Raw genomic sequence first — 1,153,433 nt, 5'->3', positions numbered from 1 at the left:
CCTCTCAGGGTTTCCGGCGGCCCTCTCCTGGCACACGGGGGCCGCCGAGGGGGGATACACGCTCCCTCTGAGGAGATTCCACGACACCCCGGGAGGGCGCGGACGGCTCCGGGCCGTGGCGGTGAGTTGGCCTGGCAATTAGCGCTTCTGGGCACAGCGCTCGGGGACAGCAGGTGAGCGCTTGGGGGCCAACGCAGCGCCTCGCAAGCAGGATGTTCCCTGAGGGGAAAAACGCCTTGGAATTCCAGTGCCTCACAGGGGACTTTAGCGCTAGAGTCACGAGGGCACAGTTAGCTCAGGGCAGGCAGGATGGGAGCAAATAATAGCGCTTGTCATACAGTTCAGTCAGGGGGAGACAGGTAGGCCCAGTTGTAGGCAGGGGATGCGCAGGGCAGCACAGTCCAGTACCTGGTCTCAGGAAGCAGTTTTCTTGGCGCTTGGATGGTTCTGCGCCCTTAGTTGTTTGTTTCTTGAAGTGGAAGGGGGGGGGTGATGAGTTGAAGGCTTGAAGAATTTCTCCTCAGTCACTGCAGATGGGCCCTGGGGTTCCCTACGACTGGGCCAGATCAGGGGGCTAGCTTTGGACACCTCACCCAGCTTAAGAGGCAGCACCTAGATCCTGTCACTCCCAGTAGCATAGGTTCCTCACTAGGCTCTCCCGCCTAAAACTCCTGCGTGGGTTCCCCAGGTCAGTGATGCCCCAACTGACTAGAAAAAGTTCCCTCCCTTTCTTATATATGCCCAGGTCAGGTGACCACTCTCTAAGGCGGGAAAAGTCAGGTCCGCCTTTCTTCTGGAAGGTTCCAGGAGCTTCCCCACTCTAACTATGGACAGGGGCTGTGTGGCTGGCATTGCAACATTGTATGGGGACCCCGCCTGCTCCTGGCAACTAGGGTGATACACTAAAAAGACCACGCTGCAGTAGCAGGGGCCAGTGGCAGCCATGTTGTAAGTAGAGAGCACCTGCACCCTAACACAGATTAGCTATGAAAAGGTGCCCGAAGACCTAAGGGCCAACAAAAAGTAGGTGGAAAAAATGAGGCAAGGGCAAAAAATCATGGGGAAAGACCACGCTAGGGCTGACAGGTCTAACACCACCTCATAGTAATTAATTTACAGACCCATCTCACATTTACATCAACAGCACATAAATCCACCATCGCATTCCTTGATTTAAACATCAATCATGAAAAGAACACCCTCCTTTCATACCAAAGTCAACATCACGAGCACTAAGGGATGGACGGCTCTTTGGCCCATTCCTTAGGATACGCCGCAATTGCACCCTTAAAACAGACTACATGTGAGAGGTGGAGATACTAAGGACCAAACTAGTCACAAGAGGGTACCCCAATAAACTTGTATAAAAGTCTCTCAAACGCACCTGGCACTGCCCCAGGGAAGACCTTCTCAAGACAAATGAGAAACCCAATCTGAACAAGATTGTATGTGTCACCACCTTTGGCACACACACCAATCAAGTCCACAAACTGATCACCAAAAATTGGAATATTATCCAGAGTATTGATCCTACAATAGACACACCTCTGTTTGCCTACAAACGAGGAAAATATCTAAAAGATCATCTGGTCAGGTCATCAACAGACTTAATCATCAACAGGACAAACACACTGACTACTGCATGGTAGTTCAGAAAAAGGCTACTTTAGATCCGCTCCTGCCCGAGAACTATCGCCCCATATCTCTCTTGCCTTGGACTGCTAAAGTGACCGAGGCTCATGTCAATTCCATTCTATCCGACCATCTGGCCCGCCATCAGATTCTGGACTCTAGTCAAAATGGCTTCCGCTCTGGACACAGCACAGAGACCGCCCTACTCCACATTATCGAGCATCTACGCCTGGTGCTTGACTCCGGGCGTACGGCAGCGCTCCTTCTACTAGATCCGAGCGCTGCCTTCGATACTGTGTCCCACTGCATATTGATACAACGCCTAGAGGAAGCCGGAGTCACGGGAATCGCTCTTCAGTGGTTTCGATCTTTCCTATCCGATTGAACCTTTAAAGTGGCTATACCACCTGGCCAGTCCATTATCCATCCCTTGGATCTGGGAGTCCCACAGGGCTCCTCGTTGAGTCCCACTCTGTTCAACTTGTATGTGAAACCGCTAGCGGGAGTCGTCAAACAGTGGGGTCTGACAATGGCCTCATATGCTGACGTGTCACAGCTAGCGGTGACACTGAGTGGAGACCCTGAGGTAGAGGCTCCCAGATTCCGAGCTGGACTTGTAGCAGTAGCCAATTGGCTTCGTACCAACTGCCTACAATTGAATGCTACTAAGACTGAAGTGATGGTCTTTGGAAAACATGCTGAGCTTTGGGGTGATCAGTGGTGGCCTCCAGAACTGGGTGTCACTCCCTTACCGGTCTTAGAGGTGAAAAATCCAGGGATCTGGCTGGATCCTGCGCTCACCTTCATTGGGCATTCGAAGAGGGTTGCAGGTACATGTTACGGCATATTGCGAGGCATAAGGCCGGTCCTTAAATACTTCGATCCTCCAACTCGGCAGCTCGTAGTCCAAGCCTCTATACTATCTCGGCTGGACTATGGAAGTGCGCTGATGCTGGGAGCTAACCAGGCTGAGGTAGCCAGACTTCAGAGGGTGCAAAATGCTGCGGCACAGGCCATTGTTGGTCTCCCCAGGCATTGCTCTGTCTCCAGCACTATCTCCTCTCTTCATTGGCTGCCGGTCAGGCAGAGGATCAAGTTTAAAGCACTCTGCCTGGCGTTCAAAATTCTGAAACTTTCTTCCCCACCAGCTCTGGTTAATCAATTGACCCCTTACATCCCTCGGAGATCCCTTAGATCTGAGGCCTTGCATTTGGCGATCTGCCCTCGATTTAAACTCAGCAGAATGGGTGGACGCTCTTTCCGGGTGCTTGCTGCGGGACTATGGAACTCGCTTCCAGCGCTCACCCGTGCCCTAAATGATTTGTCCATTTTTAGGCGTGCTATTAAAACGCTCTTGTTTTCTACTTCTGAATAGCCCTTTTTAGGTTTCGCTGGAGGGCGGAGCTCTTAGCTCCGCCTCCAGAGAAATCTCTTGATTTCCAGTAAGGAGAATGGAATACGCCCCCCTGTCCCATTGGCTAGCTCCATAAATGGAGGCTAGCCATTGGAACAGAGATCTGTCCGTCAAGGCCGGACCAGATTCGGGGGCGTTCCCGAGATTTTTTCCCAGGGCGGAGTTACGTTTTTTCCCGTTCCCTCCCCTTTCACTGATGCGCTGTCCCCTCGCTGTCCTGTGCACGTTTCCCGCCGTCCGTGTCCTCTCCCGCCCCCTCCCGCCGTCCGTGTCCTCTCCCGCCCCCTCCCGCCGTCCGTGTCCACTCCCGCCCCCTCCCGCCGTCCGTGTCCACTCCCGCCCCGATTGATGGTGATCTAGAGCCGGTGCCCACCCGGCATTTGCCCGTAAAAATCAGCCCCCGCCTGCCTACCTAAGGAGAAGGGCCGCTGCGCTGCCCGCAGCGACCCGGAAGTGGTTGGCCGGCCGGCCAATCCCAGCGCGGCCGGCCGGAAGTGCCCGCCCCCGCAGCCCGGGGGGAAGAAAGTCACACCTCAGACGTGAGGGACGGAGCTCTTGACCTGGGAGAGGCTGGTGAGTGTTCGCATTAGTTTATCTGAATGACTCCTCTCTACCCCTTTTAAGTGGGATTGTTGTGTGTTGTGCACATGTGTTTGGTATATCGGGTAGTTTGGCGTAATTTCAGTTCCATCAAGCTGAGACAGCAGCGACGGCGGCTCCTCTAAGGGCTCCAGGCGGAAGTGATGAACGTTGCAAGGGTCTGTGGGGGTCCTGATGAGATGCTGTACACCGCTGGCAGACGCAGGAAGCGACCGCGGGACACCACTCCCCACCGGGGACCGTCGCAGGTCGCCGTGACGTGGCTGTAGGACTAGGCCCCCTCCGGACCCCTGGCGGGGCAGGATGTAAATATCGGCAGTCCCCCAGCGGACAAGATGAGGTGACAGAGGCGCCGGGGCAGAATGGGGTATATATGTTGGCACCTTCTGCCACCCAGACCCTCAACAGGGCAGTGTGGAGTAGGCATAGGTCCCCCCACCAACTCTGATCCTCGGCAGGGCAGACTGTGGTAGAGAAGGCTTATTCTGCCACCCAATTCTCGACAGGGTAGAGCGGAGTAACTGTAACTACTTTCTGCCACCCTCATGGCAGAGGGGATTAGATATGGGCACTTCCTGCTCCCACGGCCCTCAAGCAGGGCCGAATGATGTATGTATTAGTATATACATATAGGCACTGCTTCCCACTCCAGGCCCTCTGCAGGGCAAACTGGCAGATAAAGACACTCTCTTCCACCCCAGATCCTTTGCAGGGTAGAGTGGGGCAGACGCAGGCACCACCTCTCATCCCAGGCCCTCCGCAGGGCAGAGTGGGACAGACGAAGGCACCACCTCTCATCCCAGGCTCTCTGCAGGGCAGAGTGGGGCAGACGAAGGCACCACCTCTCATCCCAGGCCCTCCGCAGGGCAGAGTGGGACAGACGAAGGCACCACCTCTCATCCCAGGCTCTCTGCAGGGCAGAGTGGGGCAGACGAAGGCACCACCTCTCATCCCAGGCTCTCTGCAGGGCAGAGTGGGACAGACGAAGGCACCACCTCTCATCTCAGGCTCTCTGCAGGGCAGAGTGGGGTAGACGCAGGCACCACCTCTCATCCTAGGCTCTCTGCAGGGCAGAGTGGGGCAGACGAAGGCACCACCTCTCATCCCAGGCTCTCTGCAGGGCAGAGTGGGGCAGACGCAGGCACCACCTCTCATCCCAGGCTCTCTGCAGGGCAGAGTGGGGTAGATACAGACATGCCTCCCACCCAGACCATCGGCAGCACAGACTGGAGTAACTACTGCACTACAGACATCCCTTCCCTGCCAGTGTCGGAATGGGAGAGAAAGTAGGCCCAGGCATCAAAATACAAGTGGCTCCATTAGCGATTTAGATATATGAAAAGCGGCCCATGTTTACACATTGGTCAGTTTTGAGCATTTAAAGACACTTGTAAACGTGTTTTGCAAGGTATGAGCGTGAGCTTGCTGCAGGGAATGCTTGTTTTCATATTAGATCAATGAACAGTGAGCTGACCCAGCAGAGCATTAACAGGTCTACAAACTGCCAGAATACAGGCCCACACTCGGATCTGTCAGGTCAGCTCACCCGGCGTTGCCTGGTTGCCCTATGGGCCAGCCCGAGCCTGCCCCTCCCTCCCCTCCCCTCCAGGGCAGAGTGGAGCAGCTCCATAGACTGCGGGGCTGAATGTGGTTGCTTCTGGGTGTGTGTGGGAGGGGTCTGAAAGGTCCCAGCAGAGTAGCAGGGTAAGAGGGGCTCAGAGAGGGTTTTTAGATTTCCTTCCCTACAAGACCAGTCGGTGAAGCTGCAGCAGCTCAGAACCCAGGAAGAAAGGGTGAGCTCCCAAGCCGTGCTCGCGAGAGACGTCTCTCCCGAAGGGTGGACTCCGCCTGCTCATAAATCCGCGCTTCACCCTGCGAGGCAGGCAGCGTTATCACCCTGCGGTCAGTATCCGGGTATTCACCCCGGGATAGGCGCACTGCGCCCTTCAGTGAGAGGTACTGGGGCACCCCGAACCCAGCTACCCAGGTCTGCGTGGATGTGGGTCACTGGAGGGGGGCTGGGGCGCGATAGGTGCCCCATGCAATGTGTGAGGTGAGATACAGAGTGTGAGGTACTCGGAATACACCCAGATGGGCATCTTCAACCGGAGAAACCAAACTTCTGCACTGTGGAATCCTCGGCTGTGGGCACGGTGGGCACCCCTGCAACCCACAGGCGCGTACACCCAGTCACTACACACAAGCACCCACTCCACTGATATCACCCACGCAGTCCTATAAACACACAGGCATACATATTTCACCGGCAGTGACATCCACCTACACACACACACACACACACACATCCAAACACGTTGGCACAGGCGCGCGCACACGTCACAGACAGTGGCATTTACCTACAAACAGACACGTAAACACACGTACATCCAAACACGTTGGCACAGGCACGCACACACGTCACAGACACTGACCCCACCTGCACAGACACACACACACACAGATACAGGCAATCCTAAACGTTGGCAAATATATTCACCCAAATACACAGACACACTCAGACACTGACAACACCCACGAATACATGCACACATGGCCACTCGCGCGAAACTCTAGCACAGCTCTCTTTTTGAGAGCCACGTTCTTGTGTCAGAGCCACAACACACGAGCCCTCCGTGCACACCCACTTGTGTAAGCGAGCGTGCTTCACTTAGGCAATTTGCACCAATCTGCTCCCTCTCACATTTTTTTTCGCTGCCAAAAACAGAGTAGCGTGACTTTTCACAAAGGGTCGCTTATCGGTTAGAAAATGTGGGCATGCCTTTCGCCCCATCCCCTTTTATTATGAACACCACTTTGCTCGTATTTAACCGAGAAGCCAGCTCCGAGAGCGGGCATCCGGCGGGGTGGGGCGAAGAGAGCAACCGAACACAGGGCGGTCGATGCTGACACTCGAGCGCTGGGCTGCGCGGAGAATGAAATATCATTACAAATAAAACACCACTCATGCACTGACCTGCTAGAATCCCAGTCGTGGCCGCGCACGACCCTCGACCTGTTACAGGCGCGCGAAGCACCCTCTCCACTAGCCTAGACTGTATCCTCATGTGCACGCTGTGGCAGAGGTACCTCGGGCTGCAGCCAGAGACCGATCCAAGGGACGCCGGAGACCGCCACCCCCGAGCGGGGTGTTACAGTAACCGAACACTCGGAGCAAAAGCAGTTTGCACCAATTTCTACTGCTTGTATAGATCGGAATTGGGCAACCGCTATTTGCGCCGCAGTCATTATTACAGAAGGATTTTTGCACCAGGCCTATATTAAGTTGTGGAGCCAGTGCTGAATATACAACACCCATTTTTGCTAAAAAATCATTTGCTCGAGTCAGAGAGATTTTAATAAACCCTTGTCCACAATGCCCCCTTAAATAGAGAGGACAGATTATATATTTCAATACTAAATTAAAAAGATAAAACACAATAACTTTGAGCGCAATCCCATCTTTCACAAATTAAACTGCAGAAAATAGCTTGAATTTAATATTATTATTATCCCAGTTTCCCTGAGATAAATACAATTTCTTTAATTCCGCGAGTTACACTGAATTGGGTGCTAGTACCAACAATTAATAACAAGCATTTACAATGCAACGGTTTCGCCTTTGGAAAAGTTTGAGTTATTGGCATTGTAAATGACAACATTTGTATTTATGTGTTGGTTTTGAAAACAGATAAATAATTGCCATTGTCATTTACATTGCAAATAGCTTTAACATTTCCAAAGGCGAAACCGTTGCATTGTAAATGCTTGTTTTATTCTGCCTGTTATGTTACAGTACCCGTCTGAGCGCCTGGACGCCCCTTTGCTGGGGTATCAGCGCGCTTTAAAAATATAAATAACATAACATAACATAACATAACATGGGGCCTACCCAAAATGAAGGGACACCACAAATGTGGCAACTGTATTTCCTGCAATTTCACGTTCAATACCAACACATTTGAACATGGTAGTGTAAAACACGATTTACAATCATTCTCTAACTGCAATACAAAGAATGTTGTTTATTGCATATGGTGTCCATGTGGCCTCCCCTATATTGGACAAACACAGCAACCGATCAAGGCTCGCATTGGCCAACATCGCAGCCGTATACGCAGATCATTTGAAAACGCACCACTTGAGTCTCATTACAATGTAACAGGTCATACTGCTGATGAAATAAAGTGGCAAGAAATTGAGATTGCCACTCTTCCAGAAAGAGGAGGTGACATCCTTCAAATACTCCAACGGAATGAATGCCACTGGATAGACAAGGTTAATTTAATAAATGAAGGGCTTAATTCTGCTGAGGAATGGAGAGGATATGTCACTACCCTTTGCTAACCAACTGTCTGTGATATAACAATTGTGGCCTGAATACACCTGTATGTCATCTGACACCCGACTATGCTTGCTCCAACAGCTTTATTTAATTCATTATTGCAGTGACATTTGAACTGTATATATTAGATCTACTCTCATGAAATACGTGTTCACTAACTAAGAATTACAACTGTGAAATGTCTGCACGCATACAATGTTCAGCATGCGTGATTGCATATTACAAATACCGGCGAAATTCGGATTTTTGTAAATATATAAAATATATATGTGATTTTACCTTTTCTTCCCTATTTATTGCCCATTAATGATATTGTGCCTTAATTTCCACCTATTAACATAATTCACCATTGTCATTAGCGCAGCAACACCACAATGTTGCCAAACCTTCTAGTTCTTCACCTCCCTCTGAGGTCTTCTTTTACTCTTTACTGACCACGGAACCGTAGCCCCGGATTGCTTGGTGCAGCAGTTTTCCTTAGCTAGGTCTGCCGGTTTCCCTTGGCAAAAATAGCAGGAAACCTTGTATATAACAATCCTCTCTGGATGAGAATCTTTGTCATTGTACCCGATCAAGCTGACTGACGCTGCTTTTTCTGAATCTACACGCAGGGCACTGTCCCGCTTTTCTAATCTTCTACCTAGGTAAGTAATGGCACATCCAGGCCGCTTAGCCCTTGCCCTCAGCCCTTGTAAATGTACAGGAATTTATATAGCGCAAATCACCAAGCGGTTTCTAAGCGCTTGCTTAGGGAACCCGTCCTGGTATTCCCCTGTGAGATAACCCCGGCAGGGTATCCGCAAGGTGAAAGCCAGGCATCCCACCGCGAGGGGCCGTTGTGGAGATTAAGCAAGCTATTGCCCAGAGTCGCAGAGTGTGAACCCGTGAATCGAGTAGGCACTGGAGCGAGAATTGTCGAGTCCATGGACATTTTAGGACTCAAGACCCCGCCGAGCCGGGAATTGAACCCTGGTCCCAGGCTGACCTCTGCTTCCAGGTCTGCCTCCTCTAACCAGTGAGCCACCCTTCTTTTAGCATACTGACCTCTATATCATTATTATTTGAATTGCCAGAGAAACTCCCAGTGCACTGTCGCTGTTAATCCACAAAGGGATTTTACAACGCTACGGCTGTGACGTAAAATTAATTGAGCCCCTCTGGCCTACCTACATACCCTATTGGATTGACAGCCTGTCCTCACATTGAGGTAAGAACCTCGGTGAAACTTGTATTTGATTATAAACAGCACATTGTCCAATTATCAGTAGTTGCAACATTCTTCTTTGCTTCTTTTCTCACAATCATAGTACCCGGACGGGTCCTCATGTGAGTAAACCCTCTATTCTTCATTTAGATGTCCCTTCATCAATAGTCCTGAAGAGACTCCACATTGTTTTTAAGGTCAAAACGTCGTCGACAAACAGAAGCGAACCATTTTCCCAGCACATATCATTGTATATAGCTGCTGTTCACATGCTACAACTGTCCCAGCTCGCACAGATCATTTGGAGATGGGTCATTCCACAGAACATATATCTGTTGGCAGATCACCTTCCAGGAGTTCACAATCAGATAGCAGATCTGTTGAGTCGGCAGACACAACAAATTCATGAATGGGAACTACATCCGCAGGTTCTTCAACCATTTTTTCACAAGCTGGGTCATCCAGACATAGATCTGTTCGCCACACACGAAAACGCAAAATGCCTAACCTTCGCCGCCAATTTTCCACACCCGCTGTCCAAGGGCAATGCGATATGGATGAACTGGTCAGGAAGATTTGCATACGCGTTTCCGCCAATACCACTAATACCATTAGTAGTACGCAAGCTCAGACAACAGTCTCTCAACTAATCCTAGTAGCTCCCACATGGGCACCCAACCATGGTTTACCACACTGCTAGAACTATCTCTAGTTCCACACCAAAAGCTACGACTAACTCCATTCCTGCTAACGCAGAACCATGGAGACATCCGACATCCAGACCCAAATTAACTGAATCTGGCGATCTGGCTCCTGAAGTCTTAGAGTTTGGTTATCTTAACCTACCACCAGACTGTATGAACATTATTAAAGAGGCCAGGACACCTACTACCTGAGATTGTTATGCTGCTAAATGGAAGATGTGAGAAGTAGGCCTGATATATGATGCTCACTAGTTCTAGTGATCACCTTGTATCAGTCCAAACAACCCTTATAGTGATTGGTTGTAAGTCAACCTTATAGACCAGCTATCCTAATGGTAGCATGGACAAAGCAGTCTTAGGCTAAACTCTTGTGGCATGTGAAGCCAGCTGTTTTACCACAATATAACCCCTTGAATACCAGATGAAAGGACACCACACAGGTTGTTATGAAAATAAACAATATATTTATTAATAACCAACACCTCTGAACTCTTTATGAGGTCATAGGGCTAAGCACATGACAATCTCTTACGAAAAATACTTAAAGTTGCACAAAATTACAATGGTGCCCTAGGGGCACGACAAACCATATACTAAGTAAGTGGAATGTGAAAGTCGATAGTTCGAATGGAGCTGTCCAGAGGCTGTAGGATCGTTGGGACCACGCTACACTAACACTAGGTAGGTAATAGGAGGCCCACGGAACGCGTGTGCAGAGTGTGAACTCACACGCGAGATGCGTAACAACTTCTATGGACAGTACAGTTCAAGAAAAAGGTGAGTACGGACAATCCTGACTAGGTAGGACAAAAACGACTGTGGAACTGGACACTTGGACAGTTAAACTACCCTTGAGCACCGAAATGCTCTCGTTACCTCACCCACGGGCTGCGGGTGCATAGGTGCGAAGTCGTGTCGGGTTCTCGCGTTGAAGTCTATGGAGCCTGAAAGAAAAGATGCTGCAGGCGACCAGGAGGAAGATGTCCGGTGCAATCCAAGGGTGGATTGTTGAAGAAGGAGACCTGAAAGCAGAGGGGACAATGTTCACAGTCACTAGCCAGTGACTGGAGTGGAACCAGGAAGGAACCAGATGTCGTTGTCGCGATCAGGTGAAGGGTGGACGCTTGACTCTGCAGCCACGGGAACCAGGAGGTGTCTTTGACGACCAGGATGGAGGCACGAGCTGTCCCATGCAGGCTCTCGCTGTCGGCGGTGTTGGATCCGGAATCGGCATCAACAGGCCTTGGCAAAGGTAACCCACGCGGTGAGTGAAGAAAGCGTCTGGTGCAGACTAGGAGAGTCCGGGGTGCCCCTCTTTTGGAAGGGAGCAAGGGCCAGTCTGGAGCAACCAGACCAGCAGCAAATATTTCAAAGTTCGTAGTCTAGGAGGCCACTAGCCAGCCGGAAAGTGACCAGACAACGCGTCGAGCAGGAACCAAGCAGAAGGGCCCCACGCAGATCTCGTGGATGCTGGAGGGCTGATCTTTGGTGCAGGGGCTGCTCGGGGTTGGGGCTTCTCAGTCCCCAATGCACTTGGTCGAGTTTACCTCGGGAGTCGTGCTGGAAGCGAAGTGCAGTTTCTTCCAAGATGGCAGGTCCCACGTGTCTCGTCGCACCCACGGGTCTCAGCTTTGCTGCAGATGTGGGTTGAGGTCGGAGAGGTCTGGGAATCCGGGTCTCGTCGGGCTCTGAAGTCTGGATCCTCGAGGGAAGACGACAAAGGGAAGCTGCTGGACGCTTGATGGTGCCTGCTTGTGCAGGGTGGACACTCCTTGTCCACAAGGGAGATTCTTCAGTCTTCTGTGGACCAGAACGTCGAAGGGCCAGAGTTTCTTCTTGTTGAATAGTTCAGGATAATCTGATTTGGAATGGGACCAGCTCCTACCTTTATCCTGCTAAAGGGGGCTGCACTACTGACTAGGTCCCTCCCCTGGGTGGGACCAGGAAGGGGGGTGGCTACACCCTCTATCCTTTGTCCGGCTTCCCTCCAGAGCTGGGGCAGGGATGCCCCTGCAACTGGTTGGAACCGGTATATGCACAGGACACCTTGTGTGCCCCGGGCATGTCTCATTCCTTTCAAGCCTACCCTACCCAATACACAAAATCCTGTCTGGGGTGGTGCTAGCACCTCCCAAGGCAGGAAACCCTTTGTCCAAGCCGCCCTCGCTGGAAGGACTCCCAGCAGCAGGAGGTCAGACTTGTGTCTGTGGTGGCAGCATCCATTTTGTGATGCCAAGGCTCGAGTTAACTTTAACCGGGGTTCTCATTACATACATGTCGTGTCCCTCTAGAAGGGTGGAATGCTACCCCCGTCGCCAGAGTTGGCGAGGGGGTAGTATTCCAAATCGTATGACACCTCACTAGACATGTTTTGATAAAGTTATACCAGAGTTGGCATTTAACCGCGAGGATTATAATGCACTTAATAGTATATGGTATAGCGTTATCATGGAACAGCTATAAGGACTTGTTTCCGCAAGCTGCAAACGGGCTCAGCTCATGCCAGAGCACCATCTCACATAATTCCAAGCACTCTGCCTTCAGGATTGATACGGCCTTCCATAGGAGTGACTGATAGGAATATATGTGTCCCTTTTAGGTTTAGATATAGGTAACTATATCTAAAGCAAAGGGTGATTACACCACCTTGCCCCAGCTGTCGTGCAGCCAGTTGTGTCTGTTTAGTTGGCCAGCCAGGGGTGGCATAATACATGCTTCAGCCCCAGGTAGGCCCTGGGTACACTTATGCCCTGGATACCTAAGGTATACTGTACAGGGACTGGTAAGGTGGCCCAGTACCAATTGGTAAATGCACCTAAGGTACATGGTTGTCAATTTAGAGAGAGAACAGCTAGGCTGTGGGTCTGATTAGCAGGCCCACAGCCAGGGAAAGTCGTAAACCAGTGAAGCAAAAATCTGGGGTGACCATAGGATTGCAGACCCCACTCTCCTACATAACCCCCCCCTCCCCCCAAACTTAGGGACATTAAACTAACCTTGACCAGGTGAGTCTTCCTGTTCTAAGTGGAAATACCTGGAGAGACCATCTGCATTGCCATGGTCAGTCCCTGGTCTGTGCTCCACTGTAAAGTCCATCCCCTGTAGGGAAATGGACCACCAAGAAGTTTGGGGTTTTCACCCTTCATCTGATTTAGCCATAAGAGGGGCTTATGGTCGGTCTGAATCTTGAAGTGAGTTCCAAACAAGTAGGGCCTCAACTTCTTCAGGGCCCAAACCACAGCAAAGGCCTCCCTCTCTATAGCTGACCAACGTTTCTCTCTAGGGGCCAGCCTTCTGCTTATAAAAGCAATGGGCTGGTAATGACCATCAATATTCAGTTGAGAAAGAACAGCTCCCACACCCAACTCAGATGCATCTGTTTGGACAATGAAGGTTTTGGAGTAGTCAGGACTCTTGAGAATAGGTACAGTACACATGGCCTGCTTTAGGTCATCAAATGCCTTTTGACAGCTAACTGTCCACTGAACTTTCTTTGGCATTTTCTTGCTTGTCAGGTCATTAAGTGGTGTCACAATGGACCCATAATTTTTGACAAACTTCCTATAGTAACCAGACAGGCCCAAGAAAGCTCTGACCTGTGTCTGGGTGGTTGGAGGAGCCCAGTCCTTTATGGCCTGTATCTTGCTCTCCAATGGTTGAACCTGGCCTCCACCCACAAGGTGGCCCAGGTACACAACCTGACTCTGCCCTATCTGGCACTTAGTAGCCTTGATAGTGAGGCCTGCCTTTTGCAGGGCCTCCAAAACTTTCCTCAGGTGGATCAGGTGATCCTCCCAGGTGGAGCTAAAGACAGCAATATCATCTAGATATGCTGCACAAAAGTCATCCAACCCAGTGAGAACTTGGTTCACCAACCTTTGAAAAGTGGCAGGGGCATTTTTTAAACCAAAGGGCATCACCACAAATTGGTAATGACCTCCTGGGGTAGAAAATGCTGTCTTGGCCTTGGCATCCTCAGCTAACCTGATCTGCCAATAACCAGCTGTTAGGTCAAATGTACTTAAGAAAGTTGCAGAAGCCAACTTGTCTATCAGTTCATCTGCCCTAGTTATTGGGTGGGCATCTGTCTTAGTGACAGCATTGAGACCCCTGTAGTCTACACAAAACCTCATCTCTCTCTTACCATCCTGGGTGTGAGTCTTTTGTACTAGAACTACAGGACTAGCCCAAGGGCTCTCTGAGGGTTCAATGACTCCCATCTCCAACATCTTTTGTACTTCTGTTTTTATGCAGTCCCTGACGTGGTCAGGTTGCCTGTAGATTTTACTCTTTATAGGCAGACTGTCTCCAGTGTCCACCTCATGTGTGCACCAGTTTGTCTGACTGGGGGTCAGAGAAAACATTTGTCTGAAGGATTGAAGAACCTGTCTACAATCCCCTTGTTGATGCTCAGAGAGGCTGTCAGAAAAGACTACACCATCTACTGACCCATCATCAGGGTTCTGAGTGAGCAGGTTTGGGAGAGGGTCACTCTCTTCCTCCGGCCCCTCATCTGTGGCCATGAGCAAGCCCATGTCCTCCCTGTCAACAAATGCTTTGAGCCTATTCACATGAAGTACTCTGTGAGGGCTCCTGGGAGTTCCCATGTCCACCAAGTAGGTGACTTCTCCCTTTTGCTCAATGATGGTATGGGGCCCAGATCATTTGTCTTGGAGAGCTGCTGGGGCCACTGGCTTCAACACCCACACCTTCTGTCCTGCATGGTAAACAGTTAGGACAGCCTTTTGGTCATGCCAAGCTTTTTGAAGTTCTTGGCTGGCCTCAAAGTTTTTAGATGCCTTCTCCATGTACTCTTCCATCCTGGAGCGGAGACCAAGTACATAGTCCACTATGTCAAGCTTAGGCTTTTTGAGAGGTAACTCCCATCCTTCCTTCACAAGACATAGGGGTCCTCTTACAGGATGTCCAAACAAAAGCTCAAAAGGGCTGTAACCAACCCCCTTCTGTGGGACCTCTCTGTAAGTAAACAGAAGGCAGGGTAAAAGGATGTCCCATCTTCGCCTAAGCTTTTCAGGTAACCCTTTTATCATCCCTTTGAGGGTCTTGTTAAATCTTTCAACAAGCCCATTGCACTGTGGGTGATAGGGTGTGGTAAATTTGTAATTTGCACCACACTCCTTCCACATAGCAGTCAAGTATCCTGACATGAAGTTTGCACCTCTGTCAGAGACAACCTCCTTAGGAAACCCTACCCTGGAGAAAGCTCCAAGCAGGGCCCTGGTCACAACAGGAGCTGTAGTGGTCCTAAGGGGAATAGCTTCTAGATACCTGGTGGCATGATCCACTACCACCAGTATAAATCTGTGCCCAGATGCTGTTGGGAGGTCCATTGGTCCAACAATGTCTATCCCCACTCTTTCAAAGGGTACCCCCACCACAGGTAGTGGTATAAGGGGGGGCCTTTGTTGTGCCACCTGATTTGCCACTGGCTTGGCAGGTGACACATGAGCGACAAAACTCTTTGGTGTCCTCAGACATGTGAGGCCAGTGAAAGTGTGGGGCAAGCCTGTCCCAAGTCTTGTTCTGGCCTAAGTGACCTGCAAGGGGAATGTCATGGGCTACGGTGAGAAGGAAACCTCTAAGAGACAAGGGGATGACCAGCCTCCTGGTAGCACCAGGCTTGGGGTCTCTTGCCTCAGAGTATAGGAGTCCATCGTCCCAATATACCTTATGGGCACCTGTAGCATTCCCTGCAGCCTCAGCAGCAGCCTGCTGTCTGAGGGGTTCAAGAGAGGAACAGTCTAACTGTGCCTGCCTCAAGTCTGCCCTGGAAGGTCCCCTGTCCCAAGAAACTCAACCTGTTCAGGTTCAAGCTCTTCTAGGACAGTTCCTTCTGGGGTCTTGGGGTCAGCCTCCTGAGAGGGCTGATCCTCAACCTGAGGCAGGGGGGAAGGGTCAACCTTACCCCTACTGCTCTTTCTCTTGGGTAGTGTCTGGTCCATTCTTCCAGGATCCAGCACTAGTTCAGCTGGGCATTTCCTGGCCTGTGACCTAGTCTCAGCAAGGACATGTGAGGAGAGACCTAGCATTTCTACATGAGTCCTGTACTCCACATCTGACCACAGTGAGGATTCCAAATCATTGCCCAAAAGACAATCTACTGGGAGGTCTGAACTAACTACAACCCTTTTGAGGTCAGTTACCCCTCCCCCGGAGAAATTAACAACTGCCATACTGTGATTGGTAGTGACATTGCTAGCATTGGTCACTAGGTAGTCTGAACCTAGCATGATCTGGTCAGGGTTCACAAATGTTGGTGTCACCATAGTAACACTGGCACATGTGTCCCTGTAGGCCTGAGCCATCTTTCCATTGATTAAAGGCGTTTGTCTGTATTTGCCCAGAGTACTAGGACTTACAGTAGGGGTCATATCCATGTCCCAAGTACAAACAAGAACTGCCTGAGTAGGAATTCTAACTAAGTCAGAACCCACCTCAGTTCCCAGGGTTAACCCAACTATAGCCTTGGGAGGTACACTACCACTACTAACTATACTAGGGGGTGCAGGTGTCTTAAGGACAGTAGTGGTAGGAGTTTGGCCTTTCTTGGTGCACTCACTAAACCAGTGAGTCTTACTTTTACAGTATTGGCACCATGGTTTCTTAGGACCATCATTCTTCTTCTTTTGGGAATTTTGGGACCCACCCTCCTTAGGTTGTTGGGGCCCTATTGAAGACTTCTGGTCATTTTGCTTATTCTCATTACTCTTCTGGTCTGCTTTCTTCTGGCCACCACCCTGGTTCTGGTTCTGCTGCTTGACCCTTGTCCTGACCCATCTGTCTGCCTTCTTTCCCAATTCTTGGGGAGAGGTCAGATCTGAGTCAATCAAGTGCTGATGCAGCAACTGGTTCTGACAATTATTTAAGATTTGCTCTCTCATAATTAGATTATACAATCCTGTGTAATCAGTAACTTTACTTCCCAGTAACCAGCCCTCCAGAGCCTTAGTGGCACAATCCACAAAGTCAGTCCAATCTTGAGCCTGAGTTTTCTGGGTATCACTGAACATTAACCTGTATTGTTCAGTGGTTAAGCCAAACCCATCAATCAGTGCAAGTTTCAAGACTTGGTAATCATTAGCATCCTCATCTCTAACAGTGAGGAGCTTGTCTCTACCTTTACCTTCAAAGGAGAGCCACAATATAGCTGCCCACTGACTCTGGGGTACCTGCTGTACTTTGCAGGCCCTCTCCAAAGCAGTCATCCACTTGTGGATGTCATCCCCTGTCTTATAGGGGGGCACTACTTTACTCAGGTGTCTATTATCAAAACTCCTGTCTTTATCCTTAGGGATATTGCTGCCACCAGTGGGGACTACCCCACTCAACTGTTGCTCTCTAGCAAAGGCAAGCTTCTCTTTGGCAAGGGCAAGTTCTTCCCTCTGGATCCTCAGATTAGCCTGTCTCATCCTTGCTTCATGCTCTCTCCCCAGAGGGGAAGTCATTCTCCTCTGAGCAGATGCATGAGAGTGCACAGATCTATTGGAGTCCCTAGAATGAGATCTATCTCTCCTAACTCCAAAGTTAGGCCTGCTCAGGGTCAGTACTGGGGGTCCCGCAGATCCTTCCCTACGTAGGTCTAAGTTGGCCCTTGTAAGTCTGCTGACTAACTCCGGACCTTTGTCTGCCTCATCCCCAGAGGTGTCCTCTTCTTCCTCCTCCTCCTCTACATTCTCTGTTTCAGGGAGGTCTGGATCACCAAGTGTACCTTCTAAGGGGGGCATGCTCCTATCTGGATTAGAGAGGTCTGGATTAGCAGCCTTTCTGGCATCATATGTCTCTAAGAGACCTAACAGAAAAGGAGTGGTAGGGTTAGAACCCCGTTTCAATTTCCTGGAGGTACACAATTGTCTCATCTCCTGGAAACTGAGAGCTGCATATCTGGAAAGAACCTGTGGAGGGTCACTAACCACTAGGGGAGTCTCTGAAGACTCTCCATGGGTAGACATGCTTTCTAGTGTGGTGCAAGTGATGCACTTACCTACACTATGGGTTTTCCTACTGATCCCTTGCTAAGAGTTGTAGTCAGGGTGTGCTAGGCCCTTTCTAATACAACAGCTGGTTCAGTAGAACTCAGAGTATTTCTAAGCTTGTTATATGTACCTATAGTACCTTATCTGATCTTTCAAATGATATTTCAAGATTATACGTGGTAAAAACAACAGTAAGCTCAAATCCCAACCGCTGCACACCAATGTGAGAAGTTGGCCTGATATATGATGCTCACTAGTTCTAGTGATCACCTTGTATCAGTCCAAACAACCCTTATGGTGATTGGTTGTAAGTCAACCTTATAGACCAGCTATCCTAATGGTAGCATGGACAAAGCAGTCTTAGGCTAAACTCTTTTGGCATGTGAAGCCAGCTGTTTTACCACAATATAACCCCTTGAATACCAGATGAAAGGACACCACACAGGTTGTTATGAAAATAAACGATATATTTACTAATAACAAACACCTCTGAACTCTTTATGAGGTCAGAGGGCTAAGCACATGACAATCTCTTACGAAAAATACTTAAAGTTGCACAAAATTACAATGGTGCCCTAGGGGCACGACAAACCATATACTAAGTAAGTGGAATGTGAAAGTCGATAGTTCGAATGGAGCTGTCCAGAGGCTATAGGATCGTTGGGACCACGCTACACTAACACTAGGTAGGTAATAGGAGGCCCACGGAACGCGTTTGCAGAGTGTGAACTCACATGCGAGATGCGTAACAACGTCTCTGGACAGTACAGTTCAAGAAAAATGTGAGTACGGACAATCCTGACTAGGTAGGACAAAAACGACTGTGGAACTGGACACTTGGACAGTTAAACTACCCTTGAGCACCGAAATGCTCTCGTTACCTCACCCACGGGCTGCGGGTGCATAGGTGCGAAGTCGTGTCGGGTTCTTGCGTTGAAGTCTATGGAGCCTGAAAGAAAAGATGCTGCAGGCGACCAGGAGGAAGATGTCCGGTGCAATCCAAGGGTGGATTGTTGAAGAAGGAGACCTGAAAGCAGAGGGGACAATGTTCACAGTCACTAGCCAGTGACTGGAGTGGAACCAGGAAGGAACCAGATGTCGTCGTCGCGATCAGGTGAAGGGTGGACGCTTGACTCTGCAGCCACGGGGACCAGGAGGTGTCTTCGACGACCAGGATGGAGGCACGAGCTGTCCCCACGCAGACTCTCGCTGTCGGCGGTGTTGGATCCGGAATCGGTGTCAACAGGCCTTGGCAAAGGCAACCCACGCGGTGAGTGAAGAAAGCGTCTGGTGCGGATTAGGAGAGTCCGGGGTGCCCCTCTTTTGGAAGGGAGCAAGGGCCAGTATGGAGCAACCAGACCAGCAGCAAAGATTTCAAAGTTCGTCATCTAGGAGGCCACTAGCCAGCCGGCAAGTGACCAGAAAACGCGTCGAGCAGGAACCAAGCAGAAGGGCCCCACGCAGATCTCGTGGATGCTGGAGGGCTGATCTTTGGTGCAGGGGCTGCTCGGGGTTGGGGCTTCTCAGTCCCCAAAGCACTTGGTCGAGTTTACCTTGGGAGTCATGCTGGAAGCGAAGTGCAGTTTCTTCCAAGATGGCCGGTCCCACGTGTCTCGTCGCACCCACGGGTCTCAGCTTTGCTGCAGATGTGGGTTGAGGTCGGAGAGGTCTGGGAATCCGGGTCTCGTCGGGCTCTGAAGTCTGGATCCTCGAGGGAAGACGACAAAGGGAAGCCGCTGGACACTTGATGGTGCCTGCTTGTGCAGGGTGGACACTCCTTGTCCACAAGGGAGATTCTTCAGTCTTCTGTGGAGCAGAACGTCGAAGGGCCAGAGTTTCTTCTTGTTTAATAGTTCAGGATAATCTGATTTGGAATGGGACCAGCTCCTACCTTTATCCTGCTAAAGGGGGCTGCACTACTGACTAGGTCCCTCCCCTGGGTGGGACCAGGAAGGGGGTTGGCTACACCCCCTATCCTTTGTCCGGCTTCCCGCCAGAGCTGGGGCAGGGATGCCCCAGCAACTGGTTGGAACCGGTGTATGCACAGGACACCTTGTGTGCCCCGGGCATGTCTCATTCCTTTCAAGCCTACCCTACCCAATACACAAAATCCTGTCTGGGGTGGTGCGAGCACCTCCCAAGGCAGGAAACCCTTTGTCCAAGCCGCCCTCGCTGGAAGGACTCCCAGCAGCAGGAGGTCAGACTTGTGTCTGTGGTGGCAGCATCCATTTTGTGATGCCAAGGCTCGAGTTAACTTTAACCGGGGTTCTCAGTTACATACATGTCGTGTCCCTCTAGAAGGGTCTAAAAATAGCATTCTTCTTTCCGACCGTAATACCCTCCCACAGGGCTTGAAGAGTTTCCTTCTAAATGTGCGATCATTACCCAAGCATCAACATCAGGTTTGGGATTTAATTTACTCTACTCAGCCGGATATTTGTTTTCTTGTTGAAACATGGTTAAAACCCCATCCAATCACAGCCATAGCAATGGGGATTCCATCCGGGTATAAGATCAAACATCTGGATAGAGAAATTAAAACAGGAGGTGGCCTGGCAATTATATATAAGGACCACATAAAAATCACTATTACAGAACAACATTTATACTCACAGTTAGAGATTATGATTTTTAAAATCTTTTTAACCAACCACATTACTTGGAAAGGTGCTTTGGTTTACCGGCCCCCGGGACCAAACCCCAATTTTGCACTCACCCTCCAAGAAATCTTAGCCCCTCATCTTAAATCTAAAGAAGATTTTCTTCTTTTAGGTGATTTTAACACGCACGTAGATCGCCCAACACTGTCTGAATCCACAGCTCTGATCACAGACCTCTCGAATTTGGGTCTAGAACTACAAAACCATGGATCCACTCATAAAGGAGGACACATGCTTGATCTACTTTTCTGCAACTGTGCCAAAGTAATCTGCTCTCCGGCAAAAGAAATATCATGGACAGATCACTCTATGTTAGAATTTTTATTACTAACTCCAACAAGACCTGCTAAAATTGCTCCTCTCCCCCCCACCTGGCGACAACAATGGCACAAAGTTACTGCCAACAAAGTCCAGGAAGTTTGGATAAGTCCTGATTTTCAGGAAACAGACACAGCAGATATGGCCATAGCTAAGCTCAATGACTCCATCAAGCAAGCCATTGACATCTTAGCTCCTCTTAAACGGCACAAGCAGTATCCTGCGTCTAAGCAAGAAAGCTGGTATACCAATGAGTTGAGAGCAGGAAAACAAAAATGCAGACGAGCTGAGAAGGCATGGAGGAAAAGGAAAACCGAGAATAGCCGAGCAGCTTTCCTAGATGCCCAATCAGAGTATTATAAAAACATAAAGTTAGCTAGGAAACAACACCTATCACAACAGATAGTAGAAGCGGGCAATTGCTCCAAGGAGCTCTTCAATATTCTGAAGAATTTTATCAAACCAACTGCGTGTGAGAGCTCCGATGACTTCTCGCAGGATTTATGCGATAAAGTCTCTCTATTCTTTGAGGATAAAATAAATATTATCCACGAAAGAATAGTAGCAGCTAATAATGTCACTAACAAGACTAACAATTGTCCTCCTCAGATCCCGGCAATATATAAAAAACCCCCTCTGATATCCTTTCCTCCGATTGACAATACAGAGCTCCTCTCCCTCTGCAGCCATATTAAATCAGGGTCCCCTAATGACCTCATTCCTGCCAAAATGGTTGGCCCTATGGTCTCTCTTCTGGGACCCCACATATTGGAAGTGATCAATACCTCCCTTATGAAAGGCCAGGTCCCAGCAGACTGGAAAAAGGCAGTGGTGAACCCGATAAGAAAAAAAGCATCATCCCCATGGACAGACCTCTCCAACTTACGACCTATCTCTCTCCTACCCTATTTAGGCAAGATCGCGGAGAGGCACGTGAACACCTATCTTTCCCAACATCTTGAAGCGACGGAAGGCCTGGACTATTCACAATCTGGGTTCAGGCCTAACCACAGCACAGAATCAGCCCTTCAAACAGTGACCAACAACATCAAGATGGCACTGGATGATGGTAGCTCTATGATTCTGGTGCTGTTGGACCTTTCCGCCGCTTTTGATACGGTGTCTCACATGGTGCTTCTCAACTGCCTAAGGGAGGTAGGCGTGGAAGGAGGGGCTCTGGAGTGGGTGGAGAGCTTTTTGTCTGGCCGATCCCAGGAAGTTAGGCTGGGCTCCCACAAATCCATTCACAGGGAGCTCAATAAGGGAGTGCCACAAGGCTCTTGTTTAAGCCCCACACTTTTCAACGTGTATGTGGCCCCCCTAGCCAACTTAGCAAGGTCTTTCGGGTTCACCCCGGTGTCGTATGCTGACGACACCCAACTCCTTTCTCCCTTCAAAAATCTTACACCTGCAATAATAAGATCTTTTGCAGATGGTATGAGAGCCATTGTAGAATGGATGTCATCAAACTGTCTGCAGTGTAACGTAGGGAAAACCGAGGTCATGTTGTTTGGCCAAGCGGCAACACACTGGTCATCTGACTGGTGGCCCCAAGAACTAGGCCCTTCCCCATTCCCAAGAGCACGGTTAGGAACCTGGGAGTGTTACTTGATCAGCAACTCACTTTTAAAGATCATGTAAATCAGGTTGCCGGTACCTGTTTTCGGGCTATTGGGATGTTAAGACGAGTCTTCCCCTACTTGCCGGACCATCATAGGAAAATGCTTGTACAGGCTCTTGTCATCAGCAGGGTGGATTACTGCAACGGTTTGCTCCTTGGAGCAAATGAGGAACAACTTAAGAAACTGCAGGTAATCCAAAATACAGCAGCAAGGATTGTCCTGAACGCTCCACCAAGGACTCCCTCCTGTCCCCTACTGGCCAGACTCCACTGGCTCCCAGTGAGGAAACGAGTCCAGTTTAAAACTCTATGTACTATTCACAAGAGCATGATAGGGGAGGGCCCCAAATATCTGACGGAAATTTTCCAGCCCTATATCCCTGAGCGCTCTTTGCGCTCCAGTAACCAGCAGCTTCTGCAGGTACCCAGAGTAAAGAAGACCAGGCAAGGTGGCCGTGCGCTGGCATATGCTGGACCAGTACTCTGGAACTCTTTGCCCCCCAAACTAAGATCTCTTACCAGTCACCTGATCTTTTGGAAAACCCTAAAAACACACTTGTTTCCCATTAACCAATAGCCTTTCTTGCCCAAAACATCACCATTGGACACACCGCTATATAATATAATACTCCTTTTGCAGCAATAGCGTGGAGATACCCCTTCGGGGGTCTATTCTGGCGCTTTATAAGCATATAAAAAAAATAAAAAAATAAAAATAAAAATAAAAATGCTACCCCCGTCGCCAGAATTGGCGAGGGGGTAGTATTCCAAATCGTATGACACCTCACTCGACATGTCTTGATAATGTTATACCAGAGTTGGCATTTAACCGCGAGGATTATAATGCACTTAAGAGTATATGGTATAGCGTTATCATGGAACAGCTATTAGGACTTGTTTCTGCAAGCTGCAAACGGGCTCAGCTCATGCCAGAGCACCATCTCACATAATTCCAAGCACTCTGCCTTCAGGATTGATAAGGCCTTCCATAGGAGTGACTGATAGGAATATATGTGTCCATTTTAGGTTTAGTTATAGGTAACTATATCTAAAGCAAAGGGTGATTACACCACCTTGCCCCAGCTGTCGTGCAGCCAGTTGTGTCTGTTTAGTTGGCCAGCCAGGGGTGGCATAATACATGCTTCAGCCCCTAGTAGGCCCTGGGTACACTTATGCCCTGGATACCTAAGGTATACTGTACAGGGACTGATAAGGTGGCCCAGTACCAATTGGTAAATGCACCTAAGGTACATGGTTGTCAATTTAGAGAGAGAACAGCTAGGCTGTGGGTCTGATTAGCAGGCCCACAGCCAGGGAAAGTCGTAAACCAGTGAAGCAAAAAGCAAAAATCTGGGGTGACCATAGGATTGCAGACCCCACTCTCCTAGAGAAGAGATTCGCAATTTATTCAACAATAACCACATTGATCCCTTGGATGTCTCCATCCAGAATATTATTTGTTACCTTTTACATTTACAAAGGTGTAACTTAGTATATTCATCCATATGCCTACACCTTGCAGCAATTGCAGCATATTTACAAAACAGACAACATCTGTCTCTTTTCAGAGTGCCTGCAATTAAAGCATTATGGAAGGATTAAAAAGAATCATCCCTCCCAGTTTGCCACCTTCTCCAGTATGGAACCTAAACGTTGTTCTTACAAGACTCATGGGACCCCCTTTTGAGCCTTTACATAAATGTGAACTGCAATTCCTCACGTGGAAAACAGCTTTTCTTATTGCTATCACCTCTCTTAGAAGAGTAAGTGAAATACAAGCATTTACAATACAAGAACCATTTTTACAACTACATCGTAACAAAGTGGTTTAAGAACTAATCCAAAATTCCTTCCAAATGTCAGAACTCCTTTTCATTTAAACCAATCTGTAGAATTACCTGTGTTTTCCAAAACCCAAACTCTGTAGCAGAAAGGGCTCCACACACATGAGATGTTTAAAGAGTTCTTCTCTACTATATAGATAGGACTAGTCTTTTCGAAAAACAAAACAACTATTTGTGTCTTTCTTTCCACCTTATAAAGGCAACCCAATCTCTAAAGGTGGGATTGCCAGGTGGATTGTAAAATGTATACAAATATGCTATCAAAACGCAAAACGTACATTAACAGTTCCTCCTAGAGCGCACTCAACACGCAAACTAGGAGCCTCTATGGCTTTCTTAGGAAACTTCCCCCTAGAGGACATATGCAAGGCTGCAACATGGTCTACAACACACACCTTCACTAAGACTACTGTGTTGATGTGCAAGCCAAGCAGCAAGCTGCAGTAGGCCAAGCTGTCCTTAAAACTCTCTTACAAACTACTGCAACAGATACAGGTGACCACCGCTAGGGGGGACAGTGCTGCACAATCGATGCTAAGTGTACAATCTGCAGCTCATATGCCTCGGACAGAAAATGCTACTTACCAGTATGCATCTGTTCTTGGCATGTAGAGCTGCAGAGTTGTACACGCCCTCCCGCCTTTCCGGGACCTGTATCTGTTCCAGTTTTATCTTACTTAGATGCACACGCATGGACATCTTTTTTCTTTACTTCTACTAACTCCATCATTTCCCATCATGGCGAAAAACAATCTAAGGATGGAGCCAATGCCCATAGTCACTATCGTCCAAGGAAGGAGTCACCTATCTCGTGACTACAAAGACTTCTAACAAGATGACAACAACATGCAATCATCCGAGCCCACCACCAGGTGGCGATCTAATGCTAAGTGTACAACTCTGCAGCTCTACATGCCAAGAACAGATGCATACTGGTAAGTAGCATTTTCCTTACTGGTAAAGTCGGATTTAACATTACTATTTTAGAAAAGCTACTTTTAGAAAGTGGACTTTTGTCTGCTTGTACTGCTCTTTGTGTCTTACACCCTGTCTCTAGTACACGTCTGGGCTAGGTGACCGACCCCTTTGTGTATTCCTTCTAGAGAGCCACAGACACTGCAAGGGTTGGGTGTGATTTAGCACCCATCTGCATCCCGATGGGTCTTTCTGGGCAGATGGGAGAAAGGGGACAACTCTTACACTTCACAGGGTAGTAGACTGACCACATACAAAGGAATGGTTACTCCCTTTGGTAGTCTGGAGTGAGTGCTGGGATTGAAAGCGATACTGGTGTACTTCAAAACCGCTCTTTGAAGTTTCCCTCACATATAAGGCCCATTTGGACGTAAGTGATGAGTCTCTGGCCACATCAAATCTGACACTTATGGATCTAGACAGACCCGCTGTCAGAAGAATTGTGGTGCTACACAAAATACTCAACTGGAGCCTTGGTTTCTCCTTGAGTCCACACTCCGCGATAGGAGGGCGTCAAGGAAGGATCGTATTCTCTTGCTCTGCCTATGGCATCTTTACATTGAAAGCGTAATCTAGAATTTCTTCAGCACACTTGTCTATGTGATGAATTAAATGTCTCATTAAATGCCAACAGAATTTCGTGATGGACCCACCATTTAAGCTTATCCAGTGTTTTTTTTTCCAACAGGTGAAATAAATGCAGTAATGAACAAAAAAAGTGAAGTAATTAAACATCAGTTGTGTAGGAGGTGATGTAAAAACAGTGCACCTTAACATTTCTTCCATTGAAGGCTAATGCCTCGCCAAAGTCTTTCTACAGCAGAAAATCCAAACTGCCCAATGTGGTCTGTACTTGGCTCTTAGGGATCACCTGATAAACATTGACAAAATAACACACTGACATACTGAAGCAAGTCTGATAAGGTCTCACTACGAAGGAAGAGCTAACCTGGATCAGAAAGAACACACAGAAGAGAAACCGTATGAATATCTAGAAAGTGACAACTCATTTATTACGTAGAGAAAGCAAGTGCAACATCAGAAAGTCATACTGGAGAAGAACCATATTGATCGACTGACTGTGGAAAAGTTTTCTTTGCTGTGAAAGCCATAATGCAGCATCAGAGTGTCCACGTAGAGGAGAAACCATATAAATATACAGAATGTGACAAAGCATTTATAACAATTGGACAGCTAAAGCGACATCAGAAAATCCACACTGGGGAGAAACCATATAAATGTACAGAATGTGACAAAGCATTTATAACAAATGGAGAGCTAAAGCAACATCAGAAAATCCACACTGGGGAGAGACCATATAAATGTACAGAATGTGACAAAGCATTTGTAACAAATGGAGATCTAAAGCGACATCTGAAAATCCACACTGGGGAGAAACCATATAAATGTAGAGAATGTGACAAAGCATTTATAATAAATGGAGAGCTAAAGCGACATCAGAAAATCCACACTGGGGAGAGACCATATAAATGTACAGAATGTGACAAATCATTTATAACAAATAAAGATCTAAAACAACATCACATAATCCACACTGGGGAGAAACCATATAAATGTACAGAATGTGATAAGGCATTTAAAACAAATGGAGATCTAAAGCGACATCAGAAAAGCCACACTGGGGAGGAACCATATCAATGTACAGAATGTGACAAATCATTTAAAACAAATGGAGAGCTAAAGCAACATCAGAAAAGCCACTCTGGGGAGAAACCACATCAATGTACAGAGTGTGACAAAGCATTCATTAGAAAGTCACATCTAAAGGAACATCAGAAAGTCCACACTGGGGAGAAACCATATCAATGTACAGAGTGTGACAAAGCATTCATTAGAAAGTCACATCTAATGGTACATCAGAAAGTCCACACTGGGGAGAAACCATATCAATGTACAGAGTGTGACAAAGCATTCCTTAGAAAGTTACATCTAATGGTACATCAGAAAGTCCACACTGGGGAGAAACCATATCAATGTACAGAGTGTGACAAAGCATTTATAAGAATTATACAGCTAAAACAACATGAGAGAGTCCACACTGGGGAGAAACCATATCAATGTACAGAGTGTGATAAAGCATTTATAAGAAATGGAGGGCTAACGCGACATCAGAAAATCCACACTGGGGAGAAACCATATCAATGTGCAGAATGTGACAAAGCATTCATTAGAAAGTCACGTCTAATGGAACATCAGAAATTCCACACTGGGTAGAAACCCTATCAATGCACAGAATGTGGAAAAGCATGTATAACAAATCGACAGCTAAAGCAAAATCAAAAGGTCCAAACTGAGGAGAAACCATACCAATGTACAGAATGTGACAAATCATTTTTAATCAATGGAAAGCTTAACCAACATTAGAAAATCTCCACCGGAGAGAGAACATTCAACTGCACTGAATGTGAGAAGGCATTTATTAGAAAGTAGCATCTTATGCAACATCAGATAGTCCACGTAGGAGAGAAACCCTATGAATCTACATAATGCAACAAGATATGTATTACTAGGCAAAGATAAATACTACATCAGAAATTCCACACTGGTGAGAAATGATATGGCTGTTCTGAATATGACTTAGCAGTTATTACAAAGCAAAGTTTAAAAATACATCAGAATGTTCACACATGAAAGAAACCATATAATTGTACAAAATGTGACATCGCATTTATTCCAAATGGAGGGTGACCATTCAACTGCACTGCATGTGACATGGTATTTATTATAAAGGGAGAGTTAAAGCAATATCAGCATCCACACTGGGCAGAAACCACATGACTTTATAGAATGTAACTAGGGATTTATTACAAAGCAAAATGTAATACAAGATCAGCAAGTTAACACAGAGGAGAAAACATATGTATGTACTGAATACTACAATGCATTCATTATAAATGGAAAACTTAAGCGACAAACCCGAAAATCTACTTGGCAAGAAATCCAATGTATGTACAGAGTTTAATAAAGTCTTCCACAGGAAGAATACGCTAATGCAGCATAAACAAATCCACACCAGGGCGAAACCTTATTAATGAATAGAATGTGACAACGGATTGATTACAAAACATAATGTAATATATCAGAATGTTCACACAGGAGAGAAGCTCTATAAATGTGTTGAACGTGACCATGCATGCATCAATGGAGAGCTAACTCTGCATCAAAAGTCAACCCTGAAGACCGCACTGAATTTAGCAAGGCAATTATTGACAAGGGAGAGTTGAAGCCGCATCAGCAAGTCTCCACTGAGAAAAATCTATAAGAATCTACAGACTCAATCAATCAATGGGTGTTAAGCGCGGCAAATCATCAGTGAGGTTCTCAAGGCGCTGGGTGAGGAGTTGTTGTCCGGAGGGGCCGATCAGTTGAACAGCCAGATTCAGTGATGAGGCAGATCTCAGGTGCAGGGGGGAGTTCATTCCAGGTCTTTGCAGCCAGGTGGGAGTAACCGCGGCCTCCGTGCCAGGAGCTTTAGACTCTCGGAGTTTAAGCTAGGAAGAGGGAGGCAGACTGCAGGTATCTGGCAGGGAGCCATCCAAAGATCTTGCGGCGCATGCGCATTGCGAGGAAACAGATGGCGGAGATCATAAAGCCGTCTTTGACCTGCCAAGGTCTGCCTCCCCTTCCCAGGTCAGAATGGAATTCGACCTTCACCACCAGAAATTCCGGGGAATGAGCGGTTTCATTAAACTCTGTCATAAATTTCGCTACTCAAACCCAGGTACCCTGAATAGATTATGCTGGGATGAAATTAAGGACCAGTTGAACCTTGAAACTCCAAACTCCTGGGGAAGCTTTTTGTGAACATCTTTGTCTGAGTTGGAACTAGAAACAGTTTGGGAAAACAGGGAAGAAATAGCAACCTTCGGCAAAGCAGCAAATATCGCAGCAAAAAAGAAGTCCCTGTTGGCTGACAAAAAGGCGATCATCAAGCGCGGGGCACGGGTGGACAGTCATTAATTCCTACAGATGTTTAAAGCCTCAAGCATACTTATCTGCACACTTTGGCTTACAGCTAAAAAAGGGCTTTATAAACTTTCGATTAGGCTTGCACGTCTCAAATGACCTGTATCCATCTTGGAAAAAGACCTTTCAATCAGAGACGTGTCGATTATGCGGCTTCAAACAAGAATCTCTAACTCACATATTATGTGCCTGTCCAGCAGTTCTGGTCTAGAGGAGACAGTACCTAAAACACATCTTCCAGGATCTGAATATCCGTTCAAGCAGACAAGCGGTGATAGGATGGCTGGAGGGCACATCCATCATCCTCGCTTGCCGGGGGGCTAAATTCATGGCAAAGGTTAGAAGACTTTTACAGCAAGCTGATGGAGAACATGTACAACAAGTAGACCCATGCAACTTTGTAAAAGCAGAACTCCCATGAGCTGCCATTGGCCAAAATAAAAGGACAGGTTGGGAAATCACCATTGAATAATGGGGTCTTACTAATATCATTGTTCTCCCTAAGGGGTTCGTACAATGTGAATCCTGACGTTCTGAGGTTAAATCTTAGCTGTCTTATGCTGCCTATTTTACTGCCCATTTTTCTATGCTCTGGCCAGGAGCCGAGGAAGGACTACATTGGAATATAGTCCTAGAGCTATACTGGTTTTGTGTCAGGAGAACGCCGTTAAAGTAGGAATTCTTATAAATGAATTTTGTTGTTAATCATTTTGTATTGAAGTACATGAACCATGGTATTGTGTTAAGCCAGGTGAATTTTAAAACGGGATTGTAATGATTTTTGTTAAGTAACTTTTAATCTACTCCAGGGGGGTATTGTAATGATTTTAATTAATCAAACAATTAAAAAAAAAAGAATTTGAGATGGCGGAGATGATGTTGATTTGCTTCTTCATAGAGAGCTTGTTGTCCAGGACAATGCTGGAATCGCAGGGATGGTCGGTAGGGGAGGGGAAGAAGCCAGGTTCTGCTGACCACCATGCGTTGCTTCAAGGAGATGCATGGTTACTGAAGATGAGGACTTCTGTCTTGTCCATGTTCAGTTTTAGGCAGTTGTGCTTCACCCGGTCGGTGATGTTGGCCGTGCACCTATGAAAGTTGTCTCTGGAGGTAGTGAGGTGGGTCTATTATGTGTAGATGACTTTCAGCCCGTGCGACCTGACAATGTTGGCTAGGGGTGACATGTAAGTGTAGGAGAAAGGGGCTTAACAGAGGATCCTTGTGAGGTGCTGCAGATGATGTCCTTGGGTTCAGGAGAAGGGTGGGAGTCTGATTGAGGTTTTCTAGGGAGGTAAGAGGTGATCCATTTGAGGGCATTTTCTTGGATTCCGATGTGATAGAGCTTGTCGATCAGGATTTGGTGGGAGACCATGTTGAAGGCAGCTGAGAGGTCAAGGAAGATGAGGGCTGCTGTCTCACTGAGGTCCAGGAGGGCTCTGATGTCATCTATGGCTTGCTCTGTGCTTTGATTGGCTCGGAAGGCTAACTGGGAGGAGTTCAGTAGGTAGTTGTGCTCCAGGTGTCTGTTCAGCTGCCTCTTGATCGACCTCTCGAAGACTTTGGCCGGAAACGAGAGCAGGGGCATCAGTCAGGAAATCTTCAGCTGCTCTAGGTCTGCTGAAGGTTTTTTCAGGAGGGGTTTCACTTCTGTGTGTTACCACTCTTCTGGCAAGGAGGCCATGGCGATGGATCTGTTCAGTGGTTTTGTGAGCTCTAAGCTGATCGCCTTGCTCCTGAGGTTAAAGATAAGATGGGGGCATGGATCAGTGGGTACCCCAGAGTGCATCAACTTCATTATAGAGGTGGTGTCTTGTGCGATGAGGAGCTCCCAGGAAGCGACTGGAGTTTGGAGTTAGTGTCAGTGGGTGTGTGGAGGTCGAGGCTGTCACTTGCAGAGAGCTGAGATTCAAAGTCCCTGTAGATGATGGAGATCTTCTAATGGAAGTAGTCAGCAAGCATGTCGCACAGATCCCAGAAGGGAGTTATGATATTCTAAGTGGACGCAGGGTTGCTGAATTCACTAACGATGGCGAAGAGCTCATTGCTGTGGTTTGAGCTGATCTCAATGCAGCATGTGACGGCACTCTTCTTCTCTTCTTTAAGGAGGAGATGGTAGTGGTTCATCGATGTCCTGAAGGTGGTGTAGTGCACTGGATCCTTGCTGTTACTCCATCTTCTTTCTATCCAGCAGCAGTCTCATTGAGGGGTCTAATGTTCCGGGGTAAACAAGTTGACACACTTTGTGGATTCTCTGATCTTGTTCGGCTCGGCGGGGGTGACATAGTCAGTGATCCAGTCTGTGAAGTTCTTGATGGCCTGTTTATGGTCTGGAGCTGTGTCTGGTCAGTTGGCATGGAGAGTGTTGTTCCAGTTCTCGTCTGAGACGGTTTTCAAGTTGCGCTGAGGTTTGCTGGGTGGTTTGGCTTTGGTTTCTGTAGCATTGTGCCCTGTGATGGTGAAGTGGACAATGGAGTGGTGTGTCCAGGTGAGTTCTGTGACATAGTGGTGCTTGATTGTTTTGCTGAATACGAAGATGGAGTCAAGCATGTGCCCTCCGGTGTGCTTTGGGTCGATGATAAGTTGGATGAGGCCGATGCTCATGCTTTCTATTAGGTTGTCAGTGCTGGCATCGCTATGGTCTTCCATGTGGAAGTTGAAATCTGCTATGGATATGTAGTGTTCGAAGACAATGGTGAGTTGGGTGATGAAGCAAGGGAAGGCTTTGCAAAACTCTGGGCGAGTTCCTGGAGAATGTGACAAAGTGTTCTTTATGAAGTATCCGTATGAATGTACAGAAAGTGACAAGGCTTTTATTAGAAGGTTACCGCACAGCCACTGTACCATAGGAAAGCCCACCCTGGGGAAGAACCATATAAAGGGCCAAGGGTATGCCCAGATGTGGGTCCCGGGCTCACTGTGCACTGGATTCAAGCTGACTGATGAGGGGTGATACCCCTAAACCGGTCCCAGGATGCTTGTTTCCGGTCCAGGGAGGACCTGGCTTTGCAGTTCGAACTGGACTGTTCCCATGAGGAGCAGGGCCATTGGTTTACATATGGCAGGGTCTAAACGGGCGTGGCATGGTGAGCAAAAGAACAATGGATGTAAACAAGATCTCTTGACTGGGGGTGAATGTTTGATTTATTCTGAATCCCGTCTATCATTTGTGCTTCTTTTGGTTACGTATATAAGCACCATACAAGGGCCTCAGGCCACATTGTGCAAATGATGGACACAGACACCTGGTGACTATAGTGTAGTAACTGGCCACAAGCACATGCACTCCGGCCCTTTTATTGGCGGCCCACGTCACTCGTGACACCCGTGATGGATGGGTGTGGGAGTGCATATGTGTACAGCCTTCAAGGGAGTGGCTGGGAGTACAGCTTCCTGCTGAACACTAGAACGTGTCCAGCAGGACACTACACCAAGTATGCCAGCCCTCAGTGCAGCCTCTCTACCTCATGCAACACCAGAAGGTCAGAGTCCCAAAGGGGTAAAATAGGAGGGAGGCTGTTTAAATCAGACAAAGGCCCCCCCAGCGCTGAGATAGCAGAGCAAGATCTGGAGCACTAGGTAGAACACATTATTGTTGTAATTGTCCATATCTCCTCCAACTTCTCCGTGAATCACGGGGACAGCATTGTCAGGAAGGTTTTTGTATTTGTATTTATAAGCGCTACCTTCCTCAGGGAGGATATAACGGTGCTAGAAAGCCTAAGACCTGAATGAGGGTGCATATTAGAGGCTTCTGTGTCAGCAGTTACAGCCTGGGGAACAGATATGTTTTCAGCTTCCTTCTAAATGACATATAGTCATGGGTAAGACAAAGTTCTAGAGGTAGTTCATTCCAGTGGGTTGCCGACAAATGAAAGAGTTGGCCTCCTGCCCTAGCTTTCTTAATGCATCTTGTTATTGCCCATGCCTGGTAGCATGACCCTCAAATTCCGTCTAGGGGCATAGAATTCGATGTTATCTTGTAGAATTCTGGGGCCGTGTTGGTGTAGGGCTTTGTCTGCATGATATCCAAGGGTCAGGACAAAAGGTGACTGCCAACTGAACAAATTCACAACCACGATATGACAAACATGAAATGAACCATTAAATCATTTTTAAATGTGGCGAAAGGACCCAGGACGAACACCCCTATGTGACAAGTATTAAGTAAACTCTGGCTCAAAATCATGGGTAAAAGTTTCCCATCAGTAGCTGTTCTGTACCGCCCTTTACATCATATGGGTTCTCCTTGCCCAGGAGACAGAGTTCACAGCCTATGCATGATTTCTAGACTGTGATTTTACCATAGAGTCCATGTTTAAGGAAAATGGTATAGAACCTTAATAATAGTAGCTACCGAAAAAAGCAGTGCAAAAAAAGAAAGAAAAGTGTAAGTGAATCTAAAATTGGATAGAGCTATATGAACTACTACTTTAATATTTTTATTAGCTCTCCCAACCTTAAAAATTACAAATGTGCAGATACAGATTTAACATAATATCTGTAAACAATAACGGTCGACATGTTTCAGCATGGAGGGCTACTGTGCCAATGCATTCCTCAGGACCAATTTATTGCTACTGCTATGTGATGTGAAAAATTAAAACTAAAATGATATCACCTGTTGAATGAGGTAATATACTCCACCACAAAACTGTTGTCACATCACGTCGTGGTCAATTGAACAGGGGAGACACATGGAAAGAAGCAAACATAGGTTAAGGTGAACCTAGTTAGGAAGGTAATTTAAGATAACACATAAGAACAGATAAGTTGTACAAATTGTTGACGACACTCTGACCACAATCTGGAGCTATCTGTTACAAGTATAATTCTTAAATAGACTAAGCAATATATCGTACATAGCCACTCACCAATTCGTTGTGGGGATGGCGCTTCACCCCACCTGGCTGCAGCTCAGGTATAGAGGACCACCGCTCTAATATTAAAAACAATAAGGAGACCTTCAATATATCATGTAGTTGGTTACATTTCTCAACAGTTAGGGCATCTTTGCTAATTCACCGCTTCATGGTCAGCCTCTAACAAACTCGCCTATAGATTGTCAAAGATGTTTATAAAATCAGGCTCGTTAATGGCCGCCTATTCGTGCAGGTAGCCCTCATAATTTCGAAAATATCGAGGCATATTTCTCAAATAAACCCGGCACATTTGCAAACGGCAGGCATTAACACCCTCACTAAGTAGCCGCCACCACACTACACCACTACAAATGGAGTGTCAAATTGTCAAAGCGTGTTAGTACAATGCGCCATTATCAAACCTACAAAACTGCATTTTGCCAATGGAGTATAGATTCGTAACAGCATGTTGATTCACTACGTACTTATATAGCGCGCTTCAAATTCAAAAAATGCTATTGCGCTCACCCGGTTGCCGCCCCTCTCTCGCGGTCAGATTGTGTAATGTATTTAACTTTGTTTTAGCTCGGATTTTTAATGTGCAGCGAAAAATCCGTGCCGCCCCGTGTAATAAAATGGTACGCCTTGACTATGCTTTTCTTTCAGGTCGAAATGCCTCTTCGGCACACATTGAAGTTGCCTCCAGGACCATATCCGATCATAATCCCATAATTATTGATCTCTCATGGGACCGCCCTACTAACCAAATTAGGCCGTAGACTTTCGAGAGCAAGCTCCCTATAGATCAGCAATATCGGGAGCGTTTGGCTATTTGGATCCCAGAATTCTTTAATATTAATAGGGGTACCTCTTCTGATTCTATCGTCTGGGCTACATTTAAAGCGGCTTTACGTGGGGAACCTAAAAACTTTGCCTCCCACCGTTGGAAACCAGCAAAGCAACACACTAAAGATAGACTCAAAGAGTTGCAACAAGCTGAACTTGATTTGTGTAATAATATCCGCCTGGGCCACGATGTATCCAATAGTCAGAAAGCGGTCACTATAGCTAAGTCTAATCTGTTAGAACCTTTGTATCAAGATTTAGCAGCCAAATATGTTCAATTTCATACGCTAATGTATGAGTTTGGGGAAAACTCAGGCAAGGTTCTTGCAAAGAGACTGCAGCAGAGGGCTATGGCGAACCGAATTGTCCGAATTACAGACCAACAGGGCCGTCTGCAAGAGACCCCGGCGGGGGTCCTTGATGTTTTTGTGAGCTTCTATACTAAATTATATACAGAAGATCCTAGCACGGCTCAAAACCAAGTTGGTCTGGATGACTTCTTTCACCCCTTAAACACCTTGCGAGTAACAATGGAACAGAATGAAGTCCTTTCAGCACCCATTAGCTGGGATGAGGTAGAAACTGCTATTAAATCTCTTTCCAACGGTAAGGCTGCTGGCCCCGACCTTATCCATCTCGAGTTTTATAAGACCTTCTCACCACTGTTCAGACAAGAAATGTTAGCGGTTTTTAGGGCTGCCCAACTTGGGGTTGTTCCTGATTCTTGGCGCCGGGCCACCATTGTGCTGTTTAAAAAGAAGGGCAAAGATGAGCTAAACCCTGCCTCATATCGGCCGATTGCGCTCATTAACACAGACCGTAAGATCTATTCTAGAATTCTAGCTTTTAGACTAGCTCAAGTTATAGTCCCCTTGGTCTCAATCCGGCAGCATGGTTTTATTCCCAGAATGGACACAACAGATCACATTCGGCGCGTCATTGCCCTTCTTGATTGGGCTCAGGCTACGAGCTCTCCCCTCTGGGTGATCCTGTTGGACGCCTAGAAGGCGTTCGACAGGGTCTCCTGGGGGTATCTTTCGGCGGTAATGCGTTGGAAGGGATTCCCTCCCGAGTTCATCCAGGCCCTCCAGGCGCTTTATCTGGCTCCAACCGCCGTAATTCGTATCTCAGGGAAAGGATCTGCCTATTTTTCTATCAGTAGGGGGACTAGACAGGGCTGTCCCTGTTCCCCCCTACTATTTGCCCTGTTCATCGATCCCTTTCTGAGTATGATCGAAAATTGCCATGGGATTGCTCCAGTCAGGGTTCGAGGGGTGGACTACACGGCATTGGCGTATGCCGATGATATTGTTGTACTAACTGACAGTGTTGGCTCTTCTTTTTCAGCATTAGAGAGTCTCGCGGCTCAATTTGGGGGGATGTATGACGTTAAAACGCATACTTTTACAACGCATACCGTTACAACGGGACTTTTACAACGCAAATACTATTACAACGCATGTATTTACAACGCATTTTTTTACAACGCAGGTACCTTTACAACGCATACCATTACAACGTAAGTATTGGTAAGTATATATATATTTTTTAATTGTGTATTATTTAAAATTAATATAATTTAATGTAATTGTATTTAATTTAATTTAATTTCATTTAATTTCATTTAATTAATTTAATTTAAATTTAATTTTATTTTATTTTTACCCTTTACCCCTGTACCCCAAAAACCCAAAACTGACCCTGAACCCAAAAAATACCCCTTTACCCAAAAACTGAAAACTGACCCTAAACCCTAAAAATACCCCTTTACCCAAAAACTGAAAACTGACCCTGAACCCTAAAAATACCCCTTTACCCAAAAACTGAAAACTGACCCTGAACCCTAAAAATACCCCTTTACCCAAAAACCCAAAACTGACCCTGAACCCTAAAAATACCCCTTTACCCAAAAACTGAAAACTGACCCTGAACCCTAAAAATACCCCTTTACCCAAAAACTGAAAACTGACCCTGAACCCTAAAAATACCCCTTTACCCAAAAACTGAAAACTGACCCTGAACCCAAAAAATACCCCTTTACCCAAAAACTGAAAACTGACCCTGAACCCTAAAAATACCCCTTTACCCAAAAACCCAAAACTGACCCTGAACCCTAAAAATACCCTTTTACCCAAAAACCCAAAACTGACCCTGAACCCTAAAAATACCCCTTTACCCAAAAACCCAAAACTGACCCTGAACCCTAAAAATACCCCTTTACCCAAAAACCCAAAACTGACCCTGAACCCTAAAAATACCCCTTTAAAAAAAACCTAACATATAACATTTTAAATATAATTATATACTTACCAATACTTACGTTGCAATGGTATGCGTTGTAAAAGTACCTGCGTTGTAAAAACATGCGTTGTAAATAAATGCGTTGTAATAGTATTTGCGTTGTAAAAGTTCCGTTGTAATGGTAGTGCGTTGTAAAAAATGCGTTGTAATGGGTGTATACCATTTCGGGGCTATGTCTGGGTATAAGCTCAACATCTCAAAGACCCAAATAATTCAATCCTCAGCTATGCCCCTCTCGCATGTTTCTATAATCAAAGAGGCCACATACCTTAGGGTTCGAATTTCCGCAGATGTTGATCAGATTCCAGACCTAAATTACCTCCCTGTAATTGATTCGCTTCATAGGAAACTTGAGAGAATGGACCATCTGCATCTTTCTTTATATGGACGTTGCAATATCCTGAAAATGCTTGCTCTCCCAAAGTTCTTATATCTTTTTAGGTCCATCCCACTCTTAATCCCTAATTCAACATTAGTGAGAGCTGATAGAATATTTCAACGGTTTCTCTGGGGGTATTGCAGGCCGAGAAGGCCCGCTAAATGGACATGTCTCCCCCGGGAGCAAGGTGGCTGGGCCGTTCCTAATCTGTTATATTATTATTGGGCTGCCTTGATTCAGCACTTTGGCCTCCCCCTTCTTGGGGATAATGTTGAGATTTCAATCTGTATGTCCCCATCCATTTATGAAATAGCACTTGGGGATGCTGCCAAGGGGGTATTAGCACATGTACTGGAAATCAGTTATTTAAAAAAAAAACTAATTTAAGATCTGCTGGGCCTTATTCTCTGTATGGCAGAAAATTCTCTCTCGTCTGGCTATTCCAAAACTTAATTATTATACCCCATTAGACACCTCTGCCTTGCTTCCTCCAATATTTTATGATGGTTTGATGATGAAATGGAGGTCTTTAGGGTTGAAGTGAATTGGTGATTTAGTCCAGTCCGATCAATTGGCCCCTTTTTAGGTCTCGTCCTGGCCGTACACTGCGCAGCGGTGTTCGCGCAGGCGAGATCTTCTGTATTACAGTAGTGTGGTTTAACCTGCCTCTCTCTTCCATTGGCTAGCTCCATAAACGGAGGCTAGCCATTGGAAGAGAGATGTGGCAATCATTGTGGGAGCAGATTCGGGGGCGTTTCTCTCTTGTTTTTTAAGTCCCGCCCACTTTGTGTCGTCATTCTGATGTTGGCGATTGTGGGCGTTTACCTTTTTTTTTTTGTCATGGATGTTTTTCGCCATTCCCAACTTCATCCCCGTCCGGCGTTGTTGTATCATGCTCTCCTCCTGCGATTTGCGAGCAGGTAAGCATTTTTTCTCTTTTTGTTCCTCCACTGTTCCTCGTTGTGTTCGTGCCCCGCCCACCCCGCTGTTCCTCGTTGTGCTCGTGCCCCCCACCACGCTGTTCCTGGTTGTGCTCGTGCCCCCCCACCCCGCTGTTCTTTGTTGTGCTCGTGCCCCCCCACCCCTCGTTGCGCTCGCTTTTTTCAAACTCCCCCCCGCCCCCCTGTTGCTCGTTTTCTCACCCCTCCCGCCCCCCTGTTGCTCGTTTTAGTCTAGGATTTATAGTCTTGGCGTTATAATGGGTTAACAAGACCACACATCCCAACATGCAATTCAAAAGCATAGCCGATTGTGAGGTGCACACACGTGGATATGGGAACACGTACAACTCTAGGTCTGTGCTGATGAATTCCCAGCGATGAGGTGTATAGAGTGTGGCAGACTAGTTTCTCGTCATACTTCCGAGTGTTTGATATAGGCTTCTGGTATGTCATACAGCGAGTCTAATCTTGCATCAGGTCACGTTTTTGTGATCTTCTGTAGCAAAATATGAGCGCTTCATGGTTACGTTTTTAAACATATGATTTTCCAGTCATTTTGCCTCAGTCTGCGCGATGTGTTATAGCTTGTAAGTTTGGATGGCAATTCTCCCTCACACCAGTGAGGTGCAGATCTTTTTTACCTGCTACTAGTTGAGGAGACCGCATATTGTCTCCCTTGTAAATATTAACTGAGTTGCTTGTCTTCCTTTGGGCTCCGCTTGTTTTCTCAGCGTGCAGTTTTATAGCTTGTAACTGCTACTACTAGTGTCGCATTGTAGCGCCCAAACTTTCTACAGGTGGTAAATATTTGGTTGGAGACCTGTTGCCTGTAGTGTGCCTTTAGTGTAAATAGTTGGGTGGGTGCATGAGGTCCGTATCCTGACTAGTGAAATTGCATTTTTTTTGTCACACAATGTATACGTTTCTTGCAAAGTAAGCACGTTTTGTGAAGTAACTTGGGCAATGTGTGTGAAAGTTAAATACAAACTTCACGCTTTTATGTCATGCTGCTTTCCTAGTTGTAAAAAAGGGAATCGGGATAAATCTCCTTTTACCATATTGTCTCTATTTTCACTCTGAATTGTCATTTATTACTGCTAATGAAGGTGTAATGAAATTCTAAAAGGTGAAGGGGTGCCTCCTTATGTAAACTAGAAAGAGCTATGGTCTCCAGGATCTAAGAAAAGTCTCTTTGCTAACATGAAGGGAATGAGGGCAGATTGGTAACCTGAAAGACCCCCAGTGTCAAGTAGGTAATGATTGGAGGTTTATCATGGTATGGATGTGATTTGGTAACCATTTGACTGGAAGGAAGGAATCCAAACTAGGGCTTTTTTCATCTTTTCATCACTTTTTTAAATCATCCATTGATGATTAAAAAAAAAAAAAAAAGGTGATGAGCAATGCCTATAGCTCTACCTTTAATGATGCCGAGACCATTGCATTGTAAATGCTTGTTCTTTTTTGAAGGGGAAATTTCACTTACAATCTAGCTATTTTTTTAAAATATTTACAGATTAGAAGCTTTTTCGACAAGAACCTCTCCAGGAACCCCAATCTGTATGTTAAGATCAATTTAATTGAACAAATTCAGAAGGAGTCTAGAATTAGCTCTCTGTACCAAAGTCTTTTGTCGGAACTTCCGGATGACCTATCTGCTCAGAATGCAAAGTGGGCTGCTAAATTTGGTGTTCCAATATTAGACTGGAATTTCCGCTTGAATTAGCTAGATCCGTTCTTGTCTCTGGCTCACTGCGCACTCAAAGTCATATGGCCATGTTTAACTTGTATCATACCCCTGCAAAGATAGCTAGTTGGGGGACTCCTAGATCAACTAGCGGGGGCTCTTGTCCTAGATGTAAAATGGGCTCTGCTGATGCCATACATATGTTCTACTCATGTCCCCATTTAAGTTCCTTTTTAGACGAAGTGGAAGTTTTTCTCATCAATCACTTCTAATTCCGGTTAAGATCTCAGCGGAACTAATAATAATTGGATATGAATATTCAACTGGTTCTCAAAGAACACACCATTGATCAGCGTTTTTGTTCATTGCAATGGCTATGATTAGACTGTGTATACCATCGCAATGGTTAAATCCTGAAACTCCTACCTTTATCCATTGGAAAGCTAGGATGCTTGAATGGTACAAATTAGAGTCAGCGGTGCTGTTGTTGAGGGGGAGGAGAAGGCGTTTATTGGCATTTAAGAACTGGGCTCTTTCAGATTGTCTCTCTCAATAACTGCTTCATTCTATATTTAACTGCGTTGTGTACTCATTTGGTTATGTATATATATATTTTTTTGTATCAACATGTACTTCTAAACTATGTACTTTGTTCTATTGTCTCCTGATGCCCTGTTTTTCTTTTTGAAAATTTAAATAAAGCAAAAAAAAAAAGAAAAAAGAAATTCCACACTGGTGAGAAACGATATGGCTGTACTGAATGTGACTTATCAGTTATTACAAAGCAATGTTTAAAAATACATCAGAATGTTCACACATGAAAGAAACCATATAATTGTACAAAATGTGACATAGCATTTATTCCAAATGGAGGGTGACCATTCAACTGCACCGCACGTGACAAGTTATTTATTATAAAGGGAGAGTTAAAGGAATATCAGCGTCCACACTGGGGAGAAACCGCATGAATTTATAGAATGTAACAAGGGATTTCTTACAAATCAAAATGTAATAACCCATCTGCTAGCACCACTTGGGGCTTCAGAGATGTGATGGAAATACTCCAAAGGGGAGAGCCGATCAATAATCTCAGAGAGTAGAACTGAGAGGTGTCACAGATAGGTGACGATAAGACTACTCAAAGGGGAGAAGTGATGGGCATACTCAGGGGTGTTACAGAGTCCAGAGGGTACGTTTTCAAGCTTCCAAATGTTACCTCTACAACAACTGAGGAAAACATGTGGAGCAAGTGAAGTATAGCTGCTAATGAACTATATATGGACAGTTTAAAAAAAATTCCAAAACCTTTTCCAAAATATGTAAACTATCTCATGAAAAACTGCCATTGGCTTATTAGTCTCGCAGCTCTAACTTTGTCAATGTTTTAAATAATCTGCCTTGATTTTTTAAGCTGCTTTTAAGATTCAGTTTCAGTTATTTTAATTTCTGCTAATATTTATTTTAAACTTCATGCTGTATCGGGTGCTTTTTTACCTGTTACTTGCTCCTGGGTGTTTAGGGGAGTGGGCAAGCTCTGCCCATGTTGGTTGAAGTCTTCCGGTTAGGGACAACTAGAGATGCCATTTTGACTTTGTGCATTCTCTAGTCATCGTGGGGGGAATGCAGATAAAAAAACACTTGCTGCTACAAGCCCGTCGGCACCCATCAGCGTCCCGGAAGCAGCCAGCGCGAGCCATGCTGCCTGAAACAGTAAGTTGCCATTGTTAAAGTACTGCAGAAGGAGCATTTAGATTTGCTTTTTATCACTGAAACATGGCTGACTGATAATACTAGTTGGGTGATAGAGATGGCTATACCGGTTTTAAAATTATCAGGGGGGATTGGAAGAAAGGACATGGTCGGGGAGTAGCTATTGTTGTGCGGGAACAAAGGAGCTGCCAATGGAGTGTGCTAGCGGAACTAGTGGAGGCTGAAGCATTGGGTCGTTGTATTAATATTTACCCCCAGTATGCTTTGGGGGAAGTCCTGATATATAGCTCCCCTGGTCCACCCAGCACATTTCTAAAAGCTCTGGACAATGTTATTACCCATCTCACCTTACGCTACCCTCATTTTATCATCCCCAGCATTTTTAACAATCATGTGAACAACCTAGAAGCAGGGGACACTCTAGAGTTTCTTGGTATTGTGAACCAAGTACATCTTACACAATGTGTTATGCACCCCACCCATCGGGGTGGTCATATCCTGGATCAAGTATGTTCTAATAAGACACTACTAATGGAGGATTCCCATCCGGAGCTTTAGTTGGACTACATCCTGATTAAATTCACCAGGCACGTGCAGAATAAGCCGATGAAGGCCACCAGGGACAATAGGCTGCAGGGAAAGCTTCTAATAGGATTGATGCCTTGGAATTGAAAAAGTTGATCATCATGTCTACCCCCGTGCTGTTGGGGAAAATCGAGGAGGCATTAGGCAGTTCTAATAGCTGCATCAATAAAGTGGTTGAACAACTCGCCCCCTCATGTCAACTTAGAGGAGGTACGAACTACCCTTCCAAGCCCTGGTTTTCTGACCCTGTAAAACTGGAAAGACAACAGTGGAACACGCTAAAACACAAATGGAGGCAGAATTATAGCCCAGAGGATAAAGAGCTCTTTAAAAGGGCACACAATAATTACTATGCCTCCATCTTAAAAGCTAAAAGCTTCTAGTATGAGGAGTGCATTGCCCACTCTGGCAATAACACCAAAGGAATCTTTACAATTGTCAATAGTTTTTTTCTCCAAAAGCCAAGACCCACGCCAAAACAGCCTCGCAGGAATGGTGCGATGAATCAGCTGGCTTTTCACAGATAAGTTTCGATCTATTCCGGCTACGTTCAGTGACACTGATAGTCTGGAGTCGATGTTGAAATTTCCTTCCACAACGAAATCAACTCCACTGCCTAGATTAGAGACATCTAATTTCCTTGTAAGATTCACTTGTCAAACTAAAAACACTCAAACCTGGCTCTCCAAATAATCCCTGCCCGGTGAATCTACTTGCAGCCTGTGCAGAGGTCATTAACCCTGTAGTTAAAACACTGCTCAACCATTCTCTCTCTTCAGCAAGGGTACCCTACGCTTGGAAACAGGCTATGGTTATTCCCTTACTCGTTGGATCTCTCTCTGCCCTCTAATTACTGACCCATCTCTCTACTCTCAGCAGTGGCTAAAGTCCGTGAAAAGCAGGTTAACAAACAACTATTGGGGGTTGGTGAGCGGAAGGAGCACCCTCACCTGGCTCAATCAGGCTTCAGGTCTGTGCACAGCACTGAAACGGCTCTGACTGAAATATCCGAAGCAATACGGAGGACCCTTGATATTGGGGGCAGGGCAGCACTGGTTCTTCTGGATCTATTGGCAGCATTCGATACAGTCTATCCCAGGAAATTGGCGTGGATGGATCATCCTGGAATTGGCTCAAGTCCTATCTGGAAGATAGAACCCAACACATCTGGATTCTGCCTTTTTCAGCCTCCCCTCAAAAACTGGATATGGGGGTATCTCAGGGCTTGGTCTTAAGTCCCTTGCTTTTTAACATTTACATGTCTCAACTAATTCAGTTAGCAGATGAACTCGGAGCACAAGTCATCTCATGTGCAGATGACACACAGCTGGTTCTTCTCCTGGAACAAAGTTAGTAAGGCAAACTGTGCACATGTCAAGATCTGCCTCACTGCGATATTTCACTGACTAGCGAAGGCTCAATTGAAATGTAATGAGGACAAGACAGAGATGCTTCTGTCGGGGAATTTCTCCCCACAGTTCTAGTATTCTTTTGGCCATATAAGTCACCTTTGCAGGCGCCAAAGGGTGTACCAGAAAAAAAATTGGGGATATGGTTCGATGAGAAGCTATGCTTTGGTCCATAAATCCAAAGGTTGCCGGGAACATGTTTTGCTATCCTGAAAGCACCAAAGAAATTCCTACCGCTGCTCCCCATGCACGCTTGTATGTCGTATATAAGTTGCGGTTGGATTGTTAAAGATTCCTCCCCAGTGGACCCTGAAGAAACCCCATGGAAGACAGAAGGTTGGTGAGCCACCCCACCCATGGATTGCCTAGCACCCACGTTACCTACACAAGGGGAGCTGGATGCATACGTGTGAAGTGGTCTTAAAAACCGCTGCGAACCCATAGAGGACTTCAGGAAAGTGCCGCTGCTGAAGAAGGAAAAAGTGTCCGGTGGAATCTGAAGGTGGGTTCTAGATGAGAGGTACCAGTAAGCAGAGGGGACAGGGTCTATGTCAGTCAGTGGTGACCAGGAGACTTGGAAGACGAATACCCTCCGATGTCGGGTGTAGCAGGATGGGTGACAATGACTCCTGACTCTGCAGCTGTGAGGACCAGGCGATGCTGAGGAAGACCAGGAGCTATTCATGAGCTGTCCCACAAAGGATGTTGAGTGCTATGGGGTCGGTGTCCGGCGGGAGCACCAACAAGCCTTGGCAAATACAAAGAACGCAGGAATTTAAGAAGAAGCAACATCAGGACCAGTAAGGTTCAGGGGACTCACCACAAGCAGGGGAGTCAAGGCAGGCACCAAGCAATCAAGGAAGCCCAAAAGAAACAAGTGGGACCCTCAGATTGACTCACAGGCCAGGGGCACTGGAGTTGCGAGACGACCTCGAGCAGCTCACCAAAAGATGCAGGCCACTGTGCACACCATGCAATGTGGCTGAAGATTCTGGTCACTAGAGGTGCTTGAGGTTGGGGCTACTTGAGCCTGAAGATCTTCTTGGAAGGAAAGTGCACAGGGGTTCGGTTATTGCAACCCCCACGTAGGATACTGGCCTCAAACTTGGTGAGAGGCATGGCAGGCCTCAGGAGCTGTGGAAAACCACCACCTGTGTTGCAGAGCCTTTGGAGTCCGGAGGAGCTCGGGATCAGCAGAGAGGTCAACTTAGTTGCGGTGCCTGCGGATGCAGGGAAGTGACTCCTTCAGTTCAAGGGAGATTCCTTCAGGGGTCTTTGATGCCCATAGGCCTTGGAAGGTTCCTGTATGGTGCACAGGCACAAATGATGCAGCAGACTGGAAGGGGGATGAATTAGAGCCCAAACATAGTCCAGCGAAGGCCAGACAGTAGAAGAAGTGGCGGCTGATATGAATCTTATCCCTTGACGAATCTAGGGACGTACGCCCAAGGAAGCCCTTAAGTACCCTAGGGAAATGGTTGGGATGATTCAGGGCACCCTCCCAGGGGAGTGTCTGGACTTTGGGGAGGTTACTCCCATGTCCTTTGTCCAGTTTTGTGCCAGAGTGGGAGCCAATAGCTCCCAGGACTGTTTTGAACTGGATTATGCATGGAGAGTACCAAAGGTGCCCCTCATGCAGACTGAGTGGCGCTGGCAAGTGCACCCACCCTACCCCAATACACTATATCCTGTCTGGGAGACGGTCACACCTCCCTGTGACCAGATGCTTATTTTTCTGCCTTCACATAAGAATTTAGGGAGAAAACAGATAGACTGGGGTCCTGATTAGCAGGATCCCAGTCAGACTAGTCAATAACAGCTTAGCATCAGGCAAAAAGTGGGGGTAACCATAGAAGCAGATCCTACTTTCCTACACAACCCCCCAAACATAAGGAGATGAGACTAACCTTTCCTAGTTGAGTCTTCATTTTGTAAGTGGAAATATCTAGAGAGTCTATGTGCATTCGTATGGTTACTCCCAGGTCTAAGTTCCACTGTATTGTCCATCCCCTGTGGGGAAATGGACCACCTCAAAAGTTTGGGATTTTCACCCTTCATCTGTTTAAGCCAAAAGAGGGGCTTATGGTCTGTCTGAACAATGAAGTGAGTGCCAAACAAGTATGCCCTCAACTTCTTCACGGCCCAAACCAGAGCATAGGCCTCCCTCTCTATAGCGGATCAACGTTTCTTTCTGGGGTCAACCTTCTGCTGATAAAAGCTACTGGCTGATCGTGGCCCTCTGCACTATGTTGCGACAACACAGCCCCTACCCACAACTCAGATGCATCTGTTTGGACAATGAATTGTTTGGAATAGTCAGGACTTTACAGAATGGGAGCCGTGCACATGTCCTGCTAAACGTCATCAAATGCCTTCTGACAGCTAACTGTCCACTGAACTTTCTGGGGCTTTCTTTTAGATGTAATATCATTCAAGGTCAAGATCATTGGGGAGAGGAGTTGGCCTAACGGCTAGGGCAGTCAACCTCGAGTCTTAGGAACCGGGTTCGAATTTCTGGAATGACGCTAAACCTCCTGTGATTCTGGGCAAATGTATAATGTCCCCGTGTCTAACAAAAAAAATGAAGGCCTCCTCATGTAATGCAACTGTAGCTATGTAAAGCGCTCTGATACCCGATACCTTCAGTCAATTTCGCCCTATATAAAACTCCGTAAAAAAAATGAAAAAAAGGTAGTCACTATAGACCCATATCCTTTTACAAATCTTTTGTAGTACCCAGTCAGGCCCAAGAAAGGTCTGATCTGAGTCTGGGTAGTTGGAACAACCCATTCCATTATGGTCTGGATTTTGCTCTGTAGTGGTTTAACTTGGCCTCCACCTACCAGGTGGTCCTAGTACACCCCCTTACTCTGTCCTATCTGGCACTTAATAGCCTTGTTAGTGAGACCTGTTTCTGCAGAGCCTCCAAAATATTCTTCAGGTGGACCAGGTGATCTTCCAAGGTGGAGCTAAAGACAGTTATATCATCTAGATATGCTGCACTTTAGGCTTCCAGGCCTGTGAGAATGTTATTCACCAGCCTTTGGGATGTGGCAGGTGCATTCTTCAAACCAAAGGGCATTACAATAAATTGATAATACCCAATAGGGGTTGAAAAATCTGTTTTTGGTTTGGCATCCTCAGCTAATCTGATTTGCCAATAGCCAGCAGTAAGGTCAAATTTACTTAAGGACTTGGCTGAGGCCACAGTGTCAATAAGCTCATCTGCCGTAGGAATTGGGTGAGCATCAGTCCTAGTGACTGCATTGAGTCCCCTGTAGTCCACACAAAACCTTATGTCTACTGGGCTAGCCCAAGGGTTACCTGAGGGCTCAATCACTCCCAGTTCTTTTGGACCTCTGTCCTGATGCAATCTCCGACATGGCCAGGCTGCCTGCAGATGTCATTCTTGACAGGTAGACTCACACTTGTCTCCACTTCATGGGTACACCAGGTGGTTTGACTGGGTGAGAAAGGGACGACAATATGCACGTTCTAGCATCTGTGTCATTTTTTACATTCTCCTCCATGCAACAGGACGCTTCATACTCGCTGTCACTCACTGATGCATTACACACGCACACTACACCGTGCCAGCTACTCCCTTACAAAGAATGCATGCACCAGATTCATGACGTTGAAGGAGAGTATGGGCAGGAGCTTTTGATAACTTTTGGTACATTGTAATACCTCACCTTTTAAAGATTTTTATGTTGCTCAGAATAAAATTGAGCACATCAATTTGACCTACAATGAGCAGAACCTTCTCATTTTATAAAAAGATACACAGAAGTCATTTCTCATAAGTAAATTCAACACCCCAAAGATTTTATGAAATTTCTTAGCCAGTCGGTTGCACCTGTTGATTGAAATGATGCATAGTGTATGATTGTGCCTGGTGTCTTCATAAAAATTGGAATAATTCCTGTGATGGGTGCTCCCTTTCACCACTCCAAGGGGCATATTATCAAGGACAGGCGATACACTATCGCCGCTTTTATCGGCAGGAAACTGCCAATAAAGCGGCGATAATGGCCTTGATAATATGCTCTATGAATCCCAATCGAAGCCCATGTTAGATGTGATGAGGGATAAACGAGTGGCACAGAAGGCAGAAGGGCACAAAAAACAAGGGAAAAACGAGTGGAACAGTGGGTAGTATCGGTACAAAAGGGGGTGGTGATGGACGGAGCATCTGAACCAATCAAACACTCACACCCAGTCAACAAATCTGGGTTGAATCCATCACCGTTCTTTAGCTCACTCCGCCACCCCAGTTCAGACATGGCCATATGCAAATCAGTCTGACCCTGTGCCTCATGGGAACAGTCCAGTCCGAACTGCCAAGCCATGTCTTCCCTGGACCGGAATCAAGCTTCCCAGGACCGGTTTCTGGCATTACAGCCGTCTTCAGCCGGGCTTACTTAAATCCAGTGGCAAAGTGAGCAAGGGACTCACGGCTGAGCATACCCTGCCAACTTATGGCGAACAAAGCAAAACCAAAGGGCATTTAGGACGGAGCGTTGACAATACAAGCACTCACCCCAAGTCAACTGATCTGGGTTTAATCCATCACCGTTCGTTAGCTCACTCTGCCACCCCAGTTCAGACATGGCTATATGCAAATCAGTCTGACCCTGTGCCTCATGGGAACAGTCCAGCCCGAACTGCCAAGCAATGCCTTCCCTGGACCGGAAACAGGCTTCCGAGGACCGGTTTCTGGCATTCCAGCCGTCTTCAACCCGGCTTGCTTGAATCCAGTGGCAAAGTGAGCAAGGGACTCACGTCTGAGCATACCCTGCCACACTTATGGCGGCCAAAGCGGTACAAAAGGGGGTGGTGATGGACGGAGCATCTGAATCAATCAAACACTCATACCCAGTCAAAAGATCTGGGTTTGATCCATCACCGTTCTTTAGCCCACTCTGCCACCCCAGTTCAGACATGGCTATATGCAAATCAGTCTGACCCTGTGCCTCATGGGAACAGTCCAGCCCGAACTGCCAAGCCATGCCTTCCCTGGACTGGAAACAAGCTTCCGAGGACCGGTTTCTGGCATTCCAGCCGTCTTTAGCCCGGCTTGCTTGAATCCAGTGGCAAAGTGAGCCAGGGACTCACGTCTGAGCATACCCTGCCACACTTATGGCGGCCAAAGCGGTACAAAAGGGGGTGGTGATGGACGGAGCATCTGAATCAATCAAACACTCACACCCAGTCAAAAGATCTGGGTTTGATCCATCACCGTTCTTTAGCCCACTCTGCCACCCCAGTTCAGACATGGCTATATACAAATCAGTCTGACCCTGTGCCTCATGGGAACAGTCCAGCCCGAACTGCCAAGCCATGCCTTCCCTGGACCGGAAACAAGCTTCCGAGGACCGGTTTCTGGCATTCCAGCCGTCTTCAGCCCGGCTTGCTTGAATCCAGTGGCAAAGTGAGCAAGGGACTCACGTCTGAGCATACCCTGCCACACTTATGGTGGCCAAAGTGGTACAAAAGGGGGTGGTGATGGATGGAGCATCTGAATCAATCAAACACTCACACCCAGTCAAAAGATCTGGGTTTGATTCATCACCGTTCTTTAGCCCACTCTGCCACCCCAGTTCAGACATGGCTTTAAGCAAATCAGTCTGACCCTGTGCCTCATGGGAACAGTCCAGCCCGAACTGCCAAGCCATGCCTTCCCTGGACCGGAAACAAGCTTCCGAGGACCGGTTTCTGGCATTCCAGCCGTCTTCAGCCCGGCTTGCTTGAATCCAGTGGCAAAGTGAGCAAGGGACTCACGTCTGAGCATACCCTGCCACACTTATGGCGGCCAAAGCGGTACAAAAGGGGGTGGTGATGGACGGAGCATCTGAATCAATCAAACACTCACACCCAGTCAAAAGATCTGAGTTTGATCCATCACCGTTCTTTAGCCCACTCTGCCACCCCAGTTCAGACATGGCTATATGCAAATCAGTCTGACCCTGTGCCTCATGGAAACAGTCCAGCCCGAACTGCCAAGCCATGCCTTCCCTGGACTGGAAACAAGCTTCCGAGGACTGGTTTCTGGCATTCCAGTTGTCTTCAGCCCGGAATCCAGTGGCAAAATGAGCAAGGGACTCATGTCTGAGCATACCCTGCCACACTTATGGCGGCCAAAGCGGTACAAAAGGGGGTGGTGATGGACGGAGCATCTGAATCAATCAAACACTCACACCGAGTCAAAAGATCTGGGTTTGATCCATCACCGTTCTTTAGCCCACTCTGCCACCCCAGTTCAGACATGGCTATATGCACATCAGTCTGACCCTGTGCCTCATGGGAACAGTCCTGCCCGAACTGCCAAGCCATGCCTTCCCTGGACCGGAAACAAGCTTCCGAGGACCGGTTTCTGGCATTCCAGCCGTCTTCAGCCCGGCTTGCTTGAATCCAGTGGCAAAGTGAGCAAAGGACTCACGTCTGAGCATACCCTGCCACACTTATGGCGGCCAAAGCGGTACAAAAGGGGGTGGTGATGGACGGAGCATCTGAATCAATCAAACACTCACACCCAGTCAAAAGATCTGGGTTTGATCCGTCACCGTTCTTTAGCCAACTCTGCCACCCAGTTCAGACATGGCTATATGCAAATCAGTCTGACCCTGTGCCTCATGGGAACAGTCTAGCCCGAACTGCCAAGCCATGCCTTCCCTGGACCGAAAACGAGCTTCCGAGGACCGGTTTCTGGCATTCCAGTTGTCTTCAGCCCAGCTTGCTTGAATTCAGTGGCAAAGTGAGCAAGGGACTCACGTCTGAGCATACCCTGCCACACTTATGGCGGCCAAAGCGGTACAAAAGGGGGTGGTGATGGACGGAGCATCTGAATCAATCAAACACTCACACCCAGTCAAAAGATTTGGGTTTGACCCATCACCATTCTTTAGCCCACTCTGTCACCCCAGTTTAGACATGGCTATATGTAAATCAGTCTGACCCTGTGCCTCATGGGAACAGTCCAGCCTGAACTGCCAAGCCATGCCTTCCCTGGACCGGAAACAAGCTTCCGAGGACCGGTTTCTGGCATTCCAGCCTTCTTCAGCCCGGCTTGCTTGAATCCAGTGGCAAAGTGAGCAAGGGACTCGCGTCTGAGCATACCCTGCCACACTTATGGCGGCCAAAGCGGTACAAAAGGGGGTGGTGATGGACGGAGCATCTGAATCAATCAATCACTCACACCTAGTCAAAAGATCTGGGTTTGATCCATCACCGTTCTTTAGCCCACTCTGCCACCCCAGTTCAGACATGGCTATATGCAAATCAGTCTGACCCTGTGCCTCATGGGAACAGTCTAGCCCGAACTGCCAAGCCGTGCCTTCCCTGGACCGAAAACGAGCTTCCGAGGACCGGTTTCTGGCATTCCAGTTGTCTTCAGCCCAGCTTGCTTGAATTCAGTGGCAAAGTGAGCAAGGGACTCACGTCTGAGCATACCCTGCCACACTTATGGCGGCCAAAGCGGTACAAAAGGGGGTGGTGATGGACGGAGCATCTGAATCAATCAAACACTCACACCCAGTCAAAAGATTTGGGTTTGACCCATCACCATTCTTTAGCCCACTCTGTCACCCCAGTTTAGACATGGCTATATGTAAATCAGTCTGACCCTGTGCCTCATGGGAACAGTCCAGCCTGAACTGCCAAGCCATGCCTTCCCTGGACCGGAAACAAGCTTCCGAGGACCGGTTTCTGGCATTCCAGCCGTCTTCAGCCCGGCTTGCTTGAATCCAGTGGCAAAGTGAGCAAGGGACTCACGTCTGAGCATACCCTGCCACACTTATGGTGGCCAAAGCGGTACAAAAGGGGGTGGTGATGGACGGAGCATCTGAATCAATCAAACACTCACACCCAGTCAAAAGATCTGGGTTTGATCCATCACCGTTCTTTAGCCCACTCTGCCACCCCAGTTCAGACATGGCTATATGCAAATCAGTCTGACCATGTGCCTCATGGGAACAGTCCAGCCCGGTGATGGATTAAACCCAGATCCTTTGGGATGGGTGTGAGTGTTTGATTGATTCAGATGCTCCGTCCATCACCACCCCCTTTTGTACCGCACCTGTTTGCCTTAGAGCATGTACTATAAACAAAAAGTTGCATCTGAATCTATTAAGGTAACAATATTGAACAACACTAATGCATTACAGGGGATAGATTTTCATTAGAGATCACCATTCGTTCCACTGGTTCAGTCTTCTTGCGCCAAGGTGTCAATTGGATCCCCCCGATCCCCCAAGACTCACCCCTCCTCCGAGCCTGTAATATTGCAACTAAGGCCTCCCACGCCCTCGCCGCCTCCTGTGCCTTTTCATTACTAGTACGTAGGGCCTGTTGTAGCCTAATTGTACCTACACTCTGCGCCCACCTGAGTAATTCTGCCCGCCATCTCCACACATTTGGCCCACTCGCTGATTTCCAATGCATTGTGATTTCCCTCTTGGCTAATACGAGGCCTAGGTCTAGAAATGTACTTGCCACTTTCGTTTTAGCGGTATGCAGGAACCAGTGCAGTAAACAAGTACCCAGTTCTAGTTCTATCGTATGATCAGTTATACTACACAGCAGTTCCAGCACTTCCTCCCAATACGATCCCAAACTCATACATCCCCACATCATATGCTGAAAGTCAGCCCCCTCTAAACCACATCTCCGGCACTGAGCGGCCGCCACCTTGAAAAATTGGTTAAGCCTAGCTGGTGTCAAGTATGCTCTATGCAGGACATACATATGATGCACCAATTGAAACCAGGCATTCCTCGTGCTCTTCCAGGCTCTTCTAACCAATTGAGCCCAAGTCTTCTCAGGAATTTCTCTGCCAATATCCACTTCCCCTGCAACGTGCGCAATGGTTCCAGATCATCAGTCAACATGCGCCTGTAAAGGCACGTAATAGCCTTAAAGGTCCCCACGGCCATTACCACATATTGACATGCCATTAAGGTTTGTCGTTCTGACAGTCCTATCTCCCAGTAGCGTTGCATTGCCAAGACAAGCGCTGAATGCAGCAAATAATCCCCTCGCGGGATATCATATCTATGTTGCAGGGCCTGAAATGACAACAGGGTTTTGTTTTCATGGAGATCTCCTAGCATTTGTATTCCCAGTTCCTCCCAGTTAACCAGTGCCGTCCAATGCCCGCCATGCGGGAATGCTGTGCACATACCCAGCTGTATCTCCGAGGCATACGGGCGGGTAAACCCAACCCAGTGCTGTCTCCGGTCCCAACACAACCTCAGCATCCTCTCCTCAGCAGTGAGCGGTTCAAGACGCATCTTCTGCTGAAACACTATAAAGGACAAGATATAGCGTGGGACCCACTGTCCTTCAGGGCCATCCGGGCCCCGGATCTCCCGAGCTACAGCTTGGGTGAGCCACTGCAGCTGTGCTGCCAAATAGTACCACTCAAAGTCCGGCACTGCCACACCCCCTTCAGCTCTTGGGCGTATCATTGTAGTCATTGCAACCCGCCTCCTGCCCGTCCCCAGGAGAAATCCTCCAGCCATAGAGCGGAGCTGTTGGAAAATGGAGCCCGCGACCCAGATTGGCAACGTCCAATAATAGTACAATAAGCGCGGGAGCGCCACCATATTCAGGAGCGCCACCCTTCCCGCTACCGATAGCGGAAACGTACTCCAAAACACCAAACTGCCTTTAAGTCCGCATATGGCCGACCCAAATTAACCTCCAGCAAATCCTCAGGGGTATGATAAATTTGGTGCCTAAGTAAGGTAAACAGTGGGGCTCCCAGCGAACACCCGCCACCTGCGAAGGGTTCACCTCAGCCAACGCCACCGGAAACAAGCAGGTCTTTGCCCAGTTCACCCTCAGCCCGGGTATGCCCGCTGGGGTAGTCAAAGCCAAGATGGGAGTACCTCTCGGTGCCGGGTTGGCCAGCCATGCCAGGAGGGAAGCTCCCTTATCCCTTTCCGCTTGCGCCCGTACCAAATACTCCTTATGGTCAAAGCAGCGCAACCTCTCTACCTGCGTCGCCACTCCCTCTCTCGCAGCTAAGACCTCGGCCTGTACTCCTGGGTTCTCAGGGTGGGCCCTCTCTGCACGACGCAGCTGCAGTTCCTCCCTCTCTATATCCTGCAAAAGCGTTGTCCGCACTCCTGCTGTTTTGGCAATACATAAGCCCCGCACCACCACCTTAAAGGCATCCCACTCCAGAGCCAGGGTCGAAGCCGTCCTCTCATTCTCGAGGAAATAATGCTCTATACCCACCTGCACCTCTGCACGAAACACCGGGTCTTCCAAAGCCTCCAGGCGTAATTGCCAGGTAGGGATTGCAGGTCGTTCCCGAGATCATCTCAACTTCAATAGCAGCGGATTATGATCCGATATTGTCTTCGCCAGGTACTCACTATGGCGTACCAACGCATGAACATCCGGGGAACATAATACTGCATCCAGCCGCTCATGCAAGTCATGTAGGGCAGAATAATAGGAATAATGCCGCTCCCCTATATGTTGCGCGCACCATGTGTCTATCAGCCCCCACTCAGCCTGCCAATCCATCCGGAGATTCGAAAGCCTATGTATCGGTGCTTGGGGTAGCGGTGGATGTGACCTATCAATCTCAGTACTGTGACAGAGTTGAAATCACCCCCTAAGATCACTGAACTGGTCGGGAATGACGCCAATTTCCCTGATAACCGAGCAAAATAGGACCTCTGTTCCACATTAGGGGCATACACACTGCATAATGTCACGTCCCTCCCATCCAACCACCCCATAACAGCCACAAACCTCCCTTCAGGATCCTCTATCTGTTGAGTCGGCTGGAAGGGAACGCCCGCCCTCACCCAAACCAGTGCACCCCTAGCAAAAGCAGAATAGGTTGTATAAAAAATCTGCCCCCTCCACCGGCGCTGCAGTGCCTGGCCTTCAACTCGGTCCATGTGGGTTTCTTGGAGAAAAGCTATCTGCAACCCTCTGCGCACCAAATTAGCATGGACCCTGTGGTGTCTCAACATCGTATGCATTCCCCGTACATTCCACGTAATGCATTTGAACTCAGGTGATGACCCCATTGTGCGGATTATCCCTATTCCACAACTTCACTCCCTGCATTGGCACCCTCGGTGCTCTAACTACCCCAAAAACAACCCTCAAATTCTCCCCAACACCCCTCCCCAGAAAAGCCTCTAAACAGCAAGTACCCATCCAAACTATCCACTAACAGGCCCTCTGGTAGATACCAGGGATTCACTCTAGGAGCGAAACTAAGGGGGAGCTCTAGCGCCAAGAAGGTCTGGTCCGCAGCCTCACTATATCCAAACGCCAGACCCCACTATAGGAAAATCTTAAGCTCCCCGGAAGGGCTCCCAGGTGGGTGGGCAGTTGCACAGTGCCTCCGAACCACCTTGTCTCTCCCAATTCCCCCTCCGAGGGCAACGCCAGACCCCACTATAGGAAAATCTTAAGCTCCCCGGAAGGGCTCCCAGGTGGGTGGGCAGTTGCACAGTGCCTCCGAACCACCTTGTCTCTCCCAATTCCCCCCTCCGAGGGCAACAGCACCAGGTCCAGTCGACCCCCCTTACTAGTCACTTGAGACACTGCATAAGTTCAGGCATCCACAATCTCATCCACTGTCCCTGGTGTGACGTGCGGTACAGTGACACTCCCTGCGTCGGTCCCATCAGAATCCGTCCCAGCTGACCCTTTTTCCGATTCGATCACTCCCAGCAGTGTCGTACCGCTCGCCTGTGAGATCTCTGTCACGGCCTACAGTGTCCCCAACCTCTCCCTCTCCGTCTGAGTTGTGGAAGGCTTCTGTGTCCCAGGACGCCGTCTTCTGGTGCGTCTTACACGGCGCAGCAGCAGTGCCTCCGTTGTCCGCCACTCAGCACCTCCTGCTGCATCCGTCCCCGCCCGGTAGGATTCCGACCAGCTCCATGCCTTATCGGGGTCTTTATGGAATAATGTTTTGCCATCCAGCGTCACTCGCAAGTGCGCCGGGAACATCTGGAGTATTGAATGCCTTTGTCTCGGAGGGCCTTCTTGACTGCCAGAAACGAGGCTCGAAGTATAATCCGGGAACAGTGACACATTGCTATTGTCCACTCGATATGGGCCAGCAGTGCGTGCTTTATGTAGCAGGAGGTCCCTGTCCTTATAATGGAGCAGGTGGGCCACCACAGGCCTGGGCGGCCTCCCAGGTGTCAGCGGACGGGCAGGCACTCTGTGCGCTCGCTCCAAGGTGTAGAATGGCATCAGGCCCTCCAGAGCAACCTCAGTGCGCAGCCACTGTTGCAGGTAGTCTATCATGCTGTCCCCTTCTACTCCTTCCGGAAGGCCCACCACCCGTATGTTGTTCCGTCTATTTCGCCCTGTGGCGTCTTTGGCACTCCAATCTAGCCCTTGGAGCCTGCGAGTGACTTCTCCCATCTGAACATCCAAGGCTTTCTGAGATGGTTCTAAGACCTCCAAGGAAGTCTCAGCCTGCTTCACCCGATAGGCGTGCTTACATGATCTGCCCGTAGGAGTCCCTACCCCAGCGACACCTGGGCAATGTCTTGTTGGAGTGCTTCTTTTGTGTCCGCGATAGATCGGAGGATATGGTCCACCTGTTGTTGCATCAGCCCCTCAGGGTGCGGGTCAACCACGTCTTGCTTCCTCTGCTCCACCGCCTCATTCTCCCGCTCTGGGTGATCCCCTCCCTGCCGGCCTCATGGTTTTCCCATGGGTGCCAGACTACTTGGTCCCCAGTCCTGGTCTCACCATACAACACCTCCTGTAGTTTGGCAACTTGGGTACCCCTGTTGGGCGGGGATATGGGTTCTCCGAGTCACCAGCCTCCGCCGTCCACTGCGCTCCTGGAGGTTCCTAGCCCTTCTACGCTTCCTGCAGGTGCCCCAACTGAGCAGGCCACTATCATGTGCCCCGGGCCCAATAAAAACACAGCAGCCTTGTCATTAACCCCCGTGTCTGATATAGCCCAGCGGGGTTCCCCAGTCCAAGGCACTCAATGCCAGCCTCCACGGGGGAGGGACCCAACAGGCAGCCACCGAGCAAGTGCTCCAATCTGAGCCAGAGGCCGCTTCAAACCACAGGAGGTGACCGCCCTGGCCCGCCAGCATCACCGCTCATCCGAGCACCCCGGAATGTCTGGCCATCCACGTCCCTAGCCCTAGGGCACCTCAGGGTGCATTGGTCTGCTCCTGTGCCGCCCGCCTTGCGGCTCTGCCACCCCCAGTTCCTGCCGCCAGTCCTGGCCTCATGCTCCTTATCGGCTCCGCTGCAGTAGGCACCTCAGGCCGGAGGGTCCTGGAAGTCCTCACTCTGGTCCACCGGCCAAATTGCGAACGGCCCCAGCGTCACCCGAGTTTTTGAGGCCAGGGACCCCCAGCACCGTACAGCGGCCTTCGCCGTCTTCTCCAGTCCGCAGGGCAGCGTGGGGCTCCACAGCAGGTAGACCCGGCTCCCCGGTCACAGGCAGGCAATCAGGTAGCGTCTCACCAAGCCCCCTTTGGTCGATCCTAGGGGCCTATCTCAACCCTGATGCCAGCACAGCTGCGCAGGGCTCTCGTTCATAGGCTACAGGCGCCGGGACATCCGCTCGTCTTCCTCCGTCAGTCATCGGGAATGCGCGGTCTTCCCTGACTCTCTCCGTCAGCTCCCTTCTCCACTGCGGCCGGGCGCTCCCGGGACCACCCAGGAGCCACACCGCCGGCAACTGCTGCACCTCCCGCTCAGTGCACGGGGGAGAGCAGGACCCCACCGCCGGTGTTCGGCACCCGCCGCTCTCAAGTGGGGAAGCACTCACTCCTCCAGGACATCGGTCCACGCCTCCTCCTGGCCGCTCTCCGCAGATCGACTCGCGGAGATGGCCGCTATTTTCTGCCTGCGTATGCCGGGTCTCTCACTTCCCAGATTCGTAGCTAGGCATCGGGGGGCTACAAAGCACTCGATCTATTGCGGTGCAGGCCCCCGCATCCGAAGGGCACAGGAGCGCCAGTCCGGTGCTCCGTGTAGGATAAACGGTGAGGTCGGCGTGGAGCCCTCAGCTCACACGACCGTCCTCATCGGTGTCCAAGCCACGCCCCGTAACATGTAACATCTATGCCAGAGGATGGGGAAATAGATGTACTTTAGAAGTCAAACTTAGTGTACTGTAACATCTGTGCGAGAGGATGGGAAATAGCTGTTTTTTATAAGTCAAACTTAGTAAACTGTAATTCTCAGAATCTGCCCATATCTCAGAATCTCCTACCAGGAAAACCACCTGGACTTCAAAAAAGTCACTCTGCTGAGCCACCCATCTCCATTCAAAATACAACCCAGAGCGCGGGTCTGTCTTTAGTGCATCTACTTTTCAAGAAGTCTATAGGACTTCCACCACTGCTGTGCTTTGTCAGTTTGAAGACACCACAGGGCTTCTACCTCTGTTGTGCAAAGAGACTGAGTTGTGTTTCTTTTGTTGTCACCTCAGAGTTACTGTAATGAAGTACACCAAGGGTTTCATACTAGAACGCTTTCTACCCATCGTGAAGAAAGCAAGACATTCCGTTCACTACCTGTATTTCAGGTGCCGAAAGTATAAACCTTCCTCAGGCTGCTTCTATTATGAAACTAGGAGTGGTGAAAGGGAGCACCCATTACAGGAATTATTCCAATTTTTCTGAAAACACCAGGCACAATTATGCACTTCGCATCATTTCAATCAACAGTTGCAAGCAACTGGCTGAGAAATTTCGTAAAATCTTTGGGGTGTTGAATTTACTTATGAGAAATTACTTCTACGTATTTTCTTTATGAAGTGATAAGGTTCTTCTCATTTTATGTAAAATTGATGTGCTCAGTGTTTAAAAAGTGAGGTACTACAATGTGCCAAAAGTTTTTAAAAGCTCCTGCCCACGCTCGCCTTCAACGTCATCCGAGCACCACTCTTTAAAAGTCCAACCGCAATTTACACGTGGAGTTGTACGGAGCATGCAGTCGTGTTTCCACACTGCACACGCTCTCCGTGTGGTCATATCTACTAACCTTGGGTGGTTCCTTGGGTCCCCAGTACTTCTATGTCCTCTCAACCTCGTCTTGACCCAAAGTCATGATTCTTATACCACTTTCTTAGTATATGGTTTGGTCCCCCAATGGGTTCCACTGTGTATTCTGTGCTATTTACTGCATTTCTTCGCAAAGTATTGTGTACATTGTGCATATCTCCAGATAGGAGATGTTTGTACATGTTAGAGTACATATAAAATAAATATTTTTATAAATACAGTGTGTGGTTCTTTTTCACTTAATCTATACTATCAGATTGCATTCTGGTAAAAAATGTGCTTTGCACTCCTTCTGGACTAAGACTGAAGGCTGCTCTCCACAGCTACCACTTAGAGAGCTTTCTAAGGTTGTCTAAGAACTCTAACTTCACCATAATGGCTATCTGGACTGGTGCAAGGTGTTGACTTACATAAGTGTAAATCATATACCAGGCCAGCTTCTCACAGTGAGTGACTGAGGGAATGAAGTGTCCTGTTGCATCAAGGATAATGTTAAAAAAATGATGGATGCTAGAAAGTGCATGTCCTCGTCCCTTTCTTCACTTTAGGTGGTACAGACTTTATGTCCCTACCTGGTCTGTGTTGTACTGTAGTGGTGTTGTTAGTGCTTTCTGTAACCCCTTGCAAGGGTTTCAAGCAAGCCGGGCTGAAAACGGCTGAAATGCCAGAAACTGGTCCTCGGAAGCTTGTTTCCGGTTCAGGGAAGGCATGGCTTGGCAGTTCGGGCTGGACTGTTCCCATGAGGCACATGGTCAGACTGATTTGCATATAGCCATGTCTGAACTGGGGTGGCAGAGTGGGCTAAAGAACGGTGATGGATTAAACCCAGATCTGTTGACTGGATGTGAGTGTTTGATTGGTTCAGATGCTCCGTCTATCACCACCCCCCTTTTGTACCGCTTTGTTAGCCATAAGTTGGCAGGGTAAGCTCAGATGTGAGTCCCTTGCTCACTTTGCCACTGGATTCAAGATAGCCGGGCTGAAGACGGCTGGAATGCCAGAAACCGGTCCTCAGAAGCTTGTTTCCGGTCCAGGGAAGACATGGCTTGGCAGTTCGGGCTGGACTGTTCCCATGAGGTACATGGTCAGACTGATTTGCATATAGCCATGTCTGAACTGGGGTGGCAGAGTGGGCTAAAGAACGGTGATGGATTAAACCCAGAACTTTTGACTGGGTGTGAGTGTTTGATTGATTCAGATGCTTTGTCCATCACCCCCCCCCCTTTTGTACCTCTTATCCATAGGTCATGGACATAGGTTTATGCCATCTGAAGCACAGAATACGACAGGGGCATGCCCTTGCTAACAAAATAACAGAGGGAGACGCCTCCTTGGCATCTCTGGTAGAATGGAGTTTTTTCTGGTATAGAGCAATCATGAATGGAAAGTTGGACATAACATATTTTTACACTTCTGGCAGCCTTTGAAGCCTTGGCTTTTGCATTAGCCCAGATCACAGAAACCAAGCTTGTCCCAGAAGAGCCAATTGGCTCGTTTCAGTGTCACTACTTCAGCGCTCGTGGGGCTCTCACCCCCTACCACCAAAACACACTGAAGAGGTATCGAGGGAAAGGGGAGAATCTTGCCTTTCCAATGGTACTCTTCCCTAGTAGATCCCTTCTTGGGGATCACCGCAGGAGGGTGATTCCCAAGCAGGGATCCACCACTAGACATCAGGGAGGGCGAGTAGCCCCCTGGGCAAGGCCCTTTGTTCCCCTCATATCAATTTGGGCATTTTCAGTCTTTCTGCCCCCCCACCCCGGAGGAGCAAAACACACACTCAACACCAGGGATTTTTTTTTTGTATTTAGGGTTGTGGGCTGCACTAAATGGGCACTATAATTAAGCATGGGTGTAAAATCCGATCCGCTCGCGGATTTTGCGGATTTTCAGCAAATTCGCAATCCGCGAACTCTCGCGAACTTACCGAAAATTCGTAAATCCGTGCGAAGCGGATTTTTTGCTTGGTCACACTTGCCAACTAGAATACTATACAATTTCGCGGGAGTAAACACTTGCGAACACGTAGATGCGGCGGGAAGCAACAATCTCGCAATTGCGAGATTGCAAAATTTGCAATTTCGCACAAGAAATCCACCAGCAGGCAGCGTAAACCTTGAAAATTATGATTTTTATCAGAATAACTCCTCAGGTTGACATTTGCCTGCACTTTTTTTTTGCAAGGAGTCCATTTTGGGGGGGGGGGGGGTGGTGGGAGGAAGGAAGTGCCCCACAGTCTCCAACTTGCTGTTCCTGTCCAGCAGGCTCCTCCCAGTGCTTTCTTCTTGTGCTGGTCACTTTGATTTGGATCTTGACCTGGAAGGATTACTTTTTGTGGATGCTGCTGGATATTTGGATTTTTGCAAAACTGAAAGCACTCAGCAGGTGCAAAAGTTCAATCTTATCATTAGTAACCATTCCCTGCAGTGCCTGGAAGGATTACTTTTTGTGGATGCTGCTGGATATTTGGATTTTTGCAAAACTGAAAGCACTCAGCAGGTGCAAAAGTTCAATCTTATCATTAGTAACCATTCCCTGTAGTGCTTCCTGAGGGGCCACTTCAGAGTTCAGTTGCCTACTTGCAACTATTCTATGACCCTGCTCTGACCCTCACAGCAGGCTCAGAGAATAGCTACAAGTATACAACAAAGGTCCTATTAAAAAAAATACACTGCAACAGAAAGCAATTACAGATAAGGAACCAGGTGCCAGCCTGGAAGTTCAAATTCAGTGACACATTAATCAGCCCCTAATTCATTCATGTCAGTTGAGGCAGGGCAGGTGTGCTTTCCCCCCCCATAATCTACAGTGATGAACTAGAGGGTGGCATGGGTGAGCCAGAGGGTGGCATGTGTGAGCCAGAGGGTGGCAGTGGTGAAACAGAGGGTGGCAGTGGTGAAACAGAGGGTGCTGTGATGAACCAGACGTAGAAACAACATGGTCACGACCGTTGCTACCTGACAAGTAAGTTCGCGTTTGCGAACTGGTAAAAAACCCTTGCGAAATGGCAGAAACACTTGCGAACACAAAAAAAAAAGGAATCCGCAAAATTCGCGAGAGTTCGCGGATTTTGCGGATTGCGAATCGGTAAATACGCAATTTCGCGGATTGCCAATTCGCAAAATCCGCCCATGCTTAACTATAATGCCCCACCCCTCCCAATATTTGTCAGTCTTTCTGCCCCCTGGGATGCAGATGGGGGCAATTGCTGCTCCTCCACATTGCACCATATTTTGTTTTATTAAAAAAGGAGTGGGGGCTTCCCACAATGGGCATGTCAATGCCCCCATCCCCATAACAAGAGGGCAATTCTTTTTGCCGCCCCTGGAAGGCAGGTGGGGGTTATAACCTCGATCTGTCCACGTGGGGCAGAAAGCCATCTAGACACCAGGGATTCTTTTTTTTGAATTGCTTATGGGTAGGAGCTGCCCTAAATGGGCACTATAATGCCCCCACTCCTCCCAAAAAATTGCCACAGTCTTTGTCTTTCTGTCTCTCCGGGGTTGCAGATGGAGGCAATAGCCCCCGATCTGAAAGCCCCCCTCCCCCCTCCCAGGCCAGAGCAGAAAGCCCACTAGGCACCAGGGATGATTGTTTTATTTTTTATAAAAGAGGGTTGGGGGCTGCCCAAAATGGGCTTGCCAATGCCTCCTTCTCCAACAAAAAATAGCCACAGTCTTTCTGGCCCCATGGGGCAGGGGGCAGAAAGGGGACAATATCCCCAAACTGGCCCCCGCGGGGAAAGAAAGCTCACTATGCACCAGAGATATGTTTAGGGGCATGTCAGGGAGTGCCCCTTAGGCAACAGTTTTTCCCACATTTTGACTGCTTCAGGTCCCATTGGGGGTAGATCAGCGATATTTTTAGTCACATCTGCTCCCAAGGGGGCAGAAAACCACTAGACACTAGTGAATCTTTCTGTGTGTGTGAGTGTGTGTGTGTGTGAGTGTGTGAACTGGAGTTCGGCTGATGGTCTATGTTTACTGCTGATAGGCTGGCTGTGTGTGAGCCTGCATTTTGTTGGCAGTGTGAGTGGACTTGTACATAGCTAGCAGTGTGTATGGGCTAGCACTCGGCTGGCCGTAAGCACAGACTGTCACTTGGCTAGCAGTCTGCATGGATGGCAACTGTCTGGCAGTGTGTGTAGACTATTACTTGGCTGGCGATGTGTGGATTGTGGCTTGGCTGGCGATGTGCATGAATGGCACTTGGTTGGTGGTGTGAGTGGATGGCGCTTGGCTGCAGTGTGGCTTGCATGGATGCCCCAGCATTTTCTTACCCAGAATCCCCTGCCACTTTTTGACACTTTATACTCATGTCCAGTCTCATTTCTTTTTTAAACCTATTAACAGTGAACAAATTAATCAGACTGCACCTTATCCATAACACCATCTGAGATACTGCACCAGATTTGCTAGAAGTAATCATTTGTCATCTGACAAAGTGGGCACACTTAAAAATAAGGCATTTTTGTGTTTAGAGTATCACCTGGTGATTACATGCCAGTGAAAAGTAAATGACCATTCATTGTGGGCAGAGAGAAATGTATGTGTCGATAGAGGAGATGTTCCTTGAACTGGATCGGGCCTGATGCCTCTTTGTTTCTTCGTTGATGTCTTCACAGCAGCCATCCCACGCAGACGCACGGGAAATGAGACTGATTCAGGTCTAGTACCATATCTTTGTAGAAGTCAAACGGTAAGAAATTAGACACAGGTTAAAATAGAGGGCTCTGTTGTGGGTGGATTTGGGTTTGTGGAGGTGGGTAGGAGCTTTCACTGATTTTCCTTGGTATCTAGTCAACTAATGTTTGTTTAATTTTGAGCAGCCCATTACAACACCCCAATGTACATACAGAAGAGATTGAATCAATTCAGATGCGGTGCTGGAGATGTCAAGATCATTCAAAGGATCATGATACTTTCTGTGTCTTTGGGTTGTGCTAGGTTGCTGGAGAGAGACACCCACAATCGGAGAATAAAAATGCTTTTAATTTAAAATACACACACACACACACACACAAGAGGTTTCTTGTTTCTAGTTGTTTTCCTTCTTTGAGCGTATTTCAGTGTGTGTGCAAGCGTGTGAGTATGTAGACATGTGTGAATGTGGCTTTATTTTTTGTACATTAAACCTACTTATTTATATTTGCTTGTTTTTCCAGTAGGGTTCTTTTGATGTTGATGAAATACACATTCTGCCTGCAAAGCAAATGGTTAAGAAAAGTGTTTATACAGCTAGCTTGAATACAAAGCCAAAAATCCATCTGTCGGAGGAGGACAATTGTCCAGAGCTTCTCCTCTGCCACATGAGTCTCTCCTACTGGGCCTCATGTTGGGCCCACAGCCACTCACATTTTCTCCTTTACTCCCCGGTTGAACACCCACTTCTTCCCTTCTCCCTCCTCTTTCCATCAACAGGCACTCCTGTTTGATGCCCCAGGCAGTCCAACAATTGTCCCTATGCACTTTGTCCTTTCATCTTTCTAACCACAAGAGCCAGCTATCACAGGGAGGTAAGCCTGGAGCAGAACCAAGAGTCATGATAGCATCCAGTGGAATTATTTTTTTAATAAGAAATTAAAGTTGTATTTTTGTGTGTGAGTGCATGTCTGTCTGTGTGCGACTACATGTGTGTTGGAATGTGCATGCATGTGTATCTCAAACTCTGCATGCATGTATGAGGAGTGTGTGAGTGCATGTCTGTCTGTGTGCAACTACATGTGTGTTGGAATGTGCATGCATGTGTATCTCAAACGCTGCATGCATGTATGAGTGTTGCGCCCACTGCCCGCCCTGGTAGATTGCTAGCCCATGTACAGTGGTCCGAGTTTTTATCCAGCTGTGGATCTTGGTATTATCTCCTGAGGCTTTTTTATATTCTGCTTCCCTCAGTTATCAGCTTATTTCCTCTACAAGTCTGAGGAAGCCATGGCTGCTCTACCCTCATTCCATCCACTAACCCACCGGCTCTCACCAGATTGATGTCATTTCCTTCCACTCCATCCATACACAACGCTTCTTGCCAATCAATGTTTATGTTTATGTAGTTAAGGACTCAATTCATGACGTCATTACTTTTAGGCTTCTGAGATGTTCTATGTGGTAATGGCTGGGGGTGAGTGGACTGTCCATGTTTCCTTAGTCACTACTTTCATACCTTCCAAGTTAGCTCAGTGTAAAACACTGATGCGCCTGGATAGATTTTGGTCTTTCCTGACATTGGTGGGTATTTAAACCATGGGAAACTATAAAAGATGCCTTTTCTTTATAAATGACATTAAAGGTAAAATCAACTTCCTTTTCTAAGAGTTTGTGCTTATCTTCCTACTAAGCAAAGAAAATGCTGAGGACTGTAGGCAGCTCAGACATGACAGAGGTTGTGACAATGTTTAGTGCAGTCGACTCCTGCACTCAGTTTATCTTGATGCCCTTTTTTAATGTCCTCACAGCTACCAGATTGGCCTGTCATGGGAGCATCCCAGGGACTGCGATCATAGCTCAGGTGCTGGGATATGAATCACGGTGGGACAGAAATGGTAGGTAAGAGGGGAGGTAAGTGGATTGAGTTGGAACCGTGTCTGTGAATGCTTTTCCTTGGGCTCCCACGCCAGTGATGAAGAAATTGCCTCTATTATAGTTATCCAGCATGACATGTCACGTATATTGACCATTGTCCCTCACAACATCTAACACTCACCTCGTCCAGTTCGTTGCAATAGTGTCTTCATTGGAAGGCGCTCACTATGATTCACAATCGACTCTTCTTTCCCATCCCCAGCATAGGCTGATGTCGGTACACATCTTTCAAACAACTGTTGTGAGTTGACAATGCAATGCTTTCTATCTATGATAGGAGATTTATTGTGCTTGATTGCTCAAGAGCATATTTATTTTCATATCACCTCCATCAATATCCCATACAATAGAGATTTGCATTGGATCAATAGCGTAATCATCTACAATGTCTCTGTTGTGTCTTGAAATCCATGATGACAGTTTTTAAAAATTGTGCCTTGTGACTGCACATTGGAGGGGAGAAATAGAATGCAATGTTGATCCTGACAATGGCAAGTAATAGTCTTATTCTTACCCAATGGCTCTGTACAATAGACATCCTAACAAGGTCAAACTATAAACATTTAGGAGTATCCCAATATACATTCTTAGCCAATCCATCTCATTTCGCACTCTGGTTCCGTTGTCTATGGCACACCCATCAGACCCTGGCATTTCTCAATATGTCAACAATGTCCAGCATTCTCTAAGGGCCATCACCATGACAGATATATGCACCTTTGTGGATGCCACAACATGCCAGGATTTATTACCGTTGATCTCAGAGTTTTATTAGTAGGTGGCTATTGTGCCATAAATTGCCACAAGTTTCCAACAAATTTATAAGCATTATGCGACTGTCATCATTTTATCATGGGTAGACAATGTGAATTCACTGATGAAAGTAGCAAGTTGACAAGAATTATCATCTTTGTGCTAGGGCCGCCATTCTACTGGGTGTGAATGGACAACATGCATTGGATGGCCCGCAAGCTGCCAAGTATTTCCACCATTAAGTGGGGACCAGCGTTTTATCACACATGATCAATCAGTGTCATCCTACAGATCCCCACAAGCTGCCAACAATTAGGACCATGGTACCTGGGCTATCAAATTACCATGGTGGGCACATCACTCACACGCTCTTCATAAATCCATGCAGTCTCAGATACACATGCATGGGCATAATGACACACACATATGTGCCCACACAAACACACACACACACACAGGCATGCACTCTTACATTCAACAATAAATAACTTCCCCTGGGTGCTGTTATCATGACTCCTGGCTCTGCTCCACGCTTACCTCAGCTCACAGCTGGCTTTGCAAGGGTAGAGGCCTGAATGGACAAAATGTTTAGGGGGAAGTGTGGGGCTGCCTGAGGGATCAAGCGGGAGTGCCCGTTGGCAGGAAGGAGATAGCAAGAGAAATACCTGATGAGGAGGAAGGAACAAGCGGGTGCTCCTACGGGGGAGGTGGAAGACGGCAGGCCTGTGGAAGTAAAGGAGAAAGCAGCAGTGGCTTTGGGTAGCAGAAGTATGAGGCCAAGTGGTGGAAGGCTAGTGTCGAAGGGGAGCAGCTCTGACAAACTTTCCTTCTCCGACAGATGGATTTTTCCCTTGCTATACAAGCTTGCTGTATAAACACGTAACCATTTGCTTTGCAGGCAGGATGTTTATTTCATCAGCATGAAATAATTATAATGGGAAAACAAGCACATTTAAATAAGTAGGTTTAATTTACAAAAAATGAGACATTCACATGCATGCAGAAACACTACAGTAAACTAAAATGAACAAGGAAAACAACCAGAAAAAAATCAAAACTCTACTTTGTGTTTTCTTTTAGCTAAAGCATTTTTTTCTCCTGTTGTGGGTGTCTCTCTCCAGCATGCTGGCACAACCACAAAGACACAGAAAGCATCATGGTCGTTTCAATGTTCTTGACCTCTCCAGCACCACATCGGAATAGCTCAAATTTCATCAGTAGATTGGAGTGTTGTAATAGGCTGCTAGAAACTGGTCAACTAAACTGTAAGGAAGTAAGCAATACACATCAATCCTTCGAATCCATCTCAGTGAATTCCTAGATTTCATGGGTCTCGAGAAAGATTCAGTCCAGGAGAAAATCACTCTCTCCAGAAACTGGTTAGTCAGCCCTCGAGGGCTTCTCCAGCTAAGACATGTGGACTACTTCATGCAGGAACCTCTAGGAGTGCGCATGGATAGCAGGAATTGTACTCGGGGTTCTGATACATGACACTGTGCAGGGAAAGGGGGAACCGCTGGGCTGTTGAACTGCAGATATGGCTGAACCCCTTAGTGCTGTAGAACTGCAGATATCGCTGAACCCCTTAGTGCTGTAGAACTGCAGATATCGCTGAACCCCTTAGTGCTGTAGAACTGCAGATATCGCTGAACCTCTTAGTGCTGTAGAACTGCAGATATGGTGAAACCTCTCAGTGCTGTAGAACTGCAGATATGGCTGAACCTCTCAGTGCTGCAGAACTGCAGATATGGCGAATCCTCTCAGTGCTGTAGAGCTGCAGATATGGCTGAACTTCTTAGTGCTGTAGAACTGCAGATATGGCTGAACTTCTTAGTGCTGTAGAACTGCAGATGTGGCTGAACCTCTCAGTGCTGTAGAACTGCAGATATGGCTGAACCCCTTAGTGCTGTAGAACTGCAGATATGGCTGAACCCCTTAGTGCTGTAGAACTGCAGATATGGCTGAACCCCTTAGTGCTGTAGAACTGCAGATATGGCTGAACCCCTTAGTGCTGTAGAACTGCAGATATGGCTGAACCTCTCAGTGCTGCAGAACTGCAGATATGGCTGGAAATTGGGAATTTGGTTCCCTCTGTATCCTCTGCAACTTGCAGCCTCACTGACATAACTTCTTTATGGGACTGCTACGAAGGAAAAGGTGTTATTTTTAGATGGTGCGGGATTCTCCTCTAGCATTGGAGATTATTCAAAATAAGTGAATCCTTAAATAAAACTGTTGCTAATCGTGCTACAGGTACATGCTAATTCACCCGTCACTCCCCATGATGCCACAGAGCCTTCATTGATTATGTAGACATCACTCTACGTAAGCTGAGCAACCTGGGAAGTGTAGTCTGGTGTTGGGACTGGGCATATTTATGGTGGACTGAGAGCAGGGTTAATGTAGGCGGCTCTTGGACTGGGCCACGCTTCACACCCTTTTGGGGTATTTACAGTTGTCTATGTGGCCATCAAGAGACAGAACTACACAGGGGAGCAGCTTGGTGATTGTCAGCTTCATACTGTACGATACTGAGGTAAATTGGGTAAGTGAAAGCGGCTGTCAGTAGATTGGGAATTAACCATAGAGTTTAGTGTTTCCTTTTCCCACCATGCCTGTATTTCATATACAATTTATTTGTGTATCTGAAATTGTGCATAATTTTGCTTATGCAAATTAGGATGCGTAGGTTTGCTATGATGAAACATCATAATATAATAATGATAATCCACATTTTTAAAGCGCGAACAATCACCCATAAGGGTGTCCAGGCGCTGGGAGCCGCCGGGAAGATTAAGCAAGCTATTGCCCAGAGTCACATGGTGCTGAGCTAATCTGCCGCCGGCGCGGGGGATCGAACCGTGGTCCCCAGATTCCAGCGTCAGTCGCCCTGGCCGCGGCGCCACACCTCTCATCAAGCTAACCATTCAAGAAGTGGACTGCTGCCACAGTTTAAAGATAAATAATGAGGTGATTCGATGAACAAAATGTTTCCAAATTGACCCACCCACTGGCCGCGCTACAGCGGCAGCTGCCCTCGGCAGCTCTCCTCCCTCTGCACACTTTATCAGAACTCTCTCCAAGAGTGCATCACACTTCCAGAACACTCTCTGACCAGACACACCACCGTATCTCAACAGGCTGACAGTCCCACTTAGGCACTAAGACCGTATGTATGTTCTCTTTTTGCAACTGGATTGCTGTAGTCATCCCCCTGAACTAATGGGGCTGTCACTTTCATCTTAATCAAGACTCTGACCTGGGACCTGACGCTATATATTTATATCCATCTGCCATGCAAAGGAGAACACTGCCACTCACAAATTAATATATGCATATTTCATGCAGGCTGTTTCCTTTGTACAGTTCTCACTCATTTGCTGTACTTCATAAAATCTAAAATGGCTTCTGTGGTTTCAGTGATCTAGCTGCTTGCCTAAGGTGACCTTGATGGGCTTCTAATGTAAACTTGGATATCCTTTTTACATATGGTACATGGTCTTGGTATGACAATGGAGGATACTCAAAGCATGTGAATGTGTGAAAGATACAAATGCCGGGGAAATAGCGCAGGTAAGGTTTTTATCCTCTATCCCCTGTGACTTCCCAGAAACTTTGTTGATGGTACGGGAGTATCTGTGATCATCTTTCTGCTTCGGCAAAATACCAAGGGGTGCTGATCTGGATTGAAATTAGAGGGGGATTTTTCACTGTGGAAAGGGATTTTGTGTGCCGGTTGGATGAAGTTTTGCCTGATGACCTCTTTTGGGACCTTCACAGACCCCACCACTCACCACTCACAAGAGAGTGTGATGCAGAGAAGCGATCCAAACCTTATGCTGTCTGGAGTGGAAGGGTAAGTGCATTGATAGACAGGGCTTCCAAGGGGTGGAGTGAGACGAGGTGAATAATAGTATTATCCAACTGAAGTGCAGTTGTCGTGTGACAGTGCAATTCTGCAGTAAATGAAAGTACCTATACTGGATAATACCCAGTGATTACAAGCACCCCACACAAAGGCTGCACAATATTTCCTGTGCTCACTGTGCCGTAAGACTCCTGCTGCACCTCACTGACGGCGAAGCATTACGGAGTCGCATGTTCGCTCATTCAGAGAGGATATGGCCTAGCAGATCATGGTGGAACCACCCCTACTGGAGTGAGCGCCAAGAGTGATTTGCATTTAATTGTTGCATATGGTTGGTCTGTAGTAGCAAAGTGAGCAAAACTCAGTGAACTGGAATGAAGCGAAGAGTAATTACCAATCACTGGGAACAATTCAAGCCTTAGAACATTCACTTTGTTGATCGTATCGCTAGAGGTCGTCTGATGCACGTTTTTAGTGTCTTTCAGAGCAACCAACTTGGCCTGGAAAAGAGAAAAATAAAGAGTGCACGGCCATTGAACTATATACCGGCAGGATCAAGAGCCCGAGTGAATGCTTTGGAGGTGGACAGACCACGGAAATCCCTCCTACCATACACAGCCACAAGTGAGAGGGTGAGTGAGAACAGGCATCCTTTGGAGGGAGATAGACCATGCAAAGCCCTCCTACCATATACAGGCAGGATCCAGAGCCCAAGTGGAGCAGGCATCAGTTGGAGGGGGATAGACCCTGCAAAGCCCTCCTACCATACGCAGGCAAGATTGAACGGGTGACTGAGAGCAGGCATCCTTTGGAGGCGGATAGACCAAGCAAAGCCCCCCTACCAGATACAGGCATCCAGAGCCCAAGTGGAGCAGGCATCAGTTGGAGGGGGATAGGCTACGCAAAGCCCTCCTACCGTACACAAGCAAGATTGAGGGCATGAGTACGAGCAGGCGTCCTTTGGATGGAATGAGCCATGTGTTTGAGTCTTTCCTTAGTTCTCCATGCATGCTACTTAGTCCTCTATCAATGGCCTCCTTTAAATCTGCCCTAAAGCCTCATTCCTTGCTGTCCCTCCTTAGCTGAAACTGACCAAACTCTAATCTAGCCCCCCTCCAGTAAAAATGGTTAGGACCGTTGTTAAAGATAGTTTACAACTTCTTCACTCTAAATCCTTGTTTGCGTAGGTAAGAAGGTACAATCTATCTATATATATAAAAACAAAAGAATGTCTGTCTGTCTGTTTGTCCTTTATGCATTACTACACAATTCATCCGATCGCCATGAAATTTTGGGAAGTTGTTGAGTACACTCCCGCGAAGGTTCCTGGCATAATTTCTTGTAAATATCGGCTTCCCAGGGCCCTCATAATCTTTCTAATACTGATGTACACACCAGACGGAAAAAGCAACAAATCGTGTATCCACAAGCACTCGAATAAATAAATAGAATTAAAACACCATTCATCCGATCACCATGAAACTTTGGGAAGTTGTTGAGTACACTACCGCGAAGGTTTCTGGCATAATTTTTTTAAAATATTGGCCCCCCAGGGCCCTCATAATCTTTGGAATACTGATGTAAGAAGATGGTACAATGAAAATTAAAAAATACATGAACGTTACCTAAAAAATCAAATTATTCTTAATTTGTTTGTTTTCTTACTCATTGCTGTCATACCTTTTAAGTTTATGGAAAAACACTCGACCTGCTAGCCTTGCTCCTGTAGAAAATGTATCAGATCCAGAATCCTGAAGACCAGCTTATACCTTGTTGGTCCAACAGCACAACCACCAACAATCACCACATAGATGTCTTCTTCAATCTTCCGAGCACAGCCTGGTTGCTTTACCCTTGAGGTATGATTTAAGTGGCCAGAACCCATCTGTCTTTCCTAATATCTTTCCCAAGGTTGCTTTTCACTCCTTGTCCCTCTCCAATTCTTCTCTTTTCTTAATCACCACAACTTTCTTATTGGTCTCTGCACAGAAGGTGTATTTATTATGGGTACTGTATCGATCCCCCTGTTTCTGACCCTTGTCTGGTTAATAATTAACTAGCAGCCATTCAACTGCACAGAAATCCGTTATCTGATTAGCCACACAACGGCACAGAAGCCCGTTATCTGATTAGGTCATAGCGCATGCCATCTCATTAGGCAAGCACTATTCCTCCAGCCCCCTAATAGGCATACGGTGTTCTCAAACCAAATCAAACCTACCACGATCTGGGAAATCCCCACAGCCATTGTTTTGATTTAGCCGAGAACTTCAGTAAAGAATGTGCGAACGATCAAGTTCGTATGACATCCTTATTGACGTATTTATGTCCATCCTTACGTCAATCCCGGCACCTTTCAGGTATAAATAATACCGACATTGCCTTAAGCAAACACATGAGGTGGTGACAAGATTGGAGCAGCGAGACTTGCCGAGGAGCCCAGCTGACAGCGAAGCCCACAGACGCTGCCCCTCCTTTCTGACGCGCTGAGAGAGAGAGAGACGCTGCTTTTCTCCTGCCGAGAAATCCAGCCCCGGCGCTTCCAAGCAGCCCTCGCAGGCAGCTGGAATATCAAGACCTGAGATAGAGATACCAGCCCTCCAGCCTTCTAAACTCCCAGGTACTGAACTGAATCATCCTTTGTAGAGAATTCTTGAAGCAGACCCTTGGCAAAACAAACTTAACTTAAACTGCTACTTATCTACTCCCACCACGTATTAGGCTTAGGTCAGGTACATTGGGGTAGGCGTAGTTAGAAGCACCAGTTGAGTACGATTAGTCAATGTATATATGTATGTATCTATTTTATTCATTTTAAGTATCCTATGGCTAAGAAACCATATCAATGCTTTTACAGTATTATTTTATAATTCTGTTATTACTGTATGCACTTTACTTAAATCTAAGTATTGCAATAATAGCGATTCATTTCTCTTGTACGAGAAAAGAGACTGATCAATAAATAACATCTTTTTATTGAACACGCCCGTCTCTTCCTTTTCTCTACAATCTGGTGAAACTAAGAATGCACTGAACTGACTGAGTAAAATAAGTTGTCTTTTGTTTTCACACGACTCTAGAGATACACTCTTGATTAGGGGAGAGCAAAGTTGTCATGTTCTATGGTTGTCAGAAACTAAATCCCTTCTTGTCTATCCAGGGAGGTTCAACTCCTCCTTGCCTATTCGAGAAAGTTTCTAGTGAACTCTGAGCTAGCTGGCACACACATAACTTTAAGTCTAATATCGTCAGTAGAAGACCTAGTTAACCTCTGTCCTACGTCTATACTATTGAAGATATTATTCCAATGCGCAGAGCCTATTGGGATAATAGGAACTACACTACAAAACAGTGTCTGAGTTTTCAGCACAGATAGCAATGGATAATTGTGCTTGATCACCCCCATACACACCAAAAATACAACTTTCAAGCTTTATTCAGTACATTGGTGCTACCAGTAAGTGCCGCCCTAAGGCTTTCTTACCTCGCCAAAAAGCATCAGCCCTGTGCACGGAAAACAGATACACCAAACTAGATTTTTCATCATATGTTTACATTCCTCTGACAGCATCAAAACAGGCGTTTTGGTCCCAATATATGTGTGTTTGTCGATATCGATATTCATTGGAACTACAGGCTGATGGACATGGAGGATTCTGTTCTGAGTGTGGTCTTGTGTTCTTGTCTGATACTTTTTGTTCAAATCTTTACATTTGCCAGACTTGCATACCTCAGGTGGCACACAAAAGAGAAGCATCGCATTGGTGGTGCAACTCACAGCAAAGGGTAAGTGACAGGGTGCCAGTGGGCATACCCATGTGCCTGTTTGTTTTGTTCCCACTGTGTGCTTGGTTATAATGTTCTAGCAAAGGAATCCTATTCAAATCGACTAATCTTTTATACCCTCTTTCCCCTAAATGATCTACCATATCAGTAAAGTAATTTTCCTATGCACCACTGAAGACACCATTTAGTTTAAGGGGCAGACTTACTATTCACGCAGTGCAGCGCGCATTGCAGCGCAGCAAGCATGGTTGCTGTGCTGCTTTGGGTGAAAGGAAGAGAGCGGACAGTACCATATCTATAAAGATTCAGCACTGTTGCGCTCTACCGAAGCACTGGTTCGTCTTCTGTATGTCTAGCTCTAAGCACCGACCTGTGCACCATAGAGTGAAGATGTGGTGTAACTCTAGAATATGTTTTGTACTAGAAAGAAACCCTTTCAGTTAAAGTGCTTTGCTGAGACATGTTTTTTAAACGTTCCCACTTTCTACGTCTTCTGTACGCACAAGCAAAGACAGAAGATGTGGTACCCAAACACGTATTTTCACAGACGTTGCCTCCTCCAGAGGGAGGCTATCATTTTTTGGTGCATCGGCCTGTCTACCCTTTATAGTATAAAGGACTTTGTCTCAAACTTCATTTGTGGTTTCACGGGAATGCCCATGTGTCAGCCTTGGAATCCCCCTTGGAACTAATAAAGATACTCTGCTTTACGTTTATTCAACTTTCCAGCACAAATAAATCTTTGCGCTCAAAAGTACTTTATCAGGACTATGCACTGATGCACATTTATTTTTGTGACTTGCTCTGGTGCAAAGGCTTGATACATCTGCCTCTACATTCTTATTTCATTTAACATACACTGATGTCACTTCCATCCACCTTGCTTCATGTAACTACTTCACGCGTACACCATGCTTATTGACAAACATTAATGTTTATTTGTTTAGTTAAGCACTCAACAGGATGGATTGATACAGAATGAGAGTTACTGCATGACTGTCACATTGTGTTTAATTGTATTGGTAAGTGACTGTACAAGTGTGGAGGGAGGATATCGCATAGTGAGGGCTTTCACCTGTTTCTACCGTGGCCTCCAGCTGTTCAGGCAAGAGTACTAAACATGAAGGGGATTATTTACAAGCCCCTTGCGCCGCCGGTATGCCACTTTTTCCCGTTTTAAAAGTGATGCACCGATGGCGCAAGGGAGTTGTAAATAAGCCCCGAAGAAGGCACACACTGCACAGAGCCATATTCGGACATGGTATCCCACTTCTGTTGATCTGGCACAGTTTGTGCACTCTGTACTGTCCTAGCTGGGACTGGGAACTATGCTCAGCCATGTGTCCCTCATCCCACTGCTAGAAGGTTGACTGCTTTGATTCCTAGATGGTGCTGGTGGAGCTTGATTTTGTACTGCAGTATGAGAGTGCTGAACTTTCAGTGCAGTTTGAAGCTTAGGAAAAGTGGGACTTTTTTGTTGAGGTGTGATTGGTCGAGACTTATTGCATACAGAAAAGAAAGGTGAATAACTGTGTTTGAGGTTTTCATAGTCTTTTAGTCTGATGGGAGTAGATTTGAGTGTTACACAGGGCATTGCTGTAGTCACATTTGCTAGTGTCCGTACCATCGGGGAGGGGTGATTTGTTTTGATCTGGGACAGAAAGTTTGAGGAGCTTTCTTTGGGAGAAGGTGGTATTGACCTCTGCTTCTGTCAGTTCAGAGGGTCTGTGCCTAAATAATGAAAAGGTTCCTGCCTTTGGTTGTGATGGAACAGTGTCACCAAGATGTGGCACGGTGACATTATTGTTTAAGGGATGTGTGGTGCCGCAGCACCAGGATTTCTGTTGTTAATCCAGTGAGCTTCAGGCTGCTCTGACTCATCCACATCTCTGTTGCTTTGAGGTCTTCGGTCACATTGGTGGATTGTTTTCTTTGACCCACAGGTAAATCTACCTGCGATCATCTTAGGAGTGGGAGGGAAGGTTGTGGTTTATTAGGAGGCCCATGGGGGGCTTCAGGGAATTATCAAAGTGAGGTATCGGAGAGATGCTCTGGTACTCCTCAGGTGACCTCTCAGGGTAGAACAATTCATACCATTGCACTGGAGTGGTCACTGTAGTTGTATGTACTTTATTCGATACAAAAGATATCATAAAAGCATGTACATTCTGTTTTCGTCATTTTAAAAAGTCATTATTCCAACAACTAGTGATATTAAATTCATCAACGTTTCCATTATAAATAAATATTCAATAAAAACAGTAACATTTAAATAGATTAAGAACAATATAAAACAGTACATCACAAAACTAGCCTGTGCAAAGCCTCGCTCATGTTTTTATTTCGCTAGGAGGTTCGAGCGTGTTAACCATGCACTGCCCAGGTATTTAGCTACCCCACAGACCGCAGCGAGGGAGCAAGTGTCGGTTTTTAGAATACGTAGGGCTACCCGGTAGTTCGTTGATCCCAGCATTATACAAATAGGTTTTAGCAATTTGCTTCTTGCACATCTATATGCTGGGCATGCGAAAAGGAAATGTGCAATGGACTCTGTGGGGCTCACAGCCAGGACATGAGGCTGCTGTAACCACTGCATCCGTTGGAGCACGCCTCAACCAACCTGCTGTTAAATCGTTAATTGGGAGGGTTCCAATCCTCAATTTCATATAGAGCGACCTGTCTCTTGGAGTTTGAATGAAATCTAAATAAGGTTCCAGTTTCCAGACAGGCTTATGTTCCAAAAACCGCTCAGTAAGAGTCCCCATATTCGAACTGCTCACCAGTTCCTCCTCCACCCATTCCCAGTATGCTTTCGTTATATCTGGTCACTGAAGTGAGAAACAGACTGAAGATGAGACAGAGTGGTTGAGAAGGATCGACATCCTTAGGGAGCCTGGTTAGCTGAATCACACAAGACGGTCCTGATATTCACTCGTGCGACTTCTGTTCCACAGTAATGATAATATTCAGATTTGTTCTCATAGGAAAATACATTCCCTATTACTTTTAAGTCTTTGGAAAGGTTGTTGGCTTTTGTTCTTACATTTTGTGTAAGTGTGTGGCGCATTAATGGGTGCGGTAACACCAAGTCAATGTTCCTTGTTTGGGTAATTCATGTGAATTTTGAGCAAAATAATGCAGCTGCACCAGAATGATAAAGGTAAAAAATAAGATAAAGAGGTTTAAACACCTTATGCAGCTGCCTCCGAGTGATGCTTTCTTTGCCCTCAGGGATGAATCCCATTCTACTATTCATAAGTGCGGAAACGTCTGAGTTTGTACTTGGGTGGTGAAGCTTGTCCAGCAATGGGTTTTATAATCACTGTAATTTTCACCTGCTGACCTCCCCAGTGAGGCATTCATAGGAATGCTTCTGTTGTACAAACTCTGCTTCTGTTGTGAAAGTTTACCTCAAGCCTCACAATCTAAAGTGGATTCTGGAATGTGCCGTACTCCATACAGTGTAAAGTGGACACTGGAAGCAGCATGACAGTGGGGTCTATAATGCTTCTACAGTTTATGCAGAGCAGGGTAGGGGGCTGCGGGGTGTAAGGTGGACACTGGAAGCAGCATGACACTGGGAGTCTATAATGCTTCTACAGTTTATGCAGAGCAGGGTAGGGGGCTGCGGGGTGTAAGGTGGACACTGGAAGCAGCATGACAGTGGGGTCTATAATGCTTCGACAGTTTATGCAGAGCAGGGTAGGGGGGCTGCGGGGTGTAAGGTGGACACTGGAAGCAGCATGACACTGGGGTCTATAATGTGTCTACAGTTTATGCAGAGCAGGGTAGGGGGCTGCGGGGTGTAAGGTGGACACTGGAAGCAGCATGACAGTGGAGTCTATAATGCTTCTACAGTTTATGCAGAGCAGGGTAGGGGGGCCGCGGGGTGTAAGGTGGACACTGGGAGCAGCATGACAGGGGAGTCTATAATGCTTCTACAGTTTATGCAGAGCAGGGTAGGGGGCTGCGGGGTGTAAGGTGGACACTGGAAGCAGCATGACACTGGGAGTCTATAATGCTTCTACAGTTTATGCAGAGCGGGGTAGGGGGCTGCGGGGTGTAAGGTGGACACTGGAAGCAGCATGACACTGGGGTCTATAATGTGTCTACAGTTTATGCAGAGCAGGGTAGGGGGCTGCGGGGTGTAAGGTGGACACTGGAAGCAGCATGACAGTGGAGTCTATAATGCTTCTACAGTTTATGCAGAGCAGGGTAGGGGGGCTGCGGGGTGTAAGGTGGACACTGAAAGCAGCATGACACTGGGAGTCTATAATGCGTCTACAGTTTATGCAGAGCAGGGTAGGGGGGCTGCGGGGTGTAAGGTGGACACTGGAAGCAGCATGACGGGAGTCTATAATGCGTCTACAGTTTATGCAGAGCAGGGTAGGGGGCTGCGGGGTGTAAGGTGGACACTGGAAGCAGCATGACAGGGGAGTCTATAATGCTTCTACAGTTTATGCAGAGCAGGGTAGGGGGGCTGCGGGGTGTAAGGTGGACACTGGAAGCAGCATGACAGTGGTGAAGGACTGGACTTTTTAACAGTACCAGCGGTGCCAGGGAACAACACCTATAACCTTCATGGGATACCTGTTTCGGCGCACAAACTACAGAGACACGGGACACTTCCTTCGGCGTCAAAGATTCAAGGTTTATTTACTGCAGGGAACACAGAAGTCACAACAAGTACAACACGTGCAACTTGGGGAGACTGCTTCAAATTGGTTCTGTGGATCGCTCCTTTTATACAGAATTTACTCATAGGACAACATGGTACACAAAAGTTTACAACCTGGTTCCCATAATTATCCCCCAGAGGGGTCGCTTTGGTCACTTTGGTACACATAAGGTCCGGAACATAAGTGCGGAAACATTTGGCGGTTCCCAACTGTAAAAACCCATCTTCCCAACATTAGTGAATTCTAATCGGCAGTAAAACAGATTGAAATAGGGACAAGGACAGGTGCAGAGGAAGATGGAGACAGTGGGGGATTGAAAAGAGTGTAAAAGGGGAGGTATCGGGAAACACGAGATACAGGCATCAAAGGGACGTGCCTAATGAGATGCACGGCTGAGACAATAAACCGGACGGCAAGATGAGCCTCGAGCGGGGCCATCTGCCTTACAGTATCATCCCCCTCATCGTAAAAGATATTTACAAAGTACATGTGTCTTCCACAAATATCCTGAGAGTCCCAGGGTGACGAAGCGGACAGTGTCCGTTCGCTGGCTACTTGAGGGCAAGAGACAAAATGGATGCCGTATCTAAGATGGAACCCGTGGGTACAGATGAAAAACCCGCATATCAAACGAACGGTTTAAGTTAGCACAGCGAAACTGCGCACACTTACTAAACTCGTCATTTGCGGTTCTTAGATACCAGACTCGACCATATTCGTGCGAGTCGAAAACATCACTTAAAATTGTCACGGAACCTCAGACGCTCCTTTTGCCCTCATGTAGGCAAGCACTAGTCGGATTCGATATTCATCAGACCCTCGAGATATTGCTGTAGCATAGCTCTGTCCAACCGAGACCCTTTGGTAACAGGTGGCTGTCTCATACACGTTGTAGCACAGAGGCCACATAAGGCAGGACCGCACTGCACGCAAAGGCAACACGTGAACAGGAACACTACAACGACTCCAATGATCGTCAGAATCTTCCAACCCCAAGTCGACATCAGGCCCCAAAACCATCCAAGTAGCGTCCCATCCCCTACATCCACGTGTATGGATTCGGAGATCTTATGCAACTTCGAGATGGCTTGATAGACAGTCAGAGCGTTATCAGGAATGAAAATACAGCAGCTCGAATGGATCACCTTACATACCCCACCTCGATCTGCTAAGATCACATCTAAAACCATACGGTTTTGTAACGTCATAAGTCTATCCGCCTGAAGTTCTGTGGTGATATTACCAAGGGCACTGGCAGTAATATTAGCTGTCGATTCTACCACTCGAGTCAACTGTCTCAGGTTCCTACTATTAACCATAGGTCCCCAAAATGGGAGGAAACCCTTGAAAAAGTCTCCTGCCTCTTGACCGGCAGTATCCTCTTCGCTAATTACGCCTCTCACAACTCTAGTTTTGTGATAATCTGCATCTACAGTAAATGTCGGAGGCAACAAGTTTGCGATAAAACATGAGCCCATGAAGTCAGAGGGCAACCATGCATACGCACGATCATGACAAATAAAGTATGTACCCTTGGCAGCCAAAAATACAGGGGACGAGACCATTGGCAAAATATAATTTTCAGTGCAAGCACTCTCTCCAAGTCGGGATTTCGATCTACGGCCGCGACCTATTAAACAAAAATTGCCAGTGTGGGGTACGACCCATATCGGAGGCGAGCTTTTAAGCTGTTTTTCACCAGTGAACACACTATATTCGCCTCTACTTAGGACCCTATAGGCTTGTACCTCTTCTTCAGGGATAAGCGAGGGATCATAGATATCGCTATCTAAATCCTCTATTGCTATAGACAAAGAGTTTTGGTACGAGGTAGGACCAGAGTAGGGGGAACGTGGTTCTCGAATGGGGTGGAAACCCAGTGCGCTTTGAAACATTGTTTGAAATGCTCGAGCAGATCCTTGGGAGCTATACGGTAACACCAGATATGGAATTCCCTTATCCGTAGTATGCGGCATCAACCCACACACCCAACAATTAGTAGTGTTAACCACTAACTGATGCTGATGAAGGAGCTGAATAAAGGAATTGTTGCGGAATTCTGCACGTCTAGCCTGCTCGTGTTCAGGTAAAATGTGAAAAGAATGAGGAGAAACAGTGGAGGTGAGTTTAAAGTCAGGGGTAGGAGTAGGTATGATAGAGGGCAAGAAGTAAGACATCGTGTAATATACTCCACCCGCCAATAACGCAGAAACAGTCACAAACAGTACGAATATTTGGAACACAAAACATTTGGTACGACTGAGTTGCTGCAGCTTGAATCTTTGTGCTTGAGCTCTTTCCAAGTCCATCAGCTTCGAAAATGCCATTCCCTATGACCGTCCGCAACGTTTCTTGACGCACTTCGTTCTGTGTAGCAATAGTCAATTCCTAGGAGTTCCCAGAAATCGACGGTCTTTAACCTAGCGTCAAGACCTACTAACCAGGAGGAAGTACACGCGCGGCCCTACGGCCTTTATTTCACAAATATATATATATATAAAAAAAATGTCTCTCAGCTGTGGAAACAAAAAGTGTAAGGAACGAAGCTCAATGAATATATACAAAATAATTACAATAGTATGAGTGTTCAAACTGATCATGGAAAACGGACAGAACGGGTTTTTTTATTAGTCTTTAGTGCTGGATCTCAAAAAATATCGGGTTTTCCCAGAACGTGTCTGTTCGTTAAACAAAAGATCCGTTGAAGGGACAACGCCCTGTTGATCAGCTAAATGTTCTGGTCTTGAGTCTTCTGATGACAAGTGTTCAATAATGCCTTTTTGCTGCACTGAGGATTCTCCGACAGGTTGTGCGTCGCTGAAAGGTACAAACGCCGGCAATCCTTCGGTTTCAGTTGATGCAATGCCTTTCCTTACCCACGAGTCTGCTGGCAACGGAATGGGGACTTTCTTGGTATGGGTGGCATGCACCCAATTTTTCCGCCCCTCGAGACGAACTGCAGTTCTCGTGGCAAGGAGGACCTGATAGGGTCCAGTGAACCTGGGATCCAAATTGTTCTTGCGCGAAAAATTCCGCGTTACCACCCAATCTCCGGGCTGGAGCTGGTGGCCTGGACCCTCCGTCTGTGTCGGCAATGCTTCGTGAACCTGTTGGTGAATTAACCTCAGTTTAGCAGTCAAGTCATGAAGATAATCGATCAACATTGGATACTCAAGATCACAAAAGGCACCCGGTCTAGGGACCCCCCAAACATTGGCAGGGCGACCGAACACTATTTCATAGGGACTGAGCCCTACTCGGGAGTGTACAGTTGCCCTTGTTGACAGCAATGCTAAGGGTAAAGCGTCAGGCCACGAAAGACCTGTCGTAGCCTGAATCTTTGCTAGTTTTAGTTTAAGGGTGCCATTGTACCCTTCAACCAAACCAGCTGACTGAGGATGATTGGCACTATGGAATTTCTGTACAATCCCTAACCCGCGACACACACTCTTCATCACGCTCCCAACAAACTCACTTCCGTTGTCTGACCACACAACCCGAGGCATTCCGTAGCGGGAAAAATACTCTTTGAGTAAAATTTTTGCCGTGGATAAAGCCGTATTATCCTTAAGGGGGTAGGCCTCAATCCACCTAGAAAATGCACACACCACAACCAGCACATACTTCAAATTATTACATCTCTCCATGTGGATAAAGTCCAACTGGATAACTTCGAAAGGGTACGCAGGAGGGGCAAAATGGCCAGGTGGAGTGGGAGTGCCCTTACCAGGATTGTGCATCAAACACACCATACAATTCTTAACCAAGCGTTCAGCACATTTCGTAATACCATCATTCTTCCACACAGGAAACAGCAATTTACAGATACCTTTCGCGCTAATATGTGCTAACCCATGTGCCATAGTCACAATAGCCAGCACATACGCATCAGGCAACATCCATCTTTTCTGTTCCGATAAGTCAGTCCAACAACCATTCGCATCCAACTTTCCCGTACTTTCTTTCCACTTCGCCTTTTCAGTCTCGGTGGCCTCATTCTGAATTGCTTTCACACTCTCGATAGTGTTCTCACACATACTTGATTCTGCAGGCCACCTAACCGAACTCGTCACATACATTCGAGTGCTAAGGTTCCGGGCAGTCTCCTTAGCAGTCTCATCCGCAAACACATTACCACGACCAACATCATCCGTCACCTTACGATGCGCACTACATTTAACAATTGCCACTTGCTTAGGCAACGTAAGTGCATCCAAAAGATCATTTACAAGCTGGCCATGTTGAATCTTCGTACCATGTGACGTAAGGAATCCTCTCTCTCTCCACAGTCGTCCAAAACTATGTGCCACACCAAACGCATACTGGCTATCTGTAAACACATTCACCCGTTTATCTTTAGACAACACACACGCTCTCGTCAAAGCAATTAACTCAGCAGCCTGAGCCGAATTCTGACTTAACCTTGCGCTTTCCACAATCGTTCTCAATGTAACTACAGCATATGCAGTTGTCACATCACCATTCGGTAACTTGAAACAAGAACCATCCACATACAAAGTACCATCGGGATCTGTCAATGGAGTATCTTTTAGGTCAATGCGACCCTTAGTTTCCTCTTCAGTTTTGAGATAGCAGTCATGTACTGCTTCATCACTTGATTCTGTGTCGATCGGCAGCAATGTTGCTGGATTCAACACATTACACCGTTTTATCCGTATATGACTGGCCAGCAACGTCAACTCATATCCAGACAATCTTGCGCTCGTCAGATGTTGAGTTTTCGTTCGGTTCAATAGAGTGTCGACTGCATGCGGAACCATTACCGTGAGCATATTATCCATGACTAGACCTGCGGACTGTCGAATGGACGCCGCAGCTGCCGCTGTTGCCCTTAAGCAACTTGGCAAGGCTCTTGCTACTGGGTCTAAAGTCGAAGAAAAATAGGCACATGGGCGTTGCTTACCACCAAAAGGTTGTGTCAAAACACTCAACGCGCAACCATCCCTCTCGTGAACGTATAGTGTAAATGGCTTACTGTAGTCAGGAGTGCCCAACACAGGAGCCGAACACAACGCATCACGTAATTCAGAAAAACTTTTCTGACATTCTTCAGACCAAGGTACTGGGGATGAAACGTCTTTGCATGTAAGGGCTATCAATGGTTTCGCCAACAATGAAAAATTTGGAATCCATTGTCTGCAGTAGGACGTAATACCTAAAAAGGCACGAACATCTCTTTGGGTTTTTGGCACAGTCATTCGGGAAATCGCTGCAATTCTCTCTGGGGTCAACCTTCTCCCTTCTTTTGACAATAAGTGACCTAGATAGGTAACTTCTTGACAACAATACTGTAGCTTTGAAGGCGATACCTTGTGGTGTAAGTCATGTAGATAGTACAACAATGATACTGTAGCCGTTTTGCAAATAGCTTCTGTATCAGCTGCCACTAAAAGATCATCCACGTATTGAATCAAAGCTGCACCCGTTGGTAATACAAAGGCATCAAGCTGACCTTTAAGTGCTTGGCTGTAGATTGACGGACTCTCACAGTAGCCCTGTGGAGCGCGTTTTAGCCTAAAACTGCGACCTCCTAATGAGAATCCAAATAGGTCTCTGCTTTCCTCTGCAATTGGGATGCTAAAGAAAGCATTCTTTAGATCGATCACTGTGAACCAGGAGGCAGATGCCGGAATCATTGTTAATAAAGCTGTAATGTCAGGTACCACAGGAAATTGTGGAACTACTATTTTATTTACCTCTCTCAAATCTATTACAAAACGATATACAGGAGGTTTAGTTGGGTCAGTTCGTTTCAAAATTGGCAATACAGGACTATTACATACATTTCCACGAGTTTCTTCAACAACACCCTTTCCAATGAGATCATGAATGATTGCTAACAGCGCTCGTTCGCCCTCCAGAGAAATACGATATTGAGGTAAACGCGGTAATCGCGCATTTTGTTTCAATTGAATCACATAGGGTGGAATGTCTAACAGGCCCACGTCATTGGGACCTGTGGCCCATAGAGACGCAGGGAGGGAACTCAATTCCGGTGGGAATTTATTAACCGATAAATACATGGGAGAGATCACTCTCCGTCCCAATGTAAGTTCCACTCCTTCGGGGGAACAATACAATGTTGCATATAATCGTTTCAACAAATCCAGGCCCAAAAGATTTTCACCACAACCTGTAGATAGAATCAGTGGAGCGGTTAGCTCACGAGGTCCAATCATAAGAGGCAAAGGATTAGAGACTGGGTTACTAACAGGGGCGCCAGAGAATCCAACGGAAACATTCGTTAAGCCAGACAAAGGTGCGCCAGGGAGTTTTGAATGCATGATGGAACTTTTCGTCGCACCAGTGTCTAACAGAAAAGGCTCAACTACACCCGATGTAGCCACTGCAACGTAAGGCCCACTCTGATCGACCGGAACTGACACTACTCCCTCTCTTTGTCGTTGGCTGTCCTAGTAATGGTCATTTACAACAGTCTCGTGCTCTACGTAATAATCATCCACATTATACTGTGCAGATCGAACTGACCCCGCATTTCGCTGGTCAAAGTAATTATTTGCATCTGATTGATTTTGATAACGATCACTCTGATTGTGGAATGAACCACGACCTCTACCACGTGCCTGTTGAGGACCACCACCACGGTTTCCACGTGTCGACACACCATTCAGGCGGTCCCGTAAGGCAAGACAATCATATTTTAGGTGTCCCTCTTTCCTACAATATGCGCACTGATTATACCCAAGTGAAGATCTGGAATCAAAGTTGTCAGAGCGCGGCTGTGTCCTATCGGACTGTGCTCGTGGTCGATACTGCTGTTGCGAATCATTTTGGTTTGATCGTGGAGGGTATGCTTGCTGCAACAAAACCTTTGTTTTGAGTTCTTTCGTTTTCTTTTCTACACGATCACTTTCTTCCTTTTCCCTATTCTCATAATACTGAGCCGTTGCTAGTATTTGCGCAGGGGTTGAAACTGCCCACGCGCTCTCTGAATTCTTCAATTTGTTGCTTAGTTCAGGCAGCAAATTTGACACGAATTTGTCAACGAATAACCGCTGGCCTCCCTCAGCGCCCATGTCCTGGCCGCTGTGGTCGACAAACGCTTCCTCAAACCTTGTAAAGAAATCTGAGACACTCTCGTCTTTCTTTTGCTTACAAGCTGATAACTTATCCCAGTTCACCTTCATCGCTGGCATGAGAGTTTTCATGAGCGTAATGATTTTCTGAGGCAAATCCAAAATCAGCTGTTCAGGCTTGGCCCCACCGACTTGTAATGCATCAGCTGCTAGCAGTGCAACCCAATCACCCCCTAATTCAACTGCGTGATCGGCTTGACGAATTTTAGCCCAAACTGGTTGCGGTACAACATTGCCAAACAACATGTCGATGTCGGCAATATTCATAATAGAAGCTTCTATCAGTTGTGATAACTCCTTATAATAACCAGCCGGATTTTTACGCGGATCGGGTAAGGATTGCTTCACTTGCAAAACTTCCGATCGTTTCCATGGACTATGTATCCACACCCTTCGAAAATGCGGTAAAACCGCAGGGTTAGCTTGCGGATCTCCAGGCACCCACAGTGGCGGGACTTCTCTCATGGGATACTGACCAGGAACCGCTTTCCAGTTCTCAGTGGTATCATCTAATGATACCCGAGAATGTGCTGTGGATCTGAATGCTAATAAGCGTTCCACTGCACGTCGTACATTGTCTCCTATAATCATACCGTTTGAAAAGTGACTCTGAAGTTCAATTATGTCGGCCGGTACATCATCTACATCATCATTATACCATTCTTCTCTCAAAAAGTTACACATCTCCTCAAATACGAATCTCTGCGTAGGCTCATTAAACTGAGAAAATGTATCAAAGACTACACGCGGAGTGTAATTAGCAGGATGTCTTATCCACCTATGTGCCATTGTTACTAACGTCTCTTTCTCCCTACCACTAGGGATCTGACTCCGTCTCTGAGGAGTTTCAGATGAATCAGACGAAAATAACGGACCAGAAAGAGGTGAATAAAGAGTAGCAACAGAGTTAGGAACACGCTTACGAACAGAAGGAGAAAGAAAAACAGGGGCAACAACACTGGAGGTGAAGGAAGGCATAGTAGGAACGGACAAGGTAGTTGGAGTAGCAGAAACAACAGTCTGCGAAGGTACAGGTACAGGAGCAGTAGGAACAAGAACAGGTGGTGGAACGAACGTAGGGTTAACAGCCGCTGGAGCAACAAGAGGAACAACAGGAGGAGCTATAGGAGGAGCTACAGGAGCAGTAGCACCCTGTACATAAGGAGGTGGTGATTTCATCAAGTATGATAACAAGGAATCCTCCTTCAAATCTTCTTCTTTCTTTTCTAGATTATTCGGTAAAACTGGGTAACATTTATCTATTTTCATGTGATGCAATCTAGTAGCGATTTCCATGTCTTTTTCTTCTTTGTCTTGTCTACATTCTTTTATAGCTTGCATTATAGGAACGAACTCTTGTTTTTGATTCTTTTTAAGTTGTTTGATTTCTTTCTGCTTGGTCTCTTTACGCCATATCCGAAAGGAATCAAACATAGCTGGCCTAGCTTTCTTTAAAAATAATTTAGCCTCAAGATTATCTAAAATCGAAAGTTCAAAAGTTCCATGTGGCGGCCATCTAAGGTCACCGTCTTTCTTTGTATAGCGGATCCAGTAATCATTATATATTATAGGACCCACCCCATGTCGACTATAAAGATCATGTATCGGAGTTCCAACTGGAGGTATCGGACACGAGTCCTCCAACCGGGAATCCATTGCGCAACATTTGAAAATACGAAACAAATCACTATGGCTAGGCATCGTGCACACTAACCTAGTATCAAACTTCAAGGATTACCGAAGCAATAAAACCTCGTGTAAGTCAAAACCCTCGGTTTTTGGCAATTGCAACTGTCAAATAATACTAAGGACCAATACTAAGAACCACAAATGCAATGGAACCATGCAATACAACAAAGCCTTAAGGCTATTACAAAGCTCGGAGAGCTAACCACAAAGCCTGAGGAGGCTATTACAAAGCTCAGTGAGCTATTACCACAAAGCCTTAAAGGCTAACCACAAAGCTTTCAAAAAGCTAGAACAACCACTAAGGACTGGGAGCGACCCACAAATACTTAACTCAGAACTTCAATGGCGTCACCAGGAAGGCCCGTCTATCGTCTCGCTTGTACATAAGGTCTACGCCGGGCGTCGAAGACAGGTCGACAGTCAGGGCATCGGTCCGTTGCAGCCGTCAGGAGGCGGGAATCTTCGCAGGGAAAAACTTCGGGCCACTTATTTCGACAACAGGATCGATGAAGCGGGGTGCACCTTCCCTCGGAGATTTCACACGAAGTTCCTCACGATCATCAGGCTTTGGACCGGACCGGTACCGCTGAAGTCGCCCCACGTTGGGCGCCAACTGAAGGACTGGACTTTTTAACAGTACCAGCGGTGCCAGGGAACAACACCTATAACCTTCATGGGATACCTGTTTCGGCGCACAAACTACAGAGACACAGGACACTTCCTTCGGCGTCAAAGAGTCAAGGTTTATTTACTGCAGGGAACACAGAAGTCACAACAAGTACAACACGTGCAACTTGGGGAGACTGCTTCAAATTGGTTCTGTGGATCGCTCCTTTTATACAGAATTTATTCATAGGACAACATGGTACACAAAAGTTTACAACCTGGTTCCCATAATTATCCCCCAGAGGGGTCGCTTTGGTCACTTTGGTACACATAAGGTCCGGAACATAAGTGCGGAAACATTTGGCGGTTCCCAACTGTAAAAACCCATCTTCCCAACATTAGTGAATTCTAATCGGCAGTAAAACAGATTGAAATAGGGACAAGGACAGGTGCAGAGGAAGATGGAGACAGTGGGGGATTGAAAAGAGTGTAAAAGGGGAGGTATCGGGAAACACGAAATACAGGCATCAAAGGGACGTGCCTAATGACATGCACGGCTGAGACAATAAACCGGACGGCAAGATGAGCCTCGAGCGGGGCCATCTGCCTTACAGTATCATCCCCCTCATCGTAAAAGATATTTACAAAGTACATGTGTCTTCCACAAATATCCTGAGAGTCCCAGGGTGACGAAGCGGACAGTGTCCGTTCGCTGGCTACTTGAGGGCAAGAGACAAAATGGATGCCGTATCTAAGATGGAACCCGTGGGTACAGATGAAAAACCCGCATATCAAACGAACGGTTTAAGTTAGCACAGCGAAACTGCGCACACTTACTAAACTCGTCATTTGCGGTTCTTAGATACCAGACTCGACCATATTCGTGCGAGTCGAAAACATCACTTAAAATTGTCACGGAACCTCAGTGGGGTCTATAATGCTTCTACAGTTTATGCAGAGCAGGGTAGGGGGCTGCGGGGTGTAAGGTGGACACTGGAAGCAGCATGACACTGGGAGTCTATAATGCTTCTACAGTTTATGCAGAGCAGGGTAGGGGGGCTGCGGGGTGTAAGGTGGACACTGGAAGCAGCATGACAATGGGAGTCTATAATGCGTCTACAGTTTATGCAAAGCAGGGTAGGGGGGCTGCGGGGTGTAAGGTGGACACTGGCAGCAGCATGACACTGGGAGTCTATAATGCGTCTACAGTTTATGCAGAGCAGGGTAGGGGGTCTGCGGGGTGTAAGGTGGACACTGGCAGCAGCATGACACTGGGAGTCTATAATGCTTCTACAGTTTATGCAGAGCAGGGTAGGGGGGCTGCGGGGTGTAAGGTGGACACTGGAAGCAGCATGACAGTGGGGTCTATAATGCTTCGACAGTTTATGCAGAGCAGGGTAGGGGGCTGCGGGGTGTAAGGTGGACACTGGAAGCAGCATGACAGGGGAGTCTATAATGCTTCTACAGTTTATGCAGAGCAGGGTAGGGGGGCTGCGGGGTGTAAGGTGGACACTGGAAGCAAAATGACAGGGGAGTCTATAATGCTTCTACAGTTTATGCAGAGCAGGGTAGGGGGGCTGCGGGGTGTAAGGTGGACACTGGAAGCAGCATGACACTGGGAGTCTATAATGCTTCTACAGTTTATGCAGAGCAGGGTATGGGGGCTGCGGGGTGTAAGGTGGACACTGGAAGCAGCATGACAGTGGGGTCTATAATGCTTCTACAGTTTATGCAGAGCAGGGTAGGGGGCTGCGGGGTGTAAGGTGGACACTGGAAGCAGCATGACAGGGGAGTCTATAATGCTTCTACAGTTTATGCAGAGCAGGGTAGGGGGGCTGCGGGGTGTAAGGTGGACACTGGGAGCAGCATGACAGCGGAGTCTATAATGCGTCTACAGTTTATGCAGAGCAGGGTAGGGGGCTGCGGGGTGTAAGGTGGACACTGTGAGCAGCATGACAGGGGAGTCTATAATGCTTCTACAGTTTATGCAGAGCAGGGTAGGGGGGCTGCGGGGTGTAAGGTGGACACTGGCAGCAGCATGACACTGGGAGTCTATAATGCTTCTACAGTTTATGCAGAGCGGGGTAGGGGGGCTGTGGGGTGTAAGGTGGACACTGGAAGCAGCATGACAGGGGAGTCTATAATGCTTCGACAGTTTATGCAGAGCGGGGTAGGGGGTCTGCGGGGTGTAAGGTGGACACTGGAAGCAGCATGACACTGGGAGTCTATAATGCGTCTACAGTTTATGCAGAGCAGGGTAGGGGGTCTGCGGGGTGTAAGGTGGACACTGGGAGCAGCATGACAGTGGAGTCTATAATGCTTCTACAGTTTATGCAGAGCAGGGTAGGGGGTCTGCGGGGTGTAAGGTGGACACTGGAAGCAGCATGACAGTGGGGTCTATAATGCGTCTACAGTTTATGCAGAGCAGGGTAGGGGGGCTGCGGGGTGTAAGGTGGACACTGGAAGCAGCATGACAGTGGAGTCTATAATGCTTCTACAGTTTATGCAGAGCAGGGTAGGGGGTCTGCGGGGTGTAAGGTGGACACTGGAAGCAGCATGACAGTGGGGTCTATAATGCTTCTACAGTTTATGCAGAGCAAGGTAGGGGGGCTGCGGGGTGTAAGGTGGACACTGGAAGCAGCATGACAGGGGAGTCTATAATGCTTCTACAGTTTATGCAGAGCAGGGTAGGGGGTCTGCGGGGTGTAAGGTGGACACTGGGAGCAGCATGACACTGGGGTCTATAATGCTTCTACAGTTTATGCAGAGCAGGGTAGGGGGCTGCGGGGTGTAATGTGGACACTGGAAGCAGCATGACAGTGGAGTCTATAATGCTTCTACAGTTTATGCAGAGCAGGGTAGGGGGCTGCGGGGTGTAATGTGGACACTGGAAGCAGCATGACACTGGGAGTCTATAATGCGTCTACAGTTTATGCAGAGCAGGGTAGGGGGCTGCGGGGTGTAATGTGGACACTGGAAGCAGCATGACAGTGGAGTCTATAATGCTTCTACAGTTTATGCAGAGCAGGGTAGGGGGGCTGCGGGGTGTAAGGTGGACACTGGAAGCAGCATGACAGGGGAGTCTATAATGCTTCTACAGTTTATGCAGAGCAGGGTAGGGGGGCTGCGGGGTGTAAGGTGGACACTGGAAGCAGCATGACAGGGGAGTCTATAATGCTTCTACAGTTTATGCAGAGCAGGGTAGGGGGCTGCAGGGTGTAAGGTGGACACTGGAAGCAAAATGACAGGGGAGTCTATAATGCTTCTACAGTTTATGCAGAGCAGGGTAGGGGGGCTGCGGGGTGTAAGGTGGACACTGGCAGCAGCATGACACTGGGAGTCTATAATGCTTCTACAGTTTATGCAGAGCGGGGTAGGGGGGCTGTGGGGTGTAAGGTGGACACTGGAAGCAGCATGACAGGGGAGTCTATAATGCTTCGACAGTTTATGCAGAGCGGGGTAGGGGGTCTGCGGGGTGTAAGGTGGACACTGGAAGCAGCATGACACTGGGAGTCTATAATGCTTCTACAGTTTATGCAGAGCAGGGTAGGGGGCTGCGGGGTGTAAGGTGGACACTGGGAGCAGCATGACAGTGGAGTCTATAATGCTTCGACAGTTTATGCAGAACAGGGTAGGGGGGCTGCGGGGTGGAAGGTGGACACTGGAAGCAGCATGACGGGAGTCTATAATGCGTCTACAGTTTATGCAGAGCAGGGTAGGGGGCTGCGGGGTGTAAGGTGGACACTGGGAGCAGCATGACAGCGGAGTCTATAATGCTTCTACAGTTTATGCAGAGCAGGGTAGGGGGGCTGCGGGGTGTAAGGTGGACACTGGGAGCAGCATGACGGGAGTCTATAATGCGTCTACAGTTTATGCAGAGCAGGGTAGGGGGCTGCGGGGTGTAAGGTGGACACTGGGAGCAGCATGACAGCGGAGTCTATAATGCTTCTACAGTTTATGCAGAGCAGGGTAGGGGGGCTGCGGGGTGTAAGGTGGACACTGGGAGCAGCATGACACAGGGAGTCTATAATGCTTCTACAGTTTATGCAGAGCAGGGTAGGGGGGCTGCGGGGTGTAAGGTGGACACTGGCAGCAGCATGACAGGGGAGTCTATAATGCGTCTACAGTTTATGCAGAGCAGGGTAGGGGGTCTGCGGGGTGTAAGGTGGACACGGGAAGCAGCATGACACTGGGAGTCTATAATGCTTCTACAGTTTATGCAGAGCAGGGTAGGGGGTTTGCGGGGTGTAAGGTGGACACTGGAAGCAGCATGACACTGGGAGTCTATAATGCTTCTACAGTTTATGCAGAGCAGGGTAGGGGGCTGCGGGGTGTAAGGTGGACACTGGGAGCAGCATGACAGTGGGGTCTATAATGCTTCTACAGTTTATGCAGAGCAGGGTAGGGGGGCTGCGGGGTGTAAGGTGGACACTGGAAGCAGCATGACAGGGGAGTCTATAATGCGTCTACAGTTTATGCAGAGCGGGGTAGGGGGCTGCAGAGTGTAAGGTGGACACTGGAAGCAGCATGACAGTGGAGTCTATAATGCTTCTACAGTTTATGCAGAGCAGGGTAGGGGGGCTGCGGGGTGTAAGGTGGACACTGGAAGCAGCATGACACTGGGAGTCTATAATGCATCTACAGTTTATGCAGAGCAGGGTAGGGGGCTGCGGGGTGTAAGGTGGACACTGGGAGCAGCATGACAACGGGAGTCTATAATGCGTCTACAGTATATGCAGAGCGGGGTAGGGGGCTGCAGAGTGTAAGGTGGACACTGGAAGCAGCATGACAGTGGAGTCTATAATGCTTCTACAGTTTATGCAGAGCAGGGTAGGGGGCTGCGGGGTGTAAAGTGGACACTGGAAGCAGCATGACACTGGGAGTCTATAATGCGTCTACAGTTTATGCAGAGCAGGGTAGGGGGTCTGCGGGGTGTAAGGTGGACACTGGAAGCAGCATGACAGTGGAGTCTATAATGCTTCTACAGTTTATGCAGAGCAGGGTAGGGGGTCTGCCGGGTGTAAGGTGGACACTGGGAGCAGCATGACACTGGGGTCTATAATGCGTCTACAGTTTATGCAGAGCAGGGTGGGGGTCTGCGGGGTGTAAGGTGGATACTGGGAGCAGCATGACACTGGGAGTCTATAATGCTTCGACAGTTTATGCAGAGCAGGGTAGGGGGCTGCGGGGTGTAAGGTGGACACTGGAAGCAGCATGACAACGGGAGTCTATAATGCGTCTACAGTTTATGCAGAGCGGGGTAGGGGGCTGCAGAGTGTAAGGTGGACACTGGAAGCAGCATGACAGGGGAGTCTATAATGCTTCTACAGTTTATGCAGAGCAGGGTAGGGGGCTGCGGGGTGTAAGGTGGACACTGGAAGCAGCATGACACTGGGAGTCTATAATGCTTCTACAGTTTATGCAGAGCAGGGTAGGGGGCTGCGGGGTGTAAGGTGGACACTGGAAGCAGCATGACAGGGGAGTCTATAATGCTTCGACAGTTTATGCAGAGCAGGGTAGGGGGCTGCGGGGTGTAATGTGGACACTGGAAGCAGCATGACACTGGGAGTCTATAATGCGTCTACAGTTTATGCAGAGCAGGGTAGGGGGGCTGCGGGGTGTAAGGTGGACACTGGGAGCAGCATGACAACGGGAGTCTATAATGCGTCTACAGTTTATGCAGAGCGGGGTAGGGGGCTGCAGAGTGTAAGGTGGACACTGGAAGCAGCATGACAGGGGAGTCTATAATGCTTCGACAGTTTATGCAGAGCAGGGTAGGGGGCTGCAGAGTGTAAGGTGGACACTGGAAGCAGCATGACAGTGGAGTCTATAATGCTTCTACAGTTTATGCAGAGCAGGGTAGGGGGGCTGCGGGGTGTAAGGTGGACACTGGAAGCAGCATGACACTGGGGTCTATAATGCTTCGACAGTTTATGCAGAACAGGGTAGGGGGGCTGCAGAGTGTAAGGTGGACACTGGGAGCAGCATGACAGTGGGGTCTATAATGCTTCTACAGTTTATGCAGAGCAGGGTAGGGGGCTGCGGGGTGTAAGGTGGACACTGGAAGCAGCATGACACTGGGAGTCTATAATGCTTCGACAGTTTATGCAGAGCAGGGTAGGGGGTCTGCAGGGTGTAAGGTGGACACTGGAAGCAGCATGACAGGGGAGTCTATAATGCTTCGACAGTTTATGCAGAGCAGGGTAGGGGGCTGCGGGGTGTAAGGTGGACACTGGGAACAGCATGACACTGGAGTCTATAATGCTTCTACAGTTTATGCAGAGCAGGGTAGGGGGCTGCGGGGTGTAAGGTGGACACTGGAAGCAGCATGACAGGGGAGTCTATAATGCTTCTACAGTTTATGCAGAGCAGGGTAGGGGGGCTGCGGGGTGTAAGGTGGACACTGGAAGCAGCATGACAGTGGGGTCTATAATGCTTCTACAGTTTATGCAGAGCAGGGTAGGGGGCTGCGGGGTGTAAGGTGGACACTGGAAGCAGCATGACAGGGGAGTCTATAATGCTTCTACAGTTTATGCAGAGCAGGGTAGGGGGCTGCGGGGTGTAAGGTGGACACTGGGAGCAGCATGACAGGGGAGTCTATAATGCTTCTACAGTTTATGCAGAGCAGGGTAGGGGGGCTGCGGGGTGTAAAGTGGACACTGGAAGCAGCATGACAACCGGAGTCTATAATGCGTCTACAGTTTATGCAGAGCAGGGTAGGGGGGCTGCGGGGTGTAAGGTGGACACTGGGAGCAGCATGACAGTGGGGTCTATAATGCTTCTACAGTTTATGCAGAGCAGGGTAGGGGGTCTGCGGGGTGTAAGGTGGACACTGGAAGCAGCATGACAGGGGAGTCTATAATGCGTCTACAGTTTATGCAGAGCAGGGTAGGGGGGATGCGGGGTGTAAGGTGGACACTGGGAGCAGCATGACACTGGGAGTCTATAATGCGTCTACAGTTTATGCAGAGCAGGGTAGGGGGGATGCGGGGTGTAAGGTGGACACTGGGAGCAGCATGACACTGGGAGTCTATAATGCGTCTACAGTTTATGCAGAGCGGGGTAGGGGGGCTGCGGGGTGTAAGGTGGACACTGGGAGCAGCATGACACTGGGAGTCTATAATGCGTCTACAGTTTATGCAGAGCAGGGTAGGGGGGCTGCGGGGTGTAAGGTGGACACTGGGAGCAGCATGACACTGGGAGTCTATAATGCGTCTACAGTTTATGCAGAGCAGGGTAGGGGGGCTGCGGAGTGTAAGGTGGACACTGGAAGCAGCATGACAGGGGAGTCTATAATGCTTCTACAGTTTATGCAGAGCAGGGTAGGGGGGCTGCGGGGTGTAAGGTGGACACTGGGAGCAGCATGACACTGGGAGTCTATAATGCGTCTACAGTTTATGCAGAGCAGGGTAGGGGGTCTGCGGGGTGTAAGGTGGACACTGGAAGCAGCATGACAACGGGAGTCTATAATGCGTCTACAGTTTATGCAGAGCAGGGTAGGGGGTCTGCTGGGTGTAAGGTGGACACTGGGAGCAGCATGACAGTGGGGTCTATAATGCGTCTACAGTTTATGCAGAGCAGGGTAGGGGGGCTGCGGGGTGTAAGGTGGACACTGGGAGCAGCATGACACTGGGAGTCTATAATGCTTCGACAGTTTATGCAGAGCAGGGTAGGGGGGCTGCGGGGTGTAAGGTGGACACTGGAAGCAGCATGACACTGGGGTCTATAATGCTTCTACAGTTTATGCAGAGCAGGGTAGGGGGCTGCGGGGTGTAATGTGGACACTGGGAGCAGCATGACACTGGGGTCTATAATGCTTCTACAGTTTATGCAGAGCAGGGTAGGGGGGCTGCGGGGTGTAAGGTGGACACTGGAAGCAGCATGACACTGGGAGTCTATAATGCTTCTACAGTTTATGCAGAGCAGGGTAGGGGTCTGCGGGGTGTAAGGTGGACACTGGAAGCAGCATGACACTGGGGTCTATAATGCTTCTACAGTTTATGCAGAGCAGGGTAGGGGGCTGCGGGGTGTAAGGTGGACACTGGGAGCAGCATGACAGTGGAGTCTATAATGCTTCTACAGTTTATGCAGAGCAGGGTAGGGGGGCTGTGGGGTGTAAGGTGGACACTGGAAGCAGCATGACAGTGGAGTCTATAATGCTTCGACAGTTTATGCAGAGCAGGGTAGGGGGCTGCGGGGTGTAATGTGGACACTGGGAGCAGCATGACACTGGGGTCTATAATGCTTCTACAGTTTATGCAGAGCAGGGTAGGGGGTCTGCGGGGTGTAAGGTGGACACTGGGAGCAGCATGACAGTGGGGTCTATAATGCTTCTACAGTTTATGCAGAGCAGGGTAGGGGGCTGCGGGGTGTAAGGTGGACACTGGGAGCAGCATGACAGTGGGAGTCTATAATGCTTCGACAGTTTATGCAGAGCAGGGTAGGGGTCTGCGGGGTGTAAGGTGGACACTGGAAGCAGCATGACACTGGGGTCTATAATGCTTCTACAGTTTATGCAGAGCAGGGTAGGGGGCTGCGGGGTGTAAGGTGGACTATGGGAGCGGCATGACAGTGGAGTCTATAATGCTTCTACAGTTTATGCAGAGCAGGGTAGGGGGGCTGTGGGGTGTAAGGTGGACACTGGAAGCAGCATGACAGTGGAGTCTATAATGCTTCGACAGTTTATGCAGAGCAGGGTAGGGGGCTGCGGGGTGTAATGTGGACACTGGGAGCAGCATGACACTGGGGTCTATAATGCTTCTACAGTTTATGCAGAGCAGGGTAGGGGGTCTGCGGGGTGTAAGGTGGACACTGGGAGCAGCATGACAGTGGGGTCTATAATGCTTCTACAGTTTATGCAGAGCAGGGTAGGGGGCTGCGGGGTGTAAGGTGGACACTGGGAGCAGCATGACAGTGGGAGTCTATAATGCTTCGACAGTTTATGCAGAGCAGGGTAGGGGGCTGCGGGGTGTAAGGTGGACACTGGAAGCAGCATGACACTGGGGTCTATAATGCTTCTACAGTTTATGCAGAGCAGGGTAGGGGGTCTGCGGGGTGTAAGGTGGACACTGGAAGCAGCATGACAGTGGAGTCTATAATGCTTCGACAGTTTATGCAGAGCAGGGTAGGGGGCTGCGGGGTGTAAGGTGGACACTGGAAGCAGCATGACACTGGGGTCTATAATGCTTCTACAGTTTATGCAGAGCAGGGTAGGGGGTCTGCGGGGTGTAAGGTGGACACTGGAAGCAGCATGACACTGGAGTCTATAATGCTTCTACAGTTTATGCAGAGCAGGGTAGGGGGTCTGCGGGGTGTAAGGTGGACACTGGGAGCAGCATGACAGTGGAGTCTATAATGCTTCGACAGTTTATGCAGAGCAGGGTAGGGGGTCTGCGGGGTGTAAGGTGGACACTGGAAGCAGCATGACACTGGAGTCTATAATGCTTCTACAGTTTATGCAGAGCAGGGTAGGGGGTCTGCGGGGTGTAAGGTGGACACTGGGAGCAGCATGACAGTGGAGTCTATAATGCTTCTACAGTTTATGCAGAGCAGGGTAGGGGGGCTGTGGGGTGTAAGGTGGACACTGGAAGCAGCATGACAGGGGAGTCTATAATGCTTCTACAGTTTATGCAGAGCAGGGTAGGGGGCTGCGGGGTGTAAAGTGGACACTGGAAGCAGCATGACACTGGGAGTCTATAATGCGTCTACAGTTTATGCAGAGCAGGGTAGGGGGTCTGCGGGGTGTAAGGTGGACACTGGAAGCAGCATGACACTGGAGTCTATAATGCTTCTACAGTTTATGCAGAGCAGGGTAGGGGGGCTGTGGGGTGTAAGGTGGACACTGGGAGCAGCATGACAGTGGAGTCTATAATGCTTCTACAGTTTATGCAGAGCAGGGTAGGGGGGCTGTGGGGTGTAAGGTGGACACTGGAAGCAGCATGACAGGGGAGTCTATAATGCTTCTACAGTTTATGCAGAGCAGGGTAGGGGGCTGCGGGGTGTAAAGTGGACACTGGAAGCAGCATGACACTGGGAGTCTATAATGCGTCTACAGTTTATGCAGAGCAGGGTAGGGGGTCTGCGGGGTGTAAGGTGGACACTGGAAGCAGCATGACAGTGGAGTCTATAATGCTTCTACAGTTTATGCAGAGCAGGGTAGGGGGTCTGCCGGGTGTAAGGTGGACACTGGGAGCAGCATGACACTGGGGTCTATAATGCGTCTACAGTTTATGCAGAGCAGGGTGGGGGTCTGCGGGGTGTAAGGTGGATACTGGGAGCAGCATGACACTGGGAGTCTATAATGCTTCGACAGTTTATGCAGAGCAGGGTAGGGGGCTGCGGGGTGTAAGGTGGACACTGGAAGCAGCATGACAGGGGAGTCTATAATGCTTCGACAGTTTATGCAGAGCAGGGTAGGGGGCTGCGGGGTGTAATGTGGACACTGGAAGCAGCATGACACTGGGAGTCTATAATGCGTCTACAGTTTATGCAGAGCAGGGTAGGGGGGCTGCGGGGTGTAAGGTGGACACTGGGAGCAGCATGACAACGGGAGTCTATAATGCGTCTACAGTTTATGCAGAGCGGGGTAGGGGGCTGCAGAGTGTAAGGTGGACACTGGAAGCAGCATGATAGTGGGGTCTATAATGCTTCTACAGTTTATGCAGAGCAGGGTAGGGGGGCTGCGGGGTGTAAGGTGGACACTGGAAGCAGCATGACACTGGGGTCTATAATGCTTCGACAGTTTATGCAGAACAGGGTAGGGGGGCTGCAGAGTGTAAGGTGGACACTGGGAGCAGCATGACAGTGGGGTCTATAATGCTTCTACAGTTTATGCAGAGCAGGGTAGGGGGTCTGCAGAGTGTAAGGTGGACACTGGAAGCAGCATGACAGGGGAGTCTATAATGCTTCTACAGTTGATGCAGAGCAGGGTAGGGGGCTGCGGGGTGTAAGGTGGACACTGGGAGCAGCATGACAGCGGAGTCTATAATGCTTCTACAGTTTATGCAGAGCAGGGTAGGGGGCTGCGGGGTGTAAGGTGGACACTGGAAGCAGCATGACAGTGGGGTCTATAATGCTTCGACAGTTTATGCAGAGCAGGGTAGGGGGTCTGCAGGGTGTAAGGTGGACACTGGAAGCAGCATGACAGGGGAGTCTATAATGCTTCGACAGTTTATGCAGAGCAGGGTAGGGGGCTGCAGAGTGTAAGGTGGACACTGGAAGCAGCATGACAGGGGAGTCTATAATGCTTCTACAGTTTATGCAGAGCAGGGTAGGGGGGCTGCGGGGTGTAAGGTGGACACTGGAAGCAGCATGACAGTGGGGTCTATAATGCTTCTACAGTTTATGCAGAGCAGGGTAGGGGGCTGCGGGGTGTAAGGTGGACACTGGAAGCAGCATGACAGGGGAGTCTATAATGCTTCTACAGTTTATGCAGAGCAGGGTAGGGGGGCTGCGGGGTGTAAGGTGGACACTGGAAGCAGCATGACAGTGGGGTCTATAATGCTTCTACAGTTTATGCAGAGCAGGGTAGGGGGCTGCGGGGTGTAATGTGGACACTGGAAGCAGCATGACACTGGAGTCTATAATGCTTCTACAGTTTATGCAGAGCAGGGTAGGGGGTCTGCGGGGTGTAAGGTGGACACTGGGAGCAGCATGACAGTGGAGTCTATAATGCGTCTACAGTTTATGCAGAGCAGGGTAGGGGGGCTGCGGGGTGTAAGGTGGACACTGGGAACAGCATGACAGTGGGGTCTATAATGCTTCTACAGTTTATGCAGAGCAGGGTAGGGGGGCTGCGGGGTGTAAGGTGGACACTGGGAGCAGCATGACAGGGGAGTCTATAATGCTTCTACAGTTTATGCAGAGCAGGGTAGGGGGGCTGCGGGGTGTAAAGTGGACACTGGAAGCAGCATGACAACCGGAGTCTATAATGCGTCTACAGTTTATGCAGAGCAGGGTAGGGGGGCTGCGGGGTGTAAGGTGGACACTGGGAGCAGCATGACAGTGGGGTCTATAATGCGTCTACAGTTTATGCAGAGCAGGGTAGGGGGTCTGCGGGGTGTAAGGTGGACACTAGGAGCAGCATGACACTGGGGTCTATAATGCTTCTACAGTTTATGCAGAGCAGGGTAGGGGGTCTGCGGGGTGTAAGGTGGACACTGGAAGCAGCATGACAGGGGAGTCTATAATGCGTCTACAGTTTATGCAGAGCAGGGTAGGGGGGATGCGGGGTGTAAGGTGGACACTGGAAGCAGCATGACAGTGGAGTCTATAATGCTTCTACAGTTTATGCAGAGCGGGGTAGGGGGGCTGCGGGGTGTAAGGTGGACACTGGGAGCAGCATGACACTGGGAGTCTATAATGCGTCTACAGTTTATGCAGAGCAGGGTAGGGGGGCTGCGGGGTGTAAGGTGGACACTGGGAGCAGCATGACACTGGGAGTCTATAATGCGTCTACAGTTTATGCAGAGCAGGGTAGGGGGTCTGCGGGGTGTAAGGTGGACACTGGAAGCAGCATGACAACGGGAGTCTATAATGCGTCTACAGTTTATGCAGAGCAGGGTAGGGGGTCTGCGGGGTGTAAGGTGGACACTGGGAGCAGCATGACAGTGGGGTCTATAATGCGTCTACAGTTTATGCAGAGCAGGGTAGGGGGGCTGCGGGGTGTAAGGTGGACACTGGGAGCAGCATGACACTGGGAGTCTATAATGCTTCGACAGTTTATGCAGAGCAGGGTAGGGGGGCTGCGGGGTGTAAGGTGGACACTGGAAGCAGCATGACACTGGGGTCTATAATGCTTCTACAGTTTATGCAGAGCAGGGTAGGGGGCTGCGGGGTGTAATGTGGACACTGGGAGCAGCATGACACTGGGGTCTATAATGCTTCTACAGTTTATGCAGAGCAGGGTAGGGGGCTGCGGGGTGTAAGGTGGACACTGGGAGCAGCATGACAGTGGAGTCTATAATGCTTCTACAGTTTATGCAGAGCAGGGTAGGGGGGCTGTGGGGTGTAAGGTGGACACTGGAAGCAGCATGACAGTGGAGTCTATAATGCTTCGACAGTTTATGCAGAGCAGGGTAGGGGGCTGCGGGGTGTAATGTGGACACTGGGAGCAGCATGACACTGGGGTCTATAATGCTTCTACAGTTTATGCAGAGCAGGGTAGGGGGCTGCGGGGTGTAAGGTGGACACTGGGAGCAGCATGACAGTGGAGTCTATAATGCTTCTACAGTTTATGCAGAGCAGGGTAGGGGGGCTGTGGGGTGTAAGGTGGACACTGGAAGCAGCATGACACTGGAGTCTATAATGCTTCTACAGTTTATGCAGAGCAGGGTAGGGGGGCTGTGGGGTGTAAGGTGGACACTGGAAGCAGCATGACAGTGGAGTCTATAATGCTTCGACAGTTTATGCAGAGCAGGGTAGGGGGCTGCGGGGTGTAAGGTGGACACTGGAAGCAGCATGACACTGGGGTCTATAATGCTTCTACAGTTTATGCAGAGCAGGGTAGGGGGTCTGCGGGGTGTAAGGTGGACACTGGAAGCAGCATGACACTGGAGTCTATAATGCTTCTACAGTTTATGCAGAGCAGGGTAGGGGGTCTGCGGGGTGTAAGGTGGACACTGGGAGCAGCATGACAGTGGAGTCTATAATGCTTCGACAGTTTATGCAGAGCAGGGTAGGGGGTCTGCGGGGTGTAAGGTGGACACTGGAAGCAGCATGACACTGGAGTCTATAATGCTTCTACAGTTTATGCAGAGCAGGGTAGGGGGGCTGTGGGGTGTAAGGTGGACACTGGAAGCAGCATGACAGTGGAGTCTATAATGCTTCGACAGTTTATGCAGAGCAGGGTAGGGGGCTGCGGGGTGTAAGGTGGACACTGGAAGCAGCATGACAGTGGAGTCTATAATGCTTCTACAGTTTATGCAGAGCGGGGTAGGGGGGCTGTGGGGTGTAAGGTGGACACTGGGAGCAGCATGACAGTGGAGTCTATAATGCTTCTACAGTTTATGCAGAGCAGGGTAGGGGGTCTGCGGGGTGTAAGGTGGACACTGGAAGCAGCATGACAATGGGAGTCTATAATGCTTCTACAGTTTATGCAGAGCAGGGTAGGGGGTCTGCGGGGTGTAAGGTGGACACTGGAAGCAGCATGACAATGGGAGTCTATAATGCTTCTACAGTTTATGCAGAGCAGGGTAGGGGGTCTGCGGGGTGTAAGGTGGACACTGGGAGCAGCATGACAGTGGGGTCTATAATGCTTCTACAGTTTATGCAGAGCAGGGTAGGGGGCTGCGGGGTGTAAGGTGGACACTGGGAGCCGCTTGACAGTGGAGTCTATAATGCTTCTACAGTTTATGCAGAGCAGGGTAGGGGGGCTGCGGGGTGTAAGGTGGACACTGGAAGCAGCATGACACTGGAGTCTATAATGCTTCTACAGTTTATGCAGAGCAGGGTAGGGGGTCTGCGGGGTGTAAGGTGGACACTGGAAGCAGCATGACAGTGGGGTCTATAATGCTTCTACAGTTTATGCAGAGCAGGGTAGGGGGCTGCAGGGTGTAAGGTGGACACTGGGAGCAGCATGACACTGGGAGTCTATAATGCTTCTACAGTTTATGCAGAGCAGGGTAGGGGGCTGCGGGGTGTAAGGTGGACACTGGGAGCAGCATGACAGTGGGGTCTATAATGCTTCGACAGTTTATGCAAAGCAGGGTAGGGGGTCTGCGGGGTGTAAGGTGGACACTGGAAGCAGCATGACAACGGGAGTCTATAATGCGTCTACAGTTTATGCAAAGCAGGGTAGGGGGTCTGCGGGGTGTAAAGTGGACACTGGCAGCAGCATGACAGGGGAGTCTATAATGCGTCTACAGTTTATGCAGAGCAGGGTAGGGGGGCTGCGGGGTGTAAGGTGGACACTGGGAGCAGCATGACAGGGGAGTCTATAATGCGTCTACAGTTTATGCAGAGCAGGGTAGGGGGGCTGCGGGGTGTAAGGTGGACACTGGGAGCAGCATGACAACGGGAGTCTATAATGCGTCTACAGTTTATGCAGAGCAGGGTAGGGGGTCTGCGGGGTGTAAAGTGGACACTGGCAGCAGCATGACAGGGGGAGTCTATAATGCTTCTACAGTTTATGCAGAGCAGGGTAGGGGGGCTGCGGGGTGTAAGGTGGACACTGGGAGCAGCATGACAGGGGAGTCTATAATGCTTCTACAGTTTATGCAGAGCAGGGTAGGGGGCTGCGGGGTGTAAGGTGGACACTGGAAGCAGCATGACAGGGGAGTCTATAATGCTTCTACAGTTTATGCAGAGCAGGGTAGGGGGCTGCGGGGTGTAAGGTGGACACTGAGAGCAGCATGACAGGGGGGTCTATAATGCTTCTACAGTTTATGCAGAGCAGGGTAGGGGGCTGCGGGGTGTAAGGTGGACACTGGGAGCAGCATGACAGGGGAGTCTATAATGCGTCTACAGTTTATGCAGAGCAGGGTAGGGGGCTGCGGGGTGTAAGGTGGACACTGGAAGCAGCATGACAGGGGAGTCTATAATGCTTCTACAGTTTATGCAGAGCAGGGTAGGGGGGCTGCGGGGTGTAAGGTGGACACTGGGAGCAGCATGACAATGGGAGTCTATAATGCGTCTACAGTTTATGCAGAGCAGGGTAGGGGGTCTGCGGGGTGTAAGGTGGACACTGGGAGCAGCATGACAGTGGGGTCTATAATGCGTCTACAGTTTATGCAGAGCAGGGTAGGGGGCTGCGGGGTGTAAGGTGGACACTGGGAGCAGCATGACGGGAGTCTATAATGCGTCTACAGTTTATGCAGAGCAGGGTAGGGGGGCTGCGGGGTGTAAGGTGGACACTGGAAGCAGCATGACAGTGGAGTCTATAATGCTTCTACAGTTTATGCAGAGCAGGGTAGGGGGCTGCGGGGTGTAAAGTGGACACTGGAAGCAGCATGACAGTGGAGTCTATAATGCGTCTACAGTTTATGCAGAGCAGGGTAGGGGGGCTGCGGGGTGTAAGGTGGACCCTGGAAGCAGCATGACAGTGGGGTCTATAATGCTTCTACAGTTTATGCAGAGCAGGGTAGGGGGCTGCAGAGTGTAAGGTGGACACTGGAAGCAGCATGACAGGGGAGTCTATAATGCTTCTACAGTTTATGCAGAGCAGGGTAGGGGGGCTGCGGGGTGTAAGGTGGACACTGGAAGCAGCATGACAGGGGAGTCTATAATGCTTCTACAGTTTATGCAGAGCAGGGTAGGGGGGCTGCGGGGTGTAAGGTGGACACTGGAAGCAGCATGACAGCGGAGTCTATAATGCGTCTACAGTTTATGCAGAGCAGGGTAGGGGGGCTGCGGGGTGTAAGGTGGACCCTGGAAGCAGCATGACACTGGGGTCTATAATGTGTCTACAGTTTATGCAGAGCAGGGTAGGGGGCTGCGGGGTGTAAGGTGGACACTGGGAACAGCATGACAGTGGAGTCTATAATGCTTCTACAGTTTATGCAGAGCAGGGTAGGGGGGCTGCGGGGTGTAAGGTGGACCCTGGAAGCAGCATGACAGTGGAGTCTATAATGCTTCTACAGTTTATGCAGAGCAGGGTAGGGGGTCTGCGGGGTGTAAGGTGGACACTGGGAGCAGCATGACAATGGGAGTCTATAATGCTTCTACAGTTTATGCAGAGCAGGGTAGGGGGCTGCGGGGTGTAAGGTGGACACTGGAAGCAGCATGACAGTGGAGTCTATAATGCTTCTACAGTTTATGCAGAGCAGGGTAGGGGGGCTGCGGGGTGTAAGGTGGACACTGGGAGCAGCATGACACTGGGAGTCTATAATGCTTCTACAGTTTATGCAGAGCAGGGTAGGGGGCTGCGGGGTGTAAGGTGGACACTGGGAGCAGCATGACAGTGGAGTCTATAATGCTTCGACAGTTTATGCAGAGCAGGGTAGGGGGGCTGCGGGGTGTAAGGTGGACACTGGGAGCAGCATGACACTGGAGTCTATAATGCGTCTACAGTTTATGCAGAGCAGGGTAGGGGGGCTGCGGGGTGTAAGGTGGACACTGGGAGCAGCATGACAGTGGAGTCTATAATGCTTCTACAGTTTATGCAGAGCAGGGTAGGGGGCTGCGGGGTGTAAGGTGGACACTGGGAGCAGCATGACAGTGGAGTCTATAATGCTTCGACAGTTTATGCAGAGCAGGGTAGGGGGGCTGCGGGGTGTAAGGTGGACACTGGGAGCAGCATGACAATGGGAGTCTATAATGCTTCGACAGTTTATGCAGAGCAGGGTAGGGGGCTGCGGGGTGTAAGGTGGACACTGGAAGCAGCATGACAGGGGAGTCTATAATGCTTCTACAGTTTATGCAGAGCAGGGTAGGGGGGCTGCGGGGTGTAAAGTGGACACTGGCAGCAGCATGACACTGGGAGTCTATAATGCGTCTACAGTTTATGCAGAGCGGGGTAGGGGGGCTGTGGGGTGTAAGGTGGACACTGGAAGCAGCATGACAGGGGAGTCTATAATGCTTCGACAGTTTATGCAGAGCGGGGTAGGGGGTCTGCGGGGTGTAAGGTGGACACTGGAAGCAGCATGACACTGGAGTCTATAATGCTTCTACAGTTTATGCAGAGCAGGGTAGGGGGGCTGCGGGGTGTAAGGTGGACACTGGAAGCAGCATGACACTGGGGTCTATAATGCTTCTACAGTTTATGCAGAGCAGGGTAGGGGGCTGCGGGGTGTAAGGTGGACACTGGGAGCCGCTTGACAGTGGAGTCTATAATGCTTCTACAGTTTATGCAGAGCAGGGTAGGGGGTCTGCGGGGTGTAACGTGGACACTGGGAGCCGCATGACAGTGGAGTCTATAATGCTTCTACAGTTTATGCAGAGCAGGGTAGGGGGGCTGCGGGGTGTAAGGTGGACACTGGGAGCAGCATGACAGTGGAGTCTATAATGCTTCTACAGTTTATGCAGAGCAGGGTAGGGGGGCTGTGGGGTGTAAGGTGGACACTGGAAGCAGCATGACACTGGAGTCTATAATGCTTCTACAGTTTATGCAGAGCAGGGTAGGGGGCTGCGGGGTGTAAGGTGGACACTGGAAGCAGCATGACACTGGAGTCTATAATGCTTCTACAGTTTATGCAGAGCAGGGTAGGGGGGCTGCGGGGTGTAAGGTGGACACTGGGAGCAGCATGACAGCGGAGTCTATAATGCTTCTACAGTTTATGCAGAGCAGGGTAGGGGGTCTGCGGGGTGTAAGGTGGACACTGGGAGCAGCATGACACTGGGAGTCTATAATGCTTCGACAGTTTATGCAAAGCAGGGTAGGGGGTCTGCGGGGTGTAAGGTGGACACTGGAAGCAGCATGACAACGGGAGTCTATAATGCGTCTACAGTTTATGCAGAGCAGGGTAGGGGGTCTGCGGGGTGTAAGGTGGACACTGGAAGCAGCATGACACTGGAGTCTATAATGCTTCTACAGTTTATGCAGAGCAGGGTAGGGGGGCTGCGGGGTGTAAGGTGGACACTGGGAGCAGCATGACAGTGGGGTCTATAATGCTTCTACAGTTTATGCAGAGCAGGGTAGGGGGTCTGCGGGGTGTAAGGTGGACACTGGAAGCAGCATGACAGTGGGGTCTATAATGCTTCTACAGTTTATGCAGAGCAGGGTAGGGGGCTGCGGGGTGTAAAGTGGACACTGGAAGCAGCATGACACTGGGAGTCTATAATGCTTCTACAGTTTATGCAGAGCAGGGTAGGGGGCTGCGGGGTGTAAGGTGGACACTGGGAGCAGCATGACAGTGGGGTCTATAATGCTTCTACAGTTTATGCAGAGCAGGGTAGGGGGTCTACGGGGTGTAAGGTGGACACTGGGAGCAGCATGACAGTGGGGTCTATAATGCTTCTACAGTTTATGCAGAGCAGGGTAGGGGGCTGCGGGGTGTAAGGTGGACACTGGGAGCAGCATGACAGTGGGGTCTATAATGCTTCTACAGTTTATGCAGAGCAGGGTAGGGGGCTGCGGGGTGTAATGTGGACACTGGAAGCAGCATGACAGGGGAGTCTATAATGCTTCTACAGTTTATGCAGAGCGGGGTAGGGGGGCTGCGGGGTGTAAGGTGGACACTGGGAGCAGCATGACACTGGAGTCTATAATGCGTCTACAGTTTATGCAGAGCAGGGTAGGGGGGCTGCGGGGTGTAAGGTGGACACTGGGAGCAGCATGACAGTGGGGTCTATAATGCTTCTACAGTTTATGCAGAGCAGGGTAGGGGGGCTGCGGGGTGTAAGGTGGACACTGGGAACAGCATGACAGTGGGGTCTATAATGCTTCTACAGTTTATGCAGAGCAGGGTAGGGGGTCTGCGGGGTGTAAGGTGGACACTGGAAGCAGCATGACAGTGGGAGTCTATAATGCTTCTACAGTTTATGCAGAGCAGGGTAGGGGGCTGCGGGGTGTAAGGTGGACACTGGAAGCAGCATGACACAGGGAGTCTATAATGCGTCTACAGTTTATGCAGAGCAGGGTAGGGGGGCTGCGGGGTGTAAGGTGGACACTGGAAGCAGCATGACAGGGGAGTCTATAATGCTTCTACAGTTTATGCAGAGCAGGGTAAGGGATCTGCGGGGTGTAAGGTGGACACTGGGAGCAGCATGACACTGGGAGTCTATAATGCGTCTACAGTTTATGCAGAGCAGGGTAGGGGGGCTGCGGGGTGTAAGGTGGACACTGGAAGCAGCATGACAGGGGAGTCTATAATGCTTCTACAGTTTATGCAGAGCAGGGTAGGGGGGCTGCGGGGTGTAAGGTGGACACTGGAAGCAGCATGACAGTGGGGTCTATAATGCTTCGACAGTTTATGCAAAGCAGGGTAGGGGGTCTGCGGGGTGTAAGGTGGACACTGGAAGCAGCATGACACTGGGAGTCTATAATGCGTCTACAGTTTATGCAGAGCAGGGTAGGGGGGCTGCGGGGTGTAAGGTGGACACTGGGAGCAGCATGACACTGGGAGTCTATAATGCGTCTACAGTTTATGCAGAGCAGGGTAGGGGGTCTGCGGGGTGTAAGGTGGACACTGGAAGCAGCATGACACTGGGAGTCTATAATGCGTCTACAGTTTATGCAGAGCAGGGTAGGGGGTCTGCGGGGTGTAAGGTGGACACTGGAAGCAGCATGACACTGGGAGTCTATAATGCTTCTACAGTTTATGCAGAGCAGGGTAGGGGGTCTGCGGGGTGTAAGGTGGACACTGTAAGCAGCATGACAGGGGAGTCTATAATGCGTCTACAGTTTATGCAGAGCAGGGTAGGGGGTCTGCGGGGTGTAAGGTGGACACTGGGAGCAGCATGACAGTGGGGTCTATAATGCTTCTACAGTTTATGCAGAGCAGGGTAGGGGGTCTGCGGGGTGTAAGGTGGACACTGGGAGCAGCATGACAGTGGGGTCTATAATGCTTCTACAGTTTATGCAGAGCAGGGTAGGGGGGCTGCGGGGTGTAAGGTGGACACTGGGAGCCGCTTGACAGTGGAGTCTATAATGCTTCTACAGTTTATGCAGAGCAGGGTAGGGGGTCTGCGGGGTGTAAGGTGGACACTGGAAGCAGCATGACACTGGGGTCTATAATGCTTCTACAGTTTATGCAGAGCAGGGTAGGGGGTCTGCGGGGTGTAAAGTGGACACTGGAAGCAGCATGACAACGGGAGTCTATAATGCTTCTACAGTTTATGCAGAGCAGGGTAGGGGGTCTGCGGGGTGTAAAGTGGACACTGGAAGCAGCATGACAACGGGAGTCTATAATGCTTCTACAGTCTATGCAGAGCAGGGAAGAGGGATTGCGGAGTGATGAACAGAGCGGGATATTTTGTGGTGTGCAGAGAGGGAATGTGTGTATGGAGAGTGACACAATAATTTGAGTCTTTCACTAATGCTATGTCTTGTGTCTTTGCAGCACTCACTGTGGCATGGAACACCTGGAATATTTTAGAAGTGCGGCCCTACAATTATCAACCACATCTATCATCGCTCTGTGTGAGAAAGGGTAAGTGACAGAGAATATCAGTGGATAGATGTGCGCCGTATGGTTCAGTGTTTCTTTGGCTCCACCTCATGCCCTGTTCTTGTCCTTCATGAATTGGTGTCTAAGATCCAACCACATTTCACGCCCCCTGCTGCTCTTCATCCGTAACTGCGATGTCTGATCTGTAAACTACAGCGGCTCCAGGACTATCACGTAATTCACCTGCTCTCACCATATCGACATCTCGTCTGTCCTTCCTGGCCCTGTCTGTCTGGCTTTTCTTTACACCATGGTTCTTACCTGCCAGATCCTGCTACACCTGTTCTTTTGCCATCTTAACACTTTATAGCCAGACTTCTTGGCTTTGCCATTGCATGTTGATGCAGTATCCATGTTACAGATGCATTGTGGGACCTTATTTATTATACGTATTGTTATCCATCATTTTGAAGTGTAAATGAAAGCTTAGCTGAACTTAATCCATAAATGGCCTTTTTGGAAAAACAAACGTTTCCTGCACCATTTATAGATTCCAGAAGAAAATAACACTCCCATAATAAACATTTAAAGATTTGTCAGAATGTATGCATTCATTTAACGCAAACAGAAAAATGGTGTGGATCAGTTCGCCCCCATGTCTAAATCTGCAGAAAAGAGGCACAAATTTGCCCTGGTTTCTTTTATTTGTATGAATTCAAACATCAGTGGTTTGATTTGCATCAGTGCAAACGTCTGTGGTCTTTAGAACTTTTTGTAATTAGAAAGACAAGCTGAGATCAGTTATATCTCTGGCTCCTCCAACACATCTCATGCCCTTCTCACCCTGTCACAGCTGCTCACAGCTGCCAAGACTCCCCTGGTTCAGAGTTGAGCAGCTGATCTAGTCCAGGCAGTTTGTTTCTTTGGATTCTAGGACTTAGGGGCATATTACCAACAACTAGCGATAATTTTTGTCTCTAACTTGTTTAGAGACAAAAATTATCGCCGCACATCGGCGATTTTTATCGCAGATAAACCTTGCTATTAGCAGGGTTTATCGCAAATGCGATAAAAAACGGCCGCAATGCATGAATATCGCTTAAAAGTCAGCAATATTCATGCATTACCGAGCAAATGCTCTTAGCCATGTTATCCACCTCCCATTGGATAACATGGCTAAGAACTGCTGAGGGCAGGTGTTAGCTTTTGGAGATATTCTCGCTTAGCGCGAATATCTCCAAAAGTTGGTAATAGGAGATAGCGATGTTAGCGACTGTTTCCAGTCGCTAACATCTTGGCACGCCCACTTTGCATGTCATTAGTGATAAATATCACTGACATGCAAAGTGGGGCCCAAGATGGTCGCTATCTCCTATTAGCTGTCGCTAACTGGTGTTAGCGACAGCTTGGTAATAGGGAGATAATTTTATCTCCGCTTTCTTGGCTTTTAAAGCCAAAAAAGCGGAGATAAACCCCCTTGATAATATGCCCCTGAGTTTCCTGAATTTATTCAGCTGAACAAGGACTACAAGTCCTGGAATGAAAAGTAAAAATCCGGCCTGGAGCAGTCAGTCAGGCCTGGACCTGGTGAGCTTTGTAAGGCAGGGAAGTTTCTGTCGGCTCTGCTTTGCGGTGTCTACACTACAGTCATATAAAGCTTGGTCCTAATGTGAGCATTGTGCGACTGAGCACTCTATAATGATAATAATAATCCAGGAAAAATCTTAAAACTTATTCTGTTTCTTACTTGTGAAGAAGGTGCAGGAGGTGAATCAAAAGCCAAACTAGACACTATCACTTGTATATCTTGAAATACAGGTAATGTCATTGTTCAGTGCATCATTGCTGTTGGAGCACACTTAGCTAATATTTTTGTTCCAGTTACCTAGAAGTGTAAAACAGTTTTTTCTGTTTCATTAGCCCTAACTGAAATATATGTTTATATGTTTTTCCTTTCTAGGTGACAGAGCTTTTCTTAGAAAATATGTCTGCTTCCAGCACAAGCACGCGGCACAAATAAATAACGTTGCTAGATTGATGCAAATTGGAGTATAAAAATAATGTTGTCAAGAAGTAATGCTGCTGTCTAGATGTGATTTTGTGTTCATCACTTCATTCTGTTTCATGCTGCCCAATCCAGCTGTGTACAGTTCATACTCTTACTGACAGTTTGAATAAAAGTGAAAGCAGTGGAAATTGAGGTTGAGATTTTGAGGCACATTTATGAATAAACAAAGTGTTGTGCTTCCTTTGTGCCTGATCTTAGATTGGAATAAGGTCCAAATGCTGGGCGTATGTCCCAGCCCCAACTAAGATGGTGTACATGGTGCACAAACTCTGCTATCAGAACAGAAGTGGGCAGCCGTTTCTGTGCAGTGAGTGGCTGCTGTGAGCAACTTCTTCATGTGTAGTTCTCTTGCCTAAACACTGCTAACAAGCACCTGCACCAGACGATTTATTGATCCCAGCCATGTCAGAGGTTTTTGTGATGGCTGGGTAAGCAACATGAAGAGAAGCCCTTAGGACGCAGGGCCTGTTTTAGAGTTTGGAGCATTGGGGTTACTCTGTGATGGACGTGGTGGATATCCCATCCAACTATTACAATGCCATTATATCCAGTCGAACTTATAATACCGCGGACGGAATATCCCTCACGTTTGTGACCTAGTGACCTGTCCACCAAGCGCTAAATCTACTCCTTAGTTTCAGTTCTTTAAAATATGTGCTGCTGAGAAAAAGCAAACTTGGCACACCCAGCAGATGCTGAGCTGGTGGTATTGGTTGGGTTTGCTGGCTCATCATTAGTAAGCATTGGCAAAGGTAATAGGCTTTGCCTTTATAACATGAATGCTGAGCGACAGGCTTTGTGAAAGCGTAGTTAGAAAAGTTAGAGAAAATAGATATATTGAAGGAAAAGCACATTATTTTCTTTAAAGTATCTCGAAATTGAACATTGAGTTCAATATTTTCAATCTTTATAAATAACATGGTTTATTTTTTTTAATTCACACAGAAAGCTCAGACCACAATTTAAATAGCCTATTGCATGTGGTCCAGCTTCAAAATAACAGTGAGGACCAGATGCAGGAAGAGAAAAGAACAACATCTGCCTGAGTAAGTGTCAGAATTTAAAGGGTGTCATTAACTTTGCATCCATTGAGCAATGGTAACAAATACTTAAGTCTTTTTGTCTATGCAACAGCGTAAAAAAGAGATTTATGGGACTTTGGGAAAAGATATTTCTATACTCGGTGTAAAAATCATGGCCCTCTCATACTAGGGCGAAACAACTGCTTTGCATAATCGCAGGTATTGTTCCACTGTATTTTTTTTTTATACCCGTCATGTCTATCAGTTAACCCATTCCTTAAGACATGGATTTCCGATCATCTGTATTGCAAGCAAGTCATCGAACTATGTCACAGACGGAATTTCATTTAGTTTGCCCCCAGGGATGCACTCAGTGGACCAGCAGAGCTGACCAGCAGTACCCACCCACCTCGAGTCATAGCCAGGCCTAGACTAGAGCCAGGCTGAGCCTGAGGCCAGACACCAACTCGCTCCGCCCCTGCTCACAACAAATGCCACTGCACTGCGGAACCAGGCAGTGGCCGATTATTTCATCAGTGATGTCATCTATTATGTAATTAGGGTCAATTTATGACTTGAAAACAATTACATTATTGATGGGTTCATTTGTGCCAAGATGCCTCAGTGAGTCAAACGGCACCTACCGAGTTCGATGCCTAGCTCTCAGTCAAGGAGGCAAATGCCAGCTGGGCTACCTTCATCGTACACTATTCTCAGGTTGATAGGATGGGTAACATTTTATAATGGAACATTATCTCCTGGTATCCAGCACCTATAAACAGGAGGACGTCATCCTCGAGTGTAATATAAGACCAATATTATTATGATCTTCTCATTTAAGCAAGGCCATTTTACAAGGACATGTTAGCATAATTATCTGAAATGTGGCATTTATTGACTGGTGATCTTCTATATTGAAACATTTATGCCCCCATCACTCGGCCTTATTATGTCTTTATAAAAGAGCTGCTAACCTGTCCGTTTTAATTTCTATTTAGCACAAAAGAAAACCAATTTAAATCTCATGTTTGAAAACCACATTGTAAAATACCGCCCAAAGTCTTGAAAACTCGTACGCATCCTTCTGAAAATCCAATTGCTAATAATAAACTGTTGCTGGAAACATGATGTTTACAGCTGTTGTATGGATACAAACATTCATAACACTGGCAATGCCTAAACATCTGCTGAGAGGTTCTATGTCTGACAGTTGTACTAGAAAGTACAAAAGAAGAAATACCAACTTACAAATTTAAGAAGGCTCAGTTTTACAAAGCAATGCACAAACGATCTAGTTATGCTATTGACATTCTTTGGATCCAAATGCCTTTTCATCGGAGATCACAGACAAACCTCACGATTTTCGAAAGCAGCTAAAAACCTGGCTGTTTTTATCGACCCTGTAATCTACACTTGTATTGTCCTATGATCGTTTCTCCAGTAGGCAAGAAGTGCAGAGCTAGCACCAAGACACTTTATGGTATAATCCACACTTTAAAAATATAAATTAAATCTAATCTATACCAAAACTGCATTCAGGGGCATCACAAAGAAAGGCAGCACAGACACCAAAAGGTGGCTTTTTAGTGCATGAATCGGTGCCGCCCAGAGGTGCAGCTATCAGTGGTGTAGAGGATGGAGAGATGCGGGCCTACTTAACCTGGAATATTGTTGGAATTTACTACCCAACAAGTGGTCAGAGGCCCATTTTGCTTGTTTGCTCTAGGGCTCCCTTGTTTGTCACTATGGCTTGTCGCCAAACACCTTGCCGTTTGTAAGGCCTGTGCTAGGGTAAATTGAAAGACGTCCTTTTTTTATTTATTTTTTATTTTTTATCTTATTGAGCAAATTTATAGAGTGATCAATAGTACACCGATTGACTAATCATGGCGTCATATACAATGTACCTCATTAATTAAGGCATTCGGACATTTCGACAAAGTGCGGACGTACCAAAAATACACCTATTCATATAATCCTAGCAACTATGTTATTCGATTTGTTTAGGATAGTGCAATACATTGATATGTTTTTGGATATGAAAGGTCGCCTACTTGATAGTCCGTTCACGAGATGCCTGCCTCAGGGGACCTTGTACGTATTTTGGGTAGATTTGCCTCAGCCAGGATTAAAGCAAAAATAATTGTATCTCATCTCGAAAGACTGAAAACAGGATTATGAAACAAACTGGCAAAACAACAGTCATGTTTACTTTAAAATGTTGTATTATAAAATCATGTCTTTCAGGCCTTCGGTTTATTTTTTAATGTGGGCTGCATTGTCTAATAAAGCATGTGCTACATTCATATGTTTGCAGTAGCACTGGTCAATCTCTCGGAATGTTGTGTTAAACCCACGTCTGTTAAACAACAAGGCTTGTTTGTAGGGAAATAAAAGAGCCCGGGGAACACACACCGTGGCCTCAGCTGACACCGATGAGCATATGTGTGGCTTAGTGAGCGCCCACGGTCACAGGGGTCACCTCCACCTGTTTGCCACTGTGCACTGACACTGTGATCACCTGACCTCTGTGCCACTTCTAACATCTGAAAGGCACTTAGCAAGGATGGCTAGGGAACAAGAGAGTGGCGAGGCACTATCAGATGAGTTAATCGCCTCCCATCACACCTGTTCTGGCAACTGTAATAACGGATTGTCTTGTCTCTCCAGCTTGACTTGTGACTGGAGAGTGCTACTTTCTGCCGCGCGGAGGTCAGCTTGGTGACAGAGCGGCCCGCTTGTGTGGCATTCCTATTTGTTGCAAAGGCGATTTCTACCATCACGATGATCTGATTCATGGGTGGCACTGTCTGGGGGCATTGTGACCGGGCCAGAATTAAAAGCAGAAGGGGCCTAAGGCCCCTTTGGCTTTTAATTCTGGCCCGTTCGCAATGCCCCCAGACTCTGCCACCCATGAATCAGATCATCGGATCAGGATTGCATGCAATTTAAATGACTGTAAATAGACTCACCTGCAGGCGGCAGACAGGAGGAATTAAACCATGAGGTGCCTCTCTTTCCTACTCATCTCTATGGCGCATGAGCATCACCAGGCAGCAGACCCCGCCCCCACCCCCTAAGGCTGAACTAACAGTAAAACCTCGGCGTGCAGACGCAGAGACATTTGCGTGCTGCACGTGTCTACGTCTTGCTCAGGGGTTTAAAAAAAAATTACAATGCTCATAGTCAGGCCTGAGCATAGTAGCCTCCCTAAATGAAATTGAAATTGGCGGCAGCCACAGGGTCACTGCTCACGTCATGGACACGGACGGAGCACCAGCATTAATATATGCAGAGAGAATCGTTGTGCTCAGGGCTAGTTGTGCTCACGGTCGGTCCGACACTGCCAAATCGGCCCAAGCAACAAAACCGACACCCTGTTATGAAAACCGGCCCCCACCCCATCCAGCCTACAGGGGATTACCCGGTGCCCGAAATTGCCAGTCCGGCCCTGCCTACTAGGAATCCTCTTAACTCTTGAACTCCTTCTGACATCAGGAAAACTCTGACCAATATTTACAACTGGATATGAGCAGGATTGATTCTGGCCAACCGACCAAAATCCCACTTTGACCATTTTCTAACTTCCCACTGTTGCCTTTAAATGTGACTATACGTGCAGGATCCCTGAATTTTTATGTACCTTTTTGTAGCATCAAAGGATCCTTGACACAAATAAGATCACCAACAACAAATTTGACTTCTTTTTTAGAAACAGGCATGGCGAGTTTATTACACCAGCTAACACTGGCTTCATCACTAAGATTTTTAGCGATGAAAGAATTTTTTGCAACATCACATTTATTATCCAAATAATTCAATTTCCAAAATGAAGTAAGTGTAGATGCCACTTTTCTCCCTCTCATCAATCCAAAAGGAACACAACCCAAAACAGAGTGAGGGGTGGTCCTATATGCCCATACCACATCTCTGATAGCAGACTCACAATCTGCTTTTGCTTTGATGGCACTTTGATGGCACTCTGAATACATTCGACTAGAATGCTGTTGAATCTTTCAACTTTGCCTTTTCCCTGAGGATAATGTAAAGGAGTGCGTACATTTTTGATACCCATCTTTGTCAAAAAATCTTGCTTGAGTTGTGCAGTAAACTGAACTCCATTGTCTGTAAGTAATTCCTCAAGTGTACCCTCTCTGCTGAATACATCTTGAAGAAATCGAATGATAGATTTGGTATTTGGCTCGGAAACACCTCTGACCTCCACCCACCTGGATACGTTTTCAATTAGAACTATGAAATACTTCATACAATTGGGTAGCACATGAAATGGTCCAAGAAAATCTACTGCAGCCTTTTGCCATACTCTGTTGGGAGAAATTGAGGGTTTGGGAGATGGAGAATTTGTAACTAAATGTTTGTCACTGTATAAACATTGTGTACAATTATTAACAAGTGCCTCCACATCTCGATCTACAGACGGCCACCAAAAATCATTATGTATTCTGCGCTTGGTGGCGGTCATACCCAGATGACCTGAATGCGCAGTTTCTAGAATTCTTTGTCGAAAACAAAATGGAGGGATTCATTTGCCTTCTCTGACTAAAAGTTTGCCTTCAAGAGATAATTCATTTGCAACTTTACAAAATGGTTGTAACTCAGGTTCAATAGATCTCTCCTTAGGCCAACCTTTGACCACAAACTCCACAACTTGTTTAAGTAGTGAATCACTTTCTAATGCTTTACACCACTCTACCATGTCAGGGCAAATTACAGTGTCATCAATACTAGAAATTATACATTCTTCAAAATCTACATCTGATTCTTTAAACTTATCCTCATGCACAGGATGTCTGGACAAAAAGTCAGCTTTGATATTCTTTCCTCCAGCTATGTATTGTACAGTAGAATTGAATTCTAAAAGCTTGGGGGATAATCTAGCTAACCTAGCTGTTGCTTTTTTGATTTTGTTGCCAGAGAGTATATCAACTAATGTCTTGTGATCGGTCCTCAAACAAACTTTTCTCCCCCAAAAGTATGGTCTGAATTTCTCAATTCCCCATATACAAGCAAGCAACTCTTTCTCAATAACTGAGTATCTCAGTTCAACGTCTTTCATTCGTCTTGAAGCAAAACAAATTGTAAACTCATTGTTGCCTGTCATTTGTGATAACACAGCACCCGTACCATAAGAACTGGCATCCACTGTAACGAATGTATCTCGACCTTCCATGTATGCTTGAAGAGCAGGTGCAGAAAGGATACTCTCTTTGATGCGTTGAAAATGGTCTTGACAAGTAGCTGTCCATATAAAATCTGAGTTTTTCTTTAAAAGACTTCTAAAACATTCAGTGAGACTTGCAAAATTCTTTATGAAATTGGAATAGAATTCACAAAGCCCAATGAACAAACGAAGTTGATCTTTGTCAATTGGGTGAGGTGCATTGACAATGCCATCCACAATACTAGTTTGAGGTTATTAAGATTGGGTCCTAAATACTCGATCTCATTTACTGAAAAGATAAATTTGTCCTCTCTGACTGTAACATGATTGTCTTGTAGTACTGTAAGTACATTTTCAAGTGCGACATTGTGTTCTTCTTTTGAAACAGTGTGCACCAAGATATCATCTTGAAATACAACTACGTTAGAAATATCTTTAAACATATTGCTCATAACTTTCTGAAAAACAGACGCAGCTGACGCCAAACCAAATGGCATCCTGCGGAACTGGAATGTACCATCAGGTGTAATGAAAGCTGTGAAATGTCTTGAAGACTCGTCCAGTTCTACCTGATGGTACGCAGCTCGTAAGTCCAGCTTGGAAAACCACGTGGATTGGCCAACTGCAGTGATAAGGTCCTCAATGCGGGGTAAAGGAAAATTTACCACCCAGATTGCGTTGTTGATGGAATGCAAGTTAATGGATAAGCGAAGTTCGCCATTTTTCTTTTTTGGCCAAAACAATCGGAGAAAGCCACAGAGTAGCATCTACTTTCTCTATAATACCATCTTTCTGCATGCTATTTAACATTACAGAAAGTTCATTTCTAACTCTGTGAGTTACATTGCGTAATCTATGTTTGACTGGTTGCACACCTTCTTTAATCTTAATCATTTGGCGAACATTTTTAATCATACCAATTTTGTCTGAAAATATATTTAAAATTTTTTCTTTCCAAGCTGTGTGGTCAGACACTGAATTGGTAAGAGACACAGGATGTTTGTGACCAGGTTTGATGATCATACCAAACTCAGCTTGATGTCACCAACCCAAAACATTAATACCTTTGTATGCCACATAAATCTTAGTGAATAGTCTTAGTTTTTAAAGTAATATTGCCACAAAAATACCCAGCTAAATCAATTCTGCTGCCTTCAAATGCTGGAGTGACAACATCAGGGGGCAATAACACTTTATGAGCCCAATTTTGTTTGTACTGGTCAATAGAAACTATGGTAATTCTTGCCCCAGAATCTATAAGTAGCGGAATGTTGATATTGTCAATAAAAATCTAAACCAAGGGATCTGAAATTGTGTTATCGGATTGTACATTGTTAATGTCAATACAATCTACAGCTAACATCAATTCTTCAAGTTTGTTTTCTACAACATCAGTATCAACATCAGAGTCTTGAACAAATCTAACAGGGTGACGTTTGCCTCCTCTCAAACATTGCCAAAATGACCAATTTTCTTGCATTTCCAGCACTCTTGTGCTGCAGCTGGACAATTTTTAAAACTTGACACATGATAATTCGAACCACACCTAAAACATTGTATTCTACGTCGACCAAAAGATGTACCTCTGAAACTTCTGACATTAGAAAAAGAACCTCTCGTTTTGATTGCTAAAGTATCAGTTGTATGTGGAGGTTGTGTAGAAAGCGCACCCAATGTGGTTGTAGGTGAAGGATGAGTTTGTAAGATTTTAGAATCACTTTCAGAAGTATCAATGCTTTTCGCTATGTCAATAGCTTAAACAAATGAGAGATTCTTAGAAGATAAAAGTTTTTGTTGAATTCTTTTCAAGTAACATCTAGACACTAGTTGATCTCTAATTAGTTGTGAAGTGATAAAAATCACAATAACTAGCTAATACTTTTAATGCTGTGATGTAAGTGTCAATAGATTCAGTGGGACCTTGGATGCGAGTAAAACATTTGTGACGGTGAACCACTAAATTGACTTTTCCCTCATAATAAATAGTACGTTTTTTTAACTGCAAGTTGATATTCATCAAGGTCACCCAAATCTTGAACTAAATATACAGGTAAGTGGTCAAAAATGTTTGCCCTTCAACACCCAAATAATAATATAAAAGACTATGTTTTCTTTCTGGTTTGAACTTTAAACCATCAATAGCACCAATATATGCTTCAAAAGATCTGAACCAAAGATGCCGTTTTAACAGTAGTTCTCCAGGATTCTGTAGGAACAAAGCCGGAGGAGTAATGGATTGCATAATGTAACCAGAAAACCATGCAAATTGGAAGTACACCATACCTTGAGCGAGATAATAAAGGTGCCTATGAACCCCCTGCTGGAGATCGCACTCCTGGGATACGTGGTCCAACTCCCTCTTAAAGTTCGCAGATTTGCTGCCATCGCTCTACTTTTGGCCAAAAGGGAGGTAGCAATACACTGGGGCGGCAGAAGGGCTCCAACAAAAAAGGGACGGATCCAAAGTTTAGGTTCCTGTTCTACAAGAAGTAACCAGTATGCAAGCACAATCCCTCCCTCCTCTAGGCCAAGAGATATCTGGGGCCCCTTTAAGGCCTTCCTAACGGCACAACAGCAAGATCCCCCCACACAGCAGGAACAGGGCATCGTGCCAACCGGGATGGGCTAGGCTGACACCCATACCTGACTAACACCCCAGAGTATATAGCATCCACCTCCGGTGGCCTGGGCCGATTCTCATTTTGACAGTAAGCTACTGGGTGGAGGGAGCAGATGGGGTTACAGATTAGCATATTACACTATTGCTCGAGAGGGGCCTTAAATGTACTGTAAGCATACTGCATCATATATTACATCGCCTCCTGTGTATCGAAAGTAACTAATATTGAAATGCCTCGTGATTCTACCCGAGATGTCCTTTCTTTGAAATCAGTGCCTTGCTTTGTCTTATTAAAATGCTAAATAAAGTTTAAAAAAAATAAAAACCATGGTCACAGATGGTTGGTGTGAGAAGAAGGACTGTGAAGAGGTCCTGACGTGTGCTTTCTTCAATAAAGTTGTACAGCAATCCACATAGACCAGGAGTCTTCAATCTTTGAGTAGATTTATTATAGTTAACAGGATACACAGCTATACAAGTATAGAGGGCTCAAGTTGGTAGCTCCAACTGCCTGTGAAGCAATTCCAGTGCCTGGCCCAAACATTCTAACCAAGTAATACATGAAATACATTGACAAGTACAAAGTAACATTCCAATATTTTTATATAAAGAAAGTGTACTAAGAATTGATGTACAGACACCACATATCTCCCTACTTTTGATAAAAATAGAAAATAGCGCACTTAACAAAACAGTGAACAGAATGCTTACTGAACATACCTATGGTAGTGACACGGGGGCAAGAGACAGAGCAGTGTCTATTACGGTGTAGCCTAGTCACATGGTAGGAGATACAACGCCACCTATCATGCCCAGGACTGACCCTAAAGACCGTCCAGCCAACCGGAGGGGGCAGGGGTCACCCTGAACTCAGTATCTTTTCAGTCTCTGCAATCTCAGGGTTTCAAAGTGGGCGGATTATACAGTTTCTCTGATAGGTGGGAAGGGCTGGAAGCCATGCCCCCCGGGGACTAGAATAACTATTATCCTTGTTTGACCTCTATTCATCTCCTACCAGAGTCCACAATGCTTGTTGTGGTGTTAGCTAGAGTACCATGCCTCAACCCCGGGACCAAGGAAGACTTTTACCAGTTGAACAATAAGGTGGTGCACTGGCTCAATTCAAACACTGCCCCTGGCCTTAGGGTGGAAAACCAAATTCTCATGGTGCGCCGGACACAGTGGGTTGGTAGCGCCAAGAAATCCTGGCTGGGGTACTGTATTATAATCAATTTTAACAATCCAGTCATGGTAAACCAAACCTTAAGCACGGTTGCCAAGTCTAATTCCAGGTGTTGGAACTCAGCAATCTTGACACTCCCGCTGGGATACCTCTACAGACCCAAATATTACCAACTACGGTCCCAGCGCGAGCGGCTCCAAGAGGTGGGCCATAGGGGTCGTGCAGAGGGGATGATAGGGGTAAGCACAGCAAATAGGTTTTACTCCACTGAGCTCATAGGAAGATTGCGATTGACAATATGTGGGTCCCTCGGACCCTGTGGCACCCGCATCCGAGGGTAATGTTTCACCCCCAGAACAGGTATCGAGTGTGAATGGAGGGTATAAATTTCTTTCTTGGAATATCGCGGGGCTGGAGAGTAAGATCGCGAACACCGAATGGTTGGCCCTTTTTGAGAGTTTTGATGTGATATACATCCAGGAAACTTGGGCTGTCGACAGTAATTATCACCTGGATGGCTATAAAACCCTCTTTGTTCCAGCTACCCCATTCAGGTCACGGAGAGCCAAGAGGGGGCATATCACCTTTGTTTCTCTAGCTGTCCTCGGCATCTCCGCTACCTGCAGGAAGGAAAAAGCTACTAACCAGTATGCATCTGTTCTTGGCATATAGAGCTGCAGAGATTCACGCTCCGTGCATAGATCGTCATCTGGTTTTGGGCTTGGATGCTTGCACCTTGTAGTCTTGGAAGAAGTCTTTTGTAGTCACGAGATAGGTGACTACTCCCTTGGACGATAGTGCGCATGGGCATCGACTCCATCCTCCCATTGTTTTTCGCTATGAAGGGAAATGATGGATTTTGTAAGAAACAGAGATGTCCATTAGAATGTATCTAAGTAAGATAACACTGGAAAAGATACAGGTTCCGGAGAGGTGGGTGGGCGTGTGAATCTCTGCAGCTACACAGGCCAAGAACAGAAGCATACTGGGAAGTAGCATTTTCCGTTCGAGGCATATGAGCTGCAAAATTCACACTGTGCATAGACTGTACAGCAGTGCCTCCCCTAGCGGTGGTCGCCTGTATCTGTTGCAGTGGTTTGAAAAAGTATTTTAAGAACAGCCTGGCCTACAGAAGCTTGTTGCTTTGCCTGCTCATCTACACAATAGTGTTTGGTGAAGGTGTGTATAGTAGACCATGTTGCTGCCTTACAAGTGTCTTCTAGGGGAATGTTCCTTAAGAATGCAATGGAAGCCCCTAGTTTGCGTGTTGAGTGCGCTCTAGGGGGAATTGTTACCAAGCGTTTTGCTTTCTGATAGCATATTTGAATGCATTTTACTATCCACCTGGCAATTCCAGCTTTGGAAATTGGGTTGCCTTTACGAGGTGGCGAGAAAGCCACAAACAGTTGTTTTGTTTTCCTAAAGGCTTTAGTTCTGTCTATTTCATATAGTAAAGCTCTTTTGGCATCAAGCGTGTGAAGACCTCTTTCCGATACAGAATCAGGGTTTTGGAAAAATACTGGTAACTCTACTGATTGATTGAGATGGAATGAAGAAATTACCTATGGAACTAATTTTGGGTTTGTTCTAAGAACCACTTTGTTACAATGTATTTGTAAAAATGGTCCTTGTATGGTTAAAGCCTGAATCTCACTTACTCTCCTGAGAGAGGTGATTGCGACAAGGAAAGCTACTTTCCATGTAAGGAATTGTAATTCGCATTTGTGTAAAGGCTCAAACAGGGGACACATGAGCCTAGTAAGAACAATGTTTAGGTTCCACACTGGAGATGGTGGCAGTCTGGGTGGAATTACTCTTTTAAGGCCTTCCACGAAGGCTTTGATAGAAGGTACCCTAAACAATGACAAATGTTGCCTGTTTTGTAATTAGGCTGCAAGAGCAGCTAGATGTAATCTGATTGATGAGTATGCAAGATTTCATCTTTGTAGATGTAGTAAATAGCAAATAATGTTCTGAATTGAAGCATCGAATGGGTCCATTTTGTTGTTATTGAAGTAAATGACAAATCTTTGTACAGTCCGGTGGGAGGTTTAGGTAACCGAAATCTAAGATTTCAGGAGCCAGATTGCTAGATTCAGTTGTGCTGGATCTGGGTGCCTTATCTCTCCATGGTTCTGCTTCAGCAGTTTTGGGGAGAGACGTAGTTTTAGTGTGGAACTATTGAGAGTTCGAGGGGTGTTGTGAACCATGGTTGCCGTGCCCATGTTGGAGCAACCAGGATCATCTTGAGAGACTGCTGTTAGAGCTAGCGTACCAGTGGGATGAGTGGGAGTGGCGAAAAAACGTGCGCAAATCTGCCTGACCAGTTCCTCCATATTGCATTGCCCTTCGACAACGGGTGTGGGAACCTGGTGGCGAAGGTGTGGCATTTTGCATTTGCGTGTGTGGCAAACAGATCTATGTCTGGTTGGCCCCACATTTGAAAGAAAAGTTCAAGAACTTGTGGATGAAGTTCCCACTCGTGTATTTGTTGAGTCTGACGACTGAACAGATCCGCTATCTGATTGTTTACTCCTGGAAGATGTTCTGCCAGGAGATATATGTTTTGTGTAATGGCCCACCTCCATATACTTTGCGCTAGGTGCGACAGCTGCAAAGAATGTGTTTCTCCTTGCTTTTGTATGTAGTACATTGCTGTCATATTGACCGTCCAGACTAAGACAGCCTTGTTGAGAAGACGTACTTGGGATGACTTAAGGGCTAGAAATATTGCCAGTGGTTGTAGGTGACTGATGTGGAGCACTTTTTGTTGAGTGGTCCACTTGCCCTGAATTGTGTGATTTAGCAGATGGGCTCCCCAGCCGGTGAGTGATGTGTCTGTTGTTACCACTATGTGTGAAACTGGCTCTAGGAACGGCCGCCCTTTGGAAAGGTTTTTTGTGTTCCACCACTGCAGAGAGCGATGTGTGCGGCTGTCTACCAACACCAGATCTGTAAGCTGTCCCTGAGCCTGATTCCGCAGAAATGCCAAACATTCTTGTAAAGGGTACATCTGAAGTATTGCGTCAGTGACGTACGATGAAAATGCAAGAGGCCATCACGCCTATTAGCTGCATAAACACTTGTGCTGGGAGAGAGTGTTGAGACTGAAACTGGGTGATGAGGGTTTGCATGCTGGCTATCCTGGCTGGATTGGGGTATGCTAGAGCTTTGCAAGTGTATATTGTAGCTCCTAGATACTGATGTATGTAGGAGGGTTGAAAGTGTGACTTGCTGTAGTTTAGTGTGATCCCCAAGGCTGTATGACTTGGCTTTTATGAGCCAGTTGTCCAGGTATGGAAATACGTGGATTTGCTGCCTTCTTAAGTGCGCTGCTACTACTGCAAGGCACTTTGTGAACACCCTGAGTGCTGTGGTCACCCCAAATGGATGGACCTTGAACTGATAATGCTGACCGTCCACTGTGAATCTTAGGTATTTCCTGTGAGCATGGTGTATGGGAATATAGAAGTAGGAGTCCTTGAGATCAAGGGTGGCAAGGAAGTCGCCTCTTTGAAGTAGTGGAAGGACCTTGTGATCATGTGAAAATGATCTGATTGAACGTAGAAATTGAGAGGTCTGAGGTCCAGTATTGGTCTTAGAGTCCCGTCTTTTTTGGGGATTAGGAAATAAAGGGAGTAAACCCCTGATCGTTGATGTTGTATGGGAACTGGTTCTATTGCGTGCTTTTGAAGCAGTGAAAGAACCTCTTGTTTGAAGAGTGTTAGATGTTCCCCGGACATTGGAGGCTGTTTGGGTGGTAAGTTGAGGGGAGTAGCAGAAAGTTCCAGGCAGTAACCATACTGGATAATATGTCTTACCCACTTGTCCATAGTGATGGAATTCCAGACAGGTAGGAACTGTGATAGTCTCCCTCTGACCGGAGTGCAATGGTCTGGAGGGAGTGGAGGGAAGTCACTGCTTACTAGCGGGGGAGGTGCGAGTGTTGTTGTTACCTCGACCTCTCCCTTTGTTGTTACTTTCCCTGTATCCACCTCTAAAATATCCCCTACTGGGAGATGTTTGTGTGGTGTTTTTGTATGAAGAGGAAGTAGTGTCTGTACCAATGTTCTTGGATTATCCTCTGTAGAAGGAGCGGCGAAAGGAACCACGTATGGATGGAGAGACTGTAATGCTCCCATGGATTTAGCAGTCTCCGTGTCCTTTTTAATTTTTTGGTGTCTACAGCCGGTCCAAAAAGTTGTTGCTGATTGAACACCTGGTTGAGGATAGTTGTTTTTACCTCCAGTTTGAAGCCAGAAATGTGCAACCAAGCATTTTGTCTGAGTAACATGCTAGTGTTAAAGGCCCTAGAGGCCGTGTCTGCTGCATCAAGAGCATACTTTTTTTTGTTATTTGTTTATTGGTTTTACGTAATGCACAATTGTCAATGAACGGCTTATACCACAATATAATTATACAGTAGAAATCAATGGCCAGTTGAATTACGAGAGAACAACAAACCAAACTTCCGGTACCTCCTCTAACTTCTCTGCATTATATCAATCTCCAGAGGGGGGGCATAATAGCAATAAAGCAGATCCATTTGAAAATAATCAGTAGTGATCAAGGAACATAACATCAATATTCTTCGTATATAATTAATGACTTGGAATAACAGGTCACAGATACATTGCATCAACATAGGCAGTGACATAATTACATCTCATTAAATACATGTCTTCAAATTCCCAGCCCCTAGCACACATAGGAGGTGGACTGCTAGCTAACCCCATCATACTGTAGTTAATCCGACTCACCAGCTGAAGTCGGAGCAGCCGCACTAGCCGGAGAATGTGCCCTGCCGTTGGACCATTGTATAAACGGCTCCCATATGTCTTTGGGCCGAGATGTTGGTGGCATAAGTTCCGAGTAGACGCCCAGTTGGGTGTGGCCGTATGTGACATCCGATAACCATTCATCAAAAGTGGGCATCTTTTTCCTGCCCCACTTAAGTGCAATCTGCCTGCGCGCATATAGCAATAGGAGAGCATGTAACTTGCGCCTACGGGGTAATGTGTGCTGTACCAGCCCTAGTAGGCCCAGGTGTGGTGATGCCTCATCTCTACATTCAACTATCTGATTGATTGCCGAAAAAATGTCTGTCCAGTAATTTATTAGCGACGGGCAGTCCCATGCTATATGTAAGAAGGAAGCAGGTTCATACCCGCATCTCCAACATCGCTCATCCTCGCGCAACTTCATTTTGTGGAGACTAATAGGAGTTCTATAATACCGATGTAAGAATTTAAAATGTATAAGTCGGAGTTTGTAATTGGGGGATAAGTCCGATAATTGTTTGCAACAGTAGTCCCATTGCTCTTCTGTCAAGGGGGGGATCCAATTCGGCGTTCCAGAGCTGCAAGGATTTGAGTTGAATAATTGGGGGCTGGTCCTGCATGGTGGTGTATAGCCTAGAGACTAGTTTCCGAGGGGAGGCCCTGGCCAAGATGTTATCTAATGCGTTTAGTGTCGGAGGGGCCTCCGGGAAACCCTTCCACATCGCGCAGCATGCAGCCTTCAATTTATGGTAGGTGAACCGCTCAGCAAATGTCAATGCCTGATCTTCTGTGTCTGCGGGTAGGGGCCTAAAACTGCCCTCTGGATATAGGTTGGCAAAGGTTATCAGCTGCGTACCTCCTATCTCTACCACCCCACCTCCTTGCTCCAGACCCGGTATAGTGGGGTTATTGCGCAAGGGCATGGAGGGCGCGTACAATAGTGGGACTTTAGCACGCCGCTGGAGTTCCCACCAGACCCATCGCAACATGTCAGCAGTGTTGATGTCCTGCCGTGGCGCCTTTTTGTAGAGTGCAACTTTCAAAGGAGAGGGCGCAACAGCGTCCATCTCAACCGCGACATGCGGCTGATAAGGGGTAGGGTATAGCCAGAAGTGAAGGAATTGTGCTTGTGCACACAGTGCATAAAGTGGCATGTCAGGAGCTCCGAGGCCACCTTGCTTGAGTGGAAGCATCAGGAGATCCCAGGATACTCTCCCCTGACTCCCAGCCCACACCAAAGACAGCAGCTGTGTTCTAAGGCTTTTATAAAAATGCTGCGTTAGAGGGAGCGGTACGTTAGCAAACAGATACAACAATTTCGGCAATATGACCATTTTTATCAATGCTGCCCTCCCAGGAATGGATAGCGGCAGTTTAGACCATATAGCTACTTTCGTCTCCAACCAGTCCATGGCCCTCCCAAAGTTTAAATTCCATATGTTCTGCAGATAATGGCTTAGCCACACTCCCAGGTATTTTACTTCGTCTGCTTCCCAACGCAGCGGATATTCTGAAACCACCTCAGGAGTACCATCTGTAAGCGGGAATATTACAGATTTCTTCCAGTTGAAGGCAATACCAGAGATACCGCCAAAATTAATGAATTCACGGAGCACAGGATCCAAGTTTTCGGAGGGGTTGAGGATGCACAAAGTAACAACATCCGCATACATGGAGATCAATAGGCTTCTGGAGCTGAAGCCAATCCCCCGGGCCGTGTGGTGCTGCCGAATTCTGGCCGCAAGTGGTTCCATTGCGATAGCAAACAAAAGGGGGGAAAGGGGACGGCCCTGCCTTGTTCCCCTGCATCAAGGGCCCACTTGATTGATGCATTGGTTATTAATTTCCCCTCTTGGATGAGATCATTGGCCTTGGTCTTGTATTAATCTGGTAAATGTTGCAATAGGGTTTCTAGTTGGTCATCGTGCGCCCTATCATACCTAGCAAGTAATGCTTGTGTGTTGGCTATCCGCCAGTGATTAGCTGCTTGAGCAGCAACTCGTTTGCCAGAAGCATCTAATAATTTATACTTCTTGTCCGGAGGTTGTGCCTCACCAGAGGTCTGAGAATTAGCCCGTTTTCTAGCGCTAGCTACCACCAGGGAATCTTAAGGGAGTTGACCTTTGATGTAGGCGGGATCATTGAGAGGAGGTTTATATTTTTTGTCAATTCTCAGATTGAGAATTCTAGCCCTAACAGGGTCTTTACATATGTCAGGGGCATGTTTAATGACACCTTTTAACATTGGCAGGGTTTGTGCAGTCTTTAGTGACTGCTCAAAAGTGTCTGAATGCAGTTAAACACCATGGTATGTAGCTGCCCTATTTCCCAACTGACTATAACCAATATTGTCTTCTGGGGAGATGGCTTTGTTGGGTATGCCTGGAGATCAGGGAGGTCTGGAGGGTCGACCGGGTCATCACAATCGTCCCAGTCGTCCTGTGGTACGTCTGTGTTGGTATCAGGGTCTGTAAAAGGGTCATTGTTGCCTCTCCCATCCCCTACTCCATCATCGACCTGTGGTAATAGTGAGTTTGGTGGAAGTATAGGAGAGTGTGGAGGAGAGATAGGATTGGTAGGAAGAACAGGAGAAGAGGCTTGTGTAGGTTTAATAGGACAGTTTTTTAACAGGCACTGAAGGAATGCCTGGTTTATCCAGTTTCCTCTTCTTGTGTGGAACAGTAGACACATGTCCGGTTTTCGGTCTATGTGGAGTCTTTTTTTATTCGGATCGATAGGATACGGTCGAAAAAGTTCTTTCTCTTGGGTAGACGCTTTCGGTGCCGATCTTTTCGGGTCCAAGCGAGGTTTGGATTTCTGCTCCTGAGCCTTGGAAGGTGTTTTTGGATCCTTCGGCTTCGATGTGGAGGCGGCAATCTTTTTCGGTTCCGAATGTGTTGGTTTCGGATCAGATGCCTTTTCTTTCGGCGCCGGGGTGGTCGATGCGGATTTCTTTCTGGGAGTAGGCTGTGCTCCCGACTTCAGTGCGATGGAGTCTGTGGGTCACTAACATCCGGCTTGCTCGGTCACGAGCTGCCTGAAGGCTTGTCCTTGTCTTTGGAGCCGAGCCCGGGGGCGGGGCTTCTCAACATTGTTTTCGGTCACAGCTGGGGCCAACAGGCGAAGTCTTGACCAGGGCCTTCTTTTTTGCAGGTGGGGTTGGGGTTGCGGCAGTGGTACTCACTCGTTGATCTGGGTGGATGGGGTGGTCTGAGTCGGAGTCGTCTGCTTCGGACACGATTTCCAGTTCCTCAGAATCTTCCTACGTGACATGGGGCCTTGTCGACGACCAGAATGGGATATTTGAGAAGCGCATCGAAGGTCACACGATCGAGAAACAATACCGTCGAATTTTGTGATGGTTTGCGCTTCGAAAAGGTTTGGAGATATGGTGCCGAACCGGAGCGCAGAAGTTACATCCGAACCCGATGGTGGAAAAAAACAATCTGAGGATGGAGTCGATGCCCATGCACACTATCGTCCAAGGGAGGAGTCACCTATCTCGTGACTACAAAAGACTTCTTCAAAGACAACAAGGTGCAAGCATCCAAACCCAGCACCAGATGGCGATCTATGCACAGAGTGTGAATTTTGCAGCTCATATGCCTCGAACAGTGGGTTTCTTTTGCAGTAACTTGGTGCAGAACAAAGTGAAGAGTCGACACGGCACACATCCTTGTGTGCCATGCCCACAAACCACTGCCCTGGCATACATCCGTCACCCCTCTAGCTGGGTGCCCTATGCCAGTGGTGAGTGTACAGATGCATGAGCCCTATATCCCTACAGTGCCCAAGTCTATTCCTGGGCATTGTAAGTGCAGTGCTGCCATTAAAAATATATGCTGCTGGGAGCTTGTCATTACGAACTCCACAGCACCATTATGGCTACACTGAAGACTTGGAAGTTTGGTATCAAACTTCTCAGCACATTAAACCCACACTGATGCCAGTGTGGTATTTAATGTAAAATGCACAACAGAGGACATCTTAGAGATGCCCCCTGAAACTCGACCAACTCCTAGTGACCTGACTAAGTGGCTGCTTAGGCTGCCACCACCAGACATGTTTCAGGACGCCTGGGTCGAGAGCTTGCTGCTCTCGGGGGCCTGACACAATGCACATCCTGGGAAGAGGTGCCAAGCCTCCTCCCCCAGGGTTCACAAAGGGGAAGCTTCAAAGGCATGCCACCTTTGTGAGAATCTCCAGACCATTTGCCGCTTTCAGCAATGGGTCCCGACTGGTTCTACCCCCCACTTTGGGCGGGAGAACCGGCGGGAAAAACAAGTGCGGAAGAGAGATGTGCCCACCTCTGCCAACTCCACCCCTAAGGTGGAGAAGTGTGGCTCAATGGTTAGAGTGGCAGACCCTGATGCAGAGGTCTGGCCCGGACCAGGGTTCAATCCCCGCCTCGGTGGGTCTTGGGCTAAATTTCCCCGGACCTGACAATTCTCGCCTCGGTGCCTATTCTAATCATGGGTCCCACGCTGCAACTCTGGGCAATAGCTTGCTTAATCTCCACAACGGCCCCAACAGCGCCAGGATGCCTGGCCTCACCTTGGGGCGCCCAGGAGTGGGCACTTCACAGGGAAAGGCCAGGAAGGGTTCCAGAGTGGTATGTGTACAGCGCCTTGATGCCCCTTGGGGTGATACGTGCGCTATATAAGCACTACTACATTTACATTTACAGGTGAAGTACAACCTCGAGTTCCCACCATCTTGAGGATGGGGGGACCCAGCCAACCAGGGACAGGCTCCAGCCCCCCTCCCACTGGAGAGTGACAGAATAGCGGGTGTACCCACCCCAGGGAAGGGACCCATTGGTCCCTGCCCTTTACCTACCTGTAACGGCCCTAAATTTAGTATTTAGTGGCAGCCTGAACCTTACTTCCTCAGATCCAGCAACAACAAGAAAAGAAGAGAAGAAGGATGAGAAGCTGTGCAGAGCTAACAAGAGGACGATGCCCACCGACTTGGCCCCAGCCCTACAGGCTTGTCTCCCCTTGAACCTCCTCCTGCGAAACCCCCGCCTTTCCAGCAGCCAGCACCCTCACAAACCCCAGAGGACCTGCCTGCCTTCACTTTCAAGACTGTTTCTCCTGTGAACACCGGACATGTTTAAACTGCAGCTTCTGGTGCCAGCCAGAAACCGAGAATCCAGCCCACTCCACACCCGCCGAACCCGACCCGAGCTCGAGTGGAAAAACACCCCAAGGAGGTCCCCCCGGCGATCCTGACCCGAGATCCGGTGACCCATGTCTTGCCTCAAGCCTCCATAAGACGTCTGTATCCTCAATCCAGAGGACCCCCCCTACCGTGACCGGAGCGGGTAAGAACATCCGACGTCCAAAGACACCCCTACATCCGACGCCCCACGGCCTTGTGTGCCCAACCCAGCGGTGCCTAACCAACCTACAAGATCCCAACTTACCACTCGCAGTGGTGGTCGCTCCTGGAAGATCCTCGTCCACAAGCCTGCAGTGTTTCTTTGTCCCTGGGAATATCCATTGAAATCAACAGGGCACCCGACCTCAAAACAGCCCCTGCGCCCGTCCGCCCTAGTGCCGCTGAGGGTGCACCTTTGGTCCCCAACTTTCCCAGAGCTAAACCCTAGGAGCTGTGCTCCCACAATCCTGTGGCCTGCTTGCCAGCCGCCACCAAACGAATCCCCCCTATCCTCCTTTTTTTTATTTGCAAGCTGATGAGGAAGACATAACAAAATACATAAAATAAGATACAAAGTATAGGTAGCATGGTCATGACAAAAGCTATTTTCATTTTCCACTTGGAACACATTGCAAACTAATTCATCTTGTACATATATGAATGATAATAACGGAGCCACAAAAAAAATGTATATCAGTAAATAAAAAAAAAACATTTTTTTTTTTTTTAATTGTCCGCTGAAGAAAAGAGAAAAGAGACATGTATATCCCTTTTCTCCTCTTCTCCGCCTTTAAGCAAACACAGGGCCTTCGATAAAGTCGCCCCATATTTTCTCACATTTTTTTGTGAGCGAGCACCTCTAAGGTTAGCTAACCCGAGTTCCATGGAGCGAATTTCGGCAACTAATGACCACCATTCCAAGATGTTAGGAGGTTTGGGACAGATCCAAGCTCTAGCCAATGTAAGTTTAGCACAGGATATAAGAATTGGTATCAGAGCAGGTTGGGGTAGGGAAATAGGATATAAATCAAGTAGTACAGTTGATGCGGTAAGAGTAGGTAGAGATATCTTTTTGATTTTTAAAACTTTAATTATTTCCCCCCAAAAGTCCTTTAGCATTGGACAGGAAAACAGCATATGTTCTAGGTCTGCTGCGTAAGCAAGGCATTTGGGACATTTAGTGCGGTCCCCTTGAATGTTGTTGTGGGACCACTTTGAGATCTTTTCCGGTGTATAATATAGCATACAAACTGTGCGAAACTGTTGTAGTCTTAAGCTAGATGAACGTACAGCATTGTTGATGTTAGCTAAAGAGCATATAATTTGCTTAGACGTTATGTTTAAGCCAATTTTACTGCTCCATTTTTGAGCTAATTTTGAGCAATTGTCAATTTTAACAGCACAGAAGTATTTGTATGCCTCGCTTATCACTGATTTGTTTTTAGTGGAGTATAAACAGTTCCAAATATCAGAGTCTAGGATATTAGGTAGCTGTTTCTTTCTGATTAGGAAATCGTATATTTGTATATATTTGAACCTCATGTTTTCCGTCAGATTGTAAAGGGTTTGTAGAGTATGAAAGTCTAGAAACCCTTGTACACCATATAAGTCCCCCAAAGTATTAATAACATGGGTTGACCATCTGCAGGCCATTCCATCGTTGAATATTCCCAGAAGACCAGGATTGTCCCAAAGCTGTAGTTTCGGATGGTAAAAAGAAGTCTTGCAGTAGACCAGAATGTTAGCCCATATCCTGATACTGTCTTTGGCGGTCTTAAATTTCACCCTTTTATAATAATTAGGGTCGTTAGCTCGCAGTAAAAACATATTAGACTCATATTTTATCATAAATACATGAAAAAAGAAAGTGTCTTCCCTATATAGCAGAGATCGAAGGCGCCTAATAAATGAGGACCAAAAGTATAATTTAACATCTGGAAAGTTTAAGCCGCCTTTGTCTGTGCTATTTTTAAGGAGCTTCAGCGATCTTCTGGCTTTTTTGTATCCCCAAATGAAACTACTAAAAATCCCGTCAAGCTGTTTAAAAAAGGAGTTGTTTAGAGCAAGTGGGATAGAACGAAATAAGTACAAGAATTTGGGAAGTATCTTCATTTTAATGAGGTTAATTCTGCCGATTAAGTTCAAAGGTAATCTATGCCACTTTTTTAATGTGGCGGTGGTATATTTAATTAGTTCATTGTAGTTAAGATTGTTTATTTCTCGTATTTTCGAGGTAATTTTTACACCTAAATAAGTAGCAGTCTTACATATCTCAGGGACATTTGCTGTTGGTGAGTAATTAGCTATAATTTGTGTTTTGTTTGAGTTTAATTTATACCCAGATACTTTGCAAAATTTAAGAGCCTCTGTGTTAATTCCTTCTAGAGTCTGGATAATGTCAGAAGAATATATGGCAATGTCGTCAGCATATGCCGTTATTTTTAACACCTGTTCATTAGATTTAAACGGTATAATTTTGGGTTGTATTTGAAGGGAGTGTAAAAATGGTTCAAGTGAAAGGGCAAATCATAACGGTGATAGAGGGTAGCCTTGACGGGTACCCCGCAATATCAGAAAATCTTTAGAGGTCAATCCCCCATAGCTAATACAGGCTGAGGGGTTATCATATAGCGCCTTTATCCATTTTAGAAAATGTCCATTAAACCCCATTTAAGTCATAACACGCCATAAGTAGTCCCACCCCACTCGGTCAAAGGCCTTCTCGGCATCCAGTAATATCATACCGAGTGGGGTGGACTCGATCTCAGCCACGTCAAACGCTGTGATAGCCATATTGACGTGTGTGGTAGTGTCGCTCCCAGTAATAAACCCTTGTTGCTGTGGGTTAACCATTTTGGGCATAAGGGGAGCCAGCCTGGTAGCTAAAATTTTGGCAAATATTCTTGCGTCCTTATTGATCAGGGAAATGGGTCTATATGACCCTCTTTCCTCTTTTGGTTTGCCTTTTTTAAGAAAGAATATTATTTTGGCTCTGTTCCAAGACTTGGGGGCCTTTCCGGTTTCCCCAATCAATTGCATTACCCGTAATAGTAGAGGTGCGATTTCCTCTAAGCACATTTTGTAAATCTCTAAAGGGATTGTGTCTTCTCCTGAAGCCTTTCCTGAGGGTAGAGCAGCGATAGCTTGGCGTAGTTCTTGTCCAGTAATGTTTTCCGACAAGAGACCTGATTCTGATTGACTAAGTAGGGCTAAAGGGAGCTCATCTAGGTAATTCTGTATTATAATTTCGTTTGGAGTGGATTCTGGAGTATATAAAGTCCTATAAAAATCTGCAAATTGTTCCAGTATGTCATAAGGTTGATCATGTAATAGATTGTCAGAGCCCCGAATGTTAGCAATTATAGTACAGGCTCTATCGTCCGCTGCTTTATATGCCAAGATTTTCCCAATTTTGTCCCCGCCCTCATATTGTTCGATCTTATATTTGTGTATAGTAATACTGTTTTTTTTAATAAGTTTTGCTTTTATTTCTGATTTCAATTGATTTAATTTAAGGCCTATTTCTACTGCCGTTGGCAAATTGAGCTGTAGTGCAGTAGACAGCTGTGCTTCTTGAGCAGAGATACTAAAGATCAAAGACTCGTTAAGTTTTTGACGTTCAAAATTTTGTCTGAGCACATATCCCTGCGTGAATCCCCTGATGCTTGCCTTACAGGCGTCCCAAACTGTGTTACATGAAGCAGAATCTTGGTTGATTTCTATAAAATCAGTAAAATGGGTTCTTAGCTGTGAAATATAAGCAAGATCTGTGGTCAGATGTCTAGGAAAAGAAAATGATCTGGGGCAATTGTTTATATGTGAAGTGTCAAAAGTCAGCATTATAGGATTATGGTCGGATGAGATTCGGGGGCAGACCTCCATTAGACAAGTGTTTAAAAAATTTGAGTTTGCGAAAGCCATGTCCAGCCGGGAGCAGAGTTTATGAGGTGAAGAGTAATATGTATAGCCTGGAGAGTTTGAGTGTAAATATCGCCATGCATCTTTGATGTTATGAGTGCGGAATAGGTCTAAAATTGAGGGTCTAGTTTTGCGCATCCGTTGGAAACTTCCTGGCCTAGTAGTGTCTAATTGGTAATCCATGATGCAATTAAAATCCCCCATTATAATAAGTTCCCCATCCCAGTCCAAGAGTTTTATATTCAAGTCTTCAAAGACCCTAGGTTCATCTTGGTTCGAAGCATACACCGGGCAAATGACATGTTTGTGATTTTCAATATTTATTTGAGCTATAACCCATCTGCCATCTTTGTCGTAGGCAGTTTGTAGAATTTCGGCCTTAAATAGTTTGTCTTTGAGAATCCCAACCCCTCTTATTGATGCCCCAAATGTGGTACAACAAACACTATCATAGCCTAGTTGACAAAGTAGTTTTTTATCTTTGCCAGCTATGTGCGTTTCAGAAAGCAGTGTGAGATGGGGATTGTGTGTTCTTAGTTCTTCGGACACCAGACGTCGCTTATTTTTGCTATTTAGCCCCGCAACATTCCAGGCAAGACATTTTATTTTATACATTGTGAATAAAACAAACCAACATAATAGTAAACCAAGTGGTATTTTCCAGTTCTAAAGCCATGCATGAGTGAATATTTACTTAGATTTTTGACATCTGTAGCAAGTCTCCCTCTCAGGTTGCAAACACATTTTTTCAGTTTTTTACCCCCCGACCCCTCGGAGAGTCGAAGAATCCCACCCTCCACCCCCCTGTCACCCACCCGCAACGGGAAGGGACCACCCTTCAAGTTCTGCTGCCGTTGGAGAGGCAGCTTCTGCGGCAGACTGCCTGAAGAGTCCTACCACCACCCCCTCCGAAAAACATTACATCTCCTAGAGCTTAATTTCCTTAACTATAGTCTATTAAATCAACAAAATCAGAACAAGAAAAACAAGTATAGACATAGTATTTTTAGCTGAGTAGTTAGGTCTCTAAGGTTTTAAGGTTTTAACTTTTACTTAGCTTCTACTTAGTCCAGAAAGATAATGTTCAACTTCTCTAGGATCGTTAAAGAAATGAGTAAGCCCGCCTTTCATGACTTTCAGGCGCGCTGGTTCTTGAAGAAAAACTTGCCCCCCCACAGATTTGATTGGGTCAATCAATTTGCGCAGTTCCCAGCGTCTATCCATTGTAGCTTTGCTAAGATCAGACCTGACAAATAGGGATTGGTTGCCTATAGCTATGGGAGTACTAGGACGAGCTTTCTGCCATATGGCCTGTCTCAGCAAAAAGTTACCAAAAAAAATAAGAAAAGGACGTGGGAATTTGCTCTCTTTGTTTTTTTGAATTAGGGGTAAACGGTGTGCTTGTTGGATTTGGGAATCCCAGTCCCAATCGGCTAAGTCCGGGAAAGCTTTTTGTAGTAGGCCAACAAGAAACGCTCTGGAGTCTGACCCCTCTGAACCTTCCGGCACCCCAAAGAGTCTCAAATTTGATCTTCTCTGTCTATTTTCTAAATCCTCAACTTTGAGTTGAAGTGCAGTTATCTGAGTGTCATGTTGGTTTACTACTGAGTGTGTACATGTTGTCGCTTCTTCTACCCCTGCTACTCTGTGCTGCAGCTCTTCGAAGTCCTGCGAAACCCCACAGAACTTGGAGGTTAGTTCTGATAAAGAAGACTGGAGTTTATTGTTATCTTCACGCAATTGTAGATATTGCTCTTGTGCTTCAGCGCGTTGATTAGTTAGTATTTGAAGTATTGTGTCAAGCTGGGTGTCTTCCTCTTCTGGGTTTTTAGAGAGGATATTATTCGTGGTCGTGGAGAGGGGTGCAGTGGCCGAGGTTGAGGCGGTAAACAGAGCTAGGGTGTTGTCATCAGTTAAGTCTGTAGTGTTACCTCTCCTCTCTCCATCTGTAGCTGGCAACCTTTCCTTGGTAGATGTCAGAATAGCTAATATAGTTGCTGGAGTAGGTTGTAACAGAGATGGACACGTATCTTGTTCAGCTATGACCTTAGCAGAAGCGTTGAGTGGTTCACTTATAGTATTGTTATCTAAGAGAATTGATCCACCTAACAGACCGGTGGTTGGATCAGGGTCCGTGGGGCTTGTCCCCGATAGTCTTAATATCATATTTTTTACCAGCCCCTTAGCCTCTATCCATTTCCTAAGAGGGCTTTTGTCGACGGCATTTTCTTGGCAGACGCTATGTTGTTAATAACAGTTCGGTTTAAGGTGGTACTAGCTTTCACCCCTTTCTTAGTCTTGAATTTGCTTTTTGTTTTACGTCTTCTAGTCGCCAAGGGTTTTGTTGCGTTTTCAGATGGGTCAGCCGATTCTTCTTCCGTCTCAATTTCATATTCGTCGTGGGAGCCCAAGTCTGCACTTTCTTCACCTGTCACCACTAAAGAATTATTGTTTTCCTTTTGTTGTAATCTTATAATGCTGTGTCCTGTATCAGCTAAGTCAAGTGTTGGCTCGGTATCAAAAATTAGTGGTAGTTCTGTGAATTGCGTGAGGTTAGGGTTAGATACCTTAGCCTCATCAATAGTTTGTATGTTTAAATTAGTATTTTCCTTTGTAGTTTCCTTTAGTTATTTGTTTGCTGCTGTCTCTTGATCTTTTGGTGATGTATCATTTAGGCCACTATTTACATCTGTGACTTCCGGGGTTATTTTTCCAGACAAATTAGACACATCAGCTGGGCTAGCGGGGGTGTTAGTATTATTAGGTACATCAGTTTTGACCCCATCGTTTCCTATCAAAGACCCCACTAGAGCCCCCATCTTAGCTTTTTGTTTGGCAGCATTTTTAACGTTTTTTTTTAATGGGGAAGTGTTCATATCAGTCATATCAGTCTGCATTGGGGGACATATTGAAGGCTTACCGGGAGCTGGTTTTTCAATGCCTTTACCCATGTTCTTATCGGCCAGCGCCGCCGCCGTAGAGAAGGTTACTTTGAAGCTGTGAAGAGCTGTCTCTCCCCCTGAAGTCTTAGAGACCGGGAAAACTGCAAAATCCAGAGGCTTGGATGCTGGGTCCGTGGCTCCCTTTGTCAGTATGAGGTTAGAAATTGAAGGCGCCAAAGCTTCATTTGGTGCGGTTGCTGCACTTGCGGTCCCCGCCCCCGTACCCGTTCCTGTTGGAGGTAGGGACGGTGCTGCCGTGGCTGCCGAGGTTATTGTGCTTGCAGCCCCCGTATCCGTGGAGGAAAGAGCGGCGGTAGCTTTGGTGTTCCGCGTGATACGCGGCGGGTTCTTAGGAGACATTTCGTGTAACCACCAGGTGCGGACAGGTTGAAGACCTATCCAGCCGACCTCCGATCCGGAGAGCAGGCTATGGATCTGTGTGATTGAATGCCTAACGGTCCGGGAGAGATTCGAGAGCCAGTGCATCGGTGAGCGTTTTCTTTTTTTAAGAAGCCGATTTACTATCCGCAGTGCAATCTGTATTTCTTGTTCATACTCTGTAGTTTTAATTCAGAAACAGCTGTTTTTCTATCTCATTCGGAGGGGGTGAGGAGCTCCAGGATTAGATGCCGCCGGCTCGCGTCCTCACTCCGCCATCTTGGACCGAAATCCGCCCCCCTATCCTCCATAGGATAACATTGGGCCTCAACACTATGCACCCGGCCGTCCTAGTGCTGCTGAGGGTGCAACAACAGTGCATCACTGACCCTAGGAGATCCCCTGAGTCTAACCCCAGAACCTTAACTCCCACAGTCAATTACTTACCTGAGAACCGTTAACCTGTTTTCCCTCCATAGGATAACATGGACACTTTTTCTCCAAAATGTTTCGAAGTGTGGAGTTTTGAAATCTAAAAATATTTTTTTAAATTGCACAAATAACCAAAACGTGTTTACTTACCTGTTTCAAGGGAATGTCCCAGTGATGAATCTAGGTATCCAAAGCGATACAAAAGGGGATGATGGACGGAGCGTTTGAGCAAATCAAGCACTCACCCCCAGTCATTTGATGTGGGTTTTATCCATCACCATTCTTTTGCTCACTACGTCACCCCAGTTCAGACTTGGCCATATGCAAATCAGTCTGAACCTGTGCCTCATGGGAACAGTCCAGCCCAAACTGCCAAGCCATGTCTTCCCTGGACCGAAAAACAAGCATCCTGGGACGGGATTTGGGTTCATAACCCTCATCAGCCAGGCTATCTTGAATCCAGTGGCAAAGTGAGAAAGGGATTCACGTCTGAGCATACCCTGCCAACTTAGGGCGAACAAAGCGATACAAAAGGGGATGATGGACGGAATCTAGGTATCCAGCAATGAGTTAGAAAAGTTACACGAAAAGTAACTTACCTGCAATTTATTGTAGAAGCCCATTCATTTCAATGTACTGCTCCAAAAAGTTTACAAGTGTGGAGTTTTGAAAACTGAAAATATTCTTTAACCCCTTCCATGCTCATGACAAGGTCAGCTCGTCATGAGGCACACTGGAGCTGTGCTAATGACGAGCTGACCTTGTCATGAACAAGGCAAATCTGGAGAGTTCAGCACCCAGCGGGAATTGCCTTAGCACCCATGTCGTTAAAAATCATGCGAATAACCAAAACGTAATTACATAGCTGTTTCTAGGAAATGTACCAGTGCTGAATCTAGGTATCCAGCACTGAGTTAGAAAAGTAAAGCAAAAAGTAACTTGCCTGCAATTTAGTGAAAAAGCCTATTCATATCAATGTACTGTGTTGCATACTACTTCTCCCCTGTAAATCAAACAAAGTACAATTTCTACTGCATAATTGAACTGTGTTCATACAAGTAAATGATTACCGCAAAGTATTTTTATGCTTACCTGTACCAGGCTTGCTTGGTTCTAGAAATAAAACAACAGTACATTTTGTTATACAAAAACAATTGGCCTAGAGTTCAGTTCTTGAGTGTGTGAATTCATTTGCTGACTGAGTGTGTACATCAAGTGTACATCAAATGCTTAACACTGTCCTCTTATACTGCCCTACTGCTCGACCAAGCTACCACTTTAGAGAGTAAGGTTCTATCTAACTTTAACCTCTGCCTACCTCTGGAGACCCTTGGACTCTATACACACTATACCTCACTTTGGTGCAGTATACAGAGCCAGTTTCGTACAATACCTCACTGTATGTCTCTCTCAATTTACATGTGATGTTGCCCAGTGGAAGGAGCAAGCTGCTCTGGTAACTTTGTCAACTCTGGAGTCACACACCCGGATGAGGGAAATATAACTCTGCCGGGGTCTGTACTTCAGCATAGCATCTTGAAAGGTCAGAGTTATCACTAAATTTTTTTAACAGGGGATTTTAACACTCATGTGTAGGGACATCATGCAAGGAGGAGTGGAAGCTATGGGCTGTGCACGACAAGCAGGCTTACACACGAAACATAGGGAGAGGTGTGGCGCCGCGGCCAGGGCGACTGACGCTGGAATCTGGGGACGACGGTTCGATCCCCGGCTCCGGCGGCAGGTTAGCCCAGCACCATGTGACTCTGGGCAATAGCTCGCTTAATCTTCCCGACGGCCCCCAGCGCCTAGAGACCCTTACGGGTGATTGTGCGCTTTACAAATGTGGACTTTACTTTACTTTACTCCCAAGGGTATTGAGCTTAACTCCATCTTGCTTGAATTTGATCTAACATCTGTAATAAATAAGCTGCCTCCGGGGAAAACAGACATTATTCCCACTTTTATTGCGAGAGGGTGTGAGGCCGTTATTGATTTCACCTTTGTATATATCCCCTTTTACTCTCTGGTTACCGATTTTTCTGTGCAGGCGAGTGAATGCAGTGACCACAACCCCATGTGTGTCTCAACTGGCTGGACCCGAACACTCGGACACACCAAGGTGAGCTGGGGAGCTGGTGTCCCCCTTAAAGAGGTGGAAGCGGGAAGGAGTGTAAAGTGGGGGTGTATTGTCCCAGAGCTACTTCATGAGTCACTTTTAACTCGGTGTCGCAGCGAGTTTGCCACCTGTCTCGACGATGAGGCAAGTGCTCCGGACATCATGGGTGCATTTGGATCCATGTCTACTGTCATAAGGAAGTTACTACGGGCCCCGGGTGGGGGCCGTAAGCAACCAGGTCCACGATGGCTTTACTCGCATGCTCCCAGGCTTCCAGGAACCTGAGACAGGCCTTAGGTGTTAAGCCCCGAGACCGGGTGGCGGTCAACGGACTACGAAGAGCATATAAGGCTGCTCTAGCAACTCGCGAGTCTGTCCTGAAGGAGGAGGCCTGGATCAATTTAGTGGAGGCTAGTACACTGCGTAATAGCTCATATCTGGGGCATTATTAACAGCCCATTTATATCTCGAAATAATGCTAATTTACTGGATGCCTAAATCACAGAGGACGATTGGGTAAATAATTTCGAGAGTATCTTCCAGTCGGATACTCCTCCAATTGAGGGGCAGGAAAGGGTAGAAGGCAAGTCGGAACGTATTTTCACCACGCAAGAGGTGAGAGCCAGTATTCTGGGTCTATCTAAAAACAAGGCCCCCGCGCCAGATGGGATCCCACCAGATCTCTACATCGCCCACGTAGAAACCTGGGTGCCTGTCCTCACAGCTGTTATCAATGCTGCAGTCCAGGTTGGCCGGACAGATTCTTGGGCTTTATCGATTATAGTCCCGGCATTTAAAAAGGGATAACGGGACAGTGCCTATTGTTATAGGCCCATTTCTCTGCTGGACTCTGTGGTGAAGGTGGTGGGCCGCATGGTACTTGACACACTTGTATCATGGGTTGAGGAAAACAACTTTTTGTCTGATATCCAAAACTGCATTCACCCAGGTCGTTCCACTGTGGAAGTGTTTAAACCTGTACATGGTTCTGAACAAATACACTGTGGCTCGTTCCAGCCCCATATACCTAGCCTTCATGGACCAGTTCTCAGCATTCGACTGTATCAATAGGTCCAAGCTGTGGCAGGTGATGTCCTCCATTGGCATTGACAGTAACATAATTTTATTCACCGTGATTAAACTGTGTGGTTGTCCGCTATTCAAAGGACCTGAAAGTGTCCAGTCAGCTTGACATCAAGAGAGGGGTGTGTCAGGGGTGGATTTTAGCATCCTTTCTTTTTAACCTATTTATTAAGTCTTTAGAGAAGGCCCTCTTGGTCACAAATGCCGATTGTCCCCAGGTAGGCAAGCGTAGCCTGCCAGTCCTCCTAAACACGGACGACGCAATCCTCTTGGCGATAGCTAGGTGCCTACATCTTCTTCTGAATTCTTTTAACCTGTTTATGAAGGACTTGGACCTTTCGTTTAATCATTCCAAGTCGTTCATTATGCAGGTGGGACCTCGTAAAGCTAAGCAGTTCACTTTTAAACTCTGACTTTCATCAATACCGAAGACCAATGTTTTCTCTTATTTGGGAGTTGTGTTTGACAATTCCTTGAGTTGGTGTCCTTTGCTTACTTGGAAAGGGGATATAGTGAACGCTTTTGCAGCTGTTTTTAACTTTGCCAGCAGAGTGGGAGAGAAGCCAATAGCGGCTCTTTTGAAGATATATGAAGCCAAATATATTTCAAAGGTTAGTTATGAGAGTGAGATATGGGGCCACATTGGGGTAGGGGCAGTGCAAAGTGCTGAAAACTCTTTACTGCGATGGGCTCTTCCTGTCCCACAAAGCACCCCGTTATATGTCGTGCAGGATGAGTTGGGGATGCCTTTCCTCTCAGATGTACTGGCTTTCCGTCCCCTGGCGTTGTGGCTTAATATTTGGGCTAATTAAGAAAATATACTTAGCAAAGATGTCCTACGGGAATGCCTTTCACTTGACCATGTCTCAAGCATCCGATGGCTCCAGTATATAAGAGTTGGTCTCTCCAGGGTAGGTAGGAACTATTCGCTAACCCTGAGCGCAGATGTAAGAGAGACCTTTCTCTGGTCAAAGAGTGTTTTTTAAGAATGAGCTGCTGTGACAGAGAGGGAAATGAGCTGTGTAAGCCTAGTGTGTGTAAGTACATTGTGTTAAAAACTGTACCAACCAACAAACCTTATCTTCTAGGGCTTAAAAGCATCCATGATCTTTTTCTATTGACCCGGTTTCGGCTCAACCTCTTCCATTACCTCATGGCACACCTTCGTGGCTCCCACAGAGGCCAGTGCCCTGTGGCTGCAACGGTGAGTCTCCTCAGGACATGATGCACTTTTTTAATGTTTTGTAGTTTTTCTGCTGTCCCTAGAAAGTTATTTATTATTCCTGTGAGAAGTTGGCCTGATAGGTGATGTTTCCAATTCTGGAACCACCTGTTATCAGACCAAACAATCCCTTATGGTGTCTGGTTGTAAGTCAACCTTATTAGACAAGCTATCCTAGGGGTAGCATGGACTAAGCAGCCTAAAGGCTTAACTTAAGAGGTCGTGTTAAGCGAGCTGTTTTACCACATACAATCCTGTAGTACCAAATGAAAGGACACCACACAAGTATATATTATAAAAATATATGTATTTATTACTAAAAACAATCCCCAGTATTCTTTATGAATAAAGGGGCACAAGCGTTAAATCAAAAGCACTGTTTAAACATACAAAGTTGCACAATTATGGATGAGGGCAGGGGGCCACTCAAACCATATACTAAACAAGTGGTATAAGAGATGCCACTCGAGCAGTGGTTAGGCCTAGGGCCTAGGGAATCGCTGGGAGCAGTCAGGACAAGCAATGCTGATGTCGGGAATGGCCCTCGGGATTCGGGAGATGTGCGGAAAGCGCACGCATGCACCAATGTTAACCAATGGTGCGTAAAAGTTGTAAAGTTAAAGTTAAAGGACACTTCCGCTGAACCTAGAGGAACAAAACTTAACACACAGACCCTAGGGGTGTGCACCAGTGTGGGAACACCGGCGGAGCAAAGTTACCTCACCCACAGGAAGTGGGTGAACAGGGTCGAAGTGGCGTCGGGTTCTGACACGCAGGCTCTTGGTGCTTGAAGCTGAAAGGGCTGCAGGCGGGTTAAAGATGAAGTGTCCGGTGGAGTCCAAGGGTGGACTCAAGTTGAAGGGTACCTGAAAGCAGAGGGGACAGAGTCTGGGTCACTCAGCAGTGACCAGGGTGGAACCAGGACGGAACCAGGCAATGTCGGGCGCAATCAGGTGGTCGTTGAGGAGCTTCTCTCCGCTGTCACATGGGCTCTGGGACATCTGCGATGTCCAGGAGCAGGTCACGATCTGTCCCACGCAGGCTCTCACCGTCGGTGCAGTCGGCTTCAAGTTTGGAGCAAACAAGCCTTGGCAAGAGCAATCCACGCGGGATCGGAAGATTGCTTCTCACTCGGACCAGGAAGGTCAGAGTCGGGGCTCCTTTTCAGGGGAGGTGGTGTGGTTCTGGAGCACCCAGATTCACGAGTCTTCTTAGTCGTTTCGTCGGCACAGGGACCACTAGCCAGCTGGCAAGTGACCGGGCCAACGCGTTGAGCCAAATAGAGCAGAAGGGCCCCACGCAGCACTCGTCGAGTGTGGAGGGCTGAACTTCGGCTCCGGAGTAGCTCAGGGTGGGGGCTTCTCAAACCCCGGTGCACAGCTTCGAGGGTCACTCGTGGGCTGCACGGTCAGCGTCTCGTGGTCAATTCAAGATGGCGTGCCCCACGCTTCCGGTCGCCTCCACGGGTCTCAGCTTTGCAGGGACTGTGGATCGGGCTGTTGGAAGGCAGGCAGGCTTGATCTCGTCGATCTCAGTCGCTCGAGTTCCGGCGGGAACTGCAACTAAGTAGATGTCGAGGGTTGGATGGTGCCTGCTGCTGCAGGGTGGTCACTCCTTGACCACAAGGGAGATTCTTCGGGCTTCCACGTTGAGATGGAGGGCGAAGGGTCCAGAATTTCGTTTCAAATGTTTCTTCCAGGAAATCTGATGTGCATTGGCACTGCTCCCACTCTTATTTGAATCTGGGGGGCGTGATTACCTGCTAGGTCCCCCCCTATGGGTGGGACCCAGGAAGTGGGTGGATACACCCCCTTCCTTTGATCCAGGCCGCCCTGGCACGAGGGCTGGAGTGCCCCAGAACCGGTTTGGCCGGATTATGCAAGGGGCAGCCTTGTGCGCCCCAAGCAGTGTCTGGTTTCTTTCAAACCTCCCTGCTACAATCCACTATCTCCTGTCTGGAGGGCGGTGACACCCTCCTGTGACAGGAAACCCTTTGTCCAGGACCCATTTGGTTGAGTTTCGGTCAACTGCAGGGGTCCAGACATTTGTCTGTGGCAGAGGCATCCATTTTGTGGATCTAAGGTCTTTGGAGAAATTAACCGCGTTTAGGTAAAGCAACATGTCTTACCCCTCTAGAGGGGTGGAATGCCATCCCCGTCGCCAGAACTGGCGAGGGGATGGTATTCCAAATCGTATGACACCTTACACTACATGTTTTGATAAAGCCAAACCAAAGTTGCTATTTAACCGCGAGGATTATAAGGCACTTAAGAGTATATGGTATGGCATTATCCTGAAACGGCTTAGGGAGTTGTTCCCGACAGCTGCAGACAGGCTCAGCTCATGCTAGAGCTCCATCTCACATAAAACCACGCACTCTGCCTCCAGGATTGATGAGGCCTTCCATAGGAGTGGCTCACAGGTTTACATGTGTCCAGATATAGGTTTAGATATAGGTATACTATATCTAAGCAAGGGGTGTTTACACCACCTTACCCCAGCTGAGTGATCAGCCAGTTGTGTCAATTTAAGAACCAGCCAGGGGTGGCAAAAGATATGCTGCAGCCCCTGGTAGGCCTTGGTGGCCCCTATGCCCTGGGCACCTATAGTGCATTATACAGGGGCTGACAAGGAGTCCATTTCCAATTGGGTTATGTGCCTATAGCACATGTGTCAGCAATTTAGTGAGAGAACAGCAGGCTGGGGGTCTGATCAGCAGGCCCACAGCCTCAGTAGTCGAAAACCAGTGAAGCAAAAAGCAAAAATTTGGGGTGACCATAGGATAGCAGACCCTACTCTCCTACACAACCCCCCCCCCAAACGCAGGGACATTAAACTAACCTTGACCAGATAAGTCTTCATGTTCTAAGTGGAAGTACCGGGAGAGACCATCTGCATTACCATGGTCAGTCCCTGGGCGGTGCTCCACTGTAAAGTCCATCCCCTGTAGGGAAATGGACCACCTGAGCAGTTTGGGATTTTCACCCTTCATCTGATTAAGCCATAAGAGGGGCTTATGGTCTGTTTGCACCAGGAAGTGAGTTCCAAACAAGTAGGACCTCAACTTCTTTAATGCCCAAACCACAGCAAAGGCCTCCCTCTCAATGGCTGACCAACGTTTTTCTCTTGGGGTCAGCCTCCTGCTAATGAAAGCAATAGGCTGGTCTTGACCATCTTGATTAAGTTGTGAGAGCACAGCTCCCACCCCCAACTCAGAAGCATCTGTCTGTACAATGAACTGTTTGGAGTAGTCAGGACTCTTTAGGATAGGTGCAGAGCATATGGCCTTCTTCAGGTCTTCAAATGCCTTCTGACAGCTAACTGTCCACTGAACCTTTTTTGGCATCTTCTTGGATGTCAAGTCATTTAATGGTGTCACTATAGACCCATAGTTCTTCACAAACTTCCTGTAATACCCAGTCAGGCCCAAGAAGGCTCTGACTTGTGTCTGGGTAACTGGAGGAGCCCAGTCCTGTATGGCCTGGATTTTGCTCTCCAGTGGCTGAACCTGGCCTCCACCTACTAGGTGGCCCAGGTATACAACCTTACTCTGCCCTATCTGGCACTTAGTGGCCTTGATAGTTAGGCCTGCTTTCTGCAGGGCCTCCAAAACTCTCTTCAGGTGGATCAGGTGATCCTCCCAGGTGGAGCTAAAGACAGCAATATCATCTAGATAAGCTGCACAAAAGTCATCCAACCCAGTAAGGACTTGGTTCACCAACCTTTGGAAAGTGGCAGGTGCATTCTTCAAACCAAAGGGCATTACCACAAACTGATAATGTCCACTAGGGGTAGAGAATGCTGTTTTGGCTTTTGACTCCTCAGCTAGTCTGATTTGCCAGTAGCCAGCTGTCAGATCGAATGTGCTCAGAAACTTGGCAGAAGCCAATCTGTCAATGAGCTCATCTGCTCTTGGAATGGGGTGAGCATCTGTCCTAGTGACAGCATTGAGACCCCTGTAATCCACGCAAAACCTCATTTCTCTCTTTCCATCTTGGGTATGAGGTTTTGGCACCAGGACTACTGGGCTGGCCCATGGGCTCTCTGATGGCTCAATCACTCCAAGCTCCAACATCTTTTGCACCTCAGCCTTGATGCAATCCCTGACATGGTCAGGTTGCCTGTAGATCTTATTCTTCACAGGCAGACTGTCACCAGTGTCCACTACATGGGTACACCAGTCAGTCTGGCTGGGTGTGAGTGAAAACAAATGCCTGTGGGCCTGCAAAACTTGTCTGCAGTCCATCTGTTGCTGGTCAGTGAGGCTGCCTGCCAAGGCTACTCCATCAACTGAACCATCATCAGGGTTCTGAGAAAGCAGGTCTGGGAGAGGGTCACTCTCTTCCTCCTGATCCCCATCTGTGGCCATGAGCAAGCTCATGTCCTCCCTGTCCACAAATGCTTTCAAGCGATTCACATGGATTACCCTGTGAGGGCTCCTGGGTGTTCCAAAGTCCACCAAGTAGGTGACTTCTCCCTTCTTTGCAATAATAGGATAGGGTCCACTCCATTTGTCTTGGAGTGCTGCTGGAGCCACTGGCTCCAGTACCCACACCTTCTGTCCTGGTTGGAACTCTACCAGCACAGCCTTTTGGTCATGCCAAGCTTTCTGTAATTCTTGGCTGGCCTCCAGGTTTTTAGATGCTCTTTCCATGTACTCAGCCATCCTGGAGCGGAGACCAAGCACATAGTCCACTATGTCTAGTTTGGGTTGTTTGAGAGGTAACTCCCATCCTTCTTTCACCAAACACAATGGACCTCTCACAGGGTGGCCAAACAAAAGTTCAAAAGGGCTGTAGCCAACCCCCTTCTGTGGGACCTCTCTGTAAGCAAAGAGCAGGCAGGGTAAAAGAATGTCCCATTTCCGCCTGAGCTTCTCTGGTAATCCCTTTATCATGCCTTTAAGGGTCTTGTTAAATCTCTCCACAAGCCCATTGCACTGTGAATAATATAGGGTGGTAAACTTATAGTTTACTCCACATTCCTTCCACATTGCTTTCAGATAGCTAGACATAAAATTCGTGCCTCTATCTGATAGTACCTCCTTAGGAAAGCCCACTCTTGAGAAAACTGCAATGAGGGCCTTTGCCACCACAGGTGCTGTGGTGGTCCTTAGGGGAATAGCCTCTGGATACCTGGTGGCATGATCCACTACCACCAGTATGAATCTGTTCCCAGATGCTGTTTGGGGGTCCATTGGACCCACAATATCAATTCCAACTCTCTCAAAGGGGACCCCCACCACAGGTAGTGGTATTAGGGGGGCCTTTGTTGTGCCACCTGACTTACCACTGGCTTGGCAAGTGACACAGGAGCGACAAAACTCCTTGACATTCTCTGACATGTGAGGCCAGTGAAAGTGTGAGACAAGCCTGTCCCACGTCTTGTTCTGGCCTAAGTGTCCTGCAAGGGGAATATCATGGGCCAAGGTAAGAAGGAACCCCCTAAACTGCAGAGGTATAACCAACCTCCTGGTCATGCCAGGCTTGGGGTCTCTAGCCTCTGAGTAAAGGAGTCCATCATCCCAATACACAGTATGGGTACCTTGGGCATCCCCAGCAGCCTCAGCAGCAGCCTGCTGTCTGAGGGGTTCAAGGGAAGGGCAATCTAATTGAGCCTGCCTCAGGTCTGCCCTTGAGGGTCCCCCTGTCCCCAGAAACTCAACCTGGTCAGGTTCAAGCTCCTCAGAGACAGTCTCCTCTTGGACTGCAGAATCAGTTTCCTCTGAAACTTGATCCTCAACCTGGGGCAAGGTGGAAGGCTCAGCCTTTCCTCTCTTGCTCCTTCTCTTGGGTTGTGGATGGTCTATTGTACCAAGATCCACCACTGGTTCAGGAAGGCACTTCTTAGCCTGAGCCCTTGTCATGGCAAGGACATGCTCTGAAATCCCTAGCATTTCTGCATGAGTCCTGTACTCCACTTCTGACCATGCTGAGCTTTCAAGGTCATTGCCTAACAGACAGTCTACTGGTAGGTCTGCACTCACCACAACTTTCTTTAGGCCATCAACTCCTCCCCAGGAGAAGTTCACAACTGCCACACTATGGGAAGTAGTGGAGTTGCTTGCATTGGTTACTAGGTAGCTCTCTCCTAGTACAATCTGTCCAGGGTCCACAAAGTCAGGTGTCACCATTGTGACACTGGCACATGTGTCCCTGTAGGCTTGAGCCAGTTTCTCATTAATTAAGGGAGTCTGCCTGTATTTGCCCAGGTTACTGGGGCTTACTGCAGTGGGCAACTCAATGTCCACATCATACAGGAGAACTGCCTGTGTAGGGATTCTGACTAGGCCAGATCCTACTTCAATACCCAGGGTCAACCCAGCTACACCCTTGGACTGTGTTCCACCACTGCTTACTGTACTTGGGGTTGCAGTTGCTTTAGGAGCTGGAGTGGTGGGAACTGGATTTGCCTTGGTGCACTCACTGCCCCAGTGTGAAACTGATTTGCAGGTATTACACCAAGGTGTCTTTGGACCTTTGTTCTTCTTCTTCTTGTTTCCATTTTGGGAACCACCCTCCTTACTATTAGTTTGGGGGCCTGAAGACTTCTGGTCTTTTTCTTTATCTTTCTGATTCTGATTACCACCCTTCTGGTCTGTTTTCTTCTGGTCACCACCTTGGTTCTGGGGTTTCTGCTTAATCCTTGTTCTGACCCATTTGTCTGCCTTCTTTCCCAATTCTTGGGGAGAGGTCAGATCAGAGTCAATAAGGTATTGATGCAACAGCTGGTTTGTGCAGTTATTAAGGATCTGTTCTCTCATCATAAGATTGTACAATCCTGTATAGTCTGAAACTTTACTTCCCTGCAACCAACCCTCCAAAGCCTTAGTGGCACACTCAACAAAATCAGTCCAGTCTTGAGTCTGTGCTTTTTGGGTGTCTCTGAACAACAACCTGTATTGCTCAGTGGTTAGGCCAAACCCATCAATAAGAGCACTCTTCAAAACAGAGTAGTTTTTGGCATCCTCAGGTCTAACTGTGAGGAGCCTGTCCCTCCCTTTCTCAGAAAAGGAGTACCACAAAATTGCAGCCCACTGATCCTCAGGAACCTGCTGTACCATGCAGGCTCTCTCAAGAGCAGTCATCCATTTGTGGATGTCATCCCCTTCTTTGAAGGGGGCCACAATTTTTGTCAGGTTTCTATTGTCATAGGCCCTGTCTTTTTCTCTTGGAAATTTGCTGCCACCAGTGGCATCTAAGCCACTTAATTTCTGCTCTCTTGCCAAGGCAAGTTTAGCTTGAGCTAAGGTAAGTCTAGCTTGACTCAGGGCTACCTCCTCTCTCTCTATCTGGAGTTTGACAGCCCTCATTCTTGCCCTATGCTCAGCTTTCTGAGAAGCAGTCATGCCTCTCTCTGATTCTCTGGAGGCACTAGAAATATGAGAGTCCCCTGAGGGAGATCTCACTCTTCTGTTGCCTGGGAGAATCCCATGGTGGGTTCTGGGGAGGTGCTGGCCCTCTCCATTCCCCAGTAGGTCCAAGTTGGCCTGGCTAAGCCTGGCAACTGGAACCTGGCTACCCCTCTGATCCTGATCTTCTAAGTCCTCAACTTCTGAGTCCTCCTCCTCCTCTTCTTCATCATCATCTTCCTCCTGAGGGGGGTCAGTTACAGGGGGGTTCCCTCCATTTCCTGTTTCTAGGGAAGCTTCCTTCGCCTTTTCTAAGTCATCCTGCTCTAGGATTTCTACCAGGATTAGGCAGGTGGGGCTTCTGCCCCTTTTTAACCCTCTTGCTTTGCACAAGGCAATCAAGTCTCTACGGGTTAATTTGTCATATCCAAAAGTTGCCTGGGTAAGGTCAACTGTCACAGGAGTAGACCCTGAGGCTTTTCCTGTGTCAGACATGGCTGCTAGTGAGGTGTAAGTGGTGCACTTACCTACACTAAGTGTTTTCCTACTGTACCTTGCTAGTGAGTTGTAGTCAGGGTGTGCTAATCCCTTTAATCTACAACTACTAAGTTCAGTAGAACTTAATATGCTAAGCTTTTGATTTATATGTACCTAGAGGTACTTGATGTGATCTTTCAATTTGATACAAAGATTGCAATGGTAAAACAACAGCAAGCTCAAATCCGCACCGATGCTCACCAATGTGAGAAGTTGGCCTGATAGGTGATGTTTCCAATTCTGGAACCACCTGTTATCAGACCAAACAATCCCTTATGGTGTCTGGTTGTAAGTCAACCTTATTAGACAAGCTATCCTAGGGGTAGCATGGACTAAGCAGCCTAAAGGCTTAACTTAAGAGGTCGTGTTAAGCGAGCTGTTTTACCACATACAATCCTGTAGTACCAAATGAAAGGACACCACACAAGTATATATTATAAAAATATATGTATTTATTACTAAAAACAATCCCCAGTATTCTTTATGAATAAAGGGGCACAAGCGTTAAATCAAAAGCACTGTTTAAACATACAAAGTTGCACAATTATGGATGAGGGCAGGGGGCCACTCAAACCATATACTAAACAAGTGGTATAAGAGATGCCACTCGAGCAGTGGTTAGGCCTAGGGCCTAGGGAATCACTGGGAGCAGTCAGGACAAGCAATGCTGAAGTCGGGAATGGCCCTCGGGATTCGGGAGATGTGCGGAAAGCGCACGCATGCACCAATGTTAACCAATGGTGCGTAAAAGTTGTAAAGTTAAAGTTAAAGGACACTTCCGCTGAACCTAGAGGAACAAAACTTAACACACAGACCCTAGGGGTGTGCACCAGTGTGGGAACACCGGCGGAGCAAAGTTACCTCACCCACAGGAAGTGGGTGCACAGGGTCGAAGTGGCGTCGGGTTCTGACACGCAGGCTCTTGGTGCTTGAAGCTGAAAGGGCTGCAGGCGGGTTAAAGATGAAGTGTCCGGTGGAGTCCAAGGGTGGACTCAAGTCGAAGGGTACCTGAAAGCAGAGGGGACAGAGTCTGGGTCACTCAGCAGTGACCAGGGTGGAACCAGGACGGAACCAGGCAATGTCGGGCGCAATCAGGTGGTCGTCGAGGAGCTTCTCTCCGCTGTCACGTGGGCTCTGGGGCATCTGCGACGTCCAGGAGCAGGTCACGATTTGTCCCATGCAGGCTCTCACCGTCGGTGCAGTCGGCTTCAAGTTTGGAGCAAACAAGCCTTGGCAAGAGCAATCCACGCGGGATCGGAAGATTGCTTCTCACTCGGACCAGGAAGGTCAGAGTCGGGGCTCCTTTTCAGGGGAGCTGGTGTGGATCTGGAGCACCCAGATTCACGAGTCTTCTTAGTCGTTTCGTCGGCACAGGGACCACTAGCCAGCTGGCAAGTGACCGGGCCAACGCGTTAAGCCAAATAGAGCAGAAGGGCCCCACGCAGCACTCGTCGAGTGTGGAGGGCTGAACTTCGGCTCCGGAGTAGCTCAGGGTAGGGGCTTCTCAAACCCCGGTGCACAGCTTCGAGGGTCACTCGTGGGCTGCACGGTCAGCGTCTCGTGGTCAATTCAAGATGGCGTGCCCCACGCTTCCGGTCGCCTCCACGGGTCTCAGCTTTGCAGGGACTGTGGAACGGGCTGTTGGAAGGCAGGCAGGCTTGATCTCGTCGATCTCAGTCGCTCGAGTTCCGGCGGGAACTGCAACTAAGTAGACGTCGAGGGTTGGATGGTGCCTGCTGCTGCAGGGTGGTCACTCCTTGACCACAAGGGAGATTCTTCGGGCTTCCACATTGAGATGGAGGGCGAAGGGTCCAGAATTTCGTTTCAAATGTTTCTTCCAGGAAATCTGATGTGCATTGGCACTGCTCCCACTCTTATTCGAATCTGGGGGGCGTGATTACCTGCTAGGTCCCCCCCTATGGGTGGGACCCAGGAAGTGGGTGGATACACCCCCTTCCTTTGATCCAGGCCGCCCTGGCACGAGGGCTGGAGTGCCCCAGAACCGGTTTGGCCGGATTATGCAAGGGGCAGCCTTGTGCGCCCCAAGCAGTGTCTGGTTTCTTTCAAACCTCCCTGCTACAATCCACTATCTCCTGTCTGGAGGGCGGTGACACCCTCCTGTGACAGGAAACCCTTTGTCCAGGACCCATTTGGTTGAGTTTCGGTCAACTGCAGGGGTCCAGACATTTGTCTGTGGCAGAGGCATCCATTTTGTGGATCTAAGGTCTTTGGAGAAATTAACCGCGTTTAGGTAAAGCAACATGTCTTACCCCTCTAGAGGGGTGGAATGCCATCCCCGTCGCCAGAACTGGCGAGGGGATGGTATTCCAAATCGTATGACACCTTACACGACATGTTTTGATAAAGCCAAACCAAAGTTGCTATTTAACCGCGAGGATTATAAGGCACTTAAGAGTATATGGTATGGCATTATCCTGAAACGGCTTAGGGAGTTGTTCCCGACAGCTGCAGACAGGCTCAGCTCATGCTAGAGCTCCATCTCACATAAAACCACGCACTCTGCCTCCAGGATTGATGAGGCCTTCCATAGGAGTGGCTCACAGGTTTACATGTGTCCAGATATAGGTTTAGATATAGGTATACTATATCTAAGCAAGGGGTGTTTACACCACCTTACCCCAGCTGAGTGATCAGCCAGTTGTGTCAATTTAAGAACCAGCCAGGGGTGGCAAAAGATATGCTGCAGCCCCTGGTAGGCCTTGGTGGCCCCTATGCCCTGGGCACCTATAGTGCATTATACAGGGGCTGACAAGGAGTCCATTTCCAATTGGGTTATGTGCCTATAGCACATGTGTCAGTAATTTAGTGAGAGAACAGCAGGCTGGGGGTCTGATCAGCAGGCCCACAGCCTCAGTAGTCGAAAACCAGTGAAGCAAAAAGCAAAAATTTGGGGTGACCATAGGATAGCAGACCCTACTCTCCTACAATTCCCATTCTCAAAAAAGCGGGTGTTAGGAGGGTGAGACCAGCTCTTATCTTTTTACAACTCCTCTCTAAAGACACTGGTTTGCATACGCTTAACTTTTTACGGGTCGCTGTTCAGGTCAAGCTGCGATTAACTTCTGTACTGTAATTCATGAATTTTTATCTTGTGTTCTGATTAACTTGGACATAAATATATTTGTCAATCTGTAACTTGGAAGATGTTTTTCTTTTATAAAACCGAATAAAGTTTGTTGATAATAATCACTAGGGGATTCATTTACAGGGTAGCATGGTATCCCTCACAATAACTCCAGGAGTCACAGTCCACACAATGTACATGCGTTGTTCCCCCCACTTCCAACCTTACATGTACCCCTAATCACCTGTTCAAACCTCTCCCTGCTGATGCCAATGTGGTCCTCCGTCATCCCACAGACCATATTTTTGGCCCCTTTGAATCTGCCCATACAATAAAAATGCTGCAGTTGTAAATACATATCAACTACCATTTGTTGTGTTTGAAACATTTTATTGAATAATAAAACCTAATAAACATAAGCTGATTATTAAAGCAAAACAAAACATCAGTTGCCATACACATAAGAGACAAAAGTTGTACATAAAGATCAACATACTGTAACACAGCAAAGTTATCTAGAGCATAATTCCTAATTTCGGGAAATCTTTAAAGTTCAACAATAGAAACGTTCATAAAGAACAGGAAAGGAAACAAAGAAGGTGGGTTACAGTGATTTCATTAATGGAATACTTCCTACATATAGAAAAATAAATACAAATTATTTTCCTTAAGAAATAACGTCCTCACATTAAGATACTAAGAGATATATATTGAACAATTAACATTTCATATGTAATTCAAATTCAATTTGAATATTTTAACCTCCTCAGCATTATTTGACTCATGATTACAACCTGAATGCTTTCTGGAAAGGAACCACCTCATGGGGTTCAAAATCACATCTTTTCCAACAATAGGATTCAAATGATTAACATGAATTTCAATTCAATTTATTGATTCAAGCCATTTTGGAGATCAACAATTTTAAATATATACAAAATCCATACACTTTTGTAAAATTGTCAGCTAAACTTGAATTCAATCCACCTTTTGATTAAACACTTCCTATTCCAGCAAGCATCACAGGACCACTTGTTGTTATCTTCGCAATCAGTGATAATGTTTCGGTTGGCAACAACAATAAATATGTTTAGAATTTTACCTCCAAAAGCAAACACATGCCATTTCTGAATCATGGTACACAATAAAATGTAGGAACAGAAGGGCATCTTAAGGTATAGCATTCATTACGGTTTGACCAGGCTTGAAACTAGAGTTCCTGAACTTTTGGACATTTAAATGTCATATTTTAAAAGAGTTCAAACACCCAGCACGAGCTCCATGAAAAATAGAAGACGAGTGAAAATGTTATGATAAGTAATCTATTGATGTAAAATACAGTGGTCAGGCAATGCTTGTTGATCTAATCTATTCAGATTTTAACTCCATGGTTTGTTCAATAAATTGACTGAGCATAATACTTGAAGGTCCATCTCTCAGATCAGTTCTATTACAGTTTTAGTTTCGATAACACTAATGGAGATCAATGATAAATAGATTTTAAAAGCCATGGGTGAAATTGATCCTTGGTCTAAATCTAGATGTGAAATAATTTCTATTAAAAAAAAGACTATAAACTAACTAAGCTAGACGTGACTTTATAACTGGTTAATTAAAAGTTTCTGGAGGTTTAGTATATATAAACAACTCCTTTCTTCTATGGTGTGTCATAAAATTGATTCTCAAAATTTGGGTAAGAGTACACAACGTCAACAAATTCAATACTGCTTTTAGATCAATTTATTTTTGAAAGCTTGAAGTGAAAGACAATTCTAAGTGGCATTTGCTTATGAGTAGGCGATAATGACTATTGCTGGATGACAATGTAATTAGCATTTTTTGTATAAGATGTGTTAAAAGTATGGGTAGGGAAAATGGCTATTTTGGCCAAAGGCTGCCCTTTCTATATGCATGCTAGTTTTAATTTGTAAACAGAATCACAATTTTTTATGTGGTACACTGTACTGTTAGATTAATCTATTTTACCCTTCTGATAAGCAAGGGATGACGATGAACCGTTTTTTCGTCCCTGGTTTTAAATGGATTCAGGTTGGAACAGACGAGGTGTTGGTTGACTTCACCTCAGAAAATGGTTGTTTCCCGCATGCTGCTTTCATGTGACTTAAATCCCTTCAGAGGAAGAGGCGGCTGCATGCCTGCATATGGTTCTCCAGTGGGGCTAGAATAGAAGCTGTTAAGGGCAGGGGCTTAGCTTCCCATTGGTGCAGCAGGTGCAGTGGCACCAGGTCCCAGATGCCTTAAAGGCCCACTGAACACTGATAACTGCTGTTTGTCACAGTTCAAACAGAGGCCTGAGGGGCCCACAGAACAATGATTATTGCTGTTTTCCACAGTCCAAATAAACGGCAGAGGTCACATTTCCTTTCTTGCCTTGGGGCCCAAGGCACACAGGCTAGGCCACTGGTTAAGGATGCAGTGGGGAAGAAGTGGCGAGACAGGTGGATTATCTAAACAGCTCGACGATGACTTCATGCCTGGGTATTAAAGTATTCATTACAATTAAAGACTTAAGCAGGAATAGATATCATAATATAGGACGGCTTATGTACAAATGCAGCTCGATTAGCGGCTGCCTTTAACTTCTCAGTTATCACCTCTCCTAATTTACAGTTTTATATTAGATGCAGACATAAATCGTGACCTATGAATATGTTTATCTATCTTTAGGTTCAAATGACCCATCTTTTCCATACGCAAGTATCAGACAGGTCGGAAACGCCTAATGGCTTTAAACTTGATAAAGCCACATTAATCACTGGCCTTGAAATACAAATGGCAGCATTAGGCACGCAGAGGTGTATTCTACGTAATCTCATTATGTTCAGGGTACGGGAGAGTATTTAGGGCATAAAGCACATTGACAAAAACATTTCTGCCACCATAGAAATTCAATCTTCCTTGTCCTGCCCTAGTATACAAGTAGCACCCCATTCTTTGTATACCTGAATTAAATAGGCACACAAAATAGTACCGTATTTAAAGGCCCAGTTCAGAATTACATGGAAGGTGCACTGTCCCAGACTACACAACGGTGCAGTTTTCAGTGGGTGCTATCATCCCACACAGGGGCGAGCACACCAGATTATGCTGGAAAAAACATGTGGTGCCCCAACGTAGGCGCAGTTGTAAACCACCAGTCTGCATACATAGTAAAGCGCCTGGCAGCTATTAAGTTAGGTGGCACGTTTCCCCTGCAGGTGGTTGGGTCTGTCACCATCCTGTCAGGTGGGGGGTATACAATCAGTGCGCCTCCTGACTGCTTGTTTGCCTTTTCGCCCGTGTCAATAATACAGTGCAGTCCTTGGACGAGTAGTCAATTTGTATTCATGAAAGACACTTGTGTTTCTCGGATGTTTAATCCCCAGATGATGCCTGAACTGTTCCCCAATGGGCTATTTGTATATCGTATTGAATTGTATGGTCTTATGAGGACTGTTAATAATAATAAAAAAGATTTAGTGAGTGTTTATTGCCCTCTATGTCACTCTACTTCTAAGCACCTAATACAGCTTGTACAGTGCTTACTGTCATCTGCTCACTTACTTGCTTATTATGCTTAATATAAATAGGGCACAATTTAGGCGTTTGTGTCTGCCTAGAACGTGGACCTGATACAAATAGCAGTACCTACAAGGTGGATGGTACAGTTCAAAAAGAGTCTAAGATACTCCAGCACAGATGACTTTGCATCAACATTACGGGGCATCAGTCTTGATGGCAAGCCAACTTAAAACTTATCAGTATTGTATACATTATTATCAGAGACTATACTTGCCTCTTGGATACAACTTTACAACGGAATTTTATTAATTTGTGTACAGTTGTGTGTATACAATAAAACAACCTCCCCACCATAATTGATCTGTCTATTCATCTTGTTGGGATCTGGAGTAGCATGCTACTCGCCGAAAAGCACTTCAACACTTCATCAGGGGTAGCAAGCGCTATATAAATGCAAAACCTTCCCTCTTCTATCCCCCCACAATCTTTTTTAACCCAACTAACAGACCAACATGTCCAGCTCCCATATACATTTTATATTTCCCTATACTAATTCACCACTAATCATTTTTGGATCCTAGAGTAGTGTGCTACTCGCCGAAAAAGCGCTTCAAAGTTCGTATGGGGTAGTAAGTGTTATGTAAATCTAAATACATTGCAATTACTGTTTACATCGGGCTTCACTAACACGAGGATAGAAGTAGAGTGCGGATTAGAGTTTATCTGCCCAGAACAAAGCATACTACAGAAAGTGTGTGAACAGTCTATATGTTGTGCGCCTGGCAGAGAAAAACACAGCAGAGGTGGGAAGAAGGTAGGTAATCTGATGGTCAGACCTATGTGGAAAGAGGCTATCTTTTTGGGCAGAAAAGAGGGCTTACACTTTGTTTGGATGGACAGCAAGAAAGGGAGGTCGGGAAGATAAGCCTGAAGCTCACTCATCCTGCAAGCAGAGGTGATGGCAAGCAAAAAACTAGTCTTCTAAGGAGGCGAAGAGGACAATTATGTAGGCGCTCAAAGGGAGCACACATAAGATAAGTGAGGTCAACTCCCACTAGGGTATTACGAAAGGAGAAGGAGGAAAGAGATGAATAATGCACTTCAGATATATGTTAACAATAGGATCGAAGGCCATGCTCGAGAGCTCGGGGTACCAGACTTGGGACTGATCGCGTTTGATCTTCTTCAGCAATCTTGGCAGAAGTGGTACAGGAGGCCGCAACTCCACTCGCAACGAAAAGGGTCACCGAGCGAGAGCCGCTTTGGAAACTCTAACACGCAGAACTGCTGACATTGAGCGTTCTCTTCGGTGGCGAATAGATCTAACTACGGCTCTCCTCACTACTGAAAGAGACCTAGCACGACCTTCGAGTGAAGATGCCATTTGTGATCCATCATGCACTGGCGGCTGAGTTTGTCCGTCCTTGCGTTCAGTGAACCTGTTAAGTGTTGAACTACCAGAGATATGCCCTGATGTTCCAGCCATGTCCAAAGGCGAAGAGCCTCTTGACATACGGTCCACGACCCCACCCTGCCCTGTTTGTTGCAGTACCACATGGCGCGGTGTTGTCCGTGAACACCTGCACCACTCTTCCTTTGACAGAAAGAAGGAATGCCTTCAGTGCAAGATGAATCGCCCGGAGCTCCAGAGGGTTGATGTGGTGCCTGGACTCCGCCAGAGACCAGAGGTCTCTGATCTCCGCCTCTCCCATATGGCCGGCCCATCACAGGAGTGAAGCATACGTCACTACTGTGAACTCAGGTTGAGGAAGGGAGAGGGATCTGCCGTTTACCCAATCCTGGTTCGTGAGCCATCACTGCAACTGACTTGCAGTCCCCTCCGAGATCTGAACGTCATTGGAAAGATTCCCCTGGTGCTGCGCCCACTGGAACTTCAGGTCCCACTGCCGAGCATGTATATGCCATCTGGCATGATGCACCAGCAGGATGCAGGAGGCCATGAGGCCCAGCAGCCTCAGGGTCATTCTCACCGAACACCGGGATGGATGCTGAAACTTCGGTATCATAGTCTGAATATCCTGGACTCGCTGCTCCGGAGGATAGACCCAAAACTGCGCTGTGACAGAACCGCTCTGATTTAAAGGACTTATGGGAGGGAATCAGGTGCGACTTCCGCACGTTAACTGTGAACCCCAGCAATGCAGGAAGTCCGCTGTAGTCTGGAGGTGGGAGACGACAGCCTGGGCGAGCCTGCCTTCAACAGCCAGTCATCGAGATAGGGGAATACTGGAACCCTTGATCTGCGCACATGAGCTTCGACCACCGCCATCACTTTCGTGAACACCCTAGGGGCGCTGGTAAGGCCAAAGGGGAGCGTGGTAAACTGAAAAAGCTTGTGGCCTACCATGAACCGTAGGTAGCGCCAGTGGGCAGGCAAGACGGGGAGGTGAAAGTAAGCGTCCTGCAAGTCCAACGCTACCATCAAATCTCCAGGGTCGAGGGCAGCCAAGACCTGAGCCAAGGTTAACATCTTGAACTTCTCCTTCCGGAGAAACCGGTTGATGTCCCTGAGGTCTAAGATAGGACGCAGGCCTTTGTCCTTCTTGGGTACCAAGAAGTAGTGGGAATAGCAATCACGACCTTCTGGAATGGGATGGGAAGGCCATACGGGAGACAGAGATTAGGGAACCCTCGTCAGCGGCAGATACCCAACTCCACATCAAGCTGTTGGAGTTGCGAGCATTTCACTTGGCGGTGAAGGTCTTCCAGCCCACCATCACAGGAGGGCTGGAGCAGCTTCTCACAGACAAGACAGTCAATGGCGATGGTCTCATCAGGAGTCACACTTGAACTTGTTTGACAGCGAGCCCAGGATTAATTGGCTGCAGTTGTTTGGTACGACGAACAGGCGCTGGAACTGCTTGGTGGAATTTGACTTTCGTGAGCAGTACCCCTGCGTGTCGGTAGGCGTCGTCTGCGGCTCCGCGTCGGTCATTGTGATCACCAAAATGACGTCACTGGAGTACTTAGACGCCACCCTCGCTGACGTCAGTTCTGTACATAGCTTTCCGCGCCAGGAACGCAGAGCCATGCAAGAAACAGACACTGGTACCATGAAACTAGGGCCCTGACAGGGAAATTCCTGAACCCTAGATATCGGTTCGCAGAAACGGGGAGGATGGGTGGGGCGGTAAGGAATCTAACACTAACTAATGTTTCTTACAGATATATCGTTACCGATGGTAAGTAAATGTAAATGTAAATGTAAATGTATTGCGATTTATACAGCGCACGTATCTCCCGAAGGTATCAAGGCACTTGCCTTGGGAACGCGTCCTGGTATTCCCCTGTGAGGTAACCCCAGCAGGGTATCCACATGGTGAAAGCCAGGCATCCCGCCGCGATGGGCCGTAGTGGAGATTAAGCAAGCTATTGCCCAGAGTCGCAGAGTGTGAACCCGTGAGTCGAGTAGGCACCGGAACGAGAATTATCGAGTCCGTGGAATTTTTGAGCCCAAGACCCGCCGAGGCGGGGAATTGAACCCTGGTCCAGGACCGATCTCAGCTTCCGGGTCTGCCGCCTCTAACCCCTGAGCCACACTTCTCCAAGTAAATTGTGCATCTGAAAGAAACACGTTAGTGTTAGATTCCTTACCTTAGAATAGATACCCCAGCAATACCAACCCCGGTGGTGGGTCTGCGAACCAAAATCACACCAGGAAGTCCTGGAGAACAGAACGGTCAAAGAAGAAGTCTCTCCGGCCTTGGCTCTCCAGGCAGTAATGCTTGGCAAACGTGTGCAGCGAGGCCCACGTAGCTGCCTGACAAATGTCCAGCAAGGGACTCCCCGTCTCAAACCAGTAGTAGCCGCTGTAGCCTGAGTGGAATGGGCGCGCAGCCCCACAAGAGGTTCCTTTTTAGCCAAGGAATAACAGATCTTGATGCACAAAATGACCCACGAGAGATTGTCCGCTTGTGCACTGTCTGTCCCTTCTTAGCTCCCACATAGCCAACAAAGAGTTGGTCGTCCACCTGGAACTGTTGTGTGCGGTTCAGGTCAAAGGCGAGCGCACGTTTTAGGTCCAGACGGTGGAGCCTATCCTCCTCTTTCGAGAGATGTGGAGGCGGAAAGATGGTGGGCATGGTAATGGTCTGTCCGATGTGAAAGGCAGTAACCACCTTGGGTAGAAAAGAAGGACGAGTCCTCAGAACAACTTTGTCCGGATGGACAGAGAGGAAAGCAGGCTAAGAGCCTGGAGCTCACTCACTCTTCTGGCCGAGGTGATGGTAACCAGGAAAGCAGTCTTTAGGGTCAGAAGACGGAGAGGGCAATTATGAAGTGGCTCAAAGGGAGCGCACATCAAAAAGGTAAGAACCAGATTCAAGTCCCACTGAGGCATCACGAAAGGAACAGGAGGAAACATGTGCGTGATGCCTTTCAAGAATCAATCAATCAATCAAACATACCATTTGTATAGCGCACTACTCACCCGGGAGGGTCTAAAGGCGCTTCGGGGGAGGGGTATGCTACTGCTCGAACAGCCAGGTCTTGAGTTGTTTCCTGAAGGCGAGATGGTCCTGGGTCAGCCGAAGGTGGATGGGGAGGGAGTTCCAAGTCTTGGCAGCCAGGAAAGAGAAGGATCTTCCTCCGGCGGTGGCTCTTTGGATGCATGGTACGGCTGAGAGGGCGAGGCTGGTGGACCGTAGCTGGCGGGTGGGCGTGTAGAAGCTCAGGCGGTCGTTGAGGTACTTGGGGCCCAGGTCGTGGAGAGACTTGTGTGCGTGGGTGAGGAGCCGGAACGTGATCCTCTTGTCGACGGGGAGCCAGTGCAGGTTCCTCAGGTGGCTGGAGATGTGGCTGCGTCGGGGGACATCCAGGATGAGTCGGGCGGAGGCGTTCTGGATGCGCTGGAGTCTTTTCTGTAGCTTGGCTGTGGTTCCGGCGTAGAGGGTGTTTCCGTAGTCCAGTCGGCTGGTGACGAGTGCCTGGGTGATAGTCTTCCTGGTCTCGGTCGGGATCCAGCGGAAGATCTTGCGAAGCATACGCAGGGTATTGAAGCACGATGAGGAGACGGCGTTGACTTGTCTGGTCATCGAGAGGGAGGGGTCCAGGATGAAGCCCAGGTTGCGTGTGTGGTCGGTTGGCTTGGGTGCGGTGCCCAGGGCTGGGGGCCACCAGGAGTCGTCCCAGGCGGAGGGTGAAGATCCCAGGATGAGGACTTCCGTCTTGTCCGAGTTCAGTTTCAGGATCTATTTACAACAAGGAACTTGAAAATAGAAGGCTGAGCAGGAAGCCACAAGAAGGCTGAAATGGCTGAAAGATAGCCCTTGATAGGGCCCAGGACAGATCCCTGCTGGGCGACAGAAAGAAGAAAGAGGAAACCTCTGAAAGAGGGGCAGAGAGAGGATCCACAGCCTTTGCTGTGCATCATGCCACAAATTTGTTCCACCTGCAGGCATATACCGTTTTTGTGGGGGGACGCCTGTCTGGCAGAATAGCATCACAGACTTCAGGAGGCAAGTCAAATGGCCTCAACTGTCGCTGCTCAATCTCCACGCATGGAGGTGGAGGCTGGACAGGTTCGGGTGGAGGACCGTTCCCTGCTGCTGCGACAGAAGGTTACTCCTGAAGAGGCAGTCGAATCTGGGGATCGATTCACATTCTGAGTAGCTCGAGATACCAGTATCTTTGTGCCCAATCAGGAGCCACAAGGATGACTTGGGCCTGGTCGCGCCAGATCTTCTTCAGCACTCTGGGCAGAAGTGGGATAGGCAGAAAAGCGTACAACAGACCGCAACTCCACTCGCGACGAAAAGCGTCGCCGAGCGAGTGCCGCCTTGGAAATTTCAACGCGCAGAACTGAAGACATTGCGCGTTCTCTTCGGTGGCGAATAGATCTAACCAAGGCTCTCCCCACTGCTGAAAGAGACCTTCGCCACGTCCGAGTACAGACGCCATTCGTGATTGATCAAGCACCGGCGGCTGAGTTTGTCCCCCCTGGTGTTCGGCGAACCTGCCAGGTGTTGAACCACCAAGGTGATGCTCTGATATTCCAGCCATGTCCCGAGGCGCAGAATCTCCTGACATAGGGTCCACAACCCCACCCCGCCTTGTTTGTTGCAGTACCACATGGCGGTGGTGTTGTCCGTGAACACCTGCACTATACTTCCCTGGACAGAGGGAAGGAATGTCTTCAGTGCAAGTCGGATCGCCCGCAGCTCCAGAAGGTTGATATGGAGCCGGAGACCAGAGGCTTCGGATCTCCGCCTGTCCCATGTGGCCACCCCATCCCAGGAGGGACGCACCCGTCACCACTGTGTGCTCCGGTTGGGGAAGGGAGAGGGATCTGCCACTGACCCAATCGCGGTCCATGAGCCACCACTGCAGCTGTCTCGCAGTGCCCTTCGAGATCAGAACGTGGTCAGTCAGGTTGCCCTGATGCTGTGCCCACTGGAACTTCAGGTCCCACTGGAGAGCCCGCATTCGCCACCTGGCGTGATGTACCAGCAGGATGCAGGAGGCCATCAGCCCCAGGAGCCGCAGTGTCATTCTGACCGAAACTCTGGATATAGGCTGAAAGATTGGAAACAGAGCCTGAATATCCCAAACCCGCTGCTCGGGGGGATACACCCAAAACTGCGCAGAGTGTAGAACCACTCCGATGAAGAGGATCTTCTGAGAGGGACTCAGGTGTGACTTCGGCACGTTGATGGAGAACCCAAGCGAGTGCAGGAGGCCGGCCGTACTCTGGAGGTGGGAGATGACTGTCTGGGGCGAGCCCGCCTTCAACAACCAGTGGTCGAGATAGGGGAAGACTGGAACCCCTAATCTGCACAGATGAGCTGCAACCACTGCCATCACTTTAGTGAATACCCGGGGGGCACTGGTAAGGCCGAAGGGGAGCACGGTAAACTGAAAGTGCTCGTGGCCTACCATGAACCGCATGTAATGCCGGTGGGCCAGCAGGACATGAATATGGAAATAGGTGTCCTGCAAGTCCAACGCTACCATCCAGTCTCCAGGGTCTACGGCAGCCAGAACCTGAGCTAAAGTCAGCATCTTTAACTTCTCCTTCAGGAGGGAGCCGTTGACGCTCCTGAGTTCCAAGATAGAGCACAGGCCCCCTTTGCCCTTCTTTGAAACCAGAAAGTAGTGGGAATAACAACCACACTGGTAAGGCCGAAGGGGAGCACGGTAAACTGAAAGTGCTTGTGGCCTACCATGAACCGCATGTAACGCCGGTGGGCCAGCAGGACATGAATATGGAAATAGGTGTCCTGCAAGTCCAACGCTACCATCCAGTCTCCAGGGTCTACGGCAGCCAGAACCTGAGCTAAAGTCAGCATCTTTAACTTCTCCTTCAGGAGGGAGCCGTTGACGCTCCTGAGTTCCAAGATAGAGCACAGGCCCCCTTTGTCCTTCTTTGAAACCAGAAAGTAGTGGGAATAACAACCACGTCCTACTTCTGGACCAGGAACGCGCTCGATGGCCCCCTTGGCCAAGAGGGCCGTAACTTCCTCTCGCAGAAGTTGCAAGTGATCCCCCGACATGGTACTGTGGTGGCATGGCTAGAGGGATCGCCTCAAAGGGGAGGGAGTAGCCCCTTCGGATGATTTGCAGCACCCACCTGTCCGAAGTGATGGAACGCCAGTGGAGTACGTGATGGCAAACCCTGCCTCCGACTGGCGTGGAATGAGCCTGAAAGCTCGTACTAGGAAGGCTTTGAGGCAGAAGCTGCGGGAGCTGATGTGGACTGACCGGCTCTCTGACCCCCTGCTCCGCCACGTCGGGCAGCACGTCCGCGACCGCGTTGAGGCTGTACAAACGTGTGGGGGTGCCCCTTCCGTTGCCACGAAATAGACGAAAAGCAGAAGTTTGCTGGCACTGGCCCGACAGGCCCAAGGACTTGGCCATAGCCCTGAAGTCCTTAAAGCGCTCAAGCTCGCTATCTGCTTTGTCGCCAAAGAGGAGACGGCCATCAAAGGGCATGTCCATGAGTGTGTTCTGGACATCCCCTGAAAAACTGGCGGACCTCAGCCAGGCGTGACGAGTAATCGCCACAGTCGTTGAATTTGCTCTGCCCAGCGAGTCCGTGGTGTCAAGTCCACATCGGATGGAATACCGTGCTGCGTCTCTGCCGTCAGCGACAGCCTGGGCGAGCCGTGTCTGGGCCTCCGCCGGACACTGGGGCAGCACGTCTGCCACCGTATCCCACAGAGAGTGGGTGTAACAGCCCAAAAGGCATGCAGTGTTAATGGACCGCAATCCTAGGCTGACCGAGAAGAACAGTTTCTTGCCAAACTGATCTAGCCTTTTGGATTCCTGATATGGCAGAGCGGTCGGGAATGCGGTCTGGGACGTGGAGGCCTGGATAACCAGACTCTCGGGGGTGGAGTGGGTGGACAGAAAGCAGGGGTCGCCCGGAGCCGGGCGTTGGCGTCGGTCCACATACTGATCCACAGGGAGAACTGTGGAGGGCTTGGACCAAGTGCCCATCAGAAAGTCAGTGAGGGCCTCATTTAACGGCAGCAGAGGCTTCGTAGAGCTGACTGGCATTGAAGCACTTCGGTGAGGAAGTTAGTCCTCACGCTGCTGCAGGGAGCTCAAGGGCTAGGGCCTTGGCCGCCCTGCGCAACACCACAGCATAAGTAGCCCCCTCCTCCGTAGTCACGGAGGGAGGAGAGAGAAAACCAGTGTCAGGCGAAGTGTCTAGACCACTGGCATCCCCCAGCTCATCATCCCAGTCCTGACTTAACTGGCACTGCTGTGCCAGAGGGTCCTCAGACCCCTCCCAGTCCTCCCCTTGATCCGTGTCCTGATTAACAGGCATGTCAAATGTCAAAGGTTCTTATATAGCGCCTTATCACCGATAGGTCTCAAGGCGCTTGCTTTGGGAACCCGTCCTGGCTTTTCCCTGTGAGATAACCCCTACTGGGCATCCCCAAGGTGAAAGCCAGGCATCCCGCCGCTGGGGGGCCGTAGTGGAGATTAAGCAAGCTATTGCCCAGAGTTGCAGAGTGTGAACCCGTGATTCGAGTAGGCACCGAAGCGAGAATTGTCGAGTCCGTGGACATTTGGGCTCAAGACCCTGCCGCGTCGGGATTTGAACCCTGGTCCCGGGTCTGACCTCTGCTTCAGGGTCTGCCTCCTCTAACCAGTGAGCCACACTTGCATAAATGACAGAGCCGTAGAGTCATAGGTGAAGGGCTCACCCATCGACATCGGAGACGGCGCTGCTCCGACGCCGAACCGGGACTGGGGCTAAAACCAGAGACGGTGTTGTCCGAGGATGGGGCCGGGGTCAGCGCCAGCAGAGGAGTCATAAGGTCAACTGGCGTCGACCGGGATCCAGGCCTGGATCCCACGGGGTCCTGCACGCCAAGACCGAAATTGCCGACGGCACCGGGGCCGAAGCCGCCAGCAAGTTAGGACTCCCAGTCGGACCCGCGGGCCCGAAGCTGCGCCGGCAGGTGTCGACGGCGGGAAGAGAGTCCTCTTGGCCACGAGGAAGTCTCTAATATCGCCCGGAGTCGCATTCAGCACAGGGACCAGAGGGTGTGGGACAGGATGCGGCTCCTGAGCCGCGTGAGTGGCGAGGGGAGTCCTCACTGCTTCTTTTTGACATGCCTAGACTTACCCGAGTGCGAGGACTTGGATCCGGATGATCGGTGATGACTGCGGCTCCGCGACCAGTTCCTCGACTTCCTCCCCGACTGGGACCTCAAGCGGCACAGAGTCGACTGCCGGAGCTCGAGGAGCTTACGGGACCGCTCCCGCCTATCCTTCGACGTCAAGGCCCGGCAGTCGGAGCACGACTTGTCATCGTGGTCGCCCCCAAACAGTAGGAACACCGGCGGAGGGGGTCGGTAACAGACATCAGTCGGTGATAGGCGCCACACAGCTTGAAACCGGGCATCCCTACTGGCACCAGGAGTCGAGTCGACTCGACAAAGATAGTCAAAAATGTCCAAAAAGTTAGTCAAAAAATTACTAAAGGTACGTGCTCTTCCCGGATCTGCGCTAGCTGGCGCGGCAAAAAGAAGAACTGACGTCAGCGCGCGAGGGCGGCGTCTAAGTATTCCAGCGACATCCTTCCGGCGATCACGACACCGACGACGGACACGGAGCCGCAGACGACGCCTACCGACGCGCAGGGGTACTGCTGACGAAAAACTTTCCGTATCCAGTCTGACGCCTGGGGGTAATTCTAAGGTAAGGAATCTAACACTAACGTGTTTCTTTCAGATTTTGTCTTTCAGATACTAGCTTTTTTGGCATAAGGATTTTCTCCAGTGTGGAGTTTCTCATGGTGAGATAGCGTTTTTCTCTGCAGCTCTTCTGGCATTCAGAACACTCATAAAGTTTTTCATCAGTATGGAGAATCGCTTATGGTTAGTGAGGCTGTGCCTATCAGATAGGAATTTCTGGCATTCACAGCATTGGTAATGTTTTTCCCCTGTGTGCGTCTGCTCATGTAGAGTGAGATTGGTTTAAAACTAATGTTTTTCTGGCACTAAAATATTTTGATGGTGTGTTTTCTTATGGCGCTTGAAATTATCTCTACCTCTGAATCTTTTCTGACAATTAGAGCACTGATAATTTTCTTCTCCAGTGTGGATTCTCATATGTTTAGTGAGATTACATTTAAGGCTGAAACATTTTTGGCATTCAGAGCACTTATAAGGTATTTCCCCAGTGTGGGTTCTTATATGCTGAGTGAGACTGCCTTTTGTACTGAAACATATCTGGCATTCAGAGCACCTATATGGTTTTTCCCCAGTGTGGGTTCTTATATGATTAATGAGACTGTTTTTTTGGCAGAAATATTTTTGGCATTCAGAGCACTGATATGGTTTTTCCCCAGTGTGGGTTCTTATATGCTGAGTGAGACTGGTTTTTTCACTGAAACATGTGTGGCATTCAGAGCACCGATAAGGTTTTTCCCCAGTGTGGGTTCTTATATGAATAATGAGATTGTTTTTTTGGCCGAAACATTTTTGGCATTCAGAGGACTGATAAGGTTTTTCCCTAGTGTGGGTTCTTATATGCTGAGTGAGATTGCTTTTTACCCTGAAACATTTGTCGCATTCAGTGCACTGATAAGGTTTTTCCCCAGTGTGGAATCTCATATGCCCAGTTAGAAGTGATTTAAGTGTGAAATCTTTTGGGCATTTAGAGCACTGATAAGGTTTTTCCCCAGTGTGGGTTCTTATATGTTGAGTGAGACTGAGTTTGTCTCTGAAACATTTCTGACATTCAGAGCATGGATAAGGTTTTTCCCCAGTGTGAGTTATTGTATGTTGAGAGAGTTCTTTTGTCAATGAAACATTTCTGGCATTCAGAGCACTGATAAGGTTTTTCCCCAGTGTGGATCTTTGTATGCCGTGTGAGACTATTTTTTCTACTGAAACATTTCTGGCATTCAGAGCATTGATAAGGTTGTTCCACAGAATGGGTTATTGCATGTTGAGAAAGACTTTGTTTGTTACAAAACCTTTCCTGGCATTCAGAGCACTGAAAAGGTTTTTCCCCAGTGTGGATTCTTGTATGTTCAATGAGTTTGCTTTTGTAACTGAAACATTTCTGGCATTCAGAGCACTGAAAAGGTTTCTCCCCAGTGTGGGTTCTTATATGATGAGTGAGACTGTTTTTGTCAATGAAACATTTCTGGCATTCAGAGCACTGATAAGGTTTTTCCCCAGTGTGGGTTCTTGTATGCCGAGTGAGACAGTTTTTGTCACTGAAACATTTGTGGCATTCAGAGCACTGATAACGTTTTGCCCCAGTGTGGATCTTTGTATGCCGTGTGAGATTACGTTTTACACTGAAAAATTTCGGGCATTCAGAGCACTGATAAGGTTTTTCCCCAGTGTGGAAAATCAAATGTGCAAATAGAAGTGATTTAAGTTTGAACTGTTTTGGGCATTCAGAGCACTGATAAGGGTTTTCCCCAGTGTGGATTCTTATATGTTGAGTGAGTCTGATTTTGTAACTGAAACATTTCTGGCATTCAGAGCACTGAAAAGGTTTATAACCAGTGTGGGTTCTTATATGCCGAGTGAGACTGTTTTTGTCAATGAAACATTTCTGGCATTCAGAGCACTGAAAAGATTTTTCCCCAGTGTGGGTTCTTCTATGCCGAGTGAGAATGCTTTGGTAACTGAAACTTTTCTGGCATTCAGAGCACTGGTAAGGTTTTTCCCCAGTGTGGGTCCTTGTATGTTCAGTAAGTCCTCTTTTGTCACTGAAACATTTCTGGCATTCAGAGCACTGGTAAGGTTTTTCCCCAGTGGGGGTCCTTGTAGGTATAGTAAGTTCTCTTATGTCACTAAAACATTTCTGGCATTCAGCGCACTGATAAGGTTTTTCTCCAGAGTGGATTCTCATACGTTCAGTGAGTTTAGATTTAAGGCCGTAACTTTTCGGGCATTCAGTGCACTGATAAGGTTTTTCCACAGAGTGGGTTAATGCATGTCGATATAGACTCGCTTTGATACTAAACCTTTTCTGGCATTCAGAGCACTGATAAGGTTTTTCCCCAGTGTGGTTTCTCATATGCACAGTGAGATAAGATGTACGCCTGAAACTTTTTTTGCATACTTTGCACTGAGAGTGGTTTCCCCCAGTGTGCATTGTGTCAAATTCTGTGAGATAAGATTTATGGCTGTATCTTTTTTGGCACATATAACTTTTTTCCCCAACTTAGGTTATTTTGCCTTGATTGAGGCGGTTTTGAACACTGAATTTGTTCTCACAGTCCGTGTTTTTATAAGGTGTATTCCTAGAGTTAATATCTCTATGTTTAGTTTTCTCTTGCTTATATGCCACGGTAAGAGTGTACCCGATTTTAGAGTTGGGCTTGTTTAGATAATGTTCAGCATTTATCTCTAAAAGAAATTGTGTGTAATCTTCTCAACACTTGAATTGAGCAAAATATGTCTGGAAGCAGCCCTGTAACACCTGTCGAAATGTTTCTAGCAGATAATAGTCTTTAGGTTATAGCCTATCCGGCAGCAACTTATTTTGTGACTGAAGATTTTCTCAAATCTATTTGTATAGGTTCTTAGCAATGCAGTGATAAGGTGTTAGTCTGATATTTAATAATTAAACTTATAAGTACCTTTTTGCACTGACGTAATGGCAGTCTCTGAGGGCGTTAGAACGTGCACAGTACTATTGTGGATCACGAGTCTCAGAACATCAGTTCCTTTTACCCTTTCTATGTTTGGGGTAAGGTTAAGGTTTATAGTTCTGAAGACGAGGATTTATTTACATTACCTATAGCGCAACTGTGCTCATTTAATCAATTTTTATCTTTAACAGTTTTACATATCACTCATTCACAGCAGATACTGTTGAGGCGATTTACATAGAATAACAGAACAGTACACAATAAAAAATAAACAATCTGAGATGGTTATGAACACAATAAAGTGGTGAATTTTTAAGGTTTTCGCAAGAGTGAGCAGAGTGGGTCGTGGTTTTCTACCCAGAGTCAGATAGTCTCAAACTTGTGTAACTGGTTAAAAACGGTTGTTGAACAAAGGTGATTTTCCAATCTTTTGGTTGTTAACGTGTCAGCTTCGGAGTCTTCTCTCAGCGTCTTTTCTTTGATGGTCTGCAGAAGAAACCTTTTGTTATAACTTTCTTTTTATGCAGTGTGTGCTTCCTCTCTGGAATTACATGATGTTTTAGATGAACGTTATTCTGTGCACAGAAATGGCTTTGCTCTGGGTTAATGAAATACTAAATTAGAGACTTCACTTACAGTATAGTACTTTCCTCAGCTCCCACTTCCTCGCCACACCTAGATTTTGGAAATTGTTTAAACGTAGAATGCTGGATGTCCTTCAGTTTTTCAAAATAATCCTTCTTATGGCACTGACTTCAGTTGCCTGGTGCTAAATCTTGCTTTCTTCGTCAGTAATTTCAATCACCTATAGTATTAAAATTAAATAGTTAATACATGAAAATTTCCCAAAATATAATTTACAAGCCAAATTAATGCAGAGTTGCAGAATTTTGAAAATGTTAAGCTGTTTTTCAGACAGTGCAGAGTGTAGAATGGTAGCCTGGGAGTACTTGGATGTAGGAGTGAGGATTTATAGAGTTTTCAACATTTTATTAAGCTCACAAAGGATACATGCACCCTATGGACTTGTAACATAGAATCCCAAAGGCAGAAATTAAAGTCATATGCACTGGCACCAAACAGATATTTAAAAAAGGATACTATTTATTAATTTTAATGTAGATTTCTGGGACGGGAATTTCCCCTCCATGGACAACAGGCGTTTCCCCCTGCCCTGAGGTACCACCTACTTGTATCTGGTATCCTGACGTTTGAGCTCTGGCCTCTGCCGCACGCAAATCTATTGTGTATTGCGAGGACTATGCCTAGACCTATCCCTCAACTATGGTCCAGAGTATGAATCAAGAGCAATGAAATTAAGGAGTACTTTCATGTGCTCATTTTATTCCACCTGATTATCAGTTGTTAGGTTTTTCTGCACCTGGATGTACCGGGTGCAGAAAAACAGGACACAATTTTTTTCCAGACAGGAAAATTAGACTGAAAAGACGCACAAGACTCTGGGTGCAGCAGAAGCAGCCAAGACTTATGCTGTTTTTTTTTCCAAACTATGGGAAACACACAATTCTTCCCCTTGTTAGACATTTCTTTACCCTTCCCTCCCCTGATTCACCCATCGCCCCCCAACCAACCACATGCATATATCTTCCACCTGCTTAAAACTAGTGGTAAACAAAAGCAGAAAAACACTATGAAATAGTGAATGGCATGTGGTTTGACAGGCAGAAGAGTCTGTTCCTCGTGGCAACTCCCCAGTCCATGGCGTCAAACTTGTAACTGCACGTTACTGGGGTAAATGTACCACAAAACAATTACATGAGATTTTTCTGCCACTCCAGTACTGTGCAACTTCTAACAAGGGACTATGAGAGGTCTTGGACAGGTCCTGTGACCTGGAGGGTCACACCAAGTGTGCCCTTATTTAAGGCAGAGGACTGTCATGGGTTTAACAGCTAGAGCGGTGGTGGCAATGCACCCTGTTGTAAGGATCAATAGCCTGATTAGATCTTTGCATCATGGTCAGTGGAGTGGCGTCCTACTGACACACCCATGGAATGCTCCATTTCTATGCTTGTGCCCAGTCTTTGCACTATCATCAAGTGTGTGTTTAGGGTGTTGGTGTGCATAGCATAAATGCAATGTGAGGGTGCCGCTACACATATAGCAGGGGAAATCTCAGAACATTCGCTGGTGGAGGTGCAATTCGATAGTCCAGTTGTGGACTTCATGCTCCCCCCAAGGGTTGATCCGTGATAAAATTTAAAGACAAGACGTTCAAAGCTCGAGGGAGAGATGGAGCTGAATTCCATTTTAAGGAGAACGGGCGGCCTGTTGAATCAACTTGCGAGCTATAGGAAGAATTCAAGGCAGTGATTCAAGACCAGACACAAGCCTTGATTGAGAGAATGTCAAAGGAACGTAACTTGAAGTGCGAGGCTCAGGACAGGGAATGTGTTTTCCTGGAGGCTCGCTTGGCATGCGGGGATTCAGTTTCTCTCCCATTAAACCATCAACTGAAGCAGCACACATTAAGAGCACTAATGGAAAATAGCGTGCACTCATGCGCTGGCTACCCAGCATTGTCTCTATGATGTCGTTGATAAAGCCAATAGGTTGCTTACATGGCTAAAAAGACGAGACAATGGACGGAACTGGATCCTTGAGGTTATTGACAACAAGGGGACGGAAATACTGGGAGAGACTTCCTGAAAGACCTGACCCTGCCAATGCTAACGAATGAGGAACGAGACGCGCTAGAGCAAGACCTGACAGTAGACTAAATAAATAAGACAATAGGAACCTTGCAAACAAGGCCAGCGACGGGGCCTAATGAGCTCCCCTTAGAACTATATAAAAGCATGATGGATAAAATCAGGGAATGCCTCCAGAGGAGGTTTCAGACTGCCTGAAAATAAGGGTGTCTCCGGGAGGACCAAAGAACGTCTGAGGTGGTGGTCATCCCAAAAATGGACGAACCAGAAACTGAGTGTGGGTCTTATAGACCTATCTCCCTGCTTAATTTTGAGACTAAGGTCTATGCGAACGCCCTGGCGATCTGCCTGCTGACAGTAATTTCAACAGTGGTTCATCCTGATCAATCAGGCTTTATGCCACACCAGGGAACGCGCTTATATCTCCAACAGGGATGCGCCTTGTCTCCTATGCTCTTCACACATGTGTGGGTTCGCCAGGACCTCTCATATGGGGTATTAAAGTTGATCAGGAGTGGGATGAGAGAATCTCCCTCTACGCTGACGTTTTGCTGTAGGACACGTAATCAGTCTTCTCAAGTGAACGAATCCTACACATTTTTCACATATTTAGAGATTTTTCAGGATATAAGATCAATTGGAAGAACTCCTTAATATTCCTGCTGGTGGCAGGGACCCTGCGGCTGCACGCTAGGTGCACAGTTCTTGTGGCACTACAAGGTTTTAAATATTTGGGCGTGTTCATTACAAGAGAGCCACAGGCAGGAACGTACTCGCGAAATTAGACTGGCTTCACAGGGATGCCCTACACTTGCGGGCACTCCCGCTCTCCTTACTGGGCCGAGTGGCCCTATTTAAAGTGATGACCATCCAGGGCCTCCTGTACATCGTGCAAAAAACGTCCTTTAAGATCCCACCAGACATTTTCTTTCAAAAGGTAGACTGAAAACATCGGCTGCTGTTGTGGGATGGTGGCACTTCGCGCTGAGTAAGTTGCAGAGGGGAGTTTATTAAGGTGGACCGGTGGTCCGGAGCATTCTCAAGTATTACTGGGCCACGCAGCTGGTGGCAGTCAACAACTGGGTTTTTGTGGACCGTGAGGATCCTGCTTACCGGGTAGATAGATTGGTCATGGGCAAGAGAGGTTACCCCACCCCAGTGCTGTATCGAAGAAAGTATGAGTGCACCCTACCTACTCATACCCAAACAGTGGTAAGGGTGTGGAGAGAGGCTACCAAGTATTTAGGCTGGGAAGGTAAGCTGACTGAAATTACTCCACTGTATGATGGTGATCTCTTAAGTGCAGTGAGAGGATTGCAGGGCTTCACAAAATGGGGATTGATTAGCTTAGAACGGCCAGGCGATGTGCGGAGGGGACAAGCAAGCACTAAGATATCAGGACCACTCCTAGCTTTGTACCAGGACCTGGTTCTAATACCCCTTCAAAAGTGTTGGGTGTTCCTTGTGGCAACCATGCGTCTTCGAAATCAAGGAATACCGTATTCTTTGGGTCACCCTTTCCGGCTGATTTTCATATGGCAGGGCAAACTCCTCCAGCTCAGATCCATGCAGGACACTTGCCAGGTGCTGGGCATCGAGAATCCAATCCAGGAGGAGACTGAGGGCCCACAGACCAAAACTTCTCGAGAAAGATGGCATAAGGTCTACGGGAGGCGTAGCACAGCGCGAGCGACGAGACCGGACCCCAAGACCATGGCACAAGAAAGACTGGCAGTTCTGGAGACATTATCGAAGGAGACATTCCCCCATGATGACACCGTGAACGACTGAGAGACAGACAAGTGACATTTTCAAGTCTGGGTGGGCGGCGAAGAAGTGTGCGGGGAGCGTAGAGACACGGAGAACTGGCCACACACGTTCCCAAGTATTCCGACTTCCAAGGACGCGCACGCATGAATGGTGGGCCCTGGACAATTTGTGGTTAATGGGTTTCTAGTTGGGGTTAGGGAGGGGAGAACTGATATGCAGGTTAAAGGCGTTGAAGAGAGGATCACAGGGCAATGGAGGCCGGGCAGACATTGGGAGCTCAGGGGGAAGAGGGATCACAGGGACCCAAATACAGGCCAAAGCTGGTGCACTCACTATGACACGCTATTTTCCAGCCCACACTGAAAATTCTCACTCTCAATGCAAGAGGTCTCAACAATCCCAATAAAAGGAGGTCCATCCTTTCCTACCGGGATAACATGGAGGCAGATGTGTGCCTCCTCCAGGAGACACTGCTCCTCTCCATAGATTTGCATAGAATGAGGTCACAACTCTTTCCCCAGCAGTTCTTTTCATCTACCCTGGATAAGAGGGCCGGTGGCCATTTTAGTAGCCAAACGTTTTAAGGGGACAGTGGGTGAAAAGGTGGCTGAAATCAAGGAGGTTGATGGGAGCAGGGCCATCGATAGCGTAGGTGTTGGTATGAGTATTTTAGATGCCGAAATTGTGTGTCAAACCGCTAGAGTTACTGCTCCCGCAATCACCCGTCACCCGATATACAATCAATCCAGGAGCTGCTCAATTGCCTATAGATAGAAACGGATCCTTCCCCCAACCCCCACCCCCCTGTACCAATAACCATTTCAAATACCAACCCCACCAGGGATGGTGTTAATAGGTTAAACAGGCCCAGGGGCTCGAATCAGAACAGGTTGTCTAGTACCTCGTGCATTATTGTTCCTGCCGCCCCAAGTATCAATGGCTAATCAGGATATCAAGAGTCTGCGGCCTGCTGCTTGCCCTCATGTGTTGGTACTGGCAGGAGTACCTACTTTGAAGAGGGATCAGCATGAGTCATAGGACCAGCGACGCAATAAATGTGCGGACTAGCTATCAAGGAAAAGAAGCTTCCATGTATCCGAATTAAAGGAAAATACTGATCCTGCTATTAGGTTACCTCATGCCCTGCCAGTAACTGAGTGTACTATGCCCACAACCCACTTATCCCATATGCAAACGAAGGCCTCAGCAAGTTCAGACCTCCGTATCTTAAGCTGGAATGTTGCACGGTTGTACTCTAAACTTCACCAGTCAGATTGGGTACAACTTATTAAAGACCAATATATCCTTTTATTTCAGTTAACATGGGCCACACAAGAATTGCATATTGAGGGGTTTGAATGCCATAACATCCTAGCAACAACCCCCAAGCAGGGTCGACCATTTGGGGTTTTATCAATCTGGGTCAATATTAAGACAGGGGGCTGCATAAAAACTGTACATACAGATAGCAATAATTTTCTAGGCATATTATTTAATAGGGGAATTTCCTTTTGGATAATTAATTTTTATAACTGTGATTTTCATTCTGTTCCAAATATGCATTTTATCAATTTGTTTAATTTTATTGCATCTATTGGAAAATCCAAAGACACTTTTAAGTCAGTAGGAATGTGTGCTTGTGCTTTACAAATGTACATAGCAGATATTGGCCCTTCCTTGTTTCACAAAAATGATCGCATACCTGCCTCGGAGCGCACTTCTTACAGACGAGTATGGGGTTATCATGTTGCCGCTACAAGCTCCTTACCTGTGCGAGTTATCGGGAACGATGCAGGGGGCAGACGCAAACCAGCCACACATGGAGATCAATGACAAATACTGAAGAATGAACAGAGCTTCCAAGCTGGTGACCATTACTTAATTGACCTTGAAAATAAAAGACGCGTTTTTAGTATTCTGGTGACTCATGACCATAAAAAACAAAGGTTATAAATTCAATATTGTGTCAAATACTTAAAAAATTGAACTGGGTGTGCTGAATCGATGTTGCCCCAGGTCATGCGTGACACCTTTCACCACTATTGCTTATGGGACTTGTAGTTTTGTTTTCCTCATTAACCACTTCGACGCTAATGACAAAGCCAGCTCGTCATGGGCGTTACCTGCCCTGCGCTCATGACGAGCTGGCTTTGTCACAAACAAGCCATTTTCTACTTCTTCAGCGCACAGCAGGTAAACGCGGTAGCGCTGAAGCAGTTAAACGGATGGGCTCGAAAGTCCCAGTGTTCTAAGCGTTGTTGGTTAAAATCAGAGGCCTGAGTGAGGGTGAAGCATGACACTGCTCTGCTTAGCAGTGAGATGACTGACAGTTCCCCAGCCATTCCATTCTTTGACAGACAGAGGCTCGTCGGCCATTCATATTGTCTTGCAATGACAAAGAAACTTTTATTGCAGCTTGAGTCAACTGAAGGGATAAAACCCCTGGGCATGTTTCATTAACTGCTGACAAACATGAACAATCAAGAACATGAGTTTCTGGAAAACTATCAAGCACCCAATCAGAATCAGCCGCCCTTCACACCCAGGAATTCTTGAGTCTATGTAGAGGGTGAATTGCACGTGGATTAAGAGGAACACTACATCGACTCAAAGCTCACTTCTCAGGGATGTACTGAACTGCCAGCGTCATGGCACACTTAGCCAGCTCTTCACCTTCTCCTCCTAAAACTGCTGACCAGCTATCAGGGCAAATGAGCCTGCAGCAAAGCATCTCTGGCTTGGTTCCACACCGGACCAGGCAAGGTGGTCAACTCCATACTCCTCCAAGTCAGCATGCTCTCTGGTCGAGCCAGTCCTAACCCCACATGAATGTTCACAACTATTTTAATGGCACTAAGTTATGTTTCTGCTAAATGTAGAAGTCAAAAAGTGAAAGATTTTACTAGGAAGTACTGAAAGAGAAATCATGAAGTTTTTCAATATTTCTGAGCCTGCCACAGTACACAGGAGCAATATTTCTCTACAGAAGCAAATCATGTATGTGCCCTGTAGAAAGCGTGTCTGAATAAAACATGGAATTTATTGCAGCCTACAATTCATGCAACAACATAGAATGCAAGATAACTTGTGTTGTTATTCCAGCAGAACAAAAGGCCATTCCAAATGTGTACGTCATTTAAAGACAAACCCAGAAAAATGTATGGTCAAGTGTTGTTCTTCTGCCTGTTAAAAGACAATCTCCATTAATGTGTCAGGAATTAAAACACAATGAGAAACCCTACTCTATGGCAGAGTGCTGCCTTCCACTATATTGCAGGTTACTTCCAACATAATCTGATTTATACATACATACTCCAGGGTGCTGCCAGCTATCGGGTCTGCACACAGCAGTCTGGAGCCACTCAGGAAGGAGGTAAGCTCTTCATTTCATCTTAAGCCCTTAGGTTACATTCACAGCCTGATGGGTCCGGAGAACTTTATCTTCGCTCTAACTGCGCCGAGCAGATAGACGTAGCCCAACATAGTCTTTGTTGTGTGCTGGGTGATACCTGGCATCTTATTATCGTTGGCGGATGGATGAAGCTCTGATAAGAGCTACTACAAGAAGAGCAGACAAACAGGACCACAGATCGCCACAGAGTGACAACTGCCCAGAAGCTTAAGAAAGAACTCTGGAACAGCAAATCTCCTACACCCTGGAGATTCTCCGGAGTAAGCAAATGATGGTAATGAAATGCAAACTGCAGCATTAAGGTCACTGTAACACTGGGCAGGGGACGGGAGGAAAAGAACCGGATAATGTTGAGTGGTGGTGTAGTGAACTGATGTCCTCCCCCGCTCTGCCTCATTATCAGCATGACTGGAACAGGGGAGAAGCCTGTTCCTGGGAACTAGCCGACGAATTGGATGACGGCCCCTTTAACTGGCACATGAGTACGCAGCTCCGCCCCCTGATGACGACGCCGAGGATCGAGAGTGGGAGAGCGGCCCGGAGGAGCAGATAACAGAGCTTTTGGAGGCGAACCCGAGGACGACAGGAGTAAGCCAGGAGGCCACCGGATCCGTGAATCGCTGTGCCACACTCCCGAGGGACGAGTGTGGCTACAACAGGTACGGCAGCGTTTGGCGGGCTGGGTAGGAAGACGGGGTTCTTCTAAACCGTAGCCGCATGTGTGCCAGAATATCTGCCCAACCTTTCTTTGTCCTCACTGTGTAAATATACCCCTCCTCACCAGTAATCACGCCTCTGCACCCTCGCACGTTTAATAAAGTGTTTAGCACCTTAGCACGAGTGTCCCCTGCACTTGCCCGGTTCCCTGTGGGAGAGTCCAGATAGAGTACATATCCTGACGATCTGTACCTGTTTCTTTTCCCTGGCGGAGTCAAACGAGGAGTTAGGAAGAACGGAACATCCCCTGAAGTCTGCTTCTTAACCATCTGGAAACAAGACCATAACCAGACGCCATCACGGACCCCAGAGCTTTTCAGAGAGACACCCTGACAACCCGCCATAAAAAGACGTTTTCCAAATTAAAACCTTACCTACCCCGAACAGGTCTTAGGTCTCTTCTTGATCCCACGCCACAACTGGTGTCAGAAGTGGGATATCCCCCTCCCATCCCGCAACAGAAGATGGACCAAATCATACAACACCTTATAAAGGGACAAGAAAAGTTAGAATGGGCGGTAGAAAGACAAATGACGTTGGCTCAAGCAGACAGGGAAGTTTTCAAGAACACCATTACGGCCCAAATCGAAGGCTTAAATAAGGCGGTCCAACAACCCAGTGCTTTACCCGGTGGGGAACGAAGAGCCACCCCGATGCATCCCTCGGGAGTATCATTACAAAAATACAACGCTGGGGAGGATCCAGATGCCTTTCTGACTAACTTTGAAAGAGCAGCCCGGACCTGTGGTTGGGCAGAAGAAAAATGGCCCTTCTTTCTGGCCCCATTGTTAATCGGTGAAGCTCAGGCTGCATACCAGGTGGCCAATGCCACAGGGAATACGCCATATCAAGAGATCAAAGAAATAATCCTGGACCACTTAGGATTAGATTCCGAGGCCTATCGTGTACGGTTCAGGAAAGAAAAAGAAATTCCAGGTGAAAACCCCAAGACTCTATATTTCTGGTTAAAAATGGCAGCCGATAAGTGGCTGAAACCCGAGAGCAGGTCCAAAGAAGAGATAATGACTAGTATACACTTGGAACAGTTTCTGGAAGCGTTACCATACAGAACCCAACGTTGGCTTAAGCAACATTCTGGCCTTACTGCCCAACAAGCCGTAGAGATGGCCACCAAAAATTCCCGAGCGCAGCCTAGGTCTCTCCCTTGGGACCAAGAAAAAACTACAAAGATGTCCGCAGTACCAAAACCCGAGAGGAAGTTCAAAGTCGGCCCAGAGCAGCCTAAAGTGAAACCCATAAGAATGGAACCAGTTTTCAAAGGCCCCCAGTGCTTCGAGTGCGGCGAATGGGGCCATATCGCTAGACTGTGTCCCAGAAGAAAGGCCCCTGAAGAACCAATGGAGGTGGGGTACATACCTAAGGCCGTGATGTACACCGCTGAGATGGGACCATCGTTCTATGTAAGGGTAACGTCAATCAACGACAAATAAGGGCACTGTTGGATTCAGGATGCAGGCAGTCTGTGATCCAAAAGAAACTAGTGCTACCCCAACAGCTCATTCCCAAGTCCCTAGTCCATATTAGATGTGTACGTGGGGACGTAAAACCCTATCCATTGGCGCACATTACGATTACCCCCTTAGGGAGAAGTCCTGGGTCAGTGAGAGTAGGAGTGGTAGATTCCCTTCCTGAAGACCTCATAATAGGGGTAGACAACCCAGATTTTTTGGACCTGTTTCAGAGGGAACTTAAAGAACCTAAATCTGAAAAACCAAATGCATGCCCGGCCCTCTTGTCTACTGAACCTTGGGTACTGGATCGTAGTTTCCACTTCGCCCAAATTAACGGTGCCACCCTGTTTAACGCTTGGGTAAAGGCCCATGTGGAACAAGCCCAACCTAGTCAAAGCTTCCCTAAATTCTTGATAAAAGATGACCTGTTATATAGGTTAGGTAAACCCATGGATTCCCTCCAATTGTTAGTACCTAAATAATTCAGAAAACAAGTCCTGTTTTATGCCCACACTCACCTAACAGCTGGTCATTCAGGCGCCGAAAAAAAGACACAACACCTACTGAAACTTTTTTATTGGCCAGGGATTTATAAAGAGGCAGAGGAGTATTTTAAACAGTGTGACATTTGTCAGAAAAGAAATATGTATAAACCCCCTGCTGTTCCCTTACAACCTCTCCCCATATTGGGGACTGCATTCGAAAGGGTAGGCATGGACATTATCGGGCCCCTTCCTCGCACTGCAAAAGGACATTCCTATGCCCTGGTCCTATTGACCTACACAACTAGGTTTCCGGAGGCCTTTCCCTTAAGAATCCCCAATGCTAAGAACATAGTCGAGAAATTGATAGAATTATTCTCGAGGGTGGGATTTCCAAAGGAAATCTTAACAGACCAGGGGACCCCGTTCGTCTCCAGACTGTTGAAGGAAGTCTGTATATTGCTAGATTTGTCTCACATAAAAACCTCAGCCTACCACCCCCAAACAGATGGGTTGGTAGAAAGGTACAACAGGACCTTGAAAACAAACCTAAAAAAAATGCTCTCTATTGAACACAAAGACTGGGACCAAGACCTACCATTAGCACTATATGTACTGAGGGCCCAGGTACAAAGTAGTTTAGGTTGCTCAGCCTTTGAACTGCTGCACGGCCGACAACCTCGGTCCCTCTTGGAAATAACGAAGGACACTTGGGAACAAGAGAAACACCACGAACAGAAAACCCTACTAGAGTATACTCAACAGCTGAAGTCCAAGCTCAGCAAACTGAGAGAGTTGGCATACTCTTCATTTGAAAATAGCCAGAACAGGCAAAAGAAATATTATGACGAAGGCAAGAAATGGGAGACTGGGTTTTAGTGTTGTTACCCTCCTCCACTAATAAATTCAGGAGTGAATGGCTGGATCCCTATCCCATAGTAGACATCATAGGGCGAACCACTTACAGGGTCCAGATCTCCCCTTTGAGGAGGCAGACCTCTCACATCAATCTATTAAAAAAATGGATAGGTCCGATACCCAAGGTAGCTCAATTCGGAATCCCTACTGGGTCAGAGCAGAGCACCTTAGAACAACTGCCTGTTAATTAAGAACTTACATATGCCCAGAAAACTGAGCTCCAAAACACCTTACATCACTTCTCTCCAATGTTTTCGGACCTGCCAGGACGAACACATTTGATAGAGCACAAAGTAGAAACAGAACCAGGGAAATGTGTTAAACAAGAACCCTACAGGGTGCCGGCAGCATGACGACAGGATATAAAAAGGGAAGTACAGGACATGCTCAAGTTGGGGGTTATCCGTCCATCTAGAAGTAACTGCTCGTCCCCTATTGTAATGATTCCTAAACCGGACGGGATGACCCGGTTCTGTATGGACATTAGAGCTTTAAATAACATATCCTCCTTTGATGCCTATCCCATTCCCCGGGTGGGTGATTTAATAGAAAGGATAGTCGAAGCCAAGTTTATTACCATGCTAGACTTCACTAAGGGGTACTGCCAGGTACCCCTTAGGGAAGAAAATAAACAAAAGACTGCCTTTGCAACAGAGGAGGGCCTATATGAGTTCAACGTCTTGCCCTTTGGGGTGCATGGGGCACCTGCGACCTTCCAGAGGTTGATGAATACCATCCTACACCCCTATTCCTCCTTCTGTTCCGTCTATCTTGACGACATTGTAATTTTCAGCAATACCTGGTCAGACCACTTAACACACTTAACAGCTATTCTGGAAGCCCTACACAAGGCAGGGTTACACATTAACTCAAAGAAATCTAGAGCGGCATAGTCCAAGGTTAAATACCTGGGGTATATGTTGGGGGAAGGTGTTATAGACCCTGAAGAGGAAAAAGTAAAAGCCATCATGAATACTCCCTTCCCCAAAACAAAAAGAGAGATACGAGCCTTTCTAGGCCTTATAGGCTATTACAGGAGATTTATAGAGAACTTTGCGGTGACAGCAGCTCCGCTCACAGACCTTTTAAGAAAGGATATTAAACCCTCTTCCATTCTAAATACTTTGGAGGAGGCTAAACAAGCCTTTAAGACCCTTACAGTGGCCATCACTACAAGCCCAATTTTGATACCTCCCAACTTCAGTAAACCTTTCTCTTTAGCCACGGATGCTTCGGACATGGGCTTAGGAGCTGTATTGTCCCAAATAGGAGAGGACGGATTAGAACATCCGATCCTCTACATTAGCCGGACACTAAATCCTAGGGAGTGCAAATATCCCACGATCGAAAGAGAATGCCTGGCGATAAGGTGAGCGGTGGAGAAATTAAAGTACTACCTAGAAGGCAAGCCTTTTGTACTTTATACAGATCACGCCCCGCTACAATGGATGAACAGGACCAAAGCCCATAACCCTAGAGTACTCAGGTGGTTCCTTTTTCTACAACCTTTTTCTTTTTCAATACAACACCGAAAGGGCACTGAGAATGGAAACGCTGATTTCCTATCCAGACAATTCATTCTTCCCAATCGGCAGAAACCAGGGGGGGGAGGAATGTAACACTGGGCAGGGGACGGGAGGAAAAGAACCGGATAATGTTGAGTGGTGGCGTAGTGAACTGACGTCCTCCCCCTCTCTGCCTCATTATCAGCATGACTGGAATAGGGGAGAAGCCTGTTCCTGGGAACTAGCCGACGAATTGGATGACGGCCCCTTTAACTGGAAGACACACGAGTATGCAGCTCCGGCCCCTGATGACGACGCGGGATTCCTAGTGGGTAAAAACGCGGAAGAAGATGTCCTGGCGTGTGATGTCACCGGCCGAGGATCGAGAGTGGGAGAGCGGCCTGGAGGAGCAGAGAACGGAGATTTTGGAGGCGAACCCGAGGACGACAGGAGTAAGCCAGGAGGCCACCGGATCCGTGAATCGCCGTGCCACACTCCCGAGGGAGGAGTGTGGCTACAACAGGTACAGCAGCATTTGGCGGACTGGGTAGGAAGACGGGGTTCTTCTAAACCGTAGCCGCGTGTGTGCCAGAATATCTGCCCAACCTTTCTTTGTCCTCACCGTGTAAATATACCCCTCCTCACCAGTAATCACGCCTCTGCACCCACGCACGTTTAATAAAGTGTTTAGCACCTTAGCACGGGTGTCCGCTGCACTTGCCCGGTTCCCTGTGGGAGAGTCCAGATAGAGTACATATTCTGATGATCTGTACCTGTTTCTTTTCCCTGGCGGAGTCCAACGAGGAGTTAGGAAGAACGGAAAATCCCCTGAAGTCTGCTTCTTAACCATCTGGAAACAAGACCATAACCAGACGCCATCACGGACCCAAGAGCTTTTCAGAGAGGCACCTTGACAACCCGCCATAAAAAGACGTTTTCCAAAATAAAACCTTACCTACCCCGAACTGGTCTTAGGTCTCTTCTTGATCCCACGCCACAGTCACACACTACAGCATCTTTCCCTTTAAACCGAAGATAACAGCCTACAATAAAAAACTAACCAAAAAGCAACAAAACTAGAAAATGCATTTCCAAAAGCTGCAAAAGAGAAACTGTTAATACAAATGAACAATATTAAACTTTGTTGGTACCTTAGTAATGTGCTTACTTCTTGGCTTCACTCCATCTGCAGCAATAACGCTCTGAAAGGAGAAATTACTGCTGTGAGTCTCAGAGTCTTCAGTATTACTGGTCTCAGTCACGAAGACTGTGGTGTCGGAAGATAACTTTCTCTTATTTGGCTTCATAGATCCACCAGTCACGCCATCGCTATTAGCAGACAGGCCACTGTCAGCAGCATCATAACTTCAGGCAGACCAGCAAAGCGTATCTCACCACTCACATTGGGTGAACAGACTCGTCTCTGCTACATACATCCACTCTGTTCTCAAATTTGCTTGGGGCTCCCAAAATGCAAAGAGCTGCAATATATTCGCTACACTTTCCTGACTACCTTGTTTTAAAAAGTTGTGACATTCAAGCGTGATTCTTGGTTCATCTCCAAGCTGAATTTTTTTAGTGGTTCGATTGCCACACAATACTATTCCCATATTCCAGTTTGTCCACAGGGTGCTTCAAGCCTGGTAGGTTATCACCTGCCCGTTTTGCAGATAATTTCAGATAGTTTCTGTGAGAAACTGAATTATTATTTACGGTAGATGAGGAACAATCATAACCGTTGTCAGAATGAACTTTCAAAGCCATTCAATTAACCTAGGATCAACCCCCTGGTACCTAAGCACGGAGCAGGCAGGCTTAACTTAAGGTAATATGTCAAATATTTATGCAGAAACCAAAAAAGTAAAAGTCAAAATGCAAAACAATAAAAAACCCAAACCAAAATAGAAAAAAAAAGTAAAATGTTTTAAACAAAATGACACTAAAATGACAAAATCCAATAAGGGAAATGAGATATGAACTGTAACGCTGTAAGAATCACAAGGTGTCAATGGATGAGGGGCCCGGGCATGGATTAGTCTCTCTGGAGCGGACTGCCAAGTCTGAGTGAACTTGTTCTCCCTGTTCAGCAGGAAGTCACTATACCGGAGGAAGGGCTTTAAGTGGAATGAAAAACCTTGTGATGGCTCCCAGAGGGACGTTGTCGATGTAATGAAGGGCGTGGCTTAAAAACCCAAACTGAAAATACATGCTCGGCATAGTGTGTCGCCCCACTGGTATTTTGCTGCTTCGCCATTCCATCCATATACAACAAGTAACATTACATCTACTACAAGCAAGGACTATTGGCTTTGTCACTGGTTGTTAGTTGCATAAGATAAATATGCAACAGCGATGGCTTCAAAGCTTGAGGGGGGCTGCTAAGGGTGAGAGGGGGCTGCGAGAGGTGAGATTACTGTAGCTGGTGTGAGAGCGGCGCTGCAAGGGTGTAATGGGTGCTGCGAGGGTGTGATGGGCGCTGCGAGGGTGTGATGGGTGCCGCGAGGATGTGAGAGGCGCTGTGGGGTGGTGAGAGGACGCTGTGAGGGGTGCTGCTGGGGATGAGAGTGGCGCTACTAAGGGTGAGAGGGGCTCTGCTAGAGGTGAGAAAGAACTCCAGGTGGTGTGAAAGCTGCACTGCTTGAGCGAGAGAGGGCCTGGTGGGGGTAACAGATTTGCTGAAGAGGGAGCGAAAGGGCACTGTAGTAGACAAGCAGTAATTCGGGGGTTAGAAGGGTAACACAGGGGACGGGGACGGGGGCTGCAGAAGGCAAGGGATGCCCTGCAAGGGGGGAGAGGGGACATTGCTGGTGGGAGAAGGACAATGACGTGTACCTGGGAGCTGTGCACGAGAGGGGATCGCTGCAGACTTCATCGAGGGCATTGAAGAGGTTAGGCTGGGGGCACTACCACAGTGAGGAGTACCATGGCAGTGGCTAACAACAACAAAAGGATGGAGCAGATAGTGTGATAAGTGTGTAAACGGGCGCCCTCTGGTGTGAGATTGGATGCCCCACGGAGGGAGGCCGATCAGCGCGTCACTGGTTGAAGGTGTAACTCGGGGAGTGATCAGAGGTGCGCGTCTGGTAGTGAGCCGTCACAGTGAGATCTTGAAAGGAGTGAGTTTGTATGGGAGGGGAAGTCCCTGTCTACCGGGACTGTGTGTGCACGCGTGTGGTTGAGGAGTGAATAGGGCGCACACTGCAAGAAGTCACTGTGGAGAGAGTGGATGTGTGCACGGGTGATAGTGAGTGTATGGAATCACCGAGTGAAGGCTGCATCCGTGCAGGTGGTGAGGAAGCAAGGAGAGGGTGAACCAGTGTGTGTAATGACTGTCTGCTGGAGGGCTGTGTGCAGCGATGAAGGGCTGCTCGTGGAAGGTGTGTGAAGCGTGATTGTGAGGGGACTGTGAGTGCAGGTAATGTCTGAGAACAACTGTCTGCCAGCAGTGCGTGATACGTCACCGATGCCCTGAAAACGCGCTGGCGGTATATATATCGCTGTGACACCCCTCATGGAAAGTGCGTGCAAGGCGTGTGTCTTCAGAGAAATGTGTGCAGACGTTATATCAGAGGGAGTGTGTCAGAGAGATTGTGCATAGAGAGGCTTCTTGCAGAAAGTCACTACAACAAAGTGTGTGCAGGGGGAGTGCGTGTATGGGGGTCACCAGTTAGGAAGTCACCACAGCCGATTAGGAAGTCACTGCTACAAAAGTGTGTGGGAGAGTGCGTGCAGGGTGAGTGCGTGCATTGTGAATACCAGCTTGGAAGTCACCGCAAGGAAAGTGTGTGCAAGGTAAGTGCGTGCATGGGGGGTCACTGGCTAGGAAGTTATTGCAACAAAAGTTTGTGCAGGGTGAAGGTATGCATGGGGGTCACCAGCTAGGAAGTCGCTTTAAGGAAAGTGTTTGCAGGGTGAGTGCATGAATGCGGGTCACCAGCTAGGAAGTCGCTTTAAGGAAAGTGTGTGCAGGATGACTGCATGCATGGGGGTGTTACTGACTTGAAAGTTATGTGGCCTACACTGTCATCCACTCGAAAGGGTGCTCTGTTCTGTATTATTATATGTGTGGTATACGAGGCTCTTTTGTCCACCACCACCACCAAGTCCACCACCACCACATCCACCACCACTACATCCACCACCACAATGTCCACCACATCCACCAATACCACCATGTCCACCACCACCATGTCCATCACCACCACCATGGCCACCATCACATCCACCACCACCACATCTACGTCCACCACCACGTCCACCCCCATATCCACCACCGCATCCACCACCACATCCATCACCACCACGTCCACATCGTCCACCCCCACCATGTCCACCACCACCACGTCCACCACCACCACATCTACCACCACCACGTCCACCACCACCATGTCCACCACCACCATGTCCACCACATCCACCACCACGTCCACCACAACCACTAACATTACCACGTCCACCACCATCACGTCCACCACCATAACATCCACCACCACCACATCCACCACCACGTCCACAACAACCACATCCACCACCACCACATCCACCACCACCACGTCCACCACCACCATGTACACCACCACCACCACGTTCACCACGAGGCCACCACCACGTCTACCACCACCACGACCATCACCACCACATCCACCATGTCCACCACCAGTTCCACCACCACGTCCACCCCCACATCCACCACCACGCCACCGCCACTACGCCCACCACTGCGTCCTCCACCACTGTGTCCAACACCACCGCGTCCATCACCACCTCGTCAATCACCACCACGTCCACCACCACCATGTCCACAACAATGTCCACCACCACCCCCACAACCAGCATATCCACCACCACCACGTCCACCACCACCAAGTCTACCACCACCACCAAGTCTACCACCACCACTATGTCCACCACCACATCCACCACCACCACCATGTCCACCACCACCGGATCCACCACCACCATGTCCACCACCTTAATTTCCTATGCAATGAATAACGTTAAAAGATTTTTCAGTGGCGCATCTGCAGAAACGTCCTCTTCCTGTTGGAAATTAAGAGGAACTTAACCCCTCACCCAAACAATACATTTACGAAAAACAATGGACTGAATGAGAGCCGTGGCCTGCGGCCTTGGTGCTACAGTAATATTACACCTGGAGGCGAAGAAACCAAGCGCGTAGAAGCCCTGAGAGCACGGCCGCCACGCCGCAGATGCACGCACCGCGGCGGCCATCTGTTGGTTCTGCCCCGGTAGCTCGCGTGGTTTAATGTAACAGGCCATTGGCTTTGAATAGTTCCCACGGGCTTCCCAGGGGTGGGATACATTTACAGGGGCAGATTTAATCTTCCATGAAAAATCAGTGGGATGCCAGTGGAGCATGGGACAAAGAGGCGTGAGTGGTTTATAGCCGCTGCCAAAAGGACCACTGGACATAACTTCTTCAAACAGTATATGTCCATCTTCACCATTGACCCAGTAATGCACACCAGAACCGGAGTCCTCAAGGACAACTGTGGCAATCAAACCACACACACAGGTATCTAGGTAATCCATAGGATTGCTTCTGTTGTGGGGTGGGAAGTGGGAATTCCATAAATCTAATGCCATTTGAATATAATTAAAATGGGGACTTTACTGTAAGGAAAATAGTACTTCAAGGAAGTAAGCAGCCACTAAGGCATTTATGCCACACACATGTTTATTTGTTGACAGGAAAATACACTATGCAAAATGTTTCAGTGACTGACAGCTTTTGGTTAAACCTATCTTTTTTTAACAACACTACTGGGTTCTGGCTCCCAAGCAGTAAGGCCAAGCCTTTGAAATCAATATAACCACAACAATTGCCAATACTACGACCTGTTGTTTCTAATCCTAATTGCCTACCACTGATTGAGAAAAAACAAAAAGGGAGGTGCAGGGACTCTTATTTGGTCCGATTAAATCATGGATTTTTTATTCAAATTATTTCATTTTAAAGAAAAATATTTTTCAATTTTTGTTTTTTTGAAAGCGGCGATCCAACAATTAAAATTTTTTGTGAAAAAATACAAATCCAAACAAAGGTGACTTATAGAACATTCTCCTGTGTGTTCTTCCTAACATTCATACCCACTCTACACATTCATCCTACACTACAACACTATATTTACAGTGATGAAACTTTTTACATATACACATTACTTCTTTTTTGCCATAAAGATAAACATTTCTGGTAAGTTCTCTTTTTAAAAAAAAATGTAATCAAAAACAAGCGATACTGTTTTTTGCAGAGCTTTTATGGCAGGAAAACAGGGGGGGTCTACGCGTTTCGAACTCTAACAATTTTGAGAGTTCTCATCAGGACCACAAAAAAAGAACAAGCTGTGGGAAAAAGATGGAAAATAACCTAATTAGTCTCTTTCTTTTTTGGTTTGCCTTCTCCCCTCTAGCAAAAAAACTAACGCCTCTCTTACCTCCAACTTGTTTGGGACACCAGGCTCATTCGGTCGTCAAATGCTGAAAAAATCAATAGAAGCACCACTTGTTACCCTTTGCCAGGACCTTGCTACGCTCAAATTCTAACCATATAATAGACAGAACGAAATGTTTCACCATCATCCAATACGCTCTTCACTGTGATGTCAACCAACATTCAATTATTCAAACACTTACATTTTAAACACTGGGGTTCGGACTTGTCAGGGTTTTTTTTCGGCTTGCGGTGGGGATTTCACGCTGAGTTTGCTCTAAAGGGTTGAATTTAAAGAGACGGTTTTACCACTGGGCTGTTTTAGTCCACGGAGAAAGATTCGAGGGATTGGGAATCCACTTACTTAAAATATTCCTTGGATATCAATTATCATGGTTCGTTTGGTCCCTCGCCTTGGAGCGCACTGAAACAGAGGGGGAGAGAGACAGGTTTCGCAGTTTTAGCGTTTTTTTCTTCTTTTTTGCACGCATTCGCGTCTTGCACTCAGGCAGAGCTTAAGTTGTGTCTTACCTGTCAGCGCGACCGGGACCGGTGACTTTTGCCCGTCTGCCTCAGAAGACTTCTGTTTACAGTGTCTTCGGTAACCGCGTCTTGTGATCTTCCTGATTTTTAGGTTTCCTGTTCTCGTAAGGAGTCTGGGAGTTGTAGTCTAGACCCCAGGTTGATGGGGGATGTAGTTTTTGACTGCCTCCTTACTTCCTAAGAGATTCGTTTACTTCGGATTTTCAAGTCTGAGCCCTGGTGTTTCTGGGGGATGTGATTTTAAAAAAGGCGAAATACTCACGTTCTGGGTTTTTCAGAATGTGTGTGTTTCCTTTTCGGCGTTTATAGCATAGAACCGGTTTATTTTGGATTGGCCAACCTATTGGGTCTAGGAGTTCCGGAGAACCCCGTAGTTTATGGATGTGGATTGTGCTGAAAACATTCTCACTTCCTGCGATATTTCGAATTTTGACATAAAAGGACTTTTAGGCCGGTGCCACGCATTCTAGTGATGGGTCAGCCTGTTGGGTCCCAAATTTCAATTTGATATTTTGTGGGGCACTAGCTTAGATTATAAATTTCAGACAGTTCGTTGAGGCCATCTGTTGCGGTGTTAAATTTAACAATAAGCATTGCCTCCCTTCTTGACAATTTTTGATCCAGATCACCTCCCCTTTGATCTTTTTCCACTTTGGATATGACTGTCCACGATAAATCAGATTCTTTGTGGTTTTTTAAATGCCAATGGTTCACCAGTGGTGCTGTATGGACATTATTTCTGATTCTTGACTTGTGCTGGGTGATGCGTGCCCTCACTTCCTGGTTGGTTTTACCTATGTATAACATTTTGCACGGGCATAAAATCCCGTAGATAACATATCTTGATTTACAATTTGTAAATGTATTGTGTTTCCAGTAGATATTTTTATGTTCGAAGATGTTTCCTTCCTTCGTTGAGGGGCAGCATATACAAGTTCCACATTTCCGATGTCCTTGGATTGGCGGGAGTCCAGCAAATGATCTCACTGTTAGTGTGCTAGTCTGTGGCAGTGCAGCTCTAACCAGATGGTTGGCTACACTTGATTCTTTTTTAAATGCAAAGAGGGGGGGTTCTTTCAATGAGTTAAACAGATTTTTGACCAGATGCCAGTTCTGCATGATCACCTTTTTCAGCATATTCAAGTTTGGGCTGAATGTGGAAACGCAGACAATCCTTTCAGATTCCTTTGTGGGTTTTTGTTCCAGAAGACATTCCCTTGGAGTCCACCACACCCTTTTCATGGCCCTTTTCAAAAGTTTTTTTGGGTAGCCCCGTTGTTGCAGATTTTTTGTCAGTTGTTCCGCGTGGAGAAAATATTCGTCTTTAAAGTGACAATTCCGTCTAATCCTCAGGTATTGTCCTATTGGAAGGTTTTCTTTGAGGCTTCTGGAATGGTTGCTTGTGAAGTGCAGCGCTTTGTTCCGGTCTGTTTTCTTTTTGAATAAGGTTGTCACCAGGCCCCCGTCTGCCGGGTAAACCTCCACATCCAAAAATGGCATTAGTTTTTTTGAGTAGTTCAATGTGAACTTTATTTGTTCCGTACGTTTGTTTAGCCATTGGTGAAACGAAATCAGATCCTGTTCTGAGCCTGTCCATATTAGGAAAACGTCGTCGATGAGGCGACTCCAATTTTTTACAAATTGACTATAGGGATTATTCTGATGGATACATTTCTCCTCATATTTGGCCATGAATAGAATGGCCAATTCTGGGGCAAAAGGGCAGCCCATAGCTACTCCTCCTATTTGGAAGTAGAATGATCCATTGAAATTGAAATAGTTCTTTTTGAGGGCGAATTTTGCCAATTTGATTATGAACTCCGTTGGGACTTTTGTTGGCTTTGCCCGTGTTTCCAAATAGGTTTCGATCACTTTTAGGCCCTCGTCCTGTGGTATTTTGGTATAAAGGAATACCACATCTAGGGATACTAGAAAATGTGAATCTTCCTCAAACTCCTGTGTAGAGATTTTATTAATAAAATCTGTGGTGTCTCTGAGGTAGGATCCAACTTCTGGTAAGAATGGCTTCAAAAAGAAATCCACAAATTTGGAGATCGGCTCCATTAATGATTCACAGCCGGATACTATGGGGCGTCCAGGGGGCATCTTTTCATCCTTATGTACTTTAGGCAGTACATAGAATAGGGGGGTACGGGGGCATTTGATCTTCATATACTCGTATTCTTTCTTGCCGATGTAACCTTCCTCCATTGCCTCATCTAAAATGCTGAAAAGTTCATTCTTTAATTCATTCAGAGGGTCTTTGTTTATTTTTTTGTAGCATGTTACGTCTTGTAGTTGTCTTTCTACCTCTATTACATATTTTTCTTTGTCCCAAATTACTATTGAGCCTCCCTTGTCTGCTTGTTTTATGACAACGGACGTGTCCTTTTTTTAGATTGTTTAGAGCCTCTGATTCTGGTTTTGTGGTGTTATATTTAATCCACCGTTTTTTCTTTTCCATCTCATTCACAGCTGATAGAATAGTTTTTTCAAAGATGGTCACTTCTTTCGGAATTTTATTTTCTGGGGGACAGAAGGTGGATTTCTTTCTAAGTCCTGTTGTCTCTATGGGGCTCTCCATGGGATTTAAGTTGAAAAAAGTTTTTAATCTGATTTTCCTACAGAATTCAATCACTTCTGTTTTCATTTTGATGAAATCTGTATGTTTAGAGGGGACGAATCTGAGAGATTAAACAATGGTGATACTGTTAGTTCTTGTAATTGTGGCGCCGAGTAGACATTTCCCATGGTTGATTGAACCTTGTCCGGCCCCTGGTTTTTTGTTGGCCCCTTCCTAAAAAAACTATTGCTTTCTGATGATGATGTTTCCGAGAAAGTTAGGTAATTGTTTTTTGACCTTCCTTGATAGGTCAAAAAACAATTACCTAACTTTCTCGGAAACATCATCATCAGAAAGCAATAGTGAATCAGAAAATTCAGAACCAAGAAGAAACACCAATATAAGAGGCTCCTACCAAAACCAACAACCACAGAATTCTTTTTTAGGAAGTGGCCAACAAAAAACCAGGGGCCGGACAAGGTTCAATCAACCATGGGAAATGTCTACTCGGCGCCACAATTACAAGAACTAACAGTATCACCATTGTTTAATCTCTCAGATAAAATTCTGACTACAGAGGAAAAAAGCATCTTGTCTAAAGGGTTGACCTTCGTCCCCTCTAAACATACAGATTTCATCAAAATGAAAACAGAAGTGATTGAATTCTGTAGGAAAATCAGATTAAAAACTTTTTTCAACTTAAATCCCATGGAGAGCCCCATAGAGACAACAGGACTTAGAAAGAAATCCACCTTCTGTCCCCCAGCAAATAAAATTCCGAAAGAAGTGACCATCTTTGAAAAAACTATTCTATCAGCTGTGAATGAGATGGAAAAGAAAAAACAGTGGATTAAATATAACATCACAAAACCAGAATCAGAGGCTCTAAACAATCTAAAAAAGGACACGTCCGTTGTCATAAAACAAGCAGACAAGGGAGGCTCAATAGTAATTTGGGACAAAGAAAAATATGTAATAGAGGTAGAAAGACAACTACAAGACGTAACATGCTACAAAAAAATAAACAAAGACCCTCTGAATGAATTAAAGAATGAACTTTTCAGCATTTTAGATGAGGCAATGGAGGAAGGTTACATCGGCAAGAAAGAATACGAGTATATGAAGATCAAATGCCCCCGTACCCCCCTATTCTATGTACTGCCTAAAGTACATAAGGATGAAAAGATGCCCCCTGGACGCCCCATAGTATCCGGCTGTGAATCATTAATGGAGCCGATCTACAAATTTGTGGATTTCTTTTTGAAGCCATTCTTACCAGAAGTTGGATCCTACCTCAGAGACACCACAGATTTTATTAATAAAATCTCTACACAGGAGTTTGAGGAAGATTCACATTTTCTAGTATCCCTAGATGTGGTATCCCTTTATACCAAAATACCACAGGACGAGGGCCTAAAAGTGATCGAAACCTATTTGGAAACACGGGCAAAGCCAACAAAAGTCCCAACGGAGTTCATAATCAAATTGGCAAAATTCGCCCTCAAAAAGAACTATTTCAATTTCAATGGATCATTCTACTTCCAAATAGGAGGAGTAGCTATGGGCTGCCCTTTTGCCCCAGAATTGGCCATTCTATTCATGGCCAAATATGAGGAGAAATGTATCCATCAGAATAATCCCTATGGTCGATTTGTAAAAAATTGGAGTCGCTTCATCGACGACGTTTCCCTAATATGGACAGGCTCAGAACAGGATCTGATTTCGTTTCACCAATGGCTAAACAACCGTACGGAACAAATAAAAAAACGAATGCCATTTTTGGATGTGGAGGTTTACCCGGCAGACGGGGGCCTGGTGACAACCTTATTCAAAAAGAAAACAGACCGGAACAAAGCGCTGCACTTCACAAGCAACCATCCCAGATGCCTCAAAGAAAACCTTCCAATAGGACAATACCTGAGGATTAGACGGAATTGTCACTTTAAAGACGAATATTTTCTCCACGCGGAACAACTGACAAAAAATCTACAACAACGGGGCTACCCAAAAAAACTTTTGAAAAGAGCCATGAAAAGGGCGTGGTGGACTCGAAGGGAATGCCTTCTGGAACAAAAACCCACAAAGGAATCTGAAAGGATTGTCTGCGTTTCCACATTCAGCCCAAACTCGAATATGCTGAAAAAGGTGATCATGCAGAACTGGCATCTGGTCAAAAATCTGGATAACTCATTGAAAGAACCCCCCCTCTTTGCATTTAAAAAAGAATCAAGTGTAGCCAACCATCTGGTTAGAGCTGCACTGCCACAGACTAGCACACTAACAGTGAGATCATTTGCTGGACTCCCGCCAATCCAAGGACATCGGAAATGTGGAACTTGTATATGCTGCCCCTCAACGAAGGAAGGAAACATCTTCGAACATAAAAATATCTACTGGAAACACAATACATTTACAAATTGTAAATCAAGATATGTTATCTACGGGATTTTATGCCCGTGCAAAATGTTATACATAGGTAAAACCAACCAGGAAGTGAGGGCACGCATCACCCAGCACAAGTCAAGAATCAGAAATAATGTCCATACAGCACCACTGGTGAACCATTGGCGTTTAAAAAACCACAAAGAATCTGATTTGTCGTGGACAGTCATATCCAAAGTGGAAAAAGATCAAAGGGGAGGTGATCTGGATCAAAAATTGTCAAGAAGGGAGGCAATGCTTATTGTTAAATTTAACACCGCAACAGATGGCCTCAACGAACTGTCTGAAATTTATAATCTAAGCTAGTGCCCCACAAAATATCAAATTGAAATTTGGGACCCAACAGGCTGACCCATCACTAGAATGCGTGGCACCGGCCTAAAAGTCATTTTATGTCAAAATTCTAAATATCGCAGGAAGTGAGAATGTTTTCAGCACAATCCACATCCATAAACTACGGGGTTCTCCGGAACTCCTAGACCCAATAGGTTGACCAATCCAAAATAAACCGGTTCTATGCTATAAACGCCGAAAAGGAAACACACACATTCTGAAAAACCCAGAACGTGAGTATTTCGCCTTTTTTAAAATCACATCCCCCAGAAACACCAGGGCTCAGACTTGAAAATCCGAAGTAAACGAATCTCTTAGGAAGTAAGGAGGCATTCAAAAACTACATCCCCCATCAACCTGGGGTCTAGACTACAACTCCCAGACTCCTTACGAGAACAGGAAACCTAAAAATCAGGAAGATCACAAGACGCGGTTACCGAAGACACTGTAAACAGAAGTCTTCCGAGGCAGACGGGCAAAAGTCACCGGTCCCGGTCGCGCTGACAGGTAAGACACAACTTAAGCTCTGCCTGAGTGCAAGACGCGAATGCGTACAAAAAAGAAGAAAAAAACGCTAAAACTGCAAAACCTGTCTCTCTCCCCCCTCTGTTTCAGCACGCACCAAGGCGAGGGACCAAACGAACCATGATAATTGATATCCAAGGAATATTTTAAGTAAGTGGATTCCCAATCCCTCGAATCTTTCTCCGTGGACTAAAACAGCCCAGTGGTAAAACCGTCTCTTTAAATTCAACCCTTTAGAGCAAACTCAGCGTGAAATCCCCACCGCAAGCCAAAAAAAAACCCTGACAAGTTCGAACCCCAGTGTTTAAAATGTAAGTGTTTGAATAATTGAATGTTGGTTGACATCACAGTGAAGAGCGTATTGGATGATGGTGAAACATTTCGTTCTGTCTATTATATGGTTAGAATTTGAGCGTAGCAAGGTCCTGGCAAAGGGTAACAAGTGGTGCTTCTATTGATTTTTTCAGCATTTGACGACCGAATGAGCCTGGTGTCCCAAACAAGTTGGAGGTAAGAGAGGCGTTAGTTTTTTTGCTAGAGGGGCGAAGGCAAACCAAAAAAGAAAGAGACTAATTAGGTTATTTTCCATCTTTTTCCCACAGCTTGTTCTTTTTTTGTGGTCCTGATGAGAACTCTCAAAATTGTTAGAGTTCGAAACGCGTAGACCCCCCCTGTTTTCCTGCCATAAAAGCTCTGCAAAAAACAGTATCGCTTGTTTTTGATTACATTTTTTTTTAAAAAGAGAACTTACCAGAAATGTTTATCTTTATGGCAAAAAAGAAGTAATGTGTATATGTAAAAAGTTTCAATCACTGTAAATATAGTGTTGTAGTGTAGGATGAATGTGTAGAGTGGGTATGAATGTTAGGAAGAACACACAGGAGAATGTTCTATAAGTCACCTTTGTTTGGATTTGTATTTTTTCACAAAAAATTTTAATTGTTGGATCGCCGCTTTCAAAAAAACAAAAATTGAAAAATATTTTTCTTTAAAATGAAATAATTTGAATAAAAAATCCATGATTTAATCGGACCAAATAAGAGTCCCTGCACCTCCCTTTTTGTTTTTTCTCAATCAGTGGTAGGAAATTAGGATTAGAAACAACATGTCGTAGTATTGGCAATTGTTGTGGTTATATTGATTTGGTTAAACCTAGGCAGAATCATTCAAATTCAACCTTTGTTTACAACGAATTAGAAATGTATGGTTGTGTGTACAGCGCACTAAGCCATAAGGGCCCACACAAAAGCTTCAAATTTAAGTTTTCTAATGTCACTAAAAAGACCATGAGACTGAAGATAACAAGCATTTGCAATGCAACAGGTAGCACATTTACACAAGTTTAAGCTATTGGGATTGTAAATGACAAAGCATTTTATTTATGTTTTGAAACCCAAAACATAAATAAAAGGCATTGTCATTTACAATGCCAATAGCTCAAACTTGTGAAAATGTGAGACCAATTGCATTGCAAATGCTTGTTCCAGTTTGTTGTGTGTCCAAACACCCATTTGGTAGCAAGTAGCAGGTTTACCCCAACTGTCTGGTATTTAGTAAACATCAAATGAATCGCTAGTAGGCTGCCAACTATCAGGGTCGCACTGAGATAGAGAATATTTACGGGCACCAAAATAAAAATGCTCACCATTAGTGAATAGCTGAAGAAGTGGCATCTATAAGCTAACTGTAATGCACAGCTACCATGCAAAAGGAAAATAATAATAGACTACTGCATAGAATATCTGTGCAATGCAGTAAAAAAAAGTACATAGATATGCAAGTCAGATTCAGAGAGCACTATATTCATTCTATATCATGCATTACAATATTTTAGCTTTCTCCCACTGGAAACTTGCTCAGCCCAATGAAAGTCAATGTTAACATGTTCCCCCACGTTTCATTAAAACTCTCCCACATTGTTGTACCAAAATACATTTAAGACTTCTTTATTCATGTACATGAGGGTATACGCTGCTCATGTGCGTGCTTATATTACGTGAATGACGGTTCATTACCATTAAAGAGAGGCATAATAGATTTGCAATGTCCCTCTCTGTGACATTACTGCACACTGCCTATGCTAATTAACAATCCCTGCCCCTCTGAAACCTATTTTTTTGTTTTGTTTAGGGCTCGTGCCCCCTGTACTTTTCATTTTTGTACTTGCGGTTTGCTGTTTTCAGTATCTGTATGGACTTAAATATACAAAAGTGATGTTATTACAATCCTTAAAATAGCAAATGTGTCACAAATTGTGGCTTACGTGAGGACAGAGGGACAGGAGACTGATTAGTTAAGTGGTGAATAAATACACCAGCCTCGTCACACTCACACTTCCTTGAAGACTTGACAAGCCTGTCTGCTCAACTGCGACCCCTTTTTGAAGACCATGGAAATACACATGTAGCTGGGGTGGTCGCCGGGAGGATCTAGATTCGTGATACTTAAAATACGGCCCGGGGGCCGCATAAGGCCCTTCAGGTCTTTATTTGCGGACCCCTGGGTTGCAGCAGCACTGGGCTGCTGTTTACTCGAGTCAGAACTAACATTAACAAGAAACGTACATATACAACAAACACTTATTTAAAGGTTAATTGCAGTTAGGAAAATGAAGTAACAAGGCCTTTAACTTTAGGAACACCTTCATTCTTAAAGGCAGCCACTAGATATACATGCTTTGTTTCCCCATCCCAGACTTTACACCCCGCTGGCATCAGTGCGGCACTCGGTCACACCATAGACCAAACTTTGCGGCCCCCGAGAAAATGTTTGTGAGTACCCATGACCTAGATCAACAAAATGCTGGAGTAGTTAGACAGGAGGATGAAACAGAAGCTTGCATCTCTAAAAGGCACAAACAGGAACCAATTAAAACAAGCATTGGCATAGCCAATAGGTCTTGTCTTTGGGACCTTATAAGTGTTTAGTCTTGCAACAGTTGATGTTGTTGCACCAAGGATATTGTGCTGGATAACTAAACACTTATAAGGTCCCAAAGGCGAGACCCACTGGCTATGCCAATGCTTGTTTACCTGATGGGCATTGGCTGACTGCTACCTGGTAACTGAGGCCCTAGTGAGGTTGAGTCATATTTGGGGGAGTTTTAGCCTCATCAGATGATGCTGTGCAGGCCCAGGCCCAGGTGCAATGAGGCGCAGTCAGTGCTGACTGGGAGGGCGTTCTTTCACTTTCAATTGACGGGGCTGCCCCCCTTCACTCTGGTGAAAGCCACAAACGGAATTCAAGTTGATCTTCTCATCACAGACTTTTCAGGTGAAAAAATGTCAATGTTTGCTGAGGCCTTGAAAAGAGCGACCCAACTCCACGAGTGAGGGCCAATGAGCATTGTTGAGACAAAATAATCATGTCTGAGGATCAATGCAGACAACAACACGAACCCGGAGAACTTACGGACCACTCCACTCTTTTTTCGTAACGGCAATAAGCCGAAGATTCAGGGCAAGCGGATTTGCTTGCCCATGCTGACCGACTGCACACCCGGCGGCGGACTTTTCTACCCCTCACGTTTCCTCGATGCTTTGGAATTACTCCTTTACGCGTCCGTCACATACTTCTCACACCCGATTAGGACCGGGTTGGAATTATCACCGGTCCGACGATACTGCCTTCAACTTAAACTTCCACAGCCCTGAAGAGTCACGGTTCTACCCCGTTAATGACGAAACACGTGTCGGCTGGTTTTCTTTGGTGAAACATATACTCTCACTGGACAAAATAAATACTTAACAAGACAACAACATTGGAGTGCGATCTCATCCTTTCATCAAATGATACATAACGTACCTAGGAGCTAACTCAGGTTGTGTGCGCTTTACTTTGCTTACATATATATAGAAGGTGGAGTTCTTCCCCCCTCTTTTTTCAGAGACTAGGGTTATCTCTGACCAAGAAGCACCAACCACCTGAAATCTCACAACTACCGGAGGGAAGTAGAAAGACGGTGCTGACAGCTCTTGTACTTTCACGCATCGACTACTGTAACAGTCTTTTCCTCGAGGCACAACAGGGGGTGCTCAATAAACTTCAGGTCCTACAAAATGCGGCCGCCCGCCTTATTGGGGGGCTGCCCAAGTTTTCCTCAGTTACCAAGGAGCTGGAGAAGTTGCACTGGCTCCCGGTGCGGAAGCGGATTCTGTTCAAGTCCCTCTGCATTGTCTTCAAGGCATTACATGATCTTGGCCCTCGGTGCCTTCAGGATCACTTTCAATGGTACAGACCAGGCAGACAACTTAGGTCGGCCAGTCTAGGGGTGGTTAAAACGGCTCGGATCAGGAAGGCGCAATGGGGCGGAAGGAGTTTTGTTAGAGGAGCAGCGCTGGCGTGGAACTCCCTCCCTCTTTCCCTTAAACAGAACGAGAATCTGCTGGCATTCAGAAGGGATCTGAAAACATTGCTCTTTTCCGTCTAGTTCCCGAAAATTCCTTCCCTAGGAATTATCACTTCAGCGCCAGGACACCGACTGGTAATAGCGCGCTTTATAAGTGTTACAATAAATAAATAAATAAATAAATACCGTCTTACTACTACCTGTAGAGCGCCATCATTTCTGAACACTCCCATAACCCTTCGCTGAATTTTGTGCTACCTGGTCACTGAGGCCCTAGTGAGGTTGAGTCATATTTGGGGGAGTTTTATCCTCATCAGTGATGCTGTGCAGGCCCAGGCCCAGGCACAATGAGGCGCAGTCGGTGCTGCCTGGGAGTGCGTTCTTTCACTTTCGATTGACGGGGTTGCCCCCCTTCACTCTCCCAGGTACAATGAGGCGCAGTCGGTGCTGCCTGGGAGTGCGTTCTTTCACTTTCGATTGACGGGGCGCCCCCCCTTCACTCTGGTGAAAGACACAAACGGGATTCAAGTCGATCTTCTCATCACAGACTTTTCAGGTGAAACAAATGTCACCGTTTGCTGAGGCCTTGAAAAGAAACCCAACTCCAGCAGTGAGGGCCAAGGAGCATCGTTGAGACAAAATAATCATGTCTGAGGATTGATGCAACAACAACAGATGAGTCCTGGAGAGCAGGCTCGAGACCCTCCAGCAGCAGACAGTCTTTGTATCTCTTGGCCTCACCTGGTCGGGCCTCGCCTGGGGTTTATTTCGGGGCCTGGGCTCCCTGCTGAGCCCGAGGCCAGGACTGAACCATGAGCGCGGGGTAAAGAGGCCTTGGATTAACTGCGCATGCGCGGAGGACAGACACCTCTCCCACCAAGGACCACGAGGCGCCTCGCGACACAGTAAACACTGAGATTTCAGTGCAAAGCGTCTCGGGTCGGCTCCTCTATATTGGGAGAAGTGTCTTTCCTCTGCGCAGGCGCAATGAGACTGAGTGTCTTCTGTCCAGGGCAGTTTACAGGCTGCACTTCGTGCAAGGTCCTAACTCGGCAATTGAAAGTGGTGTCTTCGCTCCACACATGCGCAGCAGTGACGAGCGGTCCTGCGCTTGCGCAGCAGTGAGACGCCTTGTTTTGTTCGCGCGCCTGTGGCTCGGCGTGACCGTGCGCGTCACTCCGGGGGCAATAACACACCGGGACACACTCCTCTCAGGCAGCTGGGCCCCCAGCGTGCCCCCACCTCTCCCACAGGCCCTGCTGCCCCCACTGAGCGGTGCACAAGGAGAGGTGAGGCACTGTAATCCCAGTTTCCAAGCTCCATTAGTACTGGACTCTTTGCGCGTGCTGGAGACAGTGTCTGTTTTCTACGCATGCGCAGTTGCACGGCGCGTGAGAGTGCCTATTCTATGCCTGGCTGCAGCATCCCCGTTTCTAAGGTGCGTTGGTCGCTTTGTATCTGGGACATTTAAACAGACACTGGGGCTGGGGGGGAGTTTGGAGCTGCTGCTCCCAGTCTGGTCGTGGGACGGGCGGGGGGAGCATTGAAGTGTTGAAGAAGCCGAGTCAGTCACCGGTCACTCCTTGCACAGACCCTCCGAGGGATCATAAGAGGGTCAGTCACCGGTCACCACTTGTAAAGACCCTCCGAGTGATCATAAGAGGGTCAGTCACCGGTCACTCCTTGTACAGACCCTCCGAGGGATCATAAGAGGGTCAGTCACCGGTCACTCCTTGTACAGACCCTCCGAGGGATCATAAGAGGGTCAGTCACCGGTCACTCCTTGTACAGACCCTCCAAGGGAGCATAAGAGGGTCAGTCATCGGTCACGGATCATAAGAGGGTCAGTCACCGGTCACTCCTTGTACACACCCTCCGAGGGATCATAAGAGGGTCAGTCACCGGTCACTCCTTGTACACACCCTCCGAGGGATCATAAGAGGGTCAGTCACCGGTCACTCCTTGTACAGACCCTCCGAGGGATCATAAGAGGGTCAGTCACCGGTCACTCCTTGTACACACCCTCCGAGGGATCATAAGAGGGTCAGTCACCGGTCACTCCTTGTACAGACCCTCCGAGGGATCATAAGAGGGTCAGTCACCGGTCACTCCTTGTACAGACCCTCCGAGGGATCATAAGAGGGTCAGTCACCGGTCACTCCTTGTACACACCCTCCGAGGGATCATAAGAGGGTCAGTCACCGGTCACTCCTTGTAAAGACCCTCCGAGTGATCACAAGAGGGTCAGTCATTTGATGGTTTTGCAGATTATCTTTTCTGAGGAAACCAAAGCCCCTGCAAGACGCCGCATTTGTCAGACACCAGATACTCCTGCAGTGCCATTAGGATGATGATACTAAGATTTGGGCTGGATCTGTGCCTATACCTGCGTAAAATTAGTGTCATTTAAGCAATGCATATTCGGAGGCACGAATGTGTGTTTGTCGACACGGCCGAACATACTATTAAGTGGACTAATAATTACTGTATTGAGTTACTCTTTCTCTTAACTATAATACACTTGCACCGATTATATGGGGCCCGGACTGAAAGCTGGGTATTTTGGTAATTCATACCAGATTTGGGCACACATACTCATCCAATATGGCGGAGTTTACCTATAGACTACATTTACACAGATATGATTCATTGTCTCTGTATAATGTGTGTGTGATGTATCGATCTCTGACACTACATTGTTATGAGCAGCTCTATAAAACAAATAAAACGTATATGAGAAGGTAAGTACCCTTCCATTTTCATAACTTGATTTTGATAGAAAGTGTCACTCTAAGTGTCACACATTTGGTCGTTGGAAGTCATTCATAAGTACACTGAAACTATGAAAATGTCACACATAAGCAATCTGAAACCTTGGCAGCTATGGAGATTTAGTGTGCCTCACTCACATAAATGCACTTTTTGCATCAGAGAGTGATTGATACTGCCAGGATTCTGTTCCAGTGTTAGCCAGCCAGGTGTTTGCTTGGGAACATTCAAGGGATGCTACTACTATTATGATAGTAGTATACCAGGGGTGTTAGCGTCTTCCTTGTGGCTTTATGTAGCTCATACAGTCTCAATCTCCCTGATGTACGTACTGTACTATGCAAAGGGAGACCAACTTGGCCCATCAAAAGAGGTTGGAGAAGCAAAGATCATTCATGGAAATGATTTAATAGTTCAAAATGTAATTTTAGATTAGGAATCTAGGAATAGGTTATCTGATTTAAAATAATCAATACTTTGCCTGTCAAACTGTTTTTTGTAAAGAGAGAGTACCGCCAATCATTGTTCTTTTTATCTTTATTCCTTTCATAAGCACCCAAGGGCAAGAGGGCACCTTCATAAACAGCTGCCAACACCACCAGTGCTGCGGAAGGTGGGAAGACAACCACCACCAAGTCGACTCCCACCACCAGCTCTGCAGCCTTGGCAGATGGTTCTGGCGACCCCAGTAAATCATGTTTATTATTATATCTAACTTGTAACTATTCCCACTAGTAAAAGTATGGCCTTCTACATTTATACTATTTACTTTTCTTCAACTTTACTATCAAAGGTTTTTTATCCCTTCATTTTCCAGTGTTTTTCTATCTTTTGCGGCTGACTTTCTCCTGTCTGTAACTTTTCTGCATGGACATCGATTCACCAAAATTTTAAGTATTGGGTCAAATAGTGCATTGTAAAGCACATTTTTCAAATAGATTAGCTAAAAAGGGCTCTCATTAAATATTCATGTATTTTCCTATTATGCCAAGCCAATCGACCCCATTGTTTCAAAATGTGACCTAGGGCCCCTATATGTTAAAAAATATCTCTAGCATGTCAGGACCAGCATTTGATCATGGCTGCCCCGCTCCAAGGGGAACAGAAGGCTAGAAAAACTAGTGCAATCAGGGGAGCAGAAGGCAAGAGAACAAGTACAATCAGGGGAGCAGAAGGCAAGAGAACGGGCACAATCGGGGAGCAGAAGGCAAGAAAACGAGTGCAATCAGGGGAGCAGAAGGCAAGAGAACGGGCACAATCAGGGGAGCAGAAGGCAAGAAGAAGGAGTGCAATCAGGGGAGCAGAAGGCAAGAAGAAGGAGTGCAATCAGGGGAGCAGAGGCAAGAAGAACGAGTGCAATCAGGGGAGCAGAAGGCAAGAGAACGGGCACAATCAGGGGAGCAGAAGGCAAGAAAAACGAGTGCAATCAGGGGAGCTGAAGGCAAGAGAACGAGTACAATCTGGGGAGCAGAAGGCACGAGAACGGGCACAATCAGGGGAGCAGAAGGCAAGAAAAATGAGTGCAATCAGGGGAGCAGAAGGCAAGAGAACGGGCACAATCAGGGGGCAGAGGCTAGAAAAACGAGTACAATCAGGGGAGCAGAAGGCAAGAAAAAGAAACTGTCTCACACCACTGCGGTTTTGTGTTTTAAACACAACTAGGACATAGATTGCACGACCAGAGTTTTCCTAATGCAGACTGCATAAATGAAACCAGCGGCACCGTTCGCTTTTGTTAAACAAGCTCTTGGCATTGCTGTGGGGGTGCGGGGCGGGAGCGCATTGCTTTGAAGTCTGATGGCGGGGGAGCAGCTTGGGAGGCAGCATTCCATTGCGGTGCGAGGCTGATGGGTTTGACGTGGACGCGCGTCTCACACGACTGGTTCACATGAACTGGACGTAATCTGCGCTTGGTCAAGAGTTTGTTTTGCCTACTATATACTCTCGCTATTAATCCCTGCGGGATATAATAGCGAGACCTAACAATGTACATATGCAAGCTGTTGGAAATGGGATCCCTGGCTGGCCAGGGCTTTCGCCAAAGTCAGTCAGAGACCACCACACCCAAGTCAGGGCAAGGGAGTTACACGCCAAGATAACCCCTACTCACCCTCTAGGTAACGTGGCGCGAGCAGCAAGGCTAAACTTGGAGGCGATGTAGGCTAAGTATTTGCGCACGCACCCCAGCAACTACAACCAAAGGCCCACCACAAAGGAAACTCCACACAAGGTTATATAAAAATAGCCTTTGTATTACACCAAAACACATTAGATAAAACACACACTTTACAATGTGCCAGGGGCACGGGCAGAATTTACAGGGGATATGTACAAGACAGGGCCACCTGGACCACTGTCAGGAATCAGAAGTAACACTTTCAGAAAGTAAAATTACTTTAGCACAAAATAGCACACAATATAACAATAGAGCGCACAACCAGTAATTACTGGTAACCAGGATCTCACTAGCACCACCTGTACTAGGGAGAAAACAACCACCTATGTATCACAATACCTGTAGGGGTGTAAGAGGAAAACACATGATGCAATGCATAACATTCATTCAGAGGTGTAAAGGCACATGACGCATAAACAATACATTCAGAGGTGCATAGAAAGTACAATTGCGCAAAACTCAGAAGTCACCACCTGTGACTGTCCCTGTGTCCCAATGTCTGGGCCTAAACGTAGCAGTTGCCCACAAAGTGCTGGGCAACTGGTGCAGGGAAAGTTAGGGCAACGTTGGAGCCTCTCTGGGCTCAAGAACCACCACTGTGGCACTGCGGAGCCTCACTGGACTCTCAGAACAAATGGGCAATGAGCCTCTCTGGGCTCACAAAGCAATCTGCCACCTCGAGCCTCTCAGGGCTCAAAACCAAAAAGGTGCAGCCTCACTGGGCTGTTGGGGACCCTCACGGGGGAATGGCACCCTCAGAGCCTCTCTGGGTCAAAGAACAAATGGCCCCCAGGAGCCTCTCTGGGCTCCTCCACAATTAGCGCCTGGAGCCTCGTGGCGCCAACAAACAAATGCCACCTTGGACCCCTCTCTGGGCTCCAACAACACAGGTGCAGCCTCGCTGGGCTGTGGGGGCCCCTCCCGGGGGACCCTCTAACACGTGGGAGTGCTTCTGTGGTGAGTCTCCCCTCTGGGGACTCAGGACGACGACAAATGCCCCCTAAGAGCCTCTCTGGCTCTAAACACAAGGGCGCGAGGTCGCGCTGCTGAGGGGGTGGGGGGGGCGGACACCGACAACGTGTCCCGGCGCCCCTCCCTTCGCTTCTGGCCACACTCACCGGCTCTGGGCTGCAGGGCGGCTCCTCTCGCGGCGGGTCTCCTTTCCCCGCGTCCCGGGGCTCTCCTCTCCACTCGGGGAGCCTCGGGGACCCGGCCAGCAGCTTCTCTCTTCCCGGCTCGGCTGAGGAGGCGGGACTTCCGGTCGGCCTTTCCTGGGCCGCGCTGGGATTGGCCGGGCCTCTTACCACTTCCGGGTCGCTGCGGGCAGCGCGGCGGCTCGCTTCTTAGGCAGGCAGGCGGCTTCCCAGGATCCGAGGAGTGGGCTCCCTCGTGAATCCAATAAACCACGGACGCGGGCAATGCCGGGTGGGCACCGGCCTCCTAATCAATTATAAAGCGAGGTAGGCACTCGCTAGGCAGGCAAAGCGCTCCTCAGCGCTTAACAGGCAATTTCCAGCGCTCCCTGCGCTAGGCGGACAATCACAGCGCTCCAAGCGCTATAATCAAAAACAAAGCGCTTCCAAGCGCTAGAGGGCATAAAGCGCGCTCCTAGCGCTACAAACAGGATAAAGCGCTCCCAGGTGCCCTCAGCAAGCAGGGCAGTAGGCAGAGGGGCAAGGCTGGGCCCAGAGCCAGCACACTGGGTCTCCAGGCAGGGAGACAGTCCAAGTGGCGGTCCTCTGGCCCAGCGACAGCAGCAGCAGCCCCTCAGGATCCTAGAAGAGAACAACTTCAGTGGGGACACAGCCCCATTTTTATACAGTGCATTCCTTTGTCTGAAGGTGCAGAGTGGGGGCGGAACCAGTCGCAGCTGGTTCTTGAGTACTCTGTTTACCTCAGCCACCCTCTCTATTCACTGGCAGGGCTTGGGTCATTAGACACACCACAGGGGGGCGGAGCCAGCATTGTGTGGGGAAAACCCAGCCCATCCAGGACACAGGTAAACTCCTCCCACACATCACTCATGCTAAACTCCCACTCACCACCGGGCAGACCCATCCAGACTTCCTGGAGCCTGGCATGCCAGCCAGCTCCAGCCAATCACACGCCAGCACCCTCACAGCACACGTACAGCCATGTCTAGAAATGGCGCTTCTCTACTAGACACATACATGCTGCATACACCATCTCGCAGCATGCACTCTCACGAGTTCACACATACCAGACTCAAGCCTGTACACCCCACGCATCAGGAACTACCAGGGACACATACATTCCCCATGCATTCCGATGGGCGGGCAGGCCTAGCTCAGCACATGCACTCAGAGTGCGCACGCACTTTCCACTGGGACACAGTGAAAGTGCGCAGAATCCCAAAAATCACCATTGCGAGGTCACCATTTCTAGCAAAAAGTCTAGGGGTGAACCTGCCCTAAGGGCCAAAGTCCAACACAAGCATATAAAAACTGTATATAGCGTTTTCCTACTATGCTTTCCCGTATGTGTGTGTCTGTTGGTCTCTGTGTTTCTGTCTCCCATTCCCTGTAGGGAAAGTATGTAGCTCCCCGTTGTAGAAGAGTCGGTCAATAAGGAGCACATTGCATTGAATAATTTCTTGGTATGCACTTTTTATTAGTATTACAGGAAATCACAATGATTGATTGTCTCTGTTATATTCTTCAGTCCCTTAGGTGTGCCTTGGCCGCCGCCGTCCCTCGGACAGAAGGAAAAGACTCAGGTAAGTGTTTTTGCTTTATGGTTTAGTCAAGGGAAGATGTGAGGGATAAATATTAACTATGCATAAATGTGAAGGGAGGGTGTAGAGCACAGCTTTCCAAATTTTTCTTGTTGGTGACACACCCTTTTGTGAAAATATTTTCAGGGACACAGTAACACGAGAAAGCGCAGCGAGCGAGCCCGAACCACCTATGGTGGGTTCGGGCCCCACACATACACGCCCCACCCCACACACACACCCCACACACACCACCCCACAGGCACCACCCCACAGACACACCACCCCACACACACCCCCCACACACAAACCCCCACACACATACCCCCCCCCACACACACACACCCCACACAGAGAGACTTGAGGGACACTGTTAAAGGGTACTAGTGAGGGAATCAGTGGCAGAGGTGGCCTTTCCCTCCATCTGTCTCCCTCCATCGGTCTCCCTCCCTCCCTCTCTGTCTCAATCCCTCTCTGTCTCACTCCTTCTCTGTCTCCCTCCCTCTCTGTCTTCCTCCCTCTGTCTCACTCCCTCTCCCTCAGACTGTCTCCCTCCCTCCCTCCCTGTATCCCTCCCTCCCTGTCTCACTCCCTCTGTCTCACTCCCTCTCTCTCACTCCCTCTCTGTCTCACTCCCTCTCTGTCTCACTCCCTCTTTGTCTCACTCCCTCTCCCTCCGACTGTCTCCCTCCCTCTCTGTCTCACTCCCTCTCTGTCTCACTCCCTCTCTGTCTCACTCCCTCTCCTGCCGACCGTCTCCCTTCCTCTGTCTCACTCCCTCTCTGTCTCCCTCCCTCTCTATCTCCCTCCCTCTCTGTATCCCTCCCTCCCTCTCTGTCTCCCTCCCTCTCTGTCTCCCTTCCTCTCTGTCTCCCTTCCTCTCTGTCTCCCTCCCTCTCTCTCTATGTCTCCCTCCCTCTCCCTCTGTCTCTCCCTCCGTCTCCCTCTGTCTCTCCCTCCGTCTCCCTCTGTCTCACTCTCTCTGTTTCACTCTCTGTCTCTCTCCCTGTCTATCTCACTCCCTCCCTCTCTGTCTCACTCTCTCTCTCTCTGTCTCACTCTATCCCTCTCCCCCGACCAACATATTCTGTGGGTTCCATAAGGGTCTGTGACAAAGAGGAAAAAATGTTGCTTTCATTCTTAAATCTTTTTTATATTTTCCTGTATTGGTGGTGCCCAGGTGCGCAGCGCCCCTACCCACTCCCTCCCCCGCACTCCTCCATGCCCAAGGCTCACACGGGCATTCTCCATTGAACTGAATTGTTTATGTTTTTGTTTTCGTAAGGTTACAAGCCGCAGCGTGCAGTATGATGTAAATGTGAAAGCTTCTATAGGGCTTCTTGGCAGCTTTTTTTCCCAATGCACCGCGATCCCGGGGCTGCCCCAAACCCCAGGCCAACCCCCTGGACCCAATAACCCACTGTATTCAATCATTGAAGAGCCCTTTGCCAAATGGACTATCCACAAATGAAGACCATTTAACGTGCTAATAAGGCTTTGTTGTTATTCATATAAGAGCCCCTGCAGCGCCACTCTGCCTGTTGCTGGAAGGCCCGCGGGGGTGATCTAAACAGCATGCTAAAACCGGGACATTTGGATGTTTTACCCGGACGCTGTTGTAAAACCCGGACATTTCTCTACTTTGGAGAAAAGTGTCGGGACACTGGGACACTCCGCCAAAAACGGTGGTCACACTACTTCAGCACTCCCTCCCCCCCGCCCCGTCGTGTGTGGCAGCCCGGGACCGCTCACAGCCGCACCCGAGCACTTCACAGGTCTTTAAGACCTTGTGCATGTTAATAGGGCTTTGTTGTTGCTTCGCCCCTTCTAAGAGCCCCTGCAGCTCGACTCTGCCAATGCGACACACCTGCATATGGGTCGCGCCACATAGTTTGGAAAGCTGTGGTGTAGAGGTTGGAGCAACCAAAAGAAAAAGAGTAGCCGATGATTTCTGCTCTTGTCTCTGTTTCCGTCTCACTTATTTCCTTTTCCCTTGGTCCCTTTCACCCCTCAGCCTTCCCTCCCGTCCCTCTCTTACTCAGCCCCTTTCCAAAAGCCCTGTAGACGCCCACGCACCTGGAAGAGCCACGTCACTCCGGGGCCGTGGCGTGGTGACTCTGCGTCCTTCAGTGAGGTCTGGTCTTCTGCTTCGGCTTTCCCTCCTCCGCCAGGTTCGGGTGTTCTGCCCGCCGACAAGCTGTTACATATACAAGTGGGTCCCAGTACAGATAACAGACAAACAATTGAATACTAAATGAAAATACAACTAAACTGAAGTCTTATCACACTTGTTTTTACTCACAGTGTGATAACATAGCAAAGGATTACACAAATTACAAAACCAATAAAGGAATTTCATAATCATCATAGAAAAATGTGTGCCCCAAGGGAAGAGGGGAGAAGGGGAGGCAGTGCAGGGTGAAGGTAAAATATAGCAGATCTTAACTCCTATCTAAAGAGTAAACATTTCTTCATAGTTTATAAAACAGTCCGTAATAGCCCTGGCTTCAAATGTGAGCCAGTTATGAAGAACGACATCAACTGTTCATGACCATTTAGTTAGACAGCATGCTCAAAAAGCTCCTGCATGTATCAGGTTAACTGTTAGCGTAAGGCGTTGTTGAGGTGAAAACAAAAGTCGACGTTTTGACCCCAATATGAAGGTAGGCGGCTATTACAGCCTTAAAGCGCAGACAAGCTATGACCTCCCCTGGGCTCCGGTTCGCTCTCTCGTAAGGCTGTTAGTCCTTCTCTGTCTTTCCGGTCTTCCCCCACTTGTTTCTCCTCCTCGCGTTCCCATGCCGCGTGTAGCTGGACCAACCTGACGCGCTCTCCGCCCCGCCTTCTTCAAGTGTGTATCCTCTGATGTCCGTCCTCAGCTCCGGCTTAAAAGGGCCGCCTGCCGATTCCCCTCTCTCCACTTCTTGATGACAGCAAAGCGGACAACTGGTAAAAGGGGACTGTGAATATAGGAGGGGAGAAATATATGAAGGGATGGAATGGCAATCCTTTTCCTCTATCCAATCGTCTACTACAGGGGCTACCTGACACACCCCACCCCCAGACGTTTCCTGTTCGGGGAAATGAGGGATGCGTGAAAAAAAATCAGCAACTTGGTATGCAGAGTATAAAAGATGACAATGCTAAAACTAGTGCCCATCCTGGAATAAAAGAAGTCACACCTAAAAATAGCTTATCCTGAAAACCCACTTTCTAAAAACAAGATACCAAACAAAAAGAGAATCTTAGGAGCTTCAGGTGATGTCCCTAGTGTCTGATTACTGGTGTTTGTTTAGGTTTACAGGAGTCCAGAGGTTACATAGCAAATCTTGTCTATGCATGCCGTGTCTTTTTCATTCATTATTGTAGTATTTATGAAATCCACTCATCGCGTTCCAGAAGGTAGATGTATTTGACTACAGTTGTTTATATAGCGCCAGACTAGATCTGGTCTGTGTCTCCTGCTCCACAGCTTGTACCCGCAAAAGTGCATCAATGTCTCCTTCCCTTGGAAGCAAATCCACTTGTATTCCAGTTTAAGCATATTTATTCTCATAGAATCTCTTTCAACATCCACTGTTCAGCGAGTAAATTCAAATTCAGTCTGCCCCAATTCATTTTGGGGGTTCTCCCTTCATCAGGGGGCGCACATGAGGAATCTATGTTGTATGTTGTGTGCGGAAAATAGTGACATAAGAATTAACTTGCAATGCAATCTAATCCTACAGATACATAAATTAATAGTTTACTACTTGTCCTGGTAGAGCCTAACCGCAAGTCTGCGTTTGTGTTATACCAGGGTCTTCATCTTTTCAATAGTGAGAGCTACTTCTGATCGAGGAGAATCATCCTGATCTACTGCCTTTATCACGTGGCTTGGCTAAGGGTAGATAAATGCCAAGCAACTTAATTGCGCCCCTAGAGCGCCCAGTCTTGCTGCAGTGAGCACATAGCATTTGTAGCACTGGGTTAGGAAAGGTTTACCTGTAGGGGCCCTAAGCCTGTGTAGCACTGTTAGGTTTACCTGCGGGACCCCAAGCGTTTATGGTACTGGTAGGAACGGTGTATCTGTGGGGTCCCCAGGGACCTGTTATGTTCATTTTATTCTTATTAACGAATCACATCTGAGAGGTGAGTGTTTCACTGAGGGTTGTGGGCTCTTTGTCCTGCAATACATGGGATGGCATTGTTCTCTCTGAGTGAGTGTGAAGACAGAAGACCTCTATTATCTGGTGAGTTGCCCTCCTGTTCATTGGCTCCTGTCCAGATCCTGGCCCTGCTTTAACAATTCAAGATTAATGTTCAGTAGTGGCAGTCACAGTATAATGACTGTGAGCAAGACCTGCTGTAGAGTTTTCGATGTCCTAGGAAATATGTCTCAATGTAGGAAAGGGCCTGTTTTGGACATGGTTAGCCTTCACTTTTTACCTGCAAAATGATATCGTTTTGACTGGAGGTGCACGGGGTCCCTGCCAACCAGGTCCCATGAGCCGATCTCCTTCCCTAAAGTGTACCAGTCGTTTCCACGGTTGGCACCCCATTAGCTCACATATAAGTCCCTGGTAAAAGATACTCCTGGTACCAAGGGCCTTGTTGTTAAAGAGGGTCTCTAAAGGCTGCAGCACAAATTATGCCACCCTAAGGGACCCCTCACCAAGCACATACATTCATACACACATACATACATACATGCATACATACATACATACATACATACATACACACATACATACATACACACATACATACATACATACACACATACATACATACACACATACATACATACATACACACATACATACATACACACATACATACATACATACACACATACATACATACATACATACATACATACACACATACATACATACATACATACATATATACTGCCACTGCAGCTGTGTGTCTTGATGCAGACAAAACTGAAGAGTCGACGTGGCACACATCCCTGTATGCGATGCCCATAGGGACTGTCTGAGATATCGGTAAAACACCCCTCGAGCAGGCCTTATAGTGCATGCTGCTTTAGGGATATATCCTGTGAGGGCATATCTGCTTGAGCAGCTATGCCCCAGCAATATCCTTGTCTATTCCGGGATATTGCAAGTGACCAGGGAAGCTCTATAGTAAGTGCATTGGCTGCACCTTTGTCGTTACGAGTTCCACAGCTCCATGAAGGTTTCACTGAAATATGGGATATTTTCTACCAAAGATCTCAGCATAATAAACCTGCGCTGATTGCAGTGTCCGATTTATTAATAATTGCACACAGAGTGCCCCTTAGAGGGGTCCCCTAAGATCTACCAATCCTTAGTGTGATCATCGACTGTCCTAAGCCAGCCTGCTACCACCAGACAGTGTTCTGTCCTCATGGGTAGAGTGCCTGTGCACTCTGAGGTCGAGAACAATGCCTTTCCTGGGTGGAGGTGTTCACTCCTCCCCTGGTCAGGAAGAGCTATCTGTGGCAGGGATTTTCAAAGGACTTGCCACTTTTGTAATGCGGCCCCAGCCTCTCCTGTTAGAGGGAGCAAGCGATCTTCCTACCCTCACCCCCTTTTTGGGTGAGGACAGATGGAAAACCTTAGATAAAATAGGAGGCGTGCCCCCCCCCCTTTGCCAACTCCAACCCTCAGGTGCTGGAGTCAAGGTGAAGTACACTTTGTAGTGCCCACCATCTTGAAGATGGTGGGACTTATCCAATCAGGGCTAGGACTATGTCCCCTTCCCACAGGAGGTGGGCATGATAAGAGGGTGTAGACACCCCATGAGAGGGACCCATTAGCCTCTACCTGTCACTCCCTTGTAACACCCTTAAATCAAGATTTTAGGTGGCATCCTCATACCCTGAATTTCAGTTCCTGGCGACCTAAGAAGAGCCGGGCACTGCAGCCTTCTCTGCTGGTGAGGCTCTGTAGAGAACTATAATAATAATAGGTCCACTTATAAAGCGCAATGGTTACACTTATGCCAGTGTGTCCCCGCGCTGCGGTAGAGTTAGCTAGTAATCAGATGCCCACTACCCTCACCCTACTAAACTTGGGGAAAGAGAAACATTTAAATTTTTTTCCTGAAGAATCTCTCCTGGGCCTCCATCCGGAGCTCCATCGAGAGAGCATTCCATTGCTTGGCCGACAATAGGCGGAAGGACCGACCTCCCATCCTTGCTTTCTTGATGGCGGGTACGCACACCAATCCTACCCCACCTGACCTCAGCTGACGTGTGGGGACATAGGTGGTCAGGAGATCCGACCGATACGGAGGGGCCCTTCCCTGCAGGATCCGATGACAGACACAAAGTGCCTTGAAAGTGACTCTTTCTTTAATCGGGAGCCAGTGTAACATGGCCAGGGCTACCCTAGCCGATGCCCTTCTCGGACGCCTCAAAATAAGGCAGGCTGCCGCATTCTGCACTCCCTGCAGACGGAGCATGCACTTGGTTGTCGCGCCTAGATAAAGGATGTTACCATAGTCCAGGCGCGACGTCACCAGGGCATGAACCAGAGTCTTCCTAGCCGCCACAGGGAGTAGGTCCAAGGTTTTACGCAGGACCTTCAGGATCCCAAAACAGGCGCCTGCCACCCATCTGGTTTGATAGTCGAAGGAAAGGCTGAGATCTAACCAAAACCCCAAGTTCTTTGCCTGCACACAGGGCGTAGGTGACCCCCCCCCCCCAAGTCCTGGGGCCACCATGCCGATGACAACACAGTCGGGGCCTTACCCACCACAAGCACCTCTGTCTTGTTGCCATTCAACTTCAGGCAGTTCTTAGCCATCCATGCAGCCAATTCTTGCATGCATGCCATGAAGTTGGAGGCAGCTGACTCCGGTGCCTGGGTCAGGGAGACCACCAGGTGCGTTTAATCGGCATAGGATACGACCCTGATCCCAAACCCCTCAGCAGTCTCCGCTACGGGAGCTACATAGAGATTAAACTGGGTTGGGCTCAGGGTCGAGCCCTGCAGCACTCCCTGGTTCAGCATGATGACCCTGGAGTAGTGTTTGCCCTGTCTCACCTGGAAGCAGCGACCCGACAGGAAAGATTTTAGCCAATTTCTAATCACCTGAAAGACCTCCACTGGCTTCCCGTCAACAAGAGAATAACGTTCCGTCTCCTCACCCACGCACACAAAGCCCTATACAATCTAGGACGCAATGCCTCAACACGCGTCTTTCGTTTTACACCCCCACCCGCAAACTTCGATCATCCAATCAAGCCCTCGCCGCAATACCACGCATCCACAGGTCCACCATGGGGGGAAGATCCTTCTCTTACCTAGCGGCCAAAACCTGGAACTCCCTCCCCACCCACCTCCGCCTTACTCAAAACCACCTCTCTTTCAGAAAACAACTCAAAACCTGGATTTTTGATAAGTAATTTCCCACCTTTCCAAGCGCCTTGAGACCCTATGGGTGAGTAGTGCGCTATATAAATGCCAAACTTGAACTTGAACTTGAACCCCACCCTTCCTCAGACACTACCAACGTGTGATGGGCTACAGTGTCAAAGGTGGCACTTAGATCCAACAGGATCAAGGCCACCGTTTGACCTGCATCCACAAATTGCCTGATGGGTTCAGTGGCAAGAAGCAGCGCAGATTCTGTCGAGTACCCAGCTCGAAAGCCGGACATGCTCCCAGCCCTACTGGCCTGTCTGCATCCCTGGATGATCCTGAACCAAAAGTCAACTCGTCTTGCAGCCCAGCGACCTCCAGAACCTTGGGAGGACTGCCTGCCTTCGATAAAGACCAATCAATCAATCAATCAATCAATGCATTTGTATAGCGCGCTACTCACCCGGAGGGTCTCAAGGCACTTGGGGGAGGGGGGTCCGCTACTGCTCGAACAGCCAGGTCTTGAGTTGCTTCCTGAAGGAGAGGTGGTCTTGGGTCAGGCGGAGGTGGATGGGGAGGGAGTTCCACGTCTTGGCAGCCAGGTAGGAGAAGGATCTTCCTCCCGTTGTGGCTCTTCGGATGCGGGGCACGGCGGCGAGGGCGTGGCTGGTCGATCGAAGCTGGCGGGTGGGAGTGTAGAAGTTCAGGCGGTCGTTGAGGTATCTTGGGCCTTGGTTGTGGAGAGCTTTGTGTGCGTGGGTGAGGAGTCGGAACGTGATTCTCTTGTTGACGGGGAGCCAGTGCAGGTTTCTTAGGTGTGCGGAGATGTGTCTGTGTCGGGGGATGTCCAGGATGAGTCGTGCTGAGGCGTTCTGAATACGTTGGAGTCTTTTCTGGAGTTTTGCAGTGGTTCCGGCGTAGAGGGAGTTGCCGTAGTCCAGTTGGCTGGTGACGAGGGCCTGGGTGACCGTCTTCCTGGTTTTGGTGGGGATCCACCGGAAGATCTTCCGTAGCATGCGTAGGATGTTGAAGCATGACGAGGAGACAGCGTTGACTTGTCTGGTCATGGAGAGGGAGGAGTCCAGGATGAAGCCCAGGTTGCGTGTGTGGTCCGTTTGTTTGGGTGCGCTGCCCAGGGCAGGGGGCCACCAGGAGTCGTCCCAGGCGGAGGGCGACGATCCCAGGATGAGGACTTCCGTCTTATCTGAGTTCAGTTTCAGGCGGCTGTTCATCATCCACTCAGCTACGTCTTTCATCCCTTCGTGTAGGTTGGTTCTGGCGGTGGCGGGGTCGTTGGTGAGGGAGAGGATCAGCTGGGTGTCGTCGGCATAGGAGATGATGTTGAGGTTGTGTTGGCGTGCGATGGTCGCAAGGGGGCTCATGTAGATGTTGAACAGCGTGGGGCTGAGTGATGATCCTTGTGGTACGCTGCAGATGACTTCGGTGGCTTCTGATCTGAACGGGGGGAGGCAGACTCTCTGTGTCCTTCCGGCGAGGAAGGAGATGATCCATTCCAGTGCCTTCTCTTGGATTCCGACGTTGCTGAGGCGCTGCACTAGGGTGCGGTGGCAGACAGTGTCAAACACCGTGGAGAGGTCCAGGAGGATGAGGGCCGCTGTTTCCCCCGTTGTCGAGCAGGGCTCGGATGTCGTCAGTGGCTGTGATGAGGGCGGTCTCAGTACTGTGGTTGGCCCGGAAGCCGGACTGCGAGTGGTCGAGGGATCCATTCGTCTCGAGGAAGGCGGCCATCTGTCTGTTGACGGTCTTCTCGATGACTTTTGCAGGAAACGGGAGGAGCAAGATGGGGCGGTAGTTTTTGAGGTCGGTGGGGTCTGCTGATGGTTTCTTCAGGAGGGCACTGAGTTTGGCATGCTTTCAGCTCTCCGGGAAGGTTGCGGTGTCGAAGGAGGCGTTGATGATGTCCCGTAGATGGGGTGCGATGACGGAGTCGGCCTTGTTGAAGACGTGGTGAGGACAGGGGTCGGTTGGAGATCCGGAGTGGATGGAGTTCATCGTGCGGATGGTGTCTTCGGTGTTGATCGGAGTCCAGGTGCGGAGGGTGGTGGTGGGGGGCTTTGGTGCGGTCGTAGGGTGCGTTGGCTGTGTGCTGAAGCTGTTGTGTATGTCTGCGATCTTGCTGTGGAAGAACGACGCAAGCGAGATGCAGAGGTCTTGCGATGGGGTGATGTCGTTTCCAGCGCTGGGGTTGGAGAGCTCTTTGACAATGTTGAAGAGTTCCTTGCTGTTGTGGGCGTTGTTGTCCAGTCGTTCCTTGAATGCGGTTTTCTTGGTGGTGTGGATCAGTTGGTGGTGTTTTCGAGTGGCGAGCTTGAGGGTGGTCATGTTGTCTGGTGTTGGGTCTCTGCGCCAGGCTTTCTCGAGGGCTCGGCAGTTCTTCTTGGAGCTCTTGTCGTCTGTGCAGTTGCTGATCCACCTCGTGAGGCTGTTGGCGGCATGGTTGGGGTTCGCTGAGCTGGCGGGAGGGTTCTGGCTCCGGGATGCGGCGAGCTGGTCGTCTGTGATCTTGTTCCAGCTTCTGCGTGGAATCTGTTGCTGGGGGTGGTGGATCGTGGGCCTTCTGAAGCTGAAGCTTCTGAAGAGACCAAGGTCTCCAGCGAAAAGCAGACCTATTCACAAAGCAACCCTCTTCAAAGTAAAGACTCTGTGACCTGAAGAACTGCGCAGCCTGCCCCCCGGTTTTACCTCTGCACCCGATGCCACCAGCCCGAGTCCAAGTGGCCCACCGGTTCAGCAAGGTCCCCCTGCTCTCAAAAGCCCAACTCCACCATGAGCTGACCTCTCCCGGACTCCTAGAAGTTGCCTGCAGCTTATGCAAGAAGACCCCTCAACCGCGACGTGCACTGGTTAGCCATTTCTGACACCAAAAGGCGCCCCTTCACCCGTCCATCCTGGGCCTTGGTGAAGAGGACAAAAGGTGTTCCTACGTCCCTGAGCATCATAACTTACCTCAATGGCTGTTGGTTTCCTTCGATCGCCTCCTGGCTGGAGCCTGCAGCCCTTTACAGATTTGGCTGCCTCCATTGCTTTTCATTGGGCTTTTCATTGGGCACCCTGCATCCTGCCGCCCCTGTTGAGAGACTGTTCCTCCAAGCTGCTGCTTCTTGCCTGTAAGCAGCCTCTGTCTGATTGCCCAGTCCCCTTTAATTTGTATTCGGTGACTGACCTTGAACTTTCATCATGTACCCGCCCACCCCTTTGTCGCTTGTGGTTCACTGTTGGTGCTGAACTGAACCTTGCCCTGTACTGACCTTAACTTCCGAAGACTGGTCTTGTAAGTCAATGTTCCGTATACGCGTATGTTTAATGTTTTTTTCCTCCCATTGCTTAACATTGTAAAGTCTGAAAATTGCAGTGTGTCTGAAAATGTATTTCTATTGCGAAAAGTATTTACCAAAGACAAAGTTCTGTGGTTCTGCAAAATAAATCCAACCAAGTGTCATTTTTAGGGCTCGCTGCCGGTAGCAGCGCGAAGCGCTGCCGCAGCGAGTATTACAGTCACCGTGCTCACAGCCAAGGGAGTACAGAGCTGTGCACGAGCGGCTATTGGCCTGTGCCCGAGCCGATTGTGCTCTGTGAACGTGCACGTCTCCGGAAGACGTGCTGCGCCCGAGCTGGCTCCAGCTTGGTTTTTTTGGATCCATTTCGCGGCCGACGCAACTAAACGCTGACGTCTTGTAAATCGTTCTCATTGCCCCAACCTGCCACTTAACATCCCCGTGCAGTCCCCTACCCCACCACCACCTCGTAATGTAGAGCACTGGGATTTATTAAGGCAGTCGCACTGCAGGCCCAATACGTTCTCACCGCCTTCTCTGCATCGGAGAGGACGTGGCACCAGCTAAAGAAACAATAGCATAAACTGGAACGGATTTGGTGGTAGATTTCCACATTGCCTTGTGTGCACCGATCGTAAACATGCAGTAAAAATGCTGCGGTTCATTTTCAGGTCTGTAGCCCTTAAATCTTCTTTAGAGAAATTATCCTGCGCCCCACCCTCCATCACTGCTTGTTATTTTTAATCCTTTGGCGCCCTTTGCCGTCACTTTTAATGAGCATTTTCCTGTCTCAGCTCAATGACCAATTCATCAACAGCGCGCTTTATCTTTCACAAACGCTTGCTCGGTAGCCCTCTCTTACCGCACTTCTCCTCTCTCCTTCCAGGCACCTTGTCCCTCCCTCATTGCCCCCCTCTCCTTTCAGGCTTCTCGCTCCACCCTCGCTGCTCCACTCTCTCTCCAGGTTTCTTGTCCTCTCATGCTGCTCTCTTCCTCCTCTAGGCCTCACGTCCCTTCTCTGCTCCTCTCTCTTCCTCCAGGCCTCTCGTCCCTCCCCCTCTCTCTGAAAGTCTCTCGTCCCTCCCTCGTTGCTCTCCTCTCGATCCAGGCTTCTTGTCGCTCACTCATTGCTCCCTTCTCCCTCCAGGCTTCTCATCCTCCCCTTCTGCTCTCTTCTCACTCCAGGCCTCTTGTCCCCCCTCTGCAGCTCTCCACTCCCTCCAGGCCTCTCGTCCCTCCCGTCTCCCTCCAAGCCGCTGGTCCCTCTCTTGTTGCTCGTCTCTCCCTCCAGGCTTCTCATCCCTCTCTGGGTGCTCCCCTCTCCCTCCAGGCTTCTTGTCCTCCCATGCTGCTTGTCCTCCCATGCTACTCTCTTCTCCCTCCAGGCCTCTCGTCATTTCCTTCTCCCTCCAGGCTTCTCATCCCTCCCTTGTTGCTCCCCTCCCCCTCTGCTTAATTTGAGCCGGTGGTTGCCGCACCCAGGATAATGTGCAGCATGGATAAATACTAATAAGGTCCCAAAGGCGAGACTGATTGCATTGCAAATGCTTGTGTTTGGGCTGTTCCCATTGTTTGAGTTGCTGCTTTTAAGCTTCTCCCACTGTTGATTAATTGTGGTAGACTGTTGCCTTATTTGTTGTTTTTTAAGGAGGGGGGCTCTGCTGCACAACCATTCAACAACAACTGGTTCAAATATGTTCTCTCAATGTTTCAAGCTTTATTACAAATGTCACAAAAAGATGTTAATATTTCACTTCTGGTCTTGGATTTTCGTCACAATAAAATACACTGAACATAATCTTCACAAAAGTTATTTACAAAAGTTTAGGGTATTGCCATTAAACATTACAATAACTTTTATTTAAGTATTAATTATAAAAAAAAATGCTATTGTTATTTGTAATATCAATACAGCTAAGTCACGTAAATGCAAAACATGTTGCATTACAAATGCTATAGGTGTCACATTTGCAAAAGTTATAACTATTGGCATTGTAAATGACAAAGCTATTAATTTTGCTATTTTCAAAACCAACACATAAATACAAAATTTGTCATTTACAATACCAATAGCTCAAACTTTCCTAATGCGAGACCTATTGCATTGCAAATGCTTGTTATGAATTGGTCTCAGATTTAATCATTGAGTGTGTGTCTCTTTTATTGCCACGGTGTGTACAACAAATGCTTACGACTACCCTCGGATAAGCCTAACTGCTCTTTCACACTACCACAAAAGAGAGCATTAGTATTATCGACTTGAGCCTCTGTAAAGCCTTTGGGGATCCACTGGACTCTCTGCACACTCTACCTCTTCTTGGTATAGTAGAGAGCCAGCTTCCTTCCTACACTGGTGGCGCAGCGGTAGGGTACACGACTTTGCGTTTGCTGGACCACTCTGACAATAAGTGACAACAAGATTCAATTCAGAAATTGCCTTTCGTTAAATTGTAGTTTTGCAAATTGACTATTTTTCCAAATTTTGAAATATGTCAGGGCCCTGGTTCGGTCCCCTTGAGTACATCTGTTTCAAAAGTCAAACTCTTGCTGTAGTTTGGAAACCAGTATTAGGGATTTTTCCTTTGCAAAAAGGTTCCCATCTTTGAAAGACAATGAGTGCTAGAAGTAGTCACTTAGAAGAGCTGACCTCGGACCTGGGGAACTGGGTTCGAGTCTCGGTAATGTCGCTAAAACATCCTGTGATTCTGAGCAAATCACTTAATCTCCCCGTGCCTAACAAAAATGAATGTGTGTCCTTATGTAACGTAACTGGTGCTATGTAAAGCGCTCTGATAACCTATTCGGTTCAAGTTCGCGCTATATAAAACTCTTAAAAAAAAAAAATTGACCTCACACTTTATGTCTTTAAGTATAAAATAGCTCAGAGGCTTGGGTAAAACCTATAGGCTCAGGACTGGGTCAAACCCGACCAAAGCAAAGCTCCAGGATCTTTTGGCAGAATATGACCAAAAGCATCCAGAGGATGACTCTGATCTTACAGATCAAAATACTGACAGTGGGAGTGACCGTGAGACACCCCAAGACAAAGAAGCCTCTTCAGATGAAGAGCGTGCTCTGCAAAGACTAGCCAGGAGGGCAGCTCTAGAAGCCCAACTCCTAGCTACAGAAGAGAGAGAAAGGAGTTTGGCCGAGGACCCATCTTTGGTGGCATCACAATCATAAATAAGGAGAAAGTAGATTCATTTGACCCTAAAAAACCCAAAGGGAATATTTATGTGATGATATCACCAAGTGGTTCATTGCTTTTGAACAGGCCTGTCTTAGCAGGCAGGTCCACAGGAAGCCATGGAGTGCTATCCTGTGGGAAATGTTCTCAGAAAACTCCAGGGATAGACTCCTGACACTCAGTGAGAAAGAGGCTCAATCCTATGACCTCATGAAGCGTCCCCTAAGTGAGGGCTTTGGATTCAGTACGGAGTATAGCACCAGTTTCAGGGAGGCTCGAAAAACCCACTGTCTGCAATAAGAGGCAATGCCCAAAAAGGCACGCACCTCTCTCTGTGTATATGGTACAGACATTTGCGTAATTACTTGAATTCCTTCTGGGGTCAATCGCCGTCCCTCCTTCGACAAAAGATGACCTAAATAGGTAACCTCTTGGCGACAATATTGTAATTTAGAGGGCGAAACCTTGTGATGAAACTCAGACAAGTGACGTAACAGAGAAATAGTAACTTGTTTACAAATTTCTTCAGAATCCGCAGTAACCAATAGATCATCTACGTATTGAATAAGGGTGGCACCTGGAGGCAAAGTAAAAGCGTCAAGCTGAGTTTTCAAAGGCTGACTATAAATGGATGGACTTTCACAATAGCCTTGAGGTGCACGCTTGAATCGAAAGCTTCGGCCTCCTAAAGAGAAACCAAAAATATCCCTACTTTCCTCAGCAATGGGAATGCTAAAGAAAGCGTTCTTAACGTCAATGACCGAAAACCAGGCAGACGAAGCAGGTATCATTGTCAATAAAGCAGTGATATCTGGGATGACAGGAAACTGTGGTACAACAATCTTATTGACCTCCCGAAGATCGATCACAAAACGATAAACAGGTGGCTGGGAAGAGTGAGTACATTTAAGAACAGGCAAGACAGGACTATTGCATACATTTCCCCTAGTCTATTCAACCACACCTTTCTCAACTAGATCATAAATAATAGCCAACAGTGCTCTCTCACCATCACTCGAAATCTTATACTGGGGAATGCGAGGTAGCTTAACATTAGACTTGAGGGTGACAATGTAGGGTGGGATCTGCAAGAGACCAACATCATTGGGACCTGTAGCCCAAAGATCAGCGGGCAAGGAACATAATTCAGAAGGGAGTTGGTCTCTAGACAAATATGTCGGGGAGATCACTCTCTTACCTAAAGTAAGATGCACGCCAGAAGGGTAACAATGTAGTGTCGCATACAGTCTTTTCAACAAGTCCACACCCAACAGATTCTCACCACAACCAGTCGTCAAAATAAGTGGAGCCTCTAAGTCATAAGGACCTATCGAAATGGGCAAAGGACAAGAAACTGGGTACTGAACTGGGGCGCCAGAAAATCCTACAGAAACATTTGTTAAGCCAGACAAAGGTGCCCCAGGGAGTTTGACGTGGATGATAGAACTCTTCGTTGCACCAGTGTCCAATAGAAATGGCTCTGACACACCAAGCGCAACGACTTCAACATAAGGCGCATTTTGGTGCACTGTAACTGAAATGACTCCCTCACTTTGTCTATGGCTGTCCTAGCTAGAATTAAAATACGGAGTCTCATCCTCCATACAATAATCGTCATTATAATAGTGTGCAGACTGAGTATTTTGCTGATCAAAACAATTCATGGAATTTTGGGGCGGAAAGGAAAGTTGCTCCTGGGACATTGTACCTCGCCCCCTCCCCCTTGGGGTCGACTGAAAACCACCTCGGCCTCGTGGCCCAGGCGTACCACCAGCACGCTGCAATAAAACTGGGCAATTATTCTTAAAGTGACCTTCTTCTTTACAATAGGCGCATTGATTAGTGCCCAGTGGAGGTCGTGGAACAAAGGGCTCAGGTTTCTGAAACTGGGGAGTCGGCTGAAACTGACGCTGAGCAGGGCGAGGGGGATAAGCCTGTTGCAAGAGTACTTTCGTTTTTAAATCTTTAGTCTTTTTTATCCAATTTATCCTTTTCCTCCTTATCCCTATTCTCGTAATATTGAGCAGTAGCAAATATCTGGGCTGAAGAAGAAACGGCCCACGAACTTTCAGAATCCTTTGATTTATTAGAGAGTTCGGGATGTAAATGAAATACAAATTTATCCACAAATAGTCGCTGCCCACCTTCTGTGCTCATATCTTGACCACTGTGATCAAGAAACGTTTCCTCAAACTGAGTAAAGAAGTCGGAGACACTCTCTCTTCTGTTTACAGGCAGCTAACTTATCCCAATTAACGCGCAGAGCGGGCATCATAGTTTTCATTAAAGTGATTATCCTACCAGGAAGTTCTGTAATTAGATTATCAGGTTTGGAACCACCCACTTGGAGTCTATCGGCGGCAACTAAAGCAGGCCAATCTCCTCCTAATTCCTGGACATGGTCCTCTTTCCGAATTCTAGCCCACAATGGTTGCGGAACAACATTTCCCATCAGCATATCTATGTCGGCCAAATTCATAACACACGCATCAACAGTCTGAGACAGTTCTTTGTAATAACCAGCAGGGTTCTTACAGGGGTCAGGTAAGGACTGTTTAAGGGCCAGCACCTCAGATCTCTTCCAAGGTACATGTACCCATACACGTTGAAAATGAGTGGGAATAGCAGGATTTCCTCCCGCAGGTGCAACCTCGTCCCTCCAAACTGGGGGAACCTCTCTCATAGGATAGTGTTTCAGTTTCCGTCTAACGGAAAGATCGGGTTCAGGTAAAGACCAAGAAGTGAGCATGGACCTAAGGGCGACAAGTGTCTTTACAGCATTTGCAACTTCAGGACCCACAATTATTCCTTTATCGAAGTCAGCCTGAATATCTAGCAGATCCTGGGGATCTAATCCCAATCCCGTATCCTCCCACTTTTGGCTAAGAATGATGCACATGGCATCAAAAACATGTATTTGTGTTGGCGCATTCCACTGTGAAAAAGTGTCCATGATATCTTGTACACTATACTCTGGATCATTCATGATCCACTTACGAGCAAGAACATCTAACATTTTGTTCGTCAGGACCCGGGAGTTGACTACGGGCCTGCCTCCGAGGAGGAACAGGAGTCATGCTCAATGACCCAAAGAAAGGGGACAAGAAACCAGAAACGGTATCAACCATCCGTTTACGAACTGAGGGGGAGTTGGACATAAGGACAGGGGACAAGGTATTAGGCGGAGCACAAGAGGGGGCAGAAGAAGGGGTAACAGGTATAAAGGGGGTCGAAGGCAAAGGAGCCAGTGGCAAAGGAGGTGGCGGGATAGGCATAACTTGAAGGGGCTGTGGTGGAGGTGCAAGGACTGGTTGAGGAACAACAGGTGGCTGAGCAACAGGTGGCGGTGCGGGTGGTATTAACAAGGGTGCATTAGCACCTTGTGCATAGGGCGGGGGTAATCTCAACAAATGGGACATTAAAGGATCCTTTTCGGGGTCAATATCTTTGTCCGGAGGGGAAGTTGGCAACACCGGATAACACTTATCCACAGCCATACGATGTCGTCTATCTAAAACCTCAATCACATGATCAATCTCATTGTCAGTAAACTGCTGGGCAGCCTGTATGACAGTCATGCCCTTTTCCTTTCTATCTCTCTTTGGCTGTTTAATTTCTTTTTGTTTGGCTTCCTTGCGCCAGAGGCGAAAAGAGTCAAACGGCCGGGCTTTTCTTTTAAACAATGTAGCTTCCAAATTATCTAGAATGTCAGGTTCAAAACTACCATTTTGTGGCTACTGCAGAACACCATCTTTCCTAGTATAGCGGACTCACACTTCATTAAAGGTGATGGGGCCCACACCATGTTTAGAATAGAGCTCATAGGTGGGAGTTCCAGCCGGAGGAATGGGACAAGAGTCCTCCAGTTGGGAATCCCTATCACAATCACAACAGCACCAACGTTTGAACTTACTGAAACCAGGCATCGGTATTTCACTGGCCTCTTTTCAAAACATCAAGGGGTTAATCAAGCAACACAGCACAAACGTACTCACCCCTTGGCTTCGGTTATTGCAATAGTCGAATCAAAACCCAAAAACAAAAAAAGTGGGAGCTACCCACTAGTACTTAACCAAATGTCTCCTTACGCCAACAGAGGTCCGTTCTAACGTCTCGAGATACCAGTTGTCACCAAGGGACCAAGACAGGGCGGCAGTCAGGGCAGCAGTTGCCAGCAGCCGTTGGAACGGAGAAGCCGCGCGTCAAAAGACCATCGGTCCACTTTCGACATACAGGGGTCGCTGATGTGGGGCGCCTCCTCCGGAATTTTCCTGCGGGGCTCCTCTCGATCCTCGGGCTCAACCACTACCTCTGAAGCCGCCCAATGTTGGGCGCCAATTGAAGAACCGGGCCTGGCGGCGCAGGGCACACCTTAATCTCCGAGTTCACCTGTCTTGTTGCACAGAGACACGGAACACTCTGTTGTCGTAGGAAACCGAATTTATTAGCTGCAGCTAGGCACAGTTGTCCTAGAAGTACACCAAGTATGTTCTCAGGAGACTGCCACTTTACTCCGTGGCTCACAAGCCTTTATAGTGAAAATGCAGTTGTACAAACATATACCCAATGCACGAAGTTAAAGCCAGTCATAAGAGAAAACAAAGTGTTGTGCAAACTCAATGTTCTCTGCTTACATGTTTGTGTGTTATTCGGCCCCTCAAGTTAATCAGTCTGGAATGAAAAGACATGTCTTGTATGCTTCAAAGGAAAGGTTGTAAAATATTAAAACAAGAGTAGAGAATAGCAAAAGGTCGATAGATAAGATACGGCAAGAGAAGAATGCTAAAGGCTTAACAGATAGTTGGTACAAGGATTAGTTAGGCAGGGTGTTGTGTGGGCTTGGTTTCGGACAAGGACGGAGGGGGTCTTGCGACACGTTGCAGTCCAAATGGCAGAGACAATTCGTTCATCGAGCGGCCTGTGTAAAGGCAACACAAAATGGCGGTGAATGTAAGATGGAGTCGAATTTAGAGAACCTCACCTGACCCCAGGCTACCCCCCAAGCCGCACGGCTCCTCCACTGTGACCGCGTCTCTGCCCCCGGCGCCGCAGGTTCGCCCCTGACCTTGGTGTCCCGCTGCTGCTACCTTCACCTTCTTTCTGCTGCTGCCCACACTTGTGACTTGTGCTTTTTTTCTGGACTTCTGCATTTTTCGGTATTTCTCGTAGTTGCTGTTGTGTGACCTCTGTGGTGCCCCCCTCTCCCCGCTTCCCGCCGCTGCTCCCTCGTGGCCCGCCCCTTTTCTTTTGTACCCCCTGCCCATTGGCCACCCCGCTCCTGCCTCCCAGCTGCTCCTCCCTCCCACTTCATCTCATATGGAGGCCGCACGGCGGCCGCGCCAAAGGCGTGCCAAAGGCAAGCCCGTCTGCGCCCATCCACGCCTGGACCGCGCCCAGCACCAGGACCCCTAGCCCTCGACGATGCCTGCCCACCTGACGGACTTACGGCGCGGCATCCATCCACGCACTCAACGCCGGCTGGAACCCTGCCTGCTACCGAGCCATCCCGAAACGCACCCACGGACCCTTCACCTGCCAAGCCTGCAAATTCACCTGCCTCCAAACCTGCACCGTACCCGCCAAGTCAGCTACCAGCAACAATCACCTCAAGTGCATCCTGCTCAACACCCACTCTGTCCACAGGCACGCCGTCGAACTCTGGGACCTCCTGGACACAACATCACCAGACGTCGCCTTCCTCACAGAAACCTGGATGAACGCCTCCTCAGCCCCGACATCGCCATAGCCATCCCGGATGGCTACAAGATCACCCGGAGGGACTGCGTCAACCAAACCGGAGGAGGCATCACCATCGTCCACAGAAACACCATCCAAATCACGACCAACTCCGACGACAACCTCACCGCCGCCGAGCACCTTCACTTCCAGATACACACCGACCCCAAGACCACCCTCAGGAGCACTCTCATCTACAGACCCCGGGACCACGCACACAATTCAGCGAAGCCATCGCAGACTTCATCAGCCCGCACGCCCTAACCTCCTCAGACTACATCCTCCTAGGCGACCTCAACTTCCACCTGGAGAACAACAATGACACCAACACCGTCGCCCTGCTGGACAACCTCGCCAACCTCGGACTCAAGCAACTGGTGAACACCCCCACCCACTACGCTGACCACTCGCTTGACCCCATCTTCTCCTCCAGCAAGCACATCTCCTTCAGCCACTCCACCGGACTACACTGGACAGATCACAGCTGCGTCCACTTCAACTTCAGGAGAACCACGACCCACCACCACCCGCAACAGGTTCCCTGCAGAAGCTGGCGCAAGATCACCACCGACCAGCTCACCACCTCCCTCAGCCAGAACCCTCCCACCAACACGACGGACCCCAACGAAGCAGCCCGCAACCTCACACAGTGGCTCACCAACTGCGCCGATGACCTCGCACCACTGAAGAACCCTCCCAGCAGACCCGGCAGCAAGAAAGCCTCGTTGTTTACCAACAACCTCAAAAACTCCAAGAAAACCTGCCGCACCCTCAAGAAAGCCTGGCGCCACAACCAGACAACAAAAAACATGACAGCCCTCAAGAACGCCACCCGCAAACACCACCAGCTGATCCGCACCACCAAAAGGACAACATTCAAAGAACGACTGGACAACAACACCCACAACAGCAAGGAACTCTTCAGCATCGTTAAAGAGCTCTCCAACCCCAGCACCTGCAACAACAACATCAAACCATCGCAAGACCTCTGCGAATCACATCGCCCCCCACCACCACCCTATGCACCTGGACATCTGTCAGCACCGAAGACACCACCCGAACGTTGAACACCATCCACTCCGGCTCCCCAACCGACCTCTGGCCACACCACATCTTCAACAAAGCTGACTCCATCATCTTACCCCAACTCCGGGACATCATCAACAGCTCCTTCGCATCTGCCACCTTACCGGAGAGCCGGAAACATGCCGAGCTCAGCGCCCTCCTGAAGAAACCCACCGCGGACCCCACGGACCTCAAGAACTTCCACCCCATCTCGCTCCTCCCGTTTCCGGCCAAAGTCATCGAGAAGACCGTCAACAAACAACTCTCCACCTTCCTCGAGACAAATGGATCCCTCGACCCCTCGCAGTCCGGTTTCCGAGCAAACCACAGCACCGAGACCGCCCTCACGCAGATACCGACGACATCAGGTCCTTGCTCGACAACGGGGAAACAGCTGCCCTCATCCTCCTGGACCTCTCAGCAGCCTTCGACACCGTGTGCCACCGCACCCTAATACAGCGCCTCAGCAACACCGGAATCCAAGGAAAGGCCTTGGAGTGGATCATCTCGTTCCTCGCCGGAAGAACACAGAGAGTCCGTCTCCCCCCGTTCCGATCCGCGGCCACCGAAGTCATCTGCGGCGTACCGCAAGGATCCTCGCTCAGCCCCACCCTCTTCAACGTCTACATGAGACTCCTCGCAGCCATTGCACGCCAACACAACCTAAACATCATCTCCAACGCTGACGACACCCAGCTGATCCTCTCCCTCACCAACGACCCCGCCACCGCCAGAGCCAGCTTCCAGGAAGGAATGAAAGACGTTGTGGAATGGATGAAGCTCAGCCATCTGAAACTGTAATCAGACAAGACGGAAGTCCTCATCCTGGGACCATCCCCCTCTGCCTGGGACGATTCCTGGTGGCCCCCTGCCCTGGGCACCGCCCCCAAGCCAATGGACGATGCACGCAACCTGGGCTTCTTCTTGGACTCCTCCCTCACGATGACCAAGCAAGTCAACGCCGTCTCGTCATCCTGTTTCAACACCCTGCGCATGCTTCGAAAAATCTTCCGGTGGATCCCCACCGAAACCAGGAAGACGGTCACCCAGGCCCTCGTCACCAGCCGACTGGACTACGGGAACACCCTCTACGCTGGAACCACAGCCAAACTCCAGAAAAGACTCCAGCGTATACAGAACGCCTCTGCGCGACCCATCCTGGACATCCCCGTCACAGCCACATCTCTCCCCATCTGAAAGACCTGCACTGGCTCCCCGTCAGCAAGAGGAACACGTTCAGACTCCTCACCCACGCACACAAGGCTCTCCACGACATGGGCCCCAAATACCTCAACAGCCGCCTCACATTCTACACACCCACCCGCCAGCTCCAATCCGCCAGCTTCGCCCTCGCCACTGTCCCACGCATTCGCAAAGCCACCGCCGGAGGAAGATCCTTCTCCTACCTGGCGGCCAATACCTGGAACACCCTCCCCACCCACCTACGGCTGACCCAGGACCATCTCTCCTTCAGGAAACAACTCAAGACCTGGCTCTTCGAGCAGTAGCGACCCCCCCCCCTCCCAGCGCCTTGAGACCCTTACGGGTGAGTAGCGCGCTTTACAAATCTGTTGATTGATTGATTGAACAAGCATGCATTATGTGACCAAACAAGGGGGCACGAGATACACTTTGCTATCCCTACAAGCTCACCAAATTTGGGATTGGGCGATTCAACATCAGATCACAGCAGTCCATGTTCCGGGGTTGTCCAACCTTCTAGCGGACTCCCTGAGCAGGTCAGTCTCGTCAAACCACTAGTGGGACCTTCATCAGCCGACGCTGGACCGCATCTTTCAGCTTTGCGGACACCCCAATCTGGATGTATTGGTGACCAACCTGAACCGCAAATGTCCATTCTATGCAAGTTGGCTTCCCCACTCAGAATTGTGCAGAAATGCGTTTTTGATGAACTGGTCAAAAATATATGCTCACGCTTTTCCACTGATTCCCCTAGTCGCAAGGGTACTTTGGAAAATGCAGAAAGAACCCTGCGGCATTCTTCTCATAGCCCCCAGATGGCCTCGCCAGTTCTGGTTTACGGAGCTCCTCCTTTTGTCGGAGTGCAATCCAATTTGGCTGTTCCCAATTTTTACTCTTCTTACTATGAACCATGGCCTGATCTGCCATCCGAATCCAACTGGTGCCTGAGCACTATGAGTTTGCTAATTTGATTATTCCTCCGGACTGCAGGGAGGTCCTCACTAACGCTAGAGCACCCTCCACTATCAAAACCTACAAACTCAAGTGGAAACGGTTCTATCTTTGGTGTGAAGCTTTAAATTCAAATTCTTCAGTTTAACTCTGAGAAGACAGAGATTCTACACTGTGCAGTAGATAGAATCCCTCCTAAACTTCCGCTTGAGTTTTGGCCAACATCCCCTGCTACTCCATTGGCTCCCAGTAGCGTGGTACATAATCTGGGAGTCATGGTTGACAACAAATTGACATTAGAAAACTGTCAACAAAACAGCTGGAAGTGGTTTTACTCTGATCAGAGCATTTCCGAAAATCCTTCCAATGTTCTCTTAACAGAACGGAGCGCTGATAGTTCGGAGCACCATCCTCAGTAAGCTGGACTATTGTGATGCCCTGTTACTAGAATCCCCGCAATATCTGATTGAGAGATTGCAGAGAGTACAGACCATGGTGGCCAAAATGGTACTAGTGCAACCACGCCACTCCTCCACCTCCCGGGCACTCTCAGATTTACACTGGCTGCCAGTCTCGCAGAGGATACGATTTAGGGCACTATGTATAGTATTTAAGGCTCTACATGGTCACTGTCCCAGATCTCTGCAGGAGAAACAGACATGATATGTCCCTCCATGAGCACTGCGCTCCTCATCGGCTAATCTGGTGAGGGTGCCTAGAGTTAGGAAAGTCAAATCAGGAGGTAGGGCCTTCAGTGCGGCAGCGTCCCGCCTTTGGAATACTCTTCCATTTGATACGAGACAAATGGACAACATCCTGCAGTTTAGAAAAAGGTTAAAAACCTGGCTCTACCCTCAAGTATGCTCCTTGGCATCCTGCTAACTCCTTCCAGGCAGGGGACACAGTCTCTCTGCCCTAAGCTAGTCGCCTGTATCACAGCGCCAGGTTACCGGTAGGGTGTCAGTTGCTAACTTAAATAAATAAATGTTCACCCTGTTCACTCTACGCCAATTAGCAAAATCCGGCCTCTCTCACTCTACCCTGAAGGTTTTTCTGGATGCAGTTTCCAGATTCCAGCACAATGGCTCCAATTCTCTTTATTCTTCAAGAATTATTCAACAATTTTTCAAAGGCTTATTTCAGATGTTCCCTCCAATTCGACGCCCGCCTCCTCCTTGGCATCTGAACATTGTGTTGGCATAACTCATGAAGTCCCCATTTGAGCCCATTGGTAGGGCTGATCTTAAATTCATCTCCTGGAAGACATCACTGCTTTTAGCTCTTACTTCAAGTCAGCGAGATACAAGCTTTAACTATCAAACCAACTTTTCTTCAATTCACCAAAGACGCTGTGGTGCTCCGCACTAACCCGGCCTTAATTCCTAAAGTTCCATCTGATTTCCACCTGAATGAGCATGTCATCTTAAAGACTTTTTCCCCTAATACACGGTTGCCACCAGAAAAGACTTTACATTCTCTAGATGTTAAGAGATGTTTGACATTTTATTTGCAAAGAACAACCAGTATCCGTAAAACTGATCAGCTCTTCATAGCCTACGGCAGGATGCATAAAGAACCCCCAGTTGCTAAACAGACTATTGCACGTTGGATATCTAGAGCAATTTCCTTTTGCAATCAGCAAGCAGGCAAGACACTTCAAGCAACAAATTAAAGCGCACTCTACTAGAGCAGTCTCCTCTTCTACTTCTCTCTTTGCTGGTGTGCCTCTTCATCAGATTTGCAGAGCTGCGACCAAGCACTACTGTCTGGAAGCTGCCAACAATGCTGACACAGCTGTTGGGCAAGCAGTGCTACGTAATCTTTTTAAGTAAGGTGAGCCTCTGTTTCTTACCTCCTCCTGCACACATTGTATATATTTCTGCTTTTGCAGATGTGCCCGTGTTTACTGCTATACTGTAATATACGTATATGTATTCTCTCGTACTCTGTTTACAATGTACTTATGGCTTACTATGCACAGTTCTCAAATTACTGCTATCTACTCTGATTCAAGCATGTGAATCTATGAAAGATACCCCAATACTGGAGAAGAACATACGTTACTTACCTGAAAACTGTGCTTCTCCAGTATTGATATCTTTCATAGATTCACATGTGACTCACCCACCTCCCCTCAGAGGCTCCCCTCATCTCCTTGGCTCTTATGCCACACATGTGCTAAAGAATTGGAGAGCCTGAGCCTCTGAGGAGAAGGTTCCAGAGGGTGCTGTCGCCTGATTGGCTGGAGTTTGGACCATATCTAATGACGTGGACATGACTGTCGCCCTCACTCTATGTGTCGCCCTCACTCTGTCTGTCGCCCTCACTCTGTCTGTCGCCCTCACTCTATCTGTCGCCCTCACTCTATCTGTCGCCCTCACTCTGTCTGTCACCGGCTGTCGCCCTCACTCTGTCTGTCGCCGTCTGTCTGTCTGTCGCCCTCACTCTGTCTGTCTGTCGCCCTCACTCTGTCTGTCTGTCTGTCGCCCTCACTCTGTCTGTCTGTCTCCCTCACTCTGTCTGTCACCCTCACTCTGTCTGTCGCCGTCTGTCGCTGTCTGTCTGTCTGTCGCCCTCCCTCTGTCGGTCGCCGTCTGTCTGTCTGTCGCCCTCACTCTGTCTGTCGCCCTCACTCTGTCACCGTCACTCTGTCTGTCTGTCGCCCTCTGTCTGTCTGTCGCCCTCACTCTGTCTGTCTGTCACCCTCACTCTGTCTGTCGCCCTCACTCTGTCTGTCGCCCTCACTCTGTCTGTCTGTCTGTCGCCCTCACTCTGCCTGTCTGTCTGTCGCCCTCACTCTGTCTGTCTGTCGCCCTCACTCTGCCTGTCTGTCGCCCTCACTCTGTCTGTCTGTCTGTCGCCCTCACTCTGTCTGTCGCCCTACCACAGCATCACTCAGGGGCACCACAACATCACTATGTGCTACCACAGCATCACTCAGGGCCACCAAAACATCACTATGTGCTACCACAGCATCACTGAACGCCACAGCATCACTCAGCGCCACCAAAACATCACTATGTGCTACCACAGCATCACTGAACGCCACAGCATCACTCAGCGCCACCAAAACATCACTCAGCGCCACCACAGCATCAATCTGTGCAACAATTCAACAACAACTAGTTCAAATATGTTCTCTCAATGTTTCAAGCTTTATTACAAATGTCACAAAAAGATGTTAATATTTCACTTCTGTTCTTGGATTTTCGTCACAATAAAATACACTGAACATAATCTTCACAAAAGTTATTTACAAAGGTTTAAGCAAATGCCATTATAAATTACAATAACTTTTACTTAAGTATTAATTATTTAAAAAAATTAAAAGCCATTGTTATTTGTAATATCAATAATCTAAGTCACGTAAATACAACACATATTGCATTACAAATGCTATAGGTGTCACATTTGCGAAAGTTAAAACTATTAGCATTGTAAATGACAATGCTATTAATTTTGCTATTTTCAAAACCAACACATAAATAAAAAATGTGTCATTTACAATACAAATAACTCAAACTTTCCTAATGCAAGACCTATTGCATTGCAAATGCTTGTTATAATTACAAGGGTGTGAAAACACCACATAACACCGCATAAGCAACAAGTGCAGATTAAACCACAGGGTTCAAATAAACCCCCACACACACCGTAAGATTAAACCTGTACTAAACACACACGCCGCAAAAACAGGTACATCATAGAAAGACTGATGCACATAATGAAGCGGACCTAGAGATACATGCATAGCACAGATAAGATAAAGGTCTTGATTTAGAGTTTGGTGAGCAGGGTACTCCTTCACAAGCGTGGTGGAGTACCCTGTCCAACAAACAGATGGTCTGCCTGTAAATACATTGGACAACCATTCCTTTTTAGGGCTCGCCCCTTTTCTATTCCGCAGGAATAGAAAAAGGGGTGAGCCCTTATGCAGCTAAACCGCTACTTCGCAAAAGGCTCTCTTCAAGCGGCGGATTCGGCGGATTTTCGACAGGTCACGAGAATCACGTGACTCCTAGTGCACGAGCTTGCCCGAGCCTTCCCCCTGCCAGCAGCATTTCTCCTGCACTTTCACGGCCGCCAGGCCACATCAAAGGGTTCCGCTGCCCCGCCCCAAGGCTCGCAAAAGGCTCTCCTCCCTCCCCACATCAAAGGCATTGTTGTAAGTGTATGCATGTTTGGGGCGAATTATCAGCATATGCAGTCCGGCTTTTAAGTCAAAGATTATTTATGCTTCAAGAATGCAAGAGCAATTTCTTTCCTTTTATGTTGAGGGTCAGTGTGCCTAACTGCGTGCTAATACCTGTGTGCAGTGGTGCGTGCCTGGAAACCAAATGGACGCGCCCTTCAGCCGAGCATGGAGATTTTAAATTTCATGTAATTTGCTGCCATGTGCCTACTTTTTATTATACTATTGCTCTGATTAGCCAAGCCAGAAAGTACCAAACATTGGCAAAGGCAGTAGGTCTGGGCTGTATTAGGTCTACTGTTTCTCTTCTGCAATTACTGTACTGGGTGCTGTGTGTTTGCTTCAGTTGTGTGTGTGTAGCTGAGTTGAGAATTCAGGTTGCAGGGACTTGTGTTTGCCTAGAGTGATGCATGGCAACCCAAGCTTTGCTGGCCATTGACTGCCCAAGGCAAAGGACACAAAATCAGGCTGTTAGGCCGGAGGCTTCAAACTCTAGGCCCCACAGTCCCCATCCCTATCTCATCCAGATGGCACGTTGGCATACAGAGGGTTAAGGAGAGTAACAACATTAAAGGCCATCGGAATAAGGAGCATGCTGTGATCCACCTTTGTGTCACTGTGCCAGGGCTATTGCTCTGTGCATTAGTAATAAATTATCAATTTCAGCTTGACCCATACCACAAAGAGCTTTCTGACCCACCTTAACCCACCAGCAAGAGCGGGCCAGGCAGCAGAGGCAGTTAGAGCTCACTGGTGTCTGAACATGACCCAGACCTGTCAGTGCTTTTGGGGGGCTGGGACACATGTGAGAGGGGCCCCCTCAAGCACGCGCATCAAAGGCATCAGCCTCCCTCCTAATTGCACATCAAAGGGCTACTCCCAGCGTGCGCTGCGGCCGTGACTCGCATCTGCTTCCCCAGCTCTGCTCCCCGCCCCCCGCCGTCACTTAATCATGATGGGAATCAGGCTGTGCCCGGCCACCCATCTCGTCTCCCATTCTTGTTGTGTGTGTGTCGCGCACAGTGGTTTGGCGCCAATGCTTGTTTTTTAATCCATATCACGGCCGGACAGTCTATTCAGGCTGTGCGGATTTGTAAGGCCTGCGCCTTCCCTTGAACCGATCCCCTTCAAGGCCACTCCTCGACTCGAAGAGATGGGTTTAAAACACCTCTGCAGACCCCGTCCCTCCACTCTTCTCAAAATGTAAACATATTTTTACCGCTGCGGGGGCCTTTGTTACGCCGCCTTCTCCTGATAGCACGGCAGTGTGCTCGCAGAAAGCAGCAGAAGCCTTAGCGAGTCTTCGACGTCTTCTCTGGGAGCTGAGAGTTTTACACCACGCAGTCTTTGACCATCTGAGGTTGGCATTATGACCCCTCTCCCCCCAGGCTCCTTTTCAGTCAGTTACTCGACGCAGTTTGCTTGTTTTTTAATCCATTTCACGGCCGGACAGTCTATTCAGGCTGTGCGGATTCGTAAGGCCTGCGCCTTCCCTTGAACCGATCCCCTTCAAGGCCACTCCTCGACTCGAAGAGATGGGTTTAAAACACCTCTGCAGACCCCGTCCCTCCACTCTTCAAATTGACTTCACTTTTCACGGCCGCAGGCCGTGACTCGCATAAAAACGCAGTCCAAAGTGCTTCTTTGTAACTTTTGACTTGTTGGCACTAGATATGTGTTTCTTTTTAAAATCTACAGATAATGCTGCAGATGACTGGTTATATGTCATACGTGTCAAAACTACAAGTATGCGGAAAATGCCACAGCTGCAAAATCGTATAATGTCAGTGGCCCTGCACATATGTTAATGATGCTTACATCACATGAGCCTTGCTCCAGGTATGGACGCATCGCTGAAAGCTTACACTGTCCTGGCAGCACAGTAGCCTTATGTCATGGCCAGATATGGAGACGTCACATCAGCTTTATTCAGTGCTTGTTGTTAGGTATGGGGAGATTAAGTGATTTGCCCAGAATCACAGGATGGTCAGCGTCATTGTCGAGACTCGAACTCAGTTCCCCAGCAACATCTAGATGCAATTGGAAATGTGCGCACTATACAATGGCTGTCACATTGATTGAAAAGGCAAAGGTTAATAGTGGCTGGAGACGCTACTCTAGTGGAATTGGCAAAATTATGCACACTGTAATTGAATTAGGGCGCAGAGTGCGCCTGACGGCCGTGCGGCCGTTACAATATACCACTGACACACAATCTGTGCAGTCACACTCCAGCATGCTTAATGGCTGTTGCAAAAAATGAAAAAATCAAGCAAACTGCAACAGGGCAGACATATTCGACAGTGGGGAAACTCGCTTGTATTGCTACAGTGTAAGCTCTTTACGTGCATGTTTGCATTCAAATGAAGTTCTACCACTAATAAAAGTATTGTTATACCGGGAAATTACAATTCTGAACTCCTATTTTATTAAAAATGCTCCTGATTTCAGTAGAGCTCTGCGCACATGAACACTAAGAACTGGCCACAAATATACACCTCAACTTACACCCCAGGGTACTCACTCGCTCCCCTGCCCCCCACCCCCATCCGCCTCGCACACCACAACAAAGGCTGCTGTTCGTCCGCCCACCCACCCCTCGCGAACTGTCTCTAATTGCCTTCCATGGTTGAGTGCCCTCCATTGTCTCCAAGCTGTAAATCCTATGCTGGCTATCAAAACGTCTCAATCCCCCCACCCCTGTTATACTTTCCAGCCCTCAAAAAGGATTTTGTGGCCAGAACGCAATTTCTACAATGCTCCTCGTGCTGAAGTTATTTGTGCAGCTCAAGGTTAGATTTTCCAGTTAACTGCTATGTGGCACCATTAAACCCTCCAACTCCAACTCCACCCTCCAACTCCACCCTCCAACTCCACCCTCCAGCTCCACCCTCCAATTCCAACTTCCAACTCCACCCTCCAACTCCAAATCCACCCTCCAACTCCAAATCCACACTCCAAATAATACATGTAAGACAGGGGAAAACTAAACATGTACATTTACTAATGATATAGATGTAACATTTGCTAACTTTATAACTAGTGGCATTTCTAATAACAAAATTAATACTTTTATATTTTGAAAAACATAAACGAAAATTACATTTTTTTTACATTTTACACACCAAAAGCTCAAACTTTTCTATTGCGAGACCTATTGCATTGCAAATGCTTGTTAGATCAAGCAGTCTGATGTATTTTTCTCTTATTCAGGACCACCAGGGAATACCTGGCAGTCGTGATGAGAATTTGTTTTTAAATGAATCCCACTTCTTGGGAGTAGATTAATCAGGGAGAAAGTTCCAAGGGTGTGAGGGTGATTAGTTATTGGTTTTTAAAAACAAACTCCTTCTTTGGAAGCTTGTTTTTGAAAAACAATAAAGTTGGTGAATGGCCGCCTGAAACATCCCCAAGGGATCCAGAGAATTGTAGATCAACTTCCTATAGATGGTTGAGATTGCTTTTTTGGTCAGGGGATTAGTTAGCAGCTGGTCCTCCAGTAGGGATGCATCAGGCAACTTCCCCCCCTTCCCAGATGTTACCTTGCAGAGCGTGACCCACCTGCAAATGTCAGAACCGTTTCTAGTCGCCTAATTCATACCAACCGGACCATCGAGTTGCACCTCCACCAGCGAATGGTCTGAGATTCCCCCTGCTATGTGCGTAGCGGCCCTAAAGTCATCTTTATGGACAGTCCGGGTGAAAAGATAGTGCAGGCATGCCAGACTACCATGTGCTGCAGACAGGTGCGTCCAGTTCTGATACCCTCTTCCCCTCTAGGGGCATTTAGGAGTATCATGAATATAGTATAGGGTCAGTTCTGTCACTTCAGTCACCCCAATGCGTGTATGCTCTGTCGTAAGTGTCTTACCCTTTCACAGGATGAGTCAGTCTTGTCTGGGTCTCTTTCCTGTTTCCCGACATTTGAATGGCACGCCCGAAGACTCGCGAGAGCAGTGACCCACCAGCAGGCTTTTGTGGAGCGCTTTTGTCTTGGATATAGTGCTGCATTCAGTAGGGCACCCACTCTCTTTTCTTTGCAGTTGCCTGAAGATTAGCAGTCCCAAGGTAGCAGTCACACCTGGCCTGTCTGTAAGTGCAGCCCCTCTGGAGGCCAGACCGTCAGCAATTGAGCCCACACTGTGGCCGGCTGGACCACAGGCATAAGCTCAGACAGGGTGTTCGACACGGGAGTAGTTGTAGTCCCTCATGGGCCTCTGACACAGAATAGTCAGAAATCCAGCAGCTAAAAGCCCAACACAGGCTCTACAGGAAGTCAATAGATTCAGACCCTGTTGTGTTAGGAATTTGACAAGTGAAACCTTGAACGGGCCTGTTGGCAGCACACAATCGTCGTACTGGGCCTCAACAATCATGTTGTCGTTAAGTTTTATTTTCTGCCTTGAACTACTGGGAGAGTCTTGGCGGGGGAGTAGGGGGTCCCTCAGACTAGCTGGTCCTGCTGGATGGCTTTCCGGTTCGCCCTACAGATAACGGAGATGTGTCGGACATTGCTTCTTCCAGGACAACCTTGTCCTCCTGCTCGCTAGTCAAACTCCCTTCCCTTTCTTACCAGACAGGCAAGCTTCTAGGCAGACTTCTAGGTTCTTCAGGACAGGTACACAGCTTCTCCATTAAGTAATTCAGCCTGCAGGTGATGTCCCTTCAATTCAGATAGACTGTCAGGCTGACACCATCCCTGGTGGCACAGCAGGCACCTGCGTACTTTGTAGAGCACATTATTCCTTGGTAACAGAGGACTTTGAACTAGGGTATAAAAGAGGGATAGATGGTCCCACTTGTATACACAACTGGCACGCAGGAGATGCGGTTTACTCTGTCGCACTCTCACATTGCTTCTATGCTACGCACACCAACACCCTAAACACACACTTGATGTTAGCGCAAAGTCTGGGCACAGGCATAGAAATGGAGCATTACATGGGTGTGTCAGTAGAAAGCCACTCCACTGACCATGATGCAAAGATATCATAAGGCTATTGATCCTTACAACAGGGTGCATTGCCACCACCGCTCTAGCTGTTAAACCCATGACAGTCCTCTGCCTTAAATGAGGGCACACTTGGTGTGAGAAGTTGGCCTGGTAGGGGATGTTTCCAATTCTGGAACCACCTACTACCTGACCAAACAATCCCCTTATGGTGTCTGGTTGTAAGTCAACCTTATTAGACAAGCTATCCTAGGGGTAGCATGGACTAAGCAGCCTAAAGGCTTAACTTAAGAGGTCGTGTTAAGCGAGCTGTTTTACCACATACAATCCTGTAATACCAAATGAAAGGACACCACACAAGTATATATTATAAAAATATATGTGTTTATTACTAAAAACAATCCCCAGTATTCTTTATGAATAAAGGGGCACAAGCGTTAAATCAAAAGCACTGTTTAAACATACAAAGTTGCACAATTATGGATGAGGGCAGGGGGCCACTCCAACCATATACTAAACAAGTGGTATAAGAGAGGCCACTCGAACAGTGGTTAGGCCTAGGGCCTAGGGAATCGCTGGGAGCAGTCAGGACAAGCAATGCTGAAGTCGGGAATGGCCCTCGGGATTCGGGAGATGTGCGGAAAGCGCACGCATGCACCAATGTTAACCAATGGTGCGTAAAAGTCAAATAGTTAAAGTTTAAGGACACTTCCGCTGAACCTAGAGGAACAAAACTTAACACACAGACCCTAGAGGTGTGCACCAGTGTGGGAACACCGGCGGAGCAAAGTTACCTCACCCACAGGAAGTGGGTGCACAGGGTCGAAGTGGCGTCGGGTTTTGACACGCAGGCTCTTGGTGCTTGAAGCTGAAAGGGCTGCAGGCAGGGTGAAGACGAAGTGTCCGGTGGAGTCCAAGGGTGGACTCAAGTTGTAGAGTACCTGAAAGCAGAGGGGACAGAGTCTGGGTCACTCAGCAGTGACCAGGGTGGAACCAAGACGGAACCAGGCAATGTCGGGCGCAATCAGGTGGTCGTCGAGGCGCTTCTCTTCGCTGTCACGTGGGCTCTGGGGCATCTGCGACGTCCAGGAGCAGGTCACGATCTGTCCCACGCAGGCTCTCACCGTCGGTGCAGTCGGCTTCCGGTTTGGAGCAAACAAGCCTTGGTAAGAGCAATCCACGCGGGATTGGAAGATGGCGTCTTACTCGGACCAGGAAGGTCAGAGTCGGGGCTCCCTTTCAGGGGAGCTGGTGTGGATCTGGAGCAACCAGAATCACGAGTCTTCTTTTGTAGTTCGTCGGCACAGGGACCACAAGCCAGCTGGCAAGTGACCGGGCCAACGCGTTGAGCCAAATCGTGCCAAAGGGCCCCACGCAGCACTCGTCGAGTGTGGAGGGCTGAACTTCGGCTCAGGAGTAGCTCAGGGTGGGGGCTTCTCAAACCCCGGTGTACAGCTTCGAGGGTCACTCGTGGGCTGCACGGTCAGCGTCTCGTGGTCACTTCAAGATGGCGTGCCCCACGCTTCCGGTCGCCTCCACGGGTCTCAGCTTTGCAGGGACTGTGGATCGGGCTGTTAGAAGCTGGGCAAGCTTGATCTCGTCGATCTCAGTCGCTCGAGTTCCGTCGGGAACTGCAACCAAGTAGACGTCGAGGGCTGGATGGTGCCTGCTGCTGCAGGGTGGTCACTCCTTGACCACAAGGGAGATTCTTCGGGCTTCCACGTTGAGATGGAGGGCGAAGGGTCCAGAATATCGTTTCAAATGTTTCTTCCAGGAAATCTGTTGTGCATTGGCACTGCTCCCACTCTTATTCGAATCTGGTGGGCGTGATTACCTGCTAGGTCCCCTCCTATGGGTGGGACCCAGGAAGTGGGTGGATACACCCCCTTCCTTTGATCCAGGCCGCCCTGGCACGAGGGCTGGAGTGCCCCAGAACCGGTTTGGCCGGATTATGCAAGGGGCAGCCTTGTGCGCCCCAGGCAGTGTCTGGTTTCTTTCAAACCTCCCTGCTACAATACACTATCTCCTGTCTGGAGGGCGGTGACACCCTCCTGTGACAGGAAACCCTTTGTCCAGGACCCCCTTGACTGGGTTTCGGTCAGCTCCAGGGGTCCAGACATTTGTCTGTGGCAGAGGCATCCATTTTGTGGATCTTAAGGCCTTTGGAGAAATCAACCGCATTAAAGTGAAGTAACATGTCTTACCCCTCTAGAGGGGTGGAATGCCATCCCCGTCGCCAGAACTGGCGAGGGGATGGTATTCCAAAGCGTATGACACCTTACACGACATGTTTTGATAAAGCCAAACCAGAGTTGCTAAATAACCGCGAGGATTATAAGGCACTTAATAGTATATGGTATGGCATTATCCTGAAACAGCTTAGGGATTTGTTCCCGACGGCTGCAGACAGGCTCAGCTCATGCTAGAGCTCCATCTCACATAAAAACCATGCACCCAGCCTCCAGGATTGGTGAGGCCTGTCTATAGGAGTGGCTCACAGGTTTACATGTGTCCAGATATAGGTTTAGACATAGGTATACTATATCTAAGCAAGGGGTGTGTACACCACCTTACCCCAGCTGAGTGATCAGCCAGTTGTGTCAATTTAAGAACCAGCCAGGGGTGGCAAAAGATATGCTGCAGCCCCTGGTAGGCCTTAGTGGCCCCTATGCCCTGTGCACCTATAGTGCATTCTACAGGGGCTGACAAGGAGTCCATTTCCAATTGGTATGTACCTAGGGTACATGGAATCCATTTTACAGAGAGAGCAGATGGCCTGGGGCCCTGATTAGCAGGGAACCAGGTCAACTAAGTCAAAAAACCAGCTAAACACAGGCAAAAAATCTGGGGTAACCATAGTCAGGTAGCCACCTTCCTACATAACCCCCCCCCAAACGAAAGGAGATAAGGCTATCCTTGGCCAGGTAAGCCTATATTGCCTGAGTGGCCATATAAGGAAGTACCTGCACTAGCATGGGTACCCCCTGTCTCATGGTCCACTAAGCAGTCCCTCACCCTTTGGGTATTAGAGGGTCTCCACCATAGGGAATCACTACCTTGGGTGTGTTTATGCAAAGTTAAAGGCTGGTTTGGATATGGAGTATTGAAGCGAGGCTCTACTAATTTAGGGCTTAGCTTCCTCCGATTATCTTCCACCATGTGTGCCTTTCTCTCTTTAACTGAGTTGCACTGTGCTCTCAGGGTCAACCTCTGGCTACCTAAAGCTGGAGGCTGGGTCCCTCTGTTTGGCTTGCTGGAGGGACAGTTCAGGTTTGGGCCCCTTGGGTCCCAGGTTTGGCTGTGCCCAACAGAATCCATCTGTGGGAGGTCCCTAACTGTTTTTAAGGGGGCTCCCTCAGGAGTTTTTAAAGTTTTCACCTTACTAGGGCTACTAGTTTTGGTGCACCTAATCTTTTGATGGGGGTGCTTTATTTGACAGGGGGCCCTCTGGGTCTCACTGTCCTTCTTGTCCTCTGCAGCCCTGGGCTGGCTAAGGCAAGGGAGAGAGGGGCAGGTTACCTGCTCCAGACTGGGTCCCACCTGAGAAGGGTCCACTGACATCAGAGGTTCTGTCAGGCTAGGCCCAACCACCTCTGGGGCAGTTCCTTCATCAGGGGTAAGATCAGTTCCCTGAGGAGGCTGATCCTGTCCTAAAGTCTGGTGAGGGGGAGATTTCTCTTCCTCCTCCATGCTCTCAGTTTGTGTGGAGTTATCCATCATTTCAGGTTTCACAACACACGTGTCAGTTTGAGTTTGGGCTGTGGCCATCACAGCCCCACCAACCTTTTCAGGAGGAGACTCAGTTTGGGTTTCTGCTGTTATCATAACAGCTTTGCTATTCTGTTCAGGAAGAGCTTTTGCTAAAGATGGGGCAGGGAGTATCTCCGCCCTACCAACCTTTTCAGGAAGGACATCTTGAATTGGGGCTGTAGCCATTACAGCCCCACTAACCTTTCCATTGGAATTTACCATTCTAGAATGGATTTCCTGTTCAACCCCAGCCCAGGCTGAGATTTCTAAATCATTACCCAGTAGACAGTCTACAGGCAAGTTTGGGGACACTGCCACTCTCTTTGGGCCAGTGACACCTCCCCAGCTGAGACTTACTACTGCCATGGGATGATTTGTTTGGATGCCATCAATGTTTATTACCTGGTATGTGGCACCAGGTAAAAGTTGCTTAGAGGGGACTATGCCATCAGCCACCATGGTGATGCTAGCCCCTGTGTCTCTAAAAGCTTCAACTCTTAAACCATTGATGATGGGTTCTTGTCTATACTTGCTCAAAGTATTTGGGCAAGCAGAGAAGTTGGCAAACCCCATGCCAGCCTCATAAACAAGATCATTGGGTGATGGGGACCTGGATAGGCCAGGGTCCACCTGATTTCCAAAAGTAAACCCACCCAGATTCCTGGGTGTGCTTCCACTTCCTGGGGGATTACTGCTGACAGTAACAGGAGGTGTTGAAGCTGGCTTTGGAGGCATATTTTCTTTATTGTTATTCTTGGGACAACAGCTGTCTGTTTTGTAATGCCCCACCTGTTTACAGGGATAACAATAGGGTTTTTTCTCAGTTGAAGAAGTGTCTTGGGACCCACCCCCATCCTTGGAGTTTTGGGGCCCTGGGGAAGTCTTTTCTTTACTTTTATCCCCACCCTTATCTTGAGGCTTGGTAGACTCCTTCTTCTGGTTACTGTCCTGATTCTTAGGCCTAATCCTGGTTCTGACCCATTTGTCTGCCTTCTTTCCCAATTCTTGGGGAGAGGTCAGATCAGAGTCTACCAGGTGCTGGTGTAAGAGCTGGTTCTGACAATTACTTAGGATCTGCTCCCTCATAATCAAATTATACAACCCTGTAAAGTCATGTACTTTGCTGCCATGTAGCCAACCCTCCAGAGCCTTAGTAGCACAATCTACAAAATCAGTCCAGTCCTGAGTCTGTGTCTTCTGGGTGTCTCTGAACTTGAACCTGTACTGTTCAGTGGTTAAGCCAAACCCATCTATCAGAACACTCTTCAGGACTTTGTAATTGTTTGCATCCTCATGTCTGACAGTGAGGAGCTTGTCCCTCCCTTTCTCTGAAAAGGAGTACCATAAGATTGCTGCCCACTGTTCCTCAGGAACCTGCTGTACCATGCAGGCTCTCTCAAGAGCAGTCATCCATTTGTGGATGTCATCCCCTTCTTTGAAGGGGGGCACAATCTTTGTCAGGTTTCTACTATCATAGGACCTGGGTTTCTCTTTAGGAATATTGCTGCCACCAGTGGCACCTAAGCCACACAATTTTTGCTCTCTTGCCAAGGCAAGTCTAGCTTGAGCCAAGGCTACCTCCTCCCTCTCTATCTGGAGTTTGACAGCCCTCATTCTGGCCCTATGTTCTAGCTTTTGAGAAGCACCCATGCTTCTCTGTGATTCTCTGGAGGCACTAGAAATATGAGAGTCCCCTGAGGGGGATCTCACTCTTCTGTTGCCTGGGAGAATAACATGTTGGGTTCTGGGGAGGTGCTGGCCCTCTCCATTCCCCAGTAGGTCCAAGTTGGCCTGGCTAAGCCTACCAACTGGAACCTGGCTACCCTGATCCTGTACTTCTAAGTCCTCAACTTCTGAGTCCTCATCCAAGTCATCATCATCCTCCTCTTCAGGGGGATCAACTGCAGGGGGGTTCCCTTCAGTTCCTGTATCTAGGGAAGCTGCTTTTGCCCTCTCTAAGTCATCCTGTTCTAGGAGTCCTATCAGGATTAGGCAGGTGGGGCTTCTGCCCCTTTTTAACCCTCTTGCTTTGCACAAGACAATCAAGTCTCTGCGGGTTAGTTTGTCATATCCAGAAGTTGCCTGGGTAGGGTCAACTGTCACAGGACTAGACCCTGAGGCCTTTCCTGTGTCGGACATGGTTACTAGTGAGGTGTAAGTGGTGCACTTACCTACACTAAGTGTTTTCCTACTGGACCTTGCTAGTGAGTTGTAGTCAGGGGTGTGCTACTCCCTTCAACCTACAACTACTAAGTTCAGTAGAACTTAATATGCTAAGCTTTTGATTTTATATGTACCTAGAGGTACTTGATGTGATCTTTCAATTTGATATAAAGATTGCAATGGTAAAACAACAGCAAGCTCAAATCCGCACCGCTGCTCACCAATGTGAGAAGTTGGCCTGGTAGGGGATGTTTCCAATTCTGGAACCACCTACTACCTGACCAAACAATCCCCTTATGGTGTCTGGTTGTAAGTCAACCTTATTAGACAAGCTATCCTAGGGGTAGCATGGACTAAGCAGCCTAAAGGCTTAACTTAAGAGGTCGTGTTAAGCGAGCTGTTTTACCACATACAATCCTGTAATACCAAATGAAAGGACACCACACAAGTATATATTATAAAAATATATGTGTTTATTACTAAAAACAATCCCCAGTATTCTTTATGAATAAAGGGGCACAAGCGTTAAATCAAAAGCACTGTTTAAACATACAAAGTTGCACAATTATGGATGAGGGCAGGGGGCCACTCCAACCATATACTAAACAAGTGGTATAAGAGAGGCCACTCGAACAGTGGTTAGGCCTAGGGCCTAGGGAATCGCTGGGAGCAGTCAGGACAAGCAATGCTGAAGTCGGGAATGGCCCTCGGGATTCGGGAGATGTGCGGAAAGCGCACGCATGCACCAATGTTAACCAATGGTGCGTAAAAGTCAAATAGTTAAAGTTTAAGGACACTTCCGCTGAACCTAGAGGAACAAAACTTAACACACAGACCCTAGAGGTGTGCACCAGTGTGGGAACACCGGCGGAGCAAAGTTACCTCACCCACAGGAAGTGGGTGCACAGGGTCGAAGTGGCGTCGGGTTTTGACACGCAGGCTCTTGGTGCTTGAAGCTGAAAGGGCTGCAGGCAGGGTGAAGACGAAGTGTCCGGTGGAGTCCAAGGGTGGACTCAAGTTGTAGAGTACCTGAAAGCAGAGGGGACAGAGTCTGGGTCACTCAGCAGTGACCAGGGTGGAACCAAGACGGAACCAGGCAATGTCGGGCGCAATCAGGTGGTCGTCGAGGCGCTTCTCTTCGCTGTCACGTGGGCTCTGGGGCATCTGCGACGTCCAGGAGCAGGTCACGATCTGTCCCACGCAGGCTCTCACCGTCGGTGCAGTCGGCTTCCGGTTTGGAGCAAACAAGCCTTGGTAAGAGCAATCCACGCGGGATTGGAAGATGGCGTCTTACTCGGACCAGGAAGGTCAGAGTCGGGGCTCCCTTTCAGGGGAGCTGGTGTGGATCTGGAGCAACCAGAATCACGAGTCTTCTTTTGTAGTTCGTCGGCACAGGGACCACAAGCCAGCTGGCAAGTGACCGGGCCAACGCGTTGAGCCAAATCGTGCCAAAGGGCCCCACGCAGCACTCGTCGAGTGTGGAGGGCTGAACTTCGGCTCAGGAGTAGCTCAGGGTGGGGGCTTCTCAAACCCCGGTGTACAGCTTCGAGGGTCACTCGTGGGCTGCACGGTCAGCGTCTCGTGGTCACTTCAAGATGGCGTGCCCCACGCTTCCGGTCGCCTCCACGGGTCTCAGCTTTGCAGGGACTGTGGATCGGGCTGTTAGAAGCTGGGCAAGCTTGATCTCGTCGATCTCAGTCGCTCGAGTTCCGTCGGGAACTGCAACCAAGTAGACGTCGAGGGCTGGATGGTGCCTGCTGCTGCAGGGTGGTCACTCCTTGACCACAAGGGAGATTCTTCGGGCTTCCACGTTGAGATGGAGGGCGAAGGGTCCAGAATATCGTTTCAAATGTTTCTTCCAGGAAATCTGTTGTGCATTGGCACTGCTCCCACTCTTATTCGAATCTGGTGGGCGTGATTACCTGCTAGGTCCCCTCCTATGGGTGGGACCCAGGAAGTGGGTGGATACACCCCCTTCCTTTGATCCAGGCCGCCCTGGCACGAGGGCTGGAGTGCCCCAGAACCGGTTTGGCCGGATTATGCAAGGGGCAGCCTTGTGCGCCCCAGGCAGTGTCTGGTTTCTTTCAAACCTCCCTGCTACAATACACTATCTCCTGTCTGGAGGGCGGTGACACCCTCCTGTGACAGGAAACCCTTTGTCCAGGACCCCCTTGACTGGGTTTCGGTCAGCTCCAGGGGTCCAGACATTTGTCTGTGGCAGAGGCATCCATTTTGTGGATCTTAAGGCCTTTGGAGAAATCAACCGCATTAAAGTGAAGTAACATGTCTTACCCCTCTAGAGGGGTGGAATGCCATCCCCGTCGCCAGAACTGGCGAGGGGATGGTATTCCAAAGCGTATGACACCTTACACGACATGTTTTGATAAAGCCAAACCAGAGTTGCTAAATAACCGCGAGGATTATAAGGCACTTAATAGTATATGGTATGGCATTATCCTGAAACAGCTTAGGGATTTGTTCCCGACGGCTGCAGACAGGCTCAGCTCATGCTAGAGCTCCATCTCACATAAAAACCATGCACCCAGCCTCCAGGATTGGTGAGGCCTGTCTATAGGAGTGGCTCACAGGTTTACATGTGTCCAGATATAGGTTTAGACATAGGTATACTATATCTAAGCAAGGGGTGTGTACACCACCTTACCCCAGCTGAGTGATCAGCCAGTTGTGTCAATTTAAGAACCAGCCAGGGGTGGCAAAAGATATGCTGCAGCCCCTGGTAGGCCTTAGTGGCCCCTATGCCCTGTGCACCTATAGTGCATTCTACAGGGGCTGACAAGGAGTCCATTTCCAATTGGTATGTACCTAGGGTACATGGAATCCATTTTACAGAGAGAGCAGATGGCCTGGGGCCCTGATTAGCAGGGAACCAGGTCAACTAAGTCAAAAAACCAGCTAAACACAGGCAAAAAATCTGGGGTAACCATAGTCAGGTAGCCACCTTCCTACACTTGGTGTGACCCTCCAGGTCACAGGACCCGTCCAAGACCTCTCCATAGTCCCTTGTTAGAAGTTGCACAGTACTGGAGTGGCAGAAAAATCTCATGTAATTGTTTTGTGGTAGATTTATCCCAGTAAAGTGCAGTTACTAGTTTGACGCCATGGACAGGGGAGTTGCCACGAGGAACAGATTCTTCTGCCTGTCAAACCACATGCCATTCACTATTTCATAGTGTTTTTCTACTTTTATTTACCACTTGTTTTAAGCAGGTGGTATGTATATGCATGTGGTTGGTTGGGGGGAGATGGGTGAAGCAGGGGAGGGAAGAGGAAAGCATTTTCTAACAGAGGCAAGAATTGTGTGTTTCCCCCAGTTAGTAAAAAAACAGCATACGTCTTGGCTGCTTCTGCTGCACCCAGAGTCTGGTGCGTCATTTCAGTAAAAAATTTCTGTCTGGAAAAAAAGGGTGTCCCATTTTTTCTGCACCCGGTACATCCAGGTGCAGAAAAACCTAACAACTGATAATCAGGTGGAATAAAATGAACACATGAAAGTACGCCTTAATTTCATTGCCCTTGATTCATACTCTGGACCATAGTTGAGGGATAGGTCTAGGCATAGTCCTCGCAATACACAATAGATTTGCGTGCGGCAGAGGACAGAACTCAAAAGTCAGGATATCAGATACAAGTAGGTGGTAACTCAGGGCAGAGGCAAACGCCTGTTGTCCGTGGAGGAGAAATTCCCATCCCAGAAATCTACATTAAAAATTAATTAATAGTATTCTTTTTTAAATATCTGTTTGGTGCCAGTCCATATGACTTTAATGTCTGCCTTTGGGATTCAATGTTACAAGTCCATAGGGTACATGTATCCTCTGTGAGCTTAATAAATTCTACAAATCCTCACTCATCCAAGTACTCTCAGGCTACCATTCTATACTCTGCTCTGTCTGAAGAACAGCTCAACATTTTCAAAATTCTGCAATTCTGCATTGATATGGATTGTAAATTATTTTTGGGAAAATCTACATGTATTAACTATTTAATTTTAATACTATAGGTGATTGAAATTACGCATGAAGAAAGCAAGATTTAGCCCCGGGCAACTGAATGTTAGTGCCATAAGAAGGATTATTCTGAAAAACTGAAGGACATCCAGCATTCTAAGTTTAAACAATTTCCAAAACCTAGGTGTGGCGAGGAAGTGGGAGCTGAGGAAAGTACTATACCTGTAAGTGAAGTCTCAAATTTTGCATTTCATTAACCCAGAGCAAAGTCATATCTGTGCACACAGCATCAGAAATAATGCCAGAAAGACCAATCACAGCATCCTCATCTGAAATATCAGAAAGACAAATTGCCGCAGCATGACAGAATAACGTTCATCTAAAGCATCATCTAATTCCAGAGGGGAAGCAGACACTGCATAAAAGAAAGTTATAACAAAAGGTTTCTTCTGCAGACCATCAAAGAAAATACGCTAAAAGAAGACTCCAAAGCTGACAAGCAAACAATCAAAAGATTGAAAAATCACATTTGTTCAACAACCGTTTTTAACCAGTTACGCAAGTTTAAGACTATCTGCCTCAGGATAGAACACCACGACCCACTCTGCTCACTCTGGCGAAAACCTTAAAAATCCACCACTTTATTGTTTTCATGACCATCTCAGAATGTTTCCTTTTTAATGTATTCTGTTCTGTAATTCTATGTAAATCGCCTCGACATTATCTGCTGTGCAGGAGTGATGTGTAAAAACTGATTAAATGAGCACCGTTGCGCTATAGCTAATGTAAATAAATCCTCGTCTTCAGAACTACAAACCTTAACCTTACACCAAACATAAAAAGGGTAAAAGGAACTGATGTTCTGTGACTGGTGATCCACAATAGTACTGTGCATGTTCTAATGTTCTCGGTTACTGCCATTACATCAGTGCAAAAAGATACTTCTCAGTTTAATAATTAAATATCAGACTAACACCTTATTACTGTATTGCTAAGAACCTATACAAATAGATTTGAGAAAAACTTCAGTGACAAAATAAGTTGCTGCCGGAGAGGCTATAACCAAAAGACTATTATCTGCTAGAAACATTTCGACAGGTGTTACAGGGCTGCTTCCAGACATATTTTGCTCAATTCAAGTGTAAAACACACAATTTCTTTTAGAGATAAATACTGAACATTATCTAAACAAGCCCGATTCTAAAATCGGGTTCACTCTTACCGTGGCATGTAAGGAAGAGAAAATTAAATGTAACTCAATGAATACACCTTATAAAAACATGGGCTGTGAGAACAAATTCAGTGTTCAAACCCACCTCAATCAAAGCAAAATAATCCAAGTTGGGGAAAAAGTTACCTGTGCCAAGAAAGATTCAGCCATAAATCTCATCTTACTGAATTTGAGAGAATGCACACTGGGAAAAACCTCTCTCAGTGCAAAGTATGCCAAAAAAGTTTCAAGCGTAAATCTTATCTCACTGAGCATATGAGAATCCACACTGGGGGAAAAAACTCTCCGTGCAAAGTATGCCAAAAAAGTTTCAGGCGTAAATCTTATCTCGCTGAGCATATGAGAATCCACACTGGGGAAAAACCTTATCAGTGCTCTGAATGCCAGAAAAGGTTTAGTATCAAAGCGAGTCTATATCGACATGCATTAACCCACTCTGCGGAAAACACTTACCAGTGCTTTGAATGCCAAAAAAGTTTCAGCCGTAAATCTTATTTCACTGACCATATGAGAATCCACTCTGGGGAAAAACCTTATCAGTGCTCTGAATGCCAGAAAATGTTTAGTAACAAACAAAGTCTTTCTCGACATGTATTAACCCACTCTGTGGAAAAACCTTACCAGTGCTTGGAATGCCAGAAATGTTTCATTGACAAAAGCCGTCTCACTCATCATAGAAGAACCCACACTGGAGAAAAACCTTTTCAGTGCTCTGAATGCCAGAAATGTTTTATTTACAAAAGCAGACTCACTGAACATACAAGAATCCACTCTGGGGAAACCCCTTATCAGTGCTCTGAATGCCCAAAGCATTTCAAACATAAATCACTTCTAACTGCACATGTGAGAATCCACACTGGGGAAAAACCTTATCAGTGCTCTGAATGCCAGAAATGTTTCAGTTACAAACAAAGACTCATTGAACATACAAGAATCCACACAGGGGAAACACCTTATCAGTGCTCTGAATGCCAGAAATGTTTCAGTGTAAAAAGTAGACTCACACAGCACATAAGAACCCACACTGGGGAAAAACCTTATCGGTGCTCTGAATGCCAGAAACGTTTCAGTGACAAAAGAAGACTTTCTCGACATACATTAGCCCACACTGGGGAAAAACCTTATTCATGCTCTGAATGTCAGAAATGTTTCATAAACAAACTCAGTCTCACTCAGCATATAAGAACCCACACTGGGGAAAAACCTTATCAGTGCTCTGAATGCCCAAAAGATTTCAAACTTAAATCACTTCTAAATGCACATGTGAGATTCCACACTGGGGAAAAACCTTATCAGTGCTCTGAATGTCAGAAATGTTTCATAAACAAACTCAGTCTCACTCAGCATATAAGAACCCACACTGGGGAAAAACCTTATCAGTGCTCTGAATGCCCAAAAGATTTCAAACTTAAATCACTTCTAAATGCACATGTGAGATTCCACACTGGGGAAAAACCTTATCAGTGCTCTGAATGCCACAAATGTTTCAGCGAAAAAATCAGTCTCAATCACCATATAAGAACCCACACTGGGGAAAAACCTTTTAGGTGCTCTGGATGCCAGATATGTTTCAGTCAAAAAAGACGTCTCATTCAGCATATAAGAACCCACACTGGGGAAAAACCTTATAGGTGCTCGGAATGCCAGAAATGTTTCAGTGAAAAAAGACGTCTCATTCAGCATATAAGAACCCACACTGGGGAAAAACCTTATCAGTGCTCCGAATGCCAAAAATGTTTCAGCCAAAAATATTATCTCACTGCACATGTGAGAATCCACACTGGGGAAAAACATTATCAGTGTTCTAAATGTCAGAAAAGATTCAGAGGTAGAGATGGTTACATTCACCATAAGAAAACTCACCATCAAAAATAATTTAGTGCTCCAAATGCCAGAAAAGCATAAATTTTAAATGCAATCTCACACTACATGAGCAGACGCACACAGGGAAAAACATTACCAACGCTGTGAATGCCAGAAATTCCTATTTGATAGGCACAGCCTCGCTAACCAGAAGCGACTCAATACTGATGAAAAACCTTACGAGTGCTCTGAATGCCAGAAAAGCTGCAGAGAAAAACGCTATCTTACCATGAGAAACTCAACACTGGAGAGAATCCTTATGCCATAAAAGCTTGTATCCGAAAGACAGTGTTATGCTTCATGAGAGATCCCACTCTGGGGAAAAACCTTATGAGTGCTCGAAATGCAAGCAAAGTTTTGTTAACAAATTACTTCTCACTTGTCATGAGCGAACTCACACGGGAGAAAAAAGCCTTATGTGTGTTCTGAATGTCAGATAAGGTTTAATCACGAATACAATGTCACTTAACATGAGAGAATTCACACTGGACTAAAGCCTTCTACAGGAGGGGAAAGCCAGAAACGTTATACTCAGAAAGGAAATCTCACTAAACATGAGAAATGCATCCAAACCAGGCGAAAAGTAAGGCATATCTTGAGTTGCAGAAAAGCTTCTAACAACCTGACTACATGAGATAGCACATATTGTGGTTTAATCAAGAAACTCTTGCAGGATAACTTAGGCTGCCCGCATGCAACCTCCAAAGAAATTTCAGGCCTCGAAAATGTTTTAATTGCAACAAAATCCACAATTTGAGTATCTAAAAGTTTAAAAAATCTCAAGGTATTTATTTTACACAGAGAAGTGTTAGTACTTGCAAAAATCAACTAAGTACCAAAAAATTCACAATATTAATGTCTTAAATTTTCTCCACCCAAAAGGTTTCTACTCACCCTTGTTTCTTAACATATGACTGAAATCTAGATTTTCATGATAAGATTAAGCCTAGGTGGTGGTCCTCAATGAAGAACTTCGCGAAGTGTCAAAAAACTGCGCCGCACTATGCGGAGTTCTACGAGCAGCGGAGTGCGTTAGGGTCATGCCGTTCGTGGTGATGTTGATCTCCGATTGTTTGACCCGCCCTGTAAAATGTATCGCAAATGGCACCATGTGTAGCGCAAGAGGGTGCAGCTGCTCCTACTTGTGCGGCAGCTTTGTCAATGCGACGGAAAGTTTCTCAACGCGAGTGGTTGTGACCTGGCACGACCACTCGCATTGAGAAATCCGGCAACGAATCTCGCCAGGAAGTTGATTTTGATCACCAACTAGACCTTGGCGAGCGCGAGCAAGGAAAAATCTCATCAGGAGGTGGATTTTCCTCGCTCCAATACATGACGTTGAAAAACGCGAGCGTGGAAAAAAACCTCGCTACGCTCCACGGTGCAGAGTTTTTAGGAACTCCGGGAGCTCCGTGGAATACGGAAACTCTGCAAGCGGAGTTCACCACCCAGAATTAGATAATATACAACAGCAGGAAAACATAACAAACCAGTTAGTTGCCTTCGGTAACGCTCTTTCTGGTGGATACTCCTTTGCTTACAGATTCCTCACCTTGTGAATATTTCCCACACGCCAGACTGGATCCTCAAACTTTAAAGCAGTCCTGCTGCACGCAGGAGGAGACATCAGGCAGCTCAGTGTCGACGTCATTCTGCTCCAGAAGTGACAAGCGTAGACGCATAAAAGCACTTCCCAGAGCACTGTGAACAACTACAGAGGTCTATGAGTTCATTATCTCACAGGTCTGTATCACATATGCAGGCCCTGGGCAGATATTAATACACCTTTTTTATCATGATTAGAATTCAGATGAGGCCTTTTCATTTCCCAAAATTCTAATTGTATTCTCAGCAGCAAGTGTATATATAAATTGTTGAGTGATGACTGCGCAGTGCTCAAGATGAAAGTGATATGATGATAAAACAGTCCGATCCACATTTTGTACACAAAGCAGGGCTGTAAATTACCATTGTACAATACAAGTTAAGCAAAGGCGATTCTCAGAAGACATAATCCCTGTATAGTCAATGTTTCGACCGTTCCAGTTAATTACCATGGTCTCATCAGGATGGTAGATCGCCGTCTCTCCCATATGCTTCTCAACTATATTCAATACAACAGAGTAAGGATTCTTCTGTATCTTGGGGCAGCATACCTGGGAGCCAGTGAATCCATTGCTCGCTGTCAAACAAGTTCAAGTCTGACACTTCCTGATGAGACCATCGTCATTGACTGTCTTGTCTGTGAGAAGCTGCACCAGCCCTCCTGTGATGGTGGGCCAGAAGACCTTCATCGCCAAGTGAAATTCTCCCAACTCCAACAGCTTGATGTGGAGTTGGGGCTCTGTCGGTGACGAGGGTTCCCTAATCTCTGTCTCCCATATGACCTTCCCATCCCAGAAGTGATACATCCGTCACCACTGTTAAGTCTGGGTGGAATAGGGAGAGGGGTCTGCCACTGGCATAATCTAATTCACTGGAGAAAATGTTGGATACTGCCTACAATAGGGTGAGTCAGTGTCTGGAAGGACACCAAGAGGTTTTGCAGCTGCACCAGTTGTAGCAGCAGGTCACTCAGTGGCATGATGTCTTGGACGTTGCCTTTGTGTGCCATGGCCATGAAAGAACTGGGAGACCTGTTGGGTTTGTAGCAGGGTCTGTCGCTGGCAGAGTTGAAAAACCCTACTGTAGCCAAAAGGGGATGAGATTTGTGATGAAATTGCGTGGCGGAGGCAGACAGACCCAAGTAATCTGTCTGGGGCCTAGTCCACTTTGTTGCTTAAAAGGCGAGCGCCATCAAATAGCTTGTCCATTAACGATGCTTGGGTATCTTTAGAGAAGCATATAGACCTAATCCAGGCAATGCACCGAAGTTCCACACTCATGTCAATCACCTGACCAAAGCAATTGGTTGTGTCCAAGTCACAACATAGTACAAACTTTGCTGCAACACATCTATCCAGACAGTGTAGCCATGTATTGTTTTGAGGGTAGGTGGCAGTGTGGGGGAAGTAGCTTTAGGACAAGCAGAAAGGGCCAGTGTTTTGTGGGAACAGATGACGGTGCTTTGGGTATAGGAGCTATGGTTTTCAAGGTTATTGTGGTGGAGTTGGTGGCAGTGCTATGGGGTAGGGTGGAATGGAAAAGGACTTGGTTATTCTAACTCCTTTTTATTCTTATGTAGAGTCTTGGAGGGTAGATTCTGCTCGTTCTAGAGCTCTTGAGCTGTCTGGTAACTACAATTTTTGCAGCGTGAATCTTTCTGGATTCACTATGCTGTGCATTATTCCGCGGTCTAGTGGTTGGGTCCGGAATCGTAGTCTTTTCTTTCTTTTTTTTTTTTGTAGCCTAGTTGGGCGTTGACGTCCCACCTTCTGGTGTTACTTCCTGTGACGTCGGCCTGCTTCCTGCGGAAGCTCCCACCTTTGGGCGCCATCTTCAGATTCTATTTTCCGCCGTTGGGTCTGGATCGTCTCCGAAGAGCTCCAGAATTTTTGGAGAAAAGAAGACGCAGAAAAGGCGAATTTTCAACAGAAAAGTTTGGAGAAGACAACGAGGGACTAGACCACCAAGCCGGGACGACGAAGAAGAAGGAGAACTTCGACTTCCAACGGAGAATGCGCACACAGGGGGCCCCCTGAGCACGGAATGGACAAGACACCCTTTAAATTCTGCCATAACTGCCACCACAAATACGCACAGAAGGAGCAGCACCCGGTTTATAACCTTGCCTACCTGTCGACCATGAAAGCAAGGACTGCAACGCCTGCTCCGCCTTCTCACGGAAGACTCTCCGGGTTAGAGAGAGACACAGAAGGGCCAACTACAACATGCAAGGCAAGGGCCAACCGCCGTCGCTTCGGGACCTGGGACTCTCCAGCAATGAGGAGGATAACGTCACCGGTGAAGCCAATGACTACACGGTCGGAGAGTCCGATAAGAACACTTCTAAAGAGGTAGGAGAGTCATTGACCCCCAAACCCCTGACAGACCCTTGAAGGTCTGAGTCAGACTCTCAAGAAACAGAGTCTTAAGTCCTCAAAGGGAGCACTGGCGCCGAAAATCTCGACGGCTGCAGCTGCATCCAAGGACAAACAGCCCAGCGGATCCTTCGAAAAGGACTCCCAGGCAGCGAAGACCGGCGAAATGCCAAGGTCGTCGAAGCAAGTCCCCGAAAAGGACCGTTGGACGTCGAGAGAGAATGACCCGAAGACCGGGTCGACGCCGACGCTGATGGCGGCGAGGAAAAGATCGGCGGAAACGTTCGACGCCGAACAGGCCGCCGAGCTCCAGGGGAGGAAGAGACGGCTCGAGGCCGAAATGGATAGCACCTGCAAAGGAAAAAAGAGTTTGACAAAAAAATGAAGAGGTTCACGGTTCTGTCGAAGCCGTAGACGCCGATCGTCGAAATAGAAGAAAAAGAGGAGTTTGACGCCGAAGGGCCGCCGAAAACTCCCAAGCCCCAGGAACACCTAGAGGAGGAGGCCCTATACTACGAGGAGGAGCTGGACTATGACCAGCGGACAACCCTCGGCTCGGCATCCTCGGGGACACAGGACCTGGGATGGCAGGACCTCGACACCGAAAGGCCACAAGAGGCCGTGGACATGTGCCCTTCAAGGCCTTCGCCGCCAGATGACATTGGAGCCTATAATATGGTCATCAGGAACGCGGCAACAGGTTTTGAAGTCAGATTAGAGGAGGAAAAGCCAAAGGCAGACTTCCTCTTGGAGACCCTGCTCCCCACTCAGACCAGAAGCTAGTTCCTCCCCATGCTTCAGAGTGTCGTGGACCAAGGGAGGGAGGCTTTCAAAGACCCAGTAACATGCAGGTCCTTCATGCCAAGGACGGAGAAGAAGTACAAGCACTCCTCCAAAGAACCCCGTACATCCAAGGATCCGTCACAGTAGACTCCAATATTGCGGCAACTACTAGAAAAAGGGCAACTGTGCCAACAACATCAGGCCCACCACCAGACAAAGAAAGCAGGAGGATCAACCTAACCGGGAGGAAGATAGAAAGAAATGCCGGAAACTGGGGAAGATATGGCTCCACGAACGCACACCGGACAACCATGCAGCTCACAAGCACGCCACCCGCAGGCATCACCACCTCTACAGATTAGCCAAGAGATCCTCCTTCAAAGACCGATTGGATAACAACGCATACGACAGCAAGGAGCTCTTCAGCATCGTAAAGGAACTCTCCAACCCCAGTGCCAACGACATCCCGCCCTCACAAGAACTGTGCGACTCACTAGCCATCTTCTTCCACAGCAAGATCGCTGACATCCACGACAGCTTCAACACCACGACCACCCCGACTACGCCAGACTCCACCTCCCCTGTAAACACTTCCAGCGCCAACCGCCTGATCTCCTGGTCCAACTTCAATGACGACGAGACACGCAAGGTCATGAACTCCATCCACTCAGGACCTCCGCAGACCCGTGCCCACACCACGTATTCAACAAAGCAGACGCAGCCATCGCACCCCAACTACGGAAGGTCATCAACATCTCATTTGAAACAGCGGCATTCCCGGAAAGCTGGAAGCATGCCGAAATCAACGCCCTCCTCAAGAAGCCCAAGGCAGACCTCAAGGACCACAACGCCGGACCAGCCTACCTGAACAGCAGACTCAGCTTCTACACCCCCACCCGCCAGCTCCGCTCTGCCAGCCTCGCCCTCGCTGCTGTCCCCTGCATCCAACGAACGACCTCCGGTGGCAGATCCTTCTCCTACCTCGCCGCCAAGACCTGGAACACCCTCCCTACTCACATACGGCAGACCCAAGACCTACTCGCCTTCAGAAGACTCCTCAAGACCTGGCTCTTCGAGCAGTAGCAGCACCCCTCCTCCCCATAGTGCCTTGAGACCCTCACAGGTAAGTAGCGCGCTTTACAAGTACTCTGATTGATTGATTGATTGAAGAAATGCAGCGGTGCACTGGCGCATGGCTAACTCAAACGCCCTACTTAACAGGCACCAGTACCAAATTCTGGATGAGATCGGACAGCTGCTCAAGCACCTCCCAGACCAGTACCAACAAAGAGCCTCACACCTTGTGGAGGAGGGGAAGAATATAACAAATTCTTGCCTCAAAACAGCCTTGGATGGGGCTGACCCGTCCAGCAGGCTGATGATGTTGGGAATCACGGAGTGAAGGCAGGCCTGGCTCAGGATCTTAGGCTTCAAACCAAAGGCACAGCACAACATTCTGAGCACCCCTTTCAATGGAGAGACACTGTTTGGGGCGCCGGTGGATTAAAAGCTCACCCAGCTGAAGAAAAAAAACGAAACTGCAAGGTCCATGGGGGCCTTACAATTCAGGGGGATGAGAAGGGGTACCCCTACACGGAGACCAAACGGAAGAGAGGGAAACCAGCAAGGAACGTCACACCAGACATTCCAGCAGTCCCACCAGGGAGACAGCCAAGCACAACAGGGACAGCAAAGGCAAACCTGGCAGTACCAGCCTAGGGGCCAGTCCTTTCGCGGGAGGGCGAATGGACGCGGACAAACTAGAAGAGGGGACCAACAACCCACCTCAAAGTGACTCTGTCACGCAAGATGTGCCCACCCACACAGCACCTCCAAGGGTGGGGCAAAACAAGACAAATAAAGGGTTACACGGACAAAACATCAAAGATCATGTAACACCAGTAGGAGGCAGGCTAAGTCACTTCCTCCAGGAGTGGAAGAAGATAACCACAGACAAATGGATACTCAGCCTCATACAGTTCGGATACTGCATAGAACTGGAAAAGAGACAGTCAAACAGAAAACCAAAAAGAAAGGCGTATTCAGGGAGAGAGCTAGCGCTACACCTAGAGGAAGCGAAAGAACTCCTCCAGAAGGAGGCCATCGAACCAGTCCCATACTGAGAAAGGAACAAGGAAGTGTACTCAACCTATTTCTTAGTACCAAAAGTGGACCAAACGCTAAGACCCATCCTGGATCTAAGGTTCCTAAACAAGTACATGAAGGCACAAAAATTAAAAATGACGTCCCTACAAGAGGTCAACCCTCAGATAAGGGACGGATATTTTATGTCCACCATAGACCTCAAAGATGCCTACCTGCACATTCCCATGAACAGGCGGCACAAACATCTACTAAGATTTAAAATCAACAAAGAACACTACCAGTTCACAGCCCTAGCTTTTGGACTAAAATCTGCACCAAGGGTCTTCACCAAATGCTTTGCAGCATTGGCAGCGCACCTACGGAGGAAAGGGATTCACGTATACCCTTACCTCGACGACTGGCTATTTAAGGCAAGTTCACACAGGACGTGCAAGGAACACGCACATCGGTTGACAGAAACACTGACAAACCTAGGTTTCTCCATTCACTGGGGGAAATCCTCAATGGAACCAGAGCAAGTGAAGATCTTCCTGAGTGCACAGATCGACACCATACAGAGCAAAGTGTTCCTCAGCGACAAGAGAACACTGGTTCTACTGAAGGAGACACGCCTCTACCAGAAGATGCGAGCTCTGACAGTGAGGACAGCGAGCAAGATCATGGGGATGATGGCGTCCTGCATACACCTAGTCCGAGATGTACGGCTCCACATGAGACCATTCCAGGAATGACTGCAAGAACAATGGTCACAAGCTACAGGACGTTGGGAAGATCTAGTGGTTGTAACACACGCAGTGCAGGAGGAGATATCATGGTGGAACAAGGAGAACATAACAAGAGGGAAGCCTTTAACACCACCAAGCCCAACAGTGACCATCACCATAGACGCATCCCAGAAGGGATGGGGGGCACACATGAACAAGCTCAGGGTGAGGGGTCAGTGGACTCCAGCAGATGCGGTCAAACACATCAACTACCTGGAACTGAAGACCGTGTTCCTTGCCCTGAAGGCCTTCCAGAAAAAAAACTGTACAACCAGAGAGTGTTGATAAAAACTGACAACACACCAACGATGTTCTACATCAACAAGCAGGGAGGAACACAATCAGCACCACTATCAAACCTAGCACAGGAGATATGGAGATGGGCCATCCCGCTCAAGATAGACCGGCTAGCCATAAACCTACCACGGAAGGACAATGTGGAAGCAGACTGGCTCAGCAGACAGACATCAGCATCCCACGAGTGGGAGCTCAATGCACAGGAAACGCTAAGGCTATTCAGAAGGTAGGGATCACTGACGATAGACCTACTTGCAACACACCGGAATGCAAAATGCCAACACTTCGCATCCAGGCAACCAGGGGAACAATCCCAGGGGAATGCCCTATGGATAAGCTGGTCAAAAAGATTTGCTGTCGCTTTCCCCCCGATACCACTGATACCCAGGGTACTCAACAAGTGTAGAACCAGCAACATGACACTGATCCTGGTGGCACCACAGTGGGCAAGGCAGACGTGGTACTCACAAATAATGGAAATGACACAGGGGCCACCCCACAAGTTCGGGAAAAGAAAATACTTACTCTTCATGCAGAACGGAGAAGTACTGCACCCAGAGCCAGAGAGCCTCAGACTAGCTGCATGGCTCCTGAAAACTTAGAATTTGCACATCTAAGACTACCAGAGAGCACCCTGCGGGTGCTACGAGACGCGAGAAGACCTACAACACGAAAGTGCTATATGGCAAAATGGAGGAGGTTCACACTAAGGTGCAATAAGGGAAAACTGCACAGAAAGATGACAAAGGAATCAACGGTGCTGAGGTATCTCACACACCTGCTGAAAGCAAAGCTGAGTTCCTCCTCGCTGAGGGTACACCTAGCAGCGATAGTGGCCTACACTAGAGGAGAGACAGGAAGGAGTTTCTTTACCTCACAAGCAGTAAAGAGATTCTAGAGGGGGAGAAAAGGATCGCACCACCTAAAAGGATGCCGCCCCCGGCATGGAACCTAAATTTAGTCCTAACAGAACTGATGAAAGGGCCCTTTGAACCCATCCATAAGGCATCACTACAAATGCTAGCCAGACATTGAGTTGGGTTCTTCCCTGGCTTTAAAATCAGGGCAATAACTGCATCACTCCAATAGTCAGGCAGGCGAGATGTACCTTCTAAGATCCCATTAAACAGTTATAGCCAGACCGGGATAATCTCCTCCCTCAAAATCATCCGAAACATTATCACTAATTAGGAAGATAACAACAAGTGGTCCTGTGATGCTCGCTGGAATGAGAAGTGTTTAATCAGAAAGTGGATTGAATTAAAGTTTAGGTGACAATTTTGCAAAAGCGTGTGGATTTTGTATATATTTAAAATTGTTGATCTCCAAAAAGGCCTAAATCAATAAATTGAATTGAAATTCAAGTTTAACATTTGAATCCTGTTGTTGGAAAATATGTGATTTTGAACCCCATGAGGCGGTTCCTTTCCAGAAAGCATTCAGGTTGTAATCATGAGTCAAATAATGCTGAGGAGGTTACAATATTCAAATTGAATTCTAATTACACATGAAATGTTCATTGTTCAATATTTTTCTCTTAGTATTTTAACCTTTTCAGTGCGACCGCATTTCCCCCTCCGGTGCTGGGCCCTAATAGAAACGGGCGTGGTCATGACGGAACGGTTCCGTCATGAGCACAGCTCAACCGTAGCTCATGACGGAACCAATCCGTCATGAGCATGGAAGGGGTTAATGTGCGGACTTTATTGCTTAAGGAAAATAATAGTATTTGTTTTTCTATATTTAGGAAGCATTACATTAATGAAATCACTGTATCCCACCTTCTTTCTTTCCTTTCCTGTTCTTCTATTGTTGAACTTTAAAGATTGCCCGAAATTAGGAATTGTGCTCTACATAACTTTGCTGTGTTACAGTATGTTGATTATTATGTACCACTTTTGTCTCTTATGTGTATGACAGCTTATGTTTATTAGGTTTTATTATTCAATAAAATGTTTCAATCACAACAAATGGTAGTTGATATGTATTTACAACTGCAGCATTTTTATTGTAGGGGCACTTTCAAAGGGGCCAAAAATATATTCTGTGGGATGACGGAGGACCACATTGGCATCAGCAGGGAGAGGTTTGGGCAGGTGATTAGGGGTACATGTAAGGTTGGAAGTAGGGGGAACAAAGCATGTCCATTGTGTGAACCGTGACTCCTGGAGTTATTGTGAGGGATACCATGCTACCCTCTAAATGAATCCCCTAGTGATTATTGTATTTATTCGGTTTCATAATAGAAAACCATAAAAGTCATACATAAAATGATAAAACATCTTCCAAGTTACAGATTGACAATTATAATATGTCCAAGTTAATCAGAACACAAGATAAAAATTCATGAATTACAGTACAGAAGTTAATCGCAGCTTGACCTGAGTCTAACAGCGACCCATAAAAAGTTAAGCGTATGCAAAACAGTGTCATTAGAGAGCAGTTGTAAAAGATAAGAGCTGGTCTCACCCGCCTAAAACCCACTTTTTTGAGAATGGGAATAATAAATAACTTTCTAGGGACAGCATAAAAACTACAAAACAATAAAAAGTGCATCATGTCCTGAGGAGACTCACCGTTGCAGCCACAGGGCATGAGACACAGGCCTCTGTGGAGGACGCGAGGGTGTGCCATGAGGTAATAGAAGATGTTGAGCCGAAACCGGATCAATAGAAAACGATCATGAATGCTTTTAAGCCCTAGAAGATACGGTTCGGTGGTTGGTACAGTTTTTAACACAATGTACTTACGCACACTAGGCTTACACAGCTCATTTCCCTCTCTATCACAGCAGCTCATTCTTTAAAAAACACTCTTTGACCAGAGAAAGGTCCCTCTTACATATGCAACATCTTTGCTAAGTGTATTTTCTTAATTAGCCCAAATATTAAGCCACAAAGCCAGGCGACGGAAATCCAGTACATCTGAGAGGAAAGGCATCCCCAACTCTTTGTGCACAACATTAACCGGGGTGCTTTGTGGGACAGAAAGGGCCCATCACAGGAAAGAGTTTTCAGCACTTTGCACTGCCCCTACCACACTGGGGAAAACCCTTATCGGTGCTCTGAATGCCAGAAATGTTTCAGTGACAAAAGAAGACTTTCTCGACATACATTAGCCCACACTGGGGAAAAACCTTATTCATGCTCTGAATGTCAGAAATGTTTCATAAACAAACTCAGTCTCACTCAGCATATAAGAACCCACACTGGGGAAAAACCTTATCAGTGCTCTGAATGCCCAAAAGATTTCAAACTTAAATCACTTCTAAATGCACATGTGAGATTCCACACTGGGGAAAAACCTTATCAGTGCTCTGAATGCCAGAAATGTTTCTGTGACAAAAGAAGACTCACTAAACATACAAGGATTCACACCGGGGAAAAACCTTATAAGTGCTTTGAATGCGACAAATGTTTCAGTGAAAAATGCTATCGCACTCAGCATATAAGAATCCACACTGGAGAAAAACCTTATCAGTGCTCTGAATGCCACAAATGTTTCAGTGAAAAAATCAGTCTCAATCACCATATAAGAACCCACACTGGGGAAAAACCTTTTAGGTGCTCTGAATGCCAGAAATGTTTCAGTGAAAAAAGACGTCTCATTCAGCATATAAGAACCCACACTGGGGAAAAACCTTATAGGTGCTCGGAATGCCAGTAATGTTTCAGTGAAAAAAGACGTCTCATTCAGCATATAAGAACCCACACTGGGGAAAAACCTTATCAGTGCTCCGAATGCCAAAAATGTTTCAGCCAAAAATATTATCTCACTGCGCATGTGAGAATCCACACTGGGGAAAAACATTATCAGTGTTCTAAATGTCAGAAAAGATTCAGAGGTAGAGATGGTTACATGCACCATAAGAAAACTCACCATCAAAAATAATTTAGTGCTCCAAATGCCAGAAAAGCATCAATTTTAAATGCAATCTCACACTACATGAGCAGACGCACACAGGGGAAAAACATTACCAACGCTGTGAATGCCAGAAATTCCTATTTGATAGGCACAGCCTCGCTAACCAGAAGCGACTCCATACTGATGAAAAACCTTATGAGTGCTCTGAATTCCAGAAAAGCTGCAGAGAAAAACGCTATCTTACCATGAGAAACTCCACACTGGAGAGAATCCTTATGCCATAAAAGCTTGTATCCGAAAGACAGTGTTATGCTTCATGAGAGATCCCACTCTGGGGAAAAACCTTATGAGTGCTCGAAATGCAAGCAAAGTTTTGTTTACAAATTACTTCTCACTTGTCATGAGCGAACTCACACGGGAGAAAAAAGCCTTGTGTGTTCTGAATGTCAGATAAGGTTTAATCACGAATACAATGTCACTTAACATGAGAGAATTCACACTGGACTAAAGCCTTGTACAGGAGGGGAAAGCCAGAAACGTTATACTCAGAAAGGAAATCTCACTAAACATGAGAAATGCATCCAAACCAGGCGAAAAGTAAGGCATATCTTGAGTTGCAGAAAAGCTTCTAACAACCTGACTACATGAGATAGCACATATTGTGGTTTAATCAAGAAACTCTTGCAGGATAACTTAGGCTGCCCGCATGCAACCTCCAAAGAAATTTCAGGCCTCGAAAATGTTTTAATTGCAACAATCAATCAATCAATCAATCAAGGCATTTGTAACGCGCACTACTCACCCGGAGGGTCTCAAGGCGCTTGAGGGGGGGGGGTCCGCTACTGCTCGAACAGCCAGGTCTTGAGCTTCTTCCGGAAGGAGAGGTGGTCTTGGGTCAGGCGTAGGTCGGGAGGGAGGGAGTTCCAGGTCTTGGCGGCCAGGTGGGAGAAGGACCTTCCTCCTGTTGTCGCTCTTCGGATGCGGGGGACGGCGGCGAGGGCGTGACTGGTCGATCGGAGATGGCGTTTGGGAGCGTAGAAGTTGAGGCGGCTGTTGAGGTAACTCGGGCCTTGGTTGTGTAGGGCTTTGTGTGCGTGGGTGAGGAGCCGGAAGGTAATTCTCTTGTTGACCGGGAGCCAGTGCAGGTCTTTCAGGTGTCTGGAGATGTGGCTGTGTCTGGGGATGTCGAGGATGAGTCTCGCTGAGGCGTTCTGGATCCGCTGGAGTCTCTTCTGGAGCTTGGCGGTGGTTCCGGCGTAGAGGGCGTTGCCGTAGTCCAGACGGCTGGTGACGAGGGCCTGGGTGACCGTCTTCCTGGTCTCGGTGGGGATCCACCAGAAGATCTTACGTAGCATGCGCAGGATGTTGAAACAAGACGAGGAGACGGCGTTGACTTGTCTGGTCATGGAGAGGGAGGAGTCCAGGATGAAGCCCAGGTTGCGTGCGTGGTCTGTCGGTTTGGGTGCGGTGCCCAGGGCGGGGGGCCACCAGGAGTCGTCCAAGGCGGAGGGCGAGGAGCCCAGGATGAGGACTTCCGTCTTGTCTGAGTTCAGTTTCAATCGGCTGGCCGTCATCCACTCGGCTACGTCTTTCATCCCTTGGTGTAGGTTGGCTCTGGCGGTGGCGGGGTCGTTGGTGAGGGAGAGGATCAGCTGTGTGTCGTCGGCGTAGGAGATGATGTTGAGGTTGTGTTGGCGTGCGATGGCCGCAAGGGGGCTCATGTAGACATTGAAGAGGGTGGGGCTGAGCGAGGAGCCTTGGGGAACGCCGCAGATGACTTCTGTTGCTGCAGATCTGAACGGGGGTAGGCGAACTCTCTGTGTCCTTCCAACGAGGAAGGAGATGATCCAATCCAGTGCCTTCTCCTGGATTCCGACGTTGTTGAGGCGCTGCACTAGGGTGCGGTGGCAGACCGTGTCGAATGCCGCAGAGAGGTCTAGGAGGATAAGGGCCGCTGTTTCTCCGTTGTCCAGCAGGGCTCGGATGTCATCGGTGGCAGCGATGAGGACGGTTTCGGTGCTGTGGTTGGCCCGGAAGCCAGACTGTGAGGGTTCGAGGGATCCGTTCGTCTCGAGGAAGGCGGCCAGCTGCTTGTTGACTGTCTTCTCGATGACTTTGGCTGGAAACGGGAGGATCGAGATGGAGAGGTAGTTCTTGAGTTCGGTGGGGTCCGCTGTTGGTTTCTTTAGTAGAGCGCTGAGTTCGGCGTGCTTCCAGCTCTCCGGGAAGGTGGCGGTGTCGAAGGAGGTGTTGATGATGTCCTGCAGGTGGGGTGCGATGACGGCGACGGCCTTGTTGAAGACGTGGTGAGGGCAGGGGTCGGTCGGAGATCCATAGTGGATGGAGTTCATCGTGCGGATGGTGTCCTCGGTGCTGATTGGGGTCCAGTCGCTGAGGGTGGTGGTGGGATGCGTTGGTGCGGTCTTGGGGGGCGTTGTTTGTGTGCTGAAGCTGTTGTGTATGTCAGCGATCTTGTTGTGGAAGTACGAGGCGAGGGAGTTGCAGAGGTCTTGCAACAAAATCCACAATTTGAGTATTTGAAAGTTTAAAAAATCTCAAGGTATTTATTTTACACAGAGAAGTGTTAGTACTTGCAAAAATCAACTAATTACCAAAAAATTCACAATATTAATGTCTTAAATTTTCTCCACCCAAAAGGTTTCTACTCACCCTTGTTTCTTAACATATGACTGAAATCTAGATTTTCATGATAAGATTAAGCCTAGGTGGTGGTCCTCAATGAAGAACTCCGCGAAGTGTCAAAAAACTGCGCCGCACTATGCGGAGTTCTACGAGCAGCGGAGTGCGTTAGGGTCATGCCGTTCGTGGTGATTTTGATCTCCGATTGTTTGTCCCGCCCTGTAAAATTTATCGTGAATGGCACCATGTGTAGCGCAAGAGGGTGCAGCTGCTTCTACTTGAGCGGCAGCTTTGTCAATGCGAAGGAAAGTTTCTCAACGCGAGTGGTTGTGACCTGGCACGACCACTCGCATTGAGAAATCCGGCATCGAATCTCGCCAGGAAGTTGATTTTGATCACCAACTAGACCTTGGCGAGCGCGAGCAAGGAAAAATCTCATCAGGAGGTGGATTTTCCTCGCTCCAATACATGACGTTGAAAAACGCGAGCGTGGAAAAAAACCTCGCTACGCTCCACGCTGCAGAGTTTTTAGGAACTCCGGGAGCTCCGTGGAATACGGAAACTCTGCAAGCGGAGTTCACCACCCAGAATTAGATAATATACAACAGCAGGAAAACATAACAAACCAGTTAGTTGCCTTCGGTAACGCTCTTTCTGGTGGATACTCCTTTGGTCTCCCTTGAGCTGTCTGGTAACTACAATTTTTGCAGCGTGAATCTTTCTGGATTCACTATGCTGTGCATTATTCCGCGGTCTAGTGGTTGGGTCCGGAATCGTAGTCTTTTCTTTTTTTTTTTTTGAAGCCTAGGAGGGCGTTGACGTCCCACCTTCTGGTGTTACTTCCTGTGACGTCAGCCGGCTTCCTGCGGAAGCTCCCACCTTTGGGCGCCATCTTCAGATTCTATTTTCCGCCGTTGGGTCTGGATCGTCTCCGAAGAGCTCCAGAATTTTTGGAGGAAAGAAGACGCAGAAAAGGCGAATTTTCAACAGAAAAGTTTGGAGACAACGAGGGACTAGACCACCAAGCCGGGACGACGAAGAAGAAGGAGAACTTCGACTTCCAACGGAGAATGCGCACACAGGGGGCCCCCTGAGCACGGAATGGACAAGACACCCTTTAAATTCTGCCATAACTGCCACCACAAATACGCACAGAAGGAGCAGCACCCGGTTTATAACCTTGCCTACCTGTCGACCATGAAAGCAAGGACTGCAACGCCTGCTCCGCCTTCTCACGGAAGACTCTCCGGGTTAGAGAGAGACACAGAAGGGCCAACTACAACATGCAAGGCAAGGGCCAACCGCCGTCGCTTCGGGACCTGGGACTCTCCAGCAATGAGGAGGATAATGTCACCGGTGAAGCCAATGACTACACGGTCGGAGAGTCCGATAAGAACACTTCTAAAGAATGTCAGAAATGTTTCATAAACAAACTCAGTCTCACTCAGCATATAAGAACCCACACTGGGGAAAAACCTTATCAGTGCTCTGAATGCCCAAAAGATTTCAAACTTAAATCACTTCTAAATGCACATGTGAGATTCCACACTGGGGAAAAACCTTATCAGTGCTCTGAATGCCAGAAATGTTTCTGTGACAAAAGAAGACTCACTAAACATACAAGGATTCACACTGGGGAAAAACCTTATAAGTGCTTTGAATGCGACAAATGTTTCAGTGAAAAATGCTATCGCACTCAGCATATAAGAATCCACACTGGAGAAAAACCTTATCAGTGCTCTGAATGCCACAAATGTTTCAGTGAAAAAATCAGTCTCGATCAACATATAAGAACCCACACTGGGGAAAAACCTTTTAGGTGCTCTGAATGCCAGAAATGTTTCAGTGAAAAAAGACGTCTCATTCAGCATATAAGAACCCACACTGGGGAAAAACCTTATAGGTGCTCGGAATGCCAGTAATGTTTCAGTGAAAAAAGACGTCTCATTCAGCATATAAGAACCCACACTGGGGAAAAACCTTATCAGTGCTCCGAATGCCAAAAATGTTTCAGCCAAAAATATTATCTCACTGCACATGTGAGAATCCACACTGGGGAAAAACATTATCAGTGTTCTAAATGTCAGAAAAGATTCAGAGGTAGAGATGGTTACATGCACCATAAGAAAACTCACCATTAAAAATAATTTAGTGCTCCAAATGCCAGAAAAGCATCAATTTTAAATGCAATCTCACACTACATGAGCAGACGCACACAGGGGAAAAACATTACCAACGCTGTGAATGCCAGAAATTCCTATTTGATAGGCACAGCCTCGCTAACCAGAAGCGACTCCATACTGATGAAAAACCTTATGAGTGCTCTGAAATCCAGAAAAGCTGCAGAGAAAAACGCTATCTTACCATGAGAAACTCCACACTGGAGAGAATCCTTATGCCATAAAAGCTTGTATCCGAAAGACAGTGTTATGCTTCATGAGAGATCCCACTCTGGGGAAAAACCTTATGAGTGCTCGAAATGCAAGCAAAGTTTTGTTTACAAATTACTTCTCACTTGTCATGAGCGAACTCACACGGGAGAAAAAAGCCTTGTGTGTTCTGAATGTCAGATAAGTTTTAATCACGAATACAATGTCACTTAACATGAGAGAATTCACACTGGACTAAAGCCTTGTACAGAAGGGGAAAGCCAGAAACGTTATACTCAGAAAGGAAATCTCACTAAACATGAGAAATGCATCCAAACCAGGCGAAAAGTAAGGCATATCTTGAGTTGCAGAAAAGCTTCTAACAACCTGACTACATGAGATAGCACATATTGTGGTTTAATCAAGAAACTCTTGCAGGATAACTTAGGCTGCCCGCATGCAACCTCCAAAGAAATTTCAGGCCTCGAAAATGTTTTAATTGCAACAATCAATCAATCAATCAATCAAGGCATTTGTAACGCGCACTACTCACCCGGAGGGTCTCAAGGCGCTTGAGGGGGGGGGTCCGCTACTGCTCGAACAGCCAGGTCTTGAGCTTCTTCCGGAAGGAGAGGTGGTCTTGGGTCAGGCGTAGGTCGGGAGGGAGGGAGTTCCAGGTCTTGGCGGCCAGGTGGGAGAAGGACCTTCCTCCTGTTGTCGCTCTTCGGATGCGGGGGACGGCGGCGAGGGCGTGACTGGTCGATCGGAGATGGCGTTTGGGAGCGTAGAAGTTGAGGCGGCTGTTGAGGTAACTTGGGCCTTGGTTGTGTAGGGCTTTGTGTGCGTGGGTGAGGAGCCGGAAGGTAATTCTCTTGTTGACCGGGAGCCAGTGCAGGTCTTTCAGGTGTCTGGAGATGTGGCTGTGTCTGGGGATGTCGAGGATGAGTCTCGCTGAGGCGTTCTGGATCCGCTGGAGTCTCTTCTGGAGCTTGGCGGTGGTTCCGGCGTAGATGGCGTTGCCGTAGTCCAGACGGCTGGTGACGAGGGCCTGGGTGACCGTCTTCCTGGTCTCGGTGGGGATCCACCGGAAGATCTTACGTAGCATGCGCAGGATGTTGAAACAAGACGAGGAGACGGCGTTGACTTGTCTGGTCATGGAGAGGGAGGAGTCCAGGATGAAGCCCAGGTTGCGTGCGTGGTCTGTCGGTTTGGGTGCGGTGCCCAGGGCGGGGGGCCACCAGGAGTCGTCCCAGGCGGAGGGCGAGGAGCCCAGGATGAGGACTTCCGTCTTGTCTGAGTTCAATTTCAAGCGGCTGGCCGTCATCCACTCGGCTACGTCTTTCATCCCTTGGTGTAGGTTGGCTCTGGCGGTGGCGGGGTCGTTGGTGAGGGAGAGGATCAGCTGTGTGTCGTCGGCGTAGGAGATGATGTTGAGGTTGTGTTGGCGTGCGATGGCAGCAAGGGGGCTCATGTAGACATTGAAGAGGGTGGGGCTGAGCGAGGAGCCTTGGGGAACGCCGCAGATGACTTCTGTTGCTGCAGATCTGAACGGGGGTAGGCGAACTCTCTGTGTCCTTCCAACGAGGAAGGAGATGATCCAATCCAGTGCCTTCTCCTGGATTCCGACGTTGTTGAGGCGCTGCACTAGGGTGCGGTGGCAGACCGTGTCGAATGCCGCAGAGAGGTCTAGGAGGATAAGGGCCGCTGTTTCTCCGTTGTCCAGCAGGGCTCGGATGTCATCGGTGGCAGCGATGAGGACGGTTTCGGTGCTGTGGTTGGCCCGGAAGCCAGACTGTGAGGGTTCGAGGGATCCGTTCGTCTCGAGGAAGGCGGCCAGCTGCTTGTTGACTGTCTTCTCGATGACTTTGGCTGGAAACGGGAGGAGCGAGATGGAGAGGTAGTTCTTGAGTTCGGTGGGGTCCGCTGTTGGTTTCTTTAGTAGAGCGCTGAGTTCGGCGTGCTTCCAGCTCTCCGGGAAGGTGGCGGTGTCGAAGGAGGTGTTGATGATGTCCTGCAGGTGGGGTGCGATGACGGCGTCGGCCTTGTTGAAGACGTGGTGAGGGCAGGGGTCGGTCGGAGATCCATAGTGGATGGAGTTCATCGTGCGGATGGTGTCCTCGGTGCTGATTGGGGTCCAGTCGCTGAGGGTGGTGGTGGGATGCGTTGGTGCGGTCTTGGGGGGCGTTGTTTGTGTGCTGAAGCTGTTGTGTATGTCAGCGATCTTGTTGTGGAAGTACGAGGCGAGGGAGTTGCAGAGGTCTTGCAACAAAATCCACAATTTGAGTATCTGAAAGTTTAAAAAATCTCAAGGTATTTATTTTACACAGAGAAGTGTTAGTACTTGCAAAAATCAACTAATTACCAAAAAATTCACAATATTAATGTCTTAAATTTTCTCCACCCAAAAGGTTTCTACTCACCCTTGTTTCTTAACATATGACTGAAATCTAGATTTTCATGATAAGATTAAGCCTAGGTGGTGGTCCTCAATGAAGAACTCCGCGAAGTGTCAAAAAACTGCGCCGCACTATGCGGAGTTCTACGAGCAGCGGAGTGCATTAGGGTCATGCCGTTCGTGGTGATTTTGATCTCCGATTGTTTGTCCCGCCCTGTAAAATTTATCGTGAATGGCACCATGTGTAGCGCAAGAGGGTGCAGCTGCTTCTACTTGAGCGGCAGCTTTGTCAATGCGAAGGAAAGTTTCTCAACGCGAGTGGTTGTGACCTGGCACGACCACTCGCATTGAGAAATCCGGCAACGAATCTCGCCAGGAAGTTGATTTTGATCACCAACTAGACCTTGGCGAGCGCGAGCAAGGAAAAATCTCATCAGGAGGTGGATTTTCCTCGCTCCAATACATGACGTTGAAAAACGCGAGCGTGGAAAAAAACCTCGCTACGCTCCACGCTGCAGAGTTTTTAGGAACTCCGGGAGCTCCGTGGAATACGGAAACTCTGCAAGCGGAGTTCACCACCCAGAATTAGATAATATACAACAGCAGGAAAACATAACAAACCAGTTAGTTGCCTTCGGTAACGCTCTTTCTGGTGGATACTCCTTTGGTCTCCCTTGAGCTGTCTGGTAACTACAATTTTTGCAGCGTGAATCTTTCTGGATTCACTATGCTGTGCATTATTCCGCGGTCTAGTGGTTGGGTCCGGAATCGTAGTCTTTTCTTTCTTTTTTTTTGTAGCCTAGGAGGGCGTTGACGTCCCACCTTCTGGTGTTACTTCCTGTGACGTCGGCCGGCTTCCTGCGGAAGCTCCCACCTTTGGGCGCCATCTTCAGATTCTATTTTCCGCCGTTGGGTCTGGATCGTCTCCGAAGAGCTCCAGAATTTTTGGAGGAAAGAAGACGCAGAAAAGGCGAATTTTCAACAGAAAAGTTTGGAGACAACGAGGGACTAGACCACCAAGCCGGGACGACGAAGAAGAAGGAGAACTTCGACTTCCAACGGAGAATGCGCACACAGGGGGCCCCCTGAGCACGGAATGGACAAGACAACCTTTAAATTCTGCCATAACTGCCACCACAAATACGCACAGAAGGAGCAGCACCCGGTTTATAACCTTGCCTACCTGTCGACCATGAAAGCAAGGACTGCAACGCCTGCTCCGCCTTCTCACGGAAGACTCTCCGGGTTAGAGAGAGACACAGAAGGGCCAACTACAACATGCAAGGCAAGGGCCAACCGCCGTCGCTTCGGGACCTGGGACTCTCCAGCAATGAGGAGGATAACGTCACCGGTGAAGCCAATGACTACACGGTCGGAGAGTCCGATAAGAACACTTCTAAAGAGGTAGGAGAGTCATTGACCCCCAAACCCCTGACAGACCCTTGAAGGTCTGAGTCAGACTCTCAAGAAACAGAGTCTTAAGTCCTCAAAGGGAGCACTGGCGCCGAAAATCTCGACGGCTGCAGCTGCATCCAAGGACAAACAGCCCAGCGGATCCTTCGAAAAGGACTCCCAGGCAGCGAAGACCGGCGAAATGCCAAGGTCGTCGAAGCAAGTCCCCGAAAAGGACCGTTCGACGTCGAGAGAGAATGACCCGAAGACCGGGTCGACGCCGACGCTGATGGCGGCGAGGAAAAGATCGGCCGAAACGTTCGACGCCGAACAGGCCGCCGAGCTCCAGTGGAGGAAGAGACGGCTCGAGGCCGAAATGGATAGCACCTGCAAAGGAAAAAAGAGTTTGACAAAAAAATGAAGAGGTTCACGGTTCTGTCGAAGCCGTAGACGCCGATCGTCGAAATAGAAGAAAAAGAGGAGTTTGACGCCGAAGGGCCGCCGAAAACTCCCAAGCCCCAGGAACACCTAGAGGAGGAGGCCCTATACTACGAGGAGGAGCTGGACGATGACCAGCGGACAACCCTCGGCTCGGCATCCTCGGGGACACAGGACCTGGAATGGCAGGACCTCGACACCGAAAGGCCACAAGAGGCCGTCGACATGTGCCCTTCGAGGCCTTCCCCGCCAGATGACATTGGAGCCTATAATATGGTCATCAGGAACGCGGCAAAGGGTTTTGGAGTCAGATTAGAGGAGGAAAAGCCAAAGGCAGACTTCCTCTTGGAGACCCTGCTCCCCACTCAGACCAGAAGCTAGTTCCTCCCCATGCTTCAGAGTGTCGTGGACCAAGGGAGGGAGGCTTTCAAAGACCCAGTAACATGCAGGTCCTTCATGCCAAGGACGGAGAAGAAGTCCAAGCACTCCTCCAAAGAACCCCGTACATCCAAGGATCCGTCACAGTAGACTCCAATATTGCGGCAACTACTAGAAAAAGGGCAACTGTGCCAACAACATCAGGACCACCACCAGACAAAGAAAGCAGGAGGATCGACCTAACCGGGAGGAAGATAGAAAGAAATGCCGGAAACTGGGGAAGATATGGCTCCACGAACGCACACCGGACAACCATGCAGCTCACAAGCACGCCACCCGCAGACATCACCACCTCTACAGATTAGCCAAGAGATCCTCCTTCAAAGACCGCTTGGATAACAACGCATACGACAGCAAGGAGCTCTTCAGCATCGTAAAGGAACTCTCCAACCCCAGTGCCAACGACATCCCGCCCTCACAAAAACTGTGCGACTCACTAGCCATCTTCTTCCACAGCAAGATCGCTGACATCCACGACCGCTTCAACACCACGACCACCCCGACTACGCCAGACTCCACCTCCCCTGTAAACACTTCCAGCGCCAACCGCCTGATCTCCTGGTCCAACGTCAATGACGACGAGACACGCAAGGTCATGAACTCCATCCACTCAGGACCTCCGCAGACCCGTGCCCACACCACGTATTCAACAAAGCAGACGCAGCCATCGCACCCCAACTACGGAAGGTCATCAACATCTCATTTGAAACAGCGACATTCCCGGAAAGCTGGAAGCATGCCGAAATCAACGCCCTCCTCAAGAAGCCCAAGGCGGACCTCAAGGACCTCAAGAACTTCCGGCCCTTCTCCCTGCTCCTGTTCCCGGCAAAGGTCATCGAGAAAATCGTCAACATGCAATTGGCCCGCCACCTGGAAGACAACAACATCTTGGACCCGTCCCAGTACGGATTCAGACGAAACCACAGCACCGAGACAGCCCTCATCGCCGCCACAGACGACATCCGGCGCCAACTAGACAACGGCGAAACATCAGCCCTCATCCTCCTGGACCTGTCAGCTGCCTTCGACATGGTCTGCCATCACACTCTAAAGACACGCCTCCTAGAAGCCGGAATCCAAGAGAAGGCCCTTGACTGGACCACGTCCTTCCTCTCCGGCAGAACCCAGAGCATCCGCCTCCCACCCTTCCGATCCGAAGCCACCGACATCATCTGCGGCGTCCCCCGAGACTCATCTCTCAGCCCAACGCTGTTCAACGTCTACATGGCCCCCCTCACAAGTGGCCCGCCAACACAACCTCAACATCATCTCCTATGCCGACGACACCTAGCTCATCCTCTCTCTCACCAAGGACCTACACACCGCCAAAACCAACCTCCATGAGGGAATGAAGGCCGTCGCCGACTGGATGAAGAGCAGCCATCTGAAGCTGAACTCGGACAAGACGGAGGTCCTCATCCTCGGACCCACCCCCTCAGCCTGGGATGACTCCTGGTGGGCGACCACACTGGGAACAGCACCAACAACCACTGACCATGCACGCAACCTAGGATTCATCCTTGACTCCTCCCTCTCCATGTCTAAGCAGGTCAACGCCGTCTCCTCCTCCTGCTACAGCACCCTCCGCATGCTCCGCAGAATCTACAAGTGGATCCCTACCGAAACAAGAAGAACGGGGACACAAGCCCTCGTCAGAACAAGACTGGACTATGGCAACGCACTCTATGCAGGAATCCCAGCCAAACACTTACGTCGACTACAACGCATCCAAAATGCCTCCGCCCGACTGATCGTCAACGTCCCCCGCCGCAGCCACATCATCCCCCACCGGATAGACCTACACTGGCCCTTGTCGACAAGAGGATCACCTTCAATCTCCTCACCCAAGCACACAAAGCACTCCACAACGCCGGACCAGCCTACCTGAACAGCAGACTCCGCTTCTACACCCCCACCCGCAAGCTCCGCTCTGCCTCCATCGCCCTCGCCGCTGTCCCCTGCATCCAACGAACGACCTCCCGCGGCAGATCCTTCTCCTACCTCGCCGCCAAGACCTGGAACACCCTCCCTACCCACATACGGCAGACCCAAGACCTACTCGCCTTCAGAAGACTCCTCAAGACCTGGCTCTTCGAGCAGTAGCAGCACCCCTCCTCCCCATAGTGCCTTGAGACCCTCACAGGTAAGTAGCGCGCATTACAAGTACTCTGATTGATTGATTGATTGATTGAAGAAATGCAGCGGTGCACTGGCGCATGGCTAACTCAAACGCCCTACTTAACAGGCACCAGTACCAAATTCTGGATGAGATCGGACAGCTGCTCAAGCACCTCCCAGACCAGTACCAACAAAGAGCCTCACACCTTGCGGAGGAGGGGAAGAATATAGCGAATTCATGCCTCAAAACAGCCTTGGATGGGGCTGACCCGTCCAGCAGGCTGATGATGTTGGGAATCACGGAGTGAAGGCAGGCCTGGCTCAGGATCTCAGGCTTCAAACCAAAGGCACAGCACAACATTCTGAGCACCCCTTTCAATGGAGAGACACTGTTTGGGGCGCCGGTGGATTAAAAGCTCACCCAGCTGAAGAAAAAAAACGAAACTGCAAGGTCCATGGGGGCCTTACAATTCAGGGGGATGAGAAGGGGTACCCTGCACGGAGACCAAACGGAAGAGAGGGAAACCAGCAAGGAACGTCACACCAGACATTCCAGCAGTCCCACCAGGGAGACAGCCAAGCACAACAGGGACAGCAAAGGCAAACCTGGCAGTACCAGCCTAGGGGCCAGTCCTTTCGCGGGAGGGCGAATGGACGCGGACAAACTAGAAGAGGGGGCCAACAACCCACCTCAAAGTGACTCTGTCACGCAAGACGTGCCCACCCACACAGCACCTCCAAGGGTGGGGCAAAACAAGACAAATAAAGGGTTACACGGACAAAACATCAAAGATCATGTAACACCAGTAGGAGGCAGGCTAAGTCACTTCCTCCAGGAGTGGAAGAAGATAACCACAGACAAATGGATACTCAACATCATACAGTTCGGATACTGCATAGAACTGGAAAAGAGACAGTCAAACAGAAAACCAAAAAGAAAGGCATATTCAGGGAGAGAGCTAGCGCTACACCTAGAGGAAGCGAAAGAACTCCTCCAGAAGGAGGCCATCGAACCAGTCCCATACTGAGAAAGGAACAAGGAAGTGTACTCAACCTATTTCTTAGTACCAAAAGTGGACCAAACGCTAAGACCCATCCTGGATCTAAGGTTCCTAAACAAGTACATGAAGGCACAAAAATTAAAAATGACGTCCCTGGGGGCGCTAGAGGGCGCCGAGCAAGATGGCCGCACGTAAGTGAGGCTCCGCCGAGACCATCAAACATTTGTTCATTTATCCTAACTAACCCGCCTAACCTGAACCCCATCTACGAGCCACACGCCACCCGCTGTCTCTGGGGATCCGGTGAGGTGTTTTTTGTCTGTCCGAACGCTGGTGCGACCATTTCTGAAGTCAAGCTGTCCCGCGCGGTGATCGCGCCTGTGGAGAACTGGCCTCCCGTCTTGAGCCCGCCCTGAAGTCGACCGGCCTGGGAGCCTCCTCCGCTGCCTATGGAGGGAATCTGGAGAAAGCAGCGCCTGTTGCCTGGGGCAGCGGCGCCTGTGTGGATCACACTGTGCGGCACCTGGAACTCGAACGGCCGGACCCGGCCCTGCTGGTTGCGGTGATTGGGGCGGGGTACTACGCGAGCCCGGGGCTGCGGAGGCGGCGCTGGGCCGCGCAAGCTGTAGCTGGCGGGGGTTCGGGGGAGAGGCCTGCATACCGGCGGGGTGGCGGCGCTGCGATCCCCAGTTGAAAGAGGGACCGCCGGACGAGCTTTCTCCACATACGATTGGCGGCTGGGGGCATTGACATTTTGACGCACTTTCGCCATCAGGCGCCATTGCTGCTTCTATCCCGGGCTGGGGATAGTTGTGGGCCTACAGAAACTTAATTTGGCGAGGGGCCACCGTGTGTGCTTTGAGACTTCCAGGGGCGCCTTTCACGACATCCCTCCTATATAATTGCGGTGCCTAGGATAGGGTACTGCACTGTTCGCCGCCATGGGCAGACCTGAGAGAAACCAACCGAAGATAACGTTTGAAACCAAAAAAACGGCGCTCACGTCTTCACAGGCGCCACCTGACTCTGAGCTAGGGGGGGCAGTTGGGGGCGCCCGACTTTAGAGACTACATTGGTGGCCATGCAAAAAACCCTACAGTCCATCGAAGGCACCATGGAGTCGGTTAATCACCGCCTTGACCAAATGGCAACTCAATTCGACCGCCAAAACGAGCGGATGGGGGAAGTGGAGTAGAGAGTGTCTGCCACGGAGGATGGACTCACCACGGTCACGACTAAGGTGTTTAATATGGAGAGGGTGTTGGCGGTCATACAGGCGAAGAATGAGGAGTTAGAAGGGAGGTCCAGAAGGAACAATATACGCGTCACGGGCCTGCCGGAGTCCACAAATGTTGGCCGGATGGAGGACTTCATGGAGCGTATGCTGGTGGACATATTTGGGGCGGACCAGTTATCTCGCGTCTTCATCGTGGAACGCGCCCATCGCTCCCTGGCGAAGCGTCCAGTGCCTGGGGCGCAACCACGTCCTATTATAGCTCGGATCCTGAACTATAGAGACCGGGATACTATACTACGCCTTGCAAGGGAAAAAGGCGCCATTGAGTACCAAGGCAACAAACTGCAGTTCTATCCTGACTTTACCATGGCGGTCCAAACGGCGTGCAAAGAATTTGCCACAGTGAAACAGCTTTTACGCACCGAAGATATCCAGTACGCCATGTTGTATCCTGCACTGCTTCGGATAGGGCCTCCGTCTGACAACAGAATCTTTTCCTCCCCTAAGGCGGCCATGGATTACGCCAAACAGCAGAAAAAACGTAAAAGAGACTCAAATGGACATCGAGATGGGGAGGATGATAGACAGGACGAGGTTGCCTAATTTGTTGCACATAGTTCACTGAGCGCGAGGCGCAGCCATGATATCCTGATCTGATACACACAGTCTGCTATCCTGCTTGTATATACTGCCCATCCCTAACGTTACCTGCTACCTGGGTTATTAACTGGCGTCCCCGCGCATGTTGCTGCGTGATATACATACTGGCCCGTGTTATCGACATTTGCTAAGCAATGTGCGCTATTGACTGGGCCAAGAATCCTACAGACATCGTTGGGGGCCTAGCCTGGTGGCTGCGGCCGAAGAGGGATGAACATGCACACTGTGGTATCTGCTTGTGCCACTGTCCACATATGTTGGCGCCTCTCCTGAGCCATGAGTGTATAGATAAGAGTCCTATGGCGGTGTGTTGATACTTGCCTGCTGTTTGTTATTCATATGTCCATGCAGATGGGGTGAATGGGTTAGGGTTGTTCATTATTGAACATGGTCTGCACTCTCGTTAGTTTCTGACGGGAGTTGTGTGCCGCTGCGCCCCCAGATATGGGAGATCCCCACACACAGTTGTTTACAATGTTGGGGTTTGTAAGAGGGGGGAAAGGGACAGCTTTGGCAGGTTGGGAATGCTGGAGTGGGTGGAGGGATGGGGGGGGGGGTTTGACGTTTGGGGTAGGGTTGCTGTATTTCCTGGTCGCTGGTGGGGGATCTGTGATGACTAACAGATATTTGGAACATTGTAGGTATGTGTGCGGTTTAACTTGCAAAGAGGTTCATGACATTTCTGGATTGCTGGGTGGCGGATACTGGGTTATCGGGAGGGAGTTGGGAGGTATCTACTGGCTGCTGGGTAGCTTGAAGGTCTGGAAGTATGGATAGGGGGGGAAGCTCACTTGTATTACTTGGAATGTTCGGGGATTAAATCGGCCGCAAAAGACTAGACAGATGCTTGCGTTCCTGAATAGACAAGGTGCACAGATAGTTTTTCTTCAGGAAACGCACCTTCGGGGAAGGGCGGCTGAAATTGTGGGTAAGCAGTGGGCGGGGGTACGGCTTGCTATGGCCTATTCTTCTTATGCTCGTGGGGTGATGATCTTGATTAAGAGAAATGTACCATTTGAAGTACTCCATGAGGAGAATGACCAGGATGGTAGATATATCATTGTGCAGGGTAAATTATGCTGGACGCTGGTCACCCTCCTTAATGTATACGGGCCGAATGTGGATGATCCTGACTTCTATGTTACACTTTGGAACAAAATCTATATGCTTCCCCCGTCGGCTGTGTTATGCGGAGGAGATTTGAATGTTACGTTGGATGTTGAATTGGACAAGAAACAGGATAGGCCCTGTGTGCGAAAGAAAGCTGCGGATGTGGTCTGTGAGGGTATGCATGGGCTAGGGTTGTTGGATGCCTCGAGATTGAGGCACCCGGGCAGACGGGAGGGAACATGCTACACCTCGGCGCATGATACATGGTCGAGATTGGATTACTGGCTGGTGACTCGTGATGTGAGTGGATGGGTAATGGATGTGGAGCATCTGCCTCGTACTATCTCTGATCATGCGCCGGTTCGACTGGTGATGCAATTACCGACACATGCACCGGCTCCTTTTACCTGGCGCCTATCCCCTGGTGTGTTGTCTGATCAGGTACTGCGTGAGCGATTGCGTCAGATTATTGAGGAGTTTTTCACTAACAATATGGGATCTGTTGGTGATGTGAGTACAGTGTGGGAGGCCTTTAAGGTGACTGTGAGAGGGGTGTGTATTGGCCTCCGATCAGGGGTGCTTACGTCACTGAGGGACTCCATGGCCAGGTTGGAAAGAGAATTGTTGGTTCTGGAACGACAGCTGGAGGAATGCTCGGGGGACACAATATTAGCCGACATTAGATCGAAAGTCACTGAATATAACGAGCTGGCGGAACAGGAGGTGAAATTTCTGTCCATCCACACTAGAGCTAGATATTATGGTGAGGGAGGCAGACCGGGGAAGGGATTGGCGGACCGGATGAGGGATCCCTGGGCGCGTCACTGCACTGTGCAAGAAATAGAAGATGGCGAGGACGTAGTGACTAGCACGGATGGTATTCTGGCTTGCTTCACAAAACACTACGCACAGCTGCATGAGCACAGGGACACGGCAGATGAGGAGGAAATAAATAGGTACTTCGAGGACGTCGCTTTGGTGTGGTTATCGAGGGGGCAACAGGAATTCCTTATGCAACATATTACGGAGGAGGAGTTTAGAGAGGCAATAGCCGCTCTCCCAAATGGCAAGGCAGCTGGCACGGATGGTTTGCCCTCTGAATTCTATAAAGAATATGCAGATCAGTTGATACCACACTTGGCGATGGTCTTGGAAGAGGCGGTTGACTGCGGCCGGCTACCAACCACAATGAGAGAGGCGCTACTGGTAGCGCTGCCTAAGCCGGGAAAGCCCCCGAATAAATGTGATTCGTACCACCCTCTCTCCCTCATGAATACAGATGTAAAAATAATAGCTAAAGTTTTGGCCACGGGACTGCGCTTACTCCTCCCAGTCATGGTGCTGCCGGATCAATCGGGATTCGTACCTCTCCGATCCACTACTCATAATCTGAGGGCTCTGTTTGCTGTGCTACATCTGCTTAAGCCAGAGCTGGCTGCGGTGGCTGTCATGCTTGACGCAGCCAAGGCCTTTGATTCAGTGGCATGGAGATATATGATAGCCATACTACACCGAATGGGGGTGCCTTTTTTCTTTACATCATTGGTAACTCTCCTGTACACTGAGCCCATAGCGAGAGTGAGGGTCAATGGTCATGTCTCCAGCCCATTTCCGGTTCAGAGGGGAACGAGGCAGGGCTGCCCTCTCTCGCCCTTGCTTTTTGCTATTGTGATGGAGCCGCTGGCCTGTATCTTGAGGCAGAGTTATGCAGAGGCGGCGCTGAAGTTCCCTCTCAGGTCTTTGGCAGTGTCCATGTATGCCGATGACATGGTCCTTTATGTGCGCGAACCTGCTCTACACCTAGAAGCCATACTCCGAGAGTTTATCAAGTTTGGTCGCCACTCCGGTCTGACCATCAACTGGGACAAATCTGTTGTGTTGCCCCTCACGGATGCTACCTGCCAGATTCCCTTAGAATTTCCGTTGGAATGGGCGACAGAGTCAGTTCGGTATCTGGGCATCTGGGTACATAGGGACAGCCAAGAAATTATAAGGGCTAATTATGGAGTGGCCATCTCTAAGCTGGAGGATCAGGTGGCGCGTTGGATACGACTCCCTCTGACTCTGGCGGATCGAGTGTCTTTAATTAAAATGGTGGTGTTGCCGAAGTTTCTTTATCTCTTTGTCAACATCCCTGTCCCGCTGAAATCGTACTTTTTTGCCAGACTAAGGTCCCTACTGATTACTCTAACCTGGGCTGGTAAGAAGCTGCGTGTAACATGGGAGGTACTGACCAAACCATACGAGCTGGGGGGCTTTGCTGTACCAGATATGAAGTTATACTATTTGTGTGCGCAAGCACATTTTGCAACCTACTGGCTGTATGCTCCTCCATATACCCCGCATGTGGCACACGAAGCCAGTGCTGTTCTGCCGAAGCCGCTGAGGGCCATGATAGTTAATGATCATTCAGTGTTTGATGAAGGAGAGGTTGACACAGTGAAAGTCACGGCGACCACCTGGCGGGAACTAGGCAGACGAGCAGCCAGGATGCCGTTATATGCGCCTGCTATGCCACTTCTCTATCACTCAGAAATCTCGGTGTCGGGTGAGATTGGAGGTTTACAGATTTTGCAGGGAGCTGGGCTACATACTATGGGGGACCTCTTCCCTGGGGCCTCGTTCCTCTCCTTACAGGCTATGACAGACCACTCGGCTAATGCAGTTATGTCTACCTTTACATACGTCAGGCTTCGGGCTGCTGTTCATGCTCTGTATCCTACATATCCGGAGGAACCGTTGACACTTGGAGCTTTGCAATTGCTTTACACCACTACGGACAGGGCTAAGTTGCTTTCTAAACTGTACCAGGCTGTGCAGGAAGATGAGGGGGTGGTGCTGTTCTGGCCAGGGCTCGATGGGATAGGAGTCTCCCAGAACCACTGAGTGATGATGAATGGACCGAATGTTGCTCTATGACTGGAGGATACGTGGCCAATGGCAATTTTCGTCTTCTTCATTATAAGTTTGTGCATCAGTGGTATTACACGCCGGTCCAGCTGGTTCGATATGGCCTCCGAGTGAGTGCTCAGTGTGTCCGGTGTGGAGAGGATGGCGCTGACTTTGTACATCTGGCCTGGGGCTGTTCACGTGTGTATGCCTTCTGGGGGGCTGTCTCTGAGGCGCTCACTGCCATGACGTCGACTGAGGTTGTGTTGGATATACGCCTATGCCTCCTGGGAATAGCCTCTGGTATAGCTGCAACATCGAGACGTCTCATTGTGTTGGCGCTCCAATTGGCTAAACGAAGGGTTGCTATGGAGTGGGGGGGGGGGGAGAGCACCTGATGTACAATTGTGGCTGAATGACATGGCTTACTGCAGAGATCAATTGAATTGTTACTATGAGGGACTGCCAGCGAAGGCACGACCACGAGATATATGGGCTCCATATACGCAATATATGCTTTCCCTAGCTGATGATGATAGCGCCGGGAGTGGGAGTACCGGATCGTTGGGCAGAGGGGGTGAACCTAAGTGAGTGTTTCCTGCGAATATGAATGCCGTGTGTCGTGCTTAGTCCGAGCGATCCACGTGTCTGTCTAGGAGGTCCACATGGGCCTTGAGAGTTTATCACAGCCCAAATGCCATTTGTGTACCTGCTATTTCTTGTAAAATGATGAGAGTACTTGACAAGTCTGTATGCCCTGTCTGATAACTTTCTTGCCACTCAAGGGTTGAGTGTATCTTTGTCATTCTACCTCACAGACTCGGAATACTCACTAGGACCGGGAACTAGGATCGACTAGGTGGGAGTTGGGGATTGTTGTTACTTGAGTTTGTTTAAAAAAAACTGTAAAATGAGACCGAGATTCTATAAGAGCGATGTGGCTGCAGTCTTATAATGAACACTGAACATTGCCTCTTGACGACTTGGTGTGCCTTTCCGTGCTGTGCCTTTTCATGCTGTGCACTTGTGCTAATGATGACTATATGCGAATTCAGCTACTTCAGGTGGTGCACTGATTGTGGCCGGCCCTACCAGTGGGTGTTGTAGGCACACCGCTGTGTATATGTATTATGTGCAATAAAGGTCTACAAAAAAAAAATGACGTCCCTACAAGAGGTCAACCCTCAGATAAGGGACTGAGACTTTATGTCCACCATAGACCTCAAAGATGCCTACCTGCACATTCCCATGAACAGGCGGCACAAGCATCTACTAAGATTTAAAATCAACAAAGAACACTACCAGTTCACAGCCCTAGCTTTTGGACTAAAATCTGCACCAAGGGTCTTCACCAAATGCTTTGCAGCATTGGCAGCGCACCCACGGAGGGAAGGGATTCACGTATACCCTTACCTCGACGACTGGCTATTTAAGGCAAGTTCACACAGGACGTGCAAGGAACACGCACATCGGTTGACAGAAACACTGACAAACCTAGGTTTCTCCATTCACTGGGGGAAATCCTCAATGGAACCAGAGCAAGTGAAGATCTTCCTGAGTGCACAGATCGACACCATACAGAGCTAAGTGTTCCCCAGCGACAAGAGAACACTGGTTCTACTGAAGGAGACACGCCTCTACCAGAAGATGCGAGCTCTGACAGTGAGGACAGCGAGCAAGATCATGGGGATGATGGCGTCCTGCATACACCTAGCCCGAGATGTACGGCTCCACATGAGACCATTCCAGGAATGACTGCAAGAACAATGGTCACAAGCTACAGGAAGTTGGGAAGATCTAGCGGTTGTAGCGCACGCAGTGCAGGAGGAGATATCATGGTGGAACAAGGAGAACATAACAAGAGGGAAGCCTTTAACACCACCAAGCCCAACAGTGACCATCACCATAGACGCATCCCAGAAGGGATGGGGGGCACACATGAATAGGCTCAGGGTGAGGGGTCTGTGGACTCCAGCAGATGCGGTCAAAACATCAACTACCTGGAACTGAAGACCGTGTTCCTTGCCCTGAAGGCCTTCCAGAAACAAAACTGTACAACCAGAGAGTGTTGATAAAAACTGACAACACACCAACGATGTTCTACATCAACAAGCAGGGAGGAACACAATCAGCACCACTATCAAACCTAGCACAGGAGATATGGAGATGGGCCATCCCACTCAAGATAGACCGGCTAGCCATAGACCTACCACGGAAGGACAATGTGGAAGCAGACTGGCTCAGCAGACAGACATCAGCATCCCATGAGTGGGAGCTCAATGCACAGGAAACGCTAAGGCTATTCAGAAGGTAGGGATCACTGACGATAGATCTATTTGCAACACACCGGAATGCATAATGCCAACACTTCGCATCCAGGCAACCAGGGGAACAATCCCAGGGGAATGCCCTATGGATAAGCTGGTCAAAAAGATTTGCTGTCGCTTTCCCCCCCGATACCACTGATACCCAGGGTACTCAACAAGTGTAGAACCAGCAACATGACACCGATCCTGGTGGCACCACAGTGGGCAAGGCAGACGTGGTACTCACAAATAATGGAAATGACACAGGGGCCACCCCACAAGTTCGGGAAAAGAAAAGACTCACTCTTCATGCAGAATGGAGAAGTACTGCACCCAGAGCCAGAGAGCCTCAGACTAGCTGCATAGCTCCTGAAAACTTAGAATTTGCACATCTAAGACTACCAGAGAGCACCCTGCGGGTGCTACGAGAGGCGAGAAGACCTACAACACGAAAGTGCTATATGGCAAAATGGAGGAGGTTCACACTATGGTGCAATAAGGGAAAACTGCACAGAAAGATGACAAAGGAATCAACGGTGCTAAGATATCTCACACACCTGCTGAAAGCAAAGCTGAGTTCATCCTCGCTGAGGGTACACCTAGCAGCGATAGTGGCCTACACTAGAGGAGAGACAGGAAGGAGTTTCTTTACCTCACAAGCAGTAAAGAGATTCTAGAGGGGGCGAAAAGGATCGCACCACCTAAAAGGATGCCGCCGCCGGCATGGAACCTAAATTTAGTCCTAACAGAACTGATGAAAGGGCCCTTTGAACCCATCCATAAGGCATCACTACAAATGCTAGCCAGACATTGAGTTGGGTTTTTCCCTGGCTTTAAAATCAGGGCTATAACTGCATCACTCCAATAGTCAGGCAGGCGAGATGTACCTTCTAAGATCCCATTAAACAGTTATAGCCAGACCGGGATAATCTCCTCCCTCAAAATCATCCGAAACATTATCACTAATTAGGAAGATAACAACAAGTAGTCCTGTGATGCTCGCTGGAATGAGAAGTGTTTAATCAGAAAGTGGATTGAATTAAAGTTTAGGTGACAATTTTGCAAAAGCGTGTGGATTTTGTATATATTTAAAATTGTTGATCTCCAAAAAGGCCTAAATCAATAAATTGAATTGAAATTCAAGTTTAACATTTGAATCCTGTTGTTGGAAAATATGTGATTTTGAACCCCATGAGGCGGTTCCTTTCCAGAAAGCATTCAGGTTGTAATCATGAGTCAAATAATGCTGAGGAGGTTACAATATTCAAATTGAATTCTAATTACACATGAAATGTTCATTGTTCAATATTTTTCTCTTAGTATTTTAATGTGCGGACTTTATTGCTTAAGGAACATAATAGTATTTGTTTTTCTATATTTAGGAAGCATTACATTAATGAAATCACTGTATCCCACCTTCTTTCTTTCCTTTCCTGTTCTTTATGAACGTTTCTATTGTTGAACTTTAAAGATTGCCCGAAATTAGGAATTGTGCTCTACATAACTATGCTGTGTTACAGTATGTTGATTTTTATGTACTACTTTTGTCTCTTATGTGTATGGCAACTGATGTTTTGTTTTGCTTTAATAATCAGCTTATGTGTATTAATTTTTATTATTCAATAAAATGTTTCAATCACAACAAATGGTAGTTGATATGTATTTACAACTGCAGCATTTTTATTGTAGGGGCACTTTGAAAGGGGCCAAAAATATGGTCTGTGGGATGACGGAGGACCACATTGGCATCAGCAGGGAGAGGTTTGGGCAGGTGATTAGGGGTACATGTATGGTTGGAAGTAGGGGGAACAAAGCATGTCCATTGTGTGAACTGTGACTCCTGGAGTTATTGTGAGGGATACCATGCTACCCTCTAAATGAATCCCCTAGTGATTATTGTATTTATTCGGTTTCATAATAGAAAACCATAAAAGTCATACATAAAATGATAAAACATCTTCCAAGTTACAGATTGGCAATTATAATATGTCCAAGTTAATCAGAACACAAGATAAAAATTTATGAATTACAGTACAGAAGTTAATCGCAGCTTGACCTGAGTCTAACAGCGACCCATAAAAAGTTAAGCGTATGCAAAACAGTGTCATTAGAGAGCAGTTGTAAAAGATAAGAGCTGGTCTCACCCGCCTAAAACCCACTTTTTTGAGAATGGGAATAATAAATAACTTTCTAGGGACAGCATAAAAACTACAAAACATCGTAAAGTGCATCATGTCCTGAGGAGACTCACTGTTGCAGCCACAGGGCATGAGACACAGGCCTCTGTGGAGGACGCGAGGGTGTGCCATGAGGTAATAGAAGAGGTTGAGCCGAAACCGGATCAATAGAAAACGATCATGAATGCTTTTAAGCCCTAGAAGATACGGTTCGGTGGTTGGTACAGTTTTTAACACAATGTACTTACGCACACTAGGCTTACACAGCTCATTTCCCTCTCTATCACAGCAGCTCATTCTTTAAAAAACACTCTTTGACCAGAGGAAGGTCCCTCTTACATATGCGCTCAGGGTTAGCCGATAGTTCCCACCTACCCTGGTAAGGCCAACTCTTCTATACTGGAGCCATCGGATGCTTGAGACATGGTCAAGTGAAAGGCATTCCTGTAGGATATCTTTGCTAAGTGTATTTTCTTAATTAGCCCAAATATTAAGCCACAAAGCCAGGGGACGGAAATCCAGTACATCTGAGAGGACAGGCATCCCCAACTCTTTGTGCACAACATTAACTTTGTGGGTGCTTTGTGGGACAGAAAGGGCCCATCACAGGAAAGAGTTTTCAGCACTTTGCACTGCCCCTACCACACTGGGGAAAACCCTTATCGGTGCTCTGAATGCCAGAAATGTTTCAGTGACGAAAGAAGACTTTCTCGACATACATTAGCCCACACTGGGGAAAAACCTTATTCATGCTCTGATTGTCAGAAATGTTTCATAAACAAACTCAGTCTCACTCAGCATATAAGAACCCACACTGGGGAAAAACCTTATCAGTGCTCTGAATGCCCAAAAGATTTCAAACTTAAATCACTTCTAAATGCACATGTGAGATTCCACACTGGGGAAAAACCTTATCAGTGCTCTGAATGCCCAAAAGATTTCAAAGTTAAATCACTTCTAATGGCACATGTGCGATTCCACACTGGGGAAAAACCTTATCAGTGCTCTGAATGCCAGAAATGTTTCTGTGACAAAAGAAGACTCACTAAACATACAAGGATTCACACTGGGGAAAAACCTTATAAGTGCTTTGAATGCGACAAATGTTTCAGTGAAAAATGCTATCTCACTCAGCATATCAGAACCCACACTTGAGAAAAACCTTATCAGTGCTCTGAATGCCACAAATGTTTCAGTGAAAAAATCAGTCTCAATCACCATATAAGAACCCACACTGGGGAAAAACCTTTTAGGTGCTCTGAATGCCAGAAATGTTTCAGTGAAAAAAGACGTCTCATTCAGCATATAAGAACCCACACTGGGGAAAAACCTTATAGGTGCTCGGAATGCCAGAAATGTTTCAGTGAAAAAAGACGTCTCATTCAGCATATAAGAACCCACACTGGGGAAAAACCTTATCAGTGCTCCGAATGCCAAAAATGTTTCAGCCAAAAATATTATCTCACTGCACATGTGAGAATCCACACTGGGGAAAAACATTATCAGTGTTCTAAATGTCAGAAAAGATTCAGAGGTAGAGATGGTTGCATGCACCATAAGAAAACTCCCCATCAAAAATAATTTAGTGCTCCAAATGCCAGAAAAGCATAAATTTTAAATGCAATCTCACACTACATGAGCAGACGCACACAGGGAAAAACATTACCAACGCTGTGAATGCCAGAAATTCCTATTTGATAGGCACAGCCTCGCTAACCAGAAGCGACTCAATACTGATGAAAAACCTTACGAGTGCTCTGAATTCCAGAAAAGCTGCAGAGAAAAACGCTATCTTACCATGAGAAACTCAACACTGGAGAGAATCCTTATGCCATAAAAGCTTGTATCCGAAAGACAGTGTTATGCTTCATGAGAGATCCCACTCTGGGGAAAAACCTTATGAGTGCTCGAAATGCAAGCAAAGTTTTGTTAACAAATTACTTCTCACTTGTCATGAGCGAACTCACACGGGAGAAAAAAGCCTTATGTGTGTTCTGAATGTCAGATAAGGTTTAATCACGAATACAATGTCACTTAACATGAGAGAATTCACACTGGACTAAAGCCTTCTACAGGAGGGGAAAGCCAGAAACGTTATACTCAGAAAGGAAATCTCACTAAACATGAGAAATGCATCCAAACCAGGCGAAAAGTAAGGCATATCTTGAGTTGCAGAAAAGCTTCTAACAACCTGACTACATGAGATAGCACATATTGTGGTTTAATCAAGAAACTCTTGCAGGATAACTTAGGCTGCCCGCATGCAACCTCCAAAGACATTTCAGGCCTCGAAAATGTTTTAATTGCAACAAAATCCACAATTTGAGTATCTGAAAGTTTAAAAAATCTCAAGGTATTTATTTTACACAGAGAAGTGTTAGTACTTGCAAAAATCAACATATTACCAAAATATTCACTATATTAATGTCTTAAATTTTCTCCACCCAAAAGGTTTCTACTCACCCTTGTTTCTTAACATATGACTGAAATCTAGATTTTCATGATAAGATTAAGCCTAGGTGGTGGTCCTCAATGAAGAACTCCGTGAAGTGTCAAAAAACTGCGCCGCACTATACGGAGTTCTACGAGCAGCGGAGTGCGTTAGGGTCATGCCGTTCGTGGTGATTTTGATCTCCGATTGTTTGTCCCGCCCTGTAAAATTTATCGTGAATGGCACCATGTGTAGCGCAAGAGGGTGCAGCTGCTTCTACTTGAGCGGCAGCTTTATCAATGCGAAGGAAAGGTTCTCAACGCGAGTGGTTGTGACCTGGAACGACCACTCGCATTGAGAAATCCGGCAACGAATCTCGCCAGGAAGTTGATTTTGATCACCAACTAGACCTTGGCGAGCGCGAGCAAGGAAAAATCTCATCAGGAGGTGGATTTTCCTCGCTACAATACATGATGTTGAAAAACGCGAGCGTGGAAAAAAACCTCGCTACGCTCCACGGTGCAGAGTTTTTAGGAACTCCGGTAGCTCCGTGGAATACGGAAACTCTGCAAGCGGAGTTCACCACCCAGAATTAGATAATATACAACAGCAGGAAAACATAACAAACCAGTTAGTTGCCTTCGGTAACGCTCTTTCTGGTGGATACTCCTTTGGTCTCCCTTGAGCTGTCTGGTAACTACAATTTTTGCAGCGTGAATCTTTCTGGATTCACTATGCTGTGCATTATTCCGCGGTCTAGTGGTTGGGTCTGGAATCGTAGTCTTTTCTTTCTTTTTTTTTTTGTAGCCTAGGTGGGCGTTGACGTCCCACCTCTTGGTGTTACTTCCTGTGACGTCGGCCTGCTTCCTGCGGAAGCTCCCACCTTTGCGTGCCATCTTCAGATTCTATTTTCCGCCGTTGGGTCTGGATCGTCTCCGAAGAGCTCCAGAATTTTTGGAGGAAAGGAGACGCAGAAAAGGCGAATTTTCAACAGAAAATTTTGGAGAAGACAACGAGGGACTAGACCACCAAGCCGGGACGACGAAGAAGAAGGAGAACTTCGACGTCCAACGGAGAATGCGCACACAGGGGGCCCCCTGAGCACGGAATGGACAAGACACCCTTTAAATTCTGCCATAACTGCCACCACAAATACGCACAGAAGGAGCAGCACCCGGTTTATAACCTTGCCTACCTGTCGACCATGAAAGCAAGGACTGCAACGCCTGCTCCGCCTTCTCACCGAAGACTCTCCGGGTTAGAGAGAGACACAGAAAGGCCAACTACAACATGCAAGGCAAGGGCCAACCGCCGTCGCTTCGGGACCTGGGACTCTCCAGCAATGAGGAGGATAACGTCACAGGTGAAGCCAATGACTACACGGTCGGAGAGTCCGATAAGAACACTTCTAAAGAGGTAGGAGAGTCATTGACCCCCAAACCCCTCACAGACCCTTGAAGGTCTGAGTCAGACTCTCAAGAAACAGAGTCTTAAGTCCTCAAAGGGAGCACTGGCGCCGAAAATCTCGACGGCTGCAGCTGCATCCAAGGACAAACAGCCCAGTGGATCCTTCGAAAAGGACTCCCAGGCGGCGAAGACCGGTGAAATGCCAAGGTCGTCGAAGCAAGTCCCCGAAAAGGACCGCTCAACGTCGAGAGAGAATGACCCGAAGACCGGGTCGACGCCGACGCTGATGGCGGCGAGGAAAAGATCGGCGGAAACGTTCGACGCCGAACAGGCCGCCGAGCTCCAGGGGAGGAAGAGACGGCTCGAGGCCGAAATGGATAGCACCTGCAAAGGAAAAAAGAGTTTGACAAAAAAATGAAGAGGTTCACGGTTCTGTCGAAGCCGTAGACGCCGATCGTCGAAATAGAAGAAAAAGAGGAGTTTGACGCCGAAGGGCCGCCCAAAACTCCCAAGCCCCAAGAACACCTAGAGGAGGAGGCCCTATACTACGAGGAGGAGCTGGACGATGACCAGCGGACAACCCTCGGCTCGGCATCCTCGGGGACACAGGACCTGGAATGGCCGGACCTCGACACCGAAAGGCCACAAGAGGCCGTGGACATGAGCCCTTCGAGGCCTTCGCCGCCAGATGACATTGGAGCCTATAATATGGTCATCAGGAACGCGGCAACAGGTTTTGGAGTCAGATTAGAGGAGGAAAAGCCAAAGGCAGACTTCCTCTTGGAGACCGTGCTCCCCACTCAGACCAGAAGCTAGTTCCTCCCCATGCTTCAGAGTGTCGTGGACCAAGGGAGGGAGGCTTTCAAAGACCCAGTAACATGCAGGTCCTTCATGCCAAGGACGGAGAAGAAGTACAAGCACTCCTCCAAAGAACCCCGTACATCCAAGGATCCGTCACAGTAGACTCCAATATTGCGGCAACTACTAGAAAAAGGGCAACTGTGCCAACAACATCAGGCCCACCACCAGACAAAGAAAGCAGGAGGGTCGACCTAACCGGAAGGAAGATAGAAAGAAATGCCGGAAACTGGGGAAGATATGGCTCCACGAACGCACACCGGACAACCATGCAGCTCACAAGCACGCCACCCGCAGACATCACCACCTCTACAGATTAGCCAAGAGATCCTCCTTCAAAGACCGCTTGGATAACAACGCATACGACAGCAAGGAGCTCTTCAGCATCGTAAAGGAACTCTCCAACCCCAGTGCCAACGACATCCCGCCCTCACAAGAACTGTGCGACTCACTAGCCATCTTCTCCCACAGAAAGATCGCTGACATCCACAACAGCTTCAACACCACGACCATCCCGACTACGCCAGACTCCACCTCCCCTGTAAACACTTCCAGCGCCAACCGCCTGATCTCCTGGTCCAACGTCAATGACAACGAGACACGCAAGGTCATGAACTCCATCCACTCAGGACCTCCGCAGACCCGTGCCCACACCACGTATTCAACAAAGCAGACGCAGCCATCGCACCCCAACTACGGAAGGTCATCAACATCTCATTTGAAACAGCGACATTCCCGGAAAGGTGGAAGCATGCCGAAATCAACGCCCTCCTCAAGAAGCCCAAGGCGGACCTCAAGGACCTCAAGAACTTCTGGCCCTTCTCCCTGCTCCTGTTCCCGGCAAAGGTCATCGAGAAAATCGTCAACATGCAATTGGCCCGCCACCTGGAAGACAACAACATCTTGGACCCGTCCCAGTACGGATTCAGACGAAACCACAGCACCGAGACAGCCCTCATCGCCGCCACAGACGACATCCGGCGCCAACTAGACAACGGCGAAACATCAGCCCTCATCCTCCTGGACCTGTCAGCCGCCTTCGACACGGTCTGCCATCGCACTCTAAAGACACGCCTCCTAGAAGCCGGAATCCAAGAGAAGGCCCTTGACTGGACCACGTCCTTCCTCTCCGGCAGAACCCAGAGCATCCGCCTCCCACCCTTCCGATCCGAAGCCACCGACATGATCTGCGGCGTCCCCCGAGGCTCATCTCTCAGCCCAACGCTGTTCAACGTCTACATGGCCCCCCTCACAAGTGGCCCGCCAACACAACCTCAACATCATCTCCTATGCCGACGACACCTAGCTCATCCTCTCTCTCACCAAGGACCTACACACCGCCAAAACCAACCTCCATGAGGGAATGAATGCCGTCGCCGACTGGATGAAGAGCAGCCGTCTGAAGCTGAACTAGGACAAGACGGAGGTCCTCATCCTCGGACCCACCCCCTCAGCCTGGGATGACTCCTGGTGGGCGACCACACTGGGAACAGCACCAACACCCACTGACCATGCACGCAACCTAGGATTCATCCTTGGCTCCTCCCTCTCCATGTCTAAGCAGGTCAACGCCGTCTCCTCCTCCTGCTACAGCACCCTCCGCATGCTCCGCAGGATCTACAAGTGGATCCCTACCGAAACAAGAAGAACGGGGACACAAGCCCTCGTCAGAACAAGACTGGACTATGGCAACGCACTCTATGCAGGAATCCCAGCCAAACACCTACGTCGACTACAACGCATCCAAAACGCCTCTGCCCGACTGATCGTTAACGTCCCCCGCCGCAGCCACATCACCCCCCACCGGATAGACCTACACTGGCTCCCCGTCGACAAGAGGATCACCTTCAATCTCCTCACCCACGCACACAAAGCACTCCACAACGCCGGACCAGCCTACCTGAACAGCAGACTCAGCTTCTACACCCCCACCCGCCAGCTCCGCTCTGCCAGCCTCGCCCTCGCCGCTGTCCCCTGCATCCAACCAACAACCTCCCGCGGCAGATCCTTCTCCTACCTCGCTGCCAAGACCTGGAACACCCTCCCTACCCACATACGGCAGACCCAAGACCTACTCACCTTCAGAAGACTCCTCAAGACCTGGCTCTTCGAGCAGTAGCAGCACCCCTCCTCCCCATAGTGCCTTGAGACCCTCACAGGTAAGTAGCGCGCTTTACAAGTACTCTGATTGATTGATTGATTGAAGAAATGCAGCGGTGCACTGGCGCATGGCTAACTCAAACGCCCTACTTAACAGGCACCAGTACCAAATTCTGGATGAGATCGGACAGCTGCTCAAGCACCTCCCAGACCAGTACCAACAAAGAGCCTCACACCTTGTGGAGGAGGGGAAGAATATAGCGAATTCTTGCCTCAAAACAGCCTTGGATGGGGCTGACCCGTCCAGCAGGCTGATGATGTTGGGAATCACGGAGTGAAGGCAGGCCTGGCTCAGGATCTCAGGCTTCAAACCAAAGGCACAGCACAACATTCTGAGCACCCCTTTCAATGGAGAGACACTGTTTGGGGCGCCGGTGGATTAAAAGCTCACCCAGCTGAAGAAAAAAAACGAAACTGCAAGGTCCATGGGGGCCTTACAATTCAGGGGGATGAGAAGGGGTACCCTGCACGGAGACCGAACGGAAGAGAGGGAAACCAGCAAGGAACGTCACACCAGACATTCCAGCAGTCCCACCAGGGAGACAGCCAAGCACAACAGGGACAGCAAAGGCAAACCTGGCAGTACCAGCCTAGGGGCCAGTCCTTTCGCGGGAGGGCGAATGGACGCGGACAAACTAGAAGAGGGGGCTAACAACCCACCTCAAAGTGACTCTGTCACGCAAGACGTGCCCACCCACACAGCACCTCCAAGGGTGGGGCAAAACAAGACAAATAAAGTGTTACACGGACAAAACATCAAAGATCATGTAACACCAGTAGGAGGCAGGCTAAGTCACTTCCTCCAGGAGTGGAAGAAGAAAACCACAGACAAATGGATACTCAGCATCATACAGTTCGGATACTGCATAGAACTGGAAAAGAGACAGTCAAACAGAAAACCAAAAAGAAAGGCGTATTCAGGGAGAGAGCTAGCGCTACACCTAGAGGAAGTGAAAGAACTCCTCCAGAAGGAGGCCATCAAACCAGTCCCATACTGAGAAAGGAACAAGGAAGTGTACTCAACCTATTTCTTAGTACCAAAAGTGGACCAAACGCTAAGACCCATCCTGGATCTAAGGTTCCTAAACAAGTACATGAAGGCACAAAAATTAAAAATGACGTCCCTACAAGAGGTCAACCCTCAGATAAGGTACGGAGACTTTATGTCCACCATAGACCTCAAAGATGCCTACCTGCACATTCCCATGAACAGGCGGCACAAGCATCTACTAAGATTTAAAATCAACAAAGAACACTACCAGTTCACAGCCCTAGCTTTTGGACTAAAATCTGCACCAAGGGTCTTCACCAAATGCTTTGCAGCATTGGCAGCGCACCTACGGAGGGAAGGGATTCACGTATACCCTTACCTCGACGACTGGCTATTTAAGGCAAGTTCACACAGGACGTGCAAGGAACACGCACATCGGTTGACAGAAACACTGACAAACCTAGGGGGGAAACACTGACAAACTGGGGGAAATCGTCAATGGAACCAGAGCAAGTGAAGATCTTCCTGAGTGCACAGATCGACACCATACAGAGCAAAGTGTTCCCCAGCGACAAGAGAACACTGGTTCTACTGAAGGAGACACGCCTTTACCAGAAGATGCGAGCTCTGACAGTGAGGACAGCGAGCAAGATCATGGGGATGATGGCGTCCTGCATACACCTAGTCCGAGATGTACGGCCCCACATGAGACCATTCCAGGAATGACTGCAAGAACAATGGTCACAAGCTACAGGACGTTGGGAAGATCTAGTGGTTGTAACGCACGCAGTGCAGGAGGAGATATCATGGTGGAACAAGGAGAACATAACAAGAGGGAAGCCTTTAACACCACCAAGCCCAACAGTGACCATCACCATTGACGCATCCTAGAAGGGATGGGGGGCACAAATGAACAAGCTCAGGGTGAGGGGTCTGTGGACTCCAGCAGATGCGGTCAAACACATCAACTACCTGGAACTGAAGACCGTGTTCCTTGCCCTGAAGGCCTTCCAGAAAAAAAACTGTACAACCAGAGAGTGTTGATAAAAACTGACAACACACCAACGATGTTCTACATCAACAAGCAGGGAGGAACACAATCAGCACCACCATCAAACCTAGCACAGGAGATATGGAGATGGGCCATCCCACTCAAGATAGACCGGCTAGCCATAAACCTACCACGGAAGGACAATGTGGAAGCAGACTGGCTCAGAAGACAGACATCAGCATCCCATGAGTGGGAGCTCAATGCACAGGAAACGCAAAGGCTATTCAGAAGGTAGGGATCACTGACGATAGACCTATTTGCAACACACCGGAATACAAAATGCCAACACTTCGCATCCAGGCAACCAGGGGAACAATCCCAGGGGAATGCTCTATCGATAAGCTGGTCAAAAAGATTTGCTGTCGCTTTTCCCCCCGATACCACTGATACCCAGGGTACTCAACAAGTGTAGAACCAGCAACATGACACTGATCCTGGTGGCACCACAGTGGGCAAGGCAGATGTGGTACTCACAAATAATGGAAATGACACAGGGGCCACCCCACAAGTTCGGGAATAGAAAAGACTTACTCTTCATGCAGAACGGAGAAGTACTGCACCCAGAGCCAGAGAGCCTCAGACTAGCTGCATGGCTCCTGAAAACTTAGAATTTGCACATCTAAGACTACCAGAGAGCACCCTGCGGGTGCTACGAGAGGCGAGAAGACCTACAACACGAAAGTGCTATATGGCAAAATGGAGGAGATTCACACTATGGTGCAATAAGGGAAAACTGCACAGAAAGATGACAAAGGAATCAACGGTGCTAAGGTATCTCACACACCTGCTGAAAGCAAAGCTGAGTTCATCCTCGCTGAGGGTACACCTAGTAGCGATAGTGGCCTACACTAGAGGATAGACAGGAAGGAGTTTCTTTACCTCACAAGCAGTAAAGAGATTCTAGAGGGGGTGAAAAGGATCGCACCACCTAAAAGGATGCCGCCGCCGGCATGGAACCTAAATTTAGTCCTAGCAGAACTGATGAAAGGGCCCTTTGAACCCATCCATAAGGCATCACTACAAATGCTAGCCAGACATTGAGTTGGGTTCTTCCCTGGCTTTAAAATCAGGGCAATAACTGCATCACTCCAATAGTCAGGCAGGCGAGATGTACCTTCTAAGATCCCATTAAACAGTTATAGCCAGACCGGGATAATCTCCTCCCTCAAAATCATCCGAAACATTATCACTAATTAGGAAGATAACAACAAGTGGTCCTGTGATGCTCGCTAGAATGAGAAGTGTTTAATCAGAAAGTGGATTGAATTAAAGTTTAGGTGACAATTTTGCAAAAGCGTGTGGATTTTGTATATATTTAAAATTGTTGATCTCCAAAAAGGCCTAAATCAATAAATTGAATTGAAATTCAAGTTTAACATTTGAATCCTGTTGTTGGAAAATATGTGATTTTGAACCCCATGAGGCGGTTCCTTTCCAGAAAGCATTCAGGTTGTAATCATGAGTCAAATAATGCTGAGGAGGTTACAATATTCAAATTGAATTCATTGTTCAATATTTATCTCTTAGTATTTTATTGTGCGGACTTTATTGCTTGAGGAAAATAATAGTATTTGTTTTTCTATATTTAGGAAGCATTACATTAATGAAATCACTGTATCCCACCTTCTTTCTTTCCTTTCCTGTTCTTTATGAACGTTTCTATCGTTGAACTTTAAAGATTGCCCGAAATTAGGAATTGTGCTCTACATAACTTTGCTGTGTTACAGTATGTTGATTTTTATGTACTACTTTTGTCTCTTATGTGTATGGCAACTGATGCTTTGTTTTGCTTTAATAACCAGCTTATGTTTATTAGGTTTTATTATTCAATAAAATGTTTCAATCACAACAAATGGCAGTTGATATGTATTTACAACTGCAGCATTTTTATTGTAGGGGCACTTTGAAAGGGGCCAAAAATATGGTCTGTGGGATGACGGAGGACTACATTGGCATCAGCAGGGAGAGGTTTGGGCAGGTGATTGGGGATACATGTAAGGTTGGAAGTAGGGGGAACAACGCATGTCCATTGTGTGGACTGTGACCCCTAGTGATTATTGTATTTATTCTGTTTCATAATAGAAAACCATAAAAGTCATACAAAAAATGATAAAACATCTTCCAAGTTACAGATTGACAATTATAATATGTAGTGTAGTTCCTATCATCCCAATAGGCTCTGCGCATTGGAATAATACCTACAATAGTAAAGGCCTAGATCAGACGTTAACTAGGTCTACCACTGTCGATATTAGACTTAAAGTTTTGGGTTTGCCAGCTTAGCTCAGAGTTCACTAGAAACTTTCTCGAATGTTCAGGTAGGACTTAACTTCCCTGATTAGACAAGAAGGGATTTAGTTTCTGACAACCATAGAACATGACAACTTTGCTCTCCCCTAATCAAGAGTAAATCTCGAGAGTCGTGTGAACAAAAGGCAATTTATTTTACTCAGTCAGTACGTGCATTCTTAGTCTCATCAGATTGTAGAGAAAAGGAAGAGACGGGCGTGTTCAATAAAAAGGTGTTATTTATTGATCAGTCTCTTTTCTCATACAAGAGAAATGGATCGATATTATTGCAATACTTATTGTTAAGTAAAGTGCATACATTAGAAGCAGAAGTATAAAATAATACTGTAAAAACATTGATATGGTTTCTAAGCCATAAGATGTTTAAAATGAATAAAATAGATTACATACATATATACATTTGACTAAACGTACTCAACTGGTGTTTCTAAATACGCCTACCCCATGTACCTGACCTAAGCCTAATACGTGGGCGGGAATAGAAAGTTACAGTTTAAGTTAAGTTTGTTTTTGCCAAGTGAATAACTAAAGAATTCTCTGTGAGGGGTTATTCAGTTCTGTACCTGGAAGTTAGGATGAATGAGGGATGGTATCTCTCTCTCTGGTCTCGATATTCCAGGCTGCCTGCGAGGGCTACCCGGAAGCGCCGGTGCTGGGTCTCTCGGTAGGAGATAGCAGCGCGTCTCTCAGCGCGTCAGGAAGGCGGGGCTGCTGCCAGCGGGGTCTGCTCTGCTCTGGGCTTCGGCAAGTATGGCTGCTCCGTCTCGTCACCACGCGTGTGTTTGCATAGGGCAAGATCGGTAATATTTATACCTTTAAGGTGCCGAGATTGACGTAAGGATGGACATAGATACGTCAATAAAGATGTCATACGACTTGCTCGTTAGCACATTCTTTTGCTGAAGTTCTCTGTGAAATCAAAACAATGGCCGCACGGTTTTTCCAGGTTGTCATAGGTTTGATTTGTTATGAGAACTCCGTATGCCTTATCAGGGGCTGGAGGAATATCGCTTGTCTAATTAGATCGCAAGCGTTATGACCTAATCAGATAACACGTTCCTGTGCCGTAGTGTGACTGCGTCAGATAACGGTATCTGCATCATGGGGGTTTTCTGCCTCATGGTCTGACTGCTAGTTAACTTGTTAGTTTGCTAACCAGAATAGGGTCAGGAATAGGGGGATCGATTCAGAACCTATAGGAATACATGACACCCACTCCACGCTAACTATGGTCATATTTACTAATCTAGGCCTAGTATAACATAGTACAACATACTATAGAATATAGTGTATACCTTACCACCCCAAAATACATAAATGCATTTCGAAATTTTCAAATATACGGAAAAATTGTAGTTATATGTGTTGTATGCACTCAAGCTGTATAATAATGCTAAAGTAATCACGCATTTGTATACATTATTGCTTATTCGGTATATGAGAAATACACATGAAATGGCTCTTAATGTAGTTAATACAGAAAAAAAGTTCGAGACCATTTCATCACAGAATATAACAATGAATCATACCAGCGGGCAGCTAATGTCTATAAAGTATTTAAAAAATAGAAATCTTAGTTCTCTAAGAATAGTTTCTTACTTTAAGCAGAAGATAAGTGTCCCGAAAAATTGTAAAAATAATTTGGGGCTGTCGAAAAAATTGCTGTCCGTGAACTGGAGTGAAATTGTTCATGTGACTTTATTTTTAAAGTTGAAGGCCGGATTCAGGGAACGCCGTGTGCGAGTTTGCTCAAAAGTCTCTATTTCTGTTCTGGCGAGAACATCATATCATTTAGGCTTTCGAAAAAACTGTCAACAGCTTCATGGGAAAGTTCCACTAACTCGGTAATAGGTGTAACCATGCATTCGTGCGCATGATTGTCTCCATTGACATTCTGATTCGTATTGCTGACAGAAGGTCGTACCTGTTCGATGCTGCTTTCATCTTGAACTTCACTACCCCTCAATCGTAGTGGTGAAGCTTCCACGAATGCCGTCATCAGGATTGGTAGCCTTTGAGGGCAGCACAAAGCGTGAACCTTGGTAGGAACCAACAATGTTTCTGCATCAATTGGCGCATCCGATTGTAGCGTCAGACAGGTGTCTAACACGCATTCTTCTCCGCATAGCAGACATCTCAATACAGGTAAAACACATCTTTGCCACATTGGTCGAAATGATAGAAACCAAGTCATGTTCAGGTCTCTAAGCCGGGAGAGTCCCAGGATTTTTGATATCCGGTCCCGGTATCCAATGGCTAGGACTGTTTCTTCCATTGTCGCGAGAGTTTGGTCTGTGACATGGGTTGCCATAACGAAAAATAAGGACCAAGAATAGGATTCCTGCAATTAGTCCCAAGATCAGGGGAAGTCCGCCAAAAATCGAATGGACGAAATCTGGAAAAATACCCAGTATGGCTTTGAATGGTGTTAATGCCATCGAAAATACTGTCTTAAATACCTTTGAGATCCCATTGGTATCAGAAATATTTAAGATTTCATTAAGGATTTCCGCGAAATGTATGGGGGAATTAGTTGATAACAATGAATGTATCTCTGCAGTCGTCCTTGCGACTTGTAGATCATACGTTTCTTTTGATGACGTGAGCCTGGTAGGCGTCTGAAGAAGCACTGTTTTCATTCTGCTTAAAGTATCTATTCGAATAGAAGTAATTTTCAAATTCGGCCATGCCCTTGCCTCCCTGTCTGGAAAGTTGCTGGGGAACAATGAACGTCCACAGCACTTGACCTTCGCAGTCGTAGTTACCAGATAAGGAGTCCCGGGCATAAGACTACAACATCTGCGGTCTACAATTAGAATGTAACTCCCATTATAGAGTCTTTGAAAGAATGGTTCTATCTCAGTTGCAGGTGCGCCTTGCTGGTGACATGAAAGGTTGTATGAATTCCCTTCACAGGCTCCATGCAAACTAATTCCGTTACACAGAAGCGTGCCGCTTAGTGACATCGCACAATTATTGCCACTAAGAAACACTTTCTGTCCTTTATTACTGACACATGCATGTGAATAGGGCAGGTTCCATGTTGTTTTAATGTACCCCTTTCCCAATTTCTCATACATGCCAGCCTGTATATATTTTTGGCAGTATTGAAACCTGAAGGTTGAGATTGGAATATTTATTATCCCATGTATTATCCATTCACTGACAGGTCGTTCTGACATTGTCACTGGTAATCTTTCGAGTTTTTCAATGCTCAAGATTGTATAATCAGCACCCTTTTGTGTCATACTGATTTGTCTATCAGTAAGGTTAAAGATTTGGAATAATGACGTTGTGTTGATTAAACGCCAAGGCACATAGCCTGAACGCAGATTTTGTAACGTCCAGCCAAGCTGTACAATAGAACGCAATTGAGACTGACCGTGTGAAGACACAATGCTGTCCAAAGAAAAAATTCTGGAGGACAGAGTCATTAACCCATTGTCCACTACAGAAAGTGATTTTTCCAAATTAATACGGTCAATTTCCCGTATTCTCTCTGCTGTTTCAATTTGAGTAACCTTCCAGGCCTCATTGTATGCTGCATATACAGAGGCTGCTATGAAACGTTTTTGACGCTGTTTGCGTGGTCCCATAATGAAATCACGCAAGTCAGCACCATCAGTAAGTAAAGTTAGGTGTTGCTTAATTTCAGGCAGTGTGGAAGTTTGTAGCCATTGAAGGCACAGTTTGCCCACACTGTAGGTGGTTATTATCCCTGGGTGATGTCTTTGGGGATATCTAGGGTCTGGCCTGGTCATTTTGAACCCCTGTGTTTTATTCAGGAATCTGTCTTGACAGGTATTAGTATCTGTGGGCCAGATCAACCACTGTTTCCAATCAGGATGTGTTCTGTTTTGGTTTAATATATGGTTTACGTCTATCTCATCATCTGTATCAGATCTATTGCTAAACGTTGTTGGCTTTGGAATAGACGGTTTATTTAGGTCTTTGATTTTGGCTAAGCCAAGACAGGTGGTTTGTTGAACAGTGTCATTTAAAAATATCATTTGTTCTGGGATCATGCAGGCTCTAAACAAAGCTTCTGTACCCTGTACTTGCCATTCTTTTGTACCCCAAACACTTTTCAATTCAACATTTTTGTCCCAATAATCAAAACCAAAAGTATTCATTTGTTCGAAGAAAGAATCTGAATATATCAATTTTGTGTTTGTTATCATGGTCTTCATCCCTGTCTTATTTGACATTTTGAAATAAAATGATTCAGCATTACTTGTGTTAAAACCTGAAAAGTATGAATATTTGTCATAAACGGTTCTTGAGCTTCCTTTTGGAGGGGTTGCACAATGTTCCCATTGATTATAATTTAAAACATTTCTAGGTTGTGCAGATTTATGTAGAAAATGGTTGCCATAGTGGTTATAACAATACATATTATCATAATTTGTAGAACCCTGCAAATAATCATGTTTGGTAAATTTAGCAGACATTACTAAGTCAGACATCATATTATTAATGCTTTCGAAGTCCCAATCATCAGCAAATGAGTTTGGTTTTGCAAAGTCACTCAAGGAGATCTTAATTTGGTGTGGATATTTCAGGATCTTGACCGGACCATAAATTTCATAGTCAGTGTTGTCCCATGCTACCCCACCCGGTATAGGATTGGCTGTGAAGTTGGCTGAAGAAAGTTCTCTTTTCTCGACGTGTGAAGATGTTTGTGGTTTGAGGATCAAGTTGATTTTCTGACTTGCTGTGTCCATTTTAGCATATTTTCCCTCAATGAAGCGTCCCAAAGTTAGTACCATGATGAGCCAAAGTATGAGGATAAGTGCACCAAAACCCACCCAAAATTCAATCCATGGAGAAATCAGATATGTTTCTTTCAGTTGTTTCAAAAGCTCTTTAGCTTTATCTTTAAAGGTTTTTGATGATGGCTTTGTCTTTGATTCACTGAAGCCTTCAGAGGAATCATCGAAGTTTATGAAGTAGCCGGATGCAGTTCTGTCAATTGTTCCAATTGCTTCAGGATTTCTGTTTCTTGCATTTTCACTTGGTACTTCATTATAGATTGGTGTGTCTCTGCTAAATGTTTTTATTTGGGTATTCAGAGGTCTGAGTTCTATTGCATTGTTGCATAGTCCTTGTTGTTCTTCTGTAGGCGTTTCGAATGTGATGAGCCTCTTTGTTAGGACCTCTGTACTGGTAGCAAACCTTGGTGTTCTGCTACTTATTGGGAGTCCACTTGGCCTACTGTTTGTTATCGGCCACATGATTGTGGTTTTACCAGGTCGATGGATACAACTCGGTTCTCCTTTTTACCAGCAAGTGGCGGTAGTATAACTGATCTTGTCCCGTTGACAGACAAGACAGGAACTGCTTTTCTGTAAGAAGGCCCAAATTCCTTCTTTACCGCGATCTTCTCCCTGACTAGATCCCCGACTTTTGGAATCCAGGCAGGTCTTGCTGGGACAGGTGGTGGTTCTTCAGTGGTTGTTGGCTGTTGTTTCAACTTTATGTTGCTCAGGTCTTTTCTTGTTTTGTTTAAGTCCTGCAAAATAGCCAAACGATCTTTGATATCAAAGCTTTTTTCTTTCACCACTGAAGTCTGACTATCAAGGTCAGAGATCAACATCCTAGTTCCGAATAATAATTCGTACGGACTGAATCCCTTCAGAGAATTTCTTGGCAGGTTATTTAGACTACGTTTGGACACTTATTAGATGTTTGACCCACCCAGCTCCCGAACCTAATATCCTTTCCGTTATAGATTGCTTTCTGCCTTGGTTTTTTCTTTACACCATCCCGTACCCTCAGGAAGGAAGTGAGAAGATTCCCGCTGGACTATGCTCATTTGGCCATGTTTCCCCCCCGGCCGGAGGGCTTGAGTGAAAACAATGGTCAAACGTAGCATGCTCTTAGCGTATATGCCATTTAGACTCGCAAATCTTTGTATAACAGTCCGGACGTCAGCCGAGTGCTGGTGATCTACATTATAAGTGGAAACTAGCCTGTATAGGTTAATCGCAAGCCTTTCTCATTACTGGTGATATTATCCGGAGTCAGACTCCACGGTATTACACTTTTTCTCTCCCCACTGCGATTTCTGTTGCAGTTTGGGCAGTTTTTTACAAACATGGTGTGATGCAGGCTCATGCCTGGCCACCAGTACCTTGATTGTAATTCTTCCAGAGAATCTTTTAGTTTGAGGTGTCTGGGACCCTCGCCCATATGTGCGTCTGCGATTAACAAGTTTCTCCTGTCCATGTTTGGAATCACTCTATCCCCCACTCCAGGGATTCGAGCAAAAGGGACGGAGTTTGCATCGATTATGTATGTATAATTGAGTGGATAGTTGATCGGTAACGCTGAGCAGTCGCCTTTTGATGACGTTTTTACCGCCAGCAATGTTTCACCGTCAATGTATTTTAATGTACGCTTTTTTCGAACTACGGAAGCCGATTTTGTGGCTGCCGCTGTGGCTGTCTCAGCAAATGAATTCCCTGCAACGTGAACGCCATCACGCTGGTGACTCAGTGAGTGTGTCACGTGAGCCTTTGGTAGTTCTTTTTGTAAAAGAGCTATTTGTTCCCAGAGCAGTTTTTGCTTTATTGGTGCATCTGTGCCATCTTTGTAACCGTTCTGAATCCATGTCTGCAAATCCTTGTTGTATGATTTGACGCAGTAATATGAATCGGACACTATAAGTGTCGGGAATTCGCGATCCGCACTATCTAGCGCCATTTTCAAAGCTAGGATTTCAGTTTGTTGTTCTGAATTAGTTTCTACTGAGTGTGTTTTTGTTAATAGAGGTTTTAGTTTACCTCCGCGCCACACTTCTTTTGTAATCTCACATGTGGGGTTGTATGCTTGTTCTCCCCAAACGGAGGGTTGAGCATGTCTGTTTGTATAGATTACACAAGCGTAGTGTCGTAAGGGCAGAATGTCGATTGTCGAATGTCGAGGAAAATTATATTTTGCCTTGTTCTGTGTCCCTACGTGTTCCCCATCCTATGTTATATGTGCATGACTAATATGCATATATCCCCCTATGTCCGAATAAAGACGCACTTATAGTTGTGTCCAACGTCCATATGCCAGTTATCCAGTTCCCATGTAAGCAACGAGTATTAGGCCTATGTTGCTATGTTGCCATCATTTTACATTGTGCACGTTATTTGTCGAGTTGCACCCGTTTCTAGGCCTCATGAGGGCCCGGACAACAGATTCAAGCTCCAGTCTCCTGAACCCTCTGCAAGGAGCGATGCAGCCCCCACCTGCATCCCTGACCCTTCACTTACTTCCAGCCGCGCAGCGAGATGCCCGGCCTGGCTCTGCCTGCCTGCCAAGAATATGTTATGCCTACAGTTGTCAGTTCAGCTCCTCGTCTTTGCATTCCTTAGCTAGCGAACCATATAAACATCTTCAGTCAGAGTCTAGTCTTCATGTCTCCATGCAAGAGAATTACTGTATTAATATCCATAGAAGATCCCTAGCTTACCCGCAATACATATAGAATATATTCATGCATCAGCCTTAGTGTCGAGTAACTTTTGCCCTGTTAGCCTTTAGATTCTATCAACATGTACTCCAAACACCAGATACCAGATATGCCATAGGCACATGTCGTCCTGACACCCAGACTTTAGTCTCCTCTTCTGGAACAGAAATCAGAGCCCCCAGCTCTCCTTAGTCACACGTCATAGTCCGTTTGCGCGCACCACTAGGTGAAAGGTACACGCTGCCCAGGTAGCCCCCTCCATGTTTCCGCCTCTTTTTCATGACACTTCTGTGACGTTTACACCACATGTCTCTGTACACGCCTTCTTTTCACGCCCATGTGTCTCTTATCTCATGTTCGTCACTCATACCGCCTACTGTATGTAATGTAATTGCAACGTTTTCATATATATATAATGTACTGTTAATTAAACGTTGCAGCTGCCATCCGCTTGATTCCTTGCAGGCTGTCCCGTTCCTGTCCCTTCCCTTATGCCTGATTAAAGCCTGTTCAACTCAGGATACCTCGTATCTTGCCTCTTATTTATTGAGCTATCTGTTGTCTGTTTTAGTCAAAAATAGTACCGGTAATTAATTATTTATTTACCACATAATGGCGCCCGAATAGGGACGAGCCCCTTCCCCACGCGCCGGAGATACGACGCAAGCCCCCTGACCCTTCTACAGCCGTGACGGAACCATACCGTGCACGTGCAGATATTTCTGCTTCAAGTCTCCCTCAGGCCCACGGAGGAGACGGAGACTGCGGTCCGGCATCCAGACGAGGCGGTGAGGAATGCGGTTCGTCCCGACCAGAGCCCAAGCCGAGAGAACAAGGTCCGAGGTATCCGGAGGCCCACCTGTAACCGAAGCCGAAGTTCGTCGTCCGACGTCGTAGCTGTCCAGTCCAGTCCGAGGCCTTCAAGTTTCTGCTTCCCGGTGAGTACCGTTGCTGGGGGAGTATCTAGACAGGGTCATTAATTTGTCTCTGGTCCGATGGGTTTGGGTACACAGATCCAGTCTTACGTGTCCACTTAGGTGGATACGGTCCGACGTGTCTCTTTATGAGACCGGTCTGTACTGTTTTAGCAGTGCATCCAGTAAATCAGTAAGTTCTAGTAAGTCTGTTCTCGAAAAGTCCAAGTGTTATGTTTTCAATGTACCAGGTAGTATTCTGTTCGAACTGTTATTAATGTATCTCTATGTCGTGGTATGAGTGATCTGTTTTGCTATTCATTATTGTGTTTATTGTGTATTTGTATTGTGTTCAAGTCCAGGTAAGACATGCCTCTGTTCTCCAAATTACATCAGGTAGGAACCCGGAAAGGGTTACTAGAGGAGTCAGTTCCTGTCCCGCCTAGGGACAGTCCAGGTCATTTTATGTATCATAAGCATGGCTTAAGCGCCATTTTATATCTAGACTTATGGGTCGAGTATACCAAGCATCTCGAAGAGAAGTACAGATGGCCCGTATCGGGTACATGGGATGCCGAGTGCATCTTGCGAGTAGAAGAAGCATTATGGAAAAAGAAATCCAGACAGTCCCAGAAAGATGCCATCGAGTTATGGCGTAAAGAATCGCACAAGAGAACCGAAAAAGAATTCAGAAAAGCAGAATTAAGTAGAGAGTCCTCAGAAAAAGCCCGAGAAAGGGAACTTCTAGAAGAAGGTGAACGAGTTAGAGCAGAACAGTCGGACAGACAGAGAAATGCCCTTATTAAAGGTATGTATCCTCTTCTTGCCGAGGGCTTGCCGAAGGCAACCCCGGAAGTACCCAGTAATTTACCGCCACCCTTGGTTCCGACTAAGCTGCGTCATAAACCGACTGCAGCTGAAATCTTTCTCTCGTCCTATTTGGACGACACAGTTCCAGAATATGCAAATCCCATTCCGCCTGCTCCACTTCCACATCCCGTTGATAACGTAATTCCTGTTCCTCCAGACACTGGTCCTGGGAACCCTGTCCATGTGCCAGTACCCCCGGACCAGTCCACGTCACGTGTCCTGCCAGTCACCTTACCAGCACAGTCAGTATTAATTGACGATTCTAGTTTAGGAGCAGCGGGGGGAGGTGCGCCTACCACCCCGCCTCCAGTAAACCGACTGACGCTGAGAGAAGCAGCGTTACAACACACGCCAAAGGTAAATACATATACAGACCTCAAGCGACTCATTACCGATTGTATATATGATTCAGTTCCAGGCGAAGGTCGTATGTTGTTATATTCAGTACGTTTACGACGAGTTGTCAACTACTTGGTTATTCTACCCGAAATGAAGGAACATCTAGACAGAATATATCGTTTTATCCGTACAGGGGAAAATCCAGAAAGTGTTCACGAAGCTATGGCACACAGGAAAGTCGAGATTCAAGACATGATTTTACAGTTCCTGATTAACTGTACAATAAGAGAACAGGATTATCCTGGTAAAAACAAAGACGAGATGAAAGTCCTGACAAGGTGGAGTGATAATATATCCGAGGGTAAGCACAAGACACAGAATAAGATAGAATCCATGTACAAGAAAATCCGTAAGGAAATTCTAGATATACACGAAAGAGAGAAAGCAAGGGTAACCGAGAAAGAGAATGACTCTTCCAGTGAAGAGGTCGACAGCGAGAATCCCGACAGAATAGCGTATGTAGGTAGAACTAGATTTTCCGACAGGCATTCACGTCCAGATTACAAGAAAGCTTTTCCTCCTCCAGAACCAGAACACTGTTCCCTTGAACAAGTATTCCAAGTTACCGATAAAACTCTGAAATCACGAATAGGTTATAGTGAGCTCAGTACCATGCATGAACAAGAACTAGCCCGATCAGCAGTCCGATGGACTAGTGATTCTACCACGTTTCCAGATGAAATAGTGGCTCACACGTTTCTGAAGCTGCCCCCAGCCGAGCAGCGACTGGTGGGTATGTACATGATTCAGCACCTCATCACACTGTATGAGGATCAGCATTCTGATCCAGGTCCTTTGTATGACGTCCTGAACAAGTTACTCCTGAACCAATGGAGAGGTCTAGGTACCGATTTAATTAGTGTCATTCTGGAACAGCGCCACAAATACAGTACGTTCCTGACTCCGCATTTTATTCCAGTTCCACCCCCAGTAAGGACATCATTCTACATAGACAGACAGAACCCGTTACGAGAAGTACATCCAGTTAAGGGAACGGGGGGTGAACTAGAACGAGTATTTGTTTACACCCCTCTCACAAAAATAGAACTTCTAGAAATGAAAAAGTTAATACCATGTCATGATAAAGATCCAGCAGGGTTCCATCGAGAACTCAAAGATATGCTCCGTATGGGAGAATACACGTATCCTGATATCATCAAAATGTTAAAGGTCCTGTTGCCTGCGGGCACATATGAAAAACTTAAAGAAAAAGAATGGGAGGTGGGAGAGAAAAAGATTGATTGGACAGCATTAGAAACCGAAGATAACACACGAGTTCCAGGTACCGGTCTTGGGGATAAAGCTAAAGCTTTGCCCGAACTGTTAATTCAAGTCTTGCCAAGATTGCTAGCCACGAAAAAGGAAGACTGGGATACCATCTCAGCCTGTAAACAGAAACAAGACGAAGACACTAGTGATTTTTTTTCTAGATTTGAGAAATGTTTCATTATTAATAGTGGTCTGAAAACAAGTAGTGAATCGTATCCACATCTTTTTGTTACCAAATTAGTTGAGAATTCTTTACCGCAAGTTAAGAATCGTGTACTGAAAGTCGAAAGTACCTGGCAAGCTAATACTCCGTCACAAATGCTACAGATGCTCCAGTATCACCAGAACAGAATTAGAGAAGAGCAAGAACACGAAAGAAGACGTATGAAAGACACGAAAATGAAAGTATTAGTTGCACAATCTGTTCCCCAAGACAGTCAGAAGAGGGGTCCGAATCAAGTTAGTCATTCTGCAGCTCCTGTTAAAGGGACCTGCAATTACTGTAAACAGCCAGGTCACTATATAAACGAATGTGCCGTTCTGAAACACAGCATAGCTACCGGTAAGACAAAAGAGAGACCGCGTCCGCCTAGACAGGAACATGTTCCACAGAATTCTCAAACACCGCAGAACGCACAACAGACAGTTACAGTACCGCAGCCTATAGCTGCCACACAACATGTTACACAGCAAATGTACCAGTATGCACAGTCCGAGTATCCAGACTATCAGCAGTATTCATGAAACAGCCTAGAGAGGGAGGTAGGCTTGCCTCTCATCGAGATTCCTGTAGATCAAGAGGGTCCCTATGTACATAGTCAAGTATTAGGGAAAGACAGAAAGTTTCTGATTGATACAGGGGCAAGTAGGACTACTATCAGTCATGACGAGGTTCCAGGGGCTCCGCTCTCAGGCTCTAGAAATGTTTCCCTTGGATTTTCAGGAAAGCCGATTGTTAATGAAATATCGAAACCAGTTTCCCTAGAAGTTGGTCCATTGTCCCGAACTACAGATTTGTTACTCACAAAATCATGTCCAGAAAACTTACTGGGTATTAAGACATTGAAAGAATTAGGTGCAATCATTTGTTGTTCTCCAGAAGGCGTGAGATTGTTCTTGCGTGACTTCAAAGGTCATTATGTATTACGTGATTTTGATCCAAGATTATTGAATGTACCACAGCATTTATGGGCGCAAGGTCCAACTGATGTAGGTTGTATGCACATTACACCCTATCGTGTCACTCTGAAGCAAGGTGTTGTATTACCACGAATCCGACAGTACAAGTTGCCACTTGAGGCTGTAGCAGCCTTATCCAAAATCATAGACGAGCTCATCGCTCAAGGAGTAGTTGTAGAAACTGACTCCAATGTATGTAATTCTCCTATCATTCCGATTCTCAAACGTACAGATCCAAATGCACCTCCAGTTTATCGATTAGTGATTGACCTTCGAGAACTTAATAAATGTATCATACCCCAGTATCCAGTGGTTCCAGATATTTCTTCCCTATTGACTACCATTGATTCCGAAGCTACGTTCTTTACTGTTATAGATCTCAAGAACGCATTCTTTAGTGTCCCCATTCATCCAGACAGCCAGTTCCTGTTCGGTTTCTGTTTAAATGGAAGAAGCTATAAATTTACACGAGCTCCTCAAGGTTTCACAGAAAGTCCCAGTATTTACAGTCAAGCACTTAAGAGACAACTAGACAATATTCACATGCCAACTGACACTGCCCTGCTCCAGTATGTCGATGATCTACTGATCACAGCCCGTTCTGAACGTGACTGCGAACGTGCGTCACTTACAGTCCTGTATTTCCTGGCAGAGATGGGGCACAAGGTGTCCCCTTCGAAACTGCAATTTTGTGTCCAGCAAGTGGTATACCTTGGACACTTACTGTCCAAGAGGGGTAGGCAGTTGACACCAGACCGTATCCAGTTAATAGCACATCTTCCACAGCCCAAGACTCAGAAGGAGGTACGAGCTTTTATCGGCCTCACTTCTTACTGCAGACAATGGATCCCTCAGTACGCATATCTAGCCAAGCCACTGATACAGTTAACGACACAGGAGGCAGCCACATCGACTGTCCTCCCATGGACCCAAGAACATACACTAGTTTTCAATGAGTTAAAGAAAGCCTTATGCCAAGCACCTGTTCTAGCAACACCGAACTACAGTAAGCCTTTCACACTTTTTGTCACAGAACGTGATGGTACTGCATTATCCGTTCTCACACAAGACCAAGCAGGACAGTACAAGCCCTGTGCTTATTTTTCTAGCACATTAGACCCAGTAGCCCAGGCTTTGCCTGCGTGCCTCAAGTCAGTTGCAGCCACAGCTCTAGCTATCAGACAAAGTGATTCCATAGTGTTAGGACATTCCCTGACAGTACAGGTTCCACACTCCGTGGAAGTTCTTTTAAACCGAACACAGACACAGCACTTGACAATTGCACGTTTAACAGGTTATGAACTGACACTGTTTCAGCCACACATAGAAATCAGACGCTGCAATGTTTTAAATCCTGCTACACTGTTACCCTCAGTTACTTCAAATCCTGCCACACATGACTGTGTGGAAGTTGTAAACACAATGACAAAGCCAAGCCATCTTCCACAGCCCAAGACTCAGAAGGAGGTACGAGCTTTTATCGGCCTCACTTCTTACTGCAGACAATGGATCCCTCAGTACGCATATCTAGCCAAGCCACTGATACAGTTAACGACACAGGAGGCAGCCACATCGACTGTCCTCCCATGGACCCAAGAACATACACTAGTTTTCAATGAGTTAAAGAAAGCCTTATGCCAAGCACCTGTTCTAGCAACACCGAACTACAGTAAGCCTTTTACACTTTTTGTCACAGAACGTGATGGTACTGCATTATCCGTTCTCACACAAGACCAAGCAGGACAGTACAAGCCCTGTGCTTATTTTTCTAGCACATTAGACCCAGTGGCCCAGGCTTTGCCTGCGTGCCTCAAGTCAGTTGCAGCCACAGCTCTAGCTATCAGACAAAGTGATTCCATAGTGTTAGGACATTCCCTGACAGTACAGGTTCCACACTCTGTGGAAGTTCTTTTAAACCGAACACAGACACAGCACTTGACAATTGCACGTTTAACAGGTTATGAACTGACACTGTTTCAGCCACACATAGAAATCAGACGCTGCAACGTTTTAAATCCTGCTACACTGTTACCCTCAGTTACTTCAAATCCTGCCACACATGACTGTGTGGAAGTTGTAAACACCATGACAAAGCCAAGACAAGACTTGACAGATATCGCATTACCTGATCCCGACCTGACACTTTATGTGGATGGTTCATGTATGAGAACAAGTGCAGGAGAACTAGTAGCCGCGTATGCAGTGACTACTGAAACCGAAGTTATAGAAACACATCGTATTGACACCCTGTCTGCTCAAGCAGCAGAGCTCATTGCTCTGACCCAAGCCTGCATACGAGCCAAGAACCTGAAAGTAAACATTCACACAGATTCACGTTATGCATTCGGAGTCGTACACGACTTTGGAGTGCTCTGGCAAGAGCGAGGTTTCATGACCTCTCATGGAGCCAAGATTCAGCATGGCCCCCTCATTCAAGCTCTGTTAGATGCAATACATTTACCGACAGCTATCGCAATCATGAAGTGCAAGGCACATACGAAAGTCACTGACATTATTTCCCAGGGTAACGACCTGGCAGATCGAACAGCCAAGCTTACAGCTCAGACTCCAGACATTCCAGCTAACACGACACAGACAGACGTTCCAGTTCAGTCTACTTGTATGACAGTTAAGGACCCTACACAAGATGTCTTAGACATCCAGTCACATGCTACCCCAGATGAAATCAAGAAATGGTCTGAACAAGGAGGGGTCCAGACAGATCAAGGATGGTTGACGAAGGGGAAAGCCACATGGTTTCTCCCCGACTCTATGGTTCAAGTCATTATTACTACCGCACATAGTCCAGCACACTTAGGAGAAAAGGCCATGTTAGACAGTATTCAGAACCTCTGGTTTAACAAGCATTTACGAGCAGCAGCCAAGCAGAAAGTGCGTACCTGCATGATCTGTTGTCAGTTCAATCCAGGTAAAAGTGTCCCGGTGGAACAAGGTGGATTCCATCCTCCTGATCACCCTTTTGAAGTCCTCCAGATGGATTATATTCAGATGGATCGTTGTCGAGGTTTCAAGTATGTCCTCGTAGTTGTATGCGCTTTGTCCAGATGGACAGAAGCATATCCGGTCCCAGATTACACTGCCGCGACCACTGCCAGGCAGTTGGTTCGTGAGTTTTTCCCTCGTTATGGATTACCGAGAGTCGTGTATTCAGACAACGGCCAGCCATTCTCATCTGAACTCATGAAGCAAGTTTCCCTTCTGTTAGGGTACCAGTGGAAGTTCCACTGTGTACGACACCCCGAAGCAGCTGGTCTCGTCGAGAGACATAATCAGACATTGAAAATCCGCATTGCGAAAGTATGCACAGAGAAAGGCGTAGACTGGTTGGTAGCACTGCCAGTTGCCCTTTTCTTCATGAGAATGGTTGCACACTCCAGATCAGGTCTGTCCCCGTACGAGGTCGTATTCGGCCGTCCTCCAAATATGTGGGGTACACCGATGCCCCGAAAGATTACAGATGTTTCAAGTAATATGCTGACAGATTACCTGGCCTCCTTGATGCTTGCACTCCAATCTTGTCGTTCACAGGTTGCCGCTGCTTTTCCAGACAACACCCAGGTGAAACCGCATGAAGTCGTTCCTGGTGATTTTGTGCTTATAAGGAACTTTGATCGTTCAAGTCCGTTGGAGCCCCGCTGGAAGGAGCCCCGTCTCGTTTTGTTAACAACAAGGACTGCAGTCAAGCTAGAAGGGAGGAAAGGCTGGGTACATTCCAGTCACGTCAAGAAATTTTATGGACTCAAGCCCAAGACTTTTTTCAAGGACTGCCCCATTCTCAAGGACTGCCCAGATACAGACACTGAATTTAAACTCCCCCTGTTAGAGAAAACTCCGCAGCAGGAGTATAAAGCCAAACTAAGGTCTAGCAAGTCAGACAGTTTAATTGTTTAAGTCCCTCTCGGGTGAAGCAGTTAGACAGGTTCCTGACATGTATGAGATAGACCCCCATAGTGAGAGAGATAGACGAAAGCTCAAGAAAATGTCCTATTGCAAGTCTCTCCGAAGTCGCTGTATTATTACTTTGATCGTATTATTGTTTCTGAGTTTTATGGTTACAGGCATAAGTTATGTTTCACATGTACATTCTTCCTCTAATGCTACAGTAGAGCACACTTTTAGTGAACTGCCTCCGCACGAGTTATCCTATCGTATGGCTATGCGTAATAACACTTTCATCAGAATGTTACATTATTCACACCAGACCAGCAATGCCACTAATTGTTGGGTGTGTGGTCGACTCCCCCCTTTTCAGACACCGAAGGGAGTTCTGCCACTCTTTCCCTATCCATTTTCACATAATGGTTCATGTGGAGCATGGTCCACGTTAACGTCATCCTCAAATGATATGTCCCTTCTGAATAGAACATGTTTCCCAGACAAGGAAGGTATTTCCCATAGAAAAGGGTTAGATCTAGAGAATGAAGTATATGATTTAGGTAATGTCTCCTCGAATTTCATGATTCTGAATGTTCCGTCTGAAACTACTCCAGATTTGCCTACTATTACAGTATTACCAGTTAAAGGCGAATTATGTGTCAGAAAGAATGGTACAGTACATCTAGGACACAGTGATTGTACGACTGTGGTCGAGTATAGTGACAGTGGGAAATCTACTTTCAAAGCCTCACGTCATTCTTATTTTGTGTGTGGTCAGACCGCATATGTACGTCTGCCCCTAGATTGGGACGGAACATGTTATATTGCCTTCCTACTGCCACCAGTTTTTCTAGCCCCATCCGATTATCACAGAAAACACACATCTAGAACACTTTAGACATAGAAGGGAGATCGAGTCCCCAATTGTCGATCAAACTGAAACTGCTCTAGAACAGTATCAAGATTTCAATAAAGGTTTCTTCTTCTTTATAGGTCCTGTCCAGAATAGTAAGTTAATACGTAGGCTAACCAGAACCCTTGAAGCAGTAGTGAATGAGACTACTTCTGCTCTAGGTAATTTAACTGAAGAACAATTTGCTATGCGTTTTGTCGTTCTTCAAAACCGGCTCGTCCTTGACGTCATACTGGCCGATAGGGGTGGAGCTTGTAGAGTCATCGGATCTAGTTGTTGCGTTTTCATTCCTAATAACGCACCGTCTGTTTATTCAGCTATAACCAGACTTCATAAGATTGCCCATCAGTTACACCAAGATCCAGGCACCTGGACATGGTCCGGTTGGCTCTGGAGTATACTTTCTGCCTGGGGATGGAAAGTATTGTCATTCCTGGGTATAGCAGTAATGATCGTATTCAGTTGCTGTCTCTGTTTACAATGTGGCCCTGCGATTTGCGGCTTGTGCGCTACATCCTGTATTCCTAGTCCAAAGTCCCCTTCTAAGAAAATTCGAGATGAACAAATGATGCTATATGAAATGATAGATGGTATCATGAATATTGATGTTTCCTGATGGAAACGTAGGGTCAAGGAGGGAATGAGGAAAATTATATTTTGCCTTGTTCTGTGTCCCTACGTGTTCCCCATCCTATGTTATATGTGCATGACTAATATGCATATATCCCCCTATGTCCGAATAAAGACGCACTTATAGTTGTGTCCAACGTCCATATGCCAGTTATCCAGTTCCCATGTAAGCAACGAGTATTAGGCCTATGTTGCTATGTTGCCATCATTTTACATTGTGCACGTTATTTGTCGAGTTGCACCCGTTTCTAGGCCTCATGAGGGCCCGGACACCAGATTCAAGCTCCAGTCTCCTGAACCCTCTGCAAGGAGCGATGCAGCCCCCACCTGCATCCCTGACCCTTCACTTACTTCCAGCCGCGCAGCGAGATGCCCGGCCTGGCTCTGCCTGCCTGCCAAGAATATGTTATGCCTACAGTTGTCAGTTCAGCTCCTCGTCTTTGCATTCCTTAGCTAGCGAACCATATAAACATCTTCAGTCAGAGTCTAGTCTTTATGTCTCCATGCAAGAGAATTACTGTATTAATATCCATAGAAGATCCCTAGCTTACCCGCAATACATATAGAATATATTCATGCATCAGCCTTAGTGTCGAGTAACTTTTGCCCTGTTAGCCTTTAGATTCTATCAACATGTACTCCAAACACCAGATACCAGATATGCCATAGGCACATGTCGTCCTGATACCCAGACTTTAGTCTCCTCTTCTAGAACAGAAGTCAGAGCCCCCAGCTCTCCTTAGTCACACGTCATAGTCCGTTTGCGCGCACCACTAGGTGAAAGGTACACGCTGCCCAGGTAGCCCCCTCCATGTTTCCGCCTCTTTTTCATGACACTTCTGTGACGTTTACACCACATGTCTCTGTACACGCCTTCTTTTCACGCCCATGTGTCTCTTATCTCATGTTCGTCACTCATACCGCCTACTGTATGTAATGTAATTGCAACGTTTTCATATATATATATAATGTACTGTTAATTAAACGTTGCAGCTGCCATCCGCTTGATTCCTTGCAGGCTGTCCCGTTCCTGTCCCTTCCCTTATGCCTGATTAAAGCCTGTTCAACTCAGGATACCTCGTATCTTGCCTCTTATTTATTGAGCTATCTGTTGTCTGTTTTAGTCCAAAATAGTACCGGTAATTAATTATTTATTTACCACAGGCAGAGGGAATGTTCTTTCATATTCTAGATCTTTTAATTCTTCTAGTTCTGGATCAAAGTAGTAGTATGCTTTGTCAGTTGTGATTGAATTCACCCATTGTATCCATTCCGGATTCAATGCTGTTGTTGGTAAATTACACGGTGTTGTTAGTGCCTCAAAGGCTGGTTCTGCTGTTCTGACTGTGATATGTCTACCATCAGCTTTGTCTTTTTCTCTAGCTATTGCGGTCTGAACTGCATGAACAATGTTTTCTTTAATAAATTGTCAGCCAGGCTATACTTGATAGTTCATATCCTAGGAACAGGACTGTCAGATGGGCAATTCTGGATTTTTTAAAGTTGAATTTGTAACCCTCTGCTGCGAACCCAAGTATTATGGTGTTCACTCTCTTCAAGTGAGTATCCAAGTCATCATCTGTTAAGTAAATGTTGTCGACATAAGATAATGCTTCATCATCATATATTTGTAGTAATTCTGTTACTCTCGCTGAGAATACTCCCGGGCTGTTCTTGTACCCCTGGGCTAACCGACAGAATTGTTTTTGAGTGCCATTTATTGAGAATGCAGTTAAATATCTGCTCTCTGGTGCTATGTTTTGACAAAAGAATCCATTAGAGATGTCTAATGTTGTTTTGTATTTTTTGCGCACTATGTTATTCATTAGTGCAGCACTATGTGAGTTTTGCACTGCAAAAGTTTTGCAACATGTGTTAAGGTGTCGGTAATCCAAAACTAGACGGTATGAATTGTCTGGTTTGGAGACCGGAAACAAAGGGTTGTTCATTTGTGAGGTGCAAGTTTCAATCACCCCCTGGTATTCTAGCTGATCTAGTATTTCATTTACCTGTTTTTTAGCTTCTTGCTTAATTGGGTACTGCCTTTGTGCAGTAGGTTGTGATTTTAACTGGATTTTGTGAGGAGGAGAGTCCTCATCCCATCCTACGTGATTTTTATATAAAGCAGGAGCTAGAGCTACTGCCCACTTTCTAGCAAGTGTGTATTTTTTATGAATCGGGATATGATTTGAGAAGGCAGGCATAATTATTTCTTCGCCATGAGGGCAATCCCTGACAAACTCTGGTGGCCAGTCTTTTTCAGCTAGAAGGATGTCATAACCCTTGGAGAGATTATCCCAAAATAGTCCCCTTATTTTCCTAGTCTTATCTCCCTCTATACGTAATGTTATTTCGTATATTTTGTGAGGTTTGCTAACTCTGGTGTCTGCAGTTTCCACTTGAAGATATTCATTCGTGTCCACTGTCTCCAGATGATTCATAAGGACTTTGCGAGCTATGCTCACTTCTGCTGCGCTGTCTAGCATTGTCTGAGCCCATTCTCCGTTTTTCAGTTGTGTCCTCAGTATTCTCGGCATTGTTAACTACCTTGATACTGGCTACCTTCTTTTTTGGAAATTGTAATTTCTTTTTTAGTTGAGCAGGTTCCTTGTCTTTGGACTTGGCGTGCTCTTCTCTTTGTTCTGATCGTCCTCTTCTTTCCGATTTCTGCGAGGAAGTCTGAAAAGATTGAGAGGGACGTGTATCAATGTCTTGATATCTATCAGGCTTTTTTATATTATCCCTATTTCTAAGGTTATATCTTTTCCCAGAGGGGTCACTCTGAGGTGACCTTTGTCTTTGGTTTGGAGACTTTTCTCTTCGCCTAGGAGACCTTCCTCGGGACTGGAATTTCTTTTCTTTAGGATTGGATTGTTTGTTTCCATCCCAGTTCTTTTTCGGTGAATTATTATTAAAAAATATTTTTTCAGGACCTTCAATTAGTTGTGGTTTTACTGGTATTCCACCTAAACTATCTCTACCTAGTTCCTCATAGGATTTTTCTATGATTCTGGCAATTTCAGCTGGTTGGTCTGCTATATCTGTCTCTTTTAACCTCTGGCGGATCGCCACGTTTGCTGCCTCTCCCTTTATGTTGGCTAATAATATAGCCGAGACCTGCTTGAAGTCTTTTAGTAATTTCATACCAAGAGTTAAAGCGGGTTCTGGACCGTATTCGTCTTGAATTTGTTTTAGCACATCTGGTATTACCGAGATTGATGGAACACCGTGCGTTTTTGTGTAGACGGAAGCAAAGACTGTACCCCAAGTGTCACAGTCCTCAATGTGTGGTGCGATTCCCATTGGAAGACAGATAGTCAGAATCCTGTGTTTTTCTAGCGGGGTGGTGTCAGGAAACACCGCCTCTATTTGGGTGATTTTTTGTGCTAGCCAGAAAGGTATTTGTTCCCGTTTAGCCGGTACTTTACCTAGGCAGGACTGGATGTTCTGTGCTGTAATTTTATTTGTGTTCCCCTGGTGAGGGGTCAGCTGTGGAATTTTAATTGCTGGCTGAATTGTTGAAGTCCGCATCACATATTGGACTAGTTGTCTATGTACTTTTATTAATTGTTTTAGCTGTGTTAAAAGCTCTGGTGCAGGCATTCTTTCAATGTCTGGATGTGGTGTGTATCCGGCTAGGACCGGCCACGTTGCTCCTGGTCTACCTAAAGGACCGAGCCTGGTAATGTGATTGTTGTGTATTAGGGCGCCATCAAATAAGAGCAGGTGCTCTTGAAATTTGAGTGGTACTTCCACCTCCTCGAAAGGAGTGTAAATATCAGGAGGGACCTCTATTTTGTAATAGTGGAAGTACTTTGTTACAGCATTTGCTGCTGGAAAATGTATCCATGAATAGTATACCTCTGTCTGCCGATATTCGTGTGCCTCAATTACGAATATGACTGTACCACCTCTTGGTGTCAGTCCATTTTCTATAAGTTTTAAGGTTATAGATTTTCTTTTGATGACCGGAATGAGTATTATATCCTGGTCTGCATCTTGTAGAGCAGCATCAGCTGCTGCGAGTTCAGTTGCTAATCTAACTGCCTCTCTTTCATCTTCATTGTCTGACATTTTACTGTCTAGAAGGTTATTTTGTTTGTTTGCAGATCAGGTTCTTATGGAAACAAAGATTAGATGCACAATATTTTGGAACAGTGTATCCTTCAACGTTGACTATACCAAGAACCATACATAGGAGTTCCCTCCTGCGAGGTCTCGCGGATATAACCTTTCACCCACTCCAGACGTCTTTGGAGTATTATGGGAAAAGGGGTCTGAGTGAGAAAGCACGACTGAGTTACTCTAAATGTCTTACGTTAGTTTTATCGCCCTTTCCAAACGCGTTGGGCGCCATGTAGTGTAGTTCCTATCATCCCAATAGGCTCTGCGCATTGGAATAATACCTACAATAGTAAAGGCCTAGATCAGACGTTAACTAGGTCTACCACTGTCGATATTAGACTTAAAGTTTTGGGTTTGCCAGATTAGCTCAGAGTTCACTAGAAACTTTCTCGAATGTTCAGGTAGGACTTAACTTCCCTGATTAGACAAGAAGGGATTTAGTTTCTGACAACCATAGAACATGACAACTTTGCTCTCCCCTAATCAAGAGTAAATCTCGAGAGTCGTGTGAACAAAAGGCAATTTATTTTACTCAGTCAGTACGTGCATTCTTAGTCTCATCAGATTGTAGAGAAAAGGAAGAGACGGGCGTGTTCAATAAAAAGGTGTTATTTATTGATCAGTCTCTTTTCTCATACAAGAGAAATGGATCGATATTATTGCAATACTTATTGTTAAGTAAAGTGCATACATTAGAAGCAGAAGTATAAAATAATACTGTAAAAACATTGATATGGTTTCTAAGCCATAAGATGTTTAAAATGAATAAAATAGATTACATACATATATACATTTGACTAAACGTACTCAACTGGTGTTTCTAAATACGCCTACCCCGTGTACCTGACCTAAGCCTAATAAGTGGGCGGGAATAGAAAGTTACAGTTTAAGTTAAGTTTGTTTTTGCCAAGTGAATAACTAAAGAATTCTCTGTGAGGGGTTATTCAGTTCTGTACCTGGAAGTTAGGATGAATGAGGGATGGTATCTCTCTCTCTGGTCTCGATATTCCAGGCTGCCTGCGAGGGCTACCCGGAAGCGCCGGTGCTGGGTCTCTCGGTAGGAGATAGCAGCGCGTCTCTCAGCGCGTCAGGAAGGCGGGGCTGCTGCCAGCGGGGTCTGCTCTGCTCTGGGCTTCGGCAAGTATGGCTGCTCCGTCTCGTCACCACGCGTGTGTTTGCATAGGGCAAGATCGGTAATATTTATACCTTTAAGGTGCCGAGATTGACATAAGGATGGACATAGATACGTCAATAAAGATGTCATATGACTTGCTCGTTAGCACATTCTTTTGCTGAAGTTCTCTGTGAAATCAAAACAATGGCCGCACGGTTTTTCCAGGTTGTCATAGGTTTGATTTGTTATGAGAACTCCGTATGCCTTATCAGGGGCTGGAGGAATATCGCTTGTCTAATTAGATCGCAAGCGTTATGACCTAATCAGATAATACGTTCCTGTGCCGTAGTGTGACTGCGTCAGATAACGGTATCTGCATCATGGGGGTTTTCTGCCTCATGGGCTGACTGCTAGTTAACTTGTTAGTTTGCTAACCAGAATAGGGTCAGGAATAGGGGGATCGATTCAGAACCTATAGGAATACATGACAAATATGTCCAAGTTAATCAAAACACAAGACAAAAATTCATGAATTACAGTACAGAAGTTAATCGCAGCTTGACCTGAGTCTAACAGCGACCCATAAAAAGTTAACCGTATGCAAAACAGTGTCATTAGAGAGCAGTTGTAAAAGATAAGAGCCGGTCTCACCTGCCTAAAACCCGCTTTTTTGAGAATTGGAATAATAAATAACTTTCTAGGGACAGCATAAAAACTACAAAACATTAAAAAAGTGAATCATTTCCTGAGGAGACTCACCGTTGCAGCCACAGGGCATGAGGCACTGGCCTCTGTGGAAGCCGCGGGGGTGTGCCATGAGGTAATAGAAGATGTTGAGCCGAAACCGGATCAATAGAAAACGCTCATAGATGCTTTTAAGCCCTAGAAGATAAGGTTCGGTGGTTGGTACAGTTTTTAACACAATGTACTTACGCACACTAGGCTTACACATTCATTTCCCTCTCTATCACAGCAGCTCATTCTTTTAAAAACACTCTTTGACCAGAGAAAGGTCCCTCTTACATATGCGCTCAGGTTTAGCAAATAGTTCCTACCTACCCTGGAGAGGCCAACTCTTCTATACTGGAGCCATTGGATGCTTGAGACATGGTCAAGTGAAAGGCATTCCTGTAGGACATCTTTGCTAAGTGTATTTTCTTAATTAGCCCAAATATTAAGCCACAAAGCCAGGGGACGGAAATCCAGTACATCTGAGAGGAAAGGCATCCCCAACTCTTTGTGCACAACATTTACCGGGGTGCTTTGTGGGACAGAAAGGGCCCATCACAGGAAAGAGTTTTCAGCACTTTGCACTGCCCCTACCCCAATGTGGCCCCATATCTCACTCCCATAACTAACCTTTGAGATATATTTGTCTTCATATGTCTTCGAAAGAGACCCTATTGGCTTCCCTCCCACTCTGCTGGCAAAGTTAAAAACAGCTGTAAAACCTTTCACTGCATCCCCTTTCTTCCAAGTAAGCAAAGGGCACCAACTCAAGGAATCGTCAAACACAACTCCCAAATAGGAGAAAACATTGGTCTTCGGTATTGACGAAAGTCCGAATTTAAAAGTGAACTGCTTAGCTTTATGAGGCCCCACCTGCATAATGAACGACTTGGAATGATTAAACGAAAGGTCCAAGTCCTTCATAAAAAGGGCAAAAGAATTCAGAAGAATTTGTAGGCACCTAGCTGTCCTCGCCCAAGGACTGCGTCATCTGCGTATAGGAGGACTGGCAGGCTACGCTTGCCTACCTGGGGACAATCAGCATGTGTGATCAAAGGGCCTTCTCTAAGGAATTAATATATAGATTAAAAAGAAAGGGTGCTAAAATGCACCCTTGACACACCCCTCTCTTGATGTCAAGCTGACTGGACACTTTCAGATCCTTTGAATAGTGGACAACCGCGGTTGAATCACGGTGACGATCCCTCAGAAATAAAATTATGTTACTGTCTATGCCAATGGAGGACATCAACTGCCACAGCTTGGACCTATTGACACAGTGGAATGCTGAGGACAGGTCCATGAAGGCTAGGTATATGGGGCTGGAACGAGCCACAGTGTATTTGTTCAGAACCATGTGCAGGTTTAAAACACTGTTCCACAGTGGAACGACCTGGGCGAAAGCCTTATTGGATATCGGATAAAAAGTTGTTTTCATCAACCCAAGATACAAGTGTGTCAAGTACCATGCGGCCCACCACCTTCACCACTGAGTCCAGAAGAGAAATGAGCCTATAACAATAGGTACTGTACCGATCTCCCTTTTTAAATACCGGGACTATAATCGATAAAGCCCAAGAATCTGGGCGGCCAACCTGGACTGCAGCATTGATAACAGCTGTGAGGCCAGGCACCCAGGTTTCTATGTGGGCGATGTAGAGATATGGCGGGATCCCATCTGGCGCGGACCTTCTTTTTAGACAGACCCAGAATACCGGCTCTCACCTCTTGCGTGGTGAAAATAAGTTCCGACTTGCCTTTCACCCTTTCCTGCCCCTCAGTTGGCGGGGTATCCGCCTGGAAGATACCCTCGAAATGATGTACTCAATTGTCCTCAGTGATATGGGCTTCCAGTAAATTAGCATTATTAGAAAAATTAGAAAAATGTAGTGAATCTCTGACCTTTCAAGATGCTATCCTGAAGTACAGACCCCAGCAGAGTTATTTAGCCCTCATCCAGGTGTGTTACTCCTGTATTGTTAAAGTTTACCAGAAGTAGCTTGCTCTTTCCACTGGATAACAGCATCACATGTAAATTGGGAGAGACGTTTAGTGAGTAGCAGAGATGCCAAGGACAGCTAGAGAAACAAAGGTGATAAGCCTCCCCTTGGCTCTCCCTGACCTGGATGGTGTTGCTGGAATGAAGAGGGTTTTATAGCCATCCTGGTGATAATTATTGTCTACAGCCCAAGTTTCCTGGAGGCATAGCACATCAAAACTCTTAACAAGGGCTAACTATTTGGTGTTCTCAATCTCGATCTCCAGCCCCGCGATATTCCAAGAAAGAAATTTACACCCTCCATTCACACTCGATGCCTGTTCTGGGGCGATACATTACCCTGGGATGCGGGTTCCACAGGGTCCGAAAGACCCACACATCGTCAATCGCAATCTTCCAATGAGCTCAGAGGAGTAAACCTATTTGCTGTGCTTACCCCTATCATCCCCTCTGCACAACCCCTATGGCCCACCTCTTGGAGCCGCTCGCGCTGGGACAGTAGTTGGTAATAATTGGGTCTGTAGAAGTGTTGAGATTGCTGAGTTCCAACACCTGTAGTTAGACTGGGCAACCGTGCTTAAGATGCGGCTTACCATAACTGGATTGTTAAAATTGATGATAATGCAGTCCCCTAGCCAGGATTTCTTGGTACTACCCACCCACTGTGTCCAGCGCACCATGAGAATTTGGTTTTCCACCCTAAGCCCAGGGGCAATGTTGGAATTGAACCAGTGCACCACCTTATTGTTCAGCTGGCAAAAGTCTTCTTTGGTCCCAGGGTTGAGGCATGGTACTCTAGCTAACACCACAACAAGCGGAGTGGACTCAGGTAGGAGATGAACAGAGCCCAAACTAGGAGAATAGTTATTCAAGTCCCGAGGGGCATGGCTTACAGCCCTTCCCACCTATCATCAGAACTGTACAATCTGCCCACTTTGAAACCCTGAGATTGCAGAGACTGAAAAGATACTGAGTTCAGGGTGACCCCCGCCCCCTCCGGTTGACTGAACGGTCTTTAGGGTCAGTCCTGGGCATAATAGGTGGTGTTGTATCTCCTACCATGTGACTAGGCTGCTTCGTGATAGACACTGCTCTGTCTCCTGCCCCCGTGCCACTACCACTGGGACTGGAAATGGTAGTCGAGATCGTAGGCCTTGTAGGAGGGATACTTGTGTAGAGAAGGGCATGGTCCCCTTGCAAGGAGGCAATCAGTGCAGACAGGTTGCTTTCCAGTGCAGAAAGTTGTAGTAGGATGGAGTCCAATTTAGTTCCAAGTGCTGACAGCAAGGCTGCTTTGAGCATGTCTAACGAAATAGCATCCAGGTTAGGCACTACTGGGTGGACTGCTGAAGTTGACTGTGATCCAATATTCTTTCTGCATTTACAAGGGCCCCCAACCAAAGGGCGCTTTCTCTTAATGCCTCCTGGGCCCAACCCATTGCCAGGGGCCATGTCAGAGGCTGACCTAAAAATTGGGGACTGGGCACCGACGTATGTGACAACAACTGGTGTAAGAAGGACGATACCCCCAGCCTATCTCGAGGTATGTCTGCCAACTTAAGGAATCGTCAAACACAACTCCCAAATAGGAGAAAACATTGGTCTTCGGTATTGACGAAAGTCCGAATTTAAAAGTGAACTGCTTAGCTTTACGAGGTCCCACCTGCATAATGAACGACTTGAATGATTAAACGAAAGGTTCAAGTCCTTCATAAAAAGGGCAAAATATTTCAGAAGAAGTTGCAGGCACCTAGCTGTCCTCGCCCAAGGACCACGTCGTCTGCGTATAGGACTGGCAGGCTACGCTTGCCTACCTGGGGACAATCAGCATTTGTTGGCCAAAAGGGTCTTCTCTAAGGAATTAATATATAGGTTAAAAAGAAAGGATGCTAAAATGCACCCTTGACACACCCCTCTCTTGATGTCAAGCTGACTGGACACTTTCAGGTCCTTTGAACAGCGGACAACCGCGGTTGAATCACGGTGAAGATCCCGCAGAAATAAAATTATGTTACTGTCTATGCCAATGGAGGACATCAACTGCCACAGCTTGGACCTATTGACCCAGTGGAATGCTGAGGACTTGTCTATGAAGGCTAGGTATATGGGGCTGGAACGAGCCACAGTGTATTTGTTCAGAACCATGTACAGGTTTAAACACTGTTCCACAGTGGAACGACCTGGGCGAAAGCCGTATTGGATAGCGGATAAAAAGTTGTTTTCATCAACCCATGATACAAGTGTGTCAAGTATCATGTGGCCCACCACCTTCACCACAGAGTCCAGCAGAGAAATGGGCCTATAGCAATAGGTACTGTACCGATCTCCCTTTTTAAATACCGGGACTATAATCGATAAAGCACAAGAATCTGGGTGGCCAACCTGAACTTCAGCATTGATAACATCTGTGAGGACAGGCACCCAGGTTTCTATGTGGGCGATGTAGAGATATGGCGGGCTCCCATCTGGCGTGGGGTCCTTGTTTTTAGACAGACCCAGAATACCGGCTCTCACCTCTTGCGTGGTGAAAATAAGTTCCGACTTGCCTTCCACCCTTTCCTGCCCCTCAGTTGGCAGGGTATCTGATTGGAAGATACCCTCGAAATAATGTACTCAATTGTCCTCAGTGATATGGGCTTCCAGTAAATTAGCATTATTTCCATATAGAAATGGGCTGTTAATAATGCCCCAGAACTTTGAGCTATTACGCAGTGTACTCGCCTCCACTAAATCGATCCAGGCCTCCATCTTCAGGACAAACTCATGAGTTGCTAGAGCAGCTTTATATGCTCTTCGTGACCTTTGAGCGCCACCCGGTCTCGGGGCTTAACACCCAAGTCCTGTCTCAGGTTCCTGGAAGCCTGGGAGCACGCCGAACCATCGTGGACCTGGTACTTACAGCCCCCACCCGAGGCCCGTAGTAACTTCCTTATGACAGTAGACATGGATCAAAATGCACCCATGATGTCCGGAGCACTTGCCTCATCATCGAGACAGGTTTCAAACTTGCTCCGACACTGAGTTAAAAGGGATTTGTGGAGTAGCTCTGGGACAATACACCCCCTCTTTACGCTCCTTCCTGCTTCCACCGCTTTAAGGGGGACACCAGCAGCCGCCCACCTTGCTATGTCCGAGTGTTCTGGTCTAGCCTGTTAAGACACAAATAGAGTTGTGGTCACTACATTTACTCGCCTGCACAGAAAAATCGGTAACTAGAGAATAAGGGGGAGATACAAAGGTGAAATCAATAAAGGTCTCACACCTTCTCCCAATAAAGGTGGGAGTAATGTCTGTCTTCCCCGGAGGCAGCTTTTTTATTACAGATGTTGAATCAAATTCAAGCAAGATGGAGTTAAGCTCAATACCCTGGGGAGTATGTTCCATGTGTAAGCCTGCTTGTCGTGCACAGCCCATAGCTTCCACTCCTCCTTGCCTGATGTCCCCACACATGAGTGTTAAAATCCCGTTAGAAAAATGTAGTGATAACTCTAACCTTTCAAGATGCTATGCTGAAGTACAGACCCCAGCAGAGTTATATTGCCCTCATCCAAGTGTGTAACTCCCACGTTGTAAAAGTTTACCAGAAGTAGCTTGCTTTTTCCACTGGACAACAACATCACACGTAAATTGGGAGAGACGTTAAGTGAGGTAGCGGAGATGCCAAGCACAGCTAGAGAAGCAAAGGTAATAAGCCCCCCATTGGCTCTCCCTGACCTGGACGGGGTAGCTGGAATGAAGAAGGTTTTATGGCCATCCAGGTGATAATTATTGTCTACAGCCCAAGTTTCCTGGAGGCATATCACATCAAAACTCCTTACAAGGGCCAACCATTCGGTGTTCTCAATCTCGCTCCCCAGCCCCGCGATATTCCAAGAAAGAAATTTACACCCTCGGTTCACACTCAATACCTGTTCTGGGGGCGATACATTACCCTGGGATGCGGGTGCCACAGGGCCCGAGAGACCCACACATCGTCAATCGCAATCTTCCAATGAGCTCAGAGGAGTAAACCTATTTGCTGTGCTTACGCCTATCATCCCCTCTGCACAACCCCTATGGCCCACTTCTTGGAACCGCTCGCGCAGGGACCGTAGTTGGTAATAATTGGGTCTGTAGAAGTGTCGAGATTGCGGAGTTCCAACACCTGTAGTTAGACTGGGCAACCTTGCTTAAGATTCGGTTTACCATGACTGGATTGTTAAAATTGATGATAATACAGTCCCCCAGCCTGGATTTCTTGGCGCTACCAACCCACTGTGTCCGGTGCACCATGAGAATTTCGTTTTCCACCCTAAGCCCAGGGGCAATGTTGGAATTGAGCCAGTGCACCACCTTATTGTTCAGCTGGTAAAAGTCTTCCTTGGTCCTAGGGTTTAGGCATGGTACTCACACCACAACAAGTGTTGTGGACTCTGGTAGGAGATGAACAGAGCCCAAACTAGGAGAATAGTTATTCAAGTCCCCGGGGGTTTCATGGCTTCCAGTCTTCCCACCTATCAACGGAACTGTAAAATCTGCCCACTTTGAAACCCTGAGATTGCAGAGACGGAAAAGATACTGAGGTCTGGGTGACCCCTGCCCCCTCCGGTTGGTTGAACGGTCTTTAGGGTCAGTTCTGGGCATAATAGGTGGTGTTTATCTCCTACCATGTGACTAGACTGCTTCGTGATAGACACTGCTCTGTCTCCTACCCCCGTGCCACTACCACTGGGACTGGAAATGGGGGTCGAGATCGTAGGCCTTGTAGGAGGGATACTTGTGTAGAGCAGGGCATGGTACCCTTGCAAGGAGGCGATCAGTGCAGACAGGTTGCGTTCCAGTGCAGGAAGTTGTAGTAGGATGGAGCCCAATTTAGTTCCAAGCGCTGACAGCAAGGCTGCTTTGAGCATGTCTAACGAAAGAGCATCCAGGTTAGGCACTACTGGGTGGACTGCTGAAGATGACTGTGATCCAATTTTCTTTCTGCGTTTACAAGGGCCCCCAACCAAAGGGCGCTTCCTCTTAGCGCCTCCTGGGCCCAACCCATTGCCAGGGGTGATGTCAGTGGCTGACCTAAAAATTGGTGACTGGGCACCGACTCACGTGACAACAACTGGTGTAAGGGGGTCGATACCCCCAGCTTGGTCTTGAGGCATATTTTGAGGTATGTCCACCAAGCCTACTTGAGGGGACTGAGGCTGAGTATGGGAACCAGCATATGGAGCAACAGAAGAAAGCACTAGGGAAGGGTGGGAAGGTGAGCGAGATAATCGTCTAATAGCCAATTCAATCTCCTTGTTCAGAACCCCAGCAGCATGCTGCAAAAAAACATCCTATGTATGACTTTTATGGTGTTTTTGTTTTATAAAACCGGATACATTTTGTTGAATCCCCTAATGTTTAGAAGAAACATAGATTAGACAGTAATGGATCTTAAAGTAAGCCTTTTCTGCCTGCTATTGCTGCATTTGGTGAGCCAAGTTTACACAGGCTGTAACTTGATTGGTATGAAATATATTCTTAGGCATCACTATCTCCTTATTCCTTTATTCTCTTATCTGTAAACACTTTGAGTGCTTGGAAACGGGCTCTGTTAAAGTAGCGAGTGCTTTAAAAAATCCTTGTGAACCCCGCAACAAGGTGTTTAGTTCATTGAGTTGGGCAGCAACAAACCTCACCCATTTATTCCTGGCTTGACCACTTTGCCAAAATATTGTGGTTTTGAACTCTCTATTAAAGGTCTGGGCAGCTCGCACTCAGTGGCATTTCCTTGATAAGAACAGTCCCTGTCTCACCATCACAGACAGTGACATCCACGTTGTGTAACAAACAAGATGGAATCTCAGTCAGTCAAAAAGCTTTATTATCGGCTAGAAGCTATAAAAGCACATATAAACAATTTTTCAAATAAAACAAGCCAGTTAAAAAACAGTACAGTGTACTCATGATGCAAAACAGTCAGGTAAAAGATTTTAAGAAAGACATTAAAAATATAAAAATATCCTAGTAAAGTTTAACACATCTACTCCCTTTTTTATAAAATTCATTAAAGGTTAAAATAGTCACAGAAGTAAAGATCTCATGGTTTGGCATTTTTTATTTTTGCACTTCTGGTGCACCACATAGACAAAAGATATCTGGAGGACCCAAATACAATCATAGGGAAAGTATCGTATTTTAATATTCTAAATACATCCCTGCAGTCCCTGAGACCCATATTCTTGCATAATTGAACAATCCATTTAGCTCTTGCCTTAGAGTACAAAGGGCAGATGAGCAGAACGTGCAGATCCGTCTCCTCACTACCTTCGCACCCTGGGCATGTGCTAGCTGCAAGGGGTGCATTCAACCACTTATTAGTCACTGCCCTAACTGGGAGTGTTCCATGTCTAAATTGGACATAGAGTTTCTTCGCCAGTAAGGGCGTGATGTCATTCAGGAATTGCTCAAAAGGGTAGTTATCCTTGACCTCCAGTAGTCTATTGGTCAATTTACCCAAAGCAGGGTTAAGTGTTAGGCGATCCATGCAGTATTGTTTGAGTTAATTGGCCAAAGCCCTTTTAGGGATTAAGGGGCATGTTTGCTCAGGGGAAGTCCACATATCTGCCCTACCGAATACGTGGCGGAGCTGCTTCACAAAGTTTAGCCAGGGGATTTTCCCCACTCCCCTTATAGCCAGTAGATCCCTCAAGTCCTCTCTGTAGCTTGACAGCTCTGGGGTAGTCCAGAGTCGCCTCCAATACAATAGGGGTCGATTGGCCATAACATCCTGAATAGGGACCAAACCCAGGTCTAATCGTAGTGGAATCAAAGGAGTGCTCTGAGGAAGTCTCAATAAGCGCCTAATGAAGCTATTCTCAGTGGTGGACAATGAGGTAGGACTGACATGGCCCCCCAACTCTACTCCATAGAGCTCACCACCCCTCGCCTGGGCTTTGTAGATTTCAACTGGTGATCCCAGGATTTTAAATGAGCACTCATGTATACATTTAATATTCCACCAGAGGCTTGGGCCAATTTCAGGTTTGCCTTGGCCATGTGTGACCCCCATTCCATCCTATCATTCAGAGTTACCCCAAATACTCAAACGTTGATACTCTTTACAGCACCGCACCATCCAAATGGGGGTGCGGGCAATTGGTTGATTTCGCGTGGAAGACCATGTATTTGGTTTTGGAAAGATTGATCGCCAGATTTCTAGATTTGCAAGAAAAGCAGAACGCCTCCAGAGTTCGCTGGATACCCATAGAAGATTTTGAGAACAAAAGCATATCGCCAGCGAACATCAGGGCCGGTATCTTGCGTATGGCTAGACTAGGAGAATCTAAATCCCTTGCACCCAAAAGGTGGTCAATCAAACCATTGAGAAACAAGGAAAACAGAGTGGGGGCCAGCACGCACCCCTACCTAACACCCTTTTCCACACAGAAGGGGGCCGAGAGCATCCCATTCCTCCCGAACCTCACCTTCGCAAAGGTGCCTTGATGTAAGTGTTTAAACAATTGGCACAGATATACTGGAGCACCCATTTCTAAATATGACCCAAAGCTTCTCCCTCTGTACCATATCAAAGGCAGATCGGAGATCTACAAAGATCAGATACAGGCTGCCAGCTCCCATGGTTATCGTCTTCCAATATACCAATTGAAGTCTAAGCAGTTGATTGATGGTAGAGACTTTAGCACGAAAGCCCGCTTGGAGGGGGGTCAGGATGTGGTGTTCATCAATCCAACACTGCAACCTCGTTAGTAAAAAGTGGGCAAACAGTTTCTGCAAGACGTCAATCAGGCTAATGGGGCGGTAATTAGCTGGGTCGAGTGGGGAGGCCTTTTTATGGATGGGGATGATCTCTGTGCCCAACCATGTGTGAGGGATTTCTATACCGTGAAGGATGGCATTAAAGCTCACTCAGGAATAGGTCTCCAGGGATTCTATCCAATCCCGGAGCCTTCCCGGAAGACAAGCTCCTAAGGGCCGCTTGGATTTCCAACATAGTACAAGGTGGGCAATCATAATCATTTGCCTCCAATGATCCTGAGACGAATATTCCCTTCAATAGGGGAGGAGAGTCTGCAACAGTTTGGGTATTGCTATGAGAAAACAAAGGCTTAAAATGCGATAACCAAACTTCTTCGCTCAGGTTAGGTACTAATGCTGGAGGACCCTCAACCGAGCCTGTTCTAACTACATTCCAAAAGGCCCTGTAATCACGACCGTCCAAAGCTTCCTTTATATTTACCCACCTTACAGCCTCCCATTCTGACTTAGATTCAGCGATTCTGCTCTTGTAGGAATGTCTCGCTGGTCTAATGCTCTCGGCAGTTCCAGTTTTGACTTCCCTAACAAGTGCACATTTGGCCATCCTACAGGGTTTGGTATACCATTGGGCCTGTTTTGTTTGCCGCGGCCTCTTATTGACTGTGGTATAAAAGTAGGAGGCCAAAGAAGTGGATAGATTAGAGTGGATGATCCCAAGCGCGTCAAAATATGAGGAATCAAGGGCGTGGCTTAGCTGGCGATCATGTCGGTCGTCTAAAGCGCGAGCTCCGGCCAGCCTGAACTAATCCTGTCCACATATCCTTGCCCTGGGCATCCAAGGGGGCTCCCTGCTGTTGCATTCGGCTGCGGACCTGATGGGCTACGATCGGTAGCGGTTTTGGCCTGGTGGTGGCCCTGGTGACGGTGCTGGGACCCGACAACAGAGCAGGTCCGGAAGTGTCTGACGAGGCCTGGCACGCCGGGACCTCGATTTTGGAGCTGTCCAGACAGGGCGCTCCTGCCGGCGCTCGCGGAGAGTGAGACGCGGCTCCCATACCTTCGGCTGAGCTGCAAGTAGTGGCGAATGTGACCGGGTGGCGGCCCAGGTGATGGCTCTACGAGCCGGCGACGCAGCTGGTCCTGACGGGTCCGGTGAGGCCTAGAACGCCGGGACCTCGATTTTGGTGCTGCCCGGACCAGGCGAGCATGCCGGCACCGGCTGTGAGAGGGACGCGGCGCCCCTACCTTCCGGGGGGACTGAGTAGTTGGTGACGCCCCCACACGTCATCACTCCCTTGCCCTTGGCCTCAGCGGCAGTGCCCTACTGGGATATCGGCGGGCGAGGACAGGAGGCAGCCGCTGTGGAGGAGGCCGCCATCTTGCATCCCCTTAGCCTACTGGAGTGGCGCCCCGCCGGGCGGTGGCTGCGGGCCGTGGGGGACGATCAGCGGCCGCGGAGAGAGCAGCCGATCCGCTTTGGTCGGCGGAGACTGGTGATGACAGCTGCTGCCGGGCGGTGGAGTTCCCCAATGCAGAGCTGCTGGGCCCCCTGCGGAGAGTGAGGTGTGCTGCACGGACCGCTGCGGAGGTGGGGGGTATATACAAAGGTGAAATCAATAACGGTCTCACACCCTCACCCAATAAAGGTGGAAGTAATGTCTGTTTTCCCCGGAGGCAGCTTATTCATTACAGATGTCAGATCAAATTCAAGCAAGATGGAGTTAAGCTCAATACCCTTGGGAGTATGTTCCATGTGTAAGCCTGCTTCTCGTGCACAGCTCATAGCTTCCACTCCTCCTTGCCTGATGTCCCCACACATGAGTGTTAAAATCCCCTGTTAGAAAAATGTAGTGATAACTCTGACCTTTCAAGATGCAATGCTGAAGTACAGACCCCAGCAGAGTTATATAGCCCTCATCCGGGTGTGTAACTCCAGCGTTGAAGAAGTTACCAGAGCAGCTTGCTCCTTCCACTGGGCAACAACATCACATGTAAATTGGGAGAGACATACAGTGAGGTATTGTAAGAAACTGGCTCTGTATACTGCACCAAAGTGAGGTACAGTGTGTAGAGTCCAAGGGTCTCCAGAGGTAGGCAGAGGTTAAAGTTAGATAGAAACTTACTCTCTTTATAGTGGTAGCTTCGTCGAGCAGTAAGGCAGTATCAGAGGACAGTGTTAAGCATTTGATGTACACACTCAGTCAGCAAATGAATTCACACACTCAAGAACTGAACTCTAGGCCAATTGTTTTTGTATAAATAAATATACTATTGTTTTATTTCTAGAACTAAGCAAGCCTGGCACAGGTAAGCATAAAAATACTCTGCAGTAATAATTTACTTGTATGAACACAGTTCAAGTAGGCAGTAGAAAATGTACTTTGTTTGATTTACAGGGGAGCAGTAGTATGCAACACTTAGCAAATACAGTACTTTGAAATGAATAGGCTTTTTCACTAAATTGCAGGTAAGTTACTTTTTGCTTTACTTTTCTAACTCAGTGCTGGATACCTAGATTCAGCACTGGTACATTTCCTAGAAACAGCTAAGTAATTACGTTTTGGTTATTCGCATGATTTTTAAAGAATATTTTCAGTTTTCAAAACTCCACACTTGGAAACTTTTTGGAGCAGTACATTGAAATAAATGGGCTTCTACAATAAATTGCAGGTAAGTTACTTTTCGGGTTACTTTTCTAACTCAGTGCTGGATACCTAGATTCCGTCCATCATCCCCTTTAGTATCGCTTTGTTCGCCCTAAGTTGGCAGGGTATGCTCAGACGTGAGTCCCTTGCTCACTTTGCCACTTGATTCAAGATAGCCTGGCTGATGAGGGTTATGAACGCAACACCGGTCCCAGGATACTTGTTTCCGGTCTAGGGAAGACATGGCTTGGCAGTTCGGGCTGGACTTTTCCCATGAGGCACAGGGTCAGACTGATTTGTATATGGCCATGTCTGAACTGGGGTGGCGGAGTGAGCTAAAGAATGGTGATGGATTAAACCCAGATCAGTTGACTGGGGGTGAGTGTTTGATTTGCTCAAACGCTCCGTCCATCATCCCCTTTTGTATCACTTTTGGATACCTAGATTCAGCACTGGGACATTCCCTAGAAACAGGTAAGTAAACACATTTTGGTTATTTGTGCGATTTAAAAAATATTTTTAGATTTCAAAACTCCACACTTAAAAACATTTCGGAGAAAAAGTGTCCATGTTATCCTATGGAGGGAAAACAGGTTAACGGTTCTCAGGGAAGTAATTGACTGTGGGAGTTAAGGTTCTGGGGTTTGACTCAGGGGGTCTCCAAGGGTCAGTGATGCACTGTTGTTGCACCCTCAGCGGCACTAGGACGGCCGAGTGCAGAGTGTTGAGGCCCAATGTTATCCTATGGAGGATAGGGGGGCTTTGTTTGGTGGAGGCTGGCAAGCAGGCCACAGGATTGTGGGAGCAAAGCTCCTAGGGTTTAGCTCAGGGCAAGTTGGGGACCAAAGGTGCACCCTCAGCGGCACTAGGGCGGCCGGGCGCAGGGTCTGTTTTGAGGTCGGGTGCCCTGTTGATTTCAATGCAGATTCTCCGGGACAAAGACACACTGCAGGCTCGTGGACGAGGATCTTCCAGGAGCGACCACCACTTCGAGTGGTAAGTTGGGATCTTGAAGGTTGGTTAGGCACCGCTGGGTTGGGCACACAAGGCCGTGGGGCGTAGGATGTAGGGGTGCCTTTGGACGTCGGGTCCTCTGGATTGAGGCTACAGACATCTTCTGGAGGCTTGAGGCAAGTCATGGGTCACCGGATCTCGGGTCAGGATCGCCGGGGGGACCTCCTTGTGGTGTTTTTCCACCTGAGCTTGGGTCGGGTTCGGCGAGTGTGGAGTGGGCTGGATTCTCGATTTCTGGCTGGCACCAGAAGCTGCAGTTTAAACCTGTCCGGTGTTCACAGGAGAAACAGTCTTGAAAGTGAAGGCAGGCAGGTCCTCCGGGGTTTGTGAGGTTGCTGGCTGCTGGAAAGGCCGGGGTTTTCACAGGAGCAGGTTCGAGGGGAGACAGGCCTGTAGGGCTGAGGCCAAGTCAGTGAGCGGCGTCCTCTTGTGTGCAGCTTCTCGTCCTTCTTCTCTTCTTTTCTTGTTGTTGCTGGATATGAGGAAGGGGTGTTACAGGTAGGTAATGGGCAGGGACCAATGGGTCCCTTCCATGGGGTGGGTACCAAGGATCCAAAAACACCTTCCAAGGATCCCGAGCAGAAATCCAAAACTTACTTGGACCCGAAAAGATCAGCATCGAAAGCGTCTACGGAAGAGGAAGAACTTTTTTTACCGGATCCTATCGATCCAAATCAAAAAACACTACACATGGACCCTAAAACCGGACACGTGTCTACTGTTCCACCCAAGAAGAGGAAACTGGATACACCAGGCATTCCTGCAGTGCCTGTTAAGAAAAAAGACTGTGCTACTTAACCTATACAACCCTGTTCTCCTTTTCTTCGTTCTAAGCCTATCTCTCCTCCACACTCTCCTATACTTTCACCAAACTCTCCATTACTACAGGTTGATGATGATTTAGGGGATGGGGGAGGCAACAATGACCCTTTTATAGACCCTGATACCGATGCAGACGTACCACAGGACGACTAGGACGATTATGATGACCCGGTCGACCCTCCAGACCTACGTGATCCCCAGGCATACCCAACAAAGCCAACTCCCCCAGATGACAATATTGGCTTTAGTCAGTTGGTAAATAGGGCAGCTACATACCGTGGTGTTTCAATGCATTCAGACACTTTTGAGCAGTCACTAAAGACTGTACAAACCCTGCCAATGTTAAAGGTGTGATTAAACATGCCTCTACAACAATAGATGACCTCTTATCTGGTCTATCTAATTTGCAAAGTTGGCAATAGCTCTATTTACATTTTTCAAAGATACAGCACATAAAAAAATCTTTGAAAATTATAAATAGAGCTATTGCCAACTTTGCAAATTAGATAGGCCAGGTAAGAGGTTATCTATTGTTGTATTTATCTTTTCCCCCTCCTCTTAGGCCTCAATTTAATAGGGGGTACCTTTACTTTATACTAATTAAACATGCCTCTGACATATTTAAAGACCCTGTTAGGGCTAGAATTCTCAATCCGAGAATTGACAAAAAATATAAACCTCCTCTCAATGATCCCGTCTACATCAAAAGTCAACTCCCTTAAGATTCCCTGGTGGTACCTAACGCTAGAAAATGGGCTAATTCTCAGACCTGTGGTGAGGCACCACCTCCGGTTATAAATTATTAGATGCTTCCGACAAACGAGTTGCTGCTCAAGCAGCTAATCACTGGCAGATAGCCATCACACAAGCATTACTTGCTAGGTATGATAAGGCTCACTATGACCAACTAGAAACCCTATTGCAACATTTACCAGATCAATACAAGACCAAGGCCAATGATCTCATCCAAGAGGGGAAATTAATAACCAATGCATCAATCAAGTGTGCCCTTGATGCAGCTGAGACCGCCTCTAGGGCCTTTAACACTAGCATGTTACTCAGACAACATGCTTGGATGCACATTTCTGGCTTCAAACAGGAGGTACAAACAACTATCCTCAACCAGCTGTTCAATCAGCAACACCTTTTTGGACCGGCTGTAGACACCAAAAAATTTAAAAAGACACGGAGACTGCTAAATCCATGGGAGCATTACAGTCTCCGTCCACACGTGGTTCCTTTCGCCGCTCCTTCTACAGAGGATAATCCAGGAACATTAGTAGATACACTACTTCCTCTTCATACAGAAACACCACACAAACATCTCCCAGTAGGGGATATTTTAGAGGTGGATACAGGGAAAGTAACAACAAAGGGAGAGGTCGAGGTAACAACAACACTCGCAACTCCCCCGCTAGGAAGCAGTGACTTCCCTCCAGACCATTCCACTCCGGTCGGAGGGAGACTATCACAGTTCCTACCTGTCTGGAATTCAATCACTATGGACAAGTGGGTAAGACATATTATCCAGTTTGGTTACTGCCTGGAACTTTCTGCTACTCCCCTCAACTTACCACCCAAACAGCGTCCAATGTCCAGGGAACATCTAACACTCCTCAAACAAGAAGTTCTTTCACTGCCTCAAAAGCACGCAATAGAACCAGTTCCCATACAACATCAAGGAACAGGGGTTTACTCCCTGTATTTCCTAATCCCCAAAAAAGACGGGACACTAAGACCAATACTGGACCTCAGACCTCTCAATTTCTACGTTCAATCAGATCATTTTCACATGATCACTCTTCAGCAGATCCTTCCACTGCTTCAAAGAGGCGACTTCCTTGCCACACTAGATCTCAAGGACTCCTACTTCCAAATTCCCATTCACCCTGCTCACAGGAAATACCTAAGATTCACAGTGGACGGCCAGCATTATCAGTTCAAGGTCCTTCCATTTGGGGTGACCACAGCACCCAGGGTGTTCACAAAGTGCCTTGCAGTAGTAGCAGCGCACTTAAGAAGGCAGCAAATCCATGCATTTCTATACCTGGACGAGTGGCTCTTAAAAGCCAAGTCATACATCAGTGTGTTTATCACACTTATCAAATGATCCAGCTACTACACGACTTAGGGATCACACTAAACTACACCAAGTCACACCTACAACCCTCCTACGTACATCAGTATCTAGTAGCTACAAGAGACACTTGCAAAGCTCTAGCATACCCCAATCCAGCCAGGATAGCCAGTATGCAAACCCTCATCACCAAGTTTCAGCCTCAACCCTCTCTCTAAGCGCAAGTGTTTATGCAGCTAATAGGGATGATGGCCTCTTGCATTTTCATCGTACCTCACACAAGACTTCAGATGCTCCCTTTACAAGCATGTTTGGCATGACAGTGGAATCAGGCTCAGGGACAACTTACAGATCTGGTGTTGGTAGACAGCCAAACACATCGCTCTCTGCAGTGGTGGAACACACAAAACCTTTCCAAAGGACGGCCGTTCCTAGAGCCAGTTTCACAAATAGTGCTAACGACAGACACATCACTCACCGGCTGGAGAGCTCATCTCCTAAATCACACAATTCAGGGCAAGTGGACCACTTAACAAGAAGCGCTCCACATCAATCACCTAGAACCACTGGCAATATTTCTAGTTCCAGGTACATCTTCTCAACAAGGCTGTCTTAGTCCGGATGGACAATATGACAGCAATGTACTACATACAAAAGCAAGGAGGAACACATTCTTTGCAGCTGTCTCACCTAGCGCAAAGTATATGGAGGTGGGCCATTACACAAAACATATATCTCCTGGCAGAACATCTTCCAGGAGTAAACAATCAGATAGCGGATCTGTTAAGTCGTCAGACTCAACAAATACATGAATGGGAACTTCATCCACAAGTCCTTCAACCTTTCTTCCAAATGTGGGGCCAACCAGACATAGATCTGTTCACCACACACTCAAGCGCAAAATGCCACACCTTCGCTGCCAGGTTCCCAAACCTGTTGTCCAAGGGCAATGCAATATGGATGAACTGGTCAGGGAGATTTGCGTATGCTTTTCCGCTTCTCCCACTCATCCCACTAGTAGTACGCAAGCTCAAAAATTAGTCTCTCAAGATGATGCTGGTTGCTCCAACATGGGCACGGCAACCATGGTTTACAACACTCCTCGAACTCTCAATAGTTCCACAACATCAAGGCAGAAGGGCACAGGGCACAGAAGTAGCGCAAGAGGCAACAGGGGGAATGAATCAAACAAAATAAACAATACAACAAGCAATAGCATTACACAAAGCAACCTACCACTGGCCACCAGGGATGAGGCACAGGTGGTAGCCTGCGGGTGGAGGAGGGCCTTGAACTCGTGTCCGAGGCAACAGCAGCGAGCTGGGAGACACGGGCAGGCAGGTGGTGCTGTTGCAGTGTGGGGAGCGAACTCCCTGTGACAGGAAACCTATTGTCCTACCTTCCCCTGCTCGGCCATGGCCCAGCAGCAGGAGGGCAGAATTGTGTCTGGCATCGGCAGTACACCTAGGTTGCAGTTAGGCTCTGTAACGTCGGTCCCGGGAGCAGGGAGGGTTCCCCGGAAGAGCTCTCCTGTGATTGGAATCATACCTTTAACACCGGATACAGTGTTGAGGTATGATTCCAACAGGTTTGATACCAAACATGCCCAGGTTCGTTCCAGTCAGTTTCGAGATGGTCATCGTGTGATGACTCTTGGCCTCTTTATTTCAGGATGGCTGTTCCACTTACAAAGCCTGGAGAATGGACTCCAGGGTTTGTAGGGGTGTCCCGCTCATGCAGGGGCACCCTCACACTTAAAACCGAGCACCCTGCCTATGAAAAGACCTGCCAGAGTGGTGACCTATAGGGTCTAAGTGCAGTGGAGAGAGATATAAGGAACTTACATCTCTCCTGAAAGGTGCAGGCACCAACTCACACAGTCTGCAATGGCAGGCATGTAGTCAGGATTTGGAGGGACCCTCATGGGTGGCATAATACATGCTTCAGCCCAGGGAGGAACCCTGGCGCACCTATGCCCCAGGTACTTCAGTACCATATACAAGGGGCTTACAAGGGTGCACCAGTAGCCAAACATGAATGTACCAAGGTACTTGCCATAGCCAATTTAGGGAAGCAAGTACAGAGGCTAGGGTACTGGTTAGCAGGATCCCAGCCAGACTAGTCAGAAACAGTATAACACCGGGTAAAAAGGGAAGGGAGCCATAGAAGCAGATCCTACTTTGCTACACCGCTGCAGACAGCCTTTTTTCGAGCGTCACCTTCCAAAATTTATGCTGTTTGTTGGAGCAGAGGCTGTGCCTCTCACTCTCTGAGGAGGACTCCCATGAACTTTGGAAAGACCATGGCAGTTCCCTCCAAGAGGCCAGGTTGAATGAGTGACTAAATACGCACTTGTGGAGCGCATGGCTACCCAAGGGCATTCCAGCGCGTCTTGTGACACCTTATCAGTCACCACTGCTCAAGGAAAGAGAAACATCTTCAACTGCTTCCTGAACCTAAGATAGTTATGTTCAAGACGAATATAGTCCAGAAGCTGGTTCCAAAACTTGGCCGCGTTGTAGGGGAACCGTCGACATCCTGTCGGTGATTGTTTAATCCTAGGGACTGCAAGAAGTTGTTTATTGTTAGATCTAAGAGTCCGATTGGTGCGATACTGAATCAAAAAGGTTGAAATTCAGTTATTTCAAGGTCCTACACCACTGGCACTGGACGCCGGAGTGGGTCTATAAAGCACATATGGCGGAGGATTCCAAGTCCTGGAGGTGCTCGAAGGTGTGGTTCACTGGCCTGTGGCATTTTGCATTTCCTGTGGGACTGTACAGCACTTTTGTGCTACTGGGGCTCCGTTTGGGATACCTTGATCACCAACCTAGGGGTGACACCACAATTAACGACCCGTCTGACCTTGCTTCACAAAATGTCAATATTCCCAGATTTAACCCACCATGGTAAGAGTTGGCTGGCTACGCCTTCGTAGAGGCAAAGGTGGAATTTTACGCCATTGGTCATCCACCACACTACCGTCTCATAGTACATGGCTCTTTGACATGCACAGCATGGCCACTCACAAAAGACGTATGTGTAAGCTGAAAGACCAACTGCAGAAGTTTGGGGACCCTTCCTACATCGGTAGCAGTATACACTGACACCAATCGGCCTGGTTCTGTCCTCTGTGCCTGCCCCTTGATTACTTTGGGGGAGGGAGTTGGCTTCTTCGCTGCCAGGTGGCCTGGCTCCCTGACTTTTCACTCTTGTTCCCATGTCCCTTCCCCTCGTGTTCCCCCTCGTCCTCCTTCCCTAATCATCTGCGGGATCTTCTGGGCCGTATCACCTCTATCTCGAAGGGTTATGCTATTTGTTTTTCCTGTTCTCAATGCATTCTCACAAGTTCCAATTTACACAGTATCTTGGACTCTGCTTCATAGATGAGCTTTCATACCTGTTGATTGTATATGGAAAATCAATAAAGAATTGAGATATTTAAAAAAGGCCTCTCAAGTTTTTGAAAACTAATTGGCATACTGATGACCTTACAGGGAGTGATGTCACTTAACATTTGACTTTGACTATGTAAAAGGAAAAGACATTACTGAATTTATAGATATGATGAGAACACGTGTAAAATGATACAAGTAACAACCAAGGCTCACTAAAATAGACATTCACATCAGCATTCTATTGAACTGTAACATGTGCAGTGCTCAAGGTGAAATATGAGAAAGGTTTTGCCACCAAAATGTGGACGGGGAGTCTGCTCTGTGCAGAAAGTTAGGGCGATGCTACTCAGCACACAGCAGCTGGCATGTGTGAAGTTCTAGTTCATCTCCATAGTTTTGAAGAATGAGCCAGGTTTGAGTGAGACTTCAGCACAACCTCTAAATGTGTGAGTGTCACTCGTGATGAGTGAGGCTTGAGGGCTCTGATGTATGCACGTCTGAACTAATGTCATTGTTGTGTCACCCAAGGCAGCTTGCACGACAATGCTGCAAAGAGTTGATGCACTCACTAATAAACGGTGTATTGATGATGAGTGTACTATGATATAGGGGCCTATGTGAAGGAGAACAATATTTTCGAGTAGTGAAATGCTCCTCCCCTGTTCTTCAGACCAGAAACACCCACACATTTTTATGATTCAATGCACGCTGTGAGAAATCTTTGGATCATTATTGATTGCTCTATGATCTAAGGAGTAAATTGTTTCAAAGGCGTATTGCTTTATTTTTTTGTGATTGAATCTCTGTTGAAAGATGGAGGTGGTTACTGTAAAAACAACAAAGCCTGGAAGAGGCCGCTATCTTAATATTTTAGGAAACAGTTGGCCTCTTAAATCAGAAACTCAAAACCTAATTGGGGCCTACATTTCAGTCTTGTTCGAGGATATAAAACCGTATCAAATATCAGCCATCAGCGACAGACACAGGAAAATTAGAAATAAGCTGTTCCTTTAATTGTCGCTTTGACTCATGGCCTATGCCGCATTGTCACTGATCTGGTGTTTAAAACTCCATGGTATTTTCCTCTGTTTACTTTCCTGTGTACCACACTATGGATTTGAAAAACCTGCAAATAAATTATTTAAATAAATAAATAAGCTGTCCAGTTTAATTGCAAAACTGACCGAAATATTCATATATTCTTTAAAATAACGATATATTAATTGAAATACAGATATATTCATTGAAATACAGACTGTCGCTTCCAGTTGTCACCTTTGTGTAAATACTCTTTAATCCTTTACGTCAGTGTTTGGAAGATGCTCATCAGAAGTGAAGCTATAAATGCTTTTTTACAGCAGCAACCAAGTGTGAGGCCCTGTACTTGAACTGTCTGACCCTTAAAAACATTCACGTCTGTGACATCTGAAATCCCAGGTCTTTACAAATATAAATGTTTGTTTGTATGAAATGTAGTCACTGCTGGAGCCTGGAGGCAGCGGTTCCATCAGCGGCCACCAGAGGGCGCTCCAAGCCTGCTGATGAAACCCACTGAGCTGCACGTTGGATGAAAGGGAGAAGGGTTTCCTCTTCCGGGTCGCGGCGGCAGAGACAGCACCAGCAGCGGGGGTGACATCACTTCCGGCCTCTTCTGGTGTGTCCAGCCGGCTGCAGAGGAGGAAGGAGGCCTGTCTGGTGGGCAGATACCTCCATCTTCAGACCCTCACAGACCCCCCCCTGCCCCCCCTCAGACCCCAGATCTGCCCCAGGAGGAGGAGAGAGCCTGGACAGGTTTCTGCTCAGGTAGGAGAGCTGCCAACTCACTTGGCTGCAATTTATTAATCCGTCGATCAGTTTCCCCCCTTCCCCCCCTGGCATTCACGACGTCAGGAGAGCTCAGCTCTTCCTCCTGCTGAGCCTGAGTGGGGAGCGCAGGAGGAGAGGCCTGTCCAGGGGTGCAGAGGAGGTGAGGCCTGTCCAGGGGTGCAGAGGAGGGTGCAGAGGAGGTGAGGCCTGTCCAGGGGTGCAGAGGAGGAGAGGCCTGTCCAGGGGTGCAGAGGAGGTGAGGCCTGTCCAGGGGTGCAGAGGAGGTGAGGCCTGTCCAGGGGTGCAGAGGAGGAGAGGCCTGTCCAGGGGTGCAGAGGAGGTGAGGCCTGTCCAGGGGTGCAGAGGAGGTGAGGCCTGTCCAGGGGTGCAGAGGAGGTGAGGCCTGTCCAGGGGTGCAGAGGAGGTGAGGCCTGTCCAGGGGTGCAGAGGAGGTGAGGCCTGTCCAGGGGTGTCCAGGGGTGCAGATGAGGTGAGGCCTGTGCAGGGGTGCAGAGGAGGTGGGGGCCTGTCCAGGGGTGCAGAGGAGGAGAGGCCTGTCCAGGGGTGCAGAGGAGGTGAGGCCTGTCCAGGGGTGCAGAGGAGGTGAGGCCTGTCCAGGGGTGCAGAGGAGGAGAGGCCTGTCTAGGGGTGCAGAGGAGGTGAGGCCTGTCCAGGGGTGCAGAGGAGGAGAGGCCTGTCCAGGGGTGCAGAGGAGGTGAGGCCTGTCCAGGGGTGCAGAGGAGGTGAGGCCTGTCCAGGGGTGCAGAGGAGGTGAGGCCTGTCCAGGGGTGCAGAGGAGGTGAGGCCTGTCCAGGGGTGCAGAGGAGGTGAGGCCTGTCCAGGGGTGCAGAGGAGGTGAGGCCTGTCCAGGGGTGCAGAGGAGGTGAGGCCTGTCCAGGGGTGTCCAGGGGTGCAGATGAGGTGAGGCCTGTGCAGGGGTGCAGAGGAGGTGGGGGCCTGTCCAGGGGTGCAGAGGAGGAGAGGCCTGTCCAGGGGTGCAGAGGAGGTGAGGCCTGTCCAGGGGTGCAGAGGAGGTGAGGCCTGTCCAGGGGTGCAGAGGAGGAGAGGCCTGTCTAGGGGTGCAGAGGAGGTGAGGCCTGTCCAGGGGTGCAGAGGAGGAGAGGCCTGTCTAGGGGTGCAGAGGAGGTGAGGCCTGTACAGAGGGGGGGCAGAGGAGGAGAGGCCTGTCCAGGGGTGCAAAGGAGAGGCCTGTCCAGGGGTGCAGAGGAGGTGAGGCCTGTCCAGGGGTACAGAGGGGGTGAGGCCTGTCCAGGGATGCAGAGGAGGAGAGGCCTGTCCAGGAGTGCAGAGGAGGTGAGGCCTGTCCAGAGGAGGGGCAGAGGAGGAGAGGTCTGTCCAGGGGTGCAGAGGAGGTGAGGCCTGTCCAGGGGGGCAGAGGAGGTGAGGCCTGTCCAGGGGTGCAGAGGAGGTGAGGCCTGTCCAGGGGTGCAGAGGAGGAGAGGTCTGTCCAGGGGTGCAGAGGAGGGGAGGCCTGTCCAGGGGTGCAGAGGAGGGGAGGCCTGTCCAGCGGGCCGAGGAGGGGAGGCCTGTCCAGGGGTGCAGAGGAGAGGCCTGTCCGGGGGTGCAGAGGAGGTGAGGCCTGTCCAGGGGTGCAGAGGAGGAGAGGCCTGTCCAGGGGTGCAGAGGAGGAGAGGCCTGTCCAGGGGGTGCAGAGGAGATGAGGCCTGTCCAGGGGTGCAGAGGAGGTGAGGCCTGTCCAGAGGAGTGCAGAGGAGGTGAGGCCAGTCCAGGGGTGCAGAGGAGGCGAGGCCTGTCCAGGGGTGCAGAGGAGGAGAGGCCTGTCCAGGGGTGCAGAGGAGGAGAGGCCTGTCCAGGGGGTGCAGAGGAGATGAGGCCTGTCCAGGGATGCAGAGGAGGTGAGGCCTGTCCAGAGGAGTGCAGAGGAGGCGAGGCCAGTCCAGGGGTGCAGTGGAGGTGAGGCCTGTCCAGGGGTGTATAGGACGCGAGGCCTGTCCAGGGGTGCAGAGGAGGCGAGGCTTGTCCAGGGGTGCAGAGGAGAAGATGCCTGTCCAAGGGTGCAGAGGAGGAAAGGCCTGTCCAGGGGTGTAGAGGAGGTGAGGCCTCTCCAGGGATGCAGAGGAGGTGAGGCCTGTCCAGGGGGTGCAGAGGAGGTGAGGCCTGTCCAGGGGGTGCAGAGGAGGAGAGGCCTGTCCAGAGGAGTGCAGAGGAGGCGAGGCCAGTCCATGGGTGCAGAGGAGGTGAGGCCTGTCCAGTGGTGCATAGGAAGTGAGGCCTGTCCAGGGGTAAAGCAGAGGGGAGGCCTGTCCAGGGGTACAGAGGAGGAGAGGCCTGTACAGAGGGGGGGCAGAGGAGGAGAGGCCTGTCCAGGGGAGCAGAGGAGGAGAGGCCTGTCCAGGGGCAGAGGAGGTGAGGCCTGTCCAGGGGTGCAGAGGAGGTGAGGCCTGTCCATGGGGAAGAGGAGGCAAGGCCTGTCCAGGGGTGCAGAGGAGGAGAGGCCTGTAAAGGGGTGCAGAGGAGGAGAGGCCTGTCCAGGGGGTGCAGAGGAGATGAGACCTGTCCAGGGGTGCAGAGGAGGTGAGGCTTGTCCAGAGGAGTGCAGAGGAGGCGAGGTCAGACCAGGGGTGCAGTGGAGGTGAGGCCTGTCCAGGGGTGTATAGGACGTGAGGCCTGTCCAGGGGTGCAGAGGAGGCGAGGCCTGTCCAGGGGTGCAGAGGAGAAGATGCCTGTCCAAGGGTGCAGAGGAGGAAAGGCCTGTCCAGGGGTACAGAGGAGGAGAGGCCTGTCCAGGGGTGTAGAGGAGGTGAGGCCTGTCCAGTGGGTGCAGAGGAGGAGAGGCCTGTCCAGAGGAGGGCAGAGGAGGCGAGGCCAGTCCATGGGTGCAGAGGAGGTGAGGCCTGTCCAGGGGTGCAGAGGATGTGATGCCAGTCCAGGGGTGCTGAGGAGGCAAGGCCTGTCCAGGGGTGCAGAGGAGGAGAGGCCTGTCCAGGGGTGCAGAGGAGGAGAGGCCTGTCCAGGGGGCAGAGGAGGAGAGGCCTGTCTGGGGTGCAGAGGAGGTGAGGCCTGTCCAGTGGTGCAGAGGAGGTGAGGCCTATCCAGGGGAGAAGTGTCTCTCTTCGGGGGACTGGTCATAGCGCCTCGAGGCTCAGGGCAGAGTGAGAGGCACTGTATGGGGTGGAATGAAGTCTGGGTTCCTCTGACCTTAATGAGAATCCTTCACCGAGAGCTTCTCAGAGAAGCACCGAGGGGCCTGTCCAGGGGTGCAGAGAAGGTGAGGCCTGTCCAGGGGGCAGAGGAGGAAAGGCCTGTCCATGGGTGCAGAGGAGGTGAGGCCTGTCCGGGGGTACAGAGGAGGAGAGGCCTGTCCAGGGGTGCAGAGGAGGAGAGGCCTGTCCAGGGGGTACAGAGGAGATGAGGCCTGTCCAGGGGTGCAGAGGAGGTGAGGCCTGTCCAGGGGTGCAGAGGAGGTGAGGCCTGAGGCCTGTCAAGGGGTGCAGAGGAGGAGAGGCCTGTCCAGGGGAGCAGAGGAGGAGAGGCCTGTCCAGGGGTGCACAGGAGGTGAGGCCTGTCCAGGGGAGCAGAGGAGGAGAGGCCTGTCCAGGGGTGCACAGGAGGTGAGGCCTGTCCAGGGGTGCAGAGGAGGAGAGGCCTGTCCAGGGAGTCCTGAGGAGGCGAGGTCAGTCCAGGGGTGCAGTGGAGGTGAGGCCTGTCCAGGGTTGTATAGGACGGGAGGCCTGTCCAGGGGTGCAGAGGAGGAAAGGCCTGTCCAGGGGTGTAGAGGAGGTGAGGCCTCTCCAGGGATGCAGAGGAGGTGAGGCCTGTCCAGGGGGTGCAGAGGAGGTGAGGCCTGTCCAGAGGGTGCAGAGGAGGAGAGGCCTGTCCAGAGGAGTGCAGAGGAGGCGAGGCCAGTCCATTGGTGCAGAGGAGGTGAGGCCTGTCCAGGGGTGCAGAGGACGTGATGCCAGTCCAGGGGTGCAGAGGAGGCGAGGCTTGTCCAGGGGTGCAGAGGAGGAGAGGCCTGTCCAGGGGGCAGAGGAGGAGAGGCCTGTCGGGTGCAGAGGAGGTGAGGCCTGTCCAGTGGTGCAGAGGAGGTGAGGTGTGAGAAGTTGGCCTGGTAGGGGATGTTTCCAATTCTGGAACCACCTACTACCTGACCAAACAATCCCCTTATGGTGTCTGGTTGTAAGTCAACCTTATTAGACAAGCTATCCTAGGGGTAGCATGGACTAAGCAGCCTAAAGGCTTAACTTAAGAGGTCGTGTTAAGCGAGCTGTTTTACCACATACAATCCTGTAATACCAAATGAAAGGACACCACACAAGTATATATTATAAAAATATATGTGTTTATTACTAAAAACAATCCCCAGTATTCTTTATGAATAAAGGGGCACAAGCGTTAAATCAAAAGCACTGTTTAAACATACAAGTTGCACAATTATGGATGAGGGCGGGTGGCCACTCAAACCATATACTAAACAAGTGGTATAAGAAAGGCCACTCGAGCAGTGGTTAGGCCTAGGGCCTAGGGAATCGCTGGGAGCAGTCAGGACAAGCAATGCTGAAGTCGGGAATGGCCCTCGGGATTCGGGAGATGTGCGGAAAGCGCACGCATGCACCAATGTTAACCAATGGTGCGTAAAAGTCAAAGAGTTAAAGTTTAAGGACACTTCCGCTGAACCTAGAGGAACAAAACTTAACACACAGACCCTAGAGGTGTGCACCAGTGTGGGAACACCGGCGGAGCAAAGTTACCTCACCCACAGGAAGTGGGTGCACAGGGTCGAAGTGGCGTCGGGTTTTGACACGCAGGCTCTTGGTGCTTGAAGCTGAAAGGGCTGCAGGCAGGGTGAAGACGAAGTGTCCGGTGGAGTCCAAGGGTGGACTCGAGTTGTAGAGTACCTGAAAGCAGAGGGGACAGAGTCTGGGTCACTCAGCAGTGACCAGGGTGGAACCAGGACGGAACCAGGCAATGTCGGGCGCAATCAGGTGGTCGTCGAGGAGCTTCTCTCCGCTGTCACGTGGGCTCTGGGGCATCTGCGACGTCCAGGAGCAGGTCACGATCTGTCCCACGCAGGCTCTCACCGTCGGTGCAGTCGGCTTCAAGTTTGGAGCAAACAAGCCTTGGTAAGAGCAATCCACGCAGGATCGGAAGATTGCTTCTCACTCGGACCAGGAAGGTCAGAGTCGGGGCTCCTTTTCAGGGGAGCTGGTGTGGATCTGGAGCAACCAGATTCACGAGTCTTCTTAGGTAGTTCGTCGGCACAGGGACCACAAGCCAGCTGGCAAGTGACCGGGCCAACGCGTTGAGCCAAATCGTGCCAAAGGGCCCCACGCAGCACTCGTCGAGTGTGGAGGGCTGAACTTCGGCTCAAGAGTAGCTCAGGGTGGGGGCTTCTCAAACCCCGGTGTACAGCTTCGAGGGTCACTCGTGGGCTGCACGGTCAGCGTCTCATGGTCACTTCAAGATGGCGTGCCCCACGCTTCCGGTCGCCTCCACGGGTCTCAGCTTTGCAGGGACTGTGGATCGGGCTGTTAGAAGCTGGGCAGGCTTGATCTCGTCGATCTCAGTCGCTCGAGTTCCGGCGGGAACTGCAACTAAGTAGACGTCGAGGGCTGGATGGTGCCTGCTGCTGCAGGGTGGTCACTCCTTGACCACAAGGGAGATTCTTCGGGCTTCCACGTTGAGATGGAGGGCGAAGGGTCCAGAATATCGTTTCAAATGTTTCTTCCAGGAAAATCTGATGTGCATTGGCACTGCTCCCACTCTTATTCGAATCTGGTGGGCGTGATTACCTGCTAGGTCCCCTCCTATGGGTGGGACCCAGGAAGTGGGTGGATACACCCCCTTCCTTTGATCCAGGCCGCCCTGGCACGAGGGCTGGAGTGCCCCAGAACCGGTTTGGCCGGATTATGCAAGGGGCAGCCTTGTGCGCCCCAGGCAGTGTCTGGTTTCTTTCAAACCTCCCTGCTACAATACACTATCTCCTGTCTGGAGGGCGGTGACACCCTCCTGTGACAGGAAACCCTTTGTCCAGGACCCCCTTGACTGGGTTTCGGTCAGCTCCAGGGGTCCAGACATTTGTCTGTGGCAGAGGCATCCATTTTCTGGATCTTAAGGCCTTTGGAGAAATCAACCGCATTAAAGTGAAGTAACATGTCTTACCCCTCTAGAGGGGTGGAATGCCATCCCCGTCGCCAGAACTGGCGAGGGGATGGTATTCCAAAGCGTATGACACCTTACACGACATGTTTTGATAAAGCCAAACCAAAGTTGCTAAATAACCGCGAGGATTATAAGGCACTTAATAGTATATGGTATGGCATTATCCTGAAACAGCTTAGGGATTTGTTCCCGACGGCTGCAGACAGGCTCAGCTCATGCTAGAGCTCCATCTCACATAAAACCATGCACCCAGCCTCCAGGATTGGTGAGGCCTGACTATAGGAGTGGCTCACAGGTTTACATGTGTCCAGATATAGGTTTAGACATAGGTATACTATATCTAAGCAAGGGGTGTGTACACCACCTTACCCCAGCTGAGTGATCAGCCAGTTGTGTCAATTTAAGAACCAGCCAGGGGTGGCAAAAGATATGCTGCAGCCCCTGGTAGGCCTTAGTGGCTCCTGTGCCCTGTGCACCTATAGTGCATTCTACAGGGGCTGACAAGGAGGCCATTTCCAATTGGTATGTGCCTATAGCACATGAATTTAGTGAGAGAACAGCAGGCCGGGGGTCTGATCAGCAGGCCCACAGCCTCAGTAGTCGAAAACCAGTGAAGCAAAAAGCAAAAATTTGGGGTGACCATAGGATAGCAGACCCTACTCTCCTACACAACCCCCCCCCCCCAAACGCAGGGACATTAAACTAACCTTGACCAGATAAGTCTTCATGTTCTAAGTGGAAGTACCTGGAGAGACCATCTGCATTACCATGGTCAGTCCCTGGGCGGTGCTCCACTGTAAAGTCCATCCCCTGTAGGGAAATGGACCACCTGAGCAGTTTGGGATTTTCACCCTTCATCTGATTAAGCCATAAGAGGGGCTTATGGTCTGTTTGCACCAGGAAGTGAGTTCCAAACAAGTAGGACCTCAACTTCTTTAATGCCCAAACCACAGCAAAGGCCTCCCTCTCAATGGCTGACCAACGTTTTTCTCTTGGGGCTAGCCTCCTGCTAATGAAAGCAATTGGCTGGTCTTGACCATCTTGATTAAGTTGTGAGAGTACAGCTCCCACCCCCAACTCAGAAGCATCTGTCTGAACAATGAACTGTTTGGAGTAGTCAGGACTCTTTAGGATAGGTGCAGAGCACATGGCCTTCTTCAGGTCTTCAAATGCCTTCTGACAGCTAACTGTCCACTGAACCTTTTTTGGCATCTTCTTGGATCTCAAGTCATTTAATGGTGTCACTATAGACCCATAGTTTTTCACAAACTTTCTGTAATACCCAGTCAGGCCCAAGAAGGCTCTGACTTGTGTCTGGGTAACTGGAGGAGCCCAGTCCTGTATGGCCTGGATTTTGCTTTCCAGTGGCTGAACCTGGCCTCCACCTACTAGGTGGCCCAGGTATACAACCTTACTCTGCCCTATCTGGCACTTTGTGGCCTTGATAGTTAGGCCTGCCTTTTGCAGGGCCTCCAAAACTTTCTTCAGGTGGATCAGGTGATCCTCCCAGGTGGAGCTAAAGACAGCAATATCATCCAGATAAGCTGCACAAAAGTCATCCAACCCAGTAAGGACTTGGTTCACCAACCTTTGGAAAGTGGCAGGTGCATTCTTCAACCCAAAGGGCATTACCACAAACTGATAATGTCCACTAGGGGTAGAGAATGCTGTTTTGGCTTTTGACTCCTCAGCTAGTCTGATTTGCCAGTAGCCAGCTGTCAGATCAAATGTGCTCAGAAACTTGGCAGAAGCCAATCTGTCAATGAGCTCATCTGCTCTTGGAATGGGGTGAGCATCTGTCCTAGTGACAGCATTGAGACCCCTGTAATCCACGCAAAACCTCATTTCTCTCTTACCATCTTGGGTATGAGGTTTTGGCACCAGGACTACTGGGCTGGCCCATGGGCTCTCTGATGGCTCAATCACTCCAAGCTCCAACATCTTTTGCACCTCAGCCTTGATGCAATCCCTGACATGATCAGGTTGCCTGTAGATCTTATTCTTGACAGGCAGACTGTCACCAGTGTCCACAACATGGGTACACCAGTCAGTTTGGCTGGGTGTGAGTGAAAACATTTGCCTGTGAGCCTGCAAAACTTGTCTGCAGTCCCTCTGTTGCTGGTCAGTGAGGCTGCCTGCCAAGGCTACTCCATCAACTGAACCATCATCAGGGTTCTGAGAAAGCAGGTCTGGGAGAGGGTCACTCTCTTCCTCCTGTTCCCCATCTGTGGCCATGAGCAAGCTCATGTCCTCCCTGTCTACAAATGCTTTCAAGCGATTCACATGGATTACCCTGTGAGGGCTCCTGGGTGTTCCAAAGTCTACCAAGTAGGTGACTTCCCCTTTCTTCTCAATAATAGGATAGGGTCCACTCCATTTGTCTTGGAGTGCTGCTGGAGCCACTGGCTCCAGTACCCATACCTTCTGTCCTGGTTGGAACTCTACCAGCACAGCCTTTTGGTCATGCCAAGCTTTCTGCAATTCTTGGCTGGCCTCCAGGTTTTTGGATGCTCTTTCCATGTACTCAGCCATCCTGGAGCGGAGACCAAGTACATAGTCCACTATGTCTAGTTTGGGCTTTTTGAGAGGTAACTCCCATCCTTCCTTCACCAAACACAATGGACCTCTCACAGGGTGGCCAAACAAAAGTTCAAAAGGGCTGTAGCCAACCCCCTTCTGTGGGACCTCTCTGTAAGCAAAGAGCAGGCAGGGTAAAAGAATGTCCCATTTCCGCCTGAGCTTCTCTGGTAATCCTTTTATCATGCCTTTAAGGGTCTTGTTAAATCTCTCCACAAGCCCATTGCATTGTGGATGATATGGGGTGGTAAACTTATAGTTTACTCCACATTCCTTCCACATTGCTTTTAGATAGCTGGACATAAAATTTGTCCCTCTATCTGATAGTACCTCCTTAGGAAAGCCCACTCTTGAGAAAACTGCAATGAGGGCTTTTGCCACCACAGGTGCTGTGGTGGTCCTTAGGGGAATAGCCTCTGGGTACCTGGTGGCATGATCCACTACCACCAGTATGAATCTGTTCCCAGATGCTGTTTGGGGGTCCATTGGACCCACAATATCAATTCCAACTCTCTCAAAGGGGACCCCCACCACAGGTAGTGGTATTAGGGGGGCCTTTGTTGTGCCACCTGACTTACCACTGGCTTGGCAAGTGACACAGGAGCGACAAAACTCCTTGACATCCTCTGACATGTGAGGCCAGTGAAAGTGTGGAACAAGCCTGTCCCACGTCTTGTTCTGGCCTAAGTGTCCTGCAAGGGGAATATCATGGGCCAAGGTAAGGAGGAATCCCCTAAACTGCAGAGGTATCACCAACCTCCTGGTCATGCCAGGCTTGGGGGCTCTAGCCTCTGAGTAAAGGAGTCCCTCATCCCAATACACAGTATGGGTACCTTGGGCATCCCCAGCAGCCTCAGCAGCAGCCTGCTGTCTGAGGGGTTCAAGGGAAGGGCAATCTAATTGAGCCTGCCTCAGGTCTGCCCTTGAGGGTCCCCCTGTCCCCAGAAACTCAACCTGGTCAGGTTCAAGCTCCTCAGAGACAGTCTCCTCTTGGACTGCAGAATCAGTTTCCTCTGAACCCTGATCCTCAACCTGGGGCAAGGTGGAAGGCGAGGCCTTTCCTCTCTTGCTCCTTCTCTTGGGTTGTGGCTGGTCTATTGTCTCAAGATCCACCACTGGTTCAGGAAGGCACTTCTTAGCCTGAGCCCTTGTCATGGCAAGGACATGCTCTGAAATCCCTAGCATTTCTGCATGAGTCCTGTACTCCACTTCTGACCATGCTGAGCTTTCAAGGTCATTGCCTAACAGACAGTCTACTGGTAGATCTGCACTCACCACAACTTTCTTTAGGCCATCAACCCCTCCCCAGGAGAAGTTCACAACTGCCACACTATGGGAGGTAGTGGAGTTGCTTGCATTGGTTACTAGGTAGCTCTCTCCTAGTACAATCTGCCCAGGGTCCACAAAGCCAGGGGTCACCATGGTGACACTAGCACATGTGTCCCTGTAAGCTTGAGCCAGTTTCTCATTTATTAAGGGAGTCTGCCTGTATTTGCCCAGGTTAGTGGGGCTTACTGCAGTGGGCAACTCAATGTCCACATCATACAGGAGAACTGCCTGTGTAGGGACTCTGACTAGGCCAGATCCTACTTCAATACCCAGGGTCAACCCAGCTACACCCTTGGACTGTGTTCCACCACTGCTTACTGTACTTGGGGTTGCAGTTGCTTTAGGAGCTGTAGTGGTGGGAACTGGATTTGCCTTGGTGCACTCACTGCCCCAGTGTGAAACTGATTTGCAGGTATTGCACCAAGGTGTCTTTGGACCTTTGTTCTTCTTCTTCTTGTTACCAGTTTGGGAACCACCCTCCTTACTATTAGTTTGGGGGCCTGAAGACTTCTGGTCTTTTTCTTTATCTTTCTGATTCTGATTACCACCCTTCTGGTCTGTTTTCTTCTGGTCACCACCTTGGTTCTGGGGTTTCTGCTTAATCCTTGTTCTGACCCATTTGTCTGCCTTCTTTCCCAATTCTTGGGGAGAGGTCAGATCAGAGTCAATAAGGTATTGATGCAACAGCTGGTTTGTACAGTTATTAAGGATCTGTTCTCTCATCATAAGATTGTACAATCCTGTATAGTCTGAAACTTTACTTCCCTGTAACCAACCCTCCAAAGCCTTAGTGGCACACTCCACAAAATCAGTCCAGTCTTGAGTCTGTGCTTTCTGGGTGTCTCTGAACAACAACCTGTATTGCTCAGTGGTTAGGCCATACCCTTCAATGAGAGCACTCTTCAAAACAGAGTAGTTTTTGGCATCCTCAGGTCTAACTGTGAGGAGCCTGTCCCTCCCTTTCTCAGAAAAGGAGTACCACAAAATTGCAGCCCACTGATTCTCAGGAACCTGCTGTACCATGCAGGCTCTCTCAAGAGCAGTCATCCATTTGTGGATGTCATCCCCTTCTTTAAAGGGGGGCACAATTTTGGTCAGGTTTCTATTATCATAGGCCCTGTCTTTTTCTCTTGGAAAATTGCTGCCACCAGTGACATCTAAGCCACTTAATTTCTGCTCTCTTGCCAAGGCAAGTCTAGCTTGAGCCAAGGCTACCTCCTCCCTCTCTATCTGGAGTTTGACAGCCCTCATTCTGGCCCTATGCTCTAACTTTTGAGAAGCATTCATGCCTCTCTGTGATTCTCTGGAGGCACTAGAAAGATGAGAGTCCCCTGAGGGAGATCTCACTCTTCTGTTGCCTGGGGGAATCATATGTTGGGTTCTGGGGAGGTGCTGGCCCTCTCCATTCCCCAGTAGGTCCAAGTTGGCCTGGCTAAGCCTACCAACTGGAACCTGGCTACCCTGATCCTGTACTCCTAAGTCCTCAACATCTGAGTCCTCATCCAAGTCATCATCATCCTCCTCTTCAAGGGGATCAACTGCAGGGGGGTTCCCTCCAGTTCCTGTATCTAGGGAAGCTGCTTTTGCCTTCTCTAAGTCATCCTGTTCTAGGATTTCTACCAGGATTAGGCAGGTGGGGCTTCTGCCCCTTTTTAACCCTCTTGCTTTGCACAAGGCAATCAAGTCTCTGCGGGTTAGTTTGTCATATCCAAAAGTTGCCTGGGTCGGGTCAACTGTCACAGGACTAGACCCTGAGGCCTTTCCTGTGTCAGACATGGTTACTAGTGAGGTGTAAGTGGTGCACTTACCTACACTAAGTGTTTTCCTACTGGACCTTGCTAGTGAGTTGTAGTCAGGGGTGTGCTACTCCCTTCAACCTACAACTACTAAGTTCAGTAGAACTTAATATGCTAAGCTTTTGATTTTATATGTACCTAGAGGTACTTGATGTGATCTTTCAATTTGATATAAAGATTGCAATGGTAAAACAACAGCAAGCTCAAATCCGCACCGCTGCTCACCAATGTGAGAAGTTGGCCTGGTAGCGGATGTTTCCAATTCTGGAACCACCTACTACCTGACCAAACAATCCCCTTATGGTGTCTGGTTGTAAGTCAACCTTATTAGACAAGCTATCCTAGGGGTAGCATGGACTAAGCAGCCTAAAGGCTTAACTTAAGAGGTCGTGTTAAGCGAGCTGTTTTACCACATACAATCCTGTAATACCAAATGAAAGGACACCACACAAGTATATATTATAAAAATATATGTGTTTATTACTAAAAACAATCCCCAGTATTCTTTATGAATAAAGGGGCACAAGCGTTAAATCAAAAGCACTGTTTAAACATACAAGTTGCACAATTATGGATGAGGGCGGGTGGCCACTCAAACCATATACTAAACAAGTGGTATAAGAAAGGCCACTCGAGCAGTGGTTAGGCCTAGGGCCTAGGGAATCGCTGGGAGCAGTCAGGACAAGCAATGCTGAAGTCGGGAATGGCCCTCGGGATTCGGGAGATGTGCGGAAAGCGCACGCATGCACCAATGTTAACCAATGGTGCGTAAAAGTCAAAGAGTTAAAGTTTAAGGACACTTCCGCTGAACCTAGAGGAACAAAACTTAACACACAGACCCTAGAGGTGTGCACCAGTGTGGGAACACCGGCGGAGCAAAGTTACCTCACCCACAGGAAGTGGGTGCACAGGGTCGAAGTGGCGTCGGGTTTTGACACGCAGGCTCTTGGTGCTTGAAGCTGAAAGGGCTGCAGGCAGGGTGAAGACGAAGTGTCCGGTGGAGTCCAAGGGTGGACTCGAGTTGTAGAGTACCTGAAAGCAGAGGGGACAGAGTCTGGGTCACTCAGCAGTGACCAGGGTGGAACCAGGACGGAACCAGGCAATGTCGGGCGCAATCAGGTGGTCGTCGAGGAGCTTCTCTCCGCTGTCACGTGGGCTCTGGGGCATCTGCGATGTCCAGGAGCAGGTCACGATCTGTCCCACGCAGGCTCTCACCGTCGGTGCAGTCGGCTTCAAGTTTGGAGCAAACAAGCCTTGGTAAGAGCAATCCACGCAGGATCGGAAGATTGCTTCTCACTCGGACCAGGAAGGTCAGAGTCGGGGCTCCTTTTCAGGGGAGCTGGTGTGGATCTGGAGCAACCAGATTCACGAGTCTTCTTAGGTAGTTCGTCGGCACAGGGACCACAAGCCAGCTGGCAAGTGACCGGGCCAACGCGTTGAGCCAAATCGTGCCAAAGGGCCCCACGCAGCACTCGTCGAGTGTGGAGGGCTGAACTTCGGCTCAGGAGTAGCTCAGGGTGGGGGCTTCTCAAACCCCGGTGTACAGCTTCGAGGGTCACTCGTGGGCTGCACGGTCAGCGTCTCGTGGTCACTTCAAGATGGCGTGCCCCACGCTTCCGGTCGCCTCCACGGGTTTCAGCTTTGCAGGGACTGTGGATCGGGCTGTTAGAAGCTGGGCAGGCTTGATCTCGTCGATCTCAGTCGCTCGAGTTCCGGCGGGAACTGCAACTAAGTAGACGTCGAGGGCTGGATGGTGCCTGCTGCTGCAGGGTGGTCACTCCTTGACCACAAGGGAGATTCTTCGGGCTTCCACGTTGAGATGGAGGGCGAAGGGTCCAGAATATCGTTTCAAATGTTTCTTCCAGGAAAATCTGATGTGCATTGGCACTGCTCCCACTCTTATTCGAATCTGGTGGGCGTGATTACCTGCTAGGTCCCCTCCTATGGGTGGGACCCAGGAAGTGGGTGGATACACCCCCTTCCTTTGATCCAGGCCGCCCTGGCACGAGGGCTGGAGTGCCCCAGAACCGGTTTGGCCGGATTATGCAAGGGGCAGCCTTGTGCGCCCCAGGCAGTGTCTGGTTTCTTTCAAACCTCCCTGCTACAATACACTATCTCCTGTCTGGAGGGCGGTGACACCCTCCTGTGACAGGAAACCCTTTGTCCAGGACCCCCTTGACTGGGTTTCGGTCAGCTCCAGGGGTCCAGACATTTGTCTGTGGCAGAGGCATCCATTTTGTGGATCTTAAGGCCTTTGGAGAAATCAACCGCATTAAAGTGAAGTAACATGTCTTACCCCTCTAGAGGGGTGGAATGCCATCCCCGTCGCCAGAACTGGGGAGGGGATGGTATTCCAAAGCGTATGACACCTTACACGACATGTTTTGATAAAGCCAAACCAAAGTTGCTAAATAACCGCGAGGATTATAAGGCACTTAATAGTATATGGTATGGCATTATCCTGAAACAGCTTAGGGATTTGTTCCCGACGGCTGCAGACAGGCTCAGCTCATGCTAGAGCTCCATCTCACATAAAACCATGCACCCAGCCTCCAGGATTGGTGAGGCCTGACTATAGGAGTGGCTCACAGGTTTACATGTGTCCAGATATAGGTTTAGACATAGGTATACTATATCTAAGCAAGGGGTGTGTACACCACCTTACCCCAGCTGAGTGATCAGCCAGTTGTGTCAATTTAAGAACCAGCCAGGGGTGGCAAAAGATATGCTGCAGCCCCTGGTAGGCCTTAGTGGCTCCTGTGCCCTGTGCACCTATAGTGCATTCTACAGGGGCTGACAAGGAGGCCATTTCCAATTGGTATGTGCCTATAGCACATGAATTTAGTGAGAGAACAGCAGGCTGGGGGTCTGATCAGCAGGCCCACAGCCTCAGTAGTCGAAAACCAGTGAAGCAAAAAGCAAAAATTTGGGGTGACCATAGGATAGCAGACCCTACTCTCCTACATGAGGCCTATCCAGGGGAGCAGTGTCTCTCTTCGGGGGACTGGGCATAGCGCCTCGAGGCTCAGGGCGGAGTGAAAGGCACTGTATGGGGTGGAATGAAGTCTGGGCTCCTCTGACCTTAATGAGAATCCTTCACCGAGAGCTCTTGAGAGAAGCACCGAGAGGCCTGTCCAGGGGTGCAGAGGAGGTGAGGCCTGTCCAGGGGGCAGAGGAGGAAAGTCCTGTCCAGGGGTGCAGAGGAGGTGAGGCCTGTCCAGGGGGTGCAGAGGAGGTGCAAGAGGGACAGGTCACACAAGGGGAGGCGGACACTCAAGAAGACCCAGGCCTGCTCAACATTGATATGACTGACAATGTATTGCCAGGAAGACGTTCCGGGGCAGAGAGTATTGTATTCAGGGGGAGTGTGTCGTCGCAGGAGTACGAGGACAGGAGGGAGGAGAGGCGATTGAAGTGGGAGCTTCCCAAGTTAGAGCACGAGAGGGAGAGAGAAAGGGAAGACAAGAAGCTTGCTTTGGAGAGAGAAAGATTAGCTATGGAGGAAAGGAAATTGGCGCACGAGCTCCAGCTCAAGGAAATGGAGCTGCAAGCATTACAGTTGGGTGCGCCAGGAAGTCCGAATGGTGGCAGCGCACCAGAGGCTCAGCAGGAGCCCAGATTCTGGTTACCTAAGGAGGTGATAGCGAGCTATACCAAGAGGGATGACATTGCAAGGTGGTTGGAGGCGTATGAAGTGGCCTTGACTGCCCATGGGGTGCCCAAGAAACATTGGGGAGGTGGCCTGTACCGTTATATACCTCCTGACGTCAGGGACACCCTCCTGTATTTGGATAAGGCAGACCAGTTCAGGTATTCCCCCATGAAGGAGGCGCTCATTAAACATTTTGGCCTCAACCCTGAAAGGTATCGCCAGAGGTTCCGTGGCAGCCATAAGCTGTCCACGCAGAATTGGGTGGATTTTTTTGAGTATGCCCGTAAGGCTCTGGATGGTTGGGTGCGTGGCAGCGAGGTTCGTGATTATGAGGGCCTGTACAATCTTTTTTTGAGAGAGCACCTCTTGGATAAGTGTTTTCCGGAGCTGCGCCAGCATCTGGTGGACCGCAAGCTTACTGATCCCCGTGAGCTTGCGGAGGAGGCGGATACCTGGGTTAGCACCCGGGTGTCACACAAGGGCCCCCGGGGAGATAGCCCGAAAGGCGGACAGGGCGCCCCCCAGAAGAAAGAGGGTGGAGATAAAAGGACGGAGTTCTCACGAGGCCCACAAACTAGACAGTTTGGGAAAGGAGTAGGTACCCCACCTCAGACCTGTTCCCCAAAACCCACTTACCCTGACAAGAGTCAGCAGCCAAAAGTGGTCCGGTGCTATGAGTGCGGAGAGGTCGGACACTACAAGGGAGATGACCAGTGTCGCAAACGACCCCCATCCCCCACTTGTGGCAAGAGTCCCGGGGTGGCTAGTGTAGCGCTTGGGATGGAGCTGCCCCTAGATAGGGAAGGGGTGTGAACAGGCCTGACCCTGGTTTCACTTGAGGATAGAGAGATGGTCCCAGTGACGCCCTTACCATCGAATACTGCTAAGTACCAGCAGAGGGTGAAGGTCAATGGGGAGGAGGTGGATGCTCTGAGGGACACAGGAGCCAGCATGACCACCGTAGTGAGGCGGCTGGTATCCCCATAGCAGGTAGTACCTGATGTGTTCCATCCGGCCGTGTTGGCTGACGGCAGTATGAGCTACTATCCCGTGGCTCAAGTTCCCTTTGAGTGGGGAGGAGTGTCAGGCCCGTTGAGAGTTGCGATCAGCCCTGCCTTGCCTGTGGACTGTCTGCTAGGTAATGACCTGGAACATACCGCCTGGAAGGAAGTGGAGTTTAAGGCCCACACTGAGATGCTGGGGTTACCAGGGTGGACTTGCGTAGTCACGCGGTCCATGGCTGCCCGGCAAGAAGCTCAACCCGGGTTGGAGCCTGAGACAACAGCCCAACCCAATGCTGGTCGTGAAGAGGAGAGTGTGGGGGAGGACACACCCCGTGTGATGGATGGGGAGCCCGCGGAGGTACCCCCGGAGTCCGTGGAGGTGGATGTTGTTCCCGTGGGGGACTTGCCGACCCTTGCCGAGGGGCATGTGGAAGGAGGGCCTACCCGGGAGGAATTCTGTCAGGCACAGAAGGAGTGCCCCACGCTTGAAGGCATGCGGCGACAGGCCGAAGCCCAAGCGGTCAACCAAGAGACCGAAAGTTATCACGTGTATTGGGAGGATGGCCTCCTGTACAGTGAGCCAAAGGTTCCGGTGCATGGATCCTCGAGGGCCTTAGTGGTACCCCAGTGCTACCGGGCCTTTTTGTTGGGATTGGCGCATGAGATACCCTTGGCTGGACACCTGGGCCAGGACAAGACCTTTGCGAGGCTAGTCCCACATTTTTATTGGCCCAGGATGAGAGTTGCCTCTGACACCTACTGCAAGACCTGCAAGACTTGCCAGGCAAGTGGCAAGACGGGGACCAAAGTGAAGGCCCCATTGGAACCACTCCCGGTGGTCGGTACCCCTTTTGAGCAGGTCGGCATTGACATCGTTGGGCCGTTGGACCCTCCGACCTCTGCGGGACACCTGTTCATCCTGGTGTTGGTGGACCATGCCACTCGGTACCCGGAGGCCATCCCTCTGAGGATTGTTACTGCACCTGTGGTGGCGCGGGCCCTGATGGGGATATTTACCCAAGTGGGATTCCCCAAGGTCGTGGTGTCGGACAGAGGCACAAATTTCATGTCGGACTACATGCAGGCCATGTGGAAGGAGTTACCACCCCCAGACTAACGGGCTCGTAGAGCGCTTCAACAAGACCTTGAAGGGGATGATCCGGAGCCTGCCCGAGGACTTGAGGTGGAAATGGGACATCCTCCTCCCTTGCCTGCTGTTTTCGTACCGCGAGGTACCACAGAAGGGAGTCGGGTTCAGCCCCTTCAAACTGCTCTATGCCCATCCCGTTAGGGGACCCCTCAGTCTTGTCAAAGAGGGGTGGGAGAAGACTTCGAAGAAGCTTCCACGTGATGTTGTCAGCTACATGCTTGTAGAAAGAACAGGAGTATAACCCATAAACCAGTTGGGATAGGGGTGCTAATTGTAAAGGTAAAACAGTATCCCAGGAGGTATAATTTTTTAAGACAATTTATACAGTATGCAAAAATCTCCTGTGTCTAGAGGGGGAAGCGCTGGACCCACTTAATGCGGTCTGCCATCGCTCGTCAACAATCCGGGCGAGTAAAGGCTGGCGTGTTCTGTGTGACACAGAACACGCCAGCCTTTACACAGGAGATTGTATACGAAGAGGGCTTCGCCTCAAGTGCTGCTTCTTTGACGTGCTGCTCGGGGAACACCGCGTAAATAAAAGGTCCCCGGGCACCAAGTACTTCCACCTTGACGTATTCAGAGGGCTACTACTTTACCCAGGTGACCACCTCACGTCCTGATACATCTACCCCATCGTATGTATGATTCAGTCCCAAGGTGACCTGTCACAACGTGCCCTTTACCTTTGGCCGTGAGCCTCCACGTGCAGCACTCCCAACCGAGACAACCCTGTCCTGAAGATGGTCCACATTGACTAAGGACCGAAACATCATCGACCCTCCAGCGCAAATTTTAGGCACATATTATTGTGACTCCAATTATTGTTACAATTATAGATTACATACTAAATTGTCACTATCTTTATGTCACTGTTGAGCCACTCTTTGTATATATTGCACTTTGCTCACCTTGCGCCGTCCGCCGCTGCACATGCTTTCACTTGAGTCGCCACCATCACTTGTACATATCGTGCACCAAGTTTATTCTAGGGTTGTCACCCTAAAATTTGATATATATGCTGTAAATAACTTTCTGTCTTTCAAAAATTGAAGCCTTTATATAAATCAGACAAGAAATTACTTTTTCAAAAATTATCTGAGTAGATGTCTCCTTTCAATATGTCACGTAATGCTTTTTGCATACTGTATAAATTGTCTTAAAAAATTATACCTCCTGGGATACTGTTTTACCTTTACAGTCAGCTACATGCTGGCATTCCGCAGCCAGATGGCCAAGCTGTGGAAGGAAGCATCAGACAACTTAGAGGCTAGCCAAGCCGTCATGAAGGAGTGGTATGACCGCAACGCTCGGACGGTGGAGTTGGACGCTTGACAGAAGGTGTGGGTCATGGAGCCTGGGGAGCTTAGTGCCCTCCAGGACGGTGGACTTGTCCGTACGAGATTGTGGAGCGTCGAGGCCAGACCACCTATGTTGTGGACTTGAAGACCCCCCGTCAGCCCCATCGGGTGCTCCACGTCAACCGCCTGAAGCCTCACCATGAGCGATCGGAGCTTGCTCTCCTCATGGTAACGGATGGGAGCGAGGAGGAGGAGAGTGAGCCTCTTCCTGACATTCTAGCGGCCCAGGAGAAGGATGGTTCAGTGGAGGGAGTTGTCCTCGCCCCATCCTTGACCCCAGAGCAACAGAGGGACTGCCGCCAGGTATTGGCGCAGCACGCCTCGTTGTTCTCCCTCACGCCTGGAATTACACATCTGTGTACCCATGATGTGGACACAGGGGACAGTCCGCCAGTAAAAACCAAGTCTTACCGGCTGTCCGAGAAAGTGAAGAACAGCATCCAGGGTGAGGTAACCAAAATGCTGGAGCTGGGGGTGATCGAACCCTCCAGCAGCCCGTGGGCTAGTCCGGTCGTGCTGGTACCGAAAGCGGCCCCACCGGGCACCACACCAGAACTTCGGTTCTGTGTGGATTATCGGGGTTGAACTCTGTCACCAAGACAGACGTGCACCCGATCCCACGGGCAGACGAGCTGATCGACCGGCTGGGAGCAACCAAGTACCTCAGCACCATCGACTTGACATCAGGGTACTGGCAGATTGCCATGGCCGATGGAGCGAAGGAGAAGACAGCGTTCTCCACCCCCGAGGGCCACTTCCAATTTCGAGTGATGCCCTTCGGGCTTAAGAATGCTCCAGCCACCTTCCAGCGGTTGGTGAACCAGGTGGTATCTGGCCTGGAGTCCTTCTCAGCGGCGTACCTGGATGACATAGCTGTCTTCAGTAGCACCTGGGAGGACCATCTGCAGCATCTCCAGGAGGTGCTGTGGGCATTGCAACGTGCTGGCCTCACCATCAAGGCTAGCAAGTGCCAGATTGGACAGGGATCTGTCGTGTACCTGGGACACCTGGTGGGCGGGGTTAAGGTGCAACCCCTCCAGGCCAAAATTGAGACCATCATGGCCTGGGAGCCCCCCAAGATCGAACCCTCCAGCAGCCCGTGGGCTAGTCCGGTCGTGCTGGTACCGAAAGCGGCCCCACCGGGCACCACACCAGAACTTCGGTTCTGTGTGGATTATCGGGGTTGAACTCTGTCACCAAGACAGACGTGCAGCCGATCCCACGGGCAGACGAGCTGATCGACCGGCTGGGAGCAACCAAGTACCTCAGCACCATCGACTTGACATCAGGGTACTGGCAGATTGCCATGGCCGATGGAGCGAAGGAGAAGACAGCGTTCTCCACCCCCGAGGGCCACTTCCAATTTCGAGTGATGCCCTTCGGGCTTAAGAATGCTCCAGCCACCTTCCAGCGGTTGGTGAACCAGGTGCTATCTGGCCTGGAGTCCTTCTCAGCGGCGTACCTGGATGACATAGCTGTCTTCAGTAGCACCTGGGAGGACCATCTGCAGCATCTCCAGGAGGTGCTGTGGGCATTGCAACGTGCTGGCCTCACCATCAAGGCTAGCAAGTGCCAGATTGGACAGGGATCTGTCGTGTACCTGGGACACCTGGTGGGCGGGGTTAAGGTGCAACCCCTCCAGGCCAAAATTGAGACCATCATGGCCTGGGAGCCCCCCAAGATCGAACCCTCCAGCAGCCCGTGGGCTAGTCCGGTCGTGCTGGTACCGAAAGCGGCCCCACCGGGCACCACACCAGAACTTCGGTTCTGTGTGGATTATCGGGGTTGAACTCTGTCACCAAGACAGACGTGCAGCCGATCCCACGGGCAGACGAGCTGATCGACCGGCTGGGAGCAACCAAGTACCTCAGCACCATCGACTTGACATCAGGGTACTGGCAGATTGCCATGGCCGATGGAGCGAAGGAGAAGACAGCGTTCTCCACCCCCGAGGGCCACTTCCAATTTCGAGTGATGCCCTTCGGGCTTAAGAATGCTCCAGCCACCTTCCAGCGGTTGGTGAACCAGGTGCTATCTGGCCTGGAGTCCTTCTCAGCGGCGTACCTGGATGACATAGCTGTCTTCAGTAGCACCTGGGAGGACCATCTGCAGCATCTCCAGGAGGTGCTGTGGGCATTGCAACGTGCTGGCCTCACCATCAAGGCTAGCAAGTGCCAGATTGGACAGGGATCTGTCGTGTACCTGGGACACCTGGTGGGCGGGGTTAAGGTGCAACCCCTCCAGGCCAAAATTGAGACCATCATGGCCTGGGAGCCCCCCAAGACTCAGACTGAGGTCCGAGCTTTCCTCGGCCTCACTGGCTATTACCGCAGGTTCATGAAGGGATATGGCACCATCGTGGCCCCCTTGACCGAGTTGACGTCCAAAAAGCAGCCACGCAAGGTGATCTGGACGGCTGCTTGCCAGGAGGCATTTGAAACACTGAAGCCCGCGATGTGCACCGCTCCGGTGCTAGCCACTCCAGACTTCCAAAAAGAATTCATCGTGCAGACAGATGCCTCAGAGCATGGCGTAGGCACCGTGCTGTCGTAACTCAACGATGACGGCCAAGACCAACCTGTGGCCTTCATATCCAGAAGACTCCTCCCTCGGGCACAGCGATGGAGTACCATCGAGCGAGAAGCCTTCGCTGTGGTCTGGGCCTTGAAGAAGCTGAGGCCATACCTTTTTGGCTCTCACTTCCTAATTCAAACCGACCACCGTCCCCTTCGCTGGCTCATGCAGATGAGAGGCGAAAATCCCAAGTTGCTAAGGTGGTCCATTTCCCTACAGGGGATGGACTTCAGGGTTGAACATCGGCCCGGAACTGACCACGCCAATGCTGACGGTCTCTCCCGGTTTTTCCGCCTTAGCGACGAGAACTCCCTAGAGGATGGGTAGTTCTCCCCTCTTTCGGCTGGGGGCGACGCATGTTAGACCTGTCAGCCCTAGGGTGGTCTTTCCCTGTTTTTTTTCGCCATTGCCTCATTTTTTCCACCTTCTTTTTGCTGGCCCTTAGGTCTTTGGGCACCTTTTCATGGCTAATTCATGTTAGGATGCAGGTGCTCTCTCCTACAAACATGGCTGCCACTGGCCCCTGCTACTGCAGCGTGGTCTTTTAGTGTAGCACCCTAGTGCCAGGAGCTGGCTGGATCCCCATACATTGTTGCAATGCCAGCCTGCCATCCCCTGTCAAATGGTAGAGTGGGGAAGCTCCTGGAACCTTCCAGAAGAAGGGCGGAGCTGATTTTTGCCGCCTTAGAGAGTGTTCACCTGACCTGGGCATACTTAAGCAAGGGAGGGAACTTTTTTTAGTCAGTTGGGGCATCACTGGGCTGGGGAACCCACGCAGGAGATTTAGGCGGGAGGGCCTAGTCAGGAACTTATGCCACTGGGAGTGACAGGATTTAGGTGCTGCCTCTTAAGCTGAGTGAGGTGTCCAAGACTAGCCCCCTGATCTGGCACAGCAGTAGGGGACCCCAGGGTCCATCATCAGTGACCTGAGGAAAACTCATCCAGCCTCCAACTCAACCTCCCCCCACTTCAAGAAACCATCTCCAAAGGGCGCAGAACCCTCCAAGCGCCGAGAAGACTACTTGCCCTTAACCAGAGACTACTGGGGGATCGACCAGGTACTGGACTGTGCTGCCCTGTGCACTCCCTGCCTCCCCCTGACTGAACTGATCAACTACTTGTCCTGCTCCCCTCATCAGCATCAGAAATTACTCGTGGTAATAACGCTGTCACTGGCAGACATTGTAGCAGCTCTGGCGCGATCAAGGCGCTAGCGCTCGAAAATCTTTTTATGCTCATTTTTAAAATTGTAGTAATATTTTACTTCACATACCGACTGTAGTGATTGCATCTTTGCTACCCGCCCTGTTCCATCGCGGCTTGTGCCGTTTGTGTGGAGGGTGAGGCGAGCCGCCATCTTAGGTGGGGCTGGACCGGATCTAGCGGTCTAGTCCTCCCGGGAGGCAGGCTTTAAAACGCTTTCTGTCTCAGAGCCTACCGAGAACGGTTGGTTGGTGGCAGCAACCTAGCCCTCTGGGAACTCTGAAATTACTCGTGGTAATAACGCTGTCACTGGCAGACATTGTAGCAGCTCTGGCGCGATCAAGGCGCTAGCGCTCGAAAATCTTTTTATGCTCATTTTTAAAATTGTAGTAATATTTTACTTCACATACCGACTGTAGTGATTGCATCTTTGCTACCCGCCCTGTTCCATCGCGGCCTGTGCCGTTTGTGTGGAGGGTGAGGCGAGCCGCCATCTTAGGTGGGGCTGGACCGGATCTAGCGGTCTAGTCCTCCCGGGAGGCAGGCTTTAAAACGCTTTCTGTCTCAGAGCCTACCGAGAACGCTTGGTTGGTGGCAGCAACCTAGCCCTCTGGGAACTCTGAAATTACTCGTGGTAATAACGCTGTCACTGGCAGACATTGTAGCAGTCTGGCGCGATCAAGGCGCTAGCGCTCGAAAATCTTTTTATGCTCATTTTTAAAATTGTAGTAATATTTTACTTCACATACCGACTGTAGTGATTGCATCTTTGCTACCCGCCCTGTTCCATCGCGGCTTGTGCCGTTTGTGTGGAGGGTGAGGCGAGCCGCCATCTTAGGTGGGGCTGGACCGGATCTAGCGGTCTAGTCCTCCCGGGAGGCAGGCTTTATAACCGATGTGCATACAGGAGCGCAGCGGACGAGCGCAGCGGGCGCGACGAATGCGTGCCGAAGTCGCGCATAAGTCAAGCCCGTCTGCGCCCGTCCGCGGCAGACCGGGGCTCGGGGCCACAACCCCTGGTCAAAAACATAAATACTCCTCTTCTGAGTTATTGTTACTTAGACCCTCTATTAGTGCGGAACTCGCCCTTCCTGCGTATGTTTTAAAACGTGCTGCCACCTATGGTATTTTGAGGCCAGAGTTCACTATTGTTAAAACCCCAAGGCCAAGCCCTCTAGATTCTCTTCTACCCTCTCCTAACCTAAATACCATTCTTAAATGCTCATATCTGAACACTAGGTCCATGGTTAAGCACCACCTGGACATCTTTCTTTATCTTCAAACTGAGCAGCCAGACATTTTATTTCTCACGGAGACTTGGCTTAATGCAGACTCCCTACCCGACATTTTGGCAGCGGTTCCTTCCGATTACTACATTTTGCATGTGGATAGACCCGCTGATAAAAGGGGTGGGGGGGTCGCTGTGATCATTCGTAACTCCCATAAAGTCTCCCTTTTACCGTCCCTGGACCTCACATGCTCAGATAATCTGATTATCAAAATGGATAATAATAGCGGCACTCTACTCATGATCCTCATATATCGCCCCCCTCAAAATATGCCCACTTTTGCGGCAGCCTTAGCAGAACAGCTTGCTCCCTTAATAATCTCGCATAAAAAAATTGTGCTGCTAGGCGATCTTAATTTTTGGCTGGATTTGGCTGAGTTAGATACTCAGGCAGCTGCACTGAAAGATGCCCTCCTAGACATGAACCTCATTCAACATATTCACCTCCCTACTCATGTAAAAGGGCATAGCCTTGACCAAATCTGGTCTCAGAACATCCCTCTGGCTATCAATTCCATCATGCCCTGCTTCTGGTCAGATCACTTCATGATCAAATTCACCATGACCATCGAAAATAGTAGGAAGCCTCCGGCCCAGACAGGAGGCAAAACTAGAATCTGGAAGAATGTTGATATTTCTGCTTTCATTGGCACCTTAACATCCTCCTTCCCCCTTTAGATCGGGATATTGAAGAAATGGAAGCAGCATTCTCTAGGTGGCTACTTCAGGCAGCTGATGCTTATGCCCCTTGCACCAACTTTCCCCGCTCTCGCCCCAATGACGCTCATAGGTGGTTTACACCTCTCTTGAAAAATCTTAAACTTGAAGTCCGTCAAATGGAGCGTAAGTGGCGAACAGCCTACTTAGAAGTAGATAGAATTAACTATTGTAAGACACGAAAGGATTACCAAAAACTTATTCAGGAACATAAAACTGATTACTTCTCTAAAAAGATCCTTAATGCCCACAACAAATCCAAAGAGCTGTTCAACGTCGTGGAGAATTTGAGTGCTAGCGATAGAACGTCTCTCCCGGTAGTTCCTACTCAGGAGCTTTGTAATTCTCTAAATTCATTTTTCTCTGATAAAATTAGCACTATCAAACAAAGCATTTCCATCACTCAGTCTCCGCTCTTACTGGCTGACACTTCCCACAATACTGCGACCCTGAGTTTGCTCCCCCCTGTTGATAGCACTATGTTACTCAAACTTCTCGCCAAAGTTAAATCAGGCTCCCCTGATGACATTTGCCCCCCTTACATCCTGAAAGAAGTGGGAACCAGTATTCCTGAGGGTATACTTTCTTTATTGAATGGAACGCTCACTCAGGGTAAAGTCCCCGACAACTTTAAAAAAGCCCTTCTCATTCCCTTGATAAAAAAAGTAGGAGCCAACCCGCAGGACCTGCAAAATTATAGGCCCATATCCCTGCTGCCTTACTGTGCCAAACTTTTGGAGGCTCATGTCTGCAACAGCATCTCCAAATTTTTGGAAGAATCAGAGTACCTTGCACCGAACCAGGCTGGCTTCCGCCCATGTCACTCTACCGAGGCGTTTATTCTTTCGGTGCAGAACACTCTGAGACGGAATGCGGACGAAGGAATACACCAGGCTCTGGTGCTACTGGACCTCTCGGCTGCCTTTGACACGGTCGACTATAACATCTTGGTCGACCGTGTCGAGCAGGCAGGTCTCAGGGGCCCGGCGCTGAGCTGGATTCGCTCATTTATCACTGGGCGTACTCAGGCTGTCAGACTGGGACCTTTCACTGCCCCCACTATACCTTCCACCTGTGGAGTCCCTCAGGGCTCTTCGTTATCACCCCTGCTTTTTAATTTGTATTTACGTCCCCTTCTGTACTGCCTTAGGAGGGCCAAAGTGACAATTTTCAACTATGCAGATGATTTGCAGCTCATTTTTCCTTTAAACACCAAGGACGCTGTGGTTGAATTTCAAAATACTATGTCCCACATTTTGAACTGGATGAACTGCAGTCATCTGAAACTTAACCCCGGCAAGACCGAATTGGTCTTGCCGGGACAGAGTGCTCTCAGTTGGAACCCCAGCTTTTGGCCTTCCAGTATGGGAGCCCCTCCATCCAAGTCCTCCTCGGTCAAGAGCCTGGGAATACACATTAGCGAGGACCTCTCTCTCAAAAAACAAGTAGGAGCAGTTGTCTCAGCTAGTTTTTTCCAGCTGAAGAAAATCAAGAAAATTGCCTGCTTCTTTTCTCCAGCTGCCCTCACTCAGATTGTCATCTCCCTGGTTCTGTCCAGATTAGATTTTTCCAACAGTCTTTATTTTGGCATTCAAGTTGGAGAGCTAAAACGCCTTCAGCTGGTTCAGAATCAGGCTGCCAGACTTCTCCTGAACCTCTCTAAGAGGCAGTCTGTTAGACTCGGCCTGAAACAGCTACACTGGCTGCCCGTGGAGCAGCGTGTGGCCTTTAAAACAGGGTGCATTTTATTTAAATCTCTGCATGACTCTGGCCCCCTTTTCATTAGAGACATGTTTAAGAGATACATCCCTCTCCGCAACCTCCGGTCTATCCACAAATCCCTTCTGACTGTCCCACCCTACAAGAGGAAACGTCTTGGAGGCAGCTGTTTTGACCATCTTGCAGCTGGCTTCTGGAACTCTCTTCCCCTTCACCTGAAACTGAATGATAACATCCTCAGTTTTAGACACTCCCTGAAAACTTGGCTTTTCACTCAGGCGCATTGCTGAGCTGCTCCCCCTCTTCTGTGACCTTTGCGTTCGTTCCTTTCTACAGCGCCATGAAGCCCCCGGGCGTACGAGCGCTTACAAATACATACTAACATTAACATTAACATTAACATCAGCGCTGTAACCTGCTGATCTGATAAGCGCTCTGGCTTAGACTGCCTTTCCTGTCAGAACTGCTGGGTGGGCCCCCACATTGCGTCTCACCTGAGCGCTGTAACCTGCCTTGAAGCGCTAATGCCCCACGTGCTGTCCCGAGGCGCTGTATGATCGTCGCGCTGATGCCCACAACTGCTGTGAAGCGCTGTGCCCCCGGAGCGCTGCTGCGCCTTCGCAGCGCTCACTGAAGTACTCACCACCGCAACCTGTGGGAAGCGCTGGCCTTGAGGCGCTGCTGTTTGCCCCCGGCGGCCCTCGGTGCCAGGAGAGGGCCACCACTGTGTTCCCTGAGGGCCACGACCGTCCCGACTGTGTGCAGTTTCCCCCGCGGCGCCCCCCGGAGCCTTGGGGAGGCCGCCGCGATTATCGGCCAGGCCATGCCGGGATTCCTGTCAGGTGGCGCTGGGCCTGCCAGGCCGTGAAGCCGGCTTCCACCCCACGTGACGGGGGAACATCTTTGCCCCGCCTCTCCAGGGCCACTAATGAGCCCGCGGCCTGGCCTGGTCCCTGGCCATGCCGCGATTGGCTGTTGACTCTCCCGCCCCCCGAGGACGCGACCGGATTGATCCCGGGCCCTCGCAGGGGCTGGGAAGGAAGCCGGGACTGCCCTGAGGGCCGGAGGGAGACCCGGGAAGAGCGCAAGAGCGGCGCGGGTCTCCCCCTATGGCCTACTACCCCCCTGCGGCTTGTGAACACCGCCAGAGGGCTCCGTGGATCGAGGGAGCCCTCCCTTGTGTCAGCGAGTGCCCCTTTGCCCACGTGAGGCCTGCCAGAGGGCCGAAGCCCTCCCCATCTCGCAGCGAACCAACGCAAGGGCCCCGGAGGGCCAAAGTCACAAGGTAACCCCAGGGGAGGAGGGCGGAAGGCCGGAGGAGGCCCCGAGTTCGCCCCTCCCCCGGGGAAAGTGAGACTGGGCCCTGCTGGCCCCCAATGTGCCTCTAGAGTCTGCAAGGCCCCAGTAACTGTTTGTGCCTGTGGACAGGCTTACGCTTGAGTTCAACTGTTTAGACCCTGAGTGTCCATAAAGTGGTACGGGGCCTGGTTGCCTTTTTAGGCCTGAAAACCTGTTGAGTTGGCCTGAAATGGTTTAGCCCGGTACAAGGGGGTTAACTGCTTTAATGAAAATGCTTTAAAGAATATGCCTAAGGAAATGCTTTACTGAAAGGCTTTAGTGCAATGCATAATTAAATGCTTTAATGAGAATACTTTAATGAACGGCTTTAATGAAATGCATAATGAAATGCTTTAATGAGAATACTTTAATGAAAAGGCTTTAATGAAAATGCATAATGAGATGCTTTAAGGAGAATGCTTTAATGAAATGCTAATGCATTGTTTGCCTTGATCTGAAGCCTATATAAAAGACATCGATTTTCAATCAAAAGTCCTGGTGTGGTCTCCATTATTGTGCCCACTTACTTCCTCAGTGGATGAGTGTGTTGTGTAGCTACTTTACACGTAAGCCCCTGGCTGCCTTCCTGCTCGAGCCAAGCTACCCCCCGGAGAACTGGCGGTCCCAGTTCTTACAGGCGCCCATTGGATATACTAGTACCACGTGGTGAGACCACATGATCGGACGATTACGAACGACAGGGAAGATACACTGTGGTGGTAACGATGGAAACGGGTAGTTTAGAAGAGGATAGCTTCGAGGATGGAGTGAAAAATTTACAAATAAAACGTGTGGAATAAAACGTATAAAATAAAACGAGGAGTCGAAATGACGGTTTGAAAAGCAGAGAACCTGAAAAATGTATTTACGAGTGTGGATTAGATCCGATGAGGAAAGTGCCTGTGTGATCAGGGAATGTAAAATGTGCAAAAAAGTATAGATTAGGGCTATGCATATGTGGTGCTATGTAGGGAATCATGCCACCATACAAACATAGTGTACAGAACATACGGTCTTTATCGACCCTTAATTACAAAGTAACTGTCATAGATAACAAGCCAGTTCTGTTCGGTAATTTAACTCATTGGGTTTAATTGCTTTCAGTTTATAAATCCAAAAGTTCTCGCGGCAGAGTAAGTATTTGTTGTTGTCACGTCCTTCTGTCTTCTGTATGATCTCTAGGATCATAAACTTTAATTGTGAGATGTTGTGATTTTGTTCTAGGAAATGTGTGGCTGCTGAAGACTTGAGATTTCGTGTCCTGATGTTAGATTTGTGTTCGTTAAGCCGCACTTTCATCTTCCGTTCAGTTTTCCCTACGTAGACTTTCCCGCAGGGGACATTTTAGAAGGTAAACCACATTTGAAGTTTCACATGTTGCTGTTACAGTAAGCTTGATCTTATAGCCTTTCATTGGGTGCATTACGCTAGTCCCTGGCATGATGTTTTTGCAGTTATTACAATTTGCACATGGTCTTGTACCTTTTGCTTCCAAGTTGAGTTGTGTGGGTGATTTGACGATTTCCCCTATATTTTTGCCTCTGGTGTAAGCAAACGGTGGTCTATGATCAAATATTGCATTGAAATCTGGTTCTAAGCTTAGAATCGACCAGTGTTTGTTGATAATTTTCTTGAAGTCCGCGCTCACATTTGAAAATTTAGCACTTGTTGCGCCGCACCATTTTTTTAACCACACGCTTGTTGTTCACTCATAGAGCGTTCTTCACTTACTGCGCCGAATTACACACCTCGTTTAAATCACACCTCACTCCACATTTTATAGAGCACGGGGACACTGTTGCAGGCTGATACAATTGTTTATATACATTTTTTGTGATGTCTATGTAGTCTAAAACTTAGCTATGTTACTTTTACTTTAGACACGCTCCCAGATGAAGGGCACAGCGCCCGAAATGCATTGGAGCTAACAACTGAACTCGATATGAAAAATACAGTTTTTCTGTTTACTGAGCATGAAAGAAATGAAAATAAATGTATATAATTTCTGAACGATTGGAATAAACATTATTCTTTTGGAACTATTTTTGCAAAATTGGTTTCATTTTTAACATTAGTGGAATCCTATAATGGAACCATGTAAGTGTGCCCTATGGGATGCACCCAATTACTAATTGGAAGCACAATTAAAGCTCCTGACAAAGGCACATATCTCCTCCAAACATGGAGTTTATTTTTTAAACCACTGTCTTTAGTAAAGTAACCAAGACTACAACCCCCAGAATGCACTTACGTATTACAGGCATGAATATTCAGGGGATCACTCTATGGAAATATTTGGTACTTCCCAGGGCTTCGTGGCAGATAAGAGTAGAACAGTTCATGTGCAAGGGCGTTCATTCTCAGGCTCTTTCTGCAGATTGTGAGTCCAGTGAGATCTGTGATAATTTGAATCTCTCTCAAGGAGATTTCACACAGTTGTATCTGTTTCAGGGAGAAACACAATGAAAAACAGGGGGTGCAAGTCCAGCGCCAGAGTTTCTGCTGTCCTTGGATCTCTGGACTGACCCTTCCCTGGTCCTGCAAGAGAGGACAAACCAGGTGTTTAGTCTGGCCTCTCTAAGGGAGCGAGAGCTGGCTCAGTATCCTGGTGCACCAGGTCACGTCTCCCATCCTGGTCCTCACAAGGCCCCGGCTCACGTCATGGTCCTCACAAGGCCCCGGGTCACGTCCTGGTCCACCAGACCCCGGCTCAGGTCCTGGTCTACCAGGCCCACGCTCACGTCCTGGTCCTCACAAGGTCCACAAGGCCCACGCTCACGTCCTGGTCCACCAGGCCTCGGCTCACGTCCTGGTCCTCACAAGGCCCTGGCTCACATCCTGGTCCACCAGGCCCCAGCTCAAGTCCTAGTTTACCAGGCTCCAGCTCACGTCCTGGACCTCACAAGGCCTTGGCTCGTGCCCTAGTCCCCACAAGGCCCTGGGTCATGTCGTGGTCCACCAGACCCTGGCTCACATCCTGTTCCACCAGGCCCCGGCTCATGTACTGGTCCACACAAGGCGCTGGATCACGTTCTGGTCCTCACAAGGCCCCAGCTCACGTCCTGGTCCTCACAAGGCCACAGTTTACTTCCGTGATCCTCACAAAGCCCCAGCTCACGTCCTGGTCCTCAAAAGTCCCCGGCTCACGTCCTGGTCTTCCCAAGGCACCGCCTCACATCCTGGTCCTCACAAGCCCCTGGCTCTTTTTAAGCCAGTGATGAGTCTCGCTGCCGCATTAGTAGATGCTCTTAGGGGAGCTCTAGTAGCTGTGGGGAGACCGCATAGCGAGACACTTCCGTAGTCCAGCCGAGAGAGACATAGAGCTTGAACCAGTTCTATTTAAATTTCTTTGCCTTGTCTTTAAAGCCCTTATTAGGATGGGTCCTGCGCTAATGCCCAAAACAATGTGATCGGTATATCCCTACAAGAAGGCTCCGCTCCTCATCAGCGAGACTGATGAAGGCACCGATGTTTAGGAAAGTCGGTCAGGGGGTAGATCCTTTGAGGTGACAGCGGCCAAACTGTGGAACGAGCTACCGTGGGAGATCAGACAAATTAGGGAGCTTTTCCCTTTTAGAAGAAGTTTGAAAACCTGGCTGTTCCCCAAGACTTAGTTGTCTGGCCATGTATCCGACACATCTGTACTCTGAGTTGCTTAGCGCCAGGATGCCTGCAAGGTGACAGTGCGCTTTATAAGCTGAATAAATAAAAAATAAATAATAAACAGTGTGTGCTGTTCTGGGGCATTCTCCATCTTGTGGAAAGAATGAGCGCACCTCAGTATTGTATCATTAAATGTGACCACAGTGGTTTGTACAGGTGATGATGAAAAGCTTGAGTAGGATGAGAGACCCATGATAGGTCATGGGAATTACATGGTTGTAAAATGTTGTTCGCAGGTTTTGTGCTGGAAATGGAATGTTGAAAGCAGGTCTATGCATGTGAGGTGCAGGTGAATACATTTAAGAACAGGCCCTTCCTTGTATGGAGGGCAGCAGAGATGTAGGAGATATGGACAGAGCAGTTTGACTTAAGAGATGTTTTTAAGAGAGTGTTTGGGGTGCTTGGCATGGTGCAGGGGCGAAAGAAAATAACAGGCTTGGCTTTGGCGCACCATCTGTGCTCTTGCTACGCTAATACGCCACAGCTGTCTACTAGTGGGCCGCCAGGCTAGTGTGCTATCTTGAGCTTTAAAGTTAGAGTTGAGATAACTAAACAATAGAGCAGGACAGCTCACTCTCCTAGTCCATCCGGGGAACTCCCTCCCCAGTGGATAATACTAACAAATATTTGAGAGAATTAAAACCACAAAGTTAATACAATCATTAAACTGCTGCTCTGCTGCATATTGTGGGTGTAGTGGATGAAGCCAGGCACCTCTGCAAACAGTAATATTTGATTTATGGCACAACATTCTGATGTCCACCCTTCTGTCTCAAGTCTTCCTGATCCATCTCCCATCTCTTACTCAAAGAGCTGTTCTTGTTTTAACAAAACTTTGACCACATGCATCTACCTAAAGCTGTAACTAGTGTATGAGTGCTATGCGAGCGCCCTTTTTTTTTACTAACTTACTCATAAACACCTTTGCTGAAATAAGTAAGATGTGACAGTCAAAGCAACTTTTATGTAAATTTCTGTGTATGGTTAAATATGCCTTCATAAGTTTCAGAAATGGTAATGAAGAAATATTTATACAATCAATTAAAAATTGTGTATGCACATTCCGTTATGTTTCACTTTAAGTTATTTTAAATCTTTTTACATCCGACAGAAAACAATCTTTGATTGGATGAAATGTTTCAAAATAAGGAAGCTAACACTGTAACTCTGCAAAGACGAAGTCCAAAATATTGAGTTCCAGTATTCAGGAAAACATAAGTGCCGACAGAGCCAGCCGAACCCGAACATAAACTGAGACATCCTGAAAGAAGGGACAAGGGACACGAGAAATTCAGTGATTCCACGAGTCTCAGCTGTGCACCTTCGTGCCTCAAAACGAAGAAATGACCTCTAGAAAATTAAGACAACACTGATAAACCTCCTCTTGTGTAAACATGTCCAATACCAGCTTTGATCACGAGGTTGGTATGTGGTGGTTACAGCAGTGCTCTGCTTCCTAAAAGACTAACGACCACAATTCAGTGCTAGAGGTGCATTGTAAACTGTTTCAGACCAATCCACAGCAACCAGTGAAAAGCGCAACGGAGTGGAGTCAGACAACTGAAGGTTAAAAGAAATAGGGGTTCTGTTTTCTAAAATACAGAGCACTGTCCCAGTGTGCACCGACCAGAAGGACAATGGATCTTTACCCGCAAGCATGCAGAACCATTATCCAGTCTAAAGACACAATCGCCATGAAGAAGCCTTACACACATTATGAGTTTGGGGAGTAGTTGTTGATCATTACACTTTATTCTTTAATCTATAAGCAAACGTGCAAAATACGACACATACAGGGAATGCAAGAATAACACAAGTGCTTTATCAGTCATGATGACCCTTCAGGAATTACAGTCAAGGGATGTAAACAAGTATATACCAGACCCAGAGACGCTAACCAAGAGAGAAGTCTCAGACACATGCAGTGAGAGCTTTAGTTTGTCATCAATATTAAAACCCCACCAGCAAGCACACACAGGGAAAAAACTATTCAAATGCACTGAATGTGTAAAGAGCTTTATTCAGTTATCAGGCCTACAAAGACATCAACGAACACACACAGGGGAAAAACCATATCATTGCACTGAATGTGGAAGTAGTTTTATTGATTCGTCAAAATTAAGGAATCATCTGCGAACACACACAGGGGAAAAACCATTCAAGTGCAGTGAATGTCTGAAGAGCTTTTTTCAATTAACAGACCTAAAACACCATCAGAGAACACACACTGGAGAAAAACCATATCATTGCAGTGAATGTGTGAAGAAGTTCAGTCGATTATCCCACCTAAAACAGCATCAAGGAACTCACACAGGGGAAAAACCATTCCAGTGCAGTGAATGTGGAAGTAGTTTTAGGACTTCATCAACATTAAGGATTCATCTGCGAGCTCACACAGGGGAAAAACCATTCAAGTGCAGTGAATGTGTGAAGAGGTTTAGTGAATCTAAAGCATTAAAGATTCATCAGAGAACACACACTGGAGAAAAACCATATAATTGCAGTGAATGTGTCCAGAGGTTTAGTCGATTATCCAACCTAAAACGGCATCAGAGAACGCACACTGGGGAAAAACCATTCCAGTGCAGTGAATGTGGAAGTAGTTTTAGTGACTCATCAACATTGAAGGTTCATCAACGAACACATACAGGGGAAAAACCATTCAAGTGCAGTGAATGTGGGAAGAGCTTTATATATGTATCAGGACTAAAACGACATCAGAGAACACACACACAGGAAAAATCATTCAAGTGCAGCGAATGTGGAAGTAGTTTCATTGAATCTTCAACATTAAGGATTCATCAGCGAACACACACTGGAGAAAAACCATATCATTGCAGTGAATGTGTGAAGATGTTTAGTCGGTTATCAAGCCTAAAACAGCACCAGAGAACACACACTGGAAAAAAATATATAATTTCAGGGAATGTTTGAAGAGGTTTGGTTGATTATCACACCTACATCAGAGAACACACACGGGGGGAAAAACGGATCATTTCAGTGAATGGGGAAGTAGTTTTAATGAATCATCAACAATAAGGAAACATCTGTGAATACAGCTGGAAAAACCATTTAAATTCAATGAATGTGAGAAGAGATAAATATATATATATATATATATATATATATATATATATATATATATATATATATATATATATATATATATATATATATATCCAGCAATAGCAGTCCCACTTTGGGAAAGAGCCAGATGAGACCACATCTTGTGCAACAGGTACTTTAATCAGGGAACAGCATGCCAGCGTAAAATTCTTTGAAGAGCCTAAATATCAACCAAATGGTAGCCAGACGCGTTTCGAGTATCCCTCTTCTTCAGTGGCTAACTGGAAATGCAGGGGGAAACTGTTTTACTGGTATATCTAATCGTAAACGTCTCCCGCCTGGTTGGGCGTGGCTCCGCGGCCTTCTGGGAGACGTAGTCCATACCAACTTGCAAACCTATGTAGGTCCGTTTCCACCTGCACCAAATGTCCAAAAATTACCGGTGCAGCTTCAAACAATGTTGCGCCCTGCTTCTTTGCTGTTCCCGCTGAGGTGAGGGCACACCTTACTGCTTCAGTGCGCGATCATTCTCATCCGCGTGTTGCAGCCTCATGTGACGCCGCTGCGGACCCGCTTCTGGCCAGCGGTCGGCTCTCTCCCCCGACCTGGGCAGGCCGGTTAAACATCCAGCAATAGCAGTCCCACTTTGGGAAAGAGCCAGATGAGACCACATCTTGTGCAACAGGTACTTTAATCAGGGAACAGCATGCCAGCGTAAAATTCTTTGAAGAGCCTAAATATCAACCAAATGGTAGCCAGACGCGTTTCGAGTATCCCTCTTCTTCAGTGGCTAACTGGAAATGCAGGGGGAAACTGTTTTACTGGTATATCTAATCGTAAACGTCTCCCGCCCGGTTGGGCGTGGCTCCGCGGCCTCCTGGGAGACGTAGTCCATACCAACTTGCAAACCTATGTAGGTCCGTTTCCACCTGCACCAAATGTCCAAAAATTACCGGTGCAGCTTCAAACAATGTTGCGCCCTGCTTCTTTGCTGTTCCCGCTGAGGTGAGGGCACACCTTACTGCTTCAGTGCGCGATCATTCTCATCCGCGTGTTGCAGCCTCATGTGACGCCGCTGCGGACCCGCTTCTGGCCAGCGGTCGGCTCTCTCCCCCGACCTGGGCAGGCCGGTTAAACATCCAGCAATAGCAGTCCCACTTTGGGAAAGAGCCAGATGAGACCACATCTTGTGCAACAGGTACTTTAATCAGGGAACAGCATGCCAGCGTAAAATTCTTTGAAGAGCCTAAATATCAACCAAATGGTAGCCAGACGCGTTTCGAGTATCCCTCTTCTTCAGTGGCTAACTGGAAATGCAGGGGGAAACTGTTTTACTGGTATATCTAATCGTAAACGTCTCCCGCCCGGTTGGGCGTGGCTCCGCGGCCTTCTGGGAGACGTAGTCCATACCAACTTGCAAACCTATGTAGGTCCGTTTCCACCTGCACCAAATGTCCAAAAATTACCGGTGCAGCTTCAAACAATGTTGCGCCCTGCTTCTTTGCTGTTCCCGCTGAGGTGAGGGCACACCTTACTGCTTCAGTGCGCGATCATTCTCATCCGCGTGTTGCAGCCTCATGTGACGCCGCTGCGGACCCGCTTCTGGCCAGCGGTCGGCTCTCTCCCCCGACCTGGGCAGGCCGGTTAAACATCCAGCAATAGCAGTCCCACTTTGGGAAAGAGCCAGATGAGACCACATCTTGTGCAACAGGTACTTTAATCAGGGAACAGCATGCCAGCGTAAAATTCTTTGAAGAGCCTAAATATCAACCAAATGGTAGCCAGACGCGTTTCGAGTATCCCTCTTCTTCAGTGGCTAACTGGAAATGCAGGGGGAAACTGTTTTACTGGTATATCTAATCGTAAACGTCTCCCGCCCGGTTGGGCGTGGCTCCGCGGCCTTCTGGGAGACGTAGTCCATACCAACTTGCAAACCTATGTAGGTCCGTTTCCACCTGCACCAAATGTCCAAAAATTACCGGTGCAGCTTCAAACAATGTTGCGCCCTGCTTCTATGCTGTTCCCGCTGAGGTGAGGGCATACCTTACTGCTTCAGTGCGCGATCATTCTCATCCGCGTGTTGCAGCCTCATGTGACGCCGCTGCGGACCCGCTTCTGGCCAGCGGTCGGCTCTCTCCCCCGACCTGGGCAGGCCGGTTAAACATCCAGCAATAGCAGTCCCACCGGGCGGGAGACGTTTACGATTAGATATACCAGTAAAACAGTTTCCCCCTGCATTTCCAGTTAGCCACTGAAGAAGAGGGATACTCGAAACGCGTCTGGCTACCATTTGGTTGATATTTAGGCTCTTCAAAGAATTTTACGCTGGCATGCTGTTCCCTGATTAAAGTACCTGTTGCACAAGATGTGGTCTCATCTGGCTCTTTCCCAAAGTGGGACTGCTATTGCTGGATATATATATATATATATATATATATACATATATATATATATATATTACAGTAGGTATATATAGTTAGGATTGTTTTCCATAGGGAAATCGCAACATTCTATTGGGAATAACTTTGGCGCCGGTTGATGAATCTTCCTGAAATTTTCCTTAACTTTGCCTCGCGGCGCTCCGGTCCTTCCGTGAAAGTTTGGGGGGGATTCGTCAAGCGGGGGCCGGGTAAAAGGGGGGTCCCAAAACGTGTTTTCCCCATGTTAATTTCCATAGGGCGGTTGGACTCACTTTTAGCCCGAACGGCTGAATGGTTTTCCACCAAACTTGGCAAAATTGTAGGGACTGGTAGCCCGATGTGCCTTTGCTATGTCTCAAGATATGTGCTCCAGTGGTTTTTACGAAAATTTACTTTGAAAAAATATATATTGGTCTACATTGGGCTATATATATGTTAGAGCCCAAATGTAGCCCAATGTAGCCCAATGTAGCCCAAAGATGGCCACCAGAGACAAAAAAAACAAATGTAGCCCAAATATCAGCCAGATATAGCCCAACTATAGCCCAATGACAGAATGTCCCAGAGTGTTCTAAAGAACAACTAGAGCGCTAACAGTCTTACTTATGACAAAAGTATGGCACACCTGAAGTCATCTTGATTGGAATAAAGTGTTAACACTTAAAACATTTAATTTGCAAAGGAACAAAATGAGGGGGTTCATTTTGCCATAGAAATTATGATTAGTGCTGAAGAAAGAAAAATTAGGGCACATTTTGAGTGACTTCTCAAATCCTCTTATATTTCATTAAAAAAATTCTGATATGCAGTCTCCCAAGATGGCCACCAGAGGCAAAAGAGCCTGTGCTTAAAAACTCTGTTAGCAAAGCAGGCATTTGAGATTTAAAAAACGTTTTAATATATAATAACGTTATCCGCTAATAGAATTAGCATTTAAAAAACCTTGCGAATTCAATGAAAAAGCCATAGGTTTCAGGCCTTATATAGTTAGGAATTAGCATTTAAAAAACCTTGCGAATTCACTGAAAAAACCATAGGTTTCAGGCCTTATATAGTTAGGAATTAGCATTTAAAAAACCTTGCAAATTCACTAAAAAAACCATAGGTTTCAGGCCTTATATAGTTAGGAATTAGCATTTAAAAAACCTTTGAAATTCACTGAAAAAACCATAGGTTTCAGGAGTTATATAGTTAGGAATTAGCTTTTAAAAAACCTTTGAAATTCACTCAAAAAACTATAAGTTTTAGTGGTGTTATAGTTAGTTGGACATTTTACTCATACAAAACCATTGAAATTGCTCCTATATAGTTAGTTGTACTAGTACCGTGAAGTACTACAGACAGCTCGAGGAATCACTGGAACTTCTGTAAGAGTGAGAGCGATGCACAGAATAATCTGCATTATATAAACTTTAACTAACACAGAGCGAAGGGGGTACGAAACACGACTTTGAGAGGCTGCGTTTGCAGCATATTTATAGATAATCATGCTTTGTGAAACAGAACGTCGCGAAGCTGCACAAGGAATGTTTAAAAAGCAGCATGAGGGCAATGGAATAAACAAAGCTGGTCCCAGTAATACTAGCGGCAGTACTACTAATCTCACCACAAAAATGGCCACGTTAGAACGTTTGTATGAACGGGAAATCAGGAAATGGTGGGAGGCAACCTCTTTACAGAACTACATCGAAGTAAATCGTGTGCCAAGAGGTCTCCGGATATACACAATACCTGCCTATAAGAGTCCAGACCCAGAATTATTAGATGCTTGGGCAGAACACACAGCGGACTCATGTAGAGGAATGTTAGTAATACTGGTTTGCTTTGCATGGAGTGACCGGGACAAAGCTTTGGCTCTTATAAAAGACTTGGAAGAAGAACTACTCAAGGAACAAAATCAGGGTATTATAAAAGACAAACGTGAACAAATGAAAAAACGACTAAAAGCTTATGAACAAAAAATTAAGCAGCGCAAGGAGGAGAAATTCGATAGAGATGAACGCGATTACAGATTGGGTAGAGTTTTAACATTCTCCAAAAAATATAACAATCCGAGAAAAGAACTTCAAAAGACTAGAACACAACCACCGCCTACTGTACCGGAAACCTCTGAATCTGAAGTGACACCAGATGAGGACTCAAATGAAGAAGGCTTGGGGGCTCCCACTCCTTCACGTTTTCACGAGGAGTTCAAACTCATGAGGAAACAACTACTAGAGGGGGGCAGAGGCAAACCACCAGAAAGACGAGCGGTAAGAGGAAGACGAGGAGGGGGTGCGGGGGCCAAAAATGTAGTTGGCTCACCCCCAATAACTCGCAGCAAGAAGTTTTTCAACAAGAGAAACTGAATGAGATAGATGACCTGACGATCATCAATTTAACATCTAAAGTACTATCCAAAGAGGAAGAATCAATTTTAAAGTTGGGTCTCTCTTTCTGCCCTCAACGAAAATTCGAATTTACCCAAACAAGAATAGATTTATTCAAGTTTACGCGTAAACTAAAACTGCACAAATTCTTTAAACTGAAACCTGCCCCCAACAAATCGACCATAGGGGAAACTACTAATGCTTTGGACATCTTCTCTTGTAAAGATCTCGGTGGAGTGAAAACAATAGAAGAATTACGAACTGAGATAAATGAAGGTGAGAATATTGATCTAAGAAACACTCAAATGCTGGCAGAATGGGACATACAACAAAAAGGAGGCATTAGTACTTTTAAACCTGCCTCAAGCTTTATGCCCCCGACATCGTTTGATGCTATAGATACATTCTCAGAAGCTGTCATAAAAGACCTGGTGAGACTTAGACATGACACACAATATCTAGACAAATCTAAGAATTGCACCAAAAAACAACTCACGCCATTTAACAAACTGTGTGATGACGCTTCCCTTGTCTGCAAACCTTCAGACAAGGGAGGCAATATTGTATTGATGACAAAAATCAATTACGAGACTGAAGCGTGTCGTCAGCTGAATGACATTATTTGTTATGATAAGATCAATAACTCAACTTATCAACAAAGCATCACAGAATTTCATGATATGATCTCTACATGGTACAAAAAGGACATGTTGAACACCGATGAGTTTCTATTTTTGCGCTGTTTGAATCCTGTTACTCCCACATTTAATCACCTTCCTAAGGTGCACAAAGACAAAATCAACCCTCCGGGACGACCAATTGTAGAATCACAGGGGGGTCTAACAGAGCATCTCTCCATGTACATTGATTCGTTTCTATCTCCACATGTAACATCTCTTAAATCTTATCTGAAGGACACGACTCACTTCTTGAATCTAATGGGAAGTTTTTTGTGGCAAGATGGGTACTGTATGATGGTGCTGGACATCACTAGTTTGTATACTAGCATAGCACATACAGATGGCTTAAGAGCAGTCCACAGTTTTTTGCAAACTAGACAAATCAGATTCTATGAACACAATAAAATGTTAATGGAATTTCTGACATTTAGTCTTAATAACAACATATTTGTATTTAACGGACAACTTTACAAACAGAAGTATGGCGTGGCGATGGGTTCCTGCTCCGCCCCCAGCTACGCGAATCTCTGCGTTGGATGGTGGGAGGAGGAGGTAGCCTGGGCCATGCCTAACTTAATGTGGAACAATAGAATCAAAGCCTGGCATCGTTATATCGATGATTTATTTATCATTTTTGAAGGATCTACAACAGAGGCTGCAACATATGTTAATGTACTCAATGATAATGATGTCAACTTAAAATTCTGTGGCGAGATAAGTACTGTGAGTGTTGATTATTTAGACCTTACTGTGTACATTGAGGAAGGTGAATTACACACGAAATTATTTCGTAAAACCACGGCAGGGAATTCAACTCTGTTTTCCACGAGTAGCCATCCGAAACAACTTATTAAAAGCATATACCATAAGGCGAACTTTTAAGATTAAAAAGAAATAATTCCCCAGAAAGGGAATTTCAAAAGTCCGCCAAAACATGTATGGATCGCTTCAGGGTACGTGGATATAATGAGGAAGTATTAACACAAGCCTTGATAAAAGTGAAGAACCAGCCTAGATCTGAGGTACCTAAATCTAAACAGAAAGTTAACACGGGCAATGGGAACTTGAGGTTAATCACAACATTTTCAGAGAATGCAGGACAACTAAAAAGAATTCTCTGAAAAAATTGGAATATTCTACTGACTGACAGTGTGATTAAAAATGATCTGCCTACCAATCCTATTTTGACATTTCGTAAAGCCAAGGCCTTAAAAGATCATTTGGTTTATAGCCACCACAGTGCGAAAACAGGCACTTCCGGCCATTTACCACTAAATGGGTTTTACCCTTGTGGCCGGTGCAAGGCTTGTAAAATAAGCAAAAGGACGTTAACATATAACATACCAGGTCTGAAATATCCTAAAAAAATCAATACATTTTTAACGTGTACCACCCCCTATGCCATATATTGTTTGATATGTCCTTGTGGACTCCGATATATCGGTAGTACGATTAATCCTGTGAAGCTGCGTATATTAGAACATATGCGAGCAATAAATAATATCGATGAGTCGTACCCAGTTGCCAGACATTTTAATAAAGTGCATGGGCACAATAGGGATCTATGGGCCTATTTTTGTCTGGACAGCGTTCCTGCACACCCAAGAGGGGGAGATCGATTACAAAGATTAGGATGTCTGGAATCACGCTATATTATTGATTTACAAAGCAAGAGTCCAATAGGTCTCAATACTCATGAAGAATTAGCTGTACATCTTGGCTAATATATTGAGCACTGACATTACATAGAAGTTATATGACATTTGACACGATTATGGTACTAGTCCTGATAGGTTTTCTGAGTAATTTGATTGATTTTTTGATAATATAGGAAAGAGATAGAGCGTTTCTTCCTATTCTTTAAAGTGGTCTTTTTATGCAGCAAATATGGGTTTGATTCGGCATGTAAAGTAATGTATGTTGCCCATCTGTGGGATATATTGTTTGGACAAAGCATAAAATGCCCATCCAGGGCTGAATAACAGGAGGAAGATAAAAGTATAATTTATATACTAATGGTAAATGTGATACTCCTATTGAAAAGTATTTACTTTCTTTGTGAATGATTTACGATATTGCATGTTCCAAAATGGCGAAGATTTAGCAAAACCATGCCGTCCTCTTTTCATGCTCACTGCTTTACTTGTTGAGACTGAATGAAATGTATTTAAACATGCAAATGGCGGCGCGACAATGTATCACAATTGACGAAGGCTGGTTGCCGAAACGCGTCTTGTTGGTTTCTGGGTTGCCAATAAAACCGTTTGGCATGCATAACCCCCCCATGAGTGCTGTTTCTTTTTCTTGGAGATTGAATACCTAAGAAACTTGGGAGCTTTATATACTTGGCGGGTACACCCCCGCCTGAAGAGCACCCGCTCGTGTGTGCAGCAGACTGGTGGATTTGGGAGCAGTATATATATATATATATATATATATATATATATATATATATATATATATCAGGTCTAAAACAGTATTAGAAAACACACATGAACAATCATTCAAGTGTAGTGAATGTTGACATAGGTTTAGTAACTCTTCAACATTAAGGATTGATCAGCGAACAAACACACAGGGAAAAGCTATGTCATTGCAGTAAATGTGTGAAGATCTTTTGTTAACTTTCAAACCTACAAAGACGTCAGCCTCTCTTCAAATGAGTGCAGGATCAATAATGACACAGAGCTGCGGCTGTGTGATAGCCCGGACGAGCACAAGGCTTCACTTCAGAAGAGAGGAGGATCAATAATGGAGGTTGTAGTGCTGCAGCAGTGTGATAGCCAGACCGAGTACTTCACTTCAGAAGAGTGTAGGACTAGTAATGAAGGTCACAGAGCTGCAGCTGTGTGGTAGTCAGGCCGAGCACACTCCAGAAGAGTGCAGGATCAATAATGAAGGTCACGGAGCTGCAGCTGTGTGATAGCCAAGCCGAGCACACGGTGTCTGTTTAGCAGATACGGATTAATAATGAAAGTCTCCAACCTGCATGCTGTGTGATAGACAGGGTGAGCACACAGCTTCTTTTCAGGAGAGTGAAGAATCATTTATAAATGTCACTGAGCCACATGTTGTGTGATAGTTAGGCAAAATCAAAATTTTTGCATTCTTGGACGACAATTTTTTGGTGGCTTGATTAACCATGGAATCGTTTTAGTCGGTTTGTGTTTCCGAGGGGACGGATACAATGATAAAAAAGTGGCAATTTGCTAACAGTTATGTATTGATATACATTTTCACAGTATTAAAGCCCTAAAAATGAAAATGATTTTTTTAAGAAATCTAGTGTGAGACTCTAACTCTCCTCCTAACCTCAGAAGTTATTGAACAAACCATAGAGATTCAGGTCAAAAAATGACTTCATTAGCCTAAAAATTCCTATCACCCATAAGATGCAGGACGCTGCTGGTAACATATTTCTGCAGTTTTGAATGTTTAATCAAAAGTGTAATCCTTTTTAGATGTAGGATGTATCTTATCCTTTTGATCCACCAGTTCCTTGTTTCCTACCAGTGTTTATGAATAGATTAATTGATGTAAAAATGCATTTCAGTTGTTTACTTGTTCTTCTGTGCTATTGCTGTGTCAATTTCGTGAGATATTAATTAGTTCCTAAATAAATCTTGATTGATTCATTCACTCATGCTGTCAGCTCTCATGTGATATTTCTTTTAGGATCTGAGAATGCTTGAAATGTATGTCTAGGGCAGGGGGCCTCAAACTGAGGTCGGGCTCTCGTAGGGGGGCCTGAGATGATCCCAGGTGAGGCGCTAGCCACTGGTCAAAAGAAGCATTATGCTGATAATGGTGCTTTGTTTTAAGCTTAAAATAATGTAAGCCGCTCTCCCATGGGCCATCACTAACTTGTTTTGACGTTTAAATACTTATATACTATATACTAGCTAGGAGTATGTGTCAAAAGGGACGGGACTCTAAATGTTTTTCAAAAGCCCCACTTCAAATGAACACACTCTGGGCACTTGTGCCCGTTATTAGAACTTTGGAATGTCGGGAGCTCCATTGAAGCAGCTCCGGGCTTGTAATTGCTGGTATAAGTACAGAGCTCCAACATTCCAATGTTTGTCTTCATATTTTTCTCTTTTTAATTTAGAACATTCTACCCTTAGTGGTTGGAATGTTCCAATAGCCTTATAGCCCTTCTGCCACGGGATATACCGGTTGTTAAATGCCCTGAACCCGTTATAGTCCCGAGATGCAGGCCTTCGTCAGCAGGCCATAAGGCTATATTAAAGCCTGACCAGAATAGCATGTTTGGCAATCATGTATTTGATTGCATTCTTAAAACAGTACTTAACTGCAATGTTTAAATAAGTCTAGACATATTTAAACATTGCCAAATTAATATAATAATTGTAAAAAATTCTGATGGGAGCCCGACAATCGCTGTTGGGCTGGGGGCGTGGCATTAAAACATTTTAAGACCACTTGTCTAGGGTGTTCCTCGTCAGAGAGGTGTGAGGGACCTGATGTAACACTGTTGGTTAGTCAAATCTTAAAGGAGAGGGCACAGAGACTCAAAGGCAATGGATTTCAACGTCAAACCTGTTTATCACCACTTAATCATCCTCACAATTGCAATAAGTGACTGGATCAGGCCCCTCCTCCCATGTCCAGATGGGCTGCTGGCTGAGTATATTCAGCACAGGTTTGGTAATCAAGCTTTAAGATGTAAAACATGAAAGTAATAGAAACATGTACGCTGTACAAAGGGACGGTGATGGTGATGCCAAGCCCTGTGTGGCAGTGTTAGTACTGCTAGCAAGAGTGTCTACATTTATCAGCTAAAAGTGCTGCTCCATGGGAAAGGTCAGCCGTCCCTCATCATACCTGTCAAACCAACCTATTCTACACCCTCTCCAGCAGCACCTGTAGGCGAATGGAGAGGGTGTATGGGAGAGGAGTTGACCTAACGGCTAGGGCGCTTGAACTCGGACCTGAGGATCTGGGTTTGCGTCTCGGTAACTACGCCAAACATCCTGTGATTCTGGGCAAACACTTAATCTCCCCGTGCCTAACAAAAATGAATGTTTGTCCTCATGTAATGTAACTGGTGCTATGTAAGGCGCTCTGATACCCAATTTGGGTCAAGTTCGTGCTATATAAAACTATGCAAAAAAAAAAAGAGAATGGTGCGTGAACAATATACTCTCTCTCATAAACTCACCCTATTCTAGACACTCTCCAGCAAGCCCTGTAGGCGGCTGGCGAGTGAACACTAAACTCTTTCATGAATCCACCTTTAGCAGACATGGGGGTGAGCAGTTCAGGCAAAAACAACAAAACTACAGCTGCTGATCGACCCCGATCTCAGGGCCAGAGTGTTTGGTCCTAGAGATCCACGCAGACTAGTTTGGTCCCGTATGGGGGCTGAAATGTAACTGGTTCCTGTCCAGAAATGCTGAGTGTTCACAGGGGACAGTCAGCCCTTGTTCAGGAAGATAATGGGCATTGAGAGCTTATGACCGGGGTTTGCTCGGCCCCTTAAAATAATTTATAGACAGTTCATACACCACTAGGACAGCGTCTGGTGTCAAACGCTTGAAGGGGGAAGAGACGTGTTTCCTAAACCGCTGCAGTTTGAGCTGACCCTAGGAAATCACCCAAACTTCATGCAACTTGGCCTCCACTGGTTCTTTTGGCCGGGCACGGCCAGAACCTCCTTTAGGCTTACTTCAGGAAGTAGTCTGTTTGAAACTCTGTGACTTGGATTACAGTCCGTCTTTGTGTAAGTAGCCATAAAGTTGTAGGGTGCTTCATAGGGTTAGCATTAGAGTTGGAATAGGAATGTCCCCTGCATTTCTTTCGGAGTTTCATTAAGCTTGCACTCGACCCAGAGTTATCGGAGATCATAGTGCTTTATATGAGCCTCAGTTGCGTCACAGATGGACAGATTAATTTTTGTTAGTCACGGGGATATTGAATGATTTGCCCAGAATCACAGGATGTCTCACGTGACGGATCGGAGTGCCATGCATGAAAGTAGCTAAACCAGAACCCCTAAATGTGCGCTGCCAGCTTTGCCAGCTTTGCTCAGTTTGACTTCTAATTATTATAGCATCGCTCCAGCACTTGACAGCTCAGAAAGCCATAAAAATGTGTGACTTTGCATTTCAGTACGGTGATGCGTACGACCACATTGAAATGCGTTAGTCTAACCCCTGATGCGTGGTACTTGTCAGGCCTGCTCCCCTCAACGCAGGCACCCTTGCACTATGGTGCAAGGCTGCCTGCATTGGCGCTAGGCAGCTAAATTTAGCCCCAGCACAGGGAGAAATGCAAGGCTGCACCGTATTCTTGTAAATACGGTGTAGCCCTGCATTTCAGAAGTGGAGAGCGTGGCGTTAAGCCAAGGAGGCCACGTCCTTGTAAATATGTCCCTTAATGTCAACAGCCTGACCTATTTTATCAAGAGACAGAAAATCCTCTCATTTCAGAAGATGCACCGCCTTGATGTAGCATTGCTGAAGGAAACACACCTGTCACCTATTGAACATGATGAACTCAGAAGGGATTGGATGAGTACGGTACTACATGCCAGCAGGATCCAGACTACCCTTACACACCCATCTACTCCTTTGGAACAGGGGGAGAGTGGGTTGGACATCTGTTCTCACAAATCCCTGGAGGTTTGCACACTGTGGACGTGGCAGGACCCCCCCGGGCAGATATATTTTTGCCAAGGTTTAGATACTCAATGAGTCTTTGTGTGTGGGCTCTATCTATGCCCCGGCGGCTGACCAAACTCCTGCTCTCCTTTGGACAGCCAGGGTATTCATGAGGGGGCTGCTGGAATATGGCACCTTGACAAGTCCAGAAACCAAACGACCAGGCAACCCCGAGACCGGTTCATCCTCTCTGACATTATTGATCATCATGCCTTGATGGATCCATGGTGATTGGCGCACCTGAGGGACGCAGACTATACTTTCACCTCCTGCGTCCATTGTAAACGTTTACGCCTTGATCCTCCCAAACAGTACCTCTGATCATAATCTTCTGCAACTCGACCATAATCTTCGACTGTTGCAAACCCCTCAGGTCCTTTGGTGTATGTATACAGCATGGTATAAAGCCCCTGAATACAAGCACAGACTGTGCCACTATCTGAGCCAGTACTTGGAGGAGAACGCTGGGTCCATCTCCTCTGCACAGGTGCTGTGAGAGGGCAGGAAGGCCGATGAACGATTTGGCTACCTATAAGTGCCACAGTGAGGCATAACAGCATTGGTTGACTGACCTCATGCTTCACCTGACTCAGACGTATAACGCATTGCTGACGCACCTGCTCTTCTCAAGGAGCTGCTTGGAGCCAAGTATGATCTGAACTCCGATTACACAGTGGAGGGCCAGAGGGATACGCCCTGTGGACGATATAGTAGGGGACGGTGAGTTGGCCCCCTTTGCTACTCTCATACATGATTATGGGCTGCCACAATCTCATCACTGACAGTACCGACAGCCTATGCATACCCTCCGACACATGCTGGGTGCTCCTCCTTATGATCTTGAGACTGTCCCAATGTTGCGTTATACTCTGATGTGGAAAGGATTCAAGGACACTAGGGGCCCGATTCTGATGCGGTGTGGAAAGCTTCCCGACCAAATGGGTTTGGGAATGGTTTCCAACCAAACCGGATCGGGAGAGTCCAATGGACCGAGTATGATACATCCGGATGCTTCCAGATACGATTTGGTTGGACTCCCATTGACGTCAATGGGAGCCTGTGTTCCTAACCGCATCGAAATCGGGCCCTAGGTGGGAATGCTTTCCTTACCGCATCGTAATCGGGTGCTCAGTTGGAAAGACACGTTCCTGATCCGATTTGGACGCAGCAAATGCTGTTAGGAGGCTCCTAACCACATCAGAATCAGGCCCTAAGGTAGGATTGTATGTTACAGCTGCGGACAGCCTTTTTTCAAGCACCACTGCCCACAATCTATGCTGTTTTTTGGAGCTCTCTGGGCAGGACTGGCACAACCTTTGGAAAGACCATGGCAGTTTCCCCCAGGAGGTCAGGTTGAAATTCAGTTATTTCAAGTTCCTACACCACTGGCACTGGATTCCAGAGTGGATCTATAAAGCAGATATAGTAGACAATTCCAAGTGCTGGATGAGTTGACAGTGTGGCGCACTTGCCGGGGACATTTTGCATTCCCTGCGGACTGTACTGTACTTTGTGCTACTGGGGCTCCGTTTGGGATACCTTGATGACCAACCTAAGGGTGGCACCGCAATTCATGGCCCGTCTGACCTTGCTTCACAAAATGTCAATATTCCAGGATTTAATACCCCAAGGTAAGAATTAGCTCTCTACAGCCTTTGTAGTGGGAGTTGGCTTTTTGGGAGGCAACCATGGGGCCTTGCACCCTGATATTTCTCTCTTGTTCCCATGTCCCTTCCCCTCATGCTCACCCACGTCCTCTTTCCCTGATCATCTGCGGGATTTTCTGAGCCAAATCACCTCTATCTAGAGGGGCTTTTTCATTTATTGTTTTTCCTGTTTTCAATGTTGTAAGAACTGGGACCGCCAGTTCTCCGGGGGGTAGCATGGCTCGAGCAGGAAGGCAGCCAGGGGCTTGTGTGTAAAGCAGCTACTTAACGCACACATCCAATGTAAGACACAGTGGCGCAATAATGGAGACCACACCAGAAGTTGTATTTGAAAGAATCAAGATCTTTTATATAAGCTTTCAAATAGAGCGTTGCATTATTAATTTGTCAGCATTACATTGAGACATTTCATGAATCACGTTCCAGTTACATTTCCTATAAATGGGTGAACATTTCATTAGATTAATAACCAGTTAATCTAGCAGTGAAACACTAGCTGACCCCGCCTATCGTATCAAACTCTCTGACAGGCAACGGGGTAACTGTATTAACCTGGAGGATCCTACAAGAAGCGACTATAGTAATGCGTTTAAATATCACATCAAAACCTCTCATGGACGCTTTTCCTTACAGGTAATACAACATATCGGCAAGTACTTATCAATCCAACAAGGAACTCCAAAGAACACAACCTTTACTTATTTGTGACAAGCCTTTCTTCTTGTGAATACAGGTCGGCTGCAACCTAGATCAGATCATCAGAATACTATGGAAGCCCACCTCTGCAAGAAAATTCAGTACAGTGAAGTGAATCTCCCTCTCATTTCCGGCTTGTACATATGGTGCACTAGGAGCAAATCAGGCTTGTGGATACAGTGCACTTATAGCATTTCAGGCTTGTAAATATGGTGCACGCTAAACATTTCAGGCTTGTAAATATGGTGCACGCTTAACACTTCAGGCTTGTAAATACGGTGCACGCTAAACACTTCACGCTTGTAGATACGGTGCACGCTGAACACTTCAGGCTTGTAAATACTGTCTCTTGAGGCACAGTTGCAGGGGGAAAGGGGCCAACAGGGCCCAGTCTCAGAGCACCCCGGGGGAGGGGCGACCTCTGGCCTCTCCCGGCCTACCGCCCTCCTCCCCAGGGGGTTATCTCACTTCTTCGGCCCTCCAGGGCCCTTGTGTCGGGTTCAGCGGAGGAGAGGGGGTTCCAACCCTCTCGTGGCTGCCCTCGTCCCAGCGCGGTGCAGGCTCCGCTTCAGGGCACCGGCGCTGGGGACAGGGCAGGGGCCGGGCGCGCTTTGCCTCGAGGGCGCGCCAGCCAGAACCAATGGTAGCGCGGCCCTCGGGGCCGGGACGAAGGAGCTCCCCTGTAACGTGGGGTGCGCACTGACTTCGGGCTACCGCGGCCCGGCTCACTTAAGGTGGCGGCCCTCTCCTGGCGTACGGGGGCCGCCGAGGGGGGTCATCTCAGCGCTGGACACCGCGCAAAGGCAGGCGGCCACAGGACAGGCCGGAGGCACCTCGGAGGTGTCGCGAAGGCGGCTCCGATGCCGGGATGGTGACGCGGTCCCCTCAGGCGCCTCGGGGCTAGTCACAGCGCGTTACACCGATGCAGGTGAGCGCGTGGGGGCAACTGCAGCGCCTCACAGGGCAGGATGCTTCTTGAGGCGAGAAGCGCCTCAGGATCACAGCGCTTGAACCACGGGGGCACAGTTAGCTCAGGGCAGGCAGTCTTAAATACAGCGCTGGACAGGGGAAGCAGAATATAGCGCTTTCCACACAGTTTAGTCAGGGGGAGACAGGAAGGCCCAGCTGAAGGCAGGGGATGCGCAGGGCAGCTCAGTCCAGTACCTTGTCTCATGAAGTAGGTTTCTTGGCGCTTGGATGATTCTGCGCCCTTGGTTGCTTGTTTCTTGAAGTTGCAGAAGGGGGGGGGAATGAGTTGAGGGCCTGAAGAATTTCTCCTCAGTCACTGCAGATGGGCCCTGGGGTTCCCTACCACTGGGCCAGATCAGGGGGCTAGCTTGGGACACCTCACCCAGCTTAAGAGGCAGCACCTAAATCCTGTCACTCCCAGTAGCATAGGTTCCTCACTAGGCCCTCCCGCCTAAAACTCCTGCGTGGGTTCCCCAGGTCAGTGATGCCCCAACTGACTAGAAAGTTTCCCTCCTTTTCCTTATATAGTGTCAGTTGGCAGTTGGCAGTGGCAGTTGGTGCCTCCCCTATTCTGGAAGGTTCCAGGAGCTTCCCTCATTCTAGCTATGGGCAGGCTGGCAGGCTGGTATGGCAACATTGTTTAAGGGTTCCAGCCAGCTCCTGGCTACTAGAGTGCACCTATCCAGACCACGCTGCAGTAGCAGGGGTCAGTGGCAGCCATGTTGGGGGAAGAGAGCACCTGCACCCTGGCATTGATTAGCAATGGGAGGGTGCCCAGAGTCCTAAAGCCAACAAAAAGTAGGTGGGAAAAATGAGGCAAGGGCAAAAAATACAGGGAAAGACCACCCTAGGGCTGACAGATCTAACATGCGTCCCCCCCAGCTGAAAGTGGGGAGAGCTACCCAACCTCTAGGGAGTTCTCGTCACTAAGGCGGAAAAACCGGGAGAGACCGTCAGCATTGGCGTGGTCAGCTCCGGGTCGATGTTCCACCCTAAAGTCCATCCACTGTAGGGAAATAGACCACCTTAGCAACTTTGGGTTTTCGCCTCTCATCTGCATGAGCCAGCGAAGGGGTCGGTGGTCGGTTTGAACCAGGAAGTGAGAGCCAAAGAGGTATGGCCTCAACTTCTTCAAAGCCCAGACCACAGCAAAGGCTTCTCGTTCGATGGTACTTCATCGCTGTTCCCGAGGAAGGAGTCTTCGGGAGATGAAGGCCACAGGTTGGTCTTGACCATCATCGTTGAGTTGCGACAGCACGGCGCCTACGCCATGCTCTGAGGCATCTCTCTGCAAGATGAATTATTTTTGGAAGTCCGGAGTGGCCAGCACCGGAGCGGTGCACATCGCGAGCTTCAGTGTTTCAAATGCCTCCTGGCAAGTAGCCGTCCAGATGACCTGACGTGGCTGCTTTTTGGACGTCAACTCGGTCAAGGGGGCCACGATGGTACCATACCGCTTGACGAATCTGCGGTAATAGCCAGTGAGGCCGAGGAAAGCTCGGACCTCAGTCTGAGTTTTGGGGGGCTCCCAGGCCATGATGGTCTCAATCTTGGCCTGGAGGGGTTGCACCTTACCTCCGCCCACCAAGTGTCCCAGGTACACGACAGAGCCCTGTCCAATCTGGCACTTGCTAGCTTTGATGGTCAAGCCAGCCCGTTGTAACATCCGCAGCACCTCCTGGAGATGTTGCAGATGGTCCTCCCAGGTGCTACTGAAGACAGCTATGTCATCCAGGTAAGCTGCTGAGAAGGACTCCAGGCCAGATAATACCTGGTTCACCAACCGCTGGAAGGTGGCCGGGACATTCTTGAGCCCGAAGGGCATCACTCGGAATTGAAGTGACCCTCGCGGGCGGAGAATGCTGTCTTCTCCTTTGCTCCATCGGCCATGGCAATCTGCCAGTACCCTGATGTCAAGTTGATGGTGCTGAGGTACTTGGCTGCTCCCAGCCGGTTAATTAGCTCGTCTGCCCGTGGTATCGGGTGAGCATCTGTCTTGGTGACAGAGTTCAACACCCGATAATCCACACAGAACCGAAGTTCTGGTGTGGTGCCCGGTGGAGCCGCTTTTGGCACTAGAACGACCGGACTAGCCCATGGGCTGCTGGAGGGCTCGATTACTCCCAGCTCCAGCATCTTGGTCACCTCACCCTGGATGCTGTTCTTTACTTTGTCGGACAGCCGGTAAGACTTGGTTTTCACTGGCGGACTGTCCCCTGTGTCCACATCATGGGTATACAGATGCGTAACGCCAGGCGTGAGGGAGAACAACGAGGCGTGCTGCGCCAAAACCTGGCTGCAGTCTCTCTGTTGTTCTGGGGTCAAAGATGGGGAGAGGACAACTCCCTCTACTGAACCATCCTTTTCCTGAGCCGCTAGAAGGTCAGGGAGAGGCTCACTTTCCTCCTCCTTGCTCCCATCTGTCACCATGAGGAGAGCAAGCTACGATCGCTCATGATGAGGCTTCAGGCGGTTGACGTGGAGCACCCAGTGGGGCTGTCGGGGGGTCTTTAAGTCCACGACATAGGTGGTCTGGCCTTTACGTTCCACAATCTCGTACGGTCCAGTCCACCGGTCATGGAGGGCACTAAGCTCCCCAGGCTCCATGACCCACACCTTCTGTCCAGTGTCCAACTCCACCGTCCGAGCGTTGTGGTCATACCACTCCTTCATGACGGCTTGGCTAGCCTCCAGATTGTCTGAGGCTTCCTTCCACAGCTTAGCCATTTGGCTGCGGAATGCCAGCTTTTAGTTGACAACATCCCGGGGAAGCTTCTTCGAAGTCTTCTCCCAACTCTCATTGACCAGACTAAGGGGTCCCCTAACGGGGTGACCATAGAGCAATTCGAAGGGGCCGAACCCGACTCCCTTCTGGGGTACCTCGCAATACGAGAACAGCAAGCAAGGGAGGAGGATGTCCCATTTCCGCCTCAGGTCTTCTGGCAGACTCCGGATCATTCCCTTCATGGTCTTGTTGAAGCGCTCCACGAGCCTGTTAGTCTGGGGGTGGTAAGGAGTGGAGAACCGATAGGTCACCCAGCACTCCTTCCACATGGCCTGCATGTAGGCCGACATGAAATTTGTGCCCCTGTCCGACACCACGACCTTGGGGAATCCCACTCGGGTGAAAATCCCCATCAGGGCCCGCGCCACCACAGGTGCAGTAGCGGTCCTCAGAGGGATGGCCTCCGGGTACCGTGTGGCGTGGTCCACTAACACCAGAATGAACCGATGTCCCGCAGAGGTCGGAGGGTCCAATGGCCCAACAATGTCAATACCGACTCGCTCGAAAGTGGTCCCGACCACTGGGAGTGGTTCCAATGGGGCCTTCAATTTGGTCCCAGTCTTGCCACTGCCCTGGCAAGTCTTGCAGGTCTTGCAATAAGTGTCAGAGGCAACTCTCATCCTAGGCCAATAAAAATGAGGGACAAGCCTTGCAAAGGTCTTGTCCTGGCTCAGGTGTCCGGCTAGAGGTATCTCATGCGCCAGCTCCATCTAAAAGGCTCGGTAGCACGGGGGGACCACTAAGGCCCTCGAAGATCCATGCACCGGAACCCTTGGCTCACTGTACAGGAGGCCATCCTCCCAATACACGTGATAGCTGCCGGTCTCCTTGTTCACCGCTTGGGCTTCGGCCTGTCGCCGCATGCCTTCAAGCGTAGGGCATTCCTTTTGCGCCCGACAAAATTCCTCCCGGGTAGGACCTCCTTCCACATGCCACTCGGCAAGGGTTGGCAAATCCCCCACGGGAACGACATCCACCTCCACGGACTCCGGGGTTACCTCTGCGGGCTCCCCATCCGTCACACGGGGTGTGTCCTCCACAACAATCTTCTCTGGACCGACAGTGGGTTGGGCCGTTGTCTGAGGCTCCAACCCGGGTTGAGCTTCTTGCCGGGCAGCCGTGGACCGCGTGACTACGCACGTCCACCCTGGTAATCCCAGCATCTCAGTGTGGGCTTTAAACTCCACTTCCTTCCAGGCGGTATGTTCGAGGTCATTACCAAGCAGACAGTCCACAGGCAAGGCAGGGCTGATCGCAACTCTCAACGGGCCTGACACTCCTCCCCATTCAAAGGGAACTTGAGCCACGGGATAGTAGCTCATTCTGCCGTCAGCCAATACGGCCGGATGGTACACATCAGGAACAACCTGATCAGGGGACACCAGCCGCCGCACTACAGTGGTCATGCTGGCTCCTGTGTCCCTCAGAGCGTCCACCTCCTCCCCATTGACCTTCACTCTCTGCTGGTACTTAGCAGTATTCGAGGGTAAGGGCGTCACTGGGACCATCTCCTTATCTCCAAGTGAAACCAGGGTCAAGCCTGTCCACTCCCCTTCCCTATCTAGGGGCAGCTCCAACCCAAGCGCTATACTAGCCACCCCGGGACTCTTGCCACCAGTGGGGGCTGGGGGTCGTTTGCGACACTGGGAATCTCCCTTGTAGTGTCCGACCTCTCCGCACTCATAGCACCGGACCACTTTTGGCTGCTGACTCTTGTCAGGGTAAGTGGGTTTTGGGGAACGGTTCTGAGGTGGGGTAACTACTCCTTTCCCAAACTGTCTAGTTTGTGGGCCTCGTGAGAACTCGGTTCTTTTATCACCAGCCTCTTTCTTCTGAGGGGCGCCCTGTCCACCTTTCGGGCCATCTCCCCCGGGACCCTTGTGTGACACCCGGGTGCTAACCCAAATATCCGCCTCCTCCGCGAGCTCACGGGAATCAGTAAGCTTGCGGTGTGACACCCGGGTGCTAACCCAAATATCCGCCTCCTCCGCGAGCTCACGGGAATCAGTAAGCTTGCGGTCCACCAAATGTTGGCGCAACTCCGGAAAACACTTATCCAAGAGGTGCTCTCTCAAAAAAAGGTTATACAGACTCTCAAAATCACGCACCTTGCTGCCACGCACCCAACCATCCAGAGCCTTTCGGGCATACTCAAAAAAATCCACCCAATTCTGCGTGGACAGCTTATGGCTGCCACGAAACCTCTGGCGATACCTTTCAGGGGTGAGGCCAAAATGTCCGATAAGCGCCTCCTTCATGGGGGAATACCTAAACTGGTCTGCCTTCTCCAAATACAGGAGTGAGTCCCTGACATCAGGAGGTATATACCGGTACAAACCACCTCTCCAATGTTTCTCAGGCACCCTATGGGCAGTCAAGGCCACATCATAGGCCTCCAACCACCTGGCAATGTCATCCCCCTTGGTGTAGCTCGCTATCACCTCCTTGGGTAACCAGAATCTGGGCTCCTGCTGAGCCTCTGGTCCGCTGCCACCATTAGGACTTCCTGGCGCACTCAACTGCAATGCTTGTAGCTCCATTTCCTTGAGCCGCAGCTCGTGCGCTAGCTTCTTTTCCTCCAAAGCAAACTGCCTATCTTCCCTTTCTCTCTCCTTCTCGTGCTCTAATCTAGCAAGTTCCCACTTCAATCGCCTCTCCTCCCTCCTGTCTTCGTACTACTGCGGTGACACACTCTCCCTAGATACATTGCTCCCTGCCCTGGAACGTGGTCCTGGCAACACATTATCTGACACGTCAATGTTGAGCAGACCTGGGTCTTCCTGAGTATCCACCTCCCCGTGTGTGACCTGTTCCCCATCCTCTTCTTCCTCTGGGTGGGCCCCTACCCATGCCCTTAAGGCGGTACGGAGTTCTTCTTTTACAGCTCTCGTCCCCACAGGCACCCCCATTCCCTGACAAAACTCCCTTAACTGCGCTGCCGTGTACTTATCAAGGTCAGCCAGCTGTAACTCCATTTTATCAGGTGAGGACCTAGATAACCTGGAAGAAAAATTCTAGGATGTGGGCAACAATACTGGTTCAACACACTTTGCTGCAGGCTAGACAGTGGTGAGCAATTGGGTTTACTTGAAGCACGATAGGTGTCCAATTAATTGCAGCACACCCTGTCTCACTGGAGGGTGTTAAGTAGCTACAGGTCCTGGATCCCACCGCTCGGCACCAATGTAAGAACTGGGACCGCCAGTTCTCCAGGGGGTAGCATGGCTCGAGCTGGAAGGCAGCCAGGGGCTTGTGTGTAAAGCAGCTACTTAACGCACACATCCAATGTAAGACACAGTGGCGCAATAATGGAGACCACACCAGAAGTTGTATTTGAAAGAATCAATATCTTTTATATAAGCTTTCAAATAGAGCGTTGCATTATTAATTCATCAGCATTACATTGAGACATTTCATGAATCACGTTCCAGTTACATTTCCTATAAATGGGTGAACATTTCATTAGATTAATAACCAGTTCATCTAGCAGTGAAACACTAGCTGACCCCGCCTATCGTATCAAACTCTCTGACAGGCAACGGGGTAACTGTATTAACCTGGAGGATCCTACAAGAAGCGACTATAGTAATGCGTTTAAATATCACATCAAAACCTCTCATGGACGCTTTTCCTTACAGGTAATACAACATATCGGCAAGTACTTATCAATCCAACAAGGAACTCCAAAGAACACAACCTTTACTTATTTGTGACAAGCCTTTCTTCTTGTGAATACAGGTCGGCTGCGACCTAGATCAGATCATCAGACTACTATGGAAGCCCACCTCTGCAAGAAAATTCAGTACAGTGAAGTGAATCTCCCTCTCATTTCCGGCTTGTACATATGGTGCACTAGGAGCAAATCAGGCTTGTGGATACAGTGCACTTATAGCATTTCAGGCTTGTAAATATGGTGCACGCTAAACATTTCAGACTTGTAAATATGGTGCACGCTAAACACTTCAGGCTTGTAAATACTGTGCACGCTAAACACTTCAGGCTTGTAGATACGGTGCACGCTGAACACTTCAGGCTTGTAAATACTGTCTCTTGAGGCACAGTTGCAGGGGGAAAGGGGCCAACAGGGCCCAGTCTCAGAGCACCCCGGGGGAGGGGCGACCTCGGGCCTCTCCCAGCCTACCGACCTCCTGAACCAATGGTAGCACGGCCCTCGGGGGCGGGACGAAGGAGCTCCCCTGTCACGTGGGGTGCGCACTGACTTCGGGCCTACCGCGGCCCGGCTCACTTAAGGCGGCGGCCCTCTCCTGGCGTACGGGGGCCGCCGAGGGGGGTAATCTCAGCGCTGGACACCGCGCAAAGGCAGCCGGCCACAGGACAGGCCGGAGGCACCTCGGAGGTGTCGCGAAGGCGGCGCCGATGCCGCGATGGTGACTCGGTCCCCTCAGGCACCTCTGGGCTAGTCACAGCGCTTTACACCGATGCAGGTGAGCGCGTGGGGGCAACTGCGGCGCCTCACAGGGCAGGATGCTTCTTGAGGCGAGAAGCGCCTCAGGATCACAGCGCTTGAACCACGGGGGCACAGTTAGCTCAGGGCAGGCAGTCTTAAATACAGCGCTGTACAGGGGAAGCAGAATATAGCGCTTTCCACACAGTTTAGTCAGGGGGAGACAGGAAGGCCCAGCTGAAGGCAGGGGATGCGCAGGGCAGCTCAGTCCAGTACCTTGTCTCATGAAGTAGGTTTCTTGGCGCTTGGATGATTCTGCGCCCTTGGTTGCTTGTTTCTTGAAGTTGCAGAAGAGGGGGGGAATGAGTTGAGGGCCTGAAGAATTTCTCCTCAGTCACTGCAGATGGGCCCTGGGGTTCCCTACCACTGGGCCAGATCAGGGGGCTAGCTTGGGACACCTCACCCAGCTTAAGAGGCAGCACCTAAATCCTGTCACTCCCAGTAGCATAGGTTCCTCACTAGGCCCTCCCGCCTAAAACGCCTGCGTGGGTTCCCCAGGTCAGTGATGCCCCAACTGACTAGAAAGTTTCCCTCCTTTTCCTTATATAGTGTCAGTTGGCAGTTGGCAGTGGCAGTTGGTGCCTCCCCTATTCTGGAAGGTTCCAGGAGCTTCCCTCATTCTAGCTATGGGCAGGCTGGCAGGCTGGTATGGCAACATTGTTTAAGGGTTCCAGCCAGCTCCTGGCTACTAGAGTGCGCCTATCCAGACCACGCTGCAGTAGCAGGGGTCAGTGGCAGCCATGTTGGGTGAAGAGAGCACCTGCACCCTGGCATTGATTAGCAATGGGAGGGTGCCCAGAGTCCTAAAGCCAACAAAAAGTAGGTGTGAAAAATGAGGCAAGGGCAAAAAATACAGGGAAAGACCACCCTAGGGCTGACAGGTCTAACAAATGTCTTCTCACAAGTTCTAGTTTACACAGTATCTTGGACTCTGCTGAATCGATAAACTTTCATACCTGTTATATGCTCATTGTATATGAAAAATCAATAGAGAATTGAGGTATTTAAATAAGACACAGGGAGTGGTGTCACTTAACATTTGACTTTGACAATTCCAAAGGAAGAGACATTACCGATTTTAAAGACATGATCAGAACACATGTAAAGTGATAACATTAACATCCAAGTCTCACTAAAATAGACATTCAATGTAACATTCTACTGAACTGTGTTAGTACTCATGGGGAAATATGAGAAAGGTTTTGCCAACAAAATGTGGGACAGAGGGTCTGCTCTGTGCCGAATAGTCATGTGTGAAGTTCTAGTTTATCCCCATAGTGTGGAAGAATGGGCCAGGTTTGAGTGAGACTTCAGACTGACTTCCAAATGTGTGAGTGTCACTCATGATGAGTGAGGCTTGAGGGCTATGATGTATACACGTCCAAACTAATGTCGCTGTCGAGGCATTCAAGGTTGCTTGCATGACAATGCTACAAAGAGTTGATGCACTCACTAATCAACGGTGTACTGATGACCAGTGTACTATGATCTAGGGGCTTATATGAAGGAGTACAATATTTTGTAATGAAATGCCCCTCCGCTGTTCTTCAAACCAGTAACACTCACGATACAATGCAAACTGTGCGAGAAAATTCTGGTTAATACTTGATATCTCTATCTTAAGAATTAATTGCTTCAAAGATAAATTGCTTTTTTTGTCAGTGAATCTTTGTTGAGAGAGGGAGGTGGTTACTGTAAACAAAACAACAAAGCCTGGAAGAGGCCTCTATCTTAATAATTTAGAAGACAGTTGTGCTCTTAAATCAGAAACTCAAAACCTAATTAGAGCATCCATCTCAGTCTTGTTCGAGGATATAAAACTGTATCAAATATAAGGAATAAGCGACAGACAAAGGAAAATTGAAAATAAACTGTTCTTTTAATTGTCGCTTTGACACCTATGCCAAATTTTATTTGATCTGGTGTTTAAAACTCCATGGTATTTTCCTCTGTTTACTTTCCTGTGTAACACGCTGTGGATTTGAAAAACCTGCAAATAAGTTATTTAAAAATATATATAAGCTGTCCAGTTTCACTGCAAAATTGACCCATATACCCATATATTCATTGAAATACAGATATATTCATTGAAATACAGATAAATTCATTGAAATACAGACTGTCACTTCCAGTTGTCACCGTTCTGTAAATACTCTTTAGTCCTTTACGTCAGTGTTTGGAAGATGCTCATCTGAAGTGAAGCTATAAATACTTTTCCACAGCAGCAGCCAAGTGTGAGGCCTGTACTTGAACTGTCTGACCCTTAAAAACATTCACGTCTGTGACATCTGAAATCCCAGGTCTTTGCATGTATAAAGGCTTGTTTGTGTGAAATGTATTCACTCCTGGAACCTGGAGGCGGCGGTTCCGTCAACGGCCACCAGAGGGCGTTCCTCACCTGCTGATGAATCCACTGAGCTGTACATCAGGTGGAAGGGAGAAGGGTTTCCTCTTCCGGGTCAGCGGCGGCAGAGACAGCACCAGCAGCGGTGACAACCCTTCCTGTCTCTCCTTGTGTGTGCAGCCTGCTCCAGAGGAGGAAAGAGCCCTGTCTGTTGGGCAGTTACCTCCATCTACAGACCCCCCTCAGACCCCAGATCTGCCCCTGCCCCCCCCCCCCCCTCAGACCCCAGATCTGCCTCTGCCCCCCCTCAGACCCCAGATCTGCCCCCCAGGAGGAGGAGAGAGCATGGACAGGTTTCTGCTCAGGTAGGAGAGCTGCCAACTCACTTGGCTGCAATTTATTAATCCATGGATCAGAATCCACCCCCCCTGGCTTTCATGGTCAGGTCAGGAGAGCTCAGCTCTTCCTCCTGCTGCTGAGCCTGAGTGGGGAACGGAGGGGGAGAGGTCTGTCCAGGGGAGGGGCAGAGGAGAAAAGGCCTGTCCAGGGGAGCAGTGTCTCTCTTCGGGGCCTGTGCATAACACCCCGAGGCTCAGGGCGGAGTCAGAGGCGCTGTATGGGGTGGAATGAACTCTGGGCTCCTCTGTCCTTAATAAGAATCCTTCACCGAGAGGCCTGTCCAGAGGAGGGTCAGAGGAGGTGAGGCCTGTCCAGGGGTACAGAGGAGAAGAGGCCTGTCCAGAGAAGGAGAGGAGGTGAGGCCTGTCCAGAGGAGGAGAGGAGGAGAGGCCTGTCCAGGGGTGCAGAGGAGCTGAGGCCTGTCCAGAGGGGTGCAGAGGAGGTGAGGCCTGTCCAGGGGTGCAGAGGAGCTGAGGCCTGTCCAGAGGGGTGCAGAGGAGGTGAGGTCTGTCCAGGGGTGCAGAGGGGAAGAGGCCTGTCTAGGGGTGCAGAGGAGGTGAGGCCTGTCCAGGGGTGCAGAGGAGGTGAGGCCTGTCCAGGGGTGCAGAGGAGATGAGGCCTGTCCAGGGGTGCAGAGGAGGTGAGGCCTGTCCATGGGAGCAGAGGAGGTGAGGAGGTGAGGTCTGTCCAGGGGTGCAGAGGCGAAGAGGCCTGTCCAGGGGTGCAGAGGAGGTGAGGCCTGTCCAGGTGTGCAGAGGAGATGAGGCCTGTCCAGGGGGTGCAGAGGAGGTGAGGCCTGTCCATGGGGCACAGAGGAGGTGAGACATGTCCCGGGGTGCAAAGGTGGTGAGTCCTTTCCTCACTAGTTGGGGTGCTGTGGATGTGAGGCTTGTCCAGGTGGGCACAGGGGAGGTGAGACCTGGCCTATACTTGGGAGTGGGGGGGGGGGTACAGAGGAGGTGAGGCAAGTCCTGTGCTGAGGAGGCAAGGCCTGTCCATGGGGAGGGGAGAGGAGGCATGGCCTGTCCACGAGGTACAGAGGAAGCGAGGCCTGTCCAGGGCGTGCAGAGGCTGTGATGCCTGTCCCGGGGTGCAGAGGAGGTGCAGCCTGTCCCCGAGGTGAGGCCTGTCCCCGTGGTGAGGCCTGTCCTGGAATGCAGAGCAGGTAAAGCCTGTCTGGGGGTGAGTGCAGATGCCTGTTGAGGGGGTGCAGAAGAGGTGAGGCCTGTCCTGTACAGGGGGGTGGGGGGTGCAGGTGAGGTGATGCCTGTCCTGTGCTGAGGAGGCGAGGCCTTTCCATGGGGGTACAGAGGAGGTGAGGCCTGTCCAAAAGGGTTGCAGAGAGGTTGAAGCCTGTGCAGGTGTTGCAGTAACGCTGCCTGCCCTGACTTGGGGTGCAGTAGAGGTGAGGCCTGTCCAGGGGGGGCGGTGCAGTGGAGGAGAGGCCTGTCCTGTGCTTGGGGTTGCAGAGGAGGTTAAGGCTGCCCAGATAGGGATGAGGAGAAGGTGAGGTACGTCCGGATAGATGTGCAGCGGATAGATAGATTACTTTTTTGTTTGATTAGTAAAAATCTGTACAATAATGACGTACAGATACTAAAGCATATATCTATTGATGGTTAAGATGTTTGCACACAATAAAAAGAATAAAAAAGAGGTTCTCTAATTTCTGAATTCATGCTACATAGTTGCGGCCCTTGGGCCAATAAAGGTGTGATGTGTGATAGCAGATAGTAGAAACTTATGATATTCAACAATAATCATTGCATAAAACCTAGTCAGCACCTATTCAAATCTTGTGGGCCCTCTGAGTTCATTTTACTTCAAGTGGGGCTGCGTCACACGGTGAGTTCTGAACCAAAGACCACTTCAATTATGTTACAGTCAAAAGACACTAATCGTTTGTTAAATTTTAACTCATTATGAAAAGAAGGGAGCTAGGCTCTCGTCTTTACTAAACACCTAACAACCCCACTTACATTGTACAGATCAACTTCAAGGGTATGGGAAATTGTTTAAATTGGCATTTTTATGGTCTTGGAGTGGCCCAGTGCTGGTTGATAATTATTGACTCATCGGCTCTCAAATTGAGTAAGCCTTTTTGCTTCTCTTGTAACAAACCTGGTGAACCGGATGTTAAGCATCTGGTTAACTGGGTTCATGGATGTAAGGATGGCTTGATTTAATTCCAAATCATTTGTGGTGGTGCAAAAGAACAAGTGATCAAGCAGCGTCTCCAAGCCGACCCTGGTGTGGCTGAACAGGGCAAGGTCATCTGCGTACAAAGGGTTACCGACCCCGGTTCACCCAAGTTTTGAGGGTGGGAGTTCATATCTTCAAATGGCTCTGATAGATCTGAGATAAAGAGGTTGAAAAGGAGAGGCACCAACACACAACCTTGTTTTACTCCACGTGTTGTTTGTATTTTTCTGGAGATGTGGGAACCGTCACCCAGTTTATACGGAACCACGTATTCATTGTAACTGGATAATTGACCCCCAGGCACATGTTCGAAAACTGCTTTGAAATCAACAAGGCATTAGTGAATTAGCATTTTTGAAGCCGCAGCTTTGTCGAACAGGACTGATATCGCAAGCACGTTGTTTCCTGATTTTGCCTCAAATCTCGCCTGGTTGAAGGGTATGAGGTGTTTTTTGCCACAGTGACAGATCTTGAAGCAACAGACCTGCATAGTATTTGCATTCGACTACTAAAAGTGCAATCATTCTGTAAGTTCTCGGATCAGATCTCAGGCCACCTTTATAAATTCGCTGTATGATGGCTCGACTCCAGAACTCAAGTATTAGATGGTTACTCCAACAATAACCGAAAAGGGGTGCCAGGCGTTTGGCCCAGACGTCAGTACCCTGCTTGTACAGTGCCTGTGGAACGCCATTTCACCCGGGAGCCCTGTCTGAGCGGCTTTTAATTATAATATGTGCTGTTCTAGTAGTCAGAGCATCTGATGCTTTTGATGCCTGTTGGAAGGGCACTGCCCACTGGTGCAAGGATTTAGTACCAGTTGCTAGTGGCATCCAAGTGGCCATGTCTATGGGTTGCTCTGATGTCCCGCTGAGTGTTGTGCCAGGGAAAAGCTGTAGTTGACTTAGGTTGATTGGAGGAACCAATTTTAAGGGTTTTGTCAATAGGCCTGCTTCCTTATCAGACACTTTGAAGTGGGCTGTTAGAAAGGTTGCCCATTCTTCTTTGCGGATATTAGCGCTACTTTGACTTCCTTCACTGTTTGTTCTCCTGTTCACAAGGAACCAAAAGGTCTTTGAGTTATGGTTTTTACTCGCATTAACCAATTTTAACCAGAACTGGTCAGAGCGTTTTTGTGTCTCTAGGAGTATTGCTTGCCCGAGTACTTTTTGGGCTTGTTTATAGATGTTAATTAGTTGGTCCTTCCCCTGGCACCTCCGTACATGTCTCGATTCTGAGTTACGTAGATTTTTTAATTTCCTTATTTCAGCAGATGTAGTGGTTGAGTTGCATCTTTTTGTTTTTTGTGAGGAGTGCACATTTTTTTTCAAGCAGTTGGCTAGAAAAGAACACCCATGATGTAGAGAGCGGGGTGTCATCAAGGCTCCTTGTTGCTAACTGGGCTCGGCATGCTGTCATTATTGTTGCTATCAAAGGATCTGACCATTTTAACTTTTTAAGGTTCTCTGTAAAAATTCCTTTTGTTGCTAGACTTGGCATGCCGAGCTATACTAAGTGACAAGGTGATTACTTGGTTTCGATGGTCGCGATCACCTCGTGCAGCGATGGTGCAATTTATTTTCGATCAGTGGGAGCATCACCTTATTGCATATTGTTTAGTCTATAGAATAAGTGCAGCCATTTGTTCTTGACCAGTTTGGAGGGTTGTCCATGGGGAAACGACCATTCAAAGTTATATAGCCCAGAATGTTGAACTGTGGTACCATGTATTCACAAAGTTTACTGTATTTGTTGCTGGTAGGCTTTGTTTGTTCCATAATGGGAGGACTTATTGCATCAAGCTCGTCTGGAGAGTCTTGAAAGAGGTTTGTGTTGTAATCACCAGTTGTCAGACATTCATACTCACTTAATAGGTTACACATGATCCGGAGCAGGTGATCAAACTTGAGCCTTTTCTCACTTGCGCTTGGTGAAATATCTACGTTGATCAAGAGCATTAATCCATACTTCTTCGAATTGTAGCTGGCCGATGTTCACGTTTAACTTGCCAGTACCAGGTGCTGAGGAGGTGAATCCTGTCCAAGGGATGCAGAGGAGGTGAGGCCTGTCCTGTGTTTGGCGTGAGTTGGAGGTGAGGGCTGTCCTGTGCTTGGAGGTTGCAGAGGAGATGGAGCCTGTCCGGGGGGCTGTAGAAGAGGTGAGGCCTATCCAGCTGATACAGAGCAGAGATGAGGCTTGTACTCTGCTGGGGTGAAACCTGGACTGAAGGGGTAGACGGTGAGCCCTGTCCTGACTCTGCATGATATACTATCTGGTAATGCTTCCTTGAAATGTTGCTCATTTTGCCCCTCCTTCAGTCCATATGAAACCAGTGAGCGCCCCCACCCACCCTCTTGACCAAAGGGTTCCCCGGATCCAGTTATTACATGCTCACCTGTCAAGAGAACTGACAGACAGAATAGGACCTTTCCTGCTGGTGGATACTGAACGCTTCCTGTTAGTCTCTCCATCGAGTGCAGTCCCATCGGTGCTGAGGCTGCACAGAAGCAAAGCTCTCAGGTACATTCCCTGACCTCACCTGTCAGAATGTCAGGAGCACCCCAATATCTTATCCCCCATGACTGCCCTCGAGTGCTCTAATCGGCCCCAAATCAGTGAGATCGCCCTGCAAACAAACATCTCTCCATCAAAAATATGTTCCGTCTCAAAAGATTTCACCAGGTTCATCTAAAAGATGAGAGGTGAGCAGTGCACATCCGAACAGCCTCCTCGTATCCGTCAGGACGCACCAAAGCTGCTCCAATTTATGAAAGAGTTGAAGGCGCATCTCGTTAAAGAACCCTACATCACTAGTGCATTAACCGTCCACAAACCAGATAGTCTCCTATCAAGTCTTAACTTTATGCTTGTCTTTGACCATATACAGTGCTCCGTTGTCTCTCGGCTGGGTTTGTGCTATAGTAATACCATATACATACATACATTCACCCATATTAGCATGACCAGTGTGCCCTTGTACAGATTCTCTGTCCACTCATATGCCTGCACGTTCCTGTGCTGAGAAGCCGTGCTGCCTTCCAGTCACTGTTGCCGGCCATGGACCACGGAATGGGTGCCCACCCATCGTACACAGCATTGCTTCACTCCTTGCCCTTCCAGGGCAGTGGTCACTGATTGCAAATCGTCATCCAATCTGCATCTTTTTCACTTGCTCACAGGCTGCCTGGTTTCCTTCACAATGTAGTGCCTTGAGTTCCTGCCATCTCGAATGTCCCTCACTGACTTGCTGACCCCGGTATCGCCCACCAGCCATTTGGCTCACATGTTGTTGGTGACGTGTGCCCTGCTGCCTCCACCTGTCTTCAGTGCCCTTTGGGCTGGGTCACCTCCCTTCCACTCCTGGTTCACCTTAAGAGCAGGGATTGGATGCATTGATGCCTTGTTGCTGCCGTTTGTCAGCATTCGTTTGCACGCTGCATCAGCTTGAACATGAAATGCTGTTGCTCAGAGTGCAAGGTTTCTGTAACTCTGAGAGTGGTTCACTCATTTATGGAGGGTGGGCAGAATTATGTACAAGGACTTTAACATGACATTTGTCAACCAGATTGATTCAATTTGTATGTTTCATGGGCTCTAAATGGAAAGATGGGGTTATGAAGAAGCAGGCTTAGATGTTCGGACCTGCTCTCTGAGACTGTGTGTGGGCTGTATGTTGACTCAGACCTTGTTCAGCCTGTGGGTGCACTGTATGCTGACTCAGACCTTGTTCAACCTATATGTGTGCTGAATGTTCACTAGGGGTGGGCGGAATTTGCGGAATCGCGTTACGCAAATCTCAGTGAAACGGTAAAAAATCTCTGCGAACAGGCAGAAATTCTGCGAACACGCGGGATTGCTTGTTCGCGATGCTTTTTTACTGTTCACCATCGCTGTTTGTGTGCTCGGGGGAAAATATCTCGTGAACATGCATTTTAGAACGCTAACAAGCAAAAAATTCGGCGAAGTCGCGGAATGCACAATTTTGGTCAATTTCGCGTTCTCCGCGGAACGCAAAATTACTCAAATTCCGCAAACGGAACGGAATTTACCGCCCAGGCCTAATGTTCACTCAGACCTTGTTCAGCCTGTGGGTGCGCTGTATGTTCACTCAGACCTTGTTCAGCCTGTGGGTGGGTTGTATATTGACTCAAACATTGTTCAACCTGTAGGTGTGCTGTATTTTGACTCAGACCTTGTTCAGCCTGTGGGTACGCTGTATGTTCACTCTGACCTTGTTCAGCCTGTGCGTGTGCTGTGTGTTCACTCAGACCTTGTTCAGCCTGTGTCTAAGCTGTATGTGCACTTAGACCTTGTTAAGCCAGGTGGTGCGTTGTCTCTTCACTCAAACTTTGTTCAGTCTGTGGGTGCGCTGTATGTTGACTCAGACCTTGTTCAACCTGTAGGTGTGCTGTATTGTGACTCAGACCTTTTTCAGCAAGTGATCATGGTTCATTGTGTGTCCATTGTAGTGGGTGAACAGAAATAATATCGAGTTGGAAATATCGAGTAGCAGAAATATCGACTCTAAAATCTCTGACTACAAAAATATCGACATTCAGAATATCGTTGTCAAGAATATCGAGTTGAAGATAAGTAATATGGTTTTTCAAAATATCGAAGTAATGAATATCATTAGCAAAAATATTGTTGTTAAAAATATCGTTAGTGTGTATTTTACATGTATGTGTTTTATTTTGTTGTGTAAGTATTGCATTTGTTTTTTAATATATCTGTTAAATTTTTAGAATGTTATTAATTTTTTTTAAAGTACATTTTGTGTTTTAGTTCCATAGCGGGTTGTGGGGTTATAGGGGAATAGGGTGGGAAGTAATTTAATTATAATAAATTGAATAATAATTTTTAGAAGTTATTAATTTATTTTAATTGCATTTTGCATTTTTTGTTCCGTAGCAGGGTGTGGTTTTGTAGGGGAATAGGGTGGGAAGTAATTTAATTATAATTAATTAATAAATAATGTCGATCAATTAATATTTATGTATTTAATATTTTATATTGTTAATTGTGGTAATTCAATAATTATTAACTAGTTATTATTTGGTTGTTTATTATCAATAATTATTTTTTAAATATCTTAATTGTCTTATTTTTTTTAGGAGCGGGTTGTGGGTTTATAGGGGACTAGGGTGGGAAGTACTTTAATTATAATGAATTCATTATTATTTTTTTTAATTCATACCTATGTATTTAATATTTTATGTTGTGAATTGTGATAATTAATTTATTATTCATGGGCGTGGCTACGCGCGCAACTGGAATGGACGCCTGCGGGTAGAGCTCCGCGCCGAGCTCCCCTTCCCGGCGTAGTTCTTCGTTAAATTACCCTGTTCAACTGGCCTAAAACCACAGGCGCGGTGAACACACACCAATAATAATAATCCACATTTGTAAAGCGCACAATCACCCGTAAGGGTCTCTAGGCGCTGGGGGCCGTCGGGAAGATTAAGCGAGCTATTGCCCAGAGTCACATGGTGCTGGGCTAACCTGCCGCCGGAGCCGGGGATCGAACCCTGATCCCCAGATTCCAGCGTCAGTCACCCTGGCCGCGGCGCCACACCTCTCCCACCAAGACCCAGCACCTGTCCGAGTTTGGCGGCGATCGGTGCTGCTGAATCGCACCGCGACATCCTGAGGAGACGCAGCCGCACACGTCGCCTCCGGGCCCGGCAGACACCTAGGACACCCCGAGGCCCTGGCGGAAGTGGTAGGCCCGAAGGTACGGCCTACAGCGGGCACATGCGGGACGAGAGCACCTACAGACAGGACATTTGGAGCTTTTCCCCGACCACGAGTGGGCACTGTGTCCGGTATAAAGTGAGACCTGGGACCAACCCGACGGGCAGGGGACGGAGGAGGAGAACGCTGGAACCGGAGGCCCGGACCGGACACGAGGGGACGCCCGGAACTGGACCCGCGATAACAAGCACCACGGAGCCAACACCGCAGGGAAGAAAGAGGTGAGCGGTAGCGGCTCGAGTGACCAAGGGGAACGGGGCCACGAGAGGGAACCACACACAGGCACAGACGACCGCAGCCGAGGACCACACACCCAGACGACGAAGGCGGCACGAAGCGCGCGAAACCTACGCCATCAGCAGCGGCAAGGGGCGCGAAGTCACCCGAGGAGCGAGCGACGCACCGCGAGATCGGCCAACAAGAGCGCTCTCAATCTGGGGCGAGATCCCCGGGGCAATACTGTGCACACAGAACCGGCACGCACAGGCACCCGAAGCCGGACCCCTGACAGGAAACAACATGGCGCCCGCAACGCGGAATCGGCGAGAGTAAGCAACAGCAACTTGGGTGGCAGGGAAGGCCAGGGCCTGGTCCGCGACCCACGAGCCGACGCCAACATATGGAGCCGCAGATAGACCACCCGGCCACTGCTTGCATACGACGGGCCGCAAGCATACCCACGGCAGGGGGCCGACCGGACAGAGCGGCAACGAGACCACGAGGTGAGCGCAGCCCACACCACTAATAGTGACGAGGCGCCCCCAGAGTGACAATCGACAGCCGGCAATCCCGGACGGCGCACAGAATTCCCAGTCTGGAGAGAAAGCTCTGGGGCCAAACCGCGCACACGGACCGGAACGAGTGGCTAACTGCCACTGAGCACTACCACTCGCCAGCACACGAGCGGAAGCACTGACTGCTGGCCACTCACTGGCCGCTACTATAAAGTCACCAACCCGGCCTCCTTTCCTCCACGGCCTCACACCCCCGACCCACCCTCCAGGGGCCGAATCGCTGCAGATCTCGCTGCAGGGGCTGAACGCGGGCCAGGGCACTGATGTCTAACGGGACCAGGGTGCGGACCGGAACCGGAGGCGCAAACTCCAAAGGCAAGATGGACAAATCCGGTAAGACCGCCGATCAGGACCAGACAGCGGCCAAACTTGACACCATGCTAGCGGCCATGGAAAGGTTGGAGGAGTCCATCCAACTCACTCGCACTTCCCTAGCCACCAAAATTGATAGCGTGGCCATAGACCTCATGCACCTCCGGGCGGATCACAAAAAACTTGCGGACCGCACCACGTCCCTGGAAAGCAATATGGAGGAGCTTCCGCCCCAAGTTGGACAATCGAGTAAACACATACAGGACCTACTGAACAGGGTGGAATTCCTAGAAGACAGGGTCGAGGATGCGGAAGGCAGGGCACGAAGAAACAATGTGCGATTGGTCGGTATTCCGGAGAAATGGGAAGGGAGGAATCCGGAGGAACACATGGAACGATGGCTGAAAAATATACTGCCGGAGGGATCACTCTCGCCGCACTTCATGGTGGAACGTGCCCACAGGGTTCCTACCAGGCCCTTGACAACAGGCTCTAACCCGAGACCCATGCTAATCCGCATCTTGAACTATAGAGACAGAGACTCAATCCTACGCGAGGCACGCAAACTCCAAGAGGTGACGATTGAGAACGCGTCGGTGATGTTCTTTCCGGACTATACAGTACAGGTGCAGAGACAACGGCACTCCTTCCTGGCAGTGAAACGGCGTCTGCGACAACAAGGCCTACAGTATTCTTTGTTGTTTCCCGCAAAACTAAGAGTGGTGGCCGGCGAACAGACACACTTCTTCACTGACCCAAACGAAGTGGAGGCATGGCTGGACAGTGGCACAGACACGGCCCCCAGGGCAGCTGCGGATCCCACTGGTAGACACCAAACTGGCGGAAGCCGGAGGAGACGCCGACCTTGACAGAGAGCACAGACAGGCGCGAGTGGAGCGGCGAGGACACCCCCCCCCCCGGTGGAGGCTACACAACAGGAGAAGCAGGATGCCCTCCGCCTAGTGATGGAACTAAGCCGCTCCCCTACACAGAGCGAACCGGCTGTAGGCAGTACGCGTGATCTTCCCAGCGACGACGAGGCCATCTATGGGGTGCCAGACTCTCAGGCCTCGGGCGCCGGGCCGGACGTCACGCCTCAGACGGCGGACTACATCAGCTCATTAAGTCATAGGATACGACGCCCTGGAGATGCTCACTGAGGACTGTGATGCTGACCACGAGGAGAATATCAAATTGCACTACGACGCAGTGGACAACTGGACATCTCATGCCCGTGGGCGACGCATCCGGCCCTGGCTGGGGCCTGGGAGCCGATAGCACACCTGACTCCTTTTCAGTGGATATGCGACCTGGGGACAGCACAGAGGCTAGTGCGCGGTCGGCGCACGGTTCCAGGGAACGCCTGCCAAGCAGCCAACCAGCCAGGACACGTAATGTATGGTGTTTAATATATGTATGAACGACCCTCTGCATTGCAAGTACGGTCTGGACTGACATATGCCCCCTGGGAAGGCGGGAGGCCTTCATAGAAGGATTTTGTTAACTTAAGAACTATTGCTATAGTGCGCACTGCATAGCAGCCGCCTTAGAGTTAGACTTTGTTGCTCTCCTTGAGAGCATGGACGGAAGCACGTTTGGCCTCCGACCTTTTGGTATTCTATATGTTCATCACGTTCAATGGCTAACCGTTCCATTAGCCGTGTTTATTACCCCCCCCTTCATTCTGATGCTGTGGTGTGCTGGACTGGATGCACTCTTGATGAGCATTGTGCGGATCACTGGCACGGTGGGGACTGTGGGGCTCGTGGGAGTGTGGCGGGGAGATGGGAAAGGAGAACTGCTGAAGAACTGTAATGTCTGCGATTAAAATATGTACATGGAATGTGAGGGGTATGCACACACCATCTAGGCGATACCAGATTTATTCATACCTCAAACGCCATCACATACAGATAGCTCTCTTGCAAGAGACGCACCTCTGTGAGTCGGAAACCAACACCTTGCGGCGCAGATGGCGGGGACAATTATATGCCACGCACTACTCATCTTACGCTAGAGGGACGCTGGTGTGGGTAAAACCGGGCACCCCATGGACAGCACTGGAATCTTATGTAGACCCCGGAGGGAGGTATGTGGTAGTCAAGGGCAGGTTAGACGGGAACCCGCTGGTACTAGCCTCAGTATATGCACCCAATACGGGACTGACGGACTTCCTAACACAACTGTCGAACACACTGGCACCATGGCATGGCACCCCGTGGGTGCTGGGAGGAGACTACAACTGCACTCTGGATCCTGTCCTGGACCGATCCCACCCCCGCCACCTAACTCACAGGCACTAAATGCCGCACACGCCCTTCAGGCTTGGTCAGCGCAATGGGACTTGCAGGATGCGTGGCGCAGCCGTAACCCCATCACCAAAGTCTACTCATACTACTCGGGGGCACACGCCCTACACGTACGCCTAGACAGATACATGGTCACTAGTGAGACTCTACCATTTGTCAGGGGTGCACATTACATGGGCCGCACACACTCAGATCACAATCCACACCTTATAGAACTAGCATGGGAGCAACCACGGCCGCCGATACCCACTTGGAGGCTGCAACCTGATCTATTATTAGATGGTACATTTAGGAGCTCCACAGGTGCTCAAACGATGCAATACTTCGAAGACAATAATGGAACGGCATCCACACCCCAACTAGAATGGGACGCATTCAAGGTGGTCCTCAGGGGACAGTGTCTAGGCACACAGGCTCATTCTAGACGACAGATTGAGGCAGACCTAAGGTGCCTGGAAACGGACCTAATGCAAGGAGAACAGGAAGAAACTGAGGGCGCAAACGCCAGACTACTGGAGGTGCAGGCGGAACATGACAGATTAGTGGATAGGTTAAAACATGTTAACTATGCTGCCCACTCGGCCCGCACACACCGCTACGGCGACAAACCCGGCAAACTGTTAGCCTGGTTAATACAGCGTGAAGATCGAACTTCACCAGTAACGGCGATACGTCCAGCCAACGGCCCAGTGGTATATACACAGGCGAAAATCCATGACGCCTTTGTGACGCATTACGATGCACTGTATCGGTCGCAGCTGCAGAATCCACAGCCGGGTATCACTGCGTACCTGGACGGGATAACGCTCCCCACCTTGACTGATGACCAACGAGACGACCTTGGCTCGCCGTTAACGGCAGATGAGTTGCGCGACGCCATCTTCGCCCTCTCCAATGGCAAGGCCCCAGGTACGGATGGGCTGCCGCCTGAATACTACAAGGCCTACTAGGATATCCTAATCCCTGAACTCCTCAGAACATACTCGGCTGCACTAGAGGACTCGTCCTTGCCCAAGTCGATGAATGAGGCAACGTTGGTGTCTCTCCTTAAGCCGGGCAGGGATGGCACGCTCCTTGGCTCGGACAGGCCTCTGGCACTGTTGAATACGGACTACAAGATCCTAGCATCAACACTAGCCCGGAGGCTGGCGACCTTGGTACCTGCCCTGGTGCATAAAGACCAGAACGGCTTTGTCCCAACAAGGTGCACCTCCCAAAATATAAGGAGGCTGTTCCGAGTGCAGGAATACGCGAACCAGAACTGGCCGGGATCGGCCTGCTTAATTTTAGACCTCGAAAAAGCTTTCGATTCAGTGGAATGGCCCTATCTACTGGCAGTCCTGCATAAGTTCGACCTGGGCGATGAATACATCGAGCTAGTCGGACTACTGTACCAGAGACCTGAGGTGAGAATACGCACAGGCGGGCTGTTGTCTGATACCATCAGAGTCAGAAGGGGCACCAGACAGTGCTGCCCGCTGTCCCCATTTCTCTTCTTGTTGGCGATGGAACCTCTCGCTGAGATGTTGCGTAGCAGAGGCGCACAATGGGGCATCCCACTAGCAGATGGCACACACATAATATCACTATACGCTGACGATCTGCTCCTGTACATCAGAGATCTTAATCACCTACCACTGGAACTCTCGGACATCTTCCGAACATTCGAGATCATGTCAGGCCTAAAGGTCAACTGGGCCAAATCGGAGGCGTACCCATTTGCTCCCAACACCCCAGACCCTGAGCTCCGAATCAACGGTGAGAGGTTGCCATGGCACCACACCACGTTCAAATACCTGGGAATACATATATATAGAAATCCCCCAGATATCCTGGATGGAAACCTGACGCGAGCCATCACATCTATAAGAACCCAAATCGCCTTTTGGAAGACTCTCCCATTTAATGTGCCGAGCAGAGTGACATTAACGAAAATTATTGTCCTACCCAGGCTCCTATATTACTTTGCAAACATTCCACTATACGTCCCAGCCCGCACCTCCAGGGAACTAGAAACCATGATAAGAGAACTGATCTGGAGCACGGGAAGACTCAGAGTAGCGCTGACAAAATTGTATACTCCAGTTAGCGATGGAGGCCTTGCGGTCCCAAACCTGGAACTTTATTACCTGGCGGCACAACTGCAATGGGTAGTGGCTTGGCTATCAGGCAGACATCAGGAAGACACAGCCACAGCTGTGGATGCACTATCCTCATTGCAGATACACTCACTATTCCACCCACTGATGGGCGCTAGGAAGCACACCCAACTACATGTAGCGGTGGCTGTAAAATGCTACTCTCGATGCCTGCGGCTCACCAAAGCCACTAAACCGTACGCCCAAGTGCTCCCACTCCTAGGTACCCCCAAGACTACGACCGTGGTCACGGAAACAGCTCTGGAGCACTGGACGCGCTCGGGAATAGAAACCATGGCGGATTTATTCACTGACGGCGCCCTGCTCCCTTTCGCGACACTCGCCACCGACACGGGAGTACCGGCGGGACAGTTCTTACAACACGCTTCCATACTTAGAGCATTCACACAAAAGTGGGGAAACATCACTGAAGAACCTCCCACACACCAACTGAAACAATACCTTCAAATCATGGGGAATGGCATACATGTGGTGCACTGGTTGACCCAAGCACTGTTAACACACACACAACGCACCTTACAGCCATTGCAAGATAAGTGGGCAGTAGACAGGGGGAAAGCCTGGACGGACAAGGAGTGGGCGGTGGTACTAGCAAGCCCCAAGAACATTCCCCGCAACGCACGCTTCAAGCAGATCCAGTTCTATATACTACACAGAGCATACCTCTCCCCAGACAAGATCAACCAATACTTCCCAGGAGCCGCGGCAGGTTGCCCGAGATGCGCACTAGAGGGGGCGGACCTTCTACACGTGCTGTGGCAATGTCCGCAGATCCAAACATACTGGCGGTCAGTGTTGCCGATACTAGAGCGGAGCACGGCAATGCCGATTCCTCACACATGGGAAGCATGCCTCTTAGGCCTCTACCATAGGACCAAACAGAACAAAGTGCCCTCCCGTTTTTGGGATCTTGGCCTTATCGCGGCCAAGAGACTAATCACCAAACACTGGAAACGCGCAGAACCACCCATGACAGAACACTGGAGCACCTCCCTGGACAACTGGGCAAAAGCGGAAAGCATTTCCCTCCACAATGAGGAGAAGGCAGGACTGCGGCAGTTCCCCATTGCGACACAATGGGACGGGATGCTAAACTCCTTCCATAGAGAATGCCAGACGCCGGGAGCCCCCACAGGCGACACCTCCCCAAGCAGAGAGCCCGGAGACGGACACGCACCACCAGGCACTGCTGATGGTGGTCCCGCTGCTGTCAATCCTACCTGACCGGCAGGACGGCCCCCCCCCCGCCCCACCCGCAGCATACACCTACCGCTGATGACGCGCCGCCCTCCCCGAGCTGGTAGAGCAACCATGGGCCAGCTACGATGTCACCTCTGAGCCCCCAATTGCATCGATATGCATCCACCGCACCACACACCACGCACCTCCAAGTTTGGCAACCCCACACACACCCCATCATTTCTATTTTTGCTTTTCCTTTACTTAATGCTAATGAGGCTGACATGATTGAGCTATAATTCCACCATTGTATTCAATGTGATGTAACAGTGTATTATGTGCTTTGCTCCAAGACCAACGTATACGTTCTCGAGCTGCATGATACTGTATAATGTGCAATTCATGTTTTCTTTTATCCTGTGAACCCAATAAAGGATATATTTAAAAAAAAAAATAATAATAATTTATTATTCATTAGTTATTAATTGGTTGTTAATTATTAATAATTAATGGTAAATATCTTAATTGTGTTATTTTTTTAGGAGCAGGTTGTGCGTTTATAGTGGAATAGGGTGGGAAGTAATTTAATTATAATTAAATAACTAATATTTTGTATTACTTAATAATTAAGTATTTAAGATTTTATATTGTTAATGTGGTGAATAATCTATTATTAAATAGTTATTATTTGATCGTTATTTATTAATAATTAATTAGTAAATATCTTAATTGTGTTTTTTAGGAGAAGGTTGTTGGTTTATAGGGGAATAGCGTGGGACGTAATTTAATTAAAATTAATTAATTCAGGTTATTTATTACTTAATAATTAAGTATTTAAGATTTTAAATTGTTAATTGTGGTAAATAATGTATTATTAAATAGTTAATTGATTGTTAATTACTAATAATTACTTGGTAAATGTGTTAATTGTGTTCTTTTTTAGGAGTGGGTTGTGGGTTTATAGGGGAGTAGAGTGGGAAATAATTAAATAAATATTATTTAATTTATATTTTTTATTTTTTTATATTTATGTATTTAAAATGTTATACTGTTAATTATGATGTATAATTCATTGTTAATTATTTATTAATTGGCCATTACAAATTATTTATTAATTATTCATTATGTTATTTGTGTCTTTTTTTTAAGAGTGGGTTATGGGTTGATAGGGGAGTAGGCTGCAGAGTAATTTAATTTTAAAATATTTTGTTAAATGTTTGTGTTATAATATTTACTTTAAGTTGTTTTATAGTGTTAATAGTGTGATTTAATTAATTATTGATTGTTTTTACATTGTTTGTTAATTTTAATTATGAATTCATTATGTTAATAGTGTTATGTTTCACATTATTGATGGTGTCCTTTATAGGGCAGTTTTGTGGGAGGTTATTTTTTTAATTATTTAATGATTTGTTACTTAATTTTAAATATTTTGCGTTAGTGGGAATAGTAAATTATTCACCTCTTCTTCAACACTTTCACAACTGTTGCACTCCCTGGAGTGGGAATAGTAAATTATTCCCCTCCACTATTCAACACTTTCCCTACAGATCTACATGCTGGAGTGGGAATTGTAAATGATTCCCCTCCGATATTCAACACTTTCCCTACTGTTGTACTTGCTGGAGTGGGAATCGTAAATTATTCCCCTCCGCTATTCAACACTTTCCCTATTGCTGTACTTGATGGAGAGGGAATAGTCATTTTATCTACTCTGCTATCTAACACTTTCCTTAATGTTGCACTCCCTGGAGTGGAAATAGTAAATTATTCCCCTCAGATATCCAACACTTTCTCTACTGTTGCACTCCCTGGAGTGGGAATAGTAAATTATTCCCCTCCGCTATCCAACACTTTCCCTACAATTCTACCTGCTGGAGTGGGAATAGTAAATTATTCCCCTCCGCTATCCAACACTTTCCCTACTGTTGTACTTGCCAGAGTGGGAATAGTACATGATTCCACTCCACTATCCAACACTTTTCCTACTTTTGCACTCTCTGGAGTGGGAATAGTAATTGTTACCCCTCCACTATCCAACACTTTCTCTACTGTTGCACTCCCTGGAGTGAGAAAAGTAAATTATTCCCCTTTGTTATCCAACATTTGCAGGAGTGGAAATAGTAATTTTATCCACTCTGCTATCCAACACTTTCCCTCCTGTTGCACTCCTTGGAGTGGGAATAGTAAATTATTCAACTCCACTATCCAACACTTTCCCTACAGTTCTACCTGCTGCAGTGGTAATAGTAAATTATTCCCCTCTGCTATCCAACACTTTCCTTACTGTTGTACTTGCTGGAGTGAGAATAGTAAATTATTCCCCTCCACTATTCAATACTTTCCCTACTGTTGCACTCTCTGGAGTACGTATAGTAATATTTACCCCTTTGCTATCCACCAATTTTTCTTAATGTTGTACTCCCTGGAGTGGAAATGGTCATTTATTCCCCTCCGATATCCAACACTTTCTCTACTGTTGCACTCCCTGGAGTGGGAATACTAAATGATTCCCCTCCGCTATCCAACACTTTCCCTACAGTTCTACCTGCTGGAGTGGGAATAGTAAATTATTCCCCTCCACTATCCAACACTTTGCCTACTGTTGCACTCTCTGGAGTAGTAATAGTAATTGTTACCCCACCACTATCCAACACTTTCTCTACTGTTGCACTCTTTGGAGTGGGAATAGTAAAATATTCCACTCCGCTATCCGACACTTTCCCTACAGTTCTACCTGCTGGAGTGGTAATAGTAAATTTGTTAATTAACTTTAAATATTTCGCTTGAGTTGGAATAGTAAATTATTCACCTCCGTTATCCAACACTTACCCTACTGTTGCACTTGCTGGAGTGGGAATAGCAATTTTATCCCCTCCGCTATTCAACACTTTCACAACTGTTGCACTCGATGGAGTGTGAATACTAAAATATTCCCCTCTGATATCCAACATTTTCTGTTGCACTCCCTGGAGTGGGAATAGTAAATAATTCCACTCTGCTATCCAACACTTTCCCTACTGTTGTTCTTGCTCGAGTGGGAATAGTAAATTATTCCCATCCGCTATCCAACACTTTCTCTACTGCTGTACTTGCTGGAGTGGGAATAGTAATTTTATCTACTCTGCTATCCAACACTTTCCTTAATGTTGTACTCCCTGGAGTGGAAATAGTAAATTATTCCCCTCCGACATCCAACACTTTCTCTACTGTTGCACCTCCTGGAGTGGGAATAGTAAATTATTCCCCTCCGCTATCCAACACTTTCCCTACAGTTCTACCTGCTGGAGTGGGAATAGTAAATTATTCCCCTCCGCTATCCAACACTTTCCCTCCTGTTGTTCTTGCTGGAGTGTGAATAGTACATTATTCCCCTCCACTATCCAACACTTTCCCTACTGTTGCACTCTCTGGAGTGGGAATAGTGATTGTTACCCCTCCACGATCCCACCCTTTCTCTACTGTTGCACTCCCTGGAGTGGGAAAAGTAAATTATTCCCCTCCGTTATCCAACATTTGCTGCAGTGGAAATAGAAATTTTATCCACTCTGCTATCCAACACTTTCCCTCCTGTTGCACTCTTTGGAGAGGGAAAAGTAATTTTTTCCACTCCACTATCCAACACTTTCCCTACAGTTCTACCTGCTGGAGTGGTAATAGTAAATTATTCCCCTCCGCTATCTAACCCTTTCCTTACTGTTGTACTTGCTGGAGTGGGAATAGTAAATTATTCCCTGCCCCTATCCAATACTTTCTCTACTGTTGGACTCTCTGGAGTGGGAATAGTAAAATATTCAACTCCGCTATCCAACACTTTCCCTACAGTTCTACCTGCTGGAGTGGTAATAGTAAATTTGTTAATTAACTTTAAATATTTCGCTTGAGTTGGAATAGTAAATTATTCACCTCCGTTATCCAACACTTACCCTACTGTTGCACTTGCTGGAGTGGGAATAGCAATTTTATCCCCTCCGCTATTCAACACTTTCAAAACTGTTGCACTCGATGGAGTGTGAATACTAAAATATTCCCCTCTGATATCCAACACTTTCTGTTGCACTCCCTGGAGTGGGAATAGTAAATAATTCCACTCTGCTATCCAACACTTTCCCTACTGTTGTTCTTGCTGGAGTGGGAATAGTAAATTATTCCCGTCCGCTATCCAACACTTTCTCTACTGCTGTACTTGCTGGAGTGGGAATAGTAATTTTATCTACTCTGCTATCCAACACTTTCCTTAATGTTGTACTCCCTGGAGTGGAAATAGTAAATTATTCCCCTCCGACATCCAACACTTTCTCTACTGTTGCACCTGCTGGAGTGGGAATAGTAAATTATTCCCCTCCCCTATCCAACACTTTCCCTACTGTTGGTTTTGCTGGAGTGTGAATAGTACATTATTCCCCTCCACTATCCAACACTTTTCCTACTGTTGCACTCTCTGGAGTGGGAATAGTGATTGTTACCCCTCCACGATCCCACCCTTTCTCTACTGTTGCACTCCCTGGAGTGGGAAAAGTAAATTATTCCCCTCCGTTATCCAACATTTGCTGCAGTGGAAATAGCAATTTTATCCCCTCCGCTATTCAACACTTTCACAACTGTTGCACTCGATGGAGTGTGAATACTAAAATATACCCCTCTGATATCCAACACTTTCTGTTGCACTCCCTGGAGTGGGAATAGTAAATTATTCCCCTCCGCTATCCAACACTTTCCCTACAGTTCTACCTGCTGGAGTGGGAATAGTAAATTATTCCCCTCCGCTATCCAACACTTTCCCTACTGTTGTTCTTGCTGGAGTGTGAATAGTACATTATTCCCCTCCACTATCCAACACTTTCCCTACTGTTGCACTCTCTGGAGTGGGAATAGTGATTGTTACCCCTCCACGATCCCACCCTTTCTCTACTGTTGCACTCCCTGGAGTGGGAAAAGTAAATTATTCCCCTCCGTTATCCAACATTTGCTGCAGTGGAAATAGAAATTTTATCCACTCTGCTATCCAACACTTTCCCTCCTGTTGCACTCTTTGGAGTGGGAAAAGTAATTTTTTCCACTCCGCTATCTAACACTTTCCCTACAGTTCTGCCTGCTGGAGTGGTAATAGTAAATTATTCCCCTCCGCTATCTAACACTTTCCTTACTGTTGTACTTGCTGGAGTGGGAATAGTAAATTATTCCCTGCCGCTATCCAATACTTTCTCTACTGTTGGACTCTCTGGAGTGGATATGGTAATATTTGCCTCTTTGCCATCCAACACTTTCCCTAATGTTGCTCTTCCTGAATTGGGAATAGTACATCATTCCCCTAGGCTATCCAACAGTTTCCCTACTGTTTTACTTGCTGGAGTGGGAACAATAAAATATTCACCTCCGCTATCCAACACTTTCCTACTGTTGCACTCACTGAAGTGGAAATAGTAATTTTATCCCCACTGCTATCCAACACTTTCCCTACTGTTGCACTCCCTGAAGTGAGAATAGCAATTTTATCCCCTCCGCTATCCAACATTTTCCCTACTGTTGCTGTTAATGTAGTGTCAAATGTAATTGTAAAAGATTAAAAATATTTAATATTTTAAATTATTATATATATATATATTATTTTATTTTTTATTTTACTGGTATATGTATGTATATGTATTTATTATTTTTAATATGTTTCTAGCATTTTTATAATTTATTATAATAATTATTTATTAATATTAAGTAACATATTATATTTTATATATATGTATGTATAATTTTTGTTAACATTATATTTATTATTTATACTTTTAACCCCTTTCATGCTGATGACGGCCGGGATCCGTCATGGCACACAGTGCTCGTGTGCTGATGACGGCTCCCGGCCGTCATGACCGCACTCGCGATTGGAATGTGCCGCACAGGCGCAGAATCGTGGCAGCATGCAAGGAATTAAACATTTTCTAATAATTCTAACTATGTTTTTTAAATTATATGTATTATTTACTTCAGTTTACATTATTTTTTACACATTTTAAAGAAACTATATTTTTAACATAATTTTTTTTCCAATATTTTTGTACTTACCATTATGTAGATAGGACTTCAATATTTTGGGCAACAATATTTTTGTCACAATATTTTTGAACCTCGATATTCTTGCTGTCGATATTCTGTCAGTGATCCATTGTAGTGCAAGGTTTAAATCTTGAGGATGTTGAGTGTTGTGGGTTTGGTCGTAGATACCAGACGAGTAAAAATGTTTGAAAAAATATTCTATTATTCATAGACCAATGGTGCTTTACAATGGTTTTTTAGAGAACAAGAGTTTGTTTTCTTTTGTAAGTTAAGGACAGTTGTTTTGGAAGATGAGATGAAGTGTGATTCATGTTTGATGCAAATAAACTCTTGGTTGAAGTGTCTCTTTACTTCCTTTCAAGGTATTCTGGGACGGGCCAGGTGGTGCGGCTGCCTCCTTCAGAGAAATAAACAAGATAACTGTCAGGTAACGTTTCCTAGTGCCTTCTGTTTCCTTTTCTTCTATTTCTTCTCAAGTCTCTCTCTGTGTCGCTGTTTTTTTATCTCTCTTCAGCTTTAAGAATTTGACTCCCTCTCCAGACCATTCTCTAGCTATATAGCTTATGATCTTAAAAATAAATAAATAAATAAAATAAATACATGGCTTTTATGTAGTCCTCTTCCTTATTTGTTTTTATGCTAGCTGTTTTAAGCATGTTTCCTTTAAAATGTTGGTATACTTCAGGGTCAAGTTAATTATCTCCAGTTTCATAAATTGTGTGATGTTTTTGTTATAATTGGTACAACCCTCCATTCCCCCTTTGTCCTGCCACATTTGGAATGATCTATTATCTGTTGGCCTGAAGGTATGGAAGCTCAATTGATCAATCAGTCAGGGGCTTGTAAAGCATGCTACTTACCTGTGACGGTCTCATGGCGTGGGAGGAGTAGCCCCCGGTCAGCCCAAAAGCAAGGTCTTGAGGCTTTTCCTGAAGTTGTGAAGGGTAGGGGAGCATCTGATGTTGACTTGGAGCTCGTTCCAGGACTTGCCTGCGATGTAGGCGAAGGCTCTTCCACCTGATCTGGTTCTGAGGATGCGCAGGGTCTCTGCTAGGGCAAGGTCAGCGGAGAGGAGGTTTCTTTTGGGTATATGGAAAGAAATTCTTTCGGTGAGCTATTTGGGTCCAATGTTCTGGAGGGATTTGTAGGCGTGGGTGTGTAGCTTGAAGGTAACTCTCTTCTCGACCGGGAGCCAGTGGAGGTCTCGCAGGTGTTGGGTGGTGCCAAGGATGAGTCTGGCTGCGGTGTTCTGGATGGTCTGGAGTTTGTGTAGCAGGGATTTTTTGATTCCAGTGTAGAAGACGTTTCCGTAGTCCAGTCTGCTCATTATGAGTGTGTGGGTGACAGTCTTTCTGGATTCTGGGGTAGATCTACTTGAAGGTCTTGAAGGATGTGGAGGGAGTTCAAACAGGTGGAGGCGACGCCGTTGATCTGGCGATTCATGGTGAGGGAGGAGTCTAGAATGATGCTTAGGTTTCGGGTGTGGTCCATCGGGGTGGGTGGGTTTTCGAGGGCAGAGGGCCACCAAGTGTTGTCCCAAGTGGAGGGGGAGTGTCCAAGGATGAGGACCTCAGTCTTCTCTGAGTTGAGCTTTAGGCAGCTGTTGCTCATCCAGGCTGCAACGTCTTTCATTCTTCCTGGAAGCTTAGTCAGGTGTCTTCGGAGTTCTCCGTGAGGGAGAGGATGAGCTCGGTATAGGTTACTATGCTGAGCCCGTGCTGTCTGATGATGGCGGTGAGGCGGGCTATGTAGATGTTGAAGAGCGTGGGGCTGAGCGATGATCCTTGGGGTACTCCGCAGTTGATCTCTGTGGGTTTGGAGAGGAAGGGTTGGAGTCTGATCCTTTGGGTTTTGCCTGCGAGAAAGAAGCGGATCCAGTCAAGGGCGGTTCCCCGTATGCCGGCTTCGTGGAGTCTGGCTGCAAGAGTACAGTGGGAGACGGTTTCAAAGGCTGCTGGGAGGTCTAGCAGGATGAGGGCCGCGGTGTTGCCCTGGTCGAGCAGCCTGCGGGTTTCGCCGGTGGCAGTGAAGATGGCGGTCTTGGTGCTGTAGTTGCTGCGGAATCTGGACTGGGAGGAGTCTAGAATGACGTTCTCGTTGATGAAGGATGTCAGCTGGGCCTTGACGAATTTCTTGGTGACTTTGGCTGCGAAGGGAAGGAGAGAGATGATCCGGTAGTTTTTCAGGTCAGTCGGGTCCACAGAGGGTTTCTTGAGGAGGGGCTTGACCTCAGCCTGCTTCCAGCCATTTGGGAAGATGCCGGATTCGAAAGTGGCGTTAATTGTACGGCGTAGTTCGGGTGAAATGGCGGTGGCGATTCTGTGGAAGATGTGCAGCGGTCAAGGGTCCTTGGGGGCTCCTGAGTGAGAGCTCTTCATGGTCCTGGTGGTGTCTTCGATGGTGACCGTTGTCCAGGCAGTGATGGTGGGCTAGATTTCGTTGCTGGAGGGGAGGGTAGTTTCTGCAGTCCATTAGCTGAAGTTGTCGTAGAGTGCCTTCATTTTCAGGTGGAAGTAGGAGCCGAGCTTGTTCCAGAGGCCCTGGGACAGTGTGATGTCCATGGCTTCGTTGGAGGGTTTGGTGAACTGCTGGATGATGTTGAAGAGTTCCTTTGGGTTGCTGGCGTTGATGAGGATTTTGTTCCGGATGAAGGTCCTCTTGGTGGCTCTTATGAGTTGGTGGTATTCTGTCATGGCTTGCTTGTAAGTGGTCTGGTCTTCAGTGTTTTTGCTGTTTCTCGAGACGTCTGCAGGCGCGTCTGGCTTACTGGAGGTCGGTGGTGAAACAGGCAGCCTTCAGGGGGCGTTGTCTGTCGGTGTGGCGGAGGGGTGCAAGTTTATCTGCGCAGCTGGTGATCCAACAGTGTAGTTCAGTGGCTACATAGTTGGTATTTGTTGTGGCAGCGGGGGGGTTGAGGATGAGGGCGGAGTTGAGGTGCTCCTCTGTGACCTTGCTCCAGTTACTCCAAGCTGGGCCTGGGTTGGCTTGTGTGCAGTGGTGCTGCTGAAAGAGAAGTGTATGCAGTGGTGATCTGTCCAGAGAGGTTGCAAAATGTGACTGAATTGGAAGTTGGTCCCTCCTGCAAAGATGGGATTGAGGGTGTGTCCATCCTTTTGGGTGCGGGTGGTGATGAGCTGCTTCAGTCTGAGGTTGGTGAGGTTGTCCAGGAGGGCGGTGGAGTCGGGTTCGCTGCGGTTATCGAGTTGGAAGTTCAGGACTCCGATTAGTATGTAGTCCATGGAAGCGATGGCCTGGGGTGCAATGAGGTCGGCAATGGTGGTGGTGAAAGGAGCACGAGGCCCAGGGGGTCTGGAAGCGAGGGTGCCACGTATCATGGTACAGGGGCTGGTCAGGATCTGGAAGTGGAGGTGTTTGGTGTTGGAGAGGGAGTCGCTCGTGCTGGAGGTAGAGAGTCGGAGAGAGCTCCTGTGTGTGAGGGTGAGTCCTCCTCCAGGGCGGTGGGGGCGGTCCTTCCTCTGGATCTTGTAGCGGTCGGGAATGGCAGTGGCGATGTTGGGGCAGAGGTGGCGTTTGTCCAGGTTTCTGTGAAGAAGGCAACATCTGGCGAGAAGGTGTTGAGGAGGTACCTGATCTCTACGGCGTGTCTGTGCAGGGCACGCACGTTGAGGAGGATGCACTTCAGGGATCTGGTGGAACGGGCGTCCGGCGTGGGTACGGAGGCAGTGGGTGTGATGTGGATAGTGAGGAATATCGGCGGTGTTAGAATTGGCTGTGGGTGGTGTTTGGCGACGACAGCTGGCAGCTGTTTTGCCTTCCGAGATTGAGTGCGAGGAGGGCAGCTGGCGCGTAGCGGTGGAAGGTGGGAGATTCAGGGTCCCTGGTGCTGGTCGCGGTAGGGGCGCAGATGGGTGCAGATGAGCTTGCCTTTAGCGTGCCAGCGGCATGCCTGCTGCGCCCAACAGCTATTAAATAGGGGAAGGGGGAGGGAAGTGCAGCTGGGAGTCGGGAGCAGGAAAAGAGGCGGGGAAGATCAGGGGCCAGAAAGCGTAGAGGCAGTAGAAGGCTATGAGCAAGAAATGAGGAAACTCGAAATGAAGCAGAATAGGAAATAAGGCAAAAAAGGTGAGTTAAAGCTAATAAACAGTTGTTGAACTCTGCCAGTGTATTCTCTTCATAACAGTTTTCTTCTTTGTGCCTCTTACATTAGGGCTATTATAAATACTAAGGTTTATCTGGCAAAACGTTCCACCACATATGGTCGTTGTAGCAGTGGCCAGCCACCACATGTTCCCGCAAACCTCCCCCATCAATTTTTGAGATCCCACTAACCCTGGCACCCACCTGATGTAGCCACATTCCTCAAGGAATATGAATGTGGTGGGATCCGAGCGCAGGTCTAGTCCCTTCTCAGGTTGGGAAGCATTGGTCCCGGAGCACGCTTCCGTCCCTTGTTCACCACCAGTCCCTTGACTGTCTACATAGTTGTTTCCTCTATTCCATGTGATTCTATACTCCCCCAAGTCTGTTCATTCTTCCTCCTTCCTCTCTGGATCTGACTTCCACCTCTTTGCTTCCTCCCAGCCTACCCTTTCCTGTCCTGTTTGTCACCTCCAATGCCACACTGGGTCTCTTTGAAGAAGAGTGGAAGATAGCCTCTATTTCCTTATTCCTCTGGTTTTCTAAAGTGTTTGTCTTTTCATATCCAATTTTAGTTTCCTTTCCCGTTATGCTGCTTTATTTTCCTTTTTCAGGTGTTGCAGTGTCTGGGTCCTGTTAAAGGAGTGTGACAAGTTCTGTGCCACCAGGCAAGTACTTATCTTCCACACAATGTGAAATGGTGAATTCCACTGAGCTAACTGGACAGAGCCTCAGTCTACGGTGGTGATCCAGGGGAAGAGGTGTAAAATTTGTGATCTCAAACGTAGGTTACCCACAACATCGTAAACTCAATCCTCAGCAACACAATTCACAATAACACATAGTTTGGCCCATAGAAACTCTACAATGTAATCACAATCATAAGGTCCTCCGTATGAGCTAATAGGGACTCAGATAACTAGAGATGGAAAGCCATTCCTTCATGAGGACCTGTAATAAAGACGCGCCTAGCTAATAATATTCACACAATATTAATAAAATCATCAATAAGTAAGGACAAACACATGGAATAGTTATCAAGTTATCTTTCTCTAAACTTCAAGATTGAATGGTCAAAGCACAAACATGCACTAGAATAATTTATTAACGGTTATTCTTTTGTATACAGGTAAATCACAGCACATCACAGCTCAGGCCAAATACATAGTCAAATAACACCTATTGGGGAAGGAAGAGAGAAAAAGAGCGAAAACACATTGCAAAATAGAATTTGCAATTTGGAATCATAGAAACCAAGAATCGGTTGTAGATTCATCAGAACCAGGACACGAGATGGACCCAGTAGAACGCTAGAGCACAGCGTGCAATAGCTGGAGTCATAAATTCTTCAGCTGAAAGATTTTACCTGCTCAACTTCACCAGCCGGTAAAGTGCGGAGGTAATCAGGAGATGTCAGTTCAGGGGAAAATCAGAGTTCAGACCAACAGCATGTGAGGCCCAGGACTTGCAAGGGAAAATAGCATCATGCTGTCCTTTTCCCAAGGGGCAATTATACGCCAAACGTTTTCAGTTCCTGCCAACAAACTAACTTTTACATAGTTTGCATGATTGCCATTTGTCAAAATCCATGGTGCAACCGTCGTGTGATCGTTCTCTAAACCAATTCATCCATAACCCATACGTAATACCTTTGTTCAGTGTTCACTGTTCTTTAACCCCTACTGTAAGTCACGGTGGGCATGTTTGCGCGACGGCCAGTGCCGTCCTAGCCACGCCTGGGATTGGAATGTCCAGCACCGCAGCGTAATTCGCGCAGCAGCCAAGGCGTTAAGAATGTGCAATATCACTTCCCTTCGGAAATAAGAAATACATTTGCAATTCGACGTGTCCACTCCACACTCTCTCTTCTGAGCTTTCAGCAAAGTCAATAGAGTTTTATTCTGACAGAAAGGATGTCCATTTTTAACTGTAGGACAGAAACTTCAGCGATAATACTCGTAGCTACAGTACAATCAGGACAACATTTTTAGTCTATTCGAAGGAAATAATGAAAGACAAAATAAATGTTTAAGGCCTACAAGGAAAACCACTAAATCATTATTTTCTAAAGAAAAAAACTTACTGAATATTGAAAACAGTAAAGAACTAGAGATGCATAAGAAATAATATAAAAACACCCTTTCATTATACTTGTAAGCATAGCCTAATTACATTTCTTTGAGAAACGTGCAAGCACTTTCTCTCGGAATTGCATCTCAAAGAAAACATAAGCAGGACTCATTTTACTTGAGCATTTTCATAATCATATTTTGTGTTAACACTACAGACTGCATTATTACCTTTAATATTATTTTTCATAGCACATTAGTAGGTTTCTCTCTCTGTCATGAATGAATTAATCTCAAACCAGTTTGTGACCCTTCTGCATGCTTTTTCGATGCAGTTTTAAACTCTCACATGTTTCACCAGGCACACTGTTAGTCATGTTTCTTAAGTACGTATTATGTATTAGTATCACACCCAAGGGTAAGGAATTGATCGACCAAAACACTCTTAATAAAATAATCACGCTCCACCAGTGGCATTTAAAGCAGTGATTACAACAAGGCAGATTCCTTTGTTCAATGAAATGTCCCTTCATGGATGCCTGAAATAAGGAATAGAAGAGTCCTTTAAATGGGCAGGGGAGTACACAACATCTGATAATTCATTAAAGGCGGTACAAATACCTTAGTGTGATGCCAGTCGTCATCACAGGAAGAGTACATTGTTGGTGTTGGATGCTTCTGAGAATCTGTGTCATGATGCATGTGTAACTTCTGTTTCTTTCTACAGTATTCACTACTTTTGCTCTCACTGCATTGCGTTTCAGTGTTCCCAAGTTCCCTGTCTTTGCAGTATTCATGAACTGTTTTACCCCCTTGGAGTGCAACTCATTTATAATTTATAACTCTATTTTTACAGGTCACTGAGGCAACAAAAAGAAAAAGAAATGTCGCAATTTTGGAAACATTTTTAAAAAGGGATATTTTGAGAAAAGTAGGAACATTCTTGATCTCTAAAGAAGAAACTAGTTTTATGCACCAGGAATGGTGAGGAACTTGGTGCGGAAGAAACTGCTGAATGTGAAAGTGATTTATCGACTTTCTTACAATCATTATTTGTTGTCAAACCTTGAAGTACAATGACCAGGAACATTTACCAAGTGTCAGGGATTGAATAACCTCTGAAATAATAACTGTACCCGCAAGTAAATTGAAAATCTACTGCAACTACTAATTATAAAAATATTTTCTCTTAAAGGAAACATTTCACGATTGGTCAAGCAAAGAACATTGGCAACAACTGATCCTCACACAGAGCACAGTGTTGCAAATTCTGTCTGATGGTTTATGAGAAATGCCTTGGAGACCTAAGCCTCTCCCAGAAAATCAGTATCCGTAGACGTGTTGTGACAGAAGTGTCAGGAAGGCTAATAACCTCAGTTTACACGAGCAAGCTTATGTCTCCGTCTCCTGTGATTCGGAGGAGAGAACACATTGTATTTTAAAAAATAACTGAAAATGTTCTTCTCAGATGTCATTACAGCAAAGACACTGGATTAACATCGACAATATAGAAAGATTTTTCCCACCAACTCTGTCTCTTGGGTTGATCTATGTTATTTCCAAGTGTGCCAGACCTCCAAAGTTAATGGTGTACCTTTTTGGCCTCACCGAATAGGAAGCTTGAAAAGGGCCAGTGTTACACTACTGATAATTTGTGAACTACCCTAACATGTTTTAATGCCTGTTCATTACTTGTATAAAAAATGTACATCACTTGTAAGTACTAATCCCCAAAGACCCAATCAGTGCTTTTAAAACTCCTAAATTAAATGAGATAATCTGTAGTCAGAATGAGCTTAATTATACTTGAAGGAATCCTTGTGGGCATAACTTGGAGAAAATGAAGCCATGAGGGGCATCTTAATAAAAATAATGGGCCTCTCAGTGAAAGTTTATAAGACAAGTTAGATAGGCTGGCTTCAAAAGATAAGAACATTGATCTCCAATTAAAAGCTATAATTAGTTAAATGCAAATGTAAAGAAGAGCTTCAGCAGCGCAGTTTAGAAGTTAATGTTGAGTTTTAACATAAACAAGTACAGACTCCGGATTTAGATTCAGACTTAAGATGGCATGTAGCCAGGAACAAACCCAACTTGAAGATACAAACAATTTGAATAAGAGAAATGAATGTGAGAACAGCTTTAGTTATCAATCCCACCTCACTAAACACAAGAGAACTCATACTGGACAAAAACCGTATCAGTGTCCTGAATGCCAGAAAGGCTTCAGTCGGAAAAGCGTTCTCATTCAACATGTGAGAATCCACACTGGGCACACACCTTATCAGTGCACTAAGTCCCTGAAGTGCTTTAGTCAGAAAGACCATCTCATTCAACATGAGAGAACTCATACTGGGCTCAAACCGTATCAGTGTTCTGAATGCTGGAAAAGCTTCAATCAGAAATCTACTCTCTCACAACGTGCGGTAACTCACACTGAGCAAAAACATTATCAGTGCTCTGAATGCTGTAAAAGCTTCAGTCGGAAATTCAGCCTTACTTTACATGAAAGGACCCACACGGGGCAAAAACCTTTTCAGTGCTCTGAATGCAGGGAAAGCTTCAGTCATAAATTTGGTCTCACTCGTCACGAAAGAACTCACACTGGACTAAAACCGTACCAGTGCTCTGAATGCTTGAAAAGCTTCAGTCAGAAATCTGGTCTCACTCAACATGAGAAAACTCACACTGGACTAAAACCGTATCAGTGCTCTGAATGCCAACAAAGCTTCAGTTGTAAGGCCAATCTCATTCAACATGAGCGCATACACACTGGGGAAAAACCTTATCAGTGCTCTGAATGCTGGAAAAGCTTCAGGCACAAATATGGTCTCACTCAACATGAAAGAACTCACACTGGACTAAAACCGTATCAGTGCTCTGAATGCCAGAAAAGCTTCAGACAGAAAATAGCTCTCACTCTCCATGAGAGAACCCACACGGGGTACACACCTTATCAGTGCTCTGAATGCTTGAAAAGCTACAGTCAGAAATCTGGTCTCACTCAACATGAGAGAACTCACACTGGACTAAAACCGTATAAGTGCTCAGAATGCCAACAAAGCTTCAGTTGTAAGGCCAATCTCATTCAACATGAGCGCATACACACTGGGCAAAAACCTTATCAGTGCTCTGAATGCTGGAAAAGCTTCAGGCACAAACATGGTCTCACTCGTCATGAAAGAACTCACAGTGGACTAAAACCGTATAAGTGCTTTGAATGTCAGAAATGCTTCAGACAGAAAATTGCTCTCACTCTCCATGAGAGAACCCACACGGGGCACACACCTTATCAGTGCTTTAAATGCTTGAAAAGCTTCAGTCAGAAATCTGGTCTCGCTCATCATGAAAGTACTCACACTGGACTAAAACTGTATCAATGCTCTAAATGCCAGAAAAGGTTCACATTGAAAAACAATCTCACTAGACATGAAAGAACTCACTCTAGGCAAAGACCTTATCAGTGCTCTGAATGCTGGAAAAGCTTCAGTCAGAAATCTGGTCTCACTCAACATGAGAAAACTCACACTGGGCAAAACCTTGTCATTGGTCTAAATGCCAGGGAAGCATCTGCTGGAGACTCAGTTTGATTCAACATGAGAAAATCCACAGGGAGAAAAAAAATTATTAGCGCTCTCAGTGAGACAAAAACTTCAGTTATAAAAGCAACCTCTCCACATGACAGAGACAATGTGGGAAAGTAAAAGGTGCTCTGAGGAGGAACTTTCAGCATTGTAAAACCTTCACATGAAGCAGCCACAAAGACATCAATCAATTTATCGTCCAACAAACTGTTTACTGAGAAAAGCGCTCAGTGAGGGATAGAAATTTGTGAATTAACCTCATTCCTTAGTGACTATTTGTGGCCTCATCCCATTCTGTGTATTTTGCTTCCTGAGTGTTAATAAGCCATGGCTCTGACCCACAAGGTCCATTCGATCCTGAACTTTGAGGCCACGCCTCCAAGGATCTGGAATCCAAGTAACCTCAAACTATTTCCAGCCTTAATGAGCCTCAGCAGGTGCCTGCGGCAGAAGTCCCTTTGTCGTAGGACTCTATGAGACCAACGTCTGTTCAGGCCTGTGCAATTTGTGACTGATTATTGAAAAAAAGTAAAACTGATGGAAGGACTGGTCATTAATCTCAGCAACATCCCACCACATCATTCTCCAGTCTCTGTGTCTCTGTGCCACTAGAGACAAGACCAACCATATGCTAACCATTCCTGTCACCACCCTAAATAGTCCTAATGACTTCTGTTCCAATAGGACACAGCTTCCTATTACAAAGATTCACTTTAGTGACCTCTTTCCAGGTCCTTTTTTGTTACAAATGGAACATACTTCCCATCTGCTGAGGACAGTTTACCGAGCTTTAAAATCACATCAGACATACCCAAGAGAGTCTCACAGATAATCTGAGTTGTACATTTTTAGTACTACTAAAGAACTACAAAATGCTTTTCACAAATTACGTGCGGTTGTTCTGCCTCTCCTATCTTTTTCTGTGTGTAGTTGTCTGCCCCGACTTCACAGTTTCTGCACACATTAGTATAGTTTTTAGTAGTAAATGTGGAAGGGACAGAGGGAGTGGCTGTAAAATGGAAATGCTTATAAATAAAGGGGAGGGATGAAGGCAGAACTAAGGAGGAGTATAGGGAGGGGTTTAGGGAAAAGACAGGCATTCACCCACTAAAGAGTAAGCCCGTTGCTGTTTATAAACCACAACTCTAAAGTCATTAAGACATAATGTACCTAAAACAATCGTAAATGTACTTGTGCTCAGAGCGGGATTAAGTCCAGCATCACAAATGGCCATCCACTGGAACTGCAGAAAACTCCCATAAATAATAACGGTGGTAGGAACATAAAATAAAACCCCATAGGAAATAATGCTGAATTAAATATTTAAAACTAGTTTAAAAAAAATCTAAATAAATGTAATTTAATGGCAAACAATAATTAAAGAAAACATTTCATTATTGTTTAATGTTTTAATACATTTTAAAAATGTAAACACTAGTACAACATTCATTATTAGTAAAGTCAAGTTACATGTGTTCAGCACATTTAATAATTATTAATACATAAACAAAATGTTACTTCAGATGGGAAACCTTTAATTTAATCTTAAGAAAAATTATAATCTTTAATATGTTCAACTAGGGTGGAGATCTCCCTGTGCAAAAATATATGGGATATTTTGAATGTTTTTTAAATAAAAAAAAGATTTTTTTTTAAGTTAAATATTATTGTAAATTAATTTTATATACTTTAAATGTAGAACAACATTCTCGAATACTATTAACTTTTATTTTAATTAAATATGTATTTGATGTTAAATGTGTTAAAAATGTTTTTTTTAAAGATTTGTTGAAAAATCCCACTGAAAGTATAATCCCTGTATTTTCTTATTATGTACTCTAAATTACTAAATTGCCTCTGTTCAGATGGGCCAGAGCCTTTAAAAAAGTTTTGTGTAGAATTAATTGAAATTATTTTTTGTGAAAAGACAAAATACATTATTTTAATGTACCTTTATTTCTTATGAGGTTCTATTTCTAGGTCTCGGCTAGACACTGCTTGTGCTGTCTCAAAGAGACATGCATATCTCCTTTATGGGCTTCAGCCCACCCACAGACTTACCATTTGCTGGCTCCACCATCGATCTAATATGATGTATCCCCATTTGTCCATGGCATACATTTGTCATGTCTCTACCTACTAGAGCATAGACCAATTACTACTATCCATCCCCAGCTGCCATTTTAGTATTTGTTTTCAGTGCTACTTTTTTCTTTAATTGAGAGCACTTGAGACGAAAGCTCATGGTTTATGGAGCACCGCTGTAAACAGGAATTAAATTCTTGTTCTTATCTCATAATATTTGCTGTCCATTCAAACACCAAGATCAAATGTCAGATGCTGTCTCATCTGCTGCCTGTTATCATACTCAATGGTTCCGCCCTGTGTTCCGCCCGTCTGTTTCACCCAATTCAGGTTACCTGCACCCCCCCACTGCCACCACCATACAGCGCGTTTGTGCCTCACAATGTGCATGAAAACTGAAGCCCGAAATCAAATGTCAGATGCTGTCTCATCAGCTGACTGCTCTCTGTACAACGGCTCCGCCCTGTGTTCTGCATCTGTCTCTCTCATCCCTTACACCGTTTTTTACCCCCCCCACTACCACGCCTTACAGTGCATTAGCGCCTCTCAATGCGCATGAAAACTGAAGACTGAGATCAATTGGCAGGTGCTGTCTCATCTGCTGACTTCTTTACCCTAAACGAAGCGCAACACGAGGCTGCTTAAATAACAAAGGAAAACAAAGGAACAAAACTTGCGCAGGTCTCCCCAGCACAGCGAGAGTGCCCCTGCTACCGTAGTTACTGCTTTCTCTGAAAATAGCCCCACAATGCCTTCGGAGCCTTGCTGTTTGAACACCTTTTGGCCCATATCTCTGATTGTGGTGGTACCAGGATGACTGGACCACCACCAAAAAGTCAACACAATGCAGTCTTTCTTTTAAAGGTACTGTCAGAGTCCACACCCTTTGTTGGGGGGACTGCAAAATGATCACTTCCTCTGGATTTCCGTGTCTTTTTGAGCTCTCCCACTGCTGTAGCTTTTACTCCGCAGCCGGTAGTGTTTCAACCTATAGGGGCCACATGCATGGTAATTTAATGGCATTTATTCAGACCTCGAAGGCCTGGAATCCACAAATGTGATGTTGCTCTTATGCCCTCTAGAGGCTGACTATATGGTTGCAGTGCAATGCTTTTTCAGTGTGATGCCCTCTATGGGTTGTTTTTACCATTGCAGCTTTGATATCAAACCCATGAAAGAATACACACACACAAGGTTAATTACTGAAAAAATCTTAATGGGGTTACCATAATGATGTCAAATGTTTTATTGATTATCACAGTAATGTGAAAGATTTTTTGCAAAATGTATGTGTTTTCGTTACAAAACAAATGATTGAACTAAAGGGGTTCCCAGTGATTCATCAATGGCATCTATGTATGTTCCATCTGACAATGTACATATTTGTACATTATTTTGTAGTTTTTAGAATTGTGTTTTAAATAAATCTACTTCTCCTTCTTCTAAAGAAAATGTACTGACTGGACAATCAGTTATTGGGTGTTATCATTGCGTGCCAGTGATTGGTGATTACTAGCCCACACCACCTCCCTTGAGTAGACCTGGGACTGCTCCGCCAGCTAACCTGTGAGAGTCGAGCGATACGATGGGGTGTTTGGTTCCCAGTGAAGACAATTGTGGACACATCTTTAGATAAGCCTGACTGCTCTGTCCCAAGTGACCGGAGGGTGCACACAGGTTATCTTTTAGTGTGTATCTAGCTTACCCTGTAGAGAGCAGTGGTTCCTGCCTGGCCTGGGTGCACACCTCAGCCAAATAGGAATCCCATTTTTAACATTCTATCAACCACCTTAAGTCAGCTATTTAGGGTCAACAAACCTCTTACAGAACATTTCATATAACATGAATATCAACATTTCAGAGCAGGTTGAAGCCACACCAGCAGATCTTTGAGCACAGCAACATCATAGGAAGTGAACATTACATGGTCTTTGAGTCAGTGACCTCACATAACCTTTGACCAAGTGACATCGCAGAGAGTGACATCACATGGTGTTTCTTATACATTGCAGTCCCTTACTGCATGTGGTCTGTAATTGGTGAGCTATTTATAGCACCAAATAAAATACAATTCTACTGAGTCTGAATTTGTAAAGTGTGATAAATACCATTCAGTGTACAGATTTTTTCATACCATGTATACCATGTTTGTTACACACATTTTCAAATCAGAAGAAGGAGCTAAAAGACACTCACATTGAAACGCCTGTAGCTGTCGAATTGCCGAGACCTATTGGATTTGTCAATGCTTGTTAGGTTTCTGCCTCCATTATTTTCTAAGGGAGGGCGTTGCATTACCAGTGGTTGGCAGTGTGTGGTGCTGCATTTTCTATTGCTCCAGTTTGGCTGCAGTAAGTTACATTTGTAAATATGACTCCACACTTTTGAATAGGGGAGGCCGAATCATGACGCCCTGAACCCTGCTGCTGGCCCCTGGCCCATAACGCACTCTGCACTTTATTGAGAGTCCATGGAGGGGTTTTAAAAGCATTGTGGCAGTCCCACAGCGTGGGAGACCAAATCACGACACCCTGAACCCCGTTGCTGACCCCTGGCTCATAGGGCCCTCTGCACTTTATTGAGAGTCCCTGGACAGGCTTTAAAAGCATCATGGCGTTCCCGCAGCATCGAAATGCCAAGATGGGCCCGTCATAGACCATCAGAGGCCGGTTGGATTGCTATATTTTTTTTATCGGATTGTGTTTGGGGATCTTGACTTTCCTTTATGTTTGCTTGAACACAGTAAAATAATGGGTAAAAGGAAGACAGGCTTCACACCCACTATCGCCCCAAGAGTGGGAGGACAAAAATCCTTGATGACCTATTTGACTGGTGCAATGGGGGCCACTGAGGAACAAATAAATAGAGTCGAAGAGACTTTTACCCAAGGCAGGTTTGGTACGCTAACTGCAAGTAATACACCTGTTAGTTCACCATATAAATCTCTTACTGCAGTATGTGATGGGCAAGCTGCCCAGGGCGTTGAGGATGGGTGCATACAGGAGACATCAGATTATATATATGTGAGTGACCCAGAGGATGATCCCCAGCCGTCCTCGAAACGTAGTAAAAACCCTGATGTATCTGTGGGGATACAATCAGTAAACCATGCTGGGAAGTGTCCCGTGAGCCTAAGTAAAATGACGTTATCTAAGAAAAGGAAAAATACTGGTAAACAATTAAAAACAGGCGAACCTTGAAGGTCTGTTAGCTCAGGGAGACCAACGTGAACATGCGAATTGAGGGTCAAACGCTTGAAATTGATAAAATTACGAGGAAAATTGATGATTTAAATAATTAAGTGGTTGGTGCTTTGGGGAAGTTAATAGAGAGAGTGGCTGTTATAGAGGGATATTTAAGCAGAGACAATAGGGTTACCACTGGGGGTGTGAATACACAATGTAATGCTAACCATCCCCGTAGCTCACTCTTAATCCCACATGTAAGGAACCATTCCCTCAGTATTGTACCCGTAGAAACCTCGAGCACAGATCCCATGTCTCGTTCAACATGATTGGCCACACATTGATCAAACCTCCTTGTAATAAATCGCAAGTTAATAATGATCATGAAAAGCCAATAAGAAAGGAGTTAATAACAGAACAGGGAGACACCCTAGGGTAGGTGGTGGCAGCTCCTTCTCCTACCCGTTTGCTCTGCAGAGGCATCCTCTGTTTACTCTGCCTCATTTCATTTAAACTCTGCATTTTAACCTTCCCTGCACTCGCATTTCGCGATGAGGCGCTCTCGCTGAATATTTGTTTTTAAAATTGTTTAGCCCCTCTGTGTAACATCGCATACATGATTAGTGATCTCGGGGGTGCTTAGGTGTGCCTTCCCTGCCCCGTTCCACCGGGGCTTGCTGTACCGATTGAGTGGAGGGCAGGCGGCCATCTTAGGTGTAGTCCCAGACCCCGGCTGGGCTAGTGACAGCGCTCTAGCTGGGGGATGAAGGTGCACACATAAATTGCGTATGTCCTCCCGGTTGCGCAGCGGGTGCGCCGCTGGCCTGCCGAAGGTAAGCCAAAGGTTAGCCCGTCTGCACCCGTCCGCGCACCGGGCACGCCCAGCGCCAGCCATGTTGCCCGTCCTATTCCTCATAATAAGGGAGCTCGACTGAGCTACTCCCGAGAGGAGCTTTGAGCTTTTAATCCTAACTGCAGAGGCGTTGGACCATGGGATGTCTCCAACTGTTCTTCCAGGATCTGTCCCCTATGTAACTTTGGTCCCCCCAAAACTCCGGCTGCCCCCACCCATATATCTAATACCAAGCATACCATCTCTGCAGCTCTAATAAATGCACGCTCGATGGTTAAACACGCTACTGACATTTTTGAGCTTCTGTCTGATGGCTGTCTTGACATCCTGTTCATCACTTAAACGTGGCTCAATAATTCCTGTGCACCGGTGGTTGAACTGGCCATCCCGAGGGGTTTCAAAATCATTAGGGCAGATCACGTAGCGGGGAGAGGTGGAGGGTCCGCTGTTGTGTTTAGAGACATCTGGTCTTTTCACAGCGAGCCCTCCAGTGAATTGGGTGTTGCGGAGGTTCTCCACTTCTCATTTATCCTTTCACCCCATTTCACGCTGGGCGGAACATTGGTCTACCGCCCTCCGGGCCCTTCTGGATCGTTCCTCAGGGATCTGGAGGACGTGATTGTACCTCGAGCCTTGAGGTTCCCTAAATTTCTTCTTTTGGGCGACCTTAACATCCATGTGGACATTGGTGAGTCATTGGACTCAATCAGCTTGTCGGAATCTTTAAACCTGGCCCAGCTAACACAGTGGGTTAAGCTGCCCACACACTCGGGGTCACCTTTTGGATGTAGTCTGTTCCAACTTTGCTTTAATGGCACTAGATCCAGAAATCCTTACCTGGCCAGATCATAGGATAATTAGGTTCTCTTGGTTCTTAGAGAAGCCATCTGGGGGTTTTCCCCCTAATATATGCCATTCGAAAATTAATCTTCCTGCTTTGATAAATGCCCTCCACCGGGGGCGTCCAGCGCTGGGCTCTGAGCTCCCGGCTGCTGTGCAGCGCTTTAACACCTAGATCAGCACAGGGGTTGTAGCCTCTGTGAAACAGGGCGCTCGTTCCATCAAACGCTCTATGCCCTCCAAACCCTGGTACTCACACGCTCAGAAGGAACTGAAGCTAGGTTGCAAAAAACTTGAAAGAGACTGGAGACGCGCCTACTGCCCAATGGCTAAGGGGGCGCTGCGTGCGGCTCAGAAGGAATATTATGCCGCCATCAGAGCGGCCAAGGGTGACTACTACGCTGGTAGGATCGCCAGGGCTAATAATAACAGTAAAGAAATCTTCACTATTGTTAAGAGCTTTCTCTCCCCTTGTGCCGAACAACCATTGGTCCCCTCCTCTGCACAATGGTGTGAGAACCTGTCCTCTTTTGTCATAAATAAAATAGCTGAGATCCAGGCTAGTCTTCGCTCCACTAGCTGCGGGCGGAGCATCCAGGGTATGGCCCACCCTCAATCTCCTCTCTGTGCCACTCAGTCTTTCAAAGATTTCTCCCCCCTACTGAGACAGACACCTTAGCTGTTCTGAAATCCATGGAGTCAGGGTCACCTGCTGACCCCTATCCCGCCCGTGTTCTTGACGGGGTGGCTGAAGTGGTTTGTGCGAGGTGTCGTAGATTATTAGTCTCTCCTTTCAAACGGCCACGGTTCCCGATTGCTGGAAGCAAGCTAAACTCCTGCCTCTACTAAAAAAACAGGTCTAGATTCTGCAGTCCTTGCCAATTATCGACCCATCTCCCTTCTGCCAGTGCTAGCTAAAGTATGCGAGAAGATTGCATTTCGCCAGCTTGACGCTTTTGTTGAAGCGTCACATGCTCTTCATTCCGCTCAATCTGGGTTTTGTGCTGAGTACAGCACTGAGCCGGCCCTGGTCGAAATATCCGAGGCCATCAGAGAATGTCTGGACGCTGGCGGCAGAGCGGCTCTGATAATGTTAGACCTCTCTGCCGCTTTCGATACGGTACCCCATCAGCTTCTTCTCACTCGCCTGGCAGTTATTGGCATCACTGACTCTGCTCTAAAATGGCTGACCTCGTTTCTGAATAACCGGACGCAGCAGGTGTGGCTACCCCCCTATTCCTCTTCGGCTAAACTCCTTACGACCGGGGTGCCGCAGGGGTCTACTTTAAGCCCTCTGCTATTTAACATATACCTGACCCCCTTGATCTCTTTGGCGGAAGGACTGGGTGCTAAAATGATTGCCTATGCCGACGATACGCAGCTGCTTTTCACCTGGCCTGGCAAGGATCTGGAAACTTTACGGGTCCAGACCTGCCTTTCCTCAGTCTTCAGCTGGCTTGCTCTTGCCCAATTAAAGTGCACTGAAGATAAGTCGGAAATTTTACTCTATGGCAGTTCCCCCCCAACTTCAGAGAATCTTTGTGGCCGCCGGGCTTTCCTCCCCCCAATTCTGCGGGCAAACCTGCTAAGAATTTAGGGGTTTGGTTTGGGGAAAACTTAATATTCAATGAGCACATAAAAAACTCACTGGTGGATGCTTCGGCACTCTTAAAGCTCTCCGGAGATTTTTCCCCTTACTTCCAAAGACGGCCAGAGAAACAGTGGCTAGGGCACTCATTCTTTCCCGAATCGACTACGCCAATGCCCTGTTTATTGGCATCCCGGCCTACTTAACCAATCGTCTTCAAATTATTCAGAACACAGCAGCCAGACTTCTATTTAACATCTCACAGAAGTCCAGTGTCCGCCAACATCTGCGCGACCTGCATTGGCTTCCTGTAGACCAGCGGATTCTGTTTAAATCCCTTACTTTTGTCCATAGAGCCATCAACGATCAGGGACCTGTGTATCTGAGGAAACGTTTTTCCCGGTACGTACCTAATCGTTCTCTAAGGTCTGCTTTCCATCATCTGCTGGTTGTTCCCCGCTTTAAACGCACGCACCTTGGTGGACACTCGATTGCTGTTAAGGCGGCTGTTGTTTGGAATTCTCTCCCTCCGGCGCTGAGTGCCACTCAGAACTTCAATCTGTTTAAGAAAGCACTTAAAACCCACCTCTTTAAAATGACAGTCTGAACTCCTTTCCTTTTCTGATGCCTCTTTGCCTTTTACGCGCCGGGATACTCCTGAGTAATTGAGCGCGCTACAAAACTACCCATAACATAACATAACACCCAATTGGGACGAGGGAATCCCCAGAGAACCTAGGATATAATCATCTTGATTTACCACCGGCTGCCACACCCTACAAAGTAATCCTAGCCAATGTTCCTTCACTGCATACATCTGTGTATAAAACGTGGGAGGGTCTTCAAAATAAATCACTTTGTTGGCTTGGTAAAAAAAACAGTCTTACTGATGCATTATTTGAAAAATTCAAAATGGTTAGACGTGTTACATGGGTGGAAATGGCCGTCATTTTTTTACGGGAGATTGTATTGTTTTGACTTTTAGCGACCCTATGTTGGTGCATGCAACTCTCACAAGCGCAGGGAATGTACGTTTTAATTATACAGAAATGAACGTCTTACCCCTAGGCGCTTTCTATCAGCCTCCAGTTGTGAATCATTTTAAAAGCCATGTAAGGGATCCCTATGTTGACACGACGAGCTCATGCAATGTCCCGCTGTATAATCGTTTTGATTTGTTAACCACACTTGAAGATATAGATTGACCAAGGGTACAGCATATGAGAGGGGATGGCCAAACTAGGCTGGAATATCTACCATTCCCTGGTGTTACCTCACAGGTGCAGCTCCTTGGTCAAGGGATTGCGTTTGTTACTGGGATAGATTGCAATTTGAAAATAGATCAAATAAATTAGGGTGCGGACACTGACGTAAACATAATTAACTCTGAAGGAAATACTCAAATTAGTCCTAAACATACAGTACCATCAATAATGGGTGGGGACAACCCCTAACGGAGAAGTGAACACTAAGATCCCAGGATGGGACAGGAAAAGGAAGACACAGGTAAGGCATGCAAATTACTTTTTGGGAACATTTCTGGGTTATCCACAAAAGTGAGAGACCCTCAGAGGTTAACCTTTGTAGAAGAATATTCTATAATCTGTCTACAAGAAACCTGGACAGTTAATGAAAAACATATCCATGGCTAGCGAACTTTTCATACACCGGCAGTCATCAGTGAGTAGGGGCGTAACAAAGGTGGATTATGTACTTATGTCTCTAACACTGTGGGGGTGACCAACTTGAAACTTACAATTGCGACTGATTATTACCAGATCCTAGTAACGAATATGGTAGGAGGGCACTGTTCAGTATTACTCAACTTCTATAATCATATCCCCAAAATTCAGACAATGAGCGTGCTAATGAATTTACGTCAAGCATTGAGTAATTTGGAAGACAAGATGTCTGGCAATATGCATATTATATGGGGGGAGGTGATTATGACTGCTTCTTGTGCCAACATAGTCAAAAGGGTATTTGTGGCCTAGGAAAAGACAAAGAAGATACGCTGGCCCATTTTCCACATATAACACTGTAGGATTTGTTAAATGAAATTTTTCAGTTTGACTTGGGATGTGTCAACGAGCTGTGTACTCCCTTAGTACTTTTTGAGCCTACCTTTAATACTAGAGGTTGTAATTCAATTATTGACTTTGTTCAAGTGTCAAATAGGTACTCAAGAAATGTCCGTACTTTTGAAACCCATGCTATTATATTGAGTGATCATTATCCAATCAGTATTGTTTTCGATCTAGAGAGTTCTGATAGAACCGAGAAGAATAAGGGCTTACACTAACATTTTAATATCAATCTTCCCAGCACAAACGGGTATTCTTTAAATTGGTCAAAAGTGGATCCCATGGTTTTTATTAAGAAACTTGTAAAAAGGTGAAGAGAAGATCTTGAAGCTTGTCTCTCGGAGGAAATGGATGACGAAGATGTGCTAAATGCCTTCCTTAAAATTACCGGAGAGGTACAGAAATTATTAATTAAGGAGCAAAAACAGGGAACGCACAATACACAGGGCTGGTTTGATAGGGAATGTAGTAAGGCGCACCCCCATTTGAAGAAAGTTTTGCATAGGGAAATTAGAAATAGGGAGGAAATAAGAGAGGCTAGAATTACATATCGGCAGGCGATAAAAAAGGGAAAGGTAGAATTAAGATTGGAGGCGTGGCAGACGCTACACCAGGCATGTTTAAGAAAAGATTATAATAGCTTTTGGAAAGCGGTTAATGCACCATTGTTTGCTAACAGGGATACTGACATTGTAGATATTGCCATTACTGAGGATAAATGGGAGCAAGGATTCAATTTAACCCTGATTATAAGTAAATATACATTAGCAAAGGAGGTAAAACTATTTTTGTCATTCGCTGACCTTAGTTCAGCGTTTGACTGCGTAAAACATGAATAGTTATGGGGTGTTCTTAAAGGGATGGAAGTTGATCCACCTTTGCTTTTATTAATAAAGAATTGTACAGGGAGGCAGGAGCAAGGGTTCTATTTTGGAGGCAGGGGGAGTGTTCAGCTAAGTTTCAAATGAGAAAGGGAGTGAGGCAAGGCTGTGTACTTGCCCCGTTCTTTTCTCATTATATATTAATAGTCTTGGCCAATATTTGATTGGACACTGTCAGGACTATCCGATCATTAAAAGTAAACCCATCCCCATTTTACTTTATGCTGACACTGCGGTTATAATGGTGCAGATGCCAATAGGGGAACTGTCACTAATGTTGTTAATTTTATGCAAGATAGGGGTCTAAATGTGAATATCAGTAAGACTTACACAATGAATTGTGAAATAAAATGACATAAAAATGTGACATTTTTATTAATAATAATAACATTGAAAGCACTGACAAATTCTCCTATATGGGGATTAACGTTGATCGGACAGGGTCTTGGACTGCTGCTATTCAGGCAAGAAAACTAATGTTTTCCAGAGCATTATGTGTGGTGATTAATTTTACTAGGAAACTATGCTGCAGATCTGTCCCCGAGTTACTAGCTATTTACAAATCCAAATGTCTTTCAACAGCTATGTACAGGGCAGGTATGTGGGGATTTGCAGATGTCCAACATCTACAATGCTGTGAAAATGCATTTATGCGTTATCTGCTGGCGGTACCTAGCTCATCTGCTAATTTTAATTGCCATTCGGAACTTGGTCTATCTTTTATTACTGATATTATGAGAATTAACCCTCTTTTACTTTGGCACAAGGTTTGGGTAACAATTGAGACTGGTTTTAATTGTGATGTAATTATTAATGGTTTAAAACTCGATAGGGTTTTACTATACCTTGGCTTGGTTATATTAAAAAAAATGGCGAATGAAATCGACCATCCTGAATTCTTTGAAAACACCGGAGACCATGGTAACAACCCCTACAAAATCCTTAAAAGCAGATTATTTGACTGACCTAGAGAATAAGCGATGGTTTCAAGAAAGAGATAAAAAAAATCGTCATGGATAACCATTTGATGACAATATGCCCAGGTATACAGCCCTATTTGGAACAGGTACAGGGGAGCTTTGTTCACATGCTTTTAACTCGCTTTTGTTTTTGGACTTTCCATAGATTGATTACCTTTCCAGATGTTAATGACTGGTCGAGAAACCTACTCCCATGTCCATGTGATGACATTTCAACCCAAACCACGATGCATAGTATATTATTTTGTAAATTTTATACATTTCCTAGGAAAAGGTTTTTAATACCAATTTTGAAGAGTATGGATCTCAGACACTGCAGAATAGCTTACCTGACGTTACAATCTTTAGAAAATCAATTGATTATAATGGATATGTCCTTATTTTTAAAGAGTGTTATTAGGTACAGGAATACAATGTAAAGATATAAGTTATGTAACTCTTGTTTGCCTGATATATATTTATTGTACTTTCTCTGTAATATAAGTGAATGTTTTTTTAACTGTGCTTTTATGATTTTTATTTTACAAAAAATCAAATAAAGCTGAATTTGAATTGAGTAACTTTATACTCGTAATGGTGAATAGCTAAAGGGGCGTGGCTAAGCACGCAATGGCGGAGGATGTGCCTGGATGGGCCATTACTCCGGCACACTTCTCCGAGACCGGCCCAAAATAGCAGTGGAGCTGCGTGGGGAAAACCTCTGCTGCCCTGCCAAACCTGGGGCTGAGACATCGCTCCTGGCCGCTTCGGGAGCGACGTTGGTTGGCTGCCTCCCTCGCCGGTTCCCCAGCCGGCGCTCACAACTGCGCGAGGCCGGGGACGGTCTGTTGCCACAGGGCCCTGACGCCGAGGCCTACATCCGGGAGTCCACGAGGCGGTTCTGCGGTGACTCGAGCGGACTCACCGAGCCCACATCCTTTGCCCTGCTGTAGGGAGAACCCACCTCCCGACATCTACAGTGGACGCCCCCCGGGGAGGGAGGGCTGCAGTTCGGGCCCTGCATCCTTCGCCCTGCTGCAGGGAGAGCCCGCCTCTCGGCGCCTGCAGCGAACGCCCCCCATTGGGAGGGGGAACTGCACCTCGAGCCTCGCATCCTTTGCCCTGCTGCGAGAGGAGCCCATCTCCCGGTGTTCGCGGCGGACACTTCCTGGAATGGGGAAGCCGCGCCTCGGGCTGTGGGGCCAGGACGCTGCCGCCATTTACTGTTGCGGGTCGGCCGAGGTGGGCCGGGAGGTTCCTGCAGCTGCTGGCGGCAGGGGAGCTGCCGGTTAAGACGGGGGACGCCTGCTTGCCATTCAACACTCCTGCCGCCATGGCTGACGGTGGAGGAGGCCAGCGCAAGTCACCTCGAGGACATTTGCCTGAGCCTGCCGGGGGGTGCTGGCCGTGCTGGGAAAAGGCGCCCACCCACCCCACCCCGCCCTTGCCTCATTCCTGCCCTCTGGCCCGACATGGGACAAGACCTACCTACATGGATCGGCAGCGGCACTGCACCGCGCCCCTGCGTGCCCTAGTACTCCTGACCCCGGGACTGATCGGCCTCCCCAAGACCCGAGGAGACCACTGCGCACACTCCCACCACGACCTACGCCGCATTGCCCATGTCTGGGGGAACTAGGACGAGAACTGGTGCTGGTGGTACACAGGTGAAAGGAAGGATGGAGAAGGAGGCGAAATCGGCTGAACCGGATCAGACCGCCTCCAAACTTGACACGATGCAGGCGGCGATGGAGCGACTAGAGGAGTCGATGCAGCTGACCCGCACCTCCCTGGAAAGCAAGATTGATGGCGTCGCCATTGATCTCACACACCTGCGAGCTGACCACAAAAAGCTGTTGGACCGCACCACTACCCTGGAGGCCACCGCGAAAGATCTCGCGCCCAAAGTCGCACAAACGGACAGACACGTGCAGGATCTCCTCAACCGCGTAGAAATCCTAGAAGATCCTGCAGAGGATGCGGAAGGGAGGGCACGGAGAAATAATGTACGCATCGTGGGGCTGCCGGAACGCTGGGAAGGCAGGGAACCCGAGACACACATGGAAGAATGGCTGCGGAACCTACTGCCAGATGGCGCACTCTCTCAACATTTTGTTGTGGAAAGAGCACACCGGGTGCCGACCCGGCCGCCCCCCGGCAGGATCCAGCCCCAGACCTATGCTCATCTGTATCGCAACGCCATCTTGCGGGAAACCAGGAAGCTACAGGAGATTCGGGTTGAAAATGCTAAGGTCATGTTCTTCCCTGATTACTCAATCCAGGTACAGCGCCAGAGACACTCCTTCTTAGCAGTTAAGCAACGGCTCCATCAGCTGACCTTGAAGTATTCCCTCCTTTTCCCGGCGCGCCTGCGAGTGGTGGCCCAGGACAAAACTCACTTCTTTAACACTCCTGAAGCGGTTGAGGCCTGGCTTGTTACTCTGGAACAGCTGCGGATCCCCTAGCGGCATCGACAGCGTCGCCCCTGCTGCGCTTCCAGGGTCCCCGGCACCCCGCAGGTGCAGGTCATCGCCGGCACGACAGCTGCGCATGGAGCCGGAGGTTGGCCCCCCAGCTGATCTCATTCACAATGAACAACAAGAGGCCCTTCGGATGGTGGCGGAGATCAGTGGCTCCCTGGACACAGACACTGCCTAGGAAGCCAGTCCATGCGCGCTGTCCAGTGACGATGAAAACATTTATGGGCTGCCGGACTCACAAGTGTCGACGGAGCTACCGAATGTCACTCCACAGACTGGTGATCTAATCCACTGATGGTAAGACCAATTGCCCGGAGAGCTTTGCCTGTCTCTGAGTGCCCCTTATGCCATCCTGGACCCGATTTTTACTGGGCGCTTGCTGGGCACAGACAGCCGGACTCTGGCCCCAGACTGAACCTTGTCTTTGACCTGAATGGCGCAGTGAGTACTGTTCTGGGTGCTGAGGCACCGGGAAAACTCTGGATCAGCTTGGTGGTTGGAGGATCAGGTGATGGAGACGGCACTGACTTTGGGAGTGGGGGAGAGACATGATCTGCCTCCCGGCGATACTTGGCTGCGGAGCACTGCACCTAAAGGAGCTTGAGACTCTTGATCGGAAGTGAACCTGTTTCGACTGAGCCGACTGACATGAGACACCTGTGTGGGGGGATTTATCCTATATTTGCTTTATAAATGCTCCTGTGACAGTCACGCCGAGTGCTCAGTAACCCCCCTGAACTTAAGGTTTTATTAACTCATTAGAGTGTTTGGACGACGACATGTTCTGCTGTCGACCTTTTGGCATTGTTCACTTATTTTTTCTGTTCCAAGTGCTGGTTGATTTTTTTTTCCATTTTACTACTCTCATACACACTCAGAAAATGCACGCTAATCTTCTGATCGTGACTGTGGGTGTGTGATGAGACGCTGTATTGGTTATCTGTGGGGGAGGGGAGGGGTGTGGGTGGGGCTGGGGGGAATGCCTGGACGTAATATGTTGGTGGTGAAAATATGCACATGGAACGTGCGCGGCATGCACACGCCGTCACGCCATTATCAAATTTACTCTTACCTCAAACGACACCACGTACACATAGCCCTCTTGCAGGAAACTCATTTAACTGGCCCGGAAACCCAGAAACTACACCGTAGATGGCGGGGACAGTTGTACGCCACTGGATATTCGGCCTATGCTCAAGGGGTGTTAATTTGGGTATGACCCAGGACTCCATTTGCACTTTCCCAATTTAGGGTAGACACGGAGGGTAGGTATGTAGTCATCCACGGCAAACTAGATGGTCAATTGATTGTCCTCGCATTCCTTTATGCCCCTAACACTGAGCAGGGAAACTTCTTTGCACGGTTGCCGGCGGTACTGGCGCCTTGCCACGGTGTTCCCTTGGTGCTGGGAGGTGACTATAACTGTGTCCTAGACGTTGCCCTCGATCGCTCCTTCCCGCCACTAACTAGCGCACCGGTATATGGGGCCATGTGGGCGCTCACGAGTTGGGCGTTACAATGGGATTTACATGATGCCTGGCGGAGTCGCAACCTGCACACTAAGATATACTCTTACTACTCGGGCGCACACACGCTACATGTTAGGCTGGACAGAAAAATGTTGACAAGTGACTTGCTCCCCCATATCACTGACTATATGGGTCGCACTCACTCTGACCATAACCCTCATATCCTGGAGTTAGCATGGGAGCGCCCACACCCGCCGATACCCACCTTGAGGCTCCAACCTGATCTGTTATTGGATGCCCCATTCCATGACGCGCTCTCGGCGCGTCTTTTACAATATTTTGAAGAAAATAATCACACTGCCTCCACCCCGCAACTCGAATGAGATGCGTTCAAGGTTGTCATGAGGGGCCACTGCCTAGGCACACAAGCAGGCATGCAGAACCAAATAGACGGAGAGCTGATGCGCATTGAGTCTGATATGCTGCGGGGGGAGCGGAAGGCGGTGGAGGGTGACGAGGAGCCGCTATTAGAAGCTAGAGAGGCACACATGCTAGACAGGCTAAAGAATTTGAACTATGCAGCTCATTCAGCGTGCCCCCATCACCTTGGGGACAAACCAGGCAAACTGCTGACATGGTTGATCAAGCAAGACGCCCAGACCACTCCAGTGACATCAATTTGCACTAAACAAGGCAGCACTGTGTACACGCAGAGAGCCATTCATGACGCCTTTGTGGATCATTATACAAACCTTTATCAGTCCCGACTGCAGGCTTCTATAGCTGATATAACTAAATATCTTTCTGTCATACCCTTGCCCGGGATAGACGATGCACAACGAGACGAACTAGGCGCCCTGCTGACACCCGAGGAACTGCGAGTAGCCATTTTTTCCCTCTCCAACGGCAAATCCCCGGGCCCCGATGGGCTACCCGCCGAATTTTACAAAGCTTATTCCATCATCTTGATTCCGGAACTATTACGGATGTACGAGGCAGGTTTTGCCGACTCTGCCCTTCTGCCCACACTGAATGAGGCAAACTTGATCTCTCTCCCGAAACCTGGCAGAGACGGTGCCCAATTGCGATCGTACTGCCCACTGGCCCTCCTCAACACGGATTACAAGATCCTAGCTTCCACGCTGGCCCAACATTTAGCTCCCCTGGCGCCTAACCTTGTCCATACCGACCAGAATGGTTTTGTGCCAACTCGTAAAGTAAAGTAAAGTCCACATTTGTAAAGCGCACAATCACCCGTAAGGGTCTCTAGGCGCTGGGGGCCGTCGGGAAGATTAAGCGAGCTATTGCCCAGAGTCACATGGTGCTGGGGTAACCTGCCGCCGGAGCCGGGGATCGAACCGTGGTCCCCAGATTCCAGCGTCAGTCGCCCTGGCCGCGGCGCCACACCGCTACTTCTCGTAGCACCTCACACAACATCCGGCGCTTGTTTAGGGTGCAGAGCTTCACCACAAATTGATGGCCCATTCCGGGTGCCTGGTGCTCGACCTTGAAAAGGCTTTTGATTCCGTAGAATGGCCTTACCTAGTGTCGGTGTTGCAGAAATATGACCTAGGCGATGATTATATCCAAATGGTGGAGCTGTTATACCGGTGGCCCACCGTGCGGGTCCGCACGGGCAAGCTGTTATCAGACACTATTCAAGTGCGCAGAGGAACCCGGCAGGGATGCCCCCTGTCCCCTTTAATCTTTTCACTGGTGATGGAGCCCCAGTGGCTTACACGCAGTATCGTTGTATGCTGATGACCTATTGCTCTATGTCAGGGACTTGACCTGTTTCCCATTGGCGCTCACTGCCGTCTTCCGCACCTTCGAGGCGATGTCGGGGCTCAAGGCCAATTGGGTTAAGTCTGGCGTGTATTCCTTTGATGCTGCCACACCGGAATGTGCAATTATCATCCAAGGTGAAAGGCTTGGCTGGTACCCAACCATGTTCCGCTACCTCGGAATATATGTTTATAGAAGCCTCACGGATGTGTTGGAGGGCAATCTAGTATGGGCATCTTCTCTCTACAGGCACAGATGACTTTTTGGAAGACTCTCCCCCTGAATGTGCCTAGCCGAGTCACTTTGACGAAGATGATAGCGCAGCCCAGATTACTGTATTTCTATGCTAACCTCCCGGTCTATGTCCCCACACGCATATTTTGAGAACTAGAGACCTCAGTCCGGAACCTGATCTGGAACGCGGGAAGGCCCCGGGTGGCTTTGAGGACGCTTTATGCCTCTCCAGATGCTGGGGGCCTGGCGGTTCCCAACCAGGAACTTTACTATTTAGCGGCGCAGCTGCAGTGGGTAACCGGCTGGCTGAGCGGGAAAAACCTGGGAGATACAGCCACAGATACCACTGTCATGACGCTCACACAAATACACACACTGTTCCACCCTTTGGCCAAAACCCGTTGCCCAACACAGTTGCACTTAGCAGTAGCGCGTAGGTGCTATACGAGAAGCTTGAAACTCACTAGCTCCACTAGGCCGTGTGCTCCGAACTTACCTCTGCTGGGGACGCCCAGGGAGAATGGTGTGAACACAGAGGCGGCACTGGGTAGCTGGGTGGAGGCTGGCGTGGCCACTGTAGGAGATATATATGCAGAGGGGGTATTGGTCCCTTTTGGAACGCTAGCCGCTGACACAGGCCTCCCGGTAGGGCAGTTTCTGCTACACGCAACACTCATACACACACTAACGCAGGCCTGGGGCAACCTTTCTGAAGAGCTGCCAATCCATTTGCTGATACAATACTTGCATGTTATGGGGAACCGGTCCCATGTGGTGCATTGGCTAGCGCAAGCCCTCCACATCCACAAACAATTTTCTTCCCAGCGCCTGCGGAACAGGTGGGCGGAGGACAGGGGACAGGAATGGACTGACAAGGAATGGGCGGTGATATTGGCTGGCGCAACAAATATACCACGCAACTCCCGCTTTAAAATTATTCAATTCGACATCATACACCGTGCATATTTGTCTCCAGACAAGGTCAATCGCTACTTCGGGCACACGACGTCTGCATGCCCAAGATGTGGGCTAGTTGATGCAGATCTTTTGCACATGCTCTGGTCCTGCCCCTCACTACACGACTACTGGCGCACGGTGTTGGCCTCCTTGGCTGCAGGTGTGGGTAGGGAACTGCAACACACATGGGAAACATGTTTACTAGGTCTCTACAAACGGACGAAGCTGACAAAATATCCCACTAGATTCTGGGACCTAGGTTTAATTACGGTGAAAAGGTTAATCACTAAACGCTGGAAAAACAGCGAGCCCCCACAGGCGGTGCATTGGCGCAGCTCTTTTGATAATTGGGCAAGAGCAGAAAGCATAACATTGCACAGGTAAGAAAGGGCGGGACTTCACGCATATCCCATAGCACAGATCTGGGATGATACCTTGGCTGCCTTTCACTGGGCATGCCTTCAATGCGGAATCACATAGATACACTCCCTTTAACCCAGCCCTCGAGCGTGACACTAGCACAAGACGTGGTTCAGTGCTATCGTGCTATCGTGCTTGCGCCTGGATCCCAACAAGGGGAAAGGCCTTTGACGGAGCAAACTTGACATACCCACACATTGCAAACCGATGGCTTGGCTCCTAACGTGCTGGAGTCCCGCTGCGGATGCGGAGGCCGTTGTTGACCCTTCGAGCCTCCCCGCCGGCCCCCCCTCCATCAGTCCCCTCCCTCCCTCGGACCGCGCCACCTTCGCATCCCCCTGTCTCCCAGAAAAGCCACACCGCACACTAGATACTTTACGTTAGCGATAGCACAACACTGACAACCAGCCTCTCTTTTGTTTCTTTTCTTTTGATTGCTTACATTTTATGATGTTATCGTTTAACATGTTATTGTTGCAGTTTCGAAGAAAAGTTATAATGTTCTGAATATTTTATAGCACAAGCACTCCTTTGGGCTCGTCCCGATGACTATATGAGTGGATTCAGTTATACTGATGCTATAGCTAGATGAAGATGCACATTCTTAGAGGCACAGGACTGAGAACACGCCTTTGTAACAAAATCATCGGCTGCTGGAACATATGACTAGATGGATCGCGATGCCATATATACCCCACACTTTTCTTGTTTCATGTGCCCTCAGCGCCTCTCGGCACCTTAGATAATATGGCACTGATTTATTTTGGATTGTATTTTCCTTATTATCTTTATGTGAACCCGCCACTTTTTGGAAAATTGACTTATAGGTATAAGTGCCTTGGGCTGTACACTTGATTTGTAAAATATGGAACGTAAGCAATACCATCGCAGCAAACTGTTGTCTCCAAAGTATATATTTGTATGATCACAACTTGTCAAGATATGTTTTCATTGAAAATACTTTGATATGTTATGCTATCCAAATAAGAAACGCATTAAAAGATATAAAAAAAAAAATGGTGAATAGCTAAAAGTAGCAAAGTCACTCTAAGAGCATCCTTGCACAAATAGATTACTCATAGATGCAAGATACCTTTGTGAATAGCCCTCAAGGGGTCCAACTCGAGTGTTGCATTTTTGTGGTAACGCTGAAGTTGACGCAGGCACTTGGGCTGTTTTTAGAGCGAGTGGGATGATCCTGCACGAACACCAGAGCACTCGTCCAATGTGCTTGTTTGGCTGAGGAGGGGCAACGAATATCTTGAAGTAATTTCCTGAACCTGTTACATCATTGAACCTCCTGAGGGACTCTTGTAGCAACTATTTGATATTGACGTAGTAGGATCAGGTAATTTCTCCATGTTTTTAACCATGTTATCATGATTTGGTTTTATATTTTCCGTTTGCCTCTTCCTTTTACCTGATTAAACTGAGTTTACCACAACATTGGTGCTGAAATATCCTTCCCATTTAACTGGTTCTGAGGCACTCTGATCCTTTTTTATGCGATAAACAGTTGTTTTCCCTCGCTGTACGGCTACACCATAAGCACCGAGCCCCCAAAACCTGAGATTCCTGCTCCTTACGCTGCCTTTATTGGTATTCTACCTTTCCACTTGGATACCTGAGATTTGGATCTAATCACTGGTTGCCCTTTACACCTCCTGTGTCGCAATTTGACGGTTACAAGTTTCATTGTTTGAGCCGCCAGGGTGAGCTCCAGTACGCTGCTTGTCTCACACCACGTTCCATGCTTTGGCTTGTATCCTCAATCTTGAACCATCTCCATAATTTGGAAGCTCTGAAGACTTCGCAGCTGTTTTAACTGCCTGAAGTTTCACACATTTCGATGGCCGTAACAGTCACATCAACATTCCATTACCATCTCCCACTCTAGCTGAGCAGCTAGGAAGACCTAGGCTGATTACAATTAAATGTAATACACAGGATATAACATACTTGATGTCAAAAGTTTACTGTCAGCAGTTTATGCCATAACAATAAAAACATTGATGTTTACAGCATATAATAAAACAATATTAATTCACTTAATACAACGTAAGCAGAGTTCATATAAAAACTACTACACTTTGCGAATCATCCATGAGCTGACGTAAAATGCAAGTGCAAACGGATGACGTACATAAGTATTAAAACCAATCAATTAGATGGAGCGGTCATTAGATCTTACAAAGCGTACCAGTAAACAAGCGCGTACTTAGGTGCAGATACCAGCGTCTCCGTCTGCTTGTTACCTACTCAGAGCAAGTAAACCTGCGAGGAAGCCTGAAAGCTGTCTTATAAACAACAGAAATAAAAGAAGAGCATAAGCCTGTCCAGGGGGGTGCAGAGGATGTGAGGCCTGTCCAGGGGGGTGCAGAGGATGTGAAGCCTGTCTAGGGGTGCAGAGGAGGTGAGGCCTGTCTAGGGGTGCAGAGGAGGTGAGGCCTGTCCAGGGGGGTGCAGAGGACGTGAGGCCTGTCCAGGGGTGCAGAGGAGGTGAGGCCTGTCTAGGGGTGCAGAGGAGGTGAGGCCTGTCCAGGGGGTGCAGAGGAGGTGAGGCCTGTCCATGGGGTGCAGAGGACGTGAGGCCTGTCCAGGGGTGCAGAATAGGAGAGGCCTGTCCAGTGGGCAGAGGAGGAGAGGCCTGTACAGGAGTGCAGAAGAGGTGAGGCCTGTCCAGGTGTGCAGAGGACCTGTCCAGGTGTGATCTCGTTCACAATGAACAACAAGAGGCCCTTCGGACGGTGGCGGACATCAGTGGCTCCCTGGACACAGACACTGCCTTGGAAGCCAGTCCACGCGCGCTGTCCAGTAACGATGAAAACATTTATGGGCTGCCGGACTCACAAGTGTCGATGGAGCTACCGGATGTCACTCCACAGACTGCTGAGGAGTGGTGAGGTCTGTCCAGGGGGTGCAGAGGAGGTGAGGCATGTCCAGAATGGTGCAGAGGAGGAGAGGCCTGTACAAGGGAGCAGAGGAGGTGAGGCCTGTCCAGGGGTGCAGAGGAGGTGACGTCTGTCCCGGGGGTGCAGAGGAGGTGAGGCCTGTCCAGGGGTGCAGAGGAGGTGAGGCCTGTCCATGGGGCACAGAGGAGGTGAGGCCTGTCCAGGGGCGCAGAGGAGGTGAGGCCTGTCCAGGGGTGCAGAGGAGGTGAGGTCTGTCCAGGGGTGCAGAGGAGGGGAGGCCTGTCCTGTGTTTTGCAGAGGGGTGGGGGATCCAGCGAAGGTGAGGATTCTTGGAGGGGGTGTCAGAGGAGGTGAGGCCTGTCCAAGGGATGCAGAAGAGGTAAGGCCTCTCCTGTGCTTGGAGGTAGGGAGGACGTGAGTCCGGTCCATGGGGTGCGTAGGAGGTGAGGCCGGTCCATGGTGCTGCGGATTAGGTAAGGCCTACCCTGGGGGTGCAGATTAGGTGAGGCCTGTCTAACAGATGCAGAGCAGTTGAGGCCTGTCCTCTACTTGGGGAGGGTGGGGTGCAGAGGAGGTGAGAACTGTTCATGTGGATGCATAAGAGGTGAGGCCTGTGTTCAGGAAGGGTGCAGGTGAGGTAAGGCCTGTCCAAGGGGGGTGCAGAAGAGGCGAGGCCTGTCCAGGGGTGCAGAGGAGGTGTGGCCTGTCCGGGTGGTACAGAGGAGGTGAAATCTGTCCAGGGGGGTGCAGAGGAGGTGAGACCTGTCCAGTGCTTTGGGTGCAGATGAAGTGAGGCTGTCTAAGGGGTGCAGAGGAGGTGAGACCTGTCATGTGCTTGTGGGGTGCAGAGGAGGTGAGGCCTGTCCAGGAGGTGTGCCTGTCCTGTTAGGGGTGAACAGAAGCTGAGGCCTGTCTAAGAAAGGTGCAGAGTAAGTAAGGTCTGTCCAGCAGTCTATAGAGGAGGTTAAACTTGTCCAGGTGGTGCAGAAGAGGCAGGGTTGTCCTGAATGATGAAGAAGAGGTGAGGCTTGTCCAGAGGGGGCAGAGGAGGGGATGCCTGTCCAGGTGTGCAGAAGAGGTTAGGCCTGTCAAGTAGGGGTGCAGAGGAGGTGAGGCCTCTCCAGCGAGGTGCAGAGGAAGTAAGGCCGGTCCACGGGGTGCAGAAGAAGTGAGGCATGTCCAGGGGGTGCAGATTAGGTGAGGCCTTTCCTAGGGATACAGAGGAGGTGAGGCCTGTCCAGGGGGTGCAGAGGAGGAGAGGCCTGTTTGCATGAGTGGAGAGGAGGAGAGGCATGTCCAGGGGTGCATAGGAGGTGAGGCCTGTCCAGGGGGTGCAAGGAAGGTGATGCCTGTCCAGGGGTGCAGAGGAGGTGAGGCCTGTCCAGGGGGTGCAGAGGAGGGGAGGCCTGTCCAGGGGTGCAGAGGAGGAGAGGCCTGTCCAGGGGTGCAGAGGAGGAGAGGCTGTCCAGGGGTGCAGAGGAGGAGAGGCCTGTCCAGGGGTGCAGAGGAGGAGAGGCCTGTCCAGGGGTGCAGAGGAGGTGAGGCCTGTCCAGTGGTGCAGAGTAGGTGAGGCCTGTCCTGTCCAGTGGGGTGCAGAGGAGGTAGAGTCTGCCCTCAGACCCGGCTCACATCTTGATCCATCATGCCTCGGCTCACCGTTCTGGATCCCGGCTCACCATACTGGACCCCGTCTCACCATACTGGGTCCCGGCTCACCAAACTGGACCCTGGCTCAAGTGCTGGTCCTCCCTAGGCCCTTCTTGACGCCCTGGTCCCGTCAGGGCACAGCTGACACCCTGTTTCTCCCCAGGGATCGGCTGATGCCCTGTTTCTCCCCAGATCGGCTGATGCCCTGTTTCTCCCCAGATCGGCTGATGCCCTGTTTCTCCCCTGGGATCAGCTGACGGCCTGTTTCTCCCCAGGCATCGGCTGATGCCCTGTTTCTCCCAGGGCCTGGCTGATACCCTATCTCTCTCCAGGGATCAGCTGACGCCCTGTTTCTCCCCAGGGATTGGCCGACACCCTGTTTCTCCCCAGGGATCTGACACCCTGGTGCACTTGATGAGGATACGATGTTCTATATATTTCCAAGTGGTAATACGATTCATTTGTGAGCAGTCACTGGGAATCTTTAAGTTAGGGAGAATGTTACAGTGTTTGAGAAAGATACATGCTGTTTCTATAAAGTATAATTATCTGTAGCTTCGCTCAAAATGTTATCTCTTCTGAATTGCTTCTTGCATTCTGGGCTTTTAAGTCATTAAAAGTGATACTATCAGTTCTAGGCGTTATGTGCTGCACGTAAAAAGTCAGAGATGCATATCTTAATTGGATGAAATATTCCTTGCAAGTATGTTTTCTATGTCTATGTTCAACTATATTGAGCATGGTAAACAATGCCCGCCCTTTTGTAAACTATACGTACCCTCCCCATTGCTTTGCAACATGTCATGTGATCAAGCCTCTGGAGAAAGGCGAAATGCGTCATGGCGGGCATGCTGGCGATTTCATGCATGAAATAAAAGCACTGAAATAATTTGCACCAGACCTGGGTTTTGCTCATTGTCATTCTTTTCCTGCGGTAACATTTGCTGAAAATGCGTGGGCGTGTGGCGAGGAATCCTTCAATCTTAATTGGTACATAAACATAAGTGCTAATAGACCAGATTCAGGTGGAGACTCCTGATATTTTGAAGGCACAAATGACTATATTTTAGTGTCTCCCACCTCAAATTGCCTTTGCTTTTATAAACATTTTTTCTAAAAATCTCACTTTCTTTTTCTAAAATTGTATGCATAAATCATCCCTTGGTGCGCACATATAATTATTTGCAGTTGCATTGCTCTTAAAACAAATGTCACATTTGCTTCTTCTTGAACATTGCAATCTAGAAGTGAGCACACAGTAAACTCTTGCAGAGATCGAAAACATCAAGAGAAATACCTTCTCCAATGAACTCCCATTAAGGCAGAGGTCTTCAAACTTTTGGATGCCGAGACCCCCTTGTCAACATTTTCAGACGTCAGGACCCCCTCCTCACAAACATTTCTAGAACTTGATACTCCTCATTATCGATAACCATTCACACTCCCAGTTCCAACAGAAAATCATTTTTACAGTGGGGAAATATTATTTAACAGTGTTTAGCAAGTCAAGGGTTTGTGGGTAACAAATCAACAGTAAAAACAGTCCACCAGACCATAAAACAGGACAGCAAGCAGCCACAAAAAGCCCACATGCTGACCTGCCTGGCTACCCCTTTGGGCACTACCAGACTGTCCTGTGGGCAGGGCTACTGGAATTATGAGGCAAGGGAGGACCAAATTATGTGGCAGTTTTAAACTTGTAAAAGTCGAGCTGTATACGTGTTTTGCAAGGAATGGGAAACTGCATGCATTCGTGCTTGCTGCAGACAATATTTGTGTTCATAACACAGAAATTAACAGTAAAAACAGTCCACCAGACCGTACAATAGGCAAGCAAGCAGCAAAAAAATGATTAAGGGCATTTAGTTGTCAGAAAATAAAAATACGATTAGTTTTGCAGAAAAAATAAAAAAATCGGAATTCTACAAACTAAATCGCAGCGCTGGAATGGAAACGTGACTGAAAGTTTTCTGAAATTCTAGATTTCATGCAGCTGCAGCGCGCACTTTGACCTCCACCTGCAACAGCTGGAGCAACAATGTACAAGAGGCCTCCGTGACACACGCGTCTCAAGCAGGTTACTAAAGCACTTTGGGGGACATCCGGTGACATTATTGTTAGGACAGGGAGGGTCAGGGCCGGACAATCCAAGCGGTGTGGGGACAGGATGACTGCTCGTCTTTGCCCTTCTCAGGTGCATCTTTCAGCAGCTCTCGGATTTTGCATCCAGCTCCTGTTTCCGAATCGCTTTGAGGTAAAGCGAGGTCAGGAGAAAAGTGGGGCCGACCCATGGACGACCCCCTGAGCACACACTTCATGGATGGCCCCTGAGCACACACTTCATGGACGCCCCCCCTGAGCCCACACTTCATGGATGCCCCCCCTGAGCACACACTTCATGGACGCCCCCCCTGAGCCCACACTTCATGGACGCCCCCTGAGCACACACTTCATGGACGCCCCCCCTGAGCCCACACTTCATGGATGCCCCCTGAGCACACACTTCATGGAAGCCCCCCTGAGCCCACACTTCATGGACTCCCCCTGAGCACACACTTCATAGATGCCCCCCTGTGCACAAACTTCATGGATGCCCCCCCCTGAGCACACACTTCATGGACGCCCCCCTAAGCACACACTTCATGGACGCCCCTCCTGAGCACACACTTCATGGATGACCCCCTGCGCACATCCTTCATGGACGCCCCCCCTGAGCACACCCTTCATGGACGCCCCCCTTGAGCACACACTTCATGGACGCACCCCTGAGTAAACACTTCATGGACGCCCCCCTAAGCACACACTTCATGGATGCCCCCCCTGCGCACATCCTTCATGGATGCCCCCCCTGAGCAGGCACTTCATGGACGCCCCCCTGAGCACATCCTTCATGGATGCCCCCTTGAGCACACACTTCATGGACGTCCCCCCCTGAGCACACCCTTCAAGGATGCCCCCCCGAGCACACACTTGATGGACACCCCCCTGAGCAGACACTTCATGGACGCCCCCCCTGAGCACATCCTTCATGGACGCCCCCCTGAGCACACACTTTATGGACCCCCCCTGAGCACACCCTTCATGGACATGGATGCCCCCCTGAGCACACACTTCATGGACTCCCCCCCTGAGCACACACTTCATGGACACCCCCCCCTGAGCACACACTTCATGGACGCCACCCCTGAGCACACACTTCATGGACATGGATGCCCCCCTGAGCACACACTTCATGGACGCCCTCCCTGAGCACACACTTCATGGACACCCCCCCTGAGCACACACTTCATGGACGCCCCCCCTGAGCACACACTTCATGGACGCCCCCCCTGAGCACACACTTCATGGATGCCACCCGCTGAGCACCCACTTCATGAATGCCCCCCCTGAGCACACCATTCATGGATGCCCCCCTGAGCACACACTTCATGGACGCCCCCTGAGCACACCCTTCATGGACGCCCCCCCTGAGCACACACTTCATGGACGACCCCCCTGAGCACACACTTTATGGACGCCCCCCCATAGCATACACTTCATGGACGCCCCCCTGAGCACACACTTCAGGGACGCCCCCTTGAGCACACACTTCATGGACTCCCCCCTGAGCACACACTTCATGGACTCACCCCTGAGTACACACTTCATGGACGCCCCCCGAGCACACCCTTCATGGACGCCCCCCTGAGCACACACTTCATGGATGCCCCCCCTGAGCACATCCTTCATGGACGCTCCCCTGAGCATACACTTCATGGACGCCCCCCCTGAGCACACCCTTCATGGATACCCCCCCTGAGCACACACTTCATGGACGCCGCCCCCTGAGCACACACTTCATGGATGCCTCCCCTGAGCACACACTTCATGGACGCCCCCCCTGAGCACACACTTCATGGACGCCCCCCTGAGCACACACTTCATGGACGCCCCCCTGAGCACACACTTCATGGACGCACCTCCTGAGCACACACTTCATGGACGCTCCCCCTGAGCACACACTTCATGGAAGCCCCCCCTTCATTGACACCCCCCGAGCACACACTTCATGGACGCCCCCCCCTGAGCACACACTTCATGGACGCCCCCCTGAGCACACACTTCATGGACGCCTCCCTGAGCACACCCTTCATGGACGCCACCCTGAGCACACACTTCATGGACGCCCCCCCCTGAGCACACACTTCTCCCCCCAGCTCCAGGAAGCGCCTTATTGTTTCTTGTGGCCTTGCATTGCTTCTGAAGTATTATTTCATTTTGCAGCATGGGTTAATTGTGGCCCAGCTCGGAGGCTTCTTTTGGAGAGAAGTACAGCTAAGTTGTGTTTTACCAGAGACCAGGCAGCTGCGTGTTGTACATTTCAAGTGTGTGCATTCCGTGCCCACTTGCTCTAGCAGTTCCTGAAAGGTCTTGCAATGTCTTCTTTATGAAAGTATGAATGGTATCACATTGAGGTAAGTCATTGAGCTGACTGACCCTCTGACCATGCTGTATGCTGCACTGGGTGGGACAAAAAGGTAAATGACACAACAGGCCAGTGGAAGAAGAGGCCGGAATGAACGTCCTTGCAATTGAAGTCTATTGCATGAATCATTTTTGTGAAATCACCAACACCTGGGCTGAATAACCTACAAAAGACATTTTTCTTGAACCTCATTCGGTCTCCTCTTTTTCCTCTCTCGGCCCTTTATTCTCTTTTCATCTTCTACTTTTGTCACTTTCCTCACGATTTTGTTTCATCTTCATCACAATTTTGTTATTCCTATCATGTTTCACACTCTTCCTTTCTATATTGTTTTTAATCTACATAACTCAACTCCTTTTTAGGTTAAAGCCTGCCGGACAGCGCAGTTGTCTGGTTTTCGGAAAACATCTTGGGGAGATTCAGATAACTGACCAAGGAATGCATTCACCCTTTGCTTACCATTGGCTTTGTGGTTTGTAACTCACATTTTCTGGCTTTCTATTTGCTGGCTTTATTTTGCTTTTGGCTGTCCAGCACAAGTCCGCGCCTCCTGTTGTCCAAACCTTTTTTTATTTTTATTTATTTCTTTTTTATTATCCTCATTAATCACTATTGATTCCAGGTGTGGCCACCTACAAGAACACAACAGTTCGTCTCAGGTTAAAAACCAGGCAGGGTATAGATTGTAACAACACAAGGTTGAACACTACCCTCAGAAAGATATGCCTTCAGGGGCCATCTAATGTGGAATCAAGATAGGAAGGGGTAAGTGCCACCACCACCATGCCCGGCTGATGGGGCTGATATAAACCAAAGACACCAAACAAAAGAGTCCAGGTATTCAGGTTCGATAACCCCAACAGTGAATAATCATTGTACCGGGGAAAAAGAAAAAAAAAAAAAACGGGCTTCAATTTGCCCATACCATACGGTGCCAAAAGGCTCTCTTGGCCTGGTTACCAGATCTTTCCAGGTCTATTCTTGAAACATGCAAAACCGATATCTGCCAATCTAAAAATGCAGGTGGTGTAACCTCCTTCTACTTCTTGCAGATCTCTCTCCGGGCAAGCAGAGCAGCATAGAACAAAAGAGTTTTTGCCTGTCCTTGGACCTCAGGTGAGAGGACAAAGATAACCATAGCCAAATCAAAGGTAATTACAGTTCCAAGAGCATCTGAGAGAAAGCGGCCAATATTTTCCCAAAATAGTTTTAGAGAGGGGCATTCAAAGAACATATGGGCATCTGATGCCAACGGTGATCCACATTTTGGGCACATTACAGGGTTTCCGGGATTGAATTTCGAGAGCCTGAGTGGGGAGTAGTAGGCCCTATGCAACGTATATAGGTGGTTCCTACATAACCAAGCCGGTTTTACAAACTCCCACAATGTTTTAAATGAGATGGACCACAACTCGGTCACCTTATGACCCGGTAATGTAGGACCCCAAAGTTGTTCTGGTAACAAAAAGTCGCCATCAAGTTCATCCAGCATCAAGTTGTACCACAAGGAGACTTCTTTCTTAGACGGTGGAATGTCGATTAGCTGTGAGACCAGATAGCTATAGCCTCCAATAGGAAACCTATTCAGTAAAGATGGCCGCGCTAAGAAGGCTTGCGCCCAACCTGATATCTGAAGATATTTAAATATTGAGAAGTTAGGACCCCCTTTCTCTCTCAAGCACTCCCATGGGATCAGGCTGCCCTCAGAGAACAGGTCCCCCCAAACCAGCAGCCCCGCCTACTTAATCGGAATCGCCAAGCTGTCACCCAGCCACTCCGGACTTTCCGGCAGCCCCCATAAGGGAGTCTTATCGCAATAATAGCCTATTTTTAATGTGCCCATCAGTTTGGCCCTTGTTTTGAATACACCCTGTAAGATATTTAACTTAATTTTTTTTTAAAGCGTTGATTTCCAAATTTAAATAATAAACCTGAATTACCTAAACCCTCCCCACCAATCAAGGCTGACAACAAGGCACCTACCCCTGAATCTAATGGCATCTTTAAAAGCATTCTAACATGCGATAATTGAAAAGCCCAGGCGTGGAGCTAGAGGTCCGGGGCCACCAACCCCCCTTTCTCTCTGCGCCTCCTAAGTTTTTTCCAGGAGATCCGTGATTGTTTTCTGTTCCAGATAAAAGATGTAATGTCTGACTGGAACTTTGCAATCATGGCAGGTTCAAAGTATAATGGTATTGTATTGAATAAAAAAGAAATTTTAGGTAGGATGGTCATTTTGACTAAATTAACCCTTCCTAAAAGAGTCAATGGAAGCATTTCCCAAGAACGCATTAACTGGCGGCAATGCTTTGCTACAGCAGAGAAATTAGATGTAACAAGATTATTTATATCCTTCGGGATATTTAAGCCCAAGTATCGCATTGAAGTCCCTGGCAAGATGTTAGTATCGCCGATGTCATCATTCCAAACCAGGACTTCCGTTTTTGCAGCGTTCACCTCATAGCCCGCTATGTCCCCAAACTCCTGAGCTATTGAAAGAGCTTCTGGGAGTGCGGATTGTGCATTTGATGTCAAAATAAGCACATCGTCCGCATAGAGTGCAACTTTACGTTCCCAGCCATGATATACAAAAGGCTTAATATTTGGGGCATCCCTCAAGCATTGTGCTAGGGGCTCGATATATAAATCAAAAAGTAAAGGGGAAAGGGGACAGCCCTGCCTCGTCCCTCTAGAGATATTAAATGGGTCCGAAAGTACCCCATTAACCAGGACTCGAGCAAAGGTCCTTTTGTACAGAAGTTCAATAGTGCGCCGAAAACCCTCCCCGATGTTAAATTTCACCAAGGCCTCCGCAAGGTAGATCCAGTTTACCATATCGAAGGCCTTGGTGGCATCCAATGTTATAGCTGCCAGGGGGAGGGACGCAGTCGTGGCCATATCTATGGCCCCAATAAGATCGTAGCTTAACTCGTACAGCTGTCGTCCTTTTACAAACCCCTTCTGGTCCTGATTTAACAGCTCAGGAGCAACCCCTGCCAACCGCCTGGCCAGTATTGTAGTAAATATCTTATAGTCTACATTAAGTATAGAAATTGGCCTATAGGACCCGCATGATGTGGCGGGCTTGCCCGGTTTCAGAATTAGCGTAATGGAGGCACCATTCCATGACTCAGGGGGAGAATGACCCTCTATCAAAATGTAATTAAATAGAGCAACCAGCAGAGGTGTTATCTCTTGCTCTAGAAGTTTAAACATTTCAGCCGGGAGACCATCCGGTCCTGAAGCTCTGCCTTTTTTACTGCTCCGAATGGCAGTCCGGACCTCCTCCTCTGAAATGTTTCTATCTAGAAGCATACTTTTCTCGGTAGATAGGGCAGGAAGAGAGATTTTACTAAGCCACTGTTCGGCTAAAGCAGGGTTAATGGATTTATCTTCATGATATATCCTGTTAAAAAAATCTCTAAAGGCGGATCTAATACCTTCGTCTGAGGAGATTATAGAACCTCCAGAAACTATTGTGGCAATGTTGTTCCGAACCTGCTCTGTTTTGGCCTTCCATGCCAATAGCTTGCCTGCGCCCTCACCATACTCAAAATGTGCCAACCTACTGGCCTCCCATCTCTACTGAATTCTCCTACCAAGAACTGTCCCCAGAGATGATTTTAAACTAAACAATTTCTCTCTAAGCGGCTTGTATACAGCCTCCGACGGGGTTGACAGTAAATCGATATCAGCTTGGATCTTAGCTATCTCTGCCCTGATGGTAGCGACCTTCTCCCTGTATTGTTTAGCACGGAAAGACACTTTCCCTGTGATCAGACCTCTCAAACATGCCTTTAGGGAGTCCCAAACAACATCCAAGCGCGCTGAGCCAACATTAATGCTAATAAAACTTTGGACCTCAGCTTTAAGAAAGGAGACATCCTCAGAGGTCGTAAGGAAAGAGCGATCAAAGGACCAGCCTCTTGGAACTGTCCTATACAATCCTTTGTACACCAAAAAGATCGCTGAATGATCTGACAGGTGTAGGGGAAGGTAAGTAATAGATTTTACAGCGTCAGTCAAACTTTGGCTTATCAGCACAAAGTCGATCCTAGCCTTGTGGTGGTACTTATAGTTCCTAAAAGAAACACCCTGCTGCTTTCCGGATCTTAATCTCCAGATATCTACATAGGCATATTGCCTCATAGATGCAAGAAGAAATAACCTGGATTTGGAAGGAACCAAGGGGCGGCTACTAGGAGATTTGTCCAAACAAGGGTCCAAGACAATGTTAAAATCTCCTGCCCATATGATGGGATTTGGACATGACAAAAGATGGAACATAATAGTCTCCAAAAAGGAGGGATTGTCTATATTAGGGCCATAGTAGCCGACTAGAGTGTACTGGGCATCGGCAATACAGACCGTAACAATTGCCCATCTGCCACCTGGGTCGACGATCTGCTTCACCATCCTCGCTTTAAGCTGTTTTTTAAAGATAATCGATACCCCTCTGATATTAAGATTTTGCGAAGTGGAGACTGCAAAGTCAATCCACCTCTTTTTATTAATCTCTGCCGTAGATTCAACAAGGGTCAAGTGGGTTTCCTGGAGTATTATTATCTGAGCCTCAGAGTCACGCAGATACTGCCAGATTTTATTAGCTCTTGGTTTAGAACGCAAACCATTAACGTTCCAGGAAATGATTTTAATGTCTCCCATGAAGAAAAACCATCCGCCTTGCCCCTATGACCATTCTACCTTTAAACCAACACAATGAAAATGCCAAAACGGACCGCCATAAATACAAGTAAACTAAGACTTGAAAAATGAGGATTTTTTTGTTTTTTTTTATACCACCCCCCCCACCCACAAACCCCTGTGCCCTCTTCCCTCACCTCCCCCCTCCCCATGGAGAACCCTTGCTATATCTAACCGGAAAATTCCAGTAGAACAGCACCCCTCCCTGCGCTCCTGCAAGTGCCCCCTACCTCTCTATATGTGACTAAAAACAAAACGGAGATCAAAATGTCAACACCATATATAAGTAGTGAAATACACACTCTAATTTGTGTTTTCCTAAACCCATTTTTTCTTGTTTTCCTTCTATATATTTTTTTTCCTTCTTCCTCTATATATATTTTACAAAAAAAAAAAAAATTTTCTCCCCTTTTTTTTTTTAAACTTATTTCACTACTGACCCTATTCTGTGTATTAATGCTTACTCATACCCTACTCCTGATGCACAAGAGCTTACTCGGGATCTCCTAAGATTTACTACCCAATGACAGTAAGTGCTCGTCGGCCGCCTGCACAGATCTTAAATTAAACATTTTATTATTTTGCATAACTTTCAAAGCCGCCGGGAACATTAATTGCGCTGTTGCCCCCAGCCCCCTAAAGGCATCCAAACGCCTCCCGAATTCCCATTGTTTTTCAAGTGTGGTGCGTGATAAATCAGATCTTATTAGGAAGGCAAATCCTTTACCTTCCAGTAAACGCTGTTTTAGGGCAAGATTTAGAATATGCTCCTTCAAAGCGTACGTATGGAAATTCACTAGAATTTTGCGTGGTTTAGTCCTTTGGGGTTACGTCGAAAGGGATCCCTATGTACTCGTTGGATATCAAGGGCAAGATCCTCCACTGAGTGGGTTAGGGGCAAAGACTCCTTTAACAGAAGGACAATAAATTTCTTAATTTCGGACCCTTCAGAGCCCTCCGGGACATTAAGAATGCGGATATTACTTCGCCTCGAGTTGTTTTCCAACAATTCCATTCTATCAGCTAAATCCATATCCATTTTTTTAAGTTCAGAGATGTCATCTTTAGCCTGGTCCAAGTGAACCGTTAAAACTGCTACCGTCTCTTCCAGGGCTCCGGTTCTGGCAGTAAGACCATCTATCTTATTGTCCAGCAGCTCCCAATAGTTCCTAATCTCCAGCTGGTTAGCTGAAGACTCCTTGAACCCCTTTTTTATGTCCTGAGACAGAGAAGAAAACATTACTGCCAGGGGGTCTAAAATAGCAGCCTGTCCGTCTGTTGCAGAGGCAGATATCTGCACTGAGGGTCCTGGATGTACATTTTCAGGTAGACCAACCCTACTAGGGCCCCCCGTGGGTATAACAGGTGTTTGCTGATCAGGAAAATCACCCTGCGGACCCGTCTGAGAATCAGAACTAATAGGATTAAGGACTGAGACAGATGATCCAGGCAAAAGGGCTAACGCCATGACTGTTGACACTGGGCCCAAAGATCCCTTGGGGGAGGACAGACAATTTTGGTTAGGAGAGAGGGTAACATCAGATGGAAGGGTCACAGTCTCGCACCAAGGTAATGCAGGCAATGCAGATAATGCAGGAAATGTAGCAGGTAGTGTAGCCATCTTAGAGGGTCCTCCCCTAAGTCAAGCACCTGTGGTGTGGTAAATAAATAATTAATTACCGGTACTATTTTTGAATACAGTGAATAAAACAGATAGCTCAATAAATAAGAGACAGGATTCGAGGTATCTTGAGTCTACAGGCTTTAATCAGGCATAAGGGAAGGGACAGGAACGGGATAGCCTGCATAGAATGGATGGCAGCTGCCAGGGAATGGGAATGGCATGGAATGGCATGGGCGGCTTTCAGTAACAGTACACAGTATATATACTAAAACAATTACATTACATTCAATACAGTAGGCGTAGCAGTAGGCGTAACTCGTAGCAGTCGCGAAAGATAAGGACAAAATGGTGTAACAAGAAGGCGTGTACAGGGCGTATACATAGACATGTGATATAAACGTCACAGAAGTGTCATAAATGGGGCGGAAACATGGAGGGGGCTACCTGAGCAGCTGGGACCTTTAACCTAGTGGTGCGCGCAAACGGGCAATGACGTGTTACCAGGGAGAACTGGGGGCTATGACTTCTGCGCTAGAAGAGGAGACTAAAGTCTGCGGTGTCAGGACGACATGTACCTATAGCATATCTGGTATCTGGTGTTTGGAGTACATGTTGATAGAATCCAAAAGTTATCAGGGCAAAGGCTACTTGACACTAAGACTGGTGCATGCAGTATTCTACATGTATTGCGTGTGCTAGGAATATTCTATGAATATTAATACAGTAACTCTCTTACATGGAGACAGAAAGGCTAGACCATGGCTGAAACTGTTGATGCGATTCAGTAGCTTAGGAATGCAGAGAAGGAGGGCTGGACTGATAACTAGAAGCATAACATACTCTTGGCAGACAGGCAGGCAGAGCCAGGCCGGGCCGGGCACTGTGCGGCAGGAAGTAAGTGAAGGGTCAGGGATGCAGGTGGGGGCTGCATCGCTCCTCTGAGAGGGTTCAGGAGACTGGAGCTTGAATCTGATGTCCGGGCTCTTTTGAGGCCTAGAAACGGGGACAATTCAATGGATTAACGTGCACACTGTAAAATGTGGCAACATAGGCCTAAAACTCGTTGCTTTCACGAGAACTGGAAACTGGCATACTAGAGTTGGACACAACTATAATTGCGTCTTTAATCGATCATAAGGGAATACATGCATATCGATCATGCACATATAACATAGGATGGGGAACACGTAGGCACATATAACATGGCAAAATTTACTTTTCCACATTCCCTCCTTGTGCCCTACGTTTCCATCAGGAAACATCAATATTCATGATACCATCTATCTGTTCATATAGCATCATTTGCTCGTCTCGAATTGTCTTGGAACGGGATTTAGGACTAGGAATACAAGAGGTAGCACACATGCCGCAAATCGCAGGGCCACATTGTAAACAGAGGCAGCAACTGAATATGATCATTACTGCTATACCTAGGAATGACAATACTTTCCATCCCCAGGCAGATATGATACTCCAGAGCCAACCGGACCATGTCCAGGTGCCTGGATTCTGGTGTAACTGATGGGCAATTTTATGAAGTCTGGTTATAGCTGAATAAACAGACGGCGCGTTATTAGGAATGAAAAATGCAGCAACTAGATCCGATGACTCTACAGGCTCCTCCTCTATCGGCCAATATGACGTCAAGAACGAGACGATTTTGGAGCACAACAAAACGCATAGCAGATTGCTCTTCGGTCAAGTTACCTAGAGCGGAAGTAGTCTCATTCACTACTACTTCAAGGGTTCTGGTTAACCTACGTATTAACTTACTATTCTGGACAGGTCCTATAAAGAAAAAGAAACCTTTATTGAAGTCTTGATATTGTTCTAGAGCAGTTTCAGTTTGATCGACAATTGGGGACTCGGTCTCCCTTCTATGTCTAACGTGTACTAGATGTGTGTTTCTGTGATAATCGGATGGGGCCAGAAAAACTGGTGGCAGTAGGAAGGCAATATAACATGTTCCATCCCAATCAAGGGGCAGGCGAACATATGCGGTCTGACCACAAACAAAATAAGAATGACGTGAGGCTTTGAAAATAGATTTCCCACTGTCACTATACTCGACCACAGTAGTACAATCACTATGTCCTACATGTGCGGAACCATTCTTTCTGACACATAATTCGCCTTTGACTGGTAGTACTGAAATAGCAGGCAAATCTGGAGTAGTATCGGACTGAACATTCAGGACCATGAAATTCGAGGAATAATTACCTAAATCATATACTTCATTTTCTAGATCTAACCCTGTTCTATGGGAAAGACCTTGCTTGTCTGGGAAACATGTTCGATTCAAAAGGGACATATCAGTGGAGGATGACGTTAACGTGGACCATGCTCCACACGAACCATTATGTGAAAAAGGGTAGGGAAAGAGTGGCAGAACTCCCTTCGGTGTCTGGAAAGGGGGGAGTCGACCACATACCCAACAATTAGTGGCATTGCTGGTCTGGTGTGAATAGTGCAACATTCGGATGAATGTGTTGTTACGCATAGCAAGACGATAGGATAGCTCGTGAGGAGGCAGATCACTAAATGTGTGCTCTACTGTAACATTAGAAAACATATGTACATGTGAAATAGGAAAACATAAATGTAAAGCAGAACTTATGCATGTAACCATAAGACTCAAAAATAACAAAAAGAATAGAACGATAATACATCTTTTAGAGTTTTGACTAACTCTCTCACTGTGTGGGTCTGTCTCATACATGTCAGGAACCTGTCTAACCGTTTCACCCGAGAGGGACTTAGACAATTAAACTGGCTGACTTATCTTACTAGACCGGAGTTTTGCTTTATACTCCTGCTGCGGAGTTTTCTCTAACAGGGAAAGTTTGAATTCAGAGTCTGTGTTTGGGCAGTCCTTAAGAATAGGGCAGTCTTTGATAAATGTCTTTTGTCGCAATCCATGGAATTTCTTGATGTGGCTGGTATGCACCCAGCCTTTGCGTCCCTCGAGCTTGACGGCGGTCCTTTTTGTTAATAACACCAACTGGGGCTCCTTCCAACGGGGCTCCAACGGACTTGAACGATCAAAATTGCGCACCAGGACGAATTCTCCCGGAACGACTTCATGCGGTTTCACCTCAGTGTTGTCTGGAAATGCAGCGGCAACCTGTGAACGACAAGAGTGTAGGGCAGACATCAAGGAAGCTAGGTAATCTGTCAGCATATTACTGGAAACGTCTGTAATCTTTCGGGGCATAGGTGTACCCCACATGTTTGGAGGGCGGCCGAATTCGACCTCATACGGGGACAGACCTGATCTGGAATGTGCAACCATTCTCATATAAAAAAGAGCAACTGGCAGAGCTACTAACCAATCTACACCTTTTTCAGTACACACTTTAGCAATGCGGATTTTCAAAGTCTGGTTATGTCTCTCTACGAGACCGGCTGCTTCAGGATGGCGTACACAATGGAACTTCCACTGGTACCCTAACAGAAGGGAAACTTGTTTCATGAGCTCGGATGAGAATGGCTGGCCGTTATCTGAATACACGACCCTAGGTAATCCATAGCGGGGAAAATACTCACGGACCAACTGCCTGGCAGTGGTCGCAGCTGTGTAATCTGGAACTGGATATGCTTCTGTCCACCTGGACAAAGCGCATACAACTACGAGGACATACTTGAAACCTCGACATCGCTCCATCTGAATGTAATCCATTTGGAGGACCTCAAAAGGGTGGTCAGGAGGTTGGAATCCACCTTGTTCCACCGGGACACTTTTACCTGGATTGAACTGACAACATATCATACAGGTACGGACTTTCTGCTTGGCGGCTGCTCGTAAATGCTTGTTGAACCAAAGGTTCTGAATGCTGTCTAACATAGCTTTTTCTCCTAAATGTGCTGGACTATGTGCGGTATTGATAATGACTTGAACCATAGAGTCGGGGAGAAACCATATGGCTTTTCCCTTCGTCAACCATCCTTGATCTGTCTGGACCCCTCCTTGTTCGGACCATTTCTTGATTTCTTCGGGAGTAGCATGTAACTGTATATCTATGACATCTTGTGTAGGGTCCTTAACTGTCATACAAGTAGTCTGTTCTGGAATGCATGTCAGTGTCATGTTAACGGGAATGTCTGGAGTCTGAGCTGTGAGCTTGGCTGTTCGATCTGCTAGATCGTTACCTTGGGAAATGATATCAGTGACTTTCGTATGTGCTTTGCACTTCATGATAGCAATAGCTGTCGGTAAATGTATTGCATCTAACAGAGCTTGAATGAGGAGACCATGCTGGATCTTGGTTCCATGAGAAGTCATGAAACCTCTCTCCTGCCAGAGCACTTCAAAGTCGTGTACGACTCCGAATGCGTAACGTGAATCTGTGTATATGTTTACTTTCAGGTTCTTGGCACGTATGCAGGCTTGGGTCAGAGCGACTAGCTCTGCTGCTTGAGCAGACAGGGTGTCAATACGATGTGTTTCTATAACTTCAGTGTCAGTAGTCACTGCATACGCGGCTACTAGTTCTCCTGTACTTGTTCTCATACATGAACCATCCACATAAAGTGTCAGGTCGGGATCAGGTAATGCAATGTCTGTCAGATCTTGTCTTGGCTTTGTCATGGTGTTAACAACTTCCACACAGTCATGTGTGGCAGATTTTGAAGTAACTGACGGTAACAATGTAGCTGGATTTAAAATGTTGCAGCGTCGGATTTCTATGTGCGGCTGAAACAGTGTCAATTCATAACCTGTTAAACGTGCAATTGTTAAGTGCTGAGTCTGTGTTCGATTTAAAAGAACTTCCACGGAGTGTGGAACTTGTACTGTCAGGGAGTGTCCTAACACTATGGAATCACTTTGTCTGATAGCTAGAGCTGTGGCTGCAACTGACTTGAGGCACGCAGGCAGAGCCTGGGCCACTGGATCTAATGTGCTAGAAAAATAAGCACAGGGCTTGTATTGTCCTGCTTGATCTTGTGTAAGAACAGATAATGCAGTACCATCACGTTCTGTGACAAAAAGTGTAAAAGGCTTACTGTAGTTCGGTGTAGCTAGAACAGGTGCATTACATAAAGCTTTCTTTAACTCATTAAAAACAAGTGTATGTTCCTGGGTCCAAGGGAGGACAGTCGATGTGGCTGCCTCCTGTGTCGTTAACTGTATCAGTGGCTTTGCTAGAAATGCATACTGAGGAATCCATTGTCTGCAGTAAGAAGTGAGGCCGATGAAAGCTCGTACCTCCTTCTGTGTCTTGGGCTGGGGAAGACGTGCTATTAACTGGATGCGGTCAGGTGTCAACTGCCTACCCCTCTTGGACAGTAAGTGTCCCAAGTAGACCACTTGCTGGACACAGAATTGTAATTTGGAAGGGGACAACTTGTGCCCCATCTCGGCCAGAAAATACAGAACTGTAAGTGACGCCCGCTCGCAGTCACGTTCAGAACGGGCTGTGATCAGTAGATCATCGACATACTGGAGCAGGGCAGTGTCAGTTGGCATGTGAATATTGTCTAGTTGTCTCTTAAGAGCTTGACTGTAAATGCTAGGACTTTCTGTGAAACCTTGAGGTGCTCGTGTGAATTTATAGCTTCTTCCATTTAAACAGAATCCGAAAAGGAACTGGCTGTCTGGATGAATGGGGACACTGAAAAATGCATTCTTGAGATCGATGACTGTGAAGAACGTAGCTTCAGAATCAATGGCTGTTAATAGGGAAGAAATATCTGGGACTACTGGGTACTGAGGTATAATACATTTATTAAGTTCTCGAAGGTCAATCACTAATCGATATACTGGAGTTGCAATTGGATCAGTACGTTTCAGGACTGGAATGATAGGAGAATTACATACGTTGGAGTCAGTTTCTACAACCACTCCTTGAACAATAAGCTCGTCAATAATTTTGGATAAGGCTGCTACAGCCTCAGGTGGCAATTTGTACTGTCTGATTCGTGGTAAAACCACACTTTGCTTCAGAGTCACACGATGGGGTGTGATATGCATACAACCTACATCAGTTGGACCTTGCGCCCATAAATGCTGTGGTACATTCAATAATCTTGGATCAAAATCACGTAATACATAATGACCTTTAAAATCTCGCAAGAACAGGCGGACTCCTTCTGGGGAGCAGCATATGACTGCTCCTAATTCCTTTAATGTCTTAATGCCTAACAAATTTTCTGGACAAGACTTTGTGAGTAACAAATCAGTAGTTCGGGACAATGGACCGACTTCTAGAGTAACTGGTTTCGATATTTCATTAACAATAGGCTTTCCTGAAAATCCAAGGGAAACATTTCTAGAGCCTGAGAGCGGAGCCCCTGGAACCTCGTCATGACTGATGGTAGTCCTACTTGCCCCTGTATCAATCAGAAACTTTCTGTCTTTCCCTAATACTTGACTGTGTACATAGGGACCCTCTTGATCTACAGGAATCTCGATGAGAGGCAAGCCTACCTCCCTCTCTAGGCTGTTTCATGAATACGGTTGGTAATCTGGATACTCTGTCTGTGCATACTGGTACATCTGCTGTGTAACATGCTGTGTTGCAGCGATAGGCTGCGGTGCTGTAACTGTCTGTTGTGCATTCTGTGGTGGCTGGGAACTCTGTGAAACTTGTTCTTGTCTAGGCGGACGTGGTCTTTCTTTAGTTTTACCAGTAGCTATGTTGTGTTTCAGAACTGCACATTCGTTTATAAAATGACCTGGCTGTTTACAGTAATTGCATGTCCCTTTAACGGGAGTTGCAGGATGACTGGCTTGATTCGGACCCCTCTTCTGACTGTCTTGTGGAACAGATTGTGCAACTAATACTTTCATTTTCGTGTCTTTCATACGTCTTCTTTCGTGTTCCTGCTCTTCCCTGATTCTGTTCTGGTGGTACTGGAGCATCTGGAGCATCTGTGACGGAGAATTAGCTTGCCAGGTGCTTTCTACTTTCAATACTCGGTTTTTAACTTGTGGACTTGAATTCTCGACTAATTTAGTAACAAAAAGATGAGGGTATGATCCACTACTTGTTTTCAGACCACTATTAATAATAAAACATTTTTCAAATCTAGAATAAAAATCACTAGTATTTTCGTCTTGTTTCTGTTTACAGGCTGAGATGGCATCCCAATCTTCCTTTTTCGTGGCTAGTAATCTTGGCAAAACTTGTATCAATAACTCGGGCAATTCTTTAACTTTATCCCCAAGACCGGTACCTGGTACTCGTGAATTATCTTCAGCTTCAAGAGCTGTCCAATCTATCTTTTTCTCTCCCACCTCCCTTTCTTTTTCTTTGAGTTTTTCATATACGCCCGCAGGCAACAGGACCTTTAACATTTTAATGATATCAGGATACGTGTATTCTCCCATACGGAGCATGTCCTTTAATTCATGGTGGAACCCTGCTGGATCTTTATCGTGACAGGGAATTAACTTCTTCATTTCTAAGAGTTCCATCTTTGTGATGGGGGTGTAAACAAATACTCGCTCTAGACCACCACCCTCTTTCTTGACTGGATGTACTTCTCGTAACGGATTCTGTCTGTCTATGTAGAATGATTTACTTTCTGGGGGTGAGACGTGAACAAAATGTGGATTCAGAAACGTTTGGTATTTGTGGCGCTGTTCTAGAATGACACTTATTAAATCGGTACCTAGACCTCTCCATCTGTACTGGAGTAACTCGTTCAATACATCATGTAGTGGACCTGGATCAGAATGTTGTTCCTCATACAGTGTAATGAGATGCTGGATCATATACATACCCACCAGTCGCTGCTCGGCTGGGGGTAGTTTCAGAAACATTTGTGCCACTATTTCGTCTGGAAAAGTGGTAGAATCAGTAGTCCACCGGACTGCTGATCGGGCTAGTTCTTGTTCATGCATTGTACTGAGCTCGCTATAACCTATTCGTGATTTCAGAATGCGATTGGTAGCTTGGAATACTTGCTCAAGAGAACACTGTTCTGGTGCTGGAGGAGGAAAAACTTTCTTGTAATCTGGGCGTGAATGTCGGTCGGAAAGTCTAGTTCTACCTACATACGCTAGTCTGGAGGGATTCTCGTCGTCTACCTCTTCAGTAGAAGAGTCATTCTCTTTCTCGGTTGCTTGTTTCGCTTCTCGTTTCTCGTGTAACTTTATTATTTCCCTACGAATTTTCTTGTACATACTCTCTATACAATTTTGTGTCTTGTGTCTTCCCTCAGCTATATTGTCACTCCACCTGGTCAGGACTTTCATTTCTTCTTGATCTTTTTCCGGACAATCTTGCTCTCTAATTAAACAGTTAATTAAAAACTTTAAAAGCATGAGCTGAGTCTCGACTTTTCTTTGAACCATGGCTTCGTGAACACTTTCTGGATTCACTCCTGTACGGATAAAACGATATATTCTGTCTAGATGTTCTCTCATATCTGGCAGGGTGTCCAAATAGTCGGTCACCCGTCTTAAACGTAATGAATATATGACCATGTTACCATCGCCTGGAACTGGATCATAACGACATTCGGTAAGTGCTCGCTTGATATCTACAAATGTATTCACTTTTGGCGTACGCTGTAACGCTAGTTCATGTAGCGTCATACGTCTGTGTTGAGGCGGGGTACTAGGAGAATCTCCCCCCGCGGCTCCTAAACTAGAATCGTCGGTGTATACTGTACGTGCTGGTAAAGTGACTGGTAAAGCGGGTACATGTACTGTGGACTGGGCCGGGGGTGCTGTAACAGGTGCTGTAACATTAACTGGACCCACGGGACCAGTGGCTGGAGGAACAGGAATTACATTATTGACGGGAGCAGGCGGAACAGGATTTGCATATTCTGGGACTGTATCGTCCAAATAGGACGAGAGAAAAATATCAGCTGCGGTCGGTTTGTGACGTAGCTTAATCGGGACCAATGGCGGCGGAAAATTACATGGTACTTCCGGGGTTGCTTTTGGCAAGCCCTCGGCGAGAAGAGGATACATACCCTTGATAAGGGCATTTCTCTGTCTGTCTGACTGTTCTGCTCTAACTCGTTCACCTACTTCGATTAATTCCTTTTCTTGTGCTTTCTCTGAGGATTCCCTACTTAATTCTGTTTTTCTGATTTCTTTTTCGGTTCTTTTATGAGATTCTTTGCGCCATAACTCGATGGCATCTTTCTGGGACTGTCTGGCTTTCTTTTTCCATAATGCTTCTTCTACTCGCATGATGCACTCGGCATCCCATGTACCTGATATGGGCCATCTATATTTCTCTTCTAATTCCTTGGTATAGTCCGCCCACAAGTCTAGATATATTATGGCATCTAAGCCATGCTTGTGATACATAAAATGTCCTGGACTGTCCCTAGGCGGGACAGGAACTGCTTCCTCGAGTAACCCTTTTCAGGTCTTTAACTGACGTAACTTGGAGAACAGAGGCATTCTAGACTTGAATCCGAACACAATACAATACACGATAAACACAGTAATGACTAGAAAAACAAATCACTCATACCACGACATTGAAAACACATTAAATAACATTTAGAATAACAGTTCGAACAGAAATATTACCTGGTATACTGAAAACAGAAATACATGAATTTCTCGAGAACGAAACTTACTAGAATTACTAGATGCACTGCTGAAACAGTACGAAACATACCGGTCCCATAAAGAGACACGTCAGGACCCGTATCCACCTAGGTGAACACTTCGGACTGGATCTGTGTACCCAAACCCACTGGACCAGAGACAAATTAATTGACCCTGTCTAGATACTACCCCAGCAACGGTACTCACCGGGCAGCAAGAACGGAAGGCCTCGGACTGGACTGGACTGCTACGACGTCGGACTACGAACTTCGGACTTCAGTTACAGGTGGGCCTCCGGATACCTCGGACCTTGTACTCTCGGCTTGGGCTCTGGTCGGGACTCGCCGCGTTCCTCACCGCCTCGTCTGGATGCTGGACCGCAACCTCCGTCTCCTCCGTGGGCCTGAGGGATACTTGAAGCAGAAATATCTGCACGTGCACGGTATGGTTCCGTCACGGCTGCAGAGGTTCAGGGGGCCTGCGTGGCTTCGCCGGCGCGTGGGGAAAGGGCAAGTCCCTGTTAGGGCGCCATTATGTGGTAAATAAATAATTAATTACCGGTACTATTTTTGAATACAGTGAATAAAACAGATAGCTCAATAAATAAGAGACAGGATTCGAGGTATCTTGAGTCTACAGGCTTTAATCAGGCATAAGGGAAGGGACAGGAACGGGATAGCCTGCATAGAATGGATGGCAGCTGCCAGGGAATGGGAATGGCATGGAATGGCATGGGCGGCTTTCAGTAACAGTATACAGTATATATATACTAAAACAATTACATTACATTCAATACAGTAGGCGTAGCAGTAGGCGTAACTCGTAGCAGTCGCGAAAGATAAGGACAAAATGGTGTAACAAGAAGGCGTGTACAGGGCGTATACATAGACATGTGATATAAACGTCACAGAAGTGTCATAAATGGGGCGGAAACATGGAGGGGGCTACCTGAGCAGCTGGGACCTTTAACCTAGTGGTGCGCGCAAACGGGCAATGACGTGTTACCAGGGAGAACTGGGGGCTATGACTTCTGCGCTAGAAGAGGAGACTAAAGTCTGCGGTGTCAGGACGACATGTACCTATAGCATATCTGGTATCTGGTGTTTGGAGTACATGTTGATAGAATCCAAAAGTTATCAGGGCAAAGGCTACTTGACACTAAGACTGGTGCATGCAGTATTCTACATGTATTGCGTGTGCTAGGAATATTCTATGAATATTAATACAGTAACTCTCTTACATGGAGACAGAAAGGCTAGACCATGGCTGAAACTGTTGATGCGATTCAGTAGCTTAGGAATGCAGAGAAGGAGGGCTGGACTGATAACTAGAAGCATAACATACACTTGGCAGACAGGCAGGCAGAGCCAGGCCGGGCCGGGCACTGTGCGGCAGGAAGTAAGTGAAGGGTCAGGGATGCAGGTGGGGGCTGCATCGCTCCTCTGAGAGGGTTCAGGAGACTGGAGCTTGAATCTGATGTCCGGGCTCTTTTGAGGCCTAGAAACTGGGACAATTCAATGGATTAACGTGCACACTGTAAAATGTGGCAACATAGGCCTAAAACTCGTTGCTTTCACGAGAACTGGAAACTGGCATACTAGAGTTGGACACAACTATAATTGCGTCTTTAATCGATCATAAGGGAATACATGCATATCGATCATGCACATATAACATAGGATGGGGAACACGTAGGCACATATAACATGGCAAAATTTACTTTTCCACAGTGGGACAACCTTAAAATAGGAAAGGAGCGAAGGCATAATTTTTGAGCCCGCGCCCAGGTTACCCCCAAGAATTCTAGAGGATTTGGCAGATCTTAGACTCCTTGCTTTGACCTCTGTAGACAAATAGGATGAGGCCTTCTTTTTCACAAACTCAGACCTGCCTGGGAGAGTAGGAAGATCATCCACCTCGACTTCCACAATTGCTTCCTTAGGTACCTCTTTCTTCTTATGCCCTCGTCTGCCTTTTGCTTTACGGGGCTTAGGAGAGGAGAGGGACAAAGCTAAATGTTGCACACCTTTTTTAGCCCCTCCGTCACAATCCCTCCTGAGAGACAGCTCAGTACCACCTTCCGCCGTGATTTCAGGAAAAAAGACAGGCACAACCTCCGGCACAGTTTGTTCGAAGCTGCTATCTCGCCCCTGTGCCACACCGGTCTTGCCCCCAACTGCTGGGATCAAACTCCGCACTCTCCTACCCCTCCGCAACTCCAGGGCGGCCACTACCCACTTCTGCAGCCCCGGAGAAACCCGGGGGCGCACTAGCTCAGGTCGGCAGAAAAATCTAAAATCAAACCTCCCTTGGGGCTCTAGACGATCAGTGTAGCCTCCTCCGTTTCTCTGCGTTGTATCCGGCATGGAGAGCAGACTCCACCCCGCCTCCTCGAGCAAAGCCGAGTTGAGAAACACCTGGGAAGCTCGACACACTGCAAGACACAGCCCGCGTACGGGACCCTCAATCCACCGTCTTCTCACCGGCACCTTTCAGACAGGAACTCCGTGGGGGCCATAAAACACTTCTATGCAGCAAAATCGGCAAAATCGGCACTTTCGGTAAGTCGTGTCATGTCTGTGAAGGGGGAAGCTCCATTACAAGAGTGCAGGTCACGGAGTACTGTGGCGAGTCAGCCGACCGCCGCCATGTTCTCCCCTCTGTTGTCCAAACCTTGTTTACTGTATTCTTACAAATTTGCTATCTGCTAACAGGCTTTTAAATCTTGTTCTTATCTTACCACATTTGCTGTGCATTCAGAGACAGAGGTCAAATGTCAGGCTTTCTCTTTCAAGGAGCTTGGTGTTAATTTTTCTTTGTCTGACTTCAAAGTGAGAGCATTTATGTGACAGTCCTGCTAAGTACCCATGTAAGAGAAAAGTTTGTTGGAAGTTTTTCTTCCTAGCACACTACAAAAATGAACTACGCTGATGTAGTACACATTTTCTTTTTTTTTTTATTCTGAAGTATGGTGGAAACAAATATTTGAATGTGACACATCAATACACTAGGTGATGACATTAGCACACATTATCGGCATATTTCGGTGCACATGTAATTGTCCTTTCAATTGAAAATGTGTTGTCTGTAATGGCAGTGGGCTACCACACCATACATACTCCACACGATGCCACACCACTGTAAGACACTCCAATCTATCACACTCCACTCACCCCACTGCACTCCTCCCCACTCCACTGCACACCAACATACACAGTTTGCAACAATATACCCCACTCAGTCTACCCTGTCCCACACCACTCCAACCCAATCTGTCCCAATCTACTCACTTTGATCAAATCTACCCTACTCCCCTCCAATCTACTCCACTCCAATCTAACCCAATCAATTCCACCCAACTGTACCACATCCCACTTCTGTCTACCACACCCCACAGAAGATTACCACACTCTGCTCCAGCCTACTCCAATCCAACCCATTGTACTCCAATCCAACCCACTGTACTCCAATCTACCCCAGTCCAGTTTTCCACACTTCATTCCAATATTCCACTCCAAACTCCACTGCAACCTATCCCACGCCATATCAATCTACTCCACTCCAATTGACCCCACTCCAGTCTAGCACACTGTACTCCATTCTAGCACACTGTACCCCAGTCCACTCCACTCTACCCAAATCTACCCTATTCCAGTCTACCACACTCCACTCAAATCTACCCCAATCCACTGCACCAGAATCTGCCCTATTCACTCCAATCCAGCCTTTCCCCCTGTAATGTACTCAACCCTCACTTCACCCTAATGTACCACTCTACACTCCAATCTACTGCACGCTACCTCACTCCACTCCAATCTCGATTCCATTCCAATTTATCCAACTCCACTCCCCCACTCTACCCATCCACTGCCCTCACTCTTCCCCAATATAGCCCACTCTACCACACTCCAATCTACTACACCCCACTACTCTAATCTACACCACTCCAATCTACCCCATTCTACCTCTTGCACTCTACCACACTCCACTCTACTCAAATCTACCCCACTCCACTTAACTCCAATCGACCACACGCTACTCAAATGTACCCAAACTACCCCACTCCAATCTCCCCAGCTCCACTCCAGTTTACCCCACTTTGCCCCAGTCTATCTCACTGCAATCTACCCCCCTCCATTCTAATATACCGTACTCTATTCTACCCCACGCACTCTTCCCCTTTCAATATCAACTCCATTCCAATCTATCCAACTCCACTCTACCCCCTCCTATCCACCCATCTCTACCTGCAGTCCACTCTACGCCAATCTATCCTGCTCCACTCTACCCCAATATAACCCACCCCACGCCACCAACTTATAGCCATGCTGAGCAGCTGCCACACTGGTATACAACAGGGCTGAAACGCATTGCCAAAGCCAATAGCTCTTGCATAGGCGAGGCCTATTGGCTTTGCCAATGCTTGATGCTCTCTAGTTGTGTGCGCCTTACTTTTGTGCACATGATGCTCTGAATCGATCACCTTTTTACAGAAAGGAACAAGTGGGTTATATTGGGGTAGAGTGGAGCGGGATAAATTGGCGTAGAGTGGACTGCATGTAGAGATGGGTGGATAGGAGGGGATAGAGTGGAGTTGGATAGATTGGAGTGGAGTCAATATTGAAAGGGGAAGAGTGGCGTGGGGTAGAATAGAGTACGGTATATTAGAATGGAGGGGAGTAGATTGGAATGGAGTCGATATTGAAAGGGGAAGAGTACGTGGGGTAGAATAGAGTACGGTACAATAGAATGGAGGGGAGTAGATTGGAATGGAGTCGATATTGAAAGGGGACGAGTGCGTGGGGTAGAATAGAGGACGGTACAATAGAATGGAGGGGAGTAGATTGGAATGGAGTCGATATTGAAAGGGGAAGAGTGCGTGGGGTAGAATAGAGTACGGTATATTAGAATGGAGGGGGTAGATTGGAATGGAGTCGATATTGAAAGGGGAAGAGTGCGTGGGGTAGAATAGAGTACGGTATATTAGAATGGGGGTAGATTGCAGTGGGGTGAAGTGGGATAGAGTGGGGCAAAGTGGGGTAAACTGGAGTGGAGCTGTGGAGATTGGAGTGAGGTAGTTTGGGTACATTTGAATAGAGTGTGGTTGATTGGAGTTAGGTGGAGTGGGGTAGATTTGAGTAGAGTGAAGTGTGGTAGAGTGCAAGAGGTAGAATGGGGTAGATTGGAGTGGGGTAGATTAGAGTAGACTGGGGTGTGGTAGATTGGAGTGGGGCAGAGTGGGATATATTGGGGAAGAGTGAGGGCAGTGGATGGTTTAGACTGGGGGAGTAGAGTTGGATACATTGGAATGGAATCGAGATTGGAGTGGAGTGAGGTAGAGTACAGTAGATTGGAGTGTAGAGTGGTACATTAGGGTGGAGTGGGGGTTGAGCACATTGCGGGGGGAAGGCTGGATTGGAGTGAGTAGGGCAGATTGGGGTGCAGTGGATTGGGGTAGATTTGAGTGGAGTGTGGTAGACTGGAATAGGGTAGATTTGGGTAGAGTGGAGTGGACTGGGGTACAATGTGCTAGAATGGAGTACATCGGTGTAGGAGAGTAGGGTCTGCTCTCCTATGGTCACCCCAAATTTTTGCTTTTTGCTTCACTGGTTTTCGACTACTGAGGCTGTGGGCCTGCTGATCAGACCCCCAGCCTGCTGTTCTCTCACTAAATTACTGACACATGTGCTATAGGCACATACCAATTGGAAATGGACTCCTTGTCAGCCCCTGTATAATGCACTATAGGTGCCCAGGGCATAGGGGCCACCAAGGCCTACCAGGGGCTGCAGCATATCTTTTGCCACCCCTGGCTGGTTCTTAAATTGACACAACTGGCTGATCACTCAGCTGGGGTAAGGTGGTGTAATCACCCCTTGCTTAGATATAGTATACCTATATCTAAACCTATATCTGGACACATGTAAACCTGTGAGCCACTCCTATGGAAGGCCTCATCAATCCTGGAGGCAGAGTGCGTGGTTTTATGTGAGATGGAGCTCTAGCATGAGCTGAGCCTGTCTGCAGCTGTCGGGAACAACTCCCTAAGCTGTTTCAGGATAATGCCATACCATATACTCTTAAGTGCCTTATAATCCCCGCGGTTAAATAGCAACTTTGGTTTGGCTTTATCAAAACATGTCGTGTAAGGTGTCATACGATTTGGAATACTATCCCCTCGCCAGTTCTGGCGACGGGGATAGCATTCCACCCCTCTAGAGGGGTAAGAAATGTTGCTTTACTTTAATGCGGTTGATTTCTCCAAAGACCTTAGATCCACAAAATGGATGCCTCTGCCACAGACAAATGTCTGGACCCCTGCAGCTGACCGAAACTCGGCCAAATGGGTCCTGGACAAAGGGTTTCCTGTCACAGGAGGGTGTCACCGCCCTCCAGACAGGAGATAGTGGATTGTAGCAGGGAGGTTTGAAAGAAACCAGACACTGCTTGGGGCGCACAAAGCTGCCCCTTGCATAATCCGGCCAAACCGGTTCTGGGGCACTCCAGCCCTCGTGCCAGGGCGGCCTGGATCAAAGGAAGGGGGTGTATCCACCCACTTCCTGGGTCCCACCCATAGGGGGGGACCTAGCAGGTAATCACGCCCCCCAGATTCGAATAAGAGTGGGAGCAGTGCCAATGCACATCAGATTTCCTGGAAGAAACATTAGAAACAAAACTCTGGACCCTTGGACCTCCATCTCAACGTGGAAGCCCAAAGAATCTCCCTTGTGGTCAAGGAGTGACCACCCTGCAGCAGCAGGCACCATCCAGCCCTCGACGTCTACTTAGTTGCAGTTCCTGCCGGAACTCGAGCGACTGAGATCGACGAGATCAAGCTTGCCTGCCTTCCAACAGCCCGATCCACAGTCCCTGCAGAGCTGAGACCCGTGGAGGCGACCGGAAGCGTGGGGCACGCCATCTTGAATTGACCACGAGACGCTGACCGTGCAGCCCACGAGTGACCCTCGAAGCTGTGCACCGGGGTTTGAGAAGCCCCCACCCTGAGCTACTCCTGAGCCGAAGTTCAGCCCTCCACACTCGACGAGTGCTGCGTGGGGCCCTTCTGCTCCATTTGGCTCAACGCGTTGGCCCGGTCACTTGCCAGCTGGCTAGTGGTCCCTGTGCCGACGAAACTACAAAGAAGACTCGTGAATCTGGTTGCTCCAGATCCACACCAGCTCCCCTGAAAAGGAGCCCCGACTCTGACCTTCCTGGTCCGAGTGAGAAGCAATCTTCCGATCCCGCGTGGATTGCTCTTGCCAAGTGTTGTTTGCTCCAAACTTGAAGCCGACAGCGCCGACGGTGAGAGCCTGCGTGGGACAGATCGTGACCTGCTCCTGGACGTCGCAGATGTCCCAGAGCCCACGTGACAGCGGAGAGAAGCTCCTCGACGACCACCTGATTGCGCCCGACATTGCCTGGTTCCGTCCTGGTTCCACCCTGGTCACTGCTGAGTGACCCAGACTCTGTCCCCTCTGCTTTCAGGTACCCTTCGACTTGAGTCCACCCTTGGACTCCACCGGACACTTCATCTTTAACCCGCCTGCAGCCCTTTCAGCTTCAAGCACCAAGAGCCTGCGTGTCAAAACCCGACGCATCTTCGACCCTGTGCACCCACTTCCTGTGGGTGAGGTAACTTTGCTCCGCCGGTGTTCCCACACTGGTGCACATCTCTAGGGTCTGTGTGTTAAGTTTTGTTCCTCTAGGTTCAGCGGAAGTGTCCTTAAACTTTAACTTTACGACTTTTACACACCATTGGTTAACATTGGTGCATGCGTGCGCTTTCCGCACATCTCCCGAATCCCGAGGGCCATTCCCGACTTCAGCATTGCTTGTCCTGACTGCTCCCAGCGATTCCCTAGGCCCTAGGCCTAACCACTGCTCGAGTGGCATCTCTTATACCACTTGTTTAGTATATGGTTTGAGTGGCCCCCTGCCCTCATCCATAATTGTGCAACTTTGTATGTTTAAACAGTGCTTTTGATTTAACGCTTGTGCCCCTTTATTCATAAAGAATACTGGGGATTGTTTTTAGTAATAAATACATATATTTTTATAATATATACTTGTGTGGTGTCCTTTCATTTGGTATTACAGGATTGTATGTGGTAAAACAGCTCGCTTAACACGACCTCTTAAGTTAAGCCTTTAGGCTGCTTAGTCCATGCTACCCCTAGGATAGCTTGTCTAATAAGGTTGACTTACAACCAGACACCATAAGGGATTGTTTGGTCTGATAATAGGTGGTTCCAGAATTGGAAACATCACCTATCAGGCCAACTTCTCACATTGGTGAGCAGCGGTGCGGATTTGAGCTTGCTGTTGTTTTACCATTGCAATCTTTGTATCAAATTGAAAGATCACATCAAGTACCTCTAGGTACATATAAATCAAAAGCTTAGCATATTAAGTTCTACTGAACTTAGTAGTTGTAGATTAAAGGGATTAGCACACCCTGACTACAACTCACTAGTAAGGTACAGTAGGGAAACACTTAGTGTAGGTAGGTGCATCACTTACACCACACTAGAGTCATGTCTGACACAGGAAAAGCCTCAGGGTCTACTCCTGTGACAGTTGACCTTACCCAGGCAACTTTCAGTTATGACAAACTAACCCGAAAGGACTTGGTTACCCTGTGCAAATCAAGAGGGTTAAAAAGGGGCAGAAGCCCCACCTGCCAAATCCTGGTAGCCATCCTAGAGCAGGATGACTTAGAAAGGGCAAAGGAAGCTTCCCTAGAAACAGGAAATGGAGGGAACCCCCCTGTAACTGACCCCCCTCAGGAGGAAGATGAGGAAGAAGAAGAGGAGGAGGAGGACTCAGAAGTTGAGGACTTAGAAGATCAGGATCAGAGGGGTAGCCAGGTCCCAGTTGCCAGGCTTAGCCAGGCCAACTTGGACCTACTGGGGAATGGAGAGGGCCAGCACCTCCCCAGATCCCACAATGTTATTCTCCCAGGCAACAGAAGAGTGAGATCTCCCTCAGGGGATTCTCATATTTCTAGTGCCTCCAGAGAATCACAGAGAGGCATGACTGCTTCTCAAAAGCTAGAGCATAGGGCCAGAATGAGGGCTGTCAAACTCCAGATAGAGAGGGAGGAGGTAGCCTTGGCTCAAGCTAGACTTGCCTTGGCAAGAGAGCAGAAATTAAGTGGCTTAGATGCCACTGGTGGCAGCAAATTTCCAAGAGAAAAAGACAGGGGCTATGACAATAGAAACCTGACAAAAATTGTGCCCCCCTTTAAAGAAGGGGATGACATCCACAAATGGATGACTGCTCTTGAGAGAGCCTGCATGGTACAGCAGGTTCCTGAGGATCAGTGGGCTGCAATTTTATGGTACTCCTTTTCTGAGAAAGGGAGGGACAGGCTCCTCACAGTTAGACCTGAGGATGCCAAAAACTACACTGTCTTGAAGAGTGCTCTTATTGAAGGGTTTGGCCTAACCACTGAGCAATACAGGTTGTTGTTCAGAGACACCCAAAAAGCACAGACTCAAGACTGGACTGATTTCGTTGAGTGTGCCACTAAGGCTTTGGAGGGTTGGTTGCAGGGAAGTAAAGTTTCAGACTATACAGGATTGTACAATCTTATGATGAGAGAACAGATCCTTAATAACTGTACAAACCAGCTGTTGCATCAATACCTTATTGACTCTGATCTGACCTCTCCCCAAGAATTGGGAAAGAAGGCGGACAAATGGGTCAGAACAAGGATTAAGCAGAAACCCCAGAACCAAGGTGGTGACCAGAAGAAAACAGACCAGAAGGGTGGTAATCAGAATCAGAAAGATAAAGAAAAAGACCAGAAGTCTTCAGGCCCCCAAACTAATAGTAAGGAGGGTGGTTCCCAAAATGGAAACAAGAAGAAGAAGAACAAAGGTCCAAAGACACCTTGGTGTAATACCTGCAAATCAGTTTCACACTGGGGCAGTGAGTGCACCAAGGCAAATCCAGTTCCCACCACTCCAGCTCCTAAAGCAACTGCAACCCCAAGTACAGTAAGCAGTGGTGGAACACAGTCCAAGGGTGTAGCTGGGTTGACCCTGGGTATTGAAGTAGGATCTGGCCTAGTTAGAATCCCTACACAGGCAGTTCTCCTGTATGATGTGGACATTGAGTTGCCCACTGCAGTAAGCCCCAGTAACCTGGGCAAATACAGGCAGACTCCCTTAATTAATGAGAAACTGGCTCAAGCCTACAGGGACACATGTGCCAGTGTCACAATGGTGACACCTGACTTTGTGGACCCTGGACAGATTGTACTAGGTGAGAGCTACCTAGTGACCAATGCAAGCAACTCCACTACTTCCCATAGTGTGGCAGTTGTGAACTTCTCCTGGGGAGGGGTTGATGGCCTAAAGAAGGTTGTGGTGAGTGCAGACCTACGAGTAGACTGTCTGTTAGGCAATGATCTTGAAAGCTCAGCATGGTCAGAAGTGGAGTACAGGACTCATGCAGAAATGCTAGGGATTTCAGAGCATGTCCTTGCCATGACAAGGGCTCAGGCTAAGAAGTGCCTTCCTGAACCAATGGTGGATCTTGGAACAATAGACCAACCACAACCCAAGAGAAGGAGCAAGAGAGGAAAGGCTGAGCCTTCCACCTTGCCCCAGGTTGAGGATCAAGTTTCAGAGGAAACTGATTCTGCAGTCCAAGAGGAGACTGTCTCTGAGGAACTTGAACCTGACCAGGTTGAGTTTCTGGGGACAGGGGGACCCTCAAGGGCAGACCTGAGGCAGGCTCAATTAGATTGCCCTTCACTTGAACCCCTCAGACAGCAGGCTGCTGCTGAGGCTGCTGGGGATGCCCAAGGTACCCATACTGTGTATTGGGATGATGGACTCCTTTACTCAGAGGCTAGAGACCCCAAGCCTGGCATGACCAGGAGGTTGGTTATACCTCTGAAGTTTAGGGGGTTCCTCCTTACCTTGGCCCATGATATTCCCCTTGCAGGACACTTAGGCCAGAACAAGACGTGGGACAGGCTTGTTTCACACTTTCACTGGCCTCACATGTCAGAAAATGTCAAGGAGTTTTGTCGCTCCTGTGTCACTTGCCAAGCCAGTGGTAAGTCAGGTGGCACAACAAAGGCCCCCCTAATACCACTACCTGTGGTGGGGGTCCCCTTTGAAAGAGTTGGAATTGATATTGTGGGTCCAATGGACCCCCAAACAGCATCTGGGAACAGATTTATACTGGTGGTAGTGGATCATGCCACCAGGTATCCAGAGGCTATTCCCCTAAGGACCACCACAGCACCTGTGGTGGCAAAAGCCCTCATTGCAGTTTTCTCAAGAGTGGGCTTTCCAAAGGAGGTACTATCAGATAGAGGCACGAATTTTATGTCTAGCTATCTGAAAGCAATGTGGAAGGAATGTGGAGTAAACTATAAGTTTACCACCCCATATCATCCACAATGCAATGGGCTTGTGGAGAGATTTAACAAGACCCTTAAAGGCATGATAAAAGGATTACCAGAGAAGCTCAGGCGGAAATGGGACATTCTTTTACCCTGCCTGCTCTTTGCTTACAGGGAGGTCCCACAGAAGGGGGTTGGCTACAGCCCTTTTGAACTTTTGTTTGGCCACCCTGTGAGAGGTCCATTGTGTTTGGTGAAAGAAGGATGGGAGTTACCTCTCAAACAACCCAAACTAGACATAGTGGACTATGTACTTGGTCTCCGCTCCACAATGGCTGAGTACATGGAAAGAGCATCCAAAAACCTGGAGGCCAGCCAAGAATTACAGAAAGCTTGGCATGACCAAAAGGCTGTACTGGTAGAGTTCCAACCAGGACAGAAGGTGTGGGTACTGGAGCCAGTGGCTCCAGCAGCACTCCAAGACAAATGGAGTGGACCCTATCCTATTATTGAGAAGAAGGGAGAAGTCACCTACTTGGTGGACTTTGGAACACCCAGGAGCCCTCACAGGGTAATCCATGTGAATCGCTTGAAAGCATTTGTGGACAGGGAGGACATGAGCTTGCTCATGGCCACAGATGGGGATCAGGAGGAAGAGAGTGACCCTCTCCCAGACCTGCTTTCTCAGAACCCTGATGATGGTTCAGTTGATGGAGTAGCCTTGGCAGGCAGCCTCACTGACCAGCAACAGGTGGACTGCAGACAAGTTTTGCAGGCCCACAGGCATTTGTTTTCACTCACACCCAGCCAGACTGACTGGCGTACCCATGTAGTGGACACTGGTGACAGTCTGCCTGTGAAGAATAAGATCTACAGGCAACCTGACCATGTCAGGGATTGCATCAAGGCTGAGGTGCAAAAGATGTTGGAGCTTGGAGTGATTGAGCCATCAGAGAGCCCATGGGCCAGCCCAGTAGTCCTGGTGCCAAAACCTCATACCCAAGATGGAAAGAGAGAAATGAGGTTTTGCGTGGACTACAGGGGTCTCAATGCTGTCACTAGGACAGATGCTCACCCCATTCCAAGAGCAGATGAGCTCATTGACAGATTGGCTTCTGCCAAGTTTCTGAGCACATTCGATCTGACAGCTGGCTACTGGCAAATCAGACTAGCTGAGGAGTCAAAAGCCAAAACAGCATTCTCTACCCCTAGTGGACATTATCAGTTTGTGGTAATGCCCTTTGGTTTGAAGAATGCACCTGCCACTTTCCAAAGGTTGGTGAACCAAGTCCTTACTGGGTTGGATGACTTTTGCGCAGCATATCTAGATGATATTGCTGTCTTTAGCTCCACCTGGGAGGATCACCTGATCCACCTGAAGAGAGTTTTGGAGGCCCTGCAGAAAGCAGGCCTAACTATCAAGGCCACTAAGTGCCAGATAGGGCAGAGTAAGGTTGTATACCTGGGCCACCTAGTAGGTGGAGGCCAGGTTCAGCCACTGGAGAGCAAAATCCAGGCCATACAGGACTGGGCTCCTCCAGTTACCCAGACACAAGTCAGAGCCTTCTTGGGCCTGACTGGGTATTACAGAAAGTTTGTGAAGAACTATGGGTCTATAGTGACACCATTAAATGACTTGACATCCAAGAAGATGCCAAAAAAGGTTCAGTGGACAGTTAGCTGTCAGAAGGCATTTGATGACCTGAAGAAGGCCATGTGCTCTGCACCTATCCTGAAGAGTCCTGACTACTCCAAACAGTTCATTGTACAGACAGATGCTTCTGAGTTGGGGGTGGGAGCTGTGCTCTCACAACTTAATCAAGATGGTCAAGACCAGCCTATTGCTTTCATTAGCAGGAGGCTGACTCCCAGAGAGAAACGTTGGTCAGCCATTGAGAGGGAGGCCTTTGCTGTGGTTTGGGCATTAAAGAAGTTAAGGTCCTACTTGTTTGGAACTCACTTCCTGGTGCAGACAGACCATAAGCCCCTCTTATGGCTTAATCAGATGAAGGGTGAAAATCCCAAACTGCTCAGGTGGTCCATTTCCCTACAGGGGATGGACTTTACAGTGGAGCACCGCCCAGGGACTGACCATGGTAATGCAGATGGTCTCTCCCGGTACTTCCACTTAGAACATGAAGACTTATCTGGTCAAGGTTAGTTTAATGTCCCTGCGTTTGGGGGGGGTTGTGTAGGAGAGTAGGGTCTGCTATCCTATGGTCACCCCAAATGTTTGCTTTTTGCTTCACTGGTTTTCGACTACTGAGGCTGTGGGCCTGCTGATCAGACCCCCAGCCTGCTGTTCTCTCACTAAATTACTGACACATGTGCTATAGGCACATACCAATTGGAAATGGACTCCTTGTCAGCCCCTGTATAATGCACTATAGGTGCCCAGGGCATAGGGGCCACCAAGGCCTACCAGGGGCTGCAGCATATCTTTTGCCACCCCTGGCTGGTTCTTAAATTGACACAACTGGCTGATCACTCAGCTGGGGTAAGGTGGTGTAATCACCCCTTGCTTAGATATAGTATACCTATATCTAAACCTATATCTGGACACATGTAAACCTGTGAGCCACTCCTATGGAAGGCCTCATCAATCCTGGAGGCAGAGTGCGTGGTTTTATGTGAGATGGAGCTCTAGCATGAGCTGAGCCTGTCTGCAGCTGTCGGGAACAACTCCCTAAGCTGTTTCAGGATAATGCCATACCATATACTCTTAAGTGCCTTATAATCCTCGCGGTTAAATAGCAACTTTGGTTTGGCTTTATCAAAACATGTCGTGTAAGGTGTCATACGATTTGGAATACTATCCCCTCGCCAGTTCTGGCGACGGGGATAGCATTCCACCCCTCTAGAGGGGTAAGACATGTTGCTTTACTTTAATGCGGTTGATTTCTTCAAAGACCTTAGATCCACAAAATGGATGCCTCTGCCACAGACAAATGTCTGGACCCCTGCAGCTGACCGAAACTCGGCCAAATGGGTCCTGGACAAAGGGTTTCCTGTCACAGGAGGGTGTCACCGCCCTCCAGACAGGAGATAGTGGATTGTAGCAGGGAGGTTTGAAAGAAACCAGACACTGCTTGGGGCGCACAAGGCTGCCCCTTGCATAATCCGGCCAAACCGGTTCTGGGGCACTCCAGCCCTCGTGCCAGGGCGGCCTGGATCAAAGGAAGGGGGTGTATCCACCCACTTCCTGGGTCCCACCCATAGGGGGGGACCTAGCAGGTAATCACGCCCCCCAGATTCGAATAAGAGTGGGAGCAGTGCCAATGCACATCAGATTTCCTGGAAGAAACATTAGAAACGAAACTCTGGACCCTTGGACCTCCATCTCAACGTGGAAGCCCAAAGAATCTCCCTTGTGGTCAAGGAGTGACCACCCTGCAGCAGCAGGCACCATCCAGCCCTCGACGTCTACTTAGTTGCAGTTCCCGCCGGAACTCGAGCGACTGAGATCAACGAGATCAAGCTTGCCTGCCTTCCAACAGCCCGATCCACAGTCCCTGCAGAGCTGAGACCCGTGGAGGCGACCGGAAGCGTGGGGCACGCCATCTTGAATTGACCACGAGACGCTGACCGTGCAGCCCACGAGTGACCCTCGAAGCTGTGCACCGGGGTTTGAGAAGCCCCCACCCTGAGCTACTCCTGAGCCGAAGTTCAGCCCTCCACACTCGACGAGTGCTGCGTGGGGCCCTTCTGCTCCATTTGGCTCAACGCGTTGGCCCGGTCACTTGCCAGCTGGCTAGTGGTCCCTGTGCCGATGAAACTACTAAGAAGACTCGTGAATCTGGTTGCTCCAGATCCACACCAGCTCCCCTGAAAAGGAGCCCCGACTCTGACCTTCCTGGTCCGAGTGAGAAGCAATCTTCCGATCCCGCGTGGATTGCTCTTGCCAAGTGTTGTTTGCTCCAAACTTGAAGCCGACAGCGCCGACGGTGAGAGCCTGCGTGGGACAGATCGTGACCTGCTCCTGGACGTCGCAGATGTCCCAGAGCCCACGTGACAGCGGAGAGAAGCTCCTCGACGACCACCTGATTGCGCCCGACATTGCCTGGTTCCGTCCTGGTTCCACCCTGGTCACTGCTGAGTGACCCAGACTCTGTCCCCTCTGCTTTCAGGTACCCTTCGACTTGAGTCCACCCTTGGACTCCACCGGACACTTCATCTTTAACCCGCCTGCAGCCCTTTCAGCTTCAAGCACCAAGAGCCTGCGTGTCAAAACCCGACGCATCTTCGACCCTGTGCACCCACTTCCTGTGGGTGAGGTAACTTTGCTCCGCCGGTGTTCCCACACTGGTGCACATCTCTAGGGTCTGTGTGTTAAGTTTTGTTCCTCTAGGTTCAGCGGAAGTGTCCTTAAACTTTAACTTTACGACTTTTACGCACCATTGGTTAACATTGGTGCATGCGTGCGCTTTCCGCACATCTCCCGAATCCCGAGGGCCATTCCCGACTTCAGCATTGCTTGTCCTGACTGCTCCCAGCGATTCCCTAGGCCCTAGGCCTAACCACTGCTCGAGTGGCATCTCTTATACCACTTGTTTAGTATATGGTTTGAGTGGCCCCCTGCCCTCATCCATAATTGTGCAACTTTGTATGTTTAAACAGTGCTTTTGATTTAACGCTTGTGCCCCTTTATTCATAAAGAATACTGGGGATTGTTTTTAGTAATAAATACATATATTTTTATAATATATACTTGTGTGGTGTCCTTTCATTTGGTATTACAGGATTGTATGTGGTAAAACAGCTCGCTTAACACGACCTCTTAAGTTAAGCCTTTAGGCTGCTTAGTCCATGCTACCCCTAGGATAGCTTGTCTAATAAGGTTGACTTACAACCAGACACCATAAGGGATTGTTTGGTCTGATAATAGGTGGTTCCAGAATTGGAAACATCACCTATCAGGCCAACTTCTCACAATCGGGGAAGGGTAGAGTTGGGTAGAGTCGAGTAGACTGGGGTACAATGTGCTAGAATGGAGTACATCGTGCTAGACTGGAGTGGGGTCAATTGGAGAGGAGTAGATTGATACGGCATGGGATAGATTGTAGTGGAGTTTAGAGTGGAATATTGGAATGAAGTGTGGAAAACTGGATTGGGTTATATTGGGGTAGACTGGGGTAGATTGGAGTACAATGGGTTGGATTGGAGTAGACTGGGGTAGATTAGAGTGCAGTGGGTTGGATTGGAGTACTTTGTAGCAGAGTGTGGTAATCTTTTGTGGATTGTGGTAGATAGAAGTGGGATGTGGTACATTGGGGAGTGGTCGATAGGGTTAGATGAGAGTGGAGTAGATTGGAGTGGAGTAGGGTAGATTCGGAAGGGATAGATTGAGTGGTGTATATTGCTGTAAACTGAAGGGGGTGGGGTATATTGGTGTGCAGTGGAGTGGAGAGGAGTGCAGTGGGGTGAGTGGAGTGTGATAGATTGGAGTGTCTTACAATGGAGTGGCATAGTGTGGAGTATCTCTCACCAAATACTCCTGGAGAGACTCCAGGACATCGGGTTTCAAGGGGTCACTCCTAAAATGGTTGACAGACTTTCTAACAGATAGAACGCAGTCACTTTGTGTACTTTCAGATCTAAGACCACCAAAGTCACCAAGGGAGTACCCCAATGCTCCTGCTTGAGCCCTACCCTCTTTAACATTTATGTCACTCCCTTGGCAAATCTGATGAGAACCCTGGGATTCAGTCCCATCTCTTATACAGACGACACCCAGCTCCTACTCACCTTCGACAAATCCAATTCCAATATACAATTCTCCTTCTTGGAGGGCATAAAGACCATCGCTGCCTGGATGAGAGCTAAATACCTACAACTTAATGCTGAAAAGTTGGAGTTCATGTTTTTTGGAGGTGCAGCAATAAGCTGGACTCCCAGCTGGTGGCCGGAGAAACTGGGATCTGCTCCCACTCCAAAAGGAGTGGTCAAGAACCAAGGTGTCCGGATCAACAAGACTCTTACCCTTGAAGCACACACCACTACCACCGCTGGTACCTGCTATCTCACACTCAGCCTTCATGGAGGAGTGTATCCCATGCTACCTTCTTCCATAAGAAAAACCCTGATGCAGGCTCTTGTGCTTAGCCGTCTGGACTATGTTATGTTAAATGATTATTTGTAGAGCGCACACCTACTCAATTGAGTGTCCCGGCGCTGAAGCAGGATGAAGGCCAAGCCAGGTGGGGCAATCCAAGCTCTGGAATTTTTACAGCTGAAACAACCACGTTTTTAGAGATTTTCTGAACACAAGGAGATCATGTGTCAACCTTAAATCCACCGGTAGATTATTCCACAATTGCACCTGGAAGGAACGACCCCCGATACGTGCCCGAAGGTATCTGGGGGTCCAAGCCAGTTGCAGTGCTGCAGACCTGAGTACACGGTGTGGGTGGTAAAATTGGACTCTCTTTGTGATGTACCCAGCCCCTAAACCGTGGAGAGCCTTCAAAGCCAAAACCATGGCTTTGAAAAGGATCATTTTGTGGAGCGGGAGCCAGTGTAGGGATTTCAGCTGTGTGGACATGCGGGCTCTGGGGCCAAGCATGAGTATGGTTCTTGCTGCAGCGTTCTGGGTCACCTGCAGTCTAGTCAGTAAATACTCAGGCAGCCCCAGATAGAGAACATTCACGTAGTCCAACCTGGAGATTATTAATGCCTGGACCACCGTTTTTCTGTGGGTGATAGACAGGAGGGGCAGGAACTGTTTCAGCATTTTGAGTAGGCCAAAGCAAGAACCAGCCACCGATTGGATCTGTGCCTGCATGGAAAGATTACCAACCAACATTTTTTTGTAATTTTTTTTTAGAGTTTTATATAGCGCGATCTAGACCTGAATCGGGTATCAGAGCGCTTTACATAGTACTAGTTATGTTACATGAGGACACACATTCATTTTTGTTAGGCACAGGGAGATTAAGTGATTTGCCCAAAAGCACAGGATGTTTTGGCGTCATTACCGAAACTCAAACCCAGGTTCCCCATGTCCGAGGTCGAGCGCCCTAGCCGTTAGACCGTTAAGCCAACTCCTCTCCCCATCATCAGACATGGGGTATAAGTTTATGAGCTGGAACGTGAGGGGGCTAGGCACATGCAGTAAGAGATATAGGGTCCTGTCCTTCCTTCGCAGACATAGGGTTTCCATTGCGTGCCTCCAGGAGACCCACCTTGCAGAGGATGGAGCCCAAAAATTGAGGAAAAAGTGGTGGGGTCAGGTGTTCCACTCTTCGTTTTCCACATATGCTAGAGGGGTCCTGATATGGGTGGCACCCGGGGTCCCATATGCTATCCAATATGTGGAGGTGGACATACTCGGAAGTTACCTGCTCCTCCGGGCGAAACTGGATAGCAGGGATTTCACCATACTGAACTCATACGCACCCAACACAGATGACCCTGTCTTTTTCCAGACCCTTCAGGAAGTCCTAATCCCTGACCTGGAGGCGCCGGTGCTTTGGTTTGGGTATTTTAACTGTGTCCTTGATCCCGCACTGGATAGGTTTCCGCCCGAGCTGGAACAAAGCCACGTATGACTGCGAAGCTTAGGGAGGTCATGGGGAATATAGGTGTTCTTGATGTTTGGCGCCAGAGAAACCTGACACAGTAAGTGTACACCTGCTTTTCCCCCACTCACAACACACATAGTCACTTGGATAGGGTACTAGTGGCAAACACAGAGTCAAATATGTCCCTCGAGGTTACCTATCAGGCTCGTTTCTTATCTGATCACTCCCCAGTGGCATGCATGGTGCATTGGGGAGCTCTGTTTTCCCGCCCCCGGACTTGGAGGTTGCCGGCAGATATCCTTCAGGACCAGGTGGGGAAAGGTCTTATTGACTACGTGGACCTTAACTGGGAGGGGGGGCTTCGCTTAGCCACTAGGTGGGATGCCCTGAAGGCGGTGGTGAGAGGGGGCGTGCATGGGTCTCACCTATGGGATTCGGAGACAGCTCAACCAGGACCTACGGAAGGCGGAGGATAATCTCTTAAACTTGCAAACCTCGACGACCCCTGATGCCTTACAGCGGGAGGAGGAAAAGACTGCTCGGTCTCACGTACATGACATCCTCGATCGGCTTGACAAATATACCCTCGGCCAATATAGACATTGCCTTCACAGGGAGGGCGATAAATCATGTCACCTTTTGTCTTGGATCCTTCGGCGGGAGCAGGCCCCGGAGCGTATTGTAGCCCTGAGGGACCCTACAGGGGCCATGGTTCACTCAAAAGTGGGCATCCTCCGAGTTCTCCAGTCCCACTTACGACAGGTATATGCCGCAGACCCCGCTATCACCGAGGCCTATTATCTCCCTTACCTCCAGAGGTTGACCCTGCAGACCCTTCCCAAGGTGGCACAGGAGGAGTTAGATGAGGCCCTAACGCTGAGTGAGGTGCGTGCAGCATTGGGCCGCTTGCCGCCTGCTAAGTCCCCGGGAAGCAATGGGTTTCCTCCTGAATTTTATCAGGCATTCGAGGGTACACTTTCCCGCCTCGTCTTGCAAGTATTTCTCGAGGCGTTTGAGCACGAAACTCTCCCGCTGAGTATGACACAGGGGGAAATCTGTATGATCCTGAAGCCGGGGGGGGGGACAAGCATGACCCTTCTTCGTATCATCCGATCACGAAGATCAACACAGACATAAAGATCTTGACCAAGCTATTAGCCACGCGCCTGGCGCCGTATATGTCCCACTTGGTCCATGCAGACCAGTGCGGGTTTATTCCAGGGCGCAACACGGCCATGAACCTGTGGCGATTAAATCACATTATGCATGAGGTGCATGGCGGGGAGGAGCAGATGGTTCTGGTGTCGATCGACCTCGCTAAAGCATTTGATACAGTCAATTGGGGGTATCTACTGGAGGTCCTCCGGGCAGAGGGGTTGGGCCCCAACTTTTGTAGCTGGATTCGCATCCTATATATGGCCCTTCGCGCCAGGATAAGACTTGGAGCTGCACGGTAGGAAGAGTGGCGACTAGGATGGGGTACACGCCAGGAGTGTCCCCTCTCACCACTCCTGTTTGCCCTGGCCATAGAGCCCTTTGCTGTTCGAGTGCGAACAGAGATGGCACAGTGGGGCATCGAGGTGGGAGACACATGTAGTGTCATTTCTTTATATGCGGATGACACCTTGTTTTATTTGACAGCTCCGAGAGAGGCACTGCCGATATTGCTGCACCACCTGGATCAGTTCGGTGAGGCGTCAGGACTGAAACTCAACCGCGGCAAGTCTTTGATTTTCCCGCTGGCGGGCTTTGACTCGGTGCCACTAGAAGACTTGCCAGATCTCGGGCTGCGCCGGGAACGGGTGGGATTCCGTTATCTCGGAATTCAGGTGGCCCCGGCGGACTCACAGTTGCTGGCCCGGAATATCGATCGGATACTTAAGTCCCTACAGCAATCGGTGTCCTTTTGGAATTCCTTGCCGCTTTCTTTAATGGGACGGCTAGCCGTCGCCAAGATGGCAATGCTTACCAGGACGCTATACGTCCTCCAGAATTCGCTGTGTACTTTGCCCCCACGAGTCTTTCGCACTCTCAACGTGCTGCACACGTCCCTGCTTTGGGCGGGTCGGCGCAGCAGGGTAGCTCTCCACACTGTCGTGAGTAACTATGAAGAGGGAGGCCTGGAGGCACCGCGCTTCGACTTATATTATTACGTGGCACAACTACAGCCTGCGGCCAGGTGGTTCGCAGACGCGGATAAATGCGAGACGTGCCTTTTGGCGGGCAGAGCGACCGTACAGGAGCTCCAGGTCGCATTGATGCAGAGAAGGGGAACGGACGAAACTCTGCCTTATGTTGTGCGTCACACGGCGGGCATCTGGCAGCAGTTTGGAGAGAGAGTCTTGCGGCTGGCGCCGTTCCATAGGGAGCTACCGGTCTGGATACTGGCCCCTTTTGTTGCTATGGAAAAACATATGTCCTTTCACACTGGCGGGAGGGGGGATGCGAGGTTCTGGCCGCTCTCTACCCCAACAAGTCCTTCCTGACTTATGAGCAGGCGGAGGAGGCCTTCGGCCTAGGAAGAGGGCAGTACCTGCACTATCGGGGACTGCAGGATGTGGTAAAGGTGACCTGGCCTCAGTGCCCGGACGCCCCACCAATGACACACACCTTAAACATTCTCCTTTCCTGCGGCAGGGAGCGTAGACTAATCTCTCTGCTATATGCGGCTATGAAACAGGACTCCACCCCACCGGTGCCACCGTCCTGGGCGGCATGGGAGGCAGATCTTGGTGCTCCACTGGAACAGGGGCAGTGGAAGCGAATAGGGTCCCTCACACGCAAGGTATCGAGCAATGCACGATTCAAATTGATACACTTTAATTTCCTGCACGCACCTACCTAACCCCGATCTCGTTGAGGCGCTTGTCTGGAGACAGGGGGGACAGCTGCCCCAGATGTAGTGCAGGGGGAGCGGGCTTCCTGCATTTAGCCTGGGACTGCCCTTTGATCAGGAGTTTCTGGGCGGGCGTGATAGATCACATAGTCACCACTACAGGCCTTCAGATAGCAATGAATCCCTTGCATTGTTTACTGGCGTAAAGGAAACTCTCCTATAAACTATTGCAACGGATGTTGGTGCTTGCCAGGCGTAGGGTGGCGATTACTTGGATGGGACAGAGGGCCCAAGAGGCGCCCACTTGGCTTAGAGATGTGAAAGAGTGGTCCCTGGCTGAGGAAACTCATACGCAGCTCACTCGGAGGGATGAGAAACTGCAGGAAGATTTACTTGCCTGGCGAAGCATGTGTACCTCTGGACTGGTGGAGAGAGGGCGGTCTTCCCAGGGCGAGTCTGATGGGGCAAGTGACGAATTGTTGTCGCCAATAGGGTCGGGGTCTGATGGGGAGGGAGGGGGGTTTCCTAGTGTTTATTTATTACAGGAAGTTGTGCGTGGCCTGGCTGCTTCCTCATGATGTTATTTATTTGCCTGCTAATCTGTTATTCCTCATGTGTCTGTACCTATCCAGGTGAAGCCTATATACCCAAGTGCCATAATGAGAGGGTCGAACTGTGTACATGTGTTGTAATGATGCAAATTGAGGTTTGTTTTTTTGTATCTGTTACATAAACTGAAAAAATAAAGTTAAAAAAAAAAGATTTTTGGAGGCAGGAAGCAATTTGTACTGGTGAGATCTGTGAATGTAGCACCTAACAAAAACGGGCCAAGGTTGGTGCCAGTTGTTTAAACATAGATATCAGAAGAGCTAATTGTTAAGCTGATCCAACAGGCCAAGTGCCCCTGGCAAGGATTGGTTTTCAATTTTCTATAATGAAGCTCCGCCTCATGTGTGAGCTTCGTTGTCATGATCCACTTTTATTAGGATCTCAATATAGGAATTTTGCCTGTCTCTGAGCTGGGATTGTTAGTCTTATTGTAAGTTGTTTCCATTAATAAAGAAAACATTTGCAAAAAAAAAAAAAAATTATGTCAAACCATATTAAATATTAGGAATTTTCCACAGACATAGGAAAGCTAGCAATCTTTCCTTAAAATGTTTGCTTTGACACGTGAACTATGCCACACACTTTATTTGATCTAGTGCATAAAACTGTGGTATTTTCCTCTGTTTGCTTTGCTATGTTCCACACTGTGCATTTGAAAAAACCTGATAAAGTTCTTAAAAATTGCACCACTGACCTATATTCTCATTTATCCCATGAAATACAATCTGTCACTTCCAGATGTCAACTTTCTGTATAGACTTTTAGTTCTCAATATCAGGTTTTGAAGATGCTCACGTCAAGTGAAGCTATAACTACTTTTCTAGCAGCAACCAAGTGTGAGGCCTGCACTTGAATGAGCGTATCCTGAAAACATCCACAGAGCTGCCAAGGTTTCAGATCGCTATGTGCGGCATTTTCATAATTTCAGTGTAATTATGAGTGACATTTCAATGATTATGAGTGACACTTTTTCGCAAGGAAAATCAAGCAATGAAGCATATAGGGAACATAAATATCAGAAATTACACCCATTTGAGCAAAGACAAACTCTAAGAAGTCCCTGAAGACACAACATCCATCTCACATTTTTCGTGCATGTTTCCTTCACTCTTGCATAACATTTTTGTCCGTTTCAAATGAGTGAGATATATAAATGAAGAAAACCATGCCTCTGTCTCATTGTGGTGTAAACCTATTGGAATTACGGCCTACCACTGTTATGTTATGTTATGTTATGTTAATAACACTTTTATAGCGCACAGCTGCCCCAGCAAAGGGGCGTCCCGGGGCTTCTGAAAGAGTACCCAAACACAACACAGCCGTGCAAGAGCAGAGGCGCACAGATCTGGAACCTAAGGACTATGAGGGAACAAATACGTTTTGATAGCCCTCCTAAATTTCAGCAACTCTTCAATTTCACGAATGTCAGACGGAAGAGAGTTCCACAGTTTTGCGGCCAGGACCCGGAAGGAGCGACCTCCCGCTCTACATAGTCTAAACCGTGGAACCACAACCAGGTTTTGGCCCAAAGATCTCAGGGGGCGCGAGGGCACATAAGGCCTCAGAAGATTATCAAGAATCTGGGGAGAGGCCAGCTTGAGGATCTTGAAAACATATGAAAACATATGTTAAAACATATGCCTGCAGCGGTCAGAGTGAACTTCAGTACAGACTCCGGGCCCGATTCACAAAGGGAAACTGAGACAAAGGTCTAACTTTACGACTTTCGGTATTCACAAAGGGGATTGGCAAGTAGATAGACTTTCGTCTCAGTTTACATTTGTGAATTGGGCCCTATTGCAGGACTCCCTCAGGCTGTCACTTCACAAGTGCGTGGGGTAGCGTGGGGTAGCGTGTCTGCCCATCGGAGCGCTTCACTGGTGACGTGGCAGTGGTGCTCGTGCTGAGGCCCAGGCTCAGGGCTGCTGTAAGTCCACCTGCATGCGAGTCTGCTGGCTGCAGACATGAAGTCGTCCAAGTTGTCACTGACATCTGGCGCTAGGATGCTGCAGACCGCCTGCTCTCTTGACCTGACCATGGCAGGCTCGAGCACACCAGGAAAGAGTACATTCACTGCCGCTGCCTGCTGCTAAGCTAGTCGCCCTCTGGGGAGGTGCTGGAATGTCTGCCTCCTTTGCTTACTTGGAAGAAAGGGGATCTAGTGAAAGCTTTTGCAGCTGTTTTTAACTTTGCCAGCAGAGTGGGAGGGAAGCCAATAGGGGCTCTTTTGAAGACATATGAAGACAAATATATCTCACAGGTTTGTTATGGGAGTGAGATATGGGGCCACATTGGGGTAGGGGCATTGCAAAGTGCTGAAAACTCTTTCCTGCGATGGGCCGTTTCTGTCCCACAAAGCACCCCGTTTTATGTTGTGCACGTAGAGTTGGGGATGCCTTTCCTCTCAGATGTACTGGCTGTCCGTCCCCTGGCTTTGTGGCTTAATATTTGGGCTAATTAATAAAATACACTTAGCAAAGACGTCCTACAGGAATGCCTTTCACTTGACCATGTCTCAAGCATCCGATGGCTCCAGTATAGAAGAGTTGGCCTCTCCAGGGTAGGTAGGAACTATTTGCTAACCCTGAGCGCATATGTAAGAGAGACCTTTCTCTGGTCAAAGAGTGTTTTTTAAAGAATGAGCTGCAGTGATAGAAAGGGAAATGAGCTGTGTAAGCCTAGTGTGCATGAGTACATTGTATTAAAAACTGTACCAACCATCGAACCTTATCTTCTAGGGCTTAAAAGCATCCATGATCTTTTTCTATTCACCCAGTTTCGGCTCAACTTCTTCCATTACCTCATGGCACACCCTCGCGTCCTCCACAGAGGCCTGTGTCTCATGCCCTGTGGCTGCAACGGTGAGTCTCCTCAGGACATAATGCACTTTTTTAATGTTTTGTAGTTTTTCTGCTGTCCCTAGAAAGTTATTTATTATTCCCATTCTCAAAAAAGCGGGGTTTAGGAGGGTGAGACCAGTTCTTAACTTTTTACAACTGCTCTCTAAGGACACTGTTTTGCATAAGCTTAACTTTTTACGGTCACTGTTCAGGTCAAGCTGCGATTAACTTCTGTACTGTAATTCATGAATTTTTATCTTGTGTTCTGATTAACTAGGACATATTATATTTGTCAATCTGTAACTTGGAAGATGTTTTATCATTTTATGTATGAATTTTATGGTTTTCTTTTATAAAACCAAATAAAGTTTGTTGATAATAATCACTAGGGGATTCATTTACAGAGTAGCATGGTAGCCCTCACAATAACTCCAGGAGTCACAGTCCACACAATGTAAATGCGTTGTTCCCCCTACTTCCAACTTTACATGTATCCCCAATCACCTGCCCAAACCTCTACCTGCTGATGCCAATGTGGTCCTCCGTCATCCCACAGACCATATTTTTGGCTCCTTTGAAACTGCCCATACAATAAAAATGTTGCAGTTGTAAATACATATCAACTACCATTTGTTGTGTTTGAAACATTTTATTGAATAATAAAACCTAATAAACATAAGCTGATTATTAAAGCAAAACAAAAAATCAGTTGCCATACACATAAGAGACAAAAGTAGTACATAAAAATCAACTACTGTAACACAGCAAAGTTATGTAGAGCACAATTCCTAATTTCAGGCAATCTTTAAAGTTCAACAATAGAAACGTTCATAAAGAACAGGAAAGGAAACAAAGAAGGTGGGATACAGTGGTTTCATTAATGTAATGCTTCCGACATATAGAAAAACAAATACTAATTATTTTCCTTAAGCAATAAAGTCCGCACATTAAAATACTAAGAGATATATTGAACAATGAACATTTCATGTGTAATTTGAATTCAATTTGAATATTTTAACCTCCTCAGCATTATTTGACTCATGATTACAACCTGAATGCTTTCTGGAAAGGAACCGCCTCATGGGGTTCAAAATCACATCTTTTCCAACAATAGGATTAAAATGATAAACTTGAATTTCAATTTGATTTATTGATTTATGCCTTTTTGGAGATCAACAATTTTAAATATATACAAAATCCATACACTTTTGTAAAATTGTCACCTAAACTTGAATTCAATCCACCTTTTGATTAAACACTTCCCATTCCAGCACGCATCACAGGACCACTTGTTGTTATTTTCCCAATTAGTGATAATGTGTCAGATGGCAACAACAATAAATATGTTTAGAATTTTACCTCCGAAAGCAAAAACATGCCATTTCAGAATCATGGTACACAATAAAATGTAGGAACAGAAGGGCATCTTTAGGTATAGCATTCATTAAGGTTTGACCAGGCTTGAAACTAGGATTCCTGAACTTTTGGACATTTAAATGTCATATTTTAAAAGAGTTCAAACAGTCCCAGCATGAGCTCCGTGAAATATTGAAGATGAGTGAATTGTACTTAGACAACATGTGCTGATTAGTAATCTATTGATGTAAAATACAGTGGTCAGGCAATGCTTGTGGATCTAATCTATTTAGATTTTAACTCCATAGTTTGTTCAATAAATTGACTGAGCATAATACTTGAAGGTCCATCTCTCACATCAGTTCTAGTACCGTTTTAGTTGCGATAACACTAATAGAGATCATTGATAAATAGATTTTAAAAGCCATGGGTGGAATTGATCCTTGGTTTAAATCTAGATTATAGTCTGCAATAGAAACCAGTACAAACAGATCAAATCTAAAATCATTGAATATGTTTATTATAGTGGTTTAGAGTAAACATAGAAGACACACATTGTTCCTGAAACTCAGAAAATGTATCTAAAGATTATGATTACATTCTATTTTATGTCCAGAGATTGCTTTAGCTGCTTTCCTGTTTAAGTGACATTTGCAATTATATTTAACAAAACATTAACGCTGGATTTCAGAAATTCTGTCTTTAAGTATTGTGTAAGAGTTATGTGTGATGGTTTTTATTTGATCTGAAGCAACACTAACACTAAATAGGCACATGCACCGGTTATCATCCAACTAACATTATTAGCAAACTTAATTTGGAGGGTATTGAGAAAAATGGCCTCATGTATTATTGTTAAAAAAATCCACCGGTTCGGTAATTCACAGAGTTTGGAAATGCTAAACTCCTTTTTGAAATGTACTAAGCCCATTTAACAATTCAGAATTTGGAAGGGGAATGTTAATAGTTTCCCTTCTGAATATTTAATAAATTGTTAATGTATGTATTAAGCTTTGAAACCATATGTGGACTGAAAAACAGTAACAGGAGGTAGTAACCCAAGGGGACATTTGTGAATCTGAAAGTAAAATGGGGTGCATTAAAAAATGCCTCTATTTAAAAGCAATCACAGACACAGTAGTGTGCTGACTCTACAAGCAACCACTTTTAACAAATGGATTATTAGTACATGAACCTCAGTATTTCCTATATTGCTGAAATTTAGTCTCTAATATTTTTGTAATGTTGTGTAAATATTTGTTCCTGTTATTTCCCCTTTCAATATTGTCATGAAATGTACCTATTCTTTTTGTCAAACACATTAAAATATCTTTATCCTAAGAAAAATACTGACGCCAGTTCCTGGTTTCTCCTAGATCATTTAGCTTTCTCACTAAAACAAGCACAATATTGATTTGAGAGAGGTGGTTATTGTAGTCATACGCACTGGGGTTAGTTTAGAAAAGACCAATTCCTTAATCTTTAGCAATAATACTTGAAAAAGTTTATGTTCAATAATTTCAGATAATTTACTGATAAATATATCAGATAAAGATCCCCTAATTTCTTATACCTTGTGGTATCAAAAATCTGCTAGAATTAACAGGCTTCTCTTCTAGATAAATCCAGGTATGAGAAGTTATTAAATGCGATTATCAACTTTCTGTTATTTTAACACATTTTCTCAGTGCACAGAGTATTTTCCCTACATAGATCACATTTCATGCAATGGTCTGTGCTTGAACGTACAATGAAGGGGTAAAAATGTATTTCTACCACAATCAGGAAACCCTTGGGTCTCTGAGGATTACTGTTGCAAATGAAGACCTAGCTAAGATGAAATATCCCTTTAAAAGGACGATTTCCCTCACCCACCATAGTTGGCATGCTTCCTTATTGGGAATCTCCTTGCACCGTGAAACAACCCCCTCACTGAGAGGGAGGAGTTCAGGCATGTTTTGTTATACAGAAAGGTATACTAAATACCACAATAATGAGCTCAGGGTAGTGGGGGCAGCAGAGTGAAAGTTAAAACTTGCTACGGGTATGTGGTTTCCATTATTTGTACGCCCCTGGGCCAGGATTAAAAACAGGGCACTGTGGGAGAAATATATATGCACTGTTAGAGTCAATAAGAGGTCAAAATGTTTCAGCCTATTATCCCTCCAAAGAGGTGTTTGCGGCATTCTTCAGGACTTAATCAAAAGTGCTGCTGCTCATTGTACTCAATCAATAACAAGTATTGTCATAGCCAATAGGTCTCGCCTTTGGGACCTTATAAGTGTTTAGCCATACATATTCAGTAACAATGTGAAATAATTACTATTAAAAAAAAAGAAGACTATAAACTAACTAAGCTAGACATGACTTTATAACTGGTTAATCAAACGTTTCTGGAGGTTTAGTATATATAACCAACTCCTTTTTTCTATGGTGTGTCATATAAAATTGATGCTCTAAATTTTGGTAAGAGTACACAACGTCAAAAAATTCAATACTGCTTTTATATCAAATGGCATTTGGTTATGAGTAGGCGCGACTATTTCCGGATGACAATGTAATTAGCATTTTTTGTATAAGATGTGTTAGAAGTATGGGTAGGGAAAATGGCTATTTTGGCCAAAGGCTGCCCTTTCTATATGCATGCTAGTTTTAATTTGTAAACAGAATCACAATTTGTTATGTGGTACACTGTAATGTTAGATGAATCTGTTTTACCCTTTTGATAAGCAAGGGATGACGATGAACCGTTTTTTCGTCCCTGGTTTTAAATGGATTCAGGTTGGAACAGACGAGGTGTTGGTTGACTTTACCTCAGAAAATGGTTGTTTCCTGTATGCTGCTTTCATGCGACTTAAATCCCTTCAGTGGAAGAGGCGGCTGCATGCCTGCAGATATGGCCAGATCAGTACTTGGCTGTTTTGGTTCTCCAGTGGGGCTAGAATAGAAGCTGTTAAGGGCAGGGGCTTAGCTTCCCATTGGTGCAGCAGGTGCAGTGGCACCAGGTCCCAGATGCCTTAAAAGCCCACTGAACCCTGATAACTGCTGTTTGTCACAGTTCAAACAGAGGCCTGAGGGGCCCATAGAACAATGATTATTTCTGTTTTCCACAGTTCAAATAAAGGGCAGAGGTCACATTTCCTTTCTTGCCTTGGGGCCCAGGGCACACTGGCTAGGCCACTGGTTAAGGATGCAGTGGGAAGAGGTGGCGAGACAGGTGGATTATCTAAACAGCTCGACAATGACTTCATGCCTGGGTATTAAAGTATTCATTGCAATTAAAGACTGAAGCAGGAATAGATCTCATAATATAGGGAGGCCTACTTACAAATGCAGCTCGATTAGCGGCTGCCTTTTAACTTCTCACTTCTCACCTCTCCTAATTTACAGTTTTATTTTAGATGCAGACATAAATCGTGACCTATGAATATGTTTATCTATCTTTAGGTTCCAAATGACCCATCTTTTCCATATGCAAATATCATACAGGTCGGAAACGCCTAATGGCTTTGACCTTGATAAAGCCACATTAATCACTGGTCTTGAAATGCAAATGGCAGCATTAGGCACGGAGAGATGTAATCTACATAATCTCATTATGTTCAGGATACGGGAGGGTGTTTAGGGCATAAAGCACTTTGACAAAACATTGCTGCCACCGTAGAAATTCAATCTTCCTTGTCCTACCCTAGTATACAAGTAGTACCACATTCTTTGTATACCTGAATTAAATAGGCACACAAAATAGTACCGTATTTAAAGGCCCAGTTCAGAATTACATGGAAGGTGCACTGTCCCAGACTACACAACTGTGCAGTTTTCAGTGGGTGCTATCATCCCACACAGGGGGGAGCATACCAGATTATGCTGGAAAAAACATGTGGTGCCCCAACATAGGCGCAGTTGTAAACCACCAGTCTGCTTACATAGTAAAGCGTCTGGCAGCTATTAAGTGAGGTGGCACGTTTCCCCTGCAGGTGGTTGGGGTCTGTCACCATCCTGTCAGGTGGGGGGTATAAAATCAGTGCGCCTCCTGACTGCTTGATTGCCTTTTCGCCCATTGTCAATAATACATTGCAGACCTTGGAGGAGGAGTCAATTTGTATTCATGAAAGACACTTGTGTTTCTCGGATGTTTAATCCCCAGATGATGCCTGAACTGTTCCCCAATGGGCTATTTGTACATGGTATTGAATTGTATGGTCTTATGAGCACTGTTAATAATAAAAAAAGATTTAGTGGAGTGTTTATCGCCCTCTATGTCACTCTACTTCTAAGCACCTAATACAGCTTGTACAGTGGTTACTGTCATCTGTTCACCTACATTATGCTTAATATAAATAGTGCACAATTTCGGCGTTTGTGTCTGCCTACAACGTGGACCTGATACAAATAGCAGTACCTACAAGGTGGATGGTACAATTCAACAAGAATCTAAGATACTCCAGCACAGATGACGTTGCATCAACATTACGGGGCATCAGTCTTGATGGCAAGCCATCTTAAAACGTATCAGTATTGTATACATTATTATCAGAGACTATACTTGCCTCGTGGATACAACTTTACAACGGAATTGTATTAATTATTGTACAGTTGTGTGTATACAATAAAACAACCTACCCACCATAATTGATCAGTCTATTCATCTTTTGGGATCTGGAGTAGCATGCTACTCGCCGAAAAGCGCTTCAACACTTCATCAGGGGTAGCAAGCGCTATATAAATGCAAAACCTTCCCTCTTCTATCCTCCCACTATCTTTTTTAACCCAACTAACAGACCAACATGTCCAGCTCTCAAATACATTTTATATTTCCCTATACTAATTTACCACTAATCATTTTTAGATCCTGAAGTAGCGTGCTACTGGCCGAAAATGCGCTTCAAAGTTCATATGTGGTAGTAAGTGTTATGTAAATATAAATACATTACAATTACTGTTTACATCGGGCTGCACTAACACGAGGATAGAAGTAGAGTGGGGATTAGAGTTTATCTGCCCAGAACGAAGCATACTACAGAAAGTGTGTGAACAGTCTATATGTTATGCGCCTGGCAGAGAAAAACACAGCAGAGGTGGGAAGAAGGTAGGTAATCTGATGGTCAGACCTATGTGGAAGGAGGCAATCACTTTAGGCAGAAAAGAGGGCTTATACGGAGGACTACTTTGTTCGGATGGACAGCAAGAAAGGGAGGTCTGGAAGATAAGCCTGAAGCTCACTCATCCTGCAAGCAGAGGTGATGGCAAGCAAAAAAAGCAGTCTTCTACGGAGGCGAAGATGACAATTATGCAGGCGCTCAAAGGGAGCACACATAAGATAAGTGAGGTCAACTCCCACTAGGGCATTACGAAAGGAGAAGGAGGAAAGAGATGAGTAATGCACTTCAGAAATCTGTTAACAATAGGATCGATGGCCATGCTCAAGAGCTCGGGGTACCAGACTTGGGACTGATCGCGTTTGATCTTCTTCAGCAATCTTGGCAGAAGTGGTACAGGAGGCCGCAAATCCACTCGCAATGAAAAGGGTCGCCGAGCGAGAGCCGCTTTGGAAACTCTAACACGCAGAACTGCTGACATTGAGCATTCTCTTCGGTGGCGAATAGATCTAACCAAGGCTCTCCCCACTACTGAAAGAGATCTAGCACGACCTTCGAGTGAAGATGCCATTTGTGATCCATCATGCACTGGCGGCTGAGATTGTCCGTCCTTGCGTTCAGTGAACCTGTTAAGTGTTGAACCACCAGAGATATGCCCTGATATTCCAGCCATGTCCAAAGGCGAAGAGCCTCTTGACATACGGTCCACGACCCCAACCTGCCCTGTTAGTTGCAGTACCACATGGCGGTGGTGTTGTCCGTGAACACCTGCACCACTCTTCCTTTGACAGAAAGAAGGAATGCCTTCAGTGCAAGACGAATCGCTCGGAGCTCCAGAGGGTTGATGTGGTGCCTGGACTCCGCCAGAGACCAGAGGTCTTTGATCTCCGCCATTCCCATATGGCTGCCGCAACCCAGGAGTAACGCATCCATTACTACTGTGAACGCAGGTTGGGGAAGGGAGAGGGATCTGCTGTTGACCCAATCCTGGTTCCTGAACCACCATTGCAACTGACTTGCAGTCCCCTCCGAAATCTGAACGTCATTGGAAAGATTCCCCTGGTGCTGCGCCCACTGGAACTTCAGGTCCCACTGCAGTGCACGTATATGCCATCTGGCATGATGCACCAGCAGGATGCAGGAGGCCATGAGGCCCAGCAGCCTCTGGGTCATTCTCACAGAACACCGGGATGGAGGCTGAAACATCGGTATCATAGCCCCAATATACTGGACTTGCTGCTAGGGAGGATAGACCCAAAACTGTGCTGTGTCCAGAACCGCACTGATGAAAAGGAGCTTATAGGAAAGAATCAGGTGCGACTTCAGCACGTTAACTGAGAACCCCAGCAAATGCAGGAAGTCCGTCGTAGTCTGGAGGTGGGAGCCTTTCGTCAGCCAGTCGTCGAGATAGGGGAAGAGTGGAACCCCTGATCTGCGCAGATGAGCTGCGACCACCGCCATCACTTTCGTGAACACCCAGGGGAGGGGTGGCTGGTAAGGTCAAAGGGAAGCGTGGTAAACTAAAAATGCGTGTGGCCTACCGTGAACCATAGGTAATGCCGGTGGGCAGGCAAGACGGGGATGTGAAAGTAAGTGTCCTGCAAGTCCAACGCTACCATCAAATCTCCAGGGTCGAAGGCAGATAAGACCTGAGCCAAGATTAACAACTTGAACTTCTCCTTTCGGAGAAAGCGGATGATGTCCCTGAGAACTAAGCTAGGATGCAGGCCTTTTGTCCTTCTTGGGTACCAAGAAGTAGTGGGAGTAGCAACCCCGACCTACTTCTGGCAGAGGGACACGTTTGACAAAGAGATCCATAACTTCCTGGAAGAGAAGGGCCAAATGATCCTCCGACATGGGATGAAATCACCACAAACTGCATGACCCTTACGCACTCCGCTGCTTGCGGAACTCCGCGTAGACCGCCAGAGTTTTTTTGTCACTTTGCGGAGTTCCTCACTGAGGAACTCCACATAGGCTTAATCTTATCATGAAAAAATAGATATCAGTCATATGTTAAGAAACAAGGGTGAGTAGAAACCTTTTGGGTGGAGTAAAATTTAAGACATTATTATTGTGATTTTTTGGGCAATTAGTTGATTTTTGCAGGCACTAACACTTCTCTGTGTAAAGTAAAGACCTCGAGAGTTTTGTAACTTTCAGATACTCAAATTGTGGATTCTGTTGCAATGAAAAATATTTCCAGGCCTGAAATTTCTTTGGAGGTTGCATGCGGGCAGCCTAAGTTATCCTGCAAGAGTTTCTTGATGAATCCTATTGCAACTACAATATGTGCTCTCTCATGTAAAGTCAGGTTGTTAGAAGCTTTTCTGCAACTCAAGATACGCCTCACTTTTCACCTGGTGTGGACGCATTTCTCATGTGTAGTGAGATCTCCTTTCTCAGTAAAATGTTTCTGGCTTTCCCCTCCTGTATATGGCTTTAGTCCAGTGTGAATTCCCTCATGTGAAATGACATTGTATTCGAGACTAAACCTTATCTGACATTCAGAACACACATAAGGCATTTTTCCCCCGTGTGAGTTCGCTCATGACAAGTGAGAAGTAATTTGTAACCAAAACTTTGCTTGCATTTCGAGCACTCATAAAGTTTTACCCCAGAGTGGGATCTCTCATGAAGCATAACTCTGTCTTTCAGATTCAACCTTTTATGGCATAAGGATTTTCTCCAGTGTGGAGTTTCTCATGGTGAAATAACGTTTTTTTCTGCAGCTTTTCTGGCATCCAGAGCACTCATAAGGTTTTTCATCAGTATGGAGTCGCTTAGTGAGGCTGTGCCTATCAAATAGGAATTTCTAGCATTCACAGCATTGGTAGTGTTTTTCCCCTGTATGCGTCTGCTCATGTAGAGTGAGATTGAGTTTAAAATTGATGCTTTTCTGGCATTCGGAGAACTGATTATTCTGATGGTGTGTTTTCTTATGGCGCTTGTAACCATCTCTACCTCTGAATCTTTTCTGACATTTAGAGCACTGATAATTTTTTTTCTCCAGTGTGGATTTTCACATGTTCAGTGAGATGAGATTGTTGTCTGAAACAATTTTGGCATTCGGAGCACTGATAAGGCTTTTCCCCAGTGTGGATTCTTATATGCTTAGTGAGACGGCTTTTTACACTGAAACATACCTGGCATTCGGAGCACTGATAAGGTTTTTCCCCAGTGTGGATTCTTATATGCTCAGTGAGATGGCTTTTTTGACTGAAACATATCTGGCATTCAGGGCACCTATAAGGTTTTACCCCAGTGTGGATTCTTATATGCTGAGTGAGATGCCTTTTTTCACTGAAACATTTGTCGCATTCAGTGCACCGATAACGATTTACCCAAGCGTGGGTCCGTGTATGTTTAGTGAGTCTCATTTTGTCACTGAAACATCTCTGGCATTCAGAGCACTGGTAAGGTTTTTCCCCAGAGTGGATTCTCATATGTTCAGTGAGATGAGATTTTTGGTTGAAACTTTTTGGGCATTAAGAGCACTGATAACGTTTTTCCCCAGAGTGGGTTAATTCATGTCGATATAGACTCAGTTTGATACTAAACCTTTTCTGACATTCAGAGCACTGAAAAGGTTTTTCCCCAGTGTGGATTCTCATATGCTCAGTGAGATAAGATTTACGGCTGAAACTTTTTTGGCATACTTTGCATGGAGAGTGTTTTCCCCCAGTGTGGATTCTCATATGCTCAGTGAGATAAGATTTACGCCTGAAACTTTTTTGGCATACTTTGCACTGAGAGTGGTTTTCCCCTGTGTGCATTCTGTCAAATTCGGTGAGATAAGATTTATGGCTGTATCTTGGTAACTTTTTTCCCTAACTTTGGTTATTTTGCCTCGATTTTAGAGTCGGGCTTGTTTAGATAATGTTCAGCACTTATCTCTAAAAGAAATTGTGTGTAATCGTCTCAACACTTGAATTGGGCAAAAAATGTCGGGAAGCAGTCCTGTAACACCTGTTGAAATTTTTCTAACAGATAATAGTCTTTAAGTAATAGCCTCTCTGGCAGCAACTTAACTTGTGACTGAAGTTTTTCTCAGATCTATTTGTATAGGTTCTTAGCAATGCAGTAATAAGGTGTTAGTCTTATATTTAATGATTAAACTGATAAGTACCTTTTTGCACTAGTATAATGGCAGTAACTGAGGGCGTTAGAGCGTGCAGAGTACTATTGTGGATGATTAGTCGCAGAACATCAGTTCCTTCTACCCTTTCTATGTTTGGGGTAAGGTTAAGGTTTGTAGTTCTGAGGATGAGTATTTATTTACATTAGATATAGCGCAACGGTGCTCCTTTAATCCATTTTTATATTTAACAGTTTTACATATCATTCCTGCACAACAGATAATGTTGAGGCGATTTACATAGAATTACAGAACAGTACACAATAAAAAGGAAACAATCTGAGATGGTCATTAACACAATAAAGTGGTGAATTCTTAAGGTTTTTGCCAGAGTGAGCAGAGTGGGTCGAGGTGTTATATCCCGAGGCAGATAGTCTCAAACTTGCGTAACTGGTTAAAAACGGTTGTTGAACAAAGGTGATTTTCCAATCTTTTGGTTGTTAACGTGTCAGCTTCGGAGTCTTCTTTCAGCGTCTTTTCTTTGATGGTATCCAGAAGAAACCTTTAGTTGTAACTTTCTTTTATGTAGTGTGTGCTTCCTCTCTAGAATTACATGATGCTTTAGATGAACGTTATTCTGTCATGCTGAGGCAATTTGTCTTTCTGATAATATTTCAGATAAGGATGCTGAAGCGGTCTTTCTACATTATTTCTTATGCTGTGTTCACAGATATGACTTTGCTCTGGGTTAATGAAATGCAAAATTAGAGACTTCACTTACAGGTATAGTACTTTCCTCGCCACACTTAGATTTTTGGAAATTGTTTAAACGTAGAATGCTGGATGTCCTTCAGTTTTTCAAAATAATCCTTCTTATGCCACTGACATTCAGTTGCTTAGTGCTAAATCTTGCTTTCTTCGTCCGTAATTTCAATCACCTATAGTATTAAAATTAAATAGTTAATACATGTACATTTCCAAAAATATAATTTACAAGCCAAATCAATGCAGAATTTTGAAAATGTTGAGCTGTTTTTCAGACAGTGCAGAGTGTAGAATGGTAGCATGAGAGTACTTGGATGTTGGAGTGAGGTTTTGTAGAATTTTCAACATTTTATTAAGCTCACAAAGGATACATGTACCCTATGGAGTTGCAACATAGAATCCCAAAGGCAGATATGAAAGTCATATGGACTGGCACCAAACAGATATTAAAAACATATACACTATTAATTAATTTGTAATGCAGATTTCTGGGAAGGGAATGACTCCTCCACGGGCAACAGGCGTTTTCCCCTGCCCTGAGTTACCACCTACTTGTATCTGGTTTCCTGACTTTTGAGTTTTGGCCTCTGCCTCAAGCAAATCTATTGGGCGTTGTGAGGACTATGCCTAGACCTATCCCTCAACTATGGTCCAGAGTGTGAATCAAGGGCAATGAAATTAAGGCGTACTTTCATGTGTTCATTTTATTCCACCTGATCATTAGTTGTTAGGTTTTTCTGCACCTGGATTTACTGGGTGCAGAAAACCAGGACACAATCTTTTTCCAGACAGAAACCTTAGACTGAAAAGACGCATAAGACTCTGGGTGCAGCAGAAGCAGCCAAGACATATGCTGGTTTTTTTTCACTAACTTGGGGAAACACACAATTCTTCCCTCTGTTGGTGTTCACAGTTGTTGTCGGCCTGTGATTCGGTGTTGAGTGCAGAGCGTATCAATTAGAGCCGAGGAGGATTTGACGAGCAAGCGGATCGGAGTCTGGGACGACTGCCAGGGTTTGTTTTGTGACCGGTTCCCGCTTCACCCGTGTCTTGTTATACGGGCGCTTTAAGTTCTACGGATCTGCGATGGAGGCAGGAACGGCCGCTGCCAGCACCGTGGTGCTAAGGCGCTGCTAGTGCTGCTCGTGCGGCGGCTGCTGCAGAGCACAGAGGAGCCTTGGCCTGCCACCTGATATATGTCAAAAATGTGTTGATTATTTTTTTTTTCCACAGTCCACAGGCAAAAATTACATCATCACTTGGTCCCATGCAGGGGATCAGAAAGCCTCAACAGAATTATAACAGGTGGACAAAGTGCATTGATCAATGTAAATCAGCTCCTCCTCTTATTAGATAAGCCAAATGAAAGATACAGCTTCTAAGTGCCCCAGAGCTTAGAGAGAGAGATAAAAAAGAAAAAAAAGAAGATGATGCAACTTTGCTAAGCCAGCAGATAGGTCTAAAGAAAACTCAACGGCCTTCTGTAACGGTAATTTCTCCAGGTTGCTCCACCAAGGTGTTGTATGCGGAATAGCCAAAAAGCGTGGACAAACTCATCCTAATTTGGGATAAGTAATTATGAATCTAACAAGGAACAAAGAAAAAAAACTAATAAAAAACCACTTACCGGCGTGGCTACCGGCCGAGAAAGATAGCCGCGTTCTAGCATAGCTCTGTGACTGCAGGGCACCTTCCCCGACAATCCGCACAATAATCCTGACTTCAGCAGGCGCTGCTACGGCTGTATAAAAACGGGAGATCTTCTGGTTCCCGGTGAAGCAATCCGCTACTCCAGACTCCTAAAACTCAAGCGGCTACGAGACAGTGCAACCAGGGCCTAACAGCACTACGGAAGCCAGGGACTAAAGTTTCACGGCGGCCCGGCATACAGATGACCCGACAAGAACTGCTCCTGGACACAGAATAAAGGCGGCGAAAACCAAAACGGACGCGGCTGCGGGCACAGGACATCCTCGGACTACAAGGTACTGGTGACTGCTGGAGGAGGCAGAGAGGGGGCTCTGAGTGAAAACCCGACGTTACCGGGCAGGGACTGTGGACTGGGGACGCCGCAGTACGGCGGCACATCAATAAATGGGGGAAATGTCTGACCACATTTGCCTGTCGTATTGGCCTAGAATAGCAAGAGAATTAGCCGCCCGGAAAGTAGTTGCCGCCATGGTGGAAAACTTCTTTCCAATGGAATCAAGGTGTCTGCCATCTTGATCAGGAGGAGCCGAGGGATTCCTGGCACGACGTTGTGCTGCCTGGGAGATAACCAAATCTGGCTTTGGTTGACCAATAAGACAGACTGGGAATCATCCGGGGCCTTGTACTTCATATCCAGGCGTAGCAGGACTGCAGGAATGGAAGCAGGGTTTTCATGACCTTCAAACCGTCCTGCCAGATTAAGTCAATGATCGGGATAGCCCAAACCTGTTTCCGTGGCTGGTCTTTGGAATCATACAAGAAACAGTCGTATTCCTTGGTGACTCTAGGAAGTTGGAATCTCTTGGACTCCCTGTCCATTAACATGAAACCCACCTATGTCAGCTGACGGAGAGTCAACAGGAATTGGAGTGGTAGGTGACTGAGTCGGAATTTGATAATTGTCCCACTCAGTAAGGAGGGATCTATCATCCAACTCCCCATTTTATCTGTCATCATCAGTGGTGTGTGCGTCCTCCAGGTGATGAGACATCGATGCCACCGGAGAAACCGGAGGTGGCGGCTCGATGATCAATGAAGGCAGAGGAAGATGCGTCTGTAGGACAGATCAGGCCGACTCCGAGGGAGGAAATCAGCGGTAGTAGTCATCAAGCATATGTTGCAAATTAGAGATGAGATACATGGGCATCTGCACTGTTGGATTCTCAAGTGGTGGTTGAGTATTAGGCTTAGGGTAATAATCATATCCTTGGTCATCATCAATATCTTGGCATTTGATAAGAAGCTCCAAAGGAGTACGAGCAGCACGGAACCTGTCATCCTCTTCCGAATCCTCCTTATCAGCCCCATAGTCAAAAAGCTCCACAGGAAGATTTGGAGATGGTTGAATTGGCAATAGATCCAAAGAAGAATTCCTACGTTGAAGTAGGGAAACATCCGTCGTTCCTGAAGGCGGCAAAAGTGTTGCTGAAGAGTTCAAGGGGATTAGAGACATCAAAGCTGAAGGTGGAACCAAGGATGCCGCTGACAACTCAGCGGTCGACGACGAAGTAACGTAAGGGAAGGCTTCTGTGCTGTCATTGAGGCAACCGTCGACGAGGCATCTGTTGACGAAGCAGGTAGAGCCTTGAGAGCCATCGACCGTCTCGTCGGCGAGGAGGCATCCATCGGCGACTTACTGGAGACATACCTCTTTTTCGTCGACAACGAAGTGAGGGAGGTGGCAGACGGGCGAGGCTTCACCGACACCATGACAAACATCAACGGAGAGGACGCCGACAGCATAATCATTGTAGGTTGAGGGGAAGAGAAGGTAGAAGTCGTTGTCGTAGCAGTGGCAACGGAAGTCTTCATCGACGACGAGAGACCCATTTTTTTTAGGCAAATGTGTCTCAGGAAGAGACTTAGATGCCTGAGTTCTCTTCCAGGGGTTATCTTCTAGGGTTATCCTGATCAAAGTCATAAGCAATGAATATTCCCGCCCACGTGCGGGGACCCTGGAAATAATATAAAAATATATATGTAAATCCCATATAACTAGCTCCTCATATATGTATGCACATATATCATTTTTTCTCACACCAATGCAGCCCCAAAACTGAGGCTAAACAATGTAATTACTCATACATGTACTGAATTAGCAAGGAAATAAAAAACACATTAGGTCAAATGGCCCTTGAACTCTGTGGTTTAATGAGCAAAATACTCATAAATCATGAAAATTGCTAATAAATAGACATTGTTAGCCCATAGGCTGCATTGTAAAGCAAAAGCATAGAAAATTAAACCATTTTCAACAAATAAAACTGGCACCGTGCCTTTAAGGCAGCCATGACCCCTGGCTTCCCATCATGCCTCAGGGGTGACAGTGAGGTCAGTTGTTCTTTGCATAACCCTGAAGACAGGGCTCAACAATGAATTAGAAACACATAGTCATATCTCATTTGCCTGGGGAGGTGGCTGGGTTGCTTATGACTTTGATGAGGATACCCCTGGAAGAGAACTAGGATTACAGGGAAGTAACTTATCCTTCTCTTCCAGGGGATCCTCATCAATAGTCATAAGCACTGACTAGAATAGCAAGCCCAACCAACCACCAGCAGGCAAATGAGAAGAAACATGACCCAACCAAAACAATTGTAACAGCCAAGCTAGCTGTTAAACAGATTCCGCAAGGCCTACTTGGGTACCTGCTCTAGCGTCTGAATCTAGACAATAATGCCTGGTAAATGTATGGACGGACCTTCAGGTGGAGAAGTGTGGCTCAATGGTTAGAGCAGGCGGACCTCGATGCAGAGCTCTGGCCAGGGACCAGGGTTCGATTCCTGCCTCGGCGGGTCTCGGGCTCATTAATTCCCCTGACCGGATATTCTCGCCTCAGTGCCTATTCTGATCATGGGTCCCAGGCTGCAACTCTGGGCAATAGCTTGCTTAGTCTCCACAATGGCCCCCACAATGCAAGGGATGCCTGGTCTGCAACATGGGGGTGCCCAGGAGTGGACACTTCACAGGGAAAGCCAGGAAGGGTTCCCTTGCGGTATTCGTACAAGCGCCGGGAAACCCACAGCGGGTAGCTGTGCACTATACAAGCACAAAAACATTTACATTTACATATACATTTCAGGTCGCTGCCTTACAAATCTCAGACATAGGCAAATTATTAAGAAAAGCCGCAGTAGCCGCTTTCCCTCTGGTAGAATGCGCCTTGGGAGAAAAACACCCAGGGTCTTCTCCGCCAACTGATAAGCCAGCTTAATACAAGAAACTATCCACCTTGAGATAGAACGTTTCGAGGCTGCATAACCTGGTCTGATCGATCCATAGTTGACAAATAACTAATCAGACTTACGTATAGTTTTGGACTTATCAAGGTCAAATTTCAGAACTCTTTTCAGGTCCAAAGAATGCAATGCCCTCTCAGCTGGTGTGGAGGGATTGGGAAAAAAGGTGGGTAGAGAGATGGTCTGGTTTACATGAAAATTTTACACCACCTTAGGTAGAAAAGAAGGATGTGTTCTCAACACTACCCTATTCAGACGGAACACTGTGTAAGGCTCTTTGGCACAGAGAGCTTGAATTTCGCTCACCCTGCGAGCCGACGTGATTGCTACCAAAAAAGCAGCCTTCCACGAAATATGCTGCAAAGTTGCTTTATAAATGGGTTCAAAAGGTGGACCCAACAATTTTGATAGCACCAGGTTCACCTCCCTGGGGGGTGACGGAGGTTGCACTGAGGGATAAACCTTTTCGAACTCCTGCAGAAAATCCTTCACAGCTTGCAACTGGAAGAAAAGAAGGTTGGGAAGGTGATCGCCTATAAGCTGTTATCGCAGCCAAATGCACTTTAATAGAATTAAACTTCAACCCAGCTTTAGCCAGATACAATAAGTCGTTCTGCATACACCACATATAGAAGCGCTTCCACTTGCATGCATAAGAATGTCTTGTGGAAGGACGCCGTGCCTCTTTTAATATGGACATGCAGTCTTGCGGAAGTCCTAGGTGGCCGTATTGTATGACCTCAGGAGCCATGCTGCCAAGCTCAGTGACGGAAGGTTGGGATGATGAATCCTCCCGTTCATCTTGGATAGCAGGTCCGGCCTGCATGGCAGCTTCCTTTGCGGGCTCACTGACAGATGGAGAAAGTCCGTGTACCACCATTGTCTCGGCCAATCGGGGGCGATGAGGCTCATCGCTGTGTACGAGTTCGTCAGCTTGCTCCCCACCTTCGGGATCAGCGGAAGGAGTGGAAAGACGTACACAAATTCACCTGAACAGTTTATCAAAAGGGCATTCCCTTTCGACCCTGGGCGGTAGAATCTTGAGGTGAAGTCTCAGCATTTGGTGTTTTCGTCGTCCGCGAAGCGATCTATGGTGGGACGACCCCAAGACTGGAAGATGTCTTCGACAACCTTGTCGTTAAGAACCCAGTATTCTCTGTCTTCGAAATGCCGGCTTAGAGCGTTCGCCGTCACATTCTGTTCTCCTGGGAGGTGGACTGCTGTGATTGATAGATTGCGAGCCAGGAGCCAATGCCAAATGTTTTGGGCCTCCAGCTAAAGAGCCCGTGAGCGTGTACCTCCCTGCTTGTTCAGGTAGTACATTGTGATGGTGGGGTCCGTCTGTACTAACACGGACGAGTCCTGAATCGAGGGAAGGAACGCTTTGAGGGCGAAGTGGACTGCCCTCAACTCCAGCATGTTGATGTGGTAAGTACGCTCTTTGAGGGACCACAGACCTTGCATTTGGAGATGACCCATGTGTGCTCCCCATCCTTGCAAAGATGCATCTGTGATTAACGTCTGGGCAGGAGGAGTTTGATGGAACAGAATTCCGACCTGCATATTTTTCTTCTTTGCCCACCAAGGAATGGATGCCCACGCTGCGTCTGACAGTGTGATTTTGTCATCCCAGCATGCTGACTGTTGGTCCCACTTGTCCTCCAGATCCTGCTGAAGAGGACGTATTCGTAGTCTGGCATTCGGGACCAGGAAAATGCAGGATGCCATCGACCCTAGCAGGGAGGCAATCCTTCGCACCTTTAGGTCCTTGCTGCGAAGCACCAGTTGACACTTCTGAACTATGGAACACTGTCTCTTCTCCGAAGGAAACACTTTTCCTACCTCGGAGTCTAGCAGAGCTCCTAGGAAATGTATCGTCTGAGTAGGCTGTGAGATTGGCTTGTTGAAGTTCACATGCAGAGCCAACCGGTGGCAGAGGTCAATGCAGCTCAGAAATTGATTTCTTACACTGTCTGGGGAAGGACCTTTCAACGGCCAGTCATCCAGGTATGGGTACACGAAGACACCCGTGCGGCGTAGAGCGGCCTCTACCACTGCGACACACTTCGTGAACACTCGAGGTGCTGACTTCAACCCGAACGGGATGACTTTGAACTGGAAGTGAGAGGTCCCCAACCGGAACCGAAGCAATCTTCTGTGATTGTGAGCGATCGGCACATGAAAATATGCATCTTGTAGGTCCAGCGAACACATCCAATCTCCTCTCGTGAGATGCGGATATATTTGATGAAGCGCCAACATGCAAAACCTCTCTTTCTTGACATACAGATTGAGTGTTCTCAAGTCCAGAATGGGTCTGTATTCTGCTTTCTGGCCCTTTTTCCTGACTAGAAAATATCAAGAATACACTCCTTTTCCCCTTTGAGAGATTGGCACCCTCTCGAAAGCCGACTTTTCGAGAAGGATAGCCACTTCTTTTTTCAGAAGTTTCAGCTGATGACTTGATGTTGGCATTGGAGGAACGGGTGTAGGCAGTTGTTGGAAATTAAGACAGTATCCATTCTGAAGTGTAGCTAACACCCAGCGATCTTTTGCAATGGTATGCCACTCTTCCATATGATGCGCGATGCTTCCCCTCACTGGAGTGGTTAACGGCGCTGGGGGAAGGAAGGACTAATGGCTTGGATTGAGCTTTGTTGGAATTGTTGCCCTGGCGCTGATTTCCACCACCTCTGGAATTACGCCTGCCTCTATATTGAGACTTCTGCTGCCCCTGTTGGTCCTGACCCTTCTGCCACTGAGGGGTTTGAACCCTCTGCTTGGAAGAGACTTTACTGTAGGGACGAAACCTCCTCTGAAACTCTTTTTTCTTTTCAATCCCCACAGCTTTAAGAGGGTCTAATTATGCTTTTATCCGCTGCATCTCTTCATCGGTACCTGCCCCAAACAACGATGTTCCTGAAAAAGACAAGTTCAAGATCCGGGATTGAGCTTCTGGTTTCAATGCAGTAAGACGTAGCCAGGAAGACTTTCTTGCACACACTCTGGGGGCATAGCCATGCGCTGAGAGGGTCGCACCTTCCGCTGCAGCGCTGATGATTTGGTTGGAGACTTGGCTGCCCTCCAAGAGAATCTCCTCAAAGTCCTTTCGTCCTCTTGGGGAAGTTTCTCGATGAACCGCTGCAGAGAATCCCACAGGGACCTATCATAGCGGCCCAAAAGCGCTATCGCATTGGATACTTTCAGGAGTGAGGCTGAGGTGTTGCAGACTCTTCTTCCACATGAATCCTGCGACTTGCTCTCCCCTAACATTAGGTACTGTGGAGGAGGAAGCTACAGCATGAGATTTTTTCACCACTGCGATGATGACCGAGTCTGGTGGCCGAACGCCTCTGAGGAAGAGTGGATCCTCCTTTGGCAAGCGATATTTCTTGAGAATCCTCACTGGAGCGGCCTTTATTGTCGCTGGCGTGAGGAACACCACCATAACCGGTTCTATAATCCCCGGAACCAAGGGTAGCAGAGGTTTGGGCGCAGACCTATGATGCAAAGTTTTAAAAATAACTGAGGTTTTGGTCTGGTGCGTTGTCATGGGAACACACAGCTTAAGAGCCCCTCTGCCCAAGATGTCTTGAAAGGTAAAGATGTCATCCACGGGATATATTCTGGATGGAGGACTGTCCGTCAAGGTCTGAGAATAATCCCTATGAGATCGAGTAGGGGAAGAGGAAGAAGTGGGAGATCTGCGTTCCCTTCTTCTGCTCCTAGACCTGGACCTCCGTCTGCTGGAGCACACCGGGGTGCGCGATTGTTCTCTGGGCCTGGATACTGGTTTGTCTCGAGCTGCTGCCAGCCTGGCTGCTGTTTCCTTGTCTGGCGCCCTGTGATGGAGAGGCCTGTACCATCTTGGTGACAACCTGATGGAGGGCGAATTCTGAGTATCTCTCCTCACAGGCAAACTTGTTGGTGGGGGTGATCTCCTCTGTCCATGCAGCGAACCATCAGGAGAATGCCTGGACCTCTCACTGTTGGAGGAATATATCACTACATCTGGAGATCTATTCCGGTGAGAAGAGTGAGAGCCTGAAGAAGATGATGAAAGGCTCACTGGAGGCAAATTCTCTCTGGAAAGGCTTCTAGACCGGGATCTTGAGCGACTCCGTGATGCCTCATCCGCTGGACCCGTCTTCCTTTTAGCAGGAAGACTCCTACTCCCAGGAGAATGCTCAGTAGACCTAGAGTGTCTCCCTGAGGTCGTCTCTCCCTCTGCCGCCATCGCCGACTGTGGAGATCTCTGCTGCGACGGCTGTCTGTGACCTGGCGACGGAGATGGTAAACTTGACATCGTAGCTTTCTGGGTCGACGTGGACCTGGGCAGGACCGGCCTCGACACCGATGATGGAAGCTGCTCCGAGGCTAGTTGAACCTCTCCTTGCGGAGATCTATGGCTCGACGTCGAACACCTCTGGGATTCAGATGGAGAGACTTGCCTCGACGTCAGACTTCGGTGTTGAGAAGTCGACGACATACGACTCGACGTCGAGAGTCGATGCTTTGACGACGACGGAGGATGCTGCGATGTCGAGCGCCGGTGGTGCGGCATCGACGGAGACTGCCTCGAAGTCGAGTGCCGGTGATGATCCGTCGACCAAGTGTGTCTCGACGTTGAGCGTCGGTGGTGAGGTGACGACGGAGTGTGTCTCGACGTTGAGCGCCGGTGGTGAGGTGACGACGGAGTGTGTCTCGATGTCAAGCACCGGTGGTGAGACGCCAGAGTGTGCCTCGACGTCGAACACTTATGACTAGGCGTCAACGGAGGAAGCTTCGCCGTCGAAGGCCTATGATGCTGTGTCGACGGTTGACGTCAGCGGAGGTACCTTGGATCTCGACGCTGAAGTCTTCATCGTTGAAGGAAGATGACTCGTCTTCGACGTCGTCTTCGTCGCCGCTGGAAGCTTCGACACTGATCCTGACGCCGAAAGTGAACAAGTCGGGACTTCTCTCGACGTCGATCGCGTCCTTCATTTTTTCTGTCTCTCAGGAGGCCTACCTCTTTCAGAGAGGCCATAGCTCCTTATCCTCTCTCGATCCTTGAGGGTTCTCCTAGAAAGATTCTTGCAGTGTTCACAAGGGTCTGCAGAGTGTGTCTCACAGAGACAGAGGATACACACAGGTCCTGGCCTTCTTCTTCCCACAGGAAGGGCAGGTGTCAAGAATAGAAGGCATTTTGACAAAAATATTCTTTTTTTGAAAGTCAAAAAAGGCAGCACAAACACTCTAAGCTTAAAAGACGTCAAGTGAAAGTAAAAATTGAGGAAAATCCCTAGTATTTTTTGACAGAAAGTCAAAAAAGGGAGGAGCTGTTAAACCAGGGTCCTGACTGAAGGAGCTGGAAAGAACAACTGTCCTAACTGTCACCCCTGAGGCACGATGGGAAGCCAGGGGTCATAGCTGCCTTAACGGCACGGTGCCAGTTTTATTTGTTGAAAATGGTTTCATTTTCTATGCTTTTGCTTTAACAATGCAGCCTATGGGCTAACAATGTCTATTTATTAGCAATTTTCATGATTTATGAGTATTTTGCTACTTAAAACACAGAGTTCAAGGGCCATTTGACCTAATATGTTTTTTATTTGCTTGATAATTTAGTACATGTATGAGTAATTACATTGTTTAACCTCAGTTTTGGGGCTGCATTGGTGTAAGAAAAAATTATATATGTGCATACATATATGTCGAGCTAGTTATATGTGATTTACATATATATTTTTATATTATTTCCGGGGTCCACGCATGTGGGCGGGAATATTCAGTGCTTATGACTATTGATGAGGATCCCCTGGAAAAGAACTTGGGTTGTATGGGTTGAACCTGGCCTCTACTCACAAGGTGACCAGAGTATGCAACCTTTCCCTGCCCTATCTTGCACTTGCATGCCTTGATAACGAGGCCTGCACTTCTCAGAGCCTCCAGTACTTTCCTAAGGTGGATCAGGTGATCCTGCCAGGTAGAGCTAAAAACAGCAATATTGTGTAGATATGCTGCACTCAAGGATTCCAATTCAGCAAGGGCTTAGTTCACCAACCTTTAAAAAGTGGCAGGTGCATTTTTCAAACCAAAGGGCATTACAGTGAACTGATAATACCCATCTAGGGTTGAAAATGCAGATATTTCTTTTGCTCCTGGAGTCAGACCTATATGCCAGTACTCTGAAGTGAGATCAAACGTACTCAAATACTTGGCTGCTCCCAACCTGTCAATAAGTTAATCTGCCCATGGAATTTGGTATGCATTGCTTTTGGTCACAGCATTCACGCCCCAATAGTCCACACAAAACCTCATTTCTTTCTTACCATCCTGGTTATGAGGCTTGGGGATTAAGACAACTGGGCAGGTCCAGGGGCTCTCAGAAGGCTTTAGAACTCCCAATTCCAGCATCATGCTTACTTCAGCTTTGATGCTCTCTTTCACATGTTCAGTCTGCCTGTATATTTTATTCTCGACAGGTAGGCTTTCATCAGCGTCTACATCATGGGTACACCAGCGAGTCTGGCGGGAGGTCAAAAAGAAGAGCCCAGCAAACTGATATAGGACTTGTCTGCAATCAGTCTCCTGATGGGCAGGTAGGGTGTCTGACAAGACTGCACCTTCCACTGACCCATCTTTTGGATTGCTGTACAGGTCAGGGACAGGTTCACTCTTTGCTTCCTGATCCTCATCTGTAACCACGAGCATGGTCACATCTGCCATGTCATAGTAGGGTGTGAGTCGGTTGACATGGATGACACTATCGGGGTTCCTGTCAGAGCCAGGGTCTACCAGGTAGGTGACCGCCCCTTTTCGTTCTAGGGTAGGGTAGGGTCCACTCCACTTACCTTGCAGAGTCCTAGGAGCCACAGCCCCAAAACCCACAGCATCTGCCCTGGCTGGAACTCAACCATAGCAGCCTTTTAGCATTTCCAGAGCTTCTGGAGCTCTAGGCTGTCCTCAATGTTTTTGGTTGCTTTTTCCACGTACTCATACATCCTGGAGCAAAAGCCAAGCACAGAGTCCACTATATCTGCTAAGGTTCAACAAGAGGTTTCTCCAATCCCTCCTTCACAAGGCACAGTGGTCCCGACAGGAAACCCAAACAGAAGCTAAAATAAGGAGGACCCCACTCCCTTCTAAGGCCCTTCCCAATAGGCAAAAAGCAGGATTGGAAGTAAGACATCCAATCTTATTTTGAGATTTTCAGGAAGTCCACCGATCATGCCCTTAATGGTCTTGTTAAATCTTTCAACAAGGCCATTACACATAGCAGAGTGGCTTTGGCCACACTGACCAGGACTTATGCAGCGGGGGATTGGAGGTCCCACATTTCGACCCCTAATATTATGCCGTTCAATTGCAACACGCAGCTCGATCTCTCCCTAGTTGGGAAATGTGGCTCTTGGCGGGAATGGTGGACGCAGGTTGTCTTCCAGAGCTGTTAATAGAGGAATCAGGTACACCGAGAGATACTCCATATATTGTGCGACAGGCGGCCAGAGTATGGCAATGGTTTGTAGTGAGAGTACTTAAGCGCGCACCATTCCATAGGGAGCTCCCAATCTGGATATTAAAACCAATCAGGCAGATAGCACTCAGTATGTCCTTCTAGGCATGGAGGGAGGGAGATGCGAGCAATAGGGTGAATTGTACACAGATGAGACTTATCGCCTTAAACATGCCCGCAAAGAGTTTTGTCTAATCCAGGGGCAATTTTTACAACACGTGATGCTTGGCAGACGTAACTAAGCACACCTGGCCATGCTTTGCGACCGCTCCGCTGCATACTCAAACCCTGGAGACACTGCTAACCTATGGTGCGTGTAGACACCTAATTATGCATCTTTACAGTACAATGCGATCAGATACAGTAGGCACTACACACGGGTCCGAGAGGCCTGGAATTTAGACTTTGACATTCCAATGGAAGATCAAGACTGGCAGCGGGCCTGTGAACTGACACGCATGGTTTCCAGTAATGCACATTTTCGACTGATACATTATAATTTTCTGCAATGAACCTACTTAACGTCACAAGACCTTAATCGAATGGTCGGGTCTTGCCCAGATATATGCCTGCGCTGCAACACTGTGGGGGCTGATTTCTTACATTAACCATGGTCCTGCGATGCAATACACTCCTTCTGGCAACTAGATGTAAAAGAAATGGTGCATGTCACACAACTAAGTATTGAGCTGACACCCAAATGCTGTTTATTAGGCCACTTTAGTTGTCAGAAAGGGCGCATGATAACCTATACATTTGGTCAGTCGCCTATGGTACTGGCATGACATAAAATTGCAATCACATGGCTGCCCCAGCATGCCCCAACGATTGCGCTCTGGCACAGAGATGGGCCTCTTCTTCTACGGCAGACCCTTCTATCTCGTCTTGGTCAGATTCTTCCCCCGAAAGTATGTCCCGAAGGCACATCTTGGGACTCCAGATAGATTTCGAGCTCGGAATCGGACTCTGGAATCGAGAAAGCCTCTTCTTCTACGGAGGACGCTTCTATCTCTTCTTGGTCAGATTCTTCTGCAAAGATATCCAAGAGTGTGTTAAATGCTTTGACGCTTCCTCTCTCGTCATCGTGTCTGATGATCGGGTAGAGTCCTCTTGGACCGAAACGACTTACAAGCGTCGCAGTCTTCCTCCTTGTGCTCTGGAGAGAGGCATAAGTTACAAACTTGATGTAGGTCATGCGAGGGTACTTGGCGTGGCACCCAGGACAGAAATGGAATGGAGTCCGTTCCATTTGCAGATGGCTGGCCGTATGTAGCAAGGCCCAACGATTGCCCACAAGGTTTTCTATCCAAAATGGAGAGTTTGTCGATCGATTTGAAACGCAGAGAACAGGGAAACGCGTACCTAATCAATATCGTTGAGGGTAGAGTGGACTGCGCACTGAGAGGAACCAGAGTAGCGGTTTCGGAGCGCAGCAATACACATACAAACCAGTTTGGGGTAAAAAACAACAATGGAGTCAATGACCATGCCCACTATCACCGAAAGGAGGAGTCACCTTAGCTCGTGACTGGAAAGACTTCTTCGAAGAAAAACAACTTGCAAACATCCGGACCCAACACAAGATGGCACCAAATCAACGCAGTCTCCTCAACCTGCTTCTACACCCTCCGCATGCTCCGCAAGATCTATAGATGGATCCCTACAGACACACGGAAAACCGTCACCCACGCCCTACTCAGCAGCAGACTCGACTACGGAAACGACCTCTACGCCGGAGCCCAGTCCAAGCTCATCAGCAGACTTCAAAGAATACAGAACGCCTCGGCACGCCTAGTCCTCGACGTTCCCCGCCGAGACCACATCACCCCCCACCTGAGAGACTTGCACTGGCTCCCTGTCAACAAAAGAATTACCTTCAAACTCCTGACCCACGCACACAAAGCACTCCACAACACCGGACCAGAATACCTCAACAGACGACTGTCATTCTACACACCCAACAGAGAACTCTCACTGGCCACCGTCCCATGCATCCACAGAACCACCTCCTCCCACCTAGCCACCAAGACATGGAACGCCCTCCCTCTACCCCTACACCAGACAGAAGACCCACAGACCTTCAGGAGTCTACTCAAGACCTGGCACTTCGACCGCTAGCTGCAGCCAACCTCCCCCAGCGCCTTGAGACCCTCGCGGGTGTGTAGTGCGCTCTAGAAATTTTCTGATGATTGATTGAAGATGGCAGGAGTATGCAAAGCATGTGCATCTACAGCACACATGCCTCGAACAGAGGATTAATGGCCCCAAATCTCTGCCGTGGTATCTGGTCATGTTGTTGCTGAGTGTGCCATGTGATGTGACAGGCTATAATGCTTGGTGTGATTTGGTCATTTTTGACAAGGTGGAGTGCTGAATGGTTAGGCAATTTTTGATTTTATTTGTTTTTGGGATCGTGTGACATAGTGCGATACCTACCTTATGATGTAAGTAAATAAATGACATTGCTAATATACCATAAGGATGTGGGGTGAGTGTTATTAGGGCCGAAGTCTTGCTGATTATATGCAGAATAACAGGTCTGGGAGGTCACTATTGACTAGAGCAGGTTAGCAGCTGCACAGGCCTTGGGCATTGATCCTATTGAGGATAATATGTGACCGGCCACTGGTGGCTGGAGCTGGCTAGCAACAACGCTAGCCTCTGGTATTCATTACAGGCAGGGTAACAATGCATGTCAATATTGACTGGACCTGGTTGGCAAAGGAGATGACCTCTGGTTTTGAATATTTGCAGGATCTAAGGGACAGGGGTCACTACTGACTGGAGTTACTTAGCAGGATAATAGGTCTCAGGGGGCCAATACTGACTGAAGTTGGTTAGTATGATCACTAGTCCCAAGGTGCTACTAATGACTCAAGTTGGCTAGAATGATAACAGGTCCCAGGGGCCAGTACTAACAGGAGCTAACTAGTAGGCTTACATACAGGTCCAAGGGGCCACTACTGACTGGAGCTGGCTAGTAGGCTTACATACAGGTCCAAGGGGCCACTACTGACTGGAGCTGGCTAGTAGGCTTACATACAGGTCCAAGGGGCCACTACTGACTGGAGCTAGCTAAAAGAATAAGAGGCCCAAGGGTGGTGGGGTGCGAGTGGCACCAGTGACCCGGAGTTGGCTAGAAGCATTGACGACCTTTGGTATTGATTAAATGCAGGATTCCAGGTCACAGGAGGCACTGCTGAATACAGCTGGCTAGCAGCAGTGGTGGCCTCTAGGAAGAAGGAATTGAGAAAGCATAACCGGATATACTGGTTTCTTTAATACCGATAATTGGTTACACATGAATGCCACAACGTGCATTGATATATTACATTACCAAATGACAATATTCTTGTATTAATTTGATGTGACTGTTCGCCTTAATATGCCTGCAAAGTTACATGATTCTATTAGGGCTCAGAACCATTTTATTTAGTGAAGTCCATCTGCACACTTTCCTGCATCTTGTAGTAAATTGAATATTGACAAACAGAAGTGTTATTTCCAGAAACAGTGAGTTCTGCAGCTTGTCTTTGTATCTTTTATCTGCACATCACGGACTCCTCACATTCCTCTCGAGAGAAGATCCTGCCTCCTACTCATTAGTGTCGTTTCAGTAACTGGTTCTATCACGTGTTCATGTTTCATTAACTTGTATTAGGAGAAAAGTGTATAAAAATACATTGCGTAGCATTAGCATTATATTCTCCAAATTGCTTTAGGGTGGATGCTCTCGTCCATTGCAAAGAAAATTGTCACTTGTTAGTTTGCTTGGCCTTTTGCTATTTTTGCATTAAATGTATGATAGATTTGTTGGCCTCCCGGTGTGTTGTGTTTTATTTTACATAGCACAAGAGATGCTGAGGAAAATGACAGTCCTGTATACACATTCTTCATATAAATTAACTCACAGTATACTGTTCTGGAGGTTCAGTCCCACAGACATTATCTCTGACTGAACACCCTAGGAAGCATGTGCTTTTCAAACCAGTTGCCCTCTGAAGCGGTGTCCTCGCTATTGGATAAGTCAATATGTCCTGAATTTTAGGAGGGTTACTGTATCTAGTGCACCCTGTTAGGCAGTGCTCACCTGTGGTAGTAAGATGGTAATATGCACCTTATCACCTATGCACGGTGCAGGGCTTTGAGTTACAGAGCTCCTCACGCTGTGGAGAAGATTAGGTCACATTTACCCATTTTTGCATATTTGGTCCTGATGAAATGCCAACAGATTGCTCCATAACTACACAAGGCATGAAAAAGGTTGACCTGAAGTATAGACCCCAGCTTACCAGCAGGTCCATAGGTGATCAACACTTTCACACAGTGATAGGGGCCATTAGTTCCTCAATTTCTCTGCCACTGTTTTTAATGTCAACATGGACCAGGAAGATCACATTAACTATATTGTGACAACTGGTCAATAGTTGATCTTATATTCAGACTTTCACCAATCTCACATCTTATGACACAACATCCTCTGTCCTACTATGCTCATCCGGAGTACTTATTAAAAGATCTCCGACAAAGTGGCCTCTTGTGGTGCCCGCCAGGCATTGTAGCGCCGGCTTGGTGAGGAGTATTGCCCAATGATGAAGCATGTCACCTTCAGGTGAGTGAACGCAACTTGTCTTAAAAGCACCTGCTTCCTAGGGTGTCTGCGTTCAGTTACAGATAATGACTCTGGGACTGAACCTCCGGAACAGCATACTGTGATTTGATTGTGCTTTATTTTAACAAATGTACATAGCAGATATTGGCACTTCCTTGTTTAAAAAAAAATGATCGGATACCTGCCTCAGAGCACACTTCTTACAGACGAGTATGGGGTTATCATGTTGCTGCTACAAGCTCCTTACCTGTGCGAGTTATCGGGAACGATGCAGGAGCAGACCCAAACCAGCCACATGTGGAGATCAATGACAAATACTGAAGAATTAACAGAGCTTCCAAGCTGGTGACCATTACTTAATTGACCCTGAAAATAAAAGACACATTTTAGTATTCTGGTGACTCATGACCATAAAAAACAAAGGTTATAAATTCAATATTGTGTCAAATACTTAAAAATTTAACTGGATGTGCTGAATCGGATGTTGTCCCAGGTCATGCGTGACACCTTCCACCACTATTGCTTATGGGACTTGTAGTTTTGTTTTTCTCATTAAAAGGATGGGCTCTAAAGTCCCAGTGTTCTAAGCGATGTTAGATAAAATCAGAGGCCTGACGGAGGATGAAGCATGACACTGCTCTGCTTAGCAGTGAGATGAATGACAGTTCCCCAGCCCTTCCATTCTTTGACAGACAGAGGCTCATCAGCCGTTCATATTTTTTTGCAACGACTAAGAAACTTTTATTGCAGCTTGTGTCACTGAAGAGATAAAACCCCTGGGCGTGTTTAATTAACTACTGACAAACATGAACAATCAAGTACATGAGTTTCTGGAAAACTATCAAGCACCCAATCAGAATCAGCCGCCCTTCACACCCAGGAATTCTTGAGGCTTTGGAGAGGATGAATTGCACGTGGTAAAAGAGGAACACTACATGACTCAAAGCTCACTTCTCAGGGATGTACTGAACTGCCAGCCTCATGGCACACTTAGCCAGCTCTTCACCTCCTCCTCCTCCAACTGTTGACCAGCTATCAGGGCAAATTAGCCTGCAGCAAAGCATCGCTGGCTTGGTTCCACTCCAGACCAGGCAAGGTGGTCAACTGCATACTCCTCCAAGTCAGCAAGCACTCTCGTCGAGCCAGTCCTAACCTCACATGAATGTTCCCCATCACAACTATTTTAATGTTATGTTTCTGCCAAATGTATGAGTCAAAAAATGAAAGGTTTTACTATGAAGTGCTGAAAGAGAAATCATGAAGTTTTTCAATATTTCTGAGTCTGCCACAGTACACAGGAGCATTATTTCTTTACAGCAGCAAATCATATATGTGCCCTGTAGAAAGCACGTTTGAATGAAACATGGAATGCATTGCAGCCAAAAATCTATGCAACATCATAGCAGAGTGAAAGATAACTTGTGTTATTATTCCAGCAGAACGAAATGCCATTCCTAATGTGTACGTCATTTTAAAGACGGTGCCAGGAAATGTATGGTCAGTGTTGTTCTTCTGCCTGTTAAAAGACAATCTACATAAATGTGTCAGGAAATAAAATACTTTCAGAAATCCTACTCTATGGAGAGTGCTGCCAGCCACTATATTGCAGGTTACTTCCAACATAATCTGATTTATACATACATACTCCAGGGTGCTGACGGCTATCGGGTCTGCACACAGCAGTCTGGAGCCACTCAGGAAGGAGGTAAGCTCTACATTTCATCTTAAGCCCTTTGAGGAAAAGTCAAAAATGACTCACTCTCCCCACCAGGGATCTATCCAGCAGTTTGCATAATAAAGCAGCAAAGGAATTGACAGCCAATCTGTAAAATCAAAAGACATCTTTATTATAATTAATTATGAGGCTTCGTCGTCCAACCGTAGTTTTACAACTGAAAGAGGGAGCCTGCCTGAGCTTTCTCAAGCAGGCTTTTTATACAAAAAGTTTGGCCCTAGGCTCACATTCTTGCTTTGAAACACATCATTGTAGGTCACTCCCATGTTACTAACAAAGCAGGCTATAATTATGAATTCCATTCTACTTGCCCAAACTGACCAACCCATCTTCCATCATGAACATATGTCAAACTTCACATATTTTCCTGTGCAGGCCGGAGTAAATCACAATAGAACTGGTTTCCTCCCCATCATATAAACGGTCACCTCCCCATTGTAAAAGCCCAGAAGCAGAGAAACAGAGCCAGGTGTGGAAGATAGAAATGTAGGATAAGGGAGGCTTGTGGGTCATAAACAGGCATGGCTACTGTATTCGGCCTTCTAATCTTGCTCAGGCCAATGTACACAACAAGTTGCTCAGAACTTTAATATAGATTGACTAGAGGGCATGGACTGGTTTGGTGAGGCCAACATCACGTAGGCAGATTCAGCCTGTTCAGGTCAAATGGGAGTCAGGAAGAACTCAAGCTAAGGGGTACGTGTCTTTTAATACTTGCCCTACCAGAATCATTGGCTCATGTATATGCCTATGTAAAGGGCAACACCTAAGATGGCTGCTGTTCACAACATAGAACCTGTGGGCTCACAATGAATTTGTCAATAACTTCTGCATTCATCATTGTATCGTGATGAAAATACACACACATATAAAACTTGCCATTTTCGTTTCTCTGATATCAAAATCATAGCAGGATAATGATATTTTAAACACAGGTTCAGATTTCAAAGAACCTCAGACGCCCCTTTTGCCCTTACATAGGCAATAACCTATACTCACGCTAGTCTGGGTCCAGATCTATATTTTATAAAAATCCTCAAGATGTTACTGAAGCATAATCCTATTACCTAGCGTCTCTCTCGGGACAGGTCTCCCTACACACGCAGTAGAACAAAGGCCATATATGGCAGGACAAAAATAGGGAGTGCCTCTATCTGTAGTATGTGGTACAAGACCGCACACCCAACAATAAGTGATGTCCAACTACTAACTGGTGTTGATGAAAACGATACAAAAGGAATTATCAGTAAACTCTGATCTCCTAACTATCCGTGTTCGGGAAACATCTGGAAAGATGCAAAGAAGTAGAAGAAAGACATAGGTGTGGGAGGTGGGTGCAGATGTGAATTGGGCAGGAAAAAAAAATCCTACCCATAAAAGACAACGCCATGTTTAAAACACACTAGAAAACACGTTATTAGGAACATATAAACAAAGCAGTGACCGCTATTACAAATGAATCATAATTTTCCACAACCCTAAGCAAACGTAAATCCTAAAATTATCTAGTACATTTTAGGTATTCTTATGTATTTCTGTAATTCATCATATGTTCAAGTGAAACAGTGGTGACTCTCATTAATGCTCTGAGGTGAAAAGGGGTACTCTTTCACAGAAAATGGACGTTATTCTGCTTCAACTCAAGGGAATAGTACTTTAAAATAATGCTAGCAAAGCTGCAAAAATTAGTTTCCAAACTCCAATTCTAGACAAGCTCACAGAAAATACCCAGAGTCCGTCAAAGCCTCTACTGGCAGGCTTCTATTGTCCATCAAATCCGCTTCCAGTGTCTTCTTCGCGTTGGGCCTCTTCATTCAGGCTCTTCATGACTCAGTATCCGTTGGAGTGCCCTCTTGGCAAACACTCATAGCTCAATTACAAAGTCTCAATGTCTCAAGGCAGTGCACCAGTGTCTCTTCTTCGTGGCAGATACTACAGATGATGCGCCCTTCATTGATCAAGGGCACAAAGCATTTCATGCAGATCCAAGCACTACTTAGCAAGATCAGCAGCATTTTCAGACTCCAACACTCATCATTTAGTGTCAGAGGACGCTCAAGCTGCTCTCTCATGGGCACCAAAATGTAGTGCCTTTTTCCAAACGTGGATGCTTGGGTGTACTGCCGTTCCACTGGTGCAAAGCAAAAGAGGTGTGTGTGGGGAAAGGCCAAAAACTCAGGCCAAGGGGGGTCAGGGGACCGCGCGCTGTCAGAGGTTCAAGCACATGACAGTTTGAACAAGTTGAACAAAGTAGATGACAGTTCTGCCATCAGAAGCAGGGATCCTCCGCATCTTTGCACTGAACTTCTGAGGCAAAACAGAAAATTAGCTCCTTAACGCTTCCTGATGAAACAAATGGCTTGCTTAGGAGGTACCACTGAAGGCACGCTGATGATCTCTGTCCATGCTGATGACCGCTGCCCACGCTGCTGATTGCTGTTCACGCTGCTGATTGCTGTTCACGCTGCTGATTGCTGTCACGCTGCTGATTGCTGTCAGGAATTGCAAGGCCAAGAAGTCTGTAGTCGTCTGCCATGTTTACTGATGGGGACCAGACTTTTTCTTGATCACCGGTCTGCAGGGTAACATTCTTCCTTTTTGACTCTGGAAGATTCCCGCAGAACCTAGTGATATAGGAAGTGTAACACAATTGTTAGTTTCCTTCAAGTCAGATATAAAAACAGTTCATGGGTTGGCTTTTTTGGCAAGAGGACTGCAAGCAAGTGGCCTGTAATCTGCAAAGGAGTGGCAATACGTCATGGGAACCTAAATGGATGCCCTCACACAGTGGCATTATCTAATGGGATACATTATTTAATGGGGTAAATACATATTCTCCTTAATGATGAAGCCTAGGTGTTCCTAAACTCCTTATCTAGAACATCTCAAATAGAGAAATGACATAATACACATTATCAAGGACATAAAGAAGTCCCTTCTTTAAACAATGTGCATCAAATGCGCTATGTAATACAAAGGCTAATGATCAACTGTGCAGACAAGAGGACAAGAACTAGAGATTCCTGGTATCTGCATGATTAGAACACATCTAATTAAAAAAAATTGAGGCAGCAGAAACAAAACTGGGGATATCTCCTATTGAGATGGAAAACTTGTATTGGGTCAATCAACCAGGCTATCACTATCCTGACAGTCAGATTGAAAAGGCATTTGAAGTAGGCCTAAAGAAAATTCTTGAGAACCAGTCTGGTCACACAAAAGGGAATGGTATGTAGCATAAGGGGGGGTTCCTAATACATCACTGCAGTCTAGAAGTGTGAACATGAACAATACACCCATAATAATAAATGGGCTGACTGGTGAAAGGAAGATGGAGAAGGAAAATGGACGTAGAACACAACTAAAATCTTCAATAACTAAACATGATGCAACATTGGTCAGGTAAGAAGCAAAAAGAAAAATCTATAGGAAGGACAAGAGTTTGCTTGGGTGGCCTAAGGCGTGTGACGCAGCACCAAGAGCACGGGGATACATGAAAGACCGATGTTACAGAAATTTAACTCTACTGCTGACAATCTATACCCTACACGGTAATTCCAACTAATGTTCAGTTGTCTCTTCAGGGAAAGAAAAAAATGAATCCATAGGCTAATCAAAAAATGCGATCAAAAAATGCGATATCGAAATTAGGCCACCTTTAGTCACGGATCTATAATTCCATCCTTAGGCCCAATCAAGGATACATAAATGCAGAGCTGCCTGTCCTTAAGGAAAAAGGGCAGTTAAATGACTAACAACGGATGGCACACTTTGATCCAGTATATCATTTTAGTTTTCTTAAATATCATTACAGCCAAATTTAGGCATGCACTAGAAAAACTGCTGCCTTACTCGCTCACAGTATGAGGTCCATATCTGTGAAATTTATCTTAATACAATATTCATCCAATTTATTGTGAAATAACACATATCGTCATATGTGTTCCTTCACAGCACAGGGGATAAAAAAAAAATACACATATCAAGCCATCTCAAGCCATAAGATATACTTGCTGTATATCAAGCACAGGGAAAAAAAAAAAAAAAAAGCCCAGACAAACAAACAGCATATATGAATAAACGGTCATGCATAATACCATGGCACATGTACTGTATACTATAAACCTGCAGCCCAATCTCAATTGTCAAGTCTAAAATCCTATACCCTACTTTTGACAGCAGGGCATCAGGTAATTGATACTCCGCTGTAAAAATATAATGTCGCTGTGTCAAATAACGCGTTTCAGTGGACCAAATGTATAAATGAAACATAAACACACATTTTTTTCCTTAAAGAAATTACGCAAAAAAAAAAACAACATTTCTCTTCAACCAGCCAACTCACGTGTCTTGTGAATTAATCCATGAATTATCTGTAGGAAGAAGCAGAAAAGATACACAACACACACATTTCTCATAATACAACATCAATTATAACCCTTTTTATCAGACTAAAAAACATGACACAATGTGACATACAAAAAACTTTTCATTATTTACCTGTAACTTTTTGTCCATGTACCTTGCAAAAACCGCCCATTCTCACTCAGGCCTAAGGCCTTTAAGTTGCAGAATTTTGGGGAAGGGCTTCTACTTATTGCCTATCTAAAACTTAATGTAACACTTCGTTTTTCTTTTTGTCAAATAAACTTAACTAAAAAAAATTAATTCCTAGCATGGATACACACATATACCAGTTCTACAGATCATTTAGCAGAATGTTTGATATTTTTTTTTTAAAGAAATCACTTTTGCATTTGCCCTTTTTAAATCATATTCCCTCATTTTACACAGTGCTTAATTTGTAAGACATGAAGTGCAGGTGCTACAATTTTGCATGAGGAATACCTTTCCTATTTGTTTATTATCTCAGATGTGCGCTTTTAACGCAGATGTAATGTGAATGCGGCAAATGAGAACAAGCCAGCCTGCAATGAATGAAGGTTACAGATTTAAATCATATACAATCAACTACATCTCATATAAAGCGCTTGTGTGCAGCATTTTGAAAGCAACTGGGAGCTATGCAAACCACGTGTGGGCTCTAGAATCCTTCAGGGTACTGACAAATGAGGCTGCAGTTTTTCAAATTAAATAGTGTTCCTTTTATTATTATTAGCGGGATGCAATGCTGTGTCAGCCCTGCCGTATTTCTAATTTGAGATAAATGTGTTGATGACATAATTTACCGAACAACAAGCGTTTTGTGGGAACATGCTGGAGCTATTATTTATTCTTTGGCTAAAATGCAATCATCATTTGCTGTACATGTGCCCTGCATCCTCTGCTCATTTTAGTTCAAAAACAGAAACCCCATCCCAGCTAATGTCAAATTTGTAACGCTTTAAGAAGACACTTTTAAATTAATATGAGCAGGAATTAAATTTATCGGAGCAAGTCAGGCTATTCAAGTGACCTCAGGTCAGGACCGTGGCAGGGGCAGGGATTTAAATACAAAGAGGCAGCTGAAGTTAGCATCAGATGCATGTTTAACCATGTCATGCTGCATTCCACAGGCGAGGCCCTAATTAAAAGGTCACAAATGTCAACAAGACAGCCTTACAAGATAACATCTCGGCCGCTACTGCTGGAACACGTTATACAGGTTCTGCCAGTCCCCTGCTCGTGGTAACTGAAGCTGACAAGGCTAGTAGGTTTAACCACTTCCACATAACCTGCAATATTTCACTATATTTAAAACAATAATTTCTCTCTCTTTTTTTTCTTTTGCGCTAAAATTCATCTCCCTACTCTTATATTATTAACCTAGATTTACTGAATAAATCACCAAACCTAATAACACACATACTAGTCTTTTTAGAATAAAAGCTTCTTGTAATTCTATGACACATTGACTCGCTGAATCATAAGAAGGCACAACCTGCAAACATATATATTAAGATCTAAATGTATGTATTTACTAAAGAGACACTTTAAAAAGGGGCCCTGAAACCATTTAAACAGTCTATTTATCTGAAAATCGACTTTGGTATTCTAGATACTAAGAAATAAATATCCTACAATTTTATTGCATAGTGGGTATTACTAGAATGTCTACTACCTAATTTATGAGTCATACATTTGAAAATACTACGTTATACCTTATAGAAATGAGCTTGTTTGCGCCTAGGGTAAGGGAAATTGCGCACAGAAGTGTTTGGTCATTTTTGTGGTACAACATAACTTAAATCAAACATTTTAATGCTAGGGGGTCATAGTATGAGTGTTAAGCTTCACAAATATTAAAAACGATTTTTGTAGCACTTGTTTTTAATAATTATTTTTCATAATTAACAATTATTTTCTCCTAATGAAACCTAATTATTGCTATTTGTGACTGTTCTACATGTAAAACGCTCACTACATCCCTAGTTTATTATTTAGATACATATTAACACACAAGCCTAGGCGCAGCTGCCTAACTAGGAATGCGTGAGATTACTGCGCCATATTTATTTAAAAAGGACTGTTTGCAAAATTCCACCACCCGTGTTTAACTAAAGAGGTGCTGGCTGAATGAACATTCTTATTAGATATACTGCAGCTGAAAAGACTTGGCTGTGAACATCTAACTCCGTGCGTCTAAAGAACAGGCAATTTCGTTTTTTCATTTTTTTTTCTTTAGAGCCTTATTTACATCTATTGGACGTGACCCATACACATACATACATTGAGCTCATTCCAGACACAAAACAGAAGGGGAGTCAAACACTCAGGCCACACAAAACAGCGTGCTCTAACCATTTCTTGTAAATAGCGCCGTCGCAATTTACAACAAAACCCACAAATAACATAGACATTTAAACACACATTTTAACCCATAGGTCAACACTTAGGACAGAAACAAGGAACAGCCTACAGATTGTGCTAAAAAAATAACCTGCCAATACTAGTTGTAAACCATATTTACAACAAAAACGTTTTTGTTCCTATTTTTTTTCGTTTTTTTTTTTTTTGTTAAATTCTTCAACAGATTTCCAGAAGGCTGCAAAAGGGACAGCCTCACAGACCTTTAGAGAGAGCTCATAAATTGGAGTTCCAACCGGAGGTATCAGACGCGAATCCTCCAACCGGGAATCCTTTGTTGCAACCTAGTCAATACTAATACAAAACAAAATACCGCGACCAGGCATCTGCGCTCACTAGTCGGGTTTCAGACTTCATGGGGCTATCTCCAACGATATACACGCAAATGTACGTGACCCACGGTTTTTGAATACTGCAGTGTTCAAATAATACTAAGGAACCAATACTGAGGAAGATTATCCGACTACAGCAACCTGCGATAATCTGAACCACAGCAACCAAAGGCCTACCGAACGAACCAAATGTATCGATACCCGAACTGAACCGAATGATTATCGTAACCAGAATAACCAGTGATAATCTTACGAAGGACTGCGTCACTTTTCTGCGACCAATAAATAACCAAGGACTCAGAACCAAAAAGGACTGGGAGCAACCCATTTTTATTCTTTAACTAAAACAGATGGAGAAAATATCTCTTCAACTGCCTATACAAATTGCAATTTGCATATACACAAATATTTGTCCAAATTATAACTGTCAATTCCCCACTGCACTAACAGTCTGTTAAAAAATACTTACAGCAAAAAAAAAAAAAAAATTAGTTCCTTAGTCAGGAGTGGCAACTTCAGGAGAGTTTTAAGTCAGAAAAATCAAAAAACATACTGGGCCGCAGAGACAAATAATCCCCCAGAAAACCCTGTGCCCAGAGTACCTCTTTTTGGTAGAATTCTGTCTTGTCTTCCCCAGCAGTTTTTCCATCCTTTGACAAAACACTACTGAAGATAACCACTCCATGATAAGGCCCACAGTTGGATGCGCCATTTGAGGAAAAGTCAAAAATGACTCACTCTCCCCACCAGGGATCTATCCAGCAGTTTGCATAATAAAGCAGCAAAGGAATTGACAGCCAATCTGTAAAATCAAAAGACATCTTTATTATAATTAATTATGAGGCTTCGTCGTCCAACCGTAGTTTTACAACTGAAAGAGGGAGCCTGCCTGAGCTTTCTCAAGCAGGCTTTTTATACAAAAAGTTTGGCCCTAGGCTCACATTCTTGCTTTGAAACACATCATTGTAGGTCACTCCCATGTTACTAACAAAGCAGGCTATAATTATGAATTCCATTCTACTTGCCCAAACTGACCAACCCATCTTCCATCATGAACATATGTCAAACTTCACATATTTTCCTGTGCAGGCCGGAGAAGCTCACAATAGAACTGGTTTCCTCCCCATCATATAAACAGTCACCTCCCCATTGTAAAAGCCCAGAAGCAGAGAAACAGAGCCAGGTGTGGAAGATAGAAATGTAGGATAAGGGATGCTTGTGGGTCATAAACAGGCATGGCTACTGTATTCGGCCTTCTAATCTTGCTCAGGCCAATGTACACAACAAGTTGCTCAGAACTTTAATATAGATTGACTAGAGGGCATGGACTGGTTTGGTGAGGCCAACATCACGTAGGCAGATTCAGCCTGTTCAGGTCAAATGGGAGTCAGGAAGAACTCAAGCTAAGGGGTACGTGTCTTTTAATACTTGCTCTACGAGAATCATTGGCTCATGTATATGCCTATGTAAAGGGCAACACCTAAGATGGCTGCTGTTCACAACATAGAACCTGTGGGCTCACAATGAATTTGTCAATAACTTCTGCATTCATCATTGTATCGTGATGAAAATACACACACATATAAAACTTGCCATTTTCGTTTCTCTGATATCAAAATCATAGCAGGATAATGATATTTTAAACACAGGTTCAGATTTCAAAGAACCTCACCTTAGGTTACAGTCACAGCCTGATAGACCCGGAGAACTTTATCCTCGCTCTAACTGCGCCAAGCAGATAGACGTAAACCATCATAGGCTGTGTTGTGTGCTGGGTGATGCCTGGCATCTTATTATCGTTGGCGGGAGGAAGAAACTCTGATAGGAGCTACTACAAGAAGAGCAGAGAAACAGGACCACAGATAGCCACAGAGTGACAACTGCCCAGAAGCTGAAGAAAGAACTCTGGAACAGCAAAACTCCTCCACCCTGGAGATTCTCCAGGATAAGTAAATGATGGTAATGAAATGCAAACTGCAGCATTAAGGTCACACACTACAACATCTTTCCCTTTAAACCGAAGATAACAGTCTACAATAAAAAACGAACCAAAAAGCAACAAAATAAGAAAATGCATTTCCAAATGCTGTAAAAGAGAAACAGTTAATACAAATTAATAATATTAAACGTTGTTGGTACCTTAGTAATGTGCTTACTTCTTGGCTTCACTCCATCTGCAGCAATAACGCTCTGAAAGGAGAAAATACTGCTGTGAGTCTCAGAGTCTTCAGCATTATTGGTCTCAGTCACGAAGACTGCGGTGTCGGAAGATAACTTTCTCTTATTTGGCTTTATAGTTCCACCAGTCACGCCATCGCTTTTAGCAGACACGCTGCTGTCAGCAGCATCATAACTTCAGGCAGACCAGCAATGCGGATCTCACCACTCACATTGGGTGAACAGACTCGCCTCTGCTACATACATCCACTCTGTTCTCAAATTTGCTTGGGGCTGTCAAAATGCTGCAATATATTCCCCATACTTTCCTGACTACCTTGTTTTAAAAAGTTATGACATTCAGGCGTAATTCTTAGTTCGTCTGCAAGCTGAAGTTTTTTAGAGATTCTATTGCCACACAATACTCATCCCATATTTCAATCTGTCCACATGGTGCTTCAACCCTGGTAGATTATCAACTGCCTGTTTTGCAGATAATGTTAGATAGTTTCTGTAAGAAACTGAATTATTATTTGCGGTAGATGTGGAACAATCACAACCGTTGTCAGAGTGAACTTTCAAAGCCATTCAATTAACCTAGGATCAACCCCCTGGTACCTAAGCACCGAACAGGCAGGCTTAACTTAAGGTAATATGTAAAATATGTATGTAGAAACCAAAAAATAAAAGTCAAAATGCAAAACAATAAAAAAAATTAAAAAAACGAAATAGAAAAAGTAAAGTGTATTGAACAAAATGACACTAAAATGACAAAATCCAATAAGGGGAATGAGATATGAACTGTAACGCTGTAAGAATCACAAGGTGCCAATGGGTGAGGGGCCCGGGCATGGATCAGTCTCTCTGGAGCTAACTGCCAAGACAGAGGAAACCGGAGGCCACGGCCTGCAAGCACATAATGCAGGAATTAGCCGCAGTGGTACTAGAAGACATCTAGTGCTGTAGGGCCAGATAGGGCAGCTGGCCTACAGGGGGATTCACAGCAGGTTCGGGCACAAAGTGCTTAGAGTATTGAGAACAAGCAGCAGATGCCCAGCAGGGCAATAGCAGACGGTCAAAGACAGCATTGCATGCACGAGACTGAAAGGGAGTGACACCTAGGGCCCTCACCATCAAGCAACAGCGTAGTGGAGCTCAGCGGGAGGACAACCCGGTGACAGCCACCCACTGGGGCTGGGACCTCCACGACAAGGCATGCGGGTCTGGTGGTGTGGTAAGAGATATAGCAGCCATGTCCTCGGCGAGAAGCAAGAAGGATCAGAATCTAAAAAAGATGCTGATCAAGCTCCCGATGACCGCAGCGGAGAAGGGAGGCTCTCCCCAATGACACAAATCAGCCAAGATGTGGACACCTCTGAAGCCCTAGTTACCCACGCCTTTTTAGAGTCTCTATTCGGTGCATTACAAGGCGACTTGCAGACGCTGAAAAGGGAAATAGCGGGGGAGATGAAGGAGATAACCGATGGAGGCCACACGTTCCCAAATGGCATCAACGTCCCACCTTTTGATAAAGCGGGACGTCGATGCCGTTGGGGACCGTATTGCTTCCATCGAGGATCAGGAGCAAGCCCAGGAAAAGGCGGTGGAGCATCTTCAGCAAGAGATAGTCCGGCTCAAGGCTCAACAGATCGATCTCCAGGCACACAGAGAAGACCTGGAGAATCGGTCTCGGCAAAACAACATCCGTGTTAAGGGAGTTCCACCTAAAGAAGAAGGGCCAGACATCACACAATACCTGCAGGGTCTCTTCAGGAGCATACTGGGCACCCCCACCGGATATTTTGGCTTACATTTCAGACTTTCAACTAAAAGAGTGTATGCTACGTGCTGCCAGGGACAAGCAACCAATAATATATTAGGACCACTCCATAGCTTTGTACCAGGACCTGGCTCTTATACCCCTTCAAAAGTGTAGGGAGTTCCGAGTAGCTAGTTGCGTCATCGAAATCAAGGAATACCGTATTCTTTGGGTCACCCTTTCTGGCTGATTTTCCTATGGCAGGGCATACTCCTCCTGCCAGGTGCTGGGCTTTGAGAATCCAATCCAGGAGGAGACAGAGGGCCCACAGACCAAAATTCCTCGAGAAAGATGGCATAAGGTCTACGGGAGGCATAGCCAAACCTTTTATGGGGACAGTGGCGGAAGAGGTGGCTGAAATCAAAGAGGTTGATGGGAGCAGGGCCATCAATAGTGTAGGTGTTGGAATGAGTATTTTAGATGCGAAATTGTGTCGCAAACCGCCAGTTACTGCTCCCGCAATCACCCTTCACCTGATATACAATCAATCCAGGGGCTGCCTCAATTGCCTTTAGATAGAAACGGGTCCTCCCCCCACCCCCCTATACCAATAACCATTTCAAATACCAACCCCACCAGAGATGGTGCTAATAGGTTAAACAGGCCCAGGGGATCGAATCAGAACAGGTTGTCTAGTACCTCGTGCATTAATGTTCCTGCTGCCCCAAGTATGAATGGCTAATCAGGATGTCCTGAGTCTGCCGCCCGCTGCTTGCCCTTATGTGTTGGTACTGGCAGGAGTACCTACTTTAAAGAGGGATCAACATGAGTCATGGGGCCAGCTACGCATTAAATGTGCAGACTTCTATCAAGGCATAGAAGCTTCCGTGCTACAGCGCCAAGACGCCTCGGCATGAGAGCGCATTAAAAATAATTCAGTCAGTCAGTCAGTCCATGTATCCGAAATAAAGGATATTATTATGGCACACAGGGTTGGGTGAGTCAGTGCATCTACAAAAAATATCGAAGGGGACAGTATTGTAATTAACTTTCGCAGACCTTCTTTGGTGAGACACCTACTAAGGGGTTGCAAATTCATAACACCTAATAGCACTAACATGTGCACACTACCCCTTGGTTATTTCTACAAACCAAGTCATGCTCCTTTCACCAACAATTCCTCTTGAATTACTACCTCTAATAGGTTCCAGGCCTTGTCTGGATTAGAGACACAAGACTGATATCAACTTTTGGGGAAAATACTGATCCTGCTATTAGGTTACCTCATGCCCTGCCAGTAACTGAGTATACTATTCCCACAACCCACTTATCCCCCCTATGCAAACGAAGGCCTCAGCAAGTTCAGACATCCGTATCTTAAGCTGGAATGTTGCAAGGTTGTACTCTAAACTTCACCAGCCAGATTGGGTACAACTTATTAAAGACCAAGATATCCTTTTATTTCAGGAAACATGGGCCACAGAAGAATTGCATATTGAGGGGTTTGAATGCCATAACATCCTAGCAACAACCCCCAAGCAGGGTCGACCATTTGGGGGTTTATCAATCTGGGTCAATATTAAGACAGGGGGTGCATAAAAACTGTACATACATATAACAATAATTTTCTAGGCATATTATTTAATAGTGGAATTTCCTTTTGGATAATTAATGTTTATAACAATGATTTTCATTCTGTTCCAAATATGCATTTTATAAATTTGTTTCATTTTATTGCATCTATTGGAAATTCCAAAGACTCTTTCAAGTCAGTAAGAGTCTGTCTTGGGGCGATTTTAATGCTAAGCTATCTTACTCATGGTCAAGTGAATATTCACACAGCAGCAGACAAACATGCAATAGGGGTAGAGAGCTAATGGACCATTTGAACACCCTTAACTTAATTAATGTTATGGAAATTGATGCAACTACAAAAGATAATGCCCCCCCTCAAACGATATTCAGAGGGAGGGGCTGCTCATCTGCAATTGATAATGTTTCTTATCTCCCCTGCTTTAGAAGCAAGCTTACTTAAAGCCGAAATTATGGCCACAATCTTTGGGGACCATAACCCAATACAAATAAGGTTACGGATGTCTCCAGTTCCAACGCCTCAGACAGAATGTGGTGCTGGAGATCTATCACCATCCACAGATAATCGCAGACTGGTATGTCGAGGCATTAATAACGCAGACCGATTCAGTTCTATGGTTAGGGGAAACACAAATCTTATTAACATCTGCTTAGAGGGCCTGTTCCACACCCAGTGGCTATCAGCGCCTTTACCGAACTCCATGGAGCCATTAAATCCTTGCTGTCTAAACCCATTTGCACAGTACAGCGCAACTCTAGATGGTTCACTCAGGAGTGCTCAATTGTCAACAGGAAGCTCCGCAAGGCCCTATCTCAAAGCCCTAGGTGTAATGATTTGGTCAAGTCCTTAAGGTTGACATATAAGGAGGCTATTGCTAATAGGAAGGAACAGTTATTAGGTGAGCACTGGTATGCGCTCATTAATGTTGCCAGCTTAAATAATGGGAATATATTTTGGACTACCATTAAAGAGTTGAGATCAATGGGACAACCGTTCACTCCCATCAGCCGCAACATAATGAGCCCTACCTGGGAAAGTCACTTTTCCACTATTTACCAAGAGCCTCCTTTTGAATCCGACCCTTTTATGAAAAGGGTGCCACCTGGAGTCTCATTATCAATAAACGAGGTTGAGGCGGCTATATGTCAGAGTGCGGGCAATAATACTCCAGGCCCTGATGGCTTGTCCATCGATCTTATTAAACATAAACCAGATTTCTGGGCCCCACTGTTGTTAAATATTTTTTATATTCTAACCAATGCCCCACTGCCTAAGACATGGTTTACTAGCACGATCGTTCCCATTTTCAAAAAGGGCGATTGCACACAACCTTGTTGCTGTAGACCGATCTCCCTCATAGATAACACCCTTAAAATTTTAGGCAGAGTTTTATACACCAACATTTTAACCTGGACAGAGGACAGCCAGATTTTAGAACAATGCCAACTAGGTTTCAGGGGTAAAATTGGCACAAACGAGCAAAGTCCTAATCTTAATTTGATCATAGGGAAGTACACTATTGTACAGCACTCGCCACTTTACTTAGCTTTTATGGACCTGTCCTCAGCTTTTGATTTTGTCAATAGGTCCCGTCTATTGTCCATCCTTTTAGAATATGGACTGGATGAGGCCCTTGTTCATTTTTTGGCCTATCTCCATGCGGACCTGAAAGCGCGGGTCAGGATTGGGGGTGGGGGAGAAGTTTCCAATTACATCAGTGTAGATAGAGGGGTCAGACAGGGGTGTGTTCTGGCTCCTTTTCTATTTATCATATATATAAACAATTGACATAAATCACTAATCACACTAACTAATGATGTTCCCAGAATTCAAGGCAAACCTCTCCCAGTGCTTTTATACACAGATGATGCGGTTTTAATTGGTCGCACATCAAATGCACAACGCTCTTTAGTTCGACGTTTCACAGATTTTATGTCCGGCCTAGATTTATGCACACATTTTAAGAAATCTTTTATAATGCCTTGTGGGGCAAGGAAATGTCCTTTGAATTTTATCTCTGTTGGCGACCAAAAATTAACTTGCACTGCTAGTTTACCGTATCTGGGAATGGTCTTCGCTGCGAATGGCACTTGGTGTGAATACTTGGCATATTGTAAAAGTAAGTTCTCTAGGGCTTTTAACTCAATTCTCAGTCTCCTCCGCCCTAAAAGACCGGGAACAATTCCAGCCTTTTTAAAGATTTTTAAGATCCAGTGTGTACCAATAGCTACCTATGGGGCAGAGGTACGGGTTGTTGCCAAATGCTCTTGCGTCCAATCAGCAGAAAATAGATTTTGTAGAAAACTCTTGGGCGCTCCAATCTCAACCCCTCCGTATGTATGTCAAGGCGAACTGAAATTAGGATACATTGAAGACATCATAAGGGCCCGCCCTGCACTATTTTGGCTATCCATAATGAAGAATCCCGCGGCTTCTCTCACAAGGGACATAATAGATGATAGTCTTCGCTGTGAGAAAGGGATGGATATTCCATGGCTTCCTGGAGTAGTCAAGAGTCTGGAAAGCGTTAACCTTGGTAGACTGTTTGCCAATTCAAACACAGCTGTAACAATGGACAAAAAAATTTTAAAGACAGCACTGTACGCACTTTATAGCGCGGAAAGACTAGAAAGGGAATTGAATAAACAAACTGTTGCAAAATGTATATCCATTGCGTACCCTGAGAATTGTCTACCAAGTTATATTGCACCACCCATGTCCCAATGGGAGAGAGGCCTCCTATTCCGTCTAAGAGCTGGGACAGTAAGATATTTGCTTTGTTTTCCCTATAGCTATGACGCAAAACGTGACTCCCTGCCATGTCCATGTGATGGTCACAGCGGTCAAACACTTTTACACTTTTTATTCTTCAGTAGATAGTATATGAAATATGCATTATGGTTGCTAACAAATTGTCACCTATTAATTTAACAGATGCTATTGACTGCAAATTTAAATTGGACAATGTTGAATTGATCAATCAATCAATCAATAATCCTTTATTCGGTATTTAAAAAACACCATAAAAGTTCATATTTACACAATAACAGGGACAATAAAAAAATACAGTTCATAAACATCACATGCCCACTGCAGAATACAATTTAAAAAGTGATTAACAAGAGATTCAGTCAGCACAACCCTCTTGTATTCCTCAACCATAAAGCAACCTTGATGAAATTCATAACACAAAACAACGTGAGGGGATCATTGGCCCTTTGCAGGAATAGTAGGGAAACCTGAGCTTGTCGACACTTGGCCTGTTTTAAAATACCTGGTGCACTCACTATGACACGCTATTTCCCAGCCCACACTGAAAATTCTCACTCTCAATGCGAGAGGTCTCAACAATCCCAATAAAAGGAGGTCCATCCTTTCCTACCAGGATAACATGGAGGCAGATGTGTGCCTTCTCCAGGAGACGCAGCTCCTCTCCAAAGATTGGCATAGAATGAGGTATTGACTCTTTCCCCAGCAGTTCTTTTCATCTACCCTGGATAAGAAGGCGGGTGGCTATTTTAGAAGTCAAACGTTTTAAGGGGACAGTTCAGGAAAAGGTGTCCGAAATCAAAGAGGTTGATGGGAGCAGGCCCATCGATAACGTAGGTGTTGGTATGAGTATTTTAGATGCCAAAATTGGGTCGCAAACCGCCAGAGTTACTGCTCCCGCAATCACCCTTCACCCGATATACGATCAATCCAGGGGCTGCCTCAATTGCCTATAGATAGAAATGGCTCCTCCCCCCACCCACCTATACCAATAACCATTTCAAATACCAACCCCACCAGGGATGGTGCTAATGGGTTAAAAAGGCCCAGGGGCTCGAATCAGAACAGGTTGTCTAGTACCTCGTGCATTAATGTTCCTGCCGCCCTATGTATGAATGGCTAATCAGGATGTCCTTAGTCTGCCGCCTGCTGCTTGCCCTCATGTGTTGGTACTGGCAGGAGTACCTACTTTAAAGCGGGATCAGCATAAGCCATGGGAACAGCTATGCAATAAATGTGCGGACTGGCTATCAAGGCATAGAAACTTCCATGTATCCGAAATAAAGGATATTATTATGGCACGCTGGGTTGGGTGAGTCAGTGCATCTACAAAAAATATGGAAGGGGACAGTATTCTAATTAACTTTCGCAGACCTTCTTTGGTGAGACACCTACTAAGGGGTTGCGAATTCATAACACATAATAGCACTAACATATGCGCACTACCACTTGGTTATTTCTACAAACCAAGTCATGCTTCTTTCACCAACAACCCCTCTTGAATTACTACCCCTAATAGGTTCGAGGCCTTGTCTGGATTAGAGACCCAAGACTGACTATCAACTTTTGGGGAAAATACTGATCCTGCTATTAGGTTACCTCATGCCCTGCCAGTAACTGTGTACTATTCCCACAACCCACTTATCCCTCCTATGCAAACAAAGGCCTCAGAAAGTTCAGACCTCCATATCTTAAGCTGGAATGCTGCAAGGCTGTTCTCTAAACTTCACCAGCTAGATTGGGTACAACTTATTAAAGATGAAGATATCCTTTTATATCAGGAAACATGGGCCACAGAAGAATTGCATATTGAGGGGTTTGAATGCCATAATATCCTAGCAACAATCCTCAAGCAGGGTCGACCATTTGGGGGTTTATCAATCTGGGTCAATATTACGACAGGAGGATGCATAAAAACTGTACATACACATAACAATAATGTTCAAGGCATATTATTTAATACGGGAATTTCCTTTTGGATAATTAATTTTTATAACAATGATTTTCATTCTGTTCCAAATATGCATTTTATAAATGTTATTACATTTATTGCATCTATTGGAAAATCCAAAGACTCTTTCAAGTCAGTAGGAATCTGTCTGGTTGCGATTTTAATGCTAAGCTATCTTACTCATGGTCAAGCGAATATTCACACAGCAGCAGACAAACATGCAATAGGGGTAGAGAGCTAATGGACCATTTGAACACCCTTAACTTAATTAATGTTATAGAAATTGATGCAACTACAAAAGATAATGCCCCCCCCCCCCCCAAACGACATTCAGAGGGAGGGGCTGCTCATCTGCAATTAATAATGTTTTTTAGGCTCAGATAAGATGTTTGCGTATTTGTAAAGTGCATAGCTGCCCGTAAGGCTTCCCAGCGCTAAGAGAAACATAACTACGGTGGACTAAGTGAAGTTGCCTGAGATCAAGAGTTCTTAGGGAAAGAGCAATGTTTTGAGTCTTTTCCTGAATGCTAATTCGTTGGTTATCATGCGCATGTCCCTGGGTAGTGTGTTCCACGTTTTAGGAACCAAGTGCTTGAAGGACCTTTCTCCCTATCTTGCTCTTTTTATTCTGCTGTGTTGCATAAGAAGATCCTCTGATGACCTTAGGGTCCTACTCGGGTTTTCCCTACCCAGACTTAACAACCCCACTGGCATCAGTGCGGCCCTCATTTGCACCATAGCCCAAACTTTGCGGCCCCCAGAAAATTTGAGTATCCGTGCTCTAGATCAACAAAAGGCGGGAGTAGTTAGACACGAGGAGTAAACAGAAGCATGCATCTCTAAAAGGCACAAACAGGAACCAATGAAAACAAGCATTGGCACAGCCAATAGGTCTTGCCTTTGGGACCTTATAAGTATTTACCCATGCAACAGTTGATGTTGTTGCACCAAGGATATTGTGCTGGCTAACTAAACACTTATAAGGTTCCAAAGGTGAGACCTACTGGCTATGCCAATGCTTGTTTACCTGATGGGCATTGGCTGACCGCTACCTGGTTACTGAGGCCCTAGTGAGGTTGAGACATATTTGAGGGAGTTTTAGCCAAATCAGATTCTGCCGTGCATGCCCAAGCCTAGGTAGCAATGAAGCGCAGTTGTTAGTGCTGACTGAATGTGTTCTTTCACTGTGGGGAGAGGAGTTGGCCTAACGGCTAGGGCGCTCGACCTCAGACCTGGGGATCTTGGTTCAAGTCTTGGTAACGACGCTAAACATCCTGTGATTCTGGGCAAATCACTTAATCTCCCCATGCCTAACATAAATGAATGTGTGTCCACATGTAACATAACTGGTGCTATGTAAGGCGCTCTGATACCTGATTTGGGTCAAGTTCAAGTTATATAAAACTCTGCACATTTTTTTTTTTTTAAACTGTGCTACTTTTAATTGACGGGGCTGCCCCCGTTTACTCTGGTGAAAGCTAAAAACGGAATTCAAGTCGATCTTCTCATCACACAGACTTTTCAGGCAAAAAAAATGTCAACGTTTGCTGAGGCCTTCAAAATAGTTACCCAACCACACCAATGAGTGTCAATGAACATTTTTGATACAAAACAATCATGTCTAATGATCGATGCAGACAACAAAAAATAAAAAAATGAATGCCGTGACAGCACGCTCGAGACCCTACCAGCACTAGACAATCGTTCTCAGGTAATGCGGTGAGAATCTGGAACTCGCTTCCTCCTTTGCCCCGTGCCATCACCTCCATCCAGATCTTCAAAGCGGACCTCAAATCTCTTCTATTCCAAAGACACTTTCAGAATGCCCTCCTCCAGACCCCGCCAGGAAGTTCTTTAGTCATTGTAATTTGTCATATATATGTATATTTGTGTTTGTACATCCTGTGCTTGCTGCGTTTGAGAGTGTGTTCCTTTTGCCTGCGTTGTTTTGATTCTATGGCCTTCTATTTTTCGCCAAGAAGTTCTTTAGTCATTGTAAATTTGTCATATATACTCATATATTTTAATTTGTACATTCTGTGTTTGTTATTGTGTTCCTTTTGCCTGCGCTGTCTTGATTCTATGGCCTTCTATTTTTCGCCAAGAAGTTCTTTAGTCATTGTAAATTTGCCATATATACTCATATATTTTTATTTGTACATTCTGTGTTTGTTATTGTCTTCCTTTTGCCTGCGCCGTTTTGACTCTGGCTGCTACCTTTGTTTGTTCTATTCATGTAACGTAACTGGTTCTAGTGTACAGAGCTCTGACACCGTGGGGTAAAGTCCGTGCTTTATAAAAATGCATTCAATAACATAAATAAATAAATAAATAAATAAATAAATAAATAAATGCCTCACCTGGGGTGGTTTGGGTGCTGGGCTCCCTGCTGAGCCTGAGGCCAGGACTGAACCTTGAGCCCGTTTATGGACAACTGCGCATGCGCTGGGGATAGACACTGCTTCCCAGGGCGCGGGTTCAAGAGGTCTTGAATTACCTACGCATACGCTGACGACAGATACTTCCCTGCAGCGGAGCGCGGGTTAAAGAGGGCATGATGGCTGAACACCTGCGCATGCGCAGAGGACAGACAGTCCTTTAACACAATTCAATGACAGTGTCCGCTCGGGGACACAATGAATGAGATACAACAACTGGCTCCCGCCGCGGAGCACGAGGCGCCTCGCGCCACAGCACAGGGTGAGAGGTATTGAATTGTAAAGCTCCTCGGTTCGGCTCCTCTATTGGGGGTAAGTGTCTTTCCTCTGCGCAGGCGCAGTGAGACTGAGCGTCCTCTGTCCAGGGCAGGTCACAGTCTGTCCTCCGTGCAAGACCCAACACTCTGTGATTGCTCTGCGATAGGAAGTAGTATCTTCGCTTCGCACATGCGCAGCTGCGACGCGTGGTCCTGCGCATGCATATCTGTGATGGATGTTTTGTTCTCGCGCGCGATGGTGGCTCGTGCAGCGGCGTGAGCGCGCGCGTCACTCGGGAGGGAAGAACACACCGGGCCCCCCTCCTCACAGGCAGCCGGGCTCAGGCGGGCCGGGCCCCCGGTGCCCCCTCTCTCCCCCAGGCCCTGCAGCCCCCACTGACCAGCGCTCAAGCAGAGGTGAGGAGACCTCAAAGCGCCCAACCATGTGTGTGTGGTTTTTTTAAATAATACTTTTATTGGATGTTATGTTTTTTTTTAAAATATTTTTTTTTTGGTTTTTATTTATTTATTTGTTTTATTTTGAAAGTTTTATAGAGCGCGAACAAGATCCTTGCGGATATCTGAACAACAAAAGAGAGACAATGAAATCGCCATAGTCAAACCATTCCATAAAATGCCATTTCCCGTGGGTGTGTTTGTGATCCCAGGGTGATGGCTCGTGTCTGATTCCATCCCAGGGTGATGGCTGGTGTCTGATTCCATCCCAGGGTGATGGCTGGTGTCTGATTCCATCCCAGGGTGATGGCTGGTGTCTGATTCCATCCCAGGGTGATGCCTGGTGTCTGATTCCATCCCAGGGTGATGGCTGGTGTCTGATTCCATCCCAGGGTGATGGCTGGTGTCTGATTCCATCCCAGGGTGATGCCTGGTGTCTGATTCCATCCCAGGGTGATGGCTGGTGTCTGATTCCATCCCAGGGTGATGCCTGGTGTCTGATTCCATCCCAGGGTGATGGCTGGTGTCTGATTCCATCCCAGGGTGATGGCTGGTGTCTGATTCCATCCCAGGGTGATGGCTGGTGTCTGATTCCATCCCAGGGTGATGCCTGGTGTCTGATTCGATCCCAGGGTGATGGCTGGTGTCTGATTCCATCCCAGGTGATGGCTGGTGTCTGATTCCATCCCAGGGTGATGGCTGGTGTCTGATTCCATCCCAGGGTGATGGCTGGCGTCTGATTCCATCCCAGGTGATGGCTGGCGTCTGATTCCATCCCAGGGTGATGGCTGGTGTCTGATTCCATCCCAGGGTGATGGCTGGTGTCTGATTCCTGGTGTTCGTTTAGGCCAGCGGTTCCCAAACTTTGTCAACCCACGGCTCCCTTGCCTTATTGGCCGTTGGCTGCGGCTCCCCAATATGGTATTTTTTTTGGGCGGTGGGTGGATGTAAACCCAGCTTCCATTTTTCTCCCTGAAAATAATTGGGATGAAGCTGACAAATGTATTAGAATGATTGATGTGGGACTCACTCTTGGAAACCAAATTTGGGGAGATGGGCGAGGGATGAAAAAACGTATTGTCATTGGCACCATCTGCATGACCGCTAGGTGTAAGAGTGCAGCTGCTGCATGAGAGAGGGCTCCCCGGCGCTGTGAATCATTATTTTTCAAGGTGCGTTGTGTATAAAAGCAGGTTGTCTGCAAATGTTTTGTTTCGCTTTGAGGGCTGCAGGACATTTTATTTCCTTCTTAAGCAGTGCTTTATTTGTGCTACTGGTTTCCGGTGCTCAGCACCGGCACTTAATTTATAGGGCCGGAACTATGCATTTTTAGGTCTCGCTGGTGTTAGCAGCGCATAGCGCTACTCCAGCGAAAAACCTATTGTTGTGGGTTTCCTGGGAATGGCTGAGAGAGGGTGGCTACGCGCATTACCTCGGCGATTTAACCTCGAAGACGCGCTTCTGCTGGCGGGCTGACTCTCCTGGGCGCTCTCTCACACACACACGTGTGCTTACACACACACGCACGCCCCCACACACACACACGCACACACACACACACACACACACACACACACCACTCACCTGGCTCTTTTGTCGCGACTCCCCTAGTATCTCCGCCGCATCGCCTGGATTGCATAATTCAAATGGCACCCAACAGCCATGCGCCGAGACCGAATGGAAGCGGACGCCGCGTCCCCAGCGCACCCCTTGCCTGTAGCAGCCACCTCTGCTGACCCGGAAACACTCCAGCCGGCTCCCCGCCCCCGGTACCCGGATGTGGGATTTAGCCATGGGTACGTCATTGTTCGAAGACGGGACGCATTGTAATAGGGTGAACTGAATGGGGGCAAATCAAGGTAATATCTGGGTTTTACTTGTTTCTTTTAGTTACAAGAGGATGAACTAAGGGAAGCTGTTCTGCTGGTCTTTGCTAACAAACAAGATTTGCCCAATGCCATGGCCGTAAGCAAGCTGATGGACAAGCTGGGACTGCAGACGCTCCGTAGCCGAACTGTAAATAGCTATAAATTGCACATTTTAATATTCCACTATTTATTTGTTCAATTTCGTCATAGTTTTTGATCTTTGAACTCTTTCAAAGACTGTACGGTCTTCGTAACATGAGATCGTGCTGAGCTTATTATGTCTGTGAATGCTACACAATATAAATGCAGTCTTAGTGTTTTAAAATCAGGAGCAGAGTCAGTGCAGTTTGTGTAACTTGAGTAATGGCACTTTTGTTGACTGACTGATATTGAATTGAAATACAGTTTTGATGTATTTGGCTGTGCTGGTAGAGCTTCTATGGTGTTCTGCTTTCATGATACCATGTAGCTCACATAATTAATCTGAGTGGGCTGAGGAAAGTCTCTGAATGCAAAGGTGCATGTGTGTTTTTAGGTGTGTGTGTGTCTGTGTGTGCGAGTGAAATATAAAAAATCCTTTTCATACTACTCTCCCCCCTCCACACACACTCTTTCACCTTCTCTACGTGTGCATGTAAGAGAGCCGGATTCCTCTGTGGTTAATGGGGAAAATATGAGATAATCCTTGATAATCCTTAATCCTTGTAAATAACTTCTGTTTTATCTTCTTTCACGGTACATTTCATGCAGTGCCTTATGCTAACGTTCGTGCACTCTGCTAAATTAGTGTCTAAGACACAAGTCTGAATGTTATGCTGCCTTATGTAAAAGATTTTTCATGTCTCTCTTCACTGTGAATGGGGTTTTGTGGAGTGTTAGAACTGGTGGACGGACTAGCATTTAGTTTGAAATGGGCATGTTGGAATAATTTCTAAAAATAAAATGGTGGTTGGAACTCCTTCATAACAGCATGATCTCATAATGGTAGCTCTCCATTGCATCACGTTTTAGCTCATCTGAGTGATTAATAAATAGTGCCAACCATATATCTAGAATTCTACAACCTACAATGACCTGAAAAATGGTAGGGCTGGTTCACAAGCCTAAACTGAAAAAAGTCTTTCCTCTACAACAATCCTACTACCTTCAGCCAAAATCTTAAAATGGCAGGGAAGGCTGGTATGTTTAGGGTCAGTACAAACAAGCTGGCATGGCCCGTATTGTTCTTGCCACTTTGATGTCCTCAGCACATCTGTCTTAGTACTTCACTGTATAAACGTCATTTGAAAGCGAAGACTGCATAAACTGTGCAGTTTATCTCTATTAATCCAAGAATGCAGATTGAAAAACAAAGACAAAAACTTGAATACTTCTTTTGTTTTTAGGTCAAGCCTGGGCAGCGCATGCGCGGCTCTTCGAGGCATACTGTATTAGAGTATGAACTTGAAGCTCCAGCTGTATTTTTCATTGGCTTGTCATTGTTTTGTAAATGCTGCCTTCTGATTCATTAGTAGGCTTGCTAGTCCCTCCTTAGTACCGCCTGGTCTTCATTTGTAACCTCCTACGAGGACTGACCCGTTTACATCTGTTACACGGTATGTCCTATTTAGTCTGTAAGCACTCATTTCTTTAATGAGTTTTTCCTACTTCAGGCACGACATGCTTTCCAGCAACGTTCAGCGTGCCATGCGCACTTTCACTTTACAAGCTGCTCAGGACAATGGCAGTCGCTTCTTTGAAGTGAAACAGATCTTGCATTTACAAGAGTTTGAGCTATTGGCATTGTAAATGACAATGCCTTTTATTTGTGCTAGTTAACAAAACCGATCAATAAAAGGCATTATCCTTTACAATGCCAATAGCTTAAACTCTTGCATATGCGAGACCTATTGCATTGCAAATGCTTGTTTCTACTCACTCCAGCAAGCTCAGCATCACCCCGGTGCCAGCTGCTGCATGTGTTCCAGTACTGGCTCCCAGTCGGATGACGGTTACTAGGAGCAGGTGGGGAATTCCATCAGACTGGTGGCTGCGCTAGACTGACTGCTGGCACCGAGAGGCCTGGCTGCATGAAAGCGCCACCGTATGGCCCCCTCCTGCAACTGAAGTGTGCCCCTTCTGCTTCGCATTGTCTGCACAGGGCCTAGTTTTACCTGTCTGAGGAGATGTGAGGTGCCTCTTATAACCCCACAGACCTCCACTCTGCTGTGTACAGTTGTGATTCCTCCCACGTCCATGCTAAGAGGAGATTCCTTATACTGAAGCTGTGTCAAACTACACACTCTGTCTTGTCACTGCAGTCAGTGATCAAGTTTGACATCATAGTGAACTTATAGTGCAGAGGATGTCCACTCTAGTTTTCACAAGTGTACATTCATATTTCACAGGCTTCTCGCGCAGAAGTTACCAAAGGTGCATTCCTGTCGCCTGCCTCGGTGATAGAATAAAATGGGCACAAAACAGTAATGGTAGTGCGTGTGAGCTGGGCGCAAATTGTGTCTGCTTAGATATTGCAGCTTTTAGCTTTTAGGTGTTGGTGATAGCTCCCAGTACATATACAATGGTAAAATCAAGGGCGCTACTAATGCCGTTTTTGAGCACCTGGACTTAATGTTCTACACATTAAACACTGTTCTTAAGGAACACCTCTAACCTAAAATCCTGGCAGCCCTGTCTACCAACTTGCTGACCTTGTGTGCCCCACGTAGGCCCCATCCTCCTCCCCTGAATGGCTCTGCCTGAACTCCTAATCACGCTGCTGCAGTGCTTACACATTTCCGTGCGGAATCTGAACTCCAGTTTCTCAGCTCCTGAACTGCATTACTGAAAGAATAAACAAAACTGCCACCGAACACAAAGCAGTGTCTGAAGCATCTTGCCCTTCACCGCAGGTATTACTTTTATTGTGTATGAGTCAGTGGTTCCCAAACTGTTTGCGGCGCCCGTGGCTACTTTTGATGGCGCACCTGGGTGCCGCGGCGCACAGATTGGAAAACCACTGGTTTAGGCAGTCACACAGTCCTGTCGTTCTGCCACATACAGTCCGTGATTGCGCACAAAATCAGGCTCATCTGCACAGCGCGTGAGCCTGGCTGCAGCAATCCCCATTTCCACGCTCCCTTGGCATGATATTTACCTTCTACTATGTATGTCGTGCGCTTTACAAATGATTGATTGATTAGATGGGTCAAGAGAAGTAAAGAGAGATCAACAATGTGTATTGTCACAAAGAGGCATGGCAGTCCTAAAATAATTGGCGGGAGGGGAATTCCTCCTTTCGGAACTAGGGCCCTCACACCCCCAGCCAGCTAGGTGAATGAATAAAACTTTATTTGGTTACTCAAAACCATTAAAGAAGACGTCAAATTTTAAGTAAACATTGTTATCATGTCAGAGGTAAAATAATGAAAGATGAAAAAGGAAAACACTTAAAAATAAATAAAAACATGATCAAAAAACTAAGTTCATTAGTCCGTTTCTTCGTAAGCTGAAATGTCTCATTGATTTAGCAGTTAGCGGCCGCTGGCCTAATTGTGCAGGGCCATCAGCTTCCGGCGTGTCTGTTGAATAAATTTGCTGAACACAGCCATGTCTTTCCCTGTTTCCATTGTGAATAGATAGTTGACCGCCTCCTTTATCGTTCTAATTCCTTGTCTGAGTAGAATTGGCTTTTAATAGCGGTTACGCTCAGCGGAAAGCCTCGGGCAGCAAAACAGGATGTGAGCAAAGCTTTCTTGTTTATACTTGCATAAGCGGCATTCAGAGTGGGTTGTCTCAAGTCTACTCGTGGAGTAAAGCTCTTTAAGGGGCAGAGGGTGTAGTCGGAGCGCTAAAATCCTATTAACTGCCACCTTGCCCACTGCTTGGATAAGGTGCGGTTTCGAGGTCTGTGCTAGCTGCGGGAGTATTAGCGATTCATTGAAGCCTCTTAGTTCCAATGCTTCTAGGTCAGTGATGCGTGAGCAGAGCCGGACTTATCGTTTCGTTGCGCTTTTAATGGCGGCATAATTGAGTAACTCGGGGTCCCAGTTATCCACAGCAAGGTTCAGAGTTTCTTTAGCGGAGGAGAGAATATTTGACCACGGATTCTTTTCTTCTAGGAAAATGCTCTTTATGCTAGATTTCAGCGAGTTTTCTGGGGCCGCGTTGTGAGATATAAGTATTTGCTAATTGCGGCCAGTTCCTCAAGCTTTTGTTGTGTCAAGCCGAATTCGAGCCGCACCAGAGTGTTTCTGGTGCTAGAGGGTAGGTGGAATAGTTTTTTATAGGTCGAGCAGCGGATTTTTTCCAGGGTGCTTGATAGTTTACCTGGAAAGGCCTGCTGAGCGTAATTTAATGATGGTATTAGCTTCGCCCTTAATACTCTTTGAATTGCTGTTGTCGTAGGGCTATGTAGAGTTGCATGCAGCTTCCCCAGGGCGTACGAGATACTTTTCCCTTTTGCCCGTATTTTCTCTAGATGTATTCCTGGCCGCCCTGTCTCGCAAAGCCAAATTCCCAAGTAATTGTATTGTTGTGTGCAGTCCAACGTCCGTTGTCCTATCTTCCATTTTATCATTTTTTTTTTCGGAAAAGGACCAAATATTATTATTTTTGATTTGGCTGCATTCACGGTCAGTTTGTTTTTTGCATTGTAGGTGCCCAAGGCCGTTAAGGCTTTTTGAAGCCCAATTTTAGTATGGTCTAGTAGTACCAGATCATCAGCGTACTGCAGTAATTGAATCTTGGTATGCCCAAGACGGGGAGTTGCTAGTGATGCTCCCATCAAGGCTTTGCCCATGTCTGCGGTGTATAAGTTTAATAACATCGGGGCTAGTACGCATCCTTGCTTCAAGCCGCGATTGGTGTAAATTTTCTCTGAGGCTGACGTAGTTGACAGTTTAATTCTGACCCATGTGCTTGAATATAGGGATATAATTGATTTTAGTAAATGTGTGTCGATATTCCAGGTAGCCAGTTTCTGCCAAAGAATAGAGCGGTCGACACCATCAAAGGCCGCAGTGTAGTCAATAAAGCAGGCAAAGATTGGGAGAGATTTTCGTGCCACTGCCTTGTAACTTAGGTATGAGAGCGCTATGATGTTATCCACTGTTGAAGCTCCTGGTCTGAACCCTGTTTGATAGAATGGCAGGAGGCCTTCCTTACTGATCCAGTTTGCGAGTTCCATTAATAGGGTGCTGGCGTAGGCCTTTCCCTCAATATCAAGGAGTGCAATCATGTGGTAGTTTTGTGGATTTGATTTCGACCCTTTCTTATAAATGGGATGCAGGAGCGACCCACGCCAAGAATCCGGTACGTTCCCTGCCAATCGACATTCGGCGTATAACACGGACAGATTTTCGGACCAAAAGTCTGTGTCTTGCCTGAAAAGGGAGCCCTGCAGGCCGTTGAGTCCTGGCGCTCCATTGGGTCTGATTTTTTTAAATATTGTGTTGACTAACTTTTTTTCCATGTGTATGAATTTTTTGGGTTAGTCAGTTGTGTTACATTGTCTAATTCTGTGTTTGAATGATTTAGGATGCCTTCCTCTTTGTATAAAAATGTCACGTGGGCTATCCAGATGTCGGAGTCAATTGAGTTCTCTCTCTGCATGTTCCCTTGATTTAGAGTATTAAGGTATTGCCAGAACTCTTGTGTTTTACTGGGACTCAACAGTCCGAAGATCTTTAGCCACTTTGCTTCAGTTTGTTTCCATTTTTCCGCCCAAACTTGCTTTGGGTGTGATTTTGCTGTTTCCTGCAGGAGTTGTTTACCTTTAGTTTAACCCTTTAGGTGCTGCCGTCGGCCAACGGTCGTCACGGGCACTACCTCCCCAGTGCTGCGTGCGACCGCTGGACGTCCAGTTCAGCACTGGATAATGGACAGCGCAGCACTGGGGAGGTTTGTTTACTAGCTCCTAAGGTGTTAACCGGTTTACAGGTAAGTCTTTTGTTTGATGCGCACTAGTTTTGTGCTTTCACGGATTGCAAGTATATCACCAAGGTTGTGCCTCGGGTAATAGTTAGTTTTACTTCTTTTCCCTTCTTGTAGGAGTATTACTAGATTGTGGGCAAGCTGGTCCCATTCTTTAATTATGCCCCTGTTTGTTTCCTTTAATGTGCCGTCCACCCATGCTTTTTTCTATTCCTCAACCTTATGTATAGGGCCTGCGTCCCATTTAATCCTTCTTATCAATATGTGCTGTTCAATACCGGTTGTCGATCCCAGTTGTTTAAGTGTGTAGTGGTTGTCTGCTGTCAGGTTTAAGGTTGTTATTAGAGCCGCATGATCACTTTCCTTCCGCTGTGCGACTTTATACCCTGTCATTAGGCTCTGTAGCCGAGAGCTTAAAAGGATATAGTCAATTGTGGTAAGATTGTTGTAAGTTGGCGGACAGGGGTTTCCTGGAGAATCCTTTCTGAGTAGGGAGTGGGCTGATGCCAACTGATAGGCATGCAAGATAGCGTTGAATGCTTCCGTCGCGGGGGAACTGTAGCTTTCTACTGATTTATCTCCAATGTTATGTGTGTTGAAATGCCCGAGAATTATTGAGTCCATCTGGGCAAATTGTAAGAGGAGATTTTCGATGTCTTCTAATAACTCTGAGAGTTTTTCCTTTTTTCCCCGTCCATTAGGGTTATAATAAACATTGATCAGTAATATACGCAATGTGCCCTTACTTGATGAAAGGCATTTCAAAATGCCGGCCATATACAAATTTGACGTTGTTGTAATTTCCCTAAATTGTATCTTCCGTGAGAGCCTGATATATATGGAGCTGCCTCCTGACGGTCTGCCGAAGATGTTTTCTTTAAGAGCTGGTTTGTGATAGTCCGCAAATCCCCTGATCGAAACTGGTTTAATAGCCCACGTTTCTTGCATGCAGATTATATCTATATCTGTGAAGAGTTGGGGTGTTGCGGGATATTGTGTTAATTTTAGTATCCCGGCTACGTTCCAGGACATAATAGATAAGTTCTGTTTCCCAGTTGTCTCCCTTTTCTGTTTTATACCTGGTAAATCTGCCTGCCAATGCGGTGGTGTAGTCTTAATTGCAACAGTGCGGAGTTTAGGAATTATGAGCTAAGGCTCGAGGCACCCAAGACCAATCTTCATTTGAGTTGTTCTGAATTGAGCGGCTCCGGGTACCTTTGCTAATGTTTGTAGTGACCTTGAGTAACCCATTGCTTGCCAATTTTGTATTTGTTCCACTTTCACTCCCATGGAGTATAGAGAGTGTTTTTAAGGGTGGGAGTGGCAACTCTGCTTTTGAGTTCTCTCTTTGTATGTCCGGTGTTCTAGGGTCAATTTGATACTGCAAGTGGGCATATTTCAAAGGCATAGGGTATTTTATTGTCGGCAGACTCGTGATCTTTATGCCCCAATCTTCCAATATTAGGTAGTTTCTTTTTAGTGTATGGATTATGTCTGGGTTTGAAAAAAGCAGTTCTGTTGATTCGTTAGTGTCACCTGGTCCTTGCATGAAAAAGGAAACAGTGTCGATGTCAGATGACTTTATATTTTCCAGGCCTGGGATGTTCGCAAAGAGTTTTAGTAGGTTGCTGCGGTTGAGTATGTCCCACTTGCCCTGTGAGGCATATTCTGGCTGGAGATCATCCTGTGTATGTGGGATATGTGACTTATGTGTCCCTTTTATGGATGAATCTTGTCTAATTAAATCCTGACGGGTTTGCCGTGACACAGCATTGACTTTGTCGTTTGCATAGTTTGTGGTGCCCGTTTTTGTTATCGGCTGCAGAACTTCGCTTGTTTCGTTTACTGCTATCTTGTTGAAGTCATTGGAGTCCTTCCAGCGTATTCTCTGGTTGTCTTCCTTTGGTGAGGTTCTGATTTGGCTATGTAAGGCTTTATCCATTGCGTTGATCGGCGTTGGGCTGTCTCGATGTGGTACCTGGAATTCAGGCAGTGCCTGGCTGCCTGCCCGAGTAGTTTGTTCCTCATGAGGTTTGGGATGCCCGCTGGGTATTGCGGCACTTCCATCCCAATTTTTAGAGCATTGGCCTAGACCTTCGTGCGTATTGCCAAGGGGTGGGTCAAGATTGATTTTAGTTGAATTGTTCGGCCAAATAGCTTTTCCGTCTAGGGTTGGAGGATTTTGATGTGTGGTAGGCACAACGTTGTTTATACTGTGCATAGGGTTTTCATTGGTTTCCGGCAGTAACCACAGCCTAATTGAGCTGTTTTGGTTATGATTGCTTTTTTTTTGTTTTCTTTAGCTTTTTTTAATTTTTTTCTTATTTTTCCGGGATAGGTGGCCAGTTTCAAGGCTTGTCACCTGCATGCTGTTTAAGTTTGCTCGTTCTTTGGCAGCGGTGCTGCATTCGTCTGTAGTTGTTTGTAGTGTCCTGCTTGGTGTCCTGCTTGGTTCAGCTGCCGACATCTTTGTGATGTCCTGCTGGGGGTCTTTGCCATTAGAGTCGACAGTCGTCTGTGTCCCGGGTGGAGTGTTATCTATATTTGCCGACTTCAAATTTTCGTTGCTCCTATGCCTGCTGGATTCTGCTTTTCGATCTTCAATCAGTGTATTCATTATTACTGGCAGTTTTTCCAAGCAGAGCAGCACCGGACTACATCCACAGTCCTGTGGCTTGAATGTGGCTGTGGTATTTGCTTGGGCGCGTTGAATTAAAGAGTTCAAGGCTTCTAGTTTGGAATCTATGCCTGATATCAGGCCGGCGACTGTGTGAAGTAGGCTTATCTGGACGTCTAACTGGTCAGCGTGCATTATGGCTGCATTTACCATTGAGGACAAGACGTCATTAATCAGTACAAGGTGATGATCCAGTTTAGCCGGCTGCTTCTCCGTTATGTGGTCCGCCCCCTGGTCTTGTTGATTGTATCTAATGCCGTTATGGTCAAATCCAGGGCTAACTAGGGTTGAATGGGATGTTGCAGAGTTTTGGAGTGGCTCTGCGTATGCACTGAGCGCTGAGGTATGAGTTTCGCCAACCCCCTTATTGTGGGGCAGCCCTGTTGCCTGGTGTGCTTTAGTCGCGCCATCGGCTGGAAAAACCCTTTGGGTGTCCCAGGTTTGTTGAGTTACTAAAGCATGGGGGCTAGCTAAGCCGGCGTAGTTGTTAGGCAAGGTCAGTGTAGTTTTTGTCTGAGTTTTTGTATGAGCTGGTAGGCCACCCGGTGCTATGATTATTTTGGTGATAGCGGGGTTGCTGGGCCCTGCCAAAATTTTAGTATTTTGGAAAAACTATTTCAGAATTCTAAAGGCAATTAATGAGTTCTGTTGTGTGATCAGATGGTAACCAAGTAGTCCAACAAATGCAAGTTTGTATCCCACCGCTGATCCACCACTGTGAGAAAGTGGCTCTATATATACTGGACCAGAATAAGGTACAGTGTGTATAGAGTCCACAGACCCCAGAGGTATAATGTAAATGTAAATGTAACTGGGGTGTCCTGGCGCTGTAATTCATACCACTGTGGAACCCTTCCTGTCTTTTCCCTGTTAAATGTCCACTCCTGGGCACCCCCAAGGTGAAGCGAAGCATCCGAGCGCTGTTGGGGCCGTTGTGGAGATTTGCAGAGTTGCATAGTTGGACCCATGATTAGAATAGGCACAGAGGCGAGAATTATCAGCTCCGAGGAAATTGAGCCCAAGACCCGCGATGCGGGATTTGAACCCTGGTCCCGGGCCAGACATCTGCATCAGGGTCTGCCGCTCTAACCATTGAGCCACACTTCTCCTTAACAGAGGTTAAAGCTGTTTGGCGAGCGCTCACTCTCTTGTGCTCGTGTGCTGAGTATTTTAAATCTCCCGTTTTTTGTCCTTTATTTTATTTTAATTTGAGCAGCGTTTTTCCTTGTTTTTAAAATTCCCCTGCACGCATACTTGCAAAATAATTTGTGTCCCTCTCCGCTACTTTGGCGGCCCGGTCCCTCGCGCTTTAGATTTTCGGAGCGCCATCTTGGGTAGGTAGCAGGAAACGCTGGACACTCCCGCGCTCTAGCAGTCAGGAGGACTGGCTAGAGCTCCTCTTAATTGAGGGCGATGACGCGCAGCGTGTTAGCGCAGCGTGTTTGCCGCAGCCACGCCGGAGTCACGCCAGAGTCCAGCCCGTCTGCGCCCGTCCGCGCTGAGGCCGGGCTGGACGGCTGGACTACTGGCCAATACAAGGTAGGCGCCCCTGTCCTGAAATACACTTTACAGGAGGTACTGCGGCTTAAGCCCGCTCCTGCCCCATGCTCACACCGGTACAGACCTGAGGATTTTTTGACACGTCCTGGCTGTGCGTGCTTTCTGAGGGATGCGGATGAGCCTCAGTGCTCTCTCTCCTCTGCTCCCCCGGAGCCCCGCCCTTCATTAACACCCAAAAATCCCAGCGAGTCTTGTCTTCTTCTCAATGCTCGCTCGCTCGTAAAGAATAATATTGTATTCAAGGAACTGGTTTTAGATAAAACACCTTCTTGGGTTTTTATTACGGAGACCTGGGCTAAAGACTCTTCAGGCCCTGATTTGGTCGAAGCGGTTCCTGAGGGCTACTGCCTAACTCGATATGACAGATTAGGCCGTGTTGGCGGTGGTCTAGCTATTTTGTATCAGGACAAATTCCACTGCCATACTATACCCCTTTCTGACCCCAAGGACATATTCCAGGTCTTATATTTTTCCCTCTCTGATTCTGTTAATCTTGCATTTAATGGCATCTTGGTTTATCGCCCCCCTGGCCCAAGAGCAGGATTTGGGCTGAAATTGATGCAGGTTTTGGAACCCTATTTTGGCCGACAAAATCTGACCATTCTAGGTGATTTCAATTTCCACCTTGAGCTATTGGAGGCTCATGATACTATCTCCCTGGTAGAAATAATGTCAGCCTGCGGACTCACCCAACTGGTGAACGGCCCTACCCACCGAGCGGGGCACACGCTCGATGGCATCTTTTCTAACGACCCTAGGCTGACTGTTGCCAACCCCTTCCATCTTTCTTGGTCGGACCATCTGGCCGTTCCCTTCAATATGATGTATCCCATACGGGGCTTTATTAGAAGGGTCTCGAGCACCATGGAAGTGCGAAGGAACCTCAAAAAGATCAGGGAAGACTCCTTCCATCCATGGACATCTAGTCTGTCCATTCCTCGGGAGGCAGATACCCCCACAGCGGTCTCTATATTTGAAAACACCATTGCGGAGGCCTTAGAGGAGTTGGCTCCTGCAAGGTCTTGTTATTCTGCTAGGAAAAGACCCTCAGCTCCCTGGTTCTCTGAACAGCTCCGGCTTCGGAGACAGGAAGTAAGAAGGCAGGAACGCTCGTGGCATTCTAGCTGGGCCCCTAGGGACAGAGAAGCCCATAGGGTCCTGCTTAAAAATTACAAACTGGAAGTCATTAAAACCAAGCAGGAATATTTCACGGCACTCACTTCCTCACTGTCCTCTCCTAGAGAACTCTTTAGGATTGTTGATTCCCTTACGGCCCTTCAGACACCGGATCCTGTGGTTGCCTCCCAGGACCTGTGTAACAAGATAGCTGCCTTCTTTCAGTCAAAGATCGCCGACATCTATGCTGCCCTGGAGGTCCAAAAATCTCTGACCGCCGTTCCTTTGTTGCCGGCTCTTCCTGAGCCCGGTGTTGTTGAATCTTCTCAACATCAGGATCTGATTTCTTTTCCTCCTCTTTCCTGTCAGGATCTTGAAATCCTGCTTGATAATACCAAATCTGGCTCTCCGTTGGATGTCTGCCCGCTAAAGATCCTCAAGCAGTGCAGAGAATCTCTCCTTCCTCCTCTGGTTGACATCATGAACAGAGTGATGAAGGAAGGCATTTTTCCCCAGCAGTGGAAGAATGCTGTAGTAAAACCTTTGCTTAAAAAGCCTTCTCTGGACCCTGGGGTGTTAAAAAAACTTTCGCCCCATCTCACTGCTCCCGGCTCCCGCAAAGATGCTCGAAGCCCATCTGAATAAACATCTGGCTGCATTTGTGGAGAGCTCGGGTTGTTTGGATCTCTCCCAGCATGGTTTCAGGAGGGAACATAGCACCGAGTCTGCCCTCACCATAGTGCTGGATACCATCCGCACTAGAGTTGACGAGGGTCAGACCTCCCTCCTGATCCTTTTAGATCTCACAGCGGCCTTCGATACCCTGTCTCCCGTGGTGTTAACATCTCGCCTGAGGGAGATTGGGGTCCGCGGGCCTGCTCTGGGACTTCTTTCCTCTTTTCTCGACCATAGAGAACAAAGGATAATGCTGGGATCGTTTCTATCTCCATCCCTGTCTGTGCAATGTGGGGTCCCTCAAGGGTCAGCGCTTAGTCCTACCCTTTTTAATATCTATGTGACCCCCCTTGCCAGACTTATTAGATCTTTTGGGATGGAGGTAGTTTCTTACGCGGACGACACCCAGATCCTAGTCTCTCTCTCCCAGCCAGTTACGTCAACTGCCGCCAATTTTAGATCTTGCATGGAGGCAGTTGGCCAGTGGATGATCCACAATTCACTAAAACTGAATGGGGAGAAGACAGAGGTGATGGTCTTTGGTGGAAAGGAAACGATCTGGTCGGCGGAGTGGTGGCCGAACTCGCTAGGCTTATGTCCCGAGCCCACCTCGTCAGCAAAAAACCTGGGAGTTATGATCGACCCCAACCTTAGTATGTGCCAACAGGTCAACAGGACTGTTTCGACCTGCTGGGGGATTATCCACATTCTAAGGAAAATTAGGCACTTTTTGTCACCTCAGGCAAGAAAGCAACTTGCTGTCGCTCTCTTGGGCTCGCGACTGGATTACTGCAACGCGCTGTATGCAGGACTGAATAAGAGCCATCTACAGCGCTTGCAGGTGGTCCAGAACGCGGCAGCGAGATTTGCTCTTGACCTACCGAAACGTGCCTCTGCCACCGAAGCCCGAAAACAACTTCATTGGCTCCCCGTTGAGTACCGGATCCTTTTCAAATCCATGTGCCTGGTGTATAAAGCTTTAGCTAAATCCCGCCCTACAAGCATGGGATCCATTCTTTCTCAGCATAACCCCAGTAGGAATCTTCGTTCCAGCCATAAACTTCTTCTTTCTGTACCTCGTGTCAGAAAAGCAAGATGGGGAGGTAAGGCCTTTTCCTCCCTGGCACCGAAATGGTGGAATGCCCTCCCCTTGGAAGTGAGATCCCGTCCCTCTCTGCAAACTTTTAGATCCGCGCTAAAAACTCACCTTTTTACACGTGCATACCCGTAGTGGTGCTCTGCAAATTTTGTTGATTGATTTTGATAGGCGCCTTGATACCTTCGGGTTTAGTCTGCGCGTTATAAGTTGCAAAATAAATAAATAAATAAAATAAAGCCAGGTGTGACCTTACTCTCTAAAGTGGTAGCTGGGTCGAGCACTAAGGCAGTACCAGAGGACAGTGTAAAGCATTTGTTGTACACATTCAGTCTGCAAAGGGTTTCACACACTCAGGGACTGAACTCCAGGCCAATTGTTTTTATATCAAAAGATATAGTTGTTTTATTTTTAGAACCAACAGGTATAAAAATATACTTTTCTCTATGTGTTCTCTCATGTAATTACTTTGCAAAGAGGCAATAAACTTGGTAGACACAATAGGTACAGGGGTTGCAGTAGGCACCACAATTCTAAATACAATTTAGCATTGAGCTCAATGGGTTTTTCTACATAAATGCAGCTAATTACTTTATCGATTACTTTTGTAATCCCAGGACTGGATCCTAGATTCAGTCTTGTGGTCTAAGCTGGAAACAGTTTAGCAAAAACGATTTGGCTATTGCAATGATTTTTAAGAAATATAAAGCTATTTCAAAAGTTCACACGTAGAAAATTTTCAATGGAAATCTGGCAATGTTATCCAATGGGAGTAAAATCAAGTTACTTTTGTAATCCAGTACTGGGCTCCTAGGTCCAGCACTGGGGTCCCAACTTCAAACAGGTAAGTAATTACGTTTCAGTATTCGGTATGATTTCTAAAGAATATTTCAAGTTTTCAAAAGTAGACACTTAGAAGAAATTTAACAGAAAAGCACACAATGGAGTCCTATGGCGAAAATTCAAGTTACTAGTAACCCCGGCTGGGATTACTTCTGCGGTTCAGTACTGGGCTACAAGATGCAGTACTGGCTTCTCTCCTGAGCACAGGTGAGTACATCGGAATTCGGAATGCAGTTGATTTTATGGGAATATTTTAAGTTTCCAAAACTTCACACTTAGAAAATTTCTCGAGTCAACCCAGTCTATGTTATCCAATGGCAGGTAAGTGAGTTACCGGTTTCCAGGTGAGTAATCGACTGGTGAAGTTAGGGTTCTGGGCATGGACTAGGGGGTCCACCAGGGTCAGGTAAGTTCAGTTGGTTCACCCGCAGCGGCACTGGGGCGGCCGGGTGCAGGGGTAGTTAGGCTACCTCAGGTTGGTGGCTTCTGGCTAGCAGGCCACGCGACTGTGGGAGCTGGGCTCCTGGTCACTTGCTCAGGGCAAATGGGGAAGTAGGATAGGGTACAGGTTGCACTGTCAGGGGCACTCGGGCAGCTGGGTGCTTTTGTTCCAAAAACTCATGTTCTTGATTGTTCATGTTTGTCAGTAGTTAATTAAACACGCCCAGGCGTTTTATCTCTTCAGTTGACAGAAGCTGCAAAAAAGGTTCCTTTCTCGTTGCAACAAAATATGAATGGCCGACGAGCCTCTGTCTGTCAAAGAATGGAAGGGCTGGGGAATTGTCATTCATCTCAGTGCTAAGCAGAGCAGTGTCATGCTTCACCCTCACCCAGGCCTCTGATTTTAACTAACATCGCTTAGAACACTGGGACTTTAGAGACCATCCTTTTAATGAGAAAAACAAAACTACAAGTCCCATAAGCAATAGTGGTGGAAGGTGTCACGCATGACCTGGGGCAACATCCGATTCAGCACATCCAGTTCCATTTTGACACTATATTGAATTTATATCCTTTGTTTTTATGGCAACGAGTCACCAGAATACTAAAAACGTGTCTTTTATTTTCAGGGTCAATTAAGTAATGGTCACCAGCTTGGAAGCTCTGGGAATTCTTCAGTATTTGTCATTGATCTCCATGTGGGACTGGTTTGGGTCTGCCCCTGCATCGTTCCCGATAACTCGCACAGGTAAGGAGCTTGTAGCAGCAACATGATAACCCCATACTCGTCTGTAAGAAGTGCGCTCTGAGGCAGGCACCCGGTCATTTTTGTGAAACAAGCAGGCGCCAATATCTGCTATGTACATTTGCTAAAATAAAACACAATCAAATCACAGTATACTGTTCCGGAGGTTCGTCCCAGAGACATTATCTGTAACTGAACGCAGTCACCCTATGAAGCATGTGCTTTTAAGACAAGTTGCGTTCACTTACCTGATGGTGACATGCTTCATCATTGGGCTATACTCCTCACCAGGCCGGCGCTACAATGCCTGGCGGCCACCACAAAAGGGCACTTTGTCGTAGATCTTTTATTAAGTACGCCGGAGGAGCATAGTAGGACAGAGGATGTTGTGTCATAAGATGTGAGATTGGTGAAATTCTGAATATAAGATCAACTATCGACCAGTTGCCGCAATATAGTTAATGTGATCTTCCTGGTCCATGTTGAGATTAAAAACAGTGGCAGAGAAATTGAGGAACTAATGGCCCCTATCACTGTGTGAAAGTGTCGATCACCTATGTATCTGCTGGTAAGCTGGGGTCTATACTTCAGGTCAACTTTTTTCATGCCTTGTGTAGTCATGGAGCAATCTGTTGGCATTTCATCAGGACCAAATATGGGAAAACAGGTAAATGTGACCTAATCTTCTCCACAGCGTGAGGAGCTCTGTAACCCAAAGCCCTGCACCTGAGGTACTGGGTTTTTCAGAACCGGTACCGATCCGGTAAGCCAGCGGTGCCAGGGTACACCCAAAGACCTCGAGTTCTCCTGATTCGGACCACAGAAACTCAGAGTCTTCTAGGTGAAGTCAAAGATCGTTTTATTGGCTGCAACCAAGGTAACAAGTGTCCTAGAAGTACAACACACGGGAAGTAAGTTCTCAGGAGACTGCTTCAAATCACGAAGTCAGGCTTCTCTTCTTATACAAAATAAGAAGCTTCAGGCAAACATTCCTAGATTTCTAGGATACTATTCACATATTTCGACCACAAATAAGTAACAGAGTTATGATGACAAGCTCACATTTCGTTTGTCCAATACATAATAAATTACTCGTCAAGGTCCGGCATTTCAATCAGATATCGGTGTTTCCCCAATAAAACGAGCGCGTCCTCATCATAAAACAAGTAGGAGAAAAAGGAGCGGGGCCAGGTGTGGGCAAGATTCGTCAGGGTGTGTGTGTGATGAAAGGGTTTTATGGCCGGTGCGCCTAGATGCTATCTTGACCGGCCACTTAAGAGAGGAACTGACCAAACGGGTTGGCCTGGGGCGATGGTTTCAACCTGCCCAGGTCACGAGAAAGTCAATCAAGGAGTGCTTGTCCTTATGATATTGGATTAAGCCGATGTGAAGGGCAACATACAAAATGGCTGCCGTATACAAAATGGAAGCCAAGGGTTCAGGGTACAAATGACGATATCGAGGTGAAAGCAACCTTCGAATGCGACGAAAATGCTTGTGCATAATGTACTCGCCATTCTCGGTCTTTCGATACTAAATTTGTCATGATACGATGAAGTTTTATACTCGTGTCTGAATGGTTATGCACGAGTTCGGATTTTCAGTACTACACACCGTGCGTAGGTGATAAGGTGCCAATTAACATCTTACTGCCACAGGTGAGCGCTGTCTTACAAGGTGCACTAGATACGGTAACCCTCTTAAACTTCAGGACATATTGACTTATCCAATAGCAAAGACGCCGCATCAGAGGGAAACTGGTTTGAAAAGCACATGCTTCTTAGGGTGCCTGCGTTCAGTTAGAGATAACGTCTGTAGGACTGAACCTCCAGAACAGTATACTGTGAGTTGATTTATATGAAGAATGTGCATTCTGGACTGCCATTTTCCTGGACATCTCATGTGATATGTAAAATAAAACACAACACACCGGGAGGCCAACAAATCTATCATACATTTAATGCAAAAATAGCAAAAGGCAGGGGGTCCCGATGTTACCTGAGCCCAGGCGTTGCCTGTTAAACATATGGGAACCAAATGACCTTACACGTTCAGGGCAGAGTTGGGCTACAATGGGTATAATGGTGGCCAAGAGAAATATAGCACAGAGGTGGGGAAGAGCAGAAAGACCTGCTCTAACAGCATGGAGTAACGACATGGACGCAGCCATGATTGCGGAGAGGGTGGTGCTCAGTAGCAGGGGTTGTCCAAGAAAATGGACCAAAATTTGGGGGGTGTGGAACAAATACAGAGGAAATATTTGAGAGCCACTACCGGACCAAGACGACAGCAGTACGTTTTCAGAAGAAGACTGAGGTCCATAGTATAACTGTACAAAGTTCACTCCAGAATGCTATAAAAATGTACACTTCTGATTTTATCTTAATAGAAAATGTCTCTGATGGTAAGATACAATGCTCAGCTATATGTTTGTGCTTGAAACGGTTACACTGTGCTAACAGACAAAAACGAATTAAATTTTTGTTTGCAAAAGGCCAAGTAAACTAACAAGTGACAATTATCTTTGCAATGGACGAGAGCATCCACCCTAAAGCAAGTTGGAGTATATAATGCTAATGCTACACAATGTATTTTTTATAAACTTTTCTCCTAATACAAGTCAATGAAACATAAACACATGATAGAAACAGTTACTGAAACAACACTAATGAGTAGGAGGCAGGATCTTCTCTCAAGTGGAATGTGAGGAGTCTGTGAGGTGCAGATAAAAGATAAAATGACAAGCTGCAGAATTCCCTGTTTTCTGGAAATAACACTTCTGTTTGTCAATATTCAATTTACTACAAGATGCAGGAAAGTGTGCAGATGGATATACCTAAATAAAATGGTTCTGGGCTCTAATAGAATCATGTAACTTTGCAGGCATATTAAGGCGAACACTCACATCAAATTAATATAAGAATATTGTAATTTGGTAATGTAATATATCAATGCACGTTATAAATTTCATGTATAAACAATTATCGGTATTAAAGAAACCAGTATATCCAGTTATGCTTTCTCAATTCCTTCTTCCTAGAGTCCACCACTGCTGCTATCCAGCTGTATTCAGCAGTGTCACCTGTGACCGGTAATCCTGCACTTAATCAATACCAAAGGTCGTCAATGCTTCTAGCCAACTCTGGTCACTGGTGCCACTCGCACCCACACCACCCTTGGACCTGTTATTCTTTTAGCTAGCTCCAGTCAGTAGTGGCCCCTTTGACCTGTATGTAAGCCTACTAGCCAGCTCCTGTTAGTACTGGCCCCTGGGACCTGTTATCATTCTAGCCAACTTGAGTCATTAGTAGCACCTTGGGACTAGTGATCATACTAACCAGCTTCAGTCAGTATTGGCCCCCTGAGACCTATTATCCTGCTAAGTAATTCCAGTCAGTAGTGACCCCTGTACCTTAAATCCTGCAAATATTCAAAACCAGAGGTTAACTCTACTGCCAACCAGTTCCAGTCAATATTGACATGTATTGTTACCCTGCTTGTAATAAATAACAGAGGCGAGCGTTGTTGCTAGCCAGCTCCAGTCACCAGTGCCCATCACATATTATCCTCAATAGGATCAATGCCCAAGGCCTGTGCAGCTGCTAACCTGCCCTAGTCAGTAGTGACCTCCCAGACTTGTTATTCTGCATATAATCAGCAAGGCTTTGGCCCTAATAACACTCACCCCACGTCCTTATGGTATATTAGCAACGTAATTAATTTACATCATACGGTAGGTACCGCACTATTTCACACAATCCCAAAAACAATCAAAATTTGTCTAACCATTCAGCACTCCACCTTGTCAAAAATGACCAAATCACACCAAGCACTATAGCCTGCCACATCACATGGCACACTCAGCCACAACATGACAAGATACCATGGCAGGGATTTGGGGCCATTAATCCTCTGTTCGAGGCATGTATGCTGTAGATGCACACGCTTTGCATACTCCTGCCATCTTGTGTTGGGTCTGGATGTTTGCAAGTTGTTTTTCTATGAAGAAGTCTTTCCAATCACGAGGAAAGGTGACTCTACCTTTCGGTGATAGTGCGCATGGACATCGACTCCATTGTTAGATTGTTTTTACCCCAAATGGGTTCGGATGTGTATTGCTGCGCTCCGAAACCGCTCTTTGTGTTTCCCGCAGTCCACTCTACCCTCAGCGGTATTGATTCAGTACCCGTTTCCCTGTTCTCCGCGTTTCAAATAGATCAACAAACTCTCCATGTTCGATAGAAAAACCTCATGGGCAACCGTCGGGCCTTGCTGCGTAGGGCCAGTCAACTGCAAATGGAACGGACTCCATTCCATTTCTGTCCTGGGTGCCACGCCAAGTACCCTCGCACCAACCTACATCAAGTTTGTAAATTGTGCCTCTCTCCAGCGCACAAGGAGAAAGACTGCGACGCTTGTATGTCGTTTCGGTCCAAGAGGACTCTACCCGATGATCAGGCTCGACGGCGAGAGAGTCAGCATCAGAGCATTCAACACACTCTGGATATCTTCTGGGAAGAATCTGACCAAGACGAGATAGAAGCGTCTGCCGTAGAAGAATATGCCCATCTCTATGCCAGTATGGTACAAAAGGGGGTGGTGATGGACGGAACATCTGAACCAATCAAACACTCACACCCAGTCAACAGATCTGGGTTTAATCCATCACCGTTCTTTAGCCCTCTCTGCCACCCCAGTTCAGACATGGCCATATGCAAATCAGTCTGACCCTGTGCCTCATGGGAACAGTCCAGCCTGAACTGCCAAGCCATGCCTTCCCTGGACCGGAAACTAGCTTCTGAGGACCGGTTTCTGGCATTACAGCCGTCTTCAGCCCGGCTTGCTTGAATCCAGTGGCAAAGTGAGCAAGGGACTCACGTCTGAGCATACCCTGCCACACTTATGGCGGCCAAAAGCGGTACAAAAGGGGGTGGTGATGGACGGAGCATCTGAACCAATCAAACACTCACACCCGGTCAACAGATCTAGGTTTAATCCATCACCGCTCTTTAGCCCACTCTGCCACCCCAGTTCAGACATGGCCATATGCAAATCAGTCTGACCCTGTGCCTCATGGGAACAGTCCAGCCCGAACTGCCAAGCCATGCCTTCCCTGGACCGGAAACAAGCTTCTGAGGACCGGTTTCTGGCATTACAGCCGTCTTCAGCCCGGCTTGCTTGAATCCAGTGGCAAAGTGAGCAAGGGACTCACGTCTGAGCATACCCTGCCAACTTATGGCAAACAAAATGGTACAAAAGGGGGTGGTGATGGACGGAGCATCTGAACCAATCAAATACTCACACCCGGTCAACAGATCTGGGTTTAATTCATCACCGTTCTTTAGCCCACTCTGCCACCCCAGTTCAGACTTGGCCATATGCAAATCAGTCTGACCCTGTGCCTCATGGGAACAGTCCAGCCCGAACTGCCAAGCCATGCCTTCCCTGGACCGGAAACAAGCTTCGGAGGACCGGTTTCTGGCATTCTAGCCGTCTTCAGCCCAGCTTGCTTGCATCCAGTGGCAAAGTGAGCAAAGGACTCACGTCTGAGCATACCCTGCCAACATATGGTGAACAAAATGGTACAAAAGGGGGTGGTGATGGACGGAGCATCTGAACCAATCAAACACTCACACCCAGTCAACAGATCTGGGTTTAATCCATCACCGTTCTTTAGCCCACTCTGCCACCCCAGTTCAGACATGGCCATATGCAAATCAGTCTGACCCTGTGCTCAGTACCTCTACCTTTTCCCTTCAGAAACTCTTCAGAATATCTTCACTGCTTTGTCTACTACAGAAAGGTCACTCATCAGACACTGTGAGTCTTGTGGGAAATTCTGGCTTCATTCCGAAGACCCCAACAAAAAGTGTATCTACTGCCTCCACCCTGAACATCAAGTGAGAGATTGTAAAATCTGCAGGACTTTTCCTCAAAAGACTTTAATAAACGGAGAGGGAGGTCAACTTCTGTGGTTATAGAAACTCAAGACTAAGGATATCGGATGTTGAGAGTGATTCCTCTCTCAGGACTGTCATCTCTAAGAAGAGGGCTTGTGAGGCGGAGATGATATCTGCTAAGGCTAAGGTGCTCAAAAAGACCACACCTCTACTCATGAAGGCCAGACTTCTTCCTCAAAAAGGGCTCCTGTTGCTTCTAAGTTACTACTTATGCCCTCTACGCCTCCGAAATCTAAGTCTCAGACGTCTAAGTCTCTTCCTGAGACAAATTTGCCTAAAAAATGGGTTCCTCATCGACGATGATTTCCGTCGCCACTGCTACAACGAAGACTTCCACCTTCTCTTCTCCTCAACCTACAATGATTATGTTCTCAGCGTCCTCTCCGTCGACATTTGTCATGGTGTCTGTGAAGCCTCGCTCGTCTGCCACCTCCTTCACTTCGTCATCGACAAAAAAGAGGTCTGTCTCTGGTCAGTCGTCGACGGATGCCTTCTCGCCGACGAGACGGTCGATGGCTCTCAAGGATCCACCTGCTTTGTCGACGGTTGCCTCGTCGACAGAACAGAAGCTTTTCGTTACGGAACTTCAACCCCTCTCTTCGTCGTCGACCGCTGAGTCGGTGGCGGCATCCTTGGTTCCACCTTCAGCTTTGATGTCTCTAGTCCCCTTGAAATCTTCAGCAACACTTTTGCCGCCTTCAGGAACGTCGGATGTTTCCTTTCTTCAACGTAGGAACTCTTCTTTGGATCTATTGCTGATTCAACCATCTCCAAATCTTTCTGTGAAGTTTTTTGACTATGGGGCTAATGAGGAGCCACCACTTGTGATCCAACTGTGCAGATGCCCATGTCTCTGATCTCTAATTTGCAACATGTGCTTGATGACTACTACCGCCAATTTCCTCCCTCGGAGTCGGCCTCATCTGTCCTACAGATGCCTCTTCCTCTGCCTTCATCGATCATCAGGCCGCCCCCTCCGGTGGCATCGATGTCTCATCTCCCTGAGGACGCACACACAACTGACGATGACAGCGAAGAAGGGGAGTGGGTGATAGATCCCTCCTTACTGAGTGGGACAATTATTTAATTCAGACTGCGTCCTCTACTAACAAAACTGAAGAGCCGACCTGGCACACGTCCCTGTGTGCCATTCCCATGAACACTGCTCTAGGGATGTCTTACACATATCTCGGGCAGTGAGTTAAAATTCACAGATTTATATATTGCGGCTCATCACCCGTGATGGTTTCTAGATGCTGTCTATGGTCACGGGGTGATAAAGTGATTTGCCCAGAATCACAGAATGTTGCACTGAAGCAGAGACTCAAACCTGTATCCCCAGTTCCCAAGTCAGGGGAGAGTGCCTGCGCACTCTGTGGCTGAAAACAATGCCTTTCCTGGGTGGAGGTGTTCACTTCTCCCCTGGACAGGAAGAGCCATCCGTGGTGGGGAGCTTCAAAGGTCTTGCCCCCTTTGTAATGCGACCCCAGCCTCTCCTGTTCGAAGGAGCGGGCCTCCGTCGTGTCCTCACCCCCTTTTTGGCGGCAGGACAGGTGGGAAACCTTAGATAGAATAGGAGATGTGCCCCCCCCTTGTCAACTCCAGCCCTCGGGTGCTGGAGGCTAGGTCAAGTACACTTTTCAGTGCCCACCATCTTGAAGATGGTGGGACTTGTTCAGGTATGGCTAGGACGGTGTCCTCCTCTCACAGAAGGGGGGCATGTTAGAGGACCTAGACACCCAGGCAAAGGGCCCATTGGGCACTACCTGTCACTTTCTTGTATCGCCCTTAAATCAAGTTTTTAGGTGGCATCCCCAGTCCCTGAACTTCAGTTCCTGACCACCTAGTTCCCCCAAGCCGCTGTTACCTACCTGTAAGCAGCCTCTGTCCGATTGCCCCAGTACCCCTTAATTTGTATTGGGTTCCCAACCTTGAACTTGCACCTACACCCGGGCGCCCACGTGCCGCTGGTGGTGCACTGTTGGTTCTGAAGGGAACCTTGTCCAATACTGACCTTAACTTATGAAGAATGGTCTTGTAAGTAGATGTTGGCTATACGTTTGTTGAATGTTTTCTTCACCCCATAGGTTAACATTGTAAAGTCTGAAAATTGCACTAATTGTCACTTTTTATATTGACCAGAATTTCTATAGAAAAGGAATATGCTACTTACCAGTATGCATCTGTTCTTGGCATAGAGGGCTGCAGAGTGGTACATTTATGAATAGATCGCCATCTGGTGTTGGGCTCGGATGATTGCACTTGTTTTTCTCCTGGAGAAGTCATTTGTTGTCACGAGACTGATGCCCATGCGCACTAGCACCCAGGGGAGGAGTCATCGGCTCCATCCTCAGATTGTTTTGCCATAGTAGGGTTAGATGGAGTCGTGTTGGACCCGGCCTCATGGCGTGGTCCTACCCCTCCCGCATGGCGGGCCCAGGACGACATCAGCCCTCCTCCGGACCTCGGGCGGTCCCTTCGGCCCGACCCGGCACACCCCAACGCCACAGATCCGGCTACCATCCCGGATCCCCATCACCGGCCTGGCTCCAGCCTAGGCCCCTCACAACCTAAGCACGAGGCCGTGCCCGACTCCATCTTGGGCCCACCACGTCACGACCACGTGGCCTCGGCCCCAGCGAAGCCCAGACCTCGAGGCACCAAGATCCACCCAGGTGGTCGAGTGGCCACTCGACAGATCCCGGCGGGAGAGGAGTTTCGATGGCCCTCCAGCCGCCCCCGGACGCCTGGTATCGATCGCCCTCCGGCCTCCCTGGGTGCTGGCTCTACCCCCCTGCTGGGTGTCTGGACACCATCTTCCCGGCCCCTCCGGATCCTAGGAGAGGGCCCTCATTCCGGAGGCCTCTCGGTAACGCTCGGCTACTTCTCGAAGGAGAGGTGGACCTAGGGGTGGTCAGTCAGACATCTTCTGCCTCCCCCGGGGTCGCCTTTCTAACAAGTAGTATGATAGAATACAGAAAGAGATGCCCATGTAAGTGTATCTAAATAAGATAGTGTTGGAACAGACACAGGTTTCCGGGGAGGCAGGGAGGGCATGTACCACTCTGCAGCCCTCTATGCCAAGAACAGATGCATACTGGTAAGTAGCATATTCCGTTCGAGGCATATGGGCTGGAGATGGTACATTTATGAATAGATTATACAGCAGTTACCTCCCTAGCGGTGGTCACCAGTGTCTGTTGCAACAGTTTGAAATAAATCTTTTAGTACAGCCTGGCCCACTCTTGCTTGTTGTGTTGCCTGCACATCAACACAGTAGAGTTTTGTGAAGGTATGCAGTGTAGACCAAGTTGCTGCTTTGCATATGTCATCTAGGGGAATGTTTCCTAAGAATGTCATAGATGCCCCTAGTTTACGTGTAGAATGAGCTCTAGGAGGAACAGTTAATGTTCTCTTTGCTTTTATGTAAAATATATGTATACATTTTACAATCCACCTGGCAATGCCTGCTTTAGAGATAGGCTTGCCCTTATGTGTTGGGGAAAAAGCTACAAATAGTTGTTTGGTTTTCCTGAAAGTTTGTGTTCTTTCTTTGTAATACAATATTGCCCTTTTGACATCTAATGTATGTAGGGCCCTCTCTGCAACCGTCTGTGGTTTTGGAAAAAAGACTGGTAGTTCCACTGGTTGATTGATGTGGAATGCTGAAATTACTTTAGGCAAGAATTTTGGGTTTGTTCTAAGAACCACTTTATTTTGGTGTAACTGTAGGAATGGTTCTTGTATTGTCAATGCCTGTAATTCACTCACTCTCCTGAGGGAGGTAATGGCTATAAGGAAGGCTACTTTCCATGTAAGGAATTGTATTTCACACATATGCATAGGTTCAAAGGGTGGTCCCATTAGTCTGGTGAGTACTATGTTGAGATTCCAGACTGGGGAAGGTGGCAGTCTTGGTGGAATGACTCTTTTGAGGCCTTCCATGAAGGCTTTAATTGCTGGCACTCTAAACAGGGATAGATGTTGCCTGTTTTGCAGGTACGCTGCTATAGCTGCAAGATGTACTCTAATGGAGGTGTAAGCAAGGTTACATTGCTGTAAGTGTAGTAAGTAGCAAGTAATATTTTTGTGGATGCGTCCAGAGGGTTGATGTTGTTACTGTTACAGTATACAGCAAACCTTTTCCACTTTGCTGCATAGCATGCTCCGGTGGTGGGACGTCTTGCTTGATTAATGATTTCCATACAGTTTGGAGGTAAATCTAAGTATCCAAATTCTAAGACCTCAGGAGCCAGATTGCTAGGTTCAGTTGTTTGGGATCTGGGTGCATTATTTCTCCATGGTTCTGTGTAAGGTGCATGGGTAAGATTCTTAATTTTTGATGTGGCACCTGTGAGAGTTGCAGGAGCGTGGTGAACCACGGCTGTCGTGCCCACGTGGGTGCTACTAGTATCATGGTCATTGAATGTTGTTGCAGTTTTCGAACCACTATTGGAATTAGTGGGAGAGGGGGAAAAGCGTGTGCAAATTTGTTGGACCAATTTATCCATAATGCATTGCCCTGCGACAGGTGGTGTGGGTACCTGGATGCGAAGCTTTGGCATTTTGCGTTCTGATGAGTGGCAAAGAGATCTATCTCTGATTTGAGGTTCCGTGACAATTTTAGGTGATGTTTTCGACTCGCACGAATATGGTCGAGTCTGGTATCTAAGAACCGTAAATGACGAGTTTAGTAAGTGTGCGCAGTTTCGCTGTGCTAACTTAAACCGTTCATTTGATATGTGAGTTTTCCATCTGTACCCACGGGTTCCATCTTAGATATGGCATCCATTTTGTCTCTTGCCCTCAAGTAGCCAGCGAACGGACACTGTCCGCTTCGCGACCCTGGGACTCCCACGATATTTGCGGAAGACACATGTTCTTTGTAAGTGTCTTTATGATGAGGGGGATGATACTGTAAGGCAGATGGCCCCGCTCGAGGCTCATCTTGCCGTGCCAGTTTATTGTCTCAGCCGTGCATCTCATTAGGCACGTCCCTTTGATGCCTGTATCTCGTGTTTCCCGATACCTCCCCTTTACACCCTTTTCGACTCTCTCACTGTTTCCATCTTCCTCTTCACCTGTTTTAGTTCCTATTTCGATCTGTTTTACTGCCGATTGGAATTCACTAATGTTGGGAAGATGGGTTTTTACAGTTGGGAATCGCCAAATGTTTCCGCACTTATGTTCCGGACCTTATGTGTATCAAAGTGACCAAAGCGACCCCTCTGAGGGATAATTATGGGAACCGGGTTGTAAACTTTGTGTATCATGATGTCCTATGGGTAAAATCTGTATAAAAGGAGCGATCCACAAAACCAATTTGAAGCAGTCTCCCCAAGTTGCACGTTTTGTACTTGTCGTGACTTCTGTGTTCCCTGCAGTAATAAACCTTGAATCTTTGACGCCGAAGGAAGTGTCCCGTGTCTCTGTAGTTTGTGCGCCGAAACAGGTATCCCATGAAGGTTATAGGTGTTGTTCCCTGGCACCGCTGGTACTGATAAAAGTCCAGTCCTTCAGTTGGCGCCCAACGTGGGGCGACTTCAGCGGTACCGGTCCGGTCCAAAGCCTGATGTTCGTGAGGAACTTCGTGTGAAATCTCCGAGGGAAGGTGCACCCCGCTTCATCGATCCTGTTGTCGAAATAAGTGGCCCGAAGTTTTTCCCTGCGAAGATTCCCGCCTCCTGACGGCTGCGACGGACCGATGCCCTGACTGTCGACCTGTCTTCGACGCCCGGCGTAGACCTTTGTACAAAGCGAGACGATAGACGGGCCTTCCTGGTGACGCCATTGAAGTTCTGAGTTAAGTATTTGTGGGTCGCTCCCAGTCCTTAGTGATTGTTTTTAGCTTTTTGAAAGCTTTGGTGTTAACCTTTAAGGTTTTTGTTGTAATAGCTCATTGAGCTTTGTAATAGCCTCCTCAGGCTTTGTGGTAATAGCTCTCCGAGCTTTGTAATAGCCTTACGGCTTTGTTGTATTGCATGGTTCCATTGCATTTGTGGTTCTTAGTATTGGTTCTTAGTATTATTTGACAGTTGCAATTGCCAAAAACCGAGGGTTTTGACTTACACGAGGTTTTATTGCTTCGGTAATCCTTGAAGTTTGATACTAGGTTAGTGTGCACGATGCCTAGCCATAGTGATTTGTTTCGTATTTTCAAATGTTGCGCAATGGATTCCCGGTTGGAGGACTCATGTCCGATACCTCCAGTTGGAACTCCTATTCATGATCTATATAGTCGACATGGTGTGGGTCCCATAATCTATAATGATTACTGGATCCGCTACACAAAGAAAGATGGTGACCTTAGATGGCCACCACATGGAACTTTTGAACTTTCGATTTTAGATAATCTTGAGGCTAAATTATTTTTAAAGAAAGCTAGGCCAGCTATGTTTGATTCCTTTCGGATATGGCGTAAAGAGGCCAAACAGAAAGAAATCAAACAACTTAAAAAGGATAAAAAGCAAGAATTTGTTCCGATAATGCAAGCTATAAAAGAATGTAGACAAAACAAAGAAGAAAAAGATATGGAAATAGCTACTAGATTACATCATATGAGAATAGATAAATGTTACCCAGCTTTACCGAATAATCTAGAAAAGAAAGAAGAAGATATGAAGGAGGATTGCTTGCTATCATACTTGATGAAATCACCACCTCCTTATGTACAGGGTGCTACTGCTCCTGTAGTTCCTCCTGTAATACCTCCTGTTGTTCCTCTTGTTGCTCCGGCGGCTGCGGGTCAGCCCGCTGTTAACCCTACGTTTGTTCCATCACCTGTCCTCGTTCCTACTGCTCCTGTACCTGTACCTTTGCAGACTGTTGTTTCTGCTACTCCGACTATCTTGTCTGTTTCTACTATGCCTTCTTTTACCTCTCGTGTTGTTGCTCCTGTTTTTCATTCTCCTTCTGTTCGTAAGCGTGTTCCTAATTCTGTTGCTACCCTTTATTCACCTCTTCCTGGTCCGTTATTTTCGTCGGATTCATCTGATACTCCTCAGAGACGGAGTCAGATCCCTAGTGGTAGGGAGAAAGAGACGTTAGTAACAATGGCACATAGGTGGATAAGACATCCTGCCAATTACACCCCACGTGTAGTATTTGATACGTTTTCTCAGTTTAATGAGCCTACGCAGAGATTCGTATTTGAGGAAATGTGTAACTTTTTGAGAGAAGAATGGTACAATAATGATGTAGATGATGTACCGTCCGACATAATTGAACTCCAGAGTCACTTTTCGAATGGTATGATTATAGGAGACGATGTACGACGTGCCGTGGAACGCTTATTAGCATTCAGACCCACAGCACGTTCTCGAGCGTCATTAGATGATACCACTGAGAACTGGAAAACGGTTCCTGGTCAGTATCCTATGAGAGAGGTTCCGCCGCTATGGGTCCCTGGTGACCCCGGTGCAAACCCTCCGGTTTTACCACATTTCCAAAGGGTGTGGATACATCTTCCATGGAAACGATCGGAAGTTTTGCAGGTGAAGCAATCCTTACCCGATCCGCGTAAAAATCCGGCTGGTTATTATAAGGAGTTATCACAACTGGTGGAAGCTTCTATTATGAATATTGCCGACATCGACATGTTGTTTGGCAATGTTGTACCGCAACCAGTTTGGGCTAAAATTCGTCAAGCTAATCACGCAGTTGAATTAGGGGGTGATTGGATTGCACTGCTAGCAGCTGATGCATTACAAGTTGGTGGGGCTAAACCTGAACAGTTGATCTTGGATTTGCCTCAGAGAATCATTACGCTCATGAAAACTCTCATGCCCGCAATGAAGGTGAACTGGGATAAGTTATCAGCTTGTAAACAAAAGAAAGACGAGAGTGTCTCGGATTTCTTTACAAGGTTTGAGGAAGCGTTTATCGATCACAGCGGCCAGGACATGGGCGCTGAGGGAGGTCAGCGGTTATTCGTTGACAAATTTGTGTCAAATTTGCTGCCTGAGCTCTGCAACAAATTAAAGAATTCAGAAAGTGCGTGGGCAGTCTCAACCCCTGCGCAAATATTGGCAACGGCTCAGTATTATGAGAATAGGGAAAAGGAAGAAAGTGATCGTGTAGAAAAGAAAACGAAAGAACTCAAAACGAAAGTTTTGTTGCAGCAAGCATACCCTCCACGATCGAACCAAAATGATGCACAACAACAGTATCGACCCCGAGCACAGACTGATAGGATGCAGCAGCGTTCTGACAACTTTGATCCCAGATCTACACTTGGATATAATCAGTGCGCATATTGTAGGAAAGAAGGACACCTAAAATATGAGTGTCTTGCTTTAAAAGACCGTTTAAATGGTGTGTCAGCTCGAGGAAATCGTGGCAGTGGTCCTCAACAGGCACCACGTGGTAGAGGTCGTGGTACATTCCACAATCAGATTGATCGTCATCAAAATCAATCGGATGCAAATAATTATTTTGACCAGCGAAATACAGGGTCAGTTCGGTCTGCACAGTATAATGTGGATGATTATTATGTAGAGCATGACACTGTTGCAAATGACCACTATTAGGACAGCCAACGACAAAGAGAGGGAGTAGTGTCAGTTCCGGTCGATCAGAGTGGGCCTTACGTTGCAGTGACTACATCAGGTGTAGTTGAGCCTTTTCTGTTAGACACTGGTGCAACGAAAAGTTCCATCATGCATTCAAAACTCCCTGGCGCACCTTTGTCTGGCTTAACGAATGTTTCCGTCGGATTCTCTGGCGCCCCTGTTAGTAACCCAGTCTCTAACCCTTTGCCTCTTATGATTGGATCTCGTGAGCTAACGGCTCCACTGATTCTATCTACAGGTTGTGGCGAAAATCTTTTGGGCCTGGATTTGTTGAAACGATTATATGCAACATTGTATTGTTCCCCTGAAGGAGTGGAGCTTACATTGGGAAGGAGAGTGATCTCTCCCATGTATTTATCGGTTGATAAATTCCCACCGGAATTGAATTCCCTCCCTGCGTCCTTATGGGCCACAGGTCCCAATGATGTGGGCCTGTTAGACATCCCACCCTATGTGATTCAATTGAAACCGAATGCGCGATTACCGCGTTTACCTCAATATCGTATTTCTCTTGAAGGCGAACGAGCACTGTTAAAAATCGTTTATGATCTCATAGGAAAAGGTGTTGTTGAAGAAACTCGTGGAAACGTGTGCAATAGCCCTGTATTGCCAATTTTGAAACGAACTGACCCAAATAAACCTCCTGTGTATCGTTTTGTTATAGATTTGAGAGAGGTAAACAAAATAGTGGTTCCGCAGTTTCCTGTGGTTCCCGACATTACGGCTTTACTAACAATGATTCCGGCATCTGCCTCCTGGTTCACAGTGATCGATTTAAAGAATGCTTTCTTTAGCATTCCGATTGCAGAGGAAAGCAGAGACCTGTTCGGATTCTCATTAGGAGGACGCAGTTTTAGACTGAAACGCGCTCCACAGGGTTACTGTGAGAGTCCATCAATCTACAGCCAAGCACTTAAAGGTCAGCTTGATGACTTTGTATTGCCTAAAGGTGCAGCTTTAATTCAATACGTTGACGATCTTTTAGTGGCAGCTGACACAGAAGCTATTTGCAAGACGGCTACAGTATCATTATTGCACTATCTACATGACTTGCACCACAAGGTATCACCTTCGAAGCTACAGTATTGTTGCCAAGAAGTTACCTATTTAGGTCACTTATTGTCAAAAGAAGGGAGAAGGTTGACCCCAGAGAGAATTGCAGCAATTTCCCGAATGACTGTGCCAAAAACCCAGAGAGATGTTCGTGCCTTTTTAGGTATTACGTCCTACTGCAGACAATGGATTCCAAATTTTTCATTATTGGCGAAACCATTGATAGCCCTTACGTGCAAAGATGTTTCATCCCCAGTACCTTGGTCTGAAGAATGTCAGAAAAGTTTTTCTGAATTACGTGATGCGCTGTGTTCGGCTCCTGTGTTGGGTACCCCTGATTACAGTAAGCCGTTTACACTATACGTTCACGAGAGGGATGGTTGCGCGTTGAGTGTTTTGACACAATCTTTTGGTGGTAAGCAACGCCCATGTGCCTACTTTTCTTCGACTTTAGACCCAGTAGCAAGAGCCTTGCCAAGTTGTTTAAGGGCAACAGCGGCAGCTGCGGCGTCCATTCGACAGTCTGCAGGTCTAGTCATGGATAATATGCTCACGGTTATGGTTCCGCATGCAGTCGACACTCTATTGAACCGAACGAAAACTCAACATCTGACGAGCGCAAGATTGTCTGGGTATGAGTTGACGTTGCTGGCCAGTCATATACGGATAAAACGATGTAATGTGTTGAATCCAGCAACATTGCTGCCGATCGACACAGAATCAAGCAGTGAAGCAGTACATGACTGCTACCTCAGAACTGAGGAGGAAACCAAGGGTCGCATTGACCTAAAGGATACTCCATTGACAGATCCCGATGGTACTCTGTATGTGGATGGTTCTTGTTTCAAGTTGCCGAACGGTGATGTGACGACTGCGTATGCTATAGTTACATTGAGAACGATTGTGGAGAGCGCAAGGTTGAGTCAAAATTCGGCTCAGGCTGCTGAGCTAATTGCTCTAACGAGAGCGTGTGTATTGTCTAAAGATAAACGAGTGAATGTGTTTACAGATAGCCAGTATGCATTTGGTGTGGCACATAGTTTTGGACGACTGTGGAAAGAGAGAGGATTCCTTACGTCACATGGTACGAAGATTCAGCATGGCCAGCTTGTGAATGATCTTCTGGATACACTTACGTTGCCTAAGCAAGTGGCGATTGTTAAATGTAGTGCGCATCGTAAGGTGACGGATGATGTTGGTCGTGGTAATGCATTTGCGGATGAGACTGCTAAGGAGACTGCCCGGAACCTTAGCACCCGAATGTATGTGACGAGTTCGGTTAGGTGGCCTGCAGAATCAAGTATGTGTGAAAACACTATTGAGAGTGTGAAAGCCATTCAGAATGAGGCCACCGAGACTGAAAAGACCAAGTGGAAAGAAAGTACGGGGAAGTTGGATGTGAATGGTTGTTGGATTGACTTATCGGAACAGAAAAGATGGATGTTGCCTGATGCGTATGTGCTGGCTGTTGTGACTATGGCACACGGGTTAGCACATATTAGCGCGAAAGGTATCTGTAAATTGCTGTTTCCTGTGTGGAAGAATGATGGTATTACGAAATGTGCTGAACGTTTGGTTAAGAATTGTATGGTGTGTTTGATGCACAATCCTGGTAAGGGCACTCCCACTCCACCTGGCCATTTTGCCCCTCCTGCCTACCCTTTCGAAGTTATCCAGTTAGACTTTATCCACATGGAGAGATGTAATAACTTGAAGTATGTATTGGTTGTGGTGTGCGCATTCTCCCGATGGATTGAGGCCTACCCCCTTAAGGATAATACGGCTTTATCCACAGCAAAAATTTTACTCAAAGAATATTTTTCCCGTTACGGAATGCCTCGGGTTGTGTGGTCAGACAACGGAAGTGAGTTTGTTGGGAGCGTGATGAAGAGTGTGTGTCGCGGATTAGGGATTGTTCAAAAATTTCATAGTGCAAACCATCCACAATCAGCAGGATTGGTGGAAGGGTATAATGGCACCCTTAAACTTAAGCTAGCAAAGATTCAGGCTACGACAGGTCTTTCGTGGCCTGACGCTTTACCTTTAGCATTACTGTCAACAAGGGCAACTGTACACTCCCGAGTAGGGCTCAGTCCCTATGAAGTAGTGTTCGGTCGTCCTGCTAATGTTTGGGGGGTCCCTAGACCAGGTGTCTTTTGTGAACTTGAGTATCCAATGTTAATCGATTATCTTCATGACTTGACTGCTAAACTGAGGTTAATTCACCAACAGGTTCACGAAGCATTGCCAACACAGACGGAGGGTCCAGGCCACCAACTCCAGCCCGGAGATTGGGTGGTGACGCGCAACTTCTCACGCAAGAACAATTTGGACCCTAGATTCACTGGACCCTACCAAGTCCTCCTTGCCACGAGAACTGCAGTTCGTCTTGAGGGGCGCAGAAATTGGGTGCATGCCACCCACACCAAGAAAGTCCCCATTCCGTTGCCAGCAGACTCGTGGGTGAGGAAAGGCATTGCATCAACTGAAACCGAAGGATTGCCGGCATTTGTACCTTTCAGCGACGCACAACCTGTCGGAGAATCCTCAGTGCAGCAAAGAGGCATTATTGAACACTTGTCATCAGAAAACTCAAGACCAGAGCATTCAGCTGATCAACAGGGCGTTGTCCCTTCAACGGATCTTTTGTTTAACGAACAGACACGTCCTGGGAAAACCCGATATTTTTTAAGATCCAGCACTAAAGACTAATAAAAAACCCCGTTCTGTCCCTTGACAAGTGCATTATCCCGTTTTCCATGATCAGTTTGAACACTCACACCATTGTAATTATTTTGTATATATTCATTGAGCTTCGTTCCTTACACTTTTTGTTTCCACAGCTGAGAGACAATTTTTTATATATATATATATATTTGTGAAATAAAGGCCGTAGGGCCGCGCGTGTACTTCCTTCTGGTTAGTAGGTCTTGACGCTAGGTTAAAGACCGTTGATTCCTGGGAACTCCTAGGAATTGACTATTGCTACACAGAACGAAGTGCGTCAAGAAACGTTGCGGACGGTCATAGGGAATGGCATTTTCGAAGCTGATGGATTTGGAAAGAGCTCAAGCAAGAAGATTCAAGCTGCAGCAACTCAGTCGTAACAAATGCTTTATATTCCAAATATTTGTACTGTGTATGACTATTTCTGCATTTTTAGTAGGCGCAGTGTATTACACAATGTTTCACTTCTTGTCTTCTATCATACCTACTCCTACCCCTGACCTTAAATTCATCTCCACTGACTTTCCTCATTCTTTTCACATCCTACCTGAACACGAGCAGGCTAGACGTGCAGAATTCCGCAACAATTCCTTTATTCAACTCCTACATCAGCACCAGTTAGTGGTTAACACTACTAATTGTTGGGTGTGTGGGTTGATGCCACATACTACGGATAAGGGAATTCCATATCTGGTGTTACCGTATAGCTCCCAAGGGTCTGCTCGAGCATTTCAAACAATGTTTCGAAGCGCACTGGGTTTCCACCCCATTCGAGAACCACGTTCCCCTTACTCTGGTCCTACTTCGTACCAAAAATCTTTGTCGATAGCAATAGAGGATTTAGATAGCGATATCTATGATCCTTCGCTTATCCCTGAAGAAGAGGTACAAGCCTATAGGGTCCTAAGTAGAGGCGAATATAGTGTGTTCACTAATGAAAAACAGCTTAAAAGCTCGCCTCCGATATGGGTCGTACCCCACATTGGTAATTTTTGTCTAATAGGTCGTGGCCGTAGATCGAAAGCCCGACTTGGAGAGAGTGCTTGCACTGAAAATTACATTCTGCCAATGGTCTCCTCCCCTGTGTTCCTGGCTGCCAAGGGTACCTACTTTATTTGCCATGATCGTGCATATGCATGGTTGCCCTCTGACTTTATAGGCGCATGCTTTATTGCCAACTTGTTGCCTCCGACGTTCACTGTAGATGCAGATTATCACAAGACTAGAGTTGTGAGAGGCGTAATTAGCGAAGAGGATACTGCCGGTCAAGAGGCAGGAGACTTTTTCAAAGGTTTCCTTCCGTTTTGGGGACCTATGGTTAATAGTAGAAACCTGAGACAGTTGACTCGAGTGGTAGAATCGACAGCTAATATTACTGCCAGTGCCCTTGGTAATATCACCACAGAACTTCAGGCGGATAGACTTATGACGTTACAAAACCGTATGGTTTTAGATGTGATCTTGGCAGATCGAGGTGGGGTTTGTAAGGTGATCCATTCATCTTGCTGTATTTTCATTCCTGATAACGCTCCGACTGTCTATCAAGCCATCTCGAGGTTGCATAAGATCTCCGAATCCATACACGTGGATGTAGGGGATTGGACGCTACTTGGATGGTTTTGGGGCCTGATGTCGACTTGGGGTTGGAAAATTCTGACGATCATTGGAGTCGTTGTAGTGTTCCTGTTCACGTGTTGCCTTTGTGTGCAGTGCGGTCCTGCCTTATGTGGCCTCTGTGCTACAACGTGTATGAGACAGCCACCTGTTACCGAAGGGTCTCGATTGGACAGAGCTATGCTACAACAACATCTCGAGGGTCTGATGAATATCGAATATGATTCCGATTAGTGCTTGCCTACATGAGGGCAAAAGGAGCGTCTGAGGTTCCGTGACAATTTTAGGTGATGTTTTCGACTCGCACGAATATGGTCGAGTCTGGTATCTAAGAACCGTAAATGACGAGTTTAGTAAGTGTGCGCAGTTTCGCTGTGCTAACTTAAACCGTTCATTTGATATGTGAGTTTTCCATCTGTACCCACGGGTTCCATCTTAGATATGGCATCCATTTTGTCTCTTGCCCTCAAGTAGCCAGCGAACGGACACTGTCCGCTTCGCGACCCTGGGACTCCCACGATATTTGCGGAAGACACATGTTCTTTGTAAGTGTCTTTATGATGAGGGGGATGATACTGTAAGGCAGATGGCCCCGCTCGAGGCTCATCTTGCCGTGCCAGTTTATTGTCTCAGCCGTGCATCTCATTAGGCACGTCCCTTTGATGCCTGTATCTCGTGTTTCCCGATACCTCCCCTTTACACCCTTTTCGACTCTCTCACTGTTTCCATCTTCCTCTTCACCTGTTTTAGTTCCTATTTCGATCTGTTTTACTGCCGATTGGAATTCACTAATGTTGGGAAGATGGGTTTTTACAGTTGGGAATCGCCAAATGTTTCCGCACTTATGTTCCGGACCTTATGTGTATCAAAGTGACCAAAGCGACCCCTCTGAGGGATAATTATGGGAACCGGGTTGTAAACTTTGTGTATCATGATGTCCTATGGGTAAAATCTGTATAAAAGGAGCGATCCACAAAACCAATTTGAAGCAGTCTCCCCAAGTTGCACGTTTTGTACTTGTCGTGACTTCTGTGTTCCCTGCAGTAATAAACCTTGAATCTTTGACGCCGAAGGAAGTGTCCCGTGTCTCTGTAGTTTGTGCGCCGAAACAGGTATCCCATGAAGGTTATAGGTGTTGTTCCCTGGCACCGCTGGTACTGATAAAAGTCCAGTCCTTCAGATTGTCCCCATCTTTGGAAGAATGACTGCAGTATTTGATCGTGCAGTTCTCATTTGTGTATTTGTTCTGACTCTCTGCTTAAGATATCTGCTATCTGATTTTGAACTCCTGGTAGGTGTTCGGCTAACAGATAGATGTTTTGAGGAATGGCCCATCTCCAAATTTCCTGCGTTAGTCTGGATAGTTGTAGGGAGTGGGTCCCCCCCTGTTTTTGAATATAATACATTGCTGTCGTGTTGTCTGTTCTGATCAGGACTGCTTTGTTGAGAATCTGCATTTGAAAAGCTTTAAATGCTAGAAACACTGCTAGTAGTTCTAGATGATTGATGTGCAGTCTTTTTTGCTGTACACTCCATCTTCCCTACACTGTATATTTGTCCATATGCGCTCCCCATCCGGTGAGCGATGCATCCGCTGTTAGCACCACTTGTGGAATTGGTTCTAGGAACGACCGCCCCTTGGAAATGTTTGTTGTGTTCCACCACTTCAGAGAGCGATGTGTGCGGTCGTCTACCAACACCAGATCTGTAATCTGACCTTGAGCCTGATTCCACTGTGTTGCTAGACATTCTTGAAGCGGACGCATGTGTAGTCTGGTATATGGTATTAGCAGTATGCAGGATGACATCATTCCTAATAGCTGCATGAACACTCGAGCTGTTAGTGAGTGTTGTGGTTGAAATCTTTGAATCAATGTGAGCATTGTTTGAATCCTGACTGGATTGGGGTATACTCTGGCTTTTTCTGTGTCTATAGTAGCCCCTAGATATTGTTGAACCTTGTTTGGTTGCAGGTGGGATTTTGTGTAGTTCATCGTAAACCCTAGCTGGTGCAGCAACTGAATTGTCTTCTGTGTGTTTTGAAGACATTCTTTTTGTGACTTGGCCTTTATTAACCAGTCGTCCAAGTAAGGGAAGACATGTATTTGCTGTCTCCTTAGGTGTGCTGCAACCACTGCTAGGCATTTTGTGAACACCCTTGGCGCTGTTGTAACCCCAAAAGGAAGGACTTTGAACTGATAATGTTGTCCTTCTACAACAGACCTGAGGTATTTCCTGTGGGCTTTGTGAATTGGTATATGAAAGTAAGCGTCTTTTAGATCCAGTGTAGAAAGAAAGTCCCCTTTCTTCAGTAAAGGAAGTACTTGTTGGAGCGTGACCATGTGGAAATGTTCCGAATTTATGTATGCATTGAGAGGTCTGAGGTCTAGTATTGGCCTTAGGGACCCGTCTTTTTTGGGAATCAGAAAGTATAGAGAGTATACTCCTGTTCCCTGTTGATGTTGTGGAACCTTCTCTATGGCATGCTTTTGTAGTAGTGATAGTACTTCCTGTTTTAACAATGTTAGATGATCTTGACTCATTGGACGCTGTTTGGGGGGGATGTTTGGTGGGGTAGCTGTCAGTTCTAGGCAATAACCATGTTGGATAATTTGTCTCACCCACCTGTCTGATGTGATGTTTTCCCAGACAGGTAGGAACTGTGATAGACGTCCCCCGACCGATGTTACATGGTCTGGAGGGAGCTTTATGAAGTCACTGTTTTGGGGTTGGAGAATTGCAGTTGTTGTTATTTCCGCGACCTCTACCCTTGTTGTTGTTACCTCTGTAACTGCCTCTAGAATTACCTCTGGGTGATGTTGGTGTAAAAGAGGTTGATTGCTGGCTTGTGCCTGTATTCTTTGATCCACCTCTATATGTGGACCTACGAAAGGAACCCCTTTGAGCTGGCTGTTGCAATGCTCCCATTGATTTAGCCGTTTCTGTGTCTTTTTTCATCTTTTCTAAGGCCTCATCTGTGCCTGAGCCGAAAAGTGTTTTCCCATCAAAAGGCTGGTTTAACAAGGAGGTTTGTACCTCTTGTTTGAATCCTGAGACTCTGAGCCATGCATGTCTTCTTAACATGATACTGGTGTTTATGGATCTTGCAGCAGTGTCTGCTGTGTCTAAGGCGCACTTAATGGAAGTGTTAGTTATTATCTTCCCTTCTTGTATGAGCTGATCTGCCCTTTTTTGATGTTCCTTAGGGAGATGTGTAATGAGTTTTTCTAACTCATCATAATGAGCTCTATCATAACGTGCAAGTAGCGCTTGCGTATTAGCTATGCGCCAGCTGTTTGCTGCTTGGGATTCTACTCTTTTGCCAGAGGCATCTATTAACTTGGACTCCCTGTCAGGAGGAGGAGCTTCTCCCGTAGTTAATGAATTTGCTCTCTTACGAGCGTTTGTGACTACTAGCGAGTCCAGGGGTATTTGTCCCTTAATAAATATTGGATCCTTTAGGGCTGCCTTATATTTTTTATCAATTCTTGGGTTTAATACCCTAGCCCTCACTGGGTCTTTAAATATGTCTGATGTGTGATTAAGGAGACCCTTAAGCATTGGTAGGGTCCCTGAGGTTCTTTGTGCAGCAGGTAGTGTTTCTAAAAGGAAATCCTCTATCTGAGGTTCTGCATGTAAGTCTACCTTGTGGTATTTTGCTGCCCTATTAATTAACTGTGCAAAACCTGTATTATCATCAGGTGGTGAAGGTTTTGAGGGATACAGTTCAGGGTCATTATCATTATCTGACCCTGCATTATAATCTTCCCATGGATCTGTATCTTCTGGGATAGTGTCGTTATCATCCCTAGGAAGTTCCCCCTCCCCTGTGTCACTTTCTACATCTGTTTGAGGTGTAGATGGGCGTGGTGTAGAAGGTGGAGGAATAGCTGGCAGAGTGTGAGGAAGAGGAGAAGAGGGTGTGTCTCTAGGTTGTGGAGAAAGGGGAGGAGTTGTATTTGTCCCCATTGTTCTCTTCTTAGGAGGAGGAGCTTTGTCGTCCAACTGTTCATTCTTCCTCTTTTTAGGTAGTTTTGTCACCACCTTGCCAGTTTGTGGATCAATAAACAAAGTCTTTTGTTTTGGATCTGTCTGATGCTTCTGTGTCGGTACCGAAGTTTTTGGTTCCGAAAGGTGCTTTTGCTTTTGACTGTCAGTGTTATATGTTTTCGGCACCGAGAGTTTGTTCGAATCCGATTTTTTCGGTGTCGAGGAAGTCTTCGACGTCAAAGCTTGTTTCAATTTCGACATGGAATGTTTCGACTGCGAGCTTTCCTTGTTATGGAGTTTCGGTGTCGATGTCGATGCCGACCGTTTCTCGGATCCGACATGATGGGAGGCCGAGTGTTTCGGTTTCGGTTTCTTTGCAGAGCCTAATGGCGGGGCGTCGGAAACTTTTTTCGGTTGTCTGACCGGGCTCGAAGGCGGGGTCAACATCAAACGGGGTCGGTTTTTTGGTAAAGGGACGTCGTCACTCATGGTTTGATGAACGTCGATTTCTTCGTCCGCTTCCGACCCCGACTCGTCCTCATCATCTTCTTCCTCTTCTGGGTGTTGGGCCTCGAACAACTCCGGGATTGCATCTGACTGCATTCTCGACGCCTCGTGTCTTCGGGCTCGACGGTTTCTAATCGTCGACTTGGAGGAGAATGCCGCGCAGGCTTCACAGTCCCTAGATTCTTGTTCAGGTGATAAACAGAGGTTGCACACCTCGTGTAGGTCCTTGTGTGGGAACTTAGCACCACAAGTTGGAAATTTTTTGAATGGAGTCCTTTCCATGGACTCCGGGCTGGACTACGTCGAGATAGGCCTCCCGGTCTGGTCGACGTAGAAGTTGGAAATTTTTGTTGTTGACGGCGAAGCGCGTCGAAATGGAAATAAACTCGCGCTCGATAACAATACCGTCCAATTGGAAAGGGAATAAGCACCGAAATATAACTCTTTTCTCAAAGTCGATCCGGAGCGCTTCGATCCTCATCCGAACCCGATGGCAGAAAAAAACAATCTGAGGATGGAGCCGATGCCCATGCGCACTAGCACCCAGGGGAGGAGTCATCAGTCTCGTGACTACAAAAGACTTCTCCAGGAGAAAAACAAGTGCAATCATCCGAGCCCAACACCAGATGGCGATCTATTCATAAATGTACCATCTGCAGCCCATATGCCTCGAACACTTATTTACTCTAGATGAAATTCTGTGGTTCCGCAAAATAAATCTAATCAAGTGTCATTTTATAAATTGGTCACAGATTTATTCATTGATTGTGTGTCATGTATTACCACTGTGTGTACAACAGTGTGTGTCAATTATTGCCACTATGTGTACAACAAATGCTTAAAACTACCCTCGTATACGTCTAACTGCTCCGCCACACTACCACAAAAGAGCATTAGTATTATCTACTTTAGCCTCTGTAAAATCTCTGGGGATCCACTGGACTCTCTGCACACAAAACCTCTTTTTGGTATAGTATAGTGAGAGCCGACTCCCCACGCTCAAGTACTCACACACACTCAGACATAGACAGACAGACACAGACACACACACACTCTCTCTCTCTGACACACATTCTCACACATATTCACCCTACCTCACACCAGAAACATATATTTAACTTCTTAATGACACCTTCAACTAGGACCATTAGTAAATAGGTTCATGCAGAATTCAAAAGATCCTACTTGTAAGGATATCTGTGCAGTCATCCCCATGACAGGAAAGAAGAAATGCAAATGAATTAATAAAATGCTTTAGGAAGCTAAGCCTCCTTAAATTAAGAAATGAATGAAAGATAAGCCAGGAATAGAGAGAAACAGAAAAAGAAATGAGAGAATAAAAAGTGAAATAAAGATAATAAAAACAAGGGACATAGAAAGTACAAAAGAAAGAAATGAGGCTCCCACATATTATATTCAGTGGTGCTTGTAATGCGGCAACCAGGATATCCGTCACGTTTGTGTCTGAGTAACCCGGCCAGCGAACTCTAAATCAGGCTCTTGACACTTTGCAATGTTGCTGCTGTTTACTGTGCACCATTACTTCCTCAGAAGTCACAGGCAAGAGACACCTGGTCGCCTGTAACATAATTTTGTATAATTACAAGGGGCACCAAATAACACAGCATAAACAACAAGTGCAGATTAAACCACAGGGTTCAAATAAACCCACACACACACAGACCGTAAGATTAAACCTGTGCTAAACACACAAGCCTCAATAACAGGTAGATAATACAAAGACTGATGGACATAATGAAGCAGACCGAGAGATACATGCATAGCACAGACAAGATAAAGGTCTTGATTTAGAGTTTGGTGAGCAGGGTACTCCTTCACAAGCGTGGTGGAGTATCCTGTCCAACTAACGATGGTCTGCCAGTAAATACATCGGACGGCCCTTCCTTTCTAGATCAGGCTGTCTGATGTTTTTTTCTCTTATTCAGGACCACCAGGGAATACCTGGCAGTCGTGATGAGAATTTGTTTTTAAATGAATCCCACTTCCTGGGAGTAAATTAATCAAGGAGAAAGTTCCAAGGGTGTGAGGGTGATTAGTTATTGCTTTTTAAAAACAAACTCCAGCTTTGGAAGCTTGTTCTTGAAAATAACAAATGTTGGTGAATGGCCGCCTGAAACATCCCCAAGGGATCCAGAGAATTGTAGATCAACTTCCTATAGATGGTTGAGATTGTTTTTTCGGTCAGGGGATTAGTTAGCAGCTGGTCCTCCAGTGGGGATGCATCAGGCAACTTCCCCCCTTCCCAGATGTGACCTTGCAGAGCGTGACCCACCTGCAAATGTCAGAACCGTTTTTAGTCACCTAATTCATACTTTTGTTGTAGGATCGTGAAGGTCACAAGCGCCTGTCCCCTCCACACAAAACTTTTTTTGGTTGTCTGACCGGGCTCGAAGGCGGGGTCGACACCAAACGGGGTCGGTTTTTTGGTAAAGGGACGTCGTCACTCATGGTTTGATGAACGTCGTTTTCTTCGTCGTCAGCCTCGTCCGCTTCCGACCCCAACTCATCCTCATCTTCTTCTTCCTCGTTTCTAATCGTCGACTTGGAGGAGAATGCCGCGCAGGCTTCACAGTCCCTGGATTCTTGTTCAGGTGATGAACAGAGGTTGCACACCTCGTTTAGGTCCTTGTGTGGGAACTTAGCACCACACGTTGGACATTTTTTGAATGGAGTCATTTGCATGGACTCCGGGCTGGACTACGTCGAGATAGGCCTCCCGGTCTGGTCGACGTAAAAGTTGGACATTTTTGTTGTTGACGTCGAAGCGCGTCGAAATGGAAATGAACTCGCGCCCGATAACAATACCGTCCAATTGGAAAGGGAATACGTGCCGAAATATAACTCTTTTCTCGAAGTCGATCCGGAGCGCTTCGATCCTCATCCGAACCAGATGGCGGAAAAAAACAATCAGAGGATGGAGCCGATGCCCATGCGCACTAGCACCCAGGGGAGGAGTCATCAGTCTCGTGACTACAAAAGACTTCTCCAGGAGAAAAATAAGTGCAATCATCCGAGCCCAACACCAGATGGCGATCAATTCATAAATGTACCATCTGCAGCCCATATGCCTCGAACACTTATTTACTCTAGATGAAATTCTGTGGTTCCGCAAAATAAATCTAATCAAGTGTCATTTTATAAATTGGTCTCAGATTTATTCATTGATTGTGTGTCATGTATTACCACTGTGTGTACAACAGTGTGTGTCATTTATTGCCACTATGTGTACAACAAATGCTTAAAACTACCCTCGTATACGTCTAACTGCTTCCCCACACTACCACAAAAGAGCATTAGTATTATCTACTTTAGCCTCTGTAAAATCTCTGGGGATCCACTGGACTCTCTGCACACTATACCTCTTTTTGGTATAGTATAGTGAGAGCCGACTCCCCACGCTCAAGTACTCACACACACTCAGACATAGACAGACAGACACAGACACACACACACTCTCTCTCTCTGACACACATTCTCACACATATTCACCCTACCTCACACCAGAAACATATATTTAACTTCTTAATGACACCTTCAACTAGGACCATTAGTAAATAGGTTCATGCAGAATTCAAAAGATCCTACTTGTAAGGATATCTGTGCAGTCATCCCCATGACAGGAAAGAAGAAATGCAAATGAATGAATAAAATGCTTTAGGAAGCTAAGCCTTCTTAAATTAAGAAATGAATGAAAGATAAGCTAGGAATAGAGAGAAACAGAAAAAGAAATAAGAGAGAATAAAAAGTGAAATAAAGATAATAAAAACAAGGGACATAGAAAGTACGAAAGAAAGAAATGAGGCTCCCACATATTATATTCAGTGGTGCTTGTAATGCGGCAACCAGGATATCCGTCACGTTTGTGTCTGAGTAACCCGGCCAGCGAACTCTAAATCAGGCTCTTGACACTTTGCAATGTTGCTGCTGTTAACTGTGCACCATTACTTCCTCAGAAGTCACAGGCAAGTGACACCTGGTCGCCTGTAACATAATTTTGTATAATTACAAGGGGCACCAAATAACACCGCATAAACAACAAGTGCAGATTAAACCACAGGGTTCAAATGAACCGACACACACAGACCATAAGATTAAACCTGTGCTAAACACACAAGCCTCAATAACAGGTAGATAATACAAAGACTGATGGACATAATGAAGCAGACCTAGAGATACATGCATAGCACAGACAAGATAAAGGTCTTGATTTAGAGTTTGGTGAGCAGGGTACTCCTTCACAAGCGTGGTGGAGTATCCAGTCCAACTAACGATGGTCTGCCAGTAAATACATCGGACGGCCCTTCCTTTCTAGATCAGGATGTCTGATGTTTTTAGGTCGAAGCACGACCTGCTTCAATGAGTAAGCATTGATTGCAGTCGGCTTCGACAACTATTGCTGCCCGTTTTTGGGAATGTGGACAGGAGAGGGTGCACGAGCGCAGATCTGCTCAGTTTTGACCTCGTGAGCGCGCACGGCGCCGTGCCCCTCTCCTGTCCACATTCCCTTGCGCAAACACTCTACACTCACGCATGCGCACATACACAGGCATACACAGGCACACACACACTGCATACACACACGCAAACACACACGCAAGCCCACGCGCACACACACAGACACACGCACACACACACATTCGAACATGCACAGACACACGCGCGACCCCCACCCCCACCCCTTACCGGGCTCTTTCGGCGTGTTCAGTGTCTCATGTACGGCAGCGCTGGTACCAGGGGGCAGGACTTCACTTCCGGGGCTCCCTCCAGCACCTGGGAGCCCCGGGATGCGGAGAGGCCATCAGTCGGCCGGCTCCACTTCTTCCTCGGCGGCGGCGGCTGTGGCGGCGGGCGAGACCTCCTGCCGGATTGCAGGCCCCGCCCCCGTCTCAGGCAAAAGTGCCTGACTTCAGTTTTTTTTTCTTCAGCAAGTCACAGATCCGCGTCAGCCCGGCCCTGGGAGAGCGTGTGCTCTCTGCCACCTCCGAGATCACTGCCACCGGGCTCCCCGCGGGCGCGGCCTCGGTCTCCGGTTCCTGCTGCTGCTCCATGTCCCCTGCTGCAGAGGCCTGTGCAGGACGCTCCGAGCCTGCTGCTCCCGTCCCGCGGCACCCGCTCTCGCGAGATCCGGCAGCCCCTGAGGTATTAATTATGTTGGTTTAGTGAAAGCGGTGACTACAACTCCTAAAATGTAGTCGATATCAGTTGGAATCCCACAAGTACAAAAGCGGTGTCGTGACCGAATAGAGCAAGCTGGCATCAGAGGTGAAGACCCCACCCCAGCGATGCATGTTTATTTCTGTATTTCATAAAGTGACACACATACTCTGCTGTCAGTTGCCTTTATGCTGCACCTGCAAGGTATGATTCATAACCTTGGCTTTAAAGTACGATTTTGCCATAAGAGAAGAAATGAGCTCTACAGACATGTTTTGCAGTCTTGTTTTAGTGCGAACATATCCCGAGGGGCATCGGGAGTACTGTATAAACAAAGGCGATAGGTTCGCTGGTCTGTCCCTGGCTGAGCAGTTGAACACAAACGTCTCCAGGCCTCCCCCAGCACCCCTAAATCACCGATTGCCTAGCTGCCTCACCGCGATGATTGTTTTATTGGTGTCAGCAGGGGTGAGGCGGTGAAGGGAGGGGGTAATGGGGAAGTGAGAAACACTGCCCACGGTAGTTATGAAAAAATAAAAACACGCCCGGGGAAATCGGACAGAAACGAGCACACAAGGACTTAGCCACGCTGGAGCAAGGCGACACGGGCTTAATGCACACAGCTCCCTGCGCCCCTCAGAATGCGCCCCCTCTCCCCAGGGGACCGGCTCGTCTATGCTTAAGGCCGGCCGTGGCTCCACGTCACGTGTATGAATCTCCATATATATGCAACTATACAATACCTTCACTCTTGCTATGCGGTGTGATTTTCAAATTTCACACTATTGCTAGCACCAGGCAAAGTAATATCTTTGAGATATGATAGGCACCATTTTACCTTACTCACCTAGTTGAACCCAAGAAACTACGGGTGTAACATTTGCCCGTTAGCTCCTGTTGTGCCCACTCTTTCTTTTTTTTCTTTCAATACTTGATTTCGGTTAGTGACCATAAAAGCAGCCTAAAATTGGAAACACATTGTGTTAACAGACGAATAAATACATCTTAAAAACTGGAATTCCCTGCATGTATTTCTCCTAGGCATGAACTTTATCAGATCACCACATTGTAACTATGCACCACAAAGCGAAGAGCGTGATTGCTTACATAGACCGCTGAGATGTAAATTATTGTATAGCTCTTATGGGGCGAATGAAAAATGTTTATGATGACCATGTCCAGGGCTACTTGTGAAGCGTTGCAATAAAAATAAGTTTTAAAAAAAACTGGAATTCCCAAGAGGCAGTACCACAGTATTAAAGGCTTTTTTTTTTGTTTGAGAAAATCTGTATTTAAAAAAGTCAGTTCCACACTTTTTTATTTAAGTATTAATTATTTTTAAAAATTAAAAGACGTTGCTATTTGTAATATCAATACATCTAAGTCACGTAAATACAAAACATGTTGCATTACAAATGCTATAGTCGTCACATGTGCGAAAGTTATAACTATTGGCATTGAAAATGACAAAGCTATTAATTTAGCTATTTTCAAAATCAACACATAAATAAAAAAATTGTCATTTACAAGACCAATATCTCAAACTTTCATAATAAGAGACCTATTGCATTGCAAATGCTTGTTTTCTCTTATTCAGGACCACCAGGGAATACCTGACAGTCGTGATGAGAATTTGTTTTTAAATGAATCACACTTCCTGGGAGTAAATTAATTAGGGAGAAAGATCCAAGGGTGTGAGGGTCATTAGTTATTGCTTTTTAAAAACAAACTCCAGCTTTGGAAGCTTGTTCTTGAAAATAACAAAAGTTGGTGAATGGCCGCCTGAAACATCCCCAAGGGATCCAGAGAATTGTAGATCAACTTCCTGTAGGTGGTTGAGATTGTTTTTTCGGTCAGGGGATTAGTTAGCAGCTGGTCCTCCAGTGGGGATGCATCAGGCAACTTCCCCCCCTTCCCAGATGTGACCTTGCAGAGCGTGACCCACCTGCAAATGTCAGAACCGTTTTTAGTCACCTAATTCATACTTTTGTTGTAGGATCGTGAAGGTCACAAGCGCCTGTCCCCTCCACACAAACCTTTTTTTGGTTGTCTGACCGGGCTCGAAGGCGGGGTCGACTCCAAACGGGGTCGGTTTTTTGGTAAAGGGACGTCGTCACTCATGGTTTGATGAACGTCGATTTCTTCGTCGTCAGCCTCGTCCGCTTCCGACCCCAACTCATCCTCATCTTCTTCTTCCTCGTTTCTAATCGTCGACTTGGAGGAGAATGCCGCGCAGGCTTCACAGTCCCTGGATTCTTGTTCAGGTGATGAACAGAGGTTGCACACCGAGGTCCAGTAAGAAGCAATCTTTGGACACAACAGAAACATGCAGATCATCTGCTGATGGAAGCATACACCTTGGGATGTTGTAGATATTACCTGTGACCTTTGATAGCTTCGCTGGGGACCAATAAACTCTATGGGTGGAAAACAGATGATTACGTTTAAGAAGGCGGGTTTTAGCAGAGTCCAGCGACATTTGCTTCAAATGTCCATCCCCAAGCTCCTTTGCACATAAATTTGAGATTTCAATCTCGATCTTTTAATCCGCCTCCATCAAGGTCCAATACCAGAATGAGACTTCCTTTTCCCATCGGTCGACTCTCATGACCTGATCGAACTTAGAGTGGTAGAGTGAGGGCGGTAGAGTGAGGGCGGTATAGTGGTAGAGTGAGGGCGGTAAAGGGGTAGAGTGAGGGCGGTAGAGTGAGGGTGGTGGAGTGAGGGCAGTAGAGTGGTAAAGTGAGGGCGGTAGAGTGAGGGCGGTAGAGTGGTAGAGAGGGCGGTAGAGTGAGGGCAGTAGAGTGGTAGAGTGAGGGTGGTAGAGTGAGGGCGGTAGAGTGGTAGAGTGAGGGCAGTAGAGTGGTAGTGTGAGGGCGGTAGTGTGAGGGCAGTAGAGTGAGGGCGGTAGAGTGAGGGCGGTAGAGTGAGTGTGGTAGAGTGGTAGATTGAGGTCGGTAGAGTGGTAGAGAGGGCGGTAGAGTGAGGGCAGTAGAGTGAGGGTAGTAGAGTGGTAGAGTGAGGGCTGTAGAGTGAGGGCGGTAGAGTGGTAGGGGGAGGGCGGTAGAGTGAAGGCAGTAGAGTGGTAGAGTGAGGGCGGTAGAGTAAGTGTGGTAGAGTGGTAGGGGGAGGGCGGTAGAGTGAAGGCAGTAGAGTGGTAGAGTGAGGGCTGTAGAGTGAGGGCGGTAGAGTGGTAGGGGGAGGGCGGTAGAGTGAAGGCAGTAGAGTGGTAGAGTGAGGGCGGTAGAGTGAAGGCAGTAGAGTGGTAGAGTGAGGGCGGAAGAGTGAGGGTGTGAGGGCGGTAGAGTGAGGGCGGTAGAGTGGTAGAGTGAGGACGGTAGAGTGGTAGAGTGAGGGCAGTAGCTTGAGGGCGGTAGAGTTGTAGAGTGAGGGCGAGATGGTGGTAGAGTGAGGGCGGTAGAGTGAGGGCGGTAGCGTGGTGAGGGTGTGTGAGGGTGAGTGTGAGGGTGATGGGGTGTGTGAGGGTGATGGGGTGTGTGAGGGTGAGGGTGTGTGTGAGGGTGAGTGGGTGTGGTGGTGTGAGGGGGTGGGAGTGTGAGGGTGAGGGGGTGTGAGGGTGTGGGTGAACGGGCACTATCAGCGGAGCAGAAGGCAAGAAAAACGAGTGCAATCAGGGGAGCAGAAGGCAAGAGAACAGGCACAATCAGGGGAGCAGAAGGCAAGAAAAACGAGTGCAATCAGGGGAGCCGTAGGCAAAAGAACAGGCACAATCAGGGTAGCAGAAGGCAAGAAAAAGGAGTGCAATCAGGGGAGCAGAAGACAAGAGAACGGGCACAATCAGGGGAGCAGAAGGCAAGAAAAACGAGTGCAATCAGGGGAGCAGAAGGCAAGAGAACAGGCACAATCAGGGGAGCAGAAGGCTAGAAAAACTAGTGCAATCAGGGGAGTAGAAGGCAAGAGAACGAGTACAATCAGGGGAGCAGAAGGCAAGAGAACGGGCACAATCAGGGGAGCAGAAGGCAATAAAACGAGTGCAATCAGGGGAGCAGAAGGCAAGAAGAAGGAGTGCAATCAGGGGAGCAGAGGCAAGAAGAACGAGTGTAATCAGGGGAGCAGAAGGCAAGAGAACGGGCACAATCAGGGGAGCAGAAGGCAAGAAAAACGAGTACAATCTGGGGAGCAGAAGGCACGAGAACGGGCACAATCAGGGGAGCAGAAGGCAAGCAAACGAGTGCAATCAGGGGAGCAGAAGGCAAGAGAATGGGCACAATCAGGGGAGCTGAAGGCGAGAGAACGAGTACAATTAGGGGAGCAGAAGGCAAGAGAATGGGCACAATCAGGGGAGCAGAAGGCAAGAAAAATGAGTGCAATCAGGGGAGCAGAAGGCAAGAGAACGGGCACAATCAGGGGGGCAGAGGCTAGAAAAACGAGTACAATCAGGGGAGCAGAAGGCAAGAAAAAGAAACTGTCTCTCACCACTGCGGTTTTGTGTTTTAAACACAACTAGGACATAGATTGCACGACCAAAGTTTTCCTAATGCAGACTGCATAAATGAAACCAGCGGCACCGTTCGCTTTTGTCAAACAAGCTCTTGGCATTGCTGTGGGGGTGCGGGGCGGGAGCGCATTGCTTTGAAGTCTGAAGGGGGGGTAGCAGCTTGGGAGGCAGCATTCCATTGCGGTGCGAGGCTGATGGGTTTGACATGCACGCGCGTCTCACACGACTGGTTCACATGAACTGGACGTAATCTGCGCTTGGTCAAGAGTTTGTTTTGCCTACTATATACTCTCGCTATTAATCCCTGCGGGATATAATAGCGAGACCTAACAATGTACATATGCAAGCATATAAAAACTGTATATAGCGTCTTCCTACTATGCTTTCCCGTATGTGTGTGTCTGTTGGTCTCTGTGTTTCTGTCTCCCATTCCCTGTATGGAAAGTATGTAGCTCCCCTTTGTAGAAGAGTCGGTCAATAAGGAGCACACTGCATTGAATAATTTCTTGGTATGCACTTTTTATTAGTATTACAGGAAATCACAATGATTGATTGTCTCTGTTATATTCTTCAGTCCCTTAGGTGTGCCTTGGCCGCCGCCGTCCCTCGGACAGAAGGAAAAGACTCAGGTAAGTGTTTTTGCTTTATGGTTTAGTCAAGGGAAGATGTGAGGGATAAATAATAACTATGCATAAATGTGAACGGAGGGTGTAGAGCACAGCTTTCCAAATTTTTCTTGTTGGTGACTCACCCTTTTGTGAAAATATTTTCAGGGACACAGTAACACGAGAAAGCGCAGCGAGCGAGCCCGAACCACCTATGGTGGGTTCGGGCCCCACACATACACACCCCACCCCACACACACACCCCACACACACCACCCCACAGGCACCACCCCACAGACACACCACCCCACACACACCCCCCACACACAAACCCCCACACACACACAACCCCACTCACCCAACACCAACCCCACACACCCAACACCAACCCCACACACCCACACCCCACACACACCCCCCCACACACACACACACACACACACACCCACACCCCCACACACACACACACCCCCCACACACATCCCCCCCCCCCACACACACACCCCACACAGAGAGACTTGAGGGACACTGTTAAAGGGTACTAGTGAGGGAATCAGTGGCAGAGGTGGCCTTTCCCTCGATCTGTCTCCCTCCATCGGTCTCCCTCCCTCCCTCTCTGTCTCAATCCCTCTCTGTCTCACTCCTTCTCTGTCTCCCTCCCTCTCTGTCTTCCTCACTCTGTCTCACTCCCTCTCCCTCAGACTGTCTCCCTCCCTCCCTCCCTGTCTCCCTCCCTCCCTGTCTCCCTCCCTGTCTCACTCCCTCTCTGTCTCACTCCCTCTATGTCTCATTCCCTCTCTGTCTCACTCCCTCGCTCTCACTCCCTCTCTCTCACTCCCTCTCTCTCACTCCCTCTCTGTCTCACTCCCTCTCTGTCTCACTCCCTCTCTGCCTCACTCCCTCTCCCTCCGACTGTCTCCCTCCCTCTCTGTCTCAATCCCTCTCTGTCTCACTCCTTCTCTGTCTCCCTCCCTCTTTGTCTTCCTCCCTCTGTCTCACTCCCTCTCCCTCAGACTGTCTCCCTCCCTCCCTCCCTGTATCCCTCCCTCCCTGTCTCACTCCCTCTGTCTCACTCCCTCTCTCTCACTCCCTCTCTGTCTCACTCCCTCTCTGTCTCACTCCCTCTTTGTCTCACTCCCTCTCCCTCCGACTGTCTCCCTCCCTCTCTGTCTCACTCCCTCTCTGTCTCACTCCCTCTCTGTCTCTGTCTCACTCCCTCTCTGTCTCACTCCCTCTCTGTCTCACTCCCTCTCCTGCCGACCGTCTCCCTCCCTCTGTCTCACTCCCTCTCTGTCTCCCTCCCTCTCTATCTCCCTCCCTCTCTGTATCCCTCCCTCCCTCTCTGTCTCCCTCCCTCTCTGTCTCCCTCCCTCTCTGTCTCCCTTCCTCTCTGTCTCCCTCCCTCTCTCTCTATGTCTCCCTCCCTCTCCCTCTGTCTCTGCCTCCGTCTCCCTCTGTCTCTCCCTCCGTCTCCCTCTGTCTCTCCCTCCGTCTCCCTCTGTCTCACTCTCTCTGTTTCACTCTCTGTCTCCCTCCCTGTCTATCTCACTCCCTCCCTCTCTGTCTCACTCTCTCTCTCTCTGTCTCACTCTATCCCTCTCCCCCGACCAACATATTCTGTGGGTTCCATAAGGGTCTGTGACAAAGAGGAAAAAATTTTGCTTTCATTCTTAAATCTTTTTTATATTTTCCTGTATTGGTGGTGCCCAGGTGCGCAGCGCCCCTACTCACTCCCTCCCCCGCACTCCTCCATGCCCAAGGCTCACACGGGCATTCTCCATTGAACTGAATTGTTTATGTTTTTGTTTTCGTAAGGTTACAAGCCGCAGCGTGCAGTATGATGTAAATGTGAAAGCTTCTATAGGGCTTCTTGGCAGCTTTTTTTCCCAATGCACCGCGATCCCGGGGCTGCCCCAAACCCCAGGCCAACCCCCTGGACCCAATAACCCACTGTATTCAATCATTGAAGAGCCCTTTGCCAAATGGACTATCCACAAATGAAGACCATTTAACGTGCTAATAAGGCTTTGTTGTTATTCATATAAGAGCCCCTGCAGCGCCACTCTGCCTGTTGCTGGAAGGCCCGCGGGGGTGATCTAAACAGCATGCTAAAACCGGGACATTTGGATGTTTTACCCGGACGCTGTTGTAAAACCCGGACATTTCTCTACTTTGGAGAAAAGTGTCGGGACGCTGGGACACTCCGCCAAAAACGGTGGTCACACTACTTCAGCACTCCCTCCCCCCCGCCCCGTCGTGTGTGGCAGCCCGGGACCGCTCACAGCCGCAACCGAGCACTTCACAGGTCTTTAAGACCTTGTGCATGTTAATAGGGCTTTGTTGTTGCTTCGCCCCTTCTAAGAGCCCCTGCAGCTCGACTCTGCCGATGCGACACACCTGCATATGGGTCGCGCCACATAGTTTGGAAAGCTGTGGTGTAGAGGTTGGAGCAACCAAAAGAAAAAGAGTAGCCGATGATTTCTGCTCTTGTCTCTGTTTCCGTCTCACTTATTTCCTTTTCCCTTGGTCCCTTTCACCCCTCAGCCTTCCCTCCCGTCCCTCTCTTACTCAGCCCCTTTCCAAAAGCCCTGTAGACGCCCACGCGCCTGGAAGAGCCACGTTCACTCCGGGGCCGTGGCGTGGTGACTCTGCGTCCTTCAGTGAGGTCTGGTCTTCTGCTTCGGCTTTCCCTCCTCCGCCAGGTTCGGGTGTTCTGCCCGCCGACAAGCTGTTACATATACAAGGGGGTCCCAGTACAGATAACAGACAAACAATTGAATACTAAATGAAAATACAACTAAACTGAAGTCTTATCACACTTGTTTTTACTCACAGTGTGATAACATAGCAAAGGATTACACAAATTACAAAACCAATAAAGGAATTTCATAATCATCATAGAAAAATGTGTGCCCCAAGGGAAGAGGGGAGAAGGGGAGGCAGTGCAGGGTGAAGGTAAAATATAGCAGATCTTAACTCCTATCTAAAGAGTAAACATTTCTTCATAGTTTATAAAACAGTCCGTAATAGCCCTGGCTTCAAATGTGAGCCAGTTATGAAGAACGACATCAACTGTTCATGACCATTTAGTTAGACAACATGCTCAAAAAGCTCCTGCATGTATCAGGTTAACTGTTAGCGTAAGGCGTTGTTGAGGTGAAAACAAAAGTCGACGTTTTGACCCCAATATGAAGGTAGGCGGCAGTTACAGCCTTAAAGCGCAGACAAGCTATGACCTCCCCTGGGCTCCGGTTCGCTCTCTCGTAAGGCTGTTAGTCCTTCTCTGTCTTTCCAGTCTTCCCCCACTTGTTTCTCCTCCTCGCGTTCCCATGCCGCGTGTAGCTGGACCAACCTGACGCGCTCTCCGCCCCGCCTTCTTCAAGTGTATCCTCTGATGTCCGTCCTCAGCTCCGGCTTAAAAGGGCCGCCTGCCGATTCCCCTCTCTCCACTTCTTGATGACAGCAAAGCGTACAACTGGTAAAAGGGGACTGTGAATATAGGAGGGGAGAAATATATGAAGGGATGGAATGGCAATCCTTTTCCTCTATCCAATCGTCTACTACAGGGGCTACCTGACACACCCCACCCCCAGACGTTTCCTGTTCTGGGAAATGAGGGATGCGTGAAAAAAAATCAGCAACTTGGTATGCAGAGTATAAAAGATGACAATGTTAAAACTAGTGCCCATCCTGGAATAAAAGAAGTCACACCTAAAAATAGCTTATCCTGAAAACCCACTTTCTAAAAACAAGATACCAAACAAAAAGAGAATCTTAGGAGCTTCAGGTGATGTCCCTAGTGTCTGATTACTGGTGTTTGTTTAGGTTTACAGGAGTCCAGATGTTACATAGCAAACCTTGTCTATGCATGCCGTGTATTTTTCATTCATTATTGTAGTATTTATGTAATCCACTCATCGCGTTCCAGAAGGTAGATGTGTGTGGCTAGAGTTGTTTATATAGCTCCAGACTAGATCAGGTCTGTGTCTCCTGCTCCACAGCTTGTACCCGTAAAAGTGCATCAATGTCTCCTTCCCTTGGAAGCAAATCCACTTGTATTCCAGTTTAAGCATATTTATTCTCATAGAATCACTTTCAAAATCCACTGTTCAGCGAGTAAATTCAAATTCAGTCTGCCCCAATTCATTTTGGGGGTTCTCCCTTCATCAGGGGGCGCACATGAGGAATCTATGTTGTATGTTGTGTGCGGAAAATAGTGACATAAGAATTAACTTGCAATGCAATCTAATCCTACAGATACATAAATTAATAGTTTACTACTTGTCCTGGTAGAACGGGCACAATCAGGGGAGCAGAAGGCAAGAAGAAGGAGTGCAATCTGGGGATCAGAAGGCAAGAAGAAGGAGTGCAATCAGGGGAGCAGAGGCAAGAAGAAGGAGTGCAATCAGGGGAGCAGAGGCAAGAAGAAGGAGTGCAATCAGGGGAGCAGAGGCAAGAAGAAGGAGTGCAATCAGGGGAGCAGAGGCAAGAAGAACGAGTGCAATCAGGGGAGCAGAAGGCAAGAGAACGGGCACAATCAGGGGAGCAGAAGGCAAGAAAAACGAGTGCAATCAGGGGAGCTGAAGGCAAGAGAACGAGTACAATCTGGGGAGCAGAAGGCACGAGAACGGGCACAATCAGGGGAGCAGAAGGCAAGAAAAATGAGTGCAATCAGGGGAGCAGAAGGCAAGAGAACGGGCACAATCAGGGGGGCAGAGGCTAGAAAAACGAGTACAATCAGGGGAGCAGAAGGCAAGAAAAAGAAACTGTCTCACACCACTGCGGTTTTGTGTTTTAAACACAACTAGGACATAGATTGCACGACCAGAGTTTTCCTAATGCAGACTGCATAAATGAAACCAGCGGCACCGTTCGCTTTTGTTAAACAAGCTCTTGGCATTGCTGTGGGGGTGCGGGGCGGGAGCGCATTGCTTTGAAGTCTGATGGCGGGGGAGCAGCTTGGGAGGCAGCATTCCATTGCGGTGCGAGGCTGATGGGTTTGACGTGGACGCGCGTCTCACACGACTGGTTCACATGAACTGGACGGAATCTGCGCTTGGTCAAGAGTTTGTTTTGCCTACTATATACTCTCGCTATTAATCCCTGCGGGATATAATAGCGAGACCTAACAATGTACATATGCAAGCATATAAAAACTGTATATAGCGTTTTCCTACTATGCTTTCCCGTATGTGTGTGTCTGTTGGTCTCTGTGTTTCTTTCTCCCATTCCCTGTAGGGAAAGTATGTAGCTCCCCTTTGTAGAAGAGTCGGTCAATAAGGAGCACACTGCATTGAATAATTTCTTGGTATGCACTTTTTATTAGTATTACAGGAAATCACAATGATTGATTGTCTCTGTTATATTCTTCAGTCCCTTAGGTGTGCCTTGGCCGCCGCCGTCCCTCGGACAGCAGGAAAAGACTCAGGTAAGTGTTTTTGCTTTATGGTTTAGTCAAGGGAAGATGTGAGGGATAAATAATAACTATGCATAAATGTGAAGGGAGGGTGTAGAGCACAGCTTTCCAAATTTTTCTTGTTGGTGACACACCCTTTTGTGAAAATATTTTCAGGGACACGGTAACACGAGAAAGCGCAGCGAGCGAGCCCGAACCACCTATGGTGGGTTCAGGCCCCACACATACACACCCCACCCCACACACACCCCCCACACACACCACCCCACAGACACACCACCCCACCCCCCCCACACACACCCCCACACACCCCACCCCACACACACACCCCACACACACCACCCCACACACACCCCACCCCACACACACCCCACCCCACACACACCTCCCACACACAAACCCCCACACACACACAACCCCACTCACCCAACACCAACCCCACACACCCAACACCAACCCCACACACCCACACCCCACACACACCCCCGCACACACACACACACACCCCCCACACACCCCTCCACACACAAACCCCCACACACACAACCCCACTCACCCAACACCAACCCCACACACCCCCCCACACCCCCCCACACCCCCCCATACACACCCCCCACACACATACCCCCCCACACACACACACCCCACACAGAGAGACTTGAGGGACACTGTTAAAGGGTACTAGTGAGGGAATCAGTGGCAGAGGTGGTCTTTCCCTCCATCTGTCTCCCTCCATCGGTCTCCCTCCCTCCCTCTCGGTCTCAATCCCTCTCTGTCTCACTCCTTCTCTGTCTCCCTCCCTCTCTGTCTTCCTCCCTCTGTCTCACTCCCTCTCCCTCAGACTGTCTCCCTCCCTCCCTCCCTGTATCCCTCCCTCCCTGTCTCACTCCCTCTGTCTCACTCCCTCTCTCTCACTCCCTCTCTGTCTCACTCCCTCTCTGTCTCACTCCCTCTTTGTCTCACTCCCTCTCCCTCCGACTGTCTCCCTCCCTCTCTGTCTCACGCCCTCTCTGTCTCACTCCCTCTCCTGCCGACCGTCTCCCTCCCTCTGTCTCTGTCTCAATCCCTCTCTGTCTCACTCCTTCTCTGTCTCCCTCCCTCTTTGTCTTCCTCCCTCTGTCTCACTCCCTCTCCCTCAGACTGTCTCCCTCCCTCCCTCCCTGTATCCCTCCCTCCCTGTCTCACTCCCTCTGTCTCACTCCCTCTCTCTCACTCCCTCTCTGTCTCACTCCCTCTCTGTCTCACTCCCTCTCTGTCTCACTCCCTCTTTGTCTCACTCCCTCTCCCTCCGACTGTCTCCCTCCCTCTCTGTCTCACTCCCTCTCTGTCTCACTCCCTCTCTGTCTCTGTCTCACTCCCTCTCTGTCTCACTCCCTCTCTGTCTCACTCCCTCTCCTGCCGACCGTCTCCCTCCCTCTGTCTCACTCCCTCTCTGTCTCCCTCCCTCTCTATCTCCCTTCCTCTCTGTATCCCTCCCTCCCTCTCTGTCTCCCTCCCTCTCTGTCTCCCTTCCTCTCTGTCTCCCTTCCTCTCTGTCTCCCTCCCTCTCTCTCTATGTCTCCCTCCCTCTCCCTCTGTCTCTGCCTCGGTCTCCCTCTGTCTCTCCCTCCGTCTCCCTCTGTCTCACTCTCTCTGTTTCACTCTCTGTCTCCCTCCCTGTCTATCTCACTCCATCCCTCTCTGTCTCACTCTCTCTCTCTCTGTCTCACTCTATCCCTCTCCCCCGACCAACATATTCTGTGGGTTCCATAAGGGTCTGTGACAAAGAGGAAAAAATGTTGCTTTCATTCTTAAATCTTTTTTATATTTTCCTGTATTGGTGGTGCCCAGGTGCGCAGCGCCCCTACTCACTCCCTCCCCCGCACTCCTCCATGCCCAAGGCTCACACGGGCATTCTCCATTGAACTGAATTGTTTATGTTTTTGTTTTCGTAAGGTTACAAGCCGCAGCGTGCAGTATGATGTAAATGTGAAAGCTTCTATAGGGCTTCTTGGCAGCTTTTTTTCCCAATGCACCGCGATCCCGGGGCTGCCCCAAACCCCAGGCCAACCCCCTGGACCCAATAACCCACTGTATTCAATCATTGAAGAGCCCTTTGCCAAATGGACTATCCACAAATGAAGACCATTTAACGTGCTAATAAGGCTTTGTTGTTATTCATATAAGAGCCCCTGCAGCGCCACTCTGCCTGTTGCTGGAAGGCCCGCGGGGGTGATCTAAACAGCATGCTAAAACCGGGACATTTGGATGTTTTACCCGGACGCTGTTGTAAAACCCGGACATTTCTCTACTTTGGAGAAAAGTGTCGGGACACTGGGACACTCCGCCAAAAATGGTGGTCACCCTACTTCAGTGCCCTCTCCCCCCGCCCGTCGTTTGTGGCAGCCCGGGACCGCTCACAGCCGCACCTGAGCACTTCACAGGTCTTTAAGACCTTGTGCATGTTAATAGGGCTTTGTTGTTGCTTCGCCCCTTCTAAGAGCCCCTGCAGCTCGACTCTGCCGATGCGACACACCTGCATATGGGTCGCGCCACATAGTTTGGAAAGCTGTGGTGTAGAGGTTGGAGCAACCAAAAGAAAAAGAGTAGCCGATGATTTCTGCTCTTGTCTCTGTTTCCGTCTCACTTATTTCCTTTTCCCTTGGTCCCTTTCACCCCTCAGCCTTCCCTCCCGTCCCTCTCTTACTCAGCCCCTTTCCAAAAGCCCTGTAGACGCCCACGCACCTGGAAGAGCCACGTCACTCCGGGGCCGTGGCGTGGTGACTCTGCGTCCTTCAGTGAGGTCTGGTCTTCTGCTTCGGCTTTCCCTCCTCCGCCAGGTTCGGGTGTTCTGCCCGCCGACAAGCTGTTACATATACAAGGGGGTCCCAGTACAGATAACAGACAAACAATTGAATACTAAATGAAAATACAACTAAACTGAAGTCTTATCACACTTGTTTTTACTCACAGTGTGATAACATAGCAAAGGATTACACAAATTACAAAACCAATAAAGGAATTTCATAATCATCATAGAAAAATGTGTGCCCCAAGGGAAGAGGGGAGAAGGGGAGGCAGTGCAGGGTGAAGGTAAAATATAGCAGATCTTAACTCCTATCTAAAGAGTAAACATTTCTTCATAGTTTATAAAACAGTCCGTAATAGCCCTGGCTTCAAATGTGAGCCAGTTATGAAGAACGACATCAACTGTTCATGACCATTTAGTTAGACAACATGCTCAAAAAGCTCCTGCATGTATCAGGTTAACTGTTAGCGTAAGGCGTTGTTGAGGTGAAAACAAAAGTCGACGTTTTGACCCCAATATGAAGGTAGCAAAAAACACAGTTGATGGACAGAATGTAGAACAATGTCATACATTCACCCCAGTACAAGGATCTGGGCCTAAATCCATCGTTTTTTTGCACTCCACACCACCCTGGGTTAGACACTGGCTATATGCAAATCAGCTCTGACCCTGTGCCTCATGGGAACAGTCCAGTCCGAACTACCAAGCCATGTCTTTCCCAGACCGGAATCAAGCATCCAAGGACCGGTTTCTGGCTATCAGCCTTCATCAGCCTGGATAGCTTGACTCCAGTGGTGTGGAGAGCCTGGGACTCACGTCTGAGCATACCCAGCCCACTCGGGGTGAAAATTGCAAAAAACACAGTTGATGGACAGAATGTAGAACAATGTCATACATTCACCCCAGTACAAGGATCTGGGCCTAAATCCATTGTTTTTTTGCACTCCACACCACCCTGGGTTAGACACTGGCTATATGCAAATCAGCTCTGACCCTGTGCCTCATGGGAACAGTCCAGTCCGAACTACCAAGCCATGTCTTTCCCAGACCGGAATCAAGCATCCAAGGACCGGTTTCTGGCTATCAGCCTTCATCAGCCTGGATAGCTTGACTCCAGTGGTGTGGAGAGCCTGGGACTCACGTCTGAGCATACCCAGCCCACTCGGGGTGAAAATTGCAAAAAACACAGTTGATGGACAGAATGTAGAACAATGTCATACATTCACCCCAGTACAAGGATCTGGGCCTAAATCCATCGTTTTTTTGCACTCCACACCACCCTGGGTTAGACACTGGCTATATGCAAATCAGCTCTGACCCTGTGCCTCATGGGAACAGTCCAGTCCGAACTACCAAGCCATGTCTTTCCCAGACCGGAATCAAGCATCCAAGGACCGGTTTCTGGCTATCAGCCTTCATCAGCCTGGATAGCTTGACTCCAGTGGTGTGGAGAGCCTGGGACTCACGTCTGAGCATACCCAGCCCACTCGGGGTGAAAATTGCAAAAAACACAGTTGATGGACAGAATGTAGAACAATGTCATACATTCACCCCAGTACAAGGATCTGGGCCTAAATCCATCGTTTTTTTGCACTCCACACCACCCTGGGTTAGACACTGGCTATATGCAAATCAGCTCTGACCCTGTGCCTCATGGGAACAGTCCAGTCCGAACTACCAAGCCATGTCTTTCCCAGACCGGAATCAAGCATCCAAGGACCGGTTTCTGGCTATCAGCCTTCATCAGCCTGGATAGCTTGACTCCAGTGGTGTGGAGAGCCTGGGACTCACGTCTGAGCATACCCAGCCCACTCGGGGTGAAAATTGCAAAAAACACAGTTGATGGACAGAATGTAGAACAATGTCATACATTCACCCCAGTACAAGGATCTGGGCCTAAATCCATCGTTTTTTTGCACTCCACACCACCCTGGGTTAGACACTGGCTATATGCAAATCAGCTCTGACCCTGTGCCTCATGGGAACAGTCCAGTCCGAACTACCAAGCCATGTCTTTCCCAGACCGGAATCAAGCATCCAAGGACCGGTTTCTGGCTATCAGCCTTCATCAGCCTGGATAGCTTGACTCCAGTGGTGTGGAGAGCCTGGGACTCACGTCTGAGCATACCCAGCCCACTCGGGGTGAAAATTGCAAAAAACACAGTTGATGGACAGAATGTAGAACAATGTCATACATTCACCCCAGTACAAGGATCTGGGCCTAAATCCATTGTTTTTTTGCACTCCACACCACCCTGGGTTAGACACTGGCTATATGCAAATCAGCTCTGACCCTGTGCCTCATGGGAACAGTCCAGTCCGAACTACCAAGCCATGTCTTTCCCAGACCGGAATCAAGCATCCAAGGACCGGTTTCTGGCTATCAGCCTTCATCAGCCTGGATAGCTTGACTCCAGTGGTGTGGAGAGCCTGGGACTCACGTCTGAGCATACCCAGCCCACTCGGGGTGAAAATTGCAAAAAACACAGTTGATGGACAGAATGTAGAACAATGTCATACATTCACCCCAGTACAAGGATCTGGGCCTAAATCCATCGTTTTTTTGCACTATGAAGATAGGCGGCAGTTACAGCCTTAAAGCGCAGACAAGCCATGACCTCCCCTGGGCTCCGGTTCGCTCTCTCGTAAGGCTGTTAGTCCTTCTCTGTCTTTCCGGTCTTCCCCCACTTGTTTCTCCTCCTCGCGTTCCCATGCCGCGTGTAGCTGGACCAACCTGACGCGCTCTCCGCCCCGCCTTCTTCAAGTGTATCCTCTGATGTCCGTCCTCAGCTCCGGCTTAAAAGGGCCGCCTGCCGATTCCCCTCTCTCCACTTCTTGATGACAGCAAAGCGTACAACTGGTTAAAGGGGACTGTGAATATAGGAGGGGAGAAATATATGAAGGGATGGAATGGCAATCCTTTTCCTCTATCCAATCGTCTACTACAGGGGCTACCTGACACACCCCACCCCCAGACGTTTCCTGTACTGGGAAATGAGGGATGCGTGAAAAAAAATCAGCAACTTGGTATGCAGAGTATAAAAGATGACAATGTTAAAACTAGTGCCCATCCTGGAATAAAAGAAGTCACACCTAAAAATAGCTTATCCTGAAAACCCACTTTCTAAAAACAAGATACCAAACAAAAAGAGAATCTTAGGAGCTTCAGGTGATGTCCCTAGTGTCTGATTACTGGTGGTTGTTTAGGTTTACAGGAGTCCAGAGGTTACATAGCAAACCTTGTCTATGCATGCAGTGTATTTTTCATTAATTATTGTAGTATTTATAAAATCCACTCATCGCGTGCCAGAAGGGAGATGTGGGTGGCTACAGTTGTTTATATAGCGCCAGACTAGATCTGGTCTGTGTCTCCTGCTCCACAGCTTGTACCCGTAAAAGTGCATCAATGTCTCCTTCCCTTGGAAGCAAATCCACTTGTATTCCAGTTTAAGCATATTTATTCTCATAGAATCACTTTCAAAATCCACTGTTCAGCGAGTAAATTCAAATTCAGTCTGCCCCAATTCATTTTGGGGGGTTCTCCCTTCATCAGGGTCAGCATGTGAGGAATCTATGTTATATGTAGCATGCGGAAAATAGTGACATAAGAATTAACTTGCAATGCAATCTAATCCTACAGATACATAAATTAATAGTTTACTACTTGTCCTGGTAGAGCCTAACCGCAAGTCTGCGTTTGTGTTATACCAGGGTCTTCACCTTTTCGATAGTGAGAGCTACTTCTGATCAAGCAGAATCATCCTGATCTACTGCCTTTATCACTTGGCTTTGCTAAGGGTAGATAAATGCTGTAGGCGTGGGAGTAGGGACGACCGTGACACCAGGTGTAGGATTCAAAGAGGGTTTTATTTTAATGGTTCTCAGAGGTTTAGACATAAACGTCCTTTGGTTTCTCAAGGTCAGTCTTTCTCTGGCAAAAGTACTTTGGTCCGTGTTGAAGATCTTCTCCCGTCTCTCCCTAGGGCTTGGTGGGTCTTTACTCCGGATACTGTCGGCTCCGCGACATGGAAGAGACCAAACAAAGAGGGAGGCCGTTAGTGTCAAGTCCTCTATGGGAGGTGCACCAGGGGACCCGGGGGATGTGAGGGTGAACACCGTGACACTTGCTCTCTCTATGTACAGTGCTCCGTGAACTAAGGAAAAGGAGGGGTTGAAGTAAGGAACCGGGAAGGGAAAGGTATTGGAATGGTAGGGAAACCAGAGGGAAGGGACGAACAGGGATATATACACTTTTTACACTCGAGCGTTTCTGCTCCCCACCCAGGCTGCCCAACGCCGCCGTACCTGTGACAGCCACACTCCTCCCTCGGGAGTGTGGCACGGCGGTTCACGGGGTCGTTGGCCTCTGGGCTTTCCTCTGGTCTCGATCCCTCCTTCTTCTCCACGCTGTTCCTTCGGGTCCTCTCCTCCGCTCTCCTCCGTACCGCTCACTTCCGCCTTCTCCTCCGGGGTGATTACACACCCTGTGTACAGTACTTCCTGTCTTTTAGACAATCCGGTCGCTCTGACGTCCTTCGGGGCCGGACCTTCCTCCTCAGACGTGAACGCCCAATTAAAGGAGCCGCCATCCTCTTCCTCGTCGTCTGGTCCGGTCAGACCGTCCTTCCACTCGTCAGTCTGTGAAGAAGGCAGAGACGTCAGGTCAGCAGGGCAGGGATTCCACCACTCACGAGGGCTACGCCCCCCTACCTCGTTACAAATGCCAAGTAACTTAATTGCACTCCTAGAGCGCCCAGTCCGGCTGCAGTGAGCACATAGCATTTGTAGCACTGGGTTAGGAAAGGTTTACCTGTAGGGCCCCTAAGCCTTTGTAGCACTGTTAGGTTTACCTGCGGGACCCCAAGCATTTATAGTACTGGTAGCAACGGTGTATCTGTGGGGTCCCCAGGGACGGGTTATCTTCATTTTATTCTTCTTAATGAATCACATCTGAGAGGTGAGTGTTTCACTGAGGGTTGTGGCCTCTTTCTCCTGCAATACATAGGATGGCATTGTTCTCTCTGAGTGAGTGTGAAGACAGAAGACTTCTATTATCTGGTGAGTTGCCCTCCTGTTCATTGGCTCCTGTCCAGATCCTGGCCCTGCTTTAACAATTCAAGATTAATGTTCAGTAGTGGCAGTCACAGTATAAGGACTGTGAGCAAGACCTGCTGTAGAGTTTTCGATGTCCTAGGAAAAATGTCTCAATGTAGGAAAGGGCCTGTTTTGGACATGGTTAGCCTTCACTTTTTACCCGGAAAATGATATAGTTTTTACTGGAAGGGCACAGGGTCCCTGCCAACCAGGTCCCCTGAGCCCGATCTCCTTCCCTAAAGTGTACCTGTCGTTTCCACAATTGTCACCCCATTAGCTCACTTATAAGTCCCTTGTAAAAGATACCTCTGGTACCAAGGGCCTTGTTGTTAAAGAGGGTCTCTAAAGGCTGCAGCACAAATTATGCCTCCCTAAGGGACTCCTCACCACGCACATACATACATACACACATACACACATACATACATACATACATACATACATACATACATACATACATACACACACACACACACACATACATACATACACACATACATACATACATACATACACACATACATACATACATACATACACACACACACATACATACATACATACATACATACATACATACATACTGCCACTGCAGCTGTGTGTCTTGGTGCAGACAAAACTGAAGAGTCGACGTGGCACACATCCCTGTATGCGATGCCCATAGGGACTGTCTGAGATATAGGTAAGACACGCCTCTAGCAGGCCTTACAGTGCACGCTGCTTTAGGGATACCTCCTTCAATATCCTTGTTGATTCCTGGATATTACAAGTGACCAGGCAAGCTCTATAGCAAGTACATTGGCTGGACACTTGTCATTACGAGTTCACCAGCCTCATGAAGGTTTCTCTGAAATATGGGATATTTGCTACCAAACATCTCAGCATAATAAACCTGCGCTGATTGCAGTATCCGATTTATTAAAAATTACACACAGAGTGCCCCTTAGAGGGGTCCCCTAAGATCTACCAATCCTTAGTGTGATCATCGACTGGCCTGAGCCATCCTGCTACCACCAGACAGTATCCTGTCCTCATGGGGAGAGTGCCTGCGCACTTTGAGGTCGAGAACAATGCCTTTCCTGGGTGGAGGTGTTCAACCCCAGCCTCTTCTGTTAGAGGGAGCAAGCTATCTTCCTGGCCTCACCCCCTTTTAGGCGCAAGGACAGGTGGGAAATCTTAGATAGAGCAGGAGGTGCGCCCCCCCCTCTGCCAACTCCGCCCCTCAGGTGCTGGAGGCGAGGTGAGGCACACTTTGTAGTGCCCACCATCTTGAAGATGATGGGACTTATTCAATCAGGGCTAGGACTGTGTCCCCTTTCCACAGGAGGTGGGCATGATAGAGGGTATAGACACCCCAGGAAAGGGGCCCATTAGCCTCTACCTGTCACTCCCTTGTAACACCCTTAAATCAAGATTTTAGGTGGCATCCCCAGACCCTGAATTTCAGTTCTTGGCGACCTAAGAAGAGCCGGGCTCTGCGGCCTTCTCTGCTGGTGAGGCTCTGTAGAGAACTATGGACTTGGTCCCAGTCCTACTGGCCTGTCTGCATCCCTGGATGATCCTGAACCAAAAGGCAAGTCGTCTTGCAGCCCAGCGACCTCCAGAACCTTGGGAGGACTACCTGCCTTCGATAAAGGGCAATCTAGTTTTATATAGTGGGATTTGGCCAGGGAGTGTCAAGACAAGCCAAGCTATGTTACTCACTCTATATTTGCAGACGTTTTGTTTTCGGTCTAATAACTTTCACTAATGTGCACCGTATTTTCGGTGTCAACACCATCGATTGAGGACTAGTTCAACAAAAAGAATTAAAAAAAGTACCTGTGTCTTGGCAAGATAAACAGTGTGCTGGTCATTTTTTCAATCAAGTCTATTATTGAGCTCTGAATTCAAGCTGCCATTTAATGTAAACAGGGTCATTGATTTGGCAGTATCAGTATCTGTAGTTAAATTAGACAAAAATAAATTCTAATTGCCACCTCCCTGGCACCCTGAATGGCCGTAACCCAATCACCATCGCCAAGCGTGCCTAGATCCCTCTCCCGCACAGCTCTCCGTGTCCCCAAGGCATCCAGAGAATTGTAGATCAACTTCTTAAAGATGGGTGAGATTGCTTTTTCAGTCGGGGGATGCATCAAGCAACTGCTCCCCTACACAGATGTGACCTTGCAGAGCGTGACTCATCCGAAATGTCAGAACCGTTTTTATTCACCTAATTTATACTTTTGTTGTAGGGTCGTGAAGGACACAAGCGCCTGTCCCCTCCACACATCGCCGGGCTGTTCTAAGCTAATCAATCCCCATTTTGTGAAGCCCTGCCATCCTCCCACTGCACTTAAGAGATCACCATCATACAGTGGAGTAATTTCAGTCAGCTTACCTTCTCAGCCTAAACACTTGGTAGCCTCTCTCCACACCTTTACCAATGTTTGGGTGTGAGTAGGTAGGGTGCACTCATACTTTCTTCGATACAGCACCAGGGTGGGGTAACCTCTCTTGTCCATGGCCAATCTATCTACCCAGTAAGCAGGATCCTCACGGTCCATAAAAACCCAGTTGTTGACTGCCACCAGCTGCGTGGCCCAGTAATACTTAAGAATGCTCCGGACCGCCAGTCCACCCTAATAAACTCCCCTCTGCAACTGCCATCTCACAACAGGAGCCGAAGTTCTCAGTTTACCTTTTGAAAAAATAGTCTGGTGGGATCTTAAAGGAAGTTTTTTACACGATGTGCAGGAGGCCTTGGAGGGTCATCACTTTAATTAGGGCCAACCGGCCCAGTAAGGAAAGCGGGAGCGCCCGCAAGTGTGGGGCATCCCTGCGAAGCCGGTCTAATTTTGGGACTACGTTCCTGCCTGTGGCGCTCTTCTAATAAACATGCCCAAATATTTGAAGCCATGTAGTGCCACCCTAACTGTGCACCTAGAGTGCAGCCACAGGGTCCCTGGCGCCAGCAGGCATATTAAGGACTTCTTTCAATTGATCTCCTGAATGATCTCCAAATATGTGAAAAATTTGTAGAATTTGTTTACTCAAGAAGACTTGTTACGTGTCATATAGCAAAAGGTCAGCGTAGAGGGAGAATCTCTCATCCCACTCCTGATCAACTGGAATACCTCATATGAGAGGTCCTGGCGAACCCATGCATGTGTGAAGAGCATAGGAGACAAGGAGCATGCCTGTCGGAGGGCAAAGACTCAGGAGACTGTATTATTGGCGCGCATGCAAGCTAGAGGGGCCACATACAAGAGCTTGACAGCAGCACCACTGGTTCAGCAAAGGAATCCCCTGTTGCATGCGATACTCCATTAAGGTGTCGGAGATTTAAGCGCGTTCCCTGGTGTGGCATAAAGCCTGATTGATCAGGATCAATCAATCAATCACAGCATTTATATAGCGCACTACTCACCCGGAGGGTCTCAAGGCGCTAGGGGGGGGGGGGGTCCGCTACTGCTCGAACAGCCAGGTCTTGAGCTGCTTCCTGAAGGCGAGGTGGTCCTGGGTCAGGCGGAGGTGGGTCGGGAGGGAGTTCCAAGTCTTGGCGGCCAGGTAGGAGAAGGACCTTCCCCCTCTGGTGGCTCTTCGGACGCGGGGGACGGCGGCGAGGGCGTGGCCGGCCGATCGAAGCTGGCGTGTGGGAGCGTAGAAGTTGAGGCGGCTGTTGAGGTATCCGGGGCCTTGGTCGTGTAGGGCTTTGTGTGCGTGGGTGAGGAGACGGAAGGTGATTCTCTTGTTGACCGGGAGCCAGTGCAGGTCTCTCAGGTGTCCGGAGATGTGGCTGCGACGGGGGATGTCCAGGATGAGTCATGCTGATGCAATTACTGTCTGCAGGCAGATCGCCAGGGCCTATGCAAGGACCTTAGTCTCAAAATTAGGCAGGGAGATAGGTCTATAAGACCCCCACTCAGTTGCTGGTTCGTCCTTTTTTGGGATGACCACCACCTCAGACGTTCTTTGGTCCTCTGGGAGACACCCTTATTTTCAGGCAGTCTTAAACCTCCTCCAAAGGCATTCCCTGATTTTATCCATCAGGAATTTATATAATTCTAAGGGGAGCTCATTAGGCCCCGTCGCTTGCCCTGTTTGCAAGGTTCTTATTGTCTTATTTATTTAGTCTACTGTCTGTTCTTGGTCTAGTGCGTCTCGGTCCTCATTCGTTGGCATTGGCGAGGTCAGGTCTTTCAGGAAGTATTTCCGTCCCCTTGTTGTCAGTGTCCTCAAGGATCCAGTACCGTCCTTTGTCTTGTCTCTCTAACCATGCAAGCAACTCATTGGCTTTATCACCGACATCATAGAGACAATGCTGGGTAGCCAGCGTATGAGTGCACGCTATTTTTCATTAGTGCGTAATGTGTGCTGCTTCAGTAGACGGTGTAATGGGGTAGAAACTGATTCCCCACATGCCAAGCACATTCCCTGTCCTGAGCCTCGCCATTCAATTTACGTTCCTTCTGCATTCCCCCAATCAAGGCTTGTGTCTGGCCTCGAATCACTGCCTTGAATTCATCCTGTAGCACGCAAGCTGATTCAACAGGCCGCCTTTTGTCCTTAAAATAGAAGTCTGCTCCATCTCTCATATGAGCTTTGAACGTCTTGTCTTTTAAATATCACGGATCAACCCTCGGGGGTAGCATGAAGGCCACAACCGGACCATCGAGTTGCAACTCCACCAGCGAATAGTCTGAGATCGACCCTGCTATGTGTGTAGCGGCGCTAAAATCATCTTTATGGACAGTCTGGGTGAAAAGATAGTCAGACTACCAGACATGCCAGACTACCATGTGCGGCAGACAGGTGCATCCGGTTCTGATATCCTCTTCCCCTCTAGGGGCATTTAGGAGTATCATGAATATAGTATAGGTGCAGTTCTGGCACTCCAGTCACCCCAATGCGTGTATGCTCTGTCGTAAGCGTCTTACCCTTTCACAGGATGAGTCAATCATGTCTGGGTCTCTTTCCTGTTTCCTGACACTTGAATGGACTCGAGAGAGCAGTGACCCACCAGCAAGCTTTTGTCCTGGATGTAGTACTGCATTTAGTAGGGCACCCACTCTGTCTTTTCTTTGCAGTTGCATGAAGATCAGCAGTCCCAAGGTAGCAGTCACACCTGGCCTGTTGGTAAGTGCAGCCCCTCTGGAGGCCCAACCATCAGCAATTGAGCCCACACTGTGGCCGGCGTGTTCGACACTGGAGTCGTTGTCGTCCCTCATGGGCCTTTGACACAGAGTAGTCAGAAATTCAGCAGCTAAAAGCCCAACACAGGCTCTCCTGGAAGTCAGTAAATTCAGACCCCGTTGTGTTAGGAATTTGGCTAATGCAACCATGAATGGCCGGTTGGCAGCACACAAATGTCCAACTGGCCCTCAGCAATCATGTTGTCGTAGAGTTTTATTTTCTGCCTTGAACTGTTGGGAGAGTCTTGGTGGGGGAGGGCAGGGGGGTTGTCCCTCAGATTAGCTGGCCCTGCTGGATGGCTTTCCGGCCCGCCCTTCAGATACCGGGGATGTGTCGGACCTTGCTTCTTCCAGGACAGCCTTGTACTCCGGATGGATAGTCACCCTCCCTTCCCTTTCTTACCAGACAGGCAGGCTTCTAGGCAGACTTCTAGGCTCTTTAGGACAGGTACACAGCTTCTCCATTAAGTAATTCAGCCTGCAGGTGATGTCCCTTCAACTTAGATAGACTGTCAGGCTGACACCATCCCTGGTGTCACAGCAGGCACCTGAGTACTTTGTAGAGCACATTATTCCTTGGTTACAGAGGACTTTGAATGAGGATATAAAAGAGGGATAGATGGTCGCACTTGTATACACAACTGGCAGGCAGGAGATGCAGTTTACTCTGTCGCACTCGCACATTACATTTATGTTACGCACACCAACACCTTAAACACGCACTTGATGTTAACGAAACGTCTGGGCACAGGCATAGAAATGGAGCATTACATTGGTGTGTCAGTAGAAAGCCACTCCACTGACCATGATGCAAAGATCTCATCAGGCTATTGATCCTTACAACAGGGTGCATTGCCACCACCGCTCTAGCTGTTAAACCCATGACAGTCCTCTGCCATAAATGAGGGCACACTTAGTGTGACCCTCCAGGTCACAGGACCGGTCCAAGACCTCTCATAGTCACTTGTTAGAAGTTGCACAGTACTGGGGTGGCAGAAAAATTACACGTATTTTTTTTTACTTTGTGGTAGATTTACCCCAGTAACGTGCAGTCACAAGTTTGATGCTATGAACTGGGTAGTTGCCACGAGGAACAGATTCTTCTGCCTGTCAAACCACATGCCATTCACTATTTCATAGTGTGTTTCTGCTTTTATTAACAAAGTGTTTTAAGCAGGTGGTATATATATGCATGTGGTTAGTTGGGGGGAGAATGGTGAAGCAAGGGAGGGAAGAGGAAAGCATTTTCTAACAGAGGGAAGAATTGTGTGTTTCCCCCAGTTAGTAAAAAAAACAGCATACGTCTTGGCTGCTTCTGCTGCACCCAGAGTCTTGTGCGTCTTTTCAGTCTAATTTTCCTGTCTGGAAAACAATGGTGTCCTGTTTTTCTGCACCCAGTAAATCCAGGAGCAGAAAAACCTAACAACTGATAATCAGGTGGAATAAAGTGAACACATGAAAGTACGCCTTAATTTCCTTTCCCTTGATTCATACTCTGGACCATAGTTGAGGGAATGGTCTAGGCATAGTCCTCGCAGCACACAACAGATTGGCCTCTGCCGCACGCAAAAACTCAAAAGTCAGGATACCAGATACAAGTAGGTGGTAACTCAGGACAGGGGAAAATGACTGTTGTCCGTGGAGGGAAATTCCCGTACCAGAAATCTACATTAAAAATTAATTAATAGTATTCTTTTTTAAATATCTGTTTGGTACCCGTCCATATGACTTTAATTTCTGCCTTTGGGATTCTATGTTACAAGTCCATAGGGTGCATGTATCCTTTGTGAGCTTAATAAAATGTTGAAAATTCTACAATTCCTCACTCCTACATCCAGGTACTCTCATGCTACCATTCTACACACTGCTCTGTCTGAAAAACAGCTCAACATTTTCAAAATTCTGCATTGATTTGGCTTGTAAATATTATTTTTGGAAATGTACATGTATTAACTATTTAATTTTAATACTATAGGTGATTGAAATTACGGACGAAGAAAGCAGAATTTAGCACCGGGCAACTGAATGTCAATGCCATAAGAAGGGTTATTTTGAAAAACTGAAGGACATCCATCATTCTACGTTTAAACAATTTCCAAAATCTAAGTGTGGTGAGGAAGTGGGAGCTGAGGAAAGTACTATACCTGTAAGCCAAGTCTCTCATTTTGCATTTCATTAACCCAGAGCAAAGTCATATCTGTGCACAGAATAACGTTCATCTAAAGCGTCGTGTAATTCCAGAGAGGAAGCACACACTGCATAAAAGAAAGTTATAAGAAAAGGTTTCTTCTGCGTACCATCAAAGAAAAGACACTGAAAGAAGACTCTGAAGCTGAAAATCACCTTTGTTCGACAACCGTTTTTAACCAGTTACGCAAGTTTGAGACTATTTGACTCTAGATAGAACACCACGACCCACTCTGCTCACTCTTGCAAAAACCTTAAAAATACACCACTTCATTGTGTCTATGACCATCTCAGATTGTTTCCTTTTTATTGTGTACTGTTCTGTAATCCTATGTAAATTGCCTCAACATTATCTGTTGTGCAGGAGTGATATGTTAAACTGTTAAATATAAAAATGGTTTAAATGAGCACCATTGCGCTATAGCTGATGTAAATAAATCCTCGTCTTCAGAACTACAAATCTTAACCTTACACCAAACAAAGAAAGGGTAAAAGGAAATGATGTTCTGTGACTGGTGATCCACAAAAGTACTGTGCACGTTCTAACTCCCTCAGTTACTGCCATTACACCAGTGCAAAAAGGTGCTTATCAGTTCAATCATTAAATATCAGACTAACACATTATCACTTCATTGCTAAGAACCTATACAAATAGATTCGAGAAAAACTTCAGTCACAAAATAAGTTGCTGCCGGCGAGACTATAACCTAAAGACTATTATCTGCTAGAAACATTTCAACAGGTGTTATAGGACTGCTTCCCCACATTTCTTGCTCAATTCAAGTGTTGAGAAGATTACACACAATTTCTTTTAGAGATAAATGCTGAACATTATCTAAACAAGCCTGACTGTAAAATCGGGTTAACTTTTACCGTGGCATATAAGCAAGAGAAAACTAAACATAGAGATATTAACTCTAGGAATACACCTTATAAAAACACGGGCTGTGAGAACAAATTCAGTGTTCAAGCCCGCCTCAATCAAGGCAAAATAACCGAAGTTGGGGAATAAAGATACCTGTGCCAAAAAAGATACAGGCATAAATCTCATCTCACAGAATTTGACAGAATGCACCCTGGGAAAAAACTCTCTCAGCGCTTTGTATGCCAAAAAAGTTTCCGGCGTAAATCTTATCTCACTGAGCATATGAGAATCCACACTGGGGAAAAACCTTATCAGTGCTCTGAATGCCAGAAAAGGTTTAGTGTCAAAGCGAGTCTATATCGACATGCATTAACCCACTCTGTGGAAAAACCTTACCAGTGCTCTGAATGCCCAAAAAGTTTCAGCCGTAAATCTTATTTCACTGAACATATGAGAGTCCACTCTGGGGAAAAACCTTATCAGTGCTCTGAATGCCAGGAAAGTTTTTGTAACAAACAAAGTCTTTCTCGACATGTAATAACCCACGCTGTGGAAAAACCTTATCAGTGCTCTGAATGCCAGAAATATTTCAGTGATCAAAGCACTCTCGCACGGCATACAAGAACCCACACTGGGGAAAAACCTTATCAGTGTACGGATTGCCAGAAATGTTTCATTGACAAAAACAGTCTCACTCGGCATAGAAGAACCCACACTGGGGATAAACCTTTTCAGTGCTCTGAATGCCAGAAATGTTTCAGTTACAAAATCAGACTCACTGAACATACAAGAATTCACTCTGGGGAAAACCCTTATCAGTGCTCTGAATGCCCAAAACATTTCAAAGTTAAATCACTTCTAACTGCACATTTGAGATTCCACACTGGAGAAAAACCTTATCAGTGCTCTAAATGCCAGGAAAGGTTTTATAACACACAAAGTCTTTCTCGACATGCAATAACCCATTCTGTGGAACAACCTTATCAGTGCTCTGAATGCCAGATATGTTACAGTGTAAAAAGTAGTCTCACACGGCATACAAAGATCCATGCTGGGGAAAACCGTTATCAGTGCACTGAATGCCACAAATGTTTCAGTGAAAAAGGCTGTCTCAATCGGCATACAAGAACCCACACTGGGGAAAAACCTTATCAGTGCCCTGAATGTCAGAAATGTTTCAGTGAAAAAAGCCATCTCATGCTGCATATGAAAACTCACACTGGGGAAAAACCTTATCAGTGTACGGATTGCCAGAAATGTTTCATTGACAAAAACAGTCTCACTCGGCATAGAAGAACCCACACTGGGGATAAACCTTTTCAGTGCTCTGAATGCCAAAAATGTTTCAGTTACAAAATCAGACTCACTGAACATACAAGAATTCACTCTGGGGAAAACCCTTATCAGTGCTCTGAATGCCCAAAACATTTCAAACTTAAATCACTTCTAACTGCACATTTGAGATTCCACACTGGAGAAAAACCTTATCAGTGCTCTAAATGCCAGGAAAGGTTTTATAACACACAAAGTCTTTCTCGACATACAATAACCCATTCTGTGGAACAACCTTATCAGTGCTCTGAATGCCAGATATGTTTCAGTGTAAAAAGTAGTCTCACACGGCATACAAAGATCCACGCTGGGGAAAAACGTTATCAGTGCACTGAATGCCACAAATGTTTCAGTGAAAAAAGCTGTCTCAATCGGCATACAAGAACCCACACTGGGGAAAAACCTTATCAGTGCTCTGAATGCCAGAAAAATTTCAGAGACAAAAGAAGTCTTTCTCAACATACAATAACCCACACTGGGGAAAAACCTTATCCATGCTCTGAATGTCAGAAATGTTTCAGAAACAAACTCAGTCTCACTCAACATATAAGAACCCACACTGGGGAAAAACCTTATCAGTGCTCTGAATGCCCAAAAGATTTCAGACTTAAATCACTTCTAACTGCACATTTGAGATTCCACACTGGGGAAAAACCTTATCAGTGCTCTGAATGCCAGAAATGTTTCAGTGACAAAAGAAGACTCACTAAACATACAAGGACCCACACTGGGGTAAAACGTTATCAGTGCATTGAATGCGACAAATGTTTCAGTGAAAAAAGCCGTCTCACTCAGCATATAAGAACCCACACTGGGGAAAAACCTTATCAGTGCTCTGAATGCCAGAAATGTTTCAGTGAAAAAAGCATTCTCACTCAGCACATAAGAATCCACACTGGGGAAAAGCCTTATCAGTGCTCCGAATGCCAAAAGTGTTTCAGCCGTAAATCTAATCTCACCGAACATGTGAGAATCCACACTGGGGAAAAAAATTATTAGTGCTTTAAATGTCAGAAAAGATTCAGAGGTAGAGATGGTTACAAGTGCAGCACTGGGGTCTCTCCTGAAAACAGGTGAGTAAATTGGAATTCGTTGTTCGGCTGATTTTAGGTGAATATTTTAAAGTTCCTAAACTCCACACTTAGAAGAATTTCCAAGTGAAACCAGTCAATGTTAGCCTAAGGAAGAAAAGTGAGTTATCGGCTTTTAGGTAAGTACTCAACTGGCAGAGTTAAGGTTCTGGGGATAGATTCAGGGGTCTCCCCGGGTCAGGTAGGTACAGTTGGTACACCCTCAGCGGCACAGGGTAGCCAGGTGCAGAGGTAGGTAGGCCCAATGTTATCCAATGAGAGGCAGGGGGCCTTCGGTTGATGGCTGCTGGCTAGCAGGCCATGCGGCTGTGAGAGCTATGCTCCTGGTCACTTGCTTAGGTCAAATGGGGAAGTAGGATAGGACAAAGGTTGCACTGCCAGGGACACTCAGGCGGCTGGGTGCAGGGTGCTTTTGAGCCGTCGAACGCTCAATGTTATTCAATGGAGATCTTCAAAAAGGGAACAATGGCTGCAGGCTCGGGGACGGAGGATCTTCTGGAGTGACCAGAACTTCGGGGGGTAAGTTGGGATTTTGGAGGGCTCATGGTGCAGGGGTGTCTTTGGATGTTGGGAAATCTTACCCTCTGGTGGTCGCAGTTGGAGAGGCCCCTGGTTCTGAGTCAGCAGGCGTTGTCCGGGCCATCGAGGAGGGTCCTTGGGCACTGGATTCCAGGTCAGAATCGCCGGGGGGACGTCCTCAGGGTCTTTGCCCACTCAGGCACGGGCCGGGCTCGGCGGGTGCAGAGGGGGCTGGATTAGCGGTTCCTGGCTGGCACCAGGGGTATTGCTGTTTGAGCAGAGCCACTGCTCCTGGGAGTCCCAGTCTCTAAGAGGGTCAAGGCAGGCAGGTCCTCCGGGGTACTTGGGGTTGCTGTCCACAGGAGATGCCGGGATTTAGCAGGAGCAGGTTCAAGGATCAACAGGCCTGTAGGACTGGGGCCAAGTCAGTTGGTACTGTCCTCTTGTTAGCACCTGCACGGCAGGTCTTCTTCTTCTTGGTCTTCTTTCTTGTTTCGAAATCGGGATCTGAGGAAGGAAGGTTCAGGGCGCCCCTAAATTCTACATTTAGGGTCATTACAGGTAGAGGAAGGGCGGGGACCAATAGGTCCCTGTCCTTGGGTGAGTACACCCCCTGTGGGAGGGGGGCAGGAGCCTATCTCTAACTGGGCAGGGCTCCCCATCCTCAAGATGGCCGGAGCCCGGAGTTGTGCTTCACCTCGCCTCTCCCACCTGAGGGGTGGAGTTGGCACAGGCTGACACACCCCTTTCCTCTCATAGGTTTTCCCGCCAGTCTTCCTGCCAGAGTGGGGGTCAGAAACGGTGGGGGACAGTTGCTGAGTACAGCGAGGAGGCCTAGCACCTCGCCCAGGATGTGCAGTGTTGCAGGCCCAGGAGAGCGGGGGCTCTCCACCCAGGGGTCCAGCAACATGTCTGCTTTGTGGCAGCCTAGGCAGACAAGACGTGGATTGTATGTTAGGTTTCAGGGGGCATCTTTTAAGATGCCCTCTGTAGTGCATTTTACATTAAATCCCACACTGGCATCAGTGTGGGTTTAATGTGCTGAGAAGTTTGATATCAAACTTGTCAGTCTTCCTCCAACCTTCAAAAACATCTCTACAATTGACTATATTGTCCTCTCACCGTTTTTAGGAAATAAACTAACTAGGATGGAAATCCCTTACCGTCACGAGAGTGACCACAACCCCTTAACGGTAACAATTGAATTGTTAGTGCCAGCCGCCGCAGAAATAACAGCTGCGGGGCACACAACGCAAGCTGAATTCCACACTTTAGTCAGGAAAATCAAAGGGGATTCATCAGGTTCTACCAAGGTGAGCACTTGGCTTACAGGAGAGACTCCAAATTTTAGGCATAGCTCTTCAACGGACTTACATCTTCGGTGGGACAGCGCAATTAGAAAATTGCAAATTCTCTTAACGGGAACTGAGGCCCAACAAAAGTCTTACGAGCTATGCCCGAAGCGGATGTATGACCCAGAGCTAACCACCAAAAGAAAAGCCCTCAGGAGGGCTGTGCGTCTGCACAAATTGAATGGCCTACAATATGGCATTACTGCACAAGTCCTTCAGAAAATCAGTATGTGCTGCGAAGAGATTAAAAGAACAAAAAGAGTGGATAAAAATATTCGCACTGTTACAGGGCAAGAACCTATCCCAGTTCTGGAATTATATGAACAAGCTCCGCTCGTCGAATCACAACAGAGGGAACGCAGTCTGTGAAGAAGTCTGGGCCCAGCATGTAATTCAACTATACGGCAGAGTCACGTCGGACTTCGTGGCGACCGATTTAATTGATAATGTCGATCCAACTCTGACTGAACCCCATGAGCTAACCTCTGCAGCCGAAGTCTCCAAATTTCTGAAGGCAATGAAAAACGACGGGTCCCCCGGGCCTAATGACCTTCAAGCAGGGGTTTTTTAAATGTGCCTTGGCAGAGTGGGCCGAAATTCTTGCCTCATTATTTAACAACGTGTTTATGACCCGCCAGCTACCAGACTCTTGGCTCGGCTCGATTTTATGCCCCATTTTTAAGAAAGAAAACCCTATGCTCCCAGCAAACTACCGACTTATTGCCTTACTAGATTTTGAGGCGAAGGCATATGCCCGGTGTCTTCTCAAGCTCTTAGAAGACTGGGTAGCAGAAAACAATATTCTACCTTACTTTCAAACAGGGTTTCGCTCCTCAGCATCCACCATAGACAACATCACAATTTTGGCTTTCCTGAGTCAGCAGGCGGCACAAAAAAATCATCTTCCACTATATTGCTGCTTTATTGACTACAGTGCAGCCTTCGATAAAGTGTCTTGCGACATTCTATGGAGGAAACTGGACAAATCGGGATTCCACAGAACCTGCTAGGAGCCCTTATCTCCCTGCACAAGAACACCTGGGTGCGAATTAAAACTGGCCCCAAGACAGTCTCCAGAAAAATTGCCATCGGAGACGGTTTGAAGCAGGACTGTGTTCTCGCCCCGCTTTTCTTCAATCTCTATACTGCCGATCTGGGAACATATGTGAGGAAAAGCAATTTACTCCCGCCAAAGCTGGGTCCTGCAAAACGGGATCTGCATATTTTACAATATGCTGACGATATTGTCATAATGGGCCAGACAAAAACGGGGCTCCAACGAGCATTAAGTAAGCTTCATACATATAATACGGCCAACGTGCTAAAAAATCAACCAAGAAAAGACCAAGGTGATGATATTCGGCCGTTGTAAGAACAAGAGAAGTTTAAGGTGGCACATTGGGCCCGCAACGATCAACTCAACAGCAAAATACAATTACTTAGGAGTATGGTTCTGCGAGACCTCAAGATCAACAGCTCATTTAGCTGCCATAAAAAAAGAGCATGTAATGTAACGTAATGTATGTATACTTGTAAAGCGCACTGTTACCTCGTTACGTGGCGTCCTGGCGCTGTATACCGCTGGGGAACCCGTCCTGGCTTTCCCTGTGAGAGGGCACCCCAAGGTGAAGCCAGGCATCTCCGGCGTTGCTAGGGCCGTTGTGGAGATTAAGCAAGCTATTGCCCAGAGTTGCAGAGTGGGACCCATGGTTAGCGTAGGCACCTAAGTGAGAATTATCGAGTCCGCGGATATTGACCCAAGATCCCTGCCGCGTCGGGAATTGAACCCTGGTCCCGGGCCGACCTCTGCTTCAGGGTATGCCGCTTCTAACCAGTGAGACACACTTCTCCACTTCTGCAATAACATACTCCCTGACTCGTTTGAATCAGTCTCTGAGCAGCCCCTCTGCAGAACCTATCTTGAAAGTGATCAAAGCCACACTACTCCCCGCCTTGAACTATGGACATCAGGCCTTTCCCGGTGCATGCTGTGTCTGCCTTGACCATGCCCAAGTTTCCATTTACAAAAAAATATTTCATCTCCCGAAATTCATTCAGAGAACAAGACTACGTCTGGAGCTGGGACTACAAAGGCAGTCCATCTACTGCGAGGCAGATACATTGAAATATTTTATAAGGTCATCAAAAGCAGCAGATACCACCCTAAAATTCTGCCTAAAAGAGATCTTTACCAGCCCTGGAAACCCATGGAACCATCAAATGACAAAGGCCATTAAATCATTAGAGATTGACAGCTCCCTGCTAATCTCAGACACAAATCCATACTCAGTGTGGAAAAAAAGTCATAAATAAGCAGGCGAAACTAATTTCCCATCGGATGGACCTTCAGGCTTTAAACACACCAACTGTCTTGCTTCCCTTGAATGTCTCATACCAGCCTGGGGTACCGCGATTCTATCTACTGGAAAACCTGAACGCAGTGGCACGGAAGAACATATTGTCTATGCGCCTTCTATACCTGTGCTCTACGGCGTCCTACAGATGAGCTCTTTCAAAGGAGGGGGGGGGCCTGCAGACTGTGCTCATATCACAAAGAATCATGGCCGCACCTACTGTGTTATTGCCCCGCTATGGATGACCCCAGAAGGCATTTATTAAAACCTTTATTTTTAAAATGGGGCACTAGGTCATGCTGGGAGTCGACGGCTCTGTGTTTTACCTCCACAGATATTCAAGCGCTTGCCAGGGTTGGAAAGTTTGTGAGACTCTTGGCAAACTTCTTTTCACCCTCCTCGGCTCCTACGCTTCCTGCCCCCCCCCCCCAAAAACCGTATTACTGACTTTTTTCGTCCCCTTGTCTAGCACCTCTTGTTCTAATCTTTTCACTTTTTGGACTTCAATAGTAACTTAACACTGGTAGTTTTAAAATTGTTTTTAAATGTATAGATTTTTTTTTAAATGACAGTGTATTTCTTCGGTTTTGTTTCTTGATGTGATAATTGTGCTAATATGGATATTTCACAGCAATGGTTTTAATTAACTGTGCTAAACAAATAAACTAAACTAAACTAAAACAGTCTTCATTGTAGCCATTATGGTGCTGTGTAGTTCGTAATGACAACCTCCCAGCATCATATACTCTTAATGGCAGCACTGCACTTACAGGTCCCAGGAATGGACTTGGGCACTGTAGGGGGCACAGGACTCCTGCATCTGTGCCCACACCACTGGCACAGGGCACCCAGCTAGAGGGGTGACTGATGTATGCCAGGGCAGTGGGTGTGTGGGCATGGCACACAGGAATGTGTACCATGTCGACTCTTTGGTTAGTTCTGCACCAGGCCACTCAGTCTGCAAAGGCAGTGTGTGGGTGTCAGGGTGCAGGGCCCCTAAGGGTGGCACAAGAAGTGCTTCAGCCCTTAGGGGTCTTCTCTGGTCACAATGCCTAGGGTACCATTTACCAGGGGCTGACATGTGACCAGAGATGACAATTGTGTTTCAGCTTCAATACAGTTTTAGGGAAGGAACACAGGCCCGGGACACCTGATTGGCAGGAGTCCAGGGCACACTCAGGCAAAGCACATCAGCAATTCAGCAAAAAGTGGGGGCATACCAATGCAAGAAAGATGGCGCTTTCTCACAATAAGCGACTCCATACTGATGAAAAACCTCATGAGTGTTCTATGCCAGAAAAACTGCTGAGAAAAACGCTATCTCACCATGAGAAACTCCACACTAGAGAAAATCCTTATGCCATAAAAAGTTGAATCTGAAAGACAGTGTTATGCTTCATGAGAGATCCCACTCTGGGGTAAAACCTTATGAGTGCTCGAAATGCAAGCAAAGTTTTGGTTACAAATTACTTGTCATGAGCAAACTAACACGGGGGAAAAAAAGCTGTATGAGTGTTCTGAATGTCAGATACAATGTAAATGTAAATGTAGTATACTTGTAAAGCGCACAGTTGCCCCAGCAACGGGGCGTCCCGGCGCTGTATAACTCTGGGGAACCCGTCCTGGCTTTCCCTGTGGGATGGTCCCTTACTGGGAGTCCCCAAGGTGGAGCCCGGCATCCCCGGAATTGGTGGGGCCGTTGTGGAGATTAGGCAAGCTAATGCCCAGAGTTGCCGAGTGGAACCCCTGATTAGAGTAAGCACCGAAGCGAGAATTATCAAGTCCGCTGACCAAGGTCCACGACCCTGCCGCGTCGGGAATTGAACCCTGGTCCCGGGCTGACTTCTGCTCTCAGGCCTGCTGCCTCTAACCAGTGAGCCACACTACTCCACAATGTCACTTCACATGAGAGAATTCACACTGGACTAAAGCCTAATACAGGATGGGAAAGCCAGAAACAAACAGAATAGGTACATTTCATGACAATATTGAAATGGGAAATAACAGGAACAAATATTTACACCACATGACAAAAATATTAGAGACTAAATTTCAGCAATATAGGAAATACTGAGTTTCATGTTCTAATAATCCATTTGGTAAAAGTGGTTGCTTGTGGAGTCAGCACACTACTGTGTCTGTGATTGCTTTTAAATAAAGGCATTTTTAATGCCCCCCATTTTACTTTCAGATTCACAAATGTCCTCTTGGGTTACTACATCCTGTTACTGTTTGTCAGCCCACATATGGTTTCAAAGCTTAATACATACCTTAAGGATGTATTAAATATGTATTAAATATTCAGAAGGGACACTAACATTCCACTTTCGAAATCCGAATTGTTAAATTGGCTTAGTACATTTTAAAAAGGGGTTTAACATTTGCAAACTCTGTGCATTACTGAACCAGTGGATTTGTGAACAATAAAACCCTTGGTACATGAGGCCATGTTTCTCAATTCCCTCCATATTAAGTTTGCTAATAATGTTAGTTTAATGATAACCGGTGCATGTGCCTATTTAGTGTTAGTGTTGCTTCAGATCAAATAAAAACCATTACGCATAACTCTTACACAATACTTAAAGACAGAATTTCTGACATCCAGCTTTAATGTTTTGTTAAATATATTTGCAAATGTTGTCATTTAAACAGGAAAGCAGCTAAAGCAGTCTATGGACATAAAATAGGATGTAATCATAATTTTTAGATACATTTTCTGAGTTTCAGGAACAATGAGTGTCTTCTGTATTTACTCTAAACCACTATAATAAACATATTCAATCCTTTTAGATTTAATCTGTTTGTACTGGTTTCTATTGCAGACAATACTCCAGATTTAGACCAAGGATCAATTCCACCCATGGCTTTTAAAATCTTTTTATCAATGATCTCTATTAGTGTTATCGCAACTAAAACTGTAATAGAACTGATCTGAGAGATGGATCTTCAAGTATTCTAATGTAGTAAACTATGGAGTTAAAATCTGAATAGATTAGATCCACAAGCATTGCCTGACCACTGTATTTTACATCAATAGATTACTTATCAGCACATTTTCTCTAAGTACAATTCACTTATCTTCTATTTTTCGTAGAGCTCGTGCTGGGTCTGTTTGAACTTTTTTAAAATATGACATTTACATTTTACAAAAGTGTGTGGATTTTGTATATATTTAAAATTGTTGATCTCCAAAAAAGGCCTAAGTCAATAAATTGAATTGAAATTCAAGTTTATCATTTGAATCCTATTGTTGGAAAATATGTGATTTTGAACCCCATGAGGTGGTTCCTTTCCACACAGCATTCAGGTTGTAATCATGAGTCAAATAATGCTGAGGAGGTTAAAATATTCAAATTGAATTCTAATTACACATGAAATGTTCATTGTTCAATATATTTCTCTTAGTATTTTAGTGTGCGGACTTTATTGCTTAAGGAAAATAATTAGTATTTGGTTTTCTATATGTAGGAAGCATTACATTAATGAAACCACTGTATCCCAACTTCTTCTTTTCTTTCCTGTTCTTTATGCACGTTTCTATCGTTGAACTTTAAAGATTGCCCGAAATTAAGAATTGTGCTCTACATAACTTTGTTGTGTTACAGTATGTTGATTTTTATGTACAACTTTTGTCTCTTATGTGTATGGCAACTGATGTTTTGTTTTGCTTTAATAATCAGCTTATGTTTATTAGGTTTTAATATTCAAGAAAATGTTTCAAACACAACAAATGGTAGTTGATATGTATTTACAACTGCAGCATTTTTATTGTATGGGTACTTTCAAAGATGGTCTGTGGGATGACGGAGCACCACATTGGCATCAGCAGGGAGAGGTTTGGGCAGGTGATTGGCGGTACATGTAAGGTTGATATTAAGGGGAACAAGCAATGTACATTGTGTCTACTGTGACTCCTGGAGTTATTGTGAGGTATACCATGCTACCCTGTAAATGAATCCCCTAGTGATTATTATCAACAAACTTTATTCAGTTTTATAAAAGAAAACCATAAAAGTCATACATAAAATGATAAAACATCTTCCAAGTTACAGATTGACAAATATAATATGTCCAAGTTAATCAAAACACAAGATACAAATTCATGAATTACAGTACAGAAGTTAATCGGAGCTTGACCTGCGTCTAACAGTGACCCGTAAAAAGTTAAGCGTAAGAAAAACAGTGTCATTAGAGAGGAGTTGTAAAAAGATAAGAGCTGGTCTCACCCTCCTAAAACCTGCTTTTTTGAGAATGGGAATAATAAATAACTTTCTAGGGACAGCATAAAAACGACAGAAAATAAAGTGCATCAGGTCCTGAGGAGACTCACTGTTGCAGCCGCAGGGCATGAGGCACAGGCCTCTGTGGGAGCCGCAAGGGTGTGCCAAGAGGTAATAGAAGAGGTTGAACTGAAACCGGGTCAATAGAAAATGATCATGGATGCTTTTAAGCCCTAGAAGATAAGGTTTGGTGGTTGGTGCAGTTTTTAACACAATGTATTTTCACACACTAGGCTTATACAGCTCATTTCCCTCTTTTTCACAGCGGTTTATTCTTAAAAAACACTCTTTGACCAGAGAAAGGTCCCTCTTAGAAATACGCTTAGGGTTTATGAATAGTTCCTACCTACCCTGGAGTCCAACTCCTATATACTGGAGCCATCAAATGCTTAAAACATGGTCAAGTGAAAGGCATTCCCATAGGACGTCTTTGCTAAGTGTATTTTCTTGCTTAGCCCAAATATTAAGCCACAATTCCAGGGGACGGAAAGCCAGTAAATCTGAGAGGAAAGGCATCCTAAACTCTGCACGACATAAAACAGGGTGCTTTGTGGGACAGAAAGGGCCGTCGCAGGAAAGAGTTTTCAGCACTTTCCACTGCCCCTACCCCAATGTGGCCCAATATCCTACTCCCGTAACTAACCTTTAGGATATCCTCTTGTTGACGGGGAGCCAGTGCAGGTTTCTCAAGTGGGGGGTGATGTGGCCGTGTTGTGGTACGTCAAAGATCCGTTGTGCCGAGGTGTTTTGGATATGTTGTAGTCGTTTGATGAGCTTGGTCAGGGCTCCCGCGTAGAGGGCGTTTCCGTAGTCGAGTCTGCTGCTGACGAGGGCCTGGGTGACTGTCTTTCTTGTATCTGTCGGGATCCATCTGTAGATCTTGCGAAGCATGCGGAGGGTGTCGAAGCAGGAGGAGGAGACGGCGTTGACTTGCTTAGTCATTGAGAACATTGAGTCGAGGATGATTCCCAGGTTGCGTGTGTGGTCGGTGGGTGTCGGGCTGCCCCCAGTGCCATCGGCCACCAGGAGTCGTCCCAGGCTGAAGGGTTGAAGCCGAGGATGAGGACCTCCGTCTTGTCAGCATTCAGCTTCAGACGGCTGATCTTCATCCAGTCGGTGACGGCCTTCACACCTTCGTGGAGGTTGGCTTTGGCGGTGATGAGGTCCTTGGTGAGGGAGAGGATCAGTTGAGTGTCGTCGGTATAGGAGATTATGTTGAGGTCGTGCTGTCGGGCGACTTGTGCGAGTGGGGCAATGTAAATGTTGAACAGTGTCGGGCTGAGGGAGGATCCCTGGGGTACGCCACACATGATCTCGAAGGCTTTGGAACGGAATGGGGGAGCCGGACGCTCTGGGTTCTGCCGGAGAGGAAGGAGGTGGTCCATTCCAGAGCCTTGCGGTGTGGAGGCGTGCACGTATAGTGCGGTGGCAGAGGGTGTCGAAGGTGGCGGAGAGGTCTAGGAGGATGAGTGCTGCGGTCTCTCCAGCAGGGTCCTGATGTCATCAGTGGCGGCGATGAGGACAGTCTTGGTGCTGTGGTTGCTGCAGAACGCTGAGTGGGAAGGGTCCAGGATTGTGTTTTCTTCGAGGTATCAGGTTAGCTGTCTGTTTAAGATTTTCTCGATGACCTTGGCCGGGAAGGGGAGCAGAGAGATGGGCCGGAAGTTCCTGAGGTCTCTTGGGTCTGCTTTAGGTTTTTTGAGTAGGGCGTTGATCTCTACGTGTTTCCAGCTGTCTGGGAAGGTCACAGTCTCGAGGGAGAGATTGATGATGTTGTGCATGTAGGGTGCGATGGAGCTGATTGCTTTGTTGAAGACGTGGTGCAGGAATGGGTCTGACGGAGAGCTGGAGTGGATTGTGCTCATGGTCTTGATGGTGTCATCGACACTCACGCTGGCCCATCCTAGTCGGGCGTCGTGGTCGATGGTGAGTAGAGGGTCTGTTGTGTACTTGTCTGTTGGGGCGGTCTGGGTGTTGAAGCTGTCGTGGTGTCTGCTATCTTACGATGGAAGAAGGTGGCGAGGGAGGTGCACAGGGCTTGCGACGGTGGGATGTTATTGGTGTTGGAGCTGGGGTTGGAGAGTTCCTTCACGATGTTAAAGAGCTCCTTGCTATTGTGTGCATTGTTGTCTAGGAGGTCTTTGAAGGAGGTCCTCTTGGCCGCCCTGATGAGGTGGTGGTGGTTGCGAATTGCGTCCTTGTGTGCTGCGTGGCTGTCCGGAGTTTGTTCACTTTGCCATTCCTTCTCTAGTTTCGGGCAGGCTTGCTTGGAGGCAAGGAGTTCTGGGGTGAACCAGCTGGCCCTCTTGCTAGTGTCTCTGCATGGGGGTGTCTTCAGCAGGGCGAGAGTGTTGGCGCAGTCGTGGGTGTTGGAGGTTTCGGTGGGTGGGCTGAGAACGAGGTTTGCATGTAGTTGGTCTTCATAGATTTTGCTCCAGAGAAGTTCGGTGGTGTGGCTGACAGAGACGTGTGGGCTTGAGGAGAAGACGGGGTCGAGTGGAGTGGGTGGCCATTTTGACGAGTTGCTTCAGTCCGAGGTTGGTGAGGTTATCGATCAGGGTTGTGGAGTTGTTGTTGTTGTTGTTCTCAAGGTGAAAGTTCAGGTCTCCGAGGAGGATGTAGTCGTGGAGGTCAGGGCGTGCGTGCTGATGAAGTCAGAGATGGAGTCGCTGAACTAGGGACGGGGTCCGAGGGGTCGGTAGACGAGGGTGTATCTGAGGGTGGAGTTAGGGTCTGTGTGGATCTGGAAGTGCATGTGTTCGGCAGTGCTGAGTGCGTCGTTGGTGCTAGTCGAGACCCTGATGCTGTTCTTGTGGATGATATCAATTCCTCCTCCGACTCCGTTGGTGCCGTCTCTGTGGGTGATCTTGTAGCCGTCTGGGATGGCTATGGCGATGTCGGGTGCGGAGGAGTAGTTCAACCAGGTCTCTGTTAGGAAGGCGACGTCCAGGGATGTTGTGTTGAGCAGGTCTCAGAGCTCGGCGGCGTGTTTGCGTGTGGAGCGGATGTTCAGTAGTATGCATCAGAGGTGGTCGAGGTCTTTCTTGGCGGGTGGTTCGTCAGCTCTGATGCTGATGTAGCTGCAGTTTCGGCAGGTGAAGGGACTGTGTGTGCGTTTCGGGGCGGCCTTGAAGCAGGTATGGGTCCATCTGGAGTTGAGAGCGTGCAGAGTGCTGGCATCGCAGTGGCGGCAGTTGTCGTGGCATGTGCGGGGGCCAGGAGTTCTGGCACTGGGCGCGGTCCAGGCACAGACGGACTTGCCTTAGGCGCACCCGCTGCGCGCGTCCGCTACACAGCCTCACAGCGGCCGGCATATATGGGGAGGTCGGAGGGAGGAGCAGCTGGGAGGCAGGAGGCGGGGGTAGCGAGTGGACAGTCATGGGGGCAGGGCCACAGGGGATGCAACAGCAGGGGCAGTGAGGGGTGATGAAGGGAACAGAAGAGCAAAAAGGGCACAAAAAAAGAGGGAAAACAAGTGTCACAGAAGGCAAGAGGGCACAGAAATACAGGGAAAAAAATGAGTGTCACAGAAGGCAAGAGGGCACAGAAATACAGGGAAAAAACGAGTGGCACAAAAGGCAAAAAGGGCACAAGAATACAGGGGCAGCTGAGAAACAGAAGGCAAAACCGGGCAGAGAGGCACGGGGGCAGCGAGAGGAACAGAAGGGGAAACCGGGGTGAGAGGCACAGGGGCAGCGAGGGGTACAGAAGAGAAAACCGGGCTGAGAGACACGGGGGCAGCGAGGAGTACAGAAGGAAAAACCGGGCAGAGACACGGAGGCAGCGAGGGGTACAGAGGGAGGAAAACTGGCACGGACCACAAACAGGCAGCGGGGGAAGACAGAACAACAGCAGTCACAGACACAACACTAAAATACAGGCAATACAATAAAACAATAAAGCGGAATAAGAACAAACCCACCGCCTACCACTGGCCACCAGGAATGAGGCGCAGGTGGTAGCCTGCGGGTTGAGGAGGGCCTCAAACTTCCTCAGCAGTGGCAGGTGGGGCAGGGACACACAGGTGGTGCTGTGCGGAGGGGGAGTGACCTATCTGGTGGGGTCCAATGTTGTATCTGTTTATAAACAATGGCCATCTCAACTCTGAGGGACCAAGATTCCTATAAACAAGGTCACATCAAGCTGGCAAAGTAAGAGGAGAGATGGCTGCTATGAAACCCAAGACACCCTCTTTTTCCGCTTAAGTGAAGGCTGGCAGGAGAATCATGTTGTCCATATTCTTACAATTGGGCTAACATGTCCCTTTTTTCCCCGCCATTTTTAAGTTTTCCACGTTTTAGTTCCAGTTCCTAAGCAATGCTTATTCGGAGTTGGCATCTGTGAAAAAGAACCGATTATCAACTTAAATATATTGTTATTGCTATTCATGAAGGCTGAACTTATAATAGTTAACAATGAGAGGGTGGAAACGTGCACTCCTGTTTATGCATCTAAACCTAAATATTTAAATAAGCTTTAAACTTTATGGCATGCTACGCTTGCTTATGCCTGCCTGGCATGTACTGTAACATGAAAGTGGTCAGGGCCCACTCGGGCGACCTGAACTCAAATGTGCACTGCAATGTAGTTAAACACTGACTAAGTTTTCTAGTTATCCATTGATTAGTAACTCTTTAAACAGTTTGCTTTTTCATTTAAATTATAGCAATGTAATCATCATTGCATGGTTTGTGTGAAACCAACAGTGTGTTTTTCTATTGAAACATTTCTCAATTAATAATTATATTTGCAATCATACATTTTCTGCAGCGATTGAGAGTTTATGAGTTGAGCCCAATGCATTTCTGGACTGAGCGTCCCTTCGTCAGGGGAAAAACCTATAAATAAATAAATGGATTCATCAAATTTACGTGCCTAACTTATCGAGGTACATATGCAGAACCATCTTTCTGTAGGAATACAGTCTTATCATTGTCGTTAATTCCATATACCACGTGCATGAAATACATACATATATTCCTTTTGCAGACACCATCCCTCTGTCACTTATTGTTATTTACATGCATGTTACATGTCAGAAGTCTTGGTTTAACAGAATTGTTATCTTATCGAATTGGCAATGCGTTATATGATAAAAAAATCGAAATGCTAAACACGTTAAGCAGACAGTTTAATTGTATCGCTAGTGGCGGGGTTCTATAATCTTCTTTATACATTGTCATAAGACACCTTGGGCCAGATGTAGGTAGCCAAATACCGGTCGGTAACGGCCGAATTCGGCCGTTACCGACCGGTATTTGGCTACCGAGATGTAGGAGGACAGAAACGGGGCAAATCGGTAATTTTACCGATTCTGTAAATATACTGGTCGGTAAATTTACCGACCGGTATTTTTACAGAATCGGTAAAATTGATATGTAGGTGGGACTCTTATGAGTCCCACAAGGCCTAAGAACTCGGTATTTTACCATCAAATTCAATTTGATGGTGAAATACCGATTGAGGTGTGCATGCACATGTGTGCATGCACACCTGTGCCATATGACAGGCAGACCTGCCCTTAGGGCAGGTATGCCTGCCACATGGCCCCCGTACCTTTTTTGGGGGTGCTAGAGGGTGTCAAAGTGACACCCCCTGCACCCTTGTCAAAATCGGTATTTACCGATTCGGTAAATACCGACCGGTAATGCCCCATTCATTCCTATGGGCTTCAAAGCCCATAGGAATGAATGGAGCATTACCGGTCAGTATTTACCGAATCGGTAAATACCGACTTTTAAAGATTCGGTAAATCCACATCTGGATTTACCTACATCTCGGTACTTCTATTTTACCGATTCATAAATACCGAATCGGTAAAATTCGGTATTTATGAGTCGGTAAAATAGAATTACCTACATCTGGCCCCTTGTGTTTTAGGGGTAATTGTCTATTTGTTGCTGATTCAGTTGGAGCTGGAAAATACTGCACTAGATGAACTATATACCTGTGTGTCTTATATGTATCTACTTCCTTATGTGGCATCTTAGAACTGAACCGATCATCACCCTAAATATATTGTTATTGCTATTCATGAAGGCTGAACTTATAATAGGGCATTTAGATAGATTTGTAATCCATGTGTTAGGTGAAACAATATTATTAGAACAGATGCAGGGCATGAGAGCTGCAACGCACTCAAGAACAAGTTTTCCCAGAATGCAAATTAAATTGCATCATGGCAGGAATGAGATACCATTCCCAACCAATACCATATGTCCTTTGCATTCCCTTCTACCCCTTCATTGTGGTTCATTTTTTATCTGTTTATAGCCTTATTCGTCCATTAGGAGAAAAACATTTTTGGTTGACTTGACTGACTACCTGTCTTTTAAAATGTTGTCAACCAGCAATTTTCCCAAAGGCACTGTGGGAGGGAAATATGGCTTTGATGACTTGGTTCTTCGGTGAATTTTGACTTTTATTTGGGTGTTAGGATATTGTTACGGTTTTATAAATAAATAATATCGATGAACACAATTCCAAAAGGGTAAGGAGTGGGGGCCCCAGCTTCTTGGTCTTGCCAGGTGTGGTAATGGATTCCTTTTTCTCTCCACAGGTTTCTTGAGGGATGGTGCCACTGGCAGTCTCCTCCCATAAGAAAAGGGACGATGCAAGGTGTAAGCTACTCTATTCTTTTACTATTTTCTCCCGTCACCAGGTCACCCTCGATGAAGGATTCTAAAGACTCTGTGTCCCTTTTCTCTCTGGTAGGAGCGTCATGGTGGACCGGTGGGAGTGCCCAAGGTTATTAAGAAGTTCACAGATAAGTGCAAAAGGAGAAGGTGGGGAAGGAAATAAAGAGAAAAGAAATGGAAGCTTCGGATCTCTCAGTTCCTGTGCCCAACTTAAGGGAGAATTTCATATTATCCTCCCCCTACTTGTATATTGGCACTTTCTAAGACACATGCATGGGCCTCCAGTTTTTCTCCTTTCCCCTCCATGCAGGTACTCCTCCTCTCACAATGATGCGCCCCACCTTGCTCAGAGCTCTCCTGAGCTGCTGCGGCTGCAGCAGTATCTCTGGCATTGTCTACCATTCGGTGGCGAACCACACATAGTGGATCTCTTCTGTCTAGCTGCGGTCCTGCCGATTCTTCTCCTCCAGTGTGGCGCTGACTCGAGGCTTCTTTTCTGATTTCTTCTTGTTTTGCTGGTCTCGCTTCTCTCTCTCCTCCATGCTGGCATCTTTCTCTTGTTCTCCCCCTTCTCTTACGGTGTTGCGTTTTAAAATGAATGACTGAAGGGCCAGGAACCATCTTAGTATGCGAGGGTTTCTACCCTTGTTATGAGCCATCCATTCAAGAGGAGCATGGTATATATATATATATATATATATATGTATATATATATATATATATATATATATATATACATATATATATATATATAGGGCAATTTCCTGTCCTTCCAAGTAGTATCAAAGTCCATTTAATAGCTAAGGCTTCTTTTTCCACTGTAGCATTGTTCTTTTCTTGGGGAAATAGCATGCAGCCATATATAGGATGGGGTTTTCCTCTCCTCTTTCATCTTTTTGGGACAGTGTTGTACCTAAGCTGACTCCCAAAGCTTCTGTTTTGGGAATAAAAGGTTTTGTAAAATCGTGACTGCGAAGGATGGGTTCTGAGATGAGAATGTTTTGTAAGGTATAGAAATTCAATAGCACCGCTTAGGAGGGATGACGTAACCTTAATTCTGCTTCTTTATTCTTTTTTAGACGATCTGTTAGGGCAGAGCTTTCCAAAGTGTGTGTCGCCCCCATGTGTGGGTGTGTCGCGCGACGATGACGTGTCGTCACTCACATATTAGGGCAAATGCTTGCATTCAGTGACACAGTACAGTACAGCGACGTACGCAGAGGAAGGAGAAGCTGAGCGTGCGGCCTTGTTCCCTTTCCGACGCAGAGACCACGGAGCCGCCTCTGCTCTCCAGGCGCTCGGTAAGCCAATTCTTCGAAATTTGAAAACTCTGTGTAGGCCGCACGAGGAGTGCATTTACAAGTGGGTCGCATTTCAACAACCCTGTAATTACCGGTTGGTTTAAAGACCAAACTACCCCTCCCCAAGCCCCAACCCCCTCCAGTGTAGCTTTCAGCAGGTCAAAGCTGCTTGGCTCCTGGGTATCAGATTTGAACGGGTGTGATAAATACCATCTATCCATCAGGTAGGGTTGCTTCCCGACAAGTATTTTACCATTCTGGCTATTATAGAAAAAGAAACTCGAGATAACCATCAAAATCAGGTCCCTTGTCTGCCTGAAAAAGTCCGAAAGGAAGTGGTAGGCTGCAGGGAAATAGGGCATGCAATCATGGCAAGGTCGGTGAGTGAAAATAAAAACGTGTGATCCTGGGCTTATTTTTCCCTCTGCTGCGTGTGCCAAAGAAGAGCAGAAGCACTGTTTCCTACATCTGTGCCTTGCAAGGAGCAGGAGCAGGGGGGATTGCGCTATGTCTGTGCAGAAGTGGTTTGTTTGGGGTACATGCTATGCTTTCGTGTGTGAGTGTGCGGTTCTTTGAGCAGTGTGTATGTCTGAGTGCAGGGGTACTGGGTTCAGGGGCAGCAGGTCCCTTGTCTGCTTGAAAAAGTCCGAAAGGAAGAGGTAGGCTGCTGGGAAGTGGGGCATGCAATCACGGCAAGGACGGTGAGTGAAAATAAAAACGTGACCACTGCATACATGATTTGAAACACTTGGAGGTATGGGGTCCCCTCACAAGCCTAAGAGACCTTCTATATTTTATAAAACATAGTTCCTCACTAGGGGGTGTGGCATACAAGGGACTATGGGACCTGTTCCCACCATCATTATAATATGATTTCCCCTTTTGTGTTTTATGGAATTGTAACAATGCTGCTTGTATTATTTTTAATCATATCCCTGCTTATGCTCGCAAAAATACTGCATCTTAGAGCACGTTGTTAAAATAAACATTTTAAACTTTACTGTGTCTTTTTTTTACCCATGTTGTGGACTGGTATGAGAATAACAACAAAAGAGTGTTCTTGATTCCCACCATTCCTGAGAGTAACCTAAGTCGCATGTTCTGGGTTGTCTAATCTTTCGTTACTTTGCTGTAGGACGAAGAGCTAAACACTGATGCTAGTCGGTTAGGGGTTCTAGGTACTGAGGTGAGTTTTTTGGTACACCACAATTCACTGAGGTCCTGGGTCTCTGTGCACAGTTCTGTGTTTGAGCAGAATCCCTGCAACAGGAGTGAGAAGGATAGTGGAGGGATAGAAGGGGAAGAAAGGTTTGCATTCATTTAGCGCCTGTTACCCCTGATGGGTGTTGAAGCGCTTTTCTGGCGACTAGCACGCTATTCTGGAACCCATAAAGGATTAGTGTTGAAAATTAGTATAGTGAAATATGAAGTAATTTGAGTGGTGCATACATTATTCAGTTATTTGGATAGAGGAGGGTAGGTGGGGGGATAGAAGAGGGAAAGAGGTTTGAATTTATATAGCGTTTGCTACCCCTAATGGGGTTTTAAAGCGCTTTTTTGGCGAGTAGCACACTACTCTGGATTCCATAACGATTAGCATTGAATTAGTATGGTGAAACATGAAATTAATTTGAGTGGTGGATATGTCAGTCATTTATTTGGATAGAGAAGGGTAGGCAGCGGGATAGAAGAGGGAAAGAGGTTTGTATTTATATAGCGCTTCCTACCCCTAATGGGGTTTTAAAGCGCTTTTTTGGCGAGTAACACACTACTCTAGAACCCATAAAGATTAGCATTGAATTAGTATGGTGAAACATGAAATTAATTTGAGTGGTGGATATGTCAGTCATTTATTTGGATAGAGAAGGGTAGGTAGCGGGATAGAAGAGGGAAAGAGGTTTGTATTTATATAGCGCTTGCTACCCCTAATGGGGTTTTAAAGCGCTTTTTTGGCGAGTAGCACACTACTCTAGAACCCATAAGGATTAGCATTGAATTAGTATGGTGAAACATGAAACTAATTTGAGTGGTGGATATGTCAGTCATTTATTTGGATAGAGAAGGGTAGGCAGCGGGATAGAAGAGGGAAAGAGGTTTGTATTTATATAGCGCTTGCTACCCCTGATGGGGTTTTGAAGTGCTTTTTTGGTGAGTAGGATGCTACTCCGGAACCCATAAGGATTAGTGTTGAATTAGTATGGTGAAACAGGAAATTAATTTGAGTGGTGGCTATGTTAGTCAGTTATTTGGATTGAGAAGGGTTGGGGAGGAGTAGAAAAGGAAAAAAAGGTTTGCATTTATATAGCGTGTCTAACCCTGATGGGGTGTTGAAACGCTTCATTGGTAAGTAGCACGCTACTCAGGAACCCATAAAGGATTAGTGGTGAATTAGTATAGTGGAATATGGAATTTGAGAAGTGAACATGTTGATCTGTTATTTTGGTTGAAAAGGATAGTGGTGGGATAGTCAAGGATTTCTTTTTTAGATCATAGCAGTAGGAGGGGGATTTTGGATGAGTAAAAGGGTTTTGGAGGGGAAGAGTCAGAGGGAAGAGTTTAGAAAGGTTTGCTTTGGGGATCGGTATAGTAAAAGATGTCAGATGATGCAGGGAGGGGTAGAGTAGGAGAGAGTCTAGAAAGGGTTATATTGGGGATCATAGTAGTGGTATGGGGTTTGGTATAAACGAGAGAGTGAATGTAGAGGATATATTGATAGCCGTATAGGGTGAGTGATAGGGTAGCACATTGGAAATAGTAGTCGTGATGAGACAGATAGTTGGGCTAGAAGATATATTGAGAGAGGTATAGGCTGAGAAATAGGGTAGTGCATTGGAAATACTAAATTAGAAGAAAGTGATAAAAGTATAGCTCCATAAGTACATTGACAGTATATAGATGCATAATGGAGGTAAGTATATACAGATTAAAGATATTGATAGAGGTACATGATGAGAAATAGCGTAATACACTGGATATGCTTTTTCAGGAGAAAAGTAAATAACACACAGATCCAAGAACATGGAAGGTACATAGATGCACAATGGAAGCAAGTACATGTAGACCAAAGATCATTTTTACATTTCTTTATTAACAACATAATTATTGTACATGTTCATACAAAGCAATACACAAAGATAGGTACATATCTATGGTGAAATAAATGCTTATTTACAGTGAGATATGCTGTAAATGCCTGTTTGTGTATGGTGCTTTTGTGGGGAAGAGCCAATTCTTGAGTAGTTTTCTGAAGATACGGTGGTTGTCAGTGGATCTTATGTTGGGGGGTAAAGAGTTCCATAGTTTGGCTGCTTGAACAGAGAAGGTTGTGCCACCCATGTTTTTTTCTGGTATCTTAAGATTTTGAGGCAAGATGCCCCTTTAGAGCAGAGGTTCCTTTGTTGAATGTGTTTGGTGATTTTATTTCTGATGAAGAGCTGTCCCATTCAATGTAGTGCTTTGTGGGTGATACAAAGTAGCTTGAATGTGGATCTTCTGGCAACCGGTTACCAATGCTGGGCTTTCAAGGCAGGTGAGATGTGGTCTCCCGGTTTGATATGCAAGAGTAGTCTGGCAGCCGAGTTCTGAATCCGTTGTAGTCTTTCATGGTCGTTAAATGTGATCCGTGGTAGAGGCTATTGGAGTAATCGAGTTTGGACAGAACAAGGGAGATCGTAGCTTGGACCTTGTGTGGAAATCCCAAATGAGGGAAAATGTGTTGCAGTGTTGTTATAGTGACAAAGCTTGATCTTGCTAGTTTATCCACTTGGGCATTCTTTGATAGCTTGGAGTCCATGGTCATTCCGAGGTTTCTAACTTCCTTCGATACTTTAGGCGGTGATCCCAGTTCATCAGGCCAGGTGGCAAGCGGGTCATAATGTTTCCAATCGCCACATTTGCGTATTTCCATTTTGGAAGCATTCAATTTGAGATGGCTCCAAGTCATCCACTGATCCACAGCTCTGAGACAACTGAAAATTGGGGATTTTCCAATGTCTTTGGGGTGTTCCAGTTGGAGTATTTGTGTGTCGTCGGCATAGTTATAGCACGTGAGGTGAAATTGAATGATCAGTACCGGTAATGACTTCATGTAGATGTTGCAAAGCACAAATGCTGATTGTCCCCAGGTAGGCAAGCGTAGCCTGCCAGTCCTCCTTTACGCGGACGACGCAGTCCTTGGGCAAGGACAACTAGGGGCCTACAACTTCTTAATTCTTTTGCCCTTTTTATGAAGGACTTGAACCTTTCATTAAATCATTGCAATTTGTTCATTTTTGCAGGTGGGACCTCGTAAAGCTAAGCAGTTCACCTTTCGTCAATACCCAAGACCAATGTTTTCTCCTATTTAGGAGTTGTGTAACGATTCCTTGAGTTGGTGCCCTTTGCTGACTTGCAAGAAAGGGGATATAGTGAAAGCTTTTGCAGCTGTTCTTAACTTTGCCAGCAGAGTGGAAGGGAAGCCAATAGGGGCTTTTTTGAAGATATATGAAGTCAAATATATCTCAAAGGTTAGTTATGGGAGTGAGATAAGCGGTTACATTGGGGTAGGGGCAGTGCAAAGTGCGGAAAACTCTTTCCTGCGACGTGCCCTTTCTGTCCCACAAAGCAACCCATTTTATGTCGTGCACGAAGAGTTAGGGATTTCTTTCCTCTCAGATGTACTGGCTTTCTGTCCCCTGTCTTTGTGGCTTAATATTTGAGCTTATTAACCCCTCCCATGCTCATGGCAAGCTCAGCTCGTCATGAGCCACGGTTCCCGTGTGCTTATGAAGAGCTGAGCTCGTCACGGCCGTTAGAATGCTCACACGCGGGGATTATTCCCCTGCTGTGCTGAGCGTTCTATTGAAACGGGCATGGCCGTGACAAGCTCAGCTCGTACACAAGAACCGTGGCTTATGACGAGCTGAGCTCGTCATGAGCACCGGGGCACTGTGCGCGCCCCTCCACTCCACCAGCACAGCAGGGGAATATGCCCCGCAGCCAAGGGGTTAAGAAAATACACTTGCAAAGATGTCCTACGGGAATGACTTTCCCTTGACCATGTCTCAAGCATCCGTTGGCTCCAGTATATAAGAGTTGGCCTCTCCAGGGTAGGTAGAAACTATTTGCTAAACCTGAGTGCATATGTAAGAGGGACCTTTCTCTGGTCAAAGAGTGTTTTTTAAGAATGAGCTGCTGTGAAAGAGAGGGAAATGAGCTGTGTAAGCCTAGTGTGCGTATATACATCGTGTTAAAAACCGGACCAACCAGCGAGCCTTATCTTCTAGGGCTTAAAAGCATCCATGATCTATTGACCCTGTTTCGGCTCAACCTCTTCCATTACCTCTTGGCACAACCTCGTGGCTCCCACAGAGGCCTGTGCCTCATGCCCTGTGGCTGCAACGGTGAGTCTCCTCAGGACATGATGCACTTTTTAAGGTTTTGTAGTTTTTATGCTGTCCCTAGAAAGTTATTTATTATTCCCATTCTCATAAAAGCGGGTTTTAGGAGGGTGAGACCAGCTCTTATCTTTTAATAACTGCTCTAATGACACTGTTTTGCATACGCTTAACTTTTTACGGGTCGCTATTAGACTCAGGTCAAGCTGCGATTAACTTCTGTACTGTAATTCATGAATTTTTATCTTGTGTTTTGATTAACTTGTACATATTATATTTGTCAATCTGTAACTTGGAAAATGTTTTATCATTTTATGTATGACTTTTATAGTTTTTTTTTATAAAACCGAATAAAGTTTGTTGCTAATAATCACTAGGGGATTCATTTACAGGGTAGCATGGTATCCCTCACAATAACTCCAGGAGTCGCAGTCCACACAATGTATATGCGTTGTTCCCCCTACTTCCAAGTTTACATCTATCCCCAATCACCTGCCCAAACCTCTCCCTCCTGATGCCAATGTGGATTCCGTCATACCGCAGACCATATTTTTGGCCCCTTTGAAAGTGCCCATACAATAAAAATGCTGCAGTTGTAAATACATATCAACTACCATTTGTTGTGTTTGAAACATTTTATTGAATAATAAAACCTAATAAACATGAGCTGATTATTAAAGCAAAACAAAACATCAGTTGCCATACACATAAGGGACGATAGTTGTACATAAAAATCAACATACTGTAACACAGCAAAGTTATCTAGAGCACATTTCTTAATTTCGGGCAATCTTTAAAGTTTAACAATAGAAACGTTCATAAAGAACAAGAAAGGAAAGAAAGAAGGTAGGATACAGTGATTTCATTAATGTAATGCTTCCTACATATAGAAAACCAAATACTAATTATTTTGCTTAGGCAATAAAGTCCTCACATTAAAATACTAAGAGAAATATATTGAACAATGAACATTTCATATGTAATTAGAATTCAATTTGAATATTGTATCCTCCTAAGCATTATTTGACTCATGATTACAACCTGAATGCTTTCTGGAAAGGAACCACCTCATGGGGTTCAAAATCTCATCTTTTCCAACAATAGGATTCAAATGATAAACTTGAATTTCAATTCAATTTATTGATTTAGGCCATTTTGGAGATCACCAATTTTAAATATATGCAAAATCCATACACTTTTGTAAAATTGTCTCCTAAACTTGAATTCCATCCACTTTTTGATTAAACACTTCCCATTCCAGCAAGCATCACAAGACCACTTGTTGTTATCTTCCCAATTAGTGATAATGTTTCGGCTGGCAACAACAATAAATATATTTAGAATTTTACATCCGAAAGCAAAAACATGCCATTTCTGAATCATGGTGCACATTAACATGTAGGAACACAAGGGCATATTTTGGTGTCGCATTCATTAAGGTTTGACCAGGCTTGAAACTAGAATTCTTGATTTTTTGGACATTTAAATGTCATATTTTTTAAAGAGTTCTAACAGACCCAGCACGAGCTCACCGAAGAATAGAAGATGACTGAATTGTACTTAGAGAAAATGTGCTGATAAGTAATCTATTGATGTAAAATACAGTGGTCAGGCAATGCTTGTAGATCTAATCTATTCAGATTTTCACTCCATAGTTTGTTCAATAAATTGACTGAGCATAATACTTGAAGGTCCATCTCTCAGATCAGTTCTAGTACAGTTTTAGCTGCGATAACACTAATAGAGATCATTGATAAATAGATTTTAAAAGCCATGGGTGGAATTGATCCTTGGTCTAAATCTAGATTATTGTCTGCAATAGAAACCAGTACAAACAGATCAAATCTAAAATCATTGAATATGTTTATTATAGTGGTTTAGAGTAAACCCAGAAGACACACATTGTTCCTGAAACTCAGAAAATGTATCTAAAGATTATGATTACATCCTATTTTATGTCCAGAGACTGCTTTAGCTGCTTTCCTGTTTAAGTGACATTTGCAATTATATTTAACAAAACATTAACGATGGATGTCAGAAATTCTGTCTTTAAGTATTGTGTAAGAGTTATGTGTGATGGTTTTTATTTGATCTGAAGCAACACTAACACTAAATAGGTACATGCACCGGTTATCATCCAACTAACATTATTAGCAAACTTAATTTGGAGGGAATTGAGAAAAATGGCCTCATGTTTTATTGTTAAAAAAATCCACTGGTTCAGTAATTCACAGAGTTTGCAAATGCTAAACCTCTTTTTGAAATGTACTAAGCCCATTTAACAATTCAGAATTTGGAAGGGGAATGTTAATAGTTTCCCTTCTGAATATTTAATACATTGTTAAGGTATGTATTGAGTTTTGAAACCATGTGGACTGAAAAACAGTAACAGGAGGTAGTAACCCAAGGGGACATTTGTGAATCTGAAAGTAAAATGGGGTGCATTAAACAATGCCTTTATTTAAAAGCAATCACAGACACAGTAGTGTGCTGACTTTACAAGCAACCACTTTTTACCAAATAGATTATTAGTGCATGAACCTCGGTATTTCCTATATCGCTGAAATTTAGTCTCTAATATTTTTGTAATGTTGTGTAAATATTTGTTCCTGTTAGTTCCCCTTTCAATATTGTCATGAAATGTACCTATTCTTTTTGTCAAACATATTAAAATATCTTTATCACAATTTTTGGGGCATTCTAAAAAGTGTTTTCACTCTCTAACTTGAAGCTTCCCAAGAAAAATACTGCCGCCAGTTCCTGGTTTCTCCTAGATCATTTAGCTTTCTCACTTAAAGAAGCATAATATTGATTTGAGAGAGGTGGTTATTGTAGTCATACGCACTGGGGTTAGTTTAGAAAAGACCAATTCCATAATCTTTAGAAATAATACTTGGAAAAGTTTATGTTGAATAATTTACTGATAAAGATATCAGATAAAAATCCCCTAATTTCTTCTACCTTGTGGTATCAAAAATTTGATAGAATTAACAGACTTCTCTTCTAGATAAATCCAGGTTTGAGAAGTTATTTAATGCGAATATCAACTTTCTGTCTTTTTAACACATTTTGTCAGTGCACCGAGTATTTTCCCTACATAGATCACAACATTTCATGCAATGGTCTGTGCTTGAACCATCAATGAAGGTGTTAAAATGCATTTCTACCACAATCAAGAAACCCTTGGGTCTCTGAGGATTACTGTTGCAAATGAAGACCTAGCTAAGATGAAATATCCCTTTAAAAGGATGATTTCCCTCACCCACCATAGTTGGCACGCTTCCTTAATGGGAATCTCTTTGCACCATGAAAGGCATACTTTGTTATAGAGAAAGGTATACTAAATATCACAATAATGAGCTCAGGGTAGTGGGGGCAGCAGAGTGAAAGTTAAAAGTTAAAACTTGCTAAAGGGTATGTGGTTTCCATTATTTGTACGCCCCTGGGCCAGGATTAAAAACAAGGACACTGTGGGAGAAATATATATGCACTGTTAGAGTCAATAAGAGGTCAACATGTTTCAGCCATTTAACCCTCCAAAGAGGTGTTTGCGCATTCTTCAGGACTTAATCAAAAGTTCTGCCGCTCAATGTACTCAATCAATAACAACAATTGTAATAGCCAATAGGTCTCACCTTTGGGACCTTATAAGTGTTTAGCCATGCATATTCAGTAACAATATGAAATAATTACTATTAAAAAAAAGAAGACTATAAACTAACTAAGCTAGACGTGACTTTATAACTGGTTAATCAAACGTTTCTGGAGGTTTAGTATATATAAACAACTCTTTTTGTCTATGGTGTGTCATATAAAGTTGATGCTTTAAATTTTGGTAAGAATACACAACGTCAAAAAATTCAATACTGCTTTTATATTAATATACCTTTGAAAGCTTGAAGTGAAAGACAATTATAAGTGGCATTTGGTTATGAGTAGGCGCTAATGACTATTTCCGGATGACAATGTAATTAGCATTTTTTTAATAAGATGTGTTAAAAGTATCGGTAGGGAAAATGGCTATTTTGGCCAAAGGCTGCCCTTTCTATATGCATGCTAGTTTTAATTTATAAACAGAATCACAATTTGTTATGTGGTACACAGTAATGTTAGATGAATCTGTTTTACCCTTCTGATAAGCAAGGGATGACGATTAACCGTTTTTTCGTCCCTGGTTTTAAATGGATTCAGGTTGGAACAGAAGAGGTGTTGGTTGACTTTACCTCAGAAAATGGTTGTTTCCCGCATGCTGCTTTCATGCAACTTAAATCCCTTCAGAGGAAGAGGCAGCTGCATGCCTGCATATATGGCCAGATCAGTACTTGGCTGTTTCGGTTCTCCAGTGGGGCTAGAATAGAAGCTGTTAAGGGCAGGGGCTTAGCTTCCCATTGGTGCAGCAAGTGCAGTGGCACCAGGTCCCAGATGCCTTAAAGGCCCACTGAACCCTGATAACTGCTGTTTGTCACAGTTTAAACAGAGGGCTGAGGGGCCCACAGAACAACATTGCTGTTCTCCACAGTCCAAATAAACGGCAGAGGTCACATTTCCTTTCTTGCCTTGGGGCCCAAGGCACACTGGCTAGGACACTGGTTAAGGATGCAGTGGGGAAGAAGTGGCGGAGACAGGTGGATTATCTAAACAGCTCGACGATGACTTCATGCCTGGGTATTAAAGTATTCATTACAATTAAAGACTTAAGCAGAAATAGATATCATAATATAGGAAGGCCTATGTACAAATGCAGCTCGATTAGCGGCTGCCTTTAACTTCTCACTTATCACCTCTTCTAATTTACAGTTTTATATTAGATGCAGACATAAATCGTGACCTATGAATATGTTTATTTATCTTTAGGTTCAAATGACCCATCTTTTCCATATGCAAGTATCTGACAGGTCGGAAACGCCTAATGGCTTTGAACTTGATAAAGCCACATTAATCACTGGTCTTGAAATACAAATGGCAGCATTAGGCACGCAGAGGTGTATTCTACGTAATCTCATTATGTTCAGGGTACGGGAGAGTATTTAGGGCATAAAGCACTTTGACAAAAACATTTGTGCCACCATAGAAATTTAATCTTCCTTGTCCTACCCTAGTATACAAGTAGTACCACCTTCTTTGTATACCTGAATTAAATAGGCACACAAAATAGTACCGTATTTAAAGGCCCAGTTCAGAATTACATGGAAGGGGCACTGTCCCAGACTACACAACGGTGCAGTTTTCAGTGGGTGCTATCATCCCACACAGGCGGAGCACACCAGATTATGCTGGAAAAAACATGTGGCGCCCCAACGTAGGCGCAGTTGTAAACCACCAGTCTGCTTACATAGTAAAGCGTCTGGCACCTATTAAGTGAGGTGGCACGTTTCCCCTGCAGGTGGTTGGGGTCTGTCACCATCCTGTCAGGTGGGGGTATACAATCAGTGCGCCTCCTGACTGCTTGTTTGCCTTTTTGCCTGTGTCAATAATACAGTGGAGTCCTTGGAGGAGTAGTCAATTTGTATTCATGAAAGACACTTGTGTTTCTCGGATGTTTAATCCCCAGATGATGCCTGAACTGTTCCCCAGTGGGCTATTTGTATGTTCTTATGAGGACTGTTAATAATAATAAAAAAGATTTAGTGAGTGTTTATTGCCCTCTATGTCACTCTACTTCTAAGCACCTAATACAGCTTGTACAGTGCTTACTGTCATCTGCTCACTTACTTGCTTATAATGCTTAATATAAATAGTGCACAATTTAGGCATTTGTGTCTGCCTACAACGTGGACATGATACAAATAGCAGTACCTACAAGGTGGATGGTACAATTCAAAAAGAGTCTAAGATACTCCAGCACAGATGACTTTGCATCAACATTATGGGGCATCAGTCTTGATGGCAAGCCAACTTAAAACTTATTATTGTATACATTATTATCAGAGGCTATACTTGCCTCTTGGATACAACTTTACAACGGAATTTTATTAATTTGTGTAAAGTTGTGTGTATACAATAAAACAACCTCCCCACCATAATTGATCTGTCTATTCATCTTGTTGGGATCTGGAGTAGCATGCTACTCACCGAAAAGCACTTCAACACTTCATCAGGGGTAGCAAGCGCTATATAAATGCAAAACCTTCCCTCTTCTATCCCCCCACAATCTTTTTTAACCCAACTAACAGACCAACATGTCCAGCTCTCATATACATTTTATATTTCCCTATACTAATTCACTACTAATCATTTTTGGATCCTAGAGTAGTGTGCTACTCGTCGAAAAAGCGCTTCAAAGTTCGTATGGGGTAGTAAGTGTTATGTAAATCTAAATACATTACAATTACTGTTTACATCGGGCTGCACTATCACGAGGATAGAAGTAGAGTGGGGATTAGAGTTTATCTGCCCAGAACAAAGCATACTACAGAAAGTGTGTGAACAGTCTATATGTTGTGCACCTGGCAGAGAAAAACACAGCAGAGGTGGGAAGAAGGTACGTAATCTGATGGTCAGACCTATGTGGAAAGAGGCAATCACTTTGGGCAGAAAAGAGGGCTTACACGGAGGACTACTTTGTTTGGATGGAGAGCAAGAAAGGGAGGTCTGGAGGATAAGCCTGAAGCTCACTCATCCTGCAAGCAGAGGTGATGGCAAGCAAAAAACTAGTCTTCTAAGGAGGCGAAGAGGACAATTATGTAGGCGCTCAAAGGGAGCACACATAAGATAAGTGAGGTCAACTCCCACTAGGGTATTACGAAAGGAGAAGGAGGAAAGAGATGAGTAATGCACTTCAGAAATCTGTTAACAAAAGGATCGAAGGCCATGCTCAAGAACTCGGGGTACCAGACTTGGGACTGATCGCGTTTGATCTTCTTCAGCAATCTTGGCAGAAGTGGTACAGGAGGCCGCAACTCCACTCGCAACGAAAAGGGTCGCCGAGCGAGAGCCGCTTTGGAAATTCTAACAAGCAGAACTGCTGACATTGAGCGTTCTCTTCGGTGGCGAATAGATCTAACCAAGGCTCTCCCCACTACTGAAAGAGACCTAGCACGACCTTCGAGTGAAGATGCCATTTGTGATCCATCATGCACTGGCGGCTGAGTTTGTCTGTCCTTGCGTTCAGTGAACCTGTAAGTGTTGAACTACCAGAGATATGCCCTGATGTTCCAGCCATGTCTAAAGGCGAAGAGCCTCTTGACATACTGTCCACGACCCCAACCTGCCCTGTTAGTTGCAGTACCACATGGCGGTGGTGTTGATAGTGAACACCTGCACCACTCTTCCTTTGACAGAAAGAAGGAATGCCTTCAGTGCAAGACGAATCGCCCTGGGCTCCAGAGGGTTGATGTGGTGCCTGGACTCCGCCAGAGACCAGAGGTCTTTGATCTCCACCATTCCCATATGGCTGCCCCAACCCAGTAGTGACGCATCCGTCACTACTGTGAACTCAGGTTGGGGAAGGGAGAGGGATCTGCTGTTGACCCAATCCTGGTTCGTGAGCCATCACTGCAACTGACTTGCAGTCCCCTCCGAAATCTGATAGTCATCGTAAAGATTCCCCTGGTGCTGCGCCCACTGGAACTTCAGGTCCTACTGCAGAGCACGTATATGCCATCTGGCATGATGCACCAGCAGGATGCAGGAGGCCATGAGGCCCAGCAGCCTCTGGGTCATTCTCACAGAACACCGGGATGGAGGCTGAAACATCGGTATCATAGCCCGAATATCCTGGACTTGCTGCTAGGGAGGATAGACCCAAAACTGTGCTGTGTCCAGAACCGCTCTGATGAAAATGAGCTTATAGGAAAGAATCAGGTGCGACTTCAGCACGTTAACTGTGAACCCCAGCAAATGTAGGAAGCCTGTCGTAGTCTGGAGGTGGGAGACGACAGCCTGGGCGAGCTCACCTTCAACAGCCAGTCGTCGAGAGAGGGGAAGACTGGAACCCCTGATCTGCGCAGATGAGCTGCGACCACCGCCATCACTTTCGTGTACACCCAGGGGGGGGCTGGTAAGGCCAAAGGGGAGCGTGGTAAACTGAAAATGCTTGTGGCCTACCGTGAACCGTAGGTAATGCCGGTGGGCAGGCAAGACGGGGATGTGAAAGTAAGTGTCCTGCAAGTCCAACGCTACCATCAAATCTCCAGGGTCGAAGGCAGGCAAGACCTGAGCCAAGGTTAACATCTTGAACTTCTCCTTTCGGTGGAAGCGGTTGATGTCCCTGAGGACTATGCTAGGATGCAGGCTTTTGTCCTTCTTCGGTACCAATAAGTAGTGGGAGTAGCAACCCAACCTAATTCTGGCACAGGGACGCGTTTGATAGCTCCCTTGGCAAAGAGATCCATAACTTCCTGGAAGAGAAGGGCCAAATGATCCTCCGACATGGGATGAAATCACCACAAACGGCATCACCCTTACGCACTCCGCTGCTTGCGGAACTCCGCGTAGACGCCAGACTTTTTTTGTTACTTTGCGGAGTTCCTCACTGAGGAACTCCGCATAGGCTTAATCTTATCATTAATAAATAGATATCAGTCATATGTTAAGAAACAAGGGTGAGTAGAAACCTTTCGGGTGGAGTAAAATTTAAGACATTATTATTGTGATTTTTGGGCAATTAGTTGATTTTTGCAAGCACTAACACTTCTCTGTGTATAGTAAAGACCTTGAGAGTTTTGTAACTTTCAGATACTCAAATTGTGGATTCTGTTGCAATGAAAAATATTTTTAGGCCTGTATCCTGCAAGAGTTTCTTGATGAATCCTATTGCAACTACAATATGTGCTCTCTCATGTAAATTCAGGTTGTTAGAAGCTTTTCTGCAACTCAAGATACGCCTTACTTTTCACCTGGTGTGGATGTATTTCTCATGTTTAGTGAGATCTCCTTTCTGAGTATAACGTTTCTGGCTTTCTCCTCCTGTATATGGCTTTAGTCCAGTGTGAATTCTCTCATGTGAAATGACATTGTATTCAAGACTAAACCTTATCTGACATTCAGAACACACATAAGGCTTTTTTCCCCTGTGTGAGTTCGCTCATGTCAAGTGAGAACTAATTTGTAACCAAAACATTGCTTGCATTTCGAGCACTCATAAGGTTTTACCCCAGAGTGGGATCGCTCATGAAGCATAACACTGTCTTTCAGATTCAACCTTTTATGGCATAAGGATTTTCTCTAGTGTGGAGTTTCTCATGGTGAGATAGCGTTTTTCTCTGCAGCTTTTCTGGCATTCAGAGCACTCATAAGGTTTTCATCAGTATGGAGTCGCTTATGGTTAGCGAGGCTGTGCCTATCAAATATGAATTTCTGGCATTCACAGAAATTGGTAATGTTTTACCCCTGTGAGCGTCTGCTCATGTAGAGTGAGATTGCGTTTAAAATTGATGCTTTTCTGGCACTTGGAGCACTGAATTATTTTGATGGTGTGTTTTCTTATGGCGCTTGTAACCATCTCGTCCTCTGAATCTTTTCTGACATTTAGAGCACTGATAATTTTTTTCACCAGTATGGATTCTCACATGTTCAGTGAGATGAGATTTACGGCTGAAACATTTTTGGCATTCGGAGCACTGATAAGGTTTTTCCCCAGTGTGGATTCTTATATGCTCAGTGAGATTGTTTTTTTGTCTGAAACATTTGTGGCATTCAGAGCACTGATACGGTTTTCCCCCAGTGTGGATTCTTATATGCTCAGTGAGACTGCTTTTTTGACTGAAACATTTGTGGCATTCAGAGCACTGATAAGGTTTTTCCCCAGTGTGGGTTCTTATATGCTGAGTGAGACTGCTTTTTTCACTGAAACATTTGTCGCATTCAGTGCACCGATAACGTTTTACCCAAGAGTGGGTCCTTGTATGTTTAGTGAGTCTCATTTTGTCACTGAAACATCTCTGGCATTCGGAGCACTGATAAGGTTTTTCCCCAGTGTGGAATCTCACATGTGGAGTTAGAAGTGATTTAAGTTTGAAATCTTTTGGGCATTCGGAGCACTGATAAGGTTTTTACCCAGTGTGGTTTATTATATGCAGCGTGAGATGTCTTTTTTCACTGAAACATTTCTGGCATTCAGAGCACTGATAAGGTTTTTCCCCAGTGTGGGTTTTTATATGCAGCGTGAGATGTCTTTTTTCACTGAAACATTTCTGGCATTCAGAACACTGATAAGGTTTTTCCCCAGTGTGGGTTCTTATATGCTCAGTGAGACTGCTTTTTTGACTGAAACATTTGTGGCATTCAGAGCACTGATAAGGTTTTTCCCCAGTGTGGGTTCTTATATGCCGTGTGAGACTACTTTTTATACTGAAACATTTCTGGCATTCAGAGCACTGATAAGGATGTTCCACAGAATGGGTTATTGCATGTCGAGAAAGACTTTGTTGGTTATAAAACCTTTCCTGGCATTCAGAGCACTGATAAGGTTTTTCCCCAGTGTGGAATCTTACATGTGCAGATAGAAGTGATTTAAGTTTGAAATTTTTTGGGCATTCAGAGCACTGATAAGGGTTTTCCCCAGTGTGGATTCTTGTATGTTCAGTGAGTCTGCTTTTGCAACTGAAACATTTCTGGCATTCCGTGCACTGATATGGTTTCTCTCCAGTGTGGGTTATTGTATGCCGAGTGAGACTGTTTTTGTCAATGAAACATTTCTGGCATTCTGTGCACTGATGAGGTTTTTCCCCAGTGTGGGTTCTTGTATGCCGAATCAGAGTGTTTTGATCACTGAAACATTTCTGGCATTCAGAGTACTGATAACGTTTTTCCTTAGCCTTAGAGTGGTATCTTGTATGCTGAGTGAGACTGCGTTTGTCATTGAAACATTTCTGGCAATTCGGGCACTAATAAGGTTTGTCCACAGAGTGGGTTTTTGTATGTCGAGATAGACTTGGTTTGTTACAAAACCTTTTCTGGCATTCAGAGCACTGATAAGGGTTTTCCCCAGAGTGGATTCTCATATGTTCAGTGAAATAAGATTTTTGGTTGAAACTTTTTGGGCATTCAGCGCACTGGTAATGTTTTTCCACACAGTGGGTTAATGCATGTCGATATAGACTCGGTTTGATACTAAACCTTTTCTGACATTCAGAGCACTGATAAGTTTTTTCCCCAGTGTGGATTCTCATATGCTCAGTGAGATAAGATTTACTCCTGAAACTTTTTTGGCATACTTTGCACAGAGAGTGTTTTCCCCCAGTGTGGATTCTCATATGCTCAGTGAGATAAGATTTACGCTTGAAACTTTTTTGGCATACTTTGCACTGAGAGTCGTTTCCCCCAGTGTGCATTCTGTCAAATTCTGTGAGATAAGATTTATGGCTGTATCTTTTTTGGCATAGGTAACTTTTTTCCCCAACTTTGGTTATTTTGCCTCGATTTTAGAGTCGGGCTTGTTTAGATAATGTTCATCATTTGTCTCTAAAAGAAATTGAGTGTAATCTTCTTAACATTTGAATTGAGCAAAATATGTCTGGAAGCAGCCCTGTAACACCTGTTGAAATTTTTCTAGCAGAAATGTAGGTAATAGCCTCTCCGGAAGCAACTTTTTTTGTGACTGAAGTTTTTCTCAAATCTATTTGTATAGGTTCTTAACAATGCAGTGATAAGGTGTTAGTCTGATATTTAACGATTAAACTAATAAGTACCTTTTTGCACTGACATAATGGCAGTAACTGAGGGCGTTAGAATGTACAGAGTACTATTGTGGATCATTAGTCGCAGAACATCAGTTCCTTTTACCCTTTCTAAGTTTGGTGTAAGGTTAAGGTTTGTAGTTCTGAAGATGAGGTTTTATTTACATTAGCTATAACGCAATGGTGCACCTTTAATTCATTTTTATATTTAACAGTTTTACATATCACTCATGCACAGCAGATAATGTTGAGGCGATTTACATAGAATTACAGAACAGTACTCAATAAAAAGGAAACAATCTGAGATGGTCATGAACACAATAAAGTGGTGAATTTTTAAGGTTTTCGCAAGAGTGAGCAGTGTGCGTCGCGGTGCTATATCCCGAGGCAGATAGTCTCAAACTTGTGTAGCTGGTTAAAAACAGTTGTTGAACAAAGGTGATTTTCCAATGTTTTGATTGTTAACGTGTCAGCTTCGGAGTCTTCTTTCAGCGTCTTTTCTTTGATGGTAACCAGAAGAAACCTTTAGTTGTAACTTTCTTTTATGCAGTGTGTGCTTCCTCTCTAGAATTACATGATGCTTTAGATGAACGTTATTCTGTCAGGCTGAGGCAATTTGTCTTTCTGATAATATTTCAGATGAGGATGCTGAAGTGGTCTTTCTACACTTTTTCTGAGGCTGTGTGCACAGATATGGCTTTGCTCTGGGTTAATGAAATGCAAAATTAGAGATTTCACTTACAGGTATAGTACTTTCCTCGCCACACTTAGATTATTGGAAATTGTTTAAACGTAGAATGCTGGATATCCTTCAGTTTTTCAAAATAATCCTTCTTGTGGCACTGACATTCAGTTGCTTAGTGCTAAATCTTGCTTTCTTCGTCCATAATTTCATTCACCTATAGTATTAAAATTAAATAGTTAATACATGAACATTTCTAAAAATATAATTTACGAGCCAAATCAATGCAGAATTTTGAAAATGTTGAGCTGTTTTTCAGACAGAGCCGAGTGTAGAATGGTAGCATGAGAGTACTTGGATCTAGGAGTGAGGATTTGTAGAATTGTCAACATTTTATTAAGCTCACAAAGGATACATGTACCCTATGGACTTGTAACATAGAATCACAAAGGCAGATATGAAAGTCATATGGACTGGCACCAAACAAATATTAAAAAAATATATACTATTAATTAATTTGTAATGCAGATCTGGGAAGTGAATGACTCCTCCACGGACAACAGATGTATTCCCCTGCCCTGGGTTACCACCTACTTGTATCTGGTTTCCTGACTTTAGAGTTTTGGCCTCTGCCGCACGTAAATCTATTGTGTGCTGCGAGGACTATGCCTAGACCTATCCCTCAACTATGGTCCAGAGTATGAATCAAGGGCGATGAAATTAAGCTGTACTTTCATGTGTTCATTTTATTCCACCTGATTATCAGTTGTTAGGTTTTTCTGCACCTGGACTTACTGGGTGCAGAAAATCAGGACACAATTTCTTTCCAGACAGAAAAATTAGACTGAAAAGACGTAAAAGACACTGGGTGCAGCAGAAGCAGCCAAGACTTATGCTGGGTTTTTTACTAACTAGGGGAACACACAATTCTTCCCTCTGTTGGTGTTCACAGTCGTCGTCGTCCTCTGATTCGGCTTTGAGTGCAGAGCGTATCGAGTAGAGCCGAACCGGAGTTCATGAGCAAGCAGAGCGGAGCCTGGGATGACTGACTGGGTTTGTTTTGTGACCGGTTCCCGCTCCCGCAGGTTTCTCCCGCTTCACCCGCGTCCTGTTATATGGGCGCTTTAAGTACTACGGATCTGCTGCGAGGGCAGGAACAGCCACTGCCGGCACCGCGGTGCTAAGGCGCTGCTGGTGTGGTGGCCGCTGCAGGGGTCAAAGGAGCATTGGCCTGCGGTGCTGCTGGTGAGCCGCCTGCTGCCGGGCACAGAGGAGCACAGAGGGTACAGAAGAGCCTTGGCCTGTCGCCTGGTTTTACGTATATACCAAGCATTGAGCAGAGCTGAGCTGAGGAGTGGAGGGAAGTGTCTACATCTGCCGTTGGTAGTGGGACTGGCTCTGGATCCCGCTCTTGCTCCCGAAGGATTACCAGCATTCTCCCTTGTACTCTTGACAGCGATGAATAGCAAAGAACAAGCAATGAACAGTGAGTGGTGAGTGACAAGTGGCAAGAGGTGTGTGGCATGTGGCGAGTAGTTAAGGTTGATCGGTCAGTAAGTCGCTGAGCCATTGGAGTCTGTAATAAGTCTGTAATACAAAATCTGAGAAATTATGCAAAGGGGAAAGTGACAATAGACTGTGACCGTGTTGAAGCACCCCTCGACCCCTGAATTACTCTGCATGCCTAGACTACAGCCCTACCCGGAGCCCGGATATTAATCAATGAATTAATTAATTAATTTATTTAATAAGTTACCAGCAGCACCGGCGGATTCTGTACTGATGTGAGCTTTGGGGGTATTTTTCCTTGGAGGTGTTTGGAGGTGTTTTTGTCCCGTTTGATTTTCTGAAAGAAGCAAGACTTCTTCACCTTAGAGGGTGTATTATGAGGTAAGGAAAGGAGCGGCCACCTTTCCCTCCTATCAAAAGGAAAAGAAAAATACAACAAACACTAATATTAGATACGTTTAAAATAAAACAGGCAGGGGACATACACTCCTTTAAATAATCTAAGGTCCATACATTTTGGGAAATTGGGAAAGTCGCCGTCAAAATTTGATTTTATGAAAGATTCAACCGGTGCTATGGTAACCAATCCATGTGATCTTCAATTTCCAACTAAAGCACTGAGTAGAACAAATATTATATCCCCTAAGCAAGGAGTAAGTGAACCAGGCCACCCTGAGTCTGAAGCTGAAGTCGAATGAATGTCAAATTCAACTAAGGACCAAGTCAACCATTGGGGTCAAATAACGGACCTAGAGATGTTAACTATTCCACTTACTGGTTGTTCACAACAAGAGGACCCAAAATGCATGAATCTAACAATGGGAGATACTCAGCAATTACTACCAACTAGGCAGCCAATGCCAATAGAAGTGCAAGTAAAAATCAGAAAAGCTAACGGGATAGGGGAACCATCTAATTTGGGCCAAATAAATCAACCAGAGCAAGAAACTCCAAATGAACTAAATGGTGGGGTGAAAATGTTAAGGGAAGCCAATACCCCACTGAAATCTGATCTTAATCTGTCTAAAATAAATTCCGTTCAAAAACTGGACCAGCCGAAATGTAATCAAAATAACGGATCTTAAATTAATAAGGACAAATACAACAGCAACCCAGAAACTCTGCAGCGTTGGAGTACTCCGTATCAAAAAGACATTTTGAATAGTAGTCCACAATTCATTAATTCTTGTGACGAGGGACATGATTTTCAAGGACCACAAACAGAGGAGTATAAGGACCTATTAATCATAAATGGGCAACACCATAGCCCAGGTACCAGGAAGTGGGAACAAGGGAGCAATTTGGGATTTATTCTTCAAAACCTCACAATTAACTCTGGAAGCTTTAACATAGCAGTCCAACAAAATGGAGGTCCAAATAGATCTCTTTAGCGCTATGGCATCCTCTGTTGCTGGAATTGAGCAGAAGATAACAAGGTTAAATAATCTAATCGTAAGGGCACAATCTCAGCCAATATCTACGTATGCAGAGTGTAGTTGTGCCCCACTAATTAACAAACTGGCTACCATTCCGGATATTTTAAAAACTATAATTGACGATGTAAAAGGGAATTTTCCTAATATGGGAATTCAACCCATCAAGACCGACTGTCCCTCTAAAGATACAATAAAATGGAAAGACAATATTGTTGTTGTTGTTAAAGAAAAAATAGATGATAAAACAAAAGATCAGGAAGTGATAAACCTATGCTCGACACAATCAACAATGACAGTACCAGAGTAGAAGAAACGAATAGAGATTTGTTAAAAACCTGGAAGCATATTAAATTACCACAAGATCTGGGAACTGAAACGAAGCAGTTACATAAACATCGACAATCATGGTCTCAAACTGTTAGTAATCATAATGGAAGGTTAATTGAGCATGCTCAAGTGAAAATAGCCTGCAACAAATTAAATTAAATAACCCAGATCAAAAAGAAGGAGTGGAGCAGGTAATTTTTACGCTGGAATATAAATCTAGGGGTAATAATGATATCTTGACTCGTGGGAACATATTAAAATTGTGTAATGCAGTACCCTCATTAAAGAAAATTAAATGTACCGACATAGAATCAATTGAATTCCTTACATTCAAGAATAATAATCGAGAATCGACATTAGTAACTTGGACATCATCTACTGCCGCCAGACTTATTATGCAAGAACATAATCTCTTTCAGGCTGGGGAATAAAAATAACAACTCCCCTGCAACCTTCCTATCCTAGCCCTTTTGTTTCATCAAAATTATAAAATCATAACCAAATGAGAACCGAGAATAATAAGAAATACTCAATATAAAAAAAAAAAACACGGGTATGACCAACGGGCATCTTTTAAAATCATTAGAGGTAAAAAAAGGAGACCAATTATTTGACACTGTCAAATTAGGTTGGCTAACAGCAGCCCTCCATAATGTCAGGCAGGATTGACATCTACAATCAGAAGTTCATTTAAGGGGGCCAACACTTTTAAAAGACAAAGAACTGTTTATTAAGAGATCCCACGCATGGATGTTGGTCCAGGAATATACAAGTCTTAAGGTCCAACCATATTTAGAAATACCATGGTCTCTACAAACGAAAAACACCTTTATGAAAGCACGATTTGGCAACTTACCTGGCTTAAAACATGTAGTATCCTGGTTGAGACCATCTAACCCGACTATGTGCAGACTATGCAACATATGGGATGAAAGTACTTTGCATTTTGTTTGTATATATGCAGTAATGATGGCGGAAAGAAAACGATATTTGAAAACTGCTTCATTGACAGAGGTGTTCGTACCCGCAGACATGCCATGGTAGTTTGTTTTAGACCGTCGGATATTAAAATGAACCCCAATTTTACTAAATTTTTAATACTTGTTAAAAAGAAGTTGGATACTTGTGAGGTGCCCACAGGAAATCTGGAAGTCTAAGAAAATTAAGGACAACATTGAGGACTATTTTTATGATATCACACATAAATTGCAGAAATATTAATTGACACTATTTATATTAAGTCCTGGAAAGATGACGGTCTGATGTAATGCCTATAAATTGTGTTTATGTTATTTAAGAAAACTAATTTGGATTTTTTGAAATGTAAAAATTATTAGTCTGTATTTTAAATTGGTGTGTTTTCTTTAAGAATGTAGTAATTGTAAGATGTTTGTTAATCATTTTTTAACACAATGTTTATTGGTTTATTATTAACTTACAATTTAGCACTGATAAGCATCATAACAAATTTGTATATCGGCATTCCCCAATAAGAAACTAAATCATTCAAAGAATAATGACCATTTCTTTATCTGCGGCCGTCTCAAACGCCGGTCCTGGCACGGTCCATCAGTGGGTGCCGTGCTAGTAGCCATTCTCAACTGCCCCCCAACCCTCATCCCCACCCCAACTCAGTCAACCCCAACCGCCACCCCCCTTCCCCCAGGCGTGTCAGTGTGGACCATTCACTGCTGTCCTGAGGGGCTAAGACAACGTGATCATGAAAGCACTGTGATATTAAGCGTCTCACATGTTGGACGAGTGCCACACTTTGTCACTATCTCATGGTGGAATCCCACCGACTATTGCAGCGTGTTATGCCGTGCTCGACTCGGGCCATGTGCTCGGGTCTCATCATCTGCATCTGCAGGGGCTGTAAGATCCAGAACTAACCTTTCCCAGGCTCTTGCCCTCTCTAACGCCTTCTCATTGCCCGTTCTACTTGCCATTTATAACCGGACAGTGCCCTCACACTCAGCTCATTTGCGGAATTCCGCCTTCCACGTACCTATACTACGGTCCTTTTTCGCTTTCCAATAGCAGGTTATAGCCCTTTTGGGCAATAGGAATCCCAAATCTATGAATTTGCTAGTAGTTTTGTTCTTTGAGGTGTGGGGAAACCAATGCAGGATACAGTGTGCCATGGAGGGTTGTAGGTCTCTCTCAGTTATATCCATCAGTAGTGCCGTCACCTCCCTCCAAAAGGGGTCAAGAGAGGGACAGTCCCACAACACATGTTTGAAGACCGCTCCAGCCATGGTGCACCTCGGACAGGCCGCTGACTGGGCCGGAAAATATTTATGCAAGCGGGCTGGAGTATGCTCTATGTAGGATGTGAAAGTGTACTACTTGAAATCGCACATTGCGTGTGCTTTTCCAGGCCCTCTCTACTTTCCCACTCCATGCTGCATCTGGGATGTCTTTCCCTATATCCAGTTCCCATTTAAGCTTAAGGGCAGCCATTGGGGACAGGGACTCTAGTGTCATGCGCCTATATAGGCATGTCACCTCCTTTATAGTGCCCGCCGCAGCCACAACATACTGGCACCCCATGGAAGTGGGCGGCTCCGTAAGGCCTGTTTTCCAGTGCTTTTGAATAGCTGCTGTGAGTGCTGTGTATTGCAGAAAGTCGCCACCAGGTAGGTCATCCCGGGCTCGAAGATCATCAAAAGGTAGAAGGGCCCCTTTCTCGTAAAGGTCTCCATTGTCTGTAAACCCAGCTGTTCCCATGACTCCAGTTTCTGCCAGGTGCCCCCATGTGGTAGAGCTCTGCACATCTTCAGCGGTATGGCTGGGGAGTAAGGGGTCCCTATGCCCAGTTTCCGGAGATATCTGTTCCAGCATTTCCGGGCTGTGGCAAATTCCAGGGTAAGGTGTATGGCCCGAGCGGTAGCCGTAACACTGCGAGAGAGCACCATCAGGGGACCCGGCAGCTCACCAGGTTCACCTTCTTCCCTAGTGGCCCTCGCCAACCATTGCATTGTTATGTTATGTTATGTTAATAACTTTTATTCAGCGCACAGCTGCCCCAGCGAAGGGGCGTCCTGGCGCCTGATCAAGTACCACAACATAACAGATCGCCACTGAGAAGAAGAAATTAGTTAACGGAGGTGAACAGATGGGTCTTAATCGCCCGTCTGAAAAGAGTCAGGCTATTCAGGGCACGGATATGGACAGGAAGAGAATTCCATAGTCCAGCCGCCATAACACAAAAAGAACGACCTCCTATCCTACTCAATCTAAATCTAGGCACGTTCGCTAGGTAAAGAGATTCCGACCTGAGAGACCGCCTGGGGACATACGGGGAAACAAGGCCCATCAAGGCGGGGGGAGACGAGAGTTTCAAGATCTTAAATGTCAAACAGAGTGCCTTAAATTTGATTCTCTGTCTGACCGGCAGCCAATGCAGGGAGGTCAGGACTGCCGATACAGAGCACCGTCTCGGGAGGCCTACAATGGCCCGCGCAGCGGCATTCTGTACTCTCTGCAGTCTAGTCGCCTCGGCCTGATTAACGCCGAGTAACAGAGCACTCCCATAGTCCAGCCGGGAAAGAATGGAGGCTTGGACCACCAGTTGCCGAGTAGGGGGGTCGAAGAATTTAAGGACCGGTCTCAGTCCTCGCAGAATCCCATAACAGGTAGCTGCGATCTTCTTAGTATGGCTGGTAAAAGAAAGGTTGGAATCCAGCCAGACCCCCAAGTTCTTCACTTCGGCCGCTGGAATGGGAGTCACCCCCAGCTCAGGAGGCCACCATTGATCTCCCCACAAATCCGCTTGCTTTCCTAAAATCAGGACTTCGGTTTTCTTGGCGTTTAACTGTAAACAGTTAATACGCATCCAGTCCGCCACGGCAAGAAGCCCTGCGCGAAACCTGGGGGCAGTCACCTCAGGGTCCCCACTGAGTGTCACCGCTAGCTGCGTGTCATCGGCATAAGATGTCATAGTTAAGCCAGATTGTCTAACCACGGCAGCTAGCGGTTTCACATACAAGTTGAACAGCGTGGGGCTCAACGCCGAACCCTGAGGGACTCCTAACCCCAGAGGATGGAACGAGGACTGACCAGGAGGAATGGCCACTTTAAAAAACCGGTCCGAAAGGAAAGAGCGGAACCATTGAAGAGCCTTGCCCTCAAGTCCCACTTCCTCCAGCCTCCGCAACAAAATGCCATGAGACACAGTATCAAATGCGGCGCTCAGATCTAACAAAAGGAGCGCCGCTGTCTGCCCCACATCCAGCACCGAACGGAGATGTTCGCTCATAAAGAGCAGAGCCGTTTCGGTGCTGTGTTGTGCCCGAAAGCCATTCTGACTCTCGTCAAGAATATTATTACGAGAGAGATGGGCAGACAAGATGGAATTTACATGTGCCTCAGTGACCTTGGCGGTCCAGGGCAGGAGGGAGATGGGGCGGTAGTTCTCAGGGAGCAGAGGGTCTAGACTAGGCTTCTTCAATATGGGGCTGACCACTGCTTGCTTCCAAGAAGCAGGAACCACGCCTTCCGTAAGTGAAAGATTAATCAGGTCCAGTATGGGTTCACGACACAGGGGCGGGAGGAGAGTGATAAGCTCTGGCTTCAAAGGATCTAAAGGAGAACCCGATTTAATTTTGAGGCTCAGGGTGTCAAATGCCTCAGCCGACATAGCAGGCAAGGAGGACAGAGGTTCACAATCTGGAACCCCAACAGGCCTGGACTCAGCATCGGGCACAGCTGGCATAAACCCTCGGTAGATTATCTGCACCTTCTCCACGAAAAAGGATGCCAAGCTTTCACAATGAGAGTCCGTGCAGATTTCTAGCGAGGTGGCCCGTTTACCCATCAGATCTTTAAGCACCTTAAAAATTAATTTAGATGGGTTAGGGCTGATGGAGAACTCAGACGCATAATATGCTGCCCGGGCTTGACAGATAGCTCTGTGATAGCTCTTCAGCTGGGTAAAGTACAATGATTTCAGTGTGGGGTCAAAAGACTTCCTCCACGCCCTCTCCGCTTGTCGGCAAGTTCTCTTGAGCTCAGCAAGGGACTCATTATACCAAGGACTGCGGGTTTTAGCATGACATTTCGACCAACGCATTGGTATAAGAGAATCGAGGGCAGTACGGACCCAAGCACAGAACTGTTCATATCCCTGTTCAACATTCGACAGGTTGCCCAAGGGCTGTGCCTCGAGAATATTAACAAACTCCTCCATTTTAAGCTTACGCCAATTTCTTTTAAAGGTCAATCTGTCCACAGGTTTAAATTGGTGGTCATCCAGAGGGCATGATACTTTAACCAATAGATGATCAGTCCAGCCCACCACCATCGGGTCAGATGCCAGAGCCCGGTCCAAGGTGGTAAAAAAGGGGTCGAGAATGTGACCTCCTCTGTGGGTAGGGGCAGTGACAAGTTGGTTCAACTGCATGGCTTCCAGATCCGCTATCAAAGAGCTGATAGATAAAGAAGATGTCTGATCAAGATGTATATTCAGATCACCAATGATGTTAAAATTAGCACATCTAGGAGCCAGGGAGTTCACCATGTCAACGAGAGCGGCCTTAAAGACCGTGTCATTCCCTGGAGGGCGATAGATTAACAGACCACTAAAAGTGAACTGATGGCTGACAGTGACCTTGAAAGCGGCGCTTTCGCACATCGGCAGATCAAGGACTTGCCAGACCGCCGGAAAGCAAGATTTTGTTGCCAAAGCTATGCCTCCACCCCTGGTAGTACGGTTCAGGGTGAAGACCGTGTAGGTGGAAGGAAAGGCCAAATTTATTATGGCCGAGTCGGTGTCCTGTAACCATGTCTCAGTGAGAAAAATAAGATCCGGTGAGTCCTTGTCGATCATATCGCGAAGGGACTGATGGTGCTTAACCAATGATCTGACATTAAGGCTCCATATACTGAGTGCTCGCCCAGAAAAGTCAGTATGCGCAGCTAAGGTAGACCTTTCAGAGGAGCGCACCCCACTAGGGGGATCCAACGAAAACCTGCCACACGGACAGTCATAGGGTCCCACAAGTGGGCACACCGAAGCATGAGTACAATCCGAGTGACCGTCTCTTAAGGTAAGGAGTTCAGTACGATTGTACCTGAGTGGCATGATAAAGTCCATGGTGTAATGAGGACTGATGCCAGAGTCCTGTGCCCGTACCCGCTACCTCGACGCGCACAGCGCAGGCGTCACCACTGCGCGTCCCGCTGCGCGGGAGAGGACGACTTTAAATAGGCGTCTCAAAGTGCATCACAAGCGTGGGGACGCTCCAAGATGGCGCCCACAGGAAGTAGAACTCACCCAATCCAAAATGGCGCCCACAATTATCCACCCCGGGACCCGGACCCGCCAAACAGCGGTGACAGTTCCTCAATTTAAATGCAGGTAAGGGGACTTGGAGCCACACAGGGGCGCTACGTTAAAATCAGCAAATACAGCAAACTGAATAAACTAAATATGATAAAGGCAAGTTAAAAGTGCAGCGCACTAGCAGCGCGACCTGCGCAGAATGCAGCAGATGATCAAGGGATGAGGTGTGAGAGTCCGCCTTAAATAGGCGTCTCAAAGTGCATCACAAGCGTGGGGACGCTCCAAGATGGCGCCCACAGGAAGTAGAACTCACCCAATCCAAAATGGCGCCCACAATTATCCACCCCGGGACCCGGACCCGCCAAACAGCGGTGACAGTTCCTCAATTTAAATGCAGGTAAGGGGACTTGGAGCCACACAGGGGCGCTACGTTAAAATCAGCAAATACAGCAAACTGAATAAACTAAATATGATAAAGGCAAGTTAAAAGTGCAGCGCACTAGCAGCGCGACCTGCGCAGAATGCAGCAGATGATCAAGGGATGAGGTGTGAGAGTCCGCCTTAAATAGGCGTCTCAAAGTGCATCACAAGCGTGGGGACGCTCCAAGATGGCGCCCACAGGAAGTAGAACTCACCCAATCCAAAATGGCGCCCACAATTATCCACCCCGGGACCCGGACCCGCCAAACAGCGGTGACAGTTCCTCAATTTAAATGCAGGTAAGGGGACTTGGAGCCACACAGGGGCGCTACGTTAAAATCAGCAAATACAGCAAACTGAATAAACTAAATATGATAAAGGCAAGTTAAAAGTGCAGCGCACTAGCAGCGCGACCTGCGCAGAATGCAGCAGATGATCAAGGGATGAGGTGTGAGAGTCCGCCTTAAATAGGCGTCTCAAAGTGCATCACAAGCGTGGGGACGCTCCAAGATGGCGCCCACAGGAAGTAGAACTCACCCAATCCAAAATGGCGCCCACAATTATCCACCCCGGGACCCGGACCCGCCAAACAGCGGTGACAGTTCCTCAATTTAAATGCAGGTAAGGGGACTTGGAGCCACACAGGGGCGCTACGTTAAAATCAGCAAATACAGCAAACTGAATAAACTAAATATGATAAAGGCAAGTTAAAAGTGCAGCGCACTAGCAGCGCGACCTGCGCAGAATGCAGCAGATGATCAAGGGATGAGGTGTGAGAGTCCGCCTTAAATAGGCGTCTCAAAGTGCATCACAAGCGTGGGGACGCTCCAAGATGGCGCCCACAGGAAGTAGAACTCACCCAATCCAAAATGGCGCCCACAATTATCCACCCCGGGACCCGGACCCGCCAAACAGCGGTGACAGTTCCTCAATTTAAATGCAGGTAAGGGGACTTGGAGCCACACAGGGGCGCTACGTTAAAATCAGCAAATACAGCAAACTGAATAAACTAAATATGATAAAGGCAAGTTAAAAGTGCAGCGCACTAGCAGCGCGACCTGCGCAGAATGCAGCAAATGATGGAGCTGGGCTGCTAGATATTACATTTCATAATCCGGGACCGCCAACCCTCCCTCCGCCCGGGGCCTCATGAGTGTACTCAGGGCTACTCTGCGCCAGCCCGTACCCCATAGAAAAGAAACGATCATCGCTCTGAGTCATTTAAACTAGGTTGGCGGAAACCAGATCGGCAAAAGGAGAAAATATCACAAAACAATACAACAAGTGGGACACAAGCATGTGCCCTACTTAGCCAATAGAATACAAAACAAGGGGGGAAGGAACAGACACACAGGTGGTTCAGGCAAAGCTTTTCAGTTTGTTGTACAAAGGGAATGAGCAGTGATAAGAAGAACAAATCGCATAATACACCTTTACAGTTTAGTAAACAAATGTTTTTGGGTGTTTAAGGTGTCTCAAAGTTTCGACTGGGTTTCGATCCAGCAAGGGAATAAGAGGATCATCAACAGGACATAGAATGTATGCCTAATAATTTAGAGCCTCATATGCCTGGGGAAGAAAAATACAAAGACGCAAGAATCAGTCATAGTCATCTCTCACATTGACTACACTAACTCTTTAATTTGGCATTCCGGCATACCAATCTAAAAGACTGCAACTAGTGCCAAACCAGGCTGCTAGATTAATCTATCGCCAGGCAAGAATGCAGTATGTCACCCCTCTTATGAAAAAGTTACATTGGCTTCTGGAAGTCGAACGCAGTGCATTCAAGTTGGGATGCCTCCTCTTTAAAGCGCTCCATGGCAACTGCCCAGTGTCTTTTTTTTTTTTTTTTACGTTTATTTATACTTTTTCAAAAAAGATACAAAGAAGGCAGACAAGAGTACAGACAGAATATTAATGCAGGTGTACAAATGAGGAGGGTGCAGTAGACCAACATAATTGACCTGAGGGCCATTAAAGTACGGTGAGTGAATGATCCATACAATGGGGCATCAGAGACAACATCATGAGAGAGACCACATAATACACATAACAGCAGTATTCAATCGGTAGGAGAATTTAGAGGAGGGGTGGATTGAGGGGGGAACGGGGGAACGTGTATCAACCTGTCGAGGGCCTGGGGGGCACAAGCAGCTGCCACAGTGGTAGGCTGTGTGCCGTCAACTTCAGAGACTGGGTTTGTTAGTAGATATGTTGTGAGGGGTCCCCAGTTGTCACGGGGCCGGGAGGGAAGTGGGAGCAGCTCAGCAAAGGCGTACATTTGGTACTGCCATAATACCATATCTCTAATCCATTCCTTAAACTTAGGCGCTCGGCCTCGGCCCCGGCCCCAACGGCATGCAATTTGGCGTTTGGCGAGAAGGAGGCTGAAGGAGACTAAATTTCTGTGTGTCACTGCTATGGTTGCGGTATAGCCAAGAAGGGCGAAAAGGGGAGTGTGTTGGAGGTGTAGCAATGTCATTTGTTCCAGGGCTTCTAATACCTGAGTCCAATACCCCTGTACGCAGCGCAGTCCCATGCCAGATGGAGGAAGTCAGCCCCTGCAGCCCCACATCGACTGCACCTATCATCATCCCGCAACCGAAAGCGATAGAGTCTAGCAGGTGTATAATATTCACAGTGTAGGAATTTATAGTGGAGTATCCGGAGGCGGCTAATAGAGGTGCTATGCTCCGTTTGCCCGCAGCAGTAAGTCCATTGCTCCTCCGTTATTGTGAGCTGCAATTCTGCAGACCAGTTATCTTTGGAGGTGGTTGGGGAAGCGGACTGAGTGGTGTACAAAGAGTGATAGATGGAAGAAACAAGATGAGGTGCCGCATCCTCGGCCAATATAAGACGGAGTGCAGCGACCTCAGGTGGCTCATTGGGGAAGGAAGGAGTGTTTTCCTTGAACCCCTGCCATAATCGGATATATAAAAAAAGGTCCATGGTGGAGGGTGGTAGCGCGGCGGAGAGCTGCTGCGAGGTTCGGAATTTGCCCTGGGAGTAGAGGTCCCCCCATGTTCGAATCCCATATTTAGCTAGAGTTTTCTTAAATATTCCCTCCAGTAGGACTGGCATTTTTGGATGGTATGACAAGGGAAGCAGAGGCGAGTAGAGCATAAGGGCCTGGGTTCTAGAAACAATAAGTTGCCACGCCCTGGCAGTGGTATTGATTGGGGTTGTAGTGTCCGCGCAGTTAGCGTCAGCAGTGAAGATAGCGCTGTCTAATGGGATGGTATCTGAGAGCCAGTGCTCGGCTGCTACTTGAGGCATGTACCTAGGGAGGTGAAACCAGAAGTGCGCATAATGAGCCTGTGCGCAAATATAATAGAGCTCAAAATTGGGGATATTGAACCCCCCCTTGTGCATAGGGGCGAGTGAGGGTGTCCCACTGCACCCTGGGCTGCTTACCTCACCAAGTGAGGCGAATAAGCTCTATGCGGAGCATCAAAAAGAAATCCCTGCCAGGGTTGTAGGGCACATTTGTGAAAAGATAAAGGAGTTTGGGAAGAATAACCATTTTAATTAAGGATATACGGCCTGCGATGGACAGTGAAGGGTCAATCCAGCGAGTAACATTGTCCTTTATCCCATCTAGAGTACGGTCATAGTTAAGGTGCATCAATTTGTCATAATTTGCGGAAATCCAGATACCGAGATACTTAACCTCGTCAGGGCACCACTCAATTGGAAAGTCCGGGGCAAATCCGTAACTGAGGAGGTAAGGAGGAAGAGTTGAGATTTGGACCAATTTATATGGATCGCAGACAGAACCCTCAAATCGCACAAACTCACGGAGCAGCGGGTTGAGAAATCAGGATATGGCGGGATGGGCAGCGGAGGGCCTTGTTTTGATTGTATTGCCTGACTTTAGCTGGAAGGGCCTCAATTGCTAAAGCAAATAGGGGTGGCAATAGTGGGCACCCCTGACAGTTACCTCGAGATATTGGGATGGGAGACGAGGAATGACCATTAATAAGGACTTTGGCAACGGGATCAGTATAGAGGAGGCGAACCTCAGGATATGAATCACCGTGGGAAACCCATGTTTTGTAAGATCACAAAAAGATAGTCCCCTTCCACCGAGTCAAACGCTTTTGTAGCGTCGAGGAATACCGCAGCAATGGGTATCTTTGGGTGTATGTGTGCAGAGTGGAGAAAAGATTGCGCAGATTATGCGAGGTCGCTCGCCCAGGAACGAAGCCAGCCTGATCGGGAAGCACCAGCTTATCCATCAGAAGGCTAAGGCGGTTAGCTAAAAATTTTGCAAGGATTTTAGTGTCCATAATAAGTAAGGATAAGGGTCTATATTAATCACAGCAATCTACCGCTTTGCCAGGCTTAAGAAGTGACGAAATTAGTGCTAGCCTCATGGAGGGGGGCAGGCAGCCAACTTCCAGTGCTTCATTAAAAAGATTTTAACCACTTCCATGCTAATGACAAGGTCAGCTTGTCATGCAGTACACTGGAGCTGTGCTTATGACGAACTGACCTTGTCATGAAGAATGGGATCTTGTAAATTTCAGCACCCAGCGGGAATTGCCTTAGCAGGCAAGGTGTTAAGGATGGGAAGCAGCTGGGCTATATAAGCTTTATAAAAATCGACAGGGAGACCGTCAGAGCCTGGGGCCTTACCGGATTGCATTTGCATGATTGCCTCGTGTATTTTATCATTTTCAGAGGGAGCCGCAAGGAACTTCCTCGGCGTATCGCCCAATGTTATATCTTGCAGGACGGGGGCAAAGTCAGGAGGTTTGGTTCTACAAGCATAGAAGTCAGTTAAGGTGCGCAGAATATCCTGACTGTCTGCGCTGTATTCCCTCGGGATCTGTAATCTTGAGGACATAATTGGCGAATCTAGGGCGTCGTTTCATTTGCGCCAATTGCCTGCCTGGGCAATCGCCCTCTCCATATTTGCGCGCAGTATAGTACTTTCCGCAAAAGCGTGCTTCTGATGCAGCTGTTTCCTTATATTCTGTGAGCCTTTCTCTGAATGTTGAGAGCTTTTGACCCAATTTCGGTCCCCAGAGTTCAGCCTCTAACTGTTTGAGGTCATTCTCAAGTTTATGAAGGGTACGGCGCAGATCACGCAGGACCCCAAATCTTTTGGAAATACAGGCCCTCCGTATCGTGACCTTAAAAGCTTCCCACACTACACCCACCGAAGAAACAGAACCAATATTAGTCTGGAAGAAGGAGGTGATCTCCTCACCTATTTCCGCCCTGAACACCGTATCAAGTAGAGCCTCCGGAGCAAGCCGCCAGATTCGGGGCACGGATCGCATATCCGGCGGAGCAATAGTTATGAGAACTGGCACATGATCTGAATAAGTCCTGGCGAGATGAGTGGCACGCTCAGTCCAGGAAACTGTGCCCCGGGAAACTATTCAGTAGTCCAATCTGGCCCATGAATTAAGGGCAGTATAATGTGTATCCTCTCTATCTTCAGGGTGGAGATGACGCCAGACGTCAGTGAGCCCATGGGCCGTGAGAATTCCCTGTATGGTTGCCTGTGTTTTGGTGTAGTGAATGGGGAGGGGGTTTGACCTGACCATCGCCAGATTGAAAGCAGAGTTAAAGTCCCCCCCTCCCCCAAATAACATGAGTGGAACCTACTTGCAGAATGCGACCCCATAGTGTGGTATAAAAATCTGGGTCATCTGTATTTGGACTGCTGCTACACACTATTGTGACCGATTGAGTCCCAAGCGTGCCCCATAGTAGACAGTTACGCCCCATGCGATCCTGCTGTGTGCCTTCCAGGATGAAGGGTGAGTTACGCTTGACTATGATGGCCACCCCCCTAGAGTATGTGGAGTAAGAGGAGAAAACATGAGTCATGGCCCACTTACTGGCAAATGTGGGAGAGCGGGAGGGGTCCAGGTGGGTTTCCTGCAATACCGCAATGTGTACATGACGTCTGTCCACGTAAGAGATGATTTGCCTACATTTCTGAGGGTCCCGAATGCCCTGAATATTCCAGGAGATTAGGTTAAGGCGTAGGGGCTCAGCGTGCTGTTACAGGAAGGGGTACGCTCTTAAAGTGAATAAGTGGCCGGCAGAGAGTATCATACCATGCATGCCATTGAACAGAGTCAGTGCCTGTCAAAAAGTCTAAAAAATCAATACAAACAATGAACATAAATCCCTCTCCCTCCCCCGACCCACAGCGGCACCTCAAATATGCGGACAGTACCACCATCACCCAACACAACTATCACATTGCAACTGTTGTTAATAAGGAAAGAATCATTGCGAAAGCAGAGTGATCTAAGGGGATCTCCCATGTGGGGGGACGCCAGTGTGCAATGAAAGCCTCCCCCAGTACTGATGGTCAAGGGGGGAGGGTACTTGGCAAACATAGTGCGATGATCAAACAACGCCAGATAAGTCACAGTCAAAAAAAATCTGCCCTTTTAAAAAGGGGGAAACTAAATTTTTTTGTTTGTCCCCCCCTTGTCCCACCTTCCCTCCCCCCAAAAAAGGGGGGAGGAGAAGAAAAAGGGGGGGAGAAGAAAAAGGGGGGTGGGAGTACAACCCCAAGAGACATCAGTAATAGGGGGACAGATCTTGCCCACATAAGCATTATAAGGGTGAGAGTTTATAACAGGGAAATGATACAGAACTTATCTGTGGCTTGAGAGCCGAGCATAGGACGGTGTAGTCCGGAACCAGCTGGGTGCAGCAAGGGTGTACACAACTCGACATCACTCCCCAGAGTCCCCAGCAGTATGGCCGCACCGACGGTAGAGCTGGCGTGTCGCAGAACTAGGATGGCACACTGCAGCTGGGTGGCAAGGTTCTTCACGGGACAAAAAACAGAGAGGTATTTCACGACCAGTGGGGCAAGAAACTAAACTCAGTCAGCACTCAATGATGGCGATTGGGAGAGTCGCTCTGGAGAGTCCCTCGTCTGAATGTTCTTTTTGACGGTGCGAAGAAAGTCATCCACCTGCTGTTCGTTCGTGAAGAAGTGATGCTTATCCCTGTAGGTGACTCTCAGACGTGCTTGGCCGGAAGAAGTTTACGGCAGGCCTCCTGCACAGCCATTGTGAATAGGGGGAAGTTTGAGAAGTTTGTAAGAAATTGTAAGTTCTGATGATCTCTGGCCAGCCGCAGCACAACGTCTCTGTCCCTGTAATTTGGTAGGCAAGCAATTATCTGTCTCGGATTAGACCCCGGGGCTGGGCGTGGACCGAGGGTTCGGTGGGCCCGCTCCACTATAAACTGAGATGAGAAGGCTTCCGCTCCAAATGTTGTGCTTTGTAGATGTTCAAGGAAATCTTCCATCCTATCGGTGTTTGTGCTGTAACGCGATGTTATTGCGCCGACTTCTAGTCTCCAAGTCCTCATTCTTGGCAGCAATCACCTTTAAGAGCTTATCCATCTGGGACATTTGGCGGAACATCTGCGAGGTAGTGTCTTCCGTATCTGAAATACGCTTCTCCGCCTCCCTGATCCGCTCATCATGTTTCTCAACCTTTTGGACTATGTAGTCCATGCGCGTGCTCATTGAGTCCATTTTGGTAGAGAGGTCAGACAGGCTGCGGCGCGTGTCCAATTGTAGTGATTTGACCTCATCTTCCGGAGCTGGAAGGGGGGCTGAGGAGGACGCTGCGGTTGATGGCTCCGGATCTTCAGTGTAAGATGGTGTGACAGATCTCTTGGCATTAAAGGGGAATTTAGTTTGTCGGACTTCTGGCTTCACCATGCAGTCTGCCTAACAGGCAAAGTGGCCTGTTACAGAAGGAAGGCAAAGACCAATGCGGATATGTTCCTCTGCAAGAGGGGCAGTGGTGAAGAAGGCCAGGCTAATACCGGGCTGAGGGTCAGCAAAACAGTGCAAATCGGCAGAGGTGGTGGTAAATGACAGCCGTAGGTTGGGTGTGGCAAGGAGGTCCAGCGACAAGGGACCGAGAAATCAGTTTCTGGTGTGGATGCCAGGGGCAATGTAGCTAGAGCGGAGTGCAATTAACAGCTTCAGTGGAGCAGACGAGCAGTACCGTGCCGGGGAAGTATATAGTTTCAGTTTCATTGAGCTTTATTAGCATAAAAGTACAAACATTTCTCATAATTAGTCATAAAAAACATTTACATAATCCGTCATCTTAAAATAAAGTTCAACTATAGAACTATTCAATGAGGACATGGCAGAAATATCATGCATATTCAATAGCAGCTTCAATACTAAAGTGCCAAAGGGCAAAGTGCAAATATTTCAAAAAGTAGCAGCAAAGAATCATTAGAACACATTTAGAATTACAGATAGCAGCATCATACAAAAAGTGCCAATGTGCATAATGCAGGTAAGGGTAGAAGGAATATCAGCAAAAAAGGCAAAATTGTTAAATTCCAAACAAATGTTTCCAAGATGATATTTTGGTTTTTTCCAAGAATGAGTTAGAACATGTGTCACATTTGGATGAAGTATGCAAAAGTCTTGGAAACGGTGGACTCACTCTCAAAGCACATAAATGCTAGTTATTCAGTAGATCTGTAGGGTATTTAGGACACACTATCAGGTGAGGGTTTAGTTTCAAAAAAATCCAACGTGGAAGCTATTCTTAAAGCTCCAGCTCCAAATAATAAAGAACAGTTACTCCCTTTTTCAGGTATGTGTGAGTACTATTGTGGAAATAAAATTGACAATTGTGCCCCATCATTTCCCTGTTTCTGCCTGACAGCCATTTTTCTCAGACAAACACCCATTTTGTGTGTGACATGCTCTCAGCAACTTGTCTGAAAACTGTCCTTCACATCCTGTTGTATAACTCCTATATATCCCTATATCGTGTTAAGTTAGCATAGGTACGTTTGAGATTTAAACGCCATTTTTCCTTTCTTGCAACTTCTGCACACGACCCTCTTTGTTGACTTAGCTTTCAACCTAGTAGTTTGGCGTGGTGAACGTGAGAATAATATGTTATTGCTCTGATATCTGCTTTGTTTAATAAAACATGTCTGCACGGAGAGTGCTGAAGTTTCAGGAGCAACACGATATGGAATTGTTATGAGGTCTGATCTCCACGCCTTCATAGTCATAACACAAGTGCAGCCTTTGCCAACTTGGGCTTGAGGCGGGATTGATATTGCTTTGCACGAGAATTGTTAACACACTTGATGCGGTGCACATGCAGAGAGAGCTGGTGTATGCTGATGTGATTCCTTCATGCTAGGACACTAAGGTATGGGCCCGCCCTAAAACAACCCAAAGAGACCTTCTTAGATAATAATATAATATATGTGTTAGGGAGGGTGAGATATAAGTGTTGTTAACTCTTATTCATTACAGCATGTTAACATGCTGTCACCATTCGCTTTTTATGTCTGAGTAACTATGCTGATAATTTTGCTACTGATAATAAGTATACTTGTATTATCAAAGATACTGCGCCTGAGAAGACGGCATTAGTAAATAAACATTTCAAATGCACATGTGTCTTCTTTACTCCATGTTCTGGTTTGTAATGATAATATAACGAAAGAGTGTTCATGAGTCCCACGTACCCTGAGGTACTGTAAGTTCATGTTCTGGTTTGTCTAAACATTGGGTGTTTGATATGTCCAATGAGACACTGTAGCTAGCTCGGTAAGGGGTGAGTTGGTTGCTAAGGTAAGTTTTGGGACACCCTAATTTGCCGAGGTTCCACTCCTCTGTGCACAGTTCTGTGTGAGTACAGAAACCCTGCAACATGGCGCCCAACGGTTTCGGTGGTCTTATATCATGACACTCGAGTAGTTTATCATTCATGCCTTAACCCCTTCACATCCGTTTCCGGAAAACGGGGTGTTGGTGAAACCTACCTATTTTTTGAAATAGGTCTTTATTCAAGCTTGATTCTTACTCAAACGGTTTCTTTGAATTACTACCCAGTTGTGCTACAAAGTATTCTTTGTGTTTTCTTGTTTCCAATTCTGTAATGGCGGCAGCGGTGGCTATTGCGCAGCATAGTCGCGTAGCGGTACGCAACCATCTTCAGACATACCAGGTCCCAGTAGATGGGATGGCTGTGATTTTCGTGGTAAGTGCAGATCCGGCGTTTCCTTACGAGTTGTTTTACTCTTGGGTTACGTTTCCGGCTGTGGACGCTAATTCTGGTTTGTTCCACTCCTACACCGCCTCGGATGTCCCGGCTGAATATACGCCATACAGGGCTTTGGAAATACCTATTGATCATTGGCAGCATCGGGTTTGGTTTGATGGCGCCCTCCCCCACTCTTTGTCCCCTGCGAGGTTAGGTCCACTCTCAATTCCAGGTACAAATTGGCCTGCGTTGGGTGGCTTTACCCCGCACCCGAATCACGGGGCTTGTACCCTGGCAGAAATTCGCAGGCTACATGTAGTTTCCATTTCCGTGATTCGTGCTTTAGTGCAATACATCGGTCGACATCTTCCTGGTGGTCCCCAGGGGGGTGCGGCCGCTCCCATGGAACGAGGCGGAATGCGTCTCAATCCAGTGATGGTAAATTCGGTTTTTGGTGCGCGTCCTGTTGACAACGATGACTTCCCATTCTGGCTAGCAGAGAAGTTTGATCAACTGGAGGCGGTTTTTCCGAATTCTACTCCTGCTGATAAACATAGAATGTTGACGATTACTCTACCGAAGGATATTACTCCTGAACTTGCTGACTGTGACAGCTGGGGAAAAACATTTGCGGCAGTTTATACAAGGTGCTTCGGCACCCCGTCTATGACTGCCCTGCCTGAAATCGTTAGACGTGTTCAGAATGATCACGGTCCAGAGGCAGCGGTTGAATTGGGTATGCGCCTGTGTGGTTCTTTTGAGATTGTAAGTGATCTCATTCTCTCCAATGTTAAAGGAGATGCAGTTAACTTTCAGGTGTCGAATGCTTTGGCTGCTCTGCCCGATGCCGACAAACCTCGCCAGTTAGCAAAGATTGTGGTGGCCGCTTATAAAACGATTGGCCGCACAAGTAGAGGTCTGAAATATTTTCCAGTGAAGGAGAAAAAACAACCACAGGGACAATCTGCAGTGACAGATGCCCAGCCCAAGTCCAAGAAACAAAATTGGCCTAAAAAACAGACACAGGGGAAGCAGACAACGCAGACTCAGGGTACTTTTCCTGCAATACAAGCTCCTGCGCCACCCGAAAAAGTTTATGATTTGCGCGACCGCGCGATGATTAAATCACCTGGTCGTTTTCAGGGTTCTGATCAACGCTCTCCTCGTTCCTTTCAGGACACATCGGCCCCGAAAACCGGTGGAGGAGGAGGGGGTGGACGTGGACGTGGTGGCCAACAAGGACGTGGTCAGTCCCGCCAGACGGACGGCGCAGTGAAGCAGGAGGATTCTACGCCTAGGCGTCCGCAGTTTGCGAAAAAGAAAGTCGCAGCCTTAACAGCGCATCGATATGCCACAGATAGTGAGAACGCGGCTTCGGAATCTGACGTGGGCTCTGACCTTGCTGGACAGCGCGGCGGAGATAACCATAGTCAGAGAGGCGCTGCGTCCACTACTGAGGGTGACAGCGACTGAAGTCTACGTTGTGATAGAAACAGCGGATACGAGACTTGCTCCCCCTGAAAGACTATATGAAATTGTCCTGTTAATTGAAGGTGACATACAGCGTACCGTTAAAGGTGTATTTTGGGAGAATCTGTCTTCTACATATGATATTTTACTTTCGGAGGCTGACTGGCCCCCACCTTTTGTGCTCGCGGCGCCGCGAGGGGAGGAGGTAATCCTACCCAGTTTCGCGAACACTGTCTCGAAAGAGCATGCGCAGCATTTTGCAGAAGAGTGGGCTCGGGCTCTCGCGCCGGCTCTGTACCGTAACCAATGTGGTTGGGATAAATTGTCGCCTTGCCACGAAATTCCGTTGCGGTCTCAGCCGCAGCCTCAACCTCAATATCCCATTCGGCGTGAAGCAAAATCTTCCGTCGCGGAAATCCTTGAACAATTGGAATATCAGGGAGTTATTGAAACGTGTGTGTCACCGATGAATAATCCCCTTTTTACTGTGAATAAACCTGACGGATCATATCGTTTGGTTTTGGATTACCGGCATTTGAACTCGCATTGCCGTAACTGTGCAGTACAGAATACCCACGGCTCTGCCCTAGTGGATAGTCTCGTGCGTAAGCGTTTCAAGACAACGCTTGACATATCCAATGGTTTTTATGCCCACAGATTGGACAGCTTTAGCTCCCAATGGACCAGTTTTACAAGCGCTGGAGTCCAAAAGCAATTCCGGCGTCTTCCAATGGGCTACAAGAATAGTCCTGGTGTATTTACCGCTCGAATTGTCTCTATTCTGGAGGCACTCGACCCTGATGCTTTTTCGTATGTGGATGACATATATCTCACAGACGACGATATTTGGGAGCATCTGTGTCGTGTGAATTCTCTTGTTTGCAACTTCGCAGACATGGGTTACAAATTCAACTTTGCAAAATCGCACATTGCTGAACACACAGTGTTGTTTTTGGGCTATGAGCTCAACAATGATGGTAGAGGTTTGGCTCCTCACTTCTTGGAGAAGTGCGCACAATTGCGCGCACCAACAACTCTGAAAAAATTACAATCCTTACTGGGCTTTTTGAATTTCGGCAGAACTTACATTCCGGAATATGCCCAGCGTATCAAGCCTTTGTATGCTTTGATACAACCAACTTTCTCAAAATCATGCTGGCTGCCTGAGCATTCAGCCATTTTGCAATCCTTGCAGGCTGATCTGCTCGCTTCTAAATATTTACTGACTCGTGATAACCACACCAACCTGGTCATAAGAATAATTCCTGGGACGGTGGGTTTCACGTACCTCACTTTTAATGAAGGTGACACTGTACCTATTGCTTACAAGTCGCACTTGTACACCTCGGCTGAGATGCGGTTTCCCACCATAGAAAAGGTTTTAACTGCTGTACAGATGGCTATTCTAAAGGAACGAGCTCTGTCGCAGGGGAAGCGCATGCTAGTGGTAACACCCTGTCCTCATTTAGAGGCAGTCACGAAAGCCAGTGTACCAAATTCAAAGGCTTTGCACCCTCGGTGGATACAGTGGGCTGCGTCATTGTCATCCGCAGATGTCATGTTTATTTTTGACGCTTCCTTACGGTCGCAGGAGTACTTGCAGTATGAATTCGTTCATCCTGCTCCTCTGGCGATGCGACCTTTGGAAGACTTCCATTGCATCATTTACACTGATGGGTCGGCGCAGGTTGCGCATGGCTCTAAACATGCCTACGTTTCCGCATGCGCCATTGTGGTCGGTGCTATGTTGAATGATGAGTTCATTTCCAGGGAGGTACACACGTTGCCCTTGGGCGATTGCACCGCACAATTGGCAGAGCTTCGTGCTCTCTTACTAGCTTTGGAGTACGCAGATCCAAGTGTTACTACTCTAATTGTAAGTGATTCTTACTACTGTGTCCAGTCTTACAATGAAAACTTGTTCTTTTGGATTCAAAGTGATTTTCATGATTCCAAGGGTAGCACAATAAAACATAAAATGATCTGGGTTCGAGTGGCAGAGCTTAAGGCTATGTTGCCACTCGTTTATGTGATTCATACTCTCGGTCATCAGCGCGTGGGAGTTCACGCTGTTGGCAACTCGCTTGCTGATGAAGCGGCGAAATCAGCAGTATCTACATACTTAGTTGCAGCAGTTACTAGGTCTAAAACCAAGATTGATAGCGACATCTTGGCAGCGATTGCTGCCTCTGAGAAGGGAAGTAAACATCCTCCGGGATTCCCTTCGAAGTATAAATACCACTTAAGTCCCGATAAGGTTCCTTTTGTGACAATTCCTGATGTTGGGGAACGGCTGATTCCCAACTCGGATCGCAGAGCAGACTTGATTACAGCGGCTCATGAAGGTGTGGCGTCTGCGCATGCGGGCGTCTCGGCCACTGTAACTCAATTACAATTACGTTTCTGGTGGCGGGGACTGTACAAACAGACGCGTGATTATGTCCTTCTGTGTGACATATGCCAGCAGATTAAACCTTCAACTGCTACGCGTCCGCCTCAGACTCAGTTGTACATTTCTAATAAACCACTAGGCTGTGTTTATTTAGATCACTGCGGTCCATTTTCATCTGATACTGCGTATAAATACATCTTAGTAGCAGTTGACTCATGCACACGCTTTGTGTGGGTATGGCCACATCGCAGCGCTGATTCCCGGACTGTCATCAGAGATTTGCGTATCTTTATAGGGATTTTTGCCTGTGGTACCTTCCATTCGGATCAGGGTCCGGCTTTCGCCTCTAAGGCGTATAAGGATGCCATGACTTCGATGGGGGTCCAAGTCAAGTTTTCGTCACCCTACAGACCCGAGGGTAATAGTGTAGTTGAACGAATGAACCGTGATTTAAAGCAATCTTTGACAGCCCGAGTTATAGGCACTGGCAGAAACTGGCTGGCTCACCTCTATGGCGTGCAGCGTGCTCTTAATAATCTCCCTAGAAGGTCTCTGGGTGGGCGGACCCCATACGAAATGCTCTTTGGCATCAAGATGTTCGTCCCTGACCTTGACGGTCTAGACTCGGTGGTTCGCGCCACTTCCTTTGACGCAGATGAACATTGCAATGTTTTACAGAATCTACAAAAGACGAGAGACACTCTTGCAAAGGAACATTTGCCCTCCACATCGGATGATGCGTTGCAGATCCCGGTAGTTGGCTGGCTACCCCAAGTTGGAGAACTGGTTCGAGAGAAGATCGACAACAAGAAAGAGTTTGGTCCCTCCTATCGAGCTCCGGTCCCAGTGCTTGGAGTGAAGGGCACAAGAACAGTCATTTTACCACCACTTCCAGGTCGTAAGGAAAACAGGTTTATTTCTATTGACAATGTCAAGATACACAGAGTGGCCGATTCTTCTTAGCATGACACCGGCTGTTTCCTGTCCTTCCATTGTGAGAAATTCAATTATGCCCACTGCTTCTAATAATGAACCTGAGGTGGCCATCGAATTACCTGCTGTTTCCAGTCCATTATTGAATAATTTACCAGGAACTAACCTTGATGAGACAGACTATACATACCCCACTGATTTGTCCATGCCTGACGTGCAAGCTCGTTTAGCCACGGAATCCAGATTTTCATTTGACTCTGCTTCCCTTGCCTCGAAAAAACCCTCTAAAATTGCAGTATATGCTAGCCTGTTTAAAAAACATTTTTTGATACCTCCTTGGATATACATTTGGCTGGTCCTTTTTTCAGTTTACCTTTTTATGTCAATTGGTTTTGTGTTTTATTTTTTTCGCATTATGAATGGACACTATGTCGAAGAGAGAACTTGCATTACTCATTTGAATGGAACTTTGGCCCCACTTTCCTCTTCACATTCTACACACAGATTAAAAAGAGACTTGACTTTGGTTAACATCACAGCGTGGCCTGTTCTGGATGGAATCGCGTGGGATGCAGTTCGTTTTCAGATACATGGTCCAACGGAAGTCGTTAATGTCCCTAATGTGCTAAGAGTTAATATGGGGGATGTGGTGAAACAAAACATTCGTTCTGATGATTGGGATGTTAATGCTGTGGAAAGTTTGTTTTCTGATTTGAAATATTATGCTGCTTTTGATGCTGAGGATTTGTATTTAGAATCTGCTAATTATGGTGAATTGTTCTGTTACCAACATTATGGCAATCACTTCTTACACAAGACATCTTCCCGAAGGGATGCGGTTAATTTTACTCAGTGGGAACATTGCCCAGCACCAACACAAGGGAGTTCAGAAACGTTTCTTAAAAAGTATACTTATTTCACTGACTTTAATCAGTCCAATCCCGAGTCCTTTTATTTTAAATTTCAAAAACAGCCACTGTCCAAGGTTCGACTTACAAATACAAAATTGTTATATTCAAAGGCCTTCCTGGATCAATTAGTTACTGGAGGGTATGAGTTATGGAAGGATACCATAGACCTTAAATCAGTTTGGGGCTCAAGGGCCTGGCAGGTACAAGGCACTGAGGCTTTGCACCGTGCATGTCTCATCCCAAATCATATGTGGTTTTTAAATGAAACCATTTCCCAGACCACGTGCTTTGGATTGGCTACATCTAAAAGGTTAAACACTCCGTCTTTCCCGGAGTTGGAGGAATATGAGAATTGGAGTAATTTTACTAAATTGTCCATTAGAGATATACAGGCTCTGCTTCTGAATTCCTCCTTTAACATTTCCAGTATGAATCCCAAGGGTTGGCTGCTTTGGCACCGTGGTGCTGATTCTTGCCAAAAGAGATTTTTAAATATAACTGACGGTTTTAAGACTGTTAGATCTGATCCCCGTTTTGATTTGAGTCATACTGTCACCTCTTACTCAGTTGGCAAGTTGTGTCAAGCTTGGCTGAAACATTCAACTTTACCTGCGGTTAAGTATCACCTTTCCAAACTGAATGCAGACGTGGATTTGAATGATTTCATTAAGGGCCCAGCTAGTGGCAGGTCTAAAAGGTGGTTATATGGTGTTTACAATGAAATTTGGAAACTCTCACAGATTGAGGCTGCTTCACGCCTTAGGGCTATTGATCAGGCAAATCTTGAGAAAGTGCTTGCAGTGGTTGACAATAGCATTAACGTGCTTTCCTCTAGAATTTACACATTAGATAATATTGTGTCGTCTGTTGTTGATATTGTGCATGATGAAGTGTCTGTATTATACCATAGACCTTAAATCAGTTTGGGGCTCAAGGGCCTGGCAGGTACAAGGCACTGAGGCTTTGCACCGTGCATGTCTCATCCCAAATCATATGTGGTTTTTAAATGAAACCATTTCCCAGACCACGTGCTTTGGATTGGCTACATCTAAAAGGTTAAACACTCCGTCTTTCCCGGAGTTGGAGGAATATGAGAATTGGAGTAATTTTACTAAATTGTCCATTAGAGATATACAGGCTCTGCTTCTGAATTCCTCCTTTAACATTTCCAGTATGAATCCCAAGGGTTGGCTGCTTTGGCACCGTGGTGCTGATTCTTGCCAAAAGAGATTTTTAAATATAACTGACGGTTTTAAGACTGTTAGATCTGATCCCCGTTTTGATTTGAGTCATACTGTCACCTCTTACTCAGTTGGCAAGTTGTGTCAAGCTTGGCTGAAACATTCAACTTTACCTGCGGTTAAGTATCACCTTTCCAAACTGAATGCAGACGTGGATTTGAATGATTTCATTAAGGGCCCAGCTAGTGGCAGGTCTAAAAGGTGGTTATATGGTGTTTACAATGAAATTTGGAAACTCTCACAGATTGAGGCTGCTTCACGCCTTAGGGCTATTGATCAGGCAAATCTTGAGAAAGTGCTTGCAGTGGTTGACAATAGCATTAACGTGCTTTCCTCTAGAATTTACACATTAGATAATATTGTGTCGTCTGTTGTTGATATTGTGCATGATGAAGTGTCTGTATTATACCATGGTCAAAATCAATTACGTTCAATCATGCAGTTTGCATGGACACTACAGACTCTAAAAATGGGTAAAGTTCCCTGGGGATACATGAACGTTTCCTCTTTATTTGCACCGTTTAATTTGACAGACAAACAACGCTTGCTTTCAATGCGTGATGCTTCCTTTTCTATGCTCCATATTGAAAGATTGGAATCTTTACCTTTTTCTGTGGCAGAGACCACTGCTGCTACGTGGCTTATCCACGGTTTAATAACGCTGCCGTTTGCTTTATATAAGTTTTCAAATTGTATGAAATATGTGCCAATAGGTCGTTTTGAACCCTTAGGTAGCGGTTTTCTTCATGAGGTCTGGTCACTCCCATACACATACAGATGTTTCAAGGATGAACAAGAGGTTTATCTAACAGGGGATGAGTGTACTGAGACGCCAGATCATTCTTTAATGTGTAGACACATACAGTTACACGGTTCATGTAACAGGGACAGACCGAATATGGCTTGCGTTTTACAGGGCACGCCAGTTCCTGCTATCATCCCCACGTTTAAATTGTTAGAGAATAGTAGTTATTTAATGCTCAATAATGAAAACTGCTGTGGTTTGATTAAAGGTATAGCTTTCATAGTAACGGTTAGTGAGCGAGTTATTTGCTGCAGAAATGTTCTTTATCCTCCCACACGTGAACATAGGGAGTCTTCCATTTGGCCACAGATACCGACCTTGGGAGCAGAATTCAGCGGCATGGCTAGAATAAGAGCTCTATTGTCCCAGAAAGAGGTGGCCTTGAGCTCGGCCCGTGAAACTTTCGTGCTTCACATTGCTAACACCCGCACGGAGGTTCAGGCTCTTTTAAACACTGATTTGCCCTTGCATTTCGGAGCCATGGTCCGTTCTATCTTTAACGCATCCTCCACAACGGGCCTAGCACATTTTTTTAAAGTTGTTAGCGGTGGTCTCGTGACTTCCTTTGAGAAGATATTTGGAGTCATCCCTGCATTCTTCCATTCTATTTGTTCATCCTTATTTGGAGGGTTCCCGTTTTTGCTTGCATTAGCGGCTGGCGCATTGGTGGTTTTCTGCCTTTTTAAATATGGATGCCCTTCCTGTGCAAGACCACGCACGGCTACTACTGACGCGGTTTCGCAACCGCATGCTTGATTACTATGGCACACTGCCGTTAGCGACTCTAAGCACGGCGTTTGGATTATCTTTTCGGTTCTCCTATTTCACCTGTGTCCAGCCTGTATTTCGCTGTCTGACCTGTGATTTCCTTTGGGCCATTGATTTGTGTCTCTGCGGACCAGCATCTTCTGACGTCGATTTTGATCAACTGATGAGTCCTATCATTGCTCACGAGTTGGTTTGTTCTGACGAAAGGGTTATGGCCTTGGCGGTGGCACATGGACTAATGGGTCCCTGGGATGTGTTGTCGGCAGCGCAGAATTTCTTGGAACTTAGTTTTCTTGAGAACCCACCGAGCTGTCCTCTGATGGTTATAGAGGATCCGGTGCTGGAAGATCACGTATGTTCCTTTCATCTTTTAAATTGGATGGCTGAACTGTTTTCTGATGAGGACAGTGACTTCCTCCTGGAGGCTGTTGCAGCTTACTTTTCATATACGGTCTTATCATAGACACTGCCTCAAATTGACATGCTGATTGATAGCATTTCCTTGATTTTATTGACTTTTGGTCAAGACATTTTATTTTTTGCTTGCCTATTGGCTTGAGCCACAGTATATTTGTGGGCTATTTTTTTAGCATTAATTTTTATATTTGAATCTTTATTCATGCTCGTTTATAAATGGATTCTGCTCTCATGTGATGGCACTTCTGTTACCTTATTTAGTCCGTTCTCGGATCATGGGGGGGTGTTGTATAACTCCTATATATCCCTATATCGTGTTAAGTTAGCATAGGTACGTTTGAGATTTAAACGCCATTTTTCCTTTCTTGCAACTTCTGCACACGACCCTCTTTGTTGACTTAGCTTTCAACCTAGTAGTTTGGCGTGGTGAACGTGAGAATAATATGTTATTGCTCTGATATCTGCTTTGTTTAATAAAACATGTCTGCACGGAGAGTGCTGAAGTTTCAGGAGCAACACGATATGGAATTGTTATGAGGTCTGATCTCCACGCCTTCATAGTCATAACACAAGTGCAGCCTTTGCCAACTTGGGCTTGAGGCGGGATTGATATTGCTTTGCACGAGAATTGTTAACACACTTGATGCGGTGCACATGCAGAGAGAGCTGGTGTATGCTGATGTGATTCCTTCATGCTAGGACACTAAGGTATGGGCCCGCCCTAAAACAACCCAAAGAGACCTTCTTAGATAATAATATAATATATGTGTTAGGGAGGGTGAGATATAAGTGTTGTTAACTCTTATTCATTACAGCATGTTAACATGCTGTCACCATTCGCTTTTTATGTCTTAGTAACTATGCTGATAATTTTGCTACTGATAATAAGTATACTTGTATTATCAAAGATACTGCGCCTGAGAAGACGGCATTAGTAAATAAACATTTCAAATGCACATGTGTCTTCTTTACTCCATGTTCTGGTTTGTAATGATAATATAACGAAAGAGTGTTCATGAGTCCCACGTACCCTGAGGTACTGTAAGTTCATGTTCTGGTTTGTCTAAACATTGGGTGTTTGATATGTCCAATGAGACACTGTAGCTAGCTCGGTAAGGGGTGAGTTGGTTGCTAAGGTAAGTTTTGGGACACCCTAATTTGCCGAGGTTCCACTCCTCTGTGCACAGTTCTGTGTGAGTACAGAAACCCTGCAACAATCCCCATTGAATCTTGCACAACCCCCTGCTCCTTGTGGTCGAGCCTATTCCAAGAAGCCTGCCTGTGTGCCTTCCCCCAGTTGTGCCAGAGACTCAGCCACATCCTGTCCATTGTTGGTAACTCAGCCTGTCACACCAACTGCCCTGTGACCACCCCCAACTGAAAGAGGAAGCACTAGGTTAGGCCCTGAAACCACACCAACTAATTGAGGAAGCACAAGGTTGTACACTGTGAACACACACGTTTCTGTGGTTCTGCCAATTCTGGGAACCAGCAGATAGTTCCTGTTCTTAACTGTAAGACACCCTGCACCTGGCATCTTAGTTCATTGACCACCCCTTCCTGTGCTTCAGCCAATTCCCAGAACCAGCAGATAGTTCCTGTTTTAAGAAATAGTTACTGCAAGCCAGAGAGCAGATGGTCTCTGTTTTACACAAGATAGTTCCTCTTTTTGACTCTTGTGGTTCAGCCAATTCCCAGAACCAGCAAGATAGCTCCTGTTTTACACAAGATGGTTCCTGTTTCTGACATGAAGCACGAGCACAAACCCCAAATGAGGAAGCCTCCCCCTTCCAACTGTCAGACTATTTCACATCGCAAGTCCCCTCACGAAGCCTAAGACACGCCCCCATTTCTTCACAATCTGCTCCTCTTGCTGATTTTTGTTCCTCTATCTGCCATGACCTGTTTGTTCCTCTATTTTGCCTCATGACCAAGACTGTATAAATGTCCTGCTGTTGAAAATAAAGACACCCCACTTCAAGAGAGGGACTTGAGAGATTACTCCTGTGCCCGCTTGGTGCTGGAAGCGCTCCCCTTAACTCGAGTTATTGGTCTCCTCCTCCTTCATTTGAGCACCACGGACTCCTCGCTTTGCATTGACAAGAAATTATGATTTATTAAGCATAGAAATTCAGAAATGAGGTAATAAGTAAATTTAATTTACCACATTAATTGGCGCCCGGAACAGGGAGGGACATTCCCTTTCCCCCACGCGCAGGCGATATTGGACCCGGTACTGTCCCCTCCTGACCGTTGACGGACTTCAAAAGTGCACAACGCAGGGAATTCCCGCTAACTCCCTCAAGGCGAAGAGGGGGACCGACTGCGGCCCAGCAACCACACGAGGCGGTGAGGAAATAGCGGAACGTCCTGAACCAAAGCCCAACCTGCGAAGCAGACGAGTCCGAGGTTCTACAAATCCCACCTTGAAACTGCGCGCCGCGTTTTTCCAAAATCTTCAAGAGGCCTTCCAGTTATTTTTCGGTGAATACTGCTGAAAAGTATAAAGACGAACCCACAGCTTTTGTGGGGGCGGTAAAGATACGCGTTTTGTTGGTTTCTCACCTATCTTTGGTGAGGACTACTAAAACTAGTATAAAAGACGGACTCACTACCTTGTGGGCACGGTAAAGATACATGTTTTTGTGGGTTTCTCACTTATTTTGTGAGGACTACTAAACTAGTATAAAAGACGGACTCACCTCTTTCGTGGGTACGGTAAAGATATTTGTTCTGTTTGTGTTTTTCTCACTTCTAAAATCTTTGAAAGTCTTGCCATCATGCCTATTTTCTCGAAAATACGTAAGATGGCAACCAAAAGGAGTATTCTTGAGAAGGAAATTGCCCTTCCTCCTCGGGATACTCCAGGACACTTCATGTATGCAAAACATGGTGTCGGTGCAATTATTTATTGTGATTTATGGGTGGATTATACTAAAGACCTAGAACACAGATATAGATGGCCTGAAAATGGTACTTTTGTCATTGAATTTATTATAAAATTAGAGGAACAGTTATGGAAGAAAAAGAGAGTCCGCCAGTCACAGAGTGACTCAGTAGAGTTATGGAGAAAAGAAGCCCATAGGAGGCAACAGAAGGAATTGCATAAAGTTGAAAAGGGTAAGAGAATGTCAGAGCAGGCCAAAAAAGAACAGTTACAAGAAATAGGGAAAGAAGTAGTTAGTGAAAGGAATAAAAGGGAACAATCAGCCATTTATACTGTTTTTTATCCTGTATTGCCATCTGCACCTGAAAACATTAACATTGCACCACCTAAGACACAACCTACCGACCCATCACCAGAGGATACTTTCACCAATTTCCTCTTAGATACTCCACCTCCATATGAAGTTCCAGTAATTCAGCACCCTCTGCCTCCGCCACCCCTTTAACAACATAACACACCACCTCTCACTCCAGAAGGGGGTGCCGTAGGTCCAGACCCAGGTCAAACAATTCCCGACTGCCCCTATGACCCGACTCCGAGCAACACAGGGGAGGCGGGCCGAATAAGTAAAATACTTCATGACTCCTGGGAAGAAATAAGACATCTATCAGCAATTGACACATTTCTTCAAGCGGCCTCTGAGTTTCTTCGTACTGGAGAGAACTCACGAGCCATTAACGCTATGACTACAAGAAGATCACACCCTGTAAAAATGCACATGTATAGGTTCCTCCTTTGCTGTTTCATAAAACATATACAAGCAGAGGAAAGAAATGTACCAGTTTCACTTTTTGACTTATTAGATTCCGCATCCGACCACACTAGTCTAGAACTTATAAATGATGCACTAGACAGGTTCACCCGTAACGTGACCCGTATTCTGCAAAACTTGCAAACAAATGAAGAGAATAAGAAACTTGAGGAGGAAATTACTGAACCTACTGAAAAAGTCCTACCCGTTCGTTCTTCCGCCCTTAATTCACGAACACCCCCGCCTACATTCCTCCAAGGTCACTCTGAACGGTCATCTCCAGATGAGTTATTTGAAAATACATCTAATGCATTATACTACTGGTTAGACCAGGAACCTCCACTTACACCGGAGGAGGAGGAAATAGCCAGAAGTGCGACCCTATGGGTCTCTCAATATAAGATATATGACAATGATCTCATAGCCCAGCTTTTTCTAGCATTACCACGCTCACATCAAAGATTAGCAAGTCTCTACATGGTACAACATCTCATCACACTCAATGACACTCATTTTAAACATGATCCAAGACTCGAAGATTTTCTGTCTGACTGCGCTGATAACATGTTCCTCCACAATAGTTCAGTTTTTCTCAACACATTTATAGATTTTAGACAGAAATACCAGAAAAATACTGAATATAAATCTTTCAATAATACTTGTGGACCAATTAATAGACTTCCTCAAACACGCCAGTTCCCCATGAGAGAGGTCCACCCCAGAGCTGACACGAATGGAGCGCTACAACGCGTCTTCATTTATGTACCCTTGACAAAACTTGAGTTACTAAGGATGAAAGAGATGGTTCCCTCCCACTCAAAGGATCCTGCTGGATTCTTTAAGGAATTAGGAGATGTATTAATGATGGGAACATATACTCTTTCTGATATCACAGCAATTCTGAAATTATTGTTGCCATCAGGTATATATGACAAACTAAGAGAAAAGGATTGGGAAGTAGCAGGTGAACACATTAGATGGACTGAACTTCAGAATGACGAAAATACTAGAGTAGCAGGTCAAGGTATAGGAGGCAGACTAAGAGCACTTCCTGGCACTATTTTAAAGGTGCTATCACAGTTACTAACAGTGAAAAAGGAGGACTGGGATGCCATTTCCTCCTGCAAACAGAAACATGGTGAAGACATAGGAGATTATTACACCAGACTTGAAAAATGTTTTGCGGTAAATAGCGGCCTTACGCCGACAAGTGAAGCTTACCCGCATCTGTTTGTTTCCAAATTAGTAGACAACGCCTTGCCAGCCATTAAGGACAGAGTACTAAAAGTAGAAAGTACCTGGCAAGCACATACACCTCCACAGGTGTTACAAATGCTACAATATCACCAGAATCGCATTAGGGATAAAGAAGAAAATGATAAGAAATGCATGAAAGACACAAAGATGAAAGCATTAGTAGCCCAAACTGCACCCCAGCCTCAACAGACACCAAGTAGCCAGACAAATATAAAAAGCACTTGTAATTATTGCAAAAAGATGGGACACTTCGTTAAAGATTGCCCAGTCTTAAAGCACAATTTGGCTACTGGTAAGACCCAGCCACGCCCATATCAGCCAAAACAGAATGGTTCCCTAGACAGTTCAACACCTTCAGTTCCACTGACAACACAAATGGCCCAAATGAATATTATAGACAGCGCCTACACTGAATATTACCCAGATTTCTCATGATGTTGCCCAGAGAGAGAAGATGACAAACTGCCCCTAATCCCCATTCAAGTAGATCAGACAGGTCCATTTATAGAGGTCCGACTTCTTGGGGAGGATAGGAAATTTCTACTAGACACTGGGGCCAGTAAAACAACAATAAGCCATCATGAGGTCCCAGCGGCTCCTCTCTCGGGTTCAAAAAGTATTTCTCTGGGTTTCTCGGGACAACCTGTGACAAACGCCACGTCAAAACCACTGCCCTTGCAGGTTGGTCCCCTCACGACAACTACAGATCTTATATTGACAAAATCATGTCCAGAAAACTTGCTTGGTATAAAAACATTGAAAGAATTAGGAGCTGTCATTGTTTGCTCACCTACAGATGTCAGACTATTTCTGCGAGATTTCAAGGGCCACTACACAAGTAGAGAATTAGATGAGCGTTTGAAAGATTTGCCACACACCCTGTGGGCCACTGATTTCACCACAGTAGGATGTATGGAAATAACACCTCACAAGGTTACACTGAAAGAGGGAGCCCAACTACCACGCATAAGGCAATACAAAATTCCACCTCAGGCTGAATAAGCATTAATGTTGATTATTCAGGATCTAATACAGTCAGGTGTGATTACGGAAACAACTTCTAACATTTGCAATTCCCCTGTTTTACCAGTCCATAAAAAAGTGGAACCAGGAACACCACCTGTCTACAGACTAGTGGTGGATTTGAGAGAGCTCAATAAATGTGTCGTTCCACAACACCCTGTGGTTCCAGACATCTCCACCCTACTCACAGCCATAGATGCGGAAGCAACGCATTTTTCAGTCATTGACTTGAAAAACGCATTCTTTAGCATACCTATTCACCCAGACAGTCAATACCTTTTTGGCTTCTCCTTACAAGGACAAAGTTTCCAATTCACAAGAGCTCCTCAAGGTTTCACAGAGAGTCCAAGCGTATATAGCCAAGCATTAAAAAGACAACTAGATACTGTTCAAATGCCCACAGATACAGCCATACTACAATATGTTGATGATATCCTCATTACGGCCAGATCTGACGCAGCATGTGCTGAAGCATCACTACTAGTACTAGAATTCCTAGCTGCAAATGGCCATAAAGTTTCCCCTGGTAAGCTCCAATTTTGTTTACAGCAAGTGGCATACTTAGGGCACTTGCTGTCAAAGGAGGGTAGGCAGCTTACACAGGAACGCATCCAGCTCATACTACAAATACCACAACCAACAACACAGAAACAAGTTCGAGCCTTTGTTGGTCTCACCTCATATTGTAGACAGTGGATCCCAAAATTTGCACTCATTTCTAAACCATTAGTGCAGCTGACAACACTCGAAGCTGGTGCTACTCCACAATTACCCTGGACAGATGAACACACGCAAGCCTTTCAGTCTCTTAAAAAAGCTATGTGTCAAGCCCCAGTGCTGGCAACACCTAATTACACCAAAGATTTTACATTATTTGTAACAGAAAACTCAGGTACAGCACTATCAGTTCTGACCCAACTTCAAGCAGACAAACATAAACCATGTGGTTATTTTTCAAGCACATTAGATCCAATAGCACAAGCATTGCCTGCATGTCTAAAATCAGTAGCAGCTACTGCACAAGCTATTAGACAAAGCGATTCTATTGTATTGGGACATCATCTGATAGTTCAGGTCCCACACGCTGTAGAACTTCTGTTAAACAGAACACAAACACAGCATCTGACAATAGCCAGACTCACCGGATATGAGATGACACTTTTTCAGCCACACATTGAGATTAGACGCTGCAACATTTTAAACCCAGCAACACTGTTGCCACTGACCTCTCCTACTGAAGAAATTCACGATTGTATTGACATAATTGATTTAGTGACCAAACCAAGACCAGATTTACAAGATACTCCCCTTGCTAAGGCAGAAATGACACTCTTTGTTGATGGTTCATGTATGAGACTCCCCACAGGAGAATTAGCAGCAGCCTATGCCGTCACAAATGGTACAGACACTTTAGAAGCACACAAGATAGAGATACTGTCGGCACAGGCAGCAGAACTCATAGCCCTAACACGAGCATGTCACTTAGCAAAAGGAAAGTCAGTTAACATCTACACAGATTCACAATATGCCTTTGGAGTTGTACACAACTTCGGTACATTGTGGAGAGAGAGAGTATTTCTCACATCACATGGGTCCAGAATACAGCATGCTACACTCATCACTGCCCTCTTAGAGGCCAGTCAGTTACCAGAGAAAATCGCAGTGCTAAAATGTAAAGCGCCCACAAAAGGAACAGATGAAATATCAAAAGGAAATGATTCTGCAGACAGTGCAGCCAAGTTAGCAGCAAACATAGAATTAAGTATACCACACCGCCAATATACAATACGAGACCCCTTTTCTGACATCCAGGATGTCCAAAGTCACGCCACACCACAGGAACTGCTAGAATGGAAGGAAAAAGGAGGGGTCCTTACAGATCAAGGCTGGATGACACCTGAAAGAGCAGTATGGTTTCTACCGGATGCCATGGTACAGGTTATGGTAAACACCATACATGGACCAGCGCATCTGGGAGAAAAAGCAATGTTAGACAGCATACAGAATATATGGCACAACAAACATTTGAGAACTGCAGCCAAACAAAAAGTTAAAACGTGCATGATTTGTAATCAGTTCAACCCAGGAAAAGGCACAAAGGTGGAACAGGGAGGATTCCAACCCCCTGACCATCCATTTGAAGTTCTCCAGATGGACTATATCCAGATGGAGAGATGTAGAGGTCACAAGTATGTGCTAGTTGTAGTGTGTGCTCTGACCAGATGGACAGAAGCCTATCCCGTCCCAGATTACACTGCAACGACAACTGCTAAACAATTAGTTAGAGAGTTTTCCCCGAGGTATGGGTTGCCCCGTGTCATCTACTCAGATAACGGCCAACCTTTTTCCTCTGAACTCATGAAGCAAGTGTCTCTTCTGTTAGGGTACACTTGGAAATTTCACTGTGTAAGACATCCTCAGACAGCAGGTCTAGTAGAAAGACACAACCAAACTTTGAAGACAAAATTGGCCAAGATATGCACTGACAAAGGCGTGGACTGGATGGTAGCCTTACCGGTTGCCCTCTTCTACATGCGTATGGTAGCCCATTCCAGAACTGGCTTATCTCCATATGAAGTGGTCTTTGGCAGACCACCAAATATGTGGGGTACGCCAAGGCCTAAAAGATTAACTGATGTTGACAGTACTATGCTGACTGACTACCTGGCTTCCTTGATGTCTGCACTCCAATCTTGTCGTTCTCAGGTTGCTGCCACCTTCCCTGACAAAACCAACCCGGAAGAACACGCCATCCGACCCGGGGACTGGGTCCTCGTGAGGAACTTCGACCGGACCAGTCCCCTGCAGCCCAGGTGGAAGAAGCCAAGACTCGTACTACTAACAACACGGATAGCAGTGAAGGTCGAGGGCAGGAAGGGCTGGCTCCACGCAAGCCACTGCCGGAAACATTTTGGACAAATAGACACTGTTGCTGATGGCCCTGCCAATCCCACTGACATTGTGACTGAACAATCTTTATTGCCTTTGGAACTAACCCCACAACAGGATTACACATCAAAGTTAAGGTCTGCCATTCGGACTCTGGCTAATTAAGTCCATTGGGCGTCGGTCCAGTGGTGAAGCGGTTGGAGCATGGGAATGGATTTTAACACCTTGACTATGTGGGAGAAAGAAAAAATGAACTCTAGAAAAAGACATAATGGTCCTACTATATGTTTGACAGTATTATTTTTCCTCATGGCAGTTATGACGTGTCTTGGTTGGATTCTCCACACTGTTTTTCCTCCAACACAACACACCTCTCATACACCCAACAGCACTCAGGAACACACCTATCACGACCTACCCCCTCATGAACAAGCCCATAGACTAGCCTTGCGAAACAATACCTTCATACAGATGCTACACCACACTCAGCAGGCCAGTAATAGCACCAATTGTTGGATATGTGGCCGCATCCCACCTCATCAGAAAAAGGGAGGGATGCCTTTTTTTCCTTTCCCATTCTCTTATAATGGAACTTGTGAAGTCTGGTTCGCCCTAATAACAGCTGACGATACTACCCCCACCTCCTGCCCTGACGGAAATAATTCATGCAAGAATGGGTGGCCTTGGGAGGATTTAAACAAGGTACTCAATACTGCCTGTTACCCTAATAAGGAGGGAGATCCTCAGGCGACAGGTACAGTCCTAGAAAGTGAAGAATACAAGCAAGGGAACATGACCATGTCCTACAAGATGTTAAATACCAAACCTAAAAAGAATGCTGCTCCCCCTTCCATCTCGGTCTCACCAGTAAAAGGACCCCTGTGCATCCAGAAAAATAGCTCTGTTCCATTAGGACACAGTGACTGTCATACCACTATAAGTTTTGAAGACAGAGGAAAGTCCTCCTTCCTAGCATCTCGCCATACTTATTTCATCTATGGCCAAACGGCCTATGTGCAGCTGCCCTTGAACTGGGGGGGAACTTGCTATATAGCATTCCTGTTACCCCCTGTCTTTGTGGCCCCATCCACTTACCACCGAGACCTCCTAGTGCCCCATGTCAGACATAAAAGAACGATCGATACCTCCTTGGTTGACCAAACAGAAACCTCATGGGAACAGTATACAGATTTTAACAAAGGATTCTTCTTCTTTGTTGGCCCTGTACAGAACAGCAAGCTTATACGCAGGTTGACAAGGACCTTAGAGGCTGTTGTAAACCAGACGGCGTCTGCCCTGGGGAGCTTAACCCAGGAGCAGTCCGCCATACGATTGGTTACTCTCCAAAATCGCCTTGTCCTTGACATCATCCTGGCTGACAGAGGCGGAGCCTGTAAAATTATAGGCTCTAGCTGCTGTATATTTATTCCTGATAATTCCCCATCTGTATACACGGCCATAACAAAATTACACAAGATAGCCGTAAGTTTACATCAAGAACCTGGCACTTGGACGTGGTCTGATTGGTTCTGGAAGATAATATCGTCCTGGGGATGGCAACTGCTGTCAGCAGCAGGTATAATATTCCTGATAATAACTGGATACTGCCTTTGCATCCAATGTGGTCCTGCCCTGTGCGTTCTATGCGCTGCAAACTGCATTCCTAAACCACTTGTCCAGCAGAGAGAAAGGGAAAGAATTATGCTACAAGAATGTATAGATGATCTCATGCAAATTGAGATATAATGTAGGTACACTCTGGGGCAAGGAGGGAATGTGGAAATAAAATTGACAATTGTGCCCCATCATTTCCCTGTTTCTGCCTGACAGCCATTTTTCTCAGACAAACACCCATTTTGTGTGTGACATGCTCTCAGCAACTTGTCTGAAAACTGTCCTTCACATCCCCATTGAATCTTGCACAACCCCCTGCTACTTGTGGTCGAGCCAATTCCAGGAAGCCTGCCTGTGTGCCTTCCCCCAGTTGTGCCAGAGACTCAGCCACATCCTGTCCATTGTTGGTAGCTCAGCCTGTCACACCAACTGCCCTGTGACCACCCCCAACTGAAAGAGGAAGCACGAGGTTAGGCCCTGAAACCACACCAACTAATAGAGGAAGCACAAGGTTGTACACTGTGAACACACACATTTCTGTGGTTCTGCCAATTCTGGGAACCAGCAGATAGTTCCTGTTCTTAACTGTAAGACACCCTGCACCTGGCATCTTAGTTCATTGACCATCCCTTCCTGTGCTTCAGCCAATTCCCAGAACCAGCAGATAGTTCCTGTTTTAAGAAATGGTTACTGCAAGCCAGAGAGCAGATGGTCTCTGTTTTACACAAGATAGTTCCTCTTTTTGACTCTTGTGGTTCAGCCAATTCCCAGAACCAGCAAGATAGCTCCTGTTTTACACAAGATGGTTCCTGTTTCTGACATGAAGCACGAGCACAAATCCCAAATGAGGAAGCCTCCCCCTTCCAACTGTCAGACTATTTCACATCGCAAGTCCCCTCACGAAGCCTAAGACATGCCCCCATTTCTTCACAATCTGCTCCTCTTGCTGATTTTTGTTCCTCTATCTGCCATGACCTGTTTGTTCCTCTATTTTGCCTCATGACCAAGACTGTATAAATGTCCTGCTGTTGAAAATAAAGACACTCCAAAACAATAGAGGAAGTATAGAGGAATCGATAGAATCACCCTCCTTATAGATCCACATTAACAAAAAGATTCTATCAAAAATAGGGGTGCAAGTGTTAAATGTATGTTTTTTAAAAAAAATTTAGAAAGGTTTTTTAATGAGAAGGGGTAGAATAAGGCTCTTCCTCAGATTGGTGAGATGAAGGCGCTATGTGCTTTTAAAATACCCCTCACACACTAAGAATCCCTTAGTGTCATGCTTTATCATGGGGGTCTTCCCGTCCCTCTACGGGGCGGGGCGTGCTACGACCTACGAGCTACGCGGGAGCACTGTTTAAGTGATGAAAGACTATGTGTTAGTGCATTGTGAATGGAATTGGTGAAGTGTAGGGACCTTGTGATGTGAATAAAAATAAAAATTCCCTGGCTAGTGGAAAAAATAATTTTATTCGCTTCCCTGGCTGGGAATGTTAAAAAGGGGGTTTGTAAGGTAGGGCTGTTAGCACCTACGAGGTCGACATGTTTCACAGACAGTCCCCTACTGTCTGCTCATCAGGACCTCTGATGGTCCCTACTAAAAGGTACTCAGTTCTAAAGTTTGCCTAGAGTCCTACAAACTAGTAGCAAAAATAAGCTATCAGTTTGTGCTTCGGGGCATGAGTTGGCCCAGGTTGAAGCTGGAAAATATTTGCAAAATATTCTCAAAATATTTCCAAAAAAAGACGCATTGGTCTTTTTCAAGTTCTGATTATGTGCCTCATGAGCTGGCAAACGAGGGTTTTCAGACGCGGTTAAATGACCGCTAGTGTCCAAAGCTTCATTCCTGCCCCCGTGCCGCTCTGAAGTAAAACCGGCTCGGCATCGCTGTCATCATTTTATGGATGCCGGTTGTGTGTTGTCATTGTTCATAGTACATAGTAGTTAGAGAACTTGCACCCCTATTTGCCAAGAACGGTCGCTCCCCCCACCTCCTCTCTGCTGGTATAGTGCTCATTGAGATTTTGCTCCACGTTACTGCTATTCATTTATGTGTATTTGTGTAGCGCTTCGAAGCGCTCGCCACTGCTGGGCATTACATAGCATTTTTGATACGTTTTGTTTGTGTGATTTAATCTGCCTACCTGCCGCCTAGCGCGTAGCGCTTTTCCACTGCTGCCTTAGAATCATTGTATCGTAGCACTTGATTGGCATTATAGCCCCTCGACCCTCGCAGCATTTGTTTGTTGCCATTTTGTTTCGCTTCTTGCTGTCCCCTCCCAGACCCTCCCTCCACCTCGCTCCCGCCTCCCAGCTGCCCCTCCCACCCACAGAGACTAGGAGCTGCCCTCGCCCTCGTGCAAGCTGTGACCGTCCTGCCTTCATCAAGAATGGTCGCTCCCCCCACCTCCTCTCTGCTGGTATAGTGCTCATTGAGATTTTGCTCCACGTTACTGCTATTCATTTATGTGTATTTGTGTAGCGCTTCGAAGCGCTCGCCACTGCTGGGCATTACATAGCATTTTTGATACGTTTTGTTTGTGTGATTTAATCTGCCTACCTGCCGCCTAGCGCGTATCGCTTTTCCACTGCTGCCTTAGAATCATTGTATCGTAGCACTTGATTGGCATTATAGCCCCTCGACCCTCGCAGCATTTGTTTGTTGCCATTTTGTTTCGCTTCTTGCTGGCCCCTCCCAGACCCTCCCTCCACCTCGCTCCCGCCTCCCAGCTGACCCTCCCACGCTCCGCCCCCCTCCACTTCTCCACTTATGACAGATGCATGAACGCGCAGCGTCCACGCGCTACGGCCACGCCGAAGGTGCGCCAAAGGTAAGCCGTCTACGCCCGTCCGCGCCTGGACCGCGCCCAGCGCCAGACCCCCTGCTCCTTGCCGCTCCCAACCCCCCAGAGTCACATACGATGCCGCCACTCTCCTCGCCCTCAACCCCGGACGCACCCCACTATGCTGCGCAGCTACCCCTGGACGTCTCCACGGCCCATTCTCCTGCCTCTCCTGCAAGTTCAACTGCTTCAGAACCCTCACCAAACACACTTCCTCCACACACAGCTCTGAACCCAACCACCTGAAGTGCATCCTACTGAACACCCGCTCGGTCCACAGACATGCTGTAGTGTAGTTCCTATTATCCCAATAGGCTCTGCGCATTGGAATAATACCTTCAATAGTATAGGCCTAGACCAGACGTTAACTAGGTCTACTACTGTCGATATTAGACTTAAAGTTTTGGGTTTGCCAGCTAGCTCAGAGTTCACTAGAAACTTTCTCGAATAGGCAAGGAGGAGTTGAACCTCCCTGAATAGACAAGAAGGGATTTAGTTTCTGACAACCATAGAACATGACAACTTTGCTCTCCCCTAATCAAGAGTGTATCTCTAGAGTCGTGTGAACAAAAGGCAATTTATTTTACTCAGTCAGTACGTGCATTCTTAGTCTCACCAGATTGTAGAGAAAAGGAAGAGACGGGCGTGTTCAATAAAAGATGTTATTTATTGATCAGTCTCTTTTCTCATACAAGAGAAATGGATCGATATTATTGCAATACTTATGGTTAAGTAAAGTGCATACATTAAAAGCAGAAGTATAAAATAATACTGTAAAAACATTGATATGGTTTCTAAGCCATATGAAGGTTTAAAATGAATAAAATGAATTACATACACGTATACATTTGACTAATCGTACTCAACTGGTGTTTCTAACTACGCCTACCCCGTGTACCTGACCTAAGCCTAATACGTGGGCGGGAATAGAAAGTTACAGTTTAAGTTAAGTTTGTTTTGCCAAGTGACTGACTAAAGAATTCTCTGCAAGGGGTTATTCAGTTCTGTACCTGGAATCTAGGATGAATAAGGGATGGTATCTCTCATCTCTGGTCTCGATATTCCAGGCTGCCTGCGAGGGCTACCCGGAAGCGCCGGAGCTGGATTTCTCGGCAGGAGAAAAAGGCAGCTTCTCGTTCTCAGCGCGTCAAGAAGGCGGGGCTGCGCCAGCGGGGTCTGCTCTGCTCTGGGCTTCGGCAAGTCTGGCTGCTCCGATCTCGTCACCACCGCGTGTGTTTGCATAGGGCAATATCGGTAATATTTATACCTTTAAGGTGCCGAGATTGACGTAAGGATGGACATAGATACGTCAATAAGAATGTCATACGACCAGGTCGTTAGCACATTCTTTTGCTGAAGTTCTCGGTGAAATCAAAACAATGGCCGCAGGGTTTTTCCCAGGTCTGTCATAGGTTTGATTTGTTTTGAGAACTCCATATGCCTTATCAGGGGCTAGAGGAATATCGCTTGTCTAATTAGATGCCAAGCGTTATGACCTAATCAGATAACACGTTCCTGTGCCGGAGTGTGGCTTTATCAGATAACGGTTCCTGCATCATGGGGGTTTTCTGCCTCATGGGATGGCTGCTAGTTAACTTGTTAACCAGAATAGGGTCAGGAATAGGGGGATCGATACAGAACCTATAGGAATACATCACACCCACTCCACGCTAACTATGGACATATTTACTAATCTATGCATAGTAAAACATACTGTAGAGTATCGTGTATACCTTACCACCCCAAAATACATAAATGCATTTTGAAATTATCAAATATACGGAAAAAACAAACAGTCATATGTAATATATGCACTCAAGCTGCAGAATAATGCTAAAGTAACCACGCATATCTATACATTATCACTAATTTGTATATGAGAATTTACACATGAAATGGCTCTTAATACAGAAAAAAGGTTCGAGACCATTCCATCACAGAATAAAATAATTATGAACATACCAGCGGGCAGCTAATGTCTATAAACTATCTAAAATTAGAAATTTTAGTTCTCTAAGAATAGTTCTTACTTTAAGCAGAAGATAGTGTCCCGAAAAATCCGAAAAAATATTTTGGGGCTGCTGAAAAAAATTGCTGTCCGTGAACTGGAGGGAAAATTGTTCATGGTATTTTGCTTTTCTAGTTGAAGGTCAAATTCAGGGAACGCCGTGTACGAGCTTGCTCAAAAGTCTCAATTTCTGCTCTGGTGAGAACATCATATCATTTAGACTCTCGAAAAAGTTGTCAACAGCTTCCCGGGAGAGTTCCACTAACTCGGAAATAGGTGTAACCATGCATTCGTGCGCATGATTGTCTCCATCGACATTATGATTAATATTGCTGACAGAAGGTCGTACCTGATCGATGCCGCTTTCATCTTGAACTTCACTACCCCTTAATCGTAGTGGTGAAGCTTCCACGAATGCCGTCATCAGGATTGGTAGCCTTTGAGGGCAGCACAAAGCATGAGCCTTTATTGGACTCAACAATGTTTCTGCATCCATTGGCGCATCTGATTGTAGCGTCAGACAGGTGTCTAACACGCATTCCTCTCCGCATAGCAGGCACTTTAATACAGGTAAAACACATCGCTGCCACATTGGTCGAAATGAAAGAAACCAAGTCATGTTCAGGTCTCTAAGCCGGGATAGTCCCAGGATTTTTGATATCCGGTCCCGGTATCCAATGGCTAGGATTGTTTCTTCCCTTGTCGCAGGTGTTTTGTCTGTGACATGGTTTGCCATAACGAAATATAAGGACTAAGAATAGGATTCCTGCAATTAGTCCCAAAATGAGGGGAAGTCCGCCAAAAATCGAATGGACGAAATCTGGAAAAATACCCAGTATGGCTTTGAATGGTGTTAATGCCATCGAAAATACTGTCTTAAATACTTTTGAGACTCCACTGGTATCAGAAATATTTAAGATTTCATTCAGGATTTCTGCGAAATGTATGGGGGAATTAGTTGATAACAATGAATGTATCTCTGCAGTCGTCCTTGCGACTAGGAGATCATACGTTTCTTTTGATGACGTGAGCCTTGTCGGCGTCTGAAGAAGCACTGTTTTCATTCTGCTTAAAGTATCTATTCGAATAGAAGTAATTTTCAAGTTGGGCCATGCCCTTGCCTCCCTGTCTGGAAGGGAGCTGGGGAACAATAAGCGTCCACAGCACTTGACCTTCGCAGTCGTAGTTATGAGATAAGGAGTCCCGGGCATATGACTACAGCATCTGCGGTCCACAATTAGAATGTAACTCCCATTGTGGTAAATAAATAAATAATACCTCTATTTTTGAATGGATAAATGAATAACAGATAGCTCAATAAATAAGAGTCAAGATTCGAGGTAGTAGGAGTTTGCAGGTTTAATACAGCATAAAGGACAGGAACAGGACAACCTGCACGGGAACAGGATGGCAGCGCTGCCGGGGGCAGGATCAGAATCGGCACGCTCTGGGGAAAGGACTGGCGTAACATTTAATAACAATACACAAGCATATATAGTAAAACAGTTGCATTACAGTACATATGATAGGCGGAGCAGTGGGTGTGGTCAATAGCAGTCGCGAAAGATAAGGGTGAAAATGGGTGTAACAGGGGCGTATACATAGACATGTGATGTAAACGTAACAGAATATGTCATAAATGGGGCGGAAACATGGAGGGGGCTACCTAAGGAGCCGGGACCTCTAACCTAATGGTGCGCGTAAACTGACAATGACGTGTTACTAGGAGAAGCTGGGGGCTATGAACTCTGTGCTAGGAGCAGAGACTGAAGTCTGGAGAGTCAGGGCGACATGTACCTAAACAGTATCTAGTATCTGATGTTTAGAGAACATGTTGATATAAACTAAGAGTCAGGAGGGGAGAGGCTAACGGACTCTAAGACTGGAGCATGCATTATTCTACATGTAGTGCGTGATGAAGAATATTAAATGACCATTAAATGCAGTATTTCTCTTACATGGAGACGTAAAGGCTAGACAATGACGGAAACTATTGATGCGATTCAGTAGCTTAGGAATGCAAAGAAGGAGGGCTGGACTGATAACTAGAATCATAACATACTCTTGGCAGACTCAGAGGCAGAGCCAGGCCGAGCCGGGCACTGCGAGGCAGGAAGTAAGTGAAGGGTCGAGGATACAGGTGGGGGCTGTATCGCTCCTCAGCGAGGACTCAGGAGACAGGAGCTGAATCTGGTGTCCGGGCCCTTTTGAGGCCTAGAAACGGGGACTTTACAATGAAATAACGTGCACACTGAGAAACGTGGCAACGTAACTTTACATAGGCCTGATACTCGTAGCTTTCACGAGAACTGGAAACTGGCATACTAATGATGGACACAACTGTAATTGCGTCTTTAATCAAACATACAGGATACATATGCATATTTAATCATGCACACATAACATAAGATGGAGGACTCGTAGGGACACAGAACATGGCAAAATTTACTTTTCGACATTCCCTCCTTGTCACTACGTTTCCATCAGGAAACATCAATATTCATGATACCATCTATCATTTCATACAGTATCATTTGCTCGTCTCGAATTTTCTTGGAACTGGATTTAGGACGGGACTTGGGACTAGGAACACATGATGTAGCACAAATGCCGCAAATCGCAGGGCCACATTGTAAACAGAGGCAGCAACTGAATATGATCGCTACTGCAATACCCAGAAATGACAATACTTTCCATCCCCAGGCGGAAATTATATTCCAGAACCAACCGGACCATGTCCAGGTGCCTGGATCTTGGTGTAACATATGGGCAATTTTATGGAGTCTGGTAATAGCTGAATAAACAGACGGTGCGTTATTAGGAATGAAAATGCAGCAACTAGATCCGATGACTCTACAGGCCCCGCCCCTATCGGCCAGTATGACGTCAAGGACGAGACGATTCTGGAGCACGACAATTCTCATAAAGGATTGTTCCTCGGTTAAGTTACCTAGAGCAGAAGTAGTCTCAATCACTACTGCTTCAAGTGTTCTGGTTAATCTACGTATCAGTTTACTATTTACAACAGTACCTAAATAGGGGAAGACACCTTTATTGATATCTATGTATTGTTCTAGAGCAGTTTCAGTATAATCGACAATCGGGAAATTTCTCTTGTGTCTAGTATGTACTAGGTGGGAATTCCTATGATAGTCAGGTGGGGCTAGGAAAACTGGTGGCAGTAGGAAGGCGATGTAACATGTTCCCTCCCAATCGAGGGGCAGACGAACATATGCGGTCTGACCACAAACAAAATAAGAATGACGTGAAGCTTTGAAAATAGATTTCCTACTGTCACTATACTTGACAATAGTAGTACAATCACTATGGCCTACATGTACGGAACCATTATTTCGGACACATAATTCACCTTTGACTGGTAGTACTGAAATAGCAGGTAAGTCTGGAGTAGAATCAGACTGAACATTCAGGACCATGAAATTCGAAGAATAATTACCTAGATTATAAACTTCATTCTCTAGATCTAACCCTGTTCTGTGGGGAAGACCTTGCTTGCCTGGGAAACATGTACTGTTCAGAAAAGACATATCTGTTGAGGATGACGTTAACGTGGACCATGCTCCACACGAACCATTATGTGAAAATGGATAAGGAAAGAGTGGCAGAACTCCCTTCGGTGTCTGGAAAGGGGGAAGTCGACCACACACCCAACAATTTGTGGCATTGCTGGTCTGGTGTGAATAATGTAACATGCGGATAAAAGAGTTATTACGCATAGCAAGACGATAAGAGAGTTCATGAGGAGGCAGATCACTAAACGTGTGCTCTACTGTAACATTAGCAGACTTATTTACATGAGAAACTGAAAAACACAAATAAAATGCATAACTGGTGCAGGAAATCATAATGCTGAAATATAGCAGAAAACATAAAATAATAGTGCAACTTCTAGAGTTCTCACTAACTCTCTCTCTGTGGGGGTCTATTATATACATGTCAGAAACCGGTCTAACCGTTTCACCTAGGGGAGGACTTAGACAATCAAACTGGCTGACTTATTTTACTAGACCTTAGTTTAAGCTTATACTCCTGTTGCGGAGTTTTCTCTAACAGGGAAGGTGCAGTATCATTGTCTTTTGCGGGACAGTCCTTAAGAATAGTACTTTGGCAGTCTTTAAGATCCTCGGAAATGTTCTTTGAAACTGGTTTCAATCCATAAAATTTCTTGATATGCGATAGATGCACCCAGCCTTTGCGTCCCTCCAACTTCACGGCTGTACGGGTGGCCAGGAGGACCTGTCGGGGCTCCTTCCAGCGAGGCTCCAGCGGACTTGAACGATCAAAATTTCGCACTAGGACCATGGATCCGGGAACGATTTCATGCGGTGCCACCTCGGTATTGTCTGGAAATGCGGCAGCAACCTGTGAACGACAAGAGTTGAGGGCAGACATCAAGGAAGCTAGGTAATCTGTCAGCATATTACTTGAAACATCGGTAATACTTCGGGGTCTAGGTGTACCCCACATGTTAGGGGGGCGGCCGAATACGACCTCGTACGGGGACAGACCTGATCTGGAATGTGCGACCATGCGCATGTAGAACAGGGCAACTGGCAGAGCTACTAGCCAGTCCACACCTTTCTCTTTACATACTTTGGCGATGCGGATTTTCAGGGTCTGATTATGTCTCTCTACGAGACCGGCTGCTTCTGGATGGCGTACACAATGGAACTTCCACTGGTACCCTAACAAAAGGGAAACATGTTTCATCAACTCGGATGAGAATGGCTGGCCGTTGTCAGAATATACGACTCTAGGGAGTCCGTAGCGGGGGAAGAATTCACGAACCAACTGCTTGGCAGTGGTCGCGGCTGTGTAATCTGGGACTGGATATGCCTCTGTCCACCTGGACAAAGCGCATACCACTACAAGGACATACTTGAAACCTCGACATCGCTCCATCTGAATATAATCCATCTGGAGGACTTCAAAAGGGTGGTCAGGGGGCTGGAATCCACCTTGTTCCACCGGGACACTTTTACCTGGATTAAACTGGCAACATATCATACAAGTACGGACCTTCTGCTTGGCTGCAGCTCGTAAATGCTTGTTGAACCAAATGTTCTGGATACTATCTAACATAGCTTTTTCTCCTAAATGTGCTGGACTATGTGCGGTATTGATAATGACTTGAACCATAGAATCGGGGAGAAACCATGTGGCTTTACCCTTCGTTACCCATCCCTGATCTGTCTGGACCCCTCCTTGTTCGGACCATTTCTTGATTTCATCGGGAGTAGCATGTAACTGGATATCTATGACATCTTGAGTGGGGTCCTTAACTGTCATACAGGTAGTCGGATCTGGAGTGTATGTCGGTGTCTTATTAACTGGAATATCTGGTGTCTGTGCTGTAAGCTTGGCTGTGCGATCTGCTAGATCATTACCTTGAGAAATAGTGTCAGTAACTTTCGTATGTGCTTTGCATTTCATGATAGCAATAGATGTCGGTAAGTGTATGGCATCTAACAGAGCTTGAATAAGGAGACCATGCTGAATCTTGGTTCCATGAGAAGTCATGAAACCTCTCTCCTGCCAGAGCACTCCGAAGTGGTGTACGACTCCAAATGCGTAACGTGAATCTGTGTAAACATTAACTTTCAGGTTCTTGGCGTGTATGCAGGCTTGTGTCAGAGCAACTAGCTCTGCTGCTTGAGCAGACAGGGTGTCAATACGGTGTGTTTCAATAACTTCAGTGTCAGTAGTCACTGCATACGCGGCTACTAGTTCTCCTGTACTTGTTCTCATACATGAACCATCCACATAAAGTGTCAGGTCGGGATCTGGTAATGGAATATCTGTCAGATCTTGTCTTGGCTTAGTCATAATATTAACTACTTCCACACAGTCGTGTGTGGCAGGATTTGAATTTACTGACGGTAACAGTGTGGCAGGATTTAGAACGTTGCAGCGTCTGATTTCTATGTGTGGCTGGAACAGTGTCAATTCATAACCTGTTAAACGTGCAATTGTCAAGTGCTGAGTCTGTGTTCGGTTTAAAAGAACTTCCACGGAGTGTGGGACTTGTACTGTCAAGGAATGTCCTAATACTATGGAATCACTTTGTCTGATAGCTAGTGCTGTGGCTGCAACTGACTTGAGGCACGCAGGCAGAGCCTGGGCTACAGGATCTAATGTGCTCGAAAAATAAGCACAGGGCTTGTATTGTCCTGCTTGATCTTGTGTGAGAACAGATAATGCTGTACCTTCACGTTCAGTGACAAAAAGTGTAAAAGGCTTACTGTAGTTCGGTGTAGCTAGAACTGGAGCTTGGCATAGAGCTTTCTTTAACTCATTAAAACTAAGTGTATGTTCAGATGTCCAAGGGAGGACAGTCGATACGGCTGCCTCCTGTGTCGTTAACTGTATCAGTGGTTTAGCTAGAAATGCATACTGAGGAATCCATTGTCTGCAGTAAGAAGTGAGGCCAATAAAAGCACGTACCTCCTTCTGGGTCTTGGGCTGAGGAAGACTCGCTATTAACTGGATACGGTCGGGTGTCAACTGCCTACCCCTCTTGGACAGTAAGTGGCCTAAATAGATCACTTGCTGGACACAGAATTGAAGCTTAGAAGGGGACACCTTGTGCCCCATCTCGGCAAGGAAATACAAGACTGTAAGGGATGCTCGCTCGCAAGCACGCTCAGAACGGGCTGTGATCAGTAGATCATCGACATACTGGAGCAGGGCAGTGTCAGTTGGCATGTGAATATTGTCTAGTTGTCTCTTAAGTGCTTGACTGTAAATACTTGGACTTTCTGTGAAACCTTGAGGAGCGCGTGTGAACATATAGCTCCTTCCATTTAAACAAAATCCGAAAAGAAACTGGCTGTCTGGATGAATGGGGACACTAAAAAATGCGTTCTTGAGGTCTATGACTGTAAAAAATGAGGCTTCAGAATCAATGGCTGTCAATAGGGAAGAGATATCTGGGACAACTGGGTACTGGGGAATAACACATTTATTAAGCTCTCGGAGATCAATCACTAATCGATATACTGGGGGTGCATTTGGATCAGTACGTTTCATGACTGGAATGATCGGAGAATTACATACATTGGAGTCAGTTTCTACAACTACTCCTTGAGCGATGAGCTCGTCAATAATTTAGGATAAGGCTGCTACAGCCTCAGGTGGCAATCTGTACTGCCTGATTCGTGGTAACACTACACCTGGCTTGAGAGTCACACGATGGGGTGTGATTTGCATATAGCCAACATCAGTTGGACCTTGTGCCCATAGATGCTGCGGAACATTAGACAATCTCGAATCAAAATCTCGTAATACATAGTGACCCTTGAAGTCACGCAGGAACAGTCGTATTCCCTCTGGGGAACAGCAAATAACTGCACCTAACTCTTTCAGTGTCTTAATGCCTAACAGATTTTCTGGACATGACTTCGTAAGTAACAGATCAGTAGTGCGGGACAATGGACCTACTTCTAGAGTAACTGGCTGAGATATCTCATTTACAATAGGCTTTCCTGAAAATCCAAGGGAAACATTTCTTGAGCCTGAGAGCGGAGCCCCTGGAACTTCGGCGTGACTAATGGTGGTCCTACTTGCCCCTGTATCAATCAGAAACTTTCTGTCTTTCCCTAATACTTGACTATGAACATAGGGACCCTCTTGATCTACAGGTATCTCGATGAGAGGCAAGCCTACCTCCCTCTCTAGGCTGTTTCATGAATATGGCTGATACTCTGGATACTCGGACTGTGCATACTGGTACATCTGCTGTGTAACATGCTGTGTTGCAGCAATAGGCTGCGGTGTTGGAACTGTCTGTTGTGCATTCTGTGGCTGAGAAGTCTGTGAAACTTGTTCTTGTCTAGGCGGACGTGGTCTTTCTTTAGTTTTACCGGTAGCTATATTGTGTTTCAGAACTGCACACTCGTTTATAAAATGACCTGGCTGTTTACAATAATTGCATGTCCCTTTAACGGGAGCTGTAGGATGACTGGCTTGATTCGGACCCCTCTTCTGACTGTCTTGAGGAATAGATTGTGCAACTAGCACTTTCATTTTCGTGTCTTTCATACGTTTTCTTTCATGATCTTGCTCTTCTCTGATTCTATTCTGGTGGTATTGAAGCATCTGTAACATCTGGGACGGGGTATTAGCTTGCCAGGTACTTTCGACTTTCAAAACTCGATTCTTAACTTGTGGACTTGAATTCTCGACTAGTTTAGTAACAAAAAGATGAGGGTATGACTCGCTACTTGTCTTGAGGCCACTGTTTATACTAAAACATTTCTCGAATCTAGAATAAAAATCACTAGTGTCTTCGTCTTGTTTCTGTTTACAGGCTGAGATTGCATCCCAGTCTTCCTTTTTAGTGGCTAATAATCTTGGCAAAACTTGTATTAACAGTTCTGGTAATTCCTTACATTTCTCTCCTAGACCGGTACCTGGTACTCGTATCTTATCTTCAGCTTATAGGACTGCCCAATCGATCTTTTTCTCTCCCACCTCCCAATATTTTTCCTTGAGTTTTTCATATACCCCTGCGGGCAACAGGACTTTTAACATTTTAATTATATCTGGGTACGTGTATTCTCCCATACGGAGCATGTCTTTTAATTCTCGGTGGAACCCTGCTGGATCTTTATCATGACAGGGAATTAACTTTTTCATCTCTAAGAGTTCCATCTTTGTAATCGGAGTGTAAACAAACACTCGTTGCATTTCACCATCTGTTGTCCTAACTCGGTGTACTTCTCGTAACGGATTCTGTCTGTCTATGTAAAACGGTTTACTTTCTGGAGGTGAGACATGAACAAAATGCGGGTTCAAAAACATACTATATTTGTGGCGCTGTTCTAGAGTGACACTAATTAAATCGGTACCTAAACCTTTCCATCTATACTGGAGTAACTCGTTCAGGACATCGTGTAACGGACCTGGATCAGAATGTTGACCCTCATACAACGTAATGAGGTGCTGGATCATATACATACCCACCAGTCGCTGCTCGGCTGGGGGCAATTTCAGGAACATTTGTGCCACTATTTCGTCTGGAAAAGTGGTAGAATCAGTAATCCATCGGACTGCTGATCGGGCTAGTTCTTGTTCATGCATAGTACTTAATTCACTGTAACCGATTCGTGATTTCAGAATGTGATCGGTAGCTTGAAATACTTGTTCCAGAGAACCTTGTTCTGGTGCTGGATGATGTAAAACTGACTTGTGTTCTAGGCGCAAATGGCGATCTGGAAATCTAGATTTTCCTACATACGCTATTCTAGTGGGATTCTCGTCTTCTACCTCTTCTGTAGAAGAGTCATTTTCTTTCTCGCTTACTTGTGCTGCTTTACGTTGTTCGTGTAACTTTAGTATTTCCTTACGAATTTTCTTGTACATACTCTCTATACTACTGATAGTCTTGTGTTTACCCTCGGCTATATTATCACTCCACCTTGTCAGGATTTTCATTTCGGCCGGATCTTTAGTCGGGGAATCTTGTTCTCTTATTAGACAATTAATCAGAAACTTTAATAACATGAGCTGGATCTCAGCTTTCCTTTGAGACATGGCTTCGCCAATACTTTCTGGATCATCCCCTGTACGGATGAAACGATATATTCTGTCTAGATCTCCTTTCATATCTGGTAGGGTGTCTAAATACCCGGTCACCCGTCTTACACGGATGGAATATATTACTGTACTATCATCACCTGCAACTGGATCATAGCGGCATTCAGTGAGAGCTCGTCGGATATCTGCAACGGACTTAAATTTGGGCGTACGCTGTAACGCACATTCATGTAACTCGGCCAACGTTCTACGTTGGTGCGGTGGCGGGGTACCAGGAGGACCTCCTCCTGCGGCCCCTAAACTGGAATCGTCGACTGATACTCTTCGTACCAGCGCGGCGGGAAATTGTAATGTAGGCTGGACCGGGGGTACCGTAGCAGGTACTGCAAGAGGTGCCCCGGTGTCTGGGGGAGCAGGAATTGCCTGATTTACAGGGACTGGCGGAACAGGATTTGCATATTCCGGGACTGTGTCGTCCAAATAGGACGAGATGAAAATATCAGCTGCGGTCGGTTTGTGACGTAGCTTGGTCGGAACTAGTGGTGGCGGAAAATTACTGGATGCCTCCGGGGTTGCTTTTGGCAAGCCCTCGGCAAGAAGAGGATACATACCCTTGATGAGGGCATGCCTCTGTCTGTCTGACTGTTCTGTTTTAACTCGTTCACCTATCTCGATTAGTTCCCTTTCCTGGGCTCGTTCCAAGGATTCTCTACTTAGTTCTGACTTTCTGATTTCTTTTTCGGTTCTTTTATGAGATTCTTTGCGCCATAACTCGATGGCATCTTTCTGTGACTGTCTGGCTTTCTTTTTCCATAATGCTTCTTCTACTCTCATGATGCACTCGGCATCCCATGTACCTGATACGGGCCATTTATACTTTTCCTCTAACTCTTTGGTATACTCTACCCATAAATCTAGATATAATATGGCACTTATGCCATGCTTCTGATACATAAAATGACCTGGACTGTCCCTAGGCGGGACAGGAACTGCTGCTTCTAGCAGACCTTTTCTAGTTTTTAACTGACGTAATTTCGAGAATAAGGGCATGACTGAACTGTAATCTAGACACAATACAATACACAATGAACACGATAATTACTCCACATTCATACCACGACATTAAAATACATGAAGAATATTTAAAATAACAGTTCGAACAGAATACTACCTGGAATACTGAAAACAGAATACATGAATTTTCTCGAGAACAGAACTGACTAGAACAGAAACTAGATGCACTGCTGAAACAGTACGAAACTTACCGGTCTCATAAAGAGACACGTCAGGACCCGCATCCACCGAAGTGGACACTTCGTTTTGGGTCTGTGTACCATCAACCCACAGACCAGAGTCAATTAGATTGACCCTGTCTAGATACTACCCCAGCAATGGTACTCACCGGGCAGCAGGAACGGAAGGCCTCGGACTGGACTCGACTGCTTCGACGCCGGACGGACGAACTTCGGACTTCTGTTACGGGTGGGCCTCCGGATACCTCGGACCTTGGACTCTCGGCTTGGGCTCTGGTCGGGACTCGCCGCGTTCCTCCACCGCCTCGTCTGGATGCTGGACCGCCACCTCCGTCTCCTCCGTGGGCCTGAGGGATACTTGAAGCAGAAATATCTGCACGTGCACGGTATGGTTCCGTCACGGCTGCAGAGGGTCAGGGGGCCGGCGTGGCTTCACCGGCACGTGGGGAAAGGGCAAGTCCCTATTCGGGCGCCATTATGTGGTAAATAAATAAATAATACCTCTATTTTTGAATGGATAAATGAATAACAGATAGCTCAATAAATAAGAGTCAAGATTCGAGGTAGTAGGAGTTTGCAGGTTTAATACAGCATAAAGGACAGGAACAGGACAACCTGCACGGGAACAGGATGGCAGCGCTGCCGGGGGCAGGATCAGAATCGGCACGCTCTGGGGAAAGGACTGGCGTAACATTTAATAACAATACACAAGCATATATAGTAAAACAGTTGCATTACAGTACATATGATAGGCGGAGCAGTGGGTGTGGTCAATAGCAGTCGCGAAAGATAAGGGTGAAAATGGGTGTAACAGGGGCGTATACATAGACATGTGATGTAAACGTAACAGAATATGTCATAAATGGGGCGGAAACATGGAGGGGGCTACCTAAGGAGCCGGGACCTCTAACCTAATGGTGCGCGTAAACTGACAATGACGTGTTACTAGGAGAAGCTGGGGGCTATGAACTCTGTGCTAGGAGCAGAGACTGAAGTCTGGAGAGTCAGGGCGACATGTACCTAAACAGTATCTAGTATCTGATGTTTAGAGAACATGTTGATATAAACTAAGAGTCAGGAGGGGAGAGGCTAACGGACTCTAAGACTGGAGCATGCATTATTCTACATGTAGTGCGTGATGAAGAATATTAAATGACCATTAAATGCAGTATTTCTCTTACATGGAGACGTAAAGGCTAGACAATGACGGAAACTATTGATGCGATTCAGTAGCTTAGGAATGCAAAGAAGGAGGGCTGGACTGATAACTAGAATCATAACATACTCTTGGCAGACTCAGAGGCAGAGCCAGGCCGAGCCGGGCACTGCGAGGCAGGAAGTAAGTGAAGGGTCGAGGATACAGGTGGGGGCTGTATCGCTCCTCAGCGAGGACTCAGGAGACAGGAGCTGAATCTGGTGTCCGGGCCCTTTTGAGGCCTAGAAACGGGGACTTTACAATGAAATAACGTGCACACTGAGAAACGTGGCAACGTAACTTTACATAGGCCTGATACTCGTAGCTTTCACGAGAACTGGAAACTGGCATACTAATGATGGACACAACTGTAATTGCGTCTTTAATCAAACATACAGGATACATATGCATATTTAATCATGCACACATAACATAAGATGGAGGACTCGTAGGGACACAGAACATGGCAAAATTTACTTTTCCACACCATTATAGAGTCTTTGAAAGAATGGTTCTATCTCTGTAGCAGGTGTGCCTAGCTGGTGACATGAAAGGTTATTTGAGTTCCCTTCACAGGCTCCATGCAAACTAATTCCATTACACAGAAGTGTACCGCTTAGTGACATCGCACAATTATTGCCACTAAGAAACACTTTCTGTCCTTTATTACTGACACATGCATGTGAATAGGGCAAGTTCCATGTTGTTTTGATGTACCCTTTTCCCAATTTTTCGTACATGCCAGCCTGTATATATTTTGGGCAGTATTGAAACCTGAAGGTTGATATTGGAATATTAATTATCCCATGTTTTATCCATTCACTGACAGGTCGTTCTGACATTGTCACTGGTAATCTCTCGAGTTTCTCAATGCTCAGGATTGTATAATCAGCACCCTTTTGTGCCATACTGATTTGTTTATCAGTAAGGTTAAAGATATTGAATAGTGACGTTGTGTTGATTAAACGCCAAGGCACATAGCCTGACCGCAGATTTTGTAACGTCCAGCCAAGCTGAACAATAGAACGCTGTGAAATCTTTTTGCAGAGCCTTTCCTTGAACCTGTTTTTACTCTTACTGCTTGCGGAACCCGCTTCGCGGGTCCCGCTTCGTGGAAGGCGGACTTTAACCTCTACTTGGTCGAGGGTGAGAGAGAGAGGGAAGCAGGGCTGCGAGCTGTTGCTGGCGCAGAACTACCTGTCCCAGGAGCGCCAGCAACTTCCACAAATCAAGATCAGCTGGGGCGCTCTCCCTGCCGGCTCCTCCCTCGCATTTGCCGCTTTGAAAAGCTTCTGCGTTGCTTCATACCGGCGGATTCATCATTTGTGCCCTGACGCTGTGAAATCTTTTTGCAGAGCCTTTCCTTGAACCTGTTTTTACTCTTACTGCTTGCGGAACCCGCTTCGCGGGTCCCGCTGCGTGGAAGGCGGACTTTAACCTCTACTTGGTCGAGGGTGAGAGAGAGAGGGAAGCAGGGCTGCGAGCTGTTGCTGGCGCAGGACTACCTGTCCCAGGAGCGCCAGCAACTTCCACAAATCAAGATCAGCTGGGGCGCTCTCCCTGCCGGCTCCTCCCTCGCATTTGCCGCTTTGAAAAGCTTCTGCTTTGCTTCATACCGGCGGATTCATCATTTGTGCCCTGACGCTGTGAAATCTTTTTGCAGAGCCTTTCCTTGAACCTGTTTTTACTCTTACTGCTTGCGGAACCCGCTTCGCGGGTCCCGCTGCGTGGAAGGCGGACTTTAACCTCTACTTGGTCGAGGGTGAGAGAGAGAGGGAAGCAGGGCTGCGAGCTGTTGCTGGCGCAGGACTACCTGTCCCAGGAGCGCCAGCAACTTCCACAAATCAAGATCAGCTGGGGCGCTCTCCCTGCCGACTCCTCCCCCCTCAGCTCTAATTTGCTTATCAGAAGTTGTAGGACCCCGCTGCGCGGGAGCGCGCGGGAGAAGCCCGGGACAAGGGCGGGCCCTCTGTGGCCCTCAGTGGCCGAGGTAGGCCGGGCTGGGCCCAGTTATTTTCATCGTCAGCGATTATATTTTTTGTTTATTCGCCTATGGGAAATACGCCTGCTTGTTGAAGAAAGTTGCCTTTTATCGAGACTATTTTATAACTATTTCTACCTTCATCGCTGGGCAGTCACTTTGCATCTCCTGGACTATAATTTTATTGTTTAGGAAGCCTATATTATTCTGTGTCATTTGCCCTCAGGAGTAATTTTCTTTTTGCAATATTATTCTGTGGATACATTTGTTAAGAACATGTCTAAAAAATTACGGTCTGGTAGGGAAGTGGGTGGTATCTCTGTGGTGAACAAAGATATTAACCGCACCAGAAATAAATCTGTAAATAACCCCCCTCTGAAGGGCCAATGCCAACTCTTTGAGTTTTGGGATTTACCCTCCCCCAAGACCGTTAATTTATCTACAAATAAAGGTGCCTGTGCCATCGCTTTAGGGGTTCATAGTCAAGCAATCACATCCCTGCCGCCCTCCCTTGGGCAGCCCTTACCGCAACAGTCTGTGTCTGGGGCATCTCCCCCCCGTGTCCTCTCAGAGGGGATCGATGAGAGTGAGCCCATCTTCCCAGTAACTGATAGGGAACTTATTCATGTACAATCTATTTTACCATCTGTGTCCCAAACCCCGCCGCAGGGTCAATTGGGTGGCGATTCGTCATCTCTATCCATTGACTTTGATCTTTGCGGCCGTTATGTTAGTACAGGGAAGGTGGAGCCTCTAGCCCCTGTCAAATCCTCGGGGGGCGCTACCCCATCTGGACTGTTGCTGTATAGTAGTACCCCCTCGTCGAATGGTCAGGACCTGTCCGATTTGTTAATCGCTTCTGGGCCCCCGGGTCTTGACCTATCAGGTATTGGCCGGCCAGGCGTAGCATGTGAAAAACCAATTTCTGAATCTATGATTGCTTTGGAACAATTACTAGCCTCTATTTTATCTCTTTTAGGGAAATTTGTTGGTAACTCGGATTGTATTTTGGAGTCTGTTACCCAAATACTGAAGTCCCTGTTACAAAAGGCATCGGAAACGGGAAGTGTCCCTCCTACTAGGATGGAACATGGTTTGTCATTGGGGGAATTAAATGTGCCTCCAGTGGATTTTGAAAAGAAAGTGGGGACATTGGTCATGACACCACATCCTGTAACTATGCCCCAAACTGCAGTGCCCAACTGTATTAACAACTCAGTTCTTGAGATTGTGGAGGAAGACAAATCCACATCTGGCCTTAAAGCAGCTCAAGAGCTTTTTCCTATTTTTATGTCTGAAAATAATAAAGAACCTATCAATGATGGACAGGAGATAAAGGTTAAAAATGGTAAACTTAGAAAGAATAAGGGGAATAAAAAGAAACCTTTAAGGAAATACAAGAAGAAAAGGCAACGTCGGATAATTTTTCGAAATTCTCTGACCACACCGGAGAAAGAAGTGATTGTTTTAGATCTTTCTTTTATACCCGCTAATGTGGATGTTGAGATGGAAGTGAACCCCCCCATTTCTACCTTTTTTAATGTGGAAAGTGAATTGTGTCCATTAACATCTTTGGATGGTCTCCCACAAAGGGGGGGCCCCCTCCCTAGTCTGTCATTCTCGACTAGGATTGGAGGTTCCATCCAACATCCATCGGGGGCTCTGAATCCTCTGGCCTCTCCTTTCTTAGTAGCTGCTGAGAGGGGAGATCGCCATGTTCCGGATCGCCCCGTAATAGCTGTAAAAGCTCCAGTGGAAACTCTTGAGTTAGACTTCTTACCTCTTTTTGACGGGGACTTGCTCTTAAATAGAGCTTGGCTCCTTAAACGTTTCTATGAGATAGAAAGTCTCCGTCATATCCAAACTAGGGACATAGAGTTAGTTTCCCTATTTGGTGAAGTTAAGGTAACGAGTATAAGGGTCAAATTTTATTCACCTATCATTGTAAATTTGATATTAGGGCAAGCTGAGCACTTTCAACGTACAGGTATTGATATTCTCCCGATTTTCAAACGTGATAATACAAACCTGTTTTCTGGGGAGGTACTCAGAGGAGAGGAGCCAAGCGGGGCAGCCTCTCCCTTTAGAGACCTGAGGATTTCGGTATCTAAGGGAAAACGCTCGGTCTCCCAAGTAAAGCCACTTCCGCTGTCTCAGAATTCTTCCATGTCTGAGGACAACAATCGGTGGAACTGACTACAAAGTGCCCTATCTACAAGAACCAAAGATAATCCCAGATTGTTTCAACATCTTTAACACCTCATTAAATATTATTTCCTGGAATGCGGCAGGGATTCACAGTAGCCCAGAGAAATTTGAGTTTTTATATTCCCTGGGAGCTGATGTGATCTGTTTACAGGAAACGTGGTGTATTAATACGTTGAAGGTTTCTAAGGACTATTATGCCCTGGAAGTGCCCGCGGTCCCTTCTAAGAAAGGCCATGCTAGGGGGGGCATTGCTTGTTTACTTTCAAATAAATTGCAATGGAGATTCTCTCACTATATTGATCCAAGCAAATTGTTCCATGCTATAACCATTGATAATTTGTTGAACAACGGCATAAAATCCCCTATTGTGATTTTGAATGTTTATATTCCTCCTGAGGAGTGTTTTAATGAGATTTTAAAGCAGGTATTTCAATATATTGTCTTGATTAAGAATGTTCCATCTCCTCCGGAAATCATGCTGGTGGGAGACCTGAACTGCAAAATCTCCAATGTTAGTTTGGAACTCTTTAGGAATAAACCTAAGGAAGAGGCTTATTTTATTCCTCAGTCACTCTTCCCCGATAAATTAGTGACAAATAAACGTGGGAAGATTTTGCTAAATGAATTAGCGGCCGTCGACGGTCTCATATTAAATGGGAGATTACCGTCGGATGTGCCTGCTAAATTTACTCATAAGTCTCCCTTTGGGTCTTCTATCCTAGATTATGTAGTCACGGACTACGGTTTGTTCCCTTCTATTCTGGACCTTAAGGTCATAGCTACCCCTTTGAGTGATCATAGCATATTGTTGGTAACTTTTTCTTTAAAACCTTTGACAATCGCACCTTGGTCTATGCATGGTAGGGATGTGGCCTTCCATGTTTCTTCTGGAAGGTGCTTTTGGAATCCTTCTGCCATTAATGGGGTGCAGGATTTTTTATCCAATACACTATTAGTTTTAGATGAGTGGCGTGGGAATGAAATGGTTTACTTGGCAGAATTTATGCGAAAAATTACCTCGTATGCAAAAAGAAAGAAAATGCCCCGTCCCAAAAACGGAGTGGTAGTTCCTAGCATTTTGCATAGCTTGAATGTGGAAATAAACAAATTGGTCCGTGAACAATACCTTGACAGAGTCAGGGATCGTGGAAAAGAAATTTCCAGGTTAAAAAGAAAGAGAAGTAGACTCCGGCAAAAAATAAAAAAGGAAGGGGAGGATAAGGTATGGATTAGCCTGAGGGAGGCAGTTGTGCATGGCAGGATCAGAGAATTTTGGGCAATAATCGGTAGGGGGTGTGGCTCTCGAGTAAGCCCATCTCCTATCGCTATAGCGGAAGATGTTTGGACCACCTATATTCGAGATCTCTATTCAGGGAATGGGAGTTTAATTATTGATATTACCAACGGTGCTACCATCTGTAATGATTTTGACAGCGGTGTTACCTCTGTGGGTCTTTGTAATTGCCCCGCCGAAAAAGAAATCGAGACGGCGATAAAAACTATGCGCGTCTCCGGGGCAATGGGCCCAGATGAACTCCCAATGACGGTCTTGAAATCCGATCCTGTAAGGTGGAGCAAAATCCTGTATCCGCTGTATAGAGCCTGTTTTTTGTCCAAAATGGTACCCCCCTCCTGGAGGGGAAGTATCTTGGTCCCTATTTTTAAGAAGGGTACCAGGGATAATCCTAGCAACTACCGTCTGATTGCGCTCCTCGACTCCATCGGAAAGGTATTTGCGAAATGTATTCTAACATTCCTCTCCGATTGGGTTGAGGAGAACAATATTTTGCCAATAGAACAGACTGGTTTCGGCAGGTACCACGGTACGCTAGACAACCTTACAGCCCTTCATGTGGTAACAAATAAGTATGTGCAGGTGAGAGGAGGCGTTGTGTATGCTGCCTTTATTGATTTCTCCACAGCGTTCGATAAAGTTGATCGCGGAACGCTGTGGAGAAAATTGGCAGCGTTTGGGCTCCCACACTATTTGTTGGAGTTGGTGAAGGCGTTACACACAGAGACCTGGTGCAGGGTTTTGCTGGGGGGTGAAAGGGGGTTATCTGATACAATTTTAACTTCGAATGGCCTTAAACAAGGCTGTTTATTGGCTCCCCTTTTGTTCTCCTTATATACGGCAGACTTACCTGCCGCCCTGGCTGCCGGAGAGGGCTTTGCCCCGGTGGTTGGGGGGGCACCGATTTCATGCATGATGTACGCCGATGATGTTCTCATCCTTGACCTAACACCTAAGGGATTAGCAAATCGGCTCCATGCTTTGCACTCTTTTGCGGTAGCCCATGCCATGAAGATTAACATTACCAAAAGTAAAGTCATGTGTATAGCTGGCAGGAAGAGGTGCCGATCTGTAGATTATGGTTGGTTCATAGGGGATCAAAAACTGGAGGTGGTAAAGTTTTACACTTTTCTAGGGAAAATTGTTACAGCTAACTTGAGTGAGAAGCTCCATATTGAGCATTGTACATGCAAAGCTATTGCCCATGGCAAAGGTTTAAATGCCCTATACCATGCAACGGGGAAACGGCACTTTCCTAGTTTATTGGAAGTATTTAGATCCAAAATCCCTGCTACAATACTATATGGTATCGAACTAATTGATATGGGAAAATGGGACTTTTGCCATAAGATCGAGGGGAAGCTCCTAAGATCTCTCTCTTCCTTAAACACTGCGTGCTCGCTGGCAGCCTGCAGACTCGACTTCGGCCTTAGGAGTAGTTGGGTCCAGGGAGTATGTGCCCTTGTAAGATGGGTGGCTTGCCTTGCTAGAGCTGAAGTAGGGACAATGAGAGCCCTCGTCAGAAATGAATTGTTGGGTAATTTTAAAGAGTTTTCTCAACTTGTTTGTAATTTTAGAAAAGCTGTATCTTTGCTAAATTTAGATGAAACTACGCTTTTCCTGTATTCTCCATCACAGTTAAAGTCGGTGTTGAAAGCAGCGTCATGGGACCTATGTTTTCTCTCTGATAAAAAATCAATTTGTGAAAAAAGGCATGTAGTTCACCTCCTTGACTCTTATCAGTTGAAACAACCTCAACCCTATGTTTTATGGTCCCTTCCCCATGGTATACGTAGATTTTGGTTTCTCCTACGCTACGATTTAATACCTCTTAACCAATTGTTATCTAAATGGAATGGTTCATCTCCTCTGTGCAATCTATGTAAAGTGAACATTCAGGACTGTATGCATGTGTTACTGATCTGCCCTGCACTCCGTAAATTGCGCGGCAGATGGCTAAAAACGATCTGTCTTCGTTTGGGCATAGTTACATTGAATGGCTTCCTTTCTGCACTTTACTGTCCTCCCAATGAAATGTTCTGCTTTCATATTTTTAATTTTTTTAAAGGCTTCCTTGTTATTTATTAATGAGTTCTGGGAGTAGTTTTGAGGGTCTGACTCTGTGTAGTTTCTGGGCACATGTTAGTATTGTATTTACTTTAGGGTTCTCAAATGGTATATGTTTCGTGTTTGTTATTGCTTCCTGTGTAAATGTATTTGCTGTGTTTGGAAGTTTGTACACTTTTATGTGGCCCTCTTGTGAGAGCCAAAATCATAATAAATAAAATTGAATCTGTACAATAGAACGCAATTGGGACTGACCGTGTTGTAACAACAGTAAGTCTTGCGATATTATGTCGATTGCTGAAGACACAATGGACAGAGTCATTAACCCATTGTCCACTACAGAAAGTGATTTTTCCAAATTAATACGGTCAATTTCCCGTATACTTTCTGCTGTCTCAATTTGAGTAACCTTCCAGGCCTCGTTGTATGCTGCATATACAGAGGCTGCTATGAAACGTTTCTGACGCTGTTTGCGCTGTCCCATAATGAAATCACGCAAGTCAGCACCATCAGTAAGTAAAGTTAGGTGTTGCTTAATTTCTGCCAGTGTGGAAGTTTGTAGCCATTGAAGGCATAATTTGCCCACACTGTAGGTGGTTATTATTCCTGGGTGTTGTCTTTGGGAATATCTAGGGTCTGGCCTGGTCATTTTGAACCCCTATGTTTTGTTCAGGAATCTGTCTTGACAGTTATTAGTATCTGTGGGCCAGATCAACCACTTTTTCCAATCTGGATGTGTTCTGTTTTGGTTTAATACATAATTTACGTCTATCTCTTCATCTGTAGAGCTATTGCTGTTCATTGTTGGTTTTGGAATAGACGGTTTATTTAAGTCTTTGATTTTGGCTAAGCCAAGACAGGTAGTTTGTTGAACAGTGTCATTTAAAAATATAATTTGTTCTGGGATCATGCAGGCTCTAAACAAAGATTCTATACCCTGTACTTGCCATTCTTTTGTACCCCAAACACTCTTTACTTCAACATTTTTGTCCCAATAATCAAAACCAAAAGTATTCATTTGTTCAAAGAATGAGTCTGAATATATCAATTTCGTGTTTGTTATCATGGTCTTTGTCCCTGTCTTATTTGACAATTTGAAATAAAATGTTTCAGCATTACTTATGTTAAAACCTGAAAAGTATGAATATTTGTCGTAAACTGTTCTTGAGCTTCCTTTTGGAGGTGTTGCACAATGTTCCCATTGATTATAGTTTAAAACATTTCTAGGTTGTGCAGATCTATGTAGAAAATGGTTACCATAGTGGTTATAACAGTACATACTATCATAATTTGTAGAACCCTGCAAATAATCATGTTTGGTAAATTTAGCAGACATCACTAAGTCAGACATCATATTATTTATACTTTCAAAGTCCCAATCATCAGCAAATGAGCTTGGTTTTACAAAGTCACTCAACGAGATCTTAATTTGGTGTGGATATTTCAGGATTTCAACTGGACCATAGATTTCGTAGTCAGTGTTGTCCCATGCTACCCCACCCGGTATAGGATTGGCTGTGAAGTTGACTGAAGAAAGTTCTCTTTTCTCGACGTGTGAAGATGTGTGTGGTTTGAGGATCAAGTTGATTTTCTGACTTGCTGTGTCCATTTTAGCATATTTTCCCTCAATGAAGCGTCCCAAAGTTAGTATCATGATGAGCCAAAGTATGAGGATAAATGCACCAAAACCCACCCAAAATTCAATCCATGGAGAAATCAGATATGTTTCTTTCAGTTGTTTCAAAAGTACTTTAACTTTATCTTTAAAGGTTTTTGTTGATGGCTGTGTTTTTGATTCAGTGAAGCCTTCAGAGGAATCATCGAAGTTTATGAAGTAGCCGGATGCAGTTCTGTCAATTGTTCCAATTGCTTCAGGATTACTGTTTCTTGCATAGTCGTTTGTTACTTCATTATAGGTTGGTGTGTCTCTGCTAAATGTTTTTATTTGGGTTTTCAGAGGTCTATGTTCCATTGCAGTGTTGCATAGTCCTTGTTGTCTATCTGTAGGCGTTTCGAATGTGATCAGCCTCTTAGATTGAACCTCTGTGTTTGTAGCAAACCTTGGTGTTCTGCTACTTATCGGGAGTCCACTTGGCCTACTATTTGTTATCGGCCACATGATTGTGGTTTTACCAGGTCGATGGATACAACTCGGTTCTCCTTTTTACCAACAAGCGGCGGTAGTACAACTGATCTTGTCCCGTTGACAGACAAGACAGGAACTGCTTTTCTGTAAGAAGGCCCAAATTCCTTCTTTACCGCGATCTTTTCTCTGACTAGATCCCCGACTTTTGGAATCCAGACAGGTCTTGCTGGGACAGGTGGTGGCTCTTCAGTGGTTGTTGGCTGCTGTTTCAACTTTATGTTGCTCAGGTCTTTTCTTGTTTCATTTAAGTCCTGCAAAATAGCCAAACGATCTTTGATATCAAAGCTTTTTTCCTTTACCACTGAAGTTTGACTATCGAGGTCTAAGACTAACATCCTAGTTCCAAATAATAATTCGTACGGACTGAATCCCTTCAGAGAATTTCTTGGCAGGTTATTTAGACTACGTTGGACACTTATTAGATGTTTGACCCACCCAGCTCCCGAACCTAATATCCTTTCTGTTATAGATAGCTTTATGCCTTGGTTTTTTCTTTACACCATCCCGTATCCCTCAGGAAGGAAGTGAGAAGATTCCTGCTGTGCTATGCTCATTTGGCCATGTTTCCCATCAGGCTGGAGGGCTAGAGTGAAAACAATGATCAAACGTAGCATGCTCTTAGCGTATATGCCATTTAGACTCGCAAATCTTTGTATAACAGTCCAGACGTCAGCCGAGTGCTGGTGATCTACATTATAAGTGGAAACTAGCCTGTATATGTTAATCGCACGCCTTGCTTTTTACTATTGATTTTTTCTGGAGTGAAACGACACGGTATTACACCGTTTTTCTCACCACTGCGATTTCTGTTGCAGTTTGGGCAGTTTTTTACAAACATGGTGTGATGCAGGCTCATGCCTGGCCACCAGTACCTTGATTGTAATTCTTCCAGAGAATCTTTTAGTTTGAGGTGTCTAAGACCCTCACCCATATGCGCGTCTGCAATTAACAAGTTTCTCCTGTCCATGTTTGGAATCACTCTATCCCCCACTCCAGGGATTCGAGCAAAAGGGACGGAGTTTGCATCGATTATGTATGTACAATTGAGTGGATAGTTGATCGGTAGCGCTGAGCAGTCGCCTTTTGATGACGTTTTCACCGCCAGCACAGTTTCACCGTCAATATACTTCACTGTACGCTTTTTTCTAGCAACGGAAGCCGATTTAGTTGCTACCGCTGTGGCTGTCTCAGCCAATGAATTCCCTGCAACGTGAACGCCATCACGCTGATGACTCAGTGTATGTATCACGTGAGTCTTTGGTAGTTCTTTTTGTAACAGAACTATTTGTTCCCAAAGCAGTTTTTGCTTTATTGTTGCACCTGTGTCATCTTTGTAACCGTTTTGAATCCATGTCTGCAAATCGTTGTTATATGATTTGACGCAGTAATATGAATCGGACACTATAAGTGTCGGGAATTCGCGATCTGCATTATCTAGCGCCATTTTCAATGCTATTATTTCAGTCTGTTATTCTGAATTAGTTTCTACTGAGTGTGTTTTTGTTAATAGAGGTCTTAGTTTACCTCCACGCCACACTTCTTTTGTAATCTCACATGTGGGGTTGTATGCTTGTTCTCCCCAAACGGAGGGTTGAGCATGTCCGTCTGTATAGATTACACAAGCGTATTGTCGTAAGGGCAGAATGTCGATTGGCAGAGGGAATGTTCTTTCATATTCTAGATTTTTCAATTCCTTTAGTTCTGGATCAAAGTAGTAGTATACTTTGTCCATTGTAATTGAATTCACCCATTGTATCCATTCCGGATTCAATGTTGTTGTTGGTAAATTACACGGTGTTGTTAATGCCTCAAAGGCTGATTCTGCTGTTCTGACTGTGATACGTCTACCGTCAGCTTGATCTTTTTCTCTAGCTATTGCGGTTTGAACTGCATGAACAATGTTTTCTTTAATGCTGAATTTATTTTCAGCTTCTGTGTACAAGTGTGATTTGAATGCAATTGGTATCTTTTCTCCCTCATTAGAGGTCAGGTATGTGAATCCGCATCTTCCTGGGATGACTCGAATCACAAGATTGCGTGTGTTATCACGTGTTTCTAATTTTGTTTTAATTAACATGTCTGTTTTGAAGGATCTCGAAATTTCTGTGTGTATTTGAGTCCAATTGGTTCTTTTAAAATCTGGTTTTATTAGATCATAAAGGGGCTTGACCATTTCTGCGTAATTTGCAATGTATGTTCTTCCGAAATTTAGGAAGCCTAGAATTGACTGTAGGTTTTTTAGTGTTCTAGGTGCTTGGAGTACGGCACATTTCTCTAGGAAATTGTCAGCCAACATACACTTGATAATTCATACCCTAAGAACAGGACTGTCAGATGGGCAATTCTGGATTTTTTAAAGTTGAATTTGTAACCCTCTGCTGCGAACCCAAGTATTATGGTGTTCACTCTCTTCAAGTGAGTCTCCAAGTCATCATCTGTTAAGTATATGTCGTCGACATACGATAATGCTTCGTCATCATATGTTTGTAGTAATTCTGTTACTCTCGCTGAGAATACCCCCGGGCTATTCTTGTACCCCTGGGCTAACCGACAGAATTGTTTTGGAGTGCCATTTATTGAGAACGCAGACAAATATCTGCTCTCTGGTGCTATGTTTTGACAAAAGAATCCATTAGAGATGTCTAATGTTGTTTTGTATTTTTTGCGCACTATGTTATTCATTAGTGCAGCACTATGCGAGTTTTGCAACATGAGTTAAGGTGTCGGTAATCCAAAACTAGACGATATGAATTGTCTGGTTTGGAGACCGGAAACAAAGGGTTGTTCATTTGTGAGGTGCAAGTTTCAATCACCCCCTGGTATTCTAGCTGATCTAGGATTTCTTTTACCTGTTTTTTAGCTTCTTGCTTAATTGGGTACTGTCTCTGTGCAGTAGGTTGTGATTTTAACTGGATTTTGTGAGGAGGAGAGTCCTCATCCCATCCTACGTGATTTTTATATAAAGCAGGAGCTAGAGCTACCGCCCACTTTCTAGCAAGTGTATATTTTTTATGAATTGGGATATGATTTGAGAAGGCAGGCATAATTATTTCTTCGCCATGAGGGCACTCCCTGACAAACTCTGGTGGCCAGTCTTTTTCAGCTAGAAGGATGTCATAGCCCTTGGAGAGATTATCCCAAAATAGTCCCCTTATTTTTCTAGTCTTATCCCCCTCTATACGTAAAGTTATTTCATATATTTTGTGAGGTTTGCTAACTCTGGTGTCTGCAGTTTCCACTTGAAGATATTCATTCGTGTCCACTGTCTCCAGATGATTCATAAGGACTTTGCGAGCTATGCTCACTTCTGCTGCGCTGTCTAGCATTGTCTGAGCCCATTCTCCGTTTTTCAGTTGTGTCCTCAGTATTCTCAGCATTGTTAACTACCTTGATACTGGCTACCTTCTTTTTTGGAAATTGTAGTTTCTTTTTTAGATGAGCAGGTTCCTTGTCTTTGGACTTGGCGTGCTCTTCTCTTTGTTATGATCGTCCTCTTCTTTCCGATTTCTGCGAGGAAGTCTGAAAAGATTGAGAGGGACGTGTATCAATGTCTTGATATCTATCAGGCTTCTTTATATTATTCCTATTTCTAAGGTTATATCTTTTCCCAGAGGGGTCACTCTGGGGTGACCTGTGTCTTTGGTTCTGCGATTTTTCTCTTCGCCTAGGAGACCTTCCTCTGGACTGGAATTTCTTTTCTTTAGGATTGGGTTGTTTGTTTCCATCCCAGCTCTTTTTTTGTGATGTTGAATTATTATAAAAAAATATTTTTTCAGGACTTTCAATCAGTTGTGGTTTTACTGGTATTCCACCTAAACTATCTCTACCTAGTGCCTCATAGGATTTTTCTATGATTCTGGCAATCTCAGCTGGTTGGTCTGCTATATCTGTCTCCTTTAACCTCTGGCGGATCGCCACGTTTGCTGCTTCTCCCTTTATGTTGGCTAATAATATAGCCGAGACCTGCTTGAAGTCTTTTAGTAATTTCATACCAAGAGTTAAAGCGGGTTCTGGACCGTATTCGTCTTGAATTTGTTTTAGCACATCTGGTATTACCGAAATGGATGGAACACCGTGCGTTTTTGTGTAGATGGAAGCAAAGACTGTACCCCAAGTGTCACAGTCCTCCACGTGTGGTGCGATTCCCATTGGAAGACAGATAGTCAGAATCCTGTGTTTTTCTAACGGGGTGGTGTCTGGAAACACAGCCTCTATTTGGGTGATTTTTTGTGCTAACCAGAATGGTATTTGTTCCCGTTTAGCTGGTACTTTACCTAGGCAGGATTGTATGTTCTGTGGTGTAATTTTATTTGTGTTCCCCTGGTGAGGGGTCAGCTGTGGAATTTTAATTGCTGGTTGAATTGTTGAAATCCGCATCACATATTGGACTAATTGTCTATGTATTTTTATTAATTGTTTTAGTTGTACTAAAAGATCTGCTGCAGGCATTCTTTCGAAGTCTGGATGCGGTGTGTATCCGGCTAGGACCGGCCACGTTGCTCCTGGTCTACCTAAAGGACCGAGCCTGGTGATGTGATTATTATGTTTTAGGGCGCCATTAAATAAGAGCAGGTGCTCTTGAAATTTAAGTGGTACTTCCACCTCCTCGAAAGGAGTATACTCATTAGGAGGTTCCTCTGTTTTGTAATAGTGGAAGTACTTTGTTACAGCATTTGCTGCTGGAAAATGTATCCATGAATAGTATACCTCTGTCTGCCGATATTCGTGTGCCTCAATTACGAATATGACTGTGCCACCTCTAGGTGTCAGTCCATTTTCTATAAGTTTTAAAGTTATAGATTTCCTTTTGATGACCGGGATGAGTATTATATCCTGGTCAGCTTCTTGTATAGCAGTATCAGCTGCTACTATTTCAGCTGCTAATCTAACTGCCTCTCTTTCATCATCACTGTCTACCATTTTACCGACAGGAAGCTTATTTTGTTTGTTTGCAGATCAGGTTTCTTATGGAAACAAAGATTAGATGCACAATATTTTGGAACGGTGTATCCTTCAACGTTGACTAAACCAAGTACCATACATAGGAGTTTCCTCCTGCAAGGTTTGGCGGATATTACCTTTTACCCACTCCAGACGTCTTTGGAATATTATGGGAAAAAGGGGTCTGAGTGAGAAAGCACGACTGAGTTACTCTAAATGTCTTACGTTAGTTTTATCGCCCTTCCAAACGCGTTGGGCGCCATGTAGTGTAGTTCCTATTATCCCAATAGGCTCTGCGCATTGGAATAATACCTTCAATAGTATAGGCCTAGACCAGACGTTAACTAGGTCTACTACTGTCGATATTAGACTTAAAGTTTTGGGTTTGCCAGCTAGCTCAGAGTTCACTAGAAACTTTCTCGAATAGGCAAGGAGGAGTTGAACCTCCCTGGATAGATAAGAAGGGATTTAGTTTCTGACAACCATAGAACATGACAACTTTGCTCTCCCCTAATCAAGAGTGTATCTCTAGAGTCGTGTGAACAAAAGGCAATTTATTTTACTCAGTCAGTACGTGCATTCTTAGTCTCACCAGATTGTAGAGAAAAGGAAGAGACGGGCGTGTTCAATAAAAGATGTTATTTATTGATCAGTCTCTTTTCTCATACAAGAGAAATGGATCGATATTATTGCAATACTTATGGTTAAGTAAAGTGCATACATTAAAAGCAGAAGTATAAAATAATACTGTAAAAACATTGATATGGTTTCTAAGCCATATGAAGGTTTAAAATGAATAAAATGAATTACATACACGTATACATTTGACTAATCGTACTCAACTGGTGTTTCTAACTACGCCTACCCCGTGTACCTGACCTAAGCCTAATACGTGGGCGGGAATAGAAAGTTACAGTTTAAGTTAAGTTTGTTTTGCCAAGTGACTGACTAAAGAATTCTCTGCAAGGGGTTATTCAGTTCTGTACCTGGAATCTAGGATGAATTGAGGGATGGTATCTCTCATCTCTGGTCTCGATATTCCAGGCAGCCTGCGAGGGCTACCCGGAAGCGCCGGAGCTGGATTTCTCGGCAGGAGAAAAAGGCAGCTTCTCGTTCTCAGCGCGTCAAGAAGGCGGGGCTGCGCCAGCGGGGTCTGCTCTGCTCTGGGCTTCGGCAAGTCTGGCTGCTCCGATCTCGTCACCACCGCGTGTGTTTGCATAGGGCAATATCGGTAATATTTATACCTTTAAGGTGCCGAGATTGACGTAAGGATGGACATAGATACGTCAATAAGGATGTCGTACGACCAGGTCGTTAGCACATTCTTTTGCTGAAGTTCTTGGTGAAATCAAAACAATGGCCGCAGGGTTTTTCCCAGGTCTGTCATAGGTTTGATTTGTTTTGAGAACTCCGTATGCCTTATCAGGGGCTGGAGGAATATCGCTTGTCTAATTAGATGGCAAGCGTTATGACCTAATCAGATAACACGTTCCTGTGCCGTAGTGTGGCTTTATCAGATAACGGTTCCTGCATCATGGGGGTTTTCTGCCTCATGGGATGGCTGCTAGTTAACTTGTTAACCAGAATAGGGTCAGGAATAGGGGGATCGATACAGAACCTATAGGAATACATCACAATGCAACAGAACTCTGGGACCTAATCGACACTGCGTCACCTGACATCGCCTTCCTTACTGAAACATGGATGAACGCATCCTCTGCCCCTGACATCGCCATAGCCATACCGGATACTTACAAGATCATTCGAAAAGACCGCACCAATCAAACTGGAGGAGGCATCGCCATCGTCCATAGAAGCACCATCAAAATCACAACCAGCTCTGACGACAATCTTGCAACCGCCGAACATCTCCACTTTCAGATCCACACCGACCCCAGGACAACCCCTAGAGGCACCCGCATTTACAGGCCCCCAGGCACCCGATCTCAATTCAGCGACGACATCACAGACTTCGTCAGCCAGCACGCCCTCGCCTCCGAGAACTACATTCTTCTAGGAGACTTCAACTACCACCTTGAAAACATACTCGACAACAACTCCACCACCCTGCTGGACAACATGTCCAATCTCGGACTCAAACAACTTGTTGACACCCCCACTCACACAGCCGGACACACGCTCAACCCTATCTTCACCTCCAGCAAGCACATCTCCTTCGATCACACTACAGCTCTCCACTGGACGGACCACAGCTGTGTTCACTTCAGCTACAAAACCACACTGACCCACAACTGTCCACAACCCATTCCCCGGAGAAAATGGAACAAAATCACCACCGACCAACTCCTTACATCACTCAACCAAAACCCTCCCACCCTAGCAATGGACCCAGACCAAGCGGCCACCAACCCCAGGCAATGGATTACCCACAGTGCGGACGAACTACCACCCCTGGAAAAACACCAGTTGAAATCATCCAGCAAAAAGGCTCCCTGGTTCAATGATGACCTTAAAAAATCCAAGAAGACTTGCCGCACCCTGGAGAAGAATTGGAGAAAAGATCAAACCTCAGACAACATGGCCTCCCTCAAGACAGCCACCCGCAAACACCACCAACTGATTCGATCCGCCAAGAAATCAGCATTCAAGGACCGTCTCGACAACAATTCTCATAACAGCAAGGAACTCTTCAATATCGTCAAAGAATTCACCAACCCTTCCGCAGCATCCAACGACATCACTAACTCCCAAGACCTCTGCGATGCGCTATCCTCCTTCTTCTACAACAAAATTGCCGACATCCACAATAGCTTCAAGAATACTCCTAGTGACCAACCCGCCCCACCCCCTTCAGATCCCACCCCTCCAACTAACTACCTTTGCTCCTGGAACCCAATCACCACTGAAGACACCATTCGCCTCATGAATTCAATCCACTCTGGCTCACCTTCTGACCCCTGTCCCCACTACATCTTCAACAAAGCTGACTCCATCATCGCTCCCCAACTCCGCGATGTCATCAACTGCTCTTTCAACTCTGCCACCTTTCCAGAAATCTGGAAACACGCCAAACTCAACGCCCTTCTGAAAAAACCCACAGCAGACCCCTCAGAACTGAAAAACTACCGACACATATCCCTCCTACCTTTCCCGGCCAAAGTCATCGAGAAAGCCGTCAACAGCCAACTCGCAGCCTTCCTTGAATCCAACAACTCCCTGGATCCCTCACAGAACGGCTTTCGAGCCAAACACAGCACCGAAACCGCCCTCATTGCGGCGACCGACGACATCCGAGCACTCCTGGACAACGGAGAAACAGTGGCCCTCATTCTACTCGACCTCTCTGCCGCCTTCGACACTGTCTGTCACAGCACCCTCATACAACGCCTCAACAACATCGGCATACAAGGAAAAGCCTTGGACTGGATCATCTCGTTCCTAGCTGGGAGAACCCAGAGAGTCCGACTCCCCCCATTCTACTCAGAGCCCACCGAAGTCATCTGCGGCGTACCTCAAGGTTCCTCACTCAGTCCCACCCTCTTCAACATCTACATGAGTCCTCTCGCCTCCATCGCACGTCAACACAACCTCAACATCATATCCTACGCCGATGACACCCAGCTAATCCTTTCCCTCACCAAAGACCCCAACACCGCCAAAACCAATCTTCACGAAGGTATGAAAGAGGTAGCCGAATGGATGCAACAGAGCCGCCTAAAACTCAACTCAGACAAAACGGAGGTGCTCATCCTAGGATCCTCCCCCTCTGCCTGGGACGACTCTTGGTGGCCTTCCGCTCTGGGATCAGCACCCACACCCACAGACCATGCACGTAACCTTGGCTTCATTCTAGACTCCTCTCTCTCAATGTCCAGACAAGTCAACGCCGTATCGTCCTCCTGCTTCAACGTCCTTCGCATTCTCAAAAAGATCTTCCGCTGGATCCCCCTCGACACAAGAAAGACTGTCACCCATGCACTGGTCACGAGTCGACTGGACTATGGCAACACACTTTACGCCGGAACTACAACAAAATTGCAGAAAAAGCTCCAGCGCATCCAAAACGCATCAGCGAGACTCATATTGGACATCCCGCGCCAAGAGCACATCACCGGACACCTAAAAAACCTCCACTGGCTTCCCGTCAACAAAAGAATTACTTTCCGCCTCCTTACCCACGCACACAAGGCCCTCTATAATCTAGGACCCGAATGCCTCAACACCCGACTGTCCTTCTACAATCCCACCCGCCAACTAAGATCATCCAATCAAGCCCTCGCCGCAGTCCCGCGCATCCGAAAAACCACCATGGGTGGCAGATCCTTCTCCTTCCTGGCTGCCAAGACCTGGAATTCACTCCCCACCCACCTCCGCCTTACTCAGAACCACATCTCCTTCAGAAAAGAACTGAAAACCTGGCTATTCGACAAACAGTGAACCCCTCCCTCTAGCGCCTTGAGACCCTCTGGGTGAGTAGTGCGCTATATAAATGCCCGAACTTGAACTTGAACTTATTTTTGATAGAATCTTTTTGTTAATGTGAAAATAAAGACACCCCACTTCAAGAGAGGGACTTGAGAGATTGCTCCTGTGCCCACTTGGTGCTGGAAGCGCTCCCTTTAACTCGAGTTATTGGTCTCCTCCTCCTTCATTTGAGCACCACAGACTCCTCGCTTTGCATTGACAAGAAATTATGATTTATTAAGCATAGAAATTCAGAAATGAGGTAATAAGTAAATTTAATTTACCACACTATAGTAAATTTGTTGAAAACTTTGAAACCAAAATGGAACCGTTAAGGAAATTGTTAAGGCAAAAAAACGTATTTGAATGGAAGGATGAACAAGAAAAAGCTTTTGTAGATATCAAAAATGATATCGTTAACTCACCAACTTTGAAACCTTTCAGAATGGGAAAAAGATGTATCATTACCACTGATGCCAGTTTGTATGGCCTTGGTTGTGTGTTATCTCAAACAGATGGTGACACTGAGTGGAATGTGGCTTTTTCACCTAGGACGCTGAATAAAACGGAGCGCAAATATGCTGTAATTGAACGTGAGTTGCTTGCATGTGTGTGGGCTGTAGAACATTATAGAATTTACATTTGGGGCAGGAAATTTGTCCTTAGAACGGACCACAAACCTTTTGCAATGTTGGCCAAGCAAAACTAATGTTAGTCCAGATTTACTTCCATTTTACAATGTAGCAGAGGATTTATGGTGTGAGGGTGAGTTTATATTTAAAGCTGGGAAATGCATTCCACCCAGTGGAGTACAAGAAATGATTTTAAAACTAGCGCACAAAATGCATCCTGGAAGTTATTGGACAGAATGAATTATTACTTCGACCGTTTACCTTAGCCTTGAAAAAGTCTGAATATACCAACTTTGTACAGACGAAATACGTGTTGGCTGCCTTTTACGCTTGAATTTGAATAAGAAAATAAAGAAAACTACATGCACCAGTACTTTCATCGGTTTATCTTGTCTTGATACAATTGGAGATTTGCTAAATTCATCACATTGATATTACAATTCTATTGTGCATACAGTCCTGAAGTGTATAGGATATTGTTATAATTAGAATTTGGTGTGCTGTATAGACTATCTAAAATATATTACAATACCAAATTACAATATTCTTATATTAATTTGATGTGACTGTTCGCCTTAATATGCCTGCAAAGTTACATGATTCTACTAGGGCCCAGAAACATTTTATTTAGTGATGTCAATCTGCACTTTCCTGCATCTTGTAGTAAATGGAATATTGACAAACAAGTGTTATTTTCAGAAAACCGTGAATTCTGTAGCTTGTCTTTGTATCTTTGATCTGCACCTCACGGACTCCTCACATTCCTCTCGAGAGAAGATCCTGCCTCCTACTCATTAGTGTTGTTTCAGTAACTGTTTCAATCACGTCTTCATGTTTCATTGACATGTATTAGGAGAAAAGCGTATAAAAATACATTGTGTAGCATTAGAATTATATACTCCAACTTGCTTTGGGGTGGATGCTCTCGTACATTGCAAAGACAATTGTCAGTTGTTAGTTTGCTTGGCCTTTTGCTATTTTTGCATTAAATGTATGATAGATTTGTTGGCCTCCAGGTGTGTTGTGTTTTATTTTACATATCATATGCGATGACGAGGAAAATGGCAGTCCAGTATACACATTCTTCATATAAATCAACTCACAGTATACTGTTCTGGAGGTGCAGTCCCACAGACATTATCTCTACCTGAACGCAGGCACCCTAGGAAGCATGTGCTTTTCAAACCAGTTGCCCTCTGATGCGGCGTCCTCGCTATTTGATAAGTCAATATGTCCTGAATTTTAGGAGGGTTACCGTAACTAGTGCACTCTGTTAGACAGTGATCACCTGTGGTAGTAAGATGGTAATAGGCACCTTATCACCTATGCACGGTGCAGGGCTTTGAGTTACAGAGCTCCTCACGCTGTGGAGAAGATTAGGTCACATTTACCCGTTTTCCCATATTTGGTCCTGATGAAATGCCAACAGATTGCTCCATGACTACACAAGGCATGAAAAACGTTGACCTGAAGTATAGACCCCAGCTTACCAGCAGGTCCATAGGTGATCGATACTTTCACACAGTGAAAGGGGTCATTAGTTCCTCAATTTCTCTGCCACTGTTTTTAATCTCAACATGGACCAGGAAGATCACATTAACTATATTGTGGCAACTGGTCGATAGTTGATCTTATATTAAGACTTTCACTAATCTCACATCTTATGACACAACATCCTCTGTCCTGCTATGCTCATCCGGCGCCCTTAATAAAAGATCTCCGACAAAGTGCCCTCTTGTGGTGCCCGCCAGGCATTGTAGCGCCGGCCTGGTGAGGAGTATAGCCCAATGATGAAGCATGTCACCTTCAGGTGAGTGAACACAACTTGTCTTAAAAGCACATGCTTCCTAGGGTGTCTGCGTTCAGTTACAGATAATGTCTCTGGGACTGAACCTCCGGAACAGTTTCATGTGATTTGACTGTGTTTTATTTTAACAAATGTACATAGCAGATATTGGCGCTTGCTTGTTTCACAAAAATTATCGGATACCTGCCTCAGAGCTCACTTCTTAAGACGAGTATGGGGTTATCATGTTGCTGCTACAAGCTCCTTACCTCTGCGGGTTATCGGGAACGATGCAGGGGCAGACCCAAACCATCCACACATGGAGATCAATGACAAATACTGAAGAATTAACAGAGCTTCCAAGCTGGTGACCATTACTTAATTGACCCTGAAAATAAAAGACACGTTTTTAGTATTCTGGTGACTCATGACCATAAAAAACAAAGGTTATAAATTCAATATTATGTCAATTACTTAAAAAATGGAACTGGATGTGCTGAATCGGAAGTTGTTCCAGGTCATGCCTGACACCTTCCACCACGATTGCTTATGGGACTTGTAGTTTTGTTTTCCTCATTAAAAGGATGGTCTCTAAAGTCTAAGGTCACCTTTTAGACCCTATCTTTTCAAATATTTCTGAATTAAAAGTTATGGAACCTTTACCCATCCCGTGGTCAGACCACTTTTTAGTTCATTCAGCTGGCAAACTCCTATAGAGGACCCCCATGTGCCTGCCCCACGCATCCTAGAACGTCCCTGGTCCACACTAGCCCGATACCTGGAAGCGCGAACTCGAACTAGTCATTTCCACTTATCATCAGACCCATTAATAGCAGACAAGAAATTCACACTATGGATCGAGAATTCTCTAGATCTAGTACTGCCAAGAAAAATCTTACTAAAAAAAAGCGGAACCTTTAAATCCCCCTGGTTCACTCCTGAACTCCGTGATATGAAAAAAACATTGCAAAAAACTTGAACGAGTATGGAAAAAACACTTTGCTAGTATTAAAAAACTGAATACAGATTAGCCTTCACATCCTATAAAGCCACCCTTAAAAAAACTCAGTCGGCCTTCTTGAAAGAAAAAATTCAATCCTCTGCTAACTCCTCCAGGGAAACATTCCGCATTGTCAAAGAACTCTTTGGTCTCCGACTCAACCACAGCTACTGACCCTTCTGGTCGCCGATGCAATTGGCAGAATTTTTCGCTACCAAAATCCAAAATATCCTATGACCCCTCACAAATAATGACTGTCCACCAGAGCCCTACCCACCAGAACCCCAAAATAATGACCTCTGCCTAGACTAATTTTCCCCTATCACAGTGGACCTGCTCCTCCCAATTTTAGAATCAATCAAGAGCGGTTCTCCCCTGGACCCGACACCTTTCAACATCTTGAAGTCAGTGGCATCCACCATCAACCCCCCCATCTCAAACTTAATGAATGCTTCCCTAACACAGGGCACTGTACCACTCAATTGGAAAAAAGCAATAGTAAAGGCACTGTTAAAAAAAACACCTCAATCCCACTGAGATGGGTAATTACCAGCCCATCTCCTTACTTCCAGGAATCAGCAAGGTGGCAGAAAAATGTGTCAATCAACAGCTTTCAGCCTTCCTTGAGTCCGGTGGACTCCTACACTGCTCTCAGACAGGCTTCCGCCCTGGCCAGGGCACTGATACCACACTGATGGCAGTTGTAGAAGAGGCGAGAAGGATTCTTGACTCAGGAGGATCAGCAGCTGTGATCCTCCTGGATCTAAGCGCAGCCTTCGATACGGTGAACCACCGTATCCTGGGTCACCGGCTCAGTAGATAGGAGTTACAGGGTCGGCTTTATCCTGGCTGAAATCATTCCTCGAAAATAGAACCTTCCAGGGCTCTGAAGGCAACATCCGTTCCAGAGCTATTCCACTCCAATGTGGGGTGCCTCAGGGCTCGTCCCTGCGCCCTACTCTTTTTAATGTGTATATGTCCCCACTGGAGGAAATAGTTGCCCCCTTTGGAATTAAACTGGTCACCTACGCGGACGACACCCAACTTGTTGTCTCGCTGAATCAGTCTGACCATTCCCGGGAAAAACCTGTGCTCCTGCCTCAAAGAAATCTTTAGCTGGATGAACAGCTCTCGCCCTAAAATTAACAGCGAAAAAACGGAGCTTCTGGTGCTGGGTAATCAATCAAAATTCATCCCTAATTCCATGTGGCCGCCTTGTATGGGGCCAGCTCCCACTCCAAAAAAAGAGATAAAAAGCCTGGGTATCTGGCTCGACCAGGATCTTACCTTTCAAACCCAAGCAAGGAAAACTGTGGGAGTCTGTTTTGGCCTGTTTTGAACTACACGGAAAATCCTCCCCCTCTTACCTGCCCACTCCAGAAAACTCCTTAATCAGGGTATCATCCTCTACAGACTGGATTATGGTAACGCCTTCTATGTTGGGGCTTCTAAAATAGTTATTTCTAAACTTCAACTAGTCCAGAACTCGGCAGCCAGACTTCTGGTAGGCACAAAAAAATAAATCGGTGCTCGGCCAAACCCGCCTTAAGTACCCTCCACTGGCTCCCAATTCAGGAGAGGGTTAACTTCAGTCCCTCTGTATTACACACAAAATCCTTCAGGGCAAGGGCCCCCCAATCCTTAGAGCTCTGATTAAACCGTTGAAAGCTTCGTTCCGACCATCTTCGCTTAGCCGACACTCCCAGAATTAAGAAGGCGCGACCGGGGAGGGCACCTCTTCTCCTACAAAGTCTCCAGGCTCCGGAACTCCCTTCCTCTTACCATCCGCAGGGAAACTAACCTACTAAAATTCGCAAGATCCTGAAAAACTGGCTCTTCCCGTAAAACTATTTTGATCTCTGGCTAAATCAGTAGCGCTGGCACGCAGCCGGGTAGCCATGCGCTTTATGAATCCCATTCCATTCCAAGTCCCAGTGTTCTAAGAGATGTTGGTCAAAATCTGAGGCCTGACGGAGGATGAAGCATGACACTGCTCTGCTTAGCAGTGAGATGAATGACAGTTCCCCAGCCCTTCCATTCTTTGACAGACAGACGCTCGTCGGCCATTCATATTTTTTTGCCACGACTAAGAAACTTTTATTGCAGCTTGTGTCACTGAAGAGATAAAACCCCTGGGCGTGTTTAATTAACCACTGACAAACATGATAAATCAAGAACATGAGTTTCTGGTAAACTATCAAGCACCCAATCAGTATCAGCCGCCCTTCACACCCAGGAATTCTTGAGGCTTTGGAGAGGGTGAATTGCACGTGGTATAAGAGGAACATTACATGACTCAAAGCTCACTTTTCAGGGATGTACTGAACTGCCAGCCTCATGGCACACTTAGCCAGCTCTTCACCTCCTCCTCCTCCAACTGTTGACCAGCTATCAGGGCAAATGAGCCTGCAGCAAAGCATCGCTGGCTTGGTTCCACACCGGACCAGGCAAGGTGGTCAACTCCATACTCCTCCAAGTCAGCAAGCACTCTGGTCGAGCCAGTCCTAACCCCACATGCATGTTCCCCATCACAACTATTTTAATGGTACTAGGTTATGTTTCTGCCAAATGTATGAGTCAAAAAGTGAAAGATTTTACTATGAAGTGCTGAAAGAGAAATCATGAAGTTTTTCAATATCTCTGAGTCTGCCACAGTACACAGGAGCATTATTTCTCTACAGCAGCAAATCATGTATGTGTCCTGTAGAAAGCATGTTTGAATGAAACATAGAAGGCATTGCAGCCAAAGATCTCTGCAACATCATAGCAGAGTACAAGATAACTTGTGTTATTATTCCAGCAGAACGAAATGCCATTCCTAATGTGTACGTCATTTTAAAGACAAACCCAGGAAAATGTATGGTCAGTGTTTTTCTTCTGCCAGTTAAAAGACAATCTCCATTAATGTGCCAGGAAATAAAATACTATGAGAAATCCTACTCTATGGCAGGGTGCTGCCTGCCACTATATTGCAGGTTACTTCCAACATAATCTGATTTATACATACATACTCCAGGGTGCTGACGGCTATCGGGTCTGCACACAGCAGTCTGGAGCCACTCAGGAAGGCGGTACGGTGTCCATTTCATCTTAAGCCCTTAGGTTACAGTCAGAGCCTGACAGACCCGGAGAACTTTATCCGCGCTCTAACTGCGCCAAGCAGATAGACGTAGACCAACATAGGCTGTGTTGTGTGCTGGGTGATACCTGGCTTCATATTATTGTTGGCGGGAGGATGAAGCTCTGATAGGAGCTGCTACAAGAAGAGCAGAGAAATAGGGCCACAGATGTCACAGAGCGACAACTGCCCAGAAGCTGAAGAAAGAACTCTTGAACAGGAAACCTCCTAAACCCTGGAGAATTTCCAGGATAAGCAAATGATGGTAATGAAATGCAAACTGCAGCATTAAGGTCACACACTACAACATCTTTCCCTTTAAACCGAAGATAACAGCCTACAATAAAAGAAACAGTTAATACAAATGAACAATATTAAACTTTGTTGGTACCTTAGTAATGTGCTTACTTCTGGTCTTCACTCCATCTGCAGCAATAACGCTCTGAAAGGAGAAAAAACTGCTGTTCGTCTCAGAGTCTACAGTGTTACTGGTCTCAGTCACGAAGACTGTGGTGTCGGAAGATAACTTTCTCTTATTTGGCTTTATAGTTCCACCAGTCACGCCATCGCTTTTAGCAGACACACTACTGTCAGCAGCATCATACCTTCAGGCAGATCAGCCAACCACTCACATTGGGTAAACAGACTCGCCTCTGCTACATACATCCACTCTGTTCTCAAATTTGCTTGGGGCTGTCAAAATGCAAAGAGCTGCAATACATTCCTCACACTTTCCTGACTACCTTGTTTTAAAAGTTGTGACATTCAAGTGTGATTCTTGGTTCATCTGCAAGCTGAATTTTTTTAGAGGTTCTATTGCCACACAATACTGTTCCCATATTCAAGTTTGTCCACAGGGTGTTTCAACCCTGGTAGGTTATCAACTGCCTGTTTTGCAGATAATTTCAGATAGTTTCTGTAAGAAACTGATTAATTATTTGTGGTAGATGAGGAACAATCACAACCGTTGTCAGAGTGAACTTTCAAAGCCATTCAATTAACCTAGTATCAACCCCCTGGTACCTAAGCACTGAACAGGCAGGCTTAACTTAAGGTAATATGTAAAATATTTATGCAGAAACCAAAAAGTTAAAGTCAAAGTGCAAAACAATAAAAAACCCAAACCGAAACAGAAAAATGTAAGTAGAAATGTATTGAACAAAATGACACTAAAATGACAAAATCCAATAAGGGGAATGAGATATGAACTGTAACGCTGTAAGAATCACAAGGTGCCAATGGATGAGGGGCCCGGGCATGGAGTAGTCTCTCTGGAGCTGACTGCCAAGCCAGAGGAAACCGGAGGCCATGGCCTGCAAGCACATAGTGCAGGAATTAGACGCAGTGGTCCAAGAAGACATCTAGTGCTCCAGGATCAGATAGGGCTGCTGGCCTACAGGGGGATTCGTGGCAGGTTCGAGCGCAAAGTGCTTAGAGTATTGAGAACAAGCAGCAGATGCCAAGCAGGGCAAAAGCAGACGGTCGAAGGCAGCAAGGAGCGGACGAGACTGAAAGGGAGTGACACCTCTGGCCCTCACCATCATGCAACAGCATAGTGGAGCTCAGCGGGAGGACAACCCGTTGACAGCCACCCACTGGGGCTGGGACCCCCACGACAAGGCAGGCTGGTCTGGTGGTGTGGTAAGAGATATAGCTGCCATGTCCTCAGCAAGAAGCAAGAATGATCAGAATCTAAAAAAGATGCTGACCAAGCTCCTGATGACCGGCAACGGAGAAGGGAGGCTCTACCCAATGACACAAATCAGCCAAGATGCAGACACCTCTGAAGCCCCAGTTACCCACGCCTTTTTAGAGTCGCTATTCAGTGCATTACAAGGCGACTTGCACACGCTTGCAGACGCTGAAAAGGGAAATAGCGGGGGAGATGAAGGAGATAACTGATGGAGGCCACATGTTCCCAAACGGCATCAACGTCCCGCCTTATGATAAGGCGGGACGTCGATGCCATTGGGGACCATGTGGCCTCCATCGAGGATCAGGAGCAAGCCCGGGAAGAGGAGGTGGAGCATCTACAGCAAGAGATACTCCGGCTCAAGGCTCAACATAGCACACACAGAAGACCTGGAGAACCGGTCTTGGTGAAACAACATCCGCGTTAAGGGAGTTCCCCCTAAAGAAGAAGGGCCATACTGGGCGCCCCCACTGGATATTTTGGATTACATTCCAGACTTTCAACTAAAAGAGTGTATACTACGCTCTGCCAGGGACAAGCAACCACTAAGATATCAGGCCGACTCCATAGCTTTGTACCAGGACCTGGCTCTAATACCCCTTCAAAAGTGTTGGGTGTTCTGAGTGGCAACCACGCGTCTTCGAAATCAAGGAATACCGTATTCTTTGGGTCACCCTTTCCGGCTCATTTTGATATGGCAGGGCAAACTCCTCAGATCCATGCAAGACACTTGCCAGGTGCTTGGCATCGAGAATCCAATCCAGGAGGAGAAAGAGGGCCCACAGACCAAAACTCCTCGAGAAAGATGGCATAAGCTCTACGGGAGGCATAGCACAGAGCGAGCGACGAGACCGGACCTCAAGACCATGGCACAAGAAAGACTGGCAGTGCTGGAGACATTGTCGAAGGAGACATTGCCCATGATGACACAGTGAATGACTGAGGGACAGATAAGTGACATTTGCAAGGCTGGGTGGGCGGCGAAGTAGTCTGTGGGGAGCGTAGAGACACGGGGAGCGTAGAGACATGGGGAGCGTAGAGACACGGGTAACTGGCCACACACGTTCCCAACTATTTCGACTTCCAAGGACGTGCACGTACGAATGGCGGGCCCTGGACAATTTGAGGTTAATGGATTTCTAAGTTGGGGTTAGGGAGGGGGGGTGGAGAACGGGTATGCAGGTTAAAGGCGTTGAAGAGAGGATCAAAGGGCAATGGAGGCCGGGCAGACGTTGGGAACTCAGGGGGAAGAGGGATCACAGGGACCCAAATACATGCCAAAGCTGGTGCACTCACTATGACACGCTATTTCCCAGCCAACACTGAAAATTGTCACTCTCAATGCGAGCGGTCTCAACAATCCCAATAAAAGGAGCTCCATCCTTTCCTACCGGGATAACATGGAGGCAGATGTGTGCCTCCTCCAGGAGACACAGCTCCTCTCCAAAGATTGGCATAGAATGAGGTCACAACTCTTTCCCCAGCAGTTCTTTTCATCTACCCTGGATAAGAAGGTGGGTGGCTATTTTAGTAGCCAAACGTTTTAAGGGGACAGTGGGGAAAAAGGTGGCGGAAATCAAAGAGGTTGATGGGAGCAGGGCCATTGATAGCGTAGGTGTTGGTATGAGTATTTTAGATGCCGAAATTGTGTCGCAAACCACCAGAGTTACTGCTCCCGCAATTACCGTTCACCGGATATACGGTCAAATACCAACCCCACCAAGGATGGTGCTAATACGTTTAACAGGCCCAGGGGCTCTAATCAGAACAGGTTGTCTAGTACCTAGTGCATTATTATTCCTGCCGCCCCAAGTATCAATGGCTAATCAGGATGTCCTGAGTCTGCCGCTTGCCGCTTGCCCTTATGTGTTGGTACTGGCAGGAGTACCTACTTTAAAGAGGCATCAGCATGAGACATGGGACCAGCTACGCAATAAATGTGCGGACTGGCTATCATGGCATAGAAGCTTCCATGTATCCGAAATAAAGGATAATATTATGGCACGCAGAGTTGGGTGAGTCAGTGCATCTATAAAAAATATCGAAGGGGACAGTATTGTAATTAACTTTCGCAGACCTTCTTTGGTGAGACACCTACTAAGGGGTTGCAAATTCATAACACATAATAGCACTAACATATGCACACTACCCCTTGGTTATTTCTACAAACCAAGTCATGCTCCTTTCACCAACAATTCCTCATGAATTACTACCTCTAATAGGTTCCAGGCCTTGTCTGGATTAGAGACCCAAGACTGACTATCAACTTTTGGGGAAAATACTGATCCTGCTATTAGGTTACCGCATGCCCTGCCAGTAACTGAGTGTACTATTCCCACAACCCACTTATCCCCCCTATGCAAACGAAGGCCTCAGCAAGTTCAGACATTCGTATCTTAAGCTGGAATGTTGCAAGGGTGTACTCTAAACTTCACCAGCCAGATTGGGTACAACTTATTAAAGACCAAGATATCCTTTTATTTCAGGAAACATGGGCCACAGAAGAATTGCATATTGAGGGGTTTGAATGCCATAACATCCTAGCAACAACCCCCAAGCAGGGTCGACCATTTGGGGGTTTATCAATCTGGGTCAATATTAAGACAGGGGGTGCATAAAAACTGTACATACAGATAACAATAATTTTCTAGGCATATTATTTAATAGTGGAATTTCCTTTTGGATAATTAATGTTTATAACAATGATTTTCATTCTGTTCCAAATATGCATTTTATAAATTTGTTTCATTTTATTGCATCTATTGGAAATTCCAAAGACTCTTTCAAGTCAGTAAGAGTCTGTCTGGGGGCGATTTTAATGCTAAGCTATCTTACTCATGGTCAAGCGAATATTCACACAGCAGCAGACAAACATGCAATAGGGGTAGAGAGCTAATGGACCATTTGAACACCCTTAACTTAATTAATGTTATGGAAATTGATGCAACTACAAAAGATAATGCCCCCCCTCAAACGACATTCAGAGGGAGGGGCTGCTCATCTGCAATTGATAATGTTTCTTATCTCCCCCGCTTTAGAAGCAAGCTTACTTAAAGCCGAAATTATGGCCACAATCTTTGGGGACCATAACCCAATACAAATAAGGTTACGGATGTCTCCAGTTCCAACGCCTCAGACAGAATGTGGTGCTGGAGATCTATCACCATCCACAGATAATCGCAGGCTGGTATGTCGAGGCATCAATAACGCAGACCGATTCAGTTCTATGGTTAGGGGAAACACAAATCTTATTAACATCTGCTTAGAGGGCCTGTTCCACACCCAGTGGCTATCAGCGCCTTTACCGAACTCCGTGGAGCCATTAAATCCTTGCTGTCTAACCCCATTTGTACAGTACTGCGCGAACCTAAATGGTTCAATCAGGAGTGCTCAATTGTCAACAGGAAGCTCCGCAAGGCCCTATCTCAAAACCCTAGGTGTAATGATTTGCTCAAGTCCTTAAGGTTGACATATAAGCAGGCTATTGCTAAAAGGAAGCAACAGTTATTAGGTGAGCACTGGTATGCGCTCATTAATGTTGCCAGCTTAAATAATGGGAATATATTTTGGACTACCATTAAAGAGTTGAGATCAATGGGACAACCGTTAACTCCCATCAGCTGCAACATAATGAGCCCTACCTGGGAAAGTCACTTTTCCACTATTTACCAAGAGCCTGCTTTTGAATCCGACCCTTTTATGAAAAGGGTGCCACCTGGTGTCTCATTATCGATAAACGAGGTTGAGGCGGCTATATGTCAGAGTGCGGGCAATAAAACTCCGGGCTCTGATGGGTTGCCCATCGATCTTATTAAATATAAACAAGATTTGTTGGCCCCACTGTTGTTAAATATTTTTAATATTCTAACCAATGTCCCACTGCCTAAGACATGGTCTACTAGCACGATCGTTCCTATTTTTTTTTAAAAGGGCGATTGCACACAACCTTGTTGCTGTAGACCGAGCTCCCTCATAGATAACACCCTTAAAATTTTAGCAGAGTTTTATATACAAACATTTTAACCTGGACAGAGGACAATCAGATTTTAGAACAATTCCAACTAGGTTTCAGGGGTAAAGTTGGCACAAACGAGCAAAGTCCTAATCTTAATTTGATCATAGGGAAGTACACTATTGCACAGCACTCGCCACTTTACTTAGCTTTTATGGACCTGTCCTCAGCTTTTGATTTTGTCAATAGGTCCCGTCTATGGTCCATCCTTTTAGAATATGGACTGGATGAGGCCCTTGTTCCTTTTTTGGCCTATCTCCATGCGGACCTGAAAGCGTGGGTCAGGATTGTTGGTGGGGGAGAAGTTTCCACTTACATCAGTGTAGACAGAGTGGTCACACAGGGGTGTGTTCTGGCCCCTTTTCTTTTTATCATATATATAAACAATTTAGATAAATCACTGATCACACTAACTAATGATATTCCCAGAATTCAAGGCAAACCTCTCCCAGTGCTTTTATACACAGATGATGCGGTTTTAATTGGTCGCACACCAAATGCACTACGCACTTTAGTTCGAGGTTTCACAGATTTTATGTCCGGCTTAGATTTTTGCACAAATTTTAAGAAATCTTTTATAATGCCTTGTGGGCCAAGGTAATGTCCTTTAAATTTTATCTCTGTGGGTGACCAAAAATGTACTTGCACTGCTACTTTCCCTTATCTGGGAATGGTCTTCGCTGCGAACAGCACCTGGTGTGAACACTTGGCATATTGTAAAAGTAAGTTCTTGAGGGATTTTAAATCAATCCTCAGTCTCCTCCGCCCTAAAAGATCGAGAACAATTTCAGCCTTTTTAAAGATTTTTAAGATCCTGTGTGTACCAATAGCTACCTATGGGGCAGAGGTATGAAGTGTTGCCAAATGGTCTTGCGTCCAATCAGAGGAAAATAGATTTTGTAGAAAACTCTTGGCGCTCCAATCTCCACCCCTCTGTACATATGTCAAGACGAACTGAAATTAGGATACATTGAAGACATCATAAGGGCCCGCCCCACACTATTTTGGCTAGCCATAATGGAGAATCCCGAGGCTTCTCTCACAAGGGACATAATAGATGATAGTCTTCGCTGTGAGAAAGGGATGGATATTCCATGGCTTCCTGGGGTAGTCAAGAGTCTGGAAAGCGTTAACCTTGGTAGACTGTTTGCCAATTCGAACACAGATGGAACAATGGACAAAAAAGTTTTAAAGACAGCATTGTATGCACTTCATAGCGCGGAAAGACTAGAAAGGGAGTTGAATAAACAAACTGTTGCAAAATGTATATCCATTGCGTACCCTGAGCATTGTCTACCAAGTTATATTGCACCACCCATGTCCCAATGGGAGAGAGGCCTCCTATTCCGTCTAAGAGCCGGGACAGTAAGATATTTGCTTTGTTTTCCCTATGGGTATAACGCAAAACTTGAGTCGCTGCCATGTCCATGTGATGTTCACAGCGGTCAAACACTTTTACACTTTTAAGTCTTTAGTAAATACTATATGAAATATGCAGAATGGTTGTTGATTCTGTATTTTAAAAAATTGTCACCTATTAATTTAACAGACGCTATTGACTGCAAATTTAAATTGGACAATGTTGCATTGATCTTGCGCATTGGCACCTTTTTGAGAGTAGCTACGGGTGCACGGAAATCTATGAGCGATCTATGATGTCATTTGTATAGTAAATAAATACAGAACAGAACAGGCAGTGGGGGAAAACAATTACAGCTGCACTTACTCTTCTATCACTGAATGTAGGCTCATTAAGTAATCTAGCTTGTGCCCTCCTTTGTAGGTCCACTATCCTAGGGCCTAAATTAAACTATATGCTACACTCGCTCAAAGAGGCACAAAGTAAAAAGCATATAATATGCACACAGGTCACCCAGATTGATAAGGAGACTTGTCTTCATGAAAAATTCTTCTTTTATTCTTGACCCACACAGCCAACGCGTTTCACCATAAAGGGCTTCATCAGGGCTGTTAAAAAAAAAAAACAGATCATTGATCATAAATACCTATCTCACATAAGATCATGAACCCTTCACCATAAGTGCACTAGTGGAAATGTTCTTGAGCCAGAAAAGAAACAGTGCCTCTGATGGTGCACAACACATGACACCATCGGCCATGAGAACACCCACACAAGAAACCAAAACGAAAAACCAAGACTCTTGTGAGGAGATGAACAAAAACAGAGAGTATTAGGACCCAAATGACCCATTCCAACAACAAAGCACATCTAATCAGTCTTTGTGAGGTTAGGACAAAACCCCATAGAACAACAACCATTAAATGAGTATCTTTACCCATTTAGTTGCACAACACATTAGGTGATCCCAACTAACTATCTGGGTCACAGCCAGGGAGAAAAGCCAGTATGGCACAAAAACCAACTCCACAAGTCATATATTAGACCTGTATTTTTGTTGAAACTCAACACCAGTGACTTGGTGAACTTTAAAACACATCAACCATAAATTCCAATGATTTTTTATTTACCTGAAGTGGAAACATTTATTCCGCGTTCCTTGCAAGACGATGGATAGTCCACCAAAACACAATTCAAACACAGAAATCCTGGAGCAGAAAAGAAGCAGCCTCTGTTACGACCACAACCATCATCTTTTTACTCAATCATTAGTAGCAAGGCTTAGATATTCGCCATCCTATGTCCAGTATATATGACCAAAAACACCAAATAGCAACTTTGTATACCTTGCCAGGTTAGACGTTTCTGCGCAGTATCAACAATTCGGATCCTTGCTTGCTAGTTGGCCGTTTCAGGCTCCAGACAAGTTTAGTGGAAGTCACTATCTCTTCAGTTCGTTCTGTGAAGCAAAATGAATGAGCCATCATTGAGAAAACATCTTCTAGTATTAACTATGACGTTTGCATCTCACCGTGCACGAAAAAAGAGATTCTCCTTACATATTATGTCGGGAAAACTAATATTTTAAAAACGGCGCCGTTCAGATAGCACTATGCACGTGACGTGATTCTCCTCGCATGCATGTTCAGAGAACCAATATCTGAGAAACTCATTACGTATTGCGCTGGTATCCCTCACCCTCACCCCCTCAGAACCCACACCCCCTCACCCTCAAACACCCCCTCACCCTCACCCCCCCACTCCCTCACACCCTCACACACCTTCACATACCCTCACTCACCCTCACACACCATCTCACCCTCACACACCCTCTCACCCCCTTCACATCATGCCTCACACTGCTGCACGCCTCACACTGCTGCACGCCGCACACTACTGCATTACTCATACTGCTGCATGCCTCACACTGTTGCACGCCTAACACTGCTGCCCGCTGTATACTGCTGCCTGCCTCACACTGCTGCATGCCTCACACTGCTGCACGCACTGCTGCATGCCTCACACTGCTGCACGCCTGACACTGCTGCACGCCGCACACTGCTGCACGCCGCACACTGCTGCACGCCGCACACTGCTGCATGCCGCACACTGCTGCACGCCACACACTGCTGCATGCCTCACACTGCTGCACGCCTCACACTGCTGCATGCCTCACACTGCTGCACTCCTCACACTGCTGCACGCCTCACACTGCTGCATGCTGCACACTGCTGCACGCCGCACACTGCTGCATGCCGCACACTGCTACACGCCACACACTGCTGCACGCCTAACACTGCTGCACGCCGCACACTGCTGCATGCCGCACACTGCTGCATTACTCATACTGCTGCCTGCCTCACACTGCTGCACGCCTCACACTGCTGAACACTGCTGCATGCCTCACACTGCTGCATTACTCACACTGCTGCACACCACACACTGCTGCATGCCATACACTGCTGCAAACCACACACTGCTGCATGCCATACACTGCTGCACACCACACACTGCTGCACGTCACACACTGCTGCACACCACACACTGCTGCATGCCACACACTGCTGCACACCACACACTGCTGCACGCCACACACTGCTGTACGCCACACACTGCTGCACGCCGCACACTGCTGCAAACCACACACTGCTGCATGCCATACACTGCTGCACGCCACACACTGCTGCACGCTGCTGCACGCCTCACACTGCTGCACGCCTCACACTGCTGCACACCTCACACTACTGCACGCCTCACACTGCTGCATGCCTCACACTGCTGCATGCCTCACACTGCTGCACGCCACACACTGCTGCACGCCGCACACTGCTGCATGCTGCACACTGCTGCACGCCACACACTGCTGCATGCTGCACACTGCTGCACGCCACACACTGCTGCATGCTGCACACTGCTGCACGCCACACACTGCTGCACGCCACACACTGCTGCATGCTACACACTGCTGCACGCCACACACTGCTGCACGCCTAACACTGCTGCACGCCTCACACTGCTACACACTGCTGCACACCACACACTGCTGCATGCTCACACTGTTGCACGACACACACAGCTGCACGCCACACACTGCTGCACGCCACACACTGCTGCATGCCACACACTGCTGCACGCACGCCGCACACTGCTGCACACTGCTGATTGTTCTATGTTAGGGACGAATACCCATATGTGCGCTGTGTGCCATATTAATTTTTTCTTCATAGAATTTGGTCTGTGCTTGGATCATCTCCCTATGATATTGTCTAATAGCTGCCTTATATTGACTTTTGATGGCGGGATCATAGTTTTTTCTCCACACCCTTTCCATTCTTTTACATGATTTTTTTGTCAGAATTAATTGCTTATTGAACCATGGGGCTTTAATCCTAACTTCAAGTTTACTTTGTCTGGTTTTCTGTGGGTGTTGGGCTGCAACTTTGTTGAGCCACTCAGCCCAAATCTTGTTGGCCTCTTCTACGTCATCTGTCAGGCTTGGTCCTCTAATTCAATCCTTACGTTGTCAGGTAGGGATTTTGGCTATTTATTCTTAATCCCGGTTACTTTGTGACTGGTGTGTCGAGCCTGTGGATTTTCCAGTGTAAACGGGATGAAATAATGATCCGACCATGGCATTGGTATAGGGGTCTCTACTTCTAGCTTAGGGTCATTTGAAACAAGCATTGGCGTAACCAATAGGTCTCGCCTTTGGGACCTTATAAGTGTTTAGCCATGCATAAGTTGATGCTGTTGCACCAAGGATATTGTGCAGCATAACTAAATACTTATAATGTTCCAAAAGCGAGACCTATTGGCTATGCCAATGCTTGTTTAGTGTTGCACTGGTGTTTCCTTTGGTACAGTGCTATACACTGTATTTTAAAATAGGGTTAATACATTTAATCAAATATACGTTGCCCGTGCAAGATCGTTTCCTACTGTTTTTGTAGTGTTGCTCTGGTGTTTCCATTCTAATTATTAAAAAATGTTTTTGTGTCAAGGATCAGAGCGGCAGTGGAAATATACAGTGAATCATGCCCTCTAATAGTGGATGTAAAAATGGCATCAATGCTGTGCACTGGCATGCTGAAGGCACCATCTATGCATATTTGTAATTCTGGGGAGATATGATCTTATTCTATTCTGACTTGTGTTCCAGGCGAACCCTAGAACGAATACACTAACTGTTTATTGCTCATTTTAAACTAATAAAGAGATTGAACTGGAGGACTCCGAGACTCTGAAAATGCATCTCTGCCACGGATTAGACCTCTCTGGTTGTTTACTTGGAAGCAGGAGCAAATCTTGCAATAATACCTAAACTCCCGACAGTCATCTTCAAAAGTCTGAGTATAAAACAAGCTTGCAAAAACTAGTTCCTTTACAGGTGCTTGATGTTGTCCTAGATATTAATGTATGCATGCGTATCTGTGGTGGCTGTCCTTAAGTGGCATTTTGTTAACTATTCAAAAGTGTACTCAAAGCGAGCTCTGGCTGATGCTTGCGCATCCACGGAGCCATCGTTGAATGAACAGGTTTTGATTAAGTAAAGCACATTCAAATATTCTCCCTGTAGATGTGCGTGCATCAGTGGTAGGAGCGATCTTTGATGAGATTTGTTAAAGCAAGTGCCATTTGAAGATGCAAGTAGTGCATGCGTGCACTTGGGGCACGTTAGAATGTCAGCGTGCGTGTGCACGCAATCAGCTCTTTTTTGAATCACATACTCGTGCTTGTGGCGCGCCCCTGCTTGCTCCCGCAAGGCGGATGCCGCCAGAAGCACGAGTATGTGCTTCCAAAAAGAGCAGAGCAATGGCTAAAGGTCCTCTTATGCAGCGCATGCGCACTGCGTATGCGAGACCTAAAAATGGCATCCAGTATGGTACCCTTTACATGGGTGTTTGTGTTTATCAGTTGTTTGAGTTGCATGGCCTCCATGTCATGAATTAATCTAACTGCTGTGGTATTATCAGGTTCATCCAGATGGAAGTTTAAGTCCCCCAATAATGTAATGGAGCTCTTGCTGGCCACCATGTCTGCTATTAAGCTGGGAAATTCCTCTAGGAACGGAGTGGGGGGTCCTGGGGGTCTATAGAGCAGTGTGCCTGAAAACGAGTTATTAGTCGATGTTTTAGGCTGAATTGTACAGTTTCACTGTTGGTGGTGGCAACGGACGATATCATGCATTCTTAGTCGTTTTTGTAAATGATTGCTACCCTGCCTCCCCTTTTTCCCATCCTGCCTTGCCTTTGGATAAGGAAATCGGGGGTTAGTCCTTGGATTATGCCAGGGGCGGACCAGTCATTCAACCACGTTTCAGTAACGAAGAGAATGTCAAGTTCTTCATTCTCTATTAGCATTATGATTTCTGTGGTGTGTGCTGGCAAGGATCTACTGTTAATAAGTCCCATTTCCCATTGCTCATTCCTTGTGGGCCTATCTAGTTGTAGTTGCCCTTCAATCTTGCCTGAGTTAAACTTAGTCCGGCAGAGAGGGCATGACATCTTCTTCAAGCTTGTAGGCGCTAGAGTAATCTCACATTGGACTCTACCGGAGTATCTCAATGAGAGTAATAATGCTCTATCATATGTGATGAGTTACCGTTTTCTGGGTTGAATCCGGCATGGTTCCTTGCCCGTGACCATGTCCGGACGCAGGCGGGCTTGCCTTAGGCGCGCCAGAAGCGTGACGCTGCCCGTCCGTGCTGCGGGCACCATAAGTAGGCTTTTGCTTAACTCAGTGGTTCCCAAAGTGTGCGCCGTGATTAGTAGCCAGGGTTGCCGCGGCGCAGGATGTGGGTCGTGGAAATTGCAGCCACAATTCCTCCCCCTCCTTTGTGCTGCCAGGTCACGTGATCCTCTTGAAGTGTTCGCTTGACCAGCTGACTGTCCTCGCATATGACACGCAGGGCTTCCACCACTCGGTTCCTGAGGGAACAGCACTCGGCTGCAACTCAACCAAGCATGGGCTTTCCGGCTGACTGAGCTCCGATCACAATCCTGTGAAACGGAACTGCATCAGTAAGAAAGGTATGTCTATTGTCCCCCATCCCGAGGGATCTATGTCTAAGAGACCTGTTGAAGTCTATTTCGCAGTGGTGGGGGTTATTACTAATTCGTCCCCTCGTATTCATTTTTAGATCTCTGGAGCCTTTGATTTTTGCCAGTCCAAGTTTATGAAAATAGGACAATGGCTGATTTATTAAATGTGGGATTGCTTTCTCGTATCATATAGCGCAACCTCGACCCGAAGGTATTGGAGCGCTTTACATCAGCACCAATTTCAGTACACAAGGGCACATTATTTTGTGTGTGTTTTTACAAGTGTCCTGAGTTTTGACTCGTTGTACAGGGGCACTGGCACAGGTGGAGGAGCGGGTGGGGAGCCTACTAGTGACGGTGTTTCAGAGAGTTATTGCTTTGCATTCTGAATGCTGTTGACGCTGTGGACGGTAGAGGGCACCTGTGAGTTGTGAGTCTCCGCGAGGATGCCAGTAAACGCCGCCGCCATCGGACGCGGCCGTTGCTGCTCTTGCTGCTGCTGTTCGTTTTTTGCTTTTTCGCTGTTGCCTTTGCTGCCGCTCCCGCTGCTCCTGCTGCCCTCCCCCCCCCCCGGCGATAGATCAGAGGGGAGAAAACCGACCCGCCATTGGGTGCGGCCGCTGCCGCTGCTGCTGCCTCTTCTGCTTCTTCTGCTGCTGTGTCCCCCCCCCCCCCCAGCGAGAGAGAAAGCAGAGCGGGGGAAGGGCGGGAGAAGAGCAACAAACTGATTAAAGAGAGGGCAAAAAAGCGGCAAAAAGTGGGCACTAACTGCTGCCCCTACTACTGCCTGCTCCCTTCGCTGTCCTTCACTGTTCGAGGTTGCAGGAACCAATATAGTACGGGCAATCATGGACTACTACAGTCGCAGCGTGTATGAGGAGCCATAATTAAGGGGAGTCATAACCGAGGAGACAGCCACTGCAGGCTGCACTAGCGCCGATGCCATTGCGCTCCCCCTTCATTCCACCACTACCGCTACCACTACCGCTGGAGACAACGCTGGAAGCGCCGAGCCCAATATCAGAGGTTAGTCGCGCTGCCAGCGAAAGCAATGCAAGGGTGGGGTGATAGAGCACGCAAGCCAAGAGCCGAAGAACCCCGATAGATTGGCGTCCCGCACCTCTTTGCTCACCTAAAAACTTAAACTTAAACTTGTACTGGCAAATTGCATTCGTGACTTGCGACTTGCTACAGCGGCAGCCAGCCACATTGACAGCCACATTGACAGCTTCACGCCAGTAAAAAAGTCTTCCTGGGGGCGCTGGTGAGAGATAGTGAGCTCAGCTGCCGTTAGAGACAGCTGTAAAGTAAGAGCCCCGGGGTATGAAGGCCAGGCGGTTCCGACTAGGTCTGATGTCGCCGGTGGCCTCCCCCTGTGTGATCCGCTCACTCCCCATCAGCTTCAGCTGTCAAGTTCTAGGCTGTCACCAGCTCTCGCATTTGAAACCACCCAGTTGGACTGACTGACGCCTATACATGATCCAACCACGCACCGACTAAAATGCGCACTAGGAGCTGCCTTCTACTGCAACCAACACACTGCCCTCACAAGTCTGCCAGGCGCCAGAAATCAAAACTGCTATATCCTCAGGCGACAGGTTGCAGTCGCCAATCCCCCTCTCGATTTTGCCCAAAGCAAGCGGAACAAATGGAAGAGGCTTCAGAATTTTTTCCTAGCACCCCAATGGGAATCCCGCAGGATAAAAAGGTCAAAAACAGTCTCAGCAGAGGCTTTGTGCAAACGGCGTTAACGGCCCGCCTTCCGCACATATCAAAAGGGAAAATTAGCGGAATAACTGACATTCGAGAGCATTTTTACAAGATTGGCCAAGGAAATAGCGTAACACCTCAATTAGCATGCAATAAGACCTTGAAAATACAGCAGCAACTTATAAATTCGTCTGACCCCTCTAACCTACCGTCTCTGTACCCAGAAATAACTGTTCATCGTCAAGCCACTGCCTTGGTTCCCGGCACCAAACTAGGGAATGTACAGGACAGCTTTCCTCTCTCTCCCCGGTTATTACCCATTCCCTCCCTTATCCCAGACGAACATTGGATGCAGTCAAGTACAACTAAATTACCACTTGCGCTATCATCTGCGCTATCACCTACGCCTTCGTCTGTTGTCTTTGTTACATCGCATGCTAATAGCCTCGCCATTGCAAATGACCCCGAGAAAGAAACCACAATGAGCATTGACAAAAAACTTGAACAATTAAATTCACTGATTCGAAGGGTCCAAAACAACGTGGGTGAAAATCATGCGTCCACAGCACACCTAAACCAGGAACTGCTAGCAAACATCACCCCACATTCAAACAATACGCATACCAATTGCATCTGTGAGACTCTGATAAAAAAAACTCGAGACTCTGCCTGAAATAATGTCCGAGCTAATTGAAGATTTAAAGACAAGGCCACAAATACAATCGCAGAAAGTATGTACTTCAATTCAGCAGAAAACTAGTTTTGTCTCCAATCCCCAAATCCATATAACACCAGTGAAATCTAGAACAACTTTCAACATCTTAGCTAGCCCCAGTAATATTAATAACAGTTCAAAACAGGTCCAGCAACAATTAAATATCGCAACAAGCCTTCCTCCTGATCAAGCCTTTGTCGCAACAAACTTTCCTATGCCTTTAAGCGAGCCCAAGCAAGTCCTGAAGGAAGGTACAACGCTGTCGAGAAAAAATAAGAAAAAACTGAAGAAACTAAATAAAGCTAATAAAAAGAATACTGCACTAATACAATGGCTCGGAACAAATGGGAGGAATATTTCGTCAAACAAGGTGGAGGAGCTAGACGAATCAATGGTCCCCCACAAAGGCATTGTTGAAAAATCAAAACCAACTCAATACCCTACACAGAAAACAATAGACTCAAAGGAGGAAAAAGCACCTAAACATAACAGCAATATGAAAATGCCTTGTAGCAACCATCCGTCTCAAAGTGAAAAGTCCATTAAACCTGCCACTAAAAACTCTTCAACCACTACAAACAGAATAAACATGCCCACTGCTGAAGGCATGGGGCAAATAAAAAGAATCTCTAACACAGAAACACCAACATTAAGAGAAAACGAAAGCCAAACCAACAAAGGGGCCGCACAAGAGGAGGTCGGACCTAACAATAAAATATTTTCCCCTCAAGAATTTGCTATAAGCGCTCAGTTAATAAGTACCCACCCCTTGACTTTAAAGCAAACTGTCTTAGAACACCTAGAACATCATGTCAGGGAAAAGCCCCAAACAGATCCGCCTATTGGTGCCCCCAATCGGCCACATATGCATAAAGCTAATACTAATATACAGGAACCTAGCCTTCTACAGCGGCAGAGCAAAAAAGTACTACTCTATCCAGAATATGAATCCCAGGGTAATGGGACATCCTCAATAGGGGAAACGTTCTAAAACTCTGCCAGAATTTGCCAGGCTTAGAAAACATCAACACAGCAGACATTGAAACAGTGGCTTTTATTGACCCAGCCTGGGGCCAAAAAAATGAGTCAACTCTGGTCATTTTTACCAATCCGGAGCCAGCGGCAATATTAGCTAAAAACTCAAAACAACTGAGTGAATGGGGTATTCGAGTAAGTTCCTATACGTCCCTCAACTATCCGTCCTTCTTAAAAAAAAAACCTGAAACCCCGCTGCCCAACAATACGGGCTCTGACTTAAATGTGGAAGGGAGAAGACAGCAACAACAGCCGATGCTACGGGGCCCAAGACAGGAATTAAAAGCAGCACCCTGGATGGACACTCCACTTCAAGTAATCACCACAGCTGCAGGCGGTCCACGCAAGTGCATATTTAAATTAAATAAATCTCATGATTGGTCCTGGCTTTCTAAGGCCTTAGGGTAGTACACCGGCAAGTCAGTCAGAAGGTAAATCAAAATATGACAAAGCTCGATGCTTAAACATTTGCTCGTGGAACATTAGGGGCCTAACCAAAGAGAAAATGTGTCACACAATTAAGGACCTCCAGGAGCTAAACGACATCCTTGCGATCCAAGAGACTTGGGCCTTGGAGAATACCATCTGTGAAGATTTCACTACATGCGAATCCTTTGCTATTCCCTCTGCAGTAGGCGGCCATGCATCCGGGGGCGTGTTGATTGCCGTAAAGAACTCACTGGACGCAAAATTAGTGACACTCTATAATGGGAAGGGCGATTATATTTTTCTCAGTATCGAATTCAAGAGCCACGATAAGGGGAAAATAAGGAAAAAAATCATCCTCGGTTGCATCTATCTCCACCCTGTAAAAACTCGCCGGGAGGCAACTTTAAACACTTTGATTCCCATAATAGAGGATCTGGAAGCTCTATTCCCAAATGATTTGTGGTTGCTAATGGGAGATTTCAACTGTAACCTAATGGACCCGGACCCAAGTCAATCCTTCCAAATAGCACTAGGAAATGAAGAGTGGGCAATTCCGGAGATGAAGTCTCAACACCAACGGAAGGAAGTTGGCGGAATGAGACTTGCAACAAAACTAAATCAATCTGGTCTGCGTGCTCTTAATGGAAGATTTCCCACCGATAATCCTGCAGCCTATAACCATATATCCCCTTTCCGCATGGCTACTTTAGATTACATCTGGATATCTCTTTTCGCCTTTCATCTGGTGCACCAGTTCTCGGTAACGCCATCTGCAGACAGCGATCATGCCATCTTAGTATGTAACATCGCCCTTCAGCCTCAACATCGCCCAATAATTCCCCTGATTGGACGGGAATTAAACCTTCAGAAGGTAAAAAAACTGAGATGGTCCAAGGAGAACTGTGAAGTACTTGAAACAGAGATTGATAATCTTCTTTCCGAACATTGCCAAGATGGGTATTTGGCAGGTCCCTCCTGGGAAACAAGACTGAGTAAATTCAGAGACCAGTTGGCATTAAAAATAACAAGTAGCCCTCCACAGGTGCTCCCGGTTTCGACTATCTTGCTGGAGCAAAAACAAGCTGTAACTCTCTCAAAGAGTAAACTAAATAAGTTGCAACGAGCCCATAGTACAGCGAAAGCCAACATAAATCTTTGAAGAACGACATATCAGCGGCTAGAAAAGTCTATAGGAAGGCCCGATTCGCCTTACAAAGACAGGAAGAAGAGCGTCATTGGGCGGCAGCCTTCGAGATAATTAAAACCAAGGATCAAAGGAAGTTTTGGAATTGGGTGAACGAGGCATCCAAAGCTGCCAAACCTCCGACTGTTACTAATATCTCCCCCGCTGATTGGGAGAAGTATGTCAAAGAGCTGTATACAACATCGGGCGTACCAACTGGCAGTAGGGGCGTTCAACTAACTCTAGACCAGCAAGTCGAGGAGGAAGACACGCCAAGTCCTATCAAGATAGCAACCGAAGAAATAGCTGCGGTAATAAGGAAAATGCGCTCTGGGGGCGCTCCAGGCCCCAATGGAATTCCAACACAGGTTTTTAAAGCTGCTGCACAAAAATGGGCTTTGCTGTTGACTCCGCTATTCGAAGATGCTATACTGGGACGTACCATCCCGCGTAAGTGGCATGGATCACTTTTAGTACCTTTCCATAAAAAAGGTTCCCGCTCTGATCCCGATAACTATCGGATGATAGCTCTACTCGATGTGGACGGGAAAGCCTATGCAAGCATATTGTTGAAAGAACTTACAAATTGGATGGAATCGAATAATCTAATCCCCTTTAGTCAAACTGGCTTCCGAAAAGGCTGCCACATCGAAGACAACCTGATTTCGATAGTCCATTTGATGGAGACTACCATAGCTGCAAAAGGCAAATCCCTGTACATGGGATTTATTGATTTCCGCAAAGCATTCGACAGCGTTAGCCGTCCCAAATTATGGGGAAAACTGTCAAAATGGGGAATTCCGCGGGAACTATTAAATGCGCTAATAGCCCTTCACACGGACACATGGGTCAAGGTCAGAGTAACATCAAAATGGACCACCTCTAACAAAATTTTTACAAATAGAGGCCTTAAACAAGGGTGCACCCTTGCTCCCCTACTTTTTAATCTGTACCTCGCTGACCTTCCGGAATGGTTAACTGGATCAAGAGCCTTCCCCCCAGGAATTGGCCAAAGCAAAATTCAAATTCTGCAGTATGCGGACGACACGATTCTGCTAGACCAAACTCAGGTGGGCCTCCAAAGGCTGTTCAATTCTCTCGCCCAGTATTGTAAAAACAATATGCTCGAGATAAACGTAGGTAAAACCAAGGCGATGGCAGTATCACCTACGAACACAAAAAAGCTCCTGTGGTTCATAGAGGGGAAGCAATTGGAAACTGTCCCTACATACAAATACTTAGGTGTCTGGATTGACCACAAAGGTAGATGCTCGGTGCATATAACTGAGATGCTGACAGTGGCTCGCCGTCTAGAGGGAGTCTTTTTGAGAACAAAGAACGCCCTACATTCTCAGGATTTTGTCCCATTAATAAAACTGATTAACGCAAAATTTCTGCCCACAATTACTTTTGGAGCAATCATCTTTAAGGACAAACTGAATAATTGGCTTGATAGAGCGCAGTCATCATGTTACCGCCGGGTCTTTCGATTGCCAAACTCGACTTCCCATGCCCAAATACGGAAAGAATTTTCTCTATCCTCCATGCGTTGAATTATGGCTGCAAGATTCGCTATATATTGCCTAAAAGCGAAACAAGCAAATTCCCATACGTTAAAGAGCTGTATATGGCTGGTCCTCAAAAACCCCGCTTCATCATGGAATAAATATCTAACGTTCTGCCTCAAATCGCTCGAAGCGGGGGATATATGGTCTTCTTCTCTGCCCAATGAAACGAAAGGAAATCTCTTAATTAAGCAAGCAAAAATCCTTTCAAACCAATCGGACACACAACTGGTGCTTAAGCTCTCCCATGGCACTTGGGCCGCCAAATTATATGCTCCAAAAATTCTTCCATCTTATCTTGCATCAGCAATGAAACCGTATATTACGCACCAGCTAATGAGATTCCGATTTGGCCTAATTCCGCTGAAAGCATACAAGTTTGGGCAAGGATATAAGATAGGAGCCTCTTCCCAATGCCGGTTTTGCAAATGGGGAGAGGAAAACTTAATTCACATTTTGTGCATTTGCCACCAATTGCGGCCACAAAGAATATTCTGGCTGAGACCAATTTGGCGCCTTCTTGGTATTAGGACATGTCAAGAAGCACTTGAGGAATGTATGAGGGGGGATTCGCCTCAAATGGCGACCCGCTTTGTTAAATTCATTACCGAAATTAATTCCATGACTTTTCCCTTTGTGTAATGCCTGAATTTAATTCTTTGCAAGTAATCGATCTTTGACTTTCCATGTCCTTTTACTTTTCCTTCCCACCCACTTATTGTTTTAGTGTTAGTTTTTAACAGTCTCGAATGTTTCTATTACTGTCTTTCGTATTTTTGCATATTGCAATGATTTTAAATAATCGTGCAATAAAAACAAACTTTGAACTTTGAAACGTTGACATGAGTTTTGGCATATTGTACCGAGACACTGTCACACTGATGAATGGGTGGAGCGCTACAAGTGGCACAGGTTGTGGCACATGGTACCGGACACTGCACGTGTGGGTGGGGAGCCTACTAATGGCCTGGGTTTTGGCATATTGTACACTACAGGGGCACTAGCACTTGTGAATGAATGGTTGGAGTGCCAAGGCGTGACCTGGACTTTGGCACCTTGTATGTGAGCACTGCTCCTGTGCAGGGATAGGTGAAATGCTTTCAAGTGGCCTGAGTTTTGGCACTATGTTCATTGGCACTGGCCCGTGTGGAGGATGTTTCATATGAACGACTGCATAAGTAAGTGCTCCTTGTTACTGGAGACCATTGTTGATTAGTTAGTATTAACTCTCCATATTACTAGTGCTGATTTTTGCCTAATTGTCTTTTCAGCCACTAAACCATGTCCCTTTCTGAGTTTGGAGCCTGAGGGTCAGGAACCATGGTGGAGAGTGTTGGGTGGGTACAGTGTCAGAGGCCTGGTGGAGAGCGTTGCAAAGGAGGGGGCCGGGTCAGGGTCCTGGTGGAGAGCGTTGGGTGTGTGGGTGGAGGATCAGGGGCCAGGTGGAGAGTGTTGGGTGGGTGCAGGGTCAGGGGTCTGGTGGAGAGCGCTGGGTGGGTACAGGGTCAGAGGCCTGGTGGAGAGAGTTGGGTGGGTGCAGGGTCAGGGGTCTGGTGGAGAGCGCTGGGTGGGTACAGGGTCAGAGGCCTGGTGGAGAGCGTTGGGTGGGTGCGGGGTCAGGGGCCTGGTGGAGAGCGTTGGGTGGGTGGGTGGAGGGTCAGGGGCCTGGTGGAGAGCGTTGGGTGGGTGCAGTGTCAGGGGCCTGGTGGAGAGCGTTGGGTGGGTACAGGGTGAGAGGCCTGGTGGAGAGCGTTGGGTGGGTGCAGGGTCAGAGGCCTGGTGGAGAGTGTTGAGTGGGCACCTTATGCCCTGTAGTGATGGCTACTCTCTGAATCCTTCATCACGCCTAGGCTTGATTCTTCATGTAGACCGGTGGTTCCCAAAGGGGTGCCACGGCACCCCGTGCGCGGGTAAAACAAATGGTGGGGAGCCACAGCCAACTGCCAATTAGGTCAAGGGAGCTACGGGTCAAAAAAGTTTGGGAACCACTGGCTTAACTACTAGAGCGCTGACCTGTTCCTCGCTCCCCACGAGGGCGAGTCCCCTCAGCTGTGCTCACTGGTCCTGCCCCGCCCAGCTCCCGTTCTACTGTTCGACGTAAGTCAGGCTTCCCCACAGTGAGTTAGCATTCAATTCAATTTCAGTTTAAAAAAAACATTTGTTTCAAAAAGCTTTAAATTTAAAATGCGATGGTCTTAGAAGCAGAGTAATTTTAAAAGCGATACATTCAATCATTCAAAATACTCTGGCTTGAAAAGACTGTGCAAACAAGCAAATTGTCAGTTAGTACTCTCTGGTACCGTGTGTCTGACCTGTGTCAGTTTCTCTGATTCTTCCTGTTTCTCTTGTTAAGCCATGGCAGCTACTTGAGCTGTGCAGGGTGTGAGCATCTTGAAGGACAGCCCCAGCTCTACCCCTCCCACTCCCTCCAGTGGACGCGCTATGGCTTAGCAAGAGAAACAGGAAGAGTCTGATCTGGGTCTCTTGTCACCATACATTGGGAATAAACAGACTCGCTGAAGAAATGTTGCAAAAATGTAACAGACTCACTCAGTAACCAAGAATGACTCAGCGAGCCTGTCTGCTCCGACACTTCTGGAAAGTTAGGGAAGGATTAGCAGAATGAGCAGGTTTTACTCCCATGGGACCACCGAGAGCAAAGGAGATACAGCGGCCCCGGCTCAACCCCGACCCCTTTTTGAAGAATATTGAAATACACATGTAGCTGGGGCGGTCGCCGGGAGGATCTAGATCATTGATACTCAAAGTACAGCTTGGGGGCCGCATAAAGCCCTCCAGGTCTTTACATGCGGACCCCTGGGCAGCAGAAGCACAGGGCTGCCGTTTACTCGACTCAGCACTAACATGAAAAAAAAACGTACGTATACAGCAAACACTTATTTAAAGGTTAATTGCAGTTAGGAAAAGGAGGTAACTAGGCCTTTAACTTTAGGAACACCTTCATTCTTAAAGGCAGCGATTAGATAAACATGCTTTGTTTCCCTACCCCGACTTTACACCCCGCTGGCATCAGTGCGGGCTTCGGTCACACGGACAGAACGCTAAGGAAGCCCTAGAGAAACTAGAGAAAACCTTAAAAGAATTTGATTTATTCACACAAACTTCTAAATTGGACAAATTAGCCAATGATATAAAATTCTTTGACAAAAAGAAGGTATACCCCTACCTAGCCGAAGGATACTATAATCAGGAATCAAGAGGTACATACACAACCAGAGGCAGGGGTGGGTACCGTAGATACAATACTTTCTCCAACTCCTCAGTCAGCAGTGGCTCGGAGACAGACCAACCATCCACTAGTACCGCGAGACAAGAGGGGGACCAGACTTTTTTAGAACAGGATCCATGGGTGGACCAACGTGTGCGGGGACGCCCCTGGGGACGACCCAGGGGACGTGGCCAAGCATCTTGGAAACAGAACAGGGGACTACAGACCTGGAACCAAGGGAGAGACAAACCAGGTAAACAGGTACACTTCAGACAGGAATCCCATGGCGACATACGGACACGCTCGCAACACTACAGATGGTAGACACAACCACAATACCCAAACAAAGCAGCCCCTTAGTCAACTTATCCAACTACAATTTGACATGTGAGGAACAACGTGTTTTGGAAAAAGGTTTATCCTTTGTTCCAACTAGCTTACCTAACAGTTTCAATTTGAAATTGGAACTTTTTCAATTTTTCCGTAAGGTTCGCTTAAAATATCATTTTAATAAGATACCTCACACCAATGTGAACAGTAATACTGGCATGAGACCACCCTCCACCTTTACCCCTCCAACACACATGATGCCACCTAGGATTTTAGCCTATGAACAAACGGTGATGGGAGACATCACCAAACTGCTCACAGACAGAAAATATGTCAAATACAACATCTCTAAAACTGAACGACAGGCACTACATAATCTAAACACGAATCATGACATAGTGATAAAGCCTGCAGACAAGGGGGGGGGCAATAGTCATTCAGGGTAGAGAGGCATATAAGGCAGAAATTCTTTCACAGCTATCCAAAGAGGGCAACTATAGGAAATTACCAAAAGACCCCACAAATGACATAGCTACACAAATCAGAGGACTAACTGATACAGCACACCAGGAAGGTATCATCACCAAATCAGAATGTGAATATTTAAATAATGCCCACCCCAGAGTCCCAACGATATACACTGTACCCAAGATACATAAGGGCCTGGCCTCGCCACCTGGGAGGCCGATTATTTCAGGCTGTGGTTCGATTTTGGAACCGCTATGCAAGTTTATAGACATCTTTTTAAAGCCCATTGCAGAATCTACAACTTGCTATTTACGAGACACCATGCAGGTAATCCAACTCATGGATGGCAGCATTTTCGATTCAACACAGGAATTGCTGGTAACCATGGACATTTCGTCCTTATACACCAGCATTCCTCAACAAGCTGCGATGATTGCAATTGAAAAGACCCTAGACAATAGAACACGTCCACACAGGGTCCCGACCAATTTCATCCTATCACTCCTAGAAATAGCAATGAGAAGAAACTATTTAATCTTTGATGGACATTTCTACGAGCAAACTAGTGGAGTGGCTATGGGGGCAAGCTTTGCTCCAAACCTTGCCATTATCTTTATGGACGCCTTTGAGCATAAATGGATCCTACATGATACCAATCCCTACAGTACAAAAATTGTAGAATGGCGTCGATACATCGATGACGTGCTCCTCATTTGGAGGGGCACGCTGGAGGAATTAATAATCTTCCATACTTGGTTAAATGAAAGGGATGATAACATACAATTCTCAATTGAAAGTAGTAACAACTCCATAAACTTTCTTGACCTGACTATTAAAGAAGAAAATGGTGTTTTATATACCACACTCTTCAGAAAACCAACTGAAAAGAACACACTTCTCGGATATTCCAGCCATCACCCTCGCAACCTCAGGGATAACCTACCTTATGGTCAATTCCTGAGGTTGAGACGCAACTGTACCAAGAAAATTGATTACTTCAAGGAATCCGATGTTCTAATTAAGAGACTCACCAAACGAGGTTACCCTAGAAGTTTGGTTAGGAAAGCTCGCAAAAGAGCATGGTTCAGCAATAGAGAGTCCTTACTAGAACACAAACAAAAATCAGACTCCGCGGAAAACAGACTTATATGTGTCACCACTTTTAATACATGTAGCACTGAGATTAAACAATCCATTAATGCACACTGGCATCTTGTAGCGGAAGAGATAGGTATAACTGAACCCCCGATGCACGCCTTCCGTAAAGGTAGGAGTGTGAAAGATTTTGTAGTACACTCCATGTTTAACCAAAAGAAGATTGAAAGTCAAACATCATTATGGAACATTCCCCCCTGTACTGGGCCATTTTAAATGTGGCAGTTGTAAGGCCTGTACAATGGTATCAGAACTGAAAACATGTACCTACAACAACTATACCCACACAATGCAACAACATACCAATTGCAATACGATGGGTGCTATCTATGCTATAATGTGCCCATGTGGCTTCATGTACATTGGCCAAACCACCCAGAAAACCAAGACCCGTATTCTACAACATTGCAGCAAAATACGCTGCAAGGTACAAGGGGCCCCACTAGTGGATCACTTTCTGAAATTCAACCACCAACCTGAAAGTTTCACATGGTGGATAATAGAGAAGGTTACAAAAAACCCGCGGGGTGGCAATTATGCCAAACTTTTAAGCACCCGTGAATGTCGCTGGATGCATCTATTTGATACTGTCAATCGCGGCCTGAACGATCGTGAAGAGGTCCTGAGACAAATGGTATCAATTCGGAATGGCTGAAATTCCAACAAAAATGTATTTACTCTGCCCACAATACTCACAGATTACCCATTCTGTCTCCCTTAAGGTATCTGCGAAGTGTAAACCAGGTATTCCATTCTATAGAATACAATTTCTCTTGCAATAATGCTGTATACCACATTGTCTAGTATATGTAATCTCTATATTATGCATTGTATTGATATGTTATTATTGTATGATCTTGCGTTAATGTATTGTGTACTGTATTACATGTAACTGTTACACGACTTTGTACAACTGCTACATGATTTTGTATAACTGTATTTGCGAACATTTACTGTTTATTATTTTTTTTTAAATGATGTTTCTTCTAAAATGAACCAAGGGATTCACTGAGATGCGTCACATACCATGTTAACTGATTCGTTTTCAATATATCGTAATCCTTCATCACGCATGATGTGTGTAATTTAATTGACTGTTTGCCGTAATGGTGAGTCCCTTTTTGGTCTCCATAATGGTGAGTCCCTTGTCGATCCCTATGACGGACTAAAACCAAAAGTCCTTTCCTAATGTCGATTTTCGGATCCAATCTACTCCTATTGGCTAATAGGAGAACATGTGATTCTAGCTCCAACACGGAAGTAGCAGCCGAATTCGGACGCTGTTCACCGTTCGGATTACATGACGGTAGCAATTGCCCGCGGTATCCAGCACATCAACTATTCCTGCCAAGGTGAGAGTAGGGAATTCTTAATCCCTTGTGGGTGAACGTTCGTTAATTTTGATTTTGAGCGTTCTAACAACCCCCACCCATACGGACAGATGACGTATTCTAACACACTTCTCTGTTGTTTATTCAATATTAGGTAACGTGGGTACCTGACATTGTTAAGGAAATCGAAGAGGAAACCTATTCTCTCTGCCAAACCTCCGAATAAAATTATAGAGGCAACGTTGGTATCATATAATTCCACCACCACCGGAGTGCCCGCGGGGGCGCCGGTAGGACCCCCCAATCCATCCACAAACAGTGGTAAGTTCTTAATTGCACTTACCAATAGGTCCTTAAGTTCCTAATTACACTTACCAATAGGTCTGTAAGTCGATACATTTAGATGGGGTTGATTAATTTGTTCACCCCCCACAGGCCTTTTCCAAAACATCAGGCTGAACATCCAACTGACTTGACACCAGATCACCATCAAGATATTAGGTGAGTCTACACCTGTGGTTGATTATGAGCAGACTGGTCAATTGGAGTTAGTTGCCCTTGGGAGAGGGGCACTGACCCAGTTCCTTTTTCTTGCCCAATAGGTGACCCACCCCCTGGAAGCTCGGACGGAGTTCCAACCTGACCAGCTTCATTGGTAATGTACCCAGTAGCCGACATTGAACCACAATTTTGTGAATACTAATTCTTATATAACATCTAACACCTACCTCATCCTTGTACTTCAGGTGTTCGATCCAGACAACGTGTTGGATCACGGCCAAGTTCCCCTTCCATCCCTTGCCCCTTGTCCTGAAGAAGACCCGCAGCCGAGGCCCTAAATTCCCCAAGAGCACTAGGGTCGAAACGTCGACGCTTTTCAACTTGTGTGCCTGTACCTATTTTGTCCCAATTCCCCTTCCCCCCTTGAATTTTGTGGACAGGCCTATATAATAGCGGAAGATTTGCCGCTTTGGTTTTTTGTAAATATCAGAATTGTACATTACAATTGCTTTCCTTCCTTCTTCTAATCACCTGAGCACCCTTTCCCTTTCACTCTCTGCGCCGTTTAAGATCAGAATTGTTTTATGAAATTGTAAATAAATATGTAACACTTTGGTAATACAAATACTTGGAGTGTGGTTACAATCTTTTTCGTTCTGTTTTTAGGCTACACTTATCATTTTTGGGTACTGCTCTTTTCTTTGCATTCAATGTGTACACAATTAGTGCCAAATCGAATATATCTCTCCCACTTTGCTTGAGTCAAAAAAATGCAGATTTAATCGCATTACTGAATCAGAAATGATATCCATATAAGGTTTATTTGATTGAAACTCAAGGACCATTGTTTTCTTTATACTAATTCCGCTGAAAGCATACAAGTTTGGGCAAGGATATAAGATAGGAGCCTCTTCCCAATGCCGGTTTTGCAAATGGGGAGAGGAAAACTTAATTCACATTTTGTGCATTTGCCACCAATTGCGGCCACAAAGAATATTCTGGCTGAGACCAATTTGGCGCCTTCTTGGTATCAGGACATGTCAAGAAGCACTTGAGGAATGTATGAGGGGGGATTCGCCTCAAATGGCGACCCGCTTTGTTAAATTAATTACCGAAATTAATTCCATGACTTTTCCCTTTGTGTAATGCCTGAATTTAATTCTTTGCAAGTAATCGATCTTTGACTTTCCTTGTCCTTTTACTTTTCCTTCCCACCCACTTATTGTTTTAGTTTTAGTTTTTAACAGTCTCGAATGTTTCTATTACTGTCTTTCGTATTTTTGCATATTGCAATGATTTGAAATAATTGTGCAATAAAAACAAACTTTGAACTTTGAAACTTTGACATGAGTTTTGGCATATTGTACCGAGACACTGTCACACTGATGAATGGGTGGAGCGCTACAAGTGGCACGTGTTGTGGCACACGGTACCGGACACTGCACGTGTGGGTGGGGAGCCTACTAATGGCCTGGGTTTTGGCATATTGTACACTACAGGGGCACTAGCACTTGTGAATGAATGGTTGGAGTGCCAAGGCGTGACCTGGACTTTGGCACCTTGTATGTGAGCACTGCTCCTGTGCAGGGATAGGTGAAATGCTTTCAAGTGGCCTGAGTTTTGGCACTATGTTCATTGGCACTGGCCCGTGTGGAGGATGTTTCATATGAACTACTGCATAAGTAAATGCTCCTTGTTACTGGAGACCATTGTTGATTAGTTCGTATTAACTCTCCATATTACTAGTGCTGCTTTTTGCCTAATTGTCTTTTCAGCCACTAAACCACGTCCCTTTCTGAGTTTGGAGCCTGAGGGTCAGGAACCATGGTGGAGAGCGTTTGGTGGGTACAGGGTCAGATGCCTGGTGGAGAGCGTTGCGAAGGAGGGGGCCGGGTCAGGGTCCTGGTGGAGAGCATTGGGTGTGTGGGTGGAGGATCAGGGGCCAGGTGGAGAGCGTTGGGTGGGTGGGTGCGGGGTCAGGGGTCTGGTGGAGAGCGCTGGGTGGGTACAGGGTCAGAGGCCTGGTGGAGGGCGTTGGGCGGGTGGGTGCGGGGTCAGGGGTCTGGAGGAGAGCGCTGGGTGGGTGCAGGGTCAGAGGCCTGGTGGAGAGAGTTGGGTGGGTGCAGGGTCAGGGGTCTGGTGGAGAGCGCTGGGTGGGTACAGGGTCAGAGGCCTGGTGGAGAGCGTTGGGTGGGTGCGGGGTCAGGGGCCTGGTGGAGAGCGTTGGGTGGGTGGGTGGAGGGTCAAGGGCCTGGTGGAGAGCGTTGGGTGGGTGCAGGGTCAAGGGCCTGGTGGAGAGCGTTGGGTGGGTGCAGGGTCAGGGGCCTGGTGGAGAGCGTTGGGTGGGTGTAGGGTCAGAGGCCTGGTGGAGAGTGTTGAGTGGGCACCTTATGCCCTGTAGTGATGGCTACTCTCTGAATCCTTCATCACGCCTAGGCTTGATTCTTCATGTAGACCGGTGGTTCCCAAAGGGGTGCCACGGCACCCCGGTGCGCGGGTAAAAAAACGGTGGGGAGCCACAGCCAACTGCCAATTAGGTCAAGGGAGCTATGGGTCAAAAAAGTTTGGGAACCACTGGCTTAACTACTAGAGCGCTGACCTGTTCCTCGCTCCCCACGAGGGCGAGTCCCCTCAGCTGTGCTCACTGGTCCTGCCCCGCCCAGCTCCCGTTCTACTGTTCGATGTAAGTCAGGCTTCCCCACAGTGAGAAGCATTCAATTCAATTTCAGTTTAAAAAAAACATTTGTTTCAAAAAGCTTAAAATTTAAAATGCGATTGTCTTAGAAGCTTTCAGAGTAATTTTAAAAGCGATACATTGAATCAATCAAAATACTTTGGCTAAAAAAGACTGTGCGAAGAAGCAAGTTCTCAGTTAGTACTCTCTGGTACCTGTGTCTGTTTCTCTGATTCTTCCTGTTTCTCTTGTTAAGCCATGGCAGCTTCTTGAGCTGTGCAGGGTGTGAGCATCTTGAAGGGCAGCCCCAGCTCTACCCCGCACACTCTCCCAATGAACGCGCTATGGCTTAGCAAGAGAAACAGGAAGAATCTGATCTGATCCTCTTGTCACCATACATTAAGACTCGCTGAAGAAATGTTGCAAAAATTTAACAGACTCGCTCAGTAAACAAGAGTGACTCAGCGAGCCTGTCTGCTCTGAGACTTCTGGAAAGTTATGGAAGGATTAGCAGAATGAGCAGCTTTTACTCTCATGGGACCACCGAGAGCAAAAGAGATACAGCGGCCCGGCTCAACCCGACCCTTTTTGAAGAACATTAAAATACACATGTAGCTGGGGTGGTCGCCGGGAGGATCTAGATCAGTGATACTCAAAGTACGGCCCGGGGGCCGCATAAGGCCCTCCTGGTCTTTACATGCGGACCCCGGGCAGCAGCAGCACTGGGCTCCCGTTTACTCGACTCAGCACTAACTTGAAAAAGAAACGTACATATACAGCAAACACTTATCTAAAGGTTAATTGCAGTTAGGAAAAGGAGGTAACCAGGCCTTTAACTTTAGGAACACCTTCATTCTTAAAGGCAGTCACTAGATATACATGCTTTGTTTCCCCATCCCAGAGTTAACACCCCGCTGGCATCAGTGCGGCCCTCGGTCACACCACAGATCAAACTTTGCGGCCCCCGGGAAAATGTTTATGAGTACCTGTGACCTAGATCATCAAAAGGCGGGAGTAGTTAAGACTCGAGGATGAAACAGAAGCATGCATCTCTAAAAGGCACAAACAGGAACCAATGAAAACAAGCATTGGCTTAGCCAATAGGTCGCGCCTTGGGACCTTATATGTGTTTAGCCATGCAACAGTTGCATCAAGGCTATTGTGCTGGATAACTAAACATGTAAGGTCCCAGAGGCGAGACCTACTGGCAATGCCAATGCTTGTTGTTCATGTTTAGCTATACAGTCCTGTCAAGTATCACGCATCAAGTGTGACACTAACGCATTTCAGTGTGGTGCTCCGCATCACCGCACTGAAATGCATTGTCACACATTTGATGCCACTCTCTCTGCAGTCACACAAAGAGCTAAAAGTACTACTGGACACTAGAGCTGCTAGCTTGCGTGCGCGCCTGCTCCCGCAGATGTCACTTGCCGGCCGGGCGCGCATTTCCAGTAGCACTGTCACCGCAGTAAGGCAGCTACAATGTATCTAAAAACCCTAGTCTAGTGCATTCCCGCCCGGCGCGGCGTCAGTCACAGCCTGACGTCAGGGACGGGCAGGCAGCACATATTCTACGTGCTGCTGCCACCTATGGCGCAAGCGGGGGTCGTGGTGTCGTGGCTGCATAGGCAGACGAGTGGAACTGCAGCAAATGGCATGTCTGCTTGCACCGCAGCGCCGAAATGTTAAACTGGCATGATTGCCTCGTGCAAATGGGAGCCAACACACGGACTACGACGGATGCTGGAGCCGGTATAAGCAGTCACAGCACGGACCGTGTGCAGCTGTGTATCCAACTGGAAAAGTCGGTGCGGATGAAATGAGTCTTCCAGGTAGAACGTTTTAATTTTGCTAAATACGAAATGTGTGCGGGTTCCTAACTATCGCAACTGCTGCCAACCAGAGCGGGACACTCCTTAGGAGAGGAGACTGACCTGCCTGTGACCCTCCATCTCAAAGGCTCAAGAAACGTGGCAGCTCAAGATCTGATCGGAGCGCTTCGGCCGCTTTGAGGCCCCCAGGCACGTGTGGAATGGCAGCAGGAAGGTTAGTCACCAGCTGTGCCCTGTGTTAATTTGACATTTTTATCATTTCCTGAACATTGTGGGACAGTTTTATATATTTTTTTGTGGGCCACTCATTTCTCCATAGCCCCTCTCTCACATGGTCTAGTTGACTAGTTAGGTGCTGTTGATTTCTCAGATATTACGATAAACATCCCTTGCAGCAAGCGTAAAAGTGTGTACCCTCCCATACATTGCAAAATCACCAAGACCGTGTGTCTTTCTTTACAAGTCCATAACTGCCCCGATTTGCAAATGTCGGCCACTATTTTTTACTATTTGATTTGCTACTTGGTCACTTTTAGTTTGGAGTACGGGCCTATTTTCAGCCCCAGTCCAGCTCTGAAAAATAGCAAATTAGACATATTTGAAGAAACTGTGAAATGCACTAAAACATTAGGAAGAGGCAGTGAAGTAGCAGATCTGAAATGCTAGGAAAGGAGCGAGGAAGTCTTAGAGGCCTGTTTGGAGTTATTAACGCCTCGGTATTAATGCCCTCTATCTGACTTGTATCCACTCCCTTTAACTGTTGCCCAATTCAAGCCAAGTGCATTAACACCGTGCTCATCTTCCACAGCCGATGCCACTTGTTTAGAAGGCAACTAACGATTTGTGGCTGTAAGTCACCTATATTAGACTTAGCCATTGAACCCAGGGGCATATTATCAAGGGGGTTTATCGCCGCTTTTTTGGCTTTAAAGGCCAAGAAAGCAGAGATAAAATGATCTCCCTATTACCTAGCTGTCGCTAACACCAGTTAGCGACAGCTAGTAGGAGATAGCGACCATCTTGGGCCCCACTTTGCATGTCAGTGATATTTATCACTAATGACATGCAAAGTGGGCGTGCCAAGATGTTAGCGACTCATCGCTATCTCCTATTACCAACTTTTGGAGATATTCGCGCTAAGCGCGAATATCTCCAAAAGCTAACATCTGCCCTGAGTTGTTCTTAGCCATGTTATCCAATGGGAGGTGGATAACATGGCTAAGAGCATTAGCTCGGTAATGCATGAATATCGCTGACTTTTCAGCGATATTTATGCATTGCGGCCGTTTTTTATCGCATTTGCGATAAACCTTGGTAATACCAAGGTTTATCTGCGATAAAAATCGCCGCAGCTCAGCGGTAAATTTTTGTCTCTAACCAATCAATAGCGATAATTATTGCTATTGATTGGTAATATGCCCCCTAGTGTGTTAATTTGATATCGGCAACATGTACTTAATCGTAGTAGGTTAAAACAAGTGAAATGGCATGAGTGTATAAGACGTGCTCAATGATAATTTCTTTACCTTTATGATTTTTGCACATTTTAATACTGTATCCATTGCAAATTGCATTCTATGTAAAACAGCTTAAAAGATAATGCCTGATTTTACTGATTTGTGGAAAAGTAAATTTTGCCATGTTCTGTGTCCCTACGCGTCCTCCATCATATGTTATGTGTGCATGATTAATATGCATATGTATTCCCTATGTTCGATTAAAGACGCAATTACAGTTGTGTCCACCTCTAGTATGTCAGTTCCCAGTTCTCGTGAATACTACGAATATCAGGCCTATGTAAAGCTACGTTGCCACGTTTCTCAGTGTGCACGTTATTCCATTGTAAAGTCCCCGTTTCTAGGCCTCAAAAGGGCCCGGACACCAGATTCAGCTCCTGTCTCCTGAAGCCCTCGCTGAGGAGCGATACGGCCCCCACCTGTATCCTCGACCCTTCACTTACTTCCTGCCTCACAGTGCCCGGTTCAGCCTGGCTCTGCCTCTGAGTCTGCCAAGAGTATGTTATGATTCCGGTTATCAGTTAGTCCTCCTTCTCTGCATTCCTAAAGCTACTGAATCGCATCAATAGTTTCCGTCATTGTCTAGCCTTTACGTCTCCATGTAAGAGAAATACTGTATTAATGCTCATTTAATATTCTTCATCACGCACTACATGTAGAATAATGCATGCTCCAGTCTTAGAGTCTGTTAGCCTTTACCCCGATAACTTTTGGATTCTATCAACATGTTCTCTAAACATCAGATACTAGATACTGCTTAGGTACATGTCGCCCTGACTCTCCAGACTTCAGTCTCTGCTCCTAGCACAGAGTTCGTAGCCCCCAGCTTCTCCTAGTAACACGTCATTGCCAGCTTGCGCGCACCATTAGGTCAGAGGTCCCGGCTCCTTAGGTAGCCCCCTCCATGTTTCCGCCCCATTCATGACATATTCTGTTACGTTTGCATCACATGTCTATGTATACGCCTCTGTTACACCTACTTTCACTCTTATCTTTCGCGACTGCTATTGACCACACCCACTGCTCCGCCTATCGTATGTATTGTAATGCAACTGTTTTAGTATATATGATCATGTCTTGTTATTTAATGTTGCGCCGATTCCGATCCTGCCCCCGGCAGCGCTGCCATCCTATTCCTGTGCAGGTTGTCCTGTTCCTGTCCTTATGCTGTATTAAACCTGCAAAACTCCTACTACCTCGAATCTTGACTCTTATTTATTGAGCTATCTGTTATTCATTTATTCATTCAAAAATAGATCCGGTATTATTTATTTATATACCACATAATGGCGCCCGAACAGGGACTTGCCCTTTCCCCACGCGTCGGTGAAGCCACGCCGACCCCCTGACCCTCTGCAGTCGTGACGGAACTCTTCTGCGCACCGGCAGATATTTCTGCTTCAAGTATCCCTCAGGCCCACGGAGGAGACGGAGGTGGCGGTCCAGCATCCAGACGAGACGGTGGAGGAACGCGGCGAGTCCCGACCAGAGCCCAAGCCGAGAGTCCAAGGTCCGAGGTATCCGGAGGCCCACCCGTAACAGAAGTCCGAAGTTCGTCCGTCCGGCGTCGAAGCAGTCCAGTCCAGTCCGAGGCCTTCCGTTCTTGCTGCCCGGTGAGTACCGTTGCTGGGGTAGCATCTAGACAGGGTCAATCTAATTGACTCTGGTCCGTGGGTTGGTGGTACACAGACCCACAAACGAAGTGTCCACTTCGGTGGATGCGGGTCCTGACGTGTCTCTTTATGGGACCGGTAAGTTTCGTACTGTTTCAGCAGTGCATCTAGTTCCTGTTCTAGTCAGTTCTGTTCTCGAGAAAATTCATGTATTCTGTTTTCCGTATTCCAGGTGGTATTCTGTTCGAACTGTTATTCATAATGTTCTTCATGTATTTTAATGTCGTGGTATGAGTGCGAAGTGATTCTCGTGTTTATTGTGTATTGTATTGTGTCCAGATTATAGTTCAGTCATGCCACTCTTTTCAAAACTGCGTCAGTTAAAAACCAGAAAAGGTCTGCTAGAAGCAGCAGTTCCTGTTCCGCCTAGGGACAGTCCAGGTCATTTTATGTACCAGAAGCATGGCATAAGTGCCATATTGTATCTAGATTTATGGGTAGAGTATACCAAACAGTTAGAGGAAAAGTATAGATGGCCTGTATCAGGCACATGGGATGCCGAGTGCATCATGAGAGTAGAAGAAGCATTATGGAAAAAGAAAGCCAGACAGTCACAGAAAGATGCCATCGAGTTATGGCGCAAAGAATCTCATAAAAGAACCGAAAAAGAAATCAGAAAGTCAGAATTAAGTAGAGAATCCTTAGAACGAGCCCAAGAAAGGGAATTAATCGAGATTGGTGAACGAGTTAAAACCGAACAGTCAGACAGACAGAGGCATGCTCTTATCAAGGGTATGTATCCTCTTCTTGCCGAGGGCTTGCCAAAAGCGACCCCAGAGGCATCCAGTAATTTCCCGCCACCATTAGTTCCGACCAAGCTACGTCACAAACCGACCGCAGCTGATATTTTCATTTCGTCCTATTTGGACGACACAGTCCCAGAATATGCAAATCCTGTTCCTGCTCCGCCAGTCCCTGTAAATCAGGCACTTCCCGCTCCTCCAGACACGGGAGTACCTGTTACGGTACCCCCGGTCCAGCCCGCCATACAAGTGCAGCCTGCATTTCCATTTCCCACTCTGCCAGGACGAAGAGCATCAGTAGACGACTCTAGTTTAGGGGCCGCAGGGGGAGGTCCTCCTCAAACCCCGCCGCCACACAAGCGTTTAACGTTAGCCGAATTACATGCACAAGCGTCACAGCGTACGCCCAGGTATCAGTCTGTTGCAGAAATCAGAAAAGCCCTTAATGAATGTGGCTATGATCCAGTCCCAGGCGAGGATAGTATGGTTTTATATTCATTACGCGTGAGAAAGGTGACCGAGTATTTAGTCACCCTACCAGACATGAAAGAAGATCTAGACAGAATATATCGTTTCATCCGTACAGGGAATGATCCAGAAAGTATTAGTGACGTCATGTGCCAAAGAAAAGTTGAAGTCCAGCTCATGATATTAAAGTTTCTGATTAATTGTCTAATAAGGGAACAAGATTATCCGACCAAAGATCGAGCCGAAATGAAAGTCCTGACAAGGTGGAGTGATAATATAGCCGAGGGTAAGCATAAGACTATCAGTAGTATAGAGAGTATGTACAAGAAGATTCTTAAAGAAATAATAAGGATACACGAACAACGTAAAGAAGCACAAGTAAGCGAAAAAGAAAATGACTCTGCGGAAGAGGTAGAGGACGAGAATCCCGACAGAATAGCGTATGTAGGAAAATCTAGATTTCCAGATCGTCATTTGCGCCTAGAACACAAGTCAATTTTTCATCATCCAGCACCAGAACAAGGTTCTCTGGAACAAGTATTTCAAGCTACCGATCACATTTTGAAATCACGAATCGGTTATAGCGAGTTAAGTACTATGCATGAACAAGAACTAGTCCGATCAGCAGTCCGATGGATTACTGATTCTACCACTTTTCCAGACGAAATAGTGGCACAAATGTTTCTGAAAATGCCCCCAGCCGAGCAACGACTGGCGGGTATGTATATGATCCAGCACCTCATTACATTGTATGAGGGTCAACATTCTGATCCAGGTCCGTTACACGATGTCCTGAACGAGTTACTCCAGTATAGATGGAAAGGTTTAGGTACCGATTTAATTAGTGTCATTTTAGAACAGCGCCACAAATATAGAACGTTTCTGAACCCACAGTTTGTTCATGCCTCACCCCCAGAAAGTAAACCCTTTTACATAGACAGACAGAATCCGTTACGAGAAGTACATCCAATTAAGACAGACGGTGGTGAAATGCAACGAGTGTTTGTTTACACCCCTATCACAAAGATGGAACTCTTAGAGATGAAAAAGTTAATTCCCTGTCATGATAAAGATCCAGCAGGGTTCCACCGAGAATTAAAAGACATGCTCCGTATGGGAGAATACACGTATCCAGATATTATTAAAATGTTAAAAGTCTTGTTGCCCGCAGGGGTATATGAGAAACTCAAGGAAAAAGAATGGGAGGTGGGAGAGAAAAAGATCGATTGGGCAGTTCTAGAAGCTGAAGATAAGGCACGAGTACCAGGTACCGGTCTTGGAGATAAATGTAAAGAATTACCAGAATTATTAATACAAGTTTTGCCTAGGTTATTGACAACTAGAAAAGAAGACTGGGATGCAATCTCAGCCTGTAAACAGAAACAAGACGAAGATATTAGTGATTATTATTCCAGATTTGAGAAATGTTTTACCATAAACAGTGGCCTCAAGACGAGTAGCGAGTCATACCCTCATCTTTTTGTTACTAAATTAGTCGAGAATTCAAGTCCACAAATTAAGAACCGAGTTTTGAAAGTCGAAAGTACCTGGCAAGCTAATACCCCGTCCCAGATGTTACAGATGCTTCAATATCACCAAAATAGAATCAGAGAAGAACAAGATCACGAGAGAAAACGTATGAAAGACACGAAAATGAAAGTACTAGTTGCACAATCTGTTCCACAAGACAGTCAGAAGAGGGGTCCGAATCAAGCCAGTCATCCTGCAGCTCCCGTTAAAGGAAACTGCAGTTATTGTAAACAGCCAGGTCATTTTATAAACGAGTGTGCAGTTCTGAAACATAACATAGCTACCGGTAAGACTAAAGAAAGACCACGTCCGCCTAGACAAGAACAAGTTTCACAGACTTCTCAGCCACAGAATGCACAACAGACAGTTACAGCACCGCAGCCTATCGCTGCAACACAGCATGTTACACAGCAGATGTACCAGTATGCACAGTCCGAGTATCCAGAGTATCAGCAGTATTCATGAAACAGCCTAGAGAGGGAGGTAGGCTTGCCTCTCATCGAGATACCTGTAGATCAAGAGGGTCCCTATGTACACAGTCAAGTATTAGGGAAAGAAAGAAAGTTTTTGATTGATACAGGGGCAAGTAGGACCACTATAAGTCACGCCGAAGTTCCAGGGGCTCCGCTCTCAGGCTCAAGAAATGTTTCCCTTGGATTTTCAGGAAAACCTATTGTAAATGAAATATCAAAGCCAGTTACTCTAGAAGTAGGTCCATTGTCCCGCACTACTGATCTGTTACTTACTAAGTCATGTCCAGAGAATCTATTAGGCATTAAAACACTGAAAGAGTTAGGTGCAGTTATATGCTGTTCCCCAGAGGGAATACGATTGTTCCTACGTGACTTTAAGGGTCACTATGTGTTACGAGATTTTGATCCAAGATTGTCTAATGTTCCGCAGCATCTATGGGCGCAAGGTCCAACTGATGTTGGTTATATGCAAATCACACCCCATCGTGTGACTCTCAAGTCAGGTGTAGTCCTGCCACGAATCAGGCAGTACAGATTGCCACCTGAGGCTGTAGCAGCCTTATCCAAAATTATTGACGAGCTCATGGCTCAAGGAGTAGTTGTAGAAACTGACTCCAATGTATGTAATTCTCCGATCATTCCTGTTATGAAACGTACTGATCCAAATGCACCTCCAGTATATCGTTTAGTGATTGATCTCCGAGAGCTTAATAAATGTATTATTCCCCAGTATCCAGTTGTCCCAGATATCTCTTCCCTATTGACAGCCATTGATTCCGAAGCCACATTTTTCACTGTCATAGACCTCAAGAACGCATTCTTCAGTGTCCCCATTCATCCAGACAGCCAGTTTCTTTTTGGATTTTGTTTAAATGGAAGGAGCTATATGTTCACACGAGCTCCTCAAGGTTTCACAGAAAGTCCTAGTATTTACAGTCAAGCACTTAAGAGACAACTAGACAACGTTCACATGCCAACTGACACTGCCCTACTCCAGTATGTTGATGATCTACTGATCACGGCCCGTTCTGAACGTGCTTGCGAGCGAGCCTCACTTACAGTCTTGTATTTCCTAGCCGAGATGGGACACAAGGTGTCCCCTTCTAAGCTTCAATTCTGTGTCCAGCAAGTGGTCTACTTAGGACACTTACTGTCCAAGAGGGGTAGGCAGTTGACACCAGACCGTATCCAGTTAATAGCGAGTCTTCCCCAGCCCAAGACCCAGAAGGAGGTACGTGCTTTTATCGGCCTTACTTCTTATTGCAGACAATGGATTCCTCAGTATGCATTTCTGGCCAAGCCACTGATACAGTTAACGACACAGGAGGCAGCCGTATCGACTGTCCTCCCTTGGACATCTGAACATACACTCAGTTTCAATGAATTAAAGAAAGCCCTATGTCAAGCTCCAGTTCTAGTAACACCGAACTACAGTAAGCCTTTTACACTTTTCGTCACAGAACGCGAAGGTACAGCATTATCTGTTCTCACACAAGATCAAGCAGGACAATACAAGCCCTGTGCTTATTTTTCGAGCACATTAGATCCTGTAGCCCAGGCTCTGCCTGCGTGCCTCAAGTCAGTTGCAGCCACAGCACTAGCTATCAGACAAAGTGATTCCATAGTATTAGGACACTCCCTGACAGTACAAGTTCCACACTCCGTGGAAGTTCTTTTAAACCGAACACAAACTCAGCACTTGATAATTGCACGTTTAACAGGTTATGAATTGACACTGTTCCAGCCACACATAGAAATCAGACGCTGCAACGTTTTAAATCCTGCTACATTGTTACCATCAGTTACTTCGAATTCCGCCACACACGATTGTGTGGAAGTAGTTAACATCATGACAAAGCCAAGACAAGATCTGACAGATATTCCATTACCAGATCCCGACCTGACACTTTATGTGGATGGTTCATGCATGAGAACTAGTACAGGAGAACTAGTAGCTGCGTATGCAGTGACTACTGACACTGAAGTTATTGAAACACATCGTATTGACACCCTGTCTGCTCAAGCAGCAGAGCTAGTTGCTCTGACTCAAGCCTGCATACACGCCAAGAACCTGAAAGTTAATGTTTACACCGATTCACGTTACGCATTTGGAGTCGTACACGACTTCGGAGTGCTCTGGCAGGAGAGAGGTTTCATGACTTCTCATGGAACCAAGATTCAGCATGGTCTCCTTATTCAGGCTCTGTTAGATGCCATACATTTACCGACATCCATTGCTATCATGAAGTGCAAAGCACATACGAAAGTTACTGACACTATTTCTCAAGGTAATGATCTAGCAGATCGCACAGCCAAGCTTACAGCTCAGACTCCAGACACTTCAGTTAATCCGACACAGACACACACTCCAGATCCGACTACATGCATGACAGTTAAAGACCCTACTCAAGATGTCATAGATATCCAGTTACATGCTACTCCCGATGAAATCAAGAAATGGTCCGAACAAGGAGGGGTCCAGACAGATCAAGGATGGTTAACGAAGGGTAGAGCCACATGGTTTCTCCCCGACTCTATGGTTCAAGTCATTATTAATACCGCACATAGTCCAGCACATTTAGGCGAGAAAGCTATGTTAGACAGTATCCAGAACATTTGGTTCAACAAGCATTTACGAGCTGCAGCCAAGCAGAAAGTCCGTACCTGTATGATATGTTGTCAGTTCAATCCAGGTAAAAGTGTCCCGGTGGAACAAGGTGGATTCCAACCTCCTGACCACCCTTTTGAAGTCCTCCAGATGGATTACATTCAGATGGAGCGATGTCGAGGTTTCAAGTATGTCCTTGTAGTTGTATGCGCTTTGTCCAGGTGGACGGAGGCATATCCAGTTCCAGACTACACAGCCGCGACCACTGCCAAGCAGTTGGTTCGTGAGTTCTTCCCCCGTTATGGACTCCCTAGGGTCGTATATTCTGACAACGGCCAGCCATTCTCATCTGAACTCATGAAACATGTTTCCCTTTTGTTAGGGTACCAGTGGAAGTTCCATTGTGTACGCCATCCTGAAGCAGCCGGTCTCGTAGAGAGACATAATCAGACCCTGAAAATTCGAATTGCAAAAGTTTGTCAAGAGAAAGGTGTGGACTGGCTCATAGCTCTGCCAGTCGCTCTGTTCTATATGCGCATGGTCGCACATTCCAGATCAGGTCTGTCCCCGTATGAGGTCGTTTTCGGCCGCCCCCCTAACATGTGGGGTACTCCTAGACCCCGAAGTATTACCGATGTTTCAAGTAATATGCTGACAGATTACCTAGCTTCCTTGATGTCTGCCCTCAACTCTTGTCGTTCACAGGTTGCCGCCGCATTTCCAGACAATACCGAGGTGGCACCGCATGAAATCGTTCCCGGATCCATGGTCCTAGTGCGAAATTTCGATCGCTCAAGTCCGCTGGAGCCTCGCTGGAAGGAACCCCGACAGGTCCTCCTGGCCACCCGTACAGCCGTGAAGTTGGAGGGACGCAAAGGCTGGGTGCATCTTTCGCATATTAAAAAATGTTATGGATTGAAGCCAGTCTCAAAGAACATTTCCCAGGATTCAAAGGACTGCCAAAGTACTATTCTTAAGGACTGTCCCGCAAAAGACAATGATACTGCACCCTCCCTGTTAGAGAAAACTCCGCAACAGGAGTATAAGCTTAAGTTAAGGTCTAGTAAAATAAGTCAGCCAGTTTGATTGTCTAAGTCCTCCCCTAGGTGAAACGGTTAGACCGGTTTCTGACATGTATAAAATAGACCCCCATAGTGAGAGAGTTAGTCAAAACTCAATCCGATGTATCGTTTTTCTATGTTTCATATTATTTCTCAGTATTATGATTTCCTGCACCAGTTATGCGTTCTACTTGTATTTTCCAGTTTCTTATGTAAATAAGTCTTCTAATGCTACAGTAGAGCACACGTTTAGTGATCTGCCTCCTCATGAACTCTCTTACCGCCTCGCTATGCGTAACAATTCCTTTATCCGCATGTTACATTATTCACACCAGACCAGCAATGCCACAAACTGTTGGGTGTGTGGTCGACTCCCCCCTTTCCAGACACCGAAGGGAGTTCTGCCACTCTTTCCTTATCCATTTTCACATAATGGTTCGTGTGGAGCATGGTCCACGTTAACGTCATCTTTAACAGATATGTCTTTTCTTGACAGTACATGTTTTCCAGACAAGCAAGGTCTTCCCCACAGAACAGGGTTAGATCTAGAAAACGAAGTTTACAATTTAGGTAATTATTCTTCGAATTTCATGGTCCTGAATGTTCAGTCTGATTCCACTCCAGACTTACCTGCTATTTCAGTACTACCAGTCAAAGGCGAATTATGTGTTAGAAATAATGGTTCCGTACATGTAGGACATAGCGATTGTACTACTATTGTCAAATATAGTGACAGTGGGAAATCTATTTTCAAAGCTTCACGCCATTCTTATTTTATTTGTGGTCAGACCGCATATGTTCGTCTGCCCCTCGATTGGGAGGGAACCTGTTACATTGCCTTCCTACTGCCACCTGTTTTCCTAGCTCCATCTGATTATCATAGAAACACACATCTAGTACACATTAGACATAGAAGGGAGTCCCCCATTGTCGATTATACTGAAACTGCTCTAGAACAGTATACAGATTTCAATAGAGGTTTCTTCTTTTTTATAGGACCTATCCAGAATAGTAAGTTAATTCGTAGATTAACCAGAACCCTTGAAGTAGTAGTCAATGAGACTGCCTCTGCTCTAGGTAACTTAACCGAAGAGCAATCTGCTATGAGATTTGTCGTTTTACAGAATCGTCTCGTCCTTGACGTCATATTGGCCGATAGGGGCGGGGCCTGTAGAGTCATCGGATCTAGTTGCTGCATTTTCATTCCAAATAACGCACCGTCCGTTTATTCAGCTATAACCAGACTCCATAAAATTGCCCATCTGTTACACCAAGATCCAGGCACCTGGACATGGTCCGGTTGGTTCTGGAATATAATTTCCGCTTGGGGATGGAAAGTCTTGTCCTTTCTAGGTATTGCAGTAGCGATCATATTCAGCTGCTGCCTCTGTATACAATGTGGCCCTGCGATTTGCGGCATTTGTGCTACCTCTTGTATTCCTAGTCCCAAGCCCCGTTCTAAATCCCGTTCCAAGAAAATTCGAGACGAGCAAATGATACTGTATGAAATGATAGATGGTATCATGAATATTGATGTTTCCTGATGGAAACGTAGTGACAAGGAGGGAATGTGGAAAAGTAAATTTTGCCATGTTCTGTGTCCCTACGCGTCCTCCATCATATGTTATGTGTGCATGATTAATATGCATATGTATTCCCTATGTTCGATTAAAGACGCAATTACAGTTGTGTCCACCTCTAGTATGTCAGTTCCCAGTTCTCGTGAATACTACGAATATCAGGCCTATGTAAAGCTACGTTGCCACGTTTCTCAGTGTGCACGTTATTCCATTGTAAAGTCCCCGTTTCTAGGCCTCAAAAGGGCCCGGACACCAGATTCAGCTCCTGTCTCCTGAAGCCCTCGCTGAGGAGCGATACGGCCCCCACCTGTATCCTCGACCCTTCACTTACTTCCTGCCTCACAGTGCCCGGTTCAGCCTGGCTCTGCCTCTGAGTCTGCCAAGAGTATGTTATGATTCCGGTTATCAGTTAGTCCTCCTTCTCTGCATTCCTAAAGCTACTGAATCGCATCAATAGTTTCCGTCATTGTCTAGCCTTTACGTCTGCATGTAAGAGAAATACTGTATTAATGCTCATTTAATATTCTTCATCACGCACTACATGTAGAATAATGCATGCTCCAGTCTTAGAGTCTGTTAGCCTTTACCCCGATAACTTTTGGATTCTATCAACATGTTCTCTAAACATCAGATACTAGATACTGCTTAGGTACATGTCGCCCTGACTCTCCAGACTTCAGTCTCTGCTCCTAGCACAGAGTTCGTAGCCCCCAGCTTCTCCTAGTAACACGTCATTGCCAGCTTGCGCGCACCATTAGGTCAGAGGTCCCGGCTCCTTAGGTAGCCCCCTCCATGTTTCCGCCCCATTCATGACATATTCTGTTACGTTTGCATCACATGTCTATGTATACGCCTCTGTTACACCTACTTTCACTCTTATCTTTCGCGACTGCTATTGACCACACCCACTGCTCCGCCTATCGTATGTATTGTAATGCAACTGTTTTAGTATATATGATCATGTCTTGTTATTTAATGTTGCGCCGATTCCGATCCTGCCCCCGGCAGCGCTGCCATCCTATTCCTGTGCAGGTTGTCCTGTTCCTGTCCTTATGCTGTATTAAACCTGCAAAACTCCTACTACCTCGAATCTTGACTCTTATTTATTGAGCTATCTGTTATTCATTTATTCATTCAAAAATAGATCCGGTATTATTTATTTATATTTATTTCAACAAAAGAGAGGGGGGACCAAGGAGCCAATAAAGGTCCAGTGTCCATGCTCCTAAACCAAATCTGTTCACAAAAAGAGGACAAAGTTCCTATACCAGGGTGCAAAAGTCACCCACGTATCTGAGTGCAAATAGTCACCCATACATTAAAAACAGGGAAGAATGGGGAAAAGTAATCCTAGGTAAAAAATACCCTGATGGGAGAGGGAAAGACATACTACATCCTCTGCTGCCCTCACACACCCCGGAGGATGTCATGCTTCATCATCGGGCAATTTTGCTCCTCGTAGGGCCGGCGCTGCAATTCCCTACGGGTCCCCGAAGGGTCACTTTATCGGAGATCTTTTAGAGGATTAGCCGGATGTTGCATGCAGGTGTGTGGGGAAGGGTAAGGGAGGGTAAATCAATTACGTGCAAACATGATAGTGTGATAAAATCAAGGGTATGGAAGCAGCGACAAGATTGTCTAGGTAACCCTTGGCAGTTAAAAGTACTGCTTAAAAATGACTGACCCCACAAGGCCCACTATGCCTGGGTGTCACTAGTCAAGGTCAACATGTTTCGCGCCTCTATCGCCCGTAGGTCATTGGCGCTTCGTCAGGACCAAAAACAAAGTGAAGTGCACGTGAGTAAAATACATAAAAGTTAAAATGAGAACCCTCTTATCTCATCCAGGGCAGATCAGGAGACCTGTGTCCACACTATGTGGTTGTAGCTGTTACATTGAAGCTGCTCCTGGATGATACCTAGAAAGAGAAAAAGCAAAGTAAGCCACATGTGAGCGTCAGTAACAACTTGATGCATCACAAAGTGTCACTTATGTGTACACAGCGCTTCAAATAGAAAGATTACGCGGGCACACAAGACTGGTCCACAGTAGATCGGGGGCTGCTAGTTCAAAGAGCCCTTAGGCTCAAAATAACGCATAAAATGGTGTTAACAGGCAACTAACCTTGGCTGTATAAGGTTGTTTAAACGTATAACAACTATAGGGCAGAAATCTGCCAATGTTGAAAATTGGTGAAAAGTACCAAACCGTGAGGTGGGTAGTTCACATCACAGTGCTTACCAAATATTAGTTAAAGCTCTCCTCTAGTGGTCAAGGGAATGGACGCCCGCGAAAAGTCGGGCTGTGGAAGCAATAGACACAAACCAGGTACATAAGCACAACGGAAAAAGTACCGGTGAAATAAGATGGAATTAATTGAAATGGCACTTACTAAGTAATGCGGGTGTAGCCTCTAGTACACCTACCCCTGTCCAAACGCTCGCCGAGAATGAATTAAAGGCGGCGAAATGCAGAGTTTAAATAAATGGATCGGGTGGGTAGTGGAAAAAAGAGAGAGGCGGTAACTCTTTACGGTGAAGCCTCACAAGGAAGTGTTAAACTGCGCATGTGCGAAACAATGCAGCAGCGGCGCATGCATATTAGCCGTGCACACTGCTCCCTCGCTTCTGCGCACTGGCTTCATAGTCAAGGAAAATAACAATGCCGGTAATGATTAAGAGTTCACACAAATCTACAAATTAATCCGGTTTAAGTTACTCCTCACTAGTTCAGGCCTTCCCGTATGAGACAGGTCCTAGTATCATGATTGGACCACACCTCGAAAATTAACTTCAATCTATGTAGGAATTTCCCGTTTGTGACATGTCCTGATGTCGTGACTGGATCACCCCTTGAAAATTAACTTAAATCTATATGGATGTTTCCAAATTCACAACCATCAACATATAGTTGACGCTTAGGCCATAAAATGGGGACTAAGAGAATACAGCCAAATTGCCTAACACCAAGGACAGTATTGTAAATCCTCACGTATTTTAATGCAAAGAATTAATCCCCCGGGATTATCCGAGGTTACCAATTCAAGGCTTAACATAAAGTCAGCACCCAACGACCCCAAGGACCCGTCTTGTGTGCCCACTTGAAAAGGGAAGGAAATAGGGTAGGTCCCGCGGCCGTAAAGCCGTGCATAATCAATTCAACAAAAGAGAGGGGGGACCAAGGAGCCAATAAAGGTCCAGTGTCCATGCTCCTAAACCAAATCTGTTCACAAAAAGAGGACAAAGTTCCTATACCAGGGTGCAAAAGTCACCCACGTATCTGAGTGCAAATAGTCACCCATACATTAAAAACAGGGAAGAATGGGGAAAAGTAATCCTAGGTAAAAAATACCCTGATGGGAGAGGGAAAGACATACTACATCCTCTGCTGCCCTCACACACCCCGGAGGATGTCATGCTTCATCATCGGGCAATTTTGCTCCTCGTAGGGCCGGCGCTGCAATTCCCTACGGGTCCCCGAAGGGTCACTTTATCGGAGATCTTTTAGAGGATTAGCCGGATGTTGCATGCAGGTGTGTGGGGAAGGGTAAGGGAGGGTAAATCAATTACGTGCAAACATGATAGTGTGATAAAATCAAGGGTATGGAAGCAGCGACAAGATTGTCTAGGTAACCCTTGGCAGTTAAAAGTACTGCTTAAAAATGACTGACCCCACAAGGCCCACTATGCCTGGGTGTCACTAGTCAAGGTCAACATGTTTCGCGCCTCTATCGCCCGTAGGTCATTGGCGCTTCGTCAGGACCAAAAACAAAGTGAAGTGCACGTGAGTAAAATACATAAAAGTTAAAATGAGAACCCTCTTATCTCATCCAGGGCAGATCAGGAGACCTGTGTCCACACTATGTGGTTGTAGCTGTTACATTGAAGCTGCTCCTGGATGATACCTAGAAAGAGAAAAAGCAAAGTAAGCCACATGTGAGCGTCAGTAACAACTTGATGCATCACAAAGTGTCACTTATGTGTACACAGCGCTTCAAATAGAAAGATTACGCGGGCACACAAGACTGGTCCACAGTAGATCGGGGGCTGCTAGTTCAAAGAGCCCTTAGGCTCAAAATAACGCATAAAATGGTGTTAACAGGCAACTAACCTTGGCTGTATAAGGTTGTTTAAACGTATAACAACTATAGGGCAGAAATCTGCCAATGTTGAAAATTGGTGAAAAGTACCAAACCGTGAGGTGGGTAGTTCACATCACAGTGCTTACCAAATATTAGTTAAAGCTCTCCTCTAGTGGTCAAGGGAATGGACGCCCGCGAAAAGTCGGGCTGTGGAAGCAATAGACACAAACCAGGTACATAAGCACAACGGAAAAAGTACCGGTGAAATAAGATGGAATTAATTGAAATGGCACTTACTAAGTAATGCGGGTGTAGCCTCTAGTACACCTACCCCTGTCCAAACGCTCGCCGAGAATGAATTAAAGGCAGCGAAATGCAGAGTTTAAATAAATGGATCGGGTGGGTAGTGGAAAAAAGAGAGAGGCGGTAACTCTTTACGGTGAAGCCTCACAAGGAAGTGTTAAACTGCGCATGTGCGAAACAATGCAGCAGCGGCGCATGCATATTAGCCGTGCACACTGCTCCCTCGCTTCTGCGCACTGGCTTCATAGTCAAGGAAAATAACAATGCCGGTAATGATTAAGAGTTCACACAAATCTACAAATTAATCCGGTTTAAGTTACTCCTCACTAGTTCAGGCCTTCCCGTATGAGACAGGTCCTAGTATCATGATTGGACCACACCTCGAAAATTAACTTCAATCTATGTAGGAATTTCCCGTTTGTGACATGTCCTGATGTCGTGACTGGATCACCCCTTGAAAATTAACTTAAATCTATATGGATGTTTCCAAATTCACAACCATCAACATATAGTTGACGCTTAGGCCATAAAATGGGGACTAAGAGAATACAGCCAAATTGCCTAACACCAAGGACAGTATTGTAAATCCTCACGTATTTTAATGCAAAGAATTAATCCCCCGGGATTATCCGAGGTTACCAATTCAAGGCTTAACATAAAGTCAGCACCCAACGACCCCAAGGACCCGTCTTGTGTGCCCACTTGAAAAGGGAAGGAAATAGGGTAGGTCCCGCGGCCGTAAAGCCGTGCATAATCAATTCAACAAAAGAGAGGGGGGACCAAGGAGCCAATAAAGGTCCAGTGTCCATGCTCCTAAACCAAATCTGTTCACAAAAAGAGGACAAAGTTCCTATACCAGGGTGCAAAAGTCACCCACGTATCTGAGTGCAAATAGTCACCCATACATTAAAAACAGGGAAGAATGGGGAAAAGTAATCCTAGGTAAAAAATACCCTGATGGGAGAGGGAAAGACATACTACATCCTCTGCTGCCCTCACACACCCCGGAGGATGTCATGCTTCATCATCGGGCAATTTTGCTCCTCGTAGGGCCGGCGCTGCAATTCCCTACGGGTCCCCGAAGGGTCACTTTATCGGAGATCTTTTAGAGGATTAGCCGGATGTTGCATGCAGGTGTGTGGGGAAGGGTAAGGGAGGGTAAATCAATTACGTGCAAACATGATAGTGTGATAAAATCAAGGGTATGGAAGCAGCGACAAGATTGTCTAGGTAACCCTTGGCAGTTAAAAGTACTGCTTAAAAATGACTGACCCCACAAGGCCCACTATGCCTGGGTGTCACTAGTCAAGGTCAACATGTTTCGCGCCTCTATCGCCCGTAGGTCATTGGCGCTTCGTCAGGACCAAAAACAAAGTGAAGTGCACGTGAGTAAAATACATAAAAGTTAAAATGAGAACCCTCTTATCTCATCCAGGGCAGATCAGGAGACCTGTGTCCACACTATGTGGTTGTAGCTGTTACATTGAAGCTGCTCCTGGATGATACCTAGAAAGAGAAAAAGCAAAGTAAGCCACATGTGAGCGTCAGTAACAACTTGATGCATCACAAAGTGTCACTTATGTGTACACAGCGCTTCAAATAGAAAGATTACGCGGGCACACAAGACTGGTCCACAGTAGATCGGGGGCTGCTAGTTCAAAGAGCCCTTAGGCTCAAAATAACGCATAAAATGGTGTTAACAGGCAACTAACCTTGGCTGTATAAGGTTGTTTAAACGTATAACAACTATAGGGCAGAAATCTGCCAATGTTGAAAATTGGTGAAAAGTACCAAACCGTGAGGTGGGTAGTTCACATCACAGTGCTTACCAAATATTAGTTAAAGCTCTCCTCTAGTGGTCAAGGGAATGGACGCCCGCGAAAAGTCGGGCTGTGGAAGCAATAGACACAAACCAGGTACATAAGCACAACGGAAAAAGTACCGGTGAAATAAGATGGAATTAATTGAAATGGCACTTACTAAGTAATGCGGGTGTAGCCTCTAGTACACCTACCCCTGTCCAAACGCTCGCCGAGAATGAATTAAAGGCGGCGAAATGCAGAGTTTAAATAAATGGATCGGGTGGGTAGTGGAAAAAAGAGAGAGGCGGTAACTCTTTACGGTGAAGCCTCACAAGGAAGTGTTAAACTGCGCATGTGCGAAACAATGCAGCAGCGGCGCATGCATATTAGCCGTGCACACTGCTCCCTCGCTTCTGCGCACTGGCTTCATAGTCAAGGAAAATAACAATGCCGGTAATGATTAAGAGTTCACACAAATCTACAAATTAATCCGGTTTAAGTTACTCCTCACTAGTTCAGGCCTTCCCGTATGAGACAGGTCCTAGTATCATGATTGGACCACACCTCGAAAATTAACTTCAATCTATGTAGGAATTTCCCGTTTGTGACATGTCCTGATGTCGTGACTGGATCACCCCTTGAAAATTAACTTAAATCTATATGGATGTTTCCAAATTCACAACCATCAACATATAGTTGACGCTTAGGCCATAAAATGGGGACTAAGAGAATACAGCCAAATTGCCTAACACCAAGGACAGTATTGTAAATCCTCACGTATTTTAATGCAAAGAATTAATCCCCCGGGATTATCCGAGGTTACCAATTCAAGGCTTAACATAAAGTCAGCACCCAACGACCCCAAGGACCCGTCTTGTGTGCCCACTTGAAAAGGGAAGGAAATAGGGTAGGTCCCGCGGCCGTAAAGCCGTGCATAATCAATTCAACAAAAGAGAGGGGGGACCAAGGAGCCAATAAAGGTCCAGTGTCCATGCTCCTAAACCAAATCTGTTCACAAAAAGAGGACAAAGTTCCTATACCAGGGTGCAAAAGTCACCCACGTATCTGAGTGCAAATAGTCACCCATACATTAAAAACAGGGAAGAATGGGGAAAAGTAATCCTAGGTAAAAAATACCCTGATGGGAGAGGGAAAGACATACTACATCCTCTGCTGCCCTCACACACCCCGGAGGATGTCATGCTTCATCATCGGGCAATTTTGCTCCTCGTAGGGCCGGCGCTGCAATTCCCTACGGGTCCCCGAAGGGTCACTTTATCGGAGATCTTTTAGAGGATTAGCCGGATGTTGCATGCAGGTGTGTGGGGAAGGGTAAGGGAGGGTAAATCAATTACGTGCAAACATGATAGTGTGATAAAATCAAGGGTATGGAAGCAGCGACAAGATTGTCTAGGTAACCCTTGGCAGTTAAAAGTACTGCTTAAAAATGACTGACCCCACAAGGCCCACTATGCCTGGGTGTCACTAGTCAAGGTCAACATGTTTCGCGCCTCTATCGCCCGTAGGTCATTGGCGCTTCGTCAGGACCAAAAACAAAGTGAAGTGCACGTGAGTAAAATACATAAAAGTTAAAATGAGAACCCTCTTATCTCATCCAGGGCAGATCAGGAGACCTGTGTCCACACTATGTGGTTGTAGCTGTTACATTGAAGCTGCTCCTGGATGATACCTAGAAAGAGAAAAAGCAAAGTAAGCCACATGTGAGCGTCAGTAACAACTTGATGCATCACAAAGTGTCACTTATGTGTACACAGCGCTTCAAATAGAAAGATTACGCGGGCACACAAGACTGGTCCACAGTAGATCGGGGGCTGCTAGTTCAAAGAGCCCTTAGGCTCAAAATAACGCATAAAATGGTGTTAACAGGCAACTAACCTTGGCTGTATAAGGTTGTTTAAACGTATAACAACTATAGGGCAGAAATCTGCCAATGTTGAAAATTGGTGAAAAGTACCAAACCGTGAGGTGGGTAGTTCACATCACAGTGCTTACCAAATATTAGTTAAAGCTCTCCTCTAGTGGTCAAGGGAATGGACGCCCGCGAAAAGTCGGGCTGTGGAAGCAATAGACACAAACCAGGTACATAAGCACAACGGAAAAAGTACCGGTGAAATAAGATGGAATTAATTGAAATGGCACTTACTAAGTAATGCGGGTGTAGCCTCTAGTACACCTACCCCTGTCCAAACGCTCGCCGAGAATGAATTAAAGGCGGCGAAATGCAGAGTTTAAATAAATGGATCGGGTGGGTAGTGGAAAAAAGAGAGAGGCGGTAACTCTTTACGGTGAAGCCTCACAAGGAAGTGTTAAACTGCGCATGTGCGAAACAATGCAGCAGCGGCGCATGCATATTAGCCGTGCACACTGCTCCCTCGCTTCTGCGCACTGGCTTCATAGTCAAGGAAAATAACAATGCCGGTAATGATTAAGAGTTCACACAAATCTACAAATTAATCCGGTTTAAGTTACTCCTCACTAGTTCAGGCCTTCCCGTATGAGACAGGTCCTAGTATCATGATTGGACCACACCTCGAAAATTAACTTCAATCTATGTAGGAATTTCCCGTTTGTGACATGTCCTGATGTCGTGACTGGATCACCCCTTGAAAATTAACTTAAATCTATATGGATGTTTCCAAATTCACAACCATCAACATATAGTTGACGCTTAGGCCATAAAATGGGGACTAAGAGAATACAGCCAAATTGCCTAACACCAAGGACAGTATTGTAAATCCTCACGTATTTTAATGCAAAGAATTAATCCCCCGGGATTATCCGAGGTTACCAATTCAAGGCTTAACATAAAGTCAGCACCCAACGACCCCAAGGACCCGTCTTGTGTGCCCACTTGAAAAGGGAAGGAAATAGGGTAGGTCCCGCGGCCGTAAAGCCGTGCATAATCAATTCAACAAAAGAGAGGGGGGACCAAGGAGCCAATAAAGGTCCAGTGTCCATGCTCCTAAACCAAATCTGTTCACAAAAAGAGGACAAAGTTCCTATACCAGGGTGCAAAAGTCACCCACGTATCTGAGTGCAAATAGTCACCCATACATTAAAAACAGGGAAGAATGGGGAAAAGTAATCCTAGGTAAAAAATACCCTGATGGGAGAGGGAAAGACATACTACATCCTCTGCTGCCCTCACACACCCCGGAGGATGTCATGCTTCATCATCGGGCAATTTTGCTCCTCGTAGGGCCGGCGCTGCAATTCCCTACGGGTCCCCGAAGGGTCACTTTATCGGAGATCTTTTAGAGGATTAGCCGGATGTTGCATGCAGGTGTGTGGGGAAGGGTAAGGGAGGGTAAATCAATTACGTGCAAACATGATAGTGTGATAAAATCAAGGGTATGGAAGCAGCGACAAGATTGTCTAGGTAACCCTTGGCAGTTAAAAGTACTGCTTAAAAATGACTGACCCCACAAGGCCCACTATGCCTGGGTGTCACTAGTCAAGGTCAACATGTTTCGCGCCTCTATCAAAAATAGATCCGGTATTATTTATTTATATACCACAGATTTCCTCCTTATGTGGCTATGGGTACATTCAAACATTTAATTTGGTTTTTGCAATGGAGAATATGAAACATTTTGAGAACTTGTATGTGCAGCCATGAATAATTTCTGCCTGTGTTTCTTGTTGGAGGGAATCTTGTGAGAGTTTTTGCAGATAACGTTCCACTCTTTCAGTGGCACAAAAGAACACTTCCTACATGGATGTTAGTTATCTCGTGAGCGACTGACTCTTTCATCCTGCTTGGCTTACATGTTTTGATGATTTTAATTTAAGTGTTGTAACTGACTGTAGAGCACTGCATATTCACTGGATAAAACACTTGTTCGTTGTCCATGGAGGTCACGTGCCTTGCTGCTATACCCATGCTAGGTTATAAGCAGCCACCTCGCTCACTGAGGGTTTCTGCTGCTTTTGGCCTCCTATTCAAATCAAGGAAGTGTTCATATGTGGATAATGAACACCCTACTCTCATCATGCTTACCCTTGGCTGTCTCCACAGTTGTATACTTCAGACAAGCACAATTGCTATTACATTTCTGATTGCTACAATGTGATACTGGTGCCCTGAACAGTTGTCTAATTGGTATCAGCACCTTTGCCTTTTATTGTAGGGTTTTTTAGCAGTTCCCAGATATTGTAGTGCTTCCCATTGAAAAAAGGCTGTAATTTCGAATATTTAGCTCTTCCCATGCACTTAATTTTGCTCGTGAGCAAGTGTCACTCGTAATTACACTGAAATTATGAAAATGCCACACATAGCAATGGGAAACCTTGGCAGCTATGGCTATACAATAATTAGGTGTTCAATCTTTCTATCTCATTGCCTCACCTGGGGTTTAATACGAGTGCTGTGCTCCCTGCTGTGGGTCTGGCACCCTCGCTGGCCCTGCTGAGCTATCCGAGGCCTTTGTGTAAACACCAGGACTGAACTAAACGTGCCATAAATGAACAACTGCGCATGCGCTGAGGACAGACACGGCCTACCGCGGATTAAAAGGGGCCTGTGTAGGAGAACTGCGCATGCGCTGAGGACAGACACAGCCTACCGCGGATTGAAAGGGGCCTGTGTATGAGAACTGCGCATGCGCTGAGGACAGACACAGTTTTCCGGCGGAGCGTGGATTAAAGAGGGTCTTATATGAAAAACTGCGCATGCGCTGGGGACAGACACCCCACAGGCACAGCCTACCACGGTATAAAGAGGGCCTTGTGGATTACAACTGCGCATGCGCTAAGGACAGACACGGCCTACCACGGAATAAAGAGGGCCTTGGATTACAACTGCGCATGCGCTGAGGACAGACACAGCTGCCCACCGCTGGATAAGGAAGGCCTTGAATTAATAACTGCGCATGCGCTGAGGACAGAGGGTCCTTTTAAGACAATCCAACTCCGGAAGTCGTTGACAGAAAGATGTTTAGCTCACCAACACAGGCTCCGTCAGGACGGAGCTCAGTAAACGGCGACACCTGTGACTCGTCAGCTGATAGCTCAGAGCCAGCACATAAGATACACGGAGCACGAGGCGCCTCGCGCCACAGCTCCTCGATGGGTGGAGGTATCTCTCCTCTGCGCAGGCGCAGTGAGACCGAGTGTCCTCGCTGGATTGGTCCTCGATGGGGGACGTAGCTCTCCTCTGCGCAGGCGCAGTGAAACTGAGTGTCCTCGCTGGATTGGCCCTCGATGGGGAGAAGTATCTCTCCTCTGCGCAGCCGCAGTGAGACTTAGTGTCCTCGCCGGATTGGCCTCTTTCCAGGTTGCGCCCCGCGCTCAAGGCCGCTCACAGTCCATACTCGGCGCGAGGCCCTCCCTAACGCTGCGCGTCACGTGGGGGGAGGAATAACACACCGGACCTCACTCCTCACGGGCAGCCGGGCCCAGGTGCCCCCTCTCCCCCAGGCCCTGCAGCCCCCACGGACCGGAGCTCAAGCAGAGGTGAGGTGTCCTCAAAGCGCCCAACCACGTGTGTGTGGTTTAAAAAAATAATAATATTTGTATTGGATTTTATGTTACTTTTTTAATTGTTATTTATGAAAGAACAAAAGAGAGGCAATGGACGTCATGGCCTCGCAGGGCGGTTATTGTATCTGGTCCAACAGGTCCAAGTCCAGGGAGAGGTGTGGCGCCGCGGCCAGGCCGACTGACGCTGGAATCTGGGGACCACGGTTCGATCTCCGGCGGCAGATTAGCCCAGCACCATGTGACTCTGGGCAATAGCTCACTTAATATTCCCGACGGCCCCCCAGCGCCTAGAGACCCTTACGGGTGATTGTGCGCTTAAATGTGGATTATTATTATGTAACTCCGTTCCCCGTGGGTGAGTTTGTGATCCCAGGTGATGTCCCTGGTGTGTTTAGGTTTCCAGGAGTCCAGAGGTTACATAGCAAACCTTGTCTATGCATGCCGTGTATTTTTCATTCATTATTGTCGTGTTTATGTAATCCACTCATCGCGTGTCGGAAGGGAGATGTGTGTGGTTACAGTTGTGTCGGCGCCGACACTGTTGGGGGGCTAAGCTGGGGCCTAGGGCTTGCAATAACCACAGGAGGTATTAATGGGTGTTTAATTGGGCCACATGACCCTCACGTTACGTGCCTGTTTCGTCACAGGTACGACACAACATTCCTCCCCAACAAACATCAGACCAATATTAATAGCTGAACAGCGCCTAGCCATAAATGGCCGGTCACATCAGCTTCAGGCGCATAATAAACAAGTCTTACGTGAAGTAGTCCCGCAGGCGGCGAGAGGGTTCTGGATTCTCCCGTAGACGATGCTGGGACGGGCCCCGCCCCGGGACCTCACGGCCTCCGGCCTCAGGTGTTGCCTCACCTCGATCGGTCCCAGAGTGACCACAATCTTCCTCCAGCATTCCACTCACTGCTCCTTCTCCACAAGTCAGGACCTAGTTACCTGATCACCGCTGCTCTCCGCAGGTGGCGTTTCCGCCATCCGTCCTGGCTGGCATCAGCCGATGCCATCACGCTAGGGCATGCCTCGACCCGGCTCGGGCTCCGACACCGCAGGCTGGTACTTTTTGAAATGCGATACATTTCGAGTCAGTCTCTCTCTCCCTCGGGTTGCAATGATTCAAGTTCCTTTGACCTTGACCACAGTCCATGGGTCCTTCTCGTACGGCAACCAAAACTTGCCACTGGTTAAGCGGTTTCTAATTAGCACCAGGTCACCTTTTTCAATTTGCGGGGACTTCACCCGCCGCCTGTGACTGACTTGAGCATGAGCCCTCTGACGTTTCACATCCACTCAACTGTCATCTGGTGCAACAGGGCGCCACTGGGGATGGTGTGGAATGGAGTCCGTAACCACTCTTCCTATGAGGAGATGGGCTGGGGCTACCACCATGGTGGTGTGGGGGTCTGGCGGTAGCTTTGTAGAAATGTGAAAATGGCAAACTCTACAGACTGACCCTTGTTATGAGCGATTTGTATTAACTTATTTAAAGTCCGCATAAACCTTTCCACCTCTCCATTTGCTTGCAGCCATCGTGGGGTGATCCTCCGGTGGTGAATGCCGAGGCCGCTAAGGTAGGTAGCTAGCTCTTGCCCTTGAAAGGGGGGCCCATTGTCAGTCCTTAGTTCCTGGATGAGACCGTGAGTCGGCATGATTTTTCCAATCTTTGGGATCACCTCCGCAGCACTAGGCGCTTCTGTGATTTCGACTTCCGGGTATTTTAGAGTGATCATGATGGCTACAACTCCACCCTCCACCCTCCAACTCCACCCTCCAACTCCACCCTCCAACTCCATCCTCCAACTCCATCCTCCAACTCCACCCTCCAACTCCACCCTTCAACTCCACCCTCCAACTCCACCCACTCCACCCTTCAACTCCAATTCCACCGCAACTCTAACTCCAACCTCCAACTCCACCCTCCACCTCCACCATCACCCTCCAACTCCACCCTCCAACTCCACCTCCACCTCCCCCCTCCAACTCCACCTTCCAACTCCACCCTCCAACTCCACCCTCCAACTCCACTCTCCAACTCCACTCTCCAACTCCACCCTCCAACTTCACCCTCCATCACTCCGGCACACCACCACATCACTCAGGGGCACCACCACATCACTCAGGGGCACCACCATATCACTCGGGGACACCACCACATCACTCGGGACACCACCTTGTCATTCGGGGACACCACCACTTCACTCGGGTCACCACCACATCACTCGGGAACACCACCACATCACTCAGGGATACCACCACATCACTCAACGGCACCCTCCAACTCCAAACTCCACCCTCCAACTCCACCCTTCAACTCCACCCTCCAACTACAACTCCACCCTCCAACTCCACCCTCCACCCTCCAACTCCACCCTCCAACTCCACCCTCCACCCTTCAACTCCAATTCAACCGCAACTCCAACCTCCAACTCCAACCTCCAACTCCACCCTCCAACTCCACCTCCACCATCACCCTCCAACTCCACCCTCCAACTCCACCCTCCAACTCCACCCTCCAACTCCACCCTCCAACTCCACTCTCCAACTCCACCCTCCAACGTCACCCTCCATCACTCCGGCACACCACCACATCACTCAGGGGCACCACCATATCACTCGGGGACACCACCACGTCACTCGGGACACCACCTTGTCATTCGGGGACACCACCACTTCACTCGGGTCACCACCACATCACTCGGGAACACCACCACATCACTCAGGGATACCACCACATCACTCAACGGCACCCTCCAACTCCAAACTCCACCCTCCAACTCCACCCTTCAACTCCACCCTCCAACTACAACTCCACCCTCCAACTCCACCCTCCAACTCCACCCTCCAACTCCAACCTCACCCTCCAACTCCACCCTCCACCCTCCACCCTTCAACTCCAATTCAACCGCAACTCCAACCTCCAACTCCACCCTCCAACTCCACCTCCACCATCACCCTCCAACTCCACCCTCCAACTCCACCCTCCAACTCCACCCTCCAACTCCACCCTCCAACTCCACCCTCCAACTCCACCCTCCAACTCCACCCTCCAACTCCACCCTCCAACTCCACTCTCCAACTCCACCCTCCAACGTCACCCTCCATCACTCCGGCACACCACCACATCACTCAGGGGCACCACCATATCACTCGGGGACACCACCACGTCACTCGGGACACCACCTTGTCATTCGGGGACACCACCACTTCACTCGGGTCACCACCACATCACTCGGGAACACCACCACATCACTCAGGGATACCACCACATCACTCAACGGCACCCTCCAACTCCAAACTCCACCCTCCAACTCCACCCTCCAACTCCACCCTTCAACTCCACCCTCCAACTACAACTCCACCCTCCAACTCCACCCTCCAACTCCACCCTCCAACTCCACCCTCCAACTCCAACCTCACCCTCCAACTCCACCCTCCAACTCCACCCTCCAACCTCCAACTCGACCCTCCAACTCCACCCTCCAAGTTCACTCTCCAAGTTCACTCTCCAAGTTCACTCTCCAAGTTCACTCTCCAAGTTCACTCTCCAAGTTCACCCTCCAAGTCCACCCTCCATCACTCAGGAACACCACCACATCACTCATTGACACCACCACATCACTCAGGTGCACCACCACATCACTCAGTGGCACCACTCAGGGGCACCACCACATTACTCAGGGGCACCACCTCATTACTCAGGGGCACCACCACATCACTCGGGAACACCACCACATCACTCGGGGACACCACCACATTACTCGGGGACACCACCACATCACTCGGGGACACCACCTTATCACTCGGGGACACCACCACATCATTAGGGGACACCACCACATCCCCCGGAACACCACCACATCACTCGGGGACACCACCACATCACTCGGGGACACCACCACATCACTCGGGGACACCACCTTATCACTCGGGGACACCACCACATCATTCGGGGACACCACCACATCACTCGGGGACACCACCACATCACTCGGGGACATCACGTCATCACTCGGGAACACCACCACATCACTCGGGAACACCACCACATCACTCGGGAACACCACCACATCACTCGGGAACACCACCACTTCACTCGGGAACACCACCACATCACTCAGGGGCATCACTCAGGGGCACCACCACATCACTCAGGGACACCACCACATAACTCGGGGACACCACCACATCACTCAGGAACACCACCACAGTACTCGGAGACACCACCACATCACTCGGGGAACCCACCACATCACTTAGGGACACCACCACAACACTCTGGGAACACCACCACATCACTCAGGGACACCACCACATCACTCAGGGATACCACCACATCGCATGGGGACACCACCACATCACACGGGGACACCACCACATCACTCGGGGACACCACCACATCACTCAGCCCAACCACATCATCACTCAGCACCACAACAGCACTGTCCTGGCTTGCTACCAACAAGCATTGCCATAGCCAATAGGACTTGCATTAGGAAAGTGTAAACTATTGGCTTTGTGAATAACTATGCTATTAATTTATATATTTTCAAAGCCAACACATATTAAAAAAAGGTGTCATTTACAATACCAGCGCCTCGCATGTTGCCTGAATCTGTTCTTGATTCCTTACTGATTTGGCAAAGTTTGCTCTCATCTCTTGAATTAGAGATCCCAATAGGTTCCCCATCCCTGCTTGTGTGCATTGTTCTGGCATACCGCCTGACATACCACCTGGTGCGTCCTCACCGTTCTCATTTTTAGTCGTGATGTTCTAGAGTATTGTGTTATTTGTTTCTGCACCTTTCTCCGGTCTTCCCTGAGGGGGTGTTGAGGGAGTCACAATCACTTCCTTTGGCCCTTCCATAGTTAAAACTTGAAATCTGTTGTACGTGTCTATCCCACTGCTCCCGGATAATTGTGCTACACCTTGCATACCTTTGACACGGCAGACTCTGTTCCCACACTCCTCCTTAGATCCCCTAGCTGTCATAGTGGTGACATTTGTTTGTCCTGGATCTTAAAAAGGGAGCGAAGGGAGGGAGTAACCTTAATTTTCACTCCTTGTCTGTTTTGCACAGCTTTAGAAGATAATGAGGTGGTGGTCCCCCCTCTGGTTTTGTTTATCCCCTGCTTATCTCCCATTTTACTGACTGTAGTGGTTATGGGGGTTAAGACCGGGTTCTTTTTTTCTGACCTAAACTCTGTGTTGTCACTGTTTTCAGTTACAAAATGTCTACTCCTTAAACAGTTACTAATTCCTTGGTCTCGCACCTGAGTTAAGTCTTGTGCTGGGAGGTGTTTTTGCCCTCTTCTGTTTTCACAGTGGTTGTTGGCACAGTCATCTGAGATAACAGCTATGCGTGGGCTCTCGGGCGAGTTCGCTTCTCTTACCCCTCCCCCTGCTGCTTACCGGTGTCATACACGCGTTCTTCTTCTTCTCTCCCGCCTGTATTTCCTCACTGCTGTTTTTTTCCCAATGTTCAAAATGTAATTTTAATTAATATCAAAGGGAGAGAGAGGAACAAGGTATAGACTACTTCACTTCCCCGTAGAACTTTAGGAAATCGCAAAAAAATAGCGAATTTCTACATACATACCATTTTGCAATTCTCAAATAGCGATTCTCAAAAAATCGCTATTTGAGAATCGCAAAAGGGTATCTTGATACATCTGGCCCTAAGTCTTTTTGTTTTCCATGTTTCATTAGTACTAAAGTCACCAATTGACCACATTACCATTTCCGAAGTGATAGCACGGTACCCCATAATTCCAATACGGCAATTCAGTATCACATGCCGACACGTACCGCATTATTCCGCACGACGATACTAAGTCACGTTGAAATTTACAGTGCCATATCGTATTTCTTACTCTTTTAAAACACTAAAAAACACGCACACAGGATAGAGAAACAGAGGCAACCTCATTACATGGAGCACAACCGAATATAAATATTTAAATAGTTTAAAACAAGCTTTCCGTGTAAAACAAATCTCCCTTCAGCGCGAGTTTGAAGTCCATTACTTCTGCAGATGAAAGGGCGTCTATCTTTCATCTTCGCATTTAACATAAGCGCGCGTCTGTTTCATTCCCCTGCAGTCACAGAAGCCCCCCTCATCGCTGGGGGAGGCACCAACAAGCACAGGCAAGCAGCCCATAGAGAAGGGGAGTTGGGGGGGGGCTTCCTTGTTACTCAATGCTGTGTTGTTGACACAGCGAGGGCTCACTGCGACTTAAAGGGTGGGCGGGGGGACGGGGTTAATGCGCCAGCAGGAGACATTGTGATAACGAGGAAATCCTGTGTAGTAAAATTTACAGAAACAGGCCGACGCGTTTCTGCATGCAAAGTCAATCAGGCCTGGACCTAGGAAGTAACAAGCATTGGCAAAGCCAATAGGTATCGCCTTAGGGACTTATTCGCGTTGCTGATGCTTTAGCCATGCTGGCACAGCATCCCAGATGAGTATGCTTCTTTTCTTTGTAGTTACCGATTAATGTTGGATCGATAACTAAAACGTAAGGCCGAGGGCAGGAGCCAGGCAGAAGGCTGCCCCTCCCACCTCCCCTCCCGCCCCATATCTGTATCGTCAGGTTGGTTGTAAAGAGCCGCTGGCACCCCTCGGAGCACCCAGGACCCTCTATGAGACATATTGAGGGGTTGGGACAGGGTGCCCTTAGTGTCGCCAAGAGTGTGAGAAAGACAGCCACACGTGCACTCTTTATATCTTTGTGTTACGTGTGCGATAAAACAGGCCAACGCATAAGAACACAAAGCTTGTTTCTTGGGACTAACCACACTTTAAATAAACCAGCAGTTCAGCGGGCCAGGCCGATGGGATGTATGACGTTACAACGCATGCTTTTACCACGCATGCTGTTACAACGCAGGTTTTACTACGCATACCTTTACAACGCATTACACTTTGGGGTGCTCGATAGTGAATAGTTTAATTTACTATTCCAACTCCAGTCCCCGTGGACACTAGGGAAGGTGTTGGATAGTAAATTAAATGTATTCCCTATCCTAGAGCGCCCCCAGTGTAATGCGTTGTAAAGGTATGCGTAGTAAAACCTGCGTTGTAACAGCACTGCGTGGTAAAAGTTGCGCTGTAAAGGATGTTTACCGACCGAGGCGGTTAAAAGAAACCAGAGGAGTGATCGATGTGTTTTGTCAGTTGGAGGTGTACACATTTTTCCAGCAATTTGGCCAAGGTAGGAATATTGGAAATAGGACGGTAGTTGTTTAGGTCGGTAGGTTCTGCTGTGGGTTTCTTAAGTATGAGCGAAACTTGTCCCACTTTGAGGGAGTCGGGGATGAGTCCTTGTTGAAGTGAGCTGTTAATAATTTTGATCCAAAGCGGGAGAAGCAGTGGGGTGAAGTCCTTTACAGCGTTTGCCGGTAGGTGGTCCGTGAGGTGATTAGAGGGTTTCAGGGTATTGAGCATCTTGCCTATCGTTTCTTCTATGTAGGCGTCAAAGGACGACCAAGTAGCATTGTTTTTTGATTCAATGGGTGTTTTGCTGAGGGGGCTGGAGTATAGGCTTAGATCATTGAGGAGATCGTTCCTGATGTTATCATGCACTCACACTTCTCCCCCAGACAATGAGCCTGATGGTTCAAGCCACCTTTCGTGACGTCACTTCCTGTCGTGACGTCACTTCCGCTGACAGCGTCCCCCCACTTCTTTTTTTAGGACTCGTGCCCTGCATCCATACATCTAGCCTCTACCACCAAAGGGAGAAGCAGGGGGGCCCTCACACATGGAGAAAGAGAGGGGCCCCTCCCACATGGGGCAGCAGAGGGGCCCCTCCCAGAAGCAGAGGGGCCCCTCCTAACCTACTACAGGGGTCCCCATGGGGAGGCAGCAGCAGTCCCCCTGGGAGGGGTTTATTCTGTATTTATTTTAGGATGTTTTTAAAGCGTGAACGAGGCCGGGGGGAATCAAGGCGCCTCGGATTAAACATTTATTATCACAAGTTGTGCACAAGAAGAGATACACACAGTATAACACCCCCAGAGGGACAGACATCAGTAGTGGGGTACAGTGGGGTGCAGTGTCAGCTGCACAAGACACGATCATCACCACAAGTCAGAAATACCCCAGGAGATCTGCCCCCTCCAGAGAGGACACTTGTGGGTTAAAGGGCACTTTTTGGAGATGGATCATTGAGGGGGATGGGGGCAGCAGCATCACCGGAACCAGGTCCCTGGGGCTGAAAGATGGAAATGGATCAGGACATTTCCCTCATTCCCCTTATTCTGAGGGATGAACACGTGCCTCGTGTGTAGCGCCTCGTGTCTGGTGTGTGGTATTAAAGCGCCTCGGTCCGAGCCACAGTCCTGCCCCCGGTGGGTGCCTCTGGGCAGGTCCAGGTGAGCAGTGTCTCTCTTCGGGGCCTGTGCATAGCGCCCCGAGGCTCAGGGCGGAGTCAGAGGCTCTGTATGGGGTGGAATGAACTCTGGGCCCCTCTGTCCTTAATGAGAATCCTTCACCAAGAGGCCTGTCCAGGGGAGGGGCAGAGGAGGAGAGGCCTGTCCAGGAGTGCATTGGAGGTGAGGCCTGTCCAGTGGGGTGCAGAAGAGGTGAGGCCTGTCCAAGGGGTGCAAAGGAGGTGAGGCCTGTCCAGGGGTACAGAGGAGGTGAGGCCTGTCCAGTGGGGTGCAGAAGAGGTGAGGCCTGTCCAAGGGGTGCAAAGGAGGTGAGGCCTGTCCAGGGGTACAGAGGAGGGGAGGCAGGTCCAGATGGTGCAGCATAAGGCACGCTCCTTGCCATACTTGCGGCAAACTGTTAAACGGGAACATGAATCAGATGGCACAGAATGGGATGTCACAGCCAATGGTCCCAGCCCAACTGGCATCTGTGCAGAGAATGCAGAATCAAAGGCAGTCAAATTGGAACATGCCTTCGGTACCGATGGTCCCACAGCCCAATACAGAATAGAATTTCAAATTCTCAACAAATTCAGGATTTCAACAAAATCCTTCAATTATTAACAAGAATTTCCCACAACCTGCATCTACACTAGGAGTTTCTACTGGAGTGAATGAGACACAATGTCGGTGCCTGAGACGGTAGAAAGGTTGCATGCTTGGTGCAGTCCTAGAGGTCACCCAGAGTAGCCCTTTTGTAGAAGAAGTAAATGGATATCCAGCATCACTTTTAATCAATAAATGTGAAACCCGTTCCACAGTCAGACTGACTGCAGCTCCCAACCCATCCCAACTAATAAGCTGCCAGCAAATGTTCCGGTACAAATTGGATGGCCACATATGAATGGCCACAAACTTAAACTGTGATTAAGATCCAGTTATTATGTTAGGGAATAACCTTGTAAAAATGACTTGTGGCTTTTAGGTGAAGAGTCACAATTCATTATTCATGTTGTAGGTGTGGTTTGTTAAATTACATTTTGTGGTGCCATGTTGTCATGAACATTCATTGATTGCTGTCATTTTTACCTCATCATGAAGTCTGAAAACGTTAACTGTTTTGGGATATTTGCTGGAATTGTTTTATTTTACACTTTTCCTATAGTCAGACTACATGTCAGTCCTCTTACTAATTTTGTACTTAAGAACTTTTCCTTGATTTTTAACTAAGCAGATTCTATGTCAGTTTGCTATTTGATATTATAGAAAAAGGTTTTCTTATTTCTTAGCACACATTTGTTGTGTGTGGTCTGTCTATTGACTCTACAGCTAGAGTTGTTTCTGATTCTGGCTTTTCATATACTTTAGAGGTTCACTTTATGTGATCCTCCTGCAAATATCATGATAATTATTTCTCGGACTGAGTAACCATGTTTATGTCTTCAGTAATGATTTGAAACCTTTAATATAGCTTTGTAGCGTATTGTAGCTCCAAAGGCAAGGGCCTTTACCAAGGGAGCGGTCCTTTAAGGGGCTGTACTGCTGCTATGGCTGACTATAAGGTCATTACACTGTCCGCCCCATGAGGGCAGAATGTGTTAAATTATTATAACGGTGTCCCAGAGACAGAGGGAGTTGTAACACCTCCGGTACTCTGAAACCTTTGTTTCAAAGCTGTTGCTGGGAAACTTGAACAGTTAACAGCCGCATGCGGGACCACGGTGGTTAATTGTGGAACATTCACAGCAATAGCTATTAAAGGAGGCTGAAGTCAGCCCCTGGTTCTCCCTGTGCTCGGTTGTTTTGTAAATCCAGGACGGTTATTTGTAAAATGTGATGAAGTGTGTTTGTCGTCTGATGCAAAATTATTTCTTTAATACCTTTCAAGGTATTCTGGGGTGACAGGCAGTGCAGCGTGGCTGCCACTCTTGGGGGGAAAAATAAAATAATTGTCAGGTAAGGATTCCTATAACTCTGTTTCCTTTTCCCCTGTTTCTTTCTTTCTCTTTTTTTTGTCTCTTCCCTTTTGACTCACTCTGTGCACTATTCTTCTTGTTATCAAACTTCTGATAATCACCTGATGGAGCCACATTCCACTCTTGGAACATGTTGGGGGGTGTAGTGCAGGTCCAGTTCCTTTTTACGGCCTGGGCTCTGCGTACACTGCACATGCAGTGTCGCTCAGCGAGAGTCCTATTCCGGGCGTTTTGAAAGTGGATCTTGAAATTCCACATAGCTCATGCGTGTGCAGTTCCAAGGTCCATTTTCATTGGCCTTCGGTGCATGCTGCTTTTCAACAGAACACGCAATAGGCCATAGGCGGGTGCGTAGCTCCGCCTATGGCCTATTGGTGTCTGTTACGCGCACCAGAGGCCATATGTTTTGAATTATCGCGGCTTGACAGCCACGATAATTCAACAAAACATATGCTCGCAGTGGCGCGCGCGCATGCACCACTCTCTGGCTTTTATTTTTTTTGTAGTTTGCGATCACTTTTGATTGCTTTCATTTCTCGTTTCTTCATACTTGGAGTCAGGTGCTCGTGCCACCAGACATAAACGTATGAAGTGGGCCCCACAGATTCTTTTTTACCTGGACCCTTAAGACAAGCCTACAGCAAGTAAGAAGTAGCAGCCCGCGGTCTAACTGAAATAACGAGCGAGGAACGGAGTCTGAACTCTGCTCAGGGGCACAGAGTAAAGATCAGGAGCCAGGTTTCTAATCTGGGCAGTGATTGAGGAATAGTAGTGGGACTTGTCTTCCAGCACACACAGGGAGTGAGCAGCCACTGCCCTAATTATAGCAGTGGCAGTGATTAAAGCATAGGAGCTGTAGTGATCTTCTGGGACTGTGAGTGAGCAACAGAGGCATGAATTCTGCGCTGCGCAAAGGGGGGGAGCGAGGAGGTGCTTGAACTCTGCTCCAGGGCAGTGAATGAGACGTAGGTGCCTAGGCTCTACTACAGAGCTGTGAGCAGGGTGTAGGAGCCTCAGCCCAGCTCTTGGGAAGTAAGTAAGGAATAGGAGCCGAGTTCTGCCACTGGACAGTAAGTGAAGGTAGGTGCTGAACTCGGCTCTACATTAGTAGGTAAAAAGGTAGGCGCCTTAACAGAGCTCTGAAGCAGTGAGTGAGTGAGGTCAGGAGCCAGAGTTCTCTTTCGGGGCAGTGGGATAGATATACGAGCTTGTGTTCATTGCTGGGGCGGTGACTGAGGAGTAGTAGCCCACGTTTTCTTCTTGGATAGTGAGTGAGGTGTAGGCAGAGCTGCTCCACAGCGACTGACTAGGAGAGTGAGTTCTCTTTGGGAGCTTGGAGTGAGGAGCAGATGCCAGGGCTCTATCTGCGACGAGGAGTGAGGAGGAGGAAAGCAGTGCGGGCAGTGAGTGAAGATAAGATGTCAGGGGTCTAACGTGGCTGAGAGCGAAGAGGAGAGTGAGTTCTTTTTTGGGACAGTGAGAACTAGATGTCAGAGCGGTACATGGGAGAGCTCTACTGGGGACAGTGAGAGAGTAATTGATGTGAGAGCTCCATCTGGGACATTGCGGCTGGAGTAGAAACCCCATTTCCGTTTTGAGGACATAAGCTTGCACTCTTGAGAATAGGGGTCCATGCGTGTGCCCAGTGGAGCGGTGGAGGGGGGCTCTGCATGTGCTACCTGAAGGTTCCCCAAGATCCAATCCACTCTGTGATGTGAGGGGGTGGGGCAGTGGCACCTCCACTGCAAATCACACCAAGACTGGAGATTCTGGACCACATTTCCTAACAAGTGGTGCACCATTTTACTGGGGACAGTGCCCCAAGCACATACTGTAACACTGGGACAGGGTAATCGTAATCATACGTTCTTGTATAGCGCCTTATCACCGTGAGGTCTCAAGGCGCTTGCTTTGGGAACCCGTCCTGGTCTTTCCCTGCGAGATTACCCCTACTGGGCATCCCCAAGGTGAAGACCAGGCATCCCATCGCGGTGGGGCCGTAGTGGAGATTAAGCAAGCTATTGCCCAGAGTTGAACCCACGATTCTAGTAGGCGGCGAGAATTATCAAGTCCGTGGACATTATGAGCTCAGGAGAGCGGGGAGGGGTGCCCTTCTACCACAGCACAATCCCCTCTGCAGCTCCCAATATGGTGCTGCACCTCTGGAAACCACCCTCCTGCAGAGTGAAAGTGACTGCATGAGTGAGAATGACTGCATGAGTGAGAGTGACTGCATGAGTGACAGCAGAGTGAGAGTGACAGCATGAGTGACAGCAGAGTGAGAGTGACAGAGTGAGAGTGACAGCAGAGTGAAAGTGACTGCACAGCAGAGTGAGAGTGACTGCACAGCAGAGTGAGAGTGACTGCACAGCAGAGAGTGAGAGTGACTGCAGAGTGAGAGTGAGAGTGACTGCAGAGTGAGAGTGACAGCATGAGTGAGACTGACCGCATGAGTGACAGCAGAGTGAGAGCGACAGAATGAGTGACAGCAGAGAGTGACAGCATGAGTGACAGCATGAGTCAGAGTGACAGCATGAGTGACAGCAGAGTGAGAGTGATAGCATGTTATGTTATTTTAATTTATACAGCGCGCAGCTACTCGGAAGTGTCCCGGCGCTAACAGCAAAAAGGCAGAAGATGCACAATTACCAATTAAAACAGAAGGGTTTTTAAGGCTTTCCTAAACAGAAGAGGATCTTGAATGGCTCTCAAGGCCAAGGGCAGCGCATTCCAGGCCAGACAAGCTTTGCGGACAAAGGAGTTACCCCCCAGTCGCTGGCGCTTAAACTTCGGAGTCTGCATCAGCAGCTGTGAAGACGAACGCAGCAGTCTCACTGGTGTGTAAAAAGCAAGTCCCTTCTGCAAATAGCTAGGACCAAGACCGTAAAGGGCCCATTGCACAATTGAGAGCATTTTAAATTTCAGGCGAATTTTGACAGGAAGCCAGTGTAATGACCGTAGAAGAGCTGGGGCACTGTGCCTGGAACCCCCCCCCCCCCCCAGGAGTCTGGCAGCCGAGTTTTGAACCACTTGTAGTTTCTTCACAAGGAAACCTGGGCTGCCGACTAGGAGGGCATTGGCATAATCCAAGCGAGAAAGAATCAGTGCCCGAACAAACGTCTCTCTGGTCGAGCTCGGCAAGAAGGACAGAAACTTTCTCAAACTTTTCAACACACCAAAGCAGGTGCCAGGCATTTTTTTACATGCGTCACAAAATTCAGATTCTCATCGAACCAAACGCCAAGGTTTTTGGTGGCACCCTTAGTCTCAGGCGGGCAGGGAAAACCAGGAGGCCAGAATCTCCCTCTGAAATCCGGAGCAAAAGAACCGAACAGCAGAACTTCAGACTTTCCCTCATTACATTTAAGCTGCGCATTGGCCAGCCATTGAAAGACCGATGACAAGCACTGATGGGGTCTCTTCAACGAGTCCTCCTCCTTGCTCCAGGTAAACAGCAGCTGAGTATCATCGGCGTAGGCCATCACCTTAGCCCCCAGTGACTCCGCCAAGGAAATCAGCGGGGTCACGTAGATGTTAAATAACAGCGGGCTAAGTGATGACCCCTGCGGAACCCCAGTGGAAACCCTCATGGGCACAGAGGCACACGGAGGGAGCCAAACCTGCTGCGATCTTCCCTCCAAAAAAGAATTGATCCATTGTAAAGCCGACCCAGAGATTCCTATTTCAGATAGGCGATCTAGGAGCATGGCATGAGGCACTGTGTCGAACGCCGCCGAGAGATCAAGCATAACCAATGCTGCTCTCCCGCCGGCATCAAGACACTCCCGAATCGATTCAGTGACCATTAGCAGAGCGGATTCCGTGCTATAAGAGGCACGGAAGCCAGACTGCACCGGATGAAGCAAGCCAGCCCTCTCAACAAAGTTGGTAAGTTGGAATGTGAAACTTTCTCTCAAAGTGAGATAGGATGATAGTTTTCTGGGACCAGTGGATCGAGTGACGGTTTTTTGAATAAAGGAAGGATCAGGGCATGTTTCCAGGCTGTCGGCACACAAGCTTCCCGCAATGATTTGTTGACCATAAAATTCACCTCCGAATTAATGGTTTCAGCCACATCCGATAGTACACGGGCCACACAGGGGTCATTGGGCGAGCCGGACTTAAGGGCTTTAAGAATTCGGAGAGAACAGGCGAGGTCAATAGGACAGAATTCTGAGAAAGGGGAGACCGGATCAGCACTAGGCAGATGCAGCGGCAACACAAGGTCGCTGTTTCTGGGAGAGGACAGAAAAGTCTCCTGGATGCTAATTATTTTATCCCTGAAGAATGACGCTAGGGTGTTACACCAGGCCTCCGTAGCAGGAGCAGCCGCCACCTGGGCGCTGGGGGACAGGAAGCTCTGCACAATTGCGAAGATTTCTTTGGAGTTGTTATTAGCCCGCTCAATGACAGCAGAGTGAGAGTGACAGCAGAGTGAGAGTGACTGCAGAGTGAGAGTGACTGCAGAGTGAGAGTGACTGCAGAGTGAGAGTGACTGCAGAGTGAGAGTGACTGCAGAGTGAGAGTGACTGCAGAGTGAGAATGACTGCAGAGTGAGAGTGACAGTATGAGTGACTGCAGAGTGAGAGTGACTGCACAGTGAGAGTGACTGCAGAGTGAGAATGACTGCAGAGTGAGAGTGACAGCATGAGTGACAGCAGACTGAGAGTGACAGCATGAGTGACAGCAGAGTGAGAGTAACAGCAGATTGAGAGTGACAGTAGATGGAGAGTGACTGCAGAGTGAGAGACAGCAGAGTGAGAATGACTGCAGGGTGAGAGACAGCATGAGTGAGAATGACAGCATGAGTGAGTGTGACAGCAGAGTGAGAATGACAGCAGAGTGAGAGTGACAGCATGAGTGACAGCAGAGTGAGAGTGACAGCAGAGTGAGAGTGACAGCATTAGTGACAGCAGAGTGAGAGTGACAACCTGAGGGACAGCAGAGTGAGAGTGACAGCAGAGTGAGAGGGACAGCAGAGTGAGAGTGAGAGTGACAGCATGAGTGACAGCAGAGTGAGAGTGACAGCAAAGTGAGAGTGACAGCATGAGGGACAACAGAGTGAGAGTGACAGCTGAGTGAGAGTGACAGCATAGTGAGAGTGAGAGTGACAGCATGAGTGATATCAGAGTGAGAGTGACAGCAGAGTGAGAGTGACAGCATGAGGGACAACAGAGTGAGAGTGACAGCAGAGTGAGAGTGGCAGCAGAGTGAGAGTGAGAGTGACAGCATGAGTGACAGCAGAGTGAGAGGGACTGCAGAGTGAGCGTGACTGCAGAGTGAGCGTGACTGCAGAGTGAGCGTGACTGCAGAGTGAGCGTGACTGCAGAGTGAGCGTGACTGCAGAGTGAGCGTGACTGCAGAGTGAGCGTGACAGTATGAGTGACAGCAGAGTGAGAGTGACAGCATGAGTGGCAACAGACTGAGAGTGACAGCATGAGTGACTGCAGAGTGGGAGTGACTGCAGAGTGAGAGTGACAGCAGAGTGAGAGTGACAGCATGAGTGACTGCAGAGTGTGAATGACTGCAGAGTGAGAGTGACAGCATGAGTGACAGCAGAGTGAGAGTGACAACCTGATATCTTATTAGAACATTGGAATGTTGGGAGCTCCATTGAAAACAATGGATTGCACTGGGCGTATAATGGCTGGTATAAGCCTGGAGCTCCAACATTCCAATGCTTCTTTGTTCACAGCTCTGGCTGTGAACAAAGGCTTCAGGGAGCCTGAGGGGATTCCAATCCCTCACGCTCCCAAAAGTCTTTGTTTTTTTTGTTAGAACATTCTGTCCTCTAGTGACAGAATGTTCTAATAGCCTTATAGCCCTTTGTAGATGGGCTATACCGGCTATTAAAGTCCCTCTTCCTTGTTAAAGGCACTCGCCTTCGGCTCGGGGCCTTTAACGCTGGAGAGGGACTTTAATAGCCGGTATAGCCGGTATAGCCCCGGTATATACGGCGGGCTATAAGGCTATAGTGGTTGCTTGTCCCTGGCAGCACATAGTATACACTCTTTTAGTTGAAAGTCTGGAATCTTCCCGGGCTTGCTCCTGATCCTCGACGGAGGCAACATGGTCCCCAACGGCATCAACGACCCGCCTTATCATAAGGCGGGACGTTGATGCAGTTTGGAAACGTGTGGCCTCCATCGGTTATCTCCTTCATCTCCCCCGCTATTTCCCTTTTCAGCGTCAGCAAGTCGCCTCGTAATGCACCGAATAACGACTCTCAATAGGCGTGGGTAAATGGGGCTTCAGAGGTGTCCGCATCTTGGCTGATTTGTGTCGTTGGGGAGAGCTCCCCTTCTCCGCTGCCGGTCACCGGGAGCTTGGTCAGCATCTTTTTTAGATTCTGATCCTTCTTGCTTGTCGCTGAGGACATGGCTGCTATATCTCTTACCACATCACCAGACCGGCCTGCCTTGTCGTGGGGTCCCAGCCCCAGTGGGTGGCTGTCACTGGGTTGTCCTCCTGCTGAGCTCCACTACGCTATTGCTTGATGGATAGGGCCAGAGGTGTCGCTCCCTTTCAGTCTCGTCCGGGCCTTGCTGCCTTCGACCGTCTGCTATTGCCCTGCTGGGCATCTGCTGCTTGTTCTCAGTACTCTAAGCACTTTGTGCCCGAACCTGCCATGAATCCCCCTGTAGGCCAGCAGCCCTATCTGATCCTGGAGCACTAGATGTCTTCTTGGACCACTGCGGCTAATTCCTGCACTATGTGCTTGCAGGCCGTGGCCTCCGGTTTCCTCTGACTTGTCAGTCAGCTCCAGAGAGACTACTCCAAGCCTGGGCCCCTCATCCATTGGCACCTTGTGATTCTTACAGTGTTACAGTTCATATCTCATTCCCCTTATTGGATTTTGTCATTTTAGTGTCATTTTGTTTAATACATTTTACTTTATTATTTTTCTACTTCGTTTTTTTTTTTATTGTTTTGCATTTTGACTTTTACTTGTTTGGTTTCTGCATAAATATTTTACATATTACCTTAAGTTAAGCCTGCCTGTTCAGTGCTTAGGTACCAGGGGGTTGATACTAGGTTCATTGAATGGCTTTGAAAGTTCACTCTGACAACGGTTGTGATTGTTCCTCATCTACCGCAAATAATAATTCAGTTTCTTACAGAAACGATCTGAAATTATCTGCAAAACAGGCAGTTGATAACCTACCAGGGTTGAAGCACCCTGTGGACAAATTGGAATATGGGAGGAGTATTGTGTGGCAATAGAACCTCTAAAAAAATTCAGCTTGCAAATGAACCAAGAATCACGCTGGACCGTCACAACTTTTAAAAACAAGGTAGTCAGGAAAGTGTGGCGAATATATTGCAGCTCTTTGCATTTTGGCAGCTCCAAGCTAATTTGAGAACAGAGTGGATGTATGTAGCAGAGACGAGTCAGTTCACCCAATGTGAGTGGTGATATCCGCTTTGCTGATCTGCCTGAAGTTATGATGCTGCCGACAGTAGCGTGTCTGCTAAAAGCGATGGCGTGACTGGTGGAACAATAAAGCCAAATAGGAGAAAGTTATCTTCTGACACCGCAGTCTTCGTGACTGAGACCTGTAACACTGAAGACTCTGAGACTCACAGCAGTAATTTCTCCTTTCAGAGCGTTATTGCTGCAGTTGGAGTGAAGCCAAGAAGTAAGCACATTACTAAGGTACTAACAAAGTTTAATATCGTTAATTTGTATTAACTGATTCTCTTTTGCAGCATTTGGAAATGCATTTTCTAGTTTTGTTGCTTTTTAGTTAGTTTTTTATTGTATGCTGTTATCTTCGGTTTAAAGGGAAAGATGTTGTAGTGTGTGACCTTAATGCTGCAGTTTGCATTTCATTACGATCATTAGCTTACCCTGGAGAATCTCCAGGGTGTAGGAGGTTTGCTGTTCAAGAGTTCTTTCTTCAGCTTCTGGACAGTTGTCGCTCTGTGGCGATCTGTGGTCCTGTTTCTCTGCTCTTCTTGTAGCAGCTCCTATCAGAGCTTCATCCTCCCGCCAAAGATAATAAGATGCCAGGCATCACCCAGCCTACAACACAGCCTATGTTGGGCTAAGTCCATCTGCTCAGCGCAATTAGAGAGGGGATACAGTTCTTCAGACCTATCAGGCTGTGAATGTAACCTAAGGGCTTAAGATGAAATGTAGAGCTTACCTCCTTCCAGAGTTGCTCCAGTCTGCTGTGTGCAGACCCGATAGCTGGCAGCACCCTGGAGTATGTATGTATAAATCAGATTATGTTGGAAGTAACCTGCAATATAGTGGCAGGCAGCACCCTGCCATAGAGTAGGATTTCTCATCATATTTTATTTCCTGACACATTAACGGAGATTGTCGTTTAACAGGCAGAAGAACAACACTGACCATACATTTTTCTGGGTTTGTCTTTAAAATGACGTACATATTAGGAATGGCATTTCGTTCTGCTGGAATAATAACACATGTTATCTTGCACTCTGCTATGATGTTGCACCACAGATCTTTGGCTACAATACCTTCCATGTTTCATTCAAATGTGCTTTCTACAGGGCACATACATGATTTGCTGCTGTGGAGAAATAATTCTCCTGTGTACTGCGGCAGACTCAGAAATATTGAAAAACTTCATGATTTCTCTTTCAGCACTTCATAGTAAAACATTTCAATTTTTGACTCAATCATTTGGCAGAAACATAACCTAGTACCATTAAAATAGTTGTGATGGGGAACATTCATGTGGGATTAGGACTGGCTCGACCAGAGTGCTTGCTGACTTGGAGGAGCATGGAGTTGACCACATTGCCTGGTCCGGTGTGGAACCAAGCCAGCGATGCTTTGCTGCAGGCTCATTTGCCCTGATAGCTGGTCAACAGTTTGAGGAGGAGGAGGTGAAGAGCTGGCTAAGTGTGCCATGAGGCTGGCAGTTCAGTACATCCCTGAGAAGTGAGCTTTGAGTCATGTAGTGTTCCTCTTTTACCACGTGCAATTCATCCTCTCCAAAGTCTCAAGAATTTCTGGGTGTGAAGGGCGGCTGATTCTGATTGGGTGCTTGATAGTTTTACAGAAACTCATGTTCTTGATTGTTCATGTTTGTCAGTAGTTAATGAAACACGCCCAGGGGTTTTATCTCTTCAGTTGACAGAAGCTGCAATAAAAGTTTCTTTGTCGTTGCAAAAAAATATGAATCGCCAACGAGCCTCTGTAGGTCAAAGAATGGAAGGGCTGGGGAACTGTCAGTCATCTCACTGCTAAGCAGAGCAGTGTCATGCTTCACCCTCACTCAGGCCTCTGATTTTGACCAACATCACTTAGAACACTGGGACTTTAGAGACCATCCTTTTAATGAGAAAAACAAAACTACAAGTCCCATAAGCAATAGTGGCGGAAGGTGTCACGCATGACCTGGGACAACATCTGATTCAGCACACCCAGTTCCATTTTTTAAGTATTTGACACAATATTGAATTTATAACCTTTGTTTTTTATGGTCATGAGTCACCAGAATACTAAAAACGTCTTTTATTTTCAAGGTCAATTAAGTAATGGTCACCAGCTTGGAAGCTCTTTTAAATCTTCAGTATTTGTCATTGATCTCCACGTGTGGCTGGTTTGGGTCTGCCCCCTGCATCGTTCCCGATAACTCGCACAGGTAAGGAGCTTGTAGCAGCAACATAAAACAGTCAAATCACTGTATACTGTTTTCGGAGGTTCAGTCCCAGCGACATTATCTGTAACTGAACGCAGACACCCTAGGAAGCATGTGCTTTTAATACAAGTTGCGTTCGCTCACCTGAAGGTGACATGCTTCATCATTGGGTTATACTCCTCACCAGGCCGGCGCTACAATGCCTGGCAGGCACCACTAGAGAACACTTTGTCGCACATCTTTTATTAACTACGCCGGATGAGCATAGTAGGACAGAGGATGTTGTGTCATAAGATGTGAGATTGCTGACGTCTGAATATAAGATCAACTATCGACCAGTTGTCACAATATAGTTAACCCCTTCGCTGCGGCGGCTATTCGGCCGCATCGCTAAGGGGACGGGGGGGGCCGCGCAGCGCTCACACGCTGGTGACGGAAGCGCTCCGTCACCAGCCTCGGGTGAGCTGTGCTTATGACTGACCGGTTCCGTCATGGCCCTGACCGCTCAATAGAACGCGCAGCACAGGCGCAAAATCAGCGCCACGCAGGAGCGTCGGACAGGCCATGAAGGAACCGCTCCGTCATCAGCACAGCGACACCGCGGCTGATGACGGAGCGGTTCCGTCATCAGCTTCGATGCGGTTAATGTGATCTTCCTGGTCCATGTTGAGATTAAAAACAGTGGCAGAGAAATTGAGGAACTAATGGCCCCTATCACTGTGTGAAAGTGTCGAACACCTATGGACCTGCTGGTAAGCTAGGGTCTATACCTCAGGTCAACTTTTCTCATGCCTTGTGTAGTCATGGAGCAATCTGTTGGCATTTCATCAGGACCAAATATGGGAAAATGGGTAAATGTGACCTAATCTTCTCCACAGCGTGAGGAGCTCTGTAACTCAAAGCCCTGCACTGTGCATAGGTGATAAGGTGCCTATTACCATATTACTACCACAGGTGAGCGCTGTCTAACAGAGTGCACTAGATACGGTAACCCTCCTAAAATTCAGGACATATTGACTTATCCAATAGCGAAGACGCCACATCAGACGGCACCTGGTTTGAAAAGCACATGCTTCCTAGGGTGCCAGCGTTCAGTTAGAGATAATGTCTGTGGGACTGAACCTCCAGAACAGTATTCTGTGAGTTGATTTATATGAAGAATGTGTATTCTGGACTGCCATTTTCCTCGTCATCTCTTATGATATGTAAAATAAAACACAACACACTTGGAGGGCTACACATCTATCATACATTTAATGCAAAAATAGCAAAAGGCCAAGCAAACTAACAAGTGACAATTGTCTTTGCAATGGACGAGAGCATCCACCCTAAAGCAAGTTGGAGTATATAATGCTAATGCTACACAATGTATTTTTATACACTTTTCTCCTAATACAAGTCAATGAAACATGAACACGTGATAGAAACAGTTACTGAAACAACACTAATGAGTAGGAGGCAGAATCTTCTCTCGAGAGGAATGTGAGGAGTCCATGAGGTGCAGATCAAAGATACACAGACAAGCTACAGAATTCACTGTTTCTGGAAATAACACGTCCGTTTGTCAATATTCAATTTACTACAAGATGCAGGAAAGTGTGCTGATGGACATCACTAAATAAAATGGTTCTGGGCCCTAATAGAATCATGTAACTTTGCAGGCATATTAAGGCGAACAGTCACATCAAATTAATATAAGAATATTGTAATTTGGTAATGTAATATATCAATGTACGTTGTGGCATTCATGTGTAACCAATTATCGGTATTAAAGAAACCAGTATATCCAGTTATGCTTTCTCAATTCCTTCTTCCTAGAGGCCACCACTGCTGCTATCCAGCTGTGTTCAGCAGTGCCTCCTGTGACCTGGAATCCTGCATTTAAGCAATACCAAAGGTTGTCAATGCTTCTAGCCAACTCCGGTCACTGGTGCCACTCACACCCCCACCACCCTTGGGCCTGTTATTCTTTTAGCCAGCTCCAGTCAGTAGTGGCCCCTTGGGCCTGTATGTAAGCCTACTAGCCAGCTCCAGTCAGTAGTGGCCCCTTGGACCTGTATGTAAACCTACTAGCCAGCTCCAGTCAGTAGTGGCCCCTTGGACCTGTATGTAAGCCTACTAGCCAGCTCCAGTCAGTAGTGGCCCCTTGGACCTGTATGTAAGCCTATTAGCCAGCTCCTGTTAGTACTGGCCCCTGGGACCTGTTAACATTCTAGCCAACTTGAGTCATTAGTAGCACCTTGGGACTAGTGATCATACTAACCAACTTCAGTCAGTATTGCCCCCCTGAGAGCTATTATCTAGCTAGGTAACTCCAGTCAGTAGTGACCCCTGTTCCTTAGATCCTGCAAATATTCAAAACCAGAGGTCATCTCCTTTGCCAACCAGGTCCTGTCAATATTGACATGTATTGTTACCCTGCCTGTAATGAATACCAGAGGCCAGCGTTCTTGCTAGCCAGCTCCAGCCACCAGTGGCCGGTCACATATTATCCTCAATAGGATCAATGCCCAAGGCCTGTGCAGCTGCTAACCTGCCCCAGTCAGTAGTGACCTCCCAGACCTGTTATTCTGCATATAATCAGCAAGGCTTCTGCCCTAGTAACACTCACCCCACATCTTTATGGTATATAAGCAATGTCATTTATTTACTTACATCATAAGGTAGGTATCGCACTATGTCACACGATGCCAAAGACAAATAAAATTAAAAATTGCCTAACCATTCAGCACTCCACCTTGTCAAAAATGACCAAATCACACCAAGCACTATAGCCTGTCACATCACATGGCACACTCAGCCACAACATGACCAGATACCACGACAGAGATTTGGGGCCATTAATCCTCTGTTCGAGGCATGTGTGCTGTAGATGCACATGCTTTGCATACTCCTGCCATCTTCAATCAATCATCAGAATATTTCTAGAGCGCACTACACACCCGCGAGGGTCTCAAGGCGCTGGGGGAGGTTGGCTGCAGCTAGCGGTCGAAGAGCCAGGTCTTAAGTAGACTCCTGAAGGTCTGTGGGTCTTCTGTCTGGTGTAGGGGTAGAGGGAGGGCGTTCCATGTCTTGGTGGCTAGGTGGGAGAAGGATCTTCCCCCGGAGGTGGTTCTGTGGATGCGTGGGACGGTGGCCAGTGAGAGTTCTCTGTTGGGTGTGTAGAATGACAGTCGTCTGTTGAGGTATTCTGGTCCGGTGTTGTGGAGTGCTTTGTGTGCGTGGGTCAGGAGTTTGAAGGTAATTCTTTTGTTGACAGGGAGCCAGTGCAAGTCTCTCAGGTGGGGGGTGATGTGGTCTCGGCGGGGAACGTCGAGGACTAGGCGTGCCGAGGCGTTCTGTATTCTTTGAAGTCTGCTGATGAGCTTGGACGGGGCTCCGGCATAGAGGTCGTTTCCGTAGTCGAGTCTGCTGCTGATGAGGGCGTGGGTGGCGGTTTTCCGTGTGTCTTTAGGGATCCATCTATAGATCTTGCGGAGCATGCGGAGGGTGTAGAAGCAGGTTGAGGAGACTGCGTTGATTTGGTGCCATCTTGTGTTGGGTCCGGATGTTTGCAAGTTGTTTTTCTTCAAAGAAGTCTTTCCAGTCACGAGCTAAGGTGACTCCTCCTTTCGGTTATAGTGGGCATGGGCATTGACTCCATTGTTGTTTTTTACCCCAAACTGGTTTGTATGTGTATTGCTGCGCTCCGAAACCGCTACTCTGGTTCCTCTCAGTGCGCAGTCCACTCTACCCTCAACGATATTGATTAGGTACGCGTTTCCCTGTTCTCTGCGTTTCAAATCGATCGACAAACTCTCCATTTTGGATAGAAAACCTTGTGGGCAATCGTTGGGCCTTGCTACATACGGCCAGCCATCTGCAAATGGAACGGACTCCATTCCATTTCTGTCCTGGGTGCCACGCCAAGTACCCTCGCATGACCTACATCAAGTTTGTAACTTATGCCTCTCTCCAGAGCACAAGGAGGAAGACTGCGACGCTTGTAAGTTGTTTCGGTCCAAGAGGACTCTACCCGATCATCAGACACGATGACGAGAGAGGAAGCGTCAAAGTATTTAACACACTCTTGGATATCTTTGCAGAAGAATCTGACCAAGAAGAGATAGAAGCGTCCTCCGTAGAAGAAGAGGCTTTCTCGATTCCAGAGTCCGATTCCGAGCTCGAAATCTATCTGGAGTCCCAAGATGTGCCTTCGGGACATACTTTCGGGGGAAGAATCTGACCAAGACGAGATAGAAGCGTCTGCCGTAGAAGAAGAGGCCCATCTCTGTGCCAGAGCGCAATCGTTGGGGCATGCTGGGGCAGCCATGTGATTGCAATTTTATGTCATGCCAGTACCATAGGCGACTGACCAAATGTATAGGTTATCATGCGCCCTTTCTGACAACTAAAGTGGCCTAATAAACAGCATTTGGGTGTCAGCTCAATACTTAGTTGTGTGACATGCACCATTTCTTTTACATCTAGTTGCCAGAAGGAGTGTATTGCATCGCAGGACCATGGTTAATGTAAGAAATCAGCCCCCACAGTGTTGCAGCGCAAGCATATATCTGGGCAAGACCCGACCATTCGATGAAGGCCTTGTGACGTTAAGTAGGTTCTTTGCAGAAAATTATAATGTATCAGTCGAAAATGTGCATTACTGGAAACCATGCGTGTCAGTTCACAGGCCCGCTACCAGTCTTAATCTTCCATTGGAATGTCAAAGTCTAAATTCCAGGCCTCTCGGACCCGTGTGTAGTGCCTACTGTATCTGATCGCATTGTACTGTAAAGATGCATAATTAGGTGTCTACACGCACCATAGGTTAGCAGTGTCTCCAGGGTTTGAGTATGCAGCGGAGCGGTCGCAAAGCATGGCCAGGTGTGCTTAGTTACGTCTGCCAAGCATCACATGTTGTAAAAATTGCCCCTGGCTTAGACAAAACTCTTTGCGGGCATGTTTAAGGCGATAAGTCTCATCTGGGTACAATTCACCCTATTGCTCGCATCTCCTTCCCTCCATGCCTAGAAGGACATACTGAGTGCTATCTGCCTGATTGGTTTTAATATCCAGATTGGGAGCTCCCTATGGAATGGTGCGCGCTTAAGTACTCTCACTACAAACCATTGCCATACTCTGGCCGCCTGTCGCACAATATATGGAGTATCTCTCGGTGTACCTGATTCCTCTATTAACAGCTCTGGAAGACAACCTGCGTCCACCATTCCCGCCAAGAGCCACATTTCCCAACTAGGGAGCGATCGAGCTGCGTGTTGCAATTGAACGGCATAATATTAGGGGTCGAAATGTGGGACCTCCAATCCCCCGCTGCATAAGTCCTGGTCAGTGTGGCCAAAGCCATTCTGCTATGTGTAATGGCCTTGTTGAAAGATTTAACAAGACCATTAAGGGCATGATCGGTGGACTTCCTGAAAAACTCAAAATAAGATTGGATGTCTTACTTCCAATCCTGCTTTTTGCCTATTGGGAAGGGCCTTAGAAGGGAGTGGGGTCCTCCTTATTTTAGCTTCTGTTTGGGTTTCCTGTCGGGACCACTGTGCCTTGTGAAGGAGGGATTGGAGAAACCTCTTGTTGAACCTTAGCAGATATAGTGGACTCTGTGCTTGGCTTTTGCTCCAGGATGTATGAGTACGTGGAAAAAGCAAGCAAAAACATTGAGGACAGCCTAGAGCTCCAGAAGCTCTGGAAATGCTAAAAGGCTGCTATGGTTGAGTTCCAGCCAGGGCAGATGCTGTGGGTTTTGGGGCTGTGGCTCCTAGGACTCTGCAAGGTAAGTGGAGTGGACCCTACCCTACCCTAGAACGAAAAGGGGCGGTCACCTACCTGGTAGACCCTGGCTCTGACAGGAACCCCGATAGTGTCATCCATGTCAACCGACTCACACCCTACTATGACATGGCAGATGTGACCATGCTCGTGGTTACAGATGAGGATCAGGAAGCAAAGAGTGAACCTGTCCCTGACCTGTACAGCAATCCAAAAGATGGGTCAGTGGAAGGTGCAGTCTTGTCAGACACCCTACCAGCCCATCAGGAGACTGATTGCAGACAAGTCCTAAATCACTTTGCTGAGCTCTTCTTTTTGACCTCCCGCCAGACTAGCTGGTGTATCCATGCTGTAGACGCTGATGAAAGGCTACCTGTCAAGAATAAAATATACAGGCAGACTGAACATGTGAAAGAGAGCATCAAAGCTGAAGTAAGCATGAAGCTGGAATTGGGAGTTCTAAAGCCTTCTGAGAGCGCCTGGACCTGCCCAGTTGTCTTAATCCCCAAGCCTCATAACCAGGATGGTAAGAAAGAAATGAGGTTTTGTGTGGACTATTGGGGCGTGAATGCTGTGACCAAAAGCAATGCATACCAAATTCCATGGGCAGATTAACTTGTTGACAGGTTGGGAGCAGCCAAGTATTTGAGTACGTTTGATCTCACTTCAGAGTACTGGCATATAGGTCTGACTCCAGGAGCAAAATAAATATCTGCATTTTCAACCCTAGATGGGTATTATCAGTTCACTGTAATGCCCTTTGGTTTGAAAAATGCACCTGCCAATTTTCAAAGGTTGGTGAACTAAGCCCTTGCTGAATTGGAATCCTTGAGTGCAGCATATCTACACAATATTGCTGTTTTTAGCTCTACCTGGCAGGATCACCTGATCCACCTTAGGAAAGTACTGGAGGCTCTGAGAAGTGCAGGCCTCGTTATCAAGGCATGCAAGTGCAAGATAGGGCAGGGAAAGGTTGCATACTTGGGTCACCTTGTGAGTAGAGGCCAGGTTCAACCCATACAACCCAAGTTCTCTTCCAGGGCATCCTCATCAATAGTCATAAGCACTGAATATTCCCGCCCACATGCGGGGACCCCGGAAATATTATAAAAATATATATGTAAATCACATATAACTAGCTCGACATATATGTATGCACATATATAATTTTTTCTCACACCAATGCAGCCCCAAAACTGAGGTTAAACAATGTAATTACTCATACATGTACTAAATTATCAAGCAAATAAAAAACATATTAGGTCAAATGGCCCTTGAACTCTGTGTTTTAAGTAGCAAAATACTCATAAATCATGAAAATTGCTAATAAATAGACATTGTTAGCCCATAGGCTGCATTGTTAAAGCAAAAGCATAGAAAATGAAACCATTTTCAACAAATAAAACTGGCACCGTGCCGTTAAAGCAGCTATGACCCCTGGCTTCCCATCGTGCCTCAGGGGTGACAGTTAGGACAGTTGTTCTTTCCAGCTCCTTCAGTCAGGACCCTGGTTTAACAGCTCCTCCCTTTTTTGACTTTCTGTCAAAAAATACTAGGGATTTTCCTCAATTTTTACTTTCACTTGACGTCTTTTAAGCTTAGAGTGTTTGTGCTGCCTTTTTTGACTTTCAAAAAAAGAATATTTTTGTCAAAATGCCTTCTATTCTTGACACCTGCCCTTCCTGTGGGAAGAAGAAGGCCAGGACCTGTGTGTATCCTCTGTCTCTGTGAGACACACTCTGCAGACCCTTGTGAACACTGCAAGAATCTTTCTAGGAGAACCCTCAAGGATAGAGAGAGGATAAGGATCTATGGCCTCTCTGAAAGAGGTAGGCCTCCTGAGAGACAGAAAAAATGAAGGACGCGATCGACGTCGAGAGAAGTCCCGACTTGTTCACTTTCGGCGTCAGGATCAGTGTCGAAGCTTCCAGCGGCAACGAAGACGACGCCGAAGACGAGTCATCTTCCTTCAACGATGAAGACCTCAGCGTCGAGATCCAAGGTACCTCCGCTGACGTCAACCGTCGATGCAGCATCATAGGCCTTCGACGGCGAAGCTTCCTCCGTTGACGCCTAGTCATAAGTGTTCGACGTCGAGGCACACTCTGGCGTCTCACCACCGGTGCTTGACATCGAGACACACTCCGTCGGCACCTCACCACTGGCGCTCAACGTCGAGACACACTCCGTCGTCACCTCACCACCGACGCTCAACGTCGAGACACACTTGGTCGACGGATCATCACCGGCACTCGACTTCGAGGCAGTCTCCGTCGATGCCACACCACCGGCGCTCGACGTCGCAGCATCCTCCGTCGTCGTCAAAGCATCGACTCTCGACGTCGAGTCGTATGTCTTCGACTTCTCAACACCGAAGTCTGACGTCGAGGCAAGTCTCTCCATCTAAATCCCAGAGGTGTTCGACGTCGAGCCATAGATCTCCGCAAGGAGAGGTTCAACTAGCCTCGGAGCAGCTTCCATCATCGGTGTCGAGGCCGGTCCTGCCCAGGTCCACGTCGACCCAGAAAGCTACGATGTCAAGTTTACCATCTCCGTCGCCAGGTCACAGACAGCCGTCGCAGCAGAGATCTCCACCGTCGGCGTTGGCGGCAGAGGGAGAGACGACCTCAGGGAGACACTCTAGGTCTACTGAGCATTCTCCTGGGAGCAGGAGTCTTCCTGCTAAAAGGAAGACGGGTCCAGCGGATGAGGCATCACGGAGTCGCTCAAGATCCCGGTCTAGAAGCCTTTCCAGAGAGAATTTGCCTCCAGTGAGCCTTTCATCATCTTCTTCAGGCTCTCACTCTTCTCACCGGAATAGATCTCCAGATGTAGTGATATATTCCTCCAACAGTGAGAGGTCCAGGCATTCTCCTGATGGTTCGCTGCATGGACAGAGGAGATCACCCCCACCAACAAGTTTGCCTGTGAGGAGAGATACTCAGAATTCGCCCTCCATCAGGTTGTCACCAAGATGGTACAGGCCTCTCCATCACAGGGCGCCAGACAAGGAAACAGCAGCCAGGCTGGCAGCAGCTCGAGACAAACCAGTGTCCAGGCCCAGAGAACAATCGCGCACCCCGGTGTGCTCCAGCAGACGGAGGTCCAGGTCTAGGAGCAGAAGAAGGGAACGCAGATCTCCCACTTCTTCCTCTTCCCCTACTCGATCTCATAGGGATTATTCTCAGACCTTGACGGACAGTCCTCCATCCAGAATATATCCCGTGGATGACATCTTTACCTTTCAAGACATCTTGGGCAGAGGGGCTCTTAAGCTGTGTGTTCCCATGACAACGCACCAGACCAAAACCTCAGTTATTTTTAAAACTTTGCATCATAGGTCTGCGCCCAAACCTCTGCTACCCTTGGTTCCGGGGATTATAGAACCGGTTATGGTGGTGTTCCTCACGCCAGCGACAATAAAGGCCGCTCCAGTGAGGATTCTCAAGAAATATCGCTTGCCAAAGGAGGATCCACTCTTCCTCAGAGGCGTTCGGCCACCAGACTCGGTCATCATCGCAGTGGTGAAAAAATCTCATGCTGTAGCTTCCTCCTCCACAGTACCTAATGTTAGGGGAGAGCAAGTCGCAGGATTCATGTGGAAGAAGAGTCTGCAACACCTCAGCCTCACTCCTGAAAGTATCCAATGCGATAGCGCTTTTCGGCCGCTATGATAGGTCCCTGTGGGATTCTCTGCAGCGGTTCATCGAGAAACGTCCGCAAGAGGACGAAAGGACTTTGAGGAGATTCTCTTTATTTATTTATTATTTATTTATAGGTTTGTATAGCGCTATGAATAAACTCCCGAAGGAGTATCTCCGCGCTTTTGACACCAGGGGTGGAGGAGCTTAGACAAAAAACCACAGGAAATATGCTTTATGGCCAGGGACCTAATAAGAAAACCGGCGGATAGATGTTTAGCATAAGCTAAACAAAAAGGTTTTCAGACTTTTCCTGAATTCAAGATGATTCCTGCATAGTTTTAAAGAGAGCGGGAGGGAGTTCCAAAAACTTGGGCCCACCACAGACAGAGCCCTGCCTCCTTGCCTAGCTTTAGTAATTTTAGGAATGTTTAGCAAAAACTGTTCACCAGACCTAAGAGTGCGGATAGGAGCGTATGGAACAAATTTTTTTGCCAAATACTCTGGTCCCAAGTCATTAAGGCCTTTATGGATTATACAGCCGATCTTAAACTTCACTCGTTGCCGTATTGGCAACCAGTGTAGTGTCTGTAATAAAGGTCTAGAAGGAGACCTAGGAGGTGCATTAAGCACCAACCTCGCAGCTGTATTTTGAACCACCTGTAGGCGGTTGAGAACCTCTTCATTAGCTCCTGCCATGAGGCCATTGCAGTAATCAAGACGACTGATAATCAGAGCTTGAACCAGAGTTCTCCTATAAGAATCAGGGAGGAAAGGAAAAATCCTCCGGAGGAGACCTATTACGTGGAAACATGTTCCTACAGTAATGGAGACATGATGTTTCATAGTCAGCTCTGGTTCAAATCTGACTCCCAGATTCTTGATCACTGCTTTGGGCTCAGGAACTGGTCCCAAATCGGGGGGCCACCAGTCAGGAGACCATTGGACCTTTACATCACCAAAAAGCATTACCTCCGTTTTTCCAACGTTGCATTGGAGGAAATTGGAGGACATCCACCTTGCAACTGTCTTCATTCCATCGGAGAAAGATTGTATTATCTCCGGTGTAAGATGTTTGAAAGGGAAGAGCAGCTGCGTATCATCAGCATATGATACTGGATGGAATCCGTAAGCTCTGGTTACATCTGCCAAGGGGGCCACATAGATGTTAAACAAGGTAGGGCTCAAGCATGAGCCCTGCGGGACCCCCTTGGTGATGTTAACCTCCTCCGACCTAAAATCACCCATAGTGACAGATTGGGTGCGGTTGGAGAGAAAGCTTCTGATCCATTTCAGTGCCATACCACCGATTCCACTCTCAGACAGGCGTTCGATAAGGATGTTGTGAGAAATAGTATCGAACGCTGCCGATAAATCTAGCAGTACCAGGATCACAGAATAACCTTTGTCCTGGTACAGCCGAAGATCGTCTGTTATCGACAGCAAGGCCGTTTCGGTGCTATATTTTGGCCTAAAACCTGACTGGGATGGATCGAGGCAGCCAGATTGTTCCAAATAGGTGGATAGATGTTTATTTGAATGCTTTTCGGTGATTTTCCCCAAGAATGGTAAAAGGGAGATAGGTCTGAGATTAGACAAATTGGTCCATGGAATTGAAGAATTCTTCCTGATTCTCTTGGAGGGCAGCCAAGTCTCCAACCAAATCATCAGCGCTGCAGCGGAAGGTGCGACCCTCTCAGCGCATGGCTATGCCCCCGGAGTGTGTGCAAGAAAGTCTTCCTGGCTACGTCTTACTGCATTGAAACCAGAAGCTCAATCCCGGATCTTGAACTTGCCTTTTTCAGGAACATCGTTGTTTGGGGCAGGTACCGATGAAGAGATGCAGCGGATAAAAGCATAATTAGACCCTCTTAAAGCTGTGGGGATTGAAAAGAAAAAAAGAGTTTCAGAGGAGGTTTCGTCCCTACAGTAAAGTCTCTTACAAGCAGAGGGTTCAAACCCCTCAGTGGCAGAAGGGTCAGGACCAACAGGGGCAGCAGAAGTCTCAATATAGAGGCAGGCGTAATTCCAGAGGTGGTGGAAATCAGCGCCAGGGCAACAATTCCAACAAAGCCCAATCCAAGCCATTAGTCCTTCCTTCCCCCAGCGCCGTTAACCACTCCAGTGAGGGGAAGCATCGCACATCATATGGAAGAGTGGCATACCATTGCAAAAGATCGCTGGGTGTTAGCTACACTTCAGAATGGATACTGTCTTAATTTCCAACAACGGCCTACACCCGTTCCTCCAATGCCAACATCAAGTCATCAGCTGAAACTTCTGAAAAAAGAAGTGTCTATCCTTCTCGAAAAGTCGGCCATCGAGAGGGTGCCAATCTCTCAAAGGGGGAAAGGAGTGTATTCTTGATATTTTCTAGTCAGGAAAAAGGGCCATAAAGCAGAATACAGACCCATTCTGGACTTGAGAACACTCAATCTGTATGTCAAGAAAGAGAGGTTTTGCATGTTGGCGCTTCATCAAATATATCCGCATCTCACGAGAGGAGATTGGATGTGTTTGCTGGACCTACAAGATGCATATTTTCATGTGCCGATCGCTCACAATCACAGAAGATTGCTTCGGTTCCGGTTGGGGACCTCTCACTTCCAGTTCAAAGTCATCCCGTTCGATTGAAGTCAGCACCTCGAGTGTTCACGAAGTGTGTCGCAGTGGTAGAGGCCGCTCTACGCCGCAGGGGTGTCTTCGTGTACCCATACCTGGATGACTGGCCGTTGAAAGGTCCTTCCCCAGACAGTGTAAGAAATCAATTTCTGAGCTGCATCGACCTCTGCCACCGGTTGGCTCTGCATGTGAACTTCAACAAGCCAATCTCACAGCCTACTCAGAAGATACATTTCCTCGGAGCTCTGCTAGACTCCGAGGTAGGAAAAGTGTTTCCTTCGGAGAAGAGACAGTGTTCCATAGTTCAGAAGTGTCAACTGGTGCTTCGCAGCAAGGACCTAAAGGTGCGAAGGATTGCCTCCCTGCTAGGGTCGATGGCATCCTGCATTTTCCTGGTCCCGAATGCCAGACTACGAATACGTCCTCTTCAGCAGGATCTGGAGGACAAGTGGGACCAACAGTCAGCATGCTGGGATGAAAAAATCACACTGTCAGACGCAGCGTGGGCATCCATTCCTTGGTGGGCAAAGAAGAAAAATATGCAGGTCGGAATTCTGTTCCATCAAACTCCTCCTGCCCAGACGTTAATCACAGATGCATCTTTGCAAGGATGGGGAGCACACATGGGTCATCTCCAAATGCAAGGTCTGTGGTCCCTCAAAGAGCGTACTTACCACATCAACATGCTGGAGTTGAGGGCAGTCCACTTCGCCCTCAAAGCGTTCCTTCCTTCGATTCAGGACTCGTCCGTGTTAGTACAGACGGACCCCACCATCACAATGTACTACCTGAACAAGCAGGGAGGTACACGCTCACGGGCTCTTTAGCTGGAGGCCCAAAACATTTGGCATTGGCTCCTGGCTCGCAATCTATCAATCACAGCAGTCCACCTCCCAGGAGAACAGAATGTGACGGCGAACGCTCTAAGCCGGCATTTCGAAGACAGAGAAGACTGGGTTCTTAACGACAAGGTTGTCGAAGACATCTTCCAGTCTTGGGGTCGTCCCACCATAGATCGCTTCGCGGACGACGAAAACATCAAATGCCGAGACTTCACCTCAAGATTCTACCGCCCAGGGTCGAAAGGGAATGCCCTTTTGATAAACTGATCAGGTGAATTTGTGTACATCTTTCCACTCCTTCCGCTGATCCCGAAGGTGGGGAGCAAGCTGATGAACTCATACACAGCGATGAGCCTCATCGCCCCCGATTGGCCGAGACAATGGTGGTACACGGACTTTCTACATCTGTCAGTGAGCCCGCAAAGGAAGCTGCCATGCAGGCCCGACCTGCTATCCAAGATGAACGGGAGGATTCATCATCCCAACCTTCCGTCACTGAGCTTGGCAGCATGGCTCCTGAGGTCATACAATACGGCCACCTAGGACTTCCGCAAGACTGCATGTCCATATTAAAAGAGGCACGGCGTCCTTCCACAAGACTTTCTTATGCATGCAAGTGGAAGCGCTTCTATATGTGGTGTATGGAGAACGACTTATTGTATCTGGCTAAAGCTGGGTTGAAGTTTAATTCTATTAAAGTGCATTTGGCTGCGATAACAGCTTATAGGCGATCACCTTCCCAACCTTCTTTTCTTCCAGTTGCAAGCTGTGAAGGATTTTCTGCAGGAGTTCGAAAAGGTTTATCCCCTAGTGCAACCCCCGTCACCCCCCAGGGAGGTGAACCTGGTGCTATCAAAATTGTTGGGTCCACCTTTTGAACCCATTTATAAAGCAACTTTGCAGCATATTTCGTGGAAGGCTGCTTTTTTGGTAGCAATCACGTCGGCTCGCAGGGTGAGCGAAATTCAAGCTCTCTGTGCCAAAGAGCCTTACACAGTGTTCCGTCTGAATAGGGTAGTTGTAGGAAGGTGGCTACCTGACTATGGTTACCCCGGATTTTTTGCCTGTGTTTAGCTGGTTTTTTGACTTAGTTGACCTGGTTCCCTGCTAATCAGGGCCCCAGGCCATCTGCTCTCTCTGTAAAATGGATTCCATGTACCCTAGGTACATACCACAATTGGAAATGGACTCCTTGTTAGCCCCTGTATAATGCACTATAGGTGCCCAGGGCATAGGGGCCACCAAGGCCTACCAGGGGCTGCAGCATATCTTTTGCCACCCCTGGCTGGTTCTTAAATTGACACAACTGGCTGATCACTCAGCTGGGGTAAGGTGGTGTAATCACCCCTTGCTTAGATATAGTATACCTATATCTAAACCTATATCGGGACACATATTAACCTGTGAGCCACTCCTATGGAAGGCCTCCAGTCTCTCTGGAGGCAGAGTGCGTGGTTTCATGTGAGATGGAGCTCTAGCATGAGCTGAGCCTGTCTGCAGCTGTCGGGAACAACTCCCTAAGCTGTTTCAGGATAACGCCATACCATATACTCTTAAGTGCCTTATAATCCTCGCGGTTATATAGCAACTCTGGTTTGGCTTTATCAAAACATGTCGTGTAAGGTGTCATACGATTTGGAATACTATCCCCTCGCCAGTTCTGGCGACGGGGATAGCATTCCACCCCTCTAGAGGGGTAAGACATGTTACTTTGCTTAAATGCGGTTGATTTCTCCAAAGACCTTAGATCCACAAAATGGATGCCTCTGCCACAGACAAATGTCTGGACCCCTGCAGCTGACCGAAACTCGGCCAAATGGGTCCTGGACAAAGGGTTTCCTGTCACAGGAGGGTGTCACCGCCCTCCAGACAGGAGATAGTGGATTGTAGCAGGGAGGTTTGAAAGAAACCAGACACTGCTTGGGGCCCACAAGGCTGCCCCTTGCATAATCCGGCCAAACCGGTTCTGGGGCACTCCAGCCCTCGTGCCAGGGCGGCCTGGATCAAAGGAAGGGGGTGTATCCACCCACTTCCTGGGTCCCACCCATAGGGGGGGACCTAGCAGGTAATCACGCCCCCCAGATTCGAATAAGAGTGGGAGCAGTGCCAATGCACATCAGATTTCCTGGAAGAAACATTTGAATCGAAACTCTGGACCCTTCGCCCTCCATCTCAACGTGGAAGCCCGAAGAATCTCCCTTGTGGTCAAGGAGTGACCACCCTGCAGCAGCAGGCACCATCCAGCCCTCGACGTCTACTTAGTTGCAGTTCCCGCCAGAACTCGAGCGACTGAGATTGACGAGATCAAGCCTGCCTGCCTTCCAACAGCCCGATCCACAGTCCCTGCAAAGCTGAGACCCGTGGAGGCGACCGGAAGCTTGGGGCCCGCCATCTTGAATTGACCACGAGACGCTGACCGTGCAGCCCACGAGTGACCCTCGAAGCTGTGCACCGGGGTTTGAGAAGCCCCCACCCTGAGCTACTCCTGAGCCGAAGTTCAGCCCTCCGCACTCGACGAGTGCTGCGTGGGGCCCTTCTGCTCTATTTGGCTCAACGCGTTGGCCCGGTCACTTGCCAGCTGGCTAGTGGTCCCTGTGCCGACGAAACTACTAAGAAGACTCGTGAATCTGGTTGCTCCACATCCACACCAGCTCCCCTGAAAAGGAGCCCCGACTCTGACCTTCCTGGTCCGAGTGAGAAGCAATCTTCCGATCCTGCGTGGATTGCTCTTGCCAAGGCTTGTTTGCTCCAAACTTGAAGCCGACTGCACCGACGGTGAGAGCCTGCGTGGGACAGATAGTGACCTGCTCCTGGACGTCGCAGATGCCCCAGAGCCCACGTGACAGCGGAGAGAAGCTCCTCGACGACCACCTGATTGCGCCCGACATTGCCTGGTTCCGTCCTGGTTCCACCCTGGTCACTGCTGAGTGACCCAGACTCTGTCCCCTCTGCTTTCAGGTACCCTTCGACTTGAGTCCACCCTTGGACTCCACCGGACACTTCATCTTTAACCCGCCTGCAGCCCTTTCAGCTTCAAGCACCAAGAGCCTGCGTGTCAGAACCCGACGCCACTTCGACCCTGTGCACCCACTTCCTGTGGGTGAGGTAACTTTGCTCCGCCGGTGTTCCCACACTGGTGCACACCTCTAGGGTCTGTGTGTTAAGTTTTGTTCCTCTAGGTTCAGCGGAAGTGTCCTTTAACTTTAACTTTACAACTTTTACGCACCATTGGTTAACATTGGTGCGTGCGTGCGCTTTCCGCACATCTCCCGAATCCCGAGGGCCATTCCCGACTTCAGCATTGCTTGTCCTGACTGCTCCCAGCGATTCCCTAGGCCCTAGGCCTAACCACTGCTCGAGTGGCATCTCTTATACCACTTGTTTAGTATATGGTTTGAGTGGCCCCCTGCCCTCATCCATAATTGTGCAACTTGTATGTTTAAACAGTGCTTTTGATTTAACGCTTGTGGCCCTTTATTCATAAAGAATACTGGGGATTGGTTTTAGTAATAAATACATATATTTTTATAATATATACTTGTGTGGTGTCCTTTCATTTGGTATTACAGGATTGTATGTGGTAAAACAGCTCGCTTAACACGACCTCTTAAGTTAAGCCTTTAGGCTGCTTAGTCCATGCTACCCCTAGGATAGCTTGTCTAATAAGGTTGACTTACAACCAGACACCATAAGGGATTGTTTGGTCTGATAACAGGTGGTTCCAGAATTGGAAACATCACCTATCAGGCCAACTTCTCACATTGGTGAGCAGCGGTGCGGATTTGAGCTTGCTGTTGTTTTACCATTGCAATCTTTGTATCAAATTGAAAGATCACATCAAGTACCTCTAGGTACATATAAATCAAAAGCTTAGCATATTAAGTTCTACTGAACTTAGTAGTTGTAGATTAAAGGGATTAGCACACCCTGACTACAACTCACTAGCAAGGTACAGTAGGAAAACACTTAGTGTAGGTAAGTGCACCACTTACACCTCACTAGCAGCCATGTCTGACACAGGAAAAGCCTCAGGGTCTACTCCTGTGACAGTTGACCTTACCCAGGCAACTTTTGGATATGACAAACTAACCCGAAAAGACTTGGTTGCCTTTTGCAAATCAAGAGGGTTAAAAAGGGGCAGAAGCCCCACCTGCCAAATCCTGGTAGCCATCCTAGAGCAGGATGACTTAGAAAGGGCAAAGGAAGCTTCCCTAGAAACAGGAAATGGAGGGAACCCCCCTGTAACTGACCCCCCTCAGGAGGAAGATGAGGAAGAAGAAGAGGAGGAGGAGGACTCAGAAGTTGAGGACTTAGAAGATCAGGATCAGAGGGGTAACCAGGTCCCAGTTGCCAGGCTTAGCCAGGCCAACTTAGACCTACTGGGGAATGGAGAGGGCCAGCACCTCCCCAGATCCCATCATGTTATTCTCCCAGGCAACAGAAGAGTGAGATCTCCCTCAGGGGACTCTCATGTTTCTAGTGTCTCCAGAGAATCACAGAGAGGCATGAGTGCTTCTCAAAAGCTAGAGCATAGGGCCAGAATGAGGGCTGTCAAACTCCAGATAGAGAGGGAGGAGGTAGCCTTGGCTCAAGCTAGACTTGCCTTGGCAAGAGAGCAAAAATTGTGTGGCTTAGATGCCACTGGTGGCAGCAATATTCCTAAAGAGAAACCCAGGTCCTATGATAGTAGAAACCTGACAAAGATTGTGCCCCCCTACAAGGAAGGGGATGACATCCACAAGTGGATAACTGCTCTTGAGAGAGCCTGCATGGTACAGCAGGTTCCTGAGGAACAGTGGGCAGCAATCTTATGGTACTCCTTTTCAGAGAAAGGGAGAGATAAGCTCCTCACTGTCAGACATGAGGATGCAAACAATTACAAAGTCCTGAAGAGTGTTCTGATAGATGGGTTTGGCTTAACCACTGAACAGTACAGGTTTAAGTTCAGAGACACCCAGAAGACACAGACTCAGGACTGGACTGATTTTGTTGATTGTGCAACTAAGGCTCTGGAGGGTTGGCTACATGGCAGCAAAGTACATGACTTTACAGGATTGTATAATTTGATTATGAGGGAGCAGATCCTAAGTAATTGTCAGAACCAGCTCTTACACCAGCACCTGGTGGACTCTGATCTGACCTCTCCCCAAGAATTGGGAAAGAAGGCAGACAAATGGGTCAGAACCAGGATTAGGCCTAAGAATCAGGACAGTAACCAGAAGAAGGAGTCTACCAAGCCTCAAGATAAGGGTGGGGATAAAAGTAAAGAAAAGACTTCCCCAGGGCCCCAAAACTCCAAGGATGGGGGTGGGTCCCAAGACACTTCTTCAACTGAGAAAAAGCCTTATTGATATCCCTGTAAACAGGTTGGGCATTACAAAACAGACAACTGTTGTCCCAAGAATAACAATAAAGAAAATATACCTCCAAAGCCAGCTTCAACACCTCCTGTTACTGTCAGCAGTAATCCCCCAGGAAGTGGAAGCACACCCAGGAATCTGGGTGGGTTTACTGTTGGAGCTCAGGTGGACCCTGGCCTATCCAGGTCCCCATCACCCAATGATCTTGTTTATGAGACTGGCATGGGGTTTGCCAACTTCTCTGCTTGCCCAAATACTTTGAGCAAGTATAGACAAGAACCCATCATCAATGGTTTGAAAGTTGAAGCTTTTAGAGACACAGGGGCTAGCATCACCATGGTGGCTGATGGCATAGTCCCCTCTAAGCAACTTTTACCTGGTGCCACATACCAGGTTACAAACATTGATGGAATCCAAACAAATCATCCCATGGCAGTAGTAAGTCTCAGCTGGGGAGGTGTCATTGGCCCAAAGAGAGTGGCAGTGTCACCAAACTTGCCTGTAGACTGCCTACTTGGTAATGATTTGGAGATCTCAGCCTGGGCTGAGGTTGAACAGGAAACCCATTCTAGAATGGTGAATTCCAATGGAAAGGTTAGTGGGGCTGTAATGGCTACAGCCCCAATTCAAGATGTCCTTCCTGAAAAGGTTGGTAGGGCTGAGAAACTCTCTGCCCCATCTTTAGCAAAAGCTCTTCCTGAACAGAATAGCAAAGCTGTTATGATAACAGCAGAAACCCAAACTGAGTCTCCTCCTGAAAAGGTTGGTGGGGCTGTGATGGCCACAGCCCAAACTCAAACTGACATGGGTGTTGTGAAACCTGAAATTATGGATAACTCCACACAAACTGAGAGCATAGAGGAGGAAGAGAAATCTCCCCCTCACCAGACTTTAGGACAGGATCAGCCTCCTCAGGGAACTGATCTTACCCCTGATGAAGGAGCTGCCCCAGAGGTGGTTGGGCCTAGCCTGACAGAACCTCTGATGTCAGTGGACCCTTCTCAGGTGGGACCCAGTCTGGAGCAGGTAACCTGCCCCTCTCTACCTTGCCTTAGCCAGCCCAGGGCTGCAGAGGACAAGAAGGACAGTGAGACCCAGAGGGCCCCCTGTCAAATAAAGCACCCCCATCAAAAGATTAGGTGCACCAAAACTAGTAGCCCTAGTAAGGTGAAAACTTTAAAAACTCCTGAGGGAGCCCCCTTAAAAACAGTTAGGGACCTCCCACAGATGGATTCTGTTGGGCACAGCCAAACCTGGGACCCAAGGGGCCCAAACCTGAACTGTCCCTCCAGCAAGCCAAACAGAGGGACCCAGCCTCCAGCTTTAGGTAGCCAGAGGTTGACCCTGAGAGCACAGTGCAACTCAGTTAAAGAGAGAAAGGCACACATGGTGGAAGATAATTGGAGGAAGCTAAGCCCTAAATTAGTAGAGCCTCGCTTCAATACTCCATATCCAAACCAGCCTTTAACTTTGCATAAACACACCCAAGGTAGTGATTCCCTATGGTGGAGACCCTCTGATACCCCAAGGGTGAGGGACTGCTTAGTGGACCATGAGACAGGGGGTACCCATGCTAGTGCAGGTACTTCCTTATATGGCCACTCAGGCACTATAGGCTTACCTGGCCAAGGATAGCCTTATATCCTTTCGTTTGGGGGGGGTTATGTAGGAAGGTGGCTACCTGACTATGGTTACCCCGGATTTTTTGCCTGTGTTTAGCTAGTTTTTTGACTTAGTTGACCTGGTTCCCTGCTAATCAGGGCCCCAGGCCATCTGCTCTCTCTGTAAAATGGATTCCATGTACCCTAGGTACATACCACAATTGGAAATGGACTCCTTGTTAGCCCCTGTATAATGCACTATAGGTGCCCAGGGCATAGGGGCCACCAAGGCCTACCAGGGGCTGCAGCATATCTTTTGCCACCCCTGGCTGGTTCTTAAATTGACACAACTGGCTGATCACTCAGCTGGGGTAAGGTGGTGTAATCACCCCTTGCTTAGATATAGTATACCTATATCTAAACCTATATCGGGACACATATTAACCTGTGAGCCACTCCTATGGAAGGCCTCCAGTCTCTCTGGAGGCAGAGTGCGTGGTTTCCTGTGAGATGGAGCTCTAGCATGAGCTGAGCCTGTCTGCAGCTGTCGGGAACAACTCCCTAAGCTGTTTCAGGATAACGCCATACCATATACTCTTAAGTGCCTTATAATCCTCGCGGTTATATAGCAACTCTGGTTTGGCTTTATCAAAACATGTCGTGTAAGGTGTCATACGATTTGGAATACTATCCCCTCGCCAGTTCTGATGACGGGGATAGCATTCCACCCCTCTAGAGGGGTAAGACATGTTACTTTGCTTAAATGCGGTTGATTTCTCCAAAGACCTTAGATCCACAAAATGGATGCCTCTGCCACAGACAAATGTCTGGACCCCTGCAGCTGACCGAAACTCGGCCAAATGGGTCCTGGACAAAGGGTTTCCTGTCACAGGAGGGTGTCACCGCCCTCCAGACAGGAGATAGTGGATTGTAGCAGGGAGGTTTGAAAGAAACCAGACACTGCTTGGGGCGCACAAGGCTGCCCCTTGCATAATCCGGCCAAACCGGTTCTGGGGCACTCCAGCCCTCGTGCCAGGGCGGCCTGGATCAAAGGAAGGGGGTGTATCCACCCACTTCCTGGGTCCCACCCATAGGGGGGGACCTAGCAGGTAATCACGCCCCCCAGATTCGAATAAGAGTGGGAGCAGTGCCAATGCACATCAGATTTCCTGGAAGAAACATTTGAATCGAAACTCTGGACCCTTCGCCCTCCATCTCAACGTGGAAGCCCGAAGAATCTCCCTTGTGGTCAAGGAGTGACCACCCTGCAGCAGCAGGCACCATCCAGCCCTCGACGTCTACTTAGTTGCAGTTCCCGCCGGAACTCGAGCGACTGAGATCGACGAGATCAAGCCTGCCTGCCTTCCAACAGCCCGATCCACAGTCCCTGCAAAGCTGAGACCCGTGGAGGCGACCGGAAGCGTGGGGCCCGCCATCTTGAATTGACCACGAGACGCTGACCGTGCAGCCCACGAGTGACCCTCGAAGCTGTGCACCGGGGTTTGAGAAGCCCCCACCCTGAGCTACCCCTGAGCCGAAGTTCAGCCCTCCACACTCGACGAGTGCTGCGTGGGGCCCTTCTGCTCTATTTGGCTCAACGCGTTGGCCCGGTCACTTGCCAGCTGGCTAGTGGTCCCTGTGCCGACGAAACTACTAAGAAGACTTGTGAATCTGGTTGCTCCAGATCCACACCAGCTCCCCTGAAAAGGAGCCCCGACTCTGACCTTCCTGGTCCGAGTGAGAAGCAATCTTCCGATCCCGCGTGGATTGCTCTTGCCAAGGCTTGTTTGCTCCAAACTTGAAGCCGACTGCACCGACGGTGAGAGCCTGCGTGGGACAGATCGTGACCTGCTCCTGGACGTCGCAGATGCCCCAGAGCCCACGTGACAGCGGAGAGAAGCTCCTCGACGACCACCTGATTGCGCCCGACATTGCCTGGTTCCGTCCTGGTTCCACCCTGGTCACTGCTGAGTGACCCAGACTCTGTCCCCTCTGCTTTCAGGTACCCTTCGACTTGAGTCCACCCTTGGACTCCACCGGACACTTCATCTTTAACCCGCCTGCAGCCCTTTCAGCTTCAAGCACCAAGAGCCTGCGTGTCAGAACCCGACGCCACTTCGACCCTGTGCACCCACTTCCTGTGGGTGAGGTAACTTTGCTCCGCCGGTGTTCCCACACTGGTGCACACCTCTAGGGTCTGTGTGTTAAGTTTTGTTCCTCTAGGTTCAGCGGAAGTGTCCTTTAACTTTAACTTTACAACTTTTACGCACCATTGGTTAACATTGGTGCGTGCGTGCGCTTTCCGCACATCTCCCGAATCCCGAGGGCCATTCCCGACTTCAGCATTGCTTGTCCTGACTGCTCCCAGCGATTCCCTAGGCCCTAGGCCTAACCACTGCTCGAGTGGCATCTCTTATACCACTTGTTTAGTATATGGTTTGAGTGGCCCCTGCCCTCATCCATAATTGTGCAACTTGTATGTTTAAACAGTGCTTTTGATTTAACGCTTGTGCCCCTTTATTCATAAAGAATACTGGGGATTGGTTTTAGTAATAAATACATATATTTTTATAATATATACTTGTGTGGTGTCCTTTCATTTGGTATTACAGGATTGTATGTGGTAAAACAGCTCGCTTAACACGACCTCTTAAGTTAAGCCTTTAGGCTGCTTAGTCCATGCTACCCCTAGGATAGCTTGTCTAATAAGGTTGACTTACAACCAGACACCATAAGGGATTGTTTGGTCTGATAACAGGTGGTTCCAGAATTGGAAACACCACCTATCAGGCCAACTTCTCACAGTAGTGTTGAGAACACATCCTTCTTTTCTACCTAAGGTGGTGTAAAATTTTCATGTAAACCAGACCATCTCTCTACCCACCTTTTTCCCCAATCCCTCCACACCAGCTGAGAGGGCATTGCATTCTTTGGACCTGAAAAGAGTTCTGAAATTTGACCTTGATAAGTCCAAAACTATACGTAAGTCTGATTAGTTATTTGTCAACTATGGGTCGATCAGACCAGGTTATGCAGCCTCGAAACGTTCTATCTCAAGGTGGATAGTTTCTTGTATTAAGCTGGCTTATCAGTTGGCGGAGAAGACCCTGGGTGTTTTTCTCCCAAGGCGCATTCTACCAGAGGGAAAGCGGCTACTGCGGCTTTTCTTAATAATTTGCCTATGTCTGAGATTTGTAAGGCAGCGACCTGAAATGTATATGTAAATGTAAATGTTTTTGTGCTTGTATAGTGCACAGCTCCCCGCTGTGGGTTTCCCGGCGCTTGTACGAATACCGCAAGGGAACCCTTCCTGGCTTTCCCTGTGAAGTGTCCACTCCTGGGCACCCCCATGTTGCAGACCAGGCATCCCTTGCGTTGTGGGGGCCGTTGTGGAGACTAAGCAAGCTATTGCCCAGAGTTGCAGCCTGGGACCCATGATCAGAATAGGCACTGAGGCGAGAATATCCGGTCAGGGGAATTAATGAGCCCGAGACCCGCCGAGGCAGGAATCGAACCCTGGTCCCTGGCCAGAGCTCTGCATCGAGGTCTGCCTGCTCTAACCATTGAGCCACACTTCTCCACCTGAAGGTCCGTCCGTACATTTACCAGGCATTATTGTCTAGATTCAGACGCTAGAGCAGGTACCCAAGTAGGCCTTGCGGAATCTGTTTAACAGCTAGCTTGGCTGTTACAATTGTTTTGGTTGGGTCATGTTTCTTCTCATTTGCCTGCTGGTGGTTGGTTGGGCTTGCTATTCTAGTCAGTGCTTATGACTATTGATGAGGATCCCCTGGAAGAGAAGGATAAGTTACTTCCCTGTAATCCTAGTTCTCTTCCAGGGGTATCCTCATCAAAGTCATAAGCAACCCAGCCGCCTCCCCAGGCAAATGAGATATGACTATGTGTTTCTAATTCATTGTTGAGCCCTGTCTTCAGGGTTATGCAAAGAACAACTGACCTCACTGTCACCCCTGAGGCATGATGGGAAGCCAGGGGTCATGGCTGCCTTAAAGGCACGGTGCCAGTTTTATTTGTTGAAAATGGTTTAATTTTCTATGCTTTTGCTTTACAATGCAGCCTATGGGCTAACAATGTCTATTTATTAGCAATTTTCATGATTTATGAGTATTTTGCTCATTAAACCACAGAGTTCAAGGGCCATTTGACCTAATGTGTTTTTTATTTCCTTGCTAATTCAGTACATGTATGAGTAATTACATTGTTTAGCCTCAGTTTTGGGGCTGCATTGGTGTGAGAAAAAATGATATATGTGCATACATATATGAGGAGCTAGTTATATGGGATTTACATATATATTTTTATATTATTTCCAGGGTCCCCGCACGTGGGCGGGAATATTCATTGCTTATGACTTTGATCAGGATACCCCTAGAAGATAACCCCTGGAAGAGAACTCAGGCATCTAAGTCTCTTCCTGAGACACATTTGCCTAAAAAAAATGGGTCTCTCGTCGTCGATGAAGACTTCCGTTGCCACTGCTATGACAACGACTTCTACCTTCTCTTCTCCTCAACCTACAATGATTATGCTGTTGGCGTCCTCTCAGTTGATGTTTGTCATGGTGTCGGTGAAGCCTCGCCCGTCTGCCACCTCCCTCACTTCGTTGTCGACGAAAAAGAGGTATGTCTCCAGTAAGTCGCCGACGAATGCCTCCTCGCCGACGAGACGGTCGATGGCTCTGAAGGCTCTACCTGCTTCGTCAACAGATGCCTCGTCGACGGTTGCCTCAATGACAGTACAGAAGCCTTCCCTTACGTTACTTCGTCGTCGACCGCTGAGTTGTCAGCGGCATCCTTGGTTCCACCTTCAGCTTTGATGTCTCTAATCCCCTTGAACTCTTCAGCAACACTTTTGCCGCCTTCAGGAACGACGGATGTTTCCCTACTTCAACGTAGGAATTCTTCTTTGGATCTATTGCCAATTCAACCATCTCCAAATCTTCCTGTGGAGCTTTTTGACTATGGGGTTGATAAGGAGGATTCGGAAGAGGATGACAGGTTCCGTGCTGCTCGTACTCCTTTGGAGCTTCTTATCAAATGCCAAGATATTGATGATGACCAAGGATATGATTATTACCCTGAGCCTAATACTCAACCACCACTTGAGAATCCAACAGTGCAGATGCCCATGTCTCTCATCTCTAATTTGCAACATATGCTTGATGACTACTACCGCTGATTTCCTCCCTCGGAGTCGGCCTGATCTGTCCTACAGACGCATCTTCCTCTGCCTTCATTGATCATCGAGCCGCCACCTCCGGTTTCTCCAGTGGCATCGATGTCTCATCACCCGGAGGACGCACACACCACTGATGATGACAGATAAAATGGGGAGTTGGATGATAGATCCCTCCTTACTGAGTGGGACAATTATCAAATTCAGACTCAGTCACCTACCACTCCAATTCCTGTTGACTCTCCGTCAGCTGACATAGGTGGGTTTCATGTTAATGGACAGGGAGTCCAAGAGATTCCAACTTCCTAGAGTCACCAAGGAATACGACTGTTTCTTGTATGATTCCAAACACCAGCCATGGAAACAGGTTTGGGCTATCCCGATCATTGACTTAATCTGGCAGGACGGTTTGAAGGTCATGAAAACCCTGCTTCCATTCCTGCAGTCCTGCTACGCCTGGATATGAAGTACAAGGCCCCGGATGATTCCCAGCCTGTCTTATTGGTCAACCAAAGCCAGATTTGGTTATCTCCCAGGCAGCACAACGTCGTGCCAGGAATCCCTCGTCTCCATTATCGGCTCCTCCTGATCAAGATGGCAGACACCTTGATTCCATTGGAAAGAAGTTTTCCACCATGGCGGCAACTACTTTCCGGGCGGCTAATTCTCTTGCTATTCTAGGCCAATACGACAGGCAAATGTGGTCAGACATTTCCCCCATTTATTGATGTGCCGCCGTACTGCGGCGTCCCCAGTCCACAGTCCCTGCCCGGTAACGTCGGGTTTTCACTCAGAGCCCCCTCTCTGCCTCCTCCAGCAGTCACCAGTACCTTGTAGTCCGAGGATGTCCTGTGCGCGCAGCCGCGTCCGTTTTGGTTTTCGCCGCCTTTATTCTGTGTCCAGGAGCAGTTCTTGTCGGGTCATCTGTATGCCGGGCCGCCGTGAAACTTTAGTCCCCGGCTTCCGTAGTGCTGTTAGGCCCCGGTTGCACTGTCTCGTAGCCGCTTGAGTTTTAGGAGTCTGGAGTAGCGGATTGCTTCACCGGGAACCAGAAGATCTCCCGTTTTTATACAGCCGTAGCAGCGCCTGCTGAAGTCAGGATTATTGTGCGGATTGTCGGGGAAGGTGCCCTGCAGTCACAGAGCTATGCTAGAACGCGGCTATCTTTCTCGGCCGGTAGCCACGCCGGGAAGTGGTTTTTTATTCGTTTTTTTTCTTTGTTCCTTGTTAGATTCATAATTACTTATCCCAAATTAGGATGAGTTTGTCCACGCTTTTTGGCTATTCCGCATACAACACCTTTGTGGAGCAACCTGGAGAAATTACCGTTACAGAAGGCCGTTGAGTTTTCTTTAGACCTATCTGCTGGCTTAGCAAAGTTGCATCATCTTCTTTTTTTCCTTTTTTATCTCTCTCTCTCTAAGCTCCGGGGCACTTAGAAGCTGTATCTTTCATTTGGCTTATCTAATAAGAGGAGGAGCTGATTTACATTGATCAATGCACTTTGTCCACCTGTTATAATTCTGTTGAGGCTTTCTGATCCCCTGCATGGGACCAAGTGATGATGTAATTTTTGCCTGTGGACTGTGGAAAAAAAAATAATCAACACATTTTTTACATAAATCAGGTGGCAGGCCAAGGCTTCTCTGTGCTCTGCAGCAGCCGCCGCACGAGCAGCACTAGCAGCGCCTTAGCACCACGGTGCTGGCAGCGGCCGTTCCTGCCTCCATCGCAGATCCGTAGAACTTAAAGCGCCCGTATAACAAGACACGGGTGAAGCGGGAACCGGTCACAAAACAAACCCTGGTAGTCGTCCCAGACTCCGATCCGCTTGCTCGTCAAATCCTCCTCGGCTATAATCGATACGCTCTGCACTCAACACCGAATCACAGGCCGACAACAACTGTGAACACCAACAGAGGGAAGAATTGTGTGTTTCCCCCAGTTAGTGAAAAAAAACAGCATATGTCTTGGCTGCTTCTGCTGCACCCAGAGTCTTATGCGTCTTTTCAGTCTAAGGTTTCTGTCTGGAAAAAGATTGTGTCCTGGTTTTCTGCACCCAGTAAATCCAGGTGCAGAAAAACCTAACAACTAATGATCAGGTGGAATAAAATGAACACATGAAAGTATGCCTTAATTTCATTGCCCTTGATTCACACTCTGGACCATAGTTGAGGGATAGGTCTAGGCATAGTCCTCACAACGCCCAATAGATTTGCTTGAGGCAGAGGCCAAAACTCAAAAGTCAGGAAATCACATACAAGTAGGTGGTAACTCAGGGCAGGGGAAAACGCCTGTTGTCCGTGGAGGAGTCATTCCCTTCCCAGAAATGTGCATTACAAATTAATTAATAGTGTATATGTTTTTAATATCTGTTTGGTGCCAGTCCATATGACTTTCATATCTGCCTTTGGGATTCTATGTTGCAACTCCATAGGGTACATGTATCCTTTGTGAGCTTAATAAAATGTTGAAAATTCTACAAAACCTCACTCCAACATCCAAGTACTCCCATGCTACCATTCTACACTCTGCACTGTCTGAAAAACAGCTCAGCATTTTCAAAATTCTGCATTGATTTGGCTTGTAAATTATATTTTTGGAAATGTACATGTATTAACTATTTAATTTTAATACTATAGGTGATTGAAATTACGGACGAAGAAAGCAAGATTTAGCACTAAGCAACTGAATGTCAGTGGCATAAGAAGGATTATTTTGAAAAACTGAAGGACATCCAGCATTCTACGTTTAAACAATTTCCAAAAATCTAAGTGTGGCGAGGAAAGTACTATACCTGTAAGTGAAGTCTCTAATTTTGCATTTCATTAACCCAGAGCCATATCTGTGCACACAGCATCAGAAATAGTGTAGAAAGACCACTTCAGCATCCTCATCTGAAATATTATCACAAAGACAAATTGCCTTAGCATGACAGAATAACGTTCATCTAAAGCATCATGTAATTCTAGAGAGGAAGCACACCCTGCATCAAAGAAAGTTACAACTAAAGGTTTCTTCTGGATACCATCAAAGAGAAGACACTAAAAGAAGACTCCGAAGCTGACACGCTAACAATCAAAACATTGGAAAATCACCTTTGTTCAACAACTGTTTTTAACCAGTTACGCAAGTTTGAGACTATCTGCCTCGGCATATAACACCTTGACCCACTCTGCTCACTCTTGCGAAAACCTTAAAAGTTCACCACTTTATTGTGTCCATAACCATCTCAAATTGTTTCTTTTTTATTGTGTACTGCTCTGTAATTCTATGTAAATTGCCTCAACATTATCTGCTGTGCATGAGTGATATGTAAAACTGTTAAATATAAAAATGGATTAAAGGAGCACCGTTGCGCTATAGCTAATGTAAATAAATCCTCATCTTCAGAACTACAAACCTTAACCTTACACCAAACATAGAAAGGGTAAAAGGAACTGATGTTCTGCACTAATGATCCACAATAGTACTGTGCCGTTCTAACGCCCTCAGTTACTGTCTTTACGTCAGTGCAAAAAGGTACTTATCAGTTTAATTATTAAATATCAGACTAACACCTTATCACTGCATTGCTAAGAACCTATACAAATAGATTTGAGAAAAACTTCAGTCACAAATTAAGTTGCTGCCGGAGAGGCTATTACCTAAAGATTATCATCTGCTAGAACAATTTCAACTGGTGTTACAGGACTGCTTCCAGACATTTTTTGCTCAATTCAAGTGTTGAGAAGATTGCACACAATTTCTTTTAGAGATAAGTGCTGAACATTATCTAAACAAGCACAACACTAAAATTGAGGCAAAATAACCGAAGTTGGGGGAAAAAGTTACCTGTGCCCAAAAAGATACAACCATAAATCTTATCTCACCGAATTTGACAGAATGCACACAGGGGGAAACCACTTTCAGTGCAAAGTATGCCAAAAAAGTTTCAACCAAAAATCTCATCTCACTGAACATATGAGAATCCACTCTGGGGAAAAACCTTACCAGTGCTCTGAATGCCCAAAAGATTTCAAACTTAAATCACTTCTAACTGCACATGTGAGATTCCACACTGGGGAAAAACCTTATCAGTGCTCTGAATGCCAGAGATGTTTCAGTGACAAAATGAGACTCACTAAACATACAAGGACCCACTCTTGGGTAAAACGTTATCGGTGCACTGAATGTGACAAATGTTTCAGTGAAAAAAGCAGTCTCGCTCAGCATATAAGAATCCACACTGGGGAAAAACCTTATCAGTGCTCTGAATGCCACAAATGTTTCAGTCAAAAATGCAATCTCACTGAGCATATAAGAATCCACACTGGGGAAAAACCTTATCAGTGCTCTGAATGCCAGATATGTTTCAGTAAAAGAGGCCATCTCACTGAGCATATAAGAATCCACACTGAGGAAAAACCTTATCAGTGCTCTGAATGCCAGATATGTTTCAGTAAAAAAAGCCATCTCACTGAGCATATAAGAATCCACACTGGGGAAAAACCTTATCAGTGCTCTGAATGCCACATATGTTTCAGTGTAAAAAGCAGTCTCACTCAGCATATAAGAACCCACACTGGGGAAAAGCCTTATCAGTGCTCTGAATGCCAGATATGTTTCATTCAAAAAAGCAGTCTCACTCAGCATATAAGAACCCACACTGGGGGAAAACCTTATCAGTGCTCGGAATGCCAGATATGTTTCAGTGTAAAAAGCCGTCTCACTCAGCATATAAGAACCCACACTGGGGAAAAACCTTATCAGTGCTCCGAATGCCAAAAATGTTTCAGCCAAAAATCTCATCTCACTGGACATGTGAGAAACCACACTGGTGAATAAAATTATCAGTGCTCTAAATGTCAGAAAAGATTCAGAGGTAGAGATGGTTACTAGCGCCATAAGAAAACACACCATCAAAATAATTCAGTTCTCCGAATGCCAGAAAATCATCAATTTTCAACTCAATCTCACTCTACATGAGCAGTCGCACACAGGGAAAAACATTACCAATTTCTGTGAATGCCAGAAATTCCTATTTGATAGGCACAGCCTCACTAACTATAAGCGACTCCATACTGATGAAACACCTTATTAGTGTTCTGAATGCCAGAAAAGCTGCAGAGAAAAACGCTATTTCACCATGAGAAACTCCACACTAGAGAAAATCCTTATGCCATAAAAGGTTGAATCTGAAAGACAGTGTTATGCTTCATGAGAGATCCCACTCTGGGGAAAAACCTTATCGAAATGCAAGCAATGTTTTGGTTACAAATTACTTCTCACTTGACTTGAGCGAACTCACACGGGGGAAGAAAGCCTTATGTGTGTTCTGAATTGTAGATAAGGTTCAGTCTTGAATACAATGTCATTTCACATGAGAGAATTCACACTGGACTAAAGCCATATACAGGAGGGGAAAGCCAGAAACGTTATACTCAGAAAAGAGATCTCACTAAACATGAGAAATGCATCCACACCAGGTGAAAAGTAAGGTGTATCTTGAGTTTGCAGAAAAGCTTCTAACAACCTGACTTTACATGAGAGAGCACATATTGTAGTTGCAATAGAATTCATCAAGAAACTCTTGCAGGATAACTTAGGCTGCCCGCATGCAACATCCAAAGAAATTTCAGGCCTGGAAATATTTTTAATTGCAACAGAATCCACAATTTGAGTATCTGAAAGTTACAAACCTCTCAAGGTCTCTACTATACACAGAGAAGTGTTAGTGCTTGCAAAAATCAACTAATTGCCCAAAAATCACAATAATAATGTCTTAAATTTTACTCCACCCAAAAGGTTTCTACTCACCCTTGTTTCTTAACATATGACTGATATCTATTTATTAATGATAAGATTAAGCCTATGCGGAGTTCCTCAGTGAGGAACTCCGCAAAGTGACAAAAAAACTCTTGGGTCTACGCGGGGTTCCGCAAGCTGCGGAGTGCATAAGGGTTATGCAGTTTATGGTGATTTCATCCCATGTCGGAGGATCATTTGGCCCTTCTCTTCCAGGAAGTTATGGATCTCTTTGCCAAGGGAGCTATCAAACGCGTCCCTGTGCCAGAATTAGGTCGGGGTTGCTACTCCCACTACTTCTTGGTACCGAAGAAGGACAAAGGCCTGCATCCTATCTTAGTCCTCAGGGACATCAACCGCTTCCTCCGAAAGGAGAAGTTCAAGATGTTAACCTTGGCTCAGGTCTTGTCTGCCTTCGACCCTGGAGATTTGATGGTAGCGTTGGACTTGCAGGCCACTTGCTTTCACATCCCCGTCTTGCCTGCCCACCGGCATTACCTGCGGTTTACGGTAGGCCACACACATTTACAGTTTACCACTTTACCCTTTGGCCTTACCAGCCCCCCCGGGTGTTCACGAAAGTGATGGCGGTGGTGGCAGCTCATCTGCGCAGATCAGGGGTTCCAGTCTTCCCCTATCTTAACGACTGGCTGTTGAAGGCGAGCTCGCCAAGGCTGTCGTCTCCCACCTCCAGACTACGACAGACTTCCTGCATTTGCTGGGGTTCACAGTTAACGTGCTGAAGTCGCACCTGATTCCCTCCTATAAGCTCATTTTCATCGGAGCGGTTCTGGACACAGCACAGTTTTGGGTCTATCCTCCCTAGCAAGTCCAGGATATTCGGGCTATGATACCGATGTTTCAGCCTCCATCCCGGTTTTCGGTGAGAATGACCCTGAGGCTGCTGGGCCTCATGGCCTCCTGCATCCTGCTGGTGCCTCATGGCAGATGGCATATACGTGCTCTGCAGTGGGACCTGAACTTCCAGGGGGCGCAGCACCAGGGGAATCTTTCCGATGGCGTTCAGATTTCGGAGGGGACTGCAAGTCAGTTGCAGTGGTGGTTCACGAACCAGGATTGGGTCAACAGCAGATCCCTCTCCCTTCCCCAACCTGAGTTCACAGTAGTGACGGATGCGTCACTCCTGGGTTGGGGCAGCCACATGGGAATGTCGGAGATCAAAGACCTCTGGTCTCTGGCGGAGTCCAGGCACCACATCAACCCTCTGGAGCTCCGGGCGATTTGTCTTGCACTGAAGGCATTCCTTCTTTCTGTCAAAGGAAGAGTGGTTCAGGTGTTCACGGACAACACCACCGCCATGTGACACTGCAACAAACAGGGCAGCCACCAAAGAGACTGCTCAATGTCAGCAGTTATGCGTGTTAGAGTTTCCAAGATGGCTCTCGCTCGGCGACCCTTTTCTTTGCGAGTGGAGTTGCGGCCTCCTGTACCACTTCTGTTAAGATTGCTGAAGAAGATCAAACGCGATCAGTCCCAAGTCTGGTACCCCGAGCTCTTGAGCATGGCCATCGATCCTATTGTTAACAGATTTTGGAAGTGCATTACTCATCTCTTTCCTCCTTCTCCTTTCGTAATGCCCTAGTGGGAGTTGAATCTTGTCCTCACTTACCTTATGTGTGCTCCTTTTGAGCGCCTACACAATTGTCCTCTTCGCCTCCTTTGAAGACTGCTTTTTTGCTTGCCATCACCTCTGCTTGCAGGATGAGTGAGCTTCAGGCTTATCTTCCAGACCTCCCTTTCTTGCTGTCCAGCCGGACAAAGTAGTACTCCGTATAAGCCCTCTGTTCTGCCCAAAGTGATTGCCTCTTTCCACATAGGTCTGACCATCACATTACCTACCTTCTTCCCACCTTTGCTGTGTTTTTCTCTGCCAGGCGCATAACATATAGACTGTTCACACACTTTCTGTAGTATGCTTCGTTCTGGGCAGATAAACTCTAATCCCCACTCTACTTCTAACCTCGTGTTAGTGCAGCCCGATGTAAACAGTAATTGTAATGTATTTAGATTTACATAACACTTACTACCCCATATGAACTTTGAAGCGCATTTTCGGCGAGTAGCACGCTACTCCAGGATCCAAAAATGATTAGTGGTGAATTAGTATAGGGAAATATAAAATGTATTTGAGAGCTGGACATGTTGGTCTGTTAGTTGGGTTGAAAAAGATAGTAGAGGGATAGAAGAGGGAAGGGTTTGCTTTTATATAGTGCTTGCTACCCCTGATGAAGTGTTGAAGCGCTTTTCAGCAAGTTGCATGCTACTCCAGAACCCAAAAAGATGAATAGATAGATTAATTATGGTGGGTAGAGTTGTTTTACTGTATACACACAACTGTACAAAAAATAATAAAATTCCGTTGTAAAGTTGTATCCAAGAGGCAAGTATAGTCTCTGATAATAATGTATACAATACTGATAAGTTTTAAGTTGGCTTGCCAGCAAGACTGATGCCCCGTAATGTTGATGCAAAGTCATCTGTGCTGGAGTATCTTAGACTCTTGTTGAATTGTACCATCCACCTTGGAGGTACTGCTATTTGTATCAGGTCCACGTTGTAGGCAGACATAAACGCCTACATTGTGCACTATTTATATTAAGCATAATGTAGGTGAGCAGATGACAGTAAGCACTGTACAAGCTGTATTAGGTGCTTAGAAGTAGAGTGACATAGAGGGAAATAAACACTCCACTAAATCTTGTTTTATTATTAACAGTGCTCATAAGACCATACAATTCAATACCATGTACAAATAGCCCATTGGGGAACAGTTCAGGCATCATCTGGGGATTACATATGCGAGAAACACAAGTGTCTTTCATGAATACAAATTGACTCCTCCTCCAAGGACTGCACTGTATTATTGACACGGGCGAAAAGGCAAACAAGCAGTCAGGAGACGCGCACTAATTGTATACCCCCCACCTGACAGGATGGTGACAGACCCCAACCACCTGCAGGGGAAACGTGCCACCTCACCTAATAGCGGCTAGACGCTTTACTATGTAAGCAGACTGGTGGTTTACAACTGTGCCTACATTGGAGCACCACATTTTTTTTCCAGCATAATCTGGTGTACTCCCCCTGTGTGGGATGATAGCACCCACTGAAAACTGCACCGTTGTGTAGTCTGGGACAGTGCACCTTCATGTAATTCTGAACTGGGCCTTTAAATACGGTACTATTTTGTGTGCCTATTTAATTCAGGTATACAAAGAATGTGTTACTACTTGTATACTAGGGTAGGACAAGGAAGATTGAATTTCTATGGTGGCAGAAAGGTTTTTGTCAAAGTGCTTTATCCCCTAAACACTTTCCAGTATCCTGAACATAATGAGATTACGTAGATTACATCTCTGCGTGCCTAATGCTGCCATTTGTATTTCAAGACCAGTGATTAATGTGGCTTTATCAGTTCAAAGCCATTAGGCGTTTCCGACCTGTCTGATACTTGCATATGGAAAAGATGAGTCATTTGAACCTAAAGATAGATAAACATATTCATAGGTCACGATTTATGTCTGCATCTAAAATAAAACTGTAAATTAGGAGAGGTGATAAGTGAGAAGTTAAAGGCAGCCGCTAATCGAGTTGCATTTGTACATAGGCCTTCCTATATTATGATATCTATTCGTGCTTCAGTCTTTAATTGTAATGAATTCTTTAATACCCAGGCATGAAGTCATCGTTGAGCTGTTTAGATAATCCACCTCTTCCCCACTGCATCCTTAACCAGTGGCCTAGCCAGTGTGCCTTGGGCCCCAAGGCAAGAAAGGAAATGTGACCTCAGCCGTTTATTTGGACTGTGGAAAACAGCAATAATCATTGTTCTGTGGGCCCCTCAGGCCTCTGTTTGAACTGTGACAAACAGCAGTTATCAGGGTTCAGTGGGCCTTTAAGGCATGGGACCTGGTGCCACTGCACCTGCTGCACCAATGGGAAGCTAAGCCCCTGCCCTTAACAGTTTCTATTCTAGCCCCACTGGAGAACCGAAACAGCCAAGTACTGATCTGGCCATATATGCAGGCATGCAGCCGCCTCTTCCACTGAAGGGATTTAAGTCACATGAAAGCAGCATGCGGGAAACAACCATTTTCTGAGGTAACGTCAACCAACACCTCTTCTGTTCCAACCCGAATCCATTTAAAACCAGGGACGAAAAAATGGTTCATCGCCATCCCTTGCTTATCAGAAGGGTAAAACAGATTCATCTAACATTACTGTGTACCACATAACAAATTGGGATTCTGTTTACAAATAAAACTAGCATGCATATAGAAAGGAGAGCCTTTGGCCAAAATAGCCATTTCCCTACCCATACTTTTAACACATCTTATACAAAAAATGCTAATTACATTGTCATCCGGAAATAGTCATTAGCGCCTACTCATAAGCAAATGCCACTTAGAATTGTCTTTCACTTCAAGCTTTCAAAGGTATATTAATATAAAAGCAGTATTGAATTATTTGACGTTGTGTACTCTTACCAAAATTTAAAGCATCAACTTTATATGACACACCATAGAAAAAAGGAGTTGTTTATATACACTAAACCTCCAGAAACATTTGATTAACCAGTAATAAAGTCACGTCTAGCTTAGTTAGTTTATAGTCTTCTTTTTTAAGAGAAATTATTTTACATTGTTACTGGACCTGCATGGCTCAACACTTATAAGGTCCCAAAGGAGAGACCTATTGGCTATGACAATGCTTGTTATTGATGGAGTACATTGAGCGGCAGAACTTTTGTCACTTAAACAGGAAAGCAGCTAAAGCAGTCTCTGGACATAAAATAGGTTGTAATCATAATCTTTAGATACATTTTCTGAGTTTCAGGAACAATGTGTGTCTTCTGGGTTTACTCTAAACCACTATAATAAACATATTCAATGCTTTTAGATTTGATCTGTTTGTACTGGTTTCCATTGCAGACTTTAATCTAGATTTAGACCAAGGATCAATTCCACCTATGGCTTTTAAAATCTATTTATCAATGATCTGTATTAGTGTTATCGCAACTAAAACTGTAATAGAACTGATCTGAGAGATGGACCTTCAAGTATTATGCTCAGTCAATTTATTGAACAAACTATGGAGTTAAAATCTGAACAGATTAGATCCATAAGCATTGCCTGACCACTGTATTTTACATCAATAGATTACTTACCAGCACATTTTCTCTACGTACAATTCAGTCATCTTCTATTTTTCTCGGAGCTCATGCTGGGTCTGTTAGAACTTTTTCAAAAATATGACATTTAAATGTCCCAAAAATCAGGAATTCTAGTTTCAAGCCTGGTCAAACCTTAATGAATGCTACACCAAAAGATGCCCTTCTGTTCCTACATTTGATTGTGTACCATGATTCAGAAATGCCATGTTTTTGTTTTCGGAAGTAAAATTCTAAACATATTTATTGTTATTGCCAGCCGAAACATTATCACTAATTGGGAAGATAACAACAAGTGGTCTTGTGATGCTTGCTGGAATGGAAAGTGTTTATTCAAAAAGTGGATGGAATTCAAGTTTAGGAGACAATTTTACAAAAGTGTATGGATTTTGTATATATTTCAAATTGTTGATCTCCAAAATGGCCTAAATCAATAAATTGAATTGAAATTCAAGTTTATCATTTGAATCCTATTGTTGGAAAAGATGTGATTTTGAACCCCATGAGGCGGTTACTTTCCAGAAAGCATTCAGGTTGTAATCATGAGTCAAATATTGCTGAGGAGGTTAAAATATTCAAATTGAATTCTAATTACATATGAAATGTTCAATGTTCAATATATTTCTCTTAGTATTTTAATGTGAGGACTTTATTGTTTAAGGAAAATAATTAGTATTTGTTTTTCTATATGTAGAAAGCATTACATTAAGGAAATCACTGTATCCCACCTTCTTTGTTTCGTTTCCTGTTCTTTATGAACGTTTCTATTGTTGAACTTTAAAGACTGCCCGAAATTAAGAATTGTGCTCTACATAACTTTGCTGTGTTACAGTATGTTGATTTTTATGTACAGCTTTCGTCTCTTATGTGTATGGCAACTGATGTTTTGTTTTGCTTTAATAATCAGCTTATGTTTATTAGGTTTTATTATTCAATAAAATGTTTCAAACACAACAAATGGTAGTTGATATGTATTTACAACTGCAACATTTTTATTGTATAGGCAGTTTTAAAGGGGCCAAAAATATGGTCTGTGGGTTGACGGAGGACCACATTGGCATCAGCAGGGAGAGGTTTGGGCAGGTGATTGGGGGTATATGTAAAGTTGGAAGTAGTGGGAACAACGCATGTACATTGTGTGGACTGTGACTCCTGGAGTTATTGTGAGGGATACCATGCTACCCTGAAAATGAATCCCCTAGTGATTATTATCAACAAACTTTATTCAGTTTTATAAAAGAAAACCATAAAAGTCATACATAAAATGATAAAACATCTTCCAAGTTACAGATTGACAAATATAATATGTCCAAGTTAATCAGAACACAAGGTAAAAATTCATGAATTACAGTACAGAAGTTAATCGCAGCTTGACCTGAATCTAACAGCGAACCGTAAAAAGTAAAGCGTATGAAAAACAGTGTCATTAGAGAGCAGTTGTAAAAAGATAAAAGCTGGTCTCACCCGCCTAAAACGCGCTTTTTTGAGAATGGGAATAATAAATAACTTTCTAGGGACAGCATAAAAAATACAAAACATTAAAAAAGGGTATCATGTCCTGAGGAGACTCACCGTTGCAGCTGCAGGGCATGAGGCACTGGCCTCTGTGGAAGCCGCGAGGGTGTGCCAAGAGGTAATGGAAGAGGTTGAGCCAAAACCGGGTCAATAGATAACGATCATGGATGCTTTTAAGCCCTAGAAGTTAAGGTTCTGTGGTTGGTACAGTTTTTAACAAAATGTACTTACGCACACTAGGCTTACACAGCTCATTTCCCTCTCTATCACAGCAGCTCATTCTTTAAAAAACACTCTTTGACCAGAGAAAGATCCCTCTTACATATGCTCTCAGAGTTAGCAAATAGTTCCTACCTACCCTGGAGAGGCCAACTCTTATGTAGTGGAGCCATCGGATGCTTGAGACATGGTCAAGTGAAAGGCCTTCCCGTAGGACGTCTTTGCTAAGTGTATTTTCTTAATTAGCCCAAATATTAAGCCACAAAGCCAGGGGACGGAAAACCAGTACATCTGAGGGGAAAGACATCCGCAACTCTTTGTGCACGACATAAAATGGGGTGCTTTGTGGGACAGAAAGGGCCCTTCGCAGGAAAGAGTTTTGTGCACTTTGCACTGCCCCTGCACTAATGTGGCCCCATATCTCACTCCCATAACTAACCTTTGAAATATATTTGGCTTCATATATCTTCAAAAGAGCCGCTATTGGCTTCACTCCCACTCTGCTGGCAAAGTTAAAAACAGCTGCAAAAGCTTTCACTATATCCCCTTTATTCCAAGTAAGCAAAGGGCACCAACTCAAGGAATCGTCAAACACAACTCCCAAATAAGAGAAAACATTGGCCTTCGGTATTGCCGAAAGTCCAAATTTATAAGTGAACTGCTTAGCTTTACGAGGTCCCACCTGCATAATGAACGACTTGGAATGATTAAACGAAAGGTCCAAGTCCTTCATAAACAGGGCAAAAGAATTCAGAAGAAGATGTGTGATGTATTCCTATAGGTTCTGTATCGATCCCCCTATTCCTGACCCTATTCTGGTTAACAAACTAACAAGTTAACTAGCAGCCATCCCATGAGGCAGAAAACCCCCATGATGCAGGAACCGTTATCTGATAAAGCCACACTACGGCACAGGAGCGTGTTATCTGATTAGGTCATAACGCTTGCCATCTAATTAGACAAGCGATATTCCTCCAGCCCCTGATAAGGCATACGGAGTTCTCAAAACAAATCAAACCTATGACAACCTGGGAAAAACCCTGCGGCCATTGTTTTGATTTCACCGAGAACTTCAGCAAAAGAATGTGCTAACAACCTGGTCGTATGACATCCTTATTGACGTATCTATGTCCATCCTTACGTCAATCTCGGCACCTTAAAGGTATAAATATTACCGATATTGCCCTATGCAAACACACGCGGTGGTGACGAGATCGGAGCAGCCGGACTTGCCGAAGCCCAGAGCAGAGCAGACCCCGCTGGCGCAGCCCCGCCTTTCCTGACGCGCTGAGAACGAGACGCTGCTTTCTCCTGCCGAGAAATCCAGCTCCGGCGCTTCCGGGTAGCCCTCGCAGGCAGCCTGGAATATCGAGACCAGAGACGAGAGATACCATCCCTCATCCATCCTAGATTCCAGGTACAGAACTGAATAACCCCTCACAGAGAATTCTTTAGTCAGTCACTTGGCAAAACAAACTTAACTTAAACTGTAACTTTCTATTCCCGCCCACGCATTAGACTTAGGTCAGGTACACGGGGTAGGCGTAGTTAGAAACACCAGTTGAGTACGATTAGTCAAATGTATATGTGTATGTAATATATCTTATTCATTTTAAACCTTCATATGGCTTAGAAACCATATCAATGTTTTTACAGTATTATTTTATACTTCTGCTTTTAATGTATGCACTTTACTTAACCATAAGTATTGCAATAATATCGATCCATTTCTCTTGTATGAGAAAAGAGACTGATCAATAAATAACATCATTTATTGAACACGCCCGTCTCTTCCTTTTCTCTACAATCTGATGAGACTAAGAATGCACGTACTGACTGAGTAAAATAAATTGCCTTTTGTTCACACGACTCTCGAGATACACTCTTGATTAGGGGAGAGCAAAGTTGTCATGTTCTATGGTTGTCAGAAACTAAATCCCTTCTTGCCTATCCAGGGAGGTTCAACTCCTCCTTGCCTATTCGAGAAAGTTTCTAGTGAACTCTGAGCTAGCTGGCAAACCCAAAACTTTAAGTCTAATATCGACAGTAGTAGACCTAGTTAACGTCTGGTCTAGGCCTATACTATTGAAGGTATTATTCCAATGCGCAGAGCCTATTGGGATAATAGGAACTACACTACATGGCGCCCAACGCGTTTGGAAGGGCGATAAAACTAACGTAAGACATTTAGAGTAACTCAGTCGTGCTTTCTCACTCAGACCCCCTTTTCCCATAATACTCCAAAGACGTCTGGAGTGGGTGAAAGGTAATATCCGCCAAACCTCGCAGGAGGAAACTCCTATGTATGGTACTTGGTTTAGTCAACGTTGAAGGATAAACCGTTCCAAAATATTGTGCATCTAATCTTTGTTTCCACAAGAAACCTGATCTGCAAACAAACAAAGTAACCATCCTGTCGGTAAAATGGTAGACAGTGATGATGAAAGAGAGGCAGTTAGATTAGCAACTGAACTCGCAGCAGATGATACTGCCCTGCAAGAAGCAGACCAGGATATAATACTCATCCCGGTCATCAAAAGGAAATCTATAACCTTAAAACTTATAGAAAATGGACTGACACCTAGAGGTGGTACAGTCATATTCGTAATTGAGGCACACGAATATCGGCAGACAGAGGTATACTATTCATGGATACATTTTCCAGCAGCAAATGATGTAACAAAGTACTTCCACTATTACAAAACAGAGGAACCTCCTAATGAGTACACTCCTTTCGAGGAGGTGGAAGTACCACTTAAATTTCAAGAGCACCTGTTCTTATTTAATGGCGCCCTAAAACATAATAATCACATCACCAGGCTCGGTCCCTTAGGTAGACCAGGAGCAACGTGGCCGGTCCTAGCCGGATACACACCACATCCAGACATCAATGGGATGTCTCAAGCAGAGCTTTTAACACAGCTAAAACAATTAATAAAATTACATAGACAATTAGTCCAATATGTGATGCGGACTTCAACAATTCAACCAGCAATTAAAATTCCACAGCTGACCCCTCACCAGGGGAACACAAATAAAATTACACCACAGAACATACAATACTGCCTAGGTAAAGTACCAGCTAAACGGGAACAAATACCATTCTGGTTAGCACAAAAAATCACCCAAATAGAGGCTGTGTTTCCAGACACCACCCCGTTAGAAAAACACAGGATTCTGACTATCTGTCTTCCAATGGGAATCGCACCACACATTGAGGACTGTGACACTTGGGGTACAGTCTTTGCTTCCATCTACACAAAAACGCACGGTGTTCCATCCATTTCTGGATGGAAACAAATTCAAGACGAATATGGTCCAGAGCCCACTTTAACTCTTGGTATGAAATTACTAAAAGACTTCAAGCAGGTCTCGGCTATATTATTAGCCAACATAAAGGGAGAAGCAGCAAACGTGGCGATCCGCCAGAGGTTAAAGGAGACAGATATAGCAGACCAACCAGCTGAAATTGCCAGAATTATAGAAAAATCCTATGAGGAACTAGGTAGAGATAGTTTAGGTGGAATACCAGTAAAACCACAACTGATTGAAAGTCCTGAAAAAATATTTTTTAATAATAATTCAACATCACAAAAAAAGAGCTGGGATGGAAACAAACAATCCAATCCTAAAGAAAATAAATTCCAGTCCAGAGGAAGGTCTCCTCGGCGGAGAGAAAAATCTCCGAACCAAAGACACAGGTCACCCCAAAGTGACCCCTCTGGGAAAAGATATAACCTTAGAAATAGGGATAATATAAAGAAGCCTGATAGATATCAAGACATTGATACACGTCCCTCTCAATCTTTTCAGACTTCCTCGCAGAAATCGGAAAGAAGAGGACGATCAGAACAAAGAGAAGAGCACGCCAAGTCCAAAGACAAGGAACCTGCTCAGCTAAAAAAGAAATTACAATTTCCAAAAAAGAAGGTAGCTAGTATCAAGGTAGTCAACAATGCCGAGAATACTGAGGACACAACTGAAAAACGGAGAATGGGCTCGGACAATGCTAGACAGCGCAGCAGAAGTGAGCATAGCTCGCAAAGTCCTTATGAATCATCTGGAGACAGTGGACATGAATGAATATCTTCAAGTGGAAACTGCAGACACCAGAGTTAGCAAACCTCACAAAATATGTGAAATAACTTTACGTATAGAGGGGGATAAGACTAGAAAAATAAGGGGACTATTTTGGGATAATCTCTCCAAGGGCTATGACATCCTTCTAGCTGAAAAAGACTGGCCACCAGAGTTTGTCAGGGAGTGCCCTCATGGCGAAGAAATAATTATGCCTGCCTTTTCAAATCACATCCCAATTCATAAAAAATACACACTTGCTAGAAAGTGGGCAGTAGCCCTAGCTCCTGCTTTATATAAAAATCACGTAGGATGGGATGAGGACACTCCTCCTCACAAAATCCAGTTAAAATCACAACCTACTGCACAGAGGCAGTACCCAATTAAGCAAGAAGCTAAGAAACAGGTAAAAGAAATCCTAGATCAGCTAGAATACCAGGGGGTGATTGAAACTTGCACCTCACAAATGAACAACCCTTTGTTTCCGGTCTCCAAACCAGACAATTCATATCGTCTAGTTTTGGATTACCGACACCTTAACTCATGTTGCAAAACTTTTGCAGTGCAAAACTCGCATAGTGCTGCACTAATGAATAACATAGTGCGCAAAAAATACAAAACAACATTAGACATCTCTAATGGATTCTTTTGTCAAAACATAGCACCAGAAAGCAGATATTTGTCTGCATTCTCAATAAATGGCACTCAAAAACAATTCTGTCGGTTAGCCCAGGGGTACAAGAATAGCCCGGGAGTATTCTCAGCGAGAGTAACAGAATTACTACAAATATATGATGACGAAGCATTATCATATGTCGACGACATATACTTAACAGATGATGACTTGGAGACTCACTTGAAGAGAGTGAACACCATAATACTTGGGTTCGCAGCAGAGGGTTACAAATTCAACTTTAAAAAATCCAGAATTGCCCATCTGACACTCCTGTTCTTAGGATATGAATTATCAAGTGAAGGCAAAAGCCTGGCTGACAATTTTCTAGAGAAATGTGCCGTACTCCAAGCACCTAGAACACTAAAAAACCTACAGTCAATTCTAGGCTTCCTAAATTTCGGAAGAACATACATTGCAAATTACGCAGAAAGGGTCAAACCCCTTTATGATCTAATAAAACCAGATTTTAAAAGAACCAATTGGACTCAAATACACACAGAAATTTTGAGATCCTTACAAACAGACAAGTTAATTAAAACAAAATTAGAAACACGTGATAACACACGCAATCTTGTGATTCGAGTCATCCCAGGAAGATGCGGATTCACATACCTGACCTCTAATGAGGGAGAAAAGGTACCAATTGCATTCAAATCACACTTGTACACTAAGGCTGAAATGAAATTCAGCCCAACGGAAAAAATTCTAACTGCAACACAGACAGCTATAGCAAAAGAACGAGCCCTGGCACAAGGTAAACGAATAATAATCGTGACACCGATACCAGCCCTAGAGGCGGTAACAAAGGCAAGCATTCCAAATGCTAAAGCGCTCCATCCGAGATGGATACAATGGGCTAATTCTCTTGCTGCAACAGACGTGGCATACGAATTTGATCGTAACTTAAAAACACAAGAATTTCTCCAATATGAATTTGAATGTCCTCCGCCGACCGAAATTCTGCCTCTAGAACATTACGGCTGTATAATATACACAGACGGATCAGCACAACCCGCAGTAGGGGGTAAACAAGCCTACAGTGCTGCGTGCGCGATCGTTAAAGGTCGCTGGCACCAAGGGAAATTTAAACCAGCTATCACTAAAACACAATCTCTAGGAGATTGTACAGCTCAGCGAGCTGAATTACTGGCGTTCAAGATGGCGCTTGAAAATACCGATCGAGAATTCCTCACACTCATAGTGTGCGATTCGTATTATTACGTTCAATCTTACAATGAATACTTGCAGATCTGGCTTCAGAATGGTTGCAAGGATGCGAAAGGTGGCACAATCAAGCATAAAATGCTCTGGGAACAAGTAGTTCTTTTACAGAAAGAACTACCAAAGACTCACGTGATACATACGCTGAGTCATCAACGTGATGGCGTTCACGTAGCAGGGAATTCATTGGCTGATGAGGCAGCGAAGGCAGCTGTGCAAACGGCTTCCGTAGCTGCCATCACACGGTCAAAAACAAAAATAGACAGCGAAATATTACAGGCTGTCAGCGCTACAAAAAAGGATTCGATAGAAACACTCCCGAAAGGCTTCCCAGTAAAATACTCATACATAACTGATGCAAACAATGTTCCTTTTGCTCGAATCCCTGGAGTGGGGGATAGGGCAATTCCAAACATGGAACATAGGTTAGGACTGATAATAGCGGCACACGAAGGGCTTGCTTCTATACATGCTGGCGTCTCAGCCACAGTATCATTATTAAAACAGAGATACTGGTGGCCACAAATGAGAAGACAAACAAGGAACTATGTTTTAGAATGTGAAATATGTCAAAGAATGAAAGTATCAACGGTAAGACGCCCAGCGCAGACGCCCCTTCTAATCTCGGATAAACCATTAGCCTGTGTTTACCTAGACCACTGTGGTCCCTTACAAAGGGATGGTAACTATAAATATATCTTGGTTGCAGTGGACTCATGTACGAGATTCATATGGATGTGGCCCCAGCGAACGGCTGACGCCAGAACTGTTATAAAAGATTTGCGAGTCTTTATCGGCACATACGCAATTGGCATGCTGCATTCGGACCATGGTCCTGCTTTTAGCTCTAGAGCTTATAAGGAGGCCATGGTCAGCATGGGCGTGACATTGCGGTACTCTTGTCCATTTCACCCTGAGGGGAACGGAATTGTTGAAAGAAAAAACCGTGACATAAAGCAATCTATAACGGCAAAGGTATTAGGTTCGGGAGCTGGGTGGGTCAAACATCTAATAAGTGTCCAACGTAGTCTAAATAACCTGCCAAGAAATTCTCTGAAGGGATTCAGTCCGTACAAATTATTATTTGGAACTAGGATGTTAATCTCTGACCTTGACAGTCAGACTTCAGTGGTAAAGGAAAAAAGCTTTGATATCAAAGATCGTTTGGCTATTTTACAGGACTTAAACGAAACAAGAAAAGACCTGAGCAACATAAAGTTGAAACAGCAGCCAACAGCCACTGAAGAACCACCACCTGTCCCAGCAAGACCTGTCTGGATTCCAAAAGTCGGGGATCTAGTCAGAGAAAAGATCGCGGTAAAGAAGGAATTTGGGCCTTCTTACAGAAAAGCAGTTCCTGTCTTGTCTGTCAACGGGACAAGATCAGTTGTACTACCGCCGCTTGCTGGTAAAAAGGAGAACCGAGTTGTATCCATCGACCTGGTAAAACCACAATCATGTGGCCGATAACAAATAGTAGGCCAAGTGGACTCCCCATAAGTAGCAGAACACCAACGTTTGCTACCAGTACAGAGGTCCTAACAAAGAGGCTAATCACATTCGAAACGCCTACAGAAGAACAACAAGGACTATGCAACAATGCAATGGAACTTAGACCTCTGAACACCCAAATAAAAACATTTAGCAGAGACACACCAACCTATAATGAAGTAACAAACGACTATGCAAGAAACAGTAATCCTGAAGCTATTGGAACAATTGACAGAACTGCATCCGGCTACTTCATAAACTTCGATGATTCCTCTGAAGGCTTCACTGAATCAAAAACACAGCCATCAACAAAAACCTTTAAAGATAAAGTTAAAGTACTTTTGAAACAACTGAAAGAAACATATCTAATTTCTCCATGGATTGAATTTTGGGTGGGGTTTGGTGCATTTATCCTCATACTTTGGCTCATCATGATACTAACATTGGGACGCTTCATTGAGGGAAAATATGCTAAAATGGACACAGCAAGTCAGAAAATCAACTTGATCCTCAAACCACACACATCTTCACACGTCGAGAAAAGAGAACTTTCGTCAGTCAACTTCACAGCCAATCCTATACCGGGTGGGGTAGCATGGGACAACACTGACTACGAAATCTATGGTCCGGTTGAAATCCTGAAATATCCACACCAAATTAAAATCTCATTGAGTGACTTCGTAAAACCAAGCACATTTGCTGATGATTGGGACTTTGAAAGTATAAACAATATGATGTCTGACTTAGTGATGTCTGCTAAATTTACCAAACATGATTATTTGCAGGGTTCGACACATTATGATAGTATGTACTGTTATAACCACTATGGTAACCATTTTCTACATAGATCTGCACAACCTAGAAATGTTTTAAATTATAATCAATGGGAACATTGTGCAACCCCTCCAAAAGGAAGCTCAAGAACCGTTTACGACAAATATTCATACTTTTCAGGTTTTAACATAAGTAATGCTGGAACATTTTATTTCAAATTGTCAAATAAGACAGGGACAAAGACCATGATAACCAACACAAAATTGATATATTCAGACTCATTCTTTGAACAAATGAATACTTTTGGTTTTGATTATTGGGACAAAAATGTTGAATTGAAAAGTGTTTGGGGCACAAAAGAATGGCAAGTACAGGGTATAGAATCTTTGTTTAGAGCCTGCATGATCCCAGAACAAATTATATTTTTAAATGACACTGTTCAACAAACTACCTGTCTTGGCTTAGCCAAAATCAAAGACTTAAATGAACCGTCTATTCCAAAACCAACATTGAACAGCAATAGATCCACAGACGAAGAGATAGACGTAAATTATGTATTAAACCAAAACAGAACACATCCTGATTGGAAACAGTGGTTGATCTGGCCCACAGATACTAATAACTGTCAAGACAGATTCCTGAACAAAACACAGGGGTTCAAAATGACCAGGCCAGACCCTAGATATTCCCAAAGACAACACCCAGGAATAATAACCACCTACAGTGTGGGCAAATTATGCCTTCAATGGCTACAGACTTCCACACTGGCAGAAATTAAGCAACACCTAACTTTACTTACTGATGGTGCTGACTTGCGTGATTTCATTATGGGACCGCGCAAACAGCGTCAGAAACGTTTCATAGCAGCCTCTGTATATGCAGCATACAACAAGGCCTGGAAGGTTACTCAAATTGAGACAGCAGAAAGAATACGGGAAATTGACCGTATTAATTTGGAAAAATCACTTTCTGTAGTGGACAATGGGTTAATGACTCTGTCCTCCAGAATTTTTTCTCTGGACAGCATTGTGTCTTCAGCAATCGACATAATATCGCAAGACTTACTGTTGTTACAACACGGTCAGTCTCAATTGCGTTCTATTGTACAGCTTGGCTGGACGTTACAAAATCTGCGTTCAGGCTATGTGCCTTGGCGTTTAATCAACACGACGTCACTTTTCAATATCTTTAACCTTACTGATAAACAAATCAGTATGGCCCAGAAGGGTGCTGATTATACAATCCTGAGCATTGAGAAACTCGAAAGATTACCAGTGACAATGTCAGAACGACCTGTCAGTGAATGGATAATACATGGGATAATTAATATTCCAATATCAACCTTCAGGTTTCAATACTGCCAAAAATATATACAGGCTGGCATGTACGAAAAATTGGGAAAAGGGTACATTAAAACAACATGGAACCTGCCCTATTCACATGCATGTGTCAGTAATAAAGGACAGAAAGTGTTTCTTAGTGGCGATAATTGTGCGATGTCACTAAGCGGTACACTTCTGTGTAACGGAATTAGTTTGCATGGAGCCTGTGAAGGGAACTCAAATAACCTTTCATGTCACCAGCTAGGCACACCTGCTACAGAGATAGAACCACTCTTTCAAAGACTCTATAATGGGAGTTACATTCTAATTGTGGACCGCAGATGCTGTAGTCTTATGCCCGGGACTCCTTATCTCGTAACTACGACTGCGAAGGTCAAGTGCTGTGGACGCTTATTGTTCCCCAGCTCCTTTCCAGACAGGGAGGCAAGGGCATGGCCCAACTTGAAAATTACTTCTATTCGAATAGATACTTTAAGCAGAATGAAAACAGTGCTTCTTCAGACGCCGACAAGGCTCACGTCATCAAAAGAAACGTATGATCTCCTAGTCGCAAGGACGACTGCAGAGATACATTCATTGTTATCGACTAATTCCCCCATACATTTCGCAGAAATCCTGAATGAAATCTTAAATATTTCTGATACCAGTGGAGTCTCAAAAGTATTTAAGACAGTATTTTCGATGGCATTAACACCATTCAAAGCCATACTGGGTATTTTTCCAGATTTCGTCCATTCGATTTTTGGCGGCCTTCCCCTCATTTTAGGACTAATTGCAGGAATCCTATTCCTAGTCCTTATATTTCGTTATGGCAAACCATGTCACAGACAAAACACCTGCGACAAGGGAAGAAACAATCCTAGCCATTGGATACCGGGACCGGATATCAAAAATCCTGGGACTACCCCGGCTTAGAGACCTGAACATGACTTGGTTTCTTTCATTTCGACCAATGTGGCATCGATGTGTTTTACCTGTATTAAGGTGCCTGCTATGCGGAGAAGAATGCGTGTTAGACACCTGTCTGACGCTACAATCGGATGCGCCAATGGATGCAGAAACATTGTTGAGTCCAACAAAGGCTCATGCTTTGTGCTGCCCTCAACGGCTACCAATCCTGTTGACGGCATTCGTGGAAGCTTCACCACTACGATTAAGGGGTAGTGAAGTTCAAGATGAAAGCAGCATCGATCAGGTACGACCTTCTGTCAGCAATCCAAATCAAAATGTCAATGGAGACAATCATGCGCACGAATGCATGGTTACACCTATTTCCGAGTTAGTGGAACTCTCCCAGGAAGCTGTTGACAACTTTTTCGAGAGTCTAAATGATATGATGTTCTCACCAGAGCAGAAATAGAGACTTTTGAGCAAGCTCGTACACGGCGTTCCCTGAATTTGGCCTTCAACTAGAATAGCAAAATACCATGAACAATTTTCCCTCCAGTTCACGGACAGCAAAAATTTTTTCAGCAGCCCCAAAATATTTTTTCATATTTTTCGGGACACTATCTTCTGCTTAAAGTAGGAACTATTCTTAGAGAACTAAAAATTTCTAATTTTAAATAGCTTATAGACATTAGCTGCCCGCTGGTATGTTCATAATTATTTTATTCTGTGATGGAATGGTCTCGAACCTTTTTTCTGTATTAAGAGCCATTTCATGTGTAAATTCTCGTATACGAATTAGTGATAATGTATAGATATGCATGATTACTTTAGCATTATTCTACAGCTTGAGTGCATATATTACATATGACTGTTTTTTCAGTATCTTTCATAATTTCAAAATGCATTTATGTATTTTGGGATGGTAAGGTATACACGATACTCTACAGTATGTTTTACTATGCATAGATTAGTAAATATGTCCATAGTTAGCGTGGAGTGGGTGTGATGTATTCCTATAGGTTCTGTATCGATCCCCCTATTCCTGACCCTATTCTGGTTAACAAACTAACAAGTTAACTAGCAGCCATCCCATGAGGCAGAAAACCCCCATGATGCAGGAACCGTTATCTGATAAAGCCACACTACGGCACAGGAGCGTGTTATCTGATTAGGTCATAACGCTTGCCATCTAATTAGACAAGCGATATTCCTCCAGCCCCTGATAAGGCATACGGAGTTCTCAAAACAAATCAAACCTATGACAACCTGGGAAAAACCCTGCGGCCATTGTTTTGATTTCACCGAGAACTTCAGCAAAAGAATGTGCTAACGACCTGGTCGTATGACATCCTTATTGACGTATCTATGTCCATCCTTACGTCAATCTCGGCACCTTAAACGTATAAATATTACCGATATTGCCCTATGCAAACACACGCGGTGGTGACGAGATCGGAGCAGCCAGACTTGCCGAAGCCCAGAGCAGAGCAGACCCCGCTGGCGCAGCCCGCCTTTCCTGACGCGCTGAGAACGAGACGCTGCTTTCTCCTGCCGAGAAATCCAGCTCCGGCGCTTCCGGGTAGCCCTCGCAGGCAGCCTGGAATATCGAGACCAGAGACGAGAGATACCATCCCTCATCCATCCTAGATTCCAGGTACAGAACTGAATAACCCCTCACAGAGAATTCTTTAGTCAGTCACTTGGCAAAACAAACTTAACTTAAACTGTAACTTTCTATTCCCGCCCACGCATTAGACTTAGGTCAGGTACACGGGGTAGGCGTAGTTAGAAACACCAGTTGAGTACAATTAGTCAAATGTATATGTGTATGTAATATATCTTATTCATTTTAAACCTTCATATGGCTTAGAAACCATATCAATGTTTTTACAGTATTATTTTATACTTCTGCTTTTAATGTATGCACTTTACTTAACCATAAGTATTGCAAGGTATACACCCGTTACAACGGATCTTTTACTCCGCACTACCATTACAACGCGACCATTACTCCGCATACCATTACAACGCATTGCGCGGGGGGGCGCTCTAGGATAGGGAATAAGTATAATTTACTATCCAACACCTTCCCTAGGGTCCACGGGGACTGGAGTTAGAATAGTAAATTATACTTACCACTATCCAGCGCCCCAAGGCGCTATGCGTTGTAACGGTATGCGGAGTAAAAGTCGCGTTGTAATGGTCTGCGGAGTAAAAGTATGCGTTATAACGTCATACATCCGTATTGCAATAATATCGATCCATTTCTCTTGTATGAGAAAAGAGACTGATCAATAAATAACATCTTTTATTGAACACGCCCGTCTCTTCCTTTTCTCTACAATCTGATGAGACTAAGAATGCACGTACTGACTGAGTAAAATAAATTGCCTTTTGTTCACACGACTCTCGAGATACACTCTTGATTAGGGGAGAGCAAAGTTGTCATGTTCTATGGTTGTCAGAAACTAAATCCCTTCTTGCCTATCCAGGGAGGTTCAACTCCTCCTTGCCTATTCGAGAAAGTTTCTAGTGAACTCTGAGCTAGCTGGCAAACCCAAAACTTTAAGTCTAATATCGACAGTAGTAGACCTAGTTAACGTCTGGTCTAGGCCTATACTATTGAAGGTATTATTCCAATGCGCAGAGCCTATTGGGATAATAGAAACTACACTACAGATGTAGGCACCTAGCTATCGCCAAGAGGATTGCGTCGTCCGTGTTTAGGAGGACTGGCAGGCTATGCTTGCCTACCTGGAACAATCCGCATTTGTGACCAAGAGGGCCTTCTCTAAGGAATTAATATATAGGTTAAAAAGAAAGGATGCTAAAATGCACCCCTGACACACCCCTCTCTTGATCTCAAGCTGACTGGACACTTTCAGATCCTTTGAATAGCGGGCAACCACGGTTGAATCACGGTGAAGATCCCGCAGAAATAAAATGATGTTACTGTCAATGCCAATGGAGGACATCAACTGCCACAGCTTGGACCTATTGACCCAGTGGAATGCTGAGGACAGGTCCATGAAGGCTAGGTATATGGGGCTGGAACGAGCCACAGTGTGTTTGTTCAGAACCATGTACAGGTTTAAAACACTGTTCCACAGTGGAACGACCTGGGCGAAAGCCTTATTGGATATCGGATAAAAAGTTGTTTTCATCAACCCAAGATACAAGTGTGTCAAGTACCATGTGGCCCACCACCTTCACCACAGAGTCCAGAAGAGAAATGAGCCTATAACAATAGGTACTGTCCCGATCTCCCTTTTTAAATACCGGGACTATAATCGATAAAGCCCAAGAATCTGGGCGGCAACCTGGACTGCAGCATTGATAATAGCTGTGAGGACAGGCACCCAGGTTTCTACGTGGGCGATGTAGAGATATGGCGGGATCCCATCTGGCGCGGTGGCCTTCTTTTTAGACAGACCTTGGGTGGTGAAAATAAGTTCTGACTTGCCTTCCACCCTTTCCTGCCCCTCAGTTGGCGGGGTTTCCGACTGGAAGATACCCTCGAAATGATGTACCCAATCGTCCTCTGTGATATGGGCATCCAGTAAATTAGCATTATTTCCAGATAGAAATGGGCTTTTAATATTGCCCCAGAACTTTGAGCCATTACGCATTGTACTAGCCTCCACTAAATCGATCCAGGCCTCTTCCCTCAGGACAGACTTGCAAGTTGCTAGAGCAGCTTTATATGCTCTTCGTAGACCTTTGACCGCCACCCGGTCTCGGGGCTTAACACCCAAGGCCTGTCTCAGGTTCCTGGGAGCGCGCTGAGTCAAACCATCATGGACCTGTTTGCTAACGGCCCCCACCCGGGGCCCGTAGTAACTTCATTATGACAGTAGACATGGATCCAAATGCATCCATGAAGTCCGGAGCACTTGTCTCATCGTCGAGACAGGTGGCAAACTCGCTGCAACACTGAGTTAAAAGGGACTCGTAGAGTAGCTCTGGGACAATATACCCCCATTTCACGCTCCTTCCAGCTTCCACCGCTTCAAGGGGGACACCAGCCCCCCACCCACCTTGGTGTCCGAGTGTTCGGGTCCAGCCTATTAAGACACAAATGGGGTTGTGGTCACTACATTCACTCACCTGCACAGAAAATTCGGTAACCAGAGAGTAAAAGGGGATAGATACAAAGGTGAAATCAATAAAGGTCTCACACCGTCTCCCAATAAAGGTGGGAGTAATGTCTGTTTTCCCCAGAGGCAGCGTATTCTTTACAGATGTTAGATCAAATTCAAGCAAGATGGAGTTAAGCTCAATACCCTGGGGAGTATGTTCCATGTGTAAGCCTTCTTGTTGTGCACAGCCCATAGCTTCCACTCCTCCTTGCATGATGTCCCTACTCATGAGTGTTAAAATCCCCTGTTAAAAAAAAGTAGTGATAACTCTGACCTTTCAAGATGCTATGCTGAAGTACAGACCCCAGCAGAGTTATATTTCCCTGTGTAACTCCAACGTTGAAAAAGTTACCAGAGCAGCTTGCTCCTTCCACTGGGCAACAACATCACATGTAAATTGAGAGAGACATACAGTGAGGTATTGTAAGAAACTGGCTCTGTATACTGCACCAAAGTGAGGTACAGTGTGTATAGAGTCCAAGGTTCTCCTGAGGTAGGCAGAGGTTAAAGTTAGATAGAACCTTACTCTCTAAAGTGGTAGCTTGGTCGAGCAGTAAGGCAGTATAAGAGGACAGTGTTAAGCATTTGATGTACCTACTCAGTGAGCAAATGAATTCACACACTCAAGAACTGAACTCTAGGCCAATTGTTTTTGTATAAAAAAAATACTGTTGTTTTATTTCTAGAACCAAGCAAGCCTGGTATAGGTAAGCTTAAAATTACTTTGCGGTAATCATTTACTTGTATGAACACAGTTCAATTATACAGGAGAAATTGTTTGATTTACAGGGGATAAGTAGTATGCAACACTTAGCAAATACAGTACATTGATATGAATAGGCTTTTTCACTAAATTGCAGGTAAGTTACTTTTTGCTTTACTTTTCTAACTCAGTGCTGGATACCTAGATTCAGCACTGGTACATTTCCTAGAAACAGCTAAGTAATTACATTTTGGTTATTCGCATGATTTTAAAGAATATTTTCAGTTTTCAAAACTCCGCACTTGGAAACTTTTTGGAGCAGTACATTGAAATGAATGGGCTTCTACATAAATTGCAGGTAAGTTACTTTTCGTGTTACTTTTCTAACTCTGTGCTGGATACCTAGATTCCGTCCATCATCCCCTTTTGTATCGCGTTGTTCGCCCTAAGTTGGCAGGGTATGCTCAGACGTGAGTCCCTTGCTCACTTTGCCACTTGATTCAAGATAGCCTGGCTGATGAGGGTTATGAAACCGAAACCGGTCCCAGGATACTTGTTTCCGGTCCAGGGAAGATATGGCTTGGCAGTTCGGGCTGGACTGTTCCCATGAGGCACGGGGTCAGTCTGATTTGCATATGGCCATGTCTGAACTGGGGTAGCGGAGTGAGCTAAAGAATGGTGATGGATTACACCCAGGTCAGTTGACTGGGGGTGAGTGTTTGGTTTGCTCAAACCCTCCGTCCATCATCTCCTTTTGTATCGCGGTGTTCACCCTAAGTTGGCAGGGTCTGCTCAGACGTGAATCCCTTGCTCACTTTGCCACTTGATTCAAGATAGCCTGGCAGATGAGGGTTATGAACCCGAAACCGGTCCCAGGATGCTTGTTTCCGGTCCAGGGAAGACATGGCTTGGCAGTTCGGGCTGGACTGTTCCCATGAGGCACAGGGTCAGACTGATTTGCATATGGCCATGTCTGAACTGGGGTGGCGGAGTGAGTTAAAGAATGGTGACGGATTAAACCCAGATCAGTTGACTGGGGGTGAGTCTTTGATTTGCCCAAATGCTCTGTCCATCATCCCCTTTTGTATCGCTTTGGATTCCTAGATTCAGCACTGGGATGTTCCCTTGAAACAGGTAAGTGAACACATTTTGGTTATTTGTGCAATTTAAAAAAATATTTTTTAGATTTCAAAACTCCACTCTTAGAAACATTTTGGAGAAAAAGTGTCCATGTTATCCTATGGAGGGAAAGCAGGTTAACGGTTCTCAGGTAAGTTATTGACTGTGGGAGTTAAGGTTCTGGGGTTAGACTCAGGGGGTCTCCCAGGGTCAGTGATGCACTGTTGTTGCACCCTCAGCGGCACTAGGAAGGCCAGGTACAGAGTGTTGAGGCCCAATGTTATCCTATGGAGGATAGGGGGGCTTCATTTGGTGGCGGCTGGCAAGCAGGCCACAGGATTGTGGGAGCAAAGCTCCTAGGGTTTAGCTCTGGGCAAGTTGGGGACCAAAGGTGCACCCTCAGCGGCACTAGGGCGGACGGGCTCAGGGGCTGTTTTGAGGTCGGGTGCCCTGTTGATTTCAATGGATATTCTCCGGGACAAAGAAACACTGCAGACTTGTGGACGAGGATCTTCCAGGAGCGACCACCACTTCGAGTGGTAAGTTGGGATCTTGTAAGTTGGTTAGGCACCGCTGGGTTGGGCACACAAGGCCGTGGGGCGTCGGATGTAGGGGTGCCTTTGGACGTCGGATTTTCTTACCCGCTCCGGTCACGGTAGGAAGGGTCCTCTGGATTGAGGATACAGACGTCTTATGGAGGCTTGAGGCAAGTCATGGGTCACCGGCTCTCGGGTCAGGATCACCGGGGGGACCTCCTTGGGGTGTTTTTCCACTCGAGCTCAGGCCGGGTTCGGTGGGTGCGGAGTGGGCTGGATTCTCGGTTTCTGGCTGGCACCAGAAGCTGCAGTTTAAACACGTCCCGTGTTCACAGGAGAAACAGTCCTGAAAGTGAAGGCAGGCAGGTCCTCTGGCGTTTTTGAGGGTGCTGGCTGCTGGAAAGGCCGGGATTTCGCAGGAGCAGGTTCAAGGGGAGACAGGCCTGCAGGGCTGGGGCCAAGTCGGTGGGCATCGTTCTCTTGTTAGCTCTGCACTGCTTCTCATCCTTTTTCTCTTCTTTTCTTGTTGTTGCTGGATCTGAGGAAGGAAGGTTCAGGCTGCCACTAAATACTAAATTTAGGGGCGTTACAGGTAGGTAAAGGGCAGGGACCAATGGGTCCCTTCCCTGGGGTGGGTAAACCCCCTATTCTGTCACTCTCCAGTGGGAGGGGGGCTGGAGCCTGTCCCTGGTTGGCTGGGTCCCCCCATCCTCAAGATGGTGGGGACTCGAGGTTGTGCCTCACCTGTAAATGTAAATGTAGTAGTGCTTATATAGCGCACGTATCACCCCAAGGGGCATCAAGGCGCTGTACACATACCACTCTGGAACCCTTCCTGGCCTTTCCCTGTGAAGTGCCCACTCCTGGGCGCCCCAAGGTGAGGCCAGGCATCCTGGCGCTGTTGGGGCCGTTGTGGAGATTAAGCAAGCTATTGCCCAGAGTTGCAGTATGGGACCCATGATTAGAATAGGCACCGAGGCGAGAATTGTCAGGTCCGGGGAAATTTAGCCCAAGACCCACCGAGGCGGGAATTGAACCCTGGTCCGGGCCAGACCTCTGCATCAGGGTCTGCCGCTCTAACCATTGAGCCACACTTCTCCACCCTAGGGGTGGAGTTGGCAGAGGTGGGCACATCTCTCTTCCGCACTTGTTTTTCCCGCCGGTTCTCCCGCCCAAAGTGGGGGGTAGAACCAGTGGGGACCCATTGCTGAAAGCGGCAAATGGTCTGGAGATTCTCCAAAGGTGGCATGCCTTTGAAGCTTCCCTTTCGTGAACCCTGGGGGAGGAGGTTTGGCACCTCTTCCCAGGATGTGCATTGTTTCAGGCCCCCGAGAGCAGCAAGCTCTCGACCCAGGCGTCCTGAAACATGTCTGGCGGTGGCAGCCTAAGAAGCCACTCAGTCAGGTCACTAGGAGTTGGTCGAGTTTCAGGGGGCATCTCTAAGGTGCCCTCTGTTGTGCATTTTACATTAAATACCACACTGGCATCAGTGTGGGTTTAATGTGCTGAGAAGTTTGATACCAAACATCCCAGTCTTCAGTGTAGCCATAATGGTGCTGTGGAGTTCGTAATGACAAGCTCCAAGCACCATATATTCTTAATGGCAGCACTGCACTTACAATGCCCAGGAATAGACTTGGGCACTGTAGGGATATAGGGCTCATGCACCTGTACACTCACCACTGGCATAGGGCACCCAACTAGAGGGTTGACTGATGTATGCCAGGGCAGTGGTTTGTGGGCATGGCACACAGGATGTGTGCCATGTCGACTCTTCACTTTGTTCTGCACCAAGTTACTGCAACAGAAACCCACTGTTCGAGACATATGAGCTGCAGAATTCACACTCTGTGCATAGATCGCCATCTGGTGTTGGGTTTGGATGTTGTCTTTGAAGAAGTCTTTTGTAGTCACGAGATAGGTGACTCCTCCCTTGTATGATAGTATGCATGGGCATCGACTCCATCCTCAGATTGTTTTTTTCCACCATCGGGTTCGGATGTAACTTCTGCGCTCCGGTTCGGCACCATATCTCCAAACCTTTTCGAAGCGCAAACCATCACAAAATTCAACGGTATTGTTTCTCGATCGCGTGACCTTCGATGCGCTTCTCAAATATCCCATTCCGGTCGTCGACAAGGCCCTATGTCCCGGAGGAAGATTCTGAGGAACTAGAAATCGTGTCCGAAGCAGACGACTCCGACTCAGACCACCCCATCCATCCAGATCAACGAGTGAGGACCACTGCCGCAACCCCAACCCCACCTGCAAAAAAGAAGGCCCTGGTCAAGACTTCGCCTGTTGGCCCCAGCCGTGACAGAAAACAATGTTGAGAAGCCCCGACCCCGGGCTCGGCTCCAAAGACAAGGACAAGCCTTCAGGCAGCTCGTGACCGAGCAAGCCGGATGTTAGTGACCCACAGACTCCATCGGCACTGAAGTCGGGAGCACAGCCTACTCCCAGAAAGAAATCCGCATCGACCACCCCGGCGCCGAAAGAAAAGGCATCTGATCCGAAACCAACACATTCGGAACCGAAAAAAATTTCCGCCTCCACATCGAAGCCGAAGGATCCAAAAACACCTTCCAAGGCTCCGGAGCAGAAATCCAAACCTCGCTTGGACCCGAAAAGATCGGCACCGAAAGCGTCTACCGAAGAGGAAGAACTTTTTCGACCGGATCCTATTGATCCGAATAAAAAAACACTCCACATAGACCGAAAACCGGACATGTGTCTACTGTTCCACACAAGAAGAGGAAACTGGATACACCAGGCATTCCTGCAGTGCCTGTTAAAAAACTGTGCTATTAAACCTATACAACCCTCTTCTCCTGTTCTTCCTACCAATCCTATCTCTCCTCCACATTCTCATATACTTCCACCAAACTCACCATTACCACAGGTCGATGATGGTGTAGGGGATGGGAGAGGCAACAATGACCCTTTTACAGACCCTGATACCAACACAGACGTACCACAGGACGATTATGATGACCCGGTCGACCCTCCAGACCTCCCTGATCCCCAGGCATACCCAACAAAGCCATCTCCCCAGAAGACAATATTGGTTTTAGTCACTTGGTAAATAGGGCAGCTACATACCATGGTGTTTCAATGCATTCAGACACTTTTGAGCAGTCACTAAATACTGCACAAACCCTGCCAATGTTAAAAGGTGTCATTAAACATGCCCCTGACATATTTAAAGACCCTGTTAGGGCTAGAATTCTCAATCTGAGAATTGACAAAAAATATAAACATCCTCTCAATGATCCCGCCTATATCAAAAGTCAACTCCCTTAAGACTCCCTGGTGGTAGCTAGCGCTAGAAAACGGGCTAATTCTCAGACCTGTGGTGAGGCACCACCTCCGGTTATAAATTATTAGATGCTTCCGACAAACGAGTTGCTGCTCAAGCATCTAATCACTGGCGGATAGCCAACACACAAGCAATACTTGCTAGGTATGATAGGGCTCACTATGACCAACTAGAAACCCTATTGCAACATTTACCAGATCAATACAAGACCAAGGCCAATGATCTCATCCAAGAGGGGAAATTAATAACCAATGCATCAATCAAGTGTGCCCTTGATGCAGCAGAGACCGCCTCTAGGGCCTTTAACACTAGCATGTTACTCAGACAACATGCTTGGTTGCACATTTCTAGCTTCAAACAGGAGGTACAAACAACTATCCTCAACCAGCTGTTCAAACAGCAACACCTTTTTGGACCGGCTGTAGACACCACTCTGGCAAAAATTAAAAAGGACACGGAGACTGCTAAATCCATGGGAGCATTACAGTCTCCATCCACACGTGGTTCCTTTTGCCGCTCCTTCTACAGAGGATAATCCAAGAACATTGGTACAGACACTGCTTCCTCTTCATACAAAAACACCACACAAACATCTCCCAGTAGGGGATAATTTAGAGGTGGATACAGGGAAAGTAACAACAAAGGGAGACGTCGAGGTAACAACAACACTCACAACTCCCCCGCTAGTAAGCAGTGACTTCCCTCCAGCCCATTCCACTCCGGTCGGAGGGAGGCTATCACAGTTCCTACCTGTCTGGTATTCCATCACTATGGACAAGTGGGTAAGACATATTATCCAGTATGGTTACTGCCTGGAACTTTCTGCTACTCCCCTCAACTTACCACCCAAACAGCGAACAATGTCCGGGGAACATCTAACACTCCTCAAACAAGAAGTTCTTTCACTGCTTCAATAGCACGCAATATAACCAGTTCCCATACAACATCAAGGAACAGGGGTTTACTCCCTGTATTTCCTAATCCCCAAAAAAGACGGGACTCTAAGACCAATACTGGACCTCAGACCTCTCAATTTCTACGTTCAATCAGATCATTTTCACATGATCACTCTTCGGCAGATCCTTCCACTGCTTCAAAGAGGCAACTTCCTTGCCACACTAGATCTCAAGGACTCCTACTTCCAAATTCCCATTCACCCTGCGCACAGGAAATACCTAAGATTCACAGTGGACGGCCAGCATTATCAGTTCAAGGTCCATCCATTTGGGGTGACCACAGCACTCAGGGTGTTCACAAAGTGCCTTGCAGTAGTAGCAGCGCACTTAAGAAGGCAGCAAATCCACGCATTTCCATACCTGGACAACTGGCTCATAAAAGCCAAGTCATACAGCCTTGGGGATCACACTACTTAGGGATCACACTAAACTACAGCAAGTCACACCTTCAGCCCTCCTACGTACATCAGTATCTAGGAGCTACAATAAACACTTGCAAAGCTCTAGCATACCCTAATCCAGCCAGGATAGCCAGCATGCAAACCCTCATCACCCAGTTTCAGCCTCAACACTCTCTCTAAGCACAAGTGTTTATGCAGCTAATAGGGATGATGGCCTCTTGCATTTTCATCGTACCTCACGCAAGACTTCAGATGCGCCACAGGCGTAGCTAGAGTTTGTGGCGCCCGGGGCTATCCCTCAGTTTGCTGCCCATGGCATCCACAGTCCTGTGATTGTGTGAGGAATTTTGAATCTCACCTCACTGTCAAATTTCAGGCACAAATATTTCTCACATGTATCATTGGAATGCTAGTTTTAGATTGGTCTATTAACTAGTGCAAGTAAGTGTTAACTACCTGAACTCGCAGTTGTAGAGGGCTGCGTACAGCACCCCGGGGCCACTCGCTTAATTATACTGGTGTGATTTAAAATAAATACTTTAAAAATATTTGTCAGCCTGCCTGACTGTGACCGCTATGTGTGTCACACAGGCTCTCCCGAGCCTTGCCAAGAAATCATGCTAACACTCACATGCTCACTGTGGCGGCTGGAGTCCGTGAGTCAGCTGACTCTAATGAATTTATGGTATAGGCCTGAGGCAACTGAGATTTGTGTTAGGGCCTCTCACATCCTGTTAATAATCTGGGCCCAGGTCCCATGTGGGACAGAGAGCGCAGCATGGAGTTTAGTGATTCTTATCTCCTGGTTTATTATTTGAGCTCTTTCCAAACAGCCGCAATGCCACGTGTTCACAGACAGGTACTCTCGTCAGCGTATGTCGTGACTGTCACTCGAGACAGACTACTTTTGCACTTACTTGCGTGTATCTGGATCTGAAGGTGGGGTGTTGGATTTAGGGGTCTTTCAACACTTGTTATGCTGCAGGCTTTAAACAGAAATGCAGGGTGGACTGAATACCCGACTACACACGCATTTCTGTTTTACAAGGAACATTCACACTCACAGTCAGGATCCTTGGGCACTTGGGAAGAAGATGCAGGAATGGGCCCATTGCAAGAATAGCTGGACATCTACACAGGGCCATAACCACTGCCACAAGCCAGCAACTTTCAGCAAAATGGTTATGGAGAAATGCCATGCACAGACTACAGAGCAACTGAAGGGTCACAATTCTGGAGTCCGAGGAGTGCTAGATTTGGAATATGAGTGGTCCTGTTGATTGAGGACACCAACCTCCCTAGCAGCCACTTCATTTGGCAACTATACCCCAATACATAATGTGCTGACTGACAGGGGGACGTGGGAGGATGTGGCTTTGGGTAATAAGTGCGTATATCACATTCACGTATATCAAATTCACGTATACACACCTAATATGTCTAACACAGAAAAAAATCATTCTACTTTGAGTTAACAAGCAGCATAAATATTTTTTAAAAATTGAAGCTACAGGATTAAATACGTGCATTCATATAAAACAATCTACGCACAGACGTGCCTGGTGGGACTTTAGAATGGGCCGTGGTATATATGATTTTTCTAGGTTGAGTCCCCGCAATCAAGGTTGAGGGGGCCGCTCTGTGGTGGCGAAGTTTGTCAGGCTAAGGGCTCGTTTCCGGCAGAATGTTACACCGACCTGTTGAACCCCGAGTAGACGCACCGTGCTCCACGGATACCGATTAGCAGTACTCTCGTAGCTGCCAAGGTTTCAGATTAGTGTGACATTTTCATCATTTCTGTGTAATTATGAGTGACATATGAACGACTACGAGTGACACTTCCTTGCAAACAAAATCAAGCAATGAAGACGAGTGAAACATAAATATCAGAAATGATACCCATTTGATGAGAAACTCTAAGAAGATCCTTAAAGAAACGCTACAAAGCACCAGAGACGGAGCACTATTCACTAACTTAGTGCCCTTGTAACCTTATTGTACTGTTTAACGAGGTGAGTAACATTGACTGCTGGGCCTCGGGCTCCTCCTTGGCAATCATGCGCAGGAACATCGCTTAGGCCGCTCTATCCCACATGGGACACTCGGGCCGAGGACTCAAACAGGATGTGAGAGGCCCCAACACGGACCTCACAGCTGCCAGTCAGCCTTTACTGCGCAGCAGATAAAGTTAGCAAACATTTGTGTTTGCTTTAACCCTATGCGCGCTGCAGGTTTTCCCGCTGTGCGCTAACGTTTGCGAAAAGCCGCGTTACATGACCAGCTCAGCTCGTCATGAGCGTACGACAGGCGTAACTCATGATGAGCTGAGCTCGTCATGAGCTTTGAAGGGGTGAATACAACAGATTAGCGATTTATTGTGTTTGCCTCATAAACCATATTCTGCACAGATTCTGTGTATTTCAGAAAAATAGCGCGTTGCTCGAATGCATCAAGTTTGTTTAAAAGGTGCATATGAGCTGCAATACAGAAACTTCTTGGAACGCTCCTGTCCACCGTTCAGCTGTTCAATGCTGTATTCAATTAAGAGCGGGGCTAATCACCACTCAGGGTTTCGAGGTGCGCCTGGGGTAGGGTGCGGAGTTTCTGCAGGTCAGTCGAAGAGCCGAACCTTTGTTCAGATTCTGAAGGTTTGAATCCTTCTAGAGATAATGACTACCTTTCGAGAAGCACTAAGTAAAATGTGAGTCAAGGGCAGGGCCACTGGAAATATATGATTCTGTGGCTTTGTGCTTTCCTGTACAACTATGGATTTGCCCCACTCGACCCAACATACATCATTTTTTGTATAACTTATGAATTAGCAAATTTTACCAAAACAAATTGTACCACAGAAGTGCACTGCTTTAAGACAAAAACTGCCGCTCACTCAGGCCTCTCACTTACGTGACAGTACTGAGCAGTATTATAATTAATAGCGGTCAGCTGAGCACTCCGACCCCGGTGTCGTCCAGCATGCGATACCGCTTGCTATTAACAATGCTGAGTAAGTGTGTGCATGGCGCTCCAAGTAAAAATAATATAGTTCACCATCATGCCAGAAGTGCGTCAGTAAAAATGACCGCCGCTCACTTACTTCACAGAGTTGGTACTTGATGTAGGAGACCTCGCGGCCCAGTGGGCTGGGGAGATGGCTGGAGCTGCGGGTGGGTTGCTGCTGTCTCTGCTTCTCTTTCCCTCTTTATTACCGCTTCCGCTAGTGACACACGCACCGCGGGCAGGCGGAGGCAGCATGGCGCAGCACCTGTGCCGCCGTGCCCGCATCTGTTCCTGGGCTGCAGCTTCTTTGCAGATTTACCACGCTGCAGTCAACACAAGGCAGACGTGCCACTTTACTTATCCCATTAATTTGCAGGCAGTACCAGGATTACAGCGTTGTCCTTCCCTTGGCACTGCAATTTCAGCGCGAGGGCTGGCCAAACATTGTGTCCAGGGCCGTTATTGGTAGCGCTTTCGTGCGCTACAAGATTGACGGCCCTCGGGAGGTCACGGGATCCACAAAGGCGGTACGTTGCGCACCGTACATGCACTGCAGGCAGCATTTACAAGTAGGTGTGCTGCTTGCACTTCACACTGGGGCCGCGCGGTACTGGCGGCCCATTGCAGCGGCTGTTATTTTTTTTTGGGGACACTGACAATATTGTAATGACACTTGAGTATCCCCAAATAAATTATAAAGGCTACAGCAACGGGCCACCAGAGCCGCGCGGCCGCTGCCCCAAAATAGTGCCGCCTGGGGCGGTCTGCCCCCCTCACCCCTCCTAGCTACGCCACTGAGATACGCCCTTTACAAGCATGTTTGGCATGTCAGTGGAATCAGGCTCAGGGACAACTTACAAATCTGATGTTGGTAGACAGCCAAACACATCGCTCTCTGCAGTGGTGGAACACACAAAACCTTTCCAAAGGACGGCCGTTCCTAGAGCCAGTTTCACAAATAGTGCTAACAACAGACGCATCACTCACCGGCTGGGGAGCCCATCTCCTAAATTACACAATTATGGGCAAGTGGACCACTCAACAAAAAGCGCTCCACATCAATCACCTAGAACCACTGGCAATATTTCTAGTTCCAAGTACATCTTCTCAACAAGGCTGACTGGACGATGGACAATATGAGAGCAATGTACTACATACAAAAGCAAGGAGGAACACATTCCTTCTCTTCGAGGTAGATCTGGGTGTCATTGGCGTAGAGGTGGAAGGGTATGTTGGCTTTTTTGAGGATGATGGTGAGTGGCTCCCTGTAGATGTTGAACAGTGCGGGTTTGAGAACTGAACCTTGGGGACGCCTCTGGTTATAGTGTGTAGATGGGACGTGAAGTCTCTGATTTTTATTCTGTGGGATCGGTTTTGCAGGAAGGAGTTGAACCATTGTGAGACCACCCCTTCTGCTCCTACCCTTTCTCTGAGTACGTTGATGAGTAGATTGTGTTCAACCATATCAAAGGCCGCTGAAAGGTCGAGGAGTATGAGTTGACAACAGCGATCCATGTCCAGTGATTTATGGATGTCATCAATGACATTTAGGATGGCAGTCTCTGTGCAGCATCCTTTTCTGAAGCCCGATTGGTGGGGGTCGAGGAGATCTTTGATGTCCATGTGATGGGTGAGTTGACCGAGAACATATTTTTCTAGTAGTTTTCCTAGGAATGGGAGATTGGAGACAGTCCTGTAGTTGTTGAGATCACTTGGGTCAGCGGCACTGGCACAGGAGACCCTGTGCACTACAATTGAAACCACATCAAAACCAGGCAGCAAAAAACAGGGGATAACCATGTCAAACGAGGCACTTTCTCACAGATGCTCTTAGTGTTACAAATGGACTTGAAGTATTGAAATGTTTTCAGCTGACACATCCAGGGGATTCAAAGGGCGTCTGATGAAATATATTCATCCCGCAAAGAACACTACGAAAACCGATGAGGCATCAAAGAATCTAGCACCCCTTAAGTCATTGGGGTAGAAGTTGCTCCTGCTGCAGACAGTCTTCATCATACCCAGGGGTTCAGGGGATATAACATGCATGTGGCAACAGGGACCATTATGAAAGGACTGACTTCATGTTCAGCTTTTCTGCACAATACAAAGCCCCTGAAAGAGAAAAGAAAAGGGACTCTTCATTCAAAGTGCATCAATCCTTTTGCTTGTTTCTATTTTCACTTTTTGCCATTGAGTTTCACATGTGAGCATTACATATGATTTGGGGTGACTCTTATTTCTAGGATAGAAATATAGGGTGGGTGTGTTAGGGGGATGGGTTTTAGTTTAGATTCTTTAAGGTTTCATTTTGCTTGGGTTACCAGGCACATGCTCCCGCAAGTTGTACAGGATCACTTTGATTCTAATGACTAACGAATTGTTGTCAGACAGTGAGATGGGATATTGTATAAAGTCATGGACTGATAATGGTTTGAAAACTAAAATTGGAACGGGGCAGTTATGTTGTTTGTTGATCATCACACCCCGGATATCCTGTTACTGTAAACATCTCCCTCTGGAATGAGCATTGGTGGCCTGCCTCGCTAGGCTCCATGCCAACATCTAAGCCAGTGGTTAAGAACTTGGGAGTTTGGTTGGATGCGGGTCTCAACTTTCAGACCCACACGAAGAAGGTGGCAGCGACTTGTGTGGGCTTGTTGAGAGGTCTCCACCCTATCCTGAAGTTCTTTAATGCGCCAGTCCGGCAGCTCATTGTCCAGGCTACGATTTTATCGCGCCTGGACTATGCGAGTGTTCTACTTTTAGGTACAAATAAAGCCGAGATTTTACGGCTCCAACGAGTCCAAAACTCGGCAGCCCGTGCACTAGTGGGACTCCCACGTAGATGTTCAGCCAGAGCCACTATTAGAGCCTTACACTGGCTACCGATTGAGGTAAGAATCCAGTTTAAGACTCTTTGTATGGCATTTAAAATTTTAAAAGGTACCAGCCCTGAGCTACTTTGCCCTCTTCTAACCCCATACATCCCCCAACATAGTTTGCGTTCCTCGGGTCAACATCTGGTAGCTATACCAAGGACTAAACTTTGCCCTACCGGGGGCCGTTCATTTCGGCTCTTGGCGGCTAAATTGTGGAATTCTTTGCCAGTTTTCATTCGTGGTATAGAGGACATACTGATTTTTCGAAAAGCCATTAAGACCTTCCTTTTTCCACTGACTTAGGGACTCTGCTTTCTTGTTCTGTTTCAGCTACTTTGTACAATTAGACGGACAGCGCCGGGACGCCCCTTAGCTGGGGCAGCTGCGCGCTCAACAAAATTATAACATAACATAACATAACTTCAAGAGACTCATTTACTAGGTACACAGTGCGTGTTCTTGGGTAGTACACAGACACCTATGTCTATCATGCAGTATGTACTCAGTGGTTCAGAGTGGTTGCCATTCTCCATTTGCCTCTGTAGGTCCTTCCCATTTTCAGTACAGATAGTTCATGTAGACGACAAAGGTAAACATGTCATTCTCTCCAGTGGGTTCTCCGATCATTCACCGGTCCTATAAACCTCCTGACATTGACAATGGGAGTTGCAGGGTAAATGGTGTTTGAATGTTAGATGATACTCTTGTGAAACATCTGCGGGATAAGATCATAGATTATTTTTGCATTATTGCGGGTTCAGTCTCCTCAGCAGTTGCAGCTTGGGAAGCATTCAAGGTAGTGACTAGAGGAAATACCATGGCTCAGTTTACGCGTAAGCTCGAAAATTGGAAGAGGGAGAATACTGACCCAGAAGACCAAATTATTCAGGTAGAAAAGAGGGAGGTGAATCCAAACCATACCAAAGCAGCTCAACTCCTTTAACATCCGAGAACCACACTAAAGCAGAAGATTGATATTACTGGATGGACAGGTTAGTTATATTCACATAGTATGAAGTGGGTGACCAGGCTGGGAATTTTCGTACTGGCTTCCAAACAAAGGCCATATGTCAAGAATTGTCCCTTTGATTGTATCCACTGAGGGTCAAGTACAGATATTACAGAGGCATTCACCCATTACTACGAAATATTATATTTTTTTAACATCCCCCTCCTGCTAAACTTCAAAATCCCATCATAAGAGATCTTTCAGTGTGGGCACTGTCAAGGGAGGACCCAGGTCCCAAGGGGTGTACTATTAAATTTTTCAAGAAATGTGCCTTTCTGGTTCTTCTGCATTTAAAGTTGATGTTTCAAAGAGTCTTTGTGAATTGCATGCTTTCTGACTTCTTGTGAGGGGTGGTTATTTCAGTTACTCTGAAGCCGCATAAGTGCCCACAACTCGGTGCCTTCTATAATTCAATTTCAGTAATTAATAATATCGAAACTAAAGCCTGTACAAACGTAATAGCCTTGAGATTACATAATGTCGTCCGAACACTACTGCATGATGATCAAAATGGCTTTAAGCCTAATAAGAGCGCTCATAATTGTCTCCGGAACCTCCACATTATACTCTCACATATGCACGATTTCCACAGCCCAACTGCCCTACTTTTGCTATATGTATAGAAGACTTTTGACATGGTACATTGGCTTTTATGCTAATTGTACTATATAATGGATTTTGGGCCTTGTTCCATTTGTTTTTGAGAGCAGATCGACCTCAGAGATGCTCGGGAACCCACCTCCTGTGTTGCAGAAATCTGCGGAGTGCTCAGGAGCTCGGGAGATGCAAACCAGTCAGATGCTTTTAGGTGCCTGCTGATGCAGGGGGGTAACTCCTTTACTCCAAGGGAGTTTCTTCTATCTTCCAGCGAAGTGTAGACCATTGAAGTACTTGGTTTCTGCTTGCAGAGTTTAGTCCAGGTAAAATCCAAAGTCCTGTAGTCAGGTTTCCCACTTTATACCCAGGGAAGGCATTGAACTAACTCTAGGGACCCTCCTAGGGGAGGGTAAGGACAGAGGGGTGGCTACACCCATGTCCTTTGTCCAGTTTCACACCAGTGCAGGAGCAAATGGCTCCTGCAACCGGTTTGAGCTGGACTATGCACAGGGACACCAAATGTGCCCCCAGTGCAGACTTTCTGGCACTCTAAGAGTGCATCCACTCAGCCCCAATACACTAAGGTCTCTCTGGGAGGTGGTCACACCGCCCGTGACAGGAAACCTATTGTCAGGCTTGGCTCAGCAGCAGGAGGGCAGACTTGTGTCTGTGCCTGGCATCATCTATTTTGTGATGCCCAGGTCGAAAAAGCGGGTATCGGGTGTACCGGTGTTTCACATAAGTCCCTCTAGAAGGGAGGAATCATGCCTTCCCGCGGGAGGTAGGATTCCAAGGTGTTTGACACCAAACACAACATGTTTCTAAGCAGCCGTTTTAAAGTACGCTGCCTAGCGCATCTTCCGCTCCTCATCAGCTAAGCTGGTAAGAGTGTCTAGATTTAAAAGAGCTAAATCAGGAGGAAGGGCCTTTAGTATTGCAGCGGCACTGGCCTGGAATAAACTCCCAACTGAACTCAGGCAGATGGAGAACTTGCTGCAGCTCAGGAAGAAGTTGAAGACATGGCTCTATCCCACCAAAAGTAGTAAGTACGTTCTGTGAATACCAAAAGTAGTAAGTTTAGGATTTTGTCTTAAGTTAGTTCTGTGAATCGAGCCCACAGGATTAAAGCGCTTTCCTCTCTTAAAACATTTGGATCAATCTAACAGATGTGGTTAGGACACGTGTGTGGTCCATAATCAGCAAGAAAGGTAATTTAGCAATTCACCTTTAACTGGTCCTTAAAAACTCCCAGAATTAAGTTCGTTCTGTGAATCGGGCCCTGTGTCACTCTTCTGTCAGAAATGTGAGTCCCTAAATAGGGTGACAACCTGATTAAGTAATATATGAAAAATCTAGACCTATATGTTCTTCCATCTGCAAGTTTGGCTTGCCCCGAGACAGTTGCCTCCATGAAATCCTCCCTGAAATCCTGAAATCAGCTTTGCTGTTTGTTAACCACATTTTGAACAAACTGCTGAACGCCTCACAGAAGTCTGCTGTTTGTTCTGAAGGGGTGAAAACAGTCCCTCCAGGTACCACTGTTAACAAAACTAATGCTGACCCCAAAACTCTTAGCAAATTCAGACCTATTTCAATTCTTCCCACAGTAGCCAAAATGCTGGAAAAGGTGGCTAATAGACAGCTTTCCCTTTTTATGGAATCAAACTCCCTTTTCCATGAAACGCAGTGTACAGGGTACAGTACAGAGTTGGCCTTACTGGAGATCTCTGAAATTATCAAGTCTAATCTGGTTCAGGGTGCATCGGCTACGGTTGTAGAATTGGATTTGTCATCAGCGTTTGACACGGTCTCGTATTCTAGCCTACAGCTGTTGAAGATTAGAACTCAAGGGAAAGCTCTGTCCTGGCTTAAATCATATCTTGAGGACAGATCTAAGGCTGTTTTCCTTGCTCCTTTTACTTCGGGTCCAAAGACCCTTAAATATGGATTCCCCTAGCAGGCTTCTCAGTTGCTGTAGCCCTGCTCTGTGAACAGGAGGACAGCTACCTGCCCCTTGGAGTCTCTTGGTTTTGGCTGGCCTCTGGAAACAGCAGGTACAGTCCCTTTCCTTCGCCTGCCACCAGGTTCAGTATGTGCACCCCATTTTAGTGCAGTCTCTCTTTGTCGTTTCCACGGTGCAGCACGGCAGTCCTTCTTCGGTCCTTCCTTCAGTCCAGATGAGATCTGGGTGCCAGGTGGGCTCTATTTATGTACAGAAAAGTGCCCTCAGGGTATGGTGCAGCTTGTAGCCATTGGGCTACCAGGTACCCTCTTTCCTGATAACCACTTATTGGGAAGTGTGGCATGTGGGCATCCCAGGATTCCGCATGCTCCAAAGATAGCAGAACCCCCTCTCTCAGTCTCCAAAGCTCTCTAGCCCCAAACCCAGAGGAGTGGCTAATGAGGGGGCTACATGTCCTGAAAAATTACAACCGTTTTCCCCTCTCCTTCCGGGTGTCAGCTATTCTGCCTAAACAATCGAGCTGCCCCTCTGCCAAGTGTTCCCCTTTGCTCTTCAAAGGCAGCTTCAGCTTTGAAGGTCACATTTTGGGTCAAATCCCGCATGGCTTCCTGTAGGAGGGAGGTAACACCTCTCTCCAGTGCAGGACCCTATTGTCTCCTTTCTTGGAAGTCGTTAACATGGCTCCCCGGGAGGGCAGAAAACTGTCTCAGACGCAAGCTAACTGCTAAAGGCATAGCAGACAGAAGGTTACAAAGTGGCAACTTTAGACTTGTTGTACACTGTAAATTATTACATTTATTTAAGCTTCAGAATCAAGTGGGGCTTAATGCAAGAGTTGTTTGATACTTTGTTGTATCAACTTTGGTTACACCATTCAGGATTTAGCACAGCTGAGGTGTCAGCATGTAACCCTGTACTCGCCAATGGGGCGGCCAAGTCTTTCCACAATAAAAACAACAGTTGCAGATTTTTCCTTGAAGAACATGTAAAATATGCTGCGCCCTGCCTTAGGGCTCGATAGACCTGCTATAGGGGTAACTTACGCATGTTTCAAGGGCACACTTGACTTTGCCATGGCTTTAAATGGGAACATCGGGCAAGCAGTTTGAAACTGCTCTTCCAGTCTGCAGTGAGTAGCTGGGAGACTCCTTTGACATTTATCACACCCAGGGTGGTGCAACCAGTGCTGCAGTACTTGGGGTGACCTTCTAACTTACATGCCCTGTTACCAGTGTACCACATACAAGGGACTGATGGGTAAGGTAGCCGATACCAAGTGGGTAAAGCCAATGTAACGTACAAGTTTTGAGGTCACGGCACTGACGCGGAGGTCTGGCTAGCAGGCCTCAGTTCTCTCTTAGAGTCTAAAAACCATCGGTCAAAAAATCCTGGGGGTGACCATACAAAAAGCTGCCTTCCTTATACTATTCAAGGGGTTTCATCCATTGGTCTGTTGTTGTGTCATTCACATTTTGCTTCAGCATCGGGCAGTGGGTCAGCCCACTCCAGCCATTGGCTTCCTTTACTGCGAGTGATTAATTTTACCTCTTGTCATCTGATTCAGAGATGCAAGAATGTCCTTCTCATGCCATGAGCTTTGCGCACCCATGCGTCTAGAGATGTACGGGTGCGTTAAGTGGCATGTGCATGTTGTGAGGTGTTAGAGGGAGTGTGCTGCAGCCAGTATGGCACTTGACAGGAGATCAGCATACCAGGTGTATTCAGTTGTACTCCCATCACTGCCTGCAGGAGGAGGACCTACGCAGGGGCTTAGTGCAGACATGTGTGCCTTGCTGCAGACAGGTAAAAGCTCTGTTCTGGTACTATGTAGCAGTTCTTTTCACCTCTCAAGATCTTGATGCTGCCCCCTTCTTAAAGTCTGCCAAGCTTTGCAAGGTGCCAAGCGGACACTTAACAAAGGCAAGTGCACCATTCGAAGAAGCTCTCTTAAATTCTTCTCGGCTGATGCCATGAGTGTTGTCACTCTATCCGTGAGAGTGAGTTAGAGAGCAAAACTGACAGCCAACACGTCGTTCACCCCTTACACGGCCATCCAGCCTGGGGCTTCATCAGGGCATATTATAGGGTATTGGGAAAGTAGATTGTCTGGATCATTAGGGTCCTTTCGGGTGCTCTAAATGGCGGGCGTAAATGCCGCAGTAGTGTTGTCTCCATTCGTCGATCTCGCAGGATAGCTAAGAATTATTCATGCTCCCAGATCGGTCCTTTACAAGAACATACTTTATATTTCGCTATGTTTCCCCTCATTTGCTTCTTTATTGCACCTTGAACCCTCCACCCATTGCTCATAAACTTTTTCAGGTGGCTTCTCCTAAGCTCAACCCTAGCTGACTCTTTTCTATGTTTGTTTAACCTGCGGGAGGAGGCCACGACCCTCCTGAATAGTGGTGGGGCTCAAACCCAATATTGGGGGTCCCTGCTCTGTGTACTCCAGCTCCGCTTCCTCTGCTCCAGCTGTACCTGCAAAAAGAACTATTGATGGGCAGAATGCAGAACAATGTCATACATTCACCCCAGTACAGAGATCTGGGTCCTAAATCCTTTGTTTTTTTGGTCACCATGCCATTCCAGTTTGGACCCAGCCATATGCAAATCAGTCTTGACCCTTCACCCAATGGGAACAGTCCAGCGCGAACTGCCAAGCCAGATCCTCCCTAGACTGGAAACAGGCATCCTAGAACCGGTTTCGGGTTTCCCCCCTCTTCAGCCAGGATAGCTTGATTCCAGTGGCATGGAGAGCACGGGACTCACGTCTGGGGTTTTCAGACCCGTAATTAGTGGGTCAAGATTTTGCGGGGCTAGTAATTCAAGATACGGAGCCACTCAGGATTGCACGTGTAAGAATTCCAGGGAGGTTACTGCTGTGAGTGGAATACAGTCCTTGTTAATGAGGGACAAGCATGGTTATGGAAACAGATCAACGCAAACAGAAGTGGAAGCCAGGAGACGTCATTAAGTGTGACAGGGAACCCAGAGAAGTGAGGATTTGAACTCAGTGTGACAGGTCCGACAACCAGGGGCTCATTTATGGGATTTTGGCATAGGGCAGTGCAGCAAGGCAATACGGTGCATTCATGTCTTTTCTTCCTGCACTGGCGCCGTTTTGGCAGCCCAGCCCCAACGCAAGGGTACCTCCGCTGCACGCAAGGTTGTTTTTGTGCAGGGGCACTTTCCTGAACACAAACAATGCTAAGAGGTGTTTTTCTCTTTGTATGTCTCCTGCAGAATGTCTTTTCAGTACGCCTCACCTTAGGAGGCGTACACACTTGGCAGCTCCCCAGGTTTACATGATTTTGTTAATCTGGGGCAGCGTCAAATTCTGTGCGTGTTACGTGGGAAAACCCACCGCAACAACCAAAAAAAGCCTCTCGGGCACAGATTAAGGCGGCATAGTGATCTGCACTGCATTGCGTTACTCATGATTTCTGAGGTCACTTAAAACTACGCAGGGAGGCTTTGTGTGGCTTCTTAAGTCGATTGAGAGCACTGCGTCATGCATGTACCCCGTTACGTGGTGCAAAAGTGACGCAGGGCTCTCATAAACAAGCCTGTGAGAGAGAACAGGCCCTGCACCAAATGCGACAGCTGCTGCACACACCCAGTGGCACATGAGAGATGCCAGGCTCTGAGCCCTGTGAGAGAGAACAGGCCCTGCACCAAATGCGACAGCTGCTGCACACACCCTGTGGCACATGAGAGATGCCAGGCTCCGAGCCCTGTGTGGAAAGAAGAGGCCAGGCTCTACATGAAGCATGTCTGGGACAAGACAAACTGCACACGCCCGGTGGCACATGAGAGATGCCAGGCTCTGAGCCCTGTGTGGAAAGAAGAGGCGGGCTCTACATGAAGTATGTCAGGGACGAGACAGACTGCACACGCCCAGTGGCACATGAGAGATGCCAGGCTCCGAGCCCTGTGTGGAAAGAAGAGGCCGGGCTCCAAATGTGACAGCTGCTGCACATGCCCAGTGGCACATGAGAGACGCCAGGCTCCGAGCCCTGTGTGGAAAGAAGAGGCCGGGCTTCAAATGTGACAGCGGCTGCATACGCCCAGTGGCACATGAGAGATGCCAGGCTCTGAGCCCTGTGTGGAAAGAAGAGGCCGGGCTCCAAATGTGACAGCGGCTGCACACACCCAGTGGCACATGAGAGATGCCAGGCCCTGAGCCCTGTGGGGAAAGAAGAGGCCGGGCTCCAAATGTGACAGCGGCTGCATACGCCCAGTGGCACATGAGAGATGCCAGGCTCTGAGCCCTGTGTGGAAAGAAGAGGCCGGGCTCCAAATGTGACAGCGGCTGCACACACCCAGTGGCACATGAGAGATGCCAGGCCCTGAGCCCTGTGGGGAAAGAAGAGGCCGGGCTCCAAATGTGACAGCGGCTGCATACGCCCAGTGGCACATGAGAGATGCCAGGCTCTGAGCCCTGTGTGGAAAGAAGAGGCCGGGCTCTACATGTGACAGCGGCTGCACACGCCCAGTTGCACATGAGAGATGCCAGGCTCTGAGACCGGTGTAGAAAGAAGAGGCCGGGCTCTACATGAAGTATGTAAGGGACAAGACGGACTGCACACGCCCAGTGGCACATGAGAGATGCCAGGCTCTGAGACCGGTGTAGAAAGAAGAGGCCGGGCTCTACATGAAGTATGTCAGGGACAAGACAAACTGCACTCAGGGCATGACTTCGGAGACCCAAGGAGGACAGACTCTTTACTGAGTGTGACAGAGGACAGTCCAAGGGTTTGCTTGAAGTTAACCAAAGAGGGAGTGAGAAAGGTTAGGTAACAGAGTGCCAATGAATACTCAAAAAATACACAAAAACTCAACACCTTATATATAGGTAAGAATGAACATGAATGCTGTTTCTGTTCCACATTAGTACAATCATATTGCACGATGTGTAAATAATCAATACCACACTTGTCACCTCTGAGACTGCAAAAAGGTTTTTCTTTAATCAATCTCAAAACAATCCACATTTTCAATTAAGGTTGTACATCTGTGTACATAGATATCTATCACAGCACTCAAAAAGGAGCTTCAAAATTAAATCTCACACAAAAAGACAAAAACTCTTCTTTGAGTACAAGACATTATACATTGTTTACATTTGTCCTGTGAAGTCAGGCAACAATGGACAATTTAAAAAACGTCAATCCACGTTTTGACGGACATCTTCAATTTACATCTCCACCTTGTTCAGGACCAAGGTTTAGATACATCTATATTGTATACCATCTTTTCCAATTTGCTCAGCCCGAGCCTTGTCGATACTTCCTTGAGGGAAGATCGTTCTCATATCTGCTGCATACTGAGATGATTTTAGATATGATACACATTTGACTAATAAACAATTTCTTCATTTTCAATAAAATACTGTACAGACAAACCCAGGGAACGGTGATGGGAACTTGCTTTGCCCTCAGCTTTGCTGGGTTGTACCTGGGCTGATGGGAGAAGCAAGTTGTCAGTAACATCAGACACTTTGAAGACCACGTCGTCCTCTGGGTCAGATACATAGATGACATCTTTTTTATCTGGAAGGGTACCCAGAATCAAGCTTACGAATTTGTCAACATACTCAATGATAAGTCCCTAAACCTATCATTTAGTAGCAACATCAACAAAACTACCATTGAGTTTCTAGTTCTGAAATTGGAGGAGGTAGGAAAAGAAACAGCAGGCAATAGTCTACTGCACACGGACAGCTGCCGCCCTATCTTTCTAATCCAAAGCATCCCTTACGGAGAGCTATTACATTCGAAAAAAAACTGTAGCACTGACTAGGGATTTCAGAAAGAAAAGGTGCATATGATGCAAAGATTTGCTGAGAGAGGGTATGCTAAGAAAACCATTAGACAAGCCAGTAAGAAGGTTGAAAAACTCAAACATAATGAATTGCTAGTACCAAAGAAAAAGACAGATGAGGATAAGGACAAGCAAAATAGATTCATTCCATCTTTTAACAACCACGCCTGGCAGGTGAAACATAGTTTAAGAAAATACTGGGAAGTTTTAAAAACAGACCCAGATTTAGTAAAACCTGTTGGAGACAAGCCAGCCATCACTTTCAAAAAAGTGAGATTCCTAAAAGACATGTTGAGTCACTGTTTACTTAATCTGGAAAGGGATAAGACTGACATCAAAGGATTTTTCAGTTGTAGAAAATGCAAGGCATATAAGTTTAGTGATAATTGCAAGACCATTAAACTATCCGAAAAACTAGCAGCACACAAAATCCTAAAACATTTTACTTGCAATACAGAATTTGCAATATATGCTCTCAAATGTCCGTGCAATTAATTCTATATCAGGAGTACTGTCCATGAGGCCAAAAAAGAGTATTAGAACATATGCAAGCTATTCACAATGAAGATCAACAATACCCCATTGCCAGACATTTGAAAAACTTCCCTAACCAGATTTGTAACCTGCTGAAATCCAGTGTGCTTGATAGTGTTCCAATTCGAGGATGGGGCGGCAACAGAATATTAGAACTAAGAAGATTAGAATCAAAATTGATTATCAGGTACAACACCCTTCATCCGACAGGCCTTAACCTTGATGAAGAACTAGCGGTACATCTTGGTTAATCATTACTGACAGAAGGACTGAAATAGTTATTAGGTGGACATCTTTTTTATTTGAAATATGTAGATACATATTTGATTTTAATCACTATCTTTTGTCTATTTGTTGCAGTATACATGAAGATATCCTTGAGACGCAGGAGAGCTATAATATCTAACTAAAGTTGCACAGTGGGAATTTTCTTTTCTTATTGTTCATTACTATTATTGTTGTATGGCAAGGCACAGTCAAAGCCACCAGCCATGAGACAGAATTTGGTACAACGTGCAATAGTAAAGTGTGAACAGTGTGGAGTGCTGCAAGCGAGGTGCACCCCAACAATAACTAATGGAATTCCTACTCCCTCTGCGCTGCTCGATGCAGCTCATTGGATCCCCTACACCCTCTGCCCTGCTCGATGCCACTCCTTGGATTTTCTACTCGAGCAGCTCTTTGGATTCCCTACTCCCTCTGCACTACTCCATGCCCCTCCTTGGATACCCAACCCCCTGTTACAATAGAAATGATTTTGTTTATGTATTATTATATGTAAGTTAGCATTTGTGGCCATTTTCTACTTGGGCACCATTTTGAAGAATCATGATTGAAACTAATTCTTTGCTATTTCTGAGAAATGTCCTTTTCTGAGTTGCATTGCTCCAGGGTTGAGTTTTGCTTCACTAATCAATCAATCAATCAGGACACTTGTGAAGCGCACTTCATACCCGTGAGGGTCTCAAGGCGCTGGGGGGGGGAGTTGCTACTGATTTAATAACCACGTCTTGAGTAGTCTTCTGAAGGCCAGTGGGTCTTGGGTCTGCCGGAGGTTGGTGGGGAGGGTGTTCCAGGTCTTGGCTGCGAGGTGGGAGAAGGATCTGCCTCCGCTGTCATTCTTCAGATGCGGGAGACCGTGGCGTGGGCGAGGTCGGCAGAGCGGTGCTTGCGGGTGGGGGTGTAGAAGCTGAGTCGTCTGTTGAGGTGCGCAGGGCCGGTGTCGTGGAGGGCTTTGTGTGCATGGATGAGGAGCTGCTCTTATTAGCGCATACCTTTCACACCATATAGAGGCCTTCTCCCACTTGTCTAGTGGCAGGGACGGGCAGAACGACCTTGAATAGCAGATAATGTGTGCCCGCTCTCAGAATTGAAACTTACTTCTTGTATTTCACTGTTTAGCTACATCTGCTTGGAAAATTCAATGATGGGCGTGCCTTCATTGGTTCTGAAATGTACATAATGTATCTTTATGCTGGATGATGTCAGTCCTTCTGCAGCACTCCTAGCGACTGGGCAGACCAGGCTCCGCTCTGAGTGTACTTTGAATAAACAGTTATTGGTTTGTATTCTCTAATGTCTGACCGACTCTTCATTTTGTGTTCAAGGCTTGAGGTGCTAAACGGGTAAATTCCTTCACCCCTCTGCGCTGCTTGATTACAGTCCTTGGATTTCCCACTCCCTCTGCGCTGCTCAATGCTGCTCCTAGGATTCCCTGCTTCCTCTGCGCAGCTCGATGCATTTCTTGGATTCGCTTATGGTTAATGGAAAATGTAGTAAATGCTGTTTTTCATTAAGATGTTCTTTGAATGCTGCTGGATTAATAAAGTGATTAAAAATATGAATATTTGTTGCCTCTTTGTCCTTAATAGAATCGAAACTTTGCTTTTCTTTAGCTAGCAAATGTATAACTTACTGAGGTATCCTCAGTAGAAAGTACTTTCAGTTTTCCACTTCAATTCCATCAAGGTGAATTTCAGCTGTGCCACACTTTTGGAATAATTTCAGAAAGTTAGTACTCTAGTTGCTCATTAGAACACTGTGGTACAGCTGCTGATCACCAGGGAGTTAACTGGCAATCTGCTGCTGGCGTTGAAAGTGCATGTTTCAGTCTGCATGCCAAAACGTTTTAATGAAATAGAAGAAGATATTTGAGAACTCATTTAAAAGGTTTTCTAATTTTGCTTTCTACGGCACTAACCATAATGTCTATTACAAAATGGACTGCCTCTTTTTGTTCCTTTTTAAATGAAATATTTTTAGGTTTATCAGTTTGATTCAATCAAGATGGCTTCAGGTGTGCCATAGTTTTGTCATAAGGAACTGTTATCATCTTTTCATTTCAATTGGCTCCATGTCCAAGAGTCCTGTAACGGCTGCCACGGCATGGTGTCCATGTTGTGGCCAGCCTGTATAGGGGAGTTCCTTTTGGGTGTGCCCACTCTGTCCCTTAAATATTTTATAGGTTGAGCATCAGCACATGCACTGTCTGCAAGACCTGCTGTAATCTTTACAAGGAGTGTGAGCCCACCTGGCTTCTTGCCATTGGTTTACTCCTCCATCATTCTTCTTTGATGGCTTCTGATTGGTTGGCACTCCTGTAACATCACTTGCGGTTTTCTCTCAGGAGGACCGGCCAACTACAGTTTGGTTACGCTGTAGTTGTATATATGCTCCTTTGGGGACTACTGCTTTTATATCCACACCGTATTACTTTTCTCCACACGGGCCCAGCGCTTCATGTTTCAGCAGGGCACCCGTTTCTACTTATTTAGTTTATTGTTATGGTCCAGATGTTTCCTCCGTGCAAGGCAGTCATTCCTGTTCCTAATCTCATCAAACGGTAACTTGATGTTTCAGCGATAAATAACAGTGTTATATAAGCTAAACAAAGCCATTTTCCACAAGAAAACAGTTTGTTTGGGTGCTACCTGGCAACATTAAATTTGATTTTAGTGATAATAAAGCATTTTGGAAAATGTGCTTATTTGTTTTGTACTATTCTTAGTCACCACCTCTTCACAGGACATAGAGGCTGGTGGTGCCAGTGTAGGATGGGAGAGGTGAGCAGGAGCCTGCTGCCAGTGCTGAAGCATTCACGGCACAGGGCTGTACGAAGCTGACCAAGACAAAGGCAGCGCAAAGCCAGCATTCTGGCATTTTCAGCACAAGTAAAGTATGAAAAGCGAAATGATAATCCATATACCACGCCCAATATGCCCAATGGCAGTACTCCATAGTGTTCAAGCTTTCGATTATGAAGCTGCGTGAGCTTGGGTCGGCTGTCTCTTGACACAGACAGTGCAGCCATTTTGGAGCAAGCAAATCAATAGCAGCACACTGTCAGCCAAGGTGAGAATTAGAGGGAAGCCGCCAAAGACGCTGGAAAAAATAGTATGAAAAAATGCCGGTATCACACCAAATATAGTTTGGAATGAGGTCACAAGGCTGGAGCTAACAGTTTTTAAAAAGTGGGCCAGGCCTGTAGTGGTTGAGGCATTAAAGATAGTGTGGATTAAAGCACCAAAATGAAGTGGGAGATCCATATTTAAAAGCAAGTGTACTTCTGTACGCGTTTTAGTAACATGAAGAACAAATGTTTCATGAGAAGAAGTGAGAGCGACTTCTTTTTGAGACAATAAAGCTCTTATTCTGATCAACTTGTTGAACTCTGCTTTCAGGGGCGGAATGAAAGGCCAAATCGAGATATCAAGCCTCCCTACTCGCTGTGAAACAGTGACAATGTACGGAATTCCAGCCAACATCCCGCAGCAAGCTTCATTATTTAAAAGCAAATAGCTACCGTTAGCTATTAGTGTGAATGTTGGTACGATAGCTGGCACAGGAATTCCATTCATAATGCAAGCTAAATTCGGAGCCTCCACATTATACGTGTCGTGCAATTAAGCATTCTTGCATACGAGTGAATGATCAGGTGTGGAAGTGCACTCCTCCCCTTTTAAGTAAACCTCTTAGCCATCCCTTTTGATTGAGTAAGTCTCACTTTCTAATTCGATTTGTAATTTAATTTAAAATAAAATGAGCTCGGGTTAGACCGATCAAAGTCAGTAAAATATGTGAATTTATTCAAAAGGGTATTTGAGCTGCCTTTTATGGGAATAGGACAATGTTCCCATTGGGTGTCATTTTTTTTTAAAATTCTTTTTATTTGCAGGATATCATTGCAAAAACATCACAGTACAGTTCAGCTCAAGAAGGCACACATTCCAGGTATACTGTATTAGCTCCAATCACCTTTTCTTCTTTTCAAATTTCCACCCAACCCCAACTTTTCCCGCCCAACTCCCCCCACCCAGCATCCCTCCCCAGGCACATCAAAGTAAGCATATTGTGTCAACTATCCATGGTGGTACAATCCGAATCCGTCTCTTAGTTTCTCCAAAGGTTTGTCGCAATGCCCTCTGTGTCCCATAAGCCACAACGCAGCCATGGCCAAATGTCTACTCTTTTCTTCTTTCGTGCACCTGTGTCTGTGTATGAGCTACTGTCCCTTGCCATCCAGAAGCGCACGTGAGTCCAAGGAAACGATATTCCCATGGCATTCTACCCATTTCAGTCATCCACAGACGCACTCCCGGTGGTAGAGTCCACTTCAGCCGTTTCAAAGGATATCATCACAGCATTCCACTCAAGAGATATAGGAACCCTTCTCAAGCCTTTGCGCTCTTCGGTCTGTAATGCCATACCCTCAGCCTTACCCCACCTCACTACTTCTGCTTTCCATACGTCTGGATCAGGTGGCCTGCTCGATTTCCACCTCATGGTAATAGCACGCTTGGCCATTAGTAGTGCGAGGTCAATGAACCTCGTGACCACACTTCTTTTACGTTCAGCGGTCCCTAGTCCCAGCAAGCTAAAGGATATAGTGTTGTACTGTCTGGTGGGGGACACTCTGTGTAGTGCAGTGTGTATTGTAGCCCAAAAATATCCCAATTTCGGGCAATCCCATAGCATGTGTATTAACCTTGCATCCGCCAGTCCACACCGAGGGCAGGAATCTGGCGCGGTGGGAAACATTAAATGCAGGCGGTGAGGCGTGAGGTACGCGCGGTGTAAGATCATAAGTTGTATAAATTTAAATTCGGGTTTCTCGAGACTCTCTTGGGGAATTTAAGAACATGCTCCCATTCCTTATCTTGAAACGCTCGGCCTGCATCCCTCCCCCACACTTCACGCAGCGGCTGCAGCGAAATCGCCCTCCCCGCACGAATACCACTCGCAATCCATTTCGTTAAATGGCTCCCTGAACCCATCAGGTATAGCATCGTGTGTAATGGGTTGACAAGTGGTTCGTCGCCTGCCGGTGCCCAATTCCGTGTGATGTAGCCGCGCACCCCTCCGTGGAGTAAGAACATTCCCCCAGGCGTGTGGTGTGCTGTGCAAAAGTCATTGAATGTCATCATCAATAAGCAATAATCGCGCCTCGGTTAGACCTCATTGGCTATGATACTGCCACTGCGCAAAGCTATCGAATGTCATCATGTGTCCATCATTGAAAAAATCGCCCACTTGCGACACCCCGGCATCCGTCCATGTGGTGAGCGCCCGTGTAGACAAAATTCCCGTCCCCAATGGGATCCCCAGTAATGGTATTGTGGGAGCGTCGGAGGAGGTGGGGGACGTGTATCGCACAGCTCTCCTCCAGCAGGAGATGGCCATCTTGAGTAAGGGAGGAGCTTGCCCACAGATCGCCGCGTTGGGCAGCAACAGTGTGTGGACGGCACCCCTTCTCCTGTCTTCTTCAGACATGCCTATTTCGTGCAGGTTGCGTCCCGCTAGCCAATAGCCAGCCACTGTAATTGGCACGCATAGTAATACGCCAGTAAGTCAGGAACTCCCATCCCTCCAGCCGCCGTGGGTAGCTGTAGCTTCGCCAAACTTATGCGGCGTGTGCCCCGTCCCCAGACCAGCTCCGTTAGTATGGTATTCAAGGTTCGAAATACCGCAGCTGGGACCATAAAGGGCAAGTTCGTAAAGTAGTAAAGGAGCCTCGGGAGGACTACCATCTTAGAGACGGCCACCCTGCCCGCCACTGACAATGGTAGTGCGGTCCACAGCCCGACCCAGATTGCCCTCAAGCATATTTGTCGCCCCTCTGTAAATCTGTATCCCCAGATAGCGGAAAGTAGTCTCCGCCATTTGGAAGCTGTGAGGTGGGAAAAACAAGGGATCACTTGCCTCCAGAGCAGCAAAACAGTATCCATGGGATTTAGACTCGCTGATCGTAAGGCCCGAGAGTGCACTAAAGTCTTCAAAAAGCTCGGGGATGGGATCCAGTCCCCCCTTTAAGTCCCTCAAGTAAAGGATGATGTCATTGGCGTATGCCGACACCACATGTGTTACACCTCCCCTCTTGATACCTCTGTACCGTGCTTGAAGCCGGAGTTTACACAGGAGCGGTTCCAGTGCCATAATAAACAACAGCGGGATAGTGGGCAACCTTGCCTCGTGCCCCTCGCTATAGCCAATTGAGGTGAGATACATCTGTTCGTGCGGACCCTAGCAGTGGGGCGGGTGTATAGTAATCGGATCCAAGCAATGAAGTCAGCCGGGACCCCGAACCGTTCCAACGCCGCAAACATATAATCCCAACGAAGGGAATCAAATGCCTGCCGCAGGTCCAACGATATACAGCCCTCAGTTGTCACGGGTGAATGCTCGTGAAGCATGAGTTGGCTAAGCCTCCGCAGGTTCATCGCCGTGCTTCTGCCAAGCACGAAACCACATTGGTCCGGGTGGATCAGGCCCGGGACATATTGCGCCAGTCTTGTCGCCAACACCTTGCTCAGTACCTTGTGATCGGTGTTCAACAAGGACAACGGTCTATAGTTAGCTAAACGTAAACTGTCCCTACCCGGCTTAGGCAATGAAACAATCAGGGCCTGCAGCGTAGACTGCGGTAACCCACCCGCTTTCTTCGCTTCGTTGAACACCTCGTGTAGTCGCGGGGCCAGCAAATCTACATACGCCCCATAAAACTCAGCCGGGAGGCCATCGGTTCCCGGGGTCTTGTTCCTTGGGAGTGCTTTTATTGCCTGTCGTATTTCCGCGACCGATATAGGTCGTGCCAAGTCGTCACTCTGGGTCCTACCTAGGCGCGGCAGCTCGATTCCCGACATGAACTCTTCAAATGCCTCATCAGACATACTTCGATGTGGGCCGTACAACGACTCATAATATTCACGAAAGGCAACGTTTACACCGAACTGTGTCGCCACCAGCCTCCCAGATTGATCCATAACCTCCAACACAGGAGTAGGGTCCGGGGCATCTCGCAATATCCGGGCCAATAGAGGTCCGGATTTGTCTGCGTGGGCATGTTGTCTACATGTATATTCCCTGTAATCCAGGACACGCAGTTCCTCCAACAGCTCGGCGTGTTGAATGTGTGCCTCCTGCAATGGCGTAAAAGGCAAGTTCGTGCCCGCAGCCTCCCTCTACAGCATGGCCAGACGGCCCTCCACATCACTAAGCTTCTCCATGACCATACGCCTCATACCTGTTCGTGTGTTCAATGCCTCCCCTCTTATATACACCTTGAAGGCATCCCACTCTATTTGGCGTCTACTAGCCGAGCCATCATTTATGTGTAAATGTTGTGCGATGTGTTCCGCCATGGTAGCTTTAAAAACGGTGTCCTCGAGCAGGTCCGGGGACATACGCCACGTCGGTATCGGCGTGGGTATCTTGCCCCATCTCAGCGTGACCTCGACTGGATTGTGGTCCGAGAAGGTCTTACCCATGTGTTCTGAGCCTACCATCTCCCCCAGTAATGTCATGTTGCAAAACATGTGGTCTATTCTCGTGTGTAGGCCATGGGGGGGGGGGGAAAGAAGGTATACTCTCTGTCCGTCAAATGCATGCATCTCCAAATATCTGCTAGCCCCCAACCCGCCGCCCACTGAGAAAGCGCTTCCGCCTGTCGCCTGCTTTCAGTAGCCTGCAGTGGCGGGTGGGACCTGTCCAGCGATATGTCCAGGACTGCATTAAAGTCCCCTCCAATAATCCACACATTCTCCGACCAGTCAGCTATCACTCTGTTAAGCGAGGTCAAGAAACCCCCCTGTCCCACATTCGGTGCATACACACAGCCAAGCACAACAGGGGAGCCATCCAACAATCCCCTGACAAGCACATACCGGCCCTCAGGGTCTAACCTCTCCTCCATCACCTTGAAGGGGACTGAGTTCCTAATCCATATCGCCGCTCCCCGGGAGAACACAGAATAAGTAGTAGCAAATAGTTGCCCCTTCCACTTCTTGAGCAGTTTCGCACCTTCATCCCTATTCAGATGTGTTTCCTGTAAGTATGCCACTGCAATACGTCTCCTATTCAGTTGCGCAAGCACCCTATACCTTTTATGGATTGAGCTCATACCTCTCACATTCCAGGTGCACATTTTGTATTCGCTAAGTGACCCCATGGCCGTTTGCGACAGTTAGGTTCAGTGTATCCAACCATGTTACCAACTTCCCAGTAATTGCTGCCGTGTGTGCCCCAGTTACTAACAACCCCAAAACATCAAGGTCCCCATTCAAAGAACTATGAGGTCCAAACACTAGCACCCAACTGGGGTGACAAGCAAACAGTACCATTGCTGCGCCCTGGGGGTGTGGTCCCGCTCTCCCTCGCCTGGGCCTCGCCGGAGTCCTTACGGCGTGCCCCAGCGAGTGTCCGTACCCCCGACCCCGGTTAGCCCGCCCAAGGTCTTTCATGCAGGCTATACATTACCAAGCGGTGTCTTCCGAAGTCCCGTTAAAGTTCATTCGCCTCTTGTGCAGTTATTTTCAGAAAAAGTTGCAGGCTGTCCGCAGAACCAGATACCTCCGTCCTGGCATCAGAGGCGCTATCTAGGACCACCGCGTCGCCCACGTTGTGTGCAGCCAGTGCGGCCTCCGTCAGCAGAGCCCTCTCCTGTGTCCCCCTCAGTCCCGTCAGGCCGTCTGGTCCGCTCGTTATCTCCACCTCCTCGTGTGCTGCACCCTCTTCAGGCCTCTCCTCCCTCCCGCGCGGCGGGTCGTCCCTCAGCTGTCCCTCCGCAAGAGGGTCTTGCGAGCTGGGCGGCGTCAGCGTCACCTCCATCCACTCCGCCGCCTCCTCAGCCGTGTCAAAGAAAAGTGATTTGTTGTTGTGAATTATTTTCAGGCGGGCTGGGAACAGTAAGGCATATTTCAGGTTCTTGTCCCGCAAGCGTCTCTTCACATGCAGGAACGTAGACCTGGCCCTTTGCACCTGGGGGTGAAGTCTGGGTAAATCGAGATAGTCTTGTCCTCAAAGCGTATAGGCGCCTTCTCTCTTGCCACTCGCAGGACTATATCCCTATCCTTGTAGTTGAGCAGGAGAGCTATTAAAGGACGAGGTGCCGCACCCGGCCTTGGCGGTTTACCTGGTATCCTATGCGCCCTCTCCACGCTGTATAGGGGCGTAAGCACCTGCGGCCCTGCAAGGTTCCTCAACCAATCCTCTACGAACTGCGTCGGGTTCCTCCCCTCACTCCGCTCCGGAATTCCTAGTATTCGCACATTGTTGCGGCGCGCCCGCCCTTCCGCATCGTCCATCCTCGCCCATATTAGTTTCAGCTGCTTCTCCATGTTTTCCATTTTCGTGGAATGCTCCGTCTGTTGCGGGATCAGATCGTCCAGGGCCAGTTTATGTTCCGTGACCCTCTCCGCCAGCTTGTTGTGATCAGCGCGTAGTAGGGACATGCCAGTCGCCATTTGGTCCATGCGCGTTTCCATCGCTTCCCTGGAAGCCCGTATCTCTGACAGGATAAGGTCCAGTTTGGCCTCCTGCGATGTCTGGCCCGTTGGAGGCACCATCTCTACATTAGACGAGGCCAGTGGATCTTCTGAGCCAGTAGACTGTTGCGTTAGATCAGCGCCCCTCTCAGGCATCTTGGCCCTGTTCCTGACCATGTTTCTCAGCAACTGGATGGCGGCGTGTGCGCCCCCGGGGGGCAGCGTTCCAGCGGACAGCAGGTCGTGCCTCAGGCGTCCCACCTGCGCCGTTCCCGACTCTTCTACCGCCAGTGTTCCGTGTGCTGGCGGAGTGGTGTGGTATCGACAAGTCGCTCACGTGGCGTGCCTACGGTGGTATTAAGCCTATAACAATAGGCCTGGCCTGCGTCCCAGTGGTGGTTGGTCGCACCGCGGCCAGGCGAGAGTGGCACACAAGTACTGATCCCTTGTCCTGGCGCCGTCCGGGGCAAAATCGGCCGGCCACGCGCCTCCCCACCGGCACCTCAATGCACGTAATCGTGTGTGACCACTGCACTTCAATGGGGTCCACCCCTCACAAGCAGGAAAGCCAATGTCCCTCCGTCCGGCTCCCCGGGGGATCCCGTGGTGGCGTGTCCTCTCCTCCCACAGACCCTGCAGTGCTCCGCAGGTGCGATGAAAGCCTCCTCTACTCCACCAGTCCCAATGTATGTCAGCGGTCGCAGCCGCTCGGCCTCCGGTACCGCTAGTATCAACCAGGTGGCGGGGGGGTGTTCTCCCAGACGCTATGTCTCAAAGCCGGTCTCCAGGCAGTGAACAGCACGGCCGCCTCTCCGCCCCTCACCTCCGCAAGAACCGGGCCCTCCTCCAACGTCGTAGTGTCTTATCCTCTATGGCAGACCTGCCCCTTATGTGCGTCTAGGAACGTCCTGTTCTGCTTGCCCCGGCAGCTCCTCTAGTCCGCCATCATGGTTCACCGGCGTTAGTGCGCACCCCCGCATCGGCCCGCAGTCCTCACCTCCTGAACCGCCGTGAGCCGTCGGGGAGCTGTGAAAAGAGCGGGTCCCAGAAGTCGTGGCCTCCGCTATGCTCCGATGCTCCTCCGCTCGCCGTCTCCGACTAGGCACTTCCCAATCCGTCGCACAGCAGTCAAGGCCGTCGCCTCCCCGTCTCCACCAGGCTCTGCCCGGCAGGGCGGCTCCGCGCTCTGCAAGTGTCTCTCCGGCTGATTGCGCAGGGAGTGCACTCCAAGTGTCCTGACAGGGTCCGGGGTAAAAGCAGTGTCACCACCCCACCTCTGCCGCCGATGTCCCGACAGCTCCGCCTATCGTCCGCTCAGTGTTTCCGGCAGGTCGCTCACTCTGCGGCCCCACAGTTCACTCGAGGCCGCGGCTTCTGGGCTGGTAGCAGGCCTCTTCCGCCTCGGGTGCTTCGGCGCCTTGTAAGTTGTTGTGCCGGGTGCTGGACCCCGACCAGGCTGCCCACGGACACCTCCGTCTCATGCAGACCCGGGCGGGTCGTCGGGGCCATCAGGGTAGCAGGATATTAAGCTTGTATTACCGGGCAGAGGACGGAGCTAATTCAGCAAGCGTCCGCCATGATCGGCTCTCGGCCACGCCCCTCCCATTGGGTGTAATTAACCACATTTCTAAATGTATTAGCATTATGCAGAAAGTGATAGCCATAGTGTTGGTAACAGAACAAGTCAGCGTAGTTTGCTGAATCTAAATATAAATCCTCAGCATGAAAGGTAGCATAATATTTCAAATCAGAAAAGAGAGATTCAATGGCTTGGACATCCCAATCATCAGATTGTATGTTTTGTTTCACAACATCTCCCATTGAAACACAAAGTACATTAGGAACATTAATCACCTCTGTGGGTCCATGAGTTTGAAATTTTACAGCATCTCATACAATAACATCTAGCACGGGCTAGGCTGTGATGTTGACAAAAGTCTGGTCTCTTTTCATGATGTGTGATGAGGAGTGTGGGGCCAAAGTTCCATCAATGAATCAGATTTTTGATCGTTCAGTTATATAGTGTCCATTTACCAGACGAAAAAATACCATCACAAATCCAATCGACATGAACAAAAAAATGGAGATGAGAACCAACCAGATGTAAGTCCAAGGGGGAACCAAAAAATGTATTTTAAACCAAGTAACAAAAATAGAAAACTTCAATGGTACACTCGATGTTATAGAGTCAGAGTCAAAGGAAAAATGTGACTGGTCAGCTAGACTTGTTTACACATCAGGCAATGACACATCCGTGGGATATGTATACTCAGTAACTTCATGTGGATCGCCAGCTGGCGAATTTAATAATGGATTAGTGACTGTGGGCATCTCTATAGCAAGGTCAGGGATGTTGGTGTCAGCAGAGGCCAAAACAGAATTTCTCAGCAGTACTGGACAAGAGACAGCAGGAGTCATACTAAGAAGAATCGGCCGCTCGTTGTAGTTTGACATTGTCAATGGAGTCGTACCTGTTTCCCTTGCGAATCGGAAGTGGTGGTAAAATGACTGTTCTTGTGCCCTGCATGCCAAGCACTGGAATGGGTGCATGATACGAGCGGCTGAACTCCTTCTTGTTCTCCACCTTCTCACAGACCAGGTCACTGACTCGGGGTAGCCAGCTAACTACAGGAATCTACCGGAATCTGTAGAGCAGCTTCAGCTCCATATGTGGAGGGCAAGTGTTCCTTTGCAAGACTGTCTCGAGTCTCTTGTAGGTTCTGTAACACAGCAGAATGATTATCTAAGTCATAGGGTACGGCTGTCGCCGCCATGTCTAGACCATCAAGGTCCAGGACAAACATTTTTATGCCAAAGAGCATTTCGTAAGGGGTCTGCCCACCCAGAGATCTTCTAGGAAGCTTATTTAGTGCACGTAGTACCTAAAACCCTAGCTGTCAAAGATCGCTTTAAGTCACGGTTCATTCACTCCACAACAGAATTGCCCTCAGGCTGGTATGGAGACAAAAATTTTACCTGCACCCCCAAAGACCCCATGGCTTTCTTGTACACCTTAGAGGTGAACGCTGGACCTGATCAGAATGGAAGGTGCCACATACAAAAATTCCCACAAAGACATGCAAATCTGTGATGACAGTTCGAGCATCAGCACTCCTTTGTGGCCAAACGCAGAGAAAACGTGTGCATGAATCCACTGCAACTAAGATATATTTATACGCAGTATCAGCAGAAAAAGGTCAGCAGTGATCTAAATAAACACAACCAAGTGGTCTATTAGATATGTACAGCTGAGTTTGTGGCGGCCGTGCAGCAGTTGAAGGTTTAATCTGCTGACATACATAACAAGACATATTCACAAGTTTATTTACACAATCCACGCCGCCAGTAACGCTGCTGTAAGATCGAGACATACGCTGAAACGTCAGCATGAACCGAGGCTATGCCTTAGTGAGCGACTGTTATCAAGGGTAGCCTGCGGTCCGAGTCGGAAATCAGCCTGTCACCAACGTTGTTAATTCTCACATAGGGAACTTTATCAGGACTTAAATGATAAAAGTATTTAGAAGGGAAACCCTTAGGGTAATTATCACCGATCTCTGTAGCAGCTATAGCTGCCAAGATGTCATCATCATTCTTACTGTTGGACCTTGTAACTGCTGCTACTACATATGTTGCGACTGCGGTCTTTGCTGCTTCACCAGCAAGACTGTTGCCAACAGCGTGTACTCCTACATGCTGGTGACCAAGGGTATGAATTACATTTACGAGAGGCAGACGTTCTTTATTTCTGCGACTCAAACCCATAGTATCTTGTGCTTAATTGTGCCACCTTTGGAATCACGATAGTCATTCTGAGTCCAAAAGAATACATTTTCATTGAAGGACTGAACACAGTAATAAGAGTCACTCCCAATTAAAGTAGTCACACGAGGGTCAGCAAACTTCAATGCAAACACTAGAGCTTAGTTTGAGAAAGGTGTGACAGGGCAAGCTTTGTTTTTTATAGTCTATTATGGAAAAATTCCAATCACACGATGGTTAATTTTTTGGTTTTAATAAAGGTGTTACTATATTCGTGATAGTACGTAGGAGAACAGCCAACACTTGTTTCACCCCTTACATGGCCATCCGGCCTGGGGCTTCCTCAGGGCTTTACGAATCAGGTTGAAGAAGTATATCTGGTCGTTCTTTTCTGTGGATAAATAGAGATTCCCTGATTTTGGTGTAATGCTGGTACGAGTCGTCTCGTGCGATTGGAATTTTTCCATAATAGACTATAAAAAACAAAGCTTGCCCTGACACACCTTTCTCAAACTTTGCTATAATAGGGGGTTAGGGGTTTCCCCATGCCGAGGGTAAGCTTGACAAAAAAGAGGGACCATTGCTCAATAAACGGCTAGTAAGGGACTCAGACCTTTTACCCCTCATTCTCACTAACCCAAGCACTAGAGCACGTAGCTCTGCCAACTGGGCGGTACAGTCACCTAATATCTGCGTGTGCACGACATCGGACTTGAATTCTCCATTCACCATGGTACCAGCCACGATTGGGCAGACCACTGAATAAGAATGCTTAGATCCTATCGCCGGTTGCGCCGAACCGTCAGTGTTATAGATACAATGCTAATTCTCAAGCGTGCGCATGAACAGAGGAGCAGTATGAACAAACTCATACTGTAAGAACTCCTGAGTTTGCAATGAGGGGTCAAAGATAAATGTGACATCCGGAGATGTCAACGAAGTTGCCCATTGTATCCGATTAGGATATAAAACTTTAGAATTTGGCACACTGGCTTTCATCACTGCTTCAAATGCAGTGTAAGGTGTAACAACAAACATGTGTTTTCCTTGTGACTGCGCTCTCTCTTGTAGAATTGCCATATGTACAGCTGTCAAGACTTTCTCGACAGAAGAAAATCGCTTTTCAGCCGAAGTGTACAAGTGTGACTTGTAAGCGATAGGCACTGTGTCTCTTTCATTAAACGTCAAGTACATGAAACCCACGGCACCAGGCACAATTCTTATTACCAGGTTAGTGTGGTCATCATGAGTCAATAAGTACTTAGATTCAAGAATTGCAGAATAGCTGAACGTTCAGGCAGCCAGCATGACTTGGTAAAAGTTGGTTGTATCAAAGCATAAAGAGGTTTGATACGCTGGGCATAATAGGGAATATAAGTACGCCCGAAATTCAAAAATCCCAGCAAGGATTGTAGTTTTTTCAGAGTTGTAGGAGACCATAAACATGCGCATTTCTCCAGGAAGTGAGGTGCAAGACCTCTACCTTCATTGTTGAGCCCAGGAACAACACTGTGAACTCCGCAATGTTTGACTTTGCAAAGATAAATGTATAACCGAAGTCCGCAAACATAACTATAATGCGGTCAAAGATGTGGCCATAATTCGTCGTCCATTAGATAAATATCATCAATGTACGAGTACGCATCAGGATCAATGCCATCTAAGAAAGAGACGACACGTGCAGCAAAGACACCTGGGCTGTTTTTATAGCCCATGGCCAATCTTTTAAATTGTTTTTGTTTGCCGCCACAAGTGAACGCTGTCCATTGACTACTAACGGAGAACAGGTTATGACTAAAAATGCCATTTGAAATATCTCGTGTGACCTTAAATCTTTTTCGCATCAGACTGTTAATGAGAGCTGAGCTGAACTGTGGGTGTTCTGTACCGCACATGTACGACAATGTGAATTTAAATGTCGATAATCCAAAACCAGAAAACACAAGAATATGTCTACACCCAATTAATTTCCAAAAACCTATTTCAGATCATAGGAGAAACAAAAACTTATTGAGTTTGACCCGGTATTTTTATTTATACCTGTCTATTTCGGAAAAAAAAGTCATTCTTCTTTTGAAAGTTTCGCAAAAAAGGAAAAAACTGAACATTCAATACATTTAAATTGCAACATCTAACTATTTACAAACAAAATATTTACAATTCATATACACAATTACCATACATTCCACAAAAAATTCACTATACAAACACAAACAATTGAAATTTTCAAAAAAGTTAATCTGAATTCATAAAGAATGAAGAGACAAAGTCAAAAGGAAGGAGCACGTCCTAAAATAAGGATGACTTTTACAACCAGCCAGAGCTAGTTCAAACGCTTAGTGATATTGATTGCTCCCTCAGATGTGCCGACATGTTTCTAGTCCAAGGTAAACACTTCCCAGACTGTCATCAGGGCTTTGTCACTTTTCTGTGTAAAATGCAGAAAAACAATAAAGTTTTAATTATCTAGCTTGAAGCCTCTATTCTTTCTGGTATTGTACTAAATGATCTAAAATATGTACCTGTGTGTCTCTGATGTCCTGGCCTCTCACGGTATCGTCAGGCTCAGGGAAAACCTTTTTATGAATCTTTGTATTCAAGGAAGTGGCTCAAGCTGTGAAACAGGACATTTTATGTTGACTGCCTGTGATAGAAGGAAAAAGTCAGAGTTTCTCCACTCATTTATGTACACGAAGCGGGGAGGAGGAAGAAGATACAATCTTACTCATTCCTACCTTTGTTTCAGGGTCAGAGTCTTAATAGCGGCAAGTGGTTCGCCTGTGCTTCTGTTTTCAAAAGCAGGTTCTGATAAAAGAAATTGTAACAATATTGGACCCATAATCTTGTGTACCCACCAGTTTGCTATATAACGTACCTTTGTCAATGTGTGAGCAGGACGGGTGCTCTCTCTATTGCGCTTGACCGGTGGCCATCTTGGAAACGTCTGCACTTCAAACTCTTTTTTTATTAGGCTGGGGGTTATGGGACACGTAGTTTCTAGCAACTGAAGGGGCCGTTCCTAATACGTGTTTTGATGCAATTTGTAAATAAAGCGACATTTGTAGTCGGAATGAGTAAGACATCAGAGACCAACAGGTACATATTATAGATAGTTTAGTGCAATACCAGAAAGAATAGAGGCTTCAAGCTAGATAATTAAAACTTTATTGTTTTTCTGCATTTTACACAGAAAAGTGACAAAGCCCTGATGACTATCTGGGAACTGGTTTCCTCGGACTAGAAACGCGTCAGCACATCTGAGGGAGCAATCAATATCACTAAGTGTTTGAACTAGCTCTGGCTGGTTGTAAAAGTCATCCTTATTTTAGGACGTGCTCCTTCCTTTTGACTTTGTCTCTTCATTCTATATGAATTCAGATTAACTTCATTGAAAATTTCAATTGTTTGTGTTTGTATAGTGAATTTTTTGTGGAATGTATGATAATTGTGTATATGAATTGTAAATATTTTGTTTGTAAATAGTTAGACGTTGGAATTTAAATGTGTTGGATGTACAGTTTTCTCCTTTTTTGCGAAACGTTCAAAAGAAGAATGATTTTTTTTTCAAAATAGACAGGTATAAATGAAAATACTGGGTCAAACTCAATACATTTGTGTTTCTCCTATGATCTGAAATAAGTTTTTGGAAATTAATTGGGTGTAGACATATTCTTGTGTTTTCTAGTTTATTATGACCCAGTCTACCCCATACTCTACATTGACCTAACTCCTTTGTTTCACAAAGATAATCCAAAACCAGGCAGTACGACCCATCAGGTTTGGTAACAGTGAAATGAGGATTATTTATGGGTGACACACATGTCTCAATCACACCTTGATATTCTAATTGTTCAAGGATTTCCGCAACGGGGGCTTTAGCCAATCACCGCATGAGATAGCGGGGTGGTGGCTGTGGCATAAACCGCAATGGAATCTCGTGTCTGGGAGAAATTTTATCCCACCGACTTGAGTATGGTACAACACAGGTGCAAGCACCAGAGCACACTCTTCTGCAAAGTTCTGCGGACTGCTCCTTGGGCACGGTGTGCGGAAAGCTGGGGAGGGTGACCTCCTCCCCTCTTGGAGCGGCAAAAATGAAAAGCAGGGCCCAGTCTGACTCAACTAACCTAACAGAATGTCAGATGTTCCCAAAAAATCCCTTTTATTACACGTTGGATGTCACCTTCTATTAAAAGAACTATATCATATAGTCTGTCAGGGGGAGCCACCCTACTGGCAGCAGTTTCCATTGTGATAAAAGTGTCAGTTGCTGTCGCCTTCAGATATGGACGCAGTGCTTGCCGCACTATTGTAACCTCCGCTGCGCTGTCGAGCAGCGTTAATGCCCATGTCAGGATCCAAACCTGTGTTCTCACTATCCGTGGCATACCTTACGGTTAACGCAGCAACTTTCTTTTTCTGAAAATGAGGGTGTTAACGTGGCAAGTCTTCCTGCTTGCCTTTACCATCAGACGGGCGGGGCTGCTCACGTCCTTGTGGGGCACCTTGACCCCTGCCGTGTTCTCCTCCACCAGCTTGTGCGCGATGTTTCCTGTGAAGAACAAGGAGAACGTTGCTGAGGAACCTGTAATCTATCAGGAGCCCTAATTCTTGCGTGGTTGCACAAATCATAAATGCGCTCAGTAGACGCTGGTATCGGCGACGCCGGACGCGACCCCTGTTTCTATTGCTGCTTCCCCTGATTTTATTCTTCCAATTCTGTTTTGGAAAATTTGGATGATCCTCTTTAGTAGACTTTGCTATCTGAGTCTGCGGTTGAGTTGCGGTTTTAGCAAAAGGCTTAACACCCAAACTATTGCGGCCAATGGTCTTATAAGCCTCCGCAATAATTCAAGGTAACGCTCGGGTTTGTCAACGTCTTGGACAAGGCGCAAAGCATTCGACACCTGAAAGTTAACCGCATCTCCCTTTACATTACAAAAGATGAGATCAGCAACTACGTCAAACACTCCAACGAGCCTCATTCTCAACTCGACAGCCGCCTCCGCACTGTGCTCATCCGGAACATGCTTGATCACAGAGGGTAAGACATTTATAGACGGCGTGCAGAAACACTTCGCATATTCTGCTGCAAATACTTTACCCCAAATCTCACAATCTATTACCTCTGGCAATAGGTCTTTCTGCAAACTAATTGAGAGAATCCTGTGTTTTTCCACAGGAGTGTTATTAGGAAACACTGCTTCCAGTGGGTCAAATTTCTCGGCAAGCCAATAAGGCATATCGTACTTAGTTTGAGGGTGCTTGCCCATTACTAAATTAACCGTACTAACCATGACTGGACCAATCTACATCCCGGCCGGTCCAACTTGTTCCGCTGCAAGAAACATATTGAACTAAAGCCCTATGTACCCCAACAAAAGAGGTATAAAGTTGACACAAGTCATCAATCGGGGCATTGAGATAACGTGGATATGGTGTGAACCCGGCTAAGACTGGCCAAGTGGCCCCAGGAATTGACAAGGGACCTAACCGAACCGGAGTTACTGTGTGGGGCAGGGTGCCATTAAACCAAACACGATGCTGCCATGCCGAAATTGGAATCTCTTGTGTCCTATATGGAGTATAGTTCACAGGAATCGCAGTGTGAGTGTATGTATGAAACGTATCCTCATCCACATTTATTGCAGGAAACGTGACCCAATAGTAGAAAAGCTCAAAGGGGAACGCCGAATCAGCACTCACTACAAATATTACAGACATATCATCGTCTGGTACTCCAAACTGCGTCTGATGACGCCGGAGCGCTGCCCAACTATGCTGAGCTATGTCAATATCACCCATGAGGACATAGAGAAGAAAAACAATTTATATAAATTGCAGTACAACAAAGGGTAGTAATTCAAAATGTGTACCTTTTTATAAATCTTATGCTTGAATTAACCTATAACACATTCGTATAGGTAGGTTAATCCGTCATGCCTGTTAACCGGAAAAGGTGTTGAGGGTATTGGGGACAGATACGAGCACTAATCAAGACTTTGGGTGCCATGTTACGGGAATTCAGCTCATGCACAGAACTATGCGCAGGAAACCAGGACTTCAGTGTATTGTGGTGTACCAAAAATGCACCTCAGTGCCCAGAACCCCTATCCGACTAGCAACAGTGTCTCATTCATTCTCCGTACTAAAGTGAAGCTACCAATGAACAAGCGACTTTGGGACCTCTCAGGAATAGTGGGAATCAAGACCACTCTTTTGTTTTTATTCTCATAAATGTCCACAACGTGAGCAATCAGAGACACTGTATAGTTTAAAATGTTTATTTCAACTACGTGCTCTAAGATGCAGTATCTTTGCTAACATAAGTAAAAAGATGCATAAAATCAATACAATCAACATTGTTACAATTCCATAAAATACAAAGGGAGAAATCATATTATAATGGTCTATAGCGCCTTGTGTACCACCCTCCCCTTGATAGGAGCTAGGTATTATAATAATAGAAGATCTCTAGGTTAAAACCGGGAAACCCATACCTCCAAAGTCAGGTGAAGTGAATCACATCCCAGATCAGCACAGCTCTTTGTCGATTGAAAGGTTTTTTCCAAGTGCTAGACTCATGCATGCAGTGCAATATTAAAAGCACCTGAGTTTTAGAAATGAGCAGCTGTGTTTGTGTTGTGTCTAGAGCGTGGGCCGATCAACCTGCATCAACAGCATACATTGTTTTTTTAACCTTGAACACTTTGTGTAGACTTGAGGTCGCAGTGTGAGTCTAGAGATATGAAAAACAGACCGTTCTCATGTGAAGGAAAAGCAAGCAGTTTGTCTTTATAAAAACAGAGATGTTGTGTCATGTGCAAAAGCAGCAAAATGGCGTTTTCACAACTAACTCACTTATGCTAATATAGCAATATGTGCAGGCAGAATCATTGTGATGTATTCCTATAGGTTCTGTATCGATCCCCCTATTCCTGACCCTATTCTGGTTAACAAGTTAACTAGCAGCCATCCCATGAGGCAGAAAACCCCCATGATGCAGGAACCGTTATCTGATAAAGCCACACTACGGCACAGGAACGTGTTTTCTGATTAGGTCATAACGCTTGCCATCTAATTAGACAAGCGATATTCCTCCAGCCCCTGATAAGGAATACGGAGTTCTCAAAACAAATCAAACCTATGACAGACCTGGGAAAAACCCTGCGGCCATTGTTTTGATTTCACCGAGAACTTCAGCAAAAGAATGTGCTAACGACCAGGTCGTATGACATCCTTATTGACGTATCTATGTCCATCCTTACGTCAATCTCGGCACCTTAAAGGTATAAATATACCGATATTGCCCTATGCAAACACACGCGGTGGTGACGAGATCGGAGCAGCCAGACTTGCCGAAGCCCAGAGCAGAGCAGACCCCGCTGGCGCAGCCCCGCCTTCCTGACGCGCTGAGAACGAGAAGCTGCCTTTTCTCCTGCCGAGAAATCCAGCTCCTTGAGACCCTACGGGTGAGTAGTGCGCTCTAGAAATGTCTTGATTGATTGATTGATTGAGCTCTGGCGCTTCCGGGTAGCCCTCGCAGGCAGCCTGGAATATCGAGACCAGAGACGAGAGATACCATCCCTCATTCATCCTAGATTCCAGGTACAGAACTGAATAACCCCTTGCAGAGAATTCTTTAGTCAGTCACTTGGCAAAACAAACTTAACTTAAACTGTAACTTTCTATTCCCGCCCACGTATTAGGCTTAGGTCAGGTACACGGGGTAGGCGTAGTTAGAAACACCAGTTGAGTACGATTAGTCAAATGTATATGTGTATGTATTCATTTTATTCATTTTAAACCTTCATATGGCTCAGAAACCATATCAATGTTTTTACAGTATTATTTTATACTTCTGCTTTTAATGTATGCACTTTACTTAACCATAAGTATTGCAATAATATCGATCCATTTCTCTTGTATGAGAAAAGAGACTGATCAATAAATAACATCTTTTATTGAACACGCCCGTCTCTTCCTTTTCTCTACAATCTGGTGAGACTAAGAATGCACGTACTGACTGAGTAAAATAAATTGCCTTTTGTTCACACGACTCTAGAGATACACTCTTGATTAGGGGAGAGCAAAGTTGTCATGTTCTATGGTTGTCAGAAACTAAATCCCTTCTTGTCTATCCAGGGAGGTTCAACTCCTCCTTGCCTATTGGAGAAAGTTTCTAGTGAACTCTGAGCTAGCTGGCAAACCCAAAACTTTAAGTCTAATATCGACAGTAGTAGACCTAGTTAACGTCTGGTCTAGGCCTATACTATTGAAGGTATTATTCCAATGCGCAGAGCCTATTGGGATAATAGGAACTACACTACATCATATTCATCCCTACACTTTCATAGGTGGCATGAACTGGAACACTTGGATGTTTTTCTTTGTAACTCTTCATTGCCAAATAAAAACTACCAGTGTTTCTTTTCTTTTATTCCTCATTGTGCTAGTCTCCCAGTGGATTTCCTGTTATATCACGTTGTTTTTTCTATGTGTACCGAAGTGAACAATCACTGGGAACAGACACTTTCAATATTCTACAAATCTTTGGTTTTCTTCATTTCTTCTAGTCGAGTCTTCATTCATCTGGTATTTGAATAACTAACATAATTATATACTTGTTCCTGTAATTCCTTCATCTCACAATAACTGCACTGTTCTGCCCCTGTCTATGTCCTCAGATGAGTCAATATTATTGTTAATGTTCTTAAGTTCTTTTTGAATTCACTGCATCTCTGGGATTATTTCTAAGTGAGTTAAATGAAGGTGTGTTTACGCTGAGGCTATGTAGGATCAGAAATTGACAAAAGCTCGTCACACTTTTAGAGCAATTGTAAGGTTTTCCCCAGGTGTGTTTGCAATTGACAAAATCACTTCTGACATTCATTGCAATGCTCTTTTTTACTCTGTGTATGTTAGTTGATGTATCCGTAGGTTTAATAACTGACAGAAGATATTCACACATTCGCTGCACCTGAATGGATTTTTCTCTGTGAGCATTAACTGATGAATCCTTAGTGCGGAAGATGCACTAAAGGTACTTCTACACTCACTACAGTCGTACGGTATTTACAGAGTGAGTGCAAGCTGATGTCTACATAGGCTTGACAATTGACTACATTTGTTCACACATTTATTGCACTTGAAGGCTTTTCTTCTGCGTGTGTTCGCTGATGCCTGTTTAGGATTGATAATGGACTTCAGCTTTTCAAGCATTCATGGCATTTAAACGATTTGTTTCCCCTTTGTGAGCTCGCTGATGATTTCTTAATGCTGAAGAGTAAGTAAAACTACTTCCACATTCACTGCAATTGTATGGTTTTTCCCCTGTGTGTGTTCGCTGATGTCTCCGGAGGCTTGTTAACTGACTGAAGCTCTTTACACATTCACTGCAATGGTATGGTTTTTCCCCTGTGTGTGTTCGCTGATGTGTTTGGAGATGTGCTAACCGACTGAAGCTCTGCACACATTCACTGCAATGGTATGGTTTTTCCCCGGTGTGTATTCGCTGATGTCTCCGGAGGCCTGTTAACAGACTGAAGCTCTTTACACATTCACCGCACTGGTATGGTTTTTCCCCTGTGTGTGTTCGCTGATGTGATTGGAGTTCTGCTAACGTACTGAAACTCTTCACACATTCACTGCAATGGTATAGTTTTCCCCCTGTGTGTATTCTCTGATGTCTGTGGAGCTGTGAAATTTGATTGAAGCTCTTTACACATTCCTTACAATGGTATGGTTTTTCTCCCGTGTGTGTGCGCTGATGTGTATGGAGGCTTGATAATTGACTGAAGCTCTTTACACATTCCTTACAATGGTATGGTTTTTCTCCCGTGTGTGTGCGCTGATGTGTATGGAGGCTTGATAATTGAATGAAGCTCTTCACACATTCACTGCAATGGTATGGTTTTTCCCCAGTGTGTATTCGCTGATGTATCTGGAGGTTTGATAATTGACTGAAGCTCTTTACACATTCACTGCACTGGTATGGTTTTTCCCCTGTGTGTATTCTCTGATGTGTGCGGAGACATGTAATTTGACTGAAGCTCTTCACACATTCACTGCAATGGTATGGTTTTTCCCCTCTGTGTGTTCGCTGATGTGTTTGGAGTTTTGCTAGCGTACTGAAACTCTTCACACATCCCTTGCAATGGTATGGTTTTTCCCCTGTGTGTATTCTCTGATGTGTTTGGAGTTCTGCTAACATACTGAAACTCTTCACACATTTCTTGCAATGATATGGTTTTTCCCCTGTGTGTATTTTCTGATGTCTATGGAGGTTTGATAATTGACTGAAACTCTTCACACATTTCTTGCAATGGTATGGTTTTTCCCCTGTGTGTATTTTCTGATGTCTATGGAGGTCTGATAGATGACTGAAGCTCTTTACACATTCAGTGCAATGGTATGGTTTTTCCCCTGTGTGTATTCTTTGATGTCTTTGGAGGAGTGATAACCAACTGAAGCTCTGCACACATTCATTGCAATGGTATGGTTTTTCCCCTGTGTGTATTTGCTGATGCTCTTTTATGGTTTCTAATTGGCTAAAGTTCTTGACATATTCAGTGGAATTGCACGATTTTTCTCCTGACCGTGTTTCCTGAAGGGTCAGCATAGTTCATAAACTACTTGCGTTATTTTCACATTCCCTGTATGCGTGTTATATTTTGGACGCGTGATTTCCGATTTAAAAATAAAAATACAAGACTCACTAAATACCTGCCACATTCATAATATCAGTAAGGCTTCCTTGAGGGTGATTGCATCTTTAGATTGGATAATGGCTTTGCATGCTTGCGGGTAAAGCCTAATCTTCCTTCCGGTAGGTGCAAATTGGGACAATACTCTGTACTTCAGAGAGGAGAACTCCGCTTTCCTTTAGCCTTCAGTGGTTAGGATCCACTTCGTTGTGCTTTTCCCTGGTGCCTGAGGTTTGGCTAGAAAGAGTTAACAATACACCTAGAGCACTGAATGGTGGTCTGTTGCCAATTTAGATAGCGAAGCACTGCTCTAGCCATATCATGATGGTGAAGCGACTCGTAATGTGTACAGCTACTCCAAAGAGTGTCCCGCGGCAAAGCACAGGTCAGAAAAGAAAGTAAATCAGTTTGTTTCAAACATGGACAAAAAGCCAAGATTTCAACCTTTTTTGAACATTATCATGATACTAACAGCTCAAAGCTGAGGAGGGAGTTTGTTCCAAGCTATGGATCCCAAATAGACACAAGACCTTCCTCCAACTCTCATACCGGCCTCATGATCAAAGCTGGTGTTGGACGCTTGTTTATACAGCAGGTGGTTTGTCAGTTTTGTTGTCTTGGTTTTGTTGTGGTCATTTCTTCGTCTTGGGGTGTCGAGGTGCAGATCTCAGACTCGGACACTCACTGAATTGCCTTTGACTTCGTCTTCCTGGATCTGTCCTCTGCCTCTGATTGCACTGATGTTTTTGGAGCTCCTTATTTTTGATAATTTTTGCAGGTTTGATGTGTTATCTTCATTATTCATAATCAATCCTTGCATTTAAGGCTTATTCTCTGTTGGATGTAAAGAAATGTAATATTACTAAATGCAAATGTAATAGAATGTGAATACACAATATTTAACCAGCTGGATAAGACATCTCTTCTCTACCATATTTGAAATTTAGTGAGGAACATTTTACCATACATGGATATTTCATTAAAACTGTGGTTGAACATGTCACATTGTATTTACTTCTGAAAAGATAGTGATTTACCATTATTCACTGAGTAACTTACTAAAGAAAGGGCAGCCACAGAGCACTCGTGCTACAGGTAGAGTTTTAGGCAGATATACATGGACAAGATTTCATTTAAACAGAACAGATTGTGGAAAAAGAGAGGAATCAGGAAGCGCTGCCGTTAATTCAGTTTCAGGAAGTATCTACCTTAGGTAGCTCTTCAGGAAGTGTATAGCAAAGGTAACTCTTCAGGAAGTATACATGACAAAGGTAACTCTTCAGGAATTATTTAACCAAGGTAACTCTTCAGGAAGTGTATAACAAAGGTAACTCTTCAGGAATTATTTAACCAAGGTAACTCTTCAGGAAGTGTATAACAAAGGTAACTCTTCAGGAAGTGTATAGCAAAGGTAACTCTTCAGGAAGTATACATGACAAAGGTAACTCTTCAGGAATTATTTAACCAAGGTAACTCTTCAGGAAGTGTACAACAAAGGTAACTCTTCAGGAAGTGTATAACAAAGGTAACTCTTCAGGAATTATTTAATCAAGGTAACTCTTCAGGAAGTGTACAACAAAGGTAACTCTTCAGGAAGTATTTAACCAAGGTAACTCTTCAGGAAGTGAATAACAAAGGTAACTCTTCAGGAAGTGTATAGCAAAGGTAACTCTTCAGGAAGTATACATGACAAAGGTAGCTCTTTAGGAAGTATATATGACAAAGGTAACTCCAGATACCTTTTTCCACAATGCTTTCCTGTTCACACTGGATCAGTTCAAATGCCAACTCCCGCCTTTACCTTGCAGCTTATTAAGAGTCTTTCTATGAGTGCGACTGCCCTCATGATCGCCGTACTCACGGTTGCGGTCAAACTGCCACCATCCAGGCGGACTGACCGCCGTATTATGAGTGTGGTGGTGAGACCGCCCCCCCCCCCCCCACCAGGATCAAGGATTACGCTGTGGAGGCGGTCTGCAAACACCCTGAATATGTTGGCAGTGCCGATGCCGTCATCGCCGAGCATATTACAGTCTGCATATCCACCGCCCTTTTCATGGCGGGGACTCTACCATGAAAAGGATAAAGGACATGCAGGTAAGGGGGCCCTCACAGGGCCCTGGCCGATTCTGCTCCTGGGGTTGCATGCAGGGGGCACATGCTGTGCCATCCCATGGAATGGCACCCTTGTTCCTGCACAGTGTGGCATGCATGACATGGTACAGGAACGTACTGCAGGCACTTTTAAGGTGGTGGTATGCTGTTAAGGCTCTCAAATGAGCCTAATACAGCCGCCGCGAGACCGCTGCTGCACCGCCCACCCACCATGGATTAGGTCATAATCCGGCGGCGGGCTCTCAATGGGCTTGGCAGTCTGCCTGGTACCTCCGCTGTGGTAGTCCCATTGGAAGACCGCCACACTCGTAATAAAGCCCTACGTCACCTTCAACACATTTTACAGCCCTCCGGGCTCAAGCATTTCTGGATCCTTCTAACCTGGAAGACTGGAGCATTATCCCGAGTTGAGGTGGATTTTCTATCAGCGTAATATATATCCATCTCCCTTGAACTATTGACTGATTCTGCCCTGAAAGACAACTTAAAAAATTAGTCTTTAGTTCTTCCTAAAGTAGATAAAGTTAAGATCCTGTTGTATTTCAATCAGCAGCTCCTTCCAGAGCTTTCTGTGAAACAGAATGAGGGGTTAATTCTAATGGCCCGTCTTTATATTGCGCACACAGATATGGCAAACAAACATTAAATCATGACATTTATTATTCAACGATATCAGTCATTTAATCCTTATATAGAATCCATCACAACCAATAAATTATCTGAAATATCAAGCATCCAACAGATGTGTGCATATTAATAATTGCTTTCCATGTTCCTGTTTTCCATGATATTTGACTTATTGTGGTCTGTCTGAAGGCCAGGATGCTACTTTGGAACTCAACAGGGCTTTGGTAGAGCGAAAGGGGATGTCGATTGTTCACAGGTGAAGTCACATTCCTCCATTCCCATATTTCTTTTATCCAGGTTTACCTCATTCCATGTCCTTCAGCTCCCCTACTCCCCTCGGTCTGTGTACTCACTCTTCAGGGTTCCTTGTTAGCTGTAGCAGGGGGGCACGCTTGAAGCATGCACACAGCAGATGGAGATAATGGCCTGATAGTGAAGAGGCCGTGGTTGTCAGTACACTGATCACAAGCTTCATTTAAGAAGCTCACCTGGGAGGTACTAACTGAGAAGGTGCACAGGAAGGGGCCTATTAGCTATAAACAGAGAGAGTGCACAGGTGGGTGCTAGTGAGGTATAAACAGATGAGGTACACATATAGGTGCTTATGAGGTATAAACAGATGAGGTGCACATATAGGTACCTATGAGGTACAAACAGAGCAGGTGCACAGGAAGGTGCTAATGAGGTATAAACAGAGGAAGTGAACAGGTAGGTGCTTCAGTGACTCTGGGACTATATCTGCTTCTAGACCCTCTTCCTATAACGCTGGCTCCTGCTCCTTTTACAACACTTGCTGCAGACAAGGGGCCTGATTTAGAGTTTATCCGACAGGTTATTGCCTCAAACATGACAGATCATGATCGCTTTATTACAATTGCCACAGAATATAATGCATTTTTAATAGGGTAGACAGGACACCTGCCTCATTTATGACAGAATAAACCATCCACCTGAATATAAATCGGGCCCTTGGCGGACATTGTGTCCAGTGTCTTCTCAGTGTTGGAAAGAATGCATTGCATCAACGGCACAGTATTATCTCACCACTGCTGTGACTCGCAGTCATAAGGCCATTATGAATGGCCTAAGATGTGTGCCAGAATGCCTGTCAGGGCTCGACAAATGCACTCGCCCGCTCGCATTTGCGAGGGAGAATTGATGAGGACAAGCTATTTTTAGGTCCTAGTTGCCATTTCTGGCGAGTAGGAAGACAAACTAACTTTTGTCCTCTGTCTTTGAAAACGGAGCAAAAGTGACAAGATAACAAGATTTAAAGGCATTTGTATTGCTCCCAAAGGAAATGAGCAATAAAGATGCCTTTAAATCTTGTTAACTTGTCACTTTTGCTCCTGTTTTCAGAGACGGAGGTCAAGTAGGTTGCCGTTGGGTCAAGGGAATTTTCCAAGGTACTAGACCTGCAGGACTAGTACACTTTTTCGGATTTATCGAGCCCTGCCTGTGAATAGTTAAGCATGAGCGTTTAGGAGGGAGATGGGTCTGTATGATGAGCAGGACTAGGGGGTTTTCCAGGGCCTGTGAATAACCATCTTTACTGTCTCTATCTTGGTGTCAGTGGGCTTGTCTGTGTCCCCAGATGAGTTGTTTTGCAGCTTATCTTATTTATGCTCAAAGAGTTGGAGCTTTTAGGACTAAGCAGCTCTTTCAACAATGTTTGAAAACAAAACTAGTCAGATGATCGCCACCAGGTGTAGTATGCATGTGTAGAATCACACACTAGTAAATGCAGCGCACGCATGCTTCACCTCGTCAGTTTGTGAATGAACCCTAACTTGTGAGTAAGTGAAAATTCACAGACTCCAATCTGACTCTTTCTGACACTTAGAGTTTCACTTCAACAAAATGCTGCAGTAACTCTCCATCCAGGGTAGGCAGAGAAATGGATCACCCTCTAAAAGTGGTGGCGAGTAGTGCTATACGGTACATTGCACCATTTATGCGAGAAAAACTGGGGAAATGGTACAAGGCACTGGGAAAATGGCATGTGATGACAATGTGGCATGACCTTCCCAATACACGTGCTTTTACACTTTTTTTGGGCTCTCTGTGTCCAGTTTATCAAGGCTCAGGGTCTAGTTTCAAGTCAAGAGATAGTGCAGGATTAGACTAATTATAATGTCATACATTCCAACAAATGCCTTTACCACGTATGCCTTTACCACGTAACACCTTTACCACGCAAGTCTTTACCATGCATATGCCTTAACCACGTAACACCTTTACCACGCAAGTCTTTACCATGCATATGCCTTGACCACGCATAATGATTTACAACAATGGCCCTGCCATAAACCACCTCAAAAGGACTTTATCCAAAGGACGATCAGCCGTACTCTCACTCGGTGTGCCACGAAGACGACAAATCATTGTCCAAGTGCTCACTACTGTTTTATTCATTCTATAATGCAGCAAAACCCAACACATGATGCCTACGCATTTCGGCTCACGCCTTCAACCGAGCAACCCAGTGTACCACAACCACAGTGTTATTAAAACAAACATCACATGAACACTACACATTTACGGTCTCCACCTAATCACCTATTACACGTTTAGTGATATACTGCTCCAATTCCCCTTCTAATTCCTCATTTCGCCCACATTGTCACACAGAAATGTTGGCAGTTTTCAGTGTTAAAGTAAAAAGATTCTCTATATTTCCAGATTTCATATTTATGGTGGGGCAGATATCTGCTTTTACCAGCCCCATTTGAACTAAAGAGATTATACGTAATGAGGCTTACACGCTGGCTGACCTCCAGACTGTCCTGGGGCTTGTCTTTATGACTGCTCCACCTTCAATTCTCTGTGGTTCGCAAGTAACGTTCCCCAACGAACAGGGCTCTTAACACCTTAATATCTCGGTGGGATGGTGTACTTGCTTGCAGCACATACAGGAGATCACCATATCTAATTAAGTTGGCCAAACTTTATGACAAGGCCTAGAACACAAGCAAAGGTAATGCGCTGGGCAGCTTCCCGTACTTAGCTGTGTTTACATTCAGCCCTGTTAGGCACTGCCATGCTCCCCGATGGAACTTCCCGCCACTGACGGGCTGATAATCATTTCCAACTCTAAAGCAGATGTATTTCACGAATAGAACAATATCCAACGAGTCGTCACTCTTTCATACAGCATCCCTCTCGCAAATAACATTTGTTCTCCAGCAAGGCTAGGTTACAGCAGTAGCCAGTGTGTCAGGGGCTCTAGTCCAAGAAAGACATTCCCTCTTTGACCCATGTGAAACTGTGAAATACAGCAATAATTAGGAGTTCAGTGGGCCCTGGTGCCACTGCGCCTGCTGCGCAAATGGAAGCTACGCCTCTAGTTTGAAAGTAGGAATGGAGGAAAAACAATCCGTGTTTGGGATAAATGTCATTACATAGAAAATTGCGGGTGTGCTCATGTCATTTAATATGTTTTTTAAATTGTAAGGCAGGCTTGTGGAATACCTCATTAAAAGAGGCTTTCATTCTTCTACGGCAGAAAAGGGTGTACCTACAAAGAAATACACATACAAAGGTGGAGAAGTGTGGCTCACTGGTTAGAGGAGGCAGACCCTGATGCAGAGGTCGGACCCGGGACCAGGGTTCAATTCCCGATGCGGCAGGGTCTTGAGCTCAAAATATCCACGGACTCGATAATTCTCGCCTCAGTGCCTACACGAATCATGGGTTCACACTCTGCAACTCTGGGCAATAGCTTGCTTAATCTCCACTAAGGCCCCAGTGCGATGGGATGCCTGGTCTTCACCTTGGGGATGCCCAGTAGGGGTTATCTCGCAGGGAAAGCCAGGACGGGTTCCCGAAGCAAGCGCTAAGAGACCTGTCGGTGATTTGGCGCTATATAAATCGAAATTAACATAACATAACATAACAAACACACACACAAAATATGAACACACAGATAAGTACCACTATACCGAATTCTGTGGAATTGATCAAAAACTCTGTGAATTCTGCTCCGCAACTCCATTCCATCTCACCACAATTAAGAAAACAGAATCCTCACATACCCTTGGGAAAACGACAAGTAACATTATCACATGCTAAAATGCATATAATCATCTAACAAAAGTGAAAATAAAAATACAGCAAGCAGTGAGAGACGTGATGATTCTGGGGTCCTTCCTAACCTAGGGAAAGGACCAAGAAGAATCCTTGAACACAAACAGCACACAATGCTGACATGATTTGGTGGTGGTCCCATCCTCCTAGGACCACCCCAAGCACAGGTATGGGCAAAAATACAATCCCAACCAAAGGCCCTGCAAAGCATTATGGGACGAAATTCTAGAGTGCAGTGATTATTATAGTATCCAATAGCAAAACCCTCCTCAGGGGTAGGCTCTCCGGCTCAGCTGAGAGCTAATACAATAATATTCACTAAACTCTAGAATCTTGCCCCAGAATGCGCCGCTTTCGGCAAGCAAGAGCATTTGTTTCTGCTCTCGCTTGCTAGAACTGGAACACAGTTTTCTGTGGCTTGGCCGGAGCGGTATAGCTCCCGCCAAGCCACAACAAACAGCTATGTCCCACGGGTGGCCAGGGAAATAGCAGGGGTCTGCCCTAGGGGTGCCCAGGGCCATTATTGGCTGAAGGTTCTTCATATTTTCCCCAGGGCTGCGGAGGGGCCATGTGACCCCCGCAATACATTTAACAAAAAAGAGGTGGCAGTCCCTAGGGGTGCAGGGGGGTCTGTGTGGCCCCCACACATCAATTAAAATTAGACCCCTGGAGAGGTGGTCCCTGGGTCTCCGGGAAGATCATGCAGGCCCCCCCTTCCAAATTGACAAAAGGCCGAGGGAGTTGGCATTCCCCGGGGTCGCAGGGGTTTTTTGTGCCCCCGCATTATTTAAAATTAAAGCCCTGAGAAGGTGGCAGCCCACAGGGTGGAGGAAGGGGGGTCCGCGCAACCCATGCTTTGTGTAAAGAGAAAGCCCCAGGGAGGTGGCGGACACCGGGGCACGTGGGGAGTCAAAGAGCCCCCCCAATTATAATTAAATAAGCACCGGGGAGGTGGTGATTCCTGGGCAGTGGAAGAGGCTGTACAGGGCTCGACAATTTCACTCGCCTGCTCGCATTTGCGAGGGAGAATTGATTAGGACAAGCTATTTTTAGGTCCCACTCTCCCTTTCTGGCGAGTAGGAAGACAAACTAACTTTTGTACTCTGTCTTTGAAAACGGAGCAAAAGTGCCAAGATAACATGATTTAAAGGCATTTTTATTGCTGACAAAGGGAATGAGCAATAAAGATGACTTTAAATCTTGTTATCTTGTCACTTTTGCTCTGTTTTCAGAGATGGAGGTCAAGTAGGTTAAAGTTAGGTCGAGGGGATTTTCCAAGGTACTAGATCTGCAGGACTAGTACAACTTTTCAGATTTTTCGAGCCCTGCTGTGCGAGCCTCTCCCACTTTCATTTTTAAAGAAGCCCCGGGTAGGTGATGGCCCCTAGGGCAATATTCAGCTTCATGGGGGCGACCTGTGTTCGCCTCACTCTATTATTTTTAGAAATGCCCTCAGGACCTGGCCCACTTGGGGCCAACACAGGAGACCACGCTAGGTTTAACAACAAAAAAGTTGGCAGGCATCGAATCCTGCCGAAATTATTTTTTTTATGCTTTTTTTGGCCATGCGAGGTCTTTGTGGGACTCCCCCGAAGAGACCCAGTGGGGTCAGGGTGTTTCTACCCAACCCCCTTTTCTTTTTTTAATGGTTTTTTCTGTGAGTTGATTCAAACAGAGTCACAAGACGGCTTCCAACACTTCCTCGTTTGAAGTGTTGGTAGCCAATCAGATCAAGGTATGAGATTGGGAGGGGTTGCGGGTGCTCCGTGTCCCAAGGTATTTCTGTAAATAACTCTGCAACTACTGTACAGATTTAAAGAAATCACAAAAAGGCACTTCCCAGAATCAACATCCATTTTCCTGACAAATCTGGTGTCATTCTGTTAAGCAGGTCAGGGCTGTAGACATGCCAACATTTCCTATGGAAATTAACATGGGGAAAAAGCGTTTTGGGACCCCCCTTTTTTCTAAGACAGATCACCCCGAAAAAAGACAGCAGCTAAAGTGAGTTGCAAACTACTTTTAGAAATTTCACGAGTATTCGTCAAATGACACCAAAGTTATTGGCAAATGAAAAAACGCTCTTCCTATGTAAACTACATCCTAACTAAAACTGATGTAGCTGATATTTTATGATACCAAAAGCCTTTTGCTTTAAGGCCTGTAGCTTTCTTTAATCTACTTAAAATTGACACCAGCAAGAATGCATAAAAGGTCACACGTTCCATATTCTGTGTCAGCCAGCTGCAACGTGCAAAGCAACACAAGGCTTTCCGAGAAATACGTGTGCCAGCTTCCAGCCAGCTATTGCAGAAACAGCACATTTCCTATCTGTGTCAACGTGACCTGACCGGTCACGTCCGTGCCATGCCCACATATACCAGAAACAGATATTTCACCTCTATGGAAATACCCCAAATCTGCTTTTGTTGATGACACGTGCCGATGACACGAGGGCAGCAACACCAGATCATAGACGTATTTCGGTCCTTAGAAGGTATCACACCAGAATTAGCCTTCACTGATTGGTCCAGCAGGACCTAGTCTGATCGGTGTTACGTATTTTGTGATGCCCATCCTCGAGGGCTTGTATCTATAAAATGTCTCTGCACTGTCATACCAATTGGGCACTCAGTAAGCTTTGCTGAGGTCTCCGTGCTGCATGTTTATTTTGCATTCTGATTGGGTTCCAAATAAATCTTGCAAACGTGTGTGCTGAGAGAGAATTATTTCTGTGTCATTTTATTATCCTTTATTATTTCAGCTTCAACATTTGGTGAAGAATGCGGTCCCATCACAACTGACTGGCTCCATTGACGGACACTGGTGCTTGGCCTCTTCTGCACCCTCTGAGAGAGGGGATTTGAGGTGATAACGTTCTGTTTATTTATCTCTCTCCGATCTCTCTGGTTGCTGGAGCGTCGATACCGGTGGATGCTCTCGTTGTTGCCTCTCTGTTGTCTTTGGGGTGATTCTGCTCTTTTCCCTCTCAGCACGCTTGTGTTGTTTCTGCCTCTTGTTCTTGGCTTCCTATGACTGCGCCAGTGTGTTTATGTCCTGGGGATATTTACACTGCTTGTTTTCCCGACTCCATGTCTTTCATGGTCCCTTTTATGGTCACGTTCTTCGTTCTCCTGTTATTGGTTCTCATGGTCTATTTTTGCTTCTGCCATCACAAGGCCCAGGAAGTCAATACTGTTTAGCCATTTATCTCGCTTTCTGTAATATTGACTTTTCTTCGATTCTGCGCCACGGGCGTGTGTTCACCTTTGTCATTGCTGCCTACTGTCCGCTGCCTTTTCTCACGTACAATTTTTTTCTTGTCCTGGAGGGTCTGGCCCAGGCCTCAGACATTCCCTGGCTGGTGACGGCAAGTTTCAGCAGGATTCCTGGCCGGCAGTAACTCTTTGCCACACTGACATTACTTATGCCAGATCCCCTGTTGCTCAGTGAACTAATAAGACTGATTTTTCATGACATTTCCTCTCCAACGCGTTTGGCACAAGTACCTGAGCAAGAATTAACAAATGTACGTTTTGACTTTCAACTTTCTGCCATTTTTGCTATGGAGGACACTGGTTCTAGCCTTATCCAAGACCTGGAACATTCCCCATTGTGCCGTTTTTGCAATAGAGAACATTGGTCCTAGACCTATCCGAGACATTGAATAGAACAGGAAAACAGTGGGTAAAATACCTGGCTCTAAGGGTTAGTTAGCATAGCGCCAAGAGGAAGAAGAACAAAATTAGGGCCTATTCACCAGCCCGAGTGGACCATTGAATAAACTTAGGGCTCCTTCACAAGAAGATTAAAAAGCATAGGGAAGGGACAGGTTTGTTCTGGAGCCATGCCATCCACTGAACCACACACATGTAACTGGAAAGCAGTGGTCCTTGCAATATTATTACCGGCACCAGCAATACTAGTGACAACGATGATTATAGTCTATTCTGCAGATCTTGAGATACCGCATCTTAATGGAAGAGTGGGAAATGAACCAACGAAATCCCCAAAGGATTATGAACTGAATATGACTGACTATGACCACAAAGAATGCTGAAATGGGGGTGGATGTGAATAAAGGGGATCAAGGAGGATTGTGGGAAACATATGAAGGAAATCAATACATTGAAATGCTAAAGCCATATGTAACAATTTTAAATATATCTGATTGCTATGTTTGCACACATCTGCCCACAGATGCCACACATAGTTTAAAGTACCACGTACAGCCAGTATCCAAGTATGTAGGCTGTGTCTTAATGCGCGACATGCTACTAAGCCAACACAGCATGTCTGTGTAGGTGTCGGTAGGTGTAACTGTATTTGAAGTACTGGCCCCTCCTAGCGATAGCAAGCAAGCAACAGACTCTCCTCTCATACCTAAAAGGGTCCCTTGCACAAATATGCAGCCGACTGGCTCAGGGTCATCAGGGATTGTTCGACTGTGAAGACAGGATAAACAGGATAAAAGGTATACAACCAGCAAAGACAGTTCAACAGATATATATGGGCACCAGCAGCTGTAACCACACCATGAGACTGACACGAGTCAGGAGCCGTGACAAGTCATCTCCAGGTCTGGTAGGTTACAGGGGCCTTTTCTTTGTCTGTGGCCCATGGGCATACTTCTATCTGCCTCCAGGATGGTATGCAAGTTGCTACCGAGCATCCATCATTCCGCAGATGACCCACTTCACCAAGTTAGTTCCAGCAGAAAAGCAAGTGTTGGCGCTGGTTAGGGCAGAGAGAACGGCAGCATGGGTAGACAACATATTAACAGGTTTTGGGGCGATGATCCCAGTGGTAGGCGGTGCCTATACCTCAGTAAGGATACACCAGTTATCCAGAATGATTGAGGATCTAGCGGACTCTACCACTGGCGCCTTAGGGAATATAACAGAAGAACTCACCTCCATGAGGACCGTAATAATCCAGAATAGGATTACTCTAGACATCATTCTGGCCAAAGAAGGCGGAGTCTGCAACATCATTCATCAATTACCTTCTCAGTGCTGCATATTCATAGATAACAGTGGGAATATAAATATAGCAATAGATAAGATCAAGGAAATTAGAGATGAGGCTCATGGTATACACACAGGGGGCCTGTGGGAAGACATGACGAACTGGTTTGCAGACTGGGGTTCTTGGATACTACAGGCCATTATAATAGTGGTAGCAGTCCTTTTGACACTATGCCTCCTGGTCAAAATCTGCCCGGCCTGTTGTACAGTCATTTCCAACTCCTGTGCCCGCTGCATATCCAGGGATGGTATTACATACCACCACACTCATCAGCATGAGGGACAAGAGATGATGAACAAAGCTGATTTCTGATTAGCATGTGATTTGGTATCAGATGTGGCGATGATGTAGCTGATATTTTATGATACCAAATGCCTTTTGCTTTAAGGCCTGTAGCTTTCTTTAATCTACTTAAAATTGACACCAGCAAGAATGCACAAAATGGTCACGCGTTTCATTTTCTGTGTCAGCCAGCTGTAACGTGCAAAGCAACGCAAGGCTTTCCGATAAATACGCGTGCCAGCTTCCAGCTAGCTATTGCAGAAACAGCACATTTCCTATCTGTGTCAACGTGACCTGACCGGTCACGCCCGTGCCATTCCCACATATATCAGAAACACATATTTCACCTCTATGGAAATATCCCAAATCTGCTTTTGCCGATGACACGTGGGCAGCAACACTAGATCGTAGACGTATTTCGGTCATTAGAAGGTATCACACCAGTATTAGCCTTCACTGATTGGTCCAGCAGGACATAGTCTGATCTGTGTTATGTATTTTGTGATGCCCATCCTCTAGGGCTTGTATCTATAAAATATCTCTGCACTGTCATACCAATTGGGCACTCAGTAAGCTTTGCTGAGGTCTCCGTGCTGCACGCTGATAGGGTTCCCAATAAATCTTGCAAACTTGTGTGCTGAGAGAGAATTGCTTCTACTACCTATTGGCAACCGCCTGTAGGTGATATATACACACACATCGGATATATATACTTGGCATTTTGTTGTAAAGGCATGCGTGGAAAAGGCATGCATGATAAATGGTGCATTGTAAATGCTATTTCACTCTATGTCCAGTTTATCAAGGCCTAGGGTTTAGTATCACATCAAGAGATAGTGCAGATTAGACTAATTAAGACCCCAATTGGTCTCATAGCATCATGGTACTCAATGGGACATGGACCTAAACTGAGTCAATGCCGTCTACGGAGTCCACTTCAAAGGGCCTTTGCTACCAGTGTCTTGAAAGCTTCCAGTAGCACTTACGCTTCTTTTAGTGCTGAGGCAGTTTTGGTATTTGGTTCACCACCGAACAAAAGGCCTGACTAGTCCAGTTGAAACTTCAAATTTAAATTTGTAGAAAACTGTTGACTCAGTCGTCACCTTTGTACATTGACAGGGGTTCTTTTCAGAGCATAAAAATGTGGTGGACGCCCACATTCAATTTTGATGTCAATCCACCAAATGTTGTTTCAGAAAAACACACTGGGAGCTTTTTCACGGGAAGTATGGATCATTATTTTCTTTTCTGTCCATCGCTACCAGGTTTTACCTGGAGGTGACTAACAAAAACAAGCATTTGCAATGCAATAGGTCTCGCATTTTCAAGAGTTAGAGCTATGCGCATTGCAAATAGCAAAGTATTTTACCTAACTATAAAATGTGAGGTTTGGTTTGATTATGTGTTTTAAAAAATAATACATGTAAACTTGAGCTTATTTAAGGTAAAATAAAAAGTAAATGTTCAATGAAAATAGAATCAAAAGGTATTTAACTATTAAGCACATGTAAGATAAGGAACAAGTCCAAAGTGAATATATTATAATATGTTATCAGATGATCCTGTGCCAGTTACTTTGTCTTTACCGACCGCTGTTCTTCCTGTAAGATAGCGTTTGTGACCGGGAGGTAGGTGAGAAAAGCTCTTTGTGGCGAGCCCGGCAGGATAAAAAAAAAACATGGCCGCTAACTTCAATATGAAGCGGTGTGCAGAAAAGGAAGGCGTGGCCGCTACTACGAAAGAATGTGAAAAAGTGAATGAGAGGTGTGGCACACACAAGTCATATATCATAATTAACCACCACATGTTAAACATACCTACAGATGGTATATGCATGTATATATACTCAAATGTACACAATAAAATTAAACAAATGAATATATGTATGCACTCTACTAATCTATTATAGAATACCGGGAGGGCAAGGGTGATAAAGCGGGCATTCCTGTTCAGAACACTGCTGGCTGGTGACTGCCTGTCTGCATCCTTCTGTGTACCTGCTTCTACCTGGGGGTGAGGTGCCTGTTCTGCAGCACTAAACACACACTGTGTACCACACACACATCTGTGTTGCACAGTTTACTCCGTGTTCAACATTGCGTCGTTTGGGTTTCTTGTTATATATGCTTTTATTGTTTTAAGTTTTACTGGTATTATGACCTTCTGTCCTGCACAACACTTCTTTTAGCAAAGGAAATCCTAGGTTCGAGACAGGGAACATGAGAGCAAGTCCTCTCCCAGGGGCAGGGGAAGTAATCAAAAGAAGACAAACATCTGCACCCAATACACTTACTGCGTCCTCAGTAGGCACATAATATGGTGTTACTTTCACTATTAGATTAGTTTTGTACCAGTTTTTAACTGCACCGTGTTCTTCCCTTTTAAGGCGCTGCCTCGCATCTAAGTCAGTCCTAAATCAGTTTTTAAAAAACTGCATCGGTTTTGTTTGTTCTGCAAATGTCCTGTGTACCAGCATTAGTGGGCAGGAGGGCAGGATACCAACATGTAGCTTCAGCTGTAAACTGGAAGCTACGAGCAGCGGCGTGGGGAAGGAGCTATAATCCTAACCACGCCACACTACAACAAGCAGCGACAAATGGAATGCTGCCCGTTCACAAGCTGGTAAATGGAAGCAGCTGACGTAGGCGCGCCATGCCGACACACCATACGCGTGCACATGTCCTGTCCGGGCGCATGCATATCTCCTGTACCTCGACGACAATAGATCTTGCCAAGTGAGCAACAAATGCGCTGCATCGCTAGGCGAGACCTAAAAAGGACAGTACATCACCCACCCTAAATAAAGTGGGCAGTGTAATGCCCCTCCTTTGACGATCCCTACTCTATTGGCTGTCAGAGGAAGCTTGAAACCCTTAAGGTCTGCCATCCAGGCAGTTTATTCTTTTGTGTTTGCAAAGGAGTACCCAAACTCTAAATCATGTCATAAAAGTCTAGTGGACTATGCTCTTGTTTGGGTAACACCCAGGATTCCAGCCCGGCCCCTGCACAGGAACAGTTCTGTTACCCTTCCGGGAGGAGCTTCAAATGAGCCAAGATGATAACCTTCAGGCCGGCCTAAACCTTCTAGAGCCGATGGCCACTTTAGACACTGTTGAACAATTACTTCTCGTTTTGAATGTCCTTCGGTGGGAGGCACCAAGGGCAGCTCTACAATCGTTCTGCTTCTTCAGCGTGGGCGTTCCAACACTGTTGTTCTTCTGCTCGTCTGCTCAGCAATGGTGGCAATAGTTTATGGAGGAACCCAATGGATGTGATATCTCACCCTTTCTCCGTAATCCGGATGTGGCACCACTGAGAGGTTAGTCCACTCCTTTGGTCTGAAAGTATTATCCTTTGATGGTGACAAACAGCTGATCCTTAGGCTGGACAGGGATTCTGACAATTCCATCAGCGGTCTGAGGGTGTGCTTGACAGCCATTTACTTCCTGATGACTACTAAATGTATAAATATGAATAGAGTTCAAACTGAAGTTCTTCTCATAGCTAGAGGACTCTCAACAGGAAAGCCAGAGCTTTGTCCCACACAAGCTGAGCCTGAATAGGTTAAAAACATTGGAAGTTCATTTGCCCGCGATGTCTGATTTCTTCCTCAAATTCAAAAACGTTTGGTCTTCTTGAGTTTTACAACAGGATTACTGGAATGATTCAACAAAACTACTAACCTCTCCTAACAGAGTTGAGGGGGTAAGAGCTTATTTTTCTCTTTTGGCTGGACTATCTACCTCAACTTGTGGAAGGCTGCACGGGGAAGACAGCTACACTTTCACAATATGCTGATCTGAATATGCTGAAAATGATAGAGTTAGAGTGCAGAACTATCATCATGTGCTTTCACTGCCGCCTTGATGAAAAACAACGGTACAAAAGGGGGTGGTGATGGACGGAGCATCTGAATCAATCAAACATTCACACCCAGTCAAAAGATCTGGGTTTAATCCATCACCGTTGATGAAAAACAGGTCAGCTTCAAACTCCTCTGTCTCATTCATCAGACGTCTTACAAAGTACAAAGGTGGTCCAACCTCCTGGCCTGACGTGTTAGTGCCCACACACTACTCCTACATGACTTCTAAGACCCATCGCCTGGGTCCTAAATCACATTCCTCACTTCCAGAGGGCTAGATAGGGGTGGAAACCTTCAGTGAACTGAGGCATTACATATTGCCCTCGCTTACAGAGGGTTGGATGAGGGTGGAGGACCTTCAGTGACCTGAGGCATTACCTACTGCCCTCGCTTCCAGAGGGCTGGATGAGGGTGGAGGACCTTCAGTGAGTGCAGGTATCACAAACTGAAATTCTTCTTTTTGTTCCTCGACTCAACCCTTCCCTCAGTAAAGTCATAGTGGCTTCAGGAACGACTTGACAACATACTTATTCCGCTGATGTGATGTTCTGTTAGCTTGGACTTTGTCTGCCTGTTATAATCCTATCAGTCAATTCTTGGTCCCCCAGGCCCCTGACCACTGTGGCAAAGATACGCTCTGCTGGTAACGTGTTACTACAGCTCCAGGGCCCCGGATCAAGCTTCCTGTTGCTTTGCTTACTGTGGCCAGCTGGGCTTGAAGGATCGTGTGGTTTGTGGTTCACTCACTGCTTTGAGGCCACCGCCAGCTGGGTCTTCTGTCAGCGGTGCCTTGTGCAGATCTTCCTTCCAGGCAGGGGCTTCTTTCCTCAATGATCAGTTCAAAGGTCGGGTGCGGTACAACTGGTCTAGGTCAACTTCTTTATTGCAATTCTACTGGTCAAGTCACAGGTGTCAAGCTGTGAGATGAAGGACAATCTGGGTTTTCTAAGCTCCGTGGAAAATTGAGACAGTTCTACCGCATCCACCACATACTGCAAGACTCCAAGAGCTGAAGCTAGAAATACAATTCCAAGGATGAATTCAACTACTCTTACTAAACATCCCTTTGAAAATGGCAACTAGTGAACATACCCACTGTACCAGCACAGTGCAGAGAGCTTTTCAAGAACCTCGAGGTACATTGATCTTTTCTATCTGTTGTAACAGAAGATGGTGATCCTTGGTCACATCAATGCTCTTTGTACAAGGTCATACATTTTGCTATCAGAATCCAATTAATCTTGCCCAAACACACACCTTCAAGTCCATATTGCATGAAGCTGGGCGGTCTTAGTCCTCAGCAAGCCCTTTGTAAATTGCTGACATTTTCTTAGGCCTCCTGGACAGCTGTGCCAACACACAGACCAACTAAACACCCTCCGGGAGCTACCAATCGATCCACCAGCACTTGGTAGCCCAATCCAGACTCCAATCTTTAAAACCATCTACCAGCATCCAGAATCCAATCTTTCAACATTCTCTGTTACCATCTTTGGAACTGCCTGTCTCTGAGATTCGTGGAAGCTCCACGCGCAAAGTTAGTTCGTAAAATCACAATAGACTGGAAGACAAGAACAAATAATGACACACCGCACAGAACTGTATATTAATCAACCATTTTTTCATAACATGTACCATTGTCTTACTTCTGTTGTTTCAACATGGACGTGTTGCTGTCCTTCATTTAAAACTTCACTCACCAGTTTGTTTTACATCATACCTACCTAGCTGTTTACTATTTCTGACCTAAAGAAATCTCTGGAAGAAATGTTGTGCTGCCTTTTTCTACGTAAATAGTTAATGGATTACTGCTGCAGGAAGCGTGCACTAAGATACACTTTATTGGGACTAAAGGTACTTTGTTAGAAAAGCTGCAACTTCTAGAATAATAACATAACCAATGCAGAGCACACAGTGCAACAACACAGACCAGGTACTAGGAGAATCTGATGCAAATAATGCAATAATACAGGTCACACACAAGGAGAATCTAAAGCACAGGCCAGGCACTAGGATTGATGCAAACAATGCAATAACACAGGCCAGGCACTAGGAGAATGTGAAGCAAACAATGCAATAATACAGGCCAGGCACTAGGAGAATCTGATGTATACCATGCAGTAACACAGGTCATGCAGTAGGAGAATCTGATGCAAACAATGCAATCAATCAATCAGACATTTGTTAAGCACATTAGATACCCGGGAGGGGCTCAAGGCGCTGGGGGGGAGGGGCGTTACTGATCGAACAGCCAGGTCTTCAGTATCCTCCTGAAGATCAGCAGGTCTTGGGTCTGTCGTAGGTTCAGTGGGAGGGTGTTCCATGTCTTGGCGGCGAGGTGGGAGAAGGATCTCCCTCTGGTGGTTGTTCTTCGGATGCGCGGGACGGTGGCGAATGAGAGGTCAGCGGAGCGTTGCTGGTGTTTGGGAGTGTAGAAGAAGAGCTGTCTGTTGAGGTGGGCTGGGCCGGTCTTGTTGAGTGCCGTGTGTGCGTGGATGAGAAGCTTGAAGGATATCCTCTCGTTGACAGGGAACCAGTGCAGGTTTCTCAGGTGGGGGGTGATGTGGCCGTGTCATGGTACATCGAGGATCAGTTGTGGCAGGCGTTTTGGATACGTTCTAGTCGATTGATGAGCTTGGTTGGGGTGCCCGCGTAGAGGGTGTTTCCGTAGTCAAGTCTGCTGCTGACGAGGGCCTGGGTGATTGTCTTTCTTGTATCTGTCGGGATCCATCTGTAGATCTTGCGGAGCATGCGGAGGGTGTTGAAGCAGGAGGAGGAGACGGCGTTGACTTGCTTGGTCATTGAGAGCATTGAGTCGAGGATGATTCCCAGGTTGCGTGTGTGGTCGGTGTGGGTCTGGGGTGATCCCAGTACCGTTGGCCACCAGGACTCGTCGCAGGCTGACAGGTTGGAGCCGAGGATGAGGACCTCTGTCTTTTCCGAGTTCAGCTTTAGATGGCTGTTCTTCATCCAGTCTGCCACGGCCTTCATTCCTTCATGGAGGTTGGCTTTGGCGGTGATGGGGTCCTTGGTGAGGGAGAGGATCAGTTGAGTGTTGTCGCGTAGGAGATTATGTTGAGGTCGTACTGTCGGTCAATGTGTGCGAGCGGGGTCATGTAAATGTTGAACAGTGACGGGCTGAGGGAGGATCCCTGGGGTACGCCGCAGATGATCTCGGAGGCTTTGGAACAGAATGTGGGGAGGCGGATGCTCTGGGTTCTGCTGGAGAGGAAGGAGGTGGTCCATACCAGAACCTTGTCTCGAATCCCTGCGGTGTGGAGGCGTGCATGTAGTGTGCGGTGGCAGACGCTGTCAAAGGCGGCGGAGAGGTATATGAGGATGAGTGCCGCGATCTTCCCGTTGTTTAGCAGGGTCCTGATGTCTTCGGTGGCGGCGAAGAGGGCGGTCTTGGTGCTGTGGTTGCTGCGGAACCCTGACTGGGAAGGGTCCAGGATTCTGTTCCTTCGAGGTATCGGGTTAGCTGTCTGTAAATGATTTTCTCAAAGACCTTGGCCGGGAAGGGGAGCACAGAGATGGGCCGGACGTTCTTGAGGTCTCTTGGGTCTGCCTTGGGTTTTTTGAGTAGGGTGTTGATCTCGGCGTGTTTGCAGCTCTCTGGGATGGTCGCGGTCTCGAGGGAGAGATTGATGACGTTGCTCAGGTGAGGTGCGATGGAGCTGCTTGCTTTGTTGAAGACGTGGTACGGGACTGGGTCTGACGGAGAGCCGGAGTGGACTGTGCTCATGGTCATGATGGTGTCATCGACGCTCACGCTGGTCCAGGCTAGCAAGGGGACGTGTTCGATGGTGTGCGGAGTGTCTGTTGGGGCTGTCTGGGTGTTGAAGCTGTCGTGGATGTCTGCTATCTTGCGGTGGAAGGAGGTGGCGAGGGATTCGCACAGGGCTTGCGACAGCGGGATGTCGTTGGTGATGGAGCTGGGGTTGGAGAGTTCCTTCAGGATATTGAAGAGCTCCTTGCTGTTGTGTGCATTGTTGTTGAGGCGGTCTTTGAAGGATGTCTTCTTGGCAGCCCTGATGAGGTGGTGGTGGTTGCCGACGGCTTCCTTGTGTGCTGAGTGGCTGTCTGGAGTTTGTTCACTGTGCCATTTCTTCTTTAGTTTCCGGCAGGCTTGCTTGGAGGCTAGGAGTTCTGGAGTGAACCAGCTGGCCCTCTTGCTGGTTTCTCTGTGGGGAGGTTACTTCAGCGGGCGAGGGTGTTGGCACAGTCCTCGATCCAGCGTCTGAGGTTGTGTGCAGCGGCATTGGTGTTGGAGGGTTTGGTGGGTGGGCTGAGAGTGAGGTTTGCATGTAGTTGGTCTTCGGTGATTTTGCTCCAGCGGCGGCGGGGGATCTGTTGGGTACGGTGGTGTGTGGTGGGTTTCTGGAAGGTGAAGTGGATGCAGCTTTGGTCGGTCCAGAGGTGTTCGGTGGTGTGGCTGACGGAGACGTGCGGTCTTGAGGAGAAGACGGGCTCGACCGTGTGGCCGGCGGAGTGGGTGGGCTTTGTGATGAGATGTCTCAGTCAGAGGTTGGTGAGGTAATCGATCAGGGTTGTGTAATTGTTGTCGTTGTTGTTCTCAAGGTGAAAGTTCAGGTCTCCAAGGAGGATGTAGTCGGTGGAGGTCAGGGGGTGCGTGCTGATGAAGTCGGCGATGGAGTCCCTGAACTGGGGGCAGGGTCCGGGGGCTGGGGGGTCAGTGCAATAACAAGGGTCAGGCACTAGGAGACTGTGATGCAAACAATACTGTTAGAACCCGGAGTCTCTAATTGGCAACAGTATGGACCTTTGTCAAGTAGGGACCCTTTGTCTACATCAGGGCAAGGGAGTTACATGCTGTAGATAACCCCTGCTCACCCGGTTGGTAGCTTGGCATGAGCAGACAGGCATATCTCAGATGCAGTGTGTTAAGCGTTTACTCAAAAATAGGTTCTTAGTTTCAAGTGTCTCTGGCAACAGATAATCCCAACAGGAGTTATCGTTTCAACGCACAAAAGAGTTCTCAGGGGACAGTCTGCCTGCGAGGAGCACAGCGTCGGGCCCGGAGTCACAACTAGACTCTCAAGGGACAGTACCATTAAGAAAACAAACAAAGGCTGTTCTCAGCGTCAGGGAGCTGTGAGGTCGTGTGGCATGTTGGTTGCGTCGGTTCCTTGCTTTGGGGGAAAGCGATGTGGCGGTACCCCAGCTGGGGATGCAGGCAGGAGGTGGCTTCTGTCCTTTTGGGAGAGGAGGTGGCGATACGGCAGCGCTGGCGCAACAGGTCATTGCTGATGTCATTGAGTCAGTGAGTGCTTGCTCACTCTGGTCGATGATGGCGATCTCGGAGCCGGTTGCAGCCCAGCGGCAGGTGTTGGTCTACGGTGCGAGTCAGAGCAGCACTCACGGTCTCGTGGCAGATGGTGGCGAAGTTAGCTGGCTTGAGTTGCAGAGTTCCTCTGTAGTGGCTGAAACAGCACTTCCAGCTTTGCTCAAACAGAAGAGGTGAAGCTGTTGGTAGCCCTGCGCCTTCAAACACCTGCGCCTTCAAACAGGAGACTAGCACAACTCTAGCCCTCGGGGAATAATCGGCAGGATGATGAAAGTATCTTCCTTGGTCCTTTCTACCTCTCCTTGGCACGAGAGACACCACCACAGGCCAACCCACTACAGCGCTCTGGCAGAGGGGCAGTACAACTCCTCCTGTCTCCAGGTGATCTTCCTCGGCAGAGGGACGTCTTGTTCGTTCCAGAGTGATTCAAAAGATCTGGGGTCTGGGCCCCAGTATTTATACCCATAAATCCGTTGTTCTCTGAAGGCAGAGGGTATTTGCCTGGTCAAACCCAGTTTTTGGTGCATTCTACCAGTGTGTGTTTTCTTCCTTTGTCGGGGTAGGCCAGTGTCTTCAGACTCACTACAGGGAGTGGAGCCGATGTTGTGGGAGATGGCCCAGCTCTATGCAGATTTTATGAGAAAATAACACACCCAGGCAAAACAAAATACTGGCGCGGTTCAAGTAGCAAAAACATTTTTTTAGTAAGAGATAATCAGGCACAAAATTAGCATTTACGGATTTGGTTTAATAAAATTGATAAAAGATGTCATGAGGATAACTAAACAATAACAGTAAAAAATTCTTTCGTTAGAAATTCGATATATATAAATTGTTGTGTATACAGATATTTCCAATGATCTGAATGGAAGATGGTTTTCGTCTACGCGTTTCAACACATGGAAAGTGTCTTCCTCAGGACGCTACCATCTTGTAGCATATAAAGGTGCTTTAGGATGTTGAAAGAAAAAACAAGGGAGGTATAAATCCAGCCGAAAAGTCATGACAGCATGAGTTGCGGCGAATAAAGTAAAAAGTTGACGAAAACTCGATGGCTTGGTGGAAGTGATCTTGCGTTCCCAAACGGCAGGCACTGTACTGTGCAGGTGAATAAGGTCAGTGGATAGCTGTTGATTAAGAAGGCCGGGGCTTCAGAAATCCTCAGTTGCTGATATGGCATATGTAGTGCTTCATATATTGATGAAAAATCAGATGATAAAACCATAAAAACCCAGGTTGGATACCTGTGGGCAGCTTAGCGTTGTAATTGCTGTAGCGGTGTGGCGTCTACTGCCTCGTGGAATAAAACGAATCTGATATGAGGCAGTGGAGGCCTCATATGTTATCGAGCCGATAAAAGCATAAACATGCAATTTGGATATCTGTGGGAAGCTGAGCGTGGTAATAACCGCATCGGCGTGGCGTCTGCTGTCTTGTGAGATAAGTCGAAAATCTCTATGCAGACCCAGGTGCCTACTCCTCCCATCACTCTCAGGACTATCAGCCTAGTGCCGTCACGCCCAACCTCCTGGAGTCCCTCCAGCCCTGTCACTCGCAAACTCAGACACACAATACACACGCTAGCAGAAGCAGGCTGGATGGTCAGGCAAGAAAATACTGTCTTTCGAAAAGTGGTATTTCCAAACACAGAATGGTAAAACAAACTTTACTAAAAGAAGCATCTTATCATTCTGAGTTCAGGCATAATAAACTCGACTCTCTACCTGGTTCCCTGAGTCAGGTAGGATTATAGGATGCTATAACCAAACTGCTCATTCTGGCCTAAGGGGGAACAGGCTGCCTTACAATAGTGAAAAATGCGCTCTGGGTTGATTCAGTACCAGGTCATGCCTCACACTCCAGGGCATGATCAGCCTCCCACATACAACACACCCTGCCCGCAGGGCCTTCTGTAGGGGTGACCAACAGGCAGTAAAGGGAAGGTTCACAGACCGGCAAGTGGTTGCACTTATTGAGTCACACAGCAGCCCCAGGCTGCATACGGCGCTCTGCGGTGGCAGGCCCAAGTCATACTTTACGAGCTGCTCCGGCGAGTGGCACAATTGGTGCTGCAAGCCCACCAGCAGCATTTGATTTACAAGCCCTGGGCACCCCTGTGAACAATACTAAGGCCTGACAGGCCTGACAGTAAATCAAATACGGCAATCATGGAATCTCGAATTAAACACCATTTTAATCCAATGAGTACTTGCACTGCGGCACTGATTGGCAGTGGCGAGGTGCCCAAAGCGTCTAAACCAGCAAACATCAAAAACAGAGGAGGCAATCCATCAAAAAGTGGATGGGAGACCCACGCCATTGGTACTAGGTCCTACAAATGCAATAAGACAGGCCGTGTCATAGAAGAATCTGATGCAAACAATGCAATAACACAGGCCAAGCACTGGGAGAATTTCATGCGAACAATGCAAAAACAGAGACCAGGTACTGAGGAATCTGACACAAACAATGCCATAACACAGGCCAGGCACTACGAGAATCTGATGCAAACAATGCAATAACACAGTCCAGGCACCAGAAGAATCTGATGCAAACAATGCAATAACACAGGCCAGGCACCAGAAGAATCTGATGCAAACAATGCAATAACACAGGCCAAGCACTAGGAATGATGCAAACAATGCAGCAACACAGGCCAGGCACCAGAAGAATCTAATGCAAACAATGCAATAACACAGGCCAGGCACTAGGAGAATCTGATGCAACAATGCAATAACACAGGCCAGGCACCAGAAGAATCTGATGCATGCAATGCAATAACACAAGCCAGGCACTAGAAGAATCTGATGCAAACAATGCAATAACACAAGCCAGGCACTAGGAGAATCTGATGCAAACAATGAAATAACACAGGCCAGGCACCAGAAAAATCTGATGCATGTAATGCAATAACACAAGCCAGGCACTAGGAGAATCTGATGCAAACAATGCAATAACGCAGGCCAAGCACGAGGAGAATCTGACACAAACAATGCAATAACAAAGGCCAGGCGCTAGGAGAATCTGAGGGAAACAATGCAATAACACAGGCCAGGCACCAGAAGAATCTTATGCAAACAATGCAATAACACAGGCCAGGCGCTAGGAGAATCTGAGGGAAACAATGCAATAACATAGGCCAGGCACCAGAAGAATCTTATGCAAACAATGCAATAACACAAGCCAGGCACTAGTTGCCAGGGCTTGTGAATGCCAATACTGCTAGTGGGCCTGCAGCGCTGGTTGCGCCACCCACAGAAGCAGCCTTAAAATGTGTCTAGGGTCTGCCACTGCAGAACCTGCGTGCAGTCTGGTACTGTCATGCTGGCTGGGCAAATGCACACACTTGCCAGCCCCTAAACCTTCCCTTAACTTCATATTAGTCACCCCTATGGTAGGCCTGAGGGCAGGGTGCATTGTAAGTATAAGGTAGACCATGCCCTGATGTGTGTGGCATGTTCTAATAGTGAATTACTGCCAAATTCGTTTTTCACTATTGTAAGGCTACCAGTTCCCTCTAGGCCAGATGGGCTGCTGGAATTATTACACTCTATAATCCCAGCAGGCTCAGGGAACATGGTAGAAATTAATGTTTAGTATGCCTGAACTCAGAATTATAAAATACTTCTTTTAGTAAAGTTTATTTTAATATCCTGGGTTTGCAAATGCTACTTTTAGAAAGTTAGCATTTGCTGGCCTAACCATTTCAGCCCGCCTCTGCTTGGATGTGGATCTGACTGTCTGGTGTGTGTGAGTGACAGGGCTGGGAGTTGACAGGTAGTGAATAGCAGGATGACACCTTAGTGGGTGGTGGGAGTTTCCCCTGAATGATGCATCAGGCTGTGCTCTGCCTCCACAATGCTGGCTCCGCCCTCCTGGGGAGCGACTGATGACTCAGCCTGCACCTGGCCCAGGAAGGACCGAAGCTTGTCAACAAAGTGCTCAGGCTGCCCCTGTCCTCACAATGCCGGCTCCGCCCCCCTGGGGAGCGGCTGATGTGCCTGCCCTCACACTGCATGCAGAAGCCAGAAGTACCCACAACAAGTGCTCAGAGACTGGAGCAGTTATGCAGAGGCCCCCCTGGCCTGCTAGAACAAAAGAATCTGGGTATAAAAGTAGGAGCCCTGCTCCTTGTAAATTAGATCCTGTTTGTGCTACAGAAGAAACTCTGCCCGAAGAGAAGGACCTGGAAGAAGACTTCAAGGAGGAGTGCTGTCTCTGGCCTGTGTCTGGTGCCTTGCTTCAGAAGGAGAGGAAAGAAAAGACTACAAGAGACTTTTGCTTTATTGAACTTTGTGCCAAACTCTGCTGAAAGATCTCCAAGGGCTTGCCTGTGAACTTGCCCCCTGACCAGCGCCCCAGGAACAGTGGGCGCTATCCCCCTGAAGAAAGCTATTGTGTGTGCTGCTTATCGCTGCAGCGCTAACTGAGGAGTCTGGGAGCGTTGTGCATCCCTGCCACGCTCCCCGTGATCCAGGGCATCGATATCCCCCCAAGCACCGTGACAGGGGCCCAAAGCGACAGCAAGAGCAACGTGAGGCCCAGCCGCCGCTGGCCCGAGCACCGTGACTGCCTCTGCCTGGGAGCCCCGAGAGCAACGTGAAGGAGGACGCGTCCGGTCCAAGCGCCCGAGTTGACTGCGCCTCGCGCCGTCAACCCCTCTGCAAAGACGGACTGCCGCCCTGTGATAACCCCCCTCTGGTCGGCATCCTGCCCGACAGCTCAGCTGTGAGCGCACAGCTGCAACCGGCACTTTGGCTGGGTACGTCCCGCACTTGGGGACCGTACTGCCACTTGCCGCCACCACACAGCCGCCGCCTTCAGGGTCGGAGCAAACTCCAAAGGAAGGACCCTGCCGCCACCAAGCACTGCCACCCCGGGTGACCCGTGACCTGCCCGGCTGAGAGCCGCAGCGCGCATCAACCCCAGAGAAGCAACGCGACGTGGGACAGGCCCCCCCTTCCAGCCGTCCGCTCCACAAGAATCTTAAGGTACTGTGTCTTTGCCCCTCGCGGTGCGAGTGTCCTGCCAGCTGAGCTCGCACCGCGCTGTGTGACCTCGGGCGCCCCGGGAGCCTCGCAGCTGCTGTCTGCCTCACAGCGCGAGCCGCCCCTGAGACAGAGGCTCGCACTGCTCCTGGCCCCCGAGGCCCCGCCTGACGCTCCCTGTGGCCCGCGGCCCCCTCTCCTCGAGTCGAGCCCCGAAGGGTGACTCATTTCCAGAGCGGATCCGGTCGTGCCTTTCGCGGCTCACGCGGGAAGCGTGAGCTTTGGCAGGCCGGGCCCGATTTTCTCCGAGGAAGCGAGCGGAGACAGCGGAAAGCGCATTGAGACGCTGTAAAGCACTGAACCTTTCCAAACCTGGGCAGAAGGCCCAAAAGAGTGCATTTGCTTAAGAACTGTGACTTTTTACCAAGAATAACTGGAACCTGCATTTTCAAAGTAATCCAAGACTGTATTTACAAGCCTGCTTTTAACGATATATAAAGAGAATATATTTTTACAAAATACAGTTTGGTGTCATTGTGTGGTGGGTTGGTGGTGATGGTATGATATTGCAAATGTTTAACCCTATGTGCCCCAGAGATTAGCCTAGACTGCTTGCGCCACACTACCTAGAGGGTAAGCAGAGGTTGTTCTTGAAGGTAACCCTTAGCCCTGACGAGGAAGAGAGGGTCGCTGCTTGTCGCCAGTGTTGCACTGCGCCAACCAGAGACTCCCCCTTCCAACATTGGACGCAGCGGTGAGGATCGCGAATTTACATTTGCAGTGTTCATACATTTACTATTGACCATTGCACAGTGATGACAGTCCAGTAACTAAGCCACAGACTTTTTTTTTATGTTTTACTGAGAGAATCCCCATTTGTTGTGAAGTCATGCCTGGATCAGCAGGAAGCATCATGGATTTTGGTAGAGCCCTGTCGCCAGAGGAGTTGACGGACAGGAAGGAGGCCAGAATACATGAAATGAAGTTGGCGGAGCTGAAATTGAATTGCCAACTGGAGTTAGAATCTAGGAAGTTAGCCCTGGAAGAAATGAAAATGGAGCTTGCGCATGACTTAAGAATGAGGAAACTTGACTTGGAGCTCGAGGGGCGTGAGGCCAGGAGGGCGTCAGCCCAGCAACAAGAAATGTGTGTAGCTCAGAGATTGAGCTTTGCTGAGTTGGAGGTGGAGTCCAGCTCAGATGGTGGCAGCAACATTAAGGTATCTAGTGCTGACAGCATAGCGCGCGCACCTAGAGGTATGGCACCTGACTTGGAGGGGGTTAACATACACCAGGAGGTTCAAGGGCATGAGGTAGCTCCAGTAGTGCGCAGCGTCCCTGAAGGGAATAGGGTTGCTGGCGTAGGAGTTCATGGTCCTAGTGGTGGGAGGGATTCCCCCATGGGTGAGGTCCTGGTGGGTGAGTGTAAGGACCGCCCAGAAGAGTGTGGGTTGTGTGACAGAGACAGTTCGCTACTGTCTGGCCAGTCTCAGAAGAATGGTGTGGAGTATGTGTGTGAGGCACTGGATGGAGAGGTGAAGGATGGTTTGGTTAACCCTGCTAGGGGGCTGTGTAATCCAATTGTGGAAGAGCATACTTTAAGTCCCAGTTTTCCAGAGCTATGCCAACACCTGTTTGAGAGTGAGTTCTCTGACCCCAGGGAGCTCACGTTGGAGGCAGACCTTGTGGTGGATTCCAGAGGTTCTGGAGAGGCATTGGGGTGTGATCCTGTGGGGAGTGGCTCAGGTATCTTCCAGCCCAGAGTGGTGGAAGTGGCGCAGAGTAGCCCAGCTAGGTCCTGTAGTAGTGAGAGGGGTGTAGGGCCTCACGTCCTGTCCTTAAGGGGAAGGAGTGAGAATAGGTTTTGTCCCGGTAGTGCCCAACCTCAGTCTCAGAGCCTGGATGGTTCTCTGAGGGAACACCAGGTGGGGAGCCTAGGCTGTCCGGATGAGTCACCCGCTGAGGGGGATCCCCCAGTGGCTAGAGAACGTGGAGGCTCTGTAAACAGGGCTCCAGTAGTTCTGGTGTCTGGCAGTACCGCTCCAGTTGGGAGGGTACAGAAGTCCAGAAAGAGGGGCGAGAGGGGGAAAGAGTCCCCAGTGGAAGAACCAGTGGGTCAGGGGCCAGCCAGCAGGGCTGCGTCCCCAGTGAATGACCAGGGGGACACCACTTCTGTCCTGGGGGATCTTCCCACACTGTCAGAGGGACAGGGGTTGGGAGATCTGCGCCAGGCAGACTGTCGCACGGCACATGAGCTATGTGCCACCCTCAGGGGGGGCAGGCGTGCCCCCCGGAAAGTCCTGGTGCGCCAGGCAAGTGTTCAACTGCAGGGTTGGGTCCCTGAGTTGGAGAGCCAGGTTCAGGTGTTGTCTGACCTGGAGGGTGGGACCGCTGTAATCAGTGTCCTGACCCATGTCTCTTCTAGGGGTACCACTCCAGTTGGGAGTGGGCAGTACTCTGGAAGGGGGTGCAGAGGGAGGGAGTCCTTGCCTCTGACCCCGGTACAGTTTGAGGGTTTAGACCCTAGGTTTAAGGGCCAGGTGCAGGGTGTCCCCCCTGACCTGGTGCCCCAGTTGCAGGATAGCACCCCTGAACTGGTGGGCGAATTGTGCAGGTCACCTGCCACAGGTGCCCTGACAATTCTGGAAGGGGGTAACACTCCAGGTAGGAGGGTACAGAGCCCCGAGGTGGAGGACCGGGTGTGGGAGAGCCCACCCCAGTCTTTGGTCCAGCCGCCAGGTACAGGCCTGGGGCTGGTGGGTCAGTGCCAGGATGTCATACCTGACCTGACAGGAGGGAGAGTGGACAAAGGGTGCCAAGCACCTGGGGCTACCGCCCCCCGCTCTCTGAGGCCACAGAGGTTTGAGAGCCCTGAGAGGCATGAGGCCTGGGTCTCAGCCCTGACTACTGTCAGTGGCCACTGTGATTTGATGTCTGTCTGTTGGGACACACCTGTGAGCAAGTTAAGGTTAGAGGCTGCACAGGTGGTGTCCACAGAGGAAGAGAAGGGTGCCCCATGGATTAGCTGGGTGGACCCTGAGAGTATGGACAGAGGATTTGAAATAGGTTCAGATTGGCATAGAACTGGAGTGTGCCCCTGCTGTTGCGGGCCAGGTCCATGTTCTATCGCCCTTAGCAGTGAAGCCCATCACAGTGGTGATTGGTCTACCCTGCGTTTTGGCTGGAAGGGGGTTGTGTTGGACCTGGGCCTCTTGGCAGGGTCATCCCTAAACTTTTTGCCTTCCTCCAATACTCTCTCTGACCTGTTTTTGTTGGTTTAATGACTCTGGGCACTTTGCCACTGCTGACCAGTGCCAAAGTGCATATGCTCTCCCTACTGTAAAGTGTACATATGATTGATGTCCATGATTGGTTCATTGGATTTACTGTTAGTCCCCAGTAAAGTGCACCAGGAGTGCCAGGGCTTGTGAATGCCAATACTGCTAGTGGGCCTGCAGCGCTGGTTGCGCCACCCACAGAAGCAGCCTTAAAATGTGTCTAGGGTCTGCCACTGCAGAACCTGCGTGCAGTCTGGTACTGTCATGCTGGCTGGGCAAGTGCACACACTTGCCAGCCCCTAAACCTTCCCTTAACTTCATATTAGTCACCCCTATGGTAGGCCTGAGGGCAGGGTGCATTGTAAGTGTAAGGTAGGACATGCTCTGGTGTGTGTGGCATGTTCTAATAGTGAATTACTGCCAAATTCGTTTTTCACTATTGTAAGGCTACCAGTTCCCCTCTAGGCCAGATGGGCTGCTGGAATTATTACACTCTATAATCCCAGCAGGCTCAGGGAACATGGTAGAAATTAATGTTTAGTATGCCTGAACTCAGAATAATAAAATACTTCTTTTAGTAAAGTTTATTTTAATATCCTGGGTTTGCAAATGCTACTTTTAGAAAGTTAGCATTTGCTGGCCTAACCATTTCAGCCCGCCTCTGCTTGGATGTGGATCTGACTGTCTGGTGTGTGTGAGTGACAGGGCTGGGAGTTGACAGGTAGTGAATAACAGGATGACACCTTAGTGGGTGGTGGGAGTTTCCCCTGAATGATGCATCAGGCTGTGCTCTGCCTCCACAATGCTGGCTCCGCCCTCCTGGGGAGCGACTGATGACTCAGCCTGCACCTGGCCCAGGAAGGACCGAAGCTTGTCAACAAAGTGCTCAGGCTGCCCCTGTCCTCACAATGCCGGCTCCGCCCCCCTGGGGAGCGGCTGATGTGCCTGCCCTCACACTGCATGCAGAAGCCAGAAGTACCCACAACAAGTGCTCAGAGACTGGAGCAGTTATGCAGAGGCCCCCCTGGCCTGCTAGAACAAAAGAATCTGGGTATAAAAGTAGGAGCCCTGCTCCTTGTAAATTAGATCCTGTTTGTGCTACAGAAGAAACTCTGCCCGAAGAGAAGGACCTGGAAGAAGACTTCAAGGAGGAGTGCTGTCTCTGGCCTGTGTCTGGTGCCTTGCTTCAGAAGGAGAGGAAAGAAAAGACTACAAGAGACTTTTGCTTTATTGAACTTTGTACCAAACTCTGCTGAAAGATCTCCAAGGGCTTGCCTGTGAACTTGCCCCCTGACCAGCGCCCCAGGAACAGTGGGCGCTATCCCCCTGAAGAAAGCTATTGTGTGTGCTGCTTATCGCTGCAGCGCTGACTGAGGAGTCTGGGAGCGTTGTGCATCCCTGCCACGCTCCCCGTGATCCAGGGCATCGATATCCCCCCAAGCACCGTGACAGGGGCCCAAAGCGACAGCAAGAGCAACGTGAGGCCCAGCCGCCGCTGGCCCGAGCACCGTGACTGCCTCTGCCTGGGAGCCCCGAGAGCAACGTGAAGGAGGACGCGTCCGGTCCAAGCGCCCGAGTTGACTGCGCCTCGCGCCGTCAACCCCTCTGCAAAGACGGACTGCCGCCCTGTGATAACCCCCCTCTGGTCGGCATCCTGCCCGACAGCTCAGCTGTGAGCGCACAGCTGCAACCGGCACTTTGGCTGGGTACGTCCCGCACTTGGGGACCGTACTGCCACTTGCCGCCAACACACAGCCGCCGCCTTCAGGGTCGGAGCAAACTCCAAAGGAAGGACCCTGCCGCCACCAAGCACTGCCGCCCCGGGTGACCCGTGACCTGCCCGGCTGAGAGCCGCAGCACGCATCGACCCCAGAGAAGCAACGCGACGTGGGACAGGCCCCCCCTTCCAGCCGTCCGCTCCACAAGAATCTTAAGGTACTGTGTCTTTGCCCCTCGCGGTGCGAGCGTCCTGCCAGCTGAGCTCGCACCGCGCTGTGTGACCTCGGGCGCCCCGGGAGCCTCGCAGCTGCTGTCTGCCTCACAGCGCGAGCCGCCCCTGAGACAGAGGCTCGCACTGCTCCTGGCCCCCGAGGCCCCGCCTGACGCTCCCTGTGGCCCACGGCCCCCTCTCCTCGAGTCGAGCCCCGAAGGGTGACTCATTTCCAGAGCGGACCCGGTCGTGCCTTTCGTGGCTCACGCGGGAAGCGTGAGCTTTGGCAGGCCGGGCCCGATTTTCTCCGAGGAAGCGAGCGGAGACAGCGGAAAGCGCATTGAGGCGCTGTAAAGCACTGAACCTTTCCAAACCTGGGCAGAAGGCCCAAAAGAGTGCATTTGCTTAAGAACTGTGACTTTTTACCAAGAATAACTGGAACCTGCATTTTCAAAGTAATCCAAGACTGTATTTACAAGCCTGCTTTTAACGATATATAAAGAGAATATATTTTTACAAAATACAGTTTGGTGTCATTGTGTGGTGGGTTGGTGGTGATGGTATGATATTGCAAATGTTTAACCCTATGTGCCCCAGAGATTAGCCTAGACTGCTTGCGCCACACTACCTAGAGGGTAAGCAGAGGTTGTTCTTGAAGGTAACCCTTAGCCCTGACGAGGAAGAGAGGGTCGCTGCTTGTCGCCAGTGTTGCACTGCGCCAACCAGAGACTCCCCCTTCCAACATTGGACGCAGCGGTGAGGATCGCGAATTTACATTTGCAGTGTTCATACATTTACTATTGACCATTGCACAGTGATGACAGTCCAGTAACTAAGCCACAGACTTTTTTTTTATGTTTTACTGAGAGAATCCCCATTTGTTGTGAAGTCATGCCTGGATCAGCAGGAAGCATCATGGATTTTGGTAGAGCCCTGTCGCCAGAGGAGTTGACGGACAGGAAGGAGGCCAGAATACATGAAATGAAGTTGGCGGAGCTGAAATTGAATTGCCAACTGGAGTTAGAATCTAGGAAGTTAGCCCTGGAAGAAATGAAAATGGAGCTTGCGCATGACTTAAGAATGAGGAAACTTGACTTGGAGCTCGAGGGGCGTGAGGCCAGGAGGGCGTCAGCCCAGCAACAAGAAATGTGTGTAGCTCAGAGATTGAGCTTTGCTGAGTTGGAGGTGGAGTCCAGCTCAGATGGTGGCAGCAACATTAAGGTATCTAGTGCTGACAGCATAGCGCGCGCACCTAGAGGTATGGCACCTGACTTGGAGGGGGTTAACATACACCAGGAGGTTCAAGGGCATGAGGTAGCTCCAGTAGTGCGCAGCGTCCCTGAAGGGAATAGGGTTGCTGGCGTAGGAGTTCATGGTCCTAGTGGTGGGAGGGATTCCCCCATGGTTGAGGTCCTGGTGGGTGAGTGTAAGGACCGCCCAGAAGAGTGTGGGTTGTGTGACAGAGACAGTTCGCTACTGTCTGGCCAGTCTCAGAAGAATGGTGTGGAGTATGTGTGTGAGGCACTGGATGGAGAGGTGAAGGATGGTTTGGTTAACCCTGCTAGGGGGCTGTGTAATCCAATTGTGGAAGAGCATACTTTAAGTCCCAGTTTTCCAGAGCTATGCCAACACCTGTTTGAGAGTGAGTTCTCTGACCCCAGGGAGCTCACGTTGGAGGCAGACCTTGTGGTGGATTCCAGAGGTTCTGGAGAGGCATTGGGGTGTGATCCTGTGGGGAGTGGCTCAGGTATCTTCCAGCCCAGAGTGGTGGAAGTGGCGCAGAGTAGCCCAGCTAGGTCCTGTAGTAGTGAGAGGGGTGTAGGGCCTCACGTCCTGTCCTTAAGGGGAAGGAGTGAGAATAGGTTTTGTCCCGGTAGTGCCCAACCTCAGTCTCAGAGCCTGGATGGTTCTCTGAGGGAACACCAGGTGGGGAGCCTAGGCTGTCCGGATGAGTCACCCGCTGAGGGGGATCCCCCAGTGGCTAGAGAACGTGGAGGCTCTGTAAACAGGGCTCCAGTAGTTCTGGTGTCTGGCAGTACCGCTCCAGTTGGGAGGGTACAGAAGTCCAGAAAGAGGGGCGAGAGGGGGAAAGAGCCCCCAGTGGAAGAACCAGTGGGTCAGGGGCCAGCCAGCAGGGCTGCGTCCCCAGTGAATGACCAGGGGGACACCACTTCTGTCCTGGGGGATCTTCCCACACTGTCAGAGGGACAGGGGTTGGGAGATCTGCGCCAGGCAGACTGTCGCACGGCACATGAGCTATGTGCCACCCTCAGGGGGGGCAGGCGTGCCCCCCGGAAAGTCCTGGTGCGCCAGGCAAGTGTTCAACTGCAGGGTTGGGTCCCTGAGTTGGAGAGCCAGGTTCAGGTGTTGTCTGACCTGGAGGGTGGGACCACTGTAATCAGTGTCCTGACCCATGTCTCTTCTAGGGGTACCACTCCAGTTGGGAGTGGGCAGTACTCTGGAAGGGGGTGCAGAGGGAGGGAGTCCTTGCCTCTGACCCCGGTACAGTTTGAGGGTTTAGACCCTAGGTTTAAGGGCCAGGTGCAGGGTGTCCCCCCTTACCTGGTGCCCCAGTTGCAGGATAGCACCCCTGAACTGGTGGGCGAATTGTGCAGGTCACCTGCCACAGGTGCCCTGACAATTCTGGAAGGGGGTAACACTCCAGGTAGGAGGGTACAGAGCCCCGAGGTGGAGGACCGGGTGTGGGAGAGCCCACCCCAGTCTTTGGTCCAGCCGCCAGGTACAGGCCTGGGGCTGGTGGGTCAGTGCCAGGATGTCATACCTGACCTGACAGGAGGGAGAGTGGACAAAGGGTGCCAAGCACCTGGGGCTACCGCCCCCCGCTCTCTGAGGCCACAGAGGTTTGAGAGCCCTGAGAGGCATGAGGCCTGGGTCTCAGCCCTGACTACTGTCAGTGGCCACTGTGATTTGATGTCTGTCTGTTGGGACACACCTGTGAGCAAGTTAAGGTTAGAGGCTGCACAGGTGGTGTCCACAGAGGAAGAGAAGGGTGCCCCATGGATTAGCTGGGTGGACCCTGAGAGTATGGACAGAGGATTTGAAATAGGTTCAGATTGGCATAGAACTGGAGTGTGCCCCTGCTGTTGCGGGCCAGGTCCATGTTCTATCGCCCTAAGCAGTGAAGCCCATCACAGTGGTGATTGGTCTACCCTGCGTTTTGGCTGGAAGGGGGTTGTGTTGGACCTGGGCCTCTTGGCAGGGTCATCCCTAAACTTTTTGCCTTCCTCCAATACTCTCTCTGACCTGTTTCTGTTGGTTTAATGACTCTGGGCACTTTGCCACTGCTGACCAGTGCCAAAGTGCATATGCTCTCCCTACTGTAAAGTGTACATATGATTGATGTCCATGATTGGTTCATTGGATTTACTGTTAGTCCCCAGTAAAGTGCACCAGGAGTGCCAGGGCTTGTGAATGCTAATACTGCTAGTGGGCCTGCAGCGCTGGTTGCGCCACCCACAGAAGCAGCCTTAAAATGTGTCTAGGGTCTGCCACTGCAGAACCTGCGTGCAGTCTGGTACTGTCATGCTGGCTGGGCAAGTGCACACACTTGCCAGCCCCTAAACCTTCCCTTAACTTCATATTAGTCACCCCTATGGTAGGCCTGAGGGCAGGGTGCATTGTAAGTGTAAGGTAGGACATGCTCTGGTGTGTGTGGCATGTTCTAATAGTGAATTACTGCCAAATTCGTTTTTCACTATTGTAAGGCTACCAGTTCCCCTCTAGGCCAGATGGGCTGCTGGAATTATTACACTCTATAATCCCAGCAGGCTCAGGGAACATGGTAGAAATTAATGTTTAGTATGCCTGAACTCAGAATAATAAAATACTTCTTTTAGTAAAGTTTATTTTAATATCCTGGGTTTGCAAATGCTACTTTTAGAAAGTTAGCATTTGCTGGCCTAACCATTTCAGCCCGCCTCTGCTTGGATGTGGATCTGACTGTCTGGTGTGTGTGAGTGACAGGGCTGGGAGTTGACAGGTAGTGAATAGCAGGATGACACCTTAGTGGGTGGTGGGAGTTTCCCCTGAATGATGCATCAGGCTGTGCTCTGCCTCCACAATGCTGGCTCCGCCCTCCTGGGGAGCGACTGATGACTCAGCCTGCACCTGGCCCAGGAAGGACCGAAGCTTGTCAACAAAGTGCTCAGGCTGCCCCTGTCCTCACAATGCCGGCTCCGCCCCCCTGGGGAGCGGCTGATGTGCCTGCCCTCACACTGCATGCAGAAGCCAGAAGTACCCACAACAAGTGCTCAGAGACTGGAGCAGTTATGCAGAGGCCCCCCTGGCCTGCTAGAACAAAAGAATCTGGGTATAAAAGTAGGAGCCCTGCTCCTTGTAAATTAGATCCTGTTTGTGCTACAGAAGAAACTCTGCCCGAAGAGAAGGACCTGGAAGAAGACTTCAAGGAGGAGTGCTGTCTCTGGCCTGTGTCTGGTGCCTTGCTGCAGAAGGAGAGGAAAGAAAAGACTACAAGAGACTTTTGCTTTATTGAACTTTGTGCCAAACTCTGCTGAAAGATCTCCGAGGGCTTGCCTGTGAACTTGCCCCCTGACCAGCGCCCCAGGAACAGTGGGCGCTATCCCCCTGAAGAAAGCTACTGTGTGTGCTGCTTATCGCTGCAGCGCTGACTGAGGAGTCTGGGAGCGTTGTGCATCCCTGCCACGCTCCCCGTGATCCAGGGCATCGATATCCCCCCAAGCACCGTGACAGGGGCCCAAAGCGACAGCAAGAGCAACGTGAGGCCCAGCCGCCGCTGGCCCGAGCACCGTGACTGCCTCTGCCTGGGAGCCCCGAGAGCAACGTGAAGGAGGACCCGTCCGGTCCAAGCGCCCGAGTTGACTGCGCCTCGCGCCGTCAACCCCTCTGCAAAGACGGACTGCCGCCCTGTGATAACCCCCCTCTGGTCGGCATCCTGCCCGACAGCTCAGCTGTGAGCGCACAGCTGCAACCGGCACTTTGGCTGGGTACGTCTAGCACTTGGGGACCGTACTGCCACTTGCCGCCACCACACAGCCGCCGCCTTCAGGGTCGGAGCGAACTCCAAAGGAAGGACCCTGCCGCCACCAAGCACCGCCGCCCCGGGTGACCCGTGACCTGCCCGGCTGAGAGCCGCAGCGCGCATCGACCCCAGAGAAGCAACGCGACGTGGGACAGGCCCCCCCTTCCAGCCGTCCGCTCCACAAGAATCTTAAGGTACTGTGTCTTTGCCCCTCGCGGTGCGAGCGTCCTGCCAGCTGAGCTCGCACCGCGCTGTGTGACCTCAGGCGCCCCGGGAGCCTCGCAGCTGCTGTCTGCCTCACAGCGCGAGCCGCCCCTGAGACAGAGGCTCGCACTGCTCCTGGCCCCCGAGGCCCCGCCTGACGCTCCCTGTGGCCCGCGGCCCCCTCTCCTCGAGTCGAGCCCCGAAGGGTGACTCATTTCCAGAGCGGACCCGGTCGTGCCTTTCGCGGCTCACGCGGGAAGCGTGAGCTTTGGCAGGCCGGGCACGATTTTCTCCGAGGAAGCGAGCGGAGGCAGCGGAAAGCGCATTGAGGCGCTGTAAAGCACTGAACCTTTCCAAACCTGGGCAGAAGGCCCAAAAGAGTGCATTTGCTTAAGAACTGTGACTTTTTACCAAGAATAACTGGAACCTGCATTTTCAAAGTAATCCAAGACTGTATTTACAAGCCTGCTTTTAACGATATATAAAGAGAATATATTTTTACAAAATACAGTTTGGTGTCATTGTGTGGTGGGTTGGTGGTGATGGTATGATATTGCAAATGTTTAACCCTATGTGCCCCAGAGATTAGCCTAGACTGCTTGCGCCACACTACCTAGAGGGTAAGCAGAGGTTGTTCTTGAAGGTAACCCTTAGCCCTGACGAGGAAGAGAGGGTCGCTGCTTGTCGCCAGTGTTGCACTGCGCCAACCAGAGACTCCCCCTTCCAACAAGAGCCTTGTGTGCGTGGGTGAGGAGTCTAAATGTGATCCTCTTGTTGACGGGGAGCCAGTGCAGGTCTTTCAGATGGGGAGAGATGTGGCTGTGACGGGGGATGTCCAGGATGAGTCGTGCAGAGGCGTTCTGTATGCGCTGGAGTCTTTTCTGGAGTTTGGCTGTGGTTCCAGCGTAGAGGGTGTTCCCGTAGTCCAGTCGGCTGGTGACGAGGGCCTGGGTGACCGTCCTCCTGGTTTCGGTGGGGATACACCGGAAGATTTTTCGAAGCATGCGCAGGGTGTTGCAACAGGATGACGAGACGGCGTTGACTTGCTTGGTCATCTTGAGGGAGGAGTCCAAGAAGAAGCCCAGATTGCGTGCATGGTCCTTTGGCTTGGGGGCGGTGCCCAGGGCAGGGGGCCACCAGGAATCGTCCCAGGCAGAGGGGGATGGTCCCAGGATGAAGACTTCCGTCTTGTCTGAGTTCAGTTTCAGACGGCTGAGCTCCATCCATTCCGCGACGTCTTTCATTCCTTCCTGGAGGCTGGCTTTGGCGGTGGCGGGGTCGTTGGTGAGGGAGAGGATCAGCTGGGTGTCGTCAGCGTAGATGATGTTTAGGTTGTGTTGATGTGCGATGGCTGCGAGGGGGCTCATGTAGACGTTGAAGAGGGTGGGGCTGAGCGAGGATCCTTGCGGTACGCCGCAGATGACTTCGGTGGACGCGGATCGGAACGGGGGGAGGCGGACTCTCTGGGTTCTTCCGGCGAGGAACGAGATGATCCACTCCAAGGCCTTTCCTTGAATTCCGGTGTTGCTGAGGCGCTGTATTAGGGTGCGGTGGCACACAGTGTCGAAGGCTGCTGAGAGGTCCAGGAGGATGAGGGCAGCTGTTTCCCTATTGTCGAGCAAGGACCTGATGTCGTCGGTAGCTGCGATTAGGGCGGTCTCGGTGCTGTGGTTTGCTCGGAAACCGGACTGCGAGAGGTCGAGGGATCCGTTTGTCTCGAGGAAGGCGGAGAGTTGTTTGTTGACGATCTTCTCGATGACTTTGGCCGGAAACGGGAGGAGCGAGATGGGGCGAAAGTTCTTGAGGTCCGTGGGGTCCGCGGTGGGTTTCTTCAGGAGGGCGCTGAGCTCGGCATGTTTCCAGCTCTCCGGGAAGGTGGCGGATGCGAAGGAGCTGTTGATGATGTCCCGGAGTTGGGGTGCGAAGATGGAGTCGGCTTTCTTGAAGATGTGGTGTGGCCAGGGGTCGGTTGGGGAGCCGGAGTGGATGGTGTTAATCGTTCGGGTGGTATCTTCGGTGCTAACCGAGGTCCAGGTGCATAGGGTGGTGGTGGCGGGGGGCAATGGTTCGGTGGTAGGGTGCCTGGTCTGTGCGCCGAAGCTGTTTTGTATGTCGGCGATCTTGCGGTGAAAGAACGAGGCGAGTGAGTCGCAGAGGTCTTGCGATGGTTTAATGTTGTTGTTGCAGGTGCTGGGGTTGGATAGCTCTTTAACGATGCTGAAGAGTTCCTTGCTGTTGTGGGTGTTGTTGTCCAGTCGTTCTTTGAATGTTGTCCTTTTGGTGGTGCGGATCAGCTAGTGGTGTTTACGGGTGGCGTACTTGAGGGCTGTCATGTTTTCTGTTGTCAGGTTGTGGCGCCAGGCTATCTCGAGGGTGCGGAAGGTTTTCTTGGAGTTTTTGAGGTCGTTGGTAAACCACAAGGCTTTCTTGCTGCCGGGTCTGCTGGGTGGGTTCTTCAATAGTGCGAGTTCATCGGCGCAGTTGGTAAGCCACTGTGCGAGGTTGCGGGCTGCTTCGTTGGGGTCCGTCGTGTTGGTGGGAGAGTTCTGGCTGAGGGAGGTGGTGAGCTGGTCAGTGGTGATCTTACGCCAGCTTCTGCGAGGAACCTATTGCGGGTGGTGGTGGGTCGTGGTTCTCCTGAAGTTGAAGTGGACGCAGCTGTGATCTGTCCAGAGTAGTCCGGTGGAATGGCTGAAGGAGATGTGCTTGCTGGAGGAGAAGATGGGGTCAAGCGTGTGGCCGGCGTAGTGGGTGGGGGTGTTCACCAGTTGCTTGAGTCCGAGGTTGGTGAGGTTGTCCAGCAGGGCGGCGGTGTTGCTATCATTGTTGTTCTCCAGGTGGAAGTTGAGGTTCCCTAGGAGGATGTAGTCTGAGGAGGTTAGGGCGTGCGGGCTGACGAAGTCTGCGATGGCTTCGCTGAATTGTGTGCGTGGTCCCGGGGGTCTGTAGATGAGAGTGCCCCTGAGGGTGGTCTTGGGGTCGGTGTGTATCTGGAAGTGAAGGTGCTCGGCGGCAGTGAGGGTGTCGTCGGAGTTGGTCGTGATTTGGATGGTGTTTCTGTGGACGATGGCGATGCCTCCTCTGGTTTGGTTGACGCGGTCCCTCCGGGTGATTTTGTAGCCATCCGGGATGGCTATGGCGATGTCGGGGGCTGAGAAGGCGTTCATCCAGGTTTCTGTGAGGAAGGCAACGTCTGGTGATGTGTCCAGGAGGTTCCAGAGTTCCAGAGTTCGACTGTGTGCCTGTGGACGGAGCGGGTGTTGAGCAGGATGCACTTGAGGTGATTGTTGCTGGTAGCTGACTTGGCCGGTGCTGTTCAAGTTTGGAGGCAGGTGAATTTGCAGGCTTGGCAGGTGAAGGGTCCGTGGGTGCGTTTCGGGATGGCTCGGTAGCAGGCGGGGTTCCGGCCGGCGTTGAGTGTGTGGATGGTGGCGGCGTCGTAAGTCCGTCGGGTGGGCAGGCATCATTGAGGGCCAGGGGTCCTGGCGGTGGGCGTGGTCCAGGCGCAGACGGGCTTGCCTTTGGCATGCCTTCTGCGCGCGGCCGCCTTGCGGCCTCCATATGAGACGAAGTGGGAGGGAGGAGCAGCTGGGAGGCGGGAGCGGGGCGGCCAATGAGCAGGGGGTATAAAAGAAAAGGGGCGGGCCGCGGGGGAGCTGCGGCGGGAAGCGGGGAGCGGGGGGGCACACACAGAGTGCAGGGATACAAGAGCAACTACGAAAAATACAGAAAAATGCAGAAGTCCTGAAAAAAAAGCACAATTCACAAGTGAGGGCAGCAGCAGAAAGGAGAAGGTAGCAGCAGGGGGACACCGAGGTCAGGGGCGAACCTGCGGCGCCAGGGTCAAAGACGCGGTCACAGCGGAGGAGCCGTGCGGCATGGGGGGTGGCCTGGGGTCAGGTTGTTGTGTTGTCCATTCGGATCAACACTGAAGCTCCTTGAATGAGGGTGCAAAAGGACTTCAGAGCCGGAAATATTGCTAGTAACTCCAAAAGGTTTATGTGCCACGTTCATAGGTGGTTGTCCCATTTCCCCTTGACTGTGAGGGCTTGAAGATGACTTTCCCACCATTCGAGGGAGGCATCTGTCGTGAGGATGAAACTTGAAGTGTCCACTACAAACGAACTGCAGAGATGTTTGGTATGCAAGTCCACCATAGCAATGCTCTTCATATCTGAGACGTGATGTTGATGACATTGTCGAAGGACCCTGAGACTTGTTGCAATTGGTTGTCGAGTTCTCCAGTCGGAGTTCTATTTTGAGGCGACAGTTGGGAATTAGGGGAATACCGGAAGACAGCATCCCCAGAAGCGATTTGAACTGTCGAACAAAAACATACTTTTATGTGCACAGGAGAGTTGCCAGTTTGGAAATCTGCTGTTGTCTTTCATTGGAGACAAAAGCCCTTGTTTGCTGTGTGTCTATGATGGCCCCCAAGAAGGTCCTCACTTGAGAGGGGGTGAACTGAGACTTCTCCAGAGTGATGGAAAGACACAGAGACAGGCATGACTGAGTGTGTCTGCTTGCGACTGCGAACGACTAGGCCTTTATAAGGCAGTCGTCGAGGTAGTGAAATATTTGGACATCAGCTTGACCAAGATATGCTGCCACCGGTGCCAAGACTTTAGTGAACATTCAGGTGCAGAGCGAAGGCCAGATGGAAGGACTTGGAATTGGAAATCTCTGCCAGCTACTCTAAAGCGCAGGAAGTTTCTGTGTCTGGGTAGGATAGGGACATGAAAATAGGCACCTTGAAGGTCCAGTGTTGGCTTGTAATCCCCTTGACGCATTAATTGAAGCACTTCTAGGAGAGACAACATCCGGAAAGTTTGCTTCTTGAGGAACTTTTTGAGGGAACGAAGGTCTAGAATGGGGCGCCACTCCCCCGATTGTTCCTTGATTTGGAAGAATCTTGAATAGAAGCCTGCATCCCCTTGAAGATTCGGTACACTTTGATCGTTCCTTTCCTTAACATGAGATGGATTTGGCATATGAGTTCCATCAGACGGGCAGGAGGAGGACCTCTGGGGGGAGATTTTTGATGGAATTTCACAAATTCCAGATTGTAGTCTCTGGACACTATGTCCAAAACCCATCGATCTGTAGTTATTACAGACCAATTGGAGAAGAAATGGGAGATCCGCCCTCCAACTTTGGTCGGATTGATGGGAAGAGCGGTTGACAGTTGGCAGTTGGCAGTTGGCAGCGCTTTTTTGAGGAATCTCTACCTCAGCAGGAGGATTTCCCTCTGTACTGCTTGTAAGAGGCAGCCTGCAGCTGTCGAAACGACTGCTGTTGCAGGGAGGAGGAGTAACGCGGTTGGCCCGGATAGGGACGGTACTGCTGATATTGGTTGTAACATCCCCGAAAGGGAGAGGAGGAGCCACGACCCCTCGCACCCCCAAAGGGCTGCATTTTAAACTGTACAGTAGACACTTCACACTACACACGGACTCAAGAGGCCTGGAATTTAGACTTTGGCATTCCAAAGGAAGATCAAGACTGGCAGCGGGCCTGTGAACTAACAAACATGGTTTCTAGTAATGCCCATTTTCGAATGATACATTATAAATTTCTGTGAAGAACCTACTTAACGCCACAAGACCACCACAAGACCTTTATCGAATGGTCGTGTCTTGCCCAGATATATGCCTGCGCTGCAACACTGTGGGGGCTGATTTCTTACATTAACAATGGCCCTGCGATGCAATACACTCCTTCTGGCAACAAGCTGTCGAAGAAATGGTGCATGCCACACAACTAAGTATTGATCCGACACCGAAATGCTTATTATTAAGCCTCATTAGATGCCAGAAGGGCGCAAGATAACCTATAAATTTGGTCAGTCGCCTATGGTACTGGCATGACGTAAAAATGCAATCACATGGCTGTCCCAGCATGCCCCAACGATTGCGCTCTGGCATAGAGATGCGCTCGACTGGGCCCTAGCTGAGGAGACACATATGCGCCTTAGTAGAAAGGATGACATATTTGAGGATACACTAAACACTTGCCGTGCTCATACAGATAATTCCTAGCTCCTGCTTCCTGAGTGACAACAGACACAGACTCTGGCTCTGAAACTGACGAGGCAAAACACTACGACAATGGGGAGGAGCAAGGAGGTGTCTCCACATGATAATTATAAGGTACATTCCCAATTAGGGGAATGGGACACTTATTGATCACCTGGAGAATCGGAAAGCAGATTAATGCATGTGTAATTATTGACTGCTTCTTGATTAACCTACTTACGTAGAATATATTGGTATTATATGTCTCTGTATACTCTGACTGCCAGGTTGCATGTTGTTAAAATTAACACACAGTTCTAAAAAAAAAAAACAAAGCCATTACATTGTGGGTGGTAGAGGGTAGTGAACCGGTAACTCACGCCACACTCCTTCGACATGTGTTTCAAGTAGCCAGTCATGAAGTTGGTACCTCTGTATGACACCACCTCCTTAGGGAAGCCCACCCTGGTAAAGATGCTAATGAGGGCCCTAGCCACTGCAGAGGCAGTGGTAGTCCAGAGGGGAATAGCCTCGGAATACCTGGAGGCATGATCTACTACCAACGGAACTGTTCCCTGATGCTGTAGGGGGTCAAGGGGACCAACAATGTCAACCATTGCCTTTTCAAAGAGAACGCCTACAACTGGAAGCGGGATTAAGAGGGCCTTTGGGTTCCCACCTGTCGTGCCACTGGCTTGACAGATGGGACAGGAGTTACAAATCTCCTTCACCTTCAGGTGCATCCCTGGCCTTTAGTTCTGGTCTGGTCAAGGTGTCCAGCTACGGGGATGCCACAACCAGGTCCTCTAGGAAAGATACAAACAAGTTTGCCCCACTGAAGGGAAGATAGCTTAACAGGAGCTTCTGAGAGTTACTTACCTTCAAGACTCTCATCCAGATATGCTTCGTGGCTGCTTTCACTGATCTTAAAGAAGATATGGCTGCACAGACGCCAAACAATACGTCATATACAACTCTGACCCGAAGTTCTATCATGGAAAGCAGAGAAGAACAGTCCGTTCTTTGATAATCTTAAATAGTCTGGACAGAATAAGTTGTATATGTGGCTGCTGATAATGCACAAATGGAGGCGCAGGAACTCCCCCAAACGCCCGAGGCTCTACCACTCTCATAGTGGCACCAGGTTTGGGGTCTTTGCCCTCAGTGTAAAGGATTTCCTCCTCCCAATATGTCCTGTGGACACCACTGCCATCACCTCCTTCCTGTGCTGCAGCTTGCCGTCACAGGTTTTCAAGACTGGGACAGGTTTTCTGTCCCTGGCACAGATCTTCCCTAGAGGGTCGCCCCAGGGCCAAAAGCTCATCCTGGTAAAACGTCAGCTCCTGAGGCTCAGTTGTCTCTGAGGCTGAACCTTCTTCCTCCTGAGGAGAACGGTCTGGTGTCTGACTGGAAACTGGTTCTCCAGTTTTCCTGCCTTTTCTCTTGGAGGACTGGGCCATTATTCCAGACTTCAGCACCTCTTTTACACCCGGGCTCTGCTCTGTGCTATGGTTTTCCCACACACACCCAGTGAGAGGTTCCAAGCATTTCTGCATGGATCCTCAGTTCTGCCTCAGCCCAGGCTAAGGGTTCCAAATCATTGCCAAGAAAACAATCAACTAGTATGGATGAAGAGACTGCTACCTCTTCGTTGCCAGCAACTCCTCCTAAATCAACAGACACCCTCGCCTGCGGGATGGGTTTTGTCACATTTTCAGCATTGATGACTGGAAAGGTCCTCCCAGGCAGATACTGTTCTAAGGAAACTATCTGCTCAGTCACCATGGTGATGCTGGCACCAGTTTCTCTCAAGACCTCCACCCTAACCCCATGTGCATGTTAGTGGGCCAGGCAGCTAAGGTGGCTAAGGCCACATCCCTACTTGAGTCGCCTCAGTGAGCTCATTGGCATGGCCATTGCTCTCCTGAGATCCTTTCTGGAGATTGGCAGCTGCAGGTACTGCAGGTGGACCAGAGGTATATTTCTTGTTTTTACAGCCAGAGTCTCAAGGTCAGTGCCCAAGTGACCTACAGCCATGGCACCACGCCTTCTTAGGATCCCAGTCCTTACCCTGGTACCCACCCTTTGGCTGTCAAGAGTCTCTGGGCCCACTCCATTGAACAGGTTTTTGGGGCCCTGAAGTAGAATCTTTCTTTTTCGGGTTACCCCATTTCCCTAGGGTCGCTTTCTGGCCTCTTTCTTTTGGTCTCCCCCCACCTATATCTCAGACAGTCCCTATGGGCATCGCATACAGGGATGTGTGGCACGTCGACTCTTCATCTTTGCCTGCACCAAGACACACAGCTGCAGTGACAGTATGTATGTATGTATGTATGTATGTATGTATGTATGTATGTATGTATGTATGTATGTATGTATGTATGTGTGTGTGTGTGTGTGTATGTATGAATGTATGTTCTTGGTGAGGGGTCCCTTAGGGTGGCATAATGTGTGCTGCAGCCTTTAGAGACCCTCTTTAACAACAAGGCCCTTGGTCCCAGAGGTATCTTTTACAAGGGACTTATATGTGAGCTAATGGGGTGACAACCGTGGAAACGACAGGTACACTTAAGGGAAGGAGATCGTGCTCAGGGGACCTGGTTGGCAGGGACCCTGTGCACTTCCAGTCAAAACTATATCATTTTCCAGGTAAAAAGTGAAGGCTAACCATGTCCAAAACAGGCCCTTTCCTACATTGAGACATTTTTCCTAGGACAGCGAAAACTCTACAGCAGGTCTTGCTCACAGTCCTTATACTGTGACTGCCACTACTGGACATTAATCTTGAATTTTTAAAGCAGGGCCAGGATGTGGACAGGAGCCAATGAACAGGAGGGCAACTCACCAGATAATAGAAGTCTTCTGTCTTCACACTCACTCAGAGAGAACAATGCCATCCCATGTATTGCATGACTAAGAGGCCACAACCCTCAGTGAGACACTCACCTCTCAGGTGTGATTCGTTAATAAGAATCAAATGAACAAAACGGGTTCCTGGGAACCCCACAGATACACCGATCCTACCAGTTCTATAAATGCTTGGGGTCCCGCAGGTAAACCTAACAGTGCTACAAAGGCTTAGGGGCCCTACAGGTAAACCTTTCCTAACCCAGTGCTACAAATGCTATGTGCTCACTGCAGCAGGACTGGGCGTTCTAGGGGCGCAATTAAGTTACTTGGCATTTATCTACCCTTAGCTAAGCCACGTGATAAAGGCAGTAGATCAGGATGATTCTCCTCGATCAGAAGTAGCTCTCACTATCGAAAAGATGAAGACCCTAGCATTCATCTACCCTTAGCCAAGCCACGTAATATAGGCAGTACATCAGGATGATTCTCCTCGATCAGAAGTAGCCCTCACTATTGAAAAGGTGGAGACCCTGGTATAACACAAACGCAGACATGCGGTTAGGCTCTACCACGACATGTAGTAAACTATTAATTTATGTATCTGTAGGATTAGATTGCAATGCAAGTTAATTCTTATTTCACTATTTTCCGCACACAACATACAACATAGGTTCCTCACGTGCGCCCCCTGATGAAGGCAGAACCCCCAAAATGAATTGGGCAGACTGAATTTGAATTTACTTGAGGAACAGTGGATTTTGAAAGTGATTCTATGAGAATAAATATGCTTAAACTGGAATACAAGTGGATTTGCATCCAAGGGAAGGAGACATTGATGCACTTTTACGGGTACAAGCCGTGGAGCAGGAGACACAGAACAGATCTGGTCTGGCGCTATATAAACAACTGTAGCCACCCACATCTCCCTTCTGGCACGCGATGAGTGGATTACATAAACACGGCAATAATGAATGAAAAATGGTTGTATGATGTTATAACTTGATCAAAATGATCGCTGTACATCACAACACATCTTTTACAATGCAAGTCGTTACCACAACTTGCGCTGTAGGGCGCTGGACTTAGGAATAGTAAGATTTACTATTCCAACTCCAGCCTACATACAGTAGGGAAGGTGTCGGAATAGTAAATCTACTATTCCTTAGTTTAGAGCACCCTCCAGCGCAAGTTGTGTTAACGACTTGCGTTGTAAAAGACGCATCGTAATAGCACCGCTGTGTTTTGACCGCGTTGTAAAGGATGTTTACCATGAAAAATACACGGCATGCATAGACAAGGTTTGCTATGCAACCTCTGGACTCCTGTAAACCTAAACAAACACCGGTAATCAGACACTAGGAACATCACCTGAAGCTCCTAAGATTCTCCTTTTGTTTGGTATCTTGTTTTTGGAAGGTGGGTTTTTAGGATAAGCTATTTTTAGGTGTGTCTTCTTTTATTCCAGGATGGGCACTAGTTTTAGCATTGTCAGCTTTTATACTCTGCATACCAAGTTGCTGACTTTCTTTCACGCAGCCCTCATTTCCCCGAACGGGAAACGTCTGGGGGTGGGGTGTGTCAGGTAGCCCATGTGGTAGACGATGGGATAGAGGATAAGGAGTGCCATGCCATCCCTTCATATATTTCTTCCCTCCTATATTCACAGTCCCCTTTTTACCAGTTGTCCGCTTTGCTGTCATCAAGAAGTGGAGGGAGGGGAATCAGCAGGCGGCCCCTTTAACCCGGAGCTGAGGAGGGACATCAGAGAATAAACGCTTGAAGAAGGCGGGGTGGAGAGCGCGTCAGGTTGGTCAGTAGTTGGTCCAGCTACACGCGGCATGGGAACGCGATGCGGAGAAACCAGCGGGGGAATACCGGAAAGACAGAGAAGGACTAACAGCCTTATGAGAGAGAGAACCGGCGCCCAGGGGAGGTCACAGCTTGTCGGCGAGCAGAACACCCGAACCTGGCGGAGGGAAAGCCGAAGCAGAAGACCAGACCTCACTGAAGGACGCGGAGTCACCACGCCACGTCCCCGGAGTGACGTGGCTCTTCCAGGTGCGTGGGCGTCTACGGGGCTTTCGGAAAGGGGCTGAGTAAGAGAGGGACGGGAGGGGAGGCTGAGGGGTGAAAGGGACCCAAGGAAAAGGAAATAAGTGAGACGGAAAAGAAAGGCAAGAGCAGAAATCATCGGCTACTCTTTTTCTTTTGGTTGCTCCAACCTCTACCCCCTCCCTTCACATTTATGCATAGCTATTATTTATCCCTCACATCCTCCCTTGATTAAACCATAAAGCAAAAACACTTACCAGAGTCTTTTCCTTCTGTCTGAGAGACGGCGGCGGCCAAAGATCACCTAAGGGACTGAAGTGGAAGACCCTGTCGGAAAGAAGAATATAACAGAGACAATCAATCATTGTGATTTCCTGTAATACTAATAAAAAGTGCATACCAAGAAATTATTCAATGCAGTGTGCTCCCTCTTGACCGACTCTTCTACAATGGGGAGCTACAAACTCTCCCTACAGGGAATGGGAGACAGAAACACAGACACACACAGACAGACACAGACACACACTGGAAAGCATAGTAGGAAAACGCTACATAGTTTTTATATGCTTGCATATGTACATTGTTTTAGAAAGATGGTGGAACTATTTATTCTGTTCAATGTGCTTATTTTGCTCATTATTTTTATCTGCTTCTATTATCATTGCAGTTCGGGTTGGACTGTTCCCATTAGGTACAGGGTCAAGACTGATTTGCATATGGCCATGTCTGAACTGGGGTGGCATGGTGATCAAAATAATGATGGATTTAACCCAGATCTCTTGACTGAGGAAGAATGTTTTGATTTGTTCTGCATTCCGTCCATCAATTGTGTGTCTTTTGCTCTATTATCATTGCAGCACATAAAGTCTATACAAGAATTACGATGGTTCAATAAATAATGAAAATGCTAATGTTATGTTATTTTAATTTGATATCGCACATGAATTACCCCTAAGCAGAAACTACTTCAAGGAGAAATTTAGGATTGGTACGTAGAACCTTACCTTGTGACTGGAAAGACTTCTTCAAAGAAAAACAACTTGCAAACATCCGGACCCAACACAAGATGGCAGGAGTATGAAAAGCATGTGCATCTACAGCACACATGCGTCGAACAGAGGATTAATGGTCCCAAATCCCTGCCGTGGTATCTTGTCATGTTGTAACTGAGTGTGCCATGTGATGTGGCAGGCTATAGTGCTTGGTGTGATTTAGTCATTTTTGACAAGGTGGAGTGCTGAATGGTTAGGCAATTTTTGATTTTCTTTGTTTTTGTGATCGGGGATATAGTGCGATACCTACCGTAAGTAAATAAATTACATTGCTATTATACGGTAAGGATGTGGGGGTGAGTGTTATTAGGGCCGAAGCCTTGCTGATTATATGCAGAATAAGAGGTCTGGGAGGTCACTACTGTCTAGGGCAGTTTAGCAGCTGCACAGGCCTTGGGCATTGATCCTATTGAGGATAATATGTGACTGGCCAATGGTGACTGGAGTTGGCTAGCAACAACGCTGGCCTCTGGTATTCATTACAAGCAGGGTAACAATACATGTCAATATTGACTGGAACTGGTTGGCAGCAGAGTTGACCTCTGGTTTTGAATATTTGCAGGATTTAAGGTACAAGGGTCACATCTTATGACACAACATCCTCTGTCCTACTATGCTCATCCGGCGTACTTAATAAAAGATCTGCGACAAAGTGCTTTCTTGTGGTACCCGCCAGGCATTGTAGCTCCGGCCTGGTGAGGAGTATAGCCCAATGATGAAGCATGTCACCTTCAGGTTAGTGAACGCAACTTGCCTTAAAAGCACATGCTTCCTAGGGTGTCTGCGTTCAGTTACAGATAATGTCCCTGGGCTGAACCTCCGGAACAGTATACTGTGAATTGACTGTGTTTTATTTTAACAAATGTACATAGCAGATAATGGTGCTTGCTCGTTTCACAAAAATGATCGGATACCTGCCTCGGAGCGCACTTCTTACAGACGAGTATGGGGCTATCATGTTGCTTCTAAAAGCTCCTTACCTTTGCGAGTTATCGGGAACGATGCAGGAGGCAGACCCAAACCAGCCACATGTGGAGATCAATGACAAATACTGAAGAATTAACAGAGCTTCCAAGCTGGTGACCATTACGTAATTGACCTTAAAAATTAAAGACACGTTTTTAGTATTCTGATGACTCATGACCATAAAAAACAAAGGTTATAAATTAAATATTGTGTCAAATACTTAAAAAATGGAACTGGATGTGCTGAATCGTATGTTGCCCCAGGTCATGCGTGACACCTTCCGCCACTATTGCTTATGGGACTTGTAGTTTTGTTTTTCTCATTAAAGGATGGGCTCTAAAGTCCCAGTATTCTAAGGGATGTTGGTCAAAATCAGAGGCCTGACGGAGGATGAAGCATGACACTGCTCTGCTTAGCAGTGAGATGAATGACAGTTCCCCAGCCCTTTCATTCTTTGACCTACAGAAGCTCGTCGGCCATTCATACTTTTTTTGCAATGAGAAAGAAACCTTTATTGCAGCTTGTGTCAACTAAAGAGATAAAACCCTTGGGCGTGTTTAATCAACTACTGACAAACATGAACAATCAAGATCATGAGTTTCTGGAAAACTATCAAGCACCCGATCAGAATCAGCCGCCCTTCACACCCAGGCATTCTTGAGGCTTTGGAGAGGGTGAATTGCATGTGGTATAAGAGGAACACTACTTGACTCAAAGCTCACTTCTCATGGATGTACTGTACTGCCAGCTTCACCACACACTTAGCCAGCTCTTCACCTCCTCCTCCACAAACTGTTGACCAGCTATCAGGGCAAATGAGCCTGCAGCAAAGCATCGCTGGCTTGGTTCCACACAGGACCAGGCAAGGTGGTCAACTCCATACTCCTCCAAGTCAGCAAGCACTCTGGTCGTGCCAGTCCTAACCCCACATGGATGTTCCCCATCACAACTATTTTAATGGTACTAAGTTATGTTTCTGCTAAATGTAGGAGTCAAAAAGTGAAAGATTTTACTATGAAGTGCTGAAAGAGAAATCATGAAGTTTTTCAATATTTCGGAGTCTGCCACAGTACACAGGAGCGTTATTTCTCTACAGCAGCAAATCATGTATGTGCCCTGTAGAAAGCTTGTTTGAATGAAACATGGAATGCATTGCAGCCTACAATTCATGCAACAACATAGAGTGCAAGATAACTTGTGTTATTATTCCAGCAGAACGAAATGCCATTCCTAATGTGTATGTCATTTTAAAGACAAACCCAGAAAAATGTATGGTCAGTGTTGTTCTTCTGCCTGTTAAAAGACAATCTCCATTAATGTGTCAGGAAATAAAACACTATGAGAAATCCTACTCTATGGCAGGGTGCTGCCTGCCACTGTATTGCAGGTTACTTCCAACATAATCTGATTTTTACATACATATTCCAGGGTGCTGCCAGCTATCGGGTCTGCACACAGCAGACTGGAGCCACTCAGGAAGGAGGTAAGCTCTACATTTCATCTTAAGCCCTTAGGTTACATTCACAGCCTGATGGGTCTGAAGAACTTTATCCTCGCTCTAATTGCGCCGAGCAGATGGACTTAGCCCAACATAGGCTTTGTTGTAGGCTGGGTGATGCCTGGCATCTTATTATCGTTGGCGGGAGGATGAAGCTCTAATGGGAGCTGCTACAAGAAGAGCAGAGAAACAGGACCACAGATCGCCACAGAGCGACAACTGCCCAGAAGCTGAAGAAAGAACTCTGGAATAGCAAACCTCCTACACCTTGGAGATTCTCTAGGGTAAGAAAATGATTGTAATGAAATGCAAACTGCAGCATTAAGGTCACACACTACAACATCATTCCCTTTAAACCGAAGATAACAGCCTACAATAAAAAACGAAACAAAAAGCAACAAAACTAGAAAATGCTTTTCCAAATGCTGCAAAAGAGAAACAGTTAATACAAATTAACAATATTAAACTTTGTTGGTACTTTGGTAATGTGCTTACTTCTTGGCTTCACTCCATCTGCAGCAATAACGCTCTGAAAGGAGAAATTACTGTTGTGAGTCTCAGAGTCTTCAGTATTACTGGTCTCAGTCACGAAGACTGCGGTGACGGAAGATAACTTTCTCTTATTTGGCTTTATAGTTCCACCAATCACGCCATCGCTTTTAGCAGACACACTACTGTCGGCAGCATCATAACTTCAGGCAGATCAGCAAAGCGGATATCACCACTCACATTGGGTGAACAGACTCGTCTCTGCTACATACATCCAATCTGTTCTCAAATTTGCTTGGAGCTGCCAAAATGCAAAGAGCTGCAATATATTTGCCACACTTTCCTGACTACCTTGTTTTTAAAAGGTGTGACATTCAAGCAGGATTCTTGGTTCATCTGCAAGCTGAAGTTTTTTAGAGGTTCTATTGCCACACAATACTCGTCCCATATTCCAATTTGTCCACAGGGTGCTTCAACCCTGGTAGGTTATCAACTGCCTGTTTTGCAGATAATTTTAGATAGTTTCTGTAAGAAACTGAATTATTATTTGCGGTAGATGAGGAACAATCACAACCGTTGTCAGAGTGAACTTTCAAAGCCATTCAATTAACCTAGTATCAACCCCCTGGTACCTAAGCACCGAACAGGCAGGCTTAACTTAAGGTAATATGTCAAATATGTATGCAGAAACCAAACAAGTAAAAGTTAAAATGCAAAACAATAAAAAACCCAAACCGAAATTGAAAAATAATAAAGTAAAATGTATTGAACAAAATGACACTAAAATGACAAAATCCAATAAGGGGAATGAGATATGAACTGTAACGCTGTAAGAATCACCAGGTGCCAATGGGTGAGGGGCCCGGGCATGGATTAGTCTCTCTGGAGCTGACTGACAAGTCAGAGGAAACCGGAGACCATGGCCTGCAAGCACATAATGCAGGAATTAGCCGCAGTGGTACTAGAAAACATCTAGTGCTCCAGGATCAGATAGGGCTGCTGGCCTACAGGGGGATTCACGGCAGGTTCGGGCACAAAGTGCTTAGAGTACTGAGAACAAGCAGCAGATGCCCAGCAGGGCAATAGCAGACGGTCGAAGGCAGCAAGGCCCGGACGAGACTGAAAGGGAGTGACACCTAGGGCCCTCACCATCAAGCAATAGCGTAGTGGAGCTCAGCAGGAGGACAACCCGGTGACAGCCACCCACTGGGGCTGGGACCCCACGACAAGGCAGGCCAGTCTGGTGATGTGGTAAGAGATATAGCAGCCATGTCCTCAGCGAGAAGCAAGAAGGATCAGAATCTAAAAAAGATGCTGACCAAGCTCCCGATGACCGGCAGCGGAGTAGGGAGGCTCTCCCCAATGACACAAATCAGCCAAGATGCGGACACCTCTGAAGCCCCAGTTACCCACGCCTATTGAGAGTCGCTGTTCGGTGCATTACGAGGCGACTTGCCGATGCTCAAAAGGGAAATAGCGGGGGAGATGAGGAGATAACCGATGGAGGCAACACGTTCCCAAACTGCATCGACGTCCCGCCTTATGATAAGGCGGGTCGTCGATGCCGTTGGGGACCGTGTGGCCTCCATCGAGGATCAGGAGCAAGCCTGGGAAGAGGAGGTGGAGCATCTACAGCAAGAGATACTTCAGCTCAAGGCTCAACAGAGCGATCTCCAGGCACACACAGAAGACCTGGAGAATCAGGCGAAACAACATTCGCGTTAAGGGAGTTCCACCTAAAGAAGAAGGGCCAGACATCACGCAATACCTGAAGGGTTTCTTCAGGAGCATACTGGGCGCCCCCACCGGATATTTTGGCTTACATTCCAGACTTTCAACTAAAAGAGTGTATACTACGTGCTGCCAGGGACAAGCAACCACTAAGATATCAGGACCACTCCATAGCTTTGTACCAGGACCTGGCTCTAATACCCCTTCAAAAGTGTTGGGGGTTCCGAGTGGCAACCACACGTCTTCGAAATCAAGGAATACCGAATTCTTGGGGTCGCCCTTTCCGGCTGATTTCCATATGGCAGGGCAAACTCCTCCAGCTCAGATCCATGCAGGACACTTGCCAGGTGCTGGGCATCGAGAATCCAATCCAGGAGGATGAATGGCTAATCAGCATGTCCTGAATCTGCCGCCCGCTGCTTGCCCTTATGTGTTGGTACTGGCAGGAGTACCTACTTTAAAGAGGGATCAGCATGAGTCATGGGACCAGCTATGCAATAAATGTACGGACTGGCTATCAAGGCATAGAAGCTTCCATGTATCCGAAATAAAGGATATTATTATGGCACGCAGGGTTGGGTGAGTTGGTGCATCTACAAAAAATTTCAAAGGGGGCAGTATTATAATTAACTTCCGCCGACCTTCTTTGGTGAGATACCTACTAAGGGGTTGTGAATTCATAACATCTAATAGCACTAACATATGCGCACTACCCCATGGTTATTTCTACAAACCAAATCATGCTCCTTTCACCAATAATTCCTCTTGAATTACTACCTCTAATAGGTTTAAATACCGAACGGCATCATAGTGAATGTGCTGGAGTTTTTCGAGCGAATCGATATACACAACCCTTTTCGAAATATATGGTAAAACTGATAAAGGTGTGTTCTTTCATATAAAACTCTCCCTGACTATGGCCAACAGAACAAAGAAGTGAATTATGAAGATAGAATAGAGCCCAAATTTACACAAAATATAAGAAAATTCGTGCTGAAGAGGAAAAGTGGTTCAAAAGCTGAATAAGTGAAGTCGCTCGTTAAATAGCTTGGTTTAAAAATTACAGCTGTGATATGTGGAGCCCAACTTAATATGAGGTCTCCCTGGAAAGATTACGTAGTTCACAATCACATGAATTGGAGGATATCCTGTATCTACCCGATAAGCAGAAAGTGATTCTGTCAAGGTCCTGAGGAAGGTGGTAAAAGCCCACCGAAACGCGCGTCGACCTAGCGTGTAAAACTGATAAAGGTGTGTTCCTTCATATAAAACTCTCCCTGACTATGGCCAACAGAACAAAGAAGTGAATTATGAAGATAGAATAGAGCCCAAATTTACACAAAATATAAGAAAATTCGTGCTGAAGAGGAAAAGTGGTTCAAAAGCTGAATAAGTGAAGTCGCTCGTTAAATAGCTTGGATTAAAGATTACAGCTGTGATATGTGGAGCCCAACTTAATATGAGGTCTCCCTGGAAAGATTACGTAGTTCGCAGTCACATGAATTGGAGGATATCCTGTATCCACCCGATAAGCAGAAAGTGATTCTATCAAGGTCCTGAGGAAGGTGGTATAAGCCCACTGAAACGCGCGTCGACCTAGCGTGTAATCCTACATAACACTCTGTGGTTGTTACTCAGTCAGAGTTGTTCTCTGTTAAACCTTATGCACAGAAGGAGAAGTTGGTTGTTAAATGGTTTGTATGCAAGTATATGTATGAATGACTGGTGAATTTGGTGTGGGTATCGGGGTAGTTTTATTAAGTTTTTTGTATTGTATAAAAAAAATGAAAAAAACGTATCATGATGATGATGTATGTTTTTATATCTGTCCTAATTGACTAAAAAGAATACAATGAATTTGTAAGAAAAGAAATGTTGCTATATGAAAAGTTCTTGTGATATATATACTCACTTTTTACCCCAAAAAAAGAAATAAATTTTGATAAATACATAAACACTTGTTATTGGCATATCTTGTAGGACATGTAATATGTATATGAACTAAGATACTATGTTTAAAATATGAAAGCCACAAGGGAAATTCGTTATTTTTTGTGTATTGATATTTTCCCCTCTTTTCCCTGGCTCTAAGTAAATTGAGAGGGGGTCCCCATTTTCATACTACCTCTAATAGGTTCCAGGTCTTGTCTGTATTAGAGACCCAAGACTGACTATCAACTTTTGGGGAAAATACTGATCCTGCTATTAGGTTACCTCATGCCCTGCCAGAAACTGAGGGTACTATTCCCACAAACCACTTATCCCCCCTATGTAAACGAAGGCCTCAGCAAGTTCAGACCTCAGTATCTTAAGCTGGAATGTTGCAAGGTTGTTCTCTAAACTTCACCAGCCAGATTGGGTACAACTTATTAAAGACCAAGATATCCTTTTATTTCAGGAAACATGGGTCACAAAAGAATTGCATATTGAGGGGTTTGAATGCCATAATATCCTATCAACAACCCCAAAGCAGGGTCGACCATTTGGGGGTTTATCAATCTGGGTCAATATTAAGACAGGGGGATGCATAAAAACTGTACATACAGATAACAATAATTTTCTAGGCATATTATTTAATAGTGGAATTTCCTTTTGGATAATTAATGTTTATAACAATGATTTTCATTCTGTTCCAAATATGCATTTTATAAATGTGATTAATTTTATTGCATCTATTGGAAAATCCAAAGACTCTTTCAAGTCAGTAGGAATCTGTCTGGGGCGATTTTAATGCTAAGCTATCTTACTCATGGTCAAGCGAATATTCACACAGCAGCAGACAAACATGCAATGGGGGTAGAGAGCTAATGGACCATTTGAACACTCTTAACTTAATTAATGTTATAGAAATTGATGCAACTACAAAAGATAATGCACCCCCTGAACCGACATTCAGAGGAAGGGGCTGTTCATCTACAATTGATAATGTTTTTATCTCCCCCGCTTTTGAAGCAGCTAACTTAAAGCCGAAATTATGGCCACAATCTTTGGGGAGCATAACCCAATACAAATAACGTTACGGATGTCTCCAGTTCCAACGCCTCAGACAGAATGTGGTGCTGGAGATCTATCACCATCCACAGATAATTGCAGGCATTAATAACGCAGAACGATTCAGTTCGATTCAGTTCTATGGTTAGTGGAAACATGAATCTTATTAACATCTGCTTAAAGGCCCTGTTGCACACCCAGTGGCTATCAGCGCTTTTACCGAACTCAGTAGAGCCATTAAATCCTTGCTGTCTAAACCCATTTGTACAGTACTGCGCGAACCTAGATGGTTCAATCAGGAGTGCTCAATTGTCAACAGGAAGCTCCGCAAGGCCCGATCTCAAAGCCCTAGGTGTAATGATTTGGTCAAGTCCTTAAGGTTGACATATAAGCAGGCTATTGCTAATAGGAAGGAACAGTTATTAGATGTGTACTGGGATGCGCTCATTAATGCTCCCAGCTTAAATAATGGGAATATATTTTGGACTACCATTAAAGAGTTAAGATCAATGGGACAACCGTTAACTCCCATCAGCTGCAACATAATGAGCGCTACCTGGGAAAGTCACTTTTCCACTATTTACCAAGAGCCTGCTTTTTAATCCGACCCTTTTATTAACAGGGTGCCACCTGGAGTCTCATTATCAATAAACGAGGTTGAAGAGGCTATACGTCAGAGTGCGGGCAATAAAACTCCAGGCCCTTATGGGTTGCCCATCAATCTTATTAAATATAAACCAGATTTTTGGGCCCCACTGTAGTTAAATATTTTTAATATTCTAACCAAAGCCCCACTGCCTAACACATGGTCTACTAGCACGATCGTTCTCATTTTAAAAAGGGCGATTGTACACAACTTTGTTGCTGTAGACCACGGGTACTCATAGGCAGCAGCCCAGCAAGCCTTCCCTGGCGGCCCAGGGACCTTGCAGATAATTTAACTGTGTTTTTAAAAAATAAAACAATTAATGTGTCCTGCGTGCCGCGACTCTGAGACTCTGCAGCTCTGTGGGGGCCCGGGCATTCCAGTGATAGTCAGAGTGCAGCTGCAGGGGCCTAAGAGGTGAAATAAAAAAGCCTCATTAACATACAAATGGTCTTTTAAAAGACCTGTGAATTGCTCGAGTGTGACTGTGTGTGTGTGCCCGGAAGCTGTCTCAGCCCGGGCACACTCAGGCAGGGTCAGATGAAGAGGGTGATAGAGGGAGGTAGAGGGAGAGGGAGAGAGTGAAGGGGGGGAGAGGGAGGGAGAGCAAGGGAGGGAGGGAAAGGGAGGGAGAGCGATGGATAGCGAGGGAGGGAAAGGGAGGCAGACAGAGGGAGAGCGAGGGAGGGAGGGAAAGGGAGGGAGAGCGAGGGAGAGCGAGGGAAAGGGAGGCAGACAGAGGGAGAGCGAGGGAGGGAGGGAAATGGAGGTAGAGCAAGGGAGGGAAGGAAACGGAAGCAGACAGAGGGAGGGAGGGAAAGGGAGGCAGACAGAGGGAGAGCGAGGGAAGGAGGGAACGGGAGGGAGAGCGAGGGAGGGAGGGAGGGAAAGGGAGGCAGACAGAAGGAGAGCGAGTGAGGGAGGGAAAGGGAGGCAGACAAAGGGAGAGCGAGGGAGGGAGACAGGGATGAAGGGAAAGGGAGGGGGAGGGAGAGCGAGGGAGACAGAGGAAGGGAGTGAAAGGGAGGGAAAGCGAGGGAGGGAGGGAGGGAAAGGGATGGAGAGCGAGGGAGGGAGGGAAAGGGAGGCAGACAGAGGGAGAGCGAGGGAGGGAGAGCGAGGGAGAGCAAGGGAGGGAGAGAAAGGGAGGCAGACAGAGGGAGAGCGAGGGAGGGAGACAGGGAGGGAGGGAAAGAGAGGGAGAGTGAGGGAGGGAGGGAAAGGGAGGCAGACAGAGGGAGAGCGAGGGAGGGAGGGAAAGGGAGGCAGTCAGAGGGAGAGGGAGGGAGGGAAAGGGAGGGAGAGCGAGGGAGGGAGGGAAAGGGAGGCAGACAGAGGAAGGGCGAGGGATGGAAGGAAAGGAGGGAGAGAAAGGGAGCCAGACAGAGGGAGAGCGAGAGAGGGAAGGAAAGGAGGGAGGGAAAGGGAGGCAGACAGAGGGAGAGTGAGGGAGGGAGGGAAAGGGAGGCAGAGAGAGGGAGACAGAGAAAGGGAGACAGAAAGAGGGAGACAAAGAGAGGGGGAGACAGACAGAGGGAGACAAAGAGAGGAAGAGGGAATGAAACAGAGAAAGGGAGAGGGAGGAAGACAGAGGGTGACAGTCAGAGGGAGGGAGGAGGGTGACAGTCAAGAGGGAGGAGGGTGACAGACAGAGGGAGGAGGGTGACAGACAGAAGGAGGGAGGAGGGTGACAGAGGGAGGAGGGTGACAGACAGAGGGAGGGTGGGAGGAGGGTGATAGACAGAGGGAGGGAGGGAGGAGGGTGAAAGACAGAGGGAGGGAGGAGAGAGGGAGGCGGGTGACAGACAGAGGGAGGGATGAGGGTGACAGACAGAGGGAGGGAGGCGGGAGGGCGACAGAGTGAGGAGGGCGACAGAGAGGGAGAAGGAAGGAGAGAGAGGAAGACAGAGAGGGAGAGGGAAGGAGAGAGAGGGAGACAGAGAGGGAGAGACAGCGAGAGAGAGGGAGTGAGACAGTCAGAGTGAGTGAGACACAGGGAGTCAGGGAGGGAGATAGAGGGAGTGAGAGGGAGTGAGACAGTCTGAGTGAGATAGAGAGAGAGAGGGAGGGAGAGAAGAAGAGAGAGGGAGAGAGAGAGATGTGTGTATGCTGGGTCTGGTGGCTCAGTGGACGAAGGCGTCCTCTGCAGGGACCTGTGTTCAACCTCACAGTTTTTTTGTTTCTCTAGCCCCGCCCCCTCCCCCACTGACCCCGCCCCCCCAGTGCGGCCCTCGGACACAAACCACACTGTAAATTTGGCCCCCGAGAGAAAGTTTGTGAGTACCCATGCTGTAGACCGATCTCCCTCATAGATAACACCCTTAAAATTTTAGGCAGAGTTTTATACACAAAAATTTTAACCTGGACAGAGGACAATCAGATTTTAGCACAATGCCAACTAGGTTTCATGGGTAAAGTTGGCACAAACGAGCAAAGTCTTAATCTTAATTTGATCATAGGGAAGTACACTATTGCCCAGCACTCGCCACTTAACTTAGCTTTTATGGACCTGTCCTCATCTTTCGATTTTGTCAATAGGTCCCGTCTAAGGTTCATCCTTTTAGAATATGGACTGGATGAGGCCCTTGTTCATTTTTTAGCCTATCTCCATACGGACCAGAAAGCACGGGTCAGGATTGGTGGTGGGGGAGAAGTTTCCAATTACATCAGTGTAGATAGAGGGGTCAGACAGGGGTGTGTTCTGACCTCTTTTCTATTTATCATATATATATAAACAATTTACATAAATCACTGATCACGCAAACTAATGATGTTCCCAGAATTCAAGGCAAACCTCTCCCAGTGCTTTTATACACAGATGATGCGGTTTTAATTGGTCGCACACCAAATGCACTACGCACTTTAGTTCGAGGTTTCACAGATTTTATGTCCGGCCTAGATTTATGCACAAATTTTAAGGAATCTTTTATAATGCCTTGTGGGCCAAGGAAATGTCCTTTAAATGTTATCTCTGTGGGCGACCAAAAATTAACTTGCACTGCTACTTTCCCTTATCTGGGAAAGGTCTTCGCTGTGAACGGCACCTGGTGTGAACACTTGGCATATTGTAAAAGTAAGATCTCGAGGGCCTTTAACTCAATCCTTAGTCTCCTCCGCCCTAAAAGATCGGGAACAATTCCAGCCTTTTTAAAGATTTTTAAGATCCAGTGTGTACCAATAGCTACCTATGGGGCAGAGGTATGGGGTGTTGCCAAATGCTCTTGCGTCCCATCAGAGGAAAATAGATTTTGTAGAAAACTCTTGGGCGCTCCAATCTCCACCTCTTTGTACATATGCCAAGGCGAACTGAAATTTGGATATATTGAAGACATCACAAGGGCCTGCCCCACACTATTTTGGCTATCCATAATGAAGAATCCCGAGGCTTGTCTCACAAGGGACATAATAGATGATAGTCTTCACTGTAAGAAAGGGATGGCTATTCAATGGCTTCCTGGGGTAGTTAAGAGTCTGGAAAGTGTTAACCTTGGTAGACTGTTTGCCAATTCGAACACAGCTGTAACAATGAACAAAAAAGTTTTAACCCCTTCGCTGCGGCGGCAATTCCGCCGCAGCGCTAAGGGGCAGGGGGGGCCGCGCGGTGCTCCCATGCTCGTGACGGAACAGCTCCGTCACGTGCCTCGGGCAAGCGCTGTGCTTGTGATGGAGCGGTTCCGTCATGGCCCCGCCCGCTCAATAGAACGCGCCGCGCAGGCGCGAAATCAGCGCCGCGCAGGTGCGCCGAGCGGGCCGTGAGGGAACCGCTCCATCATCAGCACAGCGCATCCGAGGCTGGTGACGGAGCGGTTCCGTCACTAGCATAGGAGGGGTGAAAGACAGCATTGTACGTACTTTATAGTGCAGAAATACTAGAAAGGGAATTGAATAAACAAACTGTTGCAAAATGTATATCCATTGCGTACCCTGAGCATTGTCTACCAAGTTATATTGCACTACCCATGTCCCAATGGGAGAGAGAGGCCTCCTATTCCGTCTAAGAGCTGGGACAGTAAGATATTTGCTTTGTTTTCCCTATGGGTATAACGCAAAACTTGCCTCCCTGCCATGTCCATGTGATGGTCACAGCGGTCAAACACTTTTACACTTTTTATTCTTTAGTAGATACTATATGAAATATGCACAATGGTTGCTAATTCCGTATTTTCACCTATTAATTTAACAGACGCTCTTGACTGCAAATTTAAATTGGACAATGTTGAATTGATCTGGAGCATTGGCACCTTTTTGAGAGTAGCTACGGGTGCCCGGAAATCTATGTGTGATCTATGAAGTCATTCGTATAGTACTATTCACAATATGCACTTGACCTAGGTTTACTGTATTTTGCTACATTATGGATTGGTTATTGCTATCTATTTAATCTATTTATGTTTCTAATGTTGTTGATGTTGTTGCACCAAGGATATTGTGCTGGATAACTAAACACTTTAAGGTCCCAAAGGCGAGACCTACTGGCTATGCCAATGCTTGTTTACCTGATGGGCATTGGCTGACCGCTACCTGGTTACTGAGGTCCTAGTGAGGTTGAGACATATTTGAGGGAGTTTTAGCCAAATCAGATTCTGCTGTGCACGCCCAAGCCTAGGTAGCAATGAAGTGCAGTTGTTAGTGCTGACTGTGAGTGTGTTCTTTCACTGTGGGGAGAGGAGTTGGCCTAACGGCTAGGGCGCTTGACCTCGGATCTGGGTTCGAGTCTCGGTAATGACGCCAAACATCCTGTGATTCTGGGCAAATCACTTAATCTCCCCGTGCCCAACAAAAATGAATGTGTGTCCACATGTAACGTAACTGGTGCTATGTAAAGCGCTCTGATACCCGATTTGGGTCAAGTTTGTGCTATATAAAACTCTGCAAAACCCAAAAAAAAATCTGAGCTACTTTCAATCGACGGGGCTGCCCCCGTTTACTCTGGTGAAAGCCAAAAACGGAATTCAAGTCGATCTTCTCATCAGACAGACTTTTCAGGCGAAAAAAAAATGCTGAGGCCTTCAAAATAGTTACCCAACTCCAGCAGTGAGGGCCAATGAGCATTGTTGATACACAATAATCATGTCTAATGATCGATGCAGACAACAAAAAATAAAAAAATGAATGCCGTGACAGCACGCTTGAGACCCTACCAGCACCAGACAATCATTCTCAGGTAATGCGGTGAGAATCTGGAACTCGCTTCCTCCTTCGCTCCGTGCCATCACCTCCATCCAGATCTTCAGAGCGGACCTCAAATCTCTTCTATTCCAGACACTTTCAGAACTAATTCCTTCCTCCAGACCCCGCCAGGAAGTTCTTTAGTCATTGTAAATTTGTCACATATATTTATATTTTTGTTTGTACAGTCTGTGCTTGCTGTGCTTGAGATTGTGTGCCTTTTGCCTGTGTTGTTTTGATTCTATGGCTGCTATTTTTATTTGTTCCATCCTGTAACAGTTCTCTCATGTAACGTCACTGGCTCTATTGGTTCTATTGTACGGTGCTGTGACACCTTCGGGTAAGGTCCCCGCTTTATAAGAATGCATTAAATAAATGACCTCACCTGGGGTTTCATGTGGGTGCTGTGCTCTCTGTTGTGGGTCGGGTTCAAAGGCCTGTGGATAAACAACTGCGCATGCGCCACGGACAGACACTTCTTCCCACAGCACAGGCTAAAGATGCCTTGGAATAACTGCGCATGCGCTGAGGACAGATACTGTTTCTTGCAGCGTCGCGCCGGTTAAAGACGGCCTGATAGATGGACAACTGCGCATGGGCGGAGGACGGACATTGATGTTACTACAACTGAGATGTATTTAAGCGGAAAGCAAATCGGTTCGGCTCCTCTATGGGGGGTGTCAGGCGCAGTGAGACCGTTATCTATCGTCTGCGCAGGCGCAGTGAGACCGAGCGCCCTCTGTTCAGGGCAGTTCACAGTCCGTACTCGACTCCTCTATGGGGGGTGTCTCTCCTCTACGCAGGCGCAGTGAGATGTCTATCTATCGTCTGCGCATGCGCAGTGAGACCGAGCGCGCTCGACTCCTCTATGGGGGGTGGGGTGTCCCTTCTCTGCGCAGGCGCAGTAAGACTGAGTACTTTATATTCTGCGCATGCGGAGTGAGACCGAGCGCCTTCTGTCCAGGGCAGTTCACAGTCCGTACCCCGTGCAAGGACCTAGCTCGGCCATAGGAAGTAGTGGCTTCGCTCCGCACATGCGCAGCTGTGACGCGTTGTTTTGTTTCGTGGCGTGAGCGCGCGCGTCACTCGGAGGGGGAATAACACACCGGGCCCCACTCCTCACAGGCAGCCGGGCCCCCGGGGCCCCAGCAGAGGTGAGGGAGGCCTCTGACCCCAGGGTGACGCACGAGCACAAGGGCATCTTCAGGACACTGAGAGGCAACACTCAGGGCAGGGGCTGCAGTGATTTCCAGACTCTGAACTGTGTCATACATGTGTGACCTAAGAAAAGAAAGTACATTCAAAGCAATAGTGCCACCATCTTTCTAAAAGAATGTACATATGCAAGCATATAAAAACTGTATGTAGCGTTGTCCTACTTTGCTTTCCTGTGTGTCTGTCTGTGTCTGTTGGTCTCTGTGTGTCTGTCTCCCATTCCCTGGAGGGAAAGTATGTAGCTTCCCCTTCTAGAAGAGTCGGTTAAGAAGGAGCACACTGTGTTGAATAATTTCTTGGTATGCACTTTTTATTAGTATTACAGGAAATCACAATGATTGATTGTCTCTTTTATATTCTTCTTTCCCACAGGGTCTTCCACTTCAGTCCCTTAGGTGAGCCTCGGCCGCCGTCGTCCCTCGGACAGAAGGAAAAGGCTCAGGTAAGTGTTTTTGCTTTATGGTTTAATCAAGGGAGGATTTGAGGGATAAATAATAGCTATGCATAAATGTCAAGGGAGGGGGTAGAGGTTGGAGCAACCAAAAGAAAAAGAGTAGCCGATGATTTCTGCTCTTGTCTTTGTTTCCGTCTCACTTATTTCCTTTTCCCTGGGTCCCTTTCACCCCTCAGCCTCCCCTCCCGTCCCTCTCTTACTCAGCCCCTTTCCAAAAGCCCCGTAGACGCCCACGCACCTGTAAGAGCCACGTCACTCCGGGGCCGTGGCGTGGTGACTCGGCGTCCTTCAGTGAGGTCTGGTCTCCTTCTGGTCTCCTTCTGTTTCGACTTTCCCTCCCCAACAAGCTGTGACCTCCCCAAGGCTCCAGTTCTCTCTCTCAGAAGGCTGTTCGGTGTTCTCCGTTTTTCCGGTCTTCCCTGCTGGTTTCTCCGCCTTGGGTTATGGCTCACTTGAGCTCGTGGAATGCCTTTCTGGCGGCTTGGGGAGGATTTACCAAGTCTTAGTTCCTTTTCTCTTTCTTCAGTAGGTCGGTTAGTGGTGCTGCTATTTCAGAATAATTGGGTTTAAACCGGCGGTAGTAGCCTTGTAAGCCCAAAAAGGATCTAATGCCTTTTTTGGTGGTAGTGAAGGGGGTGTCTAAGACTGCTCTCAATTTCTCTTGTTGCAGAGCGATAGCCCCATCTCCCAATACATAGCCCAAATATTTGACTTTGCTGAAGGTTATCCTGGTCTTTTTGGAGTTCACGTGGAGCCCTGCAGTCCTAAGTGCTTGGAATATCTTCCCACAATGGACGAGATGTAGTTCCCAGTTAGGGCTAAATATTATGATATCGTCTATGAAGGCTAAGGAGTACTCTTGATGTTGGGAGCAAACTTTGTTCATAAGTCTTTGGAAAGTCGCTGGTGCTCTGTGTAACCCAAAAGGCAGTGCAGTAAACTCGTATAGCCCATTAGAGGTGCTAAAGGCGTTTTTTCTTGGTCTTCCTGTTTAAGTGGTACCTGCTAATAGTCTTTTGTAAGATCGAATGTGGTTATATATTGGGCTAAGCCTAATTTCTCGATTCATCGACACTTGGTAATGGGTATGAGTGAAATTTCGAGATGGCATTGACTGCTCGGACATTTATACAAAAACGGATGGAACCATCAGGTTTCAGAACTATGACAATGGGGGAGACCAGTTACTGCTGGAAGGTTTTATGACTCCTAGTTGTAACGAGCTCTCTATTTCGGCAGGAACTGCGTCCCGCCTAACGCCTGGTATTCTGTAGGGGCATTGTTTTATTACTTTATTTGGTGGGGTAACAATGGCATGCTTGAGTATTGTTGATTTTCCCAGGAGGTCGGAAAAGATGAAGGAGAAGGACTCTAAGAGGGTCTGAAGAGACACTTTTTGTTCCTCTGATAGATGTTCATTTATGGACAATTTATTCAATGTTGAAGGAATGGGTTTTGAGTCAGACAAAACGTAATGGGTGTCTTTGGGGAGGGGTCCCAACCATTTCTTTAGTAGATTTATGTGGTATATCTGGGTTTTGGTTGAGGAAAGGCATAACCGGTAAGTAGTGAGGCCTATCCTTTCAGTACCTTCATATGGTCCCTTCCATTCTGCCCGTTTTTGGCGTATAGAGGTAGGTAGGAATAGGAGCACCCAGTCATGGACCTGTAACTGTTGTCACCTCTTTCCTTTATTGTAAGACATCTGCTGGCTTCTTTGAGCTTTTTCTAGGTTTTTGTGAGCAAAATCTTGCAATTTCTGTATGCAGTTTCTTAGGCTTTGGGTGTATTCTAGATGGTGTTGTGTCTCTTCTTGTTTCTCTTGTTACCACGCTTCTCTTGTCATTTCTAGCAAGGTTTGTGGCTGTCTCACGTAAAGAAGTTCAAAGGGAGAACAACCCAAGCTTCTCTGAACCTGGCTTCAAATAACAAAGAGGGCGAGTGGCAACAACATGTCCCATTCTTTCCCTTTGGTGGTTAGCATTTTCTTCATGGTTAGCTTGAAGGTGGCGTTATATCGCTTGCACAGACCATCTGTCTGAGGGTAATAAGCCGATGTACTTATTTGGGTAATTTTCAAGGTTTTATAGACTTGTTTCATTAAACGAGAAACAAAGGAGGTACCCTGGTCTGTCAAAATCTCTCTTGGAAATCCTACCCTCGAAAACAGTTCTAGTAACTTTTCACTGATGTTTTTTTCGTGCTTGGTGTTTGTAGGGGAACTGCTTCTGGGTATCGAGTTGCGTAATCGACAATAACCAGTATACAGATATATCATCTTTTTTATTTTGGGAGAGGACCCATTAAATCCATACTTATCCTCTCAAAGGGGTTATCGATGATTGGTAAAGGTTGTAAGGGAACGGGAGGGGGTTTATAGGGGTTCTTCTTCTGACATATTTCACACTCCCTGCAGTATTTATCTACATTGGCGAATATCCCTGGCCAATAAAAATATCTCAACACAGTCTGGGTTCTTTTTTCAGGCCCACTGTGACCTGCTAGAAGGTGTGACTGGGCAAAAAATAATATTTGATCGCGAAATCTCTGAGGAACCACTAACTGGGGAATCGTCTTATTTTCCTATCCTGTATAGTAAATTGTTTTTGAGGATGAATGAGGGGAATGAGGACGGTATCACTGGGTTCTTCCCTTGTTGCCAGGCAGTCTGGTGGGTGGGGTCTTTGAATTGAGCATACTGAAATGACCGATCCGAAAGCCAAGGGGCTTGTGTGAGCCGCGTACAAGGGGGTGTAGGAGTCTCCCTCAGTGTGCTTTTGAGCAACATGATGAATTCTGGATTGTCTGTGTCCAAAATGAGTTGTTCGGGTAGGTTGTCCAATACTCCCACCCTGACCAGTAGAGTACTGTCATTGGGTAACTTGATGGGGATTTCGGCTATTGGATAGGTTCTGATGTCTCAATGAACGCAGGGGATGGGCAGATCTGAAAGTCTTTCACCAGTCTGCTCTGTAAGACGGACTGCCTACAACCCGAATCCAGTAAGGCTGTCACGTTTTTTTCCATTGAGTGTAAGACTTACGTAGAAGTCAGAACCCATTTCTTCTGTATATAGGATGGTTTTGGGTATACAACTGACATCCATCGGTTCTTCCGTTGACTTTTTTGGGGGACAGGTCCTGGCTATATACCCACACTCGTAGCATTGGGGTCCCTGGAACGGAGCGGCATCACCTCTAGAGGGCTTGCCTTTCAGAGACTCCTGGGGTGGCCCGGTTTTCTTCTCATTTTGCATGCCTCTTGTGGCATACCGTGAGGACTTATCAGGTTCAAAAGCTAGTGTCTTTGGTTGGGCCCGAGCAAAGGACGTTGCCATCTCCACAGCTTGATCCACAGAGATGTGGCTGTTGACATAGCCACCTTTGGGTGGGTGTTGGTAAGGCCTCAAGAAACTGCTCCAGATAAATGACCACCAATATGTGTTCCTTGCTGTTCTCTTGGGGTCTTAACCATTTATCCGCAGCCGCCTTTAACTTTAAAATATTGTCTTTGGGGTATCTCCAGGGTTATCTCGTTCCTTTCTGAATCTTGACCAATATGCTTCGGGATCCATTCCCAAATGGTCCAATATGACAGTCTTAATGACCTTGTAAGGAATGTTTCCTGTGGGGTTAGCCACCTGGTACGCAGCCTGGGCCTCCTCTGTCAATAGCAGTGCTAAAAAGAAAGGCCACTTCCCCCCGGCCATCCACAGCTTGGGCAGCCCTTTCGAAATTCGTAAGGAAGGCATCCGGGTCCTCTCCCGGTTGATATTTCTGGAGGGATATGTTGGGGTGCCCTGCATGTACCCCTGGGTGGTTCTGTTTACTCGTGGTTTAGTGCGTTTGACTGTCAGCAACCTTATGTATGCATTCAACCTGCTGGGTGAGCGAAGCCTTGAAAATTTCCCTGTCCACTTGGGCCGTCGTCATCTGTCTCTCTGCCCTATTCCAATTTTTCTTGACCACTAATTAGTTGTTGTATTAGGCTTTCAATTTTCTCGGACTAATGGAATTATGCCCACATTCTACACCAAGTATTTAAAAGAGTCGGTCAAGAAGGAGCTGTCTGCATTGAATAATTTCTTGGTATGCACTTTTTATTAGTATTACAGGAAATCACAATGATTGATTGTCTCTTTTGTATACTTCTTTCCCACAGGGTCTTTCACTTCAGTCCCTTAGGTGAGCCTCGGCCGCCGTCGTCCCTCGGACAGAAGGAAAAGGCTCAGGTAAGTGTTTTTGCTTCATGATTTAGTCAAGGGAGGATGTGAGTGATAAATAATAGCTATTCATAAATGTGAAGGGAGGGGGTAGAGGTTGGAGTAACAAAAAAGAAAAAGAGTAGCCAATGATTTCTGCTCTTGCCTTTCTTTTCCGTCTCACTTATTTCCTTTTCCCTGGGTCCCTTTCACCCCTCCTCCTCCCATCCCGTCCCTCTCTGACTCAGCCCCTTTCCAAAACCCCTTCAGACGCCCATGCAGCTGGAAGAGCCACGTCCCTTCGGGGCCATGGCGTAGTGACTATGCGTCCTTCATTGAGGTCTGGTCTCCTTCTTCGGCTTTTCCTCCTCCGCCGGGTTTGGGTGTTCTGTTCGCGGACAAGCTGTGACCTCCCCTGGGCTCCGGTTCTCTCTCTCGGAAGGCTGTTAGGTCTTCTCCGTCTGGTTTCTCCACCTCACGCTCCCTTGCTGTGTGTAGCTGGACCAACTACTGACCAACCTGACGCGCTCTCCGTCCCGCCTTCTTGAATCGTGTATCTTGTGACGTCTGTCCTCATCACCGGCTTAAAGGGGCCTCCTGCCGATTCCCCTCTCTCCACTTCTTGCGGGCAGCAAAGCGGCCAACTGGTAACAGGGGACTGTGAATATAGGAGGGGAGAAATATATGAAGTGCTGGCATGGCACTCCTTATCCTCTATCCCATTGTGTACTACAGGGGCTACCTGACACCCGTCTTGCTCACAGGTTGGACATCCCTCCTCGCAGAGTGATTGGCAAGCAGCTGAGTTGAGGTTTTAGCATGGAGTGACCTTGCAATGACAGCAAGTGCTCCTCTGCCCCAACCCAGAAATGCTTGTTTATTTATAGCAAATAGCATTCTTGTTTCCTGGCCGAGACCTTAGTCAGGCCGCCCTTGTTCATGATCTATTGATAGCTGCTTCGCCTCATGGACGAATAACAAACCGCCTCATCTGCACAATGTATGTTCAGACCTTATGATGTTGGTCAAGGTGTAGTGATAGTGTTCTTACGAAGTGGAATTCGTAAGCAAAGTAGTTTCATGGAAACAAATCCTTCACTTTCACAGATGCAAATGCTTCAAAAGTCATCATGTGAAAGAAAAGGCAACTTTGTCGAACGTGTCCATGTTAAAATGGCAGCGTTTCTCCCTGGGCCTAACTGAGCCATGTGACAAACCGTCACAAGTAAGATTTTGAGAAGGGATAATACAATAGCAGTTTTAAAGCAGTGAATAGATATTAGTTAAGCTGGAGAGATTTAGTAGTGCGGTTCAGCTGAGAAATGTATCCAAAAAGGTGTTTAACATTCATGCCCATGAAGAGGTCAGATGGTGTGGAAGATGGATTGGCTAAATTGAAAATTGAAATGGGTTCTCTAGGTGAAAAAAAAAAAGAATTAAAGTGAGAGTGTTCAGCAAAGAGATAAAAGAGGGGCAGTAAGTGAAGTAGCAGGGTGTTCCCAAAAGTGGTGATCTTAGAGGAAAGTATGACGTACGGTCAGTGGTAGAAAGTGTGGAGTGAATGATATCCCTACAAGCTCAGCAAATTTGGGATAGGGTGATTCAACATCAGATCACTTTAACAGCAGTCCATGTTCCGGGAGTGTCCAACCTTCTAGCGGACTTCCTGAGCAGGTCAGTCTCATCAAACCACGAGTGGGAACTTCATCAGCCGACGCTGGACCATATCTTTCAGCTTTGCGGACGCCCCAATCTGGATTTATTTGCGACCAACCTGAAGCGCAAATGCCCATTCTATGCAAGTTGGCTTCCCGCCCAGAATCGTGCGAGAATACGTTTTTTATGAACTGGTCAAAAATGTATACTTCCGCTTTTCCACCGACTCCTTTACTCCCAAGGGTACTTTGGAAAATGCAAAAGAACCCTGCCGTATTCGTCTCATGGCCCCCAGATGGCCTCGCCAGTTCTGGTTTACAGAGCTCCTCCTCCTGTCGGAGTGCAATCCAATTTGGCTGCGCCCAATTTCGAAATTTCTTACTATGAACCACGGCCTGATCTGCCATCTGGATCCAACTTCTCTGCGATTGGCAGCCTGGTGCCTGAACACTATGAGTTTGCCGATTGGATTATTCCTCCGACTGCAGGGTGGTCTTCACTAACTCTAGAGCACCCTCCACTATCAAAACCTACAAACTCAAGTGGAAACGCTTGTCTTTGGTGCGAAGCTTCAAATGTTTACCCTGTTCACTCTACGCCAGAGCAGCTTCTGTCTTTTCTTACAATGAGCAAAATCTGGCCTCGCTCACTCTACCCTGAAGATTTCTCTGGCCGCAATCTACAGATTCGGGCAGGATGGCTCCAATTCTCTTTATTCTTCAAGAATCATTCAACAATTTTTCAAAGGCTTATTTCGGATGTTCTCCCCCCAATTTGACGCCCGCCTCCTCCTTGGCATCTGAACATTGTGTTGGCACAACTCATGAAGTCCTCATTTGAGCCCATTTGTAGGGCTGATCTTACATTCATCTCCTAAATTCATACCCTGTGGTGCTCCACACTAATCCGGCCTTTATTCCTAAAATTCCATCTGATTTCCACCTGAATGAGCCTTAAAGACTTTTTTCCCTAATCCACAGTCGCCAGCGGAAAAGACTTTACATTCTCTAGATGTTAAGAGATGTTTGACATTTTATTTGCAAAGAACAACCAGTATCCGTAAAACTGATCAGCTCTTCATAGCCTACGGCAGGATGCGTAAAGGACCTCCAGTTGCTAAACAGACTATTGCACGTTGGATATCTAGAGAAATTTCCTTTTGCCATCAGCAAACAGGCAAGACACTTCATGCAACGATTAAAGCGCACTCTACTAGAGCAGTCTCCTCTTCTACTGCTCTCTTTGCTGGTGTGCCTCTTCATCAGATTTGCAGAGCTGCGACCAAGCACTACTGTCTGGAAGCTGCTAACAATGCTGACACTGCTGTGGGGCAAGCGGTGCTACGTAATCTTTTTAAGTAAGGTGAGCCTCTTTCTTACCTCCTCCTGCACACAAGGTATATATTTCTGCTTTTGCAGATGTGCCCATGTTTACAGCTATGCTGTAATATACGTATATGTATTCTCTCGTACTCTGTTTACGATTTACTTATGGTTTACCATGCACAGTTCTCGAATTGCGGCTATCTACTCTGATTCAAGCATGTGAATCTATGAAAGATACCCCAATACCTGAGAGGAACATAAGTTACTTACCTGGAAACTGTGGTTCTCCAGTATTGGTATCTTTCATAGATTCACATGCGACCCACCCACCTCCCCTCAGAGGCTCCCCTCTTCTCCTTGGCTCTTATGCCACATTTGTGCTCGAAGATCTGAGCCTCTGAGTAGAAGGTTCCAGAGGGTGCTCTTGCCTGATTGGCTGGAGTTTGGACCATATTTAATGACTTGGACAAGATATTATAGTGACATGTTTTTTCCTATTAACTTCTATGTTACAGTACTTCCTATTGCTCTTTTAGCTATGCTATTGCTATATTGCTATTTATTCTATGTACCGTGGGACTCCCACTTCGACAACAGGGAATGATTCAAACATCTGAATCTATCAAAGATACCAATACTGGAGAACCACAGTTTACGGGTAAGTTACTTATGTTCATCTTCCTGAGGTGAAAAAAGCAGGTAGAGACCACCGTCCCAATCTGGGATTTCACAGATAGTATTGCAGTCAGTTGTGATGCCAAGGTTTTTAGTTGATCTAGATGGTAGGGGTGGGTCTCCCAACTCAGTCGGCCAAAAATTAGAGTTCCAGGACCCACCAATTAAGATCATTTCTGTTTTGTCTGGGTTTAAATTCAGGTGGTTACTGTTCATCCTGCTACCAATATCTCACATGGTAGTTTGAAAGTTACTAACAGAGGATGCAGACTGGTCGATTTCCAAGATCAGTTGAGGATCGTCAGCATAGTTGAAAGTGCATACCTTTCTTTCGCCAAAGGATTTAATTAGAGGATACAGGTACAGATTAAAAAGGTGCGGTGACAGGGAGTAGCCCTGCGGCACCCCACAAGTCAGTTTGACTTCAGAGGTAGAGAATTGGGAAAAGCGTACAGCTTGAGTGCGATCCTCTTGAGAAGACGTAAGCCACTTAAGGGCCAGGCCCTGTATCACTGCATTACTCACGTTGTCCACCAAGAGGACGATGAAGACTCTGTAGAGGAAGGTTAGTCTCATCCTCTTTCATTTGGGTTGAGGGTGTCATGAATACACATGCCTCTTTTGGACATAGTTATCCCCCACTTTTTGGCTGGAAAATATTGTGGTTTCGACTGGGGTTGTGTGTGTGGTTGAGTGTGTGTGGTTGAGTGTGTGTGGTTGTGTGTGTGTGGTTGTGTATGTGTGGTTTTGTGTGTGTGGTTGTGTGTGTGTGGTCGTGCTTATGTGTGGTTGTGGGTGTGGTTGTGTGTGGTTGTGGGTGTGGTTGTGTGTGTGGTTTTGTGTGTTGTGAGTGGTTGTGGTTGTGGGTTTGGGTGTGGTTGTGGGCATGTGTGTGTTTGTGGATGTGTGTGTGGTTGTGTGTGTGTGTTGTTGTGTGTGTCGTTGTGTGGTTGTGTGGTTGTGTGTGTGGTTGTGTGTGTGTATGGTTGAGTGCGTAGTTGTGTGTGTTTTTAGATGTGTGTGTGGTTATGTGTGTGGTTGTGTGTGGTTGAGTGTGGTTGTGTGTGGTTGTAGGTGTGGTTGTGTGTATGGGTGTGGTTTTGTGTGGTTGTGGTTGTGTGTGTGGTTGTGTGTGTGGTTGTGTGTGGTTGAGTGTGGTTGTGTGTGTGGTTGTGTGTGTGGTTGTGTGTGGTTGTGTGTGTGGTTGTGTGTGTGTGTGTGGCTGTGTGTGTGTGTGGTGGAGTGCGTGGTTGTGTGCGTGGTTGAGTGCATGGTTGTGTGTGTGGTTGTGTGTGTGGTTTTGTGTGTGGTTTTGTGTGGTTGTGTGTGGTTGTTTGTGTGTGGTTGTGTGTGTGTGTACTGTAATCCACGCAAGTTGCGTGTTGGAAGCAATTCAATTAGGCCGATAGCAATTTGTATAGTTGGTAGGCATTGACGAGCAGAGTAAATTAGTGGTCGTGCACGGTAGAGACTACAAAGTTTGAGACCAATTAGTTTATTCATATGACTAATAATAATAAGACTATTTTGATGCAACTCGAAACATTTTGCACACCATGGTAATTTACATTTGGATTCAAACGAAAGTGAAAGTGATCAGACGTAGGCAGAGGGGAAAGCACTGGAAATAGAAATAAGCAACTCAATGACCCGTGACGGAGGGCACAGATGGCGGCTGCACGTGTGCACCCTCGCGTGATCGCAAGCGCGTGGCCAGCCAGTAGCACTTTGAAAGCTCACCTACTAAATGTTTCTCTGAGCAGAGCATGCGCTGGCTCAGCGAGACCTAAAAAGTATGTTACAGGCGACCAGGTGTCTCTTGCCCCTGACTTCTGAGGACGTAATGGTGCACAGTTAACAGCAGCAACATTGCAAAGTGTCAAAAGCCTGATTTAGAGTTTGTTGGCCGGGTTACTCAGACACACATGTGACGGATATCCTGGCCACCGTATTACTAGCACCACTGAATATAATATATGGGAGCCTCGTTTCTTTCATACTTTCTTTTTCTCTTGTTTTTATTATCTTTATTTTACTCTTTTTTCTCTTATTGCTTTTTATGTTTCTCTCTTCTTGGTTTATCTTTCTTTCATTTCTTAATTTAAGAATGCTTAGCCTCCTAAAGCATTTTATTTATTCATTTGTATTTCTTCTTTCCTGTCATGGGATAACTGCACAGATATCCTTACTAGTAGGATCTTTTGAATTCTGCATGAACCTATTACTAATGTTCCTAGTTGGAGGTGTCCTTTAGAAGTTAAATATAGGTTTCTGATGTGAGGTAGGGTGGGTATGTGTGAGAATGTGTGTGAGAGAGAGTGTGTGTGTGTGTGTGTCAGTGTCTGTTTGTCTGTGTCTGAGTGTGTGTCAGTACTTGAGCGTGGGGAGTCGGTTCTCAATATAGTATACCAAAAAGAGGTATAGTGTGCAAAGTCCAGTGGGAGAGCAGTTAGACGTATCCGAGGGTAGTGTTAAGCATTTGTTGTACACACAGTGGCAATAAATGACACAAACTGTTGTACACACAGTGGCAATATATGGCACACACTCAATGAATAAATCTGAGACCAATTTATGAAATGACACTTGGTTAGATTTATTTTGCAGAACCACAGAGTTTCATCTTGAGTAAATGCGTTTCGCAATAGAAATACTGTTCAATATAAAAAGTGGACAATTAGTGCAATTTTCAGACTTTGCAATGTTAACCTATGGGATGAAGCAAACATTCAACATACGTATAGGCACCATCTACTTACAAGACCATTCTTCGGAAGTTAAGGTCAGTATTGGACAAGGTTCCGTTCAGAACCAACAGTGCACCACCAGCGGCACAGGGGCGCCCAGGTGCAAGTTCAAGCTTAGAAACCCAATACAAATTAAGGGGGACTGGGGCAATCGGACAGAGGCTGCTTACAGGTATGTAACAGCGGCTTCGGGGAACTAGTCTCTGGTGGTTGAGGCCAACATTGACATGGCCCACAGCAGCACCATGACTACACCATACCACCAGCAGCACAGGGACGTCCGGGTGCAGGATGCCAACACAGCATCAAAGATAGGCCAAATTGGAAAAGGTCTGCAGGGTCAGGCCAGTCGAAAGAAACCAAAGGCTGTCATGGTAAGTTTCGATTCTCTGGGACGTAACAACACCTTTTGTCCTCTTCACCAAATCCCAGGACGGATGGTTGCAAGGGTGCCTTTTGGTGTCAGAAAAGACATACCAGAGCAGGTCACGGTTGAGTGGGTCTCCTTGCAGAGGCTGCATGTAACGTTGAGGAGTCCAGAAGAGGTCAGCTCATGGTGGACTCTCGCTTTAGACAGACTGGGAGTGATCCTCTAGAAAGGAGCTAATCCAGCTATGGGCTGGGGCCTAAATGGCAGCCTCCTTGACACGGTCCACCAAGATACCATGGTCGACCGTGTTAAAGGCAACCGAGAGATCCAACAGCACCAGGGCCTGAGGACCACCCCTGTCAATCTTCTCTCACAGGGAGCCCAATAACACCAGAATTATGATCTCCATTGAGTGGGCAGGCTGAAGACCAGCTTGTTGTGAGTCAAGATAGTTGGATTGTTCAATAAAATTGGACAGTCACTTCACCGCATGAGCCTACAGTACCTTTGCCAGGTACGGGAGCAAAGACATTGGGCGGTAATTCAACATGTTCTGGGGGTCTGCCCTTGATTTCTTCAGAAGGTGAACCACAGTTGCCTCTTTAAAGGCCTTAGGGACACAACCTTGGACTAGGGACTCATTCAGAAAAGAGAGGACTGGACCCGGTAGACCGGTGAAGGCTTCTTTTAGGACGTGTGGTGGGCAGCAGTCCATAGGGGATCCAGATTTTACTTTAGACAAAAGGTCCTGGAACACCTGTGTACAGTAGAGCTCTGCAATCTTCTCTGCTGGTGCAGATCGGTAGTGCCTGGTCGTCAGGAACTGAAGTTCAGAGACTGGGGATGCTACCTAAAAACTAGATTTAAGGGTGTTACAAGGAAGTGACAGGTAGTGTCCAATGGGCCCTTTGCCTGGGTGTTTAGGCCCTCTAACATGCCCACCTTCTTTGAGAGGAGGACACAGTCCTAGCCCTAACTGGATAAGTCCCACCATCTTCATAATGGTGGACACTGAAAAGTGTACTTGACCTAGCCTCCAGCACCCGAGAGGTGGAGTTGGCAGAGGGGGGCACATCTCCTCTCCTATCAAAGGTTTCCCACCTGTCCTGCCGCCAAAAAGGAGGTGAGGACAGGACAGAGGCCATATCCTTCGAACAGGAGAGGCTGGGGTCACATTACAAAGGAGGCAAGACCTCTGAAGCTCCCCATCACGGATGGACCTTCCTATCCAGGGGGCGACGTGAACACCTCCACCCCGGAAAGGCATTATTCTCAGTCTCAGAGTGCGCAGGCTCTCTCCCCTGAGGTCAGAACACACTCTGATGGTAGCAGGCTGGCTCGGGCCAGTCAATGACCACACCAAGGATTGGTAGGTTTCAGGGGACCCCTCTAAGGGGCCCTCACCCCCTTACCCTCACACACCCTCACCCTCACACCCCCTCACTCTCACACACCCTCACCCTCACTCACCCTCTCACCCTTACATACCCTCTCACCCTCACACACCCTCTCACCCCCCTCACCCTCACACCCCCTCACCCTCATACCCCCTCACCCTCAACCTCACACACCCTCTCACCCTCACACACCCTCTCACCTTTACACACCCTCTCACCCTCACCCTCACCCCCTTCACCCTCACACCCTCACCCTCACACCCCTCACCCTCACACCCTCTCACCCTCACACACCCTCTCACCCTCACACACCCTCACCCTCACCCCCTCACACCCCCTCATCCTTACACCCTCTCACCCCATCACCCTCACCCCATCACCCTCAACCCTCACCCTCTCTGACCCTCACACCCCCTCACCCTCACACCCCCTCACAACCCCTCACCCCCCACACCCTCACTCACCCTCACACCCCCTCACCCTCACACCCCCTCACTCCCTCACCCTCACACCCATAACCCTCACACACCCTCACCCTCACATACCCTCACACATCCTCACCCTCACACCCCCTCTCACCCTCACGCACCCTCACTCCCCCTCACAACCCCTCACCCTCACTCACCCTCACACACCCTCACCGTCACCCTCACACACCCTCACTCTCACACACCCTCACCCTCACTCACCCTCTCACCCTTACACACCCTCTCACCCTCACACACCCTCTCACCCCCTCACCCTCACATCTCCTCACCCTCATACCCTGTTAGACGGGGACCTGGAGGGTCGGCCGAGCACAAGGAGAGAGGCCTCCGGTGAGGGCCGTCCCCAGCGATCGTACAGACAAGTAACTTCCCCCCCACAGATGGACACCACACGAAGATCAGAGTAACACCTTTTATAGGTAGTCCTTGAAGTAAGGTAGTACGATACACTGAGATCTGGACACGATGATCCTCTCAATTCTAGTCTCTATTAGGGAAGGGGGTAGCGGGACAGTCTTGGTACCCGTAGGTACGGCGGTGGAACGGTGATAGCTCACAATCCTCGAGCTCGGTGTTCGGACGGGTCAGACCGCGGCAGCGCCAGCAGGTCCCGAAGAGGTCGTAGGTGGCAACGGGCCGCGGCAGCGCCAGCAGGTCCCAACGAGGATGAAGGTTACAACGGGCCGCGGCAGCGCCAGCAGGTCCCACGAGGAAGAAGGTTGCCCGGGCTGCGGCAGCGCCAGCAGGTCCCACGGGGATGAAGGTTGCAACGGGCCGCGGCAGCGCCAGCAGGCAGGACAATAGTTCACAAGGCAGGGCTGCGGCAGCGCCAGCAGTCCGTCAAGGATGAGTTCGTCGCGGTGTCTCTCGACTCCAGGATACAACTCCTTCCTGTTCTGGGGCTGCCTCAGTTATAGGTCTGGCACTCTTTGATTTCCGGACCCTCGGTCTTGGAGGTCGGGAGGTCCGGGATGAGGGAGTCCAGACACCCAGCAGGGGGGTGAAGCCAGCGCCCGGGGGGGCTGGGGGTGATCGGCACCTGGCGGGAGAGAGCCATCGACACTTCTTACTCCCATTGACCTGCCAAGTGGTCCGTTCACCTCCTGGGTGGATGGTGGTGCCGGGATGTCGGGACCTGGCCAGGCCCGGGGTTGGGGTCGAGCTGAGGCCACGCGGCCTCGTGGCGCAGTGTCTAAGATGGCGGCTGGCCCGGGCAAGGGTGCTGACGGTGGCCCAGGCCAGGGACACAGGGATTCCCAGGAGCAGACGTCCCATGGGGGACGGGTTGGGGGTTGCTTCTGCGGGTAGTACCTGGCAGGCCGGTACCAGGGCCCTGTCATGCGGGGAGGGAGCGAACCCTTCATGGGGCCTGTCCAACATGCGTCCCCCCCAGCTGAAGGCGGGGAGAGTCACCCATCCTCTTGGGGACTTTCCTCGTCGAGGCGGAAAAAGCGGGACAGGCCGTCCGCGTTGGCGTGGTCTTGACCAGGGCGATGCTCTACCGTGAAGTCCATCCCCTGCAGAGAGATGGACCATCGCAATAGTTTGGGGTTCTCCCCCCGCATTTGCATGAGCCATTGCAGGGGCCGATGATCTGTTTGTACTCGGAAGTGGGTTCCGAAGAGGTAAGGCCGGAGCTTCTTGAGGGCCATACTACTGCGAAGGCCTCTCGCTCAATGGTGCTCCAGCGCTGTTCTCGGGGCAATAGGCGTCTGCTGATGAAGGCCACTGGTTGGTCGACTCCTTCGGTGTTCAGTTGGGAGAGGACTGCCCCAATACCATGGTCGGAGGCATCGGTCTGAACGATGAACTCGCGGCTGTAGTCGGGGGCCTGGAGCACAGGAGCGGTGCACATGGCGGCCTTCAGCTTCTCGAAGGCCGCTTGACAGTCGGGAGTCCAGTTGACTCTTTTTGGGTGGTTCTTAGACGTGAGTTCCGTGAGGGGCCCCACAATGCTGCCATAGTCCTTCACGAACTGCCGGTAGTATCCGGTGAGCCCCAGGAAGGCTCGGACCTCGGTTTGTGTTTCGGGGGGTTGCCAGGACTGAATGGCAGCTACCTTGAGTTGGAGGGGGGCCACCAGACCGCTCCCCACTTGGTGTCCGAGGTAGGTCACGGACCCCTGGCCGATTTGGCACTTGCTGGCCTTTATGGTGAGGCCGGCCTGTTGGAGGGCCTGCAGGACCTCTCGGAGGTGGTGGAGGTGGTCTGTCCAGTGGCGGCTGTATACCGCGATGTCGTCCAGGTAGGCGGCGCTGAATTCTTCGAGGCCCGCCAATACCTGGTTCACCAGTCTTTGAAAAGTGGCTGGAGCGTTCTTCATGCCGAATGGCATCACTCTGAAATGGTAGTGCCCATCCGGGGTGGAGAAAGCGGAACATTCTTGGGCCCTGGGGGTGAGGCCGATCTGCCAGTAGCCCGCTGTCAGGTCGAAGATGCTTAGGTAGCGGGCTGCCCCCATGCGGTCGACTAGTTCATCTGCTCGGGGGATAGGGTGAGCGTCGGTTCGGGTGACCGCGTTCAGACCCCGATAGTCGATGCAGAATCGGAGCTCAGGTGTGGTGCCCGGGGCCGCGGCCTTGGGGACCAGGACGACCGGGCTGGCCCAGGGACTGTCCGAAGGTTCGATGACCCCGAGGGCGAGCATCTTGGAGACTTCCTCTTGGATGCATGTACGTACCCGATCCGGTACTCGGTACGCCCGGTGTCGGACAGGAGGACTGTCCCCAGTGTCCACGTCGTGCAGGCACCAGGAGGTGACTCCGGGTGCGAGGGAGAACAGGTTTGCGAACGGCAGCAGGAGGGCCCGACAATCTTGACGCTGCTCTGGGGTCAGGGCCTCGGAGAGTCGGACCCCGTCCACCGAACCATCTCTTTCACGGGTCCTCAGTAGGTCAGGGAGGGGCTCAGAGTCTCCTTCGGCGCCACTGTCGGTGGCCATCAGCAGGCTGAGCTCGGAGCGCACGAAGTGGGGTTTGAGTCTGTTGGCGTGGAGAACCCGGAGGGGGTTCCGGGGGGACTCCAGGTCGATGAGATAGGTGACGGGACTCTTGCGCTCGATCACCTTGAAGGGCCCTGTCCATTTGTCCTGCAAGGCACACGGTTCGATGGGGGACATCACCCATACCTGCTGACCCGGTTCAAACTTGATGGAGGAGGCATGTTGATCGTACCACTTCTTCATGTCCTCTTGACTGGCCTCAAGATTGGCTTTGGCGATCTCCCTGAATTTCCGGGTCTGATTGCGGAGGGTCAGGAGGTACTTGTAGACGTCTGGAGGGGTTTTTAGGGGGGCCATTTCCCATTCCTCCTTCACTAGGCTGAGAGGCCCGCGAACGGGGTGTCCGTACAGGAGTTCGAAGGGGCTGAAGCCGAGGGACTTCTGGGGGACTTCTCGGTAGGCGAAGAGGAGGCACGGTAGTAGCACGTCCCACTGGCGGCGTAGGGGTTCTTCTAGCCCCATGATCATCCCCTTGAGAGTGTGGTTGAACTGCTCGACCAGTCCGTTTCCCTGGGGGTGATAGGGGGTTGTGAATCGGTAAGTGACCCCGCACTGCTGCCAGAGGGATTTCATATACTTTGAAATAAAGTTCGTACCCCTGTCGCTGACGACTTCCCGGGGGAAGCCCACTCGAGAAAAGATCCCCATTAAGGCTCGACCCACTACTGGGGCGGTTATAGTACGAAGGGGGACCGCTTCAGGATAGCGGGTGGCGTGGTCCACCAGGACCAGGATGAAGCGATGCCCTTGTGCTGTTCGGGGGTCCAGGGGCCCCACAATGTCTATTCCCACCCTTTCGAACGGGGTGGTCACCACGGGGAATGGTTGTAGGGGTGCCTTGAGTTTGCGGCCGCTCTTCCCGCTGGCCTGGCAGGTCGGGCAGGACCGGCAGTGGTTGGAGACGTCATTTCTCATCTTGGGCCAAAAAAAGTGAGTCACCAGGCGGTGGTAGGTCTTGTCTTGCCCCAGGTGCCCAGCCAGGGGGACATCATGGGCCAAGTTCAACAGGAAGTCTCTGAAGTGGAGGGGCACCACCAGCACTCGACCAGCCCCCAGCTCTGCGATTCTCTGCTCGCTGTACAAGAGATCATTGTCCCAATAAACCCAGTGGGCCCCGGTGGTGTCTCCTTGGCCCTGGGCGAGCGCTTGCTGTCGCAGTCCCTCGAGGGAGGGACAGGTCTTTTGCTCCTGCCGGAATTGTTCTTGGGTGGGCCCCCCTTCTTGACGCCACTGAGCCAGGTCGGGAAGTTCGGGGGGCTGTGCGGACCCCTCTGGGGTTGGTCCCGGGTGGTCGGTCTGGATGGAGTCCTCTTCGGGAGCGATCGGGGGAGGAGGTGCTGCCCCTTCGGGTTCTTCCGGTCTAGGGATGGTGCGGGTGGCCATGGACCGGGTGGTGACGCACGCCCAGTCCGGGAGACCCAACATCCCCAGATGCTCTCTTCTTTCAACAGCTGCCCACGGGGAGCTCTCGAGATCGTTCCCCAGGAGGCAGTCCACGGGGGCATCGTCGCGGACAGTTACCTTTAGCATGCCGGACACTCCTCCCCATTCGAAGGGGACGCAGGCCATCCGACACAGGCTCTCCGAATTGTCTGCCGATCGGACGGCGCAAAGGACGTTTGGCAGGATTTGTTCTGGGGTCACCAGGTGACAGCGGACGGCCGTCACGCTGGCCCCGGTGTCACGCAGGGCTTCGGCCTTGCGCCCATTTATGCTCACCCATTGGCTGTACTTCCGAGTGTTGGCTGGCAGGGGAGTCCGCGGGACCATGTCTCTTCCCCCTAGGCAGGCCAGGGTCATGGCGGCAGGTTCCCACTCGAACTGCTCCGACTCGTATGCTTCAGTGTCTTCGGGGACTTGTTCTTCTCCTAGGACGGCGGCCGCCACCTGGCGGGGCCCGGGAGCCGGGTTCTTCGGGCAGGTCGGGTCACTGGCGTAGTGGCCGACTCGCTGGCATCGGTGACACGTAACGTTGGCTCGGAAACCCGGGCGCATGGGGGGGTTTCCCCGGCCGGCTGGGGGCGGGGTGGTGTTAGCGGGAGTGACCGGGACAGCGTCTCTGCCCCGGCCCGGTCCTCCTCCTCCTCCTCGGGGACGATGATGACCTTGGTTGGATCTGTTCTGCTCGTTCGGCCCACTCCGGGCCACTCGGGTGCTCTCCCACCTGTCCGCCTCGGTGGCGAGCTGCCGTGGTTCAGTCATTTTACTGTCGAGGAGGTGCTGCCTGAGCTCGACGAAACAGTTGTTGGAGAGGTGCTCCCACACAATGAGATTGAAGAGTTGTTCGTAGGTGGTTACGTTGTTACCCTTGATCCACCCCTCGAAGGCTCGGCTGAAATAGTTTACGTACTCCAACCAAGTTGTACCTGGGATCCGGGTGCAGTTGCGGAACCTCTGGCGGTACGTTTCGGGCGTAAGCCCATATCGGCTGAGGAGGGCGGCCTTCATGTGGTCATAGGACGTCATTTGATGGTCCGGAAGCTGCAGCAGGGCATCACGGCCCTCATTGACGAATCTTCCCCATAGCCCAGCTCCCCAGTCACTTCGAGCGATCCGGTGGGCCGTCATGGCGATCTCGTAGGCCTTGAACCACTGCTGTATGTCGTCGTTCCGGTGGTATTCTCGGACCACATCCTTGGGGATGTGGACCTTCTGTTCGGTAGTACCCGGGGAGCGCGGTGGCTCGGGCACCCCTAGGTTTGTGTTCAGTTTGCGTATTTCTATCTCGGCTAGTTTGCACTCGTGTTCGTATGCCAGTCTTTTTTCTTCGAGATCCCTCTGTCTCTGTTTTTCCTCTCGCTCTTCTCTGAGCCGTAAGTGTTCTTAGTTTATTTTCTGTTCCGCCAGCTTCAATTCTCCGTCTAATTTGAGCCGTGCCAAGTCTAGCTCGTGTAGTCTATTTTTTTCCCGCTCCTGGATCTCCTCTCGGGAGGGACCTGTTCTCCGTTCTTCCGTCAGGGTGGTGTTGACTTCCGGGGCTTCGAGGTCCCGGGGTGTGGCGGTATTCGTCTCTGTCCAGGCCTCTAGGGCGTTTTTGAAGTCTTCTTTTGTGCTTAGCCCGGTGGTAGCAATGCCTAAGTCCATGCAAAATTGTTTTAGCTCTCGGTGGCTGTATTCCTCTAGCTTTTCCATCTGGAACTTCTCTGCCGATCCGCTCTCTTTGGTCGTCATTGTGGTTTAGTCATAGGGTGAGTTACTATCTGTACGGTACGCGTTGGTTCGGATCCCACCGCTGCCACCAATGTTAGACGGGGACCTGGAGGGTCGGCCGAGCACAAGGGGAGAGGCCTCCGGTGAGGGCCGTCCCCAGCGATCGTACAGACAAGTAACTTCCCCCCCACAGATGGACACCACACGAAGATCAGAGTAACACCTTTTATAGGTAGTCCTTGAAGTAAGGTAGTACGATACACTGAGATCTGGACACGATGATCCTCTCAATTCTAGTCTCTATTAGGGAAGGGGGTAGCGGGACAGTCTTGGTACCCGTAGGTACGGCGGTGGAACGGTGATAGCTCACAATCCTCGAGCTCGGTGTTCGGACGGGTCAGACCGCGGCAGCGCCAGCAGGTCCCGAAGAGGTCGTAGGTGGCAACGGGCCGCGGCAGCGCCAGCAGGTCCCAACGAGGATGAAGGTTACAACGGGCCGCGGCAGCGCCAGCAGGTCCCACGAGGAAGAAGGTTGCCCGGGCCGCGGCAGCGCCAGCAGGTCCCATGGGGATGAAGGTTGCAACGGGCCGCGGCAGCGCCAGCAGGCAGGACAATAGTTCACAAGGCAGGGCTGCGGCAGCGCCAGCAGTCCGTCAAGGATGAGTTTGTCGCGGTGTCTCTCGACTCCAGGATACAACTCCTTCCTGTTCTGGGGCTGCCTCAGTTATAGGTCTGGCACTCTTTGATGTCCGGACCCTCGCTCTTGGAGGTCGGGAGGTCCGGGATGAGGGAGTCCAGACACCCAGCAGGGGGGTGGAGCCAGCGCCCGGGGGGGCTGGGGGTGATCGGCACCTGGCGGGAGAGAGCCATCGACACTTCTTACTCCCATTGACCTGCCAAGTGGTCCGTTCACCTCCTGGGTGGATGGTGGTGCCGGGATGTCGGGACCTGGCCAGGCCCGGGGTTGGGGTCGAGCTGAGGCCACGCGGCCTCGTGGCGCAGTGTCTAAGATGGCGGCTGGCCCGGGCAAGGGTGCTGACGGTGGCCCAGGCCAGGGACACAGGGATTCCCAGGAGCAGACGTCCCATGGGGGACGGGTTGGGGGTTGCTTCTGCGGGTAGTACCTGGCAGGCCGGTACCAGGGCCCTGTCATGCGGGGAGGGAGCGAACCCTTCATGGGGCCTGTCCAACATACCCCCTCACCCTCACCCTCACACACCCTCTCACACCCTCTCACCTTCACACACCCTCTCACCCTCACCACCCTCACCCTCACCACCTTCACCCTCACACCCTCACCCTCACACCCCCTCACCCTCACACCCTCTCACCCTCACACACCCTCTCACCCTCACACACCCTCTCACCCTCACACACCCTCACCCTCCCTCACCCTCACCTCCTCACACCCCCTCATCCTTACACCCCCTCACCCTCACACACCCTCACCCCATCACCCTCACCCCTTCACCCTCACCCCCTCACCCTCTCTGACCCTCACACCCCTCACCCTCACACCCCCTCACAACCCCTCACCCTCACACCCCCACACCCTCACTCACCCTCACACCCCCTCACCCTCACACCCCCTCACTCCCTCACCCTCACACCCATAACCCTCACACACCCTCACCCTCACATACCCTCACCCACACACACCCTCACCCTCACACTCTCACACCCCTCTCACCCTCACGCACCCTCACTCCCCCTCACAACCCCTCACCCACCCTCACACCCCCTCACCCTCACACACCCTCACCCTCACACCCCATAACCCTCACACACCCTCACACACCCTCATCCTCACACCCCCTCACCCTCACTCCCCCCCTCACACCCCCTCAGCCTCACAACCCTCTCACCCTCACACACCCTCACCCTCACTCACCCTCACACCCCCTCACCCTCACTCACCCTCACACTCCCTTCACACACCCTCACATACCCTCACACACCCTCATCAGCATAGCATAACCAAACCCAGCATAGCATAGCATAACAAAAAAAAGCATAGGATAGCAAAACATAGCACAGCATAACAAAACAAAGCATAGGATAGCAAAAGAAAACATAGCATAACAAAACAAAACATTTCAAATGCATATCTATGACCGATACCCATTCAGATTCAGTTACTGTTGATGAAGTAGATTTCCTAATAGATCTACTCAGTTTATTTAATAGAATCCAGAAGCCTCTTGACTTACTCCTTTTGCAAGCATATAGAGCTTTTTCCCAAAACTATTGCTTTTCTTGCATTTTGTCCTTCCAGACCATTTTCCTTACTCCTGTATTTATCTTTTTATGTTTTACTCTGTAAATTAATTAACTTCGAACTTTTTGACCAATCTCAGGATTCTGTTACGTCCTTTTTTTAATTGATGGCTTTCAAACAAAATTTTCACCAATGAACATGCTGGTTTTTTCCTCCACTGACCTTTATTAGCATAATATTGAGATTGTGGTAATTAATTGCTTTGTGAAGAGAGATCATGTTTCGACAGCATTCGAATAATCTCCTTCGAAGTGAAAATCCACAATTGCCTGCGCAGTGTTTGTAATAGAATCTTTGGTGTTATCTGACCAATAAAGTTTCTTATAATTTACTGTTGTTATTTCTCCCGGAAGTGTCGTATAGTTTTCAAATCTTAGGCCATTTAGGTTTAACTCAAATATTTGTTGATCGCGGTCGTTTATATATAGTCCCTCTTTCCGATAAGACAACATTTTATGAAATAGATTCAACTATGCTATGGTATAATCTATTCTAGCACTATGATCCCCTGCTTGAAAAGTCCATGCTTTTGGCGAATCTTGAGGAAATCGCCCATTTTGACATCTTAGACCTATGGTTTCTAATTCTTTTACAAGAGTCTTGCCGATGTATTCATTCTTTTGTTCCCTCATACCCAGTGTTGATGGAAAAACTTGGAATTGACCATAAGTAATTTTGCCGTTGTATTTCAACATCTCTATCGTAAGACCAACGCATATTTATGTTATAATCACCGGTAATAATAATCTCAGGTTGGGTGTCATTGTCCAGTTGCTGCAATATCATAATGATCAAATTGGTCGCCATTGTTCTTCGTAATTATATACGTTGATTACTACAAGAGATTTAATTATATTTTGTTCCTTGTATCGTATTTTGACAATAAGATAATCATTTTGACTTGGGACGTCCATTTCACTTTCCATTTTTAGCTCAGTTGATATAAAAATAGCCAAACCCCAACACTGTCTGCCATAGTTACTTGTTCTCATAGCTAATGAGTAATAACCCTATAACCTTCCCATCTAAAAGGAACTAAAGCCCAAGTCTCTTGTAAATAAATGATTTGAAAACAGCACAAAGTAGCTTATTGGTTATTCTGAATCTTTGCTTGAACACCATTTATATTCCACGAACATAATCTGACCCTTTCATTCATAATTGTTGGCCCCCTTAAAGGAACTTCAGATTGTAGATGTCAATCCTGCCTGACATTATGGAGGGCTGCTGTTAGCCAACCTAATTTGACAGTGTCAAATAATAGGTCTCCTATTTTTTCCTCTAATGATTTTAAAAGATGCCCGTTGGTCATACCTATGGTTTTTTTTAATATTGGGTATTTCTTATTATTCTCTGTTCTCATTTGGTTATGATTTTGTAATTTTGTTGAAACAAAAGGGCTAGGATAGGAAGGTTGAAAGGGGGTTGTTATTTTTATTCCCCACTCCTGAAAGAGATTATGTTCTTGCATGATAAGGCTGGCGGCAGTAGAAGATGTCTAAATTACTAATGTTGATTCGCGATTATTATTCTTGATGTGTGGAATTCAATTGATTCTATGTCGGTACATTTAATTTTCTTTAATTAGGGTACTGCATTACACAATTTTAATATGTTCCCACAAGTCAAGATATCATTATTACCCCTAGATTTATATTCCGGCGTAGAAATTACCTGCACCACTCCTTCTTTTTGATCTGGGTTATTTAATTAAATTTGTTGCAGGCTATTTTCAGCTTGAGCATGCTCAATTAACCTTCCATTATGATTATTAACAGTTTGAGACCTTGATTGTCGATGTTTATGTAACTGCTTTGTTTCGGTTTCCAGATCTTGTGGTAATTTAATATCCTTCCAGGTTTTTAACAAACCTCTATTCGTTTCATCCCCTCTGATACTCTCACTCTTTGCTCTATTTGTTTCCAATTGTGATGGCTTATTTTCCACCTGTTTATTACTTTCCTCCACTTGCAGCATTTCTAAGGACTGAATTTTCCCATACTCTGTAATTTTTATACTATCAGCTTGCTTGTTTAGGCATTTATTTTTCATAACTGCTTGTACCTCCGATAGATCTTTATTAAATAGAGGGTAAAAGGGTTTTGTTGGAGACATTTGTTTACCCTCACCTTAACAATATGATATTTGGTCATGGTTGTTTGCAGTGTTCAATCTCACTATATCTGATGCATTTGTATTTTTTTTTTTAATACTTTTAGAAGCTTTATTTCTTGCTTTCTGTTGTTTTTTCCTCTGCCTTTTTGATAGATAAACTTCCGGAGATGCGTCTGTCATTGTTGATTGTGTTGAGCATAGATTTATCACTTCTTGATCTTTTGTTTTATCATCTATTTTTTCTTTAACAACAACAGTATTGTGTTTACATTTTATTGTATCTTTAGAGGGGCAGTCGGTCTTGATAGGTTGAATTCCCACATTAGGAAAATTCCCTTTTACATAGTCTATTATTGTTTTTAAAATATCCAGAATGGTAGCTAGTTTGTTACTTAGTGGGGCACAACTACACTCTGCATACGTAGATATTGGCTGAGATTGTGCCCTTACAATTAGATTATTTTGCCTTATTATCTTCTGCTCAATTCCGGTAACAGAGGATGCCGCAGCGCTCAAGAGATCTATTTGGTCCTCCTTTTTGTTGGACTGATATGTTAAAGCTTCCAGAGTTAATTGAGAGGTTTTGAAGAATAAATCCCAAATTACTCCCGCGTTCCCACTTCCTGGTACCTGAGTACCTGGGCTATGGTGTTGCCCATTTATGAATGATAGGTCCTTATACTTCTCTTTTTGTGGTCCTTGAAAATCATGTCCCTCGTCACAAGAATTAATGAATTGTGGACTACTATTCAAAACGTCTTTTTGGTACGGAGTACTCCAACGCTGCAGCGTTTCTGGGTTGCTCTTGTATTCGTCCTTATTAATTTGAGATCCGTTATTTTGATTACATTTCGGCTGGTCCTGTTTTTTAACTGAATTTGTTTTAGACGGAGTAAGATCCGAGTAAGATCCGATTTCAGTGGGGTATTGGCTTCCCTTATGATTTTCACCCCACCATTTAGTTCATTTGGAGCTTCTTGCTCTGGTTGATTTATTTGGCCCAAATTAGATGGTTCCCCTATCCCGTTAGCATTTCTGATTTTTACTTTCACTTCTATTGGCATTGGCTGCCTAGTTGGAAGTAATTGCTGAGTATCTCCCATTGTTAGATTTGTGCATTTTGGGTCCTCTTGATGTGAACGACCAGTAAGTGGAATAATTAACATCTCTAGGTCCGTTATTTGACCCCAATGGTTGACTTGGTCCTTAGTTGAATTTGACATTCGTTCGACTTCATCTTCAGACTCATGGTGGCCTGGTTCACTTACTCCTTGCTTAGGGGATATAATATTTGTTCTACTCAGTGGTTTAATTGGGGTTTGAAGATCACATGGGTTAGTTAGCAATGTTAGCCTAGCACCATTTGGATCTTTCATAAAATCAAACTTTGACGGCGACTTTCCCAGTTTCCCAAATGTATGGACCTTAGATGATTTAAAGGACTATATGTCACCTGCCTGTTTTATTTTAAACATATCTAGTTTTAGTGTGTGTTGTATTTTTCTTTTCCTTTTGATAGGAGGGAAAGGTGGCCGTTCCTTTACTGACCTCATAATACACCCTCTAAGGTGAAGAAGTCTTGCTTCTTTCAGAGAATCAAACGGGCCAAAGGGTGCTTTGATAGGACAAAAACACCACCAAATACCTCCAAGGGAAAACACCCGCAAAGCACACCATGGTACAGAATCCGCCGGTACTGCTGGTTACTTAATTAATTATTTAATTAATCGAATGATTAATATCCGGGCTCCGGGTAGGGCTATAGTCTAGGCCTGTAGTCTAGGCATGAAGAGTAATTCAGGGGTCGAGGGGTGCTTCAACAGGGCCAAAGTCTATTGTCACTTTCCCCTTTGCATAATTTCTCAGATTTTGTATTACAGACTTATTACAGACTCCAAAGGCTCAGCGACTTACGGACCGATCAACCTTAGCTACCCGCCACACACCTCTTGCCACCTGTCACTTACCACTCACTGTTCATTACTTGATCGTTGCTATTCATCGCTGACAAGAGTACAAGGGAGAATGCTGCCAATCGTTCAGGAGCAAGAGCGGGATCCAGAGCCAGTCCCACTACAGACGGCAGATGCAGGCACTTCCCTCCACTCCTCGGCCCCGCTCTGCTCTGCTCTGCTCAATGCTTAGTAAATACGTAAAATAAGGCAGCAGGCCAAGGCTCCTCTGTGCCCTCTGTGCTCCTCTGTTCTCCTCTGTGCCTCTGTGCCCTGCTGCAGCCGCTGCACCAGCAGCACAGCAGGCCAAGGCTCCTTTGACCCCTGCAGCGGCCGCCGCATGAGCAGCACTAGCAGCGCCTTAGCACCGTGGTGCTGGCAGCGGCCGTTCCTGCCCCCACAGCAGATCTGTAGAACTCAAAGCCCCCGTATAACAGGACGCGGGTGAAGCGGGAGAAACCTTTGGGAGTGGGAACTGGTCACAAAACAAACCTGGGCAGTCGTCCCAGGCTCTGCTCCGCTTGCTCGTCAACTCCTCCTTGGTTCGGCCCCTCAGCTCTACCCGGCACGCTCTGCACTCAATGCCGAATCACAGGCCGACAACGACTGTGAACACCAACAGAGGGAAGAATTGTGTATTTCTCCCAGTTAAAAAAAAAACAGCCTAAGTCTTGGCTGCTTCTACTGCACCCAGAGTCTTATGCGTCTTTGCAGTCTACTTTTTCTGTCTGGAAAAAAATTGGGTCCTGGTCCAGGTGCAGAAAAACCTAACAACTGATAATCAGGTGGAATAAAATGAACACATGAAAGTACGCCTTAATTTCATTGCCCTTGATTCATACTCTGGACCATAGTTGAGGGATAGCTCTAGGCATAGTCCTCGCAGCACACAATAGATTTGCTTGAGGCAGAGGCCAAATCTAAAGTCAGGATACCAGATACAAGTAGGTCGTAACTCAGGGCAGGGGAAAACACCTGTTGTCCGTGAACGAGTAATTCCCGTCCCAGAAATCTACATTACAAATTAATTAATAGTATATATTTTTTTAATATCTGTTTGGTGCCAGTCCATATGACTTTAATATCTGCCTTTGGGAATCTATGTTACAACTCCATAGGGTACATGTATCCTTGGTGAACTTAATAAAATGTTGAAAATTCTACAAATCCTCACTCCTACATCCAAGTACTCTCAGGCTACAATTCTACACTCTGCTCTGTCTGAAAAACAGCTCAACATTTTCAAAAGTCTGCATTGATTTGGCTTGTAAATAATATTTTTGGAAATGTACATGTATTAACTACTTAATTTTAATGCTATAGGTGATTGAAATTACCGACGAAGAAAGCAAGATTTAGCACTAAGCAACTGAATGTCAGTGCCATAACAAGGATTATTTTGAAAAACTGAAGGACATCCAGCAAACACCTTTGTTCAACAACCATTTTTAACCAGTTACGCAGGTTTGAGACTATCTTCCTCTGGATAGAACACCAAGACCCACTCTGCTCACTCTTTGGACAACCTTAAAAATTCACCACTTTATTGTGTTCATGACCATCTCAGATTGTTTCTTTTTTATTGTGTACTGTTCTGTAATTCTATGTAAATCGCCTCAACATTATCGGCTGTGCGTGAGTGATATGTAAAACTGTTAAATTTAAAAATGGATTAAAGGAGCACCGTTGCGCTATAGGTAATTTAAATAAATCCTCGTCTTCAGAACTACAAACCTTAACCTTACACCAAACATAGAAAGGTTAAAAGGAACTGATGTCCTGCGACTGGTGATCCACAATAGTACTCTGCACATTCTAACGCCCTCAGTTACTGCCTTTACGTCAGTGCAAAAAGATACTTATCAGTTTAATTATTCAATATCAGAGCAACACCTTATTACTGTATTGCTAAGAACCTATACAAATAGATTGGAGAAAAGCTTCAGTCACAAAATAATTTGCTGCGGGAGAGGCTATAACCTAAAGACTATTATCTGCTAGAACAATTTCAACAGGTGTTACAGGGTTTCTTCCAGACATATTTTGCTCAATTGAAGTGTTAAGAAGATTACACACAATTTCTTTTAGAGATAAATGCTGAACATTATCTAAACAATCCAGACTCTAAAATCCGGTTCACTCTTACCGTGGCATATAAGTAAGAGAAAACTAAACGTAGAGATATTAACTCTAGGTATACACCTTATAAAAACACGGACTGTGAGAACAAATTCAGTGTTCAAACCCGCCTCAATCAAGGCAAAATAACCGAAGTTGGGGAAAGAAGTTACCTGTGTGAACTAAGATACAGCCATAAATATTATCTCACAGAATTTGACAGAATGCACACTGGGGGAATACACTCTCAGTGTAATGTATGCCAAAAAAGTTTCAGGCGTAAATCTTATCTCACTGAGCATATGAGAATCCACTCTGGGGAAAAACCTTATCAGTGCTCTGAATGCCAGAAAAGGTTTAGTATCAAACCGAGTCTATATCGACATGCATTAACCCACACTGGGGAAAAACCTTATCAGTGCTCTGAATGCCAGAAATGTTTCAGTCAAAAATCCAGTCTCACTCAGCATAGAAGAACCCACACTGGGGAAACACCTTATCAGTGCTCTGAATGCCAGAAATGTTTCTGTGACAAAAGAAGTCTTTCTCGACATACAATAACCCACACTGGGGAAAAACCTTATCAATGCTCTGAATGCCAGAAATGTTTCACTTACAAAAACAATCTCACTCTGCATAGAAGAACCCACACTGGTGATAAACCTTACCAGTGCTCTGAATGCCAGAAATCTTTCATTGACAAAAAAAGTCTCACTCGTCATATAAGAACACACACTGGGGAAAAACCTTATCAGTGCTCTGAATGCCAGATATGTTTCATTCAAAAAAGTAGTCTCACTCAGCATATAAGAACCCACACTGGGGAAAAACCTTATCAATGCTCTGAATGCCAGAAATGTTTCATTTACAAAAGCAATCTCACTCTGCATAGAAGAACCCACACTGGGGATAAACCTTACCAGTGCTCTGAATGCCAGAAATCTTTCATTGACAAAAAAAGTCTCACTCATCATATAAGAACCCACACTGGGGAAAAACCTTATCAGTGCTCTGAATGCCAGATATGTTTCATTCAAAAAAGTAGTCTCACTAAGCATATAAGAACCCACACTGGGGAAAAACCTTATCAGTGCTCTGAATGCCAGAAATATTTCATTGACAAAAAAAGGCTCACTCATCATATTAGAACCCACACTGGGGAAAAACCATATCAGTGCTCTGAATGCCAGATATGTTTCATTCAAAAAAGCAGTCTCACTCAGCATATAAGAACCCACACTGGGGAAAAACCTTATCAGTGCTCTGAATGCCAGAAATCTTTCAGTGATAAAAGCAGTCTCACTAAGCATATAAGAATCCACATTGGGAAAAAACCTTATCAGTGCTCCGAATGCCAAAAATGTTTCAGCTATAAATCTCATCTCACTGAACATGTGAGAATCCACACTGGAGAAAAAAAATTATCAGTGCTCTAAATGTCAGAAAAGATTCAGAGGTAAAGATGGTTACAAGCGCCATAAGAAAACACGCCATCAAAATAATTAAGTTCTCAGAATGGCAGAAAAGCATCAATTTTAAACTCAATCTCACTCTACATGAGCAGACGTACACAGGGAAAAAACATTACCAACGCTGTGAATGCCAGAAATTCCTATTTGAAAGGCACAGCCTCACTAACCATAAGCGACTCCATACTGATGAAAACCTTATGAGTGCTCTGAATGCCAGAAAAGCTGCAGAGAAAAACACTATCTCACCATGAGAAACTCCACACTGGAGAAAATCCTTATGCCATAAAAGCTTGAATCTGAAAGACAGTGTTATGCTTCATGAGAGATCCCACTCTGGGGAAAAACCTTATGAGTGCTAGAAATGCAAGCAAAGTTTTGGTTACAAATCACTTCTCACTTGACATGAGCGAACTCATACGCGGGAAAAAAGCCTTATGTGTGTTCTGAATGCCAGATAAGGTTTAATCACGAATACAATGTCACTTCACATGAGAGAATTCACACTGGACTAAAGCCTTATACAGGAGGGGAAAGCCAGAAACGTTATACTCAGAAAGGAGATCTCACTAAACTTGAGAAATGCATCCACATGAGGTGAAAAGTAAGGTGTATCTTAAGATGCAGAAAAGCTTCTAACAACCTGATTTTACATGAGAGAGCACATATTGAAGTTGCAATAGGATTCATCAAGAAACTCTTGCAGAATAACTTAGGCTGCCCGCATGCAACCTCCAAAGAAATTTCAGGCCTTGAAGTTTTTTTAATTGCAACAAAATCCACAATTTGAATATCTGAAAGTTACAAAAGTCTCAAGGTCTTTACTTTACACAGAGAAGTGTTAGTGCTTGCAAAAATCAACTAATTGCCAAAAAAATCACAATATTAATGTCTTAAATTTTACTCCACCCAAAAGGCTTCTACTCACCCTTGTTTCTTAACATATGACTGATATCTATATTTTCATGATAAGATTAAGCATAGGTAGAGTTCCTCAATGAAGAAATCCCGCAAAGTGACAAAAAAAACTCTGGCGCTCTACTCGGAGTTCCGCGAGCAGCGGAGTGTGTTAGGGTCATGCCCTTCTTGGTGATTTTGATCCAGGGGTGTTTGTCCCGCCCTGTAAAAATAATCGCGAAAGGCACCATGTGCAGCACAAGAGGGTGCAGTTGCTTCTACTCGAGCTGCAGCTTTGTCAATGTGAAGGAAGGTTTCTCAATGCGAGTGGTTGTGACCTGCCGCGCCCACTTGCATTGAGAAATCCGACGACCAACTTTGAGAAATCTCGCCAGGAGGTTGATTTTGCTCGCCAACTAGACCTTGGCGAGCGCGAGCAAGGCAAAAATCTCGTCAGGTGGTGGATTTTCCTTGCTCCAGCACATGACGTTGAAGAGCGTGAGCATTGAAAAAAACCTTACTACGCTCCATGGAGCAGAGTTTTTAGGAACTCTACGAGCTCCGCTGAGTTCACCACCCAGAATGAGATAATATACAACAGCAGGAAAACATAACAAACCAGTTCATTGCCTTCGGTAACGCTCTTTCTGGTGGATACTCCTTTACCTGCAGATTCCTTACCGTGTGAATATTCCCCACACACCAGAATGGATCCTCAAACTTTAAAGCAGTCCTGCTGCATGCAGTAGGAGACATCATGCAGCTCAGTGTCGACATCATTCTGCTCCAGAAGTGACAAGCGTAGACGCATAGAAGCACTTCCCATGCGCACTGTGTACAACTACAGAGGCCTATGAGTTCATTATCTCACAGGTCTGTATCACATATGCAGGCCCTGGACAGATATTAATTCACAATTTTTATCATGATTAGAATTCAGATGAGGCCTTTTCATTTCCAAAAATTCTAATTGTATTCTCAGCAGCAAGTGTATATATAAAGTGTTGAGTGATGACTGCGCAGTGCTCAAGATGAAAGTGATATGATGATAAAACCGTCCGATCCACATTTTGTACACAAAAACAGGGCTGAAAATACTTTCGTACAATACAAGTTATGCAAAGGCGATTCTTAGAAGACATAATTTATATGAAATAATTCCTGTATAGTCAATGTTTTGACCGTTCCAGTTAATTACCATGGTCTCATCAGGACGGTAGATCGCCGCCTCTCCAATATGCTTCTCAACTATATTCAATACAACCCAGTAAGGATTCTTCTGTATCTCTGGGCACTGTACCTGGGAGGAACTCACATTTAACTAAGCCGTTCCAGTGCCCGTTCGTCGGACCAAACAACTGCAGCAGGTGAATCCTCGGCTCGCTGTCAAACAAGTTCAAGTGTGACACTTCCTAATGAGGCCATCGTCATTGACTGTCTTGTCTGTGAGAAGCTGCACCAGCCCTCCTGTGATGGTGGGCCGGAAGACCTTCACCGCCAAGTGAAATGCTCGCAACTCCAACAGCTTGTTGTGGAGTTGCGTCTCTGCCGGTGATGAGGGTTCCCTAGTCTCTGTCTCCCATATGGCCTTCCCAACCCAGAAGTGATACATCCGTCACCACTGTTAAGTCTGGGTGGAATAGGGAGAAAGGTCTGCCACTGGCATGATCTAATTCACTGGAGAAAATGTTGGATTCTGCCTACAATAGGGTGAGTCAGCGTCTGGAAGGACACAAACAGGTTTTGCAGCTGCACCAGTTGTATAGGCAGGTCACTCAGTGGCATGATGTCCTAGATGTTGCCTTTATGTGCCATGGCCATGAAAGAACTGGGAGACCTGTTGGGTTTGCAGCAGGGTCTGGCACTGGCAGTGTTGAAAAACCCGACTGTAGCCAAAAGGGGATGAGATTTGTGATGAAATTGCGTGGCGGAGGGAGACAAGCAGTAAGGAGGCGCACTGATTGTATACCCCCCACCTGACAGGATGGTGACAGACCCCAACCACCTGCAGGGGAAACGTGCCACCTCATCTCATAGCTGCCAGGTGCTTTACTATGTAAGCAGAATGGTGGTTTACAACTGCGCTTACGTTGGGGCACCACGTGTTTTTTCCAGCATAATTTGGTGTACTCCCCCTGTGTGGGATGACAGCACCCGCCGAAGACTGCACCATTGTGTAGTCTGGGACAGTGCACCTTCCATGTAATTCTGAACTGGGTCTTTAAATATGGTAAATTTTCTGTGCCTATTTAATTCAGGTATACAAAGAATGTGGTACTACTTGTATACTGGGGTAGGTCAAGGAAGATTGAATTTCTAAGGTGGCGGAAATGTTTTTGTCAAAGTGCTTTATTCCCTAAACACCCTCCCGCACCCTGAACATAATGAGATTACGTAGATTACACCTCTGTGTGCCTAATACTGCCATTTGCATTTCAAGACCAGTGATTAATGTGGCTTTATTAAGTTCAAAGCCATTAGGCGTTCCCGACCTGTGTGATCGAGCTGCATTTGTACATAGGCCTTCCTATATTATGAGATTTATTCCTGCTTCAGTCTTTAATTGCGATGAATACTGTAATACCCAGGCATGAAGTCATCGTCGAGCTGTTTAAATAATCCATCTGTCTTTCCACCTCCTCCCCTCTTCATCCTTAACCAGTGGCCTAGCCAGTGTGCCCTGGGCCTCAAGGTAAGAAAGGAAATGTGACCCCTGCCCTCTGTTTGGTTTGTGGAAAACAGCAATAATCATTGTTCTGTGGGCCCCTCAGGGCTGTGTTTGAACTGTGACAAACAGCAGTTATCAGGGTTCAGTGGGCCTTTAAGGCATCTGGGACCTGGTGCCACCGCACCTGCTGCACTAATAGGAAGCTAAGCCCCTGCCCTTACCAGCTTCTATTCTAGCCCAACTGGAGAACCTAAACAGCCAAGTACTGATCTGGCCATATCTGCAGGCATGCAGCCGCCTCTTCCTCTGAAGGGATTTAAGTCGCATGAAAGCAGCATGCGGGAAACAACCATTATCTGAGGCAAAGTCAACCAACGCCTTGTCTGTTCCAACCTGAATCCATTTAAAACCAGGGACGAAAAAACGGTTCATCGTCATCCCTTGCTTATCAGAAGGGTAAAATAGATTCATCTAACATTACAGTGTACCACATAAAAAATTGTGATTCTGTTTACAAATTAAAACTAGCATGCATATAGAAAGGGGAGCCTTTGGCCAAAATAGCCATTTTCCCTACCCATACTTTTAACACATCTTATACAAAAAATGCTAACTACATTGTCATCCGGAAATAGTTATTAGCGCCTACTCATAAGCAAATGCCACTTAGAATTGTCTTTCACTTCAAGCTTTCAAAAATAAATTGATCTAAAAGCAGTATTGAATTTTTTGACATTATGTACTCTTACCCAAATTTTGAGCATCAATTTTATGACACACCATAGAAAAAAGGAGTTGTTTATATATACTAAAACTCTAGAAACATTTACCAGTTATAAAGTCACGTCTAGCTTAGTTAGTTTTAAGTCTTCTTTTTTTTAATAGAAATTATTTCACATCTAGATTTAGACCAAGGATCAATTTCACCCATGGCTTTTAAAATCTATTTATCAATGTTCTATATTAGTGTTATCGAAACTAAAACTGTAATAGAACTGTTTTTAGAGATGGACCTTCAAGTATTATGCTCAGTCAATTTATTGAACAAACCATGGAGTTAAAATCTGAATAGATTAGATCCACAAGCATTGCCTGACCACTGTATTTTACATCAATGGATTACTTATCAGCAGATTTTCTCTAAGTACAATTCACTCATCTTCTATTTTTCGTGGAGCTCGTGCTGGGTCTGTTTGAACTCTATTAAAATATGACATTTAAATGTCCAAAAGTTCAGGAATTCTAGTTTCTAGCCTGGTCAAACCTCAATGAATGCTATACCTAAAGATGCCCTTCTGTTCCTACATTTTATTGTGCTCCATGATTCTGAAATGGCATGTTTTTGCTTTCGTGGTAAAATTCTAAACATATTTATTGTTGTTGCCAACCGAAACATTATCACTAATGGGGAAGATAACAACAAGTGGTCCTGTGATGCTTGCTGGAATGGAAAGTGTTTAATCAAAAAGTGGATTGAATTCAAGTTTAGGTGATAATTTTACAAAAGTGTATGGATTTTGTATATATTTAAAATTGTTGATCTCCAAAAAGGCCTAAATCAATAAATTGAATTGAAATTCAAGTTTATCATTTGAATCCTATTGTTGGAAAAGATGTGATTTTGACCCCATGAGGCAATTCCTTTCCAGAAAGCATTCAGGTTGTAATCATGAGTCAAAAAATGCTGAGGAGGTTAAAATATTCAAATTGAATTCTAATTACATATGAAATGTTCATTGTTCAATAGATTTCTCTTAGTATTTTAATGTGAGGACTTTATTGCTTAAGGAAAATAATTAGAATTTGTTTTTCTATATGTAGGAAGCATTACATTAATGAAACCACTGTATCCCACCTTCTTTCTTTCCTTTCCTGTTCTTTATGAACGTTTCTATTGTTGAACTTTAAAGATTGCCCGAAATTAAGAATTGTGCTCTACATAACTTTGCTGTGTTAAAGTATGTTGATTTTTATGTACAACTTTTGTCTCATGTGTATAGCAACTGATTGTTTTGCTTTAATAATTTTATGATTATTAGGTCTCATTATTCAATAAAATGTTTCAAACACAACAAATGGTAGTTGATATGTATTTACAACTGCAGCATTTTTATTGTATGGGCACTTTCAAAGGGGCCAAAAATATGGTCTGCGGGTTGACGGAGTACGACATTGGCATCAGCAGGGAGAGGTTTGGGCAGGTGATTGGGGGTATATGTAAGGTTGGAAGTAGGGGGAACAACGCATGTACATTGTGTGGACTGTGACTCCTGGAGTTATTGTGAGGGATACCACGCTACCCTGTAAATGAATCCCCTAGTGATTATTATCAACAAACTTTATTCGGTTTTATAAAAGAAACCATAAAAGTCATATACAAAATGATGAAACATCTTCCAAGTTACAGATTGACAAATATAATATGTCCAAGTTAATCAAAACATAAGATACAAATTCATGAATTACAGTACAGAAGTTAATTGCAGTTTGACCTGAGTCTAACAGCGACCCGTAAAAAGTTAAGCGTATGCAAAACAGTGCCATTAGAGAGGAGTGGTAAAAAGATAAGAGCTGGTCTCACCCGCCTAAAACCCACTTTTTTGAGATTGGGAATAATAAATAACTTTCTAGGGACAGCATAAAAACTACAAAACATTATAAAGTGCATCATTTCCTGAGGAGAATGCAGCCCCCCACAACGTTACTAACATGCTTTGTAGTCCCCCTCTGCCTTCTTGGAGCACCCAAGCTGCAAAAATATACTCAAAAACACCTACAGGGCATTATAGGGAACTCTTTCAAGGAGCAATACATGATAAATGTGTGGCTTATGCATCTCATTTACTCTTTTTTGAATTCTTTTTATTTAGGGTGTTCTGTGCAGCTCCACTCCCCGAGCCTTTATAGGCCCTGGGGACCCCACCCCCAGGGCTGTACTTATTTATTTAGGGAAGGGGCTCTTACCTCTGCAGGACCCCAACCCCCGGGATGTTTTCTATTATAGCTTCTGAAGATTAACTAAACTACTTCCACATTCATTGCAATGGTATGGTTTTGCCCCAGTGTGTGTTTGTTTGTGTTTGTAGGTCTGGTATTTGACTAAAGCTCTTCACACATTCACTGACTTAAATGTTTTCCCCTGTCTATGTTCATTGATGTCTTTGAAGGCCTTATAAGTGACTCAATTTCTTCACAAATTCAGTGCGATTGAATGGCTTTGCCCGTGTGTGTTCTTGGAGGAATCCTGAGATTTGAGGAATCACTAAAGCTACTTCAACATTCTTTGAAATTGTATTGTTTTTCCCCAGTGTGTGTTCGTTGATGACTTCGTAGAATTGATAATGGACTAAAGCTCTTCACACATTCACTGCACTTGAATGGATTTTCCCCTGAGTGAGTTAGCAGATGAATCTTTAATTTTGAAGAGACCATAAAAGCACTTTGTACATTCACTGGACTTGAATGGTTTCTCCCCAGTGTGTCTTCGCAGATGTGTTTGTAAGTTCGATAACTGACTGAAGCTCTTCACACATTCATTGCACTTGAAGGGTTTTCCCCTGTGTGCGTTCGTTCATGAGTCCTTAATGCAGAGCAATGGCTAAAGCTACTTCCACATTCATTGCAATGGTATGGTTTTTCACCTGTGTGTGTTCGCTGATGTATTTGTAGGTCTGGTAAATGACTAAAGCACTTCGCACATTCACTGCACTTGAATGGTTTTTCCCCTGTGTGTGTTCGCTGATGCTCTTTTATGTGTGCTGATTGACTAAAGCACTTCGCACATTCACTGCACTTGAATGGTTTTTCCCCTGTGTGTGTTCGCTGATGCTCTTTTATGTGTGCTGATTGACTAAAGCACTTTGCAGATTGACTAAAGCACTTTGCACATTCACTGCACTTGAATGGTATTTCCCCTGTGTGTGTTTGCTGATGCTCTTTTAGGTATGCTGATTGACTAAAGCACTTCGCACATTCACTGCACTTGAATGGTTTTTCCCCTTTATGTGTTCGCTGATGAATCCTTAATGATGAAGAGTCAATAAATGCACTGTCACATTCATTGCAATGGTACTGTTTTTCACCTGTGTGTGTTCGCTGATGGCTTTGTTGGTTTGATAACTGCCTAAAGCTCTTCTCACACTCACTGCACTTGAAGGGTTTTTCCCCTGTGTGTGATTGCTGAAGTCTTCGTAGTTCTGATAAGCACCTAAATCTCTTCACACATACACTGCACTTGAATGTTTTTTCCCCTGTGTGTGTTCGCTGGATTCATTAATGTTGTGGAATCACTAAAAATACTTCCACATTCGGTGAGGCGGAGCTTGCTGGCACCGATGGCGGTCGCCTGATAGAGGAGCTCTGCGCCATCACCTACAAAATCTGCAAATAATCCTAATCACACGGAGAAAAAGACCCCAAAACGGAGGCACACAGCGGCTGACACCTCCGACGGCGGCCGCTGGAGACTCTGAAGACTCTGTGCAGCCTGAGCATAGCAGGAGCTGAGACGAATCCACCGGGGAGCTGGGCCACAGACCGGGGACCTCAATTTGCAGGCGGCCTGGCGTGCGTCACCCTGCGTGTGGCTACCCAGCGCACTGACTGCCCGGTTGAGGGCCTATCACCCACATCGGCCTGGAAACGTTGCTGCGCCTCGGGAGGGACTGCACACTTTCGGCGCACTCCGGCGCTACGGTGGCCTGACCTGATACAGCCTGTGGCGCTGTCTGTGCCCGAGCCCACAAGCGCAAGCAAGACTGCTGGGGAGCATGGGGCTGCTGGACTTAGGCCCCCCCCCCTTTGGCCATAAACTGAAGATTGGAGGGCCGCCTGGCCTACGGAACGACGCCCCGCTGTGGTGCTGGTTTGGGCAGGACCCTTAACACTCCTGGCTATACACTGGTTTGTGTGTTTTTTTTGCTGCAAGGGTCATGAGACGCGGCGCAGCTGAGAGTGGACCTCCCTGCTGCTAACTACTGACGAACCACACTATCACACTGGGAGGCGACTCACTGGCTGGTAGTAGCCCCTTCTCTGCTGGACGCTGCTCGAGGGGGCCTCCACACCACTGGTCTTTGCGGAACGTCGACGTAGAGAGAGCCTGTAAACGCGAAAGAGCACAGTTCACTGTTCCTTGCTAAGGTGAGAACCATGCGGCCCTGGTGGACTCCTGCTGTGCGACGCCATGGGGGAGCTGGCTGGGATCGGGCGGGCAGAGTGTGGCGTGGTCCCTGAGGAGAGGCCTGTCTTCTGAGCTGCGGTGAGCGGCCTAGGGCTGCTGCAATCTACGTGGCAACATGGGAAAGGGAGATAAGACCCAAACTAAGCTCTCGGACCCTGCGCAGCAGACTAAAGGCTCGGAAGGAACGATCTACTCTGATATCAAAGAACACCTGGTCACAATGGAGAAGGGCCTGCAGGAAAGTATGGCATCTATAGGGACCAAGCTTGATGCCCTGACGTATAGAATGGACCGCATGTCAGAGAGGGTGGACAAGCACGCGGAGCGACTTGACATGGCGGAGAGGCGCCTGACCGAAGCTGAGGAGGCGCAGACGGGGCTGGATAAAGACCACAAACAACTTGACAAGCTGCTTCAGGTCATACAGGATAAGTCAGAGGACTTAGAAGCCCGTTCCCGGCGATCCAATATACGCATTACGGGTATATCAGAGACAACCCACGCAGGAAAAATGGAGCTCTTTGTGGAAAAACTATTGATTACACTGTTGGGGGATGATGTCTTCTCACCCATGTTTATAGTAGAAAGGGCGCATCGTACGCAGGGTCCTTGCCCCCGTCCGGGAGCCCCTCCGAGACCAATCATTGCCAAATTACTAAATTATAAAAACAGGGACACGGCGTTGCGGATTGCTCGTGAGAAGGGGAAGCTACAATACGAGGGTTCTGACATCTCGCTGTACCCAGACTTTACGGCGAAAGTGCAAGAAGAGCGCAGACACTTCGCTCCCTACAAAAAAGCAACTACGAGACCTCGGTCTGGACTACGCCATGCTCTACCCGGCGAAGTTGCGAATTAATCGTCAGGGCCATTCCCACTTTTTCACGGACACGAAAGACCTGCAAAAGGCCCTAAAAACATGGACCAAGGAACAGAAAAGCAATCCGAGGAGCCCGAACGGCGCGGAGGAACAGAGTAGCCGGCTGGACGACCAGGAATAGGGGTTTCACTCGCCCTGAGGATCGCGCTCTCGGTCCGGGCGATGAGAAACCCAGCATTGGACTTGGAGCCGTGGTCTGTGTCCATGAGGCACTGCTCTAACTAGGCGGATAAGGACAACGTAGTTCTGAGGCTCCTTCTAGTGATAAACTGCACTACGATTTGGTGAGAACATTCCATTTCAACATTTATTGTATGACATTAAGCGACATGCGGCTGCATGCGTAGCGACGGCACACCCCCTCGGATGCGGTGCTCTCTCAAGGACTGCCTGAGCGCGGTGGGCGGGGCGGCTGTTTGACTGCTGAGAGAAGCCTGGGAGAAATAACGATTGATGTATAGCTCTAGATGATTTATATACTTGTGGTGATGGCACTAGGGGCGATATTGATGCACACTTGCAACGACAGCCTTTCTTGTTTCACTGGCAATCTTGGCCCTAGCGCTGTATGCACTATTAGTCCCTGAGGGGGCTTATTTGAGGTTTTTTTAAATGATTGCGGGTGGATGTCTTATCATGCTAGGCCGTGTTTGGGTTGGTCTGCTGTGGGAGGGGGAGGGTAGGGGTATTGACTTAGGCCAGGTTGGGGTTGGTCTGTTGCGGATGGGGGGGGGGTGGAGAAATGGAAGGGGTGAAAATTCACTGTCCTATGGTAGACACACTGAATTCCGCGCAACCAAATACACGCAGCACACAACACAGCATAACACACATTAGGGGCAAACGCGATACGCAGAGTGATCACACAACCAATTTAGACTCCAAGAGAGCTAATGCAGCGAAACCAATGCGATGGCAGATGACAAAGACAATACGCGCGCTAACAGACTTAGGGCGCTCACGTGGAATGTGCGTGGTCTGAATAATCACAGAAAAGAGCGTAAAGTGCTAAGTTACTTGCAGCGACACAGTAAAGATCTGGCCTTGATTCAGGAGACTCACCTCCCTATGGATAGTAAGATGCTACACTGTAGGGGACTAAAAGGTAATGTGGCGGCTGCGGGCTTTACTACACACGCCAGGGGTGTCATGACATGGATGAACCTCAAATCCAAACTGACTCAACAAACCCTAGAGGCTGACTCGGAGGGCCGCTATGTAATCTCGAGATGCACTGGATTGGGTGTGTCCTTAGTCATCATCAACACCTACGGTCCCAACTTCGACTCCCCCGAGTTTTACAAAGAGTTAGCGAGTAAACTCCGATGTTATAACCCTACCGACCTTTGGTGGGGGGGGAGATATGAACCTCACACTGGACCCCACCCTTGATAGGTCTGCTGGCCCGCACCGCAAGCCTGCGGCGGCGGCGGTTGAACTACAAGGCATTATGATGCGGCTAAGCCTGGAGGATGCCTGGCGATCACGTAATCCACAACAGGGAAGCTATACTCACTACTCTGGGTACCACGATATACACACCAGGATTGACTACTGGTTGATCCCGGATTCCAGCTTATCCAGTATTAGGGGTGTCTTTCATAGATTCACATGCCTGAATCAATCCCCGTCGTCGAGACGGGAGCCTCCGGTATATGAAAAAGTAATGTCCTATAGACATACATAAAGAAAAATAGGCCTAAGGGCCTCACCTTAGTAGCCTATCCTTGTCCTTATGCAAAAAGGACCAAACTCTTAGAGCCAGCCAATCAGCTATCACCTCCCTCTAGAACCTTCCCTGCAGGAGCCTCAGTCTCTCAGATTTTCTACCGCACGTTGTGCTAGGGAGTCTCCAGCCTGAGCTCTTCTCAGGATATCTTCTACAACTACTTCTTCACTTGGAAACAGGATTGCCTTCTCATATTCTTCATTTGAGATATTTCAGACTCTTCTCTAGCAGTAAGTGCTGTCTTTCCTTACCTTTTTACAAGGAATGTCTGGATCCCAGAAGAAAGCCCTTTTCAGGGCCTGCTCTTCATGTGGGAAGAAAAGGCTCCATGTGGAGGACAAGCACGACCTGTGCTTATATTGCCTTTACCCAGACCACGTCCCCAAGGACTGCAAAATCTGTCGCTCTTTCCCTAATAAGACCTTGAGGGATAGAGAAGGCCGACTTCTCATTTGGCTGGACAGGCTGAAACAGAGGGACGATGTGGTGTCCTCAGAGGGCAGCTTCTCCATGACTTCGGACGTCTCCCTCAAGAGGCCAAGGGGGGACCCCCCTGGCCCCTCAGACACTCCTCCTATGAAGATGCAAAAGAAATCTTCAGAGGCAAAATCTACGACCTCCTCAGTGTCTGCAACAGGCTCTCACGCCTTTAAGAAACCTGCGCACTCAGCCACCAAGCCTGCGCCATCTTCCACGCAAAAGAAAGCTGTGACACCACTTGCCGTCTCCACAACGACGACGACGGTGTCGACGACGACGGCGTCGTCAGTCCTCGCATCGACGACGACCACCCCATCATCGTCGTCGGCAGGTAGGCCCATCCCATCTGTCATACTGCCGAAACCGTCGTCGACCAAAACACCATCGACGACAAAATTGGGGCCGTCGACGACGACCCCGTCGACGAAGAGCTCATCGACGTCAAAATCGGGACCGCCGACAATGACACCGTCGACGAGGAACCCATCGTCGACGATAACACCGTCGACGAGGAACCCATCGACGACCACACCAGGGCCGTCGACGACGAGAAGCCCGCCGTCGACGGAAGGCGCATCACCAAGACCATCGACGACGAAGACGTCGACGAGGACTGAATCGTCGACGAGAAATGTATGGTCGACGAGTGCATCGTCGACGAGGACGTCGACGACGGCCGCGTCGTCGACGAAGACGACGACGACGAAAATCTCGTCGCTTGCACCACCGACGACGGAGAACATGCCGTCGACGACGAAACCGTCGACGGCAGGGTCGTCTACGACCAGGGACAACGCGGAACCATGGATGAAGTCCAAGCTAGTGGAACCGTCGTCATGGACGCGGCCCCCGCCGACACCTCCGCGCATGTCAAAGAAGCTGATCACGCTGGAAACGACATCCCCAAGCAAAGTGCAGAGCCACTTACCTTCTGACTTTCTCCAGAGTGAGGAATCGGAAGAGGAAATTTCGACTCAAGCTATGTCCATCTCAGACCTCCACGTGAAATGCCAAAGCACGGATGAGGAACAAGAGGACTTTACCTACCAGGAACATGAGGAACAAGAGGAGTTTACCTACCAGGAACACTCTTTCCGAGCACATGTACGGACGGAAGTGACCCCAGTGGTGTGCCTTTCTGTGTCCATCGTGGATGACCTTAAACTTCTCATCCAGGACTACAAGCAGCGTTTCCCCGAGACACGGGCGGCTGAGGATAGGGGCCCTACACCGGCTGCATCTGCTCCTCCGGCAGCCCCACGACAGACGCGACCACCTCCGCAGGCCTCCCATGAGCCAGTCTCACCTCAAGTGGCGGAATCCTCAGAGGAGGAAGCTGAGGAGATGGAAGAGGGCGAAGTCCCTGAGGGTCACACGGATCAGGACGAAGACGACGAGTATGTCGCGCCATCCCCAGCTTCACCCCAACCACGCCAGTCGGATTCTCCGCCAGTGGACATTGGCGGGTTTCATAAGTTAATGGAACGGGCAGCAAAACGTTTCCACATGGACATGGAATCAACGGAAACAGAATGTTTCTTGTATGATTTTAAAGAGCAGACAAAAAAGATCACTAAAGCAATTCCGATTATAGACTTTCTCTGGGACCAGGGAAAGAAACTGATGGCTACACCGGCCTCCATACCGGCAGTGATCCCACGGCTGGACAAGAAATACAAAGCTCCCACCAAGGCGGCAGTTTGTTTCCATGGGCACCCGAAACCGGATTCAGTGGTGACCCAGGCAGCTCAGAAGAATTCCCGCAACCCTTCCTCTCCCTTGTCAGCACCACCGGACAAAGAGGGAAGAAAGTTGGATACCATCGGGAAACGGTTTACCACTACGTCAGCCATGACTATCAAAGTCGCCAACTCTATAGCCCTGTTGGGACGTTATAATCGCCAACTGTGGGAAGACATAGTCCCTTACTTGGCGGAGCTACCTGATACAATGCAAGACGAGGTCAAGGCACTGCTCTCAGAAGGTCAAGCCTCGGCAGCGGAAATCATAGATTTTGCCATAGATGGAGCCATGACTGGCTTTCGCCAATTAGCTGGAGCCGCGGTCCTGCGGCGCCAAGGCTGGCTTAAGGCTACTTCATTCAGGCAAGAAGTGCAAACGAAGGTGCTAGGCATGCCCTTTGACGGCCAACATCTTTTCGGAGCCACAATTGATGAAGCGCTCCAGAACATCAAAAAAGACACCGATACGGCTAGGGCGCTGGGTACGCTGCAGGCTAGAAACCAGTCCTTTCGGGGCAACAGGTCCAGAGGTCAACCCTCCTACAGGGGGTCATTCCAGAATAGATCCTCATATTCATACCAAAACAAATCGCAGTACCCGCAGAAGCAACAGCAGAGTCGCCAATCTTCGTATGGTAGATCGAACTTCCGTGGAAAGAACCAGAGGAGGGGCACTGGCGGACGCCAGTGACCGATTGCTCCAGCCAGTCCCGCCACAATCTCCCTCATTCAAAATTGGAGGAAAGTTGACCCATTTCCTACACAATTGGCATCTCATAACGACAGATCGGTGGGTACTACAACTAATAAGATTCGGCCATTCCCTGGAATTCATCACCATCCCACCTCCAACACCGCCACGCAAACTGCCACACAAACACCTGCGGCCTTTGCTCCTGGAAATATCTGCGATGTTGACGAAGGGAGCGATCGAGATGGTCCCCTCGTCTGAAAGAGGACAGGGATTCTATTCCCGCTTCTTTCTTATTCGCAAAAAGGGGAAAAAGTGGAGGCCCATACTGGACCTCAGAGCCCTTCAGGATGGTGACGATCCAAGAAATACTAGGCATCCTCGAAAGAGGAGACTTCATGACATCCCTGGATCTACAGGATGCCTACTACCACATCCCAATTCTCAAAGGGCACAGAAAATTCCTAAGATTCGAGGTGGCAGGACGCCACTACCAATTCAAAGTGCTGCCGTTCGGCCTCAAATCCGCGCAGCGGATTTTCACGAAGTGCCTTTCTCCTGTGGCAGCCTTCCTACGTCAAATGGGTCACCAGGTCTTCCCTTACCTCGACGACTGGCTGGTGAAAGCTCCCTCAGCGACAGGCGCGACCTCATCCTCCAACGCCTGCACCAATCTCTTTCTGCACTTAGGATTAACTCTCAACATCGAGAAATCCTGCATGACCCCGACCAGACGCATCTCCTTCCTGGGGGCGACCTTGAACACAGAATCCGTAAAAGCATTTCCTTCAAAGGAACGGAAACACAAGATCGTATCTCTGGCCACGGCCGTGGCTTCGAGAAAGACCATAAAAGTTCGAACTTTCAAATCACTACTGGGCATGATGTCGTCCTGTATCCTCCTCATCCCACACTGCCGCCTCAGGATGCGCCCATTGCAAGAAGCCCTCTCATGCCAATGGACTCAAAGTACAGGCTCTTTCGACGACACGGTGAGAATGACACCACAGATGTCCAAGACCCTGCAATGGTGGATGAATCACAGGAATCTGTCGACAGGACTACCCTTCCTCCTCCCAGCAGCACCTATGGTGATCACCACGGATGTATCCCTGGAAGGTTGGGGAGCGGTCCTCCAGGACCTCCAAGTCAGCGGCAAATGGTCGGAGCAGGAGAAGAAATTCCACATAAACCTTCTAGAACTGCGAGCGGTCTTCCTGGCACTGAAGGCCTTTTTGCCACGTATCCAGAACTCCCAGGTGCTCGTCAGGACGGACAACACCACGACGATGCACTACCTGAACAAGCAGGGAGGGACGCGTTCGCTCACTCTATCTCGCGAATCGCAAGGAATCTGGAACTGGCTCGTGCTCCAAGGGATCACGCTCAAAGCGGAATATGTCCCGGGCAAGGACAATACCATTGCAGACGCTCTCAGCAGACGGACGTCTCTCACTCACGAATGGGAGCTCAACCAAGGTACACTGGATCAGGTGTTCTCAGAATGGGGAATCCCAAGGATCGACCTCTTTGCCACCAGGGAGAACGCCAAATGCCCAAACTACGCAAGTTGGCGTCCCCAACAAAGGTCACTCGGAAATGCCCTTTCCATCAGTTGGTTCGGCGTCTTTGCGTACGCTTTTCCCCCCTTCCCGATGATTCCCAGGGTCCTCAGGAAGATGAAGGCAGAACCTTGTACCCTGATCCTCATTGCCCCGTTCTGGCCGAGACAGCACTGGTTCTCGGACCTTCATCGCCTCTCCATCAGACCGCCGATTCGTCTGCAACAGCACCCGAACCTGCTAACTATGGCCAACGGACAGATCCAACACCCGAACCTACCATCGCTCAGATTATCAGCCTGGCTCCTGAGCACAGAGAATTCTGTCATCTAGACATCCCACAGGACTGCAGGGAGGTCCTAGCGAAAGCACGAGCGGACAGTACCAACAAAACGTACTCCCTCAAATGGAAGCGGTTTTGCTTATGGTGCGTGGAACACAACTTGTCGCCTCTCCGGATCACCCCTGTACAGATCTTGCCATACCTTCTACACTTGGCGGAGTCCGGGTTGGCACATGCATCTATAAAGGTTCATTTGGCTTCGATTTCACGATACACTAGGTCCTCGACGGCCCCTTCGCTTTGGTCCAGCAGGCCTATTAAACAGTTCCTCAAAGGCCTCTATAGATCGTACCCAAGACCTAGAAGGATTCCACCTACATGGCATCTAAATTTGGTCCTCGCCCAACTTATGAGGCATCCTTTTGAGCCCATTCATCGAGCGCCCATCAAGTACATCTCATGGAAGGTGGATCTTCTGCTCGCTCTAACATCTTCCAGGAGAGTCAGCGAGTTACAAGCTCTATCCATTCAGGAACCATTTATGCAATTTAGACAGGACAGAGTGGTGCTGAGGATGAATCCCAAGTTCATACCAAAGGTGCCTTCAGACTTTCACCTTAATGAACCGGTGGTTGTACGTTCCTTCTTTGCAAACCCTACCACTGCAGCAGAAAGGACGTTACACTCCTTAGACTTCAAAAGGTGTATAAAGTTTTACTTGGACAAGACGAAAGACTTCAGGAAGTCTTCACAACTTTTTGTGGCCTACAGTAGACCAAGGCTTGGTCTACCTCTAACGAAACAGAGTATATCAAGGTGGATCTCTTCAGCGATAGCATTCTGCCATGACAAGGCCGACCGGCCGTTGAATGCCACGGTTCATGCACATTCCACAAGAGCAATGTCCACATCAGCAGCGCTGTTCGCTGGAGTGCCGATTCTGGACATATGCAGAGCAGCGACGTGGAAGTCACCGCATACGTTCGCCAGGCACTACTGCCTGGATGTTGAGCTTCTGCAGGACGCAGCAGTGGGTCAGGCGGTGCTTCGACATCTATTCCAGTGAGGTGAGCCTTCCTACATCCCGCCATCCTGGTATGCACATCTCTTCTATTTGGTTATGTTGATGTATCCTAATGCTTACAGTCGCATGATACTAAGTGTGTTATATAACTGATTATATGGCATCATTGCTTCGAAGATGTGCATAGTGTATTGCTAACTACTCTGATTCAGGCATGTGAATCTATGAAAGACACCCCTAATACTGGATAAGAAATGCGTTCCTTACCTGTAACAGCAGTTATCCAGTATTGGTGTCTTTCATAGATTCACATGCAACCCTCCCGCCTCCCCTGGAAGGTCTCACTTTCTCTCTACCTGCATTACGCCTACCTAGCTTGGTGCGTACGAAAATCTGAGAGACTGAGGCTCCTGCAGGGAAGGTTCTAGAGGGAGGTGATAGCTGATTGGCTGGCTCTAAGAGTTTGGTCCTTTTTGCATAAGGACAAGGATAGGCTACTAAGGTGAGGCCCTTAGGCCTATTTTTCTTTATGTATGTCTATAGGACATTACTTTTTTATATACCGGAGGCTCCCGTCTCGACGACGGGGAATGATTCAGGCATGTGAATCTATGAAAGACACCAATACTGAATAACTGCTGTTACAGGTAAGTAACGCATTTCTTCGGCTTGATTGCTAGATGTAGTGTACTTCCCAGAACGCTCTCGGACCACTCCACCTGTGCTCTTGGAGATGGAAGCCCGGGGCTCGGCTATCCCGCCCTTTACTTGGCGATTTCCTCCATACTCACTACTAGATCCAGTGTTCAGGGGTGAGCTAGCTGCGGCCATAGACCTATTCTTTGACACTAATAGAGGCTCAGTGGAGAGCTTTCAAACTGTATGGGAGGCTTTCGAGGTATACATTCGAGGGGTTGCGATGTCCAAGCACTCAGGCGTGCTGAAGGCTATTAGTACGCGCCTAGCAGACCTCGAGAAGCGGCTAGAAGTTCTGGAAAAGAGACAGAGACAAAGTGCTGACAGTTGGGTGAGCGACGAAATTAAAACGTTACTCGAAGAATACCACGACGAAGCAGACAGAGAAGTCAAACACATGGGAAAATATGCCAAAGCTAGAGTGTATGGAGAACGCGACAGACCTGGCGCACTGCTGCCCAGGATAATTGGGGGCGGGAGGAAACGCCAGCAAATCACAGAGGTAAAATCGGCTGCGGGCGAGGCCCTCACTGACCCAGTTGAAATAGCCAACGAGTTTAAAATTTACTATACAGACCTCTACACAGCGCGGGGGGGAACCTCGAGGAGGACATTGAGGACTACCTTGGACACATAGACCTCCCCACTCTGCCAGACTCGGATAGGGAATTTCTTATGCACCCTATAGAAAAAGACGAAATATCCGAAGCTCTGATGAGCATGAAGTCTGGTAGCGCTCCGGGATCGGATGGCCTGACAGCGGGCTTTTATAAAGCCTTTAAAGAACAGCTGATTCCGCATCTGTCGGCTCTCTTTGACGACATCTGTGTTGAGGGCAAAATGCCAGAATCAATGAGAGAGGTGCTTCTAGTGACTATCCTGAAACCTGGCAAGCCAAGGGAGGACTGTAGTTCATACCGACCTCTGTCCCTACTGAATGTGGACGCAAAGCTATTTGCTAAGGTCCTGGCCACTCAGCTAGCTCTTCTGGCGCCCAAGTTGGTAGCTCCGGAACAGGCTGGCTTCATTCCAAGCAGGAACCTGACGTGTAATATTCGCACTGTCTTAGGCATGATACAACATACACGACAAGACAGAAAAGCGCTAGCGGTCTTCCTTGATATGGAGAAAGCCTTCGACTCTGTGGAATGGATGTTCATGAGAAAGGTGCTGCAGCGCATGGGTCTGGGACAACCTTTCCTACAAATGATAGGAGCTCTGTATCATCGGCCACGCGCTAGAATCAGAATTAACGATTTGGTGACAGACCCATTTCCGATCACTAGAGGCACCAGGCAGGGGTGCCAACTCTCGCCCCTGCTGTATGCACTGGTGGCTGAGCCCCTGGCTTGCGCCATCCGGGAATACCATGGTAATGAAGGCATATGTTTCCCAAACTACAAGATAGTGGTCTCGATGTATGCGGATGACACACTGCTATATGTCAGAGACCCGGACAACAACTTGTCATCGGTACTGAGGGAAGTGGTCTGCTTTGGTCTGCGAGTTAACTGGTCGAAATCACTGGCATTCCCCCTGACACCTATCACACTACCTACGACCATGGAATACGCGCTCACCTGGACCACGGACACGGTTAGGTACCTGGGGGTTTAACTGCATACAGACGCGATGACTTGATTTAGAGACAACTATGGTACAGCCTTCAGCAGGCTGGAGGATGACGTGACTGCCTGGTGCAAACTTCCGCTCTCTCTTATAGGGCGGATTGCCATCACGAAAATGGTTGTGCTCCCCAGATTCTTATTATTATTCACATCCATCCCGATGGTGCTCCCCAAGACGTTCTTCCAAAGACTACAACAGGAGCTGACGAGGCTCACATGGGCGGGCAGACAACCCAGGGCGTAGTGGTCGCTTCTTACACTACCATACAATATGGGAGGTCTGGGCGCTCCGGACCTAGAACTGTACTATAGAGTGGCGCAGGCCGCTCATCTTCACACTTGGGTACACGGGCACAGAGACATACCACACGTGAAAATGGAGACCCTGTTTGCCCGTCCGCATACGATTTTTGAACCTACTGATCGCCGCACGGGAACCCTAGATTCGCTAGCGGCCACGAACCATGCGTGGAGCAACCTCCTACAGAGACAAAATGGCGCATTGCTGTACTCCCCCAGTATGCCCATTGACTGGACCCGTTGGCTGCCTCCACTACGTGAGAAGGGGGTACTAGATGCTATGCGGACACTTGGGATAGAGACGGCAGGAGATCTGTTCGGGGACGGTGTGGTTAAAACTTGGGAACAAGTGAGGGTTGGCCTGGAGGCACTGTCGCCACTGACGAGATTCCAATACTTTAGGGTACGCCACGCTCTTTCGGATCTTTTGGGGGGGATATGGCGGAACCGCCAGAGGTAAAGGAACTCACACATGTCATTAAGGTCACAACCTCACAGAAATTGCTATCTCATCTGTACACCCTGTCGCAATCGCATAGGGAAAACACATACACCAAAGCGCGACTGGCTTTGCAGGTAGATTTTCAAATGGCGCTGGACGATTACACTTGGACATACTGCTGCACCAACACTAGGAGGATCTCCCTGAACGGACGGCACAGGCTGGTCCACTTTAAATTCCTCAATCGGATATATTATACACCAGCTAGACTTTTCAGGTATGGTCTTAGAACCACAGCGGAGTGTGAGAGGTGTAATTCGCCTAACGCTGATTTCCTACACCTAGCGCGGCAATGCCCGGGGATACATGACTTCTGGGTTAAGATATTTGCTGAACTCAGCACCATTACTAAGATTGTCATTCTCCCTGACCCTGTGATAGCTCTGATAGGGTACACCAAGAAGTTGACGAGAGCAGTCCGCAGGCTGGCTGACATGGGGCTCTTAATTGAGCGCAGAATAGTGGCATGCTGCTGGATGAGGGGACCGAAGCCAACACATAAAAGATGGGCACACGACATGCTGTACTGCTGCACACAGTCGGAGATTTATAGCGAACTCCTCTCCCCTACCAGCAGACCCAAGAACTTTTGGGGGCTTTACCAAACCTACTTGGCGACTGCCGCAGAAAATGACCTGGATGCTGAGCCACAGGAGTCCTAGGTGGAAGGGGTGTAGTGCTTGGAGCACATTGGACATTAAGTAATCTCCTGACTCCCATGCCTGGGTCACATGTCATGATACCGCTCCCTCCTTGCGTTCTCTGATCTGCATGTGTAAACATATCTGTGTACTTTTGATGCCGCCTGCCCCATTGACAGGGCTGTTGGCTAAATGGCTGTGTAACTATTGGAAAATGCGCGGATAAGTGTTTGACGCCATACTGATGTGCTAGTCCACTGGTGGGTGGAGGGTGGGAGGGGGGGCATGTTCGATTTGTTTGTAACTTGCTTCGAAAAGCTCTCAAAATAAAATAAAAAAATAAAATACTTCCACATTTATTGCAATTGTATGGTTTTTCCCCATAATGTTTTATCTGATGTCTTTGTAGCTGTGATAACTGTCTAAAGCACATTGTACAATGGTATGGCTTTTCCCCTGTGTGTGTTCCCTGATGATTTTGTAGATTTGATGACTGACTAAAGCACTTTTCACATTTGCTACACTTGAATGGTTTTTCTCCTGTGTGTGTTCGCTGGTGTCTTTGTAGTTCTAATAACCAACAAAAACTCTTCATACAGTCACTGCACTTGAATGGTTTTTCTCCTGTGTGCGTTCGCTGATGAAGCTTTAGTAGCGATGACAAACTAAATCGCTCATTACATGTGTCTGGTTCTTCTTTCTTGGTTAGTGTCTGTGGGTCGGGGATATATTTGTCTACATCCCATGACTGCGTTTCCTGATGGGCCAACATGGTTGATAACACACTTGTGTCATTCTCAAACCCTGTATGTTTGTGGTATTTTGCACGTTTGATTTCTGATTTAACAATAACTTGCAATAGCCATTCAATATTTGCCACACTCATAATATATATAAGGTTCCTTTGAAGGTGATTGTGCCTTCAGATTGAATGATGGTTTTGCATGCTTGTGGGTAAAGATTAATCTTCCTTCTGGTTGGTACAAATTGGGACAGTCTTCTGTGTTGTAGATAGCAGAACTCCTCTTTCCTTTACCCTTTGGTTGTTTGTCTCCACTCTGTTGTGCTTTTACTGGCTGCTGCGGTTTGGCCAGAAGGAGTTTACAATACACCCAGAGCACTGAATGATGGTTCCTTATCACTTTAGACACAGAGTACTGCTGTAACCACATCATACCATTCCCATGATCACAGCTGGTGTTGGACGCCTGTTGACACATGAGGCGGTTTGTGAATGTTGTTGCCTTTATTTTCTAGAGTTAATTTATCAGTCTTGTGGTGTGGAGGTGCACAGCTCAGACTCTAACAATCACTGAACTGCCCTCGACTGCTTCATCCAGGATCTGTCAGTTTATGTGCAGGTTCCTCTGTCGCAGACTGCACTGATATTTTCCTGAATACCGGCGCTCATTGTTGGGGACTGATTTTTGTAGGTTTGAAGTTTTATCTTCATTTTTTACAATAATTTCATGCATTCAAGGCTTGCTTTCTGTAGGATGTAAAGAGATTCAAAATTAATAAATGGAAACATAATGGAATGTGAATAAACACTATTTAACAGGTTGTAAATGACATCTATTCTTTACCATCTTTGAAATTTAGCAAGGAGTATTTCACCTTACACTGATATTTAACTAAAAGTTCTGTTGATCATGTCACTTCTCATTAACGTCAAAGAAAGGAGAAGATTTACCAGTGTTCACAGAGTAACGCAGTGAAGAAAGGGCGCCCACGGAGCACCCACATGCTACAGATAAGGTTTTAGGTAGAGGCACATGGACAAGATTTCAGTTACACAAGAGCTGATTGTGAAAAAAGAGGGATCAGGGTGGGCTGCTGTTAATTCAGTAACTCTTCAGGAAGTGTATAACAAATGTAACTCTTCAGAAAGTATATAACCAAGGTAACCCTTCAGGAAGTGTATAACAAAGGTGACTCTTCAGGAAGTATATAACAAAGGTGACTCTTCAGGAAGTATATAACAAAGGTAACTCTTCAGGAAGTATATAACAAAGGTAACTCTTCAGGAAGTATATAACAAAGGTAACTCTTCAGGAAGTGTATAACAAAGGTAACTCTTCAGGAAGTGTATAACAAAGGTAACTCTTCAGGACGTATATAACAAAGGTAACTCTTCAGGAAGTATATAACAAAGGTATCTCTTCAGGAAGTGTATAACAAAGGTAACTTTTCAGGAAGTATAAAACCAAGGTAACTCTTCAGGAAGTGTATAACAAAGGTAACTCTTCAGGAAGTATATGACAAAGGTAACTCTTCAGGAAGTGTATAACAAAGGTAACTTTTCAGGAAGTGTAAAAACCAAGGTAACTCTTCAGGAAGTGTATAACAAAGGTAACTCTTCAGGAAGTATATAACAAAGGTAACACTTCAGGAAGTATATAACAAAGGTAACTCTTCAGGAAGTATATAGTAAAAGCAACTCCACTCACACACTTCTCAATGCTATCCTGTTCACACTGAATCCGCTCAAATGCCAACTCCTCTCTTTACCTCGCTGTTAAGTCACCTTTGACTCTTTTCAAGCATTTCTGATTTCTTCTAACCTGGAAGATTGGAGTGTTATTGTGAGTTGAGGTGGGTTTCCTATCGCCATAACATCTGTCCTTCTCCCTAAAACTAGTACAGCTTACAGTGCCCAGTTCTGGTCCTGAAAGACAACTTACAAAAGCAAGTCTTTATTTCTTCCTAAAGTAGATAAAGTTCTGTAAAATGCAGCTCCTTCCGGGGCTTTATTGTAAAACAGAACAAGGGGTTCACTGTAAGGCCCATCCTATACATTATATGCTCAGATTAGGCAAACAAACATTGATTCATATCATTTAATATTCAAAGATATCCGTCCTTTAGTTCTTCTCGAGGATCCATCACAACCAATAATTTACATCACATAACCACGGATTAGATGTCTGCATATTAATCTCTTTTCCCATTTTTCTACCTTTACATGGTATCTGGCATGATGTTGTCCGTTTGGGGCCCAGGAAGTCACTTTGTGATTTGATGGGCATTTAGCAGAGAGGGAGTAGGTGCCAGTTATCCACAGGTGATGCGGCCTTTCTACCTTTTCATATTTCTTATATTCAAGTTTACCTCATTTCCTGTCCTTCAGTACCCCAACTCCCCTCTGTCTGCACAGTCACTCCGGGGGGTTCAGCAGAAGTCAGGTAGCATGATAGTCAAAAGGCCAAGTTGTCAGTGCAGGGATTAGAAGCTTCATTTCAGAAGCGCGACTGGGAGGTACAAACAGAGGAGGGGCACAGGTAGGTGCTTGTAAGGTACAAACAGAGGTAGTGCACAAGTAGGTGCTTATGACGTACAAACAGCGGAGGTGCACAGGTAGGTCCTTGAGACGTACTGTCACAGGGATTCCATTATCATACAGAACTGTGCATAGAGACTTGGAACCTCAGTGAATTAGGGTGTGCCAAAACTCACCCTAGTACCCAAAGTCCCCTACCAGACTAGCTACAGTGTCTCATTGGTTATTACAAACTTCCAATGTTTAGACAACCCAGAACATGGACTTAGAACACCTCAGGTAATGTGGAACACATGAACACTTTTTCGTTATACAATCATTTCAAACAGTTCAAGGAGTAAATGAGGACGCGTGCACATTTGAAATGTTTATTTTCTAATGCAGTGTTCTCAAGCGCAGTATCTTAGATAATACCAGCAAACATATTATAAGAAACAAAGTAATCAGCATAGTTACTAGTCCATAGAATACAAAGAGTGAAAGCATGTTAAAATGCTAGAGGGAAGAAGGCTAAAAGACACCTAATTCTCACCCTCCCTTGCTAGTATATTATACTATATCTAAGAAGGTCTCTTTGGGTTTTAGCAGGGCGGCCCCATACCTCAGTTCCTAGTGGTAAGGGATCACATCATCTTCCACCAGCTCTCTGCATGCAAAGCACCATCAAGTGTGTGTATTCTCTGTGCGTTGCAATATTAAATGCGCCTAAAGCCAGAATTTGGCCGCAGATGCATGTATGTTATGTCTAGAACGTGCAAAGATCAGACTATACAACAACCACTGTGTTGAGATATCCTTGAAGGCCTCGGCACTCACTGTACAGACACAGCTCACCAAGCAAAGCTGATATCAGAGCAACAACATATTCTCGTGTGAAGCAAAACATTCTACTAGGCTCAAAGCTAAAGTAACAATTATGTGCCATGTGTAGAAGCAGCAGAAAGGTAAAATGATGTTTAAACTCCTAATAAGCTCATGCTAACTTAACACAGTGTGTAGGCAAAGCATATCTATATGACAGTACGAAAGAGCAGCCCCGTCCATGTGTGATTACCATTTGCTCTTCAAAGGCAGCTTCACCTTTGAAGCTCGCTTTTTGGGTGCACAACTACTCTGGCCATCCTTTCAGGAAGAAGCCACTTCTCTTCCCTCTGCATGTCCTTTGTTCCCCTTCCTGAGAGTGGTTCTCACATCTCCCCAGGAGGGCAGAAGGCTACCTAGAGGATGGTAGCTTTTGTGCAACGTGAACGGATACTGGAAAACTTTGGCCAACAATTACATTAAATTCTGCTTGAAGAACGAGTCCGTATAATGCAATAATTTGTTTGATAACTTGAAGTAACGTATTTAGTAGTCCCATCCGGAAGGTAGCCCTGCTGGGTTGATAGAGTTAGAGCTAGTTGCCCAATCAGGCTACTAACCTTTCCACAGCAAAAACAAGAATGTGGAGCTTTACTGTCAGGACATGTGAAGTCAATAAAACAGAAGCCATTCTTTTTAGTATGATATATCCTACCTTCAGAAAAAGGAAGGTTTTAGGCTTTGCCATTGGATTGAATGGCAAACTCGGGTTAGCAAGTTAAAAATGCTCTGCCCGCCAGCTGCGGTGGACTGGGAGTCATGCTTTACTTGGTGGTGGAAATCTAATGGATTCCCATCAATATCATGTGTGATCAATATTATCATATGGTCCTCCGTCCTGGGTCTTGTGTCTCTAGATCACCGAGACAGCTGCAGTACCCTCCACGGACTCATAGTTCACATATACCAACATTTGGACAACCATAGGAATCTGATCTGACGGGTAAGTGCAGTGCAAAAAAGAAAAGTGCGTGAGAACTTAAAATAGGATAGAGAATCTCATTACAGTATTTTATTAAACCAAGACCCCTTCCTAATTAAAAACAAGAACAGCGCAAAAAATTACTCATGCAGTTCAACAAATATCTGCATAGGGGCCAACATGTTTCAGCCTACACGGGAACCAATCCCATATTATAATATTGATCACACATGATATTGATGGGAATCTAAACATAGGTATTCACTCTGCTAACACGAGGTTAACCATCTTCTGTATGACGCCTTGAATCAGAATCCTGTTCCCTGATTTCATCTCAGCATACCAATGAGTTGCTGTTATGCAATTTTCTGATTAGATTCTCAGTTGTTAGACCCATAGGTTTGTTAGGTTGTTTAGACATTGGTACAGGGAGATACAACCTATGCAGGTCTTTAAACGTCTCTCAGGCCCCCCCAAACTTAGTGTGTTATATTTACTTGGTGGTGGCACAATAACTTCTGCAGTCCACAGGGGCAGTTAAGTTACAGGGACTAGATACCCTTGGTACCACATGCTAGGGGCATATGAGTAGGTGAACTTATGCCAATTGTGGGTAAACCTGTTAGACATACACATTTTAAGGGTCAAAGCTCTGGCACTGAGGTCTGATTGGCAGGACTCAGTGCACCTTCAGAGTCAAAAAACCAGCAACATCAATCCAAAGGTTTTGGGGGTGATTATGCAAACGCTCTGGCTGTGTCCTTTAAACTGGATTTACAAAGAAGAAGTATTTTTCACTAACCAGTGACTGACCGGGAATTCATCTGTCTCGAAAATGTTGTTGCGCTGTTCATCTCTCCCGTGCGATCTATTAAAACAAGGGACACTTGGGACTTGCAGTGCTGAATGTTGATGGACTAAATGCAAGAGATATTGTGAGTGCTTGCACTTTTATAGGAGTAATACTTGTCATATAGTACACTGGAATAATGCTTGAAAATTGGAACTCTTTTATGCTGTATTCCTGTTTGAATTGTGAGTTTAGTGCCAGTTGATAGCCCCAGGAGGAAAACTCCATAATATTCAGTAACCACATTTGCAGTAAGTGCAATACGATTAAGCCATAACTTCCTTCTTTGTATTATATGCCACCCTTGCCATGTTTCTTCTCTTTCTTGTTCTAGCTCTTGTCTCTCATGGTCATGAACTGTCCAGAGTTGATTTCACTTTTGGTTCACTCTGATGTCTCCAGTGATCGATGCTCTTTACAAGACTGATTTTTCTCCATTATGTCTCCAATGTACAATGACAGAGACACAGACTGAATACATCAAGAGAGCCGTTGACGTTGCATCTGGTTGAGTCTTTTGTAATCATGAATTACAATGGCTTCTGGAAACTGTAGTCTTTTTGTAACAGCGTTTAACTTGACTACTGTACAGATGAAGACAATAAAGTAAAGTATAATACTTGCCTCTGTGCTTTTAATAAAGTTGACATTTTCCATCTTTTCACACTCAGGAAAATCTAAACTCAGAGCATTCATACAAGATGTGCATACTGGGTCAAGCACATAATCAGACAGTAGAAAAGAAAGGAGGTGGAGAAGAGGAAATGCAGAAGAGAAGATACGGGGAAAAGAAACCCAGTATCTCCGAAGGATTAGCCTTAAAAAAGATAAAATCTTGAACTTAGATACGGGGCTTCTTTTGAGTTCTTCATTAAACACTTGCATGGAGGGAGCTGGTCTGATATGAACTGCAACTAGGTCTCAAATCGTGAGGGCACCGCCACAGACGGACCTTTCGAGGGTAGATCTCTATGTCTAATGAGGGGACCTGAGACAGCGACTCACTTCCCAGAGGTCTGTTCTTGTTGGATAGCTCAAGCCTTCCTGAAGGGATGTGTTAAACCCGGCAGCCTTAGGGTAGTCTTCCCTACAAAAGTTTGTCTACCTCCTCCATTTTTTATGATCTCGTTTTTGCTGGTATCAGGACTCTTCGGAGTTTACCACTGCTAACCAGTGCCAAAGTGCTTGTGCTCTCCCCTCTAAACATGATAACATTGGCTCATTCCCCAACTGGCATATTTATTTTACTTCTAAGTCCCTAGTAAAGTGCACTAAATGTGCCCAAGCCTGTAAATTAAATTCTCCTAGTGGGCCTGCAGCACTGATTGTGCCACTCACTTAAGTAGTCCTTTAACCATGTCTCAGGCGTGTCATTGCAGAGCCTGTGTGGGCAGTTCTACATTGCAATGTGGACCTGGCAAAAAAAATGTCACCCCCAAGATAGGCTCTGGACAACCGAGAGGGCAGGGAGCTATGTATTTAAAAGGCAGAGCATGCTTTTTTAAGTTTTGCATGTCCTGGTAGTGAAAAACACCCAAAAGTTGTTTTTCACTACTGAATGCATATCTCTCTCATAGGATAACATTGGGATTACCTTATTGCCTCTTGTAAGTGTAATTTACACCCTGGAAGAGATTAACATTTCGAGTTTGGTGTCTCTGAGGCCACAATTTAAAATCAGTACTTATGGTCTACTTAGATTTTAAATTGTAATTCTGGACATGCCACTTTTAGAAAGAAGGCATTTTTCTACTTTTAAACCATAGGCAAAATATCATCTCGGAGGCCACTTGGGAATGCTGTGTAGCATTCTGCACCACAGGAGCCATTTTCATATTGAATAAACATTTAATATTTTTTTATATAGCATTATTTTGTTTAACATGTTTGGCATCACAAAAGATTGCAGTGAATTCCACGTTTATTCCTCGTTTACTTCATGCTAATATTTTGGACACATTGGTATACTCGAGGAGATTCTAGCCTCACATGGCCCACAATTATTAAACATTTTTAGTGCTTTCGTTTGGCAGTAGGTTTAATGCTCATGCATATTTTTGATATATTTTCCCATGTATGTTTTGGAGAAACATTTAAAGACTACACGGTGCGTCTAAAATTCACAGCATGATTGAAGGCGGTGCATTTACATTTCACGGCTTGTTTTAATTTTGTGTGAGGTTTAAATGGTTGCACCTGTAGCTTTCACAATGGGTACCTTTGAACGATCAGCTTAAACACATGCACACCTTTGGTGGTGTCATTGATTTCAGAACAAGCTGTCTCGCTGCCTGTCTGGGTGTCAAGTAATTGGAGAAGTAAAGCACATATTTGCAGCACGCCGGGGTGGGTTTTAGGTTCATGTTTGTTTTCAGATATTGGGCCAGTCAAGCACAGGGTCTAACTCAGTTTCGGTGCAACAGTGTACATTTTAGTACTGTACATTTTTACGGTTTAGTCCTTTCGAGCAGATAATTGGGGTTTAAATTGAGCACAAAAGTAGTGACATATTTGGTCTCAATATGATTTGTAGGTGATGTTGACGCATTCACATGATATACTGTACGCTGCACATGGTTTTTTTTTATCACTGAACATGTTTAAGAATCATTTATGGTTGCTGATGGGTTGTTTTTAATTTAAAGTTACCACTGACGAAGGGCTCGTTGCCTGAAATGCTTTTGGAGAATATTTGTATTGCTAACCGAGATGAAATGGAATCTAACCTGCTGTTGTAAAAAGCCTGGATGGGCAATCCTTAAGCATTAAAAGTTTGGAATCATTTTGCCTCTGTGTGAACTTTGTATCATGGAAAACTACTGGAATTAAAATGGATAATAAAAAGGATTACAGGAATAAATATTGGACTGTTTTTTGCAACTGTTGCCTACATGGCTGTACGGCTTGAAACTGGAGCAACGATGCACCAGGCACTTTTTAAATTTCATATTTGTGCTAGTGGGACAGAACATGCGTCAAGCCTGCATGCTTAAAAAGACAAAAATCTCATCATCACACAGAAAAGAGTTAAACATATGGAAGGGAAGGTGTGCAGTCTCCCTCTCGTTCTGATATTTTCCTACTTTAGCCATTTGGTGTCTGCTGCCTGTCTCTATTCACGTGTCTGTGCACTCAAAAGGCTTGCTTGGAAGTCCCTCCCACTGCAAAGGCCCAACTGGGTATAAGTACTAGACCTCTGACACCACCAACTCAGTACTCTTCGGGACCTGTGAATACTCTGGCAAGAAGAAACCCTGCTGTGCAGCTGAAGGGCTGCCACACTGCTGGACTGATACTTTGATGGATTCCTTTCTCGCTGTGCTGTCCTGCTGCTTATTATTTCCCTGCCTGGGTGAGAAGGACTGGGCCTGCATCACTTGAACTCAGAGTGACTCCAAGGTCTAGCTGGGTGGCCTGCTGAAATGAAGTTTCTTGGACAAAAAATACTTCCAGCCACCGTGCTCCTGCACCTGGAATCTGCCATCTGAGAGCCTACCCAGCTAAGTGCTGCCACCCCAGTCCTGGACCCTTCGGAAGTGGGCATAAGATGTTTGTTCCAGCGGCCAAACGCATCCTCTGTGCTGGAGCAGAACCAACGCATTGTCGCTGGTGCATGGAAGAGAACCGGCGCATCACCACTACTGCGTGGGTTGGAACCAATGCAGCCGAGTGGCGGTGCTGCATCTTGGGACTAGTGCGTCATAACTTGCGAAACTGCCACTGTGCACAGCTTTTCCTGATGCCAGCTCCTCGCATCCCTCGTTGACTGCAGCCTTGACAACGCTACAGCACTGCATCACAGCCTCATCGCTCATCAGAACGAATTCATCCCGACACTGCCCGTCTTTTTGTAAGCCCCCTTCTCATCAACAACACAACAGTACCTAGCACCGCAACATCAATGCAACTCGTAAGTTAAACAACGCTTCAACTGCAAAACGTGTCTGTCTTTCAGACCTACGCAATGCTCCGCAACCAGGATTTAAAGGTACTTTGGTTCACAGGCCTAACTAGGTCCTTTAGCTGGCCTGTGCACAATCGCGGTCGGCCTGAACCTTTGAGTTTGTTCCAGTCTGGCACAACCAGATATTCCAGGTTGGCACTTCTTACTTTTAAGCACTATTTAAAAGTTTATTCTTACAAATTAATAACTACATTTCTACTTATTGGATCTTTTTTGTTTTGGTCTTGTTTTATTTATTAAATTAAGATCCATCTTTATTAACTGATGTGGCATATTTTTGTGTGGTGTTTCAACTGGTTTACTGTATGAATTGTTGCACAAATACTTAACACATTGCCTTTAACTAAAGACTGACTGCTCTATGGCAAGCTAACAGAGGGTGGGCAAAGGTTAATTTAGGGTTTGCCTGACATTTACCCTGACCAGGATTGTGGATGCTGTTTGACTAAGGTTTACACCCAGTCAACCAACAACCCCATTTCTAACAGGATGGCAACGAGTTTATTTAGACAGTCAGAGGGGAAGAGAATGTACTGGTCACTTACATTGAAGCTGGCATCCTTCACCTGTGTGAGTAGCTTGGACTAGAGAGAGTGACTCCTTAGATTCCAGGCAACAAACCTGCAGCGAGCAGCCGAATGCCAAACATTCAAACCTGGAATGCATTTTCAGCACACTATCATATGCTTTGCAGTGTTCCCATTTCTGTGCTCCACATTTTATTCAAGTATGAGTTCATTCATAGATTCTTTCACTACAAATACAGGTTTTTGTGCAACTGAATTCCTTTGCCAATATGTGCATTTGACATCCTAAAACATGAGTTTAGACTCTAAGATAATGTTTGAAGTGTATTTAACCTCAATGCACAGGCATTCATTAAAGAGGACATCTTCAGATTTCAAGGGAGAATAAGGCTTGTGATGCAAACATCTCAGTCCTGAGGGCCACGGACGTCTAGCTCAGTAAGACTCCATCTATCCACTCTTGGAGTATGGAATCCCAAAGAAAGCACTTCTTTCATTCACAGGGCACAGCACCTGCAGTTCTTTGTGACAGCACTGGAGTTCTGGACTTTTTGGTTCTGTCCAGAGGTGTCAGGGATAACACCCGAAGACCCCGGAGTTCTACCTGTCTCGGTGCACAAATAAACAGAAACACGGGCTTCTCGATGGTGGCGTCAAAGACCAAGGGTTTATTACTGCAGGGACACAGAAGTCACAGAAACTACACATGGGCAGTATCTAGGAGCCTGTTCGATTTGTACAAAATGGGTTGCTCCTTAAATACTAAATTTTCTGCTTGGGGCAAATTCTTTACATGCTAGTAGAGTTCTAAACATTCGTGTCCTGAACAATAAATATTTGGCGTTTACACAAGAATCGTCCACAGTGTCTGATGTCAAGATATTAAGAACGAGGGGTTCCCACTATTCCATCATAATCTCATGTCAGCTTTTCATTCAAGAGCCGGACCGCCTCGTCGTAAATTTCGTTACCTCCCCCTAATAAAGGCCCAGAAGGAAAGGAGCAGAGCCAGGTGCAGAAGATAGAAAAGCAGGATAAAAGATGTTTGTGGGTCGTAAATGGGCAAGGTTACCAGCTTCGGCCGCCTAATCATGATCAGGCCAACGAACACGAGAACCAGTATAGCAGGACTGGCCTCAGGCTGGGGAGGCAGCTCTTGCCGAGTCATGCAGCCACAGCGTTGCTTGCCTAAGGTGCACGTGTCACTAGCAAGGTGAATCGCCGGCTAAAGCCTACGTGTCCTTGATTGAAAGAGGTCATTGCGTGTCCATTGACTATGTGAGGGCAAGAAATACAAAATGTCTGCCGTAATCTAAGATGGATGCCATGGGTAGATCAGAAATGTGTTTGTAACAGGAGTGCTCTTGCTCGTAGCATAGCGAAAACACCAGAATATACTAAATGGATCATGTGCGGTTCACTGATACCAAAATTATGTATTTACGACAATGTTGAAAACACGGGTTTAAATCGTCACGGAACCTCAGACCCTCCTTTTGCCCTTACATAGGCAATTACTCAGTCTATGTCAGAGTCTGACTCTATGCTCATTAGGTCTGTGACATGTTGTTGCATCATCATCCTGTCTCGTACCTTTTCTTCAAATGTAGGTGGTTTTCTGAAACAGGTTGCAGCACAGAGACTACACAAAGCGGGACCACATTGGATAATAAGGCAGCACGAGAATAGGAATACTAGGATGATACAAAAGACCATTAGAACCTTCCATCCCCACGCTGACAGTAATGTCCAAAGCCATTCCATTAAGGACCAATTTCCTTTATCTATGTGTATAGAGTCAGAGATCTTGTGTAGCTTAGAGATCGCTTCATACACATTTGGAGCATTAGTGGGAATGAAAATGCAGCAGCTCGATTTGATCATTCTGCATACCCCACCTCGATCTGCAAGTATTACGTCTAGAACCATTCGGTTCTGTAACGTCATGAGACGATCCGCCTGAAGCTCAGCTGTCAAGTTACTAAGGGCACCAACCGTTTCTGTAATAGTAGATTCAACTACCCGTGTTAGCTGACGTAGATTTCTACTATTGGCCATAGGCCCCCAGAACGGAAGAAAACCTTTGAAGAAGTCTCCAGCTTCCTGACCAGCGGTGTCTTCCTTGCTGAAAACACCTCTTGCTAATCTGGTCTTGTGATAATCTGGAGAGGCAGTGTATGTCGGAGGCAACAGCCGAGCAATATAACATGAACCTGAAAAGTCAGCTGGCAGCCATGTATATGCCCTGTCCTGACAGATGAAGTAGGTACCCCTAGCAGTAAGAAAGGCAGGGGAAGAGTTAGACGGATACACGTAGGTCTCAGCGCACTCACTCTTCCCTAGCTGAGCTCTCGGATTTCTCCCATTTCCTTGCAAACAGACTTGACCTCGGTGAGGCACGACCCAGACTGGAGCAGAGTTCTTACGCTTGCTTTCTCCCAAACTAATGCGATACTCTGTAGAATTCCAACTTAAATACACCCGTAATTCATCTCTAGGGTAAGATGGGGTATTATTGACGTCTCTAATCATGTCAATGATTCCCTGAACTAAAGCTTTATTGGCAGAGTTGTATTTAGTGGAACGTGGTGGACGCGGAGGATAGGTCTCAAGGGCATAGGAAAAAATGGTCTGAAAGGCCTGAAATGATCCATTATAGCTAAAAGGCAAGACTAGATAGGGGATGCCTTTATCCATAGTGTGGGGTATCAGACCACACACCCAGCAGTCTGTTGTGTTAACTACCAGTTGGTGTTGATGCAAAAGCTGTACAAAAGTGTTATTAATGAATTCTGAGCGTCAAGCTTGTTCATGTTCAGGAAACGAGTGGAAAGAATGGTAAGAAGCAACAGTAGAAGAAACAGGATCAAGGGGAGGTACTGTAGTTGTTACCGGTGTGAAAATTAAATGCATACCAAAGAGGATTCCACCCACCAACGTCATCAAAACAATAAAAAACGTAATTGCACATTGCATTAGAAAGCATTTGCTATGAAGAATCTTGTATAGTCTATTCCTGCGAACATAAATTACATTCTCTCGTTGCAGCTCAGGAAGCTCCATCTTCTACGACCGTTCGCGACCACTGATGATGTGTACGTAGATGAAAATGCCTCTATCAGCCCTGGGAGTTCCCAGAACTAACAGAAAGATCGACCTTGTGTCTGATCCCCGCAGACTCAACTAGGTACACAGCCACGACCCTACGGCTACCAAGACGGCAAGGCAATTTAAAACGACAAAACAATACAAAGTATTAGCAAACTTCCTGGCTGGAGGCAATGTATCAAATTCAAATATGTAAAATGGGCAGTTTCCTGCTTTATTTGTCCATATTGCGAGATCGTAAATTGTATCTCAATTTTGCAGGAGCTGTTTGATCTGGAAATAGTGTATTTTCAGCAGGGGTTGCAATGTTCAAGTTCGCAGATGGCAAATGTTCTTTTGATGAAGAGGACAAATGTTCGGAGTTCAAAAGAGCAATTTTAGAAGGGGAGTCAGAATTTGGTGAATCAGTGATCAGTTCTGCATCGCTGAAAGGTATGAACCTGGGGACTTGTTCCGTTTCAGAGGTACCGATTCCTTTCTTCACCCAGTTATCATAAGGAAGCGGCAGCGGCACACGTTTGGCGTGCGTTGCATGGATCCAATTCTTTCGGCCAGCCACACGAATAGCAGTCCTCGTTGCCAACAAGACCTGGAATGGTCCGACAAATCTGGGTTGGAGATTCCTTGTCCGACCAAAATTCCTAATGACCACCTGGTCACCCGGTTTCAGCTGATGGCCTGGACTTTCCGGTGGCTTTGGCAATGCCTCGAAAACCTGTTGATGAATAAGACTCAATTTAGCAGTTAAGTCAAAAAGGTAATCAATTAACATTGGGTATTCCAGCTGCTTAAATTCCTTCTTTCTAGGTACCCCCCAAATATTTGCAGGACGACCAAAAATAATTTCATATGGACTAAGCCCTACTCTAGAATGCACAGTTGCTCTTGTAGATAACAGAGCCAAAGGCAGTGCATCTGGCCAGGGCAAACCCGTGGACGCTTGTATCTTAGCAAGTTTCAGTTTAAGGGTGCCATTGTAACCCTCAACTAAACCCGCGGACTGGGGATGATTCGCACTGTGGAACTTTTGTTTAATCCCTAAGCCGGCACACACACTCTGCATAACTTTCCCTACGAACTCACTTCCGTTATCTGACCATACAATCCGTGGCATTCCGAATCTGGGGAAGTATTCTTTAAGAAGGATTTTGGCAGTGGACAAGGCAGTATTGTCCTTCAGTGGGTATGCTTCGATCCATCTGGAGAAAGCACAGACTACCACTAGGACGTACTTTAGATTATTGCAACGATCCATGTGAATGAAGTCTAGCTGAATCACTTCAAAGGGGCAGGAAGGAGGAGCGAAATGACCAGCGGGTGTGGGGATTCCCTTGCCAGGGTTATGCATCAGGCATACCATACAATTTCTCACCACTCTCTCTGCACATTTACTAATCCCATCGTTCTTCCAGACTGGAGCCAACATCTTACAAATCCCTTTAGAACTGATGTGCGCTACTCCATGCGCCATTGTTACTACCGCAAGCACATACGCATCAGGTAACATCCAACGCTGCTGTTCTGACAAATCGATCCAACACCCACTTGAGTCTAATTTACCCGTATTCTCTTTCCATGCAAACTTTTCCTCCTCAGTCGCCTCTTTCTGAATTTCTTTCACACTTTCCACTGTATCCTCACACATTCCAGACTCAGAAATCCATCTTGCAGACGTTGCAACATACATTCTACTCATCATGTTCCTAGCTGTCTGTTTAGCGGTTTCATCAGCAAAAGCATTCCCACGACCAACATCATCCGTGATTGCTTTATGAGCACTGCATTTCACAATCGCAACTTCAGTCGGCAAGGTTAGAGATTCCAACAAGTCGTTAACTAGCTGACCATGTTGGATCTTAGTCCCATGGGACGTAATGAAACCTCTCTCTTTCCACAAACGGCCAAAACTATGGGCCACGCCGAACGCGTACTGACTATCTGTGAACACATTCACTCTCTTTCCCTTAGCTAAAACGCACGCTCTTGTTAGTGCGATCAATTCTGCAGCCTGGGCAGAATTCTGACTCACTCTTGCAGTCTCCACAATCGTACTCAAGGTCGTTACTGCATAAGCAGCAGTCACATCACCATTCTCCAATTGGAAGCAAGACCCATCAACATACAACGTGCCATCTGGATCTGATAACGGAGTGTCTTTTAAATCAATTCGTCCTTTTGTCTCTTCCTCAGTTCTGAAACAACAGTCATGTGGTTCGGAATCACTCGACTCTTGACTAGTCGGCAACAATGTTGCTGGATTCAATACATTGCATCTTTTGATCTGAATATGACTCGCTAGCAGTGTCAGTTCGTAACCTGATAATCTAGCACTGGTAAGGTGCTGCGTCTTGGTTCGGTTCATGAGTGTATCCACAGCATGAGGAACCATAACCACTAGCATGTTGTTCATTACCAAACCAGCAGATTGTCGAATGGAAGCTGCAGCTGCGGCTGTAGCTCTCAAGCAACTAGGCAATGCTCTGGCTACCGGATCTAACGTTGATAAAAAATACACACAAGGGCGTTGTTTATCACCAAATTTCTGTGTCAAAACACTCAACGCACAACCTTCTCTCTCATGGACATAGAGCGTGAATGGCTTACTGTAGTCGGGTGTACCCAATACAGGAGCTGAACACAGTGCATTTCGTAACTCAGAAAAACTCTGCTGACATTCGGCAGACCATGGTACCGGACTCGGAACACCTTTCCCAGTCAAGGCTACCAATGGTTTTGCCAGAAGAGAAAAATTTGGGATCCATTGCCTACAATATGAGGTGATACCTAAGAAAGCACGTACTTCTCTCTGTGTGCTAGGAACATTCATCTGCGTAATTGCTTTTATTCTCTCTGGGGTCAACTTCCTTCCCTCCCTTGACAAGAGATGACCTAAGTAGGTCACTTCTTGGCAACAGTATTGCATTTTTGAAGGTGACACCTTGTGATTCAAACTTGACAAATGATGCAATAAAGAAATTGTAGCTGCTTTGCAAGTTTCCCTGTCATCGGCAGCCACTAGAAGATCATCGACATATTGCACTAAAGCAGAACCAGGAGGAAGTACAAAGGAATCTAACTGGCTTTTTAATGCTTGACTGTAAATGGATGGGCTTTCACAATAACCTTGTGGAGCACGTTTAAACCTGAAGCTTCGTCCTCCTAGAGAGAAACCGAAGATATCTCTGCTTTCCTCGGCTATCGGAATGCTGAAAAAGGCATTTTTCAAGTCGATAACCGAAAACCATGTCGCTGTAGCAGGAATTAACGTTAACAGTGCAGTAATGTCTGGAACCACAGGAAACTGCGGAATCACAATTTTATTAACCTCTCTAAGATCAATTAAAAACCTATATACTGGAGGCTTTGTTGGATCAGTTCGTTTCAGAATAGGCAGTACAGGACTATTACAGACATTACCTCTAGTTTCTTCTACAACGTCTTTCTTGATCAGATCTTGCACTATCAGTAGGAGCGCACGCTCACCTTCACTCGAGATCTTGTATTGTGGTATTCGTGGAAGTTTGGCATTTGCTTTCAAAGTTACTACATAGGGTGGAATTTCCAAGAGACCTACATCGTTAGGACCGGTCGCCCAAAGAGTATCAGGGAGAGAACGCAGCTCTGGTGGGAGCACATCCATCGACAAGTACATCGGAGAAATTATTCTTTTACCCAACGTAAGCTGTACTCCTGCCGGAGAACAGTACAATGTCGCGTACAGGCGTTTTAACAAGTCTAAACCAAGCAGATTTTCATTACAACCAGTCGTCAAAATCAGGGGTGCTTTCAATTGACGGGGTCCAACAGAAATAGACAAAGGACCAGAAACAGGGTTGTGAACAGGGGCGCCTGAAAAACCTACTGAAACGTTTGTTAAGCCAGACAAGGGTGCGCCAGGGAGTTTCGCATGTATGATAGAACTTTTTGCTGCACCAGTATCCAACAGAAACGGCTCGACTATACCTGATGTTGCTACTGCGACATAAGGCCCACTCTGATCTACTGGAACTGATACTACTCCCTCTCTTTGTCCATGGCTGTCCTAGTACTCACTTTGCTGAACTTCCTCACTAGCTTCATAGTAGTCTTCAACATGATACTGTTGAGACCTATTTTGTTGGGCAGATTGTCCATTTCGCTGATCGAAATGATTAGAAGGGCGATCACTCGTCTGTGGAGGCATAGCACCTCGTCCTCGGCCTCTAGAGTTTTGCATAGAACTACCACGACCTCTCTGAGCTGCTGCAGCATTATTTTGTGCCAGTACTGGACACTCATTCTTGTAATGACCTTCCATTTTGCAATAAGCACATTGATTCCATTGGTACTGTGGCCTTTGGGAATTATATTCCGTCCTTTGATATGACCCTTGCTGTGTATTAGTCTGATTCGTGCGAGGCGGATAAGCTTGCTGCAAAAGTACTTTAGTTTTTAAATCTTTCGTCTTTTTATCTGATTTTTCTTTTTCTTCTTTATCCCTATTTTCATAGTACTGGGCAGTTGCAAGTATTTGCGCAGTCGTAGAGACAGCCCACGCACTTTCAGAATTCTTTAATTTACCACTAAGTTCTGGCGACAGATTGTGCACAAATTTATCGACAAATAATCTCTGGCCTCCTTCTGTGCTCATATCCTGACCACTATGATCCACGAAAGTCTCTTCGAATCTTGTGAAAAAGTCGGAGACGCTTTCGTCTTTCTTCTGTTTGCACGCGGACAATTTGTCCCAGTTAACGCGCAATGCTGGCATCAGGGTTTTCATTAAATCGATTATTCTACCGGGCAAATTAGCAATTAAGGGTTCAGGTTTAGAACCCCCAATCTGTTGACCATCTGCCGCAATAATAGCTGCCCAATCACCACCCAGAGCAACTGGATGATTTTCTCTACGAATTTTAGCCCAAATAGGTTGCGGTACTACATTACCAAATAGCATATCAATGTCCGCTAGATTCATTACGCAAGCTTCGACTGTCTGAGCCAACTCTTTGTAGTACCCTGCAGGATTTTTACGCGGATCTGGCAAGGCCTGTTTCACTGCTAATACTTCAGCTCGCTTCCACGGAATATGTATCCATACTCTCTGGAATTGGGCCGGAGCGGCTACAATACCAAGATTTGCATCAGCTTGCACAGCTTCACGCCAAATTGGTGGAACCTCTCTCATTGGGTATTGACGACTTTGTTTCGTACTACGTTTCTCTGAATCTTTTGGTGAGAGTCGGGAAGGATCATATCTAAAATCTAAAACTAATTCCATTGCTTCTTTTATCTCTTGACCAACTATCATACCTGCAGCAAATCTTTGCTGAACCTGAATTAATTCATCCGGAACTTGTTCAGAATCGCTTTCTTCCCATTCCTCACGCAACAGAGAACACATGACATCAAACACATAGCGTTGCGTCGGTTCATTCCATTGCATAAATGTATCTAATACATTTTGTACATTATATCTTCCCACTTTCGAAACCCATCTAAGAGCAGTGGAATCTAATATTCCTCGTTCTTCGGTGCTAGGAAGCTGACTACGTCTTTGAACAGATTCAGAGGCAGGAGTCTTTATTAAAGTTTTATAAAAGGGAGATAGAATATTAGAGACAGAATCAGTGATTCTCCGGCGGACAGAAAGCGGAGTCATAATGCTAGCAGAAGCCGTAAGTAGAGTAGCAGTTGGAACAGATAGAACAGGAACAGTAGGAGTAGCAGGCAAAGTAGCTTGTGAAATAACAGGTATGAGCGGTGCAGGTATAGGCAAAGAAGCTGGCAACCCTGGGAGAGGGGTTGTCGGAGGAACATTAACATTAACCACAGGAGGTACAGGAACTTGATTCAGGGGAGCAGGAACAGGAACACCAGGTTGTCCAGCAACCGGTAATTGAACATTCGGTATAGGTGGAGCCGTAGCACCCTGTGCATACGGTGGGGGTGACCGTAACAAGTAAGACAACAGGGGATCCTTTTCGGGGTCCTCTACTATCTTAGCTGTACTCGATGGCAAAGCAGGATAGCACTTGTCTATCGCTAAATTACGCTCTCTATTGGCCACCTCCATCGCCTTCTCAAACTCGTTGAGTTGCAGCTGCTTAGCAGACTGTTCTAAAGTCAACTCTTGCTCTCTCTGTTCTTTCTTCAATTTTTTAATTTCTCTCTGTTTGGATTCTTTTCGCCAATAACGGAAAGAATCAAACATTGACGGCCGGGCTTTTTTCTTAAACAACCTCCTTTCTAGATTATCGAGAACTTCAGGTTCGAAACTACCATGTAGTGGCCAACTAAGGACACCATCTTTCTCTGTATAGTGGATCCATACCTCGTTATAAGAGATAGGGCCCACACCAAGTTTGCAATATAGATCATAAAGAGGAGTTCCAATCGGAGGGACCGAACACGAGTCCTCCAACTGGGAATCACTGTTGCAACCAAAACAAGACAACATACAATTTTTCCGACTTACCATTTTATAATCCGGAACACAGAACAGACAAAACACAAACCAAAAAGGTGCGCACTCGAACCAAGAACTTAGGCCTACCAAAGCGAACAAATGTATCGATACCCAAACTGAACCAAATGATTATCGTAACCAGAACAACCAGTGATAATCTTACGAAACCAAACCAAACCAAGAACTAAAAGGATTATCCAAACAGGAGCAACCCTCACGAAGTAACCAACTAGCAACCACTTAATACTTAACTGAGGCACTGAAGACGTCACCAAGGAGAAACCCTTCACGTCTCGCCGTACTAAGGACTGCACCTCGGGTCCAAGACAGGGCGACGGTCAAGGCAGCGGACCACTGTAGCCATCCGAACGGGAACCCTCGTGGAAGAGAACGTCGGGCCACTTTTGCGATATGCCGGGATCGATGAAGTGGGGCGCCTCCCTCTGGAATCTTCACACGAAGCTTCTCGAACTCTTCAGGCTTTTGGACCGGTACCGAATGACGTCGCCCCACGTTGGGCGCCAATTGGAGTTCTGGACTTTTTGGTTCTGTCCAGAGGTGTCAGGGATAACACCCGAAGACCCCGGAGTTCTACCTGTCTCGGTGCACTAATAAACAGAAACACGGGCTTCTCGATGGTGGCGTCAAAGACCAAGGGTTTATTACTGCAGGGACACAGAAGTCACAGAAACTACACATGGGCAGTATCTAGGAGCCTGTTCGATTTGTACAAAATGGGTTGCTCCTTAAATACTAAATTTTCTGCTTGGGGCAAATTCTTTACATGCTAGTAGAGTTCTAAACATTCGTGTCCTGAACAATAAATATTTGGCGTTTACACAAGAATCGTCCACAGTGTCTGATGTCAAGATATTAAGAACGAGGGGTTCCCACTATTCCATCATAATCTCATGTCAGCTTTTCAGTCAAGAGCCGGACCGCCTCGTCGTAAATTTCGTTACCTCCCCCTAATAAAGGCCCAGAAGGAAAGGAGCAGAGCTAGGTGCAGAAGATAGAAAAGCAGGATAAAAGATGTTTGTGGGTCGTAAATGGGCAAGTTTACCAGCTTCGGCCGCCTAATCATGATCAGGCCAACGAACACGAGAACCAGTATAGCAGGACTGGCCTCAGGCTGGGGAGGCAGCTCTTGCCGAGTCATGCAGCCACAGCGTTGCTTGCCTAAGGTGCACGTGTCACTAGCAAGGTGAATCGCCGGCTAAAGCCTACGTGTCCTTGATTGAAAGAGGTCATTGCGTGTCCATTGACTATGTGAGGGCAAGAAATACAAAATGTCTGCCGTAATCTAAGATGGATGCCATGGGTAGATCAGAAATGTGTTTGTAACAGGAGTGCTCTTGCTCGTAGCATAGCGAAAACACCAGAATATACTAAATGGATCATTTGCGGTTCACTGATACCAAAATTATGTATTTACGACAATGTTGAAAACACGGGTTTAAATCGTCACGGAACCTCAGCACCTGCACTTATGTCATTCACAGGGGTCAACACCTGCACTTCTGTCATTCACAGGGGACGACACCTGCACTTCTGTCATTCACAGGGGTCGACACCTGCACTTCTGTCATTCACAGGGGACGACACCTGCACTTCTTTCATCCACAGGGGACAGCACCTGCTCTTCTATAATTCACAAGTGACAGCACCTGCACTTCTATAATTCACAAGTGACAGCACCTGCACTTCTTTGTGACAGAACCTGCACTTCTGTCATTCACAGGGGACGGCACCTGCACTTCTTTCATTCACAGGGGACAGCACCTGCTCTTCTATCTATCACGAGGGACAGCACCTGCACTTATTTCATTCATAAGGGATAGCAACTGCACTTCTTTCATTCACAAGGGACGGCACATGCACTTCTTTCCTTCACAGGGGAGACACCTGCACTTCTTTCATTCACAAGGGAGAGCACATGCACTTCTATCATTCACAAGGGACAGAACCTGCACTTTTTTGTAACATCACCTGCACTTTTGGCATTCACAGGGGACGACACCTGCACTTCTTTCCTTCACAGGGGACAGCACCTGCACTTCTTTCATTCACAAGGGAGACACCTGCACTTCTTTCAATCACAAGGGACAGCACATGCACTTTCTAAATTCACAAGGGACAGCACCTGGACTTCTATCATTCACAAGGGACAGCACCTGCACTTCTTTCATTCACAAGGGACAGCACCTGCACTTCTTTCATTCACAAGGGACAGCACTTGCACTTCTTTGTGACAGCACCTGCACTTCTTTCATTCACAAGGGACAGCACCTGCACTTTTTTCATTCACAAGGGACAGCACTTGCACTTCTTTCATTCACAAGGGACAGCACCTGCACTTCTTTCATTCACAAGGGACAGCACCTGCACTTTTTTCATTCACAAGGGACAGCACTTGCACTTTCTAAATTCACAAGGGACAGCACCTGCACTTCTTTCATTCACAAGGGACAGCACCTGCACTTCTTTCATTCACAAGGGACAGCACTTGCACTTCTTTGTAACAGCACCGTCACTTCTTTTATTCACAAGGGACAGCACCTGTACTTCTTTCATTCACAGGGAACAGCACCTGCACTTCTTTCATTCACAAGGGAGACTCCTGCACTCCTTTCATACACAGGGGACAGCACCTGTACTTTTCTGTGACATCACCTGCACTTCTTTCATTCACAAGGGACAGCACCTGCACTTTTTTGTGACAGCACCTGCACTTTCTAAATTCACAAGGGACAGCACCTGCACTTCTTTCATTCACAAGAGACAGCACCTGCACTTCTTTCATTCACAAGGGACAGCACTTTCACTTCTTTGTGACATCACCTTCACTTCTTTCATTCACCAGGGACAGCACCTGCACTTCTTTCATTCACAAGGGAGACACCTGCACTCCTTTCATTCACAGGGGACAGCACCTGTACTTTTTTGTGACAGCACCTGCACTTCTTTCATTCACAAGGGACAGCACCGGCACTTCTTTGTGACAACACCTGCACTTCTGTCATTCACAGGGGACGACACCTGCACTTCTTTTATTCACAGGGGACAGCACCTGCACATCTTTATTTCACAAGGGACAGCACCGGCACTTCTTTGTGACAGCACCTGCACTTCTTTCATTCACAAGGGACGGCACCTGCACTTCTTTCATTCACAAGGGACAGCACCTGCACTTCTTTCATTCACAAGGGACAGCACCTGCACATCTTTCATTCACAAGGGACAGCACGGCACTTCTTTGTGACAACACCTTCACTTCTGTCATTCACAGGGGACGACACCTGCACTTCTTTTATTCACAGGGGACAGCACCTGCACATCTTTATTTCACAAGGGACAGCACCGGCACTTCTTTGTGACAGCACCTGCACTTCTTTCATTCTCAAGGGACGGCACCTGCACTTCTTTCATTCACAAGGGACAGCACCTGCACTTCTTTCATTCACAAGGGACAGCACCTGCACATCTTTCATTCACAAGGGACAGCACGGCACTTCTTTGTGACAACACCTGCACTTCTGTCATTCACAGGTGACAGCACCTGCACTTCTTTCATTCACAGGGGACAGCACCTGCTCTTCTATCTATCACGAGGGACAGCACCTGCACTTCTACCATTCACAAGGGACAGCACCTGCACTTCTTTCATTCATAAGGGATAGCAACTGCACTTCTTTCATTCACAAGGGACGGCACATGCACTTCTTTCCTTCACAGGGGAGACACCTGCACTTCTTTCATTCACAAGGGAGAGCACATGCACTTCTATCATTCACAAGGGACAGAACCTGCACTTTTTTGTAACATCACCTGCACTTTTGGCATTCACAGGGGACGACACCTGCACTTCTTTCCTTCACAGGGGACAGCACCTGCACTTCTTTCATTCACAAGGGAGACACCTGCACTTCTTTCAATCACAAGGGACAGCACATGCACTTTCTAAATTCACAAGGGACAGCACCTGGACTTCTATCATTCACAAGGGACAGCACCTGCACTTCTTTCATTCACAAGGGACAGCACCTGCACTTCTTTCATTCACAAGGGACAGCACTTGCACTTCTTTGTGACAGCACCTGCACTTCTTTCATTCACAAGGGACAGCACCTGCACTTTTTTCATTCACAAGGGACAGCACTTGCACTTCTTTCATTCACAAGGGACAGCACCTGCACTTCTTTCATTCACAAGGGACAGCACCTGCACTTTTTTCATTCACAAGGGACAGCACTTGCACTTTCTAAATTCACAAGGGACAGCACCTGCACTTCTTTCATTCACAAGGGACAGCACCTGCACTTCTTTCATTCACAAGGGACAGCACTTGCACTTCTTTGTAACAGCACCGTCACTTCTTTTATTCACAAGGGACAGCACCTGTACTTCTTTCATTCACAGGGAACAGCACCTGCACTTCTTTCATTCACAAGGGAGACTCCTGCACTCCTTTCATACACAGGGGACAGCACCTGTACTTTTCTGTGACATCACCTGCACTTCTTTCATTCACAAGGGACAGCACCTGCACTTTTTTGTGACAGCACCTGCACTTTCTAAATTCACAAGGGACAGCACCTGCACTTCTTTCATTCACAAGAGACAGCACCTGCACTTCTTTCATTCACAAGGGACAGCACTTTCACTTCTTTGTGACATCACCTTCACTTCTTTCATTCACCAGGGACAGCACCTGCACTTCTTTCATTCACAAGGGAGACACCTGCACTCCTTTCATTCACAGGGGACAGCACCTGTACTTTTTTGTGACAGCACCTGCACTTCTTTCATTCACAAGGGACAGCACCGGCACTTCTTTGTGACAACACCTGCACTTCTGTCATTCACAGGGGACGACACCTGCACTTCTTTTATTCACAGGGGACAGCACCTGCACATCTTTATTTCACAAGGGACAGCACCGGCACTTCTTTGTGACAGCACCTGCACTTCTTTCATTCACAAGGGACGGCACCTGCACTTCTTTCATTCACAAGGGACAGCACCTGCACTTCTTTCATTCACAAGGGACAGCACCTGCACATCTTTCATTCACAAGGGACAGCACGGCACTTCTTTGTGACAACACCTGCACTTCTGTCATTCACAGGGGACGACACCTGCACTTCTTTTATTCACAGGGGACAGCACCTGCACATCTTTATTTCACAAGGGACAGCACCGGCACTTCTTTGTGACAGCACCTGCACTTCTTTCATTCTCAAGGGACGGCACCTGCACTTCTTTCATTCACAAGGGACAGCACCTGCACTTCTTTCATTCACAAGGGACAGCACCTGCACATCTTTCATTCACAAGGGACAGCACGGCACTTCTTTGTGACAACACCTGCACTTCTGTCATTCACAGGTGACAGCACCTGCACTTCTTTCATTCACAGGGGACAGCACCTGCTCTTCTATCTATCACGAGGGACAGCACCTGCACTTCTACCATTCACAAGGGACAGCACCTGCACTTCTTTCATTCATAAGGGATAGCAACTGCACTTCTTTCATTCACAAGGGACGGCACATGCACTTCTTTCCTTCACAGGGGAGACACCTGCACTTCTTTCATTCACAAGGGAGAGCACATGCACTTCTATCATTCACAAGGGACAGAACCTGCACTTTTTTGTAACATCACCTGCACTTTTGGCATTCACAGGGGACGACACCTGCACTTCTTTCCTTCACAGGGGACAGCACCTGCACTTCTTTCATTCACAAGGGAGACACCTGCACTTCTTTCAATCACAAGGGACAGCACATGCACTTTCTAAATTCACAAGGGACAGCACCTGGACTTCTATCATTCACAAGGGACAGCACCTGCACTTCTTTCATTCACAAGGGACAGCACCTGCACTTTTTTCATTCACAAGGGACAGCACTTGCACTTCTTTCATTCACAAGGGACAGCACCTGCACTTCTTTCATTCACAAGGGACAGCACCTGCACTTTTTTCATTCACAAGGGACAGCACTTGCACTTTCTAAATTCACAAGGGACAGCACCTGCACTTCTTTCATTCACAAGGGACAGCACCTGCACTTCTTTCATTCACAAGGGACAGCACTTGCACTTCTTTGTAACAGCACCTTCACTTCTTTCATTCACAAGGGACAGCACCTGTACTTCTTTCATTCACAGGGAACAGCACCTGCACTTCTTTCATTCACAAGGGAGACTCCTGCACTCCTTTCATACACAGGGGACAGCACCTGTACTTTTTTGTGACATCACCTGCACTTTCTAAATTCACAAGGGACAGCACCTGCACTTCTTTCATTCACAAAAGACAGCACCTGCACTTCTTTCATTCACAAGGGACAGCACTTTCACTTCTTTGTGACATCACCTTCACTTCTTTCATTCACCAGGGACAGCACCTGCACTTCTTTCATTCACAAGGGAGACACCTGCACTCCTTTCATTCACAGGGGACAGCACCTGTACTTTTTTGTGACAGCACCTCCACTTCTTTCATTCACAAGGGACAGCACCGGCACTTCTTTGTGACAACACCTGCACTTCTGTCATTCACAGGGGACGACACCTGCACTTCTTTTATTCACAGGGGACAGCACCTGCACATCTTTATTTCACAAGGGACAGCACCGGCACTTCTTTGTGACAGCACCTGCACTTCTTTCATTCACAAGGGACGGCACCTGCACTTCTTTCATTCACAAGGGACAGCACCTGCACTTCTTTCATTCACAAGGGACAGCACCTGCACATCTTTCATTCACAAGGGACAGCACGGCACTTCTTTGTGACAACACCTGCACTTCTGTCATTCACAGGGGACAGCACCTGCACATCTTTCATTCACAAGGGACGGCACCTGCACTTCTTTTTTTCACAAGGGACGGCACCTGCACATCTTTCATTCACAGGGGACAGCACCTGCACCTCTTTCATTCACAAGGGACAGCACCTGCACTTTTTTGTGACATCACCTTTACTTCTTTCATTCACAAGGGACGGCAACTGCACTTCTTTTTTTCACAAGGGAGACACCTGCACATCTTTCATTCACAGGGGACAGCACCTGCACCTCTTTCATTCACAAGGGACAGCACCTGCACTTTTTTGTGACATCACCTTTACTTCTTTCATTCACAAGGGACGGCACCTGCACTTCTTTCATTCACAAGGGACAGCACCTGCACTTCTTTCATTCACAAGGGACGGCACCTGTTTTTCTTTCATTCACAGGGAACAGCACCTGCACTTATTTCATTCACAAGGGAGACACCTGCACTCCTTTCATTCACAAGGGACAGCACGGCACTTCTTTGTGACAACACCTGCACTTCTGTCATTCACAGGTGACAGCACCTGCACTTCTTTCATTCACAGGGGACAGCACCTGCTCTTCTATCTATCACGAGGGTCAGCACCTGCACTTCTACCATTCACAAGGGACAGCACCTGCACTTCTTTCATTCATAAGGGATAGCAACTGCACTTCTTTCATTCACAAGGGACGGCACCTGTTTTTCTTTCATTCACAGGGAACAGCACCTGCACTTATTTCATTCACAAGGGAGACACCTGCACTCCTTTCATTCACAGGGGACAGCACCGGCACTTCTTTGTGACAACACCTGCACTTCTTTCATTCACAAGGGACAGTACCTGCACTTATTTCATTCACAAGGGACGGCACCTGTACTTCTTTCATTCACAGGGGACAGCATCTGCACTTCTTTCATTCACAGGGGACAGGACCTGCTCTTCTATCTCTCACAAGGGACAGCTCCTGCACTTCTTTGTGACAGCACCTGCACTTCTATCATTCACAAGGGACAGCACCTGCACTTCTTTCATTCACAGGGGACAGCACCTGCACTTCTTTGTGACAGCACCTCCACTTCTTTCATAGCACCTGCACTTCTTTCATTCACAAGGACCAGCGCCTGCACTTCTTTCATTCACAAGGACCAGCGCCTGCACTTTTTTCATTCACAGGGGACAGCACCTGCACTTCTTACATTCACAAGGGAAAGCACCTGCACTTCTTTCATTCACAAGGGAGACACCGGCACTTCTTTTCTTCACAACTCTGGCCGAACTGGAGGAGAAGTAGAAGACACCAAATTGCTCTCTGGAGAGCTTTAAGTTGGTCACCATTGAGGGGATCCTAAAAGGCTTAGCCTTGAGAAAATCAGGGTCTCCCAATGATTCATGCCCCCCAAAAATCATGGCTCTCCTAGCCAAGAGATGTGCCCCAGGAATTTGTGACATCTTCAATTGCTCTATATCTACAGGTATAATTCCATCCCCCTGGAAAGAAGCAGTGGTCCACCCTATTCTTATGAAACCTACAGAGGACCCCGCAACCCTTAGCAATTATCGGCCTATTTCCCTTTTATCTCTCTTGGGGAAACTCCTGGAAAATATCATAAACCACCAACTTTGTTCCTATTTGGAACAGAATGAAATCCTGGATCATTCACAGTCGGGCTTTTGCCCAGGCTTTAGTACAGGAACCGCCATTCTGGAGGTTACCGACTCATTAAGACAGACTATAGACTCAGGCGGTTCCGCGATACTGATGCTTTTAGATCGCTCCCCAGCTTTTGACACTATCTTTCATACTAAGCTAGCGGAGAGACTATCTGATTGCGGTATCAAAGGAACAGCCTTAAAATGGCTACAACACTTTTTGTCGGAGAGAACACAAATGGTTACCTTAGGTCCCTATTCCTCGGCCAAAATGCCCTTAGAGAAGGGGGTACCACAGGGTTCCTGTCTGAGTCCTACCCTCTTTAATATATACATGGCCCCTCTGGCTCAGATTGTGGAAAAGCTGGGTTTTGAAATCATCTCATATGCATACGGTACTCAGCTTATGTTCACTATCGGGAAATGTCCAGAGTTAGAAAAAACACGCTTCGCCAGTGGTATGAAGCTGATCTCAGACTGGATGACTGGGAATTACCTTCAATTGAATCCAGGGAAGACGGAGATCATGTTAATAGGAAAAGATCCGGACATCTGGTCAGACGACTGGTGGTCAGGCCAATTGGGCCCTGCTCCCTCCCCCAAACTTTCCGTAAGGAACTTAGAAATAAAAATTGACCGATCCCTGTCCATGAAAGGCCATATTGCGACAACGACCGGCACATGCTATTACTGTCTCTGATTCCTTTGAAAAATATTTCTGTTTATACCTACCTCATAATCGTAGCACTTTAGTTCACACAATGGTAACTAGTCATTTAGACTATGGCAATGCCCTGCTGGCAGAAGTGGGTGAGACTATCCTGGCCAAATTACAGATATCTCAGAACACAGCCGCAAGGATGATCTTAAATCGCCCGGCAGGCTCTTCGTCAACCCTGTTTCTTAGAGAACTGCACTGGCTCAATGTGAAAAAAAGATCTTTTTTCAAAACCTGCTGCCTAACCCACAACGCTCTTAACGATAAAGGCCCCCGCTACTTGCAACTTAAACTGATTAAAAACTGCCCCTGTAGGAGGCTTAGATCCAGTACACAGGGACTGTTACAAGTTCCTCGGATCTGTCTCACCCGGACAGGAGGGAGAGCCTTTTCCTATCTGGCCCCCAGATATTGGAACCAGCTCCCACAGGCTCTACGAGCCATCTCGAGTTATGGCACTTTTAGGAAACATCTGAAAGCTTTCCTATTCTAAGTAATGCCCTGGTCTGGCTCCACTCTAGCAGAAGTCCAGTCTCTAGTCAGCGCCGAGATGGTCCAGGGTGATTTGAGTGCTTAATAAATACTTAACCTAACCTTAGCCTAACAAGAGACAGCACCTGCACTTCTTTCATTCACAAGGGACAGCACCTGCACTTCTTTGTAACAGCACCTTCACTTCTTTCATTCACAAGGGACAGCACCTGTACTTCTTTCATTCACAAGGGACAGCACCTGCACTTCTTTGTAACAGCACCTTCACTTCTTTCATTCACAAGGGACAGCACCTGTACTTCTTTCATTCACAAGGGACAGCACCTGTACTTCTTTCATTCACAGGGGACAGCACCTGCACTTCTTCCATTCACAAGGGACAGCACCTACACTTCTTTGTGACAGCACCTTCACTTCTTTCATTCACAAGGGACAGCACCTGTACTTCTTTCATTCACAAGGGACAGCACCTGCACTTCTTTCATTCACAAGAGGCAGTACCTGCACTTCTTTCATTCACAAGAGACAGCACCTTCACTTCTTTCATTCACAAGAGACAGCACCTGCACTTCTTTCATTCACAAGAGACAGCACCATCACTTCTTTCATTCACAAGAGACAGCACCATCACTTCTTTCATTCACAAGAGACAGCACCATCACTTCTTTCATTCACAAGAGACAGCACCATCACTTCTTTAATTCACAAGGGACAGCACCTGTACTTCTTTCATTCACAAGGGACAGCACCTGCACTTCTTTCATTCACAAGAGACAGCACCTGCACTTCTTTCATTCACAAGGGACAGCACCTGTTCTTCTTTCATTCACAGAGGTCAGCACATGTACTTCTTTCATTCACAGGGGACAGCACCTGCACTTCTTTCATTCACAAGGACCAGCACCTGCACTTCTTTCATTCACAAGAGACAGAATCTGCCCTTTTTTCAATCACAGGGGACAGCACCACCACTTCTTACATTCACAAGGGAAAGCACCTGCACTTCTTTCATTCACAAGGTACAGCACCTGTACTTCTTTCATTCACAAGGGACAGCACCTGCACTTCTTTAATTCACGAGGGACAGCACCTGCACTTCTTTTATTCACAGGGGACAGCTTCTGTACTTCTTTCATTCCTAAGGTGCAGCACCTGTACTTCTTTCATTCACAGGGGACAGCACCTGCACTTCTTTCATTCACAAGGGACAGCACCAGCACTTCTTTCATTCACAAGGGACAGCACCAGCACTTCTTTAATTCACGAGGGACAGCACCTGCACTTCTTTCATTACTAAGGTACAGCACCTGTACTTCTTTCATTCACAGGGGACAGCACCTGCACTTCTTTCATTCACAAGGGACCGCACCTACACTACTTTCATTCACAAGGTACAGCAACTGCACTTCTTTCATTCCTAAGGTACAGCACCTGTACTTCTTTCATTCACAAGGTACAGCAACTGCACTTCTTTCATTCCTAAGGTACAGCACCTGCACTTCTTTCATTCACAAGGGACAGCACCTGCACTTCTTTCATTCACAAGGGACCGCACCTACACTACTTTCATTCACAAGGTACAGCAACTGCACTTCTTTCATTCCTAAGGTACAGCACCTGTACTTCTTTCATTCACAAGGTACAGCAACTGCACTTCTTTCATTCCTAAGGTACAGCACCTGCACTTCTTTCATTCACAAGGGACAGCACCTGCACTTCTTTCATCAACAAGGGACCGCACCTACACTACTTTCATTCACAAGGTACAGCAACTGCACTTCTTTCATTCCTAAGGTACAGCACCTGTACTTCTTTCATTCACAAGGTACAGCAACTGTACTTCTTTCATTTCTAAGGTACAGCACCTGTACTTCTTTCATTCCTAAGGTACAGCACCTGTACTTCTTTCATTCCTAAGGTACAGCACCTGTACTTCTTTCATTCCTAAGGTACAGCACCTGTACTTCTTTCATTCACAAGGTACAGCGACTGTACTTCTTTCATTCCTAAGGTACAGCACCTGTACTTCTTTCATTCCTAAGGTACAGCACCTGTACTTCTTTCATTCCTAAGGTACAGAACCTGTACTTCTTTCATTCACAAGGGACCGCACCTACACTACTTTCATTCACAAGGAACAGCAACTGCACTTCTTTCATTCACTTGGGAGACACCTGCACTTCTTTCATTCACAAGGGGCCCAAAAACGACTGGGGGCATTGAAGTAACAGCATTACCTGAGGTCTCCTGAACGCCACGCTCTCTTGCCTCACTCTACCCCGCCGCCGCACCTGCCACCGCGGCCGCCGAGAGGGGGGAGCACTCACTCACCAAACCAAGCCTGCCTACATTTCCCAGTGTCCCCTGCTGAAAGTCTGGGACGCCGCCTGCAGCGTCACTTTCCTGCGCCCGGAGGCGCATAAAGACGCGCCAATCCTGCTGGGGAGTGGGGCCCAAAAACGACTGGGGCATTGAAGTAACAGCATTACCTGAGGTCTCCTGAACGCCACGCTCTCTTGCCTCGCTCTACCCCGCCGCCGCACCTCCCACCGCAGCCGCCGACTGGGGGGAGCACTCACTCACCAAACCAAGCCTGCCTACATTTCCCAGTGTCCCCTGCTGGAACTCGGGGACGCCGCCTGCAGCGTCACTTTCCCGCGCCCAGAGGCGCATAAAGCCGCGCCGCTCCTCCCGTGTCGAGGGACACGTGCGGGCGACGCCTGGCGGAGCCTGGGCAGAGGGCAGGCCATCTGTGGCCATCCGAGGACGACCAGGGACAGGACGGGCCACCCCCCTTGGACCTGCCCCAAGGTATTTTTCGTGGCTTTTGTTGCTTGAGTGAAAAATTACATATAGGAGGACCTGGGGACTTAATAATATCGGAATAAGCACACTGTAATACACGAGGTACTAACGTGGAAACTCCAGTGTAAATTGACCCAATAATCTAGGTTAATTATAAACATCATTGGTTTTGAGTACAACGGGAGGAAAGGGGTAATAGCCTCAATCACGGTTCGTAAATTATGGCCACAAAACCTAAAACTCGCTCAACCAAGAGCAAATTAGGAACCCCCCTTAAATCGAAAAACCCAGCGCCAGAGACAAGTGATGTAGTAGCCCACAAAGCTACCCCGACAGTTATCGATCTAATGCTAAGGAAGGTTGCAGGGGACATAGAGCACACAGAGAGGCGCATATCCATGACCTTAACCTCTTTGCCCCTGACCCCCACACAAACTGGGGATTTAAACCCCAATGATATATTAGATATAGGCAGCCGGGACAAGTCATTCGATGCTGTCCCCTGTGCCACACTAGTATTAGAGGACGAATAACTCACAAATAGAGGAGTAAACAGAACACCTAGGCAAAGAAGTAAAAAGCGAAGAAATAAGAATTCACAAATAAAGTCCTGGAAAAATACTACTAGGGGTAATAAGCCAAAAGATACAGAGGACGAGGTTTTAATATTAGAACCATAAGTCCCCCCAATCCCCCCGAGGTGGCTCGATCCTGTAATTCTAGACTTGCAAAAGCACTTGGAAGCTTTTATAACCAGTCAAATTAAACCGCTAGTTAGCAAACTAGATAAAATAGCTAATGAGTTGCAGAGACAGGGTAAGGCCAGAGAAACGTTAATTTCTAATCAATTAGATAAGGCTTTGCCAGCAGTTAATCTACCACCTCAACAACCCCTAGTACCTAATAACTGTGTAAGTAATGAGCAATGCATCATTGCACAAGTGCATGCAGTGCCCAAAGGGGTAAAAGAGGGGGGGGGGTAGAAGAATACAATCACATAGAAGTATGGACAGAAATAAAACAGTAGGACAGGGACAGGCAATACAAATGCAGCCAGAAATAACTGCTATCCCTCATCAAATATATAACCACCAAATAACTAGGGAGCAAAATGATAGATCTCAAGGACCCCTACCATGTGTAAATCTACCCCCAGAAGTGAGCCCCTTTGTTGTTATCTTTGCTGGGGTACCTGAGCTCAGACGGGGGCAGAGAGAATCCTATATAGAACTCAAAAATAAGATCACCAATTGGCTAAAGACCCACAGACCCTTGCAGGGGGGGAAGGGGGGGAAATCTTACATGTAAGGAGGGCAAATTGGGTTGGCACCAGAAGGAAAGATATAGAAGGGAACTGTATCATTGCCAACTTCAGTAACCCGAACCTAGTGGACTACATACTGGCTAATAACAACAGGAATATAACCAGCATGATTAGGACCACGCCACTAGCGTACTTCTACCTTAGGAAATCGGCTACATATCCGCCAAACTTCCAACAGATTAGAAGGGGTAGATTTACAGATGGGCACTGGGCAAGGACCATGGAGTATGGTATCCAGCCCTTACCATACCAGGGTGGACCACAGTGGACAAACAGATTTAGGCCCTTACAGTCCCTGGATGAGAATGAATGACTAGGGATAGAATGTGAGGAGAAGGACGAAAGGGGGATAACGGATGACAGGGAAGCTGTAGCTCAATGTAGTGAACAAAGGAAAAAACTTGTAGAACACCCACACAGCCAAGTTAAAGAAAAAGAGAGGGCTAGGATAGAGAGGACAGCTGACTTGAGTCTAACCGAGCGGGGCATAACAGCTGGTAAAGAGCGAGTAGGAATGTTGTGGAATATAGCGGGTCTAGCCGGAAAATTTGAAAATTCAGGGTTTTCACATTTTAGCCTTCCAGGAGACATGGGCAGTCAACTCCACCCCCTATCAAATAGAGGGCTACAAGTGCTTCTTTGTACCGGCACAAGAGCAGGAAGAGCGAGAGGAGGGCTGGCACTCTATGTCGACTTAACCCTAGAAGGTAGATGGTCAGTACCAACCTGGACGTCACACACCCTGCAAGCGGTAACGTTTCAGAGTAGAGGGTTGAGGTTACAGCTGTTCAATGTTTATAACCCAGGGCCAATAAATAGGAAGAATGACGCCCTATTTGTGATAGACGAAAGACTCACACAAGAGGCGGAACAGAGGAAAGGGGGGGAACCAATTATACTATTAATGGGCGACCTTAATTGCCACCTTTGTCCAAATATGCCCCCGTATCATTAGACTGGGACACCTGCCCACTTAAAGTTGGGCTGCATTTTGAACATAACCATGAAGGTACAATACTAACTACATTAACAGAAACCCACTCATTAGCACATACCATTGACCTTATAGTCCGGAGGTAGAGGGCACATACGTTCCAACATTTAAAGGAAGAGGGTGCTCTACCATTATAGATTACATAATGATATCTACCGTCGCCAAAAATAGAATTACAAATGTTAGAACGAAATGGAGCACCTTTAGCGATCATACCCCCTAGTTATGGAAATTATACACACTAGCTTAATCATGGGGGCACTAGCCTGCAGCCCACAGATCATGGGAGGCGAGGCTAAGGTGGGCAAAAATAAATTCCCAGGACTTTTATAAAACAATAATCCAAAAAGGAGGAAAACAGGTTGAAGACTGTCTGGATCCCCTAACAGAAGGACCAGAGCTAGTTGCATCATTTGCATCCTTGACAAAACTAGTTGATAAATTATTGGAAGCGAGAGGCCTAAGTAAGGGCCCCAAGCAACCAAGGTGGTTTGATAAAAGTTGTTCTAAGGCTTTAAGGAACCTAAAAGTATGCCTCAAAGCTAACCCAAGGGACAAGGCAGAAGTGGCTAACTGTAGACAAGTCTATAAAACTAAAGTAAAGGAGAGGAAGAACACCCTACAAGCAGAAGTATGGGCTGATTTGAGAGAGGCGGGAGAAAACAGGGACTTTGTAGAATTTTGGAGAATCGTAAATAGGCCCTGTTTCCAAGATAACTCCGCCCCGGTGATCAGCACTAATATCCTGCCAGAGCAATGGGTTGCTCATTTTCAGGGTCTTTACAATAAGTCTAATCTAGCAATTCAAGAAGGGGATTGGGAGGGAACCCGGAGTGCTGAAATAGTCCTCGCAGTAGAGGAGATAACTAAGGCGATCTGAGGTTTGACCCCGAAGAAAGCCCCTGGCCCAGATGGTACCCCACCAGATCTATATAGAAGCAATATAGACCTATGGGCTCCAATCCTAACCAGGGTCTTAAACGCGGCCATCAAATCAGGGCTACCACGCTCCTGGTCCACTGCATTGATCGTACCTATTTTTAAGAAAGGGAGCAGGGATGATCCAAAATGCTACAGGCCGATTTCGCTCATTGATGTCTCGGCCAAAATACTAGGTCGAGTGATCTTGAATAGGCTTATGGCGTGGAAGAAGGAGCACCGAACTATAGTTGACATACAGTATGGGTTTAGAGCCGGCAAATCAACTAGTGACCAGTGTCTGAATTTGTACCTCCTAACTGTCAAATACACAAAAGCCAGCAAGGGCACGGTTTACATGGGATTCATGGACCTGGCTGCGGCCTTTGACAATGTGAATAGGAATAAACTGTGGGCCATGAGGCACAAGTTAGGCATTGATGTGGGGCTGATAAATATCTTAAAAGAGTTGCACTAGAACACCACGGCCAGAGTCCGTTTTAGTCCAGAAGGGGGGCGTACTGACCCATTTCTAAGCTCAGGAGGAGTAAGGCAAGGGTGCATTCTCGCCCCTTTTCTTTTTTCACTCTACATCAATGCCTTAGAGAGTGCCCTCATTTCTCTAGCTGTGGACTGCACTAAAGTAGGACCGCGTCAAATCCCAGTACTATTGTCCGCGGATGACGCGGTCTTGCTTGCTCGAACACCGAGGGCCCTACAACAACTGGTGGATGGATTTGTCAAGTTCATGGCCGACCTAGATCTATCCGTAAATCTAAATAAATCCTTTCTTATGGTGGCAGGTAAAAAACCCGCAAATAAGTCTGTTTTCAAAATAGGGTCACATACCTTGGATAAAGTAAATACTTTTCCCTATCTGGGCCTTCTATTTGATGGTGAAATCCAATTTAGTCAATTGGTCGAGGAACATTGTACCAAGCTAGTCTCTTCGAATGGTGCAATATTAAGCTTTGCTCGTAGGCTGGGGCGATGGCGCACCGAACAAGTAATGACTTTATATGGTTCAATTATAATGGCAAAGGCCTTGTATGGTGCGGAGGTGTGGGGCTTCAGGGACTGCAAACAACTACAAGTAGAGGAAGATAAATTTCTCCGCAGAATCCTGAAAATCCCGCACTCCATCTTGACCCGAAATTGCTCATGCAGACCTGGGGATGCCATATATCTCAGATTATGTCAAGCTAAGGACAATTATAGCATGGATTAGAATCTGGACCAACCCGGAGGCATCATTGAGCAGGGAAATTGTCTTAGACTGTCTACAAAGGGATAGGGGGTTACACATTCCTTGGCTGAAATATGTTAAAAGCTCCTTGGTGACCCGTCCTTGATTTCTAGCAGCTGTAAATTAAGGGTGAAAAAGCTGCTTCTAGAAAAATTTGAATCTGCTAGACGTGGTCTTGGTCCTGTAAAGAGATCAATAGCAGCTCATTGTTTAGTGAGGAACGGGGTGGGAATGGAACCCTATCTGTTTCTGATGTATAGCCACTATGATAGATTTTTAATGTGCCGTTTTAGACTCAATCTGTTACCTAATATTTTAGCTTACCCATCTGGTTTTACAGTAACGATTGAGCAGAAGGGTGCCTGCGGCTGCGACAATAGGTCTCCGCAGGACACCCTTCATTTTGTACTTTTATGTTCATTTTATCGAAATCCTAGACGTTTATTTTTGGTTGACATCCTTAGGAAACAGAAATTTCATCACGCAAGAGCTGCATTGCTTTTCTTACAGAAAGCTAGTGATACCCTTACCTTATCCTCTATTTTAAGTTTTTTAAAAGTAGCTGTAAGACTTGGAAATACAAGAAACTAACTAATCTTTGTTGATAATAATTATTTCTCCTTATGAATTGTATCCTCTCCCCTTTATAGTTTTAACTTACTAAAAGTTCAGAAATGTAATTTAATGACATTTTTACTGTGTAATGTATTTTTATGATGATTTTTTAATCTTCGAAATAAAGATTTACTGAACTTACTGAACATTCACAAGGGACAAAACCTGCACTTCTTTTATTCACAAGGGACAGCACCTGCACCTCTTCCATTCACAAGGGAGAGCACCTGCTCTTCCCAGTATTGGTAGGATACCTGTAATGGGAGAGTACGGCACTTCTGAGCAGCAAGCAGGTATGCTGGAGAGTGAGTACCCGCAGTTCTGTAGTTCCCTTTAAAGCACTGCCAATCAGAAACCTGGCTCTGCACTTTGAAGAATGAATGCCATGGTGGAGACCAGTAAAAAGAAAAGAGCAAATGTTGTGAAGGAAGTGACCCAACTAGGGCCACCCGGGTCACTCTCGACCTCCTCTAAACTTTAATGACACAGTAGAGAATAGAAGCAAACTAGTTTATTCACAAAGTACCCTGCACTGGAAATCAATCTGACCGTCCTCCTATGATGGCTGACGAGGGACTGACTCTTACAGTCATAACGTTACATTATGTATGTTGCGGAGCCCACAAAGACCCGCCTATTATGGAAAAACACTGGTAGCCGTCATAATACAATGGGGGTACAGAACATACGTTTCGATTCCACAGCCTGGCACAAGTTATCTACTGCCCAAGGTCGTCTATCTTATCCTCCCCACTAGACAGGTGGGAGAAGGCCTCTATGTAACAGAAAAGGCATGCATTAACAAGCAAGATTCAACCCTTGAGAAACAAAACTTACCAAGGACCATTTCCGGTAAAGGTTTCAAGTAAAAGTTTGGATTATAATACAAAATGGCGTCTTCGAAAGCTAAAATGGTGGGACAGATGTCAACCTACCTAACGTAACATCTGTACTTATTAATTGTATATGCATACAGCAAGAATATATTACGAAATAGCTACTTAAATGCTAACATAATATCAGGTAAAATACCAGTAATATGAGAGTAATACATTTCAACTCTAACAGACCCTCCTTTAGGCATTTATTAGCTAACACGTGTCGTGTTTTGGCAGCTCCTGAGTTAGCGTTTAGCTCAGCTACACGATCTTTTCCTTTAACTTGACCAAAATGTACGGGGGCCATCTTGAATCCTTTCGGCTTCCATTTTGTATGAACACGCTGCCTCGTGGTCAGTGTGCCCTTTCGTCCTTTCTCGATACCCATGTTCATCTACTTTGCTCAGTAACAGGCTATTTTTAGTACTGGTCAAGCGCACATGCGCATTATACCTCGACTGGTCATTCTTTAGGAATGTTAGCACAAACTGACCAGTGCTATTGAACTCCTCCCACATGCTGGCTGTGTTCCAAAAATGACCTTATATGTACCTAAAAATGTGTAACTTGTAAACCGCCAACCTTTTTATTGCCATTAAACTGTATAAAAGAGGTCGCGCACCGATGTTCGGTGTGCTACTTCTTGCATTGCCGAAGGGTGCTGTAGGAATGTACCACCACCCCATGGGGTCTTAATAAACTTGTTCTTTGCATTTTCCAGTGTCCGTGCCAACTTCTATACTAAGGTGTTCGAGAGTTTAGCAGAGTATGTAGGCCTGATTGAACCCAACACCACAATTGGCGACCACGAAGGGACTCATCGGCGACTCGGATGCCCGAAGGAGAGGTCGCGACGAAGGTTTGGAAACTCGCCATGGAAGCGATCGCTGCCATTGAGTGACCCGAGTTTTGGCACCCACGGTGTTTTTTCCTTCCTTCTGATCTGACCTTCCAGGTGGCGCCGGTCCTCGACTAAGATTCTGATCTTGGATTGTCGTGTAGTGCCGTTTGGCTGATTCGATTAAAGAACTTGGCAGTTGGACCTTGGACGTTTGAAGATATTTGGTAAGCTTATGATCGGTAAGATAGTCTACTGACACTTACTGTGGCTTTTTGAATGTGAATTTGAATTTGTTTGAGTTAGCTAACGTTTGAATCTTTGAATTTGATTTATATGTGGAGTGTACCTCACATAGGCAGGCATGTAGGGATATTTCTCTGATTTTGTTTTGTTTGAACGGCACACCATGTATGAAGCACATTAAGTGCCATTTTATGTAGTATCGCGTTTTCGTGATACTTTCGACATGCCTGTTCTCAGCACGCTCCGAGGAATGTGCTGTATTGGGAATGGTACCAGTTATCGATTAAATGAATCACAGCCGGCTCCCCCAGAGGGGACTCCAAATCGTGAAATGTATGTGAAATTCGGCATTCCGCCAATAATGTATAGCACGTTATGGCACAAATACACCAAAGCAGATCGCGAATCGCAATGGCCACTACATGGGTCCTTCGATTTACGAAAGGTTCAATATGTAGAGCAGTGTTTGTTTCAGCGTAGGTCTAGACAGGATATGTTTGATTGTGTACGTATGTGGGAGAAAGCAGCGCGCGAACGATTGAAGCGCGAGGAAGCCTTGGCGGAAAAGGTGCAGCGAAAGGCTGCGCATGATAAAGCTTTACAGCTACAGGAGAAGGAGTTACAGGAACAGAAAGAGAGGGAGATTCGAGAACGTAATTTGCAGGTTAATGGGCAGTTTCCGATCCGGCGTCCGCTTTATCCGGTCCTTACTAATGAAACAGATGATTTTTCATTATTAGATCGTTGTCCACCTCCGTACGTCTTACCTACGGCTCCGAACGAGGACTCGGATGAGGGCGATCAGCGTACACAGCGTACAAGGTTACTTGCGGATCGGACTGCGGAATTGCGTTCGTTTGCACGAAAGCTAAATGTTAATACTATCACTGTTTCTGAAATTAGTAAGCAAATGGAACAGTGGACTGATAAAGAGCGATTGTATTTCTTAGATCATTTTGGAGATGAGGTTGTTGAACGGTTTAGAAAGTATTCTTCTGAACTAGAACCCAAGGATATATCCAAGGGTCGCGATAACTTACGTAAAGGTCTTTTTATTCTTTCAGATGCGGATGAATTTTTCAAACGCTTGGTTCAGCTACGGAATGAGTCGACACGGCTACGGGAGTTGGAAAAGGCATCGGGTCCCCCTGCGTCTGGATCGACGGGGATGTCCAAAGAATGCTCTATCTTTGGAACAGATAAGATCGCTGCGATTAATGTTAGACCTATGCGAGAAGCTGCGCCTTTGTATGTCCCTCATAAAGGGGATGGCACAGACGATGATAAAACATCTAAAGATGCGAAGGGTTATTTTATATATAACTGGGTTTATACGCCTTGGAATAGAGCAGATGTTATGGCGCTTAAGAATGCTTTGCCTGATCCCCGTAAAAATCCAGCGGCTTTCTATGAAAGTGTTGAAAGTGCAATTTCTTCATGTATTATGACGCTAGTTGATATTGATCTGTTTTTTGGGCTAATACTGCCCCCTGATATGTGGCGAGCGATTCGTAAATTTGATGATCCAACGGTTCTCGGGGCAAGTTGGAAAGATATAGGTCAAGCTGATTTAGACAGGGAACCAGCATGTAAGCCTTGTCAATTGATATTGGACCTTCCAGGGGCTATATTAGCCAAATTAAAGACGCTTGTGCCCGCTAAAAAGATTGATTGAACCATGTTAGCCTCTTGTAAGCAGAAAACGGATGAATCGGTTTCTGATTTCTTCTCTCGTTTTGAGGAAGCGTTCCACGATTACAGTGGGCAATCATTAACAGAAGATACGGGCAGGCATTTGTTCGTTGACAAGTATGTGGCTAATCTCCTATCGGAGATTGCGAAACGATTAAAGGCGAGTGAAAGTTCATGGACCACGGCAACCCCTGCTTCCTTATTGACTATGGCTCAATACTATGAACGACAGGAATTGGAGGCAAAGGAAAGTAGTGATAGGAAAGTGAAGGATTTGAAGACGAAGGTAATGTTGGCTCAGGTTCAGGCTACAAGGGGGAACGATAGGGGTAGACGAGGATCATATAATAATGCGCCTCCTCCTCGTACCGATATAGCTGTGAATCAGTGTGCGTACTGTAAACAGTTTGGACATTGGATTGCAGATTGTCCGGTGTTTCGAGAACAGTGTAATTTGCGTGGGCGAGGAAGTGGAAGGTCTAGGAATAATTATGGAGGACCGAGAGGTGGAGCGAATGATCGCGGAGGATATGGAGCAAGGGGTCGTGGACAGACAGACTATAATACGTTCGATAACCGCAATCAATATCAGATAAATGAGGGTGGCTCTGCTGAGCCACGCGATGAGAACTATGCATAGGATTGCGTAGGATGGGGTGTGGAATCGGTTGAGGTACCAGTTGATCAAAGGGGTCCATACATAGAAGCACACGTCTTGGGTTCTACTGATCAGTTTCTGGTCGATACAGGAGCTTCTCGTAGCGCTTTGTCCAAACACTTGGTTCCAAGTGCTCCCCTGTCTGGCGAGGTAATTACAGCTATAGGGTTCGATGGAAAACCTACTTCTAGCCCACTGTCTCAACCTGTTACATTTTATGTTGATAAATTTGCTGCCCCATGTCCCTTTTTGTTATCCCCAAACACACCGGATAATATCATGGGACTTGATATGTTAAAACATTTCCGAGCTACTATTCGCTGTGCTCCGGAAGGAGTGCGGGTTGTGCTGAATGAAAATTATCCAGAAATTGAGCGAGTGTGTCTTCTCCAAGAATCTGAAGTGTTAGCCTCCCTACCAAAAACGTTGTGGGCCACTTCTGATACTGATGTAGGACAGATGATTATTCCTCCAGTACGTATTACTGTAAAGGAGGGAGTATCTCTGCCACGTGTCCCACAATATAAAATTTCGAGGGAAGGTAAAATTGCCTTGATACATATCGTGAATGATTTGATTATGGCAGGAGTAGTTGAGGAAGTTCCATATAATGTTTGTAACAGTCCAATTCTACCGATCCTCAAAAGAGATACAGATGCTAAGGTTTACCGATTTATCATTGATTTGAGGGAAATGAATAAGATAGTAGTGCCTCAGTACCCGGTGGTGTCTGACATCACCACGTTGCTTACGTTGGTTCCACCGACGGCAACTACTTTTACAGTCATCGATTTGAAAAATGCGTTTTTCTCGATTCCTGTACATCCTGACAGTCGATACCTATTTGGTTTTACATTAAATAATAAATCGTATAGATTCTGTCGAGTTCCCCAAGGCTATACAGAAAGTCCTAGCATCTATAGTCAGGCTTTAAAAAGACAGCTTGATTCCTTTGAATTACAGGAGGGAGTGGCTCTTATTCAGTATGTGGATGACATTTTACTTGCAGCAGACACGCAGGAACAATGTGAGAAAAGTACCTTTTCCTTTCTTTCCTTCCTAGCCGAAAATAATCATAAGGTTTCGAAGAAAAAGTTGCAATACTGTAGACCCAAGGTGACCTACCTCGGTCATCTTTTGTCTAAGGAGGGCCGTGCATTGACACCAGACCGAATTCAAGCAGTTCTAGATACACCAGTCCCCCGCACTCAGAAGGATGTTCGTGCCTTTATAGGTCTGACGTCTTTTTGTAGGCAATGGATATTGGGTTTTTCACACATTGTTAAGCCTTTGTTAGCATTGTTGTCCAAAGATACGCCGATTCCCATTGAATGGACGGATGAATGTCAGAATGCTTTTGAACAATTGAGACAAGCTCTTTGTTCTGCACCAGTGTTAGGTACACCTGATTATACGAAGATTTTTACATTGTACGTACACGAGAAGGATGGGTGCGCATTGTCAGTCTTAGTGCAGACACACGGAGATAAACAGAGACCCTGTGCATACTTCTCGGCGGTACTCGACCCTGTGGCTCGAGGATTGCCTGGATGTTTTCGAGCAGTTGCAGCAACAGCAGTAGCTATACGACAAAGTGAAGGGATAGTTTTGTCACACAAATTGTTGGTGTTAGTCCCCCATGCGGTAGATGCGTTGTTAAATCAAACGAAAACACAGCATCTAACTAGTGCCCGCCTAACAGGATACGAGCTAACGTTGTTGGCGCCGCACATTACACTAAAGCGATGTGCGACACTGAACCCTGCAACTTTATTGCCGGATCCTGTTGCTGAGACCCAGAAGGAAGGACAACATGACTGTGTTTTTCTGACTGAGGAACAAACAAAGGGCCGTATCGATTTACAGGATACGCCATTTCCAGATGTAGATGGGGAACTGTGGGTTGATGGATCGTGCGTGAAGTTACCAGATGGTACGACTTCCGCAGCCTATGCGATCACGACGCTCAAGACAGTGGTAGAGGCAGCACGTATACCCCAGAAATCGGCTCAAGCAGCGGAATTGATAGCCTTAACGAAAGCATGTGAGTTAAGTGCTGGATTATGTGTGAACATCTACACGGATAGTCGTTATGCTTTTGGAGTAGTGAATGATTTTGGCCTACTCTGGAAGGAACGAGGATTCTTGACTTCACATGGAGTGCACATCATGCATGGAGAATTGGTACGCGATCTCCTGAATGCATTATTGTGTCCAAAGAAAGTAGCGATAGTCAAATGCAGTGCACACAAAAAGGTAACAGATAAAATAGGACAAGGCAACGCTTTTGCAGATCGCATTGCGAGAGAGACTGCTATGCTACAAAGCAATTCTCCCATGTACGTGGTGAAATCACAAGCTGAGCGATGGCATGATGCTAGAGAAGAAATATTAGACATACAGAGGTCAGCATCTGAAGCAGAACTTGTGAGATGGGCCACTGAAGGAGTGTTGGATGATGAGGGTTGCTGGCGTAGTAAAGACATGGAAAAATGGAAATTACCTACGGCCTATTTACAAACAATGGTGCAAATGACTGGCACACGTTGGAGCTCTCGCAATTACTAAATTGCTTACACGGGTTTGGGAAAATCCTGAGATTGCTAGTACAGCTAAGAGAGTGGTTCAGACCTGTCTGATATGTTTACAGCACAATCCTGGCCAAGGGACTTATACTCCTAAAGGAGGGTTTGTTCCACCTACTGCACCATTCGAAGTACTGCAAATGGATTACATCCAGCTGGAGCGCTGTAATAACCTCAAGTATGTCTTAGTGGTGGTATGTGCTTTCAGTAAATGGATTGAGGCCTACCCCACGAAGGATAATACAGCATTGACAACAGCTAAGGTGTTACTCAAAGAGTACTTCCCGCGCTATGGTGTTTGTAAGTTTATGTGGAATGATAATGGTCCTCATTTCATTGGGAAAGTAGTGGAGTACGTCCTGAAGGGATTGGGAATCAAGCAGAGATTCCACGCTGTCTTTCACCCACAATCAGCAGGTTTGGTAGAAAGATATAATGCAACACTGAAGCTGAAGCTAGCGAAGATTGTGGCATCCACATCTTTGAAATGGCCGGACACCTTGCCTTTGGCATTGCTGTCTATTCGATCAGTGCCACATTCCCGATCTGGCCTCACACCCTATGAAGTGGTGTTTGGAAGGCCGATGAATATTTGGGAAGTTCCTAAGCCTCGTTTGATACATGATGTGCCTTGTATAATGATGAATGACTATCTGGCACGATTAACAAATGATTTACTTTCTATTCATCAACAGGTTCGAGAAGCGCTCCCTGATAACTCCACTGGAGAGGCTCACAATCTTCATCCTGGGGACCACGTAATGGTCCGCGTATTCGAGAGGTCCAGCAGTTTGGAACCGAGATGGCATGGCCCTGAGCAGGTGCTGCTTGCGACCCGAACGGCAGTGAGAGTCACCAACAAGAAACGGTGGATTCATTCTACTCATTGTCGTCGTGTTTCCCCGGATTTGGTGAACCCTGCGGTGTTGTCCGATTACAGGAAAAGTTTGGATACAGAAAAGAGCCCAGCTGTTACGTCCAATGAATCGGAGGGAGCCTTCCCGGACCACATCGTACCTGATGGAGTGAAGTACAATCTACGTCCCAGGAAATAATTTCTTTTTTGCATTTTTGAAACTGGTTGGTAACCACTCTGAGGTTTGTGAAACGGAAGCCGGGAATATCAAGGGGGGGATCAGTTCTGTCCAGTGTAGCGACACCCGTCTTGAATCTCGGAGAACAAACCAACGGCAGCCCCAGTCCAGAACCGCTTTTTATTTTCTAGTGTTCCTTTTGAAGATCATTGTTTTGTGAACTATGGCACCTCCTTCGATACGAAAAAGGAGAATTCTTGGTGCTGTATTGTTTGTTTTGACCATAGTGGTAATTGCAGTTGTAGCTTGGACTATAGAACAATTGTTTCCGGCACGAGAACATTTACTGCCTACCACTCCAAGTCCATCTGAACATTTTCATTTTACTTTGCCTTATCATGAAGAGAGACATAGACAGACTTATTTGAATAACAGTTTTATTCAGGTTTTGCATCACACTCACAACATGACCAATACCTCCAACTGTTGGGTATGTGGGATGTTGCCCGGACATCAGAAGAGGGGAGGAACTCCACTCATTCCTCTCCCGTTTTCTCATAATGGTTCTTGTAATGCTTGGTCTACTCTTCTTTTTACTTTACGATGGCCAACGAAAGGTGGACTACTCTTTCGACTTAATAAGATATGTTTTAATGATAAAGATGGCTATCCACAAGCGGAAGGAACTAAATTTGAGTGGGAAGAATACCGTCCGGACAATGTATCTACACCTCGTGTTTTTACGAATCAAAGACTTATAAATGTATCAAATTTACACATGATAACGGTTATTGATACAAAAGCAGATCTTTGCATTAGAAATAAAGGTACAATCCCTGTAGGCCGCAGTGAATGTAATGTCACACTTACCTTTAATACACCAAATGGAATTGCATTTGTAGCCTCACGTAATACATATTTCATTTGTGGAAATAAGGGATATCATCGTCTTCCACTGGGATGGTTAAGAACCTGTTACATAGCTTTTGTATTGCCGCCTGTATTCATTGCTCCTCCTATGTATCATAACGATTACGTTTTGTATCATGACTTTGTACTAAACAGAGTTAAAAGAACATTAGACCTTGATGGAATAGATCAAACCGATACCACTTTACAGCAATATGTAGATTTCAATCGGGGATTATTTTCATTTGTAGGAGCTGCATTAAATAGCCGAAAGATAAGGCGACTTACACGTGTTGTGGAAGCCGTCGCTAATGAAACTGCCTCTGCTTTAGGAAACATAACTGAAGAATTGCAAATTACTAGGATTGTGACGCTCCAGAACCGGATGGTTCTAGATGTGATACTAGCTGATCGTGGTGGAGCATGCCGCATTATTGGTAGTAGTTGCTGCGTATACGTGCCTGATAATTCACCTTCTGTATATGATTCAATCACGAAACTGCATAAAATTGCTGCTGAGATCCATCCAGAGAATGGAACTTGGACCTTCTCTGGTTGGTTTTGGACCCTACTTAGTACTTGGAGTTGGAAATTATTAACCATTCTATGTATTTTCATTGGAATATTGTTTTCCCTTTGTTTATGTATTCAATGTGGCCCTACCTTATGTTCTATATGTATCACAGCCTGTGTCCCGTCCAAACGAGCTATTATTAAGCAAGAGAAATTAGTTAACGACGAAGTGTTGAAAATAATGGCCATCAATATTGATGACGAGAACCCTGATTACTTCCGTTATGAGGTAGCTTTTGCTAAACGCTAAAAGGGCCGTCTGTCGTGTTTTGGCAGCTCCTGAGTTAGCGTTTAGCTCAGCTACACGATCTTTTCCTTTAACTTGACCAAAATGTACGGGGGCCATCTTGAATCCTTTCGGCTTCCATTTTGTATGAACACGCTGCCTCGTGGTCAGTGTGCCCTTTCGTCCTTTCTCGATACCCATGTTCATCTACTTTGCTCAGTAACAGGCTATTTTTAGTACTGGTCAAGCGCACATGCGCATTATACCTCGACTGGTCATTCTTTAGGAATGTTAGCACAAACTGACCAGTGCTATTGAACTCCTCCCACATGCTGGCTGTGTTCCAAAAATGACCTTATATGTACCTAAAAATGTGTAACTTGTAAACCGCCTACCTTTTTATTGCCATTAAACTGTATAAAAGAGGTCGCGCACCGATGTTCGGTGTGCTACTTCTTGCATTGCCGAAGGGTGCTGTAGGAATGTACCACCACCCCATGGGGTCTTAATAAACTTGTTCTTTGCATTTTCCAGTGTCCGTGCCAACTTCTATACTAAGGTGTTCGAGAGTTTAGCAGAGTATGTAGGCCTGATTGAACCCAACACCACACACGGACATCTTTATTCTTGCTATCAGGTAAAGGTTGTTACAAATATAAAAGTAGAGACAATAGATGAATACAGGCGATAGCATGTCAAGTACAAATATATGTATATATGCATAGCAAACGAGTGGAAGAAAATGACACTAAACATCAGTAGTACAAGTAACATCAGGAACAGAACCTGCAGGAGAAGTAGTTTAACCAAAAACACCCTAATCTATTTGCATAATAGTATCAAGCTCCTTTTGAATCATTACAGTTGCATTAATATCATTAACTGAAATCCTTTTGAGAGAGAAATAAGTAGCACAGTATGAGCAGCATAAGGGAAGACACTGAATCAAGACACAGCAAAATATTAAAATAACAATGAAATAGATCACCTTTTCTAGAATCCAACTCCTTTCCTTGAACATTTTACAAAATGTCTAAAATATGCTGAGTGATATTCCTTTCCTTATTCGTGATACCGACCATACACTGCTCTCCTATTATTGCGCAAGCACCACCACTCTTAGCTCGAATAAAATCGACCGCATATCTCGTATGCTCAGAGTATATGCACATACTGAAAGCACAGTCCTGGGCACACGTAATAAGGTTATAACAATGGTTGAAATGTCTCGTATTGTACGGATATCTGTGGTCGACACCAGCATAGTATGGAAATGTATTTAATAATGCAACAATGAAAAACAACCAACCAACAAGTGTTTTGTCACATAAGGGAAGTGACCCCTGACTTCTGCAGGGCTGGGGAAGATACAAAAATATAGTAAAATAATAGAAAATCGTAGAATTAGTTGTTGCAAAAACCAAGATAAACACAACAATGGGGAAATGTATATCAGGACCACCAATAGCACGTGGAAACCCTAGGAAGAAAAGTGGACAGACAAATGTAAAAGTGACTTAGTATGGAGACAGGCCTGTGGTGTAAAAGTTGTGACTGCACACGGGAGAGAGCAAAAGAACGATTTTGGAATGATAATGAGAAACAATACTAACAAGTGGCGAATATTGGTGTTGGGGTGACATCAAAAGGTGGTAACATGAAATGCATATACTTGAGCAAAATGACATGTTAATTCTTAACACAAACACACTAATTGCAAACTTCTATAAATAGTACAATGGAGAAAATGAGAGGAGAGACTCTTGAGCATAATCAATGGCAAGCTGAGTAGGGGAACAGATGTAATGGGAACCAAAATGTATAGGGAAGAGACAAGTCATGCATAATAGCTCTAAAAGGGAATGGAAGCACAGGAGCCCAGAAGGGGGAGACTGCCATAGGATCAACTTGTAAAATGATAGTCACGAACATGTGTGTCCCTATACCATAGTCATGAGAATACTAACGTTGAAGGGAGGAGGAAGACAATACCTGTCTGGTGGTGCAGACACTCTTACACTCTCATTCATAGTTAAAAGAAGAAGAGTTTCAACCCTGTGACGGGTCCCACAAATGCCTAAAGAGAAAACAGTTCACTACTGAAAGGTCTTAAGGTCTTAAACATCAGTTGTTTGTGATGTCACAGCCTTTCAGGGGCCGTTCCTCATGGGTGATGTGTTGGTCTACGAGCGTTTCAGTGGCAACACCACCTTCTTCAGGACCAATACTTGTTATAAAATGAATCTCAAACAACAATCCAAAATAAGTTAATCTGTAGCTACCAAGCCAGTGGGGAAATAGTTTCAAGTTCGACAATTTGAACAGCCTTCGTGCAGCCTTTAGCAATGCCTCCAAATATTGGAACAGTGTACTGTCTGTGCAGGGAAGCTAATTATTATCCTATGACAGGCCTTTTTGTGTCATTTCTTTTGCACAAATAGGAGTAGACTCAAATGGCTGTATATGTTGCGCATCCTCTCGCCAAGGTTTAATCCGTAAAAAACTTTACCAGCTCCACTGTGTTTATTACCACGGACAGATGTCGGCAAAACTCCTACTAATGGGCTCTGTTCTGGTCCGGCAAGCCGGTTTGAGCATGCCAGACTGGAACAGAGCCCATTAGTCCCTTTTATTTTTTGTGTGAGTGATGCAAGAGAGGAATAGAGATCTAGACAAAATTAGCCTTTCTATTGCTTAATACACCGTAAATGTGAAACGCTTAGGGGCTGTATAAAGAACAACGTCAGGAAACAAACGCAAATTAAAAGCACATTTTATTTATTCACTAAAAACTGTTTCACATATCTATTTAAAAATATTTACACTTTCAGCCATTTCCGAGTTTAGTTACAAACTGATAGTGGGAAAAACACATGATGTATAAAAACTGATAGCAAAACCTTTTTACATTATTTTATGTTTCTTGTTTTTAAATCAGGCCGTCGACTTTTCATGTGAAAATTATTATAAGGGCCTGACATCACTTCTTGTGACGCACTACATGTGACGTCATTGTGATTTGCATATGATAATGGGCTCCTTCACTATTTTCCTTACTTGTGCCCTGTTTATTGGCATGACATGGGTCTATAGCTATTAAAAATAAATATACAAATTCACAGGTATTCAGCCCGTTTTTCTGGTGATGTCACACATTGACATGTATTCGGCTGCTTCTTCTATTTTTAGGTAAATAAAGATCACTTGCTGTTCCCCCTTCCATTTCTCTCTTAACCCCCTTTCTTTGTTTCTCTCGCTCTCTTTATCTCTCCCCCTCTCTATCTCCCACACACTCCTGTAAGCTTTAGCTTCATGAATGTCACTGCCACTTCTGGCATTCATAATTGTGGGTTTATATAGCGCTAGAATCAACTCCCGGAGGAGTATCTCCGCGCTTCGACCGCTGGGGAACCCGTCCTGGCTCACCCTGAGAGATGGTCCCTAATGGGTATCTCTAAGGTGCGACCAAGCATCCCCGGCGGTCTGGGGGGCCGTTGTGAAGATGAGGCAAGCTAATGCCCAGAGTTGCCGAGTGTGGTCCCTGACTGGAGTAGGCACCGAGGCGAGAATTATCGAGCCCGCTGACCCTGGTCCACGACCCTGCTGCGTCGGGAATCGAACCCTGGTCCCGGGCCGTCCTCTGCTTACGGGTCTGCCGCCTCTAACCAGTGAGCCACACCACTCCACATACAACAAATCCTTCAGAACATTTGAGACCCAGGGACAATCAGTGTGGAAGATGAGTTGCTGGGAGTGCATCTGATTGTCCTGGCACATATATGCTTTTGATGTGAGATTTCACTATTTCACCACATTATTCAGCGTCTGCTGCGCACAGTGGCTCAATTCTGGTAAAAAGTAGAGTTTGGCAAGACACCAAATGAATAGAGAGAGCCAAGCTTGAGAGGAGCCACGCGTCACACTGTGTTATAAGGCCCGATGCACAAGCTGATCCATCAACAGATAACAGTGTGTAAAAGGTGCAGCAAACATTACTTAAAAACAAGGTATATGCTCTTTTATATCTAAAAATAGGTTATTTCTTGAACACTGTTGCTTCGCTTTAGTCAATTACATATACTGCAGTGGCATTTGTTAATAGTAATACATGCATTTTACCAATGAAGCTTCCATCTCCAGAGCCCTGACAACATGTCCACTCTGGATGCGTTGGGTTTACAGGTTTTAATCCGACAAGTTAGCTGAAAGTACCGTTGTTAGTCCCAGTATTGTTCAGTGTTGCTTTTACAGGTAGTGTGATCAGATGCAATTGAATGTTTTTCTTTGTATCTCTTCTTCATCAAATAAAAATCAAGAATGTTTCTTTTCTTTTAGTCCACAATGTGCTCGTCTCCCATTGTGTATCCTGATACATCATGTTGCTTTGCTATGTGTACAGTAGTGAACAATCACTGAACACAAACACTTTTATAATTCTGCAAATACGGTTATCTGCTTTTCTTCTTTACTGCTAGTCCAGTCTTCTATAATTTGGTATTTCAATGTCCCACATAATTTGAATTTAATCTTTTTCCATAATTCATTCCTCTCATAATAACTGCCCTGTTCAGCTCTTGTCTATGTCCTCCGATGGGTCAATATTGTTTTTGATGTTCTTAAAATCTTTTCGGAGTCTCTGCATCGATAGGATTATTTCCATTGAGTTAAATGAAGCAGTGTATTCACACAGGGTTGTGTGGGATCGAACATTGATAAAAGCCCTTCTCACTTTCAGTGCCCTTCTATGTTTTCCCCCGTGTGTGTTCGCTGATGGCTTTGTAGCTCTGATAATCGACTAAAACTCTTCCCACATTCATAGAACTTGAATTATTTTCCCCTGTGTGAGTTCGTTGATGATACCTTAATGCTGACGAGAAGTGAAAACTCCTGTCACATTCATTACAATGATAGGGTTTTTCACCCGTGTGTGTTCGCTGATGACATTTTAGGTCTGATAACCGACTAAAGCACTTTGCACATTCACTGCACTTGAATGGTTTTTCCCCCGTGTGTGTTCGTTGATGACTTTGAAGGTGTGATAATCGACTAAAGCTCTTCACACATTCACTGCACTTGAATGGTTTTTCCCCAGTGTGTGTTCGCAGATGTGTTTGAAGGCTTGATAACTCACTAAAGCACTTTGCACATTCACTGCTCTTGAATGGTGTTTCCCCTGTGTGTGTTCGCTGATGTCTTTGAAGGCTTGATAATTCACTAAAGCACTTTGCACATTCACTGCACTTGAATGGTGTTTCCCCTGTGTGTGTTCGCTGATGTCTTTGAAGGCTTGATAACGCACTAAAGCACTTTGCACATTCACTGCACTTGAATGGTTTTTCCCCCGTGTGTGTTCGCTGATGACTTTGAAGGCTTGATAACAGACTAAAGCTCTGTGCACATTCACTGCACTTGAATGGTTTTCCCCTGTGTGTGTTCGCTGATGCCTTTGAAGGCTTGATAACTGACTAAAGCTCTTTGCACATTCACTGCACTTGAATGGTTTTTCCCCCGTGTGTGTTCTATGATGAATTTGAAGGTTTGATAAGCTACTAAAGCTCTTGACACATTCACTGCACTTAAATGGCTTTTCCCTTGCGTGGGTTTGCTGATGTCTTTGAATGTGTGATAACTGACTAAAGCACTTCGCACATTCACTGCACTTGAATGGTTTTTCCCCTGTGTGTGTTCGCTGATGTCTTCGAAGATGTGATAACCGACTAAAGCACTTTGCACATTCACTGCACTTGAATGGTTTTTCCCCTGTGTGTGTTCTCTGATGACTTTGAAGGCTTGATAACTGACTAAAGCTCTTTGCACATTCACTGCACTTGAATGGTTTTTCCCCTGTGTGTGTTCTCTGATGACTTCGAAGGATTGATAACTCACTAAAGCACTTTGCACATGCACTGCACTTGAATGGTTTTTCCCCTGTGTGTGTTCGCTGATGTTTTCGAAGGCTTGATAACTCACTAAAGCTCTTCACACATTCACTGCACTTGAATGGTTTTTCCCCAGTGTGTGTTCGCAGATGTGTTTGAAGGCTTGATAACTCACTAAAGCTCTTCCCACATTCACTGCACTTGAATGGCTTTTCCCCTGTATGTTTTCGCTGGTGTCTTTGTAGTTCTGATAACCTACTAAAGCTCTTGACACATTCACTGCACTTGAATGTTTTTTGTCCTGTGTAAGTGTGCTGATGAAGCTTGAGTTGTGATGACAAACTAAAGCTCTCGCTGCATGTGTATGATTCTTCTTTCTTGGTTAGTGTCTCTGGGTTGGGTATATATTTGTCTACATCCCATGATTGTATGTCCTGATGGGCCGACATGACTGATAAAGCACTTGTGTTTTTCTCACACACTTTATATGTGTGCAGTATTTTGCACGTTTGATTTCTGTTTCAACAATAAATGCAATAGCCACCAAATATTTGCCACACTCCTAATACGTAGAAGGTGTATTTGTAGGTAATTGTGCCTTTAGATTGGATTATGGCTATGCACGCTTGAGGGTAAAGATGTATCTTCCTTCTGACCGGTGCAAATAGGGACAGTCTATTGTTTTGTAGCTAGAAGAACTCCTCTTTCCTTTACCCGTCAGTTGTCTGGCTCCGCTCTGTTGTGCTCTTCTCTGGTTACTGTGGTTTGTCCAGAAAGAGTTTACAATTCACCTAGAGCACGGAATGATGGCTTGTCATCATATTAGCAAACAGAGCACTGCGCTAATCTCACCATACAGATCCCATGATCAAAGTTGGTATTGGACACTTGTTTATACAGGAGTTGGTTTGTTATTGTTGTTGCCTTGATTTTCCTAAGGTCATTTCTTCGTCTTCTGGCGTGGAGGTGCACAGCTCCGACTCTTGCAATCACTGAACTGCCCTTGATCCTTCATCCGGGATCTGTCAGTTTGTGTGCAGGTTCACCTGTCGCCAACTGCTCTGATGTTTTCCTGAATACTGTAGCTCAGTATTTCTAATATTATTGAAGATTTACAGCATTCGCTTCATTATTGATGGTCAATTCATACAGTCGAGGCTTGTTTTCTGTTGGATGTAAAGATATAGAAAATTACTAAATTGAAACATATTGGAATTATAATTCGCAATGTTAACTGGTTGTAAAAGACATTTCGGGGGAGATTTACCAAATCTCCACGCAATGCAGCGCAGCCCTCCCCCCGCAAGGCTGCGATGCTCGACAGGGAGGGAGCAGGAAAGCACCATATTTTCAAAGATATGGCTCTCTCCTTCCCTTTCCCTTGCGTTGCGCCAGCATTGATTACAGCGGCCCTGCGCCATGCACACACCTTAGCACAAGAGCGCTATGGTGTGTGTGTGTGAGCCCAGCATAGGTTTTTGTACAGGACGGACACCCTTCCTGGACAAAATACTAGACATGAGGGAATACTTTTTGCACTTTGTATGTGTGTTGCCGATTGCAGCATGCATGCAAAGTCAGAAAAGGAAGGAGAAATTAATTCATTTCTCCTTCCTTGTGTCTTGTTTAAAAGGGTGCAGTTTTTTCACGCTAAACCCAATCTACTGTATTTGGTAAATTGGTTTTACCGTGAGAAACCTTGGGTGGTTGCACAGGAACGCCCATGCACCACCCTTGGCAGGCCCTCATGGTGTGAAGTAATGCGAAGCAGTGATATGTGCTGCTTCACATTACTCTTACGTTATTTCCAATGCTAAACAAGAGTAGGGCTGGAAAGTAAATTAGGAAAAAAAGATTTTGCGCTGTTTTGTGCCACTTTTGTGACGAAAATACGGCGCAAAATATTAGTAACTCTCCCCCTTCTTCTTTACCGCCTTAAAAACGTAGCAAGGAATTGTTCATCATACACAGATATTTAACTAAAAGTTCTGTTGATCAGGTGACATCTTATTAATGTCTGAAAAGGAGGTGATTTACGAGTGATTACAGAGTATCTTAGCAAAGTATGGGAGCTCACGGAGCACCCAAGTGCTAGAGGCATAACTTAAGATAGACGCATATGGTCAGGATTTCATTTAAACAACAATAGAGTTTAAAAAATTAGATGGATCAGGCTGGGCTGCAAAATTTCCAGTAACTTTTTCACAAGGTATACAACAAAAGTAACTCCATTCACACACTTCTTCTCATTCTTTTCCTATTCACTTAAGATCATCTCAAATGCCAACTCCTGTCTTTACCTCGCTGTTCATAAGCCACCTTTGACACTTTCAACAGCTCCCTTGGTTCAAGCATTTCTGGTTTCTTCTAACCTGGAAGATTGGAACATTATTGTGAGTTGAGGGGGGTTTCCTATCGCCATAACATCTGTCCATCTCCCTGAAACTAGTGTAGCTTACAGAGCTCGGTTCTGGCCCTGAAAGACAACCTTAAAAAGCAAGTAATTAGTTCTTAATAAAGTAGATAAAGTTCTGTAAGATGCAGCTCCTTCCAGGGCTTTTGTGTAAAACAGAGAGAGGGGTTCACTGTAAGGCCCATCCTATACATTATAAGCGCTGATAATGCAAACAAACGTTGATTCATATAATTTAATATTCAACGGTGTCAGTCATTTAGTACTTATGGAGAATCCATCACAACCAATAATTTACCTGACATATCCCCGCAGCAGATGTGTGCATATTACTCTTTTTCCCACCTTTTCATGTCCTTGGGCCCCCCTACTGCTCTCTGGTTGCACACTCACTCTGTGGGGTTCATCAGAAGTCAGATAATTGCCTCATACTCACAAGGCCATGGATCTCACTTCTTCTACAACACTTATTGCAGACAAAGGGCCTAGTTAGGAGTTTGTCCAACAGATTAGTGCCTCAAAGCTAGGGTTGGGTGAAGAATTCCGCTCTGCCGGCAGACCCCAAAAGTTTTGCCCACTCTGCACTCTGTGCGGAGTTGGTCCAAAAAACTCCGTGCAGAACGGAGTTCTTTTCTCTAGCGGTTCGTCAACAGTAAGGTGGCGAGCGCTTGTGAGAAAATACGCGCTAAACCTCCTCCTGGCGAGATAATTCATTGCAGGAGGTCACGACAGGTCACGACCACTCGAGTGTTAAAATCTGCCATTCTCGCTGATGAAGCTGCCATTCGATTAGAATATCAATTAGAGAGGCAGAGGCAGTAGCGCCCTCTGGAACAACGCATAGTGCTATTCGTGCTGATTTTACAGTGGGGGTTAAATTCCTGGCACTAAAAATCAGTACGAGCAGTGCAACTTAAACTCTGCCACTAGCGGAAGTTTGCAGAGTGCGACAGAGTTTCCCTGACACTTCATGGAGTTCCGCGGAGTAAAACTCCGCAAACGACGCCAAGGCATTATCAAAACGTGACAGATATCCTGTCTGCCTTATTCTAATAGCCACAGGATGTAATGCATTTTTAATGGGGCGGGCAGGATACCTGTCACATTTGTGATGGAATAAACCATCCGCTGAAATATAAATCAGGCATTTGGTGTACATTACGTCCAGTCTGGCTAGCTAGGCTTGACGGATCTTGTGGTTTGTGGGTCTCACACTCCGTTGAGGTCACCACCAGGCAAACCTTCTGTCAACTGTGCCCTGTGCAGATCTTCCTTCCAGGCAGACCTTCCGTCAACTGTGCCCTGTGCAGATCTTCCTTCCAGGCAGGACTTCTGTCAGCTGCATCCTGTGCAGATCTTCATTCCAGGCAGGACTTCTGTCAGCTGTGCCTTGTGCAGATCTTCATTCCAGGCAGAGGCCTCGGTCAGCTGTGCCTTGTCGTGCAGATCTTCCTTCCAGGCAGGAATTCTGTCAGCTGTGCCTTGTGCATATCTTCCTTCCAGACAAGGGCTTTGTTCCTCAATGATCAGTTCAAAGGTCGGGAGAGGTAGAACTGGTCCAGGTCATCACAAGGAAAATCTGATGTAAACAATGCAATAACACAGGCCATGCACAAGGAAAATCTAATGTAAACAATGCAATAACACAGGCCAGGTGTTGGGAAAATCTGATGTAAACAATGCAATAACACAGGCCAGGCTCGAGGAGAATCTGATGCAAACAATGCAATAACACAGGCCTGGATCGAGGAGAATCTGATGCAAACAATGCAATAACACTGGCCAGGCACAAGGAAAATCTTTATGTAAACAATGCAATAACACGGGCCAGACACTAGGAGAATCTGATGTAAACAATGCAATAACACTGGCCAAGCACAAGGAAAATCTGATGTAAACAATGCAATAACACAGGCCAAGCACAAGGAAAATCTGATGTAAACAATGCAATAACACTGGCCAGGCGTTGGGAGAATCTGACGCAAACAATGCAATTACACGAGCCAGAAGCTAGGAGAATCTGATGTAAACAATGCAATAACACAGGCCAGGCACGAGGAGAATCTGATGTAAACAATGCAAAAACACAGGCCAGGCTTTGGGAGAATCTGACGCAAACAATGCAATAACACAGGCCAGGCACAAGGAAAATCTGATGTAAACAATGCAATAACACTGGCCAGGCGTTGGGAGAATCTGACGCAAACAATGCAATAAGACGGGCCAGACACGAGGAGAATCTGATGTAAACAATGCAATAACACAGGCCAGGCACAAGGAGAATCTGATGTAAACAATGCAAAAACACAGGCCAGGCGTTGGGAGAATCTGACACAAACAATGCTAATAACACAGGCCAGGCATGAGGAGAATCTGACGCAAACAATGCAATAACACAGGCCAGGCACTAGAAGAATCTGCTGCAAACAATGCAATAACACAGGCCAGGCACAAGGAAAATCTGATATAAACAATGCAATAACACAGGCCAGGCGTTGGGAGAATCTGACACAAACAATGCAATAACACAGGCCAGGAACAAGGAGAATCTGCTGCAAACAATGCAATAACACAGGCCAGGGATAAGGAAAATCTGATATAAACAATGCAATAACACAGAACAGGGGTTGGGAGAATCTGACGCAAACAATGCAATAACACGGGCCAGACACTAGGAGAATCTGATGTAAACAATGCAATAACACTGGCCAGGCACAAGGAAAATCTGATATAAACAATGCAATAACACAGGCCAGGCACAAGGAAAATCTGGTGTAAACAATGCAATAACACAGGCCAGGCGCTGGGAGAATCTGACACTAACAATGCAATAACACAGGCCAGGCACTAAGAGAATCTGGCACAAACAATACAATAACACAGGCCAGGCACTAGGATTGATGCAAACAATGCAATAACACAGGCCAGGCACGAGGTGAATCTGAAGCAAACAATGCAATAACACAGGCCAGGCACGAGGAGAATCTGAAGCAAACAATGCAATAACACAGACCAGGCACTGGAAGAATCTAATGCATACAATGCAATAACACAGGCCAAGCACCAGGAGAATTTGATGCAAACAATGCAATAACACAGGCAGGCACTAGAAGAATCTGATACAAACAATGCAATAACACGGGCCAGACACTAGAAGAATCTGATGCAGGTGAGCATGTAATAGCTGGCGGGATCTAGTGTACTGTGTGGACAAGAGGGTGGGAGGGCAAAGACTAGCTTCATATGGACTGAAGCATGGGCAAAGTGAGCTATATTTGAAGCAATTATTACCATATAGTTAATCATGCAGAGTACGTTTTTTTTTTTGGGGCCAGGTATGGGATATTACGTACCAAGGGGTGTCAGAGATATTATAATTTTTCCTACAAGGGTCATCTGCTTTACAAAGAATTTCAATACAGGGAGTGACTCTAAAAACCAGCGACGGGGCATGCAGTGAGAGGATAGAATGTAGAGTATCACTAACGTTATGGAACAGCACACAACTTTAGAGGCTACTTAGATACAGGGAGACACCTGAAATGGGCTCAACACCTCACATGTACGCCGTACACGAAAGCGCCTTTACACACAGACCAATCATCCTAGGAGGGGCCGAGGGGAGACATAACATCTAATCCCGGCTTTACCACTTTACCTAAAGATGCTGGAAATAAACACCAAATGTTACTTCTCGACAGGGCCACTATACAGGTCCTTATCCTGGGATTGTAGTCCCTCGGCCTCTCCCTCACGATCTCCACCACCCCACATGTGGTTTTCTGCACTAGGAAACTGTGCAACCAGGAGACTCTGTGTTTAACCCTGACCTACCAATTTGTAAAATAGTGAGCTTCAGGAATCACTAAGTACATTCATGCTTCTCCCCCCATTTATGTCCAAGATCGGGGGTATTTACAACCATCCTAAAGCTGTGCTTTTAAAAATGGGCCCAGATTGTGGTGATGCCTCTTTAACTATAGATTCCTTCCAGCGGCTCCTGGCATGTTGTTGTTGATGCGTTGCCAGGAGTGTTCCCAGCAGTTACGTTCCTGGTGAAGTCTTTGTCTTCCTCCAATATAACCATCATCGGCGACCTTAACATACATTGTGATGCCACTGATATGCCAGCAGTTAGTAGTCTATTGGATGATCTTGAAGCAGTGCAGTTACCTCAACTGGTCTGTCTTCCGACCCATGAGGGTGGTCACACCCTTGATCCGGTTTTTACTAACCTCCAACTGGTCGAGGTCTCTACTCCTAGACCCATGGGATGGAGTGATCACCATCTCATTGAGCTGTGTGTCACTATGACAACACGCCAGACCGGGATACCTGATAAAACATCTTACAGGCGCCCCTGGAAAAAGCTCAAACTGGAGGACTTCCATCGTCTTCTGGCCACCTCTCCCTTGAATCTTAAGGAGGACATTGCAACCGGTTACAACACCTTCTGCAACTGGATTGTCCAAGCGCTAGACGCACTTATTCCAGCTAAATGGAGCAGAAATCGCTCCTCGCAACCTAACCCCTGGTATACAGAGGCACTCAGACGGATTAAAGCTACCTGCCGTCAAGCCGAAAGAGCCTGGAGGAAAAACTACGACAGAGATCTAAAGGTACTCTACCTGGCGAGGATTAAGATTTATCATAGAGCTGTCTGTCAGGCGCGGGCCGACTACTATGCTGGAGAGTTTCAGGCCAGTTCCAATCCATCCAAGCTGGTCTTTAAGGTCTTGAAGGAGCTCTCTGCAAACAGACTTCCTAACACGGAGATCTGCTCCTTGGCGCACTGTGATTTGTTAGCCAGCTTTTTTGTGGAGAAGGTAAATACCATCTACCGTTCTTTCCCCATAGCTGATTCTGACAGAACGACCTTTACTTCGCGTACAACACAGTGCCTGGCTATTCTTCCCACACCGTCGGAAATGGAGTTTAATCTCCTAGTAGCCAAGGTTAAGTCTGGGTCGCCGGATGACCCTCTGAGACCGGCCCAGCTCTTGGACTCGGCGTCTATTTGCCTTCCGCCGATTCGCAAATTGGTGGATCAATCCCTCACCACCGGGTCAGTGCCACCTAGTTGGAAGGCGGCCTGTGTTATGCCCATCATAAAAAAGCCGGGACTGGATCCAGTGAAGCCGGAGAGTTATCGACCCATCTCTCTCCTTCCATGGGTGACAAAGATCACAGAGGCCCATGTGAATAACATCTTAACGAAACATCTGAACTCCGCTCACCTTCTGGATCCTACTCAGAATGGTTTTAGATCTGGCCATAGTACAGAGACGGCACTCCTATATATGGTTGAACACCTCCGCTCTGTACTAGATGCAGGTCAAACGGCGGCACTGGTCTTATTAGACCTAAGTGCCGCCTTTGACACTGTATCCCATACCATTCTTATCCGCAGGCTTGGTGAGGCGGGCATATCTGGCAAGGCGTTGGATTGGTTCCAGTCGTTTCTCTCGGAACGATCATTTCAGGTAGTAGTGCCACCGTTCAGATCAAAACCTCACGCCGTCACTCAAGGAGTTCCGCAAGGTTCGGCGCTGAGCCCCACTCTTTTCAACTTATACGTCCAACCCTTGGCGACTGTTGCGAAGAGTTGGGGTCTCACTATGGTATCCTACGCCGATGATACCCAGCTGGCAGTGGTTCTTGATGGGGACTCTGACCAGCTGGCATCCAACTTTGCGGATGGTTTGAGGGCTGTTGCTAGCTGGCTTACGACCAACTATCTACAGCTCAACGCCCTCAAAACCGAGGTGATGGTGTTAGGGAAACATCCTGATCTGTGGGGTGCGAGCTGGTGGCCTAATGAGTTGGGTCCCCCGCCTAAACCGGCCTCTGAACTCAAAAACCTTGGCGTGTGGCTTGATTCCAAACTTACCTTCTCGTGTCATACTAAGAAGGTGGCATCTACATGCTTTGGCATCTTGCGTGGTTTGAGGCCTATCCTCAAATTTTTTGATGCCCCCACCCGCCAGTTGGTGATTCAAGCCAGCATAGCATCTAGGCTTGATTATGCAAGTTCATTGTTTTTAGGCGCCAATCAGGCGGAGGTCCAGCGACTCCAACGGGTGCAGAACGCGGCTGCCAGGGCTCTGGTAGGCCTGCCGCGGTTCTGTTCAGCCCGCAGTACAATTTGTAAACTACACTGGCTGCCAGTAATCAGGCGTATAGAGTTTAAGACGATGTGTTTTGCTTTTAAAATTCTTAAAACCGACACCCCCTCGATCCTCCTGCATCTTTTGACTTTGTATACGCCATCTCGTAGTCTTCGCTCTGCTAGTCAAAATCTAGCACATGTTCCGCGCTTTAAAAAAAGTAGACTAGGTGGTCGTTCTTTTACTGTATTGGCTGCCAAGCTCTGGAATGCGCTTCCTGGGCACATTCGAGCCTTGGAAGATCTTCTGGTTTTTAGGAAGGCTGTTAAAACGCATCTCTTTCCCCTGCCTTATTAACATTTTCTGATCTTTTCTGTTCTGCCTGTTATGTTGCTTTTCCAGTCATAGCGCCGGGACGCCCCTTAGCTGGGGCAGCTGTGCGCTCAAAAAACTTAGTAACATAACATAACATAACATGAGTGGTGAATAAATCTTACCCTTAGCCTACCGATGACACGAGAGTTTGATTACAACATAGATATTGCCTCTGGGGGGGTACACAGCGCCCACTCTCATGGACTATTCACCAGAATGTAACGTGGCCAAGTAATAAACTTTGGAAAAAGTAGTTCTGTGTTTTTCAGACTTAAACTGTTTAGTACTAGGCGAATCCTACTCTTTCTGTGCCTCTGTCCCCTGATCTGACAATGTGGACAGGAGGATGGATGGAAGCAATAAACATGAAAGGCACGTTCCCAGCTCAAACCACCAGCATAAATTTCATTCACTCGTTCAGAGCCGCTTAACTGCAGGTCTCCGCACTGCATATCAGCATCTCTAAAGGCAAACACTGTCCAAGTAAAGGGAGGGGGAGAGCCCTATGACCCTTTAGAGCAGAGGTCTTCAAACTTTTGTAGGTTGAACCCCCCCAGCTCACTTTTTTCAGCTGTTGGGCCCCCCAAAACTAGGCAATGAAACATGTTGGTCCAATTACAACATCGAATGGTATCAATCTAACCTTATTTTAAACAGTGCAGTTTGGCAGCACCAGAATAAAATTGATTCAGCTAGCCAAACCTCACTATTTTATATTTTATGTTTTGTTGGTGTTGGGTGTAGGTACTTGTGAAATCTTTTCTGAACACTTGTTTCTATCCTACTAGGTAGTGTATCTGTACACTCCCTTTCTGTTTCTGTTTCTCTTTTCTGTTTGGTGCACATCTTCTTGCACTTTTTCACCCTCCTTGCAAGGAAAGTAACCGATGATGAGAAGTGGGTAGACCGGCCATTCATAGACCGGGAACCCCCTCGGGTGTCACGTCCGTGAGGTACTTTCCTTGCTCTCACACATATTTTCTCTATGTGTTGTACTCTGTGCACAGTGTTGTTTGTAGTTTTGAGGCATGTCCGGACCTGTAAACGCAGCATTGGCTTGACCTGGCCGTTTGGTGAGCAAATAGGAGGTTTGGCCCCTTAAGTTACAGAGTCTGAGATTCACAACATGCAGGCTAATTAGGGCTTCTTGTTTGAGATTCGTTGAGTGGGGGACTGCCCTTGAATAGCCTTTTTTTCCCTCGTATCCCTTTTTGATTGATTTCCCCCCCAAAACTTGACAGAAATTTTTGGAATCTGGTACACTACATAATTTACCACCGCGCCAAATCCGGGGCCATATCCAGCATATAATGTCCAACGTAATAAGAGTGTTTAGTTAAGTGCAGGTTTGTGAGTGGGTGTGCTGAAATGACAGATTATTACATAGCTCAAACCACCATTTTCCTAGATAAAATGTGCGCAAATTGTTTTTACTATGATGCTTTGTTTTACACATGACATTGATTGATAACACCACCAACATAAATGTGACGGGTGTGCCGGTTTTTCGTCACAGACGCTCAATCTGTGGATGGATTTTTGAGAATGAGAAGCAAGTTGTCTGAATGCAAGGTGCATTCCAAGACACTTGAAGTAACTCAGAATGTTATTGAGGGCAGAGTAGGGTTTCAAATGTGTTAAACCATGGGTAGTCACAAACTTTCTCTCGGGGGCCAAATTTACAGTGTGGTTTGTGTCCGAGGGCCGCACCGGTGGGGGCAGGGTAAGTGGGGGAGGGGGCAGGGCTAGAGCAAACAAAAAAAACTGAGGTTGAACAGAGGTCCCTGCAGCAGACGCCTTTGTCCACTGAGCCACCAGACCAGACATACCCACATCTCTCTCTCTCTCTCTCTCTCCATCTCTCCCTCCCTCTCTCCCTCTGTCTCTCCCTCTGTCTCACTCAGACTGTCTCACTCCCTCTCACTCCCTTTCTCTCCCTCCCTGTCTCACTCCCTCTCTCTCTCTCTGTGTCTCGCTCTCTCTGTGTCTCCCTCTCTCTCTGTCTCCCTCTCTCTCTGTCTCCCTCTCTCTCTGTCTCCCTCTCTCTCTGTCTCCCTCTCTCTCCGTCTCCCTCTCTCTCCGTCTCCCTCTCTCTCTGTCTCCCTCCCTCTCTGTCTCCCTCTCTCTCTGTCTCCCTCTCTCTCTGTCTCCTTCTCTCTCTGTCTCCCTCTCTCTCCGTCTCCCTCTCTCTCCGTCTCCCTCTCTCTCCGTCTCCCTCTCTCCTTCCCTATCCCTCTCTGTCTCCCTCTCTCTCCTACCAACCTCACTCTGTCGCCCTCCTCACTCTGCCGCCCTCCCCCCTCCCTCTGTCTGTCACCCTCTCTCTCCCTTTCTCTGTCTCCCTCTCCCTTTCTCTGTCTCCCTCCCTCTCCTTGTCTCCCTTTGTCTGTCTTCTTTCTCTGTATCCCTCCCTCTCCTTGTCTCCCTCTGTCTGTTTCCCTGTTTCCCTCCCTCTCCCTCTCTTTGTTTCCCTCTGTCTCCCTCCCTCTCCCTCTCTTCGTCTCCCTCTTTCTGTCTCACTTCCTGTCTCCCTTTCCCTCCCTCCCTCGCTCTCCCTCTGTCTGCCTCCCTCTCCCTCCCCACTTTCCCGCCCTCCCTCGCTCTCACTCTGTCTGCCTTCCATTCCCTCTCTCCTTTCCTTCCTTCCCTCCCTCGCTCTCCCTCTGTCTGCCTTCCTTTCCCTCCTTCCTTTCCCTCCCTCCCTCCCTCTCCGTCCCTCGCTCTCCCTCTGTCTGCCTCCCTTTCTCTCCCTCCCTCTCCCTCCCTTTCCCTCCTTTTCCCTCCCTCCCTCGCTCTCCCTCTGTTGCCTCCATTTCCCTCCATCCCTCTCCCTCCCTCCCTGCCTCCCTTTCCCGCTCCTCTACTTAAGCACACACACGCAAGCATTTGCAAACATTTGTTCCAACGGAGACACTTCGGTGAATTGAAAAGCTGAAAGCCTTGCTATATTTAGTACGTAAATATACGGTAAGGTACTTTTAATATTATAATTTAAGAACGCATTCTTGTTAGCTTCCTTAACGTTTTTAAAAATATATTTGTATATTTATCAAAAGTACACTAAAAAGTACATCTATCATTGAGATGCAGGAATTGTTACAGTACTTAGCTGCAACCCTCCAAATAGAGGTGTCCTCAAGGCAGTTAAATACAGCTTTGTTATCGTGCCCATTCAAATGGTGGCCTCTCAGCTGATGCTCCTATTCTGCGGGAGTCAAGCAGCACGGAATGTGTAAATTCGCCCCTAATGCATCTGGACTAGCTTGCCTCAACAGTCAGATGTACACCTTGTAGCACTATCATGGACCCTTGACTTGCTTTAGCATTTCTCACTCTTTTAAGATGGGACTTTGCCTGAAAGCGCCTCAAGGTCATCGTGATTCGTGTGCGCTATAGCCCAGCTGACCCCTCGTAACTTCTGCCAGAGTGCATGATGGTGGTAGGAGGTAACTGAGCGGGTTCACACATCTGCTGGAGAAACGTCCTCGCAAGCTGCAGAGTGTGAGTTTGAACCCTAGCAGGGCCGGCTGCGCACCGCCCTCCCACTGTCAGGAAAATTACTATCATGGAGATGCGGGAATTGTTACAGTACTTAGCCGCAACCCTCCAAATAGAGGTGTCCTCATGGCAGTTAAATACAGCTTTTTTATTGTGCCCATTCAACTGGTGGCCACTCAGCTGATGCTCCTATTCTGCGGGAGTCAATCAGCACGGAATGTGTAAATTCGCCCCTAATGCATCTGGACTAGCTTGCCTCAACAATCAGATGTACACCTTGTAGCACTATCAAGGACCCTTGACTTGCTTTAGCATTTCTCACTCTTTTAAGATGGGACTTTGCCTGAAAGCGCCTCAAGGTCATTGTGATTCGTGTGCGCTATAGCCCAGCTGACCCCTCGTAACTTCTGCCAGAGTGCATGATGATGGTAGGAGGTAACTGAGCGGGTTCACACATCTGCTGGAGAAACGTCCTCGCAGGCTGCAGAGTGTTAGTTTGAACCCTAGCAGGGCCGGCTGCGCACCGTCCTCCCACTGTCAGGAAAATGACTATCATGGAGATGCGGGAATTGTTACAGTACTTAGCCGCAACCCTCCTTGCTGAAGCTGAATGAATTAACCCCCTCCTGGGAGGGTAAACAGAATAAAAGCATGGGCACTTCGTGCCTCGTCGATTTCCCCTCCCTCCTCCCTCGACTTGCAGGGAACAAAGGTGAAAATAGAGAGTAGGTGTGAAATTAGAGAGGAGAGCGTGCCCCCCCCCAAGGATGGTGTCGCGCCCCCCTAGGGGGGCCCGCCCCACAGTTTGACGAACTCTGCTTTAGAGCCTAGGCCGCTCACTAGAAAACGACGACGAAGGACAGGACTCTAACAGGATAAACCGATCCAACTCAAATATGAGGTCAATGTATTATTTATCGCCTTAATGGTGCAAAAGTCACTCTGGAATTAAATCAATACTATTCGAATAATCAATGTTCGATTTATAATAGAGGCATTGCTGTGCTGCAATAAAAGAAATCAGCGTCAACAATAGCTATTCTCACAACAAAGTGCATATTTTACAAGAAGGGGATAAAGCGACAACTGATAGACAACATTATAAAGCTTACCAACTTGCCTCATAAAGGTTACTGTTACTTTTAGAACAACACAAAGGTTAAGGAAAAGACGAAGTATCAAGGTAGACAGTGTATCCACAATGGCGGACAATAACCCCTTATTAATAGTGACCACATACCGACCGTCTCCAATTAGGGGCGCTTAATTACAAAAGACCTGCTAATACGGTGAACGACTACAATGCATCAAACTGTGACTATGACATTGGTCTATTAAAACATTTGAATTCTGCGTTTGTTCTTCTCGTTAGGTCTTGATCCTGAAAGATATAGGCTGCTGAGATTCGGGCTTGTGCTTTATGCACGCTTCAGGACTTCGCGGAACGAATGTCATCCAAACATCACACCATTTGAGGAGGCCATTGGAGTGAGAGTTGGTCGCGTAAAATGGAGCGCCACAATGAAAGAACTGTTCGAAGAAGCACTGGGGTCACCAGCTTCTCAAAAGGGCATGGCCTCTGTTTAGATAGCTGTCCAGAGAGCCAGAGACCTGGATGGGGCCATCAATGTAAGCAATGGCCTGTAGCCACCATGGCTAATTTGTAACTCCTGGGTCAGTTTGCCTGTGTGGTGGCAGCAAAGAATCGTAGCATGCTGATACGGCTGGTTGGGGTTGCGAACACAATCTAAAAACTGGCATGTGGACACTCACTACGGGATCCTTACTGCCCGGCAGCTCCTGCCACCCAGCACCAAACAAGCAGGACTTGCATAGCTGAGCTGTGTGCGCCCTCCAGGCTGTTCCAGTTGTGATGGCATCACCGAGCCGCACTAGATGAGTGCGGGCAATGGAGCAGACCACCCCAGGGCGCGACAAACCTGGAGGTTCCCGGTGACAAAGAGTAATTTTTTTAAAGATTACTGTGAGGGTGTTAGCAGTACTTCTGAAATGCAGTATTTTCATGGAAACCAAAAAAAAAGGTTAACACTAGCTACGGTATGATTGCGGTTACTAAAAATTTAACATCAGATAGCATGGTAAGCATCTACACGTTCTCTCTTTCTTCAAATTATGCTCGACTGATCTTACACTCTGTACCGCCCATCCTATAATTTGTGTAGCCTATTTTATATTTTGTTTAATTCTTTCTTTAAACTATTGGCTTTCCTGTTCAAGGTGCTGTCTCTCACAGGCAGGGTCGTCACAGCACTGTAAAAATATACAAGTCACTATTCCCAAGTACTCAAATTTGCGACCCTCCAGTTTGAGACAAAGACATCAGAAATGATAACACTAAGCCCAGTGCCCCAGGCGATCTGAATGGCATCGGAGTTGAGCCCATTTACATAATGCCGGCCACAGGCTGTGTGTCCAGCAGCTTCATTCGGATGTATGACATTACAACGCATGCTTTTACCACGCATGCCTTTACAACGCAGTTTTTACAATGCATGCTGTTACAATGCATAGCGCTTAGGCGTCCTGGATAGTGAATAGTTTAATTTACTATTCCAACTCCAGTCCCCGTGGATAGTAGGGAAGGTGTTGGATAGTAAATTAAATCTATCCCCTATCCTAGAGCGCCCCCCAGCGCTATGCGTAGTAATGACATGCGTTGTAATAGTTGCGTCGTAAAGGCACTGCGTGGTAAAAGTTGCGTTGTAAAGGATGTCCCGCTTCATACGTGATCTCAAACTCCCTGACATACCAAGCCGCCTAAACGTTTCGATCATAAAAGGCTACTCCAGAGAGTCAAATACTTTATCGGCATCAGCAGACTTCATGTCTGAGTTTACCCGATGCAGCACTGCGAATACCGTCCGTGTGAGAAAGTGGCTCTATATATACTGGACCAAAGTAAGGTACAGGGTTTATAGAATCCACAATCCCCAGAGGTATAACAGAGGTTAAAGTCAGGGCTGACCTTACTCTCTAAAGTGCTAGCTTGGTCGAGCAGTAGGGCAGTACCAGAGGACAGTGTAAAGCATTTGTTGTACATACTCAGTCAGCAAAAGGTTTCACACACTCAAGGACTGAATTCCAGGCCAATTGTTTTGTATCAAAAGATATAGTTGTTTTATTTTTAGAACCAACAGGTGTCAAAATATACTTTTCTCAATATGAGTGATCTCAGGTAATTACTTTACAAAGAGGCAATAAACTTTGTAAACACAATAGGTACAGGGGTTGCAGTAGGCAACACAATTCTAAACACACTATAGCATTGAGCTCAATGTGTTCTTCTACATAAATGCAGCTGATTACTTTATTGATTACTTTTGTAACTCCAGGACTGGATCCTAGATTCAGTCCTGAGGTCTAAGCTGAAAACAGTTTAGTAAAAACGTTTTAGTTATTGCAATGATTTTTTAAAGAATATAACAGTATTTTAAAAGTTGACAGAAACTTTTCAGTGAAAAACTAGCAATGTTATCCAATGGAAGGAAATTCAAGTCACAGGTAAAGTAGGTTCTCGTTACTTTTGTAATCCAGGACTGGACTCCTAGGTTCAGTATTCGGGTCTCTACCTAAGACGGGTAAGTAATTACGTTTCAGTATTTGGTACGATTTTTAAGGAATATTTGTAATTTTCAAAAGTAGACAGAAGAAATGTCAGAGAAAAACAGTCAATGGTTTCCTATGGAAGAAAATTCAGGTTATTAGTAAACACGGTTAGGATTACTTTTGCGGTTCAGTACTGGGCTAAAATGTACAGTACTGGCTTCTCTCCTGATCACAGGTGAGTACTTTGGAATTCGTTATTCGGCTGATTTTAGATGAATATTTTAAAGTTTCAAAACTTCACACAGAAAATCTTTCGAGTCAAACCAGTCAATGTTATCCAATGGAAGGAAAGTGAGTTATCGGTTTTCAGGTGAGTACTCGACTGGTGAAGTTAAGATTCTGGGCATAGACTCAGGGGTCCCCCAGGGTCAGGTAGGTACAGTTGGTACACCCTCAGCGGCACAGGGGCAGCCGGGTGCAGAGGTAGTTAGACTCAATCTTATCCCATGAGAGGCAGGGGGGCTTCGGTTGGTGGCTCCTGGCTAGCAGGCAACGCGGCTGAGGGAGCGGGGCTCTGGGTTACTTGCTCAGGACAATTGGGGAAGTAGATAGGGACAAAGGTTGCACTGCCAGGGGCACTCGGGCAGCTGGGTGCAGGGTGCTTTTGGGCCGTCGGGCGCTCAATGTTATTTAATGGAGATCATGAAAAGGGAACAAAGGCTGCAGGCTCAGGGACGGAGGATCTTCTGGAGCGTCCAACACTTCGAGGGGTAAGTTGGGATCTTGGAGGATAGGTAGGCACCCAGAAATTGGGCACAGGGGGCCGTGGGGCGCCGGGGTGTCTTTTGAGGTCGGGGAATCTTACCACCTGCTGGTTTCGGTCAGAGGGGTTCTTTGTCCTGAGGCTGCAGGCGTCGTCTGGGTCGTCAAGGAGGGTCCTTGGGCACTGGATTCCAAGTCAGAATCGCCGGGGGGACATCCTCTGGGTCTTAGTTCACTCCAGCACAGGCAAGGCTTGGCGGGTGCAGAGTGTGCAGGGTTTGCGGTTCCGGGCTGATGCCAAGGCTTGTTACTTGCTTTGAGCAGTACCACGGCTCGTGGGAGACCCAGGTAGTCAGTGTCACAAGGCAGTCAGGTCCTCTGGGGTTTTTGAGGTGGCTGACCACTGGAGACGCCAGGGTTTAGCAGGAGCAAGTTCGAGGGTCGTCAGGCCAGTAAGGCTGGGGCCAAATCAGTTGGTGTCTTCCTCTTTTTAGCAGCTGCACGGCAGGTCTTCTTGTTTCTTGTTCTTCTTTCTTGTTTCATAATCTGGATCTGGGGAAGAAAGGTTCAGGGTGCCCCTAAATACTAAATTTAAGGGCATTACAAGTAGGGCAAGGGCAGGGACCAATGGGTCTCTGTCCTGGGGTGGATACACCCCCTAGCCTGCTCCTCTCCTCTGGGAGGGGGGCAGGAGCCTAGCTGTGATTGGGCAGGTCTCCCATCTTCAAGATGGCCGGAGCCCGGGGTCGTGCATCCTTGCCTCTCCCACCTGAGGGGTGGAGTTGGCACAGGCTGGCACCCCCCCCCTTCCTGATGTAGGTTTTCCCACCAGTCTTCCCGCCAGAGTGTGGGTTAGAACTGGTGGGGGCCAGTTGCTCAGTACATCAAGTGGTCTGAAGAAGCACACAAAGGCGGAATGCCTTTGAAGCTTCCCCTGCCCATCCTGGGGGAGGAGGCTTGGTACCTCGTCCCAGGATGTGCATTGTTGCAGGCCCAGGAGAGCGGGGGCTCTCCTCCCAGGGGTCCAGCAACATGTCTGCTGTGTGGCAGCCTAGGCAGCCTGTCAGACAAGACGTGGATTGTAGGTTAGGTTTCAGGGGGCATCTCTAAGATGCCCTCTGTAGTGCATTTTAGGTTTAAATTTGTTTTATTGGTCTCAGAGAAAAACAAATACAGTGCAATGCATTGTTGAGTCCATGAAAACATGCAAATGACAGACTGAAGTAACCACTGGGCATGAAGTTGCGCATACCCTGCAAGGGCTGTCAGGCCCCACGGATTTGACATTAAATCCCACACTGGCATCAGTTTTGGTTTAATGTGCTGAGAAGTTTGATATCAAACTTGTCAGTCTTCAGTGTAGCCATTATGGTGCTGTGGAGTTCGTAATGACAACCTCCCAGCACCATATACTCTTAATAGCATCACTACACTTACAGTGCCCAGGAATGGCTCTGGGTACTGTAGGGGCACAGGGCTCATGTACTTGTGCCCACACCATTGGCATAGGGCCCCTAGTAGAGGGGGGGCTGATGTATGCCAGGGCAGTGGGTGTGTGGGCATGGCACACAGGGATGTGTGCCATGTTGACTCTTTGTTTAGTTTTTCACCAGGACACTCAGCCTGCAAAGGCAGTGTGTGTGCGTGTGTGTCAGGGTACATGGCCCCTAAGGGTGGCACAATAAGTTCTGCAGCCCTTAGGGGTCTTCTCTGGTCACAATGCCCTGGGTACCTAGGGTACCATTTACTAGGGGCTGACATGTGGCCAGAGATGCCAATTGGGTTTAGGCTTTAGTACAGTTTTTAGGGAAGGAACACAGGCCCTGGGCACCTGATTGGCAGGGACCCAGAGCACACCAAGGAAAAGTGCATCAGGTATCAGGTAAAAAGTGTGTGTGTGTGGGGGGGGGGTACTGCAACAGAAACTCACTTTCTCACAGTCCGTAGATGAACCGCTGTGGATTTATGTGGGACAAATCCCGACTGTACAGTGGAGACTATTTTCTCTAGTGGGAGGGATAGCCGAGTCGCATCACCTCAGACAGGAATTTATTATCACTGTTACGCAGTGGCAGAGGGCGATAAGAGGTACACTTTCACAGTCTCTGCAGAGAGCTCTGTTGGAGCCCTGGATGGACTTTGTGCAGAGTGGGTGGGACTCAAGGTATTTGGTGAGCTGCTTGTTGACCCTGGCCTCAGTTACTTTGGTGAACATCAAGGAACAGAGAGACAGGCCAATCCTTAGAGTTAGAACTGCTGTGACTACTGAAGCAGACATCTGGAAGTAATGTTGGGTGAAACACTATGAATGGCTGCACGTTGAGGTGCGACGGACAGCAAGAACAAGAAGGTTGGGCAGGGATGTGTCACAGCGTAATTACGAGAGCCTGTGATGAACTCAAACATTCCATCCATCATTTATCTTATTCCTAAATACGACAGGTGTGCATAGATGCGGGTCCCTTGCTCGCTGCACCGCTGGAATCAAGCCACACCCAACAGTCAGGGCTCAGACGTGGTCCCGTGCTTGCTGCACCGCTGGAATCAAGCTGCAGCCTACAGACAGGGCCCAGATGTGGGTCCCGTGCTCGCTGCACCGCTGGAATCAACCTGCACCCTACAGTCAGGGCCCAGATGTGGGTCCCGTGCTTGCTGCACCGCTGGAATCAAGCTGCACCCGCAGTCAGGGTCCAGATGTGGGTCCCGTGCTCGCTACACCTCTGGAATAAAGTCGCACCCTACAGTCGAGGCCCAGAGAGGCTGAAACCAGTCTTGGGTTGCTTCTGTTCCGGTTCAGAAAGGATCTGGATTGGCTCTTCAGCTGGAATGCTCCTATTGGAAGGAGTCTAAAGGTGGCATTGTGGCCAAAAAACAGTTGATCTCCCACTCTGACTTGGCCTGGTTGGGACCAGGAGGTGAGCCGGAGTCTAGTGAGCACTAGCATGTGGGCAGGGCTTGTTATAGACCAGGATGTGAGCCTGAGTCTAGTGAGGACCAGGACGTGAGCTGGGGCCTGGTGGGGACCAGGATGTGAGTCAGGGCCTGGTGGACCAGGACGTGAGCCAGCGCCTTGTGAGGACCAGGCCATGAGCCAGGGCCTTGTGAGGACCAGGACGTGAGCCGGCGCCTGGTGGACCAGGATGTGACCCGGAGACTGGTGAGGACCAGGACATTAGCCTATCACATTAGTGTGGAAGCGGGCATCCATCCGCCCACTACTTAAGAAACCATCGCTGGATGTCACCGACCCTAATAGTTATAGGCCAATTGCTAGATTGCCTCTGCAAAATTATGAACTCCCAACTCTGTTCCTTTCTGCGTAACTCAAAGGGTCTAGATCCGGCCCAACATGGGTTTAGGGAAGGTCACAGCACCGAGACTGCCCTGATTAAGTCCACAGAGGAGGTCCGGAAGGTGCTTGACGATGGGGGCGAAGCAGTGCTGATCCTACTGGATCTGTCAGCGGCCTTCGATACGGTTCACCATGCTATCCTCCCTTAGCCCCACTTTATTTAATATTTATGTATCCTCCCTTGCCCCGGTGATTCGTTCCTTCGGGTTCAAGTTAACATCCTACGCAGATGATACCCAGATTGTGGTCTCGGTGCTTCCAGGGAAAGAATTGGGGGTGGCAGCTAGATTTCAGGACTGCATGTCTGCAGTCAGTTCCTGGATGGCAAAAAGCTGCTTAAAATTAAATTCCTCCAAGACCGAGGTGCTCATTTTCGGGTCGAACACAAATCTTTGGAGCTCCAAATGGTGGCCTACAGATATGGGCCCTCCGCCACCTCCAGCTCAAAAGGTGAAGAATCTTGGAGTCATTATAGACAACCAACTGACCTTCAAACCCCATGTCAAGGCGCTGACCACTTCCATACATTGGATTCTGAAAACCATCAGGAAGGTTCTTCCATTTCACAAACTTCAGGTCCTACAAAATGCAGCTGCCCGCCTGATCGGGGGCCTGTCCAAGTTTTCATCAGTCACTAAGGAATTGGAGAGGTTGCATTGGCTCCCGATGCGGAAGAGGACTTTATTCAAAACCCTCTGCATTGCCTTCAAGGCACTGCATGGCTTGGGCCCGGTGTTTCTTCAGGATCATTTCCAGTGGTACAGACCTGGGAGACAACTGAAGTCTGCCACTCTGGGACTGATTAAAACAACTCGGATCAAGAAGGCACGCTGGGGGGGGGGCAGGAGCTTTGTGGGGGGAGCAGCAAAGGCATGGAACTCCCTCCCCTTGACCCTCAAACTAAATACAAACTTGTTAGCCTTCAGGAAAAACCTTAAAACATGGCTCTTTACCCTCTAGCCCGGGAGTCTGAGCCTCAGGGAGTTACCACTTTCAGCGCCAGGACACCGATCGGTGTTTGTGCGCTCTATAAGTGTTATAAATAAATAAATAAATAAATAAATAAATTAGCCGAAGTATGTTGAGGACCAGGATGCTGAGCTGGGGGTCTGGTGGACCAGGATACTGAGCCAGCTTTCGCTCCCTTTGTGAGGCCAGACTAAACACCCGGTTCGTCCTCTCTTGCAGGACCAGGCACGGGCCAGCACAGTGATCCAAGGACACCAGAGCCTGGGGCGCTGGACTTGCACCTCCAGTTTTTCATTGTATTTCTCCCTGAAACAGATAAAACTTTGTGTAATCTCCTCGAGAGAGATCCACGTTATCTCTGATCTCACTGGACTCACAATCTGCAGAAAGAGGTTGAGAATGAGTCCTTGCACATTAACTGTTCTACTCTTCTCTGCCACGATGCCCAGAGAGGTACCAAATATTTCTGTAGAGTGATGCCCCAAATATTCATGCCTGTACTTTCATATAATTTTTTTTTCTAATTTTTTTTAACACAAGGGGGACCCAATTGGTAGCTGTGGACCATGGGTATTAGTTCTTACAAAGAACAAAAGGTCCAAAGCTTAAAAAGATAGCATAATTCTATGGTATAGACCACAATAGGCTACTATACGTTTTCCTTGCCCTGCCGGGCAGGGAGTTTTATTATAGGTTAATTCAAATCTTTTTGGTTTTTAAATACATTTTTACAACAAACAATTTTCGCTGTGAGGCACAGTCCTGCGCCATTCATAAAAGGTTGAAAATAGAAGGAAAGAAATAAAGGAATTAAGAGAGAAATACTTCAGGCAACAGAGAAGTGAGCGGTCTGGGCACTGTAAGGATCAAAAGATATAACAATGTTTCCCAGAGCAGAACATACATACAATAATACCAATGGTCAACAGTACGTCTGCTAAGAAAGGTCGACGTTTCGATCCCGCGCTCTAATTAAATGGGATCATCATCAGGACTTTAACAAAATAATTGCCTGGATAGAACACTAAATGCGCCTTGGTGAGGGCTGTGTAAGAACAACAGGAGTAAACCCATAGACCACGTCGGGATGGGTGTGAAGTATGAACAATAACAATTCCCAACAGGTTTCAATTTGAGACAGTTAAGTAATGTATGCAGTCTGCATTACATAAGCAAGAAACAAAACAAGGAGGCTCATATGGTTTCAAAGCTTGTTATTCACCATATTAAAGGAGGGTGTTACACATGGAAATACAGTTAAGCAGCACTGTACAGAGAGAATCATGTGACAACCCGAGGGCACTTGGTGAGTGAAGAATATATAATTAGTGAAAAGTGAAGACGCAAGTGCTAAAGGTGAACAGCGTGAACGGCGCAATGTGACAAGAAAGTAATACAATGATGGCTCCGCAGGGTTAAGTTAAATTCACTTAAATCGTTGAACAAACAGTTTTACAGGAGCACAAAACGTAAAGATGCGCTCTAAAATTGCGCTGTGATGTCGACGGCGTTTCGATCCCTGTGAGTCGGGATTATCATCAGGACAGGGTTGTCGATGTGAGGCAGTGTAGATCACGTCGTGTAGATCCCGTGAGTCACTGGACGCCCAGGCAGGGTCCGAAATTGCGGCGTCTGGATGCGAAGTGTGCAGTCGAGAGCTGGTCCGGTTGGGCAGCACCTGAATCAAGCAAGGCGGCCAAGGGCGTAGAGGGCTCTCGATATCTGGGCGGCTCGCGATTAGTGCTGTTGGTTCCTCGCCGATTAGGTCTCAGGCGCCCTAATCGGCGAGGAACCAACAGCCAGATCAGCTTGCATCGGGACACTGTTCCCAAATTCGCGGAACGATTAATTGGTATCAACTGTCAACCCCTGACCCCTAACTCCTGAGGGACCACGAGCACGACCATTGAGCAATCTGCAATTTGCGGATCGACTTCACCATATTGACCGCAATTTGATTGAAACCCCTTTTCCCGCTCACCAGAGGAACAGGAGATACGAGTGCCAGAACTACACGTACCGCACTCCGGTGCCCGTGGCAGCCCCCTATGCCCCAGTCGGGAGCCACACATATCGCTCGCAGAACACAACGTGTTCTTGACGACCAGCCCTCACCAAGGCGCATTTAGTGTTCTATCCAGGCAATTATTTTGTTAAAGTCCTGATGATGATCCCATTTAATTAGAGCGCCGTATCGAAACGTCGACCTTTCTTAGCAGACGTACTGTTGACCATTGGTATTATTGTATGTATTTTCTGCTCTGGGAAACATTGTTATATCTTTTGATCCTTACAGTGCCCAGACCGCTCACTTCTCTGTTGCCTGAAGTATTTCTCTCTTATTTCCTTTATTTCTTTCCTTCTATTTTCAACCTTTTATGAATGGCGCAGGACTGTGCTTCACAGCGAAAATTGTTTGTTGTAAAAATGTATTTAAAAAGCAAAAAGATTTGAATTAACCTATAATAAAACTCCCTGCCTGGCTGGGCAAGGAAAACGTATAGTAGCCTATTGTGGTCTATACAATAGAATTACGCTATCTTTTTAAGCAACGTACTTTCATATAATACATAAGTGCATTCTGGGGGTTGTAGTATCCATTACTTCACTAAAGACAGTGGTTTAAAAAAGAAACTCCATGCTTGGTGGAGATGTGTGCCTTTGTCATGAGCCATCTGGGGCTCAATAATAACTCTGGATACTTTTCAAAAACTCGGATTATGAGCGCTTAAAATAAAATTATATGTCTGAAAAGGAGTATCTCTGGGCGGTGAGAGCAGCGGCTGAGGCATTCCACATTCCTCCTACCCAGAGGACAAGTCTCTCCTCCTACCCCAACATAGCAGGTTTCATAACAACACAGGACAGAGCTCACCTCCTTTGCATCACCCCACTAGGACAAGACAGGCCTCTCCTCCTAGCCGCGCAGGACAGGCTTCACCTCCTCTGCATTCCCCTGGACAGGCCTCAGCTCCTCTGCACCCCTGGACAGGATTCGTCTCCTCTGCATCCCCTGGACAGGCCTCACCTCCTCTGCACCCCCTTGGACAGGCCTCACCTCCACTGTAACCCCTGGACAGGCCTCGCCTCATTTGCACCCCTGGACAGGCTTCATCTCCTCTGCACCCCCTTGACAGGCATCACTTTCCCTGCACCCCCTGGACAGGCATCACCTCCTCTGAACTCCCCTGGACAGGCCTCACCTGCTCTGCATCCCTTTGACAGGCCTCATCTCAACTGCGCCCCCTGTACACACCTCACCTCCTCTGCACCCCCCTGGACAGGCCTCAACTCCTCTGCACACCCTGGACAGACATCGCCTCCTCTGCACCCCTGGGACAGGCCTCACCTCCTCTGCACCCCCTGCACACACCTCACCTCCTCTGCACCCCCATGGACAGGCCTCACTTCCTCTGCACACCCTGGACAGGCCTCAACTACTCTGCACACCCTGGACAGGCCTCACCTCCTCTGCACCCGCTTGGACAGGCCTCACCTCCACTGCACCCCAAGCCCAGGACAGGCCTCAACTCCTTTGTCCCCCCCCGGACAGGCCTCACCTCCTCTGCACCCCTTTGGACAGGATTCACCTCCTCTGCACCCCTTTGGGCAGGCCTCACCTCCTCTGCACCCCATTGACAGGCCTCACCTCGTCTGCACCCCTCCTGGATAGGCTGCACCCCCAGGACAGGCCTCAACTCCTCTGCACCCCCTGAACAGGTCTCACCCCTCTCAGCACAGTACAGGTCTCACCTCTTCTGTACCCCCTGGACAGGTGTCAGAGTGCAGGAAAAAGGAATCAAAGCTCTTCTTTGTTCCGCAGTATCTGCCATTGAACCGGCATTGCAAAGATTACCCGCTCGCAAAAGGTCGCGGGTGATTATAGCGTGGAAACGGGCATTCTCCCCTGTACTACCAACAGGGAGGACCGTGGTGCAAGTTGCTGGTCTAGTCCTGAGCTCGTGTACACAGGCGCGAGGTCTAGACTAGCTGGGAAGTGCGCCGGTTGATTTTCGAACCGAGGCACTTCACCAACTGATTTTCAGAGATTAGTCATGTTCTTTCTGTAGTCTAGTTAGATAGAAATAGTGCAGTTTTGTGCCAGGCTTAGGCGCAGGTTAGAGTGCTTCAGTGCATCGGTTAGTTAGTTAGGTAATTTAGAACTAGAGAGAAATGCAAATTTAAAGTAAATAAGAAAAAAGAAATATAAAGAGAAGAATTAATACTTACCCATTGAATACTTCAGTTCCTGATTTCTTCGTTGCTTGATTGACGGCGGAGGCTCCAGAAGGTTCCTAAGTGAGAAGTAAGAAAAATTCAGAAGATAAGAAAGTAAGGCAGAGAGTGAATGAACGAATGAGTGAAAAAGAATAAATTAACTCACAGAGTTAAAGAGTGCTAAAATGTTGTTTATAATGCAGGTTACGAAAGAATAAAATACTTATATTAAAGAATAGAAGAGGAGCAAATGCCATAGGCACTCTGGGTAAGGAAATATATATATATATATATTATAGAGAGACAGAGAGCAAGAAAGTGGAGAAGGAACTGAAGGAAATTAGCAATGGTGTGCTTTTCTGTTACAGCGATTTCCACTCATGCTTGAAGATAGAGAGGGAGTAAGAAAGGCATAAAATGGAGTACGGCAGAAAGGAAGAAGAAGAGTGGAAGAGCCAGAAGGTCAGGCAGTGTCTTCTCTGTCCCATTCCCCTTTCCCCCGGCTGGGTTCACACAGAAACTAGTTAACTCTTCAGTTGGTGGCTGTGGGAAAACTAGGGGTGGAATTTGGAAAATCTCATCGTTCTGCTCCTGGGAGTGTCGGCACTGTGAGTAACCACGACCCTTGACAGAGCGAAGTGCCCACGTCAATACTCGCCCGAGCAGAATGGCTGAAGAGTTTGATTTAAAACATTTAGGAAATATTCTTAAGGAGATTCAAGAAGAGTTAATAGCAGTCAGAGAGGAAAATAAGGTAATCAAATTTGAAATGAAGGCCCACATTTTCTTAACTCAGTGCTCGTTGTACTTCATGTGTCGGCCCACTGTCTTCCCAGTACACAATCTCGTATAACATTCATCTTTTCGTATCTCAATGGGGACGCAGCCTGTGGTCAATGCCCCTGGTCACCCAAGACTCACCAATTTTATATTACTTTGAGGAGTTCAAGAAAGAGTTTTTGCGACTTTGTGATCGTCCGAAGGTGGCACAGGCTACGGATACTGAATTACTGGAGTTGAGGCAAGGGAATCGAGAGCTTGTCTTCACCTGGCCCAATTTAACAAACTTGTTGTAGAAACTGAATGGCCGGAGGCCAAAAGGGCAGCCTTGTTCTATCGGGGTTTGAAAGATGACTTAAAGGATGCTTTGCCACTGATCCCAAATCGCCCTACAGAAGTTTCAGCTTTGATTGATCTCGTTTTAGAGATAGACTATCGACTAATGGAAAGAAGGGGTGAAAGATGACGTGAATTTCGGCCCAGTGTACCACGATTTGACCGGGTCAGAGCAGAGGTTGTTAAATCTTCTGATAGAGAACATGGAGTCGAACCTATGCAAATTGGAACTATTAGAGGCCCCCTTTCCAAAGAAGAGAAAGAAAAGCGTCGACAGAATAATCTATGGCTTTATTGTGGTATTAGTGGACATTTTGTAAAGGAATGTCCCAAGAAGCCAAAAACCTTCAAGAAGGAAAACTCTCTGCACCACCAGTAGAAGGAGTTGGGCTGGTGGTTGCTAACAAGGATATAATTCGAATTTCTTATCAAGTGGTCAATACTCTACAATCTTCCACTCCACACCTCATTCTGACGATGACCCTAAGATTTCGAGACAGAGTTCTTTCAGGAGTGGCCATGATGCTGGACTCCGGTGCTACGGGGAACTTTTGTGACCTCAATATGCCTTGAAAATTGGTCTGACGGCATTACCTAAAAAGAGAAGTGAGGCAGTTAGGGCTGTTGGCGGTAAAAATTCATCTTCCAGCCCAATAACCAGTCACACGGAAGTTGTGGAACTTGTTTCTGTCGAAGTTCAAAAGGAGGAGATTCAATTTAACTTGATTGATGCTCCTCAGTTTGGAATCATCCTGGGTTTGCCTTGGTTAACTGAACACAACCCAACAATTAACTGGAGTGATCGAACCGTGAAGTTTAACTCAAGTTATTGTTTGGAAAAATGCTTAGGAGAAAAGCGGAAAGAGCAAGATGGAAATCCAGCAGCTTTAATAAGCAAGCAAAAGATGATGGTGTGTGCGGTTCAAACTGTGAGTCTTACGGTAGAACATCAAGAGTTTGCTGAAGTTTTCAGTGAATCGGAATCAAAGAAGTTGCCCCCACATCGGTCGTATGACTGCAAAATCGATTTGGATCCTGGATCTAATCTTCCTTGTAGCCGAATGTATGCGCTTACTGAAGCTGAAAACCGTCATCTTAAAGATTACATTTAGAAATACAGAGAAAACAGGTTCATACGACCATCATAGTCCCCCGTTCCGAAACGTGACAGAGATCTGAGAATGTGTATAGATTATCGTACCTTGAACAAGATTACAATAAAGAATCGTTATCCTCTTCCCTTGATTTCAGTTCTTCTAGATCATGGGTACTCACAAACTTTCTCTCGGGGGGCAAATTTATAGTGTGGTTTGTGGCCAAGGGCCGCTCCTGTGGGGGCGGGGGCAGTGGGGGAGGGGGACGTGTCTAAAGAAAAAAAAACTGAGACCATGAGGTTGAACACAGGTCCCGGCAGCGGACGCTTTCATCCACTGAGTCACCAGACCCAGCACACACACACACGCACACCTCTCTCTCGCTCTCTCCCCCTTACTCTGACTGTCTATCTCCCTCTCTCTCTCCCTCCCTTTGTCTCCCTCTGTCTCCCTCCCTCTGTCTCCCTCTCTCTCTCTCCCTCTCTCTGCCTCCCTCCCTCCCTCTGTCTCCCTCCCTCTGTCTCTGTCTGTCTCCCTCCCTCCGTCTAACTCCCTCTCTTCTCTCTGTCTCCCTCTGCCTGTCACCCTCTTTCAACCTCACTCTGTCTATCATCCTCTGTCTCCCTCCCTGTCCCCTTCCCTCAGTTTCCTTCCCTCAGTTTCCTTCCCTCTGTCTCCTTCCCTCTGTCTCACTCCCTCTGTCTCCCTCTCCCTGTCTCCCTCTCCCTGTCTCCCTACTTCCTCTGTCTCCCTCCCTCTGTCTCCCTTCTCCCTCTGTCTTAAAGTCCTTGCACATTACCTGTTCTACTCTTCTCTGCCATGATGCCCCAGGAGGTACCAAATATTTCCGTAGAGTGATTCCCCGAATATTCATGCCTGTCCTTTCATATAATACATAAGTGCATTCTTGGGGTTGTAGTATCCGTTACATTACTAAAGACAGTGGTTTAAAAAATAAACTCCATACTTGATGGAGATGTGTGCCTTTGTCATGAGCCATCTGGGGCTCAATAATAACTCGGGGTACTTTTCAAAAACTCGGATTATGAGCTCTTAAAATCAAATTATACGTCTGGAAAGGAGTATCTCTGGGCGGTGAGAGCAGCGGCTGAGGCATTCCACACTCCTCCTACCCAGAGGACAAGCCAGGGCAGGCTTCTCCTCCTACCCTAACATGGCAGGTTTCATAACAGCACAGGACAGGCCTCACCTCCTTTGAATCACCCCACTAGGACAAGACAGGCCTCTCCTCCTACCCGCGCAGGACAGGCTTCATCTCTTCTGCATTCCCCTGGACAGACCTCAGCTCCTCTGCACCCCTGGACAGGATTCGCCTCCGCTGCCCCCCCTGGACAGGCCTCTTCTCCTCTTCATCCCCTTGGACAGGCCTCACCTCCACTGTAACCCCAGGACAGGCCTCACCTCATTTGCACCCCTGGACAGGCCTCACCTCCTCTGCACCCCTGGACAGGCCTTACCTCCTCTACACCCCCTGGACAGGACTCGCCTCCTCTGTACCCCCTCGACAGGCCTCACCTCCTCTGCACCCCTGGATAGGCCACACCTCCTCTGAATCCCTTGGACAGGACTCACCTCCACTGTATCCCCTGGACAGGCCTCAGCTCCAATGTAACCCCTGGATAGGCCTCACCTCCTTTTCATCGCCCTCACCAGGACAAGACGGGCCTCGCCTCTTCTGCACCCCCCTGGACAGGCTTTACCTACTCTGTACCCCCTTGACATGCCTCACCTCCTCTGCACCCACTGGAAGGCCCCACTTCCACTGCACCTCTCAGGACAGGCATCACTTCCTCTGCACACCCTCTGGACAGGCTTCACCTCCTCTGCACCCCCTGGACAGGCATCGCTTCCTCTGCACCCCCTGGACAGGCATCACTTCATCTTCACCCCTGGACAGGCCTCACCTGCTCTGCACTCCCCTGGACAGGCCTCACCTGCTCTGCATCCCTTGGACAGGCCTCATCTCAACTGCGCCGCCTGTACACACCTCACCTCCTCTGCACCCCCCTGGACAGGCCTCAACTCCTCTGCACACCCTGGACAGGCCTTACCTCCTCTGCACCCCTTGGACAGGCCTCCCCTCCTCTGCGCCCCCTTCACACACCTCATCTCCTCTGCACCCCCATGGACAGGCCTCACTTCCTCTGCACCCCTTGGACAGGCCTCAACTCCTCTGCACACCCTGGACACGCCTCTCCTTCTCTGCACCGCTTGGGCAGACCTCACGCCTCCGCACCCCTGGAGAGGCCTCACCTACACTGCACCCCCAGCCCAGGACAGGCCTCAACTCCTTTGTACTCGCCTGGACAGGCCTCACCTCCTCTGTACCAGATTGGACAGGACTCACCTCCTCTGCACCCCCTTGGGCAGGCCTCACCTCCTCTGCACCCCCTTGACAGGCCTCACCTCGTCTGCACCCCTCCTGGATAGGCTGCACCGCCACTGCACCCCCAGCCCAGGACAGGCCTCAACTCCTCTGCACCCCCTCAACAGGTCTCACCTCCTCAGCACAGTACAGGCCTCACCTCTTCTGCACCCCCTGGACAGGTGTCAGGGTGCAGGAAAAGGAATCAAAGCTCTACTTTGTCTCGCGGTATCTGTCTTTGAACCGGCATTGCCAAAATCACCCGCTCGCAAAAGGTCGCGGGTGATTCTAGCACGGACCCGGGCATTCTCCCCTGTACTACCAACAGGGAAGACAGCGGTGCAAGTTGCCGGCCTAGTCCTGCGCTCCTGGACACAGGTGCGAGGTCTAGACAAGCTGTGAAGTGCGCCGGTTGATTTTAGAACCAAGGCACTTCACCAACTGATTTTCAGAGATTAGTCACGTTCTTTCTGTAGTCTAGTTTGATAGAAATAGTGCCGTTTTGTGCCAGGCTTAGGCGCAGGTTAGAGTGCTTCGGTGCGTCGGTTAGTTAGTTTGGTAATTTAGAAGTAGAGAGAAGTACCAATTTAAAGTAAATAGGGAAAAAGAAATATAAAGAGAAGAATTAATACTTACCCATTGAATACTTCAGTTCCTGATTTCTTCGTTGCTTGGTTGACAGCGGAGGCTCCAGAAGGTTCCTAAGGGAGAAGTAAGAAGAATTCAGATAAGAAAGTAAGGCAGAGAATGAATGAACGAATGAGTGAAAAAGAATAAATTAACTCACAGAGTTAAAGGGTGCTAAAGTGTTGTTTATAATGAAGGTTACCAAAGAATAAAGTACTTATATTAAAGAATAGAAGAGGAGCAAATGCCACAGGCACTCTGGGTAAGGACACATATATATATATTTATTTATTTAATGCGATTTAAATAGCGCGAACATTAGCCGAAGGTGTCAGAGCGCTTTACATAAGAACCAGTAGCGATACATAAGGACTTGGAATTACATGAGTTACATAAAAGATACACACAGAAAAAAATTGCAAATGTACAAGATGTAGAGTCACACACGGAAGAGATAAACACAGAAAAAACTGCAAACGTAGAAGTTGCAAGTCACTCAAGGAAGAGATACAAATGGATATACTCTAAGAGTCACATAGGAATGGTAGAGACTACAAAGGTCTACTGCACATACTAGTGATTAGAGTTATCTCTATATACATAAATATACAAATAGTAGATTTTCTCAGGTCAAGACCCAAAAAACCAGGAGAGCAGAGTTCCATTAAGGAGGGGGGACGTAGTCTCAGCACCAAGGGAGGGTGGGAGGGATGCAAGGGAATGGAGAAAAGGCAAATCATAGGATCGTCAAAGGGGAAACGAGGGACAAATGGTTAAAGGACGAGGGAATGGACAAGATGGCGGGTCAGGGTCCAGAGAAAAGCGGCCGAGAACAGCAGCAAAATGGCGGGCACGACAAGAGTAAAGAAGTCCATGAGAGTGACCCAGTTAGTATGAATCAAAGTGCCAGAAGAAGTCCAGGGGGGTACACAGTCCAAAAATCAAATTAGTAATGGTGTGCTTTTCTGTTACAGCGATTTCCATCCATGCTTGAAGATAGAGAGGGAGTAAGAACGGCATAAAATGGAGTACGGCAGAAAGGAAGAAGTAGAGTGGAAGAGCCAGAAGGTCAGGCAGTCTCTTCTCTGTCCCATGCCCCTTTCTCCCGGCTGGGTTCGCACGGCCACTAGTTAACTCTTCAGTTGGTGGCTGTGGGAAAACCAGTGGTGGAATTTGAAAAATCTCATGTTCTGCTCCTGGGAGTGTGGCACTGTGCGTAAACACAACCCTTGACAACAGGCCTCCCCTGCATCCCCTGGACAGGCCTCACCTCATCTGCACCTCCTTGGACAGGACTCACCTCCTCTGCACCCCATTGGACAGGCTCACCTCCTCTTCTCCCCCTGGACATGCTCACCTCCTCTTCTCCCCAGGACAGGCTTCACCTCCTCTGCACCCCTGGACAGGCCTAACCTCCTCTGCACCCCATGGATATGCCTTACCTCCTCTGCACCCCAGGACAGGCCTCACCTCCTCTGCTCCCGCTGGAGAGGCATCTCCTCTGCACCCCTCAGGACAGACCTCACATCCTCTGCACCCCTGGACAGGCCTCTCCTCCTCTGCACCCCAGGACAGGCCTCACCTCCTCTGCACCCCCTAGACAGGGTCACCTCCTCTGCCCTCAGGACAGGCTTCATCTCCTCTTCTACCCATGGACAGACCTCACCTCCTCTGCTCCCCCTGAACAGGCTTCACCTCCACTGCTTGCCCTGGACAGGCCTCTCCTCCTCTGCACCCCAGGACAGGCCTCACCTCCTCTGCACCCCTGGACAGGCCTCACCTCCTCTGCACCCCTGGACAGGCCTCACCTCCTCTGCACCCCGGCACAGGCCTCACCTCCTCCGCACATCCTGGACAGGCCTTAGCTCCTCTGCACCCCTGGACAGGCCTCACCTCCTCTGCACACCTGGACAGGCCTCTCCTTCTCTGCCCCTCCTCTGGACAGGCCTCACCACCTCTGCCCCTCCTCTGGACAGTCCTCTCCTCCTCTGCACCCCTGGACAGGCCTCACCTCCTCTGCACCCCTGGACAGGCCTCTCCTCCTCTGCCCCTCCTCTGGACAGGCCTCTCCTCTTTGCCCCTCCTCTGGACAGGCCTCTCCTCCTCTGCACCCCTGGACAGGCCTCTCCTCCTCTGCACCATAAGTGAGCAGTAATTGGGCCAAACCATACTCTAAACCGTAATAGGTAAACATTTGATCATCTGATGGCGAGGAATCTTTGGTTTTTGTGTGACATGTATGGTTCAGGACACACTCTTACAAAGCAGACGGCCCTCACTGAAGTACAACTATTATGACAAATACTGGCCACTCAAGATGGAATCATTAGATGCATCAAAGGGTTTTGCCCATTCTGTGTCTAAGGGAAAATGTGTTCGTCCATATGGCCCATTGTGGTAAAGCTGCTGCCGAAGTCTAATTCTATCACAGCTCTGTGGTAAGTATTAGCGGTGAAGCCTCGCGGCTCCAACCACAACCGTTTTGATGGCACTGCCTTCTTTTTTGATACCATGTTCATACTGATAACGCAGGATTCATCCAGCGGTGTATCATAAGCATAAAAACAAATTTCCATAGACAGAATTCCTTACAGTTAATTCCAAGGAACATCAAAAGCCTGCTTGGAACAGACAAGATTGATAAGAGTTTCCCTTCCTTAGCCCTGATACCGGCTAATCACGAGTTTAGCCATTTCATATTTGAGCATTGCTACACAACTTGTTCTCGTACCAGTTGTGCCTCGCTAGCACAGCCAATGGAAATGGCTCTGGGATCTAATCAAGCCCTCCAAGACTCTCACGTAGCACTCTCCTTTGGGAAGTTTTAATGCTCTTCTTGACCCACTGTAAAAAAAATGAGGTCTTGTTCGTTGATGATCCTATAAACTCATCACCAAGTATCACTGTAAGTTCTGTTTGGGACCGTTGGTAAGACTGCGATACCTCAGTCATAAACCTGTCTACCCCGCCGCTTGCCCCACAAGTGAGGTCAGGCTGGGGTACACCAATGAGTTTTCTATATGGCCATTATGTATTTTAATGTCACAGTCATTCAAATGAGAACCCTGCACACATTGTGAGATTATACTTTGCTGTAAGTTGAAATGAAATCTTCAGAACTGTCTCCTAAGAAAGGATTCCTCACACCCCTGCTCTTGCCTGATGTATTAGAAAAGCTAACCTGCACATTGCCGGAGAAAACAGAGCTGTACTTGAGATACACTCAAACATGTATGTCCATTTCTGACTTACGGCTGGATCACAGATGTTTTGTAAATACCAGCTTGGGTCTGAAATGCTTGTTATTGTATTTTATTTCTTTGCAAAACCTTATGCTAAAATGTATACTATGTAAATATATGATATTGATTTTCCAGTACAGAGGACACTGAAATTTTATACAACTTTTTTTCCTCAAGCAAAAGCTTCACTGTGTAAAGTCAATATCGTCATAGTCCGCACTACACATAAGGGGTATATTTATTTGGAAGCCCGTATAATTGATTTATGAAGTAGGCCAGGCATTTTGATTTATTTGCAGTGCTAGTAGATTTATGTAGCTTATTATCCCTTGGACAACTAGATTTGCAAAATATTTCCACATCCCAGATAGGGTCACACTCTATCTACGTTGTGCATTATGGTTCTTTAATTTTCCAGGCCACATATTGATCTGCATACATTTTTGACATATTCTAGAACCAACTTTTCACGCAAAGCAATTGCAACACCCAACTGAACACATTGTAGGGAATGCAAGATTAAGTAAAGCATGTGTAATATAAACTGGAACAACATGGTTACCAAAATACGTTTACACTCACTATTTAGAAATCAAAGCGTGTTTTTGCCTGAAAAGTAAACACATGGAAGGGACCCGTTTCAATGTCCATTGCTTATATGCTTACATCCTTACAAAACGTAAATAGTATGATTTAAAAAGACCACATCTCTGAACACAGAGCTGTGGTACACATTTTATAAACTAAACAGTCGTTAAGGATTGCATTAAACGTTTTCCACTCCACACACCAACAGAAAGACGAGAAAACGAAAGTACTGTTTCACTGGCAAACTCCGTGAAGTGGCGCTAATGTGTTTAGGTGTGAATAAAAGCAATCTGGCCACTTTGCGACACCTCTGTTTTGCTTTACTTTGTTATTTTTCTTATTTTGAACCTTTTTTTCTTTCCATCCCGAGGCTGCACTTTGGAATAGAAAAATTTGAGAACTAGACGACATTTCCAGCAAAAGTGTTTTTTTCTCTTTTGGATCCATTTCACAGGGGAACAAATGAAGGAAAAGAGAGGAAAGAGAGGGTAAGCGTCGTTTCTTGAAGTCACGCTTTCATTCAGCAAGTGAGGAAGAGCGAGACAGAGACAGAGAGAGGGAAGAAGAGGAAGAAAGGAGGGGGATGCTGACCACGGCAGAGCAGGAGAAGCAGACACTCTCCTTGTCAGAGTATAAGGCGGAAGTGCCTCTTTCTGGCCAGACACAACCAGGCGCGGCCTGCACGTCGATGGGTGCGTGAGTCCAATCTCAGCAACAATGAGAATGTAAATTTGCCTCAAATGTGCAGGTAAAGAAGAGTGGTGGCAAAGATTTCTCACAGTTCAGCGATAAGCATCTCTCCCAGTGTAGTAAACATCAGTGCAGTGTACACATTTTCACTGTGCATGCCCCCCTGTAGTGCAGTACAAAGCAGTCCATTGTGAACATAGTCCTCATAGTGTAGTAAAAGCAGTACATTGTGCAAAGATTTCTCAGTGTGGTAAAAAGCAGTGCCCTGTGCACAGATTACCTCTTTAAGCTGTAAATATCCCTCACAGTGCCATGAAAAGCAATGCAATGTGCACAGATTTCTTATAGTTAAGTAATAAACACGTACAATGTGCACAGATTTCACATAGTATTGTAAAAAGCAGTCCAGTGTGCAAAGATGTCTCATACAGTATTACAAGTAATACAAGTAATACAGTGTGCACAGAATTAAAGATTAAGCTGTAAATACCTCCGTGTGCAGTGAAATGCAAAGTAACATGCAGGATTTCCCAGAGAGCAGTAAAAAGCACAACAGGTTTGGAGTCTGGGGGGGGGGGGGGGGGGCAGGTTTGGAGTCTGAGGGGGTGGGGGCAGGTTTGGAGTCTGAGGGGGTGGGGGCAGGTTTGGAGTCTGAGGGGGGGCAGGTTTGGAGTCTGAGAGGGGGGGGGGGCAGGTTTGGAGTCTGAGGGGGTGGGGGCAGGTTTGGAGTCTGAGGGGGGGGCAGGTTTGGAGCCTGGGAGGTGGGGGCAGATCTGGGGGGTCGGTGAGGGTCTGAAGCTATAGATAGCTACACAGACACTGGGGGGAGGGTCCTTCCGCTGAACACAGACAGAAGCCGGAAGGAATGATGCTTGGGTTCAAGGAAGGGCTCGTTCGACCCAAAGTGGTTGAATTGGTTTCCAGTCCGAGCTGGCGGCCCCTGCGTCTGCTCGTGCCTGCTCACATACATTGGCGCTGTAGCGCCTCGCAGCCCCTGTGTATCAAAGCTCATTCGGTGACATTATTTACCTTGAGGGAAGGCCTCTTTTTATCTGTAGTGCTCCTGACCTCCCCGCCCCCTCATAACTGCGCATGCGCAGGACCACCAGTCATCACTGCGCAAGTGCGGTGCGAAGACACTACTCCCTATCGCTCTCGTGCTCCTGACCTCCCCAACAACATAATGAAGCGTCTCATAACAGCGCATGCGCAGGACCGCGAGTCATCACTGCGCAAGTGGGGAGCGAAGACACTATTTCCTATCGCTTTCGTACTCCAGACCTCCCCCGCCCCCCAAACAACATCGTGACCGCGTCTCATAGCTGCGCGTGCGCAGGACCGCGCGTCATCTCTGCGCATGTGCGCAGCGAAGATTTACTTCCTACCGCTCTCGTGCTCCTGACCTCCCCGCCCCCCAAACAACATCATGGCGGCGTCTCTGAGGTCAAAGAGCTGAGAGGCCCTCTGGATCTGAGAGGCCCAAACCAGAGCCCTGCAGCAGCCCCGGCGGGGACAGCTGCCACCCTGGGGCCAGGAGGTTAAAAATGATCCTGTCCAGAGAGCAGCGGTGTGCATCTGTTACAGGTATATTCTTCGTTCTTTGTCTAATGACATCATCACCAGAATTGAGTTATCTTCTGTCTTCATAAGTGGCCCTGCTAGTGCTTTAAAAGAGTAACTGCTGCTGCAGCCATCAAGAATGTGAACACATTTTGGGTCTGTAAAGGAAATGAATCTTGGTGAAAGCTTCTGTCAAAAGCCTCCTTACTTTGCACTGGAGGCAATGGGTTATGACCAGGGCTAGTTACAAGAAGAAGTTATGAAAACGGAAAATGCAAGAAAAAAACAATTGTGCTTTCTTCAATTATTTACAAAGTGTCAAACATAAACCACTGACATTTTACTCATAAATACCCTGAAAGCCTATAAATGTCACACATGGGCAAACTGAAAACCAGCCCACTCTGCCCAAACCATCCAGAAACCAGAGCACCCACCCCTAACTTAAACAACTTACTGAAACTACAGAAAACGAGTTAATTGGCTGCTGAGATCCAGTTTCTATGTGCAGGGAGAGACACACAGCAGACTAATCACAGGGCTCCCCCTCACGCAATTAAATAACATCCTGTTACTTCCTTAAGTGGCAATTGCTCCCACCAACTGCCATCACCTGTCAACCTGGTGTAGTCAATACCAATTTTGCATAATCTGCATGGTGGGGGTGAGATTATGTCTCGTTAGTGCCCTTAAATTTCTGGTGCTTTTAAGCAATTTTAAGATACAATTAGAGCTTTTCGTATGCTGTTACAGCCCCTAGCGTGAAAGGTGGGGGAGAAGTCAATTGGAGGTTCAACTAATTCATTCGCGTACCCCAGTCCTAGGGTAAAGAACTTTTCATTTAGAACGATCCCAGCACTGGAGTGTGCGAAATGTGTTAGAGGTCTCCCACCCACATCTACAATACCACAATTTGGATTATTATGTTCTTTACATAAAGTAATATTAAAATCGCCACCCCATATCAATTTAAAAGGCAAAGAGGAACATTTATTCCGGTGCTCATCTAAAACAGAGGTTATCCTATTTAGGACTTTCACAAAATCAGGTGGTGACAGATTGTTATAGAAATTTACCAGAAAATATGTATGCCCTTGATTCACTGAGAGTTTAAGTATCTGATAGTTCTCTTCAGTTTTTATTTCTACAATTTCCTTAAATGGGAGGGTATTAGATACATATACTGATAATCCTCCCTTGGGTCTACCAAAAAGGGAAGGACGTGCACTTGAGTGATACAATCTGTACCCCTGAAGATGGATAGCAGTTACCGACCATGTTTCCTGGCAGCATACTATATTATGATTTCTAATTATTTCTAGCCAGTTGAGTTGGTCGACTTTAGGACGCAGGCCTGCTATGTTCCAGATTATGATAGAAAGGGTCAAACTACTAGATGATAGTACGTTGGGAGGAAGATACGGTTGTTTGGAATGGATTTGAGTTCCCGCAGTTTGACCTTGAGACAACAGAGAGGGATCTTGTATTAGGTTCCAAGGCCCTTCAGTCAAGATACTATTTTCCAGGGCCTTGTTTGGAAGATCGCTTGAGGGAGAAAAGCTGCCACAGTAGTCCTCAGATAAGGAGACCTTTTGGGGTACGGTCAGCTTGTATAGGGGGCGTAAATTAAAATTATCCAAAGAAGTTGGGGTGGTTGTTAGTCATTCTATATCATCTATTCCTGACAGAATGTTAAATCGATTCTGGGTGGGGATCAGAAAGGGTCTTGTAGTCAGTTGATGATTAAAACTGCATTCCTGAGTAGGAAAATTATTCCATAGTGAGGGATAATGATTACCTGGGGGCTTGAAGTGATCATTCTGATATTGGAATGAAGGTCTATAGTGATCGATCTGATGTAAGGGTAAGGACCTAAAGCAGGCATCCTGGTGTTGGGATAGAGGTCTGAGGTGATCATCTCGATGATTAAATTGAGGCCTAAAGCGATCAACCTCACATTGGAATAAGGGTCTAATGTAATCATCCTGATGATAGACCAGCGGCCTGGGATTAATAGCAGGGGTTATCAGATTTCTGGGATTAAAGTAAGTCAAATCACGGGCTGTGATTTCATTACTGCCATTGGGAGGAAACCAATCTAAGATATTTCTGACTGCCCTTATATCTCTAAAATGTATTATAATGATGTCTCCCGTAATATTCTTTATACTAGGACCCAGCCAGGGAAGGCGCCTGACGTATAGAATTTCACCATTCACGTTAGGAGGAAGCGGTCGGTTCTTTCTGAGCCAAAATATGACTTTATTTTTTAACTGGTTTTGGTTTTCATTCTTACCATCTTTACCATCCTCCAAAACCGGGACTCCAGTAAGGACCACCAAAAGTGGAGCTGCTTCCGGAGGCAGTTCCACGTTGTGCCTCTTAGGAAAGGATGGCCTCACAGAATCTTCATGGCCGGTAGGTTTTTGAAGATTTCCAGGGGGATTAGGTTTTCCACCCACCTGAGCCACTTTATCACTATTTTTCGCCTTTAGCCGTGATGTTTTGGAGGGCGTTGGTTTTGGGGTTTTGGGGTTAATTTGGTTTTTAGTTTTAGCCACCATTTGATCAATAACGTTTGGGGGTGGTACGGTAATTGTGGACACTAGTGGGGGCACTGGAACACCCTTAATTCCTTCTTTGATTTCATCGATTGCCTGTTCTAAGTTCCCCAGCTGTTGGGCTATTTTTTGTAGTCTCTCTACTAAAGGCAATGTGAGAGATCTGACCAGTTTTTCAATGCTTCCCATTAAATCAATACCGGATGGATCTAGTAATGGGAAGGGTGATTCAATAGCTGGTGCGGGTAATGTAATTGCATTAGATGAGGAGCTCATAGATTTGGCAAAATCAATGAGACTGATCTTGTTTCTCTGTGATCTACTACCCACCTTTCTCCTTCTTTTCGGGGGAGGACCTTGTGGTCATGGGTTTTTTGAAGGTTTATTACGTTTTTTAGCAGTCTCTACCAATGGTAACGTTATATCTACCACGGCTTCTGCCTCTCGCGTCATGCTACCTGAAGAGACAGAGAGGTTTATGAGCATGTCATTATTTAGATCAGGAGGAGGGGTTATGTCTTGGAAGAGTAATGGAATGCTATCTCCAAGCGATGTATCAGGACCCTCGCTTTCGCAATACATACTGGGAAGCAGAGACATGGCTAGCTGTAGCGGGCCCAGAGATGAACGTTTGTTCTTAATTAGCTCAACGGAGCGACGTCTCTTGGCCCGTCGTTCAGTGAGTGTGATGTAAAGTTAAGGCTCGACCCGATTGCATTAACGCTGTGACCGTCCTGCCTAGATCAGAAGCGGTCGCTCCCCACGCTTCTCCCTGCTGCTAGAAGTGGTATCGTAGCGCTTCTGCCTGACTAATTCATTGCCTTAGTCGAATTGCGCACTGCCCGCTCTGCTCACTATAATTATTGATTGTGCCTCATGATATTGTGATCGTAGCGCTATAGTGATAGACTGCTCGGCATTAACTGCTAAATTGTGGACTGCTCGCTTTGCCTGCTAGAACTATTTGTACCTGATTGTACCGGCGCCACTGGCCATTTATTTATTAGCGATTCCAGGTTGTGCCCCAATCTCGTCCTGTATCGCTTTTGGGCTTGCTGCCATTTTGTTTGTTGTTGTTGGTCCTCCCAGCCCGGCTCTCCACCCCACTCCCGCCTCCCAGCTGCTCCTCCCTCCCACTAAAGTTAAGGCTCGACCCGATTGCATTAACGCTGTGACCGTCCTGCATAGATCAGAAGCGGTCGCTCCCCACGCTGCTCCCTGCTGCTAGAAGTGGTATCGTAGCGCTTCTGACTGACTAATTCATTGCCTTAGTCAAATTGCGCACTGCCCGCTCTGCTCACTATAATTATTGATTATGCCTCATGATATTGTGATCGTAGCGCTATAGTGATAGACTACTCGGCATTAACTGCTAAATTGTGCACTGCTCGCTTTGCCTGCTAGAACTATTTGTACCTGATTGTACCGGTGCCACTGGCCATTTATTTATTAGCGATTCCAGGTTTTGGGCTTGCTGCCATTTTGTTTGTTGTTGTTGGTCCTCCCAGCCCGGCTCTCCACCCCACTCCCGCCTCCCAGCTGCTCCTCCCTCGCCCCTCCCCCCTCCACAATCCACATATGACAGATACTTTCGCGTGCAGCGTTCACGCGCAGTGGTCGCGCCCCATGCGTGCCGAAGGTGCGCCAAAGGTAAGCCCGTCTGCGCCCGTCCGCGCCCGGACCATGCCCAGCGCCAGACCCCCTGGTCCCCACAAAATCCATTCCGCCGCATCACATACGACGCCGCAACCCTCTCAGCCCTTAACCCCGGCCGCACACCTCCATGCTACCAAGCTGCCCCAGGACACACCCACGGACCCTTCACCTGCCTCTCCTGCAAATTTGACTGCTCCAGAACCCACACCAAATCCACAAACTGCAAACTGAGCTCCAACACCAACCACCTAAACTGCATCCTGCTCAACACCCGCTCGGTCCACAGACACTCCATCGAACTCTGGAACCTAATCGACACCACATCTCCAGACGTTGCCTTCCTCACAGAAACCTGAATGAACGCCTCATCAGCGCCCGACATCGCCATAGCCATCCCGGACGGCTACAAGATCATCCGAAAGGACCGCATCAACCAAACAGGAGGAGGCATCGCCATCGTCCATAAAAACACCATCCGCATCACGACCAATTCCGACGACTTCCTTGCTACCGCCGAACACCTTCACTTCCAGATCCACACCGACCCCAAGACCACCCTCAGAGGCACCCTCATCTACAGACCACCAAGACCCCGCACACAATTCAGCGAAGACATCACTGACTTCATCAGCCCACATGTCCTCCCCTCCGAGAACTACATCCTACTGGGAGACCTCAACTTCCACCTGGAAAAGAAAAACGACAGCAGCACCACCACCCTTCTGGACAATCGGGCCAATCTCGGACTCAAACAACTTGTTGACACCCCCACCCACCTTTGCCGGACACACGCTCGACCCTATCTTCACCTCCAGCAAACACATCTCCTTCGATCACACCACAGCTCTCCATTGGACGGACCACAGCTGCGTTCACTTCAACTACAAAAAGACCACGACCCACAACCCCCCACAACCTATCCCCCGAAGAAACTGGAACAAAATTACCACCGACCAACTCTTCACATCGCTTCACCAAAACCCTCCTGCCAAATCATCGGACCCAAACCAAGCTGCCACCAACATCACACAATGGATCACCCACAGCGCCGACGAACTAGCACCCTTGAAATACCATCAAATCAAGCAAGGTAGCAAAAAAGCCCCATGGTTCAACAACGACATTAAGAAATCCAAGAAGCTCTGTCGTACCCTTGAGAAAGCCTGGAGAAAAAATCCAACCACTGACAACCTGGCCTCCTTCAAGAACGCCACCCGCAAACACCACCAACTCATCTGATCCACCAAGAAATCAGCATTCAAGGCTCGACTTGACAACAACGCCCAAAACAGCAAGGAACTATTCAACATCGTCAAAGAATTTACCAACCCCACAGCCGGCACCAACAACATCACTCCCTCCCAAGACCTCTGCGACTCTCTATCCTCATTCTTCAACAACAAAATCGCCGACATACATACCAGCTTCAAAAACCAGTCCGAAGACCAGCCCACTTCACCCACCCCCTAACCAACACCGCACTCTAACAACCTTTACGCCTGGAACCCAATCACCACCGAAGACACCATCCGCCTGATGAACTCCATCCACTCAGGATCGCCAACCGACTGATATCCCCACCACATTTTCAACAAAGCAGACTCGATCATCGCACCCCATCTCCGCGATGTCATCAACTGTTCCTTCAACTCCGCTACCTTCCCGGAAAGCTGGAAACATGCCAAACTCAGCGCCCTTCTGAAGAAACCCACAGCAGACCCCACTGAACTCAAGAACTACCGCCCCATCTCGCTCCTCCCATTCCCTGCCAAAGTCATTGAGAAAGCCGTCAACAGCCAGCTCGCCGCCTTCCTCGAATCCAACAAATCCCTCGACCCCTCACAGTCCGGCTTCCGAGCCAGACACAGTACCGAAACCGCCCTCATCGCAGCAACAGACGACATTCGAACACTTCTGGACAATGGAGAAACAGCTGCCCTCATCCTACTTGACCTCTCCGCAGCCTTCGACACAGTCTGTCATAGCACCCTCATACAACGCCTCAGCAACGTCGGAATACAAGGAAACGCATTGGACTGGATCATCTCGTTCCTCGCCAGAAGAACGCAGAGAGTCCGCCTCCCCCTTTTAGATCAGAGGCCACCGAAGTCATCTGCGGCGTACCACAAGGATCATCACTCAGTCCCACCCTCTTCAACGTATACATGAGTCCCCTCGCATCCATCGCGCGCCAACACAACCTCAACATCATCTCCTAGGAAGACGACACCCATCTGATCCTCTCTCTCACCAAAGACCCAAACACCGCCAAAACCAACCTACATGAAGGAATGAAAGAAGTAGCCGAGTGGATGAAGAACAGCCGTCTAAAACTAAACTTGGAAAAAACAGAAGTCCTCATCTTAGGCTCATCGCCCTCTGCCTGGGATGACTCTTGGTGGCCACCAGCCCTGGGTACCGCACCCAAACCTACGAATCACGCACGTAACCTGGGCTTCATCCTGGACTCCTCCCTCTCGATGACCAGACAAGCCAATGCAGTTTCATCATCCTGCTTTAACATCCTACGCATGCTCAAAAAAGTCTTCCGTTGGATCCCCACAGAAACAAGAAAGACACCCACGCACTGCTCACCAACCAACTGGATTACGGAAACACCCTTTACGCCGGAGCCATAACCAAACTACAGAAAAAACTTCAACGCATCCAAAACGCCTCAGCCAGACTCATATTGGACATCCCTCGTCAAGCTCACATTTCCGGTCACCTGAAAGATCTCCACTGGCTCCCCGTCAACAAGAGAATAACGTTCCGTCTCCTCACCCACGCACACAAAGCCCTCTACGACCTAGGACCCGAATGCCTCAACACGCGACTGTCCTTCTACACCCCCACCCGCCAACTACGATCAGCCAACCAAGCCCTCGCCGCAATTCCGCGCATCCACAGATCCACCATGGGGGGAAGATCCTTCTCCTACTTAGCGGCCAAGACCTGGAATTCTCTCCCCACCCACCTCCGCCTTACTCAGAACCACCTCTCCTTCAGAAAGCAACTAAACACTTGGATATTCGATAAGTAAAAACACCCGCCCCCAAGCGCCTTGAGACCCTCTGGGTGAGTAGTGCGCTATATACATTTCTGAACTTGAACTTGAACTTGAACTCGATGTCCCTATCAGTTCCTGTAGCAGCCCTGATGAAATAATTGTCTAATGTCCCTTGTTTTTCTCCTCCACCCACTGAGGATGTTACTATGGGGGCAGGTGAGGTCATTATGCCAACTTAATGCTGTGGATACCTAGCCAAAACACACTTAAGCTATAATATAATCGCAGACCAAGCTGTAAACACACATTACACAATACTCAGGTAGTCAAATATACCATGTAAAAGCGTAGATGGATCTGGTTACTGGAAACAAGTACGCATTCTTACAGTCAGTCAATCTTCGCCGTGGATAGCACATCAAAGGGGGGGGGCCCAGCCCGGCCTCCTCCGGCCTGTGAGGGCCTAAGAGGGCCCGCCCTTTGCCCTGGCTTAGCCCGGCTTGCCCGCCCGCGTCCCGCGTGCGCGAGGCTCTGGACAATGAAATCAGATTAGGAGGTGTGGGCAGGAAGAGGACCAGCTGCAGCAGATTGAGCCACGCACTGTTTGCTGGTCCTCGCAGTCCCGCAGGGGTCCGGGGTGAGTCTCTTTGCAGCAATGTCTCCTCTCTCGAGCGGTGCCCGCGGAGCGCAGGCCGCGAGAAGTGGGCTGGAGACCAGGGGGCAAGACGAACGATCACAGCACTCCCACAAGTCAGAGGCAGCGATATCCCTCAGGGCGTTGGACAGAGCAATATGGTCGTTTAGTTGTACATAATGTTTTTTGGTCATATCTAAGGTAACAAAAATGCTTCTGACGCTTCTTTTTTATAACTTTTCAGCATGCTGCAAACTTCTTTAAGCTGTGCTGTACAGACATAGGTAAAGTCAATATCTAAAATAACAATAATAAAACCATTTATAAAGCGCATGGTTACACTCAAGACAGTGTGTCCCCGCGCTGTGGATACATTCCATTCTAAAAACAAGCCCACCAAAAGAACAATTAAACTGGACAGCTAAGCGCCATCTCCTAACTTCTGGGGAAGAGATGTGTTTTTAGCCTCAGGCGAAACCTCCTTTCGGAGGGTTCCATACGCAATTCTAAGGGGAGTTTGTTCCAGTGAGTGGCCGCCAGATAGCAAAATGAACGGCCTCCCATTCTTGCTTTAAAGATACGGGGCACTGAGAACACCATGCTCCCCTAGGACCTCAGATTACGTTTGGGGCGATGGATAGCTAGAAGCTTTTTTAGGTAGGGTGGTCCTTTCCCTTGGGCAATTCGATGGGGGAAGCACATAGCTTTGAAAAGGATGCGCTCTTTGATGGGCAGCCAGTGTAACTTTGCAAGAGCGTGCTTCCCAGAGCAGAATATCTCTCACTAAACACTTATAAGTTCGCAAAGGCAAGACCTATTGCATTGCAAATGCTTGTTAGTAGTGCTCCACAGATAAAATTGCAGTGCATTTTCGCCAATCATTGTAGATTTGCATACTTTAATAGTAGGCGCGGCTCTGAGTATGGTTATGAGACCCAATTATTTTGTTCTACTTGGTAAGCCGAGACCATACTTGTTGAATATTCACCCAATATGAGTGGTGATATCCGAATTGCTGGTCTGCCTGAAGTTATGATGCTGCCGACAGTAGCGTGTCTGCTAAAAGCAATGCCGTGACTGGTGGAACTATAAAGCCAAATAAGAGAAAGTTATCTTCCGACACCATAGTCTTCGTGACTGAGACCAGTAACACTAAAGACTCTGAGGCTCACAGCAGTAATTTCTCCTTTCAGAGCGTTATTGCTGCAGATGGAGTGAAGCTTAGAAGTAAGCACATTACTAAGGTACCAACAAAGTTTAATATTGTTCATTTGTATTAACTGTTTCTTTTTTGCAGCATTTGGAAATGCATTTTATAGTTTTGTTGCTTTTTGTTTAGTTTTTTCTTGTAGGCTGTTACCTTTGGTTTAAATGGAATGATGTTGTAGTGTGTGACCTTAATGCTGCAGTTTGCATTTCATTACCATCATTTGCTTATCCTGGAGAATCTCCAGGGTGTAGGAGGTTTGTTGTTCCAGAGTTCTTTCTTCAGCTTCTGGGCAGTTGTCGCTCTGTGGCGATCTGTGGTCCTGTTTCTCTGCTCTTCTTGTAGCAGCTCCTATCAGAGCTTCATTCTCCCGCCAACGATAATAAGATGCCAGGCATCACCCAGCACACAACACAGCCTATGTTGGGCTAAGTCCATCTGCTCGGTAAAGTTAGAGCGAGGATAAAGTTCTCCGGACCCATCAGGCTGTGAATGTAACCTAAGGGCTTAAGATGAAATGAAGAGCTTACCTCCTTCCTGAGTGGCTCCAGACTGCTGTGTGCAGACCCGGTAGATGGCAGAACCCTGGAGTATGTATGTATAAATCAGATTATGTTGGAAGTAACCTGCAATATAGTGGCAGGCAGTACCCTGCCAAAGAGTAGGAATTCTCATGGAATTTTATTTCCTGACACATTTATGGAGATAGTCTTTTAACAGGCAGAAGAACAACACTGACCACACATTTTCCTGGCACTGTCTTTAAAATGACGTAACCATTAGGAATGGCATTTCTTTCTGCTGGAATAATAACACAAGTTATCTTGTACTCTGCTATGATGTTGCACCACAGATCTTTGGCTGCAATGCCTTACATGTTTCATTCAAACGTGCTTTCTACAGGGCACATGCATGATTTGCTGCTGTAGAGGTATAATGCTCCTGTGTACTGTGGCAGACTCAGAAATATTGAAAAACTAATGATTTCTCTTTCAGCACTTCATGTAAAGCCTTTCATTTTTTGACTCGTACATTTGGCAGAAACATAACTTAGTACCATTAAAACAGTTGTGATGGGGAACATTCATGTGGGGTTAGGACTGGCTCGACCAGAGTGCTTGCTGACTTGGAGGAGTATGGAGTTGGTCCGGTCCGGTGTCGAACCAAGCCAGCGATGCTTTGCTGCAGGCTCGTTTGCCCTGATAGCTGGTCAACAGTTTGAGGAGGAGGAGTTGAAGAGCTGGCTAAGTGTGCCATGAGGCTGACATTTCAGTACATCCCTGAGAAGTGAGCTTTGAGTCGATGTAGTGCAATTCACCCTCTCCAAAGCCTCAAGAATTCCTGGGTGTGAAGGGCGACTGATTCTGATTGGGTGCTTGATAGTTTTCCAGAAACTCATGTTCTTGGTTGTTCATGTTTGTCAGTAGTTAATTAAACACGTCCAGGGGTTTTATCTCTTCAGTTGGCACAAGCTGCAATAAAAGTTTCTTTGTCGCTGCAAAAAAATATGAATGGCCGACAGCCTCTATAGATCAAATAATGGAAGGGCTGGAGAACTGTCATTCATCTCACTGCTAAGCAGAGCAGTGTCATGCTTCACCCTCACTCAGGCCTCTGATTTTCACCAACATCGCTTAGAACACTGGGACTTTAGAGCCTATCCTTTTAATGAGAAAAACAAAACTACAAGTCCCATAAGCAATATTGGCGGAAGGTGTCATGCATGACCTGGGGCAACATCTGATTCAGCACATCCAGTTCCATTTTTTAAGTATTTGAGACAATATTGATTTATAACCTTTGTTTTTTATGGTCATGAGTCACCTGAATACTAAAAACGTGTCTTTTATTTTCAGTATCAATTAAGTAATGGTCACCAGCTTGGAAGCTCTGTTAAATCTTCAGTATTTGTCATTGATCTCCATGTGTGGCTGGTTTGGTTCTGCCCCTGCATCGTTCCCGATAACTCGCACAGGTAAGGAGCTTGTAGCAGCAACATGATAACCCCATTGTCGTCAGTAAGAAGTGGGCTCTGAGGCAGGTATCCGATAATTTTTGTGAAACAAGCAAGCGCCAATATCTGCTATGTACATTTGTTGAAATAAAACACAATCAAATCACAGTATACTGTTCCGGAGGTTCAGTCCCAGAGTCATTATCTGTAACTGAACGCAGACACCCTAGGAAGCATGTGCTTTTAAGACAAGTTGCGTTCACTCACCTGCAGGTGACATGCTTCATCATTGGGCTATACTCCTCACCAGGCCGGCGCTACAATGCCTTGCGGGCACCACAAGAGGGCATCTTGTCGGACATCTTTTATAAAGTATGCCGGATGAGCATAGTAGGACAGAGGATGTTGTGTCATAAGATGTGAGATTGGTGAAAGTCTGAATATAAGATCAGCTATCGACCAGTTGCCGCAATATAGTTAATGTGATCATACTAGTCCATGTTAAGATTAAAAATAGTGGCAGAGAAATTGAGGAACTAATGGCCCCTATCACTGTGTGAATGTGTCGATCACCTATGGACCTGCTGGTAAGCTGGAGTCTATACTTCAGGTCAACTTTTTTCATGCCTTGTGGAGCAATCTGTTGGCATTTCGTCAGGACCAAATATGGGAAAATGGGTAAATGTGACCTAATCTTCTCCACCGCGTGAGGAGCTCTGTAACTCAAAGCCCTGCACTGTGCATAGGTGATTAGGTGCCTATTAACATCTTACTACCACAGGTGAGCACTGTTTAACAGAGTGCACTAGATAAGTAACCCTCCTAAAATTCAGGACAAACTGACTTATCCAATAGCGAGGACAGCGTATCAGAAGGCAACTGGTTTGAAAAGCACATGCTTCCTAGGGCGTTCAGTTAGAGATTATTTCTGTGGGACTGAACCTCTAGTACAGCATACTGTGAGTTGAATTATAAGAAGAATGTGTATACTGGACTGTCATTTTCCTCGTCATCTTTTATGATATGTAAAATAAAACACAACACACCTGGAGGCCAACAAATCTATCGTACATTTAATGCAAAAATAGCAAAAGGCCAAGCAAACAATTGTCTTTGCAATGGACGAGAGCATCCACCCTAAAGCAAGTTGGAGTATATAATGCTAATGCTACACAAAGTATTTTTATACACTTTTCTCCTAATACAAGTCAATGAAACATGAACACGTGATAGAAACAGTTACTGAAATGAAACTAATGAGTAGGAGGCAGGATCTTCTCTCGAGAGGAATGTGAGGAGTCCGTAAGGTGCAGATAAAAGATACACAGACAAGCTGCAGAATTCACTGTTTCTGAAAATAACACTTCTGTTTGTCAATATTCAATTTACTACAAGATACAGGAAAGTGTGCAGTTGGACATCACTAAATAAAATGGTTCTGGGCCCTAATAGAATCATATAACTTTGCAGGCATATTAAGGCAAACAGACACATCAAATTAATATAAGAATATCGTAATTTGGTAATGTAATATATCAATGCAGGTTGTGGCATTGATGTGTATGATGTGTAAACAATTATCGGTATTGAAGAAACCAGTATATCCAGTTATGTTTTCTCAATTCCTTTTTCCCAGTGGCCACCACTGCTGCTATCCAGCTGTGTTCAGCAGTGCCTCCTGTGACCTGGAATCCTGTATTTAATCAATAGCAAATGTTGTCAATGCTTCTAGTCAACCCCGGTCACTGGTGCCACTCGCACCCCACCATCCTTGGGACTGTTATTCTTTTAGCTAGCTCCAGTCAGTAGTGGCCCCTTGGACCTGTATGTAAGCCTACTAGCCAGCTCCTGTTAGTACTGGCCCCTGGGACCTGTTATCATTCTAGCCAACTTGAGTCTTTAGTAGCACCTTGGGACTAGTGATCATACTAACCAGCTTCAGTCAGTATTGGCTCCCTGAGACCTATTATCCTGCTAAGTTACTCCAGTCAGTAGTGACCCCTGTACCTTAAATCCTGCAAATATTCAAAACCAGAGGTCAACTCTACTGCCAACCAGTTTCAGTCAATATTGACATGTTTGTTACACTGCTTGTAATAAATAACAGAGGCCAGCGTTGTTGCTAGCCAGCTCCAGTCACCAGTGCCCGTCACATATTATCCTCAATAGGATCAATGCCCAAGGCCTGTGCAGCTGCTAACCTGCCCTAGTCAGTACTGACCTCCCAGACCTGTTATTCTGCATATAATCAGCAAGGCTTCGGCCCTAATAGCACTCACCCCACATCCTTATGGTATATTAGCAATGTAATTTATTTACATCATACGGTAGGTACCGCACTATATCACACGATCCCAAAAACAAAGAAAATCAAAATTTGCCAAACCATTCAGCACTCCACCTTGTCAAAAATGACCAAATCACACCAAGCACTATAGCCTGCACATCACATGGCACACTCAGCCACAACATGACAAGATACCACGGCAGGGATTTGGGGCCATTAATCCTCAGGCATGTATGCTGTAAATGCACATGCTTTGCATACTCCTGCCATCTTGTGTTGGGTCCGGATGTTTGCAAGTTGTTTCATTATTACCCCTAGATTTATATTCCATCGCAAAAATTACCTGCACCACTCCTTCTTTTTGATCGGGGTTATTTAATTTAATTTGTTGCAGGCTATTTTCACCTTGAGCATGCTCAATTAACCTTCCATTATGATTACTAACAGTTTGAGACAATGATTGTCGATGTTTATGTAACTGCTTCGTTTCGGTTTCCAGATCTTGTGGTAATTTAATATCCTTCCAGGTTTTTAACAAATCTCTATTCGTTTCATCCCCTCTGATACTCTCACTCTTTGCTCTATTTGTTTCCAATTGTGATGGCTTATTTCCACTTGCAGCATTTCTAAGGACTGAATTTTCCCATTCTCTATCATTTTTATATTAGCAGCTTGATTGTTTAGGCAATTATTTTTCATAACTGCTTGTACCTCCGATAGATCCTTATTAAATAGAGGGTAAAAGGGTTTTGTTGGAGATATTTCTTTACCCTCACCTTCACAACATGATATTTGGTCATGATTGTTTCCAGTGTTCAATCTCACTATACCTGATGCATTTGTATTTTTTATACTATTAGAAGCTTTATTTCTTGCTTTCCGTTGTTTTTTCCTCTATCTTTTTGATAGATGATCCCTCATATCCATTGTTGATGAAAATCAACATTGGATATGGCAAAATTACTTATGGAATTGACCATAAGTAATTTTGCCATTGTATTTCAACATCTCTATCGTAAGACCATAGCATATTCATGTTATAATCACCGGTAATAATAATCTCAGGTTGAATGTCATTGTCCAGTTGCTGCAATATCATAATTATCAAATTGGTCGCCATTGTTCTTCGTAATTATATACGTTGATTACTACAAGAGATTTAATTATATTTTGTTCTTTGTATCATAATTTGACAATTAGATAATCCTTTTGACTTGGGACGTCCATTTCACTTTCCATTTTTAGCTCAGTTGATATAAAAATAGCCAAACCCCCACAAGGTCTGCCATAGTTACTTGTTCTCTTAGCTAATGAGTAATAACACTATACCCTTCCAGTCTAAAAGGAACTAAAGCCCAAGTCTCTTGTAAACAAATGATTTGAAAACAGCACAAAGTAGCTAGTTGGTTATTCTGAATCTTTGCTTGAACCCCATTTATATTCCACGAACATAATCTGAGCCTTTCATTCATAATTGTTGGCCCCCTTAAAGGAACTTCAGATTGTAGATGTCAATCCTGCCTGACATTATGGAGAGCTGCTGTTAGCCAACCTAATTTGACAGTGTCAAATAATAGGTCTCCTATTTTTTCCTCTAATGATTTTAAAAGATGCCCGTTGGTCATACCTATGTTTTTTTTAATATTGAGTATTTCTTATTATTCTCGGTTCTCATTTGGTTATGATTTTTTAATTTTGTTGAACCAAAAGGACGTTGCAGGGGAGTTGTTATTTTTATTCCCAAGTCCTGAAAGCGATTATGTTCTTGCATAATAAGGCTGTGCGGCAGTAGAAGATGTCCAAATTACTAATATCGATTCGCGATTATTCTTGATTGTGAGGAATTCAATTGATTCTATGTCGGTACATTTAATTTCCTTTAATGAGGGTACTGCATTACACAATTTTAATATGTTCCCACGAGTCAAGATATCATTATTACCCCTAGATTTATATTCCATCGCAAAAATTACCTGCACCACTCCTTTTTGATCTGGGTTATTTAATTTAATTTGTTCCAGGCTATTTTCACCTTGAGCATGCTCAATTAAACTTCCATTATGATTACTAACAGTTTGAGACCATGATTGTCGATGTTTATGTAACTGCTTTGTTTCGGTTCCCAGATCTTGTGGTAATTTAATATCCTTCCAGGTTTTTAACAAATCTCTATTCGTTTCATCCCCTCTGATACTCTCACTCTTTGCTCTATTTGTTTCCAGTTGTGATGGCTTATTCTCCACCTGTTTATTACATTCCTCCACTTGCAGCTTTTCTAAGGACTGAATGTTCCCATTCTCTCTCATTTTTATACTATCAGCTGCTTGTTTAAGCATTTATTTTTCATAACTGCTTGTACCTCCGATAGATCCTTATTAAATAGAGGGTAGAAGGGTTTTGTTGGAGACATTTGTTTACCCTTACTTACCTTCACAATATGATGTTTAGTCATGGTTGTTTCCAGTGTTCAATCTCACTATATCTGATGCATTAGTTTTTTAAAATACTTTTAGAAGCTTTATTTCTTGCTTTCTGTTGTTTTTCCTCTGTCTTTTTGATCAATGAACTTCCGGAGCTGCGTCTGTCATTGTTGATTGTGTCGAGCATAGGTTTATCACTTCTTGATCTTTTGTTTTATCATCTATTTTTTCTTTAACAACAACTTGTTTTTACATTTTATTGTATCTTTAGAGGGGCAGTCGGTCTTGATGGGTTGAATTCCCGCATCAGGAAAATTCCCTTTTACATCGTCAATTATTGTTTTTAAAATATCCGGAATGGTATCCAGTTTAATTAGTGGGGCACAACTACACTCTGCATACGTAGATATTGGCTGAGATTGTGCCCTTACTATTAGATTATTTTGTGTTGTTATCTTCTGCTCAGTTCCGGCAACAGAGGATGCCGTAGCGCTCAAGAGATCTATTTGGACCTCCTTTTTGTTGGACTGATATGTTAAAGCTTCCAGAGTTAATTGCGAGGTTTTGAAGAATAAATCCCAAATTGCTCCCGCGTTCCCACTTCCTGGTACCTAAGTACCTAGGCTATGGTGTTGCCCATTTATGAATGATAGGTCCTTATACTCCTCTTTTTGTGGTCCTTGAAAATCATGTCCCTTGTCACAAGAATTAATGAATTGTGGACTACTATTCAAACCGTCTTTTTGATACGGAGTACTCCAACGCTGCAGAGTTTCTGGGTTGCTGGTGTATTCATCCTTATTAATTTGAGATCCGTTATTTTGATTACATTTCGGCTGGTGCTGTTTTTGAACTGAATTTATTTTAGACAGAGTAAGATCCGATTTCAGTGGGGTATTGGCTTCCCTTATGATTGTCACCCCACCATTTAGTTCATTTGCAGCTTCTTGGTCTGATTGATTTATTTGGCCCAAATTAGATGGTTCCCCTATACCGTTAGCTTTTCTGATTTTTACGTGCACTTCTATTGGCATTGGCTGCCTAAGTTGGTAGTAATTGCTGAGTATCTCCCAATGTTAGATTTGTGCATTTTGGGTCCTTTTGTTGTGAACGACCAGTAAGTGGAATAGTTAACATCTCTATGTCCGTTATTTGACCCCAATGGTTGACTTGGTCCTTAGTTCAATTTGACATTCGTTCGACTTCAGCTTTAGACTCAGGGTGGCCTGGTTCACTTAATCCTTGCTTAGGGGATATAATATTTGTTCTACTCAGTGGTTTAATTGGAGTTTGAAGATCACATGAGTTAGTTAGCAATGTTAGCATAGCATCAGTTGGATCTTTCATAAAATCAAACTTTGACAGCGACTTTCCCAGTTTCTCAAATGTATGGACCTTAGATGATTTAAAGGACTATATGTCACCTGCCTGTTTTATTTTAAACGTAACAAATATTGGTGTTTGTTGTATTTTTCTTTTCCTTTTGATAGGAGGGAAAGGTGGCTGCTCCTTTCCTGAGCTCATAATACACCCTCTAAGGTGAAGAAGTCTTGCTCCTTTCAGAGAATCAAATGGGCCAGTGACAAGACCATAGGACAAAAACACCACCAAACACCTCCAGGGGAAAACACCCAAAAAGCACACCTCCGTACAGAATCTGCCGGTACTGCTGGTTACTTAATTAATTAACCGACTGATTAACATCCGGGCACCGGGTAGGGCTGTAGTCTAGGCATGCGGAGTAATTCAGGGGCCGAGGGGTGCTTCAAGAGGGTCTAAGTCTATTGTTACTTTCCTCTTTCCATAATTTCTCAGATTTTGTATTACAGACTTATTACAGACTCCAATGGCTCAGCGACTTAGGGACCGATCAATCTTAGCTACTCGCCACACGCCACACACCTCTTGCCACTTGTCACTCACCACTCACTGTTCATTGCTTGTTCGTTGCTATTCATCGCTGACAAGAGTACAAGGTAGAATGCTGGCTATCGTTCAGAAGCAAGAGCGGAATCCAGAGCTAGTCCCACTACAGACGGCAGATGTGGGCACTTCCCTCCACTCCTCGGCTCAGCTCTGTCTGCTCTGCTCAATTCTTAGTAAATACGTAAAATCAGGCGGCAGGCCAAGGCTCCTCTGTGCTCCTCTGTTTTCCTCTGTGCCCTGCTACAGCCGCCGCACCAGCAGCACCGCAGGCAAAGGCTCCTTTGACCTCTGCAGCGGCCGCGGTGTCGGCAGCGGCCGTTCCTGCCCCCACAGCAGATCCGTAGAACTTAAAGCGCCCGTATAACAGGACGCAGATGAAGCGGAAGAAACCTTCGGGAGCGGGAACGGGTCATAAAACAAACGCGGGCAGTCGTCCCAGGCTCCGCTCCGCTTGCTCGTCAACTCCTCCTCAGCTCGGCCCCTCAGCTCTACTCTGTACGCTTTGCACTCAATGGCGAATCACAGGCCGATAACGACTGTGAACACCAACAGAGGGAAGAATTGTGTGTTTACCCCAGTTAGTAAAAAAACACAGCATAAGTCTTGGCTGCTTCTGCTGCACCCAGAGTCTTATGTGTCTTTACAGTCTAATTTTTCTGTCTGGAAAAAGATTGTGTCCTGGTTTTCTGCACCCGGTAAATCCAGGTGCAGAAAAACCTAACAACTGATAATCAAGTGGAATAAAATGAGCACATGAAAGTACGCCTTCATTTCATTGCCCTTGATTCATACTCTGGACCATAGTTGAGGGATAGGTCTAGGCATAGTCCTCGCAGCACACAATAGATTTGCTTGAGGCAGAGGCCAAAACTCAAAAGTCAGGATACCAGATACAAGTAGGTGGTAACTCAGGGCAGGGGAAACGCCTGTTGTCCGTGGAGGAGTCATTCCCTTCCCAGAAATCTGCATTACAAATTAATTAATAGTATATATTTTTTTAATATCTGTTTGGTGCCAGTCCATATGACTTTCATATCTGCCTTTGGGATTCTATGTTGCAAGTCCATAGGGTACATGTATCCTTTGTGAGCTTAATAAAATGTTGAAAATTCTACAAATCCTCACTCCTACATCCAAGTACTCTCTTGCTACCATTCTACACTCTGCTCTGTCTGAAAAACAGCTCAGCAAATTCTGCATTGATTTGGCTTGTAAATTATATTTTTGGAAATGCACATGTATTAACTATTTAATTTTAATACTATAGGTGATTGAAATTACGGACGAAGAAAGCAAGATTTGAATGTCAGTGCCAGAAGAAGGATTATTTTGAAAAACTGAAGGACATCCAGCATTCTACGTTTAAACAATTTCCAAAAATCTAAGTGTGGCGAGGAAAGTACTATACCTGTAAGTGAAGTCTCTAATTTTGCATTTCATTAACCCAGAGCAAAGCCATATCTGTGCACACAGCATCAGAAATAATGTAGAAAGACTGCTTCAGCATCCTCATCTGAAATATCATCAGAAAGACAAATTGCCTCAGCATGACAGAATAACGTTCATCCAAAGCATCATGTAATTCTAGAGAGGAAGCACACACTGCATAAAAAGTTACAACTAAAGGTTTCTTCTGCATACCATCAAAGAAAAGACACTGAAAGAAGACTCCGAAGCTGACACGTTAACAACTAAGAGATTGGAAAATCGCCTTTGTTCAACAACCGTTTTAACCAGTTATGCAAGTTTGAGACTATCTGCCTCGGGATATAACACCTTGACCCACTCTGCTCACTCTTGCGAAAACCTTAAAAATTCACCACTTTATTGTGTTAATGACCATCTCAGATTGTTTCCTTTTTATTGTGTACTCTTCTGTAATTCTATGTAAATCGCCTCAACATTATCTGTTGTGCAGTAGTGATATGTAAAACTGTTAAATATAAAAATGGATTAAAGGAGCACAGTTGCGCTATAGCTAATGTAAATAAATCCTCATCTTCAGAACTACAAACCTTAACCTTACACCAAACATAGAAAGGGTAGAAGGAACTGATGTTCTGCGACTAATGATCCACAATAGTACTCTGCACGTTCAAACGCCCTCAGTTACTGCCATTACATCAGTGCAAAAAGGTACTTATCAGTTTAATCATTAAATATCAGACTAACACCTTATTATTGCATTGCTAAGAACCTATACAAATCGATTTGAGAAAAACTTCAGTCACAAATTAAGTTGCTGCCGGAGAGGCTATAACCTAAAGACTATTATCTGCTAGGAAAATTTCAACAGGTGTTACAGGACTGCTTCCCGACATTTTTTGCTCAATTCAAGTGTTGAGAAATTTACACACAATTTCTTTTAGAGATGAGTGCTGAACATTATCTAAACAAGCCCGACTCTAAAATCGAGGCAAAATAACCGAAGTTGGGGAAAAAAGTTACCTGTGTCAAAAAGATACAGCCATAAATCTTATCTCACAGAATTTGACAGAATGCACACAGGGGTAAACCACTTTCAGTGCAAAGTATGCCAAAAAAAGTTTCAGGCGTAAATCTTATCTCACTGAGCATATGAGAATCCACACTGGGGGAAAACACTCTCCGTGCAAAGTATGCCAAAAAAGTTTCAGACGTAAATCTTATCCCACTGAGCATATGAGAATCCACACTGGGGAAAAACCTTTTCAGTGCTCTGAATGTCAGAAAAGGTTTAGTTTCAAACTGAGTCTATATCGACATGCATTAACCCACTCTGTGGAAAAACCTTACCAGTGCGCTGAATGCCAAAAAAGATTCAACCAAAAATCTCATCTCACTGAACATATGAGAATCCACTCTAGGGAAAAACCTTACCAGTGCTCTGAATGCCCAAAAGATTTCAAACTTAAATCACTACTAATGGCACATGTGAGATTCCACACTGGGGAAAAACCTTATCAGTGCTCTGAATGCCAGAGATGTTTCATTGACAAATGGAGACTCACTAAACATACAAGGACCCACTCTTGGGTAAAACGTTATCGGTGCACTGAATGTGACAAATGTTTCAGTGAAAAAAGCAGTCTCACTCAGCATATAAGAACCCACACTGGGGAAAAACCTTATCAGTGCTCTGAATGTTACAAATGTTTCAGCCAAAAAAGCAGTCTCACTGAGCATATAAGAATCCACACTGGGGAAAAACCTTATCAGTGCTCCGAATGCCAAAAATATTTCAGCCGTAAATCTTATTACACTGATCATATGAGAATCCACTCTGGGGGAAAACCTTACCAGTGCTCTGAATGCCAGAAAAGTTTTTGTAAGAAACAGAGTCTATCTCGACATGCAATAACCCACTCTGTGGACAAACCTTATCAGTGCCCGGATTGTCAGAAATGTTTCAAAGACAAAAGCAGTCTCACTCAGCATACAAGCTACCACTCTAAGACTAAGGAAAAACTTTATCAGTGCTCTGAATGCCAGAAATGCTTCGGTAATCAAAGCACTCTGACTCAGCATACAAGAACCCACACTGGGGAAAAACCTCATCAGTGCACAGAATGCCAGAAATGTTTCATTGACAAAAACAGTCTCACTCGGCATACAATAACCCACACTGGAGAGAAACCATATCAGTGCACGGAATGCCAGAAATGTTTCAATGAAAAACGCGATCTCACAGTGCATATAAGAACACACACTGGGGAAAAACCTTATCAGTGCTCTGAATGCCAGAAAAGGTTTTGTTACAGACAAAGTCTTTCTCAGCATGCAATGACCCATTCTGTGGAGCAACCTTATCAGTGCTCTGAATGCCAGAAATGTTTCGGTAATCAAAGCACTCTGACTCAGCATATAAGAACCCACACTGGGGAAAAACCTTATCAGTGCTCTGAATGCCAGAAATGTTTCAGTTTAAAAAGTAGTCTCACAAAGCACATAAGCACCCATACTGGGGAAAAACCTTATCAGTGCTCTGAATGCCCAAAACATTTCAACCGTAAATCACTTCTAACTGTACATGTGAGATTCCACACTGGGGAAAAACCTTATCAGTGCTCTGAATGCCAGAGAAGGTTCAGTGACAAAATGAGACTCACTAAACATACAAGGACCCACACTTGGGTAAAACGTTATCGGTGCACTGAATGTGACAAATGTTTCAGTGAAAAAAGCTGTCTGACTCAGCACATAAGAACTCACACTGGGGAAAAACCTTATCAGTGCTCTGAATGCCAGAAATGTTTCAGGGGAAAAAGTAGTCTCACACGGCACATAAGAACCCACACTGGGGAAAAACCTTATCAGTGCTCTGAATGCCCAAAAGATTTCAAACTAAAATCACTTCTAACTGCACATGTGAGATTTCACACTGGGGAGAACCCTTATCAGTGCTCTGAATGCCACAAATGTTTCATCCATAAAAGCCATCTCACTCAGCATATAAGAATCCACACTGGGGAAAAATCTAATCAGTGCTCTGAATGCCTGAAATGTTTCAGTGAAAAAAGTAGTCTCACACGGCACATAAGAACCCACACTGGGGAAAAACCTTATCAGTGCTCTGAATGCCCAAAAGATTTCAAACTAAAATCACTTCTAACTGCACATGTGAGATTTCACACTGGGGAAAAACCTTATCAGTGCTCCGAATGCCAAAAATGTTTCAGCCAAAAATCTCATCTCACTGAACATGTGAGAATCCACACTGGTGAATAAAATTATCAGTGCTCTAAATGTCAGAAAAGATTCAGAGGTAGAGATGGTTACAAGTGCCATAAGAAAACACACTGTAGGAAGGTGGATATCTGACTATGGTTACCCCCAACTTTTTGCCTAGTGTTTAGCTGGTTTTCAACTTAGTTGGCCTGGGATCCTGCTATTCAGGGCCCCAGGCTATCGGCTCTCTCCTTAAAATGGACTCCATGTACCTTAGGTACATACACAATTGGATATTGGTTCACCTTATGAGTCCCTGTATAGTGTACCCTAGGTACTCAGGGCATAGGTGCAACCAAGGCCTACCAGGGGCTGCAGCATGTTTTATGCCACCCCTGGCTGGCCACCCAAATAGACACAACTGGCTGATCACTCAGCTGGGGCAAGGTCGTGTAATTACCCCTTGCTTAGGTGTAGTATTCCTATACCTACATACATATAGATACATAGTAATAACTATAAGTCACTCCTATGGCAGGCCTTAACAATCCTGAAGGCAGAGTGCTTGGTTATATGTGAGATGGTGCTCTAGCATGAGCTGAGCCTGTCTGCAGCGTTCAGAACTACTTCCTTATAGCTGTTCTATGATATTGCCATACTATATACTCTTAAGTGCATTATAATCCTCGCGGTTAATGCTAACTTTGGTCTGGCTTTATCGAAACATGTCGTGTAAGGTGTCATACGCTTTGGAATACTACCCCCTCGCCAATTCTGGAGACGGGGGTAGCATTCCACTCTTCTAGACGGAGAAGACATGTTAGTTCTGACGATCACGGTTAAAGTTAACCAGAGCCCCAGCGTTACAAAAAGAACGCTGCTGCCCCAGACACAAGTCTGGCCTCCTGCTGCTGGGAGTCCTTCCAGCTAGGGAGGCCTGGACAATAGGTTTACTGCCTGGAGAGGTGCGAGCGCCGCCCCATACAGGAGTTTGTGTATTAGGACAGGGAGGGTTGAAAAGAAACACACTGTCTGGAGCACTCTAGGTGCTCCATGCATACCCCAGTTCAAACCGGTTGCTGGGGCAACCCTGCCCCAGCTCTGGCGCGAAACTGGAGAAAGGAAAGGGTGGTTAACCACCCCCCTTCCTGGTCCCACCAATAGGAGGGACCTAGTAGGTAAACCAGCCCACTTTAGTTGTATAAAGATAGGAGCTGACCCAGGAGACTTTGGATTAATCCTGGAATCGAACTGAAGACGAAACTCTGGACCCTTCGACATTCACCTGAGCTGAAGACTGAAGAATCTCCCTTGTGGCCAAGGAGTGACCACCCTGGGCAACCAGGCACCATCCAGCAACTTGAAGGCTTGCTTTGCCCCCGTTCCCGCCGGAACCCGAGCGCAGTGCCTGACAAGATCCTGACTCCCTGAGCCCTCTGACTCCACTGCACGACTCCAGCACAGCTGAGCACTGTGGACGGCGTTAGACCTTGTGGACCGGACATCTTGAAAAGTCCTTCTTCTTGCTACCAGCGCAGCTCCTGAGGCATCCTCGAAGCTGTGCACTGGGGACTGAGACACCCCGAGACTGAGCACCACCTGCACCGAAGATCAGCCCTCCGCATTCCATGTGTTCTGCGTGGGGCCCTTCTGTTTGTGTTCTACTCGACGCGTTGTCCCGGTTGCTGGCCAGTTGGCTAGTAGCCCTGAGACGACTATCCTTTAAGAAATCCATCGCTGGTCTGGTTGCTCCAGACTGGCACTTGCTTCCCTGAAAAGGTGAAGTACCTCAGACCCTCCTGGTCTGCACCAGAAGCCTTTTGTGTATCCTGGGTGGGTTACCTTTGCTTAGGCTTGTTGGCTCCGATCTTGAAGTCGACCCCTCCTTCTGCGAGAACCTTCGTGGGACAGCTCCTCGCTAGCGTCTGGTCGTCCTCGACCCCTCCTGGTCCATGTGGCTGCAGAGACCAGCTTCAGAACAGCACCTGATTGCTCCTCGACGACGTCTGGTTTCTTCCTGGTTTCACCCGGTCACTGGCTAGTGACCTAGACTCGTCCCCTCTGCTTTTAGGTCCTTTTTCAACTTCGATCCACCCTTGGATCCACCCGGACATCTTCCTCCTGGTCGCCTGCAGCATCTTTCTTCACGGCTCCATTGGAATCAACGGCGAAACCCGACACACTTTGACACCTATGCACCCGCAACCCGTGGGTGAGGTAAAGCGAGTACTTCGGTGCTCCTGCAGGGATTGACTATCCTAGTGTCCAGATTTGCTTGTAGTTTCCTCCTATCTAAACCGGAAGTGTCCTAAAACTATATTTACTTACCTTTTAAGTTCCCATAGGCTTTCTATTGACTCCCGCGTGAGTGTTCCGACTCTGCACGCGCCGCCTGTGGGCCTCCTACTCCTAACCTAAGGGTCAGATAGTGTAGCCCCAGTGATGCCCTAGGCCTTCTCCTTTCACAAGTCGTGGTTCTTATACCACTTACTTAGTATATGGTTTTACGCGCCCCTAGGGCCTAACTGTAAATTGTGCTATTTAAAGTATTTCTAAGTGTAACTTGTTATGTGCTTTTGCTTCTGTCCTCATAAAGAGTTCAGAGGAGTGTGTTAGTGAATAAATACATATACATTTTATATATATCCTGTGTGGTGCCCCTTTCATTTGGTATTCAAGGGGTTACGTATGGTAAAACAGCTGGCTTTACACGCCCTCTAGAGTTATAGCCTAAGACTGCTCTGTCCATGCTACCCCTAGGATAGCTGGTCTATAAGGTGTCACGTGTTTGTAATTATACCTTCACACTGTGTTAAGTTAGCATGACCGTTTTACAAGTTTAAAAGCCATTTTCCTTTTCTGCTGCCTCTGCAAACGGCACATTATGTTATTACAGCTTTTCGCCCAGTTGCATATTTTGCTTGACGCGAGAATAACAAAGTTTGCTTGATAATCTATGTCTGTACAGTGAGTGCCGAGGCCTTCAAGGTTTTTCAACACAGTGCTTGTTGTTCGAGTTGATCAGCGCACGGTCTAGACATAACACATATGCAGCTGTGGCCAACTTTGGGTTTGAGCGGGTTTAATAATGCACTGCACAGAGAAGTAAAACACACTTGATGGAGATTCGTATGCTGAGTGTTGGTGCAGGAGATGATGTGATCCGTTTCTGCTAAGACCAAGAGGTATGGGTCTGCCCTTCTAAACCCAAAAGAGACCTTCTTTAGATATAATATAATATACTGACTAGGGAGGGTAAACTTACGTTTAATGTAACCTTTTACTATTAGCATTTCGACATGCTTTCTCCTTTTGTATTTTATGGAATAGTAACAATGCTGATAACCTTGTTCTTGATAATGTTTCCTTGTATTATCTAAGACACTGCGCTTGAGAACACGGAATTAGAAATAAACATTTCAAAATTGCACGTGTCTTCATTTACTCCTCGTTCTGGACTGATGTGTGTATGACGAAAGAGTGTTCATGTATTCCACTTTACCTGAGGTGTTCTGAGTTCATGTTCTGGGTTGTCTAATCATTGGGGATGAGAAAGAACCAATGAGACACTGGTTGCTAGTCTGGTAGGGGATTTTGGATACTGAGGTGAGTTTTTGGCACACCCTCATTCACTGATGTTCTGGGTCTCTATGCACAGTTCTGTATAGGTACAGAATCCCTGCTACAAAGGTTGAGTTTACAACCATCACCATAAGGGTTGTTTGGACTTGTGCAAGGTGCTCACTAGAAGAGTGAACATCATTTATGTGTATTCTGAATATCAGATAAGGTTTAGTCTTGAATACAATGTCACTTCACATGAGAGAATTCACACTGGACTAAAGCCTTATACAGGAGGGGAAAGCCAGAAACGTTTTACTCAGAAAGGAGACCTCACTAAACATGAGAAATGCATCCACACCAGGTGAAAAGTAAGGCGCATCTTGAGTTGCAGAAAAGCTTCTAACAACCTGACTTTACATGAGAGAGCACATATTGTGGTTGCAATAGAATTCATCAAGAAACTCTTGCAGGATAACTTAGGCTGCCCGCATGCAACCTCCAAAAAAATTTCAGGTCTTGAAAATGTTTTAATTGCAACAGAATCCACAGTTTGAGTATCTGAAAGTTACAAAACTCTCAAGGTCTTTACTTTACACAGAGAAGTGTTAGTGCTTGCAATAATCAACTAATTGCCCAAAAAATCACAATAATAATGTCTTAAATTTTACTCCACCCAAAAGGTTTCTACTCACCCTTGTTTCTTAACATATGACTGATATCTATTTTTTCATGATAAGATTAAGCCTATGTGGAGTTCTTCAGTGAGGAACTCCGCAAAGTGACATAAAAACTCTGGCGGTCTACGCGGAGTTCCGCAAGCAGCAGAGTGCGTAAGGGTCATGCCGTTTGTGGTGATTTCATCCCATGTCGGAGGATCATTTGGCCCTTCTCTTCCAGGAAGTTATGGATCTCTTTGCCAAGGAAGCTATCAAACGCGTCCCTGTGCCAGAAGTAGGTCGGCGTTGCTACTCCCACTACTTCTTGGTACCCAAGAAGGACAAAGGCCTGCATCCTATCTTATTCCTCAGGGACATCAACCGCTTCCTCCGAAAGGAGAAGTTCAAGATGTTAACCTTGGCTCATGTCTTGTCTGCCTTCGACCCTGGAGATTTGATGGTAGCGTTGGACTTGCAGGACACTTAATTTCACATCCCCGTCTTGCCTGCCCACCGGCATTACCTACGGTTCACGGTAGGCCACACGCATTTTCAGTTTACCACGCTCCCCTTTGGCCTTACCAGCCCCCCCTCCCCCCCTCCCCGGGTGTTCACGGAAGGGATGGCGGTGGTTGCAGCTCATCTGCACAGATCAGGGGTTCCAGTCTTCCCCTCTCTCGACGACTGGCTGTTGAAGGTGAGCTCGCCTAGGCTGTCGTCTCCCGCCTCCAGACTACGACAGACTTCCTGCATTTGCTGGGGTTCTCAGTTAACGTGCTGACGTCGCACCTGATTCCCTCCTGTAAGCTCCTTTTCAACAGAGCGGTTCTGGACACAGCACAGTTTTGGGTCTATCCTCCCTAGCAGCAAGTCCAGGATATTCGGGCTATGATACCGATGTTTCAGCCTCCATCCCGGTGTTCTGTGAGAATGACCCTGAGGCTGCTGGGCCTCATGGCCTCCTGCATCCTGCTGGTGCATCATGCCAGATGGCATATACGTGCTCTGCAGTGGGACCTGAAGTTCCAGTGGGCGCAGCACCAAGGGAATCTTTCTGATGACTTTCAGATTTCGGAGGGGACTGCAAGTTAGTTGCAGTGGTAGTTCACAAACCAGGATTGGGTCAACGGCAGATCCCTCTCCCTTCCCCAACCTGAGTACACAGTAGTAATGGATGCATCACTCCTGGGTTGGGGCAGCCATATGGTAAGACCTCTGGTCTCTGGTGGAGTCCAGGCACCACATCAACCTTCTGGAGCTCCGGGCGATTTGTCTTGCACTGAAGGCATTCCTTCTTTCTGTCAAAGGAAGAGTGGTGCTTGTGTTCACGGACAACACCACCGCCATGTGGGACTGCAACAAACAGGGCAGGGTGGGGTCGTGGACCCTATGTCAAGAGGCTCTTCGCCTTTAGACATGGCTGGAACATCAGGGCATATCTCTGGTGGTTCAACGCCTAACAGGTTCACTGAACGCCAGGACGGACACACTCAGCCGCCAGTGCATGATGGATCACAAATGGCATCTTCACTCGAAGGTGATGCTAGGTCTCTTTCAGTAGTGGGGAGAACGCTCAATGTCAGCAGTTCTGCGTGATCGAGTTTCCAAGACGGCTTTCGCTCGGCGACCCTTTTCGTTGCGAGTGGAGTTGCGGCCTCCTGTACCACTTCTGCCAAGATTGCTGAAGAAGATCAAACACGATCAGTCCTAAGTCTGGTACCCCGAGCCCTTGAGCATGGTCAACGATCCTATTGTTAACAGATTTTTGAAGTGCATTACTCTTCTCTTTCCTCCTTCTCCTTTCGTAATGCCCTAGTGGGAGTTGAATCTTGTCCTCACTTATCTTATGTTTGCTCCCTTTGAGCGCCTACATAATTGTCCTCTTCGCCTCCTTTGAAGACTGCTTTTTTGCTTGCCATCACCTCTGCTTGCAGGATGGGTGAGCTTCAGGCTTATCTTCCAGATCTCCCTTTCTTGCAGTCCATCCGGACAACGTAGTCCTCTTTTCTGCCCAAAGTGATTGCCTCTTTCCACATAGGTCTGACCATCACATTACCTACCTTCTTCCCACCTCTGCTGTGTTTTTCTCTGCCAGGCGCACAACATATAGACTGTTCACACACTTTCTGTAGTATGCTTCGTTCTGGGCAGATAAACTCTAATCCGCACTCTACTTCTATCCTCGTGTTAGTGCAGCCCGATGTAAACAGTAATTGTAATGTATTTAGATTTACATAACACTTACAACCCCATACGAACTTTGAAGAGCTTTTTCGACGAGTAGC

At 46.9% G+C, this 1,153,433-nt stretch overlaps 7 protein-coding genes, 4 long non-coding RNA genes and 2 pseudogenes across 22 annotated transcripts; 6 read left to right on the top strand and 7 right to left on the bottom strand.

Annotated features, from left to right (window-relative positions):
* Nucleotides 1–26,040: 26,040 nt before the first annotated feature.
* LOC144807634 (uncharacterized) lies at nt 26,041–29,756 on the top strand. The gene has a single exon (XM_078673253.1). It carries the CDS (start codon nt 26,422–26,424, stop codon nt 27,541–27,543), a length of 1,122 nt encoding a protein of 373 aa, XP_078529379.1. The 5' UTR covers nt 26,041–26,421; the 3' UTR covers nt 27,544–29,756.
* Nucleotides 29,757–69,750: 39,994 nt separating this feature from the next.
* LOC144808000 (uncharacterized) lies at nt 69,751–111,173 on the top strand. Its single transcript, XR_013606559.1, has 3 exons — nt 69,751–70,869; nt 109,052–109,141; nt 111,060–111,173. It is a non-coding gene; the product is annotated as an uncharacterized LOC144808000 (long non-coding RNA).
* Nucleotides 111,174–171,033: 59,860 nt separating this feature from the next.
* On the bottom strand, nt 171,034–184,954 carry LOC144807630 (uncharacterized). The gene is made up of 3 exons (XR_013606366.1): nt 184,900–184,954; nt 177,011–177,129; nt 171,034–171,605 (listed from the first exon to the last, which is right to left on the bottom strand). It is a non-coding gene; the product is annotated as an uncharacterized LOC144807630 (long non-coding RNA).
* A 17,196-nt stretch (nt 184,955–202,150) lies between these two features.
* Nucleotides 202,151–639,094, top strand: LOC144807578 (uncharacterized). 4 transcript variants are annotated; one of them, XM_078673228.1, is made up of 6 exons: nt 557,355–557,529; nt 557,624–557,749; nt 572,552–572,670; nt 607,297–607,351; nt 612,701–612,755; nt 627,775–639,094. In XM_078673228.1, the coding sequence occupies exon 6, from the start codon at nt 629,056–629,058 to the stop codon at nt 631,180–631,182; it is 2,127 nt and encodes a 708-aa protein (XP_078529354.1). In that variant the 5' UTR covers nt 557,355–557,529; nt 557,624–557,749; nt 572,552–572,670; nt 607,297–607,351; nt 612,701–612,755; nt 627,775–629,055; the 3' UTR covers nt 631,183–639,094. The 4 variants fall into 4 exon arrangements, with proteins under 4 accessions (XP_078529362.1, XP_078529366.1, XP_078529347.1 ...); XM_078673236.1 differs by lacking the exons at nt 557,355–557,529; nt 557,624–557,749; nt 572,552–572,670; nt 607,297–607,351 and adding exons at nt 202,151–202,391; nt 204,276–204,410; nt 208,581–208,635; XM_078673240.1 differs by lacking the exons at nt 557,355–557,529; nt 557,624–557,749; nt 572,552–572,670; nt 607,297–607,351 and adding exons at nt 202,157–202,242; nt 204,276–204,410; nt 208,581–208,635.
* LOC144807999 (uncharacterized) lies at nt 344,564–379,170 on the top strand. Its single transcript, XM_078673569.1, has 2 exons — nt 344,564–344,693; nt 377,320–379,170. Exon 2 carries the CDS (start codon nt 378,039–378,041, stop codon nt 379,140–379,142), a length of 1,104 nt encoding a protein of 367 aa, XP_078529695.1. The 5' UTR covers nt 344,564–344,693; nt 377,320–378,038; the 3' UTR covers nt 379,143–379,170.
* LOC144807567 (uncharacterized) lies at nt 425,872–438,714 on the top strand. The gene is made up of 3 exons (XM_078673210.1): nt 425,872–425,938; nt 430,224–430,277; nt 432,535–438,714. Exon 3 carries the CDS (start codon nt 433,745–433,747, stop codon nt 435,266–435,268), a length of 1,524 nt encoding a protein of 507 aa, XP_078529336.1. The 5' UTR covers nt 425,872–425,938; nt 430,224–430,277; nt 432,535–433,744; the 3' UTR covers nt 435,269–438,714.
* On the bottom strand, nt 516,041–555,013 carry LOC144807622 (uncharacterized). Its single transcript, XR_013606365.1, has 4 exons — nt 554,943–555,013; nt 544,492–544,542; nt 533,726–533,844; nt 516,041–516,592 (listed from the first exon to the last, which is right to left on the bottom strand). It is a non-coding gene; the product is annotated as an uncharacterized LOC144807622 (long non-coding RNA).
* LOC144807633 (uncharacterized) lies at nt 535,305–544,464 on the bottom strand. The gene is made up of 2 exons (XR_013606367.1): nt 539,559–544,464; nt 535,305–537,837 (listed from the first exon to the last, which is right to left on the bottom strand). It is a non-coding gene; the product is annotated as an uncharacterized LOC144807633 (long non-coding RNA).
* A 14,615-nt stretch (nt 639,095–653,709) lies between the features above and the next one.
* On the bottom strand, nt 653,710–792,110 carry LOC144807611 (uncharacterized; annotated as a pseudogene). Its single transcript, XR_013606361.1, has 6 exons — nt 792,028–792,110; nt 755,690–755,802; nt 755,474–755,551; nt 747,670–747,720; nt 743,430–743,548; nt 653,710–665,610 (listed from the first exon to the last, which is right to left on the bottom strand). The product of XR_013606361.1 is annotated as an uncharacterized LOC144807611 (transcript).
* A 9,663-nt stretch (nt 792,111–801,773) lies between these two features.
* LOC144807526 (uncharacterized) lies at nt 801,774–1,152,646 on the top strand. 6 transcript variants are annotated; one of them, XM_078673186.1, is made up of 4 exons: nt 801,774–801,858; nt 819,851–819,901; nt 821,749–821,867; nt 1,143,549–1,152,646. In XM_078673186.1, exon 4 carries the CDS (start codon nt 1,144,859–1,144,861, stop codon nt 1,146,986–1,146,988), a length of 2,130 nt encoding a protein of 709 aa, XP_078529312.1. In that variant the 5' UTR covers nt 801,774–801,858; nt 819,851–819,901; nt 821,749–821,867; nt 1,143,549–1,144,858; the 3' UTR covers nt 1,146,989–1,152,646. The 6 variants fall into 6 exon arrangements, 5 of the variants coding, with proteins under 5 accessions (XP_078529312.1, XP_078529304.1, XP_078529320.1 ...); XR_013606349.1 differs by lacking the exons at nt 801,774–801,858; nt 1,143,549–1,152,646 and adding an exon at nt 849,541–850,504 and having other exon boundaries at nt 819,849–819,901; XM_078673163.1 differs by lacking the exons at nt 801,774–801,858; nt 819,851–819,901; nt 821,749–821,867 and adding exons at nt 1,124,492–1,124,650; nt 1,135,551–1,135,669.
* Nucleotides 902,486–902,551, bottom strand: LOC144808095 (U4 spliceosomal RNA; annotated as a pseudogene).
* LOC144807514 (uncharacterized) lies at nt 916,863–971,090 on the bottom strand. Its single transcript, XM_078673152.1, has 3 exons — nt 970,969–971,090; nt 969,194–969,263; nt 916,863–922,124 (listed from the first exon to the last, which is right to left on the bottom strand). The coding sequence occupies exon 3, from the start codon at nt 921,203–921,205 to the stop codon at nt 919,799–919,801; it is 1,407 nt and encodes a 468-aa protein (XP_078529278.1). The 5' UTR covers nt 921,206–922,124; nt 969,194–969,263; nt 970,969–971,090; the 3' UTR covers nt 916,863–919,798.
* LOC144807489 (uncharacterized) lies at nt 1,084,941–1,124,143 on the bottom strand. Of its 3 annotated transcripts, XM_078673141.1 has the most exons (5): nt 1,123,557–1,123,641; nt 1,118,556–1,118,620; nt 1,113,336–1,113,400; nt 1,090,363–1,090,434; nt 1,087,105–1,089,228 (listed from the first exon to the last, which is right to left on the bottom strand). In XM_078673141.1, the coding sequence occupies exon 5, from the start codon at nt 1,088,509–1,088,511 to the stop codon at nt 1,087,240–1,087,242; it is 1,272 nt and encodes a 423-aa protein (XP_078529267.1). In that variant the 5' UTR covers nt 1,088,512–1,089,228; nt 1,090,363–1,090,434; nt 1,113,336–1,113,400; nt 1,118,556–1,118,620; nt 1,123,557–1,123,641; the 3' UTR covers nt 1,087,105–1,087,239. The 3 variants fall into 3 exon arrangements, with proteins under 3 accessions (XP_078529257.1, XP_078529267.1, XP_078529262.1); XM_078673131.1 differs by lacking the exon at nt 1,090,363–1,090,434 and having other exon boundaries at nt 1,084,941–1,089,228; nt 1,123,557–1,124,066; XM_078673136.1 differs by lacking the exons at nt 1,090,363–1,090,434; nt 1,123,557–1,123,641 and adding an exon at nt 1,124,096–1,124,143.
* Nucleotides 1,152,647–1,153,433: the final 787 nt, after the last annotated feature.

Source organism: Lissotriton helveticus, chromosome 1_2 (assembly GCF_964261635.1).
Source record: "Lissotriton helveticus chromosome 1_2, aLisHel1.1, whole genome shotgun sequence".
Lineage (NCBI taxonomy): Eukaryota > Metazoa > Chordata > Amphibia > Caudata > Salamandridae > Lissotriton > Lissotriton helveticus.
The sequence above is the reverse complement of the archived record's forward strand: the minus strand, read 5'-3'. Positions and strand labels throughout refer to the sequence as shown.

Excerpts from the sequence above, each read along its gene's own strand:
- LOC144807634 (XM_078673253.1), top strand. The coding sequence starts at position 26,422 with ATGCAGCATCAGAGTGTCCACGTAGAGGAGAAACCATATAAATATACA.
- LOC144807999 (XM_078673569.1), top strand. The coding sequence starts at position 378,039 with ATGATGACCCTTCAGGAATTACAGTCAAGGGATGTAAACAAGTATATA.
- LOC144807567 (XM_078673210.1), top strand. The coding sequence starts at position 433,745 with ATGGCATGTAGCCAGGAACAAACCCAACTTGAAGATACAAACAATTTG.
- LOC144807578 (XM_078673236.1), top strand. The coding sequence starts at position 629,056 with ATGCACCCTGGGAAAAAACTCTCTCAGCGCTTTGTATGCCAAAAAAGT.
- LOC144807514 (XM_078673152.1), bottom strand. The coding sequence starts at position 921,205 with ATGCTGACCCTTCAGGAAACACGGTCAGGAGAAAAATCGTGCAATTCC.
- LOC144807489 (XM_078673136.1), bottom strand. The coding sequence starts at position 1,088,511 with ATGTCGGCCCATCAGGACATACAATCATGGGATGTAGACAAATATATA.
- LOC144807526 (XM_078673186.1), top strand. The coding sequence starts at position 1,144,859 with ATGAGAATCCACACTGGGGGAAAACACTCTCCGTGCAAAGTATGCCAA.